General features: G+C 52.0%; 95 protein-coding genes and 9 long non-coding RNA genes across 279 annotated transcripts; 36 read left to right on the top strand and 68 right to left on the bottom strand.

Annotated features, from left to right (window-relative positions):
- Positions 1-16,138: 16,138 nt before the first annotated feature.
- LOC148405203 (mesoderm-specific transcript homolog protein-like) lies at positions 16,139-18,286 on the bottom strand (the record flags this gene model as incomplete). The annotated part of the gene is made up of 5 exons (XM_088407050.1): positions 18,133-18,286; positions 17,303-17,382; positions 17,153-17,230; positions 16,943-17,079; positions 16,139-16,194 (listed from the first exon to the last, which is right to left on the bottom strand). Coding segments are annotated over exons 1-5 (505 nt in total), but the record flags the coding sequence as incomplete, so codon positions are not given.
- A 12,400-nt stretch (positions 18,287-30,686) lies between these two features.
- On the bottom strand, positions 30,687-43,708 carry ppp6r2a (protein phosphatase 6, regulatory subunit 2a). Of its 2 annotated transcripts, none has more exons than XM_088406905.1 (24): positions 42,959-43,708; positions 39,572-39,744; positions 39,179-39,433; positions 38,431-38,617; positions 38,220-38,357; positions 38,036-38,101; positions 37,819-37,931; positions 37,627-37,740; positions 37,328-37,454; positions 36,789-36,941; positions 36,495-36,719; positions 36,136-36,200; positions 35,927-36,042; positions 35,764-35,849; positions 35,501-35,581; positions 35,317-35,396; positions 35,168-35,225; positions 34,928-35,055; positions 34,732-34,856; positions 34,054-34,201; positions 33,708-33,790; positions 33,478-33,634; positions 33,087-33,209; positions 30,687-32,322 (listed from the first exon to the last, which is right to left on the bottom strand). In XM_088406905.1, the coding sequence occupies exons 3-24, from the start codon at positions 39,403-39,405 to the stop codon at positions 32,274-32,276; spliced, it is 2,649 nt and encodes an 882-aa protein (XP_088263031.1). In that variant the 5' UTR covers positions 39,406-39,433; positions 39,572-39,744; positions 42,959-43,708; the 3' UTR covers positions 30,687-32,273. The 2 variants fall into 2 exon arrangements, with proteins under 2 accessions (XP_088263031.1, XP_088263030.1); XM_088406904.1 differs by having other exon boundaries at positions 35,317-35,414; positions 42,959-43,704.
- Positions 43,709-44,030: 322 nt separating this feature from the next.
- On the top strand, positions 44,031-47,289 carry cbll1 (Cbl proto-oncogene-like 1, E3 ubiquitin protein ligase). Of its 2 annotated transcripts, XM_088406907.1 has the most exons (6): positions 44,036-44,334; positions 44,936-45,106; positions 45,170-45,273; positions 45,342-45,425; positions 45,495-45,568; positions 45,639-47,289. In XM_088406907.1, the coding sequence occupies exons 1-6, from the start codon at positions 44,181-44,183 to the stop codon at positions 46,591-46,593; spliced, it is 1,542 nt and encodes a 513-aa protein (XP_088263033.1). In that variant the 5' UTR covers positions 44,036-44,180; the 3' UTR covers positions 46,594-47,289. The 2 variants fall into 2 exon arrangements, with proteins under 2 accessions (XP_088263032.1, XP_088263033.1); XM_088406906.1 differs by having other exon boundaries at positions 44,031-44,334; positions 44,936-45,273.
- Positions 47,108-72,172, bottom strand: sbf1 (SET binding factor 1). Of its 2 annotated transcripts, XM_088406903.1 has the most exons (41): positions 71,978-72,172; positions 67,640-67,731; positions 67,263-67,400; positions 67,062-67,184; positions 66,200-66,310; positions 62,703-62,808; positions 62,351-62,483; positions 62,162-62,270; positions 61,879-61,992; positions 60,507-60,584; positions 60,186-60,299; positions 59,985-60,113; positions 59,009-59,107; positions 58,735-58,942; positions 57,868-57,980; positions 57,606-57,755; positions 56,795-56,863; positions 56,518-56,679; positions 56,176-56,438; positions 55,600-55,772; positions 55,447-55,520; positions 54,801-54,993; positions 54,591-54,718; positions 54,313-54,488; positions 53,728-53,864; positions 53,451-53,658; positions 53,177-53,373; positions 52,971-53,108; positions 52,819-52,914; positions 52,391-52,465; positions 51,857-52,029; positions 51,589-51,765; positions 51,027-51,128; positions 50,768-50,953; positions 50,565-50,691; positions 50,343-50,473; positions 49,822-50,154; positions 49,549-49,751; positions 49,397-49,484; positions 49,199-49,330; positions 47,108-48,762 (listed from the first exon to the last, which is right to left on the bottom strand). In XM_088406903.1, the coding sequence occupies exons 1-41, from the start codon at positions 72,030-72,032 to the stop codon at positions 48,664-48,666; spliced, it is 5,712 nt and encodes a 1,903-aa protein (XP_088263029.1). In that variant the 5' UTR covers positions 72,033-72,172; the 3' UTR covers positions 47,108-48,663. The 2 variants fall into 2 exon arrangements, with proteins under 2 accessions (XP_088263029.1, XP_088263028.1); XM_088406902.1 differs by lacking the exon at positions 52,391-52,465.
- A 5,820-nt stretch (positions 72,173-77,992) lies between these two features.
- adm2a (adrenomedullin 2a) lies at positions 77,993-83,482 on the top strand. Of its 2 annotated transcripts, none has more exons than XM_088407024.1 (3): positions 77,993-78,288; positions 78,364-78,594; positions 81,425-83,482. In XM_088407024.1, exons 2-3 carry the CDS (start codon positions 78,515-78,517, stop codon positions 81,723-81,725), a joined length of 381 nt encoding a protein of 126 aa, XP_088263150.1. In that variant the 5' UTR covers positions 77,993-78,288; positions 78,364-78,514; the 3' UTR covers positions 81,726-83,482. The 2 variants fall into 2 exon arrangements, with proteins under 2 accessions (XP_088263150.1, XP_088263151.1); XM_088407025.1 differs by having other exon boundaries at positions 78,461-78,594.
- Positions 83,483-85,020: 1,538 nt separating this feature from the next.
- Positions 85,021-91,538, top strand: LOC148405208 (ATP-binding cassette sub-family G member 4-like). Of its 2 annotated transcripts, none has more exons than XM_088406317.1 (15): positions 85,021-85,233; positions 86,709-86,938; positions 87,269-87,386; positions 87,450-87,582; positions 87,652-87,702; positions 87,799-87,944; positions 88,593-88,716; positions 89,198-89,312; positions 89,397-89,533; positions 89,618-89,713; positions 89,794-89,962; positions 90,032-90,132; positions 90,614-90,772; positions 90,840-90,958; positions 91,203-91,538. In XM_088406317.1, exons 2-15 carry the CDS (start codon positions 86,710-86,712, stop codon positions 91,426-91,428), a joined length of 1,923 nt encoding a protein of 640 aa, XP_088262443.1. In that variant the 5' UTR covers positions 85,021-85,233; position 86,709; the 3' UTR covers positions 91,429-91,538. The 2 variants fall into 2 exon arrangements, with proteins under 2 accessions (XP_088262443.1, XP_088262442.1); XM_088406316.1 differs by lacking the exon at positions 85,021-85,233 and adding an exon at positions 85,740-86,018.
- A 1,641-nt stretch (positions 91,539-93,179) lies between these two features.
- Positions 93,180-99,199, bottom strand: glt8d2 (glycosyltransferase 8 domain containing 2). 2 transcript variants are annotated; one of them, XM_088406318.1, is made up of 11 exons: positions 99,136-99,199; positions 98,013-98,066; positions 97,615-97,707; positions 97,350-97,530; positions 97,167-97,284; positions 97,010-97,094; positions 96,691-96,803; positions 96,451-96,617; positions 94,287-94,399; positions 94,095-94,215; positions 93,180-93,980 (listed from the first exon to the last, which is right to left on the bottom strand). In XM_088406318.1, the coding sequence occupies exons 2-11, from the start codon at positions 98,044-98,046 to the stop codon at positions 93,869-93,871; spliced, it is 1,137 nt and encodes a 378-aa protein (XP_088262444.1). In that variant the 5' UTR covers positions 98,047-98,066; positions 99,136-99,199; the 3' UTR covers positions 93,180-93,868. The 2 variants fall into 2 exon arrangements, with proteins under 2 accessions (XP_088262444.1, XP_088262445.1); XM_088406319.1 differs by having other exon boundaries at positions 93,180-94,215.
- Positions 99,200-99,528: 329 nt separating this feature from the next.
- ankrd16 (ankyrin repeat domain 16) lies at positions 99,529-102,423 on the top strand. Its single transcript, XM_088406876.1, has 7 exons — positions 99,529-100,179; positions 100,584-100,804; positions 100,884-100,926; positions 101,063-101,189; positions 101,719-101,880; positions 101,968-102,046; positions 102,228-102,423. Exons 1-7 carry the CDS (start codon positions 99,848-99,850, stop codon positions 102,398-102,400), a joined length of 1,137 nt encoding a protein of 378 aa, XP_088263002.1. The 5' UTR covers positions 99,529-99,847; the 3' UTR covers positions 102,401-102,423.
- On the bottom strand, positions 101,462-113,672 carry LOC148405211 (chloride anion exchanger-like). Of its 2 annotated transcripts, none has more exons than XM_088406869.1 (20): positions 109,144-113,672; positions 108,932-109,071; positions 108,601-108,711; positions 108,364-108,524; positions 108,028-108,192; positions 107,790-107,942; positions 107,643-107,725; positions 107,028-107,175; positions 106,825-106,938; positions 106,676-106,753; positions 106,522-106,617; positions 106,340-106,446; positions 105,633-105,702; positions 105,469-105,561; positions 105,285-105,380; positions 104,606-104,939; positions 104,169-104,314; positions 103,886-103,945; positions 102,807-103,773; positions 101,462-102,394 (listed from the first exon to the last, which is right to left on the bottom strand). In XM_088406869.1, exons 1-19 carry the CDS (start codon positions 109,317-109,319, stop codon positions 103,747-103,749), a joined length of 2,358 nt encoding a protein of 785 aa, XP_088262995.1. In that variant the 5' UTR covers positions 109,320-113,672; the 3' UTR covers positions 101,462-102,394; positions 102,807-103,746. The 2 variants fall into 2 exon arrangements, with proteins under 2 accessions (XP_088262995.1, XP_088262994.1); XM_088406868.1 differs by having other exon boundaries at positions 103,880-103,945.
- Positions 113,673-113,833: 161 nt separating this feature from the next.
- LOC148405212 (xylosyl- and glucuronyltransferase LARGE1) lies at positions 113,834-167,704 on the bottom strand. 4 transcript variants are annotated; one of them, XM_088406871.1, is made up of 18 exons: positions 167,201-167,704; positions 166,943-167,060; positions 165,892-165,979; positions 156,331-156,419; positions 128,280-128,449; positions 124,915-125,192; positions 124,687-124,769; positions 122,934-123,057; positions 122,668-122,839; positions 120,267-120,371; positions 119,651-119,763; positions 117,995-118,120; positions 117,278-117,433; positions 116,753-116,916; positions 116,299-116,577; positions 116,084-116,230; positions 115,503-115,698; positions 113,834-114,823 (listed from the first exon to the last, which is right to left on the bottom strand). In XM_088406871.1, exons 5-18 carry the CDS (start codon positions 128,383-128,385, stop codon positions 114,626-114,628), a joined length of 2,247 nt encoding a protein of 748 aa, XP_088262997.1. In that variant the 5' UTR covers positions 128,386-128,449; positions 156,331-156,419; positions 165,892-165,979; positions 166,943-167,060; positions 167,201-167,704; the 3' UTR covers positions 113,834-114,625. The 4 variants fall into 4 exon arrangements, with proteins under 4 accessions (XP_088262997.1, XP_088262998.1, XP_088262996.1 ...); XM_088406872.1 differs by lacking the exons at positions 165,892-165,979; positions 166,943-167,060; positions 167,201-167,704 and adding an exon at positions 163,365-163,653; XM_088406870.1 differs by lacking the exons at positions 156,331-156,419; positions 165,892-165,979; positions 166,943-167,060; positions 167,201-167,704 and adding an exon at positions 135,872-136,339.
- A 1,683-nt stretch (positions 167,705-169,387) lies between these two features.
- On the bottom strand, positions 169,388-180,087 carry braf (B-Raf proto-oncogene, serine/threonine kinase). 3 transcript variants are annotated; one of them, XM_088406260.1, is made up of 21 exons: positions 179,800-180,087; positions 179,336-179,474; positions 177,782-177,883; positions 177,481-177,720; positions 177,298-177,401; positions 177,038-177,140; positions 176,762-176,910; positions 176,550-176,669; positions 176,313-176,475; positions 176,214-176,253; positions 175,117-175,224; positions 174,145-174,281; positions 173,943-174,060; positions 173,305-173,389; positions 173,066-173,242; positions 172,929-172,975; positions 172,607-172,725; positions 172,406-172,537; positions 172,182-172,316; positions 171,966-172,119; positions 169,388-171,880 (listed from the first exon to the last, which is right to left on the bottom strand). In XM_088406260.1, the coding sequence occupies exons 3-21, from the start codon at positions 177,863-177,865 to the stop codon at positions 171,858-171,860; spliced, it is 2,238 nt and encodes a 745-aa protein (XP_088262386.1). In that variant the 5' UTR covers positions 177,866-177,883; positions 179,336-179,474; positions 179,800-180,087; the 3' UTR covers positions 169,388-171,857. The 3 variants fall into 3 exon arrangements, with proteins under 3 accessions (XP_088262386.1, XP_088262384.1, XP_088262385.1); XM_088406258.1 differs by lacking the exon at positions 179,800-180,087 and having other exon boundaries at positions 179,336-179,515; XM_088406259.1 differs by lacking the exons at positions 175,117-175,224; positions 179,800-180,087 and having other exon boundaries at positions 179,336-179,693.
- Positions 180,088-180,435: 348 nt separating this feature from the next.
- Positions 180,436-197,587, bottom strand: mrps33 (mitochondrial ribosomal protein S33). 8 transcript variants are annotated; one of them, XM_088406010.1, is made up of 6 exons: positions 197,367-197,587; positions 196,739-196,909; positions 181,349-181,416; positions 181,131-181,199; positions 180,835-181,054; positions 180,436-180,669 (listed from the first exon to the last, which is right to left on the bottom strand). In XM_088406010.1, exons 5-6 carry the CDS (start codon positions 181,047-181,049, stop codon positions 180,564-180,566), a joined length of 321 nt encoding a protein of 106 aa, XP_088262136.1. In that variant the 5' UTR covers positions 181,050-181,054; positions 181,131-181,199; positions 181,349-181,416; positions 196,739-196,909; positions 197,367-197,587; the 3' UTR covers positions 180,436-180,563. The 8 variants fall into 8 exon arrangements, with proteins under 8 accessions (XP_088262136.1, XP_088262134.1, XP_088262133.1 ...); XM_088406008.1 differs by having other exon boundaries at positions 180,835-181,051; positions 197,367-197,586; XM_088406007.1 differs by lacking the exon at positions 181,131-181,199 and having other exon boundaries at positions 180,835-181,051; positions 197,367-197,586.
- tmem178bb (transmembrane protein 178Bb) lies at positions 182,532-199,474 on the top strand. Its single transcript, XM_088406001.1, has 4 exons — positions 182,532-183,364; positions 189,660-189,773; positions 196,782-196,919; positions 198,014-199,474. The coding sequence occupies exons 1-4, from the start codon at positions 183,004-183,006 to the stop codon at positions 198,262-198,264; spliced, it is 864 nt and encodes a 287-aa protein (XP_088262127.1). The 5' UTR covers positions 182,532-183,003; the 3' UTR covers positions 198,265-199,474.
- Positions 199,475-201,361: 1,887 nt separating this feature from the next.
- On the bottom strand, positions 201,362-206,434 carry LOC148405216 (toll-like receptor 2 type-2). Its single transcript, XM_088406108.1, has one exon. It carries the CDS (start codon positions 203,943-203,945, stop codon positions 201,447-201,449), a length of 2,499 nt encoding a protein of 832 aa, XP_088262234.1. The 5' UTR covers positions 203,946-206,434; the 3' UTR covers positions 201,362-201,446.
- Positions 205,141-211,408, top strand: mkrn1 (makorin, ring finger protein, 1). 2 transcript variants are annotated; one of them, XM_088406109.1, is made up of 8 exons: positions 205,141-205,307; positions 205,786-205,920; positions 207,845-208,065; positions 208,443-208,666; positions 209,286-209,500; positions 209,663-209,773; positions 209,957-210,101; positions 210,341-211,408. In XM_088406109.1, the coding sequence occupies exons 1-8, from the start codon at positions 205,234-205,236 to the stop codon at positions 210,551-210,553; spliced, it is 1,338 nt and encodes a 445-aa protein (XP_088262235.1). In that variant the 5' UTR covers positions 205,141-205,233; the 3' UTR covers positions 210,554-211,408. The 2 variants fall into 2 exon arrangements, with proteins under 2 accessions (XP_088262235.1, XP_088262236.1); XM_088406110.1 differs by lacking the exon at positions 205,141-205,307 and adding an exon at positions 205,413-205,785 and having other exon boundaries at positions 205,852-205,920.
- Positions 211,409-213,358: 1,950 nt separating this feature from the next.
- On the top strand, positions 213,359-216,422 carry tmem121b (transmembrane protein 121B). The gene has a single exon (XM_088406667.1). The coding sequence runs from the start codon at positions 213,786-213,788 to the stop codon at positions 214,722-214,724; it is 939 nt and encodes a 312-aa protein (XP_088262793.1). The 5' UTR covers positions 213,359-213,785; the 3' UTR covers positions 214,725-216,422.
- il17ra1a (interleukin 17 receptor A1a) lies at positions 213,537-222,528 on the bottom strand. Of its 3 annotated transcripts, XM_088406666.1 has the most exons (12): positions 221,599-222,528; positions 221,200-221,464; positions 220,676-220,700; positions 220,449-220,598; positions 220,167-220,288; positions 219,689-219,815; positions 219,577-219,624; positions 219,353-219,501; positions 219,048-219,122; positions 218,914-218,983; positions 218,338-218,445; positions 213,537-218,269 (listed from the first exon to the last, which is right to left on the bottom strand). In XM_088406666.1, the coding sequence occupies exons 2-12, from the start codon at positions 221,305-221,307 to the stop codon at positions 216,987-216,989; spliced, it is 2,265 nt and encodes a 754-aa protein (XP_088262792.1). In that variant the 5' UTR covers positions 221,308-221,464; positions 221,599-222,528; the 3' UTR covers positions 213,537-216,986. The 3 variants fall into 3 exon arrangements, with proteins under 3 accessions (XP_088262792.1, XP_088262791.1, XP_088262789.1); XM_088406665.1 differs by having other exon boundaries at positions 220,449-220,595; positions 221,200-222,528; XM_088406663.1 differs by having other exon boundaries at positions 221,200-222,528.
- Positions 222,529-224,057: 1,529 nt separating this feature from the next.
- On the bottom strand, positions 224,058-309,799 carry arhgef39 (Rho guanine nucleotide exchange factor 39). 15 transcript variants are annotated; one of them, XR_015864162.1, is made up of 11 exons: positions 309,465-309,789; positions 309,165-309,293; positions 267,104-267,239; positions 260,966-261,124; positions 249,955-250,111; positions 240,754-240,931; positions 232,159-232,233; positions 226,922-227,090; positions 225,668-225,767; positions 224,757-224,876; positions 224,058-224,393 (listed from the first exon to the last, which is right to left on the bottom strand). XR_015864162.1 is itself a non-coding variant. In XM_088406215.1 (11 exons), the coding sequence occupies exons 4-8, from the start codon at positions 261,121-261,123 to the stop codon at positions 232,228-232,230; spliced, it is 570 nt and encodes a 189-aa protein (XP_088262341.1). In that variant the 5' UTR covers position 261,124; positions 267,104-267,239; positions 309,165-309,293; positions 309,465-309,787; the 3' UTR covers positions 224,058-224,393; positions 224,757-225,767; positions 226,922-227,090; positions 232,159-232,227. The 15 variants fall into 15 exon arrangements, 9 of the variants coding, with proteins under 9 accessions (XP_088262341.1, XP_088262337.1, XP_088262336.1 ...); XM_088406215.1 differs by adding an exon at positions 241,037-241,107 and having other exon boundaries at positions 224,757-225,767; positions 309,465-309,787; XR_015864161.1 differs by lacking the exon at positions 224,757-224,876 and having other exon boundaries at positions 309,465-309,786.
- Positions 274,948-304,328, top strand: lmo3 (LIM domain only 3). Of its 2 annotated transcripts, none has more exons than XM_088406202.1 (4): positions 274,948-275,345; positions 279,804-280,017; positions 296,631-296,756; positions 302,513-304,328. In XM_088406202.1, exons 2-4 carry the CDS (start codon positions 279,812-279,814, stop codon positions 302,616-302,618), a joined length of 438 nt encoding a protein of 145 aa, XP_088262328.1. In that variant the 5' UTR covers positions 274,948-275,345; positions 279,804-279,811; the 3' UTR covers positions 302,619-304,328. The 2 variants fall into 2 exon arrangements, with proteins under 2 accessions (XP_088262328.1, XP_088262327.1); XM_088406201.1 differs by lacking the exon at positions 274,948-275,345 and adding an exon at positions 276,210-276,378.
- Positions 309,800-315,393: 5,594 nt separating the features above from the next.
- LOC148405222 (microsomal glutathione S-transferase 1-like) lies at positions 315,394-329,903 on the bottom strand. Of its 2 annotated transcripts, none has more exons than XM_088406222.1 (4): positions 328,664-329,903; positions 316,151-316,288; positions 315,998-316,089; positions 315,394-315,694 (listed from the first exon to the last, which is right to left on the bottom strand). In XM_088406222.1, the coding sequence occupies exons 1-4, from the start codon at positions 328,679-328,681 to the stop codon at positions 315,448-315,450; spliced, it is 495 nt and encodes a 164-aa protein (XP_088262348.1). In that variant the 5' UTR covers positions 328,682-329,903; the 3' UTR covers positions 315,394-315,447. The 2 variants fall into 2 exon arrangements, with proteins under 2 accessions (XP_088262348.1, XP_088262347.1); XM_088406221.1 differs by lacking the exon at positions 328,664-329,903 and adding an exon at positions 316,383-316,551 and having other exon boundaries at positions 315,396-315,694.
- A 140-nt stretch (positions 329,904-330,043) lies between these two features.
- Positions 330,044-334,080, bottom strand: dera (deoxyribose-phosphate aldolase (putative)). Its single transcript, XM_088406220.1, has 9 exons — positions 333,940-334,080; positions 333,452-333,549; positions 333,242-333,389; positions 333,005-333,100; positions 332,668-332,802; positions 332,478-332,606; positions 330,840-330,952; positions 330,475-330,624; positions 330,044-330,406 (listed from the first exon to the last, which is right to left on the bottom strand). The coding sequence occupies exons 1-9, from the start codon at positions 333,968-333,970 to the stop codon at positions 330,350-330,352; spliced, it is 957 nt and encodes a 318-aa protein (XP_088262346.1). The 5' UTR covers positions 333,971-334,080; the 3' UTR covers positions 330,044-330,349.
- Positions 334,081-335,891: 1,811 nt separating this feature from the next.
- Positions 335,892-343,853, bottom strand: itih5 (inter-alpha-trypsin inhibitor heavy chain 5). The gene is given in 15 exon segments (XM_088406825.1): positions 335,892-336,239; positions 336,241-336,295; positions 336,365-336,742; positions 337,076-337,192; positions 337,453-337,509; positions 338,046-338,572; positions 340,358-340,661; positions 340,747-340,918; positions 341,634-341,750; positions 341,823-341,992; positions 342,281-342,537; positions 342,983-343,087; positions 343,313-343,476; positions 343,630-343,674; positions 343,734-343,853. Coding segments are annotated over 15 exon segments (2,727 nt in total). The 5' UTR covers positions 343,797-343,853; the 3' UTR covers positions 335,892-336,043.
- A 619-nt stretch (positions 343,854-344,472) lies between these two features.
- On the top strand, positions 344,473-350,244 carry itih2 (inter-alpha-trypsin inhibitor heavy chain 2). The gene is made up of 21 exons (XM_088406824.1): positions 344,473-344,651; positions 344,724-344,756; positions 344,969-345,007; positions 345,241-345,413; positions 345,482-345,586; positions 345,708-345,870; positions 345,926-346,033; positions 346,104-346,232; positions 346,299-346,415; positions 346,477-346,645; positions 346,723-346,848; positions 346,923-347,104; positions 347,219-347,404; positions 347,484-347,623; positions 347,711-347,883; positions 347,944-348,093; positions 348,410-348,523; positions 348,594-348,792; positions 348,950-349,122; positions 349,354-349,465; positions 349,543-350,244. The coding sequence occupies exons 1-21, from the start codon at positions 344,544-344,546 to the stop codon at positions 349,688-349,690; spliced, it is 2,847 nt and encodes a 948-aa protein (XP_088262950.1). The 5' UTR covers positions 344,473-344,543; the 3' UTR covers positions 349,691-350,244.
- On the bottom strand, positions 349,264-355,086 carry kin (Kin17 DNA and RNA binding protein). 2 transcript variants are annotated; one of them, XR_015864255.1, is made up of 13 exons: positions 353,275-355,086; positions 353,098-353,192; positions 352,872-352,915; positions 352,145-352,267; positions 351,873-352,057; positions 351,746-351,794; positions 351,604-351,655; positions 351,196-351,313; positions 350,997-351,125; positions 350,827-350,926; positions 350,659-350,759; positions 350,147-350,375; positions 349,264-350,064 (listed from the first exon to the last, which is right to left on the bottom strand). XR_015864255.1 is itself a non-coding variant. In XM_088406830.1 (12 exons), exons 1-12 carry the CDS (start codon positions 353,386-353,388, stop codon positions 350,005-350,007), a joined length of 1,170 nt encoding a protein of 389 aa, XP_088262956.1. In that variant the 5' UTR covers positions 353,389-355,081; the 3' UTR covers positions 349,264-350,004. The 2 variants fall into 2 exon arrangements, 1 of the variants encoding a protein (XP_088262956.1); XM_088406830.1 differs by lacking the exon at positions 350,147-350,375 and having other exon boundaries at positions 353,275-355,081.
- A 113-nt stretch (positions 355,087-355,199) lies between these two features.
- Positions 355,200-360,082, bottom strand: LOC148405227 (uncharacterized). The gene is made up of 2 exons (XR_015864256.1): positions 359,071-360,082; positions 355,200-358,975 (listed from the first exon to the last, which is right to left on the bottom strand). It is a non-coding gene; the product is annotated as an uncharacterized LOC148405227 (long non-coding RNA).
- grip1 (glutamate receptor interacting protein 1) lies at positions 355,971-369,303 on the top strand. 5 transcript variants are annotated; one of them, XM_088406821.1, is made up of 26 exons: positions 359,584-359,819; positions 360,180-360,260; positions 360,329-360,464; positions 361,321-361,466; positions 361,544-361,627; positions 361,806-361,881; positions 361,994-362,139; positions 362,210-362,357; positions 362,435-362,604; positions 363,016-363,153; positions 363,227-363,373; positions 363,858-364,044; positions 364,108-364,253; positions 364,343-364,423; positions 364,497-364,566; positions 364,632-364,777; positions 364,853-364,997; positions 365,069-365,208; positions 365,280-365,444; positions 365,508-365,661; positions 365,743-365,854; positions 365,970-366,002; positions 366,702-366,812; positions 366,889-367,005; positions 367,336-367,482; positions 367,561-369,303. In XM_088406821.1, exons 1-26 carry the CDS (start codon positions 359,765-359,767, stop codon positions 367,822-367,824), a joined length of 3,345 nt encoding a protein of 1,114 aa, XP_088262947.1. In that variant the 5' UTR covers positions 359,584-359,764; the 3' UTR covers positions 367,825-369,303. The 5 variants fall into 5 exon arrangements, with proteins under 5 accessions (XP_088262948.1, XP_088262946.1, XP_088262945.1 ...); XM_088406822.1 differs by lacking the exons at positions 359,584-359,819; positions 365,970-366,002 and adding an exon at positions 355,971-357,361; XM_088406819.1 differs by lacking the exon at positions 365,970-366,002 and having other exon boundaries at positions 357,508-359,819; positions 366,928-367,005.
- A 1,078-nt stretch (positions 369,304-370,381) lies between these two features.
- On the top strand, positions 370,382-371,464 carry lsm8 (LSM8 homolog, U6 small nuclear RNA associated). Its single transcript, XM_088406836.1, has 4 exons — positions 370,382-370,699; positions 370,882-370,922; positions 371,048-371,175; positions 371,254-371,464. Exons 1-4 carry the CDS (start codon positions 370,669-370,671, stop codon positions 371,342-371,344), a joined length of 291 nt encoding a protein of 96 aa, XP_088262962.1. The 5' UTR covers positions 370,382-370,668; the 3' UTR covers positions 371,345-371,464.
- A 117-nt stretch (positions 371,465-371,581) lies between these two features.
- Positions 371,582-375,012, bottom strand: tymp (thymidine phosphorylase). 2 transcript variants are annotated; one of them, XM_088406827.1, is made up of 10 exons: positions 374,845-375,012; positions 374,357-374,488; positions 373,621-373,823; positions 373,456-373,554; positions 372,985-373,114; positions 372,782-372,900; positions 372,538-372,700; positions 372,233-372,460; positions 372,017-372,157; positions 371,582-371,904 (listed from the first exon to the last, which is right to left on the bottom strand). In XM_088406827.1, exons 2-10 carry the CDS (start codon positions 374,472-374,474, stop codon positions 371,762-371,764), a joined length of 1,344 nt encoding a protein of 447 aa, XP_088262953.1. In that variant the 5' UTR covers positions 374,475-374,488; positions 374,845-375,012; the 3' UTR covers positions 371,582-371,761. The 2 variants fall into 2 exon arrangements, with proteins under 2 accessions (XP_088262953.1, XP_088262954.1); XM_088406828.1 differs by lacking the exon at positions 374,357-374,488.
- Positions 375,013-375,147: 135 nt separating this feature from the next.
- shank3b (SH3 and multiple ankyrin repeat domains 3b) lies at positions 375,148-390,320 on the bottom strand. 6 transcript variants are annotated; one of them, XM_088406815.1, is made up of 28 exons: positions 390,074-390,320; positions 387,494-387,701; positions 385,625-385,865; positions 385,298-385,501; positions 384,998-385,069; positions 384,808-384,916; positions 384,476-384,627; positions 384,281-384,410; positions 383,485-383,522; positions 383,256-383,372; positions 382,861-382,938; positions 382,695-382,761; positions 382,378-382,597; positions 382,105-382,283; positions 381,899-382,012; positions 381,730-381,805; positions 381,576-381,658; positions 381,379-381,503; positions 381,176-381,308; positions 381,015-381,095; positions 380,918-380,935; positions 380,356-380,486; positions 380,186-380,279; positions 379,390-379,932; positions 378,970-379,254; positions 377,784-378,900; positions 377,644-377,670; positions 375,148-377,235 (listed from the first exon to the last, which is right to left on the bottom strand). In XM_088406815.1, the coding sequence occupies exons 3-28, from the start codon at positions 385,790-385,792 to the stop codon at positions 376,650-376,652; spliced, it is 4,947 nt and encodes a 1,648-aa protein (XP_088262941.1). In that variant the 5' UTR covers positions 385,793-385,865; positions 387,494-387,701; positions 390,074-390,320; the 3' UTR covers positions 375,148-376,649. The 6 variants fall into 6 exon arrangements, with proteins under 6 accessions (XP_088262941.1, XP_088262943.1, XP_088262937.1 ...); XM_088406817.1 differs by lacking the exon at positions 380,918-380,935; XM_088406811.1 differs by having other exon boundaries at positions 385,298-385,865.
- A 109-nt stretch (positions 390,321-390,429) lies between these two features.
- LOC148405232 (uncharacterized) lies at positions 390,430-393,356 on the bottom strand. 4 transcript variants are annotated; one of them, XM_088406832.1, is made up of 7 exons: positions 392,890-393,356; positions 392,329-392,490; positions 392,157-392,258; positions 391,960-392,085; positions 391,801-391,842; positions 391,506-391,641; positions 390,430-390,479 (listed from the first exon to the last, which is right to left on the bottom strand). In XM_088406832.1, the coding sequence occupies exons 2-6, from the start codon at positions 392,482-392,484 to the stop codon at positions 391,543-391,545; spliced, it is 525 nt and encodes a 174-aa protein (XP_088262958.1). In that variant the 5' UTR covers positions 392,485-392,490; positions 392,890-393,356; the 3' UTR covers positions 390,430-390,479; positions 391,506-391,542. The 4 variants fall into 4 exon arrangements, with proteins under 4 accessions (XP_088262958.1, XP_088262959.1, XP_088262957.1 ...); XM_088406833.1 differs by lacking the exon at positions 390,430-390,479 and having other exon boundaries at positions 391,300-391,641; positions 392,952-393,356; XM_088406831.1 differs by lacking the exon at positions 390,430-390,479 and having other exon boundaries at positions 391,300-391,641.
- Positions 393,357-393,474: 118 nt separating this feature from the next.
- Positions 393,475-396,417, bottom strand: nots (nothepsin). The gene is made up of 9 exons (XM_088406829.1): positions 396,230-396,417; positions 395,862-396,042; positions 395,491-395,608; positions 395,209-395,327; positions 394,922-395,121; positions 394,706-394,834; positions 393,930-394,074; positions 393,763-393,861; positions 393,475-393,691 (listed from the first exon to the last, which is right to left on the bottom strand). The coding sequence occupies exons 1-9, from the start codon at positions 396,289-396,291 to the stop codon at positions 393,515-393,517; spliced, it is 1,230 nt and encodes a 409-aa protein (XP_088262955.1). The 5' UTR covers positions 396,292-396,417; the 3' UTR covers positions 393,475-393,514.
- A 104-nt stretch (positions 396,418-396,521) lies between these two features.
- On the bottom strand, positions 396,522-401,837 carry cct2 (chaperonin containing TCP1, subunit 2 (beta)). Its single transcript, XM_088406826.1, has 16 exons — positions 401,748-401,837; positions 400,988-401,062; positions 400,845-400,910; positions 400,637-400,748; positions 400,479-400,555; positions 400,219-400,331; positions 399,916-400,118; positions 399,689-399,789; positions 399,491-399,618; positions 398,913-399,016; positions 398,718-398,837; positions 398,393-398,521; positions 397,504-397,607; positions 397,340-397,439; positions 396,830-396,971; positions 396,522-396,756 (listed from the first exon to the last, which is right to left on the bottom strand). Exons 1-16 carry the CDS (start codon positions 401,748-401,750, stop codon positions 396,726-396,728), a joined length of 1,608 nt encoding a protein of 535 aa, XP_088262952.1. The 5' UTR covers positions 401,751-401,837; the 3' UTR covers positions 396,522-396,725.
- Positions 401,838-402,512: 675 nt separating this feature from the next.
- On the top strand, positions 402,513-405,524 carry tspan12 (tetraspanin 12). 2 transcript variants are annotated; one of them, XM_088406697.1, is made up of 7 exons: positions 402,513-402,822; positions 403,601-403,683; positions 403,760-403,895; positions 403,974-404,039; positions 404,123-404,230; positions 404,310-404,453; positions 405,081-405,524. In XM_088406697.1, the coding sequence occupies exons 1-7, from the start codon at positions 402,757-402,759 to the stop codon at positions 405,309-405,311; spliced, it is 834 nt and encodes a 277-aa protein (XP_088262823.1). In that variant the 5' UTR covers positions 402,513-402,756; the 3' UTR covers positions 405,312-405,524. The 2 variants fall into 2 exon arrangements, with proteins under 2 accessions (XP_088262823.1, XP_088262824.1); XM_088406698.1 differs by having other exon boundaries at positions 405,119-405,524.
- Positions 405,525-405,730: 206 nt separating this feature from the next.
- Positions 405,731-413,604, bottom strand: LOC148405236 (A-type voltage-gated potassium channel KCND2-like). Of its 3 annotated transcripts, XM_088406462.1 has the most exons (7): positions 413,470-413,567; positions 412,493-413,373; positions 409,688-409,850; positions 409,285-409,368; positions 408,683-408,781; positions 406,812-407,020; positions 405,731-406,607 (listed from the first exon to the last, which is right to left on the bottom strand). In XM_088406462.1, exons 1-7 carry the CDS (start codon positions 413,545-413,547, stop codon positions 406,448-406,450), a joined length of 1,674 nt encoding a protein of 557 aa, XP_088262588.1. In that variant the 5' UTR covers positions 413,548-413,567; the 3' UTR covers positions 405,731-406,447. The 3 variants fall into 3 exon arrangements, with proteins under 3 accessions (XP_088262588.1, XP_088262586.1, XP_088262587.1); XM_088406460.1 differs by having other exon boundaries at positions 412,493-413,604; XM_088406461.1 differs by lacking the exon at positions 409,285-409,368 and having other exon boundaries at positions 412,493-413,604.
- LOC148405237 (uncharacterized) lies at positions 408,000-409,866 on the top strand. The gene is made up of 3 exons (XR_015864208.1): positions 408,000-408,149; positions 408,669-408,825; positions 409,711-409,866. It is a non-coding gene; the product is annotated as an uncharacterized LOC148405237 (long non-coding RNA).
- Positions 413,605-415,742: 2,138 nt separating the features above from the next.
- Positions 415,743-434,442, bottom strand: LOC148405238 (filamin-C-like). Of its 3 annotated transcripts, XM_088406405.1 has the most exons (48): positions 433,718-434,442; positions 432,064-432,312; positions 431,885-431,982; positions 431,630-431,780; positions 431,264-431,382; positions 431,117-431,194; positions 430,892-431,054; positions 430,612-430,812; positions 430,135-430,272; positions 429,925-430,051; positions 429,715-429,851; positions 429,440-429,633; positions 429,251-429,364; positions 428,504-428,647; positions 428,214-428,337; positions 427,969-428,129; positions 427,502-427,592; positions 427,245-427,414; positions 427,065-427,182; positions 426,585-426,847; positions 425,898-426,495; positions 425,620-425,793; positions 425,342-425,504; positions 425,064-425,224; positions 424,825-424,992; positions 424,564-424,687; positions 424,336-424,492; positions 424,094-424,210; positions 423,340-423,529; positions 423,245-423,268; positions 422,655-422,902; positions 422,303-422,402; positions 422,008-422,148; positions 421,456-421,584; positions 420,701-420,874; positions 420,460-420,621; positions 420,024-420,061; positions 419,858-419,960; positions 419,642-419,794; positions 419,285-419,407; positions 418,941-419,180; positions 418,335-418,742; positions 418,137-418,252; positions 417,875-418,007; positions 417,625-417,801; positions 417,298-417,516; positions 416,445-416,658; positions 415,743-416,147 (listed from the first exon to the last, which is right to left on the bottom strand). In XM_088406405.1, exons 1-48 carry the CDS (start codon positions 434,079-434,081, stop codon positions 415,964-415,966), a joined length of 8,142 nt encoding a protein of 2,713 aa, XP_088262531.1. In that variant the 5' UTR covers positions 434,082-434,442; the 3' UTR covers positions 415,743-415,963. The 3 variants fall into 3 exon arrangements, with proteins under 3 accessions (XP_088262531.1, XP_088262530.1, XP_088262532.1); XM_088406404.1 differs by having other exon boundaries at positions 419,858-420,061; XM_088406406.1 differs by lacking the exon at positions 424,094-424,210 and having other exon boundaries at positions 419,858-420,061.
- A 171-nt stretch (positions 434,443-434,613) lies between these two features.
- On the bottom strand, positions 434,614-439,630 carry LOC148405239 (uncharacterized). 4 transcript variants are annotated; one of them, XM_088406414.1, is made up of 10 exons: positions 438,354-439,630; positions 437,930-438,056; positions 437,567-437,740; positions 437,420-437,494; positions 437,001-437,282; positions 436,256-436,376; positions 436,031-436,136; positions 435,803-435,931; positions 435,446-435,563; positions 434,614-435,329 (listed from the first exon to the last, which is right to left on the bottom strand). In XM_088406414.1, the coding sequence occupies exons 2-9, from the start codon at positions 437,979-437,981 to the stop codon at positions 435,459-435,461; spliced, it is 1,044 nt and encodes a 347-aa protein (XP_088262540.1). In that variant the 5' UTR covers positions 437,982-438,056; positions 438,354-439,630; the 3' UTR covers positions 434,614-435,329; positions 435,446-435,458. The 4 variants fall into 4 exon arrangements, with proteins under 4 accessions (XP_088262540.1, XP_088262538.1, XP_088262541.1 ...); XM_088406412.1 differs by having other exon boundaries at positions 436,019-436,136; positions 438,354-439,622; XM_088406415.1 differs by lacking the exon at positions 438,354-439,630 and having other exon boundaries at positions 436,019-436,136; positions 437,926-438,277.
- On the top strand, positions 436,195-442,899 carry tmem243b (transmembrane protein 243, mitochondrial b). Of its 5 annotated transcripts, XM_088406419.1 has the most exons (9): positions 436,199-437,304; positions 437,427-437,780; positions 437,924-438,073; positions 439,584-439,631; positions 440,753-440,897; positions 441,197-441,247; positions 441,789-441,893; positions 441,979-442,094; positions 442,634-442,899. In XM_088406419.1, exons 5-9 carry the CDS (start codon positions 440,820-440,822, stop codon positions 442,644-442,646), a joined length of 363 nt encoding a protein of 120 aa, XP_088262545.1. In that variant the 5' UTR covers positions 436,199-437,304; positions 437,427-437,780; positions 437,924-438,073; positions 439,584-439,631; positions 440,753-440,819; the 3' UTR covers positions 442,647-442,899. The 5 variants fall into 5 exon arrangements, with proteins under 5 accessions (XP_088262547.1, XP_088262545.1, XP_088262544.1 ...); XM_088406421.1 differs by lacking the exon at positions 439,584-439,631 and having other exon boundaries at positions 436,195-437,304; XM_088406418.1 differs by lacking the exons at positions 436,199-437,304; positions 437,427-437,780; positions 437,924-438,073 and adding an exon at positions 439,013-439,510.
- On the bottom strand, positions 442,830-447,538 carry dmtf1 (cyclin D binding myb-like transcription factor 1). The gene is made up of 16 exons (XM_088406407.1): positions 447,362-447,538; positions 446,243-446,432; positions 446,074-446,159; positions 445,895-446,003; positions 445,718-445,794; positions 445,490-445,647; positions 445,357-445,389; positions 445,188-445,297; positions 444,818-445,046; positions 444,593-444,744; positions 444,402-444,527; positions 444,239-444,318; positions 443,963-444,121; positions 443,724-443,876; positions 443,129-443,231; positions 442,830-443,042 (listed from the first exon to the last, which is right to left on the bottom strand). The coding sequence occupies exons 1-16, from the start codon at positions 447,452-447,454 to the stop codon at positions 443,008-443,010; spliced, it is 1,893 nt and encodes a 630-aa protein (XP_088262533.1). The 5' UTR covers positions 447,455-447,538; the 3' UTR covers positions 442,830-443,007.
- A 266-nt stretch (positions 447,539-447,804) lies between these two features.
- cwf19l1 (CWF19 like cell cycle control factor 1) lies at positions 447,805-450,636 on the top strand. Of its 3 annotated transcripts, none has more exons than XM_088406410.1 (14): positions 447,823-447,919; positions 448,057-448,141; positions 448,220-448,304; positions 448,366-448,467; positions 448,547-448,761; positions 448,867-448,982; positions 449,047-449,131; positions 449,248-449,400; positions 449,469-449,577; positions 449,645-449,724; positions 449,794-450,006; positions 450,084-450,203; positions 450,266-450,363; positions 450,435-450,636. In XM_088406410.1, the coding sequence occupies exons 1-14, from the start codon at positions 447,897-447,899 to the stop codon at positions 450,577-450,579; spliced, it is 1,629 nt and encodes a 542-aa protein (XP_088262536.1). In that variant the 5' UTR covers positions 447,823-447,896; the 3' UTR covers positions 450,580-450,636. The 3 variants fall into 3 exon arrangements, with proteins under 3 accessions (XP_088262535.1, XP_088262536.1, XP_088262537.1); XM_088406411.1 differs by having other exon boundaries at positions 449,797-450,006; XM_088406409.1 differs by having other exon boundaries at positions 447,805-447,919; positions 449,645-450,006.
- A 30-nt stretch (positions 450,637-450,666) lies between these two features.
- Positions 450,667-453,463, bottom strand: LOC148405243 (CD9 antigen-like). Of its 2 annotated transcripts, none has more exons than XM_088406416.1 (7): positions 453,113-453,463; positions 451,994-452,096; positions 451,680-451,777; positions 451,435-451,611; positions 451,260-451,349; positions 451,107-451,190; positions 450,667-451,029 (listed from the first exon to the last, which is right to left on the bottom strand). In XM_088406416.1, exons 1-7 carry the CDS (start codon positions 453,179-453,181, stop codon positions 450,964-450,966), a joined length of 687 nt encoding a protein of 228 aa, XP_088262542.1. In that variant the 5' UTR covers positions 453,182-453,463; the 3' UTR covers positions 450,667-450,963. The 2 variants fall into 2 exon arrangements, with proteins under 2 accessions (XP_088262542.1, XP_088262543.1); XM_088406417.1 differs by lacking the exon at positions 453,113-453,463 and adding an exon at positions 452,446-452,606.
- Positions 453,464-454,899: 1,436 nt separating this feature from the next.
- On the bottom strand, positions 454,900-529,619 carry LOC148405244 (peroxisomal succinyl-coenzyme A thioesterase-like). 7 transcript variants are annotated; one of them, XM_088406878.1, is made up of 13 exons: positions 529,452-529,619; positions 529,153-529,274; positions 528,810-528,864; positions 527,714-527,773; positions 457,033-457,241; positions 456,854-456,953; positions 456,594-456,784; positions 456,317-456,480; positions 455,880-456,142; positions 455,701-455,794; positions 455,499-455,579; positions 455,292-455,433; positions 454,900-455,208 (listed from the first exon to the last, which is right to left on the bottom strand). In XM_088406878.1, exons 5-13 carry the CDS (start codon positions 457,226-457,228, stop codon positions 455,084-455,086), a joined length of 1,356 nt encoding a protein of 451 aa, XP_088263004.1. In that variant the 5' UTR covers positions 457,229-457,241; positions 527,714-527,773; positions 528,810-528,864; positions 529,153-529,274; positions 529,452-529,619; the 3' UTR covers positions 454,900-455,083. The 7 variants fall into 7 exon arrangements, with proteins under 7 accessions (XP_088263004.1, XP_088263009.1, XP_088263006.1 ...); XM_088406883.1 differs by lacking the exon at positions 529,452-529,619 and having other exon boundaries at positions 455,880-455,962; positions 456,023-456,142; positions 529,153-529,168; XM_088406880.1 differs by lacking the exons at positions 527,714-527,773; positions 528,810-528,864; positions 529,153-529,274; positions 529,452-529,619 and adding an exon at positions 457,686-457,782 and having other exon boundaries at positions 455,880-455,962; positions 456,023-456,142.
- A 4,788-nt stretch (positions 529,620-534,407) lies between these two features.
- On the bottom strand, positions 534,408-546,793 carry gata3 (GATA binding protein 3). Of its 7 annotated transcripts, none has more exons than XM_088406248.1 (6): positions 546,709-546,793; positions 543,373-543,856; positions 542,270-542,893; positions 541,539-541,684; positions 539,175-539,300; positions 534,408-536,163 (listed from the first exon to the last, which is right to left on the bottom strand). In XM_088406248.1, exons 2-6 carry the CDS (start codon positions 543,659-543,661, stop codon positions 535,879-535,881), a joined length of 1,470 nt encoding a protein of 489 aa, XP_088262374.1. In that variant the 5' UTR covers positions 543,662-543,856; positions 546,709-546,793; the 3' UTR covers positions 534,408-535,878. The 7 variants fall into 7 exon arrangements, with proteins under 7 accessions (XP_088262374.1, XP_088262378.1, XP_088262375.1 ...); XM_088406252.1 differs by lacking the exon at positions 546,709-546,793 and adding an exon at positions 541,297-541,343 and having other exon boundaries at positions 541,628-541,684; positions 542,327-542,893; positions 543,373-544,246; XM_088406249.1 differs by lacking the exon at positions 546,709-546,793 and adding an exon at positions 541,297-541,343 and having other exon boundaries at positions 541,628-541,684; positions 543,373-544,246.
- A 23,047-nt stretch (positions 546,794-569,840) lies between these two features.
- On the bottom strand, positions 569,841-572,474 carry atp5f1c (ATP synthase F1 subunit gamma). Of its 2 annotated transcripts, XM_088406485.1 has the most exons (9): positions 572,372-572,474; positions 571,890-571,924; positions 571,668-571,799; positions 571,381-571,588; positions 571,029-571,172; positions 570,818-570,882; positions 570,577-570,732; positions 570,173-570,269; positions 569,841-569,936 (listed from the first exon to the last, which is right to left on the bottom strand). In XM_088406485.1, exons 1-9 carry the CDS (start codon positions 572,410-572,412, stop codon positions 569,933-569,935), a joined length of 882 nt encoding a protein of 293 aa, XP_088262611.1. In that variant the 5' UTR covers positions 572,413-572,474; the 3' UTR covers positions 569,841-569,932. The 2 variants fall into 2 exon arrangements, with proteins under 2 accessions (XP_088262611.1, XP_088262610.1); XM_088406484.1 differs by lacking the exon at positions 569,841-569,936 and having other exon boundaries at positions 570,169-570,269; positions 572,372-572,449.
- A 1,068-nt stretch (positions 572,475-573,542) lies between these two features.
- On the bottom strand, positions 573,543-579,372 carry xpot (exportin, tRNA (nuclear export receptor for tRNAs)). Of its 3 annotated transcripts, none has more exons than XM_088406227.1 (26): positions 579,233-579,372; positions 578,780-578,866; positions 578,544-578,688; positions 578,373-578,455; positions 578,230-578,286; positions 578,093-578,162; positions 577,800-578,018; positions 577,527-577,711; positions 577,286-577,454; positions 576,899-577,132; positions 576,793-576,831; positions 576,661-576,723; positions 576,471-576,595; positions 576,266-576,410; positions 576,069-576,188; positions 575,826-575,920; positions 575,686-575,755; positions 575,373-575,611; positions 575,016-575,301; positions 574,651-574,840; positions 574,472-574,588; positions 574,295-574,414; positions 574,192-574,239; positions 574,061-574,132; positions 573,919-573,975; positions 573,543-573,851 (listed from the first exon to the last, which is right to left on the bottom strand). In XM_088406227.1, exons 3-26 carry the CDS (start codon positions 578,601-578,603, stop codon positions 573,697-573,699), a joined length of 3,018 nt encoding a protein of 1,005 aa, XP_088262353.1. In that variant the 5' UTR covers positions 578,604-578,688; positions 578,780-578,866; positions 579,233-579,372; the 3' UTR covers positions 573,543-573,696. The 3 variants fall into 3 exon arrangements, with proteins under 3 accessions (XP_088262353.1, XP_088262354.1, XP_088262352.1); XM_088406228.1 differs by having other exon boundaries at positions 574,299-574,414; positions 576,899-577,135; XM_088406226.1 differs by having other exon boundaries at positions 576,899-577,135.
- A 470-nt stretch (positions 579,373-579,842) lies between these two features.
- Positions 579,843-581,924, bottom strand: rpl18a (ribosomal protein L18a). The gene is made up of 5 exons (XM_088406236.1): positions 581,766-581,924; positions 580,445-580,624; positions 580,241-580,370; positions 580,061-580,170; positions 579,843-579,979 (listed from the first exon to the last, which is right to left on the bottom strand). Exons 1-5 carry the CDS (start codon positions 581,781-581,783, stop codon positions 579,887-579,889), a joined length of 531 nt encoding a protein of 176 aa, XP_088262362.1. The 5' UTR covers positions 581,784-581,924; the 3' UTR covers positions 579,843-579,886.
- A 711-nt stretch (positions 581,925-582,635) lies between these two features.
- Positions 582,636-584,585, bottom strand: LOC148405249 (potassium voltage-gated channel subfamily A member 1-like). Its single transcript, XM_088406235.1, has one exon. The coding sequence runs from the start codon at positions 584,449-584,451 to the stop codon at positions 583,072-583,074; it is 1,380 nt and encodes a 459-aa protein (XP_088262361.1). The 5' UTR covers positions 584,452-584,585; the 3' UTR covers positions 582,636-583,071.
- Positions 584,586-584,695: 110 nt separating this feature from the next.
- On the bottom strand, positions 584,696-599,055 carry LOC148405250 (uncharacterized). Its single transcript, XR_015864167.1, has 6 exons — positions 596,149-599,055; positions 594,053-594,177; positions 593,893-593,967; positions 586,819-586,889; positions 585,320-585,463; positions 584,696-584,844 (listed from the first exon to the last, which is right to left on the bottom strand). It is a non-coding gene; the product is annotated as an uncharacterized LOC148405250 (long non-coding RNA).
- On the top strand, positions 587,640-595,031 carry LOC148405251 (potassium voltage-gated channel subfamily A member 5). The gene is made up of 3 exons (XM_088406234.1): positions 587,640-589,134; positions 589,819-590,940; positions 593,868-595,031. The coding sequence occupies exons 1-2, from the start codon at positions 588,451-588,453 to the stop codon at positions 590,800-590,802; spliced, it is 1,668 nt and encodes a 555-aa protein (XP_088262360.1). The 5' UTR covers positions 587,640-588,450; the 3' UTR covers positions 590,803-590,940; positions 593,868-595,031.
- LOC148405252 (CCR4-NOT transcription complex subunit 2-like) lies at positions 595,329-599,545 on the top strand. 4 transcript variants are annotated; one of them, XM_088406233.1, is made up of 15 exons: positions 595,378-595,512; positions 596,535-596,688; positions 596,755-596,827; positions 596,907-597,027; positions 597,097-597,282; positions 597,347-597,402; positions 597,471-597,596; positions 597,654-597,784; positions 597,851-597,974; positions 598,047-598,203; positions 598,271-598,332; positions 598,575-598,624; positions 598,684-598,784; positions 598,855-598,999; positions 599,067-599,308. In XM_088406233.1, the coding sequence occupies exons 2-15, from the start codon at positions 596,545-596,547 to the stop codon at positions 599,151-599,153; spliced, it is 1,563 nt and encodes a 520-aa protein (XP_088262359.1). In that variant the 5' UTR covers positions 595,378-595,512; positions 596,535-596,544; the 3' UTR covers positions 599,154-599,308. The 4 variants fall into 4 exon arrangements, with proteins under 4 accessions (XP_088262355.1, XP_088262357.1, XP_088262356.1 ...); XM_088406229.1 differs by having other exon boundaries at positions 595,329-595,512; positions 596,535-596,827; positions 598,684-598,711; positions 599,067-599,545; XM_088406231.1 differs by having other exon boundaries at positions 595,344-595,512; positions 597,654-597,974.
- A 275-nt stretch (positions 599,546-599,820) lies between these two features.
- On the bottom strand, positions 599,821-612,006 carry ptprb (protein tyrosine phosphatase receptor type b). Of its 2 annotated transcripts, XM_088406225.1 has the most exons (40): positions 611,742-611,997; positions 610,633-610,960; positions 609,552-609,692; positions 609,335-609,478; positions 608,600-608,860; positions 608,264-608,530; positions 607,889-608,005; positions 607,671-607,817; positions 607,483-607,600; positions 607,061-607,212; positions 606,722-606,991; positions 606,586-606,644; positions 606,319-606,523; positions 606,149-606,246; positions 605,916-606,081; positions 605,658-605,782; positions 605,430-605,577; positions 605,063-605,332; positions 604,801-604,958; positions 604,449-604,602; positions 604,282-604,382; positions 604,035-604,203; positions 603,646-603,927; positions 603,306-603,578; positions 603,101-603,244; positions 602,886-603,025; positions 602,475-602,608; positions 602,285-602,391; positions 602,112-602,220; positions 601,940-602,023; positions 601,815-601,832; positions 601,664-601,745; positions 601,503-601,593; positions 601,351-601,427; positions 601,147-601,281; positions 600,884-601,006; positions 600,648-600,811; positions 600,424-600,559; positions 600,256-600,361; positions 599,821-600,145 (listed from the first exon to the last, which is right to left on the bottom strand). In XM_088406225.1, exons 1-40 carry the CDS (start codon positions 611,796-611,798, stop codon positions 600,132-600,134), a joined length of 5,874 nt encoding a protein of 1,957 aa, XP_088262351.1. In that variant the 5' UTR covers positions 611,799-611,997; the 3' UTR covers positions 599,821-600,131. The 2 variants fall into 2 exon arrangements, with proteins under 2 accessions (XP_088262351.1, XP_088262350.1); XM_088406224.1 differs by having other exon boundaries at positions 600,648-601,006; positions 611,742-612,006.
- Positions 612,007-612,341: 335 nt separating this feature from the next.
- On the bottom strand, positions 612,342-618,057 carry ptprr (protein tyrosine phosphatase receptor type R). Of its 2 annotated transcripts, none has more exons than XM_088405903.1 (16): positions 616,176-618,057; positions 615,383-615,498; positions 615,205-615,318; positions 614,977-615,126; positions 614,697-614,801; positions 614,560-614,628; positions 614,406-614,494; positions 614,217-614,330; positions 613,973-614,153; positions 613,784-613,868; positions 613,642-613,721; positions 613,439-613,528; positions 613,265-613,375; positions 613,049-613,203; positions 612,874-612,987; positions 612,342-612,795 (listed from the first exon to the last, which is right to left on the bottom strand). In XM_088405903.1, the coding sequence occupies exons 1-16, from the start codon at positions 616,369-616,371 to the stop codon at positions 612,693-612,695; spliced, it is 1,872 nt and encodes a 623-aa protein (XP_088262029.1). In that variant the 5' UTR covers positions 616,372-618,057; the 3' UTR covers positions 612,342-612,692. The 2 variants fall into 2 exon arrangements, with proteins under 2 accessions (XP_088262029.1, XP_088262028.1); XM_088405902.1 differs by having other exon boundaries at positions 613,439-613,567.
- LOC148405255 (tetraspanin-8-like) lies at positions 617,115-618,966 on the top strand. Its single transcript, XM_088405933.1, has 9 exons — positions 617,115-617,293; positions 617,537-617,605; positions 617,676-617,792; positions 617,863-617,937; positions 617,994-618,089; positions 618,173-618,286; positions 618,355-618,393; positions 618,472-618,555; positions 618,626-618,966. The coding sequence occupies exons 1-9, from the start codon at positions 617,234-617,236 to the stop codon at positions 618,761-618,763; spliced, it is 792 nt and encodes a 263-aa protein (XP_088262059.1). The 5' UTR covers positions 617,115-617,233; the 3' UTR covers positions 618,764-618,966.
- Positions 618,967-619,192: 226 nt separating this feature from the next.
- On the bottom strand, positions 619,193-621,930 carry rab21 (RAB21, member RAS oncogene family). Its single transcript, XM_088405938.1, has 7 exons — positions 621,539-621,930; positions 620,584-620,643; positions 620,402-620,509; positions 620,281-620,344; positions 620,138-620,192; positions 619,941-620,029; positions 619,193-619,859 (listed from the first exon to the last, which is right to left on the bottom strand). Exons 1-7 carry the CDS (start codon positions 621,671-621,673, stop codon positions 619,717-619,719), a joined length of 654 nt encoding a protein of 217 aa, XP_088262064.1. The 5' UTR covers positions 621,674-621,930; the 3' UTR covers positions 619,193-619,716.
- Positions 621,931-622,301: 371 nt separating this feature from the next.
- On the bottom strand, positions 622,302-634,967 carry cradd (CARD and death domain containing adaptor protein). 2 transcript variants are annotated; one of them, XR_015864115.1, is made up of 5 exons: positions 633,203-634,967; positions 631,117-633,129; positions 630,048-630,383; positions 628,324-628,407; positions 622,302-623,254 (listed from the first exon to the last, which is right to left on the bottom strand). XR_015864115.1 is itself a non-coding variant. In XM_088405942.1 (3 exons), exons 2-3 carry the CDS (start codon positions 631,445-631,447, stop codon positions 630,082-630,084), a joined length of 633 nt encoding a protein of 210 aa, XP_088262068.1. In that variant the 5' UTR covers positions 631,448-633,129; positions 633,203-634,967; the 3' UTR covers positions 629,694-630,081. The 2 variants fall into 2 exon arrangements, 1 of the variants encoding a protein (XP_088262068.1); XM_088405942.1 differs by lacking the exons at positions 622,302-623,254; positions 628,324-628,407 and having other exon boundaries at positions 629,694-630,383.
- On the top strand, positions 623,277-630,746 carry myrfl (myelin regulatory factor like). 3 transcript variants are annotated; one of them, XM_088405881.1, is made up of 25 exons: positions 623,277-623,422; positions 623,754-623,828; positions 624,037-624,124; positions 624,616-624,671; positions 624,756-624,996; positions 625,436-625,621; positions 625,684-625,879; positions 625,941-626,017; positions 626,087-626,197; positions 626,270-626,375; positions 626,471-626,671; positions 626,740-626,848; positions 626,924-627,033; positions 627,098-627,243; positions 627,312-627,458; positions 627,702-627,773; positions 628,612-628,655; positions 628,748-628,879; positions 628,952-628,999; positions 629,068-629,152; positions 629,232-629,306; positions 629,379-629,490; positions 629,557-629,628; positions 629,879-630,006; positions 630,106-630,744. In XM_088405881.1, exons 2-24 carry the CDS (start codon positions 623,774-623,776, stop codon positions 629,966-629,968), a joined length of 2,559 nt encoding a protein of 852 aa, XP_088262007.1. In that variant the 5' UTR covers positions 623,277-623,422; positions 623,754-623,773; the 3' UTR covers positions 629,969-630,006; positions 630,106-630,744. The 3 variants fall into 3 exon arrangements, with proteins under 3 accessions (XP_088262007.1, XP_088262008.1, XP_088262006.1); XM_088405882.1 differs by lacking the exon at positions 629,557-629,628 and having other exon boundaries at positions 630,106-630,746; XM_088405880.1 differs by lacking the exon at positions 630,106-630,744 and having other exon boundaries at positions 629,879-630,033.
- On the top strand, positions 631,623-636,029 carry ncaph2 (non-SMC condensin II complex, subunit H2). 7 transcript variants are annotated; one of them, XM_088405895.1, is made up of 14 exons: positions 631,958-632,712; positions 632,794-632,895; positions 633,270-633,328; positions 633,387-633,474; positions 633,534-633,611; positions 633,690-633,769; positions 633,840-633,961; positions 634,018-634,124; positions 634,180-634,287; positions 634,356-634,683; positions 634,754-634,909; positions 635,248-635,351; positions 635,424-635,732; positions 635,795-636,029. In XM_088405895.1, exons 1-14 carry the CDS (start codon positions 632,536-632,538, stop codon positions 635,948-635,950), a joined length of 1,974 nt encoding a protein of 657 aa, XP_088262021.1. In that variant the 5' UTR covers positions 631,958-632,535; the 3' UTR covers positions 635,951-636,029. The 7 variants fall into 7 exon arrangements, with proteins under 7 accessions (XP_088262019.1, XP_088262014.1, XP_088262016.1 ...); XM_088405893.1 differs by adding an exon at positions 631,623-631,865 and having other exon boundaries at positions 632,603-632,712; positions 634,018-634,683; XM_088405890.1 differs by having other exon boundaries at positions 631,953-632,154; positions 632,603-632,712; positions 634,018-634,683.
- sco2 (synthesis of cytochrome C oxidase 2) lies at positions 635,121-637,698 on the bottom strand. Of its 2 annotated transcripts, none has more exons than XM_088405927.1 (3): positions 637,335-637,698; positions 636,415-636,925; positions 635,121-636,321 (listed from the first exon to the last, which is right to left on the bottom strand). In XM_088405927.1, the coding sequence occupies exons 1-3, from the start codon at positions 637,442-637,444 to the stop codon at positions 636,094-636,096; spliced, it is 849 nt and encodes a 282-aa protein (XP_088262053.1). In that variant the 5' UTR covers positions 637,445-637,698; the 3' UTR covers positions 635,121-636,093. The 2 variants fall into 2 exon arrangements, with proteins under 2 accessions (XP_088262053.1, XP_088262052.1); XM_088405926.1 differs by having other exon boundaries at positions 636,415-636,940.
- Positions 637,699-637,977: 279 nt separating this feature from the next.
- dclre1c (DNA cross-link repair 1C, PSO2 homolog (S. cerevisiae)) lies at positions 637,978-643,710 on the top strand. Of its 2 annotated transcripts, XM_088405904.1 has the most exons (15): positions 637,981-638,188; positions 638,275-638,326; positions 638,640-638,724; positions 638,805-638,864; positions 638,934-638,989; positions 639,050-639,151; positions 639,222-639,294; positions 639,453-639,593; positions 639,969-640,070; positions 640,145-640,275; positions 640,342-640,396; positions 640,740-640,828; positions 640,914-641,011; positions 641,157-641,243; positions 641,306-643,710. In XM_088405904.1, exons 1-15 carry the CDS (start codon positions 638,080-638,082, stop codon positions 641,803-641,805), a joined length of 1,740 nt encoding a protein of 579 aa, XP_088262030.1. In that variant the 5' UTR covers positions 637,981-638,079; the 3' UTR covers positions 641,806-643,710. The 2 variants fall into 2 exon arrangements, with proteins under 2 accessions (XP_088262031.1, XP_088262030.1); XM_088405905.1 differs by lacking the exon at positions 641,157-641,243 and having other exon boundaries at positions 637,978-638,188.
- cpm (carboxypeptidase M) lies at positions 639,319-652,548 on the bottom strand. Of its 6 annotated transcripts, none has more exons than XM_088405899.1 (11): positions 652,274-652,548; positions 645,947-646,323; positions 645,475-645,630; positions 645,042-645,139; positions 643,712-643,884; positions 643,328-643,418; positions 643,006-643,111; positions 642,776-642,946; positions 642,544-642,696; positions 641,914-642,472; positions 639,319-639,687 (listed from the first exon to the last, which is right to left on the bottom strand). In XM_088405899.1, the coding sequence occupies exons 2-11, from the start codon at positions 646,236-646,238 to the stop codon at positions 639,660-639,662; spliced, it is 1,827 nt and encodes a 608-aa protein (XP_088262025.1). In that variant the 5' UTR covers positions 646,239-646,323; positions 652,274-652,548; the 3' UTR covers positions 639,319-639,659. The 6 variants fall into 6 exon arrangements, with proteins under 6 accessions (XP_088262025.1, XP_088262024.1, XP_088262023.1 ...); XM_088405898.1 differs by having other exon boundaries at positions 639,319-639,712; XM_088405897.1 differs by lacking the exon at positions 639,319-639,687 and having other exon boundaries at positions 640,854-642,472; positions 645,947-646,132; positions 646,196-646,323.
- On the top strand, positions 647,089-651,777 carry LOC148405263 (NLR family CARD domain-containing protein 3-like). Its single transcript, XM_088405959.1, has 6 exons — positions 647,089-647,569; positions 648,007-649,870; positions 649,943-650,113; positions 650,228-650,401; positions 650,480-650,526; positions 650,589-651,777. The coding sequence occupies exons 1-6, from the start codon at positions 647,323-647,325 to the stop codon at positions 651,194-651,196; spliced, it is 3,111 nt and encodes a 1,036-aa protein (XP_088262085.1). The 5' UTR covers positions 647,089-647,322; the 3' UTR covers positions 651,197-651,777.
- Positions 652,549-652,641: 93 nt separating the features above from the next.
- Positions 652,642-669,980, bottom strand: trhde.1 (thyrotropin releasing hormone degrading enzyme, tandem duplicate 1). 2 transcript variants are annotated; one of them, XM_088405866.1, is made up of 21 exons: positions 669,817-669,980; positions 667,233-668,118; positions 665,960-666,177; positions 665,130-665,403; positions 663,529-663,655; positions 660,086-660,240; positions 659,164-659,277; positions 657,642-657,779; positions 657,457-657,522; positions 657,235-657,300; positions 656,836-657,005; positions 655,960-656,048; positions 655,752-655,885; positions 655,634-655,689; positions 655,402-655,549; positions 655,203-655,294; positions 655,029-655,136; positions 654,493-654,660; positions 654,187-654,327; positions 654,051-654,132; positions 652,642-653,978 (listed from the first exon to the last, which is right to left on the bottom strand). In XM_088405866.1, exons 2-21 carry the CDS (start codon positions 667,653-667,655, stop codon positions 653,826-653,828), a joined length of 2,922 nt encoding a protein of 973 aa, XP_088261992.1. In that variant the 5' UTR covers positions 667,656-668,118; positions 669,817-669,980; the 3' UTR covers positions 652,642-653,825. The 2 variants fall into 2 exon arrangements, with proteins under 2 accessions (XP_088261992.1, XP_088261993.1); XM_088405867.1 differs by lacking the exon at positions 667,233-668,118.
- Positions 669,981-672,004: 2,024 nt separating this feature from the next.
- Positions 672,005-675,745, bottom strand: LOC148405265 (tetraspanin-8-like). Of its 2 annotated transcripts, XM_088405932.1 has the most exons (9): positions 675,137-675,745; positions 674,089-674,145; positions 673,146-673,265; positions 673,003-673,077; positions 672,838-672,933; positions 672,629-672,763; positions 672,523-672,555; positions 672,302-672,385; positions 672,005-672,240 (listed from the first exon to the last, which is right to left on the bottom strand). In XM_088405932.1, exons 1-9 carry the CDS (start codon positions 675,194-675,196, stop codon positions 672,148-672,150), a joined length of 753 nt encoding a protein of 250 aa, XP_088262058.1. In that variant the 5' UTR covers positions 675,197-675,745; the 3' UTR covers positions 672,005-672,147. The 2 variants fall into 2 exon arrangements, with proteins under 2 accessions (XP_088262058.1, XP_088262054.1); XM_088405928.1 differs by having other exon boundaries at positions 672,838-673,077.
- Positions 675,746-675,883: 138 nt separating this feature from the next.
- Positions 675,884-678,812, bottom strand: LOC148405266 (tetraspanin-8-like). Its single transcript, XM_088405937.1, has 8 exons — positions 678,643-678,812; positions 677,111-677,173; positions 676,907-677,026; positions 676,749-676,823; positions 676,591-676,686; positions 676,429-676,539; positions 676,264-676,347; positions 675,884-676,191 (listed from the first exon to the last, which is right to left on the bottom strand). The coding sequence occupies exons 1-8, from the start codon at positions 678,697-678,699 to the stop codon at positions 676,120-676,122; spliced, it is 678 nt and encodes a 225-aa protein (XP_088262063.1). The 5' UTR covers positions 678,700-678,812; the 3' UTR covers positions 675,884-676,119.
- A 452-nt stretch (positions 678,813-679,264) lies between these two features.
- Positions 679,265-690,744, top strand: ptpro (protein tyrosine phosphatase receptor type O). 3 transcript variants are annotated; one of them, XM_088405863.1, is made up of 25 exons: positions 679,265-679,556; positions 681,320-681,581; positions 681,659-681,814; positions 682,047-682,199; positions 682,274-682,687; positions 682,801-682,962; positions 683,272-683,468; positions 683,539-683,659; positions 684,057-684,250; positions 684,315-684,426; positions 684,525-684,688; positions 684,756-684,879; positions 684,950-685,083; positions 685,149-685,287; positions 685,381-685,501; positions 685,570-685,638; positions 686,267-686,350; positions 687,292-687,327; positions 687,398-687,479; positions 687,574-687,664; positions 688,056-688,132; positions 688,245-688,379; positions 688,457-688,579; positions 688,681-688,835; positions 688,900-690,744. In XM_088405863.1, exons 1-25 carry the CDS (start codon positions 679,506-679,508, stop codon positions 689,141-689,143), a joined length of 3,600 nt encoding a protein of 1,199 aa, XP_088261989.1. In that variant the 5' UTR covers positions 679,265-679,505; the 3' UTR covers positions 689,144-690,744. The 3 variants fall into 3 exon arrangements, with proteins under 3 accessions (XP_088261989.1, XP_088261990.1, XP_088261991.1); XM_088405864.1 differs by having other exon boundaries at positions 684,759-684,879; XM_088405865.1 differs by lacking the exon at positions 686,267-686,350.
- On the bottom strand, positions 690,672-694,077 carry LOC148405268 (F-box only protein 15-like). Its single transcript, XM_088405925.1, has 8 exons — positions 693,923-694,077; positions 693,509-693,613; positions 693,223-693,399; positions 692,798-693,086; positions 692,495-692,577; positions 692,213-692,352; positions 692,030-692,148; positions 690,672-691,180 (listed from the first exon to the last, which is right to left on the bottom strand). The coding sequence occupies exons 1-8, from the start codon at positions 693,964-693,966 to the stop codon at positions 690,947-690,949; spliced, it is 1,191 nt and encodes a 396-aa protein (XP_088262051.1). The 5' UTR covers positions 693,967-694,077; the 3' UTR covers positions 690,672-690,946.
- A 2,540-nt stretch (positions 694,078-696,617) lies between these two features.
- On the bottom strand, positions 696,618-820,908 carry celf2 (cugbp, Elav-like family member 2). 17 transcript variants are annotated; one of them, XM_088405919.1, is made up of 15 exons: positions 820,886-820,908; positions 742,022-742,057; positions 720,762-720,958; positions 715,913-715,995; positions 713,519-713,567; positions 711,271-711,405; positions 709,390-709,469; positions 706,255-706,416; positions 705,514-705,577; positions 704,966-705,100; positions 703,954-704,082; positions 701,740-701,937; positions 701,231-701,333; positions 700,908-701,089; positions 696,618-699,778 (listed from the first exon to the last, which is right to left on the bottom strand). In XM_088405919.1, exons 3-14 carry the CDS (start codon positions 720,937-720,939, stop codon positions 700,918-700,920), a joined length of 1,488 nt encoding a protein of 495 aa, XP_088262045.1. In that variant the 5' UTR covers positions 720,940-720,958; positions 742,022-742,057; positions 820,886-820,908; the 3' UTR covers positions 696,618-699,778; positions 700,908-700,917. The 17 variants fall into 17 exon arrangements, with proteins under 17 accessions (XP_088262045.1, XP_088262034.1, XP_088262040.1 ...); XM_088405908.1 differs by lacking the exon at positions 820,886-820,908 and adding an exon at positions 773,530-773,608 and having other exon boundaries at positions 703,954-704,079; XM_088405914.1 differs by lacking the exon at positions 820,886-820,908 and adding an exon at positions 773,530-773,607 and having other exon boundaries at positions 703,966-704,079.
- A 4,172-nt stretch (positions 820,909-825,080) lies between these two features.
- LOC148405270 (interferon gamma-like) lies at positions 825,081-826,330 on the bottom strand. The gene is made up of 4 exons (XM_088405949.1): positions 826,190-826,330; positions 826,034-826,105; positions 825,390-825,623; positions 825,081-825,315 (listed from the first exon to the last, which is right to left on the bottom strand). The coding sequence occupies exons 1-4, from the start codon at positions 826,307-826,309 to the stop codon at positions 825,175-825,177; spliced, it is 567 nt and encodes a 188-aa protein (XP_088262075.1). The 5' UTR covers positions 826,310-826,330; the 3' UTR covers positions 825,081-825,174.
- An 841-nt stretch (positions 826,331-827,171) lies between these two features.
- Positions 827,172-830,811, bottom strand: LOC148405271 (uncharacterized). Of its 3 annotated transcripts, none has more exons than XM_088405951.1 (5): positions 830,563-830,811; positions 828,862-829,142; positions 828,618-828,689; positions 828,315-828,539; positions 827,172-827,455 (listed from the first exon to the last, which is right to left on the bottom strand). In XM_088405951.1, exons 2-5 carry the CDS (start codon positions 828,979-828,981, stop codon positions 827,342-827,344), a joined length of 531 nt encoding a protein of 176 aa, XP_088262077.1. In that variant the 5' UTR covers positions 828,982-829,142; positions 830,563-830,811; the 3' UTR covers positions 827,172-827,341. The 3 variants fall into 3 exon arrangements, with proteins under 3 accessions (XP_088262077.1, XP_088262079.1, XP_088262076.1); XM_088405953.1 differs by lacking the exon at positions 830,563-830,811 and adding an exon at positions 830,095-830,249; XM_088405950.1 differs by lacking the exon at positions 830,563-830,811 and adding an exon at positions 829,991-830,249.
- A 95-nt stretch (positions 830,812-830,906) lies between these two features.
- On the bottom strand, positions 830,907-832,560 carry il22 (interleukin 22). Of its 2 annotated transcripts, none has more exons than XM_088405955.1 (6): positions 832,417-832,560; positions 831,876-832,128; positions 831,681-831,743; positions 831,460-831,609; positions 831,307-831,366; positions 830,907-831,123 (listed from the first exon to the last, which is right to left on the bottom strand). In XM_088405955.1, exons 2-6 carry the CDS (start codon positions 832,023-832,025, stop codon positions 831,031-831,033), a joined length of 516 nt encoding a protein of 171 aa, XP_088262081.1. In that variant the 5' UTR covers positions 832,026-832,128; positions 832,417-832,560; the 3' UTR covers positions 830,907-831,030. The 2 variants fall into 2 exon arrangements, with proteins under 2 accessions (XP_088262081.1, XP_088262080.1); XM_088405954.1 differs by having other exon boundaries at positions 832,364-832,516.
- Positions 832,561-832,670: 110 nt separating this feature from the next.
- Positions 832,671-837,919, bottom strand: saxo6 (stabilizer of axonemal microtubules 6). The gene is made up of 12 exons (XM_088405924.1): positions 837,202-837,919; positions 836,536-836,596; positions 836,370-836,444; positions 836,121-836,293; positions 835,505-835,687; positions 835,327-835,430; positions 835,175-835,241; positions 833,973-834,199; positions 833,788-833,894; positions 833,672-833,718; positions 833,333-833,614; positions 832,671-833,090 (listed from the first exon to the last, which is right to left on the bottom strand). The coding sequence occupies exons 1-12, from the start codon at positions 837,211-837,213 to the stop codon at positions 832,878-832,880; spliced, it is 1,551 nt and encodes a 516-aa protein (XP_088262050.1). The 5' UTR covers positions 837,214-837,919; the 3' UTR covers positions 832,671-832,877.
- An 891-nt stretch (positions 837,920-838,810) lies between these two features.
- On the top strand, positions 838,811-845,408 carry tbc1d30 (TBC1 domain family, member 30). Of its 4 annotated transcripts, none has more exons than XM_088405876.1 (14): positions 838,811-839,409; positions 839,937-840,101; positions 841,554-841,615; positions 841,854-841,919; positions 841,994-842,119; positions 842,209-842,394; positions 842,464-842,533; positions 842,598-842,696; positions 842,770-842,938; positions 843,013-843,118; positions 843,222-843,292; positions 843,370-843,494; positions 843,576-843,776; positions 844,427-845,408. In XM_088405876.1, the coding sequence occupies exons 1-14, from the start codon at positions 839,073-839,075 to the stop codon at positions 845,197-845,199; spliced, it is 2,556 nt and encodes an 851-aa protein (XP_088262002.1). In that variant the 5' UTR covers positions 838,811-839,072; the 3' UTR covers positions 845,200-845,408. The 4 variants fall into 4 exon arrangements, with proteins under 4 accessions (XP_088262002.1, XP_088262001.1, XP_088262004.1 ...); XM_088405875.1 differs by having other exon boundaries at positions 838,817-839,409; positions 843,186-843,292; XM_088405878.1 differs by lacking the exons at positions 838,811-839,409; positions 839,937-840,101 and adding an exon at positions 840,680-840,928 and having other exon boundaries at positions 843,186-843,292.
- Positions 845,409-846,141: 733 nt separating this feature from the next.
- On the bottom strand, positions 846,142-853,490 carry prkcq (protein kinase C, theta). 4 transcript variants are annotated; one of them, XM_088405886.1, is made up of 20 exons: positions 853,409-853,490; positions 853,223-853,286; positions 853,033-853,138; positions 851,573-851,748; positions 849,686-849,885; positions 849,452-849,512; positions 849,146-849,314; positions 849,047-849,078; positions 848,884-848,969; positions 848,532-848,661; positions 848,335-848,444; positions 848,159-848,270; positions 847,937-848,091; positions 847,692-847,865; positions 847,547-847,638; positions 847,413-847,475; positions 847,088-847,226; positions 846,826-847,014; positions 846,636-846,764; positions 846,142-846,500 (listed from the first exon to the last, which is right to left on the bottom strand). In XM_088405886.1, exons 4-20 carry the CDS (start codon positions 851,688-851,690, stop codon positions 846,348-846,350), a joined length of 2,112 nt encoding a protein of 703 aa, XP_088262012.1. In that variant the 5' UTR covers positions 851,691-851,748; positions 853,033-853,138; positions 853,223-853,286; positions 853,409-853,490; the 3' UTR covers positions 846,142-846,347. The 4 variants fall into 4 exon arrangements, with proteins under 4 accessions (XP_088262012.1, XP_088262011.1, XP_088262010.1 ...); XM_088405885.1 differs by having other exon boundaries at positions 853,033-853,141; positions 853,409-853,479; XM_088405884.1 differs by having other exon boundaries at positions 853,223-853,478.
- A 163-nt stretch (positions 853,491-853,653) lies between these two features.
- Positions 853,654-865,637, bottom strand: sfmbt2 (Scm like with four mbt domains 2). Of its 7 annotated transcripts, none has more exons than XM_088405869.1 (23): positions 864,910-865,637; positions 863,989-864,175; positions 862,771-862,869; positions 860,307-860,403; positions 859,892-859,989; positions 859,440-859,680; positions 859,348-859,362; positions 858,650-858,738; positions 857,883-858,132; positions 857,722-857,819; positions 857,481-857,582; positions 856,846-857,076; positions 856,657-856,783; positions 856,491-856,592; positions 856,361-856,403; positions 856,219-856,292; positions 855,895-856,028; positions 855,700-855,809; positions 855,457-855,632; positions 854,845-855,008; positions 854,557-854,781; positions 854,366-854,482; positions 853,654-854,283 (listed from the first exon to the last, which is right to left on the bottom strand). In XM_088405869.1, exons 4-23 carry the CDS (start codon positions 860,380-860,382, stop codon positions 854,143-854,145), a joined length of 2,613 nt encoding a protein of 870 aa, XP_088261995.1. In that variant the 5' UTR covers positions 860,383-860,403; positions 862,771-862,869; positions 863,989-864,175; positions 864,910-865,637; the 3' UTR covers positions 853,654-854,142. The 7 variants fall into 7 exon arrangements, with proteins under 7 accessions (XP_088261995.1, XP_088261994.1, XP_088261998.1 ...); XM_088405868.1 differs by lacking the exon at positions 864,910-865,637 and adding an exon at positions 864,266-864,479; XM_088405872.1 differs by lacking the exon at positions 863,989-864,175 and having other exon boundaries at positions 864,910-865,009.
- Positions 865,272-874,573, top strand: LOC148405277 (uncharacterized). The gene is made up of 2 exons (XR_015864118.1): positions 865,272-866,294; positions 873,969-874,573. It is a non-coding gene; the product is annotated as an uncharacterized LOC148405277 (long non-coding RNA).
- On the bottom strand, positions 874,284-875,751 carry LOC148405278 (beta-2-microglobulin-like). Its single transcript, XM_088405957.1, has 4 exons — positions 875,568-875,751; positions 874,855-875,124; positions 874,664-874,700; positions 874,284-874,572 (listed from the first exon to the last, which is right to left on the bottom strand). The coding sequence occupies exons 1-3, from the start codon at positions 875,638-875,640 to the stop codon at positions 874,687-874,689; spliced, it is 357 nt and encodes a 118-aa protein (XP_088262083.1). The 5' UTR covers positions 875,641-875,751; the 3' UTR covers positions 874,284-874,572; positions 874,664-874,686.
- Positions 875,752-876,367: 616 nt separating this feature from the next.
- On the bottom strand, positions 876,368-878,183 carry LOC148405279 (beta-2-microglobulin-like). Its single transcript, XM_088405956.1, has 3 exons — positions 878,015-878,183; positions 877,304-877,579; positions 876,368-876,768 (listed from the first exon to the last, which is right to left on the bottom strand). Exons 1-3 carry the CDS (start codon positions 878,091-878,093, stop codon positions 876,755-876,757), a joined length of 369 nt encoding a protein of 122 aa, XP_088262082.1. The 5' UTR covers positions 878,094-878,183; the 3' UTR covers positions 876,368-876,754.
- A 777-nt stretch (positions 878,184-878,960) lies between these two features.
- Positions 878,961-884,563, bottom strand: lemd3 (LEM domain containing 3). The gene is made up of 12 exons (XM_088405883.1): positions 883,307-884,563; positions 882,477-882,517; positions 882,300-882,369; positions 882,052-882,125; positions 881,876-881,955; positions 881,660-881,805; positions 881,490-881,591; positions 881,312-881,414; positions 881,033-881,211; positions 880,876-880,957; positions 880,483-880,667; positions 878,961-880,398 (listed from the first exon to the last, which is right to left on the bottom strand). Exons 1-12 carry the CDS (start codon positions 884,505-884,507, stop codon positions 880,244-880,246), a joined length of 2,418 nt encoding a protein of 805 aa, XP_088262009.1. The 5' UTR covers positions 884,508-884,563; the 3' UTR covers positions 878,961-880,243.
- A 145-nt stretch (positions 884,564-884,708) lies between these two features.
- On the bottom strand, positions 884,709-907,300 carry tmbim4 (transmembrane BAX inhibitor motif containing 4). 3 transcript variants are annotated; one of them, XM_088405935.1, is made up of 11 exons: positions 907,164-907,300; positions 905,239-905,316; positions 899,293-899,405; positions 894,367-894,490; positions 891,310-891,355; positions 886,820-886,928; positions 886,592-886,697; positions 886,404-886,437; positions 886,167-886,284; positions 886,058-886,103; positions 884,709-885,912 (listed from the first exon to the last, which is right to left on the bottom strand). In XM_088405935.1, exons 6-11 carry the CDS (start codon positions 886,855-886,857, stop codon positions 885,706-885,708), a joined length of 549 nt encoding a protein of 182 aa, XP_088262061.1. In that variant the 5' UTR covers positions 886,858-886,928; positions 891,310-891,355; positions 894,367-894,490; positions 899,293-899,405; positions 905,239-905,316; positions 907,164-907,300; the 3' UTR covers positions 884,709-885,705. The 3 variants fall into 3 exon arrangements, with proteins under 3 accessions (XP_088262061.1, XP_088262062.1, XP_088262060.1); XM_088405936.1 differs by lacking the exon at positions 899,293-899,405; XM_088405934.1 differs by lacking the exons at positions 891,310-891,355; positions 894,367-894,490; positions 899,293-899,405; positions 905,239-905,316; positions 907,164-907,300 and adding an exon at positions 887,586-887,779.
- On the top strand, positions 887,981-893,934 carry msrb3 (methionine sulfoxide reductase B3). Of its 7 annotated transcripts, none has more exons than XM_088405943.1 (7): positions 888,005-888,173; positions 889,011-889,119; positions 890,927-891,035; positions 891,503-891,580; positions 892,600-892,628; positions 892,997-893,094; positions 893,319-893,934. In XM_088405943.1, the coding sequence occupies exons 2-7, from the start codon at positions 889,023-889,025 to the stop codon at positions 893,490-893,492; spliced, it is 585 nt and encodes a 194-aa protein (XP_088262069.1). In that variant the 5' UTR covers positions 888,005-888,173; positions 889,011-889,022; the 3' UTR covers positions 893,493-893,934. The 7 variants fall into 7 exon arrangements, 6 of the variants coding, with proteins under 6 accessions (XP_088262070.1, XP_088262069.1, XP_088262071.1 ...); XM_088405945.1 differs by lacking the exon at positions 889,011-889,119 and adding an exon at positions 889,803-889,965 and having other exon boundaries at positions 888,011-888,173; XM_088405947.1 differs by lacking the exon at positions 889,011-889,119 and adding an exon at positions 889,803-889,926 and having other exon boundaries at positions 888,011-888,173.
- Positions 894,436-897,350, top strand: LOC148405283 (protein BTG3-like). Of its 2 annotated transcripts, XM_088405940.1 has the most exons (4): positions 894,436-894,745; positions 894,810-894,947; positions 896,118-896,292; positions 897,191-897,350. In XM_088405940.1, exons 1-4 carry the CDS (start codon positions 894,576-894,578, stop codon positions 897,341-897,343), a joined length of 636 nt encoding a protein of 211 aa, XP_088262066.1. In that variant the 5' UTR covers positions 894,436-894,575; the 3' UTR covers positions 897,344-897,350. The 2 variants fall into 2 exon arrangements, with proteins under 2 accessions (XP_088262066.1, XP_088262067.1); XM_088405941.1 differs by lacking the exon at positions 896,118-896,292.
- hmga2 (high mobility group AT-hook 2) lies at positions 902,276-919,518 on the top strand. Its single transcript, XM_088405958.1, has 5 exons — positions 902,276-902,667; positions 903,732-903,818; positions 904,979-905,029; positions 915,495-915,527; positions 916,718-919,518. Exons 1-5 carry the CDS (start codon positions 902,566-902,568, stop codon positions 916,781-916,783), a joined length of 339 nt encoding a protein of 112 aa, XP_088262084.1. The 5' UTR covers positions 902,276-902,565; the 3' UTR covers positions 916,784-919,518.
- Positions 915,927-920,343, bottom strand: LOC148405285 (uncharacterized). Its single transcript, XR_015864117.1, has 3 exons — positions 920,310-920,343; positions 918,959-919,108; positions 915,927-915,993 (listed from the first exon to the last, which is right to left on the bottom strand). It is a non-coding gene; the product is annotated as an uncharacterized LOC148405285 (long non-coding RNA).
- A 1,357-nt stretch (positions 920,344-921,700) lies between these two features.
- On the bottom strand, positions 921,701-926,088 carry LOC148405286 (ras-related protein Rap-1b). Its single transcript, XM_088406892.1, has 8 exons — positions 925,928-926,088; positions 924,320-924,389; positions 924,168-924,236; positions 923,604-923,660; positions 923,388-923,528; positions 923,175-923,318; positions 923,005-923,100; positions 921,701-922,925 (listed from the first exon to the last, which is right to left on the bottom strand). Exons 2-7 carry the CDS (start codon positions 924,374-924,376, stop codon positions 923,014-923,016), a joined length of 555 nt encoding a protein of 184 aa, XP_088263018.1. The 5' UTR covers positions 924,377-924,389; positions 925,928-926,088; the 3' UTR covers positions 921,701-922,925; positions 923,005-923,013.
- Positions 926,089-926,673: 585 nt separating this feature from the next.
- cand1 (cullin-associated and neddylation-dissociated 1) lies at positions 926,674-936,160 on the bottom strand. Its single transcript, XM_088406891.1, has 26 exons — positions 935,875-936,160; positions 934,353-934,428; positions 934,203-934,270; positions 933,674-933,828; positions 933,478-933,601; positions 933,306-933,393; positions 933,073-933,241; positions 932,894-932,999; positions 932,331-932,476; positions 931,975-932,126; positions 931,770-931,910; positions 931,447-931,588; positions 931,159-931,367; positions 930,934-931,093; positions 930,764-930,853; positions 930,481-930,634; positions 929,985-930,222; positions 929,401-929,589; positions 929,196-929,339; positions 928,892-929,027; positions 928,645-928,821; positions 928,474-928,569; positions 928,236-928,405; positions 927,876-928,040; positions 927,693-927,800; positions 926,674-927,633 (listed from the first exon to the last, which is right to left on the bottom strand). Exons 1-26 carry the CDS (start codon positions 935,940-935,942, stop codon positions 927,409-927,411), a joined length of 3,696 nt encoding a protein of 1,231 aa, XP_088263017.1. The 5' UTR covers positions 935,943-936,160; the 3' UTR covers positions 926,674-927,408.
- Positions 936,161-936,732: 572 nt separating this feature from the next.
- On the bottom strand, positions 936,733-951,962 carry usp6nl (USP6 N-terminal like). Of its 4 annotated transcripts, XM_088406925.1 has the most exons (16): positions 950,875-951,962; positions 949,189-949,525; positions 948,598-948,695; positions 942,331-942,404; positions 942,048-942,127; positions 941,914-941,953; positions 941,740-941,820; positions 941,526-941,633; positions 941,314-941,423; positions 941,002-941,050; positions 940,816-940,936; positions 940,649-940,743; positions 940,292-940,357; positions 940,115-940,214; positions 939,858-940,010; positions 936,733-938,924 (listed from the first exon to the last, which is right to left on the bottom strand). In XM_088406925.1, exons 3-16 carry the CDS (start codon positions 948,599-948,601, stop codon positions 937,651-937,653), a joined length of 2,355 nt encoding a protein of 784 aa, XP_088263051.1. In that variant the 5' UTR covers positions 948,602-948,695; positions 949,189-949,525; positions 950,875-951,962; the 3' UTR covers positions 936,733-937,650. The 4 variants fall into 4 exon arrangements, with proteins under 4 accessions (XP_088263051.1, XP_088263050.1, XP_088263047.1 ...); XM_088406924.1 differs by lacking the exon at positions 949,189-949,525; XM_088406921.1 differs by lacking the exons at positions 948,598-948,695; positions 949,189-949,525; positions 950,875-951,962 and adding an exon at positions 945,590-946,063.
- Positions 951,963-952,045: 83 nt separating this feature from the next.
- On the top strand, positions 952,046-959,064 carry dyrk2 (dual-specificity tyrosine-(Y)-phosphorylation regulated kinase 2). Its single transcript, XM_088406927.1, has 7 exons — positions 952,046-952,144; positions 954,102-954,205; positions 954,360-954,666; positions 954,737-954,900; positions 955,240-955,629; positions 955,836-955,926; positions 955,998-959,064. The coding sequence occupies exons 1-7, from the start codon at positions 952,105-952,107 to the stop codon at positions 956,618-956,620; spliced, it is 1,719 nt and encodes a 572-aa protein (XP_088263053.1). The 5' UTR covers positions 952,046-952,104; the 3' UTR covers positions 956,621-959,064.
- A 1,643-nt stretch (positions 959,065-960,707) lies between these two features.
- Positions 960,708-973,981, top strand: LOC148405290 (SLIT-ROBO Rho GTPase-activating protein 1-like). Of its 4 annotated transcripts, none has more exons than XM_088406918.1 (23): positions 960,708-961,141; positions 964,062-964,257; positions 964,343-964,397; positions 964,574-964,681; positions 965,310-965,372; positions 965,670-965,825; positions 965,901-966,029; positions 966,385-966,606; positions 966,682-966,783; positions 966,870-967,067; positions 967,136-967,220; positions 967,644-967,671; positions 967,745-967,778; positions 967,851-967,911; positions 968,096-968,173; positions 968,256-968,390; positions 968,677-968,782; positions 968,850-969,074; positions 969,375-969,454; positions 969,548-969,752; positions 970,349-970,480; positions 970,721-971,051; positions 971,590-973,981. In XM_088406918.1, the coding sequence occupies exons 1-23, from the start codon at positions 961,075-961,077 to the stop codon at positions 972,016-972,018; spliced, it is 3,225 nt and encodes a 1,074-aa protein (XP_088263044.1). In that variant the 5' UTR covers positions 960,708-961,074; the 3' UTR covers positions 972,019-973,981. The 4 variants fall into 4 exon arrangements, with proteins under 4 accessions (XP_088263044.1, XP_088263045.1, XP_088263042.1 ...); XM_088406919.1 differs by having other exon boundaries at positions 969,572-969,752; XM_088406916.1 differs by having other exon boundaries at positions 966,385-966,783.
- On the bottom strand, positions 961,568-968,502 carry LOC148405291 (uncharacterized). Its single transcript, XR_015864278.1, has 3 exons — positions 967,870-968,502; positions 965,430-965,516; positions 961,568-961,583 (listed from the first exon to the last, which is right to left on the bottom strand). It is a non-coding gene; the product is annotated as an uncharacterized LOC148405291 (long non-coding RNA).
- A 247-nt stretch (positions 973,982-974,228) lies between the features above and the next one.
- Positions 974,229-977,758, bottom strand: kics2 (KICSTOR subunit 2). Of its 2 annotated transcripts, XM_088406933.1 has the most exons (5): positions 977,508-977,758; positions 976,886-977,129; positions 976,530-976,603; positions 976,297-976,415; positions 974,229-975,754 (listed from the first exon to the last, which is right to left on the bottom strand). In XM_088406933.1, the coding sequence occupies exons 2-5, from the start codon at positions 977,115-977,117 to the stop codon at positions 974,929-974,931; spliced, it is 1,251 nt and encodes a 416-aa protein (XP_088263059.1). In that variant the 5' UTR covers positions 977,118-977,129; positions 977,508-977,758; the 3' UTR covers positions 974,229-974,928. The 2 variants fall into 2 exon arrangements, with proteins under 2 accessions (XP_088263059.1, XP_088263057.1); XM_088406931.1 differs by having other exon boundaries at positions 976,297-976,603.
- A 3,044-nt stretch (positions 977,759-980,802) lies between these two features.
- On the top strand, positions 980,803-984,051 carry tmem19 (transmembrane protein 19). Its single transcript, XM_088406939.1, has 8 exons — positions 980,803-981,003; positions 981,490-981,637; positions 982,045-982,158; positions 982,344-982,481; positions 982,547-982,623; positions 983,040-983,217; positions 983,292-983,501; positions 983,572-984,051. The coding sequence occupies exons 2-8, from the start codon at positions 981,505-981,507 to the stop codon at positions 983,730-983,732; spliced, it is 1,011 nt and encodes a 336-aa protein (XP_088263065.1). The 5' UTR covers positions 980,803-981,003; positions 981,490-981,504; the 3' UTR covers positions 983,733-984,051.
- Positions 984,052-984,296: 245 nt separating this feature from the next.
- rab3ip (RAB3A interacting protein (rabin3)) lies at positions 984,297-990,915 on the bottom strand. Of its 6 annotated transcripts, XM_088406935.1 has the most exons (14): positions 990,394-990,646; positions 990,170-990,308; positions 988,783-988,905; positions 987,970-988,139; positions 987,714-987,885; positions 987,315-987,410; positions 986,658-986,735; positions 986,372-986,578; positions 986,186-986,314; positions 985,977-986,089; positions 985,629-985,728; positions 985,481-985,550; positions 985,302-985,407; positions 984,297-984,651 (listed from the first exon to the last, which is right to left on the bottom strand). In XM_088406935.1, the coding sequence occupies exons 3-13, from the start codon at positions 988,873-988,875 to the stop codon at positions 985,325-985,327; spliced, it is 1,311 nt and encodes a 436-aa protein (XP_088263061.1). In that variant the 5' UTR covers positions 988,876-988,905; positions 990,170-990,308; positions 990,394-990,646; the 3' UTR covers positions 984,297-984,651; positions 985,302-985,324. The 6 variants fall into 6 exon arrangements, 5 of the variants coding, with proteins under 5 accessions (XP_088263061.1, XP_088263063.1, XP_088263060.1 ...); XM_088406937.1 differs by having other exon boundaries at positions 984,297-985,404; XM_088406934.1 differs by having other exon boundaries at positions 984,297-985,407; positions 990,175-990,308; positions 990,394-990,645.
- Positions 990,746-995,593, top strand: proser2 (proline and serine rich 2). Its single transcript, XM_088406926.1, has 4 exons — positions 990,746-990,856; positions 991,980-992,168; positions 992,898-993,207; positions 993,284-995,593. Exons 2-4 carry the CDS (start codon positions 992,064-992,066, stop codon positions 994,681-994,683), a joined length of 1,815 nt encoding a protein of 604 aa, XP_088263052.1. The 5' UTR covers positions 990,746-990,856; positions 991,980-992,063; the 3' UTR covers positions 994,684-995,593.
- Positions 995,594-996,034: 441 nt separating this feature from the next.
- On the bottom strand, positions 996,035-1,006,498 carry upf2 (UPF2 regulator of nonsense mediated mRNA decay). Of its 6 annotated transcripts, none has more exons than XM_088406914.1 (21): positions 1,006,358-1,006,456; positions 1,005,277-1,005,731; positions 1,004,147-1,004,926; positions 1,003,877-1,004,037; positions 1,003,607-1,003,798; positions 1,003,012-1,003,161; positions 1,002,824-1,002,927; positions 1,002,671-1,002,756; positions 1,002,394-1,002,502; positions 1,002,212-1,002,325; positions 1,001,864-1,001,980; positions 1,001,358-1,001,747; positions 1,000,998-1,001,273; positions 1,000,742-1,000,925; positions 999,308-999,456; positions 999,125-999,229; positions 998,953-999,051; positions 998,701-998,874; positions 997,459-997,600; positions 997,268-997,388; positions 996,035-996,874 (listed from the first exon to the last, which is right to left on the bottom strand). In XM_088406914.1, the coding sequence occupies exons 2-21, from the start codon at positions 1,005,648-1,005,650 to the stop codon at positions 996,865-996,867; spliced, it is 3,837 nt and encodes a 1,278-aa protein (XP_088263040.1). In that variant the 5' UTR covers positions 1,005,651-1,005,731; positions 1,006,358-1,006,456; the 3' UTR covers positions 996,035-996,864. The 6 variants fall into 6 exon arrangements, with proteins under 6 accessions (XP_088263040.1, XP_088263041.1, XP_088263039.1 ...); XM_088406915.1 differs by having other exon boundaries at positions 998,701-998,871; positions 1,003,012-1,003,164; XM_088406913.1 differs by having other exon boundaries at positions 1,003,012-1,003,164.
- A 344-nt stretch (positions 1,006,499-1,006,842) lies between these two features.
- slc35e3 (solute carrier family 35 member E3) lies at positions 1,006,843-1,011,273 on the bottom strand. The gene is made up of 7 exons (XM_088406940.1): positions 1,011,033-1,011,273; positions 1,009,891-1,010,330; positions 1,009,542-1,009,652; positions 1,008,724-1,008,882; positions 1,008,560-1,008,642; positions 1,008,215-1,008,299; positions 1,006,843-1,007,807 (listed from the first exon to the last, which is right to left on the bottom strand). Exons 2-7 carry the CDS (start codon positions 1,010,293-1,010,295, stop codon positions 1,007,706-1,007,708), a joined length of 945 nt encoding a protein of 314 aa, XP_088263066.1. The 5' UTR covers positions 1,010,296-1,010,330; positions 1,011,033-1,011,273; the 3' UTR covers positions 1,006,843-1,007,705.
- Positions 1,011,274-1,011,636: 363 nt separating this feature from the next.
- On the top strand, positions 1,011,637-1,018,331 carry nup107 (nucleoporin 107). Its single transcript, XM_088406920.1, is given in 27 exon segments — positions 1,011,637-1,011,761; positions 1,012,414-1,012,493; positions 1,012,615-1,012,710; positions 1,012,908-1,013,002; positions 1,013,072-1,013,195; positions 1,013,271-1,013,374; positions 1,013,441-1,013,556; positions 1,013,641-1,013,689; positions 1,013,837-1,013,908; positions 1,013,979-1,014,067; positions 1,014,733-1,014,808; positions 1,014,889-1,015,002; positions 1,015,149-1,015,239; positions 1,015,332-1,015,411; positions 1,015,518-1,015,577; positions 1,015,648-1,015,793; positions 1,015,866-1,015,914; positions 1,016,000-1,016,069; positions 1,016,137-1,016,252; positions 1,016,372-1,016,573; positions 1,016,576-1,016,739; positions 1,016,817-1,016,919; positions 1,017,015-1,017,175; positions 1,017,463-1,017,588; positions 1,017,666-1,017,779; positions 1,017,850-1,018,029; positions 1,018,092-1,018,331. Coding segments are annotated over 27 exon segments (2,793 nt in total). The 5' UTR covers positions 1,011,637-1,011,753; the 3' UTR covers positions 1,018,200-1,018,331.
- LOC148405299 (uncharacterized) lies at positions 1,012,754-1,015,869 on the bottom strand. Its single transcript, XR_015864277.1, has 4 exons — positions 1,015,693-1,015,869; positions 1,015,270-1,015,403; positions 1,014,753-1,015,213; positions 1,012,754-1,012,999 (listed from the first exon to the last, which is right to left on the bottom strand). It is a non-coding gene; the product is annotated as an uncharacterized LOC148405299 (long non-coding RNA).
- A 131-nt stretch (positions 1,018,332-1,018,462) lies between the features above and the next one.
- mdm2 (MDM2 proto-oncogene) lies at positions 1,018,463-1,023,674 on the top strand. Of its 3 annotated transcripts, none has more exons than XM_088406929.1 (12): positions 1,018,463-1,018,558; positions 1,020,927-1,020,986; positions 1,021,068-1,021,142; positions 1,021,223-1,021,356; positions 1,021,441-1,021,490; positions 1,021,578-1,021,636; positions 1,021,798-1,021,882; positions 1,021,963-1,022,144; positions 1,022,214-1,022,336; positions 1,022,415-1,022,489; positions 1,022,675-1,022,807; positions 1,022,942-1,023,674. In XM_088406929.1, the coding sequence occupies exons 2-12, from the start codon at positions 1,020,936-1,020,938 to the stop codon at positions 1,023,352-1,023,354; spliced, it is 1,380 nt and encodes a 459-aa protein (XP_088263055.1). In that variant the 5' UTR covers positions 1,018,463-1,018,558; positions 1,020,927-1,020,935; the 3' UTR covers positions 1,023,355-1,023,674. The 3 variants fall into 3 exon arrangements, with proteins under 3 accessions (XP_088263055.1, XP_088263054.1, XP_088263056.1); XM_088406928.1 differs by lacking the exon at positions 1,018,463-1,018,558 and adding an exon at positions 1,018,565-1,020,048; XM_088406930.1 differs by lacking the exon at positions 1,018,463-1,018,558 and adding an exon at positions 1,018,565-1,019,744.
- A 1,171-nt stretch (positions 1,023,675-1,024,845) lies between these two features.
- LOC148405301 (plexin-B2-like) lies at positions 1,024,846-1,044,251 on the bottom strand. Of its 2 annotated transcripts, none has more exons than XM_088406403.1 (42): positions 1,043,972-1,044,251; positions 1,039,747-1,039,799; positions 1,035,297-1,035,805; positions 1,034,896-1,035,222; positions 1,034,576-1,034,714; positions 1,034,351-1,034,496; positions 1,034,073-1,034,252; positions 1,033,836-1,033,970; positions 1,033,440-1,033,540; positions 1,033,248-1,033,374; positions 1,033,027-1,033,189; positions 1,032,784-1,032,895; positions 1,032,576-1,032,687; positions 1,032,384-1,032,485; positions 1,032,172-1,032,267; positions 1,031,562-1,031,649; positions 1,031,330-1,031,493; positions 1,031,108-1,031,256; positions 1,030,594-1,030,729; positions 1,030,385-1,030,521; positions 1,030,137-1,030,319; positions 1,029,956-1,030,067; positions 1,029,682-1,029,888; positions 1,029,516-1,029,599; positions 1,029,221-1,029,316; positions 1,029,020-1,029,156; positions 1,028,854-1,028,954; positions 1,028,542-1,028,774; positions 1,028,204-1,028,385; positions 1,028,072-1,028,138; positions 1,027,845-1,027,991; positions 1,027,567-1,027,644; positions 1,027,416-1,027,494; positions 1,027,250-1,027,350; positions 1,027,089-1,027,170; positions 1,026,874-1,027,025; positions 1,026,643-1,026,803; positions 1,026,415-1,026,562; positions 1,026,277-1,026,341; positions 1,026,130-1,026,205; positions 1,025,982-1,026,056; positions 1,024,846-1,025,908 (listed from the first exon to the last, which is right to left on the bottom strand). In XM_088406403.1, the coding sequence occupies exons 3-42, from the start codon at positions 1,035,798-1,035,800 to the stop codon at positions 1,025,804-1,025,806; spliced, it is 5,589 nt and encodes a 1,862-aa protein (XP_088262529.1). In that variant the 5' UTR covers positions 1,035,801-1,035,805; positions 1,039,747-1,039,799; positions 1,043,972-1,044,251; the 3' UTR covers positions 1,024,846-1,025,803. The 2 variants fall into 2 exon arrangements, with proteins under 2 accessions (XP_088262529.1, XP_088262528.1); XM_088406402.1 differs by having other exon boundaries at positions 1,035,297-1,035,808.
- Positions 1,044,252-1,045,974: 1,723 nt separating this feature from the next.
- Positions 1,045,975-1,049,075, bottom strand: gpr19 (G protein-coupled receptor 19). Its single transcript, XM_088406862.1, has 2 exons — positions 1,048,642-1,049,075; positions 1,045,975-1,047,817 (listed from the first exon to the last, which is right to left on the bottom strand). The coding sequence occupies exons 1-2, from the start codon at positions 1,048,861-1,048,863 to the stop codon at positions 1,046,576-1,046,578; spliced, it is 1,464 nt and encodes a 487-aa protein (XP_088262988.1). The 5' UTR covers positions 1,048,864-1,049,075; the 3' UTR covers positions 1,045,975-1,046,575.
- A 137-nt stretch (positions 1,049,076-1,049,212) lies between these two features.
- tbk1 (TANK-binding kinase 1) lies at positions 1,049,213-1,054,685 on the bottom strand. Of its 4 annotated transcripts, XM_088406861.1 has the most exons (21): positions 1,054,609-1,054,685; positions 1,053,984-1,054,083; positions 1,053,772-1,053,912; positions 1,053,529-1,053,658; positions 1,053,281-1,053,462; positions 1,052,516-1,052,676; positions 1,052,340-1,052,450; positions 1,052,088-1,052,267; positions 1,051,830-1,052,026; positions 1,051,707-1,051,765; positions 1,051,539-1,051,630; positions 1,051,373-1,051,474; positions 1,051,213-1,051,291; positions 1,051,020-1,051,141; positions 1,050,710-1,050,786; positions 1,050,584-1,050,623; positions 1,050,351-1,050,452; positions 1,050,176-1,050,272; positions 1,049,985-1,050,085; positions 1,049,824-1,049,895; positions 1,049,213-1,049,348 (listed from the first exon to the last, which is right to left on the bottom strand). In XM_088406861.1, exons 2-21 carry the CDS (start codon positions 1,054,068-1,054,070, stop codon positions 1,049,309-1,049,311), a joined length of 2,172 nt encoding a protein of 723 aa, XP_088262987.1. In that variant the 5' UTR covers positions 1,054,071-1,054,083; positions 1,054,609-1,054,685; the 3' UTR covers positions 1,049,213-1,049,308. The 4 variants fall into 4 exon arrangements, with proteins under 4 accessions (XP_088262987.1, XP_088262986.1, XP_088262985.1 ...); XM_088406860.1 differs by lacking the exons at positions 1,049,213-1,049,348; positions 1,054,609-1,054,685 and adding an exon at positions 1,054,173-1,054,426 and having other exon boundaries at positions 1,049,357-1,049,895; XM_088406859.1 differs by lacking the exons at positions 1,049,213-1,049,348; positions 1,054,609-1,054,685 and adding an exon at positions 1,054,169-1,054,426 and having other exon boundaries at positions 1,049,357-1,049,895.
- On the top strand, positions 1,054,539-1,057,118 carry LOC148405304 (uncharacterized). The gene is made up of 2 exons (XR_015864265.1): positions 1,054,539-1,054,740; positions 1,056,949-1,057,118. It is a non-coding gene; the product is annotated as an uncharacterized LOC148405304 (long non-coding RNA).
- lrp6 (low density lipoprotein receptor-related protein 6) lies at positions 1,055,495-1,071,628 on the bottom strand. 2 transcript variants are annotated; one of them, XM_088406857.1, is made up of 23 exons: positions 1,071,205-1,071,627; positions 1,069,118-1,069,520; positions 1,068,301-1,068,498; positions 1,067,747-1,067,943; positions 1,067,251-1,067,382; positions 1,066,405-1,066,801; positions 1,065,462-1,065,633; positions 1,063,639-1,063,855; positions 1,062,941-1,063,230; positions 1,062,618-1,062,844; positions 1,062,357-1,062,541; positions 1,061,533-1,061,859; positions 1,061,243-1,061,445; positions 1,060,797-1,060,984; positions 1,059,458-1,059,648; positions 1,058,766-1,058,975; positions 1,058,313-1,058,438; positions 1,057,996-1,058,232; positions 1,057,814-1,057,924; positions 1,057,517-1,057,744; positions 1,057,310-1,057,449; positions 1,056,971-1,057,068; positions 1,055,495-1,056,668 (listed from the first exon to the last, which is right to left on the bottom strand). In XM_088406857.1, exons 1-23 carry the CDS (start codon positions 1,071,260-1,071,262, stop codon positions 1,056,353-1,056,355), a joined length of 4,851 nt encoding a protein of 1,616 aa, XP_088262983.1. In that variant the 5' UTR covers positions 1,071,263-1,071,627; the 3' UTR covers positions 1,055,495-1,056,352. The 2 variants fall into 2 exon arrangements, with proteins under 2 accessions (XP_088262983.1, XP_088262982.1); XM_088406856.1 differs by having other exon boundaries at positions 1,057,517-1,057,924; positions 1,071,205-1,071,628.
- Positions 1,057,770-1,069,714, top strand: LOC148405306 (uncharacterized). Of its 5 annotated transcripts, XR_015864261.1 has the most exons (8): positions 1,057,770-1,058,222; positions 1,058,321-1,058,524; positions 1,058,614-1,058,811; positions 1,058,900-1,059,042; positions 1,059,358-1,059,629; positions 1,065,889-1,067,341; positions 1,067,773-1,067,898; positions 1,068,318-1,069,714. It is a non-coding gene; the product is annotated as an uncharacterized LOC148405306 (long non-coding RNA). The 5 variants fall into 5 exon arrangements; XR_015864260.1 differs by having other exon boundaries at positions 1,067,773-1,069,714; XR_015864264.1 differs by having other exon boundaries at positions 1,059,361-1,059,629; positions 1,067,773-1,069,714.
- Positions 1,071,629-1,071,871: the final 243 nt, after the last annotated feature.

Consider the following 1,071,871-nt stretch of genomic DNA (forward strand, 5'->3'; position numbering starts at 1 on the left):
CCCAGCCTGAAGAAGGACGAAAAGGTCCGAAACGTCGCGACGGGCCCCATTGAAAATAAGGCATGCAAAAATATTACTAGATAACAAAGGCGAAACGAACCAAAGCATGAACCCAAAAAAGGAAGTTAAAAAGAAAGCCAAAACGGAAAGAGAAAACCCAGAAGAGAGCTGAAGGACCAAGGGGGAGGAAACAGTGGCAGGACCGTGCACTTACCTCACTCCGACGGAAGGTATCTTCCGTTGGAGGCGGGGTCTTTTCCCCTAACCCTAACCGGCCTGTGCCGCCACTGTTTTCCGACCCCTTGGGACCTGAGGAATGTGAGACCTGAATGAGCCCTAACACATAACCAATTGACATACCTTAACCCAAATTGATAACCCTACCCAAAATACTATCCTAAACACAACCCTGTAACATAACCCCTAATTGGCCTAGCCCTAAACAACCCCAGATTGACTAACCCTAAAAACAACCCCTAAACATAACCCTAATTTGACGGCATGGGAAAACTCAAAGAGAGGGGGTGGGACACATATAATCAAAAATCTTACTGGAAGCAGTATAAAACTAGCCCAAATTGGATGGGGGGATACAGCCGAAAAAAGGCAAAAGTATATAAATAATGCTCCCAGAAGCCCAAATAACTGGTGGAGCCTAAATTCAGGGATGGGAGTGCTAGTCTGCATAAAGGTAAGAAATTGACTATAAGTGGGAGAAAGTTGGAAAGAAAAGGAAGGCTAAAATCAAGCGACAGAAAGGGGAAAGAGTTGGGGGTGCCAATAGAAAAGGGAGGGAGAACTACACAAAAAGGAAAAAGATAAAGAAGACAGACACATGCAAGAGAAAGATGAATCAAAAGCGGAAAAAGAAAGACATGCAAAGACAGACATGCAAGAAAGAAAAAAACAAAACCTAAATAAAGGGCATGCAAGAAGAACAAAGACAACAGAGGAACAAAATTTCTCAAAAATAAAATAACAAAAAGAAAGAAAAGCTTAAAAAAGAGCTAATGGGGACCCAGCCTGAAGAAGGACGAAAAGGTCCGAAACGTCGCGACGGGCCCCATTGAAAATAAGGCATGCAAAAATATTACTAGATAACAAAGGCGAAACGAACCAAAGCATGAACCCAAAAAAGGAAGTTAAAAAGAAAGCCAAAACGGAAAGAGAAAACCCAGAAGAGAGCTGAAGGACCAAGGGGGAGGAAACAGTGGCAGGACCGTGCACTTACCTCACTCCGACGGAAGGTATCTTCCGTTGGAGGCGGGGTCTTTTCCCCTAACCCTAACCGGCCTGTGCCGCCACTGTTTTCCGACCCCTTGGGACCTGAGGAATGTGAGACCTGAATGAGCCCTAACACATAACCAATTGACATACCTTAACCCAAATTGATAACCCTACCCAAAATACTATCCTAAACACAACCCTGTAACATAACCCCTAATTGGCCTAGCCCTAAACAACCCCAGATTGACTAACCCTAAAAACAACCCCTAAACATAACCCTAATTTGACGGCATGGGAAAACTCAAAGAGAGGGGGTGGGACACATATAATCAAAAATCTTACTGGAAGCAGTATAAAACTAGCCCAAATTGGATGGGGGGATACAGCCGAAAAAAGGCAAAAGTATATAAATAATGCTCCCAGAAGCCCAAATAACTGGTGGAGCCTAAATTCAGGGATGGGAGTGCTAGTCTGCATAAAGGTAAGAAATTGACTATAAGTGGGAGAAAGTTGGAAAGAAAAGGAAGGCTAAAATCAAGCGACAGAAAGGGGAAAGAGTTGGGGGTGCCAATAGAAAAGGGAGGGAGAACTACACAAAAAGGAAAAAGATAAAGAAGACAGACACATGCAAGAGAAAGATGAATCAAAAGCGGAAAAAGAAAGACATGCAAAGACAGACATGCAAGAAAGAAAAAAACAAAACCTAAATAAAGGGCATGCAAGAAGAACAAAGACAACAGAGGAACAAAATTTCTCAAAAATAAAATAACAAAAAGAAAGAAAAGCTTAAAAAAGAGCTAATGGGGACCCAGCCTGAAGAAGGACGAAAAGGTCCGAAACGTCGCGACGGGCCCCATTGAAAATAAGGCATGCAAAAATATTACTAGATAACAAAGGCGAAACGAACCAAAGCATGAACCCAAAAAAGGAAGTTAAAAAGAAAGCCAAAACGGAAAGAGAAAACCCAGAAGAGAGCTGAAGGACCAAGGGGGAGGAAACAGTGGCAGGACCGTGCACTTACCTCACTCCGACGGAAGGTATCTTCCGTTGGAGGCGGGGTCTTTTCCCCTAACCCTAACCGGCCTGTGCCGCCACTGTTTTCCGACCCCTTGGGACCTGAGGAATGTGAGACCTGAATGAGCCCTAACACATAACCAATTGACATACCTTAACCCAAATTGATAACCCTACCCAAAATACTATCCTAAACACAACCCTGTAACATAACCCCTAATTGGCCTAGCCCTAAACAACCCCAGATTGACTAACCCTAAAAACAACCCCTAAACATAACCCTAATTTGACGGCATGGGAAAACTCAAAGAGAGGGGGTGGGACACATATAATCAAAAATCTTACTGGAAGCAGTATAAAACTAGCCCAAATTGGATGGGGGGATACAGCCGAAAAAAGGCAAAAGTATATAAATAATGCTCCCAGAAGCCCAAATAACTGGTGGAGCCTAAATTCAGGGATGGGAGTGCTAGTCTGCATAAAGGTAAGAAATTGACTATAAGTGGGAGAAAGTTGGAAAGAAAAGGAAGGCTAAAATCAAGCGACAGAAAGGGGAAAGAGTTGGGGGTGCCAATAGAAAAGGGAGGGAGAACTACACAAAAAGGAAAAAGATAAAGAAGACAGACACATGCAAGAGAAAGATGAATCAAAAGCGGAAAAAGAAAGACATGCAAAGACAGACATGCAAGAAAGAAAAAAACAAAACCTAAATAAAGGGCATGCAAGAAGAACAAAGACAACAGAGGAACAAAATTTCTCAAAAATAAAATAACAAAAAGAAAGAAAAGCTTAAAAAAGAGCTAATGGGGACCCAGCCTGAAGAAGGACGAAAAGGTCCGAAACGTCGCGACGGGCCCCATTGAAAATAAGGCATGCAAAAATATTACTAGATAACAAAGGCGAAACGAACCAAAGCATGAACCCAAAAAAGGAAGTTAAAAAGAAAGCCAAAACGGAAAGAGAAAACCCAGAAGAGAGCTGAAGGACCAAGGGGGAGGAAACAGTGGCAGGACCGTGCACTTACCTCACTCCGACGGAAGGTATCTTCCGTTGGAGGCGGGGTCTTTTCCCCTAACCCTAACCGGCCTGTGCCGCCACTGTTTTCCGACCCCTTGGGACCTGAGGAATGTGAGACCTGAATGAGCCCTAACACATAACCAATTGACATACCTTAACCCAAATTGATAACCCTACCCAAAATACTATCCTAAACACAACCCTGTAACATAACCCCTAATTGGCCTAGCCCTAAACAACCCCAGATTGACTAACCCTAAAAACAACCCCTAAACATAACCCTAATTTGACGGCATGGGAAAACTCAAAGAGAGGGGGTGGGACACATATAATCAAAAATCTTACTGGAAGCAGTATAAAACTAGCCCAAATTGGATGGGGGGATACAGCCGAAAAAAGGCAAAAGTATATAAATAATGCTCCCAGAAGCCCAAATAACTGGTGGAGCCTAAATTCAGGGATGGGAGTGCTAGTCTGCATAAAGGTAAGAAATTGACTATAAGTGGGAGAAAGTTGGAAAGAAAAGGAAGGCTAAAATCAAGCGACAGAAAGGGGAAAGAGTTGGGGGTGCCAATAGAAAAGGGAGGGAGAACTACACAAAAAGGAAAAAGATAAAGAAGACAGACACATGCAAGAGAAAGATGAATCAAAAGCGGAAAAAGAAAGACATGCAAAGACAGACATGCAAGAAAGAAAAAAACAAAACCTAAATAAAGGGCATGCAAGAAGAACAAAGACAACAGAGGAACAAAATTTCTCAAAAATAAAATAACAAAAAGAAAGAAAAGCTTAAAAAAGAGCTAATGGGGACCCAGCCTGAAGAAGGACGAAAAGGTCCGAAACGTCGCGACGGGCCCCATTGAAAATAAGGCATGCAAAAATATTACTAGATAACAAAGGCGAAACGAACCAAAGCATGAACCCAAAAAAGGAAGTTAAAAAGAAAGCCAAAACGGAAAGAGAAAACCCAGAAGAGAGCTGAAGGACCAAGGGGGAGGAAACAGTGGCAGGACCGTGCACTTACCTCACTCCGACGGAAGGTATCTTCCGTTGGAGGCGGGGTCTTTTCCCCTAACCCTAACCGGCCTGTGCCGCCACTGTTTTCCGACCCCTTGGGACCTGAGGAATGTGAGACCTGAATGAGCCCTAACACATAACCAATTGACATACCTTAACCCAAATTGATAACCCTACCCAAAATACTATCCTAAACACAACCCTGTAACATAACCCCTAATTGGCCTAGCCCTAAACAACCCCAGATTGACTAACCCTAAAAACAACCCCTAAACATAACCCTAATTTGACGGCATGGGAAAACTCAAAGAGAGGGGGTGGGACACATATAATCAAAAATCTTACTGGAAGCAGTATAAAACTAGCCCAAATTGGATGGGGGGATACAGCCGAAAAAAGGCAAAAGTATATAAATAATGCTCCCAGAAGCCCAAATAACTGGTGGAGCCTAAATTCAGGGATGGGAGTGCTAGTCTGCATAAAGGTAAGAAATTGACTATAAGTGGGAGAAAGTTGGAAAGAAAAGGAAGGCTAAAATCAAGCGACAGAAAGGGGAAAGAGTTGGGGGTGCCAATAGAAAAGGGAGGGAGAACTACACAAAAAGGAAAAAGATAAAGAAGACAGACACATGCAAGAGAAAGATGAATCAAAAGCGGAAAAAGAAAGACATGCAAAGACAGACATGCAAGAAAGAAAAAAACAAAACCTAAATAAAGGGCATGCAAGAAGAACAAAGACAACAGAGGAACAAAATTTCTCAAAAATAAAATAACAAAAAGAAAGAAAAGCTTAAAAAAGAGCTAATGGGGACCCAGCCTGAAGAAGGACGAAAAGGTCCGAAACGTCGCGACGGGCCCCATTGAAAATAAGGCATGCAAAAATATTACTAGATAACAAAGGCGAAACGAACCAAAGCATGAACCCAAAAAAGGAAGTTAAAAAGAAAGCCAAAACGGAAAGAGAAAACCCAGAAGAGAGCTGAAGGACCAAGGGGGAGGAAACAGTGGCAGGACCGTGCACTTACCTCACTCCGACGGAAGGTATCTTCCGTTGGAGGCGGGGTCTTTTCCCCTAACCCTAACCGGCCTGTGCCGCCACTGTTTTCCGACCCCTTGGGACCTGAGGAATGTGAGACCTGAATGAGCCCTAACACATAACCAATTGACATACCTTAACCCAAATTGATAACCCTACCCAAAATACTATCCTAAACACAACCCTGTAACATAACCCCTAATTGGCCTAGCCCTAAACAACCCCAGATTGACTAACCCTAAAAACAACCCCTAAACATAACCCTAATTTGACGGCATGGGAAAACTCAAAGAGAGGGGGTGGGACACATATAATCAAAAATCTTACTGGAAGCAGTATAAAACTAGCCCAAATTGGATGGGGGGATACAGCCGAAAAAAGGCAAAAGTATATAAATAATGCTCCCAGAAGCCCAAATAACTGGTGGAGCCTAAATTCAGGGATGGGAGTGCTAGTCTGCATAAAGGTAAGAAATTGACTATAAGTGGGAGAAAGTTGGAAAGAAAAGGAAGGCTAAAATCAAGCGACAGAAAGGGGAAAGAGTTGGGGGTGCCAATAGAAAAGGGAGGGAGAACTACACAAAAAGGAAAAAGATAAAGAAGACAGACACATGCAAGAGAAAGATGAATCAAAAGCGGAAAAAGAAAGACATGCAAAGACAGACATGCAAGAAAGAAAAAAACAAAACCTAAATAAAGGGCATGCAAGAAGAACAAAGACAACAGAGGAACAAAATTTCTCAAAAATAAAATAACAAAAAGAAAGAAAAGCTTAAAAAAGAGCTAATGGGGACCCAGCCTGAAGAAGGACGAAAAGGTCCGAAACGTCGCGACGGGCCCCATTGAAAATAAGGCATGCAAAAATATTACTAGATAACAAAGGCGAAACGAACCAAAGCATGAACCCAAAAAAGGAAGTTAAAAAGAAAGCCAAAACGGAAAGAGAAAACCCAGAAGAGAGCTGAAGGACCAAGGGGGAGGAAACAGTGGCAGGACCGTGCACTTACCTCACTCCGACGGAAGGTATCTTCCGTTGGAGGCGGGGTCTTTTCCCCTAACCCTAACCGGCCTGTGCCGCCACTGTTTTCCGACCCCTTGGGACCTGAGGAATGTGAGACCTGAATGAGCCCTAACACATAACCAATTGACATACCTTAACCCAAATTGATAACCCTACCCAAAATACTATCCTAAACACAACCCTGTAACATAACCCCTAATTGGCCTAGCCCTAAACAACCCCAGATTGACTAACCCTAAAAACAACCCCTAAACATAACCCTAATTTGACGGCATGGGAAAACTCAAAGAGAGGGGGTGGGACACATATAATCAAAAATCTTACTGGAAGCAGTATAAAACTAGCCCAAATTGGATGGGGGGATACAGCCGAAAAAAGGCAAAAGTATATAAATAATGCTCCCAGAAGCCCAAATAACTGGTGGAGCCTAAATTCAGGGATGGGAGTGCTAGTCTGCATAAAGGTAAGAAATTGACTATAAGTGGGAGAAAGTTGGAAAGAAAAGGAAGGCTAAAATCAAGCGACAGAAAGGGGAAAGAGTTGGGGGTGCCAATAGAAAAGGGAGGGAGAACTACACAAAAAGGAAAAAGATAAAGAAGACAGACACATGCAAGAGAAAGATGAATCAAAAGCGGAAAAAGAAAGACATGCAAAGACAGACATGCAAGAAAGAAAAAAACAAAACCTAAATAAAGGGCATGCAAGAAGAACAAAGACAACAGAGGAACAAAATTTCTCAAAAATAAAATAACAAAAAGAAAGAAAAGCTTAAAAAAGAGCTAATGGGGACCCAGCCTGAAGAAGGACGAAAAGGTCCGAAACGTCGCGACGGGCCCCATTGAAAATAAGGCATGCAAAAATATTACTAGATAACAAAGGCGAAACGAACCAAAGCATGAACCCAAAAAAGGAAGTTAAAAAGAAAGCCAAAACGGAAAGAGAAAACCCAGAAGAGAGCTGAAGGACCAAGGGGGAGGAAACAGTGGCAGGACCGTGCACTTACCTCACTCCGACGGAAGGTATCTTCCGTTGGAGGCGGGGTCTTTTCCCCTAACCCTAACCGGCCTGTGCCGCCACTGTTTTCCGACCCCTTGGGACCTGAGGAATGTGAGACCTGAATGAGCCCTAACACATAACCAATTGACATACCTTAACCCAAATTGATAACCCTACCCAAAATACTATCCTAAACACAACCCTGTAACATAACCCCTAATTGGCCTAGCCCTAAACAACCCCAGATTGACTAACCCTAAAAACAACCCCTAAACATAACCCTAATTTGACGGCATGGGAAAACTCAAAGAGAGGGGGTGGGACACATATAATCAAAAATCTTACTGGAAGCAGTATAAAACTAGCCCAAATTGGATGGGGGGATACAGCCGAAAAAAGGCAAAAGTATATAAATAATGCTCCCAGAAGCCCAAATAACTGGTGGAGCCTAAATTCAGGGATGGGAGTGCTAGTCTGCATAAAGGTAAGAAATTGACTATAAGTGGGAGAAAGTTGGAAAGAAAAGGAAGGCTAAAATCAAGCGACAGAAAGGGGAAAGAGTTGGGGGTGCCAATAGAAAAGGGAGGGAGAACTACACAAAAAGGAAAAAGATAAAGAAGACAGACACATGCAAGAGAAAGATGAATCAAAAGCGGAAAAAGAAAGACATGCAAAGACAGACATGCAAGAAAGAAAAAAACAAAACCTAAATAAAGGGCATGCAAGAAGAACAAAGACAACAGAGGAACAAAATTTCTCAAAAATAAAATAACAAAAAGAAAGAAAAGCTTAAAAAAGAGCTAATGGGGACCCAGCCTGAAGAAGGACGAAAAGGTCCGAAACGTCGCGACGGGCCCCATTGAAAATAAGGCATGCAAAAATATTACTAGATAACAAAGGCGAAACGAACCAAAGCATGAACCCAAAAAAGGAAGTTAAAAAGAAAGCCAAAACGGAAAGAGAAAACCCAGAAGAGAGCTGAAGGACCAAGGGGGAGGAAACAGTGGCAGGACCGTGCACTTACCTCACTCCGACGGAAGGTATCTTCCGTTGGAGGCGGGGTCTTTTCCCCTAACCCTAACCGGCCTGTGCCGCCACTGTTTTCCGACCCCTTGGGACCTGAGGAATGTGAGACCTGAATGAGCCCTAACACATAACCAATTGACATACCTTAACCCAAATTGATAACCCTACCCAAAATACTATCCTAAACACAACCCTGTAACATAACCCCTAATTGGCCTAGCCCTAAACAACCCCAGATTGACTAACCCTAAAAACAACCCCTAAACATAACCCTAATTTGACGGCATGGGAAAACTCAAAGAGAGGGGGTGGGACACATATAATCAAAAATCTTACTGGAAGCAGTATAAAACTAGCCCAAATTGGATGGGGGGATACAGCCGAAAAAAGGCAAAAGTATATAAATAATGCTCCCAGAAGCCCAAATAACTGGTGGAGCCTAAATTCAGGGATGGGAGTGCTAGTCTGCATAAAGGTAAGAAATTGACTATAAGTGGGAGAAAGTTGGAAAGAAAAGGAAGGCTAAAATCAAGCGACAGAAAGGGGAAAGAGTTGGGGGTGCCAATAGAAAAGGGAGGGAGAACTACACAAAAAGGAAAAAGATAAAGAAGACAGACACATGCAAGAGAAAGATGAATCAAAAGCGGAAAAAGAAAGACATGCAAAGACAGACATGCAAGAAAGAAAAAAACAAAACCTAAATAAAGGGCATGCAAGAAGAACAAAGACAACAGAGGAACAAAATTTCTCAAAAATAAAATAACAAAAAGAAAGAAAAGCTTAAAAAAGAGCTAATGGGGACCCAGCCTGAAGAAGGACGAAAAGGTCCGAAACGTCGCGACGGGCCCCATTGAAAATAAGGCATGCAAAAATATTACTAGATAACAAAGGCGAAACGAACCAAAGCATGAACCCAAAAAAGGAAGTTAAAAAGAAAGCCAAAACGGAAAGAGAAAACCCAGAAGAGAGCTGAAGGACCAAGGGGGAGGAAACAGTGGCAGGACCGTGCACTTACCTCACTCCGACGGAAGGTATCTTCCGTTGGAGGCGGGGTCTTTTCCCCTAACCCTAACCGGCCTGTGCCGCCACTGTTTTCCGACCCCTTGGGACCTGAGGAATGTGAGACCTGAATGAGCCCTAACACATAACCAATTGACATACCTTAACCCAAATTGATAACCCTACCCAAAATACTATCCTAAACACAACCCTGTAACATAACCCCTAATTGGCCTAGCCCTAAACAACCCCAGATTGACTAACCCTAAAAACAACCCCTAAACATAACCCTAATTTGACGGCATGGGAAAACTCAAAGAGAGGGGGTGGGACACATATAATCAAAAATCTTACTGGAAGCAGTATAAAACTAGCCCAAATTGGATGGGGGGATACAGCCGAAAAAAGGCAAAAGTATATAAATAATGCTCCCAGAAGCCCAAATAACTGGTGGAGCCTAAATTCAGGGATGGGAGTGCTAGTCTGCATAAAGGTAAGAAATTGACTATAAGTGGGAGAAAGTTGGAAAGAAAAGGAAGGCTAAAATCAAGCGACAGAAAGGGGAAAGAGTTGGGGGTGCCAATAGAAAAGGGAGGGAGAACTACACAAAAAGGAAAAAGATAAAGAAGACAGACACATGCAAGAGAAAGATGAATCAAAAGCGGAAAAAGAAAGACATGCAAAGACAGACATGCAAGAAAGAAAAAAACAAAACCTAAATAAAGGGCATGCAAGAAGAACAAAGACAACAGAGGAACAAAATTTCTCAAAAATAAAATAACAAAAAGAAAGAAAAGCTTAAAAAAGAGCTAATGGGGACCCAGCCTGAAGAAGGACGAAAAGGTCCGAAACGTCGCGACGGGCCCCATTGAAAATAAGGCATGCAAAAATATTACTAGATAACAAAGGCGAAACGAACCAAAGCATGAACCCAAAAAAGGAAGTTAAAAAGAAAGCCAAAACGGAAAGAGAAAACCCAGAAGAGAGCTGAAGGACCAAGGGGGAGGAAACAGTGGCAGGACCGTGCACTTACCTCACTCCGACGGAAGGTATCTTCCGTTGGAGGCGGGGTCTTTTCCCCTAACCCTAACCCTAACCCTAACCCTAACCCTAACCCTAACCCTAACCCTAACCCTACCCTAACCCTAACCCTAACCCTAACCCTAACCCTAAACCCTAACCCTAACCCTAACCTAACCCTAACCCTAACCCTAACCCTAACCCTAACCCTAACCCTAACCCTAACCCTAACCCAATGGAATGGCAGGAATCGGTTAAAGTTAAAAATGGTGGAAACCACAGCAGGAATAGCAAAGATACAAGGGAAAAACTGAAAAAGGTTGAATTGTAATTTTTGAATCATGGGAAGAGGTAAATGAATAGACCAATGGAATGGCAGGAATCGGTTAAAGTTAAAATAGTGGAAACCACAGCAGGAATGGCAAAGATTCAAGGGAAAAACTGAAAAAGATGAATTGTAATTTTTTGAATCATGGGAAGAGGAAAATGGATAGACCAATGGAATGGCAAGAATCGATTAGTTAAAATGGTGGAAACCACAGCAGGAATGGCAAAGATACATGGGAAAAACTGAAAGTGGCATTGTAATTTTTTAATCATGGGAGGAGGAAAATGAAAAGACCAATGGAATGGCAAGAATCAGTTAAAGTTAAAATGGTGGAAATCACAGCAGGATTGGCAAAGATAAGGGAAAAACTGAAAAAGTGGAATTGTAATTTTTGAATCATGGGAGGAGGAAAATGAAAAGACCAATGGAATGGCAAGAATCGGTTAAAGTTAAAATGGTGGAAACCACAGCAGGAATGGCAAGGATACTAGGGAAAAACTGAAAAAGTCGAATTGTGGGTAATATTTGAATCATGGGAAGAGGAAATGGATAGACCAATGGAATGGCAAGAATCGATTAGTTTAAATGGTGGAAACCACAGCAGGAATGGCAAAGATACATGGGAAAAACTGAAAGTGGCATTGTAATTTTTGAATCATGGGAGGAGGAAAATGAAAAGACCAATGGAATGGCAAGAATCGGTTAAAGTTAAAATGGTGGAAATCACAGCAGGATTGGCAAAGATAAGGGAAAAACTGAAAAAGTGGAATTGTAATTTTTGAATCATGGGAGGAGGAAAATGAAAAGACCAATGGAATGGCAAGAATCGGTTAAAGTTAAAATGGTGGAAACCACAGCAGGAATGGCAAGGATACAAGGGAAAAACTGAAAAAGTCGAATTGTGGGTAATATTTGAATAATGGGAAGAGGAAATGGATAGACCAATGGAATGGCAAGAATCGGTTATAGTTAAAATGGTGGAAATCACAGCAGGAATGGTAAAGATAAGGGAAAAACTGAAAAAGTGGAATTGTAATTTTTGAATCATGGGAGGAGGAAAATGAAAAGACCAATGGAATGGCAAGAATCGGTTAAAGTTAAAATGGTGGAAACCACAGCAGGAATGGCAAAAATACCAGGAAAAAGCTGAATAAGTGGAATTTTGAAAATTGTTGAATCCTGGGAAGAAGAAAAGTGATATCACCATGCAATGGCAGAACTTAGGGGAATCGTTTAAAGTTGGAACGGTAGGAATCGGATGAAGCATGGCAAAGATAAGGGAAAAACTTAAAAAGTGGAATTGTAATTTTTGAATCATGGGAAGAGGAAAATGAAAAGACCAATGGAATGGCAAGAATCGGTTAAAGTTAAAATGGTGGAAACCACAGCAGGAATGGCAAAGGTACAAGGGAAAAACTGAAAAAAAATGGAATTGTAAGTTTTGAATCATGGGAAGAGGAAAATGAAAAGACCAATGGAATGGCAAGAATCGGTTAAAGTTAAAATGGTGGAAACCATAGCAGGAATGGCAAAGATACAAGGGAAAAACTGAAAGTGGAATTGTAATTTTTGAATCATGGGAGGAGGAAAATGAATAGACCAATGGAATGGCAAGAATCGGTTAGTTAAAATTGTGGAAATCACAGCAGGAATGGCAAAGATACAAGGGAAAAACTGAAAAAGATGAATTGTAATTTTTTGAATCATGGGAAGAGGAAAATGGATAGACCAATGGAATAGCAAGAATCAATTAGTTAAAATGGTGGAAACCACAGCAGGAATGGCAAAGATACATGGGAAAAACAAAGTGGCATTGTAATTTTTGAATCATGGGAGGAGGAAAATGAAAAGACTAATGGAATGGCAAGAATCGGTTAAAGTTAAAATGGTGGAAATCACAGCAGGAATTGTAAAGATAAGGGAAAAACTGAAAAAGTGGAATTGTAATTTTTGAATCATAAAAGACCAATGGAATGGCAAGAATCGGTTAAAGTTAAAATGGTGGAAACCACAGCAGGAATGGCAAAGATACAAGGGAAATACTGAAAAAGTGGAATTGTGGGTCATTTTTTGAATCCTGGAAGAAGAAAATGGATATCACCATGAAATGGCAGAACTTTAGGGAATCGTTTTAAGTATGAATGGTAGAAATCTGATGAAGAATGGCAAAGAAGGGAAAAACTGAAAGAATGGAATTGTGGGTAATATTTTAATCATGGGAAGCGGAAAATGCATAGACCAATGGAATGGCAGGAATCGGTTAAAGTTAAAACTGTGGAAATCGCATCAGGAATGGCAAATATAAAAGCGAAAAACTAATAGTGGAATTGTGAAAATTTTTGAATTCTGGGAAGAAAATGGATCATCATGAAATGGCAGAACTTAGGGGAATCGTTTAAAGTTTGAACGGTAAAATCGGATGAAGAATGGCAAAGGGAAAAACTGAAAAAGTGGTATTGTAATTTTTGAATCATGGGAAGAGGAAAATTAATAGACCAATGGAATGGCAAGAATCGGGTAAAGTTAAAATGGTAGAAACCACAGCAGGAATGGCAAAGATACAAGGGAAAAACTAAAGTGGAATTTTGGGTAATTTTAGAATTCTGGGAAGAAAATTGATATCACCATTAAATGGCAGAACTTAGGGGAATCGATTAAAGTTGGGACCGTCAGAATCGGAAAAAGTCTGGCAAAGGGAAAAACTGAATAAGTGGAATTGTGGGTAAAATTCGAACGGTCGGAAACTGATGAAGAATGGCTAAGATAGAAAAAAACTGAAAAAAGGGAATTGTGGGCAATTTTTGAATTGTGGGTAAAAATGGATGGGCGGGCATTGGGGGAATCGATTTAAGTTGGAGCGGTCGGAATCGGGTGAAGAATGGCAAACATAAGGGTTAGGGTTGAAGAATGGCAAAGATATAAGTGAAGAACTAAAAAGTGAACTTGTGGGTAATTTCTGAATTGTGGGAAGAAGACAATGGATACTATCGTGGAATGGCGTGACTTGGGTGAATTGATTAAAGTTGGAACAGTCGGAATCGGATGAAGGATGGCAAAGATAAGGGAAAAACTGAAAAAGTGGAATTGTGGGTAATTTTTGATTTGTGTGTAAAACTGGAATAGCGGGCATCGGGGGAATCAATTAAAATTGGAACGGTCTGAATCAGATGAAGGCTGGCAAAGATAGAAGGGAAAACTGAATGAGATGTCTGATCAGATATCCAAGATGGCCGCCCCTGAGGGTTTATGGGAAATGGAGTCTCAGTGTATGTAGGCAAATGTCCAAGATGGCCACCTGACGACCCCATGGGAAATGGACTACTTGTCTACCTAAACAGTAGTCCATGAAGGCCAAACGCCCACACAATGAATGACATTGAAAATGAATTGGTTTAAGGGTACAGTGTGTGGAATTGTGGGTAAATTTTGATTCCTGATAAGTAAATGAATACACCAATGAATTGGCAGGTATGGATGGAATCGATTAAAGTTGGAATGGTGGGAATCGGATGAAGAATGTCGAAGACAGAAGGTTACAACGTTTTGGCAAGAACAAGTAACTGAGGAATTATGGGTAAAAAATAAAAATGGGAAAAAACGTGAAATTTTTGGTGCGAGGGTGTTCTTGGCAATCTAATCCATAATGGGAAATACCTAAAGTTGGAACGATAAGTATAGGTTGGCACGAATGGAGATATCACAAGAGGAAACAATTCCGATTTTTCGCGAGTTTTAGGGGGCTAATACTTATGCAAAAAGGATGCATTATGGGTAAATGACTCTGAGGTCATAGGCAGGGTCAAGATGAACGGTTTAACACTGAATTGGACTGAATCAGACAAACATCTGTAGTCATCAATGTGAAACAACAGCAATTCTTTGAATTTTGTAAAGTATCACAAAATTTCAAAAAGAAAAAAGTACACTTAAAGATCAAATTCTGAATTTTGGGGATTATATTTAATAAGTTGGATGTTCAACATTTGGAGAGTGTTGATTTTATTGTTCTGAGTTAACCAAGATGGCCGCCATCCTGGGTTGAAGTTGAGCTGAACCCTCATGAGCTGTCTAATCAGATATCCAAGATGGCCGCCCCTGAGGGTTGATGGGAAATGGAGTCTCAGTGTATGTAGCCAAGTGTACAAGATGGCCGCTTGATGACCTAATGGGAAATGGACTACTTTGTCTACCTAAACAGTAGACCACGAAGGCTAAACGCCCACACAATGACCTCATTGAAAATGAATTGGTTCATTAAAAGGTACAGTATGTGGAATTGTGGGAAAATGTATATTTCTGGGAAGAGGAAAATGGATACACGAATGGAATGGCGGGCATCAGGGGAATCGATTAAACTTGGAATGGTGGAAATCTGAGCAGGAATGGCAAAGATAAGGGAAAAAGTGGAATTGTGGGTAATTTATTTCTGGGAAAAGGAAAATGGATACCACCTTGGAATGGCGGGAATTGGGGGAATCTATTAAAGTTGGAACGGTGGGAATCGGAGCAGGAATGGCCAAGATAGGTTACAAAGTTGGTGAGAAAAATGGGAATGAGGAATTATGGGTAAAATTATTAAAATTGTTATGAATTAATGGAATGTGTGAATTATGTGTAATGATGACAATGTGAAATGTATTAGTTGAATAATTTGAATGCAAAATGGGGAAGCTTCAAAGAGGAATAGTAAAATCTGCCATTGGGAATGAAAAATTGTTTTAGGTGAAAAATATAGAATTACGAATAATTAATAATTGTGAATGACTGGATTGATGGGAAGGAGCCATAACGTGATATGTATGAGTTAGATGTTATGAATATGAAATGGGAAACATCAAAATGTGAAATGTTAATTGTCCCATTGAAAATGAATGGGAAGCCCTCCCATTGGAAATGAATTATTGAAGGTGGGAAAAATGTGGAATTATGGGAAATTATTGGAAACTATGAATTACTGGAATGATGGGAATGATCCCTAAGGCAAGTTGAATGAGTTAAATTTTGAAAATATGAAATGTGAAAGATAATAATGAAATGAAAATCACCTAATGTAAGTCGATGGCATTTTTGGCACGGAAAACAGGGAATTGTGGGAAATTATGAATAATAGGAATTATAAAAATGGACGCGCCCCGAATGGGAATAGGATAAACTGGGAATGAGAAGAAACTTACCGAAAAACGGCATAATAATAATAATAATAATAATAAAAGTCAAGGAATAACATGAAACCTTCACACAATAATAAAGACAAGGAATAACGTCTGAAGGTTTCACCTTCACACAATAAAAATAAAGTCAAGGAATAACGTGTGAAGGTTTCATCTTCACACAATAATCAAGTCAAGGAATAACGTGTGTGAAGGTTTCACCTTCACACAATAATAAAATCAAGGAATAACGTGTGTGAAGGTTTCACCTTCACACAAATACACCGACCTCCATTTGAGACACACAAGCTGTTAATGTTAAGGTGACCTGTGCGGTTCTGGTCACTAACACACACACAAAAATATAAATGATTAATTATGGGCTGGTCCATAATTAAAACAGCATTGATGCATTTTCCGTCAATCACTCAATATAAATATGTATATATATAAAATACTTTTAATTCTTGGGATGCATTGAAACGAATTGATAGCATTTCCATTCATTCTAATGGAAAACTTTGATTTGAGATGCAACACTTAAATACAAAAATAAACTCATGGTACTACTATAAATTCAATTATTTTAATGTGATCATTTAATTACCACAATATTGAAGCTAGTTCGTTTTTTTTCCCTCACTAGATTAGCATTAAGCTGGGCTTTGGTTTTTGGGCATGTGCTCGAACGTTTTTGGCATTTCCATTATTTCAATGAAGGAATATAAAGTGAAAATGCACATGCTAAAATATAAACAAGGTATCGCTATATAATCAGTTATTTTATGGGAAGATAACATCAAGGCTAGTTTTTTTTTCCTCTCAGCGTGTGCAAGCATCAAGCTAGCAAATTTTTCTTGTCTAATATGTAGGTTAGGCTGACTTAAATATGTTTTATGTGTCAATTTAAAGTTATGCTGCAGCCTCGTCTAGCACACATCTGAAAGAACAAAAAAAAAAAAATGCTTAAAATAAAAAAAAAGCCCGAAGCCTGCACACTTGGCCTCTTACTTGGGCTGCTTTGCTTACTACCCAACTAAGCCTTCCTAATTAAACCCACCGGCACTACAAACACTTTAATCTTGCAGTCTACCTGTAGAGAAGCTCCAACGCCACCGTGTCGCCGTAGTCATGAGACAGCAGATTGATTCGCTGGTTGGCCAGACCCAAGTGCGCCACCAGCGCCTCCACCACACTGGCCTGCTCGAAAATGGAGTACCTGTGCGGTCGCTGTCCCCTCGACAACAGGAAAAACAAATTCAGTTTGGATTGATTTTACAGACTCACAAGAGAAGATATTTACTGGCTTGTCGGTGAAGCCGAAACCCAAGAAGTCCAGCGCTATGACTCGGTTGAAGCGTTGGGTGAGAGGCTCCCAGATCTGTGGTGGGGTGGAAAGAAGTGTTAAAACAAAATTAAATAGTCAAATGGTTTGTTGCTGTGTTGCTCAGACCTTGTTCCAGTCGTGGCTGGAGGTGGGAAAGCCATGAAGGAGAAGTATGACGTCAGAGCTGCCCGAGGCGCCACCTGAGTCTGATTATGTATATTACACACACAGTACAAGAAAATGGCTTTTTTTTTTTTTTTTTTTTTAAAACAAACACTGTAGAGGTGTCAATTCATTTAGGCTCTGGGGCCATTTGGTAATCTATTGAGGGTGATTTAACTTGTGCTGAGCATGATTCTTTTTTAGTATTGTAACATTCATTGTTTAGGCTCGAGGACGACTGCAGTGGCCCGAGTTAGTTGTTAGAGCGCTAGCCTGAGTTGCAGCTGACGGCAGCTTGAGACTACGCGATCGTTTATGGTTTCTTCTATTTTGTAAGTCGCAATTGCTATTTTTTTTAAATGTATTGTAACGTTTGTTGTTAAGCATGAGGAAGCCTGTAAATGAGAGCTGAGTCAAAGTATTATAGACAGCAGACTAATGTTTTTTTTAATGCTCCACAGAATCATCTCGCAGGCCGGAAGAAACCACCTCGTGGGCCAGATCTAGCCCATGGGCTGTATGTTTGGCACCACTGATGCGGTTTTGATTGTTTTAGCGAAAGAAAAATGCACGTACAATAAGGAGTTTTTGTTTGCAAAAGACAAACCACGTAATACGGTAAGGACTTTTTTTTTTCTCCGAAAAAGTGACAACGTATTGTGGAAAGTTTTTGTAAAAGAGACTATGTATAAACTAGAAACACCCATGGATTGGATATACATTGAAAATGTTTTCTTTCCAAAAGCATTTCGTCAATTACCTAATGCCGTATAAGGGTGAAAAGATACGATCACCTCTGTAGAAGATCTCGCTTCCTCTGAAGGTGAAACCTTCGCCCACATTGTGCCACTTGAGCAAGGCAGCAGACAGCTGAGGCAGTGGAATGTGCACGTAGACTGCCAGCAACGGGATGCACACCAAGCCGACGTGGAGCCGCCACTCTTTCATGATGTGCGGCTTAGCTCATGTCTGCTTAACCATATTGCACGCCGTGCAAATTTCCAACAGTTTGTTTCACTTCCATTTGTGAGCAAACGAAATGCAACTTTATCACTAGCTTGCACGAGCGAGCTATCTTAAGCCCCGTGCACTTGCTAAAGCTAGCAACGCATTAAAAATAAACACTTGTAAACATATGAATTTTTACCTAACTTGTTTTAATAGCGCAGTTGAAAAAGGTGAAAAGGTTTTCAATACTCACTGAATACATTCGCGTGAAGACCGGACTGTGAACAGCGTACGTAGCTATGGCAGCAAAGATTCTCAATGACAGAAGTCTCACTCATTTGGACAACGTAATGTCACCATTCAATAGTTATTCGCCCCCCAAAAAACTTGAATCTTTACAAAGTCTATACTGTCAAAAAATGAACACTGACTTCTATTTATTTTACACCAAAAACTATTGAGGTGTTTGTACGAGTATGCGTAGGAGAGCGCGTCTAGCTCAATACATGATCTGCCCTGTCCAACGCTTTAAAAAGACACGACGAGAAATGCTATTCTGCCCTTTAGCGGCCGTACTGCGAACTGTTAAATGTACGGTACAGTAATCCCTCATTTATCGCGGGTATTACGTTCCAAAAATAACATGCTCAAAGTGAAATCCGTGATATAGCCACCTTTATTTTTTTACCAATGCAATACTAACTATAGAATAAAAACAAAAATCAAAACCTGTTTTAAAGCCCCTTTTATGTTAAACATTTTAACATAGTAATACAAACTTGGAAACATTGCCACTCACGTATCTCACAGTCCCAGCAATTTCAAGTGTATTGTTATGATATAAGAGGCTTCACTTTAATTCGACGTCGAGCATATCCATTTATAAAATCTTCTTGCTCAGAAAAAGAAAGCTTTCGAACTACTCATAACAATGTGCGGGTTCAGGACAAAGGCATAGGTGGGACCGTGAAATAGATGAGTGACAATGTTTCCAACTTTGTATTACTATATTAAAATGATTATTTTAAACAAATTTGGGGCTATAAAACAGTTTTAAATTTTTGGTTTTATTCTATAGTTTAGTGTTGAATTGTAAAACTAGATTATGTGCAGTTTCTGAAGAAATTACATGTGAAGGTGAAACACCTGAAAGGAGAGGTTTTGAATGATGTGGAACGGAAGGAAGGGCGGGAATCGATTAAAGTAGGAACGGTCGAAATCGGAAGAAGAATGGCAAATAAGGGAAAAAATGAAAATGTGGAATTGTGGGTAATTTTTGAATCATGGGAAGAGAAAAATGGATAGACCAATGGAATGGCGGGAATTATGGGAATAGATTAAAAATTAAAACAGTGGAAATCCAGCAGGAATGTCAAAGATACAAGGTTAAAACTGAAAAAGTGGTATTGTGGGTAATTTCTTGAATTCTGGGAAGAAGCAAGCGGATACCACCATGGAATGGCGGGACTTGGGGGAAATCGATGAGTTGGAACAGTCGGAATCGGATGAAGAATGGCAAAGGGAAAAACTGAAAAAGTGGAATTGTGGGTAATTTTTGTATCATGGGAAGAGGAAAATGGATAGACCAATGGAATGGCAGGTATTGCAGGAATCGATTAAAGTTAAAAACGGTGGAAATCGCAGCAGGAATGGGAAAGAAACAAGGGAAAAACTGAAAAAGTGGAATTGTAATTTTTGAATCATGGGAAGAGGAAAATTGATAGACCAATGGAATGGCAGGAATCGGTTAAAGTTAAAATGGTGGAAACCACAGCAGGAATGGCAAAGATACAAGGGAAAAAATGAAAAAGTGGAATTGTGGGTAATATTTGAATCATGGGAAGAGGAAATGGATAGACCAATGGAATGGCAAGAATCGATTAGTTTAAATGGTGGAATCCACAGCAGGAATGGCAAAGATACAAGGGAAAAACTGAAAAAGTAGAATTGTGAAAATTGTTGAATTATGGGAAGAAAATGGATATCACCATGAAATGGCAGAACTTAAGGGAATCATTTAAAGTTGGAACGGTAGGAATCGGATGAAGCATGGCAAAGATAATTACTGAAAAAGTGGAATTGCGGGTAATTTTTGAATTATGGGAAGAAGAAAATGGACATCACCATAAAATGGCAGAACTTAGGGGATTCGTTTAAAGTTGAAACGGTAGAAATCGGATGAAGAATGGCAAAGATAAGGGAAATACTGAAAAAGTGGAAATGTGGGTAATTTTTGAATCATGGGAAGAGGAAAATTGATAGACCAATGGAATGGCAGGAATCGATTAAAGTTAAAATGGTGGAAACCACCGCAGGAATGGCAAAGATACAAGGGAAAAACTGAAAAAGTGGAATTGAAATTTTTGAATCATGGGAGGAGGAAAATGAAAAGACCAATGGAATGGCAAGAAATCGGTTAAAGTTAAAATGGTGGAAACCACAGCAGGAATGGCAAGGATACAAAGGAAAAACTGAAAAAGTCGAATTATGGGTAATATTTGAATCATGGGAAGAGGAAAATGGATAGACCAATGGAATGGCAAGAATCGGTTAAAGTTAAAATGGTGGAAACCACAGCAGGAATGGCAAAGATACAAGGGAAAAACTGAAAAAGTAGTATTGTAATTTTTGAATCATGGGAAGAGGTAAATGAATAGACCAATGAAATGGCAGGAATCTGTTAAAGTTAAAATAGTGGAAACCACAGCAGGAATGGCAAAGATACAAGGGAAAAACTGAAAAAGTGGATTTGTAATTTTTGAATCATGGGAGGAGGAAAATGAAAAGACCAATGGAATGGCAAGAATCGGTTAAAGTTAAAATGGTGGAAACCACAGCAGGAATGGCAAGGATACAAGGGAAAAACTGAAAAATTGGGATTGTTATTTTTGAATCATGGGAGGAGGAAAATGAAAAGACCAATGGAATGGCAAGAATCTGTTAAATTTAAAATGGTGGAAACCACAGCAGGAATGGCAAAGATACAAGGGAAAAACTGAAACAGTGGAATTGTAATTTTTGAATCATGGGAAGAGGAAAATGGATAGACCAATGGAATGGCAAGAATCTGTTCAAGTTAAAAATGGTGGAAACTAGCAGGAACGGCAAAGATACAAGGGAAAAACTGAAAGTATTGTAATTTTTGAATCATGGGAAGAGGAAAAATAATAGACCAATGGAATGGCAAGAATCGGTTAAAGTTAAAAGTGGAAACCACAGCAGGAATGGCAAAGATACAAAGGGAAAAACTGAAAAAGTTGAATTGTAATTTTTGAATCATGGGAAGAGGAAAATGGATTGACCAATGGAATGGCAAGAATCGGTTAAAGTTAAAATGGTGGAAACCACAGCAGGAATGGCAAAGATATAAGGGGAAAACAAAAAATGGATTTATAGTTTTTGAATCATGGGAGGAGGAAAATGAAAAGACCAATGGAATGGCAAGAATCGGTTAAAGTTAAAATGGTGGAAATCACAGCAGGAATGGCAAAGGTACAAGGGTAAAACTGAAAAAGTGGAATTGTAATTTTTGAATCATGGGAAGAGGAAAATGAAAAGACCAATGGAATGGCAAGAATCGGTTAAAGTTAAAATGGTGGAAACCACAGCAGGAATGGCAAAGATATAAGGGGAAAACTGAAAAAATGGATTTATAGTTTTTGAATCATGGGAGGAGGAAAATGAAAAGACCAATGGAATGGCAAGAATCGGTTAAAGTTAAAATGGTGGAAATCACAGCAGGAATGGCAAAGGTACAAGGGTAAAACTGAAAAAGTGGAATTGTAATTTTTGAATCATGGGAAGAGGAAAATGAAAAGACCAATGGAATGGCAAGAATCGGTTAAAGTTAAAATGGTGGAAACCACAGCAGGAATGGTAAAGATACAAGGGAAAAAATGAAAAGTTGAATCATAGTTTTTGAATCATGGGAAGAGGTAAATGAATAGACCAATGAAATGGCAGGAATCTGTTAAAGTTAATAGTGGAAACCACAGCAGGAATGGCAAAGATACAAGGGAAAAACTGAAAAAGTGGATTTGTAATTTTTGAATCATGGGAGGAGGAAAATGAAAAGACCAATGGAATGGCAAGAATCGGTTAAATTTAAAATGGTGGAAACCACAGCAGGAATGGCAAAGATACAAGGGAAAAACTGAAACAGTGGAATTGTAATTTTTGAATCATGGGAAGAGGAAAATGGATAGACCAATGGAATGGCAAGAATCTGTTCAAGTTAAAAATGGTGGAAACTAGCAGGAACGGCAAAGATACAAGGGAAAAACTGAAAGTGGTATTGTAATTTTTGAATCATGGGAAGAGGAAAATGAATAGACCAATGGAATGGCAAGAATCGGTTAAAGTTAAAAGTGGAAACCACAGCAGGAATGGCAAAGATACAAAGGGAAAAACTGAAAAAGTTGAATTGTAATTTTTGAATCATGGGAAGAGGAAAATGGATTGACCAATGGAATGGCAAGAATCGGTTAAAGTTAAAATGGTGGAAACCACAGCAGGAATGGCAAAGATACAAGGGAAAAACTGAAAAAATGAATTTATAGTTTTTGAATCTAGGAGGAGGAAAATGAAAAGACCAATGGAATGGCAAGAATCGGTTAAAGTTAAAATGGTGGAAATCACAGCAGGAATGGCAAAGGTACAAGGGTAAAACTGAAAAAGTGGAATTGTAATTTTTGAATCATGGGAAGAGGAAAATGAAAAGACCAATGGAATGGCAAGAATCGGTTAAAGTTAAAATGGTGGAAACCACAGCAGGAATGGCAAAGATATAAGGGGAAAACTGAAAAAATGGATTTATAGTTTTTGAATCATGGGAGGAGGAAAATGAAAAGACCAATGGAATGGCAAGAATCGGTTAAAGTTAAAATGGTGGAAATCACAGCAGGAATGGCAAAGGTACAAGGGTAAAACTGAAAAAGTGGAATTGTAATTTTTGAATCATGGGAAGAGGAAAATGAAAAGACCAATGGAATGGCAAGAATCGGTTAAAGTTAAAATGGTGGAAACCACAGCAGGAATGGTAAAGATACAAGGGAAAAAATGAAAAGTTGAATCATAGTTTTTGAATCATGGGAAGAGGTAAATGAATAGACCAATGAAATGGCAGGAATCTGTTAAAGTTAATAGTGGAAACCACAGCAGGAATGGCAAAGATACAAGGGAAAAACTGAAAAAGTGGATTTGTAATTTTTGAATCATGGGAGGAGGAAAATGAAAAGACCAATGGAATGGCAAGAATCGGTTAAATTTAAAATGGTGGAAACCACAGCAGGAATGGCAAAGATACAAGGGAAAAACTGAAACAGTGGAATTGTAATTTTTGAATCATGGGAAGAGGAAAATGGATAGACCAATGGAATGGCAAGAATCTGTTCAAGTTAAAAATGGTGGAAACTAGCAGGAACGGCAAAGATACAAGGGAAAAACTGAAAGTGGTATTGTAATTTTTGAATCATGGGAAGAGGAAAATGAATAGACCAATGGAATGGCAAGAATCGGTTAAAGTTAAAAGTGGAAACCACAGCAGGAATGGCAAAGATACAAAGGGAAAAACTGAAAAAGTTGAATTGTAATTTTTGAATCATGGGAAGAGGAAAATGGATTGACCAATGGAATGGCAAGAATCGGTTAAAGTTAAAATGGTGGAAACCACAGCAGGAATGGCAAAGATACAAGGGAAAAACTGAAAAAATGAATTTATAGTTTTTGAATCTAGGAGGAGGAAAATGAAAAGACCAATGGAATGGCAAGAATCGGTTAAAGTTAAAATGGTGGAAATCACAGCAGGAATGGCAAAGGTACAAGGGTAAAACTGAAAAAGTGGAATTGTAATTTTTGAATCATGGGAAGAGGAAAATGAAAAGACCAATGGAATGGCAAGAATCGGTTAAAGTTAAAATGGTGGAAACCACAGCAGGAATGGCAAAGATATAAGGGGAAAACTGAAAAAATGGATTTATAGTTTTTGAATCATGGGAGGAGGAAAATGAAAAGACCAATGGAATGGCAAGAATCGGTTAAAGTTAAAATGGTGGAAATCACAGCAGGAATGGCAAAGGTACAAGGGTAAAACTGAAAAAGTGGAATTGTAATTTTTGAATCATGGGAAGAGGAAAATGAAAAGACCAATGGAATGGCAAGAATCGGTTAAAGTTAAAATGGTGGAAACCACAGCAGGAATGGTAAAGATACAAGGGAAAAAATGAAAAGTTGAATCATAGTTTTTGAATCATGGGAAGAGGTAAATGAATAGACCAATGAAATGGCAGGAATCTGTTAAAGTTAATAGTGGAAACCACAGCAGGAATGGCAAAGATACAAGGGAAAAACTGAAAAAGTGGATTTGTAATTTTTGAATCATGGGAGGAGGAAAATGAAAAGACCAATGGAATGACAAGAATCGGTTAAATTTAAAATGGTGGAAACCACAGCAGGAATGGCAAAGATACAAGGGAAAAACTGAAACAGTGGAATTGTAATTTTTGAATCATGGGAAGAGGAAAATGGATAGACCAATGGAATGGCAAGAATCTGTTCAAGTTAAAAATGGTGGAAACTAGCAGGAACGGCAAAGATACAAGGGAAAAACTGAAAGTGGTATTGTAATTTTTGAATCATGGGAAGAGGAAAATGAATAGACCAATGGAATGGCAAGAATCGGTTAAAGTTAAAAGTGGAAACCACAGCAGGAATGGCAAAGATACAAAGGGAAAAACTGAAAAAGTTGAATTGTAATTTTTGAATCATGGGAAGAGGAAAATGGATTGACCAATGGAATGGCAAGAATCGGTTAAAGTTAAAATGGTGGAAACCACAGCAGGAATGGCAAAGATACAAGGGAAAAACTGAAAAAATGAATTTATAGTTTTTGAATCTAGGAGGAGGAAAATGAAAAGACCAATGGAATGGCAAGAATCGGTTAAAGTTAAAATGGTGGAAATCACAGCAGGAATGGCAAAGGTACAAGGGTAAAACTGAAAAAGTGGAATTGTAATTTTTGAATCAGGGGAAGAGGAAAATGAATAGACCAATGGAATGGCAAGAATCGGTTAAAGTTAAAAGTGGAAACCACAGCAGGAATGGCAAAGATACAAAGGGAAAAACTGAAAAAGTTGAATTGTAATTTTTGAATCATGGGAAGAGGAAAATGGATTGACCAATGGAATGGCAAGAATCGGTTAAAGTTAAAATGGTGGAAACCACAGCAGGAATGGCAAAGATACAAGGGAAAAACTGAAAAAATGAATTTATAGTTTTTGAATCATGGGAGGAGGAAAATGAAAAGACCAATGGAATGGCAAGAATCGGTTAAAGTTAAAATGGTGGAAACCACAGCAGGAATGGCAAAGATACAAGGGAAAAAATGAAAAGTTGAATCATAGTTTTTGAATCATGGGAAGAGGTAAATGAATAGACCAATGAAATGGCAGGAATCTGTTAAAGTTAATAGTGGAAACCACAGCAGGAATGGCAAAGATACAAGGGAAAAACTGAAACAGTGGAATTGTAATTTTTGAATCATGGGAAGAGGAAAATGGATAGACCAATGGAATGGCAAGAATCTGTTCAAGTTAAAAATGGTGGAAACTAGCAGGATTAGCAAAGATACAAGGGAAAAACTGAAAGTGGTATTGTAATTTTTGAATCATGGGAAGAGGAAAATGAATAGACCAATGGAATGGCAAGAATCGGTTAAAGTTAAAAGTGGAAACCACAGCAGGAATTGCAAAGATACAAAGGGAAAAACTGAAAAAGTTTAATTGTAATTTTTGAATCATGGGAAGAGGAAAATGGATTGACCAATGGAATGGCAAGAATCAGTTAAAGTTAAAATGGTGGAAACCACAGCAGGAATGGCAAAGATACAAGGGAAAAACTGAAAAAGTGGAATTGTGAAAATTGAATTCTGGGAAGAAGAAAATGGATATCACCATGAAATGGCAGAACTTAGGGGAAATCGCTTAAAGTTGGAACGGTAGGAATCATATGAAGCATGGCAAAGGGAAAAAACGAAAGTGAAATTGTGGGTTATTTTTGAATCATGGGAAGAGGAAAATGAATAGACCAATGGAATGGCAGGAATCGGTTAAAGTTAAAATAGTGGAAACCACAGCAGGAATGGCAAAGATACAAGGGAAAAACTGAAAAAGTGGAATTGTAATTTTAAAATCATGGGAAGAGGAAAATGAAGACCAATGGAATGGCAGGAATCGGTTAAAGTTAAAATGGTGGAAACCACAGCAGGAATGTTAAAGATACAAGGGAAAAACTGAAATTGGAATTGTGGGTAATTTTTGAATCATGGGAAGAGGAAAATGGATAGACCAATGGAATGGCAAGAATCGGTTCAAGTTAAAATGGTGGAAACCACAGCAGGAATGGCAAAGATACAAGGGAAAAACTGAAAAAGTGGAATTGTAATTTTTGAATCATGGGAAGAGGAAAATGGATAGACCAATGGAATAGCAGGAACCGAATAAAGGTAAAATGGTGGAAACCACAGCAGGAATGGCAAAGATACAAGGGAAAAAACTGAAAAAGTGGAATTGTGAAATTTTAATTCTGGGAAGAAAATGGATATCACCAAGAAATGGCAGAACTTAAAGGAATCATTTAAAGTTGGAACGGTAGGAATCGGATGAAGCATGGCAAAGATAAGGGAAAAACTGAAAAAGTGGAGTTGTGTGTAATTTTTGAATCATGGGAAGAAGAAAATGGATAGACCAATGGAATGGCAGGAATCGATTAAAGTTAAAATGGTGGAAACCACAGCAGGAATGGCAAAGATACAAGGGAAAAAATGAAAGTGGAATTGTAATTTTTGAATCATGGGAAGAGGCAAATAGATAGACCAATGGAATGGCAGGAATCGGTTAAAGTTAAAATGGTGGAAACCACAGCAGGAATGGCAAAGATACAAGGGAAAAAATGAAAAAGTGGAATTGTAATTTTTGAATCATGGGAAGAGGAAAATAGATAGACCAATGGAATGGCAGGAATCGATTAAAGTTAAAATGGTGGAAACCACAGCAGGAATGGCAAAGATACATGGGAAAAACTGAAAAAGTGAAATTTTATAATCATGGGAGAAGGAAAATGAAAAGACCAATGGAATGGCAAGAATCGGTTAAAGTTAAAATGGTGGAAACCACAGCAGGAATGGCAAGGATACAAGGGAAAAACTGAAAGTCGAATTGTGGGTAATATTTGAATCATGGGAAGAGGAAAATGGATAGACCAATGGAATGGCAAGAATCGGTTAAAGTTAAAATGGTGGAAACCACAGCAGGAATGGCAAAGATTCAAGGGAAAAAATGAAAAGTGGAATCGTAATTTTTGAATCATGGGAAGAGGTAAATGAATAGACCAATGAAATGGCTGGAATCGGTTAAAGTTAAAATAGTGGAAACCATAGCAGGAATGGCAAAGATACAAGGGAAAAACTGAAAAAATGGATTTGTCATTTTTGAATCATGGGAGGAGGAAAATGAAAAGACCAATGGAATGGCAAGAATCGGTTAAAGTTAAAATGGTGGAAACCACAGGAGGAATGGCAAAGATACAAGGGAAAAACTGAAAAAGTGGAATTGTGGGTAATTTTTGAATCATGGGAAGAGGAAAATGGATAGACCAATGGAATGCAAAGATACAAGGGAAAAACTGAAAAAGTGGGATTGTGAAAATTGTTGAATTCTGGGAAGAAGAAAATGGATATCACCATGAAATGGCAGAACTTAGGGGAACCGCTTATAGTTGGAACGGTAGGAATCGGATGAAGCATGGCAAAGGGAAAAACTGAAAGTGAAATTGTGGGTAATTTTTTAATTCTGGGAAGAAGAAAATGGACATCACCATGAAATGGCAGAACTTAGGGGAATTGTTTAAAGTTGGAACGGTAGAAATCGGATGAAGAATGGCAAAGATAAGGGAAAACTGAAAGGAGGGCGGCAATTCAAGAGCGAGGGGGAATCACGCCCATTGCTCTTATGCACAAAGTGTAGGATGACCGGGAGGGAAAAATATTTTTGCAAGGAGTTTGTACTTTGACCTAACCCCTAACCCGAAGCAAAACCTTTGTGGCAAATAAAAAAAAGGTGTCAATTGCGTCAGAATACTTAGTCAAACACACGCGTAGTAGAAACAATGAGATCTGTTTGTCACAGCTTACCTCGCAATAACATTGGAGACTGATTAATGTTGGATTTACTTAACTAACTCCGCTTTGTCGGGGAAGCTCTTGAGTCTAAAACGAGTTGCAACTCAATACGAGTTGTGCACATCAATATGAAAGCATATAGCCCTCCCAAGTGCACCTCTCATCAAAAACGGTCAATTTAATTTCAAACTGTCACGTCGTGGCGCAGGAGGGAAAGGGACTCCAAAAACGCAGGACGGAGACGGTGTGCTCAAACAAAAATGCACTTTTAATCATAAAACAAGGCAGGAAAAGCAGAAGACAAAAACTAGACAAAGTAGCAAAATAAATGAGGAACGGAATAACTCACGAGACAAACTCGGACGACGGGGAAGCACAGCGGGACAGGGAACACGAATCGACGATAGTTACAATAATTCGACAAAAGCTACAGGGACGGTGCTTTAAATACACGAAGACTAATTACTGAAAACACACTACAGCTGGACGGGGACAGGAGGCAGGGGAAACGGATAGGCTAACGCCAGAGGAGCAGGGGCACACGGACAACAGGTGGACGAGATCAAACTAATGAGACTGAGAAAAAGGCAGACGCTGTTACGGGTGGTATTATAGTACCATCCAGTGGATGTTTGATATAACTGCATGTTATGTCAGTCGAGCAACCTCCCGACATGCATTGCGTGGGCGCCGTTGTTGATTCACTGTACGCTGAGCCGAACAGTAAACTCATGCTCGAACAAGCTATAAGTGTGGTGCTTTATTAATACAACACACACTCACAAACAGACGCAGGGAAAAACAACACGAACCAATAATTGACGAAATGAACCAGGAAGTACTTAAACTAAATCCAAAAAGCCCAGACAGAACGTGACACAAACGGAAGCAGAGGCTAGTCAAAAGTGGCAAAATAACATCATGCCATGACACGTTTTTGGACGAATTGCCATTAAAAAGATCTTATTTCAAAACCTTCATATCACATAGGAGGGGTGGGGGCAATGTACCGTACCGAATAAAGCAAAAACGAATTGTGACGTGCTGTGCGTTCAGCTGAAACGCCGTCGTGTCCACCCATGATCAAACTCTGTAAAGGAAAAGTTGTTGACAAATAGGGAGCGAAAGCCGACAAACATTTACTCGCCAATTACTTAGCGCGAGGCAGAACGTCTGGAAGACGCACCTGTGGACTGCTTCGGCTTACCTCGGAAAATATATCTTTGTTCGCTTGAAAATACAAGTTACAATAACCAAACTATCCTAACAAACAAAACAACCAAAAGACAATAGGCTTACCTCGCTAGCTCCACAAACAGGAGGAAAGAAAAATGCACACCAAAAACAGCGGTTCACCCCTACTGCTCGGTTTTCCACAAACCTTCAGAACAAGAGCGCGGCTGGCTGGGCGCGAAGGACGACGAGAGAGTTGTGTGCCATCTCGGCTCAATATATAGCAGGTGTGCGACCTGCCAATCGGCAGCAGCCAATCACGGGCCTTCCTGGAGCCGACCAATCCTTGCACTGCTGGGGCACGCCTAAAAAAAAGATGCCAGGAAACAACAGGGGGAAAAGAAACAAAGCATGCCGGTACCGGAGAGCAAGACCCCTGAGCGAACCCACCCGTAACAACGTCATGTTAAATTGTCGGATATATTAAGTCATGTCCTCTAATAAAAGAAAAGAGAAGTTCATATCAAATCGGTATTACAAGTGCAAGTCTTTCAATCGGCCTTTATAAAAGGTTGCCAATGATTCAAATACAAAACGCTCGGGATACGTGTGTGTGTGTGTGCGCGCGCGCGCGCGTGCATTTAGCCAGTTGAAAAGTTGAATTTAGAAAATATATAAATAAATAAACTAAGCACTCCCCACCACCTTCTATCTCCTACTGCTTTGGATTAAAACATGCTACACAGGCAAAGGTTTAAATCAACTCATCTGGATTTTTTTTACACGTTGACGTGTTTTACTTCTGGATTAGGAATTAGAGGAACTGAACGATAACTGAAACGACGTAAGAAACCGCAAAAGAAAATACAAACGGTCTACTCAGTCATCATACTGCACCGCTTGTGGAAATGCAATCACATTTAACACGATTCTCTCCACAAAATATACACATGAACTTTTCATAGCCAAGGACAACAACTTGTGCGCATATTTGGTTTAAGCATCCAGACCAAACCCAAACAGCCCCAATAACCAAACGGACAGAGCCATCGCTTTGGTATTAACGTGGTCAACCAGACGCTTTTAATTTGTTTGAACAATGAATCATAGGACCTGATCGCCGTCAAGTGATTTTTAAGTTCATACATCAAGAGGCCCCGAGCTCTGCTTGAACCCGGCACCTGCCCTCTTTTTTCCTCCTTTCCATCAATCCCGCAGCTCGGAGATCAAATACAATTAACATGAGGGGGGTGGGGGCAAAAAGGAAAACAAAAGTACAGCGTCATTCCTTCCAGAAGCCACTCACATCCTGTGTGCTTAGTTGAGAGAGAGGGGGACGGGGACTAATCTTATATTTCATATTGCTCGTAAAATGACCTGTAAATGTACATTAGATAACGTTTGGTTGATTGATAACAAAAAAAAAAGGTTTGGAACAATACAATCAGAAGGTCTGCGCTCACTAAAGAGGTCGCTTACACATGCACTAAAAAAGAACAAAATAAAAGCAAAACTACACCAAATGTCTGCCAGCTTGATTTTATCTCGTAAAAATCATTTGAATTAAAAAAAAGAAAGATTGCTGTTATTGCACTTGAGCTAAAGACTAATACTAATACAGCTGTATTCATATGACCCTCCTCCTCACCTTCCCACATTCTTGTTCTTAAAGGGACAGTGTGTAAGATTCTGACCGTTTTTCATTAAAAAGGAATAAATTAAATGATTGTAAATTTTAAAAACTTGCAAACCAATGCGTTCTTAATGACCCCCAGTATGTTTTAAATGTAAGTATAGGTCTAGTTATCAATAAATTATATTACATCGGGGGTGGCACTTCACCAGAGGCGGTCATCTTTGCTATAAGTTCAAACAGGGGTAAATGCACCGCCTCCTGTTGGCCGTAATGAAAAACTGTCAATCTTGCACACGAACCCTTTACCAGGAAGAGCTTGAAACGGGATGCAACTGAGTGGAAACATACAGCCAGCAAGAGGTGACAAGTGAAACGCGGACATTGCGCTAAAGGAGACAGGAAATGGCCAAACAAGTGCTTTGACACCCCCCCCTGAAAAGGAGAAAAAAAAAAAAAAAAAGCTTCTGTTATTGAGACGCAGTTCTTGTCAACGAAAAAACAATAAAAGCCCGTTGCCTGGCGCAATGCAAACATGTAAAAGCCTATCTGTTAGGTTCAACCAGGAAGAGAGAAATCGTTTGGGTCATAAAAAAATAACAATGACGGATGATGATGTTGTTACCCCCTCAAACGAGTGCTGCTACATTAAAACTGCACGTATTGATGTGCAACGTTGGGGGGTAAGGCTGCAAAGATCTACACTCTGTTCTGTTTTTGTCCTTTTATTGTTCTATACATACATATACATTTATATATGTATATAAAACAGAAAAAGGACAAAAAATATACATATAGTATATATAGATTTTTTTTTTTGTACAGGATCCGCCGCCTCGGTACTGGTGTCGGTTGGCAGTGTCCAGGTCCAATAACTTGGCAGAGTGATTCAGTAAAAACACTGGAGTCGCACTGAGGTTTATTTTGAAAGGAGTCACTCCGGGAGGAGGCTTACAAGCGGGCCGTCCGTCCGTCCGTCCGTCCGTCCGGATCCTCGCCGCTCCCTCTCACACCGGTCCGTTGACGGCCACTTCTTGGGGCACCGGTGTCTCCTCTCTGGCGCGCGGGCACACGCGGGCGGGCGGGGATTCGGCTTTAGAACGAGGCACAAATTCCAGCCTCCGACGGCTCACTCCTAACGTGCGACGAGCGCTTTCGCTAACAATTAGTACGAAGCGTCAGCTGACTAAAAAGACACTAGAAAGTAAAATACAGACAAAGGGTTATTCTTTGAGTGCTTTCTAACCTAAAAGCGACACTGTGTAAGATTGGCTCCAGACGGCAGGAGGAGGAGGAGGGCGTATTGCTGCATTTATCGTCACGTGTATTTTGGGGGACAGGAAACACTCCTCCTCCTGCCGTCTGCAGCTATAGCAGACATGGCGACCTCCGGAGAGTGCCACCGCCCGTGTAATATTTCTTGATAATTACACCAACTTATATTTCAAACATACTGTTGGTCGTTGAGAGATTTATCATCATTTTGAATGGAAAGCGGGCTAACTCTCACACGGTGTCACTTCAAGCACCAAAGGTAACGCTTTGACAGGTCAACTTTTGGAATGCCAGTCAACACCCGCTCTTTGTTGTTGGTAGGAACCGATCAGATGCCCGCCCCCAAAAGCCAGCTGTACTTGGCCGAAGCTACCACAAGATGGCACTGTTACAGACTGCACGATTGTTATGTAAATGAACATAACCCTAACCGGATGTAAATGAACACTATTAATGGAATTATACACCAGGCTCATCAATGGGACAAGCTCACGGACCAGAAGTTGAAAAATTATTGGGGGGATTATTGGGGCGGAACAACTTACTTCCTGTCAGACTGTGCGGGTGCGGGCGACTCCTCGGGAGGCGGCGGCGGCGGCGGCGGCTGTTCTGGGGATTCGGGAGGATCCGACAGAGAAAGTTTCTCCAGGGACAGGGGACTCTCCTCGCTGCGCACGCGCACGCACACGCACACGCACACACCGGTTCAGGCTTCAGAACAAATCCCCACACGGCCTGGCGACTGACCTACTCTGTCTTGTAGCTAGTAGCGTAAACATCGGCGCAAGCGAAAAAGTCAGCTCGTCAACTCGTACTTAACTCAAGTTGCAGCAAAGCGCCCGCTAATTTGCAGCTCAGCCTATATTTAGCCCAGTGCGGTGCTTTGGGCTTCAAGTTTACTCGCGTAGATCTTCATGCAGAAAAGGGATTCAGAACCTTGAGAGGTCGGCGGCCGGTTTTGAGACGGTCGTCGCCGTCGAGGGGGCGTCCTCGCCGTCGGGCCCTCCGGGAGAGCAGTCTTCCGAGGCGGCGGGGGGAGCCTTCATCACGTCCCCCGAAGGCCCCACGCAGGGAGAGGGAGAGGGCGCGGGATCTGCTCGGACGCGGGCAAAGGAAGTCGAGTTGAGCGTGACGAAACGGCGAGCGGGATGCGCGCCCAATCTCACCGTCCTTCCGGTGGTTTTGTTTATCCGCGTCGCTGCCGCCGGCATCCACGGGGGAGCTGCACCTGGGATCCGCGTCGGTGCTCCTGGGGAGGAAACGACACCTCGGCATACGCGCACAATACTAATGCTGGCTCAAGCGATTGGTGACAATCATTTGCGTTTTAGCCTCATGTTTCCCTTCAGACCGTGCGCCCGCGTGCGTGCGTAATGTGGCAACTTTCATATTCAGCGCGCTACACGAACAAAGCCAAAAGGGCCATTTTTTAATTACTTTGACACCAAACAACCGTTCTACCGGAAAACACCGCTGTCTTCCAGCCCCTAATTTCAAAGGTGAAGCTCTTACCCGGAGAACGGCTGAAACGCCGTGAAATTGGCCCAGCCCGTTTCCTGGGCCTCGGTTCCGGCAGCCACGGGAAGCGCATCCCACCCCGACGGAGTGTGGGAAGCCGCCATTCCGTCAGAGTCCCTGAAATTTGCTGTCCAGCCCGGACCTGGAGACAAGACGGGTTGCAAAAGGATATCCCATTGAAATGATTTTTGGGAAGATCACGCTGAAAGAGGATTTTCAATTGGCAGCAAACTCGGTTGCAGTGTTCGGTTTCTTCCTAGAGACCTTTCATGACAACGCCCGGGTGGAAAGTAGGGCTGCACGATTAATCCCGTTTTAATCGCCATCACGACTACGTTGGAAATCGGCGATATTAACATTTCAAAAGTGGCCTACAAGCACGACCAGGGGGAAAACGCAAGGTTAAGACATCATTAAATATAAGAACATGGTATCTGCACATATCTTAGCAGCAAATTTAAAGACTTCTAAGACCTTTTCAAGTCCTCTGAGAGGAAAACTTAAGACCAAACGCAGACGGAAAAAAAAGCCAAAGCATATATGCAGAGAGCGCCACAGCGGTGCGGTGAGGCTGAACAGCTCATCGGGGAGCTTAAGACTCGTCAGACGGACACAAATCAGGAGCTGATTAAAGGGTGAAAAACGGACGCGACTTCCATTTTGCCGCCTCACCTGCGTCTGATGCGTTGTGCTCAAAGTCTTCCTCCTCGTCAGATTCAGAGCCGCATTCTTGCTCCTGTCCGCCGTTTTCCAAGCTGCTCCGTGAACTTCCTTCTGATGTTTGGGACACGCCAAACCTGGTAGAGGCACCGTGCTGCCATTCATAGGGAACTTGTGACAGTGATACTGCTTTTATCTATTGATTTACCTTGTTCTGGATTTAGCTTGTGTTGCATAGTTGATCTCCTTTTCCTCCCAAATGTCCTCTTCTTCGTCAGCATCATCAAACTGATGTATCCTCTCTTTACAACAGGCCTCAAAAGCAGCTGCGTTGGCCTGCGTTAACGACACGAAAAATAAACTGCAGAGCCATTTGCATGCCTGCCTGCCATAAACTAAAAAAAAACAGCTAATCGAGTTGGGGAAAAGACACTTGTAGTATACTTACACTGTTATCGTCAGAGTCTAAATGGAAGTTTATTTCAGCGATTCTGTCAAATGTGGCGCTGAGGGGAGGAAAACAAACGAACGAAACAAACAAACAAAAAAGTGTGAAAACAATTCACGCCGATGACAGACGCGACCGCTCCCGCTTACTTGATATTTTCATCGTGTTCGCTGAACTCCTCGTCGTTGAACCCAAACTGATCCACGAAGTTCGCGGTCATCTGCTGGATCTGATAGTCAGAGAAAGCCTGGGAAGTCAGAGGGACACCTTTTCATCTATTTCTATTTCTCATCTATTTGCTACCGGCTACATATTTTGGAGTGCGTGGTCTACCTGCTGGAGGGACAGGTCGTTGGGGAAGGGGCTCTCCATGTCGTCGTCCTCGCTGGATGAGTGCATGTTGTGCGTACTCACCTATCCAACACACAATTCACGCAGAGCTTAATGCGCCAAAACATCGCTTGAAAATCAAACCCGATAATTGATATTCAGCCTTCAAATGAGTAGCTGTAGTTGCAAAGGAGCCAACAAAAGTTGGACGTGAAAATTGCCAAGGGTAAGGGCAAATCAGCAGAAAATCACACCCTAATTCTCACCAGCTCTACTGTGTTCCTTCTGTTGGTTTCTCTCAGAGTCTCGTCCACAAAGCTCTCCCAGCGTCCTCTACAGTCATCTGGCAGCTCTGAATTGGGACAAATGGTGGTTATAAATGATTGGGCAGGTTCAAATTTGTGTGGCTCGGCAACAATCCCTGTTTACCTTTGATGAGATCAGCGATCTGAGCTTGTACAGGTCCCTTCTCCAGGTTCTGGACCACCATGTTGGAAATTCTGGTCAGGTGACCCATGTTTCCTCTCCTGGTGCCACCTTCAGCTCTGTGGCAGTCAAAACCCCATTATTTCAAGTGGGGATTTCATTAAAGAAAAACTTTTTTTTTTTTTTAATAAACAAACACACAAAACACTCACTGTATTTTATCATTCTCCTCCCAGGCATCAAGAATCTTTTGTACCAATCGACACTTCTGGAACAGCTGCAAATTTGCAAAAATGAAAAAAAATAATAATAATGAGATATATATATATATATATATATATATATATATATATATATATAAATTTATACACACACACACATATACACTTCTCTCTATACACATACTGTATATGTGTGTATAGAGAAGAGAGAAAAAGATTTATCTAAAAATAATTACTAACCTCAGTTCAGTTAATTTAGATAACGATAGAGAGAGAGAGAGAGAGAGAGAGAGAGAGAGAGATAAAACAGTTTGAGCAACAACACAGTGACTCCATCTAGTGGCACTTACATGTGCCACAAGGGTATTGTGAAGGGAGGTCTGCGGATCGCTGGTCCCACCAGACTCCAGCGCCTCCATTTGAGTTTCGGCAGCCGGCTCGGCCGGTTGCCCATTGTGGTTCTGGAGGCCCGGGTCGGGCCGCTCCTCCGAGGAAGGGTGGTTCAGAATGGCTGCCACGCAAAGCTCCACTTGGAAGTGCAAAAAGTTATTCCACGAGTATTTGAAGAACAGATCCTGCGCAGCGGGACAAAGACGAGACTTAGTAAAGCGCCAGGGTCGCGTTCGAATTGAAGCTGTGCATACCAGTAGTAGGTCCATGGTGCCGAGGTCGCACAGCTCCTGGCAGATACTCGGGGAAGTGGTCTGCAGGAGGGCAGCCACTAGTCGGGCAACGTGAAGGCGGGCGTTCCCCAGCGGCTGATCGAGGACGCCGACGGTGGTCAGTATTGCACCTTTCTGCAGAGAAAAGCAGAAAATATAGACACATTAATAGTCAAAGTCCAGTCCTGGAGGGGCGGTGTCCTGAGCGTTTTGGACACTTCCCTCCCAAGCACTCCCGGTTCAAATGATTTGGATAATTCTCAAACTCCCGGAGAGCTGGCTGATGGGCTAATCTTTTGAATCAGGTGTCCTGGGGAGAGGAACCTGGAAAAGGACACCAAGGACTCTGGCCCTCCAGGGCCAGAGGTTCACATGTGGTGTAATGGAAGTTGACACTGAGTAAACCACTGCTGTATCGTGGCTCAATGTTGGCAGGGAAATGGTATTCCCCCAGGTATTTTTAGGAGTATGCTCAGAATAAGATGAGCATCCTCTTGACGTTTAAACAAAAAATTCATTACCTTTGGAGGATCCAGAAGAAGCTGCTGGAAATCTTTTAAATGGGGCTCAATGGCATTTAAAATACTGCTGTTGACAGTGTAAGACCTTTCATAACCCTGAGAATACAGATCCATCAGCCCTTCCAACCTGGGGAGAAAATGAATGAATTGTTTGAAATTGGAAAATGTCTAATACTTCGCCACCAGAAACCATTGAAAGTCAAAACGAATGAGTGAGCTCCTTCCCCATAAAGCCCCGCCCCAAACTTGACTTTTTACACCAATTAAGAGAAACTAGACGTGTTTTCCCACGCGCTCACCCAGACCTCCTGGTCTCCAGTAAGGTAAGTAGCACTTGAGTTCCGTTAACAATGGAAGCCTCGTTCCTCTCGCCCTCAAACATGTTTTTGAGGAGTCCTGCTACGGTTTCTTGTCTGGAAAGAAGCCATTTTGTCAATGAACAAACAATAGATGGAAGATTATCAAATTAATCTAGCGTACGAACAACTTACGACTCTAGCACAGCCAATAGTGGGTCGGCCTCCATGTTCTCCTGCATCTGATTGGCCTGGTCTCGGCTAAGGCGAATTATGTCACAAAGTGTTTGGGACGCATTTGATTGTCTCTGACAAATTGGGAAGGGAAAGCAGGCCTTCAGAAAATGTATGCAAGACACCAATAAAGAAAAGGGGGAAGATTTTTTTTTTTTAAAGACTTTAAAGGTCTTACCTCCTCATCTTTACCAGTATGGATAAGCTCTATGAGTCTTTGAACGAGCTCCTCTTCATTCAGCCACTAGAGGGACATAGCGTTGGTTATAAATTGCAGAATGATTTCAGATTCACAATTCAAGTAAGCATTTATGGGTTTGACCATACGCAGGCAATTCTGAATTTACAATTGGATATCTTACATGGAGAACCTCGTGCCTCAATGGGGCAGGCTCCACACAACTGATGAGACGAAGCAGCAAGTCCATCATAGCGGACGCGTCTATGTGTTTCAGCACCAGACCAATGAAGCCTTCCTTCTTCTTGAGAAAGGCGATCACCTGAGGGCGGAAGATTTATCGACACGTCCTGCAAGGTGAACGTTCCCGTCGTACGAGGTAAATGTGATTGTACCTCTTCGGTTTTCCTGGCGATGAGATTGCCGATGGTTTTGCTGAAGAAGCTGGCGAGCAGCGGGTTGAGGGGCGGGTCCTGCTCCAGAAAGTGGTACAGCATCTCAAGGAGGGATTCTTCTCCACCCAGCTTATCATTTATGATGGACACGTCTGAGGTCAGAAGCTCGCATGCGATGTTGGGAAGCCTTTAAGGAAGATGAGGGCAATGCTTAGCTGTGCTTTTGAACTAGCTTAAGGTTTTTCAGCCGCTTTCCTCTGCCTGCACAAACAGCTTGGCTGCGTACAAAGAGAAGCTCCTTTGCAAAAGCGGTCGGTGTTATCATTTAAGCACTAAAGGAAAATAAACGCTGTGACAAGAAAAGAGGCCAGTTCAAAAAACATTGAGTCAATAGGCATCGAGCATCGCCTAAGTCATGGTGCAAATGCAGTCAATTTTCAATATGTGGGAAATTGTCGACCCAAGGAATGCGCTTCCAAGCAACAAACAGTTTGCCAAGGTTCACCTTGCCTCACCTGAACAAGTCTCTAGGAGCAAGATGTAAATTGAGAATAAAGCAAAGGCTGGGGGCTAGGGGCACTATTTCATCCCTGGTGCTTAATCACATTCAAAGAGGATATCCATAAAAAAAAAAAAAAAAAAAAAAACTGCCTGACTCAGGGCGGGAAAAGCCTGGTGGGCTGCTTACAGTACGCAGGAACACACAATGTAAACTGTGCGGTGGTGGCTAGAAGGGGGGGGGGCTTACTTAAAGCGGCTTCTCTCCTCAAGGTCTGCCGGCGGCTCTGTGGTGATGAGGCCAACCAGCTCCTGCATGCAGTGGTCCTGGGAAAGGAAGAGCAGCAAGCGCCGGTTCTGGGCCTTGCACTCCTGCAGCACGTCGTCTTCCTCCATCAACTCGCGCAACGTCACGTCCTCCCGATCCAGCAACTGGTCGATGTGGGAGGTGGTGTGCAGGTCGAACTTCCAAAACATGATGGCCGCCGGGGTGGGGAACGCAGCCCTAGACGCAAACGGAGGTGTACAGTAACTCAGAGTCAAAACCAATGAGGCTCCGCCCTCTGACTTCAGCTCTCATTCGCCAATGGCGTTTTGTATCTGCCGCGCAAGGCCACTGGCAAGGGGATACGGAGGTACATACCAGTGAATGAAATGTGGATCTCTTTAATCAGACCTCCCCCGTAGGCAGGCAGGCATTTGTGTTCGTGCAGACGACAGAAAGCGTGGCGAGGCCTGGCATTTATCAGCATGGGTTCTCAAGAGTTAAAACGCAGGCCTCTTTAGGAGACAGGGCGCTGGGAGGCTCAACATAACCTGCAGAGGGGAATCAAACGACAACGACCCAACACACAAAAAAATGTCAACGGTCAAAATGACAACTTCTTTGCTTTTGAACCGCCGCGTCCAACGACCCGTATGGATCCGCTTTTAGCGGTCTTGAATGGAAGCTGATGTCGAGCGGGCAATCCGCCGCCGTCCGAGGCACTATCCGAGCCGTGACGGCGTTTGTGCGCCGGGAAAAGCCAGAAAGGCAAGACGGAAGCACGGCGCTCACTTTTCGAGCTTGCCTGAAAACAATAGCATGAAACTGATTTGTTCCGTGCAAAGTCATCACGGACGGAAATTTGTATTATTACCTATTTACATTCTGAGTAAAACGCAAAGGTAGGTTCCGTCACGACCGGCGGCCGCTTTTAAACGGCTGGAATCGAACCCTAAATTGCATGACTAAAGTCTCTATAATTACACCACTTTTCAGAGTTGCGCTGCTGCAAAGCGTCCGCGTTTGTTTTCCTCAAGGGGTTACTATGGAGGCAAACAGATTTAACCCAACTCAAACGCGGGGCCAAAATACAAGAGCTCTGAGAAGAGTGTGCCACCAACTGTAGATTGGAGGAGGTAAAGGATAAAACACTTCCTTCCCTCCTTTTTTCTTATCCTCATTTTGCCCTGCCCTGCACATGAAACAGCAGCGGCAGCAACCTACATCTGGCATACATTTACAGTGTACAAAAGTGCAATCCTAACCTCGCGGGTGCTCTCCGGGGAAGGCGAACGCTTGGCTTTTTCATCCAAAATAGAACCCGCAGGAGGCAACCGCAGCAACAACTGTCAGACGGTTGAGGAAAAGCGTAATAGTCGTCAAAACGCTTGTCGTTGCGGACAAACAGAAAAGGGGAGTCGGACGACAAGAAATGCGACTGCGCTGACCGGTAGAATGTCACTACTACCGAACTAAGCTCAAAAGTTGTGCCGGTAAAGTTCAAAGGGTATATAGTATGACTGATGCTTCTTCAAAACAGGAGTTGATTGCTGGCACATCTTCCGAATTGCACTTGTCACGAGAACATGGTTTGAAAGCGAGGCACAGTACAAATGAGATCCACAGCTTAGCCACAAAGCAAACAAAGCGCAACAGATAAGCATTTAGGTGAATTGTCCGCTATTTATCCCCAAAGTTTCTTTCGGTCTCTTGTCATCCCTCTAACGTAGGGCTGTGCGATTTATGGCAAAATAATAATTACTATTATGATTATTTTGGTCAATATTGAAACCACGATTATTAATCACGTTTGGTCAATGTCATCATGTTTGGTCAAACACGTCTATTTATTGCCCTTTTTTTAAACAAGCGGTGTATAAACAAGGCTTGATACTTACAAATAATAACCTAAAACAAATAAAGTAAATAATCACTAATGGCAAAAACTGGACACAAAGGGGAAAGTGCAAAGCAATGAAAAAAGAAGCCTACTTAGAACCAAGCACATTATTAACTTTTAAGCAATTTTTAGCCAATTAGCAGTCAAAGCGTCATTTCCGGTCTTTTCAAAACTAATTTATTCCAATTTTTGTTTTTTTTCAAAATGGATCTCAATTGACAGCTCGCACTGCAAATATTAGGAATCGGGGGGAAAATTCAACGCCATTTCACACTGGTAAATAATATGTTAGGGTGAGAAAATAAGAGGCTTTTGTCACGCAAACGTGGGTAACATTGCCCTCTGGTGGTAAAGCTTGATTTGACTTGAAATAAACAAAAAAGCGCTTGACCTTTTAATAAGCCTGATGTCAAAACTCAGGTGAAACCCTGAGCCGCAAATGTGTTAAAAAGGGAAACGCTGTCACCTTGAATATTTGCATTATCAGCAGTACTCGGCGTCACGCAGCTACACGGACCGTTGTAAAATGACGACGGCCCGAATCGCTCCTTTGTAAAACACACTTTACAATCATTTACATTTCAATTATTGACGTACATGGTGTATCTCTAATGTGGCGTCAAAACTTCTTTCATTATAAATAAGTGAAAATGTTTACTTGAATATTGAAGTGTTATAAGAAACATTCACTACAATTATTTCACGAGGCACAAATTTGGATCGATGATCCTCTGTAGTAACCGAGTCTCCATACATTGCCATGGGAACATTTGTTTAGAATGTGCTTTGAACTTTAAAGTGTCTTTACATTTGACATATCGCTAGGCTGACGGTCCAACTGCCCAAGACATTTGAATCTCAGTATCAAGTAATTTACAATGGGCTTGATTTTGATTTTTTTTTTTGTTGTCGTTTGTTTTTACAACTGCACAGATCATGGTAATCGCCTTAAAGGTACAATGTGTTAACGCCCAACAACAAGTTTGAAATATAATGGTCGGTTTAGTTAACATGAAATATTACAAGGAGGGTGGCACTCGTGCCATGTCTGTTCAAGCTACGGACACTGGTAAATGCAGCACCTCCTGCTGTTTTAAAAAACGGTCTCAATCTTACACATTGTCCCTTTAAGGGATAGAAGCAATATATAGCCTCAGATTTTTGTCTGTGATATTGTGTAACGCTCTCTTCAAAAGGAAGAGTGAAATTTTGGCCTCAAAGTCTAGGGGGGGGGGGGGGGGGGTCTGTTTACTTGAACCCTAAAGGTAGCAAAAGGAAGACCGCGTGAGAGACCCAACACTTTACTACTTGCTGGTTATTACTTCCACCCATGTTTGCCATGAGATGGGGCCGAGTTAGTCGAGCACACAAGCTTTTATCGTTAACCCCACATGGTTCGACAGTCGTTGGCCTCCGCGCACTCTAAACGGCCTCTCTTCCAACATAACGCTCGGCAAAGTGCTTGACAATGACACAAATCAGAGACGAAATCGAGCAACGACAAAAAAAAAAATGTACACGGATGTGAATAAGCCGTTTACTGAACTGGCACTCAGTTGCAAAAAGCTTGGCGGTTTCGTTCGCTGTCCTTAAGGGGTCACCCAACTGAACACAATTCGGCTAAGTTGGCTGTGTGCTAACGTTAGCTTCGGAGTAGCAACTTATTCGCGCAAGTTAGCCAGCTTTAGCTTAGTTCCTCCTTTAGGGTTGAGGTTAGCAGGGAAGCTAATTAGCCGCTAGGGTATACATTAAGCGGAGTTAGCAACCCCCTAAACACACAACTTTTGGTTAAACTTTGTGGCCGAGCTGCGTACAGTAATCACTTATTTCCGCCGCCCCCCTTTAAGAAGAAGAAAAAAACTCACCTTCGAAGATCCCCCGCTGTTTCTTCTCTATCCTTATATGCGTTAGAACGTTAGTAGTTTTTCTCTTCCCCAAGCCCGATCCCTTAGTCACCAGCTTCCCCCCCTCCCGCTAACTATTAGCCGCGTTAGCTTGGATGCATGAACCGTCAAGCGATTTGTTTTGAACAAGAGTCCGGGTCCGCCTGCGACACTTGGAACAGGCAGGCAGGAGGCTGCCTGTTAGCTTCAAGTTAGCCCCCGACGTTAAGTCCGAAACGTGGCTTTAAATTCCACCCCGAGGGGCAGTTCCCGGGCCACGGGCAGCTGGTCGGGGGTAAATGAGCCCGATATCCGGTCGTTCGAACGGTTCGCGTTTGATTCGGACGCAATTCAAACGCGAAGCTAAGTTTAGCATGCACACCAGGAAAAACTCAGTCATATTTTTTCGAATCAAAATGGCGACGCGGGGCGGCGGGGACGCGCACTGGTGCCGCGCGGGAACGTGCGTTTTGAAGAGCGCACGCAAATCTCAACAAATCTACTTTGCAAACGATTGCGACAACGACAAACATAAATAGTAGGAAACAAGAATCATAATACAGACGCGTAAACACGTTTGACCGGCAAACTGGTACAAATACATGACAGTCGAATATAATTTCAAAAAGCGCTTCAACAACCTGCGACTTCTACGTTCAAACGTAGTGCTAAGTGCTAAATCTTCTCGCATGGTTGCACACGCCTAAGTATACGGATGCATGTCGAATGGCATTTGGGCCAAGTAAGTAATATTGAGTCTTGGTAGCGTTTGTGGTTTTGTTTTTATGTTCCATATCATGTTAAATACCACAAGGTCAATACAATACAATACAATGGGCATTTTTAAACGCCGTTACACCTTGGCAAACTTGTTTGAACAGATATGTAAGTACATTCGAACGAGTTGGCGTGGTCCTCAATGACAGCGCTCCGCTTGCCCATATTGTAGTTCTTAAACGTTCACAAAAACGCGTTAGAGCGATATGAGCGCATCAACTTAGCTTTGTTGTTCAGTTGTCTGCAGAAAACGTTACGTTATAAATAAAAGTCGTTTTGTTTTGTTTTTTTTTTTCCAAGCGCTGTTCTGAAATATGACCCAGTTACGATCAAACAGGTGACACCCACGAAGACGCAATATTGCACTTTCTTTCGAGGTTTGGTCACGGGTACGCCGAATGTGTGCAGGTTTACAAGAGTGCGCCGCATGGACTCTGCTAACTTGGTTTTCCCTACAAAGACTTATGGTCGGTCAGGCAAACGTTCCGAGTCGCGACTTGGCCTTCTTCCTTCCTCCCGCCCTCTTTCGCCTTATTCCCATAATGCATTGCGCCGACTCGCTCGTATCATGGACCAAAGCGGTAAGTGTGATTTATTCACTCTCCCTCCTCAATACGAATCTATTTTGTGGCCGTTTTGGTCCAAAAATACACACGTGGACATATGTCGACGAAGTGTGGAACGGCATTAATTCCAGAAGATAACGGAAAGTGCCCAGTGGCCTTTTTAGCGCGGAGAGGCTAACGTTCCCTTTAGCACGGGTCGGGCTAGCGTCAACTAGCGACGGAACCTACTCCGTAATCAATCAAAGTAGACCAAAATACGAGCAAGGAAACGTTTAAGGCGGACTGCAATTGTAACGACGGGGGTTAGGGTTATTTAAACAAATAGTTACTCCATAGTCAGTCTGGGGAGCTGCTACTTTAACTTTTAGCGGCGACGTGAAGCCAGTCGGAATGCTAATCCAGTTAGCATCGATGCTTCTGGCGCTAACGTGACCGAATTGGGGGCATATTTTGAAGCATTTCGGCCATCGCGTAGTTTAGCGAGAGACTTGCTTCTCGCGCGTTGCCCTGTTAATGCCGACAGTCCTCAAAATTGCCCACCGTGCAAAAGAAAATTGCACCTTGTCCCTTTCAAACGTGAAATTGTTCCGCTTCCTTTCGTACGTACCCCCGGCAGACAACGATCTCCAAGGAAGCGACGGCTCCGGGAGCCTGGGCGGCCCAGACGTCCGCAGGCGCATTCCCATCAAGCTCATCTCCAAGCAGCCCCTGAGGACCAAACCCCCTCTGCGCGTCCAGAGGCCCGGCAACAGGCCGCCTGCGAAGAACGACACTGCGGAGAAAGACGGTAGGCCATATTGCGGCCGCCGCCGCCTAGCGGCTCACTCTTCCTTGGATTTGTGCCCCTCAGATAACTTTGGCTTCAAGCAAGAGAAGTTTGACTGCGGGGGCAAAGCCGGAGATGTGTTTGCCGCCCAGAGGAGGTACCCGCAACCGCTGTTTTGGGACTATAAGGTATTCGGCAAGTAAAGACGCTACGCCGCGCGAGCGCGCCGTCTCACCTCTCGTTCCCGCGGCGACAGCTGAATCTCATCGGCGAGAGGGACGAGGTCCCGATTCACTTCTGCGACAAATGCGGGCTTCCTATCCAGCTGTACGGACGCATGGTATGCGCTTCGGGAGCGCAAAAGGCACAAGGGTCAGCCGCGAACTTTGACCTCCCCCGCTCTTCCCAGATTCCCTGCAAACACGTCTTCTGCTACGAATGCGCCGTGCTGCACGAGAAGAAAGGAGAGAAGCTTTGCCCCGGGTGAGTTTGCCAGAGCCCGCGTCTTCCCCTCGCCCGCGAGTACTAAGCTTTGCGGTTTTGTCGGGCTCAGTCTGACGGCGTACAGCTGCACGGATCCGGTGCAGCGCATCGAGCAGTGCCACCGCGGCTCGCTGTACATGTGCAGCGTGGTGTCGGGCTGCAAGCGCACGTACCTGTCTCAGCGGGACCTCCAGGCCCACGTCAACCACCGCCACCTGAGGTCGGCCAAGTCGTCGTCCGGCCGCCAGGAGCCGGCGCACCTCCCCCCGCCGTCCGACGTGCCCGAGCGCTTCCGCGTGCCGCCGCCCCACTTGGGCAAGAGCCACGCGCACCTGGCCAACCCGCACCCGCACGGCGGCCACGACCCGTACGGGCAGCCGCCGCCGCCTCACGACGGCCCCCCCGAGACCTATCGCATCGCCACGGTGACCACGCGCAAACACAGCAACCTGATCACCGTGCCCATCCAGGACGATTCGTCGTCCGGGCCGGGCCAGCCGCCGCCCCACCACCGCCCCGGGGACTATCCCGGCCAGCCGCCGGTGGTGCCGCACGCCCACCGCATGATGGCCCCCCCTCCGCCGCAGCAGCACTTCGGGCCGCCGCCGCCGCCCCTGGGTCACCCCATGCAGCACCCTCCCCAAGGCGGCGGAACGCCCCACTTGGTGTACAACCAGGCCCCGCCGCCTCCCATGTCCGCGGCCCCGCCGCCCATCACCCCGCCGCCGGGGCACATCCTGGGCCAAATGCCGCCCTACATGAACCACCCGCCGCCGGGACCCCCGCCCCAACACGGCGGGCCCCCGGTGAACGCGCCCCCTCCCCATCACTACAATCCCAATTCCATGCAGCAGTTCCCCGAAGACCAGGGCACTCTCAGCCCTCCGTTCAACCAACCGGGAGGTCTCAGTCCCGGAATGTGGCCCGCTCCCAGGGGGCCGCCCCCGCCCCGGATGCAGGGACCGCCGCCAGGACCCGGGCCCCACCACCCGGACCAGGGCCGCTACCGACCTTATTATCAGTAAACCGCCATCTCCGTAACCGGGCTTTCCTCGGAAATTCCCTTTTGGACCTCGGCGGACATCCGCGCAAACTATGAAGGCGTCCCCTCGCCCGCACGCGCCTTGCCCGGTTTCTGTATCTTGTACGTCATGTTACTTTATCGGACCGGGAAGTCTTGAAAGTCCTTTTTCATTCGGGTTTGTTCGCCCAGGTTGAGGAAAGTGATTTTACGTGTGCATTGGCATCTTTGCTTTCAACTGAGCATCAGAAATAAAAGGCGATTAGCACAAAAACGCGAATCGTTATTCGAGGTTGTTTGCCAGAACCAATCCTTTAGAATTCCTTTTGAAATAACCGGAGTTTAAAGCAATAGTGAGAAAAGTACGCCAATATGTTTGATAAAACAACAGTTCACTTCATTGTCTCTTAACGTCCGAGACGGCAACAAATTACATCCACGCGGCTGTGTGTTTTCCCGCTTCCGGTGGCGATCCCGTCGCTTTCATGTTTTGTCAACAAATAAAAGCTGCCGAGGGCTTCGGGTGTCAAGACATTTATTTCATCTGCATTCTAGCGACAGTTTGATCCAATCAGCCGTTAAAAAAAGAAGCCCACTGACTTTCACAACACACGTGTCCACTCTCGCTTGGGTGGCGGGAGCCGAATAAGCAAAACTGTTATTAAAAAAAAAAAAAAAAATCAAAAACAATGGGTTTTTACTTACACGGTACAAAAAGAACAGCATTAGTCACGTTAATACAGAAATAAACAAATGGCACATTGAATTCCTAGATTTTTAAAAGTGGTGCTTGAGGATCTTTCATTAAGGGAAAAGTTAAATAAATTACTACTATAAACGTTACATACAAATCTGGAGTAGTATATACAAAAAGGACCTCCAAAGGAAAAATCTACAAAAAAAAAAAAAAAAGTCACGTTCAACAAAGACAGCAGTATATTTTACATAGTAGAGATTTGAACAAGCGTGTGTGCAAAGTTGGATAACCGGTGAATGAGTGAAGCACATGAGGGATTGTGGTCACGTGACCAACATTTACCGGGTTTCTATTTATCTTTGCGAGCGGAATTCAGGACTATTGTGAGAACAAGTCTTTCCATCATTTGATGGGATATCCGGCCAGCCGAACGCATTGCATTTTAACGCCGGGGTTGCCTTCGGGGTGCTGCTATTTCACGGGAAAGCCAACGATCATGTTCGAAGTTGGCCACGCTCCTGACGCGCGCTGGAGGAATTTGGGAAAAGCTACTCGAGCGCTGCGAGCCCCCGCCCGCTTCAGACGGGACGTCCGGAACGCCACCCGGAAATGTGCCCGCGCCCTGAGAAAAAACTCAAAACGAAGTTGGGTTACAAACGAGCGCTTTCCAATTTTTGCTTCCGTTGCCTTCACGGGGTCTCATTTTTCATGGGGAATCTGTGGTGAAGAAGGCTGGATCTTTTGTCTTCCGCAAAGTTCCTTCCATCCTGGGTCGATCTCCCAATCACGTCTGTGGGCAATTCCCGCCGGCGGACGCCTATATTGTTCGGAACGCGCGAGGAAGACGAGGCGCTCCGACGGAAAGGCCGGCTTCGGCCCGAGTCGACTGCGCGTTGCGATTCGTTGCGGGGACCCCGGAGTTTCAGGCGCACGTATGACAAGGGCCGATCTCCACAAGTGTCTTTTCCGTCCCAAGAGAGCACATTTGGCTTTTTTCCTTCGACATCTTTTTGCTTCTAGCGGTCAGCGCGGGGAAAACGGAAGGGAGCGGCAGTCCGCTTTGTAAACACTCGCCGAGGAGAACCTCGATGGGCTTTCACAGTGTCTCTTTCTTGAGATTGTGGTGGCAGACGAGAGCGCGAAAAAAAAAGAAAGAAACCGAGGCTAAAAATCCTTCACGAACCGACACGGGTGGTTCCTCCCCCTGAGTTTCTTTGCGTTTTTAAGTTAAATCGGAAAGAGCGGGGCTAAGGTTAGTACGAAGGAGAGTCTGGAAGAAGAAGGCCCCGCGCCGGACGTGGAATGGTCCCCCCGCCCGTTTCTCTTGTAGCAAAAAAACAAAACCAAAAAAAAGTCCGGGCCGGCTCCCGCCTCCGCCTAGGCGTCCGAGAGGCAGCTCTGAACGCTGTCCATCCACAGCTGAGCGTTGATGCTGTCCTGGGCGCAGAAGTTGTACACTCGTTTGGTGGTCTTGACCTGATGGCGGCGTGGCACACAGATCAGGATTAGAGCGCTGCATATATGACTTTTCAGGGTTCGTTTGGGCTGCTGTTCTTTAGCCTTACTGCTCGCTGAGCATTGAATGGCTGAATGGCACTGCCCTCTAGCGGCCGAGTCGAGTATGAGCGTCATCAATTCAAGGCAAACCACGTAGCGATTCCTTGTTACTACTGCTGTTTTTCTAAAGCGCAAAACTGGTGTGATCCCCCCCGCCCCCCCATCGAAGCGATGCAAAAACGTAATGTAACGTTCGTATATGGAAGAAATCAAATAAACGGCGGTTTGTTTTTGGGCGACCGCTGTCGAGGACGAGCGGAAGGGGGAAAAAAAGATGGGCAACGTTGGCTTTGGGACCAACATTTTGGGCAAACGTTTTCGCCGAAAAGCGCCGGCGAACGTTTCGGAGACTCACGTCGAAGAAGGCTTTCTCCTCGATGTTTTTGGGCGCCCCCATGGCGGGCGTCCCCAGAAAAACCGACTCCACGTCGGCCAGCTCGATGACGCCTTTGCACTCTTTGTCTTGCCGGCTCTCGTAATATCGCAGCTGCGCGGCGCAGAGAGAAGGGGCGCGCTGTGTAAAAGACAGGACTCGGTCGGACGACGGCCCTACCTGATGCTTTGTCTTGTCCAGCACAAACCAGCGTGGTTTCCAAGGTTTCAGCAGGGCGCCTCTCTTGAACAGAACGCCTTCGAAACTTCTACGGCGCCGCAAAAACAAAGAGGCGTGAAGCAACGGCCTCTTCCGCGGACGGAAGGGCGTACCTGTTCTCGCTCTCGCTGCTCTGGAACTGGCTGTAGAGCGTGCTGGTGCTGGGGCGACCCGGCGCGGGCGCGGAGGAGGCGCCGGCCTCGCGGTCCAGGGCCAAGTTGAGGGAGGAGCCCACGCCGCTCTCCTGCAGGTACGCGCCTTGGGAACGGCGCCGGTGGCTCAGGTTGGACGACGTGAGCAGCGAGCCGGAGAAGGACTGCCGCCAGAAGAACCGATTTCACGTGGCCGTTTCCTCCCGGACGTAAAAGGGAAGGCGGAGGTCCGACCTGGCTCTCCGGTTTGGCGTCGTTCCTCTGAGCGGCCTTGATCTTATCCCAGGCGTCCTTCCACTTCTCCGACGCCTGTCCGAGCTCGGCCTCCAGCCGCCGCAGGTCCTGCAGCAGCTTGGTGATGGCGTCGGGCAGCGTCTTGCTCGGGCTGTCGTAGCAGGGCCACGCCACGCGCCGCCGCCACTGGGGAGCGCCGCCCTCGGGCTGGTCGGGCGCCTCCTCCGAGGCCGCCCGCGACTCCCAGTCGTACGACGGCCCCTCCGAGAGAGTCTCCTCCGTGTAGTAGTCCCACACTTTCAGGTTGGAGATGAAGGTGTATGGTCGGAGTACCTTATACGTATACCGTATTGTGTAAGGAGCGCGCTTCGCAAACATACGCACGTGCATGCGTGTATGTATATATAAACATACATATACATATGTATACGAAGCAGCGAGGGATCGCTGTGTATGTGTGTACGCCGTATATGGAAACAAACACATTTATCTATCGGCGAAGAAACCAAGAAAAGGAAAACCTCGTCGTCCTCCGGCGCAAACATGTAGTTGAAAAAGACAGGCGTCTTCTTGTTGAGGCGGTCGATGTAGTCCCACACGGATTTGCACGCGTGAGGACCCCTCCTCTCGCCTTTTTCCTCATAGAGGACTCCTGCAAACGGCGGCCGACTTAGGTCGAAAGACAAACGGGCCGAGAACAGAGGCGCCGCCGCCGCCGCCGCCGCCGCGGGCGAAGACGATACCCAGTTCGATGCGCTCGTAGTCCGAGTCGAGCAGGAAGGTGCGGAAGCGGTTGGACACGTAGTGATAGGCCAAGAACTTCAGGTAGTACTGGCTGAACTCAAACTCCATGGGGAACTGCAGGTGGATCTGAGGGATGGCAGGAGAGATGAAAAGGGGGCGCGGCGCCCTTGGGAAACGGGACGCCTTCGGAAACGGGACGCACCTGATGCACGCAGTCCAGGAACTGCAGGAAGACGGGGGTGAAGCCGCCGCTCTGGCCGCCCTGCGTCTGCGCGCCCCGGTGGCTGAACCTGTGGCCGAACGACAGCCACTCCTTCTCCACCAGCAGCCGGAAGCCGTCGAACGTGCGGTAGTAGGGGTCGGACAGCAGCTGCGCCAGGGACGCCACCTGCCGACGCCGCGCGCGCCGCTGCGTGAGCCGAGACCCGGGGCGGCGGGTCGCGCCAGCTCAATCGTCAAACCTGGGTGGTGACGTCCCAGCCGTCCTCCAGGCTGACCATGACGGACGAGCCCGTGTCCAGCAGCTCCACCGCCAGAACCGACACTTGCAGCACCCTGTGCAGCTGCGCGCACGCGAGTAGCGTTTCTTTCAGCTCTAGATTTGCGCATCCTTCGCCGCGCTGGGCAGTACATCCTTTCAAAAGCTTGCCGTTTTACCATAACCGGCATTTTTCACGCGCCGTGGAAAAGGCGTTTTGCCACTCTCTGCCCGTCGCGTGCAAAGGGCGCGTCTGACAACCCACGCTTTGCAAGCTAAACAAACGTCATTTTCAATCGGCGGCAAAATCCGCCTTCGCGGGCGTCATTCAAGTAACGCTTGACGACGTGACACTTTCACGGCTGGCAACGGTTCAATGAGTATCCCTTTAAATCAATCGTTATCCCTGTAAACCAAGTCAACCTCCAAAGTTCAAAACAATTCATTGGGTTCCATTTCCCGCCACATTACGACGGTACCAAAAAAAACAAAGTAAAAATCAATACAAATAGCGAGTCGCAGCCTCCCACATCTCAATCACTAACCAGCGCCATCCACTCCGACTCTTCCAGGCAGCGCAGGAAGTTGGTGCCGGAGTCCGAGGAGGCGGAGCTCGGCACGCAGGCCTTCATCAGCTTCTTGAAGCTGTTCTTCACCTGCCGCACGTCGCACACCTCGATGGGCACCACCTCCCACTGCTGGAAGGAGTCCTGCTTCCCGCCCTGAAACGGGTAAGGTAGCGTGCTCCCGACCAAAGGCTCGCCGCTCGTGGCCGCGAAGCAGGGCGAACGGACTTTCTTTCTTGTCCCGTACCTTGAGCTGGGCCTTGTCCCCGATGATGTAGAGGTAGGCCCTGTGCTGGCGGAGGAACAGGGCCTCGCTCGGGCCGCCGTTGGGCTGCGGCGACTCTTTCCCGGCGAGACGCGTCCCGACGTCCGGGTTGTAGGCGCCGAGACGCCCGCTGCCTCGGATGCTCCCCCATTTCCCTGCCGCGCAAACGGACCGATCAGGGGACGCGAAGGGAATGTCCTCACGGCATCGGGAACCCTCGGATTTCCCTCGGTCGTCCTTAAGAGCCACGCCGCTGCGGAGGACTAGCCCAAACCGCTTTGCCGCGCGTGGCTTGATGCGACGCCGGCCGTTGCGCATAACCAAGAGTCAGAAGTCAAACGGGGACGCCGGACAGTAGGGCCGCCGCGCGAGCGCAGATCGCGCCGGCGCAGTAACAAGAAGAGAATTAGTCGTTACGCGAAACTACCAGAGATGACGCCCGACGCACGGGCCATTCTGTTCAAGACTTTTGATTAGTGGGCGGGGCGGGGCGGGGCGGGGCGGGGCCTACTTTACCTCTGGTCGAGTTCCTGGACTTGCCAGACACTTTGGCTGGAGAGGGGGACACGACTCTGGCCTTTTGACCAAGAGCTGAGGTCAAACGACAGGCAAAGAAAAAGACCATTGCACTCTCAGGCTGGATATACAGTGCACGGCGCTTTTCCGATCGCCGCGTCACGCTCATACAGGGGTGCCTCCAGCGGCCCTTTGTTTTGATAAGCTTGCGAGGAAAGAACTTTTGAGCGCAAAGTGTAGAGACTGACGGATAAAAGTCAGGGCACCGCCGTATGCGTTGGCACGTACAAAAACACAACCCGTTTTTAGGAGCTCATCGTTGGAGGGAGAGAAAAAAAAGGCGGGATGGGTCGCGTCGAGCCTTCGTTTCACGATGAGCCCCATCGTTCGGAAACGGATCGGAAGTCGCCCTTCGCAAACGCACGCACCTCCTCTGCTGAACGTCCCGGGCACGTCCTCCTTGGCGCCCATCACTTGCTTCATCAGAGCGCCGATTTTCGGCTGCCGCAACTTATCCGACGAGTCTGCGGACAGAAGGCGCGGTCAAGTCCGGGAGCGGGCGCCTCCTAGGCAAACTCACCTGAAGCGCTCACGTGGGTGGAGGCGAAACCGCTGAGCGTGTTCCTGCCGCCGCTCTCGCTGTAAGACGGCATGGAGCTGATGACGGCCTGCAGGTATTTCTCCTGTTCCAGACTTGTGGAGTCGGCCTGCGAGGGAACTGCGGACCAAAGCCTGCGCGTGAACAAAGCCATCTCCGCCTCCGCTTGGCCCGGGCGCCAAAATAACCTGAAGCCGGGGCGTTGGGAGACTTAAAAAAGCCCACCACCCCTTTTGCGTGGAGGCCCGCCGAGCGCAAGAGGACGGCCTTGGTTCGGGAATTCCGCCAGCAGACCACGGGGAAGCGGTTCTGCCGGTAGCAGCGGCAGATCCTCTGGAAGGTGGAATCCGGGATGGTCTGCGGGACGATGAGCAGGCCGGGATAGCTAGGACGGACGCAAGCGCACGCTGGCTCAAACACCTTTTGCGCCGACCCCAGATCGCCGCGCGTGGATTGGCGTACCTCCGGCACACCGTGTACATGCGGTTGACGGTGGATATTCGGAAGGGCTCGTTCTTGGAGCGGGTCAGGCTGTTGCTTAGCGTGCCCAGGCCCATGCGCTGGTAGTCGCGGCAGCACGCTCGCTCCACCGCGTTGCTCATGGTCTGCCGGTCCGAAGAGCGGATGGTGGAGGACAGCGTCAGGGAGCTCTGCTCCACCTCTTCCGACACTGGCGCGCAAAAACAAGCGGCCGTCCTTTCAAACTTTCCGGGGGCCGATCGAAGAGGACCGGGCGTACCGGAAATCTCGTCCTCGTCCAGCTCCGACTGGAAGCTGCTCCTGTTTTCCCAGGTGGGCGGCGAGTATTTCTTCTTGGTCACGTACTGCCGGTTGATGGTTCGCCTAGCGCTCTTCACCAGGTTCTTGGAAAGCGTCCTGAGGCGAGCAAAAGACAGCCCCGAGTCGCTTTTGACGCGCGGCGTCACTCAAATTGGAGCGGGGGAAGGCACCAAACTAAGTAGCGGCCAATTGAATTCACCGCCGGACCAAAACGGAACGAGTTTCTTTTCAGACGTGTCGGAACATGGCTCGTCGCTTGCCGCCGCGACTCTTTTGCAAAACGCTGTACGCCTTTATTCGCGACCCCGTGATAACATTTGAAGCCATGCTTCTTTTCCAACAGAAACAATGATCAAATCAAACACAAAGGATGGAGAAATGTTTGACTTTTTTACCGACGGTTACTTGGAATGCTCCGGGAAAACGCCGGTTCCATACAAACGCCAAATGTGACTAGCGATACAAGATGGGCGGCATAAATGTAACGTCGACGCTTTGAAACCCCAAGTCCCGGCGGGCGACGAGCGCAAAGAAAAGTACGTACTTGAGTGACTGGTTTTTATCCTTGGCCTTGTGCTCCACCACCATCTTGCCGCTCTGACCCGCGGTGAAGGCGAACGTTCCCTGCACGTGCGGGGGGTAGCGTAGCTTGTGCATGTGTTTTCGGAAAACCTCCGCCAGGTCGGCCGCCACTTCCTCGTCGAACACGATCTTCATCAGCTGAAAAGAGGCGGGGCGCGCGCCCGAGTCAAGCCAACGCCCCTTTTCAAAAAGAGCCGGCGACGAGCCGAGCGCCGAAGCTCGGGAAAAAGGCAAAGTGACCTGGAAGGTGCAGGACCGTAGTTGTAGCCCCTCCTGAACAAACTGCTCCATGGGCAAAGTGACAGAGATCCTCTTCTCCTTGGTCAACGACGCGACTGGGAAGGACCGAGTCACGACCTGCTCGCCCACTTTCCTCGCCGAGCCGGAAACACAGCACGACGTCACGTTTTCATTTCGGACACGGCGCCGAGCCAGAAAACGGCGCCTCACCCAGCGGGTCGGCGGGCGTGCCCTTGAAGATGAGCCGGTACGTGGTGAGGAAGATGGCTCCCTCGGCGGGGAGCAAGGGCGGGCCTCCCATGCTCCCCGTGGCTTCCTCGCGCCCGTCCGGGATGAGGTAGACGCGCATGCCGTCCATCACCAGCTCCTCGCCTGCCAGAAGGGTCGGCCTCAGCAGCTTGGGCTGCGGGGAAGACCACGGAGAGGCTGCAGCGGGAAGAAGGGCGCTGAACCCGTACAAACAAACCGGGCGCCACGCATTTGACCGACCGGTGGCCATTTCTCTCGATCGCCTTGGATTTGGCTTCGTCCGGCCCATGACAGAAGAAGCATTGTTTTTTCCGTTTCTAAGTTTTGGCTTCCGCCGGCCGAGCTCAGCCCACCTCCCTCTCCATCGCAACAACTGACGGCACCCTTCCGACGGGGGGGCCCGCACGTTAGCTTCGAGGCACGGCAAACGTCGCACCGGGGAGAGCGGTCGTCACCCAGCGCGCTTTGCTCGGCTGCCCTCGCGAGACACAGACATACCTGGCGCGTCTGAGCGGTAGGGATTGGCGGAGAGGGAAGTAGGCGGGGCTGGCCGGGCTCGCTCCGCGTGGCCTTTCTCTAGCGGGACGTGAAAATAGGAATCGGTTACCTTCTGGATCGGCGGCAGTCGTTTGCTCTCGCGGTGGACCGCGTCTAACGTCTCGATGTGCATCTGAACGATATCTGCGAGCAAAACGCAAGCGTGAGGGCGGAAAGCCTTTTTTCCCCCTTTTCGCCATTCGTTCCACGAGACGAACGATACCCGGGATCATGGTGTGGAGCGCCTTCAGGTGCTCGTTGGTCACGCCGCTCTCATTGCACACTTTGTCCACGAAGCGGTTGATGAATCTCACCACCGAGTTGGCCACGTCGGAGCTCTCGGCGTCCTCGAAGCCGCTCTCCGTGTCGTAACTCTCGGCCATGCTCCCTGCAATACTGCCAGACGAAAGACAGCGAGTCTCATGTGTGCGCACCTGTATATATTTTGGATTCCAGTCTATGAGACATATATGCACGTATGCGCACTTGTATGTATTTGGGATTTTTGCAAATAATAGCCCCCCCGCCCCGCCCGTCCCCGTTGAAAAAAGGACTTGGCAGCGAATTCATTCAACGTTGTTTAGCGGGGGCACCAAAAGTTGGAATCGCTGGGCTCGCTCAACCCAGGATAGAGATATAGGAAAAAGATTGGGAAAAGGACCCCCAAAGCATCAATGAACCTTTCTGGGGGCTCGTAAAACGTCACATATCGTTTGCGTTCTCTGAGTAAACGAAGCGATGTAAAATGACACGGCTTCCAAATGAAGTGTTGAGGAGAGTTTGAATTTCGGTCGGGCACCTGTTGGTGACGTAGCTGTTGCTGACGCTCTCCACGTCCCCGAGGCCCGAGCTCCTGAGCAGGCGGTTCTTGCTGGTGTCCAGCGGCAGGAGCAGGTAGCTCATCCTGTTGGCGTAGTGGATGGCCTGGCTGAAGACGGTGCTCTCCTCCTTCTGCACGCGCTCCGCCTGCGTGTCCTTGCCCAGCGTCGGCCAAAGGCGGCTCTGCTCCGACGCCAGCTCCAGGGCGCCCGGTTCCCGCACGCCGCCGCCCGCTCCCTCCCGCTGCTCCCGAGGAGGAATCGCATGGCGCCGGTTGACGACAGCCGCTAAGGCGAGGCCTTTGACCATCTGTCGTACTCACGTTGTGGTTCTGGCGCTCCTCGTCCTCCGTCTCCAGGTAAAGTTCCCTAATGTGCTTCTGGACGTCGCTGTAGAACATGGCCTCCCAGAACTGCATGTTGGTCCACACGGTATGCTCCTGTACGCAGCTGTACGCAAACTGAGTGATGCCCGCCCCTAATTTCTGTCAGAGCAAAGACACGACAGCGACGGTCCGCACGCGACGCTGATGTGAGGCCTAGTTATTATTATTATTATTATTATTATTATTATTATTCGGCTAATCCGAAATGACTCACCCTGCAAAAAGCTGTGACCAATGGGAGAAGGGCCGCCGCAATACCATGTTCGTCCATATGCGAGCAGTCCTAAACGGGAAGACGGCATAGGGCGGAACGCCGCTTTACCAGACACCTTCGCAATAGCTCGTAAAAATGGGAAGACGGCATAGGGCGGGACGCCGCTTTACCAGACACCTTCGCAATAGCTCGTAACGGCGTCGTCGTGGCAATTCAAGCCACGCTCAACTCATTCGGACAAGTTTAGCAGTAAAAAAATATCAAGGACCTTCTTGCCGGCCATTACTAGATGCATATAAATGGGTACCTGGCTTTGGATGTCTGGACGCTTTAAAACATAACGTGACATCTTTGGGATCGAACACTAGCTTTAACCCTTTAAAAAAGACCTTCTTCTCCTGCCGTCGACCGAAAATGACATCCGATGCGCTCGACGCTCAGGGCTCGATCGCCACTCGGCTAATTAACGTCACGCGATCAACGGATGAGCCGTGATGGGTTGTTACTCAAGCCTTGAGCACAGGTTATTACATGTTTGACAATGTGTTTTTAAAGGTATTCGTTGTACGTGGAAAATCAGAGTCATCAAGATAATGAAAGCCTTTTCACATTTTACGGCCCTTTAAATCCCTTTAAACAAGTCGCGCGTAGCCACTGAGTGTTAAGTTTACGTTAAAACAGTTTTTTGTGGAATAAGATCTCAGTCGTCGAGAACGTTTGAAGAAAATCGAGAGTTCTTTTTTCGGCCGCGTGGACCGGCCCCGTATGCGGCGAGCGTTTGATATGAGCTATACACGCAGCGATTGGAGACCTGTAAGGTGCAGTTCATCATTCGGACGATGTAGTCAAACTGTTGGTCGTCCAGCACCGCCCGGTTCTGTAAGACGTGCTGATTGAGCTCCTGGGTCAAACACACCCGAGCCGCCCTACCCTTCAACGCCCGAAGTACCGCTGGCAACAACTGCAAGAGGAAGGCACCAAAAATCAATAGATACATAAATAAGCAATTAAATAACCAAAGTCCCAAACGTCCTCATTTTCTCCCAGGACTGCCGCCGAAGACTATTGAGTACCTTCTTGGCCTCCAGCATTTTGTTCTCAAAGATGTGCGTGATGCAGTTGCGGACCACCTCCAGCCGACGGGCGCTGTTGGCCATCACGTTGCTGTTCCGGTCCAATGCGTCTCCTGCGGGAGGGCGGGCAAGCGCGAGGCTCGTTTCATCGCCGCGGCACGTCAAAACTCGAGCCCGTTAAACAGAGGGCGACAAGTCGGAGGCAGGAAGTGCTGATGATGAACTTAGGCTTCCCTTAACGAGTGGGCATCCGGGCCACATGGCGGAAAAAGGGTGATGCGGTTAACCGATGAGACGATTCGCAAAATTTTTAAGTTGCGTATGCTTGTTCAAAAACAAAAACAAAGAAAAATAAACAATCCGGCCAAGAACCCGCGAAATTGAACGAGTGCCGCGCCACTGCATTTGTAGCGGTACCTCTCGGCGTATTTTGTTCAACAACTCCACAAAACAGATTCTGGTTAGTCTGCCGGAAAAATATGCCACCGTGAAACTGCGCATCGGTGAGGCGCATGCCTTTATGTCACGGCTTACAGATTGCGCGTTCCGATCGATTGGCCCTTAACCTGAAAAGAAAACTAAACTCATCTTAAATCAGGTGACCTGCAGAAACTCTGCAAAAATGTCACCTTTGAGAAGCGCTGCTTAGTACGCACGCCTCACGGGAGCCTGCTGCTTTAACCTTTTGTTTGTATACTCAAGAGTAGCTGCCAATGCCAGCCAACGGGCTAACTTCAGCAACGCATCTAATTAAGGGTGCAAAGTGTCCTACAACTCCTAATCTTTGGGATAAACAGCAGTAGGAATCATTGCACAAAATCTTCTGTCAGCGAGTCCAATTGAACATTTGTTGGGTGCCCGGCTCACCTAAGGGGGGTCCGGACGGCACCATGCTCTTGACTTCCGCCTTGACCGCCGGCGGCGCCGTCTTGAGCTTGGCAGTGGCGTGGTCGACGAAGAGCTGCACCGTGACCTCGTCCAACCCGGGGAAGGGGCCACCACTCTGAGGAACTTTCTGTCCGTTTTCCGTGGGGCGCTGGACTTTATGCATGGTCACTGTAGGGTAGGGGTTCTCCTGGAAAAAGAAGGCCACGCAAGACTTAGATTACGGAAAAAAGGGGCATTTGGTCTCGGGGCGCACATTTTTAAATAACTGCTCGGCCAACTCCTTGATATGGCTCATGACTTTGTGCGGCGAGGCCTCTTCTTGCCGGATCCTCTCCGCCTCGTTGGCTACCAGCTGTGAGAACAAAAGAGAAGAAACAATGATTCCAGACTTTTTCAAACTTTGTCAAAGTTATCTGAAACGCGCCAAACGATTTCAATTCCAAATCGACAGGAGGGCTTTGCGGATTACCGGCGCCGATATTTGGCATTTTGACTAATATCGGCATCTGCCTTTTTCAAAAGTCTGATAATGGACCACTTTAAAACTGTCAACTTCTGGGAACTATTCATTTAAAAATAGAGTCATTTTTGCACGAGAATCGGGTCACCTTGGAACACCGCACCTTATTTGTTTCAGTCCAAAATTAAATCTATTTGTTTTTTAGCATTTCTTTTATTTTGACATTTTGATGAACTTGATTCACTGTATTAAAGAACCTTTACAATTTTTTATTTAATCTTTAGTCAGGCTGATGACCCTGGGAAATTCCCGCACCTTTTTTTTGATGGTCAGAATTTTACAACAAACTCAGAACGTCTAATATGTAAGGAAAGAAAATTGAACATAATGCAAATCTGCAAAATGTCTGAAAGACACATCAACATAGTTAAGAGTTGTTGTTTATTTTTCATTTGACTTTTTTTTTTTTTAAACGGACACCAAACAATTGCTTTCCTTTTACTGATTAGGAATACTGCCCTGACAACTAACTTCCCCCTCAAAATGTTTGCCACCGCATCCACCTGCCATAAAAATAACAGCAAGGCGCCGGACGTAACTCCTCAACGCAATTCAACTCGGTTCCGCGACACAAGACGGCGTTGAATACAATATGCGTACTCGTGTCGTAAACGACACGCGTTTGCAGCTAAATGACAACGGTAAAAAGTGGGTCCAGGGAAGAAATTGCCATAAGAATCAAAACAATGGGTTTGATTCCCAAACTCACATCATCAAACAAATCCGTGGCCCTGTAGGGGGGCCCCCTCTCGGACACAAACCCCGCAAAGGCCATGCCGTCCAAGACCTTGGTGAGGAAGTCGTCTTCCGTCAGCGCCCGTTGGCCGAGGAAGGCCGCCTGCGAGGGGAGCGCGGTCCCGTTTGTGTAACCGCGCCGCCATTTCGGAGGGAGGCTTCTCGGTGGCCGTACCTTATGGAAGCGGATGACCGGCTCGGGGTGAATGCGGATGATATGTAAACACCAGCGATAACCCTGGAAAAGCTGGGCAAACAGCCGCAGGAAGATAGCCCGGATCTCCTTATCCTGAGACACACAAATCGCAGTCCGGCTTAGGTCCAAACAGGCGCGCACAAGAATATGGGGGGATATTTGGAGCTTAGGCTCAAAAATGTTGACATGACGACAAAAAAAACAATTCTACAAAAATAGGAACCACTATAGATGTCAGTTCTCACCATTAACTACGTAATACCATACGATCATAGACATTTTAAGCACCGAGGTGTTCACCTGGATCTTGGGCGCCGAAGGTAACGAGGACTGCGGCGGGAAGGCGTGGTCAGCAATTTCCAACTCGGGATCCAAAACCTACAAAAGTAAACGTATTTCGTGTTTTCATACATTATTCCACTTTTTGTAAATAGATAATATCTATAATCCCGCTTCAAGGTGTATCATCGATGTTTAGGTCTGAAATCCAAACGTTTTCTTTACATGCAACAATGGTCAAAGGAGATCCAGGCCATCCTCCTTTCCTGGATGCAAGTAAGCCCGGCTTTCGGGTTGCCTACCAACAATCTGGACCATCGCGACACCCGAATGCGTCTCGCTTACCAGATTTGATTTGTTCCAAGAAAACATTTAAGGCCAACCTAATAAATTTAAGATGCCTATCTGAGACATGAGCGCGGCCTTTTCCCGTTTGGTGTTTTTGTTTCGGGGACGGGGGATCGCTGACATTAGCTTTCGCCCATATCGCGTTGCGTTTTAAAATACAAAGCATAATTGAGTGAGTGGGTGAGATTGAAGGATGATATGAGCTCATGGATTTGTGGGTCAGGGTTCATCCTTCTTGTTTCCCAAAAACAAAACAAAAAGAAAACAACGGCTGGCCGCAAATTTGGGCTCTCACTTGAAATGTTTCTGCTAAAAAGAATTCACAAAGTTCAAACGTAACGATCTGAGTGTCTCTACTGTCGCACTGTGTTTTTAGTTCAAGAGAACTGTTGTGTCATTTTGGGATTTGGAAAAATGAGGTGAAAAGCAAACAGATTCACTGATGGCCAGTTCTCAAATGACGCCGTTTGTTGTACAATTTGGTGAATCCCATGAAGTTTCACCCTGAATTAGTGGCTTTTCGCGTTGCCTAATGTTGCGTAATGACATGGTGGAGATATCCTAAATAGCCTCATGCGCTAGAGACTATTTTGTTTGCGGTTCCGTTTGGTCCACGACACGACCAGCACAGCGAAACATTACGACCGTTCTTCAAATTGCTGAAGAAAAGGAAAGGCGTCGTGCCGACTACCTAGGTAAAGAAGGACAAGCCTTCCGTATTCCCTCCAAACCCTCGATGCACGTTTGTTACGATGGCAATGACAAAACCCTTCCGATCATGCCTACCGCAAAGGGATGAAAAACTTCCAACTGTGCCTCCTGATCAAATAAATTCGATAATGACGCGGCAGCTCACGAAATCATTTACTGCTTGTTTTCCTCTTTCATGAGGCCATTCCTTTTGGACGCGTCTTTCTCCGCAGCTTGCCAAAATGCACTGCGCTCATTTTTGACACTTAAAAAACAGGTGGTATAGTGAGCCTTTTGAGGAAAAGGCTATCGTGGCATTTTCGGTGCATTTCCATCTTTTTCCAAGCGGCGTTACCGTGGAGAGCGCGGTCTGAGTCTGGTGGAGGAGGGGCTCGGGCAGCAGCGAGATGTGAACGCACTCGGGAATGCTGACCGTTCCGCCGTCCAGGTCAGCGATGATGACATCTAACTAAAAGCCACAAAAAAGTACCAATAGGAAGAACTGAAAAAAGTGAAATCTGATCACGCAACCGGAAGGTGAATGCTGTACTGTGCCGACTGTACCTTATCACGCAAACGAGTACACCGATTACTTTGGCGATATCGTTTCGCGTAGTGCTACAATGACGACAACCCACCAGTTCTTGCGTCTCAGACCGGAAGAACGAGTTGACGCCGATGATAAATGGAGTGGGAGTGCTCAGGACCTCCAGGAGTTTGCCAGGCAGGATAGGAACGTACGTGAAGCTGCGGAGACGCCGGTATTGGAGCAGGACAGACAACGCGGGAGACGGGGAAGTGCGGCGTCACAGGAATTGACAACCTACCTGTATTTGAGGGGGAACATGATAGCGAGCAATCCCCGACAGGCGTCCGTTAGTCGCTGGTAACTGCTGGACAGGAACAGGATCTTGTGCTCAGTCAGGGCGGCGCAAAACAAGTACAGCACGTTGACGATCCCTGGAGAAGAAGACGGCGAAATCACGTTTGTTTGTAAAGCGGAATAATGTACCAAACGGGAAGCCTGACCCTTGAAAAACTCCGTTCGGCCGCATGTACACATGCAATGAATACAATAAGGGAGGGAGAGACGTTGCCTGATAACGATCACGAACCGCTAAACCGAAGACCCCAGATAAAAATCAGGAAAGGTTGCTTTGGCGTTCCGTTTGTCCTTACCTAGCTGCCTGAACAGCTGTGCCACACTGCTGCCGCTGACAGGTAGGGAGTCATTGATAGGAGTCTGGATAACTTGCCGGTCTCCGGCGCCTAATGTGATAGTCCGCTACAGATGAAAGGTGAGACCGGAAGAAAAAGGACATGTTAAGGCGGTCGTCTGTGTGTGTGTGGGGGGGCGAATCAGCGCAGTACGGAGCGAAAATTTAGGAAGCTTAGCAGGTATGTGAGAAACAAGCCATTCCAGCTGATTGGGCTTTGAGGTGGACAAGGCTCCACATCAACCTTATACTTAATCCGCACCAGTGCCGCCGCATCATTAAGGCGGACCCGTACGGAAAACGTCACGCTCAGAGGTTTTCCGTCGTCGTCCGACAGTAGCGTGAAAAACCGTTAGCTGTGACCGATTGAAAGGTTGTCATTAGAAGACAGCCAAATTCTCTTGACGCTTGATAACGGTAGTATTACTCAAACGGCAACACACAAAAATGCAATCGCTAAGAGCAGAATGTATTTAGAATTGCTTGTTCATTGTGGGGCAATGATTTGGACTTGAACAGCGACGCTCTCGACAGGCGGCCAAGGCCAAACAAATGGATTCGCCTGTGGGCTGGCTGCATAACAACGCTTTGTGTGCGGAAAAAAATCAAAGAGGCGCAAAACGATCGGTTTCAAGCCTTCTTCGGGATTGCTTTTATTGGGACTTCCTTTTAACTCAACTGGAACGCGTGCTGAAAAAGACATCTTTAACCAGGTGTATTGGAGCTGCCTATAGGCAGCTTGCCTATGCCGGGCAACTGTGTCACTAATCATAATGTGTGTCAGTATAAAACGACAAAATAAAGGGATACAATGTTTAGCAAAGGAGATAGCAATCAGTTGCTTCATCTTCCAATCAATTTGCTCTCAGTTTGACAATAAAAGGCACCGCTACAGTCACAGCATTAAAAAAAAAACTTTCTATCAGATTTACTATTACCTGCAGAAACTCTCAAGTACCTGCAGAGATACTGGGGGTGAGGGGTACGGCGTTCTGTGGGGTGGCCATGCAGTTAATATAAGTAACGTGCGGGTATCAAGGGGTCTAAGGACAACGCACGCGTGTGAAAATAGCATAACAATCACAGATCGCTAAGTTACGATGTGACATGGCGTCGTGCGGAGGTGAGGCTAGCTGGACCCAGGTGCAAGGAAGCCAGGAGGGAATGTACTCCAAAATTGGAGGTTTGATAATCGAATAAGGCGGGAACAAGGAATAGACAAAAAGCTGGACCAAGTCGCCGACGAACGAAAACAACATTTAACTCGCGGGAGCAGCGACCTGAAGACCGGGGAGAAAGAAAGACGAGGGGGACTAGGAGGTGGATACGCAGCGGAACAGAAACACGAAGCAGCGTTTTTACGCGCTCACACGCCAGATGAGAAAACATGCGGCAGCTGTCTTTAAGCTGTAGGCGGGGAACACCCTGAGCTGCTTGCCAGCCAATCGCAGGGGATTAAAGAACATCCAGAATGAATTCAAAGTGGCTTCATTAAAAAAATGAATAAAATAAACAAGTCGCCGAAGCTGTAATTCATCGCTTGCGTCCTTCCGAGCTGGGTTCGACAACAAAAATATCCAAAATGCCTATACCGACTTTCTTGGTAAAGAGAGCGCTCACTTTTCATCTCGCTGCCAAACCAGAAGTCTCATGACAAAATCATGACAATCTTGGCACTAATAGCAACTAGCTTTAAAGGCGATGACAAACGATCAGCTGTTGATCACATATGGTTACGTGATGGCCCGGGCGTAGAAAGCGGAGGCTTCCAGGAGAATTGAGTTAGGCAGGCCCACGAGCTACACCTGGCCCGGCTACACAAAAACCCAGCAGCAAGAGAGAAAGAGAAGCAGAGAAAAATAACCCACCGAGCAGCACACACACTAGGATCCGGCAGGTCGACAGAGAAATTGGTGAGAAGGACATGGATGTTCATAAACTGAAACTAAAAGTTGGGAGGGGAACAAAAAAATAAATAAATGATGACGGTACTTCACAGTTCATTTGGATCACAATCCAGACAAAATCTGGATTTCACGGGCCGGAGCCTTGTTTTGCCTAACGTTTGTGTTTATACGTGTGCAATCAGTGTGCGTTAAGACTGATTACGTGTGATTCTTCAATTCGGAGTGCCCCGTAGGAAGCCATCTGCCATCCCATATGGTCACCTAGCAACTAAAGTCACAACCGCGCGCGGTCGCGCGTGGTGCGTTTGCCAAACACGTCCATCAAAGCTTTCGCACTCGAGGCCATTTGTCAAAATCGTGAGAAAGGCAAGACAAAAGACAACCGCCCACAAAGAAAGCTATTACCGGCACACAATTCCCGATTCGAACGCAATCGACACGGTGCCGGCTCCTCGATTGGGAGGGAGGGAGGGAGCTCGGTCGATGGGCAGTGTTACCTGGGGACAGGCCGGCAGCCAGTCACAGGTCAGGACCCGAGGAACCGTGTCTAAACTACAAAACGGGGACTCGATTATCCGTAACACATAGGAACCGGTGTACGGCGGGGGTTAGAGGGACACATGCGCTTCAGATCACCCAGAGACTGATTCGGACAGTCCCTCGGTCTTCCTCCAACACGCTCCCATTAGGCTTGATTAGCCGGAAGGAAATCGGTTCCTTCACGCCTTATTCACAAATGGACTATACTCGGTGAAGTGAAAATGGGTCCCCCGCATCAAAGGCAGCGAAGGAGTTCAACCGATGGGTGTCGCGGAAGTCCGTGTTTTTGTTCCCGCATTTGTTTACCTGCATTTCCACATAAAAGTCCAGAAGCATTTGTCTTGAACGGTAGTTTCACGCGACAAAGTAAAACATACCGGTAATAAATAAGGCGTAAGGATCGAAGAACTAGGCGTGCAGCGAACCTGTGGGAGATACCTTCCAGACCCACCAGCTAGAGGTGAAAATTGGTGAGAATTGCTTCGAAAGATCACGCCAAAACCATTTCAATAGCTTGAGGACTCTGAAATTGCACCCGTCTTTAAAGACACATTGTTTAAACGCCTCGTAACCATATTTGTACACCGTTAAAATGGCAATGTAAGGAAAATCCTATAAATCTCTCCTTTCCCACATGCGGCGGGTATTAAAATAAGTATGTAAAGTAAGATAAAGTAAGATAAATTGATGATATTGGTAGAACACGACTGAAGAGAAAGACTGATGCCTGGTTGGGAAAACGGAAGCTAAATTAGGTTTTGTCTGTCTAAAACACAGAAGGAAACTGCAAATGAAAGAGATAGCAATCAAAAAATGAAGAATGCGCCAAATTTCAGAGTCCGTTGGCCAAGTGACGAAGAATGCTGACCGCGTCACACTGCTTGAACTTGCAGAAAACCCAGGGGAAAAAAAAGCCAGCGAGCAGACATCACACCTTTGATACTTTGGTTTTAGGCATATTTAACTCGTTTTTCAGGCAGTCGGGCGTAGGAGAGAGCGAGTGAGCAGTTACCTGGGAGCCTCCAGCGATGGGGATGACACACGTGAGCAGATTTCCAATGACCGTCTCCAAGGGGACGGTCAGGCCATCTACGTGGACCGTGTAGACCAAGGCTAGGCAGTTCTGATTGGAGAAGGAAAAAGAGACAAAGAAATCAAGAAGTTGCCCAGGAAACTACTGTCGTTGTGTCTCTGATTCGCCCTACAAGCGAAAGCCCACGAAGAAAACAAACACCCCAGATGAACACCGGCACCTCAGAAACACTACCAAGACTTTTGTTGTCTTAAAAGAGTTGAGGCCAAAAAACAGAGCCACTGCCCTTTGGGTCAACTTCACAGGTTATTGATTGAGTATGTTTTCCGTCATTTTTTTGACAGCGCATTTTGGATGACATGAATAACCCACAAAACAGCTTTTAAAGCTTGAATTTTGTCAAAAACTAGAGACCCAAATGTCACATGACCGAAAGGTAAATGCCGATTGGTCGTTAGCCTAACCTTGAGCGCAAGTGATGTGGTTTTCATTCGACAGCAAGTAAGAAAAAAGATGTTTTTCACGGTATTAACTCATTCAATGTCTATTCCTGACCCTCTTTTAAGCACATTATTTGAGAAAAAAAAAAGCGCTGCAAAAACAGAAACATGTTGTTGGGATGAAATCAATTCAGTGTACAAGAAATTAATTCAGTGATGACATTTGACAAAAATTAGAGCTAAATGAGTGGACTGTCCTTGAAGCAAGTTCTGCTGTTTTTTTGCACAAAATATGAATGTTTACGTTCAAACCCATTTCAAATCAGCGTTCATTATTTTTGTCAGAATACTTTCCACAGGATTCTTGAAATAATTTTCCTTTTCAAGCTAAGGCATCCTACCCTGAACACATCACTGTAGTCCAACCGAGACACCAGCACCAAACTCTTGGGGGCGAAAACCCGAGCCGGCTGGATGACAGTAGGCTCCTCGTCCACCTCGTCCGCATCGCCGGATCGCGTCTTCTGCGACCGAGCGCAAAGAGGATAGATGAAAAATATTTTGGAATGAGCACGAGTCGCACATCTTCATCAAACTCTTACCTGTGGGTTGTCATGGCTCTCCCAGAAAGTGAAGCAGGCACAGTAATGGCGCTCCGAGTTGATGTCGGTCAAAACTGCTATGAAGAAGGAAGCGGGCTGACGCTCGGGGACCAGTTGCCAACCGCTGGGCTGGCAGAACTGTAGCGAAGAGGAAAAAACAAAACAAAACAAACAGGTGGTTCACTGACCTAGAGTTGGACTCGTAAAAAAATAAATAAATAAATAAACATCACTGAGGTCCTATAAGGGGAATTGATAACTTAGGAGCTTCTACAGCACGCGAAAAACGATCTGAAATGTAATGAGTCAGACCTTGACAGAGTGGAGGGTTCTGGCCGCGATATTTGAGGAACATGCGTCTTGGGGTGTTCGCTTACCAGCTCTACGCCTTGTGGGAAAGCGCTGTCTTCCCAGTCTTTCTCAGGAAACCGCTGGAGAATGCGACCTTGACCCTCACCTTCGCCTTCCACTACAGTGGAAAGAAGAGGACGTAAAGAGGAAGAAATTCAGACGTAATTATGTAGTAACAAGGCATTTGCAAGTATCTTCCAAAGTATTTTCAAATACACTGGAGCGTACTTGCACATCTGTTCCACCGTAATTGCAAGTACTGTACTAGGGATGAGCGAGTACAGGGTTAGGGTTAGGCGTTGTACCAAGCTATCGGTAATAGCGACGCCGGTATCGGCCGCTCTTGGAGCAGCAACCCAGTGGGCCACCGATTTGATGCGGAGGCTGTCTTGAGTGCGCCTTCTTTAATCTTTCGCAGGTTAGGCAAATAAATCCAATGACTAACGCTGTGAACTCCAGTCACGCAACTAAACAGAGTAAGAATGGATCAGGGATCCCATCGTTGTAGGGGAAAAACTGAACTTGAGAAAAGTGTCTTTGACTGAACAAATCCAAAGTCTGGACTGACGGATGGCGGGTCTGTCACTAAGCAGAATTGCTTCAAATTGCTCACATTTTTCACCCGCAAATTTGATTTTACTGCATGCCTCTAGCCTGCAACCGAATAGGAGGAGCTGTCTTTTTTAACCGAGGCCAGCAGCCCCCCCCCCCCCCCCCCCTCGCATCAAAAACTCGTCCCTTGGGGATTAGATAGATTGCTCCCTTGAGCGCCTGAAGACCTAACCGGAGCGCTGCCGACTCAGCCTTTGTGTGAAGAGGAGTTGGAGAAAATTCTTTACATTCCAGGGAAGCCATCAAGGAGGGGGGGGGGGGGGGGTCCCCAAACACAACCCTTGGCCACATATAATTACAGCCTATGTTAAGAGTACTGTATTTTTAGTCGCCTCACAATTTTGCAGTACAAAACATCTTCAGTGCAAAGCAGCCATTTAACAAGGAAATCAATTGCCACCTGTCAAAAGAAACTGATTGAAGATGTTTCAAGTAATGCCTCTTGATTCGAGTTCAAATAAAATATAAAAGCAAACCGTTTCAAGGTGTTCGTAATCTTTTATAACGCCCGCACAATGGCAAGCGCCAGAGACGGCTGACCTAACGAGCATCATTAATGAGGTATTCACAACACTATACTCATGATAAGTTGTGCCGTCTTCTTCAGTACTACATGGGGCACAACAAGTGTCATATTCCAATGGTCAAATTGTGTTCCAATTACTTTGCTCTTAATTTGAATAGGAAAATAGAGCGCTCCTGTCAAGGCATTAAACTAGATTTGCCGTAACCCTGTTACAATCTCACATACCACGAATCAGTAATTACTGTATGTTTTTCTTTAAAATAAATAAATAAATAAATAAACTTAACATCCCGGCCTTCCCGGTCAGTGTGCACCGAGCGCTCGTCGCAAACCCGCAGCCCAAAGCGGGGATAACGTTACCAGAGTAACCGACCAAACACAATGCCGTTCGAGTATCCGCCGGGTGAGCGGCCAACACACACAAGCGTCGAGCGTACCGCGCTCCCTCTTGTCCCCCACCATGAAAGGCAGATTGTGGAGGTTATTTCAGGAGGGTTTGAAAGGCTGCGGCCCTGCTCTGGAGGCACTGGAGGAAGTGGCTGCCCGCAGGCGGGCACTGTTGGCAGCAGCAGAAGCCTCTTTATATGCACGCATCCCACACGACTGCGGCGTCTGCGATGAAATACTGGATTTTTTTCACGAGGTAAAGTTCTTGTCATTGTCGCAATTAAAAAAAAAAATTGCAAGACGACACCTGAATACATCAGCAAAGCAAAGCCAAAAACAGCATAAAAAATACAGATGATTGATACTGGTAAAGTCAGGTTCAAAGGACTTGTCCAATTATGCGATAATATTCAAATTCCATGTTGCGATAGCATCATTAACAAACCAAAATATGAGAACATCACTGGTTCTCATCGTCTCATGTTTGCATCATCCAACAAAAACGGCAAGAGGCGCTTCTTGTGACATTTTGTCCCATGTTTTCCCATTTCACGCTTGTGAGCATGACCTAAATTAGTCATTGTAGTGGTAGAGTTCACGGTAACCCAAGGGGTATTATTAGTTTTGAACAGGGTTTGTGCAGATATCAGCAAATGTGACTACATGCTTTTTGATGTCCTGACAAGAACAGAACATTTTTCTTTTCAAATTAAAAGTAAAAAAAAAAAAAAAAAATGGACACATGACGCAACATTTTGCTTGCGTTGGGTTTTTTTTCTCATTCAATAATGATTTTGTCATCGATAATACAACAAACACCCAAATATGTATCCAAATGGCATGGTGACTATAATCCCAAACATCCAACAACTCCAAAACAGAAAAAGGTTAAAAGTACATTCCATTGCTCTAAATCTTACTTTAACATAAGGGCATATTTCATTGTGACTTGTGAAATCTTTTAAAAAAAAAAAAAAAAAAAAAAGTGGAAACTAAAGTCTGGGTTTCCCACACAAAAAAGACAATGTGGATTATCCCATTTGAACCAAACGACTCCAAGGTTCCCGCTCAGTTTCCCGCTTGAGTCTGGGACTCGCGCGATTGGATGCCGGCTCCGCGGCCTCCGCTGTCAAAACACAACGCTACGGTGTTCCTCCAAGGACCCCTTTGCTATAAGGACCGCACCCCGACAACGACACCAGCCTCCAAGCAGGCACCATCTTGGCTCAAAAAGGCATACGCGGTGAAGATTTTGGCACAGGGGCGAGACGGTCACGCGAACGCCCCCGTTTGCCAGACTAGCTGTCACCGTCACGGCCCGCAAAACCGAGTGCCACACGCAAACGCGCACGCAGAAGCAGGATGCTTGAAGTATTTAGACTGCAGAGGAAACGCAGCATTCCGGGTATTCTCACGATCCAGGATTGCTTCGTCCTAGGTTTGATGGTACTTAGAAAGACGCGAGGGAGGTGAGAAGTTCACAAATCGTCAAAAAATAAATACATAAATAAAAAGGTATTTGCGGTGTGCCGTTGAGCTATTAAGTCAAAGTCACGCCGAAAATGATGATTTTATTCAGCGCAGTGAACCATCATATTCATTGAACTGATTGGAGATCAGCGGTAATCTCCAATTGCCACCAGTAAGTTTACATGCGTCATCCTGATGTGTTTTCTCCTGTGTCAACCTCACAAGGAGCTTCCACAGGCTGTCTCGTCTACAGAAAGCAATCACTCTGTGATCCTGGCACTGCAAGCGTTTGGCTTGCCAAGGCGCAGGCTGTTCTGATCCATTAAAAGCTGAGCATGTCTGCCTTCCAGATGATTTTGAACGGCCTGCTCCGCCGTTCGCAATTCGGTCTGGCTCGAACAGGAAGGGGCGTTTCTGCAACGTTTGCATTGTCCACGTAATGACATCCTGCACTGAACTAAACTTTGCGGCTAAAACGCAAGATTCTGTAAAGGCGCATCCGGGCATGGAGACCGTGAAGAGTGCGCGGAGACGGAGAGGCAGCTTTTGGCACAGAGGCAAATTGCAGATTTGCATACTGTGAATAAATCACGGGGCGACTTGAGTGTACCAAGTTCCTAGCTGCAAGCTTGCACTGGATAGGCGGCTTGAATATTTCATGATTAAACGAGCCATTATACTGCACGGATCTAGGCCGGAGCTCAGGGTGAAGGGGGTTGGGGGGGGGGGGTCCAAACAAGGTCCTCAACAACACAGGGGAGCAGGGAGGATGGTGCTGGCGAGGGTGATGAGGTGTAAATCCATCTGGGTTAATCCACGCAAAAACACACAACAATCAGCCATGGAGCCGAGAGGAAAAGCATCCATTTGCACAAGTCTGAGGAGCTTTTATATATAGTTGTAGTTATATAGTTATATATAGTTGGATGCTTCGAGCACCTCCACCAAATGGCTGAAAACGTCTTGAAACCGCCAATGCAAAGTGCATTAAAACAGGGGGATAAACGAGTTCGGGGTTGCAGGCGAACCAAGAGCCAGTCTCCGGCTAACGTTAGCTTCCCCTAGCTTGAAGCTCGCTGTCAACATTGGCGGATATCTTCGTATTAATGGCGGCGCTCCGGGCGTTAGCGGGCCGCTTTTAAACGCGCGACTTGCAAAAAAACGCCCGAGAGAAAATGTCATTCCGACCAGGAACTAAACGCGCTAATCCCGAGCAGCTTGCGAGTCCTCGGTGTAAAGTTGACGCCGAGGCCGGGCGACGGCGACCGGGGCCGGCGAGCCGCCATCGGCGGCGCGGCCCATCCCCGCCTACTATTCCGCCGAGGCTAATCATAGGCCGCGATGCTAGGCGGCTAACAGCAGCACCCACCTCGTTTGTCGAGGTCGTAACCGACCACCACAAAGTAGTCGGCGAGCCTGGCCATTGCGGCCGTTCACGGCGACGGCTCTGTGGCGCTTGTTCCTCTCGTCTCGGCGCCGCTAAGGGTCCATCTACGTCCTGCCGGCGACGGACACATCGCTGGCAACGGTAGCATCCTTCCAGCTGTACCCCGCCGCCATACTGTCAAGCCCTGACGGCTGAGAGCGGAGCGTGCGCAGTACCTACTTTCAGGGAGGGGCCGCTTTCCTCCACAGAGTTTGCGATGTACTTCCAGAATATTTTAGCCATCGTTTCAAAACAGCCGCGAGTTGTCTGGAGGGCTTCGACTTTTGCCGAGCAGTACCTTGAAAACCCCTTTAGATGGGAAAAGACCCTGCCGCCCCAATAAACCGAAATCCAAGCTGAAACTGCAGTTTTCTTTCGCCCCGATGCCACGCGTTAGCTTTACGAATTTTCAGGGAGACTTTTTCAATTGTTCACAATGGCGAAAAACGGAATGTCTACCTCGGATAGTCAAAACTGGTCATTTGCCTACCGATGACGCAGCATCAGGAGCAACTGGGGGTTCGGTGTCTTGCTCAAGGGCACTTTGATGGGATCGAACCCAGGGCCTTTCGGCTCCACCGCCAGGCCATGCCGCGGCAAGAGTCCAAGTGGAAATTCCAAAAAAAAAAAAAAAAAACACGTTTTAACACGTTTTTGTCACAATGATCAACAATTAGACTACGTTTTACACCTCGTATTTTTGTCAACGTTAGCCTCGACGTCGCTTGGCCAATCCCGAGTATAGATTTTGTCACCTTGACTTGATTTGATTTCTAGATCCCGCACAAACGTCCCAGGAAGGAGCAAAATAGGTTCGGACGCCCTTTGTTTTTGCCGCAATTTACTTCCAGCGTTAGCAATCGAGCCGAGCCGCGGATAGAGCAAATTCCGCCGAACTGAAAAGGTTTACGACAGCCTACGGACGTGGTGTCAAAGCACTTCATTTGTTTAAACATAGTTCTTGGGCACCAAGACGCCACACGGCGGCACCAAATTATTTGATTGAATGCAGCTCTTCTTACCGTATGGCTTTGTTTGTTGTGTTTTTCTTCGACGAAGAAAACCAGCTCTGAAGACCTCAATTATGAAACCTTGACCCGACGACGGCAAGTCATTGCAGATAGGAACCCGTGTCAATAGAACGGGAGGAAGGTCTGACGGCCCGCATCCGCGCGGCGCCCTAGGGAATTCCAACGCTTTCTGCGTTATCGCCGGTGACCCGCAATCCTTATCGGCCTCTAGTCAAACGGCGCACAAGCATGACATATTGCATTGTTTTCTTTTCTTTTCGCTCTCCACAGAATTTCTCACACGCACAAGAGCTGACGGAACAGGACGCTATCGGGCGATAACGGCGGTGCCTGTTATTTTCGACGAGGTCGGGCTCGGATTGAGATATTTGCAATTTATCTCAACCTTGAGCCGCACTTGAGTAGTTGCCAGAGACAGAAAGGCTGAGAAAGATGAGAGCGGGTCATAGAGTTTGAGTACACGCTGAGCACTTCTATGTAAAACAGTTTGGAAATGCAGTCGAGTCTCATCTATTTATACATATGAAGAAAAGTCATCCCCGACCCGATCTGGTCTTTGGGCCGGACCGCGCGTGGGACACGTGACTTCCTGCACATCGGCAAATAGACGGGATGTGGTTTGGAGGTTTCATGCGCCCCAAAGCAGGTAGGGCACAGCGCGTCAACCGAACCAGCGCGTAGCGACTGTCAATCTGTCTTTCCAGTTTCTTGGCATGATACCTTTCCGTTGTGTCCACGCTAAACCGGAGAGACTCTTGTAATGTGGCAATGTCTGTTTGGACCCAAAACAACCATGTCGCTCAAATTTCACTCTGTTTCCATCTCAACCGGATCCACAAATGTGTCGTTGGAAAAGATGTGATTCTTCTTCATTGAGTTCTTAATTTACCACCAATAAAGTCACTTTCTTTTTTTTATTTCGCCAGCAAGATGGTGAATGAGAAGAATTCAAAGCTCTCCCTCTATATGGCAGTAGCTACATTAATCTAAAACATCCCAACATCTCAAAGTGTGGGCGCCTTCTAGTGGTATGCAACAGAAGCACAGTTCAGTTGTATTTGACTTTAAAGTACATGCACCTCTAATATTTATGGATAACATGTTCTTTTTTTCATATTTCACTTCACTGATTAAATAGTGTTTTTTGCATCACGTAAATGCAGCTTGCAGTATGAGGGTAGGGATGTCAGGCCGAGGTGCCGTTATGCCATCAGTAGCTAATGGTGATTTTAAAAAAATAGTGATAGCCTCATAACAGAGTTTGATATTTGAGGGGGACTCAATGATCTTTTTTTTTTTTGGTTGAAGTCAACTCGAGGGAATCTTGGTTCAGACTGTTGATGTAGAAATGGGTTCACTAGAGGGCAGCAGTTTTCAGTTTAACATTGGCTCGCTCCTCTGAAGCGTCTGTCGGACTTTTTTGTGCTCAGGGGCCTCTCAAAGACCAAACAACGACATACGGGGCAGGTCATTTGTCGAAGTGGTTTGAAAAAAATCTGATTTGAATAACACCTCCTCGTTTTTCACGAATAATCGATCATAGTACAACGGCATCCTGATACACTAATAATTTTACTTTTTGAACATTCCAATTTTAAAGAACTATATTTTTGGTTTTCTTGACAATGTAACAATGAGGCCAATGTTCCCTTTCCGCCATTCACGAAGCATCACCTACAAAAACACTTGACTTTAAAACGCGGCTCGCTAATTTTTTGTTTAGAGGTTAAGCTCCCGCAACAGGAAACGCTGATTCGACATCAACACTGCGCTTAAAAGGAAAGTAAGCGCATCCCAACAATGATTCAATGAAAATGTGTTGAATATAAAAGGTAAAAAAGAATTCGACCTTTATGAATTTCTAAACACGTTTCAGAGGTTAAATGTCAAAGTATTGAATGTAAAATTGGAGTCTAATATTTTAGTGAACCACTAGAGGGCTCTAGTGGCGCTCCGAGCACACATTGACCACTGAATGCATCAATATCATATGATGGATAACGATATAAATAATGAGATAAATAATCAGCGATGTTTGATCTTCTTGTATGCGGCCAATAGCAGCACACTTACAGAGTCTTCAAGAGTGCAGAGTTCTTTTGGTATCTAAAATTTTATTTAACCCAGAGATGCCAACAAAACCTTTGGCAACCAGTCAAACGTTTACAGTATAGCGCCGACTACTGCCAAGGAGGACTTGATGCAAGATTTTCTTTTCCTGCAGTATCACCGTCTGGTATCAGCAGCCTCCGCGACTACCTCAAAAACGAGGCTGATATCGGTCCGTTTGGCGAAAACGTTGGAATACGTGAAGGATCCTTCCGACGCATACGTCTCAGTTTGGCACACCTGCTAAAAGTCACAGCAGAATGCAAAAGGAATTGGAGATTCATGAGACCGACTGGCTGAAATGACAGCGCTAGCCGTCCTGTATGTAAACAGTCGTAAGCGCTTCAGTGTCTGCAGGTGCGCCGGGAAGGAAAACAGGCTCGCGGGACGGGCCTCTGTTTACGGTCCTCGCACGCGCACTTTCCGGACGAAAAATCACCGTGAAAAGTCCCACTTGAAGCCGCGGGCGTCGAATACACGGCCCCCTCCGCGCAACCGCCTCAGGTCGTTGCTTCGTTTGGGTCCCGGACCCCCCTCCAAGCGGAGACGGCGGCCATTTATCTCACTGGAAAACCTCCGCTACATTAGGACGCCGATTCCAGCCGAACGCACAAGAAACATTTTATTGTGCAAATATTACATTATGCCCGACGCTGACAACTTGTCACAGACTGGCTTGGCTCCTGTCATTTTGTCGTGGGGCGATTTCAAGTCTGAAGGCGAAACATTCCGGGGGATTTATATCTTGGCATCGAAAAGAGGCGCGGAGATATTTCATCAAAGATGAAAAGGGAGGGAAAGACGTACGCAGGCGCGCCGGCAGCCGAGCCGAAGCGTTACTTTCTGATGATTTATTTGAACTCCGTTTGGGAAAGGAGGCCCGGCCCGGGAACGCCAGGGGAAACCCGCCGGAGGAGCCGGGCGGGTGTGGCCGTGTGTCTCTCGTGTGGCCATTTCAACCTGCGGATGACACTCTGAGCTGAGTGAACCAGGCAAGATGTCAAAACGTGAGCGGCGCCACAACGGGGACGAACAGCAATTCTCATCGAAGCGGGAAACGCGCGGATCATTCGGAGATCCAACGGCTGTTGCGATTTCTTTTCCCGGTTTTTAGTTTCCCCTTTGATTCGCGCGTCAGTCTCATTAGCGCCGTTGATTCAGTCTCCGCTCATTTCCAGTCCAATGAAGTCAGAAGCATGGGAAATTGGCAACGCCGGCATCGCTCTGTTCAATATGACAATGGCATGGAAACAGGAGAGCAGAACGTTCAACTAAAGCGTCTCCCCTCCATCCTTTTACAAACGAACCCAACCAATTCACCGAATAAACAAAGTGTCTTTGTGAGACAACGCCACGTCGTTGTCCTTTTTACGCAACGTTCAAAAGCATGCCGCGGCATGACTCAGTCGAAAGGAGAGAAAGCGCCGAAGCCAATCAGAAACGCGCCTCTCTGATCTCCCTCCGTTTCGGGTACATTTCAAAGACGGCGCGGCCGGAGGCGCTTCCGGCACGACCTTTTGTGCGTCGGCTCCACAGAAGTGTCCCTTCTTCTATTGCGGGCTAATTGCCGCCGGACGCCAAAAAAAAAAAAAAGTCGAACCGGCGCACGACTGAGAGATCAAACCGGGGCGGGAAGCCCTCCGGGATGGGGGCCGATTCTCCGATGAAGGGGGCGCTCTTACGTAAGTGGGTCAGGGGTGAAAACCAGTGACCCAATTTCATATTGAGGCAGACCAATCAATAGGCAATTATCAGGTATTTTTCATGTCGAGCCCTTTCGTCGACAAAAAGGAAGCAGAGCCGCATTGAGTTTTGCATGTTACGGCGGAACAGTGAGGCCTGTCTCCTCTGGGGGGGCCCCAGAGGACTTCGGGGGGGGGTTAGCATCTTGAGAAAAATGAGAAGAAAATGCGGAAGATCTTGAAAAAATAGCTTGGAAAATGTTGAACTTGCTCAACTAATCTCACCTCACGTGAACTTATTCACCACCGGCGCTGGAAAAACGGATCTTTGACGTCCTTTGCCGCCAATGGCAGTGAATGGGTGAATAATAACATCAATAGATTCATCCCCCCTTTGGGGAGATTCAGAAAGACAAAGCAGAATGAATACATAAAAAAATAATTAAGATATGATGCAAACTTCAGTTTGAAGTCAAACGGCAAGCGGGACGTAAACTGGGGCCGGGAACAAGACTGAAGCCGAGATGACACCAAAACTCGGATACTGAATCAACCCAAATCAAAACCTTTTTATTCAAGCCAAACCTGGGATTAACATGTCAAGAACCGGACCTGGGAAAATATGAAAGGCCATCAAAGGAATGCATGGGCAGCGAGAAAGCTGTAATGCCATAACAGCGAGCGTGAAATAATCTGAGACAATCCTATGACTCGGCGCGGCATGCTTGGGCAAGTTTTGGGCTGCAAGGGTGACAATCATTTTCATATAATGGATTTTTGTTGGGTTTTTTTTTTTTTTTTTTTGGGGGGGGGGGGGGGGGGGGGGGGGACACTTAAGAACTAGGGTTAGGGCATTCATAGCGCACCCGTACCTCCATTTGAGAAATGCTGGTGACACATCGATTAGCAGGCTGTTTGAATTCAATGCACCAAAAGAGTAAATATTTCTTCAAAGAAAAAAAACCAAATCCCATCAATTGGTCATTTTAATAATCTACTGTTGCATTCATTTAGCGAACAATTCAATGCAATTTCAAATGACTCTACTTTTAAACATCTGTAGAATAATACAGCAGGTGTGGATTTTTTTTCCAAAGGCGATTCCGAAAAAAGCGTTTAAAAGCATTCGAAGCAAAACTAGACACGGATGATCCAGAGACGAGTTCCGTTATCGGATCAAGCTTGCAGTTGTTCCCGAGCGAAAGTGCGCCGGCGCCCATCTCCGAATCCCTATTCCGAATGAGCGACTCTCGCCAGCCAGCAAGTTCCAGTCGGCGAGGGGGCAGGTGCTCCGGCCGCCCCGCTCCGCGCGTCCCCGCTCCTCAACTCCGCCCACTCCCCTTTTAAACCCGCGATGTCGCGAAAGGCGCTCAGAGAACTTGAGCTTAACCCCGACTTGAATTCGACGGCATCTGAGTCACCCTCAAACAAGGTAAGACGGGGAAGAAAACTCATTCCGGGAGTCCTATGCACTTTCCCCCCCTTGACTAATCACACTCCCTCAAAGATCTGCACTTTTGCCCACCGAGCCTGGAAAGTCGGACCCGTCATCATTTTTTCCTCCACCGAAGCCACTGAGGCAGCCAAGCCACTTTTCTCCCCAGAGCGGCTGAAGCGGCAGGTCCCGGTCCCGGTCCAGGCCCGGGCCCAAGCCGGAGATGCGCGCCCCTCGCCCGCTTTCGCTCTATTGCATCAGCCTGCTCTGCTTCCGACTGCTGACGGCGGAGGAGCTCTTCAGGTAAGAAGACGTGGACGAACGCCATTTAAAAGCTTCCAGTATATACGTCCTATGACCGCATCGCATTTTGCTTATTTTGACGGACAAACACAGCTCAGGCTTATTTTCAACACCAAATATTCAATTGGGATACTGCGTGTTCTCTTTTGGTTTTGTTCCCGAACACCTCGACTGGCATAAACTAAGCAGAGTTAAAAAAACAAACAAACCTAAAAGTGTTGTATCTCGTTCTTTTGTGCAGAAGATACTGTATATGCAGATAGTCGAGTTGCGAGGTCAAATAAAAAGACATTGTTCGACATCTGGAAAAAAAAAAAAAAAGAAAAAATCCGTGCCAATATGTCACCGATTCCATCGAAAAGCTTCATTACGGTCACTTTAATCAGTAAGGAAAATCCCATAGTTCTAAGAATTTATAGAGCAGCAAGGTGAACTAGTGAATGCCGCGGCTTCTCAAGAGCTTCTTGCTCCAAATTTGGCTCCGGACTTCTTGCGTGGAGTTATCCTAAAAATAACGGACGCACGTCCGCCCACTCGCATTGCCGCTTTAGCGGGAAGACACCTGACTTTCTTGTAGCGTAAACTAGTTTGGAAAAAAACCGCACCTAATTACAGCTGCAACATTTTTGATGATGCAGGAAGGAATGCGAAGGATTCAATGTGTGATTGCCCTCTAGTGGAAAGTTTGGGATTCGCTCCAGGCTGTACCAGTGGATGTTATCTGCTCTTTGTTTGGGCCTTTAAAAGCCATAAAAACACCCTGACGTGAAAAGACATTTTGTTCAGTTCAAACTGATAATGACAAGTGATGTTTTTTTGTTTTGTTTTTTTAACACTCCACGCTTGGGGGGTTAAAGACTTAGCAATGTCATTTTACAAAGCGTGGGGGGGGGGGGGGGGGAGGCAGGTTAAGGCGCTCACGTAAATGTTGCTTTGGTGAAGAGCATCCAGTTGAAATTCCCCAAGATATGGAAACGTTCACAATCTCGCCCAAACATCCTTTGCAGTTATATTGTCCACCTAGCATTTACAGCGGTGTAAGGTTTGCACGAGCCGGCGGATACTCGACTAAATATTTACTCGAGGAAGCGAATAAACGAATGACACCGAGCGACCGCTTGCGAAAGGGTCGCTATCGACCCGGCCGGCGCGTGCTTCTCGTCCCTTTCGGCTGTGATTTTTTTGCCCATTTTGTCAAGGAAAAGCTAGAACATTCATGTAAGAGGAGGTTGAATTTGTTGCACGTTCTTCGCCCAATGACGTACGATGGGCTCAGCGGGGGCCGTCAAAATTCAGGTGGCCCAAACAAAGCGCCACAAAACAGGTGGGAGAATTCCTACGCGGATTAACGGCTGAGGCCTAAATCCCCCTCATTGGACAAAGTTCCAAAAGCAGCGGACTTCCGCTCGACGCAGAAAGCTACGCCGCACCAATCGGCCTAATGCTAAACCAAACAAAAGGAAAACAGTTGCCCCTTAGATGGGGATGGACGAAAACATGGATTCGTCCGCCTCGAATGAAAATAACAACGGCGCCCTCTAAATGTATCTGACCATTTCGTTCTTGATTCGGGGTGCACTTGAAAAACCAAAATCAAACCCGTAACCAACACGCTTCTAGAGGGAGCAACAAGCTTGCCCTTATTTCTGGCGCTCCGTGCCCACGACAATCTCCCTCGGCTCTCCGAGGATTAGCAGTTCGTGGCGTTACGTAAACTTGAGTTCATATTCACGCAAATGCCATCAAGCCCTTCCTCGTAGACCGCGCTGGCTTACGTCTGACGTCCAAATGAGAAAAAGGTCGATCTGAGCCCAAATATTGTACTTTATGAAAGAGAACCGTTTGAGCCGCAATACAACACTAGTTTTCCAAATGAGCACAGGCTTGTCCATTTGACCTGGAGTAGAAGAGACCACGGAAACGTTACCAGCGGGTCAGTTGGGCCCACAAGATAAAAAGATGACAAAGTGGGACACGGTGTCTAGCGGGGCAGCGCTGCGCCGCTTTCGGCTTGGACAACAGGAAGGCGAGCTGGAATAGATCATCGCTACTGTAGAGATTCTGCGGAAATGGGCGCGTCCAATGTATTGTCTTTTACCGGCGCGGTGGCAGGAGCGCTTCCTTGCTCCCTTTTCAAACGAAGAGCAAATCAGTTGGAACAAGAAGCAACGTATCGCTAAAGTGTGACTCCTTGGCAAAACTCAGGCGGGACTGGCACGCATTCTATTCTGCGCACGACTTATCGTTTGGAGTTGCTGAATACAAGGGGGTTAGAAAAAGGCTTTTGCATCGGTCAGGTGGCACTTGGCTGAAAAAAACGGGGAAGCAATCCGGGACGTATTCATTTTCACCGACGATAGTTTAAAGAGACGTGCCAACGAAGAATCCCGAACGGGCCGCGACCATGGATGCCTTTTCCGCCTGAAAAGAACAAAAAGGGAGCGATCCGCGACGCGGTTAGTCCGGCGCCCGCGACCTGGATTTTTCTCCTTCCGGCTGATCGTCGCCCGCCGTCGGCTGCCAGGCAACGGCGCATTCACGGATGGAGTCAAACTGGCAGTCCAAAGAGAGCGTGTTTGTCAAGCGCCGAACAGATGGCGTTTGCTCGTGCGCCGCAACGTAGAACACGGGAAGGGCTCGATTAGCCGAAAGCCGGAAGAGAAGAGCGCGTTAGGTTCATTTCTGAGGAAGGGCAATAGCTGAGCCGTCGATTCTTCCAAAGTAGCGTTTAGTTTCGGCGGCCGACCGACCGCGACGCCGGTAGAAGCGGTTAGCGCGTTCAGATTTGACGGGACCCTTTTCCCAAACGGAATTTGTCTTCTGCCCTCAGCTCGGACCGTCTCGCCAAGCGAACGGAGCCGAAAGAGGTCCGGCGGCGGATCCCCGGGGGCCGGAGCGCCGCCCCGCCCGTCGGATGGCCCCCGGGACCCGCCGAGCGTCCGGTGGCTCTCGGGAGGCCGGCGAGGGCCCGCCGCCACGCCCGCCGCTACCCCCAGCTGATGCGAGTGGGTTGCGTGCTCGGAACCTGCCAAGTGCAGAACCTCAGCCACAGGCTCTATCAGCTTATCGGCCGGAGCGGCAGGGAAGACTCGTCGCCTATTAATCCCAGGAGCCCCCATAGCTACGGATGAGTTCCCGCCCCCCGCCCCGGCCCGCCGAAGAACGACCCACACCTTGTCTTATTTATCTCCCGTGTAGTCCACGCCCCTGGATCACTGCTGCGCGCGCCTCTTTGATTTCAGCGCCAGGAGCTCTGAGAGAGCCACCGCCACGACCCTTTTTCCGGAGACGGACAAGCCACGCCGCCTCGGTCGCGCTTGTTGGCCAAAGGACCGGCGGCCGCGCTCGGGATCGGGCGACGCGTTTGAAGATGGCCCGACGAGCACTCGGTTGAAAAGGTCTTTTCGGAAACGCTCGACCTGCGCGCCTTTATTTGATTCGGGATCCGGGCAAAGGCCTTGCGTTTTCTAGCCGACTCCGCTCCTAACCGCTCGCCGAAGAGTCAAAACCCGGGCTCAACAATGTCTAGATTTCATTCGCGGTGTGGAAATATTAGGCTCTTTCACATGATTCATTCCCCCAACCCCGCCCCCAGCCTCTGGTCTTTCTGCTCGACGGGCCGACCTAATCCGCGCAGTCATATGCGGCAACAGATTGGCGCGGGCTTCCGCAGACTCAACTTTCAAAACAAATGGCAGCAGACGGCGTACTTTCACATAAGGCTCCGATTGAAAATATTACGTTTCACAAATACTTGACAAATGGAGGGATTGGCTCTGCGTGTCGTTTTTTGACTGATTCTTTTACTACACAGGAGCATTTAGGAGCCACGCCGACAAGAAAAAGCTAGATGTTTTATTAAAACCATGTTTGCAAGACAAGCGTTTACTTGTTTTAAACCAAATGACATAACGTTGATTTGATTCTTTGCACACATCATTTTTACTTACGACATACTGACTAAACACAGACACACCCGCGCATGTGTGTATGTATAGTATATACCTCTCACAAAATTCATCCCATTCCTTAAAATCAAAACCTTGACGCCGGTACGATCATTTCACCCGCAGATACAGTATGCTTGTAATGTCCACATTTTGAAAGAGTCCAAATACCGCGCGCGGTAAACCGCGGCCTTTGTCGGTGTGGGAATACGGCCGGTTCCGGCTCCATACCGACAAAAAGGCCTGGAACCCCCTGAGGTTACAAGCGCGCGGCTAGCCTTTTCAGCCTGGCCCAGATAAGGCTTTGCATTTTCCGTCCACGTTTCCCAAGGCTGCTCCCGTCGAATCCGTTCAAAGGCTTTCCGAGTTGAAACGCGCCGCCGCCCGTCGCCGGACATCCATTAGCTCGGTTACGGCGGTAATTCAAATGCAATTCAAACGGATTTCCCGACGCCCGCAACTCTTACGAATATCTGGAAGCCGTTGCGCAGTCTGCGCGTGCGTTTGTGTTACTTGTTATCATTTGTTTAAATAGCGACAGATCATTGTGGCAGGATTTGTTTTTTTGGGAGGAGGGTTGCGTCACGTTTGACGTACGCCCGCCAGGGCTCCCCCTTTCAGCGGACTCTCTTTGGCAAACACGCATCTGGACGGCGAACGCCTTATGACAAATGCGGTTGGTTTTTTTTCTAAACGTCACATTTGACAATTTTAAACACTCCAAGTGGGGCTGGGGTTGCCTGTGAATGGCGCTGTGTAAATAGATGCCTTCAGACAAGCTATTTAAATATTTAAGGTATATTTATGCGTTGGTACGCGTTTGTCGCCAAAGACTTGAATATTCTTGTTTCCTCCTTAATCGCCGACACCGGTAGAAATGTACAAACGTTGTCCGCCGTACGAAATAAAGAGCCATGCTGCACTGCGTGGAATGGATCCAATGCTATCGTCGCGCACCAGTACTTTTCTGCATGTACCAATACCGTTGTTATTTCCGTTCCGCGGTTTGGCCTCACGCAAAGTCCCACTTCCTGTCCTTTTGAGAACTTCTTTTTTTAGCTATGGTGGATTTTTCCCTTGTGCCAAGATGCCAATAGCATTTTCTGTCATTGACAGTCAAGGAAAACCTATTGCCTTTTGCGCAAGCTCCCAAATCAAACCTCGCCACATCAAGAGGACTGGGCCGGTAGCCTTACCCTCCGTGCGGGTCGACCGCGGGCCGCCGAGTGACGGAAGCCACCCGTTTGGAACGTCACGTCTTCCGACCGCAGCCGCGCTAAGTCAAGCTTGCGTGACTCGCAAGAGTTAATAAATGACATTGGTGCGCAACAGCAGCGGCGCAACTATCGACCGCCAAGGGTTCTCAATCTTGACATCTGTCCGAACTGGCTATGGCGCGTGCGCGAATGCTTGTTTGATGCTTGTTTTGTCAGTGCGTGCCCAGTGATTGGCCGTTCAAGGTATACGGCCAAGGTCAACCGAGATATACCCCTAAGAATAAATAGACGGGCTCTTCGTACAGCCGCTCACTCGCGACGCAAGGGCCAACAAATATCGTTGTTTACGACCGCGTTGGACAACATCCATGCTCAGATGTGAACCCAAGTTTTTGCCCCCCCCCAAAGTCATTTCGGTTACAAGCGCAAGATATGGAGACAACAAACTTTAGAATTAGCTACAGTTGCGCAGAAAGAAAATACTGCACAGTAATTCTTCAAAATGGAAGCAGTTAGTTCACAAAGTTTTGCTAGCTTAGCGCTAACACACTTGCAAAAAGCCACAGACGGCTAAACGAAACCAGTATGGACACTATTAAATAACTTGGGTTTGAACACAAGCAATAGCATATGACAGGCACATATTCGTTACCCTTTGAAAAATGACCAAAATTGTTGGAGCTCATTTTGTTTTACCAAATCATTTCCCAGCCATTAACATTCTGAATAACAACAAAACAAGGACATGCAGAAAAAAACGATTGCCCTCTGTGAAACTATGCTGTTGATCGTATAATATTTCTTCTAGTTTTTGTTCATAATTATTGAACGCACACCAATTGGAGCAGCGCGCCTAACCTTGTTGTACATCAGCCATACAATGACAAAAAAGGTATTCGATTCGATATAGGCCAAAACGTTTCATGATTTTTATTCGTTATCAGTAGACTGCTTCCCGATTTTTTTAATGACGTTGGTACCGTGCCGTTAAAAAAATGACGTTGGTACCGTGCCGTTAAAAAGAAAAAAAACGTCGTTAAGGTGGTGCGTTTTGTAATGCGGCATTCAAATTCAAATAAAAACGGACGTTTTGAGAACAAATATGAACTCACGAGTTGACTTATTCTTCATCAAAAGGATTAATGGTCGACGGTACGAACGCTGTAACTAAGCCGCAAAGGACGCATTAAAGATGCAAGCATCAAATAGCAGCTTTACACTAAGGTGACGTACGCCGCCCCCCATCAAAGGCACTCACTATTGAATTTTCACAGACATCCGTCTCGAATCGCCACGAGGGTGGGGCGAATTTTAGGAAAACGTACGGAGAAAAAAGGAAGAGACTTGTTTATTTTGGGTAGCCCTATTGTTGCTGCGGCGGTGCGTTTACGCTCCCCGGTCGACCGGAGAACTGAGAGTTCGGCTTCCATCCAGAGTAAAGAGGGAGAACGTCACACCTGCACACCGCAAAGCAAGTATGTATGTATGTATGTATGTATAAAGTGCGTTTTGTTGTTGTTTTTTTTCTTCTCCCGAAAGCTTCTATATCGACGTCATCACTATTTTGGACGGGAGATGTGACCATCACCACTAATCGAACTTGTCAGGGTATTTTGGTCCAGCCGTCTTTACCAGAAAAGCGTGTTTCTGTCAAGCTAGACTTAAGAGGAGATCGCTGGCGAAACGGGTTAGCGTGACAAGACACAGCAAGAAATGTTCCCCGAGGGTTGCTTTGGGTTTGGGTGTTGCCGACAATTGATGCGCAGCCATCAAGTGGTTCTGCTTGCGAATTGCAAGCTCAAAGGGAGACGGGCGAGCGGATGGAGGGAATTCATTACAACGGGAGAACTGGAACGAGGAATATCAAATCCCAAGGATTTGAGACTTCTTCAAAGTGCTATGATCTTTCACTGAGCCTTATTGCATCATTTTGGTTCCTCCTCATGTTTTAGAAGGCGCCCAAGCATGACCTATCGTTTCATGACAACTCGACCTACCGTTATATTTCAAACATAATGCCCGTTAAGAACATATTTATTTGCAAGCTTTTGACATTCAGAATCATTGACTGTATTCCTTTTTAATGAAAAACGGTCTCAATCTTACACACTGTCCCCTTAAGGCCTGCAGAAATGAAATGACGGGTTACTAAAACGGCGTCAAGAATGTAATGCGCAAAAGGCTGCCATTAACAAATCTTTATGTAAAGTGTACGGTGGTCCTCAACGTGCCAATCGCCACTGACCAGTCAACCGTGAAGGTAGGAGTCGCCACATCAGCACGAAAAGCGCAGCGTCAGACTAACTGCATATGCATATACAATGATCGAAGCACTTCGGATATTATGAGGATGAAGAATTGTTTTTTTCCGTTATTTACCGTCTGCCCGCGCTGAGCATTTACGGCACGATGATGCACTGCCATTCTCGCGTTGGACGTTTGTTTCCCCCCTAAAGCATTAAAAGTCAAGTAGTGTAGTAGTGCCTGTCGATCAATTCATCCGAGAGAGATCACCTTCTTGTTATAGTCGCCAGGTGACGTTTCGGAGCCGCAGTCCGTCGAAGGGCTAAGCTAATATCGCTGCCGTGCGTTCCACTGGCTGCGCTCTGAGCTGTATGGGCAGCCTATGGTTTTAGCTCACCGCTAGCACTTTGCGCTCCTAAACCAGACGCGAGGCCTAGAAAATGGGAGGGCGGGGACATAAAAGATTCAATGTTGAGATGCGAGGATTGCAAAAGTAATGAAGCGGTTTTAAGCGATTCTAAATCGCAACCGTTCCGATTTCTAAGGCCAAGCGAGGGAAACCATTGAAATGGGATCTGATATCGGTCGATGTGGGAAGTTTGGAATTTTGTGACGTCGTCGTCACGCGCGGCCGTCCGTAAGTTGGAATGGGTCCCAGCGTGACACCGGTCGATAACGCGCACGTCGGTGTTTTCTGTCTGTCTAGCATGTCCCAGAAGGTGCAGAATCAGGGGGCCTGCAGTGTCCAAATAGAAGAAAAAATCTCATCGGGCCAGACGCGACCCGTCGTCAACCTGTTCTCGCTCTCCCAAATGAAGAAAGTGGACAACACAGACACCCAGCGTCTCACCCAACTGTCGCGCCTAGCAGCTGTCAACTTGGAGTTCAGCGACCTGTCTTACAGCATTCAGGAGGGACCCTGTTGGAAGAGGACAGGTACTCTCGGCTCCGAGTAGCCCTCATCAATAAACAAATGGCACGCGTGAAATAGTCACCCGACCTATCTATCCACGTCAATAACCAGAGGATTCCTTGATCATCCAAATAAGCAAAGGGCGCCCTAGACAATCGAAACAAACGTGCAGGAACCACTCCAAAGCCGTCCTTCGTAAGAACCGGAAGACGTTCACCGTCCGATTCAGAGCGCCGAGCCGAAAAACTGTCGGTCGCCATCGATTAATTAACCGCAGGATTTTGAACGCGCCGAACAGGGGGTGCGAGAACTTCCGTCGCAACGACCAGAAAACGCTTATTCCTCTCCCCCAGGATTCAAAACACTCCTGAATTCTCTCTGCGGACAATTTAACAGCAGAGAGCTCACCGGCATCATGGGACCCTCCGGAGCTGGCAAGTCCACCATGATGAACGTCCTGGCGGGATACAGGTAATTCCGGAGCAACCCACTTTCCGGGAAAACGGAGTTTTGCTACAATTCTGTGGATTACAGGGAGACGGGCATGAAGGGCAAAATTCTGGTGAACGGTCGCCCAAGGGACTTGGCCAAATTCCAGAAGATGTCATGCTACATCATGCAAAGCGACGTACTGATGCCGCATCTTTCAACGAAGGAGGCCATGATGGTAAACTTAAGGGAAGAAGAGAACAGCATCTAAAGCATCCGCAATGATTTCTAATCTTTTGAATGTTAGGTGGCTGCCAATCTGAAACTCAATGACACCATGCAGGCGAAAAAGAGGATAGTAAGCCCCCGAGCTCATGCGCATTCCTCGCTGCCGCTCCTTTTTTTACCCCCTCAGTTGGTAGGAAAGGCTAACGATGTCATTTCTGCGTCACAGGTGACAGAGGTACTGACCGCCTTGGGGCTCATGGGCTGCACTAAAACGCGCACCAACAATCTCTCAGGCGGCCAATCCAAAAGACTGGCCATCGCTCTCGAGCTGGTCAACAATCCTCCTGTCATGTTCTTCGACGAGCCCATCAGGTGCGACGTCGCGCAGAGTTCGAGGCGTTCCCGAGAACTGCCCGTGACAAGAGGCGCCGTTAAAAAGCTAGACGGACTGCAGGCAGCACTAGACAGCGGGAAACCGAAACGTTCCGCCGTTCTCTGTCCGCAATTTGATCGCGACCATAAACCGCTCTCCAAATCAGAACATCTACAAAGAGATGCGGCCGCCGTCAAGTAATTCAACGGCGCCTTAAAAGCATCCGCCGAGCCCAAATCGTGAAACCTTCTTGTAAATTGTTCCAGGAAAAAGGAGCAGCAAAGCAAGTTCAGTTTTGACCCTAGGGATAGGCAGTAAAACAGTATCATGAGAACAGAGATGCTGGATTCCAGAGGCCCTCTGACTAATGAAGGTCAGGAGGTAGGAAGGCAGAACGCCAAGAACCGCTTCATAAACAAGAATATGCCTGAGTTCAAGTTTGTTAGGAGCCTGTGTAATCGATAGTCAATAAATCTCCAGTATCATTTTCATTCTACTCCAGGATGAAGGCCAGTTTTGGTTTTGAGCGCAAAGAGTCTGGTTGCTGCTAGTTTTAGGTCAAACCTGAATTATGCTCAACTGGAAAAATCAACAGTATGTAACGACCGGCATCATCCTCATTTTCTATTCTCTCCTTTGCGTTTCAGCGGTTTGGACAGTGCCACATCCATCCAGGTGATCACCCTTCTGAAGTGCTTAGCAAACGGAGGCCGGACCATCATCTGCACTATTCATCAGCCCAGCGGCAATCTCTTTCAGATGTTTGACAAGGTAAAGCCCGGTGCCGATGGTCGTCGATTGGGTTTGTGACTCGGAACGCTTGTGATTCGTCTTGGTCAGAGACTAAGGGGCTACGGAGACCAATCGAGACCACGGCGTAAGGTGCTCCGGGGGGGCCACCGGCCAATTATTGGTCTTGGTCGGACGATTGGACTCCGGGGACCAGATTAGTCTTGGTCGGACCCTGTAAGGGACCGGGGAGACCGGTCGTAGATCGGACTAGGAGTATTTGAGATGAGTCTCGCGCAGGCGCATTAGACAACGGAGACCAAAGAACACCAAGTACTACTGATACTTTAGATGGGTCCCGGTCATACGTAAGGGACTGCGGAGGCCATTCGAGACCATTGGACAGCAGGGGATTTGTGACTATAATGACTGGGAGCACTATGAAGCGGGTATTCAAAGGTAGCGGGCAAGTTCGACCCATTTCGGAGGGAGCTTGCTTTACCCGTGATTTTTTTTTTTTTAGCTATACATCCTCAGTCAAGGCCAGTGCATATACAGGGGCACAGTGTCCCACCTCATCCCTCACCTGACCACACTCAACCTCCTTTGCCCCAAGTATCACAATCCGGCGGATTTCAGTGAGTGCCGAACCGTGACGACCTCACGTTAAACGCGCAAGTAAGGGTTTATCATTTTGACCTCCCCCGATCGGTTCCCCTCAGTCATCGAGTTGGCCACGGGAACGCACGGCGACATGCAGGCGGTGTTGTTCGAGGCGGCGCAAAGTAGCCAGTGCTGCGAGGAGAGCAAGAAGCTGGCGGGAGAGGATAGGGATTCTTCCACCAGCGAGTATCTATCGGTGAGCGATCCGCTAGACGCTTTTATCTGAAAGGTGTCTCCCGCGACGAACGGGCTCAAATTGCACTGCGTCGCCTTTGTGCAGGAGCTACTGCCCGAGATGGAATACTTTGCCACCAGCGCATTCAGTCAGTTCTACATTCTATTTCGGAGAAATCTCACAGCCATACGGCGAGATGCGGTAAATAGAAAAACGCATGTAAGGAAGAGCTTAAACATTCCAACGGGAACCTCGGGACGTTTCTCCCTTTCGTCGCGAAGATGCTGACTCACCTGAGAGTGACCTCCCATATCGTGATCGGAGTCCTAATCGGACTGCTTTACCTCAACATCGGAAACGACGCGCTCAGCGCCTTCAACAACACCGGCTTCCTCTTCTTCTCCATGCTGTTCATCATGTTTGCCGCTCTGATGCCCACTGTTCTCACGTGTAAGAAAAAGACGGGAGAGCGCTTCTTATGGTGGAACCGGTTCCTGTCGCTCACGTTTGTTCCCACAGTCCCTCTGGAAATGGCTGTGTTTGTAAGGGAACACTTAAACTCCTGGTACAGCCTGCATGCCTACTACGCGGCTAAAACGTGTGCAGACATACCCTTCCAGGTAAGCTTACGTGACGCCGGTTCTGTCGTCGACACCGTGCCGACCGAGGCCCGGGCCTTTATAGAGAGTCGGGACCGAGACTTTTGGGGAGTCGGGACCGAGACTTTTGGGGGACGGGGACAGGACGGGACGAAAGACCTTTGGAGACAGGCCGATGACCAAGTCTTACGGAGTCGAGAGAAGACCCAAGACTCTGGAGGTCCGGACTGGGACAAATGTCAAATTATTTACAAGTTGACGCAAGAGCGTTTTTTTGGGGGGTCGAGACTGACGCGAGAAAGCTTTTTGGAGACATGCCAGACCGAGCGATACTTTTGGGGACGGGGAGACCGAGGGAAACGCGTCGCCACAACTACATTACGTGATACTTTTTTTTAAGCGTGTGAAGAATCTTTTCTTTGAACTATTTGGGATTAATAGGTGCGACTGGAAGAACCGCTGTGGAATTCAACTCCCATTCCTCACAATTCCTCTTTTCCAGGTGATTTGCCCGGTCCTGTACTGTAGTATAGTGTACTGGATGACCGGCCAGCCTCCGGAAGCGGCTCGCTTTTTTCTCTTCCTCTACTTGTCCACATTCACTGCCCTGGTGGCGCAGTCCCTGGGACTGCTCATAGGTGCGGCATCCCCGTCGCCGCAGGTAGGCTTAACTCGCTTAACCCCCCCCCCCCCAAATCGTACTAACGCATCGGAATTACGAACCCCAGGTTGCCACGTTCGTCGGCCCCATCACAGCCATACCCGTTATCCTATTCTCTGGCTTCTTCGTGAATTTCCGCACCATCCCCGATTATCTGCAGTGGACGTCTTATGTCTCCTATGTCAGGTAGCTTCAATTTATTTCTGTCGCACGTTGTGTATTTCACACCGCATTAACGTTAAAAACGCCTTCTTTTTTTGTGGTCTTATTTAAAATGAACTTGAGTAACGTTAACAATTTATGCCAAATTGCCGAGAGAGAGTCAAGTCGCGGGATCTTCCGTCACGGGCCGGCTTCAGTAAATGTTCTCAGGCTCCGATTTTGCCCGTGGCCACAGACCATCCAAAACAGCGTCGCTTGTGGCTTTCAGGTACGGCTTCGAGGGAGTGATCCTCGCTATCTACGGTATGAACCGCACAAATCTGGAGTGTAAGACCAAGCCGTGCACCTTTGAGGATCCCTCGCAAGTGCTGCACTTGCTGGACGTGGAGGACGCCAAGCTCTATGTGGATTTCCTGGTCTTGGGAATTTTCTTCATCATCATCAGGGTGGCCACCTATCTGGTCCTGCTCTACAAAGTCAGGGTCGACCGTTGAGCCGGTGCCAATGCCGAGCCTTCCGCGGATCCCTGAGAGTTCGCTGGTCGAACTTGAACATTTCGCCCGTTTCTTATTAAAAGGGGAATAATCCGCCACGGTAGAATCTGCTTGATGTTTGTGTTTTTCTCACTTTTCTCGGGTCCGTATTCACAAAAGTCGCCATAATCAAGTTGGCGTCGGAGGCCGAGCTAAGAGCAACCGGCAACTTGGCGGCAGCGCGTGTCGATAGAAATAAAGCTAGCCAATTTCTTGTCCGAAGCCACTATTAATCACACCTATTTTTTAATGGCGTGCGGCTTTATAACGCTGCCCGCGTCCGTCGGCGATGGCGCAAGACCAGCTACGTGCTCATGCTTTAATATCTTCTCACGTATAATACCTGCAGCCTTTTATCTAAAGCTCGGAATATCACACACAAGTGACGTAAACCCAAAGCCGCCTTGAAGGGGATTTCGGCGGCAGAGTTTGCAGGTCATTCAGGCTCTCTGTACAAATGTGACATTCATTCCAATCAATGTTTGTTTTGGCCTCTGGCGGACATTTCACAATATGATGAAATAATTTCAATTTGTGTTTTTGTTTACGGATTGTAAAATCTCAAAATTAGACTCTTTTGAAATAAGTTGCCATGAACCGAATGAGCTCATCCTTCTCCAGTAAGTCCATTGTGATTTGGAAGTGAGACAAACGTGAGCGCTCGCCGCCGCACGCGCGTTTCGCCGGGCTGCGTACGTGCAGATTTGTAACCCATTTCTCACACCCCATTGGAAAACCGCCATCGCTTATTGCCCTTGGGGATCGGAAAGCCGAATGCGTCGCGCCCGCCAAATGAGGGAGGCAATAAGCGGCTTTCACTTCAACGTTCCGTAGATTTTTACACGCAATGGCCAAATTCTAACACACAGATCATTTCCAGATGAAAAGATGATGTATGGGAACCACTGAAGTGGGCCAACTGAAATGAAATCAATAAATCCCCCAGATTTTATCGCAACTATTAAACTCTGAATCACCCTCGTGCAAAATGGCAAAAACACTTAGCAGTTGTCAGAAGTCGCCGGGTCAGAAAATCCCTCAAATGTGTCCTATGAAAATGCATTTGTCGTTGACTTTGCTAGACCGGTCCAAAAATGTGTGCCGGGTCAACTAAGGACACTTGAAATCAAAAAGGTGCGCTCAGAATCAAATCGGCTGTCGGCCAATGAATGGAACTAGCTTCGAAAATAGCTAGCTAATGCGGGGAATTTCTATGCATCAATAATGCCCGGATGTCACCGCGGAGAAGGATAATATTCGTCCAGAAATTGACTAAACCAAACTCTTTCATCGGGGTCGTACCATGTTTGGTACCAGTCGAAACCAATCGAAAGAAATGTCATCTGGTCGTGAATAGATTACAATTTAAGTTTACGTTGACTTCGAATGAAGGCAAGAATGTAGAAATGCCATTTTAAGGATGATTACGGAATGGGTACATTTATGGGTTTAATCCTGAAACTAACTCAAAACCAAATCAAGCTGCGTTGCTGAAAAAAAAAAAACAAAAACAATCAAGCGCATTCGTTCACACTGGAGCATGAGCTGCATATACGAATTACGTCCTCTAGTGGTTGGATAGTTCCTGACAATTTTTCTTTCCCCTAGCCAAGTGTTTTCCAGACAGAATTTTAGGGTGGACTAAAAAAAACCCAAAAAACAACCTTGAAACCGAGCGCTGTGCCATTTCTGCCTAATAAACTGTGACTTCATTTGCAGTGTCATCTCTGGGCACGTTTTATTCCGATAACCGACTCTTCGCTAATGACAAAAAGCAGTCATACAAAACTTCAATTTAAGTCATGTCACCCAAGAGCAATAGGTTGAGTCATATTCCAATGTGCTTTCAATTTCTGTTGTTCCCATCAGGGCAACATAATATGTATCAAAAGAGTTGCTGACATAATAAATTGCTTATAATGTTAATGATTTCTCATTGATATTTGGTTCTTATTTTTTTTTATCTGCGGCCAAGTCAAGGCATACAGAGAAGTCACTAAAACATGTTTAACCAATAAGTTTCTTCCCATTACAATTATTTTGCTCTTAATTTGAAAAGAAAAAGTACATCTCACAGCTTTAAAAAACAATTGCTTGCTTGTACCCGCATAAAAAACATGAATGCACATTTGAGACCCATTGCTTTACACTATATATGAGACAATAGTTGATATTTGATCAATATGTTACATTGTTTCCAAATTGCGCACAAAAACATGTTGACTAATAGATCTCAAGATGAGCTCATGAAAAGGATGTCATCTGCAGACAGTAGGCCCTTTGACAGGGAATGCCAATGGAACTCCTTCTGGCTAATTGGATGCAGTTCAAATATGCCAAACTAAGAGGTGTCAACACTCATGCTTTTTATCAATCCAAGCATTAGCAATACAGAAATGCGTCAATCATACCTCGCATCAGGAAGCCCGTCAATTGATATGTGTCCTCCGGAGCTGGACAAGGCGCCTCGGTCAAATACTCCTTTTGGTCCAAAACGCTGCCAAGCAATGGGGCTGAACACGCACACGCACAGCTCCTCTGACTGCGGCTCAGCTACCGCGCGTTGCGCGCTTCTCCTTCATTACGGCCTCATCAAGGAGAACTTCCCGGACGGATCAGGAACGAACCATTTCTCCCAGCGTTCGGTGTGAACTGCGGGAAACCCCCACGGTTTGAACGGACCGTTCCAGTGCAGCAGTTGCGCCTTGTGCAGGAAGCTCTCGGGATAGCCGGAATCCGGACTCCAACCTAAAACGCGCGGGCAAAAAAAGGCCTTTTCGTACCCCTCGTCCATTCAACCACCGTGCGTATGAGCTTACCGAGATGTCTGACGTGCCAGATCGGGTCCAGTGCCGTGTATTTGTTATGAAAAACAATCAACATGGGTGGAGTGGCCACGCCGCCTGCCATTGCGCTGCTGTACGTGTTTAGCCTGGTTCAAAACAAACAGAAGATTTTTCAATCGTGAGCAAAAAAAAAAAAAAAAAGGGCAAATCAAATTACTTGTGACACACGCAGTAAGTGGAATTGCTTTTTCCCCCTCTGCCATCAGACTACTCGACAGCCACGTGTACAGTCGCACAACACAGCTCATAATGCGGCGATCCCTCGTTTTTCGCGGTTGATGGGGACCGGAATCCCTTCGCGAAAAGTGAAACCGGCCAAGTAGCGCTGTGCTATATATATATATATATATATATATATATATATATATATATATATATTTTTTTTTTGCTAGTGGAGATCTTTACTCTTCGCATGCCATCACAAAACTGATACAACAAAGTCCAAAACAGCAAAGACAAAGCCAACAGGTTCAAAGCATCAAAGGATCATAGCAACATGCCTACTGGGTGAGAGACATGGTCCTAGTGTCCGCCACAATACACCCACATATATATATATTATATACACAACACACACACACACACACACACCTTCTAGTCAATAGATCAGTCCGTTAACAAATTAGCACGAACGTTATGCAGTTTGCCGTAAGACAACCCCATTGCCTCAAATGCCCGCAGTACCAGGAAGTAATTTGACAGCTGGTCTAATAAGCGCTCAAATTTGCGCTAAACCAAACTAATGAATCGCTCGAAGTGCGTGACATAAACCCAACACATAATTGCAAAGTATACGCTAAAATACTTTCATCAAACACTTTCATTCAGGCACAACAAGAAAGACGAACGCCTTACCTATTGACGCACGCTGGCTTTACTTGAGTCCGCGCCATGTTTAAATCACGGTCACGTGCCTAGCTGCTGACGTCATATTAAAGGGACCGCTTCGCTAAGCGGTGCCGTTACAATTATTTGTTTGTCATATAATTGCTATATATATATACACACACACACACACACACACACACACACTTTCTAGTCAATAGATCAGTCCGTTCACAAATTAGCACGAACGTTATGCAGTTTGCCGTAAGACAACCCCATTGCCTCAAATGCCCGCAGTACCAGGAAGTAATTTGACAGCTGGTCTAATAAGCGCTCAAATTTGCGCTAAACCAAACTAAGGAATCGATCGAAGTGCGTGACATAAACCAAATACACAATTGCAAAGTATACGCTAAAATACTTTCACCAAACACGTTCATTCAGGCACAACAAGAAAGACGAACGCCTTACCTATTGACGCACGCTGGCTTTACTTGAGTCCGCGCCATGTTTAAATCACGGTCACGTGCCTAGCTGCTGACGTCATATTAAAGGGACCGCTTCGCTAAGCATTTTGCCGTAAGACAACCCCATTGCCTCAAATGCCCGCAGTACCAGGAAGTAATTTGACAGCTGATCTAACAAGCGCTCAAATTTGCGCTAAACCAAACTAATGAATCGATCGAAGTGCGTGACATAAACCAAATTCACAATAGCAAAGTATACGCTAAAATACTTTCATCAAACACGTTCATTCAGGCACAACAAGAAAGACGAACGCCTTACCTATTGACGCACGCTGGCTTTACTTGAGTCCGCGCCATGTTTAAATCACGGTCACGTGTCTAGCTGCTGACGTCATATTAAAGGGACCGCTTCGCTAAGCATTTTGCCGTAAGACAACCCCATTGCCTCAAATGCCCGCAGTACCAGGAAGTAATTTGACAGCTGATCTAACAAGCGCTCAAATTTGCGCTAAACCAAACTAATGAATCGATCGAAGTGCGTGACATAAACCAAATTCACAATTGCAAAGTATACGCTAAAATACTTTCATCAAACACGTTCATTCAGGCACAACAAGAAAGACGAACGCCTTACCTATTGACGCACGCTGGCTTTACTTGAGTCCGCGCCATGTTTAAATCACGGTCACGTGCTGCTGACGTCATACTAAAGGGACCGCTTCGCTAAGCGGTGCCGTTACAATTATTTGTTAAATAAATGTGTGTGCGTGTGTGTGAGTGTGAGACGAGAGGCTTCTGATTCCTCTTCCTATTTTTTTTTAAACGAAGAAAGAAGAAGATCATACTTGACATTGTCCTCCATGCATGTCTGGAGCTGCCTGGTGATTTTCTGCCTTCTCCATTCCCGCATATCGGCAACAAACACACCAGGGTTGAAGGAGCAATCATTGGGATCGATGCCGAGGTCTTTCACTTCTTGCTTTCTGTAGTCCAGGAAGCCCATGTATGTCGTCTGCAGGGGAGGCCGCCACGCTTTTCATGGGAGCCATCCGATGGCAATTGATTCGCGTACCGCCGAAGCCCACCTGCATGCCAACGCTGCGCACCATCTCGTGGGTGGAGGGCAGGTCACAGTCACTGGCGAAAGCGGCGGCGTGCTGCGCCTTTAATTGGATTTCAAACAAATCCCGAACGTCCCCTGCGAGGAAGTCACCAAATAAAAAAAGGACTTTAACCCCCCTGGGTGTCAAAGGTCATCCCGGTCCCCGATGTAAACTTTGCCATCAAATGCAGGCCCCTTTTTGGCTTCCTTTGCACGCTTCTGGTTAGGCGCGTCTCGATCGACGGCCCGAACGGGCACCGGGGGGGCCGGCAAAATGAAGCCGGTCCCTTGCGAACACATACCCTGCACAATAATGTCGTCGTCCAAGTATATAACCCTGTCGTGCTTCAGCTCAAGCAGCGGTAGGTAAAAGCGCACAAAGTTGAGCTGCAAAACAAAGGGGCCGCATCTTTCACTCCGCTGCACAGTTTACTTTCTTTCTTTTGAAAACAAACTTACTGGATGCAAGAGATCCGGTCTGGTGGAGTCAGGTTTCACTTTCCCCTTCAGAACCATTGGGTTGAACTCCAAGATTTTATATTTGATGCCTTTGAGTTGGCTTTCCTCGATGTAACGTCTGAGAGCGATGAATAGTTTTCACTCTGATTTGGTCATACGAATAATGGTGCCGCAGGCTCATACCGGGTCAGCGTCACGGCGTCCCGCAGCGTAACGATATAGAAGAGCACGTTAGCATCGGTGTTGCTACGGACGCTATTGATGGTGGCCATGGTTGCGCCCACGCGCTCCTCCGACGCGCAAATGACGACGGGGATGGTCTCGTTTTCTTTCCCTGCGCCGCCACTCGCTTTCTTCCAGTCACCTTGAGAAGAACGACAGGTGTGCTTCTCTCTTTACATCTGTGTGTGTGTGTGTGTGTGTGTGGGTGGGGGGGGGTCACATTTACCTGAAATTTTCTGTCGACTGGAGGCTCCGAGTAGCGAGCTGCGAAGGAGCGGGTACAGCATCAGCACCAGCAGTACCGCAAGGACCTGGTTGACTGGCACAGGCATGAACATTCTTTGACGCTCTTACGTCCAAAGAAAATCAAAAGCCTCGGCACCATTCTTCAAATTTTATGTAGTTGCTCAACTCAGATGAAGAAATGTATTCCAGGGGATAAGTGAAAACAAACCAAAAAAAGGAAATAATATTGTTGTATAGTAAGTGTGCACAGCCTTTATTATTACGAAGGTGGTTGTCAACGTGAACGCTATTTCAAGTGTTTAGTTATCAGCAAGCAAAGGTCTGTTGAGTTAGTAGTCTTTTATTGACACAAAATATTACAAGGCATTTCAGTCTTACTTTTTCTCAGAAGAGCCATAGTTCCTAGTTTCATTCAAGCTATCGTGCAAAAATCTGTAAAAGAGAAAAACACAGAATGATGTCTATCTATCTATATATATATTTGACTGTCTATCTGTCTATCTGTCTATCTATCTATCTGACTGACTGTCCGACCGTCCGTCCGTCCGTCCGTCCATCCATCCGTCCATCCTCTCCAGCTCGCTGCGTATGTAGCAAAGACGCGCGGTTGGTATGAGTGGCTTTAAAGGGAGAAGTGCTGACATTAGGCATGTTTTGGGGAGGGGTGAGCTGGTTGGTGGAGAAAACCAAAGCCAGATGTTTTTTTTCCCCTTCGCCCCTTTCTCGCAACTCCAAACAAACGAAAGAGCAAAAGCTGTAATAATCCTACGAATCGGGTCAGGTCCAAGTAGTCAGCATTCCTTGCATATCTCTTTTTGAAAAGACTGCTATCAGCGTTGCGCTTTTGAGTTGTGCAGAGTCAAATGAAGCGGTCAGCAGGAGACATCCTCTTGTGGTTTCTTTGTCATCGCTTTCAGCTGCCAAAAACATTTGGAACCGCCAAGGCTCCGAAACACTCCCTTCACAAAGCTTTCAGAAACAAACGGCAACGGAACAATGACTCTCGGATAATATCCGTGCATTATCGTCGCCCCGAGTTACATGAAAAGATCGCCTATTCTCCACGCTTGAAATTGTACGAAACAATTCAACTTCAAATACCAACCAGACTGTGCTTGTAAGCCTTTTCCGGAAGGCAAAATTACACAAGACTTTTCGACCTGCAGCTTACCCGACAAGTTGTTGGTTTTTTTTTTTTTACACAAAAACATCGGAACCGAATTGAGAATGTGTTCTCTGAATGACTTTGTCAAAATGAATATTTCATAGAAAAAAGCAAGTTAATTTTAGCTAATGCACAAGATCGTCATTTTGCATAATAACCTACATTATGCATCATAAATAATATCTATGTACGCATGAACCTATCGATTCAAGCTAAATATTGACATCATCGACTTTGTTTTTCCATTTAACCGAAGTAGCACATGATGTTCCCTTGCCGAGAAGTGCCATATAAACTAAGATATTGGCTGTATGAAAAATGTGTGTAGTTACTTGCCAGAAGGACGGTGCTCAAGGTCCATGTTGACGAATGAAACTGCACAGTCCCCCGAACATGCAGCATTAGACCCCCCCTCCCCCTCCGCCCTCCCCCCCTTATCATTATTCTACATTTATGTTTCTGCCAGATGCAGGATTAGCAGTCGCTGTTCTTTTCTTCTAGGCTGGATGCTTATGCGTGTGTGATCAAACTTTAAAACATAGCCACAGTTACAGCCAAATAAACTTTTTTTTAAATGAACACTTATAAGACTTTATATAATGCTCGGTGGATATACTTGGAGAAAAATGTTGTGCATTTGGTGACTCAAAATCAAAATATTTAATGGAAAAACATGTACGTATATAAAAAAGCGACAATAGTACGAAAAACTTCATTACCCACAATTCATCGGTTCGAATGCCACTTCCTGATGAAAGACCGGTTTAGGGTGTCGATAAAACGCCTGAATAAGTGACGTACCCCTCCCCTCCCTTTGATAACATCAGAGCGCTCGTTATGGTGACTGTATTATTATTGGTATTATTTGATATATGAGCTATAAATAACCGCGATCTCATCCCTCGAATTGATGTTTTATGAATCTGTCGCTTCACGGTTAACCAACCTCATCTTCGCCCCGTGTCAAGGTCGTCAAACCTAACCAAAGAAGCGGACTCCGTTTTCTCCAATCGATATTTTGGGAGTTTTCCTTTTCTCCCCGATCAGCATGGAGGAGGACGGTCTGAAATTGCTGGTCAAACTAACCCGGGACGGACAGTTAAGCGCTCTGAAGAAACACATGGAGACATGGCAACTCACGGAGGCTGGCCGAGACAAACGCCTGGGTCGCTCCGGAGATACTCTCGCGCATTACGCCGCCCGACACGGACATTTGGACGTCTTGGATTTTCTGATCAAACAAGTCGGCACCCATGTGGAAGTTTCTAACGCCGATTACAAGCGTCCGCTGCACGAAGCTTCTTCGAAGGGCCACCTCGCATGTGTCAGCTATCTGCTGAAGGAAGGAGCCAAAGTGGACAGTCTCAAGAAGGGGGATTGGTGAGAGTTCGCACTACGAAACGGCGCAAAAGCGTCAAATCGACGCGTGTATCCCGGCTATAACCGCCGCTCGGGGCGGACGCGGCGCCAGCCATGCTCATGCTCAGTTGGACTGTCCTCAGCGGAGGACTGTATCGGTGACGGCAGGAATCCTTAGGTCGCTGGTTCGAATCCGGCTCGGAGGAGGACGCTTGTCATTTTTACGTACGCCACTAAAACACATTTGACGCCGTCGGGGCGAGCCACCGCGACAAAAGGCGATTCGAGAAATAGCATGTAAAACCCCGGAGGCTAAAGAGCTTTTGCAACCATTTGTGTTTTTATAGTGTATGCTTTCTCACTACCTTCTAGCAGCCATAGCCGGAACTTTTCTGAAACACCTTCCATCCCATTGACCCTCGCAGGACTCCTCTGATGATGGCTTGCGCTCACGGGAACCTGAGCGTGATCCGGGAGCTGGCGGAGCACTCTGCGGACCCTTTCCTGAAAAACAAAGACGGCTGGAACGCCTTCCACATCGCCTGCAGGGAGGGCCGGCCCCCGGTGGTCCGCTACCTCCTGGACGCCGCTCCCCAAGTTTGGAGGAGCCGAAGTAAGACGCGTAGGACACCCCTGCACACGGCGGGTGAGCTCCTCGGTCGCGTCTCCCATGGAGAAAGCGGACGTCGCCGCCTTACCGTCTGGTTTGTCGGCCCGTCGTCTAGCCATGCACGGCCGCCGGGAGGTTGTTGGCGTCTTGCTGGAAAGGTGAGCTGAGCGCCCTCGCGGCGGGGCTTCCCGGCGAAGTCGCGAGAAGAAGCGGACGGCGCCGTCTTCCGGGGTTGCCGGATAAAAGCGGCTGATTCCGCGTGACCTAACGCGAGCCAAATAATGCGCTGTCCAGATGTGACTACGCCCCGGACGAACGAGACAGCTGTGGGGTCACCCCTTTCATGGACGCGCTGAGGAACGGACACATCTCGCTGGCCAAGCTTCTTTTGGCAAAGCACCAGGAAAGTCTTCCGTCGGGCGTATTTTAGCGCTTCTCGAAGAGCGGGACGTTCCCTTTTCCGAACGAAGAGCAAATCAACCGGAACAGGCCCCGCTCCGATCCCTTCCGCGGCAAAACCTTCTACGCCTCGAGTCAATACTTCACGCGGAGGTTTTAAAGCGCCGACGTTTTTAGCTGGCTCGCAAGTGAGGACGTAGGGTATTTTTCGGATTACGGACGGCACCGGACGATAAAACGCACCGGCAGCTGTTTGACGGGAGATCTATTTTCATCAGTTATGGGCCACACCAGTGCTTTTTTGTTTGTATTTATTCATTTCACATTCATCAGGGACTGAACATGCCTGCCGAAGAAGAGCAGCAGCAAGGAATTTTCATTCAGCGTAAGGAATTTTCATTCAGCGTAAGGAATTTTCATTCAGCGTAACGCCGACGAGCTCGGACGGTTAGAATAGCGCACCCACGCGACAGTAACACGCCCGGTTGCCATTACTAGGAAAAAGCGGCGTGGCTGCGCCCGAAATTGACGCTATTCTAACTCGGCTGCAGGCATCTCCGACTGCGACGGACGCTCTGGGGATTCAGCCAGTGCACCAGGTGGCCGTCACCGGCCAGGAGGAGGCGCTGCGGTTCCTAGTGAGGGAGCTTCACGTTGACGTTAACTGCAGGGCCACCGCGCTGCGGCTCACCCCCTTGCATTATGCCGCCAAGGTAAGATTAGAACTACCGTGCCATTTCCCCCCCAAATAGCTTGCGGGTGGAATCACAAAAAACAAAACGTTTTTTGTGCGTCTTTAGGAGGGCCACGTTTCCGCTATAAAGACGCTGGTAGAACTGGGAGCAGATCTTCGCGTTCGGGACACAAAGGGGAGGACGGGTAAAACCGCTTATGCGCTCGCGCCTTTCAACAAGCGGGATCCGATTCAAGCAGTACTACGATCACGGAAAGAGAGCATTGTTTCGCGGAAGTAGAAATGGCCGCTCGTTGGACTTTCTTTTCCTCGCGTAGCAAAGGCCGAGACTTGTGCGGCTAGTTTTCCTTCTGTACCCCCCCCAAGCTCTCCACACGGCCTCCATCGGACAGCGCGCGGACGCCGCCGGGACGTTGATGAGGCTCGGGCTCCAAGACTCCCAGGACGCGTCCGGCGCAACGGCCCGGCAGCTCGCGCAGAAGGTGGACGTCGTGCGGGTCTTTGCTTCCGCGTCCTCGGATCCGCATTTGCGCCTTTAATCAAATAAAGGAAGGGAAGACAATTGTTTCGGATTGCCGATCTGCGTCGATAAACGCGTGACCCCTCGCGAGCAAGCGGCTTTCCGGTCGTTCGGAACACACATGGACTCACGTAGCCAAAAGTGATCAGAAAACCACGGGCTCGGCAATAATTCACTCGTACAATAACAGCGATCCATTGTCCATACGGACGTATGAAGAATGCGCGTGATCGAATGACACCTGCGAGCATTCCGATCGTTCAAACGTAGAGCCACTCAAAGGAGAAAAAACGAGCAAGGTTGTCTTCGTATCAGACGGCGACCGGGAAAAAGCTCGATTGGCAACAAAATGTACTAAATCGAGCTCAAGAAAGGGTCGCGCTTGTACTCCCGAACGTCAGCGAGAAACGGGAAGGAAAACTTACCCTCACTCAGCGGTCGGACGCCATCTCGCCGCACCCGTTCGCATTCGCGGGGGGGGGGTCGACCTTCTTCTTCTGCTGGATCGCCGGATGTGGCTTCGCACATCAGCGCCCCCCAGCGGCCCGTCGTGACGACGCCCTCGGCCTCCCGCGGAAACGCCTGCTTCACTTCGACGGCGCAAAACCAACGAGGAAGAATCGCTTGGCCGAAAGGGTCTTGCGCATCTTAGCCGCACACGGAGACGTATGACGACAAAATCCGGAAACAAAACCTTATTACGTCAAATCACCAACGTCATTTGTAAATATACGTCTGGGGTTGGAGTGGGACAAAAAGGGAATGCCGAAGACTCCCAATTACGCGATTAAAGTGATATATATTCAAACGTTTCAATGATTACGAAGAGCACATTTACATGCAAGTTGAGGGCCGCACAAATTGCAGCCCTTTGCACTAATTGCGCAACGCAATATTTAGATCTGGTCATTCCATCGGATTCTGTGAATACAAACCAGTAGCTTATGTTAAATATCATTTTGGATATAAGTTAGCATAATTGTATGACTGTTCTATATTTATTCGACACCCGTCTCGTGTTCAGATCCTTGTTGCAGCTGACTTTTGCACCCTAGAGCAATTTCAAAACAAGGTGTTAGAAAAACGGAATTTATTGTCATCCTGAAAATATAGACCCAATAATAAGCTATATAAAAGTCCACGAATCGCTATGTACAATATGAAAACATGGAATTACATCTTTGCATGCTTTAAAAGGCGCACGTACATACAGATTGTCAAAAGCTTTACATGCAGAATTAGTGTTCTGTGCTCTGATGAGCCCCCCCCCCCCCCCCCACGTCCGGAAAAAACAAAACAAAAAACCAAAGAACAACTTGTCCTTTTGGAAGGCCAAAAAAACAACAACAAAAAATCACTCAGAAGTTAGAACCTGGTTTCATGATCCAGGACCTGTGGGTAAAAACGTTAGCGTCATTTTCGAAGTCCACACGGAACGCAAGGCTGTCCTCACAAGAATTGCTATACAAACGCGCGTGCGTGAGAGCGAGAGTGTCACCCGTACGTCCTTATCTCTGCTCCGGAGATTTCCTGCATGATAGTGGACGGTGGCCGTGGTTCCAATCTGCAAAGGAAATCAATTGGCCATTAGAACGCATCGACAATGGAAATTTGGATCTCGGCGCCCGGGCTTAACCGGGAAAAAAATGAGTCCGAAACGTATCCGGAAACGCAGCTTTACGACACACGGCTCAAAGATTAAATGCAAAAATAGACGATTCGACAGAACTGTACTCGATGCGATGACTATCTTTGAGAGAGGGGGAGAGACGACAAAAATCCCAAACCTTGTCGCGGCCGGACGCGTTCTGGGAGCGCTGCGGGTGTTTGTCCGAGATGCGCAACACGGCGTCGTGCAGGGTCAGGAAAAACATGGACGGCCGCACCTCGTGGTCAAAAAAGCCGCCCTGGTGCAGTTTGTCCAGGATGGAAGCTACGATCGCACACACAAAACGACATCTGAGAAACGCTCAAAGAAAAGCGCCGCTGCTTCCTGCGGGAATTTTCTAAGGCTTTGTTCGCCAGCGTTAGCCGCGGGCGCTACTGCTTGGCATTGGTAGGCTAAGCTCGGGAGCCGCCTCCTCGGCGACCCGGCTCCTTCTCATCGAGGGCCGCGCTTCCGCTGACCCTACCGAAGCCGGGAGTCCCCCCTCGCTTCGCCAAAACGTGAGAAAACGTCGACCGGAACGTTCGCGTATTTCTTCGTTCGTCAGGGGGCGCTCACCGTCGCAGGCGACGATGTAGACATCCACTTCCACGCGGACGAATTCCTTGAGGGCCTGCGACAGAGGCCGCGGTGAGGACACGCCGCCCGGCGGGACGCGCGCGCAACTGACCGCTCGGAGACCCTTGAGAGCCGACACGTCCAGGAAGGAGACGGCGGCGAAGTCCAGCACCAGACTGTGCAGGTCCACCGGGGGGACGGCGATGCCGGCGGGAAGCGGGGCCCTCCAGTCCACGCGGGCCGGCAGGTCCCCGTAGTCCACGGGCAGGTCCAGGTCCTCCGGCCGGCTTTCCGGCTCCTCCGCGGGGCCGCCCGCCGCGTTCAGGAAGCCGTCCTGCGGTCCCAGAACAGACGGCGGCCTCGCGCCTTCGGTCTTTTGCCCCCACGACGGCGGGCGGCTTTTGTCGTTTTGTTTTTTTTCCGCCGAGACACCCGTCGCAACCCGGCGCACGGGCCGACTATGATGCCGTCTCGGCCGCCGCGGCGACGTTTACCATCTGGTTATAAAATCAGCGGGTCAAAACATATCCGTAGCGCAACCTTTGCCGGTTTCCCTTTTCCCGCAAAGGGAGCGCTTGGCACCGCGCAGTCGCCAGACAACGCGCGCGCCTATTGGCCGAGGACCGAACGGAACGACCGCACGGCGGGCGGCGGGAAGCGCAAGCGGCCGATGGCTTACCGGCGTCCACCGGAGATAACCTCCCTTTAGAAGTTTGCGCATCGATCGCAGCGCCTTGTTCCTCTTCCTGAGCACCCTCAGCGGATTGAAGCCGACCTGAGGGCCGTTCCCAGAGGCGCCCGGTCATTCTGGCCGCGCCGTCGAGCGCGGCGTTCGGAAGGAGGGGAAAGACGGCGGCGCTTACGGCTTCCGTCAGCTTGCTTCTGAAAAAGTCGATGTTGGCAAAGAAGAGGGGCGCGGGGATCCGGAAAATTTTCACCCCTTCCGGCTCGTACATCTGGAGGACAAAGGCGCCTTTGGTCGGAAAGGGAAGGTTCTCCGTTACGGGTTGCGCGCTCGCCGGCTCACGTTCGCGTAGTCCTTTCTGTCCTTGTAGATGTCGGTGCCTCGAATGTTGGCCAGCACGCTGCAGCGGGGGCTGAAAGGCGCCGCCGGAGGTACAGGCGCGTGCGTTTGCGTCAAAACAAGAACGCGGCGGTCAGAAACCACAACCGCAGCATTTTAAGGCGCTCTCCCGCGACGCGGTCGGAAACGACGGCGGCCGGAAACGACGGCGGCCGGAGCCGACGCCTTCGCTTCCCCGAGGCCCGGAGCGCTCGGCGGGGGACGCGCAGGCGTCTTCGGGGGGACGCCGTTCCCCGTATGCCGTGCGTGCGCCCGCCGCATTCAAACATTTCCAACCCGCGGAAGAAAAGGTCCATCTCCAGTTTTCATTTTTCTTCGTAGAATGTAGGGAAACAAAGACCCGAAAGGCAGGGGTGGAAAAAAACCTCTTTTTTTCCACCCATCCATGAACTCCAGACCCGTTTATGAAAAAAGGCAAAAGCGAAATGTTTGAATTTGCTTGAAAATGGGGCGAAAAAGCAAGCGACGTCGCCCGGTGGTTTCTTATCCTTTTCTCGCCCCCCTGTAAAATTTGCACTTTTCAATTTCCACCTCCCGCCGGCCCGTACCGCAAGTTTTCGTTCGAGATCGTATCCCGCAAAAGGACGGAAACGAAAAGGCGTTTGCGCCCCCTCGATCCGTCAACCCGCGCGACCAAACGGACGGCTTACAACTGAGTCCTGAGGACCACGCTGAGCAGTTCCACGGCCAGACCGGCGGCCAGACCCAGATCCAACCCGAGCAAGACGGCCGCGGCACACGTGCCCAGCCACACCGCCTGGGCGGGAAAAGAAAACGAGGTACGAATACGACCCGGATGGATATCCTCCCGCCGACGCGCGGAGGCGCTTACGCAGTCCGGCTTGTCCCGCCTCCACAAATGGGGCACCTCCCGGAACTGCGTCAGCATTCCTTTCAGGTTGACGATGACCACGGCGCCCAGCACGGACTGCGGGGAACGGGGGTCAAGCCCGGTCCGGGGGAAGGGGTCGTGAGGCCGAGCCCACCTTTGGGAGGGGGTCCAGGAGAAACCCCAGCTCCAAGGTGACCACCATCACGATGAGCGCCGACAGCACGCCGGCGACCTGAAGCCGACGAAATCAGCTTCGGGTCCCCTGACGCTTCGGCGCGGTCCGCGACGGCGGCGGGGCGGCACCTGAGTTTTTCCACCGGTGCTTTCCTGCACCGCGCTCCGGGACAGGGCGGTGCTGGCTGCGAAACACTTGAAGGACGCGCCGAAAATGTTGCTGACTCCAAAAGCGATCAGCTCCTAGAAAAGGAAAAGGGGCGGCGTCACGGACTCGGCGTCACGGACTCGGCGTCACGGACTGTTACGTCACGGGTTGTTGCGCCACGCACCTGGTTTCCGTCTATGGCGTAGTCGTGCTTGACGGAATAGACTTTAGCCACCGAGAAGGCCACGGCAAAACCCACGATGGCTATGGGGAAGGCCTCCGCCGCCGTCTCTCGGAAAACGTCCGGGCTGGGCGCCGTCGGGGACTCGTACCTGAGAAGGAAAGCGACAGGACACCGTGCTGGCCCGGTCTCGTCTTGGAGGCCGGGGACCCCGAAACGCTCAGAAGGTCGGCCGCCCGTCTGGAAACATTTTCAGCGCGGACAGCCGCTTTCGCCCGTTGCCCGACGGGCCGCCCACCGAATCGTCGGCAAAAACGGCTCCTTTTCAATCGGAAAAACACTCTTTTTGGAGACGGGCGACGGAGGAAATGGGATCGCGGGCAAAACCGGCAACGGTTTCCAGGACGGTTACCCTAAACGTCCGATCCGTTTCAACGTCGGGCGGATGAGGCTCGCGCGCAATTACGCTTGGACCTTCCGAGAGCCGGCCGCTCGGTTGGCGCGGAGACGGCAAAAATAACCGCGGTCCAAGCAAAGGGACGCGGGAGACATCGTCAGAAACAACGGCAGAGTCGGAAAACGTCAAAGTCTGCGTGAGCGCGCCTGCAAAAGTCTTACCCCTTTGGGATGTGACCGACCACGTCGATGCCGTATTTGGTCCTGAAGTCAAACGCGTAAGAAACGCCGCACGCGACGACAGTCTGATGAACACATTCGTTTGCGTAAACCTCGACGAACGGCGTCCGGCCGCGAGAGGTTCCTCACCATGATAACCTCTATGGGGACGGGAACGGGCAGCTTGGCTTTGAATCGCTCATTGAGCTCCTTCACCGCGAACACCGCCGCCATGATCACCGAGGAGATGACCACGTCGCACGCGTTGGTGGCCTGGATCTGGTTGAAAATCACCTCCAAAGTCTGCGAAAAAAGGAAAAAGTTTTGTTTTATCAGGCTTCGGGTTAGCGCGAGGCGCCGCCGATCGCGAGCCGATTTCTAGGCTCACGTAGATAATGGAGAGCGGTCCGCTGATTCCGGGGACTTGCAGGCCCAGCACAAACTTCAGCTGGGACACCAGGATGTGGATGGCGGCGGCGGTGGTGAAGCCGGACACCAGGGTGTCTGACAGGTACATGACCACGAAGCCCACCCGCAGGATGCCCATGGCCAGCTGCCACACACGCACCGTGAGCGTTCGCTCGCACGCCAGCGGACGCCCTTCCCCTCCCGAGAGCTAGCCCGCGTGCGAGCAAACGCCGCGCTCCTCTATCCGTCTCGGTAAGAGAGCGGCTAGCACGTCTCCTCGCACAAAAAGGAACGAAGCGGGAGCGAACTGGCTCACCTGCATGATCCCCACGAGGAAGGTCACCGACGAGGCCACCAGCACCCTCTGCTCGTCCTTGGTGAGGCCTTCGAAAGCCGTGACGTTGGCGGGGGGGCCCCGGTCCGGCACCAGCCTGGTGACCGCCGAGCCGATCATGAGACACAGCACCGGGAAGGGACCTGGGCAAAAAGCCGGAGGGGCCTCGCCACGCGGGCTCGCCGGCAAGCGCGGCGGCGAAAGGGAGAAGCGCCTTACCCACGGAGATGTGTCTGGAGGTTCCCAGGAAAAAGTAGATGACCACGGGGAAGAAAGCGGAGAAGAGGCCGTACCACGGCGGAAGGGAAGCCAGGAGACAGTAGGCCAAACCTAAGGCCGCGCGCCCCGCGAGACAGACAAAGATGAAAACTCTTCCTCGCTCGCTCATCCAAATAAGAGGGCGGGCGCGCGGCGGGAATTTGTCGCTTCCTAAAGCAAACAATGGAAACCCCCCGCCGGTGCGCCCCGTCGGTCCCGGCCTCGGCGACGCTAGCCGGGAAGCCCCGCCTCCCCCGGCCTTTCGAAAGGAGCCAAATCGAAGCGCGCCGACCTTGCAGGACGGCGACCAGTCCGGTACTGACTCCCGACACCACGTCGCTGAGCAACCACTCCTTGATCCGGTAGATCTTGAACCAGCCCACGATCGGCAGGAGGGACAGGAGGGCGTTTTTGGCGCGCCGGGCGTCGCACCTGCACGGACCGCGAGCGGCGGAGGGTGACCGGGGGGCGGGGAAACGGGGGAACCTCTCAAAGTCGCCTCACGTGAAGTACTGCTTGACGTGGTCCAGCGCGCCCTTGCCGCGCCTGCGGAGCTTCGGGTGCTCCTCGGCGAAGGCCTCCTCCGAGTACGAGGGGCGCTCCACCGCGTACTTGCTGGCCCCCTCTCGCATGGCGCCCGCTCGCGTTACCTTTCCGGACCCGCTGACGCCCAGGTGCATTTAAGGACGGCGGGAAGCCCGAGATCGCCTTTGAGGCTGCGAGGACAAAAGCGCGTGACCGCCTGTCGCGTTGCATCTCCATTACAAGTAGAGAGGCGCGCCAGAGAGGCCTGCTTTCCGTCAACGGCTTTCTGGAGAGCGAGCGCCTTTGTGCGCCTCGCTTTGAACGGGACGAGGACAAGGTCCGCCCCGACGTCGGGCGTTTGGAACGTTCGTCCTGCGCCCGCGCTCAGAGGAGCCAAAACAAAACAAAAACTAGTTACCAGAAAATGACATCCCGTCTTTTGGACCCGAGGTCAAAATGTTGATATTCGCGGCGGGAAGCGGACGAGAATAATGGCTCCTCAAGAAGTAAATACAGTAAGAGCGCGCTTTTCCCCGAAGCCGTGAAAAGAAAGCCCCCGTTGTAGTGCTGTCACCTACCCGGCGAGCGCTAGAAGTCCAAACGTTCCCCCTCCGACGCCGGGAAGGCAAGTGCGCCGGCCGGCCGTTCGGCCGTCAGTAAATGGGGACGACGCCCGGACTGTAATTATTAACAGTAATGAGCAAGGGATCCCGCCGGTTGGGATGCCCGCCTTATCCTTGACCATTGTTCTCACTGATATCTATCTGCCTTTGAAACGTTTCAGCGCTTTCCCGCCCCTGGAGGAGGGACGGGACGGGACGGGACGGGCCATTGTTGGGAGGTGGAAATCAAGGAGCTGTTTTAGCGGGCGGGGGGGGGGGAATGCTGCCAAAGGTCAACGGCAGCACCGTCTTCGGACGCTCGCTAGCCGGAACCGCTGCCGAGCGGGCCCCCAAAACACGGGACAAAACACGTCTCCGTCGCGGACCCGCAGGCTTTCTGAGCAACTAGAAAATAGCGGCTGGGTCGGGACTTTACGTTGACGTGGTTAGAATGGAGGGGAACGGGCCGACGCTCGCCGTTTCACGCGAGGTCGCCGAGCGGCGGCGCGGCGCTTTGCCCGTCGACAAACCTCAACCGCCGCTTCCACAAATTCAGCGTCTTTTTATGGATGACTTACGGGAACGTTTCCTGCCATCTCATCTATCGGCTCTCGGTTTGTTTTACGCTCGCCGATCGGTCCCATCGAACGTACGTACGCTCTCATCCGTACGACGATCCAACTTGGACCGCGTTCCCGTTTTGGTAAATTCTCAACAGTGGGCTTCTGCAGATGAAAATGAGCGACTTCCCGCCTGAGTTCGGGGATGGCTCCACGAGACGTTTGCGCTCCATCGCGGTGGACACGGCGGTTCGATTTCGTGACGATCAATCAAACAGGTGCCGCGTTTAGTGGGGTGGGGGGACTGAGGATAGAGCCTTGCGGGACTCCATGACCGCATTTTATACAAGCCGTTAAAACGTTGCCAACGGGATTTGACATATTACTTGGAAATCTTCCAAATGTCGAATCGTTCCGCGCGCATGTTATCAGCGGGCGGGAGGGCGGGCGGGCGCCGCTGACGACTTTCGCCGGAACGCAAACACGCACGCGCGGTTAATTGCGCCAACGACCTTCCCGAGACGCCTGCTCGGAATGGAGCGGTTCACTCCAGCGATTTCAACTCACGGCAAACGCGGGCGTTCGCTCCACCTCCCCCCAGTTTATTAAGATCAAATAAACTCATGAGGTGAGTACGCATGACTCATGTCTGATAAACGCTGACGCCGTCCTGGACAGCGCCAAGGCCAACATTTTTCCCCGCCGCCCGCACGTTTGCTTCCATGATTGTCCGGCCTAGAAAAATCACGTGAACTAGAAAGAACGAAGCCAGTCACCTCCGAATGCCGTGTTAGGAAAGGACGAGGTGAGGCCTCGAAGGACAACGCCCGCTATTAGGATAGGCTACCACCACATCGCTGGATGGTAGGATTTCCCTCTTTATTTTGTGCAGCGCGACGTGAGGACGTAGTGTAATGTTTACACCATGTGCAGTGCACTAAAAGAATTGTTATCGCGCGGTGATAAGCAAGAAAGATTTGGCGGTATTCATCTCCGAGGACACGCACTAACCGTTTGTTATTAATGTTAGTCATGTATTCCTAATCGAGCTTTTTGTGGTGGAGGACGTTCTTCAAAATTTCGGTCTATTTTTTAACTCTGTTGCTAGCAGAGATTTGGAGACATTGTTTATCCCTAACACTTTTGAAAATAATTGAATATACAAATACTTGAATTGAAAGGATACTGTTTTGGGTATACTTATGGCCACTAGTTGAAAATGATATCACGGTTGCAGATTCCGACCAATCACGGCTCATGCGCGTAAGTACATACGTATGTATTTGTTTCTATATATGTATAAAATCTCCTCCCGAGGCCCACGTCCAAGAATCATGCTACGAGAACGCTGTTTGAGGCCCCCTAGCGACGCATTGCGGAGCAGCTTTCGCCCCGTCGGCAATTTCGGCGCTCGTCGGCGAAATAGCGCGCGCGCGCTCATTTGGGGTTTCCGTCGCACTTTGGCTCGGCGGCAGGCCGCTATCGAGTCCCGCTATCCATGTGAGGGACCAGAGCGTGACGGCGAGCGTGACGCCGAGTGGCCTTCGGCGACGACGGAATTGCGCAACGGTGCAACGTTCGTTACCTTGGCGGAAGGCGCGATGGAGGCACGTTGTTTTGGCCGCTAAATAAAGGGGCCATAAAGAACACGGCGGCCGCGTCTCTTTCCAAAGATAACGTTTACTGTCTTGATAAAGGAGATCTTTGGTAGATGCAATAAGGCTTGAGATTACATGTTGCGAAGGAGGTTAATAAGTTGAGGTTTTTCGCGGTAGTGCGACTTACCCATTTGGAAAGGTCAGCCGGCTCATGCTCAATCACCGGAGGAGCCGACAGCGGGTGGGCGCTTTTTCCTCGGGTGCGGGCAGGAGAGATGGCCGGCGGCGGGCCGGGCCGGGCCGGCCGGTCGGTCGGTCGGTGTGCGCGGCCTCCTCCCGCCCCGGGCTCCTCGGCCACCTTCGCCGCGCTGCGCGTGCGCCACGAGTGGAGAGGGACGCCGGCAGTTTGAGTCTTTGGAGAGATGCGCCGGCTCAATATAAATGGCATCCACGCGTGCTGTGCTGTTGTCATGTTGGGCGCATACTTCAAGATTACAGACTTGATCAGATTGTGAGCGTGGTTAAGCAATTTGCCCGCTTTGCGCAAATCTGCCGCCGCGTACGCGTCGGTGTGCACAAAGGGGGCGTTTCATTTCGGGACCCGTCAGCGAAATGACGCAAGCCCGGATCTAAACCTCCGTCGGTCCTCACTCTTCTTCTTCTAATCGACAAAATAGAAAACCGCGGACAAAAAGCCGCCCGCGGTCGTCAGTGGCAGCGAAGGAGTTCCGGAATTGCGCATTTTTGCAAAACGTAGCGCGGCCAATAAAGGAGAGGAGCCAACCAAGCGCATCGGCGGCGACTTGAAAGCCGGGGCGGAGACGACGGCCGACCCGCCTTTAGCCGGGAGACTCGACCGATGAAAATCGGGAGGCGCAAACGACGACTTACTTGCGGTCCGCGCTCGACTTCCTCGTCTCGCCTGACCCTTTTCCCGCCCGTACGGCCAAAGGACTGAGATGCTTCTTAGACTTTGGACCATTCTACATGGAAAGTCTTGCGTTCCAAGGCTGTAAAAGGCAACTCTCGCCGAGGAACCTTTTTTGGTGGCTTTCCGAGCTTCTGCGTAAAAGATGACAACTACGTTAGCGCGGGAAAAATCGGGACGAGTCCAAGCACAAAGAGCCACATCGTGGTAAAGTGCGCGGAAAGACAAAGGCAAAGGCAAATTCTGGCTCGAGCTAAACGGCGAGTGACGTTCGAGCGCGCCAACAGTAAGCCGGGGTTTGCGTCGGGGGGCCGCCGCGACCGCCGCCGCCCATCAAATACGCGTCTGCCGCACTCCCAACTAGTTTCGAGGACGGCAAAAAGGGTTCAAAAGGGAGATCGGGGGAAAAACGATCCAAATGCCAAAGACGACTCGCAAACGCGGTGTTTTAAGCGGCGCCGACACGGACCCGCCAGCGGGCAGTGTGGACGTGGGGATTATATCGCGGGAGTGATCAGAATGTGGACACCTTGGCTGATTAGCAGCAAAGTTCAAACGGCTATTGTTGTTCTCCCTCCGTCACCTTTTGCTTGAGCTTCTTGCGTAATCCCGCTTAGTCAAATCCCTGAACGTTTTCAGCAGTTTCCAGAGCGCTCCCGACACGGAACCCGCGCGCGGCCCCGACGGGGAAAAAGCCCCGACGGCTTTCGACGAAAATAAAAAGCTGCGGGAATGGGATGGAAAGAGGAGTAAGGCGCCGGGCCGCAGACCGACCGGGCCGCAGACCGAATCTTATGTTCCGCTTTAGGGGTTGCACTTTGACGCCCGCGAACGGCAGATCAAGAGCGACGTCCCGGCTACCGAAGAGTCGCGCCGGGCGACGCAACACGAGCCGGGGCCGTCGCGCACCGCGGGACCGCCGGGCCCCGGCTCGTGTTGTTGAAAGATCATTTCGCCGTGACGACGGCGAGAACTAGTTCAAACTTTGACATTTTTCATTTTATTCAGGTAGCAGCAACAGTCCGCCCTCCCGTTCACCTCGCACACAAATGTCGCGCCCGCACGCGCACACACCCGCTCTTCTGCATCTTTCTTTTCCGGTGAATGGGAGGGGCCCCCAGTTTCAAAAAAAGGTTCGTTTAAAGCAACTTCAAATAAAGCGTACGCCGGAATACCAAATCGAAATGCTCCAAGTACAAGAATAAACGTGATTCATTTCAAACCCGAAGTAAGCTTTATCTATCTCTAAGCAGGTCTTCATCCGTTTTTCCCGCCCCTTTCGTGCCTCGTCTTTCATCGGACGCGGACTCGGGCCACTTCCAACCAGCAGATTGAGCAAAAAGGGGGGAGAAAAAAATCATCTAAAACGCACACAAATATGCTGTCAAACCAGAGGCGGGATGAAATTGGAAAGCGGCTGGAAAGTACGAGCGTTTTCCTCGCAGGCGAGAGGGACGGATTAGCGTTGGCGCGCGCTCCCCGCGGCTGGTCTTGCCCATTTCCGTTTGGAGGAGCGGGAACGGGAAAAACAAAAAACAAACGCAAAAATGCTTTTGAGGGCGCGGCGGCGCCGGGCCCGCGCGCCATCCCCGTTTCCTGGAGCCGCACGCGTACGGCGGCTACTTCCCGGAAGCCGAGCTGCCTGCCTGCCCGCCTCCCTCCCTCCCTTCCCTCCTTCCCCGCCCGCCGCGCTTGAGGTCAAAGTTTTCGGGGAAGGTCCGAGTCAGGTCCGGCGAGCCGGCCGAGGGCCGTCGTCTCCCTGGCGCCGGCCGGCTAGCTGTTGTTGTCGGCGGTCATGTACTTAAGGGCGGCGAAGCCGTAACGCCGCGACATGTTTTGCTGGAACTCCTCCTTGAGGGTCTTGAGGCAGACCCGGTATTGTTTGTTGGAGCGGAACTTGGTAATGTCGAAGCTGGGCGCGTGCGGCATGTGGATCATGTACGCGTTGGGGAGCACCACAAATTCGTATTCCTGCAGCCAGAGGGGGAGAGGAAAAACAAGCTCCCGTCAGTGGCCCTTTCGTTGCCGTCTGGCGGAGCGCGCGGCCGAGGCGGGTCCATCCCGGAACGGGAGGAAGGCCGAGGAAGCGCATGCTCGGGGACTTTTGTCTCGTTTCGGGGGAATTTGACAAGTCTGCAAATTACGTACGCGGGAAGCGAGTCGAAGAAGTAAGCGGCCGCCGAAAGTAACCGTTTGCCTTACTGCGTAAAGTCACGGATCGTTAGTTTCGGCACCTGCGCAAAAACTCCATGGGATTATTTCCTTCTTAAAGGTGCGGCCCGGCATGAAGCGCGCCATGGCAGAGCCGCTTTTGAGCCGTCCGGCTGAAAAACTTTACAAGGACCTAACCGGCGGATGACCCCGGCCGGCCGAAAGCGGGCGGCGGCCAACGATCGTACTGTACGCGCCCCCCCCCGCGGGAAGGCCGCCCTTTTCCACCCATTCCCTAAGCGACAGGAAGGAGAGCTTTCGGGAGGCCCGACCGTAAATCCTGCTATTTGTGTTTGCGGGCCGCTTCCCCGGCCGTGGGAAGGATGGGCGGGGGCGTCTTGCCGTTAGGCCTCTGCCGCTTGTTATTCGCCGGCGCGAGACGGACATTTACGGCGCCGCCGCGCAAAGGCGTCTCGTTGAAAGCGGCCGGCCGTTTTACCTGCGCGTCCAGCTCCATGATGTGCGCCACCTTGTTCCAGCCGAAGCCCACGAAGCGGCGGTCGTACTCGGGGCTGTCCCGCCTCACCATCACGTACGGCTCAAAGTCGGCCTCCCACTCCACCCTGTAAGGCGTGGTGGCCGTCCGCCATTTGGCGAAGTTTGTGGGGGCGTGGCCTTTGGTCCACACGTGGTACCTGGAGGGGGGGGGGGGTTTAAAAAAAAAACAAACACCGAGCCGTCTTCCTCATTTTACGAGCTCGAAGGTTCGGCTCTACTTTCGGAGCCTCCTGCTCCAGTCTCGCGTCCGAGCGCGGCGCCCCATTCGCTTCGTGCCGCGCGCTCGGGTTGTTAGCTTGGGTGGGTAAAGACCCGCTTTTGTTTTGTTTTTTCTGTCCGCCCGCTTCCGGGTTCCGACCCCCCTCCTCCCAGGTCGCGCGAGAGCTTGGAGACGGTAACCCGCACCCCCGCGTGAAGTAAGTCCGAAGCCGGTCCCGTTTTTTTGGTTTCGGGCCGGCGTTTCGGGGCCCGGTTCGCCGGCGTCGCGCGGGGTCCGGCGGGGCAGGTACGCGCCCGGCTCACCTGAAGGTGAAAAGCGTTCCCATGTCGAGCTGAGAGAGAAGCTCGGCTTTGGACTTGGGGTAAGAGAGGCGGTAGCGCAGCGTCTCAAACGCCGGCACCACCAGCGCTTTCTTGCTGTCGCCCATGTCCAGCTGCGCCACCGACTTCCTGCCGACAAAGCCGTAAGCCGAGCGCCGCGGCGAGGGAGAAAGCCCGACCGACGGGCGCTTACTTACCTGAGGTACTCGTAGAGGCCATACATGGGCAAGAAATCGATATCGGACAGGAACATGTACGGCGTGTTGACGTGGCGCGAGGCAACGTTGCGCAACAGGTTGACCGGGTAGAACTGGCCTTCTTTGTAGACCACGTGGTAGGCCACGTTGCCTCGGCCGGCCAGCACCTCGGAGCCCTGGGCGTAGCGCAGGAACTGCTGGGCCTCGGCGTCCGACAGGTACAGCGCCAAGCTGACGGGGCCTTCCCAGTGCTTGCAGATGGCCTCCAACATCTGAAGCCTGAGGCCGCCAAAACATCGCCGTCAGGGACCTTCGCCACCGACGCGCTTCCGCCAATGAAAACGCGCTCTCCTCATCGCTCTTTAGAGGGCACCGACCGGGCCTTATCCTTTTCGGATTACTGGCGAGAGCGGGCGGGACGAGGGTGGAAGGACGCCGCTACGCGAGGGGGCACCTGTCCATGGAGAGCTGCGCCACTAACGTGACGTCCGCGTCGTCGGGGGTGACTTGATACTCGTAGTGGAGGAAGTAGAGGTGCGTCCTGTGGACGGTGAATCGCTCGCGGCGGAACTCGTAGCACGGGTCGTCTTCGTCCAGCTCGGAGAGCGTCTTCTGGAGCTACGGGGGGGAGGAGAAAAAAAAAAAAAAAAAAATCGCACTCTTCCAGACACTTTTTCATGAGCGGCCAGACGCTACGTTTTAGAAGCTGAGTTCTTTGCCCGCGGCAACGCTTCGGGACGACCTCGGAAGAGACTTCACCTCAAACGCTTTCAACCTTTTTCCGACGGTGCGAAATATCCTTCAGCCGACCACGCCCGACCGGCGCGGAGCGTTTCGGCCTCGACTCGAGTTAGACGAGGATCTCCCGGCGTGCGGCGAAACACCTTTTTTTATTTTTGCCTCGTCTGCTGGAAAACGGCGACGCGGACGACAACCTTCCCTTGCCGCGAATTGGTGGCAAGGCTCGGCGCGCACTCACGTTCTCGCTGTTGCGATCGGCCTCGCTGGGACAGCCAAACAGCTCCCGGCGCAGCAGGTTGCCGTCGTACTCCAAGAAGGTCAGGTAGAGGTTACGGAAGAACTCCACGTGTTTGTTCTTGACCCGCAGTTTCTTCGGGGAGTTCCAGTGGATGACCTGCTCGGAAAACAAGTGGATGGGGGGGGCAGGTTTGCGACCCAAGGTCCGGCTCCGGCAAAGGACGGGGTTTCGGGGGGCGGGTCCGACTTTGGGCCGGTTCAGGGGGGGGTACAGGCGTCGACCCCAAAATCGGCTCAAAGGAATAACCGTGAAAAAAACATGTTGGGGAACATTGGGGTCGCTCCAAGGAACGAGAACCGAGGAACGTGGGATCGCTTTTTTTTTTGGACGACATACCGCACGTACCGCTTTTACGCCGGATGATAAATTATGTGCATTTGTATTGGAAACAGACTACCAAGTTTCCTTTGTTTTAAATGGCCAATATTCGCTTTGCCCGGCAGCCGACGGAACGCCCTTTCATATAAAGCTACTGCCTCATTTGCAGTTTCAGCCGCGCCTCGGGGCTTCGTTAACATTCGGCGGCGTTCCGAGCTTTCGGGGCGCGTCGGATCTTAAACTAAGTCGGATCCCCGTAACCCAGGAAACTATCCGAGGAATGATCGAGTGCGCGCGGAAGCCCCGCGCGAACGGGCGGCGGTACAGTTCCGCTCTCACCTTGAGGTCCGACACGTCTTTGTAGCACTTCTCCGATCGGGTGTGGTCGGACAGCTGGACGTTCCAGAAGCAGGGCAGCTGGTGAACCAGGAAGGGGTTCTGCTTGATCACGGCATTGAAGATATCCTGCAGACACCCGCGCGCTTCAGATGACATTGATTGCTCCCCGGTCTTCACACAAAGGCTGGCCTGACCCGATTAACGATAATGGCTTTTAATTGGTTTTGCCGGGACGTTTTGAAGTGCGCAAATAGGATAGACACACGCACGGATGGAAGAGTCCCCCCCCAAAAGAAAAACCCAAACCAAACCAAACAAACAAAGAAATACAACAAATACCGTTAAGTCAAACGACAAGAAAGGGCACGTGCAGAATGAGAATCCCAGCAGGGGGAGCCCCAGTCAAATTTTGAGAGGCAGCCCATTCTGAACAAATTTCAAAAAGGACTTTGCTCGGTTTTTAATTACACCGTGGCGATATCCATAAGGCGCCAAATCAATATCCACGCTATTATTTGCTATCCGCCCAGATAGCAAATAAGGGCAAAATGCATCCGAGCCTGAGCGCAAAGGACAAAAAAAGAACAAATATTAACATACACACGTACTGTACATACGCCATTTAATCCACTACTCGGTCAGTAGCATAACATTCTAAACTTCTAAACAGGCGGCATCCGGCGCTGGCCAAACACCAATAAATGCTACGCTCCATTAGCATAATTAGCATGCTAGCCTAGTACAACAACTTCAATGTACAGGACGTCACACGCAAGCAACCACCTGCTCTATAACACACAACTAACACCCAAATTGAACATTACAAGGAAATAAACTCACCTTTCATTACAGACAATCGCAAATGCGCTAGAACGTGTATTATGAGCAACTTTTTCAATTTATGTCACGGACGAGGAAAAAGAGAAAACGACCTTGTTGACGTTGGACTGGTGTCGCGTTCATCGAACGCTCGCGGCCTGGGAAATTACAGCATCGTACACAAACAGCGCGCATCAAACCCTAACCCAAAGCCTAATCGCCAAGACTGAAGCGGCGGCGGTTCCGAACACGCGCCGAGCGGTACCGGCCTTACTTGCGGGCGTCCTTACTCGGCGGCTGCGACCTCGGGGCCGCCAACTTGTGCCCGTGTTACAATCGGGGTTAATAAAGGATTTATAGCCGGCGACATTCGGGCCTCTCTTTAAAAATGGCGGCGAGGTTCCCCCGCTCCGTTGTTAGCAGCACGAGCACATTTCTTGGCCTCTCGCCGCCGGCGGCGCGTCACGCGCCCTTTTGCGCCCAATGGCCAAGCGCGCCATCGATCCAGAGAGGGAAGCCCGGCCGGCGGGGGGGATGTCGCTGCCGTCGGCCGGATGTCGGCGCGGTCGCCGCGGAAAAGGTCCGGACCGAGCGCTTGTTAAATCAAATGTAAACGCGTCTGGCAGAGTGCGGCTTTTCGCGGCCGAGCGTCACGAGGCCAAAGCGTTTGAGTGCTCGTTTCCCCCACATGCACGGGAAACGGAACGGAAGGGAAGGCGTCTGCGAGGGAGCTGCGTAAAAAGCAAGCGCATGAGCGCCACGTGGACCCATTGAAATTCGGACGGACGGGAGCGCGGTCAGAAGCCTCAAGTCGGGAGGTCGGCCTTGAAATTTTACCTGGTCCGCCAACGAAGTGGACAGCATGCTCATTAACTCCCGCTCGGCGGTCAGCCTCCACATCTGCTCCCATCGCAGCTTCCGAAGTCGATCGAGGAGCAGCAGGATCACCCCTGCAAAGCGCGCGGGCGACGCCTTGGTTAGAAAGGCGCGGACGGACGCGGCGGCTGCAATTCGTTCTTATTTGAATGATTTCTGAGGTCGTCCGGGGAAAAAAAGTTTGACAAGCCTTGCGCGAGGAGGATCCGCAGGGGAAAAGAAGGAAAGGTTTTGGACACGGAGCCTTCGCGAGACTCTTCTCGGACTTGTCTTTTGCCGGCGCCGGCCGTGCAACCTTTTGCTACAAATAGCCCTGACGCAATTCTGCTCTTTTTCATTTTTTTTTTTTCGCATCAATTGCATTTTGTCAGACAGAAAAAAATGGAACCGGATGAAAGCGGGGAACGGAAACGCGCCTTTTCCCGGATGAAAACGGGGAACGGAAACGCGCCAAAGCAAGTGTCGCGTATGGGTAAGTGATGGCGGCGCAGGGATCGGTAGAACCATCGCCGTGACCGCGTGTTTTTAGTTGTTGTTGCGTGTGGCACGTGGCGTGACAAGGCACCTCGGTACATACCGGTGTTAAAGCCTCGCCCCAGGGCAGGCCAGGGCCGGTGGTTCTTCCAAAGGTTCCCGAGGTACCAGTCACTCTGGTTCTCCACCAGGCCCAGAACTTGTTGGCCTGAAAGCAGAACAAATATCCACGTGAGCCATTTGACTCATTCCCGACCAACTAACCAAGTTAAGGGACGTCTATTCCTACCTACGGTAAAGGGTTAGGGTCAGGGTTGAGGATGAGCCCATCCGGTGAAGTCTCTCACTCCCTCTAGTGACGGGCACGTTTCAACGCAACAGACTAAGTACGCTGCCCTGTTTAGCTGGGGGGGGGACACGCTCATCTCCTCATCGTTCTTTGCGGCTCGGATTGTATTGACGCTGACCTTTCAAGCATCCAGTGACTGCTTTTTGCATTAATACAACTTTCGAACCATCATATTGATCAAATCCAAACCCAAAAGCACTCTGGCGTCCCCGGCCCCCAATCTAATTCTCGGCGGTCTTTCACAAACTTTTTCAGATTTCGGCGCTTGGTTATGGCTGCGCTGACAAAAGTCTTGACCGCAAGCCACTAAAGGTCATTGAGATCCCCCCCAACCTTTTGCTCCCTAACTGGTTACTTTGCCACAAGATGGCAGCAAAACATGTTTGGATGATGTTGCTCTCCATTTGAAAATAATCATGTACAAAACAAAACCCCCTCAAACATTCCTTTAGATTTGCAGACACCTGCAGAAACCCTGAGATGCGCCGCTTTAGACCAGAACCCAAAACGTGAAACGGCTTCATTGGCTTCAAGCCGGCGCTGTGCCGTACGCGTCTGATTTTGAGAGGCTCCGTATGTCGGACGGATTTTATTCGGCAACTTGAGAAGACGGATTGTGCAACCGCTTTATGTCTGAAAAATACATACCCCCATTTGAGAGCCGCCGGTCCGCCATGAAGCTCCTCAACTGACATCCTCTTAGTTTGCTGATGGCAGTAAAGCATTACATCCAAGAAACAGAGCACTTTTGGGGGTCACATGTCCTACTGTAGGCAAAACTGTCCGAAGAGATCGGCGGCCAAGACTTCAGGGGCTCCTTAATCCCCTTATTAAGGTGGCTTGGGGGGGGGGGGGGGCCTTTACAGCCACCTCCGTGACAAAAACCACTTGGGCAATGATGCCATGAAAAGACGGAACGTCGCCACGAGATCTCCACAGGATACGTTTTATGAATAGTATGCTCACATTTTACTGCCAACTTCCAAGGAGGCAAAAAAAAAAAAAAAAAGCTAGAAAGCCCGAAATGATGATGTCAACGCCACAAAGTGTTTGGACATTCCTCATTCATAAAAGACACATTTATAACATCCTTTGCAAACTGTGTTTAACTATAGTGAATATAAACAAACAGAACGTAAAGGCAAAAAAGCAACCGCGGGCGCCTTTTAATGTGGACGCTTAAACTTAACTAGCTTGTCGTCAATCATGTTTAGTGCTGGAACAGGTAGGCATGGCGCACATTTATTTAGCCATTAATTCCTTCTTAGTACCAAACTGTTAATTACTGAGCCTTTTAAATTGCGCGGCGTCCCGCTGTTCTTCCGAGGCGACCGTCGGAGAGCTGCAAAGTCGAGAGGAAAACGGGACTGAAAAGGGAAACAAAAAAAAACAAATTGGCGCTGCCGCCTCCTTCAATTACGACAATGAAATACTTTTCGTTGGGGGAAACAGTGGGGCTTGCTGTCAAATTTCAAGAAAAGAAAAAAAAAACAAAGACTGCAGAAAAGGAAGCGAGGACAGCATCAAAAAAAAAATCAATCAATCAATCAATCAACGGAAAGAAAGGGCTCACGCCGGCGTCTGGATTTAAACAAAGCCGTCAGGTGAAAGGCACTCAACGCTTTCATTCATCAAATGCGCACCGTACGCTTTAGATGATGATTTGGGAAAGAACCCAGCAGGTTCTAACGCTAGAAAGGAAAATAGTTGCAGCCGTAGCGATATGGGGGAAGAAGTTGTCATTTTCCAAGAAGGACCGCGCAACGTTAGGGAAGCGGTATCGAAAGGTCGCCGACTCCGGTTTGAGCTCGCGCCTTAGTCGGGCCCTTACTAACGGCATTGCTAATGGGAGGCCGGCTCGGCAAATTTTCCAGGCCAGAACAACTCCGCGCACCCCTTGGCATACGCTCTACCAAGGGGCGGCACTCCTTCGAAGGAGAACATCCGAACACCAACGGCGGAGCGCCACGCAGGTCATTTAAGCATAGAGGGGGCGTCCGGTCCCAGCGCCGACCCGACGACTTTACATTTGCGCTATTCCAAAGCCGTTTCGACGCGTCCCGCGCCCGATCCGGGACCGAAACGGGCGATAGCGGATAATTCCTTTCGGGTCGAGGTGGAAGCGCGGCCCCGAAACGACGGCGATTTTACCCACCTCTGAACTTGTGGAAAACGGCCCAGAGCTCGGCGATGTCCGTGGCGAAGGTGATGTCCGTGTCCAGGACGATGACTTTTTGGAGGTCCGGCGGGAGCGTCTTGGTGAGCACCAGCTTCATCAGGCCGTAAATTCCCGAGTAATGCTTGTTGGGGATCCACGACACCTCCGACTGTATGACGGGCGCGGCCGGGAAACAAAGCAAACGATCCGTCGGCGCGACGAGGCGGCGGGAAGCCGAGCGGCCGTTTCTCGCAGTTTCTCACCTTCAGCTCGTCGGCGTCATAGAAGTCCACCCGGACGGCGGGAACCATCCAGGTGTGGAACAGAGACGACAGGATTTGCCGAGCTATGGAGTCGGTGACGAAATGGAAATGAAGCGGGTTCCGCCTGCGGACACGCGGCCGCCGTTCAATACATTTTATGCGCTTTCGGACAAACTTCAAAGCCTTCCCTAACTTCAAACGCGCGGCCATGATCAAATGAGGTGCATTGTCAGGCGCGCGCGCGTCCTACTTTGAAGAATACATGGCAGCAAATGATCAGGGAAAAATTGCTTTCTATTGGGAAATGTTTATTCGGCCGTTTTCATGCGCAAATGACCGCGCATCTCAGGCGTTTGAAGAGAAAAAAATAGGTGAAAAATAGCCATCCGCTCGGGCAAACGGGTCTGCGGGCGGACCGAGTTTCGCCTTAACGGCAAATTGAGATGGCGGATCACCGGATGCTCGTGGACCGGACCGGGACGGGGCTCGACGAGAAAGTCAAATGTCCAATTCCGGCTCGACGGCAGGAAGGCGACGCGGGAAACGACGCTTTACCGCACTTCGGTCTGGTCTCGTCGCGGCGTGTGGCGCTCGCTATGCGGCCGGAGGCCTACGCGGGCCCTCCGGCGGGGCGCCGTCCGCTCTAATGCTTGTCACTCAGTGGCACAACAACAGCGAGTCAACATTTCCAGCCCTCCTTTGATTCGACGTCGCCTGCCCGGGGCTCTTCCGATATTAGCCGCGCCGACGCAGCCCGCTCCGCGCCTTTAAAAAAAAAAGGTCATTCCTGTCCAAATCCAAACTCGTCATCTGCTTTGAGAGCACAACGGTTCTGTTTGTCCTGCCAAAGTCACCTCCCATTAGCTTCAAGTCAGCTTACCCTTTAGAAGGTCTAAATCATATCGCGCCCATCAATAACAATCTTGCCTGGTTAACTCGACGCACGCAGAGCGCCTTTGCCAGGGCGCCCCCCCTCCCCCCCAGGGTCAAACGTGCTTACGGGTCGGAAGAAAGTTCCGGAGAAGCTCTTTCAAAGAAATCCCACTCGTGCTGATCCCCCTCCCGTTAAGCCCGGTCCTAGCCGCTCTATGGGAGGGAATTCATCAAAAGCCTAATGGAAGGAAACGCTGAGGACATTTGCTCCCGTGATGAAAAGCGCTCGACCCAATTACTCCAAAAGTGCCCCCCCCCCTCCCCAAGGCCGCTTCGTCAAGCCCTCGCTGTTTTAGCCACACCTGAGCGGCCGCTCTGGCACAAGCCCCGGGCGCCGGCCCGTAACGCACTCCGTCCGGATCCGTTAATTGCCAGGAGAAATTCAATGAAGCAAAGACCAAGGAGATGCGCCGCCATCCGTTATTTCAGCAAAGGGGCCGGAAGGCACTTAGGCGTCGGACGGCAGAGAGCGGGAAGCGGCCCGGTGCCAAAAGCGCGCGTCCTCCCGACAGACGGCCCCATTGAATCCCCGCCGGAGGTGGCGTTAGCTTCCTTCGCCGAGGCGACGGTGGACACAAAGCATATATGCAAATAGGGTAGTCGCCTCAGGGGCCCTTCTCGCAGGTATCAGAGCCTTGGAAGGCTTTGGGGCGCCACGCAAGGAACGGTCCTATTTCTTTTCGGCATGATGAACGGACGGCGCGTTCTGTGACAAAGCTGAACCAACGGCGCCCCCCCGCGCACGCTCTCGCTTGCTCAGGCTCGCTCCATAACGTCTTACTTTCTGTTCAAAAAAGGAAACCCGGATAGAGAAGCTTACCTGTGGAAAAGGACGGATTTAACCAGGGTGACCACGTCTCGGCTGGCGTTGTAGCCCGCGCACACCATGGCGACGTGGATGGTCTGTGCAAACCAGGAAAACCCGAGGAATTTGTTGAAAAAGGCAGCGCCGAGTCAAAGCGGCGATACGTGGGTTAATAACGCGCGGCCGTCTCGGGATGCGGGGGGGGGGGGGCAAGACTTTTTGTCCTCGCTTTCCGTTTCTCACCTCACACTTATCCACCACGGGCCGGCGGACGCAGTCCGAGCCGTTGCCGGCGGCTTTCTGGCCCTCGTTATCGCCGGTGCCCTCCTCCGAATGGGCTCTGCTTTGGTTGCCGCGGCGACCGGCGAAGGGAAGGCGCGACGAGGGGCTCCTGGGCGGTCGGCTGAGCTCGCGGCGCAGCGCCCGGTTCTCCTCCTCCGCCGCCCGCACCCGCGACTCCAACGCCTGCCGATCGGGCGCGGACGACTGGGTCTCCGAGGGCGACGGGGGGAGGGGCTTCACTGCCGATTGAAGAGCAAAGTGTTTTTTGAAATCGGTGTAACGTCCCGACTCGTTCGCCGCCGCGGACGGCCGCAGGCGTCAAAGGCCCCTTTAAACCGGACAGGCAGCGACTGAGTTCATTCATCTCTCACAGAAAAAAAAACTGTCATGAAAACAGTTTCTGAAATTGAGAGCAGAAAAGAACCCCCCCTTTTTTTTTTAATCATTCGATGACTGGGTCGGCAGAAAATAGACTCATAGATTGACAATTGTTTTCCAAAAGAAAAGCGGCTGTTTTGAGTTGACGGCCATAAGCGACGGACTTCCACAGAAGACCAAATAAAAGAATACGCGTACGGTCGAGGGGCTGAAATTCCGAGGGGCGTTTTAGGACCGCGGACGGCCGATGGCAAAAAACGATCGATGGATTCGTTGCGGAATAATCACTGCGCCCGCCGCGCCCGCGCCGACCACCGCGGCGGCACAGATTTAGCGCCGCGTCAAACGACTACCATGATAACGATGCGGACTGAGCTTCGATTGCCATCCGTCATTTCGGGGCGGCGACCGTCCGCTTTCGCGGGGAGGGCCCGGGCCCCCGCCGGATAAATAACGCCGGTCCCAACACGCCGCGTGGGAGTATGCTAATAAAGGCCATTTGACATTTTCCTCCACGTAGCCACTTCCAACGAATCGGCGCAAAGAAAATTCCTGGCCGCTCGCTCGTTTGTTGTTGATAATGGAAATTTGTTGTTTCCTCCCCAGTGATTTATTGTCTCCCGGGGCTGCGAGATATAAAGGCGGCCTGGAACGGAAGGCGGCTAAGCCTTCTTCCGGAGAAGCCAAACCTAATTTGGCGGCCGCCTCGTGGAGAAAACGCATTTGCTAGGCCTAATCTTACGTTAGATGACAATTTGTCGAACGAAGACAAAAAAAAAAAAAAAAATCAAAGAAAACAACGACGACGTCGCCGCACGTAGGACGTTTCTCCGGAGGCCCGAAAAAACGACCGTGGTACTCGCGAGACGTTTCCAAAAAGGATCCCCCCGAGAGCTAATGTCGTTAGGTCACGGTCATTTGATTGGGGCTCGCGATCCAGTCGGCGTATAGCCAGCGTCGGATCGATCCAATATGCGCACCTCGCACGCGCTGGCCTGCGGAAAAGGAAACGGGATTGAAAGGAAAAGGTCCGTCGCCGTCACGCCGATGGGGGGAGGCTAGCGACGGAGCTATTTGCTCCGCTTGCCGGCGCGCGGAAACATCAAACGCAAAGAAAAATGACCCGGATATTCTTTGGCCTTTGAAAAAGGAAGCGACGCGTTCCACGCTTGAATTAGCGGCGACCGCCGCGAACGGCGCATCCCGACCGACGAAGCCAGATAGGTCGGCGCCGGTTTCCCTTGGCGCCGAGAGCCATTTTAGACAAAGGACTTTGCGGCGGCGACGTTTCCGGGTTCCACATCCATTTCGGCGATCGCAAAAGCCTGGCGGCACATCGTTTGTCTCGCCATTAATCGGGGGGAATAAGCGGATCGATAAGGTAACGGCGGCGGGCCTTTCATTAGCTCCGACCGGCCTCCGGCTTTGCGCTCTCAAATGGCAAACGTCTCTGAGGGCGGATTCTATTAACTAGCGCTAATTAAACTTCATTCCAAATCGGCGTCGTCATATGTGGATTGCGCTCCCAAATTTAGACCAAGCAGATGCGGACGAGTCCAAAAGCTAAAAGGTAACGTACGTGCGCGGAAACGAGCGCCTTTGGGATCTTCCTCCCAGCCAAGGAAGCCGTCCTAAGTTTGGACGGGCGTCGGCATCGTTTGTGCCGTCTATTTCTCCGGTTCATCAATACGCAACTCTGCTTTGTTTGGAAACGGACTTCTCGTTGCAATTCAGCTCAGGCTAAGACGCTTTGATGGCCCATTAGGGAAAGAAAATGGCCAAGGTCGGCTCTTTCGTCCATTTGTGGCTTTACGTGCGCTTCCCGTGTATTCCTTGGCAGCGGCAAGAAGACAGAATATGTTGAGAACAAGAAGACCTTTGCCGCAAAGACCCCCGGAATGGAAAAGGAGCGTTGGGACTTAAAGGAAGGCAAAAGGAAAGAGCCTTTCCTTTTCCCGACTATTTCACAGACTCTTGGAGGCGCGGGGGACGCAGCCGGCTCGGCCGGCCTCCGCTTATACGCGAGCCTAACGAGGACGAGCCGAAGAGGAAAGGCGGAACGTCCGGGGGTTTCCTCTTTCAAAGTCCCCCCGTACTTCGCGCCCGGCCCGAGAAGAAACGTGAAAGGGGTCTCGGGGGGGGCGCGTTCTTCTCTCCTCCGTCCGTGCAACTTTCTTCTTTTTAGCCCGCGCGAGCCGATGCGGACGGGAAGCCCCCGGGAGACGCCGTCCCTTGAACTCCGCCGGACAAATGGACAGCGGAGACCAAGGCAGAAAATAACGGCGGGCACCAGAAGAGCGCGCGGGACCGCTGCCGGCGGCAGCCGGACGCTTTGGATAAATCCAATAGACTTTGCGGGCCTGGCCGTTATCCCGGCATATTCTCCACCGAGTGAAAGCCGTCACTTTCATCGGAATTAATAATGGCGCCGTTGCAATATTTCAACCCCGCGAGGCGCAGTCATTAAACGGCCGGGAGAACTTGCCTCGGCCCGACGCCGGCTAATCAACTTTGGACAGGCTTGGCCGCTTCATTAACGCGCCTCCCGCGGACTGGGGGTGGGGCAAGGGGGACTCGGGCTACAGGAAATTTGGGGGAATTTTGCAGTGGCACTTTTCAGCCATCCGGATGTCGGCCAAAAAGGGTCCGGGCGTCGGGCTGGCCCGCAATGAGCGCTTCCGTATCGGACGGCCATTTCGCTCCTTTTCAAATCTTCCGTCTTGAAAAAGGCAAAGGCGGCACATTTACTGCCCGGACCCACGTGACAATACCGAGAAAAGAACTTTTGCTGACGGCGTCTAGCTAGGTCAAGCATCCGCGTCCGCGAGGGTCAAAGTCAGGGCGAGGCTTCGGTCCCCGTCGGTGACGCTCGGCAAAATAATTGAAGCGTCGCCCGGAAGGTTTCCCCTGGGTTCCCCTTTCTTTGCCGCTGTCGGGGGACGGATTACCTTGAAAGGTGGCCACCGCCAGGTACAGCCAAGTGAGCGCCGGGACGAAGAGCAGGGCCAGGGCGGCCGCCAGGAACTTCCTGCGTCCGCGGCACATTCCCGACATCCTGGAGAGGGAGGCGGCCGACCTCTATGTGGGGAGCGCCCGTCGCCCGCGATGATTCATGGCACTGAAAGAGGCGGGGGCGAGACAAAGCGGCTTAGGGTAGCGGGCGCGGCGTGCTCGCGTTTCAACGCATTGGACGGCCCCGGCCAAACGGCGGGCACCTGACTTCCCTCCGGGGTTTTGGAGCGTGGCCCTATCCCGGCTCGCTTCATTCGCCGCGCCTGCTAAACTGGAATGAAACACTTTGGCGGTATCTCCGAAATCCCTCTGCCCCGAGATAACCCCGGAAAGGGTTCGGCGCGCGAGGGCTCATTCCCGTCGGTTGCCGTCAAAAGTATGGGAACAGCCTCTAATTTCATAGCTCGGAAAAAAACTAATCTGGTCTTTTTGCATTTTTTTCTTCCGTCCCTTTGTACCGTCGCGGTTAAAGTGAAACTTTTAGCGGCGGATCTCAGAGCTCGAGGTGACACCCTGTTTTACGCCCCAAAAAACCAGCGGCGGTAGATTCCTTCGGATGCGGATCGACCGCAATTTAATCCGGCGCCGGCTTTTGAAAGCAATGGCACGAGCGCAAACGTTCGGGAGTCCGTTTACAGAGGGGGGAAGATTTAGAGCCTTTTTCTCGAGACGGCAATGATTTCAACGATTATACATTTGAAGAACTGCCAAATAAACGTGTTCTTCACGAGCAACGCTACGTTGGACACCGTAACCGAGGGCGGGCGCGGGTCAAAACGATCCCGGCTCTGCGTGCGGACTGAATGACAGACAGCGGAGGAAAATCTATCGATTGCGCAGGGGGGGCTGTCCCGGTTTCATTAGGCCGGTATACTCATCAGTATTCTGTCACGGTAGGCTGGGACGTACAAAGGCGGCTCTAACATTACGGATGTCGCCGGGGAAGTGCAGAAAGGCGTTTGGAGGTGAAAACAAAATCCCAAATCAGGAGCGGCCTCCCGCGCCAAGGAGGCGGACCGCCGCTAATAGCCCTTCGATCCGGTGTCCTTCCACCCCGCCGTCAACTACCCGCTTTGACGAATTTCAAACCCTTTTCAAAGGGTCGGCCGACGGGCGAGAAGCCCGCCTCCGCGTCACGCCGACCGCTGTTTAAAGGCGCCGACGCCGTGTTCCGAGTCCAAAAATTCGGGTCGCGTCGAAAAAGTGGCCGTCGGACCGCTGTTGTAAAAGGAGTCATCAAACGGGGCTCCTTGCCTCGTTGATTCTTTGCCAAGGACTGAGCGGCGAAAAGCCGCCGCGTGCGTCTAAAACTAATCGGCCTCTCCGGACGTCGAGCGTTTTCATCCTCCCGCCAATGTATTCGAAGCTTTCCTTTCTTCCAACGATGACGTAGTTGATAAAATGACAACTTATCATCGAACAAACGAATGGAGTCTTTTTTGACAGGAAATGAATTGTTTCGACGCAACGGATGCCGGCCTTCCCACAGAAAAGATTCTGAGATTTCTTTCATGCCGGAAGAAAGCGGACTGATGAATATTTACTTTTACTTCCGGACAATGAACATTTTTGTTCCGAGACGTTACTCAAACGACCGAGCCGGTCACACCAGATGTTTTTCGCAATAAGAGTTGGAGGCGGCCCGCGTGCCTCGGTTGCGCTCGTCCGTTCCTGATCGGGCCAGGGTCTTCGTTCAAACTAAAGAGGCGGTCGGCCGACAACAAAATTCGACGCTAATCCCGGCCCGGTCCTTATTTCCCCAGACATAATCGCCATACATAACCCTAACCCCTGGTTTGACGGAGGTTTTCCGTGAAGGTAAACCAACATTTACGGAGCGTCCTAAAACAAATTTGTCCAAAACGCCAAAGGGTAGACTATCAAATCAGAGCTTGATCAAGGACACCATTGATACCATTTAGCGGGGGCGAAGCTGCCCCCAACCTGCATTTGGAACCGCCGCCATCAATTTTGGCCGTTGGAACAAAACATCAAGCAACAGCTTGACCTTTCTCCCGACGCGCGCCGCAAAACTCAAGAAGAAGCAAATATGTCTCGGTCCTTTCCTGGCCCGTACAATAAACGGTCGACCGAAAGGAAGTCTGCTTGCGTCGTTTTCTTCGCCGTCAACGTCGCAAACTAATCGCAGGAGAAGACTCGGTCGCCGGCGCGGCCCGACGCGAGGTCAAGGCCGCGCCGCGCCGCGTTTGGACAGCACTCGGGGCCTCAAACGCAATCACGGAAGTTGAGCGCACGGAAGGGAACGGAAGAGACTTGCGGCGCAGAAGGCTCCGGCGCTATTTGATGCAAAGCGACAGTCTTCGGAGGTAAGATTCAGTTGAAATCACGGTCACTTTAGCTCACTTTTTTTTTGCCCTCCCCCTTTCGGCACGTCTCCGAAAGGATTTCTGCCGCAGCCAGCTTACCATCCGGTTTCACCCAACTTAGCCGACCTCTCCCGGTCGTCGTCATGCGTCGTCTTCCGGAACGATCGAGCGCGGCGATCGCGGGCCGCTTCGCCAGCCGTGAATCCGAAGAACCGAAAATATGGAAATGGAGCCCCGCCGCAAAGGTGCCGGCTCTCTCCCTGCCAAATTCCTTCAGGGCGTGACACCGTTAGCGCGCAGCCCCCTCGCTCTACCCTCCTTTATTGCGGATCACATGATCGTTCAGGTTTCTAATTGTATACGATTACAAAAAAAAAAAACCACAAGGCGTAGATTGAATCCGCCTCCCTTGAGAAATAAGGCGCGCTTCTTTTCTTTTCTTTGCCTGCGCATCTCGGGCTGTCGGGAAAATCACTTTGTTAATGCTTGCATCCGGCCGTCTGACGGAGGATGCGCCCCGCTCCTCGGATAAGGGCGGCGCCGTTCACGTAACGCTTCATAGAACGATTGGTGTTCGTTTGTTGCGGCTTGTCTGGATGACGGCCATATCGCCCGGACAGAAAAGGATCAACCTTTTTCTTTTGAAACGTCGGACCTGGGTCGGAAGAGTCGGCCTTCGTGTGGAAGACCGCCGCTACGTTTCTGTTTTTAGTCTGGTGCCCTACTTTACGCCACGTACTAAGTGTTGTGGCCTGGATTGGGTGCTGAGCACGCGACGGCTCTTAGTAATCCTTTCAAGCATTTCTTTGACTTTTAGGACCCGAGCGCTTCCGTAAACACCGGATGAGATATATATATATATATACACGTAAATATGTAAATATATATATGTATATATACACGTAAATATGTAAATATATACATGTAGGTATATCACATACGGTATATCCAAATAAATATGGGGGCGGCATGGCTCGCCACCGTGGGTGGGATCCCCCGGCCAGGGACCACGCGGAAGTGTCCTTGAGCAAGACGCCGAAGCCTGAGTTGCCGCCACATCAGGAGGTAAACGACTAGTTAGTGTGAAGCGCTTTGAGTAGAAAAGCGAAAGTCCATTTAGCAAATGTACTAAGGAGAAATATGCATAACGGTTTCAGCGGTTGGTTCACAGTGGGATGTGAGCTTCCCCGAGCGAAACAAAAATGTGTATCGTATGCCAAGTAATTAGAGACTCAAACCTGCCTGTACGTGCGAATACGTGGGCGGATGTTTGTCTCGCAGCGCGTTAACCTTGTGACTGGCAATCTTTTCAGAGTGCCTTCGCCGACTGGAATCCAGTCACTTTGTTGCTTTCCGAGGCCACTCGTGAAGAAAGGGCCGTGCTTTTCTACTCTTATTTCAGTTTCTCTAAGATAGGCGGCAAAGTAAACTTTGGCGATAGACGCCGTTTTCTTTTCGTCTTTTCCCCAGTAGCCGTTATCAGTAGCCAAAGCGGGCGATGAACCCTTTTTGGAGGAAAAAATTAAACGGATAAGTACATTTCACAAAACGTGTGCAATCTCTTCTAAAGGTAAGCGGCAAACGGTCGATTGGAGTCACGAGTTTTAAAGTGTAGTCGCCGCGCTGAATCGGATCCGCGTCGATCCGTCCGCCGCTCGCCGTTTGGCTTCCGTTTGCAACCGATTGCCGAGTTCGCGCTTCGGCAGAGAAACCGCTCGAGAGGCGACTGAACTCGCTTTCGCTTCTAATTCAAAGGACTTCCTTGCGCCCGGGACGTTCGTTAGCGATCCCTTTGCTCCCGGTTCGTAACGTCACGGCCCCGATTCGATTTGCTGCGGAGGGCGGAGGCTTCGCCCGGATTTCCGCGCCAGCGACGGGAGTTCGTAGTTCGCCTTGACAAAGTGCGGCGGCCCAGCAGAGCTTGTCGCTCCAACGGCCGCGAAGCGTTTTCGAAACCGGCCGCAAGACTCTGGGACGGCCCGGGCCTTCATTAGCCTTCTGTCCAAATTCAAAATGGGCTCATTCGCCTCTGATCTAAGAGCGGCTCGCCATCTGAGCCACTTCGTTTCATTCCGCCTTCAAACGCCGGGGTACGGCCCTTCGGCGGCAGACGGCCCGGGAAAGCCTTTCCGCCGCCGGCGAGCGCAGTTCGTCTGCTGAAAAGTTTCGATGAGATCCTTCCTACTCGGCGGTCTCGCCGCGCTGACGTATCGGATCGCCGGCGCCGCGGACAGACGGGCGCACCAAACTCCGTTTGCCGCCGAGGTGAACGCGCCGATCGAACGACGCGTTTGTTCGATTTAAGCGAGAGACGGCGGCGCGTCCCGCCTCGGCCCGGCCGTCGTAACAGACAACGTCGCGCGGGATCCCTCAACTTTGACGGCTCTCTCGTGGCAATGGCGCGGTGGCAGAAATCTGGCAGGTGCGATGATTCCGGCGAGGGACACGCGGTTAACTCTGGCGAATGACTTCGGGTCTCCACGCTCAGTGGGACGGAAGGACGAGGCGCCGCCCGCTTTGCGCGAGCGATCCAAGAAGCGCAAAACGAGCCAGGATAATTAGCGCTAAGCGAGCGGTACGAGGGCGAGCCGCGCCGCACCAGCGTTTGACGGCGCCGGGCATCCGCAGCCGAGTTGCGACACACTCTTTCACGAAGACAAACGGAAAGAATACGGCGCCGGGGCGCACGGCGTCGGGACGGCCGCTCGCATCCCGCCGCCTCCAGGCGAGCGAAGGAGCTAAACGAAACTTGGATTTGTAGCCGCGGAGATGACGTAGCCCGCGGGTGATTTTCTTTCAATGGCTCCGCCCCAAACGCAAAAGCACTCAAAGATTAGGTTCCCTCTTTTCAGCCGCCGCAGCTAGTATATGCTTTCGTTCAAAAGTATTTGGCCGCCCGACGGCTAACGCTACAGCAGGCTAAAAACTTTGCACTATTTTATTTTTGAGCTATTGCCCGACTTTGTTTGCCTCTGCAATTGGAAAGTAATATTACACAAGAAAGAATTGATTATTAAGTGGTTGAAATACTATTCCTAAAAACGGGACAATTTTCATCAATGGAAATAAAAAAAAAAGTGAAATATATTTTCCTTAAATATATGTAGATATTGTTTTCTCCTTAAGTGGATGTAACATGCTTCATTAGGATGAATAAGATGACTTAATCATTTCAATATAAAGTTGGATCTCAAAACCCGATGACCAGAACTGTTTCCTGAAAAATGTATGATTCAACTGAAGCGGTAAAGGAACTCGTTGCTGGAGAACCGGGTCAATAGTTGACAGGCAAACTGCCACTCCGCACAAAACCCATTATCTGTGATGTGCCTAGAATTTAGCTACTTTAATAACGTTTCTCACAGAGGATGCTGAAAGCATGGCTACTACGAGTACAAAGAGAAAAGCTCGCTCTATTTTGTCAGTCCAAAATCAAGCGGAAAATAAATGCTACAAAAAAAAGTGGAACGAAAAAAAAAACGCATGCTAATAAGACGCCGATAGGCTAAAGGCCAAATCGGCCGAGTTGTATTTATCCGCAAAGCAACTTTCATCATTAACGTTGAGAGGGCGTTTAAAGACTTTTTAATGTTTTGGCATAAAATAGGACCTTAAAAGTCACACGGTTCTTGCGTCGTCGAAAAAGGGGGCGCAAAAACATTTCAAACACCATCATGAGATTCTCTTCAGGTGCGGACAAACGGGAAGGGCGAAATATTCTTCTCAAAAACCTCCCTTATCCCAATTATTATCCAAGTCAAAAATAAAAAGTGCGCCCTGTAATCCGAAAGCAAATCGATAGAGAAGGCGCTGACCCGTAGACACGACAATTGGTATATACGCGATCCGTTTTCCGTGACGACCAACTGAAAAGTCGCGAGCGAAACGTTGCGACGAAGCTTTCTTGCTTCAGCCCAATCGCCCAATCGTTTGACTTGATAAATGGGAACGACGAAAGGTGTTTTCCTCTTATTTCGTTTCGATTGAAGAAACCACCAAAACAAACCAAAAAGAAGCACATAAGTGTCTAGAGAAAGTCTGCTAGCTTCACGCTGACGCCTGATGCAAAATGCTAGCCAAAGTAGAAATGACATTGCAGCGATAGAGCCCTTCAAACGATGCATATTTGCAGCCAGCGTCTGCGTGCATGCGGGCAAACGCGATATTCACAGGAATTTCACGTTGTTTACGGAGTCATTTGACTGTTAAACTTCACCATTAGTTGCGTAACGTCGGTGAGAACCGTCCCGTCGACCGATACCGAGGTCCGTGGAAACTCGTCCTCTGTCGCGTCTACTATTCTGCCTCGGCGGCTCGCCGACACGGGCGCATCGAGGGCTTTGGATAAGCAAGACTGAATTATACCCGGACGAAAATGGCAAACATTTCTTTCTGATGCAGATACCCCGACTACTTTTGCCAAGGACTTTAAAATATGTCAGGTCGGGACGATTAACGGCCGCCTTTACGAGAGCCCGATAATGTAAAGAGAACCCCGCCCCCTGGCGGCTAAATCGCACGGCCGGAACGGAATAACAGCACTTGCGGTCATTCCAATGGGGAGACGGGATTTGAGATGGTTTGTGTGTGGCGATAAAAATAAACGGAGCCCTTTTGTTTCCTGTGTTTTTCATGACTCTTTGTGGATTTGAGAGGACTGCGAAACGAAGTTCGCGGGAGACTTTGGGGCAGAATTCCGCCGCAACGTTACATCGCGCACAACTACGACATGACGTATGCTAGGAATGTCTCCGTTTAAGAGGACCGGCAATAAAGTATAGAAAATATCGCCGTGCCACTTGTTAGCTACGTCTTACGTCAGCCGGTGATCCCCGCAAAAGAACAACTAAAAATAAACAACGGGACACGCAATGCGCACGTTTTGGGGAAACGCTTCGAAATGACGTGCAGGGCAGACGAATGAACGAACGAACGAACGCATTCGGAGCGGGACAGCCGGCTAAGCCCGTGCGCGCTTTCGTCCCTTCGCCCTGGTCTACTGACTGCTCCGCGGAGGTTGGCTTCGCAAAAACGGATAGGCAGGCACCTTTCTTTTTCTTTCGAGTCCCCGCCTCGAGAAGGCGACCGTGGAAGTGGAAAATAGAAGCGCGGCCCCAAAATAACGCAGCGTTTCAAAGGGCTGCTGGTGAGCTAAGGTCACCGAGCTAGCGGCTCGAGAAAAACTGCGGATTTCAACTCACCTGATGCGGAGCCGTCGAAGACGCTCGAGTCCGACTAAAGACAGGCTTCCGGGATGGATTAAAAAAAAAAAAATAAGACCAAAAAAAAAAAAAGCCCACGCCGCCGCTTCCGCCGCTCGCGAATATTTACGGTACCTCCATCCCAGTTGCTGCCACGGAAGAGGTTTTTTTTTTTTTTTTGCGATCACTGCAAAGCGCCGCAGCTATGTGTCCTCCGCGGAAAGATTTGAGTCTCCAGACGGCACACCGAGTCTCATTAAGAGTGGAGGGACTTGATCGCGGCGACGCGCGCGCAATCACGGCCGAAAGCCGATCTGGCACGAGCGCGCCAAGCAAAAACAGATCCCTGTGGCGTCTCCTGTTGAGCGGCCGAACGCGCAATCTCGCACCGAGGTATTTTGTCGTCGTCCCCCGCTCCAGATCGTGCCCGAGTTTTCGGCCTCGACACAGCAGCTCTTTCTTCCTGCCAGGCAGCCGGCAGCCAATCGCAGGGTGGCGTTGGGAGCGGCAGCCCGCAATTTCAGGAGCGGATCTACGGGATCGGGGTGAGGAAGAGAGCCCCCCCCACCCCACCCCCCCACCCCCGTATTCGGCAATAGCGAGCAGGGGCGGGGCCGAGGGGACAGTAACTCGCCCCAAACCAGGGCCCTTCGAAGGCCTGACATTTAAACAGGCGACGTCGCTACAGGAGTTTCGCACCTTTCAGGCAGACGCTCGGAAACCAACGGACGCCGAGTTGCCGAAACATACCTTTGTCGAGTTCCTCGAAAGAAGGGACTCGACAAATTCATTAAAAAGTAAAAGCCCACGAAGAAAGAAAAGGAAAAGGTCAAATCGAGGTCGTCCCCATCGCAGCAAAGGCGACGCCAAAGCGGACTGGGCTCATTAGACTTGGACACCAGACCCGGAAGGAAACCGGGAAGACCGCCGGACTCGCCGAAGACGTCCGTCCCGCGGCGCCGTTTGGCCGCGGCGACCGCACGGCAACGAGGTGATTCATAGGAAACAAAGCGGTCCCGACAGCGACCCGACAAAGGCCATAAAGGCAAAGCGCACGCGAGCGCAGCTATCGCAACATTAATGCGGAAGCGCTTATCTCTTCTAATGGCCGCGCCTCAGCAAGTAATGGAACCGCCGGCATGCTAATAGAGTCCGACGGCGGCGCTCGCCGGCTCGCAAGATCCGATAACGTTCCGGCGCCTATCGATCCCGTTTGGGGCGGGCGGAGACGCATTTGCAATGCGGGCCCGCCGTTGCCGGGAAGGCCCCGGGCGTCTTATCCGACGCGCCGTCAGCATCTCGCCACTGCAAAGTTTGATCCCCCCGCAATCATTATGTAATGGAACACGCTTGAGTACGAGCCATTCCTCACGCTGCGCCATCAGCCAATAAATAAGGCCCGTATTTGTTTCCATGGCAGCGCACGCTATTATTACTCTTAACGCATCGACGAGGAGGCGGCGGCGGCGGCATTGTAAAAGCTTGAGAGGATACCTTGCCGCCATCCGCTCGCCATTCCGACGGCCGGATGAGACATCGGGGACGGACGGGACGCTGCGTACTCTGCGCCGCGCACGCGCGTGTGGAAGGTAAGGTGGAAATCAGCCAATTTGGACCCGAGCCCGAAGCAAAGCGCGGAACGGTACGGGCCAACTTTCCTCAAACGTCCAGCCTGTTTTTCATGTGTGCGGGTTTCAAACGGCGACGTTCTCCCTCAGATTTGGATCTTCTTTTTGTAGCTTTCATACCCCACCCACACGCACACAAATGAGTCCACTTCAGTTTGATGTTGGGCAACTATTTCTTTGCAAGCATTTATTCAGCTCTAAAGTACTGAACTTGTGTGTACGGTACTTGAAGCTTTTGGCGACGGCGGAAAAACACGGATAAAGGGCAGACAATTTTCAACGGAAACACGAGTCTTGAGAGAATTTCCCAAAAGTGCGATCGGACTTTACCACCGCGACTGGAGAAGTCGTCTTGATTCGCATCCATCCCCAATGATTTTCTTCCCTCCTTTGATCAATTGGCTGGCCCGATCCCAAACGGAACCTCACTTAGGCGAGGTTAATACGAGCGCCGTCTCGGCGTGGGAAAGCCTTCAATCGGGGACGATTCCGGAGAACGCGAGGAATATGATCGAGTGACAGGGCAACGTGGCTTCATGAAGCGCCCCGTGGGGCGTCTCCTTGCTCAGCCGCTACACGTCAAGCACTTTTTCATGACATGATCTTCCATCGCTTCAACTTTTGGACTCCCCGTGCACTTTGGCGCATGGAACGCACCGGAGCCTTTTGTGACAAAGCAACGCGCGGTGGGCAAAGACGCAGCTGTGACACCGAGCGGAGGGATGGCGCAAAATCAGCTGGCTTGATAGGAGCTAATTCTATTAGCGGTCATTACCGAGGAACACAAGGAGCGGGGACGCGCAGGTGATGTATTACAGTCAACTAATGAGGCAGCGCTGCCATGATTAGCCGTGATGTTGAGATCAAGTGACTACCAGGCTACCAAGCTACCAGGTGTTTGGGTCAAGTTCTTCCAGGGCATTACGGCGCCCATGGAGGAATCCGGCTCCGCGCAAGCCTTTGGAAGGTCGGGCGGGGGGCGTACCCCTGCGCCGCCCCCACCGATCTACGGCGGATTTGGCTCGAGACCCTCTTTTAAGGGTGATCCCAGGCCTGCTCGGCCCGGTCTGGGACGGGCGCGCTGAGGATTTGCCATCAAGACCGATGGCTACGATCGGTAGTCGGCGAGAAACCGCGGCCTTTGTAGACGTCCGACCACAAATCCGCTTTAAGATTTGTTTCCGCGCGCTACTTGAAAAAGAGCGTAGCGGAATGTGCTCCTGCTGCGAACAACGGAGAAAAAAAAAGACCACGCTCTCTAAAGCCGCCGGTCTGGGTAATGCGCTGTCTGAGTCTTGACTGCCACACCATTAAAAGAGCATATGAAAGTGCTGGGGTTCGGTGCCTCCAACAAGGTTAAGAACCAGCGGTCCAGACTGTCTTTGCGTCATCTCCGTAACAGACGATTCTTTTTGAGAGCAACTGGCCTCCCCGCGTTTGGCTCCGACCGTGCCGCGTCGTCACACCTCGCTCGGTACGCCCCGATCGTGCCGGTCGCTTGCGGTTTGCTCGGGAAAAGCGTAGGACTACCGTATGACCGCTACTGACTAAGCCGGGCATCCGGCGCGCGGGGGCTGAGTCGGAGCCGCGGCGCGGAGCGGAGCGGCATGAGTCATGTCCAACAGATGCGTAGCGAGGCTCCTCCGGCGTTTCGGCGCCGGTTGACCCGAGATGGTCGATATCGGACTTGAATAACAACGTCGCGGTGTGACCAATGGCAGAGACGACGGATCGGCCGCCACGCCGGGCCATTTTTGTCTTGCCCTACCTGCATGCGCGACGCACACACGTACGTAGAAGAAAAGCCACCCGCGCGACGTACTATTCAAAAGTTGCTGTGAATTCATTTGAGGATTTTCCACGGAACTTTTCAAACAGCGACGTCGGCCTCAAATGAAAGCAAGTGAATGAATGAGTTTCGTGCGGATGATGAAAACAGATGGCGGTCCCCCTCCCCGCCGAGCGCGCTCCGTCCGGCGGGACGAGCGCTCCCACCCGCCGCCGCCGCCTGGGCTCCCGCTCCCGTACGGCCTAAAGGAAATCCCGTCTTGCGTGGGGTTCCAAAAAAACCTGCGCGTTACAAGGATGCGAAAGGAGTCCGGCGGAAGAATGGCGCACTCTCATCTATGTTTTTCGCCGTACGGAGGAAACCATCTTGGCGATGGCAAACAGCTCGGTAATATGAAGGCAAAGGAAGTCCCTCGGGCGCATTGCAAAGACACGAGGTTGCGCGCACGTGTTTTATATGTGAGGCCAACAAGTGACTGTTCTTTTCGCACAACATTGATGGCATTTTCCCAGTCATATCGTCATGCGGCAAACATGAGCAAGTTCATGCAAAGCGCGCAGCGCCGCTCAACTTTGAGTCCCGCATGAGGATGAAAGTGGCTCTGAATCTTCCCCCATGGGGCTCACTTGCAAGCGCATCTTTACAAAGGGGCAAATAAAAAGATTTACGCGGTTGTTTAATTTCACACTGTAGTGGGCAGGCGCTCGAGGTAAACTGCTATTTGTACACCGGCGCTTAAAAAGTCCACTTTCCATAATATGTCCCCTTTAAGGCGATTTTATACTAGCTTGTCTTTGGAAGATAACAGTAGACTTCACTACTAGGGGGGCTTTTAAGACTCACAAAACGGGAGAAATTTAGAATTGGCGTCGGGAGGCCCAAAACGCAATCGGTCGTCGTCAGTAACCAACCGTGAGCCCCTTGGTATTATTGCGGAAATGGAGCGCGACGTCCTCCGGCGGCCAGGGGAGAGCGCGCTCGTGTTTGTTGGCGCCGGACTTGGCGGCGATGCAAACGACGCTGGCCCTGGAGCGGCGGCCGGGCTGGGGTCACGCCCTCGCTAGCGGCGTGTTAGCCCCACGCGGCGCTGCGACGGTCTTCATTTCGCGACTTTTCTAAATAGCCCGATTTCATCGGCATTAAGTGCGAGCCTCTTAAGTCCGGACTGAAAATCAACGGAGGAGCGATGGCAAGGCACGCGGGTACCGCCGGCCCGGCCGAACTCGGATTTATTCGCAAAGGCTTTTTCAAAGGAGATTCCTATCGATGCCGTCTCCCTCGGCTCGGCTTTCGCACCGCGTCGTCTGGGATTTCGTAACCCTGAAAAACCCCGCGAGAATCCGACGCCGGCGGCTCTTTTTCCGGACCGGAACCATACGGCGCACCTCATGTCGAACTCGCGGTCGCCAATAGACGGGAACACAGCGCGTAAGACAAGGGACGACGCTAAATGCGACACCTCCTGCTGCCCGCAATGAACAAGGCCCACGCTTTGAGTTGCCGCGTCAGCAGGAAATGGCACCGTAACATTTTTACACACGCAAGCAATCTTTGACTTGCGCCTTGCGGTACGGCGAACACGGTGAAAAAAGTCAAAGTAAAGTTTCGCCGCTGAAAACGATGGAATCGCCTTCGCGGTTTAACGAGGCTACGGAAGCTTGATCTTCACCCCCCGAAAAATAAAGGCAAGCCAAGGCGGTTGAGAAGTCTCAGTATCCCCCGGTCGCAGCGGCGGCGGCAGCATTCGCATTTTCACCGAATCGATGATCTCGCGTCGTCCGGCCCTCCGACTGTCGCGGCACCTTAGGGAGCGAGGGCGCCGTACGCCCGCCGCATGCGCGGGCTCTGTCATTCGCGCCGAAACCCCCGGGCGGCAAACGGATCAACCGGAGCGGCCCCTGTTCCGTTTGTTGATATTTCCCCGCCGGTGCCTTTATGAGGCCAAACAAACAAACAAAGGCGCAAAGCCCGCTTGCGTGCGCAGCCTACAAATGAGGAGCTAGCGAGCTGGCTACTTTGCCCGCCCTAGCTTGACATAGCCCAGTGAGCCGCAACCACCGCGCCAGAACCCTTCAACCAGTTGACAAAGTATTACCGTCGCGAGACGATTTCAAAAGCCTTTCAAAACGCACACGCTGAATACCGTCTCGCTTTCTGACGGGAAGAAAATGTTGAACTTTGAGCTTCGCGCTAATGTTTTTTGCTTTTGTGACAGCTGAGCATCATTTACCGCGCAAAAAAACGCCTTTGTGACGGCAAACCCTCCAGATAGCAAAAAAAAAAAAAAACGTACGTTTCGGGGATGAAGTCAAAACCGGCGCTTGTTTGAAGGGTTATGGTTTCTGCGCGCTAGTTTTGCGTAAGCATTAAGCTTTGCCGGATGCGACGGTATAGTTTGCTCTTTGAATATTTGACGGATAGCGTTACGGCGGGCCTCGCACGGGATGGACGGAGCATTGAATTCTGCTTTTTTCGACAGCGGGCCTCTTGCGGGGGACACGGAGAATGCGGAAAGAAAACTTTCAAAATGGTGTTTTCATACATTTGCCGCTTGTTTTTTTACATCGAGCCTTTTCAGCTCATGCGGGTTGTTCTCCATCTAGAAAGCGTTAAACGGGAGTTGAGCGGGCGCAGCCTTGATCCCTTTGCATCAAGAGGGGCAGCCAGAAAAGATGGTGTTTTTAAGCACCGGCGCTCCTCGGCGCTCTCCCGTTGTTTTTGCTTTGAAAAAGAAAAAAAAATCCGCATAAAGGCCTACTCTGCCCTCCGCGCTTGAGCTAGATAAAGGCTTTCTAAAAGGCCGTGAGCTCGCTCGTATAGCGCCCGGCGCGGCCACGGGCGGACGCTCTCAAGCCGTCCGCTGTCGGAACGAAATATTTGTTTTACTAAAAGAAGAAAAAACAACGCAAAAAGCAGAACCCGCACACATTTTGCTTTGACCTTACGCGGAAGAGTGCTTTAGTTTGGCTCCAGCGAATATATTTAGCAACGTGGGCGCAGTCGCTTCCCTATATTGTTCAATGTGGGCGTGTTCTAAAAGGGATTCGTTTAAGCGGCGACTGCTACAGCAGGTATGTAGCGTAAGCGTAATAAGGCATCGGAGGACAGTAGGAATATCAATACAGCAAAGACTTCCGGAAGCGACAGTTGGTCCGCCGTGTCGACCGCCGTCGGAAAAAAAAACAAAACAACTACATTCCGGAAGGTGCGCGTTGCCCGTTCCGCGCGGACTCCGCATCGGACTCAAAGATCCACTGGGAGTCCTTTATGAATAGCCGTGGCGATATCCAGGTTGTTTTCTTTCCTAATTGATTGATTTCCGTACATCTGGCTTTGCTTTTATGACGCGGAAAACGCCGGGCGAGACGGCAACGCTTTTAAGGTCGGGAAGGTCGGAGGGAAGACGCGAGCTCCCGCTCGAGATGGGGAGGCCGGCCTCCGAAACCGCCGACCCGGAAAATCCGCGGGTACCGAGCCCTAAGCCGGCAAAAGCCATTGTTTAGCCCAAATGATGTCCCGGCGGCGGAACTTGATTCATTTCTCGTGTCGGAAGAGCCAGAGGATGCAAAAGAGGGCCCGGGGAGGGAAGGGGCGATAAATCATGCAGGAGAAGCGTTGCCTGAGGGCCCGCCTCCGCCGCCCGTATCTAGCGAGGGGGAGGGAGGGAGAAGGTGAACGGGGGGGGGGGGGCGGCGGCTTTGAGTACACAAGCCAGATAAAGAGAAGCGCGCCGGGCATAAATAGAGAGGCGAGAGGAAGGCGGGAGCCGAGGTGCAGCTGACCGACGAAAGGGGACGGCGGCTACAAGGGACATCTGTCCGCGGCGGCTGCGGCGCAACAAAAAACGAAGGCGAAGTGCAAAAAAATGAGGCAAAGTGCAGTCAAATGCCGCAGGGTGATTGGTTTTCATGGCGGCGCGCTCACTTTATTAGCTTGAGCCATAGACTACAGTCGTAATCTAGCGTTTTTTCTGGTCGCTGACTAAAACGCTCCTCGCTACGAAGAACAGTTGGAAAATAAACATTTTTGTCACACGTTAGCGTCACGAAAGTTTCATTTTTATTATTCAAAGCTTTATTGCGGTTCGGCTGAGAATTGGGTCAGAGTGGCAAAGGTCACGTGACGGAGGGAGGCGGGAAAAGCTATTCAAGTATGTCTTGTGTATTAAACCGAACGTTCCGCCCAATGACTTTCCATTTGGCGCGGAGGCAGGCGCTTTTGATGAGACGCCGTGCGCAGGAAGTCGCTCAACGGATGGAATATATTGTGAAGTCCGGTCCGCGGGGATTCGGCGCTCGTGAAAATGGCCGTGTGGCCAGAGTAGCTGTGCTGAATTGGAGATTAAAAAAAAAAAAAAAAGTGAAATGTTTCTGGATTTCTGGGACAGTAAGTGCCACCAGGACCGCCAAGTCCATGGGGGCACGGCGCCGCCGAGGAAAGGAAATTGCTGTTCCGCCGCGGGTACCATTTAAGAATATCACCTCAGCGCGAAGCGGAGACTGCCGCCAAGGTTTCCCCCCCGTTGAGCGGCCAATTTTAGAGCTACTTCCCGCGTACTGTCAGACGATCGGGAAGCACGTCCTGTCCGTCGCGGCCGCCGATGATAGCGTCAGGCTAAATCCGCGGCGACAAAGGCCCCATCCCGCGACGATATCGGACGCCGGAAATCGCAGGCTCCGAAACCAGTTGAAGCGTTAGCGCAGACGGTCAAAGATGGCCGAGTGCTTTGGGAACGGGCACTTTGGGTTTTTCATTCATACCGTTATCCTCGTTAGGGAGCTTTTCTCCCCTCGAAAGGCGCCTCGTTGCGCTCGAGTGGCAAAGACTGAACCTTCGGAGCACCTTTTCTCCGGACGCCTTACGTGAGGACGAGACGCACGCGCTCTCGAGTCCCTCGCCTGTGACGGACGGCTTTCAAAAGGCGGACGGAAACCTCCGCCTCTCGCTGACCATTATCTTGTCAAAAGGTCACCGCGCTATGACTCATCCACCCACCGCGCGCGCGTGACGACGCAGGAGAGGCGCGGAAAAACAACCCCCAACACGCGTCCTGATTGCTCTCTTCCTATGGTCGGTTTTCAACAAAATGCGAGGCGCGTCCCCTTACCCCAAAAAAAACAGAAAAAATACAGAAGCCGACTGGCTCGCGCGCATGGCAGGATTGGGGGTGCCCCCCAGCGCGCGGGGATTTTTCTTCGGCTGAAGACGGGGCCGCGGGGCCAGGGGCCAGGGGCGCGAGTCGACGGGAACGGAGCAGAACGGGCGCGCGATTTCCGGCGCGTCTTCGACCGCGTCTATCCGCCTGTTCCAGTGTTCGCCTTCATGCACACTCAACGGCTAAGTGCAGCTCGGCTTGACTCGGGATATTAAATATGGATTTTCCTAATAAAGCGCACTTGGCTACTAAAGAGGGCCGTCACGATAACGTCGTCTGAGTGGACACTCTATTAAGCCGCTACCGCGTTCGGATTTGATCTAATCTCCGACCTCGACTCGCGGCCCGAATTCCTACATTTGCTTTGTTTATATTACTGCTCCTATGATTAGCAATCATTGCATTTATTATTAGAGCTATTTCTGAATGATTTGGTGGGGGGTGGTTGAAATTGATTGCATTTAAAAAAAATCCTCAGCATATCTGCAGCTTTTGTTGGTCGTCCAAAGAGAATTGCCAACTGCTCTGAGTAGCGTCAGGGTTGCTAGAAGAATTTCAAGCTTCCGCTTGGAGAATTCTGCAAAGCGATTCAATGTTCAGTGCAAAAGTACATCGGTCGTGGCTGCCCCCCCCCCCCCCCCCCCCCCCGAGACATGATTGCGTCCGTAATTGTTTGACTTCAGAGAGGCCGCCCTTTAATTAATCATCTCAACGGGAAAGCAACATTGATTGAAAAATTGGGAGTTGAAACAAACGTAATTGTCGGACTGACTATCAGAGCAACACAGGGAACTCGCGTTTCGTTCCTTCTGGGATTCGCTTGCTCTGTCCAATTTCTCCAAATATCTCCAAAACGGACAAAGCCTTCCGCGGGACGAAGAGCGGGCGTTCGTGCCGGCTTTCGGCCTGTTGACTTTCATCATTTTTAATATCCTCAAACTGATGAGGGGGACGAGCTGGCTAACGCCCGGTCAGATTAGTCCGAAATCAGCCGCCGATCGCAGCGCCGCGCAGCCGACTAGCAGTCGGAGAGCGCGAGCGGCCGGGCTCCGCCCCCTTTCGCCTTCTTTTCGTTTGCTGCGATCGTTCGACAATTGTATATTTCTTACTATAAGCCTTTTTGGACTTTTGAATTTTTGCAGCTCGTCACACGAGCGGACGGGGAAAACGGATGGGCGGACTAACCCGACGCGACTACACCCAAAGCGGATATTAAAAACACCTCGGTGGAGCGGCGCTTCTCAAACGGCCCGTGACAGGAACCGCCTTTTGTATTTTGAAATTGGGAGCAAATTCGTCGGAACGCGAATGGACTTTGTCCGAATTTGCGGCGGGTACTCGGCTGAAAAAAAAAAAATCGACGTCGGGAGCCGCAAACGACTGAGAAATCTGCTGCCGGCGGGGACAAAAAGGGAACCGGGCGCACGAGGACACTAAAGAGCCGTTGAAAAAGAAGTTGCCGCAGCGGCGGGGAACGCCACACTAGCTTGAGAGCCTCCCTCCTTTTGAACAGGCAGGAGACGCTCATCCGCCGCCAGCAAACATCTCATGACGTGCGTGATATGCCATGACGCCTTGACGCCAGATCGCCGTCAGCGCCCTTTCGTTGGCGCTCCCCTGATAGCGACGCAATGATTGGGGGATGGGGATGGGGCGCGTCCCGCTCCGTCTCGAGAAAATCGACGCATACGAAGTTTCTGCGAACCGGTGATATTTTGGAAAAAGCGAAAGCATTTTACACGAGCCCACTCGCCGCACTGACTAAAAATAAGAACGCTGTCCGTCAAAGTTGTGCAAGTGGAGCTAAAGTGCATCCTTATTAAGAAAAGAAAAAAGCAATAGACGATTGGCAAAGTCTGCTTCGTGGCCCAGAAATCCCACAGGCGACAGAGTAAAGCAAACAGTTGACGGGGCTTGAAGAGGCAAGAGCGAGAGGCCCGGCGCAAGCCGTCCGGTCTTTTCCGCGCCGCCGACATCCGCGCGCTAGAGGAGCCGTCGGGACGTTGCTGCGAGCGCATCAATTTGTAATGGCCGGGATCTGCGGCCGCCTCGCCCGCCGGCCCGTCTCGGGCGGCTCAGCCGCCGTTTGAAAACAGCGTACGCGTGACCCGCTTTCACAACATCTGCCGCCGAGGCTGCGGCGCAAACGCAAAGACGGCTGGAGGTTGCCGCGGCCAGGATGCCGTCCGCCCAGCGCACTGAAACTTTGTAGGCTAGCTGGAAAATGACAAAGGCGCGCTACATTTGAAAAAGGGTCTTGGTAAAAAACTGATGCTGAAAACCGGACCAAAGGGACATTCAGTCCCATTTACTTGAAACATGAAAAGCGAGTGACGCGGGCGTTCCGCGGCTTGGCTGGGAATACGGCGGCCATTTGCCATTTCAATCCGTTTCCTGGACGGCTCATCCTCACTATGCATTTAAAGACCAGCGCGAGAAGCGAACCGACGTGCGTTGGCCTGCTTTTGTGTTTTTTTTTTTTTTACTACGGAAAGACCAGACTTGGAGGGGATGAATCCCACAGTGCCTCGCTCATAAAATAGCTTTCGCTGTTAAAAGAAAATAGCCCGAAGGCAAACATACGCCCTAAAGTGCGGAAAAGCCCGCTGTAGTTTGCCGCGGACCGGAAAAGCCTGCCAACGCTCAAATGATGTACCGGCCTTTAAACCGATCGTACAGAAAGGGCAGTAGCCATGAAAACCATAAACCGCCACCGGCTAATAAATCGCAACATTCTTCATTATTTTTTGCACGATATAATTTCTTAGGAAATGGAAAAGAAATTCGTCCCTCCCGGGTTTGCGCTTTTATTTCTTTATTTTTTCAACATTCCATCGGACTAAAATGCAGGACTAAGGCAGGCCGGATTATAGGGCGCACCTCCACCTATTTTTCCGGCTCTTTCCTGGCGAACTCGAGTTTTGGTTTTTTGGCCCGTATCGATCTGCGGCGCGGGGACATCGTTACAGGTGGCCAACGAGCACATGGGCGGGCTTGCCACAAAACCAGACAAAAGGAGCCTAACCCCAATGGGACGTCGGGGCGGCAAATACGGCGGGCCCAAATTCTGGGCTGAATCGATGGCGGAAGGTTATTGAAAAAAAACAAACAGGGAATCTTTTCTGGCGCCGTGGCAAAACGCGAGATGCGCTCGCAGAATGCCGATGCAGATTTATGAGCGTTCCCTTGGAAGTCAAACTGACAGAAGCGGCAAACTTCTTCATTGAGTGATGCGGCGGAGCTCCCCCCTAATGTAGCCCACACTAATAACGCGGCAAGCACAGCGCGGACGTCCGCCTGATACCAAGACGTAGAAATCATTCATCTTCGCTCGGGCTTTTCGGCCTTTCCTTCCTTTGCGGGGATTTATCCGCGCGCGAAAAAAGACGAGGCGGGAATGCGGAAGGGCCCCTGGCTTCGCTCTTACTCAACGGGTTTTTGACGTCGGCGCGAGGATTGGGATGCCGACGTCTTGGGGTTCGGCTCTCAAAGGAGATACATAACTATGGCGACCGCAGCAGAAAGCTCAATTTGTCGGAAAAACAAATCGTGCAAAAAAAAAAATAGGAAGCGGGGATCACGCTGTGCGCAGGAATAGCAAATGGAGACGGGACCTCGGCTTCGCATCTGACGCTAATGCTTCGCGCTAGCGCCGAGCTGCGTGCTGATAGCCCGTCGACAGATCGGCGTGCATCCATCTAGGGAAGAATAGACGGACACGCAACTACAAATGGAGCCCATAAGCGTTTGCTGTTAGGAGTTGATTTGTATTGGCGCGGCGTTGCCGCAGCCGTTTGAAGGCCGCCAAAGTAAAAGCTCGCCGCCAAAGTAAACGCTTGCCGGCAAAGTCAAAGCTCGCCGCCAAAGTAAAAGCTCGCCGCCAAAGTAAAAGCTCGCCGCCAAAGTAAAAGTTCGCCGCCAAAGTAAAAGCTTGCCGCCTGCGTTTTCACAGCGGCTATTTTGTGGGAGCGCAGGTGAGCGCCCCCGGTCCAAAAACAGCCCAATGCCCTTCGGCTGCAGTTCACCGTCGGCTTGCCTTTTTTTTCCCCCTCTCTTTACAGAGCCGCCCGCGTGGGCCAACCGCACGGTCGCCGAGGAAAAAGCGGGCCGAGCGCCTCGGCGGGGGCGCGTCCGGACGCCTCCCCAAAAAAGTACCGCGCGGCGATAACGGAGACGAGGGAAGGCCGGCGCTAAATGTTCAACACCGGGGGCTAACCATACGCCGCGGCCGCTGCGCAACAAGCTGGAACTTAAGGTGGTCAAAGCCCCATGGGATGTGATCGGCTGCCCCCCGGGCCACAATTTGGACAGCCCTCCCCTAACAGGGAGAAGATTAAAAGCTCGGGCTTATTCGCGCACTGATCGTATGTAGCCCCTCCACTCGCGGTCGGAATAAATGACTATGTATTCTACTGTAATTGCTTTTTGACGGCGTCATAAGAGGCTCTTTTAAATACGGAGGGCATCTTTTTTATGAAGTCACCTGACATTATGGCAGCCATGTGATCCGCCAGCCCTTATCTCCCGTTCACTTTGAACGTAATTCACTTTGAGGCATAATGTGACAAGAGCGGCTGTCATGCATTTTCATCTCTTATTTAACGCGCACTTACTGCTTATATATGGCCTTCATCAATTATTTAGGGGGCACTCTTCAAATGCCGGCGTGGTAATTAATCTCCCAAGCAGCCGACTGCCCTATTTGCAACGGTTACTGCCGGGCTATTTTTCTTTCCAATAAACAGGAAGCCTTCTTTTTTTTCTTCCTCTCTCTTTGCAAGTTCTCGAATGTCTCGCGCGCACGTCGAGTATTTCCTCGACGTTGCTTTCATTATTATCCACTTGCTCCTCCATCATCTCTCCTCCTGTCCTCAGTTTGACGCGTGGCAGGTGCAATTTTGCGGCAGAACGCGCTTTGAACGGCGCGCGGCGGCCAGCGCGCGGCGCGGGCGGCCACCAAAGACAAGATTGTTTGGGAGGGATTGGTATTAATGAGTTCATAAACGGGATTTTCAAAATGCCAAGCTCAAAGGGCAACGAGGCAAAAGGGAACCGGGAGCGGAGAAGACCGTGTCCAATGAGCAATTCGGGGTATCTGCGGCATCGTTTCCCGCATTAGGAGGTGGCGGGAAGGAATTGGGTTTTTCTTCAAAGTGCTTAACGAGACTGAGAAACGCATTATCTGTGAAAGGTATCCCGCCCAGTAGTGACTTTTTAGTCCTGTGCTCAAACAAAGAGAGAAAAAAAAAGAGGGGTTTTCAAGACAACAGATGGTGAGTTCATTTAACACTTGAATATTGGCTGCATCTGCGCGTAATTAACTAAAAACACCGGTGAGATAGCATTACGTGGCCTGGTGGCGTCGGCGGCGTCTAAACCCCATTTAATTGGATTGCATAGATGTGTTGTGTCCACGCAAAAAGTGTGAAACGCGGTCTAAACGCGGGGCAAGAAAAGTGAGCGCGCCGCCAAAGGAAAGCAGCAATTGCCGGTCCCATTGGAAGGACGGCGAGAGAAATCCGGGGCCATTTAAGCCATTTCAAGTTTGGGTTTTCCCCTACACATTGTATGTATATTGTATGTATCGCGGCCGTTCGCAGTTGCGAAGCTTTGTTCGCTGGGTGAAAAGGGAACGGGCCGACGGTATATATCAAAGCCCCGATTTAGATCGCTTAAACGGCGCATTGGCTGAAGCGTAAGGGGAACGCCGATGGGCCCCGCTTCGATCGCTTGCGGCTTACCGTCGGTGACGCGGCTGACAAAACCCGGCGGGCTGGCGCGAGGGGACAAAAAGGCAGCGTAATAGATTGAGCGCGCCGGCCCGCCGGACGGCTGTGATAAATAGCGGCCGGCCCCGATGCGGCGCGCTGCGGGATACAGCTCATTCGCCCGGCCAAAGATGTACGTGTACCGGGAGATGAGCGGCCGTAGCGGCGCGCCCCGTAAAACTCTCTTCCGACACGCTGGCGTTACGAACGGCGTGAGAAACGAAAGCGCGTTCTCCCATTCCGACGACCCAGCGAAAGGGGTTTCGTTCGACAATAAAGAGCCTTTCTTTGACTATTTACAGTATACGCGGGGCGGTTTTGCGCGGTATATGAGCTGCCGCGACGCTCGCCATAGGGCGCAGACGTGGAAACTAGCCAAGTCAATACTTGGAGTCATTTCATAAACTCGTCGATAAAACGGTGTCGGCGCGCTGCATCCTGGTTCTCCGAGGAGACCGGCGTTTTCTTCCTGATGCTTAAGGTGCAAATGGCTTTTCCAAGGGGACTCCATTCTTTTCTGCTAAAGGGTCGCATATAACAAAGTCGGCGTGTCTGTCGTTCGCTTCGGCTCATTTTAACATTCCAGGTTTCGTTCGTGAAAAATGGACCTCATAAACTGCCGCGCGAAATCGGGTTTGGTCGCGATTCTCAGATGCTCTTTTCGCTACATCTCGCCGGACTCAAAATTGAAGACTGGAGCAGGTTGATTTTTGTTGTTATTCTATTTGCCTTTCCTTTTAACGGGGATTAAATCAGGACGTGCGCTGACGGGGGGGGGGGACGGGACGTACCCCTCCAAAAGAGTGGACAAAGAGTGGCCTACTGAGGCCTATTGAGTTACTAGCACCGCCGCTAACCCAAACGGCATATTTGCGGCCACTCGTGTGGCCCCGGGAATCCGGTTCTGGACTCTTTCTGTTTTCATTCAAATGTATTTTTTGGGGATAGGTTTGCATTTGCTGAACTTTGGTTCAGCGGGTGACAAACCCGCGACATGTGGTTTAGTCAGCCCTCCGTTAACGAGCCAATCGTTGATCGGATGAGGAAAAAGCCCTCGTTCCACGCGGCGGCCATTATTTACTTGATGACGAAGAGGATTAGCGTCATGGGCAGCTTGTTTCACGATGAACTACAACCCAACTTTGTCATCTTTCCACGTAAACGCACCTTGGTCTCAGCTACGAGACGGTCGTCAGCGCTATCAGCCAAATTGCAATTGTTTTTTTGTTTTTTTCAATAACAGTCCAATTGCTCAATGATTCCCTTTTGCCATCTGCGCTGCCAGATGAGACATGGACAAGAAATGACTTGGAACAAAGTGAGCATTATCCATCACCTCCAACACATTTTGAGCAATACCTTTTGACGGTCCTCCCCCTCCCCCCGGCAAACAGAGAGCATGTGCGCAAGCGACGCGGCGCGGAGCGGTCCGGAGTGTCTGCGTGACCCGCTACGTATCCCGTGGTAACGCGCAAGAATGAAAAGCTTTCTTCCCGGCCTGCTCGGATCCTGACAACCAGGAAGCGTCCAATCCATGAACGTGGAGCCCCTCCCCGTCAGCCTCGGCGCAGGATGGCGGAAAAACCCGGCGCGGCGGAACAGGAGCCGACCGCGGCGTATCGTCTCGGACGCGTCGCCCCGTTTCTCAAATGACTCGGCAGAATTGACCGCAAGCTCCTTCCCGGGACGATCTCCATAGAGCCAAAGTGCAAAAGTGCCTCCCGAAAGAGAACCTTTGCTTGTTTTCTTTAGCCGGGGATGGCACTCCCCCGGTGCCTCAGATACGACACGTTTTCATCTGGGTGAATTTTCAGCTCCCTTTCAACGGTTTGATGCGAAAGGCCTTTTTGGATGGGCTCAACTTTACACATTAAAACAATCCGCTGCGTGCAAAGTAGCGCTAAATTTGCGTTTAAATCGATGAATCAAATTATTTTTGAAATGAAAAAGTCATGGCCCCTTCTCCAAGTCTGTTGGTGCCCAATTTGCGATCCGATTCTAGCATGATGAATTTGTCCTTTGGGACGGATTCCAAGAACTACGTGAGCTTCATGCGAAACTTTGATTGACCTCTGACTGTTTTGGAAGAGCAAGCAAAAAATACATTTGCTACGCGATGGCAACTAGTTGGACTCTGAGGGGAATCGCGGAAGTATAAATACCCATCAAATATTCATTATATGGGGTGCCTCAACGGTAACTATATTTTGAAGGCATCCGTGCATGGCTTTCACGCCTCCCCCTTAAAAACACGGCCGATTCGAACGATGAGCTCATCGGCATCGGGCGCGCGGAAAAATATGCGGGACGCCGGCTCCAACGCCGGCTGGAACGCCGGCTGGAACGCCGGCTCCGACGCCTGGTATCGGAGGAGCCCCCGCAACCACCAGGACAAACCGAGCCGCCTCCGGAAAGGCGCGTGGAACTTCATTCGAAAGCGTAACTCGCGCCGCGCCCATCGCGCTTTCAGAGAGGACGGAGGAAGAAGCGGGCGCGGGCTTCAGACGGGGGTCGGCGGCCGTAGCTAACGGTCCCGAGCGGCGGAGCTGGCTGGTGTCGCCGTTACCTGCTGTTCCCCGCTCCTCTTTGCTTGAGCGCCTTATTATCTTCCAGATGCCAGCATTTTCCCCCCAGAGTGTTTTTTTCTTTCTTTTTTCATAAACCTCAGCAGTCGTATGAATCGCAAGGGTCGGCTCGCTTTTCGGGCGCCCCGTACCGGATGGAGCCGGGATGCGCTCGGCACGCTCCGCCGACTCGCTTCGCTTCCCCCTTCCCCGCCTGCTCCAATTACCGTGAGAGCAGAACATCTGCCGCGGCGTTAGCGGGTACCATTCATTCAAAAGCGCGGGCAAAAGTCGGCGGCGGACGGGAGGGGGTCTCCGGGTCCCGGCAAGCGTTGACGGAGCGTTAATGCCCCAAGAAAAAAAATAGATACTCTGCCGGTGAACCGATGCAACTCTGGCCAAAAGGTGGACTGCATCCGTTACCGGTCCGGAAGATTTTTTCCCGTCCGTCGGGGCCGCCAGCAACAAAAGTCTGCGATTCGCTTTTTCGGTGAATCAAATTTCAAAGTGTTGAGAAGCTGAAATTTGGACACATTTTCATCGGAGAGGCCTCTAAACAATTACCGACTGCCAAAAATCCTTTTTGTCCCCTTGACGCCGCCGTCCTATTTTTGAACCACGACAAAGCAAAGAAGGTCCTCAGGACTCGTATTAGGGACGGGGTCATGAAAACCGTTCCGACGAGCGTTTGTTCCTCCCCTGAGACCCCAGCACTATTCTCGCCCCCGCCGCTTATCCGGCCGGCGGCCCGTTGCGTTTGTTTCCGTGAACCTTTGCCCGTCTTGGCATTCGAACCGCCATTTTTTTTTCCCCCCTCAAGAGCTTACCTCCATCTGTTTCTATCTCGCGCGTCATTAGTTCGACGAGAAAGGGTTTCCGCTCGGAAACTTTTATCGCGGGGTAGCGGCGCATCATTTTTGCGCCTTCTTTTATGTTAGCGGCCTGCAGCTTTATCAGGAGCGTGTCCCGAATAGTCCAATCACCGAATAGTTGGCCATTCGTACTTTATCTATGAAGTCCCGTATGATATTTGATGACAAAATGAAACGGTGACGGAAATGTTGCACGTAATCAAACGTCTTGTCATTTTCCATGCCGCAGACAAAAACAAATAAAGCAACAAGCCCGCGAATTGTCGTGAAAGTTTCATGATGGCGTATGACGTTCAAATTTCACGAAAACAACATGAATCCAAATTGATTCAAGCAAAACTAATTCAAATGGAAATAAATTAGCTCCCTCAGCCTTGCGTTCATTTAAACATGATTAGAAGAGAATTGTTTATTTATCAACAGACACAAATCAAAGTTGCATTCTGCCGCATATGTAAATGAGGACTTTTAAATTACAATCAAATAATTAGGATGCGAATTTCCGAGGAACGTATCCATTCCCTTACTCGGAAGAACGGTCACGACCGTGCGCCCTCTCCGATTCATTCGAAGGGAAAAGATGATCGGAAAACACGGGAGGTTTGCATTTAACTTCTTTTCATTTCGGTTGGTTTTATTTAGTGGAGTCGGCCGAAGGCCCGCTCGCCAGCCAGTCCCGGGGCACCAAACGGGCGCCAAAGCCACTCGTCGCCGTACGCGCCCAGGAAATAACGTATGAGGGGATCATAAATATGCCCCACTTGATTTCAAAAACATGAAAGGGGGGAAGCGGGCCGGGCGTCGGGGGATGGCACGGTCGGGGCGCGCAAAGTTCAAATACGGAATGCGCTTTTAGCCATGCTTGCTGAGGGCGCTCTCTAGTGGTCATTTCCAGTAGCATTTGCTCGCATTTATCCGTAGGGCAGTCGCTGTCAAACTGTTAAAAGGCGACGGTCATTCCTAAAAGTAATCGAGTCAAGGCCCAGCCCCTGTTTTTTATTTATTTTTTTGATAATCTACTCAGAGTGAAAAAACTAAACGGTGGCGCAGATTGTCGCGCGTGAGCTTCAAAGTGGATATTTGAAGTTTCCTATCGTCAGAGGCAACTTGCCCGACTTGGTCAACTTTGCCTCAAGCAGCCTTACTTGCATTATTTCATAAAAGGGGTTTATTATTTCAGTGTGCGTTTTGGGACTAACTTCTTGACTCGTTCGCCGACAGCCCAGTTAAACTGGATCTTAATGCATCAGACGGAGATCGGAGGATAAAGAATATGTGCCTGTGAATTCTACTGCCGGAAAGCGTAATAAACATGAAATCTCGACCCGGTGTTTTATCCGGTCGGCGTTCGTGACCGTTGTTGTTTGAACGAAAGGATGGCGGCGCATGTATAAACTGTACGGGTTTGCCACGCTGACGGAAAGGCTGCCGGCGGAGGGCCGAAGCGCCATCCGTCAGGCGGCCCGGGTCATCAATCTGCAGCTAACGCTGCTCCGCTCAGCCCGCCCGTGCTCGCTACCTTGCTTTTTCAGATAAGGCGCCCACACTCGCTATATAGATGCAAGGCGCGCTTTTATCAAATGCTGATTCCCCTCGACTCGTTTCTTGGACCGCCGATGAGTCGGACGAGCAGTAAACCATCAAAACGTTCGGGTCAACGTTGATCGTTTTCCGGAATAGCTGGCGGTATGCGGAGGAAATAGCCGAGAAATGGCTATACTTCATTTTTACGTAGCTTTTAAACATTTACCCAGGCACAATTTTGGACTTGGCGTGACTGTAGTGCGCATAACTGTGAGGCAAGCGCGCAAAGTCTTTCTCTGTTGCATGTCCGTGCGCCGAGCAACGCTGGGATTGCATTCTTTTGCTGCAAACTACTGATTAAAGGGTAGGCGCAATCCGCAGAGAAGAGGGCGCGCGTCGGTGGGCTGACAGATGGTACCCGGGGACGCGGCTCATTTGCCACTTGTCAATTATCAATCGCGCGCGCCAAAGACGAGAACGATTGAACGGGAAGCGCCGTTCAAGCGGCTGGTGTCTTGACGGGTCCGAGGCCCGCAGGGACAGTCAGGGAAAACGCGCAGCGGAGATGGCTGACGGGAGCAAGACTCAGCAGAAAGAATAAAAAAAAACAAACAAAAAGCTCGGGGGAAGGGGATTCAAAGGCACGGCGCCGTCAAGAGGGAAGTGACTGTTAAATAGGGCCCTACGACGGTGACGTTGGTTTTATCTCCGTCGGCATAATACGACACGCCAGCGGAATGGGCTTTCAGTTGAAGTATGAGGTCATTTTGTCTTCATATTACTTTTGGATCTCATCCAGCCTGCAGGTGTTACTTATTCGGGAAAAGGAATTACTATGCGCACGGTCATAATTGATATTGGACAACACGCGAAGGCTTTAAGAAAACGCGAGCGAGCACGCCGCGGTGAGCCAAACGGGTTGGGGCCGACTCATAACGCGGGCCAGTGGATGAATAGCAAGGAGTTCGGTCAGACGATACTCGCTCAAAGGCGACAGGAATCCGGGGATTTGAGCAGGTTCGAAAACATAACTCAAGCATATTCCCGAACCTCTTCCGTCATTTCTTTTCAACCGTCGAACGTGACATGAAATAACAATCTGAACAATCTAAACAATCGGAAATAACCATCTTCAATGATTTCTGAAAAGGACGCCTACCTTCATTGGCTTTCATCTTACTTGAAGAACGGGAACGCTTTCCTCTGGCCTTTGCATTTTGTGAGCTTTTGCCATACGGGAGGAAGGACCTGAGAAGAGAAGGAATCATCGTAAGCGTCTATTGCCGATGTTCGCAATGGCTTTTATTTTCTCTCACGCGGAACACCGTGAAAAGTACTTACAACAATATTTACAATTAACATTTACAGCATTGGAGCTACACAGTGAATTCCCAAAGATAACGAACGCCGTGCCCCCCCCCCCCCACCCAAAAAATTCTCCCACAGCCTCGCCCGCAACCGACGTCGTCCAGAACGTGATCAAACACGCCGAGCGCAAAACCGAACCCAAATACATAGCCATAATAATAAATTCGCGTGAAGGCCACGCGTTTGTGTCGCCATGGCAACAGACGATAACAGCACCGGCGCCGGCTGCACCGGGTCATCCGCATCATTATTAGAATTGCTAATAACACCGCCACTAATAACACAGCATTTGTTCGGTCGCGTTTACGTGAGTAAGACAAATGAATTGCACTTGGCAAATTTGGAAGGGATGAAATTGGCACCAAACTTTAACAAATAATGTTGAAAGTCGTTCGCGTCATCGTTACACAATTGTCAAATGATTAGAAATGCTCAAAAGCCAAGCGAGGACACGGCCATTTCAACGAAGCTTTGATGATGGCCGCCGCCGCGAGCCGCGTCGCCTTTAAAAGTGACCGCGTGTCGGCCGGCCAATCACAAAGTGGATCCGTGAGGCCGGAAGTCCCGTTTCGTTTCACGCTGCGGGAGGAAGGCGGCGGGAGCCGAGGCGGCTTAAAGACATTTGGAAAAACGCTCGAGGGAGTCCTCCGCGCGTTGCCCGCGGGCACCTGGGATAGGCGCCGGCGAGCCAGCCATCTACGACTGAGGACAACGGATGCGCGGGATGTGAACCAATTTAGCCCTCTGGATTGCGGTTTAAGATGCTATCCAATCGTAGGCTACGAAAGATTTCAACAAGACTTAGATGCGCTCTTGACAACACTCATTCCGGACACCCTCATTTACGCACGCGCCATAGCACACTACCCTGTCACATGGCGCACCGATACAATCAATCCGTCTTGCGCACTACACTACGGTATATTCGTTCGGACAAATGGATGGGACGCAGCCTGCTGGCCCGTCTTATTGCATTTACGTTCAAACGCTGTCAGGCCGTGCGCGCGTGCGAGACTGCGGGAATCTCAACTGTCAATGCGAAGGCCAGGATGAGGACCGCCGGCAAACGAGAGGCGAGCGGACGACCCGACGGCTTTCCCGCTCGGGGGCGCCTCGGCGGCAACGCCGACCCTTCGATCCGCATCTGACATTTTGCACGGATTGAACGCCGCGCCAATGAAAAGGCCAAACGCCTTCAGACAATCGGGGAGGTTTTGTTCACTTGGCAAGATGAAAACGAACGGACGCTACCTTCCGTTATACGTGGCGACGGATCGACTCGCTAGACCGCCGCTCGTACTTGCGGCGCTTCAAGGCTTTCCGCACAGGGAAATGGGACATTTTCCTTTTCGCGTTAAGAGCAAAAAAATTGCAACGTGGATCCGATTATCACCGAATGGCATAGTATGCCTTCAGTTGCTTGAGTATTCCACGGACGCGCATTGCTTGAGGCGGTTTTATGGCGACGGGACAGAAACGAAGCACATGCTGTTTTGACCTCGCTGAATAAATGACAGTAGATATCACTTTATTTCTAGTAGTTCCAAAGTCTCAGAAATGGGACAATATCATTGCGCTTTTTGTTTCAAAAATGCCCCGCGTTAGGCGTGCGGCAACTGGCCGCGCGTTCAACGTCACTGATAAAATATGGATTTGAAAATGTTGATACTTCTCAAAGGTACATACTTACGGATGGCAAAATAAGCCAAACGGATGCTTTTCACTTTCCCCTTAGAGCGGCGCGGCGCGGATACGAGAGGGGAAAAGAACGGAACTAATTGTGCCGACAACTAACGAGCGTACGGGACACGGGTGGACGGGCGGCCGATTGGCCGGAACGGGGTACGGCTGACCGCGCGCAGGTGGGCCGGCGGGCGGGGAATGGACTGACTAATCGGACGTCTCTCCTTAGCCCGCTTGCGCGCGTCTGGCAAGGCGCCCCCTTTCAGCTTGTTTAACACCGGGGCTTTTCCGCTTGACCTATTCCGCCAGACCGCATCAAAATGAGCTAGCTGCGGCCGGCTCCGCCAGGAGCAAAACATTGCTGGGAGAAGATGACATTTCTCACAATTCCCAAATCGCAAACGCCGCGCGTATTGGGGAAGTTGGACCATACCGGAAAAAAAAAAGGCTTGGGGATCGGTAGATAAAAACACTCCGCCTCCGCAATTGTTGCAAGCGGGGGCGTGTAGCTAGCCTATTGAGTTTAGGTCATGAGGTCGGCTGACGCCACCGACCGTAACGTCAGACACAAGCGTACCATTTTTTTGCCAAAGCGTCCTGGCATACGCAACTTACTCCGGCTATCGGAGGCCGCGCCGACCGGGTCGACAATCGCCGACTCGGCTGAGCGAAGGCCGTTTTGGATGACGGCTTCATCGTTTCGGGATCTCCTTTGTCCAAATGCTCAAAATGCTAGCCTCTCGCCAGTGTCAATTTGAAATCAAGTTTGAGTGAAGAAAACCGCTACACTGTACTACACTGTACAAGAAGTGAAAGAGAAAAACCTAACAACAGGCGGTGGGATAGGGACTACGTACTTGAGAAGGGCTCAATTACGGACCTGTCGGACGGTGACCGACTTCCAAGCGCGCCCCGAAAGCGCTACTGATAATCCGCGGCCAGACCGACAGCCATTCTCGCTTGCCGGGTCTTCTGCGAATCGACGCCGAGTGTGCTGGCGCACTCCTCACATCCGCTCGCCAAAAACGCAAAGCGCCGCTAAGCCTCCGCGCTCTTATTACCGGCGCCAACTAGCGGCCGCCTTGTTACGGGTGTCGAAAGCGGCAAAACCGCACCGGTGCCACCGCCGGCCGGCCACGGATTGGACAGAAAAAGCAGCGACCTTTGCGTTGCTTGTTTTTGCTTTTCTCGCACCATTGGCGACCGCGCAAGCCCGCTGCCGTCACTTGTTAGAGGTTCGCCAAAGGCTAGAATTTTGCAATTCTTTCATGACCGCAACATGTCAGAAGAGGCTAGAATTCTTTTCCCCACAAACATATATATATATATATATATATATATATATATATATATATAAACCTTCCCTAGCAAATGCTGAAATATAGAACAGCTATAATTGGATGCTATACATATGCACATACATATAGAGCCCTCCACGAGATGCGTAGCAAACAACCAAAGCGTAATCACAATTCCCACGGAAGGAAATACACAGATGAGCATCATGAGCATTAAATCCGAATATCTATTCCCGGGACGTTTGCTGGGGAAGGTGAGAGGGGAAACAAGCAATTGAGACGGATGAAAGCCGCTCCGGTGTGCGCGGCGGCGACAGCGCGGCGGCGGGCGGGCGGGCGGGCGGGCGGGGGCTTGTTGGTAGAAGGTCGGGCCACCTCATTACGCTGATGGAGTTCACATTATTTCAGTGTCACATCCAGGCCGGAGGAATCAGAAAGCGCATTATTTGCCTCGGTCCCCGCTGATCAGCTCCATTCATCAACGGCGGCGAGCTGGGCGCGCATCATTGATTTCAATTATGAGCGCGCCCGCTTGTGTCATGCCACTTCATGTCTTTTTGTGCTCCATTTGCTAGGAAAAGCAAAATAGCGTGTTTAGCCCTCACCAAAAAAAACTCAATCAACAACATACCTTGTGTTGAATCAAAGCTAAAAGGCCCCCGCAGCCATTTACCAAGTCGAAAACGCCTTTGAATCGCGAGAGTCGCTGTCAAAAGTACGGCTCTGACGCCCGGGTGTCCTGCGGCGCACGGTTTGAGCCAATCCGCGACCCCCGGCGCGCTAGCTTCCGGCAAAGAAAAAGAGACGGTGACGCCGGGTCCCAATCGCCGGTAACGGACGGAGAGATTTTCGGCCCGGTCCGGAAAGGTCGGCTGCGAGGCCGGATCGGAAAGAAGCTTTTGGCGAGGGGCTCCGCGAAGCTTTTGGCGAGGGGCTTTGCCAAGCTTTCGGCGAGGGGCTTTGCCAAGCTTTTGGCGAGGGGCTTTGCCAAGCTCTGGGTTCTTGTGGCAAGCCCGAGCGGCCCTTGAAAAAGCGGCGACGCCACGGCGACGCAAATCCATATCGTAGAAGCTTTTGACCTTGGCGCGGGCGTTGACAGATGTCAATTAAGAGCGGGAAACATTTGCCAGCGCGGCGAGTAAGACGTGCCTCGGGGCGCCGGCTTCCCGTTAGTGCTGAGCGATCCCATTACGTATTGATTGCGCTTTACGAGGGGGAGATAATGAGCCGGCGCGCACAAATACACAATTGATTGATGCGATTATCTTTTGTTTGTTTTCCGACTGTTGTCGCGCCCTCGTGCAAAAATACGAGGCCGCTACTGAAGAAACGGCAATTTGAAGAAGAGGTTCGGCTGTGGCGGCGACGGATTTCCTTTCGTCTGCGCGTCTATCTGAAAGGGTGTGACATGTGGGCCTTATCGTAGACCGCGCGGCTCCTCCGCCTTGGACTTTTGCACGCAGTTTGGCCTCATTGTTTACCTGTCGGGCTACCAAGTTAAGTGAAACTCTTGTGGGTTTTTTTTTCTTTTCTAATCAACCTGTCGTATGCACAAGCAGCAAAGAGAGCGAGGGGCTAACCTACATTCAGCGGGGATGCAGATGGAAATTGCCACTGAATAATAATCATGAGATTCCTCCAGAGGAACGGCAAAACAAAAACGCCTGCCTCGCTCGCTATACCCGCTGACATTGACATGCTTTATTTATTTCCCGTGGTTTTTTTTGCATTCAATAATTATAGCAATTATACTCGATTAATCTCCCGGTGTTTTTCAGCACACAAGCGTAACGTTACGATATTTTCTTATAGGATTCGTTCTGGCGCATATACTTACAAAATTGCTTCCTAGGTATAAAAGTGTATCATAAAATGCACATTGCTTATTTTTCTTCTCGTGCCGTGAAATACAATCAAGTAGAGAGACGTGGGCGCCGTGATTCCATGCTGAAATGCAAATTGACCGCGTTCGTTCTGGTGCGCGCGCCTTGGCCACCAGGGGTCAGCGTAACTAAAAATGTTTTACGACTAAGCGACCTAACGGGACAGTGTGCGAGATTTAGACCGTTTTTCGTTACGGACAGCAGGAGGCGCTGCATTTAACACCCCCCCCCAATGCATTAACATTTCACGATAACGTGGCCTACGATTATATTTAAAACAGAAAAACACATTCATTTGCAAGTTTTTGAAATTTGGCAAGCGTTTATTCCTTTTAATGAAAAAAATCTTACACGCTGTCCCTTAAAGGCATGGCTTTTGAAATGGAGTCAATATAAACAAGTTAGCATGATGATCCAACAAATTTGCTCTTATTTTGATAAGAAGACTGTGGTTTCTGTCACTGCGTTAAAAAGCGTTGGATTAGGATTGCCGATAGTGGCCGATATTCGCCGGCGGCTCGGAGGCTTTAATCAGGTTAGCTGGCGAGGTGGGCGGAACTGTCAGCGGCGGCCGTGACGGGACGTCACCTTGCCGGGAAGATTCCCTTTGACGAGGCCCCGTTTCCATTCCGTCGCCGAACTCGGCTTTAGGGTTTGAGCGCGCCGCGTTACAATCATATCAAATACATCTTTAGGAAGAAAATGTCTGCCTTTTTTTTATTGGCGGGAGTGCATCGATGCGATCCCGGCGTCGGAATCAGTCGTGTGCGGAGGAAGCCAGACTGGGACTGAAGAAAAAAAGGGCAGCGATACTGGGACACCGATACCGCTTTCAAATCAAAGGCGCCGTTCATTAGAAACGGACGACGCTGGCATTGTCAAATCGCAGCATCCCATCTGTAGCACCGTCTTTTTTTCTGGGGGGTACCAAAGGTTTGGTACGCTATTGAATATAATGAACGCTATGCTTTATGGCGTTTGCCAGTTTAAAGTGGCAAATCGCCGCATTCAGAAAGCGGATGCCGCTCGGGCCTTCACATACACCAACAGGGCGTTAAAAAGGCCGTTCGAGTCCATATGTCCAGTATGGAAGGGAGAGCCCCGTCCTTAAGCGCCGGCCATCGATTGGAGCGCGAGCGCGGCAATTATGGGCCAATTAAGGGGGGGATTAGGCGGCGGAATCCGCCTTGACATTTACACAAACTTGCATCGGCATACTAATTCCCGCTAATAGAATGGATGATATTCTGGGCGGCCTCAACAAATGTCCATCTGGGAGCATAAATATGCAGTGAGGAACGGGCGCCGTTTATTTGGCGGTGTGGGCGCATTCTTACAGTTGTAAACATGACATTTGGCCAGCCGCTCGTTTATTCCGGAGTATGCCAAATGCGCGCCGTATCTAATTAGGAATTGGTACTGGCTGCAGAAAAATCTCAGAGCTGGCGTTTCCTCTGTATTCTCAACCTATACAACGCACATACTGTGTACATCTTTACTGTACGTGCAGTATGTGTACACAGACCGATGCGTTTAAATGTCCATATTCCTGGAATATTATACCCACGTACACGCAGACATATCTACATACATACATTATATATATATATATATATATATATATATATATATATATATATACACACATATATTATATACACACATACATACATATATACGTACATATATATATATATATACATATTTACATACATACATACTTATATATCTACGTCTACATATATACATACACACCTTTTTAACAGTAATCGTGTAGGTTTTCTTTATAACACAAAGCAGAAAAAGAACATTCTAATTAACGGAGTGTCCTTAAACGCATCACACGTTATAGCGCACATATGCTAACCCGTAAACTCGCGCCAGAACCACGGCAACACGACCGAACAAATAACGCGAAACATATCATGAAAAGTCAAATAAAACAAAGAGGAGAACATTACCTGTAACACAGTGTGGCAACCGGTACTGGTGAGACAGTTTCAACCAACTGTACAGAAGCGACAGGTCAACCACTCCAACGTCGACGACTAAACACTGCTTTTATAACCGACGTGAAATAAACCGGTGGGTTCATAACAAGTGAGAAAACTATCCGAACACACTACACATTAGCATATGAACCCCAAATTGAAATAATAGGACAATTGCGCATTCATCCGGACCACCGACGATGCGACTAACTAGCACGCTCTCCTCGCAGCACTAACCACATGCTGCCGGCCGGCCCGCTACAGGTACTACACCGTGCCGTTACGTCACTTCCGCGATCATTTCATAATGCAAGGAACGCTTCTTTACACGCATACATACATAAACCTACACAGACAGATAGATGTGTGTGTACGGGTGCATTTAGAACATACGTATATTGTGCACATATATTTTATTTTGAGTCATTCAAAAATTAAACAAAATCTCATTCAAACCTATATGGCATACAGATTTCATTTTTTGTCAACCTCATTTAAATTGACCCGTCCCCATCGAATTTATTGTACATAAACAATTTTAATTAAAATGAGCGACTTTCCATACACATTTAATAATTTTTGACATCACCTTAAATAATCTGTCCCATCTGATTCATTGTAAATACTTATTTCAAATTCAAATGAGCTACTTCATGACTCCCCCCCCCCCCCCCCCCCCCCCCCCTCATTTTTAGAGCCAACTGAGACCCGTCCCGTCAGAGAGAAGTAACTTTATGTGACCCGATCGGAGCACGTCTCTTTTTTTCCGCATCATTATGGATTTGAGTCACGCGCTCCTCCCTCGCTTGAATCTAGCGTCGGTGACCCCCATTTGCATAACGCGCTCTATAAGTGCCACTTCCTCTGAGCGCAAAGCGGACGTGAAGCAAAGAAAAAGTTCCTTGAGTTGTTTTCTGAACCCTAACCCCCCCCCCAGAGCAAATAAAACATTATTCACACAAGTCAATTTGTCATCCCAGAAAAACAAGAGCAGGACGGCGCCGCTTCCCAAAGCGCATCTCTTAATTGATCGCGTTACACACGCAATTTCACTTCGCATCGGAGGCAATTTAACGGCTGGTGAATACGGCGCGATCGGGGCGTCGCTTCGGTGAATATTTCCTGCTGGGGCGGGAACAAAAGAGAAACATCGGGGAGACGCTAAAGCGTAAAAGGTGACCTTCGTAGAACGAGCCGGAACGACTTGAAGCCGCGGGTCGGGGTAATGACGGCGGGCGTCATTTCCTCACTCGGCCTCGCTCTTCCATTCCATTCCATTCCGGCCCGACGCGCCCACGTGCCGGGCCTCGGGGCTCTCGGCTGTATATGGTTTATCGGAAAACGACTGACATCGGAGAATCCCGCTTTTCAAAGTTGCGAAGCGGGATCCCTCGCCGAGACCAGTACGTCCCGCTGAAACTCGCCTGCCAAGCCGGGAGCAAGTTAGCTTTTGGCAAAACGACCTCGCCGGTTTGAGGCGGGAGCGCGCCGGGCTCGGTTCGTCACCTCCGGCCCGTGTCCACGCGACGAGGGGCGGCGGGAAGACGCTCGGCGTTTGCGCGGACGGCCCGCGGCGATTACGGGGAGAGCGAGTGGCCCCTCGCGCCCGTTATCGGCGCCGGAGCTCGGAAAAACAATTACGGACGGGCTCCCGGGACGAGCGAGGCGATCGATGACACGCCCGGCGACTGCGGCGCTCCGATTGTCGACTACGCCATCGGCGCGCGTGACGGCAGCCAAGAAATACGGACGTTGCCGAGGGAGTATAATTACAGGTCAAAGTCATTTCACGCTCGGCCTGAATGTTTAGATGGTCAATAACATACACTGGTTTTGCCAAGTTAGTCTCTTATAAGCTCTTGCGGGGGTTTCATTGGGTACATAAAAAAGGAATTAAAATGGCCATTTACTTATCCGAGGAACTTAAGGGTAAACATTTCCAGTTAAGCGTGAGAAGAAAAGAAGAGAGAAGAAAACAGATGATGTTACGCCATCCGGAGCTCGTTATTCTATTCGCCAGTACGGGCGAGCGGCCGGCCTCGAGTGTTGGAGCGCGTCCCCGTCCCCTGCTACTTTCCCGCATTTAATTAGATGAAGATTCACAACGCTTGCTCTCCGCACCTCTCTCAAGCAGCTGCCTCCCAAGGTCCGCGGATAAATGGCCAACGGCTGGAAAAAAAGGAGGAAAAAAAGGAGGATGGAGCGCTCTGTCTGCTTGATGTATGGGACTATCTACCTCAGACACAGTGAAGGAAACGTCCGCCCAACGCCGCACATTTTTAAACGGCGGTACGGCTTCGGACAGCGAAGGAAGGGAGAAAGTTCATCAAGTGCGCAGAGGGGAAACTGTCACGCCGTTTGTTTGGCTATCGTTAGCAGATGAACTTAACGTCCCCGGATGACTTTCACCTTATACACACACACACACACACCATACGGTGGCGGAATGATATTCATTTGACACACACACGCGTACCGTATATCAAAGTCAACTCACCAGTAACAGATGAAAGTGCAACAACATTTTGCTCCAGAAGGAAGAGTGGAAGGAAACACACAGTTGGGTCCACAAACGGACTGAGATTCTGTGGAACCGGAAAAAAATACATTTTTTCATGCAAAAATTAAAAAAAAAAAAAAAGAACAAGGTCACTTTTTTGGAGAGAGCTGCTACGAAAGGAATACAGTGCGCTATATACTGGGTGCCGTAGCGCGGCGGTGCCCGAATGTGTCGCGGCCCGGTGGATCGACAGCGACCGGGCCAGACCCCAAATAAAGAATGATTTCCTTTGTATTATCCCGGACTGAAAGCTCCTGTCCCCGTTCTCTTGGATTCGTTTCGCTTGAAGAAAAATGAGCACGAAACAGCATCTATGGGAGGGGGGAAAGGCCCTGTCAAGAGACAGGAGACAAGCCAACCCACGTCGAAGAAAAAGGAAGCTTAGTACTACTTGAAATAATGATTTCTTGCGCTGAGGACTTTGAGCTCTACTGCCCAGCCAAAAAGGACGCTCGAAAAAAGGGTGCCGGACCTATTGGTTAACAAAGCAGGCGAATTTAGCACCAGCGTTTGAGAAGATGAGCTCGCAGCGCCAAAAGTTCCACGGAGACTCCCGACTTCGTGAGGAGAGAAACGAGCCGAGGGCAACCGCGATAACATTTGAGGGTCGATGGGTCTGCGGCAATTTTTAAGTCCGGTTCGAGATACGACGGCCTTTTTGCTACTACGACGGCTCGTTTGGAGGGCGCCGCGGCAGAAAGGGGATTGGGCCAAAAACGTTGAAAAACGCACATGGGGCGGAAGCAACGCAGTCAGGAGAAATGCCGCCGAAGGAAGAGCGCGGAACGTTGGGACTAAAAGCGCTACTTTCACGTGACAAAAAGCCAAACGTAGCTTTCAAAGGCCACCTTACTACCGCACGCGCGAATGAGCAAAAGTAGCCCCCGCCAGCGGGAGCAGGTGCAAAGGGTCGAAAGCGTTGAGAAGGTCAAGCGCCGGTCCCTCTCCCCTTGCTTCTTAATCGAACGCCTCCTCCTGGGGAACTCACCCGAACCATATAGCCATGCCGGTGCGGACGTCCCCGCCGCAGCGCCGGCGGCATCCGGAGAAGTCAAAGAAGTCGCATAGGGCCCCCTTCAGCTGCTTCTCCAGAATCTTTTACAACACTGGAAAATAAATGGACTCAAATCACACACGCTGCCACAAAAGGAAAAGAAAAAACAAGTCCGGTAAATACTGAAACATAAGAGCACAACTGCATTTGGGACAAAAAAACGACACTTTGTCCAAGAGATCGCTTGCTTACGCCGTTAGCTTGCTTTCAATGAAATGTGAGAGCGAAAGAGTAACTGCGCGGGACGAAGCGCCGCTGTAGAAAACCGCTCGGTAGACTTGGCGTCTCTGGCGCACTAAAGAAGCCCGGCTGATGCGTTTCAGGTGTGCGGCCACGCCCCCCTCATCAAGTTCACTCCAGGTCTCGAAACAAAAACGCACGCGGCCGGAAGCCGGAAGACGTGACGAAATGCTCAAGGGCGTTCATGCTCAGGTTCAAAAATCACCGGTCCGTGGACTGGTACCGGTCCGTGGATCGACTGGTGCCGGGCCAGCCTACGCCCACTTCGCACGTCTGTATTTTAGCGCCGCTTCTGGCCGCTCTTGATATAACATACATAGCGCGTGCCAAAAAAAAAAGACAAAAAAAAGCCTTTGCCCAAACAAGCAAACACCCCGGCTCCCTGGAATCCATTTGAGGAACTATGCAAAAGATCAAACGTGCAAAAGCGTGAAGGGCTCCTCGCAAAAGGACTTTCTCGCATTTCCGGCTCCGTTCTCGCCTTTCCGGCTCCGTTCTCGCCTTTCCGGCTCCGTTCTCGCCTTTCCGGCTCCGTTCTCGCCTTTCCGGCTCCGTTCTCGCCCTCTCCGATTAAGGCGCCAATCTCGTCTGACTTTTATTTTCACAGCGTCACTCCAACAGAAAAGATAATGGAGCAAAATGGAGGCTGATTTAGCCTGCGGCCCGGCCATTAAGCAAAGTGCTGGGCGCGCTTGCCTTTCTTCGCGTGTCGCGTTTCCCCCAAATGGCCTATGGCCTTATAAAAAAAAAAAAAAAAAAAAAGACTGCTTCATGCTTCATGAAAATATGTTTTGATGATTTTTTTTTCTGACGGCTTTGCACATGTGTTCAGAGTCACCCTTAGCTGGAATGACTTTCAGTACACAGCTGCGCCTTTTCAAGGCGTTTGGACAGGTATTGTTAACTGACGGAAGGTGAAATTGGCTTCATTTGTTATCATTTATTGCAGTCGAGGGGGAAAAAAAAACAAAAACCATGATCAAGTTCAATTGCTCAGTGTTTGGGTGCGGTGTTGACATTCGACCCGAGTTGAATTTTTGCATGCCAGTTCTCAAGTGGGTGTATGGGTACCCCCCCGGTACCCCCCCCCCCCCCCCCCGGGGTCCCCCCCCCCCCCCGGGGTCCCCCCCCCCCCCCCCCCAATGTGGATCTGTCAAGGAAAATCAAAGAGCTATGGCTTTATCTAACTCGTTGCTTTTGAACTCTCGAGCAGTGTGTTGACAAATTTGGTGGTCATTTTCTTCCACAAGCAAACTTCATCCTTTTTTTCCGCCACGAGAGTCGGCCCTGGCTTGAGGCGGTAACCGTACGTGGACCCTTCAGCCACTGTTGCAAGCGAGTCGGACCCTTCAGCCACTGTTGCAAGCGACTCGGCTGGGGATTTTTTTTTTCGGGGGAAGGGGGGGGGGGGGGGGGGCATGAAAAATAGAGTGCGCATAGCGCCGCAACACCGGCACCGGCACAGGCGCAGCAAATCAAACGCGGTTGCAAATAGTGGAAATGCGTCACTGATGAACAGTCGTCTCAAAACATATGTACTGTAGCCGCCGGTAGTTGCCACTAGATGGTAGCAAGGCAGTCTTTTTTTCGCTCGGAACGAAATCAAACGCCTCCTCAAATTTGAACGCGGGGCCTCCAAGTTGCCAAAAGACGCTGATGTGACGGAGAATTGGCGGCTGGCCAGATGGTGGAAAAGGGAAACGGAGAAGCTTGTTTTCGGCTTCGGCTGCCAGGCGAGCGCCAAACACCTCCTTCTTATGACTGTGGGGCCATTTCCGTATAGCTAGTATTGAAGTATGATCCTCCGGAAAGCCAGCTTTGGTATTTGCTCTGTATCTTGAAAGTCCCACAATCCTCAGTGGAGGACACGGCGGCATTTCGACACAACGGTGGACGTAGATCATTAGGACGAGCCTCGGGGATATCAGTTGGAAGTGGCAAAGGAGGTTCCGCTTTTCCTGCCTCTCGCTTTTCTCCCAGAGCACCCCACACACACACACACACACACACACACACACACACACACACACACACACACACACACACACACACACACACACACACCACCAGCGCTCGCAACCATTTGCGAGTGTTGTGCTGCCACCACGGGGACCAGAAGAAACACTACAATTCCATCTCTTTGTTTTCATGCACTTCTTTAATATATCAGTTTCATATTCACAACAAATACACGAACTTCTTTGTCCCTATGATACAGTCTTAAATATTGTTTTTCTTGTACACGCAACCATTTCGAAAACGCCTTCGGACATTTTCGACTTTGTTACATGTGTTGTACTTCTCCCATGCTTTCCTAGCAAATTGACAGTTTCTCTTCTTTGTACACTATTTACAAACGCAGAGTCAGGAAATGGAAAACAAAAAGCGGTTTTAAACACATGATAGTTCTGCCGATCAGAATGAGTTTCGAGGTGCGGGCGGCAAAGACAACACGGGGGACAATAAGGCAATTTATAGGCAGGCTCATTCCGAAAAATTAACGTTAAGGAAAAACAAAGGTCAAATGAAACTTTAATGTTGTGATATGTTGACAGTGATAACTCTTTAGTCCGTGCTTAAAATAGTATTCAAACATTAAATCGTAGCTTTTGGACTTGAATCGCAAGGAAAAGGAACATTTCAAGCCTTTGCAAATGGCGCAAGCGACAAAAAGTCACGTCCACAAAATAAGCATGTGCCTTATGTTTTTTTTGGAATCAAAACAACAACTTCTGATGTTTTTTCCCCCCGGATGGGCTATTAAAAGAAAAAAACAAACATGGTTTTTGTTTGCTGCAGCTTCCATTTAAGCACCCAATAACACGTCCCGAATTTGATTCCCCTTGTTGTGGACGTTAGTTCCAGTTTACAAGAAGAAAACTAAACAAAAACAAACTCACATCATTGACCTGCAACTATAGTCCATTTACCATCTTCCCTGTACAATCAAAGACATTTTGTGGAAAATTTCCCCCCAAACAGACGTAACTTCGCATGAAGACATAAAACTTACCATAAATAGAAAGTTTGATTTTCAGCGGGGCTGTGCATTTTGGGGACGCCGAACTCGACTACAAATCAAAGCGAACACCAAACACAGAGGCTATATAAGACATGATCACGCAAGAATTGGAAAGGGAGCCAAATCCTCAATGACAAGCTTATGGTAGCAACCGGACGACTTATTTCCCAAACGAAAGGGCGAGCTCAGCTCACTTGGCGAAAAAACAAAACAAAACAACAACAATGCAGGCTGACACAAATTGCGCGACTTCGGACAATGTTTGGGACGAGGAAAAACAAACAAAAAAAAAGAGGCGAGTCGCTCACTCGCTTCGATTCATTTTTAACAAAGTGCAATGTCTAGAAGTCACAGACTTGGCGAGAAAGCTTCCAAAAATGGCTTGTAAAACACACATTTGAAATAAATACTGCCGCTCCGTACAGACGAACGAAACGCGCGTCCTGGAATTAATTCACCTTAGCCAGAGCCAAAAGCCAACGACAGCGCAGCGGATCCAATGTTAAAGCCGTCCGACGCAACAAATCAAACGACAGGCAAAAAATGTGCTCCGGATCAAAATTCCCCCCAAAGCTTAAGATACTTTGAAAGAAAGAAAAACTTGTCTCGCCACTTTCACAAATGGAATGCTATCGCCGCCCAAAAATGACAAATGAGACGCGGCGATGACCGACAGAGGTCGCGTCACTTTGACGCCAAAAAGGGGAGGAGAAAGCCTCGCCAGCGAAAAAAACAAACAAACAAACCCAAAAATGTCCTTATTCAAAACTAATGGTGCGCGAAGATGCTGCTTGGACTCTTCTCGGGCAAAAAATGTTAGCGCTGCCGAAAAATCAACTTTGCAGCCCCAAAAAATGTGGTTCGCATCGTCAAAATTGTTGCGTCGGCCAATTAAACGATCGCCAATAAATAGTCAAGCTTCCCTTTTCCGACGCTTCGCTTTTATCGTCCGAAAAACGTCGTCGCTCGCGTCGCCCCCCAAACACGTCGGTTGCGTTTACTGCAGGCGATATTGCTTCCGTTTGCGAAACGTTTGGATGTCGACCAAAGTGAAAAAGAAAGTAACTTCAATCCAAGGAAAAAAGCGCAAATAAGCTAGCGTGACCCCTCCCCCCAAAACTGGAGCTTCTATCCCCCGATTCGTCGCTCGAAGTCTAATATTCCTTTGACGAGGGGGTCGGGGTCAAAAAGCAACAAGGCGCAAAGTCGACGGCAAAAACCCAAACTCCGAGCAAGCGCCAGCCGCAGAAAAAGTAGCTTTCAAGTCACGGTTGGGGAGGCGCCCCCCTCCCCCCTTCCGGGCGAGCTCCCGGGCGTCCCGGGGCGCCGCCGCCGCTTTGCCGGGCGGGCCGGGAGGTCGGCCCCGCCTCCAAAGGATCCGGGTACGCGTCGGGGCGCCGGGCCCGCCGTCTCTTACGGGGTTCGTTTGCGCCCCCGACCCGACGGACGGCCGGGGATCCCGTCCTCGGTCCCGGGACAAAAGGGCGCGTGGGCTGAAGACCGCGTTTGCGTTTTTGCTTTCGTTTTCCCGGCGACGAAGGAGAGGAGGAGTCGGGAGCGGCGAGGAGGGACGGGCGCGGGCGGCCCTTACTTGAACGCCGAAAACTCCCCTTGAACGACAGGAAAACACGCGGGCCTTTTACGGCGGGGGCGGGCGAGTGCGCGGCGGCGGGGGCGGGCCGCCGGACGACCTACCGTAGCCCCCCGCTTGGATGGGAGTTTTGGGCGAGGCGCAGGCGTACAAGCTGAAGTCCTCCGTCTGAAAGCCGGCCCTGTTTAGCGAAGGCTCCGAGGCGCTGCGGTGGATTTTGGGCAAGGAGCGAGCCAGCAGCTCGATGGACGCCAAGATCTGAAAAGGCGGGCCGTGGTAGCGGACGCGGGGCGGCGACGGCGGGAACGGGCTGGGCCCACCTGAGGGAAAAGCGGCCGCTCCTCCCGTTTCTTTTTCAGGCAGTCGGCCATCAGCCTCCGCATGGCCTTGGGGCAGTTGCTCCGCACCTTGCTGAGGTCGGGCGACAGGTAGCCCCGACCCACCATGAATATGATCTGGGCGGCCAAATGACGCCGTTAGCGCCCGAAGCCGGCGAAGCTTTCCCGGCCGGCGGCGGTGGCGGCGGCGGCGGCGGCGGCCTCGCCTGGTCTCTGTTGTTGATGTTGGAGTAGGGCAGCGCCCCCGACATGAGTTCGTACAGCACGATGCCAAAGGCGTAGACGTCCGACTGGAAGCTGTAGGGGTTCTTGTCCTGCAGTCGGATCACCTCCGGAGCCTAGGGGAGCGCGAATAGGGGAGCCGTCACTCCCGACGGCCGCGAGGGGCGCCGTTACCGCCGACCCACCATCCACAGAATGGAACCCGACAGCTGCTCGAATTGGTGGGAGCCGCTCCAGCGGGACTTGACCGTGGCCAGGCCGAAGTCCCCGATCTTCACCGTCAGATCCTCGTGGAGGAAAATATCTGGGCGGGACGCCTTCAAGGAAATGTCCGTCTCCGGCGGGGGGAAGGCGCCGGGAAATTTCAACGGCGTTTCCGCTAATTGGAACGTAAACGGCTGCGCCGCTACGCGCATTACACTGACCCCTCCGCACAACTTTGGCTTCGTTGCGTTTGATATGGATGCACTGTCCCCCCCCCCCATCCCAAAAAGCTTTAAAAGATACTGTTGCTCTTCAGATCTCGGTGGATGATGGACTTGGCGTGCAGGTAGCTGTGGGACGAAAAAGAAAGAAGAATTCAGAGGTAAGAAAATGCGTTGAAGTCGGGGGCGGGCGGGGCCGGGACGGGGGGCGGCGCTCACTCCATGCCCTGAGCGGTCTGCCTGGCGATGTCGATGAGCTTGATCATTTCGAATTTGGTCTCGATGATGTGCAGGTGGTGGTAGAGGCTGGAGCCTTCGCACCACTGCGTCACGATGGCCAGCTGAGGCTTGGTGGTGTAGCCCATGAACAGCAGGATGTTGACGTGACGCGTTTTCCTACGGCCAAACAAAAAGCGGGCCGTTCGTTTTGCCCGCGGGGACCCAAGCCGGACGCTCACCTGAGGACGCCCACTTCGTTCTTGAAGGCCTGAAGCTGCTGAGGCGTCGGAGCCGTGACGTTCAACATCTTCACTGCCACGTCACCTTGGAGGACGGACCGTTTATTCGACCGGGCCGGGCCGGACCGGCGCCCTTTACTTTTGCCTTTTCCTTTGGCCACGGAGGCGAAATCCAAGTTTCGAGGCGCCCGCGTCACCCCGGCGGCCTACGTCACAGACTTTTTCCTTCCCTTCGTTCAAGATTGTCCTTTGTTGCTCGGTAACGCGTGGGAAAACCGCCTAAAACCTTGACCGTCAGAGTCAAATATGTCATATTGGACACGCTGATCGCGTCGGGGCAAACGTTTGAAACATAAGGGTTTATTGACGATCGGGCGCACCTCCGAAGCGGGCAGAGGAAATACCCGCGCCGATTTTGAATGGAAAAAGTACACGAGTTATCTCATCATCCCCGCCCGGGGTCGCTCGGAGCATGGCGCGGAACGCCCGGAGGCGCGGAAGGCGCCGACCCCGCCAAACAGAGGAGGGCCCCTTAGGGTTTTGTGGACGTCGCAAGCGGTAAAAAGGCAAAAGTCGCAGTCCCACGTGAGCCCGGGCAGCTCTCGCTTCCGACCCGGCGTCCCGAGGGCGGCGCCTACCGTGCCACTTCCCTTTGAAGACGGTCCCGAAGGAGCCGGAGCCGATCCTCTGCCCCAGCGTGATCTGACCCTCCGGGATTTCCCAGTCGTCGCTGGAGTCCCTCCTCCCCAGCGTTTTCTGCGGCGGGCGACGCGGTCAGGGTCAGACAACCGGCGCGGCGGGCGACGCGCTCAGACAAACGGGCTGCGCCGCCGGGCCCACCATCTTGTTGCGCTCCTCCGACGACGACGACGACTTGCGCTCCCTCTGCGGGCAGGGCGACTTCTGGGGGACCTTGACGTTGGTCAGGGAGCCCGGGAGCGAGGCGGGGGGGGTGGCCGACAGTCCGGAGGTGGACCCTGAAAGGGGGGGGTTGGAAAGCTAACTGACTCATGGTCAACGGCGGCAGATCGGAATCTCGAAGCGCGCGCGGCTTGGGGCTCCGAACGCAATTCGGGAGCGCCCCATCGTCATAGCCGTTGACGCCAAGCGGCGAGGAAGAAAACTCGCGGCGGCGGCGCTCTACCGACTTTTGCCGGAAGCCCAATAATCTGACTTCAGACGTTTGAAAAAGCCGCCCGTTTTTCTCGGAGCGGCGGGCGCGGAAAACGAAATCGTGTTGCGCGGGTCACCAGCGGCCCCAAACCAAAGGGCGGCCGGAGGGCTAAAAGCCGGGCCGCCGTTTTCTTTTTATTTGAATTTGCCTTTCGAGATGACTTTCTCTCGGATTTGATTACATTTGCCATACTTTTTTTCCCCCCTTCTTTACTAGGCCTTTTTTTGGGGCCGGTGCCAACAGCTTTTCATGTTTTGTTGGTACGATGACAGTTTCTGATGTCGTTTTTTTTTTTAAATTTTTTTATCCGTCCTCAAAATCAGGATTGTATTTTTGGTTCAGCCCCAATCTTGTTCGCTGACATGCAGAGGAGCGGTGAGGGGGCGCTCGAATGGATGCCTTCAGGTGAAGCCCCCCCCCCCCCGGGCCGTTTGGCTTGACCATTAAGTATGTCGAGGTGATTTGAGGAGTTTCATCTGGCCGGTTGAGCGCGCGTCAAGCTCAACGCGGCGGCGCGTTTCGTTCGTGACAATAGAGTTTGCGGAAAAGCGGCGGTGAAATGGGATGGGGGGGTGGGGAGACACGGGGTCGGCACAGGGGCGACGACGTTGACGAAAACACACAGAGGGCCTGACTACCTCGGAGCACGGGCTCAAAATCAAAGACTATGTCATTGGGGTAGGAGTATAGGAGGGGGCTCGAGGTCCGCGTTGGGTGCTTCCTCAAGCAGCGGTGGTTCGGGGGGGCTGCGGGGCAAAGAGAGACACACACACACCGTCACTGCTACTCGCTCGCCCCGCCCCTCGCCGCCAACGCCCCGTCCCAAGCGTATCGCGTCAAGCCTCCTTCGGGGACTTTTCTTTGAAAGACATCAACGTGTTCATTTGGGGGGGGGTGAGGATCATGATCTTGATAGCCTCCACGCATTCAATCCCAAAGACGCGTCTTTACAGATATCCAATTCCGCACGTTTATTTGCGGTATTTCGAACTAGGAATCCGCTTTTAATACCAGAAGAACATTTGGGACTGTTATCGTTATAAACAAGGGTTTAAGGACATTCTATTTGAGCCCGATCCAAATCATAACACGTCACGTCTGATTTGAAATCAATATTTGATGTGGACTTTTGTTTATGATCCATATAAACAACAGTTCATTTTCATGCTCAGTTGTTTCATCAATAACTGTGTAAAAGAAGACTTGACTAAAAAGTTCAAGCGGATGAAATGTATTAAGGTTAGGGTTAGATTACATTTTGTGTAATCTTATGGGTGCGATTTCACCTGACCAAAATCTTGCGTACTTATTCGCGACATTAAACAAACCGCTGGCGGGACGATATAGGAGACCTTTGGAAAATTGTCAGCGCGTTTGAGCGTTGCGAGCGTTTCGCCAAATTTGAAGCATACCGCATCAACGCTCGTTTGTTTTTTGTGCGCTTCGAACGGCCGGCCGCAAGAGCCCCCCCCCCCCCCCGGCAAGAAGCTAACCCCGGAGACGTCGTTGGACTTAGCGGGCCAGCTCCGAACCGCGGCGGACGCAAACCGAGCGGCCGGGACACGGGGGGATATAGCGCGCCGCGTGAAATCCTTCTAAGACGGCTCCCATTTACTGAACGAAAGCGTCAAACAGCGCGCACAAGACAGCACACGTAAACAAAAGACCAGAGTGCACGCAGACACGCGGGATGGTGGAGGGGAAGGAAAAAAAACCGAGCGACCCGCAGCCTTACCTCCGTCCGACCTGACGAGTCCCTGATCCCGGATCAGGTCCTGAAGGAAAGAAAAAGAGTGGCGCTCGGCAGGGCGTCGGGGCGGCGTCGCCGACTCACGTCGATGTTGACGGGCTCGATGGTGTTGATGTGGACGTTGGGGGCCGAGGACGAGCGGTCCCGCTGGCCAAACTGGTTGCGGTGATCCTCCTCGCCGGCGGGCCGGAAACCGGGCGGGATGGGGATGGACTTGGACGGCGACGGGGCGGCGTGGCAAATGGACCTGGGCGGCCGCCGCGCGCCGGTTAGCTAAAGGCAAAAGGCGGGGCGCGGGCGCGGGGGCGGGGGGCAGCTCACCCGGCGGAGTCCGACGGGGGGAGCGACGGGCAGGCCTCCGACACGGGCGTGGTCCCCTCGGAGGAGACCTCCTCTTGGGCGAAAGGGTGATGCTCGAAGAACTTGGACACCAGCAACAAGCTGCCGAACGCCATTGCTTCACCGTGGGCTTTCTTTCTTTTCCCTCGCGAAACGGGGCGACCGACGCGATCCCGACGGCGCGGGCCACTTACTCCAGCTGGTCGTAGTTGACGCACATGAGGGGCACCTCGGTGCTGCAGCGCTGGTGGAACTTGTAGCCGCACGTCTGGCAGCGGAAGCCCTGGAAAAGCAGCTTCCTGCAGAAGTCGCAGAAGGCCAGCGTGAAGAAGGTCTTCCGCACCTGGACGCGGGACAAACCTCCGTCACCGTCACATCGATGTCCGCCCAACATGACGGACGCCGGCCGAAGATCGCCATGGCCGCAATCGATGATAATAACCGGTCGTCACCGGACGAGGGGTACTCACAAAGTTGTGCGTGGTGAGCGGCACGTTCTCCAAGACTTCCACGTGCAACTCCTCGCCCGTCAGCCAGGAGATATCCGTGTCCCAACCGATAGGCTTCTTCTCTCTGACGCGGCGTACGGCACATCGGGTCAAACGAGGTTCCGACAATTCGCTCCCGTTTCCAAAATTCACCCCCCAAAAAAAAAGAGGGCCTCCCCCGCTAGCGGGAATCCCAAGATTCCGAGAGCGAGTCGGGCGGCGGCGTTTTGCGGCGCGCTCACCCGTCCTGTATCCTGTAGACGCCGCAGCACTCCGGGATGAGCCCTCGCATCATGAGGGCCTTCTTAAGAGAGTCTCGCACAGTCATCCCGCAGCGGGCGGGGACCTGAACGCCACCGGGATTTTCTTTGCTTTTTTTCCTTCTCAGCCGCCGGCGCGGGCAAAACGGAGACGCGGACGCCTACCACGGTCCTCTGTTTGTTGGGCAGGAAGACGCGGACGATGGGCTTCTGCGGCGAGCGCGGGTTGCCGCGCCCGCCGTCCGCCGCTTTGGGGAGGACGGCCAGGGTGTTGGGCGCCGAGGGCGAAGGCCGAGCGCCGGCCGCCGGCGGGCAGGCGGAGTCGGCGCCGTTGCCCGTGGCCTCCAGCAGCTGCTGCTCCCTCTGCTGCAGGGCGTCCAGCTTGCTGGTGTACTCCTCGTAGGCCTGCGGGGGAGAAGCTCAGCTCCGAAGGCCCGGCCTGAAACGGCGCCGCGGCCGATCTCACCTCCAGATATATGGAGGGAGGGTTGTGTTCCCCTCCGAATTTGTCCAGGAGCGCCTCCAGGTGTTCTTGCGTCAGCTTGATCATCTGTTTGATGTTCCAGATCTGATGGGGGAGGGGGGAAGCTAGTGAAAAGATCCGGCAAAAAGCCGCTTGGCGTTCCGATCCATTTGCTCTCGATGCCATCGGAACAACAGGGGCGCGCCGAACGGGACGGTCGCGGGGAAAGCCCGGGAAACGGTCGCGTCGCTCGGAACGCCTCCGAGTAACCCCGCCGCCGGAGGTTCCGCCGCGGCGGGCTCGCGGGACGGAAAAGGAACGGCATCGGCCGTTCTCCCGAGAGAAGCGTCTGGCGTCGTGCGAGCTCAGCGGTTCTGGCGCTTGGGCCCGAATCGACATCGCCATTCGGGCCAAAGAAAAAGCCAGTTATCAACGTAATCAACGAGGAATTCGTCGACGGCAAACGAACGACTCCAAATCTGCACGTCGGTGAAGGGAATACGACTATTTGACCGAAGGTAAGCAGAGCTGCACCGAGCTTTGTCGGATGCCGGATTTTCCGCGAGGCTCATTTGTCCTGTCGTTTCACAAAACGGGCGTGCGGCGATGGCACGACGTCGGTATGGCACCCACATCTGACCTGACCCGACCTCGTCTTTGCGTCCTGAAGTAGAAAACGACGAATTATAGGACTACATAAAACGGCCACTGTCTTCCCCAACGGAGATGGGGGTTCCATCCCTGACCGCGGTGGCAAAGCGTCCTTGAGCAAGTCACGGAGCCTCTGGGAGCTAAATGAGGAGTCGGAGCGTTGAGGCCAAAGTCCGTTTAGCATCGAATCGCAAGGGGATGCTAGAACCGCGCGTGTCGTTCTTTTTGGAGTCAAAGCGCTCGTGCTATCGGGCGGAGACAACCCGAAGGTTCGCTACACATACAGGTGGTGCGGGAGGGGGGAAAGTGCAATTGAACGTGCGCAGGGCGATGTCAAAACTGCAAGGCAAACTGCAAGGATCCGCCGAGGGCGCCGTTCTGCCCTTACGTGCGAAACGGGTCCTTTTCATCGTTGAATCATTAAAAGTATGGTCGGTTTGTGTGCAGAGGCCTGCGTGGTCAAGTGTGTGCTTATTTTTGGAGGGGGGGGGGGGGGGGGGGGGGTCCGTCGCATGGGCAAAAGTAAGCTGTGCAGCCGCAGACCCCTTCGAGGCGAATCGAGCTAGCATGACGCCATCCGCCGATCGCCAGCGGCGGCGAAAACGCCGTTAATTGCCCGTCTTTGTTGCGTCGACAGCGGCGTGCGTGCGTGCGTGCAGCGGCGCCGCCGCCGCCGCAGCGAGCGAGCGAGCAAGGCCCCGAGGAAGCGGCGACCCCTCCGAACGCAAGCTCCCCCGTCCGGCTGCGGGACGTCGCCTCACCGGGCCGCCGCCGCCGCGTCGCCTTCGCCCCTCATCCTCCGCCGTCCGCACGCAAGCGGGAGCCCCGCTTCCGCGCCCGCCCCTCCATCTCATCTCATCTCATCTCTCGCCTGGTCTCGCCTCACCGCCGCCGTAAAGCGCTTACCTCCTCGTCTTGCGGACCTCCGGGGATCCCCGCCGCGCACGAGGGATCCAGAGCCGCGCTGAGCTCCTCCAGGCCCCGATCCCCGCCCGGCTGCCGATCGGAGGCGTCTCCGTTAAACACGGGCGGTGGAGACTCGGCGCTGCTCAACGCCGCCATTTTAAAGTGGGAGAAAGTGAGTGGAAAAGAAGAGGCGAGCGCAGTGGCGCCGCTGCGGACCTAGGGGGCGACAGAGAGCGCCCGCGCGCTCGCGCGCGCGCGATGGCAACAAAACGCGCATTCGCACCTTAGCGCGACGCGCACCGAACGCGCCTGTGCAGCGTTCCGGTCAAAAGTTTGAAGACGCTTTCAAATTCAACTCCATCGACACAGCTGTGAGCTTGAAAGTCGCTAGGGCTCACGAAGCGCCGTCCGCATTGTGAAGCGGACTTAAAAAAAAAGGGAAAAAAGGAAAAACATCAACGTACCAAAATCCCAAGCAACTTGAGTCAAGTTGCTTTTGGTGGAAAAGCTTTCTATTTGATAGAATCCCGGATGAAGGCGATGTCAGTCCCGGTCATGTATCCGCATCGTCAAGATGGCTAAATCAGAAACATGTGCGAAGCCGTTAGCTCGGCAAAATGGGCCCATTCGGAAAAATATACACGGGACGGCTCTGAACTCGGATGCTCGCGCAACATCCGCATCCTCGGCTGAGCAAATACCAAGATGAAAATACCAAGATGTGCGAGGATGTCATCTGGGTAAAACAGGGCCTACTTTGAGCATCTCATTCGCACAGCTACGAACTGAAAGACGTGAGGGAGCAGCCGCGTCGTTCGGCTTACTAAAAAAATCCATCAACGTGTACAAAGGGGCAAAAGGTTTTGTAGGTTTGAAAAAGGCCCAAAAATATTTGGGTTTGACAAAGATTTCGAACGTCACTCAATTGACTTGTGTCCGCATAGCCTCGATGATTTCAGTATTCATTTCGCGTAAGGGTGAAACTTTTGCCCGAAACCGCACGGGACAATTATTACGAGGGGCCTGCGGCTGGCTTCAGAGTGTCTTAGCCCCCCACCCCCCCAAACCAAAAGAGGACAAGTACTAAAGACTGAAACGGATGCGTGACAGTGCTTTTATTTTTCTCCACTCGATGCGCGCAAGACCGGGAGGCGTTTCCATGAAATCTTCCACGCGCGAAACTTACTAGCTACAAACTGGCGGGTTCAAAGGGGTCAAAGGGCAGGGCTCACTTCTTCTTGCCGGCCCGCTTCCCTTCTCCTTTCTTGGGAACGCCTTTTCCTCTCAGCTTCCTCAGGCGCCGCATCTCCTCCTTGAAATCTTCGTGCTCGTCCCTGCGAGGCCACGCCGGCGCGCGTTTTCGTCAGCGGGCGGCGGCTTCGGGGCGCGCCGGCTCCGCCGCAAACCAACGGCTCGGCGCGCGCCGAGACTCTCCCCACTTCCGCTTACGACCCAGACTAACGAAGCTGTCTTTCGGTCGCGCTCGGCGACGCAATTACCTGAAAAGTCCCAGGAAGCGGAGTTTCTGCGTCATGGCGTAGTAGATTTTGTGTCGCGGGTACCAGTCGTACACCTCTTTCCTCTTGGCCGTGGGAGGCTCCCGGAATAGGCGGACCACCTTCATCGACTTGGAGTCCGTCGTGCGGACGACGTCCCCAAATATTTGAGCGCTCAGTCTGGCCACGCGCACCGCGTAGTTGGATATGCTGCCCATGACTGCTTGATAAGGAAACGGGGGAAGAGGGTTAGAAGCGGCGTCGCTTCCTACGATCGCCGTCAATCGCGCAACACATACTGGCAGGAATTCGACGCGCGTGAATTGCCGCGCCATGTGCGGTGGTCGTTACGTGGCCTCGATCGCACGCTGATGGCAGAAAACATTGGCGCGATAAGTGCACACTTACCTTAATCGCTAAAAATATCCGAGGATGACTAAATTTCGCCACGGATCAAGCATCGCAAACAACGCGTACATTTCATTTTAAGCAATATCCGAAACATGCCGCGTCTAACCTTCACCGGCCGAGCGAAGTCTTCCGTGTTCCGGCTGCTTCTGAGCAGTGATTGGATAGTTGCCTTGACTTCCGGGTATATGAAAAAAAAAAAACAACAACATGCGTTTTACGCCTCTTGTAACATACTTCTTTAAAAATAACACATTTAAGTTATTTCGGTCAACATTTAAGGACATGCAATCTCGTGAAAAAAACAAACGTGTATTTTATCGTGAGGAAATACAAGCCCATCACTTAACGCGTTCGATAATCTAATCCGTCCAAACAAAAGTTCCGAATCTCATCATGCGGGCGGAGCACTAAACAACCCATATAAATTTGAGTTTTTAAAAAAGCGTCGAAAACATACTTTTTCTGCCGTTTGAACTTTGAAGCGTGTTTTCCCTCAAGATGTTTACCCGTTTGAACACCCGAGGGCGCCAGACGCCCAACAGCGACTACGTCCATGTAGCTTTTAGGTATAAACAAACCCGGAGAAAGGGAAAAATCCTCTACTAACATAAAAAAAAAATCCTCAACCCTATAGTACCTCAGTGTCTATTTTATGTTGTATTAGGCGTTTCCGGTACCAGTTTGTTTTATAATCCGACAGCGATTGTTATTTTTGTCCACCAGGATGCAGCAAAACATCAAGTGACAAAGCACGCCCAGTGCAGCGCGTTCGTCTTTAAATTTGCGTTGAGCGATGAAAAAGGGGAATAACCAAATGAAAGATGCAGTTTGTCAAAAAACACGAATGCACTTTGTGTCTTCGGTTGCCTCTATAACTTTAGTACAGGAGCAATGACTGTTTTTGGCCTTTCAGAAATCCCCCCCCCCTGCCTTATTTGCCCCAAGTATACAATTCGAATCGCTGTTGCTGTCTGGCAGTCAGGCCAGTCGGGACATTGCAACCGAGCCGGCGCATTTGCGAGGAATATCCAAATTTGAGCTCGCACGGGGATAGCGGTTTGGTTTGGTTTGGTTTGGTTGGGTTTGGTTGGGTTTTCCTGCTTGAACGCACGGCAGGAGTCGGGTTTCGCACACAAACGGGTGTGAACATTCCTTCACATACGATGCGAACGAACGGGAACGCATCCCGGAGAGAGCAGGCAGGACCCGCGTTATTCTTGCAATGGTTCAGGCCGAGGCGCGCGCAGTCAGGCCAACGCGCTCGCGCAGACAGACGAGCGCTGATTGGTCGGCCGAGCGGCCCGCTCCGGAGCATCTGCCGTCATCAGACGCGCTTCGGGGGTGGGGGGGGGGACGCTTTGCTGACTCAACGGGCTGAGCCCACTCCGCGCTCCCCCCGCCGCTCGGCCACATCAGGCAGGTCTGCGCATTTGGTTCTCCCGCAGCCTTTTGTCCTTAATGGGCGTTAATGACGTTTCCTGACCGCCGCGTCGCCGAGACGAGATGAGCTGAGCTGAGCTGAGCTGAGCTGGGCTGAGCTAAGGGTCCCCTCGGTCGGCGCCGCAAGGAGGAGAGCGACGGAGGAGGGGTTGCGGGATTACTCCTCTTTTGTTTGATGCCTTTCGGGGGCGGGGGGCCAGAGAGAATCGCGGAGGCCATGTGAGCCGGAGCCCAGCTGGGCGAGGCGAGGCGAGGCGAGGCGAGGGTGCAATCCGCAGAGGTCGCGGCGCCGATGCGGCTGTGAGGCGAGGCGAGGCGAGCATGGCCGCCGGGAAGTTGCTGCTCTACGCCGGGCTGGCTCTGTCGCTGGGCGCCCTGGCCATGCTGGCCGTGGCCATGTGCTCCGACCACTGGTACGAGACCGACGCCAGGCGCTACAAGGAGCGCTGCCAGAGCTTCTCCGGCCGCCGCAAGGACCCGGGCTTCATTTACATCCCCAACAACAGCCTGCCGCTGCGGGCCGCCGCCGACCGGCCGCTCCTGGCCCGCGACCGGCGGCAGCTGTTCGCCACGAGCGCCGCCGACGAGTGCAGCAGGCGCTACAACTCCACCAACATGGGGCTGTGGAGGAAATGCCACCGGCTGGGCTTCGACCAGGGAATCCAAGAGCTGGTCCGGAAAGGTAGGCCGGCTCACCGTATTGGGTTCGGGTCGGGGTTCGGCACCTTTACCGAGACCGTCCGAGACCATGCCGAGACCGCCGCGCGTCTCCCAAAACCAAACGAAACATTTGATGCCGCTCGGCTCCCTCAACGGTTTCAGTTCCAAGAGGAAAGCGTTGCACGTCCCGAAATAGGAAACCGACGTCCATCCGGTAGCCAAACGCGGCCATCGTGTCTGCCGTCGCGTCTGCCATCGTGCACGTTTGCAGATCGGATTCGCTTTTCTGGTTTTGACCGGGTGCCGTTGGCAGGCTCGGCCGTGCGCCGTCCCCGCACGTGTTTTTTTCGAAAGCCTTCCCACTGCTGAAAAAAGGCTAAACGACTTCAAGTACTCCGTTTTAGCGCCGTTTACTGGTGTGGACCGATGGGCTTTTAACTCCATCTTATTTACGTTAGCATCCACTTCATACCTCATATGCAGGCTTACATTTTAATTGATTGCATCGCTCAATAAGCATTTGGTGAATTATTGCTCAGAAATATTGGACATTTCAGACTGGCCATGCTTCAGACTTGAAGTTAAACCAAAAAAAAGCCCACAGACATCGACCTGCTGCGCCCTTCAAATGAATTGACGAAAAAGAACTCAAATACAATTCAAAAACACACATCATTTGAAACCGCCGCCTGGAGATAGTAGCCCTTCACGACTTCACAATTCAAGAAGCATCGGTTTTTGCTACTTCTACTTCAAACAAAAAAAAAAAGAATTGTTTCAAACACGGCTGCACAACCCGCTTCAAATTCAAGCCGATTTCGCTTAAGGCTAGCAAACAAGAACAAAAGTCCCTATGCATGCTAACACATAGCATTGGTGTTCTCACCCTTCAAGCAATGGATATTTGAAGCGGAACGGCGCGGCGACACACGTGAGCAAAAAAATGGAGTGCAACATTCACGTCCGTGTGTCTGTGCAAGTCGCTCATGGCGTGCGTGACCAAAACCCGTGGCAAAAACGCTTGAATTTTGCACAGGAAAGGGATGGATGCAAAACGGCGCCGCGTTCCGGCTGCCCGAGAGCCAGCCCATTCACTCGCGTTCAATTTGTCTCGGCAAGACGTCAAACTTGAGCGCCGGGTCTCGGAAGGATTTGATAAAAAAACAAAACAAAACGATAATATGTCACTAAACGCCGCTGGCGCGGATAGTTGAAGACCTTGTTTGCAAATCCCGAGCGAAGGGCACGTTTATTGACTGGCTATTATGCGGCACGTTTGCGGGCATGCTAGTCCCGCCCCCCCCCTTCCCGCTCGGCTGGAGTCGCGCTCGCCCGACCTTTCAACTGCAAATAATGACATAATGGCGTCAGGGTGCCACTCGGCATCGCTATACAAACGGCAGCACTTTTCCTAATGGGCTTCAATCGGCATTTTGCGGCTGGGACGAGGCGAGGCGGCCATTAGGACGTACGCGCCTGACTCCGACGCCGCCCGCCTCCCCCGGGGAGACCTTCCGCATTTTTCACCGTTCAAAAACTCTGACGGGCCGCCGGGACGGCGGGGGCTCTACCAGGCTCGGCTTTCTATTACTCTTCATGAAAAAACAACTACGCGGATTTTCAACACGTGTTGCTCCACCATTTGTGCTCCAAGCATCCGCTGCTATAAAGCCATTTGTTTCTTAGTTAGCGTCAAGCTGCGGGACTTTCTTCAGGCAAAGAGCTTTCGCCTTCATGTATCATGTTGAGCATTGCTGGATTTTCAAAGCCAACCTCTTGCTCGCACCGGAAGTCGACAGCGCCGGTCGCATCCGCTGTTCCTTTCCGGCTCCCGTGTTTTTTGTCCGTAGCCGAGGCGAGACAAACGCGCAAACCTCCCCGCCGCGGCTAACGCCACACAGGCGGCCCGTGTGTCTCGTTCAGAGGACAGGAAGCGGCGCTGCGCTTTTTCCTGCTGGATGCGGCTGGAAGAAATCCAAGCGTGAAAAGAGCGAGCGAGCGAGGGAGAGTCTGAATGGCGCCGCAGCTGCGCCTTTATGCCGGGCCGCCATCTGCGGTAGCGGCCAGTCGGGGAGCGCATGAATGCCTCCATACAGCGGGACGCCCCAATTGAGGCCATCCCTCCCGTGTGACAATCATTTTAAGAGGCGGGGCCAACGGGCCCGAACGGCATTCGTCCGGGCGGGCAACGCGGTCATCGCGTCGCCCGAAGAGACGTCCGTCGCTAGGCTACGTCGTCTCATTCGCCGCTCGTCCACAGCCGCCAATGGCGGCGGACGGCCCGAGTCGACGACGGCACGTCGCCCGCGAGTCTCGTTGTCCCGGCGCGTGTAAGACGTCTTCGGATGGCGGCGTAATACCGGCGGAGCGAAAGCCGCGCGCGAGTCGACCGCCCGCGGATAGAAAATAGACTGGCGTACTTCAAACCTGTCCGGCGTCCCGATTCCGGAACGGCACGCCAACAAACGCCTGCGTCAGCACCTTTGAACGGGCGTGACCCGTAAACGTTACACTTGAGAGTCAAAGAAGAATTCGAGTCATCTTGACCATTTGGATGCGTTATTTTCGCGGGAAGAGGCTTTGTTATCTCTCGCCTTCCTGGGTGCGCTTGAATGATTCGGGCGACGCCCCCGCGCTCCTCAGCGACACGCCGGGCCGGGCGAGGGTTAGGGAGCGCGACCTCCGTTTGGAGATACGTCCGGTGAGGGAGGGCCATATGCCAGCGACTCCTTTTGGTGCCGGAGAAGGACGTTGGTGTGAGTAGCCCGGCTTGGCGAGGTCCGGGGGAAAAGCTTTGGATGGGATTTCTTCTTCCAAGGCTTTTCCTTCAGCGGGGGGACTATTTCATGACGCCTGTTCATCGCCACGGCAACCGCGGATCGCGTAGCGTCATCCGCTAATTATTCTCCTGACTCGGTCACCCCGCTTTGCCTTTTCTTAGTGAGACCATTGATGGGAACGGGAAAAATATTCTGCCCGAATGGGTTATTTTCTCTGGCGTACGCAAGAGTTGACAAACACTTGCCAACAACGGCCTTTTCGGGGCCAGAAGGGCGCCGTTGGAATCGTTTTTCGCACCCATCGGGAGTCCGGAGGAGGCCGGGTTTTGGGGGGACGTGCCGATGATCGGCGGGACGGAGATGAGCTCGCGGGCGCTTTATTTTCCATTGGCGGAACCGGGCGGAAGAAAAAAAAAAAAAAAAGGCATTTATCCGTGGTTAATAATGAATGATGTTGACAAAACAAAGTGCTTTGCAGATTGGTGCCGACGTCTCTTTGTGGTTTCTCCTTCCAGGCTTGATGAAAAGTCGAGCGGAGAGACGATTTTTGACGGCATATTTCAAACTTTAGGTAGCGTCGGCGTCTCGCGCACCCGAAAATTTTGGGCAAAGCGCAGTTCCTATGGATTTTTCTGAATCCAATTTTTTAATTGGCGATCGCGCACGACGGACCGTATGAGATGGCCCCGCTTGACGGACCGGCGGCCCGCGCCCCGCCCCTTAGGGTTAGGGGCCGCTCGTCCTGGCGGCCGTGACGGACAAAGCCCCGGCCGGGGGCTGCCAAAACCGAAATAAAGATCATCTCATCTATAATACACGCCGCCAACTCAGGTTACAGAGACAACCGGCGAAACGATGGTAACGGCCCGTCCTTTTCAAGTGCGCCGTCTCCGATTTGTCCAAGGCAAAAACCTACGTGAATGGTTGCGCCACAAATTCTACAATGGCCTTTTTTTTAAAGTCCAACCAATGTCAGTCCTACCAATCACAACTGGGAGGCCTTGGGCCGCTGGAAAAAGTTTCCCCACGCACGCAAGAGAAGGTTTCCTCTCAAGTGACCGGCTTGAACGTGACCCTGACGTTCGCTCTCAGAACGCCGACTCAAAAATTGGAATCGCCAGAACGACTTTATCGTCAGACTTACACATGCCGACGCGAGAGTTCTAACCCGGGTATTCTCATTTTAAAGTGAAAATGCTCAGAATCGAGTCAAAACTCCGACTCAAATGCGGGCGGAATTCCAAGACAAAAGTGAGATTCCGGCCATCCTATTTTTCCTCCCCGGCCCGGAACCCCTTCCCAATCACGCGCGCGCTTGCATTCACCGAAGGAGGCCGCATCACGCTATTGGCGAAGGTCCTTCGGTCAGAGAGCCGGCAAATTTTTCCAAGCGCGCTTTCCCGACGCGGCGCCTCGACCCTAGCCGCACCTTCCCACCCCTCTATTTGAAAAGCATCTTTTGATTTTCACTAACAACCAAGGCGAGTAATGAAAACGGCACGGCGTGGGAAAGGTGCAAAAGATGATGCCCCCATCTCTCTTTGGCTCTCGCTCCATCCTTGCACACCCCAGAGGAAAGGTACAGATGGAGGCGCGGTAACCGGGTTATCGGCCATGTTAATTAAATGCGCGGAGTACGCGCGCTTTGAAAAAACAAACCCCAAACATCGCAGTTGAAGATCTCGTCACATCTCCGGCGGGGCCAATCGGTTCTCGTTATTGCCGAATTAGGCCGGGCATGACGACGGATCGCACGGCATCGAATTCTAAGCGCTTTGGGTGAGGGATGCTGGCGCGCGACCTTGAAATGACGCCAAAGTGCCGCCGCCGACTGCATTTTCATATATTGGCTGTGCGGTCGCCATGGCGACAGCTGCCGCCCCTAGCAAAGCAAAACGGCGACATTGCCGCGCGCGACCGCCGGCGCAGACCTTAGCGTACGTGGTCAGGATGGACGGCGAGTCGTCCGAGGGCACCGATGGAAACCGGACGCAGCGCGCTTCGTTTCGACCGTCCTTCTGGTTCATCCATTTCATTTCCAAGATTGAGACATTTACAACATGAAGCTGCAGAATTTGGGACAAATGAAGACGCTCGACGGGAGGACCGGCTGGCTCCAAAGTCATGCGCGTTACGGTACTGCGGCCGAGATTAGCCGGATGCTCGATGTGGAAAAAATACTCAACGAAACTGGGATTCAACAACAACTTCTGTTGCATTCAATAAATTCAGAGACATCCGGGAAGGGATTCAGTATTTGTCCCCCCCCCCCCCCTTCACTCTAGGCTCCCTCTCTCAAAGGCACGGATGCTATTACGACAGCGGACAAGTGTTTGAACCGCTGCGAAGAAGAAAATCCTTTGAAGGTTCTTCCGAACGTACGCGGGTTCCCGAGTTAAACGCGAATGAATGAAAGGAGACGCGCGAGGATGAAAAGGAAAAAAAAGGCAGCCCGCAGCCGCACGCAGGGGGAAGGAACGCTCGCCGTCATTACTCTAATATCGTCCGTCCGATTCCACGGCGCGCTCAAAAGGCAGGATGGGACGGGGGCGAGGACGAGTCGGCCCCGTTCTCGCCGACGGCCGCGCTTTTCCTCCTTTCCCTTTGCTTTCCTCAGTTTAGCCGCGCCACTACCGCGCCGTCCCTTGCCTAAAATACGGCCGGAACGGCGCGGGAGACGAAGACGGAAAATGGTCCAAAGACCGCTCAAGCAGTAAACTAAAAACCAAAATCCCATGAAAGAAACAAACCGATTCAAACAACAAGCTGGAATTCCGATGAAAAAGGAAAAGTAACGACCCCGTGAGGAGGTTCGTCTTGTCCGGCGCGGACGGCGAAACGCGTCTCCGAGCGGGGACGTTTATTTTCCATCGCGTGAGCCTTGTTTGCACAATGTTTGTGCGCGACTCGCTCCCGTCTACGGTCAAATGAATCCCAAATGGGCTTATCCAAATCCCAAAGGCCGCCATTTTGCTTTGCCCGGATGGTTAATGGCGTATTAAGGATCGTTTCTCAAACCGCCGTTGCGAATATCGCAAAATGTCGAGTCTCTCCATGTCGCTCTTCCAAGCAAAACAAGTTGAACCTCCAACCCGGGGAAGACACGCGCGCGCAGCATTTTGCTCGGCCTCGCTTTGAAAACGGGCTTTTTTTCAACGCGTGTTATTATTATTATCGTCAGGAAAATCTCTCAAAGTGCAGACTGTGGCGGTGACAGCCACGAAAGGCTAATTATCGCTATCAGACGTCGCTATCTTCTGGATGCGTGCGCGGCTGCGGGAAAAAAGACAAGAGCGGGGAGCGCTCGTACGCTGGCCATCTTTCTTTGTGCGCTCGAAATCTCCCCGGGCGGGATAATATAGTATCCGCTTATTGGAGAATTGGAGAGGACGCGCTGGGACGGTCACGGCGTTGAAAAAAAGCAGGTGAAATTGTGCGAGGCGTCGCGAGACGCGGCCTGGCCTTTCAATTCATTTGCTCTTCATTTGGAAGAAACGGCGGATTGGAACCCTGTCCTTTCTTCCTTTGCCTCCGCAGGTTCTATCGCGAGATGCTCCTACATCAAGTACCACTACTCCTCGGGCACCATCCCCAAAAACCTCTCCTACAACATCACCAAGACCATCAGGCAGGATGAGTGGCACGCCCTGCGTAAGTCCATTCCCTAACTTTTCCACTTGACCATATGGCGCTATAGTTTGATTCATGAACCGGGTCCGCCGCGTGACCGAAAACACGCGCCGGCTGGCTGGCTCTAATGACTGAGGAAAAAAAGGCAATCTTTTAACAGTATCTAGTGTCTGTACTCCTCCACGAAAGGAGAATCATCTTACCGTTGAACCAACATAAACCATTTGCCGATAAACGTTTCCCTTTTACGGAACCCGATTTGAATTCCGTTTGGTTTTTTGGCCCGGAAATAATAAACCCGGAAATGATGACCCTGTTTTTTTTAAATCAATTTTACGGAAATGGCAATTTCCAATTCAACGGATCGTAAGGATAATCCTTAGCGGCAGATACCGAACGCTCGTCACCTCCTCTACGCTGTGCGTGGATGCGGCAAATCTACATTTTGCGTGACGCTGTCATTTTCACCGGTTAAAAACTCGAAATAGAAAAAGTGCCTGATGCGCGCTTGGAAAAAAAAAGAAAAAAACCAAAGCGAAACTCCGGGGGAAAGAAGACAGACGGCCGAGCCCGCCGAGGACGGCGGCTATTGTCGAGCGGCGGCGCCCGACGGGAAACGGTGACAGTGTGAGGTCGGCGCGTGTTTCCACTTGGCTGCAAAAGAGAGCCCGTCAGGTGTCCTCCAAAAACCCACCCCTCGTACGGTATATCCCTCTGACCCCGTTTCCCGGCCCCGCTGCTATAATCCCAAAGCGCTGCGGGAGGGAGGGAAAGGATGACATCCCCGCCTCCCCGGCCTGATGAAATCAAAGTCTGACGTAATGCCGCTGCGGCTGAAAAGCCGCGTCCCGAGTGTTGGCGGGTGAAATTGGGACGGCAAACACAGCAAGTATCCATTTGGAAAGATGAGGACCAAGCGGTACGGCAAGACTTCGGGGGCGCCGGGACATGTTTAATGTCCTTGTTACGCCGTCTACCCGCGCGGGACATATATCAGCGGCAGATAACGTCCCCGCGGCGCCAAAGCAGCGTACGCGAACGGCCAGAACAACGGAAGGCGCGTCCGACGACCAAGAATCCCAAATGTTCATTCCGGTCGCCAGGTCAACGGAGTCTTGGGAATTTCTGCTTGGTCGTTGTCGCATCGCCGACGCCTCATCTTAAGGAGCGCGTCCTCGGCAAATTTCACACCCCAAAGTGCGTCTTCCGACTCGCGACGTGAGCGCACCGGGACCCTGGGGGGTAGCTTCACCCAGACAAAAACAAACGTCCGAAACCAATAGGCTTGCTCTCAGGAGGCTGCAACTTCCCAAAATACGTCCTTCCGGCCGGCGAGAACCCCGACCGTAAATTCCGGGCTATGATTTTCGAGTCAAACGTGACAGAAAAAAATATCTTCAACCGCAAAAGCGGGCCAATTCATATAACATCACGCGCAAAGGTTTGGCTCCTGGCGACTCGTGTTCCCGCGCGCCTTTTTAGCGTCTTATCTGCATGATGGATCGCGGGGAGGAAAAATCGTTTCAAAAATTCAGATTCAGCACCACCTACAGGCGATCGTTTTAACAACCTTGCAAAGGAAGGCTATCCGAGGTGAGATGGGAGAAAAAAAAAACGGAAATAGATGTCGTATTTGAGATGGCGCGCGTGGAATCGAACAGTCCCGCTAATCCCGGCTATATTTATCTATGTAGATAATCCGGGTTTTTTTCCTCGCGTGCGAGCCGACTGAAAAGAGGGCTGGCGATCCCCCTCCCCCCGTTTCCATTCAAAGCGGGCGAGCCCGAGGAGAAAACGCGCCGCGTCTCAGTCCGGAGCCTGAGTCACCGTAGCCCCCGGATCAAGACGGGGCTTTGGCGGGATTTGTCGGCAAAAGCCGCCCCGGGTGCGAAAGCCGCCCCGGGTGCGAAAGCCACCCCGGGTGCGAAAGCCGCCCCGGGTGCGAAAGCCGCCCCGGGTGCGAAAGCCGCCCCGGGTGCGAAAGCCGCCCCGGGTGCGAAAGCCGCCCCGGGTGCGAAAGCCGCTCCGGGTACGCGGCCGCGCTGGCTGCCGCGCTTCAAAAGGTGGGAGGACGCGGGATGCCGCCGTTCCGCAATGACGCAAAAATACGTGCCGATATACACTACGTTATATTACCTACATAACGTCACGTGAAATTCCATGACTACGATGCGTCGGGAAGGGACCGAGTCCGTCTCCGCTTCGAAAATGCGAACGCGCCGCCCGCCTCCGAGCCGTCTTTTGAAACAAGCGAAAAGCCCGCGGGGCCGACCGGGCCCGGCTCCGAAGCTCCCGGAACAAACGGCGGCCGACGGGGCAAATAAAGCGCGCCCGGGGGCCCCTCCCCCGCGTCGGGGCGATCAGTCATAGCTCCGAGGGCAAGCTCGGTAACAAAAGACGACGGGGCGTCGTCTGCGCTTACGAGACGTTCCGACGACGGCCGCCAAAATGAAAAAAAAAAACCTCTCAGGAATTCTGTTGCATCATCAATTCGAAATGTTTTTTTCCCGTGGCTCTTCCTCCCTGCGCTTTCCCAAAAGAGGCGAGTTCCTCTCTTCGGAGATTTCAGAAGCGGCCGCGTCTTGACTTTGAGCTTAAATCCTGCCGACGGATAAAGCGCCGGCGCGAGGTTGGAAGCGTAAACGGGAGGGCGGCCGACATCGGCCAGACTTGCAAAATATGGCAGAGCGCGTGGGCTAATGCGCGTTTGGCGCGCATGCTGCGACGTGCCGTTGAAAGGGGCTTTACGGAAATTCCTTTTGGAGGTAGGAGACGAAGATTTTAGTTACCTTTGAGTGATTTGGGCACGTTCGCCACCTTAAGCGGAGAGAACCGCAAGTGAATACATGGCACGGGAGGGGTCGCCTACGGCCACGGTTCACATCCGCCCGCCGCTTGACTCGGGAACGGCCTCCATCTTTTTGCACCCCCCGCGTCTCTTTTGAAGCACTCGGGCTTCTCTCCCCGGTCGCCTTTCTCCTCCGGCTCCTCGTAGCGTCGCGATAAGATGGCGGAAATATTCCCGCGCCCTTCCGGCAGAGGCGCCCGAGCGCCCGCCGGCCGCCTCCCGAGGCCGTCGGTTTGAGCTTTAAGGCGAGAGGTATGAAAAGCGGTTCGGCGGCATCGAATGGCCGGCTAGAGATTCAGCTGGAAAATTTCGACAGGTCGTCTCGGGACCCGAGCGTCCAAAGCCCAAAGAAAGCTGACCCCGCGGGCCCAGCGCGTCCCTCGAGCGTCGACGCGACGGCCTATCGGTTGGCGTCGCCCGTAGCGGACTTGCCCGCTACGCCGAGTTCCCGATCGCCGGGCTTTCCGACGGCCTCGCCTATAGCGGGCGGACGCATACGGAGGACGTGGACGGGACCGTTCCAAGCCCTCCTCCAAGGCCTTCTATCCGCAGAAGGGAGTGGCCAACGTCCCGCCCGAGCTAAAGACGACAAGTGAGAGTTTCCACATGTGGAGGCGGGGATTAGAAGGGAATTATGTAAAGCCGCGTTCGGCTTTGGCGAAGCGAGGGGGGTCGCGACTAAAAGATGAGCTCCTCCGCCGAGCGCTTTTGAAAGGACGCGAGCGGCGACGTCCCGGATCCGCCGACGTCGGAGGAAGCGCAGACGGCGTTTTTCCCAATAGTCAAGGCGGTAAAGTGTCGAGTAAGCTAAAACGCCAGCGGCGGTCCGCCGGCGCGGACAAAGTTGAAGGCCCGCGCTTGAAAAGCCGCACTTCTTAATGGCCGAGAGCTTTGAGTATCTCTCGGCTCCAGCGCGGCCTTTGGCCGCTGTCGCCGCCTTCCCCCGGCTCACGCTTCCCGTTCCGCCTTTGAATCCGACGGACGGCTTTTTGCGCGGGGGGGTGGGGGGATCGGGAAGTCGGCACGCACCGCCGTCGCTCGCTCAGCAACTCGGCGGCGGAAAGATTAAGAAAATCCTCTCTTCCCCAAAAGCCGCCATTAAGACAGAGCCGATGCTACGCAAGCTTGTAATAACGCTGCGCGGCGACTGCTTGTCAAGCCTCCGCGGCGCGCGCGTCCTCACTAAGCCGTACGGCAATTTCCGAAGAGCGCTAAACTGCGCGCCGGCCCTGAAATATGTCGTTGGGCTTGGCGGGGAAGGAAAAGTTCCCCGGGCGCCGCGTCGGGCAATTTTCCCTTTGGAGACGCGCGAAGCCATCTTGCGGAGGCGGCCGATCTGGACCCTCTTGGATCGCGGCCTTATCGGTGGCGTTCCTTCCCTCGCCGGCGCCGTCATCCGGGCCCGCTCGCTACAGGTGCAAATTTGCAGTACGTATAGAAACATGAAGCCAAAGACTTCTTTGACATACCTTAAATAAAAAACGGAAGCCGGAGCCGCTATAAGCCGGAGCTTGGGGGGGGGGGGGGGGGGGGTGTCTTTTTGATTCGGATTTTGCGCACGTCCTGAAAAAGGCAAGGCCTAATGTCGCGCGAATAAAGGAGTGGGGCGCTGCGCTCATTTGTCACACTGACGGCGGCGGCAAAGTCACAGGCCGTGAGCCGCAGCATGCGGCGCGTTAGCGTGTTTGCTCAGGAGTTCACGCTAAAAATACACCCCAACACTTTCAGACCACGAAGCTCTTTTCCCGCCCGCTTGTCTGATGCCCATTTTTTAGAACACGGCTTAGGCGATAAATCATGAAATGAAATGCAAAAGCCGTCAAGCGGTATCGAGGGAGAAAAAAAAAAGAAAAACGCCGCGATTATTCTCAGAATTTGTTTATCCAACGTATAATTGCGTCCAAAACTAAAAACGCACACATATCCGCAAGGATCCATAGTTTTGTCGATCTTCTCAAGTTACGGACCAAAGCGGCAATAAGATCAAAGAAGAAAAAGTTCCGATGGATTATTCACTCCGTGGGATGAATCGAAAAGTTGCGCGCCCGCCGATGGGCGACGTGGGTTTCGCAATCAAAACTCTGTCAAATCCCTCGCGCGCTTCGGGGACAAACTCAATTTCCGACGCGGGTTATGAGGCGCCTGAGGCTTCCCGGGGGAACGCGCCCCGATCCCCGAGACTTTGGCTTGACCGCCACTTAAAGGGACACCGTGCGAGAGCGCTCGTCATTCAGAAGAACGTCCGACTTCTTGGGGCTCCTTTTGAATGCGCCACCAAGGGGGGACCGAGCCAAAGTGGAAAACTAGGCTACGTTGGACTTTTTCTTCCCGGCGGAGATATGAAAAAGGCTCCCAAAGGTCTTCGCCGGCGAAACGGGGCGCCCCCGCTTCCGACGCGAGCGGGCGGCATCCGTCGCGGGCCGGGACAACGTCGCGGAGGCCCGAAAAGTCAGCAATTTAACGAGGATATATGGCAAAACTGCCGAAGAGGGAAAACTAAGCGGCGATGCCGCCGCTTCGTCTCCAGGTTTGGGGATTTCAAAGGCTTTTAAAAGGAAAGGGCTGCTTTCGATGTTTGGGGGTTTTATTTTGCCAACGTTTGATATTTACTTCCTTCTGTGCAAAACGGTACAGCTAACCGGTTTCACGTTTTCCCGCCGCTTTGCCGATTGTTTGAATAGCTGAAAAGGAAGCGCCTTTTGGACGCGCGGAAGTAAAAGCGGAGCCCTAAGGAGGTTGCACAATCCCCAAACTAACAAACCAACTAACGGCTGGGACATAACGCGTATCACATCAGACAAAGCATAAACCAATGGGTGATAAAACTTCTTCCGCCAATGGAAACCCACACGGTCCAATGATCGAAAGGACTATGCCGTAGCAAGACGACGTGAGAAAGAAAAGCGCCTCGCCGCCGAGAAACGCCGCGGTCCGAACAAATGGTCCCGTTTTACAATCCGGAGGCGCCATTACGGCGCACCGGCGGGCAAAACTCGGCAGGCTTATTTCAACGACTCCGAGAAGTTAATAACGTATGCAAATACGGCCCAAGCGTAGGACGGATTAGTCAAAAGGATGTGACGGTGAGCAGATAGGGGCGCTTTTCCTGCGCCGACTTGCCCGTCTTAAACCACCGCCCGCTTTTGATCCGACCCTCCCGGCCGGGCCAGCAAGTCAAAGCAAATAAATCGAGGATGTCAAACGCAAACACGGGAGCGAAAAGCCATCCGCCCATTTAGACACGGTCGAAACGGATCGGAAGCCGATAAAAGGACACCCCGATTACGTGCCGACGATCCAACTTTGCATATGACCTTGAAGCATAGCTTTTTCCTGGCGCTATGTCGAGTGCCGCCCCCAAATATTTGGCTCCTTCCTAAGGAGCGTTTTAGCGCGTGTCCGTTTTGTCCGAGCAAGGCTGGAAAGTTGACCGACGAGGCAGGATCGGAAGGCCGGGGCGTCCTCTAGTGAGGACAATAGGACTTTTGACCGTTCAATGAAAACGGGTGATACGTACATGGAAGATAAAAGCAAATCCATCGAACCGGCAGGCTCGACACGACCTCTCCTGCAGCGGGGGCGCCCTTTTTGAAATACCCGCGTGAGCCGAGAAGGGGGGTCTTCGCGCTCGGGCGGCACGCTCCCCTTGGCGCCCGGGGGCAAACGTTTTGACCTTTCTCTCGGCCTTTCCTCAGTCATCTCGCCCGTGACATTCTAATCTGGCGCCGCCCTCGCCCGCGTTTGCCCCGGGCGCGCCTGAACGGACGGGCTACGTTTAGAAAGGTGCCGTCGGAATGACTATTGAAGAAGAAAGGCCACATCCCCTCAGCCCTTGCCCAACACTTGCGAAGCCTCTTGCTTAGGAAAATACACAAGCACTATTTCAGATTTGGGGGAATTTTTGTAGTTTTTTTTTAATGAAGCTAAATGAAAGGTCCAGAAGTTGATTTGGTTTTACAGCGGGGTCAAATTGGCAGGGAGAACCTGGCTTCCAGCGCAGTTGAAGCCGATTTACCGCGAGATTTTCTAAACGGAGCTCCTAATCCCTGAGATTCGGTCTACTCCCACCCGGAATCTTCCTCGCCTTAATTCGTCGGACTTCGGCCCGCGTGTTTGAAAAGTTAGATGGAGGACTCACCCGGTTCGTCACGCCTCGGCATAACAAGTTGCCGTCTCCTCAGATTTGCGGCGAATGACGGCGGGCTTCATGGGCATGGCGGCGGCCATCATCCTGTTCGGCTGGATCGTCGGCGCGCTGGGTTGCTGCTGGGACCGAGGACTCATGCAGTATGTGGCCGGACTGCTCTTTCTGATGGGAGGTGAGGCGTGCAAAAAACACCGCAGAGTCACGTCATTCCGAGTTCTTTGTTCAAAACAAATGAGCGCGTTTGCAAGAAAAAGCAGCCTGTTTCGGAGATGTTTGTTCAGTTCAAGAGAAACCGTTCCTTTGGGTTGTTGTATCACTCTTGATCGCTAGAGGGCAGGCACGGCGCTCGAACCGGATGACGCACTACAGTGCACAGCTCAGTATAATCGTCGATTGCATGTCAAAAACTTTGAACGGAGGGAAAATATCCCGTTGCAAATCTCGACAATCGTGATAGAGGAAAATTGCATTTTAGGAAACGCCGGAACAGCACTGACGACGGCTTGGGAGTTATAAAAACGTGTTTTTCTTTTTACAAAAGGCGTGCAAGAGGGCAAAAGTACAACTCGGGAACAAAGCACAATATCAGCGAGACGCGACAAAAGCGCACGTAACTCACCGTGATCAGGGGCGAAAGCAGCGGGGGGGCGTGACGTCAAGTCGTCATAAAACTCAAAGCACAAACACATTTCACGAACGCGGGCCGCGCAACAGCGACAGGCAAAGTCGCAACTGAACTACATATGCCGTAAAACGGAAGAAGCGGGAAGCGAGGGACTGGAAACGCACAGGCGCCGGAAGCGCAAAAGGCATGACTCGGGCGACGTCTTCCTCGGTGACGAGAGCGGGCTGCAGGTGCCGACAGCGCCCCCTAAGGGACGCGGGACGGGAAGGGACGATTTACGTCAGCATTTACGTCAGCCTGTATTCGCACAAGACATAAAAAAAAGAAAAACAGAATTGCTGCGTGCTTTGTTGCCACAGAAAAGGCAAAGCACAATCAAGGCAAAAAAGGATGATTAGTCCCTGATGGTGATGACAAAAACAAGTTCTTTCGCTTTCATTCAAAGGGAATTAAACCTTTAGGGGGGAAAAAAATGTTCTGCTCAGTGATACAACCGCAGTACACAGTTTTAGTCCATTATTTTTGATATAGCAATTCATATTTGATGACTGTGAGCTAACGTTGAAAAAAAGCGAGGGCAGCAGTTCCACGCGCTTCCGCTACAGCGTGACCGAGTCGCTGTGGCCGTGTGTTTTTGGCAGGCACCTTCTGCATCATCTCCCTTTGCACGTGCGTGGCGGGCATCAACTTTGAGCTCTCGCGCTACCCGCGCCACCTGTACGGTTTGCCCGACGACATCGGCCACGGCTACGGCTGGTCCATGTTCTGCGCCTGGGGCGGTTTGGGCCTGACGCTCATCGCCGGCTTCTTCTGCACGCTGGCGCCCTCTGTGCAGCCCGTCCCGAGGTCCGCCTGCCCCAAGTCTCGACAGGAGAACGGCACCGTGTGCTAAGGGGCCGGGAGATGAGCACGTGCCCGCCCGCCCGTCCAATCCTGGTTAACCCCCATTTCTTTGCTTTTTCCCCGTCTTAAAAAATGGGTGTTTGAAGAAAAAAATCATCTCAAAATACCAACTCGTGCGTGTTTAATTGTTGTGGAGATGCTGGCGCCTTTGGCGGGGACCTCGGCGTTGGCGTGGGCTAAACGGTTTCGTTGGCTGCCGAGGGACGCCCTTGAAACCTCTCGGGGGATGGACTCCAGGTGCCCGGGTCCCGCTGGGATTCGTGGACCCACTCCCTTGTATTATACTGTACGGAATATTCCAGAGACGAGCGGGACGTGCCCCCCCCCCCTCCCCCGCGGACGACCATAGCGTAGCTCCCGCTTTGTACGTTGATTTCCTTGCCAACAAACGTGTTTCCCTTCTCCTCACTTTTAAGAAAAAAAAAAAAAGATCACGAGGACAAAACGGAGCCCCGTTTTTTGCGAAGACCACGGAGAGGTGCAGTATCCCGTTTTAATCTCGGCGCCCGGCTCGGAAGAAAATCCTCCTTAAAGCACAAAAGTAGTATACGGTGACCTCCTATCGTCGGACGCACGGTTCAAACGTAGCCAAGTGTGAGATTTTCCAAAGCGAAGGAGGCTGACGGAGGCCGGCCCGCCAACGCGTTTTGGCTTTCAAGGCTAAGTGGGATGGCTCGAATGTAAAAGCCGGCAAAAGCGATCAAATCGCCGACAGCGCTTTGGCATTTTACGGACGACGCAAAGACGAGACGTCGGCGATCGTTTCCGTCCGCTGTCCCTCCAAAGACTTTTTTGGACGGCGGCGGCGGTGAACCCGGGTTCGGATGGAGCCCTCGACTTTGAGGGCTTCGGCACAAAGCGAAGGCCTTCTTGGTGCGAAGGCCTTCTTGGTGCGATACGTCGACAGCTGCGGCGCGGGCAAAGCCAAGAGTATTCACGCGTCAGACACCATCCGAAGGCTAGCAAAGATCCAAAAACGCAGGCCGTGACTGACGAGCACATGGCACCGGAAAAAGTCTCGACATTGGTTTACCGGCGGCGATACTGCAACTCCCATTCTGGACCGAATCCAACGTGATCTATCGACCTTTAACATCAGTGACGTGTCTGTTGAGTCAAGGTAAAAAAGAAGAAAAAAGCAAATGTTCAACTGTGGAATGTCAAAATCTCAAGAGAATAAATCTCATCGGTGTGTTTACTACCGGCGTCGTTTGTCATCTATGTGGCTGAAGGGAGACCGGGCAAAAATCAGGTGGGGTATTTGTCGGGAGGGCTATTTCATGCTGACATGCTGTTTGGGCAAAAAGCGTGGCCGTACCTCAACGGCGGGTGTCCGGTCGCCGTCCCGGTCTGGCATCTTTTCAGACCAGGCCAGGAAGGAATCAAGTACGTCTCTCGCCAAAGCGTTTGGGGGGGCGTCCTTTCAAAGGCGCTCGCTCACGGGAAGGAAGCGCGCGGGAGGCAAACGTCTCCCGCGACTCGCTCGGCCGCCGCCCTCCGAGTGTCCGTTTCAGCACGGATTTTCAAAGTTTGCGCTTCTTTACGCTCGATCCCCGGGAGCGGGAAGGCGGCGAGTCGAGCGACGCCCGCAGGCATCTCCGAGGAACCGTCCGACGCGACGAGAAAATCTGCCCGCCGACCGCCTACGGCGCGAAGAAAACTCAACGCGCAGCACGAATCGAGGCGAACGCTTCCCCGTCGCGTCGTCCTCGGGCGTCTTTCGGCCAGCGGGCGAAAAAGGCCACCGGCCTCGAAGGCTCGCGCGTCCTTATAGGGACTATATCGGGACGAGTGATTTTTGAGTTGACTTTGTAGCTCCGTTACGGGACGGGGGCGTTTGGAACTACGTGCAAGTCAGAGGCGGAGCTTCTCCCATAGGGAACCGAGAGCCCGCCCGCTCAAAACCGCGATTCCACGTCCGCGGCACGTGAGGGTAGCGAAGGCCTGCGCTTAATTAGCCGTCGTTCAAGCACCCCGAGCCTCGCGACATTTCAAAGGAGTCCCCCGCCCTCCCCCCGCTTTTCGGAGCCCTCTAATAGGGAGCCGACGGCGGAGATTAGCGAGTCAACCAGCAATCATGCCGTCAATTGCTGTTTATTATTCATAGAGCCATGGTAACGAGAAAAGCGGCGCTCCTGTCCCTGGAAGCTCGTCGGGGCCGCCGCGCTTAGTCATATTCCTTCCCGGAGGAGGAGCGGGAAGGCCCAAACGCCGCTTCAAACGGACCTTCCGCGTCTATCCGCCACTACGTCGGGTCGAAAGGAAGCGTGGCCGGATCGGCGGCGGCCCGCGTTTTTTTGCCGCCAAAATCGATCCCGAGGCCGCCCGACGATGGTTGGCTTGGCCCGGAGCGGTCGTCCTCGCGGTCGTCCTCGCGGTCGTCCTCGCGGCGAAATTCGATTGGCAGCAAGTCCCGCGGAAAATACACGACGAGAAATGCTATGGATGAAATACCAGCTGTGTCTGGGTTTTTCGCCCGGAAGTGCTTGAATCGCGCCCTGTTTTTCAATACTATGGAAAAAAAACATCAAATTCACCCGTTTTGAATCCATGACGATTAAAAGGAAATGACTTGGGAAGGAAGCCGCTGGAGAGAAATTGCAGTGAGTCTTTACTGCTACCCGGTGGTCATTTATAGGTATGAACCAATACGGATGTTGGGGTTCACCCTAGACGGCCCAAATCATTGTAGAGAATAGTTAGGGGGAGCCGTATGTTGAAGGGGGGTTCTTAAAGTGCTCGTGGCGTTTGTTTAACGGTTCAAAAGGTCTTTGGAAGTGCCTCCTCCGCGACGTATACGGATAGGTTTCGCCGCAGGGCCGCACTGCATCTACCGAGTCCGTCCGCCGCCGGAATCAGAGAAGTCGCTGCAAATCCCCAGAGAGAAAAGTCGAAAATCGCCGGACAGAAAAGTCCAACGTCTCGGCGCTACCGTGGGACGATAGGACAAGACGAACGACGTTGCGAACCGTCGTATTCGGAACCGTATGTCTCGTATTTTCCCAGGCGACACGGCGGCGCCGCCGTTCGTGCCGGAACGCGCGCGCAAAACGGTCGTTCATAGATCGGGCTCACGCAAAACGCGGTCAGTCGGCAAAGACATTTATTAAGGACTTGAAACAAAGCTGACGCGGGGAGAGCGGGCAGGGGGCGGGGCGGGGCGAGGGCGCGTCAGGACGGGTCGGAAACCAAAGCCGCCGCGTCGGCCAGGTCGGCGGCGGCGGCCCTCAGCCGCACGGATCTGTCGGCCGCGCGCAGCATGGATTTGAGACTGGCCCAAAACACTTGCTGCTTGCGCTCGTCCCCGGGCCACTCCAGGTACGTCTGCCGGCCCAGCAAACTCCGCAGGCGCAGGTACTTTTTGGGGAGGGAGTCGGCGGGGATGGGCTCCAGGAGGACGAACACCAAGGAATCCAGCCGGACGTCGATGGCCCTGTGCTGGGCGAAGAAGAGCTCGTAGTTGCACCACTCGCTGCGGATGAAATGCCTGGAGAGGACGAAGACGGTTTTGTAGCTGGACTCCACGCAGTTGACGATGTTGTCCACGATCCAGTCGCCGGGCACGAAGTCCCGCTCGTGGACGCACAGGGACAGGCCGGCGCCCTCCAAGGCGGGCACCAGCCGGCCGCTCACAAAGTCGGCGTCGCCGTGACTGTAGGAGATGAAGGCGTGGTAGGAAAAGGTCGCCTTCCCCAGCAGGCGCGAGCGCTTGCGGCCCCTCCTCTTCACCCTGATCCACACCCACAACATCTTGGCGTACCACGCGCCGTCCGCCTTGTGGAACAGGAGGGCCGAGGCGCCTCCCAGCGACAGCAAGACGGAGAAGGCCACGGCGGCCTGGAGCCCCGGCCGGCAGGAGACGGCGCCGGTTTTGTACTCGGACAGAGGGAGGCCCGCCAGCTCGGCCGGGGTGCCGCACAGGTAATCCAAAGGCCAGTCCGAGAGCAGGGACCTGTCGAAATCCGCGAGGAACCAGCGCAGGTCGCAGGAGCACACGAAAGGGTTGTTCCCGGCCTTGAGGGAGCGCAGCGCGGGGAGGCCGGCCAGCGCTCGGCGGGAGAGGGTCGTTATGGCGTTGCGGTCCACGTGGAGGGCCATCAGGTTGGGGGCGTCCAGCTGCTCCGGGAGCACTTGGATGCCGTTGGAACTGAGCTGGAGGTGCGTGAGCTCGGGGAAGCGGGAGAGGTCCTCCCGGGCGATGGCCGTTATTCCCGTTTTGGCCAGGTAGATGCGCCGAAAATGGGGCGACAGCATCGCAAACACGCCGTTGCCCAGATTGTTATTGCCCAGGTTGATCTCGGTCAGGCCGGCGGGCCAGTCGCATTTCTCGTCCAGGTAGATGGAGTTGAAGCTCAGATCCAAGGACTCCAGCCGCGCCATTCGCCGCGTCTGCCTGGAGATGAAGGCCAGGCTGGCGAAGCGGTTCTTGCTCAGCAGCAGGCGCTTGAGGCTGGGGAAGACCGACGTGTAGGAACAGGAGGGCCACCAGAAGCCCAGATCCGACAGGAGGTTGTCCGACAGGTCGAGGGTCTCCAGCGTGGGCAGCGTGGTCAGGATTTTGCAGGGTAAAATGTTCATCCCGCTCCCGGAGAACTTGACGTACCTCAGATTTAGGGCGTCCTCGAAGCTCATGTTGAAGACGGGATACCTGTACTGGTAATGCGTGACCGTGTCAAAAGTGACGGCGCGGAGGCCGATGCTGCGATTGGCCGGGTGAACGTGGAACTGGAAGCCGTCGGGCGTGTCCTCGTTGTACGTGATGTTGACAAAGGAGAAGTCTTGAAAAGACGACAGCAGGAGGGTCATCAGAAAGCTCTCCAGGAAGGAGCTGTTGATCCAAGTGCTTTCCACCGTGACGTTGCGCACGTACGGCATGGCCCGCAGGCTCTTGAAGGGGTCGCCGCCGAGGGGGCAGTCGTCGGAAAACATGCCGACGAACCTCAGGGCGCCGGTCCGGCTGGCGTTGACGTCGGCGACCACGCGGTCGAACACGTCGAAGCGGCCGCAGAAGTTGACGCGAAGGGACAGTTTCTGCAGGGACAGCGTCGCCAGCGCCCCCGGCTCGTACGTCTGCCAGGGCGCTCCGGCGCCCAGGAGCAAATGGCGCAAGGGGATGCCCTCCAGGGCTCCGAAGTCGTCCCGCCGCACCCGCCGCGCCGCTCCGCTCCCCAGCGCCAGCGCCCGCAGACGCCTCAGCTTCCGGAAGCCCCCGGGCAGCCCGTAGCTCCGGTACGGGTTGTCCGTCAGATCCAGGGACCGCAGCCGGGGCGGCCAAACGTCGGGGATGACGCTCAGCCCGTTGGAGGACAGATCCAGGATCCGCAGCGCCGGCATGCGCCCGAAGGCGCCGGCCGAGACGTCCCTGAGGCCGCAGGCGCTCGCCCTGAGGAAACACAGCAGGGGGAGCGGGGGCACCGAGCGCGCGCTCATGCTGGGGATGGCGTTGCCGGAGATGTCCAGGTATTCCGTCAGGTTGGAGAGGCGCGGCGGGAAGGACGTCAGATTGCTGCGGGAGAGGTCCGCCACCCTCCTCCTGGAGGTCACGCACGTTTTCAACGCGTCCGCGTCCGGCCCCGCCGCCGGGCGCTCGGCCGCCAGCGGGAAGACCAGCGAGCACAGCGCCAGCGCCGCCGCCGCCGCCGCGCCGCGCGCCCCCTTTGTTTGCGCCATTTCTTCAAGAGAGGCAGAAGAAGAACCCGCCGGAGCCCCTAACCCCTGGGACAACGTACTGCTGCTCCGGGAGCGCTCCGGAGCCAATGGAAAGTTTTCGTCCCCGCTTGGGCACTTCCTTCTTCTTTGACGGCGACTCTTAATTTCTGCTTTTTGCTTTCGTTCTGAACGCTTCCCATCGGGGGTGTTTGGAAAAGAAAAAAAACAGAAAAACCAAAAAACCGTTGGAACCCGGCCTACCGCCGATGACGCTTTCCAGTGTGTTAACGGAGAGAAATGTTGGCGCGGGTGAAAAAAATCGAATCCAGACTTACAGCGAGAAATAAAACAAGAGCGATCGTGTCAAACGTTAAAACGTAACGAACGGCGAATCAAACGTCATTGACTATTTCTCGGATTTTAACACGGCCGTAGACCGGGGGTCGATGGGCTCGGATGCTCGGCGCTCGTTCAGAAACAGCGAATTTCTAGTATTGTATATAAAAGTGATTGTTTTGAACACATTTGGGGCTTTAAAACAGGTTTTGATTTTTGGTTTTGTTCTATAGTATCGCATTGTAACATCATCCAAAAAATAAAGCCGGCTACTTCACGGATTTCACTTTGTTATTTTTGGAAGGTAACCCCCGCGATAAACGAGGGATGAAAATGAATTGACTTATGGCTGGTTTGACCTTTGCTCTTTTTTCACCTGCTCATTTTGCACATTTTCTGTCATGTACATAAAGGGAAGCGGTGTGAAAGGAGAAGTCACATTGCGCCACAAGTGTCAAATGTGGAAAACAAAAAGCGACCTGTTCTATAGAGAAGTGAAATCAAACGTGTTTATTAGACGACGGGCTCATTTACGGGATTTGCAGTTGACTCAATCGAGCAAGACCGTCCGCGCGCGCGTTCGCACGTTTAGCATCCAATGATTGCGCTGAAGCCGGTATAGCAGCGGCGCTATGCAAAAAATGAGCATTATTTGTTTTGGCCGGCTGTGCAAAAAAAAAATGAGCATTATTTGTTTTGGCGTTCATTCAAGGGGGTTACGGTGCTGTATGACGGCGAGCCCATCTATGCCCTATGAGAAAAGCGTCTTCTAGTTTTCCGCGGCCGTTCAACGAAAACGGCAGTTCCGGTTTTGTTTCGGTACGACTTAGTGCCGGCCGGCCCGGCGCGAGTCAAATGTCCGCCAGAGGGCGCTGCGTCTTCGTCTTTGGGCGAACGAAGCGGAGATTGCCGAAGAATTCCGAACGGCGAGCGGCACCGTCCGGAACATCCGGCAGCTTAAACATAAACAGCAATGGCGGAAGCAGCTGCATCGTCCGCATCGGCCCCGGCGATAACAGGAGGTTGGACCAAGCACGTAAGCTGCAGGTAGGCTCGGCGTTCGAGCGTCGAAGAGGGGGGCCGCCGCGCCGCTTTCGGCCTCGCGGCTTGCGTTGTCAGCGGCGCTCGAACGGCGCCATCGCCTCGGCTCGGTTTTAGCGCCAGCTGACGGACGGACGGACGGACGAACGGCCGCCGGCCGTCGGGCTTTCCTTTCGTTTGTCTCGTCCCCCTGGCGAGCGCGTCGTTTTAAAGACGCGGCCGTGGCGACACAAAGCCCCGAGCCGCGGCGGCGTCACGGTTAACGGCCGTCGGAGAGAGAGAGGCGTTGACCTTGTTTCGATTTGACCCAATAGGAAACCGGACGGGCGAAAGTCCCGCTTTCGGCATCGCAAAACAAAAAGCCATCGGGGGCCAGCCTGTCGCCTTGACAGTTGCAATGTTTCTGGTGGCAATGACACTTGACGACCGAGCTTTCTATCGCGACGACGACAGATGAACTATTAATGGCACTTTGTACTTGCAGGTATTTTTTGCACGGTCTATGCAAAGAAGGTGACGGCTGTCGATATTCTCACGATCTGACCAACAGCAAGCCGGCCGGCGCCATGCTTTGCAAGTTCTACCAGAAAGGAAACTGTGCGTTCGGAGAGCGCTGCAGGTGAGTGCCCCCCGCCCACCGCCCACGTATATAATCCATGTCCTGTCCTCACAATAACCGGCAGGGGCGAGTCGGGGTCGGCGAGGAGTTGCGGCCCCGCCGCCGCCGCCAAAGATATGCCGCTTGACGCCGGCGACACGTGGGAATCCTCACTCACTGGCTGGCTGGCTCGCACCTGTCTTCCCGCTTGGAAGAACGCGCTTTGAAATAGGACTCGGGGAGTTGCCGGCGCCTCTTACGGTTTCCTTCGGAAAGGGTGCGCGAAGGCTGCCGCTTTTGGCGGACTCTTTGGAAGGCGAGTGAGTGCGAGGCCTGCGGTGAAAGCCGGGGCGCGAAACGCGTCCTCTTTCTCCGGGCTGAAATCCCGCTTGAAAGCGCGCCTCTTTGGAGGCCGCGACGGTGGAAAAGGCTCCGGATCTCTCTTGAGCCAGGGCGGAGAATTTTCCTAGCTATCTTTGCTGCTCGGCGACCTGCGTCGACTTCAAACGGGGGCGTTGGGGGGGGGGGGCGTGGGGGGGCTTTTGATAGGCAGATTAGGCCGGCGCTCCGTGGTCGGCCTTGAGTCAGACGGCGTCTGCTCGCTGTCTGGCTTCGCCATAGTTAAGAGCCCCCCCCCCCCCCTCAAAAAGCAAAAGAAGAAAGCGCTGATCCGGATGATGATGCATTTGAGTCCCCCGTGCTGTGTTGACAAGTCCCATTCCTCCGTCCTTGTGACTGGAGGATTCCCTGAAGAAAAGGCGTGGGGGGGGGGGTCTCCGGTCTCCCGGCTCCATTCCCTATTGTGACAGACTCCATGACCCCCCTCCGCATCCTGCATAGCAATTGCATAACGCTGCGCGTTTGCGCTGTTGCCGGGTTCCCCGGCTTGACTCGTGTGCGGCGAGCGCCCTCCTCCTCCCCCCTCCTCCCCCTCCTCCCCCTCCTCCCCCTCATTTATGCCGCCCCCTCCCTCCCTGCCCCCAGCGCGTCCTCATCTAACACCGGAGCCGCTTTCTGGGAACGGGCTGAGCGCGGCGGCCGTCGCGTAAATAACAAAAAAAAGAGCCATCGAAAAAGACCATTTGGATAGATTTTTTTTTTTTTTGTCATCGTTTCCAAGGAAACGGATCGGGACTCAACGTCAGATGACTCGGGCGCCAAAAAACGTGACGTCACTAGTATAAATGGTTGTGTTTATCTCTCTAATGCGATGGGTGTGCTCGTCCACGGCCATGTGCTTTTACTCAAAAAAAGAAAAGAAATAAAAAAGCTGGCGTTACGTCAGATTGGGAAGTGAAAATATTTGACCTGCCCCGGCGTGTCCCTCGGTAGTAAGCCGTTGGCCTCAACAGACGCGCAAAGACATTTCAACGTTGATGGTACACTAGCCAGTGTCCTATTCTTCTTAAATGCGCTCGGCCGCGGCGTTGACGTTTTCCCTGTTAAACTGCACGTTTTTGTGGATCTTTAGCGAGAAGGTGCTTATTTCGTTTCGAAAAGCCGGGTTAGCCGCCGGGAGTTAGGTTGCCATCCGTGAGCGCGGGCGGCCCCTGATCCCTCCTACCCATCCCCCAGTTTTCAAAATCCTTTTGTTCAGCGCTCCACGCAAAACCCGTTTGCCGCTCAGGATGACTCGGATTTTTGACGCGACGTTTCACGTCCGTGTCGAAAAGTTTGCGTTCTCTCGGCCTTTCTTATCCGCAAGGACGGCGTGCCGCGAGAGGGTCCCGGACCGCAAACTACTTTCATCCCCGTCAATATTTCAGTGGTGTTTTGACACAAATACGGGCGGGCGAGTCCAAAGACGGATTGGTGCAATGACAAGCTTTCTTTCTAAAGTCCGTCTGTTAAGCAGGCTTAGCGCAGCAATGTTAAAAGCCCCCCCGCACCCCCCCCAGCGAGGACCGCCAGTCACTCTGCGATGCCGCTTTTTGTCGTCGACTAGGTTCGAACATCACCACCCTTCGCAGGACGAGCAGCCGCCGGCCGAGCCGTCGCCTTCCACCTCCCGAGGCGGGCGGGCCGACCCGGAGCTCGGCGGGCGGGCCGACCCGGAGCTCGGCGGGCGGGCCGACCCGGAGCCCGGCGGGCCGACGGCCGGCCCGGGGGCGCAGGACTGGGTCAACGCCGCCGAGTTTGTGCCGGGCCAGCCGTACTGCGGACGCGGTGAGTGCCTCGGTCCCCGGCCGTTATCCGGCTACGAACCTTTCCGAGAGCGATGTGAAAAGCAAAGACGGCGCCCCAAGCGTTGGGCGACGACCTCCCTTTGGACGGGGGCGGCTACGGGATATTGTACGGTTGCGTTTCGGGTGGCCGGGCGCGCTCGTGCGAATGATCCCGGCGCAAGCCGCGGGAGAGCTTTTCGGCGGCCATGGAGAGGTCCCTGCCGCCTGAAGCGAACTTAAGCGTCGGCCCCGGCGCTCACAAAGATCCCTTTCTCCCCGAGGCTCAATATCGCCTTTGCGCGCGCGGTAGCGGCCCGTCCCCGCTTTGCCCGCAACGCGAAAGGAATCTGAAACGTGTTCCCTTTGGGGCGCGGCCAGCCGAGTCGGCCGACGCGCCGGGCTCCGTCGCCCTCATCGAGGAGTTTGACGGCGAGGCGGCGCGCGACGACAAAGAGCCGAGGAAGCAGCTGTGCCCGTACGCCGCCGTGGGCGAGTGCCGCTACGGTCTCAACTGCGTCTACCTCCACGGGGACGTGTGCGACATGTGCGGGCTGCAGGTGCTCCACCCCGCCGACGACGCCCAGCGCTCGGACCACACCAAGGTAGCGTTGCCGTCCGGGGCCCGACGAGCCCCATCCCCTCCCCTTTTTTTGGCGGGCCGATCTTGGACGGCCCGTAGTAACGTTACGCGCGCCGGCCCACGTTTGATTCCGACCGGGATCCGCTACAATCGCAAAGAAAAGAAAAGAGCGGCGACCGTGACTCGCGACCGGTCATATTTGGACCCGTTTAGGTGTGCCCGCGAGCCCCATTGCTGTATGGGCTGCCGTTAGCCCTTGGTATAGACTTTGATGACCGTTTTTAGAACCCGTTTTCCAATATTCAGCTATTTGTCCAGAAAGTGATGGGCGCCGGCAGGTATTTGATTCACGGCGTAGTCTCAAAATGACCAAAACACATGGGGCATATAATCAGCGTTAAAGAGGCGGAGCGTCGACTCGACTCTCTGCAAGCGAGCAATCGACGGGCGGTCCGCGGGCCTTCCCGAATCCGCGCTCGCCGCCGCGGAAAGCTCGGGCCGCCGTCGGCTCTTTAAGGGATGGGAAAAGAAGGAACGGGACGACGGAAGCCGCGGCGCCCGAGCGTCTGGAAAAAGACGCTCGGACGGCGTCGCTTCTAACGGCTATGCGGCCGCTCTCTTTTCGCCGCCGGGACCCCAAGGCGTGCATCGAGGCTCACGAGAAAGACATGGAGATCTCCTTCGCCGTCCAGCGCAGCAAGGACATGATGTGCGGCGTATGCATGGAGGTGGTGTTCGAGAAAAGCAACCCGAGCGAGCGGCGCTTCGGCATCCTCTCCAACTGCAGCCATTGCTACTGTCTCAAGTGCATCCGTAGGTGGCGAAGCGCCCGCCAGTTTGAGAGCAGAATCATCAAGTGAGTCATGCCGCCGCGCAAAAAGGACCGGCTGTCCCGCCCTGGCTTTTTGTTCCGGCCTCCGACACGCGCGCCCATATTTGAGCGTACCGGGGATCTACCATCTCCTTGACCGCGCGGCGCTTTTGCACAAACGTCGCCCGTAACGCCCCCCCCCCGCAGATCCTGCCCGGAATGCCGGATCACATCCAACTTTGTCATCCCGAGCGAGTTTTGGGTGGAGGATAAGGACGAAAAGCAGAAACTCATCCAGACGTACAAGCAAGGCATGGGGTAGGTGGAGCGCGACGGGCCCCGGCCGGAACGGGGGCGACGGGTAGGCGCGGCCGCGTATCCGACCCGCGTTGGCCAAACGGACCGGGGGGCTCGGCGGATTCTTCGGTTTTAAAAGCGCTCCCTTCGGCGGTCCAAAACGTAGACTATTTGAAAAGCGTAATTCTTCATTCTGTCCCGCAGGGGTAAACCGTGTCGATACTTCGACGAGGGCCGCGGAACTTGTCCTTTCGGCTCCAACTGCTTCTACAAGCACGCTTTTCCTGACGGGCGTCTGGAGGAGGCTCAGCCTCCGCGGCGGCAGGCCGGGTCCAACGGCAGGAACCGGGTACGACCTCGCGTCGTACCGAGCCAAAAAGGAGGGAGAATATTGGGGACGGTCCCGGTCCGGCGCGGGCGACGGCTTCTCGGCACCGACCGCGATCCGGGACCCTTGCGTGGGGCTCGCTCGCCCCCGTCCGAAATTTGCCTCGGTTTTTTCCATTCCCGCGGGGGCGGAAGGATACGTCGCAAAGCTTCGGGAGCTTGGCCCCGCGTCGGGGCTAACGTTTTGTTTTGTCCGGGCAGAACTCACGAAACGCGCGCCTCTGGGACATCCTGGACGAGCGAGAAAGCAGCGACTCGTTCGACAACGACGACGAGGAGATGGTCACGTTCGAGCTGAGCGAGATGCTGCTCATGCTGCTCGCCGCCGGCGCGGACGACGAAGCGACCGACTCCGAGGACGAGTGGGACTTGTTTCACGAGGAATTGGATGATTTTTACGAAATTTACCTATAGCTACCCCTCCCGCCGCCCCGCCCTCCCCCACATACCGGCATATCGCCCGATCCCTAACACGCGCGCATTCAAACCTAGGGCGGACTGTCGTGCTAGTGATGGACGCTAGCTCCGCCCCCTCCCCTAAACCCGTATTGTGGCAGTGCCTTGAAGCGGGCCATTCATAATTGAACTTAAAACAGGAAAAAGTGCATTCGTGCTAAGAAAAACATCAACGTTCTCTAGTTCCCTGCGACCTGGCCCCCATTGTCCAGGCACAAACCAACAAACGAAAACCTTCTTTTCCGACGGCGACGGACATGTGAGATTTGAGCCTTTTCCGAGGCCTTCCCATCTCGACTCAAGCTGTTTAGAAGTTGATCTGTTGCGCTAATTATTCCTTCCACGCGTATTTACTGTCCCGCCACGACCTTTGAACTTGTTCCGACAGCGATCAAAAGATGCGTCGATCGCTACGCTTAAATGGCGGTTTGTTAAACCGCCTCCTGATCCACTCGCACCTTAAGTCACTGAGCAGCTCACAAGCGATAGCGAATTCCCCCCCCCCGCCCTTTCATTTCATGAAGTGCAATATTCTACTATCTACTGACTTTAAATGTTGTTTAAATGAAAAAAAAACGATGGGGGAGGCAGACATTTGTTGATCCGAGCGAAAAAAAAAAAAAGTGCAACGGGGGTGGGAACGGGGGTGGCATTTGGGCTTCACCGAGCGTTTTTTTGTCCCACGCGTGTGAAATGTTTCCCCCCGGTAGCTGCTTTCAACCCGTTGGAATGCATATGTTTATACTGAAATGTGTGTTTTCTATGTTCCACATTCATCCGTCTTAACTTGAAATTAAAAGTTTATTATCAATACGTGCTGCCGAGTCTCACTTGTTTTTTTTACTGGGAATACAATACGATACAATACGGTTTAGGAACACCCTCTTTTACGAACATTTCGACTTACGATCGCGGTCGGCGGAGTTTTTTGGCCCCCGCTTACGCACAGACCATTCGCTTTGCGAGCAATGTGACATGCCGGCCATTGGATTTGTTCAGATATTTTCGCCTTGCCACGTCATCAAAATCAGTAGTTAAAGCTTGTCGCGGCAACGAGGAACGATATCGCTCTTACAACGTCGCAGTCACTGTCTCAGTCGCGGTCTCACTCACGGAGATGCTATTGGCCGGCGTCACGTCAATCACAGAAATGCCGACGCGCTATTGGCCGAACGCCTTTATCTAGCTTGATGGCACAGCTGGTCGGGACGGAAGGAAGGAGAGGGAATGAGTGAAAAACGGAAGGAATGTTGTGAAGACTTTGCAAACTTTATCTGTTAGACACGGCTTCTAAAATTGTAAGTGGCGGTAAAGGAAGAAGTAAGAGGATGATGACAATAGAAACCAAGCAGGAGATAATAATTTAAAAAAAATACGAAGGAGGCGCACGCATGGCTCGCGAGTATGGCCGTAACCGCTCGGCAATCTTAGGGCAAGGCTTTCCTTGCCGGGGGACGGACCTCGATCGACAACAAAATGGAGAGGCTTCTTCTATTACGGATTAAAGGGAAGGAAATCGCCGGTGATATGTTCCAGTTTTGAGAAAAGTTCCGTTTAAGAAAATACATCAATAAATTCTGCGGGTTCCCCTCCGCCTCCACCCAGCTCAAGTCACGTCGCCCCAAAGGTAAATGTCATTTTTCCTTTGTATATTTGTTATTTAACTGTACGGTAGGTTATGTTACTCATTTTTAATATGTGTATAAAGTCGCGATGTTTTTACCTAAGGTTTTTGCACGCGTTGCACGCATTCACGAATTAAGGTGGGTTTGGATTGCCCGTCATACGAGCAGTTCGAGTTACGAGCGTAGCCGCTGAACGGATTAGGTTCGTAACACGGGGGATGGCCTCCAACGGGAAAGTCGGATGAGAAACATGACTATGCCTCGGCTACGGTGGCCCGGAAGTGCAAATGAAAAAAACATACCGAAGCAAATCATTTTAACAAACACGTTAGCGAAAGAAGAAAAACGTGTTTCAAAAGACGAAAGGGGAAACAAATCAAATGTCGGAACGTACGCAACATTTTCACAAATGCGCGCCACATTTCAAAAAGCAGTATTTTTCGAACAAAGCGGAAATGTGGGGGCGGGAGGGCATGGTGGACCTACGACTGATTGGAGGAGGAGGGGGGGGGGGGGGGGGGCAACTTGATTGGACTTAACTGACGTTTGTCTTTGAGCGGATAGTGTGACGTGGTCAGTTTCTTTTGAAAAACGAGCATCAACGGCGATTCAAAAGTACGACGCTGTTTTTGGGTCACCAAAGGAAAAAAAAGTCGAAGTTTGATTGGGTCACCAAGATGAGCCATTGCGCCCGTCGATGCGCCTTGTGTTGCTATGTCGTTGTCGGTGTCGTAAGACACGCGCCTTTTGAAATTCCATGCCCGGTGCTTCCAAGAATGATCCAAAGCACTAAATTAGGATTTCACGTTGGCAACTCATGACCTGAAATGCGCAAACGGTGACATCTAGTGACCCAAATAAGTCACTGTTTCAAACCAAATCCGCCGCCATCTGAAGTACAGTACTGTACGTCATCCACTTTGACTTTTTTATGATTAGAACTTGGCGTACGCTTCGTGACAACCGCGGATTTAAAAGACGGTCGTTTCCACGAATACTGTCGGTTTTCAGAAATCAAATGACTATGTGACGCGGATCAACCTGCTCAAAGGCAAACGTCATTTAAGTCCAAACAAGTTGCTCCCCCCTCGTCCAATCTGTCATTTCCTGCCGCCCCCGCCGTTTCCGGTTTGCCCTGAAAATAATACTGCTTAATACTACATACAGTCAAGTCGAAGGGCTGAAAAACGTACAGCCGGAATTGAATTTCGGTATTTTTACCAGCGTCCGGCATTGGATGAAACGTAGGCTATATGATACGCAACGAAAGAGTCGTTGTTGAAGGTACCTAAAAGGTATATAACACGCAAGGAGAAAACCGTCGACGAATTTATTGACCGCGTTTTGATTATTTTTTGCATGTTCTATGTGGCCCCCCACTCGCTCCGGCGATGAAAAACGCACAGGATGGACAAGTCCGTTCCGGGTCCCGAAATCCACGCCGTCGTTTCCGAGCGGCGCTTTTTTTTTGGTTTTGTTTTTTTTTTGTTTGAAATCCTCGGGAAAGCGCGGAGATCCGACGAGGGGCGGGCGGCTCCCCCGATCGCTCCGGACGGGCTCGCATCATGACGCCGGCGGAGCCGGGCCCCCCGCCGGCGCCCCGCTTCCCGTCGTGGGGGCTCCTGTACAAGGGCCTGTGCTTCGCGCTCCTCGCCGCGCAGGGCGGCGCGCTGGACGCCTACCTGCTCCTCCCCGGCGACCTGTACTGGCTGTCGTGGGTGGCCACCGACCTGGTGGTGGCCTCGGGCTGGGGGCTGTTCTTCGCGCGGAACGCGCGCGACAAGCGGGAGCGGGCCTGCGGCTTCCGCCGCCGCCCGGGCGAGTTCGCCTACGCCTACTTGGCCTGGCTGGTCCACGTCATGGCGTGCGCGTCCAAGGCGGCCGTGGTCCTGGGGAGCGGCGCGGTGGAGCGGGCGCCGCTGGGCGCGGCCGGCTTCCGGGCGGCGGCCCTGCTCTCGGCGCCGCTGCTCTTCTGCCTGATCCACGCCGTGGCCGAGGATCCCGACGGGGCCGGCCGCCAGCGCTCGCTGGGCTGCCTGGCCTCCACCTGCCTGGACCTGGTGGACAGCTTCTCCCTGATGGAGGCGCTGCTCGGCCGGGAGCTGCCCGCGCCGCACCTGCGCTACGCCGTGGCCTCGGCGCACTTGGCGGCCCAGGCCGCCCCCGTGTGGTGGCTCTACGAGCTGGCCGCGCCCGAGCCGCGCCGCGGCCGGCTGCGGGCGGCGGCTCGCTTCTTGGCGGCCCTGCCGGTCGACGCGCCGCTGCTGGCGGTCCGCTGCTGCCAGGTCTTCGTGTACGGGGCGCCGGTCTCGGCCTTCGCCTTCAAGAACGCCTTCTTCCTGGCCGCGCAGGTGCTGGAGCTGGCCGAGCGCTGCGCGGCCGAGCGAGGCGGCGGCGGCGGCGTCGGCGTCCGCTGGGGGCGGGCCCGCTTCTCGCGCGGCGTGTCGGAGAACGACATGTGCCCGCACGGCTATGTCAACACGCTGGCGGTCGCCCAGTCCTAGTGGGCCGGATTCGCCTCCGCGCCCGATGCTCGCTTTTGTGCTTCGGGGTCCGGAGAGGCCGCTTCGATCCCGTTTTCCAATCGTCGGAAATGTCCGGTCCTGATGATTTGGCAATGAATCCGAACGCCGCGTTTCGGGGCCGCATAGAACATGCTTTCTTTTTTTTTCAGCTTGACTTCTTTCAAGTGTACGATCGTCAACGTTGAAAAGAAGATGCCAATGTAATTGGTAAACAAATGAACCGACACCATAAAACCAAATGCCAGCAAATAATTCGGAATTTGTAGATACTGTGATATTTTTGCGACATTCAAGACGGTGAAACCCACGCATGTGCTTTATTAGCAAACATGGCCTTTACAGCGGTGCTTTATTAAGTTTTAGAGCTCCGATATTGTGAATTTCCTCAAGTATTTCCGGAGACTTTTCATCTATTTGGGGTGTCACTGGTACCATTTTCCATTTTTCTTTCACGTGACTAGAGCGTCCCCCGTTTGGGTGCGATGCGTTCAAACGCATCGGGGAAAAACGCTACTGCGCTGGATGTATTGTGAATTCTGCTACCGCGCTTGAACGCAGCATGCCTTTATGAGTTCTAAAGTGCAATTTATTTGAAGACGCCCCCCTCCCTTTCCCTCCCCTTCCTCCCCCCCAATCGTGCACATTTGATGTCTTCTATTGTTGTCCGCAAGTCTGTGCTCGTACTGACGCGCGATATTGTCGAGTGCCGTCGCATATGAAGATTCGGCTACCGAAAATGTACATATTCAAACCTGCTCCTAGTATTCAATATTCATGATCAAAAACTGACTATAAAAAACAAAAGTCATGTTACATATCAGGATACATGCGCCGCACATTTCCAAAACAATATAGTTGAATTGTCCCGTAACGATTGATGACACAAATTGCTTAAATCTAGTTGTTACTTTCCCGTTTTAAGGTAAGCGAGGGTTTTTTTTTCTTCTGTGCATTATGTCCCTATTGTATGAGACGGCTCGTTATTTCTTGGCCAAAATTCATTGCGCTGTAGATTGTGTGCATACTAAGTATTGAGCCATACTTTGACCTGTGACTAATTTGCTCAGTATCGAAAAATCAAGCGAGCCAACTGAAATGAACTGGATAAAAACGGCAATAAAATGTAATGGAATGAAAAAAGCATATTTCGACTCAAACGAGAGAAAATCTGCTGTTGGCCGGCTGTACGTTGGCGCATTCGCAAGCTCTCAGTAAACGTGCATAGCAATGTACCCAAGCGATGAGGTTCGGTCAAAAGCGCGGCACGAAATAACGCGGCGCGGGCTCCTTCTTTTGCCTTGGATTCACGTGGAACGGAACGGTACTGGAGCGGCTTCCCGCTTTTTGCAAATCGTATCGCAGCAGCGATGTATTTTGGCATGGCAAAAAAAAAAAAAAAAGTTGTACATCGGTACTCAACGCGCGAAGCGGGCGCAATTCCATCCAAAGCGCCAAAGGACGGCAAACCCGGAACGCGGACTGAACGACGTCGGAAGCGAGGCTATCTTTCCTTCGACAAGTCTGCGGGGAACTTGATGTTTACAGATACTAGTACTACCTACGTGCTGTATATACTGCATTTGTACCGCGATATTCCAATCTACTGGATGTACCGTAGATGTTGAGACAAGAGTATGGTGTGGTCAAGCGCAAATAAAAGTTTTATTGGAGAAGGGCCACTGGCGTCTTTGAACATTACAGCCGAACGTGTCGAAAGTAGCAAACACCAAATACTGAAAATCGCTTGATAAAACTTCTCCGCTGCAGTTCATTCTAAACACCGCCAGCGATTGAGACAAGTACGCGGCCTAGATGTATATAGCAAGAACATCGGAATTGCCCGTGTACAAAGCAGATAAAAAAGAAAGAAAGATAGGGAGGTCAAGAGCCCTGGAATTGCTCCAAAATAAGACGACTTCCTGCGCGTTCCGCGAGTGCCCAACGGACCGAGCTCGTATACGTCCGGGGTTTGCACAGAGCACCTGGCTCGGAGCTATCCGCGGTTTGCCGGAATGAGCCATCGGGGGAGGGAAACGGAACCGGCGGGGGGGGCGAGGAAAGCGTGTCGGCAGCGAGTTAGAAAGCGGTCGGAGCAAAACTGGGGAATCCCAGGCAGGAGAAGGCTCAGAGTTTGTCTACAGGTCAAACTCAGGACCGCTTTGCAAACTCGCCAGAAGGTTAAAAGGGCGAGACGCCGGGCCGGGGCAGTTTGCAGCAGCGCTTCTTCTCGCGGCCCGTTTTTTACAGATCAAACTCGGAGCTATCCAGAGTTTGCAGGTAGAGCTCCTCCTGCAGTTTTGCCAGAGCCAGCAGTGGATCCTCTTTGTCGGGGATTCCGAGCGGGGAAGGCATTTTGGAGATGTAGCCTTGATCCGAGGCGCCGTCGGCGCCCTCGGCGCCGTCGGAGCCCTCGGCGCCGTCGGAGCCCTCGGCGCCGTCGGAGCCCTCGGCGCCGGGCTCGCCCTCGCGGATCTCCGCCGGCCGGCCCGTTCGGTCTCGAGGGAGCCTTCGCCCGCTGGGATGGGGTCGCCCGGGTGAGTCGGGGGCGGCGGGGCCGCTCGGCCGCCCCCCCCCCCCCGAAACGGGACTCGCGCCCCGCCCTCCAGAAGGCGGACGGCGCGCGGCGGGTAAAACGGGCTCGGCTACCAAAGCGGAGGGCGGACGGCGCCGGTCGACGAGCGGAACGCCGCCTCCGTCCCTCGCGTCCGCCTCGCAGCTGTAGACGGGAAGCACTCCGGGGACGCACCCCAGAAGCGGCGGGCCCCGCCGCCGGTCCGGGAGACGCGCGGGCCCGACCCGGAGGTCCTCCTCGCCGGGCGCGCACTCCCTCTCGAACCAGCGGGGATTTTCCACCTGGTAGGCCCGGAAGGTTTCGATGGCGTCCTTCAGGGCTCGGCCCGAGGGGCAGTCGAAGTAGCGGTCCCCGCCGACGCCCTCGACGCGGTTGACCCGACCCGGTTGGTACTTCTCGATACCCAGGAGTCCCAAGTAGAGGTCCTCAAAGTGCCTCATGAGCGCGTACTTGACGGCCGCGTCGAAAAGGGACGGCACGTCCCGCTGGCCGCTGACGTCGCTGAAGTACGCCACCACGTACTTGCCGCGCCGACGCGCTCGGTGCATGTCGGGCAGGAAGAGGTTGAGGAAAGGGGTGAGCATGTCGTCGGTGGGCGACAGGAGGTCCTCCTTCAGGACCACGCGGCGGTGGCCGCACATGGCCCGCCACTTGGCCTGAACCCCCGGCGAGCACAGCACCAAGACCTTGTCGGCGGGGCCGCGCAGCCGTCGCCGCTGGCGCTCCAGCCAGCGGACGCGGCCCACCACGCCCACCGAGGTGGCGTCCAGCAGGTCTATCAGCACCTCGGCGCCGCATTTGGCCCGCAGGAAAGCGCAGAGCTTCAACACGATGTCCCTGTAGAGGCGGTGGTCTTGGGAGTAAATCACCAGAACCTTGGGGATCTGCCCGATTGGCCGGCGGACCGCCGCCTTCTCGCCTCCGACGCCGGGCGCGCCGTCGGCGGCTTTGCCTGAAGGCGCGAGAAGCGCGCGTGACTTGGGCCGGGCGCCGAGGGGGAAAGCCGATTCGGGGACTGACCTGGCTTCCCGCACAGGACGGACATAAAGACGGCGACGATCCCGAGGCAAAGGAGCGCCGCGCACGCCGCGACCGCCGCGTGAGGACGGGCGTCCGGAGGGGGGGCGGCTGTTAAGAATCAGACCACGCTTTTATTCTACCTGCGGCGTCGGCGGGATAAGGCCCGGGGCGTTTACGCTTCCGACAAAGGCGGCTTTGAGCCTGGGAGAAAGCGCGCTCCGGACACTTCCACCTATTCCAACTCCGAGCCGGATCCCTTTGGAAAGCGTTACGGCGACGGCGAAATCCAGAGTTTGACGGCGGAAGTTAGCAACGTGAGCCGATAACCCCCAAACGCAAGGCGTGATTCCGCGCATGGAAAAGTTTGGAAAGAAACGACATGTCGCGGCCCGCTTGAGACCTTCCCAGAAATGGGCGTGAGGTTTCCTTTTTGAGGACAGGGAATTTGAATTCACGACCGAAAATCCAAAAGGCCCGCGGAAAGGTCATAAGGTTTGCTGTCCGTACAAGTTTCGGTTTGGTCTTGGGCGTTCGACCGGAGACGCGCAAAATACGGGAAAAGAAAGTCTGGCCAACCTGAGCAGACGTGCAGTGTTTTCTGATGACGGATGCAGTCCTCGCCGCATTTTTCAAACATGGGTTTCACCTGGGGCAAGAAACAGGAAGTTGTTGACTCATTTCCATCGGGACGACTTTGACGTCATACTTACCGAGACGTCGAAGCGGCAGCAGGTTCTGGGCCAGTTCCCCAGGCCGAAGGTCACGTTCAAACGTGTGTGGTTCCCCTGGAGAAAAGGTTGCGGCGTCTCACTCGACAGGCGGATGGATAGAGCCAAACGAGACGGGTGGGCCGAAAAGCCCGCCCGCCCGCCCGCCCGCGCCTTGCCCGCCCGCGCCTTGCCCGCGCCTTGCCCGCCATCGCTAGCGGCGGACATCCGTTCGAGAAAATAGGCCGCGCGAGCTTCCTGTTTGAAATCGCTAGGCGGAAACTTTTCTGGCTCGGCCTCGAGCTTACCTTGCGCGCGCGCTTCACTTGTTGGACCGAGGCGCAGTTCACAACGACCACGTAGTCTTGGCAAAGCGGGTCGGGACTGAAGCCGACCATCAGCGCCTCTCTCGGTTCCGCCGTTTGGGCTAAGCCGATGTCAGAGCGCCAAAGGCTTCCTGCAAAGCAGGAAATGGAACGCGGCGCGTTAGCCGCGGCTGCGCCCGCCGTTTGCCGGGAAGGCGGCGACTCACCTCTCTCGGCGCAAAACTGGGTCGCCGCCATCTCCGGGTCTTGACAACCTGAGCCGAAAGCAATTTAGCCTCGTTCGAAAAGGCGGCGGACACGAGAAGGGTCGGGACTCACTCGGAACAGCGATCCGCTGGCCGACGTCGTAGTCGCTGTGGCCCGCTTCGGGTTTGGGGATGTTGAAGACGGAAACCCGATACGAGCGCCCCGGCTCCAACACCAGCACGTTTGCCGAGAACGACCACTGACAAAGACGTCAAAGTGTTAGCGAAAGACGTACGCGCGGCGCCAGCGCTTTTTCTCGAATGGGAAACGCTGTCTCAGCGGAGTGGCCTCAAATCAGGGCAAAGCCTTTTTGCTTCATTTTCCTATTCATTTTCTCTTATTTTGAAAAGCAAAACGCACCGCCCCTGTCACCCATGATAGCCACTTTGCCGACACGGGCGGAAAGCCGGTTAAAATCTCGCGCGCGCGAGCCGAAATGAGTGAAATGACGCGGTCGAGACGCGTCGCGGGATACGTAGTCCTTACAGACCATGTATCTGACCAGGTAAGGCAAGCAATTTATTTTTAAAAAAAAAACAAACCAACCCACCATTTCGTCATGCGGATTCCTCATGGGCAGCTTGTCTCCAAAGGAATATCGGACACACAGGTGCTGATTGGTGGCCAACACCAGGACATGAAGCTCAGTGGCTTTCAAGAAACTGATGCTGCCTGCAGTTGACATTTTCGGAACATTACATTCAGCTCGCGTTGTTAGAGCAGTACCATTTTTTTTCGAGAGGCAAAAGCGCCCCCTTAAGACTTTTATTATTATTCTTTTGCGGATCGCTCGTGTGCGTCGGAGCAAACGAAGGCATCCGTCTCGACTCACCGTCATCCTTTATGGTCCAGTTAGCAAGCAGGACGGGCTGAAGACGTCCCGCTTCGTCCCGGACTGTTGTCACGTTCACACGTAGGGCCTGCGGACCACTTGGAGTGTATTCCCTCACTTTCAGCCAGCCGCTGTCCAGGCAGTTACCTGCTATGCGCAAACGCAATTTTTTTTCATGATGGGATTGCATTCCTTTTTTTTTTTTCCCTTAAAAGGAGGACACTTACTCAAAGTGACTGTGCACCGCAGCCCCTAAGTAAAACAAAAACCAACAACAAAAAATAGTTAGATACAGAAATTCTTGGATTTAAGTGTACTGCATTCGTCTGAAAAACGCTTTAAATTGCTTAAGCAATCGCGATGCTAACAAAATCAAGAAATAAAATGAGAAAATATATAGTTCAAGCTCTACTACGCGGTTTTAGGTCACCGCGGTTACTTTTGGGAACGTAACCCGCGCGATAAACGGGAAAAGTGCACCTTTCAAATAATCGAAACATACTTCATTTTTTGTTGTTCGGTGAGAAATACATGCTGTCTCAATGCGGTACACCAACGTGTTCACAAAAAAGCGCTATCCGAAACGCGAGCTTTTGTTTGTTTTTCATACTTTGACGCCACTGCCAAACATCTTCCGAACGCCAACGTTGTACATACAAAACGAGTGGCGGTATGGAAGAAGGAGGAAATACAAAGTAGCCATCTCCACACAACGTGCGTCGATCGATGCGAAAGAAGCAAAAAGTCTTACCGGCTGCGAGCACGTCAACGGAGCGGACGTCAGACATCTCAACGCGGACGCTTGCGAAACGCACATAAACGTCAAAACGCCCGCACAAAGCTTCATCTTTTTCAACATGATATCCAGTGTCACTTCAGGAAAGATCCAAAAGGCGAACAAAGAGGAAACGTTGCATCGGCGTCCGGAGGGCGAAAGCACCTGTTGATTAATGAAAATACTTCCGGCTTGGTCAAATCGACCCGGCTTGTTGTTGATTATGCTGCCTTCGCGTAACCTAGGAATGCACATACACCGTTAATCGTTAACAGGAGACATTTCTGGATAAGCGTCGACCGTTGACGAAAACGCAACCGGTGGTTGTTTAAATGTATTACAAGGGTGAAATAGGAATTGATCGTTCGATCCTACCCGTTTGTCTCGATCCATCTCAAAATGTCAAAACAAGCCAAATTCGATCCGAGCGGTAGGCGATCGCTTCCTGATGGGGACCCAAGGTGCGTTGGGCTAAATTATACAGCAGAGGACGCCCCAACATAACGCTCAATCATATCTGCGGTTTTCTGGAGCGGTCTTTCCCATCTCAAGTATTAACAATCAAACCTGCTCCCATCCGCCAAAGCTGAGCCCGAAAACCCTCGAACCAATAGAAATGTTCAATCGACAAGGCAAGTGTGTTCTTTTGCTCAAAAGGAAAACAAAGCAGGAACATGCGTCTTTCGGTGGGCGCGCCATCGCTATTTAAGGGATCCCCAAGGTGAAAAGGGCCGCGGGAGGCATAGGAGAAGTCTTTTCCGATTCTTTGAGTCGGCTGAACAAACGAGCTATGGCCTGCCCCCGGTTTGCTTCCGTTGAGCCAATAGCCTGAGATGGCAGTGCGGCGCAAGCGACATTTTGCTTACATGAAAGGGAGGGAGGGATTGGCTTGAGGAGACTATGGCATTCAAGTCATGCGTACGCATAGGACGGTGGCTGTCCAACCTTTTACACCAAGTACCACCACCCTGACAAGTATTAAGATGCAAAACCGAGATAACAACATTGGGCCCGAAATAAATCAATACGCCTTTTATTCTCAACGAGCGCCATTCTTCATATTGTAAGACGCTAACATGGAGTTAGAACATTCATTCTGAGGTTCGACGTGCGTTCTTGAACGATGGAATGAAAATGTATAGCACGCCGACAACGACCAAAGACATGTGCAAATGTATTGCGCTTCAAAGTTAAATACGACTGGACCGTACTTGATAAAAAACAAACAAACAAAAAAACTAGTTCATGTGACAAGGGGAGGAAACCGCACGTTGCTATGCTAGAGGACATCTTTCCTCTTTGCGTAACTCGTACGGCATTGTCCAAACCGGCAAAGACAAAGCCAACAGGTTCAAAGCATCGAAGGTTGGTTCCAGCGTGCCTACTGGCTGAGAGGCGCGGCCCGAGTGCCCGCCCCTAGTCCTTTCTTTTTAGCTAATTCAAAAAAAACTCAAAGTCATGCAAAGGAATGGAAATGGCGTTTGGCAAGTATCAAGACGGGACTGGACGGGCACAACGCAAGGCAATCGGAACAAAGTGCAAAAAAAGTCCAACGAGTTAACTCCGTTTCGTCGGCCGCTTCCTCCGGGCACGAACCAATCGAATTGCAGGAAAACGGCACGTGGATCTTTCTGCCGCTTGTTTCAAAATACAACGGAAAAAATCGTCCGATTATTTAAGAGGGAGGGAGGGAGCCGTGGATCCTGCGCAACGACTTTCTGACTTTCTGACTGCGTGGCAGCCCGGAGACGCTTGGGCAGGCAGGGGAGGCATGAGAGCAAATGGAGATGAGAAAGGAGCCACGCGATGGCCCGCAGCTGCAAAACGGCGGCGTTTCTTTGGATACCCATCCGCACTTTTTCCCAAAGTAGGCCCAGCTTCTTTTCCAATCCGTACCACAAAAGAGCAACTCGTGCGAACGCGCTAGCTCCCGATTCCTTTGCATTGTATGCGTGCAAGCTTTAGAATGACATAGCAAGCCGCACTCAGTCGCCCCCCCGTCAGGTTCATTTGTCGGACATTTGTAAGAAAGCGTACACAAAAAAAGGAGAGACGAGGCAATCTTCCCAACTCATGCACGAGGGGAGCGGAGAGGAACCGGCCAAGGACAATTCTACTGCGCTCTGCCAATCTCTCCGACTCCCCTTACTTTTATTTGATACACAGATCCCTAATTACATGAAGGTCCCGGCCCTCAGGGGGCAGGAAAAAAAAACGCCGGGACCTTGTGTACGTGTGAGCATGTGGGTGAGAAACTAATGCACGTATGAAAAAATACGTAGCGAAACATTCCGATGATGCATAGCGAAAACATGGATGAGAGTCGCAGCTGCAGGAACGCTCCGACCGGCAGGCTTGAGTGGTCTTCCTTCCGCTTGAGACGAAACAATGACAAGGCGGTTCTTTTCCCACAAACGGCGCACTCTCCCAGCATACTATCAACAGTGGTATATTTCATAGATTCATCATTGATGTTATACTGATAATTGTAATAGCTACTATCCAAAGCACAAATCATTCACACAGCAAAGCGTTTCTTCATTGCGAGCATTAATATTTTGTAGCAAATGTATAATCACTATATCTACAACTATTCTAGCAATAATTATTCCAACACCCCCCCCATTCGCATTCAGTCGGTGCACCTTTTTCTTGCACTTTTTTTTTTGTACAATGTTCTGCATATTTACGTTGTTGGTCAGCATATTTTCAAACGTTCAATGCTACTGAGTCATCTGTCGCTAGGCAGAAATCATCGGACGCTGTCGATACGTATTGTCTCCCTCTAGCGGACAATCTACTCGTTGCACGCAAACAAAAAGGTACAGCACACCTCGTTCGTTCAATTTTATTGGGAAATGATTTACATTTTTACATTCGATTTGAGATGATAACATATAGTATTAGAATGGCGATCTGAAATAGGTCATCTTAAGAACCGAACGATATCAATGTCATTTTCACACAAAAGTGCACATTTGCTCATATAGGGATAAAAGAGCGCATACGTATATAAAAACATATATACGTCCGTCCGTCGATCGAAGCCGTTGGCGTTTTGATTTTCGCACCCGACGGCCCTGGACAGACTTCGGTACCAGTCGTTGAAATCGTCCCGGTCGCTTGAGGTCGCTTGACGTGCGCCCAAGTTCGGCTCCGGGGAGGCTCAGCTGGAAGGACAAAAACCAAAAGTGTTGATTTCACTGGCGCGCGCAGCGTAAGCGGCGAGAAGCGAGAAGCGAGAAGCGAGAAGCGAGAAGCGAGGGACCGATGCTTTTGGAAAGTTGGCTCAGTCCGACCTCGGCTACGAGCCTGCACTAACCCGAGCCGACCGGCAGGGGGCAGCCCATAACAGTATATGGCCCCGCTTTTGTCTGCTGAGCGACTCGCGTTTGGCGATTTCAAAATTGAGCCCGCGCAGAAAAGAAAAGCAAAGAAAAGGAGCGCGAGAGTACTGTCGAACACGCGCTAAAGATTTAAGGGCAAACGGATGAGGAAGGCTGAAAAGCAGGGCGGGCGCTATATTCACTGACCTTTTCCGTTTGGCCCAGACTTTTCGGCCGCGCCGACGAGTTTGTTTGCCGCGCTAAGCGATCGGCCCCCATCGAAGGCGACGGGAAACGCCGGTGGGAAAGGCTCCTTCGTCCAGCGTTCTAACGCAATGAAAGCGGCTGAGCCGAGTCCCGTCTTTTTGCGCCGCGGCGTTCCCGTGCTGGCGGCTCGCCCGTCTTTTTGCGCCGCGGCGTTCCCGTGCTGGCGGCTCGCCCGTCTTTTTGCGCCGCGGCGTTCCCGTGCTGGCGGCTCGCCCGTCTTTTTGCGCCGCGGCGTTCCCGTGTTGGCGGCCCGCCCGTCTTTTTGCGCCGCGCTCGGAAGGATTTGTCAGGAAAACTGACCCTCTTAGGTAGAAATGACTTTGCGTAATAAGGCCGACAGCGCCCGCCCGCCCGCCGCGCACATCATTTGGCTTGATTATTTATACATCAAAGGGAATCTGTGGGGAATGCGGGGAAATTTTCCAGCGGCGAGGGGAGAAAAAGGAAGTGGAAGGGGGAAAAACAAACAACCCTGACGGAGAGGGAGGAGGGGTACGCTAAATTTGAATAAAAGTGATTTTTTTTTTTTAGTGACTGGCAAACTTTGCATATAGATTGCCATGGCATTTACCGCTGTCAAATTGAATTTGCCTTTAATTCTTCATGGCGCCGGATGAGGAGGGCCCCGGAGTGCTGACAGACCCTTTTTTTTTTCTTTTTTCTTTCCTCGAGCTCAGGTAGCGGCCGGGATCAATAATGTGTCCTTATGAGAAATTACGGGTAATGCTACGGAGTATGCGCGGGGGCCTCGGCGGGATAAGCGGCTAATGAAATGCCGTTTGCGCCATTAGATAAGGCGCGGGCGGCGGCTCGGCCGGCCGGCCGCGGGGGTTCCGGCGAGATGAGTTTACCGGCGGGCCGGAAGAGACGGATCCGGCCCCTGATCCCATCCAACGCTTGGCTCCGAAAGGTCTTTTGGTCGGCTTTCTCACCAGAGGGCCACGACGGCTTCTAAAAAATGAGCAAAGGCCGGACGGGGGGGGGGGGGGGGGGGGGGGGTGAATGCGCTTTGATAATCCACCTCATTCTAGGAAAAAAAAAAATATATATAAACACCTGATTCGGCTGAAAAAGACGACCGCGCGGTGACCTAAATGGCGGAAGCAACTCCTGGCACCGCGGAGAGATGAAGAGTGTTTAAAAAAAAAAAAAAGCCGGGAAACGCCGAACGCGCTCCCGAGAATTCAGGTTTCGATTGCGGCCGAAAACGCCGGCAGACGGCAATGTTTCCCGCACGCCTGCATGAGCGAAACCTTTGCTTTTGAATGATTTGCCAGTGGGAAACGGCCTTGACTTTCTGACCTCACGTGGAGCCATTTGGAAAAATGGGATCGGCGAAGGGATTGGGCTTCATTCGTTTCACGGGTTGGCACTCAAGTAAGCTCGCCGTACGTCCCGGGCGAATCTTTCAATTATCGTTTACTTCATTTATTTGAGTTTATTACTATTATTTGGAAGTATGGAGCCTTGAAGCCTTGTTAAAAAAAGAAGCGCTCAATAGACGCGTTTGCCGAATGATGGGGATTTCCACTTTGAGCCAAATATTAGCGACGGCGAGTTTGGACACGCGTCCCTCCCAAATATCTCGCCGCGTCCGACATCGGCGTCGGCGCGAATGCGCACGAAAAGGAAGGGAAGGCGGCATCCAGAACATCAAGCGCTCCCCGAGACGGCCCGGCGAATATCGATGGCGCGCGGCACCGGCGGTAAACACTCGGCGCATAAACGCTTGGCTCGCCGGCTCAACGACTCGTCCCGCCGAATGTTTCGCGACGGCGGCCGCATCATTTGGACCTCGATCTCGGCCCCGAGTGTTTTAAGCGAGCCTCGGAATCGGTAAAAAGGGAAAGACCCCAAGCTCGCGAAGAATGGCGCTTGGGTCGCGAGGGCGGGCGGGGCCACTCGTCAAATCAATTCAAGTCCGTCCTTTTTGGCTGCAGCTACGAAAAGGTTTGCGTCGAGACTCCTTTTAAATGGGGATACGTGACCGTCGTCTTTGTCGGCTTTACTTGAGCCGCTTGACGGGAACGGCTCTCGACTGCGGCGGCGGGCGCAGCCGTCCGTCAGCCCCGGACAAAAGGTGAAAACAAGAAGCGGCGACTCACGCCGAGCGGGCCTCCTTCTCCACTTTCTCCGCGGCGCACTCTGGCAGGGGATAGGCGCGCCGGGCCGCAAACCTGCCGGCGGGCGCGTCGGAAAACAGGCAAAACATCTTGGGTTTGGCCCGGGTTCCTTTGGGGGGGGGCGGCGTTCCGGCGGCCTTCGCGGATCTCCCTGCGTGAGACACGTCCTCTTTAAGACACGCGGATGGAAAGCGACCTTTAACCGCGGTCGATAATACAAAAGGAAAACATAGCGACCGGAACCTGGGATTGATTATCAAAAAAAAACAAGTTTGGGGGATTGAACGGAAAGAAAAAAAAAGAATTTGCGATGCCCCGAAAAGTCCAAATGCGACTTGTATTTTCAATGAAAGCGGCGAAGCGTCGTCTTTTTCAGCTCGTCCGCAGCAAAGAAACGGTCAAAGTGACGAGAAAAAACCCCAAGATGACACAGAGCGGAAAGGGAGCTAAAGCGGATGGCGCGGATGGCGCGGATGGCGCGGATGGCGCGGACGCCTCGATGGGCCACGGCCGAGAAGCGACGGGCTGACATTTGGATAGATAAAGATGAACGTCCCGACGTGCGCCGGGGCGTTTTTTTTTTTTTCCGTAATTACCCCGGTTAGCCGCCCGCGACTCGGCGGCCGGAGCCGCGCCTCCGGGGCTCGCGCCGGACCAGCCGGTCCAGATTGAAGCGCGAGGGTCAAATTGCTTTCCAAATGCCACGGGTGGCACGTGGCAGTCTGCAGATAGGAGATTCTCAGCGACTTGGTCATTTTGGAAACCCTTACAATACAGGAGGGAAAACGGACAAGGAGCAGCCGCCGTTCATCCGTCCCGGCTACTGGAATCAAGCGCAAGTGCACATCCGCCCCGGCGGGTGCCAGTGCTCCTTTCTGTCGGAATGCACACCTCGGTGGGGGGGGGCACATTTAAAACGCAGCAAACACGCCCTCCAGGCTTTTATCTTCAGCGGGCTCGTCGTGGAACGCGGCCCCCCCCGCCCCCCGTCGCCACGGTTGGACCCGAACCGTCAGACGCAACCCGGAACCTCGAAAAGACATTTCCGGAGAAACCTTTAGAATTCGATTCTTCTTAGTTTTTAGCGGTTTGCGCCGGTCGGAGCGCCATATTCGGAAAAGGCCAATATGCCGACATGCATCCCTCCCAAATACGCGGCTGCGTCCGTCAGCCGCAACTCCGAGGGGGGGGGAGGTTTCGGATAGAAAATTCAGCTCCGCTTGCTTTCGTTAACGGGCTTTTATTTTCAACCCGGGAAAATAAAAAAGATTTTTGCATATACAACCATCAAGGGGGGCAACGAGGCGGCGTCGTCACGTGAACGGCGGCGTATCGCGAGACTGTCCGCAGAGGAAACATAATTAAGAAGCTAAACCGGGTGACTTTCGACGGCTCATTTTCAATCTTTACTTTTGAACGACGCGGGGGTCCGTCCTCGGTTTGTAATTCCACGCGAGCGGCCGGGAAAAGTCGGCGGCTGCCAAAAAGGCGCCGCAGCGGAAGGCGCCGTCGGCGGCTCCGACGCGTCGCGTGTTTGCCCGAGCGCGGGGAAGCCGCCCGGCGCACCGAAACCGAGGCGCTTCGAAAGACGTCGGGTCCGCTGGCGCGCGCGGGGAAGGACGCGGGAAGAAAACTTTTGTTTTGGCCTTCTTTCAAGCCGCCGGCCGCACCTCGGCGGCAAACGTTGACGAGAAGCGGGAAGGCGCGCCGGCGGACTTCCGGCCCGGCGTGGCTTTGAGGCGCTTCAAAGAGCGGGGGGGCGCCGAGCGCTCGTCTCCGCGCGGAGCTTTCGGCTGCTCCCCGTCAAAGGGCGGCCGCCCGGGCTCCGCTACAAAGTCTTTTGGGCAAGGCCGCGCCGGGGGAGGGAGGGAAGGTGGGGCGGGAGGGAAAGAAAAGCGCGGGCTACAAAGGGTCCTGTTCCTCTGAACTGGAGAGATGTGACGGAATGAGGACAGGTCACATTCTACCTTAACCGGGCGCGCGCACACACACACATATCTATATATATATATATATATATATATATATATATATATATATATATATCTATATCTATATATCTATATCTATATATCTATATATCTCTATATATATCTATATATATATATGGGGGGTATACAGTGTTTTTCATTCCTTGTGAGCTTCCGAGATGTAGCAGCAAGAAGTGAAATCTGTGAAGCAGAGGTCGATTTTTTTATTCGTAATTTTTTTTTAGGTTTTGCCTGTTTTCTGTTTCTTATACATTTTCTTTGTTGGGTTTTATCATACTGCCTTTTGATTTTTTTTCATTTATTGTCATTTTACCTTTATTTTTTCGATTTTATACTGCGTCACGTCCGTTTTGCATGATTCGGTCATGAAATATTTCTTTAGTGCATTTCTACAAATTTGATATCCTCTTCATATTTTGAGTCAAAATCCGGCTGAAAGCAAAGTGCGACTTCTGGCGCCGGAACGACCGCAGTCCTATTCGCTCCCGACGAGCCCTTTATCGAAACGGCCGCAATGTTATTATTCCGCACGTAGGGTACGGTTTTCCCGACGGACGCCGGAGATAAAATGACAAAGTGCGAAATATCTTTGTTTGAAATTGAAGGGACCAGGAGGCAGACATAAATGCGAGGGAAACGGGCAGTCTGTCTGCCGTATCGACGTCCCATTGATTCGGGCTTTGTGTCTCGCGGCGCCCCCCCCCACCCATCCCCGACCGAGCTACTTAATATGTTTGAGGGGCCCGATGCGTCTCATCTGTAAAAGGCAGAGGTTCGCTTTCTCGCCCCCCCCACACACACGCGCACAAGACGGCCGCTCTGAAGCGGGCCCGGTGGGACGGCGGCTTTTATCGGCCGCCGGAGTTGCGAGGGGCCCGAGAACTTGAACGAAAGCGGCTTTTGAAAGTTCCCGCACGGGCGTGAGGGCAGCCGCCCGCTTGCAAAAAAGAACCGGCAATATCCGAGAAAACACGCGCACGTGCCTTGGCCATATCTGGAAAAGGCACGCGCGCGCGCACACGCTGACTCCGGCCGGCTTTTTATCAGCGAGTCCGCAAGATGAGACCGGGCCCTAATTGGTCCCGAGGGAGATCGGCGGGGCGGGCGGAGCGACGAGGAGGCCGGAGTCCCCGGGGAGCGGCGGCGGCGGGAAGAAAAGGGCCACCGTTCCGCAAGCGGACGAGGAAAACAAAGGCGGGGCAAAAAGCCGCGTCATCGGCCGGAAAAAGACTCCTTTGGCCGCCCCTGGGGCAAAGTGAATAAACGGTCACGGGCGGCCGGTCACACGCCAACGTAGGCGCGGCGAGCTCGCCCGACAACTAAATGACTCGGCTTCGACGCGACGGCGCCGTCCGGGCCGACCTCCGGCTCCCCGCCGCCTTCCTCTCCCCTCCGCGCGGAATAAAATAGCGCACCCAGGACGTTTTGTCGGGAGCTCCCGTTGGCTCGCCTCGGATCGAGGGGTTAGGGTGAAACAGCCGCGCTAAGGAGAATTTCATGAGCTCGTGTGCGGATTTTCCCTTTGAATAAAGGTCTTTTCGCAGGTGACAAATCAAGAAATTGAAGCGAGCGCGCCTGGCCTGGCCTCTGGAGACCGGAGATGCTTGCGTGCGTACCTTGACGCTAAGCAATCAGTAAATTGATGAAAACAATCATGACATATATTTTGTTAAGACGGCTGGAGCGAATCCGCCATCGGGCAGATACGAGGCCGCCACCCAAAAGATCGCACGGCAGGGCCGGGTTTTTCCCCTTCGACCCGTGAGCGCGTTCCGCACGACGGACGCGCGGGACGGAAGGACGCCCGACCCGATCCCCATCCCGAGCGCAACATTTCAACTTTTGTCGGGAGGAATAAAGAGCGCGGATGAAGGCGGGCCGAAATAACGGCGGCCTGATCGGCTCGCTTTACGCGGCGACGATTACAAGGTGGGGCGAAGGAAGCGTCCGCGTAGACTTTTCCCCTTTGCTATCGCTTCATATATATTTCTTCACCCGTTGTTATTTTTGTCGGCCGCCTCGGAAAAACAACAACTACTGGTGACTACTGGTGGTACTGGCGCATTCTTGACGCGGGCATCAATAATACAGACGCGCGCGCCCCAGGAAGCTTACGGATCTTTTCGGACGGAACAACCCGGAACGAGCGACGGAAGGAGTTGCCCGGCGAAGCCACCGCGCCCGAGTCCTCCTCCGCTTTGCCGGCAAAGGAGACCTCCTTTCGCAAACGTAAACAAATGAAAGCAAGCGGCGGAGTTTAAAAAGGGACGGCTAATGAGAAGAGGAAGATGCGGCGGCGGAGCGCTTTCAGATACGCACCTTCATCTTAGAGCGGCGCGCCGTTTTAATTTGTAAGCAAAGGCAGCACGGCGGCAACGAGATTTTAATTGATACGCATAAATAATTCCCTGTGTATCTTGCCACTTCGGTCGACTTTGCTGTTTATTTGACGAGCGAAATGAGTCGTTATCGGGATTGCCTTTATTTATGAATATCTCGCCCGCTTAATAGCCTCTGATCCTCTCCCAATTAATGATGTCAAAATCCACATCAAACCGCGCCTGGCGCCCACGCACGCCCGCCCGCCTTCCCTTCCTCCGCCGCAATAACGGGGAAAGGGAGGGAACGCCGACGCCGTCTTTCTTCGCCGAATGAAGATAATCATTTCGGAACGACCGTCTCGTCTCGCGCTGGAAACTGTTCTCGAATCGCCGCCAGACTGACGGGCTTTTTTGGACGCTTTCTTGAAACGGATCTCCGAAGCCCAATTACAGCCGTAGCTTTTTCCCGACTCGCCGAAACGCAACGCTGATTCCCATTAGCTTGTCAACAAGATTCGCCTTTCGCCGACCGAACGGACCGCTTCGCGAACGTAGCGTCAGCCGTATTAGCGTACGGAGGAAAAAGGAAAGCCGTCGGAGCAAAAGAAACGAAGCGGAGCGTTTTTCAAACGCGTCGTTCGGCGTAGCTCGCATTCTATTCCTCCTTCGCCGACCGGTTCCGCCCACCCCCGTCGGCGACCCGCCGTTTGGAGTCCCGTACGAGCCCGCCCCGAAATGACACGCGGACCTTGGCATCGCCCGCTTGAGGGCGGGATGGAGAGCGAGTGCGGTATTCATCGCTTGACAATAAAATATATTGACCTTGACGCGCGGGGGGGGGGGGGGGGGGGGGCGGAAAAATACCATTACCTACAGCGACGGGAGTACAATGGCGACGGGCACTTACGCCAAAGCTGCCGGAACTCTGTTGGCGTTATCCGGACTCGTATTGGAAGTCGTTTCTTGCGGTAAACCTTTATACCTGAGAAAAGAGAAAATCGGCTTCCTTTATCACGGCCAACAAGGAACGATGGTCAAAAACGCACCCGTTCGCTTGCGTCCGTCCACAGAAATAAACCGGCCATTCACAGACGTAATTCCTTCCCGGCGAAAACGGATGCCCGACGTACGTAGCCGTCAATGGCAGTCAATGAGTTCATCAACATGAAGTTATTACGGATCGGATATGATATGCGAAATAAGCGTCTTTGCCTTTTTCCCCGCCGATGAAAAGACAACCTTGGGATGCTCCCATTGATTTTTTTTTCCTTTCAGCGCCTGACTCTCCGGTCCCGTCTTTGTGTAGGCCGCCTCATTTGCGGAGACGTTGAGGTGCCGGTGAGGCCGGACAAAAAAAAAAAAAAAAAAAAAACACCTGCTTCACGCATTGCGTCCTCTAATTCAGCGTGCGTGTGTTCTAATGACCGTTAATCAAAACGTCCCAAATTGGAGAACGCGAGTCATCGACACGATGAAGAAATATCGATGGAGTTATTTGCTAAGCGGCGGCCGGCCCACGTAAATGAATTTTTGAAAACCGCGTGGTTAAAGCAACGTTATGCCGTCCACACAGACTGAACGGTGACACGCTAGCATTGTTAGATTCCTGCGCCGACATAACAGTAATGTGCCTGATTGCGTTTACTATGTGAGAATGCCCCCTGGTGTCTCGTAAAATAGCAGTTCACACTCCAACATTTCAATGGCGGCTTCTTCCATTTGTTTACCGGGAGGTTGATATATGTGGCTCTCCATATATATATATATATATATATATATATATATATATATATATATATATATATGTAGTGTATATTAGAACTAAAGGCCTAGCTCTCGCGCGTTACAAACTTTGTGGAAAAGATGATTGGAATGTTTTCTTCGGTTGTGTTACGTGCTTAAGTGCGCGGCAAAAGTCAAGGTTAAATAAAGTTCTGAAGTGGCAGCACTTGTTCATTTTCGCGTGACGCAAATGCATCAGGAACACTCGACATTCTATTGGAAATGAAAACTTTCCTCCTCTCCGGAATTGGGAAGGTCGGAAGAGTCGAAGAACGCTTGAAGAATTGGATTTTTCAAGTCACTGAACTAATCAGCGGGCACTTCTTCTGAAAAGTACTTTACATCTGTGCCGCATTCTTTTCTGTCTGTATGGGAATGAGAAAAAAAAAAAAAAAAAATCACTTTTATTTCCAAGGTGAATTGAATGAGAGCTGAAAGTTTCGATCTTAACGAATAATCTGTTTTGCTAAGAGTGAACAAGAAGGTTTAGTCCACAAAATGTTGAACTTTTAGTCAATCTCATTTTGAATGTCAGTTTGGAGAACTTTTGTATGCAATAGAATCCGATTTGATTTTTTTCCACTAAAAAGGTCAGATTATTTCCAATTTTTCCCCTCTCCTACTTTATTTTTTTTTAGAGGAGCATTTAGCGCAAAACGTCTGGGGACGGGAGGAAGCTACGGGAGCTCGCGAGGGTGAAAGGAAAAAATAGGGTTTGATCATTTCCAAAAGTGCCGGAAGCAAAAAATGTATCTTTAATAAAAAACAAAAAAATAGCAAGGGTGGTCACATTGAATCCGTTTTTTTTTGGACGTACCGCTGGGTATAAGCAGGACTTTCCGTGGGTCACTGAATGCTGTATCATTTTTGAGCAGAGAAAATGCTTGGCAAGTCGCTCCCAAGGTAAAGCGAAGATTTTCAAAGGGAAACCACGGGAGTGTGTTTTCCTGAATTTCCAACCAATGAACGGGTAATTCCCGGATTTAAAAAATGACTTTTGGAAAAGCAAACAACAAAAAAAACCAAAGGACAACTGAAGTCGCAAGGACGCCAACGGAAGCAACCACGCGGGTGTCGGCGGGCGCGCCAAAAAGCGCGAGGGCGGAAGCGCAATCCCTTTGGACGACATCCCGTCAACGCGGCTTTTTCCGAGGAGGGCGCGTGTACTCGCTTACCCGTTGGAAATGAAACGAATGCCTAACAAGCTGTAATTAAGCCTACGTCAATTAGGGGCCACTTAAGAAGAAGAAATAATTCCGCTTCCTTCTCTCCTTGTATCATCTTGTAGCAACAAATGCATTACAGACATGATTAGCAATGCGCGCCCTGGTTTTTTGTTTTTTTCCAAGGAGTCGAGATGAAATTCTAATTACGGCGTAACAAAGGGAGCGCCCTAATGAGCGTTATTAGGGGCCGTTTCAAATGACGTAAATGACCCGCTCATTTGATCAAAACGTGTAGCCTTTTGTGCGCAGAAATAAATAGCGACGTACCTGCAGACCGCTTCTTTCAGAAAGGTTTGAAAAGAAACTAATCAAAAGTTCGTCCTTGTCTGGAGGAGCCTGCGCGCGGGGCTGCAGGGGATGGCAGAATAAATGCCCCGCTGCACAAAAGCGGCTAATTTGAAAGCCCGCCTTGTCAAACGAAAGATGAATTCAAGCACGGCGGCCGAGTACAACACCCGACTGGGCGCTTCGCGATGCTTAGTGAGAACGACAATGACCCAAAGACCTTTGCTTTTGTACGCCTTTCGCAAAGAACGTACTCGTCGTCCTCTGAAGCCGACCCGGCGCCGGGTCGATGCCTCCTTACGCTAAATTGCGCTCGCTTTACAGCGCGCCCATCTCAAGGCCTGCCGCCATCTCTACGGGAGCAAAAACTCGAGCCGAGACCCCGTCGGAACGCCCGATAGAACGGGCGATCATTTGCCATCTACGTGCGTCCCCGTCTTTGCCGGTGCCGCGCGCATACAGTATAGATCTATCTATCTTGGATTTTCTGCATTGAAAGAGTCTGACGCATCAAACGTTAAAACCAAAACAATAAAGTCAACGCGGAAATAAAATACCTCAAATTACTACCCAGTCGCCGCTAACATTTAAAATGAGCAAAAGAGTGCGCAGCAAACATACACAGCCAAAGAAAGCCTCAGATGTTACGGCGCGGCGAGCGGCCGGCCAAACATACGGAGGGCTCGCCGGAACAAGACGACCAGCGCGGAATACCTCGTTACCGAGCGGCGTCGGAAAGCGCGTTTCGGATGATTTCTTCTCTTGTTGCGCTAATTAACAAGCCGGATCGGGACCGCGTGAAATTACGGCTGGCGCAAACCGGTACTTAACCAACAAGGTTTTGACAGTTTCCGGATGGACGGGAGTACATACGCGGGCGCATCAAATAAGAATAATCGTTGCTATCTGTCAACGCCGCCGCGGGTTGCGCAACGGATGCGGCGCTAAAAAGAAAGCGGGGGCAAAAAAATCTGCGCCTCGCCAAGGAAGCGGCGGAATGCCATCATAACATTTGTACTGCTTACCGGTTTGAAAAAAAAAGATTTGGTGATGAAGGCTGAGAGCGTTATGTTAGGGATTTGCTCTTTGTTCACAGCGTATTGGGAAAACAATACCTTTGAGAAAGCGCTGATGCCCTTTACGTCATGTCAAAGAAATATTGTCACTGCGGGTGTAAGCATGTGCAAGTGGAGGGGGAATAGTGGGGGCGAACAGCGGGGGCCCTCCTGATTTCGTATAATAGTTCCAGCTAATGCTCGCGATGCAAGAATCATTTGGATTGATGCCGGCGTAGGGGTCGAGCCTCTTGGCTTTTGGCGATCGCCTGCAAGCGGGCGGATGGCGTAGCGAGCCGAATATAGTTTGCGCGTCAAACGCCTCTGACGCATCCCTTTTCAAGCGCCTCCTCCGGCGGTCGGAGCGCGTCGGAGGCGGCGCCCGAGAAAACGGCGCCGTCGCCGTCTCCGACGAGTCGCGCGCCAAATACGGCCGGGCGGCAAAAGGCGCGGGGCGTCGGGGCGGGCGGATGGCGTTTGATCGCCCGGGTGCATTTAGCGGGACCCGGGCGGCAAAAGGCGCGGGGCGTCGGGGCGGGCGGATGGCGTTTGATCGCCCGGGTGCATTTAGCGGGACCCGGGCGGCAAAAGGCGCGGGGCGTCGGGGCGGGCGGATGGCGTTTGATCGCCCGGGTGCATTTAGCGGGACCCGGACGGGAGGGCCGCCTTCGGGGCGGCGAAGGCGGGGAGCGGAACCGGGCCGTCGGCCCCCGTCGGCCCCCGTCGGTCGGGGGCGTCGCCGCCGCCGAAGGAGCTTGTTATCCAAACTTAGAGGAAGTACTCGCACACGTTCCCGCTCTCTAATGATGTTCCCAGAGACCGGCGTTGGAAGGAGCGCATTTCAGTTGAAGTTGATTTAAATAGATTTTAATGAAGTTGCGCGCCAAGGTAGCCTCCGCCGCTAATCAGGAGACGCAGGAGAAGCCCGCCGAGTTCTAACGAGGGCAAAGGGCGGGAAATGTAGCGTTTCCCATTTTTTTTCCTTTACCCTCCCTTCTCACTGCCACGGGCTATTATGATAAATACCAAACTAAAGATTACCTTTTTTTTTTTTTTTAAAAGCAATTAAATTGTCTGGCCGTCAGCAGCGAGGCGGGATTAGTATTCGGCGCGCGCGGCGTTAATCTGCATTAATTCCGAGCAGTTGCCACATCTGGCTCGGGTGTGACCCCGACTGGCAATTCGCCTTCGTTTGCGGGCGGCGTGAATATCAATTGTTAGGGCGCCATTAACGCCGCTAATAAATAAACATCAAGTCGATCGGTAAACAATAGCGGGGAATTTTCTTGATCGTAGATCAGCTACCTCTCGCGCGCTACCTGTTATGATCGTGGCGACCCCTCCCCCCAAGCCAGCCTCCCTCCCTCCCCCCCTTTTTTTTTAAATCCACTGTGGCTATTCTTCATACCTGATCCGCTGACAGGCCTTTCAAGTCTTGTTCCCGTTTTGGCACGTTGGAAGCTGAGGATAATTGGACGGCTGCCTTCGCCGCCTCTTCTCAATAAACAGTCTGCGGCCAGAATGAATGGCGCGCCGTATCAATATATTCACACGCCTCCTTTTCTAATGTAGCTTTTAAAAAAGGCCTGGAATTTATTAACCGGACCCACTGCGGGCGAGTAAACAAAGGCGGGGACATCGGATGAATATACATACGCTTCGCACTTGGGTCCGATTCAAAGATGCCCTGCGATGATACTCGGCGGCGGCGGCGGCGGCGGCGGCGAGGCCGAACAAAATCACGTTTATCCCAAAGCCTTTGGCCGCGCCCGCACTTGGGCTACGTCCGACTCGGGTCGACCGCGGATTGATTCCGGTCCGGAACCGGATAAGAAAAACAAACAAAAAAGACTTTGCGTCGGAGTGGTTCGACTCGGGAACTAGCGACTCCAGGAGACAAATCGCGCACCGGCACCTGTTTCCGGCTCCTCTGCCCAAAATTGCGTCACGAATGCCAACGTGTAAATCGTGACCAAATAAGGAGCCGATATACCGCAATTTAGATTGTGGTGCGATCCGATTCATTCGTTCTTAGTCGGAAAAGAAAAATGCACTCTTTCTGTCGGCGCTTTAAAAATAATCAGATAGATGGGATTAAGACATGTTTACAAGAGTTATTAAGGAGGTCAATTGTGTTCCGTTTACACCATCGGTATAAGTTATCACTGGCCGAATGTTTTCCGCGGGGCGCCTTTCGAAATAAATGCAACCTTTGAGCGAATGTCGCTTTTTGCGTCGATGAAAACCGACGACAGCGGTAATCGAGCGGAATGAGCGACGCCGACGAAGACTCGCGCGAGCCGATCCCAGAGGCAACCTCGACTCTTTTTCGTTCGTCGTAGGTGACGGCCGTTTCTACAAAAAAGGTCACGGCAAGCTCAAGCCGTCTACCGGATTCGATTTGGATTCCCTCTGTCCGAGAGGCCCGATAGAACGTCAGACATCTTTTGCAGTCCGGCTTCTTGCCACTTTGCAGAGTACGCCGCGTACCGCAGAAAAAGACAAAAGACCAGAGCTCTCAAATATGAATCCAACCAACTTTACTGGACACTAATGACCAAAAAGAGAGAAGAAGGGAAAATCTAATCCATCAATTTAGCGCTGATAAACGCACTGTCTCTCAACGGAATGTTTTTAAATGGAGTACTTACTACATGCCGTTGCTTTTAAAGCGCTAATTCAATAAGCGGGGCCCATAATGAAGATGTATGGCAAGCGCAGAACCATTTATCCCATACGTCACAGTGTGTAATTCATACTTCAGTCTTCATTGTAGCGCCGGCCGGCCTATTTTTTATTTTTTTTCCCCCTTCTTCGACCCGGAGATGGCCGCCAAACAGATAAGCGCTCGGATTCATTTGTGGGAAATGATTGCGTGGAATAGATTGTTGATGAATGGCTTCTTCAAGCTGCGTGCATTATTTGGCTGCGGACGGCAGGGGGCGCTGTCCAGGCAGTCAACTAGTTGCATTCATCAGTTATTAAAACGCACAACTTGAAGTAAAAAAAAAAAAAAAAAAAAGTCAATCCAATGCAAAACGCCCAAATTGTCCCGATGGTCTACAACTATCGGAATCCATTTTAGGGGTGCGTCCACCACTCATCGGTTACCAAATGAAACGAGAATTATCGTCGGTATTTGATCGTCCGCGATATCGGCCTCTTGACCGGACACGTTATCTGATTTTAGCAGTCGTCTATGAAAGCAGACATTTATTATGTGCATTTTTCACTTAGGGAAGCGATCAACGTTTTGCCGATTTTCGAACACGACGGCGCAAACCAGCCGGCGAATTGCAAGGTATTCAGTCCCAATTTGAAAAAAGCCCGATTTTTTTTTTTTTTTTAACAAAGAGCGGAAACCAAATGTTTCATCTGGAATCCCAAATACTGTACAGCGGGGGTGACCAAGGCGGCGCCCGCTCGGGGGCGCCTCACGCCAAAATAGCTTACAGGAGGCGACTTTCTCTGAATTCTACAAACAATTATACAGGTATTCCATTTCCATTCCATATTACAGGAGATTTACTACAGCTGTAGTAAAAATCCCAAACGGGATGGGTGTCTTCACATACTGTCAACCGCTAGTAGCTGCGGGTTTCAAAAAGGTCGGTGACCCCCGCCGTACGCCAGCGTACCCGAGGGGGGGGGGGAAGAACACCCCTAACCTTACAGAGTATCACTGACTCCTACCGACGGCGAAGATAAGGCGGACGCTTCAATAAAGCCGGAGTTTATCACGAGTGCATTCCTACACGGGGGACCCGGTTCTTTCCGCGGCGCTTTACTCAGTCTTCAAGCCTTGATATTTGTAAATTATGCAAGGGGAGGCTTACTGGTTCACTGAGTGAATGTCTTGAATTGAACTGAAGATGCTTTCTCGAATGTCCCGCCTCAGGGTTCCTTTGGCCTTCAAAATCTCCACAAAGTAGCGGAAGAAACAAGGGAGACCGAAACTCTTCATCGGTCGTTTTCATTTAAATCCGCGTGAATCCGGAAAGACGAGGATCGGCTCATTCATCATTCAACCCCGTCCGTCCACGGCTAACATCTCCCGCTACGGATGGAGGTCGCGGCAAGGAACGAGCATAGCGAGGCGCGGGCCCGGGAAAGCGGCAGCTGTGTTGGTCTCAAGTCATTTGCGAAGGGAACGGGATTAGCGAATTGAACGAGCGCACGGCTTCAAATGACTCCTAATTGGAGCGTGCGGGCGGGCGGAGGGAGAGTAATTGAGTAGGAATTAGGAAAGGCTGGCGGGGGGTCCAATCTTGCCGCTGTCGCCGCGGGAAGTCAAGGCGACGACGCTCGCTACCTTTGCGCTAAGCTTTTGGTACGGCACAACCCGGGCGGCGACCTCAGCAAAAACATTAGCCTCGTTTCGCCGAGGACGGCCAATAAACGCCCATGAGCGTTCGTAGTATAGTCCGGAGTTGAGCGCCCCGCGGCTGTAAGGCTGCATGCGGCTCCTTATTGTCGCTTATTTTCTCATTTGGACACTAGGCTGATACACCGCGCGCGCGTGTCGCCGTCATTAGAAGGCGCTGGCTTTTTAGGAGGCTCCAGACAGATTTGGGGTTGGCTATTTTTTTGGCTCGCCAACCAACGGTGCAGTCGATTAGTTATTGTTCAGATTTAGTAAGGATTTGAATGTTATTGGTTTTTATTTCGAATGCTCGCGCGAGTATTCATTCAAGTGCTCTTCTGTACCGATCTCAAGTGCTGATACAGTACCACTGGTACTTATGATTCGTGACAAAAACGGATATTTGTGAACGATGACGCGCGACGATTCGCGTGTCGAATAGGGAAGAATCTATTTTCGACGTCGGTGCTACTCCTTACGGCTCAGGTAACGACCAATCATAGAGCACCCGTTTTTTGGAGTTGTGTCATTTGCGAGCCTGATTGGTGGTTACCGGAGCCCGTTCCGGTTGAGCCCGGGTGGCGAAATGGCCGCCGCCTAAGCTGGATAAAAGTGGTGGATTTTATAGCAGCATTATTGAGAACGCAGAGTTGAGACTACGGGGAGCACAGGGAACATTTTATCAAAAGCGTTGGCTTTGACTCGGCTCTTAGGCTTTGGTAAGTGACGCGGCTTGCGGAAGCGATCCGTATGTTGTTTTAGATTACTATAGTTTGAATGTTGTAACTTACAGCGGTGACAAGCTCCAGTTGTTGGCGGTAACGCTGTCCCGACCGGACCGATTCTCTGGCCGCTAGGCTGCGTTTCCTCTCCCGGCGGTCCCGTTGCTCCTGGATGTTGTTGCCGCCGAGGGCATCGGGGGGGGGGGGACGTGGACAGAAACTCATGGTGGAGGTGTCAATAATCATCCTGGGCCGACACACACACACAGTAAAAAAAAAAACCCCTCACCAGCTACAGATCCATTTTTAAGAATCAAATAATTTAAGAATTTGAAGAACAAACACTTATTACGGTTCTGAAGTGATGTATTGACATGACATTCTTATCTGCGCAGAACACATTAACGTACAATCGCAGAATCTCTGTTAGGAAAAAAAAATCATCACTACAGCACATCGACATGGTTTCTTCATCGCTCCTTTCCATACAACTCTTATCGGTCTCATCTCTTGACAGTTGGCCGATAGCCGATAGTCATTTGGAAACATGTGACACGGCTACTTTGAGTAGATTGCTTGAACGTTCATTTACGAGTAAAATGTGATCATGTGTCCCTATGTCTCCACTGCACATTACGCACGCGCTTATGAGAGTCAAATCACACAAAACAGAAAGGATTAAGCATTTAACCGTTACTCCAAAACATTAAAAGAGAGCAACATTAACATTATTCGACGGTATTTGGAACGTTACCTGGTTTCATTTCTCTACTTTGAATCCAGGCGCTCTTGTCGAGTTGAATTTGGCTTTTCCGGGTTTCGGAGATTTAGCGCAATCCGATTGGTCAGGTCAACGCCAGCGAGCGCCTTGCAAAATTGTTCGGGCTTGGGCCTGCTTCTTCTTCGTGTTTTCTTCTTCTTCTGTAGCCAGTCGCGTCATAGCTGCTTTTCGTTTTACGACATTTTGACGCTACAAATGGTGTCGCTACTTGCGCCTCAAGGTTTATTTATTTTTGATTAATATAACAGAATACAACCCGATGCAAAATAACAACAACCAAAAACTCAAAAACAGTGCAACATAATGTTAAACAAATATCTTGAACAGCGTACGTACATTGCAGGTTTTAATAGTTTTTAAATTATGAGATAAGTTATGAGACGTTTTAAGGTATTGTTTGACTTCAATGACTAAGACAGAGCGTTTCGGTTTTTGAGTGGTATATTTGCATTTGTGGATACGCCATTCCGTTCAGCGTATAATAAAATTTATGATGTAATTTTTTTCATTGGTTTTGGTTGAGTAGTTGATGAAGCCAAACCATACATGTTCAAACCAGATGGAAAAGTCAGGCTTAACACATGTAGAAATAAAAGTACAGACATCCTTCCACAATCTGGTAGAGAAGGGGCAAGACCAAAACAAGTGGAATAAATCTTCAGGATATTCTTCACAGAAAGAGCAGTTTACATCTACGTCCCTTTTAAAGCTTTGTTAAAAAAAAAAAAAAAAAAAAAAAAAAACTTTAGTGGGGTAAACTATCATTTTGAAAGATACTTCCTTTCGTCGCGCCTCAATAGGTCTGTGTTTTTAAATCACATTTCCTCGCGGCAGGCGAAGCGTCCCTCAGAGATAAGTGAGGCCACGCCGTACGCAAAGACCCGGCGTTTTGTTTTAAACGGGCCAATTCCAAATACATATAAATGACACCTTTAACAAGCGGAATATCAAATGGCGCCATAGCATCGGCGCCTTTTTTTTCTTCCCTTACCGTTTTGGATTTCGGCGCGCTTCCGGTAGATGTGCCATTAAAATAACCGGCCCCAAAACCGAGCGGCCTCTTTTCCCCCCTAAGGCCATTGAAACACCAACGGTGCAGGAGTGCGCAGACAAAGGCTCCTTTTTCTAACGCGGGTGCACTAAGTGTCAATAATCTACACAAGCGGTGGAACCCCACCCCCGAGGTTCCGCCGCCCTTCCGTCTTTTATTCATGCCGGAGGGATCATAATTGACCTTTATAAAAAGAAAAAAACTTCACCAGATGAAAGGATGAAACGTTTTGTAATTCAACTTTTTGAAGCCAATCCAATACTATTGGATTGCGGGTCACGAATGATTCAAGACATGGGGGGGGCAAGGCTACCTAGCGTTATATAAGACGTTATAGCGAAGGAGCCAAAGCATTCAAATGAGTTGAGCTCGGAAAGGAGAAAGAAAACAAAGCCCGTATAAAAGTCACATCAAAACGCAAAGCTGGAACGTCCCCCTGAATGGCGCCACTCCACGCCGATAAAAAGTCTCAAGTGTTTATTGACACGGAATGCCATTATGGAGCTCGCGTACGTTGGAGTGCCTCGCTTAATGTTGTAATTAAAAATGTTTTTGTCAAATGAGAATGGCCGCCTCGAGTGTTGACACTCCAAGCCGGCTCCCGGGTAGCGGAGAAGGACATAATTGTAGCGGTTGGCTTCGAGTGGGAACAATCGCTCACGTCGGGGGAGGGGGGGGGGCAAAAAATAAATAAATCCGCCGGCGAAACTTCGGACGTTTCACCATTTAGCCGAAAAGCATCCTTTAATATAATCCGTTTCCATTCATTGTTTTTCGTTTTCAGAATTGACCGCATTTGCGCATAGGCAACCCCCGCATACGCGTTCCGAGGGATTATGTCGGAAAGGGCGCGCGTCGCCGTTTGCAAGGAGGAAGGAGGAAGACAAAATGCCACGGAGACTTGGATGCGTCCAACGCCGTTTCGGACGGGATCGAACTTGTGTAAAAGATTAGAAGACCGCGAGCCCGCTCTTTCCGGAAATGAAGCGCGCCTCGGCGGGAAGCCTGGGCCGGCCCTCGGAACGGGGCCTCGGGGGCGCCCGGGAGGGGCCCAACCAGCGTTTGGCCTCGGGAGGGAGGCGAGAAAGAGCGACATTGAGCCACACTCCGCCGGTGAAGGACCATCAAAGCGCCCGCCGCTTTTCATGGATAACCGCCGACCGCCGTTACTCAAAGCGCGGCCGCCGTTACTCAAAGCGCGGCCGCATTTTCGTTTTCTTTCTTTCTTTCTTTCTTTCTTTTTTTTTACGTGCGTCAACGAGGTCCGCGCCCAACCGACGACACCCAGTCAGTCGCGGCTGGGTCGGAGGGCCGGACCGCCGCCCGACGAGTTCGCGGAGCAAAACGAGCGAGGGCGAAAACGGGCTCTGTCCTCGGCATTGTTTTGACAGCGCCAAACTGACGTGCGCCGTCTTCCCGTTCTTGTCGAGTGCGGAAATTGAATTGCGAAGCGCGAAGCTGAAAGTAGCCTAACGTCACGGGCGTTGCCGCCGCACGTCTCGGCGGCGGGCGCAATGGCGCGCTTTTGGTTGCTTTTGAAAGGAGCCAAATTGCATATCGGCTAACCTGAGCGCCCTCCATTCACGCAGCTTTTGAGCGTACTAAATTGCCTCCTGAATCAGGGCTCTTAAACGGAGATCAGACGCCGGTCTGACCGTGTTTTAATTGTAACTCGCGGAACGTATCGGCGCCCCCCCCCCCCATTCAATATGCACGCGCGTGCAGACACCCTGGGTTTGGAAAGGTTAACGAAGCTCTGCCGGCGGACCTTTCCTCCGCACTTAACTGGCCCCGTGCCCTGATAGCGCCATTAACCCCGGCCCTAGCCTCTTAACCCCCTCTATCGTTACCCGCGTCAAAGCCGTTAAAACTTCCCATTGATTTTCTTTTCAGCGTATATCCTCCATATTTTCACGTATAACCGGAGCGGCCTTTATTTGCTCACTCGGCCGGATTCAATCGGTCCGCGGGCGGTCGGCGCTCGGCGTAGCGTCTTTGCCAAGTTGGCGACGATGTCGTCCGATGGAATTATGGAAACGAAGGCTCGACTTTTCAAACTTGGGGGGCGGGAGGGGGGGCAGCGTTTTTTACTCCCGGGGTTTTTGATTTCAGAACTAGCCGAGCGAGTGAACCGCGCAGCTCGAATCGACGATCTTGTCACGTAAAGCGGCGGTCCGCGGGATCAACTGGTTTATAGCTTATACGTTATGTAGCGTGATTTGACCGGAGCGAATTTTCCTGCACGCGCCCCGCCAGCCGGACGGCCCCGCTTCCGTTCGCCCTCCGTCCGCGATCGGCGACCTCCCGTGAGCGTCGGGCGCGAACGCGCGGCAACAGCCCGAGCGGCGTATCGGCGCCGTCGTTTTTTTTCCGCGTCGCCACGGCAACAGTTTCCACCAATCCCGCGGCGGGCGCCGGGCAAAGTGAGCAAAGAAAGCCGGCGCTCGGCGCGTTGTGTATACAAGCCTTCGATGGCTTTTCTTTTTTTTTTTTTTCCTTTTCTTCGTTGTGATCATTTGGCGGACCGACAAAATATCCTCAAGGCGTATGAGCGCCGGCGCGGCGGAAAGCGGGAGTTGTTTTGCGGCGGCGGACGGCGACGACCGCTCTTTAAAGCCAATTAAAATCCCGGCGAGAAAGATAGCAGAAGAAAAGATGTCCCTGAGATGCTCGTGGGCCGGCGAGTGACTTGAGGAGAAGGGGGCTAATTATTTTGAAGGGTATTAAGTCATCAGATTGACTTTGATCCGGATTGCATTGCGGAAGTGCCGCATAATGAACGGAGGGAAGACGATTAGGCGAATTACACAGGTGTCGGCTGCATTTTTCATGATGGATTTTGCCAGGGCCATCCCGGATTTCCCATCTGTTCCGCTCCTATCAGAATGTCACTCCGGGGGAAACCAACGGCACAAACGAAAACCTGTCGCGGTACCGCCGACCCCATCTCACCGCTTACCGGGATACCGACGGAGTATTTTGTTTTGCCCGGTGTGAAAAATAGGCTAACGTTGTTATGGTGTCTGAAAATAGACGGAAGCGACGAGGAAATATTTGGACGGCGGCGCGTTTGGGTAAAAAAATGAGCAAAAAAATTTGTCTTGCCGCGTCGTTTGAAAAAAAAAAAGATTGCGCGCACACGAGGCGGCACCAAAAGCGTTTTTTTTTTGTTTGCTCGGTTTTTGATAAGAGCCGGCGTCTTTCCGTCGCGGCGCGGGTCGGGTCGGGGTCAACGGCCTCCGGCGCGGCCGGGAGAAACTCGCGGCATCCCGCTCCAATTGCAAGTTTGCTGCAGTTTGAGCGCGCAGATTACATTTCATTAGGATCATCGGGCATCCGCAAGGAGAAGACGACAAGCTCCGGGGACTTTTTTTTCCCCCGGCCCGTCAGCTATCTCCTTACAAGCCGCCCGGCTTTTTTTTGTTCTTTTTTCCAGTCACATCAGATAATGTAGCAGGGTGGGTGATAATGAGCAGGGTGACAAATAGAGAGAAGTTGGAAGGACGGCTGAGCGGACAGACGCGTGAGCCGCGGAGCGGAGGAGAAGCGGGATGGGGCTCCCGGAAGGGTGGCGACGAGCTCGCTAAACTAGCTCCTCGCTCGCGCCCGCACACGCGCGCCCCTCCGTGCCGTTCCCATTTCATTTCCACAAAGCATGAAATTAAAGCTATTTATAACCGGCTCGATAATGACATTATACTTATTCCGTCACCGTTAGGTCTCTGCTTTTTATGATACAATGTCACGCTTTTAATTAAAGCGCCCGCTCGCTCGGCCCTCCCGCGACTCGGCCCGTCGCCGAGCGCCCGACGACCCGCTTTCACCGGCGCCGGCCGATTGACGGCCGGCGGGCCGGCCGATTGACGGCCGGCGGGCCGGCCGCCGTCGCGCCGCTAATCTGCGTAATTTGACGCGGCGCCGTTTGATGGCGGGGCGAGGGGAGCCCTTAAGGCAGACGCGCGCACCGCACCTTCGGGACGCCCGGCTTTAACGGCTAATTGCATCAGCCGAGCCGCACCGCCGGGAAGTCACCTCGGACCGAGGGATAACGGGGTCCCCGAGGGAATGACGCCTCCGCATTTTAACACTTGGCGGCACGCAAAATAAAAGCGAATAGAACGCAGGAGAGATATTGGCCAATTGCGGGACTGCCGCGAGAGGCGCCGCGCCCCCGCCCGATTTCAGGCTCAAACTTCCCGGGGCGACAAGGACCGGCCCCGATTCTCATCGGCGTTTTCTTCTGGCGCGCCTGCGTGTGCCGCTTCAGTCTATCCGGGCTACGCAAAACAGCGCACGCCAGTAATTAATACCTTGTGGATGGCAGCCCCGCCCGTCCCCTTATTTTTTTTCCACCGTTGATTGACTAAATCATGCAAAACACTCCTAATTATAAGACTCCCCACGGGACCGTTTGCGTGTGGGAGCCGACTCCAAATGTCACGCGTGAGCGTTCGCTGCGCCCGCATCGACTGCGCCGGAGACAGATTGATTGGGATTGGGCTTGAACTTTGTATGCGGCGCCTCATCCCAAGCAGGCGCCCGCCGGGCCACCTAAAATCTCGCCGGGAGACGTTTCTCACCGCGCCGAGATTGGGCTTTCAATAAACCTCACGTAACGGCCGGTTAGCGCGATAAAGGCGCGTTTCCTTGAAAGTTTTGACGAAGAATGACAATTTATCACGTGAAGATGAAAAGCAAAGTTATTGTAAGAACATTGAAAATACAGGAAGAGCGTTGCGATCAAGATATATTGCCTTTGAGGCAAAAGGCAAGGGAGCGGAGTAATGGGCCGCACCCTCGGACCAGTTAGCTCCATATAAGAAGATGCGGCGGGCGCTATCTTTGGGAAACGACCGTCGTCATTCAAAGAGCGGAGATGGCGCTTTGATCTAATTCTGAGTTCGCTCGTACCAAATTAAACCCCGATCATTAACATGCGCTATTTGTTGTCTTTGTTTGCTAGCGTTTGTGTTTCGGCGCGTGCACGTTATATGCAAATCGGCGGCATGAATTACAGTCGTAAATACCAAACAAGGAGTAAGTGCAGATGGGAAAAAAGAGCGCGGATGTTTGCGAGTGTAAACGCGCAGGATACAAATGAATGAAACGAACCGCTGGAAATAAACACTGAGCGAGTCGCGCTCCCTGACACCACTTTTACCGATTGGCACGGAATTGTGGGTGTAACTGTGAGAAAAAAGTCCAGGGGGTCAGCCGTTTTGAATTCTCATTCTGAGGCTTGTATATTGAAAACCCTAACCCGAATGGAATTTGGCTCTCCTGGACGCGCTGCTGTAAACGGAGAAGATTTCAAACAAAGGAAAGCATCCTTTATGTCCGGGCCTCCCATGATATTCGAATATTACAAAGCAAAACCTTACCACAAATCGAGCGACATCTCAGAGTTCAAAATGGCGCGGTTATCTAGCGATCACGCTAGCAGGAATTTGCCAGCCCCCGAAATACGGCCGGACGATGAGGAAGAAAATGGGTGAAAAAAAAAAAGGGTAAAAAAGGGTTAGAGTTAGGGTTAACCCGAACCCCTAACCCTTTTGGCCGCCTCCGCAAAGTAACCCCCCCCCACCGTATATTTGTTCCAATTATGTTTGCGCCCCGTCGTCTTGTGTGCTTGTGCAATAAGGGCGCCCTCCGCTCTCCAGTATTGGCAATACGCCGCTCACATCTCCCATGGAGCAAAGGCAAGAGGAAACGGACAGCGTAAATAGTACACGTGGCCTTTCAAATCAATGTTAAGGTGAAGGTGCCGGCGCTCCTTAAGGCCAGGACACTAAAGGTTGCGCGCCTCTCCGTTGGCAGGGCGCTGTTAGTTCTGACAGTCCCTCCACGCCGCGCGGCGCGAAGGCGAACGGCGCCCCCCCGGCGGCCAAGGCGAACGGCGCCAAAGCTTTCGGCCGAGCGCTCCGTCTGACCTTTGCGCCACGCGTGGGAATTGACGACGTCGACGGCCGGCCCGCGGGTCCCGAGTACGACTCCGAGAGACGGCCGGCCTTCCTCGCCCGCGTCGGGTTGTGTTGACGCCGGCCGGGGCTTAATTAGCGACAACGCTCGCCTGACCTTCTCCTCGCGCGTCTCAAAAACATAACGCCGGCCCTTTGCAAACACCGCCTCCGCGGGAGCGCCCCTCGGCGAATCGCGCCTCCTTACCCGCGGCCGACTTTTTAGAACTGACTTCTACAATTGACTTCTAGAACTTCTCGTTCCAAGGCGGGCGAGGGCGAGGCCGGCGAACGGCGGTTCCGCGGCGAGAGCGGGCCGTTTTACGTGGCGAGAGCGGGCCGTTTTACGCGAAGGCCGGCGAACGACGGGAAGCGGCGGGGTTCACGGGGTAACAAGCGGACAAACGGGGGAGCCGTTAAATCAGCCGTAAACCGGCGGGGTCGCATCCAAGCGACGGAGCCGGGCGGCGAAGGAAACGAACCCGTAAAGGACATGCCAGGAAACGCGGCGAAAAAGCGAGGGCTCCGCAGAAATGTCTTTGAACAAAAACGACAAACCACGGAAAAGGCGGCATCTTTCAGATAAGGCGCCCGAGTTCCGGGTCCTAACGGCCAAAAATCCGCCGGCTTGCAAAGAGCGGCCCAACTCTGAGGTAGCCGCAGACAAGCGGCGTCTCATATAAAGGCGTCCCCGGCCGGCCGGCACCGAAGGGAGCCGGTCGATGTTCCGACAGACGTTCTCGGTTTTCCCCGAGCTTCGGAAATCCTAATCCGGCTATGGATTTAGCGTCGACTGAAATGAGACTCTTCCAAGATATTGGAATATATGAGCAGACCCTCTGTCATTTTAAGCATTCCCATAAGGGCAGGGGGTCAATAGGTAATAATTGTCTTCAGGTTGTGTTGGAAGAACTGCGGGGACATGAATAGCAAGAGAAATCAAAGCGCATTTATTGCACGATCCTAAAATCAATCATTCCAAAGGATCCATTTTAGGCTCTTGCCGTGGAGCTTCGACCATACCGGATTTCTATAGTTGAAATAGCGACGGCGTTGTGGAACGAGCGGCCAATAAATACCCATCTTATTAGTCTGGACGGAAGTGACAAAAATGGCAAGCCTTCACCGGCTTGGGAGCTTAACGCGCGCGTCGTTTCGCGCGGATTTTTCCACGCAAGTCTCACGTTTTCTCACAGAGGCGCGACATTTACGGCCGCTTTCCATTCGCGGAAGAAAGCGGGCGCGCGACGGCGGGCGCGAGGCGGACCCGGCGGCCGCCGTTGGAACGACGAGATTTGGAGCGGCTTCCGTGAAAGCGCGGGTTATCCTTCCGGGACCGATGAGCGCCGCGCTTTTGCTATTTGCGTGCGGGTATGCGTGATGTACGGCGGTGTAGGGGGGGGCAGGCTAGAGAAGGTCACAACGCCTCGAAAGTACAGCCAGAGAGCAGCAAGTATTGACAGAGCGGGGAATATGATCACCTTTAGTCTCTTCCTTTGGGCGGGGGGGTCCAAAAGCTTGTGTAAGGGATCCCGCCATCCCCCGCGCCGTCTGCAGCCACAGCTGCAGCCGTCCCGTCCCGTCCCGTCCCGCTTCTTCCTCGGCGCCGGAGTCAGGCCGTCTGCCCGCCCGCTTTTGCTGCCGAAAAGACAAGTCAAGGGATGGGAACTTTCTTCAGGACAAAATATGTGTGGTGCGGCATGCATGCGGTGCATTTGACTTTTTTTCCACGCTGTGAAGCGGCCCAAATATTGCTTGAGGGTGGAAAGACATGAGCTCGACCCAACCCCGAGCAGGAGAGGCAATCTTTGAGCGATGGCCCGATGACCGAAAACAATTACTGCTACGTCTAGAATTTGGGGGGATTTCGGAAGGATGGCGATCCCGCCGTGCTATCCGGGGACCGGGCAAAAGGGCGGCGTTTGTGAAATCGGGGAAGGCGGCGCCTCGGAAAGCGGACCGTCGCCGGCGCGCGCTCGGCCACGCTTCGAAGACCAGCGCACTACGGCCCAACTAACCAGTCCCAATTTGACTCAATTAGGCGGCGTTCGCGTGGACGGGTATCGAGCGGGCGCCGGCCGTCTCGCGCCCGTCTCGCCCGGCCGGCCGTCCCCCGGGGACTCCCGGAGGCCGCGGCGCGGATAATTAGAGTTCACGCGGGAGGCTAGACCCACCTGAGCTGACGCGGGGGAGCGAGGCTCCATGTCTTGCGGGCTATCTACCTGAACGTCAGCCAATGGGGACGGGGCGAGGACTTGACGCGGTGTCTGCGGGCTATCATTACGGACGTTTTTGTCCGCCCCCCCCCGCCCGATCGATGGGCTCCGGTTTGCGGCGGCGCTCGCGGGGCCGACTGTCACCGCCAGTTAGGGATTGACCGCCGGCTACCGCTAACGAGCAGAGAGCCCGCTGGGGGGTGGGGGGGCGGGGGGCTTTGTTGCCAAGAAGGCGCGCCCGCCTTTCTCCTTCAGCCTCCCGGACTTAGTTGACCTTTCGCATAGGGAGCAGCTGGAGCCCAGAGGTATTTCACCAATGGAGTCTTCAGATGTATTTGGGAGAGCGGGAGATGCCGCCGGCCGCGAACGGCCCGACCTTCCAGGCCTAATTGAGGGGCCTCGTTTGAGATGCCCTTACGCCTCCCTCCTGCGGAGAGTACAAAGTCGGCCGCCATCCGTAGCGGCCCGGGGGTCGGGCCCCCTCGACGGCACTCGTCTCATCTCTGAAGTATTTTGTCAAAAACATCATTTCTTGGGACGGAACAATAGCGGCCAAAATTAGGCAGCGACCGGCAGTGTGCTCCTCCCTCTGTTTGTAACAAGTATATCCGGATGAAAAAAAAAAACTACAGAAAAAATTGGCCATCTTGCAGCATCTCCAGCCGTTCCTCTGTTTGTTTTCCCTCGCCCGATTGTCATAAAACATCTTGACGGGCAACACGAGGGCGCGCAAGGGACCCTAACCCTAACCCGGGAGGGGGGGGGGGTGAAGCTACTCAGGTCCTATTGTCTGCGAAAAGTCATTTAATTAGAGCTCCCTCCCTGCCTCCGTCCCTCCACACACACGCGAGGCGGCGGGGACGCAGCTTAGCGGGCTTGGACGCGCAGCAGATTTCCAAAGGATCATGTACAGAGATCAAGCCATAAGAAGCTAATTTTGTGTACTTACGGGAGGCAAGCGTCTCCAAGCCGGCCTCCCCCGGAATTCCTCCGGCCGGGAGGATGAAAGCGGCGAGCGGAACCCACATCTGAGGCCGTTTGGCCCATTAATGCCGATCTCCGAAATGAAAGATTTATACCGCTTGATAGCGCTCCCTCGCAACGGCACGCGCGCAAGCGCTAACGTACGGGGCTGGGGGCGGGGCGGGGGGCTTTCCTTCTTTAAAGCGATTGAACGGCAAAGGCTTCGGCGGGAAAAATACAATCATGGAGAAGCACTTTTGGGCTAATTGGAATCTCTTGGATGCATTACCGGTGAGCGATGTTGAATTTGGGGGAAAGGGGCCATCTGTTCAAAGGGGACGGGCGCGATTCAGACAGCTTTCCCAAAAGCGCCGTCGTCGTCGTCGTCTACTTCGGTGCTTCTCAAGCGCCATTTGAAACCTAGCTCCGTTTGAGCGGTCCGCGTTAATAGCCGGCGGTAGATTGACTGACGCGTCGTCTTATGTTTGCTTTCCCGGGCCTTGAACCCCGCCATCTGTAACCCGCGGTCCTTTTGCCGGCCGCAACCTCGCAGTGAACAAAAGGAGACGGAAGACGAGGGAAGTATGGGTTTCGCGTTTGAAGCGCTGGATTTTCCGTCGGATTTTTGCTGCGGCTGCCCGTCTTACGGTCGGGGATTTCCAGCAAAGGCAGATTTTGACACGGATGGCGCTCCGCGGCCGTCAATGGGTTCGCTCAACTTTTCGTTCCTAAATCGTCTTGAATTTGCGCCTAGGAACTTGACGGGTGCAAACGCGGAGCCAGTGAGATTGGGAGGCGAAGTGGTCACCTATGGCAGGTCTGCCAAACGCGCCATCCGAAGCCGGGCGAGCGGCTGCCAAAAACATCTGCAACTTTTTTCCTATTTTCTCATGAGTGGACAGGATAGGGCGCGGGGCTTCGAGGACCCGAGGTATTTGGCTTCATACTTTGCGGGGGAGGGGGGTTACATTTACCCCACTCGGTTTTGTTTATAGAGCGCCGATCGAACGTCGCCCGTGTGAAAAGTCCAGACGAGGAACGGAGAAGGCGGTCTTCCGTCCGAGCTTCACTGCTAACGTCGGCGGTGGAATTTGCTCTCGCGTGGCCTAATTAGAGACGGCGCCGGGACCCCCGGATGAATGCTTTATTCATTATCCGGAGGTACGTTTAATGGGCCAGACTCATTGCAGCGCTTCTGATCAAACTTGGCCCCGGCTCTTATTACCCCGCCGTTTTCATCCTTTCGAAGGACGTAAGCGCGCGAGAAGAGCGTGGCGAAATGTGACAAAGCGCCGCAAATGGCCTTTGATCAAACGTCGAAGAACGCCGCCGTCCCTCTTCCCGTTCTCCGGGCTCCCTCGAGTCCGCCACCCAAAAAACCCCCCAAAAAAACCCCAAAAAAAGCGCAAGGTCCCCCCCCCCCCCCCCCCCCCGCCACCATGCGTACGCTAAGCCTGCTCCGGTTCCCCTTCAGCCACCTTTTGTCTCCCGCACACTTTTAATGACTTGGCAAAGAAACTTTGGGCTCGCAAACAACATCTCTTGAAAATAATAAATCACAGGATTTGGGCTCACCATAATTGACATTTGACAACATCATTTGCATAACGATTCAAAACAGCCTCCGGGGAGACGTTGAAGAGGGGGGAAACATTACGGGCGTGCTAATTAGTCAGCGCCAGCCATTGTTGGCGCCGTTAGTCCCGGTGAACTAACTTGATCAGACAAGCGTAGCTTCGCGACGGCGGCCGTCGCCGTTCCGTCGCGATTATGGCCGCGTTTCCCGGCCGGCTCCAATTACCCTGTTGGAACGCGTTGCCACCCGGGCGGACGTCGGGACTCCGGCCGGGAGGAACCGACCTCCCCGGACGGGCGCTTTCTCGGAGCCGCTCAGGTCAAACTCTTGCGCTTTCCGCCTCGCCTCGACTACTTCCTCCGCACCCGCCGCTCTGGGCTATTTGCGCGGCGACGGATTGAAATATTTCGCCTACAAAGTAGATCAAGAGTCAATCAACAGTTGAGGGGGGTGTCCTATCAGTAGGCGGCTTTGAGGGGGCGGTCCTGTCAGTAGGCGGCTTTGAGGGGGCGGTCCTGTCAGTAGGCGGCTTTGAGGGGGCGGTCCTATCAGTAGGCGGCTTTGAGGGGGCGGTCCTATCAGTAGGCGGCTTTGAGGGGGCGGTCCTGTCAGTAGGCGGCTTTGAGGGGGCGGTCCTGTCAGTAGGCGGCTTTGAGGGGGCGGTCCTGTCAGTAGGCGGCTTTGAGGGGGCGGTCCTGTCAGTAGGCGGCTTTGAGGGGGCGGTCCTATCAGTAGGCGGCTTTGAGGGGGCGGTCCTGTCAGTAGGCGGCTTTGAGGGGGCGGTCCTATCAGTAGGCGGTCCTATCTGGCAACAACTCGGGACGCACAATCCAGATTGCCCTTCGGCAACATTTCCCCGACCGGCTCCCTATTGTTCCCCGCCCGTTCCGGTCAGCGATAACGCGGATTCCGTTCGGCTTTCCTATCCGCGGCGCCCGGCAGTTTGCGCCCGTCCCTTATCCGATCGCCCCCGCCGAATACGGGAGCGGCGAGGTACAATTCGCTCGTATCGGGCGCCTCCCGTCGCCGCAAAGGAGGGGAGGACTTATTTGAGGAAGCCATTGAGAGAGACCTCCAAACATGAACGCGGCGGGCTATTTCTACTTGAGCAAAACGCGAAGGCCAAGTTATTTGTCGGGGTTAAGGAAACATTACCATTGAAAAGAGCAACCGCCAGAGAAGCCGTGAAATCATTTCCTGTCAAGGGCATAAAACGCTTCTCAATTGAGGTAAACATTTCCAGTTTCAAAAGCAATTTATTTTCTAACAACTGCTGAAAGCAGACAAGGTATCTCATGTTCCCTCGCCTTGAATTTTCATTTTGCCCCCCCCCCCCCCCCGCCTTTCTCACCTTCCCCCGTGTCGCACAAGTTAGCGGGCTCTGGAGAACGGCGCTGGCAAATTGCTTGGTTTCTGAGTGGATTTGGATTAGGGTCAATGCGGTGACTTCCGCCGATTCTCCTCCCCCCTTTTTCACATCAATAATGACTACGGCGTGAAATGTCGTCCGCGAGCGCGCGCCGTCGCCGGACCCGATCGCGTATCCACTCATTCCGTCATATTGACGCCCGAGCAAACTAGCGTTTATTTTGCGGCTAACTGGCTTCTTATCGCGGTATCCCATAAATTGCTAGAACTCCCGGCGGGTTCTTACGTGCAAGAAAACGGACCTTGTTTCAGATAAACAAGGCGCCATTAGAAGAAATCTATGTCAAAGATCTCTCGGCGAATAACAGGCTCGTCGGTAGCGTTTCCTTGATCGCCGACACTCTGCGAGCCTCCCGACCTGTCCCGGACGCTCAATACGGAACCCTGCCGAGCCACGCGGACTCGGATCTCGTCCGGCACGTCCCTGCCGAACCCTTCCGGCAAAAGCCCCGCGGCGGGTAAGCTTCGCGTTTTACCGAAGTACGATAGTTCCGATCCGTCGTATTTAAGGCGGAAAGGGCGGGACGCCACCTTTTCGACCGCGACGTTTGCGGCGCATTTGTTACTTCGGAGTCGGATGAGTGCGACCCGGCCGTTCAGACCGCCGTCTCGGAATTAGCGGCGCGCACGCCGGCGGCCCGGCTCGCACCTTCTTAGGTCAGGATTTGAAAAAGTTGAAACTTTTTGAAAACGCGCCGCAGCGTTTTTGTACTTTTTTGGCAGGCGGGCATTTGCGGATCTCGGCGATGCCGTGCGGCTCGGCCGGGTTAAAGCTTCCACCGTTTGGCCGGCGCGTCGCCGCTTTAAAATCCTACTTTAACACATTAGACTTCCCATTTCACCCGGATAATTGCACAATTATTCTGCTTCGCTCCCCAAAAAAATCCATTCGCTGGTAATTGGCGTGTTGGGCGGGGAAGCGGAGGGGGGCGAGCTACCCACAATCCTCTGCGATCGGGGTCTGGGGGAACGAATGCAGATAAGTGGAGCTGAAAAAAAGTGGCGGGGGGGCGGGGGATTGGAATCCGGCCGCTTCGCCAGCCTTAAATAGCCTTGATCAGACTGCCGGCTCGCCCCTTTATCGATACCCCAAAACCACCGTTTGGAAATGTCAGCGCGGAACGGCGAGACGCTCGCTAGCGGGCGCTCGGCCCGCCGGCCCCCGTTAGCGGTTTGCCGCGGAGCCGTCGCACACTGCGTCGCCGCCGCTCGGGACGCCGCCTTGTGCTGCCGCCTTGTGCTGCCGCCTTGTGCTGCCGCCTTGTGCTGCCGCCTTGTGCTGCCGCCTTGTGCTGCCGCCTTGTGCTGCTTCAAAGCGCTTATTAGCAGCTGGCGTGCAGAAGCGCAACAACGGCCCTTGAAAAAAAAGAGCCGGGCCGATCTCATGAAGCGACCTTGAAAAAAAGGACCGAATTTTCGCTGCGTTGCGCAGTGGCTCCAAAAGAAACATAGTTTCCGGAAGGTTTTGAAAAGAGCGACGGAATCGAGTGTGAAAAAGGGCATCTTTTTAGCCGGGCGCTAGGCGCCTCCTGATTAGCATCCGCTCCGGCACGCTCCTTTTAAATGTGCTGAGATGGGCTTTAAACAAGCTTCAACGTTTGAAAGCCCAGCAGACTTAATTAAGGGTGGGACCTCCTCTCACGCGCCCAGATGAGCAGAGGAGGAAGGGAGAGAAGGAAGGAGTGGAAATTGCATAGGGGAGGGGGCGCAAATGCGGAGGGGGGCTCCTAAACAAGCACGGTACGAGGGGACGAGATGCTCTCACGCCACCTCGTCAGACGCGCTCGATAAAGCGGAGGGTTGGGGTTAGGCGTCCCGGATCTCTTCTGCCGGATGTGGCCGACTTTAGCTCGCGTGCGATTGCGCAGCCGCAGAGTGGAGAAGCGACTTTCGCCGACCGCCTCAACTATCAAACCGTGCGCTGCCAAGGTGGTGCTGCGGGGGGGGGGGGGGCTGTCTCATTTCCATTCGGCTTTCACGTGTTTCCAAAAGATATGCGTAATTACAGGGTTTGTACGTAATTGCTCCAACACATCGCCGACGGTTTTTTATTGGCACCGGCGGCCGGAGAAACAGACGCTTCTCCGGCGCGAACAATTAAAACAATGGCGCCTTCTTGGAAAGGAGCGGCGCGCTCATTCCGCCCGTTTGTTCTCGGCCCGCCCGGGAACCTTGGCATTCAAACCTTGGCGTCTGGCCTTCCCTGCGCTCTCGCCCGAACCCCAGGGCTTTAGGGAACGCAAATAAGATTCCGTCTTTTTCTTTTTCTTCCGCCGTCTCAAGGAATCAAAGAAAGCGGCGGCGAAGGGAGTCGGGCGAGTCGCCTTCCCGATAACCTTTCCAACTTAAAACGGCAGAAATGCACGCGGCGCGTTTGTTTTGTTTTTCGACCGCGTTCGGCGGCGACGCCAGCTTTTCCCGATTCCGCTCTTGACTCCTTCGGGCTTTGGCGAGCGCGTTTGGGCCAAACGTCATGTTGTTTTTTTGGGGCGCCGGAGCCGACTAATAATCCCGGGGTATCCGCGAGCGCGTCGGATGGCCATCGCGTCGGCGGATCCGAAAAAAGCCGACGTTATCGGCGAGATCGCCCAAACGGCGGGCGCGTCCCACGCGCCTGAGTTGTCACGGACCGTATTGAAGCGCGGCTCTTCCGTCACTTTCTGGCTAGCGCGTCGCCGTTTGCGCCACGGAAAGGCAAAAGAAGACCACCTAACCCTAACGAGACCAAGGAAAACCCACGCTGCGCGGACAAAGAAAGAAAGCGGCACGATGCCTGGTCGCTCGCCATTCGCAGCGGTCCCGGCCCGGAAAAAGCCAGCGCGTTTGATGATCCTTTATTCGCAATTATTCTACGGGCCGCGGTTATTTCTCTTTGAGGACCGGGATGATTTTTTTTCTCAAATGTCACGGTCAGAGTGCGCGCGGCCCAAATTGCTCTCTACTGACAATCGGCGGGCGGCGATTGCGCTCGGCCGCGATGATGTATCGACGCCGCGGAAGAGACTACTTCATCCCGGAACAATATACGGCACTCGCGGGACGGGAAAAAAAATCCGCCCCTTTACGAGACAAAATGACTTTTTCCTGCAGGAAGTCACAAAAACGATGGACGGGGGGTTGGGGGGGGGGGGGGCGGCGGCCACGTGTTGGACACGACGCGCTCCCGCGGCGGCCGGCGCAGAAAAGCCAGGCGCCCGTCCCCACGTTTCAAAAACACCGGCGTGCCCATCCGACGCGCTTGCAAGCGACGCCGCTCGTAACAGATAAGGACCTGATGGAATCCGTCTTTGCTCTATCGGAGGCAAAACGCTCCCCGTGCGAGTCGCCGCGCTTTGCGGGCGATTCGCCCCGTAATCTACATGCCTCGCTCACCGGCCGGCCCCGGCTAGATTGCATTTTCTATACAAAAGGCGCCCCCTTTCCCCGCAAGGCCCGTTTCACCGCCGCGTCCGCAACCGCGTCAACAAAGGCGACTCAAAGCGTCCGTCGCATTTTAAGACGTGCAATCCGACATTTTTTGGGCGCGAGGACCGGCAAGGTCATTTGAACATCGCGGGTCAAACGGACCCGTTTGAAAGCCAAAGTAAATGAATACCTCACTTTCAGTACCTCTGCTTGGACATATCAGTCAACAATTGCATTTGGATTAGAATGCCTTTCAACATGTTTCCTCGGTTAGCAGATTACACGCCAAAAAGTTTTTTCGCTAATTACGAATGACCCCGGGTCAAATTGACCCAGGATGTCATTACTAATACAGCCAAACAAACGGAACGGCGGGGTAAAAATGAAGCGCCGTCTGTTTCCGCACCTGTTTACGGCTTAAAAGTAAACTTAGAACATTCAGATCGGTATTGTACTGTCTCAAAATTCAATGTTTTTTTTTCCAGTTTGTTTTCCCACGCACAGAAAACTTTTTCATCCGTCACAGAGAGATTTAGCGCCCGGCTCCAGCTTCATTTGAATGGATCACTTATTAGCGTGAGCAATTACACCGCGGGCCACGTTTTCCCATGCAACATTAATAGATGCTAACTTTTTTTTTTTTTTTTCCCTTGAAGGCGGCAGGTAAGAAATCCGATATGCCGGGCGCGGCCGTACGTCAATATGCCCCCGACGGTTCGAAATCACTTTCACCCGCCGCACGCTACATTAAACATATACAATAAATGTCCCGGCGATGCGGCCTTCACGCCTCATTTGTTTTCGCGGGATGGCCGCGGGGATGAGCGCGACCTGCGCCCTCCGCCGCCCGTTTACATCGCGCGCAATTTGCCCAGGACGGATCGGGCCAAAGGGAGCGAAAGTAAAAAGCCAAATCCCGCCGCCTCGGACCTCGCCCGCCGGCCACTCGTTGCGGTCCGTCTCAATTCGAACGAGTCGGGAGGATCGCGAGCAAGATCCGATTAAGATCCCGCCAGTTGTTTGGGAAGCGGGCCAAGGAGCCAAGTCGCTTCCGGACGGATAAACGCGGGCAGGTGGACACTAGGGGAGCACCGAGAGGAACGCGGCACGAGAACCCCGCCGAAAAACGAGCGACCCCCCCCCCCGCGACGTGATAAGATTTGGACGGGGAACTATTTGCCGGCGGGTTAGGAGATACTCGGCGGGAGTGGCTCGCGGCGGCGGGCAAACTTCCCTCGCCCTCGCGCCCGCACATATTGGCCCGCCTTAGTTCCTCTTCTTTTATATTGAAATATTTAACTTGGAGCCGTCAATTACAGAGTGAGAGGGCAACTAAGAGAAAAGGAGACGGCGAGAGGCGCGCGACTAATTAGGCAACTGTGTAATTTTAATTAGCTGTTTTGATAATTAAACTAATTAGTTCCCCTGTGTTTCGGCAACGTGCAGCCGACTGCAGATTTTTTGGATTTATTTATTTATATGAAGGCTTCAGAGGCTCCGCTCTGTTGGTTAATTAGTCGCTTTTGCATCAGAAAGCTTTATTGATAGCCTTAATTTGCAGTCGGAATGAGAAATCTGCTGTCAATAATTCGGATAATTGCCCGCCGTTTGATTGCCGGGAACAAAAGTAAAGCGGCCCCCGGCCGGAGGCGCCCCCGGGGGGGGGGGGGGGGGGGGGGGCGTTTCCCGGGACGGGCTCGGGCTCGCTCCTCCGCCTCGACCTCGCCGACGCCGGGAGAACCCGCTGAAATACGGCCGGGATCCACCCTCCCGACGACGGGCCGGCGCCCCCTTCGAGCGTCCCGCCCGACCGTCGGAAACCGAGGAACGGCTGGGGGGGGGGGCGAGTTGCCGCTCGCTTTGTAGCTAATTAGTGTCCTCGGAATGAAAGGAGCGGCCGCCTGCGCACCTCCAGCTCCTCGTGTTTGTGGATTGAATAATTGATTCTCCTCCACTAATCAGAGAGCAACATAATGAGCCAGTTTAATTAAATGGGGATCTAACCTGGCCAACGCTGGGAAAATATTTGCTCGTTTACGCTCAATCAGGAAGAACACGGCGTTTGGGAGAGGCTGGGGGAACGTCGCTTTGTGCGCGGGGGAGGAAAAGCGGCGACGCCCGGCGCCTTCCAAACCCTAACCCGGGCGGATGCGACCCGAGCCGAGCCGAGGGGACGGGGACCCCCGGGCGGATTTGATGAGCGCGTGGGGATACGTTAGCGCAAAGGTGCCAGGTCCTTCTTTGCTTCCCGCAACTTTGCAATCGTCGGATATTTGCTTTTTGGCTTTTCTCTCAGTGCAATGGGACAAACTACACGTCTAGCGGTACCTGATTTATTTAGCGGCCGCGGAAGCCAGATGGCGTGACGCGGTCCGTTTTGTCCGGCCAGCCTGAACGGCACGCGCGGCAATTGATCTGCTCAGGTTTCGACAGAGATATGTAGCGTTTGGTTGCTACGAATGAGCCGCGGGTGCGAGTCCTCGTCGCGTGCCGGATTCCATTTCCATTCGCGCAGCACATCTTTACGAAACGGGCCGGAATGATCTTTACCGCCATAGGTGACTTTTTCCCCCCCGGCTTGTGCCGCGCCCTCGCTCGATCCATTCATCCATCCATCCGTCCGCCTATCTCACAAGGGGATTTTTCCCTGGAATTCCCGGCTGTGCGGCACGCCGTGTTTTCTTAAGATGAGACAAAGGCCACCCTTGTGCCACTTCCGCAAAAGTTTTTATGTTCATCCCCATCGGCAAACGGGCAGCAGAATCTTTTGGGGGGCTTACACGCAATCTTGGAAAAGAAAAAAAAAAAAAAAAAAACATCCTTTACCGGTGAGGAGAGAAAACAAAGGCGGAGCATTGAAATTCTGCACCAGAGGAACGACGTAGAAAGCTTTGAAGCAGTTACCTGTCAGTCTTTTTTTTTCTTTTCCTGCGTGAGAGATGAGGGCTTCCTCCGTCTTGTCTTTCCCCCGAGTCTGGCAAACTCCACGCGTGTTTGGGGAAAGTTTGCGTCTCTCCACTTTGAAAGGGGCTAGAGAGGAAAGGCTTGCACAACAGCTCCATGCTGGAAATGGAAGGGAGATTTTCAGTCCCGACAGGGGGAAAATGCAGCAAAGCAAACAACCTACAGTATGACATTCTTCCCACGGTTGGTATCTTTGTACATCAGCTCATGGGCCTTTTTTTATCACGCAGTACCGGTCTAAAGTTTCAACTTCATTACTACTTGAAGTCATTATGGGGAGAAATGATTTGGTCATGGAAAAAATGCGCTCAAAACAGAATATTTGATTGTATCGATTCTTCAAATCAGACACATTGTGTCCAGACAACAGCTTGGCAACTCCGTTTGCAGCCGAACCCGAAGGTGCCTTTCGTTCAAGCGACCATAGATGGCGGCGGGCAGCCGGATGCAGTAAGACTTCAAACGGATTGGCGGAACTCGCCACCGCCTTCGTTCACGCTCCGACCAATTTGCTCTTGATTTCAAAAGGGAAGCGCTCCGTTCCCGTTACGGCATTGAAAAGGATGCGGTTGAAATGGCGCAAACCAGTCGCCCCCCTTTTACGTTTGCGCCGTTTCAACTTGTTTGCCTGCCCGCCGCGCGCTTGGAATCCAGGACCTCGGCAAAGGGCGAATCCGGGACCTCGGCGAATGGGTTCCGGCTTCACCAAACTACTTATGGCTTTTGAAGGGCGGATAAGGCCCCCTCGGGCCCGACGGTCCCGCTCCGGCATCGCTCTCGCCCCGGTCGCCCCGCTTCCCGTTTTCCGCCCAGCTGCCCGAGCGGCACACTGGCCGGGACTGAATTTTTAGGGCCCTGACGAGCCGGCCTTATTGTCGCGGGCGCCGAGCGGCGGCCCCGACTCCCTCCCTCCGTTTGTCTCCGAACGCCGAAACGCACGCGGGGGCCCGGTCTGATTGCGGACGAGCGAGCCAGGGAGGGAGAAAGCGGAGGCGCCAGAATAACAGGCAACGGCACATAACCGGCCTCATCCGCCGCCTTCATTAGAGAGGAGGAGTCCCTAACCCCGAGGGGAGAGGGGCTATTCCCGCCGCGCCCGTTGCACTTTTTAACAAGCCCCCGCTCCAGACGCCGCAGCACCCGATTGAGCCTCCCGGCGCGCCGGAGTTTCAAGGAGAACCCGCCCTAGGTTCCGGCGGCCCGGCGGGAGCCTCCTCCGACGCCGCCCACTCCCGTTTGCAAACGAGGCATCGGGAGCCGAAGGGCGCGAGCCGCCCGGGGTCGGGAGCTCCTTTCATCCGCGGCCCATGTCCGAGGTCCGCGCTTTTCAGACTCGACGCGCCTCCGCGCGCTTGGCGAGGACGCACTTCGAGAAACCCGACGGGTCTTTTCAACGTTTCAAATCCAGCGTCTTCGTCCGACTCCCTTGACTGATAGTCAACGCGTACGTTTCATCGGATGCGCTGTATCGAATTTACTTTGGATAGTTTTAATACAGTATTTCCAAAGCTCCCTTTTTCATTGACTTCTTTTCGATTCTATTTCCTAATTCTTCCGCAAATTGATACGTTTGCTCCATCGGCGGATCGTCTCGGTGGCGACCGACAAAGAAAAAAACCCCGGCGCGGCTTATATATAATTTATGATATATTATAAGCCGCGCCGGTCCAGAAGCCGCGGGGCTGAAACCGCCGGGAAAAAGGCGCGCCTTGCAGTCGGAGGAATACGGTCATCCCAGGCGGCGCGACAAATGATACGGATAACAAATGCGGCGCCTTAGCGGATGGCTTCATCAGACGCCCATTAATGCCACTTTATTTGTTTGATCCCGGCACGCGCGCGCCGAGCGAAACGTCGTCGTCATCGCGATCAATCCATTTAGCGGAGGGCCGCGCGTAATAGCTCTGCGGGTACGTTCGTATTCACAAGGAGCCCGGCGGAAGGAGGAGCCGCGCGCGGTAATCGCCGCGTTTTCGCGGGGAAAACGGCGGTATTACTGAAACTCGGGCCCGGAAAGGAGAGGGTAATTCCGTCCAGCTTTTTAGCATTCGCCCGCCGCCTCTCCTTTGAGGAGCAGCCATTACTAATGGCTAAGAAATGTCCTCCCTTTCCTACCTGCGGGGCCTGTCAGGTCATAAATGAGAAGGAATTAAGTAGAAATCCATACGTTTGCCAGACTGCGCCCCCCCCCCCCCCGTCCCCCGCGCCGTCTATCATTAGAGGAGCAAATTAAACATTAGCGCTCGGGCTGCCGCTAGTTTGGGCTAATTGCTAATCAGCAGTAAAAGTTGCCTGGCACGGAATATCGCTAACCATAAGCCAAAGGTAATTTGCTTCTCGGGGAGAGCTCGGCCCGCTCGGCCGTTGTCGTCCGGGGCCCGCGCCCGATCGCCGCCGGGGGGTGATGACGCTCGCGCCATGATGAATGCGCCGGCATCCGCTCCGAGCGCTTCCGTGCGCCTTTCTTTCGTTCCTATTTGTTTTTTGGGGGTTTTTTGCCTGGCGCAAAATGGTTTTTATGTATTGCGTAACGCTCCGGTTTGTCATTCCAAACACATATGAAACTAACGAGCATCTTTAGCTGCGGCGACATCAACGACGCGGGTTTGTCACCACACTGTAGTTAGTCGAGCCAAAAGCTTTATTCTTACCCGCTTTGACTCTATTTCTCTTAGAACTTCCCTTGGCACGATGACACACATCAGGTTTAGCTGTTCAAATGGGCGCAAAAGAGTTTGCACTTTTACCGTACCGAGCGGCTTTTCTGCAAGCGGAAAAATTGCTCTGCCGGCAATTCGGGCCTCAATTAGAAGGTTTGTCGGCGTAATCTGCCGGGTTACGGGGCATTTAGCTAAAGGAGCGATTTCCACGTTTGGCTGCGGGCGCAAAGGACAATCTCTTAGCGCCACGCGGGCAAATACCCGACGGCAAAGCCTAGCGGGAACTCAATGACGGAATCGGTTACGCTGGAAATTTCCAGCAAATCCGGACGCCGTTCCGCCCGCGATCTTCCCGACGCGCGCCCGGGAATACCGACTCCGAGTTACCCGAGTCCGAGTTATGATGGATCGGGCCATTAAACCGGGAGCGTTCGCGGGGAAGACAAGGAGCGTCGGCAGATGAAGAACAAGTGACGAGGAGAAAGGGGGGAAAAATACGCCTGGGCTAGCTTATGAATCGCGGGAGAGAACGCGGCAGACTCGAGGAAGGGTCGGCGTCGGCCGTGAGGATGATAAAAAAGAAGGAAGGGAAAGGGCCGGCGCCGGGTCGGCACCCTCGTTCGGCCCCGACCGTGAAGCGCGGTGGTCGGGCACCGGACGGCCGGGGAGGAAAGGATTCGCGTCGGCGCCGTGAAAGGCGGTCTGCTTAGATAGCGCCAGCCTCCAATCAATACACGGTTATAGATCATAATCGTGCGAAGGCTCTAATCGCCTAAAACCTATCAATTATAGAGGCGGAGATAGCCAGGGCCTCCAAATCCTGGCCCGCAGCCCTCTTCCTCCTTGGATTAGGATCTGAGATTGGGTCGGGATCATAGGGGCTGCGCCCGGGCTGACCAGATAGCGGATTAATGACCACTCCAGGGGCACGCATCTCAGCCGGTCGTTAGTGGGAGCAGCCAGTAACTGAAAAATAAATAATACATCATTTGGTCCGGGAGCTGACATAATTACCGCCGGCGAGTGCTGTGGCGCAATATCTTGGACGGAATGATGTCGGTCTGTTTGGACGGCGCTGGGCGGGGGCGGGGGCGGGGGCGGGGGGGGGGGGGCGAGCGCTCTTTGCATGTTGCAAGCGCACAACTGGCACAAAGGCCGACGGACTTTTGACCGGGAGCCAGAATCGAAATGACTGCCGGAGAAGAAATTCTAAACCGGCATAAGGACAAAGGGCGGATGAATGAATATCGCCTATCGCGGGGTCGCGCCCGTTCCGCCCGTCCGATCGGCCGGCCTAGCAAACCACCAAATAGTCCGCTCAAAGCAACCAATCAGGTAAGGCCCGACGGATCGACCGGCCGATCCGGCGGACTCCCGCCAACCGAAGCGAGCGACCGCGTACGGCGGTTCCAACGGGCGAGTCGATGGCCGAGCGAGCGAGCGACCGCTCCAGCTTTTGCTCCCGTTTAAACGAAAAACAAAAATGTTTGCGCCGGCGGCCTGGTGTTTTGCACCGTGCCATCTTTGGAACGATGACCCCGCCCCGCCCGCCCGCCCGCTCAATCTCCCGTCCGCAAGCCGGGCCGCAGCGCGCCAGCGATCATAGAGATTGCGCGTTTTGGCTGAGCCGCCGGCGTCCCCCTGCTCAAACGCCTTGTTGCCAACAGCAAGGCAATTAAAGTCACAGGAAGTCATTTGGCATGCGTGCGTCTGCAGCCCAAATCTCCAATCAGGAAGCTGCCTGCGAGGTGAGGCTCTCTTTGCTTCCTTCCAGCTCCCCCCCGCCTCTCCTTCCCTCCACCCTTTGCTTTCGCCCAAAAAAAAAAAAGCCAGCCAGCCTGACGGTTGTGAAAAATCCGACTACAAAAACAAATATGTATATTTTCAATTTATCTCACCTCCCATACCTGCGCGTTCCCCACGAGGTTGGGCATCTCTCCCGGCTGCCCCTTCAACTCGCTATTTAAATTCGGAATTCCTAAGCCGATTTCCTCAATTTAGCTATACTTTTAATCTTTGGCGAAATGACTGATGACTTCTTTCAATAAAAAAAAAAGAGGAGAGGAAAAAAACCCGACAGGCTTACAGCGCGCACCGGCGGATTAGTTTCCCGCCGAGATGAGGTTTTCCTTTGTGCTGCCGTGTGTCTGTTTGATGGGGTTTAACAAGAAGCGTTGCTGCCGAAATTGGATGCGGCGGGGACGCTTGCTAGATGGCCCGGCTTCGATACCGGCCCCCCGCGCCGCGCCGCGCCTCTGCCCGCGCCTTTTTCCCCCTTCCCCTCGGGTCTCGGGACCGAGCCTTTAAAATGACGGGGGCCGGACAAACGCAAATAGCGCAAAAACGGCCTCTTGCCAAAAGCCCGCATTCAATCCCACCCGCTGCGACGGCCACCGCGCCGCTTTGCGCAATTTCTTAGGCGGGAGTTCGTTTACGGAACAACTAGGAAACCTGAAAAGGTGTGAATCCATGGCTTTGGAAAATAGGAAAAAGGACACCGGACAAAAGTTTGATACATAGAAGGACGTCGGAACCGACAGCATTGGGCCTAATTCATACCTGCGTCCGAGGGCAAATCGGAACGCGCGCGTTCTCGCCCAGGACTTTTGAAGCCCGCCGGTCAAACGCATTTCCGCCGGCGAGCGGAACGCCGAGAACCGATGGAACTTTTTGCCGATTATTTGACGGTGGCGCGGCGCTTCTACATTAGCGACACCCGTGCCGCGCGGCCCGACCTCGGCGAATGCGGTTTTTCCCCCGCCTGTTCCAAAGGCGCTTTTGCCGCCCCCTCCCATCGCGCTCCGGACGCCCGGAACGCCGACCGCACTTAAAGCGGCGATAAGCAAGCCGCGCGCCGCCGAAAGGTCAGCGCGGTGACAGATGGGCCCAGCTTGACTGGGCTCAGACGGTCTTAGGCACGCGGCGGCCAAAAGCGCCCGCCGGCGCTCAAAGACCGGGTATCTATAGCCCGCCGTTATTCCCTAGAACTCCTTAATCCAGTATAGCGGACTTAAGCTTCTTTGTTTGCTCATTTGACTGCGCGGGTGCCGTATCCCAAAGCCGGCCGTAGGATTAGTCAGCCATTGTGTCGGTGGCTCCCGATGATGCTGGGGAGTTTGGGGGGGTCGCTTGATTAAAAAAACAAACAAACAAAATTTGCGGAGGCCATGCAACGAGGCAGAAGGCCCCCACGGGGACGCGGAAGCTTTTGCAATACGTGGGACACTTTGCCCCAAATAATCCGTCGACGCGACCGCGCTGGCCGGCCGGGAGCATTTGAAAGAAGCCGCTCTCCTCATTTCCTTCCTTACGTCGAAAAACGCCGGGGCCGAGAAGCGGAACAAATCACCGGATGGACTTTTCCTGCACGCGGCTTTTTTTCGGGATGGACGGCGGGTTTTTTAGCAAAGCTCCATACCTTTACGGAATCGTGACAACGTTGACTCCATCCTACGGCTTTTGTAATATTCCGGTCGTCGTCGTAACCGAAGCCCCGGCGCGGCTCGTCGGCGTAATGCGGGACGGCCCCCTCGCAACGGAATCTTCGGGCGACCCTGGAAAACAAGCTCTCGTGCGGCGATTCTGCTCCGCTCAATTTGCATATTTCTCTTTTTTTAGGACGAAAGCCCATCAAAGACATGTCACGTCAAGACACCTGGAAACTTTTGGGGGAATATCAGAGAGCCAAAAAAATCAGGTGTCTCTTTGAATTGAAGTGGAGCAGGTGAGACAGGGTCCAGCAAGAAATAGAACAGCGAGGCGGATTATTACAGGCAATTAGCGACTCTGGTTTCCCGAGTCTACCTGACATCAGAGAGAATAATTCAGGTCCCCGCTTTTATATTCTTGATTTGATTATTATTACCATTCCGGCCTCTTCAGAGTTCCAGCCGTAATGCCTTTCAGCAATTAGCCTTCTTATGTCAAGCCTCCTCACAAGCCACTCCCAATTATCTTCTGGATGCTTAGCTACAGTCCGTACGCACGCGCGCGCGCGTGTATGGATGCATCTAAAGACGGACATCAATGTATACAGATTGGGATAAATGACACATCCGGTACACATATCGAGAAAGCAACGCGAGTATCAAAGCCCTGAAAGAAATACCGTGTCCGTAGACAGGAATCCCTGGTAGACTTCCAAATTCGGCGGCCGGGCCGGCGGGTGCGGCCTTCACTCCAACCAAATTGCGCATTCGGGCTGTTTGACGGCTTCGGACTCCGCCTTGGCAGACCCGCGCGCGTATATACAGTACGTATAGGCGGACAATACGGAGGCGGCCGGCGACAAGGGCGGCGCTGACGCGGGGCTAACGAAGCGCCTCCTTTCCGGCCCCCGTTTCCTTTCCGGCCCCCGTTTCCCGCGGGCTCTCTCCCGGCCGTTTGCTATTCCGAGCAACTATTAGTGTTTTAACGCCACGGGAAAGCGGCTTCATTGAAATGCGATGAAAAGTGCGGCGAGAAGGCAAAGTTAACTAATGGGCTGAAATTTTCAAACGAACGCAAGATTAAAGTCAATTGAATCTCCCATCGGGTTTTGACTGAAAGCCTTTGAAAAGAAGCCCCACAGTGGCTTTCACAAATGAAAAATAGGGCTTCCTCTCAAATATTAATAACATTTTATACCCTCATTATAGCTAGCGATAACATTTGTTCAGAAACTTGCTTACGTCTTTACCTTGAGGTGCCCCTTTTTTTTTGGCGGGGGTGGGACGCGACGGCAAATGTATTCCTATTCGATCGGGGGGCCGGGAAACGGAGCCGCCTCCTGCGACGCTTATTTCATTGCGAGCGTTTTTGGGGAGCCGCGTTCCGGCTCCTCGGCTGCCGAGCCAAAGGAGAAAAAGCGGCGTGTCGGGGAGCGCCGGCGGAGAATAACCGATGGAGGGAAGGGGGTCGAGGCCGGAAAGAGGGAGAGGGAGGCGTCGTCTGACGAAGGGCGTTTCCCCCCCCGCTTTTATTTAAGCGGGGCGCTGCGTCGACGGCCTACTTTTTCAACTTGGAATACCATGAATTAAACAGACCGTACAACGCCGGCATAAACGGAGGCGGCGCGCGAAGAACGCGGGAGACGTCGGGGGAGACGTCGGGGGGGCGTCGGGGGGGACGTCGGGGGACACGTCGGGGGACACGTCGGGGGACACGTCGGGGGGCACGTCGGGGGACACGTCGGGGGACACGTCGGGGGGCACGTCGGGGGGCACGTCGGGGGGCCCGCCCCGCTTCCCCTTCTTCGCCTCGGCCTCTTACCTGGCTTGGGAGGCTTTGGGAACGCGTGCGAAATGGCAAAGAGGAGCGGCGGGATCCCCCAAGTCTGCCTTCGCACGTAACGGGCCGCAAGTCATTAAAAAGATGACTGGCGGCCTAATTAAGACGGGACATCTGGTCTCGCCTCGCAGGATGGATGGCGGCGGAGTACAAATACGTCCTCCGTGACAACTTGAGAGGTGTCATACATCTCGCCCGTCGTCAATCGACGGGGGACTTGTGGAAGCGCTCGGCGTTAATGAGCGAGCGCTTTGTTTTTCCCCGCGTTCGGCCCCCCCGAAAAAAAATAGATACATATTCATATATTGGTAAATATATATATATATTGCTCCCGGCGTTCCAAAATGAGCTGGAGCCGTCTTTGGAGATGACGCTGTTAGCTCAGTCAATGCGGGGAAAAGCGCAAGTTTTTACTCAAGAAAGAGGGAAATAATCACTGATTTCTCTTTTATCTTTGTGCTTCTAATGGTCACCGCTATACAATGTCGATTGGTATTGGTCTTCAAAAAGCTATTTTGGAATGAATGTTAATATTTCGAATCAGCTGAAAGATAAGCAAACTCAAACCGTGATAAAAAAAGAAAGAGAAAGGAAAGAAAATTCCAAAATCTGTCCCTTTCCATACGGATCTCCGTTGCGGGTCCATGTGCTATGTTTTGCACAAACAGGGTTGATGCAAAAACGCTTTGTTTTTTTTTAAACCGTAGACGCCGAAGGAGCCAATGCATGAAAATAATTGGAGCCCAAGGGGTAATATTTGTTCTCCTGAAATAATAATTATTCCTATGGTCTTTGCGCGCCAACGCCGCGCCACAGAGGGAGAGCAAAATCCACCATTATGTTTTCATCAATAAGCATTTGAGGACGTCTGCGGAGGCGGCCGTAGTTCACGCGCGTCAACAGTGCGGCTGTTTACTTTGTGACTTGCCGACGGACTTCAATACGACGCTCAATACTGCCTTCTTTTTTCCACCGCCGGAGGGATGGTTCCCGAGCTCCGGCTAGGTTTGAAAGCCGCTCCCAATAGCGTTCCTCGGAACAAAAGAGCTCCGAGCTACGGAGGCCGAAACGCCGTTTGAAGCTCACGGGACAAACGGGGGCCGCGGTTCGACGGCGGCTTTGGCCGCCGCGCGTTATTGGACAGCGGCGCCGTAATTTGCGCAGTCCCGGGATCGGGATCCATCCCGCCCCGCTTTCCCATAAGGCCGAGAAGGCCGCGAGGGCGGCGCAAACGCTTTCCGATCGATGGCGCATCCTTCGGCCGAGCCTTCCGGTACTTGGGAGAAGTCGGCGGCGGCTCCAAAAGAAGGCAATTTCTATGTAAACGGATAATAAAGCAGAACTGTAAGCGAGGCGTACACTTGCCCATTATTGACACGCGATAGCGGGAAATGCTTTAGTCGTCTTATCTTGGCGAGGATTGGCTTATCCCCCCTTCTAAGAAATGTTTCCGGCAATATGAAGCCATCCTCTCAGGAGGTGAATATCCGCCGGATTATTTAGCCAGGTGGGCTCATTTGGCCATAGGCCAGGCAGAGATATTAACTGCGAGCAAAACGTCCATTTGAAATCGAGCTTAGGATGCATTATTGATCGACCCGCGATATTGTTCCCCCGAGAGCGAGCGCCAACGGGTCGTTGTTGAATATGAACGATGACGCCCGCGCGGAAATGAGGTCCCGCGGAACCGGCTCCGATTGCCTCGATCCGTACGGCCGGGCCGCGCTCAGCGAGAAGAACATTTGCAAAATTGGAGTCTGCCCTTCCTTTTGACTCGGGTTGTCTTTTTTGGGGCGTTTTCGTGACCTACCGATTACCCGCGACCAAATTACAACGGCGATGGTACTTCTTGACTAGTCCCGAAGCTAGCTTGACACGGGCCGGCGCCGGTCGGCCGCTCCCCATTTATTCGACCTCCCCGCCTAGTATTACAAAAAGCGAGCGACAGCTCCAACAAATTGGAATAGTTTTGCAAAAAAATCCATCCGGACAGAAGGAGGCGGCAGCCCTCGCCAGGATTTGCGCAGCACATAAACTTGTGCGATCGGGGCCGTTTGGTTTGGATCCAGTTGTCTGTCACCGGCGCTGGCTGCTGATAAGTACATCCAGTTGTAGGGCATTGATTAATTCATGGCGTCGCCTTTAAATATGCACAATGCGGTAATCCGCCGAGACGAGCGGCCGTCTCCGGAGGGATAGGCGGGGCGACGCGCTGCCAAAGGAAACGGACCTAGAGTGCTTAATTATTCAATAAGTCGAAAAATAATCGGCGGCGTGCGGATGCGCCCCGATTGTGACTTGGATGAGCGCGGAGGAGATTTTCCTGGAATGATGGACGTGCCGTAGCAGTGACCGTGTCAACGCCGTTTGGGCCATCGCTCTCAGAACATTTCCGGCCGATTGTTGAACGACGCGCATATCCGCGCCCCAAACGGAGACGGCGGCCGGCCGAGTTCCCCGGCAGCGGGGGGAAAACGTCCCCGGGGTCCCATAGTTCAAAGGTTCCGGTTCGGCCTACCTCGGGCGGGGTCATTTTTAGAAGGTGACCCGAGGAGAGCGCCGGACGGCGTATTCCTCGTCGGGGCGCGCGCGCTCCAATTTAGGCTACGGCCTAGCAGCCGGGGCGCCTATTTCCACGAGGCCTCATTCCAAGCGACGCCCGCACGTAAGGACGCTAAATAGCGCCTTTTCCTTTTTGGACTATTTGGGATTCGCCAACCTTGGCGGATTTCCGTCGCTCATCCTCCCCCGCCGCCGATCAGAAGAAGGAATTTGAAAAGGGCCCTCAGCCGAGCTTAAAGGGGTCTAAGTCGAGAGGGAGGCCAAGGGGATGGGGGCGGGATCTCAAAACGGCTCCGGAAGATGACAGGCCCGACGCGCCGCCGCGCCCGGATCTCCGCGCTTGATCCGCGCTTTTTTTTTTTTTTCTTTTCCCCGGGAGCGAATCAATCCCTCGGATGGATAAGAGTGAGACGGCGCTTCCCGTCTCCATTAGCTCCCCGGCGGATCCGAATGACGCGAAGCCACGCCGGCTCTAATCTCTCGCCGAGTTTGCGTGCGGTACAAGTTGGCGCGCTTGAACTCAACTTCCCGCGCTCTTTTGCCAGGCGCTCTCCTTTCATAAGTTCCTTCCGGGGCCCGCCAACCACTTTCGCCAACGGTCGGAGAACAAAATAAATGAGGGCCGGGGTCTCCCGCGCATCACATTGGAGGGCGGGGGGACGAGAAAAAGCGGCAATTTTGCGCCCCGTCGCGCATAAAGTCCACTCGGAACGTATTTCTCATAACAAGCGAAATAAGTCCACTTGACACGGAGAGCGGCGTCCAATGGCCGTGGCGCTCCATTCTCACTCGATGACAAGCTTCCCGGCCGGCCGCGTATTCCGAGGGGCCATTTTTTCACTCCTTCTGTCAGAAGTCCGGGTAAATCTGAGGTTTGGGGTTGAAAAAGTTCTCTTTTTTCCTACAGCAAAAAAAATAACAAAAGTATTTTCCGCCGAGCGAGCGTGACAATTGCGGGTTTGTCGTCGTCCCTAGCGATAAGAAGCGCCTTTTCCTTTGGGGATGATTTGAGCGATCCCAAACTTGGGGCGCTTGCGCAAAGAAGAGCCAAAGCAAGCGATTAGCCATCTTAATTAGCTGTCGGCCAAAGCCGCGGCCTTCTCTGCATGATGGAAAGTTGCGCTTGGAGGATCAATATGGAGTAAAACAACAGGCGCCCACAAGGCTCCTCTTAATCAAGAAAATCCTAGACGGGGGGGGCGGGGGGGCTCCATTGACATCCCATACACTTTACGCCGACGTGATTGAGACCATCCATTTTTTGACAGTAAATCCCCGCTTTGTCTAATAAAATGATGATTTTTTGATTTTTTATATTTTAACTGCCAATTGATTGGTGCCGGGGATCCATAGCGGCCGTTCTTCGCAGAGGGTAAATAACATTTGCCTGCGTGTTGTTATATGATCCGCATGCCAGAAGACTGCAAATCTGCCGGTTTTCCTTTTCGGGGGCCGAAAAATAATCAAATCACCGCCACGCAAACTCTCCGATTCATACCTCCGCACTTCGGTTCCGAATGTATTTTTGAGCATTGAAATTTTCATAACATCCCGTTTGAAATTTCGGCGTACTTTCTTCCATTTCCGATCGGCTCGAAGTAAAGCGCGCCGATTGTCGAGTTGCCTTTAGCGCAGCTCCATCTAGCGGCTGCGTATCGCAAGCCCGGCCGCTGCTGCGGCTTCTATTTCACGCGCTGCGCCTTTTTCAAACGGGCCATTCGTTGCGGTGCGCCTTTCGGAGCGGTGGTGGCCAGTGCGGCTAAGCGGTTTGCATGCATTTCACAATAAGAGCGTCTTTTTGACGCATGCGCTTTGTTCCCATAGCCAGAACCGGCCCGCCCTTGAGTTTGCTTTCTTTGCTTACAGCCAATAAAAAGTCTATTTTTTTCTTCTTCAATTGTAGGTCGCAGGCGATCATGTCAAATTTTACGGCAGCCCCTATCAACAGCGCATGAATCTGCATTCGCGCTCAATTTTGCTCAGTAAAAACACCACATTGTCTACGTTGGATTTTTTTTTTAACCTCCGACGGCCGTAAACGACGTCCCGTCGGATTCTGGAAACGAGACGTCCCCCGAATGAATTTTTACCGCCGCCTCAATCGTCAGCGTTTTATTTGCTGTCCCGAGTCAAAGGGGGAGGGAGAGGGCGGGCGCCCGCCGATCTTCTCTTCTCCCGTTTGATATTCCGGCTAAAGGAACGGACCTTTGAATGAAGTAATCTCGGGTGACTCTCTGAGGAGTAATAAGAAGGGTCAGTGGTCTTTGGCCCGCCCCTCTTTGGATTTGCGCAGTTCCCTCCTGACCTATTACTGAAGGAAGGTGATTCCGGGGACGTTTTTGCGCGCCTAGAGATGCCTCCGCCCGGCGCCAAAATTGGCCGGCCGGCCGGCCGGGCGGCGCGGAAATGGTCATTAAAATTACCGATCCCTTGACCCCCGCTCCAAGGTCGAAGCAATTATTTAGCGCGTCTTTAAGGGGAGCCTTGGCCGGTCGTTAGCGGGAGGCCGTCCCCCGGGTTATCTCTCCGGGGACTTCAAAAGTCTTGAACTTTACCGCTTAATCGACTTCCATAAATGCGATATCGTCCAAATAGTGTGTTTTGATTGGTGGGGCTCCTTTGAACATGTTATTGCGAAGATGGTTTTTTGTTCCAATATCGTGCAGCATTGTGAGCATTTGGGGGTCGTTTTCTTGCACGGTATTTTCGCCAAAGAATTTTGGCATTTCTGCTAGCTAAGTGGTCTTGCCATGTTGAAATTTGACAGGTTGCGGGGTGCAATTTCAGCTCCCTGGTGGACAAAATACCGCACAAAAAGATGGATGGATGGATGGCTAGGTAGGCAGGTGATATTTTTTTGTGGGGCCACATAAGTTGTCATTTTTCCCTCCAAAACGTCATCGCACTAAATCCCTGGGATGGAAGGCGCCCTGTTTTTTGTTTTTTTTTTCCAAAGTGCAAACGCGTGACACTAGCATCCCCCTTGTGATTTGTTTTTATTTTAGCGCAGAACCTAATTAGATGGGCGATACGAAGGGCTGCGATTGGCATTACAGAAAAGCCGCACGATCACTCTGTTTGGTTTTTTTTTTTTTTACTCTTCGGCGCGACACCTCGCTCCCCCTCTCAAAGTCGCCATCAGAGGAATTATTTAAGATAAAAGACATTACGGAAGTCTCCCTGGACAGATATGATCACGACAACGCTTGGGGAATTTTCGGGGGGGGACTTCCTGTGTCACTCACATCGACTCCCAACGGGCAGGGAGAAACGGCGTCGGTCTGGCTCCGCACTACAAAAGGTTAGCACACGTGAGCGTCAGCGGTAAGGTCTCGCGGGCGGGCGGGGGGGCGCGAGGCGGGGAGGGGGCCGCGCTCGGAGAGAAAGAGATACTTTGATATTTGGGAACGCGAGGAGGGCCGACGCGGAGAAGTGGAGGTTGGGGATCTAATTACCGGGCCATAATTGGGGGCTGGGGAATAGGCTTGCCGTCCTCTCAACTCGCTGCAGATCAATTATGTTAAGAGAACATCTGTAAGTAGAGCTTAATGAGGTCCATTAGAGCAACACGCGCCGCCTTCCCTAACGCCGCTTGTCAGCTTCTCGGATGAGCCCGAGCGCGCTGCTGACTGGGGACCCGGCGGAGGGGCTTAAATAGGGGCGCGCCGGCCGGCCGCCTCGGCTTCTGAGTCGAGAGGCGAGGAGAGGCGGGGAGAGCCGAGGAGAGGCGAGGAGAGGAGAGCCGCGCTCCCGGGACCCGCGGCGGAGAGGACTTGGTGCGGTGGCGAAGTTGCGCGCTTGGATTTCGGACGCCGCCGTCTCGGTTCAAGGTACGCTCGCTCGCCGAAACTCTGCGAGCGTTTCCCCTCTAAAACGCCTCGCCCGTCCTCCCGTCGCAAAGCGCGGGGGCGCCGGGGTGGGCGGGGGTCGGGGGGCTCGGCGCGCGGCGGCAAATTGCACGATCGCCAAGATAGGCCGCCTTGAAATAATTCAATCCGTGACAAAAGCTAATTACGGCCAGGTAATACCCCTGTCAGCTTTAATGCATCTCATCACTCATAATGGCGCGCGGCGCCAGAGCGTTTTATGACCCATCTCATTATCGCCGCCTTTTCAGCCTCAAATCCTTCACCGGCGCAGTCCTGTCTCCGCGCACGCCGGATCTTTGCGAGACAAAGACGGGAAAAACGCGTGAAAGGGAATTTGACGCCAACCGGGAAGGCGGAAAATCCACAAGTTGCCAGGATGCCTCATCGTGCACGAGGCAAAAAAAAAAAAAAAAAAAAAGAATCCAAAATGTGACAGGACGCTTAATCGAATGTCGAGCCGTGGCAAAATTGCGTTGACTTTGTCCCAAGTTTGAAAGCAAAAGAGCGCGGGCGAGCGAGCACCTGTAGCCACTGAACTTTTTTTTTTTTTTTTTTTTTTTTTTTTGCCAAAGGCAAGCGAGCGTCTCGTGGCTCGTTGCGCACCACGCAGGATTAGTGGCTGCTTGCCGCGGAGGAGACGCATCTCTTTGTGGCGCTGTCACTCGCCCCCCCCCCCCCCCCCCCCCCTCTCTCGCTCTCTCTCTCTCTCTCCTCCCTCTCTCCGTCTTCCACGCACACTCGCAGCTCCGCACTCCCGTGGCAAAAACCTGCGCGCGAACACTCCGCTCGACGACCTTCGCGCCGATCCCGCCCGCGGTCGGCCGATCGGAGCCTTTTTCTTTTTGTGCTTTTTTTTTGGGGTCCGTTCTCATCGGCTGGATTTGGCCTCGTTTGCGCGCGCGCGTGCGTCTAAAACAAAGCCAGCTGCTCGACCGGACCGGGTCGCATGCTGCTGAAGCGGCTCAACAAATGCAGAAAAGGGAGAAAAGTTTCGGTAAGGAGCCAATTTTTTGTGTGCGGCTTTGTTGTCCGATTGGTCCGCGAGGCGTTCGCGCGATCCGGGATTCGTTCTCGCCGCGCCGCCATGGCAACGGTAATGAAAGCGATCGGGTGAAATGTCAGCAAATAGCGGGGGGTTTCGGGGGGCTTCTCCGACGTCCTCCAGCCTCCGATGACGCGTACGCGCATCCCCGCGACGGGCAAGGTGGGATTCGGCTGCGGTAGACGGCAAAGCGACGCTTTTGTTCAGGCGCCCCCCCCCCCCCTCCCGATCGGCCGAATTCCTGCCGTGCTTCTCCCGAATTGTCTATCGGCGGCGGGGGGAGCCCAGCCGCCCCCCCCCCCCCCCCCCCCCGTTCCTCCTTCTGCCGCCGCGTGCGGGACGGCCGAGGGGAACCGGCCGAGGGGAGCCGGCCGATTAACAGACCGACGGCCGCAAGTGGCCGCAACAAACGGGCCGAGCTCACCGAAGTTGACGCGCGGCTCCAGCAGAAAGCGAAGCCGGCCGCGAGTTTGGGCGTGATGGAAAGCGACCGCGATCTTCGCAGTGCTTCAAACAAAGTGGAGACGGGAGCTAATCGCAACCTTCCTTCCAACGGAAAAGCAAGTAGAAATAGGTAGCGTCCATGGATTGAAATATTTGTTTCCCCAACGCCTCTAACCACCAATCTTCGATTTAAAACAAAAGGATTTAAGGCAAAAAAACCGAGCCATTCACGTCTAATTCATGCAAATTTGGAAGCGCGCTGTGGGTTGTCGGGTGTCAAACGTGCCGCCCGCGGGCCGTTTCTGGCCCACAAAATGGTGTCATCCGGCCCGTGAGACATATCCTAACGTATAGAAACAAACGGTATTTTACATGAAAAACTTGAAATGTATCATGATGAATAATCATGTGCATTTTTTATGATTGATAGCGATGATGTGCTTGTAATACGTTGGGCGGTATTAAAAAGGAATACTTTTGAAGTTGTTGTTTTAAAGTTAAACAAATATGTTATTGGTCCGGCCCGGTCGGGAATAGCAGCAGAAAAAAATTCACGTATGAACTGAACATGCTCTTAGTAGAGCATGGACAGATGTTTGGAAAGAACTTCTGTTAGGGACTTTTGTCGGGGGTCAAATATTTCCTCAATGCGAAAAAGGAATGCGTTCAACAAAGTGTAACGTGCACAGAAAAATGAATGGGCCTTTTCCTACTTCTGTTTCTGCCCCACCTCATATCATAGAGCCGGGGCAAAAGGAGCCCATTGAAAATTGCGTGCTGCGAGGGGGATTACAAACGCTCAGGTTTGAATAGGATTACATCGGAGTGGCCTGGGCATATTCCAGAAACACCTTCCCTCCCGCAAAAATGCGTGGCTTCGAGTCGAACCACGCGCTGACCTCTTCAGTTCAGACTAAAGACCCTTTGGGCGCATGCTAGGACGGCCGCCCCGTTCGGTCCGGATTTCCAGCCGCAAAATTCAACTTTTTTTAACTTGCGACAGACGTGTGCTATTTGTATTTCATTATCTCCGGGAGGATTCAAGTTTCGGCTCATTTTGACGACCGAGACGCTTCGTTTTGGTTTTTTCGATTCCGCCTTCGCGACGTTGGTCGTCTCTTTCCGTTTCTTCGGGCTTGATTGATTGTTGCGGAGGCGGGACGCGAAACTCGAGTCCGTCTAGCGGCAAAGCGGTTCGAGGGGAAAAAAAGTATCCCGTTCGGAATCCAAATGGCTTGGGAAATATGGCAGAATTGTAAATACGTTGACGTTCCTTTCTGTTGGGAGAGGAGAATTTCCACCATTTCAAACTCGACCGGGGACAAGCGCGTGCGCCGAATGTTGGACAAAGGGGCACGGGGGGGTACGCCTCTCTTGGGGGGATAGCGGGAGAATACTAATTCCGGGCCGGCGCCCCCGCCCGCCCGTCCCGTCCCCCGGCGGAGCGACAAAGGCTCTCCCTCCCCAGTCGGCTCAGGCCAAACAATGCGGATGGGCTTCAAAGCTCGGCCGCGCCCCTTCCAATACGGAGGAGGTCAGCGCATTTAAAAACACTAGAAAAAAAGTGGCCAAAAGTGCGTCTTTGTGCCTGTGTGGGCTGTTTATGCCCATTCCATGAATTCAACTTCACCAAGAAGTCCAAGTCAAATGTTAGGCGCCGTCGTATTAAACCAGTAAAAAGTTGGGCCGAAATCGCTCTATTCCGCCACGCCGTCCTTTTCATTACGCCATGATAGGATTTATGAAGCCCATCTCCCAGATAAACATCTCTTTAACATTTCTTCGGAGCCGCCTCAGCAATATTTCTCAATCTCCCCGGCGCACCAGCGACAGAAAGGACGCCGTCTCACTTTGCTTTTCTGTTTGCTGACATTTAGAAAGACGGCGCGCACTTCCGTTTCCATATTGGCCTAATTGTATGTTTATTGTGAGCGGGGACGCGAGAACTCGAAAATGTATTGACGTTATTCGATCGGCTGTCAGCATTTTCGCTTTGACGTTTATCGGGCGGAAAAACGCGCGATGTACGTCTTCGGTTTAAAAGAAAACACTTATTTTGAATGTTTGTCACTCTTTGAGTCTTGACAAGAAGAACCGACAGTGCCTGCGGAAAAACAACCAATTTGAAAGCGTGACGCATCTGATTGATTGGCTTTCTTGGGCACCTTGGGCTTTTTATGTCATTTTTTTGCTTTAATTGATCTTGTACTGTCATTCAAAACAGGTTTAAAGGGGAAGTCACACCCTCCCAATTTTTTTTTTTTTTTTTTTTTTACAAAATGTATTCTATGTCGTCACGCTAACCTAAACCCATTGTTCCGATTCCTACTTCATTTCTGGAACGCGAGCTAAACGGCGTAAACGACTCCTGGCGAGCAGCACGTCGGGGGCTGGCTTCAAAAAAGAACTGACACGCTTTGGGTGGACCGGCATGCTCGAGGAGGGTTGTCGGTATGCCGCGGGGTCAATGTGGCGCCACCTATAGTACGGGAGAATATGGCGCGGGACCGCCGCTCCGAGCGCCGCCAAACTATGGAGCGAGCTCGACTGTTCCCGCAGGCTTGTTTTGGCCGTAGTGAATTCCAGCAAAACGCAAATGCAGAAATCAAACATTCGGTATTATGCAACAGGAGGATTTTTCCCGGGATGAGGAAGAAGTAAAGAGGCAAAGGCTTCAATGCGGGGATTTTTTTGATCGCTTTACCGTAACTGTTCAAAGCAATATTACAAAGGGACTTCTTTCACGCTGTCCCTCTCCCGCGGCTTTTGGGTCGGACCTTGCGGCAGTACACAAACGGTTTCGAGTTTAGTTTCCGAGTCCAGTTTTCCAAATCGCCTTTACGCGGCACTCGGTAAATTCCGGCGCCCGCTCGGTTCGATTGGCCTTTTATTTTGAAGCTTAACGTGGCTTTTGCTGTGTGACCTCGCGGCAGGTATACAAATGCTTTCCGTCCAGCCGGACACGAAGCCGAAAGGCTGTGCCGGCTGCAACCGGAAGATCAAGGACCGCTACCTGCTGAAGGCCCTGGATAAGTACTGGCACGAAGACTGCCTCAAGTGCGCCTGCTGCGACTGCAGGCTGGGCGAGGTGGGCTCCACGCTCTACACCAAAGCCAATCTCATCCTCTGCCGGAGGGACTACCTACGGTAAGACGCGCCTTTCCCCCCCGGGCGCTCCGCCGCTCTCGTCCGTCTTACGTCCGCGAGGGCAAATGACGACCGCGGGCGAGCGTCCTTTCTCGGCTGTTCGACCGACGTCGTTTTCCGGACCTCAAAGGTTTCCTTTCGCCTCAGCTCGGCTATAGAACGCGGGCGGGCCGCGCAAAACCCAGCCGTTTCTCCGAGGGAACTCGCAAACCGCGCCGGTCTCGGATCTAAAATGGGGCTCGCGCGCGACATAGGCGATGACCCGACAACTAGCCCGACGCAATCTCAGACTTAAACGGACTGGACGAGGGAACGCAAAACGGCCGGAGGGGAGCAAAAGGCGGAGGAAGCTGATGGGACGACGCGCGGGGGGCGAACAAATCCCGCTAACCCAGGAAAACCAAACGGGACCGAGGCGAGGACCGGAAAGAAACCCGCCATTCGACGAGACAAAATCCCCCAAAAGCGGAAAAACCCCGACGTGCGAAAGAGGAACCGAAAGGCATTTTAAAGCAAAGAAATCAAAAGTAGCATGCTAGCTCCAACTCAAATACTGGGTGAAGGAGGCGGAAGAAAATCGCCCAAGTAGTGCACAAGGGTTCGAATGTTTCCAAGGGTCCGTTCCATCACGTTCTTTTTTCCCATCTTCAAGGAGACTGAATCGAATGGCGCCGCAAAATCTCCCCCGACGCGCGGCGTCAAAGCCGGCGAAAAGGCACGAAAAGGCGGGCTCCATCACCGGGCGGTCAACGACGGCGATGTGACAAGAACGCCGCGTTTCGAGGCTTTCCGTCGCTCGCCGAGGACAGCGCGGCCCAACCTGGCCTTCAAACCCAATGATTTACCTTATCGAGACCCCCGCGCACGTGCGCTCATACGAAAAAAAACAAGACTTTCCGTATATTATTTGGACTTGGGTTTATCTGGCTTGTGTCAGCCCAGGGTTGGACGCGACGGGGATGGGAGGGGGCGGGGAATCACAATTTGACTACGGTGACACGGGCGCTCCCGTTGCGTTTAGCGGCTCGCTATCTTATTAAGCCTGACACAACAAGGGTTAATAGAATTCTACAGGGGTCTAAAACCGACAGAGAAGTAATAATCCCCCTAAAACGAAAAGAAAGAAAGAGTGGGAATAATACTTAAGGCTTCAGCGGTCCCCCGGCCGGCGCCGGTGAATACGCCGCGCGCTCGGCCGGCAACGCAAAGAAAATGACAGCTATTATCTCCTGCGGCTTGATTTGTACTTTGCTCCCTACGAATACCAACAATAACCGTATCCGTAAACCATCCCTTGGTCGCTGATTGCGGGTAATGGCGCCGCTCCGTTTATGCTGATGCGCCCTTTTTGGGCCTGGCCGGGGCGCTAACAGCTAGCGCGTTGCCGAGCGCGCGCCTGCGCCGCTGAGGCCGGGAGGAGAAAGAAAAAAAAAAAAAAAAAAAAGGCTTTTGGGCATCAGTTAATGGAAAACTGTAAATTCCAAGCGTCCATTTTAAAGAGAAGGCTTTATTTATTTATCTATGTATTCATTCCTTTTCCCCCCACTTTCCAATTTTCCTCTACAGTGGTTTTACTAAGATTGTGAACGCGAGCAAACCAGTCAACACGGCTGGATTTATTCCGCTTTTTTTAGAGAGCTGAGCGATAACCAAATGTCCAGCGTGCTTTACTCGCATTTTTACGCCTCTTCTTCACAATCGAAAAAGTACAAAATGGCTTTTTGTTATATCTCGCATCAAGCTTATTACGCATTTGTATGTCGGCGTCGGGCGCGACGCGGCGTCAGCCTTTATCGCCGCCGAGCGACGGAGAGAGGAAGAAAAAAAAGCTTGGCCTGTCTCAAAGCCATCCGTTCTCCTGGGGAATCTCATTGAGATGCGTCCCCGCTCGCGAAACGCGTGTCGCGGCTTTAATAAGAAAAGGGGCATTCCGCTGCCCGCGTGGCGCCGTTATTCGCAAGGTACTTTTTTTTGGGAGTTAGCGTCCGAGGCCGCGTTCGCCCATCCGAGCGCGGATCTCTTCGCCGGCGGCGGGAAGGAAAAGCCCAGGCGCCCGCGGGCCGAAGCGGGTGTTTGTGACGAGCCGCAAATCGGGCGGGCGGGCGGGCGGGGCCCCGCTCCGGTCGGCTTTTCGACTTGAGCGCCTTTTCTTCGACTGCTAGAACGGGCGGGGAAAAGCCCGCCCCAACAACCGCGCTCGAGCCGAGACATTTGAAACGAGGGCCGGCGGATGGGTGCATGACCCTCGACCTTTGGGTTAGGAGGGCGCGGGCCGCCCTTGTCATCGGTTTTCTCAAGCTTCCGCTGAAACGTTGCCAAACGGCCGCAAACATTTTTTTTTCCCGACGCTTTTCCGCTCGCATCTGATCTTTGGCCTTAAGTGATCAGGCTGTTATTTAGTGAAGCGATATGTGAAATATTTGCAGTTTCCCCCAAGGAAAGGTCAACGTGAACGGACAAATGCCCCTGGAAGTAAGTGACAGAGACTCTGGGCGCTTTGCTCCATATGGCGGAGTAATATTGAGGGTATTGACAGTTATCATTGACCGCGCTCCTATGTGATTCCTATCATTCCGGCTATTGTCCAAGAGCGTATGGGAAGCGACCTTGCTTTCGCTGTGATCATGAAAGGTAAACCATGTTGTTTTTGAACGCCGGCTCCGCTTTAAGTGTCACGCGTGAAATCACTTTTTTGTCTATCCGTATCGTATTGTTTTTGCCCTTTTTTTGGACGAGGGTCTTGACGGACGCGCCTCTGCGAAAGGTCGCGCCGCCCGCCGGTGCCACCGGTATCGCTTAGCCCGTCCTTGTGCCGCGCGCGGCCGTATTTAGATCAAACCGGCTGCGGTTTGAACTCCAAGTAATCAATTAGGATGTCAAGCGGCGCAGATTCCCGCCGAGGAAAAAAAAAACAAAAAACAAACGCGCGCCGACGCGCCAACGCCTTCCTGCCAAATTTCAAATATTTCCTCTGCGCCGGAAAGGAAAAAGGGAGGCCTTTGAAGACTTGAGCGGCGTCGAGGCTCCGGATTGAATCCTATCTGGGCTGCTTGTTATTACAACGGAGCACTCGGCGTGCACAAAAGGTTTTGCCCGCTCCCGCTCTTAATGGGGACGCTCTTAATGCGGCGGCGGCCAGTCCGCCGCGTTTAGCCTTCGTCTTTTGCGCTCGTCGGCCTCCTTTCGTGCCGCCGATCGCGCTCCGGATCGCTTTGCGCGACACCTGATCGGAACGACTCGTTCGATGTCTTTTGCGCGCGCCGCGGCTCGGCTTGCTCTACCTTTCCGGCCCCCGGGAGACGCCCGCGTACGAGGCCGGACATGCGCGCGGCGCTACAAGGCGAACCTTTCCCCGCCGCGTCTTATTATTAATAACTGCCGGAGAAGGGGGGGGTCACCTAAGACGACTCCTTGAAAAAGAACCCCGGGCCAGGCAAGTAGGCCGCAGCTGGGTGCGTTGTAAAACAATAGCCCCCCCCCCCCCGCCTCGTCCCCTGAGGAGAGGCGCAAGAATAATGCACGGGGTAGACGCGCAGGCTCACTTTTGGGCTGTGAAAAATGAAGATGTCACCACCTGGTGCTTTGAAGCCAACCTTTTCCCAAACTTTGGGGAGCCCTTTTCCTTTGTACTTTTTTACCAAGCAAGGGGGGAGAAAAGTGCAAGCCAACAAATTTCATTGTATCCCTCAGAAAAAAAAAGAAAAGGTGACATCGCCGCGTCTATTAGTTTCGTGTCAAAAATAACGTGTTGAAGATTGGACGTCGCAGTGAGCGGAAATCAATGACAAAAGGTGCACATACCATCGTTGCGCGTGAACATCCCACAACCGGCGGCTTATCGTCCGGCGTGTCTCGCCTGATTATTTCTTGGCGAATTTTGGCTGCTGCGGCAAATGGGGGCGACGGCGAGACTTGCAAATGAGCTTTTTCGGGGAGCCAATCCTCGGTCGGGAAGCGGGGAACATAAAAATGAGAGCAATGCTAATCGCAGACACATTACGGGATATCTCTTGTTAGCGCAATTCATGAGGGTTTATAACCATTTTAGCGGCGCCGCATAATTAGCTCGTCTCTTTGAGATTACACTGGAAATAATTAAGGTTGTGAAAGCGTGGCCGAACCGTAAATAGCATAACGGGAAGCGCCGCCGACGGCCCCCGTTCCTTTCCGCTCGGATTCAATAGGAATTCTCAGGTCGCGGCAAGACGCGCAAGATATTATCAGAAACGGACATCCGCGGTCGGCGCGCCCATCGGCAATTTTTGCGGGGGTTCCCGACGGCCGCGCGTTAGGATTAAGGACAGCGTGCAATAAAGGCGGCAATTACGGCTATTAGCTTTACGTCTTAACGGCCGAGCGTAAAAGGTGGAAAAGCGCTCCGGTGTTTGCGTCGGGGATGGGAAGGCGCCCGAGATGCCGCCGCGCGCTTCCTCCCGCGCATCTCCGGAGGAGGATCTGCCGGTGTGTGCGGGCCGTTAAAGCGAGAGGAGCCGCGTGCAAGACGGCGGCGGAGGGAAAAAGTCCTTTTTGGCCTCGTCCAAATAACACGGCCCAACGAAAGGTTGCGCAAGACGTTGTCGGCGTTAGCCCTGAATCCTGCCCCGCTCAAGCTGCGGACGCCCCGAACCAGTCGGGCTAGCAGGCCGCGCGGACGTGAACGGGAACAGAAAACCGACGGGTGGATTGTTGCTCGTTTTGCTTAGGCGGTGGAACGCTGCTACTGTTTGCGTTGTAATGGAAGCGAGAGCGGCGCCGCCTGACGTCACTTTGAAGGAACGCGAAGAAGAAGCCCGCAGCCGGAATTTACAATTGCTTCAAAGACAAGCGAGCGGTTTTTGCGTATTCGATAGCCGACGAGTCCGCCGGCTTAATGCTAAAAGAAAGAAGCGCGGATGCTGCTGCAGAAGACAGGCAAAAATGATGCGGGTTTGTTTTTTTCAAAGACGGCGACCTTGGCTTTTACCGTCGGGGCGCCGGTCGCGAGCGGCTGTACGTCGCCCCGGCTGCCAGAAATGTTAATTGCGGGAGGGCGGGCGGCCCCCCGACCTGCTTATTTGTCAGAACATTGAGCTCCGCGACCCGCCCTCCGTTTTCAACGCTCGCGCCTTGTAAAGCAGCTCGCGGCACGCGACGGCGCTCGGACAAAACAAGTCGTCGTTTTCTTCGATGGCACAAAAATCGGCAAACGGGCGAGACTTGGTGAATTTTGCCACGCCCGCCGCCCATCCGATTTAACGTGCAATTTTACGTCAAAGGGAAAGCGTCGAAAGAAGGCACGGGGGAGCAGAAATTTCACCCGGACGGCGAGGTTCAGCTTAGTTCTCCGGCTGGCGGGAGTGCGCCACCCCTTAGCTAAAATACCGAGAGACTGACGTGGAAGAACCCCGGTCAAAATCCCGCGCAAGGGTCAAGCGCTCAGTTCGGTCGGTCGGACGATGAACCCGCGTTGGAAGGCTGAACTTTCTTCCAAAGTAAAGTTGGCCGGCGACTGTTTTTTCATGCGATTCTCCTGTGGCGTATTAGCCGGTGAGATGATTACTCACCGGCGAATAGACGGCTCACTCCAGCCGAACGCGGCGTTTACTGTAATGGTCGGCTTGTGCCGCCCGCGCCTTTATGTGTTGTTATTGTTGCTCTATTGATTTCCCACCGTCACGTATTCTTGCTAGACTTATGTAATTCTCCCAGGTTTTTTTTTCGCCGCCCGCGTCTTCGGGATGCCGCGTTCCCACCTGCCCTCGCGCCCCTTCTATTGTACGATGAGGACGCAACCTCGAGGCGTCACTCAAAACGGATTCTCCATACTTTGGTGAAGAATAGCATGCCTCGGTCGGGCCCAAATTGCTGTCATTGCGGTAGGATTGCAGAGAGGGCCTTTGTTTAAATTTGCAGAGAAGTGGGCCAAAGCAAGAATTCCAAAAGCGCCGCCCTCGGGGCCTTTGGCTACACGGCCGCGGCGGCGGGCTTATCTAATTCTCTGTCCCAAACGCATCAAGCAGGGTCATGAAAAATTCATTCATCGAGTCAGTTACTTTGCGCAATTGAACACATCCATCATCTCGCGTTACTTTGCAATATAGTAGCGCGTCCCGATCGCCAACCCCTTGGACCGAGCGGACCTCCCCGTAATGAATATTGACTCCCGTTGTGTTAAATTCATTCGAGCAAATCGAGTTTTGAAACGGCGGGAGCCGCCGCGTGCCACTTTGCGGGCTTTTCATTAGGCGCGGGAGAAGTCGATTACCCGATAAGTGAATCGGAACTTTGGGCGAGTGGCGCCCGTCCCGACCGCGCGATACGCTCTCTCCTTCCGCATTAACCTTGGCGGCCCTAATAAACGCTCTATATTGCCGTCAAAGGGATGAGAAGACGGCGCGGGGCCTCATGGGAAAGGAGGACGCGGGCCCACCCGAAGAGCTTCTCATTGAACGGTAATCTTTGCCGTCCGCTCCAAAATGATGCCCCCCCCCCCCGTCTTTTTAATTCAACTCGAGTGCAGTTTGCCGCCTATTTGACCTCCGCCGGCCCCTCTTATACTGCCAGTGCCGCAGGTCATTTCCATGCATATATTAATATCTCCTTTCCTCTTGGCCAAGGCTTTTACAGATTAAGCGCACTTTTAATTCCCATCTATTTCCCATTTTCCGCGGCAAGTTCTTTGATGGAGGAAGAAGAGATTTTTGTTCCGTAAACGCATTTATTCCTTGAATTTTCCTCCAAAATCAGCAGTAGGCCTAAATACCAAGACGTCATGGTTTTGGATCCCAATTGATTCCCGTTTACGTTCACCTCGCGGTCCGGAAAGCGGGCCGCTTTACATCTGTCCGCGGACGATTACGGGTTGGCAAAAATATGGCTGAAAGGCAAATCGCGATTGGAGAAAGGTGCCCTGTTTGCTGTACCGCTTCGTTTCTTTTCATGTGCTGCCCAGAGCAGTTTGTAGACAGGTCCGCCGTATAAGCTGCCGCACCATTTTAGCGCCTTACGTGCGCAAATTTCCCAGGAAAGTCTTTGTGATCCGGCGCGCCTCACGGTATGATAAAAAGGCAAATGGTACGATAGTTTAAAAAAACAAGGGAGATGACGGGGGATGTAGAATATTGAAGAGTTTCGGATCAAGTCCGGTACAAGCGGAATGGGTGTGCTGCGATATACCGTATTTCAGGGACGCGTGACTTCCCACGCTCCAAAAATGTTGTGCGGAGCTTTTTCTTCTTGTTATTGGGACAGAGTTAAATGCAGAGCAAAACAAAGTTTTGGTGCAAATTGCGCCGGCGTCTGCGGTGGCAGGCCTCCAGCCCAGGCCGCAACATAGTTGGCGTCTTCGTCTGTTATGCCAGCGTGTCTGAGGACGATAACGGGCCCGCTGTTTACCTCTCGCGGCGGTGCAGCGCTCCCTCCCTCCCTCCCTCCCTCCCTCCCTCCCTCCCTCCCGCCTCCCTCCCTCCGTCCACGCAGGTTTTGGCATACGCTGCTCTTATTTTGCGTTTTGCGAGAATGCGCATAATGCCGCGGCGCTGCCCAAAGAAGCCGCTTTTTCCCGAGCCGGTCGATGCTTAATCGTCGCGAAGGTGGAAAGACGTGCGGCTGACGTCGTAGATGAACACGGACCTGGAATTGTGCCCACAACAGACGGAATATTAGGGGTGGAGGCGCTCACACGCGGAGATACCGGATCACAAACCATTCGGCGGAGACCCGAGCGGCGGCCCGGGATCCGCCGCAGCTTAAAAGAAGTCACGTAGCAGCAGATTCTGCCGCATTCGCACACTGGCCATCTTCCCCACTGAGTCCAAACTACGGCGTGTCATTGTGTCCGACTTAAATGGGCTAGCCCGCGGTACTGAAGAGAGTCAAGAGGTTGAGTCGAGCCCCATTATGGAAGCGCGGGAGCGGCGGAACCCCATCGGCCGCTCGCTCGCTCGGGTTTGGCCGGCAATTAGCGCGGTAACGCGCGCGCCGTCCCCGCTTAATGAGGCCTTTATGGAGATGGAGTAGGGGTGCGAGCGGAGACGAGCCGGCGACGGCGCCAAAGGCGTGGAAACCGCCGATTGGTGGGTGTCGGCCCCACTTACGGGCGTTATTGGAATGGTTGGGGCGGGGCTGCCAGACCTGCGCTCAACCCCTGAGCGACTTCTCAATTAGTGGGCAACCTAGCGGAACTGCCAGACACCGTTGCGCATCCCCCGGCGCCCAACCCCTTCCGCGCCGCTAGCCGCCGGACCTTGCGATCGGGCGCCGGCTGAGTTATTCCAGGTCGGGAAGGGGCCTTATCCTAGCCTTTTTCTTTTCGTCGCGGCGGCTTTGAGGACGCGCCGCGATGTTTTTGATGCCGGGCTTTGTAAAACCTGAACGTGGCAGATAACGCGCGCCGCAACGGAGAAGTCCGCTTTTGCTCAACCGAGTCGAGCCGGTCCCCGTGGCGGTGAAATGAGATGTAAATGTGGCAATTGTAGGAGCCTGATTTATTCATGAGGACGCCAAAAGAAAGAGCGGAATGCAAATGCCACACGCCGCTTTGCCCTCGGCCCGGCCGGGCCGCATCCACAAGCAAGTCACTCGACAAAGGAATTAACAACTTCATCGGGTCGCCCGACAACATTGGTGCGTCCTAGCTTAGAGATTTGAATGCTTTCGGGAATTCCGGCCAAACCCGCTTGCCTTGTATGATCCCATTCGTTTCATCGCCGCGTGTTCCTTCGCAATATTGCCCTTGTTTCACAGCTTGACCTATCCGGACCTTTTAACGCGGAATAAAAAGTCATGACGCCGAGCGTCACGCTAGGGTGAACAATACGACTGCGTGAGTCACTCAAACGTCTGTCATGGCGCCCGCTGGGATTGCATCAACACTCCGCTTTGTACACCAGCATCGCTCGCAATAATTCCTCCAAAAGAAGAACCGTCTTGGATTCGCGTAAAACGGAGACGATAACAAAAAAGTCGACCTTTTCCGCGGGCCGTTCTCGGGGATTTCCCCCGGAGGGTAGCCGACGGGGCGATTACAAAACCGGACCAAGGTGAAAAAGATGGCAATGGCCCATGCGGTCGAAGGGAGCGCCGGGAATATTTGGCCGTTCCGGTGCACGTTAACGTTTCAACAAGGCGTCGACGGGCCGAGATAAAGCATCTTGGGGATACGCCGTGCCGTACGTGCGCGCCGCCCGTCGCCAGAGCGACGTTTGCCATGCCTTGGAAGACGTCGTTGTATATTCCATCTTGGTAGATGGCGGTAATGGCGATATTAAGCCGAGGCGAGTTTAAATTATAACTAACAATAAACCCTAACCCACCAATGGTATTCCAGCCGTAAAAGAGCAAAAGGGAAGGACAAAGAGTTCCCCGAGAGCTTCTCCTGAATTGCGGCTGCACCCGAAAGGATTTTGCCGTCGAGGGCCCGTCATTTTATTCCATCAGATGGCATTCCTTCCAAACTTTTGGGAAGCAAAACAAAAGAGGCGCTCTTGACCTCCGCTACACAAAACCAACCCCCCCCCCTCGCGGGGACACTTAAACGGGGCGGAAAACAGAGCCTGCGATGCGCGTGGCCCTCCTTCAGACGCAATCACCGGCGCCCGCTCTGACCCCGCAGCACTTTCACATTACGCCTGAAAAGCCCGGAGTAATTACAGGAAATTGGCGTTGGCACATTGGTGCATTATTGGCGAGGTAATTGCTCGGCGTGCGGCGATGGGGGGGAAGGGTTAATGGCGGCCAAGCCTCTACGTTTAAAGGATACTTTAACGTGGCCAAAGCGGCTCATTAAAAGTGCGAGTCAGAAAAAAAAACATTTCATTCCACTCCCAAGACAAGCCCCAACATAAAACAAAGGCTTTGCAATATTGTTCCGGAAGAGTATTTGAAAGTACTTGGGGGCGGGAGAAAAAAAAGCCCCACGGACGCATTCCAGTCGATTAGGAACAAATATATTTGCGTTCTTCCTTCTCAATACGTATTGGGATGACGTAGGCCTGCGCAAAACGTGGGCTAACTCTAATGTGACTTTCCATTTGGTATCGTCGATCATATCGCCGGCGGGCCGGTTCCGAGCCGCAAACGGCTTTGACGCGATGATTTTGTCGAGTGTGAAAATGAGCGGAATTCTTTTTTAATAAATGAAAAATGTTTGACGGTAACGTTAATGTTTGAACGTTGATGCTTGTACTATTTTGGAGAAAATTTCTAAGTTGACGTTTCAAAGTCACATAAACGCCTCCTGGCATGATTTTATTGGCGCGGCCCACTTGGGAATAAGCGTTCCTCCGTGTACATCAAAACGTCCACTTTCCATCTGGGTCGGCGGCGCCAATTTTTCTTGGTGGACGCAATGCTGCCTTTTCTCTTGAAAATTCCAAATGGAAAACGGCCTTTATAATCTTGCTACTTTTCTTCACCTTTTTGTCTTTGCGTGGGCGCCGCCGCCGATTCGGAATTCTTTTTATTTTTTTTGCTATCGGACTAAAATGCTTACTTCCCCCGGATGCATTATTCTTTTGGATCATCCCCTCCAGTGGAGATTAGTTAAATTAGCTGTGAAGAGCGATGACTCATGGGACTGTGCGTGTTTGGTGCAGATAATTGCAGGGCTCGCGCGTGCCACTATCTGGCGCCCGGCGTCGCTATAGCAGGTGGGCCGGCGCTGGGAGAGCGCCTATCCGGCGACACATCTGCTGGGATTCTTTGGTTTTAGTCGTCCTCAAAAAGGAGCGGGCGGGCGGCCGGGAGGTCCTGCCAAAAAACCGTCTTACTCTCCAAAAATCGGGTCAAGTCTTTGGCTCGTCGTGTCATAAATTGGATAATACCTATACGATTGTCCCGCCCCGTTTTTCGAACGTCGCTACACAACTTGTATGAGGCGGGCGGCTCGTTAGAGAAGCGCTTGGAAAAGGAAAGCATTGAAAGACGCCGGTCGGGAGCTAAAACGCCACCCGGATGGTGACAGCGTTTCAAATTTCGACGTACTTGTCGCACTGCCACTCCCTGGCTAAAACACTTAAGGGTGTGGAAGAACGTGACCCGGAAAGGGTCATACCGGTGCACGGGGGTAACTCAGAACGCTCAGACTGTTATTTGTTTTACCCGGCAGCGGGTATAGTCGCAAGCAACGAGGGTCTCTGTGAATACTTGCTCCAAGTAAGAAAGAACGCGACCTTGCACGTACGGCTTATCTCGTGAAAGTTGCTTCACGTAGAAAAGCAGATGTTGTTAAATCTCTCGGCAGAGGTTATACGGGAGCTAATTAGGTGGCGTCTCGTTGAGCTGACAGTTAGTGGGGGAAGGAAGGCCGCCTTGTATACCCCCCCCCCCCGCCCGCCCGCCCGCCCGCAGAGCGGGCCATAATTCATCATTAGGATATCAGAGTCCAGGTGCAGATGAGAACCGATGGAGGCTGGCAGCCAGGCGAGTCGGGGCGCCCGAGGAAGAAAATCTTATCCCGCGGACAATTCCCAGGTCGCGGCCGCGGTAATTGAAATAATTTTGCCCCGGAACGTTGTTTAATCACTGACAATCACACAGGCCGGGGGTATTAAATTGAAGAACGGCAGAGTCTGATTACTTCTGCCACTTTCAACTGTCTCCCCCTTCCCGCCCCGCCCAGTTGTAACTTCCCTCACTGCGCGGGTGGGTATCTTAGAACGCCGGCCGTGACATCGGTGAATTCGTTGGACGGACTCCCCGGGAGTAAATTCCCAGTTACCGACAGGCCGCCCGGCGAACCGACGGCGCCCGATCCCGTTAAAAAAAGAAAGAAAGAAAAAAAAGCCGGCCTTGAGACGCAACAAATCATTTGTCTGTTATTAACCCCGAGCCTGTAATTATGCAGATTAGCATAGATTTTCCCGGGGTGCCTGCGAGCGAGATCCCGGGGTTGTTCTCGGCGTGGCAGGCGGACGAGGGAATGGCCACGCATTACTGAACTTGCCACATTCATCATGTTGACTGATGGCACGGCGAGTCGCTCCCCGGGTCCCGGTGGTTAATGTAGTGGGTAATTAACTGTCATTTGCCTAGTAATAGGCCGATGATCAATGGTTTGCGAGGAAACAAATTCTAATCCGGCAGCTGATGAATGCACGGCGAGTGGCGGGAGGGACGGCGAAGACGGAGATCGGGGGGAGGGGGACGCCGCGGCTGGAATCGGAAAGGACGAGCGGGACTCGACCGCTCCTCGCAATGCCGAACGCCGTCCGAGGAGTTTTCGCACCCCTCCTCGGGCGCTTTGAATTTACCTCCTTTTCGACCCCCGTATTATTACCGCATAACTCAAAACGCACCCGTTTTATCCGCGTGTCTGTGTTTGAAAAACATTCTGGGGAAAGAAGTACTATGGTGCCGTTTCCCTGGATCGAAATGATCACATGTACCTGAAATAGGACATAGTACGCGTCCGTTTTAGACACAGGATATCGGAAAAATGGAACAGCTCTGTTGGCGACAATGAGGCTGCCTGGATCTTATATCCCAAGTAAGATGATGGGCAAATTTTCAAACAAATTTGCCGTTGCAACGTTAGTTTCGGCATTTGCGTCTATGCGCACTCGTCACCCTTGTAAAGGCAAACCTTTTGTTTCAATTTTGAAGGGTAAATACATTGCATTTGAAGCCTTGACTGGTATTTTCTCCAATCTTTTGGAAAAGCGTGGAAAGCTGAAAATTCACCCAGAAGACAAGGTCAAATTTCAAGGTGGCAAGACCACCCAAAAATGGTCACAATACCGCACGAGCTTATTTGGCCAAAGCTGAAACAATCCATCTGGCGTGACACCGCGCGTGCATTCGCCAAAGGAGACCAGCGCCCGGCGGACCCCGATCGGGTAAAGCCGCGCGGAAGAATTTAATTGGTACGTGGGTTCTTTTGCTCCACTCATCAAATAGGTACCACTGAGCCGTACCGGGCCGTGACGCGCCGCCAACGCCTTCCGACCGACGACAGGAGGTACTGAGCACAGACCGCATCGATAGCCTTTCATATTCGGATTGGCGCAAAGCGAGAATTTGAATTTGGGGGCCTTTAAATATACATGCTGTCCCGTCAGCCGTGGATATGAAGTGTATGTCAAACCCGCTCTTGCACATTGTCATCCCCCTAACAGGCGGCTGTTAGAATAAGAGACGAGGCCTATTTATTTCTTCGCAATTCGAACGCGGAGTTAAAGGTATCGAACGGCGGGCTGGGGCTCCTCGGCCTCTAAGCCGTCATCCTCCGATTGCGCGCCAGCCTACGCCTTTGAATTCGTTACGAGCAAAAGCGCCCTTAATTCGCCTTCTCCCCCGAGAGCCATTAGCGTCCGGGACGTCAACTGGCACGGCCGCCGAAGGACGGAAGGGCGGCGGCGGGTACGCGTCTCCCCTCCCGCCGCCTTGAAGCCCCTTGGCCGCACCCGATCCGCCGCCGGAAAAAAAAAAAAAAAATACGGGCCCGTTCCAGAAGCAAAGGCGTGCGCTGTCCCCGGAAGCCAGCAGCGGCCCCAAGGCGACCGTGAATCATTTAAGGCGGCGCTTAATGTAGCGCATAGGTAGCAAATGAATTATGCAGCAAACAAGTGGATGAGAAGCAGCCGGGAGGTCTGTTTGGGAACCTGGGGGGTCTTAGGGCCCCCGCCCCCAATAAGCACATCCATCACCGACGCAAGAAAAATGCTGCTCACGGGCTGGAAAACATTATCGAAGATTGAATGTTTCTGCTGCTGTCGAAGCTTAAAATGATGGCTTTAAAAAAAAGAATCAAATTAGAACTTTAATCCTAACCTCTTTTTTTTTTTTGAGGGCAGTTTTTCCCAAAGGAAATAAGGCAATAGAAGTAATCATTTCCGGGGTCAAACTGCCGCCGTCCTAAAACTTTTAGGGCCGTTTATCCGATGTAATATTTTTATAAATTCTTCAAGTGTCAAAATAAACACGTTAACTGCTGACGAGTCCAAGGACCTCATCTCATCTACCGGGAGGAAGGGGGAACGTGCGGGAATTAGGAGTACGCCTTCATTTCCGACAGAAGCGTTTGACGTCCCGATCGTGTCATCGGCAATCGCGTTCTTTTCAGCTGATTGATCCTTTCTTTTTTTCTATTCGGCGTTATAAAGCTCTAAAAACGGGATCCGGAGGTCGACGGTCATTTGCCAAATGTGTTTGTGGACACGGATGTGTTTGCGCGTAGCGCGGTAATTCTCAAAGTTTGCGATTATCGGAATAATCGCAGCATTGTCGCAACTACAAATCAGATTAAGGCTATTCAAGATGCAAGTGCACTCCAATCCCATGCATTCCAGTGAAGCTTGAAGCATCTGTAGTTCAATCGTACCGTATTTGACGGCGTTGAACATTTCTGTGCATAGAAAGAACAAATAGAATGGCATTTTTTTTCTTGCTCCTGTTTCAATGAGATGCAGTAATATGCCCGACCCGAAATATCCCAAAATAGAGGCGTTCAATGAGACTTCTGATCCTTGCGTCCCAAAAGCACGGTAAATCGCGTAAAGCTCCGAAGACCCGCGCTTGTAGTGAACGCGCCTTTCGGGGCTGTTTTTTTTTTTTTTTTGAAAACACGGGCCATTTCAACCGGGTAAAAAGTGGGAGAAGCGCACGCCCCGGAGGCGGCGACGACGGAGGAATGGCCTCCAACGGAGCAGAGGCGTCGCTCTTGGCCTTTTCCAACATAGATAAAGCGGAAGCCATCGTATCGAGCCGTTTGTTTTCCTCCGAATCTGACCTCCGAGCACCGTTTCCTTCGTTATCGATTGCGACCGACTTTTTAAAGGGGCCAATTCCAGGACCGGACGGCGCAAAGTAAAGGGCGAAAGGGAGCGGCGTTCGGACGCGGAGCCCCCGACGCCGATACCTTCCATCGTTTACAACGGCGGGGCCTCGAGAGCGCGCTACTCGCAAATGATCGGGGTTAGCGCGAGACGAGGACATTGGCCCCCGCGGAGTAAGCGGCGTCTCGCCGCGACTGTCGTACGGCGCGATACAAAGCGGCGCCGTTAGGCTCCGGCGCACGTGCTCATTATCTGGCGCCGAATCTATCATATCTGGCTCTTTCTTGTTTTCCTTTTTTAGATCAATTACCCTTCTTTGTGAGGAGAGAAGTCATCGTTTGCCACGAGCGCCTCTCGGCGGGAAAAGGAAAGACGAGATAACGTATCTAAATTTAGAGGGCTCAAAGGAGGAGGCGTAATTCTTTGAATTAAGCGGGTCCTAATCCGGGGAAGAGGCCTTCTCCGTTTTGGGCGCGTTGCATCGTCTGAAGGCGCGTGGACAGCGGCCCTCCATTCCGCGGGTAGTCGCGAGGCCGCCATCTATCCGCTTCCCGCGCCTCCGGGAAACATACTTTGCCAAGGTTAATAAACAAGCCTGCATATCCCGAGATCATTTATCAGTCTCTTACGGACTCCGAGAGCGGCGCGCCGTTTTATCATTTTAACAACGAGTGCCCCAAGAAGTCTGCTTAATAGCTTATTTTCTTCCATGATTTCCTTATCGGAGCCTTTTCTCCCTTGTAGCCCGCTCTAGGTCGCTGTGTCGTAACAGCCCTGAATCGCTAACGAACACTCCCGTTAAAGTCCCTGGAGCGGGCAGAGAAATAATAGGGTCCTCCCCGGGCGGCGGCGGACGCCGCGTCCCGTCTATTTCGGCCCCGCGTTTGCTTTGTTTTGCGCTTCGGCCGACCCCGATCCGGCTTTTTTGGCCCCGTCCCTCTACCGGTCCTTATGGGCGGGGTTTTGGCACTCTGGCTTTTGCCGCCTGTCAAACGAACACAAGAAAAGCCGCGTCGCGTTGAAAACGTCGAGTCCCTTCATTTTGCAGACCTTCAAACAATTATTAACCCGGTGCGCTCTGTATGCGGCAATTCCTATTCCGCTTTAGCCCAAACACCACAGTATTTCTTTAAACAATTTCATGATGTCATGACTGGGTGTTTTTATCCGGAAAAAAATATGACAAAAATGGTTACTCGGGGTTGGGGGGGGGTCATTCATGGCATCTCTATTCATTTGACCTAATTCAATCTCAAAAATGTATTTTTATGACTCTTAAGAGCTACGATATTCAATCCCAGGTACTGATTTATGAATTAAAAAAAAAAAAAGTCAGGTCAGATAAGTAAAAGAGGTTCCGAAAACGGCTTGCACCGAATGATTTCATGGGGTGTTGTCACAGAACGCTCCGTCTTAACTTTGTATTAGTGGAAGCGTTGTCAAAAACACATTCCAGTTAGAGCTCCGTCACGACCCCGCATTTAAAGCGCGGCGCTCGAAAATTCCGTCCCCACTCTGATGACGACCCTGAACAAAATTAGTCAGATAGAAAATAGATCATCGTAAAACTCTAATATATGCAGCGTCAGTCTACAAATGTGAAGACGTGCGCTTATAGCTTTTTTTTTTTGGGGGGGGGTTCTTTCAACATTTTGAAGTTTAGTCATGGAAAAAGACTTCCTCACTGGACTTTCGCTTTCGCAGTTAGTCGCCGCCATTGAACCTCCGCCGTACGTCTTCCGGAATAAGGGCCGCGAAAGAGCCAAACATAGACGTAGCCAAAGCCGTTTGCGGCCCGTCTGGGAAGCGCGCAAACTCGCACGCTTGTAGACGCTGACGTTAGTGTTGGATGTGGCGCAGGTTGTTTGGCGTGACGGGGAACTGCGCCGCCTGCAGTAAGCTAATTCCGGCCTTCGAGATGGTCATGAGAGCCAAAGAGAACGTCTACCACCTGGACTGCTTCGCGTGCCAGCTCTGCAATCAAAGGTGAGTGATGGAACAGGCGGCCAAACGGCTGCTCGGGGAAGAGGCGCGGAGGCTGACTTAGCCCGCCGCCGATAGTCGAACGCGGGGAGATTTAGCACTCTGGCAAGTGACCCCATATACGATCTGGAACCGCGTTAGGTACGAAGCCGTTGTCGAGAACGCAGCCATCAAAAATGTTAGAGCTCAGTTGCAAAATTAGGTAGAGCAGAGGCATTGGCGAGGAATGGCACACGCCCGCTCGCGTGATGACTAAGCCGTCGTGTCACGTTCAACTTTGACATGTTGTCACCATCCGGGTGAAATTTCAGCCCCCTAGTGACTTTTTCAAACGCTTTCCCTTCGTGCCTTTGATGTAAAGATCAAAGCACTGTGCAAAATACCGCACGAGGCTAAATAATTGATTGTCAAAGAACGGGAGAAAAAGAAAGGTCATTGGTTTCTTCAAAAAGCGATTGCCGTATTTGCGAGGGAAGACCTCCATTCTGTTCCGGCCTAATGACGCGGTATATATCGCATAGGGCGCGTCCGCATAGGGCGCAGCCGAGTTTGCGTCGGCAAAGGCGCTAAGAAGGCGCGATCCCAACGGAAGAAGATGACTCCCCGCGCGGCGCATACTAAAAGGCGGGGGACCCGGTTCCGCGCAATTAGCACCGGGTTATTGTCTTGCCACTTCAGCCGGCTGCACCAGACAGCCTCTGCTAATAGAAGAAGTCAGCTAATCTTCATCAGCTAGACCCGGGCAGGCCCACTCCGCTCGCCCGCATTAAAAGCCACTTAGGCGCAGGCAAATCTTTCTTTTTACATTAAGGCGGCTGACCAACTGTTGAATCAAATTGACGTTTGCGTGTTTCGCAGGCGCCGTTTAGATGCCCATCACAAGTTTTGCCGGAGTCTGGCCGCGGTTTATGGTGTGGCGCCGGATTTAATTGAAGCCGTTCGTCAGCTTTGACTTTTTCTTTTCCAGTTTGTTGCTAGCGATTTGCAGCCGGCAAATGCTATTTTTGACCAAAAATATTTAGACACGCTTTTTACCTACGCGTTGAGAAATTCTGTTAGATTTACTGGAATTCAGCTTGCCCCCCCCCACATTTGAATAATGGCTTTTACGGACAGGTTTTTGGGGGGTTTATTTTTTTCAGCATTTCACACAAACTAATTGAGACGTCGACAGGATCATTCAAAACAACTTTCTGGGAGTGGTGCGATTTATTCATTTACCTCTGAAACTGCATTCATAGTTGTACCTCTAGGCATCTCCGATTCTCCATCATTGAAAACGGTAATCTCGCAAGGCTCCGACTCATGGTCGTTGTTTGTGTTGTCTTTGTAGAGGGAAAGGCATTGAGGTTAGACGCTCAACGATTACTAGATTGACCTTCAGCAAATTGCGCTGGGCTCTCCGGGGATCTCCCTTTCCCCCAATACTTTATGTTTGGGATGGTGAGAAAATGTCTGGCATACCGATCCCGCCGCTCGCCTTGCTCATTGGCATCGGCTCCGTGCCCTCTCATTTCCCGGCCTCAAACAAACAGCAAAGTACGCCCCCGCCACGCCCCCCTCCCCTCCCCTTCCCTCCCATTGACCCGTTCCCTCGACAGGCCCTTCAATAAAGCAATCTAATCCATCTCGCAAATGGCCCGGAGATTTCTCTGTGGAACGTCGTCAGAAAATGTGAAATCTGATAAACAGAGCAGGCGATCGGCGGGTCGGCAGGGGTCAGGCGGTGTAATTATCCGTGGCTCCTCCAGGTCAGCCGCAGCGCAAATTGCCGTTTGAAGGTTGAATTGCTACAATCACGTATGAACATCCAGCCCGCTCCCCCCGCCCCCGCAGACTGCATTTATCAAGCCGCGTCTTCCGTTGGAAGTGGAACGCAAGAAGCCAGTGATTATTCTGATTCCATCACTTTAGGACTCTAATAGTCATCGCCGCGCTCAGCTATTAGAGGCCTCGCTTAAGCCATGGGCCAATTAGCGCAAGGGAGCGAGTGACCGTGACCTTTGTTCTTTGTCGCCATCACTGTCAAATTGACAGCCATCTATGTATTGCGGTGAAGGCAAAGCAATGAAGAGCGCGATAAATGGAAAAGCCTCACCGGTTATCTTACGCGTGCATCTGCCTGACCGCCCCCCCCCCCCCACTCCGAGCACGACTTTGAAATGTTATCGAGCAAAGGGGAGCCGCAGCCCCCCTGTCGGCGGTCCGTCAGTGAAAATATAGGATTCTACATCAGCCCCGATTCCTCGCGTCTGCACCCGGTGCGGCCTCACTCCTTTAAAGCAAACATAAATCTAGCGTCGCGACCTTCCCGATCGCGGGGCCCGTTATTCTCCCGACCCGAGCGGCGGGGAGGAAGCCGGAGCCGAAAGGAACGCGCCGCCGCTTCCGAAAAGAGGTGTTGGGAATAAGGAAGGAGATATGAGCCTCCATCCGGCAAGCGGTTAGCCGCAGATCAGCCGCGGGGGACAGCTAATCGATGAGGCTGTCGTCCGGCCTCATCATCTAGCCGGCGCTGGCCCAATTTCTCCCTGATGAGCTGGAGGCCACGGTCTGGGGAGGCCGGAGGAAGGTTGGAGCAGGATGGGTGACAGCGCAGGCGAAGGTCAGTGCTGATAAGGGGCTCGCTTGTGGGGGAGTGGGGGCCTCGGAATGAGAGGCTGACGCCAATTGGGTTCGGCGCGGCAAAGCTCAGCCGCGGGTGCCTTGTATGTCATGAGTCAGGCTTGTTAGACGGGGGCCTAATAGGCAATAAGGGACACAGTTGTCACTTTGTGTATGAGAACTGCGAGCCTCGTGCGGGGAGGACTACTCGGAGAGCCGGGTCGGCTTCGCGCGTCCTGATCCGGTAGATGCGCACTCGTTAATAGTTACGACGATTCTGCCCCGGAACGACGAGAGGCGCGACTAACCGTTTGGCGACCTCGGAAAGACCCGGCGGGACTGCGTCGGACATGTCGTAACCGAGGCTGATTTAGGAGAGGCGGGGCATCCGTAGAAAATACACAGGCGGAAAATAGTTCGTCAAAACCGGAATACGGCAGCCGTCCCTCGACTTTTCAGTTCCCTCCCCCCGGTGTGTCAGGAATGAACCCCGACGCTCCAACGGAGATAGGACCCCAAACGGACGGGAGGCTCGCAGAATCTTTGAACAAAGTTTAATTCATTACTTAATTAATTATTTAATTATAATTTAATAAGCGCGTGCGCAGTGTGGAAAATACACAAAAAGCAATGTACAACAGAAAATCAGACCCAAAATGCGGAGTAGAGCGACACAAAACCGTCGACGCGGAAAATACACGCCAAACGGGCGGGAGGGAGCGGACCATCGACGAAAACAGGAAGGTACAACCAACATACTACGGTAGCATACAAGTTGTAGGAAAACCGGCAGGAACAAAAGGGCCGGAAACACACGGGCGGCGAAGAATAACCCGCCGTCGTTCTCTTGCTCCGCCCCTTCGTGACGGCTAGTCAATGCAGAAGCGCGTGATCGGTAACGCCAAATTGTTGACGACGCTCGGAGGACTTTCTTGCCCCGGTGGCTTTCGGAGAAGGGCCTGTGCCCACGTCGCAGGATGATCGGCCAAGAAAATTTAGAGTCCATCAACTTGCCCTCGGGAAAATGTCGGTAGTCAACCTGATTATTGGCATGCGTCCATCCCGCATTCAGTTTAATGCAAGAAAAGCGCGCTTCGCCGTCCTGATGACGCCTGACCCGCCGGGAAGCGGGAAAAGCAAAGATTTTCAAGGCAAATTCTCTGATGGTCCAGAGGCGCGGTCCCATTCATGAGGCTGAGTATTTGGAACGCTAAGGACGTGTGGCGCCGCTCCCTTTTTCTCCCGTTTCCTCATTTGAGTGGAAAGCGACTACTCTAGTTAACGCGCGCCTCCGGGGCATATAGCTGGCATCGCAATGCATCTTTTAAGTGTGCGCCTGCGGAAGCCCCCCCCCACCCCCCCACCTACGACAAGAGGTCTCTAAAGACTCATTAGTCACACTCACCTCTCGGTAAAGAAAGCGAAAGGGAGGGATGAAGACAGCGTCAGAGGACGATGACTGCATGCGCGGTAAGCGCCTGTATGACTCCGATCCATAATACGAATACAAGCAGGCGCAGGATTGTATTAATGATGCCGAGGGACTCTTTTAATGGGCCTCATTAGTAAAAGCGGATAATACGGCCAGCAAACGGCTGGCTATTTGATCCCTTTTTATTGGATTTTCAACTTTCAATGAAATAATCGCGCCCGTCATAAATTCTCTACAGCTTTTCCATAGTGTAAAGGCTAACGCGTAGTTGCCACGGTTGCCGTTAGCAACCGTAATTTCCTGCTATTTATATTTCAAGTTGCACTAACAACAGATTGCTTTCCAAACCTGACCGTGTATAGAAAGTACACTCGGCTATTGTTTGTTCTAGAAACTGGAAATAGTCGGGGGCGGTAAAACGGCCTTTATTAGACACGCCTGTGATGGGCCCCAGTGTAATATCCTCATCAAAATTGGCGCACAGATGTCACATATGCTGTTGACATTTCACCGAGCAGAAACAATTTGTCTGTGTGAAATAGGGGCTAGGAAACGAGCAGGGGGAGGTGAAAGGGGGGGGGACAATTCGACTGGAGTAGCGAAGGAGTGTAAAAAAAAAAACAGGCTGACATGAGGTCATTATAGGAGTGGACACAGTGTAAGCAGAAAAATAATAGACTTTCTCGTGTTTATTTTCAAGTGGCAATATGTAGAAATTTGACCTCAACCGGGAAGTAAACTGCCGCGCGTCGGTATGGTGTGCCGGTATGGTGTGCGGTAAAAACAAATTGCCCAAGACGGCGCACCCCTCATACGTAACGCATTAGACTCTGGAGTAAGCCGGCCTCCCGCGGACGTCTCCAACGTCCAAAATACAGCCGCTCGCCTCTGAACCGGAGCGCGGAAGAGGGAGCGCACGACTCGTAGCCTGGCCCGCCGTCGCCTGCCTGTGCACTTGCGAGATCATTTAAGATTCCGCAATTTCGATCTTTAAGGCGCTCCAGTCGTTCACTGGCGCCCGGCACCTTAGAGCAGCTAACCAGTACTTCTGGGGTAAACCGTACGTGTGAAAAGCGCTTGCCTATATGGCGTTTCCCGACAATTTCCGAGCTTCACAGAATGTTTTCCCGAGCAATTATAATGCCTTCCTTGGAGCGTGCCTTTTGCCTTCTTTCCCAAAACGCACCGGTCTCACCTTTTACCGCCTATCTGTTAATTGGTCCCAAACGGATGTAACAAATCATGCTCTCAATCTGCCCTCGGGCGCCGAATAAACACAACGAGCATGTCGGGTACGCATGCCATCACGCAGCTCGCGGCTATGAATCGTGTTTTCCGAGCATCCGTCGAAAGTCAAACGAGAGGAGAAACCGCCACCCCCGTACCCTCCGGTAAACAGGGGCACCGTCGACGGCCGACCTCGTCCGACCCGAAGGGTGACGAGCGAGACAAGCGAGACTCTCGTTGGGCATCATCTCCGCTTGGCGCGGCACAGAAAGGTCAAAAAACACCGCGGGCCCCCGCTCGCGAGGATGCGATGTGAAGGGGGTTCGATGGGAACCGAACAAAGACGCACCCCGAAACCCACCGCGCTTTCTCGAAGTTGTTCAATTTGCGGCCGAAGGGGTTTTATCCCCCAAAGGCGAGCCGGCGCCGCAGCCTTGCCGGCCTACAGGTTGGGTGTCAATGACGCGCTTCTGCCTTCTCCTCTCGTGTCGCGCAGGTTTTGCGTGGGAGACAAGTTCTTCCTGAAGAACAACATGATCCTGTGCCAGACGGACTACGAAGAGGGACTGATGAAGGAGGGCTATGCCCCCCAAGTGCGCTGACCCTCATGAGAGGGGGTCGGGGGGGCAGGGGGGCAAAAGCAAGAGGAAGGAGTGGGAGAAGACCGACGGAAAGCTCGCAATCACGCAGGAAAAGCACTACGGCTTCCCGTCCGGCTCCTGTCCCCCACGTGTACATAAGGAAACCCCATCCGGAAGGCCGGGTACTCAACTGTACAGCATAGCCATAGAGACTGCCACGCAGCAGGCGGCGCCCCCCCCAAAGCGGACTTTTTCTTTGTTTGTCCTCCTGGCAAACGAAAAGGGCCCAAAGCAAGTTGTTGGACAGTATTTCCATGCCTCGGGGTCACCTTTTAGGACAAGGACTGCACGCTCCAACTACTTGAATCTAAAGTACGCAGAGGTATTGTCAATCAGTGTATCTTTGGGATAAACACCTTTTTACCGGATGTTGTCGAGTGTAAACAGAGGAGCTTCAAAAAAATAATTTAATTCTTGTGCGGGTGCGCGAGCGGGTCTATCGCTCTTCGTTCGCTTTTCTCATGCGGTCTTGGTTCGGTCTTTGGAGTCTGGCCACGGTCAACCTCGACATCAAGCTATGTGACATTTTTCAAAGTAATCATTTTTACTGACAATATGATTGATGTGCAAAATTCCTGGATGGCGGGCGGTGTGTTCATTGTACTTTTTATAACCTTAGCTAAATAGCAGAACTTGACAAACTTTCTACTTGTGGAATACCGGGGTTCGGTCCTCCTCGTTTTAATCGTCGGCCAGTGGTCGTCGAACGGGGAGGGGCGAGCGCAGTAATGCCCAAGGGCCGAAATCCCGATGCCATGTCAGGGTCGAACTGGACGAGGGTGAATCTTTGAAACGTCGGCGGTCGCCAACCGAACGCTCCGCCCTCCAACAACGTGAAAAACCGAAACCTCCTTGAGGTGCGCAGCCGGCGAAAACGAATCGAAGTTGGAATTTAACCGCCAATGACAATATTGATAAAAGTGACAAGGCCTTATGAACCTGACCGCCGCTGGTTTTCGAAGCGGGAGAGAGCCGGTCGGCGCTGCGAACTGGACTAAATTGAGATTTTTTGGGGGAGGCTTAGTTTTCTCCAGCCATCGCGCCTCACACAAGGAAAAATCACCGGACGAGACCTTTGAGCAACGTCTTGATTCCCTTCCCAAAATGTTTACCTATCGACGAAAGCGAACGATTTCATTCATTCATCGCCAGACCGATAAAAATGGATCCTTGGCGCCGAAAGCAGTCATTGGGAGTGGACGCGTTGTATTCCCGACTACTTCTCTCGGTATTCAAGCGCCAGGTTTGGGATGGTCTTTTTGAGGGGAATAGAGTTAGGGGTCGGGCGGGGGTGTATTTATTCAAGCGTACGGAGAAGCCGACGGCGGCTGCCGCCGCGGTGCGGCCCTTCCCTCTGACTGGCGTATTTATTTAAGCAGTTCTGAATTTGGTGCGTTCAGCACGCCCATACTTGAATACCATCCACGGCGGATGCGCGACTCATCATCTCGACCCGTCTAGCTTGCGCTCGCCGTTCAATCTCGACTTCGGAACGCCCTCTGTAAAATGTATTTCAAAAAAGAAAAAAAGTATTTCCTTTTGCCTGCCTATTGTACAATTCTTTCTTTTTATGTGTCATCCAGCATGAGATGTTTATTTTTAGGACAACGCTTGTAAATACTGTAATTGTAATAATTTCAAGCACAAATGTAATACAGTTTTATTGTGTTACGCAGAGTTTAGTGTCTTTTCTTCTGCCGTTTGGTAGGGGGCAAAATAAACAACTGACGGGAGAAATTCCTATCTGAAGATGGGTTTCCACTGGGAGCCATTTACAAGGCGCGGCGTTTGCCGGAGCTGCTAAGGTTAAGCATCTAGCTCAAGGGCGCAGCATTAGATGCAAACCAGCCATCAGACAAAAAAAGCCACTTTTCTCTGTCTATTACCCTAACCGACGGAGCATGTTGCGGCTTATGATATATGACTGATTTCAAGTGCAATAATTTCCTCGGTTTGTTGTCTCTGCTGCTTCGGGGTTGGGGGGGGGGGGGGCTGCAGATATCTCGAAGTAAAGAACCGCTACAAAACGCCGTGTTTTATCCACGCAAGAAGTTTGAAAGTGCAACAATTGAGATAATTGTATCAGGGCCCTTGGTAGGTGAATAATGTGTAACACTACTCATTCGAATGCATTTGAATTTTTTGGAAAACCTGAGTGGGTCGGTATCCGCAAATCTAATCCTATGCATTTCAATGCCATATATGATGCCGGAGCGGTACAGTTTGGTTTTGTTTTCGTGGAGAGCAAATTAATTGAAGTCATTTATTGCTAATTTGTGTTTAATAAATAAAAGATGGGTGGCACAACAGTCTGCTGTAAGTATTTCCCCCCTTGTATTTCGGAAAGGGCGAGATCTTTGCGACACTCCCGCCGAACGCTCACGCTTCATTCCTGCGCTGCTCAATAAGCTTGGAGTTAAGAGGAGCGCTGGCCACCAGCGTCATCGCACGCTGCATAAGAGAAAAAAGAAGAACGGCCACGCGAGTACTTCGCACGGCAGCCATTCTTGTCGCCGGCAAGGAAACGCTGGCGAGTTCAACATTGTTGTTTGTTTCTTTAGATTGCAAAAAAAAGAAAAAAAAGGATGCTCAGACTTTGTTCTAACGCTTCTGCTTATCCGTTTCTTTCTTTCAGATGTAAAAAGGAAGCGAAAAATAAAAAGGTATCCGCTATTTCCGCGCCATTACGCGTCGAGCGCGGAAGCCGAGGAAAGGCTTCATTTCTACTTTGCCGTCAGCGGCCTTCAAGATGGAGTCGAGCCGCCTCCTCGCGCGGGTGGGTTATTTCGACTAATTACCTGGATTTCAATTTGGAATCGTCTGGAATGCGGAGGTAAAACATTTGGATTCAAGTTATTGCCCTAATTAGCAAGGTGCTTCCAAAGTGCCCCGTGTCGTTTTGGCGAAAGCCACGCTTCCCTCACATTACAGAGGATAATATCCAGCCCAATTAAGCTAATTGAATTTCCTTATCCGGAGACACGGGGAAAAAAAGGGAGAGCGTCTTTGATTAGGCTCAAGCTGTTGAAAGTCCTTTAGTAGATGAAAACACTCCAGTCGATGGGAGATTACAGCCAAGCCAAATTAAAAGAAAGTGCGCCAACCGCGGGGAGGATTCGCACTAATGGCGGACACGCGTCATGCGTTATTTTGCCCGGCCCGTTCCCGAGTCAGACGTCGCCCCCGGCCCCCCTCCCCTTCTCCGAATCCTAACGCTGATAGCCCGCCATCATTAGGGCCGCCTTGTCTCTCGCCACGGCCGTTTACCAGACGCGCCGTTGAATAAAGGAGGGCTTTGTGGCAGAACCGCGCACGCTCACTTTGTCATGTATGTTTGCCCCCCCCCCCGCAGATAAATGGAACGGCGCCGCCGTGTTGTTTGGTCGCACCAAGTGATTTATGGCCCTACCTTTTTTCGCGCTCCAAAACACGGCAAAGACAATCCAAAACGTAGTCCCGCGTGTATTCTACAGCTTTCCCCATGCAACGTTCTTCCCGCTCGTCTGTTCCAGTGACATCTTTGAAGGGTTTGATCGCGCGAGGGAGAGTTCCGCCGCCGCCCCCTTTCCCAAGGTGGCATGACCGGGCCGTCCTCCCAAAACTCCTCCCGTCCGCTCGGGGTGCAAGCAAAGCGCGGAGAAGCTCTGGAGAGCTGCGCCGGGTCGCCCGGGGCCGGAGAAAAAGCCCACGCCCCCCACGCCCCCCACGTCCCCCACGTCCCCGTCCGCGGCCGTTAGGAGCGTTTAGAAAAAGCATCGGCTGCCAGGCTGTGTATCGTTAGCGTCTCGGTGCCTGCGTTAATGCTGACCCCGGAGTTAGCGCCGCTCTCCTTTGCCAAACGGCTCCAGGGGCAAAAATAATGATCTTTACAGACATGCCAATGCTATCTGGACCAGATAACGCCGCTTTAATGACTCCTTATCCTTTGGCCCTTTCAAGGAGACGGGCGCCCCGGCAAATAAATTCCAGTTGTTGGGTCATTAGCTCTTTATTACGGTGATAATGGATTTGGTATTTTCGGGTCGGATTTGAGTGCAAGACCCCGGCGTACTTGATCCTTTCAACGATTAGACAGCTCCCAAGAAGGCCGCGCGCTACCGGGGTCAATGGAATAACGATTTCTTCGGAGATGAAATAAAAATAGGACGGACTTGGTTCGCCTGTTTCGATTTTAATCGTACGCTGTAGCTCACGAGCCGCGCCGACTATCAAACTCGCGGGAACAACGGAATGACGTCCGTCGGACCGGACTGAAAGCTAGCGCGCGGACCCCGCTCGGAAAGGCCCCGAGCCCGAAGCGGACCGGGGACCTGGATCCGAAAATCTTGTCAGTCGGGTCACGTATCTCAGGGGGAGAGCTTTCCTGCTAATTCCGTCGGTGGCTTGCGCTTCCGTCGTTAACCCGCGCGCTTTCATTTGAGGGTAATCCTCTGTGATATTTGCATTTGTTCTATTGTTTAAACCTTTCATAATCATGCAAATACCCGGGCGATAACATCGGGGATTAGTGAAGGTTAGGGCAATTAAAACCGTTAATATGGAGTGGCGACCCCACCCGGCAGAATGTCGACAATCGGGACGGGACGGACGTCGGCGAGGTGCCGGTTGCGCGCCTCGCCTTTAATTGGCGAATCCGACCCCGTCGACCCATCCGCTATCGGGATTCGTTGCGGCGTACTTTTGAAGCGCCGGCGTAACTCCCGCCGGATGCCCGTTGACGACCCCGGCCGGAGGTCGGGCGCGCGAGGAAAATCACAGCGATCGGCCCTCCTACGCAAACGCTCACCTGCCCGGCAAAAGCCATTTCAAGTATCACAAATAGGGTTAAACGGGTCCTGGGGTTTTCCACGCACGCCATAGTTTGCAGGTAGACGCACAAGAGAATTTCCCGGCCCAGACATAGCCGGTGTTTTGGAGATCCTGCCCGAGACGCCGGCTGACCCGGACCGCTAATGAACGGCGCTAATCTAGCCCTATGCCCCCGGCCCACATAAAGCGCCAGCCCATAAAGATTCAATTGCATGGGTGGGCAGGCACTCCGGAGACACAACTCTTCAAACGCAAACGATTAAAAAGTCCATTTTGTATAATGTCTCCTTTAAGGGCCAGTGTCTTCATCGCAAACATGGCTTCAAGCTGTTTACTGCCGCTCCCGATCCCAGTTTACGCTCGGAAGAAACTCGCCCGTGAGCTCGATGCTGACATTTCATTGGATAGCCTTGAAATCCTTCAACAACTTTTTAGTTCCGGGACACCCTCAAAAGGCTGAGGACGAGAAATGTCGCGCTGCGTGCTCTGGCCGCCGCCAAGTCAACGTTTCAAACGCTCGCTTCGTTAATTACGCGGAAGAACGGGTTCAGTGATCCGAATCAAACTTGGAGCCGGTCTTGCCGTTTTGGAAACGGAGGAGGCTTGGGGGTCTTGTGTTTTTTAGTAACGGAGACCCGCGTCGTTTTGTTTGTTTTCCTCCCGCTCGGCCGTCGCTACGGCGATGCCGCCCTCCCGCCCTTCGCGGCCGTCGACCCCGCGTGTTTATGAAGCGCTCTTTCCGTATGACCTGATCTCAAACAAATTGGAAAGATGATTGTTATCGGCGGGGGGTATAGGAGCCGCCTTATTCCCGACAATAACCTTCAGAAAACCTTTCAGGATGAAAAAGGCGGGCCGGATTATCGAAAAGGCAATTTTCCCACCCGGCTCGTTTGGTTAGATGCAATGAAACGGCGGGGAAATGCTGGAAGAGACTCAAAAGGCCACTGTGCCTCTTTGCACCCCTCTCCGGAGGACGAGTGTAATCAAACGGGGCAGATGGAGGATCTGAACAACTCTCGGTATCGGCATCAAGGAACGCAGAAAACGCGGGGAGCCCAAGGGCTTCCGCCGGGGCGCGAACCTTTCGGCTAGCGCGCTCATTTTAATTCGGAGAATGTCATTATGCAAAGGAGGAACTTTCGTCGGTTCCGCTTCCTTGTCCTATCCATTTAAAACAGGGGTCGCCGACCTTTGGGAAAGCGAGAGCTACTTCCTTGCGATTTCATTGCGATTGCCGTTTGGAATTTGAGTTTTATCGTGGTCTTGGTTCCCGGGCGAAAGCGGCCTTGTGGGATCAAGCTGAAGGCAACAGAGCACCACCGTGAGGGCATTGCATACATCAAGGGAGTTTGATTAAATTGACCGTTTCGGACTGTGAAATTAAAGTGGCAATTATGGGGAAAAACACCCGGGGAAAGAAAGTCATGACACTCAGTTATAAGGTGAAAAATAGAACATTGCCGTATGCAGCGATCCATCGCTATATCGTGGTTCAAGTTTCACTGATTTTTCCCCCCAAATCGAAAAAAACATATCCTGTTATACCCTTTCCTCGGTTAACAGCAATAAACGAGGCTTTACTGTAGTGTGGCATTTTGTAGTGTGCTAATTGTCAATTAGAATAATTGGCTTGAACTTTTCCAACAGATAAATATCGACATGGCGGGTTGAAATATAGTGAAATGGTAAACTTACTGAACTTGAAATGTGTCTGCGCTGTCCTCGCGACTCGTGTCCCTTGTGTTGCTAGAAGGTCAGCGAACAGTCCGCACTCCTTCTCTTGCTTTGTGGAGTTCTTGCAGCAGTTACGCGTTCGCGCGGTAACTGTGGCAGAAAGGAAAATAATACATTTACTACTTACGAATGTCAAAAACCTACGCTAACGTTAGCAGTAGGCTAATGTCGAGCACAGCTAGGAAACAGTCAATGAGCTAACAACCTTTAAACGCTTCAAAAATAACTTCGCTGCACGTAATGCTAAACAAAAATACTTACAAAGACAATGCCTTCCTAAAGTTCGGACGTTTTCCAGTCCACAAAAGCATACCGGGCAATTTCACGTCCATTCATTCGGTTGTTTTTTTTTCCCCCGCCGAAACAGACGTCAAAGATCGTCTGTGAAAGAGCACCCACTCTGCTCCTCTACTCCCTCTGCCGTTCACAAACGCTCTTTGCCAAAGATGTCTCACTTACTCATTTTAACCGCGACTCTTTCTAGTTTATGAACAACGATTATCAACTTATTAGTATTTTAACTGTTGATGAAGTCTACTTTGACGGATGACTTGAACCAAAGGCATCAGGCATCGGACGGAATCAGTTGCGTGGAGTCGCTACCGGCGGCTTTTGTTATGCGGGGTCGTACCACGTTGCTTTGGTGAAAAGAAGCGAGCGGACGGAACCGAGGTCCGAGTCCGTCTGCGTTCACAAACGGCTAGAAAAAGTTGCGCCCGGGATAGACAAACGATTCTCGGTTTCTTCGCTTTCCGTTTGAAACTGTCATCTGGCCGGAAGTCGGGGGAGAGCGCTCGGACGCGAGCGCCGGAGGAGCGAAACCCTCGGCGAACATAAAGCTCCCCTCCTCCCGCGTGAAGCGAGAACAATTAGAAAGCCCGGCGAACACAAGGTCACGCTCTCCCTCCCGACGGGCTCCCGCGCAACATCACACAACAGCCGTAGCTCCGGTCATTAGCTGGCCGCGCACGTCTCACCCCGCCGAGCGAGCCCCCGCTGCCGACTCGCTGCCGACCCGCTGCCGACTCGGGGTTATTAAGGAGGCTGTAGTCTAAGGTGACGCTAACAACAAGGGTGCGCTCCGCCAAGGCGCGGAGCACGGCGTAATTGCGCGGCGGAAGAGCACAGGGGTTGGCTTGATAAGGACGCCGGGCCTCCGTCCTAATGGCTCCTCCGGAGACTCTCTGGCGGGCGGGAGCGCCCGCCGCCAACCCGCCGCCAATCCGCCGCCAATCCGCCGCCGACCAACCGACAACGCGGGGGGATCTTGACGGGGCCGCGGCCCCGCCGTAATTACTGTTCGCCGTCCCGTTCCGGAAGCCCGCGCCGCTGATTCTCCGCCGAGCTGGAGCTCCGGCCTCCAAGCCTTCGAGGCGAGTTCCTTCGGAAAGGCGCCAATAGAACAAAAGCCGTCCGCTTGTTTGCCTGAAAGCCTCGGTCGCTGGTTTCGAATAGCGCATCTTATGCTTGCGTTGAAATACGCATAATGAAAAAATCAACCACGCTGTGTTAAGAGCACGCGCCGCACGATATTTTGCGCGTACATTTAAAATTGCATTTTTGTGACTCTTTGGGTTTGGCCTGCTCTATTAAAACTCGATGGCGACGTTGCATCTGGTCAGCGACCTTGACGTCCCCGCGCCTTCGTCGGCGAGATAATCCTGCATTGGTAAAGTCCCAAAAGACCCCTCCACCGCGCCGGCGCCATTTGAAAGAAGGCGCCCGCGTCGAAAAAGGCGCGGCGGCGCAACGGACTCCGGTTGGGATACGTGGGCAGAGCGGGAGGGGAAGAACAATCTCCGGAGCCGCTCCGCGCCGTCTTTGCGTTTGTGTTTGAAGACGGAACGGAGCGGTTGAGCGGGAGGGTCTCCGGGGAGCCGCCGGGCCAAAGCCGTCGCCGGAGGCGCTACCCGAGGCCGCGCCGAGCGCTACTGAGGCGTCGGGACTTACCTGGGACCCGCCTGCGGGGACAAGAAAGAAACCCAAACAGCCGGCATGAATAATACATTTTGCGCGGGGAGCTACTGCTTAACAATAACCCTGTGCGGGGGGGGAATGGAGGGAGGGAGGGGGGGGTGCTCTACTCTCATTAGTTTCTTACACCCGACCACCGGCACAAGTCCACGTTAGCCACCGCGAGACGTTAGAGGCGATCATCGGGCCCAAATTTTCCCGGGCAGGATCGGTCCGAGCGCGCAACCGGGTCCGCCACTTTCCTGAAAGTTGCAAACTTTGACATGTCGTCGCAATCCGAGTGACACGCTTCTTTCAAGGCTTTCCTTGGATGCTTCCGACGATCGTCCATCCTGAACAAAAGGCGAATTGGCCCCAAGGGTTAATTCGGAGTCGGCGCCGCAGTCTTTGGAGGGCCGAGCCGAGGCCGGGAAAAACGGACCGCGTTTACCCGAAATAACGAGGAAACGGAAGCGTCTTTTTTGAAGGGGAAATTCCCCGGGGCAATTTGGGACCCGTCAGCTGATAAGCTGGCTTTTATTTGGGCGAATAAAAAACGTGTCAGATTTATCTATTATTAACACGGCTTCTTATAATGGGCCGGCCAAAACGGGTCCGGATGATTAGCAGTTAATTAGCCACCCTGCAGGTTATTGATTATCCTCCCGCAGAACTCATTAACTCCCAAGTGTGTCTGAAAGGAACGGTTGGAGTTGACTTCAAGATGCCGCCCGCAGATGCTTTTTTTGTTGGTTTTTTTTGAACGGGATTGTGAGCTGCTGGTAAATTGCGCGCGGGGCTTCGATGACTTGCCTCGGACGCAATTCAAGGCAAAGGCCAAGGCTTCCTCGTAGTTCTTGGCAAACGTAATCGGCACGTTTGAAAATCGAGGGACTTTTGTATTCTCGATTTCGTTTGGCGGGACCTGAAAAGCTGGAGCTATTTCGTTTGGAAAAAAAAGCCAAGACAACGACATCGTCCTATTTAGCCCGTCGGCACGAAGCCGTCGGCCGCCGGTCCGGTTGTAATGGAAGGTGCGCCGTCATTGGCCGCCGCGGTGAGCAGGGGCGGTGAAGCGGGAAGCGAGGGGAACTCCAAAAAGGATGTTGGGGAAAAAAGGAGCGGCAAGCCAAAAGGACACGGGCACGCGACGGGTCGGGGCGAAAACGACGACCGAGCCCGCGCCAACTCCGACTTCCGGGAAAGGCAAAAGGGCCGGAGGGGAACAAAAGGCCCGAGGAGCTGATGGCAGCTACGCGCGGTCCGGTAAAGAGCCGGCAAAACGCGGCGGAGCCACTTCCCCAGCCCACGCCAAGGGAGCGGAGAGGCAAATATGACAAGCGGCCCGCTTCCTGGCTCCCACTCTCCCGCTCTCCCACGCCCACGCCTTTCCTTTCAGCCCTCCGACAAGCCTTAATTGACGGGAATAAAAAGCGCTTTACTCCAAAGGTCGGGCTACTTTGCGACGTCAAGATGATCTAGCGGTCCTACCTGGAGAGAATTCCGAAGCTTAAGTTAGAGCGCTAAAATATTAAAAGAAGAAATTGCCGTCCCCGGTGAGGAATGGCGGGCGGGCGGGCGCCTGATGAAAAATGGAGAACGCGCAAGTGTCTCTCCCAGGTGGACTTTTCTACATTTATTAATTGATCTGACGGCAGGATCTGGTCCTCCATTATGGCTCGCTTTAATGAAGGAGATACGGCGCGCCTTTTTTAATGAACAAACGCCTATATCGTTTTTTGGTCGATTCCGCTCGGTAATTTACAATTAGGCTGTCCTTGTTATCTGAAATAAAAAAAAAAAAAGGTCATTAAGTCAGAAATTGGGCTTTTGTGTTAGCGATGGTGATTAGTAATGACAGTCCATTCAGGGGAAGAATTATCAGAAAATTATTCTTATGAAAGGGGGAAAAAAAAAAAAAACAGGGGCCTTCCGCGCGACCTCTGCTCCCCCGCCGCGGCGGGCGGGCGGACTGTAAATGATCCCCAAGACGAGCCAAAGACGGGACAAACGGGCGGCGGGAAAAATACTCGGAACGCCGGTTGCGAGGAGCGCAAAGCTTTTCAATTACGGCGCCGGAGAGCTTCAATCCGTCAAATCGAAATCGCTGACGGTAACCGCCCCGACGACCGCCGTCCCGAGGGCGCTCGGCCGGCATCGCAAGCGCGGGGGCAGTTACGCCGTTAAGCGGGCGCCGGGCCGTTTTGACGCGCGGTTACGATAAAATCCCAAATCGGAGCTCCCTCCTCTGCGCTCCAGTTAGGAGGCGAGACCAACCGGAAGGAGAACTCCAAATACGGACGGTGTCGGGCGCCCGGATTGGCCTCCCCTTAACCCGGATTGGCCTTTAAATGGCGGTGAAACGCTTGGCTTGCCTCTACTTCGGCAGAAACGGGACACAACGCAGACGAGCGGCCGCCCAAAGCGGCCTTCACGGTAATTTGATCCCACTGTTTGCGGGTTTCGCCGTTCCGGATTGACGGCGGTCACCTTGGCGCGCGGCGAGACGCGTCGGCCGCGGCGCCGTATCAAAACCAGCCGGGCCTCCCTTTTTTCATTTTTGCCCGAGCGAGGAGGAGAATGCGGCTAAAAGCCGGCGGCGCTCGCGCGTGCTAATGAAGCGGCGAGCGCTTAACGCGTGACGTTGAGCGGGGTGTTTTTGCAGCGCTTTGAAAGGAAAGAAGAGCGGCGTGGTGGGGATATGCAGAGGAATGTTCGCAGCAAAGCTAATGAAGTTAATTGCTTGAGCTGAGGCGCTTTTATGAGCTGCACCTGGTCCATAAATGATTCCTAATGAGCAAGCCACCCGGTTGACTTTTAAAATGCCTCCCTCTAGCGGCGGCTCCCCGGCAGATGGCAAAACTGCTTTTTTTCCCTTGGATACATAAGTCCAAGTTGCGCTCGCCCGTTGGTATTTTCTCATTACGCCCTGACCGATTTCGTTGCAAAACTGTTTTTTTTTTTTCCTTGGATACGTAGACAAGTGCAAGTTCCGCTTGCCCGTTGGTATTTTCTCATTACGCCCTGACCGATTTGGCAACTTGGTGGAAAAGTCACCTTTCTCACTTTTACTTACTGACGAGCCAATGCGCGTTTCGACATCGGCGGGCTTGATCGAGGGGGACAAAAAGCCCCCTCGGAAGGTATGGGACGCGCTGCTTCGCCCCCGACTGACGTTTGCTTTAGAAGTAGCATTAAAGTACGATCGATAGCTCCCGGGCTCCCTCTGCGGTCGTAAAGTGTAATTTACTTTGAAGACGTAGCGGTAAATACCCATCCAGGGTGGCAAATGTGCATTTGGCAACTCGCTCAGCTTTTTTCTTTTTGATGGAACAAAAGGTAATGACCGCGCTCGTACGTCTGCCCGTTCATCCGGATCACAAATGGATTGAATTTCCTCCAAAGACGCTAAAGGCCGCCGCTTTTTAAGCCGGCTGACCGAGGCCGCGGGAATCCCAACGTCTGAAAACGCGCCGCGGCCGCGACAAAACTTTCGCCGCGGTTCTCTCAAAACTACGGATCGGCAACGTTCCCATTGGCGTAACCCTCGAGTCGATCGTTGTTTTCGGCACCCGAGCGTGCGAAGGAAAGCGCCGACCAAAGATCAGACGGGCCGCGGAATGCAGCGGGGCCGGCCCGGGCTTGCCCCTTTGCGACCCGCCGCCCATGACGTGCCATTTGAAAGAAATCATTCTGCCGTCCTTTGCAGCGTATTTGCATTCGCAGTAAGCAAAGTCCTACAATGACTTTGTACAGAAAAATAAGACTTTGCACTTTTGCAAGAGTCAGTAAATGACGAATCCCTTCTCATTCCTCGTTCTTCCCAAAAAAACAACAACCCAGAGCCGGAGGTGCGGACACGGAACAAAAGCGGGGGCGGGAGAGCGGGACCGGAGAAACCGGTTCTACCCGTTTTCGGATAGATTTGACTCCGCGCCCTCTCCCCGTCAGTTTGGCCGTTCCGTCGCTTCTTCGGGTTCGGCGGGCACAATATGGCGCGGCCGCCTTTTGAAGATGGCGCGGGGCTCGTCGGACCGCGACCTTCGGCTCGCCGTTCCGGGACACGGTGGACACCTTTGTAAAGCTAGCTGAAAAAAGAAAGCTTTTCCTGCTTCTTGAAAACTTGTCTGGGCATGCCTTCGGGCACCGCTGGAATCTTTGCGGGAATTTCATCCGAGCGAATAATACAAAGGAAAAGGGTTTCGTGGAAAAGGTTTATTTACCCGAGCGTTCAAATGAATCCCCCCCCCCCCCCCAAAAAGTGGTTAAGGGTGCCCGGGTAGATTTGTCTTCACAGGACCATGGTTTTACTAAGGACGGCGCAGGCCATGGAGACGGTGGCCGCCAAGCCGGCGAGAAAGGACAGAGCCCTGCAGGGCTGGGGCAAAGCCCCCACGTAGGAGACGGTATGGAAGATCCGCGAGGCGGCAAAGATACGGAAGTGAAGCAGCGCGGCCGGGAGTCCCGGTCCGCTCAGGGCGTAGAAAAAGCCAACCGCCAAGAAGGGAACAACGTTCTCCAAGTCGTTGAGGTGACAGCTGACAAAAATAAAGCGCTGAAATGAACGGCAGCAACGGCAAGAATGTATTCCGGGGCCGTCAAACGAGGAGCCCGCGGGCCCCGGCCAAATCATCCGGCTACGCGAATGTTTGTTTTCCAACAGATGAAAAACCGGCTTTTCCCATTAACGGCGATGTTGACATTGGCTCGCACCGTATCCGACGCCATCCGAAAAGAGCGAGGGTCGCGACGCGGCCCCCGGAGCCGCGGAAAGACGCCCCGCGATTTTCGGTCCGACCCGTCTTAAAAGGGACTGACTCCGGGCGCAAAAGGGGACTCACCGGCGGACTCGCTCCACGTCCGGATGCGTTCTCAGCAACTTCTTTCGCTCCTCGGCGGGTTTAAAGGCCACGTCCTCCTCGCTGGCAAAGGACTAGACGGCCGGGCGCGGGCATGAAAGTGGACTTTGAACAGTCGGCCGCTCGTCCACCTACCCCTTTCCTGACGCGGAAAATGGTCGTCAGCGGCGCCATAACCATCATCTTCAGGATGACGATCACCGCGTAGGTGGCGAAAGCCCCGAGCGCCTCGTCTCGCATCAGCTCTCGCATCAGATCCGACATGGCGACCCCCTGGCAAAAGACGACAGATCGTTTGTTGAAATGGCGACTGGCCAAAAGTAAAGACGCGCGCCGACCCGGCCCGCTCGCTCGCTCGCTCGCTCGCCTGGCGTGGCGCGGCCTCGCTCGCCGCAGGACGAGAGCGGAATGTGTTAGGTAACGCCAGCCAACCCTTGACCCAGTCCCTCGAGGGCGGAGCCGACAAACATTCAACAGTGAATGCGAGGCGGGTGAGCGAGCGGAGAGAGAGCGTCCAAAAGCTCATTCCGAGCTTCTGGCTAAAATACCAACATTTTCCCGCCTGTGATTTGGTTCCTTTCTCCAAAGCCTGAAAAAATTTGTCGGCGCGCCGGGAGAGGGGCGTCCCCCTTCGGCGCGGCAGATTCCCCGGGAAGAGCCGCGATTTCCCACAAGGGGCGGGAACGGCTAAAAGCCGCATTGATCCCTCGCCGGCCCCGCCGGTAATTGGGATGCGAGGCGCGCCGCGCCGCCATCGATTTCTGCCGGTCGCCGGGTTATGCCGGCGGTGTAGGACAACAATGACTAAATAACAGGCCGGCCGATGATCTTAATGCCACGAGCCAAGCAAAGTTATTGATTTCATTACAGAATGCCTCCTAGCTTCTAGGCACATACATTTTTTTATCGATCGCGAGCGATGTCCGCATTACTTGCGGGACTGTCGCACGCGGCCGCCAATCAATGAAAGGCCAATTCTGCAAGCGCGCGCCGCGCCGCGTCGCGTCGCGGGGGCGGGCCATAAATTTGGGATTGGGAAGGTGACCCCGACCGATGGGATTGATAAGCGTTTCCCCCGCAACCCGTGGGTTAAACGCTAAATACGGTGTGATTAACTCGTCCGATTGGCTTTCATTTGACCCCGTTGGCACGCCGCTGGCCCAAGGGCGCCAAGGAAATAAGAAATCAGATTAGCGGCCGGGCGGGAGAAAGGCTCCGATAAGACCGCGCCGATGATAGGGCTTTGCATTCTGCCGTTTTAGCGCGAGCTCCAACGTAGAGAACTCGTATCAGGCGGATGGATGGAGCGACGGACGGCTCCATAAAGGCCGGAATACGCCCATTGCTCCCTTTTCCTTTTCCGGCGGCGTTTGGAACCAAGGCTCCGAAGATCAAACGCCATCAACGGAAAACCACCACGCGGGGGAAATTTCAGCTCCCTGGTCTACGCTTTCCCGTCGAGGAGTCATTTCTTTGACGTAAATAGCAAAGGATTGGAAAAATACCGCACGGGGGTCAAATGGCATATACATTGTCATCTTTTTTCCTAACCGGATAACGCACTTTGTGCACGCTGTGATTTATGAGCCAAAGATTAATGAGTGACTCTTGAGTATGAATCATTGACTAGTTTTGATTTTCATCTGACAGTAAACACACAAACTAGGTCAGTCGCATCGGACGAATGAAATTTCGCAGAGCTCCTTTCGCGATGACGTTCACCGTTAGCTGCAGCCGTTGGTTACGCGGCTTTGCTTTTTCGACTTTTTTTTTTTCCGCCCGAGCGACCTTTCGGACCCGAGCGCTTCTTTCCTTTTCCGAGCCCTGCTCGAGTATGCTTCCCCGCCGCTCGGCGAGGCCGCGCTTAACGTGATCAATACGTCTTCATCGACAGGCTACGCGCCACGGTTCTTCAAATTGCCTGTAATCAAACCTCTTGAAAGAAAAGATCCCCTTGATCCAAACGCCTTAATTATAGAGCGACCTTCCGCCATGTCGGCGGTGCGACCGAGTGTCTCGTCAATGGGTCCGGATGGCCGCGGTCGACAAAGCCGCGCGCTTCCGTTTCAGGAGAATTGATTCCGTCTCGCCAGTCGCGCGGTTCTATCATCAAATGCGTCTCGCCAGTCGCGCGGTTCTATCATCAAATGCGAGGGTATTCGCCAGAGGTGGAAATAGGTTCATTTGCGTCCGTTTACGAGCTGGCGCTCCAATCCTTTGTGATTGACGGCGTCTTCATCCGGGATGATGAGCGCCGCGGCCCGGACGTACGTTTGTAATGGTTTTCCCTGTTGGTGGTACGCTGCCCCGGCGCTCGGGGTACGCAACTTTCCCCTCGGAACGCATCTTAATGAAGAAGCTCGTTAAGGACGAGCGCTTGCGCGGGGCTCCTAACGAGAGCGGCGCAGCTGCTCGTTAGGTGCACGCCTTCAGGCTTTGTCTTTTTACTCGCCGGCCCCGAACCCTCATTACGTCCACCTTTTGAGCGAGCCGTCGTCGGGGCGGCCGATCAAACTCGTCGGCGCATCCGGCGGCGTGTAAAAACCTCGTGGCCGGCTGTTAAAGGCCGACGGAACATGCGGGACGGCGCTAAAAGCCGCGAGGTCTGCACGGAAACGAAGGATGCTAAAGTCAAGGCGACGCGCCCATTTATCTGCTGGGTGAAATGACACGAACTATATTGACCGCGGACGGCTTCCGCGGACGGCTTCCGCGGACGGCTTCCGCGGACGGCTTCCGCGGACGGCTTCCGCGGACGGCTTCCGCGGACGGCTTCCGCGGACGGCTTCCGCGGCCGGCTTCCGCGGCCTTCCGCCTTCAAAGGGGGGCCATCTGTGCCGAGAACGCTTCCAAAGCCCTCTTTCGTACGGGAACAAAATCAAGCGAGGTTACGACGACTTGCGTGAAATACAGGCGACTGAATAAAACTATATCTCTATATCTATATACGTGTGCTGCATGAGGACTTTTGCCCTCATGAAAACGGCGCCCAGAACGCAGTTGGCAATGACCTGATTGCGGGAGGGCTCCGGCCGCGCTCGGTAGTTACCCGGACCGAGTTCGGCAGACTAAAAGCAACGCGCTCTGGGTGATCCAGCCGGCCGAGGATCTCAACGCAGCGGGAGGGGCGGCGGCGCCTCATTAACAAAGCGCGCTCTCCCCTCTCTGCAGAGTTGCATGTAAGCGCCGCTCAATATCCCATGCCTTTCCTTTCAGCCCTCACAAAGAGATATAAATCTTTCCGGGCAGGATAATTACCAAGATAATTTTATCCATAATGATACTTGTCAGTCAGGGGTGGTGATGAAATTGGAAATAAAAAAAAAATCTCCTCTGTGAAGTTTCCAGCCCAGATTTATCCCTAGATTTATGTAGGAAAAGAAGAAAAGAGTAAGCCGAGTCTGAGAAACTTTTAGCCGCATAATGGGCTGACTCTATAAATCCCCGCGGTGTGAGTAGTGTACTTTTTCCACCTGGCCTCAGGTGGAGCTCGTCCCAATTTGAAATAAAGCTGGCCATGAACGATTGATCAGCGCTGACGTCCAAACGACCGACCGTCATCTGCTCGGGGTCCCCGTGCGGTTTTGACTCTGGGTTCTTTGCACCTATTTGCATGGTCTAAAAAAATGTCCATTTTCAATTCACTCCAAAAGCATTTTCAGTGCGCCTTAGGGTGAACCCTATGGTATGCGTTATATTTGATACGTATATGAGGTATGATATGAGTTACGTTATATTAAATTGGTCAGTTTTCAAAATGCTTTTCTTTGCACTCCTTACGTGCATCTGTCCACCGCATATATGATATGCATACATGTACGCGTATGCGAGCGTGCGCATATATGCTAAGCACGTGGATATACGGGATATATGGTATGCACATACAGTATACGCAGCGACAGTAGATATACATATGTGCGGAAGTTTCCCATGGAGTTGATGGAGGCGGCCCTTGACAATCCCGTGCGCCTCATGGTCCCAAAAGTGCACTTCCTATACGAAAAAGCGCTCGAGTGCGACATTGTTGGACACTATCTGAACGGAAGTAATATGGAGGACCACCTTTTGCTGTGGCATAAGGCTGCCCTTCCTCGAGTACATTTCGGGGCTATCGTCGCACGTCGGCCAGCTACCCCGAGCCCGAAATGGGAATCCTCGCGTTGACGTCGAGCGAACGGAAGGCGCTCGCTTTGCGCTTTCCGTCATCGGACTCGACACTTAATTTGCCGTTGACGCACGCCTGTGACGTGCGCTTCTCAGCGATCCGGGACAGGCCTTTTAACAAAACGGAGCACTTGATCAGCGCGCGGCGCACGATAGAAGGCTGACACCCTCGCGGCGGAGACGCTGCACACTTTGATCTCGTTTTGAAATTCTTCCCACTTGCCGTAGTATTTTTTGACTTTTTTTCATTTAAAAAAAAAAAGAAGGATACTTAAATTATTTCCGAGCCGCTGTTATGAGGCTCAGTGGCAAAGGTAAAGGCCTCCCGTGGATAAGAGGAGATGAAAGCTTGAAAAAAAATCCCCCCAAAAAAATCACAAAAGACATCACTGGCTGAACGTTAGAATATTTAGCATAAGCAGCGGCAAACATTTCTTCAAGGAATACACATCTTGTGCTTTCTTTTAAAAAATTAACGCGGCGGAACTGGGACCGCGTTACCGTTCAACAAAGGCAACGGAACAATGGCGTGCGTCAAAGTTTGACAATGACAGAATTAGAGCAGGAATTTTCACAGCTCCCCGTCCCCCCGCGGGGAACTTTGGCGCCGGCAGCTCGGAAAAGTTTACTTTTCCTTGTCGTTTGAAATTAGGCTCGTTTGCATTATCGGGGAGGAACCGCGCCAAACAACTAGCGCGCCACCGAGGGGGACGCGGAAAGACGTTGAAACGGAACCTCGGAGCGCTTCGGCGCCACCGGCTGCCTTGGCGATCGCCCCGCGGGGCTTCCGCGGATATGGAACTCGCCGCTTTTACCGACTTCTCCGTGAAGATGGCGTTCCGCCCCCCTCGCCGCGGCGGAGAGCGGAGGCGGACCCCCGCGCGGGGAAGCCGGAAGCGAGGTGGACTCAAGAACAGATGTTTAACGTGAAGCCGGGCCCGAAGTCGGGGCGGGAGACAAGAACGCAAAGTAAACACCAAAAGTACAAGACGAACAACAAGGATGGCGGGCCGAAAGCGTCGCGTCGCAATGGGAGCCCGTCGGCGTTATTTGGCCGACCTCCCTCCCGCACTCGGGCCGGCTTTGACGACCGCTGCTTTCAACATTGGCATCACGTTTGCTTGTTGTTTTTTCATTTACAAAGGCCTCTAATATTCATATTCCCTAAGTTCGTTCCCCGGATCGAAACAGAAGCTTTCGAAATGGCATCAGCCTTTTGAGCCGCGTGTCGGGTCAAAGTAGCGGTTCTGACTCCAGATACCTTATAACAAAAATGCAGTTTTCCGCTTTTGAAAATGAGGAACGCAATCATGTTAAAAAAAATAAAGAAAAAGCTTCAGACTCGATGCTTTCCGTTTTGCAGGAAAGCGTCAAGAAAAAATGCTGGGCTTTGCTTGCTTTTTTCAGTATAAATCATTTGTGTTTTAATTAAATTGATTAGAAAAGTGGGAGCGAAGCAACATTTTTGCACTTGTGCAAAATGAACTTGATGAATCGTCAGGCGAAAACAAAATTGTGCATCCGGCACAAATGTAGCCAAGGCAAGAACGTTGTATTTTATTTGACGACATATCCGCGACTGGGCCGTTTTGGCTCCTATTTACTTGAAAAGTTCAATCAAAGTTCAAGAAGACAGCGCCCAAAAAGTCACACGTGTTACTGATGCGTCGGTGCAGTATTGGCACAATCCCAGCGTGTCCGTCCCTGTTCATTCGGATTTCTACGTCAAAAAACCAAAGGTCCATCCTTCCGCCAAAATGTTATTGAAGATTTCGCCTTGACAGAAATTGCTTTTCTTTGAAGTCGCTGTTCTTCGGCCTTATAATGGCCTGTAACATTTTCCGGAACGGGCTTTCACCCGCTTCCCATTTGGATAGTTTCCGTGACCATCGACCGAGTACAAAAATGCATCGCTAACGTTCAGACCGGGCGCTCGTCAAAGCGGGGTCCGCGGACCCCCGGCCTGAGCGCAGGAGCTCAGCGAAATCATTCGGGTTGTTGGTGAGATATTTATTTTTGATCGATCGGTCTGATATTAAGTTACGGCGACAAAGCGAAGGCGCTCGCCGCAATCACGTCAGCGGGCTCGTTTCAACGCTAGACAGCGGCAGGCCGGCGTTTGGACCGCAGGGAAGAGCAAAGCTTCTTCGGCCGTTATTCTCCCGCAACGTTCCGGCGCGGAACAAAGGCAAAGATCCCGGGGCGGCATCCCCGACTTCCCTTGGCGCGTCAGTGAGAGAAGGCAGATTTGAAAAGGCGAAGAAGGGAGAGGAAAGAAAATCAATGAGGGCGGATTTTCGTTTGAGCGGGCCAGTGTGAAAAATCCAGCCAAGCGTTTCACATGCCGCTGACCTCCATACGGCGCGCGGATCAATGGACAGGACGGAGGCCACCGGGGTATTGATTGATTAATCAAAGCTAATGTTCTTTTGATCAGCGCGCCCGCCCGCCCGCCCGCCCTATTAACCGGCGTAGGCCAAGTAAAACAGCGTGTTTTATTTACTTGTTCGCAGTATGCCACGTAGCCTTCACGCTGACCGCGCTATCATGAAAGAGATCACGCTTGAGAGTTTACTTTGCGAGTTTGGCCTCTCGCATAAGTTCATGTCGGTTAGCGGGAAGAAAAAGTTCAGGCGCTCGAATGAATTCATGGGACCCCGATGCAGGACAAAACCCCTACGACTAACCGATTGGCGGCGGTCAGAATTTGCACGGTTATTCGACCGATGGCGTCAAGAGTTCCCGTAGCGGCGGCGTTAGCTCATCTCGTCAAAAACGCCATTGAACCGGACGGCCCCCGCGTACGACACTTTCTGCTCAATCCCTCATACGGCGTCTTCCGCTTCGTTTCTTTCGTTTCGTTCCCCCCGAAGATCGAGAGAAAGGATATCTGCTGGCGGAAGCCATCGGCTCTCCCGCCTCGCGAGCTCAACCGCTCGGATTTCGAAGCGCGTTCTGGAGCGCAGAGATTTTCACGCCCCGCCTGGGTTTCCGCCCCTCTCCAAACGGCTACTGGTAATTTTCCAAGGTGAGCGTTTCTCTCTCCGTTGGAAAGGCCCCCGGCTCCCCGGCCGCCCTCGGGTTTCTTCAATGTCAGCGCTCACTTCAAACGCTTCCGAATGAGCTCCGAGGACCCCGCGGAGATTCGCCATTGCAAACAATTATTCCGTCCGCGCCGCGCCGCTCCGACGGAGATTCCTCCCGATTTGTATGACTGGGCCGCGAGTCAAATTTCCGCACGCGTCTCTGCGGTGCGGCGTGTTTGGCCGAGGTTCCGCTGTTGACCCCGCGCTCGAGGTGAATGCAGATGATCCGCCGCGGAGGGCTTTGCGAGCCGGTTCCAAGTGAGACTTGAAGAAAAATTCCCCGGCAAAGCTCGAAGCCGAGTAACTTTTTCAGACCGGGGGTTTGTTCTAGTGCGGCGCGGCTTATCCGTGACAAAAACGGGTTTGTTTCGTTTGCTGCTGTGGTTTATACGCGGGTGCGGCTCCAAGTCGGAAAAATACGGTACATTTCCTTGAAACGGGGTTGGCGTACTGTACTTTTCACATTAAAATCCTTCGACGCGCTCGCATCAGTTTGTCGGGCGGCCTCCGTTTCCGATTGTCGAATTGAACTGGGGCGGTTTGTTTCCTTCAGCGTTTCGGAAAAATAGAGCTGCTCATTGAGACGGTTTTGCAGAGGATAAGGAGAATTATTGCCTCTCTTCAAATATCGCTTTCCCATAAAAGGGCGGCGACACTCGTTTGTTTTCGAGAATCGGGTCTCGAAACAATTCATCTAATCTAATGAATTTGATGATGGAGCAGTGCAGTCCTATAGCGCTCTTTCTGCCAAATGATTGCAAAATCCAAAGGCGGCGGCCCGTCTTTTTCGAGTATTCGCAGACTTTTTTTTTTTTTTTTTTTTTTGCCCGCCCAACACGAGAGCAAGTTTGTAATCAGCAGCTAACTTTTCAACTTGGTATTTCTGGTCCAGCCCTCTCACTGGTCTTCCTCTGGAGGTCCTCCAACCCCTCTGGCCTAGGCACCTTGCTTCTTTCATGGCGTGTGGCTATATCATCCAAAATAGATAAGAAAGCCCGCGCGTTGCCACGGGAAAGCATTGTGAAGCCCCCCACCCCCCGCCCCCCGCACCCCCCGCCCCCCGCACCACCCGCCCTCCGCCCCCGAGCAACGGATCTCAGCAAAGGCCTCCCCCGAACAAGCTCCAGTCCACAAGTGGAACTTTAAAAGAAAGCCGGCGCTGCAATCGCCCTCACCTCCCCGCGGTAACCACCCACGCCGAGAAGACACTCGCGCCTCAGCTATGTCCTGGAGGGAAAACCGATCTGAGTAAACAGGGCCGAATAAATAAATGCGGCCGGCAACTTTTTCTGCTTCGCGATTGCGCGTTTGCGCGTTTGCGCTGGAGGACTCTGCTGAAGTTTTCCAGCCGAGTCCTCCAGACTTTTTTTTCCCGCGTGAAGGCAAAATTGTATTATCGGGAGTTCGCGTTCAGCAAATTGCATATGCTCCCATTTCTATGCGATTCGTCCATTTTCTCTAATACCATGAAAAACCTTAAACGAGACTACAACTAACAATGATCTTTCCAATAATCCTTTTCAAAGAGGCGGCTACTAGAGTCAACCCTGCAAGCGGCCAATCACATTCTGCTCCGTTTTGTCACTTTAGGCAAAAAAGAAAAGCCCGCCGTTCATTCCCGCCGTTATGCGTGGGTGTCATTGGATGAGAGTCCAATTTTGCGGACGTTACCCGTTATTTGACGAGGCCATTCGCTCCTATCCGAGAGTACGGACGTCAAACATCTCTTTGAACTTTTCCGGCAGCGCATGCGTTAAGCGGTACGTGCGCAATCGTCCTTATCACGCGGGGATGGAGAGGTGAATACTCTATCACATTTCACTGTACAAATTCCCGTTTGAAGGTCATTTATGGCGCGTTGCCCGTTTGCGCCGAAAGAAGCCGCTTCAAGGTTGGGGCAGGTGAAATTCAAAGCAAGAATAATTGGCCCCGGACCGCAATGATATTAATGATACAATTAGAGCAGGTCTTTGGTTTCCTCTGTGCCAGAAACAAGTTTTGATAGGTGATACCGGGGGACTTGACTAGTGTCAGTCGGATCCTTCTGATGCGGCGCTGATCCCGCAAAAGCGGGAGGCTGGCACGCGCTCATTTCCCATGGCGCGCCGCCGCCTTTGAGCGCCGACCTTGGTCGGATGCTCCCTCGCGGCGCGAGAAGAGATGGAATACATGTTTGAGAGATCAAACCCGTCCGGCCTCACCTGTCTGAGGCCGGCGCGCAATTAGCGAAGTTGATCGGCATCGATTCGGACCGAGCCCCGCCGCTCCCGCCGCGCGCCGGCCGTTCTCGTTATCTTTCCCGATCGGCGCGCTTATTAATCTTTGAAAGAGGCGACGGATTGATGGCTTTGTCGGGGTCGGCCAACTTGTGCGCCAAATACAAACTGGCGATGGCGCTCCCCTTGCGCAGTGCGATAAGGGAGTGGAATTTGACTTGCTGACGCCACCTGGGTGAAATTTCGGCGCTTTCCTTTGCTTTCCCTTTGACGTGAAATTGCTCTGGCCTAAAAGTCCACCGCTTTTGACAATCTCAACCTTATTTTTCAGTCAGACGCTTATGGATCAATGGCCCAAATGGGGTCGATAATGACACGGGGGTTAAAAACAAAAGAGCGTCATTTTTGCTCATGGTTATCACTCCGTCGGAATCTAATACGGCCCCGCGTCTACCTTGGGTTAGCGACACAACATCAGATGCCTCGAAATGTCAGACGATCCTCGGGGGCGACGTAACCGAATTTCCATATGGTTTGGATAACGCCGCCGACAAGGGTAAACATAACGGAAACTCCTTTTTGAATGGCTTCCCATCATTAACGAACGACCGTTTTCCAATTCGCGCCGAGGCGTTAACAATCCGCTGACATGTTTTATTAACCGCGCGGCCGGCTCAGTGGAAAGTTATTAATAATGCAACGTATACAGCGCATCATGTCGACGTTACTCGTTTGCTCCATGTCGGACTCCCGACATCAACACTAAGACATCTGCTGGCGAGCGTGAGGCACAGATTGACCGACTGTCTTTTTCTGCACCCTGCCGCGTAAAAGCGGATCCGATGTTGACAGCTGGAAGACGCGCTCGCTCACCGCCGCGCTGCGCCCTTTGCTGATCATCAGTCTGCATCTGGGATGTCTCCATATAAAACCTTTTTATTTTAAAGTGATGAAAAAAAACCCACTGTTGTTAAATATTAGATGGGCGTGGACTTGATTTTGGAGCAATGCGTACTGTGGTGCTTACAGATATTTTTTTGGGAGTGGCCAGGAGTTGGCGCCTCAAAACTAAGCGGTCATCATTAACGACGATGGCAGCAATCGAAACGCTATTGTAAAATAAAATACGACAAATTTGTCTGTTATACTGCGCTATATGGTAAGGTGCTAGTTCTTGGGGATTTCGGGAACAAGAACTCGCAAGATTTTTCATTCGCGTACAGCGTGAGCTCTTTAGTTCAACGAATCGTCCGTGGAGCTAAAAATAACAGCTCCAACGAGTTTGAATTAGCATGCGTTCACTTGAAATTGAAAGAAGAGTCATGATGAAATGCCTGATTTGAGAAAGACCGACCTCAGACCATTCTAAGTGAGAGGATGAATTTTGTGTCCGTATGTTGTGGTCATTGGGTTTCTTTGGTAAAATGCTGAAATGTGTGATGTAAAATAGATAAATAAATACATAATAACCTTGATAACCCCCCCCCCCCCGACTTGACATTTGCTTTATTTTTCTTGCTAGTCTCCTTTCATTTCCAATTCATTCACACGCCGAGGCCGCGACGTCCAATGGCGAGACGGCGCCCAGGGATTTTTTTCCCTTTTAAAACGTGTACATTCATTCTTCATCCGCCGCAAACAGCATGACAAATCCAAAGCGCCGTTCCTAATGGATAGTCGGGCCATTACTGACGGCGCGGGCCGCTCGGCCATTTTTTCTTCATCATAAACTACGCGTGGGATGGCGGGGCCTGGGAAAGTGTCGTTTTTCACCGCCGCCGCGGGCTAAAGAAACACTGATGAATTAAACAAGGGGGAAACAATCAATCTGAGCAAGACGATTTGTCAGGCGCGGGGGACTTGATCACCGCCGGCCTGCCGGGTGTTCATCCAAAGCCGCCTCTCGGTGGGTGGTTGCGGGCGGGGGGGCACGGCGCGGCGCAAACAAACACGCGGGATGCATAACCACGCCCGGCTCAAACAAGCGCGCCGCGGCGGCCGCTCGGCGCGGCGTTACGCGGGTCCACCTTTTTCCGGCCGCGCGCATTCAAAGTCGCGCGGAACCCCGTTTGGAAAATGGATATTTTGAGATATTTTTAGACGCGGCTTTCAAAAGCGCTTGCCCACAAAACCGAGCAAATTCTCCGATGCCGACCCCGGAACGTCGCCCGAATCCAGTCCGCCGGCGTCCCGAACCCCCGAACGGAAGCTAATGAAGCGAAACGCCGCGACCGTTTTGCGCGCGCGCCTGATAGGGATCTGAGTAGATGGCCCAGGGAATCAATCAAGCGGGTTCCAGCCCCCGAGTCCCCGTCTTATCAAGTGGCAGCGCGCTGACCGATGCTTCAGATTTCCGATGATCTACATGCCTTTACGTAAGTGCGACTAATCCATCAAGAAGCCGGCCGGGCCGACCCACTCCATCATTGCCGTCTCGTCCGCACCTCGCGCGCAGCTTTTGGGAGTTTTTTTTGTCCATAGTGGGTGGGGTGGGGGGAACCAAAAGGGAAAACAATTTAAAAGTTGTCAGCGTGCATCATTTATTTCCATCACTCAGTCTCAATAAATCACGCGGCCGGCCGGCCGGTCGGGCCCCAGCCCGATACAAAATGGATGCGCGGACAACATTTGAAAAACAATCGTGGAAAACAAGATGAAAATGATTCCACTCTTTGAATGAAATGTTTTTCCCAAACCTTTAAACAAAGGAGCTCCAACAGAAATGATTTGCAGTTAGAACTTCACTCAAATTCTCCTAGCATAATTCGTATTCAGGTTTTGATATTCAGTTCATTTTGTAGAAAATGCACAAATGAAGCGACGTCGCTTGTAAAATTTACACCAAGTGGTCACCGTACCCAAATGTAAAAGAATAAGATTTCTAAAACATACATTTGAAATCGTTATATTGAATATCAAACACAGCGGGCCCCCGTGTTAGGAGATTAATCCGTTCCGCGGTTGGGGTCGGAAGGCGAATTGACCGTATGACCGTATGACGGACGGGCAAACCAAACCTGCGTTCAATAGCGAGTGCGTTTAGAACCCCGGCTAAAAACATCAAAATTGTAATACATATTAAAACATTGGGATCCAAATAGGATAGTAGGCGCTACGTATATCATGCATACAATTAAATAACATTATACATTAAAAAAATGATATATGAAGGGTTTATTTACCTGTGAGCGACCGGCCATATTCCTTCGTCAGGGTGGCTAGGCTAACTTAGCCTTCTTCGTATTTCTTGACTGTCTCCAGCTTGGTTTCCATGCAAATCATCTTCTTACTTCTTTCTTCAACATCACTAGCAATCTTGGAACACGCCATTCAAGTTTGACTTAACCAGTACAATGCACAATAAATGCGTTACTTTAAGCGCTCGGACGCGATACGGCGTGCGGCCATTTGAACCCGGAAGCCGAAAAAAAGGAGGCACGCATTGCCGTGACGTAGGCTGTGACGCACTAATTAGACGTACGAGCGCGGGATCACATCCAACATGGCGGTCACGCACGCACACAACCGCCATGTTGGATGGCGTACAAAAAAAATGTCGCTGTCCACGTAGTACGTTGAAAAAACCGTGTATCTTGGACGCCGAAAACCGGGGGTCCTCTGCACTTAACAAAAGGAAATTGAAGACGTTAACATAAAAAAAAACATTAACGTGACTTTATATTTTGCAATCAATTCTTGTTTTCAGAAAACAAACCCAACACGATCAAATAAAACTTAGGAACTGTACTGATTTTTTTTTTGAGTGACAAAAAATGATCAAAACGCAATTCAAAACTACTGTGAACGAGTTAACAGCGAGCCCCCTTTTTTCTGATGAAACTGAGTGATTCTTTCACGTCCCCTATATTGCGAAGCGCTCGTCGACCGTCATTTGAAAAAAAAAATCATCAGCTGTAAAGGGCAATTTGGATTCCTTGATGAGCAATGGTAGCGTGGCCTAATTCCCGGCACCCGGAGCCAAAGCGCTCCCTGGAGCTCGGCCTTCATCAAATCCTGCCTTTTCTCTCATCCTTCCTTCAAGGTCGAGTCTTCTGCGATCTTCATTCAAACAAATCAAGTTTTTCTTTCTCCTTAGTCTTCGAACGATTGCTCACTTTTGTGAGCCGTTCAATCAAATCTTTTAAAGTCACTTAACCCCCGATTAATCCGCCGCACCCTTCGCTCGGCTCAACGTCCCGTTAATGAAATTAAGAAGGGGAAGCCGACGTAAGCGATTGGGCGCGGCGGGCCGAGACGCTCAAGGAATAATCAAACGGTGGCGCGCAAGCGCTTGGGTCGGACGAGGCCGACTTTTGGCGGAAAAAAAACATCGGAGGGTCAAATCGATTCTAAAAAGGCTAACAAAATAGTATTTGCATCCTCCCTACGGATGTAAAGGACAGGCGCGTTTTCACCGTCCATCGTGCGCCGCCATCGTCCCACCGATCGGCCGGCGGGAGGGAGCCTGCTTTTCCGTCTGGGGGACCACTAACGCTAATGTTGATTTCTGATGTGAACTCATTAGCCGCACGCCTTTAAATCGGAGCGACAAAGCCAAGAAATTGATTTCAATCTTTGATTTATTAAAACACGAAATCCTGCTGGAAATATTTCCAGCAGGAGGAAGCACGTTGATTTTGAAACGGGTATCATTTATGCATCGCTTGCTTAAATGTGACGACGCCAAAGACGTATTTTTGGGGCCTTATTTTTTGCAAGGAATTTGTTTTGATGGGCATCAGGCATCCATTTGAACTGAGCCAAGGTTCAAAGAAGACTGAGGTGGAAACGAGAGAGAGAGAGAGAGAGGAGGAGGCGCGCGCGGTGAACTTGAGGTCGGCGTCGGTCTTGGGAGCGTCTCCGGAGCTTCAGGCCATTGGAAGCTGGTGGTAAGCCGCGTATTGCCCAGTGACGTGATGATAAATCTGCACCAGCAACGACATATTTCAAATAGCGGAAGGGACTGGACGCATGCGCTCGCTCGCTCGCCCACCTGTCTCTCGATGTCAGCCAACAAGCTGCTGGCTCCCAAGCGGAAGAGGTGAGGGGTGAGCCAATCGGTGCCCAGCTCCTCTTTGATCAGCAGGAGCCACAGCAAAGACTCCTCGGCGCTGCGGATGCCCCCCGCCGGCTTGAAACCCACCTGGGCCACAGACAGACCGGCCGTGGCGCTCCCTTTCATCGGCGAGCGGGCCGCCGCCAACGAAAGGCCGGAACGGCCGCCCCAAAGCGGCATTTTGCAAAATCGACGGTACGGATAGCGTTTTGGGCGCCGAGGCCCGTTTTTCAGCAACTGGCCATCGATCGGAGCCATCGACAAACGCGAGCGGCGCCAGCCACCGTCGTGTGACACTTTACCTTGCGGCCCGTGCGCAGGAAATAGTCCCGTACGGCCCTCGCCATTACGACGGCGACGGGGTAGGTGGCGTTGACGGCTTCTTTTCCGGTGGACGTTTTGATGAAATCGGAACCTGGCGGGATTAAGCGCACTTGAAGAAACGGGACTCGGAGACGCGGCGCTTAGCCTGGCCGCCGGTCGCTTGAAGCCGGCGCCGTTCGTCGGCGCTCCCGACCCGGGCCTTTTCCGGGCCCGCAGGGTGGGATTACCTTGCAAAAATTGTTTGAGCAAGGTGTCAAAAGCCCGTTTTGTTTTTTGAAGCCTGATAATCCGCTGGTTGATTTAGAGTGCAGAAAGCAGCAAAAAAAAAAAAAGGTTGATAAAGGCTCGATGTTTTTGTCCTGGTGCGCACTATGGGTTAGGAATTTCCGACGAAGACGCGAGAGGGGACTCTTGAAACCGGGCCGGGCCGGGGCAAGAAGAGACGGCCGCTGACGGCTAACGGAGAGCAGCTGCGCTCTCATGCGTAAAATCCTTCATTTTTCCTTCCTTGGCAGGCAAGGGTCAGCTCTCCCGGTAAAAATAGAAGACGAAACGACACTCTTTGAATAGATGAGCCGCAAACTGGCGAGTGATAATCGGCCTTTCCGTCTCCCCGCCCTGTAATGACTGTTCATTACGGAACAGAACAAGATGAACATTTTCCACTTCATTAGTGACCTGTGCTATGTGGTTTTTTTTTTCCCCTCCCCAGACAGGTCTTTTCCTTTTCTTTTTCTCCCCCTCGTCTCGCTCCAAGCGGCCTCATCCTTAAGATTCGTCACGGGGTGTCTTAATTACGAGATAATGGATAACGCTTTTTATATACGGGCGGCGGTAACGAAGCTCCATTCGTTTGTGAGCCGAGGGCCGCCGGAAAATAGCCCGCGTCCGAGATTAATGGGTGAAATCGGCATTCAATTTTCGGAATCTGATACGCGATTCACAGGAACAAGCGGAGATTAAGAATGGAGAGCGCCGCCAAAAGCCGGGCCTCTCAGTCATACGGTGACTTTTGGACAGCCTACGACGGCGCAAGAAGAAGCCCGATGTATAGACGCCATCAAAATTAAAATCGTACAGATCCGAAAAACAACGCACTGGCTCTTCAAGTCAAATAGTCGGGCAAAATAAAAATCATTTATGGAGCAAAAACCCCCCCTAAAAATGGTTCTATTTGGATTATTCATGTGTTGAGTGTTACTGCAAACAAGCCATTTGTTTTTGTTTTTTTTTTTACCCAAACGTTGTGTTGAATGTGTTACCCAAATAGTTGGGTCCAACATTTTGGGGCTTTCACATGATGTTGGGTCAGATAAACAACGGAAAAAGTTTTTGTTTTGTTTTTTATGCATCGCTGATTTTACTCAGGACTTTGAGGATCACCCAATCAAGCCCAAACGTGGTTGAAATAAAAGACATTTCAGGTTATTTATTCAAGCCCCAAAAGACGGGTTGAAGAAATAACCCGACGATGTTTTGGACCTGCCGTAACATCGCAGAGTTGGTTTTTTTTTTTTTGGGGGGGGGGGGGGGGGGGGTGTTAGGGTCAGGTCCCAAGTCGGGGTGAAAGTGAGGTGAAAACGCAAAAGGCGGCCGTTTGTTTGCGCGAGACTGACCGGCCATCATGGCCACCAAACTGGCCTTGTAGACGTTGGCCAAGGTGCCCAGCTCGCCCACGGCCAGGATGCTCTTCATGTGGGCGTCGCCGCAGGCCTCCCGGAAGCGCCGCATCTCGTCGTACGCGGCTGACGGAACGAATCCGGGCTGTTTTCTCGTCCTTTTGGGACCAAGGGATTTTTAGCGTACCTTCCCACTGCCCCGTGAGGGCCAGCGTCCTGTTGATGACCACGTCCACCTCGGCGGCGCCGTCCGCCACCGCCGAGCTTATTTCCGCCAGCCGGGCCTCCAGGGGGGTCTGACCCGCCGGGAAACCCGTGGCCACTGGAAGACAACGACCCGATCCGTGGATTCCGCGTCCTTCAAAATGACTTTACCGCCTATTTTCTCACACGTCGGGTCGAGTCGAATGCCGTTGGAGCTCTTTTTCATATACTGCACAATCATGAAACGTTTCAGCGCGTGCGCCGTCACTTTACGCAGTGGCCAAGTGAAACGACCCGAATCTAGAAACGAGGCGACTCACCCGACGCAACCGGAAGAGTGGAGTTGGCGGATTTGAGCGATTTCACCGCGTCGGCCACGCGCGACGGATACACGCACACGGCACCGGTCGTCACCCCTTTGGAAGCAAAGCACAGACGGCGCAACGTGATTTCCGCCGGTCTGTGTCTCCGCTTGCAGGTCGTCGTCAGAAGTGTCGGGAGCTTGCGCGGAGAACCCTTTTGAGCTTAAGGCGCGCCGGCAGCCAGCCGAAGCGAACCTTTGTCGTGCATGTCGATTTGCTTGAGGAGCTCGCACTGGACGGGCTGGGTGGCCTTCGCGCACAGTCGGTGGACGTTGGACGGCGTATCGTCCCCCGCCAGGGTCGTCAAGTCAATACACGTGACGGCCTTCAGCAGCCAGGCGGCCTGCGAGAGAGCCCTTTTCGGTTCCTTCCCTTTTCTTAGCCCGGCCGACATCGTCGTTGTACCTGCCACTGTTTCTTGGGGAGCTTCAGTCCTTGGATGTACTGAGCTTTCCTCAACACGGCTTGGGTGTTCACTCTCACATTGGAGACCCACTCCAGATCTGCGGCGCAACGAGGCAACAAAAACACACGTTTTGCGTGCGTCCGTCTTATATTCGGACGATCGCGGACTAAAAGAAACTAGTGGCCCCGCCTGATAAAAGAAAGCGGCCTTTGGGGGGGGGGGAAGCGGGAGTCAAGACGGAAGAAGTGATTGATCGGTCACGAGTTGCCAATTGCACGCTCAGGGACAGCTTTCACTCGTCTTTTTTTTTTTTTTATAATTAGTTTTACAACCAAGCAAAAATATGCCCGTCTTACTGCACAGCTGCATCCCGCAGGTCGTTAACCTCTGAAGCGTTACTCGTTACGAACAGAGAGCGATCCTGGCTGACGCTTTTTCGATGACAGATCATTTTATCACGAGGGTTTTAGCATCGGTTTGCACTTACCGAGTTGCGTCCCCGGATTTCTCGCAGACATGATCAAAACAATATAATCTTGTCGCTTTCTCGCTGTCCACCGAAGCTGTCAGTTACCACTTCCTGGAGCCGGAGTACACCGGAAATACCCGAACTCCTCCACAGTAAAATAGCTGTCCGTCATTTGAACGACCTTTGAACCGGGTTCACTGTAATGGTCTGCTATCGTCTATCTACTTCATTTTTACTGCTGAGTAGGGCGCGAGGGGTTAAAATGTGACCAAGACATCATTATGCCAGTCAGAAGCGTTTTCCTCGGGTTTCTGGGTTCCGGTTTGTCTGTCATTTGGCAACGTTCGAAGTTTCAATGTAAAAGTAAAATGTCAATGAAAATCCTGGCACGTCTTAACGGCCTTTCAATTGGTTTCAATGCAATGGTCTGCCCTCTTGCGGAAATAAAAGAGCACTGCAGGGTCATTATTACATGTAAACAAATGAGCGCGGTTAAATTCGTGACGACGACCTCAATTACTTTTTCGACCGTTAAAGATCCGGTCAGAAACGTTCACGTACCATGCTTGAAAAATAGAAGCGTTTTGCAGGTTTTACGACACGTGCAAGCAGGCCACCGGCGCCTCATTTCTCCACTTGTCTTCCTGTCCACCGTTACCGAGGAGGACGCTTGCTCACTGTCAATTTTAAATGTCTCAGGCTCTCTTGGTATGTGCGCATTTTTATGTGCTTTCCTCGCTACCTGATGAACTCCCTGCTGGACGCCACCGTGGGCATGCCGCTCGTCTGGCTGGCCGTCAAACTGGCGTCAAAAGTCATTGCAACGGACGGGGAAGACCAGGTTGCGCTTCTCGTCTTGGCCGTCGGGGGTCGCTGTCGTCAAAGAAGACAAAGGCGATTGAAACGTCAATCGAAACGTCCGCGGATGCCTACGAGATCTTCAAGTCGGTTTGTGTGGCAGGCGGCCAGCGCGGAACCTACCTTCTCAGCACGGTTTAGGAAAAAGGCGTCATCGGCCCGGCGGAAGAACACCAAGAGCCCAGACGAGGCGTGCGAGGCGACGCCCGAGAGGAGCGGGGCCTCGCCGCGGGCCCTCGATGACGAGCGGCAGGCGGGAATCGTGATGGGATCATTTCTTTCCATTTTTTTAACCTTCTAGTCCAAGGAAGCCCGCGCGTGGGCGCGGGCGACGGCGCTCTGTCTCGCTGTCTCCGTCTCCCGTGCAGTACTCGGGCCCGCCCGCATGCCTCCGATTCATGATCGATAAGTCAGCCTTTATGGGAACAGGACGATCGGCCGCTTCAAAATGCGGCGAAATTCACGTAGACTTCTTGGGAATGACAAGTGTCGGCAAATGGGCCTCGCCTACTACCAAACAGCAAACCCGTTTGGAGGATTAAAACTTGTTTTTCATGTCCGTGGCGGTAAAACTGCCAACACCCCTTTTCTCTGGCAGAAACAGGAATGACCCAGCCACCCTCCCTCCAATTTTGCCATCTTTGCCAAATTTACAGTCATTTACAATTTACTGCACGTAAATGTTAGCTGGCACATTTTAAGCTAAGGTTTATTCTCGATAGCCGTTTCATGATTGTGACGTGTATTTGTTCGTAAGCAATTGTGATTTTTTATACTCCGGGGGGCTTTACACCTTGAAGACCGGAACTTTATACAAATCTTTGTGAAATTAGACTGATCTCTGGGTGCTCCTACTAGAACGTAACGTGCTCTTCCAAATAAAAGATGATTGGCTGACCTCCACCCGATGACAGGACGGAGCGTTGAATGTGCGTCATTGCCCCACGGGGCTTAGTTTGCGGGGGCTTAGTTTGCGGGGGCTTAGTTTGTGGGGGCTTAGTTTGTGGGGACTGTCGCCGCGGCGACCGGCCGTCCTCAACCAGTGGGTTGGCTACTTCAAATTTTTGGACATGGATTTACTAACCATAGAAAGAAGCACCCGGAGCAAGCACTACTCTAAACGTTTTATTTCGATGAAACGAGGGTAAAACGTTCCAGTGTACAAACGTCCAATAAAAAAAAAAGAGGGGGGGTACTTGCATACTTTGGGCACCGAGCCATCCCCCGAGCGCACGGAGTCAAGAGTACCCGGAGCGGGCCGAGCTCAGGCCGCGTTGCGTTCGCCCGCGTCGAACATGTGGGGCGCCACGTAGTCCTCGTAGCGTCCGTCAAGCAGTTTGGCGCCGTTGTTCTTGGCGAACCAGCAGTCCACGGACAGCGCGCCGCCGTACAGGCGGCGGCTCTTGCGGAACGCCGGCACCGAGCGGCCCCTCACCTCGAGGACGGCCGAGGCCCCGGGGGGGGCCCCCCCCGCCGTCCCCGCCCGCCACGCTCACCTCTTCGTGCAGGAACTGGCCTGGGGAAAGAAAGCAAGCGTCGGGCGGAAGCGGGGGCGGGGCTTCGGCGAGCCCGCCGCGCCACTCACCCAGCAGGCCGTGGCAGCTCGGCGACAGCCCCCGGCCGTCCTGGATGTAGAAGCCCAGGTGGTCCGCCTGGTGGGGGGCGGGCTTCTCGTAGCGGTGCAGCAGCACCACGAAGGTGATGCGGCCGCCCACGCTCACCGTCACGTTGCGCCCGCCGGCGACAGCCACCGACAGCGCGCCGCTCTCCACCGTGGCGCTGGAGCGGCACGGTAACACCAGGCGGTCCGAGCCGTCCACGATCACCTTGCTGGGCGTCACCTCCACGTAGGCGCGGCCGGGGCGGTCCAGCGCCACCGCGATAGCGCCGAAGTAGGTGCGCCCGAGCTTGCGGCCGCCCGGCGGGGGCGGCGCCCCGATCAGCTTGCCGTTTACCGTCACGCCTGAACAAAGATACGAAGCCGTTTCCTTGCGTTCGTTGGTTCCCCGCTTTTGAGAGCCGGCGTGGGAAAACGTGCAAAACCGTGAGATGCATTCAAGGTATTGATTGTACGATGTCAAGTTTCAGGAACACGATGGCTAAATAAAGGAACCCGTTAAGTCCAAGCGGGTATTCGTGAATTTTTTTCCTTCAATAAATCAAAGCTCCCAATAAATGTTTGTCGACTTTCTCCCATCAAAACGCTAGCGGTCGACGACGTCCGGCCTCACGGCGCCACGGTTTCGTGTTCGCTCTCATCGATCGCCGACTGGCCTCGTTCGGTCTTTTGGCCTACCGGAATATTTGTGGTCGGAAACCAGACGCAGGACGTGACCGGGCTCGCCGTTGACGTTGAAGCAGACGGCCAACTTGCTGAGAGGGAAGTCCACCACAAAGTGCGGGTCGCCGTCCGCTGGAGACACGCGGGCAAAGGGCGGCTTTTAGTAGTAGTAGGCGGCGCCAAATAGTAACAGAGCAGCCAAGTGGGCCGAAAACGACATTATCCATCGCGCCACCGGTGAGAAGGCAGCCGCTGATGAGAGGGCGAGGATAAGGAGGGGGGCCGTTAGGCCGCCGCCGCCTCCTCTCTTCAAAGCCGGCGTTCGCCGTGTGAAGCGCATGCAAATTACAGGCCGCGCAGCCCGCGAATCGCCCGCGGCGACAAGGCCTCACCTGACGTTTTGGAGACGGTGGCCGACGAGGTCTCGGCCGGCTTCTTCTCAACTTGACCTGCGTGCGAGAGGAAAGCTTGCGTCGTTGCCACATGAGCGCGACCTCCCGCCTGAAGGGATGCCAGTCCGCTAATCTGCCCGTTCGCGGAAGGAAAACGCTCATCCTTGCGGCGGAATTCATCGGATAACTTCATGCGTTTTCGTCACGCCTTTCCAAAGGCCGTCGACCGAAAATGACCTCGGCCGCGCCCGAGGCGTCGCGGAGATAAACGCGCACGCACGCCATGTCATTTTCAGTCGACGACAAACGGGAAAAAAAAAAATCTATCCCAAAGACGTAGGTTTACATTTTTAAGAGTACAGACGATTGATTAGAAACTATTTGCATCTATTTTCAAGCGTTAGGCCAAAAGATCGTCTCGCGATGACCTAGGATAGGATTTCCGGCCCGTCCCTTTTCGGAGCTGAGCACTTTTGGCCCAAGGGCAAAAATGGCAAAGTTCACGGGTCAAATTCAGTGGAGAATATTGGGTTGGGAAACTTGAGCGTAACGTTTCAAGACTTGAGCGGAAGAGACTGGCGAGCGGATCTTACTTCCGGGGCCGCCGCCGCCCAGAGTTAAAGTCCGACGGCCGACTTGCGCGAGTGAGCTTTCCTCCTCTCGGTCACCCGGCGGCGAGAGCCGGCGCTCGTTCACCAGCAGGTCGGTGACGGGCGTGAGGAAGCGGTACGCCAGAGAGAGCCGGGCGGCCCGCCGGATGTGCCGGTCCCTCTGGCGGCGGCTTCGGCCGCGCAGGCGTGAGCCCAGCTCCTCCTTCACCGTCAGGAAGGCCCACACGCGTTCCACCAAGTCCGCCGCCGCCCGTTCCAGGGCGTCTCCCCATCCGGGAGCGGCCGCCGCCTGCGCGTCCGTCTCCAGGGCCAGCGTCTTGTCCCCGTTGCGGGCCGTCACCCGAACGGCGAGGGACCGGGAAGCCTTGGCGCTCAGCTTGCCGGCCGCCACGATCTCCGAGCCGTTGAAATAGTTGGCGAAGCGGCGCCGCGTCACGCGCTCCGCGCCGTCCCGCCCGTAGTCCATCCTGACGTCCTTCAGTAGCGGCGTGCCAATCTCCTGGTAGAATCTAGGCCCGAGACCCCCCCGCGGAAAACAAACAAATAAATGTTGTCGTGATAACCAAAATAGCGCTTCGCCGACATGCGGGAAAAAAAACAACCGATTGTTTTAAAGGGTTTCGTTCCGTTCCCAAAATATTACGTTTAATATGCGGGAATGTAAAATCAGTCATAACCGCTCTTGAAGAGAAAACAACCATTTAATGCACAGGTGTCAAACTCAAGGCCCGGGGGCCAAATCCGGCCCTCCATGTCATTTTTTGTGGCCCGCGAAATGCTGATTTGACTTCAAGTTTCTGGCTAAAATAGCAAATTTGCAAGTTGTCTTTAACTTTTAAAAATCTGTGGAGAAAATACAAGCATTTTTTAATTCACAATCAGTTTTTGCCGGCCTCTGATTTCAAAACTTGATGCGTGTTTTACAAAAGCATTTAAAAAAGATTTGACCACAGTCATACCGGCCCTCTGACAGAAACTAGAACTACAATGTGGCCCATTCTAAAAATGAGTTTGACACCCCTGATTTAATGGTTTGTCCTATAGAAAATATTGAGGCAACAAAATGAATACTGACTTACTTATTGCTATATATTTTTTCAAGCGTTAGACGCAATGTAGTTGGTCGTGGCCATTGGAAAAATTGCACCGCTCGCAAAATCTCGACTTCACAATTTAGCTCATCTTGAAATCTTGGCTTTTAGAAGATGACAAATCCACAGAATGGATTTGAGCCACCGCGCAGCCCGAGCTGCCGCAGGGTGGGTGGGGGGAAAAAAAAAACAGCTCTCTATAAAAGGTGTGCGCCTCCTGTTCCGGTCCGGGAAGCGAGCACACGGGCGTTTTGCCGCGCTCGAGACGAGCTGTAGCCCCGCCGGGGAGTTGGCCCGTCCTCAACGGTGTCCTTGTCAAGCCCAAAGCCGTGTTTGCTCAGGACGCGCGAGGCCTATTGTCTGCCAGCGGGCCGAGACGCCGCTTCCGCCGCATTCCTCGCGCCGCTGTGCAAACAGCTCGCCAAGAAAAGAGCGGGAAGCGCCACGCGGCGCCGCCGCTCTTTGTCCAGACGCGGCGCGATGAAAAACGGGGGATTAAAAAGGGCTCGTCGGGGTGGCGGCCAAACGCTGGCCCATTGTCACTGGCAAACGCAAGCCCGTTCATCCCAAAACTGCCTATCCCTCTGGGAACTACTTCTTCTCCTACTTCGAAATGTTTGGTTTACCATGAAGGCGATACATCATCACTTTATTGACTGCAGAAAGTTTCAGGGAGCTAGTCATTCGTGTAAAGGGGGCAGTCGAGCCAAAAACTGTCGTTCCGATAACGTGTTCGACGCTGGCCCGCGAGTCGGAAGGGGGCATGCCGATGAACGTTGCGTTTGTGAAATATGAATGACGCAGCCATCTTTCACCATCTGAAAGATGAGCAACCGATGAGCTGCGATTCGTTGCCGCCCGAACGACTGCCACGTTATTTTTAAGCCACAAAATGGCTGCCCCGAGTTGATTTTGCCGCCGCGTATTCTACAATAACAAAACATTAGCAATGCCAAGTTTAAACTAAAACAGTTGATCTTGAAGGTTTTTGTTTTGTTTTCTAATGAAATGTTGTTGAGCCTGAGAGCGTGTTGTATGTTTGTTAGCCATCGATTAGAAAAATCTTAGGCTTGAAGAAAATATATTGAAGTCGCAAACACTTGAAAAGAAAGCGGTGTTTGTGCTCGTCACCCCGAAGAAGGCCACAAATTCAGCTTGCATATCAAGGCCAACACAATTTAAGGGGAAGTCTGAAGTTCTCACCCTTTGAGCATGACGCCGACGTCAGCCTCCTCGCGGAAGCGCCTCACGGCGCCGCAGTTCTCCAGGGCCAGGCGCCCCAAGAACCCGTAGTCCACGTCCTCGCCCAAGCCGACGGCGAAGAAGCAGAAGCCATCCGCTCCGGCGGCGCTGCCGTTTCCCAGGACGGCCGACTCGCCCGTCGCCGGCCGTCCGTCCGTCAGGAAGAGCAAGAGCGAGACGCCGCCGCCGCCGCCGCCGGCGGGACCCGAGAGGTAGTCGCGGAGCAGGGCCGAGCCGCTCTGGACGGCGCCGCTGACGTCGCCGCCTGCGACGCGGCCGGGAAAATGAGCTGGGACGGGACGGTCCGGTCCGGTCAAGTTAGCTGCGCGCGCGTGACGTCGGGCAGCGACCTCCGGTAGGCATCAGCGCGAAGATGAACTTCTTGGCGTCTCGGACGTTGAGCGGCGTGACGGGCGCCAGGCTGCCCGCTCGCCACACTCTGATCTTGTTGGAGAAGCTGACCAAGTTGAAGCGGTCGACGGCTCGCAGGTCCCTCAGGATGCTCAATAAGGCCTCTTTTGTCTGCTCGTGAGAAGAAAAAAAAAAAAGAGTCGCTAACTTTTGTTTGAAGAGGGAGAAGAAACGTCAGTCATTTTATAAGACGAGCGCATTAAGAAGAATGATTTACGGCTTGACCATTGCAGGCACGCCACGCGTACAGTACGTGGGCGGGTTGTATCATCCGGCGATGGAATCCACTCCAGGCCGGGAGCAGATGCTCGAAACGCCATGAAGGCCGCCGTTGTGCGAGGGCGTCAAACCCCGCTCGTTGTTCGGCCAAGGCCGGGGGCGGGGATCGCCGGGGTCGAGGATCGCCGGGGTCGAGGCCGGCCTCGTCTCAAACCTTCCGCGACTTAATGGATGCCGACCTTCTCGCCTCACGGCCGGCTCGACGGGAGTCTTTTTCACTGAACCGTGGCGATTGTTCCGTGCGGCTCGCGGGTCAAGTCTAACCAAAGCCGGCGCTCTCGAACACAAACGATGCCTTGTGTTGTTCAAGAATCGTTCGGGAGCATCGGCGGCCACTCGTTTCTCAGTTCAGAGTTTCCGCGCGTTTACATGAGGCGCAAAGTCCAAAATTTGGGCAGAGCCAAACTGCCCGTATCCAGCCCGGCCTTAACAACATCATTTAACGTGACGAACGTGAAATAAAACTGAAAGATGATCGGTCGAGCCCCGAGTCCCCGTAACACCCGTTGCGCAAATGAAAACACAAATTGCTTTGGAAGAGTCCCACCTGTCTCATCTTCGTGCCCAGCATGGAGGCGCTGGCATCGATTACAAACACGATGTTCTTGGGCACCGCCGGGAGGTCCGCGGGCGCAAAGTGGTGGACAAAGTGGCCGTTTTGGACCTGCCGGTGAGACGGCCAAAAGTCAGAAGTCGGCTCAGAACCCGAGCCAAGGAGCAGAAGGAAAAGCCGGACCTGCACATCTCCGATGCCCATATCCCTCCGGACGTCGTAACGGACCAGAAAATCTCCCAGGATGCCGTCGGTGGTGATCCTGGCCTGCTGGACGATGTTGGGGCTAAAGGTGACCTTGCATACGCGCGTTTCCTTTCGGACGGTGGTGGTGATGGGGGGCTCCATCTTGGCTGCGGCGCAAAGACAAGGGGAATGGTTTTATACGCGATAGGTTTCGCGAGACAACGTTGGTGGTTTGTTTTAAACGTTTTGATGTTTATGTATACAACGCTTGATGCTAAAACTAAGCGATTGAGAACAGTGCAGAGGAATGATTCCAGAAGCCTAAATGTGTTTAAAGCCAGTCTATTTTTAGACGCGCTCTCCATCTCGAATCATTCATAGCTTAAAAACGTAACGAAGCAAAGAAATTCAACGTGGCGGGACGCAAACGACCAAGAGAAATATCGACGGCAAACCTGGTGTCCTGGCCGCGGCGGCTGCACCGGCGCTCCGGCGGAGAGGAGGCACCTCCAGAGCGGCGATGGCTGAGCGGTCCGCGATGGTGACGTCCACCCGCAGGCGGCTCACCAGCTGCAGCGGCCGCAGACACGTCACGTACTCGTAACGGCCCAGTCGCCGCCGCAGCAGCTCCTCGTACGTCAGCAGGAAGACGGCCCGCTCGCCGCCCGGAATGCCGGCCGCCATCCGAAACGTCTGCGCCTCCGAGTCCCAACTGGCGGGGAGGGGAACAAAACATGATGACCTAAACAATGACTTCAGGACTACGAACCTCCTTTAGCCTTGAAAAAAAGGCTAGCGAGCATAACGCTTGAAAAAAATTGTACAAAATACAAATACTTGGGAACGAATGTCTTTTGGACTAGATGAGTACGTCGCGAAGGAGGCGAGGCAGCAAAGCCGTGACTTGAGTAGAACAGGAGGTGATGTCATGATCAAGTCTTTGCTTCCCTTACTTCCTCTTGGCAATCTCTGTCACTTCTTTTACGTTACGCTCAGTACCTTTTTTGTGGCTAAAACACCCCTGCGCGCAAACTGGAACGAGTGAAGTAGTTCAAGCTTTGCAAGCTTGGAGCGCTAAGAGGAAGTGTCTCGAAAGGTGCAATTAGAGGCCGCCGAAGATCAGAGCAGAAAGGCGCGCGCTCACACCAACACCTCACCTCGCACGACGTGAGCCTTCGTCCCGAGCGTTGCCGCGCGGCCGCTTGACCCCGCGCCTCTCCTTGGGCGCGACCCGGCTCCGGTAGACACGCCCTGCGACGATCCTAGGTTCGGGAGGTCAAAGCGCGAGGATTAGCGCCCCCGCCGCAAACTGCGTTTTCTCACACAAAAGAGCCCCTAATTCCCCTCCACGCGTGTTTACGGCAGGTCGAGGGCCGGGGGACGCCCCTCGGGCCTTCGTCAAAAGACTTTGATGTCTCCGCGGTGATGGGAAAGCGGCCCGTTCCTTTTCTTTTTTACAGAGTCGATCTCACGCGCGTGACGCTTACATCGTGAAGTTGGAGACGAAGGCGCCGGCGGGCACGGGGAATTGGAAGACGCCCTCGCTGGCAGCGGCGTGGCGGTTGAGCATGACGCAGCGCACTGTGGTCACGGCGTAACGGGAGATGACGGTGGCGTTGACGGCCAGCTCCTGAATGTAAGGCCGCGTCTCCTGCGCCACAGGACGGGTGCAAAACCTCAGGCAACATTCCTCCACACAGCTTATTTCACAAGAAACCTCTTTTAAAACAAGTACATTTTACAAAGCCCGTCCGTTACGCTTGAGATTCCAAACTCTTATCATAGAAAAATAAGCGCATTATACCTTGATAAGGGTGTTCTTCACCTGCCGCGGCACTCTGCCAGCAACCTGCAGAGAAAAACCTTCATTACATTAAAGGAACAACAAGAGCATGAGCAAACGCTTACACTGTCCCGATCAAAGTCCTCCAAGTCAGCATCACCGTGGTCTCCTTGCTGAATGGCATCCATTTGGCCAAGTGCGCAACAAAGAGTGCACAACAGCGGAAAAGCCACCGCCAGTGTTATTTTCATCTTCCTCGCTTTGCTCGTGTCACAAAGTCAGTGAGAAGAGTTGAGCCTGCGCCCACCCACGGCAACAGGGAGAAGAGGAGGGGCAGGAGGGGGGACTTCCATCGATGACAGACACTTCTTACTGATGCGTTTACTGACCGTCCGAATTGAGGAGGCTTGCCGGGGATATCTGGCGCAACCTTGTGGACGTTGTCAACATGGCGGCAACTCAATTCAACCGCATACTGTAAAACTAAGGTAAGGATGTACGGAACGAGTCCCCGAGTAATCGGAGTACCTCTGTTAAAAAAAAAGAAAAAAAGCTCCTGGCAGTTTTTTCTCCGACTGGGATACGAGCCGAGGGCAACATTATCGTTCGCGCTCTACGTGACGGTAAGAAGCGTGGAGGCTATCTCCAAAATAAAGCATACCGTATCAAATATTCCTCGGTACGGTATACCCCAGGATGAATTTTGGAGTCCATTTGATAACGAGCGCGACACCGGCGTTCCACATCTTGAAGAGCAAACCGCGACCGGGCTGGTGCAACAGCACTGTTTACTCGGGCCCAACGCGCAGGTCAAGCTTCAAAGTTTGCTTCCCGCACGCTCACAAATATTGATCTGGCCGTCAGTCGCCGACGCGGATTGGAACCGTTTGCAGAGGATTCTCACTGCTTGAGCGCAGTACAACCGCAGCGCAAACATGAGGCGAAGGCTTGTTTTTCTTCTTCTGGTCCTCGTCGGACTCTCCGGCCTTCAAGAAAGCCGCTGCTTTGAGTTTGTGATCGATGGCGAATGGGAGGACGAGGAGGTGAGGCCCGAATTCACCTACGCCGACGTCCGTCTTTTGACAAACCAGCAATAGTCGCCTTTGTCTCATCAGTCAGGTCTTCGGGACGACGGCGACAGGCACAAGGTGGGACGAGAAATGAAGGAGCATGGGGCTTAGTCTTCTGCAGATGTTTGTTGCGTTACTATCTAGCGAACTGGTGTTTGCCCCGAAGAGGAGTCTCAATCTACTAAGAGCCACTCAAACTCACAATTTCTACTTTCCTTATAAAGCCTAAATCGGGAGTACCCGCATGAGCAAAAACCCATTGCGCCCGGTGACTCGTTTGTGTGTTTCAGAGAGCCGTACTGACCAGCGAGGAGCAGGAGGATTTTGAGGTAGGACCCGCCGCTTGTTGTTTTGCGCGTTCGCCACCGCCACAAGAGTCGGACCTTATCTTGCCAAATCAATAAGTTGCTGTTTGGGGACGCTCCCGTGACTGAGGGGTTGTTGACCGGGTCCGTAGCCGCCCCGCGGCCATTTGAGCACGAGCTCCGCGATGTCGCTCCATTATCCTCGACTCCGGGGCTGGCGCAAATTCCGCCTCAAGCAGACTTTGCCTCCTCCCCAGGCCATCCGCGGAGACGACATCACCGTCAAAAGCTATAAGGTGGAGAGCCGGATCACGTCGCGCTTCGCCCACACCGCCGTGCGGAGCTCGGTGCTCAACTCGGGCTCCAAGGCCCAGACCATTGGCTTCAACGTGCAGATCCCCAAGCGAGCCTTCATCACCAACTTCACCATGTGAGGCCACGGACCGACAACACGTGAGCGCCGCGCGGGGTTGATGGCGCCTGCGTTCCGTGCCTCAGGAACGTCAACGGCATCACGTTCACGGGCTCGGTGAAGGAGAAGACGGTGGCTCGGAATCTGTACGCTCAGGCGAGAGCCAAAGGGAAAGCCGCCGGCATTGTCAGGTAGGCTCTCGGCTTGAACCCAAAGGTACAACTTGGGTGAAGGAGTAAGGAGTGGGACGATTGGTGAAAAAGCCTACAAATGAAAAGAGTTAAGGCAGAGGAGCTTGTTTGCGCACGACAGAGCCAACTCCCAGGAAATGGAGACCTTCAAGACGGAGGTTCACGTCCCTCCCGGAAGCAACATCGACTTTGAGCTGCACTACCAGGAGATGATGCAGAGGAGGCTGGGCTTCTATGAGCACTCGCTGCACCTGCAGCCCGGGAGACCGGTGCCTCAGTTCCAGGTAAGGATGCGGTCGGAAGACCGGGAGAGAACCAGACCCCGCCGTCTGTCTTCAGGTGGACGTTTACATATTTGAGCCGAAAGGAATTGCCACGCTGGAAACGTCAAACAACCTCGGGGACGACTTTGCCAACCTGGTCACGGTGACGCAGTCCCCGGAGAAGGCGAGCCCGACTCTGTATGTGACCCGGTTTAGCTTGCGGCGGCGGTTGACATTGCCCGCGCTTCCGTCAGGCGCACGTGGTTTTCAAGCCCGCCCTGCAGCAACAGAGGAAGTGCGCCAACTGCACAGAGAGCGCCATCGACGGCGCCTTGACGATCAAATACGACGTGAAGCGCGACGGCAACGCCGGCGAGCTGCAGGTACCGACCGCTCTGCGACCGGATGGTTGCAAACTGCCGCTGATCCGGACCGCCGGGTCCCCGTAGGTCTCGGACGGCCACTTTGTCCACTTCTTCGCCCCTTCCAACATGTCTCCGCTGCCCAAAAACATCGTGTTTGTCATCGACGTCAGCGGGTCCATGTGGGGCGTCAAGATGAAGCAGGTACGGGGTTGTTAGGAGGGGGGGCGATCGGCTCCCGCTGACTTCCGGTACCTTCCGGCAGACGGTAGAGGCCATGCAGGCCATCTTGGACGACCTCTCTGCGGACGACCAGTTCAGCGTCATAGACTTTAACCACAACGTGCGATGCTGGAGCGAAGACTTGGTCCCGGGATCCCCCATACAAATTGCGGACGCCAAGAAATACATCCAGAACATTAAACCCGTTGGAGGTAGCGCAAGCGAGGCAACGCCCGCTTCGGAAGCTTAGGGTAATTCGGGTTGCTCGTAAATAACTCTCGACCCTCAGGTACCAACATCAACGAAGCGCTGATGAAAGCCGTGCAGATCCTGGTGAGGGCATCCAACCAGGGGCTCATCGACCCTCGATCGGTATCCATGATCATCCTGGTTTCAGATGGTGACCCAACAGTGGGTGAGTCTCGCGGCAGTCGATCGAATCCCGTCGTTTGGCCGATCGGTCCGGACGCGTCACCGGCGATTCTGTAGGCGAGATCAAGCTGAGCACCATCCAGAAGAACGTGAAAAAGGTCATGAGGGAGGACTTCTCGCTCTTCTCCTTGGGGATCGGCTTTGACGTGGATTACGATTTCTTGGAACGCATCGCCACGGAAAACCGCGGCGTCGCCCAGCGCATCTTCGCTAACCACGACGCAGCCGAGCAGCTCCGGGTACGTACGGCAACTCCCGCCGGCTTCTGGCCGCGGGACCGCTTTGGGAACCTCCAGCAAAAAAGGCAACTGCTTGGATCCCTTCGGCCTACACCTTGCTGATGTTACCCGCAGGCGTTCTACAGCCAGGTATCCAATCCTCTCCTGAGAAGGATCGCAGTGCAGTTCCCAGAGGACACCGTGTCCGACATTACGCAGAACCACTTTGACAAATATTTCGGGGGCTCCGAGCTAGTGGTGGCCGGCAAAGTGCTACCGTCCGAGAGCGACACCTTGACCGGCTTTACCACCGCGTCGGGCGTGAGCAACACACTGACAAAAAGGCAACGACGGGCGTGGGGATTCCCGGCTCCTCCGTCAATCCCGTTTCACCCCGCAGGCCCTGCTGGACATCACCCTGGAGACAGAGGTGGACACTTCCAAGCTGGACATGGAGCTGGCCAAGCAGCAGCATTCCTTCACGGGCTTCGCCAGGCAGCTGTGGGCCTACATCACCATCAAGCAGATGATGAGTGAGAGGTACGCCCCAATGCCCACGGGCACAATCCCATCGCCGTCTACTGGATGGGTCCCGCATGGTCCTCGGCCGTCCCTCGCATTTGTCAGGTCTTTGGCACCGACAGCCGCCAAGAAGAGAAAGATCACCCAGCGCATCCTGGCGTTGGCCATGGAGCATCAGTTTGTCACGCCGCTCACTGCTCTGTTGGTGGAGAGCGAGGACAGCAAGGAGAGGCTGCTGGCCGACTCTCCGAAGGACCCGAAGCAAGGCTGCTGCTCAGGTGAGGGGAAGAAGCTCCGCCCGCGCCGTCATCCAGAAATAACCTGCGCACGCAACGCAGGAAGCGCGATGGGAGGAGGGGCGAGGACTTTGCCTCCGGTCAAGGTGGTCTACCAGCCGCCGCCCTGGGTTCGGATGACCACGCCGGCCCCGCCCAGCCATGTGGAAAAGGGCCCCGAGGAGTGGACCTTGCCCAAGCAGGTCAACTTAGGTACCGCACCAACACGTGACGCTCCGCTCCGTGCCTGACTTGTGGGACTAACCCGTCCTGGAGAATATTTGCTGTTTTTGGGGCTCTTTCGGAAGGAGCGAAGACGTCAAGTTTAAAAAGAAAAACGGCGTCGTTGGTTTTTTAACGTAATCTTCAGTATGGGCCGCGATAAAGCACGCTATGACAAAAGAAAAAGATTCAAACCTTAGAAACAAAACAGCCCTGAAAATAAGATGAGCGAGGGTCGGTTTTAGAAAAACCATTTCAAAGATAGATCAAGAGACGGCCTTGCCGGCTTTCCGCTTCTCTCACCTAGTGGACAACGATCCTCACTTCATCGTGCACCTGCCCCGAAGCGACACGGACGTCTGCTTTAACATCGACTCCCGGCCCGGGGACATCCTCAATCTGGTGACCGACCGAGGCTCGGGTACGAAGCCAGCTCCGCCCGGCCGGCTCTCTCTCGCCGACGCCTGACTTTGCGCGCGGCGGCTCTGCAGGCGTGGCGGTCAACGGACGGTTAATCGCCAGCAAAAAAGCCCAGAACGGAAAGCGCAGCACTTACTTTGGGCTCGTCTCCATCTACTACCGGCCCGACGGCATCGGCGTCGCCGTCGGCACCGACGGCATCGCCTTCACCGACGGAAAAAACAACCACAGCTTCACCTGGGGCGCTACGGCAGACATCGCTCAAAACGGGTAAGCGGATCACAAAACGGGCAAGCGGATCACAAAACGGGTAAGCGGATCACAAAACGGGCAAGCGGATCACAAAACGGGCAAGCGGATCACAAAACGGGTAAGCGGATCCCGCCCGCCGTCTGACGACGTCATCATCACTTCTTTTCCCGTTCAGGGTGAGGATCTCCATCGTGAAGGAGTCGCAGGCGTCCGTCACCATAAACCAACGCATTCAGGTGATGGTCCTTCTCCACCGCGTGTGGAAGAAACACCCGGTCAACGTGGACTTCCTGGGTGTCTACCTGCCCACCGACAACCAGTACTCGCCACTGGTCCACGGCCTCATAGGTACTCGTTCCTAGGAATGAAAAGGAATTTAGGGAGGCATCGAAGATGCGGCAGCGCCCTGACGAACGAACGGCATAAAGTCAAGAGACGACATAGAATGATTTCTTTGGCCGGCGTTCAAATGATGTTACAAAATGGACATGATTTGCAAAACATTTATCGTAGAGGCGCTTTAATAACAAATGTACACAAATACGATCCGTCCGAAACGTGTGCCGTGCGGCCCCTTAGGTCAGTTCTTCCAAGAGCCCCGAGTGAACATTTACGACATCCGCGACGGCGTCGACCCCCTAAAGAAGGAGGCCACCATGGAGGTGAATGGTAACAAGCTGCAAGTCACCAGGTAGCCGAGCCCTCGCCGTGGGAGCCATTAGCAAAATTTGCTTTGTAACGGCGCCATCTGCTGGCTGTGTTGACCAGGGGTTGGCAGAAGGACTACAGGCGGGACAAGCGACGCGGCTCCAACGTCTATTGCTGGTTCGTGCACAACAGCGGCAAAGGATTCATCCAAGGCCACTACAGCGCCTACATTGTTCCTGACCTTCACAGCTTTCTCTCCATGGAATAGGAATTGCTGCGAAAAATAAAAAATTTAAAAATGAACAAAAAAAAAAAAAAAAGCTGCCACAAAATATTTAAAAAATGGGGGAAGGGAAGGGCGCTCAAAAAGAAAAAAAAAAAAAAACTCCCCTTCCACTGTTGTCCCATTCGGCAGTTCTTTAATTTTTTTTTAGCTAAAATAAGGATGGAAATATATAAATGTCATCTGTTCAATTGGTCAGACTAATTTGTAATCAATATAATCATGGAAAATAATTGTCATCAAAAAAATTTGCTCAGGGATGGAAAAACCTTTAAAAGACAGGAAATGTTTTTTTTTGTTCAAGCCAGTTTGGAGAAGTCCTCATAGGCAACGTCCACTCGCTTTCCTTTCTGTAAACCCTAAAAAAAACGACATGACATGGTTTTAGATTTCCATAGCAACCAAAAGATCATCATCAACAATTTTGGAGGGTGACATCACCTTTTGGTAACACTGTGCTTGCGGTGATGTGGAGCTAAACACGCGTCGCTGGGTGTTGATTGGTGCACGGCAAACGTAATAAAGGGTTGTGATAACGAGCTCTCCACTGACGTGGCAATTCATCGCAGCGCAGCGCCTCGGCAGACAACCCCACGACTACTCGGCGAAAACATTCGAAAGCCACTGAAAGGCGGCCCGCTTAGCAGCACCAGTCGGACTTGGTCTCATTCTAGTTGGACCGAATGAATGAAGAAGGGACATTAAGTACTATCAATATTTTAGTCCAATTTTCTTACATGTTATGTAAGTGCTGCAAATATCGCCACGGTGAACGCCACGACTAGTTTCTTATGATCCGTTAGAGCTACTACGCTACCGTATTTTATTGTTGGTCGCGGAGGGTTTGTGTTGTACGACAAAAGTACATTTGAGAACTGACTTAGGGCATCGCGCTAATAGGATAATCCTAGGTTGACCTTCGGCGGCTGACAAACGGACGCGAGGACACTTACCGAATCTAGCGTAAGCGAAGCGCAGAAGTTCTTTTCATCGATGCCCTCCAGCACGGCCTCCGTGTCGCGAAAGATCCCGTTGACGATCATCACGCGTTTTCCTGCGGAAACCCCTTGTCAGATTTGCCGCAGGTCACGCATTGACCGAAGCAAAATGTGGACACATACCCGGCGCGGGTATCACCGTTTCCAGATGGTTCTGGTCCAGCTTCAGCTTGTCCCCGGAATCGATCATCTTGACCACCGCCGTGAATTTTTCGCGCACCTCCTGCGGGGCAGACAGTGGCTAAAAAGTGCGGGCAAAGGCGCTCGCTCACGTGTGCGGAGCGCGCCGTTACCATGACAACGCCCTTCTTCTTGTGGTACTTGTCGCCCAGCCTCTTGGTGACCACCTTGACCACGATGTCGGGCTGCAGCCAATGCTCCGTCTTGACCGGCTGATGCTGCTGCTTCTTCCTCTCCTCCATCTGAACAATCGGCCGCCGACGTCAGCGAGGGAGCGCGCGCGCGCGCAAGAGGAGCAGCGCGAGACGCTACCTCGATGATCTGCTCCAGGGCCGACTTGCGCTTCTTGTCCCGCGAGTCTGAAGCGGATGACGGCTCTTTCCTCTTTGCTGACGCCGCTTTGGCCAGTGCGCTGGGGGCCAGGAGGGAACTGCGAGGAGGACCCTCTTTTTGTCATTAAAATGACTAAATAAATAAAAACTCGTCGACAAATAGGAGACACGTTCCGTCAGTGAAATCGCCTCTCGATTGCTCCATTCGGCAATGTATTTGTACCACGGACTCATTAAAATCGGAATGGTCCACAATGCTGTTATTAGGTGTTATTTTTGGGCTGTACTGCTAACGATGGGAATCCCTTGTACTGCATTTTATTTTATTTCGGGGAGTAAACATCCCCCAAATTAATGAGTAGCAGCTTATATGTTTGCGCCACAGTACCTTGATGTGGAAGGACCAGCCAGAGATCCACCGGTGCCCAAGTTGAAAGCGACTACAAGAGGCGGGGGGGGAAAAAAAAAAAAAAAAAAAAAATCCAGTGAAGCACAATGGAGACACGTCAGCGTACATGAATAAATTCTACCTTTTTCTTCTTCATTCTCTCGCTTCAGCTCAGTGTAAACTGGGTCGTCCTAGAGAACGAAAACAAACAAAAAAAATATTCAATGAGCGATAAGGTTCCACGCCGGTAGTCGCTGTTTGCAACTCACGTCTTCCTCCTTGCCGCCGCGGCCTCGGCGGACCTGCTCCTCGATGAACTTGGCGCTGCGCTCCTCGTCATCCAACTCGTGCTTCTTCCTTCTCGCAAGTTCCTCCTGCCGGCGGATGGTCTCGGGGTCGCGGTCGATGTACTGGATGTACCAGCCCTTGGGCGTCTCGTCCACCTTGCAAAGACCTAAGCAGACGAGGACCATTGTGGATGACGTTCCCCATTTAAGTGTGAGCATGCCCACGTTCCCCATTTAAGTGTGAACGTGCCCACCTTGTCGCCCGAGCCACTTGGTAAAGTCGGTGAGCGTTTCCCAGCGCGTGGCATTCATGTGGATGTGTTCGCGGTCACTGATGTACTCGTTGTACACAATGTTGTTGTGAACGCGCTTTGTCCCTGCGTGCGCGCACGCACGTAAACACACACACCAAAGTCATCGCCTGCATTTTATGGACATTTTGGTGGAACAAGGGCCACAAATAATCAAAATAAAATGAAAGTCCAAGTCATGTGACCTCAAACACTGATCCGACACCTGGGTAAAGCATTGAGGACAAATGCACTGAGATTATCTTTATCTTAGATAAAACTCTCCGTTCATTTCACGTGTTTATGTGGGCAAGACCAGCAGTGGTTCAAAAGAAGCCAACACTTTGAGAGCCGAGCAGGGATGCAGCACAAATTAACAATGAAAACAAATTATTCACTTATCCTGTCTGCAATTGAAAAATTATACAAAAACGGCCCTGTGGTGCAGTCACAAAAAGCTCTTGGACGGTCCATAAATCAATTTCACTTTCACAGAGCGCCACGTTGTACACATAGGGCGCGTTCCTAAATTTTTCAGAATATTTTGCTGCTTTGTGACCCTTTGACAAGATTTTTTTAAACGTGCAGTCCTTTTCGCCCGATACAGAGCAGAAAGATATCGAGGAGGATCAGACTGAGATAAATTTCTGATTATAGTCAAAAATGAAGATGATGTGTTGGTCAAACTCACCAAAACGTCGCCGCAGCAGCTCCAAAAAGCCATTTTTGAACTCGCTGCATTGAAAAACAACGGCACATTCATTTGTTACGACATTCAATTGTTCAGAAGCTCTTCAGAACTATCAGAACTGATATCGGTCAAAGTCACAGTTAAAAGCCTCTAAAATCTTATCTTGCTCCTTCAGAAAAGACATTAGCCTAAACCGCTCAGTCTAATCGCAAGTGAAGAAACGTACTGGGAGAAGAAGTCCATAAACTTGCGTGGGCACTCCGAAGCGAGCAGCAGCTGCCTCTGGTGAGACTCGGACATACAGTGACACTTGAAACCATTCTGGGGACACACGCAAGGAAAACATACATGAAACCAGGCTAGCTCGCTAACATCTCGCGGAGGCGGGAAGCGGACAACTCACCTCATCTCGGCATTGTTTTTGACACATTTGACAATACCACCTCAGTTTCTGGAGACCTTTAGATTTTATCCGATTGCTTATCGCCTTGGGTGAGAGAAAATCGGCTTTCCCCATTTTGGCCTGCTGAAAAACCTTCAAAAGAAAAACCTCAACGGGCCCGGGGAGGCGAGTGGTAAACACTGCCGACAGGATCACTTCCGGATGTGCTGCGTCATAACTTCGCGACAATTTGGCGAAGAGGTTCTTCTTCTTTGGTTATTATGAAAGAATGACTACGTCGCGCCCTCTGCGGCTTTTTGCAAGTAGTGACAGCAACTATCAAAACGCTTAACCTATGAAGAAAGTTTTAACTTCAAAATGTGCAAAAGCATACATTTATCGTTTGATATATCTGACCCAAATAGCAAAACTGAATTGATAAAGCAATCATTTCACCGTAAGGTGTCAATCGGGTGACCCGCAAATGCGTCTAAAATCTTTCATTTTTCGCCCTCCCGGGCTACTAACCGTCATCACCCCCCACCCCCCAGCCAACCAACACACTGAACGCTAGGCTCCATTTAGTAGGGGTTGGGAGGGGAGGGGGGGGGGGGGGGTCGAGCGACATGCAGAAAGAGCGAGAGAGCGAGAGAGAGAGAGAGAGAGAGAGGGAGAGAGCGCGAGAGAGGGTGGGGGTCTCGCGTGCCGAAGAAGGGGCGAGGGAGAAGAGGAAGTGCTCGCGGAGGTGGATCTGCTCCACGAAGCTAAAGCTAATTAGCTAACATGCTGTTGCCGCTGCTGGTGTTGCGTATGTGCTAGCGAGCCGCCCTGGACTCCCTATCCGCCCTGAGGTGCATCATGCCCGGATGGAAGAAGAACATCCCGGCCTGTCTGCAAGCGGACCAGGAAGGAGGTAGGCAGCCGGCAGCCGGAGGCGGCGCCGCGGAAGCGCCGACGTCTAGTTGCTCTCTCTCTCTATCTCTCTCTCTCTCCCTCTCTCTCACTCTGCGTGCGCGCGTATTGTGGCGCGTGTTTGCCGGCTTTCGGTGGCGCGCGCGCGAAAGTTGATGCGCTCGTGTGGCGCGCAAGGCGATCTTGACGTGACGTCAGGGAAGTGGACGGTGCATCGCTTCGTGTTGCGTCACGTCACGTCACGTCACGTCGAGTCGAGTCGGCAGGTGAAGCTAGCAGGTTAGCTTAGCTAGCCAGGCAGGCGCCCGCGGTCTGTTGCCCTCTTGCGTGGCCCGGTGCAGGAGCCTCAAAAGCGGCCTGAAGGCGCAGGTTAGCCGACGCTAACGACCCTCCAATCATCACAAACGCAACCGTTCATAAGTCCAAATGACGTGCAATAACTTATCCCAGACACTAATCGTGATATCGTGAATAAATATCGATTGTCCCGTAGACGCATCAGGCCTGATAGTTTGTACATCCCTCCTCTCACCTTGCAGCAAGTCTGCTCTTTTTATATCATGCACATCACTGATGCTCGAATCATTTTGATCACCTTCGATGATTAAATATAGCACGTGTAAGAACGGATAAAAATAGACAATGGAGGGGATTACTAGAAATGAAAAGAATCACCTAAAACCGACGCAGCAGTCAAAGCTGCGCAACACACCGAAGTACTTGACCAAGTGACAAAGGCGATGTGTGAACGTGTCGTTCTCGCCATTTCTGGTGACGGCGTCCGGTGTCCTTTTCAAGAGATGCTGATGTCACAACTGCTCATCCTTTTCCTCCGCTCCGGATCAGTCAGGCCAAGCCGCACGTGCGTACGTGCTTGCGCGCTGGAATCTTTTATCATGTGCGACACATTTTACAAGCGTGTGTGCATCCTTGCTCACGCGGCATCATCACGGCCGATGATAAAATGCTGACGCGCGCGTGCGTGTCTGTGAGAAAGTCAGACTATGTATGTAACGGCAATGCAAGGAGAACGATTGTCAAATAAGATTATTTATTGTCTTGTAGAGCAACTTTTTGTCCTTGATTTGGATTTGCTGGCACGGGCCCACTCCGCCTTGGGCGGCATCCAGGTGGAGTGGCGAGCTGCTGGCATCAAACAAACATCATGTCATTTTCTGCTTGAATTCACCCAGCGCGCACGCACGACGCATCATTAGGCGTGCGTGTTTTTGTGCGAGTATGAGGACGCACCTGTTTGACGTTTGCGCTTCGATGGAGAAATCGCCGCGCCAGCGTGACGAATCGCGATCGGTTACTCGGACGAGACGGGATTTGACTTGGCTGCGACGGAATTGCGCTCGACGACAGCCTTGGCTATCAGGCCCTCGTGGAGGCTGCCGCTACCGGCCGCAGACACTTGCGGCAAAAGTAATGAATTTAAAAAAAAAACTAAACGACCTTGAGTAAGTCCTCCGGGACAGTAGGGGGCACTATAATGGAGCAGTTTGACAAGTTGGCGAACCGTAAACGACTATGTCAAAAAGAGGTTTTTGTTGTTTTCTGTGAAATGAAGTTTTCCTAAGCGTTGATTCAGCGCCACCTGCTCGCATTTTGGTACTAAGGAACTTTGTTGACATGATTTGAGGCGCTACTTTGGTGCCGCCCCGTGGCTCGGGGGAACTACGCTGGGCCGAATTGAAGCGCTCCACGCAGTGCTTGGCTCGCTACCGTCTTGCGGCGGGAGGAGCAATTTTTTGCTAAGGGAGGCGTGTTTTGGTTCTCACGCCGAAAGACTTTCCACCTTCGCGCATTCTTCTGCCGTGTTCTACAGTTCCACGGTATTACGGCCCAGCGGACTGCATTCCGCGCTCATTCTTTCTGCTGCGTTGCATTCGGTCCCGCATTTTCCGAGGGTACGTTGTAGCACGCTGTCTTTTCTGTGTGCGCGCGTCCATTAGGAACGAAGGTCAGCCACTCAGACGTCCATTAAGCAAAGCACCTCAGGCGCGCTCACGCCGGCCCGTTAGCGCTCACCGGCCGCCGAGCGGTTGCCCACCGATGGCGCCGCGGAGGCTATCCGAGAGCATCCGGGCAGGGGGAGCGGCGGCCTTGAGCCGGCGCGCATAGGCGACGGCGCCACTCAAGGCAGCGTGCATCCGTCTAAAACTTGACAAAATAAAGTCAGGCAACAAAGAAGGGAAACACAATAAGTTCCAACTCATTTGCTCTTCATTTGAAAAGAAGTTCGCAGGATGAAATGCATCAAAGATGAAATTTGCCGACGAAATCTCGCACGGCATCAGATGTGCCTTCACGCACCCACTTTTTGTGTTCTGTCGGGGCTGCTTGTCTTCAAAATTCATTGAGGTTCCTTCAAAAGAATGTTTCCAATTGCCTATAGATGCGCGAAAGACCATTTTTGTAATTTTGCGCAGCGGTCCACTCGATTAGACTAACCGGGACTTTGCTACTCGGCCATACGTCTTTATGCCTTCGTCCGAGACCGAGTTTGACCGTGACAGATAAGTGGCGGTTTCCACGGCCGCGGATTCCAAACGGCGGTTGGCCGGAGGAGGTGCCAATCCTTGCTCTTTTTCATCCCCTGTCTGCACTCGGTCCCGTTCTCGGCAGAAATCTCTGTCGTTCCTCCGCCGAACGGAGCGAGCCCGCCCGCCCGCCCGCCCTCCCCCGAGCCCGCTTGCCATAAAAAGCGCCATGAATGGTGCAAAGGATGGAGGGATAAATGAGCGGAGGAGGCGAGGAAGGAAAGTCGGGTCTGCTGACTCTTCAAGTGCATAGTTGCGCACACTCCTTGGGAGTGTGTGAGAGAGCGTGTGCGCTGCAAGCGCTGTGATTGGCCCAAGCGGTACGGGAGGAGGCTGCAGAGGAGGCGAGGCTACAAGGAGTGTGCGCGCCATCCCGAGGTGTGTGTGTGTGTGTGTGCGCGCGCGCGCATGTGTCTGTGCGTGCGCGCGAAGAAACCCGAGCCGACTTTCTTTGTGCGGAATGAGGCTTAGCGTTAGCGGCGCTCGCGACTAGCCGCGTGCCGACCCCCCGCCGAGGATGGAGCGCTTCCTGGCTCTCCTGCGCCTGCTCCAGGGGAGGCGCAGGAGGAGGTACCGCGCCGACGACGATTACCAGGAAGGATACGACGACGTCTACTTCTACACCAGCAAGTACCACGCGCGCCTGCTCCGTGAGTGGCACACCTGCGACGGATGCGTGCGCGCGCACGCTTACGCACGTTCGGCTCTCGCGCGCACGTGTTTGTCTTCCTGTCTTTGCGGGGCCATCCCTTTGCCGCTTCCCAGCACCCGACCTTAAACCTCCCAAGTGACTGCCAATTTCAACCTAAACTCAAAAAGAATTTGGACTTCCGCGGCCCGCCAAAATGGCCCCCGCCAAACCTGCAGTCTGAGGCTCACCAAGGAGCAAAAACTAAACGGTTCAAAAAGACAAACGCGCGTGTGACTGATCGTTCACAGGACAAAACAGACGAGACGCGTGCACATTCACAGACGCGTATTTCACACACACGTGCACAAATTCCGGCATAAACGCGTACACGTGAAACACAAATTCGACACGCGCGGCTGTTTGCGCGTGCGTGCTTTGATGTATAATTGAAGAGCACGCAGGTGAGGATGTGGCGCCAGGTGCTCTGTGGGTAATAACAAGTGTCGGTACACCTGAGGAATTTCAACAACACGACCGAGCACTACTTTGACCTCCCGGAAACAGCCGCTTTTCGCCACTTTGTCCACGATCTCCGGCTACACCCGGAGGGGTGGGACACGCGAGACTACCGGCTGTCGAATTTGAATCGAGAGCGGAGGTTTCTCCATGCGCTCGAAGAGAACACCAGGGTAGTCTGCGCGAGGCGGGGGGAACCGGAGCTTTTTTCCGATCGCTTCGCTCGCACCGGCGCCCATCGCGGAAGAGCGGCGATCTGACCTGCTCGGCCACCGTCGCCACGCGGCGCTTTACTTCCGCAAGCGCGTACCGACTCGGAGGGCATCTCGCCGCCCGGCTATTTTTACATGAGCCCGAAGGGGCGCCGACGTCGCCAGCACCTTGACAACTGTCCCAACTGTCTTTAAAAGAGGGAGTGCACGCAAAAATGAAAGGCGGGAGAAGTTTGTGCGCTACGCTTGGCCTGCGGTGTGGTGCGGCTGCGTCCGTTTGCATAGCAATGAGGCAGAATGATGTCAAGTTGGCCACGCGCGAATTAGAAACTTGCGGGCGCAGGGAAGCCCTTGTTTTTGCGCCAGGCTTTTGCTTTGACATGGCATGCCAGCCCTTTGCGCGTCCACCCGAGTAGCGTGACGCCACGGCCGTCGGCCGGCCGTCGGCCGGCAGGCAAACAGCACGTCCGCTTCCCGTTTGCTCCCTTGCCATTAAGGCCGAGCGCGCCGGTCCGACACGTCATCGCTGCGAGCGCGCCGGTCCGACACGTTATCGCTGGTCCGCTGTCGGCGGAATGTCCGGAGCGTACTCCGACGCCACGTTCTTTGTGGACTTTTATCCGAAGCTTCACTTGAAAGCATTTAGCGGATGCGCGTGCGTCTTACGTGCCTAAAAATTGCTCTTTGTGCTCCGGGGTTGCTGGTCCCTTCAATTATTCATGATCTTGTTGCCATGGCAACAGCCGCCGCAGCGAGCGAGCGCGCGCGCGTCTCGATCATCTCATTATACGCACGTCGTGCGACCTGCCCCCCGTGCGTGCGACGAATCGATCCGACTGCCTTTGCCATCCGTCGTACGTAGCCCCGGCGCGATCCGATGCCGTGGTTCTCAGCCGCCCTTTAATCTGCAAAACAAACGCAAGATGTCAATATGAACACTTAACAGAAATGATGCGAAGAGGCAAATTAATCTGGCATTATGCGCATCTGGAACACTGACCTACATGTGGGTCCTTTCCACAGTCGCAGCCAATGAGACGGCGCCAATGGCGTCATCCCCCCGACACGTGGAAAGCTTCACGGGGGCCACGGCGCTTCCGCGTCCATTCCAGGACCGACTCGACTTTGTGTTTTTTAAAGGCCGTGGCGGCGACACCGGCCCACAGCGCGCGAAACCCGACTTGAGCGCCTCGCTTATTTGACAGTAGACCTGGCAGGCGGAAGATGGGCGCTCGGCGAGTAAAGGTTGTTTAAAGGGCCGGCGCGCTTTTCCTTTCGCGGCTTCTCGCCAGTACATCCCGGGCGCCGCTTTTCCACTCGATTTCAAAGACTTCGCTTTGGCCGAGAGGGGTGCGAAGGTTGCCTGAAAGGAAGGGGGGGCGGCGCGCGTTTTTCTCCCGTCTCTGATGCACATCCCGCATCGTCATCGGATGGGCCTCCCCCTCCCCCATCTCCTCATTTCATGGCGGCGGGCGCTCCACATCTGCAGCGCCCTCCCCCCGCCGGTCCTCCTCCCCCTCCCTCCCGGTCCTCTCGCTCATCTGCGCGATGGCGTCCGCGTGAGGAGGCGCTGGGCTGGCGGCGGCCGAACGACGGACGAGCGCGAGGATCGGGAGAAACGGGAGGCTTGCGGGCGGCGCTTAAGTGCATGGCGCTGGCTAAGCGGCCGGCGACGCCGAGTCGGGGGCTTCATCATGATCGCCGTCTCCTTCAAATGTCGATGTCAGATCCTGCGCAGGGTGAATAAAGGTAGAGCCGCGCAGATGCACGACGGAGGAGACAGATGACGGAGGAGACGGATGACGGGAAAGCCATCGCCGATTGACAATCGCGTGTGTGCGTGTGTGTGTGTGTGTGGGGGGGGGTGTAAAATTCATGATGTCGGATACCGAGGATGCGAGCGCCGGCGTCATCACGTGTACGCGGAGCGTGGTTACGATTTGGAGACTGTGCGCGTTTGTGTGTTCGGTGCGGGATTGGTGGCAAGAGAAGATACCTTTGGTGCCTTTCTTGACTTTTGCTCCGTCCGTTATCACACTTTCCCCCAGTCTCTCCTTTTTTCCCGTCATCTTTAGCAAAAAGTAAGGCGTTTGTGTGTCGCGGTTGCAGATGAAGGTCCGTACACCAAGCACTCGGCGGGCTCGCGCGCCTCCGACGGCGCGCTGGCCATCAGGAGGCAGAGCATCCCAGGTAATGCCGGCGCCAACCGGCCTCAGAGGACGAAGCGAGGCGCTCACGTAGCGCCGTACCGTCCACAGATGAGTTCCGGGGGTGCACCTTGGTGGAGCTGATGAAGAAGGAGGGCACCACGCTGGGCCTGACCGTGTCGGGCGGCATCGACAAGGACGGAAAGCCGCGGGTGTCCAATCTGAGGCAGGGAGGAATCGCCGCCAGGTAGGAAGCCCAAAGTTCTTTCTTGCCGTAGGAGAACGCTCTCGTCACCGGAGCAGGTTTCGGTCTCCAGAGGAGTTACTGGGGCCGATAGAGGTTTATCGAGCAACAGGACGGTCTCGCTTCAAAAGATGCTTGTATCCCAGCCGGAAGATTCCAGCCTTTAAGCTTTTAGTCGTCTTCGGGAAAGGTTCTAGTGCAGTTGGTTTCTCGAGAGAACGCTCTGGTCTCCGGAGGTATCGGTCTGAAGAGAAGGCACGAGGCCCAAGGGAAGGTTCTCACCTCCAGGGGAGGTACTGAAAGATGGTCTTGTCTGAAAAGAGTCCAGCGAGAAGGCAGTAGTCCCTTAGAGCAGGTTTGCGCTTTTGGTCATCATGAGAAAAGCTTGTTGTCTCTCTTGACTGGACTGAATGTCCTAGTCCTCAATAGGATTTCGCCTGAAGGGAAGACACTAGAACTGTGGTTCTGGTCCCTAGTGAAATTCTGACGAGTATATTTCCGAGAGAACAATCTAGTCCCTATTGAATGTTGAGCTCCGGACCCAGACGGGGTGTACGTGGGAAGATGGAGGCTAGTTTTAGTCCTGAAAAAAGGCACTAGTCTCCAGGCAAAGGTCTAGAACCAAGTCTCGGGATCAAGTCCCCATCGTGGCTGCGGTCCCAAGAGAAGGTTCCGGTCCAGGGTTATGGCTCGAGTCCCGAGAGAGGGAAGCTGGAGAAATTCATCGCGTGCACCAACAGCGAGCCAAAGGACCTCCATCCCCTAGTTCCTCGCGTCAAAGACAAAGCAAACAAAGCAAATCTGCAGAGCGGGTGGGTCCCAAATAGTTGAACTTTGCTGACCTTGCGGCGGCCGTGAGGAGTGACCAGCTGAACGTGGGCGACTACATCCGCTCCGTCAACGGCATCAACCTGGCCAAGTTCCGCCACGACGAGATCATCGGCCTGCTGAAGAACGTGGGCGAGCGCGTGCTGCTGGAAGTGGAGTACGAGCTGCCCCCCGTCTGTACGTCCCGCGATGGCCGTCGCCGCGCCAGCTCGCCGCGCCGCTGACGCGCCGCTCGCGCCTTTGACGCGTTGCAGCCGTGCAGGGTTCGGGGGTCATGTTCAAGACGGTGGAGGTGACCTTGCACAAGGAAGGAAACGGCTTCGGATTCGTGGTCAGAGGTGCGTGTATCTTTGTTCCGGCCGCGTCGGGGGTGAAATTCTTTCGCCTCGACCTTTTCGACCTCGGCTTTCGGAGGCCCGTCCGTTGCGATGGCTAAGTCGGGGTCGGCGGGATGGCCCCACTAAGACGGGAAGACAAAGTTCCAAACAAAAAAAGTGACGCGGCCGCATGATGTAGGCGGAGCCTGCGAAGACAGGAACAAGTGTCGACCCATCGTCGTAGCGAGCGTCCGCCCGGGAGGCCCGGCCGACAGGTGAGCGACGCGCAAACGCCGCGGCCATCCCGAAGCCCGACGGCGGCTCGGCTCGCGAACGTCGGCGAGACGTCTCGCCGCTTGAGGGCAAACGTGCGGCGGAAACGCGCAGGGAAGGGAGCGTCAAGCCCGGCGACCGCCTGCTGAGCGTGGACGGCATCCGTCTCCATGGCAACACGCTGGCCGAGGCCACCGGCGTCCTCAAGCAGAGCGGGCAGGAAGCCACCATGCTGCTGGAGTACGACGTCTCCGTCATGGGTGGGTGCGCCGCCGCCGCGCGCGCAGACGGGCCCGCGCGCCGCTCGGCTGACGGGCGGGCCCCATTTAGACTCGGTGTCTTCGGCTTCGGGTCCCCTGCTGGTGGAGGTGGCCAAGGCGGCGGGCTCCAGCCTGGGCGTGGCCCTGTCCTCCTCCATGTTCTGCAGCAAGCAGGTCATCGTCATCGACAAAGTGAAACCGGCCAGCATAGCTGACAGGTGAGCTCTGCGCCGCCCGCCCGCCCGCCCGCTCGCTCGCCGCGCACCGCTCGGCCGACGGGCTTGCGCCCGCGCAGGTGCGGCGCCCTGCACGCGGGCGATCACATCCTGTCGGTGGACGGCAAGTCCATGGAGTTCTGCTCGCTGGCCGAAGCCACGCAGCTGCTGTCGGCGTCCTGCCACAACGTCCGGCTGGAGATCCTGCCGCAGCACCGGGCCAGACCCGCCCTCGGCGCGCCGCAGCAAGGTACCCGGCCGCCCCCTCGCCCGCGATGGCCAACGGGGGCCTCCAGGGTGACCCTTTAGGCGACGGGCTCATTTGAAATGGCGTCGTTCCAACAGAGTCGCCGCTCGTGCCGTTTTCCGATACGAACGCGTGACGTGGCGCGTCCGACGCACGCCGCGCCAACGCACGCCAAGTCGGACTCGCGCGCAACGCCGAGAGCGGCTGGGGCGGCTTTCATTACGGGTCGCCCCGGCGGGCAAGAAAAAAGCGGGCAAACGGGGCGGTATCGGTACGGTCTCACAATGGGCATCGGGGGCCAAAAATGACCGCGGATCGGAACGACGCTCATTTCAATGGCCGTTCCCCTTCCTCTCGTCTTGACCTCTGCACCGCCCCGCATGTGTGTGTGTGCGTGTGCGTGTGCGCGCGCAGTCAAGGTGCAGCGTTCTCCCCGCCCTCTCCCCTGGGAGACGGGAAGCTCCGCACCCATCCTCCCCCCTTTCCACTACAACACCTACCACCCCGACCAATCGGGCGGCAGGTCGCACAACCGCCACACAAACAGCCCGTGTACGTCCGCCGGCGCCGCCCCGCGCCCAAAGGCGGCGATGTTGACGCCCGGCCGTCTTTGTCCGCCACGCAGCGTTGGGCCACAGCTTGTCGCCGGGCTCCATGTCGGCGTACAGCCTGTCCTCGCTCAACGTGAGCGCTCCCCGCAACGCGTATCCCACCAGCCCGCGGGGCACGCTGGTCAGGAAGAAGCAGAAGAAGAAGGACTTCAAGAGTTCCTGTGAGCCACGGGAAGGCGGGAGCGCTCAAAAGCTTGGCAACGCCTTGGCAAACAAAGTCCCGTCCGTTTCGCTTTGGCGCCGAACCCCGGGGGAGCCTAAAATTGGCGTCGACGCCATCCCAATCGTTTGAATCGGAGGTTTTGAAAAAAAACCCGGCCCTCATCAAGTGCTTCTTTATGGCTTTCGTGTTATTGGCCGACGCGGGAATGAAACCCTATAAAAATGTGGAAAAATGTCCAGTTTTGGAACAATTTGGAAGTTGAAAACGCACATCCGTGACCCGCAAGTCCCAAAAGCATCCTCCGCGGCGTGAAGCCGACGGAGAAAAGATTGGGGCAGACCTAGCAAACAGTGCCTGGGAATATGTCCCCCCGAATTCGAGGGTGTTTCCAAACTTTTGAGCGACCGAGAGCTAACGGAGCGCCGGCGAGCTCGCGACCGCCTCGGCTGCCGGCACGCCGTCATTTCGCGCTTTCGCGTCAGTGTCCTTGGCGTCCAGCACGGTGGGCCTGGCCGGTCAGGTGGTCCACACGGAGACGGCCGAAGTGACCTTGCTCGGCGACGGCATCGTGGGCTTCGGCCTCCAGCTGCAAGGCGGCGTCTTCGCCACCGAGACGCTCTCCTCGCCGCCGCTCATCGCTTACATCGACCCCGACAGCCCCGCCGAAAGGTGGGGACGCCGCCCGAGGCGCGCCGCCCGAGGCCGAGCGTTAGCGTGCGTGCGCGCCCGCAGGTGCGGCATCCTCCAGATAGGCGACAGGATCTTGTCCATCAACGGAGTTCCTACGGAAGAGTCCACCTTGGAAGAAACCAATCAGCTGCTCAGAGACTCCTCCATCACGGCGCAGCTCGCCCTGGAGATCGAGTTCGACGTGGCCGGTATGATCGTCGCGCGGACAGCAGGGCGAGCCGGCCGGAAGGCGGGCGGGCGGGCGGGCCGGCCTCCTCAACGCGAGCTCCCCCCTCAGAGTCGGTGGTCCCGTCCTCCGGAACGTTCCACGTCAAGCTGCCCAAGAAACCGGGAGTGGAACTGGGAATCACCATCAGCTGTGAGTGGGGTCCGCCGCCCGCCTTTTCGCAGCCCGCCGGCGCACGCTCACGGCGCTCCGGCCGGCCCCGCAGCCCCGTCCAACAGGAAGGCGGGAGACCCGCTCGTCATCTCCGACATCAAAAAGGGCAGCGTCGCTCACAGGTCGGGCCGCCCCTCGCCCGCCGCCCCCAGAGAGCGGCGAGCCAGCAAGCCTCCCCCTTTCCCAGGACCGGGACGCTGGAGCTGGGGGACAAGCTGCTCGCCATCGACAACATCCGCGTGGAGACCTGCTCCATGGAGGAGGCGGCGCAGATCCTGCAGCGCTGCGAAGAGCTGGTCAAGCTCAAGATTCGCAAGGACGAGGACAACTCGGGTAAGGGGCAACTCCGGGGGGAACGCCGGGCCGGCCGCGCTCGCCGTTCGTTGGACGTCCGCCGGGGCCTTGCAGACGAGCAGGAGGTGTCGGGGAGCATCATCTACACGGTGGAGCTGCAGCGCTACGGGGGCCCTCTGGGCATCACCATCTCGGGCACCGAGGAGCCCTTCGACCCCATCGTCATCTCCTCGCTCACCAAGGGAGGCCTGGCCGAGAGGTGGGAACCTCGCCTTTGCTCCCGACGCTTTTTGGGGCCGCGCCCGGAACGCCCGCCTGACGCGCCCGCAGGACGGGCGCCATCCACGTGGGCGACCGCATCCTGGCCATCAACAGCAGCAGCCTGAAGGGCAAGCCCCTGAGCGAGGCCATCAGCCTCCTCCAGCAGGCCGGCGAGACCGTCACGCTCAAGATCAAGAAACACGGCCGGCGTACGTGCCCGCCGCCGCCCGCGAAGCGCTCCGGGCCTCGCCCCCTTGCACGCTCACCCGCGTCCGCGCAGCGTCCGCTCCGGAGAACCACCGCGGCGAGGGAGAAGAGGAGGAGCCGCCGCCGCCGCCTCCGCCGCCCCTTTCGGCCCCGAGGACCTTCGGCACGCTGCCGTCCGCGGACAGCGCCGTGGAGTCGTGGGACGGCTCCAACGCGGACGCCGGCTTCGCCGGCCCGGGTACGCCAGCCGGCCGCGTCGGCGTGCCGCCGCCCGGCGCTGACGCGTCCCGCCTCTCTCCAGCCCCTCCCTTTCAGCCCTCGCCGTTCACCTTCCACGAGTGGCGCGCCGCCAAGACCTGCGACGGCCGCTCCCCCGCCGCCCCTCGCCGGCGGGCCAACCCGCTGCCGGACCTGCCGGGCCTCAACGACGACTGGGAACGGGCCGCGCTCGGCGGGTGAGCCGCCGCCGCCGCCGCCGCCGCCGTGTCGGCTTTCCTCGCCCGCTTTGACGCGACTGACCCGCGGGGGCGGCGCAGGTTCGCGGCGGGTCACGACGGGACCGAACCGGACCAGGAGGAGAACTTCTGGTCTCAGGCCCTGGAGGATCTGGAGACGTGCGGACAGAGCGGGATCCTCAGAGAACTGGAGGTACGCGCAAGCCGATGCGGAACACGCCAGATGGGGCGGGACTTTTCAAAGTCTTTTAACCGCTTGAAATCCGTTTAGAAATTTAAACAAAACAAAAGACCTGGTTGTTTTCCAGAAGCCGAAAAAGGAGCCCGACCTTCCCGCTGGGGTATTTCGCTTTCCCACCTTCGCCCTCACTAATCCTTTTCTTTCTTTTGTGCGCTAACGTCTGACAACGTGGCTTCCGACACGCTTTCAAATCGCAATCCCAGCCACTTCCTGACTTCAAAATAAATAAAAAAAAGGCAACTCGGCGCCAGTGAAGAACTACCCGAAATAAATACGCGGCTGGACCCTGCAAATACGCCTTTGGGGGTTGGTTAAGGGCAAAAGTGGGCCCAAAAAAATGCTTTCCAATCCCAAAACACGCCATTCGGATGAATATTGCATTTGTGGAATATGAAGCCGGGGCGGCCATTTTGTCAACAACTAACTGTCCATCTCACACTGGACTCTTGGCCTTTTTTGACTTGATTTTGCCCTTTTATGCAAACTCCACAAATGCAAGATAAATGACGTTTAATGATTAAAATCACTTTTAAATGTGCATTTGATTTTTTTTAAATGTAGGTATAATTACATGAATTGATGGGAATTTATATTCGATTACATTTCGTGATTGTGAGCAAAATCTCGGCGCTTGTACGGGCATCAAACTCATGTTGAGCGATTTAGAGTTTTTTCTTGTTTTGGCATGAAACATTGAAGTGGCATGGAGGTTAAGCGATGGGGCACGCGGGTGTGAGCGAGGCACGCCGGGAGGCTCGCAAGCGCACGCCACCGACCGCAAAAGAGCGCTTTTTTGCAGGCCACCATCATGTCGGGCTCCAGCCTGAGCCTGAACCACGAGCCGCCCCCCCCTCGCACCTCGCTGGGACGCCAGGCCAGCTTCCAGGAGCGCGGCGGCAGCCGCCCGCAGGTGAGCGCCGCCCGCGGCCCGCCGCCAACCTCCGGGAAGTGACGCGCGGCCCCCTCTGCCCTCGCCCCCGCCCCAGGTGACCCCGCGCTCCAACACCTTGCCCTCCGACCCGCAGCGCAGAGCCTTCGCCATGAAGAAGATGAGACAGGAAGTCAACGACATCCTCAACCGGACGCCGGTGGAACTTCACAAGGTCAAAGACGCAGCTTGAGATTTTTACTGCAAACGTAATGTCAACGGCGGCGCCCAAAAAACAAAGATAGGCGAACGTACGACCTGTTCGAGTGTCGAAACGCCGTCGTGCTCGAAAATCAGGTGCCTTTGAGGGACGGGTCCAAAGCACGCGGGATGCCGACCCCCGAGGACCGGAGCCCGACGCCCCCGGCCTCGTTAGCTCAGCCGTCTTTAGGCCCTTTCAGCTAAACACTTGAAAGAAAAAGGCAATCAGAGAGAGTGAACGCTTGGCCTCCGCGGAAAAGGTAAAAATAGGTCTTTCGTACTTTTTTCCACTGACTTTTGACAGCTGACTTTGGAAAAGCCTTCCGACTCGGAGGACTTTGGCTTCAGCGTGTCGGACGGCGCGGTGGATCGCGGCGTTTACGTCAGCGACATCCGCGGCGGCGGGCCGGCCCAGCGCGGGGGACTGCGCGTCTACGACCGCCTTCTGCAGGTGAACCGTCCGTCCGGCCGGCCGCTTTGGTCAAACCTGCCCCCCCCCCCCCTCACCAATTGTGCCACCGGCGCTCAGATCAACCACGTGCGCACTCGGGACTTCGACTGCTGCCTGGCGGTCCCGCTCATCGCCGAGTCGCCAAACCGCTTGGATCTGGTCGTCAGCCGAAGCCCCGCCCCCACCGCCAATCACGCGGAGGGCGACGACGGCCCCGCCCCTCGGCCGGCGCCCTACCAGAAGGCGGCGCGGGAGGACGCGGACGGGGACGGAGCGCCTATCAAGTGGAAGAAACCCGGCGACGGGCTCCGCGCCGGGCTGGTCACCAACACTTCTGTATAGGGACTGAGCGGGCCGCCCCCCCCCCCCTCCGGTGCTAACACACAACCTCTCTCAAGTTTGACCTGCCCAAGCGGCCCGAAAGCACACGCGCGCCTCCTGGCCCCGACCCGGATTTTGCAACCACCCGGTCCCGGCGGCGCGCCCCATCCCGAATCCCCTTCCCGACTCCTCCGCGTTTCTCTCCACTCTTCCCAAATCCTATCTCGTTCCAAGTCCGCCCCTCGCGACCGATCCCCGATTGGACATCGATCGCCGCCGGGAAGCGGGAATCCCGCACACGAGCACAGCAGCAGCACAAAGACTAAGGAGGGGCGGGGACAACCCGCCGGCGCGCAGTTCCGCGGATCCCCAGCGACCGGAGCGTCCGTACGGGGACTGGACTCGTAGGTGTGACGGGCCAGCAAAAACAACTACGACAAAACACCTTAAAAATGACACTGACAAACACTGAGCGGTTGAAATATTTTTTCAAACGTTTACACACGTTGACTGGCCACGCTGTGTGCGCGTCGTTGTCTTTGGCCCGCCGGGCTTCCCCGCCAACCCCGCCCCTCGCCGTCCGCGCAGCAGATTGGCTGGAACCAATCCGTCAAAAACTACGCCTGACTGCGATTGGTTCGAGCGTGACTCCGCCCCCTTCCCCCGGCGACCGTGATCGATTATGCTAATCAATTGTGCGTTTTGATTGATTGTTGTCACTTTTCTATGTTTGTTTGTTTTACCATGACGATTGGACCTCACGACGTCAACAAAAAAAAACAAAGGCGGAGTCCTCGTCCTCAGCGTGATTCCCATGGCAACATTTTGACATTAGAAGACATGTCGTGACACGTGCGTGGCGTCAACATTTAGCTGCTAGATCTCTTGCCTCATTAGGAAGTTCGGCGAACGCCGAAGGCGGGGGGGAACGCCGCCCTTCGACTTGTGACTTGTGACTGGCCGTCATACGCTCAGGCGCTACCGACGGTTCGGCTCGATCCGACCCGACTCGGCCGCGAAGCACAGCGCCCACCGTTGGCTAGCGAACAAAGCGCACGCAGCTAGCTTGTGGCCAAGGAGACATTCGGCACAAGACCGCGACGGGGCTAGCTCGTTGGCGCGGCCGAGCCCAACTCGGGAAAAAGACTCGGCATCGGTTGGCCACTTTCGCCAGTGGGACGGAGGCGGGGGGCCTTGGGGGCGTGGCCTCAGAATGCGCGCCATAAAGCCATACACCCACACATACGCACTGTGTTTCATTGCAGGATTTTGCCCATGCGCGCATTGCACTGCCGTGAAAAGGAAAGTTGACTTCCATGTAGCTTCACCAAACAAGTGAACCGACGTCTTTTGTTTCAGGAACACTGACGATGTTGTAAAGTATTTTTGTACAAATTTCCTACTTTGGTAGCATGACGTTCCCGCCGTGTGTCCTGCGGCGTCCACCTTTTCTTTGCGTGGACGACGAGTGAAGCAACAATAAACACCAAGTACTCATGACGCCTTGACTTTTGCAATTTATCGGATCCGCATTTTACTCCTGTGTTCCCGTCGCAATCAAATTCCAATCTTTATTACGCATTTACCTCCACCTTTCACACTTTTTGACTTGGTCGCATGGGCCCAAAATTGAGCTGTCAAATTATAACCTTTGCACAATTTGCACACATTTGCCTGCAAAATTTCTTGACTGATTGACACTTAAAATTGTTCAGCTTGGACAGAACATTGTTATAAAACCATCTTGCAAAGACAAAGCCAACAGGTTCAAAGCATCAAAGGATCATAGCAAGGTGCCTACTGGGTGAGAGACATGGTCCTAGTGTCCGCCACAATCTACTTAAATTCCCTGCCTTTTCGATATATAGTTCCCAAATGATTTTACGGCGGTAAATCGTCATTCCAGTTCAGATTTTCATCATTTAACGGCCACAAACAGCTCTGGGTAGTTTGTTTTCTCGTCGCCATTAGGGATTGTAGTCCTAACAGCGGAGGAACTGAATGGACGTCATCACTCCGCGACACCTCCCTTTCCCCACCAACACAAGCAACGCTTTAGCTTCTTGATTCAAAAGACAACATCGTATTTCTGTCAAAGGGGTCATCTCACGACCTGGTCAAGACAATTCTTGGGAAACTTTCATCAATTAAAAAAAGAAGATGTTTCAAATCCCAACCTAGTTTCATTTTTTTTCATAACGAATTATGTCAATACTTTGAAACCTTAAACATTATGAAGAAAAAAACGCAGTGAAAAGTGTAACTTGGCGGAGGACATTAACCTCGATGATAACCCCCTTATATACTTATTTATTCTGCTTTCTAATTAATTATTTTAATGCGGCTGATAGATAGCTTCCCTTCATTTTGTATTTGTACACTTTGGCCTTGTCTGCTAAATGTCAGATATAACACTGTGCTATGCCAACATGTTCTGTATATTTGTATGTTTGTTTCAACGTTGAAAATTTAAAGTTTTGAAAAAAACTTTTGCTTCTTAATAAAGCAAAAACATGTTTCTTAGATTTTTAGCGTCCCACTTGCTTGTGACGCAAACGGATGTGACGTGGCCGCGCTAGTCTTTTAGCTATTTTTTAGTGACTGTTATTTCACGTTCGCAGAACGATTTTATTTGTTCTGAATTATATTGTTTTCGTTTTGTTTTTTACTTTTGTTTTTAAGCGGGACAAGCGGACGACGGAAGCGGACGTGACGTACTTACCGGCGCTTGCTGTTTGTGTAGCGTTGCTTCGTTGCGGCAAATTCCCACCCGAGCTCCACTTCGTCTCATTCCGCGTTGTCGTCTTTTACGGGGAAATCCAAGGCGTTTTTTTTCCCCAGGCGAGGCAGGTAGGAAGCGGCGGCATGTCCACGGCGCTGGAGAGCTACATTAACCGTAAGTTACCGCGAGCTAACTCGCTAACGTGCTCGTCTGCAATCAATCGAAGCATGACTTGTTGCATGACTTGTTCAAAACGCTTGAAAGAGAACATCGATCGCATCGTGCAGCTTTCTCCTGCAGCGGGTCTCTTCCTCGTGCGCGGTCACCTAAATGATCACGTGCTTTCTGCACCTCAGGTACGGTGGCCATCGTGACGTCAGACGGCAGGATGATCGTGGTGAGTGCGTCGTCGGTGTCGGGCGCCCCTCCCCGAAAATTCGAACCGATTTCAAGCAAGCTCGCAAGGTCGCCGCGGCAACTAACTGGCCTCCGATTTGCTGTGACGTCACGGGACGCGTTCAGGGCACGCTGAAGGGCTTCGACCAGACCATCAACTTGATCCTGGATGAGAGTCACGAGCGCGTGTTCAGCTCGGGCCAGGGCGTGGAGCAAGTGGTTCTGGGACTTTACATCGTCCGGGGAGACAATGTGTACGTCGCGCGAGCGCGCGCGCGCGCGCGCGCCTTCCATGGAAGGCCGGCCGCCTTCCATTGCGCTTTGTCACGCAGGGCTGTGATCGGCGAGATCGACGAGGAGACGGACTCCACGCTGGATCTGGGGAACATCCGCGCCGAGCCGCTCAACTCCGTCGTCCACTGACCTTTCAACCGTCAGCGACGTGTCCTCCCCTTTCTTTTGTCGTTATTAATGTCAGCGATTGACCGACGATCTGCTCGGTGACATTTTTTTAATACTTGAATAAAGTTTGCGAGTTCTGGACGAGATTCGAATTGTTTGGCCAGCCGGGGTTGTCATCGATATTGCTCGGAATGCAGCTGTCAATTCATTTATCGTGAGCTCGAATTTGTCATTTAGCTCCATGAAATCCCAAACGCGTGGTTGTATCGAGTGGGATTTATTCTAAACAAAGCGTCGTCTTGCATCCACGTCGATCTTACGAAATAATTGCAAAATACCAATTGTTAGTGGAAAACCAACTCCGGGCTACTCAATAAACAAACGGGGTATTGAACGTCGAGTTGCCACGGTAACGCCGCGAGGGCGCCGTCGGCTTTGTCAAACGGGAAGTATGACTTCTTGCACCACGCTCCGCTTTCGCCACTCGCCGACGGCCCCCAGCACGAGAGCGCCGCGCAGTTGCTGGATCTGGCTCGGGGTGGGCGCCGGCTCGTCGTAGTGGACCCGCAGCCAGGGCGTACCTGCAAGCGCAAGCCCAAGCCCAAGCCCAAGCCCAAGCCCAAGCCCAAGCGAGCCGGGCCCGCTGAGACCGGAGCCGAGCGAAGCGCTCGAAAGCAACGGAAGGAAGCCCACCTTTGGTGATTTTCTGTCCGGGGGAGAGCATTACTTCCGCGCCCACACTGTGATTGACAGGCTCTCCGGCCTTGGTGCGCCCCGCCCCCAACTGATGAAGCACCCGCGCTAAAATCAGACCGTCCACGTCCATCACCACGCCTGCAACGCCATCGCCGGATACCCCTCAGCGGCGTGGGGCGAGTTGAGCGAGCGCGACCGAAGCGCGGTTCCGACCGTCGCCGCCGGCGGCCAAGTCCAGCCGGTGCCGGCTTTTCCTAAGGATCCCGGAGTAATCGGCGCGGGCGGAGCAAAGCGCCCGCGCCGTCTCCTCGCCGACGCCCTGAGCCTCCATCATGGCCCGGAACTTGAGCAGAGCGCCTCCGCCGGTCACGGCCTGGGAAATCCGCCGCCTGCCCTCCGACTGGTCGGCCGCCAGCCCCGCCGTGGCCAGCAGCAGCCCGCCTGCGAGCCCGACGGACCTCGTCGGAGAGCGTCGGGCGGGCGCCCCCCCGGCCCGCCTTCCCCGCGCAAAAGCTTACCCAGCGTGTCGACGAGCTCGGCGAGGTCCGGCGGGCCGCGCCCCTTCAGCAGCTCCAGAGCCTCGGCCACTTCCAGGCCGTTACCCACGCTGCGCCCGATCACGCCGTCCATGCGGCTCAGCGCGGCGCACGTGCGCACGCCCAACCGGCTCCCCACCTGCACCTGCATGGGGCGGGGCGGGGCGGGGCGGCGCTCGGCTCAGGACGCGGGCCCGAGCCGAGACCGCCCGAGCGCCCCGCCTACCAGGCTCCGGGCCAGCCCCTTGGCGGCCGCCAGGTCTTTGTAGAGAGCGGCCCGTCCGAACTTGACGTCCAGGACCAGCGCCGCCAGCGACTCCGCGCCTTTTTTGGAGATGATGGAGGCTGGCCGCAAGAAAAAAATGTCCAAAATTGGGACCGAGGTCTCGCAGAGGCGGCGGCGTGCGCGCGGGTGGGCGGGCGGGCTACCCGTGATGAGCGGCAGGCTGTCCACGGTGCAGGTGACGTCGCGCGCGGCATAAAGGATGCGGTCGGCGGGAACCAGCGTCTCCGTCTGGCCCACGATGCAGCAGCCCACGCCGTCCAGGATGCTTCGCACCTGGCAAAAGGATAAGGCAAAAATCTCGCCATTCATTGCGAAGTTAGGAAAACTCATTGTCTGGAAATGAAGCGTTGTTTGATTAGCCCAGTCCTTCTCCGATTGGAGGGCCCCCGCGGGGAACAAAGCTTTGAGTTGGCTCTCAAGTGTAATTGCAAATCGGCGTCACTAGGTGGTGCGGCGGCGGTCTGCATGGTGGTAGGAAATTGGCGCCGTCCGAACTTGAATCATGGCTTCATTTTCCAAATAAAAGCACATATACAAATGTCACGGAAAAACAAGTTGCCAAAGTCAGTGCAAAATCGATAATGGAGAATTTGGGACAACCGAATTCAAGGTACCCGCTCAGGTGATTGGTGGATGTTAAAACCAGGAATGGACTCCAGTTTGTCCAGGGTTCCTCCGGTGTGGGCCAGGCCCCGCCCACTAATCATGGGCACCTGACGTGACATCCCAGAGCAAAGCGGGGGTCAGTTGGGTCAAAACGCCGGCGCCGTTTCGCTCACCTTGCAGCCGCAGGCGGCCAGCGCCGGCGCCAGGACCAGGCTGACTTTGTCCCCCACGCCGCCCGTGGAGTGCTTGTCCACCACAAACCCCGCCCACTCTTGGGGCCACGACATCACTTCCCCCGACAGCATCATCTCTCTGGTCAGTGCGAGCGTCTCGTTCGCGTCCATGCCCTGCTGCCAGATGGCCATCAGCATGGCGCCTGAAAACAGAAGGGTGCCGAAAACATTTGCCCCGCATTATTAATTTTTGACGTGTGATAAAAGAGCGGGAGCCGCACAGAACATTGAAACGTGACAACTTTCCGCATACGACGCTGCCGTCCCTTTTAAATGCTTGCATACGCAGATGTAAAACTCAGCCCGAGTCGGGCTCACTTACCGCCGTTCTGAGGAATACTCCCAATGTTGGACATTTTGAAAACCTTCCGATTTTCGCGCGAATCCTTAACGGCAACTGGTGAACGGGGAGCGACAGGAATTTTGTGTTGACGGCCCTAAGCCACCGGGCGGCACCGGCGACCAACTTATGCGAGCCTTTCAATGACTTCATGATCGGCTTAGCCTGGATTCCGTCATGCAAAAGCTCTGGTAATACTCTACTCATGACATCATAAATGTTCCTGTTTCCATTGCGTGAACGCGCACAAGTACGGACAGGGCCAGCGAACATTGCGAGGGGTTGAAATTGTATATGCATGAGGGGTCGATCTTAGCGCCCCGCCCTCCTCCTCACCTGTCTGGCAGTCCTGGATGCTTCCGTCGGTCAGCGCCTCCACCAAGGCTTTAATGTCGGCGTCAGTCAGCCGGCCGCCGTCCCGCTTCTTCTTGATCAGCTCCGGAATGGACGACATGGCCGCCGGTCCGCCTTTGGAATGAATTGCGGTGGTCCGAGTCTCAAGCCAAACTACTTTTTCAGTACTTCCGAGAGGCTATCCGCGTCTTTGCCCGCTGAGAACACTTCAGGGGTTGGAAAGAAGTGACTCCTTTTTCTCTTACGACAAGAGGCGCTGATGGCTTAGTTTCAAAATTGGCTCCTAGGTTTTTTTTTTTGACGGCGGGTAGAGTTTGGGTGCGCTCCGGTGCCGGAGCGCTCCGCTCGCACCGACGCGAAACCCCGCCTGCCCATCCCTCCCGCCGTTTTGGATGCGTAGAATGAGCACGACGACCGCGACAAACATGTTTCGGTCCCAGCAGGTATCAAAGGAAAAAAAGTTTTCTCACCTGAGGAGACGACGACGACTGTCGCTTTGACACAAAGGCAAAAATGTTGCTTTGCAGGGCGAACCGTCAACCCTATGTCGTCTGCGGGCCAATGGCGGCAGGGGGTGTGGTCAAACGTTACAGGCTGACTCGTCAAGGTTCAACGACGCGACTGTCCCGCTTTGGATTCCAGCGGGTCTGCGTCAGTCATTAACAAGCGGCGACTCCGGCCCGCAAACAAAAACTCACACGCCATACGCGCCGCAATCGATTCGTCATTTGGCGTTGCGCGCGTGCACACTGTCCCTTTAATGAGGCGCGAGCTTCTAGTAGTAAATGAGCCTTTATTAGAAACATGACAACTGGTTTGGTGTGTAAAATGGGGGGAAAAAATAGCACAAAGAAACATCAAAGGCATCCGATAATCTATCGATCGACGCGCTTACATGAGATGATCGGCTGATCACCGCGGCGGTCTATTGCTTCTCGACGACTCGGGAATAACGATAGCTACATCTTGAGCCTACATCCTAATGTCGACGTAACAGCCCGCGCGTCAATTCCGCTAAGCTAGGCCGTCGCACGTTAAGGCGTAGCTCTTGCGCTCATTAGCATGGCTGCAAAAAGACGAGGGAACGGTGATCCGGTGCGCCCCGAAGGAGGGAAATAAATGAAACCGCCTTGACCTCGACCCCCCCACCCCCCGAAAAAACAAAAACATCACCCAAAGTGACGTTAACCTTCACATTTCCTGCACGGGATTGCCTTCGGGGCGCACCGGAGGCATCCTTCTCCTGGCCGGCGTGAGCGTACGCCGGCGGGGGAAAAAACAAACAAAAAAAAAAACGTTCCGGAAATCTCCACGTATGGCGAGGTCCAAACGGCCTCATGGCAGGCGGAAACTCCCGGAAGGTCCCGGACGCTCGATTGTATCTTTTCCTTTGTTTTTGTTGCCGTTTGTTGCCGATTCAATAATGAAGTCACTTCCTGTACAGATGGCTTCCTACATGTAGCACCATGTCCAATCAACACGAATCACGCACACATTGGTTGACAAGTCATCGAGAACTCCCAACACGCGGTCATTCAACTCATTGTCAAATCAAAAGTGAAAGTAGAATAAATTCAACACTAGCACATTGTTGCTCATCAAATCTAAACGAGGACGGCGTCATGAACCTTATGCACGGCAAAGCGCTTTCGGCGGGAAGCTCGGGCGGCATCCCATGGAAAAATAACACGTTCGGGGACACGAAGACGCCAGCTGGCGGCCGACGTCCAAGCGCTGCGTGCATAGAGTTCATTATATTCGGAAATATTCGAAACCAAGACTCATATTCTTCAGGACTATCATACTCGCGGGGGGTGGGGAGAGGGGGGGTATCGGCTCTTTGATCGCCGCCGCGGGCCGTGCCGAGCATCGGGGATAACTGAGAACCGGGAGATCGGCGACTTACTTTTTGAACGTGGGTTAAGGAGGTCGACCGACGCCACGGACAGACGCGGGGGACGGCGTCGGGACACGGGGGATGGACACGATGGGCTCGAAGGTCTCGGCGGACGGACACGAAGGATGTCCTTAGGACACGGCGGACGGACGGGACGGCTTTAAAGGAACGACGTTAGGACAAGACGGCGTTGACGGACGGAGGCGAAGGATGAGGTCGCGAGCGCGGCTCGGGTGAAGGCCGGCGCTACGGCCGCGACGGAGCGCGGCCGAGGACGGACCTGACGGACGGACCTGACGGACGGACAACGGTTAAGGCGGATAGGATCTTCCGGCCGGGCGGGGGCGATCAGAGAGCCGAGCGGCGGACCCGCGGCGGTCAAGTGGCGGCGTCCAACAGTTGCCTAAGAGCCCGTTCGATGTTGATGCGGTGGCCCAGCCGGGTGACGCCCAGCTCCACGTAATCGTCCTTGGTGAGGGCGGGAAGGTGCGAGCCTTCGATCTCGTGCTCCTGGAAGCGCTGGCGATGCTCGGCCAGCCCCACGCTCTCCAGCCAGTCGCCCACGTCGTACTTGTTCCACAGGCTGAGCGGGCGCTGCCTCCAGGGTCGCAGCGCCAGCAGGGGCCCGCTGAGTACGGGCGAGGGGCACGGGGAGGCGTGCGGGGACGGCGAGGGCGAGCGCGAGCGGGTCCGGGCGCTGGCGCTGCGCATGACGAAGCGGACCTCTTTGGGTTCCGACGGCAGGCTGAGGCTGGACGACTTGAGGATGGTCAGGCCGCGGGCCGAGCTCGGGTCCGGGCGCTCCGAGCAGGGCGACCCCGCCGGCCTGTCGGAAGGGGAGGGCGACGGCGACGGGGAGGGGCTGCGGCGGGCGACGGGGTAACGGCTTCCCGGCCGGACCGCGTAGGTGGCGCCGTATCCTCGCTGGGAGATGGTGTGCAGCTCGCCCAGACTGGAGAACAACCTGCGACGTCGGCAAAGCGTGAGCGTTCCCGCGCGCCGGCTTCGAAGCGGGCGTCGGCGTCGGAGCGCGTTAGCGGCTCGCGCTTCGAGCGCGTCGGCTTCGAAAGGCGAGTCGGAGCGCAACGCTATCGGGAGAACGCTTGGCGGACTTGCCGCCTCGCTCCGAAAGTATCGGGCGCCAGAAGGGCTTGCGGGATGGGCCGATTTTTTCGAGCGTGAAAACAACTTGAAGCCAAGGCACGCCCGGGATGCCGCCGTCAGTAAGCTTTGTTAAGTCACGTTAATGTTAGCCAGTGCAGGTATAATAGACATTCACTGTACTGTGTGCGCCGATAGAGATGTGCGGTGCGTTAGCATCGGTTAGCATCTTAGAGCAATAACAAGAAATGTTTACCAGAGAAAAACCTACGATTTGCTCACTCCACTGTCCACACGTCTGCAAAAACACAAACCCACTTATTACTGTGCACACACACAAACGGACCTGTACCCCGGCCAGCGCAAACACACACACACACACACACACACACACACGCGCAGGTGACTGACCTGGCCCCGCCTACTGGAGATCTACGACCAGGGTCGAGGGGGCTGGGCTCCTCCCCCAAGGAGTGGCTATCTTTGTTGAGGAGGTGGAGCCTGTTGGCGAGGTCCAGGCCCGACTCGGCCCTGCCGCTCAGCTCCAGCGCCGAGGAGGACCCCTGGCCGCCCGGAGCGACGGGCCGGCCCTCCTCCTCGCCGCCGCCGCCGCCGCCCCACAACTTGGAGCGGCGTTGGAAGAGGTAGCGCGGCTGGCGGGCGGAGGCCGGGGAGGCCGGCGAGGACGGGAGCAGCTCGCTGTCGGACGACTGCTTGAGCAGGGGGTCCCTGAGGGCCGAGCGGCCGCGGCCGACGGGCGAGCGGAGGCGGGGCTTGAGGGCCGAGCCCGGGTGACCGGCGGGCGGCGAGGAAGGGGACGGCGGGGCCGGGGGCGAGGCCAGGGTGATGGAAGGAGGCAGCGAGCCTTCCCGGGGCTCCTCCTCATCCTCGCCCGCGTCGCCCTCGCCGCCCCGCCGCGGCGTGACGGCCAGGGGGGAGAGAGGGGCGGCGAAAGCGGGGGGCGGCGTCACCAGACCGATCCGCCGTAACTCCTCCCTCGTCTCCTCGTCGCTGGATGACAACAAGGCGGGCGGGAGGGTGACCGTGTAGGCGCCGCCCTCTTCCTCCGAGCTGCCGACGGTCAGGCTCCGACGCCTGTCGATCGCCGCCGAGTGGCTTTCGTTGGCCAGGTTTGCCGGCGGCGCGGGTCGCCAGCGTTCGGGGGGCGGCCCCGCGGGCGAGGCGACCCCGCCCTCTGCTTCGGGGCGCTCCGCCTGCCCGTCGGGGAAAAGGGGCGGAGTGGCGCGCTTGTGGCGCAGCTCGGGGCTGCTCTGCGGGGTGGCGCGCTTGCTTCGCTGCTCGGGGCTGGTCTGCGGCGTGGCGCGCTTGGAGCGGGGCTCCGGGCTGCTCTGCGGGGTCGGGATCGGGGTGCGCTTGTGCCGGCCCTCCGGGCTGGCGGCCGGGGTGGGGACGGGCGTGGCGGAGGCTGAGCCCGAGGCGTGTTTGGGTCGCGGCTCGGGGCTGGGCGTGCGGGCGGTGAGCGCTCGTTCTCGCGCCGCCAGAGCCAGGGCGAGCGGCGACGAGGGATCTGCGGAGGGGGCAAACGTTTTAGAGGGCGCCGCGTCGTTCCCCTCGGCGTCCTCCCCCGCTTTCTTACCGAGGGGCTTGCCGGTGAGCGGGTGCAGGAAGGTGTGCGGCGTAGGCGAGGGCGAAAGGACGGGCGCCGGAGGCGGGAGCTCGCCCAGGTCGTCCATCGAGTGACTCTGAGTCAGGAGAGGAGGCGCCTGGTTGTCGGAGGCGGCGCCCTCCACGGACAGGAAGAGGGAGGAGCGGCGGCCGTGGACGCGGGCGCGCTCCGACAGAACCTGCTGCTGGTAGAGCTCCGCTCTGCTGGGGCTTCCCGGGCCGCTCGCCTCCGACTTGGCGTCCTGGTCTTTGAGGCCTGCGCACAAGATGGAGGACGGACTCGGTCGGGACACACCGCCTTTATCTCGGGACCTCTTCCGGGAATAAACCTCAGAGAGACTAAAGCCTTCGCTCGCGACGAGAGCGCTCTCTCATGCGAAAGCGCACCTACCTTGCTCCTCCACGGGAAGTTGTTTGAGCAGAGGGGACTTCCTCCTCTGAGGTTTGGCCGGGGGGGCCTGCTGCCCCACGTTGGCGTAAGGGTTTTCGATGGGTCGTCCTCGACGGCGCGACAGCGGCGAGTGCCCTAGGGCGCCGGTGTGGAGCGACAGCGCGGAGGTGTGCGAGGAGGACACGTGTACGGCGGCGGCGTGCATCTCGGCCTGCAGCTGCGGAGGCGTGTCCTGCAGGATGATCATGGAGCGCGCCTTCCTCTGGCGATCGGCGTGACTCCTGGACGGCGGGTCCGAGAGCTCCTGCAGCCTGGGCTCGGTTCCCGGCTTGAAGCTGGACCGGGTCAGGCCCTCCCCTCTGGAGGGGGGAGGAGGGGGGAGGAAGGAAGGGGGAGGCCCCGAGTCCAAAAGGAAGAGCGGGGACGGGGGCGGCGGAGGCGCCGTCTGAGGAGGCGGGGGGATGAAGCTGTCGGTCAGAGAGGAGCTGCGAGGGAAGCGGCTCTCGTGGATCAGGGCGGAGATGCGCTCGTCTTCGGGGGTGCCTGGAAGGGAACCGCGACCACGTGTCAGCATCGCGGGCGCTCGAGGGACCAACCGAACCGAACTCTTGGGCTAAAGCGACTTTGGCCTCGACGCCGTTTGCCCCCGCCCTGCGTTTCAGACTGCGACCATTGCTTTGGATCCCGAACCGCGACCCTTCAAACTAAAAGAACCCCCCTCTTGGAACTAGACCCGTCCCTCGCATTCCTTTGGGCACAAGAAACAAATAAGCGGCGCCTTCTCGCAAGGACTCACCAAAACTCTTGGTTCTGGACATTCCTCGGGGCAGCACCATCGCGCTCTTCTCCGGGCCGGAGGGCGGGACCAGACCCTGACGTTCGAACAACGACTGCGGGCCGAAGAAGAGCGACTGGAGGAAAACGCGCTGGAGGGCGCGACCGAGGGCGAGGACGAACGAGCGTTACGTTAATCTCGGCCTGGGTGATTCTCCGGCTGGTGGGCCTCTGCTTCACCGTGGCTGCCCTGAAGTCATCGGACGGCCGGGCCCGCAGAACCACCTCATGCGTGCTCCCCGACAGCATGTCGTCCAGTTTCTCTGCCGGTCGGAAGGGTTCGTGTTTTCCATAGATAGCTTATTTCCCACTGATGTGATGTGCTTGCATGTGCAACATGGAGCGAAAAGCCAATTCACAAAAGCAATGTTTAACTCCTGCTGAAAACAAAACATTCAAACCAAAAAACACGTCGCCCATTTCTAAGTCAAAAAAGGACAAACCGATTTGAGCAAACTTTCAAATACGGCTTTGCTCAAAACAAGGCAGACGGTCGGCCCCCGCCGCCCCAAATATGGGGTCGCTCCTTTTTTGACCGCCGACTGGGTGGTTTTCTACACGCGGAGGGACAAATCCCCGCATTTTCGAGCGCTTTTTCCTTCCATGCCGGCGTCGAAAAAAAGCACTTTGAGCAACGCTCAGCCCGAACACGACGAATAGCCCGCAATGTGACCTCGGTGATCACGTGACTCACCAAAGCGCCTCCTCCTGGCTGCGTGCGCGGACAAAAAAAGTCAACAATTCCTCGTATAGAGTCAGTGCGCGGGCTTGCGTCTGTGTGTTTGTTTCACCTATCTCCTCCAGGTCGGCGGTCATGGACTTGGACCGGAGAGTCAACGAGGTACTGGGGGCTCGCTTGGGAGGGGGGGGGGCTGCGGGAAGCAAAGCGATCAGGGGCCGCACACCTGGCGGACTCCTTCACCCGCGTCCTCGCGAAGCAGTAAACACAAACCTTTCTTCCTGATGAGGTTGGTGTCCGACTTGCGGGAAACCGATACCACCTTCATGAGCAGGCGGCTGCCGCCCTGTCGGATGAGCGCGACCACCTGGCGATGTCCGACCTTCACCACGTCGGCGCCGTTTACCTGCGCGGCGATAGAGCTCGAAGCCGAGGCGCGCTCGGCGGGCTGCGCCGAATCAAGGGAAGAGGCGAACCTCGATGAGGAAGTCTCCGGTGCGCAGCCCGGCTCTCCAGGCCACGCCGCCCTGGTCCACAGACTCCAGGTACTGCAGGGCGGGGAAGGCCGGCGTGGGAGCGAACTCCTCGATGGGCGTCTCGGCTTGCGGCGACACAAAACGGGTTTCCTCACGTGAGGTGCGCCGACATTACCGAGCTCCCGAGGCGATCCAACCTTTGGCTCCTCGCAGGACGAAGCCGAAGCCTTCGCTCTCTCTCTTCTGCAGCACGGCCATCTTCTCCTCGATCACGTAGTCGCTGACGAAAAAGCCGGCCGCCCGTCAGAAAGCGGCGGACGGCAAAAGCATCCGGCGAGGTGCGCTCCTCACCTGTAGGAGGTGTAGTTGTCGTACGAGCCCACCGTGTAATGTCGGAAGAGTCTTTTGGTGCGGTCCTCCCGAGTTTCTGAAACGAGCAATGGAGGAAAAAAAAAACGCCCGAGCTTGAGAAGGGCCCCCGAGCCAGGCGGAACGGTGGAATTTTTCGCCAAACCTTTACCCAGTCTGGGATCGTACTGTCTCATCTGAACCTCCTCCACGCAGTCGGCGGGAAACCAGCCCGTTCTTCCTTTCACGTTTCCTTCCCAGAATCCACCTTCGCCGATGGACAGAACTGGAGACGCGCGACGCGTGCGGACAAAGGGGATCAGCGAGACGTAAAATGGGGATCGGGAGGTGGGGCGCCGGGCTCGGCAGCCTAGTGACCTTTCACCCTCTCGCCACGATGCAGCTGGATCTCTCCGGCGCCCTGGGGGACGTGGGAGCGCGTGGCGATGAAGGTGCGTCCCGGCACGGCGCTGTACAGCCTCTTCTTCTTCAATTGTGGGGTGAGGGGGGGAGACGACGGGGGGCTGCTCTCCGCCTGACCGCCTCCGCCGCTCGGACTAGCGACCGCACGTACGGGAAAGGCGCGGTTGCTTATTTTCTGCCAACGTTTCTCCCACGGTACAAAATGCATTGAAAAACTTCCTGGCTGACCTGAGGCGGCGCCCGTGGCGCCGGAGCGAGTGCGTGTGCGTGTCCAAGTGCGTTTCCAAGCTTTGCAGCGACGGTCCGGGGGAGGAGGAGGGGCTTTCCAGGGCATTGTCGCTAACCGAGCGAATGAGGGAGCGCGGCGACGACAGCCCGTTTCCCGCCGGGGAGCGGACGGTTCCCAGGCGCCGTCGCTTGGTGTACGAAGGGGATTCGCGGAAGGGAACTGTTTGCGCACAACAAAGCGCCTCAGCGCTCGGTTGTTGAATAACCCGCCCGCCAACATCTCTCCAAGTTGTAACCGTGACGGGTGACTGACTCACCGACATCGGAACTTTTGTGGATCTTGATGATTTCGGCCAAATCAAAGTTCCCGGCGATGATGGCGACCTACGCAGACAGACATCCGTCTTTGTTACACACGTACCGTATACACGGTGGAGTCAAAAGAGGCAGATAGTGTCCTGAAATACCACTTGTAGTCCCGACCTGAAAGGCAGTCTGGTTGTTGTAGTTCTTGATGTCTTTGTCGGCTCCTCTGAAGAGCAACACTCTTGCGCAACTATCCTGAAAGGAGTGGCGGCAAAAGACACGCGTCACCGGTGCTTCTTAAATCAGGGGTGTCCGGTCCCGCGTCTTTTCCAGGTTTTCTTTCCCCGACACGCTCGATTCGAAGGGTCGGCTCGTCCGAAACGACCCCGACCTTCTGAATTAGGCGCGTCGGGGAAAGGAACCTGGGAAACCCGAGGCCGGAGACCCCCGTCTTCACTGTTCGACGCCAGCGCCTCCAAAAATACGAGAACCGCACCATGATCGCGGCCGACATTAAACTCCGGTACCGAGTTTACCGCCGCCACCGGGGAGCGCCCCGGTTGTCGTCCTACCTGGTTGTAGAGAGCGCAGAGGTGCAGAGCGGTGTTTCCCGACGCATTCTGGGAGCTCATGTCGGCCCCGTAGAACAGCAGGTGCTCTAAGTGCTGCACGTTTCCATGGCGACACGCCTAAACACACACAAGCGTGATTGCGCTTCCTAAACGTGTACATGTAATTATAACTGTGATTAAGCAGGCGTGCGTGTGGGTGGGTGCGCTCCAGTGAGCGAGTGCTTGTCACCTGGTGGATTTCCTGCCATCCGTTTTCATCCGTCATGCCTGTAACCACGGCAACCACAAGCCATTTATCAGTCCGGCGTCTTTTCACAAGCCGGGAAAAAATAAGCGCACGTGTGGCATGAGATTCTTTGCAGACATCCGCATTTGAATGCCAAGGAACTATGTTGAGGTTATTCGGGTAGACAAAAGCAATTGAATTCAGGCTGCAAACACCACCTGAAACCCTAAACGACCATATTTCAAATCGGGGCTGGCCGATACGGCCGGAAAATAAAAAATCCGTCTCCTTCTGATCCTTCGGGCCATTTTAACGCAAGAAACAAACCCTACAAACACTTTTCACGCGGAACTATTCAGACAGAAAAAATGAAAACGGAACAGCTTGATTGCAAACCGAACATTCGTTCATCGTGCCAGCTACGCGTTTCAATTTTTTTCCAAATCTTTTCAAGCGTCAGGCTGACGGAGTGTCTACGGAGTGTCTACGAATGCTAACGGCGCTAAAAACTAAATATGAACTTTTGACTCACTTTAAATGGCACAACCAAGCGGCTAAAGCAAAGACGTCTCGTAAAGCAACCTGTTCGCTACCCTGCCGCTCTTGCCAAATCAAGTTTTCGCAATCTAGCTCATTTTCAAATCTTCGATCGCACGGATTTGATTCCGTTTGAAAGGCTAACTTAAAATACAAACCGGGATAGAGAGCGTACTCTGAGTGCCTACTTCAAAAGTCTAAGGCTGGCCCGGCAACATTTGCAAGAGCTTGGCCAGCTTCGGAAGGAGAACGTCGTGGGTACCGAGTGTGGCGTGGTCCTGCAGTAGCAGCTCGCAGCAGTAGGGGGCGCCGCCCACCATGGCGGAATGATAGAGGGGCGTCAGCCCCCTGCTGTCCTTGTAGTCCGGAGAGGCTCCCAGGTCCAGCAAAGTCTGCGAAGCGGCGTGAGCGAGTCACGGGCCGGGCCCGGCGGCGGCGCGGCCCGCCGTCCTCTTACCGTGAGAGCGGCGCTGTTGCGGCACATGACGGCCCGATGCAGAGCGGTGATTCCGTCCCTGGTGCGGAAGTCCAGGTGAGCGCCGCCACTGCGGAGAACTTTGATGAGCTCGCAGCTCTCCTCCAATTGGACGGCCAGCGTCAGGGGGCACTCTGAGGGCGGAAGGCAACTTGAGCTTTTCTCAACTTCCAAAAGAGGCTTTGACTTGGGCAAATCACCATCGCTCTGAACAATAACCAACTTTGCTTGAGCGCAACAAAGTGAAAATGCATTTCTGAATGGGCGAGCCCCGACGGGACGCTTCGCTGGGCATTCCGAGCGCGTCGACATACCGCCGCTGTCCGAGTCGTGGAAGTTGGGATCCAGGCCTTTTTCCAGCCATTTGGAAACCTTCTCCACGTTCTTCTGGTGGACATGTTCCATGAATCGCTTCAGGTTGGCCTGAGACGGACGGACAAGCGGGTCAGGGCTCGGGGCGGCTTGGGGCGCCGGCGCCGACTTTCTGCGAAAGCGCCGGCCTACTTTGGTGTGCAGCTTGGCCAGCTGCTTGTCGTCCACGTAACTCTGCGTGTAAATTCTGCGTTTGTAACGAAACTGGAAGACGAGGACAGGAAAGCCACGTTAGCCACGTCCCCGCCGCGTCCTTCCGTACCATCGCGAGTGAGGCGGAAGCGGGTTGAGCGAAGCCGGCTATGGGCACGTCTACCGACGGCGGAGCGAGCGGACTAGACCCCGGCGGCCTACTAAAGGGTTCCGGGAGGCGGGCGGGGCTCCGTCCCCATATCCCCGCTAACAGCGGGGCCCGGCCGCCAACGGGCGTACCTCGAGGTATGGGATGGGCGTGATGGGTGGGAGAGGGTACTCTTTCAAAAGTCGCTCCTCGTCCAGAAACTTGCCAGCTCGGCCGTTGAACGCCGGCTGGAAGAGACCATAGTTCAAAACATCCGACAGAGACTGAGTCAAGGTGACCAGGACCCTCTGCTTACTGGTCCAAACGGGTAACTCTGGGTCCAGCCGCAAACACTTCTGAGAGAGCCACAGACGCACACACGGACATGTTTGAGGGCACGCTCGCCCGCTTGGGTCTGGCCGCCACTTTCTCCATGTCCTCCGCCCGACCGACCGCGCGCGGGCTAGCGTGTTCGTTACCGTCTGCTGCAGGTCCGGGATGCCGACGCGGACCACCACGCTGCTTCCGGAGGGCGCGTCCTCCGCCTCGTCGTCCCGGAGGACGGGAGAGCCCGCCGGGTTGCCGTTAATAAGCGCCTGTTGGCGCGGGCGATCATGTTTGGTGTCGGCGGCCGGACTCAGAGGCATGTGGCTGCAAGACGGCGAGAGGCACCCCGTCACAACGTAGACCAGGAAGTCTCCTTCGTCTTCCGGGCCGGGCCTTTTGGAGCCGCGCGCACGCAAAGTCGGACGTTATCGCGAGCGAAAGCGCTTCGCCCGCGCAAGCGACGCAAAGTCGACGCAAAGTCGACGCAAAGTCGACGCAAAGTCGACTTTGGTTGAAAATAGAGAAGGGCCTCCTTTGTCATTTGCCTATGGGACCCAAAATCAAACGCGCTTCAACCTCAACAGGCGAACCTAACGCCACCTTCCCAAAGTCCCACCGCGGAACGTCATCCGACCGGCGCCTCCCGCGTTGCTAAGAATGGCTGTGGAATGTTACATCCCTTCCTGTTTTTCCACTGAGAAAATCCCACGCGCACGCAAACGGATCCCAAGAAGAATTCCAGGGCCGAACATTTTCTCCCTCTTGAGACGAGCTGCTCGGGCGACGCCTTGACATGTATGTCGAGCTGGCCGCTTCTCAACTTCCTGTTGGTGCGATTCAACTTCCTGTTAGTGCGTACATACGGTCACTTGACGAAGGCCCAAAATTAAACGGCGCGAGTGACGTGTTGTCATGGCAACTGGACTAGCAGGGAATCCTGCGCTAACCTCGCCGTGTCACTCTCCGTGTGTTCGGTGTGCTCACTGTTGCCACGGCAACGCGGCTGAACAAATTTTCACAGTTTGCCGTGTGAAAACTACATCCTACCTGCTGACTCTCGCTCTTTTCCCATCCGCCTCGGACACATCTGGGACATCGTCGGATGAGGGGGCGGGCTCAGCGCGGCGAGACCTTCGCGAAGGGACTTTGGGGAGCGAAGCCTCAAGCCTCAAGGAAATCTTTTTTTTTTTTTTTTCTTCTAAATTGGTATGCAAGGGGTGGGGGGGGTTGTCTCTTTTTTAAGGAAAAGGTGCTTTCTTGGCCACGGGGCATATTTTTTAAGTGTTTAGCGTGCTTTTTACAAATTGCTTTTTAAGAACTAACGAGCAAAGCGAGACGAGGCGAGCCCCTCTCCAGGTGCGAGTGGTTTATTTTGGGCTGGCGACAACACTTAACTCGGGCTGTTGAATAAGTGACGAAGACGTTCCCGCGTTGTCTTTTACAAGGTCGACGCTCCTCAAGTACACATCACCAGCGGGCGCAAACTCCCGCATTTCGACAACGTCATCGTCACTCGGCCGGAACCGCGAGCGCACTAATGCGGTTACGTGCCATCCCCGTGTACTCGGACGCCATGAATTCAACTCGGGGCCCTGGCGCAGCCAGTCAGAGTCGAAGTCCTCATTAACCCCGACGTTGATCCGAGGTGGGACTGGGTCAGAAATAAAGCTCCTCAACTGACTTCAACACAGTTGCTTGGCAGCAAGATTGCCTCAAATCACGTCGACCGAGCAGCTCACGGACCGCAACAAAGCGACGCCTCGGCCTCGATGAAGCTGATTAACTGACTTCAAAACAGTTCCTTGCTACAGGATGGCAAAACGAGACCCCTAAACTCTGGTCCACGTCATCCCCCGACGGCAAGATTGCAACGGGGATTTGACACGGCGCCAAAGTAATAGTTTTGAGCAAATAAAGCTCGATTCCAAGCCAAAGTCGAGTCTTTCGAGAATTGTCGACTTCGGTCGGCCCCAAGGCAGCAGCGCGATCGATTTTGCGTGGTGTCGGATGAGGCCTCCTACCTATTGGCAGCACTCTCATCAAACTTTTCCAAAGCGCGATCCGATGCCGGGCCCGACGGCGTCACTGCTTCGGGCTTGCGATCCGCTGCCGAACCGGTCCGCTGCGCGGAAGGGGTCGCTCGGTGGTCCGGGGGTGCGGTCCGGACGCCTCGGGTGCGTGGCGGCGGGGAGACCTTCAGACACTATTGCTGGAGCTGGTCGGCCCATCCTGGGGAGGGAGGGTGAGGAAGAGGAAGATGGGGATGGGCGCCAGGATACGGACGGGGGGAGGGAGGGTAAGAGGACAAAACAAAAGCAGCGGATTGGTGGAGGCCACGTGATCGCCGTAGCTTTTTGGAGCCAGTTATGGCATGCGTACGGTCATTTTGTTTCTGATAAGAAATAAGAAATCCAAGAAAAGGATGCGGCCAAACTTTCATATTTCAACAATTGCCAAGAAGCAGTCTGATCGTCTGGCGAAGCAAGCCAATGAGGGGACAAAAGCAAAACGGATCTCCACGCAACTACTTCCTGTGACTCACACTTCCTGCTTCCTGACTGTGTGGGCGAAGGAACGGATGTGAGGAAGGAAAAGGTGACAAGCTGGTCCACTCAGATAACGCGCACCCGCAACCATGCGCATCAGTCAAATCACAAATACCTTTTCACGTTTACAAGTTCAGTTTGGATTCGCTCCACTTACCAAACATTTCACTGACTTGAAAGAAGTTGAATTTTTAGTGACATCCGAAAAGTTGACCCCTAAAGTGAAACTTTAAGACCGGGGCCCACGGATCCCACAGATCCTGATACCGGGCTCATTATACACGTGTCCGTTCCAAAGCACGCGCGGACCTTCTCCATAAATTTAGCAAAGTCAAGTAAAACTTTAAAGCCGCCAAACCCTGCAATCCGGATCCCGATCTGATCGGCTTGTGGTCACATATCTGCGTGTGCGCTGGAAATGTAGCACCCCTTGCCCGTTTCCATGGCAACCAATGGCAGGAGCTGATAAGACTCACTGTTTTCTCTGGCTCACACACACACACACACACACACACGTTAGTTATCTCGTCAAGTTTCTCACATCGCTAGCAGCTGAAGCACCAAGGCTCGTTCTTGCAAAAAAAAAAAAAAAAAAGGAGAAAAAAACAGTGGACACGGGACGTTAAATTGTCTCTGAAGACTCACACGTTACCATGACAACCACATGATGTGCCAAGGAGAGACACTTCCTGTTTGACGTGCTCTCTTTTTCCCTCCGAGCGTGAGCAGCAGATCAGCTCATAGATAGACCGCGGCCTACACACTCACTGCCGCGCTTACGTAACACACACACGCGCATGATGAGGGGCTGCTGACGAAAAGAAAAAGTACAAATAAGAGTGAAGACAACAGTAAGTGGAAGAATAACGCAATCGAGCATGCAAGGAAGCATGAGGCCGAGGTAAATGAGGAGGTTGAGCGAGGGGGGGGGGGGGGGGGTCATAGCAAATGAGGATGCGAGGAGGGTAGGAGTCAGAAAAATTGAGGGTAGGAAAAAAAGATGTTGAGGGTAGGCTAGGGCAGAAGAGGAGGGCAAAGTCAATGAGGAGATGAGGGAAAAAAGAAGGTCCAAGAAAACATGAGTTAAGTAAAACAAGGTGGTACGCAAGAAGAGACGTTGAGGTGATTAAAAAGGAGAGCCACAGAACCGAGGAGGTGACACGGGAGAGGAGTCAATAAATGAAGAGTGGAGGAAATGAGAAGATGGAGGAAACAAAAAGTGACAAAAAAACAAGGAGGCGCAGGAGAGGAGGAGTCATGGAAAGAAAGGGAGGAAATGATGTGAAATAAGGAGTCAAGTGAGCAAATAGGCATGAAAGTCAAGGAAATATGGAAATGACGGTCGCAGACAACGGAAGCAAGGCGGTGAAGAAAGCACGGGAAGCAAGGAGGCGACGGGGGACGAGAGTTGAGGGAACGACGTGAGGAAATCAAAGGAGCTATGGGAGTGAGGACAACCAAATGGCCAAGGGAAAGTACGGGGAGAAGATGGGTCGAGGGATCTGGGAGGTGAGGAGGGGCTGCAGGGAATGAGAGACGAGGAGGCCAGGAAAGTGTGGAAAACATGGTGGCGATGAACGAAAAGGACAAAGTGAGTAAAAGAAAAGCGTAGGGATCGAGGTGACTATGGAGTCAAGGAGAACAGGTGAGGAAGGAGGCGAGGAAGGAGCGGGGCGGAAGCAGAAAGAAAACCGAGGAGCAAGAAGAGGAGCGGTCGGGTACGTTTGGAGGGACGGAGGTACAAGAAGCCCTTGGAGGAAATTTGGAGGCCTCCGCAGCAGCAGGGGGCAGCGCACTTACGCAAAAGATGCGGCCTCTCAAAAGTTGAACCTCCAAACTGTTCCTTGGAGGAATTCCTCCGATGACATTACACTAGGCCTGCCTCAGATGATCCTAAAAGCTGCAAAGTGTCCACGATAAAGACGACAGGCCGCGCCCACCGGAGCGGATGATGGAGACAAGGAAAGAACGCCCCAAAAAAAGTTGCATACATGAACTATCGGCTGCCGTGATGCTGACGCGATGACACATGCACACACATGTGCAGAGACTCACCCGGCAGAGCGGCGACTTGTTCTCCATCCTGATGACTGATGGGGGGGAAAAAAAAGAAGAGGATGATGATGATGGAGGAAGAGGAGGTGGATCTGGAGACGAGAAGATGAAGAGGAGAGAGGAAGTAGCAGGACGAGTGGAAGGCTGCTCGCTTCAACCCACGCACGCACACGCGCGCGCACGCACGCACACACACACACACACACACGTGAGAGCGCGCACGTTATCTCCCACTCCAACGCGTGGGATGGAAAACACACCTCTCTCTCTCTTTTTTCTCCCTCGCTTGCTCACCGCCTTCCATAGTGAGAGAAACGGGGTGATCGGCGTGGGTGTGGAGGAGCGGCCCCGTTGCCATGACGACGATGCACCGGAACCTCGAAGGAGGGGGGAAGCGCTCGCCGGCCTATCACGGCGCACGTGGTGCATGATGGGAAATGACTGAACCCGACCTGTTCAAAAACGCCTCCCGACCTACTATTTCGGTTATCGAAAAACAGTACAGTGATGCCTCGAGATGTGACTTGAATTCATTTCATTAGTCATCTACGACGGCTCCGGGCTTAAAAAACATTTGAAGTTGGCTGACTTGTATCTCAAGGCCCAAATGTATAAAATACGTTTGGTCAACTCTGATGGCAACTTGCCTGGAGCAATATGGCTGACGTGCTCGGAATCCTTGCGAGGAAATATAGATGGTCACACGAGTTATAAAGAGAAAAAAAGTTGTGTTTTATATACGTCTATATCTTGGCTTGTGTCTTTGGTGTGTGTCATTCATTTTATATATATATATATATATATATATATATATATATATATATATATATATATATATATATATATATATATACACACACACACATATCTATATATATATATATATATATATATATATATATATATATATATATATATATATATATATATATATATATATACACATACATATATATATACACATATATATATATATATACATAGATATGAGTACAGCGCAAGATACTCACTTTCCAGCTGCAGGGTTACAGCGCCCTCTGCTGGAGGTCTTTGTCAGCCCTCTTCCGCATTCAGTGCTCAGCTAAACTGCATGATTTTTTTCCGCCACTAGTGTGATGAGTAAGCAGCAGTTGCCATGACAACCACATCATGCAAAGTCAACACTTAAATTTTGAGCTACTGACGTTTTTTTTTTGCGAGAAAATGAAAAACGGTCAAAGACAAAAGAAAATGTGTCATGTTTATTTGGTCTATTTTTTCTCGAGTTAAATAACGGCAATCAATTAAAAAAATTATGGAACAAACATTACAAGACGCCAGATTATTTGACCACCAAGTATGCAGAATGACTTTTGGTAAGTTGCGCATCTTAATGAACAACAAGCTAGCTTTCAACGGATTTTGTAAAAAAAAAAAAAAAAAAAAGGCTCACAAAAAAAGTTTTGAGTAGAGCCGCTTCTGTGTTTGATTTACATGTCAGTGCGTCCATCCAAAAGCAGGTCCACGTAGGCACCCGTCACCAGACTCTCCTTGGTCACGCCCAACTGCTCCATCAGACCCTCGGCCACCTGCCACCACAAAAAAGACAAGACGCTCAACAAAAGGCCCAGCTATCGCTGAAAAACGACAACAAAAGTGGCCAAGTAAGCGAGAACATGAGCAGAATACAGATTACGGTGCTCGCCGTTCCCTTGCCCAGCTTCAAATGATAAGAAAAACGAGCTCACCCGCTGGCCGTCCTCCAGCGTCTGGTCCGGACGCATCACCACCTGGAGGCGCAAGTTGAAAGGCTTCACTAGAGATGAAGACATTGCGAGGAGGGATGGAATCGTCATTCAAATTGAAGGATGGATGACGGAACGGCCCGCGGGTGAGCAAACCGAGACCTCGAGCTCCATGTAGTGTCCGAGGCCCTCCACCGCGTCCAGGTGCACTCGCGTTTGACCGATCAGGAAGAGCCGCCGCTCCTTACGCACCTCGCCTTTTACACCCAACGCATCGGACAGCACGGCCTAGGTACACACACGCGCATATCCCGTGAAGAAACGCGCTGCACAAATGCAAAAAAACGCGCATCACACACTTTGAGGCCAGTCGGGTCCGAGGTGGGGCTGATGGAGTACCGGGACAGTTTGGGTCCATCCGTGTCAGGACGCTCGTAGAAGATCAGTTGACCCGAGCCGTCCTAAAACACAGGCGCGGGGTGACAGTTGTCCTTTAGGCTGACCGGATGGAACGGAGGTGGACGGGCAGACCATGAAGTCTCGTAGTTTGAGTCGTCCTTGGCGGCCGCGGAAGAAAGTGTCGTGCTGCCTGATGACGCTGCCTTCCGATTGGCTGAGCCGGGATGCCACTTTGGCAAACTCAAGCGGCTGGCTCACTTTGGCCTTGATCTCCACGTTGGACGGCATCGTGTGCTGCGCGCGACCAACATTAAAATTGTCATCATCATACATATTATGGATAATCATACATTATCGCCAAAATTGGCTCAATAAAAAAGCAAGTAGATTTGGAAGGACAAGTACATGTGGGGTAAATGTAAATAGTCTGAACCTATTGTTCATGTTGACAAGATTAATAATTATTGACCCCCTGCAACGCATAAAGCTTAAAGCTCATCATTCACAAGTCATATTAAGACATTACGTCTGACAGGTGAATTGTGGTGAACTGCTAAGAAACGAGCAGGTGTTGCTAGTGCTAAAGTTGCTCATTAGCTTAACAACCTCAACGTGCCGGCCAGCATTTTCTCATCTCATCTCAGTATAGCTGCCCTACGAAGACAACAAAGATTCACGCTACTGAAAACTTACGAGCACGGTAGCACAACTTTGCTTTTTTCGCAGAATGTGACGCTTCCGGTATAGTTGCCGTCGACTGAACGCGAACGTCAAATTTGAGTTTGCCGCCTTAACTGCTGGTGTCTGTCGACAGACGCCGCACAGCCTCCCGGAAGTAGAGCAACGCGTGGAATTGTCTTCTTCTGATCAAGGAAGGCTGGCGACCCACGTAAAAAGGAGGATTACCGCCACCTACTGGAGTCTTGCTCAGACAACGCGCGCGCGAGGGTAAATGACCGCAGATCAACATTTGACGTCAAAAAACGATCAGCAAGCCGTACCGGACGCCGAAGAAGCCACTTTGCTTAAACCCGCTTTGAAACACAAATGAAAGCGAAGCTATTCATAAAAGTAAAATGCACTCAAAAAAGCAAAAGGCTTACTCATATTCGTACCCCAAACATACAACGTAAAAGCCCTCACACAAATGAAAAGCTTTCGAGACTAGCCAAACACTGTTACATGACAATGTGGAACACGCTCTCACACATTTGTTGAAACACTAGCAAGTAAAACATTTAACAGAAACAACTGAAATTCTCTCATACGCGCTGGAAATACTGAGCAAACGTTCTTTTTGTCTTTATTGAACCGTTGGTTAGCGCGGGGAGGGATGGCGAGCGCGAGCCAAGCCCACGCGGTCATTTCCCCTGTCGAAAATGCTGTAGAACTCGGTGAGGAAGACGTCTCCCAGGATCCACAGCGGGCCCTGAGGTGAGACGATGTCCGCCGCCTGGAAGCCGCTCAGGCACAGCTCCCTGTTGCCCAACATCTCCTGACAGCAGGAAAACGGCGCACGGGTGACGGGGCCGCGGCGGCCGGCGCTCGACCGGCCCTTTTCCTCACCTTGCGGACGTACTGCTCGGCTGTCAGCGTGAACTCGTTGCCGCCCAGAACAAAGGTCACGCGAGGCAAGCTGGACAACCTGCCGCAGTCGATGACGAACTGAAAGACGCGCACTCCGGTGAGCTGCGATGACGCCGCGGATGACGCAAGGTGACGGCCGCGCCCACCTCGCCCATGCCGGTGGGCGTGGCCCCGATGAGCTGCTGCAAGTTAAGGATGTGATTGGTGGGCCCCGCGATGAGGGAGGTGCCCGTGTCCACGATGGCCTGGCAGCCGCGAGGACACAGCGAAGTGACGCCTTGGACGGACACGCTGAAACGCACACGGCGCACGCGCAAAAAGTTCTCAACAGAAATGAAGTGAAAAAACACCTCGCGGCCAACACTTTTTCTTTGTGCCGCAAACGACACGAGAGCGGTGCTCTTTGAGAAGCACCGCTCTCGTGTGGCGCGTACGGCCCCGGGGAACGGGTTTTGTTTTTTGTTTGAAATGTAATTGCACATCCACGGCGCAAGGTAGTGCAGTGACGCATTTATTGGCAAGAGTGGGAGTTATACTTTTCATATCGCTGTCATTTTTTCCCCAAACCACAATGATTATTATAAAAAAATAAAATAAAAACGACAACGTGTTCTTCAGGTTGAGCTGTTTAAGCTATCGGTGCTCCTGTGTCAATGGTCCATACCGATTTACGTGATTTGATTTTTTCAAACGACTCAGTTGGCCAAGAATCAATTTTTTGATTGCAATACCTTGGTTCCCACTGAGAAAGGCGATCCCCGCGGTGTTAGTCATGTCGAAGGAGGCGGACCCCACCAGGATATCAAACACATACGCGAGAAAACCAAACTGATGCGCACACAAACATCGGATACATTTATAGAGCACGCACGCGCGCAATCGCACAGGGGAAGACATTGAGGAAGTGTATTGCGTGTCGTACCTGTCCATGAGAACCTGCCAGTATCCTTTGGCAGTGACGGGAAGCCACGTGATGGGCCCGTCGTACAAAGCCTCGTCGGCGCCGCCCAGAAGGAGCTCGCCGTCCGCATCTCCGCCGCCGCCCAACTTCCTGCGGGACGCCCACAGACGCCCTTCTCATTTTGTTTGCAGACAAAACACCTGCCCCACGCCAGGCGTTTTCAGGGTCAGGTACCACCTGCCGAGGTAGAAGGAGAAGACGGGCCGGTCCAGGGAGTTCTGCGCCATCATGCTGTCGAAGACGGGGTTCCCCAGGATTTCCGCCAAAGGGGGGTACGCCATCCCCAGCACGCCGTCAAAGTGCGCCGCCACGAACGTAGAGCCCGGTTCGTACACGGACTCCCCAAACTCCTGGTCGGCCACGCTCACCTCGCCCATCTGCGCGTACACAAACGCGAGCAAGCGCGCACGCCTCGACGGGCTCGACCGCACTCGCGAGCGAAAAGCCGGCGGGCCCGCGTCCACCTTGAGCGTGTCTCTGGCCATCACCCCCAGCAGGTGACCCGAGCCATAGTGAATGCCGAACGGTCGGCCGTCGTGGCGGTACGACGAAGACTCGAAGGCTCGGAAACGTTTGTGCACGGCTGCAAACACGCGGGGGTTATTGACCTCTTATCATCGGCGGATATGGTCAAAGCGCTCTGACATCACCAGAGAGGTCGAGCGCTGCGCCCGCGTGGAATCGACAGCGCGTGTACCTTTATGCGCATGTGCTGTATGATGTGCGTTTTTGCATGGGGTACCTACCGCAGGCCCGGCTGACGCAGTAGGACGACGGAACCCACAGGTCTGCTGATCCAGTGTCGAAAACCACAGAGAAGTTCTGCTCCGGGGACCCGATACTGATTTGACCGAAGAACTGAGCCTAATTAAAAAAAAACAAAACATCAGCTCGACTATCATTTTCAGACTGCGCGCATTTGAGCATTGATCCCAGAATCACTGAACTGTCATTGGGTCAAAATTAAACAATGGTTCAAAAATGGACTGGCCTACTTAGGGCAATTTAACCAAAGCTGTTGGGTTGGCTTAAATGAGTAGCTCACATTAACAGCCCCCACCCCAGATACACAATGTTTTTTTTAAGCTCAAGGCGTATGTATATGAAGGATTCTTACGTCCATGAAGTTGTAGAGCTTCTGGCTGGAGCGTCCCAGGCGCAGCGAGGGCGTCCCAGCAGGGAAACAGTGAGCGTAGCGCCGGCTGAAGGCGTCGGGCCGGTGCTCCCGCAGGAAGTCGTGCAGCACGCCGTCTGTGCGCAGCTGCGAGCGAACGGAGCGCCCCCGCCGCAGAGGAACCCTGCGCGGAGCGAAGTATGTCTCCGCGAGCATCCGGAAAAAGTTCAGCGATCAAAATAGGACATCGAAACTCAAAAACAAAACGCATGCAAGTAAATGGGATATCCAATGAATGACACACACCAAAGACGCAAGCTAAGACCGTTGAGCGCGCTCGTAACTCTTTTCGATTCATGTGATTTGTTTACCTGAGCAGAGCCAGGCTGCTGGAGGTACTCAGCAGAAAAAGGAGCAGAACCCTTCCGTCCATGGCGTCCACTGCAACTGTTCAACAATACTGAGCAGCAGGCGCGTGCCAGCCTATCTCTAACCGGTCGCCGCCTTTCAATACACAAACACGACCGCTCGTGTAGACTCGCTGACATTCGGGATCGTTGTCGCTGTTACGCAAGAAAACAAACAGCAAAAACGGGGGGGGGGGGGGGGGGGGGGGGCTGTTCGCCAGGCAGGCATGGAATAGGCACGAAACTGAAACACCGATCGATGTAACCTTAGTTTTTATTTGCGTCACGAAAAAAACATCTGGAAAGAAAGGTTGCTGTTGAGCGGCTAACGCTAGCAGAGGCAGCTATGTTAGCCACTGAAGTGCTACCACACAGAGCAGAGGAAGCGAAGCGTTTCATTATCAAAGTCCACAGACTGATGAAGGACAAGGATGGGCTCCATGTTGATGGTGGACTTCCTCTAACAAGGATGCTGGTCAGGGACTCTCTTCCTGCAAATAAGCGAGATGAAAGTAACGTTATTGGGCTTCACTTGGGAAGACCCGGCTCGGGCCGGCAACTGACCTTGGCGCAGCTTTAATGATGTTGTCCACCCTCAGGATCATCTCGGCCGCCTCAGAGGCGCTCAGCAGCACCTGACGCTTCACCTGGAAGGACTCGGTCACGCCCAGCGCCGACATGTCGCCCACCGTGCCCTCCCACATGTCTGAAAGCAATGCAAATCCGCTCAATCCACGACGGTCATCCAGTTTCAGCCTCAAATACTTGGGACACTTTGTCCCCAGTGACGCACTTCTGCACAATAGTTGAATTGACCGTTAACAAGGCCCCTGCATCCATCCGAGCATACATCCATACACACAACTCGGCGCCACTAGTCCAAGCTATATGTTACATTGCGTTGCGTTACGAGGCGTGAATAGCAATGGGAGGCAAGTAAGAGGCTACTGGTGAATGAAGCGGTCAGGCTTTGTAGGGAAACTGATGCAGCAGTGTAGTGGTTTGCTAGCAAGGTTTATTTGTATTCTCATAAGCGGCACTAGAAGAGGAGGCACGGCGGTTATTGTCACTCACTCAATCCGAAGGCGCTCTTGTTTTCCTGGTGCGCCGCACGCAGTTGGGCCACAAGGTCGGCGCTGTCGTAGCCGGCGTTGTCTGCGATAATGGTGGGCAGCTGAGGAGGACGAGGATCAGGTCAAATGCCCGTCGGCGGAAAAAAAACATTGATTTTATATTACCATCCTCAAAGCCTTGGCGAAAGACTCCATGGCCACCGCCTCCTTCCCTGGCGTTTTGTTGGCCAAATCGCTCACCACCTTGGCCATCAGCATCTCAGAGCAGCCTGAACACACAGTGCGACAATATTCTCATTTTAGATGAGCTGTATTTCGTCTAGAGCAGGGGTTGAAGGAAGAAAAAAAATCTTTTGAATGGGATTTTTTTCGTGTTTGAAATAGATGCAGCTATTAACCCAAATGTTGCCTTATTTTCCGCCACCAACCAAAAAAGGGGTAACCGAGACATTTAAAAGGAACAATGTGTAAAATTTAGACCGTTTTTCATTAGGGCAGCGGGAGCCGCTGCATTCGCCGTTGTCCGCAGCTATAACAGACACGGCAGCCTCTGGAGGTAACGCAATATCATTTCGTGATGACGAGACCTACCGTTAGATTTGAAAACATACTATTGGGTCACGGAGAACACGTTTATTTGCAAGTTTTTGAAATGTTTAATCTGTTCCTTTTGAATGAAAATGGTCAAAAATCTTACACATCGTCCTTGTAAGTTAACAGCGAGCGACAACAATAAATGGGTCCTCCATTATATGATGTCAAATCCTGTTCATTCCAGTCAAAGGAAAACCAGCCTGGGGTGGAAAACGTTGAGAAAGCCAAGCTCTCAAATGGGAAAATAAATGAAATTGCTCCAATTTATGTTTGTATCCAGCAAACCCCAATCTTTCTGCGGGCTAGGGGGAGCAAATTGCAAAAATCGATTGCGTAATGAATAATTAAATCCTACTGAAAGAGGGCTGGGTGAATTGATCAATCGATTGGTCGGTCGAAGGCTTGGCCGCTCGCCTCACATAGACAGATAGTTAAGAGAGTCGGCGGCGGTGCGACCGACCTCCTCCGTAGACAGTGCGCGGCTCCTTGACGGTTTGGGCCAGCACACATAGGGCGTCGTGCAGCGAGCGCTCCGCCTCGTCCAGAATCTGCTGCGTGGCTCCCCGCAGCACAATGGTGCACGCTTCACCTGCAGACGCAATCGGTTTGAGCTGCTTTTCGACTGCTCCGCACGCAACGACCCCGCGTTGCGTGCGGAGCAGTCGAAAAGCCTAATGTCTCGTTGCAAAATAGCTTTCGGATCACGGTAGTGCACACAATTGTGACAAGAAAGGGAAAAGCAGGTAAAAATGCTCAAACGGCTTGCTGCGTGTGTGCGTCGGTACCCATAGCAACGCCCGAAAAGTGGATCAGCGTGTCCTCGCCGATCATCACCTCCTCGATCAGTTTGCAGTGGCCCAGCTTGACTAGCTCAGGATGCTCAAATGTGGATGTGATCTCGCCGCCTATGCCACACACACGTACTCATCAAAAACACACTCGCGTCGCGGGCATTTTGACACAACGGTAATGACACACACCGGTGACAAGGGCCAGGCGCTCCACGCCGGCAAAATCGGCATGCTCGATGGCCATGACGCCGGCCTGAGCGAAAAGCTGCTCGGGGTAGTTGTAGATCAGCTGCCTGCAAAGTCAGTACGCAAATACACGAACATAGCATAGCATCAATTTCTTCTTCTTTTTTTTAAATCTAGAAATTGACCCCATTTTTAATCATTACCAGTCCCCACACGAGACTGAATCTTGACAAATTCTTAACAAAAATGTGTAAAAATAGCTTCAAAATTTTGCTGAAGAATTTTTCCAAAATCGCTAAAAATGTCTTGCCGGGCCTGTGAAGATTTCACCCAGAAGTGACGACTCCAATTTTAGTTTTCACGAATAAAATGATTTGTATGTGTTTTTCGGTTATTTGGGGATGGGAATAAATTAAAATGTTTTTGTACCATAGTTTTTTGGGTTTGTTTTTCATAAAAAAAAAAAAAAAAAATCATCCTAAATTCCACATTGTAATTTGAGTTGAACTGTATTAAGCAAAAATTCAAATATTTGCTCGTTTAAGGTTTTAGATGACTTATAAATAATTGACAGAAATGACCTGTTGATGAAGCAGTTGATACCGTGCTTGAGGATGCGCTCCACCTTCTCCTTCATCTTCTCCTTCTCCGCTAGCTCGATCTCGGCCACTTTGGCCGTGGAGTCCACGCGGACCCTCGAGCCGAAGATCTGCGGGAAGACATCGAAGCGGGTTCGTCTTGGCCCCCTGAAACCCCGCCGTCCCTCCCCCGCCGCCGACCTTGATCTTGTCCGTGTCCATGCCCGTGTTGGCGATGAGGATGTTGGCGTTTTCGAGCCTCTTGGGTTGGTTCACGCCGATCTTCTTGTCCAGCAGGAAGCCTGGACAAAGAAAACAGCAGCGCCTTGACATTCAAGTTTCATTTGTTGTTTCCTTTGTAAAAAGCAGCGCAAACGCTTTTGCCAGCTCTGAGCTGACGTTAGGTCGCTTCAGGCGCACTCGCTCACCTTCATCCAAGTAGGAATCGGTGAGGCTGCCGCCGAGCTTTTTGATGACGTGTATGGCCTCCAGGTTGCCCGAGCCCTTCAGCCTCAGGACGGCATCCACGGCCAGCTGGGCAAAGTGATCTTTGTGGTGGGTCAGCAGCTTGGAGGACAGCGTGGTGCGCGCAATGTTCAGGAGGTCCTCTTGGAAGCGGGCCGTGTCGTTGCTGAGGAAACGTGCCACCCGCAGATGGGAAAAGCGCAATGTTTTAACATTGGAGAAGCCGGACAACGATGCTTTGCAGTACACATTGTAGAGCAGAGCACCTGTGGTCCACGGCCGCTTCCCTCAGCGCATCTCGAGCCACCTGCGTGGACTTCCTCCAGCCTGAAATAATGGTCTGCGGGTGGATCTTCTTGGCGATCAGAAGCTCTGCTTCCTGTCAGTCAAAAAGAGTGTCGACAGGAACATTTACAGCGTCGAGGTTTTCAATTTTATCTCACCTGCAGACGGTCAAAGAAGTTAAGAATTCATGTTTCTGTGCACAGAACGCGACCCCTGATACTAAAACTCTGCTTATTCTTACCCGCAGAAGCTCGGCTGCCAGAACGGTGACGGACGTGGTTCCGTCGCCAACTTCGTCATCCTGAACTTTTGACATGTCTGCACATACAAACAAAAGGTGGGTCATCTACCCATCACCCCTGGAGCGCACACTTACCCTCGACAGCTGTTTTCACTCACCGACCAAAACTTTGGCAGCGGGGTTGTCGACGCCGATGGCTTTGAGAATGGTGGCGCCGTCATTAGTTACTGTCACTGAGCCGCTTTTGCCGCCGCCAAGCAGGATCTTGTCCTGAAAACCACAACATGCACATAAGCATGCGGTTCACAATTCACCAATTGTGTTTCACGATATTATAACATCAGGCTGGGAGACAAAAGAATTTACCATGCCCTTAGGCCCCAAGGTGCTTTTCACCAGGTCTCCAATGGCGATGGCGCCCACAAAAGACGACTGTGGGGGAAAACGTGGAACCCTCGTGAGCCTTACGGCATTTTTTTAATCAACTTATAAAGTACTACCGTACGAACCAGACGAGCAGTTTCAGCTTTTTCTTCATCGGCTCCATGCTTGAAGATGTTAACTGGGGCCATGGACAGGGATGCCTGAAAAAACAAGTCGTCGGCATTTTGTTGCGACCTTACCCAAATCCTCAAAATCACACTTGACACAAATCACAACAAACATCGGCAAAACGATACATACAAATAAAGCCATCCTAAATCTTAAAACATTTCGAAGTCGATTCATCCGAATACCACTGAACGCGGCGTCATTCATTCTGGAACCCAAAAGAAGCTTCGAGAAATTCGAACAAAGACTAAGTGTTGCTGTCAATAAATCACGCAAAAAGAAAATCCTACACATGACCGAAGCCGGCTGTTAAGTGTGCTCTTGACAATCCCTATTCTACATCATATTCCTTGATGAAGCACTGACGGCCAAAGGACAACGTTCAGTTGGGGATACAGACAATATGTACACTAAAACTCATTATTTTACCTATTCGTTCACACAGACTGATGGCCATCCAAAACGAAATGTAATCACGTTGAACGTTTAACGGTGATTCGGATTAATTTAGCTAGTGGGTGTACCGATACCGCCCATGTGCTCGCCAGTTAGCGTAGCCAACGAACGGGATGCTAAAGAAAGCAAAGATGCTAAGGCGAAGTCGCTTTCCCAAATTCCGCGTCCGCATGCTTGATTTTGACGTTTCGCAGAGACTACGATTTGGCCTCAGCGGGGGTTTAAGGTTGAAAAGAAGAGTACGCCGAGTCGAAAACTCACCATGATGACTGCGTAATCGGGTGGACACAGAAGAAAGGGATGACTTCTTCGTTGTCTTTTTCGATAGATGAGATAATGCGGTGCACTTTGCTGCCCTCTACCGAACAACAAGTGCATTGTTTCGTATTCATCGAAAATAAACTGTTCAACACAAACACGATAACAATGCTTATTATGTCACGTTCCTTGTACACTATTCTATTCACACTAAGTAAATGAAAAAAAAAAACATTGAAAAAGATTTTGAAAACCCCACACTACACCGAAACTCAAAAATTCTCTTCAGACAAAAAGTTTTATAAAAAAGCATAAACCTGGATTTTCATGCGATACGCTTGAATAAAATATGGGTTGATTTATTTAGTGAAAAAAAGAAATCCGCACATTCTTACTTTTCCCATATCTGAGGTTGAGACAAAATCTAATCACTGTTCAATGCACCATTGCATCACGTCAACCACGAAATAACTTGACAGAAGAACAGGACGGGACACCGCATATTGTGTTTTCTGTTCGATTCATTATAATGAGGAAACACTTTGATTGTTTGATTGAATGTTTGATTGAATGTCTTTCCAAAACAAAGATGTGAAGGGACAATGACGAAACAAATGTCAAACTGTTTCAGGCTCAGTGTTGCAGAGTTGCAGAAATGACATTTATCTCAAGCCACCGCTCTTGCATATTCAACCCCTTTTTGTGACGTCGGACTAGCGACGAGAAGGAACCCGGGGTCACATTCCTCCCCCGCGACCTCCTCCGGGAGCAGACATCCTTCCCGGTGCACGCGCACGTCATCTGGTGGCTATTTGGGGAGCGTGTGCGCGCGCAGTGGAGGGACAGCGCGACTCACGAGTTTGCAGCCGGCGGGCAACACCTGTTGTTCCTCTCTTTTTTTTTTCTCCGCCCAATAGAGTGACTGACCGCACATCAGTCGATACCGGCCCGTCTCGGTCCAGCTCAGCATGCCGCCGGACTGGTCCGAACCTTTTGAAGTCCGAAGAGTCCGATGGCGAGACAGGACGCCGTGAGATGCGTGCGCTTTTTCCTCTACGCGCTCAATGTGCTCTTCTGGGTAAGACGTGCAATGTCATTGGACCACAGCCTGCCGTTTCCGAACCACTCGTGTTCTTCAGACACACTTTCACGTGATTTGGTTGCGGTCCAGAACCAGTCAAACGTAACTCATGAAGAATATCCTGAAGTAGGCTACTTGGTTGTGCTTTGTTTCACAAAAATAAGCCTTGTTCCGCTAACTTTTCCAAAGTCCCCTTTCAAAAGTATGGATAGTATTAAATAACGTGTGTTTGTGTCTTGTGCGCGTAATTGTTTTTGTGGTATGTCTGCCGCCACGTGTGTGTAAGATTTTGTGCGTTTGTCTTTGGAATGCGTTGCATGTTGTTTGCATTGTGCGTCTCTACGACGTGTGTGTGGTTGCCAGTGACGTGTGCGTTTGTTAGTAGTGTGTTTAAGTATCGTTTATCTGTCCCTGTGCCTGAGCATGTGAGTTTGTGTTTAAGTGGTCTGCGTGTGTGTGTGGCATGTTTTACATTCTCAAATGTTATTTCTGTAACAGAAACGGATCCCGAGCTGTGTGTGTGTGTGTACACGGTGGGGACCAACCTTCAGGTGTCACCGCTAAGCGGAGACCTCTTGTGGGACCATTTTGGTGGCCCCCACAGGGTCGCGTTGCTTTTTGGGGGTCAAGAATAACTTGTAGTGTAGTTTTGAATTGGATTTTGGTTGAGGTTGGCTAAGGGTTAAGGTTAGGAGCTGGGAAATGCATGATGTTATGGGATGTCCCCACTACGAAAGAAAAAACCCCCCGCTTGTCTGTGGGTGTGCCTTTGCAGCTGATGTCGGCGTGCATTCTGGGAGTGGCGGCATGGATTCGAGATTCCCTGAACGCTGTTCTGACTCTGACCGCTCACACCAGGTTAGCGCGCGCGCCCGCCCGCCGGCACGCACCCACAACAACACAACAACAACACAAGTGGATGTGTGCGCGACAGACTGGAGGAGGCAGCGATGCTGACGTTGGCCCCCGCGGTCCATCCCGTCCTGGTGGTGGTGTGCTGCTTCCTGCTGATGGTGGCCATGTTGGGTGTGTGCGGCACGCTGCGCTGTGACCTCATGATGCTGTCCTGGGTAAAGCGGCTTTCGATTGGCTCGGATTACCGACACGCCGACAATTGCGCAGACACGCACTCTGGGTTTGTGTTGCAGTACTTTGGAAGTCTGCTGGTCATCTTGTGCGTGGAGTTGGCCAGCGCGCTGTGGACCTATGAGCAGGTGTCTCAACGCGCACACTTGTGGATGGGTGCGGGGTTGGGGAGCGTCTGTGCTTTTATTAGCGTGCATGTGTGTGCCTTCAGCCCTCCGTGCAGCGCTCCGACATGATCAGTCTCAAGTTTCGGATGTCAAACTTTGGCCTTCGCCAGCATCAGTGGCTCACACACACCTGGAACACCTTTCAGACAGAAGTGCGTTAGCTCACACTCACTCACAATACACACACAGCACACACGGACATGTGCACAAACATATCAGACGTGTGTGCAGTTTGAGTGCTGCGGGGTGATCTACTTTACTGACTGGCTGGAGATGACGGAGAGGGAGTGGCCTCCTGACTCATGCTGCTCCAATCAGTATCCGGGATGTGCTCGCCACGCGCACCAGCACGACCTCAGCGATCTCCGTCAAGAGGTAAGACAGCACGCGACAACGAAGAGCACGCGTCACCATTTCATTACGTCGAAATATGAGAACCTCATGTGACAAGAATGACGCCGCGATAATGAAACGTCAAGCCCACGAGGATGATAATGTAATGACTGGAGAGCGACACGATACTGAGATGATGATCGTGACACGAGAGCGATGACGTCGCGACACGACCGCGACGTGGTGAGAATATCTGACGAGAAGGAGATGTTACGATCGATGTAACGCGGCCCGAAAATCAGATCAGTTCATGAGAACGAGAGCGTGCCACCGCTTGACAATTATTTTATGACATGTCAATGAGATGAAGTCTTAGCCTAACATTAGCCTGAGTGGATGCGATGTCATAAGAACGACAAGGTGATATGATAAAATGACACGGTCCGGGAATGATTGCCTCGGGCCCGACAATAAATAACATCGTGACGAGCGTGTTTGAATTGAGATCGAGACGTCGGGACACGGGAATGACACGACGATGCGACAGAAAATGAGAAAATGTCGCCGAGAGAATGAGATGATCATCGCCATATCAGAAGAACGCGACGACCCGTCGTGAGAATGATCCGCACCTCGAGGACGGGACGATGTCACGTTTGTCACTTCCAGGGCTGCGGTCCAAAGCTGCTGTCCTTCCTTCGCTCCAGCACGCCGCTGCGGCTGCTGCGCTTCCTGGGCGTGGCCTTAGGCGTGGCCCAGATCCTGGCCATGGCCCTGACACTCACGCTGCTCTGGATGCTGCACTACCAACGCAGGCGGCCCAAGGGACAAGCCGGAGGCGGTCCGGTCACGCTTGCTCACGGCCCGCCTGCTCAGCGCCACTTCCAAAGCGGGTCTTAGCACGTCACGTGAGAAATGAGAATTGACTTGATCGGAACTTGAAACTGACCGCGCGTGCAGTGCGTGTGAGGTGTATGAAGCATACACTTACGTACTCGGGTTTTGTGTCATTATATGTACGATATGTATATTTGTGTTGGTACTGTATGCATGATTATTGTGCAATTGCGTCAATGAATTTATCAAAGATGAAATAAAAATTGTTATAGTGTATGCTTATGTGTGTTGATTTGTATCATATCTTTATAGGTTCATCCGTGTGCGCTCGCTCACCGTGCCGGATAAAAGATCTCTGTAGAGCGCTCTGTGGTTGTCATGGCGATCTTCTCTTTGCGATTATTTCCTTTTGTTAAGGAATGTTTCCAGGGGTGAGAGTTCGCAAAGGAAGCGAGCTGAAAGGAAACCGCTGGACAAGTTCAACGCCTTACAATGAGGGCATTTATTTTTCTATTAGATGGGATTTAGCACAACACCGCACACACTGTCAATCACTTTACACCTGTTCTGCATGCCACCAATCGACAACAATAATAACCTCATAAGGAGATTTGATCAAACAACGTGATGAATCAGAAAAATGATGCACGGCGCATTGTAAACAGAAATATCATAATCGCTTGAAACTGATTCATATCGCATCTTTCCAGGAACATAAGGCCGCTTAACTAAAATCGTTTGCACTCTCGTCATCTGAAACTACGATAGGTGAAAACGAAAACAAAAAAACAGCGCGAGCATTTTCATGCATTGGAAGGTATGTGGAAAGCTGTAAGAAACAGGAACTTTGCTCCACGGGGGCTTTTCACATGTATTTGAGGGATGGTGAATAAAAACTCAAACCGCTTCCCACAGAGGTGTCACACTCCATGCTCTTGAATCAAGAAAATCCATCAACACCTTAACTTTAGTTGACTTGTATTCGAACCTGAGAAGATTCTGTCATCAACAAGGCTAACAGCGATCGAAGTATGTAAAAAAAACAAAACAAAGAAAAAAACACCCGAACTATGAGCTGATTATCAGTTTGCTATTAGTCTGCATGCTTTGTGCGAAGATACTCAGCATGCACGCAAAAAAGATGAACTTGACTTCTCTCCTTGGTTGTTGTCGCATGGATTACTTCGCGACGTCAAAGTTCAAAGCTCCGAAATATGGACATTCTTGGAGGTCTGGGAGAGGTTTCTTTGGGGGCCGGCGATGGGTGCCGGAGCACTACTGATGGTTGCCGATGCGACCCGAGGGCCCTCATAGTTTAGGGGGACAGCTTCCTCCAATTTGGCGTTCAGACAGGAGCGACTTATGAAAGAAGTTGGGCGAGTCAGTCAAGAAGCAGTCAACTTCGAGAGATATTAAATATTTGTCGCTATTTTAAGCGGTAAAAAGTCACTATTTTGTCTTGGTGGGCTTGCGCACATCACATGACCAGACCCAGAAAACAGTACATTGATCTGGAAATTAAGGATATGGAATAGATGCTCAGAAGTTTACGGATAGTTTTACCTCAGTGACCGTTGCGGAGTTTGAGCGGTGCCCGAGTTGGACTTGCGCGGGTCCAAATTCCTCTGTTTTGTGCGGACGCAGCAGGAAGTTAAAGCGGGCGGCGAAGTCGATGAGAAAGAGGAAGAGGATGAGCCAGACTGGGCCTGCTTCAACGAGATCTCCTCAGAGTGGCTCCACTTCAGTGATGTGTGGTCCACAAAGTGCAAGTTCTGATCCATTCATTCGTGTGATGTGATAACAAGAAAACAGTCAAATGTCAAGGCGGGCTAGTTGAAAATTATAATCATTTCTTACTACAACGGCTAACTATATGTAGACAGTCATATAACGTTTAGAAAAAGATGGTCAAGTTTCCTATTTTTTCAGATGTCTGACAATGAAAAGAAACTTGTAATCTTACAAGAAAAGTATTATTCTGTTGAAGCTCAACTTTAAACATAACTTGAAAGAGTAGATAAAAACGAATCAGTAAGACGATGAAACAATATACTAAGGTAAAAGCAATTGAAAACCAAAAACAAATACCGATTTACATTACGTGTTTGCCACTTAGGGGCAGTGTAGTATCGCGCAGGGATGGAGTAATCTGAACGAGAACAGAAGGAATTTGCAGCGGAATTATCGCAAAAAAAAAAAAAAAAAAAAAACTCTGCGTTACCATTGTGAATGATTTGTGACTGAGTAGTCTTATTTTACCTGCGCGTATGTAGTTCCATAATATTTGCAAGTGATCGTGATAGTATTTGGTATTTGAAAGAATATCAAACCCAAAGTCGATAATGAATACCATTCGTGTTTGAACGGGATATTATATTGACTTTAGCATTAGCAAACGCAGCAGGTTATCTAGTCATACGTTATTTAGAAATATGATGAAATCGTTAAGACGGAGATCAAGCATATTAAATCAGGATACTTGACAAATTCATACACCTACAGAGAACATTACCTAAACTCCACCCACCATCACTGAATTTCTTTCTTATCCAATCAGATTTCATCTTCAACAGGTTGGGTTGGCATGCAGAAAAAAAAACAAAAAAAAATACGCCCTCTCAACGTTCACACTGTATTGTCTTTATTTTAACCAATCATATTTCAGATATCGGAGACTTCAGCGTTTCAAAGATATGCCGCATTACCGTTCTTTGATTGGTTGGTTGATAGGTCAGAGCCATTAGAGCGGGAGATACTATTATATCCTGTACAGTACGGTATAAACGAAAAATAAACGACAAAAAACGTCGGGGGACATGATTTATTTAAAATTATATTTTCAAGGTGGCCCTCCGAGGTAAAGTGGAGGTTGTGCATACAGTTGTTTCCGCCTCGCAAAAGGTATTTGTTCGCTTCAATATGGCGAGCTTTGAATTTTGACTGTATTGTATTCGGCTCAGCTAGCCAAAGAGTATTTGGCATTTCTCGGCAAGTATCATGTATTCCATTTCAAGTTTTTAGTTTTCCGAAATGTTGTCAGATGAATAATGCTGCTATAGTAAGTATATATAGTATCGATGTATTGTTTTGTAGTTTCATTTTGTATTTTGCATCATTTTGTAATGCGTAGCCTATGTGTGTTCTGTATTGTATTGCATTGCGCTTTGCTGTACTGTATTTCATGAAGTTGTATTGTATCATGCTGAAAGGGCCCCCCACAAACATGAGATGATTCGTCTTATAGGGTGTTAAAAACAAAAGTTTGAATCAATGACCGTAACATTTATTACAAGTAGTAATAGTTGATGTACCAAAGATGACGTCACATTTTTTAAAATTATGTCATCGATTCTAAGATTACAAAATTGAACTGGGAAAATAAGTTGTTGCCCTATAACTGAATCTCGTATATCACCGTAGGAAAGTGAGCTCACCGTGGTTTTCTCAAGGCAGTGCAGCAAGTGATGATGATGCGCCGCCATGGCGTTGGCATTGGCTTTGTACAGCAGCGCCTGACCCGCTTCTTTGGACGCCTTCGGGACACGCACATGTAAAGTCACAGTCACATGACCATATTGTGAGTCTACTTTTGCACAGAAGCGCATGCGAGAAAGAAAACAACATAAGTACGAGTGAGGCAAAACTAGGCGCCTTTTGAGTACTTCATGCTCCGAGTACTACAAACACTATATTCATTCTTATTCATTTCTACCCTTTCACAAGCTGTACCAGCAGTGTGTAGTTGTCAGCTAATATACAGTTTACCTCGCTAGTGGTAAGATGTTGTGCTCTTTGCATGTCAGGTATTGCTACGAGAGTGTAGAAACGTCATTCAGCAGTTGGAGGAAGGAGTGAAAAAAAATGTTACCGGTAAGATTTCTACTAGTGTGCCCTCAATGTTAGAGAAGTGAAAGAAAAACTTTCAAGAATTTTCTGTAATGGGCCAGAGCCATTTGGCAGAAAGAAAAAAAAAACTGTTGAAGAGCCCATCAGCATCCAACATCCATCACGCCAGAGAAACATCGCATACGAGTACCTCGGCGTCGGCCAGCAGTTTGTAGCGCAAGTAAGCGCTAGCTCCTTCGTTCTTTCCCGCTTGAATTCTAGCCAGCCGACATTTCTGTTTGTGAACACATGCGCGCGTTCAGCGTTGAAGTATATAAAACATTTGTGATTTGAAGAGTTTTAATGAACAAGTCAGGCGCCAGGTCATACAACCTATAAAAATAGTTCATTTGAATAATACGATCATTATTGGTTTCATCAAAAAGATTATTTAAGAAAACACGATATTGGTAACTGTGTAAAATGGTTTATTTTACTCATATTTTGGCCATTTATTATAGTATTTATAATAAATGACTAACCGAGTTGTTTCATGAAAAAGACTGATATGCATGATAGCAACTAGGTCTGTCGTGCCGTAGACGGTCCCTCACCTTCTGCGCCCGTCTCTTCTCAGCACGCTGGCTCTGGTGGTAAATCCGGCTGAAGTTGGACACGATAACGGGTACAGGCAGGGCAATGACCAGCACACCGCTCAGTGAACAGATGGAACCCACTATCTTGCCCATGATGGTTTTTGGAACCATGTCGCCGTACCTGAAGAAAAGGTCCATAATTCATCAGGTCAGTCCATCAATTTATGAAATGTTTGTAGTTGCTTCTCCGCCCACACGGAGGAACCAAAGCTCCGTTTTGGACAGCCAAACGCACCGCACTCATTGTCGTGCATGAACTCATTAGAAGAGAAGCAATCTATTCCAGTTTGTGCTCCGTGTGATAGACATTACACATGCAGAGTTTCGTATTAATAACTGGGTCTTATTCCAGGGCGAGAAAAGCTTTGCTCTTGCGGCCGGGTTCACATGGAGCCAAGTACGGCACGTATTCTCATTAGAATTAGTCTCAATACCTCAATCAGAACGACAAGGCCGAATCCCAATGGAATTTCATCTGGAAACAGAAGGGTAGTATATTTCTTTTGCCAACCCCACGAGTGTCATGTTAACAGTTCAGTGGGATTGCCGTGACGCTGTCACATACTCACATTAAAATCGAGGCGTCTCACTGCAGCGATTCTGCGAGGGGAGAACGTCTTTAAAAGACAGCGCTCATTTTACAACTGGAAACTGTTGAGTTGCGCGAGACTAAAACATTATGGGTCCCAAAACACGTGCAGTAAAAACGACTAAGTAAATCCAAGGTTCTGCATTTACAAGACGCGATACAGATTACAAGACGGATAATAGCAAAATGTCACAGAACATTTTTTAAAAATTGAATGAACTTGCATCATCCGTCACGGTCATCATCATATTGCAACCGATTTCTAACTTAGTCCATTTTGGAAGAAAAGTCTGCTTTTTACTTGAAGTGGTTTCTTGTTTAGCTTCAACATGTCTGTTGAGAGAGAAAAAAACACTTTTAACATAACAACTCATGTAAGTATAACAATTTGTATACAAATAAAATGGGGCAGCGAGTAGACTTACATGTATGACTTTACATTATACTGGATGCACAGTCAATTACAAGTTCTCAATGTCACAATCTCATTTGACTTATGACTTGAATAACCCGAGTAAAAACATACATACATCAGTACGCGACATTGCGACCTCTGGAAAAAGTTGCCTAAGGCGGAATCGTGTTCACGTTTACGCTGCTCCTATAAAACTGTTCTAGCGGAAACATGCACGACCCTCCTTTCTTCCTTACAATGGGCTGCCGACGGCCATCTTTGACCGTCACCCGCTATGACAGTCATGTGACTCCATGTGCAACATGATGTAACAAATTGTGTGCACTCACGTTGTGCCCAGGTAATGGAGCGAGCTCACATGCTATACGTATGAGGGATCGCACCTGGACACACGTGACACCCCTCCCTCCGGTCAAGCCGTTGCAATGCATGTTTTACCTTGAGTAATGATGATGTTGCCATGGAAACATAGCTGATGATACAACACGGCTTCACAAGTCATTGTGAATTCTCCATTAGGCAAACAATTAAACAAGAGCCTAGCTAAGGAGCTCATTTGATTAGCACTGTGAACAGCGCATCAGGCTACTTCTTTTTTTTTTTTCTCCCTGTGTGTGTGTGGGTGTGTGTGCGCGCGCGTGGGGTGATCCTTTCACAGCACGGGTCACAGGACTAAATAATACATGCGTGTGGACACCCGTCTGCAGGTGTATAACTGAAACATGATCCACGCACGTGTACACACAAGTGGCAGTGCAGCTGACAAAAAGTGTTGAGATAAGGTCGCTTCTTCCTGCTGTAACCATGACAGCGTTCACCAGTTGACACCATGAGCCGATTGGATCTTACTGTCAATATGGACCATTTACCAACAGAATCAGCAGCACCCGAGGGTACGATCACAAGTTGTCATCTACCTGAGAATCCAAGCGGAAAGTACGCATCGCCGAGCGTCCTAGCACCAAGTTGGCTTCACCTACACGAGTGTCCTACAAACAAAGTTTTTATGACCCAAGTATCTGAAGCATACCACAAAGATGGTCATGCCTCCCAAGTGTCTCAGCATCACCTTCTCAAGCGAACTACCACAAAGTCAGCATCACCTACAGGAGCGTGCGCCAAGTTAGATTAACTTTAGCAGAGTGCGTCACTTTCTCGAACGAACAGCCAATCGCAAAGTTGGCTTCGTTTAGGTAGGTTTCCTACGACAAAGCCCGTCCCTATGTGAGTGGCTCTGTCTATTCACCGCATGAAGACAAAACGGTACATCACCATCGGTGCTTTACTAGGGCAGCATCTAAACCCCAAGTCAGTCACTGCAAAGTCAGCCTTGCATAACTCATTGACTCACTATCGGTGTTGTACTGCAAACTGCGCATCCCCCATTTGAGGGTCTGGCCACAAATTGGCATTGCATACCTAACAGTCACACTCTCACCTGCCTGTGGGTACTACCACAAAGTCACCATCCCCTACCCAAGAGTTTTGGCCTCACCTATCCGGGGTTTCTCCCACAAAGTAGCCATTCAGTACACAGAGACTCAGTATCCCCTATCGACCAGGAAATCCTATGAAAAAGTCAGTCAGCCAGCCAGCCAAGTATCACCTACCCAGGGGGTCATTTCTCTGGGTAATGGACCGCAGTGTGCATCTACCTACTAAGGGGTGAGTGTCTCAGTAAACTATCAGAGTGTCCTACCACTAGGTGAGCCATGCTTCAGCTACCCTAGAGTCGTAACAGAAAGTGTGTATCACCTACCCGAGCGTGGTCATGGTGACGATGGTGTACCAAAAGGCGGCAGGGATAGAGGTGAAGGCAGAGCCCTTCGAGCTCTTCTCCGCATAGAACATGACAGTAGCGAAGATGATGATGGCCATGGTGAGTGAGAAGAGCAGGAAGCCCAGCTCGGAGGCACAACTCTTCAACGTATAGCCCAGGATGCGTAGACCAGCAGAGTGACGGGAGAACTTGAAGATCCGGAAGACTCGGAAGACCCTGAGCGTGACAAAGGCGCCGCTCACATCTTCGTTCTCGGGCATAACCAGGCCGATGTAGTACGGCATGATTGCCACCACGTCGATAAGCGACATGACGCTCTTAACAAACTTGAAGCGACTGGGTGCGGCTACCAGGCGGAGAACGTACTCGACTGTAAAGATCAGCACACAGGCCGTGTCCATGCAGAAGAAGGCCAAGGCATATCGCTCCCCGCACGATGCGGACTTTGCGTATTCAAACCTTGCCCCACACGGGACCGTCTCCAGAACGTTGGCGAGGACGGATACGGCAATGAAGAACCCCGTGACATAATAGAACACCAGCGCCATGGTGGACGTGTGCGGGTTCTCAAACGCTCTCCACAGGGACTCCCGGAAGTTCAAATCAGTCACGATTGGCTCATTGCTCGGATCAGTGTCCTCATCGTCCTGGAGGCGCTCCTGGTTTTCCCTCCGCCGGTCCTTGTAGTCCTCGTAGCAGCAGTCCCCGATTACTTCTGGGATGATGCCAAAGAAGGTGAGCTCCTCGTCAAAGGCTGCGATGCACTCGTGACGTGGGAAGTGCAGCTTCCCCGTCTGGTAGAAGTTCAGGATGTGACGGAACAAGCTGGGGTCACGGTCAAAGAAGAATTCGTTTCTCTCCTGCTGGAAGAAGAAGTCCTTTTCAGAGCTTCCCAGAAGAGTGTCCGGGTAACGCTCTAGAGTATCGCGCCACGTCTGAAATCTGCTTCCGCTCACGTTAAGGATGAGGACATTGTCTTTCCCGCGCTGTCCTTCTGCCGGGACCGCTGGCATGGGCTCGCTGGCCAGGGGCATCCAACCAACTGCCGCCGCACGAGCTAGCGGCAGCCATGCCGCCACCCCCGCGGCCATGGTGACAGAAGTACGTTGATTGAAGTTGGGCAGGGCGGGTTTCACACGGTCGAGGCACGCGCGCTCATCCGGAGTAAGCTTTGACGTGTTCCTACGGGAAAACTCACAACACGCAGCGCCTCCCTGTGTCTTCTTCGTCAGACACGGCTCTCGTGGCGAGCTTGAGCGGCTGGCTTGGCTTTACATGTGATGGATGCCCTGCTCCCCCTCTCAGGACCTCCCCCAAGGCATGTAATTCCTCCCCCGGACCGCCCTTCTCCTCTTTGTGCGTGCGCAACATGTTTGTCAACTTTTGTGTGCGCGCGCTCATCTGTTTGAAAACAGGTGTCACTGTTTGTAGAAGTGACACACACGCACACACAATTGTAGACGGACACGCCACCCAAATGTTTGAGCTAACGTGGAATAGTGTGTACTGTATTTTCAAGTTTTGGTCCACGTTGGTCAAATTGACTTTTTTTTTTTTTTAACACATCAGCACAGTGCTGATGTTTTTCTCTGTTGCGAAGAACATCCCCCCTCCTCATGAGCATCCTCCCTTCATCCACCTCGGCCCCTCCCCCCCAGAGGAGACGTTCATTGAATTCTGCTTTATTCTATTTCTATTTTTAGTCACATAATGGCCTTGCAACGTAACATAAAAGAAGATGAAGTGCAAACAAACATTGAAACCATCACTGTAGCATGAGAGTTTGAAGAGAACTCAGACCAGAGTACTAAAAAGGATTGAACTGGGGGACTAGGACTAGAGGAGTATTAGAACTCAAAGAGAACAATGAATGAAAAGTAGTGGGAAACTAATGGGACCAGGAGTGCGAGGACTAGAAGGGGATAGAGACTGAATTAGGACACACATAAATACAGTATAAACTGCACAGACGAAGCTAGAGAGAAATAAACAGTACACACAGATGCACACGCAAGTAAAAGAGTGTAATACATACTTCACACACAAAGGAAACACTCACAGCGGCGTCTACAATATACCCTGACTAAACAAACACATGTAGGCGCGCGCGCGCACACACACACACACACACACACATTTTCTGCCTCAGGAGCAAAACAGTGAGGGAGTAAAGTAACGTCGTCGTGGCAACAGCATCCTCCTAATGACCACAGCCTCCTGTGAACTTAATGACTCATAACGACAGACGCAAGACTAAGTTTCTTTACGAGGGAGAATCGGGAAAAATAACGACAACTTTAAATCAGTTTGGGGAACTTGTGTGCGTGTGCTTTTGTGTGTATAATGAGTGAGGACTAGTGATATTTTCCGGCGCGTGTTATTACAAAATCTACTCTACATAGAGTCAGCATTTATGAAAGTATGTGATGAACTTGATGTCAAGCTGAGCTTTGGCCAAACGCTCATATTCACCCGCACGTTTTTTAAACTACTTACTAAATCTTGACAGAATATGAATGGATATTGTCAGGTTGTTTTATTGGATTTAGTTGGAAAATATTTGTGGATGGGAAGCAAGACTAAGCAATCTCGTCGCATTACAAAGTCTTTCTTGCTGGGAGTTTGAAGAACGAAGATGACAAAGACGAGGAGGAAATGTCTCCCGTTTGAGAAATGTGTCGGTTAAATGAGGAAGATCTATTCTTAGAAACGGACATTCATTACTTTACATTGAAATGCTACTCTGCCCTACTTTACTGCATCCTACTGGAAGGGTGAAGAACGATTAACGTTTGAATAAAGTCTACTGCCAGCTGCTGCAAAACCGCCCCTGATTCCACAGGCACAAAAGGACAAACAATTGACTGATTGTCAATATCAGTGCATAAGTACAATGGACTGGTCGAAAGTCGGTGTCATGGCACAGGGAGACAGCATGGATTCGTTGCCAGTTAATGTCAGTCCATCAAAAGGTAAATAATGGACTGGTTGCCCGTCACAGACAGGGAGCCTACGGACAAAACTTGCATTTTGTCGGAATTGAAAAACTCCACACAGGAATTCTTAAGTCAAGATTCAAATGATGAACCTGAAACTGTGAAGCAGGTCTGTTGATCACTACTTCACCATGACGCTCGGTCAAAAAAGTTTTCTTATTCATCGACAGAAAATGGATGGACAGCGCAACACACTCGGCATTCTGCTTCCTTCCAATCACGGCGACAGAAGCTGATGGCACTGAAACCTTTATTATTATTAATACTGTTTTTAGGAAATTTATCAAACAACATGTAATGGTGTTCACCAAACTACAATAAGACTTTTTCACTTCCTCTCAATACTTCTACAGAGAAAACACAAGTTGATTTAAGAAAAAAATGAAAATCACAGTTTTATCACAACTCTACCAACCTGATGATCTATCTAGAGAACTTTGAAGAGGAGAAACCTTCACGGTACAGTAACATGAAAGGGGCTCCCTGGTATGTGGGCGTCGCCCCACTTGACCATGAGTATGTAGTTTCCTGCTTCTTGCACCGTGTACGTCACATTATACATCCTGTGACCCGCATGCTTCACATAGACCTCCTCGCATGGGGCTTTAGGACCGTGCACGCCCACCATCAGCATGTTGCTACCTGCGAACACAACATAAACCATCGAGAGCAATTTTGTTTTTCTTACAGTCTCATGGAAAAAAAGGGTGTCATCTGAGTCCAAAAATCAACCCCCAACACCAGTGACATATGCCCTCAGAGTTCAGGAGGGCTAATTTTGCTGTCAAGTCTCATGGATTTTTTTTCCTCTCTTCTTTTATGTCAGTCTCATGTAACAATACAAATATCTTATATGCATATGAACCACACGAACATCGGGCACCTTAACCCTGAAAGGAGCCATAAGCACAATGAATAGGATCAGGATCATACACCTACCAGCATTGCTGCAGTCCACAGTAAAAGAGTTTTTCTGGCCCACAAAAGCCTTGGACAGGCCGGCCCCCCTGGAGACCACCTTGCTCGCATCGGAGGAGAATTTGGGCAGGGAAGCAAAGCCTCTGGCCGTACCAGATGATGACTTGGTGACAGTTTCCACCAGAACTGAGGATGTTTCATGAAGACTGGTTCCTCCAGACAAGCTAGGACCTAAGGACAGAAACATAAATAAGCGGAGGATGTCTATCTTGGTGTAGTTCTGACTTCAAAGCAAACATGGTGAAGCGGCCTTAAGCGGTTACGCTTCGTGCAAGTGGAATAAGCTTCCGACGAAAGGGAAGTCGGCTCTGAGTCTAAGCGCTTTTGAATCAAGCTTAAAATCTTTGCATTTTGCCCGTTTTTGATCAAAGTTTTATTGAATAATTTATCAATAATTGACACAATCTTAAGTCAGTTCAAAGAGCTATATTGTCACACGCATAGCAAGAAACCACGCAGCGAAATTCTTACTCTGTCCGCCTTGCGATTTTCGAAACCTAATTTTAGTTCTTGTCATTGATATATGGAAGAAATTGGGAAATTGGGCTTCGTCTCTCCAGGCTTACGTATTTCTGAATCTCAAGACAAATCATCTTGACGGACCCAAATCTACAGAAACTCGAACCAGAGCGAGGCCCGGGAAATCTTGAAACCTAGCTAAGCTCTTTTGGCACGCAGTCCGAGGTAATTCACTGTAGCTGGTATACAAACAGTACAAGCTGCAAAAAAAAAAAAATGAAAGCACCTGTCTGTCTTGCCTGTTTATTGAGCTGAGGGACAGCAATACTTAGCGTTGATGTCCAAGCCCACCTGAAACTTTGGCCTTGAAGGGGCTTCCAAGGATGTGCTGAGCTCCCGCATACTTGATGGAGATCAGGTAACTCCCGGGAGCCATGGGGGTGTAGGACACCAGGTAGCCGTCAGAACATTCCTGACAACTCATCTGGACTTTAGAAGGACCGTCAATGGTCACAGACAGAGCTCCACCACCAGCGTTACATGTGTTCACCGTGAACTCTGATGCAACCCCTACCGAGGACAAACCGTCAAGTAGACTTGAGTTAGATTTAGCTCACAGATTTAAAGGCTTAGGACTTGCATAAGCCGAGTAATTACTTTACTCAAAAAGTTACTCACCCGTGGTCCCGCTCTCCAGGCCCGGCCCAGAAGCAAATACCTTGCTGGGGTCTCCTGCCTGACCGGGCTGACCCACACGAATCTTGAAGGGGCTTCCGGGTACATGGCTGCCACCGAAGCGAACGTCAATCGAGTGGACGCCGTTCTCTTTGGGAACGAACCTAATGACGTACCGATCTGCAGGTGGACAGAAGCATCTTTTTCATGGACATAATTTGAAGGTATGACAGGCCAAAGTAAAAAATCTCACCGCCCTCCAGCTGGCTGATCAAACATTCTTGCGTGGCACCGGAAGGTGAGTGAATCTTCGCGTCGATGACACCTCGAGCGCCATTCAATTGCACCGCAAAAGACGCTTCCTGATTCACCTTCAGTTCAGAGTCCTGGAGGAAACCAGCACCATGTAAACGGATGAGGCTATAGATCATTTCAGAATGTTTGGAAACAACATGCAAAAGGATACAGTACTTGAAAATACCTGATAAATGTTGCTTTAAAGCTTGGGGTCTCACCTGAAGGCTGGTGATGCTGAGGCGTCGGGCGTCTTCGGACAAACTGGCCACGGGGACCACGAAAGGGGAGTCTGGGATGTGCTCGTCGTTGAACTTGATAGAGACCTCGTAGTGTCCTGGGAGAAAGAAAGCCGCAGGAAGATGAACATGTGAAGACAAAATAGGCAGGAATTGTGCTTGACAGGAAGTGCGTTTTACCTGGCTCCTGGACCACATAGGAAACACCGCAAGAACCGTCCTTGCGATCTTCAAAGGCAATCTCTGCCTTGCTGGGTCCCTCAATTGCTATGGAGAGCCCACCCGCACCTGCCTCTCTGGTCCAGATGCTAAACTCCCCCGCGAGGCCGGCCACGCCTCGCTCCAACCCTGTGCCTCCCGCCCGCACCTTGTGGGCGCCGCCCTCTCCCAGGGGCCCTACAGTGAACTGGAAGGGGCTCCCGGGAACATGTTGTCCCCGATATTTGACGTTGACTACGTGTGTGCCCATTTCCTGCGGCACGAAGCGGACGCTGTATGTGCTATCCTCGCCGTGGATGATCTCGGCATCCTCGCACTTGCCACCCGGACTTGTCACCTGAGCCGCCATCTCCTGGTGGGCTGGCTCACCTAACAGAGAAAAATGTCTCCTGCTTAAAGGACCAGGTGGAGATCGTATTTTTTTTTTGTTTTTTTTGGGTGGCCTAAATTCTTCCAGAAGAACTAATGGACAATTGCAACCTATGATATACTGTATATGATTAGTCATATACAGAATAAGAGCAAGCCAGTGCTTTTTTTTTTCTTGGTTTCAGTTGTCGCACGTACCATTTTGCGATGGCGACTTCCCGCCGAAGCCGCTCAGAGTCTCCCGTCCGATGAAGTCTCCAAAGACATCCCTAAAGGGGTCTCCAACTTCCGTGCTCTCTTCTACGCGAACTTCTCGCTTGGTCTCACCACCACGTGTCTTGCTGATCTCAGTGCGCTCAGTGCGCGTGTATGTGTGGCTGCTTCGCGTGAAGGTGCGAGTTACCCGCTCCTGTGCTGAAACCATCTGGAACCAGTTGCCTGCAGAACACAAGCCATGTCAGCGATATTGCACAAAACTTGATTTCTATACTTAAGTCGAAATTTCATGAGTCAATACCTTTACTTTGAAGGTCACATATTACCTGGTATCTTGAGATTGAGGTCGCATGTGCTCCCCACTGTGGCGATGGCAGGTGCCTGTCGTTTCCTGGTGATGCTCTCCTTCATCCTGCCCTCACCAAACACTTTAACGGTGAAAGGACTTCCTGGAAATTTGTTCAGCATTAGCGTCTTTTGTCTTGTCTTTCTTTTTATTTATATTCCATCGTTTGTTCCGCTCAAAGACCTAAAAGTGTGTTTCGTTTAGTTTTTCCACTTGGTGTGACGCGTCAGTCAACTCAACTCAAATTTTTTACTTGCGATGCAAAGCAAAAAAACGCGTAGGCTATTGCCTGACTAAAACCCACCGGCTAGTGCGCTTTTGGTCATGGAGAACGTACCTGGGACGTGTTGATCTGCAAACGTGATGTTAATGATGTAGTTTCCAGGCTCAGTAGGACAGTAAGTGACACGACACGTGCCGTCTTCCACGTCCTCGCAGTTGATGTCCACCTTGCTGGGACCCTCAATGGACAGACCCAGACCGCCGTAACCTGCCCCAACACGCACATCCACATCGGAAATGTTTGGCAGGGAATGGGCACATTTCCACATACCGGCGGTCCTGGTGTCAACGATGAAATGGGCCACCTCCGAGGTGCGTCCCTCCAGCAGTCCCGGCCCAAACACTTTCACCTTACTGGCATCGCCGATCTCAGACTGCGCCACCATGATCTTAAATGGGCTGTTGGTGACATGTGTTCCGCCCTTCTTCACACTCACCACATGCTCTCCCACTTCCTTGGGCGTGAACGAGATCCCTGAAGTAAAAAAGGGGGGCAGTGAATGTCTTTTTTCTACAGCAGATCGTAAACCACAACACCCGAGATTTTAAGATTTCAAGCTGTTTGAAATAAATCTTTACTTGGGTTAAGCAAGTCATAAGTCACATTCTCTTTTATTTGAAGGTAGGCCTGTCACAGTAGCTAAATTTACATGGCTTGATGAGTAAAATAGAAACAATCGTTTGTTCAGAGTCAATAATAAGAAAATTGAAGTTTAGCCAAAAACGTAATTAAACGCAGGTCAAAATTATGTATGTAAATCCTTTTTGCTCCAGCATTATCACTAACCACTTGAAACTTACTTTGTTCCAGTCTTTCATAGGTTTTAGTGAAAGAAAGTGCCAAGTCCGGGAATTGGTGATTAGTCAACTTACCGATGTGTCTGTTGGGAAGTCTCTTAAGCAGGCATGCCTCTTCGCTTCCCGATGGCGCTCGAATGGTCGCCGTCAGACTTCCCAGGTCCGTCTCCGTGATCCTCAAGGAGACGTCGGTTTCTGTGCCCACATTGAGCTGAGATACGGCGATGGGATCATCGCCTGGAGACACCAACGCACACGCTTCATAACCGGGAAAGAGGAGAAAAGCCGGCAGTCAAATACGAGCCACCCTGCCTACTGGTGATTTTGGCAGTGAATGGGCTGCCGGCAATGTGTTTGTCATCAAACTTGACGACGATGATGTAGTCGCCCGGTGCCGTGGGCAGGTAGGACACTGTGCAGGTGCCGTCCTTGTTGTCCTTGCAGCTGATCTCCGCTTTGGATGGTCCTTCCACCGCCAGAGACAGCCCACCTGCGCAGCAGTAAGTAAGTCAGCAAATACAACTCATTTGTGTAGCACATCTCAGAGAGGATGATCAAAGACAGAATTATGTACTCAAGTTAAGGTATCACTGTTATGCAGCGGTACATTGATTCCGCAACTAATCGACAAGCAAATTAACTCTTTTAATAATTGAGTAATTTTTGTCACGATTAATTCTCTGCTGTCTGTTGTCCCTACATGAAAGCAGCTTCTTTTGTGATTATTCAAAATAGGACATTTGGAAACATTTGCTTTTGGTTTGGTCACCACTCACTGAGACGGCACCGAATCCGTTTCCCAAATACAGTATTAGTGAGCACAACTCCTAGCCTTCTCGTGTGCTTTCTCAAATGTGTTTTTCACTAAATAATACCAAATAAACAATGATAATGAGTTAATAATCGGTAACCAGGAAAAATGTTTTTGTAAGACGCTCTAATTAAAATCAGGTTTTATTAGCGTATTCAATAGAAAGATCGATAGAGTAATTGATTTTTTTGGATAACAATAAGATGACTGTATTGAAAGGAAATTGGCTGAAGTTTAATGAGGTTTTGCTGCCGTTTTACCTTCTCCGGCATCTTTGGTCGCGATGGTAAAGGTAGCTGGTGACTTGCTGACTCCGTGGCTCAACCCAGGGCCGTACGCCGTCACGTGACCACTATTAATGGCATCCACAAAGAACTGAAGTGGACTTCCTGCAGTGGACAAGTCACAAAGTGTTTTTACATTCCTAAAAACCTCACAGACAGAGATAACTTTCTTATGGCCCAAACTTTGCTTCCTCTTCTCTTATCTCTACTTGTTTGTAATAGTCTGATGAACTGCAGTATTTTACAAACTACTTCTCTTTTTCCCCTCCGTGAGCAGTCAACTAACCGTGGTGGAGGAGTTTGTGTGTCCTATTGATCTAAGGAGCTAAGTTATCTGGGGTATCGTGTCCCTGGTAGGGTCACCGATGGCAACCAGGTCCTACTCGAGACAAAGCATGGTTTATATAGTCCCTTGTGATGATTTTTCCCTTCTACGTTCCTCGAGGCATTTCGTGATCTAAATTCATACTGAAAATGTTGACTTGCCTTATTCTGATGACAGTCTTCAAAGTTGGGAAATGGACATACCTGGGATGTGCTCGCCATCATACTTGATGTCCATCTCGTGCAAGCCTCGCTCGCTTGGCGAGTATTTGACGGTGACGGTGCCGTCCTTGTTATCGGCGACGTATGGATAGGCCGTGCGACCGGATGGCATTCGCACTTCCCCTGTGTGGCATACAGTGATAAGGATCTGTCCTATGTGGCCAAAACATCATATCTAGATCATTTTTAATGACGATACCATAAAGATAGTTCATGCCGCCGTCGGTGACCATCACCGGCCCACTCAGAAGAAACTTCCAACGAAAATCTGTCTCACCTGTGATTTCTCCCGTTTGCACAGTGAAGGGAATGACCAGACTGAAAGGCCGAAGCACAGCCTCCATCTCATTGACGGCGATCGTGGGATCAGTTGTCGCCTGGAGGGACAGAATCAAACAAATGAACGCATGACAGAATCAAACAACTGAACAAATGTCTTATGGACCTTTAAAGCACATTTCATTTCAGACGTTGCTATAGTAGCTGGTCGTGCAGAGGAGACGTTTCAACATGAGAGGGCAAATAAAAAGCGATTGTGAACATCGGTAAGTGACGTGATCCCTGGACCAGGGTAGATACAGGAAACCCCGAGGGATTAAAAAAGTATAAATGAATTGAATTGAACTCACCATTACGTGGAAGGGACTGTTAGGAATGTGCTCCCCTCCAAAACGGATAGTGATAACGTACTTCCCGGGTTCTGGTGCAGTGTAGTAAATATCAAATGTCCCGTCTGCATTTTCCACCACATCTACATCCAATTCCGCCCCATCAGGTGTGGACACCTTACAAGTGACTTTGCCTTTCCCTGCCGCCTTTGCATCCACGGTGATTACTGTCTCTTCTCCAATCTGAATGGTGGGACCAACGCCAGATCCTGGCAGGACGGATGCCACAACAGGTCAGATCCTTCCAACGACATAATTTGTTTTGTGCGTTTGCGGGTACGTGTAAAGGAATGAATTCTGGACTGATGCACTAACAATCGGTTGGAAACCACAATGCAATGGAAAATATTGGGAATATAAGGAAAAGAGAATAGCAACAATATTAATTTCAGTGAGAAATATTGAATAGCTATTCAAGTGAAGCGATTTCCAAGATTGCTAGCGAAACTAACTAGAAGTCAAGGTACCTCTATTGAGAACACTAAGAACCCACCAGGGCCCAGAATTAAGGCGCAAACAATAAAGGGAACTAGTAAGTTGCACACACTTACCTGGTCCATGTCCTCCAATAGACACTGTAAGAAAACAAGATGCCATTTAGGCCTAAAAATGAATGAAGGACATGTGATGGTTTGAGAGACCTGACCTGTGACGAGACACTTGCTGGCATCCCCGGTGGGCGCAGCATGAATGCGGTATGGTGAGTACGGAATCTCGTCCCCGCCATACTTGATAGTGATGGTGTAGCGGCCCGCCATGTCCGGGACATAGGAAACTGTGTAGGTCCCGTCGTGGTTGTCCCGAATATTGGCCTTCTTGGGTTTGGCCTCGGGATCCTGTACACACACACCAAACCAGTCAGAAAATGAAACCCTGACACTTCAAGTGCTTCCCACCACAGGTCTACAAACTGCCCAAACATTCAAGCTTTTGTCTGTTCATCAACCTTTTAGGTTGTCCAACGTATGTCCTAAAAACAACATCAACAAAAAACAAACAAACAACTAAAGAATAAGAACAAGAAGGGAGAGGGCAGGTGACGGAAGAAATGTAGGCCGGTTTGTTTTCCTCGCCCAGTGAAACATCCCTATAGAATGGGTAGATCATCTCAACATTCCCGTTTGAGACCAGTGGTGGCAGCAACGTGACATATCAAGCCACGTCTAATTTGTGATGAAGAAGAGGATTATTATGATAAAGTTGCACAAGACAGTGACGACAAATGGAAGTTAGAAAATGATTCCAAGTAAATAGTTGCTAAAGAACTACAGAAGTTAAACCAATGTAATACTGATGACACTTGGCTTCATAAAAGAGGTAGACAGGATGAGATGATGTCAAGTTGCCATTGTTGGCAGGGAAAGGGCAAGGGCAGGGTAGGTGTGTGTCGTTGGCCTTACACAGGCTCTCTTAAGAATAGAGAACGGGATGGTTCTCTTGACTATATGTGATTCCCAGACACGCGTGTGCCAGTCCTGCACATACACGGCAGCCTGGTGCCCACACCCGTCAGGACCCTGCAGCCGGTGGCACAGGAGGTCACATAGACAGGGTCATGGTTAATCTACTGTATGTGTGCTAAATGCCAGGTGGCTAGCTGGAAGCCAAAACATGGTGTTTCCTCGTGCTTTTCGGGACTCACCAGGATTTGAACAGTGAGCAGTCCTTCACCAGCATCTCTTGCATCGATGGTGAACTCTACTGGAAGACTGGCGGAAATTCCACCCGAGTTCAGACCGGGACCGCTGGCACGAACTTTGCTGGCATCGTGAGCTGGCAGAGTCTTGATCTTGAATGGACTGACATCTTTCCACAGTCAGAATCATGCTGATCAGACGATCCACGTAATCGTGACATGAGCTTTCCTCACCTTCGAGGGACCTCCTGTTGGGCATACTTGATGCAGATGGCGTATGCACCATCATTGGCTGGGGTGTAATTGACCGTGTGAGTCCCATCACCGTTGTCTAAAATGCTGACGGGCTCAGCGACACCTATATAAGCAAAATATTCATCTTCAAGACAGGATTATGACAGATTTGAATGCAACTGACCAAACCCTCCTCTCGGTGGTTCTCTGTCACGTAGACAACTTAGGTTGGAGGGACTTCCTCCCCCACACATTTATCACCTGTGGGCCCAAAGATCTGGACCTCTAAAGGGGCCACACCAGCCTTGCTGCAGTCCACTGTAAAGGTCTGAAAGACGTGAGCACGAACGCCGTTTCCCAGCCCGGGTCCAGAGCACCGCACTTTGGTGGGGTCCACTACCTCTCGCACTGGGACTCGAAATGAACTTCCTGCATTGATGAACCATAAGCTCACTGCAGAAAAGTGGACACCGAGAGTTGCCGCACAGGCTTAACTGCACCTGGAATCGAAAGTCCCCCGAAGGTGATGTTGATGTCATACTCTCCAGGAGTGAAAGGAATGTACTCCACGCTACAGCTGCCATCTTTGTTGTCTTTGCAGGACATCTTTGCCTCTGATGGGCCCTCAATGGCTAAGCCAAGACCCCCGGTACCAGCGCCCCTAAGGAGGGCATCGCAGGAAGCAAAAGGGGACTTTGTTAATATCAGGGTGAAAGAATGACATCTTGACATGTCCAAAACCTTCATCATAGCTCGGACGACCTTGAAGTGGAGTTACCTGGTCTCGACAGTAAATGAATTGTGCTTGTTTACCAGTCCCTCCTCCAGGCCTGGCCCATAAGCTCGAACTCGACTTGGATCACAGCCTTCACTTATGGTCACGCTGAATGGACTCTTTGGGAGGGGGTCGTCATCCAATAACACCTCAATGACATGCAGACCTGCCAAGACATACAAAACACATACTGGAACCAATTATCCATTGTAACTAGAAAAATGTTGTAACTTGCGGTACCAGTAAGTACCACTGCAACAGCACTTAGTCAAGTCACGGACCGTCCTCAAAAGGCGTGTACTCCACTCGGTATGTGCCGTCGGCCTTGTCTGTAATGTAGGCATCGGTGCTGGAACCTGACGGATTGGAAATGTATGCTTTAACGTGGCCTCCGGCAGTCTTGTATACACTTCGGGCATCCACGATGAAGTGTGTGGTGACTTCTCTCAGAACTCCTTGCGATGAGAACAGAAACAAAGAAAAAGAGCTCAGCGTAATATGTGAACCCTCAGGTGAAGTCATCTGCAGAGGTACAGTAGCCAAATATTTCTTCTCTCACCTCTGGGTTCTATGCCGGGTCCGTAGACCTTGACGCCGCTGATATCAAGGGCTGATTCCACCTGCAGACGTGAGGGAAACTTTGGCACAGGGTGGCCTCCGTACTTGATAGTGATGGTATATACACCGTGAGTCTGCGGGATGTAGGTTATGGAATAGGTTCCGTCGCCATTGTTCTCCACGTGAACTTCAGCTTTGGAGCCCGATTCTGAGATTATCTCGATGGTCAGCTCTGCCTCTCCAGCTTTGGAGCAGTCCACCACAAAGGAGCCAGCCTCGCGGGCTTTCCCCCGCTCCAAACCGGGCCCGCTGGCCATAACTCTGCTGGGGTCAAACATGGACTGAACGACAGCCTTGAAGGGGGAGCCGGGGATGTGCTGTTCTGCAAACATTATGTTGATGTTGTACTCCCCGGGCTCAGTGGGTAAATAGGACACGGAGCAGGAGCCGTCGCCATTGTCTTGGCATTCGATCTTGGCTTCGCAGGGACCCTCCACAGTTAGACCTAAACCGCCGGTGCCTGCACCTTTTGTGTCGATGGCAAAGGGAGCCGGTTTACCAACTACGCCTCCCTGAAGACCTGGGCCATAGGCCCGAACCTGTGAAGCCACCAAGGAATCTGTTGATGTGACTGAAATGACCGCCATCTTCCAAAAGAAGCCTCGTCTCACTCGAATAGGAAACTCACCTTTGAAGGATCAGGGGGTAAGATACCCTCAACTGCCAACGGACTTCCCGGGATGGGGTTCCCGTCAAAGCTGATTTCCACTCTGTAAGGCCCCTCTTCCGGCGGAATGTACCTCACTGAATGAATGTCATCGGCTGTGCCGGCCTCCAGCTTGCATGGAATTGGTCGGCGGGACGGTGAAATGATCTTCACGTCCAGTTGGCCTTGACCACCGGCGCCCGCGGTACTGACGCTGAACTCTTGATCCTTTCCGACGTCCACCTCTGATCGACACATCGTTAATGTCAAAACAGATCTACAGTCGTGCCTACAACAGCTAACTCCAAATGTTAATAGCAAAGATCAATTGCTCCAGATCAAAGCTCCCCAAAGATAACTAATAGCCTATAATCTTATCACTAGGATGTCGAAAGATCTCACGGATCTCCCAAAGTCATTAATTTATATGTAAGAGCACTGTGAAGAGGCAACATTACTGACTGTTGTTCAGGCCGTAAACCTGGACCTTGCTGAGGTCCAGCGGTGGAGCCACGAGGATGTGGAAGGGACTTTTGGGAATGGCGTCGCCCCCGTGGAGGACGGTGATGGACAAATTTCCCTGAATGACAAAAAACAACATGAAGGCAACAGATGCATGCTCACAGTTAAAGATTAACTCACCTGTTGTGTGGCAGTGTAGCGGACCGTATAAGAGTAATCGTGGTTATCGATGATCTCAAAGTCTTGCACGATGTCACCTGTAGCATCACCTCCAAAATGGACTTCAGGCTGAGCTTTGCCGGCTCCTTTGGTGTAGATGGTGAAGTGCGTTGGCTTTCCTGCTTCAACGCCTTCACCAGAACAAAACATCCAGGGGGTCAACGCTAGCAATCACCAAAAATACGGACTTTCTAGAACCGTTCTTCATATTGGCTGACCCGATTTGTTGAGACCAGGTCCTTCTGCTCTCACTTTGGCCGCATCATGAGAAGGATCCACTTTTATCATGAAGGGGCTGATTGGAATTTCCTGTTCCAACAATAACAGAAGGCACGAGGTTTCATTTCACATCACCGCAAGTTATGATTAAGTGTCTTTGGGTACTTTGAAAGATGCTATTTTTCTGTCAATGAGGTAGACATAAACCAAGGCAACACTGTCATAACTTTGATTTTTTTTTTAACATAACATCCGTCTGTTGATATAGTTTTTTTTCTTTTTTAAGCTAAAATTTAAGCTAAGGAAATTTTAGTTTCAGCTGCTAGTTGAGCCAAGGCCCTTTCAGTCTTTTATTGAAGGGGCAAACAGTTAAATACTGCATACAAATAGGAACTAAAAACACTTGCAAGAAGCACAAACCCTAAAGCCATACCCCCACAACGTGTCACGTTTTTTTCCATCTCACCTGGTCGGCAAATAGAACCATGATGGTATACTGGCCCGGCGCTGGTGGGGTGTACTTGACCGTGAACGTGTCATTGTCATTCTTGATAATGTCGAAATCGATGCCGGCCTCAGCGGGTCCAACCACACCGGGTCCGCACTTGATGCCGATGCTGACATCACCTGGGGAAGGAGCCACAAGCGGCCAGGTTTCAATCTGTGGTTGCCTCAAAGACAATGAGGAAGAATGAAAAAGTGGTGGCCTACCTTGTCCTCCCTCTCCACAGTCCACTGTGAAATAGGTGGGCTCATTGGCCTTAAGTCCACTTCTCTCAACACCGGGACCAAAAACCTTCACGTTCTGTGGGTGGCTGCCTTCTCCTATGCTCACCTGCTCACAAAGAAATCTGCTCAAGAATTGTCTTTCATCTTACTTCCTCTGACTTTTATACAGATATAAGGTCATAATCTCTGAGTATAAAATATTTGACCCCCCCCCCCCTTTTTTTTGTATAAGTGTGCTTATGACTAGAGGTTACCGAAGGAGATCAGAGTACCCTGAATGGGCTGTTGGGAACGTTGACCTCTGCCCAAGTAATGATGATGGTGTGCTTGATGGGCTTTGTGGGGATATAAACGCATAAGAAAGTCTTGTCGCCATTGTCTCTGATCTCCACGTCAATAGGGCAACCTTCAGCATCCTGCAAGGGACATTGAAAGAAGAGACAGATTTTGTGGAAAACTCTTTTGACCGTGCCAGCTTACAACAGAAGATATCTCAAGGTACAGTGTACCACACCGCTTTCATTATGGAAAACCATCTTGTATGCCACATGAGCAATGGTGAGAAAAAAAAATGTGTTGCAGTTTCCCTGGGGATTTTGCTTCAGCTGAAATTGGCTAGGGAATCGTAGGATAGAGTTTCGGATTTTCAGGAAGCCTTTTTTCCTTCATTTTTTTTAACACTTTATTGTTTTTACTTTCATCTTTTCTGGCACGCCAACTCTTAAGAAAATCGTTGCAGAAATTGCGTGCCATAAGTGGGTTTCCATTTGAGAGTTTTAATCCAAAAAAATGCATGTACAGCATTTTTGGTCATTTGATGCTTTTAAACTGAATCCAGACTCTAGGCTGATTGTCATTCGAAGTTGTTTGGGTCGAGGTGGAAAGACAGAGTAGGAAAGAGGGTATATAGAGAAAGAAGACAGGTTAGATAAGTTGAGTAACAAGATAACAATGGACAGACCAACAGCCATATCGACAACTGTCCCACGTTACTAGTACCCAGATGTGCAAGTGCTCACCTGAGCGTAGAGCCTGAGCTCGCCAGCACCAGCTCCTCGGCCGTCGATGGTGAAATCAGCCGGTTTATTGATGATGCAGCCAACAGGTTCAAGGCCTGGTCCATAACACCTTACCTGGGGAATAGTCAACAGAGTGTTGAACTGTCGAAAACCTTGGCGGACAGATGGTTCTGGCCTTGCCAGTGTCACCTCTTCTGGGTGAGGGTCCACCGCGGCAGGCAGGATGTGGGCAACGAAAGGGCTGTCCTTCACGTCCTCATCATCACATATTACGTGGACTGCGTAGTCGCCGGCTTCGGTGGGCCAGTACCTGACATCACATGAGCCATCCCCTTTGTCATCACACTCTATCTTGGCCTGAGACGGACCCTCGATGGAGAAGCCTTACCACCAAAAAAAAAAAAAACAGCCATTCATTCACACCATGCCACATCTTTGCCACGTTTTGAGATTTAAAGACATACCCAGTGTTCCCACCTCTGTCCCGATGGCTTCCACCACAAAGTCAGCACTCTTTCCAACCATACCTGTCTCCAGACCTGGACCCCAGGCCCGTACCTTCTGTGGCCCGGCCTCCTCACTCACATGGACTTCATAGGGACTGAAGACATCCACATATGAAAAAATGGATAAACGCCCCGCCTGCTGACTTCGGCAACTTGTTTGAGGTCCACCTGCGCGGGATGCTGTGACCCCCCCAAGTGATGGTGAGGATGTAACTTCCTGTCATGATGGGATAGTAGTTACACTCGTAGCGGCCGCTGTCCACAGCCACCACCTTCACGGGCTCCTCCAGGCCATCTGCCGTGAGCCAGTGCAAGTAGAAGTTTAACGGGAGCTGCGTATGGCCTTCAAAGATGCGGTTGTGTGGCACAGATGCTCACTTGGTCCCTTCAACGCCACTCGAAGGTCGCCGGTTCCGCCGCCTCGGGTGTCCACTTTGAACTCAGCTGATTCCTTCACCCTGAGACCTCTGGGCTGCAGACCTCGGCCGGACGCCCTGCAGGCGTTTGGGTTGCAGGCTGAGTGGATCAATCGAAAAAGGGCGCAGGTTAGATAGCATTTACATCAACACGGATGACACAGGAAGCATCGCCATTAGTCAATGAAAGGAGAAGAACCAAAAGGTAAAACATCAAAACAAAATAATTATGTAAAGAGGAGTAAACGGATGACATTGATGATGTTAAAAATTTGACAGAAATGAAACATAGCACAAGTGAAGCCACCAAACGTGGACGAAGTGGACACAGCCATAGATGAGTCCAGGGGGTGAAAATGGGAGCCAGTCACAAGCCCAAGCGCCACCTCTACTAACTTGGGCGCCTGGGTTATCGTGGCTTGGGGGGGGGGGGGAATACCTTGAGCAATGATGACCGGAAAAGGGCTTCTGGGAATCTGCTGTCCAGCAAAAGTGACATAGACCGTGTGCGGCCCCTCCAGGACAGGTACATAGGTGCATCGGAAGATGCTATCGCCTTTGTTCTCCAGAACCACCTCCACAGTGTCCCTGCGACCGTTTGAGTCCACAATGGTCACGCCCACGTCACCAGCACCAGCACCTAGTGATCCAAATGGGGTGGACACCATTAGGGGAGAAAGTGCAAGAACATTAAGAGGTATTACGAAACAGATGTCAACCTGCTGTGTAGATGTCAAAATAGGTTGGCTTGGTGGCCACGTTTCCCACATGCTGCAATCCTGGGCCACGGGCCTGCACCCGGGTCGGGTCCCCCATGGCTTTGGAGACATGGACCATGAAGGGGCTCCCGTCAATGTCCTGGCCTGCAAACAGAACCTTTACCTGGGACAGAAGAGAGCAGATTAGCAGCTACGTTGGTACCACAATTTGCTTGATGAACTTACTTTATGGAGACCCTCCACTTTGGGCAGGTAAACTACAGAGTAGGTTCGGTCTTTGTCATTGTTAGGGATCACTTGGGCCTGAGAGAAAGAAAGGCATTATCAACATTGACTTGCTTCGAACCAAACCAACAGATGTCCCGTGCAGACCTCTTCTGTGTGCCCCTCCAAGTCTTCAACGTAAACCAGAACCTCGCCCAGTCCAGCCTCCACCGTTTCCACCAGGAACTCTGCTGGTTTGAGAACCACGTTCCCGCGAGGTTCAATGCCTGTGACCCGAAGGGGAAGAACTTTTTTATTATTGTTTTTTCTAAACTTATCATCATGATTGTTACCAACTGACGGCAGGTTATTTTCATGTGACCCGAACCGACAATAACCAAAACCTTCTTGTATATGTAAATGCGTGACAGATATACTAGTGAGGCCATGGGAGAAAGCTCCACCTTTATGAAATGTAATACAAGACACGGTTCTGCCAATCCGTATGGTTAGGAATTACGCTGAATTACCGACCTGGCCCAAAGGCTTTCGCCTTTTTGGGATGAAGAGTCTTTGCCCTCAAGGGGGCGCCTGGCTTCAGTTTGGCTTTGGGAAACTGCGATAGGTAGGTCATAACCGAGTGCTCGTCCACATTGGGATCCACAATCTCCTCTGGAGCGATTACCTGCAGACATGGCATATTCCTGAGAAGAGAGGAAGGGACTCCTCCAAACATCGGACCGCAAACCTCAGAGGAACAAGAGACACATGGGTAACATGCAAAGTTACTTGAGGTACGCCCAACCAGTCGTCTGCCTGCTGCATTGCTTCTCTGGCGTTCTCCACTGGTTGGCTCGGGTCCCAAGTTTCCCAGTCTGGACAAAGACCTGAGAAAGGACAATACTTTTAAGGACCACCAAATATCTCCTTCCCCGTCCCTCTGCAAACACGGTGACCTGTGGTCGTACCTGGGGCACAGTTGTCCACCAGAGCCCCCAGGGCCTTCCCGTCTCTCCAATCGCGGTGAAAGTTGGTGATGGGCATTTGTGGAACCTTGTGCTGGATCCAGCCCAGAAGACGCTGCTTGGGCGTCAGCTTCCTGGCATCTTCATCATCCTCATCCTCCCACATGGGCATGGAGATGGAGTAGTGCAGGATTAGCGTCCAGATCAGACCGAGAATCAGCTTCAGGTTCCCGTCCACGATAGCTTTGGAGTCTGGAGATCGGTGATCAGAAGTACAGAATAGACAATTTCATCATGGTTGTAAACAAAAAGCGCCGGAGAATTTGCGGTGGCAGAAAAGTGAGGTGTTCCAAACTGCTGACGCATGACGTCATGGTGAGTTATTCCCGACTGGGCTTGAGCTCCCTAAGGAATTCCGAGAAAAGCTTCATGATTGACATAAAGACTTCTTTGACACTGCTTTTCATTTTCACAAGCGCCCAGGTGAAGTTCCCAGCCCATCAATTAGACTCTGCCCCTTCCCGAATTTCTTCCTGTTGATCTCTTCTTTCTGCTCAAGTTTGCAAAATCCTTATTCTCGACTGGCTCAAAAGACTTCTTTGTTCTACACAAACATTCGTTCCCCACAGCAACAGGACAAACACAAGGATCATGTGTGATGTTGGAGGGAAAGAGTTCCACGAGCAGGAAGTGGGACGGATGAGCACACAGGGAAACTATTTGTTAGGCTTGTTGGCAACCCAGTGCCCCCCGCAGGATGGAATCATCACCACAACCCCACAGCAAGACGAGGATCCATTTTGACAGAAGAGCTGTTAGCCTCTTGCCCAAAGTCAATGGAACGCACTGCCCAAATGACTATTACTGGTCAAAAGGCCGCCAGTGTGACGCCGATGTCGTCATCCAGTCGTTGAGCTACAGTATTCTTTCATTCAAACACTACAAACACTAGTCCCCTATTCACCAACAGTTGACACTTAAGTCCAGCAAAATGGCTGTGCAAGTGTGTTGTGTTCACAGTTGTTCAAAATGAACAGCTGAAGACGCCGTCGGTCATTGCAAGACATTTGACTAATTTGGAGTACTTTTACATTTAAATGAGTGCACTTTTTTTCCTAGAAGTCCATGTAGTTGTTTTGATACTATGCTAAAGTTGCTCGTACGGAATGGCCTTATGAGCGAAAGCAATCGGTGTACTTGTCAGAGTAGTTTTAATGCAGTATTCTTCCCGTTACACCGAGATACCAAGTGACGACTAAAAGGGTACTCCTTCCGTACATTGACCCTACGCTGAATATCAAGGATACGGGATAAATTGGCCGTCTGGAATCGAAGTGTCTAAAAGGTTTGACTGGTAGCGTAGGAAACTGATACTGGGATCTAACGTGCTGTGTTATGGCACATGCTATCGTAAAGCCTAAAAGAGCGCGCGGAGCGCTTCTATTTTAAGGAAAGGCCTGGGAGGGACGGCCGAACTCAGCTGTCGCTCTGTCAATCAGGACACCCCCAAAAACAGAGCCCACCTCCGCAAGGCCCTGTTAGGAGATCGGCCTGTTTGGAAATGAACTTTTATTGTGCTGTCAATCAGTAGTACGTGGGGGCATGTCGAGCTGCGGGGTCAGAGTTGAGCGCCCCCCCCCCCCGACTACGCACTCACCGATGGACACCAGCCGGATGTGTTGTCGCTCCAGGAACTCCAGCGCCACCGACACGTTCTCCAGCTTCATCTGGCGGAAGTTGGGCCTGGCGTGGTACTTGCGGTACATGTTCTTCTGGCTTAGGACTTCCAGCAGAGCGATGAGCCTCAGGCCGTCCGCCAGGTCTTTTTGCAGGTCCAACATGCGCTTTTGGACACCCTTCAGGTGCTCGTTGCACCACCTGGTGAACGTGTTCTGCTGGATCTTCTTCCAGGGAGCGTCTTCTGCTAGGTCCTTCTCTGTGGCCGGCATCTCCTCTGTTTCCTGCTCATCTTCCCGATCCTCGTCCAAGGCAAAGTTCTGGAGGCGCTGCTGCGGCATCATGGCGCCCACGCCCGGCAGCCTTTAACAGCGCGCCGAACCAGCGCAACAGCGGCACGAGACGAGCTTCCGCTGCCGAGGAAGCGAGTGCGCCTCGGTGTGCGGGACTCCCTGGAATGTTCCTGCCAGACCATAATAACACGCAGCCTGATAGCCAGCAGCCAACTCATTGGATGGAGGAGGCGGGGCGGCCACGTTCTATTTTTAGAGTTCACGCTCAGAGGACGCTCTGGCCACTGTGATGTCATCAGCAGATATTTTCTTGCACTTTCATAAAGTTAAATGCTGGAAGAACGGTCGGCGTGGAAGTATTACCGTTTGAATGTCCGGGCTTACAATCTAGACTGGACCTCCTGTGTGAGCTTGGCGTTGACTAAGCATTTGTCTTTGCACTGACTGGCAACAAGCAATTGGATGGAGACCACGCCAGATACCCTACCTCTCACCTAAATTCATCAAGGATACACACCAAGTTAACGCGAATGAGGACAAGCACCCTAAATCGTCATCGTTGTTGCTAACTATGTAAACCAGGTCACGTTGGGTCGACGTTTATTGTCTTGCTACACAGAACATTCACCACGACACAACTTTAGCGCGCTCGCTGTTAGCCTCACGTTGCGTCGGGCGGTGTACTAAATTCGGCTAACAGTTAGCGTTGGTGATTATTATGAGAACCGTGCAACGTTTACATAAAGGAGATGTGGATGACTATCCCTTTTACATTGAGACTCACATTGATGTTTGACGTTCATATCGAGCAATGTGAATGAATCGCAACAGTGACTGGCGACCGATCCGTCATTTGGAAACTCCCTGACATGTGCTGGCCCCTTGAAATTAATCCTTGACCAGTCCAGTTTTTTTTTTTTTTTTTTTCTGGCCATAAAATTGGCCTTAGATAAATCTGTCTTTGTGCTCTGTCAATGACTGGCAGTCAGTCTGACATTGATTGGTGACCACACCGTCCTTTGCCTCTGTGCCCCGAGAGTCCAGAATGCACCCGGTCTTTCAAGTGAAGTCAGACCCGATCGGCGCGTACAGAAAACGGATGTACCGATGGAATTGGTTCAAAGGTCCTCGCGGATTGACGAGGAACAGCTCTGAGCCTGATCGCTTCGGTTTGAAGGGGCTCCAGGATGGGCGCGGCGTCACCTTCCGTCAAGCTCGGTTCAGCCCGGGGACCGCCAGAACCAAGATAGCCGCTGCCGCCGCAGCCGGCGGGACGAGGTTCCAACCTCCCGCGTCATCCTGAAGGATGAAGAAGAAAACAAAGGTTATTTGGGGAAAGCGGCGATGGCCTTACGCTGCCAGCGTGATGACACGAGAGGCCATAGCAGGCCACGCGAGCAAATCTCAGCCCGTACCTGCTCCTGTTTTCTAGGACGCCAGCTCCTCCCACCAGCACCACATCAAGGCCACTATGACAATGACGCCGAGCAAGGGGGCCGACACAAGGGGGGGCTCGGCCGGGCCGGGGCGGCGCTGAGGACGACACGCAAGGAAGGAGGGAGGGAAGGAAGGAAGGAAATGGCCACGTGTGACAGGGCGAGGGCGATACCAGTAACCGTTTTGTAAACTAGTACTTGTAGTAAACGAAAGTGTTATTCCACGAGTTTAAAAATAACGTGACAAACATGACAGGATAATGTGTCCCTGCCTGCCCGAACCGCCAGTCTGAGCAACCAATCAATCACTCGTGTCTCCTTTCCCCTCACCCGCACCTTGTCGGCCCGCAGCCGCCGCAGCTCGGCTTTGCGGTAACGCAGCTCTTCCCCTAGGGCGGCGCACTCGTGCTGGCTGTTGTCGTGGAGACGCTGCAGCGAGCTGAGCGAACGCTTCACGCGCTCACACTGGCGCAAACGCAAAGACGCCGGTCAATTATGACACTTGCGGCCTACGCCTTGTGTCCCGCACGGGCGCGCGTGACCTGACGCTACCTCGCTCTGCACCTGGAGCGCGGCGTCCTCGGCTCGCCGCAGCTGCGCCTGAAGTTCTCTGACGTCCGGAAGACCGGCGGGCGGGCGGCAAAGACTCATGTAGGCGTCGCACCCCATCCTGGCAAACAAACGTAAAAAAAAAAAAAAAAAAAAGACAAAAAACACAGAGCTTTGCATGTGATTGGCAGGCGCTTATGACCGTGTGCTTGGATTGCCAAGTGGACTGTTCACACGCACGATGGCTGCCCCTGCTCTTCTTGAGTCACTTTGCAGGTCAGATCCTGGTTGGCGTCCCGCAGGAGAAGATGCTGGCGGCTGAGAGAGGCAAGCTCCTCCTCCAGAAATGCCGCGGCACCACCTTCGTGTGACAATCGCAGCAGATGGCGGGCTCATCTCGTATTCTTGCGGACTTGTGCCCAAGTATCCTTTTGTCCAAGCGGGTTTTTGTCCTTGAGAAGTCGCCTCCTTATTTTAGTCCAGCGCGTAGCAATCATTTTGCGCAAAGCCCCCCTAGGAACGAGTAAACATTGTGTGCCCCCCTCCCACGCCCACCATAAATGAGACCATTATCTACACTTCTCCGGAGGCGGCCATGTTTGTTATAGCTACGGTCGACGGTTAATGCAAAACGGTTGAAATCTTACACACTATCCCTGAAGAACGGCGCTGATTATCGAGGCAATTTAGAAAACAAAAATGTTGTTGACAGTAATTTGAAAAGTATAAATTTGACAAGAGTACCAAAGTCTGTCTCCCAGGTTCATACACGCCCCCCCTCTACATTGCAACGCAGCCTCTGCCCCACTATTTGAGAGGAACCCTTTCAGTTAAGTGAAAGTCGATGCAGGATAACTGCTTAAAATGAAAGAAATGTATTTTTAACGGTCGTTATGTATGTTCTGGACAAAAATGACCCCCAAGCCCACAGCGCCGCCGACAGTCCTTGCAACTACTTCACTGTCGGGTCAGCAACGTGTGTTACCGTGACAACCCTCCCCGCCGCACTCCATCCTCAGGGCGGCGACCTCAGTCTCCTGCCGGCCGGCCGTCTCTCGCAGGCGCCGGAGCCGGACACGGAGGCGGCACAGCTCCTCCTGCATGCAGGCGATGTCGTTCTCCCGCTCAGCTGCCGCCTCCTCGCCCGCCTCCTGAAGGGCCAGCGCCGCCTCCTCTGCCCGACGCAGGTCCGTCTGGGCCTCCTCCAGCTCGCTCAGCTTCTCCCGCTCCGCCGCCGCCAGCTCCCGCCGGACGCCCGCCAGCTCGGCTGCAAGCGGTGAGGATCCAGGGTATGTTAGAAATCAAAACCTCAGAATAACTCGAATTGAAAAGAGAATAAAACAAACAAACAAACAAAACTCATGACCGCATGTTGCGAGTAGCCTACCTTTCAGACTCTCCTACCTTTCAGAGTCTCCATTTGTCCGACGAAGGTTTCCGCCTGCTGGGCCCGAGCCGCTCGCTCGTCCTCCAACATGGCTGACGACATCAACAGGAATGTCAAGAACATCGAGAGGAACCTCCGACAAAAAACATCATGAATTGTCTCACCCCGCATTTCCACAAAATTTTGCTGGTGTTTGCGGGAGTCTTGGCGCGCCTCCTCCAGCTCCAGCAGTAGCTCCACCATGCGAACCCGCAGCTCCTCCGCGCTCGTCTCTTCGTCGTCGTCTCCGCCAAACTCTTCCCCTTGCGTCTTCTCACACGTGTCATCCTTCAGCTGGCCTAAAACACAAAGTGGCACGTTGCTGACTTTGAAGACCCGGTAAGATGAGTCAAACGTTTGCACCAGGTGGTTCGGGGTCAATTCAAAATGACCGATTTTTACTTCCGAAGCACCCAAACGCGCGTCCTCCTAAATACGACCCAAACAATGACACGCCAAATTATTTTGTGTGATTTGTTCAGACCGACCACAGGAGTCCAGGACCTCCTCGATGAGCGGGGGCAGCCGCAATTGGTCCATTTCTGAGGGGGGTCGGCTGGTACTCAAGCTGCGGGCGGGCTGCTACGATGAAGACTCTTCTTCCTCACTGTCGTCCTAAGTCGTCAACATAAGTACTCGATTATTATTATCTCGGTAATTAGTATAGTTTGCCTGAAATGGCGCTGACATTGGCTGGCGACCAATTCAGGGGGTAGCCTACTCTCCCCAAGCAGGAATTAGGACAAACGTGCAGAACACTGGATGGATTTAAATGCAAATACAAATAGCAGAGGCGTAGTGATGCTTTCGGACGTTCGGTTGGATTAGTGGTTGCCATGGAGACGGAACGCCTTGAACATGCCATCAACAGCATAAGATATGATGCGACGGGACGACGAGCGATGACTTTACCTGCTGAATTGGTGCGGCGTTTGCTCTTCCTCGTCATCATCATCCTCGGAGTGACGCACGCGTACGTCACTACATCGACCTTGACGTCACGAACGTCTCCTTCCGACTCGGCCAAAGTAAATACTCTAGCTAAGTTAAAGATATTTTAAACACAATACATAATTTGCCAGACCACTATGCCATCTAAAATGAATTAGGTAAGGTAAATCGTTTTATACATTACGGCGAACTACTCAGGCGCGGTGATAAATACGTCATCGCTGTCGCATACATAAACCGTAATACGTACGCGGAGAAATTAATACCAAGGAACAAATTATATAGGTAATCCTAAATAGTATTGTTCTAAACTAAGCGTGGGGTGAATTGATACAAATAAGTCACTTAATTTCAATTTATATCTACGTTATTTTTTGTCCGTCCCGACAAAATATTTTGCTCTTTTAAAACTGGCGCTACCTTGTGGCGTAAGTGTTCAACTTCCCCCCAAAAAGTACACTTTTTTTGTGCTGCGACCATTTAGAAATAGCGTTCAAACTTAGTTTTCGACTGATATATTTTGGGGACACGCTAGCCATCACATTTTTTTGGAGCTGTTCATAAACGTTCGATTTTTTCCAGTTCCGACGATTAGTATTTTTCTTTATATCACCGTATATTATATTATATAGGTTTAGATTCCAGGTACTGCATACTAAAAATAAAGCTATTCAGACATTTTCAAAACATACGACACGTAAAGATAGTGGTGATATTGGTTCAGACGTTATTTGGCTTTGTTTGTTCGTTCTTTTTCCCCTGTCGGGCCCGTAAACATTACAATTTTTCTGGATGGATTTATTCAGCTGGTCCGTTTTTTTCCTAATGTAAACTGCAAGTACTATGGAGGGTGGGTAGTGTGTGTATTGTCGGCCCACAAGCGCGGCCACTCCCCTTTTAACGGCTTGGGGCTCCGGCCCGTCCCCTTTAATTCCCCATCGATCCCGTCTGTCGTGTTGCAAAGTTTGCTTATCGTCCGCGGCGTCGCCCCGGCAAGTCTTCTCGTTTCTCGGCTTTTCTGACGCACGCAAAGTGGAAGACTAATCGCTCGCTGATTATCAGCGTTGTTAGCTTAGCCCCACTAGCGAGTGAACGTGCGCCGGAATTAGCCTTGCAAGGTTCGTGTTAGCGCGGGAAGCTAACAGCTGTCGGTCGCTCGGTCTTGGAAGCTAATGTGTTATTTCGCTTCAGGTGCCCGTTTCGGGTTTGCCGATGCTCGTCGCCCACATCAAGTGAAAGGTGAGATGACTGCAAATCACATCGCGCTGTCGTCCTCAGACGGCTGCGAGCAGGCGTCTGATTGGCCGATAGGTGCCGCGGCTTGGGGCAAGACGGGTACAACCTGGAGCGGTCGCCACCCAAATGCCAGGCCACATGGAGACAAATCATTGAAAGAAATGCTTTGGACCGGGCGCCAATCATAAGAGTGTGCCCGTCAAGACAAAACGATGGAGTGGTCATCAGCCAATCACGAGATCCGGGTGCAAGTACACAAGCGTGACGTGCTGGTCCTCTCAACAACAACGGCATAAGGCCATCATCGATTTGCTCTAGTAAATTGCAATCGGTGCAGGACCTATCCAGATATTTATGCTGCCGATTCCCGATAGCGAGATTGGCCGTTTCCCATCGCATGGTTCAATTGGAGAGCCGCTCACCGCCAATTACTTTCATAATCAATGAGTCTGTCGATGATTTAAGAGTGCTTCCTAGTTGTTTAGTAGTCTGGTTTTGTAATCGGCGATAGCCATGACGTAGTCTCCCGCGGAAACGGGCCAATTGATTGGAGATATTCATCGGAGTCGATGATTTGGAACGCTTGCTCCACTGGCCGTATGAGCGTCACAAGGCTGAGGAGGGAGGAATGCGCTTTGGAGCTCACAAGCCCTTAAGCGGTCGGCGCCTTTATAGCGGGCCCCTTGTTTTGTCGGCCTTTCGAGGCCGTTCCTGCAAACTTGTGACCCGCAATCACAAGCGCTCCACCTTGAATAGTCGCCATGACCCAGAGTCCAGATTTGTCTCACTTTCAACTTCCTCTTCGGCACGTGGCAAGAAAAAGGGAAGTTCAGCCTTCCAATCACTTTTCTAGTCAAATTTCAGAAGTTACTCGATTCCATTTTTAACAGCTGTTAAAAGTGTGCGCATTTGAAGGCCGAAAGGCTCGAATGCAGTTTGGATGAAGCCCTAATGTGAGAAAATGTGGAAAAAGTGCGCTTACGCTTCATGTAGTCATTTTCTGATTTTGAGGTCATTTGGGGGGGAATTTTGCATGCGGGAAAACTGTAAGCGACGGGACGAGTTTAGGAAAGACGTTATCACGACCCGCTTTCTAACCAAAAACTTTTGCGTATGATCGACAGGCACATGTCCCGCCGGCCCCTGGGAGTCGGGGACGCTAGCACGCCACGGCGGCCCCGCCGCTGAGCCATGGACGAGTTCAGCAGCAGAACGTACGGCACCAGCGGCCTGGACAACCGACCTCTGTTCGGGGAGACGTCGGCGCGGGTACGGCGGCGCCCGTCGCATTGTGCGGACGAGTGGCGGGACGCGTCGCAAAGCCGATGCCGCCGTATTATCGCGAGCGAGCTGGCATCAAGGAAAACGCCGTCCGCGTCCGCGTCCGCGTCCGCGGCGGGCTAAACCTTAGCCTCGCTAGCGTTGAACCAAAGCCGAGTATCGCTCGATTCGTTCCATAGACGGTCCGGACGGACATATTGTTTGGATTTCTTGGTGCGGTCAGAAAATTCAATCGGATTCTTATGAATCGCATGAGCAAGTTTTCTTTTTGTATTTGTTGGTCCCAGGATCGCATCGTCAACTTGGCAGTGGGAGGATTCACATCCCTGGTTGTGCTGGTGCGTACACGCTATTTGACTGGCCGTCAATGCAGCTATTTTTATTTCCTCCTTTTGATTCCCAAGACCTTGCTTTGCATTGTCACGCGTCGGCTCAAACTATTTCACACCACGCCGTTCAATTTTGCCGAATGTCAGAATTTGTTTCTACAAATAACTTATCGTACGCTTCGAAATGATAAACTTGGTTCCTTCAGCCTAATATTTTGGGGAGAGAGAAAAAACAAACTGCACAACCCTAGTCCCAAAGTACCAAAAGATAAGTACCACCATTTGTTTTGAACAAAATGCGTGAGGTGAGCCCGGAAAGTACAACTCGGTTGTTTTCAACACGTTTGCTCCTGCTTTTTAGCCTTGGCGGACGGTTTGTTTCAGACTTTCATTTTGGCGCAGTTGATGTCCGCCCGTACAAGTACAGTGTTAATGTTCCAACTGCGCAAAATGTCAGCGTGGCACATTTTATGATGCGCCGTGACAAAAAAAAACCCTAATGTCCTGCTTTCTGGCACGCGGCAAAGTTGAAAGTGTTCTTACCTCGCAGGTGACCGTCATCAGCTCCTTCGTTTTCCCTTCGTTGCCTCCTCGGCCGCTTAATGTTTTCTTTGCCGTTTGCGTCCTGCTGACCTGCGGATCCACCATTTTGCTGGTACGCGCGTGCAAAACCCTCCTGATCGCCATGTCCAAAAAGATCAAAAGATCAAAAACCATGCCATTTGCCGTTTTGCTCTCAGATCTTTTGGTACCGCCAAGGCGACCTGGAGCCCAAATTCCGCAAGCTGATCTATTACAAGCTGGCGTCCGTCGTCTTACTGTGCCTGTGCGCCAACCTTTACTTCCACGACGTCAGGTGAGCCGCCGGGGCTGGAGGAGCCCCCCCCCCGCCGGTCCGCCTGGCACGGCGCCCGGACGCTGCACAACACACGGGAAGAACTACATGCGAAACGTTAGCATCCTTACATCACTTCCCCCTTTTGCTTTTTTTTTTCCTGGGGGCGTCCGACTAGAAGGAAGTGAGATCACATTCAGCGCACTGACTGTACGACCTTAGTTTTGTAGATGCCCGGACTTTACCTGTCGCACCAAAATGCCGTGCGATTTGCATTCCACTTCATCTTGCACTCCGATTAGCGTAGCGACAGCAGTAGAGTCCAGATTTCTAATAGCGAAATTTGGCCTCACTTGTAAGTATGCAAAAATGCCAAAAACTACCGAGGGGAAAAAACTTCAAAAGTACGACTGATTTGTTTTAAGGTTGATGGCCAAGAGTATACTTGTCCTCATAATGGCCGTCGCTCACTGCTCAAAGGGCTTTTGGCAATACGGCGTCTGTGACAATTATGCAATCTTTTTTTTCTTCTTTTTGGGTGTCGGCCAAACATTTTGCAGACATTCCAAATAACTTAGCAGGGTGACACCTTTGCACTGCGGCGACGTCGGCCTCCGCCTCGGCTACTGGAAACTCAGACACGCTTCTTGAAGGGCTCCGACCAAAAGAGCGAGAAGGATTTTTCTTTGTTTCCTTTTCTCCGTATTCACACGGGCGCCCCGTCCCCCAGAAGTAAAACTCACCACGACTTTAGGATTGTCAGAGCCGTGTTCCGTTTTTTGTTTTAATTTCATGTTTGACAGAATAAATAAATGTAACTGAACCACGTCTGCATTTCAGCGTCCCGAAGGCCGAAAATGTTGGCATGATGAAAAAGTGGCACTTAACTTTGTATAAAAAGTCTCCATGTTAAAAAGGTGCAGGACCGCTGGTCCTAATCGCAACCGTCTTCGTTCTCCAAAATGGGATCTGAGCACAAGAGACAAAAAGACAAAATGCGACGTCGCCACGGCGGGCCCGCGGATCACGCCCGCGGATCACGTCGCCGGCCTCACCCGTCAGCGCGCCGCCGATGTCGGGAGGCGACACGATCAGGACGGCGGCGCCGGCCAGCCCGGAAAGCGCGGCGGGAGCCTCGGCCGGGGTTGCGCTCGGCCGCTGGCGAACACAGGCGCGAATGAGATCCCCCGCCTGCACTTTGTGCGTTCCGCTGTACGTTTCGGTAGGGACAAAGCGGGCTCGAGCGAGTTGCCGGATCTCCTCTCGCGCCGTTTCGACTCGACTTTCAAGGGAGCGCGTTGAAGCCGTACCTTTTCCGAGGAGGAGCAAGGTTTCGCTCGGGTTTGTACGGGAAGCGTTGGGGAGTTACTTGTGCGTCGGAAATCCGGCCGTTTCTTGTTTTAATTTAATTTTGTTTTAATTAGTTTTTTGGGGTTTTTGTTTTAATCAAACATGAGTTTTTGGGGGTAAGATTCCACCGTTCAAAACAGCGGAAAGTTTGAAAATACCATGACACGGGACTGGCACAAGGTGGCGACAGAGCTCAATTGGACAACCTGCCTGGTGCCAGATCGAACGCCTTATACGTCGCTAGCGTAGACAGAAATCCGTTGATAGGACGAAAGGAAGAGAAATGTCAAAGTTTGGAACCTCAGCACAGCTGTCCGCCACCGACTCCTCCCTCCCCGACGACGGCGAAACGTCGAGAAGCCCGTCGTGCCGCCGCCCCCCCGTCTCCGCAACTGGCGCGTCCGCCGCCACCGTCTGGATGATGACGCCGTCGCCAGCGCACAGGCCGTCCGTCTGCAAGAAGCCGCGTTTCCGTTCAAAAAAAAAAAAAAGGGGGCGGGGACCCCGACGAGAGGTCGGGCGCCGCGGCCCGGACGCACCGCCAGACCGTGCAGGATGATGTGCTCGTGGGATGCGGAGGAGGAGCTTGCGCTCAACGTGACGGAGCCGCTCCCTGTCAGCGTGAGGGGCAGGCCCGCGTTGCTGGCGGTCTGCAGGAAGTACGTGCCCGGCGTCCCGGTGGGCTGCAGCTGAAAGGACTGGCGCCGAGCAAAGTCATTCGTTTGAAAAAAAAAAGCACGGAAGTAAGGTATCCGCGTCGAAAGCCGCAACTTGAATTTTCCGCGTCGGCGGCGCGAAGGCCCGTTGGGGCTTACCGGAAGAATCTCAAAGGCCTGCAGCGTCCCGCCGTTGAGCGTGATGGTGGTCTCCCCCTGGCCGCCGCCCGCCGAAGAGTCTTGACGAGTGACGGGGGAGCGGTTGAGCGCTCGGGAGAAGGACCCCGAAGGCGGCGGCGGCGGCGGCGGCGGCGGGCCTCACCCAGGTGCGCCACCTGCAGCGGGATCTGCAGCGCCGCCAGCGAGCCGCTCTCCTCGGCGCGGATCTGAAGCGAGGCGGCCGACTGCGAGGACGACGACATCACCTCGTGGAGGGCCTTCAGCAAGACTGCAACGCCAGGCGGCCCCGTTTGTTCTCGCTCCGCTCCGCTTGCCCGCGTGGCCGCGCCTCACCCGGGAAGGGGATCTCCTTGTGATTGGCCACCTGTCGCTTGACGCTCCACCACTTGGAGCGCAGCCACTGAGGCGAGCGCACGCTGCTCCAGCCGCCCGCCAGCTCTTCCCATTTGATTTCGTTCTCGTCCTCCACTTCCAGCTCCAAAATCCTGCGGCGCGCAAAGGGGTCGCCGTTACTCGCCGTCGGGCGAAACGAGGGGGGAAATCGGGATGGCCGCGCACCTGCGGGTGAGGTCCAGGTCGTCGTCTTTGGTCCATTCCGTGCCGCCGCTGTGCTTCCAGTTCAGGTAGTTGAGCCACTTGGAGCGACACTGCTTCTCTGAGCGCGTGCCCACCCGATTGGCCACCGAGGCCCAGGACACGCCCCCCGTCACCGCCGAGCCCGGCGCCGCCGCCGCCATCTCGTACACCACTTCGGCCAGGCGCCTCTCTTCCTCCTCGCTCCACTTGCCTGCCAATTCCTCCGCGTCAGGTCCCACTGGGACGCCGGTCCTCACTTGACGGGCGCGCTCGTGCGCCGGACCGTTTTTGCGTCCGGTTCCCCCAGCCCCGTGAAAACTCCTGACGTTAAAACGCCGGAAAAAATAGGTACCCGTGTTGCACGTCTCCTTCATCAGCCTGCAGCGATCCTTGACGGACGAGGCGCTGCGGCCCAGCGCGGCGCCGATGGCGGCCCAGTCGTTGCCGTGGCGATCCCGCAGCCTGAAGCGTTCGCGGCCCGTCAAGCTCTCGCCGAGGCCGCCGCCGCCGCGACCACTCACCCTTTTAACTTCTCGATCTCTCCCGGCGTGTACCTGGCGCCGCGCGCGCACGCGGAGGAAGAGGTGAGACCGGCGAGCGGGTCGGCGAGCGGGTCGGCGAGCGGGTCGGCGCCGGTCCGGGCGGCCCACTCACTTGCCCACGTGGTTGCGATTGTCGTACATGCGCAGAACTCGTCTGTAGACGGCAAAGAGCGGCCTGTTGAGGCCCGAGGCCACCGAGCGGTAAAAGTCCTTGCGCTCCTCTTTGGACATCTCGAAGATGATCTCCGCCGGGTCCTCAATACCTCGACCCTGGCGGGTGGGCGCGCGCGCACCGGGTCAGCGGCGCGCCCGGGGCGGACGCCGCCGCCGAAACCAATACCTTGAGGTATTGGTCGATGTTGCCCATGAGGATGCCGATCTCCTCTTTGGACCACATCCCTTGTCTCCACTTGTGACCTGACAGGAGATTTTCTCAAGCCGGGACCCCGGAGCGTCAAGGGCACGCGGACTCAAGTGGGCCGGACCGGAAAATCGCAAAGTTTTGCCGACACCTTACCTTTGTTGGCGAGCGTGTCTTTGTCTTCTTTGGTGGTGAACCAGGCCTGACTGACGGCCGAGACCTCGCCCTTGGCGTCGGCGCCGTCGTCGTCGTCGGGGCACAGGACCTGCGCGCACGAGCGCCGCCGTGAGCGCGCCAAGGGCTCCGATCGGCGAGTCTCGGAACGTTCGACCCACCCGTATCTGAGCCGCGCCCGCTTGAGGGAGCCGGCCGTCGGCGGACGTCGTCACGGCGACCTCCGAGCTTTTGCTGCCGTCGGCCGCTGGAGAGAGAAAAACACGCCGTCCGCCATTTATTGAATAGGTGCGGAAAGCGTCCAAGTTGTTGCATGGCGGCATGACTCACCCGCCGCGCCCACCAGAGAAAAGGCCGCGTCCGAGCCCTCGACGCGTCTTTTCTTGGGACCCGGCTCGCCGGGCATCGCCGACGAGGGCGAGGGAGGGGACGCGGCGCAGTGAAGGATGATGTCGCAGACGTCCCGCGTGGGCGAGTCCGCCGGTCCGCCGCCATCTTGCTCCTGTGCCGCCCCGCTCATCTGCGCCACCGCCCAACATTCATGGCTTTTTTATTTATTGTAAATCAAAAAGGGATACTTGTAATATTTGACTTACTATACAACGCAATGACCTATACTTAAATACTTGCATTTTGTCTGTCCTTGCCCACTATAGTTGAAATAAAGTTACTGGCCTTCTTACTTTGAGTATTTGAAATTGTTAAAATCGTACATAAGAGAAATTCGCATTAAACCTTTATACACAAATCCATAAAATATTTAATTTGATACGGGACGTAAACGGTATGATGTAATTTAACAATCATTGAAAACACGAAATAAGCCATTTCATGACTGAAAAATACGAAATTTCATTGATTTGCTAGCCATAATGATTTTCAATGGCGCTCAGTAACGCCATCTGCTGTTCACGTTTGAAACACTCCATTTTGAGAAAAACGACCACAAATGCAATTCGTTCTTGTGGCGACACTGCACGCCACAAGGCAAACGACGCTTTTTTAAAATATGTATTTATTTTGATTGTGCATCTGTTTTTTATACGTTTGACCTGATGTTGTGTTTTAGTTTCTGTATTTTGGAGTGTGACTTGCTGCAAATGCGCAAAGACTGTCGCCGTGCTCCCGACGCTGGAGCACAGACACACTTTAGCGCAGCTTCTTCATTTCCAAATGATGTTGGAAAAAAATGACAAACGAAACATCGGCGATGCTAAGCGTTAGCATCCGACGAGCTAAGCCGCCGGAGTCGACGAAAGGACGAAAAAGGCTCGGGCGCCATGTTAGAACGGAGTAAGGAGCTGCAGCTAGCCCGGCGTCTCGCCTCAACCAAGCGATCTTATTTTTCTTGACTGTGGGGTCGTTCGGTGGTGTGCGACCCGTCCGAGCTGCACGTGCTCGCGCACGGCGACGACAAAGACATTTTGAGTTTTTGAATGAGTTACTTACTTCCTGTTTTTGGTCCGGGAACTTGCTAGTAACCAGGATGAAGGCAAGTGCCAGGATGCAAGACGTCGCCCCATAAAGCCACCGGGTTGCCATATAGCTGCTGGAACTCTGAACGCGCTCGCTACCAGCGCAAACTTAAATAATTGCAAAATTGATTGAATGAAATACGTGTACATTTACAATAGAATATATGATCGAAAAATACGTCTGCGACGGCTCACGGGATGATTGTAAAATGTACGTGATAAATAAACTTGGCAACCTTTTAGTGCGGTTGGAAATACATTCCCCCCGGGACAAGAACTTTTCTCGAAACAAAGCGAACACTAAAAGACATTAATTGTATTTTATTGGGTATGGTTATAATATATAAGTTTTATTTTTATTTTTTTTTAGTAAAGCAGAGGGTATAATAATGTCACTTTTGTGATTTTTGTTAATAGTTCCGTCACTTTTTGCAGCGGAAGCTAAAGCCGAACGGACCGTTCATGTTGCCGAAATCTGATGGTGAATTTATCTTCCTGCCGGCCAAGAAATGGGAGAGAAACCAGTGAAAGTGTAAGTCACGGCACCAGACACAGCACGCGAAATCCGCGATGCTTTTTTTTTTTTTTTTTTTTAAATCACGGGATTTTCGCTTGTCGTAATGTTCACCCGTTGTCGGTTGGACTTGCGCGCTTTTGTCGTTGTCGCAGCTTGGTGTGCGGGGACGTGCAAGGCAAACTCGGAGCGCTCTTCACCAGAGTGCAAAGCATCCAGAAGAAGACGGGCCCCTTTGACGTGAGTCGCGAACGCGACACGCGCGTGCCAAACCTTGCGAGCGCGCTCCCGCTCTCTCTCTCTCTCGCTTCGCTGCAGCTTCTTCTGTGCGTCGGAGAGTTCTTCGCATCCACGCCGGAAGCCGAGCAAGAGTGGCATGAGTACAAAAGCGGAGCCAAGAAAGGTAGATTTTTCCGAGTTTTCGTCTTGTTCCGTTTTAACGCCGAACGATCGTGCCGGCTCAGCTCCCGTCCACACGTACATCCTGGGCGCGGCAAGTCAAGAAACGGCCAACAAGTTCCCGAGCGCGGACGGATGCGAGCTGGCGCACAACATCACTTACCTGGGTGAGGGGGGGGGGCTCCGCTTCGGCGCTTTTGGCGCTTGGGCTCCGTGCAAACGCAGCCGCCCCTGCGCTCCATCCAGGTCGCCGCGGCGTCTTGACGGGGGCGTCGGGCCTGCACATCGCCTACGTCAGCGGGCGCGAGGCCCAGCAGGAGCCGGCGCCCGCGCACTGCTTCAGCCGCCAGGACGCGAGGGCCCTGCTGGCCCCGCTGAGCGCCACCGGCAACTTCCGAGGCGTCGACATCCTGCTCACCTCGCAGTGGCCCAGGGGGGTGTGGCACTTTGCCAACAACCCGGTACAAAAACCGCAAGGCTATCCCTTGGATTTTCTATGTCCCGTGCCCAATCGCAAACCGAAAGCGAGCTCCGTCCGGCCCGTTTTATTTTGCGGCTTGTAACAGGAAGTGAACACCAAGTCGTGCGGAAGCGGCGCCGTGGCCGAGCTGGCCGACAAACTCAAGCCCAGGTACCACTTTGCCGGGCTAGAAGGCGCTCACTACGAAAGGCTTCCTTACAGGTGAGCCCCGACACGGCAGGTCCTCGCGTTGATGCCTTACACCCCCCCCAACTTTCACATCTAGGAATCACGCCATTCTGCAAGAGAACGCGCAACATGTCACTCGCTTCATAGCCTTGGCGACCGTCAACAACCCCGCCAAGAAGAAGGTAACTTCTGTTTAAGCCGTCATTTACATTTTCACTTTTATAGTACCTTTTGTATTTTGGCCTAAAATATTGCTAATGCTGAATGTATCCGTGTCAAAATGTGTTTTTGCTTGCAGTACTTGTACGCCTTCAACATGATCCCCATGAAGACCATGGATCCGTCGGAGTTGGTTAAGCAGCCGCCCGACGTGACGGAAAACCCGTACAGGAGGGCGGCCAAAGACAAGAAGGAGCCGCCCGAGACGGGCTGGACCGCCGCCGAGGAGGAGGTGCGAGCGCCGCGCGGGGGCCGCGCGGAGCGCGTCAATGGTGAACTCTCCGCTCGTCCTTCGTCCAGGACACAGGCGCTCAGTTCTTCTTTGACCTGAGCGGCGGTCGCGGCGGTCGCGACAGGAAGAGGCCGCCCCAGGGCGACTGGCCGGCACGCAAGCAAGCTCGCAAGCACCGTGAGTCATAGCAGATTAGCCGTGAAATAGAGACAAAAGCTACAGGATGGCAAATGTTGGCGCGCAGCCCTGCCCCCCGGCGAGTGCTGGTTCTGCCTGGCGAGCCCCCAGGTGGAGAAGCATCTGGTGCTCAGCATCGGGACGCACGTGAGTAGCGCACGCCCGACGGCGATCGGCCGCGCGTCCCGGTTCTTGACGCCGCGCGGCGCGGCGCAGCAGTGCTACCTGGCGCTGGCCAAAGGCGGGCTCAACGCGGGACACGTGCTGATCCTGCCCATCGGGCACTACGGCTCCACGGTGGAGCTGGCCTCCGAGGTGCTCCAAGAGATGGACAAGTACAAGGCGGCGCTACGCGGCTTCTACAAGAGCCGCGGCCAGCGCTGCGTGCTCTTTGAGAGGAACTACAGGAGCCAGCACCTGCAGCTTCAGGTACTGGGGGAAGCCCGCCCCGCCCCGCCCCACCCCACCCGGGGAAAAGGCCCACCCACCAGTCCCGTCCCGCTCAGGTGGTCCCGGTGCCGCCGGAGCGCTGCGCCGCCGGCGACATCAAGGAGGCCTTCGTGACGCAGGCTCAGGAGCGGCAGATGGAGCTGACGGAGATCCCGCTACACAGCGATCTCAAGCAGGTACGCCGCACCGCCCGGCCAAGCCGTCGCCCCGGCTAACGAGCGCCCCGCCCGGCACGCAGATCGCCCCGCCCGGCACGCCTTACTTCTACGTGGAGCTGGACTCCGGGGAGAAGCTCTTCTACCGCATCCGCGGGGACTTCCCGCTGCAGTTCGGGAGGTGAGCGGGGCCCCCCGGTGGCGGCGTTCGGCGCGGCCGGCCAGGCTTTGACCGGCGCCTCGCGTCGGCAGGGAGGTTCTGGCCAGCGAGGCGCTGCTCAACATTCCGGAGCGGGCGGACTGGAAGGAGTGCAAACAAAGCCGGGCGGAGGAGGAGGCGGCGTGCGCCGAGCTCAGGGACGACTTCCAGCCCTTTGACTTTGCCTGGGACGACTAAAAGCGTCGTCCTTTGACTTTTGCTGAATCTGTGTCAATAAATTCACTTCCCTTTGCATGACCGCTCGTCTTCACAAGATCCACGCCATTTGACAGCTTTTTCCTCAGTTCCTTTATTTTGCGTAAAAAGTTCAACGCAAGAAGTAAACCGACGTCAAATGTTAGTCGCGATAAAACGTAAACAAGCTAAACGTTAGCACGCTTTGGCGCATCGCGGCCCGTCGGGACGGACGAGCAAACCGAAAAGCCGAAAAGCGAAACAAATCGCCGGCGAGCGGGGCGGCGGCCGCCACGCGCTCACGCGGCCGTCTCGGCCGTCCCGCGTGCGGCCGGGGAAAACGACGCCAAAAAAAATAAAGCGCTCGCCGCTAAAGCGAAGGGGACGTTAAACAAAGTCTCTGGATCTCTTGATGGCACAGCACAGCATCATGCTGAAGATCATGCCGAAGATCTGAAAAAAGGAAGCGCCCAGCTGTGTGCCGGGAGCGTGCGTAGCAACAAGGCGCGCGGCAAGTTGCCGTCCCTCACCATAACGACGCCGATGCCGATGCCCACGCCTCCGACGATGTGCAACCTGGTGTTGAAAACCTCCTCGATGGCGGCCGGGCAGCTCTGGGGAGGGGAGGAAAAGTAAATAAATTGCCAACGGCAATGGCGGGTGGCGTGCGGGTTGGCCGTTACCGTGGTGACAAGCGCCTCCAGACCCTCCTTCTTGGGGCAGATGTCCTTGGCGGCGTCGATGACGGTGCCGGCGGGGCCGCAGCAGTCGAGCTGAGGGCGGCGACGGGGACGCGTCGGTTTGGGGCGCCCCCCGCGCGAAAAGGAGGCGGGCGGGCGGGCGGGCGCTTCGTCTCACCCCGAAGTGGATGAGGCGGAGGCTTTCCTTCAGCGCCTCCTGCCTGGTGTCCTTGTAGTTGCTGTAGGTCTGCTTGTAGAACTCCGTCACCTCGGTCACCACCACCTCCTTGTTGGACAGACCCCAGATGCCCGCCGCCACCTCCGCCGCGAAGATCAGCAGCAGGAACAGGAAGAACTAAAGGGGGGGAAAAAAAGCACCGATGCCGGCCACGTCCAAGCGAAGTGCGTCTGAAGGCGACCGACCAATCCCAGCATGCACGGAGACTCCCTGATGGCCCCGCAGCATCCCAGGAAGCCCACCACCATCATCAGCGCCCCGGCGCCGATCAGGATGTACACGCCTGCGGATGCAAGGAGCACCTTTTACACGTTTCTCTCTCCAACTCGCCTGCACCAAACGCTTGGGCTCATCAAGCCGGAGTGAGAAAGGTCCGAAACGTGGCGGCAAGCGCCGGCGTTTGACACCCGTAATTGGGCTGCGCCTCATCTGCTTTTGACGGTTGCGCATTTGACAAAAAGGGGGGAGGACGCAAACTTGGAGGACATTTGTCTCTTACCGGTGAAGAAGACGGAGGGCGAGTCTTGGCCCTCAAAGAGTCCGGCAGTCCTGCTGTCGAAGCGCAGCCATAGCGCCACCGCCAGGACGCCCGTCCCGGCCAGCTGCGCCGAGAGGACAGCGTTTTACGCACTGTTAACCCCATTGCTTTATGTTCCGTATGTTAGGGTTGCGCTTTCGAGGCCGCTGTTTTGCTTGGCCCCATTAAAGTCAAAGTAATTCGGTGACGTCATTGCAACCGGAAAATCTCGAATTCACCTAAACTACTACGGCCAATTTCGGGGCCCTTGTGGAAACGCCGTTCGAGATTGCGAAGATTTGCGAGGGATTCTTGATTTGCGCTCACGTGTCGGCGCCGCACCCAAAGCTTCCGAGCGACGCCAAGCGAAAACGCTCACACAGGTGACGAAACGGAGCGAAGTGGCGAGATTCCAAGTCGCAAAAGTCACATACCCAGAAGAGGAAGTTGAAGATGAAGAGCGGGTACTTGATGCACTGCAGAGCCCCCATGAGTGCCGACAATTATGCCCGACGTGCGAAAACAAGCGACGAAGACCAAGTGGGGCCGGCCCGGTTTGACATCCCGAGGGGCGGGGCTCGCCAGGTGGCGCACCTTGTTCTGATTGAGCGCGGTGACGTCACGACGGGACTTTGCCCCCCCCCCCACTGGGAACGATCAAGCCGAGTCAACTCACAAGATGCAAAACGCGCATCGCATTTAACGTCAACGTGCAAACACGGAGAACCTTCTAAAACAAAAATCAACACCTATATCAGCAGTAGTCGTTATATATCAAACGACGGTTCATTGAGTCACCGCGGGCCATTTAACGTCAGAAAACCGCGAGGACCATTAAATAACAAAGAAACGTAAAGAGAAATGGCGCCGTTTAGCGGACGCGAGCCGCAATCGCATCTACAAGTCAGGCGACAATTTGGACTTTTGGCATTTAACGTCGACGCCCCCCCCCACCCTTTCCTCTTAAAAAAGTTAAAAAAGCTGCCGGAAAACACGGATCAATGTTCGGATCAATAGTGTGTAAATTGTGAACGGGGGGGGGTTTCCTCGTCACGCTCTTTTAAAGTGATCCGAAATTGGTCAGGTGCGTTTGGGACTCACCCAGAAGACAAAGTTGAAGGCGAAGAGGGCGTACTTGACGCAAAGCTCCCAGCTGCTCAGAGCCGTCATCTTCTTCTTGTTGGAGCGGCCGAAAAGTGACGCGCGGACGCCCAGGGCGCCGAGAGCATCCCGGGGCCGTCGGAGGGCGTGCCTCGGGCTCGGAGCCCCTCGGCTTTCTTCGGCTCTCTCCGGAGGCGACCGCCTCAGCCTGAAAAACACACAAACATTTGTCCGATCCCGCGGCCTCGCAACTCGCCTTTCTTTTTGAAATTTGGCCGTAATGCCGATTTCATATCAAGGCCGATGCACGAAGAGTGCCGCGAGGGAAATACGGTGAGTGTGGGCGGCCAAAAAAGTGAAGGCGCTTTCCAGAAGCCCCGCGTAGTCTCGTGCTCGAGGAAGGAACTCGCTCACCTCATATGATCTCATCTCGTCGAGCACTCGTACTGGGTGTGCGGTGTGAAAAAAAATGAAAGACGAACGCCGCCGTGCGGAAGCAGCGGCGGTCCCAAATCAGGGGTGTCCAACAAGATGATTTGGTGGAGCTAAACCACCCGAGCCATAAGAAACAGAGGAAAAATCTTCTTTTGTCGGGATGAGTTGTGATCGCGTGGGCCGTGACCCGACGCTACAAGTTAGCGTCTCGCTTGGTCGCGCCACTGCTCGGCGCAGATCAAACCTTTCCACCGGCCTCCCGGATGTGACTTGTTCTTTGTGAAATTTCAACTTTTGTCAACCGGTGTCGAAAAAGAGACGTGGCAGACTCAGTTTCGTTTTCTTTGCGCTTCACCGTACACCTTGAAAAGAAACCGCACATTTTGATTGGGGCCTTTTCCTTCCCCTGGCCATTTGCGTTCCGATGTAGTTACACATTTTCATTTTGCCTAACTTTATTTATTCCTCATATTATGCAGTCCATGCAAAATACGCATTTCAAGGAAAAAAACCTGCATTGGGGGGATTTTTCTCCATGTGGCCCCCGAGCTCATATGAGCTCATATGACAGTAAGAAGTAGAACTCGATTAAAAACGGAGAAGGTCTGACGAGGAGGAATCGGCCGCACTGCACTTTGATTCAAAAGCACAAGATTTGGAGTCATTGTGGCTCGGCACCACCTCAACCTCATTCGGTCGCACAAAAGAGCGAGTGTCCACTTTGACAAACAACCTTCATGCTGGCCGGGCGGGCGAACGTTTCGCTTTTTTTCCCCCTGCCCAAAACAAGTCAGCCTTCATGTCCTCACAAAGCTTCCCTTCACAGCTCTTCTCGCTCTCGGCGCGTGCGTGTGCGCGCGCGGGAGCGAGAGGGAGGGCGGTCCAGAGGACATTTTCTGCATGTTTCCGCGTTGAAGTGTGCAAGCCCAACGCAACAATGTCCCCGTGTCACCGCTCGACCGAAACATTTCTCGGACCGTCGAGCAAGTGACTTCATTTCGAGATCTGCCACTGGTGATTTGTCTCCCTCTAGCGGCCACTTGTCAAACTTCAACCGTGGTCACCAGGACTTTTTGTAGTTTGTAAAACCGCTTGCTTGCGGGCTTTTTCGCTCTCTCTCTCTCAAGGTGTTCCAAAGATAATAATTTGGTGTTTTCGCTTAATTTCACACGCATGCTAATCCAGTTTAAGTCAACAAACGAGCACTTCGTTAACGTTGTTAGGTCTGCCATAGAGCTGCGAAAAAGTCGAGGCTCTGACAACGGCTGCACGTCATTCTGCTCTGGAACAGGCCTGCAACGATGCAATAACGATCACACTTTCATGCACTCGCCAAAACAATGAGAAAAAAATGTGGAAGTTGCTTTATTTTCATTTCCAATCACCCACTTGTCGGGCATTCCCGATGCACGACATTGTAAAAATCGATCTTTTTTGTCAGGCGAAAAAATGTTTGCGGCGCACAAGTTGCGATTTGATGCATCGAGGAAGGACGTCAGCAGCCCCAAAGGCAAAGGGGACGCAATCTTTTTGCGCTCATATCCGGGCCGGGGGAAGCGCGGGCGCGTAGAGATGCCGCCGCAGGAAGGCCAACATCTTGTTCCACGAGTCCTCCTGGGCGTCCGAGTGGGCTTTGGGCTGGCCGCCCCACAGCAGGGTGACTGCAAGACGCAAAGGTCACGTGCGCGCGCTTCAAACGTATCGCCCGGCGCAAGACGGAGGAGAGGAGGATGGCCCCGCCCACCTTTGGCCTTCTTGAAGTCCCACATGAAGTTGGTGGCCCGAAAGTGAGGCGAGTAGGGCGGCTCGATCAGGTGCCCCGTGTCGGGGTACTCCAGGCGGGTCAGCAGGTGCTCCTTACCGGCCGAACGCATCATCCGCGCCATCTGACGCAACGGTCAAACCATTAGCTGTGTTTTCCCCTCAAAAACGCCCCCCCCCCCCCACTCACATCTTCTGCATACTCGGCGGCGGGATGATTCTGGTCATCCTGGCCAATGACCAACAAGAGCGGACAGTCGATCCTCCTCACCTGTTCAGTGGCACAACAACTAACGGCGAGCGACTTCTCGAAAGCCGAATCCCGAAGCGGACGCGGGATCGGTCGCGTAAACACACCCGGGCACGTCCTCGGGTTCCGACGGCAAACTTACATCTGTTTTCCGGGACAGGTCGCCGGAGATGGGCAGGCCGAGGTCTCGCCAGATCAGATTCTGCTCCTCGTCCAGGCGCACCTTGCGAGCGTCCCTGTTGCCGCGGCGGCCACAGCGGGTTCTACGCATACGACGGAGATGGAAGGCGCGCGCGGGCGCGCGCGGTGCCGACAACCTACACGGAGAGCGGCTGGTGGATTTTGCTCACGGACGTGCCGCGTGGGAAAAAATGGCTTCCGCTGATGCAAACGCAACAGGCGGGCTGCAAAACGTCCAACGGTGAGGAAAAACGGAGGGAAAAACGGCGCCGGGGCCGGCGTACCTTGACAAGGAGGCTCTCGGCCGCCATGTGGATGGCCACCAGGCTGCCCAAGGAAAGGCCGAAAAGCGCCACTTTGTCCGGGATGACGGCGGGATGCCGCCTGACCAGCTCGAAGGCCAGCTAGCGAGAAGCCGGACAAAAGCCTCGAGAAAGCCGATCGACACAAACTTTTCACCCTCCGTTAAGAAACCTATTTGCCGAGAACGTTGTCATTTCCTATCGTTATCGCGATTTAAAGTCTCGTCCGCGGCACCGGAAGAGTTCGCCGTCTTTCCCCGAGACTTTTGACTTTACCTCAAAGTATTTGAACTCCAGCTCGGCGTCCGCCAGCTCGCCGGGCGCAAAATACTCCAGCGCCAAGGAAAGGTAACCGCGCGAGGCCAGCAAGGCCGAGCGGTACTCCAGCAGCCCCCCGCCGCCGCCCCACATGTCCAGCAGCCCCGGGAAGGGTCCCGGACCTGGAGGACGCACGGGGCTGGAGGACGCACGGGGCTGGAGGACGCACGGGGCTGGAGGACGCACGGGGCTGGAGCCGCCCGCCCCCGCGCCCCGCAGAGCAAAGTCCGCCCACCTGACGGGACGAAGAAGGTCCCGCGTACGCCTCGCTCCCGCACGTCCGTCCTGCGGACCCCCGGGGCCAGGTACCAGCGCTCGCAGGGCACCTGGGCCAGGGGCCGCAGACCCTCGAAGCCCGGGCCGACGTGGCCGCGGTAGACGGAGATGCTGAAGAGCATGGGGGCGCCGACGTCGCGCTTGCGTAGCCTGCCGTCGGGAAAGGCGTCGGGCTGAACGAGCTGTTGGAACGCGCGCTTTTTCCCCCCCCCGCCTTACCTGAGTCCCGCGCGGCTCCCGGGAACGGGCCGCATGCTCCACAGCAAACCCGTAGCCTCTTTACCCCGATAGGTTCCCCCTAAGCTGACGTCGTCTGCGACTGGGGGAAGGAAAGGGGACAAAAGTCAGCCGGCGTCACTGGCGGACGGGACCTTCGCACGGCGGGACGGTTCAGCGACCCGACACGGCTCCCGCGGCGTCGCTGACGTAGTGGGCGTAAGCCTCCCAGTAGTCTTTGTCCTCCGACCGGTGCAGACAGCGCAGGGTCACCGGGGCTCCCGGAGGGAGATTGTCCACCCGCACCCTCAACACCTCGTCCACCAGGGCCCGCGTGGGCGCCACGGACAGGATGGGCGGCGGGGCGGGCTGGGACATGGCGGAAAAGCGTCTGGGAAGAGAAGCGTCCATCGCTAAGGACAGTGGCCAAATCCTCCGCAGCTGAGAAGGATTCCGAAAAACAGGAAGAGCTCCCGTGGTGCAAGGGGCAGGTTAACCAATGGCGATCCTGTGCGCACTTTCCAAGACGCAGGCCTCATTGAGTCAAAGACGCTTAAGCATCATTACGTTCAAACGCCACGTTCAATATCAGTGCGCGGTGTTGTCGGTGTTGCATATTCAAAAGTCGGTTTGTTTGCGTTCCTACACTGAAAACGCAGCACAACGGGCACACCTTGCCGGACGGAGACATTCGCTTGAAGATAAGCACTTTCTCTCGCGATCGGATGAAAACGTCGCGTTAAGCGGTGAAAAGGTTCGTCCAAAACAATCGCCCGATTGTTGACAATACTTGTAAACAAAGTTGAAGAACAGACCGGCATTTCTAAACACTCACATTTGTTACGACGGGACCATCGAAAGGTGGGAGACGCATTGGTGTCGCGGAATGATCGCGTCACTCGGTTACGACGAGTTCACGCGCTCACGTTGACAGCCCTCCCCTCGCGCGCATTCCAACCAAGTAAATAACAAGCTGAACGACCCATTCCAACTAATCACAAATTGAAGACTTGAGCGTAAATCGGACTGAGCGTCAATCCGCAACATAAATGTGGCTATATGGCTTTCTATTTGATTTGATCTTAAACCACTGAAAGCTTCAGTAAACAGCGCTGATACGTCTGATTTAAAATAACATTCAGCTCCGTATTTGCTTAAATAAACGACAGGTTAGATTAAAGCAAAGGTGAAAAGGAAATGCCCCAGGTTGTTGGTAAAAGCAGATTTGAGTAATCGCACTTACTGTTGCGACTCCTTGAGCCTTTTGCCACTCTCGCCTTCACACTTTGCTCACGCCGAGTGCAACGATCCGAGAGCAAAGGTCAAGTCCCGAGGGCCCAAAGGCAAGAGATGGAACAAAAACAAGGAAAAGGTCCCGGTGCTGCGCGGCCAAGTGTGCGGGCCTTAACGGGCGAGGGAATGATTCACCTTACTGGGAGGAAGGGCAAAATACTCGCCAAGCCAGTCGGGATTCCTTATTGAAAAACTACGCTGTGTTCACCAACGGTTTCCTGTCGAGTAAATCATTTTCAACGTCTTTAAAAAAACATTCTGTCTGACACGACTTATTAAACTGTACAATGTTACAGCGGCTCAAGACAGCTTTTAAGCTAGGATTAAGCTTTCAAAATAAGGTTTCGAATAACGCTTTGGCTTTCAAACCAGTTTAAGTTGTTCAAAATGGGCTTTTAAACTAGGACGGACGTCAAGGTCGTTGAGCATTTACTGTATTCCAACGGCACGGTCAACATTACAAATGTACTTTGAAATTTCAATCATTCCGCTCACTCCATTCCCATTGGAAATGAGTTCCAACATGGCAACTTTTCTGCGCCCCACAAAACATGACACGCTGTGCCCAGGGGGCACTTTTGGCGAAGCTTTCCTTATATTCAGTAACCTTCGACATCATTCCAGGTCTTACAACGTCGTTCCGGATTTCCCGATGTTATTCCACATCCATTCCAAATCCTTCTATATTTATTTTGCGTTATTTCCGCCTTCACTCGGAATTCCACGAGAAATTGCCAACGCCTCGTTTTCTTTATCGTGACACGCTGCCCTCCTGTGGACACATTTTTACATTATATATATATAAATATTTAAATTTCATATTATTGTTATATTTGGTACAAGTTCCTACGGTACACATATTCTTTTCACAAGTCACAATAACCATTTCTTGTCAATGCAACATAGAACAACAACACAACAAGCAAAAAACAATAACGCAAATAGGTACAAACAATCAGACATTCCGGATAATCCAAACGATGAAAGAATATAATTGACAGATTTAAACAAATCAGAATGAATGCGGAGAATGATTTTGCATTTCCTATCATTGACAAACTTAAGAGCCTCAGAATAAACATCAATATCAGTTCTGCTGCGCACTTGCGCGCTTTGCTTGACGTCACAGGAAAGGCTGAAGGTCCAGGCGCAGGACAACCTTCTGTCCACGCGAGGTCAGTGTTGCCCCGTTGAAATAGTCGTCAGAAAAGAACTGACGAGACGAGACGAGACGAGAGCAGGTCACGTCCGGCCTCGGTCTGTGCCGCTCGAGTGAAACCATTGTGCGGTATCGTTCATGTAAGGAACAGGATGCGCATCAGTGTTGTCCATCTTGCGGCCGTCCCGTCCCATTGCCGGTCCGCTCTGTCGCGCCAGGATGTGGAGATAAGGACCGCGCCTCCTGCGATGCTTCTGATAAGCCGCTAATCACATTCACCGCATTAACGCCGCCGCGACTCGGAGCCGCCGATCCGTTTTCGGTACCGGTCCCTCCCCCGGGCGTCGCCAAAACCTCGGACACAACTTCGCCTTCTTCCATTGGGCGCGAGCCGTGGGGATGGGGGATGGGGCCGACGCCGCCTCTACTTGACCTCGTCCGGGCAATTTCTTCCTGAGGGGAACCCATCGGCCGCGAGTGGACTGCGCCCTTTGCTTTCGAAAAGGGTCCGCCAGAAACGGTTGCGCTCAAAACTAGGCCCGAGACGGCAACGTGGGTTGGCGTCGGGAGCCCAAACGGCAAGAAACAGGATGCGAGCGCTCGCGAGAGTCGCCGTCTCTTCGAGCGCGTTACTCTGCGCTCTTATCGGGCGCCGGTGACGGCCACTGAATCGGAGCGCATCTTTGGGGCGGCGGCTATCGGACGCTCGCTCCATCTTCCCGATGGTTGGGGGCCGCCGCTCGCCGGCCGCGATCTGAAATACAGGCGAGCTGCCGCCCTTCCGGCCCGGCCCGATTTATTGGACGGGGCGAACAGGGTGCCTTGAGTCAAAGGCACAAATTCAAAATGAAAAGACTCCGGAGGCCACACCTCCACAAAGCCGCGCTAACACTGTTCGGTGTTTCTCGGTCAGAAATGTCTCAAAAACCTTTTTTTACGAGGCCGGAACGGCTTCACGGGACTAATTCATTGCAGTCTCAGGCGTACTCAAGCAAAAATGGCTTCGCGGCGGAGGCCGTCGAGGAAAAATCGCGCTCCGGGTCGGATCCCATCCGTTGTTCGGCTCATCCTCTCTCTTCGCGGACGATGAAGAACACGCGGCCGGGCAAGGTGGCCGGAATGGGCGGTTGCGTCCGGCGCAAGTCAAACAAAAAGTCAAACTTTGGGAGTTTCATTTGAGACTCATTTTGATGCGACTCACTTTGGGGGCGATGGATTGAAACGGGATCATTTCTGACCAGGGTGCTTGGGAAAAACAGTTTTGGCCAGAGCCGGCTCGTGAATTATTGAGCGAGTCGCGGATGGAGTTTCGCGCCGAGCCGAACCTTGTCCGCCGCCTGAAAGCCGGGCGGGGAATTTGAATGGCGGCCGTGATTAGATCTGGCTCGGTCCATTAGGCGACATCCTAGCCGGACTTGGGCCGGCGTCCATCCGCGACGCGACGTTATAGCCGTCTCCGGGTGGCGCCGCGGAGCTTTTCCGAGCCGAAGGGAGGCGGCGCTTTCAGCTTCGGGGTCCAGCTCACCCGGCGGCGGCGCCGTTTTCGGCCCAGCTGAAGCGCGTGTACAGTAGTGATGGGGAAAATGAAGGCTGGTGCAGATCTTGAGTTTTTTGGGCCGTGATGGCAGTTTACGAGAAGAAGGGCGAATGAGCGTTCCGTCCGCTCCTCCCGGTCTTTGGTGCGGCCTCGCCTCCGTTTTCTAAGAGAAGGAAGAGCAACCGGCGCTGCCGATTGCGGTGTCTCGGTAAAGTATGTTTTTCGACAGCCGGGGAAGAAGACGGCCGCCGCCTTTTCCCGCTCCCCGTCGATAGCGCCCCCCCCCCCGTCCCCCGTCCCCCAGTGGCAATCCATCCGCTTTCCCATTTTTCCTCCCGGCTTATCTTTCCATTTGATCTCAGCCATTTTTCGGCCTCTTCTTGGCCCGTCGCTCATGGCGTCCGTCGCCAGTCGGGCGCCTCCGCCGCAGAGGTGGCGCTCGGCGGGGGGGGTCGCCCATGACGTGCGGACAACGTTCGTATACATTTCCAGTCACTTTTTTAGGGACGTGTGCAAAATCCAGCAGAAGTGGAGGACGCGCTTGAAATTTTGGACACGGTCGTCTCACTGATGAGCACTTTGATTCTCATCTTTACGACATGAGCACTGCAGTGTTTTTTTTGGGAGGGGGGGGGTGCAGCGTCCGCCGGCATCAGGCAGACGTCGTTAGCGGCGATAACGTCGGCGCTAACGATGCCGGGACACAGCTAACATGGGCTAATAGCGACACTGATGATGACGGACGCTGCGAATGAGGCTTATCGCCGCTTCCTCTTCCTAGGCAAAGTGCGAGTTAGCCGGCAGGCTAAAAACATGACGCGGGCTCCCGTAGCCAGGCCCGCGGGGTCGCCCCCTCCAGACCGAGTCCCGCTTTTAGACTATAGGTTGGATTTGGGCTTGGGCTTGGGCTTGGCCGATCCGCGCGACCTCAAAGGGACGTCCTCACTCCGTGTGCGCGAGTGAGAGCGCGCGTGTGGACGTTTGCGTGGATTCGCGATAAAAAAACAGAGGGGAGTCTCCCGAGGGGGGCGGGGCGCACTAGATAGATGGCGCCGGTGACAAGCACGGACGCTATCGGCCGCCGTTTGTTTGCAAACGCTCCCCCGGCCGCACGCGAGGAGCCATCTGAGGCGGGCCGCCGCGCTATCTCATCGCCCGACACGTCGACAGACGCTACGGCCCGATAAACGCCTTCGCGTCCGCCGGCTCCACGTTGACTGTTAATGCGCGCCAACGGACGGGCTAATACTTGATGGGCGGGACGGATGTGTGGTTTTTGCTCCACGCTGGGGACCAAATCCCGCGCTCGTCGGAGCCCACAAAAATTGGTTTTGGGGTATAGCTTTGAATTGGTTTTCGCTTGAAGTTGTGTGTTTGCGTGCGTTTCGTCTTGTGTGTCTGCGCGAGGTCGCGCGAACACCGCAGCGTCGGTGGGTCCGTCCCAAACAATATGGCGCCCGCGCGCGGCGTCTCGGCACGATAAGACGAGCAAGGTAATCGATGGCGTAATGAAGGTTGGGTGCGCACTGAAGGGGCGCCCTATCACACGCACTCATCAATGGAATTTATAAAAGTGAGTCAGTGTGCGCGTGTGTGTGTGGCAGCGTGACAAACGCACCATCTTGTGCGCGCCAGAGATAAGCAGTAAATAATTGCACCGTGACAGCCTTGAATAATGTCCAAATGAGACAGAAGGCGCACGTTCTTCCGCGCAAGGCGGGCCGCGATGATGACGACAGCGGCGATGATGAAGATGATGTTGACGGAGATAGTCCCTTTCGCCTTCCTTTCAAACGCGGCGCACTAATCCCGTTTCCTACTGTGTTGCCGCGGATTAGCGAGGCCGCGTTCTACCTGCGAGGGACCTCCTGTTGAGTGGGGGGAGGTCCGCGTGCGCGCACGGAACACGCGCTCACTCTCTCTCTCTCACACATCCCTTTGAGGGGGAGGGGGTGCGCAGAGGCCCGCGAAGGAGACGACAAAAGGCCGCCCGAGGTCGGTAAAAGACGACTTTTCACGTAAGGCGTTTGGTTTCGTCGGAGCCCGGCTCAAACGCGGTTGGGGGGGATCAAGCGAGCCGTGGTCTTCAACCGCTGGGAGGGGCGTGCGCCACATGCGCGCACATATGAAACTTTTCTCGTCATTTCCCAAGCCATAGAATGACAAAGTGCGGCCTCCTTTTGTGTTTGTTATATTTTGAAAAATTCCCAACGCGAATTTCTTGATAATATTTCCTTCCCAAAAGCCCCGTCCCCATTCAAAGGCCACGCCAATTCCCCGAGGCGAAGACGCGGAGGAAGACGAGTTAGTGGGAAAAAGCAGACAAAAGGACAGGAAGCGTCGGGGGCGCTTGTCGCCGACGCCGTTAGGCGGCACGCTCGCTAGGGGACCGCACGCTCCGAGTAAAGCCCGTTTGGGAAGCGGCGCCGAGGCCGCAATCTCCCGAGTCCAGTCCGTCGGCCGCCGCCGGTAAAGCGGGACGAATCCCGCCCCCGCGGCTCAGGAACAAACGTGCCGCCGTGGCATCCCCGCGTCGGAGTTCGCCTTCCATTGTCCGCTTCCCACGTCGGCCGATCGGACAACAACAGGCGAAGTCCCGCCGGTCCGACTTTGGAGCCGAGCCGGCCCACGCGCCTTCCGCTTTCTCCGCATTGTTCTTTCTTTCTCCACTTGACTTTTCTTCTTGATCGGGCCTCCTCCACCTTCAGCATCCGGACCTCATTTGAAGCGTCTTATCGCTGACGCGAGGCCTCCCGATCCTAGCGGAGCCGCTTCGCAACCCTTTGAAAGCAACGGAAAGCAGAAGGCGCAGGTAAGCGTCCCGGTCAAAAAGGGAGGAAGCCTGCCCCAAAATTCAACCGCGGACCCGCTACATCCGGGGCTCCCGAGCCCGGTCCGTCCGCGAGAGCCCCTAACCGGCCCCTTTTCCGCGCGTGTTCCACCGGTGCACCCGATTCAGGGCCAGCGCATATTCAAACGGCGAAAGCCAGCGTCTCGGGCAGTGGCGGATATTCGAGGCCCCCCCCCCCTTCTTCTGGCTGTGTTCGATACTTGTTTCAATCGCTTTTGTTCCGAAGGTTTTATCTCCCAGCCGCCGCGCTCAGAGAATGTCCGGGCGACCGCTGCAAACATGGCGTGGGAGCGCAAAGCGCTCCCGCAAACACACCGTGGCCGCCGCCGTCTGACCGGACGAGGCCGGACGCCGTCTCTTTACGCGACCGCCCGCGGCCCCCCCCGCGCCGGCCGCGCCCACACTACCCGGCTCCCCGCCGGCGGAACGGTTCCGGGGACGCGCCCGGGATGGGATCCTGGACGCGGTGCCGGTTATCTGCTGGGCCAGGGGAGTCCGGACGCGCGTGGGACGCGGGGACCGGCAAAGATCCATTGTCCGCCCGTCTCGCCGTGTCACTTCCCGTTAGCCGACAAGCCTTCTCGGCGCGCGCGAGACGGCGGCGCGTGGGCGGGCCGTCGCCGCGGGCGCCCGGCGTTCCTATGGCGATGAGTAAATCACGCATGGGCCGCCGATGGCGGGGACCGCCGAGGAAGCGCGAGATTCGGGCGGCGCCGCCAAGTGGCGGGACGCACAAAGGGCAGGAGATGCTAAAGAACATTACGTTACAAACGGCTCCGCACAGTTATGGGGCTTTGAATTTTTGTACGTTTCGACTCGGTTTCTGGACTTCAATTCATCCGTTTGGACTTCTCTGGGCTGGCTTTCTACTTTGACGATCCATTTCCGTTTCGGACTTCCGAGGATTGCTGCCGGACCTCCATAGGCTATCACGGTCCCCGTTGTGTCGATCCCGGATTACCGCGGGTTGGTTTTGGACCCGAGTCAGTTGTGGAGATCCCTAGGTAGATTTTCCTGTTCCATTGTTTGGACTTTCTCGACTTAGCTCGGACTGCTGCGGGCTGGTTTCAGGATAGGGCTCCAACCCCTTCTGTTGGCGATTGGAAGTTCCAAGGGTCAGTTTGGTACTTCAGCAGGTTAGGTTTCTATACGTAGATGGGTCGGTTTAAGACCTCAATGCGTCGGTTTGGGATTTTCCCGGCTCGAACCTTTGAATCTTTGAACTTGAGCCGGTTCCCGAGAAAGCCGGGTTGAGTGTTAAGACTCCGACGAACGGCTTTCGGATGAGCCCGCGCCTGCGTTCCGGACCTCCAGGAGTAGGTCGTTTGCGAGTTCTCCACTGGTACGGGTCAGTTCCGCGTCTCCAATAGTTGTTTTGGGACTCTTTGAATCAGCGTGGCTTTTTTGTTTTCTCCCTCGGCTAGATTCGAACTTGCAGACATCAGCGGCGCTCGCTCAACCTCAACCGAGAGGTGGTGGCGTTATCCCCTTTTACACCCGCAACCAACCCCCGTTTTCCCGAGCGCGAAAAGCTGTCCGCCGGAGGGAGATAAGCGATTAGCATAAGAAACACTTGCCGTCGTCCCCGGGGGAGTGTCGGTCTAAGTGGGAGCGTATGTTGACATTTGGAAGCATCTGCGGGCGGGGGTCGGGTGTGCGCGGGGTACGCAGAAGCGGGACCGGTCCGGGGGGCTTTATATTTGTCGGCTGCTTAACTCCAATTAGGGGAGGGGGCGGGACCCCGCCGTGAAAGTGAAGGGCCCCGCTTGCTAAAGATGCCGTCCGTCCCGGAACTCATTCTCCTAAATAACAACGGCATACTGAGAACGACGTATTGCATGTGACGTGACAATACTAATACGTAAAAATAGATATATGATATGCATCGTGCCGTTTATGCATAAAGCGGTGTCATAACTGTGTGACTGAAACACACACACACGAGTCAAATGTCTTTCAACTTCTCGACATATTTTTATATACATTTATTCACCAACAATGTTTTATGTATGCCTTTTAGCTACTTCTTAACAAACACCTACAATATTCAAACAAATATTACATTACTACATGTTACATTTAAACTAGTTTTTTTCCAAATAATACAAAAATTACATGCACTTTTTATTACACAAATAATTAGTGTAATGAATGTATCCCTTTTATACATTGAAATTGAAGTAAATGTCCATTTTATTTCATTTATAAATAGTAATTCCTTATTTTTATTGATGGGCTCTATTAATAACAAAGACAGGCCGATTAGTTTCAAACCCTGCTTATTTATTGCTTTCATATTATTTTAAAGAATATGTTATTCAATAATAATTAAGCAATTATGTTAATGTATGCATTTATTCTATTTTATTGCATGATTCATTACGTTCTAGATTTTTTAGCGTCTCAAATTCAATGAAGTAACTCAAAGGATGAATAAAGTTCAGCTATAGATGGACTATACTGTGATGACACAAACAAACTGCGCGCTTAAATATATTTGGAAGATGGTCAAATATAACAAATGTATTTTTGTGACAAATTCCGTCTGTCTCCTATGTGGTGCGTATGAGATTCGGTCAGCGCTAAAGACCGTTGACCGCCGTTCGGCATTAAAAAAAAGACAAAAAAACAAAACGCACCACCCCATAAACAAAATGAGGAGGAGGAAAATAAAGTGAGCTGTCAATCACACACGACAGCAGCTTATTCTTGGCCGCGTATATGTTTGTCCTGCCCTCACATATCCGTCTTCTTCATGAAGGAACAAAGGACAGTTGAATTAGGGAGGAAAAACACACACACACACACACACACACACACACACACACACACACACACATTATATATATATATATATATATATATATATATATATATATATATATATATATATATAGCTGGCATCAGATAAGGAGAAAGGCAAGGGGTGGGGCTGTTGCTGGGAGCCGGGGGGGGGGGGGGGGGGGGGGGGGGGGGGGGTGATGTGTGTATTCAACTCTGGGCTGACTCCTCTTATGCTAATACAGCCAATTTCCTCTTTTATTTCATTTCTGGAGCCCCAAATCTGCGATCTGCGATAAGGTTGCCGTGGCGACCGCCTGCTCCCCGGGCGGATGCGGGCAGCCGTGTGATGGAGATGTGGAAGGCGGCAAAGGCGGAGGAGGAGGAGGAGGATGAATAATTTAAAACTCCAGAAAGCCGCACAGATAAGAAACGTACACACAGACACGCGCATAGACAGTGAAACGCACACACACATCCATCTTCCTCTCCGTGGTCTTGTGAGGCTTTTTCCCTCCAAAGCCAGCTGACCTTCACGGTCAAGGTCGTGATAGCTAATTGAACCGGCGGCTCGGGGTGGCCGGGAAGATACGGTGCGAGCAAAACCTGCGGTGCGGGTGAAAGGATACTTTTTTATTTTTTTAAATCCCCCCACCCCCCAATATCCATCGAGAATTCTGCACGTGTGATGCTAATTTTGCTAACGTCGAGCTAAAGCAACTCACGCTTCGATAAATGTTTGACGATACGACCGACAGTTCCGTGCTAAGATAAGTGCTAACGTTGGCGAGTTTTTTTAAACTCCTATAAGTCAAACACGCTCGTAGCCTGAGCCCACAACAGCAAACGCAAAACTGAATGAAGCCGAACATTCTCGGAGATGCTAAAATGACCATTTACGGTTGAATAAAAATGAAAACGGTTCACAAAGGAAGGAGAAATGAGCGACTTCGAGATAAGCGCACACGGTAGATCGAAAAGCATGCTAAAAAAGGAAATCGCGTCAGCTGAAGGCTAACTGTAAGGAGACTGATATTTTGCTCGGGCAAAACAAAACGAGCTCAACACACTCGGAGTAGACTGGAAAGCCAAGGGGCCGCGCTACGTACAGCTTAGGTTACGCTAAGGTTAGCACCCCGGGTTGAAAAAAAGAAAACGGACTCAACCTTAACTGCCGTGATGAAAAGTTTCACCCTGGAGCTCATGCTAAACGCTCAGCTAAAAACCAATACAAGCTTTTCGTGTTCATACGCACTAAAAACTAAAGGTAAAATGCGCCTTTCCAGTTCAACAATTTTTCACGCGGCCGGACGCTTACTATCGGGAGCGTCCCGGCGTCGGGGTCCGTTTGTTATGCCCCCCTCCCCCGCCGGGGTCAAGTCCAGGTGAGGCCTTGAGGCGCATTCCCCCAACAAGACGTCATCGCAACCCTGAAACGCCGCAGACACACGCAGACAGGGCAACGTGCGCATAACGCTCGCACACGTGCCACCTTACGGAACCGCTGCCGTTTTCACGGGTTGCCGATGCACCTCCCCGCCCGGCCACACGGTGTCACTGCGCTCCCTGAAAAGAGACGCCCGCCACCCGGGTGGCCCGACGCCAGTCAACAGCCGCAGATGTGCAGATAGGAGTCGGAGATAATAGCAAAATATTGGCCTTGAGAAATAATACAACACACAGATAACACTACACTATCTCCTTTTGATCCTGATACAGCGCCACCGCCGCAACAGGAAGAAGGACAAGAAGCAGCTAAGCCAAAACGCCGGGGAGCTCCGGAAGCTTCTCCCCGCAAGCGATCTCGATCAAACGAAATACCCACCAAGCGTGTCTTAAAGCGGGGGTCCCCGACCGCCGGTCCGCGGCCCGGTCCCGGCCCGTGGATCGATTGCTGCGCGGGGAATAATGATTTGCGCCCGGCGTGTGGTCACGGACCGGAAGCTATCAAAGGATACCCGATATTTTGAAAACTCGCGGGGAAAACCCGCACGGGTACGGGGACAACGCGCAACCTCCGCGCAGGAAGGCCACGCCGCGCCTTTCCGAAGAAAAAAGCACATTACCGCCGACGGAACGGTCAACGAGAATAACCACCGGATGGATGAAAAATGGATAAGGTTTGTGCAACCGTCGGCTGACTGAAAATAAAAAGAAGAAGAACACGAGAATATTCCCACGCTATCCATATCCACGCAAAGAAATAACGACAGCCATCCAAATAATACCAATGAACGGAATCTATCGGTGGCCTCAATCGGGGCCGGCGAGACGGCGCCGAATTACCGAGGGGCCGGAAGAAAAACGCATCTTAAATTGGGGGAGCCTCAATTAAATCTGATGTTAATTAAATCCGATCTTGTTTTGTGCATTAATCAGGCGGCAATTTTCATTTAGTCAACAGGACTTTTTATTTTCATTTTAATCTAGTCGCCACGCACGACTTTAATTTCATGCCTGTGATGAGGCTCGCGCATTTTATTCAGCTGACTCGCATTACTTCCTAATCTGAGGCGCAGCTAAAAGCCCCCCCCGCCCCCAAGCCCCGCCTCTTTTGCCTTTTTCTGCAATCTGAGCATCAGGCGCTGAAGCGGCCGCTGCCGCCGACTTCTTACTATGCTTATTTTATGATGGTATCGGCGAGTCAGCGTTTTCAAAGGCAGACGTGACACGGGCGCATTCTATTTATTGGATTCCGAACCGGCGCAAAATACGGAAAGAAATATTGAAGTATTTCTTTGCTTCTTCCATTTTCATTTCATAGGCGTTTTTGTTCATGCCCGTTAAAAGCCAGTGGAGACTTGCTAACTAAAAAATGGCTTTTTCTTGAAAATCTGCTTCTACCCAAAGAAAAAAGAAAATCATATGATTTTGGCGTTATTATCAACTACAACTTTGTGGCCTAAAAGACGATTTTCACCCCCCCCAGAAATTCTCACTTTTTCTCCTTTCTGACGTGGACCAAAATAGGACTTTTTAAAGCATTCCAACATGCCTCCCGCTAAAAACGTCAACATGCCGTCACGGCGCTAGGGAGGAACGAGGCTAACGAGTTAGCGCTTTACGTCGAACGCCGCCGTTAACAAATCGATCTCCCTTCCCTCCCTTCAAACGAACGAACGATGGGCTTTTCTTCAACGCAAACGAATGACGGCGGCCTTCCCCAGCGCGCGGCCGGCGACTTTTTGCGTTTTGCGGTCGAGTCGAGCGGCCAAAGCCGTTTGAAAGGAGGCCATCGGAAGGAAGCGCGGGGCAGGTGGATGCAAATTGTTTGTTTTGCAGCGGCGGAATTTAAATTACAGTTCAATCAGCGAGCGGGCGGGGGGGGGGAGCCCGGCGCGGTCGACGTTTGGCTGCGTGCGGATTGAGCGCCACGGGTGCATTTCACAGCCGTGAATGAGGGCAGGCAATCTGGCTCAGCCGACTAGAACAATAATTAGAATGGAGATTAAATAAAAATAATTAGAAAAAGTTCATCTAGTTTTGATGTATTAATTATTCCGCCCCTGCTTTATTCCGACTCTAATTATCTGCTTCAGTGGAAATGCTGCCCCCCCTCCCCCTTCTTCTACTGCGAGTCATAAAAAATGACATTCATGTAATTATGTCAGCAATTTGGGAGGAAGTCAGCTAAGCGCGGCCGGCGCGCGCGCCCGCGCGCACTTTCAAGTGACTTCAAACTACTTAGAAGTTTGCTTTCAAGGCGCTCGCGGAAATAATAGAATGCGGCTAAAGATGATTTACTCGCTGACGCTCGCCGTCACTCGCGCGCCTGAAAAAAAAAAACAACAAAACACTTACATCAAAAGAAGTCCTTTTTTACTTTGGGAAAATCACGCTTCGGAAGATAGGGCTTCACCATTCAAAAAAACAACAACAAAAAGGCCACTCCCGTAATACGGGAAGCGCTCAAGCTCGCCCGGTGCAATCGGAGCAATTGCCTTCATTCGTTTTGGACAATCAGGATTGAAAACACTATTGGCTGAGAAACATCGCGTTTGAAATCGGTTTGAATCCAAAGCTGCTCGGCGCTAGTACAAGGGAAAAGGACCAGCGCCCGAGCGCAACCGCCCAAAAACTTTGGGAGCCGCCCCCGAATAGTTTCGCTATCCACATAGAGAAAAAAGCTGGACAGCGCTTATTTATAATAACGGAAATAACGGGAAGATTTGGCGCCCGGCTTGCTTTCTTTCTGCCGCCGCGCAAAACAAGCTCCGCGCTTTTTTTCTTCATCCGTCCTTCTCGGTCACTAGATCAACATTTGCATATAAATGGAAATATTTATTGTTACACGCGAGGGAAGTAATGCGCCGGTTTTTCTCCCACGCGCACCAGTGTCGCGTGTGCGTTGAGAGCGGAAGAGAGATGACCCCCAAAAAAGCAGGCTGCTAAGAAGTTGAGAAGGCAAGCGGCAGACGCCACGAGGAGCGAGGCGCGAGGCGCGAGGCGCGAGGAGCGGGGAGCGAGGAGCGAGGAGCGGGACGGCCAACTAAGCCGGAATGATTTAGCGCCGCCGCTGCTAGCTACCTGCCGCCTTGAAAAGTTACACAAAGAAACCTTTGCTGGCGACAATACTTTCTCCCCTGAAAAAGAACAAACTTGAATTCACAATTGATTTTGGAGCAAGCCCAGCCTTTTTTGGGGGGGGAAATGCAATTTCCACCCCCCGGAATTTGAACTCTCGATTCCGAAAAAGACAACTGCGTAATGTTCGTTTTTTCCTGACGGACGCAGAACTTATTTCAGTATGTTTTGTAGGAATAAGGGTTTTTTTTAAGAATGTTTTCCTAGTGAAACTCTCCCCCAAACAGCAGAAGTTCATCCAGCACGCACGCAGGCACGCACGCAGGCACGCACGCACGCCGGGGTTAAGCCGCGAGGTCAGGGAGCATCTCCCAGGGTGGACGTTCATTCCTGAAAGGCATTTGAAGGAGGCGGGGGCCACTTAATGGCCGCCTGAGCCGGCGCACCTTTTTAAGCAAGCGATAATGATGGCGGCGCGGGTGGGGTTTGTTGTTGCTATGTCTGCGCCGGACAGCGGCTAATTGATGACGACGATTATTTGCGACGCCTTCGTTTCTTCAGGTGACGTCAAATGAAAAATAAGGATTTAGGCTGTAAAACTGCTCAGTCTTGGTATTGCGTAGAGCATTACTTTTCCAAGCATTTATTTATTGTGTTTTTTTCCATACGATCGCGAAGACGTTTGAGTTGAGCTCAACGTTGACAGATTCAAACCCTCAAACAGTATAGAATACAAACGTCAATTGAATAAAGTACGTGGGATTTCGTTTGAATTTTTTACAAAAGGATTTGATAGCGCTTTCCCTATTTATTTGGAAAAGTCACTCAATGAATGCATTTGAGGGGTCAAAGGTTATATAAGCAACGTTCATTGACAGCCGGCAGGAAAATGGATGCTTATTTTCTTTTCTCTTTTTAATCTGGGGCGTCCGCAATGTTGTTATATTTTTCTGACGGGGGGAAAATCGTCGGGACTTTCCGCGCAATCTTCTTGGTCTTGGTGACAAATCCTCCAAATTGCTCGCCCAGTGTTTTTTCCTCATAGCCGTAATCCGACGTCTTAGCGCGAAACTTGTGATTGAATGAGGAAAAAAAAAGTAGTTTTTTTTTTTTTTTCCTGTCGAGCTGGGTTGTCCAGCACCTTCCCGCCAATCATTAGCGCATTCCTCAAGGGTTCCGGAGGCGTGCCGGACTCTGCGTCTCGCAAAATCTAACGTTCCGGACAAATATGGTTTTTACGAGTTCGGAAGAAAACGGGGAAATGAGAAGCGTGAGAATGAAGGCGATTTTTACCATTTTATGGCTTCCATACGTTTTTTTGTGAACAAAAAAAAAATCCTCAGTTGCTTCTTGGATCATTGCTTTGTGTAGGAATGTTCAATGGCATCGGTATAGCGCCAACTACTGTCAGGGAAGACTCACCCCGTGAGCTTTTATGTTTTTGTTTGTTTTTTGGGGCCTTTTATTCTTGTGCCCAGGCATCAAATAGGCGAAAATTAGGCCCGGCTCCGTCAGGCGGCCATCAGACAGCCGACTCATCGGAACGGCCGGGGCCGGCTCCCGCGGCGCTCGGCGAAAGCCGCATTCATTCCGGACCAACGAGCGCTCCGGCGTCGGAAGCTTCCCCTTCCGCAGCCGTGGCGCTCCCTCGCGCTCCCTCGCGCTCCCTCGCCACTCCCGACCTAAGCCCCGATTGAAATCGAAGGGAAAGGTTCTTCCGTAGCCTCCCAGAAGAAAGGTTTCGGAAAAGGCCCAAACACGCTCGCCGCCAGAGTCCTTTTGCTTGGCGGCGAAGGAAAACAACGGCGGCGCGTGTTTTCCCAGTTAATGGACAGTGTGCGCAGGCTGAGCTGGCTGTATTTGAGTAACCTCGCGCTGAACCCCCCTCTGCGGCCGAGGGGGCGGGGGGGTTCTCAATGAATGAAGCCTCTGGCCTCCGCCGTGTTTGCCTTGGCGCGCCGCAATCCGGCTGACCGATGCACTAAGCGCACCTTTTGATGTCGCCCGCCGCGTTTGTTAGCCCGGGCGTCCGATCGCAGCCGTAATTAAAGACAACATTGGCGCTCGCGACCGCTCCGCTTACGTTATGTCTCGCAAAAAGCGCGCTTGTTGGAGGATTCGGAATTTCGGCCGGTGGCCGCGGCCGATTCTCCCGCGACAGACTTATCTAAGTACGTTTTCGTTTTGATTTCTGCCGGTTTCGGCCCGCGAGCCCCACACATTTTTGTAATGCGTTTATCGGCGAGGGAAACGGGGCTTGATAACAAACTCCTCAATCATGGTAATCAAATAGAAGGTTAAGCCCCAATTTTTTCTGCATCAGTTGAATGGACGTCGCCGCTCCTGGCCACCAGAGGGCAGAATAGCGACATAAGGTCATTCCATCGTACTAGCTTCTCCTCACAGAGGATAAAGATTGCACGCCGTCTCCAAAAACTCACAAGTCTTATCCGGAAGCCTACACGGGTTGAACCCAATGGTCATTTTTGTAAGAAAAGCGCAGTTTGGACAGCGTCGTCTCAAGTGCGCGGACGGACTGAGGAGTCTTCTCGGGTGAAATCTGAAGTAAGTCTTGTCTCTGTTCCTTCCTCGAAACACACACACACAGGGGCTTTGTGGCAGACAAAAAGTTAACAAAACGCGGCGCTTGTGTTACTGGGGAAAGACTGTGGGAACGACCCCGCCGCTTGCGGATTCTAATACGAGCCCTCACTTGTTATTTCTGTCCTGACACGCTCATAAAGTCCATCAAGTTGATGAGATTCCCCCAGCGGAGCGGACTTTGTCTTCCCCGGGAAAGCGGGAACACCCGCCCGCCCCGCCCGGGCCTCGGACGGGACCCGAAGGTCCGGGGGTCGGGACCCGGAGTTTTGTCCCGGCCGCTCCGATCGCCATCTCCGTAAGGGAATACGCGGACGATGCGGGGTCCCGGCCCGAGCGGGTGCTCGTCCGGCCGCGGGCTGAAAGGCGCACCTGCGGCATTGAAGCGCTGATCCCGTCGCGACCTCCGGAAATGTAACACCGTGAAAAAAAACAAAACAAAACATGGGTTGTCTCCATCCTGGAGAAACGGAGACCAAGCTAAGCGGGAGCCGCACGCTCGTCTCCTTTCCGATTTTCTATCTCAGGCGGTTTTGGATTTCTTCTTTCGATAAGCGCTTGACTTTTGACGGGAACTGAGCTAACTCAGACAGCGTGTTGTTTTTGACTGGCTTTTTACCGATCCATAATGTGCCCCTCCATTTGATTTTGACTGGCTGCGACAGAATGTTTCGGTGGATTCCTCGAGCTTGACCGGTTCTTCAAAGAAACTGCCGCGGCGGCTCGCTTCTTTCGACCGTCGGCGCGGGGAATCGGCGGTTCGCGCGGGGTCTTTAAGGCGGTCGCCGCTCGACGGAAGGGAGCAAACTTCCTAGGGCTGCGAACAATAGCGGCGAGGGTGTCGACAGGGGCGGCCCGGCAACTGCACAATAGCAGAGCCAGCTGTGAAGGACATCAGCCGGGAGGAGCCGCTGTTATTGGCGCTACGGTTCCCGCCTTTATTGTTACGTGACGAGGCCCATCCCTGAGCGAGCTTTGTCTCAGTCCTTGAAGAACTATCCACACGGTTCATTCTTTTTGGACTTCGCTCATGACTTGGCGCCGACATGGTTCCTGACAAGTCAAAAAGGGTGTCAGGAAGCGGTCAATAAAAAAGGTCAAAAAGGTTGTCCACTTTCAACTTGGTTGAATTGGATCCAGGTATTTCTTCTTCTTATATATACACTCTTGCCGAGGTCAGACGCCGTTTGCGGCGTTTGGCGGGAACGCCACGTTTCCGAGGTCACCCTAAGTTCGCCGCCGGCGGCTGCACCTTCTCGCCACCGTGAAGCCGACGGACCGGGCCGGGCGGAGAGGACCCATCTGAAGACATATCTTCATCCGGCTAGTAGCCGCGCGAGCCGGCGGCCCCCGGTCCAGCTGCGCGCGTGACACCCACACCGGCGCGGGTCGGAGGTCGGAGGCGGCGGGTCGCAGGGGCGAGGCGGCGGGGGATTTTGAGGCCGGGGCGGGCCGGGCGCGTTGCTGTAACTCAAGCTGTACGGCGGGGCAGAGGTGGCCTCCCCAAAGCGCGCCGCCCGTCTCTCGCAATACGGCACCATGGCCGGGAGATAGCGAAGGGCGCGGATGGGATGGGGGGGGGGGGGGATTAGAGGAAAGATAGGCAGGGAAGCTAGGTCACGCTGCGGAACCAATACATTGTTCTAATGGAGGATACCTGCAGTGGAACTAACATGCTCTCCCCTTCGTGATGGACATGCCGGAGTCAGGCTTCAATACCAACCGACGGGAAGCCCAAAAGTTAGATAGGGTGGGGCTTGAGCGGGGGGGACGAGAAGGGGAGCTGGCCCCGCCCCTTCCATTCCGCCTCCCTTGTTGAACTTGGCCTCGCCGACGTAACGCAACACGCGAGGCGGACCTCGCGGGGGGGGCGTGGGGCGCCGGAGCCGAGGAGGGGGGCGGCCGGGGTGACGGTCTCCGCTGGGACGCGGAGTGCATTTCAAACCCATCACTGTCACTTAGTTGACTAAGTGGTGACATAATCACCACCGCCACGGACGCTCCTCTGGGAGGAGAGGGGAGGGGAGGGGCGGGGCGGGGCGATTTTACCTTTTTCTTTTCAATGACCCATTTGGACGGGAACATTTCCATTATCGCTGTTACTACTTTTATTTTGTGCTCACGGACTCACGGCATCGCAGGCTGCCTCTACCGCCTTTCCACCAATTGAGAAAGTTCCTCGCATTAAGTATCATTAGCATGACTTTTGACATTCCCGAAAAGGTAGCCTTTCAAAACTTCCCAAGAAATGTGGAGCTATCGAACACATTGAAAGCCCTCCGCATTCACGCAGCGTTTGGAACCGTTCCCACCTTCAGATGTTGAGCTTTTTATGCCACCAAGTTAGATACTTTTCAGCAAATTCCCCCAATTTAGCCTCAGCAATTGATCACCTTTTCAACCCATCCCAAAGGAAAGGTTTCGGACATACCCGGTTCCCGAATATTCACGGCACACTTCTTCATTGAGTTTTTTCCGCGTTCGTCAACCAATTCAGCGTCTCCTACTTGACCTCCAAGAGCGCAAAGTGGCCCCCGGTGGTCACGCCACCTCCCGGCTTTCAAGAGCAAGAAGACAAGAGCCGGAATAAGCGCGGGAGGCCGGGAGCCGCGCCGTCAGAAAGATTGCCACCGATTTTCAACACGTTGTTGAGAAGTTTCTCTCCAGCACTAGATGGCACTAATGAATGACGATTCCACTCCACCCCTCTGTAGGTTTCTCTCTCTCTCCGATATATTTATGAAACAAATCATCTCCGCCATAAATGATAATAAAAGCGCTCCATCCAAAGGCCTTTTATGTCTTCTCGCACGCACCTTAAATCAGGGGCTATCTTAAGCGCTTTCTCTTGCCAATGATTTGTATTTTAACGACTATGTTCATGCCGCATGTTAATCAACAAGCCGCCGCTGAACACACAGTTTCATCACTCATTTCACACTTTACGCCGCTCATTTATCCGGCGGACGCCTTGGTTTCGCTTTAGCTGCGCAACGGCGTCAAACTTGCAGCCGCGGCAACGAAAGCTCCAAAACGCTCGTGAAGCCAACGAGGTCCGGGGAAAATCTCCCGCCATCGGCGCGCCGACACTTCCGATCCGAGCCGATACGGTTCCACACGCGCGGAGTGGCGGCGATGCTCGGGCGCTCGCCGATAACGCCGGGCCAAATAGCCCCCCGACGCCGCTTCGCTCCGATCGACCGTCTGGGCCGCCGTCTTCCAGTTGGACCTTATCGTGGATCCCCGGCTTCATCTGGGATATGATATGTGACGCGGCCGCGCGGAGAAGTAAGCTTGAAATATTTTACAGCCACGGTATACATCGTTTTATCGCGGGTCATGAAATTTCACCGCCATACTTCAAACAAGCTTAAGGTTTGGCCGACTAACTTCTAATATCGAAGCCATCCGAGTAAATATCTAAGAGGAGGAACCCTACGATGGGAAAGGCCGCAAACGGCCTCGAAGCGGCTACTTCAACACAAAACGGCACACTTCTTCAAACGTCCACTTTTCAAACCAAAATCCCGCACATCCTGAGCATCTTCGGGAACACAATTTTTGGGGGTCTGCTCTTGATCGGCACGCTTGCCAAATTTCATGTGGACAGGGCAAACTGGCTGCGCCAGTGTGTCCCGCTGCGCAATCTTTGGCTTTCGGTCCACTTGAAGCACGCTTATTTTTGTGCAGACTGAGAATCCGTTTCAGGCCTTGTCATCTTCTAGGAATCTTCGCATTTTCCTTTGGCGGTTCCGCCGTCAAGGACAAGCCGGTGCGCGCTGCCGCGGCAAACAGGAAGCGGCCTTTTAAATCACAGGAAGTGCCCCTTGTCATATTTACAGCGAGCGGGCGAAGGGCGGGCGAGCGGGCGGGAGGGAGGACGAGGATAACTTGCTTTTATTGCAGCCTGTCAGAGTGATGGAGAGCTCAAGGCCTTATCACACAACTTTGGATGGGAATATATAATTTTATCTATATGCCTCCCCCCCGCCACCGCATTATCAAACTGTGCACCCCACTTTTCAACAGCAGTATATATATTTTTATCAGCGGCCCTCCATTGCGGAGGACAGGCCATCTGTGTGCGTGCGTGCGCGCGTGTGTGTGCCATAATCTCATGCAGCAGATTAAGTGGATTAATTAGGCTCCCATTCATGGGGGTGAATCGCTACCTAAAGAGCTTCCCGCTGCAATGACAAGGATTTTTCACCCGTAATTATCCCGGGAAGAGGCCGCCGCACGCACAAGGGAGAGCGGGCGGGAATTTTCCGGCCGCGCCCGACGAGCCACAAAGATTCTATTCCTTTGCAATAAATAGACCATTTGACATAACTGTCTACACGAGCGATATGAGATGACCTGTTGAATAAAACCCCCTCGACAACAACAACAAAATCAATCCACGCTTGACATTTTGCTCTTTCCTCAAGAGCCTCCATGTCAATATTTGTCAATGAGGTACACATATCTTTAGAGGTGTGTTGATATGTATTCGGATCAGCAAATCATCTACAGTCATTTTTTTTAACTTAATCATCACCACTCAACTGAAAACGTCATTTTCAAAACTTTCACGTAAATCGTCTTCATAAACTACGGAGCACTAAAGGATAGTTACAAGTGTAATAGTCTTTAGTCAATTGTACGGTGAAATCTACATAACCTGAAAATGTCATCATACATAGCGGTAACATTTCGGTGCGCAGTGTTTGTTTTCCTCATGTATTTTATTAGTCACCAATAATTAAGCATCATGAAGCATAAAATCGAAAAAGTTGACAAAAAACTACAAAATCTAGCCGAACAATCAAACAAGACTTGAAGAGCATCGATTCTCTCTTCCTACATCCAAGTGTGTCACCGCTTCCTTTTGACCTTCATTAATGCGTTTTAAAAAAAACAACTACATCTGATCGTTCACCTCTGACGCCGACGGAAAAAAAAAGAGAAAGAGGCACAAAAACAACGCTGGATTTATTCCTGTACATTCAAACCTAAAAGGGAGACTTCCTATTTGACCTATTTGACCTCAGAAGGAAGGAGGAAGGGAAAAGTCAAAAAGACCCTTTCATAGTCAAACGACTCCTCCAAATTGCAAAACTTGAAGAAGCCAAAGGTGCCCGCATCAGACCCGCTTCTCATTTTTAAGAGACACTCTTTCCACCGTGGCGGCGCACCAGAACACAAATGGGGAAAAAAAGAGACAATTTACCGACATAAAAGCCAAACGCCATCAAAGGAGCGCTCGCTTTGTTCCTCCGCACGCCTCGGCGACCTTTCGCTCCACCGTTCAGAACGAGAGGTCGCCAAAGTGAAAATCTGCGCGCCGCGCCGTGATTCACTTCCTGTTTCGAGTGCGCGGGAGGTGCGCGCGCTTCTCGCAGGATTTGACTGGCGCCGTCATGCTTCGCACCTCTCGCGGCGTTGAAGCCAGAAAGCCACCAACTTTTGAGTTTGAAGAAGAAAAAAAGACCCATCGCAATTGGAAAAAAAAATAAAGATAACCCGATATAATCAACGGCAGTTGTCCGAATTTCAAGCGCATGGCGCGAGGTCGGGCCTCGGGAATACAACTTGAGGAAAGCGGCGGGATTCGGAGAAGATTTTCATGGCTGCGCTCGCTCGGCTTTCGGGTTGGGCTTTTTTGCGGTCGTTCTTTGCAGCGGGACGTTTTGGACGGGTATTTTAGCGCGGAGTCCACGAACGGGAAAAGGACACGGAAAAGGCCGGACCCTCGCCTTCCTTCCGGCTTGGAGCGGCGAGCCCGACGGGGGAAGAGGCGCCCTGGCATAATTACGGCGCAATTACCCACCCTCAGATAACATCTGCGATATAGCGGGCGGGGGAAAAAAAGACGACGGAACGTGAGGATGTGGAGGAGTTTCGCGTCTCCGAGGGGACGCAGAAACAAAAGGCCGAAAAAGAAAGAGAAAAAGTTTAATTAAGCGCTAAGAAAAGACTCATTGGGATGAAAAATTAAAAATCGGAGAGATCCTTAACTGGGTTTCTTCTTTCGGTGGGCAAAAAAACTTTTGAAAAGTTTCAAAGGACAAGCTCGGACTAAAAGCCAGCGGATTGAGGAAGGCCGGGCGTGAGACTTTCTGGCGCCGTTTTTTCTTATTCTCTCCCTTAGCTATTGACTTGTCACCTTCTTCCCATCTGAATAAGATTTTTTTTTTTTTTTTGGGGGGGGGGGGGGGCGGGGCTCGAAATAATAAAAAGAAGGAAAGATGGATGTCCTGTTGGCACGAGCTACGAGGCAAGAGCGGGGCCATTACTTACTTGTGAAAGGCCGGCCGATTGCGGCACCCCATGAATTGTGCCGCGCTCCTGATTGGGATCGCGCTCATATTCTCGCGTCACCAAGATGAATGCGGCGGCGCCGGTGGCGTTTTAATAAATTCCGCATCATAATTCCGAGCGGCCGCCACGACAAGTACATTTATTTAAGGACACTTGAGGAAGGTGCCGCATTTCGGCCCTGAAAAGCACTAAGGAGACATCGGCGTTCGGTTTCTTGCTGACGAAAAAACGAAACAAAACATCATTTGGATGATGTCACGATTTCCTTTCGGTTCCATCTTTGGGTTGGATTTCTTTGATTCTGCGTTTGGCTTATTACTCTGCTTGGCCCTTTAATTTGAATTGGAAAGTTGCCGACAACAACATGCGTTAAGGTGATTATAATTCAAAGCAAGCGCAAGATTTGAAAGCCGAATCCGATTCGATCGTGCGCATATACGATATCTTGCACTCAAATTTTGCACTACATGATATTCTGCACCGCATTACGGGCACCGTCGTCTCTGTTTGCGCTTTATTGCTATTTATTTATCCATATGCCAATAACACTTGAATCCCGAACGAAAAAAGAACCCCGACAAGCGCCGACGGTCGGAAACCTTTGAGGCCGATCGGAAGCTGCTTTTCGTCAAGGCGGCGGAGGAAATGCGGCGCGGGCCACGCAAATCGGCCCATCGCTAACCGCGGCAATCGGAAGGCACGTCGGCGTGAGGAAGCTCCGCCCCCGCCGGAAAGATGGCTCGCGACGTCCGCTAATCGGCTCATCCGATCGAGCGGCGAAGTGACGCCCTTCCCGTCCGTCCGCACGGCCCCAAAGCCCGCCCGCCCGCCCGCCCGCCGTGCATTAGCGCGCAAAGCATCGGAAAGCCCGCCGCCACGTCAGATAAGGGGCCTTCCTCGGCCCGGCCGCTTCTTCTAGCGCCGGCTCGACGGCGACCGGCTCTTATCGCGGCTTGCCATAAAGTCCTATCAGCGCCGCTTATCGCACGTAAGAGGAAAAAGCTAGCGCGCCGTCTTATCTGGGACGCTAAAAGAGGAAATGGAGGCGTCGCGGGGCCTTCTGATGGATGAGCGGCTTTGAGCGGCGCTTGTCGCTTTGTGCGAAAGAAAAAAAAATCAACTTGATTACAATTTTCAGCTCACGGCGGATCGGTCGCTAAAGTGGAAACGGCGAGTCTGGGCTTTTTGTCACACCGTGATGACGTGGGAGCTGGCGGAAGAAGAGCGACGGTACAGCGCGCGGACCGCATCGCCAAGGCTTGACCACTTCAAACTATTAACCGATTAGCTCGTACGGCTTGATGTGCCGAGAATACGTGTCGATGGGCTGCGCTGGCCGTCTCCACCTGACCCAAACTACGCAACTCTAGCATTATCTTGTTAGGGGAGCGTACGGGGGGCGGAATAGCATTTTGCAAAAACGGCAGCCGCTTGGTACTTTGAAATCATTGCGATTAGGAAGGTACTTTTTGCGGATTTGATCCCGACGCCGCGCAGCAAAGGGCCCTAGCGTTTTTGGCGTCAACGCGCGTTCCATCCGGTATCCTTTGTCCGCTCTTCTCTGGTGACTGCCTGCGCCCCGTTTTGTTTATCCGCGGCGCTCTCCGCTGAGCGTTTTATCTGGCCGCCCACCTTTGCACGCGGCGGAGAGTATCACGCGTAATTATCTCGGCGTATTCCCTCTCCGCGCCCTATCGTCGCCGTCCATCTCGGCGTCGGAATTACACGCCGAGCGAGGGACAAGGCGGCGACGTGTCCACGCAACGGCCGCGTCTCAGGTGTAATTACTTTTGCGCTTTTATCTGGCATCGACTTTGCATCCGCGCGCACCCCCTTTAATGCCCCCCGCCGCATAATGAAGCCGTGGCACCCGCCCCCCCGCCAAAGTCGGCGTGACCTTCCCGCTCGCATTGTGGCAATAAGAAAACCAATTAATGACTTATCCGTCCATCTCAATGTCAAGTCTTTTTCTGAGGTGTACTATTATGTCGCCCCGGCCGACGCGCGCCACGTTAATTAACTCGGCGCAGACCACGACGTCGGCAAAGAAAGGTGCCCGGTGAGGACGGTAAAGCGGGCGGCAGAAATGAGCGCACCCGCGCGCTCATCCGATCGGTCGCGGAACAACGCAAAACTTTGTCACCAAGTCACCCGGGATAGGATGCGCTTCCTCAAAACCTGATCGGACGCCCGCCGTGGGCCATGACGGCGCGCTAACTTTTCTTCTCCCAAAAGTAAGTCGTAAAACGTCGCAAAGTGGATGACGTCGACGTAAACTACCCAAAGACGGAAAAGGGGCCTTTAATTTTGATCGGGCATCGAGTGCATTTCTCGGCGAGTGCCTTTTTAGGCGCTTTCTCCAACTTTGGCGCCGGTCTCATTTGCGCGCTCGGCCTGGAAAGCCGCGGAGGAGCCCGTGTCCCGGAGGACAATATTCGCATATGACAAATTAGTCGCCCTGTTTTTGCACGCGATTTTTTTTTATTTTGTGGAAATGAATGACGCGGCGGCCCCGCAGTGCGCGCGGATATCTTTTAATTTCCTGAATGCAATTCTGCTCCAAACGCTAATTAATTTGTATTTGATCATTTGCCCACTTTCACGCCGCGGCTGCAATTTTCCCCCTCCTTCAACTTTCGGGCCGCGCCGGCAAGTTTAATTAAAGCGCGAGTCGCCGCATTTATCATCCTTGCCGCCCCCTTCTCCCAGATTGCTTTGCGGCAGAAAGAAGTCCAACTGCGAGCCTGGCGCGCGCGCGCGCGCGCGCGGCCAACTTAAAATCCACCATGTTTATTTCCGCGGGGCGGCCGCGTTGAAGAGAGCGGTTGCCGACCTGCCAAATGTGTAAAAGGGGCTAACTTCTGGACGGCAAACAAAACGGCGCAGACTTTCTTTGCGCTCACTCTGATGGGTCAAGCTGCTAATCCGAGAGTGGATAGTTTCCGCTCAGAAGGCCGGAACGTATTGAAGGAGTCCCTCCGGACGGTCCGTGTCGCTCTTCTTTCTAACCGCGCTTTCTGGTCGGAATTTGCGCGCGTCCGTGCCGGACGCGGCGCCGGCGCCGACTACGTCCTCCGCGCGCCGACCTCGGCTCCCGAGGGAGCCAGAGCGTGGGGGGGAAGGCGCCACCGCACCTTTTCACGCTGCCAATCCGGCATCGTCGCCGCTTGCGGAGATTTGAAGGCGCGGAGGCCAAATCTCCTTTGAATTGTCATCTCCTCACCGGACTTCACATCCGGATACAAAAAGTCGTCGTCTTCCTCGCCGGCCGCAACGCGGGGTCTTTGTTGGGCCCTTCCTTTTCCCGGAGCGAAAAGCCGGCCTCGGTCTTTTGTCTCAACCTGAGCGGCTTTGGCGGCACAGGTGGATTTTTAATAGGATTCGCCCGGCGCTGCCGAGATTCCCGCGCGCATGCATATGCATGCGTCAAGCTCAGCTTAATAAGCTAACGTTAGCTTTTAAGTCCGCGGGGTCTTAAACAAAAAAAAAGCAGAATGGATTCCGCCTGCGGCCCGGGCGAAGAGTTGTGTTTGGACACTTTCTTCTTTGGGCAGAACAAACATGACACGCCGGCGAATTGAGCGCGCTCTCGTGCACTTGGAACGACTTTTCAACACACGCGCGTTTTCAAGTACGTTTGGAATTGTTTGAGAACGGGCAGCACGGTTAAATTGCCTCGCAAGTGGAACCCCCGCCCCCCCCAAAAAAAACATAGCCTGCCTTCGAGTCTTCTAATCGTCCCAATAACGAAAATTTAACAGTGGAGATGCTCTAAATAGTTGACAAATGGATGACCACAATCAATAAGTACATACTTTTCAAAAACAACTACTACTTTTCGATTACGCTAAAAGTCCAAATGCTTCCCATTTCTCAACAGTAAATATTGGCTTTGCGTCATCCTCCATGAAAGCGAACCCATTCTTTCGGCCGAATCCCAACGAATCACTTCTTGTACCAACTAAAACTGAACTCATTTACGTGCAATTTCTAAACAGACAGTTTGAAAAGCTGCTGTTCTTGAACAAAGAGATGAAAATAAAGAATCAAAGAATAAGCCCATTATTCAAACGGTTATGAGTCGCGGCCCGATTCAGTGCCGCAATTGCTCAGGTTTGGATTCAAAGCTCAGTCAGGGTGCTGAACTTTTACGGGGACAAACTAATCATCATTAAAACGGCTGCCGTTTGACGCTATTATAAGGCCATGATTCTTTTCGGACGCCTGCGATCCCATCGCTTATTGTGGGGAAAAAAACTCACGTGACTTGCAGACTCGAACGGACGGCAATTAACCGCTGATGTATTAGCGCACGCTGCTATTGGTCGGTGGCGCTTGGCAGGCGGCTACTGCTTTGCCGCATTCATTACAAGCTGATTAGCTCCACGCCGGTGCAGGAGAGACTATCATTTAATTGGGGGGGAATAATGATCACAATTGCCGCAACTTCTAATTAGAAAAACAGCTCAAATCTTATCGCTCGCTCGCACGCACGCACGCGCAAGCATATTCCTGCACGCGTGCAGACACATGACGAAGAGAAAGAATCCAGGAGAAGACAATTGCTTCCAAATGTGCGACACGAGCAAAACAACGGCACAAACAAAGATTGACATCAGAAACCTTATCGGTAGCCACAACCCACACAAGCACGCACGCACTTGGCTCCCACTTTCTTTTGTGTTGGTTTTGCGCAGGCCTTTTGCACCGCGCGCGCAACACTTCAGGAGAGATTTCCACGCGCAACAAGACACGACAAGACAACCGTGTTCACCCCTTTAACTGGAACGTCGTCGTTTTTATGGTGAAGAACTGACATTTACTGAAGAATTCCTGCAAATATTCCCAGCGGATGGACAAAAGATTGGAGGCGGCGCCCTGGCTCTACCTTTAGCCTGCGCGCCTTCCGTCAATTTCCCGCCGCCGGCGTCCGCCGCGCCACTTCATATTGCAATTCAACGTTATAGCCAAGCGAGCGGCCGGACCTAGCGATACGCTCGGCCTTGCATCGCGGCCCGCGATTGACCGGTGAACGACGACCTCGCCTCGATGAACGCGCTCGCACTCACATTTGCCGAGCGTGCGCAAAAGTGACGACGCGCCGAGTAGCCACCCGGGCTAGCCTCCCCGCTTGGATGGCGCAACGGAGCAAGAAATCCCGATCCCCCCCCGCAGCCTATCGGCCAAATAGCGCGGACTGCGTATGGGCATCCGGCCCCCCCTCGGCCACACCATCGCCGCCCCGACTCCCACGGCTCTGTCCCTCCACCTAATCGAGACGGGCAAGTCTGCCGCTGTCACCCCGGTTCCCGACTCCTGCATTTCGGAGCTCAAGCGTTATGGAACCCGCGAGCGTCAGCAACTCGTACTTTCTTTGTAAGATGTTGTCATTTCCGACAATATGCCCAAAACCGCTTTGTTCGTCGACCCAATGAGACAGGTGACGAGCCTACGACTTAGAAAGAAAGCTACCAGGAGTCCTACTTGGTTGGAATAAGGACTTTTCCGCGGCCTACTCCGTAGGCAGAAAGGACCCGCAAAGTGACGAGTGATTAATTTGTGTTGCCAAACCGACAATTCCGATATGTTAAGGGATCGATTTGGGACATTTTTTCGTTGTTTTTACATTTTTTTTCTCGGGCAGAAAGGCAGCGTCTCAGGGAACCCTCGCCGGCCTTCATTATGCCGCACGTGTGATCCGGGCCGTGGCTTTGATAATTAGCCGAGCCAAATGAACTTGGAATTCTTTGCCTTTCAAAGACCAGACGCGGCCCCTTCATTACCGCCCGTGTAATTAAAAGTCCCTATCAAAAGGGGGGGAAATAACAGGCCAGTTAATCCCCCTCTCGTCAACGGCGAGCCGTTGACCTCAAGCGCAAAAAAAGTGAGGCGGGCGGGCGGGCCGGCGCTGACACGGGAGCAGGGAAAAGCGGAAAAGACAAAGCTCACCTCCTCCTGCCACCCGCACAAAGATGAGCATTTTTGTTCTGGAGAGGCTCATTGCCCCCCCCCGAAACGCCGGCGGCATGTTGCCTGGCATGCAATTAAGAGGAGAATGGATTTACTTTTAAAAAGTTGAACGCCGACAATGAAGAGCTTTGGACGCGCTAACCCGCCGCCGCCGCGTCACACGAGTTGATGCTAAGACCCGTCCGGGCGCCACGACAATCAGGAGGTGCGAGGATTTAGCTCGACACCAACAAGTCAGCGGCGACGACGACTCCGGTGACGGCGGCCATTCTTCTGCGCTCGAGCCCAAGCTCGCGCAATCCCAAAAGTTGGCGCCAAAAGATTTGCGTCGCTGTGCTTGCAACTTTATTTTTGAGCTTCTCGAAAAGGGTGCAACAAAGGCCACTTTTCATGCTTATATGATGTTGTCTTCGGTTTTTTTAAATGCGGATTTATTTGTTAATTTAATACTGAAAAAAAAAAAAAAAACTATTTTGCACTATTTTTGAACATTTTTTTCATAGCATATATGACAGAACCTGACACACTTTATAGTATGCATGAAGGGGCATGGACTATTTACAGTTTTTGTACAATATCCTACGAAATTGTTGTTATGGTTTTTGAAATGATTTGACATTTTACTATACATTTGAAGTTTGCAAACTCAAACGTTATGTTTTTGTGAAAATACTATGTAAAACATTTCCCATGAAAGCACGGTAGATTTTGTGTACAAAGCTTCTACGCAATATGAAAGTAAATCTAATGAAAAATGTGCCCGAGTTGACCTTGAAATTAGCCGCTCCTTTTTTAGTACCGACATTAAGGAAGATGATTCCATATTTGAGTCTATATGCGTCATTAAGAAGCTCATGCAGCTGGCATTTTTTAGATTTTTGTTTCCAAAAGTCAACTGTTATAAAACAAACTATAAATGTATCTAAAAAAAACCCAAAACGTTTGACTGCCTACAGTATATTGTTTGAGGTTAACGGTAGTTGCGATCGATTGCAGTATTCAACGAAACCACGGCGAAAGCTGTCAATATTTGCCAAATTTACAAAGTCCGATTGCATCACCTCGAGTGGGATTAAGAGGCAAATTTGCAATAGGCAAGGTCCTTTCCGATCTTTGGAGTCGTCATTCTTTTAGGAATGGATCTCGCGGTTGAGAGGAACTTGCTTGACAAAGTCGTCAAAGCGATTAAAGCGGCGGCGGCGTCCGGGCGCAACAAAAGTGAGCTTACGAGGAGCACGGATTCAATTAAAGAAGGTGAAGACGAGCGTAGGGGCTTCAGGTGGGACGCGCTCCGATTAGCGCTCTCCGTTAATCCAAAGGCCCGCGCTCCGCTCTTGAACCGCAAAGCCGGCCTGATCCCGGCCGCTTTGTCGCGATTCCCGCGCGCCCGCGATGGCAACGGGGAACAAAAGGACGGCGTGACCCTCGGCGGCGTTCCCTTTTTTTTGGATCGCGGCGGCGTATTCTATCAGCGCGGGTGAGGCACAATGGCGACACGGCGCGCACAATGACGCCGCCTTAATTCATGCGCCCGCTGATCACCCGGCTGATTTTGCTCCTTTCATCTCAGACGTTTCGTGTCCTTTAAAGGAAAAAGCACGTCGCTCACGTCTGCACTTTGTCTCGCTTGCTGCTTAGGACACATCCGGAAGTTCAAGTTCGGCTCGGCTTTTTTCTACATTTTTTTGGAAGCACTAAATCGGGGAATCATTTGACCGAAACGTTCCCTTGTACGTCAGCATTGTATGGGACTGAAGCTAGTCAGCGCGCCAGCAAATGAAAACAAAACGGTGGCGACCGGTAGCGAGTTTCGCTTCCGACATCCCAACGCCGGGTGAAAGCGGAACGCCGCCGTCCCAGTTCCCCCTCCCCCCGCCCGCTCATTAATCGGAGACGCGCAGACGGGTAAACGCGGGCCTGTTTACACGGCTTACATTTTTAGCCTCGGCGCGACCCGGCTTCAGATAAAATTTCCTCAAAGCCTCCCGCCCGTTTGTTTTCCTCAAGCGCTCCCGACGCTTCGTCCTCCACCGCGCGACCCGCGGGTCGAGCGCGGGGCAACTCCTGGAATTTTCCACTCCGGGAGCGCGGCGCTTCAAACCGGGCACGCGACGCACGTCGCGGGCAGAGAGGGAACCCGACCGGTTAACTAGTTTGGCCGGCCGGCGTCACTGGCGGCGTCACGCCATGACTTCTGCGCGCATACCTCGACACGCTCGTGAGCTTGCTGTCGGTTCCCGTCGTGCTTCGCATTCCTACCGCCGCTACTTGGCACGTAGGCCGCCCTGCCCCCTTGCCCGCGCGGGAAAGCGGGACAAAGGTGAGGACGACGCACGCGATCCGCTCGAAAGTAGCTAGCTCGGAAAATGACGCCCGTCCGGTCCGGCTTTGCTTCCCACTTCGGGGTGACGTGGGCTCCGGGGCGCATCTCTGCGGTGCGCCTGAGGTAGGAGCGATGCTGGCTGAGCCCTGGCGGAGGTTCGGGCACTTTAGGGGCGAGCCCAGGAACTTCAAGAAAAAATAACGAGGAAACTTTCCACGGGAATTCACAGGGGGAATTGATGGGACCAAACCAAGATTTTGCAACATTAAAGTTAGTTTGTGGTTGGGCAAACTGTTTTAGTCCGAAAAAGCACTCGCTACTCTTTGTATGTTTTCAGCTTCGAAGAGGCCTCGCATTCAACATTTTTATTTGGTTCCGGAAAGGTTGTAACTAAGGTTCGTTGGGCATAATCCAGTGCAGTGAATCTTTATGCATGGGAAATCCGGACTAAAACCAGCGCATGGGACTATTTGGATGGGAAGGCTCATTTTGCTTCAGCTCTTCAGTCTTATCAGTACGAGCGGAGCAAAGGGTTAACGTGGCATCTTCGGGCGTCGTCCACAAAGCGAGAGGAGGGCGGCGGATAAGTCGCATTGATCCGAGCGGGCTACCTCGGCTCGGCTAATCTGGTCTTTGCGGGTCACGCTGAACAGACGGCGCGAGCGGCCGAGGGCAAATCTCCCCGTTTGGTGGATGGGAACTCATATTGACTTGCAGACGGCCGCTTCGCATCCGCGCCGGATGGAGATGTCTCCAATCACAGAAGTGATTTTGCACTCCAAAATGGCCCGTCTCCGGTCAGCGCAAAGTATTTAAAAGTGCCTTTTAATGAAGAAAATGTGCACAACGTTGTGAGCGGGGAACAAATTGCACGGGTGTCTGCAAGGTAACCCCTGCGAGCTCGAACGGCAAGGCAATGAAAATTGTGCGGCTTTTGTTTGTTTGCCAGCGATGCAAATGCGAACCACGAGCAGGATTAGCGACTTCTCCATCTCGCCGCTGATAGCGAGGCAAGAGAAAAAGAAAAAAAAAAAGGATTTTTATGCAAAAAGGATCTCTCCCACCGTCGCTATGACAATTGCAATGCATCACTTCATAGACACTTTTTAATCTGTTTCCGAGCGCCAGCACACTTTGAACCACTGCGAGCGCAAGATATACAGGCGCGCGCGCGTTTCCCCGTGATTAATCTTTGCGGCTGGTTTAAGCGCAGCGCTGACACAGCGCTGATCTCTAACTTTGCCTGGGTGCCCTTGGATCGGCGCTTTCAATAAGACAAAGTTTGCATTGTAATTTGCGCCGGGAGGACAACTCCACTTCCTTCAAAAGGGACGGTGAAAAACATTTGGGCAACCCGAGCACGCCGCGACCCTCCGCGGTTCTCATTCGCTTTCCTGAACTTGAAACCTTTTCCGACAGACGTTTTCATATGAGAGGTTACTTAGGCAAAAAGGTATTTGTGCAATCGTCTCTGCTTGCCATCTTTTCTGGAGAATTGCTGAGTGGTACGGCGCGTTTGCGCTTGTAAAGCAAAACAAAGTCTCATACTTGGACGAACCTCGGGTCACTTGTACCTCGGGGCGGCGCTGCGTAAGCACGGCCGTGAAAACCCCAACGACTTACGTTACAAGAGCAAACCAGGTACAAAGAGTTGCGTATGGAGCGCGTTAGAGGACTGATGATGTCGGGAGGAATAATGCAATCTTTGCCACTGTGATGTAAATATGCGTCGCCCGGTTCCCAAGGCTTACACAAGTGCTCCATCGCGCCCACAATAACGCGTCCGTGACGGCTATCGCGCACGCGGCGACCAACCCAAATGCAACCCTAAAATCCGGCCTTGTTTATCTTTTTCCCCCCCTCCCGCCCGTGCCGACACAAAAGAGCAGATAAAAGCTATTGACTAGACTTTTTCTTCCGCTTGCAAATTTAATAAGGCTGACGTGTGACATAGTCGCTGGAGGAAAAGGTAAAGGCATCATCCCTCTTTGTAAGCTCCTGCCGCGTCCCCAAACACAAACAAACCTCCTAAGACACGCTTTCTTAACGTGTCAGCGCCACGACAAGACAATAAAGTCTCCCGCTTGACACCTCGCAGGTTCCATAAGCGGTCGGGGTGGGGTGGGGTGGTGGGGGGGGCTACCTGCTCCCCTTACCTCCACCGGCACCTGGCATTCCAAAAGGAGCTCTCCGCCGAGCGGCACAATAGCGACACAAAGACGCCGTAAGGGGATCCGCGTAGCGTACAAGTGACAGCTGACGGCGAGCAGCTCGGGAAGAACAGGGATCCGCCGTTGCCGGAGTGGCGTGCGCCCCGAAAGCCGCCGCCGCCAAAAAGGGCCTCCGCGCCGCGTGACAACACCTGCGCGGATTAACGTGTCAGCGCGCACAATGCCTGACGGATCCCCGCGATTTGTTTTCTTTGTTTTTTTTTTCTTACTACCCTCACCTCGGCGGCTGCCGTTTTATCTGTCGCCGTGACAAGGCCTCAATGCCGGTGGATTATTGAAAGGCATTTGAAAAAGGGTGAAGAAATAAACATTTTTCAGTGACTTTCCTCCTAACTGAATAGCGTGACACCGGGCGGCACGCTAGACTGGCGGGTGGGAGAAGCCCCCCTCCCAGGTTCGGCGGGCCGCTCGGATGTTAACGCACGGCGCGGCGCTATACGACGCAAACGAGCATCATGGACCGGTCCGTACCGAGAAGAAGGTCCTGTTCGAAAAGCGGGGCGGGCCCGCCTCGCCTCGCCGGTGACGGATGTCCTCCCAGGCCGAAGCGCCTCCCCCTCCTCTTCCTTGCCGCGCGATGGGATAATGCCACAATGGATATTTGAGAATAGGCCCGTGTGTGCGCGAGAGGCCCCGAGCGGAGGCTCTTAGCGTGGAATGTGAGGGTCCTTGTATAAACACATTAGCGACAGCGGCGTCGCACAGACATACGCGGCGCCAGCCCGGCCCGGGCGCCTTCGCGTCAGCCCGCCTTTTGCACAAAAATGGGCAAGAAGCTCGCCGCCCGACGCGAGGACCGGCCAAACAGGAAGCGGATGCGCTCACGTCGCCGACCGGACGCGCGTGCGCTACGGCGCGTTGGCGATTTGTTTCGGCTGGTGGGAGTGGCAGAGTTAAAGCCATTTTTTCAAACTCATTTCTGTTGTCCCGCTTTTTTCCTTACGCGTTACTGACCGATTTCAAAAACGGAAAACAGCTGGGCAAGAATTCTTCAATCGTCCGAGTGCCTGGAGACGAGCTTGTTTTACTCGACGACGTGGTTAGATACGATTGGCTTCCTGTTCTATCCTTTCTATGAAATGCCATCCAGAGATAAGGCTTGTTATATTTCTCCTCAAACGTCACGTGACGTAAGCGAGCAAGTTGATTGGCCATCAACAGCAGCTGCGCCGCATGGCGTCGCGACACCGGTGAAGACTTGAGTCGCGTTGCGCTTAAGAGCATTAACGTGCGCAGAACGGTAAACAAACGCAAAAGGGGGGGGGGGGGGGAAACATGGTAACGCGCGGTACATTCGCGGGGGCTTTGAAAAAGCAATTAATTCCTGATAGCGAGCGCATGAAAGGCGGCGGGATGCCGCCAACATGAAACGCGGCGAAGCCACGTCGCCGCCGTCTTTAAGGCTTCGCCGGCCCGCTTCCGACGTGGCCCAATCACGTCCAGGTTGCTTTTTGTGAACTTCAAAGTGTCCTCGGCGAGGAGCTTAAGTCCGACGCGCAAACGAGGACTCAATAAATGTCAACGTTTGCTTTATTAGCCTCGACTTTGATGACAACTTGACGTCTGCCGAACTCTACGGCGCCAGCGAAAAAACGCAATCGGGCCAGAAAACGCTCATCGTTCATTTGGCAGTATAATTCCACGCTGCAAAAATAAAGAAACGGGTAGTATTCGTATTAGATCTCTTTTTGAACAATTCGAAAAGCAGAACTTATTTTAATTTGCGCCGAAATTGTAGCGCGTCATAGCGGCCAGTTCTGATAATTCATACTAACCAAAATAATGAAGGCTAAATATCATAGAATTCACACAATCATTTATCAATTTATTTAGCGACTCCACCTGCCACTGGCAATGCTTTTGCTTTTTTTTTTTTTTTTGAGCCAGAATGTAAAACAGCCAGAGCAATAATGAGAAAAGAATCCAAAGTCAAAGATAAAAATTCAATTAGAGGGAAAGGACGCAACGGTCTGGCTTTGGCGGCGGAGCCCGCGCGCCTCATTTGTAGTCTCCAACTTCCTCCGCCATCATTTTTCTCCACACTATTCATCAAATGACACCCACTTAACTGCTACTTTTGTCTTATTTAAAATGTAGGCAGCAGGTAAACAATTTTTGCCGCGGCGAATAAATTCAGTGACAGCAATTGTTGCACCCAAGCCAGACATATCTTGCCTGGCCGCTAGATCTCTCCATTTTTTCCCCTCAAATGAGGTTTTACTGTTGAAATGACAAAGTTACATGAGTTGTAGTTTTTTTGGTTTTAAATGGCATTTGTTGCGCAGAGTTGACCATCCCACGCCTCAATCCGACCTTGCAAATGTTCAGCATTTACGCGGTTCCTCCGGGAACTACTTATTGGCGAAATCCTCAAAGTGAGCCGGCCAAATCCGTTCCGGTCGGCCCGCCAAGTTATCCGCCAGAAATCCCGCCTCGCTATCGAAGGGCCGCGTCGGAGAAGTGGCAAAAACCGAGTCCCGTAAAAGTCCCGTGAATTCTCTGGCTTTTTTGTTTCAACTATCTAAGCTGGGCGGAAAAGCCTTTGGACCGACGGAGCCAGGGTGTAAAAGTAGGGAGGCGTTCCGGGAGGAATTCAAAGGTATCTCTAATGATGCAGGGCCTTTATTGGAAAAGAACCTTAGCGCTAATTTTGCTGCTATTACAAGACACACACACACACGCAAGCGCAGATAAGGTACACGTTAGCTGATGTCGGCGTTGTAATGAGTTGCCAATAATCCAGATTATTCCACAAAGTTGTCCGCGCTCCACAACAACAACAAAAGTGATCATAAAAAATATGGAAACGACGTTGGACAAAAGGTGCCGAGCGCAGTCGAAGGAAGGACGGATTTGGATTTCGGTGCCGTTTTACGTTTACCCGCCCCCCCCCGCGCACACTTTTTCAGAGGATCCGGGTGTTTAACTTGGGACTTTTTGCCAGTGCCGTTTAGTGTTTGAGCAACTTATCTTGCTCTACGTTATCCGCTGTCTTTCTCTACAAGGACACATACCGTACGCTCTGCGCCTTGGCAGCATTAGCATGACAAAAGCGGCTGATGTTCCTCACTTATTTGAATTCTTCAATTGCAAGTTGTACTTTGAGCAAAGCAACACTCCTTTCTCACTAACCGCGACACTATGCGATGCACGATATAGAAACGGCTAGCTAAATTGGTTGCAAAATTCATCAGGAATCAATCCCTTTTTTTTTTTTTACAGCTAGCATTCTTTCCACCAAAACGGACCGCATCCAAAAGTAAAAGGACCGATGCTTTAAATGAAAACGCTGTCGCTGTAAACGTGAAATGTTCAGTTTAGTTTCGCTCTCACAAGGAGTGCAATTTACCGCACGCGCGTTTAATGAATAAATGGGCTGCGGTTGAAAGCACAACATCAACCAGAGAGGACTACGATGCCCCGATCACATTTGAAATAAAACGCACACATTTGGAATAGCCGACGTATTACATTCCAGAAATGGAATTTGCAAATGTTCCGGCTTGTCGGGTTTTGATGTGCCAAGATGTTGGAAAATGTAATGAAGAGCAGGTGCTCAGCGGGCGCCGGCCTTAGTGATGGAAATGCGACAAGCCGGCAGCGCGCGCGCCGATATCTTTGCGGCCGAGCGTCGCGGCAACGTTCCGCCGTCCGATTGTGGGGCGCGGGCTTTCATCCCGCCGCGGACAAAGAGCCAGCGCGCTCGGCGTGAAAAGGAAATTGGACAGACTTTTTAAAATGGAGATGAGCGCGCGGCGGTCGCGGTCATCCCGCCGGACGCCAGGAGGGCGGGGGCCGCTCATATTGGACGCGGCGGGAGATAAAATGAATTCCCAATCAAAGCGACTCCTGCAATCTCCTGGGCGGAGGTGATGACAGTTTTGCCTCATGTGTGACATCGGACCCGAGCGTCCGTCAAAGGTGGAGAAGGGAAGGCGGCCTTTTTCAGCGATTGCTCACTGTTTGCCAACAAAATACTAGCTGCGTGATGAATCACAAAATCATAATAAGCCAGCGCAGGTGGGGCCCCCATAACTCAGGGGAGCCTCCTGTGAGAAAAGCGGCTGTTGAAATATTGAATTTGTTGAAATTGTAGTTTGTATGATAGCTTTTCGTTCCCTAAATTGAGCCGGCGTCTCTGGCGTTGGGCAATTACAGCGCTTTCTCCTTTACGGGATTTATTCTGGCACGTGGCTCCTCGGCTGAACGGCTTCCGCCCCCTTTGAATCATTTCTAGTATTTACAGGCTTATGTTTGACAACGCCTGCGGGGAAACGACTGTGGACAGAGGAATTAGGGCGTTAAGTCAGTCAACAGTGCCACCGCCACCGGGCCTCGAAGTAACTTCTTGAGCTATTTGGAGTATCAACTCAAAGTGACCGACGCCTGTTTAGCCAATAACCGGGATCTCGAATACGGGATGGAAAAAACGCGGAAGCGCGGAAGACGCGCCGTCGTTTATGTTCTTGTGCAGGTCGGGCCCGCGGGTTTTTTTTCAAGCATAACATCAGCTCCCGTTGCCCCCCCCCACCCCCAGTAGTCAAAATAGCCACATTGACCTGAAGCCGGACACAGAATTACGTGCGCGCGTGGGCATTCGTGGGCATTCGTGGCCATGCAACTGGAATAGAAGTCAGAAGACGCCAAAGGTCAACAGAGGCGAGGAGCATGCGGCGGCCGAGCAAGGCAAGTCCTTTTTTGTTTCCTTTCCACTCGTGTCATTCGTGCGCGCACGCACACAGGCGCACGTGCGCGCGCACGCACGCACACAGGACAAGTGCGCAGATAACTTGCTGCCAATCCGCTGTAATCCCTCAAACATTCGGGAATTTTGATTTCAAACAAACGCGGCGGAGCCAGAAGACACAAGGAAGCGACGTACGCGCACACAAACGTAAACACCGGCACACACTCACAAAAATGAACACACACACGCAAATACGTGGAGCCACACTCAATCCCTCGCATTCAAAAACGTGAGCGCACACACTCGCTCACACACACACACACACACACAGTAATGAACTTGTTTTGAGAAGGGACTGAACGGCATAGCGTATTTGTGTTTTTTTAGCTTCCAGGCCACCTGGACGCCAACGTGTCGCCCGCCCCGTCAGCGCTCCGTCTCATTTGAGTGACAGGCAAGCGCCGTGACGACAGAGGCGGGAAAGATAAGCTAATTGAAATTTGAGATGGTTTGAAGATGAAGAGGATGGCGTTTATGGGGGGGTTCCGAACGTGCCGGGTCATTTGATTTTTTTTTTTCCCCCTTCTTTAAACGAGAGACTATAAGCAGAGGGAAAGGAAATATCCGGGTACTGCGCTAAGCTTCTTAGGTCGAAAAAATGCCGCGTGTGCATCTTTCCACACTTTAATTACATACACACAGGCGAATGGTGATGCATGACACATAGTATACGCGCATTCTGAGAGATGAAGCGGGATTTTGCCGACTCATCACTTTTGGGCATGACGACTTGAGGGCCGAATTCTTTCAGGGGCGGTTTTCCCGCCGAAAGGACGGTCCCGGACGGCCACGGGCGTACTTCCCGTACCGGCCGTCGCCCGCCCTTTTTGGGGAGGGGGCCTTGTTTCGGTGGCGCGGGGGGCCGGGCGGCCGGTGCCTCCCGTTAGCCCGACCGCACCGTTAGAGGGCAGGGTTACCCCCGCTTCAACAAAGAGGCGCGCTGGTTCACGCGTCCCCGCCTTACCATCATTTGGGCCGATCGGCGATGAACGATAAGGTGGCCAGGCGGATTAGGAGCCGTCCAGGGTACGAATCGCACTTTTGCGCGACGACTCTGTGGGAGCGCAAATGTTGGAATAGATTTCTTAGAAAATCTCAAATTGAACTGCTTTCTGCTGAAAAACACAGTTTGGATGTTTGCAGGTTTGTGCAAGGAAGAGGGGGTGCGCCATCCGCAGCGAGACACTGAAAGAGTAATGGCGGTCTAATATCACATTAGAATCGGAATATAAGTGGGTTGTCTTTAGGTTTGTTGGGGGCGCGCCAACAGTAACAAAGTGAGATTAGACTCGCCAAGTGAAAACAGTTATAGTGGCGTCTGTCACATCAATAGCGCCCAAACCGGTCAATCCACTTGAAAATTTGCCTTTGGAATTTCGCAGTTGACGTGCTGATTAATTGCGTGTGGTGGCGGTGGGGGTCGTTGGAAAAAAAAAGGCAGCAGAAAGCGGCGGCGACGATGCGCACTTGTCACACGCTCAGCACAGCAGCTTAGCCGAGACTCGCGGCTGTCAACACGGCCAGATAGCATCTACACAGAGGATGAACTTTCCCTGTTTGGGGCTTAACTGATAAACCGCACGCACGCACGCACGCACGCACGCACGCACGCACACACGCATACGTAAACACACAGACAACTCCCTGACGGGTGTCAAGTGCAGGTGAACAGCCACCTGCCTCGCGCACTTGCACTTCTAATCACACGTCATCAACTTCCACAGAAAGACAACTTTGCGTATTGTCAAGAAAATGACAAAGGAATGAAAAGAAAGCAATTGTTGAGAGGACAACTCTTGAAGAGGGGTTAACCGCTTAGAGACCTTGCGCAGCATAAACGCCTGCCTCTCGACGGTAAATATGCCTTCCGAAATATTTGCCGATTTTCCAAACCGATCGGTGACGTCAATTTGAAAGAGAATTCTTTTTGGCATGAAGTCTTTGAAATGATTTTCCAAAATTGGATTCGCCAGCCGGATGGGCAAGCCGGATGCGGAAAATGATCGTGAGCCGCAGCGTTCCGTTTATACACGCGGGCCCGACACGCGGGGGATAAATAAATGCGCCGAGGGGCGACGGCTCGCTCGGGCGCTCGCCGGGCTTTGCGCGACTGCCACCAATCCCGTCTTGCGCCGAGACGGGGCCGTGTTTACACAGCATTAGCATACATTAGCGCCGCGTTTCCATGCGACAGGCGGCCACGGAAGCGAGGAAGGACGCCCGGCGGGACTGGCGCGGCCCCGTACCCACCGCCGTTGATATTCATGCCGGGCGGGCCCGCGAGCACTTCGGCGCTTTAGCTTCTTATCAGCGTTGAGAACAAGGATTCTCTCCTCGGCTAACAAGGGCCGGTCCGCGTAGCCCGGAACTACACGCGCCCCCCCCCGGGTGATGACGTCATTCATACATCACGACGGCGCTCGGCGGCAGCGACTTGGCGCCCCCGAATCTCCGTTGGGGATCTCGCCGCCCCGGGTCGTCCGAGTTAAAAATGGCGCTGCTTAAGGTTTGCGCGGGCGGGCGGGCGGGCCGTCGCCTTGACGCAACACACGAGCAAATGTGAGAGGACAGCGCGTGCGCGCGCGCGAGCGAGGCAGCAGCCCGAGGCGGCGAGGTGGGATTTGTAAGCCCTTTGTAAGTCCCGGGCAGGCAGCACTCTTAGGTATGTTTTTGTGTGACTAATCCATGATGGATGTTTTAATTGAAAGCACCAGGCTTTTAGCGCTGTTTTCACAGGGCCGCCGCCAACATCCGACACCGACGCTCGGGCACCGGTGCCGGCCGCGCCCCCTCGGCCCCTGCGTGCCGCGCCGTCTGGCAGGAAAGTGCGCTCGCGACAAGTTGTTACATACGCTTCGGCTTGTTGTTTCAGCGCTTTTAAAAGGCCGCAAAACACCGAGATTTGTTCTTATCGGAAATGTTTCACCATTCGAGCGCTCCCAAGCGTCGTACCGACATATGCGGCGAAATCCCTGGAGAAACCCATAACTGATCGGATCACTTCGGTCCGTTCGTCAACTTGGAGATTGACGCTTTCCATTCAATAAGCACAGGAGGATATGACTACAACCGTTAAGGTACTGTAATCCTTGAGGAGGATGAGCAGTGGTCAACTTGTGGACCAATGGTCGCTCAATTGACTTGAAGCTTTGTTGCGTTTGCCGATTGGCTCATGTACTAGTCGCAAATTAACGCAGAATCAGCGAGCTGCTCGGATACATGGGCGCCTGGCTATTTGTCAACTTCAACCATCAATGCAGAGGCGTAGTCCATTTGTTGACGGGAGTGGACCCAGCGATCCCGGGCGCCTCCAATGGAAATAATGAATAAAAAAGCAAAACGTTCACCTCGCGGACGCTTAAACGCCGTGAAGAAGATCTGAAGGCGTCGGAAAGCTATTGCTCAGCGCCCCGTCTGTCGTCTCGCAAAGTTAATTAAAATGCGGAATAAATAAGAACAACAAAAAACAACTTATTGAATTGCGAAGCCTTTGATAGCCTTACCCCCCTGCCCCCCCCATCCAAACGGGCGAATAATGCAAAGTAAGATTTAATAAGACCTTTTCATAGGCAGACTACAAAGCGCTTATTTGCATGAAAGTGCAAATCAGCGTCACGGCGAAGGCGGCGTCGCCTCTAAGCTGCTTGATGTGCGCTTGCGAGTATTTTGCGAGTATTGTTTCACGCCGCCGCCTGACGGGTGTCAAGGTGATTACGCCCAAAGATCCGCCACCATCGCCGCCGCCACGTCGCCGCCTTGTCGAAGGGCTAAAAAACGCTCCTGACAGCCTCGACAAAAGCCATCAAATGTTTGTTTTACTGGGAGGGGAAGAAGGATGAGAAGGCTTCAAACATTCTGACGCGCGCCCGACTTCTGCTCACGGACACAAAGTTTGGAAAGAAACAAGCACCTGAAACCCCCCGGGAAACTTTGACAGTCACCTTTCATTGTCAACAAAAACAATTTGAAGTAACGTTATTGGAAGCAACAAAGAAGAAAGCCTCGGTCGCTAAGTCGCGTCGCAGATGATTTTCCCAAAAATGAAAATGGCTTCAAATGTGAAAATTGGACATTGATTTGCTGAGAACGGGAGTAAAATTGTGGTTTTCAACGGCCATCGACGGCTTCGAGTCGAAAGCGCTCGCTGCACCCCGAGGAGCAAGGTGACAAAAACCTGAAGGCTTTCCTCATTTCTGAGGTACCGCTTACAGTCAAGAAAATGTCCGGTGACAGCCAACGCAAGCAAGTTGGCCTCCAAGTGAAGCTCATTTTTCTGACTGACTCTTTGGCTTCAAAATGGGAAACCATTATTTAGGCGTCTTTTTTGCCAGGGACTACTGGCGAACGGTGCCAATAATTAAGTGGGTTCTCAAAATCCGCTCAGAACGTGTGAGGATACTGCCCGAATTTCAACAAAAACGTACACACGCCAACACATGAATGCGCGCGCACACAAACACACGCACGCACGCACGCACGCACGCACGCACGCACCTTATTAGTGCGTGAAAATGTTTGGAATGTGGCCGCAATTATTCAACTCCTGACAAGCGTTTTTTACGTGCGATTGAAAGCTGGTGGGTATGGAGGGATGAAGGAAAAGAAACAATCAATCAAACGCACTCTTGAAGTTTGTGTGTGCAGCTCGAATGACAAGGATGACGATGCCAATTTTTTTTTACCCGTCTGACCGTAAGGAACAGACGACTCGTACCCATACATACGCACGCACGCAAACGGACAAAAAACACACCCGCGCGCCGAGCCTGCTAGCAAACAAACATTTTAAGACCTCGTAATGCTGCAAGGGATGCTGCACGCACAAAACACACACGTACGCGGCGACCCGTGCGACCGGCCCCCGACTCCACCTTATCATCGCGCCGCGGCCTGGGGACCGTGGCCTCCAGGATGGCGTGCGCGTGCAGTGAGCGGGTTGCGTTGAGGGCGAGGGGTGTTAGTGTTGTGGGAGGTAGCCGGTTAATTGTTGCCCTCCCCTTGTCTAATTAGCGCTTATCTGACTGCTCCTTTGCGCATGCAGGCACACGCGCGCGATGCGTGTGACTTGCGCAACCCTATAGAGCATTACCTGTGTGCGTGCGCGTTGGGTGAATATGGCGCCTTTGCGTATGCGCTTGGGGGGTTTTGATCGGCGCTGGCGTCCGTGAGCGCGTGAGCATTTGCGTGCGTGCGCGCACTCTTCTTCTTGTACGAGGATGGTGCATTTGCGGGCATGTCTACGGGCCCGTACGACGCCTACGGAGCCTCGTCTGTGTGTAGGTGCGCGCGTTTGTGTGTGAAAGATAAAGACGACGACCTCATAAATCTAAAGGGGCTGTCATTCAACCGCGCGGGGGCCGGTCGCCACGGCAACCCCGCCGCCTCCGGGACCACTACGTATCAATCTCGCGTTGGTGAAGCGCCCGACCGCACAAACGCATGGGCGTGCGGGTAACGCTCGCTGGAAGTGAGGATGAGGAGGATGAAGCGGAGGTTAGGTTTGGGGTCCCGCGTGCAAAAGAGATAAGAGCTCACACTTCCACTTTGACCGACAGGCCAAAACACACACACACGCGAGAACATGAACGGAATACATAACTTTGAAAAATCCGAAGGGCCGAATGGGAGGAACGGTACCTTTGAGAGGGCCGGTTACCGTTTGACGACTAAAAGATGCGGAATTTTAGGATGGAAATGCAACCGCGGGAGATGTCGACTTGACGATTTTTTTAAATGGACCAAATGACGGCTCCAAACTGCCGGTTCGGGTCACTTGTCTTTCGGGTCACTTATTCACCATTTTCCACGACACGAGGAAGTCGATCATTCACGCGCGGGGATTAAAGAAGTGGCGGAGGAGGAGCTTTGCTGGACCCGATTGGACTTTCTTCAAATGTCACCAACATCTGTTTCATATTTATGGCGCAGGCGACGCCCCTCCTGCAAGAAGATTCTATCGCCGCCTTGGATTACCGCCATGCATAATTTATAAGGCTAATCTTTCCACGAAAGGCATAGCGCTTGAAAGGGGGGGGGTGACGACGGCGAAAATGTTTTGCTCAAAACATTTTGGGGAGCCGATTGGGACGCTGCCGCCCGTGGGTTCCGTTAGAAACAATTGGATTGGGAATTTTGCGCTTGGATTCAAAGCCGGTGCAAACGGGCCCTTTAGCACTGACGTGTCATTTTGTGTCGGAACTGACTTTGTAGGTCAGAGGACGTTTAACGTGTAACCTCTGTTCCGTTTTGGCCATAGTTTTTGGCAGAAAGCAATAAAATGTTTCTCCCCCCAATTTTTGAGGGGGCTCATAACAGGATTACCTGCTGTAGATTCTCCCTTGTCATTCTTCAGGTGCAGTTTAGAGATTTGGGGGGTTTCGTTTCAAGATTTTTGGAGGGAGGGGTCTAACTCTGGCGATATTTGGCACGGTTAATTACATGCTGTACAGCGGTGTTTTATGATTTGGATTCCGTTTGATGTGGTCGTTAAAAGGATTATTACTGTGGATTAGATTAGATTCGATTAGACTCAAATGGTGACGTGTACTGCATGTGAGCGCTGGTGCTCAATACACATTTTGTAAAGCAATGCTGATGCGATGGCCAAGCGTTGTAGCTGAGATTCCCCCCCAAAAAATCATCGAGCGAGGCGAAAAATGAGCTGGGGTGATCATCGCGTTAGATTCGGTCATATACGGTTCAACGGACCGAATTGACAAAAAGTTTTTAGGAGAAAAATCTTGGATTTCTGATTCTGGTTGTTTATTTGCGTGGTCATTAGCAGGATTCCCGGCCGTTGATTAGATCAGGACTAATCGGGGGCCTTGTAGGGAAAGCTGAATTTGAGATTTTTACGATCGCTTTGAGTCAAAAACGACGACAGTAAAAAATAATCTCGCTGCTGCCTTGGGTCAAACGTGATGCTTTTTGCCGCGCCGAGGAACAAGATCACACGGCGGAGATTAGACGACAATGAACAATTTGCCCTTTTCCCAAAATCGCGATAAGATCATTATCGTCTTAGCTCTGGTGGTCTTTAGTTTGTCTCGTGTGACAATTCCGCATCAAAATAATTTCTGAAGAATACTTTTGGTGTGGTCATTAACGGGATTACGCGCTGCGGTTCAGATAAGAAATAATTGGGGATCTTGCCCCTTTCTTATAAAAAGGTCCCAGATAAACTCATTAGCGTTGGTGCTGTTTAGCTCAACTGACATTTTTTTTTTTTTTTTTTTTCCCGGCGCAATGCGCACATTTTGGACGGCGTGGCCTTTTTTATTAGTCTTCTTTTCTCATCGTCTACAAATCGTCTTCCTTAATCCTGGCAGGGGGGAAAGCGGCACGTTTTAAGCGGCATGTTTTAATTCGCCGATGGCGCGATAACCGCGAGCCGAGCGGCGCCGGCCTTCGACGAGGAGCGGTGGCGGTGGGGGGGGGGGCGATTTACACGTAGATGAATCGTGCTTACAAGATGGAACCCGGGGCGTCTAAATTTCCTCTCTGTCATTTTCCCCCCCTCCTTCATTGGTTCATGTTTTCCCAACCTCCTCCCTCCCTCCCCCCCTCCCTCCCCCTCCCCCTCCCTCCTCCCATTACCCTTGCTGATTGCAATCTTTAAGCGCCATTGGGCCCACTGCTTCTGCACTTTTTAATCTGCCTTTAATCCCATAGATTTTAAATATTCCCCGGCTCCCCGAGACTGCAGGCAATTAACTGCCCTTCTGATGCTCTCCTTATCACTCGCCTCCTTGTATCTCTCTGAAGCAGCCCGGAGACACTGCCAGGCCTGACAAATAATACCCACATTTACGGCAGGGGCCGGAGGGGAGCGCGCGCCGCCGCCGTCGCGCGCCAGCCGTCGCCGTCGCCGCATTCTAAACAGGTATTTGGTAAACATATCATACCGAGGAGGGGGGGAATACGCCCAAAGAGGCCCCGCCCCCAGCCGAGACAAAAGACGCATACGGATACGAGCGGGCAAAACGCTGCCGCGCCGCAAGCCGCCGCGAAAAACCGCGCCGGTCCGTTCCAAAAAACCGCGCCGGTCCGTTCCAAAAAACCGCGCCGGTCCGTTCCGACGCACAAAAGTGAAGCCGCCCGATTCAGCCGCCGATGATACACTTCATGACTGCTGGATTTAATGACCGTTCCTTAATTCGGACATCATTTCAAAAAAAGACCCATCGAAAATGATTCGGGAACTGGATGGCCGCGTCACGGGCGAAAAATGTTGATCCGTCGTAAAATCATGGCTAGCGACGAGACTGAAAACCGGAGCTGAAGTTCAAAGGTTAACGTTAAGACGGTCGCTCACCCGGAATTTTCGCAAGGTATTTTGCAACCCTCGTCGCCAGACATGAATTCAGCACAATTTGACGGACAATGCCCGTATCGTAAAGATGACGACGACGATGATGACGCCTTAGTTACCAACCTTCTGCGCGCAGCTGCAGCGTTGGATTACACACATGCCATTAAACTCACATTCAATTACCCGGCCAGAGATTGCGGAGGCGGCACGTCGGCTAATGGACCGGGTCGTCAAAATGCACACAGCGGCATCATTAGGAGAATGAATGGACGCTCCAGATTTAGCTGCCTGCCACCTCACAGATGAGATATATATATATATATATATATATATATATATATATATATCCTTTGACATGTTGGTAGCCAACGACCGAGCGTCAAAGGGTAATAAAACAAGACGAAGACAGCCTGAATTGAAGTGTATGTTTTCCCATTGTGCATGCATGTGGTGCCAAAATATCTATTGCCAAAGATATGTTTTTAAGGTTTTAAGGTTTGAATCTACTCTTTGTAAATTACATTCGACATTGTTCCTTAGCAGTAAGTTGGCAATGTTTGGAATAATGCGATTGATTTGTACAGCAAAGTTTCTTTTGCAGTGAAATGTACGTATTTTTTTTAGAGTTTAGTTGCAAAACAACAGTAGACAGCAAGTTTTAAAGTACAGCCGATGCATGTTGAGAATTGGCAAAATAAGTGAAAACAATGAACTGACAGATATCTGCGGCGTAGAGCAAGAAAGCCTTTTCAGAATGTGTAGTTCAGATGAAACGCAAAACACACAGACGGTTGGCTTGTTGACGGAAGCCTATAAGGGGCGTGGCCCCGTGAGTGACATGAGGAGCTTAGCTTCAGCCGGGTTGGCCGTTTCCCGTGCCGTTAGTTCGGTTTTGCATCCCATCCACGCACCCTGCAAGTCTTTTTATTGCATTTGTTTCTTTTTTTGAAATCAGACAGTGGCTTTGTGTGTTTTGGGAGAGTTTTGGCTTTTTGGGGGAGTTTGGGGGGGGGGCAAAGGGCTCAGCTTCCGAATGGAGACCGAGGCTCCTTTCTCATGAGCCCCGATCACCTCCGCCTCCTAACATCACCGGGCGGCACGGCGGCGGCGCATAGGCAAGCGGAACGAGGAAGCGGCCGCGAGTCGGCCATTCCGCGTCCCCTCGATGGCTGATGGCGGCCGGCGGAGATCCAGATGGAGGCAAGGGGCTAAGCCGACATGGCCCCCCCGCCCCAACTCCGTCGCAACCTACACCCCCCCTCCGCCCCCAACGCGCGCATGATGCGAATCCTCCTCCCCTGGTTTCCGTGGCGACTGCTAAGCCCGAAGTTACGGTAAAGCTGGTGCGCCACTGAGCCCAGGGCAGGATTTGTGACAGAGAAATCACATCAGCCTATGCTGATTAACAATTCCATTCCACTCTGAGATTTAGAGGGGAAAAAAACTATCTTACATTTGGCTTTTTAATAGGAACGATCGCTATCTCAAATTGAGTCCCTGCAAACTTTAATAAAGGCTACAGGGTTGAGTGGCATTTTGCATGCTGATTTAGGCCCGATTGGCGGCTTTTGATGGGGGGGGGGGGGGGGCGCCACTATGTAAAGCGGTGCTCCCAGCGCTTTTCCACATCGCCGCTTCAAATGCGCGAGGATAAGAACATGAAAAAAAAAATTGCACTTCCATCTGCAATCTCGGGATTTCTCTCTCTGCCTGCCCGCCCGCCCGCCTGCCCGCCTGCCTGCCTGCCTGCCTGCTGCCTCACCAGCCACACAAATGATTGACTGCTGAATATGAATAAATGCAATAGAATGAAGAAGCGAGTGAAGCGAGCGAAGCGAGAGCGCGGATAAAAGAAGTCCTCTGCCGGACTTTTTCCTCTGGAGGTGAGACGTAGAAAAAAAAAAAAAAAAAAAATGAAGAAAGAAATCAAGTCAGAATGGTATTAGTGTCCAATATTCAACATGCTCAGAAAGGACCACAGGCACTCCGCACAGCCTTGCGTCTTTTTCGACTGGGGATTGAGGGGCCCGATAATGAAAAAATAATAATAATAGTCAAAAAGAAACACTTATCCCCTCCACGGCCCCCACAAATCTACATCAGCATTAAAACTATTTATAGCCGGAGTTCAGCTTAATGGGATAATCAGCCGTATTTGTAAAGATATTGGATAATCCCAAATAGTTGATACGGGTACTCGGATTCAAAACATTTTCGTGAGTGGAGGGGGTCCGCGCGGCGGGCCGGGGGGCGGGATTTTTACACGTCGCTCAGCTCGCCGCGAAAGCCTCTGGAGACAATAGAAGAAGAGGCGAGCAAACGTCGGACCTCCAGCGAATATTCTGAAAATTCCTTTCTGAAAGATTTGGAAGATCCGCTTTTTGAAAAGGATGACGTGTTGTCGCAGGTTTTTACACGACTTGAAGTTTTGAAGGGTTATTGATTGCATGTAAAGGCAGTGATTATGTCACTCACCCAAGTGAATAGAGATACGTCCGTTTCAAATCCATGAGAACCGCATTAAGATGAACAGCTTTGACTGTTCTTAACCATTGGCCTCATCACCCCTGAAGGGAAAAAGGGATTCCGCCTCTATGGCAAATGAAAAGGAATACAAATTGGAACATAAACAGCTTTTAGCGCGTTTTGAGAATCGACGCTGAAAAACGTCAGCGGCCCAAAAGGTTTGTACACCTCCTGTTCTACAGCCAGGGTCCGGCGGAGATGAAACACGTTGTTGGGGAGAAGGAGTAAGTTTGTCATTGCCTTACATGAGGCTGCTGGATGAGGGAGGGAGCGGGGCGCCGAGGGACGACAGCCAATGGAAGGCGTCCAAAGGGATCGGTGAGTCGGGCCCGCTGCCAACGCCTGGCACCCAAACACGGAATCCCTCAGATTCCCGGCAGGGTGGACCCAGTCCATCAGGTACCGGGCCCTGCCAGGGAAGCATGAGGAGAAGGACATGAAGAAACGGGAGGAAAAGGAAGGAGAGCGAGAGAAGACGCAAAGAGAAGAACGACAAAAGACGAATACGAAGGAAAAGGACGGGGTGAGGGCAACGTGTAAAAGCCGAAAAGAAAAAGGGCAAAGAAGGAGAAATTTGACGAGGGAAGATGAAGAAAAGGAAGATAAGAAAGAAAAGAAAAATGAGAAGGAAAAGGAAGAGACGAAAGATCAAGGAAAAGAAGAGACCGAGGAGAAGACCAGACCAAGGCGTCCGGCGGTGAAAGACGCATAGAGCGGAGCGCGCGTCAAGCCGGTCCCCGAGTAGCTCCGCGTGGACACGAGGGTTGCGGATGGGGACCCTGTCCCGCCCGGCTGATAAGATGCTATCATGTGCCCTCTAAGCGCTTGAAAGCCACTTTAGGAGATGACTGCGGCCATTAGCGTGAAAAGTCAAAGATAGCAGATGAATGGCCGGCAGCCGTATCGATTTCGCCGCTCGCTTTTTCTTCTCCTGTCAATACTGGCGCAGCCGAGACCCCGGCGAGCCATTTTGGTGTTTTGTGGCCCCCTGCTGCCGGTCGCCACGGTCGCGCGCGCTATCTTGGCTACCGCAGGCAGGCCCGTCCTTTAAGAGGCCGGCCCTTATCTACTGATGTTATTCAATAGTTGCGGGGACGATCCGAGCCATTAGTCCACCGTGTTAAATAATGCATTCGTCTTATCGGCCCCCATGCGCGCGCGCGCGTGCGTTTTTAACGTTATTAGTAACCAAGCGGCATAAAAGGCAGCGACAAACATACACCGAGCCTTCTAATGAAGCGTGTCTTATCTACTTTTTATGAGAAAGGACAACAAGAAGCGGAAACGCCAGATAAAACGCCATCGGCAGGTCCGATCGATACAACGGGCGAGGATGGCCGACGTCGGCCGTAGGTGCGCGTGTCGGCCGTCGCCCTGTTGCTATGAGACGCCGGGAGAAGAAAAAAAAAGGCTAGGAGGGAACCGCGAGAGGGAGGATGTGAGGGTGGCAAGATAACCGCCATGTCTTCAGTCACAGATTTACACAAGCCGTCGCACTGCCGCTTATCAGTTACGTTATTGAGCGCCGCTGCGCAGCATTAAAAATTCTGCTTAGATTTCACAAAAATCAAATTGTGCAAGGTAATGAACACTGCATCCAAACGGACCCATGCTCATGCTCACCGGGCCTTAAAGAAAAAGAAAAAAACAGGTCGCTATCTTTATTGTACGCCGGCGCAGCAAAGCTTAATAATCGCTCACACACATTTGGCGCTTTTGCCTTTACGACTCGTCCTCACTCTATTTTCTTTTTACGGCTTCATTATGGCATGGCTACCAAAGTCGTTTTGAGCCTTCTCCTCGGACGGCTTTCTTCTCCTGCGATCCCACACGTTCCCACTTATGGAGCCCGGAAATAATCTTTCTATGGCGATATCCAGAGGTTGACTGAGTTTGGAAATATGCGCGTTTGGCCAAATCCCAGTCGAAGAATTGTGTTTGGACTGCGGTTCAGGTATTAAGAGTCTGAAAACGAGTTTGGTAGAATTCACGGGGCGTGGACGGGAAACGCGACTACAACTAGAGCTTAAAGTCTGACCGCCAACAGGTAGTTTTTAGTATAAAGCCGACTTCCCGAAGGCGTCCGCTATCATTTTTTCGTTAGGTAACATTTTGACCTTGACCAGAAGTCTTTCTGAACATTTCAGCCGTAGGAAGATATTCAGGATCCCGAGACGACGCCTTCACATGCCCGCCGACATTTCGCACGTTGCAAATAAAGACCGAGCGGAGCTCTCAGAAGGATCTACGGCATCTCCGAAACGCGCTCCTCGGAGCGGCTTCCTGGCAGGCTCCGTATCTGGCTGGCCTTTCCCCGTCGTCCCGTCACGCGGCCCGCTAGCTCGCTCTCGCCGCCCGGTCCCCGCAGGGCCCCGGGCTTCTCCGGAATCGGAGGGCCCGAGCGGGAGCCGGCACTAATCCGAGCGGCGACTGGAGCTCAGTGTAATCACACGGCTAATTCACAGGCGGACGGCGGCGAGGCAATCCGTGACGGACGTTTTTTGTGCGGCTAAGAATGAGCTCCCCGAGGTGGCGGGAGCGGGGGGGGGTTGGCTGAAAAGATGGCCCGGCCGGAACCAGGCGAGATGCGACGGGAATAGATAAATAGCCGAGCGGGCGCTCCCAGATAGGAGCGGGCGGTCTGTGCAAGAAATGTTGGAAGCGCTCCGCAAAGAAGAAAGGGGCGCCGCGACTCAAAAAGGCTACACGTTCATTTGAAAAAGAAAACTCTTCCCGCGTGCACCTTTTCTTTCAAGGCTGCCATCCGCGACACCTTTCGAGGCGTCTCCCCATCTCAGCTCAGCAGAGCAGGTGGCTAGGGAGTACTAGGGAGCCATTGGATAACTGGGAATTCCATTTTGAATCCAGTCAAGACATTTTGGACAACTGTACGCTCAAGAAGCTTTACAGAGAAAACTTCCTTGCTTGCAAAAAAGACAGAGGAAGGCGCGATTGTATGCGCTTGGCGTGGAGGTACCGAGCACGTGCGCACACAGACGCGAAAAAAGCTCCCGAGATGAAAACAATGCCACCAAATTGGACCGACACCAAAACTGTTGGTGGCACCTGGCCGCATGGAGACGTGTTCCCTCTTGTTCTGCCATAGCAACCCTCTCCGGCGTCTAACTGAACACACAAACACGTGTGCACACACGCATACACGCAGCCTGTGGTTTTAGTTACAGTACACCGAGGTGCGAGTGTGTGTAGGGGGGGTAGTTACCTGTTTTAGTGTGGTGGCCAAGGTTGGGGAAGGAGGGTGGGAGGTTGGTGGTTAAGGGGGGGCCGTGCAAAATGAAGCCGGCTGGCCTGACGTTTTGCCAGCATTACTACACGCACACACACACACACATGCGCACAAACACACTTACAAAAATGTCTTTTGTTTGAGCCTGCCTCTCATTTCCTTTTAATCCAGTAGCCCCAATGAAAGTGCGTGTGCTTCTCGCAGACAATAACAGTGTGTCTAAGTGTGCGTGCATGCGTGTTTGTGTCAGTAGCATTGATACGCAAGGGACTGAGAAGCACACACTTGTGAGATTAGTGCCTTCACAAAATTGGCTAATGTCAACATCTATTCTGCAAGGCAGATCGTGCGCTATGCGTCATTTAGGACGGGCTGCAAGGCACGCGGTCTTCGAAGTTCGTTTCGGCGAGGTGTCCCTGACAAAACGACGTCGCTGTATTCAAGCGTTATTTGTAGTTAGGAAAAAAACAAACGCCGAAAATAAATGACAAAAAGCTCATTAAAGAGGTGGCCTAGCAATTATTTTGTACTTTTTCAACACGTTTACCTAACGAGTTCAAAACTTCAGGGAAGCTCCATCAGTACAACATATCTGATGACAACTAATGGACAAAAAACTAAACAAGAAGGAAACATTTCCGACATTTGCAAATGTCAAGCGCACACTTGCAAGCCGATTGTGATTGAACAATGCAGGTGAAGCCAGTCAAGTGGCCTTTCAAATGTTCCGTTCCAGACCAAGTAAGCACGGGCGCAGTCAAATTTGTTCCATTTGACAGCAATCAAAAGGCACTAAATGGTCATGCGATTTGAAGACTTTTCCTTCACCAAAATATCCTTCTTAAATACAGCAACGTACGGCACATGGGCGACGGGTTCCGGATGGGAACCCCGCTTGGTGCTCGAACTTTCGAGTGCCGCTAACGGTTTGTTGCGGAGGCCCGTGCGCTCGCTACCCCCTCCCCTTCACCCCTTGAGCTGGGTGAGAAGGAGAGGTGAAGTAGAAAAAAGGTGGGAGGCTGCAGGGAGTGGGGTGGTAGGACTTCTTCTTGGTTCTCGTCCCTGACCCGTGTCTAAGTGGCGCTGCAATGTTTACCGTGAGGAAGGAAGCTGTCAACTGTGTTTGCTCTTGTCTCAGCGTGGCGGACCTCAAACCCCACACGCACCTCCCCCCCTACCGGCCCTCTTCCATGTGGCGGCGAGGAATCCGTGAGCAGAACACGTCCCCTCACAACTTAAGCGGCAAAGATGAATTTCTCGAGGCCGATTGGTCTGCGCGTGAGCGGCAAAGGCCCGGAGGTGAGTGACGCGCCTTTTTCTGACTTGCGGTTTCGAGTTTCCTGCCGGCGCGAAGTCCGGGGAGCCACCGCAGCATTCCTGACCAGGTCACGAACCGACCACCTCTTTCACCACAGGACCACCGCTCGTCCCGTCTACCCCCGACACTTCCCGCAGCGTCGCTGGGGTGGGCGGAGGCAACGAAGCGCGGCGCCCGCTACAGGCTTCCTGACACTTCAAATATGATCGCAAGTTCTTTCTTCGGACCTTTTGGCAGCATTTCAGAGCTTTGAGAAACTTCACTCATTCGCGCTGCGCACAAACGGGCACACACATCCGCGTATATACAGAGCGCCCGCCCCCCACGCGGCCCCACCCTCCCGGCCGGCTCACCTCAGGGCCCCCGAGCTCATCGGGCCGCGCCCGCCAAACGCAATCTCGATGGGGACGGGAGCGGAAAGGCGGAGAAGTCACGAGGCGATTTGGCTGGAATGCGAAGCGACGGCCAACGTTGGCAGCTGCGCCTCTCTGTTTTTTAATTGGCCGGCAGATTAGCTCGCTGACACGGCATCCTGACGGTCGTGAGCGGGCGGGCGGGAGCTCGGTGCAAGGCGCTGATAAGGACGCCGTCAGGGGTGTCGGGGTAACCGTCCCCTCGCACCCTTAACCCCCTCCTTACTAATGGAGTCGGTGGTGGCGTGGGGGGCTTTCTATCTGTACGCTTTCATGTTGCCGTTTGATTTTGTGACTTGACGCGACATCAACAAGAACCGTGTTTGGGCGATAACACCTAATTGCGCACGCCTGCTCCCCGTTGGCGCACCCGTGAGTCACGTCACCTCACGGTGGGAAAATGACTGATTGGGCCCGATTAGGACGTTTTCATTGCAAAAAAGAATCATAATAGAAACGTCGATATTTTCCAAGGGTCTAAATATTAAAAACAAAATCTCACTAAAAAACATTCCAAGGCTAGTGCAAAATAGAGAAAATTGAGACAATTTTACATATTATGTAAGACTTGCAAGAAAAGGTGTATTTTACAATAAATCCTAACACGCTGGAAAGTACGTTTGGCGGTTATTTTTTTCCATTTGACTGCAGCGCGCGCGTGTGGGTGTAAAAAAAGAGGCCCCGGCCCGCCTCCCCACGTCGCCATTAGGTCCGATCTCCTCCTCCTCCGCAGGCCAGAGAACAATCACCCTGGCGTCCGATACTTCCTGGCCGGCAATAATTAGCCCGCCTAATTAAAACTTAATTGCCGGCCTCTCCGAACGTCATCTTAAATGAGCGCCGGGAGCCGGGGCAGGGGGCGGGATGTACGGGGGGGGAGGCCGAGGCGGGGGCGTGCGCCTGCCGGGATGTTTGTGTGCGCCGCAAATTGGTTTATCCCTATCAGATTCCTCAGTGGCTGGCCCGGATCACCGCTCAGGCCGAGCAGAACCAGAACCGGGAGGGGGGGGGGGGGGCTTAATGTGATGTGGGAGCCAGACAAGCCTAATGACATCTACTTTTAAAGAAGTGCAGCAGGCGGGAGAAAGTGGCGGAAAGTTGGAATGGACGGAAAGGCCGAGCGGTGGGGGGCGGGGGGCAGAGATAAGGAAGTTAGGCCCCCTCTGCAAAAATCATCAAGGCTGAATGAAAAGAGGAAATGCGGCGTTAATCGTTATGGCTTCTCATAATTGTTACGATTCAATTTCATAATTGACTAATGGCCAGCTGCGGCCCACATTACACGCGCGCGCATCCATCATCATCGTTAGATGGACGCCAAAGATTAAAAAAAAAAACATCAGCGCTACTTCATGTCTACGCGGCCAAAACTTCCTGTCGGACGCCAGCAACCCCCCCCGGAATGTGCGAGCTAGGACGCAGAATTACAAGTGAGAATCTCACTTGAAAACCACAAGAGAATATCCCGAGATCACGTCTAACGCAACGGGGAGGAAGAAAGTCACCAGCCGAAACGACGACGCTATTGAATGAAGGCAAATGACAACCGCCGAGTCTGTTTCCGGCCAAAATTCCCTCGATTCGAATCCGAAAATAAAACATAGGATCAAATTAGGAGGAGGCGCAGAAAAGCGCCGATGAAAAGTTCGACACCGAGAAAAGTCCTCGGCGGAGGTAGCGAAAGATACGCCGTCACCAGATAAGTTTAGATCAAAGGCGTCAAACTTGAATAATCTCAATAATCCAATTATTCCTTCTCAAGACCATCATCCACACATGCACTGAGTAGATAAGAATGTCAGTGAGACTTTTCGCCGCAGATGATGGCGGATTATTCGTGACTCAGGCCTTGCCGCCATTTTGTTTCACGCAGGTGTCGCGGGAGAAAACCTTGGAGATGGAGATAGCGGGGGTTAAAGTTTGATTAGGACGCGATGACAGGTGACATCCATAAAGGGATTACGGCGGCCTAATCTGGCCCTCGTCGCGGCACCGATAAACAGCGCCGGGCTGAAAAGTGAACACGGGCGACACAAATAACTTGCTAATGCCGCCTTTGTGCGCCTGCTCGCCGCACCTTTCCACACAACCGCCGAGTTCTCCTCCTTGAGCGGCGAAAAAGGAAGAGGAAGCGCACAGCTGTCGCCCGGTGCCGTCATGAGACGCACGCGCACCTGTGCGCACCGCGTAAAAAAGACAGACCGCCAACTGACAGTCTGGCTGGCTCGCGCGCGCATGTGAGGCAGGCGCGTGCGAGTACCCCAACACGGGAGGCTACAAGTTTGGGTTGGGGTTCTTCCAATCCCCCGCGGTTGGACAGTCGCAGTTGTTGGAAGGCCACGGCGAGGACGATCTGTTAACCCGTCTGCGGTGTTCGGGGCCGGTAGCGTTAAGCTAGCGGACTTTTCTTCTTATACTTTTGGATTTCTGCTGGGGACGCAAGAGAAGTGCGTTTCGCCGATTCGAAATAGGCGTGAAGGTGAAAGTGGCGCTCGGCGCTTAGCGAGCGCTGATGACGGCGTAGGCGTGTCCCCCCGTGGCTTTTTCCCGCCCACATCTCGCGACGGTTCATTTCACTCCGGCTCTTTCATCAACCTCCATCGGACGCCTCGCTAGGCTTTCCTCTCGCACCTTCATGAAAATTGGCTAGATCTGAAGACGGGAGGAATAAAACGCAGGGGGGCCGTTGGGCTAATGACTTCATTTTCTCATTCACGTAGAGCTCGGCGGCGACACGACTTGAGAAGAAAATCCCGGCGGGGTGGGCGTGATCTTTATCCCTCCCGCTACCTGCCGTTTTCCATACCGGGATCAACCATTAATCATTCATCTTCTTTAGCCGTGCCTTTCGCAGACTCGAGAATACCGTGAAGCAAGGACGAAACTTTTGAAACTCGGTGCAACGAAGCTTCTTGAAAATTGGGAAAAACGGTTTCACGCAGCCATCGCAGTCATGCCGTTAGTCTCGGCGGTGCACCCCAGCAAAATGTACTCTAACAACTCTGCTATCATAAAAAAAACCTCGATCCGTCCGATTTTATTTACAAATGTACTTTTTGCGGAGGATTGACTAAAAATATCCAAATACGATGGGTTCCGTGCGGACCGACAAATTAACGAGCGATCAGTCGACTGGTAACTTTGGACGTCGACGCGATGGACCGTTTGATCGATCGCTCCAACCCGGACTAAGCGGACTAAGCGGGCTTCAAACGTTGACGCGGAGTCATAAAGTCGTCTTGTCGACCGGCGACGTGAATTTCTCCTCCGGAAGTGTCGGCGCTGATGTGAAATGGACGGTTTTGAAGAAGGGAAAGCGTTTGCCACCGCAACGCAACCGGCGCGGTTACACGCCACCTCTAATAAGGCGCTAATCCGGTTTATCGTGAGCCGGCGACGCACGAGACGACGCTCGCTCGCCGGCTGGCCATGTGCGGCGTCCAGATACGCGGCGCCAATCTCCACTCGGCCGTTTCCTTGAATCAGTTACACATCCCAATCCAACATCAATGACTGTTTGCGTGCAAAGAGTCGGGCCGGCCGGCCGGCTAAGCCGCCCGCGCACACGCACGCTCGCGGATTTCCAAAGAAATTTGGTGCCGCCCGCCTGAACTTTTTCCTCGCGCGCACAATCCAGAAGAGGGAAGCGCATTGCTCTTGAATGTGTGCAAATGGGCGAAAAGAAGGAATCATCGCAGATGATCCGGGCTTTGCCGCTAAATGTGCATTGTCGTACTTCTTCATGCTCACGCCGACTCTCTGAGTAACGTGGAGACGCAGCCTTTAATCGCCACTACTTATTTACAGAGGGGTTTTTACCTTCTCGGGGGCTCCTAAAAAGTATTTGTGAGAAGCGGAAGACCGCTTTGATGAGAGGTTTTTTTTTTTTTTTTTTAAGCGAAGCACAACAATCGCAACTCAAACCGCCATTTGAATCCTGAAATGTATCCATCTGGCATGTTTAATTGATTAGAAAGTTGGCGAAGGTGCAGAATAGTATCAATCTAATATTGGTGCGGTAGGCGCTATTCACTGGCGCGCAGCAAGTTTGCTGCCTAAACAGGCAGCCGTCCGCACAAAGACCGAAACCAAGGCAAGATTTGGCATGTTCGACGTTAGCTGAATTATGCAAAGCTGGAAAAAAAAAAAAAAACAACATCTATTTGGGTGGAGCGGTTGATGCATTTCAACATACTTGTTGGGGTTGGATAGAGTTCAAGCAACTTGCCGCCTAAAAAGTTTAGCGTGTGACTCTCCCCGGCTGACATACAATCAGCGGTCACACGGCCTAATTGGGCGGAGGGATGGATTTCAAAGGCCCAAACAGGCTGTGATGGAGGCCTGACTAAACGAAAAGCCTTCAAAGCAACACAAAAAGACTGAAATTTTAAGTGACTTTTGGTCTTACAATCTGAAATCCGTCAAGTTCCGATGGCGCGCACGCTCCCTTTGCGAAGGGTGACGGCTGCATCCGGAAAGTCCACTTTTGAGGACGTGTCGCGGGTTTGATTTCTCTCATTTCCCTCTCAGACACTCCCGCTGCTCTGAGCGCAGGAATGCGGGCGGCAAATCAGCTCGCCGGACACTTCCTGGCTCCAAGGAACAGACGTCGGATGTGGGGGGCGTTTTAGCGCGCGCTCACCACGTCGCCATCGTGCTCGAGAGCGACTTGCACAAGTTTGACGAGTTACATCAAAGCTTAAATAAAAGAGAGGAGTACAATCATTTGCAATTATAAATGAAAATACATTTAGTGTAATTCCCGCCCGACCGGTGTACTGCCTAAATGTGCCAAGCAAACATCTGGGTATACCATGCATGAAGTGGGCCGCGTAGACTAACGACTTCCAATCCTAAACCAAAACAAGTGAGATTTCTCGACTAGTCTGCCGCCTAAATGGGCTGCCGGCGATGCATTTTCGCACGTATGCTCACTGAGGCACAATTACACTTGAGAGCTACTTTCACAAGTTTAATAAGTGAAAAGAAGAAGGCTGTTAAATACAGCACACACACCCATCTAAGCTGACATAACCCTATTATGCACACACACACATACACACTCGCACACACACAGTCATTTCCCGCGATGGCCTCCGTCTTGGCGGCTTAGCCCAGTGGACTGGTGCGGCCGCAACCTGCCAGGGCAGGAGGGCCCGAAGAAGCGACGGGGGGGGGCACAGGGCCCAGAGGAGCCCCTGCGCACATGGATTGTATTTGGGAGCCTGAGGCATGAAATGGAATAGCTTTAATCTGTTATCACCTGCAGGGGGGGGGCCATGGCGGCGAGATGGAGAGGGGAGCTACTGACGGACGCCGAGGCTGAGGTGGTAGTGGAGAAGTCATGATCTGGTGTTGTGTGTGTGTGTGTGTGGTGGGAGGGGGCAGCTCAGTCCCTGCTAGTAAACAAAACATCAACCAGAAGGGAATGACGGCGATACTATTTTTTCTCTTCATTTTTTTTTCCTCATTCCTCTGCATCACTGAAGCCATCACACTTATACAAACAACTGCCAAGTCAGGTATGAACATAAGCTAGCTGAACAATCAAAGTAAAAATGAAGAATTTGAATTCTCTTTGTTCTCTTTTGGAGACGGCAGTTCAAGCTACCTTGGCAATCATACGTGGAATCGAATGACCGACTTGTTTTTTTCTGGATTTTCTGTTGGCTGATGTCACCGACTTCCTGTTCAGGAAATGGAGTTCTTCTTTGAAAAAGCTGAAGTGCTTGAAATGGGTCCTACGTGCAGCTGCCGTACCAATGTGACCTTCGGCGTAGGAGGGGGTTGGTGTGCCAAACATGGGAGGAAGACGTGGCATGAAAACCTTTTTTATTTTTGTTTTATTCTTTTTCCCCACAAATTGCTCAGGTCTGCGTGCTGGCCTGGAGTTTTATTTTGGACTGAAAACTGAAAAAATGCTCGACAAAATCTATGAGTGATTCAGAGAAGGTGACATGTTTGCAGAACGCAGGGGGAAGCCGGAACCACCCAGGAAAAATTTTGAGAACTGTGTTTTTTTTTTAACGCACTTCCTGTATGTGTTTAAAAAAAAAAAAAAAAAGTATACACACAAATGTGTAGACGAACAATGAAGGGGAAAGTGATTGGTCGCGGCACAAAAGTTGGCACGGAGCGCCTTGTTTTTTTCCACCAGTCACATTGTTGCTTTAAGCCGACAGGGCTCTAAAAATAGGTGTGGTGGTTGGGAGCCTGACGCGCGTTTGCAAAACTACTCACCTACACACATGCATACACACACACACACACACACACACACACACACACACTCACAGCATGCCCACGCAGCGCCAACAGATGTGCCACACTCACAAATATTCCATTGCACAGAGCTCAGAAATACGCCTTTACAGGTTGCCGAGACCCAAATATAGCTCAGGTACCGGAGCACTTCATGCCAACTTGTTTTTGGCAAAGCCTACAAGATTTGTTATTTCAGCGACAGGTACACACAGTATGCAGTTAGAAATATAGTTAAGTATTTTTGTAAACAAAAAGTCACTCCTCTGGAAAACCGCAAAAACTCCCTGTAAATGCACATGGACCATGGAAGGAAGTATAGCGGGTAGTTTGCCCATGGTGAAATGAGACCCGGTTCGGAGAGTAGCCTATGCGCTCGGAGCCACGGGCGGCCTCACCAAAGTGGGCCTAATTGCAGGATTATGCTAACAAGCTAGCGCAACTCATGATGTCCGCGACGAGGAAGCAGGTGGGCCTTCCCCGGAATGGGTTTGCGCCAAGGGGAACGGGTGACCGCCGTTCCCCGGCAGACGCTGACACATGATTGACAGGATGGCAGAGAGAGAGGTGGGGCATGGGGTGAAACTTACTGTCCGTAAAAGTGTGATGTCACTTTTGTCAGCGCAAGCGTGTTGACAGAAAACACGTCAGGCAAAAAGACAACATTCAGGAATGTTCTGCGTACATAACATGAACTCGGTCAAGCGAGGGTTTGACAGAGAAACAGCACTTCATGGGCTTGATGTATAACCGTAGGCCAAAATTCTGCGATTTGCGGCCTTTAGGTGGATTTTTCTGTACTTTAACGTCCTAAAAAGCCACCAAACCCCTGGCCAAATAGCACGGTGGCAAATTGTTGTCAAAGAAGTATGTTGAAACGACACATTTCGACAAGCTTTGAATGAGGGGGCGAGCACGCGGTTGAGATGCAATCACGAGCATGGACAGCGCAACAAATAAATACGTACATACACCAATAAGTAAAGTCAAAAAAATAACCCTAACAAAGACACTTCACCCTATTTGCAGACTACTCTGGAAAGTTCCATGATTCCATGCAGGCGTAGGCAAACACATAGGCGGAACGCGGTTCCCACGAAGGGCCGGCGCGCACCAAGGGAAAGGTGGTAAACCGGTTCAGACATCGCCAGCGTGGCAGTTGAGCCGTGCGGGCCGCTGGCTCAGCGAGGCCAGTTTGGACCGTCAACATCACGCAAAGTGTGAGAAAGGAAAAAGCGTGCGACGTCTTGCGTTGTTTTGGTTCTCAGGCTGACAAAACCACTGCCGGATTTGTTTAGGTTTTTCAAAGAAACACAAGCTTGCCGGTTATTCCATTTCTGCTTTGCAAAACAAAGCCAAGGATTATAAGAGATTGCTTGCAACGCGAAACCCTCAAAACCCAAAAGACCAAGAGGACTGAATTGTTGCAAAGTGCCCAACTCACAAATCCAGACCATTTTCCCCCCAAATAAAACCTGCTGGAACTGACGGGATAAAACTAAAACGAACAGAAACCGAACGAAAATGAAACATTTAAAAAAAAAAAAAAAACGAGTACAAATTCTGACAACAAACAAAACATTTCTAAAACAAAGCTTAATCGAAACCAAGACAAATAAGAATCCCAAAATTGCAACGAAATCTTCTGAGCGACTGGAGCCTTTGCTCCGTTACAATTGCCGCTGAAAGAGGGGGAGTCGCAGAAAATTGCAATAAGCGGAGGCACAGCCACAAAGGAAAACGGCATTAACAGCGGATGACCGTGACACCGGCGCCGAGTGGTGTCATGAAGTGGTGGCAATGTGCCACGCCCCTTTCCTGTCCACCCACTCAGCAGACACGGAAGCAGGAAGCGGCCGGTGTGTCCGTCTGATGCAGACAGGAAGCGCCTGGGAGATGAGTCCCCTCGCCTTAACGTCGCAATTATCGGAACTATTGTTTACATTGCTAATCGCGCTCATTAGCCGCCGTGCAGGAAAAGGGAAGTTGCGTTCGCTGCGGAAGTCCGACATGGGGAAAAACGGAGCTCGAACGTGTGGGAAACTTTCTTCTTGCCTCTCAAAGTGCCTCACAATTTGAAATTTGGCTTCAGGGCTCAACAAAAACAAAACGCTACTCCGCTAAAGGCTAAAAAGTACGTGTAACTATTGTACGGTATTTTCACCACATTTTTTTTCTCCGTGATTCCGGCGGGATTTTAGCCAAGGGTTACGGCTACAATGTCCGAGAGGTCGGCGTACACTTGCTTGGACATTTTCACTCACTTTTGTTGCCATTTCAAAGGTCTGAATCTTTTCACTTGGAGACGCTTGAGTGATGCAGAAGAATGTCTTTGATTAACACGCTGGCACCCCAGGCCACAACGCACAAACAATGATTACAGGGGTACGTTAGCCCCCCGGGGCCCAAACACACACAGACACACGCACGCACGCACACACGGGTGGTATTTAAAGACATTTGCATAGCTAAGCGTCGGGAGGGGGACATTAGTTTATTCCTGCTGGGTCTCGGGGACTCCAAGCCGGCTCGGGCTGACCGCACGCGCAAGGCCTTTGCACACGTTGCGACAAGTTCGCCAATCAATTGCCTTTGTAGATGGAGTCTCACTATTTGGGACCATTTTTGATTTTTCGTTACATGAGGGATTTCTTGACTTTTGTAGAAATTGCAAAAAGAAAGTTTATTGAACAGATAAATACCAGTAAAAGGCACAACGGCGAATCCGAACGTATCGGGAGTTGAAAAATACGTGGGAGCGATAAGTTGCGTTATTGTCAGGCGCTGATTGTTTTCCATAGGATATTTTTCAAATCTACAAAGATGTAGGTGCACATTTTCTTTTGAGGTCTGATCGTCGAGACAGCCTTTCAACGATTCTAGTTAACGTCAAACTATTTGAAATGATCATTTCAAGAAAAGATAAATGAAGACAACTAAATATAGGTCAAAAGATTATACGGGCAAAAGTGAATCTAGCTATTGCGGAAAATGATATCTGCTGCGCAGATCGTGCTACTGACTGGCACTGTTTTATTTCAAATGTGTTGGCGCGTTTATCAATGACTGCAACGGAGGAAAAAAAAAAAAAGACCCTACAACAAATGAATCTGGACGTGTGTTCCCTTCAGCTGATTTATTTTAAAGATGCGTGGATGTTTTAGAGCGGACTGGAGCCGAGATAAGATCGAGTCTGCTGCAGCAGGTCAATAAGTCAATTGAGCGCACAATGGAGCCGCGAGGGAACAACGGGGCGCTAAATGAGCGCTCGCCGGCCTACTTACAAACGGCTGAGGATGAGGGCCCTCCGTCTTCCCGTGCCCGCAGACAAAAAGCCCGCTTTGGTGTCATTGTGCTCTCGACGGGTCCACTCGACCCGCACAAAGCCCGGAGCGGGAGGAGACTAACGACGCTCGGCGGCTGCCAGGAAAGCCGCGGACGGCGGCCAGCGTGGCGCGGCCGCCATGGCGACGCACGCGTCACCGGCCCGCTTGTTTCAGCGATGCACACAAACGGGGGACTAAACTGCACTATGGCAGGCATGGGCAATCTCAGTTGTTGGAGACCTTCTCTGCCTTTTCTTTTTCATGATTTGCGTCTTCCAGTTGGGCTCTGCGCAGCAAGCAACGGCTCACTTTATGATAAACCGCGGAGTATTTCAAATGTGATTTTTACTACTACACTTGTTTCTTTGTGAGATTTTGTGACGCACCTCAAAAGCATCGCTCCCTTATTGCTGATATGATCAATTATTGAACTTTTGATGCTCGATTTACAGGCAGAGTTACAAAAGGGACGTTCTACTTTCTCAAGAGAAAGCGCTTCTTTTCACGTTGCACTCAACTTTTGCTTCAATAAACAATTTGTTTGGAATCAAATAATTAAGGCAAGTGTGAACTCCACCGATGACTTGGGAGCACACAGCTCTTCGTCAACGAGCCAATCAATCGGGCTTGTTGTTTTTTCTGTCCGGCAAAATGCCCACGCGGCCTGCCGCTACACACGCAGCGCTCCGGAGAGGCCATAACTGCAAGCTCCGCACACACTTGAATGCTCGCTTGAAGTCGTAAATGGCGTCCGGCGCGTCTGCCCCGACAGACGGACGGACGGACGGCCGGCCAGCCCACGGGCACCTGGGGCTTTACAGTAGAATAAGACCCCGTCCAACTAAAAGTCTCGATTGGGCCCGTAAAAAAGGCGCATTGTGGGACGATTCGGGACAGATGGAGACAGGATAGAGCCGCGGCTCCCTAATTAGGGCGGGCGGGGGGAGCAACAGATGGGGAAGAGGCAAGCCCGCTAAATGTGCGGCGCAGGAACGCCACTACCAGTGTGTGTGTGTGCGTGCGTGCGTGCGCGCGATAAGCACATTGGTCCCTCGGGTGAGCGCCTGAGTGATCTAACAGGGGCAATTAATTTGTTTTATATTCCTGTTAAGACCTGCGAGCGTCGACAAAAGGAGGTCTGCGCCGCTCCTCGGGGACTTCTGAATGCGCTCTGATACAAGCCCGAGCCACAGGGGATGCCGGCAATCAGCGCGTCCACGCCGCTGCCGACTCAAAATTTCTAAACCGCCGTCACGATGATGACGGGTAGAGGTGACCCACTTCTTCAAAGCGGGGCTGCGCAAACTTTCTGTTCCATGGAAGCCCCTTTGCCATTTTTTTTTTGTTTTTTTTTTTTAGACTTACAGGTTGTTTTTTAGCCATCACATTCATGATTTTTTCAGAACTGCCTATAGCTGTAAATATTCGTAGGGAAGATGTCAGCGTTGCCCACACTTTTTGCTGTCCGTCGGCGGTACCCCGAGAGCAGCGGCCCGCAGATCATTCCCACGCTTGCCGCGCGTCTGCCCTTTTGTTCCAGCCCGCCGCATCCCCTGCGCCGCGCCGCCCTTATCAGCCGGCGCAGCCCGGTTCTGTTCCAATTAGAGCGGCGGGCCCGACAAGTCCGACAATGGCCACGCCCACCCGCGGCCTTCCAACTGCGAGGGTGTGAAAGGAGCCCTTTTTTCTCCCCCCCCGGTCAGCGTCCGGGCCGATGCTCTCCAGAGGACAATTTGGGGGTCTCGCTTGTCAATGGGGGCTCTCAGGAGAGCAATAGGAGCGATGGGCAGATAGGGGAAGCCTTAATGAGACCGGAGGGTAGGGGAATGGCAATTTCAAACCTGCAATTGGGATGTCGCCAATACGCCTCGGAACGCTTTCCTTTTATTTAGCATAATTCCCCAAATATAAGACACGCCTGTGTACGGGATGCACTTTTCATTTGGGGGTCAAATCCTGGCATTTTTTTTATTTTTTATTATTATTATTTTTAAACTATAGCAAAACGGGATAAATCGGCCGGCGGATCGATCTTCCTTGATTGGCGTCGAATCAAAAAAATGGATTGGTAATTTTGAAGCGCCCGTTTATAGGACGCATCCATACTTTTGGCCTTTGTTTTGGGGAGAAAAAAAAGTGCACCTTGAATTACAGTAAGTAGATGAATTGTATTTCAATTGAAGTCAGGTCAAGTACTTCTTTGGTCAAGTACTTCTTTGGAGTGGAGGCGCACCTCCACAGGAGTCGGTGTTTTGGTGAGCCCTGAACTGACGGAGGTGATGGCGATTATGCTAACGTCGGCTACTACAGTATCATGGCGCAAAGCTCTTGAGCAGACACACACAAACAAACACCTAAGATTAAAATCCGTCCCGACTGCGGCAAGGAGCCGAGAGTCTGGCCGCTGGATTAAAGAAGATTTTCACACGCGCCCGTTTACAGGGTGAGTGCGTGTCCCTAGAGAGGGGACCGGGGGGGGAGGGGACCCCGGGCCGGCCTCCTAATTAATTTCCATAGAGTAACCCGAAGAAAGGCCTGAGCTATCATGGTCAACTAGGCACCTTAGAGATTAGGCGGCCTAAACAAACAAGGGAGAGTCACGGGAGTACGGCTTCTCGAATCCCATTCTGTCCAATCGCGCGCGGAAGGCGACACCGGCAGGTAGGTCGGCGCCCATGAAAGGGATCGGGTGGCTTCCCGCGGCCTTGATTAGCGTCGGATGGCGCAGATTAGCGAAGGCTAATGATACAATTATGGCGGCGTGCTCACAAGCTGCGCTCCTCCGCAATAAAGGCTGATCTTTATCGCACACAAATGCAACCTTAATTGTTTGACTTTTAGGAACGGGTGACTGTCATTCTTTTGTTTTGAATATTTTACTCTTATTTATATAGTTGGACTTGATTATTTTTTTATCTGTTTGGGTTTTGTTTATACAACTACCTCCCTATTCATATTGTTACTATATTGTTCTTTTGCTTTTTTCCAGTTAACAGCAACCAGCGGCAACATTTCATTGGTTCATTTTTGAAAAACAAAACAGAACAAAACACAATCAATCAAATTAGTTTTGTGTTTTGCGCCATTCCATTGGCTATAGAATGGCTTTTTTCGGGCATTCCAGATTAGCTGAATCCAACATGACACTCTAGGCGTCAAGGTTCATTTTGGTTAGGTGTGTTAATACCGTATCTTTCAAAGTGTTTCTCGTCTAGTGCGCTTCTTCCGAGCACAAAGAGCTTCATCTCTTCGTCGTCTCACACGTTGCTGATTACTGATGCGATCGCGCCGTAGTATGAACCCCCCCCCCTCCCCAAACACGCAGACACACAACATCCTAACCCCCCTGACCAACTTCCCTTCAGGCCTGTCGTCATGATGAGACATGGGCACACTTTATCACGCTCATCAGTCAGCGCGTCCAAACTATGAAGAGAAAGCCCCGTCACACGGGTTCAATTACGGGACGTTAGGCACGGCGATAAGATGGCGGTGGGCCGATCCTTGCCCGCGATAACAGCGGCTCGCCGCGCACGCACACAGGAGGAAGTCTTGAAAACACCTCACGCTTTTTAGGGTGCAACATGTGACAAAACTATGTAGCCTGTGCTGTGAAGAGATAAAGAGATCAATTGACATATGAGTTTGATTTGTTCACGAGTCTATGTACTTTCTGTTCCTTTTGGCTCCCGAGAACTATTGAAAGAGATGCTCATTTTGTTAGCCTGTCTATGCATTAAGCAAACAGACTTAAGTGGCCGTTTAAACATACAATGTTTAATTTGTTTTTTTTGTGTTACAGTAAACTGAAAAACTGGATTCGGGAATTGGCATTTTCCGCGTATTCACCGGTAAGTGTTAGGCGCTTACGAGACCCAAACCAGTTTGGACCTGTTCTGCCTGCCAAAGTGCACCAAATGCCGCAAAAAGAAGATGCACACGCCGCGGTACTTTTTGGCGCTGACATTTTTCCAAATGTCACCTCGAGCTACGGTCGGTTACTCGGAAACTGCATTCCATCATTTTTCGTCTTGCCGCTTCCTGTTCAAGGCCACTGCGAGGTGGAAGGCTCGTTTGTGCGCCTCGCATGCGCACTGGCACGCGCACACACCCACTTACGTGCATAATGATGCGCACAGAAAAACACGCACGGAAGCGTCACTATGCAATATCATTCCATGATGTCATCCTAATTTGATGGATGACTCAAAAAAAAAAAAAAAAGATAATGGGCCAGATCATTCGTAGATGGAGACATTTTATACTGTAGTTGTTTTAACATTTACTTTTATGTGACAAATCAGTGAACAAATGATCTAGTTAGATGATTAAAAACATACATGAATATATAGTATACATGCCAAATGCGTCAGTCGATTCTAAAAATGTGATTTACCGGATGAGCTAAATGGCTCGGACAAAATGAATAGAATTCAATTCAGTGATTTCTCTGATTTGGGGAAAGCTGCCTAATGAACGCAACAAAAACTGGAAGCCGAAAATCTGCGCTGGAGGCAAAAAGTCGTTTGGAAGGGCACCGCAGCGAGACGAGATCAAGTCACATCTTGCCTGCTGCGTTGCGTGCGCCACTTGAGGAATGTGCGCGTTGTGAGAACTTTGGCTCATTACAGCTTGAAAAAAGTCACGCGCGCGACAATCGGGACGCGCGATAGCGCTCCTGCATGCCGGGTAATTAGACACCTGCTCTGTAAACCGCAGTCGTAAATAAAAATGGAACATACGGTCCATCGTGCGCTGGGCTGCCAGACGCATGCCAAAAAGCTGTCCCCCTGCACTCTGGTTCACCTCTGGCTGAGTTACGGGCATGACTCACCTTGCACATATTCTGCACACGTGTGCGCAGGTATAGGTGTGTGCGTGTGGTTTACAAATGGAAATTTAAAGCGCAATGAAGACAGGGACTGTATCTCTTGTATAAGTGCTTCAAAATTGCTCGCGATCAGAAATCTCGAAAGTATTTCTCGAAATCGTGAAAGTATTTGAAGGGCTCTTGAAATGGCAACCGAACTGCAAGGCCCCTTTTGTGGCTCCGTCCGTGATAGACGGGCCTACCAAATGTCATGTCGCCGAAGCGCAAGGACAGAGACCCCCGGAACGGTGCTTTCAAACCAAAACGCACGTCTTACCGTGTCATTTGGGGCGTGGCTTCTCGAGAGTTGTCGGGGTGTCTACTTATGATAGACATGGCTAACAAATTTCAAGTTTTTGTGTGTTTACTCATGATCCTACCAAATGGTGATCCATGGTGCTAAGACAAACTGCATTTTAAAAATACTGTACTTCCGGGAAGCAACATCCAACCGTCCATTCAATTTCTCGGGGAGCAACGATCCTTCGAAATCAACACTTAACGGCCTGCTTCGAACCAAACCGGCCAACTTTGGGACGCGGATCCTCGAAAGGTTTTTGCGGGTCTTCTCGGAATCGAGGCGACTACCGAGTTCCATGTTGCCAAGTCAAACGAGCTGATTTTCGCCCACAATTTTGCTGGCACCGTGAAGTGAATTTTGCCTGGCACGCCACGTTTGAAGTGCGGCGAAGCCCCACCGACGGTGATTTATTCGGACCATGAATAATAACAAGCAAACGATTTCAAGAAAGCCTTTGTGGCGCTTGCTCGGGGCCCGAACGAGGAGCGTTAATGTTGCGAGGAGCCCTGCGGCGGAAAGAACAAAGGAATTCAGCTTGTATTGGAACACACACATTCCCGCCCACCTACAAAACGGCCGCCGCCGCCTCTTCCCCCTGCACTGTTCAAATGACTGCCTCGGCCCTCAGATTTAATCTCGTCGTAAGATGTAAGCTAGCCAAGCCGTGCATCCGCACACTCGCGCACCTGCGCCAAAAACCACACCCCTTTACACCTGTCGCCGCCAAGCGCAAAGGAAACGGCGGGCCGCAATGCTCAGGTTCTAACTCGCGTGACCCTCAAATAGTCCCAAGCCAAAGCCCGGCACGGACACCGCCCACACGCAACACGGCGCGGCCCTATCGCCGTCGATGGAGCTTTAAATGAAAGCTATTATCCGGTCACGCTACCTCCCAAAACGGAGGTCCCGGGAGGGGTTTTATTCGGGGGGCAAGGGCGGGGTGTCCATTACGGGTCTTCGGCCCGGAGTTGAAGCGGGAGGGGGCATCCATTACGGCTCGGGGGGATGTAATGTCCAGATGGCCAGGTGCTCCGAAGGAAGCCGTCCCCCCCGCCCGGCTTCGCAACAATCGCCGCCCTTCACGGCCTGCCTCGCCTGGACCCCGACCCCCGAGGGGCCCTCGACCACCGGTCGCGGCGGAGCGCTCAAGCGAAGACGAGGCGGGGGGCTGATCGCTTGCCGCGAACTTCCCTGAATGCCGAGGACGCGTCCATCGCGGTGTCTTTGCGGGACAGTCAAAACATTTTGGCAAAGAACTCTTGGAAGAGACCGATGATACTGCCCAAGCCCAAGCCCAAGCCCAAAGGTCACACAGTGACTGCTGGCAAACAAGAATGGCTATAACGCAGTTAAATAAATAAAGATAATCGATATAAATACAATAAATAATATGGAATACACGGTGGTAGCTCAAAAAGTTGAAATCCCTACTTTTGACGAAAACACGTCATTTTTTTGGCACATTCGTCTTCCAACGGTGCACGTCGTCTTTTAATGGCTTATTTTCATACACTTTGATAATAGTTTGACCCTTTTGGCTGCTGGGAAATCAAAGTGGAGACCTTAAGGAGGTTGTTTTCCCTGCTGAAAACCTTGTAATTTCATCAATAACTCAAAACTAATGTGTGACATAAGCCTGTTTTGTTTTTGTTTTTTAAAAAGCACCACATTTAAAGGTAATTATTTGTAAACAGGTATATATACTTTGGTACATTTATGAATGAATAGTGGGCTGTGTTGCATGTAGCGAAACAATAGTACAGACCTGTATTAATACCAGCCAACAGATGACCAGGATAGATATGTATTATAAGTACAGAAGTAACTGTGGATATATGTAACTTCCAAACTAAACATGTATGAGAACTAGAGGAAGGTATAAATGGGCGCACAAGAAGCAACCAAAGTACTTTTTACATTTTTAACATATCACTTAATGTTTTACATAGTAATTGAAATGATTTACTTACGTGGTCACACAAGCGGCATATTCACACGATGCACCATCTCCAAAACAACCCCGAGCGCCGCTGTAGAAAAAAAAACACACGCACACATTTGATTTGATTTTTTTGATGTTCCCAGAGCTTGGCACTCCAGCACACGCAGTCGCTCGCGAGCCGTACACACAGGCCCATTGTGAGGGGGCAAAAACACCCAAGGGAAGTCCCCATTCAGCGCTCACTCACATTTCAATGTGCCAAATATGTTTTATGACAAATGAAGGAAAAAAGACACACGGGGAGAAGCACGACGGCCCCGGGCAGGAGTTGGGGGGGGGGGGGGGGGGCTGACAAGTGCACATCTAGGATTACTGCTCTTTCCATTGTGAAGGTGCAAATCCAACGAGGGGCCTTGAAAGTGGACGCGGGGCCGGCTTCATTCAAACTCCCCGAGTTGTGAGTGCTGTGTCAACACGTGTGATTTATGGCCGCACTTGTCATTAAGTGTCCATTTAGCGGGATGGCCAGCCGTCCGCACTCACACACGCACTGCTAGTAAACACGCAGAAGGGGGGGTCCTCGGGAAGAGGGCGAGGAAGGGAGGGGATGGGGGTCATTCGGCCACAGCTGAGTCACAGGCTCACCTGAGTTCAACATTTGACAAATTCAGACACGCACAAGAGCGACAAGGCAATAATACCGTTTTGACGCGCTTAAAAAACAAAAATTGCCAAGATGACGTCAATTGGTTTCTTGTAAGCAATATTTATTTTGGAAAAAAACGGTTGGAATGCTGCAAGGTCATATCTGCAACTGTAAAGAATTGAATTAACGTGTGTGTGTGTGTGTGTGTGTGTGTGTGTGTGTGTGTGTGTGTGTGTGTGTGTGTGTGTGTTATTCTTTGACCTTGTGGGAGGCATTCAGAGGATGTCGTGGATTTGAGAAGCTCTCTGACTCTTTCACTTGTCAGGAGTCTTTTGACATTAAGGGCTGTATGAGTGCATTTTACTTGACGAAACCAAAAATTGTTGGTGTGCACCATTTTACACATACTTGAAGAAAAAAAATGCAGATGTAAAGTATGTAAAGAACATACCACAAACTGAAAGTTAGGTAGACTTACCTCAGATTTTTTCTTTTTTGTGTGTCAAACCGCAAGACAGCAGGGCAGACCAGAGCTGAGAAAGCGTCAGAGCAAAACACAGTAAGGGCAATTGACTGGTTATTAGTATTTACTAATCGGTGGTAAAATAAATAATAAAACGACTTGAGCGTAATATATCATTTTGAAGGTTGAACGTAATTAGTGGTAAACTCATAAATACGATTTGAACGTAATATACTCCTTTGAACGTTGGACGCTCACGCTAATTGTCAACTTTTAATGAGCACCCAACGAAATGCAGCCATTACTACACTGTTTAAAAACGAAAAGAAAGAAAGAAATACAAGGCCATTACACGCACCTGCAGGGCACCGATCCTTTCCTCGTGGAATGTTGACAGGCACTGTGATTGGTCCAAATTCTTCTTCGCTTGTTTATGGTCAAATGTTCGTTGCTGCTCCAGATATCAGGCTCCTATCGGTACTGCATGCCGCATGCAAATTAGAACAGTTCTTCCAAGCTTTTGTCTATTTAAAACTCAGCGTGGAGGGATATTAACGAAGCTCAGCCAGTATTTTTAATTAGTACTGGATAAACTCAAGTTGATTTTTGATTCAAAATGACTTGCATAGTTTGTGTTTCTGTTTTTCTCTTACTTACCACATTTTAAAACTAGTGTCTCTATTTTATGCTCATCATAATGTGAAAATCTGCTCTTTCAACACGTAGTCAGTTCTTGCCACTAGAAAATGGATGGCTAAATTGCCTTTTGGGCAGATCCAAACTTTGGGTCTCGAAGAAGAAGATTGACGGCGGCCTCGCCTCTCCGTCCTGGCCCCGGGGCCGCCGGCGCGCTCGCCGCGGCGTGTCCGGACCGGCTCCGGGCGTTTCCAGGTAAAACTGGTCACCCGAGTCCCCGCCTTCATCTTCGAGCGCCCTTTGGCTCACCTGCCCCCAGGCAGCGCCGCCCCCACCCCCCCCCCCGCGTGACGTTGGGCTGCGCCTCTCCCTGCCTCCGGCGGGCCCGGGGAGAACAACAGTTAAGCTGACTTTACACAAAGACCACTTCCTGCTGCCAAACAACTTTTTGGATTTGTCCCGGTTGCCAGCAAATAAAACAAAATGTCAACTTTTGCGCGTAAGCTGCTAAATGGGTCGACTTTGCGCGAAGCGAAAAGGAGCGGGACTGAAAGAGGTAGCCGCTTTGCGCCGATATGGCCGAGCAGCCGAGAGTGACTGAGCCAGTCGGTGACTATGCCGACACAATGGAGGCGCCGATCCCTCCCCCCGTTACTTTTTATCCCCGCGGGGGCAACAAGGCAAGGCCAAGCAGTGGCTTCAGGGTCATTCCTGCAATGAGGACAATTTAATCAATAACAGTTTTGTGAAAGTAAACCTTTTCAGATCTCCGACGATCCCCATCCCCCAAAATGTCAACAACGTAAACGTAGAGACCGCCAAAGACGTTTGGTCTAAAAACACGGCGCTGTACGCGTGTTTTGACGTCAACAACCGCTTTTAATCAAGAGGAATACTTTTATCGACATTCCTATTTGTTTCTTTACTCGTTAAACATCCGGATTTCAAATCATTGCATTTGCGCAGATTAACCAGGCTTGCCGCTGATTAGGCTTTGACTTACCGTGACAAATGTTGTCAAAAATACTGCTGACCGCGTTTTTGGCAATTAGGTTCAATTTTATTACAATACTAATTGAACGCGAATATGACTGTGAGAGCTGTTGGGATGCAAATCAGTTTTTCAGAGAGTTCTTGGAGCTGTGTTAGCCGCTATGATCATTTGTAAAGAACAAACTTGGCAAATGCATATAATTAAAAGATATTGGCAGATAGTAACAGGGCTGAGTTGTTTTGAGTGACATGCTTCATTATATTTGAAAAAAGAAATAGGCCAATTAACTTTAACTTGACAATGTTTCTGCCTAGTCATGCTGCTCACTTTTTTCCTCTTCCTCCAGATGGCTAAAAAGGCTTTCGTAAGAGAGTAACCCACGTCCATGTATGTTCGGGGCAGAATTGCGATTGCAACAAAGAGGTCATTCTGAAAAAGCTGATTTGATTTGTTTTAGTCTCAACTCGGATTTGGTCGTGAAAAGGATGAAGAAAAAAAGCAAGGACGGCGACGATTGACATTTTCTGGATGAATCGAAATGAAGTGGGAGTGGGGGGGGGGCCATTTAGCAGGCCGTTGGGGCTTCTGCGATTGCAACTTCTTTTTCAGGGAACTGCTTGGCCTACGCCGCCCCCCCAACCAGTTTGTCCACATACAGGGCCCGCCGTTGGAGCGAGGCACCTGCTGCCTCCCTCGCACTTCCTGCTTGCCGGCTGCCGATCGACGGGCCTTCGCGTAAACACGCCGTCTCGTTTGCCTGCCGTGTTGACAGCCGCCGCATTCCCGCTTTTCAACTGAGCTTTACCTGCTTACGCAAGGACGCGCAATACAAACGGCGGGCCCGTCAGGCCAGCCGCTCTCACACATTCCCTCCTCGCTCCGGCTTTCTTTTACGGCTCAGTCTTCAGGAACGTGGAATTCTCTGAAATGTGTGAGAAAATTAAGTGACTGGCATGAGAGCATGTACTGTATATATACATATATATACACATATATATATGTGTAGGCATTGTGTACATAAATGTGGTTAGCGCCAGGGTAGCTCATTAGCACCACGAGCGCAAGATTGACAGCTGGTGATGATGTTCATAAAAATAATAAAAAGCGAAGGAGCCGACGTGGCTCGGGGCAACAACGCGCAGCGAAGGCCAATTATTTCTCACATTCCTCTTTTCTTTGCACACATTTGTAAAGCATAGACGTTTGGGCCACGACTTCAGGTAGGCTGAGTCAGAGCGCTTAGATCAAGGTTGCTTTTTCTTTTATTGCGAATAAATCTGGACTTTTCTTCCCGTTTGTGAATGCCGTCTCACTTTCGGTCCCTCGAGGCCAAACGGTAAGCCGGAAGACAGATGCGATTTCGATCCGAGCCAAACCACGGCGGTTCTTAACTCAGCCGTCGGTCACCTCCGGCGAAAACGCTTCGGTCCCGGCAAGGTGACGTGGGCTGAGATGAGGGTAGCTAGCAAAGCGCTGCAACCCCCCTCGTGTTCCCGTTGGGCTAACTTTGCTTTCGCCGAATCATCTGCCCTCGTTGGAGGCAACATTCCGAGCAAAGCGCTCCTGTCCAAGACGGCGGCAAGTCGCAACGCATTTCACGGCGGGCAAGTTGAGTCGAGAACAACCGGCGTCGGTGGCAAAAAGTTCATTTCTAGTCCAGTCACGAGCATCGATGACTCGTCGATCGGATCGGGCCAGAAAAGAGGATTTTTTTTCAATTTGCGAAATTGCGGAAAGCAGCAGCATCAAATGAAAAGAGGGAAGCAAGGAAGCAGGAAGGAAGGGAGGGAGGATGAAGGAAGCGAGGAAGGGCGGCGGAAGAAAAAAATAGCACAAAGAACGGTAGGATTGAGTTTGGATCCCTACACCGTCGTGAAACCCTGTGCTCTCATGTAGAAAATGTTTGGGGGGTTTTGTTTTTTTTGCGCCCGCCGAGCGGACCCATTGTGCTTCGAGAACTTCCCGGAGCGCGCGTGCGCCGACAGGCCATCGGACCGCGCTGGCCGACATCCGATTGGTGGACGGCCGAGACAATGGCGCGCGTCAACAACCCGGGGCCAGCGAGTCTTTTGCGGCAAGGCAAACGCGCCATCGCTCACCGGCTTGATGGCTCTCACGTTCGCTTCCTGATGAAACGTGGCCACCAAACGCAATCACGCGCGGCCGTGTTGACTTAGAGCGCCAACAAGCCGAGCCCGACCTCCCGGCCCGCTGGCCTCGGAGCCAGGGCTCGGTCATGTTAGGGTTAGCTAACTAGATCTCACTTCGACTGAACTTTGTGAGCTCTTTTGACAATCGCGTCACCCGATAACAAATTATTATTATTATTAATATGGGTTATTTTTCAACCCATGAAGGTAGTTCGGTGTTTATTGAATGAAATGCAAAAGAGCTGGATCATATTGAAATCAACTGTGCTTACATGAACAACTGCTGACACAAAGCACATGCTGGTAAACTTGTTTGGTGGTCTTGCTCAAAGGCATATCAAAGATTGCGTAGTTTTTTTTTTCTTAAAAGAATATTTGATCTACATTTAAATCGGCTAACTAGTGTTTTATCGCAAGCCCCCTTTGATGTAAACCCCCGTGAGCTGCATCCTTAGCACCTAAAGTCTGGTTTGCGCATCAAATGGTTGGTTTTCATGAATACGCCACGCGCGCCGCGTGTGCGTGCGAGTTTATGAGGAGGGTTTAGGCTCGTCATCGGCGAGGCCGTCCAAGAAACCCCGGGGGCACGTCGCTAAAAGAGATAATTATCTTTTATCTTCCTTGTTGTGACGGGAGATTACGGTTGAAATTTACGATTGTTACAAAGACAATGGGACGTCACACATCGCAGCGATTTTTCTTTCTTTTTTGGTTTGAGCGTCCCTGGCAAGTGGGGGAACTCCCGCAATGCCGCGGTGCTTCAGCCTCGAGGTCTTTTCCCAAACGGATGGAAAAAAAATGTAATCCATGAATTATCTTTAATCTCCACCATCGTCTGTCACTGGAAATCATCCTCATGCGCTCTATTTAAATCGTAGTACGCAAATGTCGTCGGCGAATCCCGGCGCATTTGACTGGAGTTCCCGTAGACTGTTGTCCAAAGTTAATTGGACATGATACCAAAGCGGTATCATCGTTTGAGCTGACAATTGTCCTCTGTTAAGATATTTTGACAAACAGAAAGGGGCCGCAATATTTTTTTAGGCTAAATCCTTCTCTCAGACTCAGATCTCATATAGGGTCCTCACACAGTCAGGACTAAAACATCTCGGGACGAGTATTTCCTGGAAGGAGCAAGAACCTTTCGTTAGCCGCAAACTTGCCCTTGAGACTGGCGCCTTCCGTCATGACTTAAACCTTTAAGGAATGGAACATTTTTGCCGGGTGAACCCGACGACGCCTTTGTAGGCACGGGTGAACCCGGCAAAAACGGAAGGACAACAAAACCAGCGGGATCGCGCCGAGTCGAAGCACCGAGCGGTCGGGGTCAGACGGAGGCCGCGGGGTCCCGGCGCGGGGCAAATCCGCCCCTCGATCCCTCTATACACACAATTCCCGTTCCCATCCTCCCCTTGAACTCGCCACTAAAAACAGCGGCAGATCTCCTCATTGGTCACGCGGCTCCCCAACAAATGACGGCAAAGAGCTAGCCCACGGGCACGCTACTCATTCCTCTCTACGTGCTCGGTACGCGCCGGGCGACCGGCCGAGGAGATACCGACCCCGCCTCCGGGTCCTTTCCTCCCACGATCCTAAAAACGCAGGTCGGCTTTACGGAAGACCCGAGCGTCTGCAGGTGTGCTAACCAGTCGGACGACCGTTGGGGGGGGCGGGGGGGGTTCTCCCCTCAGACGGCGAGGGGGAACAAACATCCCCCCCCCGACCCCACCCGAGCGGCCGAGCGGGCGCCGTTTGATTCGGGAATGTTTACACGCGCGCTTCCCGTGGAGGGTTTTCCCGTCACGCAAAGAAGGACGGCTCGGGATCACAACCTTAACATGTCAACAGAGATTAAACTAGTTTTATTATTTCGAAACAAGGGAAGGAGGGAGAGGGAGGGACTCGGTAAGGTCGGCTTTACCAAACAAAAACAACCGAAAATGCAGCCGGCGGTATTTTACACTAGTGATTATTATTATTATTATTATTAAATTTTTACAACCATTCAGTCTGCATAACATAAAGAAATAATTCTACATCTTTGTTTCTTTCGTATTTTTGGTACTCTGATTTTTTTCTTTACATACAAATAACAAATACAGGAACTTTTTTTCACAATGCATATCATCATCTGTCAGGAGTGTGCGTGCATGTCAACGTGTGTTTGTGAGCGTGTGTGTGCGTGCGTGCGTGCGTGCGTGGGTGTGTCAACACAAATCAACAGGCCGAGACTTAAAGCACATCCAAAAATAAAAGGAAAAGCGTGAACGTTATCTTTACATGGACTTGCGGCCTGCGTCCTCGCCTCCCGTACCCTTCTTCGAGTGTCTGTTTTTTTCTTTCGTTTTTTCCGGTTCGGTGTATTTCATACAATTTGTACAAAGGTCCTGTTAAACAGGGGTGATACCAGCGAGGAGGTTTGGGACGGGACACAAATGGAGATCCTTACGTGAGGAGGAATCAAATGTCCGAGCGGTGCGCGTCCGTTGCCCGCTTTGATTTTATAAAAATAAGATCAACCGAAGATGTCCGTGGAGCTTCCCGGTCACCCGGGTCGCGATAGTCCCCGCGAAGGGTTCGGGAAGCGACTGAACTCCTCGGTCGATGAAGCCGTTTCGACCTTAGTCCCAAAGGCTTCCTCACTTGGAAATTTGGAGGTGACGCGCGGCGAGAGATGCGACCGCTAAGTTAACAAGGATGTCCCGACAGCCCCCGCCCCCCGCCGACTGCACCCTATCCAAAGGGCACGCCCATTCGTACCTTCAAGACCTGAAATCTACTATTGGGGCTAAAACCTACACCGGGATAAGAGAGCCTCACCGAGACCGGACGTCCTCTCGGAACTAATTCCTTCCGTCGGGAGTCAGACTGTCTCTCGGGACCCGTACCTTTTCTCGGGAAGAGAACAGAGCCGTCCCTCGGCCGCTCCGGACCGTAACCTCGGCTCGGGAGCCGGCCCGACTCACGGGAACGGGCCCTTCTCTTTGTACCGGGGCCTCATCCCAGGACTCGAAGCGGGTATCGGGAGTGAATCGGTCCCCGTCTCCGGACCGAGTCCCGGGACTTGAACCTTCCGTTAGGAGCAGAACTCGCATTCTTTCGGGACTCATACCTTCTGTCAGAACTAAAACCCCTCTCGGGAATGGAACCCTTCCTTCGGGACGAGATGTCCAGAATCTGTTGCTAAAATTTCAAAGTGAAGAAGCCTTTGGGAACCAAGGCGACGTGTCTTCGACAAGTAGGAAGCGTCCGGTTACTGCCCCTCCGCCCCGGCAGTCGAAGAGCGGCGGGGATAAGGTGGCGTCTAGCCCATGGCCGTTACCATGCTGGACGGGTGGTGGGGCGCGAAGGAGGGGTGCATGGGCGTGGGGGTGCTCAGCATGTGGCCCGAGTGCGAGAAGGGCGGGAAGGAGGACATGTGGCGGGAGAGGGCGGCCGGGCTGAAGGAGCTGCTCTTGTCCATTAGGCTCTTGGAGAAGTCGTCCATGCCGCCGTCCTGCAGGGACTTTTTGCTCTTCTTGGACTTGCTGGACATCTTGCGGTTGCGCGTCTGGATGCCTTCCTTCTTCATGGTCAGAGGTCGGTTGATCTGCTCTCCACAGGGACGACACAAAGAGAGGGCAGGTTAGTATGATGGCGGCCGCGTTTGGCGGTAGCGGCCGCGTTTGGCGGTAGCGGCCGCGTTTGGCGGTAGCGGCCGCTGGCCAAAGGTCGCCTCGCCCGCCGTACGTTCGGGGCGCCGTCGGTCAACTCGTTCGTTCGAGAATTCTTTTTGAAAGGCTTTTCGCACGTTTGGTTTAAAATCTCGAGCAGCTCCCGAAGTTCCTTCGAGGACCCCCGCTGGACTATTTTTTTTCACTATCATCTGTATGAAAAATAGCCCACCTATGAGATTAGCTAACCCTAGTCCTATGTTAGCATGAAGCTAATGGACTTGCCTCACGTGCTTGAATGACATTTTGGCACTGCAAAAACGGGTTTACCGGTAAGGTTGGACGCTACCGTAGTGGCGCTGATTGAAAAACTCGGTACTACTAGCTAAACGGTCTTGGTAGCGGGGACGCCGCGCGTTACATGGATGGATACGAAGGCTGGGACAGAAACGGCTTTCGGCGGCGCGAGTATATCGCTGTTTGGAACGTGGTTGGCGCCAGGAGAAAGGAGGCGAGGGATGGAGAGAGCGAGGTGGGGGCAGCGAGGGCTGGGATGCGGATGCGGGGAGGCCGCCCGGCAGCCGGCGCCACGGGCCAAGTCCTCCTCGACCGCGTGGCCGTCTCGTCCCGCCTGCCATTCTGCGGTTTAGCCGGCAAGAAGCGAGATGATGGAATTTGGGCTGCGGGCAGGATTACGGGGGGGAGGGGGCCGGCGGATGAGGCCGACTGGCTCCCTGATCTTTTCCGAGCGTTTCTTCTTCCAGGGGAAATGGGAGCGGGGATTTCTTTCTGGCTCCGGCTCTGGCGCGGTCCGTCTCAAACATTTTTTCGCTGACTCCAAAAGCGGAGCGGTCGCCGTGATTACTACCGCCTGCCCCCCTCGCCCGCTCCCCTCGACACCGATGTGGTTTCACTGTCTACTTTCACTGGTTTTCTCTGCTTCCCGGGTGGACCGGACGGCCGCTCTTTGATGGCGTCCAATTGGCTGCCCCCCCCCCCCCAAAAAAAAAGCCTCATAAAGGTGATTTGTGGCACCAGATTTGTGGGAATTTGTCCTCAATGCTCATTCATATCAAGAATCATCCAAACCTTTTTTTTTAAATCCCCTGATTAATATCATGAGTGGGCTGGTCCTATCCCAGCTGACTTTGAAGATGAAGACAAATAGGAAAACTGCTCGCCACATCAGCCAGTCAAATGAGCTTCCGCCTTCATTTCCATCAACCCGTCAATGGGTTTTCTCAATATGTGTTAGCGCTGCGCTAGAGGACTTTCATCAGGGGAAATGATTGACTGAACTGCCACCTCCTGCCGGCCAAAAGCGCGACGGGAAAACGATTTACCAGGAGCGGAGCGGCGTGATGCCATATTGCCCATCGCTCCTGCACCTTCATCTTCTTCTTATCGTTTTTTAGGGTTATTCCCATTTTTTCTCACCTGATGGAAATTGACAGCTTTTTGTTGCCTGTGACTCCCTGGGGAGCTTTCAGGCTTTGGGGATGTGCAGAGATGACCGGGGAAGAATATGGTGGTCAGAGGCAAAATTCACCAAAAAAAAAAAAAAAAATTAAAGGGATTTTAATTAAGCGCCTTCTTTAATATGCACAAGCGTTCGGATTCACAGCGGCTGCCAATAAAATCATTAATTCGCTTTATCAGCCGTGGCTCTGCAGGGACAATTAGCACTCTGGGACGTGAGGAGAAAACAAAGCTGAGTGGGGGGGAGGGGGTGAATCAAGGAAGGTGACTCTCCTGTGCATTATTCATTTTTGTACTACAAAGTGGGACATTTTGCTGGCCACTGACATTGTGCAAGTTCAATAACAAAAGACCATGTCAGACCATATATATATATTATATATATAAAATACTAAATAAATAAAATGGCCTTTTTGTGATTTGCATTGTTGCACAAATGCAATTTGTCTTTGATGTTTATTTAACGTGTTTTTTGGTGTATATTTACATTCTGCACATTGTCCAAGGGAATCCTGGACCTGCTGTGTGAAAAATGCCAATTTAATAGGAGAAAAAAAAATCCCATAATACAATACATATAATGTGTGTCAACATTACTGTCAATATTAGGCAGATATATTTAGGTTATTGATTTAGATGATTATTTACCATTGGAAACCATTGTGCTTCGTCCCTAAAACACGTTTTTCTTTTTTTACATAAATTGAATGTACTCTATGAATGTTTTTTTATGTTGTCGTGAAATTGGAATAATAAAATCTCCAAAGGGAAGGAATGCAAATTGTGGCGCCAAGGCAAAGACAATGATACTGAACAAATGATACTGTGCATGTTTTGCTATGTGTTCACAAAATGTCACATTGTAATTTGATGGGGGGGGGGGGGGGGGGCTCAGATTTTAGAAATGTGTCTCATTGTTTTGTTTGTTGTATTCGTGGGAAATACTCTGAACAGGAAACCCATTCAAATACAGAAACGAATTCTGCTAACGTTTCCTCTGCATTTCCAAATCAATAGTGCAATCCCCCCCAAGTCAGAATTTGCGAAGATTTTGCTTTTGTTGCTAGTAGTCCAATCCGCATTTTATGGTGACAGTTTCACAGTTTTTATGACTTCTTATACTAACATACATCCATGTTCCCTGTTTTTTTAATTAGGTGAATTGAGTGCATTTTGGTGTAATGTGTATCACATTGTTTCATATGAACAATATTGCTCATCGGCCCAGATTAAAAATATATTTGTATAACTCCACAGAAAATACCGCAAAATTGGAGCATGCTGAATCCCAATGTGCACTTTCGTGTTTCACTTCCTGAGTCGCGTTTATTTAACGTAAACAATATTTCGTTGTTGTTGTTTTTTTTATCAAATATTTGTGTAATTTACCATGGAGGTGAGTTTGCAATGTGCTCGTGTTTTTTTGTTTTGTTTTGTATTTGCGCGTGGTTGTTTAGTGTGAGCTTACATTGTGCAGCTTGAAGTAGAGTCCGCAGGCGTTGCACACCGGGTCGCCGTTGGCGTTCCGCCTCCACAGCGTGGTGGTGGTCGTCTGGCAGTTGGCACAAGACGTGCCCGCGCGCCTGGCCGCCGACTGCACGCACACGCGCACGCACAAAAGCACAAGAAGCCAGCGTAAGTGCACGTGCGCATTAAGACGTTCGCACGCACGATCATGCCTGAAAAAGGTGAGTGCACTTTCGACACGGGGGAGGGGGGGGCAAAAGGAGCTGATGGAAGCGCGCTGCGTGGCTGGGGAGGGGGGCTAAAAATAGCACAAGTGCAGAGGAAACATTTGCTCTTTGCTGAGATAAAAGCGCAGCCTTGACACGCTGCAGCCATTAAATCTGATTAAATGTCCTCCTCGAAAAAAAAGCGGGCTTCACATTTGGATGCGAGAGAGTATTTTGGTGAGGCGCACTAATTAAAGGCATGCATGGAGAGGAGGGGGCTCGCTCCGGGGGGCTGCAGCGGAGCTTCCACTGATGGATTTACTTGCTTGACATTGATGTACTAATCTCCCCACTCCGAAAAAAAAAAAAAAAAAAAAAAATCAATAGTCAGGTGAGCGCGAAGGACACGCTGCAATTTTTGCAATCGGACGCAAGGGCTGGCCCAATCAAGCCACATGTCCGTCTTCCAATCCAAATATGACGAGCCCACTTTTTTGTCGTTGTTGCAGATATTCTCCCAAAACAAGCGCGGCAGATCTGGCTTGACTCTTATCTCATCCTGCACACCTTTCCTGCTTTTAGGCGCTACAAATATAGACATACGTACACACATGTATATATATGTATATTTATGGCTTTAAAATGGTCATGTGTCAAGTAAGATCAGGGCTGTCCAAACTACACCTCTGGTCTATGTGCAGCCCATCCTATATTTTAGAGGCCCAGTGTATCGAGTACAAATGACCTTTGACCAGCTATTTATTGAAAAAAAAAAAAACATAGGCCTGTGTTTAATGTGAAACAATTACGACAAAGCGGTCTTGTGTTAAGTCTTACGAGACACGCTAAGCAACTACAAGCGAAATATCTCAGATGGTTTGTTGGAATATTTCACAAAATATTTTCTTTATGATGAACGCCGTTCAAGGGCGGATTTATTGCGGTGAGATAAAGGGCAACAGGCCACAAGCACACACAAAATACTGCTTAGTCTGATTTCAGAAAAAAAGGCCGATGCTTGCTCATTGGATTTTGTTTTTCTTTTGCTGCACATGACATGAACCAAGCTTTTTTTTCAGATTCTTTTGCTGGTGTTGCTTTCGTTCGAGCATGCGCGAACCTGCGTCTTTCCTACTCACGTAGCAATAATGACATTTAAGGTTGAATGGAAAAACATAATTTAGCTGCGCAGGACAATGTTGGAATTGGACACGCTTGCTTTGATTGACTTCTATTTATTTTACGGCAAACGTCAGATTTTTGTAATACAAGTGACAAAAATGACAACGGTTGTTGGGCCTTGCCTGCAGCGCAATTTATTTTGGAATTTAACGAAGCTTTTAAAATGTATTTTATTTTGATTCTTTTTATACTGGCCTTGCTTTTATTGACGTGAAAATTAGGGTTAAATAATATTGCGGGAGGCGGGACGAGAAGCCTGTCGAAGGTTACAATATCGATATTATTGTGATGTTGTGATCCCCCCCTCAAAAAAATATTCAAATGACAAAAATACATTTGATAGGCAGCCTCAATGTATTTTGAGCTAATCAAATAATGTTTAAAATTCATTTTCAAATATACCAATTGAAACAAAAAATAAACTATTAATAGCGCTATGCATCGAAGGTTTCTCTGGTCAAAGCTAAACAAAAAAAAGCACGTGCCATTATCGCAATTACGATATTTCGGCAAAATTTAGCGTGAGCTTTTGTTTACTTTTTTCGCCCTTCATACTCCGCGTCCTCCCCGCAGTTTGGACACCCCTAATGTCAAAATTCCGATTGGAACGCACTACCAATAGACCACCGCCATTTTTGTTACTTTTGTTCCTCAAACCATAACGATAATAATAATACACAGCGCAGCTGTTTTTTTTTTTTGTTTGTTTTTTTTTTAGGATCTGAAAGCAGAGACCTGCACTTGTCGAGTCAATTTCCTGCAGCTAATAGGCCTACTTCTTCCTGGAGAGGGAAACACAGAAGAGACAGAAGAGAGAGACAGAAGAAAGACAGAGAGCGAGAGAAGGCGAGAGGGAGAGAGAGAGCGAGAGAGAGCGAGAGAGAGAAAGAGGGGGGGAGAGAGAGAGAGAGAGCGAAAGCCAGAGAAAGAGAGACGCACATGTCATCAAGGGAGGCCAGCGTGGCGCGTGCACGTACCAGCCGCCGCTTGGGCTTGATGAGGGGCCGGTTCTGGCCGTTCATCTTGTGGTACAGGCCGCAGGCGTTACACAGATAATGGCCCGTACCGTCCCGTCGCCACAGCGGGGTGGACGTGGCGCCGCAGTTGACGCACTCCCGGCCCTCTGCGCGCGTGCACGCAAAGACACAAAGACACGCGCCATAGGTCACAACGTGCACGCGCCCACAGCTCCTTGCAAAAGGCAAACGGGGCATGCAGCGGCGCTTCTGCGACGTCGGTGAGGCAGGCGATTTTTTTGCGCGTGGAGGAATTCGCCGGCCGCCGACGTCGAGACAAACGGCGGTATAACTCTTTTTCGGTGGCGCGGATCGGTCGCGGTCCCGGCGCAGGCACGTCGAAAGCGAAAACGCTTCTTTTTCGCTCTGGTTTTGCGTGCATGCGCGCCCCCGTCGCCGAAACCAGGCTTCCACTTTGTCGACGAGACAAATGTTTTTTTGGCGTCCGAGCGAGCAAAACGTCGGAGGAAAAGGCGTGATTAGGAGGCGGCTGACATCTTTAAGTGCGCATGATCCCCCCCATTAATAATAATCCCGATGATATGCATCGACTAATCCTCCAGATGTTAATCTCATTAGCACAATCAAATGAGCGGCGCGCGCCGTTCGGGGTCTCTTTCGTTTGGCGGGTGTGCAATTTGGGCGGCGTGTGGGATGCAGCAAGAGTGAGAAGGGGGGAAGCTGAGGCCTACCTGAACACGACCTTGTTTTTGGTCTTGTTTTGGAACCGTAAGTAGAAGAGGACCCACCTATCAGGCTACTTGGTGGGAAGAGGCCTGGCCCGTATTCGGGGACATAGGGTGGGTAAGCGGCGATGGGGTGGTGGGCCGCCGCCGCCGCCGCCGAGGCGCCGGGGGGGCCCGGCCCCAGCGCCGCCGCCACCGCCGCCGCCGTGGCGCGGCCGTGCGCCGCCTCCAGTTTCATGCTGTCGGCCAGCGTCACCTGGTACTTGACGCACTCCTTGTCCTCGGGGCGCGGCCCCCCCCCGCCGGAGCCCGGCGTGGACAGGCCCGGGTCCGGGGACGCGTCCTTGGGCGGGGTGGGCGGGAAGGTGAAGAGGTGCGGGCTGGAGTGGCCCCCGGACAGCGACAGCGACGTGGACGACGACGACGACGAGGACGACGACGAGGAAGACGACGAGGCGGGGGGGTAGACGGCCAGGCCGGCCGCCGAGCCGTGGTGGTGCAGGGGGTTCTTGGGGAAGGGGCTGAGGTTCCAGGGGGACGCGCCGTGGTGCGCGCCGATGCCCTTGCCGCCCGCCGCCTCCAGCCACGGCAGGGAACCGTGCAGCAGCGACGGCCTGCACACCTGGCTGCCTGCGGCCGCACAACCACAAGAACGGCGCATGGGTTCGGGCGCTTGCAAAAAGTCTTTTTTTTTTTCTTTTTCTCGTTATTTTCAAACGCAGGATCCACGCGTTACAAATAATAATTTTAAAAAAATCACTCGAATGGAGCGAAACTTTTATCGAGGCATTTTAACATTTATTTCGTCGGAATAACATTTATTATCGGAATAGACCCATTTTGCCGACCGGCGAGAGAAAAGAAGACACGGAAACGATCTTTCGAGATGATTCCGTCTCAACAAACCCCGTCAAGGCTTATTCCAGGAAATGTCAGAACCACTCCACCTTTAAACGCGTTGAATCACCGTCAAAAAATAAGACGGGCCTGTCATGACGTCCTTATAAATTTAGCCGATTTTTATCGCGGTAGCTACTCCAAAGGAGTGGATAAAGATGAGCGAACTCGTCCCGCGGAGCGGCGGCCGGCGGGCGCGCGCGAGCACTTACTATGCGGAGGCGGCGGGTACCGCTGCACCGCCCGCACCGAGTTGCCGTAGTAGGGCGAGACGTGATTGCCTTGGGCGTCGATGTTAAACAGTACATCCACATCGTCGGTGGCGGCGGCCAGCGGGTACTGGCTCGGGTCCATGTAGGAGTGGGCCAGGCCCGGGTGGTGCGAGGCGGGATGCTGCTCGTTCAGTACGGCCGCCGGGTGCGGGTGCGGGTGCGGGTGGTGAGCGTGCGGGTGCGGGTGCGCGTGGCTCATCCAGCGGGGCTGCTCCGCGCTCACTTCCATGGCGGCGGTTCCGAGCCCGGCCCGCTCCTTCTCCGAGTGGCTTCGCGGGCAGGAACGGGCAGGGGCAGGGGCTGGGGCAGGGGCAGGGGCTCGGCTCGAAAAGGCGAAAAGAGATGCAGGCTGTAGCTCCCGCGGCCACCCGCTCGCTCGCTCGCTCGCTCGCGTCGGCTAAAAATCCAAAGGCGGGCGTCCCACCTGCGCGCAGAGACAGAGGCGCTCAACGCTCGGCCCGTGCGGCCCGCCCGACTCGCACCGAAGGAGGCCTGCGCGCGTCCGTCATGGAGGGAGGGAGGGAGGGAGGGAGGGAGGCGCGCGGCTCCGAAAACCTCCGTCCGCTTTGGGATTGCCGAGAGAGCGGGTGAGAGGAGAGGTGACGAGGTGACGTGCACTCAACAGGTTCGCGAGCGGAAGAGTGACCGGAACGCACCCGAGCGGCGCGGTGCACCCACTCGGGCCTCCTCCCTCCCTCCCCCACCTCCTCTTTCTCTCTCTGCCTCTCTCTCTCTCTCTCTCTCTCTCTCTCTCTCTCTCTCTCTACCCGCCTTCCTGCCCTACACTGAAGGCATTCTTTCCGGATGGCGCCAGGCGGCTCAGTGCAGCAGACAGCTGCGGCGCGACGCAACTTAAGGAGGGTCCGTGCATGCATGCGAGGGGGGGGGGGGGTGTGGGCCGGCCTTGTCCTAATTGAATTGGAGACTTTTGCTTGTCAGAAAGCTCGAAAAAAAAACCAAAAAAACAATGAGAAAATCTAAAGGCGCTAAAACTGTGGGCGCATGCGCGTTTCGCTGCTCCAGCTGGTACTTTCGCTGCTGGTCACGTGACTTCTCGAAGCGACAAGGCCCCGCGCGCACGCGCGACGAGATCAAGTTCAAGCAGAGCTGCACTCCCGCAGAACGGCTCTTCCGTTTCGAATTTTTGGCGTTCGTTCAGCGCATTTGGAAGCGCGTGACGTGTGGCCCAGCACGCTGGCTAACGATAAAACACATTCACATAAGAATTGTGATCTCCAAATGTTTTGTGTTCGACTAGTAGAAATACAACTCGCTAAAGGATAAATGTCGTCAAATTCTGCACCAATTTTAAGGCAATCGCTGCGCAACGCCTTATTTTGCGGTAAAAACCATACATTAAATTCTTCCTCAGATCTCGTGCAAGATATAAACAAAAGAACCTTTCCCCTCCAAAATAAAACGACGCGAGCATTCGTAAAAACCAAAAAAATCGAATATAAAATCCTCACATATTGAAAAAATGATTCGACTAATAAGGAATCACAACGCTCGAGTTTTATTGTCAATGTTCAATTATGAGAGTCGAATTTAAAGATACATTTTTTTATATTGTAAATACGGAACAAAAAAAGAATCGGTTCATATCTGTATTTTACGAAAATAGTCCAAACAAGAATTATACATGAACTTGGCATATGCCTGTCTCTGACGTCACCACATTGCCAATTTCCATGTAAATGAATATAAATTAATTCCACAAAGGTCATCTTTTATCTAAAAAGTGACAAATAAAAGCGATCATTTCTGAAAATGCAAATAGGGAATTATGTAGCCCGTAAAAATCCAATTGCAATTTGTATGTGCGTGTGTGTCATGAGACGTAACGTCACAACGGTACCGGAAGTGAGGATGAGGCGATCCCAACAATATTCCAATGAAATGACCCATCGGTCTCGTGCTTAATTCTTTGCTCGCCGGTGCCGTTCGGACGTGACGTCACACCTAAATCATATCATCCGAATAATAGAGACTGAAATCTCCATTCCTACAACATGTTGGGATGCACAAGGCGACGCAAAAGAAAAGCAAAATGCATCCGCAGTAGGATTTTTATGTGAACTTTTGAGTCATTTTTAAAATCATCCGCAATTCCTCTCGATCGCAAACAAAAATGATTTAAGAGGCGCTTGACTTTATAATCTCGCGTCTGTTTTATTGTCTAGCATTTGCGCGCGCGTTTGTGTGCGTGCGCGTGTCTGACAATTTAAGACTCGAGTGGATTATTCCGCTGGCAGCCTGCAATGAAACGATAATGTGAAAAATACACGCACACGCGATTCATGTGTGATCTTTTTGGTCTATAAAACTAAGCAGGCGGAGACCCCCCCCCAACCACCACCAAAGGAAAATAAATTAATCAATTAATAAAAAAAAAAACTCCAAAATGACGACACATGCTGAGGAAATTAATTTCACAATTTCTCTGCAAATTGGGACGTTTTTACAATTGTGACGTTTTCATTTTCGGAAAGTCAAATAGCGTTAATCCACTTGCTGCAAATTTTAAACGAGTGTCTTGGCCTCCAATGTAAAGCATGTATTGATCTGAATTCAACATTCAAAACCAAAGTGACAAAAGGAAGACGGAACATATAGGCGCGTTCTACTAAATGCAATCAAAAGAATTGGACTAACACGTTGAGCTTCCACGAAAAAAAAGCAGGAGGAGGCGTGAAACGAGACTTTTTTTTTCCTCGAATGATTCAAAAATCGTTTCATTTTCAACTGTTTTTTTTTTTTTTTTAACCGCCCCGAAAATGACAATTGGCCTCCACTTCAACGCGAATGTTTGACGGAAGGCGGCTGCGCATGCACAGACGATTTGGAGTGTTTTTTGAGGGTGCAGGTTTTTGTCTTTTTTTCCGAGCAGAGGGCCTGCAGCTGGCTCGTCGCTCGAGTATGACAAAGAGTGGACACAGGCTAAGCACAAAATGGACGCGGCGGCAAGACCTCCTCGTGCACCGCAGGTAAAATCACGCCAGCCGCAAAAAAAAAAAAAAAAAACGCCCCTAATCCGAAGCAAATCAAGCAGACATTTTTTTTTGCCTCGCGCGCGCTATTTCCGTCGTCACGTTCCGACAACTGGACCGACGCTGAATAAGGGCAACAGTCGTCGTATCATATCGCGCAACATTTTCATCACTTTTCGGAGGTGGTGAAAAAAGGCATGCAAAATAAGTTGACCAGCCACGGGCGAATGACGTCACCGGATTGATGAAGACGTGAAATGTGTGAATAGATGGAATATTCACTGACCTGCTGGGCTCGGATGAGGCGCGCGAGTGAGCCGCCGGTGCGCGCGCAGGTCGCCAACACACACACGAAAAAAGAGCAAGAGAGAGAGAGCGAGAGAGAGAGAGAGAGAGACTCGGGCGCGCGCGCGCGCGCTTCCGGTCTGGAGCGCCCGCATGTCAACACTTTTTGCGTCGTCTTTTGACACTTTTCATTGGAGACATTATTTAATTTAGTTGTAGTTCTTTCATCATTAGCAGATTTGTTCTTTCCCCATCATCATTTGTTCTCTTGCTCTATTTTCCGATTTTTACATGTTTTTGTTGCAAAATTTTACAGCTGTTTTTCTCCCTCTTGTCATTATTTTCAATTGTTGCTTTCATTTACCCCAAAAATGATCAACATTATTTACACAGAGAAAAATATTTTCTGAATTCAATCTTAATTTGTTCAACCTCTCATTTTTCATTTCCAGCCTTTAGTTTTGACTTTTTTCTCCTTCTAAAACGTGAAAATATTCGATTATTCCTTTCATGAAAGTGAAGTTGAAGATGGCGGGGGTGAGGGGGGGTGTGATTGCCGATTGGGCCGAACAAGCAAACAAAATGTGACGTCACGCACGCGCTTTCTAAACGACTGTTGAGTCATTTTGAGAGTTGCTGAATGCATTCAGAAATCAAGAAAATGTCACATTTCAATCATCTTCACCTTTTGAGGATTCTGACATCGCAAGATGACATTTAAGAACAAATAAACATCACTACCGTGCCAAGATAAATGATCCAAACACATTTCAGCTGCAAATATGATTTTGAGCAACGTTTCCAAATCAATACGCAAAATATTTTGAATTACAGTGGAATTTTTTCTTGCTTCAAATATAGCGTGAGACTATTACACACACACACACACACACACACACACACACACACATATATATATATACACACATATATACATATATATATATATATATACATATATATATATATATATATATACATATATATATATATATATATATATATATATATATATATATATATATATATATATATATATATATATATATTACGCACACAATATGTATATCTACATGTACACACACACACAAAAGCGTAGGTCAGCTAAATGCCTATTTTGTTACGTGCGCCCATTGAAAAAAGGAGCCAGGTTTTCGCTTGCGCATACACGTCAAAGCAGGACCGACGGTGATTTTCGTTCGGGGCCAGGAGCGATCGAATCAATTTGTATCAACGCGAACGCAGGCTCCATCCTCCTCCTCCTTTCTTCTTGTTCTTTTTCCTTCTTGCCTCCTTCCTAGCACGCGCGCGGCCTCTAATCTGAGTTTGTCATTTCCATTTAGCCAAATTAAGCATCGCAGATTGCAAAATGGGACGCACGCGCAAGCGAGCGAGCTTTATTAATCAAGTGCTTATTTTGGGAACGGGGAGAGGAAGGAAAAACATTGAATTAAAGCACATTATGTGACTAATAAAAACGATTAATTTCGGGAGAGAGGGTGCGTTAAATATTTGAGGTTATTTGCACACGTATGTAGCTTATAATGTTAATTAACACACGAAATGAAATTAATAGTTATTCTAATGAATTAAATGGAATGATGTACACGTAATATGATAAAAATACACGCAATTAATTCAAATGGAATACAATCTATTTGAATAAAATACAATTTAATTTCTCGTGTGTAAATAAACAAAGAAACAACGATGACGAACGACCTCCAACCCTAGTGTTGATTTTTTTTTTCTTTCTTTCTGCTGGCGATGGCGGTGGAGACAATGGCGCGTGCGCGCGCCCTTATCTGCGGGCGCACGCCGGCGCGCACGCGCCTCCTCCACGCAGGATCGCGGGCGCTGATGAAGAGCCAAGTGGCAAAAAGGCCTGCAGGATTGCTAATGATTGCGAATAATGAATCCTTATCTGGGCCGCGCACATTATCAGCCGTGTTTTGTTCCACGCGCGGGTGGAGAATTTATTGCATCTAATACATCACAATGAGAGCGAGCGAGCGAGCGAGCGAGAGCGCGCGCGTGCACGGCCAATCCAGTCCCGCGCGAGGCCACGCAGGAATGCTTTTTTAGCCTGCCTTTAATTGCCAAAATAGGAGGGGGTGGGCGGTGAGGGGGGATCTGATAAAGGAAAAAAAACGGGGGGGGGGCTCCTAATCTCTCCCGCCAGTCTTGCAGCGCGTAATTAGTGTGTCAATTTCAACCTGAAATTAACTGCATCGACCTGCCATCTCGCACCAGCCGTTTGGATGATCATTTATTTCCCATCATTCACCCCCCCTACCCCCACCCCCTCAAAAATATAGAATCCCCCACCACTTTCTTCTCAAATCAGTCATCACGCATGCCTCTTAACATTAATCTCTTATTTCTGTTATGACTCAGTTTGTTGTATCCTGGCAACCATCAGATGGATATCACGTCCAAACGGGATTTGGGGGGGGGGGGGTCGAACAAACAACCCCCTCCCTCCCAACTCTGATAATCCACGAGTGGGTGGCCCTGAGTAGGAGGTGAGAAAAGCCTCATCTGTGATGTTGATATTATATATCAGGGCTGGGAAATGACAACAATAGCAAAAATAATAATAGTGGAGATTTAAATTTAGGAACATTTACAACATTGTGAAAATCCAAAGACAACGTCGAATAATTGTGCTATGATGTTCTCATTTATGACCTCAAGGGAAGACCAAAGTTTTGCACACTTCATTGTACTTCACTGTCAAATATTCACTGGCGTAAACAAAAGTTCAAAACAGAACACCACCAGGATTTTTTTTATGTAAATTCCGAAAGTGTCGGATTTGCTCACAAATGCGTATTTTTGGGGCGTCTACTTTTCAAAATCAGACAAGAAAAAAAAACAGTAAAGTGTGAGATTTTTTTTTCCTATTTGACATTTACAAAGCCGATATCAGTTAGCTATTGGCCTGCATTGTCATGTCTTTAACATCATCAACCGTATTGAACTTGATGCTAGCCGCTCACGTGCTCAAATAAATAAATATGTCAACTTAATTGTAACTTTTGGTTAGCTAGCTAGCCGCTAACTAGAACCGGAAATAGCTAGCTAGCGATCGAGCTAATTAGTTGCGGTTTCCAGTTCTAATGCGACGCCGCCGCCAACAAGAGGAAGAATGAATTTTGGCTTCATCATGCTAGTTTGCCATCCCAATTTGCGGCTGGGCTGGGCGAATGAACGACAAGAGAGGAATCGGCGTTTGTTTGGAAGGAGCAAGCTAATAAAAAAGCTACCTGCCACGCTTGTTGTTTTTGCGGGAAGGCGGCTTTTGATTGACAGGCCGTCGGCAGGATCATGTTTAATCCGCGCCTCTCCGCAGCCTGTTCCCAACTCATTTCTCCGGAGCGAGATGGGGGACTCAGATGGTTGCCGCGGCAACACAGATAGCGCTAAGCCATTTCCATTTTCTGCCGAGGGGAGGGGCGGCGGCGGGCGGCGCCTCGCCCCTCCGCCAAAGGTCGCGGCAAAGTCGTTTCCCGGCTCGCCGGGCCAACGCTTCGGTCCAGACGCCGTCTGCGGATGCCGCACTTGGAGACGGCGTCCGTTCCGTTCTATTATCAGCATTTCTCTCGTTCTATTATCGGCATTATCAGCGCGGCTAGCGGTCCGGGTTGGATCGCATGAGAGCGGAAGCAACGCCGATGTATTTGTTGTTCTGTTTCCGTTTGGGTTCTTTCCATCCCGAGGCCCGCACAACTCCAGGTGAGCTTCATTTCCACAAAGCGGCCCGCCCGCGCGCGCACTCCGGCGGCCTGCGCGCAAGTGATAATGACAGCCCAAGGACGCCCTCGCCGGGCTAACCGGGCTAACGAGGCTAACGGCCTATCTTGGCGACGCACATTGTGCGGAAGCAACCTCGCGGGAAATATTCAAATATCGGAAGCGCGTCGCGGGGGTCCGAGCGCCCTCAGATGATGGTGACAAGCTCAGATAAGGACAACGTTGCATCTCCAAACAGCAAATCCAGTCGTATGTCCTTGCAAACCTTTGGAATCTCGCGAAACATCCCGAGGGAGGTAAAAAAACGTACAAAGGAAAACTTATTCTCAACCAACTCAAGTAGCTTAACTAAGGATTGGTACTCCGATTCCGCCACGATGGTCGGAGAGCCCGCGTTCCGATGGATCGGCGTCAACGAAGCGGCCCGGCTGGCTTCCTCGCGAGCTAAACAGCAGCTGCGAGATGAAACGCCTCGCACTTAACGACATGCTAAGCGCTCGGCGGCCTCACGCGGGGAACCTTCCTTCCTCCCTTGCTCATGACGATCCCTTCTCGCACACCTCGGTTGCAAACTGCTAGCGTCAGTCCGCATTTCGCTCGTATCCTATTGAAGGTTTTTTCCCTAATTTTGGAAATGCCTTCCAGCTGCAATGGCATAGAATGTCGGAATCCTCGCATTTGGAGATTTTACACGTTTTAATCATCCGCTGAAGATTTCAGCTCCCTAGTGTTTTTTCCCATTGATGAATTTCCATCATTTGTAGCAAAACGCCACAAGGGTTAAGCGTTTGCTTTCTATGGGCTGGGATTGCGGGGATGACCTGAGGGACAGGACAAGCCTCAGTGTCACCGAGCTAACACATTTTGTGATACGAGCACAATTGTAGGGGATCCCGATTTCTGACAGTTGACCTTTGACCTTTAGGGGGGACGTTCATTACCGGTGAAAGAAAAACTCAAGTGACCAACGCCCTCCCAAAAAGGGCCACCAAGAGCATTGCTAGTTTTGGCCGAAACTCCTCAAGGTACTCCTTATTGTGTTGCCAAACACAAATATGCCAGTGGAGGCCCGGAGCATGTTTACAAAGGTGTTTTGTTTTTTTTTCAATTTTTAATCAACTTGGTGGCGGCACAGAGGTGGGCAACACACGCTGCCACACGCAGGTGACACTGGGCGAGAAACGCCGGTCCTGCCGAGGGCGTCGAGTGGGGTGGGGGTGGGGGTGGGGCTGGGGGGCCCTCGTCAGTCAGCGCTTTGACCGAAGGAATCAAACGCTTCCTGCCTTTCAAGTGGAAACGGCGGCCGCTTCCTCCCTCCCTCCCTCCCTCCCTCATTCATGCAGGTAAACGCGGGCATCCGGGACGCCCGCCGGGGGGAACAAAGAAAGGCGGACGCTCCAAACACGGAGCTCCCGACAACTATCTTAAATCAAGGCGAAAAATGAAGCAACATGGAAAAACAGACTTTTTGGCTGCGTTGAAATTTGGATTTGTCAATTCGATGGGTTCGCGCCTTCAAATTCTCTTTCGATTGGTGGCTGCGAGAAGTCTCCCGGGCCGGTAAGGCACACCGCGCCTGCGGCGGGGGGCCAGGAGCCGGTTCCGCCGGCGGTCACCGGGTTAAGTGGCACACACACGCGCAAACACTGCCGCCATTCACGCGGACGGGCAGGGGACGCCGCTGGAGAGAAGGGCCGGCCGGGTCGCTTTTGCGCCCACGTAGCGTCCCGCGTCAATTGGAGCGCAAAGGATACGCAGGGGGCGTTGGCAAAAATGTTCATACATCTTCAGTAGGTGGCATTGGCTTCGAGGTGAAATTTCAAGCACGTACCTCTCCTTAGTTTTCACGACTCGGGTTTCACGTCTCCGTCTGGGGCCAAACGCTTGAATTCCGGCGGACTTTCAACAGGAATTTACGCCACCGGATTGGGAGAAGAGTTGCTCATCAAAACCCAAAGGTCACAAAATAATACAGTAAGTCTTATATCTATTATGCGTCTGTATAATTCAATTACATCGTTCTTCTCCCCTTTAACATCGCTAGCAATCTTGGGGCTAACCAACTTAAGTTTGAATTAAGCAGTAAAACGCACAATCGATGGGATCTTGGAAGCACTCGCACCAGATCAAGTCTTGGGCTATCCGCACCTCGGTGACGGCGAAAAGACCGGCATCTCGGCGACGCCGACCATTTGCAGACCAGCGTCTTCGCGACAGCGACCAACAGCAGACCGGCATCTTAGGGACGTACGCGGCGACGCGCGTGGTGACGTATGAGAGTCGTGCGACCCGCAGTCATACGCGCGCACACGAGCGCCGAGTTCCAATTCTGTAGGCGTTGTCGACGCCGCCAAGCGGGAAAAATGCCAGAAACGGGGGCCGAAAAAACGTACGTAAAAAGAACTTACCGAAAAAGAACGTAAGCCGGGACGCCGTAACCCGGGGGCCCTCCGCGTTTTCAATGGTCCCAGCAATTTTCGATGGCAGATTTCAGCGAGCGCTTGTCAAAGTTTATCCGGGTTGACGCGATTTCCCACGAGAACTTTGGGACTCCACAAGATCGGGTTTCGGCCGGACTCTCCGGAAGCTGGCTAACTTCCGAACTTTTGCGGGCGCCTCCGCCTTTGCCGGGGAGCCCGTCCGAAGCGCTGACCCAGAAAGCCGGCGGCCGAGCGCGGACCCGCCCGCCCAACGATCCCCGCGGCGGCGTCCGCGGCTCGGCCGCCGCCTTTGCGTCTTTGTGTCGGGGTAAAGCCCCGCCGCCGACCGGCTTTTGTCTCTCCCCTGATCGCCTCTAATGCCGCGGCACTAATTGTTTAACACAGAAACACATCTTTTCTCCCTTTAATGTTTTTGTTGCCATTGTCAGACGAGCATTGACGACAAAACCTTGGTGGATTTTCCCCCGCGTCCCGCCCCCTCCTCCCCCAGCCGAAGAAAGAAAAAAAAACAAAACGTGAACATCAGCAGAAAAAACAGGGATGGCTGGCAAGTTGCATCATTTCGCCAAACAAACAGTGTGAAAGGGTGTTAGCCGGCCTATTAGCATACGCACACAAAAGGGCCGCGTGTGCGCGCCCGTCTCGGAAATAAAAGGAAAACACGCAAAAAAGCAGAGAGGGGGCCGCTCGTTACTCTCCGCTAGCCGTGACGGAGGTTTCTCAAAGAGATAAGGCGGCGGGTAAACATGTGATCGCGGCAGATCCAATCAGCTCAAACAAAGGCCGCGCGCAACCGAGACGACCAGAAAGGGATGCGCGCCTGCGCCGGCCGCGCGCGGCAAAAGTGGAAAAGGAGGCGCTCGCCGCTTATCATTTGCATCATAATGCCCGAGTGCTATACGTGCACGCTAAGCGCTTCACAAAGTCCCTTACCTTCAAGAAACGCGTCGCTATTGTGTTCCCCTCGCCTTTCCCGTAGGAGGCGACGCCTTGCGCAGGTGCGCCAATCAAAACCCGATTTCACTTTCTTTGCCGCGAGTTTGCCGCGGCGCAGACAGGGCGTCTTCCTTTCCGTTACAAAACGCGGCGGCGATCGACACCCCGACTTGAACGCCTCAAGGATTTCAGGGGGTCTCTCCGTATTTGTATTCTCAATGCGTGCGGTGATACGCGCGCGCCATCCGCAGGGAGCGGTCGAGCGCAGCCCCATTCAAAGTTAGCCCCCGGGCGCATTCCGAGCGTTGGCGAAGGCGCCCGGGTCGAGGCGCGGCTCGCGAGCTGACGATCCAGCGCCAGGGCTACCGGAGTTGCTAAACGATTTCCGGCGAGCTCGATGTCAAGCCGGGTTTTGGAATCGGGGCGGATTTTGAGGAGGAGCGGACGTGCGTCTCGACGCGTCATCGACAGAAGGTTGCTAGCATATGCCTTTCCTTAGATAGATATATATAGATATAGATAGATATATTTTCCGTCGACGAAGATGCCGACCTGTTAAATAAAAGCCGTGTTCCAAATATTCCCTTTGATTCGGATGCTTCTTCGGGCTCGGTCCGCATTTTGTTTCGAGCGTAGCCGATGCAGGCAATTTTGTTCCTGTCTTGTTTTAATTAGCCACGTGCAGTAATTCAACTTTTATGAGACATGTATGCATCAAAATCTACTTGTTGTATTGTATTTTTTGTTTTTGTTTTGCGGCCGCCGTGTACCTGTCTCGTTGCCAAGGTTATCAGCTAGACCGATTCATTCCGAACAATCGTATTTCTTCCTTTTTAAAGTGCGGTCTATTCGGCAGTAATAAAGTTTATTATAATTGTTAATATTGTCATTCTGGAGGCATGAAACATTAGAGGACACGTCCAATGACACCCCCCCTCACGTCCCTCCCCAGGAGGCTGACGAGGCCTCTGCGCATCCCAGATAAGACCTCCTCACTGGGGGGCGGGGGGAGGAGGAGCTGCATGGGAGGGGGGGGGGGGGGGCTCCAGGGTCACCACAATGGCCCGCTCCTGATAGCGCTATCAGCTTATGCTAATCAGCTGCTAAGTGTTTTGGAGGCGTTCTCAGACAAGGCGCCGCCTACTTAACCTGCGCCGGATCACCGACAGCTTCTCGCTCTCCTTGAAAGGAAAGAGGAAGCTGACGCTCGGGTCGGGGGGGTCCAAATTGATCAGCGGCGTCACAAATTGAAGTTGAGAGCCATCCGAGATACCGGGCGACTTTTTTGGAGGGGCGTTTCGAGCTATTGTTCCAGCCAGAATGGGGAGCCGGGCGCCGCTTTGGATGTGTTGAATGACACGCTTTTGTTCACCTTGCGCGGGGTACGTCGCGTTCCCCGATAAAGAACAAGACGTGTCTGGCACCTTCACCTTCTTCCCCGATAAACTTATGCCACCAACAAGAGATTTAGAAGAAAAAACAAGAAAGAGAGACTTTGATGTCAAACAATTATCCGATCAAACCCGATGAAGAGCTGCTGCTCGCCTCATTTCGAACGTTCACCCCATCGAGATCACGATATCGGCCGCCGCAACTAATTAAGCCGATCCCCGGTGATACGAACGTATGATGTGACCCAGGTCCTACGTGTCAAAGCCAGCACTTTGCCATCCTACCGCCAATAAAATGCATGAAGAAATGGTCTGGCTTTTTGGCGCGAGAAGGTGGTCGGCGAAGGCGTTCGGAATGGACAAACACGCTGCGATTGGACGCCATATCTCCCCGGGCCGCCGGCGCTCTCCTCGGCTGTTTGAGGGGGGCCGGGGGGGCGCCTAGCGAGGCGAGGTCCGCAGATAGCGCGGCCGCATTGTGGTCCGGCGGGAAATGTATTGTGGGCGGATTTGTCCACTTGTATGTAAAGGCAGGCGTCCTTTCACCTGAACTCATACAAGCTGCGCCGTAAGCCCCTTACGCGCCGCGCCTCCAGCCGGCCGCTGCCCCGCCGGCTCCTAATCTCTGCCGATTCAGCGCCGCCGTCCCCGCGTACCTCCGGGCCCGGATGCTGATAACGCCCCCCCCCCCCCCCACCCGCCGCCGCCGAGCAGCCTAGCAAAAAATTAAAGTGATCAAGAGATTTAGTGGCGGAGAGGGAAAATCACTTTGTGGATTTCATCTTTGGGAGTGGACGCCTCCTGTTCAGCTGCATGTGACGGCACACAGATTGGAAAAAAGAAAGAAAGAAAAAGAGAGAGAAATGAGTCCAAAGTACTTTCAAGCGCACGGGAATAAAGTGAAGGAATCCCGTTCGTACGAGTCGTCGCTCCTTGTGGGCGAAGTAGCGCTTGTCAAATTGGTGACGACGGGCAGGCGCGCCACTTAACTACTCGGGTTGATTTGCGTACCGGTCGAAAGAAAAGACATTATTCGTACGGGGGCGGGCTATTGCATTACTCTCAACGACCCCTCGGAGCCTTTCTTCCCCTATCCCCATCAATTTCACCAGTCCCACTTCTGGTTTCAGGCAGTTTTTTTTAATGTTGCGTCCTCAACTTTTAGTTTGATGGAAAAAGCCCCAAAAGCCCAAAAGAGCCCAATGTGGAGAAGCGAATGAGGACGAGCGCTGTGCTCAAGACGCGTTCAATGATCGCGCGCATCTCCGCAGTCAATAGAAATATTCACTTTATGCACCGAGCGGCAACGACTACTTTGCGAGCCAATCGCAGGCGGTACGTGGAAACGTTTTCTGACAAACTCAAATCGGACCGGCGTCGCAGGGGCGATGATTTTCCTGTTATTTTAGTCCACCTGCAAAGCTCGGCGAGGACATGACAGTTTCTTTTTTTCTTCAGGACGTCCCGCAGATAAAAGCCAGACTTAGCACGAGCGAGCTACAACAAGGACGAGGCGAAGGACTTCACAAGTCGACAAATTCCCCGCCGTCGGCTAAGCCGGCCGCGAGATTAGCGGGCGATAGAGACAATGTGGGATGTTTTTTTTTTTTTTTTTTTCACGACGAGGACGACGAAGAGGAGATGTGATGTGTACTTTTTGGCAGGAACATCCCGTGTGGGCTGGCGAGCACTTAATCTGCCTTGACGGCATCTTCATTTGAATAAAGATGCTGTCAGGCGGGCCGGCGGCAGGCACCGCGAGGGAGGACCGCTTCCCACCTGAGAACCGGGAAAAAGAAAAAAAAACCTCCGCTTCACGTTTTGCTCACATCTAAAACATATTAGAGGGGATTAAAGGACAGATTAAAAAAAACAAAAAAAACCATGTCCTTCTATGACATTTTGCCGGGGTCCTGCGGGAATGGACTGCTCACGGACAAAGCGAGTTTCATGAAGCGCTTGTGATATTTTTCACTCCTCTAGATGGCACTCTTTGTTCCGAGAGTCAGGGGAAATTGAATACATTTCCGCCGCGGTCGTCTCCATCTTCAACCACCGGCATAACGAGGAAATGAAAGTGACTTTGCCGAGCGGCACGCCACTCTCCATTTAGCTGCTTTTGTCGTCTTTTGCATGTTATTGATGCGCTGCCTTTTGGGTGTACGCGGCAGGATGCGTGCGTACCTGGCAGGATGCGTGCGTACCTATCGGGCGATCGCTACCGACGGATGAAAAAAAAAGACGAAAATAAAGCAACGGCTGGCGCAAGGTGTGCCGGCCTAATCTGCGGCACTTATCACACTTGCTTTTCCCCGAAGGTTCCGGGAACACGCCGACGGACTCGGCGCAACGTGCCGGCCGAGATACCGAGCGAGCGCGTACCTGGACGAATCAAGGTGACATAAGAGGGGGAAAGAAAAAGACGCCAGACCGGCGCGGCCCCCACTTTGAGGCGGACGGGCAAACGGACGGCGGGAGCGCCGCCTTGTAAATAGTCTAATCTATATGGTAATGGCGTTGTAGGCTACACGGGAGAACAGCCGGCAGATAACATTGTGACTGGAGGCCTTCCGCGGTAATTGTTATCAAAGGTTATTTGGGATGACACGGGCGCTTCCTCCTGATTGGCCGCCCGCGCTTATTTACGATATGAATTATGATAAAGGGGCGCGTCGCGGCCGGCCGGCCGGCCGGCCGGCAGATACAATAAATTGCTATCGTTAATCACGTCGCTTTGTTCCGCCCCGATTATTAGCCGCGCGGCCGGGTTTTTTATTCAGGGAAGAATGCAGATTTGTCACCCGTCCGCCGGCCGGAGCGCGCCGGCAACATTTTGCGCGGTGACATTTTCATCAAAGGACGGGCAGACTCCTCCATCTGACATCGGGCCGGCGGGCGGGAGCGACCCGTTGTAGCGCCGCCCTAGTGGCACAAGTTGTCAAAAGGCAAAAGCATCTTACGCGCCTGCCCCAACACGAGTTACGTTCAACGGGTAAGAAGACGGTCCCGTCAGAGGCACGTAAATAGCAAGAGGAAAGCACCGGGTGGCGCCGGCGGCCAACTCATGACATTTGCACGCCTTTCAATGATTGGCTTAGCCTGGACTCCCGTAACGCAAAAGTCTTCTAAAGTCGGAATACACTAATCAAGACATAAACATTCCTATTTCAACTTCATAAATAACGCATGCTAATATAGACATTCGCGGCACGTGTCCGACCGCAGCCGGGCTCCGGCGCTTGGCGTTAGCGTGGAGCCAGTGCGCGTTTGGGTTCCGGAACGTAACGCGTTTCCTTTTCTGCTCCCCGTGTGTCGCAATAGCAGTCAGAGAGTTTGTCTTGAGTTTATCCCGGCGGAACTCGTTTTCGTAGCTCGTCTATGGCATTTTGCTCTCTGCGTTAGCATTGAGCTAGTGGCCTTTTGTCACGATACAAACTTTATACGGTGGCAAAAGCGCAACTTCGGGCCGACTTATGCAGGAGCTTTGAATAATTGTGCCACAATATGCGCGGCTGCGATTAATTGCCTGAGATAAGGATTGCCTCGCACTCGCCGCCTTCGCTGCCTCAGCTTGCGCAATTCGGGCGAGAAAAAGACGGCGAGAAACTATTTAAGTGACCCTGTCATCTCGGAGCGGCGTGATGGCGCTCCTAATTACTCCACAATAACAACGCGCAGCTCATTTAGCTGTGACGAGCGGCTGCAATCAGCACTTCTATGAATAACTTAACAGGAAGAAGGGGGGGGTGCGGGTTGAAGGGGGGGGGGGGGGGGGCGTATTTACATTGGCATTAATTCAAGACAATATGCCTCACCTCCAGATTAGCCCGCATTCAGGTGACAATCACAAAGCGGAAACAAAACTAGAACCGCGCGCGCGCACACGCCGGCTGGTCACTTGATTTGTGTTTGAATAATGTGTTTGAAAAATTCCCACATTTGAGCTTTTGGTTTCAAGATGTTATGATATTTATTTTGCATAATTCTGGGGAAGATAACGAACAACCCACAGCCATTGTCAAGTATACCTGGCTATACGCGTGGTTTTTGCAGCGCGGTGGGGGCCGACTCAACGGTTTTACCGTTCTTCTGCGCGGGGCCCTCTTGCACTTGCGGGGACCAATTTGGCGGAAATGCATCCCTCGCTCTCCCCGTAGGAAAAGAAAGGAGGAAAGTAGGCTGAAGCCGGCGATGACGAGGCGGGGCGACTCGCGCATACTTGACACCGAGCTAATGGCCAATCCCGAAGTGATAGCGCAATTTACGAGGGCGCCCGAAGGCCCCGCCGCCTTTGAAGCGCTCCCAAATGTCGACTCAATTATTACTTAAATGAAAACGAGACGGAATTCAATTTGAGCGTTTCATATGCGAGATAATCGCCGACATTTCATGATAGGCGGGTCTGAGAAGAAGAAAAAAAAAAGTCATTTGAGGAAGGCCCGGCTCCTTTTTTTTTCTTTCTTTCTTTTTCTCGGCGGGGAAAAACGTTGTTGATGGTGACATCTTTTCAGCGGTCGCCATTATGACGGCGGCGGAATCAGATTCAATTTGGCAGAATAATAGTCTTCATCATCGGGGAAGCCGGCGCTAATGATGTACGACTACACCTGGGCGCCTGCGCGCCTGATGTCGGCGTGTGAATGGAGCGCTCGCCGTGTTGCGCGCTCCTCGCTCCGATGGCGTTCAAATCAAACGCACCCTCCCCTGCGTGCGCTCCTCCTTCTTCTCCTACGTCTTCTTTGTCCCGCGACAGCCAAAGCGAACGAGGCATGAAAACTTTCAAGAGTGCGCGCCACAATAGCGTCGTGTCAGCCGTGTACGTTTTGGGTTTTTTTTTAACGCTCAATGACACCGCTGGGCTTTAAAAGTGACGGGTGTCCAACTCTAGGCCCGCGGGCCAGGTTAGGCCCTTGGCTGCATTTCGTGCTTTTTGCCACAACGGGTGAAAAGCTGCGGCACTGGCAAGCACTCAACAAACTTGTTTTTGTTTTTTTTTTGAAGGCCCGCCAGCTCGTTTCCCGTCGCATAAGAAAAGAAAGCGAAGAAAGCGGGATCTGGGCACGGGGAGGGAGTTCTCCCCGGCACGCCATCAAGCCCGGGCGACATTCCTTCACGGGTTCACTGGCACTGCTCAAGTGCCGGCCTCTTAGCAGCCCCCCCTAATCACCCGCGCGCGTTTGAAGCCACAGACAATTTGCTGGCAGTTCGCTGTGTAACGCGAGCGCCTCGTCGTCGCCGCCGGCAGACAGATGGCGAGATAGCCCGCAGAGGGTGGCGGGCTAAGTCGGGGCGACCCGGAGGTTGCGCGGGGCCCTTTTTAACGCTGAAGGTGCGAAAGGCAACAAGCGGGGTGAAGGATGAGAGGGCGGCCCGCTCCGGCCAGCGCCGCTTCCGCGGCATCGCGCGCCGACCGGCACGTACGCAACGGGCCCGTTTATCGTCGACGCTACCGCGGGTGGCGCCGGCCTGGGAAAACAACACTTTGGTGTGTCTGCGCGCTTTAGAAATGGCTATCGGACATCCTCATCGCCACCCGGGGGAAAGGGGGCGAGCGGGCAAATACAAGCGCGGGGGGCAAAGAAGGGACTTTGTGGACAAAAGTATGGGGACGGAACATCGCATCCTCGGCTCCTCGGAAGCCACGGCCTCGGCTCCTTGGTGTCATATGTCCTAACGGCTCGGGCTTTTGTCCGCTATCCTAGAGGGGGGCCAAAAAAAACAGGGCGGGACCGCGCCCCCTCCTCGTTTCTGGGTCACGACCTCGACCGGAGTGTCTCTGAGGTCACGGGGTCGGGTCGGCGCCGGGCTAACGTTATCGCGGTTTATTTGTTTAATTTTCCATCGGACGCCAGCGCCTGCCTCTGATCGAGACGACCGCATTACTGCGAGAGGGCAAAAAAAAAAAAAAAAAGAGAGACCGCTGCTTCAAATTAGACTGTGAAAATAATCCTGCCGGCCCAACTAAACACCATTGCTGCACAGCGAAAAAATAAATGCGTGTTTCTATCATGAAAATCTAATTTCATGATTGTTTTCCCCTTGGCACAAAGACAAATTGTTATTTATTATTTGTATCATCATTTCCAGTTCATTTTCACTTTTCTCATCAGAGTGCATACTCATAAGATGCCATCTTTGCATTTTGTCTCAAAAATCAGCAACTTTAAATCCTGACAAGATATTTTGAAGATCATTTTCTCTCATGACGTTACATCTTTTCTGCCCCCCAAATTACGTTTTTTTTCCTCCAAAGCATTTTTTCTTTATTTGAAAGGTTACTCGCGTACTCGTGTTTAATTTGCTTTGCACAAATGTTGCCGCGAGTGTGCGTTGCGGTTTGCCCTCATGTGTGGGACGGTGCAAAACCTCCGGATGACTTTTTGCCCGCTCGACGCAACAATGCACCTAATTTGCTGTGTGTGTGTGAGCCCAAAGATCGCGGCGCCAGGAGTCTGCGCTTCTCTTGAGAACGTAACGGCTGAGTGGCATCGGAAAGACAAGCCGCCCGGGAGGGGGCTGGGCTTGGAGGGTGGGGGGGGCAGGTAAAGGCTTACAGGTGAGCCAAGCGCGGGTGCGTGTGAATGAGCGGGTCTCGTGCGCGTGTGTGTGTTTGGTCTACTGCAGATGTCGTCCCCTACATGAAAACAAAACGTGAGCGGGTACGTGCAAAGTTCAACCCCCCCTCCCCGACTCCCAAAAAGAACAACTTCCTGTAATCTTGGTCCTGTTGAAAAAAAGAACAGGCGGGTACGTTTGATGTTTCCTGCGCAAAAGCCAAGCGCTAGTACATTCAATTGCCTCCTCGCCGTTCCCATCGCCTGGCCGTCCCGCTGTGCCAAATTTCGACAGGTAATCCGCATAGAATGAAAAAAGTGCTGCGCAAGTTTCATATACATATATGCTTCATAGACAGCGTTGTCATCACAAACTGAGTTATGCTGAGTATTTTGCAGGTAAAAATGAGCTTTTTCTTTCCCACGCAAGCTTGTTAGGGGGCTCAAAATAGAAACATTAGCAGCAACAAGACCTAATTGCCTTATTTACATCCGATTTCCGTCCCCGCGCCGGAAGGCATTATGCGCCCGCCCGCCCGCCCGCCGGCCAATGGGCTGCCTGGGGAAACGCTCCCGTGAGCCACACGGGAACTGCCGAGACGCAATGGAAACACAAGCCCCCAGGGGGCGCCAACGTTCTCCCACAGGAAGTACAAAAGAAGACTTCACATGACGGGCCGCTTTCTTAACAACAAAGACACACTTGCACTCTCCATGCACACACACGCGCGGGATGAGGCTTTTAGACACTAATTATCTATAACTGGGAGTAGCGACCGATAGATGGTGTGTGTGCATGTGTGCGTGTGTGCGTGCGTGCGTGCGTGCGTGCGCATGTGTAGAAAGAGAAGATAAGCCCAGCAGTATGATGAAATGTGCGGCAAGAACAGGAGCCAGCTTCGAGATCTCCGATAAAAACAAACACGCTCTATATACGGTAACTTCACACACATACACAGGTTGTTGCCATAAAAAACACGCAAAAAAAGCAAACGCATCAACAAGCAATCCTTGTTTCTTTCCTTGCGTTCTCCTTTCTTTCCTTCCTCTCTCGCTTCCTAGAACCTTCCTCCCTTCCAGGCTGAATCCTTCTCTACAGGTTCCTTTTTTTTTTCATACGTCCTTGATCATCCTCTCTGTCCTTTCTTTGCGTCCGTCCGTCCGTCCGTCCTTCCTTCGGAACTTTCTTCTTCCTTCCACTGGATGCGCTCAGCCCAGCTAATCAGATAGTAGACTAATCACACTGCCCCCCCTCAACACACACGCACGCACACATGCTAGATAAAACGTGTGTGTGTGCGCGCGGCCAAGAAGGGAAGTCCAAATATATTTTTCCGGATGGGCAGCGCGGGAGTTGAGGGCGCGCGATTGCCACGGCGGCCTCCGCCTCGGCTGACAGATTATTCATATCGACGGCCAAGCAATTATGTGGCGTCACACTCCGTCAACTTTGGGAATGGCACGCCCGCCGCCCGCCGCCGCCGCCGCCGCCGCAAAGGTGGCACAAAGAGGAAGGCGCTAAATGAAGCTACGCCGTTCGGATTTAAGGCTGATTTTGAAGGGTTAACGTCACTTGACAAATCATTCCGTTTGCAAAACAACATTTCCAATGACGTTCGTCCATGCAATCTAATTTAGCCTGCATTTACTGTAGTACCGCCTTTTGCCGCAACGTGCCGGGGCGGAATTGAGCTCGACTGCAACATATTTAACAGAGAAAATCGCGTCTCCATTTGTACGGCGTCAATGCTCATTTCCGTTAGCTCGCCTACCTAATCATGTCAGCTAACAGACCTTTGACAGATACCGTCAAAATAAATAAATGAATGACCTAAAAGCACCGTAACAAAAACGTATACGTTTAACCGTCAAAGAGGTCAGTTTGACCCGCAAAATAACAGGGGGCTTCAAATAGATCTTTCTTTTCACATGGATTTTTGTTTAGCACATGGTTTTCGCGCGGGTGTGCATGCGATCGTTTTCAGTGGATTGGGGACCGAACAAGCGTTCTGATTTTGTTTGCTCTTTCAGACTGCTGACCATGAATAGAGCCATTCAAAGTCCAATCGTTGCCATCACACACACCTGCTCGGCCTTTTCAACACACTTTTGCCCGCCCGATGGCGGCGATACGCCAAACGCTCGCGGACGTCCGGCCGCTGCAAGAACAACGGCTCGACAATAGATTGAAACTCTGTGACGTCATGGGAGAAAGCCGCCCGCACGCACGCGCGCGCACGCACGCACGCACACACACACACACACACACACACACAGAGCTGGATGGTCACGGCTTCAGCTGCGAGCCGGTTAGCTTTAAGCCCACGTTCGAGCCGGGCCTTTAGTCCGGCTCGGCTGCACACACCCGCGCGCACACGCACGAGCGCACAAGCACACACTCGCACGGCGGCACGGCTAATTGAATGTCAGAGGCCGAAGGTCAGCATTTGGATGGTGCTCAGCGGAGGCCGTGAATATCTTAGACGGAGCGCAGCAAGCGCCGGCAGGGAAAAGTCGGGAGAAAAAAAAGGAGCTTGAATATTTAGCAGGCTGCTAAGTGCCTCGTCGGAAAGGCGGAATCATTCCATTGAAGTTTGTTCACACGGCCGCAACATTTTCTACCCCGTTTCCCCTTTCCCACCGTCGAAGCTGCTTTGATGCAAATGTAGCCTTCATTTTGGGTTTAAAAAAAACAAAATAAAAACAGGACAACGTCACGCCGAACGTGCGCCGCAACGGAACGGGGCCCGAGGATTAGCCGTACAAAACTGGGCCGCCGTCTTCTTTTTTGCCCCCATCGTGCGCAAAACCTACGTCAGACCGATGCGAAAAGACACATTTCTTTTCATTTCATCGCCATCCAGTCGTTTTCTTCTCGCCCCTGATCCGTGACAATGCGCGAGCCGAGGTGAAAAATGTCGGATTTAATGGCTTTTTTTTTCTCTCTCTCTCTCTTCGGGAGGGCCTCGGGAGCTCCGCGCCTCTCCTGCGGAGAAGTCGATATTTGCGTGCGTATGTGTGTTTATTTCTCCACGTATGTATTTTTTTGTAAATATCCTCCTGGCGGTGGCGGTGGACACACTCGTCTTATCTGCGGGTCGGCGAAGGAAATGAAAAGCTAGCAAAGGATGCTAAAGGAAAGGAGCGGAGGCCAGTGAAGGAAATGAAGTCGGAATCTAGGAAAAGGAGGCAAAGAAAAGGCTAGCAAAGGATTAAGAAGTACACGGAAGGTAGGAAGGGAAATGAAATGAGAAATGGAATGGACCCTCGAGGAAACAAAATGAGGAGAAAGGAAGACGGGGAAGGATGAATGGGCCACGCTAGCAAATTCAAAGGAAAGCTAATAGGAAGTAGGGTAGGGCTAGCATATTTCCTTTGGATTAGCATGGGTACTAGCATACGTTTGTTGCCGCTATATGCACTAGAAGGGACGCGAAGCTTGTTTGTCCACTTCCTCTCTCGTGGCTCCATCGTACACGCCGTTTTGCTGCAAGTAAACAAACCCTGGGCACCATTAGCCCGCTCTGTGTGTGTGTGCGTGTGTGTCATGCATTTATTCGACATCCCAGCAAGCTAATGTAGTGAAAAAAGGACCAAAAAAAATCAGTGTGTAGTGTCTAGTGTAAAGCGCCAGGGAAATAAGGTCGCAAATAAACGATCCATTTTACTAGCACGGCAATATTCGAACTGTGCGCTGCGGTGCAGAAATGTCACCCAGGTGGAAAAACCTAACTGCTGTTGTTGTTGCTTGTTGTTAATGCGCCCTGCTCTCACTGTCATTTATTTCAATGATGTAGGCTACCCCCTAGCCAGTTAAAAGCATTTTTAAGAGGAAAAAAAGCTAGCAAAAGGTTGTTCCTGATTCAATTCATTTGCTCTTCATTTGAAAAGAAAAGCATTGTGTTCCTAATTAGACTTGCTGGCTTGTGAAGTGCCTTCAAGTGTTTGAGAACGTCTCTACCCCGCATGATCGTTTCAGCGCACGAGTGTGCAGCATGGAGAAGAAAGAATTCCCCAAAGGATGGCGCAACAGCGCCACCCTGCCCCCGCCGACGCAACTGCACCCCCCCCTTCCTGCCAGACATGTCTGTGGGGGGGGGGCTTTCTTTTCCTCCTTTTTTTGGTTGGTATTAATTCAGTGATCAAAACGAGCGACGGCATGCAGCCAATCAAAGACGCGCGTCGTCGCTCCAAACACTTGGTGGACTCCACACACGAAAATCCAACTCATTCCAATTTGTCCTTTCCCTTTTGTCCTTTTCACAAGAATTCCTTTTCATCGGCGCCACCCTCATTTAAATCAGCGCCCAAATATGCGACTAGTGTCATCACAATGAGAAGTGGCGGCCCGCGGCGAGTATTAAAAAAAAAAAAAGGCCTGATGCGTAATTGTGAGCGGATACGCTATCGCACGCCGTTTCTAATCTCCCACACGCCCCACAAACATTGCCGGCACAAACCACCACAAGAACAAGATTTTTTTTTTTTTTATATCGCTTCTTTTCTTTTCCTCAGCAGTGTGCGACACCTATCATAACATCAAGCCACGAAAAGGATTGCAGAGGAATTGCACTTTTTCCACAGCTATTAGCGAATGATCACAGCTTCCAAGGAGCGCTTAGGAGGATGCCAACGTGCCTGAAGAGGAGGTGAGCAAGGCACAAAAAAAGCTCCCAAGTGCCCCCAAATGGAGGAACGAAACCCCGGCAAACAAATGCACAACTTCACCAGGCAACAAGAACAGACTGCAGAACTCATTCAAACCAAAACACACATTTAGACACACACACCCATATATATGTATAGAGAGAGATGGAGATGGAGATGGACGGACTTGACTACTGTTGGGTGTTCCGTCTACGCCCAATAAAACGCCGATTAGCGCTCACACAGCACACGGGCAGATCCAGACACATTGGGTTTTGGTTAAACGCGCGGCGCGGACAGGAAGAGGCCGGGGGCCACCCGCCCAGCGGGACCCCGACACAAACATACTTGAAAGCCGGGCCGAGCGCGGGGCGGGGGCTCCGGCCCATCCATCATAGAAACGCCACTTCTGCAAGTCGACACTTGACTGACAGCGCAACACACACACAAGGCAATATTGGGTCAAGGAGTCAATTCATGAGGCGATCGGCGAGGCCTTCCCTTTGCGGGCCCTCCAACCACAAATACCTGCCACCGTCTTGAAAAGCCAAAAATCCAATCCGAGAAGAAGGGCCGCCCTCGGGATGATATCGATTTATTATTAGAAGGAAGTCACTTCCGCGCTTTGCGAGTGTTGCACGCCGCGCCGCGCCTGAAAACTAGCCGGCTCCATTCGGCAGAAGGCCTCCGCACAACCGCCACAGACGAAGCACCACTTTTGTCCAAATGAAACTCCCCGACTCACTTCAACATTGCTCCTTAAATGGCACCCAGTTGCCACAAGGTGGGGGCAGAAATAGTTCATTTTTTGGCTAGTGCCATTGACTCCCACCCCACTCTTGTCTGTGGCCAAAAAGGGGCGGGGCGCGGGCTACCGTACTGTTGTGTACTTCATTAAGCCCGTCGAATTTGCGTCAATTTGAATTCCCATCGGTGCTGTCAGCGGTTAGCCCGTCTATGGCGTTTAGCAACGCCTGTTGGCACTCGGCAGAGTGGAATTGCCTTTTCCGCAGATGTGCAGAAGACACAAAGTGTCAACCTCTGTGACTCTTCTTCTTGCTTGTGATCGTACATTACAGCGCTCTTATCTCAAGTTCTCGCCCGCAAGTCAGAGCAAAACAATCCGTAAAACGGCCAACTTTTTGAATAAATCAAGCGGTGAAAGAAATGGAGGCACTCACCCACAAAGCGTTCTTGAACTTCTTATCGGGACGACACAAAGGATCCCCCATTCACTGGCTGACGCCCGTCACAAATTGAAGAATGTATCGGTCATAAAAGGAACTTGTCACGCTGCGAAATCAAGTGAGAAGCTGGAGGAAACGCGGCAAGTTGATTAGCACAGGCAGCAGGCGCAGGTGTGTTGGCGACTGCAGTACTGCTTTAGGTCTTCTGGAGGGAGCTGTTTTTCCTTCCGGGCTTTGTTTTTGTTTTGTTGTTGTTTTTTTCTCGCATCTTTTTGTGTGTGTGTGTGTGTGTGTTTTTTTTAACCATAAGTGCGATTGACTGCATTTAATTAGACCTTTTATGCGCACCCTCGTGTGCGTAAAATACAGAGACACGGTCATTAGCGCCCACAAATTCTTTGTACATTAATGTTAATATGATTATTTTAATAAATGGTCACATCAAGGCGTGACGTGTTAAGAAAGGCTGGCGAAAATAAATATGTTTACTCACCGTCTCCGGGCCTATTGGGGGAGGGCAACTCCGGGCCTCAGGGCAGGTCTCCTGCACGTTTTCCAGTTTTCTCTCCATAACACACCTGATTTGAACCATTAGCTCATCGACGAGCTCCGCCGGAGCTTGAAAATAATCCTAAACATTTGAATCAGGTGTGTTTGAGAGAGAAAACGGGAAAACGCGCAGGACACCTGTACCGAGGCCTGGAGCTGCCCAGCCCTGGCGTAGCCAGTGTGGAGGCCATCTCCTGTCCGACAGCGCCTCTCAGTGGCAAAAGTACAACTGAGCAACTGGGCGGACATTAGATGAGGAACACTACAGCGCCATCGCACGGGGGATCGAAAAAACTCCGACTGCAAAATTTAGCAATGCAGTGTGTCCGTTCTAAAGGTAATTTTGAGACTGTGTTATGCGAACTGAACAAACGAGAAGTTGCATACTCACTTTATCTTGTTGGGGAAGCATGCAAATGTGGTCTTTAAGTGGGGGTGGAGGAGCTTGCACGGAAACATCTTTCGAAAACTTCAATCAAGATAAGTAAGGCTGACGTGGCAACACAATTTTATCTTGCTGAGAGAGCAACACGCAAGTTTTTCCTCTGATGGTGAGATTTATTGATAAAAATGGACCCCAAAAAAAAATCATAACCATATATACGGTATTTGCGTCATCAGAGCGCAGTCAGTTTTTGTGAGTAAATACATTTCAAGTCATTCACAATCCAGTCGACCAGGGTTCAGAATTTGCAGCAAACATATCAGTTGTTGCTCGTTCACTGCGGGTGCACATGTCATCAAACCGTGGATGAAATCTTCGAAGCGGGTTCGGGACATTATTCAAATGATCTGCGGGTTTGCTGACCGACAGCCATTTGGTGAAGGTCCCCTAGAGTCCACCCTAGAAACAAAACGGAGGCTGCAGGAAAACCCAACACTCTTTACACGGTGCTAAATGGACAAAAAGAACAAAAAATGAAAAACACCACAAAAGCTCCACTTTCTCTTTTTTGCATTTTTTACCTTGTTGGAAAAGAAATATGAAAAAGGGAATAATATGAAACCGAATCTTACCCGAAGACGGTGGAAGGTTTATGTCATCTTCATTTCCAATGCCTGTTGAGCATTGAGTCGAGTCTTCTCTGCGCTTTTGTTCTTGAGGGGTTTGCACACCCCGGAATCGTTGCCAATAGTGACGCAATCTGCACCCGACGGGCCATTTCGATCCATTGGTCCATTCGCATGTGTTTCCACCCGGTTGCAAATGCGAGCAAGTCGCCCGCTTGTTTTTATGTCTCCCACTGTGCCACGGTTAGTCTCAAGCAAGGGCAATCTGCATTCGTCCAAATTTACCGATAACGGGAATCATCGCAGCATGGTACAAAGGCAGCCTTCCCCGGATGCAAACATGACCCAAAAGTCACCAAGACGTGATTTTGATCGAATCTGCATCCACGCTATTTATGGAGCCGCATTGCGATTGAAGCACGTTTGCCCGGGTGCGTGGAAAGGAAAAAGCCGCATTGGCTTCTGACAGCCCCAAGCACATTTTTTGTGTTTCTCTACTCACGCTGGATTCGACTTCTCGCGTGTTGTAGTGCTCAACGACAAACGCAGCTCACAGAAGTGCATTCAAGGGAAATGTTTTCCCGGCTATTGACACATTTATGACCTCGTTTATATCCAGTTTTTTTTCCACATCACCATATAAGAACAAAAAGCAAATAGGCAAGATGGGATAAGAGCTTTATTCTCTGCATATATTTTACAAACGCAAGCGTGAGCGCGGCTGGACTGCTGACTCCGCTCTCACTTCCCGGCTTACCTGCAACGATAAAAAGGCGCCGCATTTCAAAAGGCAATCAAAAGAAGAAATCAAAAGGGGGGCGGGTGAAGCCTAAGGTGACGACGCTAAGCCACTGGAGACGCTCCTTCTAGCAGGTTACCTCCTGCGAGGTTCAATTCCTGAATTCAGCGTGGGCGCATCGGTGCGAGGCGCGCAAGACAACCGGAAGGTTTGGAAGACCGAGACGGCGACGGAAGGCGAAGGAGGAGACTTACAGAGCGGCGGCTCCGGAGATGATCTCGATCAGCTCCTTGGTGATGACGGCCTGTCGGGTGCGGTTGAAGGTCAGGGTGAGCTTGTCGATCATCTCGGCTGGGCAAAAAAAACGGGAAGAATCCGTCACCGGCCGAGACGGCGCGCCCGTGACTCCGGTCGCCGTGGTTACACGCGCATCGGGTTTCGGGCAACTCGGCTATCCCTCCCGCGCCTTTTCCGTATGAGCCCGCCGCTTCGATCGGGCGCGTCGAAAGGCGGAAAGGTCCAAACGCGCAGGACGGCGGGGCCGGGGGAGCGGAGGCGCCCACCCCCGAAACGGAAACTCGATTTCGGGTAACCCTATCTTCCGGCCGATCGGCCCCTCATTTACACCAAAACCCAACATCCGACACCCGGGGCTTACAAGCGTTCTTGCTGGCGCTGTCCATGGCGGTCATCCTGGCGCTCTGCTCGCTGGTGGAGGACTCGCGCAGCGCCAAGTAGATGACGTTGACCATGGCGAACTCCTGGTAGCTCCTCAGCACGTCGGCGTCGATGTCGTCGTACACGCCCATGGACTCTGCCGAGGCGAGGCGAGGCGAGGCGAGGGGAGACGAGGAGGCTTTAAGCGCGCCCGCGTTCCGCCGGGGGCCCGGGCGGCTTACCCGCATTGGCGACCACGTCGGTGGAGAACAGGGGCTTCCGGTCCGTCTTGTAGGAGATCACGGACCTGCGCCGCGTGCCAGAAATACATTCATTCAGCCCAATAGAAGGATACCGCGTGATACCAATTTCATGTTATGTACGTACGTAAAATTGTAAAACGGATAACAAATATAAAGAGCATCAACGTTTTCCAAGGGCCAAAAGACGGACCTGAAGTGGTTGTAGATGACGGCTCCTTGGTCAAACTCGTAGCCCGAGTTGAGCAGCTCGCCGGCGATGACGGAGGCGTCCCCAAAAGTGGGGGGCTTGCGCCCCACCTCCTTGCAGTTCAGCATGATGTGCTTGCCGTGAGTTCTGCCCGAGAGACACGGGTGCCGTTTTAGGGCCCGTACCCATACCGATTTTTTTTTGGAAATCGTGCTTTATTACGCGAGGCACGTTTGTAGGACAGCTTCTAAAATCCGCAACCGGATAAAAAATGTTTTTTTCTTGTATTACGCTCCACAAAGCGGTCTGGCAGAGCAGATTCAACCTCCTTTCGGGCCCCGCGTTTGGCGCCTACCTGTGCAGCAGCCCTCGGAGCTTGTCGCCCACGTTGACCACCATCACCTCCTTGCCGCCGCCCGTGAGGGCGGCGATCTCGTTCTTGATGGTCTTGGCCACGCCAGAGTGGATGGCGCCGCACAGGCCGCGGTCCGACGTCACGCCGACGATCAGGTGCTTGGCCGCCTTGTCCTCGGGCGCCTTGATCTCCGCCTTCTCGTACAGAGCTGGGGTACACAGATGGCGGGGTTGGAGCTTTAGGCGGACGGGGTGGGGAACCCGCGTGTTTGGGCCGCGTCTACATACAGAGCGCTCCGGTGCCATAGACGCGGGCGGGCTTCAGCTGCCTCTCGGCCCGCGCGTACTTGGCTGCGGCCACCATTTTCATGGACTTTGTGATCTTCTGGATGTTCTTGATGGACTTCAGGCGGATGGTGACTGCACGCAAGAAAACCGTGGCTGAGTCATTGCAGTTTCAGATTACACATTTATATGTGACAGTGAGGGTAAAAGAAGAGGTGAACTTACTGTCCTTCAAGGTGGCCATGTTTCTGATCTGCCCACTGGAAAAGCAAACACACGGATTCAATTTTGGCCGTTTCGTACACGATGCGTACAAGCGCCCCCCCCCCTCCCAATTTCATGAAATGCCAAACATATCGGCGAGTTTTCTTGAGGAATTTCTGACACGTAGCAAAGGCTGCATGCAGACAAGCTGTCGCGTAGCGGAAGCTCGTTTCAAAACGACTTCTTGTGCTGGTGAACAAGCGTGCATTTCTCCGCCAAAACCAAAACAATATCATGAGATAAGTAGCTAGCATTAGCCGCCTAGCCGCTGTCATTCATTCGCCTTGGCCTGCGCGTTAGCACGTCCTTTAGCTTCCAATAAACTTTGATAACACCCGAACGTTTCACGTCTAATCGGATCCAAATGTACAAAACAAGACTTGGAGACGAAAAGCAACCGGATGACGTGGAAAAAAAGCGTACAAAAGTGCAATTTTCGTTACCATTGTGGAGAGAACACCAAAGCGCTGGTCCTGGCGAACATGGCTGCAGATGAAGGTCAGGAGGAAAGTACTACGCATGCGCACAATCATAAGCAGAGAGAGAGCGAGCGAGTGAGAGAGAGAGAGAGAGAGAGAGAGAGAGAGAGCGAGAGAGAAAGAGAGATAGAGAGAAAGCGAGGGGGGTTCTTAGCCTTAAAATCATGAATTAATCATTACATTTTTAAATTATTTCATTCATTTTTTCTTCATATTTATTGTCTATGCACCAATAAGAGCGAAATTTGTAACCATTAACACAAAGGTACAAACAAAAAAAAACTTATGCTGTAGTGAGTAGTTTAGTAGGAAAAAGATAAGTGATCGGACCGGATGTTTTGGAAAGTTGAACATGAATTTACATTGTGGTCTCCGGTCGTATGTGTATTTTGCCACGATGCACAGCTTAATACAAACTGTGAATATTAACACAAGCTAGATTGAATTTGTCACCTTTTTGTTAAGAAGAAACAGACTTCTTTGTTCTTACGTGTGTAAATGTTTCCGCACGGACAATATAAGAAAAAGCACCGGAAGTTGCGGACGAAAACTAATTTTAACATGAACGTTCTTTGTCTTCTTCAGTCGTCATGTCTTTTGCAACGATGCACATCTTAATATTAAAAGTGAATTTAACACGGCACGCTAGATTGCATTTGTCACCATTTGTTAAGAAGAAACAGACTTCTTTGTACTTACGTGTATAGTTTCCGCACGGACAGGATAAGAAATGCATCGGAAGTTATGAACGAAGAGTAAATAGATCAATTTTAACATTAACGTTCTTTCTCTTCTTCAGCCGTATTGTATTTTGCAAAGATGCACGGCTTAATACAAAATGTGAACATTAACACGACAAGATAGATTAAATTATTACCATTTGTAAAAAAGAGACAGACTACAGCCTGGCGGGTATCAACAAAACTACCACACAAAATACAACTTTGAATGCGATACAATGATCTAGTCCGGAGTTTGACCTACGGGTGTACGTAGGCTTGCCTCACGGAACTTAAAAAAAAAAACCCGTCGGATTCAAGTCCAATCCGTCTCAGTGTGGTATCACTTTTACGGGCAAAGACTTTGGTGTGATAGGGATAGTTTTTGAAGAAAAAAAAACAAGTGAAACAATGAATGTTTTTGCTGCCATTCTGTTTTACTATTTGTGCTAACAGAAATGAGCTGAGTGCTCGGGGGGGAGTGGGGGGGGGTTAAAAAAAAAAGACCAGGTTAGTTCATCATATTTACAACTTGTCCGTCTCGCGGCGATTATTAGCATCATCCGCACGTTAAATAAAAATAACAAGAAGCATTGGAGCCCTTCGGAGAAACATGATCAACGGCCAAAAACATGATAAATGGCCGGCAGGGCTGAGAGTTGAGCGGGACTGCTGACTTCCGGTGCCCTTTGACCCCGCTACAGCCTGGCTCGCTGGAAAAAAACCTGAAGAGGGAAACGGCCACGTCTCAGGCCGACAAGACCTTTTCACTCGCTCATCTGCGCAGCTGACCTTCAAGTAGGTCTTGAGGACTTTGGCGTCGGGCTGCTGCAGGACCTGGCAAAGCTCCTGACAAAGACAAGACGAGACGAGACGGGCCGGGTGTTAGAAGCGGACGGGATCCCGTCTGCGCTCTTGAGGCGTCCCATCTGACCTGCGCCACGTCCGGATGCACGCCGAGCGACGGAAGGTAGTCCCGCCGCAGGAACTCCAACAGCTCCGGACCCTGGCGGTCACAAAATCAAATGGCCGTCCGGCCGGCGCCGAACCGAACGGCGGCGTTACCTGCTTGACGTAGACGGTCTTCAGCGTGGCGGCCACCTCCGACAAAGTCTGAAAGGTCACACGGACAATCAGGACGCGCGCTTCCAGGCGCGGGCGGGCGCACGCACCAGCACGGTCTGAGCATCCGACAGGTCAAAGGTCGGCTTGAGAGGCGCCAGGAAGCAGGCGGGAACGATGTGTTTGTACGTGAAGTCGCCAAAGCCCGACATGCCGGCCTCGCCCCCTGAAAGCGCACCGCGGGCGTCATTGGGGCCGGCGCCGTCGGCGGCGGCGGGCTCACCCCAAAGCTCCACCAGCCGGGCGAGCACGGCGAAGCAGGTCCTCTGCGCCACGGGGTCAGGGAAGTCCACGGCGCCCTGAATGACTGTGAAGACCACGCGCTCCATGTTCTCCGCCCCTGAGGAGGCCAGTCGGTCAGCCTTAATCGAGGTGGGCGCGACCGGGGCGGGGGGCGCTCACCCTGGTTGGCCAGGACCTCGTTCATGCCACTGGCGGCGACCGTGTGCACGAAGGAGAAGTAGCTCCTGCGCAGCATCTGCTTCTCCAGCGCGGCCGCCTGGTCGTTGGCGTCGGCGGGCCGCGCCAGCGCCTCGAAGATGGACAGCACCAGCGGCATGAACACCTGCTGGAGGAACGGGGACACCTGCCGCTACCGCGGCAACGGGCGCGTCACGTGCAGCAAATCACAGCCTTTGACGGTCGCGGCGGCGGCGGATAGCTTGTGGGGTGAAACGTTTGATGAAAATGACAGGAAATGTTCCTCTCATCCCCACCACGGAAAAAAAACAAAAAAGAAAACGGGAAACACCGGGTGAGCTCCCTACTTTGAACTTGGTGGTGATCTGGCTGATGAGCGGGATAAACTCCTGCAGGTCCTTGGCCTCGCAGTCCTTCAGCATGTGCTCGGAGGCGGCGGGGATGAAGGGAAGCACCTCCTCCTCCAGGCAGATGATCATGCGATGCAGGAAGGAGCGCACGCAGCCGCGCAGCGCACCCCGCTGGACGGGGCAGCCCAGCGCCGGCAGGAAGGCGCGGAGGCAGTCGCGGTAGACTTCGCCGCAGCCGCACTGCTTCACCGTCTGCTTGTTGCTGAAGGCCTTGCTGGTGCGGCTACAGGCGGGAAAGAGCGCCCCGTTAGAGCGCCCCGTTAAAAAGTGCAGCGCCCCCCCCTTCGCCCGCACCTGACGAAGCCCACGGCGTGGCCGAGGCAGTCGGCCAAAGCCGCCTGCGTCTCCTCGTCCGTCTCCAGGGGAAGCTTGTCCAGCAGCAAACGGAAGGCGTCCGCGAGCGGCGTCAGCAAGCGGCGCATCAGCTCCCGCTTCCTCTCGGGCGGACTCTCGGCGCTCACAATCAGCACGCCGGCCGCCTCGAACATGAAGAGCTGGTCGTCGCCGGTCAGCGGCGCCGGGAACGTCTTGTCCTGCGCGGCGAGCGCCGGCCGAGAAACGGCTCAGATGGGCGGAGGCGGGCCCGCGGGCGCCTGCGCTTACATACAGGAGGAGCCAGCTCCAGCAGGTCCTGGATCCGCGTCAGGATGTCCTCGACGAACGGCGTCATGTGTTTGCTGGCGGAAGCAAAGGGAAGTTGGACGAGCGCCCCGGCGCCGGCCGGCCGGCCAAAGCCGACGCACTCACTGTAGTGTTTTGACGAAGCGGGAGAAGAGGTAGGCCACCCGGCTGCGCACTTTGGGGCTGCCGTGTCTCAGTCCTCGCCGGTCGAGAAAAGCCATCTGACAAAGCACGTTTGGAGTCCCGTTGCCGCCGACTGACGCGCTTTCACCGCGGGCGGCGTTTGCGCCCATTTTCGGACAAACGTGACCGAGGCGACGGTCAAAAAGAAGAACCAAAAGCCGACTGGCGAAAGATAGCTAAACGTACCAAAACGTCAGGAATGTGCCGCGGTTCCACAACAAAGAATTTGTCGTATCGGACCACCGTCTCGAAGAACTGCAGAGACACCGACGTGTGCTGGTAGTCGCTCACGCCGCACGTCACCAACTGAAGCGCAAACACGGCGGCGGGTCACACGACTAAGGAGCGGAGCGCGCGCCTCGCTCGCTCACGCGGGCGCTCACTGTGCTCATCATGTCCTGCAGGGCTCCGGTCTTGACGGCGTCTCCCGAGAAGTGCGCCCCGTGCGACGCGGGCAGGGCTTCTCCCAGCATGTAGAGCAGGCGGATGGCCACCTCCACCTCCATGAAGGTCGCGCCCCGCCACTTCCTGCCCCGCGCGAACTCCGTCAGCGTCGGCCGGCGGCGCCTCGGCGCGCTGGCGGCTCACCGCATGGTGTCGCTGAAGACTCGGCGGACGGACTCCAGGACCAGCTCGGGGGACACCTGGGCCAGGCGGTCCAGGAGCATCTTCAGCTGCTTCCTGTACTCCACAAACATGGCCTCGTCCTCGCCCTGCCGCGCGCCGCCGTCGTCAGCCGGGCGAGCGCGCTTCGGTGTGCCCCGCCCCCCCGCCGTACCTCATTGTCAAAGTTGTACTCGTCGTCGTACGTCAGCTTCTTGATGACGGCCAGCATGATGGCCTGCTCGAGCGGAGAGAGCACAATTGGATCTGGGAGCGCATCTCGCTAGCGGCGCGCGCGCGGGCTGACCTCCACGTTGTTCTTCTGACTCTCGCTGAGCTCAGGCAGCTGTCAGTCAAAAAAGAGCGAGATGAAGAGGGAGCCCGGGGGCCGGAGGGGGTTCATTCGGGCCAACCTGCTTGAGGACGTGAAGGTACTCGTAGCAGAAGGGCACCACGTTGGCAGAGATGTCGTCATCGGCATGCGCCAGGAGGCGCAGCACCAGCGCCACTTTGGCCTCCAGGGCCTGCAGCGCCGCGCCGGCCTCTTTGGCGCCGCCCCCCTTGGCCAGCTTGGTCCAGCTCAGGACCAGACTCTGGCCCATCCCGTTGACCAGACGGGAGAACTTGGCCAGAAAGTCCACGTCCTCCTCCTCCAAACAAAACCTCGTCTCATGTCATTATCTCACCCCGGCATCGTGTTGTTGAATAATTGGGACAAATTCACATCCTCGGGGGTGCGGGTCCGTTCGCGAATGTCAACAAAACTACCGGACAATCCGTTGGAGGCAGACGCCACCCACCTGCTCGATGCAGAAGAACCCGGCCGACTGCAGGACCTGCGACAGCGACTCGACCAGCTTGGTCTTGTCCGCGGGGTCCATGCCCTTGTTGATGATCTCCAGAAGGCAGTCGCAGGCCTCCTCGCGCAGCTCCTCCACCGACATGTGACTCAGCAGCAGGTCCACAAACCTGGCGGCGCCGCGCAAGGCGCGTCACGAAGGCGGCAGGACCCTCGGGCGCGTGGGCCGGTAGGCCACCCACCGCTGGTTGGCTATGAGGCCCAGGTCGATCCAGGACACGTAGGCGCCCACCACCTCCAGACACTGGCAGGTGAGCTCGGGGTTGGTCCGCTGGTACGTGCGCAGGATGTGGAACCAGGACTCCACCAGGCTGGGGATGCACTGCTCCCGCATGGCGTCCTTGATCAGGGCGTTCCGCCGCGTCTCCTGCGCACGCGCGGCAAAGCGCTCGTCGGTGGAAGGCGCGCGACTACCGGCGCCGTTCCCGGACGCCGGTTTGTCCATCCCGTTTTACCTCGGGGGCGTGCAGGACGTCCCTGTCGACGACCTCGCCGTCGACGGCCATGAGCGTGCGCAGGTAGATGTCGAGGCCGCGCGGGTCCGAGCCCACCAGCGCCAGAATGTCGAAGAAGAAGTCGGGCCAAAGCGCCGGGTACTCTGCCACGAAGGTCAGCGCCAACACCTGCGCCGCTTTGTTGCGCACGAAGATCTTCTCGGGCTGGGCGCTCAGCAGCTGCGCCGGGGCGGGGGGAGGTGAGCCGTCGCCGCCGAGGACGAGCCGGCCGCCGCCGCCTCGCCGGAACTGACCTGACACTGCAGCCACTTCATCAGAGCCTCTCGGATCAGCTGACGCTGGCCGCCGCTCAGCCCGCCGTGCCTGCAACCGCCGCGTCGGTCGGTCGTCGGGTCTGCCCCGTGCCCGCCTTGCCCCGCCCCCTCCTCACCTGAACTTCACCTGATGCTCCAAAACTTGGAAGCAGAAGAACTTGACGTGCTCTTCGCTGGGGGAGTGACAACGACCCTTGATTGACCCTCAACACACGCACGTTCAACAGTACTGACGCACGCACAAACACACAGGTGTTACCTGTACAGCCCTTTGGCGAGGGCCTGCGCACACACCTCCCAGGCGTCGTGCGACTCCTTGAGCTGCTCAAAGTACGCCATGGCCTGACAGACAGACACACACATCCCGGTCGACTTCAATTTTGCTCCCACGCGGCCACTTGGATGGCAAGCGTGCGTGCGGGTGGCTGACCCTCTGGCGGTAGGGCGCATCCGCGTTGGGGTTGAGCCCCAACAGGGCCTGCTCGTCCATGACGGCGGCAGACGGGCAGGCCGTTTTAGCTGGCGTGCACGCAGGCGCTGGTCCGCTGTGGCCACCTGGCGCCACTTCCTCTCATCTGAAAGTCAAGGCAAACGCTGTTGCAAAGTTGCCACACCAAGGGCTATACATACCCTCACATATATACAAGCTAAGGGGTTCAAACTTACACCGGTAGTTTGTCGTTAGCCACAAATGAACATCAGCTCTGCGCATCAGTCATCTGCATGTTTAGCCATGAAGGCTCGGCGTCGGTCCTGAAGAACACAAACGTCATCATGGCTCTTCGATCTCATTTTAACAAGTGGTCAACTAACTGAAGTCGCTGACTTGATGTGTTTGTTTACTTTGACACAAAAGAAATACATTGCCGGCCCGAGTCCCTCCCTTGTCCCCGGCGGGCTGAATGCACATGGAGGGGGTTAACTGTTGCTAACACGAGTTAGCATTGGCTGGCTAGCGGGACCAGCGCCCCCCCCGGCAGTGACACCTCGCAGCCTCCCGAAAACCCGAACCCTCCTCCTGTTAAAGATATTCTCGCCACGATGCCCGCTTGCCGGTCTACCTCGCTCCATCAGGTCCCCGCCGGTTCCGGTTCCGGATGGCGAGGCGTCCCAGCTCACCTTATTTCATGAAGCGTTGGTCCTAACGTCCTCAAATGTTGCTTAATGCAAATTGCTGAGCTTCGGTACGCCGACAGTCTGCTGTTGTGCGGCGTGTCTGCCTGCGCCTTCACTTCCGGTTCACCGACCCGGAAAACATTTTCTTCTTCGCTCGGCCTTCACCGAGGGCATTGTAATGCTCTTTGGGCGCGTTGTCGCCCCCCACCGCTAGATAGACCTGTGGCGCTTTTAATAAACGATCGTTGTATCATCCAATTAGTTTAAAAAATGTGGTGAAAAGGATCAACACTGTGATGACGGACGACTAATCCCTACTAAAAACCCTTGTGATATCAAGGCATATACATTTTTTTCAGTCCATGTGTATTTTTTGCAGCATTTGCTCAATCTAGGTTCACTAAAATCATATAAACAACGGATTTATTGTAAACTTGAGGTAGAAAGGGTTGGACCAGTCAGTGACATGTCAACAACTATTCACGTAAAGAAAGAGGAGAAGCAACGACGACCGTTCAAGTCCAGCGGGTTCAGATTGCGGCGGCGGCGGCGTCTGAAATCAAAGCGAGCCCGAACCAGCTCGGCGCCAGAACAAACGAGAAAAGGAGGCAAGTTCCAAAGCAGAACAACACTTTATTTGAATTTCGCCCGAGGCCTTTAGAAGAAGGTATTGGGTCTCTTGGTGGTGAAGCGCGGCTTGTGCTGGCGGCGCAGGACCCGATGGGGCAGCGGGAACTTGATCTTGGAGTCCTGCAAAAGTCGCGCGGCGGGTCAGCGGACGCAAAGCGAACAACGCGAACAACGAGCGGCGGACGACGGGCCGAGACTGACGTGGAACTGCTTGATGGCGGGCCTGCGACACTTGTTGGCCGGGATCACCTGGACCTTCATAATCTGGATGGAGTGGGCGCGGGCGCGGTGCCGGGCTCCCATGTCGCGGTCTGTCGGGAAGCCAAGCTCAAAAAGGGTTCGGGGCGGGACGGGGCTTTGCGCGCAGGGGTGAAAACTCACAGCACTGGGTCACGGCTCCCGAGGTGGTGAGGTCTCGGTACTCGCGGTACATGTTGTGCGTGCCGCTGCGCGAGTCGTAACGCAGCCAGATGCCAAAGTTCTTCACCTTCAGAGGTGTCTTCTCGTGGACCTGCGCGCACCGGCAACCAAGCACTAAGCTAAGCAACCCGGCCGGCCGGCCGGCTCCGCGACGGCCGTACGTACCAGTCCGCAGTAGACCGTCTCGCCCGAAGCCTTCTTCATCTTCCTGAGTTGGGACACGAAATACCAGAAGCGAGACTTGGCCACCACGTGGTTGGGGGCAAAGATGCGCATGCGGTACAGCGGGGGGGTGGGGTTCTTGGGCGATGGCAGCAGACGCCCAATCACCTTGTACTCTCGCAGCTGCTCTCCACATCACAACCACAAAAAGACGACCAATCACGGAAGAGAAGACGGCCTCTCGGGCGAGGCGAGGCTCTACTGCGGACTGAGTCACCGTACGAGCCGTCGCCGCGAGCCCGGCCCGGGCCGGCCGGGTTCGCTCTAGCTCCTAGTGCAGAGGCTTCGCCACCGCTGTTGCGCAGGCCACCTGGTCCACCACCGAGAAGACACCCTCTGAAGGTGCAAGAACTTTGGCTCTGGCTGCGTTACCGCCGACTCGCGCAGGAACTCAAAAGAACAGACCACGCCAACCGCACTCCGGGCTAAAGTAACCCAATTGCAACTTTTTACCCCTTATGCGATCTGTATCGGACTTTTAAAGCCGGTGGGGATGATTTTTTTTTTGGGGGGGGGGGTTCGAGCCACCTGATCACGTTACATATTTTACAATGTTACATATTTTGACGACAAAAACAAAAATGTTGTGTGCATTGACAATTGTGATGGAAGAATGGTTGTATTTGGAGAATAGTTGCATTAAGTCTTGCTTTTTTTTTAACTTTCGAACATTAACGAGTGGTCCTGCCAGTGTAGGGGGGAAGATTGGTTGTATTTGGAGAATAGTTGCATTAAGTCTTGCTTTGTTTTTTTTTTACTTTCGAACGTTAACGAGTAGTCCTGCTAGTGTAGAGGGGCAGAACGAGTACAATGTGCGAAACACCTCGCTTTTCTAGTTGCTCAAAAGATTTTCGAAGCTCTGCGTAAAATTTCCGACAACCGCTATACACGTGAAGCTAACTCCCTTTAGCCGCAGGCATTAGCTTCTGTCGGCCGCGTTGGGTCGGCTCGACGCTGCAGTCGGGCTTCCTCTACGGCGAACGTACACGAACGAGTTCGGAGGCATTAGAAAAGAAAAAGCGCTCGCTTCCATGTGGGCCGGCGAGCGGCGCAACGTCACCGTTCCACATGGCCGCGGCAGGCCGACCGTCGCCATGTTGCGAGTCGAGGCCAGACAGTGAAAGGTGGCAACAAATCGGCGCGATTCCGACTTTCAAGTGGCGCGGGGCGGATAGGAAGCCGCGCGTACTCTTATGCGTCGACGCGGAGGCGCGGGGAGCGGACACGTGCGGCCGAGAAGGCTCTAGTGAACGCTTTTACGTACGGTGCCGGACGCCTTCATGATGTCTCGCTCACAGCCGCTGGAAAAGAGGAAGTGACGACAGCGCACTGCGCTCGTCTACACGGTGCACAGAGGCGGGACTTCCGCTGCGAACACGTCAGTCAAAAAACGACACGCTTCTGGGAGTTCTTGCTCGCTAGTTTCCTCGTTTTGCATTCGGATTGGACGCAAAAATAATAAACCAGCTCTATCATTGAGAGCGAGCGCCTTCTTTCCTTCTTTCTCCCTCTCCGAATAAAATAACAAGCAAGCGATTAGTGTGGAGTTACGCTCCAAACACGCGCGACTCAAACTTGTGACGTCATGTTCGACACGTGCAGAGCGCTCGCGGCGAAAGCATCGCGATGCCGTTGTGACGATGTGTGCCGGCCTGGTCAGCCCTCGCGAATATTCGTCGATGAAAACATCTCCAACACCTGCATTTTGAAGAATGATGACTAAAGATGTCATATTGACTTGAAATGGTCACAGTAGCAATCATCCACTTTACGTTACACTGTCGCCCTCTCGTGGATTAAGTCAAAACAACACGTACGCCAAAGGAGCCGACGTGCTTCCAGTACACACACGACAGGGCCCTGCGCTTAAAAACAGAAAGGAGGCAGACAACAAGCGAGTTCGCTTTATAAGGTTGGGCTAGCTGCCATTTAGCTCGCAGATGAAACGCATTCAAAGCGAAGCAAAAACGGATCGGCTCGTTCACGCCGCAAGCGTCATGGTGTCAATGACATTTTTCAATATTTCAATAAACAATGAAACGGAACTGTTCACATGCTTGACTTTATGGACTATAATTGACCATGGAAAAATAGCTTTTCATTACAAAAATAAAAAGTACATATTTCACATGCATTCTCTTTTTGGGATTTTTATTCATCTCAAAAAAGTGGTGAACAGCATTTTTGTAAATTCCCAAAATATTATTCAATTTTATATATGCACATTTCACAGTTTCGTAAATATATTTTTTGAAATGATTAGCTCGCCATCGCGCAAAATCCATTGGAAATATCCCAAGACTGATTTTACAATGAATTTTTTTTGAAATAACTGATTCGTGGAGTTATTGAAAGCGAACTACACAAGATGAGAGAAACACACATTACGTTTCACATGTACAACAAACGGTTTAGGATTGAACAAAATGAGCAAACGATCACATCGAAACGAGGATACAGTGGAGAGGAACCTTTTGGAACGCGTTTTGCACGTCGCAAAAAAAAAAATCAAATGGGACTGGACTCGGAACGGGAAGAAAAGTTTGCCCGCCCCCGAGCACAGAAGCGCCTCACGCCGGGCTCAGGACGTTGGGGGCCAGGCAGTTGGCGGCACGCAGGCTGGCCTCGCGCAAGTCGTCCATGCTGTTGGCGGCGGGCGGCGAGGAGGAGGCGGCGGCGGCGGCTTGGTCCTCGTCGGCCCGCAGCAGCTGGGCCCGCTCCTCGCCGTCCGTCTCGCGGTGGTAGAAGTAGTTGAAGTTGGACACGATGACGGGCACGGGCAGCGCGATGGTCAGCACGCCGGCGATGGCGCAGAGGGAGCCCACGATCTTGCCGCCCACGGTGACGGGGTACACGTCGCCGTAGCCCACGGTGGTCATAGAGACCACGGCCCACCAGAAGGCGTCGGGGATGCTGGAGAAGTAGGAGTCCTTGTCCTCGGCCTCGGCGAAGTAGACGGCGCTGGAGAAGAGGATGACGCCGATGAAGAGGAAGAAGATGAGCAGGCCCAGCTCGCGCATGCTGGCCTGCAGCGTCCGGCCCAGGATCTGCAGGCCCTTGGAGTGGCGCGACAGCTTGAAGATGCGGAAGACGCGCACCAGCCGGATGACGCGCAGGATGGCCAGCGAGGTGGCCTGCTCGCCGCCGCCGCCCTGCCGCTCCGGGTCGGCGGCCAGTTCCGTGCCCAGCGTGATGAAGTACGGGATGATGGCCACCACGTCGATGGAGTTCATCATGTTGCGGAAGAAGGCCGTCTTGCTGGGGCAGGCGAAGAAGCGCACCAGCAGCTCGAAGGAGAACCAGATGACGCACAGGGTCTCCACGGCGAAGAAAGGGTCGGCCAGCATATCGGCGCGGCGGCGGGCGGCCGTGGCGTTGCCCGAGAGCCGCCGGCGCCGCTCGCCCGCGTCCTCCTTGAGTTCCGGCAGCGTCTCCAGGCAGAAGACCACGATGGAGACGAGGATGACGGCCACCGAGACCACGGCGATGCCGCGCGCCGGCCCCGAGCTCTCCGGGTGCTCGAAGAGCAGCCACACCTGCCGACGGAACTCCTCGTCCGGCAGGGGGCGCTCCTCCTCGCCCGCGAAGCCCTCGTCCTCGCGGAACTTCTCCACGGCCTCGGCGCCGAGCTGGTAAAACTTGATCTCCTCCGAGAACATGTCAGGCGGCACGTTGACGGGCCGCCGCAGTCGCCCGCCCGACTGGTAGTAGTAGAGGATGGCGTCGAAGCTGGGCCGGTTGCGGTCCAGGAAATACTCGTTGCGCAGCGGGTCGAAGTAGCGCATCCTCTTCTTGGGGTTCCCCAGGAGCGTGTCCGGGAAGTGCGCCAGGGTCTCCGGCTGCGTCTCGAAGCGCAGCCCCGACACGTTGATGACCACGCGCTCCCGGCGCCCGGCGCGAGCCGGCGAGCCGACGCTCTCGTCCGCCTCGTCGGCCGAGGCCGCCGTCATCCCGCCGGGGAGGGGCAAGGGGTCCGGGACCGGGGCGGGGGGTCGGGGGGGGTGAGCTCCGATCGGCAGACTCCTAGCGTGCCTCCATGCTGTCCGCGCGGGTCATCGCGGTGGCGTCACGGGCGGGAGACGCGCCGGACGCGCTCGTCTTTCACCGGGATGAAATATTCATGGCGCCGAGGCATCGCTTTCCCGCTCCCGCCGGCCGACGACGGGGCCGCGGGCGCCCGCACTGCGGCGCGGGCGCCCCCTCCACGTCCTCGGGCCGGCCGCCGCGCCGAGAAGGGCGGCAGGAGCCTTGGGCGTAACGCGCCTCCGGGCGCCGCTGACGAGGACCACCCAGAGCCAGGAAGAGCCGGGGGAGGCGGGGGCGCTCGACGCAGTGCAGCCGCGCTTTTGGCGCCATGGAGAGAGAGGGGGGGGGAGAGCGCGGGAGTGAGCGAGACACACGGATAAAAATAGAGAGAACACCAGAGACAGGCAGAAGGAACGAGAGTGAGACAAAGGCGGCGGAGACAGATTGAGAACGCGCCAAGAGCGAGAGACGGGGCGGAAAGAAAGACGGGAACAAAGAGGTTGAGAGAAAGACAAACAAACACCACGGACAAACAGAAAAAGAAAGGGCGGGAGCAGACCGGGAAGCGTTCGAGAAAAATGCAAAGGGAGCCGTAGCGAGGGGCAGGGACAGAAAAAGAGGGCCGGAGAGACGGACGGAGACGGAGGAGCTTTCGAGGACACCCGGCGACGGCCACAAATAAAACCAATGAAAAGTCCCGAAAGGTCAAATAGAGCGACAGGTATGGACGCAAAACGGAAAGCGAGGCGGGAGAAGGAAAGATGGACACAAAGGCGGTAGTGACGGCCTCACCAAGGTCAACTTGTCAGCGAGTTCCGCGCCAGGTCACCTGAGGTCACACGCGTGCGGGCGCGTGGCTGCGGCGGCCCTTGACCTGGCAGGAACGTCCGCGCTCGGCTCCTTCCGACGTGACCCGAGTCGTCGTCTCATTTCCTCCTGTCGTTTGCGCTCATTGAGAAAACGAGAAATTGCTATCGTATGGCGGAGCGCGAAATTAGAACGAATTTGCCGAATCGAGCGACTCGCGCTCGTTCGGAGAGGAAGACGAGCCAACTGTCAAAGGCCGAAGCGACGATATAAAATTTTCAACCGCGGAAAGCGCAGCAGCTGTGCAAAGGAGCTGAGCCCCCCCCCCCCTCCCCCCCCCCCATTCATAAAGGCGCAGCCTGCTTATATAAGGGATCCCCTTATTAGTCACAACTATTTTTAGCACTTATGTAAAAGCGCGCGGCCAATTTGTCCTTCAAACGCGCAAGCAAGTTATTCTGGTCAGCACGTAATTTTGGGGGGACAACACAGCACTGAAAGAGGCCAATCAGAATGCTCCCAAAGAGGCGGCGTGCAAAGCGCAGCGACGCCCGGGGCAACGTGGCTCCAAAGTGCGGAAGAGACGTTTTTTTCAAGTGAAGTGAGGCCACGGAAAACGGCGGCCACGGAAAAACGGCGGCGTGCAAAGGTGAGCGTGCAGAAAAGCCGAGCCGTCCGCCTTGAGGAGCTTGATGTGGACACGCCCTCTTTTGGCTTCCGACATGCTCGGCGGCAAGCGGAAAGCCGGGCATCTCCTTCTCGCATGAAATATTCACGTGTCCCTCCGGCTCGTTTGCCGCCGGCGGGAAGCTCGCTCGCGCGCGCGACGGCGCCGCCTGTCGGCTCACGCTCGGCTACGTACTGTTGCCGTGGCGACACGCCCGCCCAAAAACCCGACGAGACGGTGGGACTAGAGCGCCGCCGCTCGGCGATGTGACGACGCGACGGAGCGAGCTTCCTCCGTCGCAATGTGACAGCCGTTCGCGGACTGTCGCCGGAATACTCGACGTGCCCCCCCCCCCCCCCCCCCCCCCGACTTCTCGTGCGTGCGTGAGCTATTCCTGAGGGCCTGTACGCTCGGCTGCCGATTGGCTCCCACTTCCTGCGCGGCCATTTTCCACTTGGGCGCACATCCGGCACACACGCGGCACGTGCTAAGCTAACGGCGGCGCGCTCTCGGGCACGGCTCACTTCTTGTTTTTTTTTTTAAAAAAAATGCAAAAGTGTGCACTGGCGTTCAACGGGGGGCCCGGCTGCGGCGGTATATGTCCATTTTTATTGCGTGAGTCGGCACGATGCGGCGGGACATTTGGAGTGAAAATTTCCTCCGCGGGTTCAGAGAGGGAACCCAAAAACCCTCTTGCACAGTGTCGTCTTTTAGCGCGCGACAGGAAGTGAACAATGAAAGCGGGGCGGCACAAAAATGCCCCCGAGGTGACGCGGGGGCCGGCGCCTCCGACGCCGCTCCGGCTGTTAACGCTTACCTGTTGCCATGGAGACCGTCTCCCTCCCAACCGGCATTTTCGCCGCAGCTCCCGCGTGCACAAGCGCAAACCTGCCAAACAACAAACGCAAGCGCTGCTTTGTGATTCATCAGAAGCCGGCATGGCGCACAGCCCCCCGCTCCCCCTTTTTCCCCTGCAGAGACACCAACCATCACAAGTACAAAAACAATGTCCTCTTCACGAGTCCAAAGCGTCTGATTTTTGCATTACTGCCAATATTTATCCTCGAACCCCCATCAAAGTCCGCATGACATTTTTTGATTGATATTTCAGCCCCCCCCCCCCCAAAAAAAAGGTGGCTCTGGTTCCAATTGACGACCATTGGTGTCTACAGACATTCATTGGAACCGCGTTAACGGAGGAGGATCGTATTATCGGCAGCGGGCATCGGCGGCCTCGGCGGGAGTCGGAAAGCTAGCGGCTATGAGGTGTCCCGTGTCCGATTACGCTGCGGTCCGATGAAAAGCGACTTTTTCAAATAATGTCACGTCCTAATGTCGTGTGATTTCTGACTGGACCTGAACTCACCGCCTGTCAGCCTGAATTAAAGCAGCCTTGTGTCATACTGCCCCGGAGGACCAAAATACACAGCAACACATACAGTACACACGCGCACACGCGTCTTGTGCGCGCTGGAAAACGCTGTGCCGGCCATCTTATTTGTAGAAACGTCTTAATGGTCGCCTCCTTTGTGGGGACGCCGTTGCCTGCGGGCCACCTACTTCCTCACATTGCCGTTATTGTGAATGCGTGTGTGTGCGTTGGGGGGGGGGGCTGTTAATCCAAATAGGGGGTGGGGGTGCTGATCATGATCAGGCTGCCGCATTAGATAAGAAAAAGGGATAAATATAGCATTCACGCTTTGTTTTCTTAATCCGGCCACGGGGCAAAGAAAGTAACCTTTTAAATAGGTCACCGCGTATGTGTATGTGTGTGCGTGCATCCAGTGTAAGTTTGGATGACTGAGTACATTTAAGGTTGGTTGGTTGGTCGCTCTTAAAGGGCCAGCGTGGGCCAATGGCCAAGTTCCGTTCAAAGACAAGACACCATTCCTCAGGTCAATCGTTTCCTTGCGGCTAAAACGCCCTTGCTGAAATTCGCGCGTGCGCACGAGCGCGAACATACGTGCGCCGATCTGCCGAGCGGCACAAAAAAGCCACGCGCACATTCGCCGGAGCGCGTCATCTTATATAAGATGACGAGGACATCAACAGGCTTGATCCCGAATGGGTGAATGTCTTTTTTTTTCCCCGCACCAAATTCAATAAACCACGACGTCTGTTGATTCCCGCCACCCAAAAAAAGCAGGAAAGGAAAAAGAGAACAAAGAGAGAAAAGCGAGGGAAAGCGTCAGCCGCTCGCATTCGGGGGCGGGCGGCGGGTCGGTCGGGGGCGGGGGGAGGGGGGGCGCCGGCGAGCTCGGGGGCGGAGAGACGCCGTTCCTTCGGCGCCCTGGCGTTCGGCTCCACTCCTGCCGAGATTTCATGCGGGGCGCGTCCCGTTCTCCGGCTCCTCTCGGATCTGGCCGGATGCCGGCGGGCGCCGTCAACAAGTGCGCGTGAAGAGCGAGCCGCGGGCGGGCGGGCGGACGGGCGGGCGGGCGAGGCGGCCATGGAGGTGGCTCTGGTGAGCCTGCAGGAGAACGGCGGCGCCAACAACGGCGAGCAGCAGGAGCAGCAGCTCCACTCGGCGCTCGTGGACGACTTGGGCAAGGAGGTTAACGCGCCCCTTCAGCAGCAGCAGCAGCAGCAGCAGCAGCAGCAGCAGCAGCAGCAGCCGCGGCAGCAGCAGCAGCAGCATCCCCTCCCACCCGCGTGGAGGATCAACGACATGAACAGCACGCTGAGCTGCAGCGAGAACGCCATGGACGCGCTGCTGCGCGCCGATCACAGCCCGCACGTGTTCGACGACGAGCTCCTGGACCTGGACTTGGACTCGGACAGCAACGAGCGCGTCCTCATCAACATCGCCGGCCTCCGCTACGAGACGCAGCTGGGCACGCTCAACCAATTCCCCGACACGCTGCTGGGCGACCCCGCCAAGAGGATCAAGTACTTCGACCCGCTGCGCAACGAGTACTTCTTTGACCGCAACCGGCCCAGCTTTGACGGCATCCTTTACTTCTACCAGTCGGGCGGCAAGATCCGCAGGCCCGTCAACGTGTCCATCGACGTCTTCGCCGACGAGATCCGCTTCTACCAGTTGGGCGAGGAGGCCATGGAGCGATTTCGCGAGGACGAGGGATTCATCAAGGAGGAGGAGAAGCCGCTGCCGCGAAACGAGTTCCAGAAGCAGGTCCGTGTCCAAGGAGCCTTTCTTTCCGCGTCCCTCGTATTCGCTTCGGGGCCCGCGCGAGACGCTACGGGTACCCCCGCGCGCACCGTCGTTTACGCTCTCCCTCGCTACGGGTACCCCCGCGCGCACCGTCGTTTACGCTCTCCCTCCCTGACCAAAGACGGCAAACGCCGGAGCTTCTCGCGCCCTCGTCCCGCCGCGTTCCCTCCCCGCAAACGGGGAGTTTGGGCTCCAGGGCCGCGTGCCGCCACTCCGCCGTCGGGGCGGCGAGGCACGCTCATCGGGGGACGGGCGTTCGCCCTCCCCCGGCCTGACCGAAGGCGTCAACTATCGCACCCTCCCCCCCGGCCACTCGGCCCGTGGCCGCGGCCGGCGGTAGAGCGCTCGGCTCTCGTCCGAGCGGCCGCGGGTTCCGCCCCCGAGCGCCGTTGCGACCGCGTCAGAACCCCCGGTTACAGTCGCCGGTAGGTAAACTGGCTGCCGGCCGAGCGGCACGCGGCGGTTCCTCCAGCGCGTGCGCTCGGGAACGCCCGGGCTTTTCTGCCGCCGGGACGCGGGTATAGGAGGCCTTCCAACCGGGGGGTGGGGGGTGGGGGGGTAATGAAAAAGTGCGCGGCTACGCGCAGAACGGGCCGGCGGGCACGCGCGCCATCCGCGGACTAAAGGCCGGGGCTTTGTCGGCAGGTGTGGCTGATCTTCGAGTACCCGGAGAGCTCGAGCCCGGCGCGCGGCATCGCCATCGTCTCGGTGCTGGTCATCACCATCTCCATCATCACCTTCTGCCTGGAGACGCTGCCCGAGTTCAGGGACGAGCGCGAGCTGCCGGCGAGCGGGCGCCCGGACAACGGCACGGCGGCCCGACCCTCGCTGACCTTCAGCGACCCCTTCTTTATCATCGAGACCACCTGCGTCATCTGGTTCACCTTCGAGCTCTTCGTGCGCTTCTTCGCCTGCCCCAGCAAGTCCGAGTTCTCCAAGACGGTGATGAACATCATCGACATCATGTCCATCATGCCCTACTTCATCACGCTGGGCACGGAGCTGGCCGAGCAGGGCCAGGAGCACCCCAACGGCCAGCAGGCCATGTCGCTGGCCATCCTGCGCGTCATCCGGCTGGTGCGCGTCTTCCGCATCTTCAAGCTGTCGCGCCACTCCAAGGGCCTGCAGATCCTGGGCCAGACGCTCAAGGCCAGCATGCGCGAGCTGGGCCTGCTCATCTTCTTCCTCTTCATCGGCGTCATCCTCTTCTCCAGCGCCGTCTACTTCGCCGAGGCCGACGAGCCCGAGTCGCACTTCTCCAGCATCCCCGACGCCTTCTGGTGGGCGGTGGTCACCATGACCACCGTGGGCTACGGCGACATGCGCCCCGTCACCGTGGGCGGCAAGATCGTGGGCTCCCTCTGCGCCATCGCCGGCGTGCTGACCATCGCGCTGCCCGTGCCCGTCATCGTGTCCAACTTCAACTACTTCTACCACCGCGAGACCGACCAGGACCAGTCCTCGCTCAAGGACGAGCCGGCGCCGGCCGAGGCCAAGGCCGGGCCGGGCTGCGAGGGGGGCAAAGAGGCGGCCGGCGGGGGCAAAGCCGACGTCAAGGCCAACAGCGGCCTGGACCTGAAAAGCTCGCTCTACGCCTTCTGCCTGGACACGCGGGAAACCGACCTGTAGGCCGGCGGGACGCTCGGGAGACAAAAACCGGGACTTTGCGGACACCCCCTCACTGCCTCGCGCGCTTTGCGCGTGCGTACACCCCTTCCTCTCAGGTTTGCTCTGGATACGCCATCAGGTCGACGGGACTCATACCAGGTCAGTGCTCGCCCGGGCCGGGCCTTTCTGGAGGCGCGCTCCGACCTCCCCTTCCGACTCGCAGCCCGCTCCCGGCGGTTTACCTTTCCGTTCCCCCGCCTTGCCGTCCCCCCCCCCGACATCGCAGCAGAGTCGTGTTTCGCACCGGCAGCGCGTTTTCGTGGGAAAGACGCGCGGACGCCGAGGGGGGCGGCGCAGCATCTGGCCGCGGCCGAGCGGAAAGGGACGCGCGCCTCGCCCCTCCGCATCTTCGATTACTTTCATGTCAATTCGTGCTGTAATTGCAGCGTTGCCGCGGCAACCGCGCTCACGCAAGAGCCGCTCGTTTCACACTCCTTAACGCGCACAAACGTGACAGATGGCCGCATGCTAATAATGTGCCGTCGCGCGCTCGGCTACACGCAACCGACGTTGCGCCGTCCTCGTCCCCGCGCGTAGATTGACGGAAACGCGAAGAGTGAGCGGGAAACGCAAAGGACGACTCAGAGTGTCCTTGAACGCCTCGCGCGGTGTCGTGCGGCGCCAGGAGATTAGAAAACTTAAAAATATCTCGTCAAAGCTGTCGAGCGATCGACGTCTCGTTTGGCCGCTGACACTAAAACTGCCTTGGCGCTAATCCCTCACTTTATTTCCATAATCTCCGACACGCGCACGCCATTCATGCGAGCGCGCACGCCTCATACGCCACACAAGCGCAACACTTAAAAAAAAATCTATACTCGCGCACGCACATTTACTTCATGGCCGCGGGGCCATCCAATTGACGTCGTGCGCTTCCTAGCCCCTAGCCGTCGCGACGGATCGGCTAAGCCCGACCGAGTGGAAAACCAAGTCTCGAGGTCCGGGCGAGGGCAAGACGGGCGAAACCCGGAATACGAGCCCCACCCCTTACGGTGGGTCGGATTTCCCCACCTTTGCGACCGCGTCAAAGCGTCTTTGAGTAAAGACGCCGAAGCCCCTCGGTTCCGGTCGTCACAAGCGAAATGACTCGTCGGCTTTGGTAGAAAAGGCGTATATACATTTACGGCGTCGAGCGCACAGCGACGCACGCCGGCGAGCGACCAAGCGTTCACGCGCAAAACATTGCCGATCCGACAAGACGCGCGCACCGGCTAGGATATACGCGCACCCTTCAAACGCATGACCCAGAGGTGCCCACTTCCTTTGCGCGAGTTGGAAGATGGGCTCGTCCGGGCAGGGGAAGAACTCGCCATGAGGAGGAAGTTACATAACGCACACGCGCACCCGCACGCAGTCAGTCGTACGCACACGGCGGCGGTCCTCAGCCGCAACCCCGCTATCGCTGGGGGGGAAGATTCCGCCGAAGAAAATTGAGGACGAACGGCGCTCGATGATGTCATCGTGCCGGATGACATCAGCCGAGCTCGGGGACGCATCGGAAACAGCGACGTGGCCGGCGATGGCACGCTTATGTCAGGTTCATTCTGGCGGCGGCGAGCTCCGATCGGTCGTCCGTCCCACGCAAACGATACACAAACGGGCACGCGCCAAACCAACCGACCGCACTCAAACACGCGCGCGCACTAACCACGCGCAAAAACGACTTCTACCCACACATGAAAATCTCATGCGCGCGCGCGCGCGCACGGCGCCCCACCCCCCCGCCGAAAAAAGATCCACATTTCCGCATTTCTGAGCCAACGATCGCCGAGGCCAAGATCAAGCAAAAGCCAATTTGGAAAGTGAGCCGAAACGCCACGTCACACGTACACGCGCGGGGATGAGGCGAGCGGGCGGTCACGTTCCGTCATTATTTCTAATTAGCGGGTGTCACGTGGCCCGGTGGCGCCCCCTGGCACACGACGACGATGGCGAGCGTTCAAGCGGAAACTCTGACAACAGCCGCGCCGCTTTGTGTCCTCCTTTTACGCTCGCCCGATTCTTTTCTTGCCGCTGCCTTTTAACCCGCCGGCACCCAACGCGAGCGATGCGGACGCGCGGAGGCAAAGGGCGAGCAAACGACGCGCGAGGCCCTCGACGCCCAAAAGAGCCGGGATCACCCGGATCCCGGTTTGAGGCCGAGCCGTGCGGAAAAGGCGCGCGGCTCGGCCACCGGGGGGTGGGGAATGAGCGGAGGATTCCCTAATAACCCGCCCAGATTGCCAGCGGACTTTTGAGGCGGGTCTGTAGGTCTTTGCACGAAGGCGACGGGCGTGCCGGCGGCCGGGCGGCGCCGGATTTGTCCCAGCGGGCCTTGCATATGCTGCGCTGGATTAAAGTGATCCCAACTTAATGCCCCGAAGCGTGCAATCATTCATAACTAGCGCGGCGGCGGAGGCGGCCTGCTCGCGGGCACGCGGGCCGGCCCCACGCACGCCGCCATCTGCCGCAACGCCGCGGATTAACTTCCAGGAAGATGGAAGGGGGAGGGGCCAAAACAACGCCGAGCCCGCCGATACTGTACGTAGCATCCAATGCCATCCAAAACAGAAAGGGAAAAGGTGTCGGCCTCCTTTCGCGCCTCCTTTACGGTCTTTGGCCGGAACGTCGGGTGCTTGCCTTCACGTCGTTATGGAAAGATTTGCTAATATTGACAATATTACTTGTTTTTGGGTCACTCTGTACGGATAAGAAACAATGCAAAACTTGCGATACGAGGGGGGCGGCATTTTGCCTCGCCGATATCGCGACGCTCCAGCGGCCTTCCGCCCGAGTGAATCTTTTCGGTCGAACCGTTTTCTAAAGTCGACTCGGTCGACTTCTTCTTCGCGGCCATCGTAAGGACGGCGCGTCCGCCGGAGTCGCGCAAAGAGGGAAATGAAAGCGGTAGGAAAGCTATGGCGCCGACCGTGTCGCTAACCGTTAGCACTATAGAATGACCATAGAGCGGTAAGGTCCAATCAAGCGGAAGGAAAAATGTGAATCAAGCTGAGGCGATCAATGTCTCACATGCTTCCTTCCCACAGAGCGGATGACCGCCGAAACCCTTACCTGCCGCACGCCTCGCTCCCTCTGGACCTGCGTGCCTTCGAGCCAATCAACGGTCGGCGAGGAGCCGCCTCATCGCTGCTGCCGGGAAATGAAATCACAGACTCCTTTCCTTTTCCTAAAGCCATATACAAGTACGTCGACGTGAAGCCTTTCCACGCACCCGATGCGTTTAAGGGTCCCGGTGATTTTTGGACTCTTTCTATGCCGCATGATGGCGTCCTCCTTTACGCCTCCTCTTCCCGCACGTCAATGTTTCCAAAGGACTTTTCACAAGATGAAGTGCTCCTAAAAGAAGAGGAGGGATGGGGGGGGAAAAAAGGGTAAACGTGGGAGTATATTTTAAAATGATAAAAAAGGAAGCAGCCCACCCACAGAGGTTATTTTTTTCACAAGAAAAAATAGTCAGGAGAAAGGAAGAACCAGCATTCAAACGAGCATATATTTTTTCAAACTAAAAACGAGGAATGAAATCAGGATTCCGTTTGGTAAGCGCAAGTCACAAAAGATGGGCTACGCGTTCACAATAAAAGCGACGCCAGCAGCAGTGAGCAAACTTCAACCATGGGCTTACTTTTCACAAGTGCTACAGGGGGACGAAAGCCCCCGTGGGCAAACGGAATACATTTTCAAAATCAAAGGAAGCAGAGGCAATCAAACATGCACATTTTCACAATAAAAACGCACAATAAAAACAGGATGGAGTCAAAATTGACTGATAAGAACGAGCACACGAAGAAAGAAAGAAAGAAAGAAAGAAAGAAAGAAAGAAAGAAAGAAAGAAAGAAAGAAAGAAAGAAAGAAAGAAAGAAAGAAAGAGAGAGAGAGAGAGAGAGAGAAGACAGACAAAGTGAGCGTTCTTCCTGATCCAGTTCATGTTCGTCTTTGGATCTTTCGGACTAGTGTGCATGTTGTCGTCGTCCCCCGGTCTGTGCGAGTCTCAACACGCATGTTTGGGCGCCCCGTCCCGTCCCGTCCCGTCCCGTCCCGCCCCGTCAGGTTGGGTTCGGTCCCTTTAATTAATGACTCCTGCCACTTAACGACGCTGCCAAACGGGTGTGACAAAGCCAAACGTGTTTGTGTGCGTGTCGTGTCTGTTCAAATGTTGATTATCGACTGAATAAAATCACTGCCAACTCTGATCGTAGGGTATTTTCTCTAGCGTCCACCAGAGGGGGCCATTTACAAATTCATTGACGTCCTAATTCACGCTACAATTTCATTCGTTCGGGCTAGTTTCCAGCGATCGACCCACGCTCCGTCGTTGAACGGAATATACAATACTATAGTATATTTGAAACTAATCAAGTTTGTCAAAACCCGAATGTGCTCGAGTACGACATATCACTGCACAATAGAGTAGTAACAACAGGCCGTTGTTGGCGATAAGTGAAGAAACTTAAGTAATACCGAGTAAAGATGGATTTTTTTTGCCGTACCCCGTATTCGAGTGTATCCCCAAAACAAACCAAAAAACGTGGTTCCGATGAAAACGGGAAAGAGCAATAGTAGGCGCGCAAGCAATAGAACGGCGCCCATATCGACTACGACTCCCAGCGTGCTTTGCAGTTGCAAAGCTATGTCTGCCATCTTGGAAACTAGCGGCGAAGAAAGATTGATGCGGTAAGATTTTTGTTTTTCTTTTAAATTCCTCCACTGCAATTCGTTATCAGTCGGGCGCATCGAGTGAACATTGAACCGGAGAGGGCTTGTCACTCCCTCGGTCGGTCCGGTGGTCTTTCGCAAATCCTGATGAGCCTTTTGTTGTTGTCTGGCAGCTAGTCGAGCTTTAGGGGCCCAAATTGCAAGAAAAACGCAAGAGTGGGGAACTTTTGAGCCAACTCCAGCGGGAACTGGGTCCACCGCCTCAGTCGATTGACGCGATGGCCCCAGAAGGCGTTTGAAAAGATTCTTTGCCAGCCGTTAGTTGCCGGAGCGTCAATTAGCCACGATGCTAAGGTCCACTCGCGTCGGTCACTAAACTGCGAGCAGATGTGACGTCGGCTCCGAGTCTACCACCGACTTTGACCAGTTCCACCGAAACGCCGAATGGAAGGCCGGTTGATCTCGGGGATGGCCCACCGGCGCGGGAAAGCAATGATGTTAGCTTCGGTGGCTAGCGCGAGCCGTTTGCGACAGTGCCGTACGCCGAGGCGGCATCGCGTCATCCACGCAGTCGCCCGGCGCCAACTTTTTCGATTTGACCCACGCGACAATAGAATGGAGAGCGCTGTCATTGGAAACGGCGACGCGGCTCACCTCAGCTCGTTCGTGGGCGCGTGATGCGAGCAAGTCAACTGGCGCCCTCACTCGGGAAACAAAGACACGCCCACCTAGTCACCTGACCGATTCGTGTGTCAGGTGAGTCCCCCGCCATGTTTGTTAACAGCGCCAGGGTACTTCCGTTTGCATTTCCCACAAAATCCGCACACGAATGGCTTGAGGTCAGGTAACAATGAAGTCCTTTGCCCTTTATTTATGTCCACGAAACCAAGATAAACCCAGTCGAAGAATAACGAGAGTTGACGGGTAAAATAGGCAAACGGTCAGTTATCTACGAACACACGATTTATTTCCCCGTCACCTTCCTTTTAAACGAGAGCTGCTCGGATCCTCACGATTGGATTTTTACGCCCGTGCGCCAGGTGACACGATATGGCGGGCATGTTTGGGGCTAACCGGAAGAAGTTCATGGAGGCGGGGCTGGAGGCCGACTACGCGGCGGCGGTGGCCGACGAGTCGGGAGGCCTATACTACGGCCATCCCTCGGCGTTCCCGCCGCACCGCGCCGACAAGGACGTAAGCGGGGCCGCCGGCGACTCGGCCCACGTGGGCGGACGTCAGCGGGACACCTTTGTCTTTCAGATGATGGCGTCGTCTTCGGCCTCGTCCCCGGGACAGCTGTCGCAGCTGGGAGCCAGTCTCTACGGGCCTCAGAGTGAGTCGCCCAAAAGCCGGCGCGTTTCGGGGACCCCCGTTTGAACCGCTCGTCTCGCCGCGGTTTGCGGTACATTCAGGTGCGCTGGGCTTCCCCTCGCGCGCCGCCGGTCGGGGCGGCGGACTCCCTCAGTCGGCCGGCGGACATCAGAACGCTCACGCCGGCGCGCCCGCCATGCACACGCCGCCCTCGCCCAGCAGGTACCGCCCCGCGTCATCTGTCGGACGACCGCCGTTGAAAAGCGCTGACCTTTGCGCCCTGCGCGGCAGGGGGATTCTGCCCATCAACAGCCGCGGCGTCCTCAACCCTAATCAACAGGCGAGCGGGCCCCCCGGCCAGCCTATCGGCATGGGAGGAGAACGAGGGGGCGGGGCCGGCGGGAGGAGTCCCGGCGGGTCGTCGCCCAGCATCATCGGAATGCCCAAGCAGTCGCGGCAAGCTTTCACCGTCAACAGGTACCCGCCGACCTTGCGCTTGCGAGTCGGGAGGTCGCGTGACCGGTCTGCGCGCGCGTGTCAGCATGTCAGGTTTCGGCGTGAGCAGGAATCCCGGATTCAACGTCTTCAACGGCACAGGTCGTGGCGCGCTCGCTTCGCCGACTCGGGCGGCGAACGTCCCGCTCACCTCCGAGACCTTTCCGCAGACGGCAGCGAGAACGTGACGGCTCTGGACCTGTCCGACTTCCCGGCGCTGGCGGACCGCGGTCGGAGGGACGGAGGCGCCAACCTGGCGCCGCTGCTCAACCCGCTGGCCGGGCGGGCGCCCTACGGTGAGAGCCGCTAGAGGGTCCGGTTTGCGATGCCCTAACCCTAACCCTCCCCGCCAGTTGGCATGGTAACCAAGCCGTCCGGCGAGCAGTCGCAAGATTTCTCCATCCACAATGAGGATTTCCCAGCACTCCCGGGTCCAAACTATCAGACCAAAGACCCCGGCGGCACCGGCGACGACGGAAAAACGGTGACGCGCGCTCCCTGTAACTCGACACGCGGCTATTGTCGGCTGACTTTAATGTCTGCCCATCAGAACCTCGGCTCTTCAGGTAAGCCTGCCTCCGGTTCGGACGGTCCAAAGTTTCCGGGTGACAAAAGTTCTGTGCCGACGAGTGGCAACAACCAGCACAAAAAAGGCGTACAGGTGCTTCCTGATGGTGAGATGCACTGAGGCGCGCGCGCGCGCTCACGTCCGCCCGCGCGCGCTTGACGTCTCGTTGGCGCGGCAGGCCGCGTGACCAACATCCCCGTCGGCATGGTAACGGACCAGTTCGGCATGATCGGCCTACTGACCTTCATCCGGGCGGCCGAGACGGATCCCGGCATGGTGCACCTTGCGCTCGGTTCCGACCTCACCACGCTGGGCCTCAACCTCAACTCGCCCGAGTACGCCGCCGCCGCCGCCGGCCGGCCCCGTTCTTGTCGCCGCTCATCTCGTCTTGTCCTTGTCCAGGAACCTCTACCCCAAGTTCGCATCTCCGTGGGCGTCTGCGCCGTGTCGGCCGCAAGACATCGGTCAGTTGGGAGATGCGCACGCACGCGCGCGCGCGGGCCCGTCTTACTATCTTTGTGGGGCCACCCCATCCACGTCTTGCATTTCACAAGTCATTGCTAACTCCAACCAAATTTGGAAGCTCAACTCTTGCGTGGTGCCCCCACAAAGACAGTGAGAACCTGGAATATGAGCCCCAGCATGTAGCAAACGAAAAGAAGATTGTGCTGGAGGTGAAGCTTGTTTGTCCTTTTGTCCTTGGCAGACTTCCACGTACCATCAGAATACTTGACCAACATCCACATTCGGGACAAGGTAGGGCTGCGCGCGCCCGCACGCACTTGTGCGCACGTTGACATTTTGCTACCGTCCAGCTGGCTGCCATCAAGTTGTCTCGCTACGGTGAGGACCTCCTCTTTTACCTTTACTACATGAACGGCGGCGACCTGCTGCAGCTGCTGGCCGCCGTGGAGCTGTGAGAGACGCGCGCCTTCACGCCGGCGGGCGTGTCGGGGCCACGGGGTGACGCGGCGCACGTGTGTTAGCTTCAACAGGGATTGGCGCTACCACAAGGAGGAACGCGTGTGGATCACGCGGGCGCCCGGCATGGAGCCGTCGCTCAAGACCAACGCCTACGAGCGCGGGACCTACTACTTTTTCGACTGCCTCAACTGGAGGAAGGTCGCCAAGGTGAGTCGCGCTCGCGTACTAACAGGCGTCGACCCGCCGACTAACGCCCCCCCCCCCCCCCCATCAGGAGTTCCACCTGGAATACGACAAACTGGAAGAGCGACCTCACGTTCCCTCCACCTTCAACTACAACCCAGCCCAGCAGGCCTTCTGATTGGCCGCCCACCCGCCAAGAGACCTTTCCCTTCAAACTTGCCTGCTTCTTCACCAACTGGCGGGATCCGGCTCGCGGGAAGCGCTCGGCAGTGGGCGGACTTTGCAGAACACTTTCACTGTCGCAAAGACAAAAGCGTACAGCGACATCAAAAGGAAGGAAAGGCGGAAGGGACTTGCGCCAACACACCTCTTTGCCTGCCTGCCTGCCTGCCTGCCGGCCGGCCGCATTCCTTCGATTGGCCACGGGAGGGCGCCGGCATCCGGTTGCCAAGGAGACAGCTTCCTGCTGGCTTCCGTGACCTGGACTCAACATGGCAGCTAGTGTTTTCATAGCCACAAATATTTTCTTCTTTTTTTTCATAGCAACAAATAAATATTCTGCTAATGAAAGGTGTGATGTCATCACTCAACGACGGAGAAAGACGTTTTGCGGAAAATGAGCGGCTTGAATCTTCAGCGGCAAAAGCAGGTTCCGTCTTTCGCCCGCTTCACCGGTTTTGGAGAGGAAATGACATCAAAACGACGGCGGTCTTCTCCAGCGCAAGCGCCAGGACGCGCGCGAGCAACTTCTCCACGCCCGCACGCCCGCTGCACAACAGCCAACGTTGAGTGCAGCGCGTCAGACGTGGCGCGCACACGAAATGATTGTTCTCGAGTCACACAACTTCAAGCTTAGCTGTATTGACATAGTGAAACAACCACACATTTTGGACAGTACATTTTCTTCAATTTGTGGCTCAGCTAAAATGAAAGTAAATGATCAGGTCAACAAAAGCGCTTGCCTCTAAATGTTTACCGTTCAAATACATATACTTGCCGGCATGGGATACGTGTAATATATGCACATCCATTAATAACTTTTAAAAACGTCGTGAAGTAAAATACAGTATAAAAATAAAGGCATTCTCTTTCCTTTCGCCATGCCGCAAAGGTGACGCCGCCGTCCCCGCGACCATGACGCGACGCTTCCTGTCCGTCAGCGGATCAGTTCTGAAAGGCAAAGGCGACAAGAGCGACGTCATCTCGGCGACGTTGCGGCGCACCTGAAGCGGCGCTGTTACTGAGCGGTATTGCCTCGGGGGCGCCCCGCCCCTTCTCACCGCGGCGCAAGTCCGGGTCAAAGTTTTCGTAGATGGCGTAGTCGCCCTGGTGTTTACGCGCTCTGAGGACGTCGCGCACGCACTGATGCAGGAAGGCGTACTGACTCTGCGACGGGAAGCCGTGTCACCATCGCGCATCGGCGCGCATGCGGGCAGGCCGGCGCTTACCTCGGTCTGGACCATGTGCTGGCGGTGGAGGCGCAGGTCAAACACGCATCCGTACACGTCCACGACGCCTTTGGCGTCCAGCTGCTGCAGCAGGCGGTCCAGCGCCACAAAGGTGCCGGTGCGGCCCACGCCCGCACTGGACGCACAGACGCACACGAGTCCTGAGCGACGCAACGCCGCGCGTGACCCCCTTTCCCGCCAGTCAACCGCGGGCGGCGGGCAACCTGCAGTGGACCACGACGGGCCCGGCGGCCGAGCCGTTCGCAAAGTCCCGGACGGTCCTGACGAACTGCACCAGGGAGTGCGTGCCGTCCGGGACGCCGTGGTCGGGCCACACGGTGAAGTGGAAGTGGCGGATGGTGCGGGGGGGGCCGCCGCCGCCCCTCTCCTGCGGGAGGGCCCATACGATGCCGCCGTTAACGCGCCGGCCCGCGCTTTGCCCCGGGGCGTGTATGCTGACCGTGGAAACGCAGAAGTCGCGGACTGTCCACTCGGGAAGAACGGACTCGGACATCGTCCGGACCAGCACCTCTCCGTAGAATGTGGCCTCCTTGCGGTGAGGCCAGTATTGCTCGCACTTGACCTGCGAGCGAGCGTCAAAACAAGCATGACGGTGTCATCACAGCATCATGGTATCCCAAAACACGATTCCACGACATCACCGTCATCCCATCACCGACACCGTGGTCATCTCCACGATGAGAAGGCGGCGGACATACTTACCCGCCCCCTCTCCACGCACTGCGTCAACATGACGACCGCGCGCGCGCCTTGCTCCCACAGCATCCTCCAGAAGTCGTCCTTGGTGGCGGCCAGCGGGCCCTGCGTGGCCACGTACTCGCCGCGAAACTTGGCACCCTGCCAGGCAACACGCGGGCTGCACGTGTCACAACCGCCGCGCCCCGAGAAACGTCATCGGAGGCGTACCGGAACGTGGCTGGCATTGATGTAGTCGGAATAGGGCTCGTCGTCCAGACACGACAGCTTGACCCGCGTGGCGTCGTCTAGAGGAGGGAGAAAATGCTGAAAGGGGGGGGGGGGGGGGGGGGGCGGGGCAGAGCGCCGGGACGTCAACGCACACGGCAGGATGTTGTTGTAGCGGTTCTTGCCGCGGTTCTCAGGCAGGCGCGACACTTCCGTAGGCTGACCGCGACCCACGTCCTTCAGGCCCTGACGTTCACGCCTCGGGTTAGCGACAGGGGTTCCCCGGCCCGGGGCCGGCTCTCGGGGCGGGGCTTACCTCGAACTCCTCCGACATCAGAACGCCGGCGTCCGCTTGCAGTTTCCACAGGTGAGACTCAAAAAGGCTGGCCTTTACTGGACTGCACGCACAGGCGTCACAGTATGTTGCAGAGATGCGCCGCACGCAACTTGCCGCGGCGCTCGCTCACCTGCTGACGCCGCCGACGCTGTCAACGGTAATACACGCATTAGTCGGGACTTTTCTAGAAAGGTGCCAAAAGACTGCCGAATGAAGCCAAACTAAAGGGAGACACGGGGAGGCGCGGGCGCAGACCTTCTGACCCCCGGGTAAATCCCCGTACGAGGCAGCTCCTTCCACAGATTCATCTTCATCACGGGGTTCTCCTGCGCCGCCCCGCTGAAAAACACACACAAAGGTAACGGCGTCGCACTCAGGCCGCGGAAAATTCCAAATAGCGCCCGTGACCTTTGGCGATCGTACGTACACTTTGCGCACCCGCTGTCTGTAGAGCAGCAGGGACAGGGCCGCCAGCGTCACGCCCAGCACAAACATGCTGGCGCTCAGACCCTGCACCGCCGCGCCACCTAGCGGCTCTGATGCCGACAGCACACGTCATGCGCCGGCTGCCTGTCTTCCTGTCTCCCGTGCGTGACTTACCTGCGTGCGTCCTGAGCGGCACGGACAGGTAGGTGTCGCTAAAGAGCGGCCGAGGAAACTCTTTGCCGGTTTCGTCAAAGAGTCGCGTGAAAGCTCGCACGCTAAGCCTGCACGCACGCAATGGCAAACGCCGCGCTCAGAAGCTTGCCCCGCCCACCAAAGGTTCTGCCCCACCCCTTCCGGTAGCGACCTGTAGGAAGTTCTCTGCTTGAGCGGGCCGTCACAGAAGTCGCCGTAGCTGTCACTCAAGTAGGAGCGGTCGCGGTAACGATCGCAGGCGCCGCCCAGTCGGTCGCCTCCTGCCCCCAGGTTGACCTCCACCAACTGAGCAAAGGGAACGGCCGCTCAGCTTTCACCTTGTGCGAGTGCGTGTCTGTGTGCCTACGGTCTTGGAGACGGGGCGGCGACCACGTTCCAGGTTTGAGCGTCTTTTGGTGGACCCCCCGCCCCGAGGTCAAGACTGGCTTTTAGAGCGTTGGTTTCAGTTGGATTTAGGTCAAGGTTAGCCAATCTTTTGGTTAAGGTTAGGAGCCAGGAAACACTATGATGGGAAAACCCCCGCGTGTATGCGCGCGCGCATGGGTGCGAGCGAGCGTCTGACCGGGGCGGCCGTCACGTCGGCGTCTCGCGGGCATCTGTTGATGAAGTAGGCGCTCTGGTAGGCCCGGACTGAGGCGTTGCTGATGTAGTGGCGATAGGAGGGCAGCGGGTGGCGCTGCTCCGGCAGCAGAACGTCCCGGGCTGTTTGGGAAGAGAACCGCACGCTCAGAACGCCAAGGGCGGTAAGGCCCATCTCCCCGAAATCCAAGGCGGTACCGTCCGACTGGGCGACGATGACGGCGAAGTATCCGACGGCGCCGTTGACGTCGCTGAACCACGAGCAGTTGAAGTGAAACAAGATGGCCGACGACGTCACTTTCGCCGCCGCGACGCTCACGCTCGGGGGCGGGGCCGGGGGACCTGGGAGACAGACCCGTTATGGCTTACGCGCCGGTGTTTAGTGCCGCGGGCGTCTACTCACGGTCGATCATGGTGAGCGCCACGCGCGTGGCGGGCGCGCTGGTGCGTCCGTGCGACGCCGTCCTTATGGTGACGGCGTACTGTCTGAAAGCGTCCAATCGGTCCAGGGTGACGGTGGTGACCCCGCCTTCCAGACGTTGAGCCGACATCAGCTCCCCGTCACGACGGCATTCCACCTCGTACGAGTCCAAGTCGGATTCGGGAGGAGACCAGCGACAGGTCACGCTCGACGACGAAGTGGGGACGCAGCGGAGGAAACGCGGGGGGGCCGGACCTGCGAGGAGCGCACGTTAGCACGGACGCGCGCTTTCGAGGCGCAGAAAAAGGTGAGTGCCACCTACTGGCGGTGTAGGCCCCCAGGATGGGTCGGCCGGTGACGGTGGGCCCGCCCGGCGCCCCGCCCCCACTGACGGCGGCCACGCTGAAGTTGTAGCGCCGGCCTGGAAAGGCGCCGGCCAGCAGGCGAGCGGCCGAGCGGACGCCGGCTACCGCCAGGGGGTCGGGGGGCGTCCACGACACAGCAAAGTCGTCGTAGTCGCCCGAAACAGGGCCGGCCCATCGCAGCTCCAGCGTGTCGTTGTTCGGGCCTTCCTCAATCCACAGTTGGCTGGGCGGAGCTGGTGCTGGAAGCAAAAAAAAACAAAAAAACTAAAGTTTTCAGCAAACACTCCGGTTCCCGAGAGCTTCCGGGCCCCCGTTTTGAAAAGTTGACTTGGTGGACTCGGCTCACCGGTGCGTCCCAGCGCGGATGCGTTGGCGCTCATCTCTCCGCTGCGCGCGACGACTTCGGCGCGGTACAGCCTGCCGGGGGTGAGGCCGGCGAAGACCTGAGTGCTGTGCGTGGCTCCCAGCAGCTGGGCTCCTGCCGCGGCGCCCGACGAGACGTCCCACAAGGTCACCTGACGTGGATGGCACGTGAGCGCCCTTGCACAAAGCGAGCAGGCCGAAGGTTTCCAGAACGAGACGGTTCGCTCCACCTGATAGGCGCTCCGCCGACCGTGGCCGTGCTGCCAGCCGATTGTCAGTTTGTCGGTTTGTCCGGAACTGTCCAGCCGCAGGCGTCCGACGGCGGAGGGCGCTGGGGACGAGGACGGCGAGAAAGCGTGAGCAACAGGCGGGAACGCAACCGGGACGTCCAACTGACCGGTCCTGGCGAGCACGGACGCATCGCCGCTGCTCAAGCGGTGACTGCGGCTGACAACCAGCAGCCGGTGCAGACTCCCCGCTTGCAGGCCCGTAAACAGGCAGGCGTCTGCGCCCGGGGACACTTGACGCACGCCCACCGGCTCGCCCCGAACCTGCGCCGCAAAATCAAATCAGGGAAAAAATGAATGGCACAAGATAACATTATCGGCTAATTATTTTTTGGTATGATGCGATTGGGCGGCCAATTCATCTGTTGGACCAAAGTCAATCAGATCTAAATGGAAAACAAGTCAAAACAAAAAAACATGTCCAGCCTCCACACACACACGCGCGCGCGCGCACGCACGCACCTGCCGACGGGGCTTCCCGCCGTCACCGTGGCCATCGTCATCCAGAGCGAAGAGCGACGCCTCGTACGTGTCGACGTGGCCGTCCGCGTGGCGCCACGAGAAGCCCAGAGCTGACGAGTTGGCCAACGTGACCGTCAGTTTGGACACGGCGGAGGGACCTGAGCAGTGAGTGGAGCTTACAGGCCAGTCATGCGAAAAGACCTACCTAACCCTAACCCTAAGCCTAACCCTAACCCAGCCCCGCCCTCCGACGGCGACTCACGCGTTTGCCCTTCGGCCGTGACCTCGGCGGAGGTCGCTTCCCCGCTGAGCGTCAGCACACTGACCCGATACCACTTCCCGGCCGTCAGTCCGTCCAGGCGGTGCGAGCGGCTGCCGGCCGGCAGCGTGCGCTCGGCCAGCGCGGCGCCCCGACCGTCGGCCAGCAGCAACCGGAAGGCATCGTAGAATCCCGCCGGGCGCTCCCACGTCACCGTCAGCCCGTGTTGCGAGTGCTCCTTGTCCGCCTGCAGGCCGCTCACGCGGGACGGCGCTGTTGCCGCCGCCGCCGCCGCCGCCAAAATAAGTACGCTGCCCTCGCAATATCAAGCGCCGCTTTCCGATGACATTTTTCAGACTTTGAGACTCACTTGCGCGGCCATACGCCATGACGCTATTGGTCAATTCCCCGCTGCGTGACTGGACAGTGAGGTTGTAAGCGCGGCCCGGGATCAAGTCCAGGAAGTCCAGGGACGAGACGTCCGCCGGGACGAGCCGGGTTTCCGCTGCGCCGCCGTCCTAGAGACGGGAAGTCGCGTCATCTTTCCGCCTTGTCGTCTTTTCTCTTTTTCCCAAGGGGCGGATGACGCCGGACTCACTTCGGCGCACAGCGAGACGACATACGCGTCCACGTCTCCGACCGCAGGTGTCCAAGCAGCCGCCATTCCGCCGTCCACGGGCGGGCGCCGCGGCATCAGGTGGAGGTCGGTCACTGCGGCGGGAACTAGACAAGAAGTCACAGATCGGTAGCCGTAGAGCTAACGTGAGCCGGTAAAGCCAAGACGGCGCCGGGTTGCGACACGGGGCCGATTTGACAAAGGACACGGCCACAGAGGGTGTGCGCCCCCGAGCTGTACCTGTGCGACCCTGGATGAAGAGCGCCTTCTGGTTGGGCCCGCTGAAGGTAGACACCACCACCTTGTAGAGGCGGCCTGCCGTTAGAAACGCGAATGTGTGTCGTCGCGCCTCGCTGCCCAGCGTGACTGGCGTAAACACGCGGGTGTCGTTGAACAGCAGTGTGACCTGTCAACGCAGCGCGCATTTTGTCCCTTTTTTTGTTTTTTTTCATGAACAAGTGTCACCGTCATACCTCATAGTGGTCCACGTCTCCGGGGGCGGGGTCCCAGGCGACGCTCAGCTCAGCAGAGCCCGCGTTGCTCAGTGTCAGATTGGACACGGAGGCTGGGACTGACGACCGCATAAAAAACAAAACACCTTTAAGTCAGACGCGAGACGCACCGGCGGCGGCGGATAACTGACAAGTGCGTCCGTCCGTGGCGGCGCTGCTGACAAGGTCCCCGCTCCACGTTTCCACGGTGACGGCGTAAAGCCGGCCGGGCGCGAGCGAGGCGAAGACGCACTCGCTGCGTGCGGGCGCCACGCTTTGCTTGTGCACCAGGCTTCCGTTGTGCCACAGCGTCACCGCGTAGGCGTCCACGTGGCCCCACGCCGGACGCCAGTACACCTGGGCAGAGACACGCCAACGCTTTCACGCTTGTCGTCCTTCGCTAGAATCGGCCCACACACCTTGAGGAAGTCGTCTCTGGCCGAGTGCACGGCGGTGGGATTCTGCACCGGGGCCGGTTCTGTCACATCAGAGCGCGCGGCTCCGGTTTCCTCCTTTTGTCTTATTGGCAAGGATCGGAGTTTCGGCGGCCCTTACGCGTGCGCGCGTAAACCCGGGTGGCGTTCTCCAGGCCGCCGCTCCTGCTAACGATGACCAGGGCGTACATGCGTCCGGCCGTCAAGGAGCCGAAGGAGCACTCGAGCGGCGAGCCGGGTGAAACCGCCTGCGTGTGAAGCGCCGCCCCGTCCCCGTCCTCCAAGCGGACCAGGTAACCGTCCACCTCGCCGGGCGCCGGACGCCAAGACACACGCAGCGTGTCCGGACGCCCGCCGTTCACCGCGGTCACCTGGCTGACGCACGCTGGGGCTGGAGGGCGCCGGAAAAACACTCGGCGTGAGAGCCTGCTCTTGTCACCAAACGGGCAGGCCGACTCACTGGTTCTTCCCTCCAGACTTGTGATTTTGGACCTTGCGGCACCACTAACAGTGATGGCTTCCAGCCTGTAGAGGGTGCCAGCCGTCAAATTGCAAAGCGGCAAGACGGCGGGGCCGGGTGCGACCGGAACACTGTGGTTCTGAACCATCACTCTGAAAAACAGTACAGGTCATCGCGGACCGTTTTGCACACACGGGGGGGGGGGGTTTCCTCTCATAGAGGGGACAATACATGGGACATAATACATTTGCGAGCGCCTAACCATGAACGTCTCAACAGATTGCGTAACCTCAACCCTAACTCTAACACTTTCGCCTAACTGAAAATCCAGTTCAAACTTGTAGTCTTAAACAAACACACGGCTATACTTGTGAGGACATACATACATTGGCATATTGCATTCCACACATCTGTCAATTTACCTGTCCTCAAGTAGCCTGAATGCGTACGAGTCCACGTCCCCGCGCGGTCTTTCCCAGGCCGCCTGGAGGCAGTCCACGCCGACGCTGTGGAGCGTCATGGCGCTCAACGCCGCAGGGACTGCAACGCACGCGCGCACTTGAGATCAGCCGCAAAGGGCGGCCGAGACGACGCCGATGACGGGAGCCACCTGCGCGTCCCTCCACGAAGACAGATGCGCTGAGGTTCCCGCTCCTGGTGGTCACGGTGATGTTATAAGTCCTCCCGGGCGTGAGAACGTTGAAGGTGCACTCCCTGGCGTGCGGCCCCACCTCCCTGGTATCCACGGTGACGTCACCTCGGAGACAAAGCGCGCGGTCAGCGGGGGCCGTCCCGTCGGACGCGGCTGGCTTTCTGAGGAGCGGTTACCACGGCTAAGGGTCAGCGAGTAAGCGTCGCGCCACCCGGAAGGGGCGTGGCTCCACATGGCGCTCAGGGACGTCTCGTCGGCGTGACGAATGTGCAGGTCGCATGCGGGCGCTGGAACTGGGCACAATGCAGTATGCTTCAATGAAATAAAAATTCCTTTTAAAATCAAAACGTAGAAAGAAGGGGGGGGGGGAACAAAACGTAAAAAGAAGGGGGGGATGGGGGCCCACATTTGTGGATGGATGCTTTTTTTCTTAAAGCGAAACTTAGCATTTTTGATAAGCTGCTCACAATGAACAAAGTTGCTCTGAACCCAAAGAGACTTCCGGGTGCCTACAACGGAACTTTCAAAAGAGCACGCCGGGCGGCTCTCACATGTGTTTGCTTCACGGTGGCTTTCGGCGGCCAGCGTCCCACTTTTGACGAGCAGCGTGGCTCGGTAGCGTTGCCCGGGAAGCAGTTCCGTCCCGGGGACGGTGAAGTTAACGGCCTCCTTGGGCAGGTCGGCGGCGACCGCTTCCCGGGAGCCGTCGGCGACCGCCAGCCGGTAGCCGTCCCACTGACCTTCGGGGGGCGCCCATGACAGAAAGAGACCTCCGAGGGTGGACGGCGTCAAGGTCAGGAGAGACGCCCGCGCTGGAGCTAAACGGCAAAAGGTAGCGATCGGCGAATCGGCCGATTGCGCGGGAAAAAGGGGCCGCCCGGTCCCACCTGCGCGTGCCTCGATCTCTGACGAGTTGAGCAGCTCGCCGCTCCTTGAGCTCACTGACACGTGGTAGGCCAGGCCGGGCGTCAGCCCGTCCAGCGTGACCTCGGCTGCGTCCGGGGGGAGCGCTCTCGTCCTGCGCGGGCCCGAGTTTTCTGCGCGCAGCGACACCAGCAGGGCGTCCGCCTGGCCCTCGGGCGGTCGCCACGACAGGCGCAAGGCGGCGCCGACGGCGACCGCTGTCAGGTTGCTGACGCCGGCTGGCGCTGGAGACAAAAACGCGGTCCGTCAATGCCCTTTGCGGCCAGGGATTAAAAAAAGGAAGGGTTTTGATAAGGCTCATAAACCAGGTTGCTACTGTCTTTGTGAGGACGGCGTGCCCTTGTAGGGCCATTTGGCTGGTCCAGAGCTCTCCTTTGGATTTAGAGTCTGGGTTTGAATTGGATTTCGCGAGAGCCAGGGGTAAGGGGCTCGGAAATGCATGATTAGATGTCCCCGCTGTGATGGTATACCGGCGTGCGAACTCCAGTCCTCGAGGGCCGGTATCCTGCATGCTTTCTGCTTTTCTCTCCCCGACGGACCCGATTCGAATAATTATCTTATTAGTAAGCTCTGCAGGAACTTGAAAATGATCCTAATCATTTGAAACAAGTGTGTTTGAGTGAGAGGATTCCAAAACATGCAGGATTCTGGAGTTTGACACCTGTAGGTATATGTGTGTACGGGAGTGACGTCGGTACCCGTATGCGCGAGGACGGCGGACTGGTTGCGGAGACCGCCGGCCTCCGTCTCCACGGTAATGTTGTAGCACGCGCCCGGCCTGAGCTGGTTGACGACGTGGGCGGTGACGGAGCTCTCCAACGTCTCGTTGAGCAGCAGACGCACTAGTGGGAGGGGCGAACGCTTACGTGAGCGGCCGGCCGCCTGTCCGTTGGTGAAAAGCGGAGAGATGCGTACCGGAGCCGTTGTCCGCAACTGCCGAACGGCCCCGCACCAGAAGCCTGAAACTCTGAGTCCCACCCGGGCCCGCCTGCCAGGAAAGTCCCAGGCTGTCGCTTCGCCTGGTGGTCACGCGCAGGCTCCGCGCCGCTGAAGGACCTGAAACACACACGTTAGGTTTACAATCTTAGTGGGGCCATCCCATTGAGACCTTTCATTTTCTCCCACCAAAGGTCAACAGTCACAACGGTTCGCCACACCCTAACCAATATCCACTTCAAATCCAGGGCCGGGTGATATAATATCCCTGCGCACTGCCTCTGGCTCGAGGCGTGTGACAATTCTGCCGTGATCTTTTCCACTGCTTGATCTTTAGGCGTCAGTTCCCTCCAAAAGGGTCTAGACGAGTAGGGCCCACCAAAATGGGCCCCGCAAGCTAAAGAGGTCCCCATAAAGGCCGAAAAAGCGGGACTCCGAGCAAATACAAATAAGGGAACAACCTCAAAGGCAACCCCCCCTCCCACAAAAACAAAACACCAAAGTAAAAACAAAGATTCAAAGTTGAACATTTATATAACCGTGTTTTACTTTGGGGCGTTACTGCAACGTGACAAAACACACACGCGCATACGTACGGGGAAGACAAGAACAATTGGGAAGGGGAAATGAACAGAGCTCAGCCCAGCGCGGAAACATAACTTCTGTTTTGGATGCCTTCCAACAGGCTCGCGTGCGCACACACACACACACGCACGCACACACACACACAGACACAAACTTTGTCTCGCACGCACAGGCCCTATCGGCTCCCGGCAGCCGATTGTGCCTTCCTGTTTGCGGCGGCGGCGGCTCTGTTACACACTGAAGCCTGAGCAGCACGCAAAAACTAACCGCATAGTTTGTGGAACTTGTTTTTTTTCCCACGAATTTGGAAAAATCTTTTCCTCTAGGTGCCACAAGGTGGCAGCAAAGCTCACGTGAGGCTTGCTAGCCATTTTTCTGTGGGGTATGTCAGGTTTGCTTGCATCTCACCGCATACAACACACATAGAGATCAAAGAAAAATCAGAAAAAAAAAAAAGAAAAAAAAACTGACTTACTGGTGTGCACGCTGATGTTTGCCGCTTCCCCTGTACTGGCGGAGCGGACGTGCAGCTCATAGGCGCCGCCCGGTTGCAAGCCGTGCAGCTCGCACGTGAAAACGGCGGGCTCATCGCTCGCCTCGGTGTCAAACTCTTCTTCCCGCCCGGGGACCCGACTGCCGCTGGAGACGCACGGGACGTCCCGGCCGAAGCGCGGCGACGACACGGTCAAGGCGCAGTCACGTCCCGCCGCGGTCACGCTCAGCTGCACCCCGTCCCAGGCGGACGTCACGTTGTCGACGGACGGGCGGCAAGCGTCGGGCGCCTGCTCCCGTCCGGCCGCGACCTGCCACATGCATGGGCATTGTCGTCAGAAGATGTCGTCTTGCGTCCGCCATTTTGCCACTTGCCGAGGTCACGGTTGCTCAGGCCGCAACTCCAAACACAAAACGACTCCAGCTCGGAGATGCTACGGCAGACGATGTTTGAAATTCGCAAAGCGCGCGCTCTCTTAGTTCATCGGCAACTTTTTCCGATTCAAATTAAGTCGCGACCATTTTGGCTTTTTTCCGAGTCAACCGGGCTTGTCACGAATTTCAGCCACATTTTAATGGGCATAAAAGCATATTCAAAACATATTTCTGCGTTGTTTTTTTTAACCAATAATTAGTGTTTTATATAGTATTGCTTAGTGGTTTAACAATGTTCAAGGAGGCTCAGATTTTTGTAAACTGATTCGGTCACCGCTTTCAAAGTAAAAGCAGAAAATGTTCATTTTTTGATGAAACTTGAAAGGTAATGGTCTGTTTTCAACAATCAATGAATAACGACTGGCGAGAGGCTGAAATCAGAGGATCCGAACACAAGTCCAACACTGGCTGGAAAGCGTTCATCGATGATCAAAGCGGTTGTCCAATCATAACGGAATAACCGTTCGCTTTTGACATCTCGGTCAAACAAACGATTGCGCGGTCGGTGAGAAGAATTGCTCTATTATAAGATGACAAGTTTTCTTTGGTCATGTCTGCAGCTGGAGAAGTCCAAAAGACATAGAAAAACAAGCCGTGCTCAAGGGCACCTGGCCGGCAACAAGAAGAGGAGGAGGAGCCAAAGGCGGCGTGGCTTACCTGCAGCATCATCCAGGTGACGAGGAGGCCGAGCCCAAGGGGTTGTCGTGACTCCATTTGGGACGTGGCGCGCTCTCTGGCTGCTCGGCGGTGTCAGGCCCGCTTGGTCCGCCCGCCGGCCGCTTCTGCCGGGGCAGGCCGGACGGGAGTGCGGCAGCGGACGGGGGCTCCGCCTTTTCCTGCCAGCCTTCTTTGTCCTCCGCTTCCTGTCCGGCCGCGCCGCAAATAACCTCCCGCGGAGGGCAAAAGGCCAGCCCCCCCTTTCCTCCTCGCATAGAAAAACGTGCTTTATAGCTAACACTATAACCACCTTTCTGTTACGCCAGAGGCATCGCTCGCCAGTAGTGTGTGTGTGTGTGGGGGGGGGGGGGGGGGGGGTAGAGGTAGAGGTAGAGGCTTATTTGAAATGGCAGCTCAGTCGGGGGCCTAATTTGTTGGTGTATCCCGTTGAAAAGCCCCACCCTCCATCTTCAAAGAAATCCAGGACAGTCCGGTTGATTGAGGGTGGGAGTCTGGAATGGCAGGAAGCCAATCTAAAGTGGCGTTGCAGCCCCCCCCCCCCCGAGGCCAGCAGCTAAAGTGAAGTCCAGACACTTATTTGGCTTCCATCCACTTTAATGGCAGACAGAGAACATGGCGCGCTAGCCTTCAAGTGCCACAAGATGGCGACCGTGACCAAAACTGACTGAGGAACAATCAAAGATCAGTTCTCTTTGTTCCAAACATGTGGATAACGCTTGAAGGTTTGTGATATTCGAGATGATTTCATGGACTGTTTTGTTGTTACCAAATCTTGGAAGAAAGCATAGAAAAATAAAAAATCTTATAGGCTAAAATAAATACAAACACTGTCCAATCAAAAATGTCTGCACCGTTGCGGGGTGGACAAAAAGCGTCGGGCGGCCAAAGAGGCTACCTGGCCGCTGGTCCTCCAGGAGCTCCAGGCGGGCATCAAAGCGTTGGCGCCGGGTCCCCCTCGCTGCGCCGGGCTTCATACCGGCTCAAGACATGATGGACAAACTCGTACTGCTCCGCTGTCTGGATCATTCCGCCCCTGCGGGACAGACGCAGATTGGTTGCGCTGGAAAGTGCTTGTTTTTTGTTTTTGTTTTTTTTAATGTTCCTGCCTGACCTGTCCAGGCGGAGGCGGCACGTGATGGCCAGCACGTCTACGACGCCCTCGGCCGCCAGCTGCTGCGCGCCCACGCAGGCGGCCACGAAGCAGCCGGTGCGTCCGATCCCGGCGCTGCGGCACAATCCCAATCAGCGGCCCAAAAGGGCGCGGTCCGCCGCCACGGTTCGGTTACCTGCAGTGGACGATGATGGGCCCCCCCGGGGGCGTGGCCGCCGCCGCCTGCACGTCATCCATCAGCTGAAGAAGCGGCAGGGTGGCGTCGGGCGTCTTGTGGTCGGGCCACGACGTGAACCAAAAGTGGTGCAAGGTGTGGCTGATGCGCCCGCACTGCACACAAGGATCATCTACTCTTGGATTTTGTGCCGGAGGCCGACATGATGATGCTGACCTTGAGCGTGACGCGTCTGACGGTGTAGTGGCGACAGTCTCGCACGCCGGCAACCTCCACCTGGACCCGAGCGTAGACGCCGCGCTTCTCGGGCCAGTAGAGGACGCACTTCTGTGGAGCGGGACCGACAATGAGCATCCCCCCTTTGGGGCCTGGGGCTCGGGCTCGCCTCACCTCCTTCAGCTTGGTGATCATGACCACGGCGGGCGCCGCCTCCTGCCAGACCATCAGCCAGAAGTCGTCCACCGTGTTCACCATGGGTCCCTGGGTGGCGATGAATGCTTTCTCTGCGCCGCCGTAGCCCTGAGGCAACGGGCGCGCCTTCACAAAACGGCACCTGTCACGCGCGCGGACAAGCTCGGGACAGGCGGACCCACCCGGATGTAGTTGGCGTTGATGTAGGAGCCAGGCGGGTCGGCGCCGCTTGCCGGGCGCAGCGACACTCTGGAGGCAGGATCTGCGAGGGGACACGTTTGGAGGAGCGCGCTTGTTGCCAGACCATCCGAGAGCGCCACTCACTGGGAAGGACGCTCTTGTAGCGGTTCTTGCTCCAGTGGTCGGGAACGTCCACTTGCTTGGGCTCCGTCAAGTTCATTGGGATCTCCTGAGGCACGCGCGCGGGCTTGTCTTACTATCTCTGCCGTTTCTCCCCCACGAACGATTTAACTCTTACAGCGCCATGGATGAGAATTCTCGTCTTTGACTCACCGCAAACTCGGCGTGTAGCAGGTGCGCTTCTTTGACGACGTCGCGCAGTTGCTGCAGCGTGAGAGCACGTCCGGCGCTCATCAGATACTCGCGGGCCGCCTCCTCCCGCGGCGGCGAAGGCGGCGCCGCCGCATCCACGGGCGCCAACGTGTCCAGAACCAGTGAGACGTTGGAGCCCCGCCTGTGGACCAAATGCGGAACGGTCGGAGGAGAAAAGTACGCTCCCTTTTTCCCGCCCAGCTACCTCTCTTGCAATCTTGACGGCGGTTTGATCCTGAAAGGGGAGGAGCATGGCTTGAGCCCGTTTAGCGCCATGGCAGCTGGAGGAGGGCGCTCCACCTGGAACGCAGGGGCAGGGCTAGAGGGAGACGATGACGAGTCGGTCAGGAGGAACCCCGTGTGCAACCGTAATGTCCGGCGGCGGGGGAAGTACCAAAGGGGCGGAACGGGGGGCGGAGCGAGAGGCCGAGCTGCCTGGTAAAACGCCGCCTGTTGCTGAGAATCCAGCGTAGCCGCGACGGCCTGCCGACGCCGGTCAAAGGATCATCGATCGACACGACGGCGGCTTAAATCTTTTCGTAGGATACCTTGTTAGGCGGGCGAAGGGGCGGAGCTTTCCGCCGTCCGGTCGAAGAGGTGTCGAGTCGATACAACAGCTGCAGCGTCGGAGAGCGGGAGCGCGTGAGCGTCTGAGGGTCGAAGTGATCTCGGTGTGTCCGCGTACCGTGGAGCCGCTCGAGACGGCGAGGAAGACGGCGAGGAAGACGACGCCGCTGTAGAAGCGCTGATGCTTCCACGGGTGATCTGGCGCCGCCGCTTGCAGGATGTCCTAGAAAACAAACAAACAACTTCAAAGTTGAGAGACAAATCCCACGATAAGCAAATGAAGCCCGCCTTGCGTGGAAAGTGCGCTCCATTCGCAGACCTGCACGTCCGGGTCGTTTTTGAAAACGCTAATCATAAGCCGCAAAAGGGCCCTCGAAAGCCTTCCTTTGTCCGCGTACCTCGGCGGAGACCCGTGTGATGCCGAAGTGCGCCAGCTGGCGATGAAGCACGCTGACGTTCAGCGATCGGACCACATCCCGGGCCGGGCGGGGTTCCGAAGCTCCCGGCCGCTCCGGGGACACGAAGATCTCAACGCAGTTTTTCTCCTTCTGTCACAGGCAAGAAGACATCAATGCATCCGTCCTTCTGCCCGAACGCAGGTGAAATTGCGAGGCGCGCGTCCTCACATCCAGAGCGTTGATGTGGACCAGGCCGACGGGAACTCCCAGCGCCTCCGCCATGCCGCCGCGAAACCGACGCAGGAGAGCCGCGTTCAAACTGCGGACGTCCAACGCCAAAAACTGCAAGGACAACACGAGGCGTCACACAGAAGGGCGGAGACGGCGCGCGGACGGAGCGTCTCACCACGGTAACCAGATGGCGCGCCGCCACGGCGACGTGCTCGACAGAAACCTCCTCGTCCTGCCGTCGCTGACGACGACGGCGATGCGGCTCCTTCCGGTCAGAGGAGCCCGACGACTCTGAGGAGAGCGGCGGGTGACGTGAGAGGTCGGACGAGACCTCGCCCGGAAGCAAACCGCAGAGGCGACGACACCCGCTGGATGGCAGGGCAAAAACAAGCGGCCGATCCGACGGCGCTAAGGCTGGGAGTAAGCCAATGTGTTCGTTGGACGTAACGAGTCGCCTGAAGTGACAGCAAGAAATCATGACCGTGCTCTCGCGGGGTTTCAAAGTGACTATTTGAACATAAGATGGGTTTACTCCATCAAGGGGCATGAGCCCATTCTCACGCTTGCGAGCAAAGAATGAAACAGGAAAACAAACATACTAAAGAGCTCATGTTTTGCCGCGAGTCACGCGGCCATCTTTCTTGGAGCCCTTGACCCTTACGAAAAGAGTACGGCCCCAAGTGCAATAGCCATACCTGCCCAGTGGGGGCATACCATGCAATCGGAGCAGCCCAAGAGAGGTGAAAACAAAAAGGAACGCAAGCCCCCAAGGCGCGAATGTCATTCGGTCTAGGTCATCTGGAGCATCCGATTGTTAGCCATTTGCATTGACGAGACATCCTCATGAAACGACTGTGAACGCCTCGTTATTGTTGGCCCCGCAAAGCTAGCTAATTAAAGACATGGTTAGCACGTGACGCAAACGGAGGAGCGTGTAATCCAATGGAAGCGAGAGAACGGAGCCTCACCCGCGCAGCAAACAAGCGTCAGCGTCAGCAAAAATCCTCCCGTGATCCTCATCGCCATCATCTTCGTCCGCACACGGGAAGCGAGGAGTGTCAAGGGCTCGTGAGGATTCGGCACGCGCGAAAATGAGCCGCAATGATCGATGACGACCGCTGGCTCGTTTGTTTTCGGACGCCGGGCCCGTGGGGGAGAAAGCATAGAACGCCACCTTGTGGCCAAAGAACTAAGTGCACTTAGATGTCGCCAGCGTGCACGTTCGAACAAGTCACTTGAGTTTCAGTTTGTCGCATTTTATTACAATAGAATGGAATAGCTTTTTTGTCATCGGCAGAATGACAAGTAGGGACATTCTTACGTTACAAGTATCCTTATTTTTGTGCTAGCGGTACATTTCATGTTGTTTTCTTCTTTGAATATTTTTCCTCTCAGCAAGAATTTAGTTGTGGTTGCCATCATCAAAAAATAATTTTGAAACTGCATAATCTCTACTCGCTGCAATTCTCATTGGTGTACGTATCTGCTGTTAGTTGAAGGGTTGGTTTATTGTTTGACAGAATGCTGCCGCCATCTAGCGGCCATCTCGAAGCGCGATGAGGCAGCTGTTGGGTAATTCTTGTTCGTGCCTCTTAGAAGCGTTGGGAAAGAACAATCGTTGTTTTTGTTTAAGAAGCATGCATATTCTTCCCTGGAGGGGCGGCTCCTTTTTCCGGGACCACTTGACACCACAGAAAATGCTGCTGTCGAAGGAACGCCGGACAAAGTGTCTACTGGACCCCGAGCCTAACCCTAACCGGGCGTTTCTCTTAACTTTTCCGATAAATCGGTTGGGTCTGGCTTACGAAAGTCAAGATTTTCAGCGCACTTCTCGGAAGTGCAGCCCTAGAGCGGAAATGCCCATATTTGGCGGGGCAGGTAGTCATTTAGGGGAAAGGCCGACCCTCGCATATTTGACTCCGGAGTGCGCCTCACTCACTCACTCACTCACTCGTCGGGTAAACCTTTAAGGGGCACGCGCATCCAGACTTTTCTCCGCGACTCAGTCAAACGCAAAAAAGCAAAGATGACTCAAGTGAACGGCTGCGTCAAGTTAAGCTTGATCCTGTCCAACATTTTCTTCGCGGTGAGTTCAACTTTCTTCCACTTCGGGTGACCGAATGAGAAGTGCGCACTTGTGCGTCGTCATGCTAACTTGCGAGCCGCTTCCTTAGCCTCTCGCTCACCACTTTCCTCTCCAACTCCACGGGTTCTTTATTTTTTGTTTCCCACTCAAGTTGAAGGTGTATTCGTTTGCCGATCAAAACGTGAGGGGGCTGGCTCTTCAGTCGTCGTTGCGTTCGAAGTAACTTTGATTACTTCCTGGCAGATTGTAGGGGGCGCCATCGTAGCCCTGGCTTTGGTGCTGCAGCTGGTCACCCGCTTCAGCGACGCCTCGGTAAGCGCGTTCGCGCGCGAGTCTTCATTTGGCACAAGCGAGCCCTTCGGCTCACCTCGTTTGTTGGCAGCTGGAGGGCCGTTCCTTGGCCCTGATCCTGCTGTACGTGGTGGGTGCCATCACCATGGCCGTTGCTGCCATGGGTGCGTTCGGCGCACACCGCCAGAGTCTCGCCGCCCTCATCGTGGTGAGTTCGCCGCACCGCGTCACCGACGCAGACGGGATTTGTGAACGTTTCCTCTCCTCCTGGCGCGCAGTTCCTGGTGTGCATGGTGATCGGCACGCTGATGATGTTGCGCGTGGGCGTCCTCCTGGCGGCAGGGCGACCTAGGGTAAGGCCGCCGAGCGCATGAAGGCGCCCGGCGCACTAACGGGCGCCGTCCCTCAGTTGGAGGGCCTGATGGCCGACGAGGCCCGCCGCCTGGTGCCGTTGGACGGAGCCGACGACAAGACCAAAGAAATAGCCGACGGGGTTCAGCAACTGGTGAGGTGGCGTCCGCGCGCGGGGCGCGCTTTCCAAGACGCATGCCGCGCTTTCCAAGACGCATGCCGACTGCGTGTGCGCAGTTCCAGTGTTGCGGCGTGTTCGGCTACGACGACTGGAGGCAGAACATTCCCGACTCGTGCCTGTGCAACGACGAGGCGCTCGCCGAGGGCAAATGCGACAACGTCAAATACGATGTGAGACCGCAAGGGAAAAAGCTGATGCTGATTGACGCCGGCTTGACTGCGATGTGTGTTCGTTACAGTTCATGATGCTGGAGATGAAGAAGACCGTCTTCCGCCAGGTGAGTTGCGTTCCATCTTATCGTTGGGGGTGACGTTGGAGCCCGATTTTAAGATGGCCACTGGTGGCTTGCGCGCAGCCTTGTTTCCCTATCGTCGCCCACTACATCCTCCTGATATTCGACATCGTGATGGGTATCGTCTTCGCCTTGGCCATTTTGGCGGTAAGAAGTGGCGGCGAGTCAGTTATGTCTGGTCCAGCACTAACACCCTCCCTCCTTCCCCCCCCAAAAGATGCTGGGACTTGTGCTGTCATCCATCCTCATCCACCAGTTGCATACAGGCAGACGCCCCGCCGTCATGCTGGTGCCTGCCATCTTTAAGCCGGCGCCCCCCAAGTACCAGGAGCTGAAAAACCCGCCTGTGTACTAACTGGTGGGCGGGCGCCCACCATGACAGCTACTGCCTTAAACCACTGAAGAATGGCTACTTCAAGCCTGGCACCTTGTTTTGAAATGCTGCGCTCTGTATTGCTTACGATTACTCCAGCTGGAAAATGTTTGTTTGTTCATTTAGTTTTGTCCTCAATAAAGCCCTTGACGTTTGTGGGAACATCCCACAGTTAATCCAGTCAACCTTGCCTACTTTTGTCCTTGTGCCTCCTCCAATCCTAATACTGGCATACTCAGCCGATTATACTTGACGAGTACCACCCTCGTGCACCATGCTTTGTCACTTAGAATCACTTTATGGTTGTATGAGTGTGAGATATATATATATATATATATAAGTATGTATTAAACATACATGAGTGCACAGCAAGTTGAGTGCCTCCTGTTGGCCAAAGCACACAGCGTACAGTTGCCTTTCAATAAGCATTTAATGTTTTTGTTTTTTGTCATCAAAACGAAGCCTGTTACAGTCATGCATGCAAAATGAGCGCTTGCTCACGCAAGAACACACGCGTATGCATGTTAAATGATGAGGAATGTTGCCTCCCGGAGCCCATTCAACCATTTTGTGCTCCAATATGCACCCCAAGAAAACATTCAGCATAGTCTTAATGCTGCATTCAACGAAGGTAGGATTTCCAAACTTTTGCTCCTCCTCAGTAAAAGTGCACAAAGATATTTTTAAAAACGCTTTCCTGGAAGTCAACCTGCTGCAACAAAGCAGAATATTTTCTCACAGTGGGCCAAATCAAACATCCCACCTTTTTAAATGCAGCACAGGATGGGCTGTCATGTCAACAATTGGACAGGAAATGGTTGCTTTCATCTTTCCTGCTACTTTGGAGTTTTATTTGACAACAACTTCCCATTATCCTAAGCGACACTGACAAGACCGGAGACACGTGCGTGCGTGTGTGTGTGTGTGTGTGTACGTTAGCCAGATGAGCAGCATCCCCCGGTGGGCGCGGCCTGAGGCTCATCATCGACGATCTGTACACCTCTGCGACCGGACACCGTCTGTCCGCCGCCGCCGTTTCCCTTGGAGCGCTCCTCGGCTTGAGCGGTCTCCATCATTCCTACGTGAACGCACACATGAGCCACTCGCCGCTCCATGCGGCGTCATTTGAACTTGTGCGAATGACGGCGAAGCTTCTTACGTTTACATAAGTCCAAGAAGAGCTCCTCGATGCCACTGTTGAGTTTGGCCGACGTCTGGTAATGCTTGGCCCCCACCGATGCCGCATAACTGCGAGCGCAAGCGCGCGGTTGTTAGATTGCGTCGCTAGCGCACGACGACGTAAACTGGGCTGTGGCGTCACTTTTCTCCGTATCTTGCCTTTGCATGCTTACTCACCTTTCCGCCTCCTCTGTGGACACGTTCCTGTCTTTGTCCAAATCAATTTTGTTACCTGCACAACATTCGGGCACAGCGCCAAGTTCAGCAGTGGGGGGGACACAACAACAACAAAAAAAACTTCTCTGCTGTCCGCCACTTACCTACTATACACAAACAAATGTCGTTGCCCAACATCTTCCTCAGTTCTTTGACCCAATTCTTGACCTGCAAGGCGATCGACAAGCTCAGAGCAAATGCCGAAGGCCAACGGGCACCGCTTACCTTTTGAAAGGAGTCTTCGTCTGTGATGTCGTAAACCAGGATGGCTCCGTTGGAGTCTCTGTAGTAGATGGGACCGAGCGCGTGAAAACGCTCCTGACCCGCTGTGTCCTGCAAGTACACAGACAAAGTCATGTGACCTGGCCGGTGCACAACCCGGTCAGGTGACTGAGCTGCCGTCTTACCCAGATGGCCAAGTTGACGCGCTTTCCTGTGATGTTGAGCTTCTTGTTAAGGAAGGAAGCCTGAGCAGACACATATCAAACGAGGATGCAAGATCGAAGCAGATAATCTTTACGTTAACCCATTTGTTCCCCTTTGCTTTGAAATCAACATCATTCAAAGCAAGTTTCGGGTAATTCCTTTGTCACAATTCCAAAGAAGCTTCAAAGTGATTTCTATTTTTCCAATAGCTTGCGAACATTAATTTAGTCCGGTACTGTGGAAAAATGTGAACCCAATTTTTATTACCACCATCAAAAAGTGAATAACTTAAGTTGGATCCAAAATTATGGTAATGTCGCACTTGCTCAGTTTTCTCTTGTTGAGTTAGAGAAGTGAGATTGGGTGTAATCAACACACACACACACACACAATCTGAAGAAGTGGATTAAAAAAAGGTTGAAGAACCGCCCGGCCCTAATCTACTGAAAGATAACTTTACAAACAAGCCATAGGAGTAGTTAGACAACACGGATCCAGTTGAATAAATGTACTACATTATTTGTTACGCTTCAACAAGTAGGATCACCTGTCTGGGTGTGAACCCACATGCCAATGTGTTGAATTAACTTGTTTTACAGGGCCAATCGTATAAATCCACGCAAGACGTAAAATAAAAAAAAAGATCCACGTATGACCTGAGTCAGGATTCAAGCAAACACTGCGCGTACGCGTAATAAACCCTCGTTGAACGCTTGCCGACAAGAAAGCATTTAACGTTTTCTTTTGAGCACTTTTTTGGAGACATTGCTTTTCAAATCGAAGGTGAAAGTCCCCAGCGGGACAGCGGGGAGGAAAATCTCGCGCCCTCCACCGCCACCAAGCGCCTGCTTTCAACGCGCCGCGCAGCCGTCGGGGATGCTCGTTTTACCAGCCGCGATATCCCAAAGTCCAAGCCGCCGCCCCCGGGAAGCTCACCTGAAGAGTGGTGATGTGTTTGTCATTGAATTTGTTCTCGCAGTAGCGAAGCACCATGGACGTCTTCCCCACGCAGCCTTCTCCCAGCAGAACCACCTTGAACGAGAAGCTTTTGCCGCCGCCCGCTGCCGCCATGGCGGCCGCTCGATATGTCACAACAAGCTAGCCTTTTCCTTGACTTTCCGCCGCTGATGCTAACACGTCCCAAGTCGGCTCCTGCGTAGCTCACATTGGCTTCCGAGCGACGGAGAAGGGGAGCCGACAAATCGAAAGACACGTCGGCAGCTGCGCTGACTTTGAAAACGAGGCACCAAGGCCTACCTGTGGACATAAAAGCACTATAGAATCGTCGCCAGTGACGCCAGTGCAACTAATGGCGTCCCTTAGCTACAGTTAGCCGGCTAGCTAGCGACACCGATCGTCTATTTGGGGCGATGCAACCACTCGGTCGCCAAAACGGTGACGTCACAATCCCGGTCGTGCCAAAGCGGAATAAAATGCCGAGTGAGCGCAGTCCGAATGTAATACGCGTCACTCGCGCCACTTAGACAGATTTCTGCTCCACCTTCAAGCATCGCAAGTGGCAAAGAACCAGACACTCGTCCGCGTCAACGCGCAGAGTAGCGCGATGCTTGTCAGCAAACGATCTTCGGTGTCACATGATGGGGGTCTGCTCTTCCTCATGATCCAAGCAAACATCTGACAGCGGAAAAAAAACACAAACATCTGAGACATGTCAGCGTGACTCCAGATTCCGACGCGGCCCAATTAATCGACAACAGGGGCTGCAATCGTTATACGAGTTCGGTCCTCTTGCGGCTGTTCCAGGTTCGCGGTTCGAATATTGGCTCACCCAAAGAAGCGCTTCAAGTGGTCCCGAGTGGGAGCAGTTATGCTCGTTTATCCCAATGTGGGTTGGCAAACAGTCCGTCCGTTTTTCGTTTTGGCCTTTCCCCATCCGACAGTCGCCCGCCCCCGGACATAATTAATCGCCGAGGACAATTGAGAGCCGTAATCCGCATTTCAAAACGTATCGGTCGAGGGCCGCTCGTGGCCGGCGTGACCGCGTCACAGTTCTGAGCATCTTCTGTGCGGGGAGCGAACTGCAGAATATATTTAAAACATACTGTTGGTCATTAAGAAAACATTCATTTGCAAGTTTTTGAAATTCACAATCATTTAATTCATTCCTTTACAATGATCTTACACACTGTCCCTTTAAGTACTCCCTTCTGCTTGCACATCTAAGGATATTGTCGCACAAACTCCATTCAGGGAAAACATGAGGAAAACCCATCACAAAAACAGGAGAATTGCTGGTCATTGCTCTTCTTCTGTGGTGTTGAGTGACAACGCAGCGTCTTTAAGTGACGTTGAGGCGGGGCGAAGGGTATTTGGACAGAGCCCAGGTTGCCTACTGGCGCCGTCTATCGGTGGGACTGATCTTTCTAGTTTTGCCTGCATTTCAACAAGAGATTGGGTGATGCTGCTTCACCGAAAACCAGAAATGGTCTTTTCGGCACAATCGTTTAATCGATACCGGTCCTGAAGCATTTCGTAACAGAAGTGATCCCAGCGCACACCCGCCCACGCACACACGCAGGTGTGGCACTCCTTCCTGTTCAAAGCTCAAAGTCCATTTGACACAAACCAGACTGCCGCCACACAGCAGGAACATCAAAAAAATCTTCGACGCCTCCTTAACGCTGACATCCCCTAAAGAAAACAAACAAAAAAACCAACGTCTGCCAGGGTTCAAACATGGACATTCAAAGTCGCAAAAGGATAGGAGCCCACACCGAGGGGGACCATCAATCGGAGTGAAGGGGGGACGGGTCCGCAGCTGTCGGGTTGAAGTGGCGGCCATTTTAGTTTGAAAGGCAGGTAAGCCAGAACAACGGCGTCAACTCTGACTCACACTCACCTTTGTGCGTACGGATTAATTCACACGCGGACACCCACAAATCACACTTTTTGATGATGGAAAATAGACTCGACTTTAGAGCACAAATCAATTTTGAGCATCCTCGTCATGTTTTTGATGCCGCCGCTCACACAGCAACAAAGATTGGTGGAGCGGGACTTCCAAGTGTCCACTTGATTTGGCCAACTTGAGTTCATCCGACTTGAGCGTGTCAATCTGGAAGCCTGTGCTCCTGTTGCCTAGCAACCCGCATGCTTTCCCCTCCCTCTGAATTGAGCCCATTTCCTTCAGAGCGCCACCTGCTGACCAGCATGGAGGCTGCGGCTGTGCAAGGCGAGAGAGAAGCGCTGCGGCAGTTCTTTCGCGGTGAGACCCAGCAACGCGCGCCCCATCCGACCTCCTCCCAAAGTTCGAGCGAAAGTTCAAGACCCACTTCAAACGCAACATTTTAATGCCAATGTTACACACATCTTGCTTTTGGCCATCAAATAGAAAGGCGCAAGAACATTTCACATTTAAGACACCCGGTCAAGTGAAGCCGACCCGTCAAACTCATGCCGTCGCGTACGCGCAGGTCAAGACGTCAGGCAGGTTCTGGACAGTTCGGTTGCCGTGGATACCAGCATCCTGGAGCAGTATCTCAGCAGCGACTTCAACGCTTTGTGAGACCGCGCCGCGTGTGTGTGTGATTTAGCTGTGTTTGCATGTGACAATGTGTGCGCGTAAAACTGTACACACGCTTGATTACGCGTGAAACTGACTAAATGACTGCATGTGTGAGTGTGTGGCTGTGATTAATTGCGTGTGTCTGACTTTCTGTATGTGTTCTTTCTCTTTTTGCTACACGATGGGGTTCCTATTGCTGGTCCTTACTGACTTTAGACCTCTTATCCTTGTGGGGGGCATTTTGCTGGGTCTCAATAGTCCAGACCCCTTCATGAGGATCAAAACCTGGTTTTACAACTGAGGTTTGAATTGGCTTTTGGTTGATGTTGGGCTTAGGCAATCAGTTGGGATGGTTAGGGGCTAGGAAACGCGACAGCCACACAGATATTAAGCAAAGCCTGCGTGTGCTGTCCGTGCATGTGAACGTGTGTGTCGGGGGTGCGCGTGGACCGTACTGACGCGTTTTTGTCTTGTGGGTGCTTGCTAGCGCGCTTCCAGAGTCCCCTCCGGATTCAGATGTCTGTTCACCTGAGCGGATCCCAGGTCAATCGTCGGCCCAGCCCGCTTCTTCCTGCAAACATCCGCACCCGCGCTAAGGCTAACTTAAGTGTGGCGCCTTATTGGCAGATTTCCAAGGGGAGCATTCCTATTGGTGCGAGCGGTCAATCCATCCTGGCTACATCCCCGCGGACATGTCGCAGATGCGCCTCGGTGAGGCGGCTGAGCAGCATTTGCGTTTTGGCCAATCAAACGGCAGCTCTGTAGCTTCGCCGCCATCTGAGGGCTACAGCATCACGAGCTGGATGCCTTTGGACCGGGCGCAGCCGCCTGCCTGCCCGATGGCCTCGGCATCCCCCTCGCAAAATTGGTGAGTGATTCCTACGAGTATCGCTTATGGCGAGCAGGCTTTATCTAGCGGGAAGCCAAAAATCACACATTTTTTACATCGCAGTACATTTTCGAGGTTCAGTTGACTACTTCTAAATACATTTGTTTATGTGACTTGTTCTGTAAAAAATATATATTGCAAGTAATTTGCTTCCGTGACTTGTGTACAAAAATATATCGGAAGTACCATATTGAATGGAGCACTTCTGGCAGCCAAATTTGGGTTGGCAAGAATATGGTGACCGTGCCGGGACCGATTCAGAGAGGGTATTCTGACAAATACTGCCTTTGTGGGGTAAGATTGAAAGAAATGAGTTCCCCAATTTTCATTCATCCCAGAGGAGAGCCTTGTCGCCACAAATGAAGGTCTGAAAAGCTCAAGCAGGTGAAGCAGCTGGCGTTTTGCCGTTTGTCTCCAGCTCCCCCGACAGAAGCAAAAGGAAAAGATGCGAGTCACACAACTCATCGTCGGGACTTGATCCGCTTGCGCCGGGTTGCGACGGGACCCGAGGAGGACGCCACGAGATCTCGGGCGGCAGTTTGAGATGGGAGCCATTCCTTTCGGCCCAGTGGACTGCCGCCCTGGATGCTAACTTACGCGCCATGTGAGTCATCCGCCGGAGCTTAGCTGCCCGGAGCCAGCGTCAGTCCCGTCTCATGCGCGCAGACATCCTCCGGCGTTGGAGGTGACCGCGGACAAAGGCTTCAACTTCTCGCCGGTGGATGACGCGTTCGTGTGCCAGAAGAAGAACCACTTCCAGGTGACGGTTCACGTGGCCATGACCACAGAGCCCGCATATATGAGAACGTCGTGCGGCGTGCATCAGCTGGACCACTTGAACGTCAACGTGTTTGGGGTCAAGGTCAGCGTCAGTCAGCTTAATCGCAAACGCGGCGCAGCTAATGAGCGAGCGTTCTCACCAGATGGAATGTCCCGAGCATCACGTGACCATGGAGCAGTCTCAGACCGACCGCACCAAGAAGCCGTTGAGACCCGTCAGGTGGGCCGACTTACATGGCGGGCAGGCGAGGCAGCGCGCCTCGACGTGATTGTTGTTCGATTCTCGCAGAGTCGGCGTGACGAGCGGCACCACGAGCAAAGTGACCTTAGGCCGGCTTCACTTCAGCGAGACCACCGCCAACAACATGAGAAAGAAGGGACGCCCTAACCCAGACCAGAGGTCGGTTGACTTTTTCCGGCCCGAGGTGTGTGCGAATGTTTTGGTGCGCTTGCTAACTGCGCACGTGCACAGATACTTCCAGATGGTGGTGGGGCTGTACGGTGCCGTCAAGGATGAAGGCAAAGCCCAGGAGTCTTTCCTCCTGGCCGCCCTAGTGTCCGAGAGAGTGATCGTCAGGGTAAGTGCTCGCAGGCTCCCCAAAGGCCGCCCTCTTTGTTTCGTTTTGCACCGGTTCTCAACCAGGGCCGCGGGGGCGGGGGGACGGACGTGCAGGCTTCCAACCCGGGCCAGTTCGAGATGGACGGCGACGCCCTGTGGCAGCGCGGGACGGCACACGACGCGGTGGCCTGCCACGGCCGGGTGGGCATCAATACGGACTCTCCCGACGAGGCGCTGGTGGTCTGCGGCAACGCCACAGTCATGGGCCGTGTCATGCAGCCCTCCGACCGGCGCGCCAAGCGCATCATCCGGGAGGTGCGCACGGCAAGTGAGCCGGCGAAGTGGGCGTCTTATACAGCGCTGGTCTCGTCTCGTCTCGTCAGGTGAATGCCGAGGAGCAGCTCAGGAGGATCGCGCGCATGAGGCTGGTGGAGTTTGACTACAAGCCCGAGTTCGCCACGCAGATGGGCATCGAGCGCACGCGGCAGACAGGTTAACAACGAGCCGGGGGTGGGGGGGCTGCTCTATGCCACCGAGGGAACACAGGTAAAGCCCGTGACTTTTCAGGCGTGCTGGCTCAAGAGGTGAAGGAGCTTCTCCCAACGGCCGTCAAGAATGCAGGCGACGTCACGTGCCGCGACGGCCACAAGATCGACAACTTCCTGCTGGTGGACAAGGTGCGGAATGTATCTGCTCGTCCTCACTGCCTTTCCTCTGTCTTTGCTACCTTCCTCCCTCCAGGATCAGATCTTTATGGAGAACGTGGGCGCCGTGCAGCAGCTCTCCAAGATGGCCGACAGTCTGGAGACGCGCGTGAGCGAGCTGGAGGTTTGGAAGCGACGCCTGGCCAAGCTCAAGAGCCTGACAGGAAGTCTGCGCTCCGGCGGGTACTTGGTCCTGCCCCCCTCCCCCAATCGCGCATTCAAAATACAAGCCCTCTGTCTGGTCCCCACAGGTCGTCAAGGAAATTGAGCGCTACGTCGACAGCGGCTCCAAGTTTTGACTCGCCTCCCAAGGGCTCCGAGACGGACGCCGACGGCTGCCCGTCGCAGAAACTCTTCCGAGCCGGCCTGATCACGTTGTGCTTGGCCGTGGCTGTCGGGTAAGCTTTGATGTCGCTCCCGCCAGCCGTTTTTGCGGTGGACAAAATGGCTTACGTATCGAGCAGAGATAGGGAAAGCCAGTTCCCGAAAGGTCAAACCCTGCCATGTTTTAGCTTTAGCCACAGGTTGACATGCCAGTTGTACCTGGACCTGGGTTTCCCCATCTATGGTGGATGATGACATCATCATTATTTCAGTGTTTTTCTGAAAATCTCCTGTGTGTGTGCGTGTGCATGCCTCAGCATCATCACCATCGGCGTGGTGTGCCTACTCAACTTAACGCGACGCAACGTTGACCCTTCCGTTGGAGTCAGGTAAATTTCACTTTTGCATGATACTGTTCGTGTGTTGCCTCTGTTCATTCTTTCTGCAATGTATCTTGGAAAAAAAAGCTTCATGGCACATGAGTTAGACCCGACTCAAATGGATATTTTGACGCTGATGGTGACTTTTGGAAGAAAAAAAATACATATTAAATCAAAAAGAGCCTTTCTTCCCTCCGAACCAAATTCAATAGGCATCAATACAAAAAAAAACATTCAACCATTCAACTAGTCATAACACAAACATGTTATTATAAGTTCTTTTTTTTTTTAACGATATATAAAAGCTGTCTGTAGTAATTTTTTTGTATCAAGTAGTGACAACTGGGTCAATTCCTTGCGCAACTTGCTTGCATTGCTCACCTACAAATAGCAGCCATGTGGACAAGTATTTTTGGCTGAATTTTGTAGGGGCATAACGAGCCGGCCTATTTATTTGAAATGGATCTGAATACAAAAGAAAAAAAAAAACGTCTGGTGAGTGCTTCTATGTGGCATCCCAAAACAACCTTGTGTTCAAGAGGAAGACTTTTAGACTTACTTGCACTTGACTTGTTGCCGATCCTGCTACAATGGAGTCGGTATCATCCTGACGCCCACTTTTTGATGTGCTCCCTGATTGTTTCTGTCAAAGCGGACACAAATTCATGTTTGGGATGCAGTGGACAAAAAAACGTCCCAAAAACGGACCAAATGACAAAAGAGCGAAAAGAACAAAATGCTTAAAACAACAAAGCACACATTAAGCGGCTAAACACCTGAGACGTCCTTGGAAGACCATGTGGCGTGACCCAAAGACCTGCATGCTGTTTGTTTTTGTGCGCATTAGTAACAGCAGCGTTCTTCCCACACCTGGCGGCAGCAGCAGCTCAGGTAAGGCGGGGCACGCACGGCACAACATAAGTCGCGGAAGCCAACCGCGGCCAAGAAAAGTGATTGAACGCGTGTGCGGCTTGGGACGGTAGCGCCGTCCGTCGCCCCCCCGGGGCCGTGGCCCCCCGACGTTCACTTCTGCGAGCTGTTGTACTGCGACACAGTGTACTGCTGCCCCTCGCCGCCAGTGGGCGGGCGCCACATCCACGCCGGCGACGGGGCAGGTAAGCAGCTGCCGGCGCCGCCGCATGTGCCCGCGCGCCAGCGAGTGACGACGTCGGCTTGTTTGTTTGCAGAGAAAAGCAGCGAACACTTCCTCCACGATCTTCAAAGCTCAGCGGACTGTACGTAGGGCCGCCGCCGGCCGTTTGCGCGGAGCTGCCCGTGCCATCTGTGTTTGTGTGCGAGACAGGGACCAACACCACCATCGAGTCCTTCACAATCAAAGAGAACCAGCAGGTGATCGACAGCCGCTACTGCGTGCGAGATGAGTGCGGGTAAGTGCGCTGAGACACTATAAAGATGACACAAATGGCCAGCAGAGGGCGCTAACCGTCACTCATTTGTCGCTTCCAGACCAGACAGATTCGTCTTCCAAGTCCCCGTCAGTCCGTTTGTTCCCACCAACATGCGAGTGACCCTCCTCATGAAGTGAGGCTAATTAGCGCGGGCGCCAACGCACACGTCGGTCAGTGGTTGAACCGCGTGCGCGCGTGTGCTCAGTTCCACAGAGCTCCTGGTCGTGCACCTGTGCGCCTCTCACGAGTCGTCCAGCTGTCTCGCCCCCAACGACAGACTCGTGGTTAGCGGCAGTCAGTACCCCTCAAACACTCAGGTGACAGAAGTGCGCACGCCCCCGGTGGCCGGGAGGACCAGCGCTCACCCGGCCGTTGCTTTGCAGGGGGAACACGAGTGGCCGCTTCACGTGGCTCGGCTTCACCGCAGCTCCTACCACTTTCGATCCGCGGTGGCCGTAAGAACGCACATACATACGAGCGCATTTAACATGTGGAGAAAAAAATTATATGACAGACTCAATTCATGATTCCGATATTCTTTAGCTGCAGAGATACCAAAAGCTATCCGAATTTCCCCGTTCGCTCATCCCCGCATTGGAACTTTCGGCATATGTCCGAGTGAGCTATTGTAAAAAGGAACGGCAAAAGTTCAACCCGACAGGCGGCGTGCGTCCGTGTAAACCAAGGCTCTCCACTTGTACGCAGGGCCAAGCCGACTGCAATACCGACCATCACTTCGGAGGGGCGCTGTTCACAGACTACCATTTCTACTTCTACCGCCGCTGTGGCAACTGACGCCATTTCCTCGTCCCAGTCCAGTCTTCCTTCAAAATGTGATTGAATAAAATGAATAAAGAGTACATTCAAAACGTACATAAAACGACTCCGAGTTCAAACATTTTCCTGCGTCAATGCATCATGATGTCCCGCAGAACGGACGGGTGGATGCCGGCGGCCAGCAGACTTTGCTGCAGTCGTCGCGCTGTGGCGTTCCTCCCTTGCGATCGCCGCCATACCAACAGCGCGGCCAGCGCTGCGTCGCGACTACAAAGCGGGTGGTCGGCGCGGCAATGGAACAAGGCGGCGGACGACAGGCCCAGGTCCATGGCCACCGACTCCCAGTCGCCGCCCAGGACCGAGGCCAGACGCGAAAGCTGACGCTCGGACGGGACCCGGCGGGCCGCGTCGTCCGGAAGGCCGCACGCCGCCTCTGACACACAGCACACACAGGCAGCCTGCCGTCACCACCTTTGCTGCTTGCTTCTCTCCCTTGGTAACAATGGGGGTCAAATGGAATACCTTTCCATGTTCTCTAACCGGTGCACTCTTGAATCGGAGATATTCTAACTTTTACATGATCCTCTCAGTTTTGGTAATATTCCTGCGTGTGAACAAGGATGGACACGGACGTTGGTTCGGTAAGCTCGCTTATCTTATTGAAAAAATGCCGCGACGACCTCAGCTAACACGAGCTACAGTTAGCTGCAACAAGGACTTGCTACGAACAGCCAATTGGTGTCCCCCTCTAACTCGTCTCACTACGGTCCTTCGGCGCGTCTTATATTTGGGGGGGATTAAGGTATTTTGTTGTTCGAATATATTTATTCAGTGTAGCAAATTATGGAGTAGATAATGATGCAATTATTCTTGACACGTTTTATCCATCAGGTGGTTGGGTCATCACAATTATATAATTCAAGGATAAATGACCATGCATTTAAGGTTGAAGTACATTATTTGCCACCAGTAAAACATTGAATTTCTATGCATTTTTTAAAACTCTCAGTCCATTACAGAAACTTGACAACGAAATAATTAGCGAAAACAGTAGAACGCCAAAGCAAATCTTTCAATGCCTTGATTACACGCTAACAGTCACCTTTCTACATTTTGCTCGTTGAACACTATAAATAGAATATTGAAAGTTAGTCAGGCGGTCATACCGGTAGTCGACGACGTTGCGAGGCGGCCGCTTCGAACCTCGTCGAGCTCTTCTAGAAGTCGTTCTCGGAGCCAGGGGAAGTCGCCGAGAGCTCGGAGGAAGCAGTCGAAGGCTTTGGGTCCCCGCTTCGGCAGCAGGTCGAGCAGCCGGAGGCACCGCTTCCGCTCGGTGTTCTCCGCCAAAATGTCCTCCACCTGCGCGGGCGTCACCACGTCCTCCTGATACAAGAAGGGCAGCACGCCATCCGACACCAGCAGCTGCTCGGATAAGTCCACGCGCAACTTCTGCAGAACGTCTTTATGTACAGGATCCATGCTGATGCCGGCCGGCATACTTCGGCTTCCGCTGCTTCCTCTTCTTTGCGCTGCCAACTTCCGCTTTCCGCCCCTCTCTTTCGTGATTCGATCAGAAACAAGAAGGAGGAACTTTTGTCATTGCCAATCTGCTCACTTTATTCGTTCACGACTCACACAAGTACACATTATCTATTCGCTTTTTTTTTTTTTTTTTTTTACTAAAGTAATAAAAAAATATTGATTTAATCATTTCATTTAAAACTAGAAAAAATGACTATTACAGAAATTAAAACAGAATCGCAACTAAATGTGGTAAAACGCTGCTTTCTGCTCCATTTTATTGAAAACATTCAACTCCTAGCATAACTGCCATCGAAAGGACCGGGACACGGAAGGCTTTTTAATTTTTATTTTCCTTTTAATTTGCCATACCAACAGTGACCGCTGGGCGACAGTACGTATTGTTTTTAGCAACTCCTTCGGAGATCCAGCGGAAGTAGTCTGTTGACACCGACTCGCCCGGGAATTTTGATCAGTTGGGGGCATTTTTTTGGGGAGGGGGGGCTAGGTCGAGTAAGTTGTTGTTTATATTTATGATTTTTCGTTGAAAGCGTCGGTTGTATTTCGGTAAAATCTTTTTCGAGGCCGGCTTATTTCCCCCCATCTTTTCTCAACGTTTAAACCGTCAATTCGCGATTCCAACAAGCCCAATAGCAGCGCCGACCAGTACTGGATTCCATTGGGCAAGTGGTTTGCGCGTACGCCTTGTACTTTCGAGTTCCGGGGTTCGAAACCCGCTTCAGCGAAATCAGATTCTGTTCTCACCGTGCGCGGCAGTTCGCGTCAATCTTGCTATGCTTTGAAATTAACGTTAGATATTTAAAAGCCGTGCAATTCGGAACTTAAAAAAATACAGTGTGTGAGAGAGACTACTTATCACCATGCAGTTACAATGAGTGGCTTTGAATAGAAAACAAAAAAAGGAATTAACTTTAATGTTTGAAGTGAAATATCTTAGTACTATATACACATTTAAGAAATTTTCATGACTATTCCTTTAGTTGTTAATTCCAATTTTGTTTTCGATTCAAAGCTACTCAAGATTCTCGGGTAATTAATATTTAATGAATAATATCGCTTGGAAGCTGTTCCCTCATTTAATCGAGTCGATGTTCCCTGCCTTCCACGCAGGCATGGAGTCCACCAAGAGCCGATTCGCTCATCTGCTGGAGCCCATCAGGGACCTGGCTGAGAACTGGAACCTGGATCTGGCTGCCGAGCTCAATGACTACCTGGAGGAGGTTGGTGACTTTTGTGCCCAAACCCGGCCGATGAACAAGAGGCGGTGCGCTTTTGAACCTACGTACGTACATGCGTTGCAGCTGGACGAGATGAGCATCACACTAGATGAAGAGAAAATCCAAGTGAACTTTGTGGAGGCGGCGCTGCTCATCCAGAGTTCTACCTGCATCTACAGCAAGAAGGTAGACAGGAACCCGGCTGCTGAACACGTTTTGATTTCAAATTGTCGCCTGCACGCAGCCAGCTTCCAAATCTTTTACAACTTGGCTATTCTTGAAAGGGGAAGAAAAAAACAAAAACGTTCATTCAAAAATCAAGAGCATTAGAATATTATTCTCTGTGACATTATCAGTGTTCAACCTCCTCTTTCTTATTTCCAATACAGCCGCTGTAACGTTAAACCCCAAGACCCGTTTCTGAAAAAAAGGGGGAGAAAATTAGTTTTTTTTTTTTTTGTGGGGGAAACTTTTTGTTGGTTCAACTCAGCACCTTTGCTCTCTAACGGCCAACTGTAGTGCGACAACCCACGATGACCTTGACGATGATGCGCTTGCAGGTGGAGATGCTGCACAATCTGGTCTATCAAACTTTGGAGGACATCCGGCAGTCAAACAAGTAAGAAACACGTCAACTCTGCCTTTGAACATCCTTTCATTTTTTTAAATTTTTTTAGGAATGACAGGCAAAGAAACGAAACGACGGCGCGCGAAGATGGTGGCGAGGCTCGCCCGGCGGCTGATGAAGACAGCATCTACGACGACGTGAGAAACAGCGAGTGCGCCAACACGGGTATGTACTCTCTGACTTGCGGCCGTTGCAGTTTTGCGAAGTGGACATCGAGCCGTCCGACTGCATCGACGCGGAGGAAACCGGAGCGGACATGGCGGAAGCCGGCGCGGTCAGACGCGGCAACGCACGTGCGCGCGCATTCATGACAAAGGCCCGACAGCTGACGGCGGCCGTTGTCTGGTTTTAGTGGGCCAAGTTGGCGTTCCTCCCTCCGTTGGCTCTGATCCACCCCGAAATGAGAGAAAGGCGCAAATTTCCCCTCATCAGGTGGGCCGCGCCGCCTTTAGCCCCCATCACCCGAGCTCCGCAACTTCATTTGCGTGTGTGTGTGTGTCAGTGCCAAAGGCGAGGTGCTGGGTAGCCAAAAAAGATTCTGGATGAACACTTTCCTGCCGGGACCTGACGGCATGATCCGCATAACAGCGCGCTCCGCTGCCAGCGCGCCTCGACAGGACACAGGTAACGCACGCACACATGCTCCAGCCATGATCGGACACGTATGTTCATCCTGCCAGGTGTGGTCGACCGACCCCAAGTCCCGGCAGATGGACTTGACGATAGCTTCCTCCCGGCCGACGCCCACGAAGAAGCGGAAGCAGACGAGCGCTTTGAAAGGCAGCAGGTGGGCCAGGCCGCGTGGCTAGGAGCGCCCGCATATTCATCGACGTTGCCTTCAGGCGCGGAGCGGAGAAGAGCGACGGGCGGTCGTCGAAGGTGCGGCGGTCGCCGAAGTTGCGGCGGGCCCCGAACCGGCGGCGGGCCCCGAACCGGCGGCGGCCCCCTCTGTACGGTGATCCCAACCCGCGCTCCTGTCCCTCCGGCTCAGCTTGACGCCACCCGCTCGCCGTTTCAGCTCAACCCGTGGATGCTGGCCGACGCCTACGCCGCCCTACCGCAGGACAACGCCTTCAAGTCGGGTCGGCCGAAGGCGGACTTGACGGCTCCGCCCGTCGCTTCAGGAAAGCCGTACAAGGTTCCGGACGGTCTGGACGAGGAAGGCAAGAGGAAACGCCAGGCTCCGGCGCCAACCCCTCCGGACTTCTTTACTTGGTTCAAACAAAGATGTGAGACCCGGAGCCTCCGCAGGAACCTTTTTTCTTCACGCCACATCAAGGTTGCTTCTTCTTCTTCTGCAGTTGAGCCTCCTGCATGCAAGCTCAGAACAGGACCCACCTGCACAGGTACGCAGATGCGCCCGCTTAGCTTGAGGCCGCACGCAAATCCTAATGAGGAGGCTGGCTTTGGGCGCAGACCTCCACTACATTCATCAGAGACTCCTCCAAAAGAGCGGCAGGAAACCATTGGCACTTCACGGTTTGGATGAGGACCCCGTGGAGCCAGACGACGCGGAAACACGAGAAGACCAGGGGGGCCCCGGGGACGGCTCGGAGGAGCGCGACCTTCAGGGTAACGCCGTGAGCGTTTTGCATTTCAAATGCGGAGCTACGCGCTCAGAAGATGGAGGCGGACGGCCGGAGCGCATTGCAAAATCCTTTTCAAATATGAATGTGAAAATGAGAGCAAGCAGATGCTTGGTAAATCACTTGTTTTGGATTCCTCGAGATCAAGTCCATTTTCCTCCCCATCAATTTCTCTTTGCTAAAAGACCACTAGTAAGTTGAAGGCACATATTGTATTTAAAACGGCGCCATGGAACATGTTCCTACACGGAACCAGTGACCCGGGGAAAGAGGAAAAAAGTTTTGAAGCCTTACAACGCAGCACTTGTATGTGTGCGGACGCAGATCCCGATCAGCAGGAGCAGGGCGACGTGTTCCCGGGTGAGTCCGAGCGAGACGCTGCAGACGCTATGCATTTGGATTATGAGGCGCAGGCCCAGGGGCACGTGGTAGGTGATGACATCGCGCCTTGCGTGAACGGCCGGAGTGGCACGGACGCCCGCCCGTATGCTCGCCTTTAGGAGCAGATGGCCAGGAACTGCCAGGACTACAAGCAGGGGGTTGACTTGTCCCGCCGGGTCCAAGAATGGAAGGACAAGCTGCGCCAGCGGGTAAAAGGCCGCCTCCGCCGCCGGGCGCGCCTTCTCCGGACTGACGCAGTCCGTTCCCGTGGGCAGCAAGGGACGCGGCCGCCCTTCGACATCCGCGAGTACGCCGACAGGGTGGTGGCGGCGTTGGGCGCCGCGGGCCAGCGCCGCTCCTTCGCGTCCGTGGCGAGCGGCGCGGACAATTCCCAAGTCTGCATGTTGCTGATGGCGTCCCTGCAGCTGGTGAGTGGGCTACGGCCTCGGACGCGGCGTCGGCGGCGCGCTGACGCCGGTGCCCCTCGCAGGCCAACGAAGGCGCGGTGGCCATCGACAGCGCCGCGGGTCTGGACGAGAGCGTAGACTCCATGGGCTTGACGCTGCTCAGCTGCGACGGAGCCTCAGACGGGTTCGCCGGGCCGTCCGCGCTTCCTCCTCAAAATGAGCTCCCGCCTGCGCCGTGACGTTCCGCGCCACATACGTGTGCTGTTCCTGTTCAATGCACTCAATGTTCAAATAAAACTATTTTCGCATCTCCTCAAATGTCAGCGCTTTCATTGTATCTGACAGCCAGGGTTGTTCCCAGAAGGGTGCGGCCATGCGGGCGTCAGGAGCTTCGCTGGGCCATGTGTCGGCGGACGCTTTGCGCGATGTGCTCCTTGTCCTTGAGGCGGTTGTAGTAGTCCACCAAGAGTCCGTCGGGGCCCAGCAGGTAGATGAGGACAGAGTGGTCCACCAGGTAGTCGCCATCTTGGTCGGGCGGCCCCCGGCTGGCGTACACGCGGTAGTCGCGCCCCGCCTCTTGCACCTCTTCGGGCGTGCCGGTCAGGCCCACCTGAGGGGGAAAAAAATGGATGTAAAGTATGATGTTCAAAGCACCTTCGTCGCGTCCCGCTTTTCCGACGTAGACTTTTCAAAACGGTCCTACCAGTCGGGGGTGAAAGTCTTTGACGTAGCGGGCCAGCGCCTCGACGCCGTCGCGCTCGGGGTCCACCGTGATGAAGAGCGGCTGCACGGGCGGCAGCGAGGCGTCGGCATCCAGCTCGGCCACAACGGCGGTCATCTTGTCCAGCTCGTCGGGACAGATGTCGGGACAGCGCGTGAAGCCGAAGTAGAGCAGCACCCAGTGGCCCAGGAAGTCCAGCTTACCGCGGCGCTCCCCGCGGTGGTCCAGCAGGCTGAAGTTGCCCCGGCCCAGGGCCACGCGCCGCAGCTGCTCGGCACGCGCCCGCCGCTCCTCCCGCCGCTTTTCCTGGTCCAGGTGCCACCACGCCGCCAGCAGGCCACCGCCCAGCACCAGCGTCACCGCCGCACGCGTCCTCAGCCTCAGTTTTGCAGGAGGCTCGCCTCGAGAGGAGAAGAGGCGAGCGGGGGGAGACGTGTTGTGGCGTGGCAAAACTCCTCGGAGAAGCGTCAAAATGCATCTGAGTGCTGACATCCTGGAGTGCACGTTGCTAGCATTAAAAAAACAAACAAAAAATCTTTCACAGATAAAGCACCGCAGACATGAACATTCTTCGGCTCCTTGTTTTCTTCAAATACTGCTGCAACCATCAGTCAATGACTGCGTTCGACAACTAGTCTTCTCGGTGACATTGTTCTTGCCCTTCTGACAACTGGCAATTGAATGTTTGTGCATTTGCTACACACTCAATTTGAAACGACACGACGGTGATAGAAATGGAAAACGCCAAAGCCAAAGGAGACTGGCTGAAAAAAAAAGGAGACTGACAGTAATTGTCTACAGGCAGCAATTTTGGAGCGGAGCTTCACCTTTGGATGTTGCCCTTGCCCTCCTCGTGCATGCAATCTTTCAACGTTTCCGGCGATAAAGAAATTGAAACTTACGTGCTGTTATTTCCACGAGCGTCCAACTGCACAAAAAAAAAAGCGAAAACAGAAATAAAAGCGAAAAGAACTACGTCTTTGCGGCATTTGAGGCCAATTCTTGTTTGCATAAATGTTCCGGAAGTTTTCTTCCTCTTTGAAGGAAATGGGGGTTAGCAACTAGTGTAAATGGACACCACCGCCATCTATTGGGTTGGAGAACTTTGCTCAACGCTCTTATTTTTCAAGTCTTTCGAAATAACAAATAAATACGTGCAAAGATGTGCAAATGACATAACGATCGCCAGGGGATGCAAACAATTAGAGTCAGTAGTATAAAGGGGCCGGCCCAATCCGCGAGACACACTTCCACACTATGCCATCAACTGCCATTGTCCTAGTTTCTTTCTTCCTTTTATTTGAGCATTTTACTAGCAAAATGATCAAAACAAAAGCCGGTGCCGCCACGTTATGACGCATTCCAACACAGTCGCGCAAGTCGATGACGCCACTCGCAATGTAAACGCTGCATTTTTCGTATGCACTTTTTTTATTTGATTGTGATGCAATACACCAAATGATTGGCGTGAAAGCCGTTATTCTTGATTTTACTTCGAACCTCCCACGAAGCCAACGTTCAGCTCCATGTTACGCCGCAAGAGGGCAGTAGCAACAACAACAACATCAAATGGGCGGTACAAACAAAATATGTCAAAGCAAACTCACAGTTCGTTCTGGTTGAAGGACAAATGTTGTCGATGCGAACATGAGCTCATTCGCGGGTCGAATGAAGGAATATCCAAACATTTCTCTGGATCGCTTCGACCATGAGAACTTGCAGGCGCGCGCCTACTTCCTGTCGCACTGTCACAAAGGTGAGCTAGGCTAAGCGACGCTACACCACCGAAAGACCAAAAAAAAAGATCGTTTTTTGTTGTTGTTGTTTTCATTCCGCCGTCAGATCACATGAGAGGCATAAGAGCGCCAAAGATGAAGAGAAGACTGCGCTCCAGGTGCGATTTCAGTCCGAATGCCGCTCCTTCCCGGGGACGAGATATGAGTGATGGCTGATGACGTACGGGATCGATGCCCAAGACATTAAAAAAAAAATATATATATATATATAGGATGAATTCGAATGCAATCCAACTAATACAACAATATCACAACTGATAAAGACGACAATTTTGTGATCGATTTCAGCCAGCAAATAGGGCGTCAAACTCAACGTGAACTCCAAATGGTGACAAATGTCACGCAGCGCGATTATTTTATTCACTCACTGAAGGTTTTGGATCGTTGACTTGCCGCTGCCATGTTTTGCAGCCGCCGAGTCAAGCTGTACTGCTCACTGGTGACCAAAGAGCTTCTGCTCAGCAGCCGCAAGCACCTCTTCTGGGAGGAGTTCATCGTGAGGCCATCTTAAGACTGTCTTTCAAAAAGAAAACGACTTTTATGTTATTTCCCTTATCGCGGTCGGTTTTCCTTCAGGTTCCCTTGGAGTTGGAGAGCCCCACTCAAATTTCCCTGGTGGACGAGGCGTCGGGAGAGGTGAGGTGCGCCTCGGCGCTCTTCCAAAGTCTTCCGAGGGGCCCAAATGTGAACCGTTGTCCCGGGTAGAGCGAGGAGCTGGTGGTGACACTACTCCCCGCCGGACACTGTCCCGGCTCCGTCATGTAAGGCAGGCGCCGCCGCAGAAACCTCAGTCGGTCGATGACGGAGAGCGCGCCTTGCAGGTTTTTGTTTGAAGGTTCCCGCGGAAACGTGCTGTACACAGGAGACTTCAGGATGGCCCTGGGGGACGCCGCCCGGATGGAGCATCTGCATTCGGGTGGCCGGTGGGTCTTCGCCGTCTTCTTCTCGGGTCCTCTGCTTCCTCGTGTAACCTAACTTGCCCCGGCCGCGCAGGGTGAAGGACATTCAAAGCGTCTACGTGGACTCCACCTTCTTTGACCCGCGCTTTTACCACATCCCTTCCCGGGTAAACCCAAAACACGGTCGTCAAAACGTCTCACCTTTTTATTTGGCTTCATACTAAGTACAAAAATCAGTAAGGAAAAATACAAAGGGGGGAGGGGGGGTCAACATTTTTCACGAGAACGTGCCAGCAAGCGCGAATGCGTGTGTGCGTGCGCACAGGAGGCGTGCGTGAGCGCCATCTTGCGTCTGGCGGGCGACTGGATCGCTCGCAGCGCCGACCACGTGGTTTGGCTCAACTGCAAAGCGGCGTACGGCTACGAGTACTTGTTCACCAGGCTGGGCCGGGAATTCAACACAAGGGTAAGCGCGTGCCTCAACGACACATGTCTTGGAGGTGCCTTCCTAGGGGTGCTCCAAAAAGTTGCTTCACAGGTGCCAGGTATCAAACATCCATCTGAAAGGTACATTCACAGATAGACCTGAGAAAAAAAAAAAAAAAAACACTTCCATAGCCCAAGCTCAAAAAACGCCTTTTTAAATGTTAATCCAGCCGAGGATCGGCTTCATTAATCGTGGCAGCCAATATCGTGATTGCCATTAAAATTCCGTCAATTGCACGCCCCTACTCTTCCATTATGCGCCTCAAAGACACGTGCTAGAGAAATTCACGCATCACAGACGCGCGTCTGGGTGAGGCGCGTGTCAAAGACGCCGGCCGCTTTGATGGCGCCTTAGGTGCACGTGGACAACCCGCCAATGTTCCGGAGGATGCCCGAGATCCTCGACTACGTGACCGCCGAGCGCCGGACGCAAATCCACGCCTGTCGACACGCCAAGGTGAATCGCCGCCTCGAGGACGCGCGTCTTTGAGGCGCGCGTCCTCGAGGCCCTCAAAGTTCGTTTCGGCCTAGAGCGAGCAGTACCTCAGCGGCCATCGGCTTCCGTGCGGCCGCGCGTCCTGCGACGGCCGGCGCGTGCTCACCATCAAGCCGTCCACCATGTGGTTCGGGGAAAGGACGCATAAGACCGAGGTGCTCATCAGGTAAGCGTCGCCTGCGACTCAACGCTGCCCGTCGGCCCGCGCTCATCTTCTCGCTCGTTTCGTCAGATCGGGGAGCCGGGCCTTCCGGGCGTGTTTCAGTTTCCACTCTTCCTACTGCGAGGTGAGCTCCGCTTCCGTCGCAGAGGAAAGAAATTCTCACTTTTGGGGGGAATTTGGGGGGGAGACCCGTCTGAGTCGGCTGAAGAAAAATTGACAAATTGGAGTGTTTGGATCGGAATTGCTCAAGTTCATTTGTATGGCCCTGAATCACGGCAGTCTCAAAGGGCTTCACAGGGGAAAAAAAGAAGGCATACAGAAGGACAAACTCAAAACCCCAACTAGGGAAAAAAAGAAACCTTCAAAAGGGGCCGCAGGTGGAAGGAGCCCCCCCTTGCACGCTCAGCAGGTTGCACTAGAATCCGATTTTTTTTTTGTCCAAGTTTCAAAAGGGAATTTTCTTTCAGATCAAAGACTTCCTGTCCTACCTGCAGCCGGCGCAGGTGTTCCCTAACGTGGTCCCGATGGGGCGCACCCTGGCCGAGGTCACGCAATTGTGAGTCGGGCGGCGGCAACAACGGCGCATCAGCGCGACCGAGCCCGTCGGCTAAATGGCGCAAACCTGCCCCGTGTTCCGCCAGGCTCCAGAGCACGTGCTGGAGGCGAGCGGCGCCGGATGCCTTGGACTACAGGCCGCTGGGGGTGCTCAAACGCCGCGCCGGAGCCACGCCCCCTGCAGGTGAGACCGCAAAAATGGAACACGCGCCACACCGAGACGAGGGCGTTCATGAAAGATAAATCGCGGATTTGACAAGCGCGCCTCGTTCGTCAAAGACAGGAGCCGCAAAGTGTGACTTTGCTCACAGCCGTCTTTGTTGCGTCAGATTCCGAGAGCGACGACGACCTCTTTGACGGCGCGGCGGCGGCTCCTCCCAAGAAAAAGCCGCCGGCGAACCGGCGCGTCGCCTCCGGTGCGTCCGCATTCAGCCTCCCGTTGGCGCGCCAAAGCTAATCCCCGCTGGTCGTTTGACAGAGTTGAAAGCGCGTGCCGCGCCGCCCGCCGGCGCCGAGGAGGACTCGCTGCGGCCGGTCTCCCGCGAGCGCGTCGGCGCCGAGCGCGAGCGAGACAACTTCGCGGACTGCACCGAGTCTAACGATGACGACGAGGACAGCGAGGAGGACCAAGAAAGCGACGGAGACGAGGTCGGGACGAGACGGCCGAGCTCTTCCGGAGAGATGCCGAAACGGGAGGACTTTTTCGCCGAGGGGCCGCCCCCTGACAGTTGGGACGGCATCGACGGCCAATCGCGGCCCCTCGAAACGTCGAGCGAGCGAGAAGGCGACGCCGATGAACGCTCCTCCCTCTCGCTGTCCGCCTCGGCGTCCGACGGCTCTCGGCGGAGTCGCGAGGCGGCGGGCTCGCCCGACTTTAACGTTCCGTGCACGCCCGACTCCAAAAGGCCCACGCGAGAGCAGCTGACGCGTCTCTACAAAAAGCTGGCCAACGGAGACGACATTTCCTGTCCTGACTGAACCAACGTCGTCTGTTTTTTTTCAAGAATAAAAGCGCCCGCTTTGGGGGCACAAAGATCTACAATCTCCAAAGACACGCCACGGCTCGCACACATCAAGGGCACCCACCTCAAAGACGCCATGTCAAAACGCCGCCGTGAACCAAGCCCGACCTGCTTCGTCCTGTGTCGCGCCGACGTACTCCCGTGAAAAATGGTGAAAGAAAAAACAAAACAAAACAAAAATTGACAGGGTCTTGCAAGTAGTTTTGGTATCACGGTCTCCACATCAGGCTCCGGCATGCGAGCGCAACCCCGAGCGGCGCCGACGGCGCCGTCGACCATGCGGATGAGAGCGCGTGCTCGCCCGTCGCCGCGGCGGCGCCACGCAGCAAGAAGTCCCTGGTCAGGGCCGAATTGCGCTCCGGACCGTCGGGGACGAAAAAAGTCTCGGTCAGCACCCGGTGGCCGGGATGCGTCACCTGGGGGAGGATGCGCGCGTTGAGCTACGTACAGGCGGCGCAAGCGCGTGTACTTAACGGTGAAGGTGTAGTTGCCGGGCAGCAGCAGCCTGTAGTATTCGCCGCGTTTGTCCGTCCTGAAGGGCCGCATATTGCGGCGGCCGTGCACCTTCACCACAGCGTCGGGCAGCGGCGCTCCCGACATGTCCAGCACGCGCCCTTTGACCCCTGAACGCGCCATAAGGGCGGATGGAGCCTGAGCGCCCGAGCCGGAGCTAAGCGGGCGAGGGCGCGTTTACCCAAGTGGACTTGTCGGATGAAGGCCAGGAGGCTTTCCCTGTTGTCCGTCCACAGGGTGGCCAGTTGGCGGGCGGGGGGGAACTTGCAGCACGACACCTCCAGCGTCACCTCCAGACAGCGCGCCCACACGTAGTTGTAGTCCTGCATGCCGCCTGCGAGCCCATCGCTCGCCCCGTCACGGGACGTCCGGCCGGAGGAGGGCGAGCGCGCGGCCGGCCGGTCGGCGCCCACCTGCGAGCGGGTACCATTGGTAGCCGTTGGTGATCCCCTCCCGAAAGGGGCCTTGGTCTCCGCAGCGCCCCCCCAGGCGCATGCTGGCGTGGTTGCGCGAGTACACCTTGGCCAGGTGGACGAAGACGTCGTCGTCGGGGGTCAAACTGGCCCGGCCCACCAGCTCGTCGCCTGAGCCGGCGCGCGCGTCAGCGCCGTTTGGGGACGGTCGCCGACGCGCGCTCGCTTACCGCCGTTGCTGTTGTCGTATGCGTAGCTGGCCACCACGGCGCCGCCGTGGAGGCTGCCCGAGAGAACGAAGGTCTCCGTCTTCAGCCAGCCCATCACGGCCCGGACCTGTAAAAAAAGTAAAAAAAAGTTCAACCCATCGCTCGACACAGGTTTGTCATCCTATCTTTGCGGGGCAGAATTTGATTGGCCGCTCGAGCAAAATCCAATTGGCACACTAAGTCTTGACCCTCAAAGAGAGGTCTGGATTAGAGAGGCCCACCAAATTGGCCCCACAAAGACAGTCAAAATCTGGAACACCAGTCCCACTAAAACCAAGCGGACCTCGGCCTCCCTGTCGGCGTCGGGCTGCCCCTGTGGGCCAACGAAGGCATCTGGGAAGTTTCTGTTCAGGTCCACGCCGTTGCGGTTGAACCTGACACCAACACGCACACACACACAGACACACAATTATTGGGGACATACCAATGACATTGTGCGTGTTCTGGCCCTTAACTACCCATACCCTGCCCAATGTCCTATTGGAGTCTTGACTCCCCCGCCCCCCGGGCCTGACAAACACTCAATTAGACACACAGGCTTTTGATTTGCAGCATGTTTCCTGTTTTTGTGTCCGGCTGCTGCGTCACAACCCGCGCGTGCGCAACGCCGGGGGCGCTTTGGCTCATCTCTGATGTTTTTGACAAATAAACAAGAGGGCGCGCGTACCTCCCTTGGCTGAGGTGGCAGTCGGTGTCGGCGGCGTCGAAACCGTCCGGGTTCATGCTGGGCAGGAAGTGGACGCGCGTGCTGCCGAGGATCCGCGCCGCCCAGCTCTCGTTGGCGCGGTAACCGCGCAGCAGGTCGTCGGCCAGCTGCAGAAGGAGCTCACGGCCCACAACCTTCGCGTGCGCGCGCACCACAATATTCCTTTTGTGACTGGGACTTTGATGTCACTGCGCCACCTGCTTTCATGGCCTTGTGACACGCCCGCACACGCAGGACGCCGTGTGGTCAGCAGGGGTCACAATCCAGGAAAGAAATACCAGAAAAGCGGGAAAGGCGCAAACCGCCGGATGCCCTTTTCCACCGTAACACTAACTGTGTGTGTGCGTGCGTCCCCGATGAGCAAAACAGGAAGTTGCGCTTTGCGATGCGAGCAAAGACCCCGCAGACAAAACACGCACGGCGCCCTCTTGATTGTCTTTCCAAAACAAGAAGTTGGCAACCGCTCGCCGCCGGGAGGCATCCGCTCAAACTAATTGCTCATTCGGGCGCCTCGGAAGTCGGCCGGCTCCAGCGTCCGCCGAGGTGCTGAAGCTGTAATTTCGTGATATTTTTACTCAAGGTTATCGCGGCGTCAGAATCTAACGTCGGCCCATTCCTACTCGGAAGTTACTAAAAATTGAAAATACGAGACTGCGCTAACAGCGCCAAGCCAAAAACGCGCGCTTGATTTCTTGGTCTTGGTCACTTAATGAGGGTTTGCCATACATGGGCTGGCCCCTGGTTACCACAGCAACCAGCCCACGTCACATGACCACGCTGAACTTTTCCACAAGGGCCACATTCCTGCAGTTAATGTGTACACGGTTGCGTGTACGCACCGTGGGCCAAAAGGTCTTTTTTTTTCCCGGACTTTCCACACTACACAGACCCCCCGTTTATCAACTGTGTGTATGAGTGAGCGTGTGTGGCGGGCCGCGACTTATGCATTTCCGCTAAGTTTAACATCATCGCTATAGTTACCGGAACGCTCCTTGTCATCATTTCAACTTTGCCGTAATTGAACAATACCACTGCTAATACGGAAACACTTTGCGCCTATTTAAGAAATGTCCCTGGAGAAAGCAGTGCCAACAAACTTTCGTCGATCCGTTTATAAGTTGGATTTACCAGAGTTGGTCGACTTTTCCCCATTCCGGCCTAGCAGGATACACATATCCTACACATATTCTAGAGTCACTCACACATGTGCGCATGAGTGAGTTTGTTGATCTCTTTTCCAGCCACTTCCTGTCAGCGTGGAGGGGCCCGCTGAATGTGTGTGTTGCCTCACCTCGTTCCCATGCATGTTGGCCACGTACTTGAACTCGGGGACACCAACAGCGTGACGGCGGGGGCTCAGACCCAAAGCTAACACCCACAACTCCTGACCTGCCGCGCGCGCGTCATGAAACTTTTGCAACACTTCAAGTGCTTGATGTATACATGCACAGGTACACACAATAACAGTAACAAAGAGAAACAACCCCCCCCCCCCCACACACACACACACACACAATCTCTCATCCAAATCTGAGTTAATCCACAACACCAATTAGCTTGTGTCCAGTATTTGTGTGGAAAAGAGGACGTGCGTGCGAGCGTGCGCGATTGGCCAGATTAGAGTGCGGCGGATTAGATTAACTTGAGTTTGCAGTCAGGTTATACGATCGCCCCAAGCAGACGTCGTCAGGGCGACGGGCGCCCGACACCCGACGCTTGCGTACCTGCCACCGAGCGTCCGATGCTGTACAGGTGCGCAATGTCCGGGTTGGAGGCGTTGACCCGGAGGAGGTAACTCTCCATCTCGCTGTTGCTATGGTAACGAAAGTCCAGCGTCACGGCCGCGGGGACCAGGACGAAGAGGAGGAGTTGGGACATGCCTGCGCAGCAAGAAAAAGTACATAAGTACAAATGATGTAAACATACGTGGTGGCGTTCGGCGGGATAAAACATGGTGGAAGAAGGAAACAATGTGGCGACAAAGTCTCTTTCCGATTGAAAAACTGTCCAACAATGTTTCATTTCGTAACCTTTTCAATCAATCTAATCAATCAATCGTTGACGCGCAAAATGAGACTATGGAACTTTGGCAGCTTGCTCCCAACACTGCGCTCACTCAACACGGTAGTCCCTCACAGTTGACGGATTCCAATGATAGAGTAGCAAGAAATAACAGAGCGGTGACGCCCGAGTTACCTGCGTGGGTCGGGCGCATCCTCGGCCGGTCCGCCCGCACGCTGGCCTGTTTGTGAGGGAGCCGAAGGCTCGGAGCCACGGGAGAAGCGGGGAGGAGCTGGGAGCTTCGAAGACCGCGCCGCCTTCCGAGCCCGCGTTCAAACCGGGAGGTTGCAAGCCCGGCGCTCGGCGGCATTTTGGCGCCGCCTGCAGGCCGCCGGCAGTCTTCCTCCGCGCATGTCTGGCATACGACAAAGGCACGCGGCTCACCTTCAAGCGGAGCGAGTGTACGGCCTTTGGGGGGCGCTATCATCTGCCGGGGCGCACGCAGAAGGTGAAGGTGCGACTTGGCATAACAACGGGGACGAGGACTTCGGCACCCACCGGACGGCCGTGCGCTGAGACAGGACAAAAACGAGACGAAAGACAATGTGAGGTTCTTCTCTGTTACGCGACAGACGCGCTTCGCCACGGAACATGAAAATCGGCCAATTGGCTGATTTGTTGATCCTTTTAGCGGGTTGGATGGCCAATCAATTAGTTGCCGGCTTGCTCGCCTTCTTGGCGGGCTCAGTCACTCATGGGTTCGTTCATTTGCCTCTACGCGGTCCGACTCGCCTCCGCGATTTTGGTCGCTTGGACACTCATTTGCTTCTTTGGTTTGAAATGAGTCTAGAGTCAAGTCGGTCGGTTGGGAGGTCAGGTCGTCGGCCACGTTTTTTTTTCTGTTGTTGCTCATTCTATTCGGGTTGCTTTGTTGGTTTGGCAGTCAGTCCGCCTTGAGCAGTTTTAAAGTTTTCGCTTCGTCTCTTGATCCGTTAGCTGCTCAGGAACGTAACAACGGGGAAAATGCTCGCTCAAAGAAAGCCGAACTTAACACAGTGGTGTTATGGAAACGATGACGAGCAGAAAGGTCAGTTTATAGCAATGCACCAGGAAGTAGTAGTAGTAACACGTAAAAAAAAAAGAGCAGACTTTGGCCCCCACTGACGTCTTATCAGAAAGTGGGAAGGAGCTATTTTCCTTCTTGTTTTTTTTAAAAGCTATTTGACTGTGTCGGATGACGGGAAACAGACATCGCACCCTGACCCGATCGATCTCTTCGCAAGGAAAATCGAGGTCATCACTGGTTTGGAAATTCTTTCAGGTAAAAAGCCTCACGGAGTAACCGCACGGAGTAACCGACGAGCATCGAGGAAGAAAGGAAGGTAGGAAGAAAACCGATCAGAGGCCACGCTTTCTGAGAAACCACTTGACGAACACAAGTTCCGGCGCATCCATAAAAGCGGTCATAAAGAGATCCTCTATCAACAGCGGCCGCGCCCAGTCCTTTACGAGCGGGGAGCACCGGGCCACGAGCGGGCTCGTCGGCGGCGGACCGGCTCCGCGCGGGGAGGATGGCTCTGGACGCTTGGAGCAAGGAACTGCTGTGGGAAACCTTCATCGACATGGGCACGGTTGACTTCAAGGCCTTTAAATTCCACCTGCACTTGCCTCAGAGCTTCGTTCAAAACGCAGACGAGGTGGACATCACCAACGAGCTGGAGAAGAGGCACGGCGGGGACGCCGTGGACGAGACCGTCCGGATTCTGGAGAAGATGAAGCTTCACAACCTGGCCCAGAAGCTGCTCGCGGGAAAAAAAGGTAGGGGGTCCCGGGGGTATCCCGGAAAGCGGGCGACGTAGACACTCTGAGGAAGACAGCCTGGAGATGAGGGCAGCAGCTCTCCGTTGCGGAAACTCAGAGGCCACCCCGAAAATCCGGCATGCCTTCATATTCTTGCGCAGATCGTGCCCGTCATCGCGGAGGGAAGAACGTCGGCGCCAGGAGGATAGCCCACGGGCCGCGTGGAACAAGTAAGTTGAGCTCAGTCCGCCCGAACCTGGAAAGTCCCCCAACTTCTTGAAGAGAACGGTCTCAAATTCATGAGCAGCCATCACGGCGGCGCTTTTCTCAGTTGCGTTACTTTCTCCTCGAGCGACGGAACCGAAACGTTCCGTTCCGTTCGAGTCGACCCCAGCGGGAAAGCTGGGAAAAGGCGCACCCTCGCGCAGCCGACCCGTGCGTTTCGGGCGTCAGAGCCGTCAACTGTCCGCGACGTGTCGCCCTTCCAGGCGGCATCTTCTCCATCGATCACGATCGGATCGACAAACTCAGGGGCGAGCTGCAGGAGAACCTGCGGGGCAGCTACATCAAGGCTCCCGACGGCGACGCGGAGCTGTGCGAGCAGCCCCGTTTGGCGGACGTCTACACGGATCTCAACATCACCTACGGCTTCGACGCCGTCCCAAACGGGCAGCACGAGGTCCTTCAGATGGAGACGTGCGGCGCGGTCAAGAAGTCCATCGAACCGCGCGACATCTTCAAAAGCGCCAGCGGCAAGCCGGAGCCGGTGCGCACGCTGCTCACGGTGGGCTTCGCGGGGATGGGAAAAACCTTCCTGGTGCGCAAGTTCGTGCTGGACTGGGCCAGGAGAAAAAGCAACAAGGACGTGCACTTCATATTTCCCTTCACCTTCCGCGAGTTGAACTTGGAGAAAGGCAAAAGCTTTTCGCTGTCCAAGCTCATCCGACACTGCATCTGGGAGAGCAGGGCGGTGAGCGCCGAGACGCTGGACCTGATCTTCGTCAGGCTGCAGGCGTCCGGGAAGCGCGACTACGAAAACAGCGGCGTCAAGATCGTGTTTGTGCTGGACGGACTGGACGAGTGCCGCCTCAAACTGGACCTGAGCCCGAGCAACAAGGGGAAGGTGGACCTCGACGTGACCGGGGCCTACCCGGTGGAGGCGCTCCTGGCGCACCTCATCAAGAGGGACCTGCTTCCCTGCGCCCGGGTCTGGATCACCACGCGGCCCGCGACGGCGGCCGACGTCCCGCTCGTCGACAGCAAAACGGAGGTGAAAGGATTCAGCGAGTCCCAGCGGCTGGACTACTTCAGGAAGAGGTTCCCGGAAGAGGAGCGCATCATTCGGCACATCCGGAAATCCCGCACCCTCTTCATCATGTGCCACATGCCCATCTTCTGCTGGCTCACCGCCGTGGTGCTTCAGGACCATTTGGACCGCGGGAGGGAAGGCGAGCTGCCCAAAACCCTGACCGAGATGTACACAAAGTTCCTGCTTTATCAACTGGACAGGTCCGAGGAGAGGCAGACGAAAAAGAGCACCAAGCACGTCAAAGCCCTGGCGAAGCTGGCCTTTCGCCAACTGATGAAAAAACACCAGCTCTTCTATGAGAACGACCTGCGGGAAAGCGGCTTCGACTATATGCGGGCTGCAAAACACTCGGGAATGTTCACCCAAGTGTTTAAGGAGGTGCGTCCGCTCGAGAAAAAACAGCGGCGCAAGATGTTTCAATTCATCCACCTGTCCGTCCAGGAGTACCTGGCCGCCCTGTACGTGATGATGAGCCTCTTCCGCGACAAAAAGAACGTGCTGGCCGATTCGGAGATGTCGCTGGAAGGCCTCCTCGCGCTTTGTAAGCAGAAGCCAATAACTCAAGTCCACGAGATGGCCATCCACAAAGCCTCCAAGAGTGACGGAAACCTGGACCTGTTCCTCCGCTTCCTGATGGGCCTTTCCTTGCCGTCTAACCAGGACCTACTCGGTGAACTGCTGAAGCCCCCGAAGGACGCGAAGCACGACAAGTCCGACACGGTCTTGCTGATCAACAAAGTGATCGCGCGGAGCTCACCGGAGAAGAACATCAACTTGTTCTACTGCCTGAACGAGCTGAAAGACGACACCCTGCTGGAGCAGATCCAACGATATCTCCGTTCGGGACGCTTGTCCTCGCACGGCCTACCTCTGGCCATGTGGTCGGCCCTGGCCTTCTTCTTACGGACGTCCGACGAGGCCATGGAGTGCTTCGACCTCAAGAAATACTCCGCCTCGGAGGTGGGGCTCCTGATGCTGCTGCCCGTGGTCAAGGCTTCTCAAAAATCACTGTGCGTGCCCGAAGGTCTGCGGGCGGCGTGGGCAGCTCGCCGCGACCTCAACTTTCCGCCTGTCTTGTCCAGGCTCAATGACTGCAACCTGAACAAGAAAAGCTATCAGATGTTGGCCTCCGTGCTCAGCTCACCGTCCAACCTGAGGGATCTGGATCTCAGCGACAACGACCTGCGCGACGACGGGGTGGAGATCCTCTCGGCCGGACTGGCGAAACCGGATTGTATCTTGCGGGTGCTCAGGTAAGGTCGCTCCCGTTGGATGGTCGGCGGCTGCTCTCCGCCTTATCGCCCGAGAGGATGACGACGGATAGCTTGGGCTCAAACCGCGTCCCTGTCCCATCTCCTTTGCCGCAGGCTGTCCGGCTGCATGATCGGGACGCCGGGGTGCGTGTCGTTGGCCGGGGCTCTCGAGTTGAACCCCTTCCACCTTCGGCTGCTGGACCTGAGCTACAATAACCCGGGAGAGGAAGGAAAGCGGGTCTTGACGGCGATCCAAACGGATCCTGGTTCCAGCCTGGAGACCGTCAAGTAGGATCCGACCGGCGTTTCTTCATCTCGTACGCATGCAGCTGTGTCACGCTTACAACGCTTTGCACGTTCCCTCAGCTTGGACTACGGCGGCCGAGAACGTTTGGTTCCCGGTCTCGAGAAATGTGAGTTGTTTCAATCGTCTGCGCCTAAAGACTTTGCTCTGCAGCCCTCTTGTCTCGCACAGACTTGTGTCGGCCCACGTTGGACCCCGACACGGCCCACGAGGGCCTCCGACTGTCTGAGCGCTGCAAGACCGCCAGAGTGGCGCTGGAGGAGCAGATGTATCCCCGAAACCCGCAAAGGTTCACGCACTGGCGTCAGGTGCTGTGCGACGAGGGCCTGAGCGGACGCTGCTACTGGGAGGTAGACGTGGAAGGGAAGGTCTACGTTGCCGCCACGTACAAGGAGATCCGGCGGATCGGAGAAGGTGACGACGTGTGCCTGGGCGCCACCGAAGCTTCCTGGGCGCTGCTCCGCCACGAGGACGGCGCCTACTCGGCCCGACACCAAGACAGGACGCAGGCGCTAGAAAGCCCTTCCGCGGCGATCGACCCGGAAGCCGGTCCCGCTCCGGAATCCGAACGGGTAGGAGTGTTTCTTGACCATCCCCGAGGCGCGTTGTCCTTCTACAAGGTGACTTCGGAGAGAAGGCTACATCTGCACACCTACCGGGCCACATTCACGCAACCGCTTTATCCGGCCTTCGGTTTTGGCTACGATAATGGTTTTGATGGCTTTGGGGACTCCGTTTCGATCGGTGGTGAAGGCGCGTCCCTATCCACTCGCTTGTAAAGCCGCTCGGTCAGCTTTCGCTACATCAAGTCGGCGCGAGATGGATTCGGCTCCAGCAGAGGGTGCTCTCGCCCCACTTTGCAAGCTGGTCAACGCCACTTCACAAAGTTGCTCAACTGCATCATCGGATAAGCCTAAAAAACACGCCATTGTAGCTAGTCAGCTTTTTAAAGCCGTCATTATTTGGATGCTATTGCAGCAAACTGTGACAGCGATGCTCTAAAAGACTTCTTTGGGTTCGGTTTCTGGGGTGCCAGTCGATGATAAATATGTCAAGTTCTTATCCGCCTTTTGTCAAGTTTCTGCATTTTGGGGTGTTGTTTGTTTTGTATATTTATCCCGAGGAACTACAACAATGTGGGAGTTTGCTTGATGTGTGCGTATAGATGAAAAAATACTCTTTTTTTGGGACCAAATTACGTGCCTTCATTCAAAACCTGTTTACATGAAGTTAAAACTCCCAGGATATGTAACGAGGGCAATCATTACAATGATTGAAGACGCCTATTTGATTTGCTTCAGAAATCCCTAGAAAAAAAAGTTTGTTCAAAATCTCAGGTTGCATTTGCGCTGAATAAATCCTTTCCACGGGTCAAAGCTAAAATACTGGATGTGACCGATGACTTCTATTTACTAAGGCTCATTCAATTTTTGTTTGATGTAGCTTATTAATGGTTTTAAGGATTTATTTCATATGAAGAACGCCACATCAATCTTGATTCTTGCACGCGTACGCATTAGCGCTGACATTTTGCGCATCATTAGCCGTTTGTCAGCGCATTAAGGATCGGTCAGCAACGCCGATTGACAAGACTGAGGAGCCGACGCCAAGCGGGCCTCACCGCTCCATCCGTCAGCCAATCAGCTCCCTGCGCCGACTCCTCCCATCGCCGCCATTTCGAAAATGACAAATTCTTGCCCTGTTTTTTTGTAAGCCGCTGTCTTAGGAAAGGTAGGAGGCAGGATCGAACGCTAACGCGGGCAGCTCTCCGATGGCCCCCTCCTCCCGTTTTCGCCGGCGTCGACAAATTTGTCGTTTTCACGCGTTTGCGCCTTGCTACCGCGTCCTCCGCTTACCTGCTGTCCAGCGTTCGGGTGAACCGGGGACTCGCCAAGCAAACGCCAAGCTGCCGGCCTCCAGAATGGACTCTTACTGTAGCTTGCGGCCTGGGAAAAACAACAACAAATTGAAAGCATTGGTTTGGTGTTCCATTTACTGTAAGCAGCTAACAAGCAGGCTGCTAGCATGTTGGTCGCTGTTGTGTCCGGCTAGCTTAAATAACAAATGAGCAGAGGCGTGCGCTTGGTCAGTAGGCTACTGCCGAATTAAGATGCGCAATTTTCGTCCGTCAAGTCAGATGTCCGTCCGTCCGTCCGTCCGCCCGCCCGCCACCCCCCTTTCTGCCGACTGAAATATAAATCAACTGACATGAAACACGCAAAGCAACATGGCGACGTTTTCATTTAATATCCGACCAGAAGACAGGAAAGCGCAGGAAGCCGGCCGAGGACATCATCTACCGCCGCGCGTTTCGCCGACTTGGCGTTCTCCTCACCGGAAAATCAATCTTTCACAGACATGTACGGGTAGACATTTTTTAGTCGCGAGCTGTCCCGCTCCGGTCCCGCAGGCTGGCAATCCTGCACGTTTTCCGTGTTTCCCCATCTCCGAGAGCTCGGATTCTAACCAGCTGGCGAGCTCATCGACGACTCCGTGCTGTCGGAGAGCCGAACACGCAAAACGCGCGAGAAAGCCGCCTGCCTTAAGCGCCTCAGGGCCTGAACACAGCCGACAGGGTTCCGAAGAAACGCATTCCCACAATTCCACCGATGCGCTCGCGCGCACAAGGCGAGTTTTTTGAAGCAGGCAAATGAGTGAGGCTTGGATGTGGGGATCAAAGGTTTGCACACAAAAGGGCTTTTCTTCACATGCTTTCAAAGCAGTTCAGATCCGGCTGTTCAAATTCAATCTCAATTCATCGCTTCCGATCCGAACGAGCGCCGTTTCAAAAACTCCGTTCCGCTCCAGTTCCACGTCCTTTCGGATCCGGTTTCGGCTCGTTTCCGACCCGTTGTGATTCCCTTTCCGTCCGGTTTTGATCCAAAGCTGTTTGTGATCCTTCCTGCTCCCGTTCCAAACTATTTCTTCCGTTCGCGGACAGGCGTGCCGAGCCGATCGCTCTCCTTTCGCGGTGAGAAAACAAAACTGGTCCGGTTGTGCTGCTGCCATGGTGACACGTTCAGTCAACTTTCCTTAGTTTGTCCTTTGAAGGTATGCCGCGTCACGCTAAGCCTCCATATGGTTGGCAGGGAGAGATTGGGTGGGCGGTGCTTCTGGGATCTTTTTTTTTTGGAGCAAATACACCAGGTGAGAAAATAAAATACTTTATCATTGAGGGAAAAAAATGCATGCTTTTACTCTGAAGGGTCGCCCGACCGATTCAAACACTTCCGTCTGGCGTTGGCGCCGCGTGACCGTTATTCACTTACGTGGCCGCTGCCGACTTGCGTTTTTTTTTTTCTCCGGGAAGGGAGAATCTTGAAAGCGGCGAGGCCGGCGGCCAATCCCGCGAGCCTTTCGAGTCGTTAACCTGTGAAACGGATGTCGCCGGGGCGGGGGGGGGGGGCGTCAGCCGCGGGCGGGGCCGGGAGCTTTGCGCAGCCATTGGTAGAGATTCCGGCGGTGGAGGCGGTGCCAGCGCACGTTGCCCTCCACCATCTCCAGCGCGCGCGGCAAGGCGGGCCCCGCCCCCACGCCGCTCCGCCGGACAAAGTCCTTCAGCTGCGGACCGAGAGGCGCGAGGCGGTGAGTGACGGGCCGCGACGAGCCGCCGACGGAAAGGCGCGCCCCTACCTCGTCCAGCTCCTCCTCCGTGTCCAGGAACTCGGTGACGCCGCCGATCAGCTTGGAGTTCATGAAGAGCGCCTCGCCGTACCTGCGGCGCCCGCGTTAGACGCGGGACGCCAAGTGCGCGCGCGCCCTGACTCACCGCGCGTTAAGGACGTCCCACTTGTCACGGAAGAAGCGCCAAGCCAAGTTGCGGCCTCGGGGGTTGCGCCCCACGTGGATGATCACGTCGATGGCGTCCTGCTCGGCCACCAGCTCCGACGTCAGCGACAAGTTGAGCAACCTGGAAGACCGAGCCGCCCCCCCCCACTCCCTCAGGGCTACTTGCTGCATGTCCTGCGCTGCGCGCGCCGCTTCCTGTCAGCGTCTCTGGGCCATTCCGGCCATTAGGCCGCTTGCGACGGCGGGCCGCTCGGCTAGCTCAAACCGCACACACGCCGCCACGCACCTGTTGAGCAGGAAGGCGTCGTCCGAGCACGTGAGCGCCTCCAAAAGGATCTTCTTCTCCGAGACGGCGTTGGACGAGTGGAACTTCATCCAGATGAACTCCCAAACGTCTTCGTCCATCAGACTCACGCCCGTGCAGTAGACCACGTCGCGGATGTTGGGAGGGATCCTACGCGACGCACAAACGCGGTTGCGCCTCAGCGCGTCTTGCAGCTGAGTTCAGTCACGTCACGCTTAAGTGACAATTTAGGTCGACGGCACGCTGGCAAACAAACACGTGTGCGCTTCTTGCATTATTAATGATTCAGCCCAGTGATCAGTTGGGACAGTGAGCATTTTTTTTTAAATGGCACACCACAGTTCAGCCATCTACACACACATGCACGAAAGCCAGCCGCATAGACACACACGCACACAAGTAGCTACAAGTACGATTGTTACGTATTTACCCGGGCAAATGCTTGTTGCGTAGCAAAAATGAATAGAAAAAAAAAAGCAGCCTTGAATGAGTGCGATCCTACACACGCACGCACGCACCTGTTCTTGTTGCTGGAGATCCAGTCTGAGATGTAGGCGACAGCCTGGCGGTGGCACTGCTTGTTTCCAAAGCTACACGCTAGCATGATTAGCTCCCGCTGAAGCTCCCTGCGCACACGGGCGCGGCGCGGTGAGCGCGCGACAACGCCGGCGCGCGCGGCTCGGACGCGTTACCCGGTGTGGTCGGACGGCCGCGGGACGCCGCCCTCGCCGCCGGGCCATCCCATTTGACGGTAGCGCGTCGCCACTTGCTTGAGCACGTAGTCCTGAAAGCGGCCGCGGAAAACGAGGCGCGGAAAACGAGGCGCGGAAAATGAGGCGCGGAAAATGAGGGGCGGAAAGTGAGGCGCGGAAAATGAGGGGCCCCGCTCACGCTGAAGAGCTTGTAGTCGGCGGTGCGGTCCAGCAGCTTGTCCAGCTGGTACAGGGCCCGGCTGGCGGCGTGCCACGGCAGGAAGGACTCCTCCTCGGGCAGGTAGGCCATCAGCTGCAGCGGCACGCCTTGCGGGAGGTAACCCGCCCTGCGTGGCGCGCGCGCAGACACACGCCGCCGTCCCTTTACCGCCGCAAGGCCGCGGACGCGCAGAGTCGGCCGCGGCCCTCACCTGGCCAGGTTGAAGGCGTCGTCGATGAGTCCCGCGCGGTTGGCCGGCGAGATGACCTGCGGCGGGCGGTCGCGCGCTCAGACGGCGGCGGGCCACGCGGCCGGCGGCGCGCCTTTACCTGAGGCCGGGCGTGCAGCTGCTCCATCAGCAGGTTCCAGTTGCGAAGGTCGTAATTGAGGCGGAAGTAGCCCGTCTGGTTGATGTTGCCCAGCAACCAGGTCCGCTCGTCCATGCGGCTCACCCGGTGGCTTTCTGCCGGACGGCCCGGACGGGCGATTAGGAGCGGCCGCGAGCCGGGGCCGAGGCCGGAGCAAATAAGCCGGTACCCGTCGCGTTGCGGATCCAGATGAGCGTCTCGGAACACACCCGGGAGCCGTTTCCCACGGCGACGGTCAACGGCACCTGCCACTGCAAGCTGATCACACGCGAGCGCGCCTTCTCATTTTTACAGCGCGCGTGGAGATTAAATCATCGGTCCTCGCCAATCGCCATTTTCCAGCGCGTGCGTGTCAAGTCGCTAGCGCGTGGATAAAAATACGAGCAGTACGCAACAGGGCTGGGCGCACGCTGCTATCCGCCATTAGCATTCGAATATACACCACTTCCTGTCAGCTGCGCGTCTGACTTATTCAGCGGGCCGGGTCCAGCATCTCTTTCAGCACGTTAAGGCCAGACGCTTCTTAAGAACCTCGCGCTTATCTGCCGCCTCTCGCGTCCTATTGAAACTCTTTTTTTTAAAACGCATTCAATGCCAGGAACGTTTTTTTTGAGATTCCGGACATTCAATCACAGATACTTAAGCATCAATTTAATACTTGAGTATCGGGAAATCAAAGTCCTTAATGTACTTTAGTATTGGAATTTAATGTCCAGACAAATATAAAACGTAACATACAAACATAAAAAAAAAAAAAAATGTCCCCGGCATTGAATGAGTTAATATTTTGTCTGCCCACTTGCAGAAGACAACGGGGCAATAGGTCACGAGAGAATGACAACATTCTGTAGCGGAGACGCGAGCTGTCAAAAAGCAAGCGGTCCCGGCATGCCCCTCGAAAGAAGGGGAGCGGCCCGTCACAATAGCGGCAAAGAAAGACGCGTGAGATGAAGTATTGAGGAGGAAGAAAAAGGCCAAAAGAAATGAAGGCGACTCGCCAAAAGAAATCACCCCCGACCCCGACCTCTCCGTTCGGTCAACTCACCTGCTGTTGCCCCTCCCGTAGAGAAAGTGCTCCTGACTGACCGTGATGTCATGCGTGGCGAGCTGCTCCGATGGGTTCTTGCTGACGGTGACCACGGGGTATCCCATTTGCAGGGTCCACCCGTCCATCACGGCACCGATGTCGATGTCACGCCCCTCGGACCGCATGGCCTGCGCGAAAATCAATCGGGGATTCAGACTCGCAAGCTTGTTGTGTGATGTTTATTATAAAAAAAAAAAAAAAAGTCGGCCAAGTCGGGCGTCGACTTGAATCCTATTTCCTATACGGACTTCTTGCAGATGTGTTAAAAAACAAAACGTCTGCTCTAGAAATAGCCAACGGGCATCACGTTGCTTTTGTCGGCGGGGTTTAGCAAAGAAGCGGCGTTTGCGCTGGTACCTGGGACAGTTTCCTCCAGAGGTCTTGGCGCGCCGCATTGCCGTACATGTGACTCATCAGATAATCCTGCGCCGAGACAAACAAAGGGGTCAGGCCGGAACGTCTTTTTGCCAAGAGCGCCGTCATCCGTTAGCGCCATTTGAGCTTAGCGCAAATCGGCGACCTTTGGCGCCGCTCACAGCCAAAGGTCACATCTTTTCCCCGTTCAGTCGCGCCGCTTACGTTCAGTCCTTTCCGGAAGAGTCTCTGTCCCATCACGTTGGCCAGCATCCGGATCAGCGCCGCCCCCTAGGGGTTAGAAAACAGGACACGTTTAAGACGGCCACACACTGCTTCGTTCCGACATCCGAACTCCGTTTTTCGACCATACGCTCGCCCTTGAATGTCATGTTTTGTTTTCTTTGTACTTTTTTGTACGCGATCCAGTCAAAAACGCGGTCGATGTCGGCTGCGTCCTGCACGTCCTGCGAGATGGGGTGAGAGGACCTCAGGCCGTCCAGCAACATCACCTCGTGGAGAACGTCCGTCAGGAAGCGTTGCTTCTCCTGCAAAGGCAAAAAAAAAAGAAAAAAAAAGAAAAATACTTAATGAAAAAAACAAGAAACGCTACTTGGACCCGACGGGTTATTTTTCCCTCCAAAAACAAACCCATCGATCTTTACCGAGCAGTCTGGGGCTAAACCCTGGAGCGCGTGGCCCCGGCTAATTAGCGCTAACGGTAGAGATTTGCTTCTAATGAATGTCACGTTTAATCAGCCGCGGTGCATTTCTTCCCCCCCTATTTAACTTTTGCTGGGTTTTCGCCGCTAATTAACTTCATGAAAAGCAACTTTTTACATTAAGGGAATCAACTGGGATCGCTCTAATTCCAGCATTACGGAGATTTACGGGAATTATTTTTAATGAGTTTTCCCATTTTTTCTAAAGCGCAATTATGCAATTAAAGCAGAATTTCCAAAATAAAGCGAGTTTTGACGCACAGATGTGCGCGTCTTCTATTCGGGGGCATTACGGCACTTGTATTTGTCCCTGTTGCTCCGAGCGACACCTGGACGCGGCCCGCGAGCACATTTTTAGCTGTTGTTAGCCCGACATGGTGCAGGCACGATAGCCAAGAACGCTAACTAGCCCGGACGCTGATTGAGCGGCGAGGACCGCGCGGCAGATGGGTCCTCGAGCGCGTGCGCGTGTGCGGTCGCAGGGCCGCGCCTTGGCAGATGGACGCAGCAGACTATTTCCTGGAGCGGCTGCAAAATAGCTGTGGGTCATTCCCGTTGACCTTCTTGAGCACGGCGCATTTTTTATTTGATTTTTTATGCGGCGCTCGCTTGGAACACAAGCCTTGGCGTAGACCGTATAGCCAGTTTCGCTTCGAACATTTGCGATACAAATGCCGGAAAACATCGATTACTTGTACTTTTCTTGACGTGAACGTTGGCGGCGGTTTGATTTCAAAAGGAAAACAAATCCTGTGGAAAATATTCGGATAAAAAGAACGTATACGGATTTGGGATCAGTTTGAACCCAAACATTCAAAGCTTGTGCGTAACTTGCTCCAATGGAACAGTGCATTTGCTTATCTGAATTTGGTTCAAAATTAGCTAACAATTTTTCGACAAAGAAAATTGGACTTAAAAACACGCCAAATCGCTCCGACCATTTAAGGCCCGGACGTTTGAAAAAGAGGAAAAAAGACTCGACTTGTACTCAGAGAAAAGGGGAATGACATTTCCGCCATTGCGTCACGCCAATCAAATCAAAGCGTCAAAATTTCCAGACTTATACGGCAACGGGAGCGGAGCGGGCGTCGGCTTCATCGCGGCGGGCGAACGCTTTGCCTTGGACCCGGCAAACGACGCGCTCGGCCGCTTTAAAAAGCTGGAATGTCAACTTTTCAAAACGCTGTACGTTGGCGGCGCGCTGACTCACCATGTTCCACTTGGGGAAGAGGAAGTCGGCGCCCACGTACTCGAAGTAGTGAGCGAAGCCTTCCTTCAGCCACACGTCCTCCCACCACACCGGCGTCACCAGGTCGCCGAACCACTGACGCGCGCAAACACAACGGCGGGATGTTTGGGCGTACGTTTTTTTTTTTCAACGATGGTCGAGGAGACACGTTTGCCAGCCGAAAAAGCACATTGGAGCCGGCGCGACTTGTTAAAAAGTGATCAGTAGGAATGGAAAACCGTTTTCACGCCCTCCTTCCGCCCAGTGACGGCCGATCAAATGTCAACTTGAAGTATACGCGGAGCGGCTCGCCGCCGATCGGAACTCTCGGGAATAAAGATGGACAAAATTGGACGAGTTGAACCTATTTGGGAATAGTCCGACATTTACGGAAGGCGTAATGCGGCCCGGACACGCACCGCATAAATTGGGTTGGAGAAGCCCAGTGTGTGTGTGTGTGTGTGTGTGTGCGGATTTGGGAAACGCGGGAGTATGCCGCGTGCAGTGAAGCCAACCGATCCCCCGAGCCACGAATCACCGTATTGGACAAGTTGTCTCCATGCGCTCGTTTCCACGACAACAGGTCCAAAACAGATGCGAGACTTCCTCGGAGACCAGCGGAGCAACGCCGAGGAGCATGTGTACATAGGTGTGTGTGTATAATTGGGTTAGGGTTATATAAATGAATCAATAAATAAATATATAAATAAAAAGCGTGGCTCGCCACGGACGGTTGCATTCGTCTTCTGGCGCCCGCCTCCCTGCCAAGCTTTGGACTTTGATGCGCTCGGCGCGCGCGCACGACGTTCGGGCGCCGACGCGCCAGCTGTTTGCGGCGCCGCTCTCATCCTTTCACGCTCCTCCTGGCAATTTGTCCGCTCTCCCGCCCTCAAAGACGGCTCACCTGGTGGCAGATCTCATGGACGACCACCATGGTCAGCTCCATCTGGTAGGACGAGGACGAGACTCGGGGGTCCAGCAGGATCTTCTGCTCCACGAAGACGCTGAGTCCCCAGTTTTCCATGGCGGCGTAGGGGTGCTTGGGCACCGCCAGCAAGTCTGCCACACAAAAGCCGGCTCGCCAAGCGCGCGGGACAAAGAAGCATCTCGCCGTCGCGTCGGGCTAAGGAACGTCGTCGTCGACCGCCCTCGCGACCCAAAACAAATACGGGTAAGTGGCGGTTGCCGTGGAAACAGAGATCGGAGGTTCCCGCGTGGAGAACGTGCCGCCATTGAAACACTGCCCGCGGGGGCGGAGCTGCGGGGAGGCCGCCCCTTTCCGCTGCGGCCACAGCGTTATATTTTTTGCCATTTTTCCACGTACGCGATGCTCTCGGATCCCTTGACGCTTCTTCGATATTTTAGGCAAACATTTTCCAATCGTTTGCTTTGAACATTTCTGGCCGCGCCTCAGCCGAGACCGTCGCTCGAGCCTCATCGTTTGGCTTTTGCGTGCGACGTGCCGATTCCCCCGTGGCGGTTATGCAAATGAGCCTTAAGGTAGAATATGCAAACGAGACGTTAAAGGGGGTACACACTGAAAGCGACGATTAGATTTCCGCGCCCGGTAATGAGCATCGACTGAGAGCGCGCCCGCTCGCTCTCACGCGGATCACCGGAAGCGCGCGCGCGCGCACACACGCGCCACAAACCACGGCAGACGCGCACTCACATCCCGAAGCCGCAAATAGCGTCCATGTTTATTTTAGCGCGAGTTCTGTCTCTTATGCAGGTTTTCTTTTCTTCCCCGCAATTTCCTGTCGTTCGCCCCGTCGTCGCTCGGAGGCTGTTGCCGCGGCGACCGTCCGGAGCGAGGCCCGACGGACGGCGACGACGCGTCTTCGCCTTCGAGTACGCGGCCTAGCAGAGGACTCAAGTTGACGTGCGGCGCGCAATTAGCGGAGCGGCCCTCAGCGTGCGCTCGCACGCCGGTTCTCATCACGCTAACGCGAGCGTGACTCAGGAAAGTCCGTTAAGAGGACGGCAATTAGTCCTCATCAACTTCAGGCTGACGGGAAGCTCCCAGCATGCATCGCGTTGGCGCCATTAGCATGTAGCGAGCGGACTCCAGACTTTTGTTTCAGAGCCGTCCGTATCAAGAAAAAAATGAAAAGTATTTGCAGTATAAAGATGCAGCGTGTGACAGGAAGAAGGAGGAGGCTGCTTGACTTTTTCTTTGTCTTTATCGCCTACTGCGACCACGCGACACGCACGCGCGCCAACTCCTTGTTTGTTTTTCCAACTCAAAGACATATGACGTACGAGAGCGGAGCATCCACATGCAATGTCGCACTCTCACGTCTTCCTATTTTCGTGGCGCCATCGCATCGACGTCGCAACCTGGCAAAGCTGACCCGAAACCAGCACCGAGTCCCACTGGAAGCGGCTCCCTCGGAGCGGACGGGTCCTCGTCACGTCCGAGGAGAAAAGTTGCACGAAGTTGCGTAACTCCACCGGGTTGTCGCAGATGGCGAGAGAGATGTCGCCGCGGTAACAGATGCCGGGTCAGCGACTCGCCGACGGCTTGAGCGACCGCGAATCGTCCGCTAGACGAAGCGCGGCTCGCTCCGGTCGACGACGAGCTCGGCTTCGCGTGTCACTCGAGGGACGGCTCGGTCCGATCACGCGCATCTGCTAAAGTCGCCATGGTAACCGTAAAAGTGTCACGACTTCACCAAATCGCAGACCTCGCGATGGTCGCCAGGCTAATCGCTACAGCCGCAGCGAGTGTCCACGCGGTTGTCACGGCAGCGGCCGGCAGGCGTCGCGCAGGTCGGGTCGTGACAACGAGCCCGTTCGGGCGACGGTTTCCGGGGAAACGGCTACATTCACAGTGTTACGACGTCAACGTACAAACGTCCATATGGTTGCCGTGGAAACAAGGATTCTACTTCTAAATGTCAGGGCGGTTGACATGGTTACCGCTTCACCCGCCAACGGGTGTGCCCATGATTGCTCCGGTCGCCACGGCAACTCTCTCAAGGGCAAAAATTCCAGTAAAGCTTTTGATTTCGGCGGGTATGATGCGAGAGGTCGCCCGGCGCCGCTCTGAGTGGCGCCATTAGGAAGAGCGCGGCGTCAGAGAGCTGGCGCAACTTCTCCCCGAGTCGAGCGGGCTCGCGAGCGGGACGCGGACAGCTGACTGGCCCGGGGCTCTCCCCATGTGTGCGCGTGCGCGCGCCCACCGCTTAGGTCCATCTGTTGTTGCGTGCGGGCCCCGGGCGCCGCACGAGGCCCGCAGACAAAGGCGAGCGCACATGGCGTAGGTGCGCGTGCGCCCCGAAGCGTGTGCCGATCCCAGATGGAGGCGCAGCTCCACGGAACGCATCACCTGAGCCTCCGCGTTTCCGCTCGGGCGCAATTACTCCCGCTTCTTCTTCTGCTCATCTTCCCATCGGTGGAGGAAGCTGACTTTTATTCTCAGGCGGGGGGCGTTAAGATGAACGAAATGGAAACGAAGCCGGAGATAAACGAGAAATACCAAGAAGGGTAGGCTAAATAAAATATCATTTTTCCTTCGTATATTTTTTATTTATGATGTTGTTTAATTTGATATAAGTAGCACCTGCTATACTATTTTGTTACTTATTTTTAATATGTATATACATTTTTGATGTTTTTACACGCATTAGCTAATTAGCAGTTTTCTATTGTCCGCCATAAGACGATTTGACTTGACGATCGCGGCTCCTTAACGGATTGATTTGGTACGGCGCGGGTCCGCCGTACTTCCCCGCGCGACAACAACGTCGACAATGACTTGCCGCGATGACACGAGCGACAGCTCTGGGTCATCACGGACGCCGCTGACGGCTGCGGCGATGGAGGCCCTCAAACATGCTCGCCGTTAGCCGGGCAGCACGTTGGGAGGGGTGAACCACATTTACAACTGTTGACGCTTGCGTTATTTTTGCAGCGGGCCGCTTGGGAACTTTTTCCTTCCAACCTCCCCAAAAAAAAAAGCTGAATCTCTTTAACCTTAGCAAGCTCCTCCGGGGCGACCCCGACGACAACAGATGGCGCCCGGCGGCTCGGGGACCTCCGCCTCGCTTGCGCGCCTCGGCCGAAAAACGGCCAAAGGAGGAGACGCGTCAGCGACGGGAGAACCGGCCGCTCACACGGACGAAACACGGCCAGCGCGCATATCGCTCCGAGCTTTTCGGAATGCGACCGCGGGATCGAAAATCCGGGGTCGCACATTCGGAGCGATATTTTCATCGGGGCAGTAGATGGGCCGAAACGAACGAAGAACGGCAAAAAGGACACGGGCGGGGATGCCGCCATCGAACGCTTTTCTCATGGGTCGCTTCGTCAATTCCGATTATCGGCGAATTTCCAAGGGCTTACCCAACTTGGGGAGCGAGTACTCCACTTTGAAGAAGTCCTGGTAGAAGGCCAGAAGACGCTTGGCGATGTCAAGCGCGTAGTCTCCCGCGCCGCTGGCGATGGCGTCCGGTCGGGCAAACAAGCGGATCTGAAAAACACCGGGCCAAAAGTTCACGCGGGCTGCGGACAAATGACGGCTCGCCGAAGGAAAAGATAAGGGCGGCAAAGATGAATGAGAATCAAGCTCATTTTAGCTTCCCCGCCTCATGTCCAACCAATACACCTTACATGCTACCTCCACGTGTGTGTGCATTAGTAAACACATGCTACATGCCAACCAAGGAGGTCACGTGGCTCTGAGGGCCTTGCGTGCCACACACGCACACATCCAGTGTTGTGTGCCACAACAAATGAGGACAATGACAATTTGCAAATATAATTCATTGCTAATCACTTTCATTCACCTACTTCATTTGCATGATACTGCTGCTGTATCACTTGCGCGCGCACGCACGCACACACACACACACACACACACACACACACACACACACACACACACACACACACACACACAGCCTTGGTGCCTCCAGATACTAATAAGAATGTTAATATGAGATGAAGACCATTTCCTACACACGCAATCACACACATATTCTCCTGCACAAAGTTCACTCACACACCCAGCCGTTTCAACCAGGGTGACAATGCGGAAGGAAGATTTGCGGCCCTTTCTTCGGCTCCGCTGTGTGTGCGTCCTTGAGGGCGCGTGTCAGTGCAGACGGATGATGTGCAATTACGATGATCACACAAGGAACAAGGTCGCGCTCGTCTTTGTCCTTGTCGTCCAATATAATCATATCTGTGCGTGCGTGCGTGCGTGCGTGCGCCTCGCAAAAAAGAAGCGTCCCACTGGAGCGCCCCCAATGGGCCGCAGCTGCGCTACGCGGCGCAGCTGCAGGCAGGAATGGCGGCAAGTGACCCGTGTCCACTTCCTGGAGGAGGAATTTCATGACATCATTTCTCCAGAATGTCAACGCGAAGCAAATGACACCTTTCACGCAAAAAAAAAAAGAGCAAAGACGTACGGCAGCGTGATGGTATGACGTGAAGATGGTTGATCCTCTCAGTGCGTAAAAGTGAGTTCAAATATTTTACATTGGACATACATTAAACACACACATATATATCTGTATATAAAGTAATTGATTACTGTAGCACTGAATTACCCCAAATAATTGATTACTTTGACTGTAGCACTGAATTACCCAAAGTAATCATTTATTTGGGGCAATTCAGTGCTACAGTAATCAATTACTTAAGGTACTGGAATTAGCCAACGTTATCCATTACTTTGGCGCTTCATTTTAACCCATGCACAATTGCACTAAGTAAATAAATTACCAAAATGGATTAGCTCCTAAAGTAATAAATTGCTTTAGAATTGACTGAGGACTTTAGCTCATTTAGTAGCAGCCATTTTTGGAGATTCCTTTTGGAAAATAAATGTAAAGAAGCACGTGGCGTTAAACGTCTGGATTTTTATGAAAAAAATCAACCAACAAACACGTCTTTGGGACGGACTCGAGGAGAGGAGGACAAAAAGAGACGGGAGGACTCACCGCCACGCCGTTGTCGGCCCGCGTCTCCCGGGACGTGAAGTTGCACACGGCCCAGGCCAGGTAGTAGGTGGACATGCGCGGCGTGCGGGCAAAGCGGCTGGTGGTCCAGCCGTCCCCCCGGTCGTCCCGCTCCAGCGCCGGCATGTTGGCCAGCGAGGTGTAGTCGGGCCCGTGACGCAGGCTGAGCGAGAAGGTGGCCTTGAAGGCCGGCTCGTCGAAGCACGGGAAGGCCTTGCGGGCGTGCGTCGGGCTGAACTGGGTCACCGCCAGATACCTGACCGAGACCAAATACAGCGACGGTTCGGGCAAAGGGCTCGCGCCTGTACGCTGAAAGAAACGTCCGAGCATCGGCGAAGGCGTTAAGAACGCTACGGATATTTTTGCCATTTATTTTTGTCCGCTTTCACGCGGCCGTCGGGTCGCGTGACGTTTCCGTCCGACTGCACCTGCGCTTGCGCTCATTCATTTTAGCGCCTCCGGCGATGACACCTTCCAAAGGTCCCGCGCGTGCTAATTCGAAGGATTAGCAGGATGCGGCTAAAAACACACGCTGAGGCAGAAAGGTAAGAAGCTCGGAAGAGGGGAAGGACGCAAGCGCGGAAGGAAAAAGGAAAGGACGGGAAGGGAATCAAGGAAGGAGGGAAATCACGACGGAACGGACGGAAGGACGCAAGCTCGGAAGGAAAAAGGAAAGGACGGGAAAGGAATCAAGGAAGGAGGGAAATCACGACGGAATGGACGGAAGGAGGTAAGGCGCAAGGAAGGAGCCCGCTTCGGGAAAATTCCCAGGCCGAGGCCGGAGCGGCGAAACCAAGAGAGCGCCCGCTCACCGCCTGTCCCCGTCCAAGGTGTAGGAGCTCCTGAAGAAGCCCAGCAGCTCGTCCTCGATGGCGGCGTCGAAGGTGACGTCCAGGCGGTACGTCCTGGAAGCTTTGAGTTCTCGGTGCAGCGCCACCACCAGCATCTGATGGGCCGGGAAGAGGAAGTGGCGGTGGACGCGGACGGCTCCGCCCCCCGGCCTGGTGGCCGTCACGGACACGGCCGACACCTACGAAAGCCGGCGCCGAAGACACTCCGCTATAGTCACTCTGTTCGGAAACGGGACCGGCCGCGACCTATCGGTGGGCCCGAAAGCTCTCGGTGCAAAACGCCGCCCTTGTCCTTGAATCTTTAGCTTCAGACTTGCCGCTTCTCTCATTTCGCCTTGAAAGGAACCGGACCGGAGGACGAGAAAACCTTCCGTTCGGGCAAGAGCTTTTTTTTCCCTGGCCATCATCTAGCGCCTTCACCAAAGACTCGAACCTCATCTTGGAACTGGGAGTAAACTCCCATTTTAAGACTAGAACCTCTCGCGGAGATCTCGTGGTCCGATCTGAGGACCGGCGACACTTGACAGCTCGGTGTCCGCGGGGCGCGTTGCCACAACCGGAAACCGCCGCCACGTTAGCCTGGCCGCAGGCGCGCCGGCCTCACAGAGGGCCCTCAACATCAAGCTAATGAAGCCCAACTAACAACTCATTAGGAAAGGACCGAAATAAACAGCACCAGCAGGACAACACACACGCATGCCGGTTTGGCTTCCTATCTGAGTGGGACCATCCTGTTGGCGTCGTGCAGCGTCTAGGCAAAATAGTCGGAACAATCGTCAACACGGTGGAAGAAAACGAATTTGGCGTCGGAAGGCGAAATCGTCCTTTGGCGGACGAGAGAAACCTAATGCGTGAAAAACATCGACGCATATTAAAAGTGGCTTCTTCATCTTCTATCTTTCATACGGCGGCAGCCATATTTACATAGACGGGCAATATTCTGCCGGCCTCGAAAGGTGAGTGAAAATGCGGAATATGCCGGCCCTCGAGAGCTTTCCTTTTCCAATAACGCTCGGCCCCGAAAGAGATATTATCGAGCAGGATCGACGCGGCGTTTCCCCCCCGGCGCGGGGCCTCAAATATACGTTCGTTTGGCGGGGGGTCAAAAGATGAGCGCAAACGGGCCTCCGCCGTCACACGAGCGGGAATTAGAGTTGGATGGATGGCGCGGAACGCGCGAGGCCACGGCGCCCGGCAAAACAGTGGAGGTGAAACCGGGGCGCGGAGCGGCTACCTCCAGTCTGTCGGCGTGCAGCACGATGAACCTGCTGGCGTTGAGGCACTCCACGTCGATGCCCACGTGGCCCGAGAAGGTGAAGTTCTCCATGTGGACGGCCAGCTTCAGGTCGTAGTGGCGCGGGCGGACGGCGCCCGGGAGCCGGCTCCTCCTCCACGGCTCCTCCTCCTCCGCCAAGCGCGCCCTCTCCCCCCTGCCGGCGCCCGGCCGCCCCGCCGCCGCCGCCTCCGCCGCCTCCGCCGCCGCCCCTTCCTCGGCTCCCCCGCACTCCTCGAAGCGGACGCCGAGCGCCACGGCCACGGCGGTGACGGCGACCAGCGTCAGGATGGACAGCGCCAAGGCGGCCAGAAGTCGTCTGCGGACGCCCGCCGGACCTTGGCCCGTCCCGCTGGCCGAGGCCGACGCCCAGCGCTCGGACATCCCGCGACCCGTGACGCGATGGGACCCCGGCGGGAAAAAGACGAGCGAGAGGCGCGAAAAGGTCAAAGTCTGCGGCGCGCTTGTCACGCGCTCCCCATTACGGCACCGATCAAACGAGCGCTTTCATTCAAAGTCCCGCGGAAGGTCCCGCGACGGCTCCGGTCCGCTCCGGCCCGGCCGTCGCTCGCGCTCCGCCGACTGACCGCGGGCCGATGGCTTCAAGCGGCCGAGTTCGCCGAGTCCCGGCTGACGGGCTGCCGCCTCTCGGTCCTTTGACTATTTCTTTCCCGCCCTTCCGTTCCGGACCCGCTGGAGTCAGAGGGGAGCCGAGGAATCCGTCGCGCGGGAAGCCGGCGAGCGTCGCCAGGAGAAGCTTGCGCCCGGCGGCCGCCCGACGACGGAGGAGCATCCCGCGTGGCGTCACAGCCTTTTGTGATCAGCTTGGCAACCGGCCGCGCCGCCGCTGCGCGCGAGGATGCGGGAGGAGGAAGATGGGAGGGGGAAGAGGAGGAGGAGGAAAGGGAGGAGGAGGAGGAAAGGCAGGGGGGGAGGGGAGGAGGCGTGTCGCCGTTCATCAAACGCCACGTCATGACCGTCGCCCAATTAACTAACTCAAGTCAAAAACAACCAGCTCATATTTTTACTTTCAAGATGGCAGGCATTCAATCCCAGGCACTTTTTTTATACATGTTTTTTCTTTTCTTAATTTCAAGTGTTTGACTAAAGTCTAGAAAAGGAATGAAGTACAGTGGTCGGGAACGCGAATCTTTCATAAGTAAGGCCACTTTTTACATGTCAATAGCATAATCCGTTCCGAGCCCCCCCAAATGCTCCTAAACCCTTTACATGGATGATATTAAATGATAAAAACGCATAAAAAAACGATAGCATACATAGTAGAGTTACATTAGTCCAGAATGATCAAAAGTTTGCATAGAAATGTCATAATCGTTGCAATTTAAAATTTTACATTTTAAACATCTGCTGGAAATTTCAGCTCCTTAAGTGTTTTTTCCCCCATTAATTCTTTTATATCATGAAGGAAAAAATCCAAATCAAGGGAATCTTCGTCATTTGGAATATAACGCCACAAGGGTTGAATGTGTACAATTACTTGGCCCTTAATCTCAACGTTATTATTTACTCTTCTTGAAGAGTTTGGTACTTATTTTGTTTAGTGCCTTGAGCCAAAGATACTGGGGAAACATTGAAAGAACTAAATATGTGCTTGGAACTGAATGCCAGGAGTGTTTCAAAGTAAACTGATGAGGGGAACAACTCAAGTGATTTCATCTTCCCCTCCTCCGATTGCCTCCATGGAAGCCCTGCATCCTCTTCTCCCCCGCCTGCGACCTTCATGTCCATTTTGACCACATCCAGAAACTTCCTGGACAACGATTCGAAAGTCGGCATCCTTCAAGACTAAAAGGAGGGAGGGGCGCAGTGTGTAGGCGCCATCCTCGAGAAAGGTCAAGGGCCAAGCTGGGGCCCCGCAAGTGAGCGGGCCTCTAACCGCAATGCATGTGCAGCGGCCGCTTCCGTTACTATGGCGACCGCAACCTCTCGAAGCCTTCTCGAGCGGACTCGCAAATCCGAGTAGTGATGGAGCAGCAGCTGCGTTTGGCCAAGTCAGCCAAATGCTAATGCGTCCGGAGCTAAACGAATGCTGCGGTTGTTACTTCGCTTGCCGTGCGCGACGCCATTAGTCGCCGGTCTGCCGCATTAACGCAAAGACACAAAACCGACACTCCACTCCTGACTGAGCGCGTGCACTGCCCCATCGAAGAGACACAATTGAGGCCCTTCTTAAACATCACTGTGTGCGTGTGCACGTGCTTCTTCGTGCTTTTCAATGAAGTGTGTGCGCGCGTTGCCTTCTCGTGACTTGTCAAGCACCACGAATGGAACATTTGATCCCTTGAAGGACGCGCGTCTATACTTTGGGGAACGCATTCACGCTCACACAAAAGTACACGCGCGTACACATGCATACACAAACACAAACTGTCTAGACAGTCACATTTGCACACGCTGACACGAAACGTAAGTGTGTGTTGAAACGTTCTTCGTCAATGTTACAGCAATATGAAACGCTAACACGAATTGCAACAAGTTAATGCTGCGCACAAAATAAAGAAATAAACAAAGCCGGTTATCTCACCTGTGCAGCCTCTGAATCAACATTGCGCCACTTCCGGCCCCACGTGTGACGTTCGAGTGAAGCGCACCTGACCAAAACGTTGCAATCGATCAACTGATTATGCTGCCTAAAATGACTGAAAAATCGCTATCCTCAGAAACCGAAAAATCTTCACGCACACCTGGATACGTTAGTCTTCCTCTTCGAGTGAAACGCGATTACTAACCGGAGTATTTGTACATTACTGCCATCTACCGGACGGGAATGCCTATCAGTCTTTGCTTTAAAAAAAACTACCGTTGGTTTGTGAGCACCGTTCTGGTTCATAGCGCTGTCTTTGCACTCAAAAAACGAAAAAGCGATTCCCTTACACACCTGACCCATTTTCCTCCTCATTCGCTCCATTTATTCCCTCCTTGAATGAAACACCGGTTTGCCTTTCGAAAACAACAACAAATTGCTAACAAAAGTGACTATTCTTCATTCGAACAATGAGTAAAATATCCAAAGTGACTTACTTCAAATGTTTCCACAATGTCGACCTCCCCACCCGAGTATCACGACTGCCTTCTTGTGGTGTAACAGTTGATCATTTGGATTTAGCACACTTTCGGTTTGAAAAAGTGGTGGAGGCCGCCAATTGCCCCTGCAGCTCTGCTTTGGGCCGCATCCCAATACGTGAGCAACTTCGTCTACATGTGGAGCCAGATCTGTATGCTTATGACAATTGACAAACGGTTGTCTTTCTGAATATGGAGTGAACTGGTGTGTGTGGGAAAGGCGCGCGCCGGTGTTTGGTCAGCCATGAGCGATAGCCGCCTCATTTCAGATGTTTCGTTGTCGCGAAACAAACAATTTGATGGACAACAACAACAAGCTGGGCCTCTTCTTGTGCCTTGTGTCCTGCGCTTATCAAACGAAGTCAGGCCCCATTAAACGCGCACGACTCCGCCTTGATCATTTTTGCACCCCCTAATGGTTTTCTTCGTCTTTGGACGGGAACGTCATTACGCGCGGAAGTGGAGCGTTTAGTTTTTGTGTGTGTGTGTGCGTGCGTGCGTGGGTGAGTGCGTGCGTGCGTGCGTGCGTGCGTGCTCACGCACACAGAGGTCGTCAACGTGTGTTCAAGACCAGTTCCTTCTCCGTCCGCCAGGTGGCAGTGATGCTCCCCACATCGAACGTCATCCTATTAAGAAATAAAGATTAACTAACAAGCTATACAATGATCCTAGGATGTTACGACCTTTTGTAACAACTTTGGATCACCCCTCAGGTTTAGCATCATCAACAGCCGATAGCTTGCAAATTGAACGATCCAACTTATGCGTTATTTTATGAGCTTGAACTGACAGGCTTATGATCGTCGCTTGCAAGCTGTGACTTCAAATCCATATGTTGTTTGAAAATCATTCATACAAATGATAAATTGGTTCGTCAAGACCCGTTCATGGTTAACGAGGGGAACACTGTCATCTGGCGGACAGAGGAAGAACGTTTTCTCTCAAAAATGAATTCAGCGCGCGGCCCCACACTCGATTACTCGAACGTTAACATTTATTTTATTTGGTAAATTGTGACACATACAACATGAACACATATGCAATATATTTGCGAGTCTGTAAAATAATCAATTCGCGAACGACAGCCAAAAGTACAAGATAAAGGACCCCCCTCCCGCCACACACACTCACACTGTCGGAGTTATCAATAATGAGAAAAGCCAAAACTCTGAGCCGAAACATAATCTTTTGCAAAAAGGGAGAGAGCACCAGGGTCTTCCGGTGTTCTGGGGCTCTCCTCCTCGTTTTATTCCAAAGAAGGCGGTTACAAGTTTCAAAATGATACCATATAAGGAATTGTTTATGCCTGTAGTGTGAGTGTGTGTGTATAGGTATATTTGTGTGTTCGTGCGTGTGTGAGTGAGTGGGTTAAGAGGTGTGCAAGCAATGTGTTTTTATATGATAACATATATACATATATACAATTATTCCATCACGCACATTTTGCAAACAGACACAACTCAAAAAAAGGCGAAAGCGGCTCTGCGTCGATCGCCAATCGTTTGGTATGGCGGCACTGTCTGGGAAATCGCGAGCGCTTGCGCTGTGCCGCCCCTGCTGGCCTTCGACTCAAACTGCGATGCGAGGGCCCGAGTTCCTCCGAATCTCATTCCCCGTTGAAATGAATGCAGCAAAAAGACATTGCACTATTAATTTTGTAAATATGACACACTTTAATGTTGTTTATCGGACAGCAGTGCACGGGATAACAGTTGTATTTCATAAAAAAATCATACTTGTATTGTATCTATAGAAAATATATGAAAGCATGCAGCGGAGGAAGAGCGTCGGGTCAGTAAGCCTTCATGGCCACGGACGAGGCGGCGGCCCGCTCGTGCCGCCTGACCTGGTGGATCATCAGCAGGGCCACCAGCAGTCCCAGCAACTGAACGGTGACAAAGGGGTTAGAGGAAGGCCCCGGGGCCCGGGGCCGCGACGGGACTCACCGCCGTGACGGCAAAGCCGAAAAGGATGCCGATGGCGATGTTGAAGAAAAAGTCGGCGTAGATGACGAGCACCTCGCCGCAGGGCTGCACAGGAAGAAGACGGCGGGCCGTTTGGGTCGGTTGCGGTGGCGCAAAACGCCTGACCTCCACCCATGGCTCTCGGGGACTTTTTTTGGGCGCTTGTAGCTAAGCTAGAGGCGCTGGGCCACTTTGCCGCTTACTTGCTGGTAGATGTGATCGGGGCCGCTGGTTTCCTGCGCGCAAGACGGCGTCCGTCAGCGAGGCGCGAGCTCGCCGACCCGGCGCTAAAAAGGGCCGCGCGCCCACCTGAGGTCTGGCTTTGCATCCGGAATGGCCGAAGAGCCCGTAGCCCCCGAAGCCGTCCAGTCCGGGCCGGCACTCGCAGGAGGCGGGAATGTCCCGGCCCCAGTCGGCGGCGCTCACCAGGCCGCAGCAGCGGCCCTGCGACGAGCGGCGCAAACTCACCGTCTGTTCCCGTCGCCGACTTCGGCGTCACGCGCTCGGCGCCGGCTCACTTGCTCCTGCAGCTGCTTGAGCATGGCGCGAAACTCTTCCAGCGCCATGTAGGGCTGGGCCGCCTCGGCGGAGGTCCCGCGGAATCTCTCGCGCACCTTGACGGTCCACCGGGCGCAACGTTTGCGTTTTGCGCCATTTCCGGTCGAGGGGGGCGGGGGACCCACCTTGTTCCTCGTGACCACCACCACGATGCCGAAGATCAGCATGATGATCATCCCCGCCGCCATGAAGCCGGCGAACTGCCCGCAAGGGCGAGAGGTTAGCGCGACGCGCGCGTACCCCCCCCGCCGCGCACGGGGCCACCCACGATCTTGAGGGCCAGCTCCTTCTCGGTGATTCCCGCGAAGATTCCCAAACAGGAAATGGCCAGCACGCCGACGGCAAAGACCCAGGCCCAGCCCAGGCCCGGCGCGCCCACCGCTGACATCTGAAATGCCATATTTGGCCATTTTCGCCATATTCCGCACAGGCTTCGCTATCATTTTACGTCACTACTGAGCGCGTCTCTCGGGCGCGCCCACAAGACGCGCGATCGGCTTGAGCGCGCGTTTGAGGCGCTGTCGCTGCGAAAGCCGCCATGACACTCGGCCCGGCCTGTAGGAGCTGTCTCGGCAACGTAATACTGAAGTCTGTGGGTGGGGTTAAGCGCGGGCACTGTCACCCCACGGTGTTGCGGCCCCTCATTCTGTCGAAACAATGGCTGTCGCGGTTGGTTCCGGGACTAAGAGAGGATGTCGTTTTTCTCGATTGCAAAAACAACACAAAGAAACAGGGAGGTCGCCGCCTCCCGGCCACGCTCGTCCGCGTTTTCCTCCGAATGCGACTTGTTGAATTTGCCGCCATCTGACTTTGATCCGTTTGGCAAAGAATACGCTGTGGCGCTGTGGGGGGAATCGTTCAACGCTGGCACAGGAACGGAATTCTTTTTTCCTCCCCCTTTCCCAATTAGGCCGTTTCCCGACACGGCCTTCGCCGGCATTCCAGGAAATCGGACACCTTCCCGCGGCCGTCCTGGCTCCGGCTGGCGAGCGTGCCTCGTAAAATCCCCGGGACAACAATGCTCGCGCTTTCCTCCAGCTAATGCAAAACAGCTTTGGACATTCTTGTGCTTACAGCTTTTTCCGTCATTTCGACAATTTTTTTGCTTCCCTCCAAAGTTGACACCCTTTTACGTACATACATATACATTATATATATATATATATATATATATATATATATGTATAAATAAAAATCAAGTTGTGGCTTACCTGCGCACTGTAGACGCTGGCCTTGACCGCCCCGAAGATGAGCAGGCAGCCGATGATCTAAAGAAAAGACGCGCGCACAAGCTGAGTGTTGACTTGATGTGGTGGGGTGGAACATCCAGAAGATTTGACGCTAATATGTGGTAACATGTGACATCATAACCTAAGACAGTGCTTCTCCAATAGTGGGGTGGCCAGATTGGATTTTTTTTTATGTTTTGGGCACTTTGATGCACTTGTTTTTGTTTTTTTTTTCAGTTTCAGCCTAAGCTGTAGGCCCTATAAACGCTGTAAAAAATGTTGTTAAAAGTTGATTACGTTTTTCTTTTGTTCATGTTAAATAGGATCCATGTATAACACCCCCCTTACCCCCCAAAAGATAGTAAAGAGGAAATAATAGCAGGCGTGTTGCAGCTGGAAATGGAGAATGTCAATGTGTATCCCCCCCCCCCCCCCCCCCCCCCAATAAAAAAAAAAAAAAACCCTCAAAAAGGAGGATGGGTTTGAAGCAGGGCTGGGCGGCGTCAGGCTTTCGACTTTAACCCTTGGGGGAACTTGAAACATAACATGAGCTCAGCCCCCCCCCCTCCAAGTGGAAATTTACTCAATTTGGACGCCCGGATTTGTTACACAATCACTGACATTCTTCAGTCATCTTGATTCCCTCCAACGCGTTCTCCTGGGTTCTCCATAAAACAAACCCCCCCCCTCCACACTCCATTTACAGTGTTATGTCACGACATGTTTTTGAGTTACCCTGAGACCTCCCTTGCATTTTTTTTTTTTTGCTTCTCAACTTTAAAAATCCAATTAACATTGCTTGAGCTCAGTTCCTTATTTTTGTTTATTTGCTTAAAAACAAATAAAAATGAAACAACGGTTAAACAAACTGTGTTAAATGATGAACGTGCACTCACTAGTGAGCAAGCAAATGTCATTTTAGCGCATTATTGAATTGTAGTTGATGGAAAATCCCATCTCCAGAAAGCAGTTAGTATTTTTGCCACGCTGCACCTAAATGCATGAAGTATATATAAGGAACGGCACTCACGGCAAAGAGCACGTTAAAGAAGACGAAAAGGCATTTGAGGCAGCCGTTGATTTTTCCCATCTTGACGCTGCTGCGGCGGCGGCTCGCGCGTGTGCGGGGTTGCTTTGACGAGCCGCACTTTGTCAGGACGCTGAAAAGCTGCGGCGTCCGGAGCCCGCCCCCCTCGCGCGCACACCCATGCCGTTTGCCATGACGTCATTTTTATCGGGGCGAACACGAGGGAAAGTTGTTCTCCGAGCAAAAGTGCGCGTTCGGTGTCGGTTCTACTTCTTCTCCGACGGCGCTTGTGTTACCATGACAACTTGGGGATTTCCTGTGTCCGTCAAAAGCAGAGCAGGATGCGCCTGGCTGAGCTGACTGACACATGTCAATGACGGCTTTTTGTTGGACGAAGACAGAAACAAAGCATTGTGATAAGAAGCTAAAGCGGAAAGCGCCCTCCTCTCTGGGGGGGTGCACCGCGATACAGACTCTACACCGGGGTGTCAAAGGCGCGGCCGCACATTTAAAACTAAGATAGGGTGCGATTGAAAAAGAGGAGGATGCCGGCACAAAGCTGATTGCGCCTCACAGTCTCCCCCCTGTGGATGAGAGCCGAAAGACGGGCTCTACGGCTGAGGTGGCCGAGGCGGAAACCGCGCCCATCCCGACTTTGAAGAAGAAGTAAGCGACAGATGTTGTTGAGATGACATTTTGTGGAATGGAGGCGTTGGCGGCGAGCCGGAATAGACGACGCGTGCCACAAAATCACTCAAATCGAACTTTAAATAAAAGGAATCAAAAGGTGGTTACAGCAAAGCGGCGATCACATCAGGACACGTTTGGATGCGCACGCTCTTCTGGACTGAAGATCAAGGCCTTAAAGCATGATCTAAAGTGCTTTGGACTTCTCTCGGAAGTCGCGTGTCCTTCCTTAAAAAAAAAAAAAAAAAAAAAGTTCCTTCTGTATAAAAAGTGCGCTTGGTCGCGGGTGTCGATGCGGCTTAAGCGCTGACGGCGCTGTCTCCTTTTCGGATCTGACAGTAGAGGATCATGGACAGAGCCATGCCGGCGATCTGCGGGGCACACAAACGCACGTCGTCACACGCGCGAGCCGGCGTCTGGCATTCGCGCGCGTGAGGTCTGACCAGCAGAACGGCGATGGCGAAGGCGATGCCGATGACCACTTCCATGTTTTTCTCCATCAGGCGGACGATCCGAGAGGAGCACGACTGCGGAGCCACAGAGCGCCGTCACGCGGCGCGCCTCGGCCGCGCGCGCGCGCGCGCGCTCACCCGCGGCGGGTACCCCACCGTGCTGTAGATGCCGTCGGTACCGCAGTCCGGCTCGGAGGCCCGGCATCGGCACGAGTCGGGCGGGGCGTTCCAGTCGGACGCCCCGTTCACCAGGCCGCAGCACTTGAGCTGCGGAGGGAGCCGTTAACGGGCGTGCGGCGCCGCGCCGGCGCGCCTCACCTCTTTCTGCAGCTTCTCCAGGTCCCGCTGGACGTGGTCCGGCTGAGTCGACAGCGGCAAGAACTTCTGCAGCCGCTCCTTCACCCACTCTTTCACCTGCCCCGCACGCGGCGCCCGTCACACGCGCCTCGTCTTTTGCGGCCGGGCCGGCGCCGTACCTTATTCTCGTCCACGGCGCCCAGGATCCCCGCCGCCAGCAGGAGGACGAAGATGAGCAGGAGGCTGGCGAAGAACTGCGCCAAGAAAAATGGCATTTTCTACTTTTTGAGTGTGCGCGTGTGAGTGGGTGCGTGCGTGCGTGCGTGCGCGCAGTCACCAGCAAGAGCAAGCATTTATTCTCCTTGATGGCGCCGCAGCATCCCAGGAATCCGATGAGCATGATGATCACGCCCACGGCGATGAGGAGGTCGATGCCCGGCAGGGACTCGTTGGTGATCTGATGGCAAGGCCGAACGGACGCTCAGCGGGCGGGCCGGGCCCGGGAAGGGGGAAGGCGGCGGCGGCGGCGGCGGCGGCTTACGCTGTTGCCGTCCTTGCTGACTTTCAGGTAGATGGACACGCCCAGGATGATGCAGCCGCTCAGCTGCGCGCACAAAACCGAAGCGCTCAAATGACAAAAGTGACCAGGCCTTTGACGGCTCGCTCCCTCGCCGGCATCAATATTTCAGCGGAGACCGACCGCTCGTTGCGAGCCGTGACAAACGCAAAAACGGCACCGGCTTTCCCGCCCTTAACCTTTTGAGTGCCGAGCGCTTTCCAGCCCGTTTCCAGCATTTTGACGCGTCTTTCGAGGCAGACACAATATTGGTTTGGATGACTGCGTAGGCAATTGTGGCGCCAATTGAAAGATTGCATTCTCCGGAAAAAGAAAGTAAGATCCTATCTTTTGCAATTCTTTGGTAATCGCAGCTTGAAAATAGCTCATTTGAGTGACACCGGGCTATTTGGGACCTTTTTTTGGTGAGAGGATGTGTTTCCAGCACAACAGACTCACGCGTGTATTTTTTAGTAGCACCTTTACCATCTCAGTCCTTCCCGATCGATTGACATATTAAAGGGAGCGCTGGCCACCGGTGTCATCTATCCATTCATTTAAAAGAAAAAGAAAAAAAAAAATCACAATTCTTGTCGCTGGCACACAACCTAAATATTTGACGAAAATTCTCGTCCACGGCACTGAAAGAGCGAAGGTCACTCTCGCCGACAGGTCAACACTTTGTAGGATTTCATGCTTCAAATGACAACATTAAAACAGTTCATATTCTGTTGGCGGCGCCACCGCGCACCAAAATGATTCCAAACATTCCATCCGCTGACCTGCTGGCGGAAATCTAAACGCTCAAGGGAAAGCGTGCGCCTTCTCCTTCGTTCCTCAACACGTCCCATTTACGTTGACGCATTTGCGTAACGTATCCAAATACGAGAAGAGGCGCGCGGACCACCGGAACGGGACCGGTGGCGCATAGTAGACCCACGCCCTGAAACCAGGTGCGGAAGCGTGGGAGAGAGGGAGAGGGAGAGGCAGTCAAACCCGTTTTGAAGACAAAAGCCTCGCGCTTTGAAATCGACGGGGCGCTACAAAAGCATCAAAAAGCGCTAAAGGAGACCAGTGAAGCGCTTCAACAAAATGGAAGCCTCGCCATCACGCTGAAAACAAAACTAAATGGTGTCAATAAAAAGTATCAAAACTCATTTATGGTAAACGGTCTTGTTGAAACAAGCATGACAACTAAAAGGGAAAAAATAAATATAGAAGCTTAAACAGTATCAAAAATACATAACCTACAACTATAGTCAAGTCAAAAAAGCAATGGGTCGACAACTGGAAGGATGTCAACAGTAAATGCAGGATATAATAAAAAAATCGCCCTTTTATGGTTTCAAATTAGAGGCCGCTGTAGCCAATCACATTGCGCCAATGTCAAACGACAACAAGCAAGCACTCAATGAGATATACTTGAGGATATACAAGCTGCATAAAAACAACTATAAAAACAAGCTGCAAATGGCGTAAAGTCAAAGGTGAAGCCACACTTGGTGGAGCGGACTCACCCAAAAGAGAAGATTGAAGATGAAGAGGAGATACTTGACGCATTTGTTGACCGCCATGGCGTCGCGCTCCTCGTTGCTCGCCCAGGTGCAACCTTTTGCCTTCTTGGCCCATCCTGCGCTACCTGTTCTCCCAGGCCCCGCCCACTCTCTCACGTCACTGCGAAGAAAGAAAAAAAAGGACGGGGGGGGGGCTGTCACATGATTGACAGCGTCGACATCTCACGCCTTGAGAGCAAACGTCGTCCACAAGAGGGCGCCAAAGGCAGTCGACTTTCGTCGCACAATTCTTTCATTGTCAATAAACAAAGAAAACGTCGTTTGAATTTCGGGAGGCTAAAATGAGGGAACTGTAACGCTAATTGATGGGCATTCGACCATTTTAAGTTGACGTTTTTCAAATACCCGAGTCAGAGTAAAATAATCCAATTTATATTCGCAGAGCAATTGAACAAAGTTCTATGTATTTTTTTTCAATCGGGCAGTGAAGGACGGTGGGGAAAAATGCCACGAATGAACTTTTTTGGCGTCAGCTTTCACATGATCATGAAGATGGAGACTGCTGCTGATGTTGGCTATTGGGGGGGGGGGGGGGGGGGGGGCGCAGGCAGGCGTCGCTGGAGCTCCTGGGCGGGGCTTGGCGTTCGTCCGTCGCAGCATCTTCTCACGCTTCGGGCTCGGCTTCTAGCACAAAACAAAGCGGCGGTCCGCTTCCGGTTCGGTCTCGACTGCGCGCGAGTGAAGGTGACGATGACGGTGATGAAGAAAACGACGAGCAAGCGACAAGACTAAGGGCAGACAAAGACACGCAGGCGGGCACGCGCGGAGGAGCTATTGTCTCGTCGCGCGCGCGCGCACGCACGACCATGCACGCGTCGTGGCTCGTGCTCGCGGCCCAGCTGCTCGGTTCGGTCCAGGTAAGGCAAGCTTCGAACCTCAGACGCCTTTGTGTGTGTGCGCGCGCACGGGAGAGAAGTGGGTCAGTCGGCTGCAGCTTGGCGGGCGTGCACGCGCAGACGCCGCCACCATCAGCGGCTGGGCCGTGCGCGTTCACGTCGTACATTGAATGGAGTCGCTATGCGTGTGCGCTCGTTGGTTCGAGCGGGCCAACTCAATGGGAGTGATTGTGACGTCACGTGCCACAACGACCAAGCGGGACTTGGCACTTTGAGTCCCTCACACGCTTTCCATTACGGCCAGCGAGTTGTCTGGACATGCCCTGACTGACTGCCGACCGCTTAGGCCGACCTTCCGCCTTGACATCGACGGGCCGCCCGCTCGGTGCCTTGTGATTGGCTGCCAAGCGTGTGCCGGTGACCGGTCCTTTATTTTCCAAAGTTCTGAGCTCGCCTGGCGACCGACCCGTTTGGCGATACGCGCAAAAAACCCTAAAGACGGATGTCGCTTTTCGCCACCGGGTTAAGGGTTCGGGTTTGCGTCGCTCGCCGGGTAAACGCAGATCGCCGCGGGTGCCGGGGGCCGTTTCTTGGGGGAGCCGCGCAACGGCGTTTTTGCAAAGACGAGACACAAAAGCGCCAAGCCGGCCAAAGCCAAAGTTGCCGAGGGTCCGACCGAATAAAAAGCCAAACGAATAAAAATAAGGGCCCGCTTAACTCGGGCTGAGATTAGCATTAGCGACATTAGCATTCAGGCCGCCCCGGAGGCCGGCCTCGGTGTCCATGGCGATGCTGGAATCTGACACACTTAATGAGCATCTCCTTTCATCTCCGTTGCCGTGGAGACAGCTCAGCGCAGCAGAGGGGAGCACCCCCCTCGCCCGCACAACGCTGGCAGACGCTTTCTCATTCTGCTCTCGCCTGTCCCGTGCAAAAAAAAAAAAAGAAGCGGTGCATGTCAGTAAAGAAAACTGAACAAAAAAGGGGCGGGGGGCACCGCGACGGCCGAGCCGGAGACACAAAACAAAGAAGAAGTTGACAGCCGGAGCGTGAATGAGCACGCCTATGCGTCGGTGGCGCTCCTGACAACATCCGCGCTCCATCGGCGTCTCGCGGTCCGAGCCGTCGCTTCCCGTCTCTTGCGCGTTTCGCGAAAGGCCGCGCGAGAGCATATCGTCGAGACTCTCGGAAAGCTCGGACGTCGCCCGGGAATGTTGGCAGGCCCGAGTGAAAGAAAGCAAAAGCGTAAGTTTGCTGCGCACAGCTTGCCCCTCAAAAGGTCCAGAGCTTTCCAGAAAACGCGCTTTTCGTCGGGCTACTCGAAAAGGGCGTCAAGGGTTAAGGGGATAAGCGGAGCCACGCGAGGGCGGGCTCTAACATCCGCTTGGTCCGTTGCCCCTCAAAAGGTGCAGAGCTTTCCAGAAAACGCGCTTTTCGTCGGGCTACTCGAAAAGGGCGTCAAGGGTTAAGGGGATAAGCGGAGCCACGCGAGGGCGGGCTCTAACATCCGCTTGGTCCGTTGCCCCTCAAAAGGTGCAGAGCTTTCCAGAAAACGCGCTTTTCGTCGGGCTACTCGAAAAGGGCGTCAAGGGTTAAGGGGATAAGCGGAGCCACGCGAGGGCGGGCTCTAACATCCGCTTGGTCCGTTGCCCCTCAAAAGGTGCAGAGCTTTCCAGAAAACGCGCTTTTCGTCGGGCTACTCGAAAAGGGCGTCAAGGGTTAAGGGGATAAGCGGAGCCACGCGAGGGCGGGCTCTAACATCCGCTTGGTCCGTTGCCCCTCAGGTGATTCCCGCTTTCCGGGCGAGCCTGAGCGACTCGGGTCAGATCGAGGCCGTCCTGGAAAACTCCGACCTTCAGGAGAACGTCTCGGCGTACGCGGCTCAGATCTCGGGCGAGCCCCGCCCCGCCGTGCTGCCGTTCCGAGACGCGGGCGAGCCTCTGCTCTTCAACGCGTCCTTCCACGGCCTGCGTTACAGCGTGGGACTGCTGCTGCGACGGGGAACGCTGTGGTCCGGACCCGTCAAGACCGTGTCCCTCCTGACCAGTGAGCCGAGCGCAAACGTCGACGGGCCGGCGCCCCGACGGTCTGTGGTTCTCAACCGCTTCCGTGGTCGTCTTCAGGGCCGCTTCCCGTGAGCGGCGTGCGGATTTCGGACTACAAGGAATCTCCGGAGACGGGCGTGGTGTTTGACATCGACACTCCCGCCGGAAACGTTTTCAGCAGAGTCAACATCAGCTACAGCGAAGGGAGCGAGCGGCACTCCATGCTCTACAAAGGTGATCGCCATGGGAGCGAAGCCAATCTACGGGATTAAGATTCATTGATTTCATTACTGTGGTCCGGGTGGGGTTTTTTTCCGCGGGAGGGGGGTGAGGCGGAGGTAAAATGGCACTTGTATGGCAAATTTCCCCCTGGGGACGATGCATATGAACAAAAACTAGTCTCGGGGAGGGAGCGACCGATGAAAGCTAGCCGCCCGTGTTCAGCCGCGGACGTGTCGCATTGCAGACTTTTACAAGGGAAGGACGGTCTTCAAGCACTGGCTACCGGGGGTGTGCTACCGCAACATCACCTTCCAGCTCATCTCGGAGGCCAGCGTCTACCCGACGGCTATGAGGTCGCGGAGTGACGTCACCCACACGCCCGCGCAACACAGGACAGGTACGACCGACCGCAGCCGTATCCAGCTGTTGCCGCGGCGCTGAGGCCTCGGAGCCGTTCCCCCTCCCGCGCAGTGCCGTACCCGCCCCTCGACATCTTGTGGAAGATCGTGGACCTGAGCCAAAGCCCGACGCGGGAAAGCCGGCGGGCCCGCCGGCAATCTCCTGACGTCCCGCCGGAAGAGGCAGAGTTGAAGTCCTCCGAGCGGCCGTCGATGGGGCACAACGTGAGCTCGATGGAGCAGACGGACACCCGGGACGGTTGGTCGGACCCGGCCGCGGAGCCCCCCGCCGACAGGGAGGACGACTTCGTTAACGGCGAGGCGCGCGAGTACGAGGATTCCGGCGACGCGGGGTCGGCGATGGCTCTCCCCGCAGAGCCTTTTGTCCTGCGCACCAAGACGCCCCGCGTCCTGCTGGAAGTGCGTTGGTCACCCCCCAGGGCGCCCACCAGCTACGACGGCTTCAATGTCTACATTTGCAGAGACGGTAGCGGGACGGCAAAATTCCTCGAAAAGCGCACGCGACCCCGATCTTGGCATCGGACTCGGGTCAACGACTCCAGGACTGCATGAATGTGACTTCCTGCGACTCCTGTCCAGGAAACGCCACGCGAACGGCCAGGGTGGACCAAAGCACTCACGAGTTCTTCACCGAGCTGACCGAAGCGGGAACGTACAGCCTAAGAGTCGCCACGCTCAGCGCGACGGGAGGCTGCCAGGCCAGAGAGAGCGCCGCGGACGCCGGCTTCACGTTCTACCTCGGTGCGTCACCGTGCACGTTTCGTTCCGAGTTCCAGCCGCGGGCAACGCCCGCCATGCGGCTTTGCGTCACCTTATAATTAAGTACACTAAAGTAAAATCGGCACAAAAAGCGCAATAAACCGCAATAAACGGGAAAACGATGACCGGGAAAAGTGAAGCACAACGTACAGCACCGTAAGCAAAGAACACTTTCCCTCTTGATGAAAAAGAATCGATTTGAACCGTAAACGGTCTCATTCGAAATATTTGTTCATCTCGAGACCAGACACGCCCGCCGCCAGCTTAGCCCGCCTTGGTTTTGTCCCCCAGGTCCCGACGGCGAGCTTCTGCAGGAGCTGCGGCAGCGTCCGCGGGCGGTCAGCGTGCGCCTGCTGGACTCCAGCACGGCGGCCGTGTCCTGGGCGCAATCCTCCGAGGCCCACAGCGGCAGCCTGGTGTCGGTGGTGTCCACCACCTGCCTGAAGCCCAGTCCCAACCAAAGGATGGAGAGCAGCTACTGCGGCGAGGTGAGACCCCCGAAACACACACGCTTCCTGTTAGAAAGCTCAAGATTCGTTTCATCGCAATTTGGAATAGGAAAACTCAACCGGGGACATCATCGGCAACCTGACGCCGGGGGCTCAGTACCGGGTGATGGTCTACCACACCAACGGACCCCTGATCAGTCCTCCCTCGGAACCCGTCATCATGGATATCGGTGATTAGCTCTCACATTAACATCAATTAAGCAGTCAATTAGCAATCGGGAAGCGGTGAACGCGGGCCATCGGACCGACATTTCTTGGTTGTTGAAGACAATCTTTACTGTCAGGCTTCCTCATTTACGTCCGGTGGCTTTTCCAGTCGCGTGTGGCGCCGTAGGCAATAAAAACCGACTCCGGCGCGAGCCAAAAAAAGACAACGGCGGCTAGCGCGCAAACGGCCGAAACAAGCGAGACACTTAACCACAGAAGCGACGCGCAGCGCGTACAAGGGGACGGACGCCACACGGAAACTGGAGAAGCCCTTGGGATGAAAAATGAAATTGCTTCAACAACGGCAGCGTGACTATTGGAAGGGAATCTAATTCTAACCCACGGGCGTGACCGCGCCAGAGCCCACGGGCGTTCAAGAGCTGGCCGTGTACCCGCTGGGCCCCACGGCGGTCATCCTGAGCTGGCAGCGTCCGTCTCACGTGGCCTTCCGCAAGTATGTCCTCCAGACCTTCTTCTTCAACCCCGTCACCCTGAGCTCCGAATGGACCACCTACTACGAGATCGCCGCCACCGCCTCGGTCGTCGCCTCGGTGGTAAAGGAAATCCGTACGTGGGCTGAAAACGAAGCGGACGTGAGCTTTTCCGCTTCCTTCGCAGAGGGTGACCGATCTGCTGCCGGCTTGGTACTACAACTTCCGCGTTACCATGGTGACGTGGGGCGAGCCGCCGCTCAGTTGCTGCGACGGCTCCACCATCGGCTTCGTCACAGGTAGGCAAAGCCAAAGAACGTTGACGCCAGGCGCCATCTGGGCGCGCGCGCGCGCGCGCCGATCCGTGTCCTCACGGGCGGCGGCTTTTGCGGCGCAGCTCCGGAGGCACCTCACATCTCCTCGGTGGATTACTCCCACGGGATCCTGTACGTTCGCTGGACGTACGGCGAAGTCTTCGTGGATCTCTCGCACTCCGGGATCACGCACTGGCAAGTGACGGCGGTCGGCAAGAAAGGTTCCGAGAGGAGCTACTCGGTGGACGTGAGTCTCGGCTCGCGTCGTCGAGTCGGTGCGAGCGTCCCCTGCAAACGACGGGACGCCTGTCCAGCAGGTGACCCGAAGCGTGATGCGGGCCGGCCTGCCTCTGCCGCCCGGCGACATCTACAACCTGACGGTGACGGCCTGCACGGAGCGCAGCCGCAACGCGTCCGTTCCCAGCATCGTCAAACTCGGTCCGTGCGTCGGCGCGCGCCGCCGCCCGCCGCATCCTGACGAGCCGCGTCCGGCGGGTTTTCGCCTCAGAACCGGCCCCTCCCAGGTCCCTGTACGCCGTCAACGCCACGCACTCGTCCGTGACCCTGCTGTGGAGCGAGGACGGCGTGGCGGACCACTTCCTGGTGCTCTGCAAACCCAACCCGGACGGCAGAGGGGCGAAGGTGAGCCCTCGGGAGACGCCTCCGTCCGCCGGGTCTTTTTCCTCAGCTTCTGCCCGGTGGACCAGGCCGCCGAGCCTCAGGTGTCGGGCTCGCACGCGCTGACCGTTTCCGGCCTGATGCCGTCGTCCAGCTACAACTGCAGCGTGGTCAGCGTCAGCTACAGCACGCCCAGCAAGCCCGCCCACATCACCGTCACCACCGCCGGTAGGTGGCGCCGTTGAGCCCGACAGCTAGGACGGGACTCTTGCGAGGGCTTTGCACTAGCGCGCGCGCGTGTGTGTGTGTGTACACGCACAGCCAAAGAGATGAACCCCAGCGTAGCGGCCATCTCAGCCTTGGCGGTCCTGAGCGTGCTGCTGCTTAGCCTGCTGGTTCTCTTCTTGCTGCTACTTCGCAAGAAGCAGCAGCAGATGAGCAGGTACCTGCAAAACCGCCGTCTGGCGGCCTGCGCTTGCAACGGACGTGACGTCGCGTCTTGCCTTCCAGGGAGTGCGGCGCTGAGACGTTTGTCAACTTTGCTTCCTTCGAAAGAGACGGGAAGCTGCCTTACAACTGGTACCGCCGCGCTCCTCTTCTTCTTGTTTGATGAATTCCGAGGAAAAGATTGCCTTCAGGCGTTCCACCTTTTTCTTTTCTTTTCGTGTTCTTCGGACACGAAATGGAAGAACACCAGACGCTCCGGAATTTTTCTTTGAGCGTATATACGTAGCCGCAAACCAGCTTTTTGCGCTAATGTTATGGCTCCAAGTTCATATTTTTGCCCACAAAAGAGCATTTTTTTGTTGTTTGTAGGCCCGATTCATGTCACATGCTCGGGTCTCCCTAAAGGTAAAGTTAGTAAAAAAAAAAAAACAACCCCCCCAAAAAGCAAAGAGTAAGCGTACTTTGCGATTAATATAAGAGCTGAAAGACGGTCAGTCAGTCAGTCAAGAAACGCTTCCAGCCTGTCACGCTTGTTTGTCGGTGGCTTTTTGTGCTCGCGGATGGACGAGCCCTCAAAGCAGAGGGCGCGGGCCGCCGCTCGGCCGCCCATGTCGGAGACCAAACGGACTCGTGCCGTCCGTCGCGCACCAGTCATTAAGCGGACTAAATGTTCCTCCGGGACGGGTACTAATGCAGCGGCGTGTTGGTGTCTCTCTGCCGGTGTTTTTATTCTTTTTGTGTTCTATTTGAACCTCCCCAGGCGAAGAAGCCTCTTTGCCTTCCTTACCCTTCTGCCGTCCTGCCTTTGGACTGACTATCTTTTGGCTTTTTATATTAATCCATGGTAAGTACCTAAGTAAGCGAGCGAGTCCAGCTGGAAAAGTCTGGTGAGCGGCCAGGCAGCTCATTTTTCTTTTGTTTCCCGCGATCCATTTCATGACAATGAACCCCTTTACTGTATTACGCTTTTAGTTTAGCCAATGACTTCTTCAAGTAGTTTCCCGATCAAATGTACATTGTATAACATTCAACAAAAGCTTTTGAATATTCTTTACGGATGATTGAATATTCTGTGGTTGATCGCACTATAATTCATAAATTAAGTTTCGGAAGTGCGGCAAAACTTGCATATTTTGCCCCCTAAAAAAGTTTTGACGGTTTTGTCAAATTGTAAGCTGTCAAAGCGATAACTTATGTTAGAAGTGATGTTTTTCCCACCGTAGCACTGAATGAACAAAGAGAGACGGGTCATAATGAAAGCAATTGTGTTAACTTCTGGCAGGCAATGTCGGACGAAGGCTGACGTTTGAAGAGCCTTTAGTCAAGGAGAGCACCCGAGGCGCATCAGCAGACTTTTCCCGAAACCTTTAGTGAGCCGTGCATGTGGCATGCTGCTCGGCGAGCGCAATTTTTTGCGAGACGTTTGCATGGCGACGCGTCAAGCACACGCAACCCGGGAAATGGGGGAAAAGGGCGCTTGCATGCCGTCCATCTCTTTCTGCCTTGGCGCCGTTCGGTCGATTGTTCGTCTATATTGCGGCATGATAATCCATGGCGACCGCCCCCTTGTGTCCTAAATGTGTGTCCTAAAATAGGCTAGTGGCCAGTCCCGCGTCCATTTTGACTTTTAATGGTGACCGGTCCATCACGTCCCTATGTTGGCTGCCAAACAGTCCGGCATTTGTCTCATAATTGGCCCCCCCCAAAAAAACGCGGCTGGCCGTTAGTTTGCTGGATTTGCACGAGAGGCGGAGCTCGGTTGACTCGGTTGTGTTTGTACGCTAGGGGCAAGACGGCCTTAAAGAAACGCAAGCTAACGAGGTAAAGCGGACCCGCGCGCAGCGGGCGTCGGAGCCACTCGCTAACGGCTCCCCCGCTCTGCCTTCTCAAGTCCCGTGCAGCTGGACGACTTTGACGCCTACTTCAAGGAGATGAGCAAAGACTCGGCCTACAAGTTCTCCCTGCAGTTTGAGGTGGGCCGGCTAACGGCGTCCGCCGGCCGCGCGCCGCCCGTTTCCTCGTCAAACGCTCCACCCACGCCTTCGCGTGCGCGTCGCGCGCTTGCAGGAGCTCAAGAGCGTGGGCCTGGACCTTTCGCACGACGCCGCCGACCTGCCCGTCAACCGGCCCAAGAATCGATACACCAACATCCTGCCCTGTCAGTAGGCCCGCAGTTTCAATTCATCCAGGAATCCCGTTCCAAAATCGGCATTTACATCCCTTAGACTATTTCAGTCGACACAAAAAAGTCATCCGTCTGTCTTCGGCTACTTTAGCTACTAGAGTACTCGATTACTTTGCCATTTAATTACATATAGGGATTGATTACTCGATCGCCTACTCAACGTGACATTTAACTCACTCTTTTACGACAAGAAAAGAAACTTACCAAGTAAGTAGCTTTGTGATGGGCAGGGGTTTTAAAGTGGATCCTTGTGGCACTCCGCAAATACACCCGTCATCGGGTAGCTGAAAGGTTTCAAGGCAAATGAGCGCCTCAAAAATGAACATGTCAAAGAGTCGCAATTACCATGTTTGCTCCTCGGCAGATGACTTCAGTCGCGTCCGGCTGATCTGCCTGCATGACGACGAAGGCGCCGACTACATCAACGCCAACTACATTCCTGTGAGGAAGCACAAAAACGGTTTTGCCCAGGGGGCACATTTGACTCGGAATACGGATCTGTGCGGAAGATCAATTAAAAGATGCACTTACGCGCGTCGCCGTCTTTGCGCAGGGCTACAAACACGGCAAAGAGTACATCGCCACGCAGGGTCCGCTGCCGGAGACACGCGACGACTTTTGGAAGATGGTCCTCCAGCAGAAGTCGCCCATAGTGGTCATGCTGACGCAATGCAACGAGCGGCGACGGGTGAGTGGCCTTTTCTCGCCGAGCGGCCGCTCGCGCCACCCTCTGAACCCTACGGACGTTTGCCGCCGGCGCTTCAGGTCAAGTGCGATCACTACTGGCCGTTCGGCGACGAGCCCGTCACGTACGGCGAGATCAGCGTGGAAATGCTCTCGGAAAACGAGTCTCCCGAGTGGACCGTCAGAAAGTTCAGGCTCGGATACGTGAGTTTTCGGCCTCGCTTTCCCGTTCCGTCGCGACGCGATTCGGGCATTGCGAGCGCACGCCGTCAAGGCGGGGTTCCGGCTTTTCCGGACCGGCGCAGGCGGACGAGAGCCGAGACGTCCTGCACCTCAACTACACCTCGTGGCCGGACCACGGCGTTCCCACGGTCAACGCCATGGAGAGCATCCTGCAGTTCGTTCGCATCGTGCGGCAGCAGGCCAGCAGGACCAAGGACCCCGTGGTGGTCCACTGCAGGTACGGCGCCCGGCGCAAAACGCCTCCGCGTCGGCGCGGTGACGGCGCCCATTTGCGCACGCAGTGCCGGCGTGGGCAGAACGGGGACCTTCATAGCCCTGGACCGCCTGATGCAGCACATCCGGGAGCACGAGTTCGTCGACATCCTGGCCACGGTGTCGGAGATGCGCTCCCACCGCCTGTCCATGGTCCAGACGGAGGAGCAGTACGTCTTCATCCACCAATGCGTCCTGCTTATGTGGCAGAAAAAGAAGCAGCAGCAGTCGCTGGCCTCTGACGTCATCTTCGAGAACGCCGGCAAGACATAACGGCCCGGCCCCGCCCGCCGCGCTTTGAGAATCCCGCCCCGCCATCCCCCTTCTTCGTCTCCATTCTTCGCACTTCCACCCATGATGTTGACTGCCGCAAGGATGACATCCAGCCGGACCTTCTCCCGACCGTTTCCCCCTCGTTACCTTTCACGTCGCCTCGCTCATCTCCGATCGTAGTTTAGCGTACACCTTTTCAAATTTCATCCTTCGTTCGCGGCGGCGTAAATGGACAAAAGGAGCAACTGGACCAGCTCGTTGTCAGGTAGTTGCGCTAAATTGGAGAGACGTCTCCCGATGGCATCCCGCAGAGCTGCCACCCTGCATCTTTTTCATCTTTTTGTCCCTCGCGCCTGATTCAAATGATCGTTATGGGGCTTCCGAGTTTGCTGCTGAGCTGATTGTTGGAATCACTCGTGTGGGGAGAAGGGACGCATCGGAAACATGCAGGACGGCGGCCCTCGCGGCTGGCTTGGAGACCCCCGGTCCGGCGCGAGACGGCGAGCAGACGGCTCGACGGGGTCCGCGCTGACAGTTTGAGGCGGCCCCTCTCGGGAGCCGCTCCTTGGCGCTCTTGCGCGACAGGGCCAAGTCGCCCCAACTCCCCGGTGCGGGTTCACCTTAGTTCCTTCTACCACATAGCCCCTCCTGGCCCTAAACCAATCGAAGAGGGGTTAGCGGCAAAACGAGAGGCTGGCGGTCAAAGACTTCCGGAGAAGAAGTGACAGGAGCCCCGCAAGCTGGTCTCGCAGACCGTGAAGGTGCCTCCCGCGCTTGGTCGTCATCTTCTCGCAAGGAGGAGCCGTCACACGCGAGCCCATGGAAGAATCGCGCCGGCTGTTTTCGGCGATTTTTGTTGCACTCGGGAGAAGTTCGCCAGGAAAAAGGCGAAGCCCATTCGGAGTAGCAAGCCAAACGAACAAGCTGCTCCACAGTCAAAGGGAAGTCAACGTAGCCATTGCCAGGTTTCCCCTTCACTTTAACTGCAATTTTCAGCTCTTTTTCCACTCCCCCAAAACACCGGCATGTTTGACATCCGATTTGTTTTCTTTTTTGGAGGTGGAGATTTTCCATGTTATTCTGCAGTTTACTCGCAGAAAACGACCTTTTCTTTGTTTTGGAGACAATGGCCTCACAATTCAGCATTCACAAGCACATTAGAGTAGAAAAAAAACGCCAACAAACATTGGTCAAGGTGCATCACTGCCATCCCCTTTGCACAACTTTGAACGTGTAAAGACGTACGGGATCCTTTGAGAGAACTTTTGACGTGATGGCGCATCGCCGCGGCTGCTGTAAATATCGTCTAACTGCTCTTTTAACTTGACTTTTTTTTTTTTTAAACGTGCTAATTGTGAAACGGGGTGGGCAAAGTGACAGCCGCATAGGGCGCGGCTTCTTCAACTCGGCCCATTTTTCCAGCGTTCACGTGGACGTCTTATTTGTTCTATCTCGCGAAATGCAACCGAGCCGGCCGTCGCTTTTGCCCACCCCGCCGTCGAGTCCGCTCGCGATGTCTCCGGCGCCATTCTCGTCTTTGTGTCACTTTCTAGGGGCGTTCAAAAGCGCCCGCAAAATAAAAAGCGTTTCATGCGATCGCCTCCGCGCGGCGCTCCTCACTGGTCCGAACGCCAGCGGGCGGCCCCTCGCCGCTCCGGGAGCCGTTCGGCCCGGCCCTGGCCGAGTTGACACCAACGCGAGCCCGAGCGGCGGACCGGACGTTTATTCGGGCCGAGAGCAAGGCAGCGAAGCAAAAAAGGATCGCGAAAAGAAGAACGACAATGGCGAAAGAAGAGACCTTAGTCAGTCGCGGGCGGCGAAGACGACCACCTGCAGGTCGAAAGCGAAGAGCTGCCGCTGCTCCTTGTGGCACGCCAGGGTGAGCTCCAGCAGGCCGCCGGCGTCCCGGTGCCGCAGCAGGAAACGCCGCTCGCCGTCGGAGCGGCCTTCCCCGGGTCGGGCGCGGACGGGCGCGCTCGCGCACCACAGCGGCTTGCAGACCTCCTCCAGCACCGTCATCGTCACCACGCAGCAGTTCTGATTCGACGGGATTCGGTAACAGAGGAGGCCAGTCGCCGGCGTCGCCCAACGAAAGGCTCTCGCTCCGCACGGCCCAAAGGAAGGGCGGCGCAGTGCCGTCCGTATAAGTCGAGCTCCAAACCCCGGTCCGCGGGGGCTTGTGTCCTGGGTGTTTTCAATCGCTTTCTTTGCAGCGTACAGTAGAACCCCTTCACCATGAAATCACGTTTGCAGCCAGCGATTTCTCACAACGGGCAAATCTAGGTCTCCCAACGGAACATAAGAAAGGTGTCGCGCAATCTACAATCTGACTTAAGTCGAAAACTAAACTTATGAAAGTTTGCGGTACAAACCCCTGAGAAGGAATATGGCGCTATAAAATCCGTAAACAAGTCCTGGGGAGCGATGAAGCGAGCGCCCCTTTCAAGAAGTTGGGAAGAATGTCGATTGTTCGAATGGACGAGGATTCTCTACCTGTTATACAGTAGTGTTGTCGAGCCCGTTTCCTGCCACCTACAGTATAGTCTGGAAGAATATCGTCTGACTGCGGGGGAAAGCCGCTCCGAGTATTAAGCGCTGCAAAAGTCTAACCAAGCTAGCAACGCAAATGCAGAAAAAACCCCGCAGGACACAGACCCTCATGGACTGGATGGAGTTTGACGCTTTCAGGACTAAGAGGCAACTATTGATGCCAACTACTAGCATGTCAACGGCATTTTCCTTTTTTCTTTTACCTCCTCAGCGTGGCAAGTTCATTTGAAAGCAACTTGGTGGTTTTCTACTCGCGATAGGTAATTGCCTCTCTTTGATGTTTAACTTGAGATGGGGATTTCGGAAGCGGAAAAAACATGAATTAAGGGGCCTTACCTGCAAGGCGCCTTCAAAGCCGTGGCTCTTCCACTTGAGCCGGATGTCGCCGGACAGCTGGCGGCGCTGCGAAAAGTACTCTCTACGGATGGGCCGCAGTTCCAGCGGGTCGCTCCAAGCTGCGGGGCGGGACCACGGGGCATCAGGGGCCGGAGCGATGCAAACGCAAAAGGGGGCGGGCACCTGAGGTGCGGCGTAGAGGGTGGAAGTACGCCGACATGATGTCGGAGGACGCGTCGTGCAGGCTCAGGTGCACCGCGTAGGTGCGCGTCCGCCAGTCGGCGGGCGAGCCCTCCCGGTCGCTCGGAGCTTCCCAGTACGGACTGTCGGGGACGTGGCATCGTTACTTGACACCAAATGGAATCGAACTTGAACAGTCGTTTTGCGCTTGCCCTCGCGTCGATCCTTGCGCTGTGCACTTTGGCCACCAGGGAGCAGCACAACACATAAGGACGCCCCACGTACCTGACGGGAGAACCCAGCAGACTCCTCTCCAGCAGCTTGTTCAAGTGCAGGCTGACCATGACAAAGGCCACACTTTTATTACCCTGCGTACAAGGATTGGCGGGAAGTCACTTGACCGCTATAGTTTTTCTTTTCGGGAAATTAACAGGAATACTTGATTTCTTTCAACATAATCTACTTCGAATTAATTCACCCATTCGGAACCGCGGGTAAATTTACCATTGTTTGAAACCATCCGTTCTTGTTTTTTCATTCTAATATAATATCTTCCGTTCAGATTTTCGACGAGACCTCTTCGCTCACCCTCCAAAAGCCGACGATGAAGGCGGGCGGGAAAAAGACCACGCGGACCAGCCGGTCGTGGCCCAGGAAGCGGGCGGGCAAGCGCTCGCCGGTCCGGCACACGAGCGAGCGCCAGGCGGCGTCTTTGCGTACGGCGCGCAGCTCCGCGGCGCGCAGCTGGCACGCGGGATATGCGGCGCCCCAGGACAGCACCACGGATGTCTTGAAGACCGACAAGCGCGTGAACTCGGGACGGACTTCTCCCCACGTCACGCAACGCAGCATCAGCTCCCAGCGCACGTTCATTTGCCTGCAAAGGGACGGTTCAAGCCGCGCCCGCTCGCCGACCGGACGAGTTCCAGTCACTTCCGCGAGGCGCTGGCAAAGACCCGCTTTGATTACGGGAGCGGGATTTGGACGCGCGCCACCTGAGGATGTGGCCCCACCTGAGGATGTGCCCCATGCGCTGCGGCAGGCCGGTTAAGGGGTCAAAGTCTTGGGTTTCCCTCCTCCACTTGCTGAGCTCCTGCCCGCCCATCTTCCACAGGTACTTGTTCTTCCATTGGCCGTCCTCCGCGTCCGAGGGGAAGAAGCGGGCCTGGTAAACCTCGCGCCAAGTGACGCTGCGGGGACAGGAGCGCCGAAGGTCACGTGGGGACGCCACCCGCAGGGGCGCCACCCGCAGGGACGCCACCCGCAGGGACGCCACCCGCAGGGACGCGGGCGGCCTACTCGTCGTTGGCGAGGCGGCGCAAGCGCTTGTTGACGTGACTGAGGCTGATCAGCGAGGCGGCGTCCAGGTGGGACAGGATCTTCAGCAGGATCTCGGAGGGCAGCCTTAAGAGAAAGACATGAGCAAAACGTCATTGCCACCCTCCCGTATACTGCGATGCAAGAGGGGGCAAGGCAAGATGGCTGCCCTCTGAGAGCCCAGCACGCCATCTTTGGAGACGTCGCACGCCAAATTGACCTGGATTCAGCATCAAAATCATTGGCGGCTGTAGCCCTTGTCAACGCCGTGGCTCAAGAACTATTACGACACGGGATGAAAGCGAATGAAAGTCCCGAGCTGTGTCGCAAATATGACAAAAAATGGCGTTTTTCAACTTTAACACGAACACGTCGATGAGCATCGGGCTAACTTACGTATGCGGAAAAATCTCCACAGGCGGTTTTAAACATCCCGCCATGCTGGGACAGTCCCTGCTTTGGTTCTTGTTTCTCGGTGCCTTCACCCAAAACTAACTCGAACAAACGTAGAAAGCTCGGGTAAGGTTTCGCCAAAGTGAGAAGAAACTCACGTGACGTCAGCTCGACCACACGTGTTTTGCACTAGGACGAGACCCCGACCGCCAGGTCCAAACGCCTGCAGCACATTCATCGCAGTTAAACCTGAACTTAAAAACGTCTATAGAGTTAAAACAAAGATAACTTTACTACTGTTGCTTTTCACACGCGGCAAATGTGCACAATATTTTTCAGTATCCAATGAAGTTTCACGAGCAAATTCCCCGGCCCAGCCGGACAAAGATGCCCTTTTAACGGCGATATCGGTCTTGACCAATGATGCGCGCTGCACTATCGGCGACCGCGTCGCACAATAAACTCATCGAAAACATATGTATATAAACAACAAATCGTGCAAGATAGCGCAGCTTAACAACTGAAATGGCCCCACTTTGTTTCAGAATGTAAAATGTGTTCCTTAAAACACTATGTAAAAGGCCTACCTTAAATGGCCACAAGAGGTCAGTAAAGCACCGTTTAAAGTACATCTTTTTTTGCACTCAACTCCACAAAGCTCCTTTCGTCACTCAAAAAAAAAAACGAAAACAGAACAAAACAAGCGATTTTAAGATAACTCGATTTTACTTAGCCGCTGAATATCAGTGACACTTACGGATTAAGGTCTCCGGAAAGTGACAACCAACAGGATGAGCCACCGCCTCAACATGGATGACATCAAGCTGTCGGATGTTGGCGATGACATCGGAATGTCATTCAAACTAGAAAGGTGTAGGCAAATGATAACCCGCAAAGGAAGATGATCATAACCGAAGGGATTGAACTACCTGAAGGCGGCCTAGCAGATGTGCAGGACACTTACAATTGCCTTGGAATTCCACAGGCAAATAGCAATCACGAGGAGGCAGCTCAGAGGGCCGCCACGGCCAAATACGGATCCAACAGACCTCAGAGAATACATCGAGCTGATGCCTCCAGCTCACGGGCCTCTGGTAGAGGACCCAATCGTGAAGGAGCTCAAGCCCGGAAAGGGTGACGACACTTTTTAAAAAAATAAATAAAAAGAAAAAACCCACCTGCCGTTGGAACCTGTGCATGTTTTCCATCGCAAATCATCAAGACACCTTTCCGTCCATCCGTTTTCTTTTGCTATTTCCACACAGTGACCTGGATTTCTTCATCCTCGTCATCCGGCGTGACTGATGATGCTTTCATGTCCTCCGTTGATCTGCTTTTCTAAAAATAAAAATTGGCTGCCAAGTGCGAGGTCTTCTTTAGATCTTCAGCCTTCATCATCTGCGCCATCATCAAAAAGAGAGGCCTTGTGGACACGCTCTTGGGTTTTTTTTCTGTGTGTGTTGTGCATTTCAAGCAAAGCGCTAGTCACATGCAGAGTAGACATGGAAGAAAACGGGCTTCCTGTACATAGAGCTTACCTTATATGTCGGAACATCTGCAGCTTTATTAAGCCTCCAGGCAGAGAAGGAACACACTTGTGAAAAGGCCATTTCAGGTTTCCTATGTCAGATTTGAGGGGTGCGTTCAAGTCTAAATTCTCCACCGATTTCCACCCATTGCTACCAAAGTGGAAGCTCGTGTTTGTGGCAGACAACTCTTGTGGAAGTGTTTTCTAAAAATACTTCTATTGAAAGTGTTTTATTGGAGCACGTGGTTTAAAAACGGAGAAAAAAAAAAACGGTGTTGAAAGGGAGTCGATAAGCATCAGTCAAAAGATCCAAAATGGCGCTGGGAAATAGAGCGGACGAGGGCGGGCGCGTTGCTAATAACGTGGATGTAATCTGGAGCGAGGTGTGCAAATGGCAGCGGGCCTCCGCTCTTCAATCAATATTTAATAAAAGACGTGGCGGACGCAAAGCCCACCGAGCGGCGCTGCGGATTTGCCGGCTTATTGGAGAGGAAGGGCGCCTGCCAGATTTATGGCGGCAATATCCAACGCCGGTTAGCGCCGGGGGAAGGCGCGGCGCCAGGGAGCGGCGGGTCCTCCATTTCAATTTTCGACTCTTTGCCAAGATAGTGCCAGACTTCGTCAGGCCGCTCCAAACTTGCGCACTATTTCTACCCTTTTTCACTTTTGCCTAAAAAGCATGGTGGCAAGCAACGCTCGCTTGACTTTTTAGTATCTACCGCAGGACCTTAAAAAGTCAACGTGGACCGCAATTGGCCCCTTGGCCATAGATTGCACACTGAGGAAAAAAAAACATTCAATAATCACACTTGTTGGCTATTTGATGCAGGTTTTCATTATTTATTAGGCCAGGGCAAACAACTGGATCCATTTGTCAATTTAAATGGAGGGGATTTGACAATAAATGCCCGTTTTGAAAAAGTTACTACGACAGACCTTTTCGAGCGCCCGTTACCCTAATATTTTTCGCAGGATGTATTTTGTGAACAGTCAAACCTTTAAACAGGTCTGTTGAGCTTAGTCATTAAACTCGTCACTGCGCTAATGACTATCGATTTTTTTTTTTTTTTTACATATATATATACATATGAAATGGTTGGACTCTTTGGATGTAGTTTTACACATTTTTGTTTGGCTTCGTGGCGAAATAAAGTTGGAAGAAGGCGGGAGCACCAGTAGGAAAATTTGTTTTAATATGAGACAGAAGCAAAAAACCAAACCAAACCAAACCAAAACGCATCACACGAGAACAAACGTTTACAAAAAAAAAAAAAAACGTTGACACGCACACTTTTTTTTTGTTTAAGTTTGTCTGACAGAAAAACGGCGCAAATCCAAACAGGCAAAAAAGCAAAACCCGGCAACTATACCAACTCAGATTTGTATTCTTGACAAAAACTAATACACGCAAGAACAAGCCAGTCAAGGGACTGAAAAAAAATCGGAGAGCCATCCCACCGCTCGGTGAAAGGTCGCCAGGAGAAAAAAAAAAAAAAAAAAGTCAACGTGATCAAAGGGATCGGGCCACACAGACAGCGCTTTTTTTTCCTTTTTCCTTTTGTATCGTTAAATGTCCAGTATAAAAGTAGTGGCACTGGTACAAAATGATGCATAAGTACAATCAGTGGTAGAAATGGAAAGCCTGCATCATGTTGCTGTCGTCCGTCGGCGGCGGCAAATACACAAAATCCCCCCCCCCCAAAATGTGCTTTCGCTCCACAAAAACAACCAAGAAAAACACTTTTCCCCCCTTTTACTCTTTTAGCTTTGGGGATAACAACAAAGAAAAAAAGAACACGAGAACAAGTGTAATTCGGCAAAAATCACACACAAAACATTTTCTAGATGCTCCAAAACACCCAAGTCAAAATGCAAAGAAAGCACAAGCTCGGCTTTTTTTTTCTCTCCATTTTCTTTTGATAATTAGCACTGAATTGATGACGCGATAAATTAAGAAGGCCAACAGAGATGCGACAAGCTCCAAACGGCGTGACAGCCCGCCCCCAAAGGTGAAAAAAGAAAACAAAGCAAAAAGAAGCCAGAGGAACCACGCTTGTGCTTGTAAAGTGAACGCCTCGTTTTGCTTCCTGATTGTCAGCCAATCAAACACCTGCTCAGGATCAGGAACTGCGCGATGGGGTTTGGCCAATCGTTTACTTTGCCAACAAATGCAGTCGTTCGAAGGGCGTTGACTTGTCTGGCAATTTGTTGTTGGGGGGGGGGGGGGGGGGGGGGGGGCATATAGCGCGTGCAGGCTTGCTGACGCGCGGATTTAACAAAGCGCGAGTTGATGCGTGGTTCCCATGGAAGCGTTGACAGGGGGGGAGGGGGGGGGGGGCTCTCACGCGCCAGAAACAACAACATCAACAACAACAAAGTGAGGTCTTGCACAAGTGTGTGCACATGTCTATAGATATATATAGATTTATATTTAAATATATATGACACGTGGGCACTTTTCATTTTTTTTTTTTTTTACATTTTTACAAAGAGAACACAAATCCAAATAAAAAGAAAACATGACATTTTTCTCAGGCAACAAGACCACAAGTGAACAAACTTGTTTTTTCTTTTGAAATTGAGAAAATCTTAAATATGAAAACACTGAGAAGAAAATACGCGCGTTAGCAAATCATCATTATGTCACAAAGAGGAGGAGACAACAACGGCGGCGGAAGCGCGCATGCGCGCTCTGGCGCTAGGCAGGAAGTCGCCTCTTCCCATTTTGGCACTAAACTCCACGTTTTTTTAAAAGTATTTATTCTTTTTTTTTTTTAACCTGGATTATAAGACAAAACACAAAACACACGTCTAAATATTTGGTTGCCATCACGTAGACAAATCAAATCATGACATTGATGCTTCACAAGCTGACATTAGATATATAGATTTATAGATTTCGATTCATATAAATTTGACTCATCTTCATAGAGCTAATTCAACGACAACAAGTTAAGCAAGGAGGGGAAAAAACACACGTCTAACAAAGGTTTTGTCTATTCAAGTAAACTCGTTTTTAGTCTCTTAAAAAACAAACAATAAAAAAGGAAACATGAGACCATTAACTCATTTAATCCCCAAAACATATTTTTATGTTTTCATTATTAAAAAAAAAAAAAAAGTCCAGTACCTCTACGCATACTTTTCCCCAAGTGTTTGGCTAAAGGATTGTCTTAAGATGCTTGGTAAATGAAGTAATTCATAAATGAATTACTAAAGTCATTACTTTTGAATATTTCATTCCCTACTACAGTACCTAAAGCAATTCATTACTTTAATGCATAAAGTAAGTGACCCTGTTAATAGTGAATTCTTTAAGTAGCAGCCATCCTTAGACCCTCTTTTAACCAATTACTTGAAAAAACAAAGCAAAACCAAAACAAAACAAAGGTAGCTGGGGTTGAATGAAGAAAACAAACAAACAAACAAACAAAAATACGTCTTTGGAATTGAACGAGTTAAGAGCGTCTTGGACTTGAGATGATAGGCTAAGGGTCAGGAGAAGCACCGACGTTTGTCTTTTTTTCTTGTACCTCTATACATTGAAAGAGTGAATAGAAAATATAGGTCATCTCATCATGTGCATTGAAACCACGGATTGTCTGTCTGGGAATCAGTTCAGCAAAAATCACACAAGTAGGTAGCATTTCTTCCCCCCGCGCCCAAATGTCTCTCGTTTTTCTTTTTGTTGTTGTCGTTCCCCTTGAGACTACTCTAGAAAAAAAGTGGTTTGTTCTCTATATAGAATTGAATGAGAAACTCCTTATCAAAAACTTTACACGGCCTGAAAAATGTAAAAACAGCTTCGGAGTCCAAACTGTGCGGAAGTAGTCTTAAGCCTGGCCGCGAGGGGGCGCCCACCCTTTCCGCCCGGGATGTTTTGTTTTCAGTTGTCAAAAGTCACGCAAAAGAAGCAGTGGCGGATGTGGGGACGCGCGCACGCGCACAAGAAGGCGTCAAAAACAAATCGAAACAAAAAAAAAAAAAAAAGGCAAATGAAATGATTTTCATACATACGAGTGAGTGCAGCTTTTGTGTTGGTTTCACATTAATTTGTGGTCGTTACCAAAACAGCCACACGAGGTCACATAAAAAAGAAATAAAAAAGGTGGACGTCCAAAGAAAAAGTTCAGTCGGTGTCAGCATCAGCTCAGGAGAGGGGAAAAAGAAAAGACAAAAAAAAACAACTCACCAATCTTAACACTTTTGTTTTTGTTTTCTGGCCAGCGGCAGCTTTTTCGTACGCGTGTGTTTTGGTTTGTTTGTTTTTTTTTTCTTTCTTTCGTTTGAGGGGCGCTAGCTACGCGCTAGCTAGGCATGAAGACGACGTTCTGAAAAAGGCAAAAGAGACACAAGAAGAAGAGTTACGCAAACCGCCACAAAAACAACACTTGACTCCCGGACCACTCAATTACTAAAGTCATCGATTACCTTACGATTGAACTCCCTTACGTAATCAATTACCTTAGCACAGAATTACCAAAAGTAATCAACCACATTAAGTACCATAGTCATTGCTTATTTTAGGTACTAAAGTATTCAACTAATCTAGGACTTGATGACATAACTTCGGCACTGTATTACCTAAAGTAATTGATTACTTTGGCACTTCATTAGAATGGACAGAAAATCTATCAGGTCAATGATTTGATCCTTTTTTGTAAAAAAAAGCACATGACATTGAAAAAAATGTCTTTGGGATTGAATGAGTTAAATGCTGAAAGTTCTTAGATATTACTTATGTACTCTTACGGTCACTTTTTTGTCTCGCGTTGCGTACGGATCAAATGGAACCTGGACAACTTTTGGCCTTTATATGTGCACTCATGCTGAGCACGTCACAACGTTGTGTGTGGGGAAAAAAAAAAAAAGGACACCACCTACTCCACAATGTCAAATCTGCCAAGTCTGACCCTCAAAATAAAAGCATGCTGTAAAAGGAGGATTTCAACAAACGAGCTTTTATTTTGAAGCCAGCCTTCGGACAGGATGTCACGCTGACGTTGCCCCAACATGTCCAAAAGCTGCCGCGCTAACACAACACATTCACCACAGAATGGAGCAAAAAAAAAAAAGATGACAGAGGGGAGATGGCCAACCATTTTTGGATGACTTTTGCCCAAAAACCAGCAAATGAATACGTCTTTTTTTTCTTCTTCAATTTTTGAGGCAGTAAAAATGCTGTATAAAAATAGAGCTGCTTTTTGTAAGTTATATATGTATTTTTACCAAAATGCGCGTTTTTTTGGCGCATCAAGTACGTTCAGAAGGAAAGGTCGGAAACAGCCGCCCGACGGGCCCTCGCAAAAGAAAAGCGAACGATATCGGCGGCGGTTTTGGAGGCGGAGGGTCGGATCGCGGCGCCTTTTCGGAAAGGAGGGGATTGCGCAAGCCCACGTCGGCGCAGAAGAAGAGAAAAAGAAGGAAAGCAAAGAAAGGAGGCGCGCCTCCGTCCCTTACCCGAGCGGCGCTAAGGGGGAGGGTGGGGGCGGGGCTTCGCCGGGCCGGCTACCATCAGTACGGTTTGCTGTCGTTCTTGGAGCGCTTGAGCTGCACCTTGAGCCGCTTCATGCCGATCTGGAAGCCGTTCATGGCCTGGATGGCCGCCTGCGCCGACACCGGATTGTCGTAGCTCACGAAGCCTGCAAGGCAGCGCAGAGGCTGTCGGAGGCCCGCCCGCCCGCCGGCCGGCCCGCCCGCCGGCCGGCCCGCCCGCCGGCCGGCCCGCCCGCCGGCCCGCCCGCCCGCCGGCCCGCCCGAGCGCCGGCGTTCTCGGCCTTTACCGAAGCACTTGCTGAGGTTGGTCTGTTTGTCGATGAAGACTTTGGCGGAGACCACGTTCCCGAAAGGCATGAACATCTGCAGGATGTCCTGGTCGCCAAACTCCTGCGGCAGGTGGTAGATGAACAGGTTGGCGCCCTCGGGACCTGCCCAAACCATACGGAGCACGCAATTGCGCTCTTCATTTCCTCACGATTGCTTATTGCCGCCAAACCGCCGCCGGCCCTTTCCGAGCCGACCCCTTGGAGAAAACGACCGACTTGCACGTTTGCTCGTTTTTTCAATTCCCGAATTCAAATTCCCGAATTTCAATTCGACCTCGCAAAGACTTTGTTCTACTTGGAGTGTACGGGACAGATGAAATTTAGACAAATTGGAATGAAAAGTCTTGAAACGACGAGCGGTTCTAAATGAGAACGGACATCCAGCATTTCGGTATCGCGGTGGCCTTCACTTTTTGGTGTCACGCTCACATTCCTGTTTTGAGTTCGCCCTTAGACAGTAGAGTTACCTTCTTTCTGGCTGCCGGCGGCGCCCTGCTGCTGGAGCAGCGACTGGCTGTAGAGCGTGGGCAGCGCGGCGGCGGCGTACTGCTGGATCCCTGAGTAGGCCTGCGTCAGTGCGTCCATGGTGCCCGCCGCCGCCGCCGCCGCCGCCGCCCCGTTGGCCAGCCCGGCGCCGCCCAGGCCGCCGTTGAGAGCCGCCATACCTGAGAGCATTTGAGCAACTTTACATCAAACCCAACAGTAAAGAGAGAAAAGTGCGCTTACTCGTTAGCTCGCGGCAACTTTTTCAGAACATTGACACGCATGCGCGCCGCGCCGCGCCGCGCCGCACCACGCCACTTCTCTCATTCCGTCGGTGAAATGCAGATGAGTGAAAGGGCTCCGGGATTTGCGGACTAGCTAACCGTGGCGACAAAGACGCTAACGGAGCCAGCCCCGGACAGCTCTTCGGCAAACTAAACCGGAGAACATTCCGCGTTAGAGTGACTTGTTCGAGTAATTATTTGGACAAAAAACCCCCGAAGCGTTCCCCTCCGCGTTGGAAAGGAAAGGATGCCGCCAGGCTTGGGACTCAAATGGTTAAAACTGCATCAGTTAAAGCAGTGGATCTCAAATGGGGGCACGGCTATCCCTGGGGGTACTTGAAGGAACTACAGGGGGTACCGGAGATTTTAACACAAACATGAAATAAAATCATTTAAAAAACATTTTGGGATACGATAAGTTCACTAAACAAAGCTCAGTCAATGATTGCGTTTCAAAAGCCAGATTCTCCCCCGTACTCGAATGGCTCGACCCAACTTGCCACCTCTCGGGCATCCAGTTAAGAGCTTAAGCCCCTAAATTTGAAATCTCTTGACAGCACTAATACATACATATAAAATATCTCTGCTAGAGGTTTAAAGTGAATTGAGTTTTTGTTTCGTTTTGAAAGGCTTCCGTGGACCGCAAGCAGTTCTTTTTGCCAGCCTGTGGCGTGCCGCAAGAGGAAAGGAGGGAGGTGGGGGGATTTTGAGGTCACTCGGCACGCGGCGCCCGGCATGGAGGCGGATGGGGGGGGGGGTTAGGGACGGAAGTGGAGTCCCTGAGCCCGCACCTCACGGCGGTGGCGCTCATTAGCGACATGTCACGGCTTCATTTCACCATCCGGCGCAACTTGTCTCGGGGTATGGGGGCGGGTGGTGGTTGGGAGGGGGGGGATGTCAGTGGGGGCTGCGCCCTGTCGTCTCGCCGTCAGACACGAGCAAATAAATGATCACTGCAGCACTCGGGATTATAGGTCACTCATTTATTCCGGGATAATTGCACCGCTGACCTTTGCAATTCAATTAAGGCTTAGATGTGTTTAAATGAGGGCGGGGGGAAGGGGGGGGGGTTAATAGAGCCTCCTCCCCCTCCTGAAGTATGTGCGTGGGGGGGCATTACCGCAGCGGATGCGCTAAAGGTCAGCAAAGAATAATGTGGCGGAAGCCTGCCTGTTGCAAGAGTAGACCAAGACCCCGGAAATGCTTGCTGGGTGGGGGGGGACACACGCCGGTGCGGATTTACATCAGCCGAAAAACTAACGACTGGGCTTCTTTTCGGAGATTGCGATTCATTTCCATTCACGATGGCGCGCTACGGGATGCAACGTGCGATGAGCCGCTGCAGCGGCAAATGCATTTCATCTTGGGCTGAGGCTGTTTGAGTGCCAACACGACAGGAAGGTGACAAAACAGAGACGGGACACAAACAGGAAGCAGCAATGGCGAAATGGCAGCGGGTATGGACTGGCTCACGTGGGGTGGGGGGGACAGCGCATGGAGAGCCTTTCTTCCATGGCCTACTAGCGCGCCACACGGTCCATAAAGTAGTAAGACAAGTCGGTGCACGAGGGCGGGGCAAAACTGCGCTCCCCTTGGGGAAAAGTCTGTTGGCACCTCGACCTTTTCTGGTACTAAACAAGGTACAGCAAGCGCAGTTCCGCCTCACTCGGGACACCGAAGTTGTTCAAACGTCTTGCAGCGAGACACTCAGTCCACTGGGCCGCTCTGTCGCCAACCGTAGTCAGGGTTGGACGCAAACTTTTGCGCCGGCACTACCGTCTTTAACCGTAGCGCGCAGGATTCGGTCGCACGCTTTCTTCGGAATTTCATGCGAAGTCGGGATTGACGGCGAGTAGGCCGTGGAGTAAACGCCCTTTCCATGCTGGCGCGGCAAATGGCGCCACCAATACTCACTGTTGACGCTACCTGCTAGCGCGTTAATGTTGTTGAGGCCGACGGTGGCGCCCGCCAGGCCCTGCAGGGTGCCCAGCGACGTCAGAGAGCTCATGGCGCCCGCGCCGGAGCCGCCCGGGGCGCCCCCTGCTGGGGACACACAAAAAAAGGACCGGCGCGGCCGCGGTCAGGCGTCGCCAAACAAGAACCGCGCAAGAACGAGCGCACCAAACAACAACGAGGCCGCATGGCGCGTGAGGTGACGATGAGCACGTGGTTCCATGCAGGCTGGCGTGCCCGCTCATTGCCAGCGGGCGGCGCTAGTCAGGCGCAATTTCTACCCAGAACACAAAGAAGACAAAGCGGACATGCTGGCGCTCTCCCACGGACGCTAGCCGGCCGCCGCTCACCCTGATCACTTTCACGACGGCTTTTTCTCATCGCTTTGCTCCGTCCCATCCGGAACAAGAAGAGTTCAAGTTCCACAAAAACATGTCCCGATCGCACGATCGAGTTTTACAGTTTGGATGGAGAGGCGCTGACGCGTTTGACTAACGCTTGCCTAGCACGAGCCAATTGAGCACTGCAGTGCTAGCTGTGACCATCGGATGGCGGTGTTTCAACACTTACCGCACAGCTGTTACCGCCATGCAAGTGTAACTGAAGAATGGAAGTCCATTTTTCAATTTTCCACGGCGGCGCCCACATTCAGCCATAAACGTAGCACACAATATTCTGTTGGCCTTGAAAGGAGAGCGAAAATTCGCCGGCCCTCTAAAGGTTTCTTTTCCCAAGAACTGGCACTGAGAAGATTTGGACCCGGTTATGTAAAGGGACAGCTTTTGGTCGTTTTTGTCCAGCGAGTAACCGCAGAGGCCGACGCGGCGGCGGGCGCCCGGAGTTGATTTCGAAGCCGGCGCCAGCACCAAACAGCCGCACAAGACACAAGCCCGCCGAGTGACACGAATGGCTGACGGGATGTGGGTGAACGATGGCGAGGAGCCCCCCGGCGGCCGCGTTGACACGGCGTTACCTGGGCTGGCCAGCGCTCCCAGGGAGGCGGCGCCGGAGGACAGGGCGTTGGCGGTGGACGGGCTGGCGGAGTTTTGGGCCGCCGCCGCCGCCGCCGCCAAAGTGGCCAAGTTCTGCAACTGTAGCGCGCTCATACCTGCGGAGAGGCCACACAGTCTTCAGTCAAGTCCTCCCGGCTCCTGGCGCCGGATGAGACGGCGCGTGCCCTTTCCGAGGCGACGCAAACAAGATCCGAACGGAAGCCGGACCCGCCCGCCGGTGGGAAAGGAGACCGTCCTTTCTCTTCTCGTATTCTCGGTCAAAGAACGGCAGGACGAAGCCGAGCGACCCCGGCAAGATGCGGGAAGCTTCGGCAAAGAATCCCCGGAGGCCGGCTTCAAGAAAGTTCTCGGTCGTCGGCGTTCCTTCCTTCCCCGTTCGCCGAGGCGCGCGACCGACGCCCCGCTTCCCGTCCGGCCCGCTCGGCCGACGGAGACCGACGATTCGAGGGTTCCGCCGTCTTCGGGCGCCGAGAGAAAAAAGACAAAAGCCGAGAGGCGGCGCACTCACCGGCCATCTGCTGGATCCCGCCGAAGGCGCCCAGGTTGCCGGAGGACGTGGCCTGTTGGAGCAACTGCACACACAAGAGCGCTTGCTTGAAGATGACAACAGGAAAAAGACTTTTTCCCTTCGGTTTGCCGACGATATCTCAGTGGGCTCGTCCGGGCCGTCTGGCCTCGCTACTCTTACTGTTTCTAATAATGTTTTTTTTTATCAGCACAGCAAACGCAACAAACACTTCACGCGTCAAAGTCAGCCGGAAAAATGATCGGCGCAGCCTCGTTGACAGAAAAGAGCCGAAATACCGTCGTGTTTTCTTGCCATCCCTTGATCATTTTTCCAAATTTTCCCGAGGTTAGTTGGCATTCCAGTGAATTTTGCGTCGCCTTTTCCACCGCGCACTTTCTTCAAGGCGCAGTGCGCGAGAACGTCTTTTTCTTGGACGTAATTTGTCGGTGCGATCTGCCGGAGCGAAAGGGACTTTTTTTTGAAGGCGGCGGAAATATTCCGACTTTAACGACGACCCGCCAGGAGCTCCTAAAAATGACTGGCATTCATCTGGCGCCGCCCCCCCCAACCCCCCCGCCGCCTTTATGTCTAATTTGGGATCGCTTCGCGGCGGGGTTGTCATGGTAACAAAGCCGAGCGGACCTTTCCAGCGCTCATCCTTTAGATCGAAAGCAAAGCCCAATTTAGCTCCTCTCCTCCAAGAATAGCGAGACGGCGTTTTGACGAGGCGGGCTCGCTTACCGCCAAGTACTGCGGGGTGAGTCCGCCCAGGCCCGTCAGGCTCCCCCAGGTGGTGGCGCTGTTGAGCTGCTGCATTTGCTGGGCCAGCTGCTGCTGCAGACGCCGCTGCTCTTTGTCCTTCTGCGTGTCGGCGAACTTCACCACGATGGGCGACGAGCAGCCCTGCCGTTGCGCCGCGTTGATGGGAGAAAGGAAAAAGCGAGGTGGGTGACGACAAAGACAACGAGGCTCTTGGAAGGGAATTCGAGTGCTCCAAAACGCCGGCTGGAAAATAATTCCCGGTCACGGTATCCTTTCTGCGGATTGTCTTCCGGGCCCAAAGAACAACGGAAACCCCCAAAAGAAAAGACTACTTCTCATCTAAAATGAAGAAAAGCTTTCGTCTGGCCTTTTCCCCGGCCTTAAATATCAGCAGTGCAATGTGCCGGTCTTCCCTCAGCAAAAAGGGCGGAAATCGAGCCTGTTGCGAAAAGAAGAAAGCGGGCTTGGCCGAGTCCACCTTCAAAATAGCGAGGCCGTCTTACTCCATCAAACTCTTATAACGTAGCGGAAGATTTATTTTGGCTCGGTTATGTTTGTGGAAAATGAGACGCCCGGCTCGACATGACGTGAAATTGTCTCATTTTGTCAGATGTCATTAAAGGCAGCAAGAAAAAAAGCGCTAATAAGGATCCGAAAGGACACATAGCACACATTGCAAAGGCGCGCACAGGAAGCCCCGCGAGGGCTCAGTTATCTCCGAGTCGAGAATGAGATTTCACGACTTGTCCAACTATTTCGTCAGCCGCGCGTGCGCGGGGGAGAGCGATCGGACGGCCGGGATGACCGGAAAGAGCGAGAAGCAGAGGAAGCGGCTCCACTAGAAGATCCAGAGATTTGCGCCCTTACTCTAATTAGTGTGTGGAAGAGCGCGCGAGAGAAAAAGGGGGAGAGAGAGACGCTTTTTTTTCGGTCTTTAGGGCGAGCGACGGGCTGTCAACGGGCGCCCACGTCTCCCAAATGTTGATCATGGGCGAAATTAGACTGTGTGGTTTTTTCCAGCTTGCTTTTTGGAAGTCTGATAGCATGGCGACAAAATGTCCCGTTCCCCATTCAAAGATGAATCGTGAGACAAACGGCATTCAAATAAAACACGGTTACGTCAAACGCGACGGCAGCCGATCGGTGTCCACTTGAGGGCGGGGTGGACTTTTGCTGTCCGGCCCCCCGGCGCAAGAAGCCCGATGCAGAAAAAAGGGATCAAGCGGAAATTTCAAGATTCAGACCGGTCCGGCGGAACGACGGAGGCGGCGGGAAGAACGGCGATGGCTGGGGGGGGCGGGGGCGCCGGGGCGAGCCGCCCCCGCCTGTGAACCGACCGGCTGTCTCAGACATCCACTTTATTAGGACCTGACATTCAGGCGGTGGGCTGCACGTGGCACCGCGCGCTTGAATGTCACACCGTAATGAGACGCCGCGTATGACAGTGACAGCCCTGTCAACATGCGCGCGCGCACACACACGTACACGCACGCACGCACGCACACACACACACACACGCACACAATCGCATGCACACAAAGATACACTTTAATGCATACATACCCTTTTTTAACTTTAAAAAACAAAGTTTTGGGGGTAAACAAATCTCTCCAAAAATACAACTACTAAAATGTGATGTTGCGCCCTCAAAAATCCACGCACGCGTGCTGAAATGGAGCCCAGACAATAACTCGACTCTATTTACCAAACGTGATTGAGAGCAAAAGTAATTGCTTTGAAATTGCAGAAGTGAACATAACCAAAGCGCCCAAGGCCTCGTGCCTTTTTTTTTTTTTTGAAACCGAGGTGGATGCACATGCATGTGTGCGTTAACCATGCACGTGTTGAACAACGTTGGAACCACTCTAGCTTAATAGCGACACTTTTTCCATCATGATGAAAACCTTTTACACTTGACGTACGCTGCTTCTGCCGTCGGCAGAATGTTATTGGACATGGACATGAACTACATTAAAACACACACACACACACACATATATATATATATGGACATACATACATACGATAACCACACACACACGCCCGCGCACAATATACATGCATACGTTTATCGCCATGGGTGAAAGGTCGCCATTGCAGAGCGCTTAAGTGGCAAGCGCACCATAGAAACGCACGTGCCCGAGGGGGCGGATCTTGCGGCCAGGGTGATTATTATGATGGCGACTAATGAAGGGGTTACGGGGGGGTTAGGAACGGCGCACATAGCCTGTTATTAGCGCCGACTCACTGGTCCAATTCTCTCCAAATGGCAGGCCTGTCACCCTTCCGGAAGCCGAACGTGGCGCACAAAAGAAAATAACTGGCATTCAGGACCTCCATTAAGACGCAGCTGATGAGGTCTGCGGTAACCTCCTCCACATTTTTTTTTTTTTTTTTTTGGTTTCGTTTCCACAAGGCGAGAGGAGCATCGCCGAGGCGGGCTAGCGCTTATACAGCGAGGCGCCATTTCGCTGCACTTGGACACCCGCTAATATACAATGCGAGTCAGCCACAGAATTATTGAATCATTTCGGTCCCCAAAGTCAGTTTGGAGCAGTGGCATGGAATCCGGTCTTCACGCAAATGTTTCGGAAACGCTCGACTCACGGAATCGCCTTCCATAATTCGAGTAACACCACGAAAAACGAGGGTGAGAAAAGCAGAGGCTCCGCTCATGCAAACATGTGGGAAACATTGCCCCCTGGTGGTAGAAAGACGAAGCGCTCGATTTGGCACGTACGGCCGGCTTTTGAATATCGCCGAGGATCCGCTTAATTGATCGTGACCGCCATTAAAATTCGATCGTTTTGGTTTAAAGCGGCGACATAAGGGAACCTCTCCACCAAACGTCATCCGAAAAAGTTCACCTCCAAACTGCGCGCCGTCGACCTCGCGCGCGGGCGGAGCATGACGGCGAACACTGACGACGGGCCGTAAAAGCTCGAGCGGTTCGGCAAGGTCGGATAACTTTGAGAGGCGGCCGCGACGAGCCCGCCCGCGCGGAAATAGGTCGCGCGCGGCCCGACTGCGCGCGGGAACGGTGGCGTCGGAGGGCTGAAGGACAAATTCCTTTGAACATTTGACAAGAGAGTAGAAGATGAGAGGGCACAGTACCTCCATGGTCTGAGACTGGTGCATGGCTTTGATTGCATTCTGTGCCATAGCTCGGGTGGAAAACGTGACAAAGGCACATCCTGTGGGGAGGGCGGAGGGGGACGGGGGTGGGATGGCGGGACAGCGGGTGGGAGGAAGGAGGGCAGGAAGAGGAGGAAAGACGAGAAAGAACAAAAACAAGACAAAAGGGTTGGACACGTCGTCGTTATAAAAAAACCCACAGGAGACCCAAAAAACAGAGAACGGGACAACAAAGTGTTGTCGGTCGCTATAGCAACAACAGCGGGAAACGAGCACGGTGTCGTGACGAGTGCGGCCCCGCCCTCTTTCCGCGTGACTCCACCTCCCCCGCCGGCCTAAGCCCTCTCCTCCCCCGGGACGCGTCGTCAGGCCGCAGAAGTCGGGCGCCGCTAAATAAAGCGGGAACCCGGCTCTCCTCCTCCCGGGGAGGCAAAGGGGCCTTTAGCGAAAGTGGGCTAGCTCCCTCGGCTCGCCGGCGCTACGATCCATTTTTTATTTATAGCGCGGCCGCTCCTCTCCGCCAATTGATGGCGCGGCTTTTAATGACGGCGCGGAGGCGGAGCCGGCGGATCCCGGGACGCTTTCCGAGCTCTTCGTTGGCCAAGCTTCCTGGGGGTCTTTATTCACTCGCCGGAGCGGCTTCCTCTTTTCGCTCGGCGCTAAGTGCTCCGCGTTAGCGCCGAGATGTGCGAAATATCGATCGGGACGAAAGAGCGGCACCGGGGGGGATAGGGAAAGAGGTGGGCCGACGAATTAGTGCGAGAACGGCGTTTGGGGAGGGCCGGGCTGAATCCCGTCCAATCGGGAGAGGGTGGAGCACGCCGAAAGAGTCCAAGCAACGCTCAAACATCCAGAACGAGCGCACGATAACCACACTACACGACAACAACAACAACAACAACAACAACACACGAGTGACGGGATGACACTGAAGCTGGCGTGACGGAGGGAGGGAGAGGAAGGTGGGAGAAGAGGAAGATATACGGTACGGGAAGCGCGGGCGGCTCAAGGATGGATTTCTAGCTTTGCGATTGGACTCTGCGATTCCAATTTCGTGAGGCGCGTCTACGAGCGGAGCCCGCGAGAAGGCCCGAAGAAGCCTTTGGGCTTCGCGGCAGACATGTCCGGGGTACCTTCTAGAGATTCCCTGGAGCAATGTTTGGAAATGTATCCCCTGAAGCCAATGTGACCGAAATGAGGTACACCCCCCCCCGAAGGAGCCGTGTCTAAAGATATTCAGTCACGTTTTAGGGACGTCTTCCGGCGCTACGCCAAAGGGCACCCTCTCTAAGGGACGGTCACCAAATTTGGCAGCGTTTCGACTTTCTAGTCACTTCACGCTGGTGTATCGTGACCTCAATCTGAGGAAAAACTCTCTGGTGTCGTATTCTAATGAAAAGGGGGGGGGGTTACTTTGAAGTTATCCTGTCGGTGAGAGGTGTGACGATGACGAGACGTGAGTCGAGGCTGGAAGGTGAAGCACATGTAAAGGAGGGGGGGGGGGGGTCGTGGTTTTGGGAGGAGGGGGGTGAGTGGGGTGGGGCAGGAAAAAGGGGTCGGGGGAGAGAGGGAAAGATGCTATATAGAGCCAAAATTTTCCCAGCTGCCACAACAGCCCCAAGTTGTCACTGGAAAGGTCCACAATGAACCGGACCGGAAGCAGAGGTGGGAGGACGTCACCCGTCCAAAAGTCAAAGTCAGGCGCCGTCTTTCGGGAGGTCTCCCCCACCTCTGAGTAGAACCTTTCTAGGGGTTCCTTTGCGGGAGGCCACTGGAGGCTGTTGTGGACATTTGCCCGCCGGACGCTTGGATGGGAGTGAGCGGCATCCGGCGACGGAACGCAACGGAACGCCGACGCACCTCTGCTCAGCCCGTCCGGGCCCCGCAGGATCCGGCACTCCTCGATCTGGCCGAAGGCGGAGAACATGACCCGGATGTCGTTCTCGTTGCACTTCTTGGACACCATGCCGATGAACAGCTTCCTGTCTTCCACCGCTGCGGGGGAGGGGGGGGGGGGCAATTTCATCAACTCGCAAACGATGCCTTTGACCGACTACCGAAAGGCAAGAGAGCCCCCGAATGACTGAAACAAATCCAGCGTACGGCGGCTGTGGAAAAAAAAGACAAAACAAAAAAACCCCCTGGAGATTGGAAGGCAGTTCCTCTCCCCCGCGCGCCGCCGCCAGCGGGAAAAGCGCTTGTCTCGTTAGCGCCTTGCCGAGCGCCACTTTGGCCGGAGGAAGACGGAGCGGGGCGAGCGCAGGTGGCGGCGAGGAACTCTGGTGGCCCTTCGTCGGTGCGCGCGCGTTCAATGCTAATCCAATTCATTTTTAATGAGGCAAGTGTCAGAGGCGAGGCAGATAAGCGCTCCGTTGCACTCTGGGAAATCAATAGCGCACTTGTTTATTTTGCTCGGCGGATTGTTTGCGCCTTTAAAAAAAGGGAAAGAAGATAAGTGGCGCTCGTTTCCTACCCGCGGAGCGCCGGCCGTCCAAGGCGCTAATTAATTTTGGGCGAGCGGGTCATGTGACGTACCCGACGGGGCCTTCAAAGCGGAAGGCCGGAACGTCGTTTCGGCGGTTGAACGGCCAAACCGCCAGCGTCTCCTTTGCAAACGTTCACGTAGCCATTTTTTGCAATTTATTCCTCACGATTTGAGCCCCGTGGCTTCTAGTCGCGTGCGGACTTTGTCGCTAGCCTCCGGGAGGCGCTCCGCCAGTCAAACAAATCTGTCAATTTGAAATCGAGCTGTGAATCGATGGCGGTATTCCAAAAAAGTTTCATGAATACGATTTGAACTCTTTCAATGGCGGGCAAGAAGACGAAGGAACGGAAAGGTGAGGCCAATCGAGGCGTCGGCTCGGGAAGCTCGCTCTCTTGGGTTTACGTCGGCTCGGGAAGCTCGCTCTCTTGGGTTTACGGCGTCTCTCTCTTAGCCGAGGGTGTCGAAGCCGCTACGTCGGGCGGCGGCGTGGCCTAATAGAACTCGCGGCAGCCATTCATCACGCTAACGCAGCCTTTATTTCCAGGTCGTTATCGTTAAGTGGATGGATACGCGCGCCGCTCCATATTTCACCGTGCCGGCTTTTGAGCCGGGGTCGGCGCTTTTATGAAGTCGCCGCCGCCCCGCCCCACCGCCTCCGGTCAAATTTGGCGGCGGTTCAGCGGCGCATCACGCAAAACGCCCGCTGGCAAACTGCGGCTCGATTGCTCTAAGAGGACGCTTAACAGATGAGTTCATCCGGCGCGGAAAAGTCAAAGAGACGTCAATCCCGGGCTATTCCCCCCCACAATCAAATTGCTAAATTTAGCCAATTGGGGAATTGACGAGCGCTCTGTCTCATCACTTCCTGTTGATGGCAGCCCATTGTGGGGACTAGACTCTTTCTCCTCTTCCCGGGTGGATGAGGGTAGTGAGGCCCCAAGCTAATGTCGAAAGGATTGAAGCGAAAAAAAAATGGAGAGAAACACATCAATAAGGACAGTCATAGTACACTATTTGTTTGACACAATATATACCGTAATTCCCCCAATAAAAGACACACCTGTGTATAGGACGCACCATTCATTTTGGATTCAGGTGTTTTTTGTGATGCCGTGCTCAAAACGGTGAACACGGACCGACTCGGACGCTGGTTCAGTCCGCTTGCTTCTTTTCTTGAAAATAACAACCTCGGCTAACGCGAGACGCTGTTATCTGCAGCAGGCACTTGCTGCCAACAGACATTCCATACTTTTGGGGAAAAAAAAAGTGTGTCTTATATTTGGGGAATGAGGGTAAGGCGGCGGGTGGGATTTCGCGCAAGAACGACGGCTAAGCTTGTGCGCGCGCGCCATGAAAAGGAATGCCGGCTTCCCGTCATGAATGCGCAATGCTTTTCCAAGGGTATCTTTAGAAAGCAGGTGCGCGCGCCCCGGGGAAGAGGAAGCCAAAATTCTTCAACTCCGATTGACCTCCCGCAGACGCCTCAATAATTCAGCGCACTCCTCTTCATCACTTTGGGCTCGTCTCGCCCTTTCTCTTTTTTTGTCGGTTATTAGTGAACTGGCTATTATTCTGCTTGTTTCTCCGAAAGTCGAACAAAAAAAAAATGTTGTGAAGGCTCACCGTTTGACTTCTCGCTGTCCGCGGGCTTCATCTGGATGGGGTGGTGCATCTGCAACGAGACGACACACGGCTTGAATGTTGCGGCTGAGCCTCGTCGAGAGATGAAGGCCCCTTTTTCTTCTTGGCCAATCGCCAATTACTGGCCAATCACTCCTTTACTTGACTTTTCAAATGAAGAGCAAATGAATTGGAACGAGAAACTGCTAAACTATGCTATGGCGCCTCCTTTGCGCGTTGTCATTAGAGATGCCATTCGCGAGCAGGCTCCTTTCTGTTCTCGGCCAATCGGGGTCCTCCTCGAGCCCTTTGCACGCATCTCGTCGTGGGAAACTTGTCTGCCAACTGACAAAGTTGGAATTGAGTTTGCCACACAAACGTCCTCATTTTGAAAAACGACGAAAACGACGCAAACTCCGCCTTCGCGACCCGATGAAGACCCGAGCCTGCCGCCGTATGTTTTGAATATTAAATATCTGCCGAGCGATGGGATTCGGGGGCCACGTTGAAAGGGGTTCCATTTTTTTTTTATTTGGGCTGTGTCTGCTTCCTTTATGGGGGATTATGTCGCCGTTTGATCTGCAGAGAGACGGATGACAGCGATTCTCCGAATCTGCTGCCGAATCAATCACACTCAAACGCCGTCCGCGCGTGCGCGCGCGCGTGTGTGTGTGTGTGTGTGCCCCTCGGCTCAGGCACGCTGCCATACAAGACTTTGATCATCCAATTTGATCTCACGCGCACACACACGCAGAACTTCATCCCGTGTCCCCCCATTCATCATGCTCTCTGTCTGTCTGTCAGTTCACAAGTCTGCCTGAAGGGGGCAGACTAATGAAATGGAGTCATTGCGCTTCTCAGAGAACATTGGGATCCCACTCAGAAGACAGTGGTCCCTCGCTTGTTGGCGTCTCCTTCAGCTAATGAATGGCGCAAACATGGACAGCGCCTGAGTTTGAACTTTTTGTTGCAAGAGGCGGTTCCGTCCGTCCGTCCGTCCGCTCCGTCTTCTGCGCTGGGGTGGCCTCCAAACATCCTTGAGAGGAAGGAAGCAAGCCAGCCGGCCAATCAAAGGCCTTTGATTCAAAGGCGGCAAAGCGAAACGCTCCGTGAGCAAGGACGTGTCCTACATTCCCCGCCGTCCTTCCCTTCATCCCCCTGGGGGGCGGGGGGGGGGGGCATGGGGACGGCGGGGGGGGGGCATGGGGACGGCGGGGCGGCGCCGGCGAGGGGGCCCCTTGACATCTGTCACACGCTAATCAAAGCGTTCAATTTGCCGGAAAATCTCCCGACGAGCCGCTCGGACAGAAGCCTTGAGCGCGCGGCGCGAGGATCGATGGCGTCGGGAAACGGCCTTATATATGCGCATGGCATATCCAGGGGACCGCGGGGTTACGGCGTCCCCGGCTTACGCCATTTCACGTCGCCAAGTGGAATACTAATTTTTTCGTCTCAAGAAATACAGGACGAAGAAGGCTAGGCTAGGCTAGGCTAGGCTAACCTCGCTGGGGAATAAGGCCATGAAATTTCATTTTTCCTTGATGTATTTATGATGTTATTTAATGGTATACATGATATTATATGTAAGTAGCACTTACTATACTATTTTGCTCCTAATTTTCCAAATGTAGATCAAATCTGAATGTTTTTAGCTGGGGTTTTACGAGGATTTCGCCAACTCTGGAAGGCATGAACGTCATCCGCTGTTTGCATTTATGTTTATAGCAATTTGAAGTTTCTCTGTTCGGGGGGGACTTCTTATCACGTAACGTTATAACGTTTGTCTCTGGAAAGTATGAAGCTAAAATGTAAAAGGACTTTTCTCAAAAGGATATTCTCTGACTTGACTTGTGTATAGGGAGCTAGCGTGTCCTATTTGCAAAGAAGCGAAGCTGATGTTGTTATGGGGTAAAATTGCAAATATAATACCGAGCATTTTTGCTCCCATTCCTGTGGGGGGGGGGGGGGGGGGGGGGGGGGGGGGGGGTAAGCGTGTGAAGGGCTTTAGCTGGCAGTCCGCAAGCACCTTCCTCCCGCTGTCCGGATTATTGGCCGCTACCTGAAGTGGAAAGGCCAAAGGCGGAGCGGGCGCAGGGATGGGAAAAGCCGTTTCATGTGGCCCTAATCCCCAAAGTGCTGGGGTGTGCCGCGGGGCTCGCCGGAGACGTAACCGACTTATTCCGACAGCGATTGGCGAGTCCCGCCTAACCGGGTCACCCCCATGTTGTGCGGCCAAACTGGCAATACGGGTAGGTAGAAAAAAACAAACAAACAAAAGCCCATACGTGCCATTTGAAAATCAAACTCATTGATGAATTGTCGGATCCCTTTGAGCTGGGATGAGTTCATTTCCAAAGAAAAAGCGCTTCCTCTGGAAAAAGGAGGGCAAAGACTCACCCCTGTTAAGGTCTTGATGTTGTGCAGCGCATTCTGAGCCTCCAGGGCAGCTTTCCGCGTGTAAAACGTCACAAAACAGCAGCCTACAAAACACAGGCACACGGGTTACGCGCGCACATTTTTTCCGCCGGCACCCGGACGGGCGTCCCCGAGTATTATCCAAAGTGCCGTTTTCACGCGGAATCTGACTTAGCCAGGCTGGGAGAACCCAAACAGGGCGAGACGCGTGATCTTTCCCAGATAGAGAAAAGCTGGCTTCCGGTCTCGCCGTCTTCATTTCAGCGTCCGGAGCGGGTTTGGCGTCTCCGTCCCCGAAGCCGCTTTGATGAGGTCGGAGGCGCAACGGATGCGCATTTCGGAGCGTTTCGGATGGAATCGCCAGCGCCAGGCCCGGCTTGATCTCCTTCTCGCCGCGGTCAAGTTGGCCACAATTTAGGCTCGCCGTGAAAAGGCGGCTCGGATGCGGCCCCGATGCTGACGGCCGGCGCCGAAGCGCTACATTGGGGATTTCTAGAGAAAAGCTGCGTGATGTGATTCCTGCGGCGCAGTCGGCCCCGGGGGGAGGGGGGGGGCACGCGGCGGGTGCTCCCAATGGGGCGGCTTGCCCAGGCCGGGATCAAAGAGAAGAGGAACGGACCCCATGCACGCACAAGCAGCAGGTCTCTTTAACCCTTGTGACATTATGTTACAAACGATGGAAAATCCTTTCATTTTTTTTAGGATATCATAAACAAATCAATGGGAAAAAAAAAACTGAAATTTGCAGCAGATGATCAGAACATGTCAAACTTCGAAGTGCAACGTTTCTGTGTGAGAATTTGCGCACAAAAATAATCACGATCTTAGTTAGTTGGTTAGTTGATTTTCCTGTGATTTTTGCAAAATTCCGTTGAGCGGTGGTCAAACTGCCAGCAAACAGAAATTTCTTTGACAGTAGATGGCCATACCGTTTTTCCATTTTTTTGCAGGCGCCGATAAACGGAACCTACATATGTACGGCTATGTAAGGCTCAGCCTCAATTCAACCGGACCCGAGTCCGGATCCCAGAACGGGGTCCCGCTCGCCCCTCTGCTGTAATCGGTAAAAAGGAGCTAGCGACGAGCCGGAGCAACGTAATTGGCCCCTCCGCTTGGGAAACAATGAGATGGGGCGTCTCGGCGCCTCGGCCTCAACTCGAGCCGCCCGAGCAGATAATTGCCTCGTCTCGCCGCCGCCGCAGGTGAGCCGGCCCGCATTTCCCGCCGTCGCGCCGGGAGATTTGCCCAAAATATGAAAAAGAAGATCCAAAGCGGTACGCGCGGACAGCTGAAGAGTCACAAGGTAAATCGAGCGGATAAAGTAGCATCCGGACGTACGCGGCCGCGCGCTTGAATTTCTGCTAAATTCCCCGCGGGTGTGACGACACTCTCGTTGCCTGTCGGCTTAATGACACATCTCTACCATGATCCCAAAATTTGACTACAACCATGGAGGTCGGTGGGAAATGCAGTATGCAGGTATTTCTTGCTGGAAATGGAAGTGGGAATTTTTCCATTTTCCAAGTATCCTCATAAACAACTTTGAATCAGGCGGCCTCCGCTCGTCAGTCTTGCGTTGCGCCCGACGTCAAGGACGCAAGGGCGACCACGGCCGGAAATTGCGATCGTTCCGGCCGGAGCAGAGCAGCTCGGGCGGACCCCGTCGCTTTTGCGCCTCGACGGGCCGCCGCGGAGAAGAACGAGGCCTTGGAGGCAAAAGCTAAGCAACAGAAAGCCATGCGTATTTGTCGGCGTTCAAAGTAAGGCGCAAAGGTTTGGCGATGGAACCCGATGCGGCGTCGGCTGACTTTTGTGGATTATCGGCGCTCATTTCCACAAGTCCGGGCCCTTAACGGGCCGCCTGCGCGCGCGTGCTAATGAAGACATTAAACTTGTTGTGCGCCGCATGTGGGCAGGCGCCATCATTAAGATAAATGACACAATGTGTCCCCCGCCAACAACACACACACACACACACACGCATCAAGAAAGACTGCTGCATCGGAGCGAGCCGGCCGCTTTGTGTTTACCCCTCTGGCTCTCTTTGTCTCGCTCGCTCTCCATCTTTTCCACCATCCAAATCTTTCTCCTCGCGCATGCAAAAAAAAAAAAAAAAAAAAAAAGCACAAAAAAAGGAAAAATACTTCAAAAAAATAAAAAAGGCCAAATGACTCCATTTTTCACTCGCCCGACGCCTCATCTGCTTATTAACTCCAAACAGATTAAACTAACAGTGGGACCACGCTATTCCCCGGACCACCACAGTCAGCACAAACGCACGCACACACACACACACACACACACACACTGCACATTTGTCCATCATCGGCGAGGAGACGACGAGCGCGATCCGAACCCTATCGGCTGGGACTTCAGCGCGACTAGTGCAGCACAAAGGTTTACGTGTCAACGTAAACCACGTGAAATATCTTTAAAGCCAATTCTTAACAAGTGCAAAGAATTTGGGGCTTTAAAAAAAAAAAAACAGTGTCTGATATTTAGTACAGTAAACTTCCGAACCTTTCGAAATTTCTTTGTATTGGTTCTCAAAAATTAAAAGCTTCATTATTGATAATCATTTGTCCGCAAAAATAATGGACATAAAGCGCTCGACCTGTTCTCAAAAAGAAATAAATATAAAAAAAATATTCAACATAAAGTGTTGTGTTTCTGTTCACATTTCACATATTCGTCCACAGAAAAATATTCACCTCAAAGTGTCCTATTTTGGGATCATAGTCGAGATGTGTTCACAAAATAAATGAAGTTGACAGGTAACGAGCGGCGGCACGTGACAAGTTGGGTCCAACCATTCTAGTGTGGGGGGAATCTGGCTTTTTACAATAATGAAATTGAATAACCTGCATAAGATAACATTTGTTTTTTCTATTAACTTCTATTTTAGCGTCATGAAGGGCGTGAACAATTTCTGCAGCCATTGGCTTGACATTTTTTCTGACGCGCACACTCATAAGCGGGTATCCGGGGCGAGAAAAAAAATACCGCAAGCATTTTTTTTGAAGCGAGGTACTCAAATGACCGGAGGTCTCATTTCAGCGCTAATTGCAAGTCATTAAAAGTGCTTCTACGAGCGTGCTGAGTGGAGAGGGCAAAGAGGGTCGGCGTCCATGCGCACGCGTGCACGCGCCAAACACACGCACGCACACGCGCACCTGCGCTCCAGGGCCCAAAGGGCAACAAGCGATTAAAGAAGAGCGCGCAGCGAGGCCGACGCTGCCCTTCATTTGGGGAAATGAAGATGGCGGCGGAGGGCAGGCGGCAAGCCTGCGATTTTTTTTGAAAAAAAAATTGCAGCGAGACGGGATGGGAGCGCGAGGCGAGACTTTGACAAAAAGCAAATTAGCGTCATTTGGATAAGAGGAGGCTTTTGCCGCGCAAACACGTGGGAAACATTGCCCCCTGGTGGGAGGAAGTGCTTGATTTGACGTTGATATCGCAGAGGATGGGCTGAATTGACGGCGGCAGGCAATACGGGGATGGCAATTAAAATTCGATGAATCGCGCGGCCCAATACCAAGACGATCTAAATATCACCCGCGGCTGAAATTGTGAGGAGAGCTCGGTGAAGCCGAAATCAAAAGGTTTGTTGTAAAAATGGTGGTTTCTGTTGATCTGCCTAAAGGAGAAGTCAGCAGGTCGAATTGAAGGTTTGCCGCAGTCTAACTCGCCTCCGCCGAACGTTTAGCGACACAAAGCGCAAAGGAAGGGCGGCGTCGCCTTGACCCCCGCCCGAGCCCCCTTTCAGGCGGAAGGTAAACAGAGCGAGACGGAGACCTCGCCGACATCGGTGAGATTACCGCGGAGCGGCGCGGGTGAGGCCAAGGGATCGAAGGGTTCCGCGCGGCCGCTCGGCTAACGAGGCCGATTAGGGGCCCCGTCCGACCCCGCCTCGCCTCCGAGGGGGAAGGCGTTTAAGAAGCAAACAAAAAACAGGGGCGGCGGAACGAGCGGCGGCGGGAGCCGCTCTCGCAAAATCAACTCATTTCAAGGGTTCTGACAACGCCGCGCGGGCGTCGAAATGGGACGGCACGGAACGCCACATTTTCAAAGACCTCCGTGACTCAGCTGGAAAGAAATCGAGTGGAAAATGTAGCATTTAAGCGTTAATGGGCGAGATGCGGGTGATTAATTCTATCAGTATTGCTCATCGGGGGTCTTATTGGACATTTGCCAACATGGTTATCTTGTTTAGTGTCAATTTAGAAAGCGACGGCTGCGACTGCGATTGGATCGGATTGGCCGGGGCTGTCGTCCCAAGAAAGGCGGCGAAAAGCTTTTGAAATTTCAAACTCCCGCTCGGCTTCTTTGTGAAAATTGCCGAGCGGGCACGTTTGAGCCTTGTTTTGTTTTTCCGGAGGAATGCATCCGCCTCATTTGCTTCCCATCTAGCCGCCTCACCTCTTTGCTTCCCCGGCGTCGCTTGAGAAGTTTCCTCCAAGCGTGCTTTTCCGCCACAATGAAGCCGCCGCGCCTCCCCCCGCCCGCCCGCCCGCCCGCCCCGTCTCATCAGGAGCGTCATCAAAGCGTCGGCCTCCCCTCTACTCGGCCGGATGCGCGTTAATACGGGTCGGTGCGACGGCTTCATCGAAGGGGAAAGACAAAGGCCGCCGCCGTCGGGAGCAACGCTCGCTCGCCTCAAATGACGCGCGCAAATTCGCGTTCGTCTCGCTCGTTGCCGCTTTGTCTTCAAACGCCTTCAACTTTAATCGGCGACAAAGTATTTTTCGCCGCTTTGTTAGAGTTCATGTTGAAATCGCGCCTAACGGACTACAAGGCGGTGCCGGAGGAGCGCCCGGGCGCCGAGCGCTACCTTTGCTCTGCGGCGGGTTCTGGCTGCGGTCCCGCAAGATGTTGATCTGGTAGACGGCGCCGTAGGGTTCAAACAGCTCCTTCAGTTCCTTCTCCGACCAGGAGCGCGGAATCTGGCCCACGAACATCTTGATGGCGTCCGGGTCGGGCTGGTCCGAGTGCTCCAGCGCGCCGTTCATCTTCCCGGCCGTGCCGTTACTGCCCGGAGACAGAGAGACAACGCAACAAAGCGTTAGTCGGCGCGATCCCTCAGGGATGCCGGAAAACGTTGCGATCGGGGCCAGAAGAATGAGAAGAGTTCCTCTCTTATGAGAATAAAACATGAATCTCAGCACCCCAAAAATGTCTGGTAGGACACTAGTTGAGGAAGACTTTTTGGGGCTGAATTATGTTCTCCCGCACAAAGCTCATCCAACACACGCGTACTGCAGATGGCTAACAGATGTCCCGGCCAGTTCCAAAATAAAAATATTGCACGGTACATACGGACTCTGCCAGGCTCTTCAGATGGAGCCAAAGCAATAACATAGCATTATTAGGACTTTGTTCCCCAAAAAATGAAGCCAAATTATTCATTTCACACTCCTCCAAAAAACAGACAGGGGAGAGAGAAAAAAAAACAAAAAAAAACGCTCCAACTGGTTTTATCCATGCCTGCATTGTGTGTCATTCATCCGGGTCACAGCAGCTTTCTATTCATTTGAAATACGATGGCAATAGCTCCTGCAGACACAAAACGCTAGCTTTTTTTTCCTGACGCAGACTGAGCAAAAGGAGTTCCATGTTATGTTTCTCAACTCCGAACTCTTTCCTCATTTCCTCGTATATTGCGAAAGGTCAAACAGCGGCTAGTAGAAATGTTTTGATGATGATTGTAAAACAGAGGCGACTTACAAACGGATATCGTGGAGTTACGTGCGAGGCTGAGCCATCAATAATAGCTTGCCTATTAGCGTTGACAAGTCCGCATTTAGGGAAATGGGCTTGTGTCATCCACCCCGTGCAGAACGAGCCCAGCCGCGCAGCAGAAAGGCCAAATTCCTTAGGTGACCCGTAGGACACGTCGGGCGGGGCCCCGATCGCAGCTCCACGCGACACAATGACACAATGGAGCCGACTGTTAGGTTCAAGCGACCGAGAATCAATGGTCAATAAATAATGAACAGAAGGAAGACGAGGGTCTTTTACTCGCGAGGAAATCGGACAGGACCCTTCACCTTCTGAAAGCTCTTCCAGTCTGGTTACAGATCCTTTCTTTTCCTCATTTGTTCATTCGGGTTGGCCCGAGGTACAAAAGTCATTGCTGCGCTGAAGGGTTGGGGGAGACATTCGGCAACAATGTAAACAATGGCTTTGTGATCTTGTGATCTGGAATGCAGTTAACGAGTCCGCGCCGCTTCCTCAGGATCATCAGGACCATGCCCTTCTGTCAGGTCACGAAGCCCTTACCCTGTCTAAAACAGGGTAAAGTCGCCGTAGAACAGCAGCAGCGCTGCGTAAAAACAGAATTTTTTTTAGCAACTGTACCTTCAATTCATTGAATTACTTTTGGACAATTTTTACGCAAACGCTCCCTCCAATTTACGTGGCCCCTTTCATACGTTCATTAGCGTCAACCGTACGCCGCTAGCGTGGATGAATAATGGCTGATTATATTTGTATGCCAGCGTCTGTGTTTGTGCACACATCGGTCGCCGTGGTAACCCGGCGGTCCGCGCACGCCACGCCGAGAAAGAAAAGCATCAGATAAATGTCACAGCGGCTAATGAAGCCGCACCGGCGCCCCGGCGCTCGGCTAGCGGTGCGCTAACGAGCTGCCGTGCGCTAATGAGGATGCGCGCGCACGCAGACGACGCGCCAACGCGGCACAAGTTCCAAGGTTGTGTTTTCCGGCAGCAAAACACGACGCTTTCCTAAATGAGCGCGTTTTAGCATAAACGACGCTAATGACGGTTAGCGGGGCTCCGTTCGAACGACACATCCACGCGTTGTCTTCGCTTGTCTTGTTGCCATGGCGACGGCGGGAAGGGTCCCCGCCGCAACCCGTCACCCGCGCCGGCAAAGGAAGAGACGGTTAGGGAAGTTAGGGAACGGCTCCGTCGGGCCCGAAAAGTAACTTAACCCTTGTGGCATGATGTTACAGATCATAAAATGATCGATCATAAAAGAATCGATTTTCAATGAGAAAAAAAAAACAATAGGGAGCTGAAATTTCCAGCAGATGATTAAAACGTACAAGTTCAAAATGCGACGACATTTCTGTGCGATTGCAGATGGGGTGCAAGATTTTGCGCACAAAAATAATCCATTTTTGGACCACATAAAACCATTATAATTACAGTTTCTGAAATGCATTTTAATAGGATTTATTAACGGCTATTTCTTAGAGTGTCACCGTCACTTCACGGGCTACAGAGCCAGACCGCGGCATTGATGGCACTGAACATCTTGAGTGGTTGAAGGGAAAAAAAAATATTCATAAATAACTCATTCTGATGCCTTTCAAAGCATTTACAAAACAAGGGGAAAAAAATGCAATGTGCGTCGTTGGCATAGGGTGCGCGCAAGGTCAATAACGGCGCGGCCCGAGGAAAGGAGCAAAGCGCTTCCCGAAAGGAGCGGGATCTGGCTTCGTAACTAGCGAGAAGCGAGGAAAGCGCGCCGGCGGGCTAAGTGGAGAAAACATGAAGGGATATCGGGGCGGGCGCACCCTTGCGTTAAGCTTTATGGCCGGGAAAAACATTGTCGTGCGTAGCAATTAGCCAGGCGACAGATGGCTCAATACGCTGGAAAAGCGGGCGCGCGCCTTCAAAGCCATCTTTCCGCAGCACGCCTTCATTCGCTCCGACGGCGCTCCATTTCCCGGCCGGCGCCCGGATCGCCCCGCCGAGGAAAATCAACAGCGTTGTGTTCAACGTATGCTGAAGATGAGCCACATGCGCCGGCTTGGGACTTTTTCCCATTTTTTCCTTTGCACGTGAGCGCGGGAACCTTCGGACAACCCAACCCAAAGTCACGCCTGGCTTTTGGCTTCTAGCGAGAACGGCTAGCTCCAAAACATTTTTCCCAATTAGAGTTTAATTGCCCATTATTGTTGTTCGTTTCTTACGGTCGAGCGATTACACAAACGGCAAGCCGGATCACGTCAGCGATCTTTGCCCAAAATGCGACGATTCCGACGTTTCCGAGCGATCGCGGCAGGACGTGCAAATCATCATTGTCCAAATTCGGGATCGTTTAAAAGCATTAAAATGACATTAAATTGACGCTCAAACTCGGGGGTTGAGCGAAGAAGAACAGAAGCTACATTCAACGGCGGTCGCTGCTATCTTTGCCGCTCCGGGTTGGGGGGGGACGGGGGCCCTACCCCGCATCCTCATCGCTCACATCATGTTTGACTCCACCTTGGCAAATTGCGCTCCCCCCAGCCCCCGCCAGCTCGCTCCCCGGCGAGTCGGCTGGCAAAGCCGGACCCGCTTTGGCATCCCCGCCGGCTCCCATCGCGCCTTTTTATGCGATTTGGTCCCGTTAAACAGACGCTCGCTTTGATCGGATCTCATCTGCGCCGCCGCGGATGTCTTTGCGCCGGAACGCAGATCGTTTTTCTCCTTTTTTTTCCAACGCGGTCGGTATTTGGTCGGACTGACGTGGACTTCGGCCATTAGTGATCGCAGGCGGGTCGCCGCGGTCGGCGGTATTGGTCGCAAGTAACAACGGTCAGCTGGAAGTAAATAACGTCCAAAGATAAGCGCGGACTGAACTTAGTCGCGAGTGAGAACATTGAAAAAATTCCATCGCGCCGCAAGAAGTTGCCAGCGTTGTCATTCGTGACGGATTCATGACTGCGCTCAATGTTAGTCATTCATGAGTCACGCGAGCGATTGCCCCGCTGACGTGGGCTCTTCGGTCCTCCGCGTTCTCTTTTCACACAAGGTGCAAGCTTTCGCAAAGTGCATGTGAGAAAGCGTTTGCCTTGTTTGGATACGGCTGGTTAGAAATGTTTGAGCAAGCATGACGAACGATGCTGATTTCAATACTGAGCAAATGAATGGTGATTCTTATTTTGGACATGATCGGGCAGCCCCGATTGTAGTCACAAATGACTACAAATGTGTTTGCATTGTTGACAGCCATCTTGACGGGCAGGTTAGAGGACAGTAGCGCTATCGGGGCGCGACAGGTGTGAACGGCGGGTTGAGGGGGGGCGGTCCCGACGGCGGCCCCGCAAAGCTTGCGGGCTGACTTTCCGGGGTCGGCGGAACGGAGGGACCGGCGGACTTACTTCCCGCGAGCGAGCGAGCCCGTCTCACGGCGGCGCTTTAAGCCGAAGCGCCGGGCGATCGATGGCGCGCATCCATTCTGCTTTGTTAGCAGTAATGGGCATGGATTTTCTTGTAGGGACGGCGCGAGCCCGACGGGCTCCATTATGTCACCCGTGCGACGACCCCTATCGAGCCGGCGCCGAATGACGTTCCGCGTCTCTTTGCCGGCGCGCGGGGACGAACGCTCGCTCTGGCCGCAACGCGCTCGAAAAGGCTTGGCGAAAACCAAGCCGGGGCCCAGGTGAGAAACGACGCGAGCGCCCCCGGGGCGGGCGGAGGGGTCGATGGCGTGCGACGAAGCGGCGGAAGAAGGACGAGACAAGAGAGACGTCATTACTCATTTCGTCGTGGCCCCGGGGCGCCTCGGCGAGCGAGCGTCTGGCACCCGCCTCCTCGCTTTGCCACCTCCGTCTTCGCGTCCCACCCTCCTTCTGCTCGCTCGCGCGCGTCGCCGGGGAGTCCTTTGGCCAATCGGCGTTCGCCGTTGAAAAAGCCACACGGCGGTCCTCCCGCGGGGGGCCCGAGTCCGCGCTCGGTGTCTTTTCAACGAGACGCATCAAAGAACGGTGGCGGTGGAGCGAGAAAAGGCGGGCCGGGGGAGGAATTTTTACCTCTTCGGGGACAATTAGTTTTCAAGTTGCCGCATCTTCAGCGTGATTGGCGAGCGCCGCCAATAATTGAAACAAAGCTCCCCGTCCAAACCGCTTGCGGCGGAAACATTCAATTAGCCTCAATTGGCGATACTTCACAAAACAATTCTGGGCGTATTCTTTTGCCGTCGCCACATCGACGGCATCCGTACTTTGATTTGAACGGTTTTAGAAATCCCTTTTGCTGTGGCTCCGGTTTGAGGCAATTGAAGCAAAGCGCCTTCAACTTCTTTGCGGCCTAAATGGCCCGCAGAAGAAAAGCGCACTTTTAGCTTCCGTCTTCACTACTTAGGGAACAACTGCAATCCATTTTGTTGGTGCTAAGAGTATTGGATTGGCGAGGGGTGCATTTCAACTGCTCCTTTTGTGGACAAGCGGTGTAAGCAGAATAAATTCCACCTGCTTCCCGCCTAAATGGGCTGCAGTGGAAAATTCAGCACATTTGGCTTCAATCTATGCTTTTGTAGAAGTCAAATTAAGATGCGCCTGAGAAAAAAACAACCCCACGCCGCGCCGCCGGCCGTGCTGTGCGGCGGGCAAGCGCCGGCCGCTATGTCGCCCTTTCCCGTCAGGAGGCCTGAAGGCTTTCAGTCGGCGCGAATGCGATGCCGCGCGGCTCGCGGCGTCTGCGCGCCCGAGGCCACGTCGCTTGGATGCGCTCGCAAACGCGCATCCGTACTGGCGCACCCGCACGCCGTGTCCAAAGAAACGGCCAAGCGCGAAAAACTGGGCTTCAAGGCTTTTTGGTGCGGGATATACTGTATAAACGCAGTGCATCCTTGAGAAAAATTGTAAAGAAAATCGCATTGCCAGGGAGAAAGTCACTCTTGAATTCTGTGGAAAGAACTCATTAATTGCTTGTTCTTTCCACCGCTCTAAAAAAAAAAAAAAAAAAAGGGTTGGCACAAAGGCTGCCCCGTGAACCCCGGCCGTCACTCACAAGTCGCTTCTTCAAACCCGCCATCCGTGGCCTCCCGTTGTGGCGCCGCGCCATTAGCGAGGCGGCGGCGCTAATAGGTAGCGCACTAATGTGCCCTCCGAAGCCGCTTTGATCCAAACGGCAAGCGACAAAGTTAACGAGCAAACAAAACACGCGGCGCTAAATGGCGGTGGCCGCTCCACCGGGAGGCGGCTTTTGATGTGAGAGGGGGAGAAAAAAAATTCAAGACGGGATGCGGCAGCGCCGTCATTAGGGCGGCGGAGGTGAGGCGGCCGCCCTAATTAGCTTGCCGCTTGATTGAAAGCGCCTCAGCGGCGGGGCGAGCAAAATGAAGGAAATCGCAGCTTCCGCGGGGACTACTTTGGAGGCTGCGACGGGAAACTTTTACAGATTGACTTCATTGTGTCCTGAAAAAGCCCGCGGCGCCATTCAAGAGACTTCAGAGCGCGAGATGAGGAGCGTTCGCCGCCGCTGTGTCGGGTTCGACTAGATGTCTCCTTTGAACGCGGCCGGAACAAAGTCTGGCGACGGACCGGATCAGCAAAAGTTGAAGAAAAGCGGCAAGGGATCGGGGCCATTCCTTCAGCCCGCCACCGAGCCGCACCGCCTAAACGGGCTGCCGGGGAAATAGTCCGTGCCGTGAAAATGTTTCTCCTTGGTTGTTTGTCGTCATTACAAAACCGCTTCTGAGAGTCGAGTAAAAAGACCTGCCAATTCACCGGGGTCAGCTTGATTCCACGCTGGCGGGATCCAAAACGCGGAGCGTCCGTATCGGTCTCATCGTTCGGGATGAGGATTAGGACTGATGGTTTGTTTCCGCATAATAAAGCAAACAATCGTTTGATCTCGGCGAGGGCCCTATTATTTTCGGCGCCGAAGAAATCCACACCTCCGTATTTGCCGCAACGCTAACATTTCAACGAGGCGTTTCGGCTTGTTTGCTGCCTAAACAGGCGACGGCGGCGGCGGCGGCGGCAGAAATTCACGCACGGGAAACATTTTGGAGACTACTCATTCGTTGCGCCAAACAAACGATTCATCCTGCCCCATCGGGCGGCAGTCTCCGTCACACAAGGTGAAACGGGAAGAGCCGGCGGGAATCCTCGCCAGGTGAGCGAGCCGTTATTAAGTCCGCCCGCCAACCCGTCTCCGCTCGCTCGCTCGGATCTGTTCCCACTTGACATTAGTGGCGGAAGATGACACGCTGTTAGCGCGCGCATAAGAGGGTTAGCGCTATCATTTGGCGAGGCTTCCCGACAACATCCCGCTTCAGCGCCGCCGCGACGGGCCTGCGTGCTAACACCAAGATCAACGCCGAGGGCCGCTAAAAGATTGAAGCAAACAGTCTAATATGTACATTTAATCCCTGGCTGTCCGTTTTTTTCTGGGGGGAGGGACCCATGCCCCCTTTATGTACAGAAATGGTAAAAACACACAGTATATTTATGAAACTGAAATGTTTTTTGACAATCTATGCAATACGTTTGCCTCCTAGTGTTTTTTTTGGTATGCTTTTCCTTTGATATCACGCATGAAAAAGACCGAGTTGGGTCCAAATTTCCCCAAGGGGTCAAAGGCAAAGTTAGCTCAGGCCCAATCAGTTTTCTTCCTGAACAGGCAGCAGTAAAGCATCTTCGGGACGTTGTAACGCACGCACGCGTACGTGAGAAGTACAGACGAGGATTGAAAAATGATCTAATGGCGCCGGCCGACTCGGCGTGCGCACACACACCTTGCTTACATCCTATAATTGGCCACGTGAAGATAAGCGAGCGCATTAGAGCAACACAAAGCGATTAGCGCACAAACGCGCGACAACGCGCTCTCACCAACACACACGAAAACCGGGGTGCCTTCAAACGAGCGTGAGCACTTGATGCCCACGACTAGGCCACGCCCCTTAAAGCATGGAATCCAATCACAATCCGTTTCTTTCTTTTAGGTTAGGGTTGACTTATAGATGCTAGCCTTTTTGCTCAAAAAAAAAAAAAAAAAAAGAGTTTGGCTAACATTAGCAATAAGACGAAGCAAACTTTAGCCATGACCTTTCCTCTGTTATTCCCCCACAACTAAGAACAATTACAACCTGGTGAACAGATTGGATTAGGAAAGCTTTCCGCTTCCTCCCGGCAGCCCCGGCGGGCAAAAAAAAAAAAAAAAAAAAAAAACAGGGAGCCAGGAGCAGCCTGGAGGAAGAACAAGGACCTAACGCCACGAGCGCGCCGGTGCTGCCAACCGGCCCGATTGGACCCGGCCCAACCCGACGGGGTCTGCCCCAACCCGACGGGGCCCGGCCCAGCCCGACGGGGCCTGCCCCAGCCCGACGGGGCCTGCCCCGGCCTACTTTCTAACCACCGGGGGGAAAACTTCAACAAGATTGTCTTCATTAAAGGAGCGACTGAATGGACTCCCACTCTCATTTTTATTCTTTTCTTTCATTATTTACTAAACCTTTTCCAACGCTACGTTTTTATGATATGCATTTACTAGCATTTATTCACATTCAAAATCATTGCTATTATGAATAATGATTCGCAGTATACGTAGACTTTTATTGTTGCCGTATATAATAAGCTTTAAAATGTCCCTTTTTCTAACTGAATGGACTTTACACATCTCACTTGTCTGAATATAAGGCCGCAGTTTCTTTGCCAAATCGGGAATGGAAACCGAAATGTGTTCGGAGCGGGACACGAGAAGATGCCAGGAAAGCGTTTCTCTTTGTGTGTGTGTGTGTGTGTGTGCGCACAGATTAGATCACAGTTATGAGTGTCCCAAAAGGGAGCCGGCAGCAAAAGATCAAGTGCGTTTCTGGCCGTCCGGGGAACTTCCTCGGGGGACCGCCGCTACATCTTGGCTCCCAATAAAGCCGTTAAGGTGCCCCCCCCCCCCCCCCCACACACACACACACGCAATAACAGCACAACGCCACCACCATCGATCATGCTTGCAAGACGCAACACACGCAAACGCACACACACACACGCTAGGGACGATATTTCAAGAAAAACGTCCCAACACACACGTGCCGATGTGTGTACAGTTGCTTGCAGTTTACCATGGGAATAGTTGAAAAGAATGAACTTTTATTTTGTGCCACAGGGTCAAATCGGACTTTTTTTTCATTTTGAACATTATGTCTTGGTTGCCAATATTCACATACAATTGAAGAAAACCGCCAAAGTATAATTCAGTTATCGAAAGGGAATACCATGATCATTTTAAGATTCCCGCAACGCCTGCGGCGGAAGGACCCAAAGAAGGACGGCGGCGGCGGCGGCGGCGACAGACGTCCCGCGGGGCGCCCCGCCGTCGGATTAGCATTCCGGCGGCGGCGGTCAAGGTTACACCTGACGGGCCGGCGGCTTATGCGCGCTCACGTTGCGCCGCCGCCACCTCCATACTAAAGCATCCGCCGGCGCCGAGACGCGGCCGAAGCTCGGCCGGACGGGGATTTGCCGTCAACTCGGAAGCGGGTTTACCGGCGCGTACCCGCCCTTCGTTTGAACACGTGTCGGTTGGAAACGAGGGTCGGCCCGGCAACGTGGCCATCTTTATTTTCACGCCTTTTGAGACGCTGCCAAAACGTGGAGAGTTGAGCCAAAATTTGCAGGAGCGGACAGGACAGGTTGGTGATTTCACAGGCGCCCTGGCACCGTGAGTCACCCTACGCTAGAACAAAAGCGTGTGTTTGACCAAAGCACATAACCTTGCTCATCCAAGTCCATAAACCTGCAAACAAAATGCAAATCAGCGTACACGGGCTAACCGAATTAGCCTTGACGCGGGGGGGAATCGGAGGCCTTTGCACAACTGCTAACCGAACACGGCAGCGCCACGATTGTGGCAAAACAAAATCGTACTAGGCGGTACGTCTTCTTCATCCTCTGCCGAGAGCTACTACTGCATCACCGCAGCTTGCTGAAGTCACAGACGGCGGTCGTTGCCCTCTGTATTTTTCCCAGGAGGATAAAGAAGATTCGAAAGAAGCAGATTGCTAATGACTTGCCGGCGGTTGGCCGCAGCGATTTATCATATGTAATGAAGGAAAGATATTTGATGATATTGGTAGTCTATGTGTCCTTGCCTTTGTTCATTTTCCTGCTCCTTACTATGCTATTTCGCCTTGTGTGCTAGCAAGAAGCTAGCACAAGGCAAACACGCGGCCGGGTTCAAACATACACTGTTATACTGCGCTTGTCTCAAAACTAAGAAAAAAAAAGGTCTCATAAGGTCACTTGTATCTCAAGGCGTCACAATACTTTTACCCTGGAGGTGAAGCGTCACATTCAAACCCTGTCCACCTCCCAGACCTTCTTTTAAACAAAAAAAAAAAAAAGCGAATGCAAAATTATGGAGATGCGTGTGTCCCTCTCAGCTTTTTCCGCGTCTCTCTCCGGGCCCTAATCCCAAATTCCTCTCCTCCGGTGCCGTAATGAGCTGCTCTCAGACTGGATGGAGGCTTGACGGCGGGAATCATTTAGCACGCTTCGACGGCCACGGATGGAGGAAGCGAGGGAGGGGGGGGGGGGCAAAAGAAGAGCGGAAGACGGGAAGAAAAAAAAAAAAACACAAGCGGTAAGCTCTCCCCGCGGCCGACTACTGATGATCCTGGGGAGGAAGAGGACGATATGCGAGGAAGAGAGGCTTCATTGTGCATTTTCCGGAGGCCCAGGGACACCAAGAACGCAAGGATGAGCGTGCGTGCGTGCGTGTTGCTAAAAAGCACGCCGCTTCTCTCAAGGCCGCCAGATAAATACTCCTCTCAGGAAAAAAAAAAAAAAAAAAAAGCATTGGGAACGTCTCATTCACACACTTCGATTGACAAAGAGCACGCATGTGAGAGAACATGACGTCGCACTTTAACGCGTCATGAAGTCAAGATCTTCATGTCCAGACGTTCAATTACCACCGAAAAACGTCGACGTCACAAGATGGCGGCACTCGCGCTTGCTCGACACGAAAAAATGATCAAAGCTAACATGCTAAGAGAAGTGTTGTCATTGTATATTTGAACAGATGCAATTGCAGATGGATGCAATGGCAAATGCCTCAAATTTGTTATGATTTCACCAGAAGATTCCAGTTGACGTTCAAAGACCAACGGGACAATGGTCAATGAGGAGAAGGGCAAAATCGTTGAGAAAAAGACGTTCCAAAAGATCTTATATGTTGCTACAAGCACGGCTAAATGTTCGTTCCAAGATGCAAAATCACAACGGGCCACGCAAGGCCTCCAATTGGCATTATTGCAAACAGGCGCACTAGAAGACAGCTTGCGAAGACGACACTCCCACCAATCTACAATCGAAGTTACGAGAGAGTTATCCCAATGAAGACGCGAGTCGGCGCTGCAAAACCTTGAGCTCCAAAGCCCGCGCCGCCCGCCACGACAAATATTAAGGGGTGACGGGGAAATTGGACGTGTTATCAACCTGAAATTAGGCGAAGCCGAGCTCACAAAGTCACAAAAAGCGCCATGAGACAATTACTGGTGGTTAAATGATGAAATGGTTAGATTTGGCGGCAGCCTTGCAAATGATTTCAAACACGCATAAAAGGACGCACAAGCGCGCGCGTGTAGTTGAACAAGTTAGTATGTCGATACTCGCACTTGAACGCACCGCGCGACCAGACAGCATCGCAGTTGACGCAAGTGGGACGCGGGCGAGGAGGGAGGGGGATGTCAAAAACAAACATCGGCGCCCACCCCCCTTTCACCCCCTCAAAAAGAAACAAATGAATAAATCACCCCAAATAACCCTCGGCGTGCACAAATGGGCGGGACCGATTCCCGCGTGACGCATCGACGGACGCGTTAATCCTTTCCCGCCCCGACGAACGCACACAGCGAAAAAAGGGCAACTCACAGCGGGTCGACGGGCACGAGCAGCCGGCTCCCGAGCATCACGTCAGGCAGGAAGTCCAAATCGTACGCCGGAGTCATACTCGCTCCCGGAGGGGGGGGGTTTCGCGGGGAGGGAGGGATCGGGCGGGGGGCGGGGGCGGGCCGACCGGCAGACAGGCGTCCTCCCCTATCGGGAACGACGGCGCATCACATCCTCCTCTCTCCGGCTTTTTTTTTGCAAAGCCGGCGACGTGCCGGCGCTCGCTGGCTCGCGACGTGCGGCCGCTCGCTTGGAGAGCAGGTGCGGAGTGCCGTGGGGGCGGGGCTTGGCCGCCGCTCTTCAAGCCTCCCCTCCCTCGCTCTGCGAACGAAGCGAGCGAGCGAGCGAACGCCGGCGGAGCGCGCCGCCCCGACATCAAAAAGTCAAAGCCGGCGTTCGGAGGCTCGGGCTTTCGATCTCCACCCGCGCATATCGCAGCTTCCTTCCGTTTTTCCAAAATGCGCGCGTTGGCGGGAAACCAACTCTTCCTGCATCGCGTCCTTATGTTACGCGGCAACCGACGGAGCGGTCGCCGATCGGTCCGGACGCGACGGCGGGCGATCGGTCCGGACCGATCGGCGACCGCTCCGTCGGTTGCCGCGTAACACAAGGACGCGATGCAGGAAGAGTTGGCGCCCCCCGGCCCCCAAAAAAGACAATGGGTGCGCCCATTATTATTAGCACGCTGCCGCTTCAAAGCGCCGCCAAATATCAGGCGCCGACCGCCGTGGCGTTTTGGCAAAAGGAAAACACCGGGAAGAGGAAGCCAGACTTTATTGTAGGGATTGCTCATTTTCTTGACGAATTCCGGTGAAATTGACGGAAAACAAATGGGTAACAAACCCGATGCCTCCAATCCCATCTGACAAGCTAACGCGGGCCTCAACGGGGGTCGCCCGCCAAGAACGTGAACAAAGAGGCAAACGTTGAAAATGACCATCCGGAAGCGCCTTTTCATTTCCGGCGGATCCGGTTGCGGGGGTAACCACTTGGGCTTTTGCCACCCGTTTAGGATTGGAAGCAAGGATTGCGGCGCGTGAATATTTCAGAAGGCGCTCATCCATAATTGAGTGTGGCAAGCAGCTGCGTTTGAGCTAAAGCGGAAGCGCTAGCGGACGCTAGCATTCAGACCTCGTCCCCGCGGCCCGCTCGTTAATGGAGCGTGCCGGTGGAAACGCCGCCTTCCGCTAAGCGGGCCCGTCCCCGCGCCACCGGGAATGCTCGCTGACCCGTTTGACGGCCGGCGTAGCACGGAACGCGGGCGCCTGCTCGTGGGATTCGGCGCCAGCGTTTCTCGTGCGTTTTGCCTCATTTGGATTCGAGCCTGAATGAAGCTCAAAACGGACGGTACGTACGTGCTACCACGAGCTAGTGCTTCCGACCGGGGTTTCAACTCAGAATTCGAAAACTGCATCCTAACCGCTCTAAAAAAAAAAAGCCTCTCGTGGGATCGGAAACAGGCAAAGAAAACAAACGGCGATGGCGCGAGGCAGTTTTTTTCATCCGCGCCGCACCCGGGTTAGAGAAGGGAACCGCGCAAACGGGAAAGCGGCTCGTGGCCTCGGACGCCTTCCGTCAAGGCAAATGGAGCACGTAATGGACGGTTCCATCCCGACGCGGATGGCGACGAGGCCCCCCCCCCCGAGAGCCTGGCGAACGGCGAGCGATCGCTCCTCTCCATGCAAATGTCGGAGGGGGGGCCGCGACTCCTCCACCCGGGGCGCATCAGAGCACTTCCCCGACTGTAATTGGCCGGCGCCGCCCGTTCCGAAGAGCCCTTCCATTCATCACGCCGCCCGCCGCTCCTCGGACGCGGCCGACTCCGACCGATCTCCGCCGCGCTTTCCAATTTCTCCCTCCGAACCGGCAAAGCCCCCCCCCCGCCGATCCTTTTCCTCATTAAAGCGGGACCCAGGCAGAGGCGGCCGCTGCCTCTCATTTATTTTCATTTGAAAGCGGCGCGGCGCGGCTGATCCTATGGGGACGCCTTCCCGCAACAACGCATGCACACACAAGGAACAACAAGCGCCTGCAAATTCCCGGACACGTTATAGCCATTCCATATGCGTAGAATAATCAATATGATGCATATCGAGATACGTGCTGGACTATCGCGGCGCTTTTCATTTGCGTGGCGTGTATGGGCGTTATGACAAACGGAATGTGCATTTAGGCTGTCCGATCATTCTTTGATATAAAATACACAGAAAGAGCTAATTGTAGAGCTACTGAACGATTCTCATGTTGATGACTGACGCTCTTCATCTGCAGTTTTTCAGCCTGGGATAACATTCAAACGTCTATCCGCCGACGGAAAGGAAGCGTCCCAAGCACAGCGCGTCAATTAAGCAGCTAGCTGATGCGTTTTAACACCGCTTCCATTTATTCCCCCGTGCAGATTCACAAATTTCACAGTGCTACTTAAAGGCCCCCCACCCCTACCCCCGGCGATCGCCACCGGCATGATTGCGCGTATCGATCCCCCCCCCCCCCCGAGCGGCTACGCGTCGTATGCCGGTCGCGTCTCGCTGACGGCGGCTGATTGAAAAGGCGCTCGGGCAGATTAAATCCTTGTCGCGCTCACCCCCTCCCTCCGCGGGTGGCTGCGGTGAGGCGCGGGGGCGACAGGGGGGCGACAGGGGTTGTCGGCGTTTGCCGCAAAAAGGCTTGAGGGAGGCCGCATTTGAAGGGCGGCGGCGGCTCTAAATCAACAAGCGTGTCAGCAGAGCAGTAAAAAAAAAAAGCCCGATCGTCGTCGGGCCATTAGATGGACACGGGAGGCGGGCCGGCGCTCGGGAAACCATCCCTATCGTCCGCCGACTGCTCCCCGATTGCCATATTTTGGCCGTAAAATAGGCTCATAAAGCTGACCGGATGGGCCACGCGCCAAATCCCGTAAAACTAATCGACCGGCACCCGCCGTCGAGGCAAAGACGAGAAGGATTGAATAATATTGCAAACAACGCTTTGAACTTCAACCGCGCACTGAAATTCAGATATGAATGAACTATTTGGGATATTCAGGAAGCGGACTCAAAAATTCCAATAAAGCATGGACCAGTCGGAAAAAAGTGGCATTGTGAGGCAGGGAGTGACGAGAACAAGAACAAGATAGAAAGACACAAAACACACACTTGACCCAGGACCAGGAAATTAAAAAAACGAAGAAACGGGACAAGAATAAAATAGGAGGCATACGAAGTCCCACAGACAGACAAGACCAGTCCAAGTCCAAAGTCAGAGGCGAGCTCAAGAAAAAGTTGAATCCACTTGGTAAAGACGCGATAAGACAAAAATAAGACCAAAGCTAGGAGATCTGCGACTGTTGCTAAGCTGGAAAAGGAGGGAGGGATGTTTCCACTCTTTGTTTCATGTCTTCATTCTGCCGCGCTCTCAAACGAGAGCAGACAAAAGGCAAAGAGGCAAAATGAAATAAATAAGCGGGACGCCAAGGCGGCCCCGGTCGGCCGGCTGGGAAAATGTCAAATCCCGCTCCGCGTGCTTGGATGCCTCTGTCCTTAAATCCCTGTCTCGCCGCCTTTTAAATTCCCCAAACTACAACGGAGGGTTTTGTTTTTGTTTTTGAGGGAACCCGAAGCGACCTAAAGTGAAAGCAAAGAGCCTAAACGTGAAAAGGTACGACAAGGCGCGGCCACGCATGATCAAAGCTTCGCAAAGGAAGCGACAAATATTGGCCCTATGAACAAACTTCAGCGCCAGGCGGCACAAACAAATGCTAGTTTTCTTTTTCGCCAACGAAGGGTCGAAAAGCGGCTGACACCCAGGAAGACGATACGAATGCTCCATATTCATTGGCGTGTGGGCGGAATAATACAAAATGTGCAAATTAGCCGAAGGGAAAAAGCAAGGCTTAGCGGCCGCCGGCGCTTTTTAGTTTCCTAATGTCGAAATTAGAGAAACTTCTCAATTGCATACGTTTTGCGGGACGGTCTTGGTGGACGCTGAAGAAGAGCGGATCAAGATCAAAGTTGGAGAAAAGACCCGTGCGATGTGGGCTCTTCCCAAAGGAGGAGAGCAATTCTGGCGCTCCGCCACAACACGGCCGGACGGCGACAAAAACTCGCTCTTGCAGCTCTGCGGTGGAGCGCTACGCATCAGCGGGGGCGCCCGCATGGGTTCCCTCCCGCCGCTCCGCCGGGCTCAAGTAATGCCATGTGGCAGCCTGACTCTCGCCGTTCCGTCCGCAGGAGTCGGGGCCCCCGCCCGTGCCCCCGCCCCCTTTGCCCTGAACACAACGCGGTCATCCGCCTCATCGGTCAAAAGGTGACGCGTACCTTTCAGGAGCAAGAGTCAAAGCAAGAGCTGGAGCCGGATTGACCCATGAGGGTGAGCGTTCTTCTATTGGCATTTGTGCGCAACTAATACAAGTGGCGGATTCAATCGCTATGAATTGCAATTTCAAGTGCTCCGCTGCCCCCTTGAGGTCTGGAGTGCAGAATATCTTAATGTACGCTTTGGAATAATATCATTCCCGAGCGGAGCGGGCAGGTGGCCGCTCTCTTCCGAGCCCCTCGTCCAATAGGAAGGCCGGTAATTAAAAATGCATGCTGCGGCTGATGATGATTTATGCGTGTTTTGCTGAGCCGGGAGGAAAACACAGCTTCATTAGTGCATTATGGGATCTGGCGTCATTAGAAGCATTGGCAAGACAGGACAGGACTCAACGCCGACTCTCTGTCTTCACGCTCGCATGGGAAAAGACATATTGCTACGGGGGGGGGGGGGGGGGGGGGGGGGGGGGGGGGCACTTTGGAGTCAGCACAATAAATACTTCCGGAATGCACCTTATGTACGTGAGATTTCCGATCCCGTTGAGCTTTTCCCCGTTCCGCGCCTTGAAATTCAAGCGCCGAGCCGGGGATATGTCGTTGAGCTCGCTCCGCTTCCCTTTTCGCACTCGCTAACACGCTCCGACAGGGAAAGGTCAGGGCCCGCCGGCTCCCCGCGCCAAGGGTCGGAGCTAGGCGGGGCGGCGGCGAACGGAAGGGCATCGTCATGGTAACGGCCAGTCCGCCGCGGACGCGTTTGGCGCCGGCCTGGAACGGGATCAAAGGATATTCCGGCCGGGGGTAAATGCCGACGCGGGAAGCCCACGGGTCGGATTCGGCTCCGCGTCCGTGAAAGAGCCCCCGCCGGAGCGACGGGCTTGAAACTCGAAGCCTTTCCTGGATCAAACACCTCCTGCGCTCCCGTGTTTTATGGCGATTCAACCCGCGACCGCGACGATGTTAAGTAGAACCCGGCTAACATCAGCTTGTGTTTTGCTTGAGGGTATTACGGAAATAGTTTCAAGAAAAGAAGCGAGCGGACCGAACCCCCGTCCGAGTCCATGTAAAAGGATCGTGTAAAATTTGATGATGTCTCCAGCTGAACACGGAAAGGTATTTCATTTGCAGTCTTTTGGCAAATCTTGAACTCGGTGACCCCAAATGACCCCGAAATAGCGCAACAATGTAAATGAGACATCTACTGTACAGTATAGGGGTTGAAAGACAGAGTGAGACATCCATCCGGCATCACTGGCGAAAATGTCGGCGGCAAAACGGGCCAATGAGCCAAGCGTGCCGGTGCCTGTACGCCTTGCCTGTATGCGTGTCCCGCCATTCTCTACCCGCCCGCTCCCCATTCTGCTCACGTTCAGCCCATTCACAAAAGAAAAAGAAAAAAAGAATCCCCTCATGTGGTTCTCCTCTCTCAATGTCCCATTTTTCTGTCTGCGAGTACAGAGTCGGATGGGAAAAAGCACCGAAACAGGGCTGAATTATTTAGACTTTCCCGCGCCGCGCACCAGAAAACGCTTGACTCGGCACTTTGCGAGAAAGGGCCCCGGGAAGGGCGGGGCGGGGCGGGATAAAAATTGCATTGGATACAAGATTCCGCAATCAGGCGGCGATATGAAGAATTCATCTTATCTCCCGCGCACAAAGCAGGCGGGAACCGGGTGACGGCCGAACAAATTCCCCTTCCCGTTTGCCCATCCGTTGCGACCGTGTCATTACGGCGCGGTAAACAAGCCGGCGCGGGCCGGGAGGTCGGCCTGACTCTCTGCAAGCGGAGGGCGGCCGCCCCCTCCCCCCGCGGGAGAAATAAGCCGCCGCTTTTCTTCCGCCGCTCCTCGGCCAAGGACGCGCCGCCCGCGCTTAAAACAAAAGAGTCCGATGGGGTCGTCGGCGCAATCTTGGCAGGGGGTCGCGCGCAGCCGGAGGCTTAGCGCCCGGAACGTCGGCGGGATCGCGACCCATTCGAACGGGCAATTGACTGAGGAAATTCAAACTGGGGTGGGAAAGACCTTTACAAGAAGCGGGGAAGAAAGAATCTGAAAAGCATCCCAGCCTAAAACGCTCCGCCAAGCGAGCCCGCCCCTCCTTCTTGATCCACACGTTGGATCCGCACCAAGTTTTCTGACCTGCACCCGAAATGCCCTTTAGGCGCCTTCGCCATCAAAGAGTCCCGCCAAAAGGCAACCTCGCCGGCCGGGTAACGCGGCGCTCTAAATAACAAGCACGGCGAGGCGACACGGGCCTTTGCCTTTCAACGTGACGGGCCCGGCGGGGGAGCGCGTCGGCGCCCATCCATTTGCCGACATTAGCGCAGGCACTTTAATTCGTCGCCTTCCATTAGTCGGGAAAAGCGGCCTTCGGCGGGCGCTCAATTATCCGTCAGAAAAAGCGAGAGGCGGCGGCGCAAACAATAGGCGGCGTCGGAGAGCGCGCCGCCACCTCATTATCGTCGCACTCGCGCCCAATTTTACATTTGACGCTGCGAGGAGGCAGAAGGGAAGGAGAAGGGGAGGCGGGGAGGCGGGGAGGGAGGGGAGGGAGGGGGAGGGACGCCCCCGCCTCTTTTGTGAACATTCCGACTTCATTAGAATCATAATGAAGGTCGTCCAGGCGCGACGGAATATTTTTAGGGGCCGCTTGCGCGTAAATAACGCGCAAACAAATCAATTGCGACGCACCCGCTACGGCGCCGCTTCCGCGTTCGCCTCGCAGCGACCACGGCGACAACGGCGCGGCTTCCTCAAACGATTTGGAGGCGGCTCGCAGCTACTAACTCTTCCATTTTGGAGCTGCCGCTTGAGTAAAGTCCCCGGAAACCCGAAATTTGGTAGAATCGAAAACGACGAGAAAGGCGAAGCTCCGGCGAGGCCCAACGACCCCGTTCGGATTGGCCGTCGCCGGCTGGAAATCGGCAGTCGCCTGCGAGCCCTCTGAGAAAGGCGCGGTGCGTGTGCGCGTGCGCGCGTGTGTCGCGCTCCGTCGGTGCGACGATGTTGCCGCATGTAGTGAGACTTGCTAATTGGCTCACCTGTCTCCCAGCCATCTGGAGCCTCTCACCCAAAAATAAATAAATAAACAATACACCCATACGGTCACGCTAAAGTGTGCTCGTGGAAGACAAAACAAAACAAAAAAAACTTGTGAATGGAAGGATTTTTTTGTCTTCTTTTCTTGGCATCAAGCTTTCGTCGCGCTCGCAGCTGTCGGTTAAAAAGCGAGCGCAAAACCCTGTGGGGGTTTTGTCGCAAGCAAGCCGTCACCTTTTGCGGGGCGCGCAGATAACGGGATACATATATATGAGATACGTCAGTTCTTTTTAGAATCAAAAATTCCATTTTTGGCGATTCAAAATACAAGGAAGCGGGCGTAATCTCAATGAAAAGGTGTGTGTGAAAACGCTCCTTTTTTTGTTGATTTTCTCGGGCGGCAAACGCGAGGGGGCTCGCTTGGGCGCGCCATCCGGACCGCTGACCCGGAACTCATCGGGCGCTCGGAGAATAAAAACCATTCCGCGGCCTCGCCGCACGCGCGGCAGGTCTGCGAGGCTTGTTATTATTTAAAAGCTTCAACAATTCTAACGGGCTTCTTTCCCGACACGCTTGGCATGACAACAGGTGAAGGTTGTCGCCATGGTAACGGGCATACGTGACCTCGATGGGGGATGCGCAAACACGCGGCGCAAGGCGCGCACGCGATCATCCGTCCCGTCCCCAAAGACACAATGGGCACGCCGAGCCCCGGGGCGCGCGCTCGCTCGCTCGCTCTCGCGGCTGATGCTGTGCCCGCCTGGCCGAAGCCCCGCCCCTTGCTCACATTTAACCACCCTGCATAATTCATACGCCGATAAAAAATACATGAACGCCATCACCCAATTAAAAAGTCAACACAAGTATTCCCGTTTTTTTTTTTTCTTTTTGAAGGGGTGCTCGGAGATCAGAAAAGGACATTGGCCCGCGCGGACGTCCTCACGTCCCGGGAGATTTAGAATGGCGTCCCAAATTGAAGGCGGACCCCAACGAAATCAGTTTTCGCCTCGTGATCCAACGCCGGCACCTTTTTAGGAAGGCGAAACGACTCCCGGACCGAAAACACTCGAGAACAGCCCCCACGCCGACCCAAATAATTTGCCGAGGAGGACGACGGGACGGCGGATCTGAAAGGCGGCCAAAACGGCGCCCCGCCCACCGTTTCCTTTTCCGAGGGAAATGAGGCGAAGCCCGCGGGCCGGAAGGAAGCGGCATTATCGGTTCTCGGTTCAAAGACGGCCGGACGCTTCGCGTTCAGGTATCCGAGCGCAACGCCTGCTAATTTTGGAGGCCGGTCTCAGATTGGCGGCCGGATCCCGAAACGGCGCCGCTACTTTCTCTCGGCCGCCGGCTGTGGTTAAAGACGGGGCCCCATCCCCCGCTCGCTCCGGTGCTCGTGAATATTCATAAACGAGGCGGGGGGGGGGGGGGGGGGGGGCGTTGGGAACGCGGCTTGTCACACACCAGGCAATAAGGGACGCAGCGTACCGGGACGCCACATTGTGCACATCCCTGTAATTATGCTCTGGGCTGTCGGTAAACAGGAAGTGTGTGTAGGCGCACGCGCACGTACACACACCTGCTCTCAAAGAGGAACTTGAGGCCTTCAGAGCTCGCTTGTATCGGTTCCACTTGTGCGCCCGCGCTATTCATACGCTAATCAACACAACTGGGAGTGTGCGCACGCGTGCGTGTGTGTGTGTGTGTGTGAGAGACACGGCAAATTCAGCTTTGGCGCTACCGCCAATTATCAGCTGTGTGGCTTCAAAGTGATAGCTGCACAATGACACACAGTTACAAATGCACGCTCACCCCCCCAACACATTCAAGCGAGCGCGAGAGCATGATGTTGAATCAAGACTGATCCCGAACGTCAAATGAAGACCCAAAAAAATTTGCACGGGCCCATTTTAGAATCTGACGGTGACCTTTTGCTACGAGAGCGAGTGCTAGTTACGGGTTGCAGACAGTGACCCCCCCCCCCCTCCCCCAACAGCGACGCTGGCAGGAGCACACTCCAACATTAGTTGCTGTTCTACTTGTCGTGCCGGTCGATAGCGACTTGTCTGCGGCGAGCGGCCAATGAGCACTTGGGGATTTAAGGGGGAAAAAAAAGAAGACAGGAAGTGCCTACCTTTGTATTGGGCCGCTGAGATCGCTGGTATCCTGCCTGAAACACAAACACAACAAAAAGGATGAGAATAATTCGACTATTAAGCAAATATCTCACTGGCAAGACATTTTACCGTTAGCATGTCAATGGCATTTTGCATTGTTTGTTCGGATTGCACTAAGCTAAACAATCACTTGGGTGAAGCTTCCCACCATTTTTTTTTTGCCTGGCTAGGAGGCGATACCTTGATTATTTCCAGAGCTGCAGCGGTAAAACATGAAAAAACAAACAAACAAACAAACAAACAAACAAACAAACAAACAAACAAACTACTGCTGTAAATCATTTAAATCTTTTGAACTCATTGCACAATTTTCCACAGTAAATGTCATTCTTCAACAACTGCAGCGATCCCTCGCTACTTGGAGCCTCCCCTATCGCGGATTTTTGTCTTCATAAAAATCAAAAGCTATATTGCGGAGAGATGCCCTGTGAAAAGCCACGGGCACTCCTCAGACGTGTGCACAGTGCACATGTTTACCTAAATCTGAAATTATTCAAGCTTATACAGTTACAGTTATGCCTTCCCATCCCTTTGGCCGCAGTTTCACGGAGAGCCGCGGTTATGGCGCCCGAAGGTCTAATTAGAGTGAAGCCTGTAGCTGAGCAAACATGATAACAATCAGAGTTTACTCTTGAAATTCCAATTTCTTGCAAGCTTAACCACTACGATAGCTTTTTTTCAATCCTTTAATATGATTTTTTTGGTGTATGATTGGCCTGGGAAAGCTCACTGAAGAAAGCGTTTCAGCTCAATTTTTGAGGCGTAAAATAAACACGCGCGGGGTTGCGGGCTGGCGCTGAGAGGCCTCCGCCTTTTCAAACACGCAAATCGCGACGAGACGACAACAACGACATTTGCTAAGCCGCGCTAAGTTGGAGGAGGCGGTTATGGAAAACCGATGCCACCGCGGCGACGCTCACACGCCGGCGAACGCTAAATTGCTCGTGTTTGTCCTTGGCAAGTGTGGAGAAACTCCTTCCATCCGACGCGTTGGCTCGCCATAATTCCGCGCGCTTTTATCCTCACTTCTTCGACTTGTGGAGCATATAAATAAATTGGTCCCTTGGCGTACGTGCGCGAGCTGCGGCAAATGAGCGCAGGTTTGATGTCACCCGGGTAAATGAAATAAAAAAAACCAACAATGCGCTCGTTAATGTGTGCGTGCCGCTCCTCGACACGGCGACCAATCACGGAGCCCTTTGCATTTCAAAGACGCGCCGGTCCGTTTCATCTGCGGCCACCCAAACCTTCGTCTCATTACGCGCGAGCGTTTTATTCCCAGATTCCATGAATTGGGACTTTTTGATGACAAGCACACAAACGCGTGAAGTCCACGGCGCAGGTTGACGCACCGGGAGAAAGGCACGCCAGCTCAAACCCGCTGAGAATCGCTCGCGGACGCTTAAAGATTGGCGTTAAATGGCGGGAAGCGGCAGCGAGTCAGCAGACAATTCCCAAGGCGGCCGCGCTAACCCCATGGCGGAGGCAGCCCATCGATGGCACACAGACAGATCAACCGATATGGCTTTTTTTTTTCCAGGGCTGATACGGTAGCCAGAAACCGATCTCTGCGGCTAGCCGGGTTTTAGCCCGCGTGCCGCTTAGTTCCCCGACGGAATGGCCCCGACTCGGCCCGCCCCTAGTCACGGCGGACCGCCGGCGAAAAGGAAAGAGGTTTGCCGAGGAGGGCTCCCGCAAAATAAAACATGTAAATGACCTTTTTTCCCAGTTCTTTTGGAAATGAGTAACAGACACTTTTTTTTTCCTGGCGGAAAGAAATTCCTGTTGAAATCGAGTGCGAGTACGATGGTGCTGAGCCGCGCGCCATCTGCGCGCCACGCTGCTTTTAACAGCCTTTCAACAGCCCCCCATTTGACACATTTTCACTCGCGCGCGCCCCAAAAGGCAGCAATCCCCCGGCCAATCCACGCAGGCGTTTCAACACTTTCACACTGTCAAATTTCACACCCTTCAAGGACTCGCCGCCTCGTCTTGGGCTCATCTCCATTTCGAGGCGCGTCGCCGCCTTTCTATTCCGGCGCCTTTCGACGCCCGGCGTCTCGTCCAATCGCCGCATTCCGCGGAAATTCCTCCGACGGGTCACGGCGGTCCCAGTCCAGTCAATTAGAGCAATCATTAAGCGTCCTTCACCCGCAAGTCAGCCGACTTCCTCTGACCAAACTCCAACTTTTGGCGCAAGACTTCGCAAACTGAGCCCTTTTCGCAAACCGGCAACGAGAAGAAAACGACAAATCAATATGACGAGCGACGGCCAATCGGACGGCCGGGCCCAAACATCAAAACGTCAGCGGCTAATCCCTGGAAAAGTGCCATATTAACTTTTAATCCGGGCGCGAGCGGGAAGCGGAGCGGTCGCCGTATCAAGTCCGGGATTTACGGCGGCGCTTTGATGGACTGCGAGCGGCGAGGCAATAAAGCCATGCGGATCGCCGCCAAATGGATACGATCGCGACGCGCCATCCGTCAGCGGGACAAAAGGCCGCCGTGCGACGCTTCACTCAGCCGCGCGCCGTCACTGGCCGGCCGCCTCTTTACCGAGGGGGGGGGAGCGAAGCGCCCGCCGGCCTCCGTTTGCATCCGCCGCTTTGTCAAACAGAGCGAGCCGAGGAAAGAAAACATTAGCGCTAAACGCGCTCGGAAATTAGCCGGCGGCGCATGGCTTCATCAATAGCAATTAAGGCGGCCGAGCGGCCCCCGCGGACTGACTTGCGCCGATTAAGGGAACGTGCGCAAGGATGGGCCAGAATTAAGAAGGAAAAAAAAAAACTCAAACACCGAATCGATGAATCGACGTGCCGCATTTGTTGAGCCGCTAGCGAGTCATCCGAGTCCATTTCAAACCTGGACTGAAAATACCATGAATTGCACGCGTGTCTTTTCATTCCCGTTTTGTCGAGTTGGAGACGTTGTTCAAAAAAAAAAGTGAAGGAGTGTGTCAGCAAATCGCATCCCTAAAGCGCCACGACCCTATAGCGCAGTGGTGCTCAAATGGAGATTTGAAATAAAACCAAAATCCTATCAAATTCATGATTCAAATGAATTAAATGTTTTTGCTTTGCACTGGTTAAGGGGCTGAAAAGATCATTCGAGGGGGTACATCACTGAAAACAGGTTGGGAACCGTCGCGGTATTGAGCCTTTAAGGGGTGTGGCCGGTTAAACGAGCAGCGATTGGACAAATGGACGGGGGAAGATGACAGCCCGTTCTTTCACCAACTATTTCATAAACAAGCTTTGCTTATTTGACAGCATAGACTCAGCAGATCCATTGTGAAATCAACAAACGAGTACAAGAAGAATAATGAAGCGATTCCAGGAGAGGAAAAAGAACGCCGTGACTCACTCCGGCGACCGCACGCGCGAGGGACAAAATATTACGAACCGCGCGTGTCCAATCCAATCAGCTGGGAAGAGTTTGGGAGTTCCGTCATGTGGCCAATAAGAAAATGCGGCCCAGCCGGCCATTCCCATCCTCCAAAGGGAATCTTTCTAAACGGGGCGGATCTGGAGCGGGCCGCTTAAAAGCGGGCCGCTTAAAAGCGGGCGCGCGGAGAAGGAATACGGCGAGCCCTCTGATCCTGCTTCCGCTCTCATTTTCAGTCCACGTCAACAAGACGCCGAGCGAGCGCGCGCGCTCGAGAGCAGACTGCCACGAGCGCGCAAACGCGGCGAAACTTGCGCTGGCTTTGGTTGCGCTCTGACACATGAATATTTCATGCCGTTGACGTTTAAAGCACAACATTTGCGATGTGGCGTGTGCATGCAAAAGTGTGTGTGAGCGAGTGCGCGTAATCCATAATGCATGTCTTGAAAAGTCGAGCGCTGATATGTTGCGTTTCACGCCGCGTTCTGCGCACGGTTACATCACGTGTGTTACGCGCGCGCTCAGATTGCATTTTGTGTTCACTTGTCTTCATTTGCATCATTTCAGCATGCTAAGCGCGCCCTAATGAAATGCTATCATCTATATTCCCATGCGGCGCTTTGCAAACGGGGGCACTTGAGATTTGAAGACGATCCGCGGGTATCGGAAATTCCGATGGAATACTTTCATGCCGTGGCAGGCAGGAATATTACCTTTCCCTTTTCAAATCAAGAGCAAAGTAATTGGAACATGCAAGTTAATTTTTGGGTTGTTTGTTTGTCAATTGCGTTGCGCCGGTTAGATCAAGCTTATTTTACATTTCATTAACGAGAACTGCGTGTACGTATGAATGGCGTAGAATAGCAAAAGTACATGACGGAATTGTGTCGTCCTGCACAGCACATGACAACAGTGTGTTATTCTGTACTATAGTAGAGAACAAGCTGTGCAATGTACAATAGTATAATGGAGTAGTGGAAGGAAAAAAAATCTGACTACGGCGCGTGTTTGCCTGTGCATTTGTGTGCGTTCCCGTTATGTGTGCGTGTTGTGCGCATGCGAGATAAGCGCAATCCGCCGGTCTTACGGCCGTCGATAACGCGAGGGGGCTGCGAAGGAGATAGCGAGGAGAGAAGAGGAAAACGGGGAGACGGACCGTGGACAATTTCTGTCTCACAATAAAAATCGAAATCACGTGAAAATAAATAAAAAAAACAATAGCGCCGGACGGAGATCATTTCTGGTTTCCACTTCAGCAACAATACACAAGGGGCCCCAAAAAGGAGCGTCGGGGGAGACAAACGCGCACACACGCGCGCGCGCACACACACACACACACTCTGTATGAAAGTCTTTTTGTCCGCGCGCACACCTAAATCCCCAACGCAAAGGCCGCAAGCGTAATTGAAGGACGTAGCGACCGGGCGCTAGATACAAGTCGACAAGTCGGTGCGCGCGCGGCGTAATGACCCCCCAAGGGAGACGGGCCGGGGGCCACTAAGAGGAGGGATGAAGCGCGAGGAAGAGGAAGCGGCGAGGTGGCCGCGGCGGCAGCTGTCGTCTGGCGGCCAAAGTAATTGGACGCTCGTTAGCGCCGTCCCACCTGGTCGGGGGCTTCCCGGGGTGCGTCAGTCGCAAGGCCGGGAGCGCCGCCGCCCGATGCGCCTCCACGGCTTGACTGACAGCCGCCGACGCGTGGAAATATGAAAAATAATAAGCCGCCGAGTTGCGGCCGGCTGACTGACAGGCGGGGAAAGCCCCCCCCGCGCGAGAACGAGAGCGGTCGGGCGAGCCGTCCCGGTCTTGTGGGCGACCGCTTGCGTCACACGCTCGACCGAAAATCGCCCCCAAAAAAACCAAAGACAACATTTTCCCTCAATAAATCAAAGCGGGAATGCTAAACGATTCCAATTCGAGTAAAAAGGTCCTGGGGTGGCGTCAAGTCACTACCTGACAAACCAGAAAGAAAAAGCGTCCCGAGCGGGCCACGTGACTCACGAGAGCCATCGTGTGACCCGCCGACGGGCAAAATGAGCTTGACTGCCTTGTTTGTCGCAGCCAACGCACCCCGTTCGCGCTTCCACCTAAACAGAGGGGTCGCCGGAAAAAAAAAAAAGGAGACGACTGGTGAAGGACAGTCAGCTGGGAAGAAGCGCGCGGGCGGGCGGGCGGATGGTGGGGGGATTCAATATATTTTTAATCTCGCAGGTGTAATCAGATTACACGTCTGCCAGGAGCAACGTATTTCATAAGGAAGAAGTAGTTTGGTGCTGGTGGTGGGGGTGGGGGGCACGAGCGCGGACGAGGCATTTTGGCACGGTGATGTACATCCACCTTGACACATTGTAATAAATGCAGCGGCAGAAACACAATGCCGTGTAATCATTTTACGGTGACATACCGGAATTCCAATGGCGTCCCATGTGAGCGCCGCCACGGGAAAATTGAATTAAGCGCAAAGACGTGGAGGGGAGGCGGAAGAACGGAATAGAATAGAATAGAATAGAATAGAATAGAATAGAACAGAACAGAATAGCCGTTTGCGTCGCTTTGGTTTTGTCTCCCGGGAAGGGACGGCTGTCGGCTAACGTTCGTCAACGGCGAGACGGCCAAACGCGCGGCGCCCGATGGGCAAAAGGCTCCGAGTTCGACGACAAAGACCGGGAGCTGCGAACGACAAGTTACGAAGGAAAAGCTAAAAATGTGCTATGAGCTAAATTCTAGCGCCCGGGCGAAGCGGATTGGCTAAAATAGATTAGCACACCGAAGTAAAATGTAGTCTTCCTTTCACGTGGGTCGGTAAATCAGGCTCAGATGCTCCAATGGCTCCTCTCTACGAGGGTGGACGGACAGCGCGCAATCCATGCACTAGCATAAACCAAACAAACTGTTCAAAGACAAACTAAACCCCCAAATCATCTCAGCGACCCCCGGCGCATTCAAGGACCCTGGCCGTCGGCCGAGTCACTCGAAACGCTTGCGCCGATCGTCCGCTAGAGGGACGCCACTAAATAATGAAAAGCGGCAGCTACATCGCATTGACCCCAAGAATACCGCCACGCGCTTATCAAGCGCTATCTGACGGCGGGCGCGAGAACGCGCTGAGCGGAAGTCGGCACAGCGTGGCTACTTGTACCCCCCCATCGGCCGTCCTTAATCCCAAACTCCTTCCCGCCGTTTGGGCCGGACGTCCACTCCATCCAGCCGCGGCGGGATGAATCGGCTTAATCTCTTTATCTCGGTCGAGGCAGTCGGCCGTCGGGGCGCGGAGATCGCGCGCCGACGCCGCGCTCGCAGCGCGGCCTGCGCCTGAAGATTAGCGCCCGGCGGCTTTACGGGCCGGGTGCCAGATGGCGGCGGGAAGATGCCCGAGAAAGCGCAAGTTGGTCCTCGCCGCCGCCGCCGCCGCCGCGTGGACCGAAACAACCGCGTAATCTCAAAGCGGAAGATTTTTAGATACGGTCACTTGAGAGTTTTTTGTTTCTATATCTCCACTCAGACTTAAGGACTCGGCGGTCCAAGCGCAGCACTCCAACACTTGAGTGCCAGCACAGCGGCTAAAAACATTGATTTACGAGGCGGCGCCTGGGACGGACGTAAACTTCGGAGAGGGCGCACCTGCGAGGATCCTTCACAACATACTAAAAAGGAGATACTGAAGAAGGAGATGGACGCCAGAGACAACTCTGGAATGCCGCTCAAATATACCAAACCTGGACAGGTGCCATTTATGCCTGGGTAACTTTAGCCTAGCATCCAATTAGACGGCCGGCCGAGTTACTGCGGTAGCGCAGCGACCTTTGGCACATTTAGTTTTACGGTGCGGCTGGACATTTTGCCGTTTCAATAAACAAGGTATCATGTCATTTTATGCTAATACCTGTGAGTCTGCAAATGTCATTTTTGTTTATATGCCAACGCTAAGCTAGTACATTGACGACTTGATATATCTCTCGCTCGCTCTCACTCACTCACACACCCGCACACACAGAGACGAAGTCAAAATAGCAGCCGTTTCAAGGTTTATAAATATGGGAGACATCAACGCTAATTTCGGTTAGCCCGTTTAAGGCCTTTCCTATTATGCATTAGCAGTAAGCTAACATCCGATTTTTGTGGATGCGGGCTACGTTTGCAATCATTTGCATATTTTTCCCAGTCCGGCATGATTGTTCCCCAGTCCCGTTGCGTAAAAATTTTCGGCGCGGTCAAGGAACCGAGCGGGCGGCTCCCACCGCGGAGTTCCGACTGGCCGCGGGAATCAAAGACGGCGGGAGACTGTCGTCTGCGCTAATGACATTCATGTGTGATGGAGTGTCTGCAATGCAAATGAGATGAGTGAGTACCGCTCGTCTGGGGGGGGGCACCAGGGACCCAAGAAACCAAAGCAAGCGCTAAAAGCAAACAAAACAAAAACGTCCGCAATGCTGAATGAGCAGGAAGACTACCGACTTCTGAAACTGGCAAGAATCCTCCAGATTCTGAGTGCAATGGAAATATGCAAATAAGATGCACACGATACATTTGGAAGCTAGGAGAAATCTTAATGAGGCACGTATGACCACTGGCTTCCCGGTGCACAAATTGTGAGTGGTTTTTACAGGATGTGCGCCTCATTATGACTTCTTCTCGTTTCGACCCGGCAAGACCAGATCCTGTTCAGCCCATGTTCCATTTCCGCGACCCCTACTGCTCGTCAAGGTGCATGGCAGCCTGAAAATGTCTGGCGCCACGTTTTCTCGTCAAGTGCGCGTTGCGCTTTTTTTTTTTTGAAGCTCTACTTATTGTTTTTTTTTCACATAGCGTGGGAAGAATTCCACATAAGAAAAGAAGATGTGGGATACTTAACAAAAGGAGCTGGCTTTTTTTTTTGTAAACGCCACTTAACAGGTGTCACATTTCACACAGCTACGGCGTCTACCGGAATCTTTGGCGAGGCGTCGCTCAGGAGACGGCGCGGCGTGCCGAGCGGCCTCCCGCGGGACTCCTGTCCAATTACAGCTGAAAATGAGGGCCGGGAAAAGCGGCGTGACGATGGCGTAAACGAGTGAGGTGGGAGGGGAGGCCGGGGCGGGCGGGGGCTCGCAGGATATGAGGAGCACTTGGAATTAATGGAGCGGGACTCCCGGGGGCACGGGAGAGGTTCCCGACCATTGCGGCGACGAGGCGTTAACGGCGAGCGCGTTAACGGCGAGCGCGTCACGTGACGTCGTCCCCACGCGGCCTGACGTCCGGCTCCGCGCTAGTCCAAGAGTTGGGCCGGAATGTACGACGAGCGCGCTTCAAATAACGCGCCGCTAGATGGCGTCCGTCCCGACTGACCCGCCATTTGTTTCTCTGAGCCCCCCCCATCGGTCATGGCGTCGCTCTATTCATGAGAGGAAGTCCGAAAGAAGAAGTCGCACGGCGTCCCGTGACGGCGATCGGACAGCGGCTCATGTGTCGCGGACGAAAATGAGCGCGAGGCCTCGCGGCTGGACAACAAGCCGTTGCTTCACACGCGACGACAATAGCGCATGTGTGCGCGCCGCGGTGCACAAAGTCCTAACTGTTGGTCTGCTCCCGCGTGACCCGACGGGAAGCGAAAGCTAGCGAGAAAACTCAAGGCTAGCGAGATTGCCGCCCCCGCAACCAGGAAATAAATAAATAAGACGAGCGTCTTCGAGTGTTTGTCAAGGCTGAGCTGAAACACAAGCGAGGCTAATTAGCTAGTTCCCATTGCTAGCGGATCCTCCACCTTTTTTCAGTCATTTTCAGCAAAGTACCCAACCAGCGCAAAGCGTTTTGGGGTCAAAAATAAGAAATCATGAAAACATGCCCTCTGTTGGATCATAGAAAATCTTTTCTTAATTATTAAGAAATATTTTTCCACAAAAAACTCAGAAAAAGTGTCAGACGTGTTCCCAAAAACAAATAATTGTCCAGGGAAAAATATTCAACAAAAAGCGTCCTCTTTAAATATGTGTCCCCCCCAAAACTAATCGACAAAGCGTCAGAGCAGTTCTCCAAAAGAAAGCCTTCTAAATGAATAGCTGCACGTTTGACTTCAAATGTCCGGCGCCCTTTCAAGTTCCTTCAAGCAGCCCCATCGGAGAGCCACTTTTTCAAACGCTTGCGGGAATCGGCGACCTGATCGGAAGGCTTGTTATGCCTTCGGCCGCGGCTGCCGTTTGACTTTCGAAACGCAAACGCTCGCCGAGCGAGATTGACCGGGGCGGCGGCGCCGGCCAAAACTTCTCGCGCCGGCGCCCCCTTGCGTCACGGCGCCGCCCGGAGTGCGCCGACCCCCCGCCCGATACGCTGCCTCCCTCCCTCTCTCCGGCGGGGGAAAAAAAAGAAAGGCCTTTAAGACTTCCATATGCACTGCGCCTTTGAGAATTAGACTGTAACAAAGTGCGGCGCTCGTACAGCCAAGGGGCATGATTAGTGTGAGCGTGCGTGCGCGCGAGCGGGCCTGAGCGCAAAGCCAGCGAGATGGAGACTGAGCGCCATCCTCCAGGTGCTGCATTATTGAACACATTTGTCACTTTGTGCCAAACGTGCTAGTGTGTGTGTGAAAAATACATTTTTTAACAGTCCAGACATTAAATCGCAGGTATTTATATTTTTACAGATTTTTGGGGGGGCTAAAAATGCTTTATGTAAATAAGTGCAAAAGTCATTGATTACACAAGGTAATTAAGCACCAAAGTCGTTGATGACTTTAGACGATTAAGCGCTAAAGTAATTCAATACTTGAAATAATCAAATACTAACGTCAGTGAAGGTAATACATTGCTGAAGTGGTTCTATTTGGACTGAAGTTCTTGATCAGGTACTTGAGGACTGAAGATGTTTTTTTTTTTAAGACAGTGTTTCTCAAATAGTAGGGTGGTGCCACCTGGGGGGGCGTGAATGTTTTTGTCATGTGATGTGTAGTTGCAAGAAAAAATTATTTTTTTTTTTAGCTTCGGGCACTTTGATGCACCTAGTTATTTTTTTCTGTTTTAGACTAAGCTGTAACTTGTAAAAATTATTAACAGTTGTTGAAAGTTGATTTATTTTGCTTTTATTAATGGTAAAAGGGGTACAGGTTCAGGGTACCTAAGGTGTTCTCTTTCCTAGGGGGGCTTGGCAAAAATATATATTTGAGAAGCTCTGCTTTTAAAGGTCAGGCTTTCGGTAGGTATTATGGTAGAGGTTGTATGGTCAATTATTTTTGTGCATGAGTACATAAAGTAATTGATGACTTGAAACGCCTGAAGTAACTTCTTAATTTACTACTTAATAACCTCAAGTAAGTACCGAAAGTAATCCTTTATTTTAGTGCTTAATTTATTTCTAATTGATTCTATTTATTCTCTTGGAGACGTCAACATGTTTTTGGGATGTTGGAATGAGTTAATGACGGAAAGGGCGCACGAAGGCGTCGAAAACAAAAGTGAGGAGGAGGGATAGAAAAGAAAAGAAAAGACAAGACAAGAAAAGCGCTCAGCTGGGGCGAGTGACGGCTGCATTCCGCACAGCCAACACGTGCGCGCGCACGTGCACGCACACGTGGGAAGCCCTCGCTTTCTTTTGTGACGATCATGAAAAGACGCCAGCGTGACATTCGCGCGCGCGCGCACACGCTGCAGCGTATCCGATGACGTCAACATAAACACGCACACTTTCGCTGTCCAATAAGGCCAATCAAGTGGAAAGTATCGCAACTGTCAATGCGAATGAGCCCCGGCATCCCATAAGGACTTGAAAGCTGCGACCGTGGCATCACTGTCCGCACGAGTAACATTAGCCCGTCACACATTCGCTTCCAGACCGAGCGTGAAAAGTTGAAGCTCGTGCACAGACGTGCATGCGCGCTCTCTCTCTCTTGTCCGCTCAACAACAAAGCTTACATCTTGCGCGCGCGACGCAGTCCAGCGGGCGGGCGTTACAGTGCGCCGTCGGCGTTACACCGCGTGACCTTCCGTGCATGTGTTGCGTTCGAAAAAGTCGAAAGAGTCGAAAAAATGCTGACTTGGGAGAAAAGGCCTTTTGTGCACAAATCAGACAAGATGCTAAGCTAAGAGCGTTGGTGAGAAGGGGGCGTGGAGGGGACTTCTGTTCTCGCCTCGCGCAACTTTCAGCCGCTTGGTCCCCCCCCCCCCCCCCCCAAGAGGGGTGAGGCTTACCTTAAGACGTTCCAGCTCTTCAGGGGGTCCAAGTCGGAAATTATAGAAACCATGATGACAGGCAGGAACCAGGGGGGGAGGGGGGAGGGGAGGAGGGTGGCGCGGCGGGAGTGCGCGGCGCTCGTGAGGAAGAAAAAAAAAAAAAAAAAAACTAGCTGGAAGCGAAGGACCGATGACAGAAAAGAAAAAAGCGTGACGGGAAGAAGAGCTTTGAAAGTCCGTCGGCGGAGAGATGCGAGAGGCGAGCTGAGCCGAGCCGAACCGAGCCGAGCCGAGCCGAGCCGTCCTGCTGCTGCTGCTGCTTGATGAGAAGTGGCGCGGCGCCTGCCTTCTCGCACGCCCGCCCGCTTTCTCTCTCACTTGCTCGCTCTACCCCCCCCCCTCCGCTGCTGACACCCCAACACAAATGAAGGCACAGGGTGGGGGGAAAAAATGCATTCTGCATTTCTGAGGTAATGTGCATCTCGAAAGCTGCTTGCTTTGGCTTGGATTTGGACCGGTGCCGAAATTGCTTTCCGGCTACTTTCAAACCAATTCTTACGCCTGATCATTGTGCTTTGCTAATTTTTGTGACTGTCAAAAGCGTCAAGCGGCAGTCCAACATAGAGCGCGATCGCTCGCTTGTTTTTAATGGCTTGACATGAAAAGTGTCCCATTGGGGGCGGGGCCTTCGAGCTCTCATTGATTAAAAAGGGCATGCTCTTTTTGTTCGCGGCGCAAAGAGATTTGAAAGCGGAAGGAAGTGCGCTCGGAAACAAATGATGCGGGCCCCACAAGAAAGAAGCAGAAGTGGAGCCCCAAAAGCAGAAGGCCGCTCACGCACTTCCTGCGTGACGCGCCGCCGCATCCTGTTGACGTTAAGTTTCAACTCAACGCGACGGAGTTCCGTTTCCACTCGCGTCCAAAGTGCTGACGCTCGACGCTAGCGCGCACGATGCCGGCGTCGCCCGCCGCCATGTTGCCGGCTTGAAATAGACGCCAACGGACATCCGCCGGGCCGAGGGGGAGGAGGATGGAGAGACTTGACAGCCTCTCGCTTGCTATTTCGGTCCCTCGCCTGCGAACGCGGCCGACGATGCTAATTTGTGCGAAATAATCACGTTGCCGCCGGCCGGCATACGTGTCGCCGCGCGCACGTGTTTGCATGGTCGCGGACGCATTCCTACGCCGGGAGCGGGGATCTCCATCCCGTTCCGACGACCGGGTTCCATTCCGAATCCGATTTTGACGGAAAACTATTCCGCGCGACGAGCTTTGACGACAACAGGTGGCCATCGAGCGGCCGCGGGAAGAAATCGGGTCATCGACTTAGCGGAGCAGAAGAGAGCGATTACGGTGGCGGCCGTCAGCTCATCGATTAGCTCGCTTGCACAAAAACGCGCGCGCGCGTACGCACGCAGACACGCGCGCAATGATTTGCTGCCAGCGTGCCTGCGCTCACATTAATTGCGCGGCGGCCGTGTCTGGAATGATGCGGCGTGGGATGCAAAAATGCCTTTCAATTGGATTTTGGGGGGCTTGGATGAAAAGCAATGAGAACTCAAGTCAAGTTGAGATCGTTTATGTCCCAGGCGTGCTTCTGGGAAGAGTTTCAAAATAAAAGCATACATCCTTGCCCCCTCCCAACGTTTGGCTGTTTTACTAGAATGCAGTGGCTGGACAGGCAGCGCTTTCTCACTTCTGGTTCGAAAAAAAAAGGTCCCATAGTTACTGCCTGGTAAAAGGGTCGATCCTTTTCCCTTCCTGAAAGAAGACATGAGTACTGCGAGCCTATTATATGTACATGTGAATATATGTATATTTGAAATGCTTTGAGTGGGCGTGGCTCTAGTTTTGTCCTGCCAGCCTTAGGTCATTATTGGGATTTACACGGCCGATGAGCGCACGCGCCCGCGCACGCACGAAAACCAAGTAAGACATGTTTCATCAAGCCGCGGTCCGGCCCCGTGGCACCTCCACAAATGGAAGTACGCTAGCCGGCGCTAACCTTTGCACCCTTGGCGAGACGACACCTGTGCGCGTGTGCGCGAGATAGAGTGAAAGTAATAACACGCTAACGCACATACATAAACAATTTTCCAGTTTGTGTGTCGCGTGGCCGAAAATGTCAACTATTGAAGGCTACACACATTCCCGTTGTGAAAGAAATGTTATTACGGAAAAAGGGGGGGGGGGGGGTACTGCGGCGGGCATCTGCGCATCGAGCGTGCGGGTATAATTGGGTGGCGCTCAATAGGACCTTTGACCCGTGGGCCGCAACGGACTCAGCGCCCGAGACAAAAAGACGGGGATTGCTCGGAAATGGAAACGATTCTTTCGGGAAGCGCGCTTCGCTTGCTCTCACGTCTCCGAGTCAAAATGACATTCCGGACATTTTCCCGATATTTTCAATACTTTGTACTCAAGGTTCAAGCAAAACTCAAATTGCTCAGGTGCTGTTCGTGCCTTTTGAAGATGTTTTTTTTTTTTTTTTTAATGTGTTCGATCTCGTCACGTTAGGTCGCGGCGTTGACCCTTGGTCTCCCGGAAGACCCGGTCTCGTCTTGGCGCGGATGGGGGACGGTTGTTCCACGAGGGTTTTGAGATGGGGGACGGTTGTTCCACGAGGGTTTTGAGATGAGCGCGGCGCTAAACGTCCCAATGGCCGGAGCGGCCATTAAAGCCATTGTTTCTGTGGACGACCCCCCCCCCCCCCCCCCTCCCGCCCCCTCGGCCCTTGAACCCGGCCCCTTCCCCGAGGTGATGATTAGCTATCGATCATCGGTCGGCGCAATCGTTTGCCGGAGGCTCTAATTGCGTTTTCTTGCCGTGCCGCGGGCCCGCCTCGCCCATCGATCGGCGGCTAATGAGAGATGTTGGGGCGCCGCGGAGTTTTACTACAGGGTGAGTTGGGGGGGGCGGCGCAGGGAGGATGCGATCGCCATCATGGTCTTCTGGATGCATTTTTTAAGGCCGGGCATAAATAGACGCGTTGGGATCGGAGGGGAAGTTGGCGGCGATGACGACGGACGCCCACGGCTCGGTCGAGGCGGCCGCCCTCGAGCCGCCTTCCGCTTCCTCTCTCACTGTGAGCGAGCGAGCGAGTGGGCCGCGCGCATCGATTTCCGGGCCTTTCACACACACGCTGACGGGAGAAGAAGTTGATTGGGAGCCGCTCTAAATTTATCCTCCATCTCTTCCTCTTGCCTTCGCTAAGTCGCCCACTCGCCCGCCCACGTCGCTCCGGTCCATTTAAGCCGTCTCTCTCTCTTTTTTTTTCCCTCGCACTTTGGCTTCGCTCGGCGACGTCGTTGGCAGACGGCGGCGAGGGCTTCCGCTAAACACGCGTCGAAATCCAGTTGCGGTGCCGTTCGAGCAGCCCGCGTTGACATGCGCGAGCCACCGAATGGCCGCCTTTCCCCCGTGACGCCATCATTTGGACGCAACGGGTTTGACGACGCGTCCAAATAGGCGGCGTCCATATATGCGGAGCGGCCATTTTGTGCCATACCACTTCCTGTTTGCGCGAGCGATAATCAATGGAGGGATTGAAATGCATTTAATGGTAATCTTGAATGCCTTTGAGGGGGTGGCAGAAGGCGGCGGCACTTTGAGACGCGCAACGCGTAGGCATTTGGCTCGGGGGCGTTCAACGGGATCAAATGTCGTCTATGGAATAATCCCGCCGCGTGTATTTGACTCACGCTCGGCGCACGCGTGAGCGCACGTGCGCCATCCGCGGCGTTTGCTTGGGCGTGTGTGCGTGACGTGAATGTGTGCGCGCGTGCGTGCGGTAGCTTCCGGGGGTCACACCAACGGAGAACGGCGTGTGCGGAAACGCTTTGGCCCTCACGGTGTCATCGGTCGGTGACTTTAGCGCATGCTTTTTTCAGTTCAATACGTTTGGTGCGTTTCTGTGCTCCGTGTCTTGTTTTGCGTAAGAGCCAAAGAGCTGCCTTTCCGGTCCTGTCGCCTAACGCAAGGCAACAAATAGCAAACTCTGGGCTCTGCAAAAGAAGAAGACAATCATCTGTTTCTCATCCGCTAGGAATCTTTTGGAGCCTGGCCTCCGCTCTCCCGCCTCCTTTCTTTTCTACTCCTTCGCTCCAGGCCGACTTAAACGTAAACACGCGGGGCCGGCGAGAAAAGCTGACGTCACCCATCTACACTTTGCTATCCAAATGTTTACGCGAGTTCGGCGGTCCCTTGGCTCACTCGCCCCGGAGGAACCAGATGTGCTTGAAAAGCAGCCCGGAGGCATCCGCGGAAAGAGGAGCGGGAAGACCGGCTCGGGGGGGGGGCGGGGAGACAAAAGGTCCAAAAGGCCGACAGAACCTTTCGATCCCACGTGCCGAGTCGGCGCCGGCTTGGCACGGCCGCATCCCCGAGCTGTCAACGAGGACAAATGTGATGACCCGGCGATTTTCGCCCCTTTGGAATCAACATGTGTGAATTTGGAGCGCGAGCAAATTCCCGTGGAGGCGGGCTGACGCGCTGCCATCGGAATGGTGAGGCGTTCTTCTCGGCCGGGTTTTTGACAAATGGAGGACAGGCCAACGCTTCAACTACTGGCAAACATTTGTCCTTTGGATCTGCGTTTGCCCCTTTAACGCCAGCCGGCGTTTCTGGTCCGCGTCCTTAGTCCGTATCTCGTTTCCGTGTCTTAGACGTTTTTTTGAGGGGTGCTCGTCTTAGATCTGCGTTTGTGATCTTTGGCCTTGGTGTGTGTTCTACGGTCCCGCATCTATTTACCAGCCTATTTAGTCTTTTTTTGGTCTTTATCTTTGGATTGCGGCTCTTTACTGAGCGTCTTGTGTCATGGGACTTGGGCTTTGGTCTGTTCTAAAGGGTCACGTGATCAAAGCGTTCTCAGGAGGGGTTTTTTTCTTCCCCCCACCCAACCCCCACAGTCCTGCGTCGCCGCCGCAGTGATCCCACGCGTTCTCTTCCTGCATCATATTAGCCGGGGAAAAAAAAAATGCGCGCGTTATTGCCACGGAACAAAAGCGTGACCCGATAAGCGGAGTGGCTTCATCAAATATGGATGGCACACGCGGCGTTCCTGGGAGCGCAGCCCGACCCCAAAACAATTACAAGCAATAAAGCCACGCTCCACTTTAATCACTGGAGCAACGTTTACATGAGTAATGCAATAAAGTGCACGCTCATATCGGCGTTATGAGCTCACGCCAACCTGGTCGTTATGCACATGATTATGTTTATGTCCCATATTAGCGCTTTTCATTTGCCCGCTTTGTGGACGCCGCTCGGCGGAGGCGGAAAAGACGCTCGCGAACGCAAGTGTCTAGACGATGATTTATTGCTTTCAAATGCTTTTTTTTCGCCTTCTAGCACAGTTAGCGTCAAGTAATCGAAACGGGCAAACAGGAAAGGGCGCTTGGATCGGCTTTGGACAAAAACCTTCCCAACTTTGCGGTTGTTTTTCACATCAACAAATTTTGCGCAGCTTGCAAAACGGCTAAGCTCGGAGGTGACGATTTGCCCCAGAGGCTCATTTTAGTCAATCTTGCACGGTGATGGACCGCCATCTTGAAGTCCCGCAAATCCTTTCTACAGGTTTGGTTTTTGGATCTTGGTTTTGATGTTCCAGAAGAAAATTCTGCACGTCACAACTACGTCTTTCTTTGTTTAGTCTTGCCTGCCACGGTTACGGCATGGGGAATCATTCAATAGCGTGGTCGCACTAGGTATTTTTTTACGGTGGATGTTTGCGCGAGCATCTAAATGACGTTTTCTCGGACTCGGTTCGGTTAAAAGCTTCCGAGAGATCTTTATGAGAATCTGTTGCACGCTGGGAAACTTTGACATTTACCGGTGAGAAGAGAGACATCTGCCGCGCGTTCCTTTCCGGAACGCTGTCAAATGTAAATCAAGACACGACGGCGGGAGCGAGGGCGCGGGTAAGGACGGGAGGTCGGGGGGGATCTGACGGAAGAATGACGAAGGAGGTTGATTAGGCCCCCGTCGCCGCTGATTAGGCGGGATCGGGAAGCCGGGAGCGGAATCAGCGTGATTGCGGGCGGCGGCGGCAAAAGCTACGAAGGCTACTTGGCCGGCGGCAGCCGCGTTAACGCGGGGACGACCGCGGAAATTCCCAAGAGCTCCGAATCCGAATGCCGCCGGCCCTTGTTGGATTCCGCCCGCCTCTTGATTGCTTTTATTGGAAATATATAGCAATAGCCTTTTTTTCCAACAAGTGATTCGAAACCACGAGCTCATTTCCTATATGTTGTCTCTAAAAATAAGGATTAAAGGCAGAAAAAAAGAATCTTCCGCATACAGCAGGACTATCTCCGACCCGGCCCAATTTGAGAAGCGCTGAATTCATGCAAGACGAGGACGAGACTACAGCGCGTCCCCTTTGCTATGGAAAGCGGGGAGCTGGACGTTACGCAGCGCCGGCGCTAATAACAGCAGCAAACAAAAGACGCAAAGACGAGCCGGGGGTGCGTAAACACACTCGGGCGGACAAAAGCGCCTATGAAGAGTGTTTCCTTATTTGAGGATTTTGTTTGAAGTGCTAATTTGCTCGCGGAGCCTTCGTACGGCAACGAGAGCGCCGCCGCCGAGCTTCCTCTTCACACCGGAGGGACCCGCGCGCTCAGTTGAGGACTTTTCACCCCGCCCCGCCCCCGCCACACAACGGCACTCGGCGACGCACAATCGACAATCAGCGCAATCAAGTCTTTTTACCCTCACTTGCGTGTTTTTGTTTCCCGTTTTCCAGGCGGACTGCCACAAACAAGCCTCGTTGCAAATGTCTGTCCAATTACGGACAAACAGATCTTTTTACAAAGTATTTCCAGCAAAAGATGATTAGCCCCAGATATTGCAGAGCGTTCGGGGTCTTCAATTGGATCGAAACGTCTTCTGGGCACCCATGCCTGTTTGAGACAGCTGTTGGGCCAAACCCTCTCTCTATTGATGTCTTTTTTTTCCCTCTCACCAACAGCTGAAAAAACGGAAGGCGTCAAAGTCAAAATCGGCATTCGAAAAACGAGAACCTCCACTTGAAATTTAGGGGCTGCCGAAAGGGGGAAGGCGCCGGGAGCTGGAATCTGTGGTACAGGGTACCTTCGGATACTAAAAAAAACAAAACAGACGCATTACGATATACAAGAAAATCGCACCGCAGGCTTGTCCTTGTAAGTCAAGATAGCATTGTCCAGGCAAAAAACCTCAGGATGGCCTTCGCGCTTGCTTGCTTCCCACCGCCGGTGGATTTGGATAAGAGGCCGCCAGAGAAAATGAGCCGAGGCGGCGGCATCGCGTCGGCTCACGACTGTCGGACTGGGAAAAGATCTCCTCGGCCGGAAGCCGACAGGCGACCCGGAAAAAGGGAAGCAAGTTCCGAAAGGGGGGAAAGATGTATTTTTAGATATGGGGATAGTGATCGCGGCCGGCCGAGAGGAGCTCAAAGCTGCCGGCTTGCAGATAAGGCTTGCGCGCCGCCAAAGTCTTTCCCGCTTTTGGACCTCCTCACGCTTGCGCCAGTTCGGCACGTTGAGCCGATAAGCCGGTTTGAGCCGAGCCGTCGGTGGTACGGCTGCGTCGCAGGTGGACAAGAATGGTTCTTCATGACAATGACAACACGCGGTTGGCAAACCCGTGAGGCCCTTGCCATGAGGACCGAGCCTGTCTGTTTTTTTCTCCATTTGAGTCACCTGCACGGCGACGGAATACGAGATGGTGACGGTTGACGTCCTCCTTGAAGAGGACCGCGCCCGTTTGGTTTTTGACTGAAGGGTCGCGGCTTGGCTCTGAACGAATGCGGCGTTTGGGGGCGGTATGCGGGAAGCGCCGAACAAGGGGTCCGGCCGCGCTCGCAACGTGAGCTTGCGTTCCTCACCGCGGCCGATCAGACCCATATGGGCGGAGGAAGCCGCGCAAACATGTGGCGCTCATAAATCCTTCCCAGCCAGCTGCGGAGCGACCGGTGGCCCAAAACGCCACAAAATAAACGGATGAACGCTTCTCAAACGTCTGTGTCCTCCACACGTCCTCTGTCTTCGACCGCCTCAGCCGACAAATGTCAGGAAACTTCCCGAGGTTAGCGATTTATTATTTAGTATTTAGGCCCCCCCCCCCCCCCCCCCCCACAATGTGGACAGTGGCTCGATCGTGGCCTCTGCCGGCCAATTTTTTGGCGCCTTCCCGGATGGAATCGTTCCAACTTAAGTCAAACGTTTCTCATTCCTCGTTTGTTTTCCTGATCAGCAGAAACAAACGAAAGCAAACAAAAACTAAATGGCTGCCCTCTCTTTTACAACACACGATTCCATGAAATTTTCATGGAAATTGACACTGATGCGAGTGGATCATTTTTGATGTATTGTTTATTTATGTCGCCAAGATGTTTTCTTCTCAAATTGGCTTTAATGACGGAGCGCCATTGTCGTGGACACAACGCGCTGGTTGAAATATGCGCAGCTGCGCTGGAAAAGCCATCTCCAAAGCACTTGACCTGGCTTTGAAAAGGTCTACCCATGCGCGCGCACAAAGAGAGAGCGGGCGGGCGGGCGGGCGGGCGGGCGCGCGGGGTGGCGGGCGAGCGGGCTGCCTTGGGCCGGCGTGGGAGGCCAGACAGGCGGGCGGACGCCGCGTACTCTTCACCCGTGCTGGAGGGTACTCGGGAAGCGAGGCCAGACTGAAGGGGGGCAGGCGGGGGTTCAAGTGGGAGGACGAGCGAACACCTCCGGGCCCTAAAAGCTTCCATTTGCATGATGAGTGTCCGCACCGGGGCCGCCGGGGGTTTTGTTCCGCAACACCCCCTCGGTAAGAGAAAAAGGCGGCGTACAAACGCAGAGGCTGTACGGAGACCGAGCGTCGGCGTGGCGCCCATGCCCGTGGCATTTTGGTGTCTGAACATAGCAATTATTTTATGCGGCGTCAATTTCACATACATTCATCTAATCGTCGTTATTTTGTTGGAACGCATTTTTTTTTGCGGCGCGGCATTAATCGGATTGATATGATAATTGCCGTGCGGCGAGATATTATCCTGCGATGTTTGCGCTCATGTTTAACTGCTAATCAGGCTTAGCTTCCATCAACAAGATGGAAGAAAGACGCGCGCTTCATCGTCGCCGTTATTTTGGATTCTTTGCGGGCCGCCGAGCGTTTCCGGCAGGCGTCGGAGACGCCCGTCTTCATTCTCCATCTGTTTTGTCCGCGATATGACGAGTGTGATGTTTTTGGTAGTCGCACGCGCACGCAGCGGGGCAGAACCCGAGTGGGCTTCCGTTTCTAGGGAGGGAGGCCTTCCCGCTCAAATGCTGGACACTTCAAATTCAAGAGCGCAACTAAACAAGGCTGACAGCGGTTGCGGATAAAGCCTTGCCGGAATGGAAATGCCTACTTCCTGGCTGCACCCCTCAGGCGCGTTCTCACGGTGCGCGTGAGTGTGTGCGTTTTCTACATTTGAATTGGGCACGCTGAACGCCGACAGCCGCGTGGGCCGCCGCTGACGGGGAAGCAAACAAACAAGCGCTCGGACTTTGAAAACTTTTCCGGGGTCGCTTGATATTCCGAACGAGTCAAATAAAGTTTTCCCTGCGAGTCTCAACTCGCCGGCGGGATGCTAATGCTAAGGTCAGCGCACAACTACAGCATGTGTGCACGCGCACTCACTTTGGCCTTTGTCAAGGGTGGGGGAGGGAAAAAAAAAAGACAAGTTTTGGATTACTCCGAGCAGGGAGATACGTTTGTCTGTAACGTATTCAAAAGGTATCCTTTCAAATAGTATTACTGTGTATTGTGCATAACATACAATTAAGCCGTATAAGGTGATATGGCTCTGCCAAATCAATCCAGAAATCAAACGCTATGACGTACAATAGCATCCCAGGCGGGGGCAAAACAGGGACAAAAACAAGCCGGCGGTCTCGCCATCCGGCCCGGCCGGCGGGCTTCCGTGGCCCGATGGGAATGGGCTGGGGTCAAATCACACCATTTCCCATTCGTTTGAGGCCATTCATTTGAGCCACCGCCGCGTCCGCGCCGCGTTATTCATCAGCGCCGGAGGGGAAGACGACAGAAAACCGCGCGGCGCGATCCGCGCGTGTCGTCGACAGCGGCGTGATGATAAATGGACTGATAGGCCATCTCGCCGAGCTCGCGCCCTCTAATGACTTTTTAATTGACAGCCATTAACGAGGCCCGGTAAGCGCCGCTCCGGGGCCGGCCCTTTAAGAAGGCTCGCCCGGCTCTTTCCCATCGATTCCGGAGCCGCCAAAGGATCCCGAGCGCGGCGAATAAAATGACACGAGGGCACGGAGAAAGGAAAAACGCAACAATTGAACAGCCGCTAAAGAACGAGAAGCGCTTTTCTCTCCGGTGGTTTCCGGAGTTCGATGCCGGAGCGTGTCTTTTTTGAAAAGCGTCGATGGCCGCCCAAAATTTGGGACGGACGATCAGTCAAATTTCTACGACTTGATCAACATGGCGGAACGCAAACACGCGCGCGCGCAAACCGATTGAAAAAATAATGATTACATTTCTGAACGGGGAGTCCCATTTTCAATCACCTTGTATATACAGTGTATTGCATGGCTATTTTTAGGTCCGTCCCCCCCAGTTATAACATTGCATTTCCCCTTATTTAAGAATCCTTGCCTTAATTAAACAGATAATGGCTCAACGCAGCCGCACGGTGGGCGGGCGAGTGGCGGACCGCGCTCACGCTATTGATTAATTGCCTCGTCAATTGCGAGCGGCAAGGAACAAGTCGGCTTGTCGCAAAATAATTTGCGCGGGTCGCAATTCCATTTGTCGCTACGCCGAGCGCTCTCGATACATCGCGTCGGCTAACCCGGCTCGGCGTCGATTGCAACGAGGCGTCGGGGTCCGAACCGCCGCCGAGAATCTCCTCCAGACGCCCTTTGTTGCGGGGCGCCCGACGACCCCGGGGAACAGGCTTTCGCAGCGTCAAGTGTAATTGCCATGTTATAATGTAAGGATTCTCACACACACATATACGCAGTGGACCCCGCCATACGACACCAATCCTTCCGGGGTTGGGATTGTAAGGCGAAACGGCGGGCAAAATCAACATCAAATTTGATATACGTCTTAAGAATTAGTCACAAAACAGTATAGTCAGTATAACTTATACATACTACAAATGTACACGATTAAATAACATCATAAACGTCAAAAATGTTTGCGGACGACAACAAGACTTTGCATCTTTTTTGATCATTCGCGGAGCGGCGGAAGCGCCGTCCATCAGGCGGCCGGCGCTAATCCGCCGGATTACTGGCTTCCTGACAGAATAGGATAGGAGGCGGCAAAATGCGCCACCGGGCACAGGGCGGACGCCATCCATCAATAAGAAGAAAACAAGACGAGAACAGCCGCCAGACAATTTAGCCGTGAGTAAGGACGCAAGCGCAACACGCCGTCCTCTCAAATGCGAGCGCCCCACACCATCTTCACGCGTTCATCCCGTTATTCATAGTTCCGTATATTCGAATTCGACACTTATGCCCGCTCACTTGCACGCTCTCACACACATGCGGGTTTCACACACTTGCTCACTCCTACTCATTCGCGCACGCACACACACAGCAGATTTGAAGGTTCAATTTTTCCTCTTTAGCTTCCACAGTCCCGCTCACATTCTCACACGCACTTTTGTTCCGTGTAACTTGGCCCTTGATCACTGTAATCAAACACGGGCACCGTCGGCTTGAAGCGCCCGTAATTACGGCCCGCTCGGCACACGTGCGCGCACAGGCGCACACGCTGTTAGCCGGTGTAAAGGACACTAATGAGTCCGATGAGACGGGGGGGGGGGGGGGGCTGAAATCTTCGCGGCAACAGAAGCGGCGGCGAAGGCGGGATGGGCGTCAGAGGAAGCGGGGCGGCCAAGTGACGCCAGCGACGGTGGGCGGCGGGTTGCCAGGGCCCCGCCGGAGATGTTGGCAGCTGTAGCCATGGCAACAGGCTCCCGCGGCGCGATACGGCACGCCAGCCGGCAGGCGAGTCGGCGTTCCGAGCCAGCCGCATTCCTTCACTGGGGAAGTGCGGGAATTCAGCCCCGTTGCCGCAAGCTAAACGGGACGTTTTCGGCGCCCGGAAGTGGCGAGCTCAAACGGGAATCGAATTTCGCCAAAGAAGAGCGCGACAAACGCTCGCGCGAAGGTTTGCTCAATTCAAACGGAAATGCTGTGCGAGGTGTTTGGGGGCGGAGCCAAAAGGTGCGCAGGGGCGCAATATTTACCATCTTACGCCGCTGACAAGAAAGCGCATTCATTTTACACTCAGCAGTTGTGACGTTTGCGCTCCGGACGCCAGGAGGCTCACGGGCCGGGTCGGATTGTTCCCAAACGCTCGGCGGAGGCAAACATCCGACCCTCTTTCGATGCGGGCGCAGGCAGGAGGAATAAAAAAAAAAAAAAGAAAGAAAGGAATCAAATGAAAGAAAATGACAGGCGCCCTCACTCACTGGAAGACGACAACGCGAGAGAAACGAGGGAACGTGGCGGGGATGCGGAGATTGCGTCCGGAGAGCGCGGCGCCAGCCAGCCAGAATCAACGAGGGGAGGGGCGGAGGCACGGGAGGCGGCGGGGGCGCGGGGGACAAAGCAGGTGGTCCCGGTAATTGCCTGGGGAATATAATGAATGAGCCAAAGTGCGTCTGACGGAATAGGAAATGGTCTCTATCTCCTCATTCCGCCGGCTTCCCCCCCCTCTCTCCCCTCTTCTCCGTCCTCTCATTATCTCCCGCTCGCTCTCACCCCCACCCTCCCCGCAAACCCCCCGCCGCTCTTATCTGTCTCGCGCGCACCCTTTTAAACATATCTCATAACCCCATCTTTTTTTCCTCTTTTCGCTCTTTTTCCCACGACGTTTTCTCCAGCGCCGTTTTCACAACATCGCCCCGGCCTCGTTGACTTTTTACCCGACCGGGAAATATTCCGTTCATCGGTTCGCAATTTAGCAGGGTGCACCAAGAAAAACAAAAAGGAAGGTTGACATGCGTGCGAAAGCCATCAAGAAAGAAAGACACGGGGCAAGTGGCATGAATGTCAACAGCTTGATGTAAATGCGATCACTCGCCTTTCAGTAGCCATATGACAAAAGCGTCAAAAAACTAAAAATCTCCCAGCACTATAGCAGTAATTAATCACCTTAGTCTACTTCCTTGACAAATGTGTCGAAAAAACTAAAAACATGCAAGGAAAGAAGACAAGGCAGCCTTTTTTTCTTGCAAGGATAATGGACAATGTGGATCAGAGACACACTTTGCCGTGCCCTCGGTTTTATTTCCTATTTTCTTTCTCTCCGCAGTTACGGAGTGGTCGCTGCCCTGAAGGGGCGGACGGGGAAGGCATTCTGGACAGCGGCAATGGAACAATCAACTTGTGATAGTGGGGCGCGTGGGAGTAAGTCGTTGCATTATCAGCTGATGTCATCGCTGCAGTAGGCGGGGTACACCCTCAACTGGGTGCGGATAACCCAATCGCACCTAAGGAATATCGAGAATCTCCATTACACCTGCCATGCGTGTTTTTGCAGTGTGGAGGAAGCCGGAGCACATGTATTTATTTATTTATTTATATGTACTGTATATTTAACAGTGGCAGCAGATCACCTGCAGTTCACTACATTTCCTATTTTTTGTCATTTTAGAGGCGTGACGTTTTCCCAATGTTAAAACGCGCCTCGTTTCAAAAGGAAACTCACTTCCTGGCCTTTGTAGATTTAAGGCAATGTGAAGTCAAGGTGCATTTTGTGTCTTTCATCATGTCTGATGAGCAATTTCGGAGATGCGGTCGAGTTGAAAAGTTGTCATACGGTTTGGATTTTATTCGACTAATCTCGCAGCTCATTATTTTGTCCTCTTTGCGGGACGAGCCAGGCGTTAAGAAGCCCGCAGCTAGACAACAAACGGGCAACGCAGACGCGGAACGACAAACAGAAAAGCACGCAACTGACTGCAAGAAGTTTGTCAGCACGTTGCGGCTGCTTGTCGCTAATCAAAGACAGCCGGGGTGGAAGCGGGCGGCGCCGCGTTGCCCTGGAAACGAGATGTTCCGACCGCGCGTAGTTTGTAGAGCGCGGGCCGGCGCCGGCGCCTCAAGCTTGGCTCGCCTCCCCGAATGAAGGTGCGGCGGAGGGGCCGGACGTACGGACCCTCGCCCCGGGGGGCGGGGCCGGGCCGCTGAAGGTCGGCGTTGGGATCCCATCACATTTCCGCCGCCGATTGATCGGCCGGCTCATTAGCGTGCCCCGTCACGGCCGGAAAGGCGGCGGGGCCTCTCGGCCAACGTTTCCTCACGGACGCTTTTTCCCCTTCCCGTCTTCAGCCCGGGATTTAATTAAAGCGCTGGGAATGTCCGCGGGGTGATTCTCATCGTGTCGCCTCATCTCTTTCTGCCGTCCCCCGGAGGTTAATATCCAACTAATCCAAAGCGCGGCGACGCCCCCGCCCCCGAGCCTCTCGGGGCCCTTTCTTAATAATGCGAGGCTCGCTCGTGGACACGAAAGACGCGAAGGGCCCGCGGGGCCCGGCCCCGGCTACCTTCGTGAACGGCGGCGAGGGGTGAAAATTCGGTTTGCGACTCTGGTAAATACTGCCGGAGCCTTCCCGGAGAAAAAATGGCCTCGGCGGGTGTAAACGGGGGAGCGAAACAGGTGCTGTTGAAATTTGGGTTCGGGCCTCGCCAAGATAAATTCCTGCGTGTTCATTTAATCTCCATTAAAACTAAAACATTTTATAATGACACAATGTCATGAAGAAAAGGCTCACTTTTCATTGTCAAGCTTGCCTAATAGCAGTTTGATTTGTGGGGATTTGTGCGTTCACCACCAAAGCGGGCAAAACAGGTTTCGGACTTTTGCAAACCACCACCTGTTTGGCCGAGTTCTTTGCAATTCCCATCTCAGAAGAAGGCGCTAACATTCTACCCATTCAACATTTCTGAACATATGTCAAAGGAAAAGCCTACAACAAGACCAACTGGACGACGATGAAAGTAGAATCAACGTGACGCTTCAAAGTCATCACGCATCAGATGGTCGAATGGAATATGATCGGTAAAAGCCCGAGCCGTATCAAATCCAGCAGGCGCCTGCCGAATGGTGAGGACCGTCGGACAGCGGTGAGCGGTGGCGCCCACTAGGGAGCAGCGGTGACCACCGGTGTCTAGCGGCGAACCCTGACGTCCGCCGATGACCACCGGCATCTTCTTGTGAATATTCGCGTCCGGCGGAGAAGGCCAACCGCCGTTCGTGAACCCGCCGCCGAACACGTCGGTGACATCAGTCGAGCGCCGGCGGCAAGGGGAGAAGCCCGCGTCCCGGCAGCGAACGTTGGCGTCCGCTGGTGGACATGGATGTCCACCAGGGTTTGTTAACGTCCAAAAGGGGAAAATTTGCCGGTCTCCACCGGCAGCTAGCCATGCGCACAAGACTGGAGCAGCAAATAGCCTTTGGCACCACGCGTGCGCACGCACTAACGAAGACGGGGACGGAGACAAGTAGCAATTAAAGCCGTCACCGAGCAGCGGCGATCCTAAGCCTCACTTTGCCGACACGAGCAATTACAGGATTGGTGGGCGTGGCGGCACTCGAAGCGCCTCGCGTGCTTTTCTCTCCATTGTGTGTGCGCGCGCCAATTAAAGGTGAACTTCAGCGAGAACACAATGACACAGCACGCCAACATTTAGCCCGGGTTCAAAATCCCGCCGCCGCCGTCAAGCGTCTCCTCCAACGACCGCACATTTACGCTTTTCACATTTTTCTCGGAAACGTCTCCTCGATTTTAGGACCGCAACGGACAAGCAGAATGAGAATGAATCGGAATGTCGCGTGCAAGCGTCCTGCTGCTCATCTACGTCTTCTCCGTTAAAATCTCTATAGGAGCGAATCCCAACTTCGAGCTTGACGTTGGCAAAAGTGATGCCCGCTCCTGCCAGTGGGGACAGAGTGAAAAAAACGGGGGAAACATTCAGGCGAGGATGAATGATGAGGATTTGGGTCAGGTGAAGGAAGGAAAAGTGAGAGGAGGAGGATGAAAGGAAGAGAAGAAGAAGAAGGAAGAAATCAAGAAAACGGGATGCGGGGTTCAAGATGAAAGCTCCGTCTTTTGGGAGCCAAATAATGGTGACCAATGCATTTCCTCTCCCTTGCTTCAGCCTTCCTTCTACGCTTTGAAGTTGTCTTTCTTTCTTTTTTTTTTAAGTCAAACTTTCAACCATACCTGGACAAGCCCCATGCCTGTAATTATCACAAGCATGAAGTTCTGCTCCGGTCCTGCAGGTGTGTTTGTTTTTGTTATAATCTGCTAATATAGGCAACGGCACTTGCAGCACTTTAATCTCACTGCCCCTAGTGGGCGGAAGGGGAAGTGAGGATGGGCGCCTCCCAGGGACGATAACTGCTGTTCCGGGAGGGCCTTCAACCAGCGTGGATCAACTGGTACCGGGCCATTAGTTCTCCTTTTCATCGCGTTATGTAGTGCTGCCCCGTACGCGTTTAGCTCGTTCGCATTTTCATTTGTAAAAGCTTTTGTTATTCAGTTTTATGATTGACCCGATGTTTTTGCATACATTTTTGCACTTTCGGTCGGCGGTAAAAATCTCCAAAAGGTCGGAGACCGCTGTGGGACGGTATCCATCCGTACGCCGGAGACGTCTGCAGCCGGCTCCCGTTTACGGTCAACGCACTAGTGAAAAAAAATTGTCCACCGGCCGGCGACGCTGATTAAGGAGGTGAAGAATTCGGTCCGACGTGAGATCAGTCCGGTAAGAGGAGAGCATAATTTCCTCTCCGTGAGATCGGATCCCGTCCTTCGGGAAAAATCAGATTGGCGGGGAGGAGGGCGGGGGCCCCTCAGGATAAACGGCCCCAATCAAAAGGGGATGCGGCGGTAATGAAGACTAAGGCGTTGAGAGGCCAGGAGCTTTTAGGAGCGCTGAGCACTTCAGAAGCTTCTCACTCTGTCTTGCGGCTCTGGCCAGATTAGCCCGCCTGGTCTCTATGGAAACACACGCCAGCCGAAAACGCTTTTTTTTTTTTTTTTTTTAACTCCCTCCACTTAAAAAAATGAATCATTTAAGTGCGGCTTGTCATCGCCTCGGCTCTGCGCATCCGCGGTGCGGACTATTGGAAAATTGGTAAACATTGGATTCCGCCGCTAATGAGCGGCAAACCGGTCTCCACCGGCGGGAAGAAAAAACCTTGCCGCTGTTCTGCACTATTGCCATCCGGCGAAAAGCCAGCGACGTCGGTTTTGGCTAGCTTTTGCCGTCGCTCGCCGGCCACCTCGGGCCGACGTTAGCGTCGGGACGGCTTTGACGCGTGAGCTCTGTCGGGCCGGCACCAAGTCGTGCGGTTACAAATGCCGGCGGCTCGCCGGCGCGGCTCTAGCGGAGGATTCGGCAGGGGGATCGGAGGCAGCCAATCAGAACGTCTCCACACATGACGGAGCGCGGCGCCGTCTGGCCGCTCGCACAAGTGTCGGGCCCGCTCCGGCTAATGCCGGACCCTCCGCCCCGATCCCACTAAAGCGCTCCCGTCTAGCCCTCGCCGGTCTCTCTCGTATTGCATGAGCGCCTATCTCTTCTCATTTTTCCACCTCTGCGCTTTTGGCACTTATTGGCTACGCCTTGGCCAGGCGTGAGATAGACCTCGGCGGCGGGGCAGAAATGGACTCGCTGCCGCCGCTGACCTGCGTTGAATGCTAATGCGCGCGCGGGTGTAGACGCGGGCCGTTCGACGAAGCCGATCAGACGAGCGGGAAGGTTAACCCCCGTGCGCTATTTTGATCAATTTCCGGCTCGTTTTCCTCAGCGCTGCTCTCACGGTATTTTGATCAAGGGAAGGGACACTATACCTGGTTGCGCGATGTGCTATTCTGAACTTTTGCCTTGTCAATTTCAGCTTCCTGGCGTCTTCATGCCAAAAAAAAAAAGAACTTCCTCTATTGAAATCAATGTAAAAAGCAAATCTCTACATCCATACTGTAATAGAAAAGGAGCTTAAAATGAGTCGCTCCTCTGGCCATGTTGAATGCAGCTGTCCAACAATTTAAGAGTATTTGTGTGTCCGCGCATACTCTCACAGCAATTTTCGCCGGGGAGTCGACACCGGCCGAACAAGTCGGAAAAGTCTCGCCTCGGTTTCGAAGCGGAAGCCTTGACGCGGCAAATTGTGAGGGACGCCATCAAGTTGCGTTACAAACGTCCCATTTAGCCGTCAGTTCTTCACCTTGAGACACGCTTAAATCCGCGCCGCTTATTTATGCGCACGTTGCCACCCCGATGCGGTAAATAGCATGTTAATAATCCTTTTGTTGGCTTGACCATGAGCTCTGCGGTGCCGCCTGTTCGCTTGATTCAATTACGGCGCTTGGGGGAGGGCGGCGGATGTTAATGGCATTCAAATTGATCATCGCCACATGTTGGTGCGCCGACGCGGCCCACCGGAGAGCGTCGCTAATGAAAAGATGAGCCCGGTCCAAACGCCGCCCCGCCGCAGCAACGAGGCCGCAGAAAAAGCTGCGGGAACGACGGCGGCGCCGTAACGTCATTACCGCCACAATTTCCTGTACGACAAGTGCGGTGCAAAAACATGAGCTCAATAAGACGGAACCACAACATTGCGACCGACGGCGGAACAAAGAAGGAAGGAAGGATGCCTCGCGGGTCAAAACGCCAGCTAGCAACTCAGCTAGCGGCCAAATGTTTCCGTAGCCGTTAGCGAAACATCCATGTAAGCAACTCTGGTGGCTTTCATTAGCGCTAATGGCCCTCCGCTTACCCCGCAGGACGTCGTCGCCGTAAAACCAAACTGTTGCCAAACTCCATTCCCGCCTACGGCGCTAAGTCTTAATTAGCACGGCGCCCGTTAAGCTGACTGCCCTGGCAACGTGAGCGCACGTTAAAATGAGCTCAAATCCCGCCGGCCCGTTCGGGACACGGATTGGGCACAGCAAAGAGCACGAGCGCTGCAGCGGGTCGTGCAGCAGATGTGAGCCACGCCGGAGCGGGTCAATGGCGCCCTGAGAGCCCAAGTTCCAGCCGGCCCGCCGGCCGAGCGGACGGTAATTGCCTTCGGGCAAGTAACGGACGCCGTTAAGAGCGGCGTTTGGACCGGTGCGTTACTGGCACGGCCAGAGTCGGGCTGTTACAGGCCGCCTGTTGTTACAGTCGATGAAACGGACAGCGGGGCTAATCAGGTGCGGTCATGTGACATGAGCGATGGCGCGCCTGTCTCATAAAGCGCCTTAACGTGACGCGCCACTCGATGATAGCAATATTGCGGCGTTTATGAGAAAATAATGATTTCTTCACGCAATTTATGAGCGGAAGGCAAGAGGGAGGGTGGGGGGGGGGGCTTAATGCGAGACGCATCAGCATGAGAGGAGGAGTAGGAGAAAATGAGGATGAAGAAGAGGAAAAGCTGACTTTAATTTGTTTTCTCCTCTGGGGAGCAACAGACGTCTGCCATATTAGGCCACATAGTCCATCTTGCGAGCAGAGAATGGACCAATTAGTGCAGCCGGAGCAAAACCAAACAAAAGAATCAAAGACGATCGATGGGGAGCATTCAACGGCGCGGAGGCGCCGATCGATGGCGGAAGGGATCGCCGAGGACGCGACGGGAGCCCGGGGGTCGCGGTGAGCCGCGGGCGCCCGGCTATGACTCCCGCCCAAGCCGCGCTAACGAAGCTAGCCGGAATTTCTCCGGGACCCTTCCCGCCCTGACGACGTCGAGTCCCCGCCCTCGGGCCGCCGACTTCCGCGTTCGACTGCAGCGACTTCCTGCGTCAGACTTGTGCAACGTTACGATAAACGTCACAACAATCGTGATGTAAATGAATCAATTAGCCGCCGTCGTCGTCAGCGTCATCAATCGCGCTCGGCGTCGACAAGACGGCATTCATCAAGGCCGGAGCGGGGGAAGCGAGTGATCCGCACCTGTCCGACACGGTCCGGTGGCCGAGGCGCCTCTCCGGGGGTTCCCGCTCCGCGCATAAATCCATAAGTGGCGTGCTCCCCTGCGGCCGACAGGAAAAACACAATAAAGCCCGCTCATCTTTTATGCATGACTCTCCCTGCCGCTGCCTCTTTGCACGCCGTATCAATCATTGCGCCGGCGCGGCGGGCGGGAAATAGACACGCTTGTGCGACAAAGCAAAATGAAGACCCCCCCCCCCCCTTTTTAGTTTTTTACTTAGCTTTCAATTGTCTGCCCTCTTCAGCGCCCCCTCCTGGCGGGAAAACACTAACAAACACCGGTCCGGGTATCCGACTAGCATCTGCCGCTTAGCTCCGTTCTCACGCGCTACCGTAAGGTAAGCCGTGGGATCTTGAGGAGTCTTGCTTAACAAAATGGCCGGGCTCCTAGGGAGGTTGTTCTCATCTTCCTCAAGTCAGCCAAATATCACGGACCACATAAAAAAATGACTCGAAAGGAGCAAGCGCCGCTGGATTTAGCCGTAAAATGGCTGCGACAAACCGACATTAAACGGCAGACTGCTTGGTTTTTTTGGGGGGGTTCTGTTTAGTTTTTGTGCCTGCTCATACTCCGGCCTCCCAAATACATCGTGGGGCTTCATCAAACTGGCGACTTGGACTAGATTTTTCAAAACTATTCCAAGGGGGCGAGATCCTCAAAAGCGTGCCTAAATGATAAAATGGTGAAAAAAAAAAAAAAAATGCTGCACTTAGCTCTGCCTTGGCTTCTTATTTACGGTAAAGGAAATCTTGTTTTCACTCATCTTGCAAGGCAGAACGACGGAATATTGTCGGAATATTGAATAATGTGCACATGGATGCTGCCGTGTGAAAGATCGACTTCCATTCTTCAGTTAGAATCGATGTAGGCATTGCTCAATTGGCTCAGGTAAGCATTAGTCAAGGGTGTCAGCCACCCTACATTAAAAAAAAGTCTGAATTTCATGATCTATTATTGTTATTACTTTTTGAAAAGATGAGAATTCTCATCCTCGGCATTGAAAGGGTTAAGCGGGTCCACGCAACAAAGGACCCGCGAGAAAAGAATCAACAGGTAAGCGAGCAATCTCGTCATCTTGACTGTGTGAAACGTTCCCAGCGGCGTGAAGCAAAAAGGCATTCATTACTCCTACGTTTGCCTCTCGCTTCGGCCGACTTTGGGCAATCGCTCAATCAAAAAGCGTGGCGCCATTTCAGCGGAGAAAAACAAGCGTGGCAGAAGAGAGGTGGCGCGGGGGTCCGCTTTGTCCCCGAGGTAATAACGGCGAATGAGAGTGACATTTTCAGACGCGCACTTGAACAAACAGGAAGATGGAGAGGAAGCGAAGGCCAACGTCGGCCAATGAGAAAGAAGCGGCGCGTCACGTGACCGCTCGCTCACCCGCTCGCTCACCCGCTCCTACTCGCGGCACGCACCAATCAATCGTCACATTTCAAGCTTTTTGGATTAAAATGTTATTGGTAACTTTTGATTATGATTCACTAGCCATGCAACTCATAAAAATGATATGAAAGACTTTCTTTTCTATTTATCTTCCTTATGAAATTGGTACTACCCGTGATAACTTTTTTGAACGGCGTCTACCAATCAAATATGTTGTCTGCGTTATTGAGAGAATATTAATGTTTGCTTTTCTTTGTCTTCTATTCCTGCTGCTACTTTTTGGCATGAATGTTCATTTCGGCCTAATCCCCCCTCCCTTCCCGGAACATCTCGTCGTTTCGGTTGGGGGGGGGGGGGGGCAGGAGAGGCAAATGTCACGGTTCCGGTGGAGGTGGCGGGATGCTAATAAAGCTATGCAAATAGCAATTAGCTCAACCAATAAGCTGCGAGTCATTAGGAGACCTCCGGCAGGAATACGCCAGCCGCGGACACCCCCGAGTGCAAAGTTCACGCCGACGTTGGAGATCCCCACCTATTGAGGCACGCCCCCGAATTCCCGACTAGTTCTTCCCGTCACCGGGCTACAAATTGTTTTCGGCGCGATTACCGCCGTCCAATGAACGAGCGTATCCTATACCGGACGACGTGGCGCCTTGCAATGGCGCCCATCAAGCGCTTTGGTGCCGTTTGGCATTACGGTTTCTTGTGGCTTTTGCTCCATTTTTGCTTGCTCAACGACGCTGCCAATTCCACAGGCTTTGTTGATGGAGGTGATTCTTGGGGGGTTCTTCTCTGGGCAAGGCTTGGAGGCTCCAGGACGATGCGGGGAAAGGCCAACCGTGTCTTTTTTCGGTGCTTTTTTCCCCCTGCTCCGCACCTGAGCCATCATTCTTGATTGTTCCAAAGTGACACACGGCGCCCAGATTGTGCCATCACTCGTCCGCTCTCACAATAACACCCCTCCTCCTCTCTCGCCTTCTCCTCGCTCGTATTCCCCGCTTCTCTCTCTGGCCCATTCAGCCGCCTGTCTCCGCCTCGTCCGCATTTGTCTCGACTTGACACCTCCTCCTCCTCATCCGTCTTCTCCGATTCTTCACTGGGCCAAAGCCCTCTCTCCATTTCGGGGGGGGAGACCCCAACTGGCTAGATCCTCACACTGCTCAGTAAAATCAAAGCGAAACGCGCCGCGGAAATAAAGGTCAATAAACACTACTGATGATTTGCCTCACACCCCGGTGAAATGCTCTCACACATGACAAACACATAGACCTCCCTTGCACACAACTTGGACACGCGGCCATTATTTAAAAATGTTTTCCCACACAAACCCGACTGGAACGCCGATCAAATCCAGCGGCACCCCCCCGACCAGTAAGCTATATTTATTTTCAGAATCCCCCTGCCGGAAAACCATTCCTCCTTTGGCAAACGCGACGGCGTAACGATACTCGGCGCGTCGCGCGCGAGAATTTCCGGACCCCCGGATCTCATCCCGAATAACGCGCGCGTAGCAGCGCCCCTGCCGGAAAGAAGACGCCGATCGGTAGCGACAGGGAGTCTGGAGCCAAGCTACGATCCCGTCAAGTCGAGCGGACGCGGAACGCGTCGACGGGTGTCCGATCGGATCAAGCCAATCAAACGTGAAGCGGAATCGACGGGCGTAGCCGGCGGGAAGCGGCGGGCTTATCGGCGATTGGGTTTTTTCGCCGCCCGCGGGGTGAGGCGCGCGCTCGCTGCCTGTCGAGGCTCCTTAGCCCCCAGAGGAAGGCGCAAAGCAGATAAATAAACATTAGGGAAACGTACCTATCAATGAACGGTTTCCCCTTCTTTTTGAACGACGGGGCCGTCTCTCCGCAAGTTAGTCAGTGTTGGTCCCCTGTTGACAAATATGCTTCCCGCATACATGCGGGGAGACAACTAGCGGGGCCACAAATCAACACATTGACCACTGATCACGCTGGCAACGGCGTCCCCAGCGCAACGCTAACGTGTCCGCACAAATCCGAGTCGATTCCAAATATCTGCAGCATATATCAATACTGGGACCGTAGATCGCAGCGAGCGCATCGCCGATCCATAAAATGCGATCTTTCCTTTCCCTTCTCGTTGATCCGCTGCTAAATGTCACCCCGAGGGCCACAAGGAAGAAGAATGCGCGACGGCCATTACGGCGCGCCGCCATCGACTGCGTGGGCGTGTCGAGGACCCTCGGAGGGCTCTTAAGTGCCTGAAAATAATTGATGGCATTGCGCTGCCCTTTTACCTTTTTTTTTTTTTACGTGCCCAATCCATACAACTAAGTGGCCGTGCAGCGCCACATTTTAACCTCCCGCACCGCCCGCCCCGCCCACCAGCGGGAAAGCCGCTGCGGCTCATCGCAGCGCTTATCCTTACCGGGGCAACGGCACGCCGCGGGCAAGCTTCAGCTTACAGTAGATACACTTGAGGTTCCGAGCCTAAAACAGTGGTGGCTCAAGTCCCCAAAAAGGTGGGGTTCCAATCTACTCCTGTGTAAGAATGGGTCTTTTTCATGATGGTTTCATATTTAATGTTTTATAGACAAATATTACCCACGATGGGTGGTTTGACAAACTCAAGAAAGACAAGCTGCAAATGTAGCTGTTTTTCATACATATCGGTTGTTATTTTGACCGAGAGAGGGAGAAGACCGTTTGCCCAAACGGCAGGTAACGCGCGGCAAAGCGACTCCCGCTCGGTCTTCCGACGGAGGATAAAAAACAACGCCGAGATGAATATTCCGTTCATTAGGTGGATGTCGCCGTCGTTCCTCGCCGGGGGAGAAATATGGATCTGATAAAGGAAAGGCATTTCCCTGCGGAGCCATCCCAGCTCACCCCCCCCCCCCCCTTCCTCCCCCCGTTGCAAGGATTACAAAGCGGGCCGAGGTTGGAGAGTTTCCTCTCCGCTTCCTCGTCGTCCTGTCCGTCAGCCGGCTGGCGGCTTGCGATGACACCTGCCTGCCGCCTCCTGTATAATTCATTCTTCTTCCCCCCGAGCCCCGTGACTCACCGCGCCGGGAATAGCAGCGCTCAAGACGCTTTGTCACCCACCGGATAAGAAGAAGCATATCTCCGCTGTCGCCCGTGCCACAAAATTGAAATGAAAAATTGCATCACACGGAAGAGCGTCGCTTTCACTCCCGCGTTGCCCCCACTTTATTAGCCCGGTTAAATCATGTGACGGCAATATGAGCGCACGCATCTTCACTGATATCATCCGTGTTGGACTTTGGGGAAAACCAAAAAAAAAGGGACGCGGTTATCGAGGACGAGAATATCAGCGTCCGCGTTCATATTCGCTCCACCGTTTGCCATTCCCGCAATTTCGATTTGATGGCCTACCGAGGCGAAGGGAAAAAAACGTTTGGGATCCCCGAGTTTTCCCGCAAAACCTTCCCGAAGGAAAGCTCTGAAACGTCCTCGGGGAAAGGCTTTTCCGCGACGGGGGAAAGCTACCGGCGCTCATCCCGCGCCGGAGCCCAAAACTTCGAGCGAGCGCCAACGGCTTGGGCGTACCTAATGCGGCGTCCGACGAGAGGACGGCGGCAACGATGAGCATCTGAAGGTTTTCCGAGGCACTTGAACGGCAAAGCGTTTGTGCCTTGAAGCGCTTTCACTCGGCCGAGCGGATAATTTGATTTTAGAGCTGGCGAGCGGAAGCAGGAATACGCCGCTAATGCACTCACTGGCTGCTTCGGCTCGGCTAATAAACCTCCAACCTCAACACTACATTAGATGACGGGGGGTGGGGGGCAACCTCGGAAAAAATGAGCTATTTTTCCATGTTCTATACAGTGACAACAGCGAAAGGGACCGTTTTGGGGGGTCTCGGACCCCCGTTTTATATGTGTTTTGGCACTGATGAATGAACCCTCCCTTCACTTCCACAACAAGACTTTGCCCGTAAAGTAGCAGTTGTTTGAATTATTCACATTTCTTTGGCATCGGTCCTAATTTTAACCACTCTGCGTTCGACCTTTTGTATTGTATGGTAGCTTTAGGAGGGGGTGTTATTATATAGTTTGGTTCAACGTGAATCCTCGTCTCTCGTATAAAGAGTGACAAATGAAAAGCTTGAAACAAGTACACGAGTGTCTTCCTTTTCTAAAAGTGATTTTATATTTTTGTGAATATTCTCATGGTTATACAATGTTTAATTTTTAATGAGTGAGAACAAAGAGCAGTTCAAAATATAAATTGTCTGTAGGAGAGGTGGAAGCGCACAAAAATAGCTTGTTGTTAAAATAGCCTCCGTATCGCTGCAGATTTTCATCCGATCGTGGGTGGGTGCGGAATGTAGCCCGCGCGCGCACAGTAACCAGGTTGACTATCAGATTCCGTGCGTTGTTTCCTTTCACAATTGCGACACATGAGAGGGCAAAAATCGGAAATTGTGTCACTTGAAGCATAAATCCAGCCTTATGATGAATGTTTGATACGGTTGGCAGCATATGCAGCTATTCCCCGTACAGTCCCAGTGCAAACATTTACCTCGGGCTCCAAAAAGGACTTGATTACACACACGCACGCACGCACGCACGCGCGCGCCCGAACACAAACACACACACGAGTGTGCCCGAGTCGCCTCCATCTTGCTTAGCGCGGCAGCTAACGTGAAAGGCCTAAGCAGGTTAGCGGGGGAGATGATCCAATTAAGGAGCTGCGATATAAACAACCCGAGACCCCCCCGGAGGGCCCTCCGCCGCCTCGCCCCGGTAGCCGTCTGCGAAACCAGACCCATCCCATCAGCGTCGATAAAGCTCGCGTGCACCACCGCTAGCCGCTAAAGCTAATATTCCCACATTAACGGCGGCGGCGAAGATGAGACGGGAGGAAGCGGTAACGAGACGCTCCGGATGAATTTCCCCATCGGTGAGAGTCAGGGACCGCGTAATCCGGTTTGAGCTCGGGGGCTTCATCCATCGCGCTGCGCCGCTGCCATTAGCGCATTAGCATGAATGGGCCACGATGTGTTGGGCGTGGGCTAAGTGGGCCATTACGGCAGTTACGCTGATGGCTTCTGCCATCTTGTTACCAAGTGCAAAAAATTGTTTCCAAACTTTATGGAACCATCTGAAACCCGCTGGGATGAGAATTGAGGTGAGGTTTCCGCCAAAAAATGGACACAATCCTGAAAAGGGGTCATGGATTCAATTTGCTCGAGAAAAATGCGTGAAATATGTCAGCCGTTTGCCTACTTGCTTGGACAACTTGGAAAACAAAGCCACTCTTACCAATCTGCGTATTCTCATCTGCTATCTGTAATGGTTAGCAAAAAAGGGATTTGCGCAAAACTTTCCAAAGGGAAAACTTCACAGAGGGCGGCATTTCCTTCCAACTTCCGTTCCGCTAATCTATGCTAATCAATGTGTTCATCAGGCTAATCAGGTGCCGGACATTTCAAGTAGACTCCCTTGATTTGCTAGAACGAAAAAAAAAATCTCAAAATCTGGGAATACGGACACAAGAACGCCAACTAGATGTACTCTGAATTGCGACCTCCACCAAGAAGATTTTGTTAGCTCAGCTTGAATCAGAGCGCGTAGTAAAGGAAATGACCAGCATACCGCATATTGATATTCTCCCTACTGGCAATCGGCAATCAAAGTGGGGTACGGCCTGGACTGGTTACCAGACGACGGCGGGCCACATATAGAAAAGCAATCGACTGCTCACCCCTCCACGTGAGGGCAAAGGGACAACCGATAGACCCATGTCAGCACGTATACGGTACTGACGATTACGGCCCCTTCAGCTCAACGTTTTTATCATCTGGGCTCATTCATAAAATGAAGTTGGAGTTGCATGTAGTACTTTGAACTAAAGGCCATAATGATAATTAACCACATCCGGCGGGGCTAAAAAAAAACGGCACGGAGCAGCATTCACATATTGCGAAGCAGTGCATTTTTCCTCACAATTAGCCAAACTTTTTGTTGTTGACTCGGGAAGCACAAAAACAATAACAAGACTTTGCTGAGCGGGCGTGAATGCAGGAACTTCCTGAACGCTTTGCGTTTCACAAATTTTGCTTCTTCTCTTGTGTGACTTCTACTCGCTTGTTTCCAAAGCGGCTCTACATTTATCCAAACTGTTTAATCAAAAACTGAACGGTAGGAATTCAGCAAAATACGTTGGGTCCCGCACTCGATTTTTGTTTTCGGAAAGACGCGGTAAGGCCGGCAGGTGGGACGAAGGGTGACGCGCCACGGCTTACGGCTGACGTCTTACACGGACGGTCTTCCCGCTAACCCGGACATCCTTTGACCGGCGAGCTTTTGTCGCGCATTTAAGCGCGCTTTTTATCGGCGTTGTCGCTGAAATGGGAAAGCTTCATTCACTTGCCTAAATCCCCCCCTCGCCGTTCCCAGAGTCGATGGCGCTTCTTCCCTAAACGGGTAAATCAATTGGCGGGTGAACGCTTTTCTTTCCCGGGACGGTCATCTCCATAAGAGCGGAGAAAGCCGCTCGCCGTCAAAAGGCCGGACAAGAGGTCCGCGGAGCACGGATTAGCGGGGAAAGTGGATTAGCGAGGCGGAGGGAGGTGTCGGAAAAAACACCAAGGAGGTCTTTAGAAAAGCTGGGAACATCCGCAGCTTGGTTTAGCATTCCCGGGGGCCTTGGCGGAGGTTGGACAGTCGGCGGTGGAACGCGGCTACGACGCTCAAGGCGCTGCCACAATAAATTGATCGACGGCTGGTCTTTTAAATCAACAACTACTTTCATCATCAATTAATTGTTGAGAGAGCTCGTCAAACTCATCCCGTGAATCCTTCCGCCGGCTGGATGCCAATGCCATTGACAGCGAACATCGTTTGCAGAGATAATATTTCCCTCCGCCATTTTGGGCGGCTGATGGTTTGGCGCGCCCAGAACATCGTATCGCTCTACTCTCATTTTTGTGTCATTTCTATCAGCAAAGTGGTTGGCAGTTGGACGTAGCTGATGTGACAGGTGGCGACGGGACCGCGGCGGCGGGTCGCTAAGCCCGGGAGACAGATGGACGGCTGAGCTCTCGCCGGGGAGGCAAACAGTCGACTTGACGGCAGCGCCCAATCAAATACAAACAGAACTGCAAACTTCGAGTTCTGTCGGGGAAGATTCTTTGCAAAAAAAACAAGTTTCTTTGATGGCGCGGCTACCAATGTTGCTCTACTGAGCGGGCCCCCAAAATGATCATTCGAATAAAAACTGCAAACGCAAAGGGTTACCGAAATCAATTTCGCCTGAAGAAAAGTGCGGGTGCGCAGCGCCCCTCCGTACTTGACGGCCGCGTAGCTGAGCCTTACGCCTTTTGACGAGGTGAATATTTAGAAAAGCGGAAAGCGCAATAATGTTGTGGCCGCAACCCCCCCGGAGTAACTTTTTGCCGCTTCAGACCCAAGGAGTCGATGCGAGAGTCGCAAGGCGTCGGGCCGCCGAGGCGCAGAGTGGGTTTAGTGAGGCAATAAAAGTATTGATCGCCGATCGATGCGACAAGCGCTCCCGTGATTGGTGTCATTGTTTGGACAAACGGCAAACACCCGCGGCAAAAAGCACAGCAACACACCGGGGGGTGCTCGCTTTGTTCACCTGCCCGCCCCTCCCCACCCGCCATAAAATGTCCCCAGTTTACAATATGAGGAATGAAAAATGATACTCAGCTTTTTAAATAAGGAGGACGGCCAACCTAGCCCGCGAACCGCCGTATTGTTTAAGGCCAAAGGAAGGCTTAAAATATTGTTTTTTTTATCTGAAAACCTTTCATTCTTCATGAACTACCGCCATATTTTCACAAGGTATAATCATAATATCTATTTTATAAGTTGAAAGAAAGTGTTCGATACAAAAGAGAAAAGATCAATGTCATTAAATATCGCAAGAATGCCGCAATTCGGAGCTTGGGAGGAAGAGGAAATTCCCGTCAACAAACAAGCATCAAAACGCAGTCGGGCCGTCTCCCTGGCGACACGGCCAAAATGTTAAAGGGTGGGCAAAAGCTGACGGACGGATGGAAACAATAAAAGGCCATGAGAGACAAAAGGCGTGGGAATGGTAATTAAAGGGGAAATGTCATTAATTAGCAAACGGGCCCAGCTGCGGCGCTCTTCCAAGCCCGCCGCATCAAATATGAATGATGCGCGCACGCTCGGCGGGGATGGCCGGGCGGACGGATACGGACCCCGTACCGGTCCGCGTGGGTGAAGGAGGAGCTGCCTCAAGGCCTCGGGGCCGAGCGACCTACGGTCCTCCGGTCACCTACTGACCCAGTGAGCGAAAGAAGCGCGTCGCGTAAAGGCGGGCGTAAAGACCTTCCTCCGCAGGCTTACAAAATAGCACAACAATAGTTGAGGGCACTTTCCACCGGGGTCCCCGCAGCGAGGCCCGAGTCCTCAGAATTTGGGCCGGCACAAACATCCGTCAGACAAAAGGGAGCCGAGCGAGCGGCGTTTACGGATATTTGGGGCATTCCGTTCCGGCCCACGGCGCGGAGCGTGCCGCGGGGGCCCCGCCGCATACCGGGAAGGGCCTTTGTCTACTTCCGAGCTTCGGCCGCTCACTCTATCGATTACACCCCCGTCCGCCGTGCTTCGCTTTCTTTCCTCCTCGCAGCGTGCGTGGGAGTGGCGCTTTGCGCTTGCTGCTAGCCAAGCACACTTTGCAACAAATAGGGAAAAAAAAAGGGGCGCGCATGGAAAAGCAGAGCAATCCATTAGGGCTCGCTTGTTTTGTCCGGCTCGATACCGCCGGTGCATCGCAGGTGAACACCGGGGCAGCAAAAATGGACAACGTTTGAATATTATCGTGAAATATTGAATTATGAAGCAAGCGGAGCGTTTGCCATTCTTCAAAGAGACCTACCCAACATTTGCATCGTGTGAATCACGGAATACTTGGTGCATTCATTGGCCAGAAACACGCTTCATTCAAATGTATGCTTCATTCAAACATATTTTTCAAATGATTTGCTGTATTTAAATATTTCTAAAAAAAAAACTGTCCGCCAAATTTTCCATGCATTGCAGGTGTATTGGCCATACTAAATTGTCCTTAGGCGTGATTGGGTGCCCGTATGCTTGCTGGGCTCCGTGTGCCCCGCGATTGGCTGGCGTCCCGCGCCTACTGCCCCAAGACGGCCGGGATAGGCACCAGCAAGCCTGCGGCCCTTAAGGATGAGCGGCTGTAGAAGACGGACGGACGGATGAATGTTTTGCTTTCAATTTGCTCAAATGACTCAAGCCTAGCCAATTCCTTGTTTTGTTGCTGTTGCACTTCTTTTGATTGGCCCCCCAAGCACAAACCCTCAACCACTCCAAGGTTTAATTTTCCCACCAAATCTTATATCCACCGTGGTCTTCTGCGTGATTCGAATTAATAACGCAAGACGTACTTATTACACTTCCGTAATTAGAAATGCTACATGAGGTCACAAACAAACAAATGAACGCTCGCACACAGAGGCGGCTAATTAGCTAGCGGCGTAATTACCACACAGCTGCTGCCTTTTGGCAATGCTTGTACTCCTCAAAAAATACAAACCTACAGGTGATTAAAAATCAGAGGGGGAACAACAAGTGACAGTCGAGCTAAGAAAAAAAAAAAAGAACCCCAACGAAGAAAGTACTTGACTCGCATGACCCCGCCTGTTATCGCCAAAATGTTTTCCAGCTCCATTTGAAACGCTTCCTTTGCGACGGCTCACAACGAGACCATCCCCTTCAAGGGCCGAGCAGAGGACATGGAACGGACGAGAAATACGAGTTTTTGCCCCGAGGGATCGACGACGGAGCGAGGAATGCTGACGCGGCCGACCGGCATCGGAAAGGCCTAAAGTGGTGCCGGACAACGCGGGCTTGGCGCCGGACGGCGTCCGGCACTTGGCTGCGAGGTAGGCTCAAGAACACGGGCGCAGGAACCGCGCGGACACATTCACGGCCATAAATAAACCGCGTTCCCCAAGGCGGCGTCCCTCGTCCATCAGAGCCTCCAGCCGAAGGCTGCTCATCAGTAAATGTCCGTCGTGGCGGTTTTCCGATCCCCATTAACGGCAACAAATGAAGGAAGACGGTAAATACGCTTTCGGGCCGTACGGCCCGGCTCGACTTAGAGGCTCACAAAAGCAAAACAATGCCGGCGTGGACTTTGATCTCCTGCTGAGTTTTTGGGACCGAAGATCGGAAACCAAAGCGGCAACCAAATTTGGATTTGTGATCAAAAAGCCGCAAAGCGACCGCAAGTCCGCGGCGGTCGCTTCGTCACGTCCGTTCCGACTTTAAGGAAGGAGTAGGAAGCGGAGATATTTGTTGACGCGTGGGAGGGAAAGGGCTCAAAGGCGAGCGAGAAATAAATGTGGAGATGGCAGACAAAGTCCGGATACTTTGTTACTTCCCACCGCTGATAAAAAGTCATCACGGGAGCGGCTAAAGCCGGCGAGCAGACAATTTGGCCGCGTCCGATCGGCACACAAAAAGCACCCGCGGCGGCGGCGCGCCGAGCCCGTGGCTAATCCGGCTCATTTGATAAAAATCTCATTCCGGCCGGCTGAGGCCCGGCCGGGGACGCATCGGACAGATCTGACTCCGCTCCGCCGAGACCTGTCAATGCTATCGGCATCGTCGTGGAAACCGCTCAGGAAATAAATCCCCCGTGGATGGAGAGGGAGGGGAGGGGAGGGGAGGGAGGGGAGGGGAGGGGGGCTACCCCGGACACTACCTCGGCCCCTCGGGGGAGAGGAAAAGAAAGGGAAAAAAAACTGGGACGGACAGGCGGGAGCACCTCCGAGGCAGCCCGAGCCGATCGATTCTTATCGGAAGGAGGAGGTAATTACATTTCATTAGCTCCCCGTGCTAATCCGCGCGGGCTGATGGGGAATAGCGAGCCCGAGACAAAAGACGACCGGAGGGGGGGCGGGGCGCCGAGACCAAATAACAGGCTAAAGCCTTCGCTTTTGAGCGAGGCGAGAGCTTACCGAGTTTTCTCGAGTATTGAACAACATTTTTCTTGATGTTTTACGAGGAAACAAGCAAAAATGCCCATTGCGAAGGCATTTTGGGGGAGCGCCAAAATGTCCGTCCGTCGCACTCCGCGGCTGTAGGAGGGAATAAAGCCCGTCACGAGACACAAAGGTTCAATTCCCAAATGTGAGATTTCAAGTCGGCAAAAGTCGGAATCTGTTGCTCTTCCGCTCCAGTCCTGCGGAGGGCGGCGCCGCACATTACGATGGCCTCAATACGGCTGAGCTTTGAAACTGAACTCAACGCATTGGGGAAGCCTCTGATTTGAAACGATCCTGTATCTGCCATATTTATGGAGCGTCGATGTGAACTCTTTCAGTGCCGAGCGTTAGTTATTAACTAGTTATTTTGCTGCCAGGTAAGAACGTTAACTAGCCATTTTGCTGCCAGGTAAGAACGTTTTCCGCTTTTCTTTCATACGTTTGACTAATCTATTTATTTTTTAAAGACGCACATGCCACATTCTTTGTCTATTGCGTGTTTTCCATCTGTTCTGTTTGAATGTATCGGCGGCACGGTGTCTCGGACCCCTTTTGACGATTCGCCGTGTTTACATTATGTTTTCCCGCAAAAAAAGGCCGCGTGCAATTATTATTCATAGGTGTTGCAGGCCGAGGGCGGCCCGATTTTAAGCTGCCAGGCAGGTGATATCCGCCGCTAACGAGAAGCCAACGTCAGGAAAAAAAACTTGGTCCACGGGGAGCGTTTCTCCCGGTAATGGCATCTAACGTCTGCCTCCACCTGACAGGTGGAATGGACACCAAAAAAAAAAAGTCAAACGTGACGCCGTTGAGCGGACGCGCCGAGCGAAAAGGAAACATTCCGACCGTTTGACACATCCTAACAAGCGGCCGGGCTTTTCCCCGATTTGTCTCCGCCGACTTTGTTGGAGATTTCCTGCCAATTTGAAGCTTGCAGAGTGAAAGCGTCGGTTGCGCTTTTCTCACCGATTGATTTATGAGGCCCTACTCAGCGTAGCTTCCAATAAACAATTAAAAAAGGCACGGGTCTTCAAAATAACTCCCTTGATTCTTTTATGAGCCCGCCAAAATCAAAATATCGCATATATATGGGTCGCAAAAAAAGAATCAACAAAAAGTGTCCTCTTTTGGATCATGGAAGAAATCTGTTTTTAAAAAGAAATAACTTATGAATAAATACTGTTTCCAACAAAATCTATAGAAAGCGTCAAAAGGAAATACAGTAACTATAAAGAAATATTTCTCCAGAGAAAAAACATCCTGTTTTAGGGTTCCAGTCACAAGACTAAATCATTACCGTTCGTATTAATAACTATTCGTCCACACAAAACATAATCAACAAAGTGTCAGACCTGCTCTCTCCTTCCTGAACATAAAATGTGTTTCACGAACTTCTTGAATTTTCCTGACCCAATTCATGAATCGCATAATTATTTTGAAAGCATTTTTGCATGTGTGCTTGTTTGATTTGAAATCTCCAGTACCCCCATTTGAGAAGCAGTGCTCTGAATAATGCCGGATGGCATCACAATCTTCGTCCTCCGCGTTTCCTCCCTCGCGCTGTCACCCGTCCTAATTTCAAGTGCAACACTTTCCCTCCGGCGGGAAAATATTGCGTCATTTGTCACGCGGCGCTAATTCGTCTCAGCTATCCCGCGTCCCACCTCCAGCCGCTAGCGTCCGACCGCAGATTGTTTGCTAGGAATGATTGCGGTCCAATTAGGCGCTGCCGCGCTAAGCTAACGTTAGCCAAGAAAAAAAAAGCAAGAAGTAGCGCTTTGCATCATAATATTACATGTAGTTTTAATTGGAGAGATTTTTTTTTTTTTTTTTTTCCAGTGTGAGAAGTTTTCTAACATGTGGAGACATGTAGGGAGCAGGGTTTTTTCCACTTTGTATTTTTTCCTCCCGCCAGCTCAATGACGGCTGCTGGATTTTTTTTCTTTTTTTTTTTTTTCTTTGCAAGCGGTGACATGCTGCACGGCGCCCCCCTCAGCGACGCGTGTGTCAGCGCAGGAAACGAAGCCTCACAGCCCCTCCAACCCCCACCGCGCAAGGGCTTCCTCAAGTGTCACACACACACTTATACACCCCCCAACACACACACACACACATACACTAGAGTTTTTTTTTTTTTTGTTGTTGTCAGAAGTGCTGAATAATAGTGCTGCGCTCAGCCGGCTCAGCCAATTAGGCCCGCTGGGACTTTGCTGCGGCAGCACCGCCATGTGTGTGCATGTGTGCGTTCACGTGTGCGTGTGTATGTGTGTGACAGCTGGAGCGAAAGCGCTAATGTTGTCAGGAGGATTGTGAATGTTTGGGAAGCGTAAACACGGTACAGAACACGAACAAAGAAGGCAGTAGGCGCTTCCACGTGCGTTTTGATTGAAGCGTTGGTGCGTCACATGATCTGACAAAGATCCTCTATTGGGCAGAGCGACAAAAACCGTGATTTGTCACCGTGACGAGAGAAGTGACGTCTGGAGATCCTTTCACACTTTGTTAAAGAGCTTCAAGGAAACCGACGCTATCAGCTCATTCGATATGGGCAACCGTCGCCCGTAAACGAAGCAACCGCATTCCCGCATTCCTAACGGGCGGCGGAAAGCCAGCCGACCCCCGCGTCGCCCGCCGGGCCCGAGGTCACCCCTGAAAGCGACGTTACCGTATTCTCCCATTGCATGCCAACCACAAAGCATATGATATTCATTTACGTCGGTTCCTCTCAATTAGATTTTGCCAAGCCCCCCCCAGGAAAGAGAAAACTTTTTGCACCCTCCCCCACTCGATGCGCTGACTATGAATAAGATTGTTATCGATATAAATTGTATACCTAAACCTGTATCCTTATTAACATTAAAAGAAAAAGCAATATAAATCAACTGTCAACAAGGGTTTGTTATTTTTTACAGCGTTTATACAGATTACAGCTTAGTCTAAAACTGAAAAAAATAACCAGGTGCATCAAAGTGCCTGAAACTAAAAGGTAAATGATGAAAATTTTGATTTTATTGCAATTAAACTTCATAGCACAAAAAAAAGCCCTTTACCTATTTGAGAAGCACTGATTTTTGTGAAGGCACTGATCAAGCTCATGACTTATCACAGTATAAATATGCGCATTCCATCCATAAATCTCTCGCAGTATTACGTTCGATCGATGGTTCCTTTGTTTTTTACGGGCTTCTTTCTCCTCCGTCTCATGAGTGCGACGACAGACGCGTTGCGTCGCGCGAGTCAAATGACCAAACCTCAAAAAAACGGGTGGTTTCCCGAGCCACTGTGATGTCATTTTCAGTGGACGGCATGTGTCAAAACAGCCTCCCTGAGATGATAAAAATGGCTGCGTAATTCATATTCCACAAACACTATTAATTGGTGCCATGCGCACGGGGGCCTAGAATGTAATGCATTCAGTGGTTGACTTCCCCTTCAATTTGGGTGGAAGGGCTAAAATTATGGAGAATTCATTTGATTTTTTTTTGTTTTTAAATAATGTTCTCTCAGTCACATTTGGGTCTGGAACAATTTCCGCATGATATCCGCTGCAAAGACTCCAACAAAACATTTAACTAAATCATAAAATCGGAAAAAAAAAAAAAGCCTACTCCGCCAAGACTCCAGAAGCATCTATCCGCCTACACACACACACACAAATGCACGCAGACACACAAACACACATGCACACACATACTCAAACTAAAGGCAGCGGTCCCGGGGGTATGGGGTGGGGGTGGGGGGGGGGGGGGGGGGGGGGGGGGGCACTGCATGTACTTTCACACGATTTGTGTGAATGTGAAGAGCAGCTGCTTCACTGTGACAAGCTGCTTCGTTGCATGCATACGTGCATCCTATATACATACATTACAATATTACAATATATACAAGGGCGCGTACACACACACACCCGACAATTGAGGACTCAGAATAGTGTAAAATGCAACAAAAGATTTTTATATATTAACCAAAACTATATATATACATATATATACATATATTTATATAAGCCAAAGAAGTTGGTGCGCTTCAGCAGAGAAAAGAATGTGGTCTAAAAAATATTTTGAAAATGTTGTGATAAAAAGTAATTCCGCAACATATTTCTTTGTTTTGCTCTCATCTGCTGAAGCATTGCCATGTTGCTTGGCACTAATTAGCCATTAGCACTGATAACGAGACCAGTAATGAGAAATCGAACGAGTCAACACTGTCGCCCGTCGGGTTTGGTGCCCCCCTATTTTTTCATTCCTGTTTGTCGCCTCAAAATAAGCGAGATGAAAGAATAAAAATTCTCGATGAGACCGCCGCTCGTCAAGAAAAACGTAGCCGGCACACCTGCGCGCCCCTCACGCCCACAGGACACCTCATCAAGCCAAGCGTACGTCTGCAAGCGATCATCGCTTTAATAAATACTTAATTACCCGTCTTTTGAGAAATGATTAGTCAACGTTTTCATGCTTGCCACTCCATCATGTTTTTTCCCCCACAGGCTGTATCTTTCCAAGGTAAAATAAGACATTCATACACACACATTATACATTATACATTATATAAATATATATATATATATATATATATATATATATACACAAATTGTATATATACACACACATAGTATATAGACACACAGTGAACTCGCACAGAAGAGAATATTGCTCCTGTCATGCGTGAGCTGTAAGCTCATTGCGATGACTAGAGGATGAGCAATCCAATATTTGTCAACATCCTCCCTCCATTGGGCAAGTAAATATTTACCTAATAACCCTCTTGGCCTGGCTTCAAGATGATTGATTGCAGCTTTAACGGAATGCCAACTGTCAATTACGGACTCTTACATGATATGGATAATAGCCGCGCTCACAAACGTGAATTTATTTGAGCACTTAACAAGAGTCAATAGACTCTTAATGCGCGCCTCCTGATTTGCCACATGAGCAAACACGCCGTCGGAGGAGATAAGATGAGCGCAGAGCAAGCCGAGCGCTCCGAATCGCGCCCGCCCGCCTCGGCGCAGGCGCGGTCCATTTTTTGTCTCCTTCGACATGATTTCGAATGGCGGGAGCGTCGCACGAACCCATCAAAGGCGCGTTTCTTCCAAAGCGGCCGAGTGGGCGGAGGGCCGGTTAAAACGGCCGAATCAAATATTCAAAGATGCCCTGCGGTCAAGCTCGCAGACATAAACGAGCTTTTAAACGCGCCTAAATATGGCTCGGATCGCACTCCGTTTCCCGGGAGCGACGAGCGCATGCGACCCGTTGCACTGAAGTATAGCTTCGGGACAGCTCCGCTAGCAAAAGGAGCCAACTTTTGGGCAGACTTTGCTGGAACCGAGTTCTTTCTCCAACGCCGTCCCCCCCTTCTCCATGTTTCTCAAGCAGCCTGCTGTCACCAACATATGCAGCAAACCTGCTTCAGCAAACGCAATTCCAACGGGCGTCATTTGCTCGCCGTACGAGCTCGGTGACAAAGCGCGAGCGTCGGCGGCGTGCTCCGGGCTTGGAGCGGGGATGTAAATGCTAATCAAAAGCGCCGCTTGGCTAAGTTGCCAGCTAAGTTGCCGGCTAACTCGCGTCCACCTGCGGCGGGGCGAAATCAAAGCGGCGACCAGAAGAAAGAAAGAAAGGGGCGGGAGCGCGTCGGAGAAAGGCTGCCGGAGCAGCGGGGCGGCGGCCAAAGCGGCCAAAGTAACGAAGCTGGCGTAGCGGGGGATGCGGCTAATGCGGCTATCGTGGCCACATCAAAGCCGACGCTCTTGTTTGGAACACGCTGGCCGCCTTCCCGACGCTTTGATGTGACGCCCCGCCGGCTTGGTGACACACACCAACAACAGAAGCCACATTTGCGAGCTTCGACACACGAAACACGCTAAAAACGCTGCTAATCATTGTCAGGTCTCGCTAAAAAGCTCCTGTGAGCACGGACGCGACGAGTCGGGCGCGCCTGTTGGGACTTGACTCGTCGTAGGACGATACGGACCGGGCGCCTTGAACTTGAACTCATCCGGGGCTCAAACTCGCAATTCGATTGAAAATCCACGTTCAATGAACCGGAGTGCCTGCAATCTATTCCTGCACCCCAAAAAAACTTTTGACTCAAAACAACAACTGTTATGAAAACCGAGACCTTATTTAAGTTCCGCCGGTACTCCCTCCCCATCCAATACGACAGTGATTCCCAAACACAAGCCTGAGAGAAACTGTGTTTATCCTCCTTGCATCTGACAGCCTTGCAGCTGCGCTAATTAGCATTTGTGACGCGCCGCCGGGGTTAAATTAAATTGCTGACATGCGCAGGAAGGTTGAGGTCAACAGCTTGCCAAAGACAGGAGCTGTACACATGCACACAAACATATACATATATACATATATATATATACATATATACATATATATATACATATATACATATATACATACATATATACATATATACATATATACATACATATATACATATATATATATATATATATATATATATATATATATATATATATATATACACGTACATATGCAACACCTGGGACGCTGTCGGATATGGTAGGCGCCGGCCTCTATTGATTACATGCAGGGACTTGTCTTTTCAAGACAGTCCATCTGGCTCCTTCCCCTTACTGGGCTGCTGTTTTCTGGGGCATTCACTGAACAACTTGTCTATGGGGGCCATCATCTTGATGTATTCTAGGAGGCCTCTTGATCCCTTCCATACATATACACTAGTTATGACTGTAATCACTATAATTTATTGGTCCTACGATGGTTTGACACCTTGACGTTGGTTCCTATGGAAAAGGTAAGAAATGAGCACACGGGGAGCAGAGAAAAAAGCCCTTTCATGTCTGCTCTCGTGGTCTGTCTTTGTACCGACGTTTCTCTCGGTTGAAAAGGAAGCAAGCAAGCTTTGCAGCCGGTCTCAGCTTTGTGAAGAGAATGACCACTTGCTGCTTTTGTGCATATAACTGTGCACAGACTGTCACCATGTGTCCTTGGCAAATAATTATCACCACCCGTCTTCAGAAAGAACACATCTAAGTGTCACACAGAAAACATTTGCTAGTAAAATTTCTTGTTCCCAAGTCAAGGTCTGAAAATGTCTGGTCAGTTCAGTGTTAAAATGGCTTAGTGTCTGATTGCTTGAAAACGTCTCGGGAACACGTACAGGGGAAAGACAGACAAGCCAACTCCTTAGGAAACCGCTTTGCTGTACACTAAGGTTCTGTTCGGTAAAAAACTGCATTTGGTTCGATGGAAATATCTTTGTACGATTGTCGATCTGAACTTCGGTAGTGGCGAAATGTCTGGTTGATAGAAAGGCTCTGGGAACAACAAAGGACAGAGCAAACTAGGGCGCTTCAAAAGAACTGCAAAATGGCTGCATGATTGAAAATTGTATGGTATTCGCCAAGATACAAATGTTGGAAAAAGTTTCAGTGTCACTGAATACATTTGGAGGGTGAGGAGGAATCTGGTACTTTGGAGTGGTCTGGTCTTTACAGTGTCAGTCTAGGTCAGGAGATGAGGTTTTTGGGTTTTTTTTTGGTGTGTGTGTGTGTGTGTGTGTGGGGGGGGGATGATATATGCATTACTTAAGTATCGTCTTACTCTGATCGGAGAGGACGATGTAAAAGATGCAACCGTTGTGACAACCGACTCAAAAGTATCCCAATTTTTCCGGGACGCTACGTTTGTAATGTGCAGATGAGGCACCCTAGTCGGCATTGGAACAAAAAAAAAAGCGCAAGGAGGGAGGATGGGGGTCTGGATATGTCACCACGGTAACGCCTGGAAAAGTCAGCCAAATGCCAGGTCACGGCACTCGAGCATCAAACCTCAGCGGTGACAAACACAAAGACGACAAAAAGAAGCAGCGCATGCCTGACCTGCTTTGTTATTGCCGGCATGATGCGCGTTAAAAATGGATTCCAACTTCATTAATGTTTCACACAAACGGGTACAAAGCAGCCTTGACAGACATGGCTGCGCACCCCCCCACCAAAAAGTCCCCAGATTTTCCTAGCATCGCCCTGCGAAGAGCAAACTAACGCATCCTGGAAAATTCCCTTTGGTTAACATCTGGATGGCACAAAACGCTGGTAGTTAACCTCGGTCACACAAGTGTAGATGGACCGGCTGGAAATGCTAAAAAACAATAAATCAATAAATAAAAATGTTAACTAGTCCCAACCGTACATTACTAGCAGTCCCAGCAGCAATTGCAATTCGGGTATCACGAATCCGGAGTGGACGCTTCTTATCGACGGGCCTTCTGGCCGCTGCGTGGGCTGAGCGACATGGTTGTTGCTATGGCTGCCAGGCGAGGATGCCGGGGGGGGGGGGGGGGGGGGGGGGTTCAGCAATCAACCTGTGACCGCCCGCCCGAGTGAGCGTCAGGTGTCACGCGCGACGTCTGCTTTCAACATCGGCAGTCTGGGAAAAGCTTTGTTTTTATTTGGCTCCTCCGTCAAAGGAGTTTGTCAGGATAGTTGCGAGCGAGGGCGGATTGATGGAAGAGGAAGACGAGAGACGCCCGCAGCCTCGGCGGCAGAGTCATTAGAGGAGATTTGTCACGTTAACAAAAGGAGGAAGAATGGGATAAAAGGGAATAGACACGGGCGGGGCGGAACAGGACGTGAAAGACTTTTTCTTGCGTTTGGCACGACAGCGTCAAGATGACAGACATCAACTTGACAAACGTCGACTTGACAGACGCAAACTTTGGACGCCTTTCAGCCGTGATGCGACGAGACGGGTTGGGGCGGCGCCATCAAGTTCAAACTCCCTTTTTTGTGTCGGGGAACAAACAGCTCTTGTAATTTGATGGTGGTGGGTTACTATCTTTTAAAAAGAAAAACAAAAAAAAACCTGAATGGACACGAAAAACGAAAAGCTCAGAGAGAGCCCAATGCCAGACGTTTGGTCACAACATCCCAACGGAGAACCCGATGTCCCTGAAAAAGGCTCAAACGTTTTGGATGGAAGTATCAAATGCCAAATGGAGGACCCAGTTTTTCTAACAGAAAACACAACTCATGTTGGGAGAGACCCGTTTTTTCTGAAAGAAAACAAACGTCACGATGACATGGTGGGAAGCTCGAGATTACGTCACAGCATCCCAAATGGAGAAGCCAAAGCCTTGAACGGCAAGCGCACTTTCAATACGGTACCCCGTGAGTGAAATCGTATTACAGTGTGCCGAGTGGATGTTTTTAGTCCAAAAACCCGAAACGGAGTGCGTCCCAGTAAACCTGATGTTTTTTGTTTTTTTTTTTTTTTGGGTGGACTCTATGAATGACTTCAGGTCACACGACACAGAGCCGATCTTCGCTGATGCCAGATATACCAATGACTTGTTAAGATCAGCTGACGACCAAACGGGAATCTCCCGCCGGCCAGCAGCTCCGAATGGCGCCGAATAACGCGGTATCCCCGCGATTTGATTTCCTGGACCGCGCCGCCTCCCGGCTTGCCGCCTCGGACGCCACAAACGGGCCTCGGAATGCTTTTCTCCGCCTCTTAAGATGTTAAACAGTCTCCGCCCGGCCGCTCTGATCCGTCGACGATCCGGTCACGCCGGGGAGGGGGAAAAAAAAAAAGAGCGAGAGAGAGACGAGCGAGAACGGGAATGCAAAGCGAGGCGCACTCGAGAGAAGAGGATAAGGACGGGGTGTCAAATAATACTCCTCGGCAGACGGATTGGATGCGAGCCCCTGGCTGAGCTCAGGTGCATTGTGAAATGAATCTGGCTGCTGACGGGCCAAACGCACGGAGGATTCCCGAGGCTTATCGTGCACTCTGCCTGATTATGCGCGGGAAACTTGTTTCTCTGGGCGACATCACGCGAACGGCAGAATTGATGGAGCTTTCTGGGGCCCCGGGGCAGCTTCAGATAAACACCTGGCAATAACTCCTCGCGGCCTTGTACGCACCTCAGGATTTACCCCCTGAAACATCTTCTTCTAGAGGTCGCTATCAAAATTGTACATCTTCTCCGGAGGTGGAGCCACAACAAAGACCAGCTGATTTCTAACAGAGGTGACGCAAGCGCTCTCAAACGGTCAGCGCAGATGCCGTCGACCGCTCGCACCGATGTCAGAAAGGGAGGAAAAACAACGTCCTTGAAGGGGGCAATAAAGATCTAAACACCCCGAGTGGAAAACAGAACACCCCAATACGGATCTCTCTAAACGGACCAGACAATACCCCAAAAGGTCACAGAGTCCCCGTTAAGCCGACGTTATCCCGAGCAGAGAATCGAAGAGATACTGCGAGTCCCGATATCCCCTACGGAGAACGCAACGTCCCAAAGGAATCCACCGAATCAAAGTGCCAATTGACCCGAATTGGAGGTCACCGTCCCTGACAAAAGACCCCATCCATAGCAAACGTGATAGCCCCAGAAAACTTCGAAGCTGTCCCAAACAAAGACAGAACTTCATGTCCTTATTGGAGAAGACTATGCATGTTTATGGAATGGAAACCATTCCCCTAAGTCCCTGGAGGAGGTAACGATTCCACCGAAGGATGGAGAGACGTCGCGGCGTCCCCATTAAAGAACGGGTCCCCGCAAATAAAGACTGGTAACAGAGTCACGATGTCTCTTGTGGACTACTCGGGATCTCGAAAAGAGCTTCCATGATCCCTTATCAAGAGAACGGCGAGCCGCGTCCCGAATAGACGACACGATGTCCTTAGCGGAGGCGCACGCCGCTCCGCACGACACGGGATGGGACATCTTGACAAAAAGACAATTGCCCCCTCATACACCACCTTGAGCTGCGCACATGTGCCGACACGCTGGGATGGCGCCACAGAACGCGCATAGCACCGCATTACTTGTAATAAACCGCAACAGCATGAAGGGATTTCAAGGAAAAATAGGGGGCGATAAATATGATCAATATAAACAAACACAAACGATGCCAAGTCGCGTCGACTTCAAGTGTTCGGGCCAAGATCCAAAGGCGGCATTCAACCAGGAAGCCCATTTGTACCTTGACAACAGAGCTTATGTTCATTTCCAGTAACAATGAAAGCACTTAACGTAAGGTATTGTCAGCATTTGTTTGCCGAGTGAAGCGATGCCCTTTGCTTACGTTCCTCGAGCGCTTGAACGCACGTTCTTGACGAGCGCAATAAAAGCGGCCCGAATCTGATTGAGGGATCCCTTTTGTGCGCCGGCCCATCGCACATTAGCATTTCTTAATGAATATAGATTCAAAAGCACGGCAAACGCGGCCGTTAGATTCCGAGGGGCTCGTTCACCGTCCCGGGCGGCGCGTTAATAACCTTTTTAACGGACGCCAAATGATTCTCCGGGCCCCGGCGCCGCTTCCTGAATCGCGCCGCATTTGAGGGAATCGGGAAAGTCTAATGACACATCACAAGACGCCTATGCTCTTTGTTCCCGTGACCCACTTTACCGAGACGGAGGCTCGATTATTGCGGAAGGTGCGAGTGCGCGCGTGCGCGCAATTTAATTAAAGCGTGCCGAGGATGTGACAAACGGAAGCGGGCGCTTCCCAACTTCGCTTGCATTATTAAAGCATCTCCAGCCAAGCGCAAACACTCAACAATATTTCACTTCCCTTTCATATTTTGCGTTGGTAGACACGAACACGCGCCATCAGTCCTCACGCCGTCATTCATTTCGGCCTTACCCCACGGTCGGCCCGAAACTCGGCAATTTGCCAACGTCGACATTTAAATGTCGAAAAGTCGTGTTAAACTTTTGTCCGATTCTTTGATCTTTACATCAAAGGGAGAGCGCTGAAAGGAGGCACCAGGTAGCTGAAATTTCACCCAGATGGAGAAGAAAATGAATTTCAAGTGTAAGCTCTAATCGTTATCATGTTTGGTCAGCTACAGGCTTCGCATTAATTGGCTTCCGGGCGCCGTTAATATAACCGTGGCTCTCCGTGAGACTACAAAGGATGGGAAGGGATAACACTACAGTTACTGTATGAACTTGAATCATTTAAGATTTAGGTAAATATGTGCACTGCAGGAGGACTTGTCTGCCATGCAAGTAGCCTTCACAATAGCTTTTTTCCCCTCCAAAAAATCCCACTGAGGCTCGCGCTAAGTAGCGAGGCATCACTGTTTACCGATCGAATATACTGATCTAATTTTATGACCGTTTATGCTAGCCTATCTATGGTAGTTTGCAAGGCACGTTAGCATAAAGCTAGCGATTTGGTTGAACATTTTGTCGATGAATTGAATAAGGTCTAACTCTATGCTAACGAATGTCAGCAGCCTGTTGACTGCATTTCACTAGCTGCAGGCTAGCTCCCTTGCTGTTTGTGGTCGCGTTGCTTCGCTTTAAAAAAAGAAATCTTTTATTTTATATGCCAAGGTTGAACTTTTTTTTTTTTAGTCAGGCTCTCAGTATGGCAGGTGGGTCAGCGTAAAGCCTCGCAAGACATAAAGCCGAAAGGATGGAAAGAAGGAAAACGTTCCAACGGGGTCCCGGCACCTCGGCGGCGGCAGTAATTAAAGCGCCAACACCCGTGCGGAAGGCGCGTCAGCCGCCGAGCGCGAGGGGAGAAAACATGATCAAATGCGTCTGAGGGGGCGTTTCTCTTTTTTTGCGGGATGAAAGTCCAAGTCCCCCCTAGGGGACGGAGCCACGGCTGCCGGGAGGGTCGACATGATGAAAAGGTACGACGGAATAAGGATGCAGATGAAGAAGACGACGACCAAGGAAGCAGCGAGATAATCAGAGCGGAAAAAGAGCTCAAAGACGGCGGGGGCGTGAAGGGTAATTTTTTTGCTTCCAGGAACCCGCTGGTGGCGCGATGCACCTTTATCCCGTTGTTTTTATTTGCCGCCTCTCACAGGGATTTTTTTTTTCTTTATTATATCCCGGGCAAAGCTTATGGAGGCTGCCAGTCAAACGCCGCCAATAATGCCACCGCCGCCGCCGCCGGCCCGTGAATTCATTCCCCTCCTCGTGTTGCTATTCATATTAAAAAAAAAAAAAAAAAACACGCTCATAATATTAAAGTCGCACGTCGCGCAGCCATCTTGTTTTTATTAAACAGGGACAGAGCAGAGTCGGGCGTCGGCCCCGTCGGCGGCGAGGACGCGCTCCCCGAACCGTCTCCTAACCATTCCGGAGCCCGGGCGCATTTTTGACACGTCACAGTTGGCTTGGTCATCGTCGAACCATTTTGGAATGGACGATGCGCACCTGTGTATAAGATGAACCCTTCACTTTGCCACATTGTGAGCGCCTGACCATAAATACTCAAAGTTGCGCAGAATCCGTCTTTCACCAAGATTATGGTGGGCGTACAGGCCAAAAGATGGCCATTAATAAACGAGTCAACTGGAAGAAAATTGAAAAAATGTCCGTGTTCTTATGCAGATGAAAATAATCTTACTAGGGTATATGTGAAGAGTGCTGGGAAGGACTTTGAATCCGGCACCACGTGCAGCTTCACCGCGATGACTTGTTAGACAGTACGGTGGTATGATGTTTAAATACGGGGGGTAATTGTTGGAAATAACATTTTATGGAGTGAAGGCCAAAGGGTTGGGGCCATCCTGGGCAATGACAAGTCCGATCAAAGGCGTTAACGGGGAAAAAAAAATATAAAAAAATCAATAAACAACAGGAAGAACAATCCCCTTCACACCCGGTAAAGTGTCTTTTGAAAGCGCCTGGTCTGTTTACCGCCAAATGACCCCTTTTAATAAGCTTTTGGTTGAGCGGCCCCTATATTTGCTTCATTAGTTTTTTTTGGGGGGGGGGGGCTTTCCGTTGCCGTTTGATGAGAAACATAAAGCTTAAGGAGGAGATTTCTGGCATCCGGCCAATTGAAGGAGCACGCATAATGAGCGTCACCCCGGAACAGCTTTGGACGGAGCGGAGGCCCGCTGCGTCGCATTCAAATAGAATTACAATTCATAATCTTATAATCTTATGATTACACAAGCGGAGAAGGGGAGAATCAAACGCGCAATATGGCCTGTTTATGGGAAGACATTAAATATGAAATTAATATACAATTTTAATACCCTGTAATATACACAGAGGATGACCTGCTTAAGAGGCTCAATAGAATCTTACCGGTGTGCAAAACACGACGCCTGGCTATAAAAGTGCAAGATAAAGTCAAGAAAAAGAAATATATACGGGATAAAGGGCATATGTATGGGAAAAAAATGTGTAATATGTTTGGAAGAAAATCAAAAATACAGGAAGTATCGCAAAAACATTTACAAATATAATTTTAGATGAATATAAATATATAATACTCATAATTGACGGTCGGATGTCCAAATGACATATCTAGAATGATATATTTGCTGTCAACGTACGCCGCAGAAGGCGAAGTATTTGTTTGTCGGTATTTTTCCAAAGTCCAAAGTCGGGGTCAGCTGAGGATTTCCTCCGGGCGCGGGAAATGAAATGACATCTTACACGAGAACGACGAGAATGAATATAGGAGAACGCGGGCGGAGCGGCTTGTAAAGCCGCCGGCTCGGCCGGACGGACGGAGGGAGGACGCTCCCTTCTCAACCTTCGCCTTCGCCGCCGTGCGCCCGTCAACCCGCATGTTATTAAAACCAAACATTGGCACGCGCGCAAACACACACGAAATCTAACGTGGGAATTCCGGGCCATGAATTGGAACGCTGCACTTTTCGCGAGAAAACAAGGCGCGCTTTTATCCTTCCGCGGGAACCTCGGAATCCAAAGGACGGCTTGCAAGATTACGCGGTCAGAAATAATCCAGCCAATGACTGTCGACATAATAAAGCTTAAAGAACAGAAAGTTAAAAATGTTATTTTTTGTCGTCATGTATTTGGTGACAAATGGGTTAGGAGGGGGGTCCGGCCCCCCGTGGGCGCTGCGTAAAGGAGGTGAGCATAAAAATCTCTCTGCTGGAAAGTGAAGCAAAGGCGATTGGCGCCCGTTCTTTATGCATTAGACGTGGGAGCACTCAGGACAGCTCCAGCTAATTCTCTCCCTGAAGAAAGCAATTAGAGAAACGCACTCATCTAATGCTTGGTGGAGGCGGCAGCCACCGAGGGAGGGGGAGGGGGGGGGGGGGGGGGGGGGCAAGGTCTCCTGCGGGTGGGCGTTCCGTGCGCCGGCGATGCTTTTTTTTCCTGCCGTTTCCCAAGAACCATTCAGTCCGTGTCCAATTATGGCGGCTAATTTCATCAAATGTGCCACTGGAAAAAAACAAAACGAAAAAAAAACAAAAAAAAAAAAAAAAACGCGCTGGCTGCTGAATAGAGTCACGAGCACCAGCATTTGACCCGGCACTCAGGGGAGTCCACGGAAGAGTTTGGTGGAACAAACAAGTTTTGTCCTCTTTTGGTCCGCCCGAGGTAACCTTTCCCGGAAGATCCGTCTTGACATTTCGGAGCCCGTAAAACAGATCGCTTGTCCCCTCTTGATGCAAAAAAAAAAAAAAAACCCACTTTAGACATAAAGCGGCGCTCCAGTGGGAGGGGGGCATGATGTTTGTTTGCGGGGTGGATCACCCTGGAACCTGTCATCTCCTGCCGCTCTGTTGACTGACCAATTGGACCCGACAGAAAAAGATGGCCGGGGGGGCTCGCGGCGACGGAGAAAAAAAAGCATCAGAGAGACTCATCCTCTCAAAACGTATGCAAACGCTGCGGAACATCTCGGCCTTTTCCGAGGTTTTCCACGGGAGGGGCTGGCGCTAAGCAAATGCCAACAATGCTAAATGACTGATGCTAACGGGCTAGCAGAGCGAGCAATAGGGTGCAAAAACCTCCAGCGTGCATGGACAAGAAAGCCACAAGTTTTGAGAGAAGTCGCGACGTTTCTTCCACATTTGCGCGGCGCTCTGGTTAAATGAGCTTTTTGCAATTGAACCTATGGCGAGCGACACAAAAATGCGTCCCGAGTGAAGGCTGACGGCGGAACGTTTACCGCCCGCTATTAATCACAAGATCACCGCGGCAACGGAGGCCCACCTGTTTGCGTCTGGCAGATGGGTGCGTACCCCCCCCCACCCCGCCGACAACCACTAGGAGCGCCTAATTGCTTGTGATTGTTACCTAACGGCCGACATGTTTTGTATTTAATGAAGACGCGTTTGGTAACGAGCCGCTGCCGCTGCTACTGCTAATTCAATCAAGTTCGACATTCGGGTGGGCAAAAAAAAAAAAAAAAAGCCAATCTCCGTGTCGGCAGCACAAAAACCAGCACGACTGACAAATTTACAGCTTGGCTTCTAAATACGCCGGAGGCGGTCGGTCACACATGAGATGCTTTTATCGTTCATGCTAAAAAAACTCACGTAAAGCTGTGCCATCCCGCCAATAGAGAGAAGGAGCTTTGCGCCATTTTTGTCCAATCCTTTGATCATTTAACATCAAAAGGAAAGCATTGAAAGAAGCTGAAATTTCAGCCGCACGGTAGCAACGTATTTTTTTTTTACATGAGGTCCCAATTATTTTGTTTGGTTTTTTTTTATCTGACACCGCATAAAATAATGTCCCCATTGTTTATTCAGTTTTGGATTGTTTTTTTGTCCCATTCATTTTTATTGGGGAAGTCCATTTGGATGGATGTTGTATTTCCAGAGTCAAAGCTGTATTTATTTATTTTTGCCCCGCAAAGAAAAGTGTCGCGGGCGAGCGCGGCTATGACCTAAGTGCTAGGCTCGCGGAGGGGGTCGGCGAGGTCGCTTTTAGCGCGGGACTCCGGCTCAGCCAGAGCGGCGGCGATCGGCGGGCGTCCCGCCCGACTCTTTGTTGGCCTTCTTTTATCCGTTTGACGGCCAAGGGAGAAAAATCAATGGCGCTGCCGGACGCTGCTTCGCCGCTTGACCTCTTCCTGCTTTTGATTTGCGCCTTTGCTGACGTCCTTGCACGAACGCACACACGTGCGTTTTTTTAAGGAACGGTATGGTGCAAAATTGATGTTTTACCAGCTTCTAAAGGAAGAGTGGTCAGATGCTTATTCCTTGAGGCATTTTAGGACATTTTGACTCTGTGATTTGTTGGTACTCCTTTTTTTTGTTTGCACAGCAGACTCCGTCTAAAAATGGGCAATGACTACAGCGAGGGTGGGGGGACTGAAAGAAGGAACGACGGTGGGAAAAGGAGAGAAAGAAAAGCATGAAAAGGAGAGAAGGGAGGGAGGAAGGAACAAAGGAAGGAAGGAAGGAAGGAAGGCTTTCGCGTAGACGACGGCAGCTGCGAGCGCGCCGCTCATTTCCACCCGATGCCCAAAGCGTGACAAAAGGGAGGTGGCGCAATTCTCTGGAGTTTCAATTAGCGCTATGCTCTATGTGAAATATGAAAAGGGAAAAGAAAAAAAAATTGGAGCGGCCGATCATCGCCGGCTTACGGCATTCAAGATTTCCGTCCGGCGATCGGGCACGAGAGATGGCCTCAGTTTGGCTGAGGGGGCGGGACGCAAAATCCACCGGACGATATCATGGCAAGTAGTTGAGAAACAATGAAGCGGTCGCCATAAAGTCATCAGACTTATACCGCCAGGGAACATACGGTATTTAGACGAAAACGATCGGTCGCCGGCCCAGGCACGTAAACGAAGAACCGACGGTTTGTCAATGTCAGCTCACAGATTAAAAAAAGAAATTGTTAGCAGCGTCAAAGAAAGGACTGGTCGTCTGTTCTTTGCTTGACTGCGGCCAGTTTTTTTTTAATTAGAAATATTATGATTTTCCGCTCATTTTTTTCATAATGTCTGAAAAGAAAAAGGGCAAAAATACTGTGTGAAGTTGCGACTTTTTTGCGAGTCGAGCTAGCGTGCGGTGAGCTGGCCGGCACAGACGCTCCAGATGGATAAAAGCGGCGGTCGCCGTGGCAACGCAGCGTCCGCGCATCATGTGTGGGCTACACTTTTTTTTCACCCCCAGACGGCCTATCTGCGGGCGTCTAAAAGCCGGCCGGCTCCCGGCCTGTCAATTTGCGGCTTGAGTTGCTTCAAGGTGAGCCCGGTCGGTGGCACGGCGACCCCCCCCCCCCCTCCCCCTCCAAATCTACTCCTCCCTTCGCCGCCGCCGCACGCAGACAGAGATTTGTTTCTGCGCGGACCAGCATAATTGCTGGTAATTGTCAAGAGCCGGCCGCGTTTAAAAACAGAGGCCCTAAGTGATGAAGCCACGCGGGAAATTGAAAGCAAAACAAATCAGCCAACACAGAATATGCCCATTCATACCCACAATCAACAACAAATTCCAAAAAAAAAAAAAAAAAAAAGAGTGGCAAAAGTTCAGACTTGTCACACTATCCATAAAGTATATTCAGAATGGGTTGTATTATTTGCAAAAATAAATGTTTTCAGGAATCAGTCCATGCAATTCGGAATAAAGCAGTCACGAAAATGCGTAAAACGCACAGATTTTCTGAGCGGCGGGTAAGAAGCGTTCCTATTTGAGAGAAGTGGACAAAGTGAATGTTTACCACTAATTGGAGAAAAAGAAACGCAGATGCACAAAGCAGATGGACCAGACCAAGACGGGAAGGACGGGCGAGATGACAGACGAGCGGCGGCGGAAAGACGCGAGGAGACGCTGGAGGAGTCGCGGCCAACTCGGAGGCGGCGAACCGACGGCGAGCGAGAAAAAAAAATTGGGATTCACGCTGCTGCGCCATCTTCACTGTCGGCGAAAAAAGAAGATGCTAATTAGAGAGGCCGGCTGACATGAAGGCAGGTTTAAAGGCTAATTAGCATAAAAATCCCCCATGCTGTATTTTTACCCCATCTAATCAACACCCTCACACATACGCACTTCTCACATGTGAAAGGGGGGGGGCGCTTTGACGCAATTAGAGTAGAAATTAGCATCCTGGAGAAGGAAGCCATTGTTTTCTCCCGTCACATTTTGTTGCCGGGGAAAAAAGAAGACTGCGCGCGGCGGCGGCGACTTTGTTCAAGGCGAGGCAAGCCGCGCTTTGACGGACCCCCGAATCCGACCTTCGGGCTTGACTTTGGACAGCCTTCCTTCAAGCCGCGTTCCGAAAGTCCAGCCGGTCGGGACCCCGAGGATACGGGAAAAGCGGGTCATCCCCGGAGCTCCGACAGACGGCGGCGATCCGCTATCCGCTGCGGCAACGATGACGCCGCCTTCGGGGAAACATATGCTAGGAGGAGGCTGGCCGATGAGAGCCGACGCTACCGCGGGCTGACAGAACCACAAAGCGAGATGCCGGGGCGGCAAAAGCAGGAGCGTTTTCGCCGGCGTCTTTTGGGCAGGGTTTGTCACGCCGTTTCGCCCAGAGAACAATTAGCGCCCGGCACCGTTGCCGTGACGACCCCAAGGGGCGAAGGGCCATCTGAGCGCACGCCAACTTGGCCTTCTGGAGCTTTTACAAATGGACGAGCGCCTGCCGACTGACTTGAAAAGAGAAACGAAGCGTCTTTGCGACGGCCGCGTTCTTGCACGAGAAAGAGTGCAGGTGTCGAGCGACCCGCCTCCCTGCCGTTCCCGTGTCTCAAAAGCGTGAGCTGAACGAAAAAAACTCCGCCGTAAATTTTCCCGGAGAGGTTAAATACCCGTGGAAATTCGGGCCCGCCTTCCCCACTGGGAAACAGTTTTGTTCCCTGCGTAAACGCGGGAAGAAAAAAGTTCACTCCAACAAACATAAGCGAGCGTGGCCAATAAGAAGCGTTGACGTTATTTCCAGCCTTCAATCAGGGGCGCCTGTCACAATATTCATTGCGAAGCAAATAAGCGGTGAACGGGAGCACGCGGAACGCGACGGCTTCTTTATTAGCGGGCGCCGTTCCGTCACGTTGCTCGGAGGACCGAGGCCCACGTGACCATGTACACAACACGCGGGCAGGCAAGGCAAGAAGGAATAAAAAAAGAAATCTTCTGATTACGTAGAATCATCATGAAAACAATCGGACCTTAACATCCGCGACTCCGCCCGCGCAGCGATCCCTCCGCACGTGCAACCCGACAGGTTTGACTTGCCCAAGATAAAGGGTGACGTACGTTTATGTGTCGGAGGCGCGTTGGACATAACCGGGCCCGACGAGCGGCCGTGCATCAGCCGGCTCTAAAGCGCGCCGGCTTGGCGGCGAGTAATTTGCGCCGACGCCCTCCGGCCGCAAAGTCCAACGCCGCCGAAAGCAGACAAAGGTCAGCGGACATTTCCTTCCATCGAGCGCGTGCGCTCGATCGATGCGGATAATGTTCCCTCGCCTCGTTTCGCCCCGTCGTCCCAAGCGGACTGCACCGCTGCGAGTAACACAGTACAAATACCGTCACAAATTCTGGATGTATATGATGTGGGATAAATCAACAATTTTCTGGGTCGCAGCGTTGGCCAAGTTACTTCAAAAGTGCTTGCTCATTTTATAGTCATTTGTGACGTCGTTGCGACGTGGCTGAGGGATGAAGCTGAAATTTCATCAGGAAAAAAACTCATCTAAGACAAGCCAAGTGCAGAAATAGAAAACAACAACAAATCCCCCGAGAAAAGCACAAGAGTGAAATGACAGTTTTACTGTAGAAATAATGGCAATATTGTCCACATACGCCCTGCTCCTTGTGAGTCTTCATTTTGTTTGGTCTAACAATGACAACTTCCTGCCACAAGAGTAGCAGGCTGCGGTTGCTTTGCTCGGCAGATGAAAGCGAGCGAGCGAGCGGCAAATGTTTATTCATATCGCGTCACAGAAATTGGCAGCTGGGCCACTTTGTGATGTTTTCAAAGCGGCCAGCTATAAAATATTGAGCAACGATCGGACTGAAGTTGCGGGGGGGCGGGGCTTGTCTTTTGTTGTGATGGCTATTTACTTTTTGGTGTCAAGCGAACGCCGCGTCGAACCATTTCCTTACTTCTTCGGTCACTTCGGCAAAGGTCGCGGAACGACCCTTCGGGTCAAAAGTGCTCAAATTTGACCCTAACCGTACAAAGACTAAGGCACTCCGGAACGCCTTTGAACTGCGTGCGTGGGGGGGGGGGGGGGGGGGGGGGGGGGGGGGGGGGGGGGGCGATCGACATACGCTCTCCTTGACGGGAAATGGCAAAGAATCAAAGAGGCCCTACTTCATTAGAGCGTGACACGTTTATTTTGGGTGGCGATATTGGCAAAGGGCCACGTACTGTAATAACACATCCAGCGGGTCCTCCCGGCTGTTGACAAGCGCACAATAGCACGCGGCGCTCGCAATAACACAAAAAGATATTTTTCTAACGTCGCTTCTAATTATTTCTCCCAGCGTAATTTAATCCGTCGGGGCGCATATTTTTCCATTCCCCCTCGGAGCGCCGCCGGGCGCTTGCCGCCATTGTCTCTGAAATTGGATTATGATAACCTGTCAGCGCTTGAATTCCGTAAGATATTAGCGTTGCGGCGGCGGCGGCGCGCGAGGGGGAAATGGCAAAAGGGCGACGAGCCGTGTTTAATGCCTTTCGTCGGCCGTTCCCGGCGCCGACCCCGCCGCGCGCTTTACCTTAAGCTCGGACGCGACGTCGGTATCGCCGACGACTCCGACCTGGAGGTTCAAAAGCAAATAACAAACAACTTGCGAGTGAATTGAAAAGTTTCAACACTTCAACGTTTCATCTAAGATACGGGTTCAATATTCTTCTTAATTCCTTTTTCCTTCAACGCTACGTTGGGCGGAGCGGCGGCTCTCAAACATACGACGTATCGCTGCAAAGAGCGTTTCCCCACCGTGCGCTGGCGCGACTTTTTTATGCCCAGACACAGGTCAAATGGCGGCTTTGGAGAAAGGAAGCGTCGCTGGATTGAAGCTGAAGCGGCTTGTTCTTTTCTCTAAGCGGCGGCGCGGGCACGTCGGCTTTTATCACACCGGCGTCAGATTCTAAAGCACGGTTTGGTTCTTGGCGCTCACAAAGGTAAAAGTGGCTTGACGGCGGCAAAGAAAGCGTCAAGGCGGCGGCGGCGGCGCTCATCGCCTCTCCAAAGGCATCTTTGGCACCTTTGATATACTGCACCGCCTTTATTAAGGCGCGCAACAAGTGAGTGACCCAGGCCAAAGCCAAGTGCCGATGCCACAGACGCACTTTGACACCCAGAGGCCCAAAAATCCTGGACTTTTCCTTGGGCTGCATCATTATGGACAAAAATCCTCACAATGATTTTGGTCAATAATAAAATCATGAAATTAATATTGAAATTATTCAACATAGCGCTAGATAAACAAGGCTTCCGATAAACTAAAATGAATCAATCAGGTAAATAATCATGAAAACGGCACATTCAATTGCCGGGTGCAAACCAGTGAATAAAAATAAAGCGCACTATTGAGGCCGTTCCCGATGGAAAGGGGGCCCCGTTCCCGTCCCTCTTTTAGTCAGCACTTCAACAGCCGCATGAAGACAAGAATCCGGTCCAGGCATGCCGGGAGGACAAATCCCGCTCCTTTATTTTGTGAGCTTGTCGGTCGCCAGTGAATCGATCGGACAGAGTTGGGAGCAAAAGGCGCGCGTATGCGAGTCAACAAACGGGAGCGAGCGTGTCCACTCTGCCCGTGCGGGGGGAGGCGGCCTCATCTCCAGAAATCCCTCTGCAGACTAAGTTCACTCAGAGTGCAGGGACACCCCCCCCCACAACACTCCTTTGCAAGTCCAAAAGCGCCTGCGTTGCATTTCGAAGCCGCCACGACCCACTTACGGGATGTCGGACTCTCCTGGCTGCTTGTTTCCAAGCGCGCCTTGCAAGCCGCAGCTCATGTGCAATTCATTCTGTATGATGGCACACTCACCTTGAAAAACAAAAAAAAGTCCTCCCATCTCTCGTTTGGGTTATTTCTAGCCCTGCCTCAACCCCCCCCCGCGCGGATGCCGAGATCGGTAACCTTTCGGAAGATGGCTCCCCCCTGCCAGCCGGCCGTCGTGAGTACACGCGCGTTCGTGCCTGCGCGTCCGTGCGCGGGGTGGGGGGGGGCTAGACGGGCGCGCGGGCCAAGATCGGCCGCGTGCCGACAGTTATTGCCCGGTGCGCAATAAGAGGCGCCATCACTCACTTTTAAAGGTCAGCGTGGCGGAACAAGGCGGTGCCAGAGGGGCCACAAATCACCGTACAAAAAAGCCACCGGGGAAAAAAGAAGGCGCCGGACATACCTGCCACACGTCCGCCTCACCAAGTTTGAACTCGAAATCGGCACCTGCCCCCTGTAACCATGCTGACTCCCAAAGTAATTATAAAATATCTATTGCATTCATTTTCCATGGTCGTATTTTTCAGAATCCACCAAAGTCAAATTGAGATTCCGGTTTCATGTGCAGTTAATGTTTCGAATTTCACTCACGGGCAAGCAAAGTCAATGCGGGACTGGGGCGGAGTTATGCAAATGAGGCCAAACGTGACACCTTCTCAGATTTATGGCTGGGATTGCGGATCCGTTTTAATTTCACTCACGATGGGTGGGCCGTTATTTGTGCGCAAGCTATCAAAATGTCAACGGTACAACACGCGTCCCCTTTCAACTCCTAAATTGAGCATTAATCACTCCGTCGCACCTGAAATATGGAGTCGGCAAACGAACCAGCCGGCGTCACGGTTTTGACTAATGCGCCGCTTTGGGCCTTGATGGACGACGTCGCGAAGCGTTAGCCGTCTACTCCGATGAAATAAACGCCGACGCCGCGGCGGTCTAGGCATGTAACACACGCACGCAAAATCAATACGTCCTGCAGCAGGTTGCCGCTGCCCCGATGTGAATAAACAGCGGTATATTTCAGCGGCAAATCGATGGCGACGGATGGATGAATGACACGGCGTGACACCTCCACACTGCCAGCCGCGCGCGCGCCTCCGTGCGTGCGTCTCCCAGGATCAATAGGTGTGATGGATGGGTGACGGGCGCGACGCGGCCGGGACGCGCACTATCAAACAACGACACTTCCCGTTCGGAGGCGCCTCCGTCACGCTCACAACTTGTTTCTCGCCATGCCATCACATTCTACATGGGCTTGGAGGCTTTTTCTTTTTTTTCCTTTGTCTTAACCTTCAGTCCGGAATAAACGATTAAGGAAACCGGATTGTGCCCAGTGCGTTGAAAGGTTAAAGGTGCGGCGAGACGCTTGAGGAGATTATTTAATAACCTTTTGAATACGAACCGCTCTGATTTTTCAAAACGGGTCCCAATTGACAGCCAGCAATCTATATATAAGGAATCGGGTGAGAAACAGCGCCGTTTCACACTGCTAAATCATGCATAAGAGTGAGAAAAGCGGAAGCTTTTGTCATGCACACATGTGCGCCCCCTGGTGGTCGGACGACAAAGTGCTTGATTTGACACGTAGTGCTGTTTGCTACATTACACTTTTGTCATTTAAGAAGCGGCGCCATTCCCTTTTTGCGTCACGCAACGAAATACCTGCTGGCGACGACCGCTTTACGAAAGGCTAGCAAACGGCCGAAAGCATGACGGCGCCGGCGCCGAGGTCGGGCCCGGGCCGCGTTTGCAGCACGGCGAGCATTTCAGGCACCGGGTTGTGTGATCGAGCAGCAGCAGGTGCGAAGCCGGCAACAGATGCTTCCCGCCTTAATTACCTCCGACAAAGCTAACTGGTGTATGATGGAGGAGTGCGGCGCGGCAGCTGGGTCCGCCCTTGCTTAGCCCCCCCACTCCCAAAAAAAGAGCCACGCTTTGATGTATTCAAATGAATGCATGGCAAAGTCTGTCAAATGTCAAGTGAGCTAATCTGGAAGATGGAAGGCGGCGAGCTGGGCCGCGGTTGTCATGGCAGCCAATCAGGTGAGGCGTAGCGCGGGCGGGACAAGCGAAACCAAAAAAAAAAAACCAGCACATCGATGCCTTGTATTGAACTGTTTAGTAAATGACCACATTGACAGCTATGACAAGCAAAAGCAACTCATCATGAAGGAAATTTGGGAATATTCAATTTGGTGCGTCTAGAATGAAGCAGTTTGTCAGTTTGACTTAACCACGTGGAATCTGGTAGACTTGTCAATCATGACAAGACCCGAGAAAAAATTCAAGGCACTACGGTATGCCCGAAAAGACACCAGATATCTGCTATTTTTATTTGAAGCTGCCATTTTAGGGATTAAGTTCATCTCTTTTTTTGAAATTTTAGGCACTTTGATGAACTTTTTTTTTTCCAGTTTTACGCAGTATTCTTATTTATAGTCAGCGCGTCGAGTGTATGTGTGGGCGGGGTAGGTTTTGTTTTTGCTGGGGGGTCGGCAAAGTATAATTGTATAAACACTGGTCTCGGAGGATTTTTCCAGGGGGCTTTCCAGGGAGTCTTGTCCCCGGAAAATGTTTTTGAAAATTGCCAGCTTAACCCTCATGTCTGTTTCACTCAGGTACACGAAGGTGTGTGTGTGTGTGTGTGTGTGTGGGGGGGTGCTTGACTGAAAAGACACTTCAGATTGCAAGGCCAACTTGCAGACTGAAGGCATTTTGAGGGATCATTTGCTTTTGGATTTTTTTTTTTTTTTACTATTCAGCCCCCGTTGCCGCTTTGACTTCGATCATACGAGAAAAGGCAGAGGAAGCCTGCCATATTTATCCAACTCGTACGCAGTTGCATGGGCATGTTCTTGGCAGGCTGCGAGCTGGTTCTTTTGCATTTGTTGCTGCCGTCGGAGCGCGCTTGGCTATTTGTTTTTGGCCGGCTTTCCCGTGGCCTCCTCACATCCTTCTCGCGTTCCCCCGCTCGCTCTCTCTACTTTCATCTGAAGCCCCCCCCCCCCCGATACACAGCCTTCGGGCGCAATCAATGAGATGCTTGAACGCAGCAGCAGCGCAACCAGAGGCAGTCGCATGACCCCCCCCCCCCCAACACGCCCACTTCCTGGTTACAGAGGTGAAGCATCACCACGGGTGTCAAGCCAAAAGAGGGGGAGGAGGGGGCGAGTTAGCGAGGCTAGTGAAAAGATGTGCAGGGGGGGCTGCGAAAAAGAAAAAAAATCAATGTTTTAGGGCATGGTGTGTGCCCACACGCACACACACACGCGCACACACGGTGTGGCATGGGCATCCATTCGGCGCACGTCACGAGTTAACCGTTTCCGGCGTTTGGAAAGCGGGTAGAAATTAATCTCGCGGCCTGCCGCTGACACGCCGGCGAGTCTTAACTTCAACTCTGCCATCATTAAGGCGACCATTTATCGCTTCGAGAGGGAGATTTCCAAAGATCCTTTTTTTTTCCCCGCGGTAGTCGCGGTCTGGTGTTTCTTTGAAAATGTCAGGCGCTGATATTTAAAGGCATTAAGAGGCTTGTGAGAAGACCGGGCCCGCCAGCGCGCACGGCCGTCCCGCCTCGTCTTTGTCGGCTGCGTTGGCTCCTGGTCTCGCAATCAGGATGAAAAACACTCAAGTCGGAAATCCCCGAAAACGCTCGCAACTTGAATCCGCCAATATTATTGACGACGTGCGTATCTTCGCATATAAACATCGACACCGTCGGTGGTAAAATAACATCATTTTGACATCGTCTTCGCAAAATCAATGGTGCGCCCCGGCCGTCTGGCGGGAAATTTCGACAGCGATTTCCCTCTGAAATAAAACCGGGAAAATAATATATATATAGGGTTTCCTCATTTTCCACAGATAACGAGGAGCGATCAGTGAATTCCGGCCTGAGCGCTACCACCCCCCACCACCCATTCCCCATGAGCGAGTTTTCTTCTGGGGCCAGGCTCAGCTTGTGTTCAGCCATTTCCCCACGCATCTATACAGGTTTATTTTGGAAAAAGACCCGAGATTCTTCACAACGAAAACAAAAAACCGTCGTGCTGTTGCAGAGAAATTTACAGTTTATCCTTTTCAATAAATGTATTTCCAGTGTCATTTTTTGTGGCTGGAGCTACTTTGGGCTGAAAGTCCTCTCACCCGCACCCACGCCGTGACGAGCGGCCTCCACGCACTTGAGCCGTCAAGAGCGAGTACGCGTGTGCGCGCGTGTGTCCATTAGGGATCGCGGAGGAGGCGGGGGCTCGCAATCCACGGCTCCCACGCAACTCATCCAGTACTTTTTTTTTTGCTCTTGTACGTAATGGCTTCTAATGGAATCTCGTCGGCGCCGGCGACGTGCACTTCGCCCTTAATTCTGTCAACGCAATTACGTGGCCGCGCGGCGTGGCGCTTTGTATGACATGTATATGTGTGTGTTTTTAGTGCGGATGAATTAAAAGGCTCTGGCGTCCTTCTGAACGACGGCGTGAAAGCCAGACGTGGGAGGTTTTATCCGAATGGTGGGCGCTCGTCTCGCGCCGCCCGCCTGGCGAGTCGTTCGGAACCCACGACGCCATTGTGCACAGCGCTCTTGGAAAATACACACACACACACACACACACACACACACAATGGGTGGAAAAAGAAAAAAACCTCTCTCGCATTTATTCTGGCAATTAGGCATGAGCCGATAACCGCGGAGTTAAAAACTTCAGCTTTCAATGAGCGCTAATAGCGTCTTGAACTCGTAATGGCAAATCCAGCCAATCCGGCAAAGAGGGCGTTTAAAGGGGGCGGAAGATGATTGGCTGCTGGTAGAGTTGACTCAACGAGACACTTGTTTGAAAATAACGAGTTTTTGATTGTTTCTTTGAACTTTTTCGGCACGCACGTACGCAACTATTGATAGCGTAAATACAAATAAAAGAATTAGGCCGAGCGCATAAAATGAGAGCTTGGTTTCTTGCGCAGGCTAGTCACCTAAAGCGCAAACATTTTCATTTCTGTGATGCCAAATGAGAAAGGCAAACAGCAGTAGCCACGTTATGTAAAACTGGTGATTTTACAGCGGGATATTGAACACGCCGGCTATGAAAAATTTGCCGGCGGGAGCGAGGAGCGACTTCTCCCCCGCAGAGCCGGCGCGTCGCATCGGGCGTACGGCCGCGGTCGTCGATCGGCCGGATCGCGTCCGGCGACGTTTCGTTAGCGGCGCGGCGGCCGGCGGGGAGCGTTATTTGGCAGGGGGGCAAGGGGGGGCAAGGGGGGGCAAGGGGGGGCGAGGAGCGCCGAGGACAAATTGACGGTCGGCGTGGAGTTACCTGGCAGCCTTGACAATAATGGGAGCTGCTTTCCTTCCACGCCTTTATTCAATTATGAATAGCTTTTGAGTTATTCATCTGCCATGGCTCGGCGTGTCGTTTGAGCGAGCCGGCAGATGGTCGCGGGCTTCATTAAACACACTTCAAAAGCCATAAGCGCAGAGCGATCCAAACGCACAGAGCTGCAAAAAAGTGCTCATCCTAAGACCAGTTGAAGTGCCGAAGCAGAGCTTTTCTTTTCTTGATATACCGTTTTGATGTTTCGCCCGCACGGGAGCTGCATTCCCGGCCCGTGACCACTTTGCAATTAGCCGCCGCTTTTTGGTGGCGTCTTGGAGCGTTGCCCAAAGAGTACATATTGGGCCACAAATTCCCCAAATTCATAGCAAAATAAGCCAAGGCGCCACGTCCTCCGGGGAAAAAGCGCAATAACAGGGCCCGGTCCGCGCCGGGTCTTTAGCACAAGCAGATTGTTTCGATAGCCCGGGAATATTAGCGCCGTGCTAACAAAGGCGATTATGCGGCGGGCCCAAAGAGGTTAATGCGGTTCAGCGACCTCATCTGCGGGACGCTAACGAGGAAGACAAATTGTCAAGTTGAAAGCTGCTCGCGCCAGACGTCTTGATGCTTTTCCCCAGCGTCGCTGCGGCGCATAGCGGCAGCGGGTTAAACCCATGTCAAAAAACGCACAAAAGATTTGGGAAAACACAGCACAGGTGCAAGGCCGCTGATGCGCGGGAGCATGTAAAAATAACCACGGTCCGATTAACCCGGTCAGTATTTCTCATTTTGGACGGAAAGGCATTTTCAGTACGGGCGCGCTTTGAGACGCAAGCGATCCGACTTGCGAGCGGTTATTATTCTATTATTATTATTATTCTGCCGATTTTTTCCCGCCTTGAGTCTGCTGTCTCTTGAGCGGGTCTTTTCCTCTTCCCAAAGAAAAAAAAGACGCCTGTTCCTTACTCGTGTGACTTTTTTGCGGGTTCAATTTGGCACTCAAGTGACCTAAACGAATCCGCCAATATCCGGACACATTTTAAAATAAAATAGCTTTCAGACTCAGATAATACGCACAGATTTTCATTGTTTGAGGCACGAAGCCTTAAACCTGCAAACTTTTTGTATCCCTCGTTCTTTTTAGATGGAATATGTCAGGTCTGACTCTGGCACGGGGAAAAAAAAAAATCATTCTAGTCCTAACAGTGTGAGTTTTAATTACCCTCCAGAGTTATTGTTAAGCTTCCTTCTGTCTCTTGAAATGCGCCATAGAAAATCTGACATTACCATCATCATTAAAAGCGAGGGTCCCCCATCATTTTATGTCCGGCACAAATGGGAACGCTTGGGCGAACCTCCTTGCCTCTTTTCATGCGGCTGCCAAAAAAAAAAAAAAAATCAAGGCTGAGCCAAACGAAGCAAATCCCGAAAGCTGGCAAAGGCCTCGGACGGAAGACGAGCTACTGGAGCGAGCCGACGGGGAAACGGTCCAGCTCGCTCAAATTTTTCAAAGCGGGGCAAACGAAAGCGCTTGGCGGTTAAAGCCCGCGGAGACGACGCCCACGTCTCACGAAAGGACGGTTCCCCCGAAGACAGAACGCTCGGAGGTCCGAGTCCGTCTTGGTCGCCGGGGAAAGGTGGCAATGAAGCTCGCCGGGCGGATGTTGCCAAGGCGCCAAACGAGGTTAGGGTAGACCACAAACAAAAGCGGCAGCGGGCTCTGGCGATACCCCGCAGTTCGCCGTCGCACTGTTTCAGCGATCGAGAAAAAAATGCTTTCATCACAATTTCACAGACAAAGGGTTAAAGGGACTCCTTCCCCCTCCTCGTTGAAAACCCTACTTCACAAATAGGCGTGTGTTCATTTACATCTGCAGGGTTTGGCTCGTATTAGCAGCGGAAATGTCATTTCCGCTCATTTCAAACCGAAATTATGGGATTCTTCAAAACGGTTCTCAATTGACTGCTCGCACTGTAAATACTTGGAAACTCGACGCCATTTCACACTGATAAATAATATAATAGGCTGTTTAAAAAGCGGAGGCTTTTGTCACCCAAACGTGCAAAAACGTTGCCACCCAAAGGCTTTTAAGGCGGAATCGAAAGCTGAAATCTCGGCCAACTTCAGCCTGGCGAATCTGAAGTGTAGCGTGTATTCTTTCCACGCCGAGCACCCCAGAGATAAGGGCGCTTGCTTTGCCCGCGCGGGGACATTTTAGCCCCTTTTGAATGTCAGCCGTGTTAAAGAAAGCAATTAGCCAACAGTTTGGCGCAACCCGCTCCGGGATAACTAATGGCTGGCACGGTGCTGATAAATTCCCCGAAGCCAGGCCGATCCCACCCCGACTCCCCCTGCCAGTCGTGTTGGCGGAAGGGCTAACCGGGGAAGGCGAGGTGACACCCCGCAGGAGGCGCCCAAGATAAAAATGCAGATTGACAGCCGAGCGGGACGGCCAAATGCTAATGCGCGGCTGGCATTTAAGATGGCGGCCCGGGTTGGCGCGGACAGGAGACGCCCCAAAAACACCAGGTCAGATCCTCACAAGGCGTCGGTCGCGCCTCGGCGACGCGTCTGCCGACTTCTTCTTCACTTCATCCGGCTCGCCGACTCGCTAATTAGATTCCGTCAAAGATGGCGCCCCGCGGTTAAAAATACCTTCCGATCAGACGAGGTTTCACGGCGCCGCCGCGAGCGACCAAGCGGAAAGATGCCAAGACGAAGGGCGGAGCGAGGCATCCACTTCGAGAAGGAAAGAAAAAGTTGGGAGGAGCAAGATAATGGAATAAAGGAAGCAAGGCTGATTTTAGTAGAACCCAAGTGCCGCAAAAAGTATTGAATAATTTCCTTTCATCTCACCGGCACGCTCAACAACGAGGCACTCGAGCGTCTGCAGACGAGGAAGGGAGGAAGAATTTCTAACCCTGCTCAAATGAGCGCTCGCCGTTTCAAACAACGTCTCATGACTTTCGACTCGGCAAAACAGAAACGTCCGTTTAGCGCGACGTCGCCGATATTGTGGGACGCGTGCCAATGCTCCGCGTCCGACCCCGGTTAGCGGGGTGCCGCGTTGTTTCGGGAATTAGCAGGGGGAGCGCTAAAGAGAGATTAGCTCTCTTTTGTGATGTAATCAGATTTTGGACCCCCCCCCCCCCCCCCCCCCCCCTCCCCCCAGCATCCTTGCCAATGCCACTGATCTCATCTGCTGAATGTCGCCTCCAGAAAAAGGAAGAAAAGAAGCCCGGCCTCGGCAAGCGAGGCTTTCATTCCCCAAACGTCTCCCCGCGTCCGTCCTGTCTTTGGACCGGTTGTTGTTGCTCGTTAGCGCCTCGGCGGATGCCTGACAATGAGTCCGACATTAAAGCGCGCGTGTTCTCGCCCAGGCTTCCTGCCAACTTTTCAACACGCGCGCAGAAAAAGAGTCTTCATTACTTTCTGAGGTGAGCACAAACACACGGGCGGAATGGTGCAAAGTGGCCGTTGCCATCATTAAAAATGCCGCTCTGTTTGACAGCAGGCATGGCGAGGTGGGGAGGGGGGGGGGCCGTTAATGGGAGGCGGACGGAGGACACGGAGGGAAAAGGAAAGGGAGTCTGCTGCGGACCTTTCTTTAATGAGGATCCTAATCAAGCCCTGAGAAGCTGCCCTGAGACCCCCCAGGTTCATTAGAGCGGGGAAACCCTGACGACCGGCAGGAGGAGGGCGGGGCTTCGGCTCCGCCGCGCAAACTTTTTAGTCGACTGGCGAAGCAAAACAAGAAGAGTACGCAAAGGTCAAATCGAGGAGCGGTGGGGACAAAAAGCGAGTGACGCCTGGCAAAGAAAAAATCAAAATGGAGGCTCCCCACTGAACGGCACACGTCCTGTGGCTTTTTCCGGGTCTACTCATCATTCGCCAACAAATTTCATGCTGCTTGGGTAAATTTGCGGCGAGGGAAACTACAACAATTTTTCTTCTGAAACGTCCTTTCAAAAGAAAACGGAGACCTTTTTACCCGAGACGCACACGCCGACCAAACCGGGTGGCTCATTCAAGAGCTTGCTTTTACCACCAGAATTGACGATGACAAAGGCCGCTTCGGATCAAGACACACACACACACACACACACACACACACACCCCGTACGACTCGCGTCTACCAAATAGCATGCCGCTAAGTCGAGCCTGTTTGGAGAATGACGGTCGTTTTAGAAAACAGGGATTAAGCTCTAAAATGGCTGCTTGAAAGCCAAATAGCAGACTTCCCGCCATTCTTTGACTTGCTGGGCGAGCTACTCAGCGCGGACGGCGAGTAAATTTCCTCTTTGTGAATCAAACTCGCTTTCAGAAAAAAATCGGGCTCCCTCAAAGCCGCCGTTTTTAAGAAGCTTGGTTCGGTCACGCCGGAACGCGGAGCTGACATGTGCGGATGGCGTTCTGAAAAGTCCATCAGCGCCACCCCCCCCAAAAAAAACGACAAAAAGTGGAGGCGAGATGGAGGACGGCCGGCGAGATAACAGAGCGGGTCATTGGTTAAGTCACGCCTGCCATCGATCCCGTGATTGGCCGTCTGGACGCTTCAACACGGCTGCCGCGGCATTTGATACACACAGCTGTGTGGGTGCGCACGTGTGTGTAATAAATAACACATGGTGACGTGTGCGTTAGCGAGTGTCAGCCCTCTGCACTTTCCTGCAGCTTATTCCATACCCCCTGTCGCTGTTAAAGGCCACCACAGTGTGTGTGTGCGTGTGTGCGCGTGTGTCACAATTTATTTGTCAATTGTCGCACATCGGGGTTGAGAGGGTTACTTTAACAACGTATTCAAGCGTTTAATGTGGATCGGAAAACGCCGGCGATGAGAGAATTCTGCAAAGATGCAGACATCGGAAAGGCTTTCGGCGGACCACGTTTGCCGCATTTTCAAATGAAGTGCGATTTGTCCTCCTGCCCGCCACATTAAGAGCGTGGAGAAGAGGCCGCACTTGGCCTTCTGCCCACAGCAAACACTTGCTTAAACAATTAAAATTCTGCTCGTCTGAGTAAACGTCGGCGCTCGGAGACGGCCCGGGCGAGCGTCTCGCCGCGTTACGATAATCACCTGCTTTGTCCGACTCAACGATGAACGGCGAGCATCTATTTTTAATCCCGGATGTGTCACGTGGCGCTTAATGGCCCTCGTCGACTTAAAAAATAAATAAATAAATAATCGATAGTTTGCCGCCTAATAAGATTTGTGCATTTAATAAGCGCATTATTCTAATCGCGGCGCTCTCGCCAAAGCAATTAGTGATACATTATAAGTTTGTGATACATTATCTGGTGTTGACAGCCTGGGGGAGAGCCGCAATCAAACATTCATTACTCACGGGGTAATTAAGTTCAGAGGTGTTTGGCGCTTAGAAACTTTCCGCCGCCATGACGCTAAGACATCCCCCGTCGCACGCAAACACCAAGCGGGATTCTTTGACTTTACGCTGGAAGCAGCTAAGCGGTATTTCGGCCGGTCCCGCATTAGCGCTCCGGGCCGCGGGCGCTGACGGCGAGTCGCCGACGCCGTCGGTAGTTTCAATTACGGGGGCCGCTTTCGAGATTTTGGAGCCACGCGCTACCGTCGCGACCGCTTTGAGTCAGGTGAAATCAAAAAAGAGTTGTTGCGACTGCAGTTGCGAGCACTTTTGGTGAGAACGGCAGAGCTAGCTTGCATTTCAACAGACACGCTAACGCGGGAGCTTGCGCCCGGAACGTAAAAAGCAGAAGCGCTCCAAGATGGAGTACGCTGCTGACATGCTTTAAGGGTCATGCATCAGAAACCGCTTCGCGGTGAAAAGTGGCCACGAGCTAACCGCCACGTATAGACTGTCGGAAATGAGCGAATTTCCAGTATCTTATCACATCACGCACACCGCTGCAAAGGCACCTGGGCTTGATACAATAGTTCATTTCCTTCATTGGAAATTGGAGCTGTCAATCAACAACAACAACAAAAAAAATCCCAATATAATGGTGTGACCTGTACAATGTTCTCATAATTATTGAAAGTAAACCACCCAATCCAGTTAAAATTGATCTTTGATTGACTTTTGACTTAAAATTCATCGTCAGCACGGAAAAATTGATCTTTGATGTCTCTCGCCGTCAACCGTGGCGAATGAGTTAATTGCATTTTTTTATCGTCGAAACTCTGCGTTTTTAATACTAACATAGGTGACCAAACACAAAGTTTCAAACAAATATACTTGGAATTGCTCCATTAAAAATGCAAGACCTACAGTACACAGATGGCCACGTACTGCACGTGAATTACACGTGCTCGAAAATAGAATTTCAGATGTTGAGCATTTGAATACAAGACAAGAAACTGCGCTCTAGGTTTACAAGCAAAATGCTTGCTTTTAAGATTGAATCATGACGAGCTTAATGCGAACACGCTCAAAATTCAATTGCCGGGCTAAGAAAAATTTGCATCAAATTCGCAGCAGTCATGTGCCTTCAAGCCGCAATTATTCACACGCAAAGTTGTGAAAAGCGAAGGAATAAATCATAACAGCAACAATAAGTACAAATCCTGGCTGTCAATTAAAGCGACGGGCTCACAGCAGCCAACAATAGCGGCACAACAACAACAACGAGGGAAAAAAATACATGAAACTTAGAGGCAACTTTTCACTCCCTTTGAGGAGGCAGCGTGAGGAAAGACCAAAAAAGAAGGAATAATGAGCCCTAAATGTTCGTTTTTTGTTTCCAGTCGCTGTCATTGGATGTTGCTGACACAGCACGATGCTGCCACCTAAAGGCCGAACAGCAAAATGAAGCTTGTTCGGAAGGGCGCTACCATGGCAACAGGCCTCAAGAATTTTCACAGCTCAAAGGCGAAAAAATTCGAATCATAATCTAATGATATGTAAAACTATTTTCACATACGTCAACAAAAACAATACGTGTGAAATATGCATTTTTAAGTTTGCCTAAATAAATAAACACTTACCTTGAACCAAGATCCAAGATCAAATTTTCCTCCAGCGGTGCATGATGTGAGCAATGATGTGGTTGTTCTTTCCTCTTTTGGATATCAAGTATATTTCATCTCTCCTTGACTCCATGACATCAACCTTGCATCAAGGTTATGAGATTGGCCTTTATATTCAAAATTGCATGTATTCTGTAAAAATGCATAGAAAGATGTGTTATGGAAAAGACCAAGATTATTGATCACATGACTTCCACAAAAGAACCATACGATATATTGAAGAAACACGTTCAACCTAACATTAAGATTGTGTCACCTGTGCTCATTGCGAGCAGGCTAAAAGCGGGCGCTCGCATTTTGACTCGTCACCTTTGACGTTCTCTGACTGCAGTTTCAACTTTCGGGACGAAACCCTCTCACCTTCAGACAACATCTTGAAAAGAAAGTATTCTCCCATCCAAATAAAAAAAAACCCTTCACTCCTAATTGAATACTTATTCTTGACAATAAAGTAAGAGTTAAAGTCATGATCCTAACAAAGGCAAACAGCTTTAGATGCACTACGACGAGCTAAGAGCATAATATTAAGGAGACCGCCGTAAACGAAAAAATATATCATAATCGAGCGAGGGCACGGAGATAAAGAAGCTGAACGCAGATGATTGGAAAGATGGGAAACGAACGCGTTGCGCTCGTTACGGCTGACGTCCAATCACATCCTCAGCCGGCGAGGGTCCCCTCGCCTCATTAATGAGGCATCCCGCAGGGGTCAGGTGCAGGGGTCGGTCAACGCCTCACCGGCCGCATCTGAGCCCGCCGGCCTCCGCCCAGCAATTGCAACAGAATGTACCTTGAAGGCCACGCGCCACACCAAAGTGGGGACCATTTGCTCGATGATCAAAAAAAGGAAGAGGAATATTACGTGCTTTAGGTTTGCACCCTAAAACACACAAACAATACAAGGAGAAAAAACCTAGCTTGTTGTCAGTTGACTTATTTGAACAATCATCTGTGCAGAAATAAAATCTTGGTGTAATATATTTCACTTCTCCTCAAATAGAAATGTTCAAAAAAAAGTAAAGTAGTTGGTGGTCCCGCCAAAAATGGAAGAGATTAGCTTCCTTGGAAGTTGTTGTTTTTCCAGTCGGTGGCTCTTTCCCTTTTGGGAAAAGTGTTTTTGCATCCACTTTTTTTTGTGAATGCAGCACGTACTATTTGCAGCGTCTTTCTTTTAATAGATGTGTACTTTTATTTGCAGGTGTGTTTTTTTTTTCGTATTTGCGGTTGTTTTTTTTCCTTCGTCCGTTTGTTGTTGTTCGTGTTCTGCCATTTGCCCCATTCGGCCACGATACGCAATAGCATAACATCTAATGAGCTTTTTCTTCACAACACAACTTAAACAAACGAATATACAGAAAAATAACTGCGTCTTACCTTTTTGCCTAATTTGAGTGGTGTGAAAATCGCCATGCATTTGAATCCAACCAAATGAAGCAGATTCAACGACGAAAGCTCCAATTGGACTTAGGCCTTCCAAAAAACATTAGCATCGAAACACAAACAAACAAACTAGCTTCCTACATGAGAAACGAGAAGAAATTATTCTCCGACAAAGGTTATCAGAGGGGTAAACAGGGTACACGAACGAAACGCAAACACTTCAGATGACTAACAGGTAAGAAGGGCGCAGGTGTGCGCCACGAAACATCAAGTCCTCACCGGGGTCGACAAACTTATCCATTAAACTGAAATGTCATCACCCAAACAAACGAATTTAAAGAAAAATAACTGCGTCTTACCTTTTTGCTTAATTTGAGTGGTGTGAAAATGGCCATGCAAATTGGTTCCAACCAAATGAAGCAGATTCAACGACGAAAGCTCCAATTGGACTTAGGTCTTCCAAAAAACATTAGCATCGAAACACAAACAAACAAACTAGCTTCCTACATGAGAAACGAGAAGAAATTATTCTCCGACAAAGGTTATCAGAGGGGTAAACAGGGTAGACGAACGAAACGCAAACACTTCAGACGACTAACAGGTAAGAAGGGTGCAGGTGTGCGCCACGAACCAGCAAGTCCTCAGCGGGGTCGACAAAAGTATCCATTAAACTGAAATGGCATCACCCAAACAATGATTTTTAGCGTGATGAATCACCAACCAAATATGTTTTTGCCAGCAAATAAAAAAAATGCTCAGTATGAAAACAGCGACTCGCGTAAATCGCTCCCACAATCACGTGTGCTCAACAACCTTCCTTCTGTTCCTAAGGCTCATGGGAAATGTAGTCAATCCGTACTCAAACGGAGCTGTCCAGTCTTCTGACGTGGGCCCCCGATTAACTTATTTTGGGGTTATTTGTTGTTGTTGCTGTTTTTCAGTGTTAGCAATAGGGTTTGTTTGTTTTTTAATGAGTGCATTTGTGTGAATGATTTTGAAACAGAACCCCACCCTAAAATTCAGCTCATTTCTATATTTTTATCGCAAGGATATCACCGATCACAATACTGAATTTGCATATTTGTACTCGCTCCACTGTGTACGATTATGTCCAGCAGATGCCAGCAAAACACAACGTGACCTTAAAGCACGGCAATCCCTACAGACAAAAATGAAACGGCTCACTATAGCAAACTACCCATGAACGTAAGAGCGCACAGGTTACACAAAATACAATCATGCAACACAACAAAAACGGGCACTGGACAAAATCACAAAATACAGCGCATAAACCGAAGCCAAGCAACACATTGCAACAAATAAAACATAGCACACGATCGCACTACGAAGCACTCCAATTAAACACCGCAGGCATCACAAACGCAACAAGAAAAAGTATGCACAAATACACAAAACAAAACACCGAAAACAAACACATTAAAACGTACAAAACACCATGACACGCACACTTGTGACACAAACGCAACTGGAAACTACAAGAACAAATGCAACGAACACACAAAAGGCCGCGCGCGACATTGAAAACGTCCATCAAAATCGAAAGCCTTGTGTCACAACAAACACACATACGCAACATAGCATAGCGTATAGCGTTGGCGGTGCCCGATTGATTGTCCCACGTCGGGACGCGCTAGAGGAGTTCCCCTGGGCGCCGTAGCCAGCCTCTTTGACTTTGACTTTAATCTCACTCACTTGGCTAGGAAACTACGAATGTGCAAGGCGATGTCTTGCTGAGCTTTCTCGTCATGGAAATAGTGATGACGCTTCAATTTCCACCTCTTGAAAGCGACTCTTCCGCTTTTTGGGTCGGGGAGGCACAACATCAACTTTCCGTATGCTGTCATGTATGAGAAGTCAAATAAACATTCCACGCGCTCTCAAAGTCTGACACATTTTTAGAAAGGCAGAAGTTGTTTCCTTTTCCTGCGACGGGACGGGACGGCTGCTGCTGACTCACAGCGAGAGAGGCGGCGGCAAAGGGCGCCTTTTCACAAGTTGGCCCAGGCCATTTTTGGAGCTTTTTTGCTCACTTTAGCAAGCATCCTTTCGCCACCTCAATGGACTTTTCCAGCAAACGAGAGTGATGTTTCTTCTGATGCTCTGATGTCACTTCCTGCCAGCCTTTTTTACTTCCTCTGCTTTGTCCTGCCTTTCTGGGAAGGACCTCCCACCTCTCGCGAAAAAAAAAAGAAAAAGTCCCTCCAAGCCGCTGGATGTTTTCTCAATGTTCTTCTGAGAATCCAAGCGCGGGTTTCCCCAAGGGCTCCGCGATTATTCCGATTTTGGTGTCGATCCAGCCCGAGTCAAAACTACGACGAGTACTTTTCCACTCATGACTTATTTTGCCATTTTAAATAGTCCGTCCTACCAACAGCATGTTTTTCAAGCAAACCTTCCCGGTTGAGTTCTTAAGCCTTTTGTCATTTTTGACAATCCGCATGAATTGAAAAAAAATCAATCAATCAAGGAATCTAGGGAGGGAGGTAGATCAAAGGTAGACTAGAAATAAATCTAAATATACGAATAAAGCATGGGGGAATGAATGGATCAAGTGTGCTCCAAAACAGCACGCATGCACTCAAAAGAGCTCGCGCGAGGGAGCAATGACAAACAAGTCAATCGAGAAATTCAAACTATTTGCTCGGGATCCCGAGGATGCGCCGCACAGCTTACAGACAATGAAAAGGCGGCAAGCGAGCCAATGAGAACCGTAGCATCTTTATTTCGTGCCGATCAATAAATAGCTCATAAATAATGACAAAAAGTTTTAAATAGCGTCATAAATATCCAGTTGCGCGCTGATAAATAAAGTCAAATGTGACCGGATGAGAAGCAATGCCGGCATTTTACGGCGTGCGGGCGCGGCGGCGACGCCGGCGGCGACGACGCGGCAATGGCGCCTGGGCGCCGTCGGCCAACGAGCTGGCCTCCTCGTACAGCCAGGGCAGCTCCCACAACGCTTTGCTCTGGACCACCAGGTCGTCCATCTGGGGGGGGTTCCGAGAAGGCCGAAGGTCACGCGCCGAAGACGGACGTGCGGCGAAGCGGCGAAGCGGCCTACCTGAAGGTGTCGGAACTTCCGCAGGCCGTCCAGAACTTTGTCCTGCGCCCGATAGCGGAACTTGCGCAGCTCCCGCACGCAGCGCAGCAGGTACTCCAGTTCGGCGCGGGTGCCCGCGCAGCCGGCGGCTCCGGCGGCGGTCGGCGCCGGCGTGGGGCCGGGCAGCCGCTTCAACATGTGGCCAAGCAGCTCCTCGTAGGAACGCAGCATGGCCGACATCAGCACGCCCTTGACCTGAAACACCGGATGCTTCAGAGCTATGTTTGGGCCGCGGCACAACCGGCGCCTACATTTTATCCCGCGGCACCGCAAGATAGATGGCGCCACATTTGTTGTATTTTTGGCAACAATGCTGGCATTCAATGCCAGGGACGTAATTTCACGTTTTTGAAGAGACCGGGCCTTCAATCTCAGATACTTAAGTCTATCTAGTACTTAAGCATCTGGGATTTAATGTCCGGGTTTGAAAAAAAACGTGAAAATACGTTCGAAGAAGAAGAATACGGCAAAGCACGCAGGAGAAAAGCCGCGCAAAAGCAACAGGCACTGTTTGCTTTTCTGCCACCGTCCCGCGCTGACTTTAGCCACAAGCGGTTTTGTCCGTCCGCAAAGTCGAAAGGTGGCGGCCGGCCGTACGTTTTTACCTCCATCTTGGTGCCCAGGAGTTCTCGAGAGAAGACCGGGTGGCGGTTGAAACGCTCTTTGGCCGGGATCTTCTGCAAAGGCGCACGCGCGCGCGGTGAGCGGCGGGAGCCGGACCAGCCCGGTCCGGCGAGTCGGACCAGCGCGCGAGCACTCACGTAAACCTGCAGGAGGTTCTGGATGGTCCTGTTCATCCTGGGAGGCACGTGAGAGGTCCCGACCGGACACACGCACAAGCACGCGCACACGCTCAGCACGGCTCTGGCCGCCGCGACCATGCTCAACTCCACCGGGGCCTTTCAGCTGGGATCCCCGAGCCGGGCCCTGACTTGGCGAGGCCGAAGAGTGTCGACTTCGGGTCGGGTCTCGCATTTAAAAGCCGACGCGCTCGCTCGCACGCGCGCGCCGTGATGATTTAAGTGTGAAAATGTGGTTGACGATTTCCTTTAAATCACCTAAGTTCACAGAAGGACAAGGTGAGGGGTCTCCCACACAACCGCACGCAACAGACACCAGAACATGCGCGCGTGTGCGCCTTTGACTTGAAACGAAATGGAAGCCTTGAGGTTTCGAAGAACTTCTCTTGAATTTCCTTGTCGAGGGCCGGGGGGGGTCATTTGGACCAAAGCGTACGAGCCAACGCTAACACGCTCAGAGCACAAACTCAAATGTTAGCTCAACAAGCTAACGCGCGCAGCACAAAATTTGAAATGTTCTCCTAAAAGATGCGCTTGTTAGTTTGTGTCCAAAAACACAAACTGGATTTACGGTCAGGCATTTTCCATGGCCCCGATGTGAGGTTATCATCTCTGGCTATTAGATTAGCAATAACATCCGCATGCTAATGCTAGCGCACTCAAGCCTTAGCGTAGCATCCGCTGCGGGTGTTTTGTCTTCTCTATTTTTGAAATGATGTAAGGCTTGAAGAAAAAACTTTATTCTGACCGAAAATTTTCATTGAAATAAAAGCGTCAAGAGCGTCTTTGAGTTGTGGCAAGACCCCGGCGGCGCTGGGAAATTCCTCGCGGGTCCAAGCGCGCATGACATCACGGCTGAGTCGCAGGCCAGCAAAGGGAAAGTGGCGGGAAGGACGCAAACGAGAAAAGTGGCGCCGCGTTGCGGGAAACTTCAAGGACCACGTTTCAACCATGGACATGTGCGTTTATTCAAAGACATCCAAAAAAATAAATAAAATCAAAGATTTGGAGGGAGGGGAAAAAAAGAGGAGCTTTTGCTGGCGAAAATAAATTAAAGCGTGGGAATGATTAAATAATGGAATAAATTAAGGAATTTTAAAAGTGGAAAAACTTTCACGGCGAAAGATTGGTGGACGGGGCCAAAGCGCCTACGCTAATCACGGTTGCCATGTCGTAGACCTCCAGGAACTGAGAGAGGGCCCTCTTCTGGAATGAGACGTCGTCCACCTGCACACACACCCACACACACTCAGGTTCAAACTCGCCCGCCCGCCCATCAAAAAGCTTTGAGGAGCAAGAGAAGTAAAAAAGAGAAAGTTGGTGGAACCTGCGTTGGTGGTTGTCACCTTGTTGCAAATGCGGTTTCAATTGTTCACAGAAAATATGAGGAAGTTCTATTTTTTGGTCTCTTTCGATTTGAACGTTCCCGTATAGTTGGGCGGTTGGTCAAGGAATCATCGATTGCCGGGGACAATTAAGTACGACAGCAATTGATGACTTGCGGTACCCGCCCAAGTACGGTAGCAAGAATCACTTTAGGTACTGAAGGACTAAAGTCATAACTTATTCGATATTGAAGTCATTGATGACTTCATTCGTTCTAGCCATTTCGCACCCTCCTTAAGCCCCCCAAAAGAAATGTGTGTCACTAAGTATCTGGGATTGAATGTCTGGGCTCCTGAGTTTTTGGAAGTGAACGAGTTGATCAATAACGCTGATTTTGAAACGGATTCTCCTCTTCGCTTACGCGGTTGCTTGTAAGTCATAATGCGTTTGAAGATAAGGTCATGTTTCTACCGAGTTTTTAGCGCCCCCTGGTGTCCGGCGCACTTCAGCATCCGCCTAACGGCCTAAACGGATTTGAAGATCACACGTTGCTTTCTTTTTGTTCAGTCGTTTTAGTTGAAATGCATTTTCTTTCATGCTAATAAAAATGTGTTTTTAAATCTTTTTTAAATGTTTTTAATAGTTTTGCTATTTTGAATGCGCTCGGGAAGCATCGATTTGGCATCATTCTTTTCATTTGAAGATGCCTCGTTTTGTTTTTTGTTTTTTTTGAGGGGTGGGGGCGGGAAGGGGGGGTCACCTTGAGCCGCGCGAGCCGATGGAAGACGTCGGCGATGTCGGGGCAGCCTCGGTCGGCCAGGTCCGCGCCCAGGTCCCGGACGGGCTCCACGAGCCGGCCGACGTTGCGCAGCAGCCTGGCGCGGTCGGACGCGGCCTTCAGCAGCGTGCCGTTGTGCACGATGCTGTCCATCACTCGCGAGTATACGCGCAACACCTTCTGGACCAGCTTGACTTCCTCTCGGTTCTGCGGGGAGCCGGGCGAGGGAGTCAGCGGCGCGGGCCGGCCCCGTCCTCGCCGGGCGCCGAAAGGGCTCCTTCTTACCTGACAGGCTCTGAGTGTCCTGATGACGTCGGCGAACGGCGGGTCGGTGCTGACGTTGACACTCTTCAGGTCCTGAAAGACATTTGGGATGTCAACGCGCAGGAAAAAAAAAAAAGCAGCAGAAGCGTTAAAGCGCATCAAACGTGTGGACCCGCAAATTCAGAAATCCGGAAGTGCCCAAAGAATGAAAAGGGCGAGTTAAAGTGGTTCTAAGCTTGATCCCTGAGGTACGCCGTCAGCTCACCGCATCTTGGGAGATGTCCTCCAGGATTCTGGCCAGGTCGCGGCGCGAGCCAGCGGGGCGGGCCCGGGACGCCGCGGCGCTCAGCAGGACCAGCAGGCACAGGTAGTTCGGCGACAGCATGCTAGCGGGAGGACCGTTCCGAGACGAATGCAGAGAGATGGCGACGGTTTTTCAGGTCATGTCGCCGAACGCCGCTCGCCTCTTTTTATATGCGTCTTTTGCTTCGTTGTGGTCTGTGGCCACTCGGCAGCAAACACCAGAATCTTCCTCTGTATCGGTTGCTGCTCAGAAAAGTGCATGCGCACGCACGCACGCGCACGCACACACACACACACACACACACACACACACACACACACACACACACACACTTGGGGCCTTCCTTGGTGGCATTTGCAATCAAGTCCATTTCGGTGATCAAACTTCCGGGCGGCTCGACGTGGTTTTTGGCGGATTTCGCAGAAGCCTCAGAGTCCTGGATGACGTGTGTGTGTGGAGGTTGCTTCCTAGATGAGTGTGTGTGGTTCCAAAGGTTTTGAAAAGCCCCCGCTCAGGATCCACTGGGGGGGAAAAAAGAATGACGTGCGCGTGAAGCAAGTCCGAGCAAAGGTTAAGTCGGCCTGCTCCTTGGCTGCCTGTTTAGCGGTGCGCGCTTTCGTTGTGGCTCCGCCGTTTTTGTGGGCCCGCTAGTCCGAAGCTCTTTTTGAGGGTCGGGACTTGGACTTGGAGTTTCGGTTTGAATGAGATTTGAAGGTGCGAGTGAATGCATCTCGACAATGGGATGGCCCCACTAAGATACAAAGACAAACCTGTGTGTGTCCGAGTTTTCTAGGTGTGAGTGCATATTTATGTGTATGTGGATGAAATAAAGATAAGATAAATGCTAAGATAATATCGTTAGTTAGCTGGCCATCTTCGTAAGGCGCGTGCGCGTGTGCCACTGCTAAATGTTAAAGAGGGCACAGGGCGGACAGCTGAGCTACTTTCAGAGGCCACAACGCCAACACAAAACACAAAGTCCGAAAGACTTCACCGAGCGATTGTTTTTCCGCCGTTTTTCTTCACTCCTCACGTTGCTATTTTTTTCCACTTTATCTCTTTCGAGTGAAGTTGCATGATTCATACACACCGCGGTCCAGCAAGCTTTTTCAAGCTGAGCTTCGACAGCGCTTGCCTGGAATCATTTGAGTGCAACAAGGAGGAAACCAAAGGGGGGAAAACACAAACGAAAACCTTCGCGTAGATTTCGAGTCCTCTGTTATTTCTTCAATATCGACGACGCGTCAGTCACACGGTTCAGTTGTATGATTGCAGGTGATGGCCCGTGGAGGGCGATGTTGCAGGGGCCTGAAGTTTGTCGAAAACGTGTCGCATCAAAAACACCAAAAAGATTCTGACCTGAATCAACGTCCGTATAATGAAGACCTTCATGACGACAATGGAGATGACGTCACGAAGAAAAGGGTAACGGCCGTCTTGGGTACGTTTTGCCACCTCCTCCGCATACCAGCATTTCATTAGCATTGTTGATTTCATGAGCATTTCGGGGGGCGTGTGTCTGAATTCTTTATCATTAGCTTGGTCGCACAAAACACGCATTCGCACGAGTGGTTTAACGTGCGTTATGAGCACTTTTTTGGCACACGCTTTTTTGTCACGTGATGTCACCTGCATTTCCTGTTGATTGACGACTGAGCCTACCTGGCTTGCGTGAACGTCGTCACCTCTCTCGTGATCTGAAACAACTTGCGAGACTAACGGTGGGAGTGCGCTCTCTTGTGGTGACAGGTGATACTGCGCTCATCCCAGTCAATTCTGCGAAGGACTTTTTTTTTTTTTTTTAAACCCAGTAGGCGACACACTCAGAACCGAGCTGGTCTCCTCCATTTTCAGAACCCCCGGACACACAGAATGGACGACAAAATGGCCATTTTGACAGCTTCTGTCAACCGCGACCGACGGAGTGCGACGCTCATTAACGTCTACGTGACGTCATACGCCGCTGCATCATTGATGACGCCTTAAAAATAGTTGAACAAGAACTGTTTTGTTGCTGAAAAAAGGTTTATTGAACGTCTGTAACACGTGTCTCCGTGGTAACAGCAATATAAATAGTGAAGGAAAATTAAATAGGCCAATAAATAAGCTTGTTGTCGTCGATGGCGCGCGTCAACGGCTGACGCTGACGCAGCTGTCGTGAAGGTAGGAGAAGAGAATGTTGACCTCGCTCAGCGCCTTGATGAGGCCGCGCCCACCGTCCATCTACAGAAATGCAAATTCACAATCCGTCATCTGGCCAAAACAAGCAGTCGGAAACAGACGCTCCAAAACCGCGGCGTGAACGGACGCGTGAATCAGAAGTGCGGGCGGGAAGCCCGCGCTAATTGCCACCGGCTGACTAGAGGCGGCCCTTTCCCAACGCGCAATTCCTCTTTGGGTTTTTACCTTGGCCAGCTTGTCGCGGAACTGCACGACGTGCCACCGGTCTCGGTAGTGCGTCACGTCCTGGGGGGACAACGCGCACGCGGCGTTCACCGGCGAAGCCGAAGGGAGCGGCGCTTCGGCGGGGGGCGAGAAAGCGAGCGCTCGGCCACTCACGCATCCGCGCTCCCGCAGGTCGTCGCTGGCCCTGCTGAGGTCGGAGTGCAGCTGGTGCATTCTGGGATACTGGACGTCGGGGTGATTGAGGACGTTGTTCAGGTAGAAGTCCAGGATGGTGGCGTGCAGGCAGCAGACGCTCGTGTGCTCCTTCAAGGGAAAGCTTTAAGGGGGAGAAGCTCAGCCCGGCCCCGCTGAGCTAACGGCTGAGTCGGCGTTACCTTCTCGTCGTCCACCGGAACGTTGAGTCTGACGTTGGACCGGTCCGCGTCGGCGCGCTGAGCCTGCAAAACAGCGCGCGAGTTGACGAGGCGTTCCGATCGGTCGAGGCGCGGCTAACGTCGTTTCCATGGCGCGCGCATGGGAGAGCGGGCGTCGGACGTCACGCCGACGTCTCGGGAGTTTTCCCGCCTTACGTGGAGCGAGATCTCCTCGGCCGCCCGGTAGGTGTTGGGATCCCTCAGAACTTTGCTGAGCGGCTGGTAGACGGGCCCCGCCTTCCCTTGCTGCACGCAGCCAATCAGGAGCGGCGCCAACAGGGCAAGGCGATAGAGGGCAATCTTCATGACGATCGCGATGGAAAAGATGAAGAGTCGACGACTGCCAGGGCACCGACGATGTGACCTGAGCGTACGCGCCGCGTTTTATGCGCGCCGAGCCTCCGCCCCCCTACGAGAAAATGGGACAAGCAAAAACCCCCAACGCACACACACACACACACACAGTTGCACGCGCGCGCAGAGGTCAGTACGTTTACTGTCACCGTGAGGAAATGAAGCGTCAGTCAAAAAATGAAACAAGAATTAATATTTGTTATTAATCTGGAGCAGTGACATCACTTCCTCCATTCCGGCGTTTGTGTCGTGTGCGAGTCGCGGCCCAAGTAAGTAATAAGAACGTTTGCCTTTGTAGACGCGCGGCAATTCGTGACGTGGGCGAGGGACGGATGCCCGTCACCTTCTGGAAGGAGACAGCGCAAACAATCCACCCGCCGTCCGTCGGGATGTTTCTTCTTCCATCTCCTCGCATGACGGGAAGTGACGTCGCTAGCTGACAAGAATAAGGCAATATTACTTTTATGAGGTGGAAAAGGAAGCGATGTCATCAGGTGGACTTTCTACTCACCTGTTTGCATTCCCGCAATAACAACGCGAGAGGAAAGGCTCAAAGTGCGGAAATCGGAACGAAAGCAAAAGACGGGAAGCAGAAGATGAACGACTCTTCGTGATTTATTCGCTCATATTGCCGACGTCGGCCAATTTGGAGAAGTTGAAAGGTAGCAAAAAGTGGCTCAATATTTTAGGCTTCGAGTGTTTTTTGTATGCTTTTCCTTTGATATCACACGTCAAAAACAAAAATGCCAGAGTTGGGTCCAAATTTACCCCGGGGGTTCAAGAAGGGATGGCAATCGTTGGAAATCAAACACAAAGGTGGGAAAGCAAGAGGGAAAGAAGAAGGAGTGTGGGAACGGGAGCAGAAAGGGATTCAAAACGGATCGGAGCTGGCTTTCCGCGAGGGTGGGCGGGCTTCATCCCAGGATCCCCGACGCCTCCTCCGGGCACGCTCCAGCAAGGCCGCCGCCGCCGAGCGCGCCGCCAGCAAGCGGCCGGACGTGGCCCGCAGCCGTTCGCCTACGAGAAAAAAGGCAAACCTCCGTCGCCTGCTTGTGTGCCTAATGAATGCTCGTATGCGTGAGTTTGTGTCAGATTTCACCGACACGTTCAAAGCTACGTGTCGAGGCGGATGTAATGGGGCGGGTCTACTAATTCCGATTCAAATTGCCTGACATGTTGAGGTGAGCTGACAGAAATGGAGAAATCATAATAAGCGGGCGAAGGCCCACGCGGGAAATGGGAAGAACGAGAGGCGTCACCTTCATCGGGACGGAAGAGGCTTCCCGGACTCGGCCGCCAGCGGAAGCGCAGACCCGGCTCGCCTGAGCACACGCGCGCGCGCGGAGGCCATCATCAGCGCACGCGCCAGCGGACCCGCGGGACTCACCGTCGTGCTGAAAGTCGGCGTGCCGCAGCCGCCCTTGGATGACGCGCGCCGCGGGCGGGGCCGACATCCGCTCGGACGCCGCGGGTCGAAGCTCGGTGGCCCGGCGGAGGGGGGCGGGGCTACGAGCCGCCGCCCTTCTCGGCGCGTCGCGCCTCTGCGGACCAGAATGTCACTTTATCAACCTGTCAACCGACCGGTCCAAATGAATCACCTGAGAAGCTTGTCGTGAACTGGAGCGAGCCACCCGAACGGCGCCCCCTGCTCAAAACACGCACGTCACAAGGCATGAACAACTGTGCCCGTTTCGCTTTTGGGAAACGAGAGTACCCTTGGCAGGCGTGGCGACGTCGCCGCCGCGCCGGTCGTCGTCCTCATATGCCCCCTGGGGCGGCGCTATTGGCTCGCTCGCCGGCCCGCAGGAGGAAGCGGAGCAGCTGTGCGGAGGAAGCCACGGCGGAGGTCCAGGCAGGACGACGGGCTCAGCGCGGTGCCCGAGGCCGCGTCGCGCTCACCTGCCGAGGTCCAGAGCCTCCACGTAGGGAGGACTGCGGTGGTCCGCGCCGGGACTGTGCAGGTCCCGGCCGGGGCGGGTGCCGCTGCCGTCGTCGCCGCTGCCGTCGCTGCCGGGCTCCCACAGGAAGTTGTGCCAGGACTTGAGCTGGCTCAGGTGCTCCCTGGAGAAGTTGGTCCCCCATGCTCGCCGTCGGTACCACTGCGCTTTCTGCCTCAGCAGCGCCACCTGCGTGCAATACGCCTCTGGAGGATTGGCGGGTCTTCTCACAAGCACATTTAAATAAACATATATACAAACTATATATATATATATATATATATATATATATATATATATATATATATATATATATATATATATATATATATAGTTTGTATATATGTTTATATATATATATATATATATATATATATATATATATATATATATATATATATACACACACACACACCTACACCTATCACAGGTACCCACATGCAATCTTTGTGTGTGTGTGTGCGTGCGTGACACTGGCAGCATGTGGCGGATATGACCCAAATGAAAAAGATTCTGAGAAGTGAGTCAGCGCTTTGAAGCCTTGCAGAGGGCTTCTGGAAAAAAAACGAGCATGACCTCGGTGACCTTGCCGCACGGCTCCAAGCTGCACGGCAACAGGAAGTCAACATACATCACTTCCTGTCGCGATAGCTTCGGAGACTTGAGGACTTTTGATGAGGAAAAGCCATCCATCCATCGAGACATTTCGCTGTGTGCGTGTGTGTGTATATTTTCGGGAAATTGTGTTGTATAAGCTTCATTATATATATATGTATAAGACATTGCTTTACCGCAATTTTATATATATATATATATATATATATATATAATGTCGAAATTCATTAACGACTGACGATAAACTCACGAAACGGCAGACGTTCTTCTCATTGTCTCTCACGTTTTTGTTCCCGTCTGACGTTTATTCATGTTCGCATTGTGTTCTTTTTAAAGTGCAGATCTGTGGAAGCTACGGCTGAATTTTTTAATGCGGTATGTGCGTGTGCAGTTTCCCCGAAATGAAGTGTTGCGGTGCGCCGGTTTCCGCGCACGCCAGTTGTCAGGTTCTGGCGCTGACTCATCAGGTCGCGCGGAGCCAGCTTAGCAAAGGAGGCTAAGCTGGCGAGCCGAGACGCTGCGTTTTGGATTGGCGCAAGGCCAACTCACCTGAGGGGTCTCGCCCGCGTCTCCGACTCGGGGCGTAGGAAAGCGGGCTTGGTATTCTGTCAGCTTCCTGTCGCGCACACGAGCGCCCGCATGGGATTAGCTCACGTCATGTGCAGAAAAACAGGTACGCGCCGTCGCACACGCGCGCACACCTGTGGCGTCGCCGAACCTGGGGAGGGGAGGTGGCTTCCCTCTGGTAGGCGGAGTCAGGACATTGAAAGTGGGGGGTAATCTCACATTGCTCCTCCATTGCCTTCTGATGAAAGCAATGACATGATCATCAACGTGAGCACGCGTGCGCGAGCGAGTGAGCGTGCACAAGTACGGAACTCTCAGGGGGCGTCCCGGTTGCCCGCGCAGGCGGGGGCCGCACGGCAGAGACAGGCCCTGGAAGCTGCGGCAATACTCGCTTTCCATGGCGACCGGTTCCGTCCGTCTTCCCGCGGCGGCGGGCTGCGCTTTTGTTTCCGAGGCAACGCGCCCCAAATGACGGCGATGGCAGGCGCTGAGCATCTACCGTTAAGGATTTTGAAACACCAAATGTTCATTTTCTTTTCGGAATAATAAATCAGTCAAATACACTATTTCTTTTTATTTTTCTCAAATAACTAACAACAATAAAGGCTATGTTGACAATATAATATTTATTATTACTCCTTTCAAATGATTTTTAAAAACACTTCATAGTAACATTGGATATTAACAATTCAAACCATTCAGATGAGCCAATTATCGGTCTTAAATGTACATGTGAAATAGTTTAAATACAAAAATGATTTTCATTAGTTGCGTGAAGTTCCCTCAGAATTATTTCCTAAATAATATCTGATTCCCATAGATTCAATTGTCTTTTGATTATTTCTGGCAATAAATTGAAAGAAAAATCATGGGAAGGACTGAATGAATGTAGCGCCTATCTGTGGTCACGGGCTGTACTGCAGCTCACCTGTTGCGCTGTCAGTAGGGGAGAAGCGGCCTTCCTTGCCAAGCCTTGCAGCTCCTCTGCTTTCTCGACGCGAGAACCATCACGCCCCGGACCCGGTCTCGGCCCCACCGGCGGATCGCGCCCTGCGAGGCCTGTCGTACGTTTGCGCGTCAGCCTCTTGCCCGCCTCGTGAGCTGCGGGCAGATGTTGAACATCGTTGGGGTCGTTAGGCTCGGAGGATCCGCACGAAGACATTGTGGGGGTTCTGACCTGCAGGAGGCGCCGCGCTGACGGCTTGTATCCGCGCATTACTCTCATTACCGGGGTCGTCCTCTCTGCTCCCGGCTGAGTGAACAAATAGACAAATGACGCACAGATAAAAGTGGACAAAAGACGCACAGATAAAAACATCAACGGCTTCCATCAGCTTGCGTACCTCTGCGATGGCAGCGGCGTTCGCCCAATGAGACGCCTCCATAGCTCCGCTCATATTCACTCTGACAAAGCACACGATCATAGGACAGGACAGGTAAACGATGGATTGGTCGCCATTGTTCAAAAGAGATTGGGAGAAGTAAAAAAATAAATAAAATTGCTGAAGATAACTTGCAAGTTTGGTATTTTAGCCAGATACGTGGAAGTAAAATCAACATTTCGCGGGCCACACAAAATGGTGCGGCAGACCGGATCTGGCTCCTGCGCCTTGAGTTTGACACCTGCATTATAAAGTGTTCAAAACTGATATTGATCTTTATTTTCAGTCTTAAGTTTGAAAATAACAGGAAAGGAAATTTACCCTGGACATTTTTTTCTAATTTGTATAAGTCTGTCAGATATCTTTTTACTTGTATGGATGTTATGATTATCTGGAATGTTTAATTGTTTGTGCTCTATGTTCTGTTGTGTTGACGAGGAATTGTTATTGTGTAGCGTAAAATGAAAAAATGAAAAAAAAAAGTAACGCAAACCTATGCCCAAATAATTGGAATGTTAAAAAACAACGAGTGAGGACATTGAATAACGTTTTAACTTGTGCTTAGCGTCACGGGGAGCGAATTAGCTGACTATGCTAAATCGATGCTAATAGCTAAGCTAAGCTTACCGTGACGGTCATGACGTTTTCTGACAAGCCTCGGCCGTCACCTAGGCAACCACGAGTAGTTTTTTGACAAGACAACTACGACAAGAAACAAGAAGAGCAACGAGGATGAAAGTGACAACAACAAATGGCCGCCGCCTCGTGGAGAGGGTTAGCCTTTTGGGCAATAAGACGCTGTTGTTGCCATGGCAGCAGACACCTACGCGCATGCGCAGACTCCCAGGAGAGAAGGTTTCCTCTTCTTCGAAGAAAAACTACAATCCCGTCAACCCATGTCTTGCGTGACGACATACTCCACCGTCCAATTGAAAACGTTGTAGTGAACCCTTTTTTTTTTACAACTTTTCTTACGCTTTCATTGATTTTAGGACTGCTTCCATGATAGCATGTACGAATACAAATGTAGATTGAAACATTTTAATGCTGAACACATTTCTTTGTGACTTGATTTGGCCATATGGATCCGCCAGATCGCGCTATCTCTGTGTCCGCCTCTCTCTCCGCGCTTACAATAATTCACCACACGATGACGCCCGTTTAATTTATTTTCATCGGTTACTGGTATGCGCGTTTCGCGTCACTTTGCAATGGATGCAACAACGAGTACTCGGTTCGTGCTGAAGTTGACTATTTTTTTCAAAATTAAACACATCTGGGTGGTAGTTCGAGACCCCCCCTAAACAACACATACAGGGCTAACTACCTCCTAAGATCACAATGTGTCACATTGGCAAAAGGCCTACTTTGAGTCGCTCGAAAATTCCAAGAAAAGGGCAGCGGATTTCGTGACTTGGCCTTTATTAAGAAAAACAAAGATGAAATTGCACTATACATATATATATATATATATATATATATATATATATATATATATATATATATAAAGAGAGAGATTTTTTTTTTCAAAAAAGGTATGACTCGTGGGGACGGGGTAATCTGGGGAACTCCCAAGACATTCCATTAGGCACACATGAACAATTCATTCCAATCTAAGGTTGATCAAAAATAACTTAAAAACTGACAAGAATGGCATTTGCGCATAATTAACAAGGTCTAAAAACCTCCTTCGGACTCACTTTTCACTACTGCGAGGAATCCGCATCGCCTAGTCCACTTCCGTGTATACTAGTGGTCACATGACGTTTGCCTACGGAAACTCACGAAGAGCAAACAACGTATTCGCGAGTCGCTCCTTGTGCCATTTATAATGTAAAATCTCGTAGTTTCGGAAATGTTGAGTCCGTGTTTTTTCTTCTTATGGACATTGACAGGGAGTGCACATAAACTTCACGACGGGAACTTGATAAGAAACGCAGTTTCCCATCCTCGATACACAGTGATTGCGACTGAGGCGCCACCTTGTGAAACGGACGCGTTGTTTATCCCAGCCCGACAGTGAGACAGTTTGACACACTACCACTATGACTGACACCAAAGAGTTCACGCCGTAGAAAAATGCATTAGCAAAGTCACGTGAGGACTAATTTCACGTTGTCCACGCGCCACGCAAAGACATAAACGACAACGTGGAGGCAGGAAGCAAACCGGAATGGGCGCGTTGGGTTGGGGTTGTTTTCTCTCTTTTTTGGATCCGGCTTCTGATTGGTCGCTTTTCCGTCTTAGGGAGTCGGCCTCCGATCGGTGGCTGAAAGCCGTCGCACCTGTCGGCCCAGCCGAACTTTGGCGGAGTTCACAGCCGGGCCGAGCGAGAGCGAGGAAGGAAGCGTGAAACGCGTCACTCGGTCCGGTCCGGTCCGGTCCGGTCCGGGTCGTTTCCTCCCGTTTTTAGCCATGCGCCAGCCCGCAACTTGAGCAAAACTTTTCAGTCGCGCGCGCACAAACGAGTTGGACAAACTTTTGTCGTGCGCGCAGCCATGGCGTCCGAGGTGCAGGCGGAGAGCGAGCAACTTTCGCGAGTTGACGTATGCGACCAATTCTCTGGCTACCAGCGTTGGATCGCTCCGGCGCCGGCTTCCGACAGCGAAGCCGACGCGGCCGCCCCGAGGACGTCCATCGTGGACTGCCTGCTGGTGGAACTGTACGACACGTACGGCGGCGGCGGCAGGAGGAACGTGGACAGCTGGGACAGCTCCACCGAGGCGTCCGGCCCGGATGCCTTCCAGGGCCGCTGCAACGCGGGCTCCGGCTTTCTGCAGGAACTCCAGGAGAAACAGACCGCGAGACACCAGATCAACTATCTGGCCCGCAAAGGTGCATGGGCCGAGACGCAACGGTGCAGGCCAACTGCACCATTTGAGTAGATGTGCACCCAAGTGGAGGACTTCTGTCAAACCAAAAAGCATTGCGGGGAGATCTCCCACTCTTTCTCATACTCATCTTCGCCAGTCTGCATTTCAAAGTTTCTCTGCTCTTTGACTATGCAATTGTCTCGGTTGTGATTCGCTCATTGTTAATTTGGGAAAGTCACGTACAAGGGAGAACATACTGCCGTGCGTTACAAACAAATATAAGGGGGGGGGGGGGGGGGGCGTGGTGCAGGCATTTTTTAGTCTGCATTCAGCCTTATGATTGCCTGTGATACTCTGAAATGTCTCGTGAGGGTTCATTTCGCAGCACAAAGGTCACGTGCATGAGAAACTCCACAACATGTCTGGTAAACACGTCGAGCTGAAAGGGGCAACGAAAATTCACCATTGTGATTTTTGTCAAAGAATGGACGAGAAAAAGCGTCGAAACTATGGCGTTGGGTGACTTTTATTTTTGTTCTCTTCCCCCAGAGCCCCAAGAGCTACGCGCCATCATCCAGGAAGTCAAGTACCGCTCGAGCGTCCAGTCGGCCAAACTGATCCGCCAGCTGAGGCGGCGAGACCGAATGGTGAACAAATTGCAGAAGAATTACGACATCATCACCGCCTGCCTTCAAGCCGTCTCCAAGAAGCGACGTAAGAAAATCGAATGAGCACTCACTCAAAAGTCAGCGTCCGTTCGCTGCGTCCATAACGGAGCGGCCGATTGAGTACATTTGAATTATCTCATGAACAAATCAAGTCCTTGGCGGTTAATAGATTTCGACTGTTTTTTCATTACGGACAGCAGGAGGTGCTGCGGGTTCTCCATTTACCATCGTCCGAGGCTTTAACAAACAAAGTGCCACCCCCATTTACTATAATTTAATGATAACCAGACCTATCATTATATTGTAAGCACACTGTTAAGAACCCGTTCATTTGCAGGTTTTTGAAATTTACAATTATGTATCCCTTTTTAATGAAAAACGGTCTAAATCTTTCACACTGTCGCTTTAAGAAATGGGAATGAGCTCACCCAGGCGGTGCACCGCTGCTTCCTGCATCCTTGCGCCTCCTCCCGATGACGTGCAAAGAAAAAAAGTGTTGAGCAGCATCCGCAGTGGTATCGCTCTTCATCCTTCACGGCTCCAATTTGGGACATTAGCGGATGTAAAAATGCCGGTCAACTTAAGTGGACGCTAAATCGGGCGCCATGAGCTGAGCGGTCGTCGGACTTGCTGGGGTGGGGGGTGGGGGTCGGGGGGGACGCAGCATGCGGCAGGAGCGCCTCGGCGGCGCCGCTGCGGTCCCGCTGGCCGGCAGGAGGCCTCGGGCGGCCGCTCGCCCGCGGCAGCAGCAGCAGCAGCGGCGACAGCAGCAGCAGGCGTCGGGCGGGGTCGGCAACATCATCAGCAGCGTGCTGAGGAAGCGCAACGGCATCTCTAGGAGCGCGCCCAGGCTGCTGTGCACGCTCGAGCCAGGTGACGGGACGCCTCGCGCGCCTAACTAACAAACAAACAAAAAAGAACCGGTAGCCGTGTCGTTCGATATGGAGGAGGACTTTGCGCGCTGGTCTACCTAATGATGTGGCCGCAGAGCGCCTTTAATCCGCGCGTCGTGGGCGTGCGTTTGGCGTTCCTTGCCTAATCCCCTCCAAAAGCTCCCGATTGAGCGGAGGCAATGGCGGAGCCGATCGACGGCCAAGCGGACGAGCCCGTTCAAGCAGGTTCTGCCGCTTTTGAATTGAATTGAACCGGGACGGGGCCGATCGATCACGTGACATCTATTTCCGCCTTCGGTCCCAGTGAATTGCGTGACTTTGCTTTCATTAAAATGAACAATTGGGCGACAGCATCGCGACGCGAATGGCCATTGACACTTTGGTCTTTTCTGCACATGCGCAAACTCGACAACGGCAGCGCCTGTTCGCTTTATTCTAACCCGCAGCGCGCCCGTTCGCTTTTTTTTTTAACCGTGCGCTTTCCATCCGCCCGGTTTTCTCGTTGCTTTTACAATGAAAACGTTCTTCCGTGTAAGCACACACTTGCATGCTTCACGTCACGCAATGCACCCCCAACGTCTAACTTGACCTGTTTGTGCCGACAGGAGTGGACACGAGGCTCAAATTCACCATCGAACCGTCTGTTGGCAAGAACGGATTCCAGCAGGTCAATACTCTTTTCCAAACAACCCGAAAACATCCATAGTCAACCGTCTTAAGCCGTCATTTTTGAAAATTGTCCCAAGCACGCGATTCGGGTTGTTGACATGTGAGCGCTAATAAAGCGAACTACGAAATGACGTCATGTATTCGGTGACTTTCCATGCGATTACAAATGATTAAGTCCATACAGAGCTGTCAATGGGGAAAAAAACGGTTGTTTGAACGTCGTTCTGGTGCCGCAGTGGTACGACGCCCTGAAAGCCGTGGCCCGACTTCCGAGCGGTATCCCCAAAGAATGGCGCAAAAGGGTGAGTGGCGCGACGCGGCACGCGAGCATCCCTCCCGCCGTCGGCGCCGCTCACCGTTGCACTTGCGCGTCTAGGTGTGGCTGACGCTGGCCGACCAATACCTGCACAGCATCTCCATCGACTGGGACAAGACGCTTCGGTTCACCTTCAACGAGCGCAGCAACCCGGACGACGACTCGCTGGGCATCCAGATCGTCAAGGTGACGACGCTGGCCAATTCCTGCCCGCAAAGGAAAAAATAAAAAAAAAATCAAATCAGCCCTGGGGCATTTGCGCCGTCGCTTTCCAGGACCTGCACAGGACAGGCTGCAGTTCCTACTGCGGCCAGGAGGGGGAGCAGGACCGAGTGGTCCTGAAGCGGGTCCTGCTGGCCTACGCCCGCTGGAACAAGGCGGTGGGCTACTGCCAAGGCTTCAACGTGCTGGCCGCGCTCATCCTGGCCGTCACGCAAGGAGACGAAAGCGACGCGCTGAAGGTCGCATTAACGCGCAACCGGGATGTCGCGAGGCCCACGTGATAACCACCGCGATGATGTCATCCGCAGGTCATGATCTACCTGATTGACAAAGTGCTGCCTGAGAGCTACTTTGCCAACAACCTCCGCGCACTCTCAGGTACACAAGCACAACTTTTGGATGTTTTTTTTGCGTTAGCCTTAAGCCGCGCCGTCTCCGTCAGTTGACATGGCGGTGTTCAGAGATCTGCTGCGCGTCAAGCTTCCCCGACTGTCCCAACACCTGCAGCGCCTCCAGAAAGCGGCCAATAAGGAGGCGGGAGGTATGACCCCGCCCCCCGCCGCCTTTGGTTTTGGGGGATTTGCCAAGCACCCTCTCACTGTGGTCTCGAGCAGGCAGCTACGAGCCGCCGCTGACCAACGTCTTCACCATGCAGTGGTTCCTCACCATGTTCGCCACGTGCTTGCCCGCGCCCGCCGTGTTAAAGATTTGGGACTCGGTCTTCTTCGAGGGCTCCGAGGTGCTGTTTCGCGTGGCCCTGGCTATCTGGGAACGACTGAGCGAGTGAGTACCGCCGCCCCCAGTGGCCCGCCTTTGACCCTTTCGCCCCCTCACCGGAATGGGCCGATCCCGCGCAGGAGGATTTTGTACTGCCAGACGGCCGACGAGTTCTACAGCACCATGGGTGGTCTGACTCAGGAGATGCTGGAGCGCAACCTCATCGATCCTCCTGAACTCATCCAGGTAAAAGAGAAAAAGCAAACGCCAAAACTCGGGTCCTTTTGAACAACGTGGGGGCAAAATCTTGCAGGAGGTTTACGCCATGGCGGCCTTTCCCTTCCCTCAGCTGGCCGAGCTGAGGGAGAAGTACACGTACAACATCACGCCCTTCCCCGCTTCGGTCAAAGCCAACGGCAGGTGGGCGAGGCGCCGGCGCTCCGCCGCCTCCCGGGTCAAGCCTCGCTCTTATGCTGTTTGCGCGTTGTCCTCGCCAGCGGTCGGGAGAGCGACGAGGAGACGGTGGACGACGACGACGCGCTCGCGTCGGCGTTGGGCTGTTTGGGGACGCTGGGCGGGCTGCTGGCGCCGGAATTACAGCGCTACCACAATCACATCGCAGGTCGGGCCAGTTCAAGAGCGAGCGGGGGAGGAAAAAAAAAAAAAAAAAAAAATTCAAAAGCGGGGACTGGCCTCTTTCCAGACCGGCGAGCAGAGCAGGGCGACATGGCCGAGCTGAGTCCGGGCGCGGTGGGGGGCGGAGCCCGGGCGGAGCAGCGGGCCGGCGGCAACAACGGCATGATGATGGAGCGCATGAGCACCGACATCCACGCGCTCAACAAGCAATACGCTCGCATTAAGAGGCGGCAGCAGCAACAGGCCGCTCACATCTGCATACGCGCAGGTGGGTCCTGGGGGCGGGGCCTGAAAGGCGCACTTTGACCTCACCTTCTGACACCGAGGAATCCGCGTGAGCGCAGGTCCCGGATTTCTGCAGGACGGACGTAGCCGCATAAGTACTGGCGCGTTGATAGCCACGTACGCTGCAAAACGTCTACAACGATATTTATTCAGACAAAATTGCTCAAGCACAATAATTGGCGGCTCATTTGAGTGTTACAGTTTTCGCAGTGTACTCATTTAATGCCAAAGACACATTTATATATCTTTATAGACACAACTAATTGACATACTATTTTTTGTTTGTTTAGGGTCAAGGAAATTGTATTACAAAATAAACTAGCTGTGATGGAATGCGTAAGCCTCTTGAAAGATACGTAAAAACATGTCTTTGGTTTTGAATGATTTGTCCTTCTGCCGATCGCCTAATCGCTTGAATGCAGTTTCGCACCATTGTCCGTTAACACCGGCGAACAAAAGTCTCAATCTGCTTACTTCGCGCCGCTGGACATTCGATGGATACAAAGCATAACTGATTGGCACCATACAACCTTTGGGTGAAATTTCAGGATCAGGCTTGAATGTCAACATTTTTGGGAGCGTACTGCGTATGTTCTTACTTGGATCTTTGCGTGGCTCCTCTCATTCCCATAGACAAGTGTCCGGCCACACGCGTCCTGGCGTCCCAGCTCAGCCCCTCCGGCACCGTCATCAATCATCTGCTCGTGGGTCACAAAGCTCGCGGCGCCGCGCGAGGCTCCCGTCCCTCCGACGGCAGCGCGTCTTCGGCCAGCTCGGGAGGGGGCGCGGGCTCTCCCTGGCGAGCTCACGTGCGAGCGCATCGCAGGAACGTGGCCCAGGTTCAACTGGGCTTCGGAGACTCCTGGGAGGTCACTGAGGAGAAGGGGAAAACGGCAGACGGCACCAGCGAGGGGAGCATCTCTTCCGAGGGCGCCGCCCCGCCGGTGGAAGAGGTGGCGGCGCGACTCGGTTCCGTGGACCTGGAGGACAAAGCTCAAAACCCGACTTTGGAAACCGGGCCCGCTCTTCTTCTGCCTTCTCCGGCGCAGGACGAAATGGGCGCAGAGAGACGTTTGCCCGCCCCCGTGTCACCTCCCGCCGACGCCCGGCTCCCGTTTCCCCCTCCGAGCCCGCCGCCTTCTCCGTTATCCACGTTAGCGTCCGCCGAGGCGTCAGCGTCCGCCGAGGCGTCATCCTCCCCCTCGCCGCCAAGCTCCGCTCAAGTTCAAGGTTTCTCGGCGACATCCAAGCGGCAAGTCTTTTCACCTTTTCCGTGCGTCAAGCTGCCCAGGAAGTCCGCGGCGGCCCGTAACCTGGGCCTGTACGGCCCCACCTCCAGGACGCCCGCCGTCCGCTTCCCCCAGCTGAGCCGCAACGGTAGCGCCGGCGCCACCAGGAGGCGCTGAGACTCGGCCTTGCCTAAGAAAGGTTTGCTTTCCTTTGCCGGTCGTGCCGAGCGGGCCACGGACAAGACAAACATGACTGCACGCGCACACTTCTTTCTACACCGAGAAGATTAAAGGAGCAGATAAAAAAAAATTCTTTGAGATGCAAAATGTGACTGCTTGCAACACTGCAAGGAATGTTGACGTAAATAAACAAAGCACGTAAGGTTCTCTTTCTCTTCACTTTTGGACTAGTTGGAATACAACTGTTTTAAAAGGGATAGTGTGTAAGATCTAGGAACCTCTAATAGCGAACAAAAAATTGCCAGTTGTCTTGCAGTCTGAAATGATATTACTGCACATACATGCAGTTGGAACCTACCTAACAGGAGGCTGACATGTTTAGCCGTCATCTTTCTGCTATGGCTACCTGATGTTGGCGGTCTCAATGAGACGGCGTTTTTTCATTCTCTTATTTCACCACAAGATGGCACTAAATTCTCACTGAAAGCTGCTTTTGAGCTCGTAAGGAGAACTATGCCGATGTCTTTATCTTTTAACGCTTTAATTGATATATGATCCAATTTATTTTGATCATTCACTTGGCCTTTTTCTATAAAAAAGGTAAACAGTAACTAACTTCATACACGTGAGTCCAACAAGACTTTTTTTATTTGGGTATTCTAGTTAAATATGAATGATGGGTACAAGGCATACATTAACTTGTGTGAAAAGTCTTTCAAAGAACTATTTCATAAGTCTCCAAAGCAGTCAACTTCGAGAAAATAATTTAGTTAAAAAGGAGAACTATGAAATGACACACAAATGGTGTTGTGGTTTTTGTTTTCTTGTCACAAGTGAGCATAAACAAATGTCTCACTCACCCTTCCCTAAAGTTAACGTCGTTGGGAACAGACTAAACGGGTTCTCGCAAAACATCAAGTACGAACGTTGACAAAGACGTCCTGGACACAAAGCCTTTTATTGGCCACAACGAGACGCTTGGGAGCTCATCAAAACGTAAACCCGACAACAACGAGCATGGGAACAAATGTTGCTTGGCTTACTTGCGTTGGACTATTATTACACGTGCCACGTTCAAACTAACCTGTCACTTTTGTCTTAGTGGAAACGGAGCGCTTTAAAGTCCGAATGGTCGGCGAGGGCGATCAGCGCAGCGCCGGCGCGGCCGGATTGACGAAGGAGAAGTTCCGGAACACGCTCTGGTCCACGCTGCTTATGAGCGTCCGGTCGGCGCACGACAGGCGCGGCTTCTCGTCGATGAATTCTTTGTCAAAGTTGCTGCAGTCACTGGGGGACGCCTGGCGGCACACACGCGACACGTCACCTTAACTCGCCGTTTCCCGACGAAATAAAAGGACGATTTGGTATCGTAAACATAAGTGACTACATTTTTTCAACATTTTTGTCATCATTAGCAAAGCCTTGAAACTTACCAAGGTGGGCTTGAAGGGCGGAGGCACCTTGCGCTGCTCCAGGGCCTTCCAGTCGGTGGCGCCAAAGAAGGCGTGCAGCCTGATGTTTCCCTTGACCCCCAGCCGCTCCTCGGGTTCCCGGACAAAGAGCTGCGGGCGGGAAACGCGGCGGCGCTCAGATGGCGCGACGGCGGGACGGCGGCGTTCCCACCTTGATCAGGATGTCCCTGGCGTCTCGGCTCAGCCAGCGCGGGTAGGCGGGGCTGTCCGTGCGGATGGACTGAAAGAGCTCCTCCTCGTCTCGGCCGTGGAAGGGAGACTGACCGATGAGCATTTCGTAGAGCAGGACGCCGAAGGACCACCAGTCCACCGAGCTGTTGTACTTCTGGCCCAGCAGGATCTGCGGGGGCGGCGCGGTCACGGCCGAGCCCGAGCTCAAAACGGCGGCGGGCCAAAACGGCGGTCCGCGTCACCTCGGGCGCGATGTAGTCGGGCGTCCCGCAAAAAGTGGACGTGCGGGTCTCCTCCCACATCTTCTCCTTGCACATGCCAAAGTCTGCGATTTTGATGTGGCCCTCAGAGTCCAGCAGCACGTTGTCCAGCTTCAGATCCCTGCGTGCACCCAAGCAAGCAAAGTGCACAGAAATCAATTCCTTTTTCGAAAGCATCAACTGAAATTCAGTGGCTTGCTTTGCTTTGTAACGTCAGAAAAAAGGGGCAACAATCAAGGAAATATTCAATAGCTAACAATTAAGGCTCAAAAGTATTTCAGACGTGTGAATCGAATTTCCCTCACACCTGTAGACGATTCCTTTGGAGTGCAGGAACTGAAGGCCGCAGATGATCTCGGCGGCATAGAAGCTGCGGGACGAGAGAAGGCGGCGTGAGGGACGCCGGGGACGGGAAACAAAGACGGGGGCGCGAGCGCCTACGTGGATCTGTGCAGATCGAACTTGTGGCAGTGCTGGATGTGGAACATGAGGTCGCCTCCGTTCAGGTACTCCATCACGAAGAACAGGTTCTCCTGGAGAGGTGGATGTTGCCAGACGGGAAGACGGGGTGGGTGGGGGAGGGTACCTTTGTCTGGAAGGTGCAGTGCAGGTGCGTGAGGAAGGGGTGTTCCCTGGCCAACGAGAGGACCCTCCTTTCCACCATGGTGCACTCCACGTCGTCATCCATTAGAACCACGTCCTTCTTCAGAGCCTTGACGGCAAAAAACTCAGCGCTCTCCTTCAGCTCGGCTAAAAACACCTGGGCCAAGCACGAGGGCAAAGCTGAGGTAGGTGTTTGCGTTTCGGCAACGGGCGGGCGAGCGTCTTCACCTTGCCAAAGCTGCCCTTGCCCAGCACCTTGTGGAGGACAAAATCCTCGATGGTGAATTTGGGTCCGTGGCGCGAAGGGTAACTGTACACATCCTCCTGCTCCTCGTCCGCCGTCGCCTGGAGGTTCGGCCCCTCCCAGGAAACACCCTGCGCCTCTACGGGAGGGACAGCGCCCGTTTGAGAGCGCCCCCTACGGGACGAACGAAAGCGTAGCAAGAGTACCTTTACTGAGGGGCGCGGGCGAAGCCGCTATCAGCGTTTCCAGCGTGCCGGGCCGCTGAACACCTATGGGCCCCTCCCGGGCGACGGCGTCCGTTTCTCTGGCGCTCCTGGCCTAGAGGGCGCGACATCAGCGGGCGGCGCCGGAGAGACGGCGAGGCGCGGACCCGCCCCCTGACCTGCTGTCTACTCTCAATGGTGGCCAGCGCTTCGGCCATCAGCTTCTGGTTGACCCCGCACAGGTTGGCCACCTTCTTCTGGCATTTGTGGTGGACGTTCATGCCGCATTCTGGTTGGAGGCGGGCGGGGCAAAAAGAGTTGGGAGCAGGGAAGCTAAGTCGCCGGCGGCGGCACGTGTCCGGGCGTCCCCTCTCACCCTCACATTTGAGCCCCTGCTTGGCCAGCCCCCACAGGAGGGTCCCGCAGTGCTCGCAGAAGGTGGGGCTCTTGTAGTTGTATGCTTTGAACCTGTGCGGCATGTCGATCTTGAAGCGCTCCTTGTGGATCTCAAACACACATACGCACGCACAATGGGACCGTTGCGGCTCGTTAGCGTGCGGGTGCCAAGTGACACACATCGAGGGACACCGGAGAACACACGTGGAAATTTGTCTCCAACGAAACCCGGATTTGCACGTCCACAAATACATGCGCATTTTTTTGTGTGCGCGTTGGCTTGGAAAGACGCAATCGAAACAAGGTGGAGCGGTGACGGATGCGGCGGTTACCATGGTTTCCTTGCTGTTTACGGCCGAGCCGGTGCATTTGGCGATGACCTTGTCGATGCATTTCTTGTGGATGGCGGCGTTGCACTCTGTTGGACGTACAAGAGGGGGGGAGCGGTGAGGCCGCCGGAGAACCCGGCCGGCAGCAAAGCGGCGTCGCACTCACGTTGGCACTGGTAACCTTGCTTGTTGAGGCCCCTGCCAAGAAAGACAATATTTCAAGCGCTATAGGGGGCCGACGGCCACGTCCGCGGCGGCGGCGCACCAGACAAACTCCTTGCAGACGGAGCAGAAGGTGGGCTGCGGGAAGAAGGTGGCGCTGAACTCGTGACACTTGACCACATGAATCTTGGCCTGTTTGATGGCGTTGCGCCGATGGTGGAGGGGAAAAAGACCCTCGCGCTCGCAATCGCCCTCAGCTTTGCCCGCCGCGTCTGTAACCAGGCCGCGGCAGTTACTTTCCAAAGACAGAAAGATAAGAGAGAAAAAAAACGAGGATGCGGGGGGTCTCCCTGACACGTTCAGGACATGCCGAGCTAAAGTCCAAGCAGCGGTGCGAATGTCAACTCACCGCTTAACTCCAGGTAATACCTGGCCTCCATCAGGAGGCGGCCCTGCGGCTTCAACTCCAACTGAAAAACAACGGTCAGAATTTGGGATGCAAATGCCACAAGAATTACCATTTGCAAAAACTCCATTCAAATGAGCAGGCACGGAGTAGTGGGGGCCGGTATTTAGAAAAGCCTCTTTGAAAATTGAGGGATGGGGTTGCGACGCTTGTAAAATACCACCGAAAAGCACCCACCCACATCTCCAGTTTGCCGTTCTCCTTCTTGCAGCGCGCGGCCAGCGAGTCCAGCGCCAAAGAGGCCTCAGACCTGAGCTGGGCCGTGCGGTCCTTCACCATCACGTGCATGATGCGTCCGCTATGCACGTGCGCATCGAAGGTGCTGCTCCACGGCGGGTACATGGTGGGCTTCTTCTGCTTGTACACCTGGCCTTTTTCTGCAGCTCAGATCATATTCACACTTTTAGGACAGCTACTGAACTTTAGATTTGTACTTATTCAAATTCTCTGTCCGGTCTAAAAAGGACCGGAGAAGCTGGGGAGCTAAACACTTGGAAAAAAAAATCAAAAAGCTAGAAATAAGGTATTGAATGGATGGACTTCAAAAAAATAAATAAATAAAACATACGTCTTTGGGATTAAATGAGTTCAGAATTGAATATGTTGTTTTGTGTACATTGAAGTGGTTTTACGCGTTACATTATATTGTTGTTTGTTGTGCCGTGAAATATTTGGAGACAGTGCCGCTCCACTTTCTTTTCAAGTCTCAATAATGAAAATGGTTGGGGTGTTTAATCCTTGCGCTTGTCAATATTGTGAGGCAAAAATGACAGCTGAAGCCGTCTAAAGCGATGACCTTCCGATTCCCGCGTCCATTATCGGCTCCGGTTGACATCTGCTGCTTTTTTTTTTTTTTAAACCCGGCGCGTTATGCTAACGTGGCAGAGATCCACTTGCATAACTTGCACAAGGCAACGCGCTGTTCATTATGAGCTCAACACGCGCCTGCCATCTGCGCCAGAGTGCAAATGGCAGCGCAATCCGCCACTTTTCAGAGCAGGTGACGCCGCACACGCCTCTTGCTGTCTCACTTCCTGTGTTTTTCTCAGAAAAAGGAAGATGATTTTTTTTTCTTCCACTGGTTGCAGGCTACTTTACTGCATAGCTGCATGGGGCATGCGCCGTGACAGAGATTGCAAAGATGAAACCCCGAGAGCAGTGGTCTCCGACATTTTTATCACCACATACCGGTCAACGCTTGAGATTTTTACTGCGGACCGGCGCGGGGGTGGGGCAGGGGCTCGAATAGTACAAAAATGTATGCAAATTACATTAAGTCATTAATACATTAATTTGAAGGGAAATACCTGGCACAAACGAAAATGCGAAGGAGCTCAACTCATTCCGGGTAGCACTATATAACATGATGAAACAGTCACAAGTTGGCAGATCAACAAACAAATTCATTTTGGCCATATTATCACATCATCAACATGATGACAAAGAAAGTACAACTTCCAGACGGTCGTGGGTCAGATTTCACAGAGAAAAAACAACGCGCGTCACCGAGCTACTGCTCTCAAAACCACACCATGCTTCTCACTACAAAATGTAATATCAACAACGGCCAGAGGCAGCGCCAAAGAACAAAGATCAAGCCAAACAAAGCACAACTGAATGAAGTGTTGAACTAAATCAGTTCCAAAACCTTATTTCGGTGAGGCCCACGCGCCCCGAAACCGGTTGATCCACGGATTAAGAGTTTAAAGCAGTGGTATTCAAAACTTCGGGTGATGATGACATTTTTTGCAAAACGTTTTCACCTCTGTGTGCGACTAATGAACAGCCATAAGGCTTAACATCATGCTTCATGCATTAATAATAATCAGATTAAAGAAAATAACACCTATTTGGTTCATGTTTTAGAATTTTGTAATTCCTGGTTTGATGGATTTTTTTGCATGTTCGACATGAATTCTTTGCACCTGTTTTAAGCTACAGTATACACTCGTCCAAATTCAAAAGCGCTCTCGCCGTACGTCGTTCGAAAAGAAAGGGCGCCTTAGCAGAAGGCAAAAACCTCCTATGCGAGTGGGGAGAGAATTCGGTGTGCGTTAGTCCCACCTGTTTGGACGGCCTCCTTCATGTAGACGGCGCAGTAGGGGCTGAGCACCTCCTGGTGGTACTCCAGGCCCGGCTCCATCTCAAAGTTGGAGAAGCCGATGCGCAGGAAGGGCGCCATGCTCGCCGGCCGGCTCTTGCGCTGATCGACTGCCTCCGCCACCGAGCTGCCCTCCTTCCTGTGAGACAGACGGGCGGGCGGGCGGGCGGGGGCGGGGGAACAGAAAGGAGGTGTGACATCACGGCGGAACACCCATCCAGCCGAGAACGAAAAATCTCTTGCCTCTAACTTTTTGAGTACTTTTTCAATTTAACCCTTTGCTATTGCCATTTTACAAAGACATTGATTTTAAAACCCTGAACCCTGAATATTTTCATAGGCTAGCTATGTTTACTCAAATGCAATTCTCCAGCTCTACTGGGCCACGATTTCGCCTCAGGTTGTCCAAAGCCCCACGGCAGGCGAACAAATGAAAAGCGAGGAAGGCACCAGGGCCACACATTTGCACTAGCGCTATTTGAGGCCCGCATGTGCGCGCACGCCACTATAAATAGAGCTGAAATCCTATACGTACATCGGGAACCTTCAGACGCATGGCCATAAGTATTGAGACGCCGCCAGGATGGAAAAGATGGAAGGAAACAGGGATCTGGGCATGCTCTTACATCTCATACCGTTCAAAGCTCTTCCAGCACATTTCAAGTTCACATTTAGATGCTTTCGTTCCGACCTCAGATCGATTCTTCAGATCGGATAGATATGCATATAATTCCATGACCTTACGGGAAGGCCGGAGCCAGCTGGAACTGAACTCGGGTCCCATAACTGTGAGGCGGAAGTGCTAACCACTCACCCACCGATCCGCCCCCCACTTTGAATTTTAAATGATATTTTGGGAAGATCGTGCTTAGTATTCGGTTTGAAGGGAGCAGAAAGATGTGGCCCGTGGGGTGTAGATCCCTCACAGGTTTGGAGGGAGGGCGAAAAAGGAAGCGAGAGGTTGAGGCGAGAGCATCTGCGCCTCGACACTGCAAAGCGCAGGGCGACGGCTCACCCCGGATGGGGGCCGCCTTCCTGTCACCTCACAAGTCACTCGGCTTCCGCTCGCTCTTTGCGTGGGGGCCTCCGTTGGCAGAAAGTGCCGCTGCATCCGCTTTGATGAGCTTTAGCGGGCGGGGCGCGGTCTCGGGGGAAGGCCAAGTACCAGCGTGCTTGACCGTGACCTTTCCTTTCATGAGCATGAAAGCGGCGTGGCTTTTTGAAGTTGGGCGGAAAAGTGGCTGCAGAGCTTGGGGGGAGCGGAGAGGGTGGAGAAGACTTTTGACTCCCACTACGCACACTTTTTAGTGTCCCTCAAAAAAGTCACTTTCATGAAAATTTAAACAAGAACATAAAACACTCGTCAACATACAATAAAAATATGTACCCAACTTTGCATACAGAAAATTTCAATTTAACTGACTTTTAACAAAGCGTCTTCTTAATTTTGTCCACAGGGGGGCGCCATTTTTGCTTAACGACCTTTGTCCACGGAAGCAGAGAGATCATCGTTGAAGCATAAACATTTCCTGCTTGAAAGGAAGAACAGCATTTTGTATATCCGGTAACCTCATATGTACATTTACATTTTAACGTGAGGGAAATACACTTACGTTTAACGCTTCAAATTAACCTAGCATGCTAAATGTCGCGGGGTATGCGCATGCGCTTTCACCCCTTGGACAGAATGGGAAATTATTTGTAGCTATTACGTACGCAAACCAAAAGTAAAATTTTTGAGCTTATAGAAGACACTTTTGTGTAAAGCGTTGTGCCTCTAGCGGCGGACTAAGCGTTACCTTAGAATAACGTCAGAGAAAGCACTTTCGACAAGACTTATCAGCACGAAGTTTGCTTCGTTAGGAAAAAGATGGCTGCCAAACGTATCCGCTTCCGGTCATGCGCGGTCACGTATACATGTTCGAGGCTCTAACGTATCAAAAGTTGAACTAATTTCACTAAACGAAGAATTGTAAAACAATGACTAATTAAATAAGTTATTTGATTGGTGTTGTCGATTGCAACAATCAAGTCAAGACGGAAGTGCTACAAATGAATAAAAATTTATTCCCTTGCTTATCAAAACGTCAGCAAAAAATACATTTGCATAGGTGAACATTAAAAAAAAAAGTCAGTTGGAGCAGAGCACACTTTGCGTTCATGGAATAAATTAAGAGCTTGGAATGCACATGGATTGTGGAATAAGTTAAGATTTTCCTTGAAAAAAATGTAAATACATCAAGTGATCATACTGATAAATAGTCGAAATATATTAACGGTCCATTTACTGATTTTGGACAAAATGCTCTTCAAATCAAGCTGATTTAATAAAGTTGCTTGTCCGGCATGTTTAGTTCTGTTTTTGAACGGCGCTGGGGCAAAAAATGTTCAAGGGTTTATGGACTTCTGGGTGAGTTTCACGGCTGTAGTACATTAAGGCTCATCATTTGAAAATGCGGGGGCTGTTGTTTTCCCCTCCACATCACCTCAGCTGCTTCGCATTTTCTTGACCCTTAGGAAAGTCCAATGGGGTTCAGTCGGCATACTGTCTGTAAAACGCCACCTTGACACGCTCAATGTGGTGGCAGAGTTTGATGGCGGGCCCGAGTTTGAGGTCCATGCACTCCTGCACGGTGGGCAGCGTCAGCAGCAGCATGGCCTGCCCGTCGATGTCCTGCAGCGCCACGGGGAGGGAAGGAAGTCCGGTCAGATGCGGGCAAGGGAACAAAAAGCTTGGGCAAACGACGACGGCCCACCTGCTCCCGGAAGACGTTGGCCAACGAAGCGCAGTCGGTGGAGCCGATGAACTGGACCACTTCTTGCACGCTCCACTCCAGGGGGTTACTATCCAGAACCAGGGGCTCCAGCTCCTCCTGGTGTTTTGGGACAGGTGGGCTTTTCAAAACTCACAGGGGAGCGCCTCTGGCCCAGGAAACAAACGCCTCACCTGCACCTCGTCTTCTTTGGCCCCCGGGTACTTGCCCGCCGGCTGCTGGCGCGCAGACCTCCGCCGGCCCTCCGCGTTACTCCGAGCGGATTCGGGCTTGCGCGAGGGCGTGGCACGCCGCGAGTTGGCCCCCGGCGTCTCCGCCGCATCTGTCGGGTCCTCGCGGGGCTCCGAGCCGGTGCCCTCACTCCCCGAGCGCGACGCCCCGTCCTCGTCCTCGCTTTCCTGGCGCCAAACGGGAAGTCAGCGCTACTGCCCCCTAGAAACAGGCGGCAGCGGGCATCCAACCTGAGCAGAGCCGGCATGGGTGGAGTCCACGGCGGAAGAACGTCGCTTCTTCTGCACAAAAATGCTTTTCCGCTTCTTGCGCTTTGGCTTGAGCTGCTCTCCCGCCGCCGCGTCCTCGCCTCCTTGCGGCTTGGCCAGCTTCCTTTTCTTTCCATAGTAATAAGCTGCACACAAAGCCACCATTGACAAACACTGCAAATGTATCGTTAGCCCCCGCCCCCCCAAAAAAAGTCCTTATTACTAAAAAACCTATTTGTATGACTGCCTGTGCAACTCTGCCCCCAAGTGGCCAAGACAAGTACAGAGTAACACTAACCACTGCATTGAAGAAAAACTGTGGCCCAAGTTTTTACACAGTGCAGTAGTATATTTTTCGAGTAAAATCAAATTAACAATTTCTGGGTTTGACTGGACGAGTTGATGGCATTTCCTTCCATTTAAAGAGTTACTTTTACCTTGGCCGGCGCATTGCTTATAAATTGCACAGTACAAAACAATTCCCGTTTGGCTCAGAAAAGGTCTACCACTTAGTAAGTAGTACTTTCAGCAAGCAGGTGGTTTGCACAACGCGGCGGAACAACGAAGCAAAGTACGGTTAGCGAATGGACTCACTGTATTTGGTTTTGGTCTGCACAAAGCAGCTCTCCGGACACTTTTGGGGTACCAGAGTGGGTCCGACCAGGTTGGGGCAGCACTGCAGCTTGATGCAAACTCTTCGGCAGAAGTCCGGGATGAGCTCGGCCAGACGGACGATTTTGATGCTGGAGCGGTACGTTTTCCCTTTGTATCTGTCGGGCGGAGCGGGAGGTTGAGAGGGCGGAAGCTCCGGGCGGCGCCGGCGCCAGCCCGCCTCACTTGGCTTTCAAGGTTTCTTCTTGGCAGTCCCAGCCGGGATCCTCCAGCTCCTGCAGCTCCTTGAGGACGCGTCCGGGCTTGTAGGCGGCGTTGATGAGCATGCTGAGGAGCTGCAGGCGGGTGAAGCGAAGCCACATCTCAACACGGGTGGGGGGGGGGGGGGTCCTCCTGGCTTTGCCGGGCTAAGGCCCTCACCTCTTTGAGAACCAGCGTGCACTTGCCAGGTCCGACGGTCTGCGGCAGCTCGGCGATGCGCCCCTTGTTGAGGTAGGGTCCAGAGAAGCAGCGGTGGTTGACAAACACCTTGGAGCAGCAGTAGCGCCCGTTGGCTGCAACAAAACAAACTGCCGGGTTTAGCGCCACCTCTAGTGTTTTTTTTTTTCATTTATTTTTTGCTTTTAATTGCACATAAAAAAATATTCAGTCATCTGTTTGGCACACATCAAGCCTTCTGCCACCCGTGCAAAATTTCCGAAATGACGAACGAATGGCATGAATAGGATTCGGGCCGGCGGTCACCTGCGTCGTTGAGGGCGGGCTGGCACAGAGCGGCGGCGGGCGGAGGCGTCTCCACGGGGTGGCAGGGCGCCAATCTGTCAGAGGAACGAGTGGCGCTTGCAGCGCTTTCTTTCCAGACATCGGCGGCCGGTCCAAATCTTACTGTTTCTCGGGTTGAACCGCGGCAATCTTGCGTTGCTTGCAACCTGCGGCGGAGGGAGGGAGGGTGTGGGGGGCACGCATCAGTAAGTCTTTGCCTAAGACCTCTGGAAAAGGCTCACAACGTTGCATACGTGGGGGCTTGAGAGGGTAAGCGTTGGCCTCGCACCAGCCCACGGGAAAGATGTCCATGGACTCCACGTCTACAATGGTCTCGCTTAACTGCTTGGCCACACCTGGAGACACGGGCCGGGTCACTCGCTCGCCGCCGGCGTGCATTCGTCTCATTTCGTTCCCAACCTTCCAGGCGCAGCCACAGCAGGCGTCCTTGCACTTTAGTGATCCGCGCCAAGCAGATCTCCGCCGGCAGTTGGGGGCGCGCCGCTTCCAGCCACGTGTCCTCGGCGAAGGCCCGAGAGCGCCACGTCTACAGAGCCATCGCGTTTGTGCGCGGCCGGCGGCGCGCGTGAACGGCGGGCCACCACTTACGTCGGGGAAGCAGGCGTCGGGGGCCGCCTGGGCGTCGCTCCACTCCAGGTGGTCGCCCCGGTCCAAGTCCTGGTTTCGGCAGCCGCGCGACTGCTCCGGGGGGATGCCGTTCTTCAGGCACCACCCCACGGGCATGATGCCCGGAGAGCTGGCGTGACACAACGCCCGACGCGGTTCGCCGACGGTCGCCGCCTCGTCCGCCGTAACTTGGAAGTAGTTTTCGTTAAAGACCTGCAATCGGACCTTCCCGTTTAATTGGTGCGCTCACAACCCGTCTGCCCGATCAGTAGCGCTCGCTTAAAGGGCACGCATCGGGGAAATTCAACTTTTTGGACATTTCGAACATTGTGATGGGGTGGCGTGGCTTCAGTAAAGAAAAAACAATTTTATTAGAAATGAAATCACCAATGTGCCAAAGGTAAGATTCCATCGTTTATATGCATGTGTTTGTTTAAACTGTAAAAAATGTAAAAAAGGATTCTTTCCCCGTCCCTGTGTTGGTTTGACAGCGCAATCCAACTTCAACTGCAGCGATGTATACATACTATGGGCTCTATAATTGGAAAGCGTGTCGGCGCTAGTAGGTGCGGACTAAGTTGAAAAGTGCAGGCCCAAAAAAGGCTTGAGCGACTCACCTCGGTGACAGAGGCGGGGCAGATCTGCAGGCGCTCCCACCGAGAAAGCATCTCCAGCTTCATGCCCACCTCGAAGGCGTGCGCAGGTAGGTCGGCGTGCTCCTGACACACGGAACAGTCAAAACGTGGAGGCGTGAGCAACGCAAGTTGCTCGAACAGTCACAAATGCACAGCTTTTACAATCTTAGTTTCCTCAAGCATCAGCAGTCATCACCCACAAAGCGTGAATCGGCGCGCTCACCTTGAAGACCTCGAGCGGCACGGCCCGCGTTTCCCCATCTCGCACGGCGTCCTCTAAAGCTTGCTCCCAGTCGCCGGCGCTCTTCATGCTCTGCAGTTCTGCAAGGGGGAGCGGCGTGAGCCCCAAGACGGCCGGCCGGCCGGCCGGCCGGGGCGGCACACCTGCAGGCGGCTCCAGGGCCAGTCCGTTGTCCCGCGCCCAGCCCATTGGCCGCAGCCTGACGTCCAGATAGAAGAGCCAGGCGTCTCGAGCGCCTCGCTCGTCCGCGAGCCCGGCCGGGCGCAGGCGCAGCCGGCCGCCCACGTTGCGCACCACGCGCGCCGGCCAGTACAGGAAGGGGTCCGAGGCATGGCGCACTTCCAGCAGCGACCCCTGCGCGATCAGGTCCACCGTGTTCTTCCCCCGCAAGGGCTGCGCAGACAACACAATTTTCTTTCTCATCACTTCTACGCCATCCCTCCGCGAAAAAGAGGCCTGTTTTTCTGCGACCAAAGTCTTCGAATGCAACCTTTTATTCTTTAGGCCTCGAACACAAAAGGCTCTAAAAGGGGTCACAAACTCACACCGCCATCCACTGACCCCAGCTCACAGAAGGGCAAGGTAACAAAAAATCATGTTTGTGGATGAGGTGCTCCAGCGCAGCCTACGTATTCTGTCTGTCTCGCTCTCTCTCTCTCCGCAACAGCGCTTGTTGGCAAAATAAAAATAAACTGCTCCTGGGAGTGCTGAAGTGGAACTTCCACTTTCATTTTGACACCCACAAAGAGTCATGTTTTATTTCATGTTTTCTCAAAGAAGCACACAAATGAGAATAAATAAACTGAAACTGAGGGATTTCCATCCGTTTTCACGTTAGACAATGTTGTTGATTTCATCATTCATTGGCTGTCAATTGATTGATTCACACAGACAGACAAGAGTGGCTCACCCCCTCGAGCAGGTTAGCGGGCGCCGTCCTGGAGCCGGTCAAGTCGCCCACCAGAAATTCAGTCCAGTCTTTGTGCTTCTCCCTGATGGCTGCACGACACACAAATAAAAAGCGCAATTCGCATGGGCCAAACGACTACTTTTGCGCTCTCTCAGTGAGCGCTGCTTCACGCAAGAGTGGATCGTGCGTGTTGTCCAAAATGGTGCGCTTGATTTGGGGATTTGCCCACGCGTGAAAAGATTCCAGTTTGTCCCGCTTGCTTGGCATACACACAAGCGCTCGCTCCTGTGTGCACAAATAGATCAACTATTTTTGCACGCCCCCCCTCCCCCCTCCCACGTGCAAAATCATCTACTTCTCCGTGCTTCTATCCCAAAGGCGGCTCGCGTACACATGCTGCACTTTCACATAGCGCCACGTGCATAATTAACCTTGAGCGAGGGGGGGGGGGTTCTTCGTGGAAGAGGGTCTCGCTCGGCTTGTCGGTCAGATTCGGCTTTGTCAACGGCTAACGGAACGGAGCGCGACGTTGGTGGGCAGGGCCCTTTGTTTATCTGCCGCTCGCACTTGCCGCTGCTTATCAGCCGGCGGTGCGCTCCTTTTGCGCGCGTCACTTGTCGCTCGGCGCGCAAGCTGCAACGGGGCTCAGAGGTCACATCTTAAAGAAGGGGGGGGGGGTGTCTCATGCAGCTGCTTACCTTTTCTCAGCTTATCTGAGAGACAAAAAGAACGAATAAAAAAAATGAAGCACGTACAGGGACAGGAAGCGCGCACGCTCGGGGGGACGCACCTTGTGGGGGCGCCAGGGTCTTGCGGTTGCGGGCACACCAGCCCACGGGGTGCAGCTCGGCCGTGGTGACGTCGCACCAGAAGTCGGCCCGCCGGTCCTCGCCGTAGCCACTGAAGCGCAGCAGCAGCAGCTGGCCGCACGTGGCCACGATGGCCGCGACCCAATAGGTGTCGGCCGCGTCCTTGCTGGCCACTTCCAGCTTCATGCCCGGCTGGAAGCTGCTCTGCAGGCTCACCTCCACCTGCGGAAAAATGCCCTACGCTTCATTTTTCAAATCACGCAAAGACCGAGAGATCACCGAACGTTCGAGATTATGGGGGAGTGTGCGGATTTTGTAGTCGTATTTCATTCAAAGCAATATCGCCACTTGATGGGTCCCGAAAGGCAAGAACTACATGATTGCACTCAATTCAACATGGATTGAACTTAAAAAAAAACAAAAAAAAACTCACATGTTTGAAGGCGGCATGCGGGGCAGCAATGGCACCCACTTCCTCAATGTACTCCTGCCAGTTAAACTCCGCCTCCTCCTCTTGCTCCTCCATGGGCTCTGATTTCAATTTGACAAGGAAATCAACAGAAGAATTCCTCAACTTTTTTTCCCCCAATGAGCATGAGGCATGTTTTTTTTAATCCGTGCTCCAAATTAAGCAGCCATTGGCCCTATTTTTAACCGAGCCACAAAGGCCAAACGGCAAACTTCCTGTGTCTTTCAGCATGACTTCTTGAACCTTTTTTGGTGGCTCTGCTCATGCATCCTCCTTTCATGCTGCTATAAAAAATGACTTTGAAGGCTGAATTTTGAAAAGAGGGCAAAAGAATCCCTGAAAATTGCTGCTTGCAATCAAAATGCCTGATGGAAATCACCTGAGTTAAGCTCCGCCTCCTTCCCGTCGGTCAGCTCGGATGCCATCGACCGCATACTGGCAACCTCGGCCCTCATCGCCGCATCTCCCCGAAACGCCTCCAAAGAAAAAAAAAAAAACACAGCAAATCAACAAAACACACAAACCACGCCAAAGGAAGTTGCCAACGAATCCAACAAGGGAAAAAAAAACCCGAGCCGGTAGGGTACGACCTCCTTGGCAGAGGTAACCATTTCTGGAACCACGCAGGCAAAAAAAGCAGTTATTGGAGCCAATGTAGCGGGCAGCACACGTGGAGCCGGCGCTGCAATCAGATAAGCTAAGCGGCAAAGCGGCAGAACTGGAAAGACCAAAGGCGCGCTCAAAATAGACACTGCCAAGTCATGGCACCTTCTCTTTTCAAAGGACGCCAGCAAAAAAGCCAAAATCATAATATGGCTCCCACAAATGGCCCATTTCAGAAAGAATTGTCCAATTGACACCAACAAACTTGTATTCCGGTCGGAATGAAAAAGTCACTCACTCATTGTAGCAGTTTGCAGAAAAGGCTTTGTTTTACAACAATCACGTCATATTTATGAGGGAAGAAAGCAGAAATATTTTCAAGAATATATTCTGGTGGGATGGGGAAAAAAAAAGGAGGAAAATATCTTACAAATGATACGTAATTTCCATCTATCCAAGCACCAAACTGATAGTTCCAAAACTATATTTTTCTCCAGACCAACACAAACAACGTTTGCAATTTGTTCTCTAATTAAATTTACTGTGTATATTTACCTCGCGAGTACCATTACTAGAGTAACCCAACGATGAGGCTACGCGACAGCGTGTGAAACGAGAAAGTCAGTGATGACGCTCTCCTCGCAGGGGGAAAAAAAGCCAAAGAGGAAATGCGTCAGTGGCCCAACACTTTGCTCATTTCCCTTCCAAAGTCAAGCCGCCATTTATTATCTGCATAAACATATTTGACACGCTTGAAATTTTTCTGCGGGGGCCTCGCAACCATCACCTCCTCCATATTTGTTGGACAAGACCAAACGGCTCAATTCGTGTGCACGGACGGGGACTCCTCGTTTTCCCCGGTCCATCTATTTTTATCGTATTTGCGCCGGCCGGCTTGGGAATCAAGGAAGGAAAGCTAAGACATGTGATACTAATGACTCATGTTCACAAAGCGCAGGCGAGAAAAAAAAATTCCCCCTAAATGAGTTTTTGAAGGTTCCAATTTGAATATGCGGAACTCTAACATTGGCAGGCACATTTCAGCTTTTGTAATGACCGATTGCGCTCGTCGCTCAGGCATGTTAACCTCATTCAATGCCAGGCACGAAATTTCACGTTTTCTAAGAGTCCACACATTAAATCCCGGATACTTTATTAAATTGGTACATAAGTACATTATAGACATTAATTTCCAGCTACTTAAATACTAAATCCATACCTAAATATCTGGGATTGAACGTCCGGAGTCCTAAAAAACATAAAAATACGTCCCTGGCATTGAATGAGTTAACTCTTTCGGAGTCCTCGCCGCTTAAAACAGTACTAAAAAAATTAGAAAACTCGTCTTGTCAAATACGTTTTTTTTAGAGGGTAGCTAACACGCTTGACTAGTGCTTATCTAATAGTAAGCCAATTGAGCACTGTATTGCTAACTGCGACCATTGGATGTCACCATACATACTGCGCATACATTTCACACCTCTAATTCTAAGAAAGGAATGCAAATCTTTCATATGATGCCGCCAATGTTTACAAAGACATAGCACACAATATTCTGTGGGCCTTGGAAACTTTTCGAACTGCAACGATTGCTCCTAACGGTCCATACAAACACCACCTTTTCAAATCATGTACATTTCCCAAACCACGGGGTGGCTAAAAACGACTCATTTATGCCGACATCGACATCCAGTACCAGCCGGTGTTTTTACCGCTGGCTCGAGCTACACTGAAGCTGCTGCGTCCAGCTCGGATTAACCCGGAGATAGCGGCGCTCAAGTGTTCCCTATAGGCTGGCATGATAAGACGGAAATAACTGCACATGAGCAAAATGGTTGCCTTTCCTCCTGATCACTTTTTAACAAACCATGCTGACCTAACTGTTCCTTTTCAGTTCGCAAATTTCTCTCAAACTTTATGGAGAGAGATTTGGAGAAGGGAGGAATGTCGTGCGCCGCTACAGTTCAGTCAAACCAAAAAAGATCATCAAAGAGTTATAAAAGTCAAAGGTCTTTTTGCCTTTGCTCTAGAATTTTCCAACAAGCAAAAAACACGGGTGTCTCAATTATGAAATTTCAATCTTTAGCTGTACTATGGATGGAGCCAGCGCACGTGCCTTTCTCGAAAGCGGCGCCAAAAGCTTTCACGGAGGATTTAGCAGATTAAGCCGCGCCGCCTTCACCGCCGCACCTCTGATTGCATTAGCGCCTATTTAGGTTCTTGTCCACTTTTAGACTCACCGGTGGTGGTGGACCAGCTTCTTCACTGCCAAAGGCCTCGAGCCGCTTATTCCTCCTCTCTCCTCGCCTTCAAAGTCCTCGACGATGCTTTGGGGAGAACTGGGAGAAGAAAACCGGAAGAAATGGGAAAAGCAAGTCAGCGTCACGTGAATTCAGCTCATTTGTCAAGTTGCAAAACAAACTTTTCAAAGACAACAATGGAATCATACATTTCCCTGAATGCATTGCACATACATCAAGTTTTAGTGTCATAATCTTATGAAACTAGACAACTTTTCAAGCTTCGTGTCAAATTGAAGATTTAATCGAGTTAGATGTTCTTAAGGCTTTTTACAAAATAGCTCAAATTCAGAGGAAAATGTGTTGTTTGCCTGCGGCTACCTGATAAAAAAAGTTGTGCGGGTTGAAGCTCAGACCTGATCCGTTTTATGCTTTGCTTTCTGACAAGTCTCCCAAACGTTGCGTTGCAATTAAAAGAGCAGCGAGATGAAAGGACAACGAGCGCAAATGAGCCTGAAAAGGAGCCCCGGTGCGCACATTTCTGTCGACGCCATAGACCAAAGCCATCAAAGAGAAGGAGGAAGCGTCGCGTTGTGCTACGTGCTCTGGTCATGAGGAAGAGGAGGAGGAGGAGGAGGAGGAGGAGGAGGCGGCGGCGGCTCCGGAGCAGCCGACTCTGCTGTACTTTGCACACTGCAAACTGCGGTGGAAAAAAACGCGCAGCCGCTCGCCCCGTGCACGCTTTGAATTTAATTCATTAAATGTTGCGTGTACGCATCAAAAGAGACCAAAGTGGGCAGTTGGCGAGGCGCGGCTGCATTTTTTCCTCGCTCAAAAAAATCTTTTTAAGCGCAGCGCCATGTTGCTCCGGCCGAGTGACGCTGCCTTTCTTTTTTGGTGGTGTTATTGACTCGAAAAAGTGACTCGTTGGCATGGAGGCCATCGGCTCTTTTCCAAACGTTGCTAAATACGCGGAACGTCTTGAAAAGCGACATTTCCGGGTCCAAGTAACGATCGCATCACAAAGACGCTTATTCGCACGAGACACTTGCAAGTTGGCCGAGCCAAAACAGTTTCGCTCACAAAGTGCCAAGGGGGAGCCTTGAGAAGCTTTGAAAACTAAAGAAAATAAGTACCTCCGCTTTCATTCGCTCGACAAAAAAAGAAAAACCGGAGAAAGTAGCCACTTCCGCCCTGCGGAGCGGCCACCTGTCTTACCTGGCCGAGTTGTTGGGTTTTTTTCTCCTCCAATCACCCTTCCAGGACACTTCCGGTCTATAGGCCGGCTTCGCTCCCGCCTGGGCGAAATCGGCTCGTCTCTACGCTGCCCCCGTTCCAATATGGCATCTTGCCTCTGCGCATGCGCGTAGCATCGACCCCCCCACCGTCCGGAGCCTTCCGTGAACTTTAAGTGCAAGCGAATACAAATATTATTTCAAGAGATTTCAAGTCGACATTGTCATCAGCTTACTGTTCAGTCCAGTCAGAAACGCACCTTGGTGACGTCATAAACGTTAGCTGAGAAATGCATTAAAAAAATGCATTAAAAGCTCGTTTTTGGACTATTTGGCGCACACGCGAAGGCACCGCGGAATTTCCTGATTTACCCGTCCTATTCTCTTCCTCCGACAAGAAAAAAAGATAAAACCCTCGAGCAACTACTGAGCAAATTGCTTGCTTCCTTGTCGAAGTCAACAGTAGCCTCTAGTGGAGCAAAGCTTCATGACGGACACACACAACGCAATCACAAAGTCCCATTCGAACCACTCTCTTTGGTGCTTTCATGTCACGTGCAAGGAAAAAAAAACCCACAGAATTGTTGCTTCTTTTTGAAATCGACGCGAACGTTATCCTTTTTATTATCGTTTGGTGGTTGGAGCTGGAAAGCCCCCTGACAAACTCGTGACAGTCACACAAAACCGCATCACCGCCATCCTCCTCAAAAATACTTCTCGAAAATACATCGCGCGTTGATACAGACGGTAAACCCAATTTTCAATGCCTTAAATACGTGCTTTTATGCGTCTACGTTTCATTGTTTCGTTTAAGCCTCAATAAAACAGTCAAGTGCGTGAATTGCCAGTACGAATGACGGCCCAGTCACGTTTCTTTTGACATCTTATATGCAATGTAACAAACCTATTCCGGGTCGACTGGAAGTTTCGGAAGGTTTGTTGATTTGGTGCGTGCAAGCCTGCGGGTCGAACAGATGGTTGGCGCATGCGTGTATTGTCATTAATCTGCCCCTTTAGAGGCTTTCCGGTGCGCCGAACGGCGGATTAAAGTGCTTATTTTACACCCAAATGAGACTCTTTGTTTTGTTTTCAACGTTAAATTCCTTCTTCTTGCGGGTGATTATTTTGGAAAGCCAAGATGGCCTAAACGGCGAGTTTCTGACGAACAGTGAAAATGAGTCAATTAATACGATGCCATTGGCGCACCACTGTTTACATATTTCAGTTGTAAAAATAAAAATAAAAGTCACAAGCAGCGACGCCAAAACCGGATGTTGGTTAAAAAAATGCAGGAAAAATAGGATGGGCTGTCAGGACATTGCTCGTGCAACAAAAGTGGATTCCTCGCTCTTAAGGATCGGCTTTGCGCCATCCGGACTTGACGGATGTTTTTCCCATACATAAATATGTATGCCGCGTGAGAAAATGGATTTGTAAGTTGTAACTTTGGAGCGCTTTCAGCGTTTGGGTGACTTGGGAAGCCGTCGGCATCCATGGACGCGCGGCTTTGTTTTGGGATGGGAGCAACATGAGCGACGTCATGTTGGATGCGACAACGGCGCCCTGGCCCACCGCTTCGGGGTTCTGATCCCGGGGCTGCTTGCCACCGTCGCCTTCAGCGCGCCCCAACCAGAAGGACGCCCGGTTAACATACCAGAAGGACGCCCGGTTAACATCCGGGGTCCAATTGGTCTTCTGTCTCGAGTCAAACCCTACGATGGATAGGAGTGTCGCTTGTGTCAGGTGTGGCATCCTTTTTTCTTCCCCATTTTTTCTTCCCCATCTTTTCCGGGAGGCTGCAGATGTAAAGTCCCTGCCGTCAGTGAATGCGTCTCCCTCGAGGCGACGTTGTCCCTTTGTTTTGACGACGTGCCAAATGAACGATGCCGAGGCAGCTGACTCCAGGAATGCGGGCCGCCGAAAAAGTGCAATTGGCAAGCGGCAGCATCGATTCAACAAACACACGCATTTCTTTGCTGTTTCGGGTATGCTCCAAAGTGCCAGTGGCGTACAAAAGTGCAGAAAAACAAACTTCTGGCCAAGCATTCGACAGAACGAAAAAGACTGGCAAATTTTCTTGACGACTCGACTGTGGTGAAGCGATGCCTTGCTCACTGAGTGGAACCCCTCCACAGTAAAACGGCTAAGCGTCTTTCAATTGGTTTTATGTAATGGCTGTCTTCCCGTGAAAATAATGGGCCATGAAAATTCGGTTACCGTTTCACGACCTATAAACAGGGTTCAATGTAATGGTCTGCCCCCTTGCGGACATAGGGGAGCACTGCAGGGGCATTGTTAAGAAGTTTCTGATTATACTTAACGATTCGTGTTTGTATTGTTCTGTTATTACTATTCACGCCTGGACATGTTTCTCCTGTGGTCATGTGATCTTCGTAGCAACCGCCTAGCAACCAATCACAAGTTGTTTTTCATTCCTCCACTACCAATCAGGACTCCGTTTACATTATCACAGGTTGTTTTGCTCTTTCAACGGTCAGTCGGCAGGTATCGTTGTAACGGACAGTCATTTTTCTGCTTTCAATTATTCGGTAGATTATCACATTCCTTTCATCATTATTCTGTGCGTCCATGAGAATGTAAGTACAGTGTGAATATGTTGTCTGTTCGTGGGTTTGGATACATGTTTACGTTTGCAGTGCTTCACTTTGTCCATTAACGTCTAAGTTGTTATTGCATTTAAGTTTGGTATAATTGCTAAAGGCAAATATACCGTACTTTTCATACTTCACTTTTAGTATTCATGTCAAAGTTACATCCCCAAATGTGCGTATTTGTCGAACGTTTGCCGTGTGTGCCGACGTGATTCTTACTAGTAAGGGAGTGACGTCACCGCCCACCTATTCATCTCCATTAACCCTTTCCTACCTAATGCACATTTGGAACGATTGGGTTTAATTAATTCTTCCCATCATTGTACGGTATGTTTGCCTGTATTGTTTATGTTATTCTATGCTAATATAGAGTAATGTGAGAATATGATGTAACATATTGTACAATTTTAGTTATGTTAGTTATTGTTTAGTGAATGTTCTCTGCTCTCCTTTGCAGAGACCACACACATACAATCACAAACAATCAATCAATCACATTACACCAATCACACATAGAAAACACCTACACACCCTCACACACACCAACCCAGATAAATAAATAGAACATTATATACAAATAAAGAGTGGCATGAGAGTGTGCATCATCTTTATGTTCTGGCCGGACAACCTGATAAGATTGAGGATCCTCTGAATCAATCAAATACAGTCCTTTCAAGGAGGTCACAAGTTTGGGCGCTATTCCGACACCTCCATTACATGGTCCTTCGAGCCGGATCCTTAGTTTTATCAGTTCAACAATGGCTGCTGCTCGTCCTCGCCGTGAAGTACAACGGCCTCGCCACTTTGATGACTTCCTGGTGACTCTCCCGCCGCGTCATCTTCCTTCTCACACTCCTCATGACCACTCCACCGTGGGAGCAGCTCATCAACCACCTGCTCCAATCAGCGATCCACCTTCAGTTACACCTGCTCCTCAGAACTTCAGCTCCGAAGCCGTGATGTCAGCTCTACAGGAGATGAGGGAAGAGAACAACCAGCTCCGACGTGACATGCAGAATCTCTTCCACTCTCTCTCGCTGAGGTCCACGACTCCGTCACAACGACCTACCTCAATGCATTCAGCTCAGGTTGAGGACCGTGCTGCCTCATTTGCATTCCCTTGTCCTCCGGCGAGAACATCCACTCCCAACCATAAACCTCACGCACCAGTGGATGAACTCCCACCATGGCCTGAGGTATGGCCAATGCCTCCGCCAATGGAACTACCTCCTCCTCCTCCACCGGAGGAACTCCTGCCGCCGCCTCCGGTGCCAAACCAGCATTCTTATGGGACGGGGCTGCAATCCACTCCATATTATGTGGAGCCATACACTGCTTCTCAACAGCTGTCCTCTGTAGAGTCCACCTATAGAGGACCCAAACCGCAAATACCTTGCTTCACAGATGATGATCCGCGCCAGTTTGCCCGTCTAAAGATTGCACTGGACAATATCCTTCCCAGCGATGCTACAGAGCGATTCAAGTACCAAATACTGGTTGATCACCTCAAACATGAAGACGCTCTTCTCATTGCTGATTCTTACTGCAATTGTTCAACTCCTTTTTCGAAAACGATGGCCGCACTTACTGAAATGTACGGGCAGCCACATAAGCTAGCGCTGCAGCGGATCAATGACGTCCTGGCAGAGCCTCTAATTCGTAGCGGAGACAGCCGAGGATTTCGTCTTTTTGGTCTCAAAGTCAGATCACTGGTCGGCATGCTCCAGCAACTAGGCAGGGAGGGCAGGACTGAGTTGGAATGCGGTTCTCACACTTCACGTCTTCTTACTAAGCTGCCTCATGAGCTCAGAGCGCAGTTCAGGCGGTTCATTGATCCCATCCGCACCCCGATTCCAACGCTGGTGCACTTCTCGGATTGGCTTGAATACGAAGTCCGTGTTCAGGATGAAGACTTCACTTCTCCACATGCTAGGCCCTCAAGAGACGAGCGTCGGAAGGTTCCTAAAGCCAAGCCGCAGAACCTCAGTGGGCGTACTACCATGGTTCTCCTCGGCTCAGATCCAGCTCCTAAGCCACTTGAGTCCTTTTCACAAGTACGTTCAACGAGGAACAACAAACAAGAGAAACCAAAGAAATATTGCCCTTTCTGTGATAATGATCAGCATTACTTCAATCAGTGCACAGAATTCAAAGAGTTCACAACAGATCAGAAAGCATCCTGGATCAGAACTGGTAAGCGCTGCTGGAGGTGTGGCAGAAACCATTTAGCTGCTCAATGCTACCTCAAAGCTAAATGTCAACAGTGCAATCAGATACACCTTGACGTACTCCATGACGTCAACGTTGCCACCACCACCAAGTCCAAGCCACCAGAACCAGATTCTGTCCAACCAGCTACCTACTATCTCGACCCAGACCTAAGAAGTAGCTGTGTTCTACTGAAAATGGTCAAAGTTCTTCTCCACAAGGGTCAGCACAAACTCGAGACATATGCCATTTTAGATGATGGCTCTGAGCGCACAATCCTTCTTCACAGTGCTGCTCAGGCGCTAAACCTTCAGGGACCAACTGAGGACTTGGCTCTTAGAACAATCCGCAGAGACTTAAAGACTGTACCAGGGAGGTCAGTGTCATTCTCCATATCGTCAACCGCTTATCCTCAGAAACGGTTTCACATTCACAATGCATTCTCTGCGACAGAGCTAGGCCTCTCCAAACATTCTCATCCTGTTGAGGCATTGCAGAAGACCTATCGCCATCTTAGAGGCCTCCCCCTCCATTCAGTCAGTCAAGCTCAGCCACTTCTCCTTATTGGCTCTGACTATCCTCATCTCATCACCCCAGTGGAGCCTGTACATTTGGGCCCACCAGGGGGCCCCGTGGCATTAAAGACACGCCTAGGATGGACGCTACAGGGTCCTGCCAAAGTCTTGATGCATCAGCCATCAACACCTCAGTGTCTTCTCATCAACACTTCGACCTCTTCTGCTGACATTCTCAGTCATGTGTCCCGATTGTGGCAGGTGGACATTCTTCCATATAGGAGCGAGAAGCTTGTCACCAGGTCCAAGCAGGACAATGCAGCAATCAAACTTCTGGAGGAGAAGACAGTCAGAGTTGAAATCGAGAACGTCCAAAGATATGCCACCCCTCTGCTGTGGAAGGACGGTCTTCCTCCACTCAATTGCCCCAAGGAAGCTGTCATGAGCCTCCTGCGCGGAACTGAGAGCCGCCTTTCCAGAGATGCAGCGAAGGCCACTTCTTACTGCCAAGAGATCAAGAAGCTTGAGGACTCAGGCTATATCCGAAAGCTCGGATCTTCTGAAGAGAAAAGTACCAATTCTTGGTACATCCCACATCACATGGTCCATCACAACGGCAAAGACCGTATTGTTTTCAACTGCTCTTTCACGTTTCAGAATAATAGTCTGAATGAGCATTTGCTTCCTGGACCAACTCTGAGTTCCAGTCTCCTTGGTGTCCTGCTCCGTTTTCGGCAATATCCCATTGCAGTGAGCAGCGACATTAAGGGCATGTTTCATCAGGTCCGCCTCCTTCTTGAAGACCAGCCTTATCTCCGCTTTCTTTGGAGGGACCTGAACCGCAATGCAAAGCCTGACATTTATCAGTGGCAAGTTCTTCCTTTTGGGACTACATGCAGTCCTTGCTGCGCAACTTTTGCCCTGCAAAGGCATGTTACTGATCACAGTAGTCCAGAAGAAGACACTCGGCAGTCAGTTGAGAACTGCTTTTATGTCGACAATCTCCTTCAAAGCTTCCAATCCATATCAGAAGCAAAACAGCTGGTCACCAAGCTCCAGAGCTTGCTCCAGTTGGGAGGCTTCGAATTGCGTCAGTGGGCCACCAACGTGTCTGAAGTCATCAGTCACATGCCACCCGAGATCACGTCAGAAAGCCAAGAACTATGGCTTTCGATAGATGGCGCTGATCCCCCAGAACGCACTCTAGGGCTGCACTGGCACTGCAAATCTGACACCCTCACCTATCGTGTCCGCCACACTGAGCAACCAGAGCCTACAATGCGCAACATCTACCGAGTCCTAGCTCGACAGTATGACCCCCTGGGGTTACTCATTCCATACACCACACGAGCTAAGATCTTGGTGCAAAGGCTCTGGGTGAAGAAAAGGGACTGGGACGATCCTCATCTGCCGGAGGATCTCCTCCAGCTGTGGCATGATTGGGTGAGTGAACTTCCATCACTTCCTCATATTACTTTCAAGCGCTGTTATGTTCACTCCGGTACCGATCTCTTAGCGGCATCTCAGAGCATTCACGTTTTCTCGGATGCTTCAGAGCAGGCCTATGGGTCGGTAGCCTACCTGCGCACTGTCAGCAACAATAGTGAAATTCAGGTGGCCTTCTTAGCGGCCCGTTCTCGTGTTGCTCCAGCTCGCCAACTTTCCATCCCACGACTAGAACTATGCGCCGCCCACATTGGAGCTCAGCTTGGCAGAGTCTTGAAACGCGAGCTCACTATTTCCATTGACAAGATCACCTACTGGACCGACTCTACCACTGTGTTGTCTTGGCTACAATCTCCTTCATGCCGCTACAAGGTGTTTGTCGGTACCAGAGTCGCAGACATTCAGGAGTTAACTGAGAGCAATTCATGGCGCTATGTCCCCTCTAGCGAGAATCCTGCTGACGATATCACTCGTGGAATGACCCTGTCACAGATTCGAACCAACAAACGCTGGAGCTCCGGACCCGCCTTTCTCCTCAATGCTGAATCTACTTGGCCTTCCAGCCCAGATACTGTTGATCTTGAAGATAAAGTTGAGCTGCGCAAAGCCAAATTCTGTGGCCTCATCAACACTACCCTTACTCCACTTGTGCCTGATGTCAGTCGGTTCACTTGTTTCAGAGATCTTTTGGAAGCTACAGTTAGAGCAAGTTACGGGGCGGCCACAGACCCACAACCATCAGCTGAATCTTTCCGACAAGCTGAACTCTCCCTCCTCCGACAAGTTCAAATGGACTGTTTTCCAGAGGAATTTGCTCTCCTTTCCTCTCAAAAGATCATCCAGTCCAGCAGCAGATTACTTACTCTGTCGCCGGAATATGACTCAGAAACTCAGCTGATCCGGGTTGGGGGCCGACTCCGACGGTGTGAGTCCATCAACCCAGAAACGTTGCATCCTGTCGTCCTAGACTCACATCATCCTATCACAAAGTTGATCATTGCAGACTACGACAATAAACTTGCCCATCCAGGTCCGGAGAGAGTTTTTGCCGAACTGCGTCGAAGGTTCTGGATCCTACGGGGCAGAGAGGCAGTCCGCAAGCATCAACACCATTGCTCAGAGTGCCGCAAGTGGCGCAGTCAACCGATTATTCCCAAAATGGCCGACCTCCCACCTTCCAGTTTGAGGCTCCATCGACCAGCTTTCCACTCAACCGGAATGGACTGTTTTGGACCTTTTACTATAAAGATAGGGAGGCGCAATGAGAAACGATGGGCTATAATATTCAAGTGCCTCACTACACATGCAGTGTACTTGGATCTGCTGGCCAGCATGGACACCGATTCCTTCCTCATGAGTCTGCGACGCTTCATCTCCAGACGGGGAAAGCCCCACGAGTTGCTTTCTGATCAAGGCACAAATTTCAAAGGTGGCAACTCAGAACTCCAAGAGGCTTTCAATGCCCTCGCTCCTGACCTTCAGTCACAACTCGCCAGCCAACAGATTCACTTCCACTTCAACCCGCCAAGTGCCCCTCATTTCGGAGGCTCCTGGGAGCGGGAAATTCGCTCCATCAAATCTGCATTACGTGCCATTCTAGGATCTCGAACTGTCACTGAGGAGGTCCTAAGAACCACCCTTATCGAAGTGGAAAGCATCATAAATTCCAAACCCCTGGGATACACCTCCTCCGATGTAGCAGACCCAGATCCAATCACTCCCAACATGCTGCTGATGGGGCGGCTGGATCCGTGCACTCCACAAGTAGTGTACTCTGAGACCGAGCTTCTCAGTCGTCGCAGATGGCGACACTGTCAGGTCCTTGCGGACCAGTTTTGGACCCATTTCATCAGGAACTACTTACCATCTCTCCAGAGCCGCTCCAAGTGGCAACAGGACCGTGAGGACATCTCTGTTGATGCCATTGTGCTAGTGATTGACCAGCAGCTTCCACGTGCCCTGTGGCCAGTTGGTAAGGTCACAGCTGTTTTTCCTGGTGCAGACGGTAAGATCCGCACTGCTGAAATACAGGTCAAGGACAGATCCTACACCAGACCTGTTTCGAAACTCATTCTCCTCCCTGCACTTCCCCAAGACATTCCAGACTGATGTTCTTTAACTTTGCTGTGCAAAGTTGGGGCGGCTGTTAAGAAGTTTCTGATTATACTTAACGATTCGTGTTTGTATTGTTCTGTTATTACTATTCACGCCTGGACATGTTTCTCCTGTGGTCATGTGATCTTCGTAGCAACCGCCTAGCAACCAATCACAAGTTGTTTTTCATTCCTCCACTACCAATCAGGACTCCGTTTACATTATCACAGGTTGTTTTGCTCTTTCAACGGTCAGTCGGCAGGTATCGTTGTAACGGACAGTCATTTTTCTGCTTTCAATTATTCGGTAGATTATCACATTCCTTTCATCATTATTCTGTGCGTCCATGAGAATGTAAGTACAGTGTGAATATGTTGTCTGTTCGTGGGTTTGGATACATGTTTACGTTTGCAGTGCTTCACTTTGTCCATTAACGTCTAAGTTGTTATTGCATTTAAGTTTGGTATAATTGCTAAAGGCAAATATACCGTACTTTTCATACTTCACTTTTAGTATTCATGTCAAAGTTACATCCCCAAATGTGCGTATTTGTCGAACGTTTGCCGTGTGTGCCGACGTGATTCTTACTAGTAAGGGAGTGACGTCACCGCCCACCTATTCATCTCCATTAACCCTTTCCTACCTAATGCACATTTGGAACGATTGGGTTTAATTAATTCTTCCCATCATTGTACGGTATGTTTGCCTGTATTGTTTATGTTATTCTATGCTAATATAGAGTAATGTGAGAATATGATGTAACATATTGTACAATTTTAGTTATGTTAGTTATTGTTTAGTGAATGTTCTCTGCTCTCCTTTGCAGAGACCACACACATACAATCACAAACAATCAATCAATCACATTACAACAATCACACATAGAAAACACCTACACACCCTCACACACACCAACCCAGATAAATAAATAGAACATTATATACAAATAAAGAGTGGCATGAGAGTGTGCATCATCTTTATGTTCTGGCCGGACAACCTGATAAGATTGAGGATCCTCTGAATCAATCAAATACAGTCCTTTCAAGGAGGTCACAAGTTTGGGCGCTATTCCGACACCTCCATTACAGGCATTATTACGTGTAAATATATAGGCGCGGTTAAATTTGGGACGACGATCTCAATTACTTTTTAGTGTGGTTATTTTTGGAATAAATTGATGAAAATCCATTTAAATATTGTAAAACATACTTGCTACTAGTATTTGTACGTAAGTAACGTTATTTGTAGGCTAAATACTGAAAGTGTTAAAAATGTATACATCCTGTATAAATAATCATTTATCTTTGAAAACAACATACACGGAGTACTTTTGAACCCAACATCAAATACACCGTTGTGTGTTCTTTCATAAAACAAACACTTCAAGCACAAAAATGAAACGGTTAAAATTATATGCTTTTAATGTGTAGGCAGAAGCATATAAACTGCAGTAGTTTATATATTTATACTAGCCAGCTAAAGGAAAAGGTGTTGGTCGTGCTTCAACGTGATCACTTACAGTTCACATTCCAACATCTATTGTTTCATTTCATGAGCGGTTGAGGCGCGGTCCTACGTCACTTGCATTGTGCTGCTCCATTTCTTCATTCGAAGCTTCAACACTGGCAAAATCATTCATTTTCTTTGCGTATATTTTGTAAAAGTGATCCTTCGTCGCGGGATAGAGCAGATCTGTGGCAAAAAGGGGGGATAAAAAGTTGTTTGAATAATAATAACAATAATAATAATAATAATAACAAGTATTTGCTTTAATATTACTTACCAAAACAAAGAAGTGGAAAGATGTTAAGTATCCGGTTCTGCAGAAAACAATAAGACGATTGTAAACATTGTCCCCTACTTAAATAGAAGTCGTTCCTTGAAGTATCCCGTCTACCCAACTTTGATTCAACAATGCACTCATCCTTAAATGACGCTAAAATGACGCGACTGGTTAGTTACACGTCGACGTACCCCAAGCAAACGTCCTGGAAGTCCCCACGTGGGTCACCACGCAAGTGTAGTTCTCTCCACTTTTGGGAAGGAAAGGCGTATATTTGGTCACGTGGTAGTCCCAGTCCGTCTCGAAAACCATCTCCGTCTGATTCGCCTTCATCGTGATGCCGTTTCTCAGCAGGTCCACTTTGATCAGTGGCGGGTGGAACTTGCTTACGTGACAGAGGAGGACGTTTTCTTTGTCTAGCACTCCTCTGGTCCGGCTGTACACCTGAACCACTGGCGGAGCTGTTCAACAACAACACATATCCACATCAAGTGGACTGACGCTGAAGACGCTCGTGTCGAATTTAAAGTTTGCGAAACACACTGCAAGTTTGAATGACAGCAAATCAAGTGATCATCGAATACAAACAAACAAAAAAACACTTGAAAAGTGGATATTTGCATTATGGTGAGGGGTAAATAAACTAAAGGTCAACGTGCAAGTTTTTTTTTTTTGTGGCGCGTAATAAAAAAAAAAGACATCAGCTAAACCATCATTTTGATGAGAGACCACGATTAGAGTGCTCGCGATTGCCGGTAAAATAATATAAACAACCATTTTCAATCACAACGAATATTTTTACCAAAAAAATGCAAAGTGCTAACTTTACGCCAGACGGTAAGCGAACAGCGACTTTGAGCGCCTCGTTCGCATATCGAAAAATATGAAGGCAAAATACACTTACACAGTTTGGTCAAGGTCGAGCCCAAAAGACACAAAACACCAAGCAGGCTCAAGTAGACGTGTGTACTTATCATTTTAAATCCACTGTTTTCGCTTGATGAAAAAGAAGCAAAACGAAAGTACCATCGGCAAGTTGTGACGAGCGGGCGATGCGAGGCCCGTGCTGACTCCGCCCATAACCAGCCGCACACCCCGTCGGTCAGAAGTACATTCCACCATACCGGTTCAAAACCGGAGCTGTAAAGACGCGGAAGTGAACCTGACGCCAATTTATGGCGTTCGATTCCACCTGCTTGCGTGACAAAGGTTTTGACCTTTGATGATTGAGCCGCACCTGCCCCGTGGCACGATAATCAACTCATGGAGTGATGCGAAAGTGGTGGGAGTAGTAACGAGATACAAATATCTTTTTTTTTGTTTGTTTTTGTTAGCCATTAACCCTCCTTTTGTTTTGCTGACAAGCTGAGCGTAAAAGTGAAAATGATTTTTCTCACGCCCGCTTAACTTTACTCCATTGAACAAAGGAGCAAAGTGTGCTTCCTACCCTGAAATATACGTATGTATTTTTCATCGCTTCTGCGGTTCATGAATGCAGACTATTAGGCAAAAGCGGATCTCAGCAATTAATGAAATGAGGAATGTTTTTCTGCTTGTGGAAAAAGATCGGCTCGGGCCTTGGGAATCACACACCCTTCTCGTTCCGTTTCCCGGTTTGCGACTTCCTTTACCCGAAACGTTTATGAGCCGACGCTGGGACAAACAAATGCAATGAAATATCAACTGCCATTTTTGACGACATAATTGTGGGGGTTTGAAAAGATTTATTGAACAAATTCTTAAAGGAAAACCTTTATTAGTCCAAATCCTTGATCGAGGCTTACAAAGCACACAGACCATAAAACAAGTTTAATCGTTGATTAGGACACAATGACCGAAACGCTCACGTTAATCATATTCGTAGTTCTCTTCATCGTGATACTGCCCTTCAAAAAATGATTGTGAATTGATGGTATAATGACAGAGTAAATATGTCTTTGTGTGATGGGTTGATTGAAAATGAAGCCATTTGAAGCAGAATCCCAAAGTGCGACACAGAATGCAGAAGAAGCGAGAAACACTGTGAAGTTCCGACACAGAAATCCATGATTTCTGCCAGGATTTGGATGGAATTACGTCCTTGGACCCTGCTCACATGTTGGGCTCTGGAAGAAGACCAAAAAAAATAAATCTCTCACTCAAAAGAAAACATCAACATTCACTTCAATTATAATAGTGGGGCACATTTCACGCGTGAAAAAAAGGTCAATCTTTCAAAATAGCCACTACAATAAAAAATACATGCAATACTGCAATTGAAGTTATTTTCATTTTGATTTCATTTGGAGTTACTGTACAGCACTTGTTGACGGCGCCAACGAGAAATACCGACGGACAAAGCCGACTCGCCCACGATCTCATTTCCGCGTTCAAGCCACCTCATGGTAAAATCGACGATTTTGAACTTGCGGTAATGTCATTTAGACAAAAAAAACTCTTCATTTTACTCTTATATATGTTAACATGCCAGTAAAACTTTTTTATTGCTGCATTTACCACAATGGCCCAAAAGCCGCCACAGGCACACGCCAAAAAGGACACTTACTCCTCTTAAGGTCATCGAGAACAATTCCGGCGATCGCCTGTTAGTTCTACTTGACGGAACGGACGACCACCAGCGAAGTTCGGAATTTTACTCACCCCAGGTAATATCTCTGGAAGGATCGGAAGCATGAGTGACCCGGCAGATGTATTTGTCATCCCTCGTGGGTGTGAACTCTACGTGCTTGGTCAGGTGGAAGTGCCAGTTCTTTTCGAAGCTCAGGTCGGTCTCGATGGCATTAACCATGTTCTCGCCGTTCTTCAACAGCTGGATGCTGATGTCAGGGGGGTGGAACTGACTCACGTGGCAGATCAGCGTGTTTGGTTCTCCAAATTTTCCCGGCTTGTGGCTGTATACTTGGACTGTTGGGGATTCTAGAGCAGAGAAGACCCACGTCGTCAAAAATAGAATCAGAATGAACCACTTGCACATTCCCAGTTAAAAGTGTCAGATTAACCTCCAAGTTCACGGTTGAAAAGCAGATATTACAGAGGCGCCTGTTATAAATGCGGAGAGTAAATGAAGTGCGAATGCTTATGTAAAAGAAAGAAGAAAAACAAAGAAAAACGAAGACTTGAGGGTAATTTCCACTGCTGCCGGTGGAGGGCAGAGTCACTGCAGCGCACGACTTCCAAGAAACCGAAACTTAACTGGATCGATGGGAGTTACCTATTTTTTTTTTTTGCTTGATATTTTTAAATTATATGTATAAAAGTACAATCAACTTTTTTCAAAACTTGACGCATAAAACACACACGCGGGCGGGCGCGCGTGCACACTTTGCGAATGATGTAGAGTTGCATACTTACGGAACTTGGAGTCCCCTTGCCAAAAAACAGCGGCCAGAACAGACAATGTCGCGATCACCTTCATGTTTGATACCAACATACACGGAAAAGCCTCGTGGGTGCGTTCGTTCGCTTGCGGTCGAAAAGTTGCACTGAAATCGAAAGTAAATCGCGCTTTAATATAATCGCAATTTGAGCCCGCCCCCCGCATGACTCGCAGCCAATCATCTAATTTCGTTGGTCGACGTCCCTTATCAAGTTAGGTTTCAACATGCAGGGATGTCCGTCAAATGCGGCTGACGTCGTCATAAATTTTTATTTTATAACACGAGCGGCAATCTCAGACATTTGTTCTTTCACACTTTCTATCCCCATTTGGTATTTTAGGGCACTTAATACGAAATAGTATAATACAAACGGGTAAGGTCGAAAGACTTCTTAATACGCAGTTGTAAATATGCCGTCCCTTTTAAATGACGTCACGCCAGCGCTGAAAATGACGCCTGTTTCGGGTAACGTCATCTGTCGACAATATTTGGCCACGGTATTTTGGTGACGTTTTGTAACGCGTTCGACATAGTTAAAAGTATGATATTCCTAAAGTTGACACTGTCAAATTAGTTCGAAAGCATGTTTATGCAGAGCAATTTGATGCCGCCCAAACTTATACCTTGGGACACACATCATATATTAGTAGCAAAAAAATAAACCATATATATATATATATATATATATATATATATATATATATATATATATATATATATATATATATATATATATATATATAGAGCGCCAACAATTTACCTTATTAATGGAAGTCTTCTTTATTTCGTTTTACACAATTGTCTGGCAGCGGATGTAAATTCGATCCTTAATGGAAAGAAAAGAGCTATGACACAATATGTAACAGTTCTAGTGACATTAAATAGTACATCACCATGGCTGATTAAAAAAAATATATAAATAGAGGAGCATTTGGTTTAATAAATCAGAAAAAAATGCTACAAAATAACCAAATCTCAGATGTCAAATCCTAGCAAAACTACATCTATGGCAGGCTTTCCTCACCCCTTTACACCAATATCAACATTTCAAACCTTGTACATTCCCCAACAGCTATGCAGTGCCCATCCTTGCAAAAGACAAAAAAAAAAAACAAAAAACCAAACAAAAGCGTGCACACACACACACACACAGACACACACAATTAAGGCACAGTTGGGATGTCTGCTGCAAAGTGTTTGCACCAGGTTTGTGAACATCTGTCAGTGTGCATCATTCGTACAATAATACACTGCAAATACTGAATGCGACTTTCAATTGACTGCATTTGAAAACATGAATTAGGTGCATCTTAGTGTTGATAAAGTGGTGCTTTAAAAAAGCTGTTATGTCTATTAATAGTTTGGAATATATCAAATTACAAAACATTAACATGTTTCGAGCGCTCCAAATGTCGCGGGGACATTTTTACAAAAGGGGATAGAGGATAGAAAATATATATATGTATATATGTGTGTAAAAAAAAAAAAAAAAAAGTGAAATGTAACCGGTAAAATGAGGAAAAAGCGCCAGACTTAACCGAGGTAAATAATACAGATGTATCATAACATAATATATTTGACCAAAACTAAAGAAAGCTTAGGCAAATGTACAGGGCAAGACTCCCGATTTTGTTGCCGGGAGCCCCGCTTTAAGATGGAACTCATCGGGGAAGAAAAGGAACAAACGGCGGCTATTGACAACAAAAAAAATATCAAAAAATAAAGTAGGGGTGGGGTGCAGAGCCTTGGGCTTTCCTTGAATGCGGATAAAGCTTGTGCCGTTATTCCCATGTATTTACAGCGCGTCCTCTTCACGTCCGCTCGCGCCTCCCTAGCATCGACGACGACGTTCGCGAGAAAGAGCGAGAGGGAACGGACAGTGCTGTATTGGGCGCCGACGTGGAGGCAGACACCGATGCATGCGGCGGCCTTATCGTTCAGAAAAAGCCGCGGACCGGACTGTGGAAGAAACGCATGATTTGAGTCCTTGCTCGCGCTTTGAAACCCAGAGGAAATTGTTACATCTGTGAGATTTTCCCCCCATATGAACATTGTAGAAAACCAACACTGGGAAAATAAGTCATATAGAAATGTAGGAAAAAAACAAAAACTTACGGCATCCCTGTTAGTTAGGACCACCGGAGGAAGGCAAAAAAAGACCCCAAAATAAACAAAAAAAAAAAAGGGAGGGGGGGGGGGGATCTCACGAGAAGCCTGAGGATTTGGCCGAGCCGGCCGTACTGTTCGTGGCCTTTGCGCCGAGGCTGGAGGCCTTGAGGGGTGTGCTGCAGGCCTGAGACTGCGGGAAGCGCTGGTGGTAGCGGTCCAAACGCAGGTATTTCACCGTCACCAGCTTGCCTGCCGCCACAAACGCGCCACGGTCTGAGCCTCCAAAGAAAACCAGATACCGATGCAAATTCCCATTTGGAAGAATCGGCCTACCGTCAAACCAAGAACCGTGAAGCGCCTTGAAGGCTTTCCCTGAGTGCTCCGCCGAGAGGCACTTGACGTAGACGCAGCCCTCTCGAGAGTTCTTGTCCACCGTGATGTGGACGATGCCATTGTTGTCGCTGCACTTCTCCAAGATGGCTTCGTGGATGGCCAGATCCCAGTTCTCCCCGACCTCCCTGAAGGCAGAAAAACCATTCGGTACGGAGGTAGACCCCGATAGTTGCCTTTTTTATTTAACGTTCGACCGTCGCGGCGAGCGCCCGATGGGTCAGCCCTGCCCTTCCGACTGGCGGGCCCCGCCCAAAGCAGAATTGGATGGGTCAATGGTGACTTTAGGCACAAACACGCGCCCGGCCCACAGACGCCACGGAGATCGCGACTCACATGACCGGGTCGAACATGTTCCTGATCTTCAGACACGGCGTCAGGCTATTTGGTGGGGAATTCCGTCGGTCAAGGGGGAAAGCTGGACATGAAAAAGCAAGGGGTTGGCGTCAAAACGAATGGCAGGGGCGCGGCGGCGCTTTTTGCCGCGCCCTACCTTTTCCCTGCCAAACTTTGGAGGGAACGGAGGAGGCCTTGTCACAACCGAGCGACGGCTGGATCCACCTCCAGACCAGGAAGTCCGACCCCCCGATTTTCTGGCTCTCCGTTCGAATTCGGGATTCGTTGGCGGACAGAAATTTCACAGCGCGCTCCCAGATTCTCTGCATTTTTTTCCTGCGAGGCAACACAAATGTTTTTCAATATAGACGACAACGCTACTTCCCCCCCGACCCCCAGGGTCAATACTGGTTATTGGAGGCGGCTTTGTACTGACCGGTCCTGAGGCTGAACCAGGGAGTCTCTGACGTGAGGTATGGGCAGATAGGGCTTGAGATCTTGGTTTTCTTGACAAGCGTCATTATGGCTCCTTAGTACATCTGTGGAGGGGGGAGGCCACCTTGAGGAAACGTGGGGCATCCGAACACGCCTCCCACTTTCTTTCGGCTTCTTACCGATGATCCTCTCCACCATGTGATACATTTGTCCGGTCTCCTCCTCCTCTCTCTTCCAGCGATACTTGACGTAGCGCATCAGACCCCACGCGCCGCCTACCGCTTTGTACAGACATGCACACGCATGATTGGCTCGCGCCCCGGGCAAATTCCTCTCAATTCAAGCCAACCTGCCGCCAAGACGGAGACTCTGCCGACGACGGTGAGGAAAGCTCGGCGGAAGCGGCACGTGAAGGCCATCCTTGGGTGCGTGGATTCTAACCAAGCCACCTCCGAAACGTTCGTCATGGGCTTGTCGGCTACTCGGCCGGCCAACCTAAAACGCGCGCGTGCGCGGTCAGCGCCAATAAAACCGCAATCGGCGTGCTAAGGTCGACTACCGCCACCTTATCCCGACATCTTGGCCCGTCCGGCGGATCCACTCTAGTGCCGTGTAAATTAAATCTTTGAACTTCTCGTTCTGAGCCTAGGGATGGAAAGACAACATTTTTTTTTTCTTTGCGACATTAGCACACACGGTAGCGGCGGCAGAGTTACGCCGGCCGTTTATTCTTAACTATACCGTCAAATAAGCAGAGGCGTCGTCTATGGACAGACTTCTGTTTGGATATCGCTGGTCTCCGCAGTCATGTTGTCCTGCAAAAAAAAAAAGACAAACAATCAAACAAGAAAGAGGGTTCGCATGCTGTAATTTCAGAATGTTAGAGGAATACAGAACTAGAAAAAACATGTGTTGTTTGTATTATATTTTTAAAAAAAACCCAGTGGCGGCGAATTTGCAGCTTTGCAGGGCAAAACACTAATACCTACCAGCAATGTGCGCCAGATGGTCATGGAGCTTGAGCAGCAGCTTCAAGATGAGGTCCCTCACGGTCTTGTTCTGCAGGCGTGGAAAATTCACACATTATTCTCAAACTATCTCTTCTCGTGTCCTACAGCTACTACGCATTTCTGAAAGCAAAAATGACATCGAAAAATCACGCTTACATTCATCGTGTCAAACTCGCTGCCAAACGGGTGACTCTTTACTGCAAAAAAATAAAGAGACAAAATGATGCAGTCAGAATAGGAACAAACATAAGAAGGCAAGTTCAAGCGAACGTCAGGAAATTTTTTGCAATAAGACAGACGGCCATAAGAACAGTGAGTCATTGTCCACATGCTAGCCTAAATTGTCATCCACGGAATGAAGTTTCATACACCTGCACATCAGTGGCCACTCTATGAGGGCTAAGCAGGATGACATCGCGCTGCTTTGCACAAGAAGTTGGGAGCCCGATTCAAATATTGGCTGCCTTTGCTAAAGATTGGAGTAGAGATTTAGCTTTTTGGGGATTTGAATAATTGTTTCATTCCTACTTACATAAAAGCAGATCGTCCAACAGCGAGCTGTGCATATTTATTAATGTCATCTTGTCATGTGTGAGAGTTCTAAGATTTTTTATTTACTTAAAAAAAAAATTAAATCAAAAAATTTGGGTTGGTGCAGCACCAACAGTATCATGGCCGTACAAACTGAGGTTTCAGAAGCCATTGTCTAATTATTGCAATTTATAAACTGGGTCATTTTCCAGGAATTTAGTTAAAAAAAAATCATGAGAATTCACACAAAGGACAATTGATCAGACGCAGAAATGTAGGTTTTTGTTTCGACTGATATGGCGAAAAATACAATCGAAGCCTTTGTCGCTTGAGTTCTTGGCATGATGAATTCTTGTTTATTTCGTCATGATTTCGCGCGATCTTTTCTGCTGTACGGGAATCGGAAGTCGCGAAAGACTCTTTTGGAATTGGAAGACTCTTTTCGTGCTACTTACTGACTCCATCCACCTCCGCTGACCCGGTGCCCCTCATCCTGAGATACATGAGACCCAGCGCCAGGAAGAAGAGGCACGCAGCCGTGAGCAGAAACATGGACAGGTAGTGGGCGCTGAACGTGCCGGAGGCGGCCACCTCTTCTCTTTTGAACTGCTGGAAAAGCTCATCCTCCGGTGCGGCCGAGCGCTTCTCCTTCGGGGGCTGGTCGTACGAGTGGTTGGGGGCGGTGTGGTTGGAGTGGTTGCTCCTGTAGCTGCGGGCCAGGCTGCTGTAGCCGGAAAAGCGCGGTCTCGGGCCGGGGCCGAGGCCCAGGCCGAGGCCGAAGCCGCCGGCGTCCTCGCGGGTGTTCCTCTCGCCTTCTCCTCTGTGGTTCTCCGACGGCGACGCGTAGGTGCTTTTCCTCGGACCGCTTCTCTTGGCGTCGTCGCAATCTCCCCCCGCCTTCCGTCTGCCCACCATGTTGAGACTCCCGGGTGGATTCGGCGCCTTGGCGTGGACCCGTCTGGGGTCGAGACGAGCTCGCTGTCGGTCCCAACCGGGGCCCCAAAGCTCCTCTTCGTCCGAGTCGGAGTAATTCCCGGCTGGCTTTCTCGTGTGCGAGTGCGACACCCTACTGCCGTTTAAAGACCGCGAGGACTTGTCTTGGCTCCCCTCGCATTCGCCCTCGGATTCGTCGTAATCCCGTCCTTCCGTTTCGAGACTCGATTTAACGCCCGATCTCCATCCAGAGGAGACGCGTCGGTTCCCCGTCGGAGCCAGCGTCGAACTGTTGCTGTTCAGTGGACCCCCCGCGCCATGTCGACTTTTTTCCTGATCGAGCTTGCTCTTCGGAGCGGGGCTCCTCCGCGGCGCTCCGTCGTTGTGATTGAGAGCTTTCCTTCTCAGGGGAGTTTCGGCGTCCGAATCGTCCGAGCTGAAGCCGAGGACGGTGGACTTCCGGCCCGGTCTCCCGCTGGCGCTCAGGTGCGTGACGTTATGGCTGGCTGGCCTGGCTCCCGCCGCGTCACCGCCACCGTTGCTGTTGACGTCTGTGCCGCTGCGGCTTTTGGCTGCTCGAACTCCTCGCTGGCGCTCTTCGCGAAGCTTCTTGAGTTTCTTCAAATACACCGGCCGAGTGTGCTCCGTAACCGGACCCGGAGTGAAACCAAAACGCTTCAATTCGGAGTAGAGCTCCTCGTCCGTTAACTGCATTGACGCCATCTTGGTCCAACTCTGGCAAAGGACTTTTGGGCCGGAAGTGGTGCCGCGCAAAGGGACAGGCTGCAGTCTTCTAATTGGATTAGAGCACACATTTTAACAGACGTGAAAACGCGCAAAAAACGCATTAAAGACCGTCTTCGTTTTTTCCCCCGTCGAGTTTATTTGCACCTTTCTGGAAAAAGACCACACGCGGAGGCGTAATCATCTAAACATTTCGCTCTTTATTTTAGTAAGATATTTTCCAGTTATGAATTACTGACAAGACAGGTCCCAAATTCCGATTACAAATACTGTCAATTATAAAAAGTATTTTCAGGAAATGAAACATGATTCAAATACTTAAGGTTACTCTTAACGCATACGGAAAATGGTGCTGTTCGCATTTTCTCCGCGAGATGGCAGTCATGTAGTTCATGACGTTGTGCCGACCGTCAATGACACCCAAACAAGAAAAGGGCGACGCTGATTGGCTGGCTGTGGCAGACACCTAACGAGCCACAGATTGGTTACTCCTGCACACGTGACTATACAACAGCCTGAACGTTCCTTGCACTGATTTCAAGACGTTATAATACCTTGTAAATAGTGGAGAAAAATAATTTCATCTGGAACATTAGGACCTTGCTATTCACACACGGTTGATGTATTTTTTTCTTTATCATTTTAAATGGTTTATAATTGTGAAAACGCAAGAATAATTTGGGTGTGTAAGATGTATTCGGAAATCGCACATGAAGCGATGTAAAAACAAAAGGCGAGATGCGTATTTCTACGTGCTGACGTTTCATATTTAATCCGCAGGAGGAGGATTAAAGTTACAATAAAGACCAAAAACAACTGGGATTAAAAGGGACACAATGTACCCCATATTCACTCTTAGCAAACATTAGGCATGCAAGTGAACCATGGAAACTGATCAAATCTGCACCAGTATCCCATGTTGAATATTGCACATAGATTAAGTTAAGCAACTAAATTAAAGACATTTTCAAAACAGACACAAAAATAAGACTGCCGATTACAACACTCACCAAGAAAACAGCATTTTGATCCCTTCAGAATATACTTAATTTCTGTTGATGAAATCATTTTACCCACCAGCTTCTCTGTGCAAAATTTGGGAGTGACAGGTAAAGAAAGAAACTGTCGATAAAGCCGCCCACAGCGTTAGACCAAAGATAGCAAAACACTGGCCTTCTTAGTGCTTTTTCATGGAGTCCAGGATACGCAAGATATGAAGAAAAAGGTTGACGATGTCCAAATAGAGGTTGATGGAGGCTAAGATGTGCTCCTCGGGGGAGAGCTGCTTCATCAGCAGGTGGGTGTCGTAGATGATGAAACCGCAGAAGATGAGCGCCCCGGTCCCGGCGAACAGCAGCTCTGTGCTGTCGCTTTGGAAAAAGATCTGAGGACAAAGAGCCAAGAGAGTCAAGGGAGCAACCATCAAGACCGCAGACTCAAAATGAAAAATCCCAGTTAAGGCTCTGATGTGGTAGTTTTACAAAGCAAATTGAACACATTAAACCAACGTCATTCCAAGATCCACTCACCCTCATAAAGCTTGCAATCAGGAGGATCCACAAGCCGGAAAAAAGGCTGCAACACAGAGCAGATTCCCCTGTAAATCTAGACGCGTTATTTCTTCTTGAGCCGACTTACATTGCTCCCAGTTTGGTGAAATCTCTCTTGGACTGGAAGGTGTAGGCGGTTAGTCCGGCAAACACGGCGCAGGTCAGGATCAAGGCTTGGAGCACAGTGGAGTATTCGTAGAAGGTCACTGTATAAAGACCAAGAAAAACTGTACCGTGGTACCGTGGCAATTTGGCGCACTTGGTGTCTGAAGCTCATGTATTGACAAAACCAAATTACTTCTCAACGGTTTTCAGTTCTACTTACACGCAGTGGCCACTGAGATTGACTCCAGCAATGTCTGCAAATAGCACACAAAATGTCAAGACATACAGCAAAATACAAAGTGTACCTCATTTGTCATGCAATTTTGTTTTTAAACTCAATCAAAAGCATTTGGTTCAACAATAGCGTAATAGTATTTTCTGTGCGGCCAAAAGAAACATTCAACTTACAAATACAAGCAGCAAATAGAGGTTGACCGGATGCTTGTGTCTATACACGGCCAAGGCCAGCAGCAGGACCAGAGAGCCCAAAGCGGAACCCAAAACAACAGCAGGGCTGCAATTGGCAGAAGGTCAAATTGAAATCTTGCATTTATAAAATCAGGTATTTATAAGACTGGCTATAAACCAGGTCGCGTGTTGATTTATTGACTATTAAATGGACAAACACATACTCACCTAGCATGGACAAAGTCCTTGATGGTTTGCGAGAACATACAAAGGGCAGAAGTGCCTGTCGTCAGGATGATCTGCAAGCTCAGGAGGGTGTACACCTTCCGCAAGAAGTCTGAAAAACAAAGTTGATGGTTTTAGTGAGATAACGGCTTACCTCTGGCATGAAATTAACCCTTGTGCAGTATTTTGTCCAATCCTTAAATCTTTACAACAAAGGCATTTCACATCAAGATGGATGCATCGAAAAAGGACACGAGGGAGCTGAAATTTCACCCAGATGGTGAAAACCTGTCAAAGTTGAACACGGCACAACAACTTAGTTATCATACTACCTAAAATTGGCAAAAATATTGAAGAACCCAAAAATGTTCAAAATACTGCACAAGGGTTAAGGTCCCATTATTAAAACCAGATCGGCAAGAATGCTTCGCCAGTGAAAATCAAGGTTTGGAAGTGGCATTACATTATACGTGGCCTAGCCATACAAACAAGCTGACAATATGAATGGTCTGGGACAATGCATTACGCGTTATTTATGTTTCCATTAAGCTTTGTATCTGTTTTTCTATTAGGCTTGTATGATACATTTCTGGTAGTATAATGTATCACGCCAAGGCGTTTTGTTCGTTTGATGTTAATCGTAGAATTTGATCAACTTGGAGGGGAAAAAAATCTCCACTGTCAACAAAACGGAGCAAATCTTTCTTTTATGCTAGCCAAGTAGCGAGGTATTCGATATACGTCGGATCCGTTGTACTACTTTGATTACCCATTCGTATTTGCACGCTGGCTGAAGCGACATTTGTGCCGTAGTTGAAGTCATCTTCAATCGAAGACCTCGGGTATGTTTCACTGCTCATCGTCAAAATGCTCTGGATGTCGTTCTTTAATCCGAAAACAGCAAAACTGAGCCGAAGACTAACGCAGAACTAGGACGCGGGGATATGACGTCATCAAACAACGCAAATAAACACTTTTTTTTTCCCACCTAAGCTTTACCGGAACAAAAACCGATGTGTTTATTGTACTTTTCTTTTAAAGCTTATCGTGCATTTTACGCTTTAGGATAAAATCAGAAACCGTATATTTATAATTTTGGCATGTACTGTAAACATTTTGATTTTAAATAAAGTTTCTCCACATTAGGGAAAAAAAAAAGACATCGGACCCATATATGGACAAGTCCTGCAGTTGAAGCTGCGCTGTTGCATAGCTGGAAGTGTCGCGGGACGTGTTACCAAGCTTGTCCGGTAGTGTCGGTCCCATCTACAGCTCATGTTTCAGCCAGTCGCCGGCAGACTGTCACTTTGTAGTCGCCTTTTACTTTACTTCGCGATCCTACGCCTTCTCTCCCTTGGTATGTAGTTTAGTTACATATGAATAACAAATGCTTGCGTTTAAATACTGCTATTGGAAATGATGACTTGCATTTCAGGCTGCAAGACGAGCTACTGGTTCGTCAATAACAATGTCGTAAACGGAGTCCATTGCTTTTGTTTCCGTGGTGGAGCTTGGGGCACGCAGAAGGGGGGGAAAATACCCTGCGTTTCAATATGGCACCTTCTCGATGGCTCCAGCTGTTTATGTAATTTTACCACCAGGCTCCTAGAAGAACAAACTATTACGGTACTATCGATCTCTACAGAGGATACATTTTTTTGGGCACAATTAAAACTATGCACATCTTGTCAGACAATAATAATTGATACGTATTTCTTCATGCTTCAAAGGAACGTCTAAAGTTTGTTTTCGATTGCTCAGTTTTGGATTAAAAAAATAAAACAACTTCGACATACGGGACATTAAATTTTCCTCTAGCATATGGACATAAGATATTTGCTATGATTTTGATAGGCTCTTGCCGTTTCAAGATCGCAAAGAAACATGTATAATGTGCTTCAACAAAAGAATAAGCAGCCCGTTTGATATAATATTCACAAAGTTTAGTTTGCGTGGAAAAAACAACAATGCCTCGGATAGTTTACTTGTAACGCTACACCGCGCTGCCTTTATTCAGTACGCGCTGCGGCTGAGCTATTTATATTGAAGTCACCCCAACCTCTAGTTGGACTACTCTTATTTATGTTACTTGCAGCCCACAAAATAAATAAATAAATAGACGAGAAACATTCCTAGACAGCACAACTGGTCAGATTAATGCAAATAATCCCGCCTACTCTCTTTCTCTTTATAGTGTGACAATCTCATGGCCGCCCTGCTTAGACGTGGGCTGTCCCTGGCCTTGCACCGTCTCACTGGGCAAGGCAGCAGCTCAGTCTGCCACCCGGCAGTATGTCTGCTAGGTAGAGTCATTTTTCTTGAGCTTTAGCCATACATGGAAACGCCACCATATGCCATTCCACAACGCTAGTCCGGTTTCAATGTTCAACTCATCCATCCATTTACAATCTCATTTGCACAAAGACGGTTTCGAACCCCGCCCGCCAACACAGAAATCCGAGCAATGAACCACGACTGGAATTTCCGCGGAATTGGAACGGATTCGGCGACGATTCCAATGACAATCCTTCGCTTACCAAACCGGAGCGTTCAACACATCGTCTGAACTTCCTGGCAAGAAAACAAAACAGCACTTCTCCAAACAAACGGCTAACAGTGTTAATCGTTGAATGAAAAGAATGGTCACAGAGCTTATTGATGTTTGGGCAGCGTCCTGTGTAAATGAAACCTTTGCCTACCTCCATTTTGTCTCAAAGTAACAAAAGCCTGTTCATTGGTCAGAGTGGGAGTTTGTGAGCTCAACTTATCGGACGCGTCCTCTCGCGATCCATTTGCCTTCGCCGTAATCTCTGAAGACGGCTGGGATATTCAGCTAACATTTTGTTTCCTTCCCAGGTGCGCTGCGCTTTCCAAGTCGAAGCCATGGCTTTCCACGTCTTGCATGATCTGGAAATCCCCAAATAACCCTGTCCGTTCTCCTGACCTTTTGTGTTATCTTTCCATGTGTCTGCTCCTCTTCATCCAGCCCGGGCCAAGCCAGGCCAGGCCTTGTTGTAAAGCCCCGCTGAGGAGGGTGTTTTTGATTCTAGTGGAGTGTCTCTCTTCAGCAGCCATGTCGGGCTTCAATCTTCTCCATCTAATAAGCAAGGGTCAGCCTGTGACTCTGAGGTCCTGCAGTCTTCCCTCAGGTCCACTGACTGGGTGCCGTGCGCCTGCTGTGCTCTGCCTCTCCTCGTTCTTAAAAAGCGTTAACATTTGGCTGGTGTGTCAGCATGTCTTAACACTCCCCCAGCGTGCGTGCGTGTTTGTGTTCACACCATACGCTGCTTTCACTGGTTTTCTTTATTTTCATCAAACCTCCCTGGGAAAAGCAACCGCACATCCAGTTTCCAGGCCGATCCGATCAACACTATTGGCCTTCAATCCGGACGCCTATTTATTTGTCCCGGCGAGGTTCCCAAATCTTCCGCGTACGGTTAGATGTTACTGACCTTTGTCGATGGTATGGTTTTCATTGTTGTTTTGAGGCAAAATGAAGAGCAGTGTAACGCCACTGCCAGCAGAGGCGCCGTTGAGTCATTCAACGAGTTTGTGGTTCAAAGAAGAAAAACAATGTTGGCTTGAAGGAGAACTTTATCTACTGTACTCACAATTGTCACGCGCCATTGTTTTTGTTCAGTACAAAAGTGACGTGGAAGCGAAAGTTAAAATATCACAAAAGATGACGCAAACATTAGCTCACTGCCCATACTGTTAGCGCAGTGCTAATGCTAACATAGCAGGGATCGTCATAACAATAATCGCAATAACAGTTACTCGGAGGAGGAGTTGCCAATTTGCTTTAACAATGATCGCAGCGTATTAAAAATCAACACGGGTGTATGCTAATGCTTTAGTTTCATGGCTGTTTGTTGTCACATGTAGAACAAGACAAAGCAAACGGTTCACTGCTTGGCTTTCTTGCAGCTTGCACGCACTGAGTGGGGTTGATTTGGTTGGACTAATTGACACCTAAGGGATTTGTTTATGGATGATGATGAAAACGAAGGCATCTGCCAAAGCAAAGAACAAGTTTCAGGAGGACAAGAATAATTTGCTGCTTTAATTGCGGAGGCAACTCAGTTAATATCATTAGTTTTATTCCCGTAGGAGCTGCTCGAACCAAGAAAACATGGCCGGTGACCTTCTCTCAGGAGGAGATAAAGAAACGTCTCACGCCCTTGCAGTATCATGTGACCCAGGAACGCGGAACAGAGAGGTAATGCCGGCCTTCAACCACTCGAACGTTTTCTTAAGTAAATTGCTCGCGTTTTTTGGCCTTTGTTTTGTGTTAAAGTGACATTTGCTTATTGAACATGTGAAAGTCAAACACAGATACTTATTCTTTAGCTATCTTATCAAGTTTGAGTGATTTTTGTATTTTTTACTGCCAGTGGTGGAGAATGACAACGTACAATTACTGTGTTATTGCACAGTTACATTTCCACATTTATATGGACATGGGCATATTGAAATGAAGCTTCATGGCTCACCTTCCCTTTAAGGATCTCCACACGGCTGACATGTCTTCCACAGCACCTGCCCAAATATAATGTGTCAGTCTGATATCGGTATTGGGACTTGTTTCAATTTTATTTTTCCCCCAGATGCATGGTATATTGCTGTTTATATCTCTAAGTCAAGTCAAGTGCGGTGTGCGAGTACTTCTTTCGCCCTTCTGCACAGCGCCTTCACGGGAGAGTTCACATACCACAAGGAAGAGGGAACTTACTTGTGTGTAGTCTGCGGAGCACCCTTGTTCAGGTAAGACTTTTTCTATGCAGCGTGTCGTCACAACTACTATACAACAATTATTTTTGCTGAATGATTCATTGTTTAGAGACGTCAAATTGTCAAAATGCTCCGAATTCCACAGTCCCAACCAGAAATATTTCGATTTTTTTCACTCTGAGAGGTGACATTGTGTGTTGAATCTAAATAAAAGAGTTGCAAACATCTACTACTTCAGAAAATATTGACCAACACATCAGATTATTGTTAGGATGTTTCAGTTCAATTCAGCAACCAAATCATGAAAAAAACGTTTTTGCAATGTCAGTTTGAAAACAAAAGCCATGCAGATTGATCGATTATTTAAGTCATTAGTTACTGCTCTAATATTTACTGTATTTCAGATTTGACTATGGTGGCGGATACCGAGTATTTTGACATTTGAATATCCTGCAGAAAATTCTATTTAGTAATGTAACTATTTGGATAAAATGTAAAATATATGTTTTTTGCTTGGTAAATACAACAATTATACACACAGAGCACCAACTTACACATGGCCCTTACATTATGAATAGCGCAACTTTCATCGTTTCATTTGTAATACTTCAATTTGAACTGTGCTTAGGAGCACAGTAGTTTCCTCTCTGGGAACATTAGGGACATGGGATCCGCAGGAGTGATTTTGCCGGCACCTAAATCGGGAGGTCGGCAACCAAAATGTATTTACCCGCTTGGGAAAATAAATGCTGTCACCAGCTTCTGCGGGGCAACGAGCGCCGCTCGCTAGGGGCTAATTTATGCCGATGGTTTACCGTCATGCAGAGCATCATCTGCAATTGCTTTGACATGTTGACTTTTCCTGACGCGGACGCTGATAAGCGACTACCGGAGGCAAGAAAATAAGATGTAGGGAGGTGCCTAAATTAGTCAAGGATTCATTTCAACCCTCAATCTTACAACTACATAACAGTAAGTTAGCTGTAGCTATTACGCAATATAGTTGGGAAGTAAGTCAAAAGTAAGTGTTTTTCTCGTTTTTGTTTTTTCAGTTCAAAATCCAAATTTGACTCAGGATCAGGTAAGCGCAATCTGAATGGCTGGGGAGAGATTGTGCTCTTCTTCTCATTTCATTTTTGTACTGCACATACAAACACAACATTAACATTGGAACCCGCAGAACCTCAAACTGATTATACTATCCTCTCGAGAGCCAGCCCATTCATTTTTTTCCGCCGTTGTCCATTTCGTCTCGGAAAAAGAGCCGAGTCGATTGCATCCTGGCCCGGGATAACGTCGGCTGTCCCGTGCTGAGCGCACGATGCAGTAGGCCAAAGAAAAAACGTCCACCACAGTGGACACTAATGAATCGGCTGGGGCTCAGGAGGACATGTGAGAGTAGTTACGTGCCTCCAATTTAGTCAGTCTATCTGTATTTATGTCACACAGGTTGGCCTTCCTTCTTTGACCTCGTGAAACAGGAGTCCATCGACGTGTCAGATGATTTCTCCTATGGGATGCACAGAGTGGAGACCACCTGTGGCCAGGTACACTAAGGCCACTCGAACTAGATAACGGACAAAATTGCTGAGTTACTTTTAACCATGAGTTTCCTTGAAAAAAACAAAACAAAACAAAAAAAGCAAGATTTGTTGTTTTACATTTAATGGGTGTGCAGGCACTCTCTAGATCCATCAATAGAAAAATCAGTATTCTAAAATAAGCCCACTTTAAATCCAAACCAAATGCTTCATTTGCTATCCGAACACAGTGCGGAGCCCATCTTGGACACCTGTTTGACGACGGTCCAAAGCCCACCGGGAAACGCTACTGCATCAATTCGGCCTCGCTGTCTTTCCGGCCCAAAGACGCGGATGGGGCCTCGGGCTCCGCCTCCGCGAGTGCCGCCACAGATTCGATTAGCCGGGGAAGGACGGAACTCTAGAGGAACCCCGGCGAGGCTCCGCTATCTTGTGCATTTGAGTCGACGGGTGTAATCATTCTATGCATTTCTGCGTTAGTTAAATCGGTTCACAACTTTGAGCTATCGTGGCAACGCGCACTAACTATTTTCACATTCAAATAATACTGACCAAAACTATGATACTAATGTTCACCAACAGAACACACTCATAGTTGGATGATGTCCTTTATCACCAGACATATGCACCTGTTTATTTTTTCAAGACACCAGACTGTTTTGAGTGTACCTTTGATGATATTTGACACTTTTAAGGTCTGATTGAACTTCTCAGCCAGTGACAGAGCTTTAGGATTGCCATTGACGTGGACACTATTTTCTATTTCTTCATAATGGATTTGTTTTCTTTTTTTGCACTGCTTGATGTGATGCGTTCAATTGACAAATAAAAAAAAGTGCAAAATAATGCGTTTCATTTGCTGTCGCCGTGGCAGTTTTGATTCTTTATGGCTAGTGGAATATTTAACGTACAAATTACAATCATAATAAGTAGATCTAAAGTTCAATTTGGACTCAACATTGAAATGCTTGCTTGCTTCCCAACCAATATGAACAAAAGCTGCTTTTAAGTCTTTCAAACCTTGTAAGAAGTTCACAGAAAAAGTACAGCTCTTTAGATTTGAACAGTTTCACTGAAAAAATACAGCTAAAAGTCCTGAATTATAATGACTTCATCTTAAATTACGAGCATAAAGATTCATATTCTTTCTTTACTTAAATTAAAAGAAAAATGGAATTCTACAACCCCGTGGTAAGCAACGTGTACAAAAGGACATACGGGATAAATCTCCCAACATGGTGTGTATTTATAAAATGATGACTAAACCTGCAGTCCTACCTTTAATGTTGTCCACGTGGTCTTTATGATGCATCCCTGGCATCATAAAGTCCCACTTTTAGCTTCTGACTTGAACTTCAGTTCCAGACTTTTACCATCCCATTTTCGGGAATTGGCGCTGCCTCTGCAAGGGGAAAACAAAAACAAAAAAAAGGAGACAAAATGGACGAACTTTTTGAACACCCATCGCATCGGAGAGTTTTCGGAATATGGAGCAAGAAATAACCGATGCTGTGTTTCCATTAATGAAGACGCTGGTTTCGAAAGACGTGACATTCCAAAAAACCGAACTCTTTATCCAGAGGCTAAGCTTTGCATTGCAGAAGAAATTTGAGGGTCACTGGTACCCCGACAATCCCAGCAAGGGGGAGGCGTACAGGTACTGCGCCGCGATGCGACGAGAGACGAATACAAATCCGAATTCAAGTTCACGTCTCCTATAGGTGCATCCGAGTAAACCAGTACAACAGGAATGACCCCGAACTCCTTCGAGCCTGCCATGAAAGCGGGCTGCGATTCTGCGACCTGCGACTGCCACTTGATTTCACGCTGTGGATAAACCCCGGTGAGGCTTTTTGCAGGTGAGTCCAGCCCTTGCACCTGTGCGTTCAGGTCAAGGTACAAAGACTGCAGCGAGTCGCCCTCATCGCTTCCACCTGGTGGTCAGCTGATGTAAATGCAAAAGGAGAGAACTCTTCAAAGCTAACCGAATATTTGATTGGATTCATTGAATATATATCAGTATAACGTTTAATTGTCGATTGACCACCCGGCTTTGTTTTTAACAAAGACTCTTTCACTTGACACGCAGTACATGGGAACTCGCTGCCTACTAAAGGAACCTTCCTTTACTACCTCGAATCGCAACCTTGACCGATAGAATCCAACGCTGACTTTTTATAAAAAAAAAAAAAAGAGTCCGACACTGACATATTCCGCGTCATGGGTTTTGCCTCCCTTCTTTGTTTTAATGACTTCTACTCTAGGGCTGCTTTTTATCTTGTAGGCGTTCACTCCTGTGTGAGTGAATAAAAGAAGGTTCAGTTGCACTCCTTTGCAGACCACTTAGCTGTTCTGGAAACTTGTGTATTTGAAGCGTCATATCAAAGAAAATGTGTTTTTCTAGACTATTTTACTAATCCCGCCAAAAATACTAAAAATTCCACAGCATTACCCAGAGACCGAAAGATTTCTTGACCACCATTTCGACAGAAGGTAATGACTGGTTCTTTGCCAATTCGTTTTCAAAATGAAATGTGTTTTCTCCCAATGCGTTTCAATAGCTGTCAAGTCGATGCAGATTTGTACGGATCAGCCTGCTACTTTTTACCCAAGACTAGCATGGGTAAAAATACAAAACAAAACACTTTTGTCTTCCCAGAACGCATTCCGCGGTGCAATTATTCAAGTTCTAGGGGCATTCATCTTTGTCATATGTTTGTGTTACTGGTAGTTGAATGGGTGTCATTTCACATGTGTAATTTATGTTGAAGTTTGCATTTTCGGATTATTCTTCAAATAAATGATGGCATCCAGGTCAATTGTTTGCACGACTTTCTTTGCGCAGCTTTCTAGCACCATGATGTGCGCTTAAGTACAAGGTTCTAGTCTAAGGATGTGAGAGAAATCATGACAAGTAAAACCTCTATACAACTGCTGTAATATAACTGCCTTACATTTTTTTAAACAAAGGGATGGAAATGTCTTCTCGTCAAGGTGATTTATTTATTTATTTATTTATTTTTTTGAAGGATTGGTGAGGAAAATCCTCCTTTCTCAGTGGCGACTGTGGCTGCCATGTATGAAGAATACATAGCCAAAAAGCTGGCTAACGATCCGGATAGCGAAATGTCAGACTCCAACTCGTGTTCGTCCTCAGACGGCGAAGACGCAAACGGTTGTTTTTCCATGAGCAACTGCAAACAGGTATTCTGTTTGTCCGATAACAGGAAAAGCCCAAATATGGGACCCTCCTGAGTAAAACACACCCTTAATTCTTGGGCCGAATCCTGGTTTTCTTTGTTACATGTTTAAGACGCACCGACAGTTTGGCGACAATGTAGAAAGTATAGCAAAATAGATTGAATCTCATTTTCCTAAATCATATCCGTAAATGATATATTTGTTGCCATTTAAGTGTTTTTAGATTTCCCACATTGTTAGTGAACGCCTCGGCGGTGCAGTGCCGAATGCGCTCAAAGCAATTCTTTATCCTTTTTGCTAGCGATGCAGCCCGAGTTAATTTTACCGGTAATTATTGTAAGTAAGAGGACGGCCGATGAGAAAATACGCATCTGTGCATCAAAACTCGGCTTATGTGGCTGACAGATCAATCTTCTCCGATGGTGTCGCGTTAAAAGAAAAAAAAAGTTCCCGTTTATAGGCCGCAACCATACTTTCGGTCTTCGTTTTTGTTTGGGGGGGGGGGGGGGGGGGGGTGTCTTGTATTTGGGGAATTAGTAATTGCTTGTAGATGGCACAAGATGGCGGCAAAGCACTATTTTATACTAGGGCCAAGAGAGTGGGGGTGTTTGGCAGTAAACCCCTCAAATCTCTGCAGCATTTTGTATCTTCATAAGTTAAAACTAAACAAAACCAAAAACGTGTTTTGAGGGAACAACACTTTTATACCGCCACAAAGGCTGAACAACACTCCGTTTGATTGTGTCAGTCATTCCTTTAGTGTTCTCCCATGAAAAGATATAAATATCTGCAGAAATGTGAGGGGTGTACTCACTTTTGTGAGATACCGTAAATGTTTTATGCGTCCACATATGGGATCAAAAGATTCGATTTTTATTTTTCTGTATTTATTCTTTCTTAGTTGAATCCGCTCGCTCCCGCCTGGTATCCATCCGGCTTTCCCGAGCCTACCCGTTCCCACTTGGCCCGTCGAGGTACCAAGCAAAAATCACAGCCTTTTAACATTTTAAGGCATTGTCAGACTGCTTCAGCAAGGAAAATAAAAATGAAATGAAAAAACATGACCAGTCTATTTTGTATCGCCGTAACAAATTGATCCTTGCTTTTGGGAACAACAAATCGCCAGGTTCTAGCGAACAAGGCTCGGAAGAGCTCTACGGCCGACGTTGATTTACGACACGGCGAGCCCCCGTTTGACGCAAAGCATGGCAGGAATGTCTCAGCCTTGTTGGAAATGTTTCTCCTTTTGGGAAAAACACTTGGCCGTCGAGGAAAAGCTCACAGGCTCTTTTTGCGGTTTACTGCTACTGTGGATTCCGAGTGGTTCGAGGACATAGGCTGCACTGCAAGGAACTGATGGGAGAAATTGGGCGCCACAAGTCGCCTCCTCTTGCCAACTTCAGTGGGGTTTTTTTTTTTTTTTTTTTTGTGTAGAAATCAGAACATGTAAATCATCGCAATGGCCTGCGCACTTTAAATGAGGATCAGGGAAAATTTAAACATCCGCCCGTTCGAGACGGGCCTGGAAGACGTGAACAAAACAGGCACCGAAACCGACAACTTTGAAGCGACTGGGATTCCGCTTTGCTATTTTCTTTTTGATAAATAGCACCACAACCAGCGAACGAATTTTCAGACTTTTTTTTTCCTGGGAGGGTAGCAAAACAAGAAAAAAAAACCAAAGCAAAAAAAACAAACAGGAATTTAGAATTTGTATCCAGCACCAGCAGAGGGCGTTGTTTCCCTTAACAAAGCGAGACTATGCTTTAAATAAATTCAAGTTATTACGTTGCGTTGCTTGAGTGTTTAAAAAAAAAGACTATGTTTGGTGAAGGGAATTTTGGTGAATGGAATAAATGGAATGGCCCAATTACAGGACTGTTTTAAGAGGCACACCCCCATTTTTAAGTCCTTTAAAAGACTCAGGCTTGTTGGAGCACATCACAACTCGTCTGACAGGCCAGGCTACGAAATCCACAAAGCTTCCTCCTCAGGTTTTTTTATTGCCCCCCCCCCCACATTCCAGTGTCCCTAATCTTCATGGATCCTGTGTTTTGTGGAATGTAACACACTCAGTGCCCCACCATGTACAAGGAGAAAATAGTTTGACGGTGGAAGGCCTGGAATGCGCAGACTTGACTGCATGGTTTGTTCACAATCTGTCTGTTCCCTTCATTAGTTTTATCTTGAGTCCTAAACTTTGGATTATGGGGTGCTGAAAAAACTCTAAACGGATAGACTGTACAATTTGCACATATCGATACAATTATTGTACAAAACTAGTGGGCAGGGGCATAGCTAGGAATTTTTTCACTGGGGCGCTCAAGGTGAGGACATCCTAAGCAAGGTGCGGACATGTGCTTGTAATCCCCTCTGTTATCGTATCTTGTATCATATCGGTCACCACACGGACACCGTATATGCATAAATGCCAATATATCTCCTAACCGTAGTAGGGAGGCCCAACAGCAATGTGTGTCTCTTTGGCCACAAACTTTATTATCCAACACACGCTGCATCAGAGCATGACGTGAGACAGCCGACTACCCCGGCGGCCACGAGCACTACGCCCCCCCCCCCGCCGCCACAACGCAATTTTTCATCGAGGGCAAGGGTCAGCATGTGTTGTCATTCCCTGATGCATCCGCTCACACACTCCCACCCTCCCCAACACGTGCGTCTCTGCACAACTCAATCACTCACAGCCGTGATGGCACTACCGAAGCCGCAAAAAGCGTAAAGTTTTTGCTCTTGGGTTGTTTCTCAGTTTACTTGTATCTCATGCGCTGACAGTCAATCAACGTGATCAATTGTCACCACACCGGTTGAGTGACCGGCCAAAAAGTAGCTCCGCCCTTGCCGCCTGACCCCATAATGTATAGCTTCATATGTTTTTTTGACATTCTGTAGATGCAATTGTACGCCACACTCCATATGCTGTTCTGGGTTAATCCCCCATGCAACATACTCCCCATCCGACCGCCTGACATCTGGATGGCTTACTTTATATCTCAGCGTCTGTATTTAATGTGTTCATTCCTTCCCTGACAGTAGGGAAGAACACAGACGTCGTCCTCCACATGGAGATGTCGTCCTTGAAAACTCCAAAGCTGGAGCTGGGGAAAAAAAAAAAAAAAAGTCATGTCCTCCGGAAATCTTTAAAAAAAAAAAAAAAAAATTAAAAAGGCCCGTAATCCGAGAACAGATAGAAATAGGAATTTCTAAACAATCCGAAGTGTTTGGCAGATGGCCTCTCAGCACCGTGCGCCGTAAATGCATGACATATGTGCCGCTGCTTTGAGAGAGCCCGGGAAGGGCACGTCTGGAGGGGAGACTGTTAAAATGGACTTTGGGTGGCGCGGCGGTCAAACTCTCATCTGTTCCTGCGCTGTGAATAGTTCCTTTTCTTGCCTTGCCAAAAGCAAAGAATGTGGATGTTGAAGTCACAGTTGCTTATTAGCAATGGGCGCAAAAACGCTACGCGCCGAAAACCGCGCTGTCCGTCGGGCCTAAGTTGCACTGTGGAAGGCGCCATGTCAAAATTAAAGGGTAACGTCGGCCACTATTTCCTCGTAGCCAAAATGCAGCAAAAAGAACACGCGCACACATCCGCACACAGCATGTGTTGATGACAGCCGTGACACGCTGCCAGGAAATGGAGCAAAATGACCTGGAGATCTCAATGCTTATTGCTAACAGACAACCTAAAACGCCATAGACGAGCAAACGCAACCAGTTTTACTGTTGCTTTTGTATTAGACGACATTACGATACCAGCGAGTCGAATCCTTATCTCTCCAAAACCACTTTTCAGGAGACCCTCCGCAAAAAATGGCTAATTTGTTCCAACTTTTAGCATTCGTCGTGAAAGTTAGCTAGAGACTTTCAAGTAGAATCTTTGCATCGCCAAACCCGCTTTTCAGGAGACCTCAAAAATGGCAAATTTGTTCAACTATTGCATCGTGAGCATTAGCAAGAGATTTCCCATACTTAATATCGCTAAGAAACTTGAGAAAATATGAATTTCACCAAAATATAACTTAAGAGGTTTTGGCCCGGCGCGAGTTAACAACCTAAAAACAATCAACTTTAAAAAATGCATTGCATTTGCTTTATTTTTATTTTTTCACCAAGATCCCTGATTGTTGAGTAGTCCACAATCCACAAAAAAATCTATCTTTTAAAATCTTATCTCAAATTTGTCATAAGTGACAAGTGGTTTTAGAAAAAAAAAAGCATCTTGCTGGAAGCCAAAATTAACAGTGCATATACACCCCCCAAAGTCAACATCTGTACAAGTATAAGTTAAAATTCACTTCTAAGCTAACGTCTAAAATGAAAAACTACTGTATTCTTAAGTTAGTGAGCCAAAGATATATGGTAGTTATTAAGGGGTTAAAAAAAAAAAAAAAAGACTAACAGCCGACGCCAGACTGGGTTGGCTGGCCGAGCGTCACATCACTCAGACTGTTTCGGATGTATTTATTTAGCTCGGGCAGCATTCCAGACCGGGAAGGTGGAAAGTCTGAGATGCCCCGGGGCTCGCAAAGCGCAATAACATATTTACGTTCTCGTTTAATTGCGCTTCAACGAGGGCTGAGGCAGCGCATGTGCGCCAGCAAACCACCCTGAAGGTAGCTGAAAATGCTCCGCGGCCCATTGATTGTATTGGTCGGATGCAGACGCCACTCAGTCTGCGGGGGCGGGTTTTGCACAGAAACCCCCCTTTTTGTGTCCATGTGTGTGTGTGAGGGGGGTGTTTTTATGAATGAATACTCACTACAAACTAACCATGCGCTCTCAGTGGAGTCATTGTCTGCATAGGATGGAGAAGTTAGACCAACAAACCTTTTGATAGCGTCGTGGCTACGTTAAGCTCATTCGGGCTGATCATTTCACTACTTTTTTACTCGTACGCCGGCCAGGCTGTAAAAGCATTTAGAGGAGAGGGCGGGATCGTGGGAAAGGTCGCGCACATAAGACACTTTATTCTTTCTTTCTGTTGTTCTTGGGTAATTGATCTGCCTGCGCATCTACGGAGGAAAGCTTCAAAGTGGGCTGTGGACGGATGCATTTCCGTGTTGAAATTGGTTTGGGCTGAACAAAATCCGCAAAATGGTACCAAATTCATTATATGATGAGGCAATGTCTTAAATTACAATATCTTCATCCGAAGGGGGGGGGGTGTCACATCCAGAATTGCTTTGATCACTTTTCTTAGTCCGAACACGTTTGATTAATTTGTTGCTAGGCAGAATTCGTGCAGAAAAATCCTTTTTGCCAGATGGAAGAAATGGCTAGCCATTGCATGGTTAATTAGTAGAGTGCACTAACAATTTTGAGACAAGGTTATTCACACACACACACACACACACACACACACACACACACACACACACACACACAAGATGGCAACTGCTCAAAATGTGGGAAATCTGAAACACACTTAACCTGCAGCAAACTTACAATTAACGGATACGAACACAAGAAAATATGAATAATTTAGGAAGATGAGATTGATTGCGTTTTGCTCCAGTTTTTAAATTGTTGCCAAACTGCGGGTGCGACTTATACACAAATACCAGAACTTGACCCTAAAATCAAGCGTGCATCCCATGCACAGGTGCGTCCTATATTACAGTACTTTGTGGTTTCCCACCCTGGAGAGCAAAAGCTTCCTCAATGATCATCCTCCTCCACGTTGAACTGATAGCATCAGGCCACCATTGAAAAATGAACCCGGAGAGGCGGTCCGGTGGTCGAATTCCATTGAAAGGTGTAAAAATGTGAATTTAATTCACAAATGCGGTCTGTCACATGTGGCCCACCGCCAGGAACCTGTCTGGCATGTTTTCTCTGGCCCCAGTCCAGCCCCCTCACCCCCAACTCCTCCCCCCTTCTGCCCTCGCGTCCACCCACGGGAGAGGTGATTTTGTCTTCTTTTTCCCCTCCTTTTTTTATACTCCGTCCTCATTGAGGACTTTTTTCGAGCGGACCGCGGATGCTGTTAGTATGCTCCTCAGACGGTCCGTGCGGAGCTGTCACGCCTTGCCGCTGCTGCACGGTCTACTTTGGTGCCGCGGTGCCTCGTAAGCAGCCCGGCCGCTTCTCCTCCGGCGTAGGACTCGGATGTCACGCTGTGCGCCCCTCGGTGCTCACAGTGAACCTAAACTTCCCTCGCGAGAATTGTTTCAACTCATTTTGCGCTCAACTGGAAAACAAAATCTACCCCATTTTTTTTTTTTTTTTTTTTAAACGGAGAGGCCACCGGAAACCATGAGTGGACGCGGGGACGAAGCCGGCGAGAGTTCCCAGGAGACTGCGGGGGCCACGGAGCCCCAAAAGAGGAGACCGGGTAGACCGAGGAAACTCCAAAAAGTCAGTGTAACATCTTTTCTGTGTTAATGCAAAACTGCCGACTGATAAACTACATTTTTCTTTTAAGTGAATGCTCAATTCGTGTCCCAAAACAAGCACTTTTGTCAACGATCGCAGTGTGTAATATGACTCTTTTCACCTAAGTGACATGTTTGTTGAGGAAGAAGAAGAAAAAAAAAAAAAGAGGAATGTGCCTGTTTCCAGTCTGGGAGGTTTAATTTGACACATCCATGAATGAAAGCCCAGACACCATGACAAGTGAGAGATTTTTGAACATGCGTAACATTCACGGTTGAGTCACGTTTTTGGCATTCAAACCAAAAACAATCAGGTTGTTAATTTGAGTCATATTTGTAAAAAGTGTGTTGAAACAGAAAAAGAATGTGTCACTTATTTTTGCCATTGTAGTTTAGCTCAGAGGGCTGAGATAATTGAAAAGTGAAAAGTGTGTCATACTGCAGACAGTGAAATGTATTATACCGGTGGTTCTTGAATGAGGGTACGTGAGGGAACTGCAATAGATTTTCATTTGTATATATAATTTCAAACTTTTTTAATGCAGTTACAGGAAGAGCAATTTTCAAATTAAGAGCAAATTCATTGGAACGACTTACTGCTAAGACGATTACACGGGGGGGTCAAAGGTACACCATTGAGAACCACTGTACCTTTCGGTAGATATACGCAAATTGACAATTAGATGTCTTTTCCACACATTGTAAACAAATATTTACGTCGACTATACGTGGTTCACACTGAAAAATGCTTTGTTAAAAATCCGTAACGGCACAGGATAAGAGGGAATAAAACACCTCCCGAAGTCAGGCCACACATGCACGTGATTGTTTCGCACACTTGCAATTTTTTGTCTGCGTCGCTCTTGACCCATAAAGCGGGAACCAAATGAGGGACCACCACCAGCAAATGAGCACATGCTTGAAAAGGGAGCCACACAAGAGGGCCGTGCGGTGTGGGTTTAGGATGGGGATGGTGTCGGGATGGGGGGTTCCCCGCTTTTGTTTCCTGTTCTCCGCAGCCATGTCATACCCCCACTTCTTCTACAGGAGCCAAGCGGCGAGCCCGTCCCCAAGCGACCAAGGGGCCGGCCCAAAGGAAGTAAGAACAAGGGGCCTTCCAAAGCAGCACAGAAAGTAAGTTGCCATACCTGAATGATGGTCTAAGTACAGTACCAGTCAAAAGTTTAGAAACACCATCTTACACAATGTTAATTGTACATTCAAACTTTTTTTTTTTGCAATTTTTTTCATAAAAAATATTTACTCCACATTGGAAGCTCCATGCTACTGGTCAATATTTGCAGGATATGAATGGAAAAATATGTCGCGTCTGTGCTCACCCGTATAAAACACACTGATGATTAATTAAACAGGGTATATTGTCTTTCCCTTAGATCATCAAATGTCCACATTAAAAATGTAGCCAGTAGGACAGGGACAGCAATATGTCAAGTATTGTAATGTGACGTTGTGATACAAAATTGCTTTATTATAAAGCCTATAATAGTATAGATGAATATTTTAAAGGCTTACGTCTTTTTCATGTTGCGAGGTGAAATACTCGTTTTTTTCGACCCTTCTTTATGGCATTTTCCCGGTTTTGCGACAAAAACAACTGTCATGACCCTTGGAGCTTGGCTGCATTTTGACTCCATCTGCAGGCGTTTTTGGGGAATTGCACTTCCGTTGCCGTCAATGCGTCCATGCAACACGTCACGACAATGCTGGTCTGCTATTGGTCGAGGTATCCTCACGGAGATGCTGGTCTGCTATTGGTCGGCCTCACTCGTTTCAAAATGGCGGAACGGTAAAGCTTTGTACTATCGCGAGTGGTTACAAAACTGTGTTCATAGTGCATTTTACTGCTACAAACTTGAAAGGGTTAGTTGCTAGTGATGTTAAAGAGAGAAGTAAGAAGATGATTTATAGGGAAACGAAGCTGGAGATAATCGAGAAATACAAAGCTAGCCTGGCCTAGGCTACCCTTACTAGGGAATTCGGGCATAACGAGCGCTACTCAAAGGTAAATAAATCCATTCTAAATGTTTTATTTATGATGTTCTGATTGAATACATGTAAATTATATATACGTAGCACTTACTATCCTATTTTGGTACCAATTTTTAATATATATGTTCAATTTTGCAGTTTTTACCTGGGGTTCTAAACGCATTAGCTATTTAACATAGGTTTGGATTGCCCGCCAAATGGTGATTTTGCCTTACGAGCCCAACCGCGGAACGGATGTATTGTAATGTTGTATAATGGGTCTTTACCGATACCTGTGTCTGCAGAAGGCCGAGGCAACTGGGGAGAAAAGACGCAGGGGGCGACCCAGGAAATGGGTAAGTCATAGTTTCTTTTTCTTTTCAACCACCGCTGCATACTGTCACTAAAAATGAACTTATTCAGCATGCTTTCTTGCTCTACACTCAATTGCATTTCTCATCTGTGTTTCATCGTAAAGATTTTTTTCACAATGGCTGTTTAATCACATTTCGAATCGTACGCCAGTGCTGCAGTTTAAAGCAGATTTGTGTTAACGTGTTCTTACCTGAACTTTCAGCTGTCAACTTGAAGTCACTCAGGTGTACGTAATTTCAAGGTTTTAACAACCAGTTGACGGAAAAGTCTGGAGGGGAAAGAGATACTTAAGTGAATGATTTTATGACCATAAGATCACTTCCTGTCAGAGAAAACCCTTTCGTTACCCGATGGGATCCCACTGTAGGTTTGGCGCCGGCTTTTATCAAGGTTTGAGAAATGAATTGTGCCATCATTAAACGGGATTACGTCACCTCAACGCTTCGCTTAAATGTGTTCAAGGAGACCCCCCGACAATGTTGCTGTTATCAGTCAAAGAAAATATTTACCCTCCAGTCTGACCACAGGAAAAGTGAAATAATGCCTCTGACGGCTTGAAGGCCTCAGTGTTTATCAGCACCCGAGTGACAGGTGTGATTGATAGTGCAAGGAAATGGAGTCAGAGGTACCACCAGGAAGGGTTTGCGCGTTCACTAGATTCCACATATATTTTGTCCACGGCTCTCGTGTGGTGGTTTCCTGGGGCGCAACGCGGCAGCTTTACAATCCTGTATTCAGCAAGTCCCCATTTATCGCGAGGAAAGGTTACAAAAACAAACACAAAAAAGTATTTATTTTAGATGAAATTAATTCAATTAAATGAAAAGTAAAAAAGTTGTGTAAGCATGGCAATACCCCATAGCATTATGTGATGAAATGCTAGGTTTTTAGTATTACCCTAAGAGTACATACTTACGAGTGCATTCACTTGTACTTGGAAATATGCCTGTAAACAGCATTTTCCCCCCATACTGCCATGGAATTATGACTTGTGCATGCGTGTACCATGTGTACCATGGAGCATTACGGGAAAATATGGCAAACAAACAAAAGTACTAAAACCATACAAAATTAGTAGTAAACAACAGGAACGTGCTGGGATGATACGCTACGTCTTTAGTATTTAGCTTACAAGTATGTATTAGAGCGTACGTTCAAACACACCGGCAAACCCATTTGAACATGTTCAAAATTATGTATGTGTTTGCAATATTGGCAACTCCGCATTGGCAGCACCATACTGAACGCTTTGTGAAAATGTTTAGAGGAGCTTAAGTGACCAAGTTTATTGCCAAGCAACGGCAGCAAATCAGTTTCTCAACACAGCTGCAAGGCCGCCGCTAAACCAATGAACAGAACTGATAACAGCCCGTTGAAGTTTGCCGCGGTGCTTTCTTTGTACTAGTTTGTGCTGGTGCCGGCATGTCCCAGGTACACGCACCTCCGCTTCAACGCCTACACTCCGGCCTTGACATCGACTGCAGACAGTCTGCTCTTTAGATAACCACAAGATACTACTGCCTTTGAGTGGCTTCCTGTATTCTGCCTACTTAGTTTTTCCATACATAAGCTTTCCGAACGGATTCCCAAGAACGGTTACTAGGCATGGGACGAGATACAAATTCCGCGAGACGAGATATCTCATGAGATTCGAGTCCACGGGAACGAGATACGATGAGATTTGTGCAACATTTTCAAAATAAATAAGTACTTGCTAATATAAACTTTCCAATTCCAAAATGATATATGTATTGAGCAGGCAGATATACACTAAAGTCCATAGTTGAACATGAAAAAAGTAACATTATATTTAAAGTCCCCAATATTAAACAACAATAAAACCATTATTGCAACTACTGTAATAAATACAATAGCGATTTTAATTCAGGGCACCACAACAAGCCATACGGGCTGATTTGTGTGCGGGCGTAGTTTCTCCAAAACAGACGAATAAGGCACAGTTACCAATTAAACAGGGACATTGAAAACACCCAAACGTACATCGTGTACCACCGAGCTAGCTTAGCGAAGCGCGAGCTAATGCTAACGTTCGTTCATAAGCACGTTTACGCTTGAGGACAAATTAAAGTAATTCTCGCCTGGGTGACGACTCACCTTTCATTGACGCGCACGCACACAGCTTCGACTTCAGACAAACTTGTCTGCGGGTCGACCGAAGACCGCTCACAAGTTCGACCGTAATACCCCTGCCCACAGAGAACACGAGACAAGCCGGCCGAACGTCAACATGAGTCTTGCTCGTTTTCAATTGATGGAGGATTGCAAGCAAGGGTCACGTACACACCGCCACCTACTGTTCGAGAGTGTAGCACTCAAGCCTTTCTATCAGCCTCGTTGCCCTCCATTACAAGGAAAGGAAAAGAATCTTGTTTCACGCCTGAGCTAGAAATCTCGTGGCGTTTGATCTCGCGAGATCTCGTCCCATCCCTAATGGGTACCCTTCTGATGAAAAGAAGACATTCATGGCATTCAAATTCCAAAGTCTTGCCTCAATGCAGCATAACAGCGATATGGGGTCATATAAAATCATCAGGGGGATACAAGCGCTTGCCCGGTCTTGTCTGCAATTCTTGGAAATTTGATGCGTCCCAAGTGGATTACATATAGGCATGGGCCGAAATCAGATTCTGACGATAATGATAACTTTGAGCGAAAATATCATTTTTTGAACACAAGGCATTTTATTTGAACAAAAAACCTTTTATTTTTGACCAAAATATTGAACAATAGCAAGTCACAGTGAACGGTCGCTGGAAAGCTAGTTTTAAGACAAAGACCGCCTTGTTATCCATAATCAAACAGGCTCAATTGGACCTCTCAACTCTTTAGAGAAGATGGGTGGTCAAAATCGGGATTGTTTTTTGACATCCAGACCATATTTCAACCTACTGAACCGCCAGTTCCGATTCCGCTTCCTTTTTCTATTGCCTCAGAGTGCGTGCGTGCGCTCAATCGGACAAGGAAGCTTCGACTTCCTGTTAGTGAAAGCCGGGGAGCTGCGCGCCCCTCAAAAGATGACGTTTTGTCAAACGGCGCTGTCGCCGAAGGACGGCAGTTTGGAGACTTTCACACACGGTGATAATTTCGCTCCAGTCATTTGCCCCAGAACCAAGAGGTTCTCCGTTGGACGTTTTCGCTCCATATTCAATTGAGGAATTTTATTCGGCCCCTTTCACGAAACCAACAATAACAATAGCAATGAAAGTTAAAGGATGACTGTCCTTGACTCAGGCTTAGACACGGGAAGTGAGTCAGACCGTTTCTTCCGGAGGACCGTGACCTCCGGCCTAACGCTTTGGTGTGAGGACGGCCCACGCCAAAAAGGAAATGCGGCGCGTGCATTTGTAAGCTTTCTCTTCATCACTCCGACTTGGCGCAGCGCAGCTTTCCCTTCCACCGGCGGGCCAGTTCCTGTCCGTATCCCGCTTCCTCCGCACACAGCTGCTTCTTACGCGTTCCATTCTCCGCGCTCCCATCTGAAGTTACTCACACCCGGGACACACTCGTACCCATCTCCTCCTTTCCGTGACCGCGCAAACTCTCAATGGAGGCTACTGTGAGACTAATACGCCCCACATGCATCCCTGCGGAAATGACCGGCTGAATGGGAGAGGAAGCGCGAGTGCTTTGGCGCGAGCGTGTGCGTGTGTGTGTGTGTGTGTGTGTGGGGGGGGGGTGATGGAGTGTGAAGAAGAGAGGGTGAAAAACTGCTGGGTTTTACCGCTTTTGGCTTTGGGTCAGACACCGGCGGCAAGTGCCAAGCGCTTGGAGAAGCGAGTGAGGTGATGAGCAGCGCTTCCTGGCATTTGGCCAGCGGCCCTTACAGACAATCGCTGTGTGAAAAGCTGCGCTTGTGTTGGGAAGGATCAAATGTTCGATTGTGATCGCTGGTATCAAACAAACAGCTGTTGGAGGAAATTCTGAAATAGGCGTCTCTTGACAAGATATTTGAGTCAGGGATCAAGTCCTGTGGCGCATTGAAGTCTGAATATTTCGACCAGAACTCAGAACTCATACATTTGGACGCTGTGTGAGTCACGCTGAGTTTTGGAATCAAATCCCATGTTAAAAAACTGCGGAGTGACTCATATCTCCGATATGACGTTTTGCATAGCTGACCGATTAGTCAGCTGGGAAAAGCTCCAGTTTACATGAGCCATAATACGCCGAAGCTCCGGGGGCGACTGCGATCGGCGCTGGGTGTTGTCCAACTTTAACTGGGACGAAACCCAAAATGAGGATAAGCGGTGGCATGAGCACTCCCGCCCTCGATTGGCTGGGAATGGCTTCAAGCGTCTTATTCTCCAGGTTACCCGCGACCGCGACACAACGAGTGGTCGAGAAATCAATTGATCTCAGTTTGGCGCGGTACGTGATTGGTCCAGGATACGTGGATGGAAAATTGAAGGATACCTTTGTTGGATGTGTAGTAACTTAAGGAGCTAACTTTCATGCATTCGGTGTGGGCTCCATTCCCAATTGATGGTCTTCCTGGTCCAGGACCAACAGCAAATCACCTTGCGATCGATGGCGCGTCCGCCTTAAGACTTACGTCCTGGAATGGAATGGCTGGAAAAGTCTTGTAATTGCGGTTCACTGGTACCAAATGCTAGACAGGTGATGTCATGTACATTTAAAGCTACTGTAACTTGTGCAACCATCCCCCATACGTTTTTTTTTTCCAAAGCAGGCTTGCAAAGGACTCGCTTGAGCATACAGACTCAAAATGTTTCTCTCCACGTCAATGTGTGTGTCAGAGTGCCAGTCCTGGCTGCACAGTGTGTCAGTTCTTGGGGGGATTTTACTTTTAAATGAGACGGAAACTGTGAAGTGAAGGACCAAAGTGAGGTGGGGTCTTCGCAAACGAATGACTCTATTTATAGAACAATTTTTGTAGGTTTCTCGTTCATCCGGTCACGGCGTGCGGTATGGATTTTTACGTTAAATGACAATTTCGGCAGAGCGACACAAGCCACGTTGACTTGGTTCAATAAGACCCCTCCCGGGAGATGGTTTCTGTGCTTCCGTGCTGCTGTTTTGGTTGGCAACACAGCTGTAATGGAATATGCTCATTTAGCTCACTAATTGAACAGGCAGCAAAAAAAATCACAACTTTTAGATTCTGTTTTGTTCTTGGCAATCTGTGAAATCCATAATTCTCGGACGGTTGCGCTGAAGTTATTTTTGCATGGGTGCTACGAGACCACACTAGTTCCCTCAGGGTATCTATAAGAGGGTGAGAAAGAGACACCCCAGAGATCACGCACACTGAAAGGACTTTTTGAGTGAGGGGGTGTGGAGGAGGGGGTGTCGGTAGTCAGAGACCATGCCTCATTCCCTGCATTCTCCAACCCCCCACCCTCCTCTGGTTTGGGCTGCAGAGGAGCTGAATTCCAGCCACGAGAGACCTTTGTCCCGGCATTAGAAGGTCTCTGAGGACATTAGTGGATTTCGACAGGTCACCCCCCCCAATCCCGCGCCCCCGCCTCTTTTTCCGACTACCGACTGTAGATGACTTTCATCGTTTCACGTTAAACCGGCTATTTTATATGCTGATAGTGTAATCCTCCATTTTTTTTTTCTCTCGGAGCAATTTCGCCAACTGCAAACCTAGCATATTGAACTCTGGAATTCCCCTTGGGGGAATTTCGGGCCATCTCCCACAAAGTATCGTCTCGTAAACCGATTTGTAACGACTCCTCACTATTTAGATTAGCTAAAAACGTTCCCTGTTGTAATGATCCTTGTTTAACACAATCTACAAATAAACATGAAGTAGTGCATTTGCAGAGGGAGGGCACTTAGCTCACCGACTGTTTGTTTTACACAGGAAGCGCCACAGCTGTCCCGGGGTGTCCTGCGTGGCTTTATCCCCCCTTTTCTCGGTGCGGCTCTTTTGTTCAAATTCCTTAATATCGACACAAACTTATGATAGCGCGTTTGCGCCGCCGCTATTATGAAGCGGGAAGTGAGCAATTGCAAGCAAGACAGGTTCCTTCATAACACGTGCAACTGGTAGAATGTGCGGGATTGGAGTTCTATTTTGGACAAAAATGATTGTCTCACTGTTCAGTTGTATTTAATTTTTCAATCCCTAGGAACCCTTTGATTTAAAAAAAAATAATTCAAATATTGTGCAAATGATTTTAAATGAAACACTGTTTTGGTATCATTTCTAAAAGCGTCCAAGATTTAAGCACAATAAAGAGCCAAGACTAATTTGTTGGATAAACTTTTACCTCAGTTTTTTCCCCTCCTTTTCCCATGTGCTCTGAAAAGAGATTGCACTTCAAACAGCAGACGCTCCTAATTTGTCTGTGCCTTTCTTTCCGTCCACAGCAACCCCCTATTTGGCCCCCCCTCCAAAAAAAAAAAAAAAAAAAAACCCAAAACTTCCAAACAAAAGGTTGCTTGTGTGTGAGGAATTTTCCACATTCCTTACAACGACAGAGAGTTTTCTCCTCTACAAAGGGCCCTTGGGCAAATTCCCTCTAATCGCCGGAGCATGATAGGTGCAATTCGTAACTCTACTGTAATGGGGGCAACGGCTTTCGGGACAGTGGGCGGCGTCAACGGGTCAGCACGTTCAAATGTGGTGGAGAGGGGCAACTTTGAAAATCTAGAGCCTTTCCAAATACGCTGCTCTAACGTTAACAAACATATGCTGCTCCCCGATGACTTGGTCCGATTGGCGAAAGGTTACCTTGGCGCGTTCGCGCGAGCGTGGTAAATCGGGCAAATGCCTGTTTGAACTGCACCCGCGTCGCTACGACTACCTGAAATTGCCAATGTTTACAATAATACTATTTGGTCAACGAGGAAGCTGCTGATAACATATCTCTTTTGCTTACATCTGGAGGACGGTTTAGATACGGGCCAACAAAGTCCTTTTCGGGACTCGGGTCGATTCGTTCGGATCCTAAAACAATTGTCTTTGCTGGAAATATTGAAGCTAAATATTAGCTCATTCAATCCCGATCCGCTAAAACTGATGTCTGACTTTTATAGCCGTCCATGGCGGTGAAGGCGTCAACTGATTAACTTCGGTTCAAACGACTCCCTGACGTCTACGGCCGTCAATGGGAGTAAACGAATGAGCTCACAACGTGCCAAATGCACTCCGGCATTTGTTGACACGCCCGTCACTCACCGACCGCACAGTAAGTTACAGATGTACTCGGGAACACGGCGGCCCCGATTGGACGCCGATATTAATCGGAGGCCACGTGGGCATTTTGTCCTTGAACGCAAGATCAAATTTTACCCGATAGATTTAAAACAAGTATTCGATAGCTCCGGGGACGACTTTGGAACTGTCAAGCAAAGCTACCGCTGAGTAAATTAAGCTCCTCCCCTCTGTTCAACATAGATGTAAAGCGGCATTTTTATACGGTGCACAAAACAGCGCATAGGCGAGTTTGTTGTTCCTGGTATAACTGTTGCAAATTCATCTGCTGCGTCTCTAGGCAGACGGTGTTTATCCCCACGCGTTCCACAAAGCCGCCACGTGAGTAAAATGTTCACCTAGGCAAAGTGCTCTATTAGGCACAGCCGTTAAACGTTAACTATTTAAATGTCAAGCATTCCAGATTTGAACAGCCTCCTACACGAGGTGGCGGTCCGTCTGATGCGTATCCCATTACGGCCGTTTCACCCACGCGGCCGTGTTGTGTTTGAGGAGGCTAAACCTCGCTGCCCCAATTATCCAGCAGGCTTCAAAGGAGGTGCAAAGGTTAGCGGGCTCAGTAACGGTTAACTAGAGCAAACAGCAGCTCCTATCTTAAGGGAGGACGAAAACCTCTGCGAGGACAGCGCCGCCGGAACCAGGCTGAAAAAAAAAGGCGGCCCTTAGCTCCAAAATGCCATTCGGGCCGTAATACCTCATCCACGGCATCAAGCCGACTGAGAAAATGGCGAGAAGGCAAAATGCGCCTCTGTTTTGAAGACTTCCGCGATAAAAAACTATCACGTACTGTATAAAGCGAATCCGATTGCGAGCCGGTCAAGGGGAGGCTGAAAGACAAAAGGAGCAATTGAGAGGCCTCGGCTACGCTATGAATGGCGGCCGGCCGGCGCGGTGCGGTGCGGTGTACTTTCTGGGGAGCGAAGGCTTTTCTCCTTTGATGGGCTAGGCCTTCTGGGTGGGTGAGAAGCCCGCGAGGAGAGCTGGCATTCTTCCGGCGGCAGACGGGGATTGCGTTTCAGGCCGAGAAAGGGGTCCCGGCCGCGCTCCCCTTTTGAGTCATTCTTACCCGACCGACATTCCTTTGAAGGGGCTGCCCTCGCGCTACGCCCGGAGCCGTCTCCAGAATCGCTCGTACCAGTGAGCAGCTGGGCCACATCAAAAAGCCGCCGCAGCAAGTGAAAGACAATGCGGTGATTTCTCTTTTTGCGGGGACAAAAGGAGCCAAGGGTCTTAGCTGGGGCACTGGGGGAAAGAGGAGTCGCTGCCAAAAGGGGGGGGGGGGGGGGGCTTTTTCCTTTGAATGAAGGTCCCATGCCGTCATTGGGAATCGTTTGACCAATTAGCGTACTGAGAACGCCTCCCAAAACGACTCGGATAAACTCAGCGGAACCCAACGTGTATTTTGGCCTGTTGTCGCTTTGTTTGTGTTCAAAAACGAGGAGTTGCCCATGTAAAACGCCTCCGCCGTTGCGTACGTTCTAGATGCGTGCTCGATGAAGCTATTGTGGGTTCGTTCCATTCAGTGAATTTGACTTTGAGGCATATTCTCTGAGAGTAAAAAAAAATGCTGTACTATACTTATACGGATGCGTTGAATAAGCTGACAGCTGCGCTCGTTGCTGGGTTATTTTGAGGCGCCGCGGAAACACGAGACCAAGAAACAGTAGGTGATAAGACTTCCAACCGGAAACCTCCGTGTTTTTGCACCTTACTTGTGTTCCCCGTCCGGCGTCGGCACGGACCACGTCGCTGTGTTTGAGCCCCTGGGCATTCCGGCGGGTCCGAAAGCCGCCAGCTGCTAAAAGCCATCTCGGCGTCGGGTGCGGGGCTCAGTGGCCTGCAGCTGGCCCGGATTACAAGCGCAGGATGCTCTCCGTGTTCTCTTTACGTTCTCAGAGTGTCGGGGCTGCTCAGCTGTTCGCTACTTCCTGTGAAGATTTAGGACGGCTTAGGACATCCTTCGCATTACGTCAGCGCGCAGTATATGCAATCCCGACAAGCTGATGGAAAGGCCGAATGAAAACTACACACAATATCACAATATCACACCTAAGAACAGGACGAAATAGACTGGGGCACACGGATGAAAACTACCTCGTCCCTCTTGCTCATCCAAGATTGAAGATTTCAGCTCGGTTTGGTCTGTCCTGGAGATTGCCTTGCGTTCGAGAGCTTACATTTCTCTTCCTGGACTGAATTTCTTTCTGGAGCGTTGGGTTTTCCGATTGAGGGAGGACACTTGTTTTCTGGACGTTGCCTGCAAATGAAGGACTGAAGTTCCTGTTCGTCGTTTCCTGAGTCACATCCCGGAACTTGAATTGAACTTCAAGTTCATACAGAGAAGGACTTGCCTGATCACATTCGGGCAATCGGCGGTTACCGCGACCGGCGATTCTCGATATACCTTTCCTTGCTACCTTGCTAACAAACCGACGACTGCGGCCAAAAGCAATGGAAAGCTCACCCTTTTGCGCTTGGTGGAAGTAATACTTCATCGTCTTTCGTTCATTTTTCCGAGCTTCTTTATGAGCCTTGATTGGGCGACGCGGGCTGAATGACTTTCCGGGAATGTTGCCTTCGTACGCATTCTATGTAGGGCTTACTTCTGTCGATCCCGATGAGATATTCATCCAGCCTGAATTTGCTTGGGTCTCAAAGTCTATGAGGTGTGAAGGGAGTTCCCTTGGAGCTCATAATGCCCCCGCGGTGGCGGGTAGCCGCTTCCTTTGGCGTTTGGCCTTCAGTCGTAAAACTGGGACTGGGATACACCCTGTCAAATTCTTGGCTTTTTTATTATCGCCGGGTTTGGATTACTTTTGGTTCGCTTTGGGTTTGGATTACTTTTGGTTTGCTTTGGCCGTGTACAAGATACAGTGGCTATGTATCAGCTGTCGGCCTCGTCGTAACAACTTTCCGTGATGGGATAAGAAGAGACGATTCAGAACCTGTCAGTTGAAACAATGATTTTTTTAAATGACCTTTTGTTTTTTCGTGAAAGAGGTTGTCTAAAAACCGACCCCCATCCGGAACAAATGCGCCTTTAGGGGTTAAAAATTAGCAGGCCATCAAACCTTGTGTTTGACTTAGTGAATTTGCAAAAAGCAGTGGATTTGGGATGTTTTTCTTTGTAAGGTTTCACTGTTCAACGCTGTATCTAAAGTCGCGGAAATGATTGGATGCCTTTTGATGATGAATTAACAGACGCTAGTAACTATTTTTGCCTTTCTGTTTTCTTGCAGCCGCAGCAAGTAGTCCAGAAAAAGCCTGCTCAGGTAAGGGATTCTTACGCTTGGAAAAACAAGTTATCCGCGATGAGAGGACAAAAGTATTGGGGCACTCGTTCTTCCTGTTATCTCAATGCATTATGTATTTAAACGAAACCCTAAAAATCAACGGCACGGATATAAGCTAAGGTTGCGAGCTCGTTTGAAATTCAAGTTCATCAAACAAGGAAAAAAATAGAGCGCGGTAGGTCGGGCCTCCTTATCTTTCGCGCGACGTACGATCGCGGGGAACGCTCCCCATTGGAGCACATTGAGCCCAATGGAAGTAGAATGGTACAGAGCGATTGAAACATGACACAGGACCCCCACCCCCAGCATGTCCTCACGGTCCAGGAATCCACCGAGCTACTTGTTGTTTGCTGGTACAGGCCACTTTTGCATAACTCACCTCTGATTTGCGGCTCTCTGGGAACGGGGCCTGAAGTAGTCGGGAGGTGCCGTGAGGCCCGGGGAGCTGCAAACCATAAAAATGTCCTTTAGCTCACCCACTTTGATAGGCTGCTTTATCTCAGACCAAACAACACCCGGCTGGAGGGAAACCTCCAGACGGGCGGGGTTGACGCGTCCGTAAAAAGTCCAAATTCCTTTCCGTTAGCGTCCACAATTTGGTTTTTAGCTTGCCCTCGGATGAAAAAATTAGGGCTAAAAAGCGAAGCGTTTGGAGGCCCTGTTGCACAAGCGCTCACAGTATACCTAAAATGGCCAGAGCGATTTTTTTTACCCAAACAATGCGACTTTTTGCCATTTCCGCCCTTACCTGCGTGCAATATTCTTCGCCGTGTCTGTGCATAGCAGGCCCGTACGATTAAAGGGTCTTTTGTGGTAGCCGACACCCCCCGATCCAATCCCCAATCCCCCCCCTTGTTCTGGTTTGCCCTCGTCACACATGGTAGCATTTAGCAGGCTCTTGAAGGCCGCCATCTGCGAGCGCTAACGAATGGATGCGGAGCCGCACCTTTCGGAACGCGCTGGGGCCGCTCCGTGGCTTTCACGCCCGCGGCCTGGGAAAGGAAGCCGACGCCAGCTAACCTCTCCGTATGCGGGAAATGAAATTCATCTCATCCGAGTAGGGGCTGCTTTATTTCCACGCGAAAAAGATTGCGACGAGGAATACATACACGGACCGGTAGTCGGAGACCGCTGCCGTAACCGACATATTTGATCTTGGTCCTTGCCAGGAAGAAGAAGAGGAAGAGGAGGAGGAGGAGGAAGAGGAGGCTGGGGAGTCCCCGGAGGAAGATTAAGCTTCCGTGACATGAAACCTCTACCTCATTCAGCTGTCAGGTCTTTCAAAGGGAAAAGACTACCTTGACCACTTCTTTTTTTTTTACCTTTTCCACATGCCATTATTTTATTTTTTCATGTTCAGGTCCAGTATTTTGCTTGACGCTGGATGAAGAGACCTGTCACTAGGCGGGCATTTTTTTTCCCCAACGTGCAAACAGTTGGCGCAGAACGCAAGTCTTCTTTTGCAAACTATACAGGTCGTAGAGCCACCAACGCCTAACCTCAAACGATGTATTACCACCAAGGACGAGGAAACATAAAAAGCAAAAAAAACAAGACGAAACAAAACTATCTTTATACAGAAGCGGGTCAAAGTTTGGAAACGTCAAACTGATACGGTGTCAGAAATTGCAACTATCAACTACTGTATGAAGAATGCACAGCTGGGAACTGCAATTCGTTCCAGGTCATAAAGCATCAAACACAAAATGACCATATATGGGCATATGTTTCCGCGCAACAGCATTAACGGTCATTGATGGGTTTCAGAAATGAGCCTCCAACATGTAAAAACTCCACACATGCATTTTGCTCTATGTGCCTTGTTCTCGGTGGGGTCATTTACGCCACGACCAAACTTGCCTGCGTCCGACTGCTGCACCATCTTTTTTTTTGTTTTTACATCGGTGAATGGCTTGAGTTGTTTGCGGTGGCGCAGCGCAGCTTTAATTCAAACTCGATTGTTCCACGCGGCACTGCCAGGACGTATCCTGGGACGGACGGCCCGCCTTGCCAAAACAACCTCACGTAAGAACAAAACGCATTACCTCAGAAACCTGCTTTTGAAGATTTCGGCGGCGTGCCACCGGACACCTCAATTCACAGCGCATCCGTAATCGGCTGGCGCGTGGGTGCTTTGTGGTCACCGACGACGGCGCGGCGCCTTTGGCCGTTTTTTCAAACTACCTCCGACTTCACCCGACCTAGCACGCGTGCGTTTACGTGTCGGAATTTACTCCGCGATACTGTATACGGAAAACCGGGTCACGCTTGTCGACGTCTTCTCGTCAAGGAAGCGCATTTTGTTTTTCTCCATCGGGTGAATCCGGAGCCATCGGTGAAGAAGCTCAAGTCAGGTTGGCGCCGCTTACAAATTCCATTGACGTGTCGGGATCAATCCGTGTCCAGACTGCCGTTTTGAATCCATTGAGAAATAGGTCAAAACTTTAGAAACGACGATGCCCGCTTGGGAGAATCGAAACAGCAACAAAAAAAATACTCTATAGCGACTAGGAGATGCATTCATACTTTTGAGCGGTACTGTACATACACTGTTAACTCCAATTCTGTTTGCATTAAATATGCGAAGAGATTTTATACATTAGTAAGGGCCACATAATTGGTTCGTCTGAAAAGCACTGCTTTGAAAGCCCTTCACTCATTCCATCACATTAGCTCGATGAGATTGGACCAGATGGCGCCAAAGCGCTATACGGTATATATAACTCGCTTTTGTTTTGTTTACTGGACATGGCTTTGAAAAAATCGGATCCGTCTGCATTTGAAATCTCCTCTGCCGCCTGACCTTTGCTTCCTTGGCGACCCCGGGGGGGAAAAAAAGAAAAAAGTCAAGTGAGCGGTGTGTTTTTCTCTACTTCCAAAAGCAGCTATGGGTCATTGAGCTTCACGCTTCTCCGTACGGACACGTAACAACGCAACAAGTTTTGCTCCGTTGACAAAGCGGGATTTCTGCCGGACGATGAACTTGAATGTCTTATTTTTTTCGTCAACGGTCTGTTTGTTTGTTTTCTTTTCCTGATTGTACTACCTACAGTATATGAATGAACTCGATGTACCTCGATGGTTTCTGCCAAGCATGGACTAATCACTTCACTACCTCCAGTTTTGGTCACGCCGGCTGACTTTCAGTAAGAGCCAATGCTAATGTTAATAATCGACAGAATATATCAGGAATGCAGAAGCTCCTCATTTGAAAGCGCTTTGTCAAATCTCAGTGCATTTTCGCCGCCTCGAGTGGATTTGAATATCGCGTATTGTATTCATGACTACGTTTTCTTGTTTTTAATTAGTCGGCATACTTGATTAGATGTCTCATGTACGCAACTGTGATTTTGTTTTCCTTCTCTTGTTATATGGTTAAAGAAGATATATATACGGGATTGTTTTTTTACTTGGGGAAGTCTTTTCTTCGCAGTTTTATCAGCCAAGGCCGGAGGTAGAGACTCAGAGGAGCCGTATCGATCCTTTCGATTGGTCTTGGTGCTGGCGTTGACTCGGATGATTGTTGAAGCCGCTGTGGATGGCGCTTCAGCTCTGGGAGTCTTAAAAAAAAAAAAAAAAAAGTGACACTAATATTCTAGTACAATCAGACACACGTTGCTACCTCTCAAAAGGCCTGCTTTTACCTCAGTCTCAAACTAAATACTGTTTTGACATCCAGGGAACATTGGGGGAACATCTAGAAGTTATTTCTAGACATGTGCTCTATTCACCTCAAATGAACTTTTAACGTGTAGTACAAGCCGGGAGGTATGTGTTTGGATTTTTTTCACACCTCTCTGTTTTGGTTTTTCTTTGACAGCATCTAATTTCTTAAGTATCTAACTTTTTTTCTTTCGCCTCTCCACTTCCTGTCTTGGATTACACTACAATTTTTACTTGCTTGCTATGTCTTTTTAGGTATTCACTGCGTTTTAGTCGGCACAATAAAAAAAAAGTATGGCATCCAGAAGGTGTGTGATTCTTTTGTATTACTATAAACATTTTTTAAACCAGACGTTACATTCAAAATAATCATTTACAGTGTGTTCAAAACTAGTGTAAACTAGATTCAAATTCAAAATGAAGTTGAGCTGCTGGAATAAAATCCCCTAAACTCCTTAAAACGAACCTTTTCAAATGGTATTTTGATTCCCTTTTATTATTTGATAAACACACACACACATGTATTCATAACTAGTGTAAACTAGATTCAAATTCAAAATGAAGTTGAGCTGCTGGAATAAAATCCCCTAAACTCCCTAAAACGAACCTTTTCAAATTGTATTTTGATTCCCTTTTATTATTTGATAAACACACACACACATGTATTCATACGTCTAATGGTAGAAGAGCGAGAAGCTTTCGAAGCTCTGCAAAACTTGTCAATGCGGCTATAGTGACACCTGGCGTTGGTAGTCTGTCATAACAAGACAAAATGAAATGAACGGAATCATTCAAACCGAACCTGCATTGTGCGCCGTCATGGGCGGGCCGGATTTAAGAAAAAGTTTATCCGCCCCCGCTCTAACTCATACAACCATTACATAAAGTGATTAAAAACGATCTCGTCTTTACGCAAGATTGTCAACACTTTCTTCTCTTGAAAGCTAAGAGTGCAGATTTGCAACCCTTCGACTGTGCTTCAATTGAATCACATCATAACAATTGCACCATTGATCTGCAAAAAGAATGGATTCAGACCCTGCAAAATAGCATCGAGAGAAACGGCAACAAACGCCAAACATTTGCTTATGTACTCACTTAGTTCGGTCGCACCTGCATCCGCGGGCCTTTTTCTTCTTCTTTCCGTAACTAGTGGCGGCCCGGAAGCAAACTTGTGGTGCAGGCTCGCCACCTGCTGCACAAGAGCGTACAGCACGCGTCCCCCCAAGTTCAGTAAAAAAAAAAAAAAACTATATATATATATATATATATATATATATATATATATATATATATATATATATATATATATTTTTTTACAGTATATATGAGACACTTTTTTATAACAACAAATAATTCCTCCTACTACATTGGTTTTAATTTACAACCATGTCTATTGCAAGTTTCCTTACGAGTTCTATTTATTTCGAACCTGACGAAATTAGAGCTTTCTTTCATTGAAAAAATACGCCTATAGTAAGGCTTCTTTGCAAAAAAAAAAAAAGGATATATAGTAAGGCTAAAACAGACCATGTACATATCTATTTTTTAATGACCGTGTATTTTAAAGCCTTTTTTTTCCCCAAAACATCTAGTTTTCTCTTTTTCTTGCCAACGTTGACAGCACGAAATGGTCACGTGCATTTGCCTTTTATCGCCACACGGGGGCAGATAATTGTATCAATCCAATTGAAAAGGGCCTTAAGGGATACCAGAATTTCCATGTAATCATTTGCCTTGAGAAGTGTCTATTATAGCCAAACGATAGGCAAACTCCACGTTGAAAACCCAGAAAAAAAACATATTTATGTCTCACTTTTCTGCTATTTTCTTTTAACTGTAGTCGTTCTTTGAGAGGGTCTCGTCACTCGCAGAGGATCATCATGGATCTTAACTGTTTGAATAAAAGTTTTTAAAAAACATAAGTCGGAGCTACACGCCTACCAAATGTATTATATCCGCGAAGAAAATGTACGGGATATGGCATGTTGTGTTGAATCACAACGTCAGCCTGCTATGAGAAATTGGCTCCACTTTTATTCATTTTTGAACCCCCCCCCCCCGGAACATGCGTTCAGGAAACAAAACCAATAAAAGTGCATCAATATTTGGTTCCGCTCAGCGGCGTCCCCTCGTGTGGCCCCGGAGCGGCTGTTGTGGCCTGCGTGCTGATTTGGCACCACTTGAACGGACAAATTGAAACATGCAACACGAACGCGAAAACGCAAGCAACCGCCACTCGCAGACACACAACCTACCCCATGCAACTCCCACACAAATGTACTGACATGCAACCGCCAAACACACGCACCGTACGCACCAGACTACAGTCACGAACAGACACAAGACCAAAATGAAGCCATCCACACACAACATCCACAGACATTTTCCAAAAGTATGCACACAAACACAAAACACACACTTACTTTACACGCTAACATACAACGTCCACACGCCCCCCGCACACACAAATGCACGCAAACGTACACTTTAAGACTTAAAAGGCTTTTAGTGGTTTCCATCAACACTGAGGTTATGCGTCAAACACAAACGACACAAAAGGCTGAGAGTAAAAGCAGCAAAACAATCGCGCATTATCGCCCTCATCAACACAAACCCCCTCTCCCTCACAGGTGTGTCTCACATCTACTTAATGTCCTTAAACATGTCACGACATGTTTACAATACAATCCGGAGGCACACGAGTAGTGGACCAGTGTGAGTCTGCTGTCCAAAGGCAACGTGTCTGCCGCCGGAAGTGGCGGCGGCGGCAGCAGCAGATCTGGGCTTCAAGTCATTTTTAGCAATTAACGGCAAACGGTGCAATGCCGCAAACTGCGAAAGCTAGCACGCTAACCGCTAGCATCAAAAAGGCATCTTTTTTTTTTAAACTGCTGTCAATAGGCACTGGAAGTTATTAAAAAAAAAATTAAGGGAACAAAACACGCAGTTAGCAGGCAACATGCAGAAATGCTACAAAAAAGTTGACCTGTTAACAGCTATCCCCCCAAAAAAGCAGGCAAAATACCGTTTGTAGTCACGTTTCGGATATTGGCAGTCATTAGAAAACGGTACGCCAAGAACACGCTGACACGTCGGCTAAAGACATGTGCAGTGGTGTTACATGTGAGCTAACCTGCTAGCTAACATCGGTGTGCCTCATCATGCTGGGCGCTGTCAGCTGCCATTAAAACGTGGAGCTAAAAATATGTCGCTAATTGCTAACCGAGCTTCTCAGGTGGGGTTTTAGCCAGATGCTAGCATGGAGCGCGAATGCCAAGATCTGCTGCTCCTGCACAGCCACGTCCCCGTGCACGAAAAAAAAGTCACATAATGAGCAAAATAATGAAAATTTCACAAACGCTGTTGGGTCAGAGCCACACATATGCACGCGTACACGCACACACACTCAGCCATGTCGGCAGTGACTTCCTCACTTTGCGCCCTTGGTCTGAACGAATAAAAAGAAAAACAAGAAGCAGAGAGCATGATGGTCCTGGCAGCCCATCTTCATCATCATCATCATCATCATCATGACAGTCTCTTGACATTTGGTTTCCAAGGCAACAGGAGGAGGAGGGCGAGGAAGCGCGGGAGTCGCGGTTGTCGTGGCGACAGACTTCCGGCTTGATGATGATCATGTAGCTGGGGGCGGGACGGTAGGAAGATGTCCTCTGATTTGTTGCCCGGTCGGTGCCGCTCAGGTGAGTGCCGCTGCAAACGGGACACACGTGGAGTGAGCGAGCGAGCGAGCGGACGGGCGAGCGAGCGAGCCCGCGCACCGGAGCCGTACCTGCGGTCATTAGAGCAGCTGACAAGTGGACTTTTTGCGAGTTCTCCCTGGAACTGGGCTCTTCCTGTTGATCTGTCTCACCAGATCGTAGAAAATCTACGAGCGCGCAGAAGAAGATGAGACGGTAAGCCGGCGAAGAGGGCGCCGGTTTTGCGCGCGCGTCCACTGGCCTCGTTGACGTTGATCTTGCTCTTGGCGGACGTTTCCAGGAAGGCGCACGAGTTCCACTGGCGAGCCAGGCCCACGCCCGATTCTTTGGCCACCACGCGCTCCACCTCCAGGTCGCACTTGTTGCCCACCAGGATCATGGGGACCTCAACGCAAACACACGTCACAAGCTTGAGCTCGCGGAGCCTCGAGAGCCGAGCTAAGTTTGGGCGTACATCATCCGTGTCCTTCACGCGGAGGATTTGCTCGCGGAGGTCCTGAAGGTCATTGAAGGTGGACTGAGCGGTGATGGAGTACACCAAAGCGAAGCCTTGGCCGTTCTTCATGTAGAGGTCGCGCATGGCCGTGAACTGCTCCTGAAGCACGCGCAAAAGGGCTCACCTCCAGTTTACAAGGCGACCGGCCTGACCGCACTGGAAAACGTTGCTTACTGTGCCTGCCGTGTCCAAGATCTCCAACATGCATTGCTGGCAATCCACCTCCACTTGCTGCACGCACACAAGCAGGAGATCAATACATCTTTACATCATGAGAAATGAGCGTATGCAAATTGAGACATCAACGAGTGAAAACGCCGTTGGCACACAGGGCATCACCGCTGTGCAAACAAACAAGAAAAAAATGAAGCCTTCTTAGAACCGAGCACATGTCCGTTTCAGTCATTTCAAACCGAATTTATTCCAATTCGGATTTTTCAAAATGGGCCTAAATTAACAGCTTACTGTATACATCAGGAATCGGGCGAGAAACTCAATGCCATTTCACACTTTTGCCATGCAAACATGTGGGAAACATTGCCCCCTGGTGGCAGGACGACAAAGCGCTTGATTGGACATGCAGTGTAGCCAGCTTTTTAAATACTAATATCGCCACTTAATTAATCGTGGCAGCCAATATCGTGATCGCAATTAAAATTCAATTAACTGTGCAGCCCTATGTGACACCAAAGTCGAAAGCCGAAGAAGATAAACAAAAGGGAAGAAGCGCGTTGTCACCTTCCTGTAGGAATCTTCTATCGTTGGGTCGTACTTCTCCACGAAGATTCCCTGAACAAACTGCACCGTCTACACACAAAAGAAGGGCCATCGTGCGCACATTTAAAAATTTTTCACGTATAATTGTGAGCGGACAACAAGAAGTTTCTTACCAGAGCAGATTTGCCAACGCCACCAGATCCTAAAACCACCAGCTTGTATTCACGCATCTTGACCTATTCTCTGCACGTGCAAGAAACAGGCAATTATGTTAAGAAGCAGGTCACTGAAATTTCAACAAGGTACCTTCAAGTCAAGTCAAATTCAACGCTTTTTAATGCGGTGACAGGGACGGTTTGTTTTTCTTTTCAAATTAAGAGCAAATTAATTGGAACCTGAAGCAACTTGCCCTTGATTTGTGTTACTTTGCAATACCGATGCACATGCTCATTAGCTAGACCATTTTACGAGAGGCGAGCCGGAAATAAAACCCGCCGAGTTTCGTGGTTTATTTTCCGATGTTGCTGGATAAAATATTTACAGGGATAGCACGTCAAAGGTATTGTCAACGATCAATCAAGCGGAAACAAATGGCAGAGCACTCTGTCAGTCTTTTTTAAATTCCAAAAATGCTTAGCGCTCGTTAGAAAATGAAGATTATTTTGAAGGGGTACTTCAATGAAAAAAAAACTCGAGAACCACTCATAGCGTGTACTGCGCGCGCGCATCCGAACGCGTAAAATGTGCATCTGTAAGTGTGTGTGCATACCAGTCATGCCTGGTGTTGCGTTTGCTGTAACAAGATGCAACATGAAAATACACACACAATGCTTGAACGAGGGTTGCTGAGGCGATGACTGTGTGTACTTGCACACAGACAGCATGGACGACGATACTTAGTGTTGAGAAAAACGAAAGAAAAACAGCAATAGCGACAGGTTGCTGGACCCCGAATGCTTCACAGGCACGAAGACAAAAAATACACAGTCCCCCAAAGGCATCATCATAGTAACTTTGTTGAACCTTTCACCTGTGCGCGCGCCCAAACTTAAGTCCCCTTTGAGAAAATCAGTATTATCTTTACTGGCCAAATGCCCTATGTAATAACATATGTTTTAGACACGAACGCAAGCACTGTACGGGGAGTTTTTGAAGCAATTTGAAGGATTTGGTTGGCCCGACAGTCCCTGAATCCCTCCTCGGTTAATGTTACGCAGTCAAGTTGTTGAACCCTGAACGCCTCACGTCACAAGCTAGCGCCCCCCACCCCCTCCCCCCTCCCTAGGTGGGGTCCCTCAATTCTAATAGAAGGCGCGTGTGCGTGTGACAGTCAACACTGGTCGAAGCTAATGTGACGGAAGTTGCAGTCTTTTCGCGGCCGGCCAACTCTCCGTCGGGCAGGGCTGAGCGGCTGAGTGTGCGGAACCGAGCGGGGCGTCAGACGGCGAGGCCGCCATCTCGCCAATAAAAGCGCGACCGCGCCGCGACGGCAACCTGTCAGTCGATCTTCTAGTGTGCGTGTCCGTCGCCCGGTCTGTCTGACAAACGTCGCGTCGATCCTTTGCGACTGACTCGCTTCCGCAAACCGGCGGCCCCAGCCAGCCCGCCCGCCCGCCTCGGCCTGTCCCTGGTCTTCGACCCAACCCGGCAGCCCCCCTCGAGCCTCGTCCAGCTGTCTGTCACAAGTGGCCGAGGTGCGTCGCGTCTCGGGGGACTCCCAGGCGGGGGCAAATCAAGTCCAACGAGTAAGGAGCGGCGATTAGAGTGAAAGAAAACCTCACCGTCATCCAGCCTTCGGCTCTCTCCCGTTCTGCTTGAACGTCGCTCGTCCGAGAGCCGCTCCCTCCTCTGCACAAGTCAAGTCAACCGCAAGAAGATGGACGCGAACGTCCGCTTTCGCGTTTCAAAATAAGATGCGGGATCCCCGCTCAAAACGATCAATTCGCAAGCAGAAAAGACTTCTGTTCTTTTCACTAACTTTAATGTAATAAACAGAGTCGAGTTATCATAAAACCGTAAATAAAACACTCTACTGTATTTCGAAGTTTCACGCCACACGTTAGAATGACCGCCAGGAAGACGCTCGCATTCACACATACGCTTTTTCTCACGCCCACCGTAATGTTGTGAAGCCACACCCAAACAGGAAGAAGTCACCAAGAATAGCGACTTCCCTTTCGCACACGCGCACACTTCCTGTTTGTGAATCGCTGCTGATAATGAGTAAGTGGAAATCTAAAAAAAAAAAAAACGTTGACACCATTAAACTCCTTTCGCCAGACGAGAAAATCAACTTGCTTGTATTTCATCAGCTTTGAAAGAGAAATGTGTTGCAAATGAGCAGTATGGTCGGACAAATTTTGCTCCCACTGCATCACAGTTGGAGCTCCTTGGTATGAATCTCAGCTTGAGTGGACATCATGTCAACCAAACATGTTTTTGGAATATACTCACGCAGTAAAGCCAAAATGCAAACCCTCAGGACTACGATGCAAACACACACACACATACGACACGCGTGAGGGTGTGAAGGCAGGCGAAAATGGACCTTTATTTCTTTCTTTTTCTAAGTTTTGGGCGATACACAAGAGCCAACCAGCTCGACCCAGACTGAACCAGTTGCAAATGTTACCATAGTGACCACGAGCATCTGTTGGGTCGGCCAGCATTTTCTTCCTCTCTACCTTCCTTCTTGGCGAGGTAGGGCAAGTTTATGTGCGAACCGGAGGAAGCGGAGAAGCCCATCCATCCGATTGGTCCGAAAAGGGGAACAAAGCGTCTCATGAGCATCAAGCTGGTCATCGCCGCCATTTCATAAAAACAAAAACCAACAAAAACACAACACTAGTAAACTCCCACGGCTCAGCAGGCCTCAAGCAAGTGCGACTTGTCCAGAACGTAACGCAGCGGCGGTCAATCAGTTCATGGTGCCAACGGGGCGGGGAGGAGGAGGGAAAAAAACAAAACAAACAAAAAAAAAGGCTACGATGAAAACCGGGAGGGACTTTCAAACTCGTCAATGAACGTGTTTCCTTTTTTGTCTGAGTGCTGCACGGCTTTGGCAAGCGCTGATTTCAGTGCAATGCATCATGGGAACGACCAATCGCTAGGAGGGTGTCTCACTAAGTGTGTGTGTGGTGTGTGTGTGTGTGTGTGTGTGTGTGCGTGTGCGTGCGCCGTCATGGAAACATGCCGCGGGGTTGTGGCTCCGGCAGCGGGGTGCCCTGTCGCATGGTGCGTCCGTGCGTGAGCGCGGGCCGGCCTAGCTGGTGTCCATGGACTCCATGTTGGCTGAGCTGGAGTCTCGCTGGATGGAGTCAAAGATGGCGGCCAGCTCCTGATTGGAAGAGATCTGCGACTGGAACTCGGACATGAGCGGCGACTTCTCGGCCTCGGGGATGGTCAGCAGCGCCACCACGGCTCGCATGGCCGAACGCTTCAGCTCGTCTTGCTTCTCGAACTCCTGCTTCACGGAATTGGCCTTCACCTGAAAGGCGCGGGCGTGTTACTGGAGGAGACGCCGGCGCGCGCCCTAGCGAGCGTCACCTTGGTGGTGCAGGTGGCCCTGAGAGGCTCGACCAGTCGGTCCAACCTCTGCAGCACGGCGCTGGGACAGAGCGAGGACAACCGGGCCAGCATGAGAAAGGTCAGCATCTGCGAGGGGGACGCGGGAAGGAGAGCGCGTCAGACGGCGGCGGGCCGACGACGACGGCGGCCGGAGGACGCCACCTTGATGTCGTAGTGGTCCTTGAGGCCGTCCTCCACGTGGTTGAGGAAAGTGAAGATGTCGATGCGGTCCAGGCAGCTGTCCAGCAGCGTGTACATGCACTCGAAGGCCGCCTTGCGCAGGTCCAGCCCGTCGTCCACCGTGTGCTTAAACGGGCCCATCTCCACCTATGAACATTCCGCTTTCAAAGTCAACAATGGTTTCAAACACCAGCTGTAAAAATGGGCACTATCAAATGCCTTGTGTGTATATACTGTATGATTTGACATATCTGCGATATGCAGGTGGAACTTTGGGAGCCGGCGGAAAAGAACACATATTCGTAGACGTGTCGCATGAATTGAGAGCCAAGTGTTCCCGACCTCTCGAATGAGTTCCTTGCGCACTTTGGTCTCATTGTAGAGCTGCGGCAGGACCGAGTCCAGAAGCTCTCGGATGAGGCTGGGCTTGTTGTGGGCCGCCGAGTTGAACGTGACCAAGGCCACGCGCCGCACGTTCAGGTCGGGGTCCTCCAGCGTCTTCAGGAAGTCACCTGACATGCGCGCGCACCATGAGGCGGCGGCGCGGGAGGGGCGCTTGGCGGCGGCGGCGGCGGCGCACCTATGCAGTTCTTCAGCAGCGGGTCGATGGGCTGCGGCTGGTCCGAGATGGTGAACTTGACGGCCGTCACCACCGAGCTTCGGGCGTACGAGGAGCCTGAAGTGGGCGAAAAGGGCCGCGTGACTGTCACCTTCAGGTACGCGGGCCGGCTCGCGCCAAAGTCGCACGGACCGGAGAGCAGGTATCCCTGGAGTCGCGGCAGCAGCGTTTCGGGGTTGATGAGCGTGAGTTTCCCCAAGCACTCGGCCACCACGTTGCGGGTTCCCTCCTCCTGGCACTCGCAGTGCTTGAGCAGCAGCGTCCACACCGACTCTACGTACGGCTTCAATCCCGACACCGACGCCGAACCTGAAGGCGCCGCGCCGTTAATACCGGTGCGTAGACGCGCGCGCGCCGGCGGGCGGGCGGGCACGCTCACTGATGATCTCCTTAAGAGAGTGCAGTAGCAAGTACTGGCGCTTGGACGAGGAGATCTCCTGCAGGACGAAGGGAAGATACTCCGGGAGATTCCCCACCGCGATGCTGCCCAACGCGTACGACGCTGCCGACTTGACCTGCGACACAAGCGCCACTTATATAAAAATACACACATATATATATATATACACACACACATATACATATACATACATATATACATATATATATATGCGGTCACGCATCTGGACTTTTCTCCTGTCATACGTGTCAAGTTTGGAAAGCGGCAAAGGAGAGGCCGTCACCTCCTCGCTGGAGGACGAAAAGGCATCCAGGATGACGGTCTTGAGCTCCGGTTGGCCACTCAGGTCCACGTGGTGGCCCACCTCGCCCAAGGAGAGCAGGGCCAGCAGTCGGATGGAGTCGGTGGAGCGGCTGTTCTTCACGTCCTGGCGGCCGGCGGCGGGGCGCGTGAGCGGCGCTCCGGGCGGACGCGCGACGGCCACCCACCTGAATGAACTGGCCCACCACGGCGGGACCCTCGGCCGGACACGCCCTGGTGAGCGCCGCCACGCATTTGGCGATGGAGCAGTAGGCCTGTTTGTGAGGCAGCGCCGCGCTCTGCGAGTAAACCGGACCCGTCAGCATCCGCAGCAGGTCCATGTAGCCCAGGCCCGCCGTGTCCGTCGACACCAGAGCCTGAACGCAAACGCGTGTGCGGACACGCCGGCGGGGAGAGGTACTTTTAGCCGTCAAGTGCTTTCCTACCTTGCACCCACTCAAAGTACTCTGTCGGCATTGGCGTCAAGTCGAGACTCTGGCGTGCTTCGCTTAAAGGCACGGGTGCATTTTCTATTTCAACGAAATCGACTTTTATCAAGCCTCCCGTACAAATGTTCAATTTGTCGGGCGGGGCTGACCGGATCCCATCGATACCGGTCTGGTTCATATTTTCTCACGCTGACTTCCGTTCTTCGTTTGACCAACTGATCAAATCTCTCCTAATAATCCATACCAAATAATGATCAAAGCTTGTACCGTTCCTGGCTGTGCTATCGGAAGAGAAAAAGTTGCATCGGGCTATCGCGACGCACCTGGTAGAAGTCCAACATGGCGGCGAGGGCGCCGCCCTGCAGCAGCGGGGACCTGACGAGCGCGATGAGCTGCGTGAGGATGTTACCGCCGCTCAGCTGGCCGAGCAGCGACGGGTGCGTCACGGCCAACGTGGACAGGAAGCTCAGCGCCATCTGTGACACGTGCATGTCGCTCTCCGAGATCAGTGGCGGGAGTTCGGCCAGCACCGCGTCCACCATCGCCGGCGTCACCGCCGAGCTGATGGCAAGAACCGCGACAACCAGGTTGAATACGAAAACTGCACCGATGAGATGGACGTGACTGCCGCCCGGCGCAAAAGGAAAATGAGTGCGGCAAGTCTTTATTTCCTTGTTGTCCAGTGAAAAAACCGGCCCGCCTAACATAAAGGCCATAGCGATTGGTAAGTCTTTATTTCCTTGTTGTCCAGTGAAAAAACCGGCCCGCCTAACATAAAGGCCATAGCGTTTGGTTGTGGTGGCGGCGGGGGGGGGTTACCTGTAGTTTCTGAGCAGGATGTCGAGTGCGGCGAGCGTGCAGAGCTTAAGCGCTCGTTGGTTCTTGCGCAGAAAGGAGGCTAGGATGGGGATGGCGTCAGGCAGGACGGGCCGCAGGTCGATTTTCAGAGGGGAACCGGCGATTAGCGTCAAAGCTTTATTTAAAAACAAAAATCGCACACACAAAGGAAACGTTAGAGCTCCCCCTCCTCTCAATAACTGGACAGGCCAGGCCTGTGTGTGTGCTCATTTGCATATGGCTCAATGTTGACGGAGGTGTCAACCTTTAACCGTGGTGAGGCGTGTGATCTCGTTTTTCAGCCGTTCCAAAAAGATCAAGAGCGTGCCGTGAAGTTCGGAAGGGAGGCGGTCACCTGGGCCACAGAAAAACAAATAGCACGTGGAATCGCGAGCGCGCGCTCATCGAGACGGGGCCCGGACAGGTGCGGGATACCGAGGTTGGCCACGATTTGTCCCATGCAGGAAATGGCGCGCTCTTTCACTTCCTGGTCTATGTCGGCGGCCTTGAGGCGCTTGACTGTACAGCTGAACAGGTCGTCGATGTAGGGGGAGGGGTCAAAGCTTTCTGACTGACCGTCCAGGGGTCTGATGACCTGTTGGGCAGAAGCCGTCCAGCGCGTGAGGCGCCTACGGCGGGGGCGGGGCGGCGCCGCCTCACCTTGACAAGCTGCTGCGTGACCAGGAGAGCCTCCGAGGTGATCTTATAGAAAGGGTCCCCCACGCACGCCACCACTGGGGGGACCAGGGCGGGGACATGCGTGTGGAAGGCGTGGGCGGGGTGTGTCAGCATGACGACGTGGAGGCACGCCAGCGCGTCGATCTTCAGGTTGGAGCTGCTCGACTTGTCGTTGAGGGAGAAGATGATCCCTGAAAAGACAGCGGCTCCGGTCATTTTCGGCCAGTTGACGAGTATGAGCACGCCAGGAGTATGAGTATGAGCCGCCACCTGGTATGAGCACGGGGATGTGCTGCGTCAGCGCTCCCGGCAGCACATTGACCAACTCCGTCAGCATGTTGAAGCAACACTGGCGCGTCTTGACACTCTTCTCCTTCAGCTGCTTGTGCAGAGCCTTGACGATCATGGCCACCTGGTGGCGCACCAAAGATCACATCGAGATTCAATTTGACGTGACTGTAAACGGCCCACCCTTCCCGATGTCATTTATTTCAGGCGACGACCGATCACCGCGTCCCACAATTAAAAAACGCCGCCCTTGACAAAAGCCCACGTTTCATTTGGATCCGGGCAACGGAAAACATTTTGGTCACCTGACTCTGCAGCATGGTGAGGGGCGTGTCGCCCTGCTCCATGGCGTCCGGGTCGGTCAGCCAGCTCTGAGCGGGCCGCGTTTGCTTGAGCAGCGACAGGTAGGCGTGGAACACGTCCGCTTTCACGTTCTCCTCCCTCTCCTGGAAGCCAGGCGGGGAGATGGGCCAGGGTGGCCCGCGACGTCCCCGTCCCACGAGGCCTTACCTTGAAGCGGCAGACGAGCGCGGGCGACACCGATCGGTAGAACTCGGGCAGCATCTCGTGCCGCGTGGAGACCACGGCGTCCAGGCACTTGGCCGCCGCCCGCCGAACCTTCCAGCTCATGTCGTCGTCGTCGCTGTACTCGTCGTCGCTACCTGGACGCAAAGTCTCCTTTAGCGGCGGGGCGCGCAAAACGCTTCACCGAAGGACCGGTGTCGCCGGGGCGGGGCCGAAATCTCACGTTTGGCGGGAAAAAATCCATACTTTTCGCCAGTTCCAACGTTTCGACCCATCAAAAATGTTGGAAGATGGCCTGCACTTTTCCGAGACGCAAAAAAAAATTTGGGCGGGAGGCGTACCTTGATAGTCTTCGTCGTTCTGCTCGGCGTCCATAGCGTTGTCGTCATCGTCCTCGTCATCAAAGTTGTAGTTGGGGTCGTAGGTCAGGTAGCGCAAACAGATGGAGATGACGGTGGGGACGTGGGCGTACACCTCTTTCGGGCACCTAAAATAAGTAGGCGCCCGCAAAAAAAAAAAAAAAAAAAAAAAAATCAGTATTGCGTAAAGAAAGGTTATATCTGAGTTCAAAATTTCCAACGCCTTTCAACAGATCAATTCCATGTTGTCATTTTGGCCAAGCCTGACGGCGCGTGAAAATTACAGCACATAGTAAATAGGGTCGTATTCGTCTTTTTTTTCTGCTCTATCACCAATTGTATGTAATAAGAATTTGATATCGTACATATCTTGCTGACGTACGCGTTCATACCGTTCTTTTCTGACCCCTGCGTATCAACGTAAGAAACCTGTTCTGCATATTGGGGTAGGTACGTCGGGCTAGTAGTTTTAACTTTTTAGGGACTCGTATTCTTCTTTGAAGAAAAAGCATCGGCGTGACAATGTGATTGGTTGCTGGCATGACCTCCTGACGAAGGATTCAAAGGCCTGGATGCAGTACTCTCTCAGCTCGTCGTCATCCACGTTGCAGAACTTGACCACCAGCGGAATGATCTTCTCCAGGTACTCTCCTGAGCGGACGCACCGACGCTCCAGTGAGCGTCACGTTGCGCAAAGGCGGCGCGCGCGGGTGCGGGCGCTGACCGATTCTGTGGCCGGCCTGCCTGCTGATGGCGGCGGTGCATTGGATGTAGGTCCTGGTGGTGGACATGTTGTCGTTGCGCCCGAGCTCGCCGAGCAAGTGCTCGATGAGGTCGATGAAGACCAGGTTGCCGCACGACATGACCAGGTGTCCCAGCGCCATGATCGTCCGCTGGAAGAGGAGCGTGCCGCTGTTAGAGCGGAGGCGGCCCCGCCCCGCCCGGCCGGCGTCTTACCTTTCTGACGGCCAGCCTGGGCGAGGTGAGCTGAGGCAACAGGCAGCTGAGGATTGAGGGATGGAAGTTGACCAGCAGACCTCCCTGTCTGGAAGACGCCGGCGCAACGACATGATTTAATTCTTGCTCAGACTGTTCAGCTTTTTTTTTTTTTCCTTACGTTCTCTATTACCTGCACAGCATGTCGGCCATGATGTCCAGGGCCTCCAGCTGCACCGACACATCTTCCTGTTTGGCGATGGCGCTGGTCAGCCGGCCCGTGATCTTTTTGCACACGCTGGCGGCCAGGGCCGAGCCTGCGCAAGCAGACGGGTGTCAGATGCGACGCAACGACGGTACGGCCGCGACGCCGGCAACGTCCGGCTCACCGCTGGACGCGGGCGGCAACTCTCCGATGACTGTCTTGAGGCCGATGGAGGAGATGTCTCGAAGCTGCTCCTTGTCGGACAGCATGTTGGTGCACAGCGTGTCCACTATGGTCTCCACCTGGTACTCCTTCACTTTGCTCACCAGCGGGCCCAGGCTGCCCCCCCACCACACACACAAGCGACATTTATTCCTTTGAAGACAATCTGACACTGGTGCTGAACTTGCATTCACTAGCAGACACAAGTGGAATGAGGACGTTGGCGTCCCACTGTGGCAAGGAGGCAATTAAAGGAATGATTCGGAGATGTCATCGGGTGAAAATGTAGAATTTGGAAATGTGCTAAGCCGATGAAGTGGGACCATTTTGAATTGGCCGAGGAAGTTGGAGGTTCTAATCAATTTTTGGGAGAAAAATACAAAGCTCAATTTCCTAAACGTGGAATGAAAACATTTACGAGCTTGGAGGAGTGAAAGTACTGAAGTGTGCCACCGACAAAAATCCATCACACAACTCTCTCTTCATTTTACCATTTGACGGCCAAGTTCTGAACTTCTCCATTCTTGTCCTCCAGCAGTTTGAGAATCATTCGCACCACCTGTCAAGAACGCCGCCAAGTCAACGCGGATGAGAAAAAGCACATTAGTGTCAAACTGCGCAGGACGGAATTTGGAGCTCACCTTCCTCTCGCTGTCGTCGTCCAGTTTGATGGAATCTTTCTGCAGCTCTGTCATCAAGTCGTTCGTGGCCATGAACCTGCACGCCCACATCCAACGCTTTACTACCAAGTTATTTAAATGCAGGCAAAACACCTTCCGCTTTTTTCACGTTCAACATTTCCATAAATGTGGCGCGATTTCATCGAAATACACCAATTGTTGTTTCGTGCTGCGGTGGAATTGGCTTGTTTTAGGACTGGATTTGTCCATCTGCCCCCGCAACAATTTCAATGTACTATCACGTAAGAAGACATCAGTCGTTCCTGAATGCATTCTGACATCACTAGCCCCCCGGAATGCAGTTGTCAATTCGTGGGTAGGCAACTCCGGTCCTAGAGAGCCGCTTTCCCGCATGGATTCGATGTCTTCCGACCACAACACATCTGGCAACACGTCACTGTACTATGCTACCAGGTGTAGCAAATTGTCTGCGCCGCTAAACTATGCTAACAATTCTGCCATCATACTAGCACCAATTTGCTCATCTGAGTGTCAACCAGCTACGAGTTCCCTTGACTTTGAGGCGGCCTTTGTGACATGCTCGCCAAAAAACAGGCCAGTTTGCTCACCAGCAGGGTTACAATCATTTTATTCACTTGTATTTCTTTCATTTCCAGATTATTTCGGTTCCAATTGGTTTTGACGTTTTTTAAAATTGTTAAATCATTAATTTTGGATTGTCTTTATAATGTAAGTTCCAGATTTTCCCTTTAAACACGCGACATTTGACAAATGTGAGGAAAAGGGTCACTATAAGTGTTGCATCATTAAAATAACTTTTTTAAGTTATGAACTTGCTAAAAGACGAATAACAATCCACAAATATCATGCATCGTAACAGATTATGTCTCAAAAACTGCAGAGTGAAGTGGGCTAACTAGTCGCAGCTAATTGTTAACTAGCATGTTGTTTGCATTGCGAGTCACGTTTGGTCCTTACTATTCATTTAGACAAATTGTATTCATAATGCTAACGTGCATTATGAAGATGATTGACAGACGTCAATTACTGCGTCCCCACAGCTTTGTGTTTATCTATGTGACGTCATCAGTTGTGTATGTGCGTGCACGCGCCCGTACGCTCACGCTGAAGTGCAACTAGGTACATGTTAGCGTGCTAGCATGACACAAGTTGCATTGAGTGGGGAGGGGGGATGATGCTAACTACTCACTAGCTGCAGCTAACGGCTAACCAGCACGGTTGCGTTTGTGCAATGAGTCGTTGGCGTCTGTGTGCATAGTCACAACACCGCGGTGCCATTATGGGCTCCAAAGTCACAAATGTGACATTGGGGTCGCAAAGTGTCATTTTCCAATGCTGCTTCTTCACCGACTATCTGACGACGATCAGACAGGTGGCATGCTAACTGCTAGCATGCCGAAAGGCCCGCTACACGGGGCTCGCCTTCCCCCTTTCGTCTTCATATTTAGCACGCTCCTTAGATCAAATGTGGCAACGCGCCGCGAGCGAACGGATATTTTACCTGAAATCCTTGTCGCTGGACGTCATTTTCTCCAGCAGGTTGGAGATGTGATACGAGGCGCTCGCCATGTCGTTAGCCTAGCTGCTAGCACGGTTCTCGCGCTTCAGTATTTTTGTGTTCCGGTTCCGACTTTTTTTTTTTTTTTTTACTCCGTTTCTTGTTGCGGCTGCTGTTGCCTCCGCTCTTGTCTGCCCCGTCTATGCTCGTTTCTTTCTTTTTTTAGAGCTACGGTAGCGGCGGCGGTGGACGGGTGGGCATGGGTGCGTTTTGAATGTTTCAATGGAGCTCCCGTCCTTGCTGCAGATGGGCGGGGTTAACGCTACTGGACGCTGACGGGGTCAAAGGGGACGCACGCATGAACAAACAGGCACTTGTTGGGCAGTGAACGATAATAGTAGCCGCAAGATGTAAGACTTCCTTCTCAACAATAATATCCATAGATATTTCTCATAGTGGCGCAAAACACAAAACATTTTAGTGGACCGGCACCTGCGGATTCTCATTGTCACGGTCTCGCCCCTTCTATATTCTTCCTCGTGTTTTGATGTTTAAAATGTTTTTGTTTCGCCCCGTATCCAAGAAGGTAGAATTGAAGTTGATTCTTTCAAGTACCACTACAGAGGGTCAACTTACAACCAGCGTTCTTGAATTGGCAATTATTATTTTTTAATCTGGTTCGGGGTTGTTTAGTCAGTTTCAAAACGCGAATTCATACATATAGCAAACGAAAGACCAAGACTAGCAACTACTGGATGATCACAATAAGTAAAGTTGTTTACACTAGTCAATTCTTCATTGACCACAAGAGGGCAGCCTTCAGCAAGTGATTTTTTTTTGACGGTGACAAACGTTCCAAAGTCCACTTCACTTGGTTTATTAAACACAAATATCCATATGCATGGGTGTAATTAGTCTCGGAACAACAGAAACTTTATAAATGTCAAAACAGTAAGACAGCAGAAAGACAACGCTGACATGCATTGCCAACACATTATGTGTTTCTAAACAGTAGTCGACTCATCAGTGTTGACAAAAAAACAGTACGGAATGAGTTAACGCAAATTTAAGACTGCAAATTGTCCCAGTCTCGGTAAGAGCATCTTGAATACTAACATGACCAGAAACGATCATTTAAAAAAAAAGCAAAACATGGAATCTAGGTTCCATTACAAATGTAGTGAAGCCATCAGGAAGCAAATATTATTCGCTCTCCCTATGTGTATTGTACAGTATTTGTATTTCTGAAGACGCTGCACTCGTAGTACAGTACTCACAGTATATTAAAAAAAAAAACAATAAAGCAAAACGATTGCACTTCAGTTAATCAGGGAAGGTACCCCTGAAACCAAGCCATTGTAATTCTAAACAAACAAGTCAATGCAATCCAGTGAGTCATTACTTATTTTGTCTTATTCTGCTTGCAAAAAAAAAAAAAAAAACCTTTCACAACCAAGCTCTAGTGTCAACTTTGACTAAATACAAATACTGTATCAAAAGGTGAGCCCACTTCTCAACTTGTGCTACTCAAGACTAAGAACAACTCTGGCCATATCGAAAAAAAAAAAAAAAAGTTTACACTCTTTCCTCTTTTTATGATAAACATCCGAAAATCAAATCTTACTTTTTCTCTGAGCTTGAAATTTTCTCAGTTGGGCCAGTGACGAGTAAAAGGGTACAGGCCGCTAGACCTCAGCGGGGGGTTTGTGTGTGTGTGTGCTCTGAATAGCACAACAAAGGCGAACGCAGGAGCAGCTTGCCGTTTGGCAGGAGGCGCGGTCAGAGTAACATGGACTCCTGCATGGCGAAGGCCTCCTGCGCGTGCCTGTAGTGGGCACCACCAAACAGCCGAGGAAGCTGTTGGTGCGCAACGACGGGCCTCCTCATCCCGCCGCTATCATCCGGGAAATCAAACACCTCCACGGGAGACATCTGGGCTCTCTGGAAGCTGGGCGAACGAGGCATCCCGCTCGGGGACTGTGGTAAAAATTCCTCCGGGGCCCGTCGAGACCCGGGGGCCGGCCCCTCCGACCTGTAGTTGAAAGGGGCGTTGACTTGTGTTGCAGACGTGAGCTTTTGCAGGTAGATGGGGGTGGCGCTGCCTTGGGGCTCCAGCTGCAAGGGCGGTGGTCTGGGACTACGACGGTTGGGCAACGGCGGCTCTCTGCGGTGGATGGCCAAGTAGTTCATGAGCTCACGCTCCTGAAAGATGCTGTTAGGCGCTGGCCCGGCAGCGGTGTAGGCGTGATCCCCGGCGGCTGCGTCGTAGTGTCTCAACTCTGGCTGAAAGATGGGGACCTCAGTAGGGACCCGCTGGTGGTTATGGTGCGCGGGGAAGCGGGTCTGGAGACCCATCGGAGGCGGGTGTGACCCGGACTGCGGCAAGAAAACATTCTCACCGTAGCCGGGAGCGCCGTACGTGGGTACCTCACTATGAGAAGTCCGCATCCTGGTCAGGGGTCTTTCCAGCTCCAGAATCTCAAACCCCGGCTCGGGCAGTCCCGGCACGTTGTCGTACTGGGAAGCATTGGAGCCGCGGTCGGCGCCGGAAACCGAGATCTTGGACTGCGGCCGGTCCTCGGCTCGCTGGCCACCGTCCCGGTCGGAAGGGGACGGGGCGGGGGCGGGGGCGGGCGCGGGCGCGGGGGAAGCTGCCGCCACTTGTTTCTGCCGGTTCTCCCGGGCCGCCATAGCTTTGGCTGCTTCCAGTTTGGTCTCGGAGGGTTTGAACCAACGAGGCCCCGCGTCTCGGTGAGCGCCGGACGTAAAGTTGGAGCCGTGGTTGACGGCGTGCCTCAGCGGCCTCGAGGGCGGCGCGGCCCCTCGTCGTGGCAAGCGCTGCCCATTGGAGTCCGCCTTGACGTGACCGTCCCGGGCGTCGGCGGCCTTGCGCCAGCGTCCGGACTTGTCCAGCGAGTCCCGGCGTAAATGACTCGGCGTGGGCGACTTTGGGGGCTCTGCCGGCTCGGCGTGGCTCTGGCCGTTGCCCACGTGGTTGGCCGCAAGCTCTGGAAGCTGCCCAAGAGGCTTCTTGGGGAACTCTTCATCTTGACCTGCCAAACAACAAAGAGAGCAACTGAAGTCAAAGTCCAAGATGGCGTTCAAAGAAGGCAAAGTCATTTGTGTGTGTGTGTGTGGGGGGGAGGGTGCAGAGTCACATCACAACGGGAACATGGAGTCATGCAATTCCACTGCCAACGAAGGACAGTTACATTCAGGATGGCACTGCGCGTCAATGACACAAAACTCAAAGACACTTGAAAAGGAATTCTTGGGAATGCTGCCCGGGGGGCTTTGGCATGGCACGAAAGGGGATCGCCAGCCTGATCACGAGGCGGCGGCCGCAGGAAGGCGTATTGCCAAAGACGAGCACACGTTGTTCCAGTCAAATTGTCGTCAAGGCCTGAATTTTCAAAAACAATCCCAGAGGGCAAAGATCCCTGGGAATGGGACTAAAACGCCTGCTTTGAACCGAGAAGGTGGACTCGCAAAGTCTTTTGGGGCATGGATCCTTGAGGCTTTTACGCACTACTTCAAAGACCAGCGTGAAAACGGAGGAAGCGGCGTCGGCCAATGGAAGGTCTCCACACAAAAGCAAGGCGTCAACGTAAAGGACGGTAAGACCCGAGCGCTGGACAGACAAGCGACAGGCAGGACGCACGAATGGACATGGAGAGAGAGAGAGACCAGTCAGGAAATCCCACCGGTTGGTGTTGTAGGAGCGAATGTGGCCCCCGCGCATCGCCACCTTTTTGTAGTGCTTGACTAACAATTGTTCGGAAGAAGAGGCAAAAGAGAGGAAGGTTAAGCAGAAGACAAAATACAAGTGCGCCAGTGAACCCCCGCCAGATCGCACTTCATCTGTCGCGGAAGCACACGCTTTCAAGGCCCCCCCCGACCCCCGTCTTTTTTGTTTTGTTTTTTTTGCGATCAATGGGGGTTCACCATGCTCAGAACGTCCAGACCGCGGCGGCAAAAAGCAGTACCTGGCGCGGGCATCTCCAGCTTGGCCCTTCGTAGCTCCGCCATGGAGGCTTGTAGCTGCTCGACCACAAAGTCGTCCTCGAAAAAGAAATTTTTGGACAACGTCACCTGCAGGAAGTCCACCAGCTCCTCCATGGACAACTTCATCAGGTGCCCTGAGACACATTTGCCCACAGAAATTTAAAAAAAAAAAAAAAAAAAAAAAAAAATCAACACATCTTTCATGACGTGTATGCCAGCGACAACAGAGTGGACTTACTCTTGTGCAGTTTGAGGACAGTGTAAGACATGGCGGGAAGAATTCGCTCGCCCTCCAGGATGTAGATATCCCAGATTCTGAGAGTGAGCGTGAAGGGAGTCTGTGACCACAAAACAAATGACGGACTGACACTTGGTCAGAGAGGCAGGTCATTGTGCTGTTTTATGCAGCACTCACTCTGTCCAGGAAGCACTGGAAGAACCACTTCATGGTGTACAGGCTGGTCAGAACCTCTTGGCTGTCCTAAAGGAGGCAAAGCAAAGTGTACCTTACTCAAATTGACTTCTAGGGGAGAATTATAAAAAGAATTTCAAGGAGTGGTGATCCCTGAAAACGTGCCAAAAAGCAAAATGGCTCTCCAAAGACAAAATGGCGGACTTTCCGTGCCTTTCTGAACAAGCCTCCAAAAGCAAAGTCCAAGAGGCTCGGAAGGCTGAATTTTCAAAGGCCATCTGGATCCCAGGAACTGAGCTTACATTGTGTGTGTGTGTGTGTGTGTGTGTGTGTGTGTGTGTGTGTGTGTGTCCCTCTCACCAGGTGATGCTTGAGCTTGGGCATCATCTTCTTCAGGATGCGGTCATGGTGTTCCTGGAAGCGCAGCAGCTTGGGGAAGCCCGGGACGAAAAAGCCTAGGGAAAAGACGCGGCGGCAAGATTAGAAGCCTCTGGGGGCGGGCACCAGAGATGTTCGCGGCTCCCCACCGTGCATGGCGTGCTTGTGCCCCGACAGCAGCCTGACCAAAGCCCAGAAGGCGTCTTCTTCATTCATGTAGATGAGCAGCAGCGCTGTGATCTGACTCATACCCTGGCAGTAGCCAACCTCCTGCCGACAGGCGCGCGGCAGGTGAGGAATGGCGCTGCCTAAGGAGGTTTTGCGCCAAGACTCACCATGTTGTAGATGGAGTAGGCTGTCAGAACGTGGAAGAGGGCCTGCTGCCTGCAAAGTAAAAACCCATCCACATCATGGACTAACATTCCACCGGTTGGGGGCGCGTGTGACTCTTGATGCGAGTGCTTTTGCTAGGGCTCTTGAAACTACATTATTCAAATTTGGTCCCAATTTACAAAAATATATAATAGAAGGACATCTGGAAATGGCCACCTTCAAATGGACACATCACACAAATGGCAACTGGCTTTGCTGGGCAGAAATGGGCACGATAGAGCAGGTCATCAAAATGCATTTGGTGAAGAACGCACTTGACGTCGTAGCGATGCATGAACATGATGTGATCCCTGTAGGTCCGGTTGATATCCAGGTCGATTTGGCGGATGTCTGGAGACAAGCCCTTGGCCCTGGCCTTCAGCGTCTGGACACGACGGTGAGCAAAAGCAACACTTACGTCACAATGCGCACACAAAAACGACAAGAAAAAGCAACAAAGACACACAGTTGATAGCGGGCTTGGCACCTCATAGAAGTCCTTCTTTTCTTCCTTGATTTTGGGAATGTCCAGCAGCAGGGACCAGACTTCTCCCCGCAGTTGCAGCGGGATTCCTTTGTAGATCCTCCGCACAAGCTGGGGGGCATTTTAAAAAAAAACAAAACAAAAAAAAACATTTGCCTGGCTTTTGGAGGGCTGCTGTATCTTTAGCGTTATCCTCCAAACAATCAGAAGAAACCACCTTTTCACTGTGCCTGTATTTGTCCCAACTCTTCAGCATCTTAAGCCACTTGGCGGTCCTCTCTAACTCGGTGTGCTTGTGCTGCACACAACATTCACAACCCCACATTCATCCACTCAGATACGGAAGGGTAACTTTTGGAAAACGTGCTTTAAATCACACCAGGGTGACTACCTTTTCTTCCACAGAGTCAAACGATGGAAGCTCGTTCTCACTAAACAACAAGAAGGAAGAAAGACCGTGAACCATTTGGAAACATCTCTCTAGTGATTCACACAGTACGCATGGATAAATGTGTGTGTCCTTACTGCACAAAGCCAAAGCGGTCGATGAACTTGTAGAGGTGGAAGTTGGTGTCCTCCCAGGGCTCCACGGTGGCCTCTTTTCCCTGGGACATAAAAAAAACAGGGAGGAGCACATTTTCATGGTGGCACCTTGACCAGGAGAGTCACTGAAGTGGGAAATGAAATAGAGTGTCCGCATGACAGTCTGGCAACCTGCAATCACATTCTGATTGATCACACCGTTGCCAGATGAGGCGTCAATGTCCTGGATGTGTGTGCGCGCGTATCTCCATGAAAGGTTGCCCACCTTTTCATATTTGGCCACAATCTCCGCTCGTTCCTGCTGCAGTTTCACGGTGGCATCCTGATCACTGTCAGACGCTAAAACACAAACACACACAACAGGAGAATTATGCACAAAAGATGCCAAAGTTGAGGCAAGAAAAAGTGTGGCGTACTTTGGGTAAAGGTTCAAGTCTGCGGAAGCCTGTTTGGAAGTTTCCAAGGTAAAAGTGCAACCTTGGCAAACATTTCCTTACCTAATCCTCTTGTCATTGACGAGACATATAGCCCGTTAGAATGGAATTTTGACATCTTTAGTTGCCAATGGCAGCGAATGAGTTAATGCAATGCTTTTTTTTTTTGGCGCTAAAAAACACAAGTCAGCTTGGCAAACTCGGCCACGTTTCCATGGTGACTATCATAAGGATTCTCCTTGACCTTTACGGACACTTGATTTCTGTGAGCACTCGGCCCACTTCGGTCCTGATCTGAAAATTGGATGACAAAAAAATAAATAAATTTAAAACCAGTAAGCTGTAAGAAAAAAAACAAACCTTGATGGAATAAATCTCTTCTTAATTACCCTGTGTGAACAAGAATGGACTCGGACGTTGGCTTAGTCCGCTTGCTTCTTTTATTGACAATAATGCTGTAACAACCTTGGTTAACAAGAGCTGCTGTAAGCATCTCTTCCATCTCCTATCACCCAACTGACTCCGTCCGAATGAATCCGACATCCTCATTTCAGATGTCAAAAAGGGTTTACGGCTCCCAGTGTTCTTTTCCGTGGAAACCGGCTCAAACAAAAAGGGGGGGGAAATACATATAACACACCCTTTACAATAGTAAACTTAGGAAAAAAAGTCTTTGAAAATACTGCCTGAAATCGAGTCGTCCTCATTGCCATGACAACCAACTGAGGAGCATCATAATAACAAGCTTTTGTGCGTCGCCGAGCGCTCGCGTGTCCTCCAGCTGCACTTGATAACAACAATCAGTTACCGAAAAAGAAAAGAAGAAAAAAAACAAGCGCGATGAGTGCGGGCGAGAGCTGAGGTGTCATTTCCTGCCTTTTGTTCTCTACCGCCTCAGCTGTTGCGTTTGGGCGAGAAGAGGGCAAAAGCCAAAACACGCTTTCAACAACAGAACTCTCTTGTTATCAAAAAGCGAAAAAATAAACCCAAAAATGTGTCCTTTTTTCATCCCAATCTCCACATTTGACAGATTTAAACTGTTCCAACTTTCAACAGTTCGGCTCATACTTCCAAAAGTGTTTCAAGAGCCCAAAAGTGACCATTTTGATATATTCACCTCTAACATGCCAATGATGATGATGACAGTACACCCGTTGTTTATCGTAAACAATCATTTGTCTGTTGCTACACACATTGACACAAGGACATTGCAATTAGCATGCAAACGCAGCACGTCATTCTTGCTCGAAAAGCTAAAAGTGTGTCATTATCCGCATGCTAAAGTGAGATGTCACACTGAAGACAGGTCTGACAGGTTCCACTGTCACAAACGACAATTTCTTTGTAGTCAAAAATAGTGCGGTTAGCCGAGCTAACCGCTAGCAACAACAACAAGGACAAGTTATGCATTACTACAGTATAGCTCATGCATTTATTTCATGTTTTAACTCAAATTTTACCTCCCCATATTATAATTAGGTTTTAACATAATTGATTGTCTTGTAAATATAATAAAAACTGTTTAGTCTTTACGTTCTTTAATTAAATTTGTCTCACTGTTGAAAATCTTTTTCACATACACTCAGTTTAAACAATATCTTAGAAAGTATGCAAATCATTTATTGATGCCACTGTAAAAAAAGAATTATTTCATTGGGAAAGACTATTACAGTACAAACATTTTAGACATTCCCCACCCACTCATAAATTACCCTATCAAATGTATGAGAAAACATCAGAAGAACCATGTTTTAAATAACAACAACTACTATGAGAATGAACACAATAAAACTAATATTTCACACGCATGCTTAAACGTGTTCAAATGCGAATATTTTTTTTGTACCTGCTCTACAAACGATCTTTCCTCTCTGCCTGTTGGCCCTTGAGCTCCGAAACATGTCCACGCCTGACCTTTGACTCGCTCGTCCAAACTCCAAACATGTCCTCTTTTGAGCTTTCCGGCAGCCTTCCCGTCCCGAGCGACCAACGGCAGCGCGGCGAGGAAGGGGAATCCGAGCGGGAACGCCGACCAGCGCCGCCGTTCACAATGCCGGCGCTTGTTTGGTGTCCGTCGTCATTCCCACTCGCGACATTCCCCCGCCCGAACCTCGCTGACATCAACAACTCAGTGGGAGCCGGCCAAGCAAGGCCACAAACGATGACGGCCCTTCACAAACACACGGCATGATGGAGGGCGCCCGTTACGACAAGGCGTGCATAGCGTGGGGTTTGCGGAACTCCGGGGACAAGGCCAAACGCCGTGGTCCTAACTCGCCAGGCTGCAAGAACCTTAATGCTAACAAAACAGACAGAAGGAACACCGAAGCTAACAAAGCATGCTGAATGGAGGCTTGAGAATGGCTTGCAACATTTTTCAATCGAAGAATGACGCAACACCTGCAACTTTCACCAACGGACCACACACCACCGTGAAGTCACGAGTCACACACCTCTGTGACGTCACTGCCCGGGAAATACAATGATAGGCCAGCGCGAAAGGACAGAATCAGATGCAAAATGTCATGTATTCGGAGGATGAAGCATCTGACTTTCAAGAGGGTCCATTATCACAAAACAGATACATTCGATTTAGTGAACTGCTCTCATTACTTTGTAACGACAGTTTCGCATTGGAAATGTTTTCCAGAGGTCTCAAGAGAAACTAGGCCGTGGCGACATACAGTTCTGTATCCGTTTATTAAGATTCATTTGATTTTTTTTCTTAGAATGATTTTAAAACCAATAAAATTGTTATTTTCCTTCCTTGCAAGGCAGATATTTTGTGCTTTGATTCTAAGAGGGGGTATGCCAGCTGAAATCAAAGTAAAACGTGTCTTGATTTTATCTTTCGGTGATATCGCGCAGCTCTGAAAGTCAATCTTCTCTCGGCGGTTTTCTCATTGTGTCAGAAACCCGGTGAAGTCTCCTTGGAAATGCCGAGGATTTGATCATTTTCAAGTTGGACAGCAAATCTCGAAACGCTTGTCTATTGACTTTTGGCGGACGGTTGAAAAGCGTACGTCCCGCGATGAGCACGTGTGACTTCATAAAACTTTAGAAGTTATGTGCGCGCGCGCGCACACGCACCTCCAAAGGCGGCCGTCTTGCGCCTGGATGGCGACACCAGCTCCTTGACCCTTTGCAGCACCTGCATGCTGGCTCAGAGCGGCGCGGCGTAGAGGGGACCCCAGGGGTGCCGGCCTCCCGTCCCCGCCTCGTCCTTTATCATGCTCGCTCCCGCAGGCACGTCTGCTTGTCTTCTTGCTGCCGGTCACATGTTCCTTGCACGTCCTCGTCACGAAGAAAAGAGAAGCGGGACGGCGGCGGAGAGCTGAAAGGTGGCAGCCTCGTCCCTCTTCCGGCTGTCCCTACACCGCACGTCCTTGAAATTGCAATTGTGTGCCTTCCTTGCATTGCCCTCCTCGCTCTTTCTCTCTCTCTCCCTCTCTCACTTCCCCACATCGTTCCTCCTCCTCCCGCCGATCAGCGGAAGAAGAGAAGAGCCGGTGGCAGGCGGGAAGCAGGCCCTGGCACTTTTCAAACAAGTTCATTAGGACGCTCGAGGGACGCTTGATTGGGGATGACGGCAACAACAAAAGCGTTTTTGGCCTTTCTAGGAATTTCAGCAACTTCAAACATTCGGTTATTTTCTTCAAAATGAAAATGAGGGACAGGATTAATTTAGAGCGTTATTTTCATTTTCAAATGGTATAGGTATTGCTTTTTGTAACGTTTTTTTTCATTCAGTTTTTCTTTTTTACATCGTTTTATATTTGAAGTATTTTAAGCCTATTTTTTTTTTAAAGAGTTGGGACACTTAAAAAAAATTATATATATATATATATATATATATATATATATATATATAGGAGCTAGTTTAACAAATATTAAAATATTACAAAATATTGTGGGTGTTCTTTTTAGTTTCCTGAAGTGTCAGGGTGTTATTTCTTCAAAACACGATTTCAAAGAATTCATTTTTGGGTTTGCCCTTCAAACAGGCTTGCAGTACAAACTCAATTTCCCAGCATCCTCAGTGGCACGCATCTTCAAGAACAGACAAGTAAGTGTGTCAATTCAATCAGATGAACGTTGTGGCGCAGCGTGGGTGTCGGCATGTGCTGGCGCCATGAGACGGAAGGTTGCCATGCCTCCCGCTCGCTGCAGCGGACATTTTATGCAAATAAGTCATCGGCTCAGCTATCTGGGCTGTGGTGGAATTCACTACAAAGTGACTCGGGCCTTGAGTTGCGCAGACATTGCAACAGTGGAAATAAAAGCAAAGAGATCCCATGATGCATTATACCAAAACAGACCAATTTTTAGGTACAATACTGTTTGGGCATAACGGTAAGAGCAATCAACAATTTTGTGCCTATTTATATGATTTTTATTCTGGTTTCAACAAAATCGTTTGTGATTTGGCGCCTAACTCCATGCTAAACAGGAGATGTGCTTTTGGCGGGTGGAATATGTACTTAATTATACATGCGAGAGTGCTCAGGTATATCAACAACATTGCTCTGTGTGCGTGCGTATAACACGGTCATTGAAGCCCTCATGCCCGCAGGCTTCATTTCCTCTCACTAGCGTGTTTATCTCCAAATGCAATCATATTCCAGCAAAGCTTCCTTCCCATCCCAGCCACACAATCACACGCGCACACAAAAGTGTTCACATCAGCATTTTTCATCAAGACAAGACAGAAAACGGTGAAACGGAAGCAGGGTGGCAGAACGACATTCCCACATGTTCGTGCTTAAAAAACTAACACGCGTGCACACACATGCAGACGCACCGCGAGGGGGCAAAAAGCAGACGGAAAGTGGGGAAAAAAAAAAAATCAGAGTACAAAGTTTCTCGTCACACAGTCGGATGGGAGCGCGGTGCTGCACGGGCGGGCCTCATTTCCTCTCAGCCGGAAATTGGGACGTGCATAACAAGGGAGATCGTTCCTCTATTCGGCCACTGCAAGCAAGGTGACGCTGGAGACGACAAAGCCTTCTTTCCATCCCTTTGCTGTGACCGCTGACAAATATTCGTAGAAAGGATTACTTTCCTGATTGCTCCATGAAATCATTGGATTACGCAACAAAATGCATGCTCCACATGTTTATGTCTCCAACAGCGAGTGTTGTGACTTTAAAAGGGAGGGGCCGCCCAGGTTGGTGACACGGTGGGACACGGTGGGCTGCTTGTTAATTGCCAGTCTGGCATGATGAGACCAAAAAGGTCAAATACCCATTGAATTCAATCAAAAAAGTGTGTGTATGTACTTTCTTTAACTGTAGCCATGTTGCGTTAGTTCTGTTAGCAAATTAGCAACTTCCTTCCGGTGTGGAATATTAAAGTATTTCCTGACATTTTCATCTGTTTGGTGTGTGACTATAATGACATCTTGATCTGTGACATCAGGGGACCTTTAAGGTTAACGCTCCCCCGCCCCACAGTCGCTTTGATGTGCAGCGGCGGGGGGGACTAATTATCCCAACCAACTCCGGCTATCAACATTGGCAAGCTCAAACTGAGACATCTTCAAAAGGGAGAGTTACATATTTCAGAGGCAGTAAAGATCAAATAAAACACAAAAGGCTATCTCAAGTTTATGCGAAGACACAAATAACTCTTTTTTTCAATCTCATTTTTAACCAAAGCAGAGCACGCTAAATGACCTCACAAATGAGAAAAGCTTCAATGCGTCTGTCGCTTATCTTGCACAAGTTGAGGCTCAAACTCCAAAACATTCACGTCATCTCGCAAATCATGGCTACCGCCGATCCGCCTAAATAAAATTCCCAATTTGAAAAGACATTTGACATGCTGACTTGCTTCTTCCACATTTCTTGACGGACTCAAAGCACTGTTTTGAATTGTAAATCTTGGAACTCACGCTCACCTTCCAAAATTTGCCAAGTGAAGAGAGAAATGACATTTTGTAAAGTGACTATTTACCATAAGCCGTCAGTCATTGAGGCAACTTTCTGGCAGACGCGCCCTCCGAGATAGGCTACGCTCCATGGAGGCAAGCCACTCATTTCTTTTCAGATTTTTTGTTTCTTTTTCTTTCGAATGAAATCAAGGAATATTGAACTCACTCATGGTGGGAGCCCGGGGCCGGGCCAAGCCAGACCGGACGAAGCTCGGGACGGGTGCGCTTGTTCTCCACGTTCTCCTTCCTCGAGGCACTCATGACCTGCACACATAAACCAAATGACTGCTGATCCATTTTGAAGACAACAAGACTGGTCTCGTCTTTGAAGTCCCTGCGAAAATAAACGTCTTTAAAAGCTCACATGCAGCAAAGCCACATTTGAATTAACGCTACAAACAACAAGTTGGACCTTCATTTGAAAGGTATTTCACACTCTTTGCTTTTCCGTCTTGCTCTGTGTGACATGCGAGCACTTAAGGCTTCCAACAATGCACTCTAAACCAGTGGACATTCAGTATAGAATAGATGATGCATTTCAGGGTGCCACTGGGATGAATTAAGCCATAAAGCATCTTTCTCAGAAACGACTACAAGATGAAATGGCCACCTTGTCCAAAAACTGATGAAACGGTAACCAGATTCAAAATAAATAAATGTTTCAATGAGCCTTTAATGAAACTCCATTTAGGAATGCACTTATTTTAAAGTTGCCTGTGCATCATGTTGAGGAAATGATGTAAAAATCCATTCTTACTTTTCACATCTTTTTTTTTTTTGAATGAGAACGAAATCATTGAAATTGCTCATTTTTCCCGGGACTTTTGTTCAGTCGTTGGGCAAAGAGGATCCCCGAAAACGACGGACACAACACTTCCAGTAAAAGCTGACGGGGCAAATAGTCCCAGCCTGACGCATCCTGCTGCTGTCATCACACACTGGGAGGCGTGCGGAGAGCTGAAGATGACAAGGACCTGGTGGCCAGATGACGTTTGTCACAGCTTGTGCTGGTTTACTAGGTCACACTGCTCCAAACGCAAGCACACAATGTTTTCCAAGTCCAAAGCCTCCAACTGCAACTAAGCCGCATTATCCTGAAGCGGGACAGGAGGGATGGAAACGCAACACAAGAAAATTAACATCACTTCCTGTCACCGTTATCAAAATAAACCTAAGGACGACTGCAAAGATGACTGTTATTAGGGAGAAAAAAACATTAGTATGCAGCATTTGTGTAGCGCACAAGAAGTATACAACAAGTATACTCAATGAGCAATGTTGTCAATTATTAGCAGTATAGCGTTCACTTTGGCGCAAATGACTGCGATTTCCAACGTAATGAAAAAAAATACTGTTTTTCCCCCCTCGGAGTATGGAAAAGTATTCGCCTGAGCTTCAACCACAAGCTTGGCTATCATGACAGCAACATCTTTTTTCATCTACACGCAGAACATGCAATGGGAAAAACACTACTCTGCTGATAATTGAAGCGGGTTTTCCTTTCATTTGTTCGATTTTTATTGTTATTACCATTATTATTAGATTAGGTACGTGAATAGATGTTCGTCCCTGTGGGCCCTGCAATTGGCAGGCAACCAGTTCAGGGTGTCCATCGCCTACCGCCCGAAGACGGCTGGGATAGGCACCAGCAAGCAAGAAAATGGATGGATGGATGGATGGAATGAAGTGCATGATGAAGGTAAGGATTGGGTTCTGTTGACGCTAGTAAAGCATCATTGAGCAGCCACGTCAGAGATTGACTTCTCGTCTCGACCAATCGGCAGCCACGGCGAATTTGCGGGCGCCCAGAAGAAGCCGTGAACGGGTTCGAGGCGTAACCGATTCCGGCAGAGGGATGTTGATGAGGCGTTATGGCGACGTCAGAGACAAATCACAACTGGAATTGAACTGGTTTGTGTTTCAAGTTCAAACACATACCTATCAAACACATACCTATCATTTTGACAGGTTTTACATCATACCTACAATGCTAAGCACATGTTATGACATTTCACAAAAAGCGCAAGAAAAGCCATGCAATGGATTACGTTTACGCGCTTTTATTTTGAAGGAAGGCACCGGAAAACGACTCGCACTCGTTAGCTAGGTCCACATTGGTGTGTTTGGCTAATGGGTTTGGCTAGGTAGGCCTCTGTAAATGGAAATAAATACAAAGTTTACAAAGACAAAACTGACCGGGAGCTCTTTATTAAAACTGTAAATACACCAAAGAACAAAAAAGACCGTCACTAAGGTCTAAGAAAGGTATGTTTGAGTTGACTTCGCCGAGCTAGAACTGAGCTCTGCCGTCAGGTCAATTCAGCCTGCGGCGCCGCTGCCTTGTGCCCCCCCCGCCACTCCCCCCACCAGCACCACCCCCGACAGATGTCTAAACCCGGACAACTTGGAAATCCTCATCCCCCGTCATAGCACCCAGCCTCACCTTAGGTTCAATTTGACTCGAGGCCGTCGCTGCTGTCGTCGAAAACGCCGGCGAGGATCCCTCCCTGACCGGCCATGAACTAGGAAGTGTGTGCTACTTCTCAAACTCTGCCGCGGAGGACGACGTCAGGCAGCCAGGTAGCGATGCGCCATCCGCGTGCACGACTACCCCTCCGCGAGGAACTTCCGGGTACACCTCGACGCTCTGGACAAGTGGACACCGTCACAATCATAATAACAACTATAGTCACCATTCGAAGGGGCGTAATTGTTTCAGTGTGTGCAAATGGGTAAAAACGTTTGCAAAACCATACATAAATTTTACCCCAAAATGAGACGCATCCTCCCCAATTATTCAAAAAACGCTTATAAACATGAATTATTGTTTCCCACGGAAAGCGTGTGAGAAATTAGAGAAACAAAGCTCCCGGTTAAATCACAGACTTATTCAAAGTTGCAGTTCGGCGGAATGGTACTTGCATGTGTGCAAATTTTACACGTGGATTTTTTTCTCACTTTCACAACCAAACCGACGGTTGTCATAGAAATAAAAAGCGGTAGCCACCCAACTGCGGTCGAGCGCCGTCGAGGCTTCAGGCGCCTGTATCAAACTTTGTGGCCGCTAGATGGAAGCAGAGCACCAAGCAGATATTTTGTTTTCATTCAAATGTTAAGACACATTTTCTTCCGGAATCATCTACTTTTTGAGTATGAATCTTAAAATGCAATTTTAATATTAAACAGTTAATGATTGTTAAACGGGATTGGGTTCCCCCAGTTCATTCCTGTCAATTAGACTATTTCAGATAAAGCATCAATAACTTGTGCGCTCTCTCTCACGCACAGTCACACAATGTTCCATGGACACGCACATACACAATAAAATATGCACGCTGGCGCACACACACCACGCAAACATAATACTAATGGCTCGTTAGGGTCATTTTGTTACTGCGAATCAGTAAATGGTGGAGTGATCATCGCTTTCTCGTCGTTCCTTCAAAGAGCGAGTGTGTGTGTGTGTGTGTGTGAGAGAGAGAGATAGAGATAGAGAGAGAAACCGAGAGAGATGGGAGTAAAGAGATACAGCAAAGAAAGCAAAATCTACAGCTAAACGAGTACTTCTTGGGATTATCCAGAAAGGGGGGGGGGGGGGGGGGGGGGGGCGTCAGTGTGTGTGTGTGCGCGCGTGCGTGGGTGCGCGCGCGACCAGAGGAGAGCTGCGGCCGCCATGTTAACCAAGAAGCCCGGAGCCTCGGTCCTTCCGACGGGTGAGTACAGCCCACTGTTGCCGAGCGGATCGCAGCCGATGCGGGCGCCTCGGAGCGGGTGAGGGGGGCTTCGTTCCGGCGCATGGAAAAAAAGAGTGTGTGCGTGTTATAGTGAAAGATAACCGCCTGTGAGGTGCACGCTATCTAGTTAGCATGCTAAGAGTTAAAAATAGCCTCTTGTGATCCTGAAGTGGGCTGATAGCATTTGCGGCTTTCTAAACATTCGCCTTTAGAGCAGCGATACTCGATGAAGGGATTTTTTTGTTTTTGTTTTTTTTTTTGCTTTTTTACGTGCTGTTCGACACAAACACGACTTTAGTGACATCATGACTACTCTGTATGGAGCTTTTTGGGGGGGAAGGGGAAATAAAGCGACAGTTGACTCCAGTTAGCTGCTTGCTAATGCCATTTCCCATCCATACGCTGTGTAATAACTGTGTAATAACAAATAACTGCACCATTAATAAGATTCAGCTTTTGAGGCTGTTCGGGATAAGGATCCAACGAGGCTAAGCATGGCAACCATCCAGTAAGCATACCAAGGGATATAAAAATAGTCCCTAAGCATTAGCAGCTATCTGAATGAGTACTGGCAGATGATGAGCGTGTCCATGACTTTTGTGGAACCTTCCGATTTGCTGTCTTCCACAGGAAATGGAGCAGTCGCTCACTCCCGTTTGCTACTATTAATCGGCTGTCGTGTTTTCACTGTGTAATTGTTGTCAAGGGTAACAGTTCACTTCATAACATTGCTTTCCTCTTTAATTGCAACTCGAGACCCACATCTGACAGGAGTACTTTCTGTTGAGCTTTTTGTAGGTAATAAATAGAGCGGCTAGCTGCTTAAATACATTTCGATTGCTGATTAACAACTGAGAAGAAGTTCAAAGTTGTAATTTGGTGCGTCGTCCATGCTTAGTTCCTCAAAAACTCAGACCAAAGCTAATTTCTCCGGAAACACCAACGACAATCCAAAAAATCCGAACCTCAGTATTACTGTGACATTCCCGGGAGTTGTCGATTTACTGATTCGTCGATTCACAAATACAATTTTAAATATTGGACAATTTGTGCGAGGATTTTTCGCCAGAGTCACTACGCCGGTGAAAGGGAGTGGTCCCATGTTGTTGATTGTGCAAAATAGAGTTGTGAGGCTCGTTCCATGGCAGGTTAAGAATGCCGCTTGGTTAGCCGTCCCCAGCTTGGGGCTTGATTGGATCTCATCATGTGACAGTTCCCGAAGCCAACGCTTGTTTTTGACTTGAGTCATGCACCTCTTGAGGCAGATGAGGAAAGCCAACACTTTGTGCCCGTCTTGCTATCTCAGCTGCGTGTGCGTACGTTTTGCCACCGGTCCTGTCCGGCGGCATGCCGATCGTGCTCGCCGCCTCACTGGCATTTCCAACGCCGCGACGATGGTGTCAGGTTCACCAATGCGTCGCGCTCACTCTTGCGCTTGCATATTGCGTGGAACGATCGCGAATCGATCCTTTGGACACCGTCAAACTTAAAATTGTGAAAGTCCTTTGCATTTCACTCAACGGGGTACTGTTTCAAACAATGACCACCGGATGCTAGTTTTTAGAGCTTTTTCTGCACGGTCAATTTTAAACCAAATCAAGGAAATTAATTATTCAGTCGATGGATAAATCGATCATTCGGGCAGCACAAATAGCATTTCGATTGAGCCAGTCGCTGGACTTGGGCGGCCGGTTGCCTCTATTAGCGGGATTACGCTCTGATTAAAACCCAGCGCACCATCTGTCCGACACCTTTCAAGTCTCATGCACTTGTCGCTGGGCTTTGTTTGCCGGTGTGCCGTGAGACGTTTTCGATAAGGCCTTGGGAAACGTGTCGCGATTTTACGCATTTGAACTTTGAAACTTGATTAAGGTATCCCCATGTCAAGCGCAGCATAGTTTTGGGAATTCACACTTTTTTTTTGTTTCCCCGGCAGGCAAAGCGGGCGAGAGGGTCTTCTCTCCCGGTCACGGCGGCTCCCTGGCAACGTCGCCTGTCACGCTGCCGCCGCTGCGCAACAGCAACCTCAACCCGCTGACGGTACGTTGGCAAGCAAGCCATTTTTAGCTTCGGCTACACGCACATGCCACGGGGAGGTGTTTGAAGTGTACGCGTGAGCTAAGATGAGCCAGGTGTGCGGTCACCATGGCGACAAGGCGGCGATTCACAGACACACGACGCCCTCTTCCCTTAGGGTGGCGCTAAAGCGACCATGTCGGAGGGCGTACACATCACGCAGCTGTACGAGGACGGCGGCGGCTGCAAGCGTGCGCACGCGTGCGGCCCGCAGCCCAACGGCCTGGCGTCGCTCGGCCCCTCCCGGGCAGAGCGCCATGCCGCCGCCGCAGACCCGTCCCACCAGGGGCGCCCGGGCGCCACCTCGCACAAGTCTGCCGACGGCAAAGCCAAGCCGACCGCCTCCACGCCGGAGCAGGCCATGAAGCAGTTCATGTCCAAGATGTCGTCCTACGAACACCACGAGGTTTTCAGCTACCCCGAGGGTTAGCGGCAGCCGCGGCGCAACCCCTGGCCGAGTCAAAGCTGCCGTCTCAAGCTCGATGTCTCTTCCAGTGTATTTTGTGGGTCCCAACGCAAAGAAGAGGACAGGCGTCCAAGGCGGCGCCAACAACTGTGGCTACGATGACGAGCAGGGTTCCTACATCCAAGTACCGCACGACCAAATCGCGTATCGTTATGAAGTCCTCAAGGTGATCGGCAAGGGCAGCTTCGGACAGGTACCGGCGCGGCGCAACTCCAGATGACGCAACTTCATTCAATAGCAAATCCAACCGTTTTCACAGTCCTAGCCTGACGTAGTAATGCAACATTATATATTTATGCAGACAATGCCACGCTTGACACGTCGCACGACAATGTAGGACCGTATCACGCCATTTTACCCGTGCGCAGACACACCAGGATGTCAACGTCTTGCACAATTACGTCAGACGACGAAGCTACGCTTCGGTGCCGTGCCACGATGTCGCGACCGCGTTACATGACGAAGCCCAGCTAGCCCTAGCGCCTTGCCGGAACATTACGCTATGTGCCACTAACCCCGGGTGCGTCCACAGGTGGTGAAGGCTTTTGACCACAAGTCGCAGATGCACGTGGCGCTGAAGATGGTGCGCAACGAGAAGCGCTTCCACCGGCAAGCGGCCGAAGAGATCCGCATTCTGGAGCACCTGAGGAAGCAGGACAAGGACTCCAGCATGAACGTCATTCACATGCTGGAGAACTTCACCTTCCGCAACCACATCTGCATGACCTTCGAGCTGCTCAGCATGAACCTGTACGAGCTGATCAAGAAAAACAAGTTCCAAGGCTTCAGTCTGCCCCTGGTGCGCAAGTTCGCCCACTCCATCCTGCAGTGTCTGGACTCGCTGCACAAGAACCGCATCATCCACTGCGACCTCAAGCCCGAGAACATCCTGCTCAAGCAGCAGGGACGCAGCGGAATCAAGGTGAGGGGCGTGAGCGTGATGAGTGCCCATCCCGCTAAACTCCAACAATACTTTTTGTAGTCGTGGTCACCTTGGACGCGTGCGTCTCGCTCGCGTTTGCTGAAGTACGCATGTTGACACAATGATGGCGTGCGTCCACCAGAACGGGTGCAAACCGAGCCTCGTCGTCAGCCGTCCAAAATCACGGGCATTTGCGTCTCTTTCAGGTGATTGATTTTGGCTCCAGCTGTTACGAACATCAGAGAGTTTACACGTACATCCAGTCCAGGTTCTACCGGGCGCCGGAAGTCATCCTAGGTAAGCCGTCCAAATTGCCGGTCGGCGAGCCGACGGAGGGGGTGGCATTGTGTGCCGTCCGTCCGTTGCAGGTTCCAGGTACGGGATGCCCATCGACATGTGGTCCCTGGGCTGCATCCTGGCCGAGCTCCTGACTGGGTGCCCGCTGCTTCCGGGCGAGGACGAAGGCGACCAGCTGGCCTGCATCATCGAGCTCCTGGGAATGCCCGGCCAGAAGCTGCTGGACGCCTCCAAGCGGGCGAAGAACTTTGTGTCGTCCAAGGGCTACCCGCGCTACTGCACCGTCACCGCGCTGCCCGACGGCACCACGGCGCTCAACGGCGGGCGCTCGCGGCGCGGGAAGCTGCGAGGCCTGCCGGGCACCAAGGACTGGAGCGCTGCGCTGAAGGGCTGCGACGACGCCCTCTTCCTGGACTTCCTCAAACAGTGCCTGGAGTGGGACCCCGCCGTCAGGATGACCCCCAGCCAGGCGCTGCGCCACCCCTGGCTGAGAAGGCGACTCCCCAAACCGCCCGCCGGCACCACCGCTGACAAGGCGGCCTCGTCCAAACGCGCGCCCCCCGCCGACGGCGCCGTCACCTCCGTCTCCAAGCTCTCCGCCGCCGCGGCCAAAGCCAGGACTAACCTGGCGCCCATCACGGACGCCAACGGGAACATCCAACAACGGACAGTTCTTCCCAAACTGGTAAGCTGAAAGTAAGCGCGCCCCAGCCCCGACGAGGGAGCGTTCACGAGCTTTGCGCAGACGCGATGCTGCCGACCGCAAGACGGCTGGGGTGCGTTTGCGTCTATCGGGAAAATCCCCAGGAGTGCGTTCACGCCCGGACAATCATCAACGGTCCTGACGGAGGGAACAAGCTGTCGTCGTCTTTTATTAACTTTTAGACGCCACCAAAAACCGTTGGTTTACCATCGGATATTTTTTTACCCGGAGGAAGAGGCTCACAAAATTAGCGGTGCGGCTATGTAGCTACTGGCACATAGCTGAGCTATTAGCAGGCTAATCTAGCAGACTGAGTCTTACACCGCATTCAAAAACTGGACTTATGTGCTTTGTTCTCAGTTGGCGCCTTTGTTAGCACCGTGCTAAAAGAGGCTAGCATCGTGAGATGCCATGCTGATTCCCATCACATGCTAATTCAGGACAAATGCTACGCGCATGAAAAGCGTACAGTGGGCTCATTTTGCTAACACTGCCAATTCAACTCCAGCTGTTTACAGTCCCGACCGGGAAAGAAAAAAAAAAAAAAAACGAAAATGATAGACTCCGTGTCAACACGATGTGTTACACTGTGAGGGCGTCAGCCATTTTAAGCCATTTTTTATCCTTGTGTGTGTGAGTGTGTGCGTGTCCACAGGAAAAATCTCACAGCAAGCGAAGGCCTGACGAATACGCGCAGGCTGGATGTTATTTAATTATTTATTGTGACTCTTTTTTTTTTTTTTTGCCAGGATGTGCAGAAAATACTTGAATGTGTGTGGGTGTTTGCGCGCATGCATGCGCGTGGCAGCGATGCGACAAAGACGATGGCGTTAGCGACGTAGCACAGAGCGAGCCAAGACAAAAACACTAACTACCTGCTTTGTGACCCCGTCCCGAGCTAGACGACAAAACTTTTCGTGCCTTCAAAGATCTCGACGCCAAGCCGCCATGGGAACTTTTCACAAACGGGAAGTTGCACCTGAGATGCGGGGCGGGGCTTGGCGCGGACACACAATTAACCAGATGATGTCACTTTTCGCCAACAAACAGGGCAGGGATAGGCTAACACTAGCCAATCCGGCGCAAGCCAATATGCTGCAATGATGCTTGCTTTGTCGCGGTGGTGTCGCATCCGCCGCTAAAAGCGCAAGTAGCAGATTTCTATCAGCGATTGCATTAGCGAGATTGTAATCGGCGTGATTCTAGGCCAGGCATGGGCAAACGACGGACCTACGGCCATATGCGGCCGGCCCGCCCAACGTGAAGAAATTGATCATGTTAAAATCCCGAAGGATAGCGGAACTGTCCGTGCATAAAAATAGTAACTCTCTTAAAAATAAGCTATTTTCTTCATTTCATATTCAGTTGAAACAACAAAGTAGTTTTTATACACGGGACTTGAATAACTGTTGTACTGCCTTTGTTTATTTTCTGTTCAAATTAAAGCACATGTGTTTTGGTTTTTGAAATATCCTGCAGTTTTTTTCTCTTAGGTGGATTTATCAAAACAACTGGCACTTTTGTCAAATTTTAGAAGGACACTTGGGCATGGTGACAACGGTCAAGAATTGAACCCGCAACCTCTCGTTTGCTCACCCCCAGTTGGCCGGCAACCTGCTGCTTTAGAGAGCGCAGCCGGGGCCGCATTTCAAATCAAAATATCGCTGACCACAAGGTCAAAGCAATCACGGTAGTCAAAATGGTGCTCACCATAAAAACTATTAATTACGGCGCGCAAGCACTGGTTTTGACAAGCACTCGAGCTAGCCGTTTGGTAGGCCCGGATCAACGCAAGCAGGCATCCAAAATTGTAACCGCCGCACTAGCGTTTGATTTTCATCAGTGACCTTAAGGCCGCTCGCGCCCGCTGCTAGCTGCTAGCAAATTGCCAGCAGACGCTTTTGAAAGCATTCAAGTGAGCCGTTAGTAATAGCACTATCGTTGAAGTGGGGATGTATTAACACTAGCCAATGGACCGCTAGCATCTAAACGCTGGCCCCTTCACTGCCACTGACGCCGCAACCCCCAGACTGCCTACTGACACCCTGAGCACAAGCAGCGGAGCTAGCAGTTGCAATGAGCATTATTGTGTGTGACAACATCCGGAGAATTTGCTTGATTCTACCAAAAGTGCAATCCTGGTTTGGGGCAAGCTATCTCAGAGTCAAGCGCGACGAACCTCGAGCTAGCTAGCGCAGAAAATGCTACGCGTTGACTGCAGCTGAGCTGCTAGCTTGTTTTGGACGCCACTGTTAGCAAGCGTTTCGAGGTTTTTGACGTGGTCTGCGTGATGTGGTGCGAATAAATGACTGCCGCGGCCAGTTTTACTACGTACTGTAACCACTGTACTCACACACACACACACACACACCTTTTCTAGTGAGCCTTTGTTACTTTTTATTGTGGTGGATTATGAATAAAACTCTTATTGGCCACATTGGATCATGTGTGCAATGAATAAATGAATGTTAGTCCAAAAGTTCATTGGTGTTCTAGGAGCCTTTTGTTGTCTTGACGACGACTCACAGTCAATAAGTACTAAATGCGTTGCAGGGGGGGAAACCGGGTCTGTTGTCCTGGTGACCAGTTAACAGACCTGTCATTCGCCTAACAGACCTGTCATTGGCTGCCATGTTTTTTCCTCACTCAAAATTGTTCAGTAGAGTATTTTGCTCGTATGGCTTCTCAAAAGACAAATTGTATTGACTCTTCATTAAATTACAACTTAGCATTAAATGTTCAAAACTACTTGCAAGTGCCTTTGACACATGCTTGTAGGCCTTCCTCCTAAAAATACCAACTATTAAGCGCAGACTTGTGGAAGCTGACGCTTTGCCCACTTGCGAGGGTCTCCGAGTTCGTCCTAGTGGAAAAGTGCCTGCGCGAACGCAGTGTCAAGATTTGCGAGAGGCCAGATTTCAGTTTATTTCCGGCAAGCGTCTGATCACATCCATGTGCGCCTCGGTGTGAGCGATGGTCTTCATTCAACGTTTCGACTGTGCATTCACTTAATTTCACTTGCTGTCACTCAATTTCAATTTGGCACATCGGCACGTTTGATGGGAAAAAATTGATGAAACGCAAAATAATTTTCAGTACCATGTTTGACTTACCTTTAGATAACTTCAGTTGAGTCTTTCTTTCCAGGGCCCATTTGCTGCGTTCACTTGTGTGTCTCTACTTGGAAATGGAGCAAAGGCTTTTGTACATTAGCAGTTCTTCTTTGGCCTTCCTCTTGGTCGTCTTCCTTCAAACTGCAGCCTCTAAAGCAAAAGCAAGATAGCTTCTGAGTATAAGGCAAATGTTAGCTTGTAAGAAAGAGTTGTTAAGAATATAACAGGTTATCTTTTCGGAATATAGAAAGCATTACTGTTTCTAAAAATATAGCAAGTTAGCCTCTGGGAATATAGCAAGCGTTAGCTTGGAGAAAAAGAGCTGCTGGCTAAAATTGGAGCAAGTTAGATTCTACGAATATAGCAAGTGGTAGCTTCTAAAAATATAGCTTGCTATGCAAGGAATAAAGAGACTTAGTTAAAGAAAAGTGTTACCTCAGAAAAAATAGTACGAGTCGACCATGATTTTTGGAAGTCCTGTTTGTTGTAAGAAATATACAAAACACCTATAGTGGATAATAGCTTGATTTGAACACATCACCTGCAAACATTTCAAGAACAGATGTGAAGGAATTCCGCCGGGGTGGTCGATTGTTTGGGGAAAATATCCTTATTTATTCGATGGTACACGTTACAATCATATTTTCAGAAGAGCTGCATTTCGCGAAAATATGTTGTTTTTTAAATCCAACATCTGCTCGAGCACGTCTCCCCATTAGCCACCAGGGGGAGACAAAGGCTCAAATTTCCAATATAGACATAGGATTCATTTTTTATGACTGAAGGTTAGCAGTTTGAACATTACGAAGCTGTTATATTCAACAACATCATGTAGTCATACACGAAAAACGCAATTATGCATAATAAGTAGCTAAAGTTGCCGATCACGTCAGTCCTGCCTGCACCTGTCAATCACTTTTCCTGCGCTCCGCGTCGACCTCGCAAGTTCCGAGCGTGTGGCCGGAGCCAGACGGGAGCGCGCACGTGCCTTCTTTCACATGTGCGCATTGTGACGTGCGCGCTCACGAGAGAAGCTAATTGCCGTCGGACTCGCTCTTCCTCCTCCTCCTCCCCCTCGTCATCATCAGCGTGCAGGCTGCAGCAGTGCGTGGACCTGGCGAGCATGCTGGCGGGAAAACAAGGCGGCGGGAAATAATATTTTTATATATATATATATATATATATATATATATATATATATATATGTATATATATATCTATATATATATGTATGGATATATATATAGATATATATATATGTATATATATATTTACATTCTTTTTCATTTTCTAATTTGATGTTACTGTGGTGACGTGCTGGGTGGAGGCGACATGTCAAACTCCAACAAGAGCAAAAAGGACAAAGAGATCCTTGCGGACTACGAGAGCCAAGTGAAAGGTAAGGCGGAAATCTTGCAGCACACACGCGCACACGTGCGCATCGCGGCTAACGTCACGAGTTCATTCCGAGTGCTGCATGAAGCCGTGGGGGGGTCTGAGGTTCAGGGTCACAAGGGTCGGGCGGGAGTGCGTGCGTGCGTGCGTGTGTGTGTGTGTGTGTGCTTTTGGACCCCCCATCCCTCTTGTGCCTCCATCGAGAGCACCATGGTTACCAGCCTCCCTGCATCATGTGCCCTTTAAAACAGACACCTGCTAGGACGTGCAAATGCCACCATTATGACACTTGAAAGACACAAAAAAAAAATTCTAATAGCTACCCACCCTTGCCCACCTCCCCGCGTCCATTCGCAACCATGCACATTCCTTGAGAAGATTGCGGGAAAGGTTTCATTTTTCCATGGCACACGACAGCTTTCACGCGGCCGAACGAATCAGTTGAGCTGAAAGAAAAAAAAAATCATCGTGGCACATGACCCTCTTCATGGCATTGTACACCAAACGAAATCACGGAAAGAAAGACATTTCCATTTGTCATGTTTGCAGACACATTACTATTCATCATAGCGATGAAGCGGCAACAACATAGAAATCTTTTTTTTTGTGGGGTGTTTCTCAGCATTTTGGTATGTGTGCGGGCGGGGATGCCCCGCATTGAAAATGACGGCTCTCATGAAATGTGTCCCCCACCCCAACATCAAGCTCTTGTAACTAGGTGCCTCCCAAGTCTGCCTCCCTGTGCCGCCTTGTGATTGGTGGAAAGCTGGAGGCGGCGCGTACGTAACGTAGGCGCGTGCCAGCCAGGTGCATGGAACGCAGAGGACCAAAAGAAAAGCCCGGAGCATTCAGTGGATTGTCAGGGCACAAGTCCTCGTACCCTTCAGAGGCCAGGCGCATTTTGAACGGGGTTTCTGCAGGGTTGGACAAATCCGCTCTGGGGCTTTTTTAACGCTGTAGCAGGGAGTGTTCGTTTTTCTTTTCGACTTGACAGCAAACGAATTGGAACATGAAGCCACTTACTTCTGAACAGTGCCTTTTGCAAAACGTTCTACGCCCTCATTTTTTGGGTGTGTGATTGTAATTTGTCATTGTCAGCGTTTTACGGCAGACGATAAAGAAATAAAGATGATGTTAGCACCATTATCTTCTAGAGTTGCTGATAAAAGTACGCCGAGCGATTCCACTGCAAATGTCCTTCCGCAGTTAATCGCGCACAGATGGCACGGCGCGCATTTATAATTTCTTTGCGTTGGTTATCGTTGGGGAAAAAAAGGGTGTGAAGCACTCCTTGTGCTCATTAGTCAAACAATTGGGCCAGAGGACCAAGCAGCGAAGTGATGATCTGGCAGGTCTGCGCCCTAGTGTCCTTGGACCCGGTTGCCACGGCAACACAGCCATTTCCCTCTCCCGCCTCCTCCCGTCCGCCTCCAACTTCACACGTGGAAAGCGGACTCGCCAACCGCGTCGCCGGCTACCGACCTCACCTTCCCCGTTTCCTCATTTGTCTTTCTTTTGAGAGCGCATTAAAAGCAACCGTAGCTGCAAAGTGTTGGACGCCTTCAAACGATACATTTGAAACACCGTCGCGTGAGAAGGAGCGTTAGGACCCGCAAGCAGACGGGACGCGCAAGGTGAAAAGTAGAAGGTCTCGACACACAAAAAAGCCAACATCGTCACGATTCAGAAAAATGGACTCGGAAACTAAATCGATAGCAGACATAATTATCGAAGTCACGTGAAATGAAATATTATTTCTGATCGCTACCTGACACCTTATTTAAGTAGACGTGGCAGATCAATGATACTAGTTGTAAAACCTAGTTATAAAAAACAGAGCACTTGATGCTCCAGGTCACGTGAGCAAGTTGTTGTTAATGCGGCGCCCCCACTGCTAATTAAGCGTTCAAACTTTGCTGACGGTAGCTCGAAACGTTTTTTTTTTTTTTTCATGGATACATCCAACAGTCACATTCCCGCCTGTCGCCATGGCTACCCGGAGCCCGACGACAGAAGGTTAACACCTATTTAGCGGCGCGATTCGAGGGACGGGTGCGGCCGAGCCGTCGGGGGCCGCGGACCAATCGGAGGCGCGCTCTCGACTCCTCCGGCCCAGCGCACGTCAGACCCCCTTTCAAATCAAAATGGAGCAGACGGACATTGGCCGGTCGGTCACGTGACATCCATACAGCATTTGGGGTCTTTGATTCCGACAAGGAACCTCAGAACGGCGAGGCGGACGCGTGAATCCCGCTGAAGCGGGCGGACGCGGCAGCTCACGTTCCCCGGCCGTCACCTTGGCCGTCACGTGCTTCGCACGGTGAGCGGTTGCCTTGACAACAGCTATCAGAGTAGAGAGGCTCCCTGAGGATTCAGTCTGCCGATTGTGTATTCTGTCCTCGCCCGCCGCCGGAGGCGGATGCGGCCCGATCGGCCGAGCGTGCCTTTTTTTTATGGCGTATACCCCCTGTGAAATATCTCAACCAGTGCCAAGCATTTTGGGGTTTCAAAAAAAAAAAGCATGAAATTGAATAACATAACATTTCTTCTATGGACTTCTAGTTTCACCAAACAAGTCATGAATTCAATCATTATTTTTCAAGGATTCTAGCATGTTTGTTTTATTTACCCCCTGAAGTTCCTTCGAGTACCTCCAGGGGTACTAGCGCCCCCATTTGAGAACCACCGGTTGAGACTTTTGATTCAATCACAGAAGGTTCTCGTCACTACTTCGCAACGTGCCCTGAATTTGTCCTTTAAAAAAGGTGCCATTCGGGGAGCGCTCAAAAATGGTTGCCAGGATATGAACGAGAACCAAAAGGCTGAAGGTTTCCGTTCCTCCCGATGAATTTCAACAATCAAAACGTCCGGCCCGAATGAATTTGGGATATTCGGTGAAGGCGGTCCGCGCTTTGTGCGCGCAGATGTGCGAGCCCAGCTGGTGGAGCAGCAGCGCTGCCTGGAGCAGCAGACGGAGATGCGCATCCAGCTCCTGCAGGACCTGCAGGACTTCTTCCGCAAGAAGGCCGAGATCGAGACCGAGTACTCGCGCAACCTGGAGAAGCTGGCCGAGAGGTTCATGGCCAAGACGCGCAGCACCAAAGACCACCAGCAATACAAGTAGCACAACCGACAGCCCCGCCCGGGAAAAGTCTCCTGATAGGTCCCCGCGCAAAATCCTTCTGGTCTGTCCCGTTTGTTCCAGGAAGGACCAGAACCTGCTGTCACCGGTCAACTGCTGGTATCTGCTGCTCAATCAGGTGAGTGGCAGAAGATACAGTATGCCCAAAGCGAAAATAGACAAGTCTGGCAAGTAGGCATGGGCCGTTATCCGGAGCGGCATTAAAGTACATCGGCATTTGGAAAGTGGCGGTTATTTAAGACCGTCCAAATCAAAGAACAGCGCTAACAGTGGCGTCCCCGTCGTCCGGTCAAGGTGCGGCGGGAGAGCAAGGACCACGCCACGCTCAGCGACCTCTACTTGAACAACGTCATCAGCCGACTCACGCACATCGGCGACGACTCGGCCCGCCTCCTCAAGAGGGTCAGCTCGCCCTTCGCCGTCACGCGCCCATCCTCACCCTCATGTACTCTTGTAAACGCAAGCCATTGGAACGTGATGACGTTTCAAGGCGTAATTGAGTGATTCTTTTGTCTACCACTAGGGGGAGCGCACATATTCCGAGTTTTGTAAATCAATGCTCTCGCGGCTGTACGGAGACTGCTTCAGAACCCTCGACAAATGATAATGAGCGCAAAGCGGCAAATGTCGCAACTGAGATCGAAGACTACATTAAAGGCTTGCATATGCAAAATAATACGCTTGCTTCCCCAGATTTTTGCTCCAGTAATTTGGGTGACGACTTCAGACTTGTGCTCTGCGCTCTAAAAGCAAAATGATGTACTTAGCCGCATTTAAAAAAACATAACAAAAAAAACATCATGTTCTATTCAAGTAGTGTGCTAAAGTGGGAAACGCCGGCATTCCGCTGGGCTTAGCGCTTCCCCAACCCCCGTTTTAGCTCATCGTCTTCATTATTAATCCATCTCCCGGGTACTCAAAAACAAAAAACAAAACAAAAAAAAAACATCCTGGACGCCGCGACGAGGACCTAACACAATGCAGTATTCATGCTTTGGCTGAGCGCTAATGTGGGTGTGTCCTCCTCTAGAGCAAGGAGATCATCTTCCAACTTCAGGAGGATCTCATGAAGCTTCTCAACGAGCTCTACACCGTAAGTGCGGGCAAACACACACACACACACGCAGGACACACACATACAAGCGCTGACCTGGAGAGTTCCAGCTGGCGCCGTCGGGTCAAGTGGAGCCTGGTCAGTCCCTTTGGCGAGCTTGCTCCCGCGCCCATTCGGTGCAAACTGGAAGGCAATCGGACCACAAGGTTGCAAAGTTACATGTAGTAATCTTCTCTTAGTTTCTCTTGACAAAACGGCGATCCTTTCTCATCTGAATTTTTCTCTCGTAACGTTTGAAGTTTGAAAAAAAATGCTAATGCGAGAGTGGTTGCCTAGGTGATGAAGAGCTACCACATGTACCACGCGGAGACCATCAACGCCGAGAGCAAGCTGCGCGAGGCCGAGCGTCAGGAGCCCGTGTTCGGCCTGCGCATGGAGGAACGCCACCAGAGGCGCAACGCCGCCCGCAAGATGGAGAAAATGCGTGAAAAAGTAAGGATGGACAGAACGACGGACGGACGTCACGGCCGTCCCATCTTCACGCCGGCTTTTGGCTTCCTCCTTCAGAGAAAGGCAAAATATTCCGAGAACAAAGTCAAGACGCTGAAAGCGCGCAACGAGTACCTGCTGACCCTGGAGGCCACCAACGCGTCGGTCTTCAAGTACTACATCCACGACCTGCCCGACATCATCGACGTGAGTCCGCTCGGGCGACACATAGGCAAACGGCGACGAGGGTGAGGGCCGTTCCGACGCCGTCTGGATGTTTACATTTTGAAGCGGTCCACTGCATTCTCCGCCCCTGTTCTTCCGACTCAGAATTTGTTCTTACCTCCAGTCTCTCTCATTGCTAACTCTCCAGAGTAAGGAAGGGGGGAATGATGACAAAAGGAAGGATGGATGGCCGAAGGCAAGCAAGGAAAGAGCATGCTTGACCTTAATAGGACACTGTCCAAAGAAAGACGGAAGGAAGAGGGGAAGGAAGCTCCCAAGGCTTTTGTTTTTGGCAGCACGGTTTGTAAAGGCGAGTGTCTTGTGTGTTCCGGGCCAGTGCTGTGACCTAGGGTACCACTCCAGTCTGAGCCGGGCCCTGAGGACGTACCTGTCGGCCGAACTGAGCCTGGAGGCGTCCAGGCGCGCCGGTCTGGAGGTCCTGGAAGGCGCCGTGGAGGGTCTGGACCCGGCCCGCGACCGCCAACGTCTGCTGGGCCTCTATCCCACCGCCTTCTGTCCGCCGCCCCGCTTCAACTTCCAGGCCCACATGGGTGACACGGTGGGTACCGGCCGCCCGCCTTCCCGGGGCGTTACCCGATGGGCTCATGCCGCCGCTCGCCTTTCCGCCCGGCAGGTGAGCCAGATCGCCTCCCAGCCGCAGGTGCAGGCGGAACTCACCCTGCGTCTCACGCAGCTGCAGACCCGCCTGGCCTCATTGAAGATAGAGAACGAAGAGGTCGGACCGGTCCCCCCGCAGAAAGGCCCTAGTTTGCCTCCGGCCTGGGCTGACGGGTGTGCGGCGCTGCCGTATTTGCTCGGCAGGTGAAGAAGACGTGGGGGGCCACGCTGAGCGCCTTGCAGGACATGACGGTGCTGGACGACTACGACGTCTCTCAAAGCTTCACCCACAGCCCCTCGTCCGAGTCGGTAAAGTCCAGCGTGTCCGACAGCTACCTGAACAAACCCAGTCTGGCCAAGAGGCGAGCCAATCAGCAGGAGACGGAACTCTTCTACTTCACGGTGAGAGCCAAAGCTTCCACGGGCAAAGGCCGCCGGAGTGCAAACGTTCCCGTCTCTTGGTCTTGCAGAAGTTCCGCGAGTACCTCGAGGGGAGCAACCTGGTTTCCAAGCTCCAAGCCAAACACGACATCCTCAAAAAAGCCATAGCAGAGGGTAAGCCGGCGAAAGCCCTTGAAGCCTATCCTCAGCTCCGTCGAGCCGTATACGTTTGGCCCTCGCCATTAGACGAATTCCCACTCTGGCACGATGACCGTCTCATAAGTGCCATTGTACATTTCAATGTAGTCTTCGCAGCATTAAGAAGCATTTGATTGGACTTGCTGATACCTGCAGAAATTTTGTGCAAAAATCACACGCGCCCCCATTTGAAAACCACTGCGTTGGATCCTAACCAAGGTTGGATCCTAACCAAGGTAGAATGGCGTAAATATATATATATATAGTATACATACTGTGTATGTTGAATAAAGGAGTGGCACCGAGCCAGTTCATTGGTGTTAAGATGAGGTGGTCTCAAAAGTTGGAGAACCCCCGAACACGCGCACTCAGATTTTTTTCCCTGTCTCTGTCCGGCAGGCTACAAAGCGGAGCTACTCACCACCAGGTACCATTTCTACTCTTCTTTCACAGCCCTTAACAAAGTTGACGTATTTTCAAGGTGAATTTCCTTCTTTCAGTCGCGGGCGCAAGAACTCGCACAGCAAGCACCAGGTAAAGTGATGATAATATTTATTGCTGCTGTATTGATCCCATGAGGGAACCTTGACACGAGCGTGTCGACAGGACTCAAGCAAAGCCATACCTCTGCTGGTGGAGAGCTGCATCCGCTACATCAACCTCCACGGTAAGATCCTCGAGCAAGTGTGCGGTGAAGTTTCAAGCAAGTGCAGCATTCGAGTCATCAGGAGTCCCGAAGTCCAGATTGTAACATTCCCACGGAGATGATCACCGCTGAGTTCTGCAGCCTGAATAAAGATGATACGAGAATGACACGGGATGAATCTCCAAGGGCTTTCCGTGCTCCACAGGTCTCCAACATCAAGGCATATTCCGGGTGTCCGGTTCTCAGGTGGAGGTCAACGACATCAAAAACTCCTTCGAGCGAGGTGAGCGTCGGTCGGTTGGTCGGTGGGTTGACTGCGGATGGAAACAAGCCGGCGACTGATGTACCGTCCCTCCCCCGCTCAGGTGACGACCCGCTTATCGACGAAGAAAGCAACCATGACATCAACTCTGTGGCAGGCGTCTTGAAGCTGTACTTCCGCGGCCTGGAGAACCCGCTCTTCCCCAGCGACAGGTTCAATGATCTCATCGCCTGCGTCCGTGAGTGCCGCTCCACGTTTCTATGTTCAGGTGCAAAATGGGGAGGCCCGTACCTCCAATGAGGCACGGTGATGGCATCCAAACCTTTGATGGTTTAACCTTTAACCTTTTGAGGTTTAAACTAAACGTCTCGAAAAGAACACTAGGACATTGGGCGTACATCTGAGGTCGACCAGAGTCACCTAAAACGGTGGCAGATTGCGACCGGTTAATCGTGAAATTGGCCGCATCGGAGCTCCGACTTGATGTGAAGATTTGTGCAACCGCCCGGTCTCTCGGTGCGCAGGTATGGAGAACCTCTACGAGCGAGCTCAGTGCATCCAAAAGATTCTCCTGGGGGTCCCGAGGCCCGCGCTGGTGGTGATGCGCTACCTCTTTGCCTTCCTCAACCAGTACGTTGCACTTCCTGTTTCTCCCCCCAGCTACTTCTTGTCCAAGCGTCTCCTTTCTGTCCTCCAGCCTGTCCAAGTACAGTGACGAGAACATGATGGACGCCGGGAACCTGGCCATCGTGTTCGGCCCCACTCTGCTGCCCACCCCGGACTCTTTGGACCAGGTGGCCTGCCAGGCGCACGTCAACGAGGTGGTCAAGACGGTCATCCTGCACCACGACAGCATCTTCCCCGACGCCAAGGAGCTGCCGGGCCCGCTCTACGAGACTTGCATGACCGGCGAGCAGTACTGGTCAGTCCTCTCAAACTTCATTTGGGAACACAACGCATTTCTTTTCAAATGATCAGGCTCAAACTGCTGGTGCTTGATAAAAAAAAAAGGTTCAGAACCACTGTGCTTGTTTGCTGGATTGCTTTCCCGGTAGACAAAGAGCATACTCGCGTACGCACCTTCATCCACTGGGTTCAGTTCGATAGTTTCTGTTTCAACGGCTTTCCCAGCAACTCAATTCTGACTCATTTTGTCAGAATTTTTAAACAGACAGAAGAACCGAAAAAAAAAAAATCTCTGTCACTTGTATAATTCACACAGCGAAAGTCCATTCAGTGAGCCAGGAGCTTTGGAGGAGACCGAAGCGGACGCCGGAACCGAGACCCAGACCAGCGACGAGGGTAAACGGAGATGTGTTGCCGTGGCAACTGCAGCCATGGCGACATCCCTCGCTCCCTCCCGCTTTTTTTCTCTCTCCGCATGTGAATGAAAAGACTCGAAGGCGGTCTCCTTTGCAGAGGGCGAGGCGGTGGAGGCGCTGGCCAGGTTCGACTACGCGGGGCGCTCGGGTCGGGAGCTGTCCTTCAAGAAGGGGGCCACGCTGCTGCTGTACCAGCGCGCCTCGCACGACTGGTGGGAGGGGCGCCACAACGGCAACCGCGGCCTGGTGCCGCATCAGTACGTCGTGGTGAAGGACAGGCGAGTGCCGGACCGGCTCCCTTTAGCTAAACCGCGGCTCGCTCCAGTCAAGCCGGACGTCACAAAGCCTCTCTGTTCGATCGACGCGGCGATGTTGTTGCCACGGCAACACGTACTTCGTTCGTCCCGCAAAAGAAACGCTCGACTGCGCTGAAACCACGCCTCCGCTTTGCTGTCGACTGTCAATCAATCCCCTGTGACGACGCGATGCATCCATCACGCGCTTGCGCGTGCACACACTTACGGCGGACAACGAGGCGCTCCACAGCAGCCTCGCCGGCAAGCCGTCTGACAGGATTGAGGATGTGCAGGCATCGGTCGTTATGTGAAGCGCAATAGCCGCAGATTTCTGTCGACCAGATCGAGGGCCAAGTTTTACAGTCGTTGAGGTTAAGTGTGTACCCGTTGTAGCCACGTCCACATAATGAGAAATCAGGTATTAATCTACCCACTTCCTCGAACGTCGTCAGAGTCAGTCGAGACTCGCCGAACGCGCGTGAACGCCATTGGCCGAGCAGATTACCTCACCGATTACCATGGATGGCGTATTTGACCGATGCTCCCGGCTGACCGTCCCGCCGCGCGGCTTTGTTTAGGGCTGACGCCACGTCAGACTCCTTGAGCCAAAAAGCCGACAGCGACGGCGGAAGCAGCAGCACCGAGGACAAGAGGTCCACCCGGGACCTGCGCTCGCCCACCGACGTCCGACCGCCCGAGTCCTACCACAGGTGATTTCCACAGAGGAAAATGTGCGACCGAAGCCTTGAATACCCGGGTATCCCTATCGAGTGTCAGTAGAGGCAAGGGAGCAAGCCCCGAAGCCGAAATCCGCAATCCGTTATCATGTTTCAAACGGTTGCAAATAGACATTTATCATTTATATATGAAGCTAAATATATCGCTAAATATATTATATATAGGGAAATACAACACATATAGTTGCTGACCATGCCGTTGTGTTGCGGCAGTCACAGGAGGAAGCGGACGGAGGGTTTATTCCGCCGCCCGCTGGGTCGCTCTGGCGATTGCCATGGCAACGGAGCGGCGATGGAGCGCGGCTCACCGCCGGTGACGGGTCACTTCAGTCCCCGGGATCTACTGCTGGGGCGCAGCCAGGGTCCGACGCCGCCTCCGGACAGCCACGAGCGGCGGCGACGCTCGGCCGCCGTCGCCATGACCGTCGGCCGTCGCGACTCGCTGCGGAGGCCCGAGGACACGCCCATCTGCCGCCCTGGCGGCGGCCAGCACGGGTTCGACTCGCATCGCGACAGGGCCGCTGACCCCGGCGCGCTAGCCCAGGTAAACAACCCGGGTTGTCTGGAAACCGAAGCCCCTTTCATACTGCCTTTTGAACAAATCAGCAATTCGGGGACGTCGAGGTAGACCAGGGCTCAGCAAACCTTTGCGAACGGACACGCGTACCATGTCGCTCGGTTTTAGGTTCGGGCAACCTAGAGCATTAATAAACAACGAACAGGAAGGAAGACAACTAGGTTCTTTTTCTCACGAGGGGAGCGGACAGGAACCTGACGTTCTCAGATCTCCTCATTTATTCATTCGGGTAGGGACAAAAGTCTTCGCTGCCCCAAAGGGTCGGGGGAGAGATCTGGCAACAATGTAAACAATCGGTTTACGATAGCGGGGAATGCAGTTTACGAGTCCGCGCTGCTATCTTCTTTCCCAGGAACATCAAGAACGACCCCGTTCTGCTTTTGCCCTTTTGTTGGGTTACGGCGCCTGTTTCTTGTGTACAGCTGCAATTCCTCTTCTTCACAAACTACAGTAACAGGAATCGTTCACCCATACTAACCCGAGGCCTGAATTGTGTCGGTTGCAGGATTTCGAGGAGACGGTGAGCGCGGCTTTGGGAGACTTCCGACTGCTGGAGCGCCAGGGCCGCCGGCCGGCTCCGGACGTGGTCCTGGACACCCTGGAGCAGGTGAAGAACGGAGCCCCCGCCCCCTGCTCCTCCGAGTCCCCGAGCCCCCACAGCACTCCCAGCACGCCGGGAACCCCCGGCACGCCGGGTACCCCCGGCACCCCGAGTCCCCTCGGGCCCCTCAGTCCCGTCAGCCCTCTGCCGGGACCCCCGCCCAGGCCGGCCAATCCATCCCCGGACGGCCCGGCTTCCTTCAAGCCCGTGGCGGCCGCTCGGACGGGAATCCCGCCGAGGCCCCCCGCCCTGAGGCCCAAACCCGCCGTGCCGCCCAAGAGCGGCACGCCGCCGCTCCCCCCGCCGCCGCCGGACAAATCCTGCACCATGTGAGCCAAAGCGGGCCGAGGCGGGGCGGAGCGCTCCGGGACAACAGGGTACCGCCGAACATTTTGAGGGTAGAACCCGGATGGGTGAGAACAATAGTAATACAAATCCTAATCTTATCTAGCGAATGCAATTTCCGTAGAAATTGCATGTGAATGCCGAAGAGCCGAACCGCGGTAGGAAGTCAAGCGTAGAGAGTCGACAGTAGAAACGTTCGAAACACCGGTTGCTATTTCCGGCGCCTCGGTCGGCGAGCGCCCGCTCGTACCCCGAGCCGACCGTCCCCCATTGAAACAAAGTTCATCGGTTCCGCTCCAAGGAGCGAGCGCATTTGAGGAGGACTTCACATGTGGTATTTCTGTACTCTTTTGATCGTGAATATTTTGTAAGATTAGGAGGGGGGAAAACAAGTAGCCCGAGAACGGGGGGCAAACGTTTCCACCGCCGCTGAAAAGGGACACCGTTTTCCGAGGATTTCGGCGAACAGCCACCACGTTGCGATTTGTCGGCAACGAGCAGACCATTGACAAGGTTTCGATGAGAAAAGTTTCTTTTCTCCGGGTTTTCGTTCAGGCTGCTAAATAAGGCGCCGTTGCCCATCCCGATATCGGCTTGCTGTATTCCCCCCTTGTTGTACAGAAGCGCTTAGCTTGCATACCAGACCTAACTAAGGAGTAGTCGTAGTCAAGTGAATGTTGGACCGTCGCCGGGACGCCACAGTATCTCTTTTTTCGTCTCGATCCCTATTTATTTGGGACTCCTTTCCCGACTCGGTTCTGCTGCTAAAACCCGCGGGGACGGATGCGAACGTCCCGCTGATTACTTAGCGAATGAATGTTTTTATCGACTGTTCATCTACTGAATGTTAACGATTTTCGGAGCCTTCTTCTTTAGGGTCGGAGGGGTACGTTCATACAGGGTGCCGCGCTTGGAGAGAACTCTTCTGGTGCGTGCGTGCGTGTTTGTGCTTCTTGCCTTGGCCTCGTACGCGCAGATCTACTACGTACTGTAGAATAATGATTAGACGCTCGATTATTCATGCCTTGTCACGCGAGTTGAAAAACAAGCATGCCACTTTTTTATGTGTGTGTGTGCGTGCGTGAGGGAATGCGTTTCAAAAGGTTTACCTGCTCGCTACACTCAAGCTTCTCAAATTGGGGCCCCGGGACTCCTGGCGGGGGCGTGACACGGCAGATTTACGATTGTGCGCTTGAATATTTTAAAACGCGCACCATTGCAACATTTAAAACGCGCAACATTGACTCGTGCAGCCCCAATGGAGCAAATGTTTTGTTTTGTTTTTTTCTGCTAATGCAAATAAAAAAGAGGTTTCATAAATACCGAGGGATACGTCCCTCCAAAACAGCATCAACCACCACGTTCTAAAGCGAATCGCCCATCGGACGAAGGCGCTCCCGCAGAGGGGTCCCCGGACCCACAAAGTTTGAGAAGCCCTGCACTGAACTCACAAGTTAACCTTAAACTCACTGGACATGAACAGGGTGGGGCTCCGTGTTAAAAACGCCCCCGAAAAACACTTGAACAGCACAGCGAATGTGAGAACGAGAGAATGTGAAAGTGCCTTTTTTTCCTGTTTCTTTTTGTTGTTGGGGGGGGGGGGCTTGTGGGGTTGGACCACACCCGCACGTCCAGAAGGAAGCGCTGCAGCACTCTGAATGAAAGAAATCCTTCAAACCTTTGCTCCAGTTCCCACATGAACCCATCGTGACCTTTTTGCACATCGACCTTGTTTTGGGATACCGTACTTCCGTACTCGGCATGGAGCGTCATCTCGCGTTGGTGCGCGGAGGGCGTCGTGCGATAGAGGGAAAAGAGGAAAAATGTTTTCGTCTGTTGGTGTTGACGTGTTTGAAACTTGAGCTTCCGTCACGTGAGCTCATATAGCCAAAACGGATTGTATCGATGTGTCGTATTTATATTACCAATAAATGAGAGCCCAAGTCCACAATCTGCTGACTCGGCCCGTTTGTCTTCAGAAACGCTTTTGCTTTCAAGACTCGACCCGTTTGCTCGGGACGCAACTGGGCCGGACCAGACCAAGGGGCGCGCACACTTGTGTGCTCAAGTGCCACATTGGACTTTTCCTTAAGTGCAAACGTGAATTACGGAACCGGATTCCATTATTACCGTTGCCATTTTAGGACTAAGCAATTGCAGAACGAATCAGAGTTGTCAATAAGGGAACACAAGCTGAGTCCAAATTTGCCCTCCCTTGGCCTTTTATTTCTTTCTCAAGCAGATGTGTCTGCACGCAAGTAGCGCAGATTTTGGGTTGTAACAGAATATCTATTTTTCTCATGCATACATGCGGGTTTAACAGCAGATAGTTATGCGTAAAGATGGTACATGGAAGTTATTCTAAAAACGTTTTTCAAACTGCCCGATTACAGCAAATCATGCCTTCATCGCCAATTATATTATATATTTTCAACAAAACATGGACAAACTCCAATCGTTAGAATGCTGCACCAACACGACCGCAATAGGGACGGTTGCGTCTACTAGTGGAGAACGCCCCCCGGTGCCGATTAAAATAGCAGTTTAAACTTTGATAGCATCTCCTTCTCTCTCTTTGTTGACGCCATTAACTCTTTCGGCGCCAAGCGTTAATGGAAAAGCAAACCTCAAGAGGGCCAGTGTATTTAGCGATTTAGCATTTTCACTCGTCTTCTTAAGGCCAACAGAACAGTGTGCGATGAACGGGGGAGAAACTATTGGGGTCCAGAGGGTCGGGGCTCTTCCCCGCTCTAGCGCACAGAAGCGGCGCAGCCGGCTGTGTCCCTCAAGCCAACGCGCGCAGTGGTCCCTCTCGTCGGCGCGCCCCGAGCCGAAATCGCCGAAGGCCGGCGTCAAAGCGAGGGGAGGGAAAGGCGAGGCCCCGGCTGACACCCCGGGTCATCCCTTGGAGCCCGGCTTGAGGGTCCCGAAGGGCTTGGAGTTGCGCAGCGAGCCGCACATCTCCTGCAGGAAAGCCACCACGGCCTGGTCCCGCTCGGCCTTGCGCCCGTCCAGGATGACCACCAGGGTGAAGTGGGGCTCGGGGCGGGCCAGGTAGTAGGTGCTCTGGACCTTGTCGTCGTAGAAGTGCACCACCTTGTCGGGCGCGCCCAGCTCGGCGGCGCGGTCACCCATCATCATGACCACGTTGGGCCAGTGGGCCAGCGGGCGCTCGCCCGAGGGCAGCGACACCACGGCGGGGAACTGCTCCACGCCCTTGGGCGCCTCGCGGTAGGAGCCCGGGTGGTGGTAGCCGTGGCCCTGGAAGCTCTCCGAGCCGCGGTTGTCGAAGACCAGCGAGAGACTGGCGCCGTCGTGCTTGCGCACGAAGGCGCCCGCCTTGCCGTGGTAGTCGGGCGCGGCGCGGGCCGTCCACGCCCGCATGTCGGCCGGCGCGCTCTGTCGGCTCAGCGCCTCGTGGAAGTAGAAGCTGAACTTGGCCAGGAGGGCGGCCTGGAAGCGCTGCAGCCAGGCGTAGAGGTGCGGCGGCGGCGGCTGCCCGCTCTTCTGCGACTGGCCGCCAAAGAGGTGCTTGCGCGTCTCCTTCTGCCGCTGGAAGAGCTGCCCCCACGCCGCCAGCTTGCCGGCGGCGCCGTGCAGGCTGAGCAGCGCCGGCAGGAAGCGCCACTCCGACACCTGCGCCTGACAGCGCAGCAGCTGCGTGGCCACGTCCACCTCCATCTGGAAGCTCTCCTCCAACCGGCCCAGGATAGGGTGGTGGAACCTGGGTGACATCCTCCCTTTAGCGTTAACCTGGCGCTCCCTTTCCGTTTGCCGACCGCGCAGAACGCCCCCCTCCCCCCGTCGCTTCGGTCCTCATTTTGCAAGTTGCTTCCATAAAAACCTTGGGGCGCCTCCAGGAAAGGTGCTGGCCAAGGTTCCTTCGCCCAGTTGGAAGAATAGTTTCTAGGATATGGCTAATTGAGTTTTGACCCATGTGCTGCTGTGGGATTTCTCCTGCTAACCAAAACGCTTCTTTTTAAAGACTTTCCAAAAAGTTCAAACTCATTGAAATAATGGCATACGCAAGCGGGATGACAGTTAGGCATTTGCAGTCCAAAGTGAATAAATGGCGGCGTCATCGGCCAGGTTATTTTGAGTTATTTTAGCTATTTAGCACTTTCAATACGTTTTTTGTTGGGGTTTTTTTGCATTTCAAATGGGTACGCTGAAAGGGACGATGTGTAGGATGTGCTTTTTTCCCCTCTGCGTCACTTCTACTGAAAAAGGGTCTATTTAATGTGAAGACGCCCTCCCCGCACTCACCTGGAGCTGTACTTGTGCGTGACGGCGTCCAAGGCGGCCACCAGCGCCTCGCTGTTGACGTTCTTCTGTCCGGCCAGCGCGTACATCTTCTCGTAGAGCTCGGCCATGTCCACGCGCGCCTGCGCAAAGTGGCACAGCTGCTCAGCCAGGTGGCACAGCAGCTCCTCCAGGTGCGCTGCCGCCGCGCCCTGCTGCTGCTGCTGCTGCTGCCCGTGGCGCCCTGACGCCACCACCTTGCGCAGCTCGTTGTGCAGAGACGTGTAGATGGTGCGCGTCGAGTCCTTGCGGCTGAAGAACGACTGACCTCCTGCGGGGTGCAGGACAAAAAGTCACAGCAAGTGACGTGTTACAGCGCCCTCTGGTGCATCCAAACGACCCATCGGCATTTTTAGATTAATTTATGAGGCAAAGCTCGGGTAGCAAACCATCATGGCTCACCGGTTGCTCATGTGACATTGACAAGCTGAGCTGTGATTGGAAAAACACTTTTTTTTCCAAAAATAATTGAGTCATCAAACTGCTAATAGACAAATGATGAACACTCGGAAAGGACAAATTGGAGGAGCAGAATAGGAGAAGTGACTTGTACCCATTTTCTGCCCCAGGAAGGTCATGTTGTGGTAAGCCTTCTCTGCGGCGGCCAGGTGAGCCAAGGCGGCGAGCAGCGCGGCCCAGACGGCGCCGGAGCTGCGGCTGCTGTTGTCCTTCTCCTTCTCCACGTAGTCCTTGGCGCGGTCGAAGGAGAACATGCCCAGCTGCGTGAAGAAGCTCTCCAGGATGGCTTGCTCGCGGGGCACCGGCTGCAGCAGCTCCTCCGCCATGCCGGCTCTAACCTAGGGCCAAATATATTCGCATTTCGAAAACTGAAACCATGCACAATATCACGTATTAGAAGTCCAAGATGTTTATCACAGAGCTGCACAAGTTGGGAACAACGTGCATTAAAAATATACAAAAAAAACTTTTTTTTTTTTTTTCATGAGCGTGGCATGTCATCCTCTTGAGACCTGAGTGATAACCCTCCATATTGGTATCTTCATCCAAGCAATGTTTCAAGTGCATTTTGACCAGAACTTTGGAAGTAAAAGGCACTTCGGAAAATATTTGACAACTCGTCTTGATCAAGGCCAGGTTTCTTGGATCACAGCACGTTTCGTTTTTCTGCCCTCCGACTAGCACCCCGTTTTCTCATGCAAGCTTTGCACACTTACCTTTTTCGTGTGGCTGTCCTCGGGTCCGAGCCGCCGTCAGAAGCCAAGTGATTGCGCTTGCATCAACTGGTAGTTTGTTCAATTATGTCAAGAAACGCAGCCCTCGGTCCAGGGACTTCTATTGCAGCGAGGAAACAAAGACCAATGAACGTACAGCCTTAGTACGGCCTTATTATTGTAGCGTGTGACTGCGTGAGGTGTCCCCAACGCCCATCAGATTTGGTTAAGAAATGGCCGCCATGTTGTCTTGATGTAAATAGTACGGCGAGTCCAAAGGGACAAATACAAATGTATGCACGATATTGAAACGGAAATGTCGTATATTAGATATTAATATTAAAAATACATAATCACTCCAAGTAGACGTTATTTTTGTCTGGTTATTCGTGATCATATTTCATTTTTGTGTTCTCTGTGTTGTGCATAGTTTGGTTTGTTGTATCATTTGTCATTCATTTTTGCCTTGGTTAGTTCTGTTTGCTGTCAGGTCTTTGTTAAGAATGTCATTAAATTAGTCAATATACTTTTCACGACGCCTACATTTCTGCATTGACAATAATTTTGTCTATTTTGTATGTAACCTTCAGATTTTTGGGGGTGATGACTTAATGCAGCCAAAAGCTACAATCACCCAATTTATAAGCAATAAAATGTTGAGATAATTTACAGAAGTGCCGTCAATTTTTGTGGGCCACATTTGATCAGTGAGGCGATTGCGATCGCTTGCTGCTTCCAACGGAAATCGATTTAGAAGACTTTAAGAGGAGAAAATACAGTCCATCCACCTGTAGGCTTACCAGAAGCAACACACGGCAAACAAGTTCTGTTTTGCAAGTAAGCCATTTAGGAAAGCAAGATGAAGACTCGCTCTCACGGTGTATTTGATTTCTATCTGTGTATCTGTGGTTTCAGATTAAAATACTTTTCTGTTTTATTCCATGCATGCAAGTCCAAGCACTTCATAATGTCGAACTAATTGTTTTCACTCAGATTTTGCTAGCATGAGAGTTATTTTTTTTTTTACAAGCTGTAACCCCACAGTCATTCCTACTTGGAAATACCCTGCACTCCAACCATCAAGAGACGTTATTTATTTCATGGCAACAAGTAAATCAACAGGACGCCTGCTTGTTCGCCTGGGGGATCGCACGTAACGTTTGGACAGCGGCGGCGACGAGTGGGTTCACCGCAACTTTACCATCGAACCACAAATGAGCAGCTGACGGTCCATCCCAAGAACATGCCAGGAGTTTTAGGAAGCGCCGTTGCTGAAATGCGCCCCATGCTAACTTGTTCATCTTGACACCGCGCATCAACAAAGAAAGCTCTTTGCTTATTTATATATGCGTCGAATACATTTTCATGTCTCATGTTCATGTGTGTAAAAAGCCTTTTGAAGCTTTAATTTGATGTCGAAAAAAGAAAGTGGAGACAAACGGGCAGAAAGCGTGAATTGTTGCCACAGGCTCAAGGTGCAGTGTTTATACAACTTCATTTGCAGACGTGTCAGCTCAAATAGAGGGGTGCTTATGCAGGCAAATTGCTCCCGTTTTTCATGCCATTGCCACACAACGGAGTAAAAATGGAGCAGATGTCAGCATGCGAAGCCAAACGAGCGCCGAGGTGGATGCTGACGCCCTTTCAAACGAGAACATATTAGGAGCGGATACGGAAAGGAAGCGTCATCGTCATCTGCAAAGTGACAGCTGAAAATATTGAGGTTTCGAAGAAGTTGAATTTTCTGTCAAAAATGGAATGCTTCCAGCTTCGCACCAAGTATTTTCCAGCCAAGTTCAGTCCTGACAAATGAAATGAAAAAATTGGAATCAAAACCCTCCTGAATTTGATCCGCACTGGTGTGGCGGACTCTAATGCACCTTTTTGGGCTTGGGCACGAAGACTACAATTCGTCCCCGAAAATACGCCGAGAGCATGCGGATTCCTAAAAAGACTACGAGCATGACGGCCATGTATAATGCTTTGCGTATATACTGCCGCCGGCCGCCAATGGATAAAGATGAGCTTGTAGACAAAGTCGGCGCTGTAGTTTCAAGGCGAGCCGTTTGGCTTTTTGCCCAACAGCGGGGCGGGCCTGCGGACCGCACCGACTACAACTTGCACTAAAACCTGGAGGAGACAGCCGTGCGCCTCACACCCTACCCTGCATACCAAGATTGTCCATCCACACGCACGGGAAAAACATCCCATAGTCCGCTGAAATTACCATCTGATGGAGGTGAGTACATTTTCATGTGTGCATTTTACACTTAATATTTCAACAAATTGTGTGGCATGCACACACACACACACATACACACACATACACACACATATTCATATATATATATATATATATATATATATACACATGCACATTATTTATAGGTCTAAATGTAAAAACACACATATACATAAACATTTACAGACACACAAACACTCATGTTTGTACAGCTATCTTTGTGAGGACATTCACTGACATAATGCATTTCCTAGCCCCTAACCCTAACCATCAGAAGTAATTGCCTACCCCTAACCTCAACCCGAACATTTTTGTAACATACCCATTTTTTCTCTCATTTTTATTCCAATCATAACCTTGAATTAATTCTAACCATATCCTTATTTATTCTCCATCATAATTTTTCGGCAAAATATATTTGTGAACTAAAACTAGTTTTTTTGAGTGAAGTTTTCAAGACTCAATTAAAAAAAAAGAAATATATATATATATATATATATATATATATATATATATATATATATATATATATATATATATATATATATATATATATATTGTACAAGGGGCTAAAAAAGAGATATAAATATAGACAATTTTTAAAATTAAAGTTTGTTTTAAATATATGTTAAAAAAATTCAACAAAAATAGTGACCAAAACAGTTTTTTTGTCATTAGCTGTGCCCGTGCCTCCTCAACTCCAGCAGGAGGTTTAACTTTGACATGTTACCGAACCCAATTCAAACCTCTATTTTAATAGCAAATCTTGACCCTCGATTAGTGGGTGTCGTTGTGCATTTGAGATGGAAATATTTTCATTTGTGAAGCGCTTAGAGATCCAGTGGGAATTAAGGACTATATAAACAAATGAGAGAGAGCGAGAGAGATGCCACTGCAGCGTCTCTCTTGCAACCTAACACGGGACTGCTTGCGATTCTCTCACAGAAAGTCAGCATACGATTGCTTGCACGATTTTGGAGCATGTGGAAGGAAGCGAACGTTTTAGAACAATTCGATTTTGTCGCTTTAAAACGGCTAGCTTTTACTTTCGTGTCTGCGGAAGTCCCGCCCACGAACTTCCGGCTAGGGCTGGCTTTAACCGTGTTCCACTACTGACGGCGCTCTTTTGTTTTGTTTTGTTTTTAAGATCAAGCTTGTGACTTGTTTTTGTTGGCATATAATTTAGGAGCGCACGTTTTTGATGTCTGTTGTTCGGTGTGTAGGGGAAATAAACGAGGATGAGTCCTGGCAAGCTTGGTGAGTTAACAAGCTAATTCAAGTCATTGCTTATGCAAGATTGCAGTTTTATTCGAATTTTTGCGTCATGAACGCAAAAAATGCTCGTTGTAAACATACCGATGTGCGTATTAGAGGTGCTGCATGAAAGTTTTCAACTGTGACATGCTCGATTGAATGCTGGATGGCCGATTAAAAACACATTCGTGTGTGTGCGTGTTACTAATAGAAAATGAGAGCGCAACACTCACTCCAAAGTGTCAAGGAAAAACAAGCCAAATGGATGAGATTAATTCAGATGAGAACATCGGAAGTACTCGTGCTCCGTCGTATGGGGAGTGGTTCGCAGCCACGTCCCAACAAAGTTCTCCGTTTGTACTTTAACCCAATCTTGTGGGATTTATGTGCTATCGAAGTTCGACTTTGAATAGAAGAGGCAATAAAATGGAAATTTTGCATATGCAAACGACTGAAAAGTGGTGTGTTTTTTTTTGGCTTTTGGCGCAGAGAACTGCGTACGAGATGAGCTTTGAGGTGGGCGGACCTCCCATGAAGGACACCTTGAAGATGATGAGTGACATGATCCTGCTGTGCGCCACTTTGGCACTTTCCCTCTTCTTCTGGACGTGTTCCCTCACCCTCAGCGCATACTCCGGTCAGGCGCGCCCCTCCGTCTCGCAGCATGACAAGAAAAAGTGCTTTCAAGTTCCTTCTCGCGCTTTGACGAGCAATGTTCCGGACGCTCGCTCGACCCCGAAACATATGATGCCAAATCATTCGCTACGATTGTTCACGCCGCGGCGTTGAAGGGCTTCTTTGATTGGCCGAGGACAGAGCACAAAGACCCTTTCAGTCGCCCGCATTCGGCAAAAAAAAAGAAGAAGGCCGGGGTCACGTGATCCTTGGAAATAGGGCAAAAAAACAAATGCAAAGCGCTATTGGCTCCTAACGGCCAATATGGACGATTTGACGGCTTAGCTCATAGTGCAGCTCAAACCCTGCATGCGAAGAGAACATTCAGTCGGATTTTTGCCCTAACCTTGCGTGTGCGTGTTTGCACAGGGTCGCTGCAGCCCGTGTCGCCCTGGCGATGGCTCTTCTCCATCCTGGTTCCGGTGGTGTTGACCATTCGAGCCTTGAAGAGACGCAGTCTCGATTCGTCGGGGGCGCTGGGAGGTGAGGCGGCGGCTCTCGCTTTCATTGACTTTGGCCAGTTAAGCTTGGATTTCTGAAGTCGTCCAGGGAAGTTTTCAAAAATGCAACATTTGAACAAAAACAAGCCACATTTTCAAGGCCTTGCCTCAGCATCTTGTGCACATTTTGTGTGTGGTGGTGACACCTTTGAATTTTGTTCTGCTCAGCACTGCTTGTGGGCTTCGTGCTGACCATGGCCAACTTGAGCTTCTTCTCGTCGCTGCTTGCCTTCTTCGTCACCTCGTCCAAACTGACGCGCTGGGGCGCAGCGTACAAGAAGAAGATCGACACAGACTACAAGGAAGGTGGGAAACGTCCGCTGCACGCGCGCGAGGCAAATCCGTACTTACTTGGCTGGCCTTTGTGTCAGGGGGCCAGCGAAATTGGGTGCAGGTATTCTGTAACGGCGGCGTTCCCACGCAACTGGCGCTGCTCTACATGATCGAGGTGGGTATCCAATAGTCTCACTTCTGCAACGCAAAATGTATGTAGTGTATTACTTTCCTGTTGACCGTTCGTTATTTTCTGGAACGATATATAGTTCCAAGATACAGTCAAGGTAACCCGACAGATTTTTTTTGCATGCGCAAAACCCAAATCAACCACTAGAAGGCGCCAAAGTTTAAAAGTACTTCAACGCTGAAGCTTTTATTTATATGTACTGTACGTATATATTTCTTTCGCAATAAAAAACGGGAGTGTTCGAAGAAAGAAAAATCCAAGTCTTCAATTGTGATTTTGATGGCACAAAAAGTCCCGGTAGAGGTTCACGGCATCTGCATTCGCGAGCACAGTGGGAAAAGGGCGTCGGCGGGTGACCTTGTTCATACGCTGAGCGCACAGTGGTTTTTGGGGGGTGTCAGGCAGGACCCGGCGAGATGCCCGTGGACTTTGGCCAGCAGTACACGGCGTCGTGGATGTGCCTGTCGCTGCTGGGGGCGTTGGCGTGCAGCGCCGGCGACACCTGGGCCTCCGAGGTGGGGCCCGTCCTCAGCCCGTCGCGGCCCAGGCTCATCACCACCTGGAAGGAGGTCCCCGAAGGTCAGAAGCTCTTCCTCAAACAACAAGAAAGTGACCCCGCCTGACCTTTGTGTGCGGACTTCCTGCGACACCAGGAACCAACGGCGGCGTCACTCAGGTGGGCCTGGCGGCCAGCTTCCTGGGCGGAGCGACTGTGGGCGCGGCCTACTTGGCGTCGCAGGTCCTGTTTGTCAGTGAGCTGCAGCAGTGCGCCCCCCAGTGGCCGCTGGTGCTGTACGGCGGCGCGGCCGGCTTGCTGGGCTCCCTCCTGGACTCTCTCCTGGGAGCCAGCATGCAGTACTCGGGTAGGAAAGCGCGCGGCGGCGCCGCCGGGACCGACTGCGTGACGAGCCGCGGCCGCGCGCTTGCCGGCAGGTTTCGACACCAGCGTCGGGAAGGTGGTGAGCTACGAGACGGCCAGCACGCGCTGGATCAGCGGCAAACCCATCCTGGACAACAACTCCGTCAACCTCTTCTCGTCCCTCATGGTGGCGCTCATCCTGCCCGGCATGGCCTGGGGCTTGTGGCCGCACTAGGAAGACAAGGACCCCCCCCCCACCCCAAAAAGAAAAAAACAACATTCTCCGTTCTAGCAGGCGGCCATGGGAGAACCACAACTGTTATATTTTGGACTTCATATGTGTTGAAAATAAATCAAGAGTCAAAGCACTGATTGATGAGCTTTTGCCGTGCATTTTTTTTTTTTTTTTTGCAAGCGGCATCAAAAAGTCATTGTCATGTTTTGAGATACAGGTTTCCTCTACTCTCCTAACGCAAAACTTTCCCCTTTGCTCCAGCATGCCCCCAACAGATTACATTCATGTGTTTGGGGGGAATAAAGCTTTATATACAGAACTTCTGACTTGATTCCTCGACCCCAATCTTATGTTATTCTCACGTCTGACTAAAAAAAAAACAAAACAGCAAATGGATGTTTCGCTCAGCAAATCACACATTTCCACAAAACAGAAGTCGACAAATTAGCAAACGCTGAACTACGACGACATCCAAAAAAAAAGTGGAACATTTAAGGGCAGCTTTTCTGCTCCTATTAAAAAGTACAACATGAATTCAGCAGGAAACTGAGCGGACAGGCCTGATGCACTTTATCATTTGTTTATTTTATGGTGAGAGAAAAGGCACTGAACCAAAGTGGGGGAGACAAGGTGACGTTGAAAGCCCAAGAGAGGAAGTCGCGTTCACTTGAGAAAATGCCAACTTTGAAGTCACACGCACACAACATCAAGGTGAGGGGGTTTGGGAAAGAAAAAAAAAATCCCTCAGGGTTTTGTGGCTTCGCGTTGATTTTCCTTGGTCATAAAGAGCTAACAAGATGAATGAAAAGAAGTCCAAGTCGGCATGTGACGACAAGTTTGCAACGAAGGTTCAGTTTTCATCCTTCAAAATCAACTTGACGTGCATCTTGGCTTCCCACAATTCATTGGGGAATAAAGCCTAAACCACAAGTGTACACATTTTCACATATTCATTTATATTCAATGTAATTTTTTCATAATTATCTTTTAATTCAATTATAGTATGATAACAATATTTGTACAACATTTTCAAAAATAAGATTTGAAGCTGGTAATTGAAAAATTAAAGTCACTGTCGTCTTGGAAAAAATGTTGGGTTTTTTTGCATAATCTGGTCTCAAATGAGCGAGCGGATCCACTTTCGATTTACGAGTGCTTGGGGATTTTTTTATGTAGTCACGAGCAACATTTCACTCGCCGCCGCTGGGGTGAAGGGGAAAAAAAAAATCAAGTGACACTAAAAGTACGGTGATGGCCTTGCAAGTGGGCAAGGAGAGCCTCCTATTTCTGCTTGCTTTTCCATCAACCGTTTCCATTTCCAAAAATTTGCGCACTTGACCCGCCGGGGTGAAAACGAACGGAAATTCACGAGCAAACGTTTGCGCTTTTCGCAACCCTGAATGTGCAAGCGTTGGTAAACGCTCCGCTGTAGGTTTGCCCCCCCCCCAAAAAAAAAAACAAAACGGAAATATAATAACTTGGTCAAAGTAAGCTCAGGCTGATTTTTTTGTCCTTTTCTACGGACTGAAAGGTGAAGAGAAGGAGTGTCCACTTGATCATCTTACGCACAAGCAAGGGAGATGCTGGATGGCTCACAGGTTGTCTTTAAAGTAGCCCAGCTTGGCCAAGGACATCTCCCGCCGCAGCTGCATCACCTCCCAGAACATCTGTTCTGCTAAACACGCACACAGGCATTACTTTGGCGTTCCTTTCAAAACAAACAAAAAAGAGAACAGAGCCGCTTTTACCGTCCTGTTGCTTGACCAGGCCCTGGTGGATGTAACGGATGTAGGTGAAGAAATTACACACCGCCGTGATCTGCGGAAGCAAAAAGGGAGCAATCGGCATGGGGGTCACTCGGCGTCTCGGAGGCGAGCGCGCGACTTGCGCACTCACTCGGTATCGGCAGTAGGGGGACACAAAGTAATAGTTGGACGAGTCCCCAAACTTGATTCTGTGCTTGCAGGTTTTGGTCTGGCCGCTCAGGGCGCACTTCCTGCCGTGCACACAAACAGGCTGGCGAATGAAAGGGAAATGTGAAGGGAGGAGGGGCCGAGAGGCTTTGAATATTTTACCCGCATAGTCAGGACATTTACAAGTTTGGCGCTAATTGAGAATCGGATTTTGTTTGAGGTTAGTTTTAAGCAATCTGTTGCGATGGTTAGGATCAGGATCCGACAAAGGCCGCGTTGTCCGCGCAAGCGTGTGTGTGTGTGTGTGTGTGTGTGTTGCGCGCGGCCTCACTTTGGTCCGCCGCACTCGACGGCCGAGGCTTTGACAACAGGCAGCGGCTGGAAGCCCACCGGCTCCACGCTGAGTGTGTTTTGCTCCACCGATTCCAAAATGGATGAACCCAACTAAGGAGAGAGGCCAAAAAAATAAATTTTCTTTTCACAAAATGACATTTGTTTTGAATACTGTCATTTGCAGCCAACGGCCCTCAGTGCGCTGACCTCGCTCTTGCTGAAGGTGAGGCAGGGGTAGATGTCCTCGCGGTAAATTCGCTCCAGGAAGCAGCAGCGGCGGTCCAGCGTGGGCTCCTCCTTCCACGCCTTGAACTCCGTGAAGAGCTGCGCGTCGGCCTGCAAAAGGCGAGCGCGTCACCCGCCGGGGAGGCCAGGGGCGCCGGCGCCTCGCACCTCTCGACACTCGCGCACGATGGGCTGCGTTGCCGACGGGTCGGCCTGCGTCCCCGAGACGGCGGAGGACATGCTCTTGTTGCGGCTGTGGCCCTTGCGGAAGGCCGTCTTGGGGCCGGCGGCGGCGGGCAGCTCGCCCACGGGGGAGGTGGGCGAGGACAGGACCAGCGTCTTCAGGGCCTGCACCTCCGCCTGCAGGACGTCAATCTGGGCAAGGAGCGCAACGGCGTCAGGCGCCGCCCGACGGCCCCCCGAGCAGGCGGGCGCAAAGAAAAAGTCGGCTCGCCTTGCCCAGAGCTTCCTTCAGTTGCTTCTCGGCGTTGGCCTGCTTGACGTTGGCCTCCCTCACCATCTTGTGGGCCTCCTGAAACGTCGCAACGGAAAGCACCCGTCACGGGCGGCCAAGCGCGAGCGCGAGCGCGAGCGCAAGCGCAAGCGGCGTGTGCCGCGGGCTCGCTTTCTCCGCCCTTATGGGATTGGCTGACTTCAGATACTTCAGCAAACGAAATATTCAATTCTCTCCAAATTCAGCTCCGTTTACCAAGGTCGCAAAGGTTATGCTCGCACAGCGGGGCTTAATACTGAATTGCCATTTCTGGTTGACGTCTGATTTTTTTTCGCCAGGTGAGTCACATTTCCAAACACGTGTCGCCTGCGTGAACGAAAACGGCCTAAGCCGCACCTTTCAAGTGCATGCAAGAGGGACCTCTCTTGCATTCACTTTAAAGGGGCCCTCATTTTGACGCTATTAATCATATTCCAAAGTTGATTCCTCACCCTAAACACTCCCAAAATCATATTTTCCTTCACCGATGCGTTTCCTAGCATTGCTTATTCTGCGCTCTCACATCGGCCCCAGCCGTGCATACGAAAACGGCTCCCAACTCTGCCTGTGCGAGAGAAATTACACGCCGACCTTATCCACGTCTTTTAGTTTACCGACCTGGAAGAGGCTGGCCGTCAGCTCCTCCAGCTCCTGGCCCAGCTGATCTCGCACTTTTGACAACCTCTCACACTCCTCATCCTTCAACAGCAGCTCCTTACGCGCGCGCGCGCACACGCACGCACGCACGTCAACACGTAGCCAATCGGGATCAAATCATACATGACAACAAAGACATGAAGAAAAATGGGGGAAAAAAAAAAAAACATGAGTTGCATCCTCAATATGAAAAATGGCTCGGGCGCTACGGCTCACACACGGGCATCCGAAAATGATCAAATCAAAGAGACAAATCATAAGGTGCAAGCTCAATGACAACAAAATCAGATCAAAAACGCAACATGTGCGGGGTACATGAAGAACAGGCGTTCCGCATGCCACGACGGCGGGCGGCGTTACCCTCTGCGCTTTGGCCAGCTCCTCCTTCAGCCGCTCGTATCCTTTCTCTCGCACCTCCATCACCGACGGGCTGCGCAGTCGGGAAAAGCTGTCGCTCAGGGCGCCGCAGCCGTCGCCGTCGTCGCCTGACGGGAAGCCGCCCTCGACCGGCTCCGGCTCCGGGCCCTGCGCGCTGGATGTCACGGACGGACGATGGGACCTCCCGCTCGGCTTTCATTCCGCAGCCGCCTCGCACGAGATGCAAAAGGGCGCTCACCCGCCATCGCCGGCGCACGGCGGCGCCGCGGAGTAGACGGGCCGCGTGGGGAGCTGGTCGGCTCGCAGCGAAGAGCGAAGGGCGGCGGGCGGCGCGCCCAGCGAGTGCGTGCGGTACAGGGACGTGGGCGGCGTCTGGTGGCAGGCCTGGCGCCGCTGATCCGCTTGGTTCTGCGGGGACATAAGCGGCCCCCGGGCGTCAACTCGGCCTGGCCGACAACTAACGCATCATCTCCGTTTTCTTCAATCATTGCGGACGATGACAATTTTAATCGCTTCTAATAGAAGAAATTCACTCAAAAAAATCAAATCAACAAAACAATGTAAACTGATTTAAAATTTGTTCTAGTATAAAACAGACATTCCTGTGCCTAACTTGCTCCAAGAGGTTTTATTCCTTGCTGATTTTAACTCATTAAAAAAAAAAACATGTACAATGTTTCCGAAAAAAACATTCTACTTGCTGTCAAGTGAAAATGACATCGCCTGCACTCGAGGCTCGGATGAATGACCGATCATGGCTCACCCGTTGGCCATGAGACCTTCATGAGCCGAATCGCGACCAGCCGTTATCCGAGCCTTCGGCACACATGATGTCATTCTCAGTCGACGGGAAGTGGGGGAAAAAAAAAAGTGTTTTTAAAAGTATCCCAATGCAGTAATGAACAGCGCATTCAAACCTAGGAACTTAATTCAAATTATTTGTCCAATTATCTTCAAATCTTAGGTTCTAACAACGGCTAAGACTGTAAGAGATAAACCTGAGAGGAAATATTATTTTACTGCTAAAAAGACGAGCGGCGGCCACGGGTACCTGCAGCAGGTCGGGCGTGGTGGGCGAGGCCAGGTTGACCTCATGGAAGCCTTCCAGTGTTTCGGCGTTAGTGGGAGCGCTGCTGCAGGCCATGGCGACGGCTGCCGCCGTTCATCCTTTACACTGAACGTGATCACAGAAGAGTAAATCACAAGCGGCCGTCCCACTGCTGAGGACGGGACAACGCGCATATTCGCTTCAGCGACACATCTACGCAACGGAATAAAGGCTGCACAGACTCGATGTGTCGATGGATTCTGGTCCATCGCCAAGGAGACCAATCCTCGGGATCACTAGGTAACCTGACACCGCGGAGGATGGCGGCATGGGGTCCGGTTACCGGCTCATGTGACGCGGAGAGGCTTTCTGGCCGCTCTCGACAGGCAAAACAAAGTGCAACCGGCTATGTTGATTGTGTGGGGTGGGCAATGCACACTCATGACATACGAAATAAACATACATATTTTTTGGGGACAAACGCAGTGAAGTATAGCAAGTAATTGGAGTTCAGGACCAAAGATGTGATGAAAGCTGACAACTTGTTGGAAGCAAAGGAAGGACGGTCAATAAAAGAGCAGGTCTGCGGGTGGAAAGGAAGGAGGGAGGACAAGGAAGGGTGAAGCAACAGTAACAGGTTCACATGTATGAATAAGAAGCCAATTTGAAAGTGGGTCGGGACAGAAAATGCGGCAGAACAAAAACGCTTTTTCTTGAGAATGGATGTCTTGCCTGCTACTCCAGTTCCATCGTGTATATTAGCACTTGGCAAACAACACACCCTGCTGTCACTTCACCAACACGCTCGTGACCGTAGATAACATGATCAAACTCCACTTTACAGGAGACATTTTCAGAAATCTGCTCTTCATTCATGTTTATCGACATTTTCATTGAAATCTGCTCAGGTGACAGGTTGGTCGAGACACCTGAACGCATCACATAAACAAGCCTCCAGTTAACGCGTTAACGAAAACGACATACGTGGGTTTGCAAAGTTATTTGGATGGTGCGCAGTTTCCGAGGTCCTCCACAAGCGTCAGCACATAAAATGCATTACTGTATTATTATTGCACCGCGCTTACTAGGAGCTGTGAGTTAGCTCCAAGCTAATATGCTAATCCCCACTATGACTGCTCACGTCAATGGGCTATAATGCTAACAGCAGCACATGACACATTCGCCTTTATTCGACATGCTGTTGGGGAGCTTCCACGCAATCAGAATGAAGCGGAAAAAGCCAAACAATAACCCACACGTTAGCTGTTAAAAGTGGAACAGACGGTAGCGTGTCCGATAATGGAGGCATGCGGTCCATTCAGCTCATTGGCTCCGAAACGCCATCTTTCTCGTTGTTTTCCATTTCTATTTTCTGTGGCAGTTGACTCACCGGACCTGTGCGTGGACAGATGCCGAGTGTCGGGCCGCCTCCTGGCGGGAATTCAAAGCCGACGAACGAGTCTCGCTGGCGGAGGGGAGCTCGTTGACGCAGCCGGGTTTAGGGACCCCCGGAGTGGTGCGTTCAGCGACTGCAGGGAAACCAGCAACACGCCTTAAGGAGGAAAGTTGGAGGGCTCGTAGAAACGTGAAATAAACTGCTTTTTATTGTTGTACCTTTTTTCTGATTGTCGTCAATATTATTATCGCGGGCGTGCGAATAATGTCCCGAATTAAACTAACCCTAAGCCAGCCACCGTAAAACGTCCATGTGGTCCACGGCGTGGCGCTGCATACCAAATGACAAACGGCCTCGAGTTTAAGGGATGCAATATCGCAGAATAAAAGAATTGAACGTACTACACACCTGAGAACAAACAAGGAACACTTCCTGTTTGTTTCCCCGGAACCACAAATTGGCTCGACTTTTCCACGCACGCGCACTTTGGTCGTACGCGCACGCACCAGGCAGCGATGGGCGTGGCTTCTGCTCTCGGCCCGTCTTAAGGTAGCGCGACGTACAGTCAAGGTGGAGTCAGCAGGCGGCGACACAAGTGGGACTTCTCTTAACCCGGCGAAAAACTATTCTATTTCTGTCAGGCAAGATATTTACACGAGGATGGATTTAACACATCTGAAGGTAAATGCTTTTTTTCTCCTCTGGATTACAAGGTTTCAGTCCACCTCGCTTCCTTTTATCCCTGCCATGTTGATGTAAATATAACGAAGCATTCAAATAAATGTCATTTTTCAAGCTGTTCAGTTCCTAAAACATGTTTAGGCACTTTTGAAATGTATGACAAAAACTTTTATTTACTGGATTGAATCATAGAATTTGCGGGTAAAATTGGGAGTCAATACAGAAGTCAATACAGGAGAACTTTAGTTTTTTTTCTTTTGTCTTACACTAAATGACTTTTTTTCTTTTCATTTTTAGGATAGTCATTTCATGTAGTACTGTTGTCTTTTGAACTTTTTGACCTAAACGAGTCGGAAAAGGGAACACGGCCAGTGCGTTAATAATCGGAGATGACGTGCATGTCCAGTACTCTTAAAACGAATAACTTTTGAAAGCGGATTAAAAAACATTTCATGCCACTCAACCAACTGCGTGACACAGCACGGATTTGAGAGATGTTAGTACATTTCCGTTAGCGGTTTGCGTGTATTGATGTAAATGCGACGCAATCCCTCCGTATATTTGCACAAGGTGAAGTGGGTCACAAAAGATAAATAAGACTCAGACGAATGCGACATTCCCAGGCAGAAACGTTCAAATGGGGAAGAAACGGCAGGTCGTGATGATGACCACGATGAGAATAAATAGCTTTGGATGACACCTTCAGAGAGCAAAATAGTCAAAGTGATGTTTTCCAGGGGAACGCGCAGTCGTGTAGTTTCAGGCGGAGGAGCCGGTTGCGCAGCTGCACCGGTTCCGGTTCAACAGGTTAGCCCGGCCGCCCGGCCTCGACGCGTTGTTTCTTCACAAGTCATAGCGGCGCTACCTCGACTCGGGTCACGATGAAATGGAATTCCTACGTCAGTTTCCTCAGACGTCGTCACACAAACACTAAGTTGGATTACTGCACTTGCGAATGCTGTGGTCCATCTCCGGAGCAATAAAATATTATGTACAATAAACCTGGCACATTGCGAATAAAGGCACTTGCCTTTCGGATGGCTGCGAAACTAAGCAAGAGCTTCTTCACGCCGAAGGCAAAAAGGATTCAGACTACTGCTTAACCTTGACGTCTCCTCTGCAGACTAAGACGAAGCGAAGAAGCGCCGACTGCGGGGAGCGAGGAGTAGACACCGTTCCGCTTCCGTCCTAGTGCCGTCCACCCAAGATGTCCAAATCTCAGTCCAAACCGTCAGCCCTCATCCTGGACATGGCCCACAATCAGCGACGCTCCCGACTCAACGGCGCCTTAGACAGGAGCACCAGGCCACGGGTCAGTAAAAGTGAAAAGTGCCCATGGTAGTTGTTGTAAGCCCCCACCCCATCCACCAAACGAGATCTCTTTCATTCAGTCAATATCGAAAAGTCTATTATGGACTGGTTGTACCTGACATTTGCTGAAGATGAAATCTTTGGAGTAGCACGTTCTGACAGGCATCAACCGAGACTACACCAAGTTGACCGCGACAAACAATGGTTCTTCTTGCCGCTTCTGACCTTTCCTTTTTTCCAAAGTCTGAGTACAATATCAAGGAATAGGGACACGACGCTAGTAGATGTGAAATTGTGAACTTCTGATTCACGAACCAAGAATAGACAGGCATTCACTGTGAAAAGCGCATGCATACCTCCATAAGGGTGTCACCCAAGTCTCAAGTGGGGCACTGACTGGCGCCGTTACAGAAGAGCCTTGTTCTGCACTATTGTCCAAACAATAAACACGTCAGATGATCTGCGGGTCGTTTACACAAAACATGTAGTCAGCACACGATTGTGCCAATCACACCTGCTTGACAAGCTTCACACGCCTAAGGGAGCAACATCCATTAGCAACACAAGAGGCCGACCCAACCAGTTCCTCCGCACTCCTTTTTGGGTGCCGAGGCACATCTCGGTTACACGATCGCAGACGCCGGCCGCACGCGGTACTCGTGCGTCGATCTCCCGTCTGTTTTATTCAAAGAGGTCACTGACGGCGAGTTTTTTTTATTGCCAAGCGCAGGAGGAAGACACACTGCGCTTTCTGAGCCCGGAAGAAAAGGAGTGCCTGCAGTTTTTTGAAGAGACCATTGGCTCGCTGGAGAACAGCCTTGAGGAGGACGAGCTCAGAACGGGACTCGCCAAATCTTCGGTAAGCAGAAGCCCTCTTGAGCACGAGATGGACGGACCGCCCGCAACCTCGGATCTCTACACCGCTCACCCTCTAACGACCAGACGTCTGAGCGCTAAAGACCTGGATATTATTGACCTGGTTCGCCCAGATCCGGACATGATGCTTGCCAAATTACCGGTCTTCAAGCCTACCAGCCCAGGTACTGCAGATATTTCCTGTGCTGAGTTGAATCCGTTCGAAATGAGTCTTAGCGTTTTGAATTTTCTTCTGTCCAGATTTCCAGAAAATAGCAATGAACCCAGAGAGCCACTTTGAGATAAAACCGAGACACGATTCCCTGGACCACTCTACCGGCTACGAGCCGACAGACGGACACTCCTACCACCCGGCAGGCTCTGTCCCCACCCCGGTCCTCATTGCCAAGCAGATAGCTGAGAACCAGGCAGGAGCTACACCCAACAATGCGACTTTACTCCAACGCCGGTGCAGCCAAGAGGGCGAAAAGTCACAGGGCTTCAGCGGAGATCCCCCCACGAAGCAGGGTCCTCCGACCTTCGCGAAGCCGACCAGGTACCCAGCCAACATCAGTCTGATACTTGGGAACAAAGAGCTCCAGAATCAGCCAGCGTCGAATCTGAACCTCCATGACAGGCGGGCGCAGATGCTGTCGAATCTAACAGGACCGTCACAGCAAGAGGATTCAAAGCCAAATTTGGTGCACAAGCTGCGAAACGCCCCCACCCGCAGTGTTTCCTTCAAAGACCCCACACCTGAGAAAACCAGGATGGAAGCGCTGTCCAAACTGGGACTGGACAGAAACCGAGCCATGTCGGGAGGAACGCTGGTCCCGGACACCGTTGACAGCGTGACACCGAGTCCTGCCCCCCGAACTGAGACCACGATCGCCAGTACTTTGCAGACTAGGGTTTACCCAACAGAGACCGACGTCCATGCGCCAGACTCCAAGGTCCCAACGTTGCCGCGAAGCCACACGCCTTTCAAAAAAGCAGAGGCTCTGCCTTTGGAGTCCCCCGAGATGGTCGACAGAAAGCCACTGATGATCTCGCCTCATCTGGAGAAAACCTTAGCCCCTGCCCCTCAGTCGGACGTCATTTCGCTGGAATTGAACGGCTTTGGGGGTAAATCCATTGTGGTAAATCCGGGTCTCGCCAAAAACGAACCAGCGGCCCCTCTGACAAATTCCGAAGCCAAAGCCTTTCCTACCGTGCTGGCAAACCCTAGTGAGTTCAACAGCTACGGAGGAAAATCCAAAGTCCTGAACCCCTCGACCACGACCGTGACCAGGAGCGACCTTCCCGACATCCTCAGTTCCCACATCGACGTGAACGAAAACTTGCCCATCAAACCCCAGCCCCTACCCACGGAGCTCAACAGTTACGGGGGCAAGAGCCGAACCATCAATCCCTCCACAGGGGTACGCGGCCTCGCGGACGGTCCGACCAAGGCTTTCAAAGGCCCGCCTCCGACCCCAGCTCCAAGAAACCCTCAGACCCCGCATCGCCACGCCGGCGTAGCGCTGGCAACGGATACCAAGCGAAGAGCCGCCCCCATGTTTCGCCCCCAGGGTATCACCGTGCAGTTTTCTGGCCGCGGGGCAACCGAGGAATCTCGCAAGCAGGCGCTGAAGAAACTCGGGCTGCTCAAAGAGTCGTGAAGTACTTTGGCAACGTTCCTGCTGGCGGAACTCGGAACTTTCATGCAAGGTTTTCATGCCTCTCCAAAGGGTTTGGGTGCGGCTGCAAAGACCTAATTACTTGGAGAAGGCAGACCTGTACGGCCAGTTCTCCTTTCTTGGCAATTGAAAAACCGCTGTCAGAACTGTTATGATGACAAATTTCTGATGTTTGCATAGGGAACCTCTAGTTTGACTGCTCTGTTGACCAACTTTGTTCTTGTGTGTCAGCAGCTAGTGGGAGAGGGCAAAGGTCTGAGTGCTTTTCTTTCGAGAGCAGAGGCAGCAGATGTTTTTGTCAAGCGATTAGGGAGCAAGTATATGTGGTTGTAGGGCAAAAGGGTTGTGGGGGAATACGTGATGCTGAGCTGGAGGTTATTTTTACACAGTGGACCAGCCTACACTAACCACAAACTTTGGAATGGGCTGTTTTACTCTGCAGAAGCAACATTTTCTACTGCAGCTTTGTGCAGGGAGGAACAAGGAGTTGAGCAAAAGCACTTCAATCTCTGAGTCTACAAATATCTTTGTTGCTCTGTACCCTGGCTAATTGGCAGCTTATGACTTTATGCGCCAGTGTCTGCCAATCCATATTTATGTATGCTGTGTGTGTGTGTGCATGTTTTTTTCTGACTCCGGCCCCTGTAGTTAAGCTACAGTAATTTATGAAGTATATTTTGAGCGATAGCACACGGTTTCGCAGTGTTACTGCTGCGGGAAAGAAACTAGACTTCGTGAAAGATGTTTACAGACTCCGGTTCTCTCTGTAGGCCATCTACAGTTACTATGAAGTGTCTCTTCTACTGTACTTTATGAGCAACGTCGACCTACGATGTGTGTACAAAATAACGGTGTTGAACATATGTGGCAATCATTAAAGCAAATCATGCGACCCCTTTGTGACTTTTAGTTCTTTGGAGTGACTGTGGAATGTAAAGAATGAGCCGGCACTGTTCAAGAAGTGGCCGTGTGATCGGACACGAAAGATCCCAAACGGCCAACAGGTTTGACGTGTGCTGTTGACGCCATACCAGAAATTGACAGAATTGTGGAATTAAGGCACCTCGCACAGGAACCGAGTATGAACCGCGGGCTGGCGTGGTTTTTCGTAATGATCTGTCACAACAAATATTGACTTTGCAGCCCCTTGTGACGTGAGGACGCACAACATAGAAGCATCTGTTGGAGCGGCAGCGAGCAGGAAATGAGCACATGCTTGTGTAGGCCGCCTTGTAATTACACTTAAGACAAATAGGCGCACACGCCCTCCACTCATCGGCATGCTTTTTGTTTTTTAACTCGCCACAGCTAAATTAATCAAAGAGTCAGGCGCTTGAATAGGACACAGACAGTGTATTCGGGTTATCAAGGAGAAACTTCCAAACGGCGGCACATTATCTGCTGCTTGATGTTATGCAAGCAGATGCATGGATGGCGTTGCTGGATGTGAATTTAGGGTTACACCCTCAGTAGACAGCTAATCCATTGCTATTCTGTATTCTCTAAATTGCGGCTCACAAATATCCGAACCTAGAATGACCCGCTTTGACTAAAACATGAAAACAGATGGACAGTCAGAAGCTGACACAAAGTGTCAAAGCGAGCTCACCTGGAAAAGTTTGTGCGTTTTCGGCTCATCCCGAGCTTTCACTCCAAAAGCCAAAACTTCACCAAATCTTCTCACGAGTGTAAATTAGTCACACTACTTGCACACATTTGACAGCATCTGATTGTTGCGTTAGCTCGGTGCCCCGCTCATGCTTTCACAGGTTCACTTCAACAAGAGTCCCCCTTCCCACCCCAAAAAAAACCAAAAAAAAAACAATAAAAATCACATCCCCTCATCTGCTTGCACATCTCCCTTTTGTCTCCCGTGTGCTTTTCGTGGTGCTCCTCATCATCATCATTTGTCTTTTGTTTGTCATCTCAGGCGACAGACAGAAACGAAAAAGCTCCGACACCTCCCGGACACCGCTTTGGTCTGTCTTTCCCTCTCGGGCCGCTTCAGATGGGGCTTGGGGTGTTGAGGTCAGGGGTCGACTCTGTCCCCGGAATCAGTGGGCGTCTCTGGAGGTCTCGCCCTCCCCTTCCCCTCTCCCTACCTGCCGGACGGGTTTCCCTCCGATCTTCTCCTTCCTCGTCACTTGCTGGGCCGAGGACTCGTCAGCGTCTCCTGGGGACGGGCACACCAAGAGCGGATGAGACCGTGCGACCGCGACATCGCGGCTAAGGGCTTGAAGGATTAACTCTCTTCCACTGGTGGACGGAATGATATGTATATAGGTGCTCAAGTGTCATTTTGTTTTGGTCTTTGCGCTTGAAATTTCAACTAACTTGACTTCAAATGTGCCTGATATACGTTTATGAAAAAATGGTGACATCTTGTTAAGTCTTTAGTATGTGAATTCATCATTGAGCTTTTTTTGTACTGGTGTGGTATCCTGTAACACCCCACAGCGCTCATTGCAACGTCTTCCCACGTTTTGTTGCGGGATGGTTTCATTTCTTGATTCTTTTTTTCAGCGCGAAGACGGCCATCCAGCAACGGTGCTTTTCGCCATCTCACCTTCCTCCGGTCTTGAAGATGAGGTCGGCATTAGGGGCGCCTTTGGGGTGCTGGTAGCGGGGCCGGCGCTCGCGGTTGGTGTTTGCTTGCGCCGGACGCTGGGCAAGGGACTGCAGCATTTCTGCAACACGCAAAGACACAGGTTGGCACGGCGGGGGCGCGGGGGGCAAGCGGCCGCGGCGGGCTCGCACCCTGGTAGTCCTCCTGCTCCTGACGCTCGTTGATGTCCAGGGTGAGTTTCTTCATCCGCATGCGCTCCTCCTGCTCGGCCTGCTGCTGGTTGAAGTGGTTGGCGGCCAGGTGGGACGACAGCGGCACGTTCAGGATCTTGAACTGCAAAACAGCAAAACACACATCACTCATTTCTACATCAAACACGTTATCAAAATATGCGGTTTGCCTGTGTGCAAAGTTGTCCAAAGTTAATGACAGAGAAATGAATAGCAAATAACTTTGAAAGTTTTGAAACCTCTATGAAGGCGGACTGAACTTTTCAAAAAAATATTTGCAAACATCTGCTTTTTACTTTGGAAAACCATGTCCAACATTTTTGCAATTTTCCTGACACGTTATAGACCAAATCAGTAAGTGAATCAACTGAACTCAACTCCGGCAAAAACAATTTTGAGTAATATCCACTGTTTCCTGAATAAACGGATGACAAAAAGCATACAAATATCAATTCAATGTCACAATGTTGTTTTTTTCTTAAAAAAAAAGTATTCTTTTTTTTTTTTTTTTTAGATTTTAAGAGCTGGATCTATACGTACATGGAGTCTATCATGAAACAAAACTGAATTTATATGGCAGTCATGTGTGCTGAAGGTGTGACCAGAAAACTGACACACACATTACATAAAGAATTGAGTGTCTACAAGGACGTTCTGTATACTTTTCCAGTAAATTTTCTTGGTTTCGTGTCAAGAAACTGGACACACCCTGCAGAGTATGAGAGGCAGCCTCAAACTCCAAACCACACATTCCCCAGTTGGAGCTTGTCAGCACAAACACAAACACACACACACACACACACGCGCACACTCGCACGCACGCAGTTCAAGAGTCAATATTATTGCTGTGCATGTGTTTTTGAGTGGGCGTATGTGCCCTCGGCCCAGGTTTGTCTGACGCTTTGTATGACGCGTCTACGAGGCTATGGGCCATTTGGTACCAGGCCGCACGGAGAACCCAAACCAACACTACTGTATTAGATGATGACAAGTGGCTAGCATCTTTGTGGAATTTCCTAGAAAACATTGAACGAGCACATGGAAATTCTCCCCAACAAGCAAATTTAGAACAAAAAGTAATTGATCTTCTCCCACATAAAGATCCATTGACGCAATTTCAGTTCAGACCTGAATACCTCTTAATATAGATGAGACTTATGCTAGGCTAAGTAATGCAATGTCATAGAGAGCAAAGCACACAACCTGCTGCTTGTTGCCCTTGCGCGTGAGCATGACAAACTGCATGGTGTCCGAGACGTCGGCGTCGCCCTCGCCCACGCACGGCTGGCCGGAGCCGCTCTTTTTCAGCTGACTCTTCAGCTGGAGCGGAATGGCCACGTCCAGCTGGTGCACCTTCACTGTCTCGCCGCTGCGCTGCTGCCGAGTCCCAAACATTTCAAACATTGAAGTAGGAAGATGCGTGCTGGCCAGTAGCGGTCAGAGCAGCCGGCGCACCTGCAGGTTCTCCAGCATCATCTTGTCCAAGGCCTGGATAAAGTCCTCGTCTTCGGCGCACGCCACGTGCTTTAGTCCGCCGCCACGAATCGTCACCTCCTACAAGTTACATTTAGCATACATATTTAGCCCTTTCAAATTCACAGCTCATTACAGTACAAAAAGCGCTCACATTGTTTTCCTCATCAGTCTCATTCTCCTTGTTGGAGTCGGTCAAGTAGTCGGTGTTCTCCTCTTCCTCTTCATCTCGCTCCTCCTCTTCATTCTCAGAGGCCTCCTGAGGAGCACATGAAAAAAAATGATGATGAGCATGCTGGAGAGGAGGGTGAGCAAGTAATCGGAGTTGCAGACTCACATCCTCCTCGGGTTCGTTCATTTCACTCTCGTTGCCCGACTGCTCCTCCGTCTCTGCGCCGCCCTCCTCGTCTTCGTCGTCGTCCTCCTCGTCCAAGACTTCGCCTTCGCTCATGCCGCTAGAGCGCCCGTCTTTCTCCATGGCCACACCTGAAGAGACAGGGCACACCCCCCCAAAAAATAAAGCTCGTCCTCCTGTTTTTTAAATTAATAGTCACATTTGTAAACATCATCATCAGCTTCACAAAACAAAAAAATTGAGATATAGCGACACAAAAAATCATTCATTTCCTTGCAAAGTTTCCAGCGAGAGGTTCGAACTGGCAGACAGGGAATGTGTCTGCTCATACTTACACAATAGGGCCAGTGTTCACCTGCATCACTCACACAGTCCCCCCCCCCCCCCCCCCTTTTTTTTCAGCCACACATTGTAGTATAGCTGCCGCATTAACTATGTGGAACTGGAAAAACTATTTTGACAATACATATGGGTATTTTTACCCCCATTTGCACATCCGGTTGAATGTTGTGTCACGAAAAAATTATGTACTTAAAATTGTGTTTTGTTTCCCAAAAATATTAAAATAAGACTCAGGCAATTATGTTATGTGGCCGAAGAAATGTAGCACTTTTTTAGTAGTGCTTTTGATATATCAACAAAATGGAAAAAACAAACTAAGCAACAACCTTTCATTCTGAGGCTGATGGGTTAATCGTTCTCAAATTCAAATATATTTGAAAAAAAGGAAGGGGGGGGCTGACTCCCTGAGACTTTATTTCGCTTTAAGTATTGGTGACTGGTATCAGCAGCTTACACAAGAAAGACTACCTACAAAATATGCCAAACCTTTAAAATTTAGTGCCACAAAAACAAAGAATAAAACACAAGTTGCTTTTTTTCCCCTGATTGCGTCACGCTTTCACAGAGCGGTTGACACATTTCTCAGCCGACACCTCGAAACCAGCACACAAAACCGGCGCTCTGCCGGGCCGCTGAGAGGCATGCAACTGCACAAACATCTTCAGGCATTTCCTCTTTTTTTGTTTTCCTTGGAGAGGTACGTCAGATGCAGAAGAACATGCTGATTGGCGGACAGCGAACATTCCCTTCCAGAATATTTACATTCATTCTTATCATGAGGAGGCACGCATTCAAAACAGTTAATACACATGACGACTTCATTGTTCTCTCAGTATACAATTGGACTAAATTGCACCCTCAAACAACATTTAATGACTTGAAGTATGCCATAAGCAGCGGATGAGACAAAAATAATTTGCACCCTTTCAGATTTTTTGCTAATTAGGTGTACAAAACGTCAAATCATTTACTGAAAGATTCTAAACCTTCAATAGGGATAAAAAAAAAAAAAAGAAGAAAAAAGAATTCGGGTAAAACCTTATACGCTAACGACACGATCGATTTTGTCCTTACCGAGTTTGACAAGCACTTCTCTCTCCAGGTCCAAAACCTGCCTGCTGGCCTCTTCCAGAGAGGAGCCGATCCTCATTTTGGGCCGCAGCAGCTCCAGGGTGTCACTGATCATATAGTCAATGTCGATGGGGAAGGGGTGCTCTTTGGTCCAGGCGTCCACGCTCTTCTTCCACCAGATGTAGCGCTGCAGGCACACAAATGACACAGACACGTCGGTCAGCCCCTTTCCGACGGCGCACCGGTTCTCACAACTTGCCTGGAAGTAGATGAGGAAACAGTCGAGCTTCTTCTTGCTGGAGCCTCGGTCGAAGTACTGGCCACAGGTGTCGAGCAGCGTGCAGACCAGGCGGATGCGGAAGAGGTGCTCGGGGGGGTCCAGCGCACTCGGGCTACCGTCTTGATTGACGCCGAAGGAGATGAAGGAGAAAAGCGTGCGGAAGATGACTGCCGACTCCACCATGCGGTAGTTGTAAAGCTCGCCCAGGAACTTGGCACTACTGATGCGCCGCTGGTTGAACTTGGGCTGGTTGACCTGAAGGGAAAAAAATTGGTCAAGATAACTCCATGCCGGCGCTCAATAGTCATTTTTCCTTGGCCAGCTTTGTACAGCCTGTACCTCCATGCCCAGGCGGATGTCCTCCAGGACACCGTCCACCACATGGATGCCCACATCCTCTTGGTAGGCCACGAGTCCAGCCAGCAGGTTGGCCACACAGTGGATGCTGTTGTACTTGACGTTCCAGATGTTGACCATGCAGCAGATCAGGTAGCTCTTCACCTCGGGGTCCTGCCACGGCAGCTTGCGCATCTGCCGGAGCACCTTCTCCGTGGTAACCTTGGACAGATCCTTGTAGAGCAGCTTGCGGATGTACTCCTGCAGCGGCGGCCTCTTCTTCTTCACTGTCTTCTCCATGGGTGGCGGGTTGCAGTAGTAGTAGGCATTTTCCACCATGGTCACGTAGCGCGCATCCAGATGCTGAGCCTGCTTTTTGCGCATCATTTGCTCCTGGAGGGCAGGCAAGAGAGATAAACAGAGTAACAAACAATCACAGCTTGAAGTGGAACAAAGAAATTAAGATCATTCAAGCAAGTGGAATGAAAAGAGAGGAACGCAGGACTGACCAGCAGGACGCTGGTGCGCAGGTGAGAGTCAGGCGATCTGAAGAGAAAGCGGCCGCACGTCTCCAGCAGGGTGCACGCCATCTCCACGTGGTGATGTGTGAAGTCAGACAGCAGCATCTGGTGGGGTCAGTCATAAGTCTGCACATTCATTGAATTCAGATAAATGTGTCTTGTTCGAAGGGTTAGCTCGAGTAATACATGAAAACAAAAAAGGTTCTCAAATCACTATTTGACAGCAAATCCCATTTAGATTGGGTATGCGACTCTCTCGAAAGGGCAAATGAGAGGAAACATGGTGCCTTTCCCTTGGTGGCAATTCAAATCCCACACAACAAAGACATCAGTCACCTTGAGACAATGAAGTGTGTCCGTCTTGGAGAACATCTTGAACTTGGCAAGCTCCCCGATAAACCTGACGGTTTTATTTTTAGTCTCGATGTTGATCTGGTCCTTCTTGCGAATCTGGAGCATGAAACCAAACGTTAGTCGGTAGATGATTAGTAGAAAGCAGAGCGTGTCTTTGTCCTTACGTGAAACCTGAAGTCTCCCTTCAACATGGAGCACAGGTCCTCAGCCACGTCAGACATGCAGGGATGAAGGGTGGCCACGAGGCGGGAGTAAAAAGGAAGAAGATCCAACCTGAAACAAGAACAACAGTCACTAGCTTGCCACTATGCCTCCTGGTGGACAGTTCTGTGGAAAACAGACGTTTTAATAAAGCAACCTATCTATCTATAGGGTGCAGCAATGTTATAAATTTACTGGGGACGAAAAATAATTCGTAAGATATCGTTGTCCTTGTGTCACCTCTGTCGAGGCACGGTGAAGAGTGCTCGCACCAGCTTCCGCCTGTTGGATTTGGTGTTCATGTTCATACAGAAGTCCATGGCGGCCTGCAAGGGGTGACGCAGCACACAAATGTTAGACGCCGAGCTTATTTGCATGCTCGTTTGCACTCACCTTGTCGATGAGGTCTCGGTTAACGCAGTTCGGGAGCTGTTGGATGAAAGCGTCTACGATCAGCTTCAGGTGGGAGCCTGTGTTGGCCTCTTCATCTTCTTGCTCTAAAAATCATACCATTCAATCAAACTAAATAAATGTTTACTTTTTTTTAAGAAAGGGCTGTGTTCTTTGTTTACTACATTCACCTTGCTCATCTATGAGCTTTTTGCTGAGCTCCTCACTCTCGGCCTCGTCAGTTTCTTCCAGGTCCAGAGGCTCGTCCGTGATGTCCAGCGCCTCCAGCTCTAGCTCCAGCTCCTCAGTGGTGCCGGCGGCCTCCTTCGCCTCTCGGCCATCTGCTGCCATCATCGCCCAAAGAAGAAAGAACAAAGCCACTGGTTTCGCAGCACGCATTGACTGGGCGGACAGTAAATATTTGTGCTGGAGGTGTGCCGTTAAGGGGGGTGGCCTAATGAGTGATATCTGGAAGTGGAGATGGAGCTGATCCTTGTGTTTTCATTTTGGATTTGTGTGCTTGACTGTTGTCCTGTTCAAGAAATGGCTCAAAATACCACAATGACTGTGGCTTCCCTTGCTTTGGCCCACATCACAACGACATGGATTGAAGTGAAGTCATTTTTAAATCAAGGTTCAACCGTACTTGCATGAAACCATTTGCTTCAGCCAGGATTTTGCTTTCGTCCAACTTCATTTAAGTTAAACTTGGCAAATTTCTGGTTAAATCCCAAACTTGAAAAAAAAAATGCTGTGAATTCACCGACTACAAAACAGGTTACGGACCTTTGGCTTCATCCTTGTCTTTGCTTGGTCCACCCTTTTCGTTGTCTTTGAAGAGGATGGCGGGGACAAAGGCCTTCAGGTCCACCAGGTTCTCGTAGAAATTGCGAGCGTCTTCGTCTTCCCAAAGGCCGCCTTCCAGGTCATACTCTCCGGGCTTACCGGGGGTGAAAATGTCAATGCCGGGGCCATGTTCTGCACGAGTAGGAGTGGATGGTCAACAGAGCGGTCGGATGCAGAGCGCGTCTGAAACCTTAAGAAACGATGGCCCACCTTCCTGCACAGTCTTGTCCTGAGGCAACTCTGGCATGTTCTCATCCAGCAGATCAGCCAACGACTGAGTGTTAGCCAGAAGTTTCTGATAGGATGTGGCAAACTCCTCGTATTGCTTGTGGCGGTCCTCGCTCAGCTCTCCTTTTGAATGCAGGATGCGCCTGGAGAATACGTCAGATATGTGAAATATGTAGGTTTGACTGAATGTCAGATCAATGGCCCCAATTGAAATAACCCAAAGTTCCATTCACTGAGCCGGCGTAAGCTGACCTGTTCTGCCTTTCAATGTTCTGTAGTTCCCTGTGGTCCTTCTTGAGGTGCTTGGCAAGGGAGGTGAAGTACTCACGCAGCAGGTTCTGGAAGGGCTGCTGCTTCTCGGTGCTGATGATCTCGCTGGGGGGGAAGGCCAGGCCGTACTTGTCTGCGGCTATCTTGACCTTGCGGGGTAGCAGGCCGGCGATGTCGTCGCCGCAGTGCTTACAGAAGCTGATGACCACCGAGACATGCGTGTGAGTGTCGCGGTCGGCGCCGATGATGTTCTTGAGCTGCTCGTAGATGAGCGACAGCCCCTCTTTGTCTGTGAAGAAGCCCACGATGGTAAGCTCGGCCAGGAAGCGCAGGTCGGTGCGCAGCTTGCTGACGTTGGGTGCCTTGTCCTCCTTGCGCGCCTCAAAGTGCTTCTTCCAGGCTTGCAGGAGCAGCGGGGCAAAGTCGGCGTAACGCTGGTGAAAGAGCGAGCACAGGTGCACGGCGCAGCCCACGTCCGAGATCTTCAGCTTGGCCTCCACTACCGAGCTCACCGCCTCGCCAATGTACTTGCTGAGGTTGAGCGAAGCAAAATCATTGGAGAGCGAGAGGCGCTGCTGCTCAGTCAGCGTGCGCAGCTTCTTGACGAAGGCCGTGTTTTTCTTCAGGCTGGAGTCCAGTCGGCTGAAGAAGGCCTCTTCCGGACGGGCCTCGTGGGCGTTTTGGTTCTTGCTGCGCAGCTCCTTGCGGCAGTGGTGGCGCTCCCAGGCCTCTTGGTGCAGCTGCTGCCCCTCTTCCTGTTCCCTGAAGCACAGTAACTTGACTTGAAACAGGTTTGCAAGGGAGCACCACAAATGCATAGAGTTTACAACTTTAAACTATTTCTATGGGACGGCAAGGGGAATTCTGAAGTGAAAATAAGAACATCTGACGGGAAAAATTAAATGTTCTTAATTGGAATAACTGAGGGAAGATTCTAAGATTCAAAGTCGAGTGCGTGTGATTGGATGAGCGAGCGTGCTCACAAGGCGCTGACAAAATGAATAAATGTTAATATAGTTAGAAGTAGACCCTATTTGCTTTTTAGGTGATACTAAGATAATCAAACAAGGCCACTGACTTTAATTAAAAGATAACAAACGCCATTGACATACTTGAGGATGGCCGCTTCCTCCTCTCGTTGCCTTTTTGCCACCTCCTCTTGAAGTTTCCTCTCCTTCTCCTCCTGCTGCCTCTTGGCCTCCTCCTCTTTCTGTTTCTGCTCTTCCTCTGCCTTGTTGTTCTCCTCCTCTTTCTTCTTACGCTCCTTCTCCTCTTTCTTCTTCTTTTCCTCTTCCTGGCGCTTCCTCTTCTCATCTTTGCTGCAATCCTTCTTACTGCTCATCTTGGCCTCGTCTTTGGCTTTGTCTCTTGGTGCTGTCGCAGCTGCCTTTCTCTCCGCATCTCTGTCCTTGTCTTTGTCCTTGCTGCTGGCGGAAAAAACGTCTTTCTCGTCCATGTTTACTGATCGCTTATGTTCAGCAGGCATACTGACGAGAACCCATAAGAACTAGTTGTAATTCTTCACTTCTTACTGGGAATTTGGAGAAGGTTAGATTCTTTATTCATCCTGTGAGAGAAATTGCCACAGCACATATCGGTACGGGGATGTACGTCTGAAGATGAAACAACATTCAAAACAAGAGGAGCGAAATTAATCTAAACCAATTTGAGCAACACGAATAAAAACAGAAGATGTGCGATATAAATATGAGACTTGCGAACAAAATAAGCAACGCTTCTTTAAAAAAAACAAAAGTCACACGTAAAAACGTGCAAACCACAATAATATAAAATATGACAATGTTTTGGGAATTACACGTTTCACACTCACGGTTACCCGTTAGCCACTTAGCTTAGCTCTATGGTTGACACTTTTTCCTCTACTAAAGCAGCGTGGCAAACACGTTTCTTTTACAACTATGTGATTAATAAAAGACCATTTTCGCCAATTTCTTTGAAGTTATACCGTTTATCAGGATTTCACCTCCGAAAGTAACCTAGCATTGCTAACACTTTTCGCTAGGCCACTCAAATGGACGCCGAGCAAAATCTGTAAACAAACCACTTTACTAGGTTCAAATGCTCATTAGTGGGTGAGTTGGCTACAAAATCACGCCAAAATGCATTTAAAGTAACAATGCAGCACATGAGCTCTCGAAAAAGAGTACACAACGTCAAAAATGATCAATTTACCTGTTGGTGGGAGGAAAACAAACATCGGTCATCGACGTTTGATTTCCCGTGACATGAAGGACCCCCTTAGTAGCGTAAAACTCACGCCTGACTAAAAACAAAATAGCCATGTATTTAGTAGCAACCGCCTTGTCCGGGGTCGGGTCCCTGGGGCAGTAACTTGAGCAAGGAAGACTCACAGACTTCCCCCTCCCGGCTACTTTGTCAAACCCTTTTTAAGAAGGGGGACCGGAGGGTGTGTTCCAACTATAGAGGGATCATACTCCTCAGCCTCCCAAGTAAGGTGGCAACTCTCTAAAGTTGTCAACGTCACAAAATAAAGGCGCTTCAAACACTGTTCACAGCGAACATTTGCCGCACTTTGGCGTTAATTCTGAGCGAAAGTCCTTGAACTGTGATTGCCGATCTTGAATGTGATCACCTGCTTGAGACATTATAGTGACGTGTAATACAGAAACGTGTTCCAAAGCAAAATGACACAAACGTCATCCTTGATGAGATTTTTATTTTTATTATTATTACATGACGAGAAAGACAAAGGTGACACTCTGAGCAACCCTTTTACATAATTTTTATGTCGTTTCCTTTTTTGAAAACTAGAATTCAAGTTTCACAACTTTGACAGGCGGACTGACCGGCGACTCTCCAAAGATGACGTCACACAATAAAGGCATTTCAGTTTGAGGCGATCATTTACCACACAGGTGTTTTATGAGCAAAAGTCCTAATATAGTGACGTGACGTGTAATACTGAAACTTAGTCCAAAGTAAAATGACACATAAACGTCATACTTGATTTTTTTTTTTTATTACATGACAAGGAAGACAACCCTGAGCAACCCTACAAAGTTTGAATGTGTGCCTTGAGTATCCAGTACCAAAAGTATGTAATTACAGTCTAATAAACTGAACAACTATCTTTGCCTGTGACATGGGAGTGACAGGCAGAACCACTAGACATGAGCCAAGGCACGCGATTAAATTCACTCAGCCCCCCCCCCCGAAATGTATGCAGTGTATTAAAATATTAAATAAAGGCTATATAGATAGCCAAGGACAAATAATTTGTAGTGATTGTTTTCACCACTTTTCTAGTGGACAACTTGTGTGCTCAGTCAATCTTGTAATGCGAGAGCCTTTAGAGTGTGATCATTTCATTCATCTTGAGCAAAGCACCATGGGAGAATTACTGTCTGCCGTCGGTTTCATCTTGTCAGGAGCCTAGTTTTTGGGTGGCAAAATACTCTTATAAAATGCTCTAATAAAATACTGATCTGTAGTTAAAAAAAAAACAAAAGAAAAAACTCCCTTTTGGAATTCCCTGCATGTGACTACCATCTTGGTGGGCTTACGGCTTCTGAGCCAGGTAACTCTTTGCCTGCCCTTGTTCAGCCAGCTTGATGTAAGTATAAGACAAGATTCCCGCCAGAGTGCAAAGGATCCCAAAAGCCTGAGTGCGACATGGAATCACAAGTCAGTTGCAAGCAATTAAAGCTGTACCTTGTCATTTCATTTGTTCTGTATCTAAAACTTTCCACAACAAATATGAAACACCCAAATAAACGGGTGAGTGTTTTTTTCATGGATTATTTTAATCAGACTAACAGCAAGAGAAAATCCAATCGTCAAAAACAAGCCCACCTACACATATTAGTGGCTGGGGGTTAATTTTGGTTAATTTTGCTGCTGCCATTTAGTAGTCGAGCAGCTGAACGTAACTTGCAGGTCAGAAAGTAAGAAATTAGAAACACATAATAAAAGGATAAACCAAGGACCGCCATATCAAAATCTACTGAGTTGGGACATTTCCAAGTTAAGGCAGCTCTGTATTATTCCAAAACATTTCACAAGTCTCACCTGGTTAAGTGACAGCGGGTCCTGGAAGAGTACATATCCTCCTAACAGGGTGATGCAGAATTTGAAATGGCCAAACATGTTGTAGCTGCGACATGTGGAGTCAAGCATAACAACGTCAACATAATTCTGAATGACCTTTATCCGTCGGTATAGGTCCCGTCAATAAATTGTGTGTCTGAATTCACATGCCGCGGGTATGTGACTTGTCTTTGTTCAATGTAGTAAATGCAATGAAATTGTACTAGTTTAGCAGCAAATCATTTCTTAATGTTTATAAATCTAGCTCAAAGTCAAAGCGATGTCTTCTCACATCCAGCAGTTTGGAAAGCCCGGATTTAAGGATACGTGACAGCTGATGTGTTTCCGATGATCCAGTAGATGGAAAGGTTAACCAGGAATGCCACAATACCGGAGAATAACACGGTTATCTGAAAAACAAGTGGACGCGCCAAAACCGTCAGTCCAAAGAAAGCCCTGGCGTAAGGCGTGAAAAGTGTGTTGAGGCCAACCAGCGCGGGACGGGACCACGGTCCAAATATTCCTCCTCCTCCTGTGAGCGGCTCAAAAAAGGGGATGACGGCCAGCAGAAAACCTGACGACAGAGGAGCCTGGTAGTACAGCAGCTGCATGGAGTTGACTTGGAGCTCGTGCTGTTTTGCTCCCACCCACTAAAAGACACACAAGGCAGAAGGCATTTTTTTCGCATGCTTGGGGAACACCGAAAAATAATCATAATAAAAAACAAGTTCAATAAGGTCAAAAAGATTCAAAAAAAAAACTCTGTCCTAACATATTCTGTGGGCGCCCAGAGAATGTGATCGTGTGGCGTTTGCAAGCTGAGCTGTGATTGGTTATCACCTGAGCTTTGAGCAAGTGTGATGTCATTTTCAGACCGCATTGAGTGACAAAATGGCCGCCTCTTGAGAGAGATCAAAACCGAGGGGCTTTGATGCTTTCATTCATATTCTGCAAATGCAATATTAGTGGGGCTATGTGGAATATATAATTGTACATACAATTTTGTGGTTAACTTTGCCTGTGCTTAGCACAGATATTTTTGCCTTTTTTTCTGGAGTAATCAGTTTTTTTTAATTAAAAAAAAAAAAAAGTCATTCGGCTTTACTCTTGCCCCATTTAACCAGAGGGTTTTTTTTTCAGTTTTTTGGAATACTAGCCCCATTTTTTGGGGCTTTTGTCAGAATATTTAGTCTTTTTTGCACAGTAACTAAAAAAGCCTAAATCATAAGTGAAAAAAAAGACAAAGTACAGAGTATTATTGAGCAATTTAATACTACAGTAAAAAATGAAAACAAAAGAGATTCCTCACCACTTGGTAGAGGGATGTCACCAAAACTCCCAAAGTGGCAAAAATTGTCCCCAGCACATTGAAGCGCACGTCGTAGTACGAGTTCAATACCACGCCGAGTGTTATTGGGATCTGGAGAGAAGAAAAACTAAACAAATAAGAGAGCTGATCATCAAACTGTGTTTTTTGACATTTTTCCACATCTTGGGAAGCAAGCGAATCACACAATGACAGATAAATAGGAATTTAATACTGTGATTTAGTTTTGGGGCGCAGTTGCCATGGATCCATGCATGTTGATTTGAGATACCGGTAAGTATGTAACTAAAAGATTTTTTTAAAAAAGACAAAAATTTGAAAATGAGCTGACCAGCGTGAGCTTAATTTTGTTGGAGAAGCTCTTCTTGTAGTAGGTGGTCTGGATGAGGATGACGACGGGCGTGGTCATGGCCTTGGCCAGCTGGTAGGTGCCGATGGTATTGTTCTGCAGCGACAAGTTGGTGAAGGCCACAAAGCCGCAAAAGCTCAGCGCCAGCCACGCGATCTTGCGAAGCGGCAGGCTCTTGGGGGAGAAAATGTTCACGGTCTGGCACACGAAGAGCCCTAGCCAGGTGATGGCGAAATGCACCAGGGTGAGCGTCATGTTGGGGAAGCCGTAGTGCACGTAGATCCACTTGTTGATGAATACGATGCAAATGGAGGCCAGCAGATTAAACAGCAGGCCGGCCGCAATGCGCTGCTTGCTCGCCGGCGCCGAAACATTCCCGGCAGCCATGACGCGCGTCGACTTTTCGCAATCACATGCTCACACTGTACGGAAACAGCAAAGAGGAGAAGAAAATGCCATTTTATGTCTAACTGGTGACTTTGGGTGGATGCTGCCATGGATGTCTTACTTCAGGAGTTTCCGAAGAACAGATATTGCAATGACTACAGAGTAATTAATTGTTCAGTTGCACGACTGCTTTAAATCTCGGCGATATACTTAGCTCATCCTTTTTCCCCCTCCACGTGACCCTAAAATCTCGGCAAATCTCGAAAAAATACAAGTAATGCATTACCAAAGTAATGTAGTTTCTGTAATGTAGTTTCATAACGTAATTATGCATTACCTTTTGCTCTAACATGGCAGCGTAATATATTACACACACAAAAATAGTAATACTTTAGTCGTTACAAATAAAAGTGCATTGCAATTAATTTTTAGCCTGAAAGTGGTGTTTTTCCACCAAATTCGCAAAATTGCAGTTATAATGCAATGTAACTAATTACTTTGAAATGACAGTAATACGTATTAAATGACGCACTACAGTTTTGAAGTAACATGGCCAAGCCTGTTTTAAATCTCGTCTTTTTTCCCCATCTGGGTTACCCTAAAACGTGGTCGTGCCCCTTTATACTACTTTTAAGTGTTGATCGGGACGAAATAGAATTCAAAGTTGATGTGCTGACAGAGCAACGAAGAAGGAATTCTGCCACGCAGCCAGGAGTTTTTTTTTTTTTTTTTTTTACCTGGGGTCTTCATCTTCTGAGTACTCCTGACCCACGGCGTATCCGTTGATCTGATTGACGGTCAGTCCAGAAGTGACGGAGGATACAGGTCCTTTGCAAGATCTGGCACCAGAAGGCTCGGGAATTTGTGAAACCCCTGACGCAGTGTGGCCCAACTCCGGAGCCAGTTGAAGGACCAGATTTCAATCTTTGAAAGAAAGACTGCTCTGTATTCCATATCCGTGTTCCTATATTTCTTCGCATAATAATAGTTGACAGCGAATGAATTTTAGGCACATTGCTGCCACCTACCGGTAGGGAGTGGGAATCCGTTGCAGCGACTGGTAAATCTTTTAACTGGACTACTGTATCAATTTCTCTTTGGTCTATTAGTGCCAAAAGGACGGTAGCAACATTGCCGAAAAAAGGTTTGAAGTACAGTGACTTTAAGAGGCCTCAGGGCACAAAACAATTGATTGATTGAAAACAATCCAAGGTATTTAAATGCAGATTACGCAACTGCAAATGATACAACTGTGCAACAAGCCACCAAGTGTGTACTCAATTTAGGGTTGTGGCACGAAAACACTGGATGGGGAAAAGGCTGCGTTTGATCGGGTGTTATACCCTTTTTAACTGTCGTGGCCGCTGCCTCTCGTTTGCCTTGTAAAGCTACTTTTATTTACGTACGAAGAAGAGGCGTTGTTAAACCTCGTGAAGCGGGAAGCGACACCGTACAAAAATGGACTGGTAATACCATTTCAGCGTCTTAAAGCACAGACGGCGTTTACTTCTTTCAAGATTTCGTTCGTTGTTTGTCATTGTGTCGCCCGTCTGCGTTTCGAACAGCCTGCTAGCTCGCGTCAAGTTGTTTGAGTGCGCTAGCAGTGGCTCACAATGCTAACCTCTAGTTCACAACACCGCTAAATGTAATCGCAGTAGTGGTTACTTTGGTTTTAACAGCTTTATGTTCAAAATAAAACCATGTCCGGTCCAGAGTGAAAAAAAAAAGAAATAAGTGCTCAGCCCCCTAAGGTTTGAACGGATGCTCATTTCTCAGAAATGAGATCTTCAGCATGGGAGATGACACTAACTAGTCATTTACCTACTGATGATGCAGCATCAGGACCTACTGGGGGTTCAGTGTATTGCTCAAGGACACTTGGACATGGTCTTGCTGGCCGGGGGATCGAACCCGCGGCCTTTTGACCGGGAGACGACCACTCTACCACCGAGCCATGCCACTGATTGTAACATCAATATGTTATATTATGAACAGGCAGGAGTTGTGATGAAACCGATTGGCCGTGTGGTCTTCTTTAAGGGACACCCTACTCATGGAGCTTAATATACTGTATGTTTGGATGTGGGTGATGCTGTCCTTCGGTTCTTTGTTTTTTAGGAGTCAAAAGGAGTTGCTGTCTCCGGTGGTCCGGGATGATGTGGTGACAGTCGCTGGCCGTCGAATGAAGAAGGTGGCGTGTATCCTTTATTGCGCGTGTTCGTTTCCCAGCTGTCGATTTATCTGTTAAATGTGACCCTGGTGACTCCATTTGAATTCGTGCAAATGTGTCAGCGTTGTTTTCCTGAGTGCTGATCACAGTCCCCTCTTCGGGCAGTGACAATCCTCTCGCTTCTGTTGCAACGCCGGCGCGCTCCACGTTGAGGAACACGCCTGCTTCGCTCTTCAAACAAGCTGGTAGGGTTGGCTTTGCGTATGGAAATTCTAGAAAGTTGGGGAAAGTTAATGTTAGATTTAAAATTTCACTCTCTAGGCTTCCCTATTTGTGGAAATGTAATGGAAAATGTTCTTTTCCTTTGAAACCGCAAATGTGTGGTCTCTTTTCAGATGACTTGATGTCATATTCTGTTTAATTTCACATGGTCTCCCTCCAGTAACTCCTAGGATTCCAGATGTTTCTGCTATTTTGGCTTGCGCGGGACAAAGCCCTCGCCTCACGCGCACACCGGGAAACACAATCGTCAGTCTGGTGAGAAAGCAAAACACATACATGCTCAAAAATTTGACCAATGACAAATGACCTGGACGCTGGTTGCAGAATTTGGACGATAGCGACTTCTTGGCGTCGCCCGTGGTGGGTTTGGAGAACAGCAGAGTCCTGGCGGAGGACATCAGCCACCTCGGCTCGGCCCTGCTAAAGGACGACGACCCCGGAGAGGCTGGTGCGTCAAACAAATGCGCCCCGCCCGCTGTCACGCTGCCCTTTCCATCACGTCCTTTGCTCGTTGCCCATGCAGCGGCGACCAGTCTTTTCCCGGATTTCCTCGCATCTTTTTTGAAACACTCCTCTTCCGCTGTATTCGACCTGCTGGAGGATTACCAGGCCCTCTGCCAGGCCAAGGTAGGGACTGGAGTTACCAATATTGGAATGTGGGACTTAGCCTCCACCTTCTGCTGCTTGTTTCAGGTAGAAGTGCTCCAGTCGGTGGTGCTGCGCGCGGGTCAGAATAGCAAGACGGCAGGAGTGCGCTGGCTGCTGCAACAAGAGAGCAACTGCTGGAGACTCATCTCCTCCCTCTACAGGTGGATGTGGACCTCCTGCTCAACTGACCAGCTGGTACCCTCTGTCCTTCGCCCTTTAATTTTTTTTTTTTTTTTTTTTTGTAGGGATCGTGTCCAGTTAACCCTTGAAGATGATATGATGGTGGATCTAGCTGTGAGTGTTTAAAAGGCGTCATCTTGACTACACAGTTTAACACAACATCAAGCTGGGAAATCTCCATGGGAATTTACAATGGGAGATTTGTCAAAATATTCCAAACTGAATCTTCTCCATGGGAATTGAGGCTCATTGTGTGCGCAGATTCCCAATGAAAGTGAGAAGGTGGTGGTGGAGCAGCTCTTCCAGCGCGATGCAGTCGTACGTCAAAGTCAGGTAACAAACACCTTTGGCTAACGTTGTGGTCCGAGCGCTGCGCTCACCGCCGCACTCTTCTCACCTGTAGTTGGTCGTCGACTGGCTGGAGAGCATCGCCAAGGATCAGATGGAAAACTTTTCCGACAACATTGAATATTACGCCAAAAGTGTCTGCTGGTGCGTTCTAGTCCTGCCTTTCAAGATTGCAAAACTTATAGTCCAAAGAAAAGGTCAAGCATGTCTATTGCCCTATTTTTAAACAAGCAGTGTATAAACAAGGCTTGATACTTACAAATAATAATTAAAATAATGAACTAGAATAAATAAATAAAGTGACTAATATTTAGGGCAAAAACACAGAGGGCAGCACGGCTGACATACTTGCTGAGGGCAAACCAATGAAAAAATCAAGTCTGCTTAAATTTGAATCAATTCGCAGTCGAAATGGCAACTTCGGTCAATTCAAACAGAATTGATTCCAATTTTTTTTTTTCCGCATTTTTCAAAATGGGTCTCAATTGACAGCGAGCACTGTATATATTAGGAATCAGGTGAGAAACTCAACGCCATTTCACACTGGTAAATAATATATTAGGATGAGAAAATAAGAGGCCTTGGTCATGCAAACATGTGGGAAACATTGTTCCCTGGTGGTAGTGCGTGATGCGACTTGTAATCAAAAAAAGTGCCTGATGTTTTAAACGTTAATTTCGTCGAGGATCAGCTTAATTTATCGCGGTCGCCAATATCGTGATAGCGATTGAAATTCAATTAATCGTGCAGCCCTAATTCTGTGGTAAGTAGCCCACACGGCGGAGCTTTCAAGTGTGCATATGTGTTAGGGAGAACACGCTGCACTCACTGAAGCTGAGGCGCAAGAGCGGCAACGTCTTCACCGTCCCCCTGGTCACTGAACTGGTAAGGGCCGTCAGCATGAACGCACGCTCCGTGACTGAATCCGGACGCGCCAATCAAGGTTGGGCCAACTTTGCTTTCAGGACCCGGACGCCCCCTTCCGCCAACAGCGACCTCTGGCGGACCTGGACCAGGAAGACGAAGTCCGTCTGCTCAAGAACCTGTTCACGCTCATCCGGGCCGGCATGACCGAGGAGGTGGAAATAACATCACATGGATAGATATCAAACTTATATATTTCATTCTTTTACTACTAAGCTCTCAATAGATTTAATTTGGAAGGATGCTTTCTTACTGTTTATAGCCTGGCCCTCACTTAGCTTGCTCTTGATCAAATGTGTAGGCCCAGAGGCTGTGCACGCGATGCGGTCAGGCTTGGAGAGCAGCGACTCTGGAGGGCTGGAAGCTCTACCACGATCCCAACATGAACTCGGGTCCTCTTTCACCTCCTTCAAACAGCTCACCTGCTGCCGCACGTGGTCGTTTCCTCACGCTCCCTTTTGGGACCTTTGTCTCCTGTCCACAGGCAGCGCCGAGTTGCGTCCCGTTGAAGGAAATCCTCAACGGGCCATTTGGAAGGCCTGCAGCTGGAGGTTGGCTGAGGAGGTTAATACACACACACACGCACACACTTGCATGACGATTCAAGATGCAGTCAATTTGAGTTTCTCTAAACGTTTTATGAAATATGTGCACGCGTGTTTTGTCCCAGGAGCAGCTAAACAGATATGAGCGAGCCATCTATGCAAGCCTGAGTGGAAATCTGAAACCAGTAAGATATGTCACAGATGTCTAGTGTTCATCAGTGTGATACCGTGCAAAGCTAAAAATGTGTCTGTTAGGTGCTGTCTGTGTGTGAATCATGGGAGGACTGCGTGTGGGCGTACTTCAGAGTGATGGTAGACACGCTGGTGGAAAAGCATCTCATGTCTTTGGGGATGGCCCATCAGGAAGTGGACACTTTGCCGCGGGAATACCTGGCAGCCAAGTAACACACACTCACACAGTCATGTGATATGATCAACCAAAGGGAGTTCCTAATGAGGTGACTTGTCTTCAGCTGGACGATGGAGAAGGTGTTTGAGGAGCTCCAAGCATCGGAGTCAAAGGTAAAACGCAAAGAGGATGTGGTTTGCTCCCGTGAAAGTCACGTGACTGAAGCCACGTGATTTGTGTGCATGGGTGCGTGTGCAGAGGGTATTGGAGGAGATGCGGGAGCACTACCATGTCATTCAGAAGTTTGTCATCCTGGGAGACCTGGATGGTAAGATCTCCTCCTCCTCAGCTGCGAGCTCTCAAAGGCGCTCCAAAGTGTGCGGCGCTTGCCTCAGGTCTTCTGGAGGAGTTTTGCGATTGGCTGACTGCCTCCCAGGCGCTCCCCTCGCACCTCTTGCGGTTCATGAGTCACCTGCTGCTCTTTTTCCGCTCCATGGGTTTGGCCTTGAAGGTGAACAAGGGGACGGCATAAAAAAAGAGAATATGCATTAAAAAAAAATTGTCGTGGCCACGAGGCCTGCAGTGTGAGATATTGAGCTTAAATGTCATTTGCGTGTCTCCGCGTGAAAGGAGGAGGTGTGCGTGGACGTGCTGAAGGCGTACGTGAGCCTGCTCATTCGGGACCAGCAGACCGAGCTGGTGGCCAGCTATGTCAGCCAACTGCCGGCCGACCTGGCCACAACGCAGTACGCCGCTTTCCTGGAGAGCGTCACCCAGCCGGAGCTCGGCCCCCGCTGCTTGCAGCTCGCCGCCGAAGCCGGTGAGAGCGCAAAAATCCGTTTGGGCGGCAAAACGGCTGGCGAGCAAGCCGGAGTTGTGCTCTTCGCGTAGGTTTGGACGTGGCCGCCGTGACCAAACTGGTCGTGGAGACTGTGCGGGAAAGGGACGATAGCGAGTTCGCCCCTCACAGCCAGACGTCAGAGATCGGAACCACAAAGGTTGGTCTTGCGCCTCAAAAGCACCAAGTGGCGGTTTCAATCCGGAGAGTGTCGGGAGCTGCGCCGTGTTCTTCCAGGAGGACCAAAGGAAGATCGACGTCATCGACTGGCTTCTGTTTGACCCGGCCCATCGAGCCGAAGCCCTCAAGCAGTCCAACGCCATCATGAGGAAATTTCTGGGTACGAACAAAGCAACGCTCCATGTCAACAAAGAAGGGATGAGCGACGGGGGTGGCATTGGCTCACCGCCTGGCTTTTGTCATTCTCTCCCGCAGCTCTGGAGAAACACGACGCGGCCAAGGCGCTCTTCTCCAAAGTCCCCGAGGACTCCATGAGAGAGATCTACTGCCAGTGGTCGGGACTGGGCCAGACGTCGCCTCTACCCGCCGACGACGAGAACACCATCAGGGAACATCTGTGCATCAGGGCCTATCTGGTCTGTGTCTGCCATGAGTCGCAGAGATCGCACTGCGCCCAATTGGTCAAAAACAACATTAAACACAATGATGCATTTCAGGAGAATGAACTGTAAATTAAACAAAAGAATTTTATATTCAGTAGGCTTTTCAATTTCACGAGGCTACAAAAATCAGTCGGCCGCACTCCCATTTCACACTTATCGCCTGTCGGTCACTTGAAAACGATTTAAATTTAAGTGCATGTTTTTTGTTTGAGAACAGATCTTTACTGGTATCCTTGAAGAGAGGTTTACTGTTCTTCCAGGAAGCCCATGAAGCCTTCACCGACTGGTTCAGTCACAGTAGCTTGGCCCCCCAGAAGCCAACACCCGCACCGGAAGTGAAATTCACCGAGCGGGTAGCCAATGAGATGCGCGAGAAGGAGTACCAGGTACGTGCACCCCGATCCCAGGAAGCGGTATCTTCTTTTGCCGAAGGGATCTATTTGAAAACCGCTTTTGACGTTAGGCCGCGCTGTCCGCCTGGTCGAGCCGCCTGGACGTCCTGACCGAAGACGTGAAGGAGAGAATCTACAACGTGTTGCTCTTTGTCGACGGGGGCTGGATGGTTGACAACGTACAGGTTTGGAGAACGCTCGTCGTGAGGCCGAACACCGCTTAGCGGTAGCTTTTTTCTTCCTTCTTTTCGTCAGGACGCGGAACAGGACGCAGAACAGGACGCGGAGCGCAGCCACCAAATGTCAGTGCTACGCTCGCTTTGTCTGCCTCGCTTGAGCTTCCTGCTGCTCAGTGTGCTGCAGAGTTCCTCCAGGCACCAAGAGGCACTGAGGCTCGCCGACATCATCTCGTCTGACCATCATCGCCTCTACCAGGTAACCGCCATTTGCTTTCTCCATTCGCCTTTTCTCTCGTTTGAAACTTTATCTTTCTGCAGGTGTTTTCTAAAGAGGAGCTGGGGCGCTTTCTTTTGAAATTGAGGGAATCCTCCCTCGCACTCTTGGACCAGGGACTTGACCCGCTCGGCTACGACTTGCAGCCATAATTAGCCCCTGGATTATGTGTGTTTGTTTATATTTTTCTAAATAAGACTGTTGGCTCACATCTGTTTAGCTTGAACTCAAATTAAAGATATAAATTTGCAACAAAAGTCCCATTCGAAATATCTTGTTGTTGGTTATGAATGTTCTGCATTACATGAAAAGATTAAAATACGTAAAAACGGGTGAAGATAATTCCATCATTGCTGTCTGTACCGGCACTACAATGTCAGTGTTTGGCCTGTAGTGGCGCTATAACGCGGACGGGATAGGCACACTACACATTCGAGCCGTTCGAAGAAAAAGAAAACAAAACTTGAGTAAAATCAAAAATTGGACCATAAACGTTTTCCGGACGAAACTGGTACGTTAATTTGGAAACTCGCCCCTATTGTTTTACTTTAATATGTAAAAGCTCGCTTATTGCTCGTGTGACTAGTAGCACTTCGACGGCAATTATCCGTGCGTTATTAGGCCACGGAGCCTCGGATTTTCCTGGCCAATTTGGTGAAAGGCGAAAATGCTTGTGTACAGACGGACACTCGTCGTTTTGTGGGCGCTAGTTTTCAAACGTTCACGCCGAATTACCCACACACGCACGACGTGATATAAATCGTCATCCCTTTAAAATGTACCTGAATTACGACACGTGTCCGTTAAGTTCAAATCGCCTTCGTCCAGAAACGAAGCCTACCGAGTGTTTTATTGGTCCACCGGTTTATGCCAGAGCCGATTAACAAACAAAACTTTGCTTTATAATGACTTAAATGTTTATAGAACTGCACCGGTTCGTTGTGTTATATTGCGTTGTGTAAAACGTGATGCGTAGAAAACTAGGCGCGCGCGCGCGCACAAGCACGCGCGCTGGACATGCCCGGGCAAAGCTCGCCCGGTAAGTAATTGTCGCGGTCTGCAGACAGACCCTTTTACGCTAATTGCAAGCGCTTCCCCCCATCAAAATACGCCTAATTCGACTTTTCTTTGGAATTACTCAAGTTAATTTTGCACCTCTCTACTCTTTAAACCAAGATAAATATAACGTACTTTGTTTTAACTACGTTAGCAAGTGCATCTTTCAACCGGGGGACGTTTGGGTGTTTTTTTTAGTAGTAAATTGAAATAACCGACAGATAAGTATGGCATAGCAAATTCCTAAACGTAATGTATGTGTGATAAAGTAACGCTTGTATAAAAATTACAATTACTACAGCCTATCTTTATAGCGTTTTGCATTCTATGTTAGCGTTAAGGCAGCAGACGAGTGGTATTGTCAGAATAACGGGGTTTAAATAGACCTTGTTTAAAGTTCTCATTTGAGCCATTTTTGAAGAATTGCGACGGTTTAGACCGAAAGCTGTTCAAAAGAAAATAAAAGTTTGAAATAAGATTGTTTTTTACTGCGCGGCAGGCAGGGGTAAATGATCCAAAATATGGCAAACTGTCATCTGTTGTGTTAGTAGTGGGCTGACTGCACTACGTTGTTATTTTTGCAAAAAGCGCACGTGTGGTATCATCAGACAAAGTCAACACGCCGCTGTCCAAAAACGCAAGTAAGTTCGGACCTGGTTAGGATGGTTGAGTCATTGGATGGGACTAGTCGCGGCATGTCTGCGTGCGCGTAATGTAATCAGCTGTTTGAGTCAGCGGCGTGCTGCTGAGTCAAGGTTCAGCCCTGATAGGCCCTTTCCACTTGACGGAGTGTACTCACGCTCCAGTCTAGTCCTGACATGTCCTCAAGGCTCTATAAGAGTCTGCCGCCGAGCCGCCTCAGCTCTCCATCGGACATCGCTCCCTCGTCACTCTGCACTTTAACTCTTTGCACTTGCACACATGGACCACTGACAAGGCACTCCGGTAAGAAGGTCCTCTTTCTGCAAGCTTTACATACAGAAAGAAGACAGCGTTTGCGCGTTGTGGTTGATTCTTGGCTACGTTTTGGGAGTTCTTTGCTCCTTTCAAAGAACCCACGATGTGTTGCATATTGTTGACGAGGGCCGGTTGCAATATTTTGACGACAAAGGGTATTTGTTTTCCAGAAAGAGAAGTTGTAATTTTGAACTTTAACAGGTGGAGGTTAGACACTAACCGTGAGACTTAAAAAAAGATGGTTATGATTTTATTCAGGAAAACATGCTTTTGGTCTTGCAAAAGTAAGACCCTATTCTATCCTCGCCAAAAAAAGTAGATGTAAAAGGGCTCAGACCAGGGGTGACCAAGGCAGGTAGCCCCCAAATAGCTTACAAGAGATAGAACATTTTACAAACAATTAAACATGTATTACATTTACATTCCATGCTACACTTGATTTCCATATTTACTACAGCTGTTTTTTTAATTATTGTGAAAAACTATGAACATGATCGGTGTCTTCGCATAAACTGGGAGCCCTCGCAGTACCAAAGTAGTAGCTCTTGCTTTCAAAAAAGGTTGGTGACCCCTGGCTTAGACTGACAGCACTTTTCTACCTTAGGTAATCAAAGTGGTAGAAAAAATGAAACATTTAGCTCTCTCGAGAAATGACTTGAATGGCGCAGGGATGTCAATTTGTGATGAGGCATGGCAATCAGACCTGAGCATTTTACTGGCCCGAGCAGTTCGTGTCCAAGAGCGACGCGTGCGATTGGCAGCTCCTTCCAAGGAGCCTTTTAGTCCACATAGAAACGGACACAACGCCCCCCCCCGACTTTGAATTGTTTTTCCCGCTTTATTAATCAGCGCGTTTGTGTGCGCAGATTGTGAAAATGTCGGCCGACAATAACCCCAACATGTCAACCCCCCATGACAACAAAATGGTGAGGCCATCGTCTATCGCCGTCCGCCTGCCGGCCGCCGACGCGACTTAATCGCCGCCTGCGTCTCCTTTGCGCCTTCAGGTGCGGCCCTCGCCACAGTTGTGGGCTTTGCTCAAGCTGGCGGGCGCCACCAAAGACGTGTTGCCCTTCAAGGAGGTACGGACGGCGCCGGCGCCACGGCCCCCCGAGTCTGACGTGCGCGCTTTGTAACCGGTGAGCCCGTGTGGCGTGAGCAGGTGATGTTCTACCTGTGCCAGTACATCATCCGGAGGCAGCTGTACGACAAGCAGCAGCAGCACATCGTGCACTGTGGCCAAGACGCACTGGGCCGCATCCTGGGCGTCCAAACTTTCTCTGTCAAAGAACCTCGGTCAGGCGCGCGCCACTAACGCAACATCCGCACAATCCGGGGTCACGCTAACCCAAACTCACCTGGGAAACTTTTCCTGGACAGGGTTTTTTTTGCCATGCTCGCCAGAAACCTGGTGATAGTCAAGAACCAAGGTAGGACGTCCCGAAAAAAGCTGACGCCATTTCAAAGACCGCCAAAAAACACATTCCAATCGCTGGCGTCTATCTTGTGCGCTTCAGAGTCAACGGCGAGCTTTGGCGAAGCCTCAAGCAGCTCCCGGGTGCAACAGCCCATGCAGGTGAGATGCCGCTTCCGGTTCAAGCGAAGCAAAACGTGCAATTTTTGAAAATAGTTGATGCTTGTCTGAACTCTGAAGAAGACAAAAAAGACTCCTTAGCCTAATTGGAAATCGGAAAACGTACGCTCAACTGTCGACACGGTTTCAACTCATTTTGTTAGGATCGCGCGGCCGGGAGCGGCGCGTCGTCATCTCCCAACGCGCGGCGCCGAAGACGCAACAGGAGCTCCAGGAGCAACGACGCGGGTGAGCGGGCGGCCCCTGGGAAGGCGCCCCCCGACTCCCCCTCTCGAGGCCTGACCCCCGCCCCGCTCCTCCCTCCCCAGGTCCCTCCCACAGCTTAGCCGGCGAGGACGACGGCTCCAACGAGGACGACGACGGCGCAAAGAGAAACCGCTCCGACAGCTACTCCTTGACCTTTGACGAGAGCCTGTCCTGGTGCGTGATCGGCGGCCTGGGAAGCGGGCAGGACGCGCAGAGCGCCCAAGCGCCGGAGCCTCCGAGCGCCGTGAGTGTCCCTCCCGCGCCGCTCGCCGTCGCGCCCGAGCGGCGCTTTTCTAACTCGCCGTCTTTGTAGCCCGCCGATTCCGAGGAGACGCTCTACTCGGACAGCGACAACTTCAGCGTGGAATTCGAGTTGGAGTCCAGCGACTCGGAGGACTACAACGAGGACGACGACTCTCTGTCCTCAGACGACCAGGTAGGGCGCGGACGAGGCGGCGCATCGCTCTGCCGCCCCAAAACGCGGCGCGCTCATTTTCGGTCCCCTTGCCCGCAGGTGTACGAGTTGACCATCTTGGAGGACAGCGATAACGACGACTCGTTTGAGGAAGACCCCGAGATCAGCGCAGCGGTGAGCCGCGTGTCCTCGAACGGAGGGACTATGGCCAAAATAATCATCGCGAGTATTTAGTCAATATTGAAATCACGATTACTCGTGGCGTTTGCTCTACTTATTGCCCTTTTTTTTTTTTTTTAAACGAGCCGCGCGCCAAACCCTACTCAAGCGGGCGCTTTGTTCCCACGCGTGTCCATCAGGACTACTGGCGCTGCGAGGGCTGCGACGAGCTCAACCCCCCCCTGCCCAGGAACTGCCTGCGCTGCTGGAGTCTGCGCCAAGATTGGCTGAGCGCCACACTGCCCGCGCCGCCGCCGCCTTCCCCTGCCCCAGGTCAGTTTGCCGTGGCAATATTAGCGTAACGGAGGAGGGCGGAAGGAAACGAGGGAGGGAGAAGAGCAATCAAAGATGCCTCACCTTGTACGAGCAGAGCTTCTGACGGCCGCGTCGGCTCTTCCTTTTTCCAGAAGCGTGCGACGACGGCGTGGACGTGCCGGATGGCAAAGCGGCGGCGGCCCCCGACTCGCAGGGGGCGGCGGCGGCGGCCCCCGACTCGCAGGGGCCGGCGGCGGAGCCGCGCCCGTCCTCGTCCTGCGACTCGTCCTCGGAGAAGTGGATGTGCGACTCGCAGGAGGGGGCGGCCGGCTCCCCGTCCCCCCAACTGGAGCGCAGCGTGTCGGCCGAGCTGCGGCTGCCCGACTCGTGTCTGGAGCCGTGCGTCATCTGCCAGTCGCGGCCCAAGAACGGCTGCATCGTGCACGGCAAGACGGGCCACCTCATGTCGTGCTACGTGTGCGCCCGCAAGCTGAAGAAGCGCAACAAGCGCTGCCCCGTCTGCCGCCTGCCCATCCAGGCCGTGGTCCTCACCTACCTGGGTTGAGGCCCCCGCCCCGACCTCGTCGCCGAGCGTTTTTGTCGGCCTACCTCGTTTTGTTCGGCCCCGGAGTTCGGCGGGCCGGATGTTCTCGGTTCTCTCTGCGGTTCCGGTGCGATCTCGCGATCCGGAGTTCATTTGTTCCAACTAAGCCAAAAACAACTCGGTTGTTGTGTTCCCGTGTGCTCGCGATGGACGTTTGGATCTTTGTTATTTATTCTGGCGCACACAGACTTTGTTCTTGTTGATGTTGTTTAAAGAAGTTGAAAATGTTATTTTGTTGCAGAGATTTCTAACGTTATTAAAAAAAGTTCTGTTCTAATTTCGCCGGTGCACATGTGTTCTTTCGTTCCGGACGAGCAGACCGCGAAGCTGTGCCGACTTAAGTCTAATTGGCTGTAGGTAGGTCTCCTCAAAAAGTAGCACGCGCGCGCCCTCCTGCGCTGTGCGAAGGGATCTTTCAACGTGTTGGAAACGGTTCAAGGTGCGCGCAGTCCCTGTCATTCGACGTGCTTTGTCAAATTATTTCACAGCCGTGAACTGTAGACGGATTGGCGCAGTGTTTTGGTAATAGGACAGAGATTTCGCTCACTATTATGGCTGTCAAATTAACCGGGCGAGACGCCAAGAAACCTCACGCGAAGACCAGTGTTAAAGCGGACTTGCTCGATTTAATCCACACACGGGTGATTTTTTAACCACTTTATAGATGACATACGCAAATCTTACTTAAAATTCAAACGAAAGCAGTGATGAGGCCAAAATTCCGTTGCCAGCAACAATGGCTTTTAAAAAAGCCATTTGAAAAAATGACGCAACCGTTAAATTACGGAGAAGTCGGTTATCCTCAAATAGTACTACACGAGCGCCCTCCTGTGGTATGCAAAGGCATCTAAAACGTGTTGAACTTTGATTCAACTATGAAGAGCAGGATACTTTCGTTCAATCCTTGATTTTTTTCAGCTTATTAATGTGCACTTTCCGATTTTGTTTCCACGCACGTTCCCCGCATAAGAATTGAGTTATTCAAGAAAAGTTATTGTCGCGTCGTTTAAATTGGATATCGTCGTATTGAATATGTCTTTTGGGAGCTCAAAAGTAATACCTCGCTTTGCAGTAATATACACGTATACATTTTTGTAATTATTATTATAGAGCCATGGCAGACTCTCACAAATGTCTTCCGCGTCATTTTTATTTTAGTGGACAGCTTGTTGATTTTATTTGCACCAGCAGAGGGCAACACCTGCCGTTACTCACTATTGGGGGTAATTAAACCATGGAGTAAAGCAGCACTTTGAGTCACATTTAACGTGGGCCCCCTTTTACTCCCCTAGCAACGATGTGCCGTGTTCTCACCTCGAATGCTCTCGGCATGGCTGAGAGGAGCCGATGAACTTGCCAATTCTTGCGAATAGAGGAGAGCAGAGATGGAGGGGGCTGAAAATGAGGCGAGGACAGGAGGAAGAGGAGTTCACTCAGATCGCAAGACCGGTATCTGTGAAAACATTTCGATTTTATTGATGATCACCGGGAATCGGCGTCCGCCACTCACAATCTCCAGATTTACTGGCTAATTTGGGGCTCTCAAGAGTGCATCTTGTGCCCTTTAAGTCCATCTAAATGCTTTTAGTACCTAAATAAGTCATCAGGGAAGATACGAGAGGGGGTGTGTGTGTGGGTGGGTGGGGTGGGGGGGGATATTTGCACACAAATACTCATTTGTGTATAATACTACAATGTGGCAACAAAATACTGTTTTGTGGTCACGAAAAAAGGAGGGGGGAAAAAAGTGATGTCATTCCCATGATTAAGACGAGCAACAGGCAACATCCTTGGTCTTCAGCCTTCTGGACAAGGTGGGCTTCATTTGATGAGACAAATGTCCAGGAAAAAACAAAAAAAACATTCATTTGTATCTTGTGCACACCTTCTAATCAATCGGCGGGGCTGTGTTGTCCACGTCCGTACCACTTTCTTTATTGTCCCTTCACATTCAAGTTGTGTCCACATTGGAGACCAGTTAGCGTCTTTTCTTCAAGGCACTCCACGGTGGCAAAAAAAAACGGTGTCTTCACGTAAATGAGGTCGTGGGGGGGTCACACAAACACGTTAGCCGTGTTAGCCTGCTTCGACGAGCCAGAAAACCTAACAAATGTGCACCAAGAGCTCCTAAATGCGTCTGAATATCAGAACCTCGAGCAAAGCTTCACATTTCCATGTTAATAAAAAAAAAGTACAATAAGCTAGTACCAGAGAGCGGATTAAAAAAAAAAAGGAGCAAATAGTGCATGTGTAAAAAGATCTCCAACGGGTCTTTTGTCAGCTCATTCAACCTAAAAATTCTCCGGAAGAGCGGACCTTTTGACTTCATGTGAAAGGCCTCCAACGGTCCAAGAAGTGGTTAAAATAAAAAAAAACGAAAAAGACGAATGACGTGTCCCGGCGGGACGCTTCACAGGTCCGTCACTTTGTTCTCCAGGGCGGCGGCGATCTGCTGCAGCCTGAGCGTCAGCTGTCGGTTCTGGGCCGCCGGGTCTTCGTCCAGGGACCGGATGATCTGGAAGGGTGGGAATGGTGAGAGGAGCGAGCGGCGAGCCGCGGAGGCGGAGCCGAGCCGGGCCGGTCCTCACCGCGTCGTAGTATTTGCTGGCGTAGTGGTACAGCTGATGCAAGGCCAGCTGCGTGTTCAGCTGCTCCGTGTGTTGCTGCGCACAAGCACGCTGGAGTCAAGGCGCGCTTGGCACGCCAGCAGGCGGGCGGGCGGGCGGGCGGACATACCCTGGACACCTCGGCGAGGTACGTGTTCATGTCCTGGTCGCTGACGGGGACCATCTGGCGGATTCCTCGGTAGTAACTGAATGGGAGAAAAAAAAAGCGGGACGTTGGCGTGCGCCTCAAAAGCCTTTGAATGCGCGTGCCACTCACTCGTCCACCATCTTCTTGTAGCTGGAGATCTCCTTGGCGTAGAGCAGCTTGTTGCTGGGCGACTCCTGCGGGGAAACGGCGGCGGACGTTGGCCCGAGCCGGCCCGGCCCGGCCCGGCCCCAATGCGGCGCGGCCTACCCGGCTCAGTTTGTGCTCCGTCTTGGTGCAGGCGTCCATGAAGGTCTGCGCGATGACGTGCAGCGAGGCGTCCACCACCTCGCTCACGTGCACGTCCAAGATGAAGTGCGGGTTGCGCAGGATGTTGACCCAGAAGCGCAGCGGCAAGCTGGGGAGCGGGTCACCCCGAGTCAGGGCCGCCCAGAAAGACGGACGCGGCGGACGCGGCGGACGCGGCGGCGCTCGCACCTGTTGGTCTTCCAGATGTGCAGCGTCTCCTCGTCCACGTTGTCGTGGCGCAGCGCCTGCTCGTCCAGGAAGTCGAAGAAGTACTTGACGGCGGGCGGCACGGCGGCGCTGGAGCACAGGACGCTGCGGAAGAAGTCGTCCACGAACTGCTGAAGCGTGCCCTGAGAAGCGGCCACGGTAACGTCAGCCCCGACGGCGGCGGCCCGGTCCGTTCCGTTCGCGGCGACGTGCCTTGACGGACAGCAGGCGCGTCAAGTAGATCTCGGTGATGGCCTTGGTCATGGACTTGTCCTTCGCGCCGCCCCGCTTGGACTTGACCTCGTCCAGCTCGTCGGCCGCTCGCACCAGGTGGAAGGTGTCGTCGTCCTCCAGCAGGGCGTTGCCTGGCGCCGCGGCGGCGGCGTTAGCTTCGGCGCGCGGGCACGCGCGGCCGTCGGCGCGCTTACGTTCTTCGGCGCCGTCCGGATGCTGGTGGAAGGACTGAGCGTGCAAAACCTTGGACAGGACCAGCGTGGCGTTGTCCCGAACCTGCGGGGGGCCCCCGAGGTCCCGGTCACCGTCGAGAGCGGCGCCGCGACGCCGGCGCACGTACGCTGGGTACGCTTACGTTATAATGAGCCAAAGTGTTGAGTCTCTTCCGGCGTCCCTCCTTCTGCGACGTCAGGTCCAGGTCGGACAAAATCTGACCCGTGGAGCCGGGACGCCACTCTGGACCCGCGGTAAATATCGATCGCTGGCCGACAGGACGGGTGGGAGTGTGCGCGCGCGCTTACCCAAGGCCACGCTCTCCACCTTTGGCCTTTGCGAGTAGGGAAGATTCCTGTACACTTGATCGATGATCTTCTCCTTCACCTATGCGCTCGGCCCGAGAATCCCAGTGAGTCCCTCCATCCTGGGTCGAAGGTCCAATGCGGCGCGGCTCACCTGGGAAATGGTGTCGCAGTTGAGCACCTTAACGGGCGTCACGTCTGGACCTTCCCCGTGCACCATCACCTGCAGCGTCTAGAGTAAAATAAAAAACAGTCATTTTCAAATTGCGGTCTGACTATAAAAACATCAAGGAAAAGACTGCGCGCCGTTCCTGCTGACGCGACCGCTACGCTAACTTTCACCAGCCCGTTACGGGGATTTGCACGAGAACCCTTACGGCTGTCGTTTCAAACACTTTGAATCGGCTTTTGTTTTTTCGGGCGCGGACCGACCAGCACGGAATACTCCACGTCGTCTCCCAGAAGCCCCGTGTCGTTGAGCGTGTATTTGGCCTTCTTCGCCTTGGCGTCCACCGGCCCTTTCTCCACCTGATGCTTGAGCGCCTTGAAGAGCTTGTAGAGCGGCTCGCCGGCGCTGTCCTGCACGACGCCGACGCGTATTTACAGCGACGGTGCACGAGCTAAGGAGCAAAGCGTGCGTGCGAGCGCGAGCGCTTCACCCTGAGGAACTGGTAGAGGCAGACGGACATCCAGTTGCACAGCATCCTCTCCACCACCGTCTCGGACCTGCGGCGGGGCGGGGGGGGTTATTCGGAGGCGAAAGAAGAAACGACGCGGACGGCTCGGCCGACCTCCTGAGCATGAGCTTGGGGTTCTTGTTGTGCACGTGCTCGTCGATGAGCTCCAGGAGCAGCGTCCTGGTGATGTCCGTGTAGTAGACCAGCTTGCCGTGCAGCGCCACCGTCAGGAGGGAGGCGAAATCGCCGCGGGCGCGCGCGTTGAAGTCGGCCCGGCTCTCCAGCGTGTGGATGAACTGAGAAAGGAGTTTGCTTGCGCCGGGCCGACCAAAGACGACGTGGGCCCACGGGCTCGGGAGGGGCTTTCAAAGCAACTCATTCGAACGCTCAAAGCGGACCTTTTGGCGGATGGGGACACGCCCGGCGCCGCGCTTTCAGAAGCTATCACTCACGTTGATGAGGAAGGGCTTGCTGTTGAGAAGGTTGGAGAACTGGTTGAGGGCCTGCGCCACGATGGCCCTGCGGGACTCCGGCACGTGCACGCGGCCGGCCGGCGCCGCCCAGCCGGAGGCGCCGTCTTCCGAGGGGAGGAAAAGGTTACGCTCCGTGTAGGTCTTGTAGTCCAGGAAGGGGATGCGCGCCTCGCTCGGCTCGCTCGTGTGGTCCTCCATCTCCATCACCAGGTCTGAAGCAAAGGCGGCGGGAAAAAGGACGCGAGTCAAGGCGAAGGAAGCCAGCGGCGTGGCCAGAGCAAGTACACTGACCGGTGAACTCCTTCTTGCAACGGTCCCTCACGCTCTCCTCCAAATTCTCCAGCTGATGCCTGACCTTCTCGTACTCGCGCTCGGCCTGCCGACTCTTCCTCCTGCGGCCGCGCGCAAACAGGAAGTGAGCCGGCGGCCGCCACGACGCGGCGATGGCGGCGCTCGCCTGTAGCAGTAGACGGAGATGGCGACGAAGAGCAGCATGGGCACCAGCACCGCTGGGATGATGATGGCCAGAGGGATGTCCTCCTTCCGGGCGTAGTAGACCGAGCCCACCATCCACTCGCCGTGGCCGAACTTCACCTGGACCGCCAGGCGCGTGACGCCGGAGGACGACGTGCGCGCGTGCCCGCGGGCCTTCACCTACCACCAGCTCCAGCGGGTCGTTGGCGGCGTCTCGCCGCTGCCGTTTGGATCGAGCGCGGGGCTGAGACGACGGAGCGTCCAGGATCAACTTGTCGTCCTGCGCGCATCCACAAGGGGGCGTCGCGTCACAAGATGCCGCGTTTCCCCATGCATAGTGCACTTGGAACGCGCCGTACGCGCGGCCATAACAAATGACCATGCATTTTCAGAGTCAAAACAGAAGAAAAAAAAGTGACTTGGATAATCTGGGACGTGCACTGGAAATGAGCCCAATGCTGACGTCTTTTCTCTCTGACCTGAAGTATGCTGACGTTGCAGGCGGCGTCCCCGACGAAGGCCTGCGCCTCCGCGGCCGTCATGGCCTTGGCGAAGCCTCGGCCCTGCGCTCGCAACAAGCACAACGGTTGTGCCTCCGGCTGGCGACCGCCCGGCCGCGCGGGAAATCCGGGCGGCGGCGCTCACGGTCACGATGATGACTCCGGTCTCGGTGATGACCGTCTTGGAGAGGCGGTCGAAGGTCGGGTCCGGGTGGTACGTGAAGGCCTTGAGCTCGTCCCGGGCGTTGTCCAGATGCAGGACGGCGCGCAGCGAGCGCCCCTCGCGCCACACCACCGCCGGCGACAGGAACTCCAGCACGCTGTCGTTCTTGCTCAGCGACTTCTGTGCAAACTGACCGCGGGGCGGAGCCGGCGTCACGGACCGGCGGTCGGAAGGACGGGTCCGGCCCGCCGCTTACCTCGTCGGTGGCGTTTTCCGGCGAGAAGTCGTCGGAGGTGGGCACCGCCTTCAGACTGGCCCTCTGGATCAAATCGAAGCCGCTTCCCGTCACCACGATGCGGCGCCCGCCGCTGAAGGAGCAACGGCAGTGGGCAAAAGCGGTTCGGGCCCCCCGCACCGAGAGCCGGCGCCGCGCTCACCAGGCGAAGCTGGACTTGGGCCAGTAGTCGGCGATCTTTGGGTTGTCGGCGTACTGGAAGGCCGACGCCACCTCCTTGCTGGTGTTGCGCCCGTAGTTCACCTTGACGGCCAGCGGGTCCGACGGAACCTTGGTGCCACGGTAGCGCCCCGTCTTGCACGTGATGTTCTTGCCGAAAGAAAGGCTGAACAAAAACTCCATTTTTCTTTCCTTCCTTTTCTTTCGGGCGACGCGTGACCGGCGACTTACACTTGACACGGAACTCCGCCCACCAAGACGCTGACGTCATCTTTGGTGGCCGTGTCCAGGTCTTCGCCGCCGATGGTGATGACCGTGCCGCCGGCCGCCGGACCTTTCCCGGGATGCACCGTGCTCGGTTTGGGGTCCTGGATATGGATTTCACGCGGCTCTCTTAATCGCAGCCGTGAAAATATTACGAGACGATCTGCGACACTTACCCGATAGGCGAAGACCACCTGAGACCTCCCCGTGCGCCCCCCATCCACTTCCACCTCCACCACGCCGCTGTTGCTGGGCTCCTCCGGGATGTCTAACGGCGGCGTTCGCTTGGCCGGCCCGATCTCGCACACCACGCTGACGGGAACGAGAAAAGCACAGATGAGCGGCGACCTTTCTTGCCTAAAGAAACATTTCGACAGGGACGGAAAGACTACACTAGCTCCCGCATTAGCGTTAGCTTCGTTGTGCTACCGCTCAGCGCAGGTAAAGGCCTTTGTTGGCCCGAACAATGGGCAGGGGTCGCCATTGGCACACGTTCGGCCCCGCCCCGTCTTGAAAACAATCCGTCACTTGTTTACTTTCTTTACAGCTCAGCGGTTAGCGCGCAGCCTTTCCGTATTCGACTCCTCCTTTGAGACTATGGACCATTCTGACGCGGGTCGCAAACGTGGTGGAAAAAGCTCCAAAATGATTCGTGGCGGTCATCTTAAAAGCAAGCACTCGCGGCGGTACCTGGTGGACACGGAGTACTTGGCTTGCAGATGTTGACACTCCACGCCGGCCACGCTGATGCGCTTGATGTCCTCCTTCTTGACGCCCATGTTGGAGCCTTTGATGGTCACCGAGATGCGGCCGTTGAGAGGCCCGAAGCGAGGCACCACCTGACACGCGAACCTCGGCCCTCAGCGTCAAACGGCGGAAAACCCAAAAAAGGCAAAGCGGGCCGCGCCTTACGTCTGTGATTTGGGGCGCGGGGCACAAGGCGGGCGGCGGCTCCGGGCAGAGGCGGCGGTAGACGCAGGCCTGGGAGGCGGCGCACCACACGCACTGGTACTTGGCCCGGGCGTCTTTGCACAGGCTGCAGTCGTCTCGCCCCACCGAGCAGTTGTACACCGCCACTGCCGTGCAACACGCGCGCATTGCAATGGCGCCCTTATTAGGGCACCCCCCCCCCCCGCCCGCTTACCCGTCAGCGTGCTGTCAATCTTGCGCTCGGTGTCCCGTTCGATCACGTGGAAGGAAACGTTCACCTCCTGCTGCTTGTCGTACGAAAACTGCACGCAGACACAAAATGAGAAATGCCACGCGTCCTCGGGATTGGACCCTGCGTTTTCTCCCAAAGGTCGACATATCCGTCACACGCGCGGAAAGGGTTTTGCTATCATGGTGGGGACATACAGCACCAATCACATCATGACTTTTCTTTCCTGTAACCTTAACCATCGCAACAGATTCCTAACGTCAAGCAATATCCAATTCCGAGCTATCTTTTTAAAAGCAAGTCTTGACCCTCAAAAAGACGTCTGAACTTGTGGGTTCCACCACAAGTGTAAGAATAAAACCCCGGCATTTCAGCCACCAGGGGGCATCGTCACACCGCCATTGCGTTTCCTAGCGGAAAAATAAACGTGATCCAAATGATAATAGCGGTCACGCAGAAAGAAAAGTCAATAGATGGATGTAGCTTTTGACAAACGGATGGAAACAGGACGAGGATGACTCGGGAGGAAGATCGCGGGCCAAGCCGAAAGGAAAGCCGAGGAAGTTGCGGAAGAGAACGCGGAAGAGATCCTTACCTGGTATCCTCGGAATTTAAACTTTGAGCCTTGCTCCTGGGTGACCTCCTCCTCGCTTTGCTTCATCAGCTCCGTACCCATCACGAACCTGCGACCCTGAACGCCACACCCCACCTTTGACTCGGCTCACACAGTTGGATATTTCAACACGAAACAAAACACGCTCACGGCCACATCTTCTCCGCCAAGATACTGATACAGCGCGCCCTCACCGCGTAGATGTCGAGATTCCTTCCCCGGAAGCCGATGGGAACCTCGAAGCCCACGGGGACGAGCCGCGGCTCCGGAGCCTCGAACTGAGGACAACGCTCCGGCTTGGCGAAGACAAGGAAGCGCCGCGTCAAACTTTCTCACTCGTGTGCCGCGGCTCTACCGGTGGAAAAAAGATGGCGGGCGGCTTCAACCTGTTGAGGGTCGATGATGTGACTTCCTTCCAGCGCGCCGTCCGTGTCGCCGCATCGGTGCTCGCGAGCGTTCCACTGGCAGCCCCACTCGCTGGTCACACACGAAATACACCTGACGCACACAGTTGCCCGTTTTGAAAAGACCGGGGCTCGCCAGTGCAAAAATTCACAAGTTTTTTCGTTTTGGGAGCGGTCCGTGCTGTCTTACGGCGTGTTGGGATTCTTCCTGACCGTTGCGGCACAGTCGTAGAAGCGATATTCTCCCGACGTCACCACGATCCTGTCGTTCAGCACGACTTTCACCGGGACCGACACGTAGTCTGCGCGCACGCGCAAAATGCATCCTATTAGCTATGGGCCACGGCACAATTCATTTTGAATGTCCGGACTTTCCCCCGAGGTTGGTTTTGACCCCTGAATCTCATTTGCGCGGGGCGGGCGCGCGCTGGACCTTGTCGCTCGGACGCGGCGGGGATCTCGGCGGGATCCGGCAGGGAGCAGGTGACGACGGCCGGGACGCCCTGCGCCACGGCGTCGCTCGGGGACGCGTTGAAAAGGCAGCGCAGCCGGTCCGACTGCCTGAGCCGGGGCAGCGCGGGAATGCTGATGTCCACCTGGGAGAGGGCCGGCCGTGAACGGGGCGCGCTCCGATTGGCCGCGCCGCCGCCGTACCTGCCGTGTCTTGCGGCAGCTGAGGTTGGGCGGGTCAAAGGCCCGGATCTCCACGCACTGCTGATTGGGTGACCAGAGCCAGGTGTTCTCCTCCGTCCACCTGCTGCACTCCCGCTTCCTGGTGCACCTGCAGCCGGCGGAACCCTCAGGCCTCCTGCCGCTCCCGCACCCCATTTCATTTTCCCAACTCACCTCCCCTCTAAAACACACCAGCCGCAGTAGGGATCCTTGAGGGCCATGCAGGACCGGCAGTCCGTCTTCAGGTGGCAAGACTGCACGGGAACCTTGGTGATCTGAATCCGGTGAAAAACCACGGCTTTTACTTAGCAAACGGAAAACAACGCCAGATCATTTCAAGGACTTTCTAAAGCTTTAGAAGCAAAAATACGCGATCATTAGGTGAATATTTCAGTACGTAATTGGAGTAATAGGTAATCATAAACATTCAGAGAAAAACCAATAGAAAAAAATCAAATGATGTGTGCTAATCTCGATGAATGTTTGCCGTTGGCGCGACGACCAAAAACGACAAGCAAATGAGAGGCGCGCTCGTACGTCGGGAAAGGAAAGGAAAGGAAATGGGAGCACCTTTTTCTCGCTGGTGACGTACAAGTGCTGCAGTTGAGAATCCAGCAGCAGGTCCTTGTTGACTTTGTCGCCCGTCACTTCGCCCGACGCGCGGCCGTAAACCTCCGGGTGGGCCGAGAGATGCAACTTCAGCACCTGCGAACCGGCGCGTAACCTTTGAGAAGGATGGAGCGGAACGGGAGCGAGAAGAAAGTTGCCCAATGAGCGTAACGACCGCGTTGCCCAAGGGCGACGCACCTCTCCGTTGGCGGTGCCCAAGAAGGCCACGGTGTGGCCCATCTCCACGGCCACGGCCACAGCGGTCATGACGCCCTTGCGCGCCAAGGAGGGCTCGGCCACCAGCGCCACGCCGGCCTTGCTGGCCAGAGGCGACGGCAGGAACTCGGCGCCGCACTTGTACTTCACCACCATGTTGTGCTGAGCTCAGAGAAAGCGCGGGAAAAAAAGCGCTCGGGTTGCAACGCGAGAGCAATCGGGGCATTTCGGCGAAGGCTTGGGAAATGGCAAAGGTCTACCTGATTGGACCTGCTGCACACGTCGCCCGACTTGGCGGAGTACGGCGAGTAGACGGCCGGACTGTTGTGGATAAGGCCTCCGTCGCTGTAGCAGGCGCCGATGATCTCCAGCAACTTGCTGTTGATGGCGCGTAGGGGGTACATGCCTGACAAAGGTGAGGCGCATTCCGCTCAGGTCCACAATTCCGCCACTTTGGAACTCGGCGTTCGCGACGCAAGACCTACACATGGCCGAGGTGCTCGGGTCATCGTCAGAGGTGAAGGTGACGAAGAGAACCTTGTCGGAAGCCAGGACGGATCCGTACGTGCCGGGTCTGGTCAGATTCTGAGCCAGAACCTCGCCTGGCGTGGTGACGTAGGCAGCCTGCAGGGGCAGGAAGACCAACAACACCGTCCGAGTAGGTCAACGTTTCAAGGAAAACAAACTTAAAAAAAAAAAAAAAACTCCAATCACTATGGAATGGGCTCGAGGAAAGAGCCACAAATGGGGCGCCCCAAGAGGTTGAACGATAACATTTTTGGGGGGTCGCGGTTGTCGATGCTACCTGAACTTTATTGAACTTGTTCGCGGCGCTGCAGTTGAGCTGCAGCTCGGTGTACGAGTAGTAGCTCTGGTCGTCCTCGCACATCCGCGAGATGAAGGTGAAGTTCTTGGTATCCTGCACGCCAAGGGTGCGTGAGAAGAGGAAGTAGACGAATCCGCCGTCCTTGAAGGCGAAGCGGAAGTCATGCAGGTAGCGCAACACGAAGGGGTTGGCCTGCACGGCCGAGGCGTCCACGATGTTCTCGAAGATGTTCCACTCGCCGTAGTCCCGCAGGATGCGGGTGGAGATCAGCTTGGTGCTGTCGTGGCTGCCGTAACCTTTCGCCACCTAGCCGGGATGAGGGTTTACGCGGCGATTTCGGGAATATCAGTCAGCCGCGACTTTCCGGATTTGCTCCTCACCATGAAGACGGTGAAGTTGTCTCTATCCTTGGTGAAGTAGGACATGACGCCAACCACCGAGACGCTCTCCTCGGTGCTCACCACGTAGGACTTCTCGCCCTTGCTGTCACTGAAGTAGATAACGTCCTCCACGTTGCTCAGGTTCCTGAGCGAGCAGATGCCCCTGAAGATGCTGCCGCACACCACCAGCCTGTCCCGGGCGGCGTGCACCAGAAGGAGCTTGTTGTGGTTGTCCGTCTGGAGGGCGTCCTCGCAGGCGTCCGTGATGGGCGGCGTGCACTGCCGGTTGTCCCGCCGGGGCCCCGTCTCCACCTGAGCTTCCACCAGCAGGTCGGGCGACAGCTGGTAAAGGGCGTTGACGGCGCCCAGGTACAGCCGGCCCCCGCGCGGGTCCTGGACCACGTTGTTGATGAGCGTGTCGGACACAAACTCTGGGTTCTTGGCGCAGGACGCGCAGAGGAACGCCGCCGTCACCGCCAAGGGCCACGCCCAGTGGCGCTCCATCGCCGCTGCTGAAAAACAAACAAAACCGTAAAGAGATGGCCTTTTCTTGGCAAAACCGCACACCGACGGAAGCTTTTCAAGAAGTTGCCCAATGAGCGTTTTTCGCATGCCGAACAAGCCGACAGAGGGACGCTTAGCGAAGGGGCCGCCGACGTAGCGGAGCTTAATTATGGCGGCCTCCTGTGGCTGTTAAACACAAACATCCTCATGGTGCTGCAAATATACAAAACACACCAGCCACTTCATTAGGTGCATGGTCTCACGGGAGCTCGCGCGGCATTTTTTCATACTTTGCATCGGCCAAAGCCTCGTGACGCGCTTCCGCGGTCGCTGCGAGAGAAAAGGACGTGCCCCAATCCCGAATGACATGAAGCATGAAATTAATACGTCGCAGGCAGCACAATGGTACCATGGGATAACAACTTGGCCGGGCACAAAGGGGCAAGCCAGCTGCCGGGACAAAGGGGCGACACAGGCGGACCCGCGCTTGCGACCCCCTCTCTCCACCCCCACCACCCAAGATCAGCTTGTCAAACTTTACGCTTACGGCAGAAAATTCTTGCGCCGCCTTTTCCGCCCCTGGGGGAAGAGCGAAAAGGCTGTGCCAAAGTGCCACTTCTCATGTGGACAATGTGCTGATCCATTACCCAATCAGATTAGGAGGAAGGTTTATCTGTAGCGCCTACGAAAAGTCAAGCAGACCAAAAGCTTTTCTCCTCATCTAGCACGCAGCGCGCCTCGGCGTGCGGGCCCGTGGCCTTATCGTGACGGTGCAGATTGGAATTATATTCAAATGTTCTATTTTTTTTCTAGAAGCCTCACCATCAATTTTGCCTTCCAATGTGACCTTGGGCGAGGACACACAAACGGCGTTAGGTGAAGATACTTTCAAATAAATACGCCGCAATAAACGAATCGCTTAATCATAAAGACAGACTTTAAAGTGAGGGGATCTTCGGTGCGTTTGCGCGGGTCTACGACAATGTCATTTGCTGAATGCTCATGAGCCGGTTTGCTATAAATCTCACCGGAGATTTGTAGCTGAGCTAGCGGTAAAAACGAGACGTGCGGCGAGGCGGGGGTCCCCGACATGAAAGGGAGGGAGGTGGAGAAGCCACTCGGAAAACATCAAGCGGCGGGTTAGGGCTCACCCGTGCAAAACGCACGCGCGCTCAAGCAAAGATTCTCCTCAGCCAAATCACACAAGAAATGCGACTTTCGTCAAATGCGGCAAGCCTCGGTTTCGCCCAGATGGCACTTTTTGTCCGCGCAAAAAGCAGCGGCGCGCGGCGCTTGCAAGAGATCGGGACGAAGCAAAAAAATAGCAAGAAAAGGGAGTAAAAGCATGGATGCGTCACACCCAAAGGTCGCAAGGCTTGAGGAATGCGCTCGGGACGGAGAAGAGAGGAAGCCCGCTTCCTGTGTGGATGGCCGTCAACAACTTCCCGAGGGAGCCTTCTTAGAAGGTCGTGACCTCGGCGGGGCGGGGGCGGGGACGATCCGGGGGCTTGTTGCTTCAAACAACATTGGGCGGGACTTTCGCGAGGGACAGTTCGAGCCTTTCCAAAACACATGCGGCCACTTATGGCAAAATGAGAAAAATGAGAACCTCAAACTGGAAGAGCATTCCGCAGGGAATTGACAAAAAAAAAAAAAAATCGGATTCACGTGCATATCTTCCAACCATGAAGCTCATTTTGAACTTTCGTTGTTTTTCTGCCTGTTACGCTTCACTCCCAAATTTCTCTGAAAACCTCTCCTTTGCTGCTGACCTCATTTTGCAGCCGCTCCGGCCCGTGCGTGTGTGTGTGTGTGTTCCATGTGGGTGACATAGGGCTTCCTAATGACCAATTTACATAATTAACACAGTCAGGCATGGCAAGCTGCCTGTGGGTGCACGCACACACACTCTTAGACGCCATTATTCGCAGAGTGCCTTGGAGGCGGCACTCAGGCGTCCTGCTGCTAATTGGTGATAGGTTACAACAACACACACGTGCTCACTCTCACACTAAGTCACACACACACTCGCTATTACGACTTCAAGTTGAAATTCAGCGTTGACTCGATTTGACTGTTTTCCACGCAAACTTGAAACGGACCAACCAGTTCCTTTTTCCAGTGATGTTGTTAAAAAAAACAATACTTTGGGACAGGAAGGACAGACGCATCCTATTGGGTAGCTTGTTGGGCCAGAAGGGCAACGAAATGATTATTTTGCTCATTCTCCAGTACATTTTGACAAAACACGCAAGCTTGGATTCCTTTCAAGACATTTAAGGTGAATGTTCTTTCCAGTCAAAAAAAAAAGGCGGGCAGGCAGGCAGGCAGGCAGGCAGGCAGGCAGGCAGGCAGAGGAATTTAATTTGGAGGGAGCGAAGGCTGGGGATGAACCGAGAGATGAAACCGATCCGGCAGATTAAAGCGGCAGCCTGCGAGGGAGCGGGGAAGAGGCTTTTTTGAAAAGCGCTTTTGATTATCTGACTCCAGCCGCAAGATGCCTTTTGATCCATAAATCAATATTATGATCAATAAACAAACACAGTCAATGCGGCCTCGTTCTTGAAATCCCCGCCGAGCTTCCATTTGGCTTTAATGCATATTTTCCACTGCCTGAAATCCCGTCCAGAAGGTCAAAAGACGCCCGAAAATCAGCCCAAAGCGGCCGCGCTACCGCCAATCCAGCTTGCACCTTTGCCACGTTTTGTTTTTTCAGCTTTATTCCAAACCGGAATTCCCTGCCGGCTCATAATGAATCATTAACGCGACGGCTGGCGGGCCTGGAAAGCCTCGGTCCTTCTCGCCGTTTTCCCGCTCGCTTCCTCCGTTCTTCTTTTCCCGCTTTCCGGGTACGCCTGGCCATTTGCAACGATTCCCCGCGGGGGGGCGATTTGAGCTCGCGTCACCGTCCCAAAATGAATCTTCGCGGGCGTTCGTCTAGTCCCGCCTCAGGCCGCTAGCAGGTGGACTGTTCATTGCTTAAACGCAATTGAAAATCATTCCTAGTTATCATTTTTCATGTTTATTATATGCGCTTTTTTGCCTTCCAGCCGCCGGTCGGCCCATGCGCCAAGTGGGCCCGTTCTTGTGGGAACATTTTGAAAATGACACACGCGCACAAATGCACATTAGGCGGCGCCGACACGCTTTAATGCCGCTTGGCAGCCGGCGGCGGGACACACGCAGATCACAGCGGCGAGTCGCTGGGATGAGACAAGCATTAAAACAAAAAAACATGTTTGCACTTTTGCTGAGACTGCACTTTCAACTTTAGAGGCAAACACATTGGACAAAATTGATTTGGAAAAATGCACATTTTGATCAGTCCCCCCCCTAAAAAAAAAAAAGTCTAGTTGTCATCTTTCGGAATATTTTCTAGCATCTAAGTGAGGAGGAACTAGACCTTGGGAATTTGACTTTGGAGCATGACAACGTGGCAGAGCTCCACATTTGCCTAAATGAAATTCCTGGATTCATTTCAACATAGTTCATTGAGAGCAATGTCAAAAGATGGCGCTGAGCACTACTTGTGTCCAAACAGCCCTTCCCAACTCACTTCAACGTAGTTAGATAGCAAGACCTGCAGTACCTCAAAAATTCCAAGTCCAGCCGAGATGAATTATCGGTAATTAGCTGATATTTGAGGCGTTTAGCCCGGGACTCTTGCAGGAAAAATCCCCCGAGCCGCCAATTAACCCGTTCGCCCTCTCTGCCTCACCACACACACACACGCACACACGCACACTGACAGCGTGTTGAGCTCGCCAAAACAAACAGCCAATGGCGCTCGTGGGAACCTTCGGTGCGGGAAAGTGAAAAGTGATCCGAGCAAGACGTGACAGGCAGAAAAAAAAGAAAGCAAAAGACGGGAAAAAAGGGCCGCGGGAGAAGAAAAGCGTATCATTTGTGGACGCGGGGGCGCTTACTGAGAATAAATGCCACTCACCTGCTCACTTTTTGTGCCGGATGAGCTCCGGTGACATGAAGGAAGTCGCCCTCCTGACACACAAAAAGGAAAAACAAACATCACAATCCAATCTCATCCACAACAGGAACGCATAACTTCAGAAAAACATGTTACAATGGCAAATCCACACTTGAATTTAATGCAATTAAAGGATCTTTTTCAAACTCCAGGAAGAATCCATACTCCTTAAAAATTGGGAAAAATGCCATTTTTCCAAATAAACAAGCACTTCATTCGAGAGGACGCTTTTCCCCTCCACAAGCGCAGCAGGCATCGGCTTGGCAGCACTTCTGACAAAAAACGTCTCGCTAGTATCTCAAAGCGCCATATGCTGGCTCTCCATTGTGCAATGAGCGCACGCGTCCGTATGCCACGCCGTGTTTACGCGCGCACGCAGACGGCTCAACTCAAGTGGCCAAAGTGTTTTATCCCCAGGCAGCTAGGAGACATCAACCGCAGGCCGAGTATCAGGTTAGAGCAGTACTCCAAATGTGTGCTTGCGTTTACATTGAGAATGATCCGGTTCGGATCTGAATCGGGAAAATTCGGACGCTAAACAGGAAGCCAAAGAAGGGGTACAGTCAGAAAGAGACACGCCAAATTGCGCAGTGGTCTTCCGCTTCCTTAAACGCAGGAGTGTCACGTGACCAAACTCAGTTTGTCTTTCTGTCGTATTGGGGTCATCCCATTGACGTAAATGCATTTCATAAACCCCAATGTAATTCACATTTGAACTCGAAAGCACTACCGTCTGCAAAAGCGAAAACGGAGTCAGCTCCAAAAGCGAAAACGGAGTCAGCTCCAAACGTGTTCTCCATTAAGCCACGTCATGTCGGAATTCCAAAGAGACGGCGGCGAGCGGGGCTTTCCCCCCATGCGGGCGGCCATTTTTTGGACATATCTCGAACAAAGACTTCTCATTATGAAGATGATTCCTTCCAGATGCTCACTTTGCCAGACATTGAGCTCAGATTGTTGCGCATGACTCGATGTTTTTATTTTTCCTCTGTGAAGGCCACCACCGACGAACGAGAAGAATTAGCTCGGATTAGCGAGGGGACAGGGGAATGGAGGATTCTGCCGAGGAAAAGGCGCATTTATCAGAGGCCATGCGATGCAAGTGAGCGCCAAAGGAAATTCCAGTTGGGAATCGCTTTGGATTCGAGACCGGCGCCGCTTTTCGACTGAATTAAAGACGAAGGGCAAGGCGGTTCAGACCGCTTTTTAGTCAGAGGTTTGAGGACAGGAAGGAGGCTTATAGGGGAAATGCGGCTCAACTCACTCCTTGCCATTTCTGCTTTTGGGGTATTTTTCGCTGGAGGCGGGGTTTGCGTATTTGCTGACCGGCCTACAGGCGACCTCCACTGTGACGACAAACTCAAGTGGCTAGTAGCGAGAAAGACACGGTGGAGGTGGAGGTGGAGGCGGCACTCCGTGAGGCTTGGCAAATCCAACACTGATGTCAGGTCGACGGCTCGAAAACGACGGCCGGCCCCGAGCCGGCCCCGAGCCGGCCCCGAGCCGGCCCCGAGCCGGCCCCGAGCCTTCCGCTTCCTGTCTGAGATTTGTCGTTTCCCTTATTTTTCACGTTCCCACGCGGATGACGACGCCGGCCTCGGCCTGAAATAATCCCTCAATCCTGCCGCAAGCTGCTCCTTCTTCAACAATGGCGCTTTTCTCAAACATCTCAACACTGACACAAATGTTTGCTTTAATGAGCACGCTTTGCTAAATTGGGCCTGTGTGTGTGTGTGTGTGTGTGTGTGTGTGTGTAACTCCCCGCCTTCATTTTCCGTCCTTTCTGACAGCTTAGTACTTTTGCAGCTGGGGAACGCTGCAAAAATGGCAATCTTTTATCCGCTGACAGGGAACACGTTTGCAATTAGCGTCAGCGAGCTGCGGTGGCATGTGTGGGTGCGCCAACATCAGACAGGAGAGAAGGAGAGACACCACGAGGGGGTTGATGAGATTGTGCAATTACAAGACACTGCAGAGGTCTGTTATTTCACATGCGTACGCTGACACACAGACATACACGCACCTAATGCATACGTGCACGCGCACAAAACAATCAGAGGGTCTCAATCACACATCCTTTCTCACGTACGCCACGACCTGGGAAAAATTCAACCAAGTCGGGGAAGTCAACGTCAAAATCCGGTCGGCCAACTCGCTTCGCCTCCGAGCTCGGCCGGAAACATGTTTGCGCCACCGTTTTCGAAACACACCTGAGCTGTAAAATGAATCCGTTCATATGTCTTTTGTTTTATTCGACGATTTCATGAGACAATCCATTTTGAAAAGATTCGATCGTGACAGCCCGACAAAAAACACAGATGAAAACACACACTCACGGGGTAGAAGGTCACAAGCGCTACTGTTTTCACAGGTAAACACAACCTTCGAACGTTTGCAAGAAAACCAAACAGTGTTGATACTCGCTGATGTGCAAACACGCACACACTAAGGCCAGCGATCTCACACCTCCCTTTTTATGCCACTAGCAACAGCGTTGACATTAGCAAATTCTACTTACAGACCTTAACTAGTCATACTTGCAGCACGGCGACTTTGCTTCGCATGCGGTTTGTCTCTCTAGTACATGCGTTTCAACTCGAAGGCTAAAAAATGCCTTGCAAGTGTGCAGAAATGTTCTACAGTCCCCCCCCCCCCCCCCCGTGACCTTCGTGACCTTGTGACCGACTGGCTTCCTGTGGCTGACGCCAGTGGACAAAACTCTCAAGTGTTCCCTCTCATGCTTCTTCAAGCGCATTTGCAGTCCGGCCGGCCGCTTCGAGAACCGGCAGGACCACCGGCAGCGCCGCAAAATTATTCTTGTGATATAAAGATACATTTGGATGTGAGCGGAAATGAATAAATAAATAAAAATCAGAAAACGTTCTCATCAGAAGTGGGTTGGCTGGCCTCCCGCTGTTTGACAATCGCGAAGAACGCGCGACTGACACTTCGTCAATCACAACATTCCACCGAGACAGGTTTGCCGTTGGCCGCATTCCGCTTGCCAGAACGCCAGAGACTTCTTTCATGAGTCATCGCAAACCAAAGAAAAACGTTTGGGAAATCTTGCATCATTTTTCTCATGTTGTCACAGGAGTTTAAAAACAACTGCGTGATGCCGAATTGTCACCGCATGAGTCACTTCCAGGAATAAAAAAAAAAGAAGAAAAATACAGCGGGAGGGAGCACATTGCTCCGGTTCTTCCTAAAGGCCGGCGCTTTGATTGAAAGCCACGAATATGACATTTTCTGACTCCCGAATGTAACAAGTGCTTCACGAGGCTTCATTTTCCCATGACTAACTTTAAGAACTGGAAATCCCCCCAGCTGACCACAAAGAATTACAGATCATTTAAAAAGCCAAAGCACCCCGTGTTGGCAAGGGAATCGTCAATACAAGAAATACTTTGGATTAACATCACTATCGGTCTTGAGATGTAATGATATCAAATGTGTTTCGCTGCCCTGTGAAGCTCGAAAAAAGACAGTCCTCATTTGGTCTAACTTGCAATCTTTGCATGATTTTTGAGGGAGATTTGGAGTATGTGGCAGCGTGCTGTTCCTGTAAGGTTTTTCAAACGAGAGGTGTTGGCTTTCGCAGACTTGCTCAACAGGATCGGGCCACGGAGCTGAGCTGAGCTGAGCTGAGCTGAGCCGAGCTGAGAGGCTCCAGATGTTCAGCGTACTGATTGGTCCCAGATACATTCCACCCGTCCCCCTCGTGCCAGACTCTCTATGAAAACAGCCTCGCATCTAGGTCGCCTAGTTAAACAGCAGGCGAGGCGCCTGCACATCAGGTTGGCGCAATGCACATGATCAACACACCCAAAGCAAACCTTTAGGGATTGGTGTCAAAGTTCGCTCCCTGCCACATCCCAGGTAAACCATAACAAAAGCACGTTGAAAGCAACCACTCCTTCCAACAAATCTAACAGCGACCGTCCTCGAAAGTTCTTCAAAAAGATCACCGTGACGGCTCACTCAATGCAGTTCAAAGGTCGAATGCGACCCGATAGAGCCTAAACTCGCCCCGGTTGATGGAGCGTCCAAACGTTTGTTCCGTGGGTCAACCGGACACCGAATTGGAGTGACGCTCGGCAAGGCACCTTTTCGAAACCGACAGACTATTTCCTGGCGGTCACAAAAGTCGACGAAAAAAAAAAGTAAACTTTAAATGTTGACCTACCCTCGCACCGGCGTCCCGTGGCTTTGCTACTTCCGAACGATGTCAAAGCGGCGAGAAACTTGGCAATTGTTTACATCCTGCTGTGGGGAAACAACTTAAATAACATTCCCAGGGGAAAAAAAAACGAGTGGTGAGAAGCTCCACTTAAGGTTTTGTTTTCCACACCGCCGTGGCCGGTCGGACTGCGTCGTGGGAGTAGCTCTGCAAGGAGATTTCGTCCGCGGAGTGACCAGCCACGAGCTCTCGCTGTACGGAACCGAAGGAACTAGCGTGTGGAATTGTGGGCGATGGTGGTGAAGGTGACGAAGATGAAGACGCTTCCCCCGCCTCCTCCTGCTCCTCACGCCTGGCTTGGAGCGCCCCCGCGCGTCGGTCAATGAACCCTTAAGCGTAGCGAGTCACGGAAGTGCTTTCAAAATAAACGATGTTTGTTTCCGGTTCACAAATTAAGACTGACTTTTAGTGTCTCATTGCCCGCAATTTTTAATAACAACTCTCGCCAGAATAATATGTTTTTAGATGGTAAGAGGCGTAAGAAAGAGAATTTTTTAAAATTATTTACAGATCGTCAATAAAACACTGAAACAAATCAAATGTTAATCATTGGTGACCTCTCGCGGTGAGGAGAAAACACGTTTTTCGCTTTCCCCTAGCCTGGGAGCTCCTGGGGATCCTTCCGGAAGAGTTGGATGAGGTGGCCGGGGAGAGGGAAGTCTGGTCTTCCTTGCTCAAGCTGCTGCCCCCGCGACCCGACCCCGGAAGACAGCGGTAGAAGATGGATGGATGGATGGATGTTTGTCGCCGTGCTGTGGCTAAATGATGAACTGCATGCCTTAAACTCATCGTTCCAGATAGTTTCACGGAGGGAAAAGGTCATGTTTGAGGTCATTGCAACATGGACACAAAACTTGAATGCGTGTCTGCGTGCGTGCGTGCATGCGCATGCTGCTGGGGATAAACACCACTTCCTGTCCAAGGGCAATTGGTCAGTCAAGCTTTAACTTTCTCACACTACTGAGTTGAAGCAAACGTGAAAATTCACACACACACACATGCACACACATTGCCGTGACGGTTTTGTTAAAGAGAACATATATAAAAAGTCAAATTCATTGTTTTTTTGTTGATTTTTAACTAATTCAAGTATGTGAATCACGGATGTATGCACGGATTGTTTGCATGTGTGCGTGTGGGTGTTTGTGTGCATGTTTGTGTGTACGCTTGAATGTGTGGAAACAGAAGAAGGGTAGTGGGTGAGGGTGAGTGGGAGTATTTGTGACACCCAAGGGAGATGATTACATTGTGTGTGTGTCATGTAAATCCCCTTTCACACACACACACACACACACACACTCACTCACTGGGGGGCAGTTGACAGGATTCTTAATCGCGCGCGGATGTATTCCGGTTGTCTTTATTCCCCTGGAAATGATGTTTCCATGGCGACAACATGAACGTGGCAATCGGCTTATGATGCTCACATTTTACAAGTCAGTACTGCACATATTTCAACAGTATTTAACATAACCATAAATAATAGCGTTGTCATGTTCTGTTGGGGTTTTTTGCTGTGGGTTTCTATTTTTGTGCTTTTTGACAGAATTGCAATCAAGTTTGAGCTCCCCTGAATCTACGTCAGACGCAGGGTAAGTGTCCCACGTGTGCTTTTCACGACGATGGTCCGAAAACTCACTTTGTGAAATGCATTGGCGGCTGGCGCAGTCAAGGTATCGACTTGTTGGCCAGCAAGAAGAGTTAGACCGGCGTTGTGTTCTTACCGCGACTTCATCCTGAAGCATAGTTCGCCTTCCATTAGGGACCAGTGTTGTCTTTCCGTATGAGACAAAGAGATTGACATTTGTCGCTGTTCAACAAAGAGGAATGTTTATGTTGTAAGTGTTGTCAAGGTGTGCTATGTATTTATTGCTGGTTTGCTTTGATGCAGGGCTTCCTCATGTTTGTCAATAAGTTATGCTGACAGATTATTATTTACTCCTGAAAGCTAAGACGCAAAAATTTATTAAAAAAAAAAAGTCGCAGGCACAAAGTTAATAATACAAAAAGACAATTTACAAACCCCAAATATGCATTTTGGAATATTGCAAAATTGTATCCATTGCCTACTATGCATACATAAACAGATGCTTCCTAATGAACTTCCATATTCTTCAATGTGGAGGCAGACGGTCAAAGGAAGCGTTTCATGAGTCAGTGAAGCTTTTTTTTTTTTTTTTTTTTTTTTTGTCGTGACCAATAAAGTGTTGACAAAAGACAGACGCAATCGGCAAGCTGTGATCATGGATGCGGGCACCGGGCAAACTCCGGCCGGTTCCACCGACCAAAAGCGGTCAAATCAGCGTTTTGTTCCGAGTGGGCTCTCTGTTGGAAAGAAAAGCGCATTCGGCACCCCCGCCGTTGCTGCAAACCTTCCAGGTCACCCGGGCATTTTGGTGCACCAAAAGCCTGCTTTCCAGCATTTACCCAACGGATTTTTCAAACGGTCATTTCAGCCCGCCCTTCGGCGGTCCTGACCGAAAAGCAAAAGAGGCAGAAAGGTTCCAAAACGCGTCGCCCGGCGAGCCGCCCGTGGCCGGGATCATCTGGCTACACGAAGGTGTTGTGGGCGCTCCAGGCCACTTTCTTCTGGTCTTTGGCGTGGCACTCGAAGCCGTGGCACGCAGAATCTTTGGCGGGCGCCTCCGCCACGCCTACGTAGTTCTTCTTGGCCAATCGCGAGCTGGCGGTGATGGTGTAGGCGTTGCTACGGTAACACTTGACGGAAGACATGCAGAAGGTTTCACGCATGCCGCGCCGGAAGTTGGCGTTATAGACCGAGTACAAGGTGGGCTTGGATGCGGCCGAGCTGAAGGAGATCCAGGCCACGGTGGCGAAGAGGAGCAGGGAGCGGCGGCCGCCCTCCTCCTCGTCCTTCTCCCGCGGGTGCCACAGCTGCGCCAGGTAGAAGGGCGTCCAGGTGACGAAGAAGAGCCAGTTGAGCACCAGGAACATCTTGATTGTTTTCACCTTGGCGCGAGGGACCGTGTTCATGGTGCGCCGCACCGCGTGGCCGTCGGCGCCAAACCTCCAGATGTGGCGGACCACTCGCCGGTAAAAGAACGTGATGACCCCCGCCGGGAGCGCCAAGCCCAGGAGGAGGTGCGCGGCGGCGTAGCAGACGCCGCCCCGGCTATTGGGCAGGAAGAAGCGGCAATGCCGGCCGTCGCCGCCGCCGTAGAAGTAGATGCACGGCGCCGCCAGGGCGGCGTCCAGCAAACACGAGGCCAGGATCATCTTCTTGGCCTTTTCGCGGGACACCTTGAAGCTGAGCGGGTAGACGATGGTGTAGAAGCGATCCACCGAGATGGACAGCAAGACGTACGCCTGCACGCCGGGGCAAAGGTGCTGCACGTAGCGGGCCGCCGCGCACGCCGCCGCGCTCGGCGGCCAGTGGCCCCAGGCCACCTGCGCCAGGACCAGGGGAGCGCTGCCCGCGCTCAGGAGCAGGTCAGCGCAGGCCATGGCCACCACAAAGTAGTTAGTAGTGGACTGCGTGCGCCGGCTGCGCCGGATCACCAGGCACACCAACGCGTTGCCCACCACCGACACCAGCCACACGGCGCCGAAAGCCAGCGACAGCGCCGCCACCTCGCCCGACGTCAGCCCGTGCCGCGTCGACCGGGACTGGCCCGCGCCGTTCGGCCCGGCGGTGGCGGGCGGGGCGTCGCCCAAGCCGGAGGGCACCGTGCCGTTCCCCGTCTCCGAATAATTGAAGGACGTCGGGTACGAGAATGCCGGCGCGGAGAGCGCGCGCTCCATGGCCGCCGTATTGGCCCGCGTGTACACCATCTACAACGCAGAGCTTAGCGTTAGCGCGCTAACATGCCACAACGAGGTCACCGTGCAATAGAACTGGGGATGAACCGGGTCAAGCGGCTGCCAGGAGTTGCTTTTTCATTTCCCCCGAATAGTGTTTGACCTAATCTTGATTTGTTTGACATTTGAAATGTCCGAAAATGACATTTTGGCTGCTAACTGATTAAAATTTGCTTCAAAGTAAATAATGTGATTGGTTTTTCTTCACTGGTTTGCAATCAGCAAGTAAGTTAGCTGTGTTGCCCTGCGTGCCAAGTTTTTGCCATGTCTTGGGTGATTTTTTTTAAAAATGGTCTTTATTTATTTTAGTTGATTATTCTTAATTTTAAGTATCAAGTCTTGTTTATTTACAGCTTGTTTAAAGAAAGGGCAATAAAAAGACATGTTTGCTCAAACACGATGAATAACGGCGATTTCAATACTGACCAAAATAATCGTGCAGTCCTAGGAGCAGATTAGGAGGGAACAGATTGATAAACTGAAGGTAGAGATTCTGCAAGAATGCCTTCTTGACTGCCCACTGAACCGGAGCAGCCATCGCTCGCGCACGTTTGCTGAAAGGCCATGTTGGGAGTCGGAATTTTTCAAATTTGGATTTGACATCCAATGTCTATACCGCCACCTTGACGGCTATACGCGGGTTATCAGTCCTGCGTGTAATTCCACGTGGTTAAAAAGCTCATTTGTGCTGGTCTGAGCCCCGCCCCCCGCGCGCACCCATTTGACATCAAATATGAAGACTCGGCAATGAAGAGAAGGCACAAACAACATCATCATCATCATCATAGAGCACGTACCTGCCAGCCAGGCGCCGATCCAAACAGCCGGTGACGAACGGGACCCTCAGCGCGGTGGAACGCGGCGATCGCAAAGGTGAGAACCAGTCGATTGGGTTGCCATCGCGTCTGTGCGTGCTTGAGGCGGCGAAGGGGATGATGATGATGGTAATGATGATGAAGAGGAGGAGGAGGAGGAGGAGGAGGAGGAGCAGGGTCGCTTCCTGGGCCGTACCAAGTCATGTGTGACAGGGGCTGCCCGGGCGCCGCGCGACAAGGAGCATCCTCGCAGATCTACATTCACCCGACACGAGCAATCCCGTCCTACACGAGTTTCATCAGCATTTCATCGAGAATACGCGCACGCAAACGTGAATTTGGGGAAGTCACGAGAGAACGTCGTCATCATCCCGCCGATTAAGACTACGCGTCACCGCACGAAGAGGAGGGTGGCCGTCGCGGCACGTCGTCGCCACGGCAACAGCAGCCGAGGGCCGTCACCGTGGCAACCGGCGAGGAAAGGGGGGAGGGGCGCGTTCGCGTCACACGACTCACCCGTCCGTCCATCACGCTAGCTTGTACTCGGTCCACGGGTTCTTGATTTTCATGTATTTTATTCGTCCATTATCATCACAAGTACAAAAGCAGCTATTTACAAAAGCAAAGCTTGGCTGTCGGCGGCTGTCATTCATCCTCGCAAGCCTCCGTCCAGCGTCAGGGTCCCGAATCTGAGGGAGAGCACCACAGTGACTTTAAAGCTTCGCAATTCGGGTTGCTCAGCTAGGCTCGCACTCAGTTCTTAACTGCTTGAAAAAAGGGATGACGACCTTCATGAGCGAAACGAGACAAATGGGCCCGATGACTCACGGCCATATTAGTTTGAACTGAGCAAGAGCTCCATCTAGTGGATCGTTGGCGCAAAGCAACAACACTCAAAAGTGACAGCAGCACGGGTAAAATCCGGCTATTTTGTTTCAAAATAAAATGAGTTTTAATGAACGATGATTTTTTGCAAGCCCAATAATCCTCCAAAATAAAGAAAAAAACCCCCCACTGAATTAGAGGGTGTTTCTAAACTTTTGTATGGTACCTCACAACCGTGGAAGTTAGGCTAGCTCAGAAGCCTAGCTGTAACGCTCCCGTTCAGAGCACCGCTAAACTACACCATAGCGTTGGCTCGGCAAGTCAAGTGAGTCACGTGACCTTTCCAGGAAGTGGTTGTTCTCGGCCAGTTCTTTGACCACGCCCTCCATCTCCTCCTTTAGCTTCTTCATCCTGCGTCGCGCGCGCGGCGACAAAAATAACGACGGCGTCGTCACCATCGCGACGGCAAGCGCCTTCCGTCGAGAACGACGTCGGCTTACCCGAGCGTCATCTCCACCAGCGTGTTCTGGCTCAGGTACGCTTGAGGCTTCAGACCGCTCAGCACCAAGGGCAGAACTTTGGCAGGGACTTGTTCCTGTAGCTGAACGTACCGCAAAGCCAACAAGATCAACGGCGGCGTGCCAAAAGCTCCAGATGACATTCAAGCGTGAGGTGGGGCATCCTGGCGCACCTTGACACCTCTGTCCATCAACACGCTAACTTCCTTCTCAATGCTGATGAGCTGGGTGGTCAAAGCCAGTAGCTGCTTCCTGGCGTGGTGAACCTTCCTGCGCGCGCGCACACACACACACACACACAGCCACGTTGACACGGCGGCTTGGTAAGCGGCAAGGGAAGCGGCCAACCTCATGGACTCCTCGCTTTTGGAGATGAAGAGGCGGTACTTCATGGCGCACTCCTCGGTGAACAAGGAACGAGCTTTGCTGGCGTGCAGGACCAACTTCTGCCTGCCGCGCACACAGCCAACATCGCCGCTTGCAATGGCCGCACAAAGGCAAAAAACACCACACGGGTGGAGGCTCTCCAGGCAAACATCCCCCCCCCCCCCCCCCCCCCCCCCCCCAACACGGGGACCTACTTGTCAAACTTGTGGATCTGCTCTTCATTGTATGGAAGACCTGAACGCGTGCGCGCGCACACACACACACATGTTTGAAAACACTCAAGCATCGTCGTCATCTCGTTGTTGTGTATTTGTACTGACGTCTCTCAGCTTTATCCTTCTTGAACTGTTGGTAGATGGCAGTGATGGCATCCAGCAGAACTTTGATCTTTTCCACACTGCCCGCACACACACAAATCACAGCGGTCACATATACAAATCAGATTTGCACACTTGTGTGTGTGTGTGTGTGTGTTGGGTCTTATTGTTTGGCCCCATTAGCGCAGGGCTCTTTTTGAGGAACAAGACATAGTTTTAGAGAAAGTTTGGATTGGATTTTGCATGAGGCCAGGCTTAAGGTCAGGCAATCACTTGAGATGCTTAGGAGCTAAGGCGAGATGGGGTGACCTACTTCCTGTCTTGGGGGTGCGTGCCCACTTGCTGCGTCCAGGTGTCACTCAGCAGGCCTCCAGGGAGGAACTTGGCCTTCAGGTCCTGCAAGCTGCGCTCAATGGGCTCCAAGGAGCTCACGATCTGCACGCACGCGCCGAGCGGCGGAGTGAGACGGGGCACCTGGCGGGCCGGACGGCGCGGCAAGGGCTCACCCTGACCACCTTCTTGTGCATGTCGGCGATCTCGTCGTACTCGGCCGTCAGCATGTTGGCCTGCATGAGAACCTCCAACCTGCGCGCAGACGCGGCCGATGAAGCAGCCGGCGGACGGCAAGGCCGGCGGACGGCAAGGGGTGCGGGCGGGCGCACTCACAGCTGCTTGGTCTTGTCTAGCGTCTGCGCGGCCAAGTTGCAAAGGTGGAACACCTCCGACTTTTTGTGGACAATCTCACCGTAGTCCTCCTTCATCAGCTCGCTGCGCATCATGGCAAGGCAAGCGTCAAGACCTTCGACGCTCACCATCGCGACGTGGAACTTACATGAGGCCCCGGACTCCTTTGCGCACCAGTTCTTGGTAGACCAGCAGCGACTCGGACGTTTTCCACAAGTGCCCCACATCTCCCGCGAAGGTCTGAAAGAAGTACGAGATGGCGGCAGGATGCCGGGGTCGTTGTATTTTTTTAGTTTCTTTTCAATTCGGAGGGTACCTTGGCATAGCTGGCATCCAGGTCCAGGTCGTAGCGCGGCTGCACTTTGGGGGGACTGGCTGCGGACGAGGCAAGAAGACTTGAGGCCCGGGGGGGCGGATCACCGGGGCTCGGGCCACTTACGGTCCTCGAAGATCAGTCCCACGGTGGCCACGGAGTCCCTGCTGAGCAGCATGATGGGGTTGTCTCGGGCGGTCCTGGGGAAGGTCTTAGCCTGGCGGTTGGGGTCCAGGACCAGGCGCCGCCCCTCGTAGATCAGCTCCTGGTTGTGCAGGGGAATGCTGCTCCGGCGCGACAGAAGCTCCTGGAAGAGCGCCGCCCTGTCGACGTGAAGGGGTAAGGGACGGCGTCTGCGGGGTTAGGGTCGGCGTCCTCCCTCACGTGTTGTACTCGTGGATGTAAACGTGGTGCAGGGTGGCCTGCTGCAGGCTGAATACGTAGACCACCGTCCGGTGCAGGATGTCGTTGGTCTCGGCGAAAAACTGGTCGAAGCCCCAACATTTCTCCTGGTCGGCTTCCAGGATGTTGGCCAGGACGGGAGTGAGCAGACTCTGCAGGCCCCTGACGGATGAGGAGCAACACGTCACGGCCGCCGGACCGAGGGACGGACATCGGCGGAAGGCTCAGACCGACTTGGACAGGCTGCAGGAAACGGGCATCTCGGTGCTCCACTCGATCTTGCCGTTCTCACATTTCTGGTGGCCCGAGATGGTCCCGGACGGTTTCTCCGTGATGATCTTATACCTGGGCACGAGCGCCAGCCTCAGCCTCAGCCTGCTGCGCCCGGGCCCGGCACGAGCGCTACTTACATGACTTCCTGGTTGCGACGCGGGCCCTCGAAGGGTCTGAAGGGCAGGCTGCCGGTGGCGGCGTGGTAGAAGGTGACGCCGATGCTCCACAGGTCCACGGTGGCGCCGTACTTCTTCTGGTGGTCCTTCCTCAGCACGGCGCGCTCGTACATGTCGGGATGCTGCCGGACAAAATGGACACACGTTGCTTGGCAACTCCACGGGCGAACGACGGCGGCGGTCCGGCGCCGTTGTAGCGGGCCAGCGTGGGGCGTGGCAGGGCCGCTCCCTGTCGTGTTCACGCCAAACGCTATGTTTCCCTTCTTATTCATTAGTTTCGTCGATAAGGAGACACGTGCCACTGGTTTGAATCCTGAATGCGAGATGGGTCCACCACAATCAATCTTGAAGGTAGAATCGGGAGATTAGCAAATCGCCCAACGTCAAAACAAAAACACAGGCGCAAACAACTCATCATAGCAATTTCCAGTGAATCGTTTTGGGTTTTTTTTCTCCTGATCTTTTTGCCATTTCTTTCGCCTTGCGACATATCCAACGTGGCGGTTAGTGCGTGTACTTGACCGCCATGTTGGATGTGTTTGTGCGCATACGTCTATACACGCGCCACCGCCTACATCGCTACAATTCATCGCTACTATTCAAATTTACGTGGAGGTCGTTGCGTTTTCAAGCAAGGGCAGGAAGGATTTGGGACTTCAAAATAGGAAGGTTTGTGATAAAGATAACCAAACCTATGAATGGAAAGGGGTTGTGATTATGGCTCACCAGGTACTCCTCGGTCCCGTAGAGCGAAACAAACTGCTCGTCGTCCTCCAGCTCTCGGGCGGCTCCGAAGTCGGTCAGCTTGTAGACGGAGCGCCCGTCCTCGCCGATGACGCGCATAATGTTGCCGGGCTTGATGTCGCGGTGCACGATTCCGTACTCCCTCAGGTGGTTCATTCCCGCCACTGGAAGGGGAGAGCGGCGCCTGTCAGAGTCAGTCCATCAGGCGGGAGCGCGGCTCTCCATCTCACCGACATCGTGGAGGACAATGAGGAACTCGTCCTCGGGAAGCCCGTAGGCATTGGACGACTCCTCCAGGACGGTGTAGAGACTACCGCACGGACAGTACTCCATCACCAGAACCTTGTGGCGCGTGTTGGTCTGCACGCAGCAAACGGGTCTAAATGGACTTCCCGGAGGCCTCGCGACATGTCAGCAATGGCTTCGCGGGTGGCACAATACAAGCATGTGGGTACTGTCAGGCGACCACCCACCTCCTCTTCCACGGCGAAGAGTTTGACGATGTTCTTGTGGTTGAGCTTCTTGAGCACCTCAAATTCTCGCATCTGCACGTCAAGCGGCCTCAGGAAGCTCAGGTTGTTGAACACTTTGACCGCGTACAGGTCGCCCGTTTTCTGGAGAGAGCCGGCGGTTTTCAAAAGGGCAGCCCGCCCCCGACAAGCGGCGCGGGACGGCTTCGGGTTACCTTGTGTCGGCCGCGGTAGACGTTGGCCGTGGCGCCCTGACCCAATAGGTCCGAGATGAGCCATAAGTAGTTGCTGGTGCTCTGCATGCTCACGACCTACCTGCGAGCGTACACACACACAGGCGCCTTGAGATACGGCTGCTTTTTTTTTTTTTTTTTTTTTTTGCCCCTTTTACAACACGCACATACAAATACATGAAGATACATCGCCGGGCAGCTGTCATTTATGTCGAGATGACGTCACCGCGGGAAATCCCCACCGTCAATCTTCCGCTTTTCCGCGTTGACGTCGTTCCCGTCGACCCCGAAAAGGCCCCCGAATGCTCCTTGATCGTCGTCACAAAATCAAACGACGATGCCGACTAACGAAGCAGGCAGGCATTCAGTGACAAGCAGAGCCAAGTTCAAGAAGCATTTCCGCACCGCCAGTTGTCCGACGGCAAACATGGCGGCTCGCTGGCAAACTAGCGTACCCCATAAAGCTAGTGGAGCGCTAACATGCTCACGACCTAGCCGGTTGGTTAAAAAGAAAACACAACAAAACCCGAGGTAACATCGTAGCGGTGGGAAGACACGGATTTTTTCGAAGTCTTGTTTTTTTGTGCTTTGTTCTTTATTTGCTTACCTTTTGTCGTTGAGGCTGAGTCCTACTCTTCCGCTCTGGCCTGCTCACGTGACGTACTAACCAATCGGCGCTGCGCATCTGACGTCATCGTCTATCAACAAAGTGACTTTCGTTTTGAGATAAACTTGTCGGGTGAGCTGAAAAGCCGGAGGGCTATTCTTTGTCTTTGCAAACTTGCACGGAAAACACACATATAGGATTGAAATATAAACATAATCGTGCGTCTATTGTGTCATCAAAATTGACACAAACATTGAAATATACAGTTAAAACATAATTGTAAATCTGTTATACGTGAAAGATCTTAAATTTATGTCTGTGCGTGATGTTCGATAAGATGCCAGTTTTACTTGGAGCTCCCTAACCCGCCCACCATTCTGATCGTTTCTTTGTGGGGTGGTTGATATTACTGTACTGTTTCTTTACTTTTGGAAAATCTACAACTCAAGCCAATCTAGCTAAAGCACAGGTATCAAAATCAAGGCACGGGGGCGTGATCCGGCCCGCCACATCATTTTAAGTGGCCCGCAAAATGCTGTTTTGAACTTGCAAGTAGTCTTCAACTTCTAAAAATTCGAGAAAAAAAATACATCTTTTTTTCTTCCTAATCTTTTTTTTTTTAAACAGTTTTTACCAGTCTGATTTCAAAACTAGGTAAGTGTGTGCCGAACACATTTACTTACTCCGTCAGAAACTGTAACTACAATGTGGCCCACGATAAAAAAAAAAGTTTGACATCCCGATCTAAAGCTTAGTCTTTCCCGCGACTTTTTTTTTCCTGGTATCGTGACAGCCAAGAGCGCAAATGACCCAATCCCATAAGCGGGGCACAAAATAGCACGCAAGGACTTTGGGGACGAACGAATGAGCCAGACATAGCACTAAGTCAAATGTCACTCACTTTATGTTGAACAAAAGGAAGGAGAAGGACAAGAGCAACTGACGATGGCAGGCGGCTGGGCATCAACCACCAGACGCCGGCGAGCTTGAGACAAAAGTGCTTGAAGGGAAAAACAAAACAAAACAAAGAAAAACACAGATGGACGTCGGGACTCGGTTGAACCTTCGGCATGACCGCGCCTTGGCAAAGTGACACAACGCTGGGGAAGGGCACTGTCGCGTGTGCACGAGGACATTGGCGGGCTTCATTCCTACCAAGCGACATCCACTGGCCCGTCCCATCCCCATGGCAAACCTTCCACAGGTTGGGGAGGGCCAGGACGCTCCAGAACTTAGGACAAGCTGAAGTGTCAAAACGGAGGCCGTTTTATAGAAAAATAGGAATGGCAGCTTTACGAGGCTTCTCCTTAGTGTGCTCTAGGCCGTATAGCTTATTGATACTAACCCGAAAAAGGAAGGAAAAAAAAAAAAAAAATGCTTGCCGTCCCACTGCTCAGGCACAAGATGGCCGCTTGCCAGGGGCCGCGCGTTTTGGTTTTGGGTCCCGTGGGAAGCGGCGACTGGAATGGCGGATGCTCCGTATTTGGCGTAGTGTCTGTCTGTTTGTCTGTCCTTTAAGGCAATCTCTATGCGTGTGATTTGAATATAAGCTTTTCTTACAAAAATGTACAAATGTCTGAATACAAACCTCTATATCATCATCATTATCAGTAAACACTGTATAGAAAATATATAAATAAGTTTTTCTCTTTGTCAATGTACAAATGTTGCCCAGCAGCTGGCCTGGCGTTCCCATTTTTAACCTCATTTATGCACAATTGCTATTTACACCAGGGGGCGGGGCTCAGGATGAGTCCGTGCAGGGCGAGGGCGGGGGCGGGTAGAGGTGATGAGAGTAGCTGCGCTCCGTGTAGGGCGAGGGCGGGCAGCTCTCGCAGTTCTCCTCGGCCGACAAGTACTGGCTGCGCGGCGTGGGGGGCGGCGGGAAAGGCTCCGAGTCGTCGTTGAGGTCGCTGGTGTAGCCTTTGCCCGCCGCCGCTCGGCCCCCGCCCGCGGACTTGAGCGGCGCGCGGCGGCCCGGCGTGTAGTCGCTGTCGCACACGTCCGTGCTGCACGGCGTGGTGGGAGGGGCGAAGTTGCGGTACGTGTACGGTCGGTAGCTGCGGGACAGCAAATGCAAAGTACTTGAAGTAGTTGACTTTATGAAGGGCCGCAACTTTTGGGGGGATAGCTACGCATACCTTTCAAAAAAAACTTGTTTCCAACTTTACTTTTTTTATGATAGAGCAATAGTTTTTGGGGTCCCGAGTCACGTTCCATTGCATTTTAACGTCCCAATAACAGTATGCACATTTTCTCAGTGCGGGCCATCCCGGTCCACTGAGCCAATAATAAAAGACTCTTTTAATAAAGGATTTTTTTTTTGTGTGTATCTTACAGTTTTGGAACTCGCTTTGGTTACCTGTAGGAGCGGTGCGTGGACGGGCTGTTGGACGAGTATCTGAACTCCAGCGTGTACTGCGAGTGGACGGTGGCGGGAGAAGGAGGCGGGTTCAGGATCTGGCACCAAATAAAGATCACATCAGTTCGGCAGAACGAGGGCGGCCCAATACTTGGGACACACGAGCCTGACAGTAGCGATTGCAAAAAAGATGAAGCCCCGCGATCCACCCGTGCTCATTTTGGGTTCCTTAGACGGTTGCCACGGCACTAGCCTTAATTTTCAAAACAAGGAGCCCAAAATCTCCCAAGCGGTTCACAAGGCTTCATTTTAGCGGGCAAAACCGGCAAGTTTGCTGACCGAAGGGAAGTAGGCGCCCTTGGTGCTGGACGAGCTGCTGGATGAGGCGCCGGTGATGTGGGCGCGGTCGTAGGGCGGGCCGCTGCTGCCGCCGCCCATAATGCTGAGCGAGCCGATGGCCGACTTGCCCGAGGACATGACTGGCACAAAGCGCGAGCGGTTAGCATCGGGCGCCGGCGCAAAGCGCGACGGGGGTCGGCGCCTCACCGGGCAGCGGGCCCGACAGGGGGGGAGCGTGCGCCATGTATCCCAGTGGCACGGAGGGCGGGATGGGGACCACAATGTCGTTGGCCACCGTCTCGCTGTCATTCTTCATTTGCGGGCACAGGACGCTGCGGCACACAAAGTAGACGGCGCCCACCAGGAACAGCGCCATCACCACTCCCACGATGGAGCCCACCGTGTTGTTGGGCGGGGGCGGCTCCTCCGTGGAGTCTGCGCAGCGAGAGGAAGGTGAGGAATGGCGAGGGGCGGCCGGCGGCGACGGGCGGCCGGCTGTCTTACAGCAGCCCATCTCGTCCGAGTTGTCTGCGCAGTCGATTTTCTCGTCGCACTTCTTGTGCTTGCCCACACACTGGCCGTTGCTGCAAGCAAACTGGTCTGACGAGCAGCGGGCTGAAAGATCAAGCGCGCTTAACGTCCGCGGGCCGCAAAGGCGAAGAGGCGGCGGCAGGGGCCGGCCTCACCTTCGCACTCTTTCTCGTCCGAGCGGTCCTGGCAGTTGAACTCGCCGTTGCAGCGGAGGGCCAGGTCCACGCACTGGCGACTGTCGCACTGGAACTCGCTTTCCGAGCAAACGGGGCAGTCCGCCTCGTCGCTGACGTCCTCGCACTCGGCGTAGCCGTCGCAGCGCCACGCCTGAGGGATGCAGTCCACGTCGCCCGAGCGGCAAGAAAAGTGCTCCGGGGAACAGGTGGGGGGCTCTGGGACGAGAAGGAGCGCGTGACCGCCGGCCGGGGAGGGAGGGAGCGCGCACGGACGGGCGGACGGATCAAGCGCTCACCTCCGCAGGACAACTCGTCCTGCAGAAGCACCAAGTGGACGGGGCAGGAACAGCGGGTGGTGCCATCGCCCTTGACGATGCAGATGTGGGAACAGCGGCCGTTGTTCCACGTGCACGGGTGTTGACCTGCAACACGTCAACAAACGGCGTCAAGGCGTTTGACGGACACCTTTCGTCTGGCGGCGGCGATGGTTCGCCGACAGCTCCTTAGGGTTAGTCGATTAGCTGACGGCTTGGTCGGCTGCTCGATAGATTAAGTCATTCAATTCATGTTCGGTCATTATATTTACTCACAATCTAGTTTTTTTTAGCACGTCGGATCAGGATCGGACCCATCCGACCAACGATTTATCAGTGGCTAGGTCGACGGACCAATCGGTTTCCCGAATGACGTAGGCCGCCGCGGCCAGCGAATAATCGGCGATGCCAGGAAGAATGGGCGTGGCGCCTCACCGTAGTCCCTCATGTCCAGCTCGCGCACAGCGTGGATGTCACTGAGGTAAGCCACGCGGGCCTGGATCTTGGTGCGACCCTCGCGCGTGGTCTTGTCGATGCGCTCGATCATCTGCTGCTGCTTGTCGATCCAGTACAGGTGCTTGCCGAACACCGTCAGGCCCACCGGCTGCAGGATGTTGGAGTCGGCGATCACCACGCGATTGGCGCCTGAGGAGGAAGGGGGGGCGGGGCAAAAACAAAAACAAGGCGCTCGGGAACTCGGACAACAGAACGGGTGAGGAAGTGAGGAACTGAGGAGGGGCAGGAGGGGCGGGAGGAGCGGGACACACGTTAGCCCGCCGCATCACATGCTTAGCACAACAGACAAGCTGTTTAGATGTTTTCTTTTCGCGCTGAACAATGTTTCACGAATAACAACAATTTGTAAATAAAGTCATTGGTAATGCACTTTAGCACCCCCCCCGATTATTGGATAGAATAATGGATCCTAAAAATATTAGCTAGCGACGGCCCCCTCACCAAGCCACTTCTTTTGAGTTAGGACAATGGTTTGAAATCAGGTCTGAAAATTGGATGTGGTTTTGTTCAGAAGGTCCACCAAAGGCTCCGCTTTCAAAGGACCGGAGACCCTAGGGGCCTTGCAGGGCAAAGGGGAGCCCGCTCCATCCCCCGACACGGACGCCGCGTACCTGACAGGTCGCTGCTTTCGATGCGCCGCAGGTCCGAGTCCACCCAGAAGAGCTTGGCCAGCTCGTTGTCCACGGCCAGCGCCACCGGCTTGCCCAGACCGCTGAAGAAGAGCACTTCGCGCTCCGTCCCGTCCAGTGCCGCGCGCTCAATGGTGGGCGAGCGTTCCAGCAGGTTGGTGAAGTACATGTAACTGAGCGCGCACATATTTGCTCGTTAGCATTTGTTATTAAAAAGGGACACTGTGGGATTTAGACCGTTTTAAATGATTATACATTTCAATAACTTGCGAAGAAATGCGTTCTTAGCGACCAACAGTATGTTTTAAACACAATCGTAGGTTATCCTTAAATGATATTACATGATGTGTGGCACTCCTCCGGGGCGGCCATGTCTGTTATCGCTACGGACAAAAGTAAGGGTGCAGGGAGTTAGCGGCCGCTCACCATGCTCGGGTGTGTTGTTGAGAAAAAAAAGGTTGTTCCCAAAAAGAAACACATTTCATGCACCTAATTTATTTGTGTACAATGTAGGGATGGGATGAGAATTTAATCATCGCGGGGGTCTCCATGACCCTTGGAAAAGTGGAGAACACTGTACATATTTATTTTCTCCCCAAGTATTTTCAAGTGTTAGGCGAAAGGAGTATTTAAAAATGTGTAATAAAAGTTAATTCTATAATATAGCGATTGGAACCTTTGACTGCAAAAATAGGCAACGGCACAATTAAGTAGTTTGCTATTGTAAACAAGTCTCTTCTTGCACCCATACAGCATTACATCGAAATTGCCACTTCTCTATTGAGTTCATTTTCAAATCTCGAATGACGAAATTGAATGAATATGATTTATTGCCCAGCTCTAACTGAAGTTGAAGACATCTGAAAACATTTCAATTTTTCTTTACCTTACCAACGACAACAACAACAAAAAAAGGTTATCAAAAGTCACGTGTGTAATACGCTTGGGCTGGCTGCTTGTCGGGATATTTTGCTTGTGGAATGTTGGAAGCAAGCGAGCGCAACATCTGCTAACTTGATGGGCTGACCGCACGCATATTACTGGCCGGACCTGCCCCCAAGCGAAGGCTACAATTACAAATCCAAACAAGTTGGCGGGGTCCATGAACAAGTACAGATCGAGAGAAAACACAAAGAAAAACAAAACAAAAAAAGGCAGGTGAAACGTTATCAGAGAAATCGAGTAATTGTTTGTAGCTTGGTAATCGGTGTTTTTTTTTTTTTTTCATTTCCCCAATGAGATGTTGTTTGATAGTCTTGACGGCGAGCGACAACCAAAGTGTCTTCGTGTGTCAATACAGCTGTGTATTGATGTCACTCACCCTCTCTCCGGGTTGACCACGATGGCGCGCGGCTTGTCGTGCGGGCCCCTCAGCACCACGCCCACACGGCTGCCGTCCGTGCGCGTGACGTTGATGACGTTTGTGAGCTCGCTGGTCCAGTAGATGAAGCGGCTGTAGATGTCGATGCTCAGGTCGTATAGCTGCGAGCCCGACACCACCGTCATGCTCTGACGCAAAAACAGAAACAATCGCGACGTAAGTTTGGGCAAAACTAAAGCGAGCAACCTATTCCAGTCCGTGTCTTCTTTTTTTCCGAATTTTTATGAAACATTTTGCTCCGGTTGACTTTTTTAAAGTTACGTAGCCACGAACCTTTTGAAGGCACCGAACAGAAGAAAAGGATCATAAATAAATAAAAGTTGGTAAATGGAACATATCACATGAAAAGGTCAGCTCTTCTGCATTTTAGGCAAGCAAAAGGGCACCTGGTTGCCGTCCTCCTGAGCGCGGCGCACAACGTTCTGCTTGGAGTCGATCCAGTAGAGCTGCTTGTCCAGCGGGTCGTAGTCGATGGCGCGCACGTTCCTCAGGTTGTGGATGGGCAGGATGATGTCCGGGCTCTGCTGCTCGTCCATCACCATGCGGTTGATGGCCGTCTTCTGACTGAACAGCAGGAAGGATGTGGGCGCTGAAAGACAGAGCGAGCGCAGGCCCGGCTTCAGAGACGGCAGAGCACGCGACGGGCGGCCGCAAACGGCGGGCCGCGGCTTCTCACCGTTGCAGGTCTTGTTGTCGTAGGCGAGAGAAAAGTGGGCGGGGCAGCCGCACACGAAGCCGCCCACGGGCACCGCCAGGCAGAGGTGCGAGCAGTGGCCGTTGGTGGAGGCGCAGGCGTTCCAGCCGCCCTGGCGAGACGAGTGGAAGACCAGGATGTCCATGACGTAGTCCAGGTGGCCCTGGATGACCGTGCGGTTCTGCCCGCTGGTCTTGTTGGCCCGCTCGATGCTGCGCTGGCTCCAGTCCGTCCAGTAGATGTAGTCTTGGTACTGGGTCAGGCCGAAAGGGTGAGGGAGGTCGTCGGCGATCACTTCGCGGTCCTGACCTGGGGAGGGGGGTGGGATCTCTCAGAAGTGGCACGCGCAATTCTGTTGCCATGTGCCGCTATTTTTAATCTGCTGGTCCAGTCTCCGACTCGCATACGTTCCATGCTTCACCGCGACTACTCTTCATTGGTTGTGGTTTTCACTAGTTGCTTGTCATTGATGACTACATGCAACTAGTTTTCGTTAGCTGTCGAAAGCAAGCGACTAGCTCCTATTAGTTCCCGCTCATCCACAATTAGCTCATTCAACGATGAACGTCCATACTTACGGAATTTGCTGATGGAATTTATAAAGCAATGATAACTATACCACCCTAACCCCGCAATAACTTTTAATGACCCGCCAGCCGTCTGTAACTGGCTTATTCAGCCATGACCATCCGTGGCAGCTTTCGTTTGGTTGCCAACATCTGCGCCGAGGCTTCACCAATCACCCGCCGCAAGCGACTAATCAACGAGTCTTCATCGGTTGCCGACCGAGCGGCGCACGCCATTACCTAGCATGTTGGACGACTCGATGAGCGTGGTGTCCAGGTCGGTCCAGTACAGGCGGCGCTCGGCGTAGTCAATGGTGAGTCCGTTGGCTCGGCCCACATCCGCCACCAGGGTGATGCGACCGGTCCCGTCCATCGCCGCGCGGTCGATTTTTGGCTTGCCGCCCCATTCGGTCCAGTACATATAGCTGAGGAGGAGAGGACGCGGGCGACGTTTGATAGTACGAACACCTTTGCGGCGAGGAAGCCCGACCCCCTGCTCACCCTTCGGCCGGGTCCAGTGCCAGTGCCCTGGGACTGTCCAGATCCTTCCAGACCAGGACCTGCCGGTGCTGACCGTCCAATTTGGCCACTTCGATGCGATTGGTGCCTGTGTCGGCCCAGTACAGGTTCTTGCCCAGCCAGTCCACTGCCATGCCCTCGGGGTAGTCCAAACCAAACTCCACCACGTGCTCAAGGGCGCTGCCGTTCATGAAGGCCCGGCTGATGGTCTGCGGGAAAAAGTGCTCGCCGTTAGTCGGGGGGGGGGGGGGGGGGGGGGGGGGGCATGCGTGACATGCGGGCGAACAGGCGTGACTCCGGCGCACCTTGAGGGTGATGTCGGTCCAGTAGATTCTGTTGTCGGTGACGTCGAAGTCCAGAGCGGAGGCCTCCTTGACGCCGGTGAGCGGGATGGCCACGTTGTTGTTGTTGGTTTCCAGCGAGATGCGGCGGATGTCGGTGTGGCGCGAAAAGAGCAGGAAGGCCTCGGGGACGATGCACGTGCGCATATCGGCGATGAGCTCCAGCCCGATGGGGCAGGCGCACTGGGCGCCCTGCGGCTTGAACAGGCACAGGTGGCTGCAGCCGCCGTTGTTCTCCGCGCACGCGTTGGTGCCTGACAAGGCAGAAGTCAAAGTATTGACTCGTATTCGCACCGCATTGAAACGCTTCAACAAACATATGAAAAAGCTACAACTAAAAGAAAACATTTCTTGCTTCCAAGATGAAAAAAAAATATTTTTTAAAATGATCACGTTAACTATTCACCTACTGTGCGTATCAATCAATAGTACAACGCGGATTCCATCATTTTACGCTGCTAGTATTCCCACCACACGCACGCGAGCGGATGAGACGATACAAATTTGAGATTTCAAATGTACTTCCCTGCAACTTTATGTTCAACGTCAAATTGAGATTTTGGGCATGACCGCTCAAATAGAAACGATGTCAAACGAGAAGCGACAAGCGGCGACTACCCTGCCATGTTTTTCATTCTCGGGACGTTTTGCGGAACACTCACCGAAAGCCTCTCGGACGTAGGCGGCCTTGAGACCCATGAGATCGGGCAGCTGCTCGATGATGACCTCGCGCTCGGCCGTGTGCTTGTGAACGCGCTCGATGCTGCGCCGCTGCCAGTCCGTCCAGTAGATGAAGTCGCCCAGCAGCGTGAAGCCGAAAATGTGAGGAAGCTTGTCTTCCACCAGCACCCGTCTTGCCGTCCCGTCCATGTTCATCACCTGACACGCACCACAGTGATAAGACTTGAAAATGGCTGGCTACCTCACAATCTTCATCTTTTCATCTTCTCCCATTGAAATCAAACCAAGTGACTCTATTTCTATGATAAACGTATAAAAATACTGGCCGTCTATTAAAGTGGTTCTTAAATGGGGGTACTAGTACCCTTGGGGGCACTTGAAAGAACAGAAAGAAAACAACAAATTTTATTTTCAGTAGGTTATGCAATTTCATCTTTGTAAAAAGACAGATTCTCAGGTTGGAACCAACTTGTCACGTGCCACCTCTTGTTACCTGTCAAGTTCATGATTTGTTTTTGTGAACACATCTCTACTATGATCCCAAAAAGGACCCTTTAAGTTGAATATTTTTCTGCGAACAAATATTTATTTTTCATTATTTCTTTTTGAGAACAGGTCTGACACTTCGCGTTGAATATTTAAGTATCATATTTAATGTTTAATTATTCAAGTCATTTCTTGTATAATAAATCAGACACTGATGGCATGTTTTAAAAAAATCCCAAAGTTATTTGCATGGATTAAGGGGCTGAAAACATACGGTCAGTGACATTTCCATGTCAAATGTGACGTGCTGCCCTTTATCAAGCAATCATCAGCCAAACAAGGTGAGGGGAAACTGTGAGTAATATTTGACATTATTTCAATGTCCATGACCTTTTTGACCCCAAATGCGTTGGCGGATTGCAACCAGATGTTTTTATTGGGTGGCTACGCGGGACAGAGAGCAAGCGGCGTGTGTCCTGACGCGCTCGGCTGTCCCGTGCCATCACGCCATCCCGCTGGCTTCCACGTGGCTCGCAGGGTTGCTCTTGCGCAACTTTGCAAAGAGTCGATTGAGTTCGAATGTGATTGAGCCGCCGGCCCAGCCGTTGCTGCTCATTGTCTGATATTGCACATGCAGTAGTCGGTTTGCCTGCTACCAGCCCCCGAAAAACAAGGAGAACAACCAAAGTGCTCCTCAAGAAAAGGCACAAAGTGTATTGTAGGTTACCGAAACCAAATAAGTAAAACGTCAAGATTGGTTGGCAAAGACGTCCATCCACGTTCAAAGGCTCTTTTTTTTTTTTTGCTAAGCCATCCTACACAGTCGGCCCTTGGCAAGCGCTTTCGTTGAATTGTGACGGTAATATGTTTGCGTATATAAAGTAAGGGTGTAAATCTAAAAGGAGGTTTCCATGGTGAGCCAAAATGTTTGACCACAGTGTGGCGATGTTTCACATTCTGCTTCTATTCTAAATGGAGCCCACCGCAGCTGCAGCGTAGCCACAATCGGAACCAGATGTGCGAGCTGGCCACCGAGAAGAAAAGAAAAGAAAAGAAAAAAGGGGAGGGGAGGGGAGAGCAGAGGAGAGGAGGGGATTGGAGGCGAGGGAATGGGAGTAAAGAGCTCCGTCCGTCCGCGCGCCAAAGTGAGGAGCTCACGACATTCAGGATTTAAATGGACAAAAAATATAAGCGTGACGCAACTGCCTGTGTCCATTTGAATTGGGTTTCAAATACCGAACGTTTCACCATTGCAAAGTTTTATGGGAAAACACTTCGGCGTCTGCAAACAATTGAGTGTGAAAAAAGCCCCACCCACCTCGATCATGTCGGTCTTGGCGTCTCCCCAGTAGATCTTGCGCTCGTCGTAGTCCAACGCCAAGCCGTTGGGCCAGCCCAGAGACGTGTTGACCAGAACAAGCCGCTCCGTCCCGTCCAGGTCGGCCCGCTCAATCTTGGGAACCTCGCCCCAGTCTGTCCAGTACATGTACCTGCCAGCATAACGGCGTGTGTCACACGTACAGTCCATGCACACAAAGCGAGTGGGCGGAACTATTCCTTAATATCTTCTATAGATATGCATTGTTGACACCCAACCAAATTTGCTCATTCTAACCGGTTAGCAATCACCCTTGGCAGCAGCGCACTCATGTTTACCATTTAAAGTCACAACAAGTTTAGTTCACACACAGATCGATTATGTTACTTTGTTTTTGTCTCTCCTTTTTCTTAATTGGAAACGATAGCAAACTGGTTTTTGGGAGGACCCTTTCTCCCTTGCCACCACTGCAATATTGCGTACGCCCACAAGAAAGGTCCCCGTAGAAGACGCCGGCGCAAACGCGGTCCCGGCGGCGCTTCCAGGCAAGTAGTCGTATTTATTTATTTTGTCAACTAAGCCGACGTTATTCTTTGAGCTCTCTTCTTTCATGATTTTTTCGTCCCAAAATTTGTGATGATTCAGGTCCTCGTTTGGTTGATTTTCCTACTCAATTCATGTAATTGTTGTGACATCATCAGCCTGACGTGCGTTCAGGGAAATGTGATTCCTGCAAATGTAAAAAGGACAATTGGGTGTCTTTTAAGCCGTCGCTGCTTTCGGATATATGGAGCAACTTCCGAGTCCATTTAAATTAGTGGTGGTGGGACACACAAGCTTCTGGACGGCGCCGCCCGACCAACAAGCCGTAGCGCGACAGAACGTGTGAGCAAAATTCAAGTGAGAAGGCCCTCATCTTAAGGCGGCGGGAGAAATTTCTCACCCGGCGACGGGATCCAGGACAATGGCCCGGGGCTCGTCCAGGTCCTCGGAGACCAGGATCTTGCGCATGGTCCCGTTGAGGCGAGTGACCTCGATGCGATCCGTGCCCGTGTCGGTCCAGTACAGGTTGCGGGCGATCCAGTCCACGGCAATGCCGTCTGGGTGGCTGACTTGGGAAGTGACCACAAACTGCACGTCGCTGCCGTCGGGAAGCGAGCGGCGGATGGCCCGCACGTCGTCATCCGTCCAGTAGATGTAGCCGTCCACCGGGTCGTAGTCGATGGCGATGGCGTGCCGGATGTCGTCCACCTGCAGGATGATGGAGGTGAAGTCGGGCGTGTCCAGCGAGATGCGCCGCAGGTCCGTTCGCCGAGCCAGCAGCAACATGCGTGTGGGACCTGCGCACAATAAAATCAATAAAACATGACAAACGGGCACATGCGTCAATCCTCCCATCACAAACAAGCGGGCCGCTCTCATGGTTCTACTTCACCAATGAGCGCGCACCGGGCAATCAACTTGTCGGTCGCTGAACATTAGAAGAGTCGGCCCAGCCAGCAGCTTTGTGCTTTTCTCTAATGCGTTGAAAGGCGGCTTTGTATGGGGGGGGGTGGGGCTCGTGAGAGCCCACCTTCAACAAAAGCCCCCCTAACTCACACGCACTCAAGCTAAACGTCAATGAATTCTTCCCAGCAGCCCGTTGGTGGGGGAGGGCTTCCATTCTGTTGATGAAGTTGGAGCAAGTATCCACTTTTTTTCCTGCTTTTCCATGTTTGCATTTACCTCAAACAACTTCATATTGAACACAACATCCAAAATAAATCAATGTGTGTGCGCGCGCACTGACCATCTCGGCAGGTCTTGTTGTCGTGCAGCAGCTGCACTCCGGTGGGGCAGGCGCAGCGGTAGAAGGGCTTGTCGGGTGACAGCAGGCACAGGTGAGAGCAGCCGCCGTTGTTCAGCGAGCATGGTGTGCTCGCTGAAAGGGGGGGGACAAAGGTTAGCATACTTTCACAACAACACAAAGTCCAAAAAAAATGCGGCATTTTTGACGGTGGGTCTGGATCGGCACCATTTAACGTTAGTGGTGGCCCGAGCAAAATCGCCGACCCCACCGAGAGTGACCGCCGCCACGGCGGAAAGAAGCGGCCTGTGGCGACGAGCTTCCACCCAAACACGCCCGCAGCTCGGGTGAAAGGAAGGATTCAAAATTTGGCGCAAACGTAAAATCTGAACAACTACGGGAGAACGCTTCCGGTTGCGCTCATTTCCTGATTCTCGGCGCCCGTCCCGAGCGGCAACCTGTGCATGTTTGGCCCAGACGAGGAAGAACGCCAACTCACTCTGTATTTGCCTCTTTGCACTGTAGACATGGATGTCCATGGGCGAGAAGATGTCCGAGTGGACCACGCGCTGGCGGGCGCCGTCGTGCTTGGAGCACGAGTGGATGGAGTGCGTGTTCCAGTCAGTCCAGAAGAGCGTGTCCTCAAAGAGGGTGAGGGCAAACGGGTGAGGGAGCTCCCCTTTCACCACCACCTCCCTGAAACAAAGACGCAACTTGCATTCGTTCCGGCCGCAAAACTAACACTTCGGATTTTGCTTCAGGCAGCAGGGTCATTTGAACGTGATAGCAGCTCACGTTATCACCAAAGCAATTCCGCAAAACTGGAGAATGTGCAGCGCTCGTGATGTCGTCATGAGTGCAGCGGCCAGTTAAACTTTTGACATCTGTTTTCCATTAAGCCCGCTTTTGCGGCGTGCCCACCAAAGGAAGCAACACACGAAATATTGATACCTAGCAAACACACCTATTTAATTTTTGGGCTGGGAGGGTGTCTTTCGCCACGCACGCCAACACGCACTTTCAGGAGCATGTTCATTTTGATTTTGTCGCTACCTGTTGGTTCCGTCCAGGTGGCAGCGGTGTATGAAGCTGTGCTTGGCGTCGGCCCAGTAGAGCTTGCGTTGCTCGTAGTCCAGCGTGAGTCCGTTAGGCCAGTAGATGTCGCGGTCCACGATGATGGAGCGATTGGTGCCGTCCATGCCCGCCCGCTCGATCTTGGGGATCTCGCCCCAGTCCGTCCAATACATGAAACTGCCGTGACAAAAAAGCGAGTTCACAGCGTGAGGGGCAGCCGCGAAGAAAACGGCGGACGCGCAGCTAGACCGATGACAGACGGCCACGCCCGCCGAGGGAAACGAGGCCAAGCTCGAGGACGTGCAAAGCAGACGTGCGCAGGAGGAGAGAAGCGGGATGAAAATCTTTTTGTGACCTCACATTCCTCTGGACCACCTCAACCTCATCCTGTTTTTCCCACCCACGCGCGCACGCACGCACGCACAAGAGCGCAAACACATGCGGGGATTTGCGCCAACGTACACACGCAGGACAGAGATCGGCAGCCAACGGACAAGCAAACAGTCGGGAACTCAAAAGGGGATCGGTCGCATGCGGGAGCGAGTAAGGCTGTCTGCGCGGAGCAGATGGAGCAGCGGGAGGCGACTGAGGAGAGCATTAGAAGAACCGTGGGGATTGGACAATAAGGACCGCCAGGAGATGGACGCGACCCCTATCGTTCAAGCGCTTGGGGGCAGGAGGAGGAGCTCGCGCCAGGCAAGACCGGCATCGGGCGGAAAGGCGCGGGAGGTCCGGGACTCCACGGAAGAAGCGGTTAGCTGGCGCGGTGAGGCGAGCCGGCGCACTGGCCACCCACCCTCTGCTGGGGTCCAAGGCGATGGCCCTGGGCTGGTCCAGCTCCTGCCAGAATAGAACCTTCCTCAAGCTCCCGTCCAGCTCTGACACTTCAATGCGATTGGTCTCCGAGTCGGTCCAGTAGAGTTTGGCAGCCAGCCAATCGCAGGCAAGCCCGTCGGGGGAGGCCAGGCCAGGCACCACAGTGTGGATGGCGCCGCCGCCGCCGCCGGCCCGGTCCAAGACAGTTCGCTTGATGGCCTCCTCGCTCACGTCGCTCCAGTAGATGAGCCCCCGCGAGAAGACGTAATCCACGGCCGCCGCGTCCTCCAGGCCGCCCACCACCATGCTGGCGTTGGCGCGCTCGCGGGACGCGTCCACCAGCTGCAGGTCCCGACGGTTGGCGTACAGCAGCAGCGGCTCGCCTGGAGGGGGCGCAACAGGGCTTTGGTCAACGCGGCAACACGAGAATCCGACGCGAGTAAAGTCAACTAACGGGGGCCACACAATCAAGTTGGGTTGGAAGGATGTCGTGCGACTGTCTCTCGGAGCCATCTCGGTAACCAAGACAAATGGTGCCAAGCCTTTTCAACTTGCCGGCGGGGACTTGAAAACTGATTTGCTGCCTATGGTTAGAATTAGCTTGCATCGACTCGTGAAGAACAGATAAACTGTGCGCATGGCATTGACGTGAAGAAAAAGCTGGAAGGAAGGCAGGCTCAAAATGGACCAGTTGTACCGGCTACGGTCTGAGTGGACAGCGACCGGGAAAGCTAATGACTTTGGATGTCCCGCTCTCGATCACGTGATCAAAAATGACCTTGTTTACAGCTTATTACAAAAAACATTTTCAATTTACTGTATTTCAACCCTTTCTTTAAAAAAAATATATAAGAAAATATACAGGAAAGTCCTGATCCGATTTATATGCACCCAAGTCTCATTTTGATGATCTTAGATTCGCAATCTGAAACTTAAGTGATGTATTAGGGAGCTGGAACCCCACCCCCCCACAAAAAAAATATAAGTCTGGTCATATTTAGTGTCAGGGAAACCAAATCGAATCGCAAGTTGACAGACGAGTAGAAACAAGAGCAAGCAAGTCCAATACAAAAGGCAGAAAAATGCCAAAGAGTACAAAATGTTTTCAACCATGCTGCTTTCAAATTTCCTCTACAAAAACCTTATCCTGCAGATATAAAAAAGCCCACATCTTACATTTAAAAACGTAGTGTGGCATACGATCACACCTAGTGTATAGATGGATTAGAGGTGCAACAATTAATGGAGTGTGATCAATCAATACACAAGTGATCAACTATTACGATTGGCAAATTAATCGATGAGACCTTTTTGAACATCTAATGGTTCAAATTGTTGGAATTTCAAACTTCAAGTTATCGTAGCAGTCTACGAAAACAGATAGATGATAACATAACATTTGCAAACATCTGCTTTTGATTAGAAAAAAAAAACGTTTTTGCAGAGTTTCTCACTGAATTTAGTGGGGCCAGACCAAGATCAGAATCACTGCGAACCTAAGTTTGTACTTTTATTTCGCCACCGTCAGTGTTTCAAGTAGAGGGTGTAAAGATGATCCACTTACTCGAGCGGATGAAAGAAATGGTGAGATGAGTCCGTGGCATGTATTTTGGGTGAGAAATATGCAAATGAGCGTGTTGGTCTCGACGCTTGCAGCGCTCGGTGTTGCAGCGTTTGTGTTTTCTTAAAAGTCGCGGAGCAATAAAAAAAGAAGAACGAAAAAGAAAGAAAGAAAAGGAAGGGGTGTTACAAAAGAGAGCTAAACCACGAAAAGTGGGAAGGGAGGGGAAAAAAGTGAAGTAAAACCACAACGGAGCAGTTTTAAGGGGAAGATCGGGCGCCGAGATGTTTTTCCACCAAACTTGGCCAAAGTGCACATTAGCCCGCGAGCCTAGCCTAGCTAAAGTAAGCCAGGCAAGCTAGCTAGCTAGATCAACTAGCTAGCTCGTCGTCTGCTGTGGTCCCCTGACAAAGTACAAGCGCAAGCGAGCGATCGGGCCGCGAGCACGACACGAGCCCCCGCGACCCCGCGCGGCCCACTCGAGTGCGGTTCGGCTGCGCACTCACCCCGCAGCAGGAGACAAAAAGTGGAAAACAACAGCGTCCGCAGCGCCGCGGCGGCCATGCTGCTCGTTCTTCGCCGCCTCTCGTTGCTCGTCAGCGGGCAGCGAGGAAAAACATCGCGCTCGCCCGCCCGAGCCAGCGAGCGACGCGCCGCCTCCTCCTCCTCCTCCTTCTCCTCGTCGTCGTCGGCGGCGGCGGCGGCGGCGGCCTCGAACGCGTACTTTCTGGCCGCCCCCCGAAAACACGCTTCTTCCCGCACTCGTGTCACTCAGACGCCGGAAGGGACACTTGGGCGTCCCATGCCTCGACTGACGGAGTCGTTTTGCGGCCTTTGTGGATTTGGACGTCGGGCTTGCTGTTCGCCGCCGAGGCTCCAACACAACTCTCCCAAGGAAGCCGAAGCACGCAGCCACATTGTCCGACTGCTCAGCCTCCGCCGTATCCGTCCGCCGCCCTCCCCCTCCCTTCTCCTCCTCCGCTATTGTCGGACGACCGAGCGCCTCCAAGGCCACCCAAACCAAATCGTCGCCTTCCGCGCCGAAGTGCACGCGCAGCGTCCTCGTTTCGATGACAAGATGGGAGCAAAACGCATTCGGGGGGCGAGCGAGGGGAAAGGGAGTCGCTCAGAGCGCAAACGCACTCACATTCCACTGGGACTACTTTATCTGCC

The sequence above is a fragment of the Hippichthys cyanospilos genome, chromosome 22, assembly GCF_059441005.1.
Source record: "Hippichthys cyanospilos isolate Australia breed blue-spotted pipefish chromosome 22, RoL_Hcya_1.0, whole genome shotgun sequence".
Lineage (NCBI taxonomy): Eukaryota > Metazoa > Chordata > Actinopteri > Syngnathiformes > Syngnathidae > Hippichthys > Hippichthys cyanospilos.

Coding starts and splice junctions, on each gene's coding strand:
- ankrd16 (XM_088406876.1), top strand. CDS start 99,848: ATGGAGGAGGACGGTCTGAAATTGCTGGTCAAACTAACCCGGGACGGA. Junction 100,805..100,883: donor GACACCCCTGCACACGGCGG/GTGAGCTCCTCG, acceptor CCCGTCGTCTAG/CCATGCACGGCCGCCGGGAG. Junction 101,881..101,967: donor CCTTGCATTATGCCGCCAAG/GTAAGATTAGAA, acceptor GTGCGTCTTTAG/GAGGGCCACGTTTCCGCTAT.
- celf2 (XM_088405906.1), bottom strand. CDS start 773,594: ATGGATTTATGCGCGGAGCGGGAACCCCCGGAGAGGCGCCTCGGCCAC. Junction 720,959..742,021: donor CTCAGCGGCCCAATACAAAG/GTAGGCACTTCC, acceptor GTCTCCGGGCAG/TAACGGCACGGCCGGGAAGA. Junction 701,334..701,739: donor CGCCGGCAGCCAGAAAGAAG/GTAACTCTACTG, acceptor CACCTGCCGCAG/GAGTTTGGCGACCAGGACAT.
- LOC148405244 (XM_088406878.1), bottom strand. CDS start 457,228: ATGTCCCAGCCCGCCCCGCCGCCCATCCTGTCCGTGGCGCCCACGCGG. Junction 456,785..456,853: donor GGGAGCCGCGCGGGACTCAG/GTAAGGCGGGGG, acceptor TCCCGACGGCAG/GCTACGCAAGCGCGACGTCG. Junction 456,481..456,593: donor GACCTTCTTCGTCCCGTCAG/GTGGGCGGACTT, acceptor TGCGTCCTCCAG/GTCCGGGACCCTTCCCGGGG.
- il17ra1a (XM_088406663.1), bottom strand. CDS start 221,478: ATGTGCATTCCTAGGTTACGCGAAGGCAGCATAATCAACAACAAGCCG. Junction 219,625..219,688: donor CCAGCGGATCGCTGTTCCGA/GTGAGTCCCGAC, acceptor CTTTCGGCTCAG/GTTGTCAAGACCCGGAGATG. Junction 218,270..218,337: donor CGTCCTGTGCGGGAAGCCAG/GTCAGTCCCCGA, acceptor TCGCGCCTTCAG/GCAAAGCCGCCGACGGCGCG.
- LOC148405238 (XM_088406404.1), bottom strand. CDS start 434,081: ATGATGCCGCAGCAGCGCCTCCAGAACTTTGCCTTGGACGAGGATCGG. Junction 428,338..428,503: donor TTCCCAACAGCCCATTCAGG/GTACTCTGATCT, acceptor CTTTGTGAGCAG/GTGAGCATAGGAGAAGGCAG. Junction 427,183..427,244: donor GCTACACTGCCACACAACAG/GTGAGTTAATCT, acceptor TTTGTCATTCAG/GGAAATTTGTCCATCACCGT.
- shank3b (XM_088406811.1), bottom strand. CDS start 385,792: ATGCCTCTGAGTCCGGCCGCCGACACCAAACATGATCGCCCGCGCCAA. Junction 383,523..384,280: donor GCAGGACCACGCCACACTCG/GTACCCACGACG, acceptor CCGTGGTTACAG/GCATGACGGATGAAAACGGA. Junction 382,284..382,377: donor CGCCACGGGCGCCGCCTCAG/GTCAGCCAGGAA, acceptor TGCGGTCGCTAG/TCCGAGCGGCGGAGGCGGTC.
- lrp6 (XM_088406856.1), bottom strand. CDS start 1,071,262: ATGGCCGCCGCGGCGCTGCGGACGCTGTTGTTTTCCACTTTTTGTCTC. Junction 1,063,231..1,063,638: donor CTACGTCCGAGAGGCTTTCG/GTGAGTGTTCCG, acceptor CTGCCTTGTCAG/GCACCAACGCGTGCGCGGAG. Junction 1,061,446..1,061,532: donor CGACAACAAGACCTGCAACG/GTGAGAAGCCGC, acceptor TCTGTCTTTCAG/CGCCCACATCCTTCCTGCTG.
- LOC148405290 (XM_088406916.1), top strand. CDS start 961,075: ATGTCAAACTCCAACAAGAGCAAAAAGGACAAAGAGATCCTTGCGGAC. Junction 968,391..968,676: donor TGATCTCATCGCCTGCGTCC/GTGAGTGCCGCT, acceptor CTCGGTGCGCAG/GTATGGAGAACCTCTACGAG. Junction 969,753..970,348: donor TACGTCGTGGTGAAGGACAG/GCGAGTGCCGGA, acceptor GGCTTTGTTTAG/GGCTGACGCCACGTCAGACT.
- LOC148405211 (XM_088406868.1), bottom strand. CDS start 109,319: ATGCACCTGGGCGTCAGCGGGTCCGGAAAGGTAACGCGAGCGGGCGCC. Junction 106,939..107,027: donor ACGCCATAGACGGAAACCAG/GTGCGTGGCGCA, acceptor TTCCTTTTCTAG/GAGCTGATCGCTTTTGGAGT. Junction 106,754..106,824: donor GCACCGGTGGAAAAACTCAG/GTGCCGCCCCGC, acceptor CGTCGGCTTCAG/GTCGCCGGCGTGCTGTCGGC.
- tymp (XM_088406827.1), bottom strand. CDS start 374,474: ATGTCGTCCATTCCGGAGCTGATCAAGAAGAAGCGGGACGGCGGCCGG. Junction 372,701..372,781: donor AGGGGCTGGCCCGGAGCCTG/GTAGGCGGGGCG, acceptor CGCCCCATGCAG/GTGCAGGTGGGGAGCCGGTT. Junction 372,461..372,537: donor CGAGCTCGTCGACACGCTGG/GTAAGCTTTTGC, acceptor TCGGGCTCGCAG/GCGGGCTGCTGCTGGCCACG.
- grip1 (XM_088406818.1), top strand. CDS start 359,477: ATGCACATCCCGCATCGTCATCGGATGGGCCTCCCCCTCCCCCATCTC. Junction 361,628..361,805: donor CTTCGGATTCGTGGTCAGAG/GTGCGTGTATCT, acceptor CGCATGATGTAG/GCGGAGCCTGCGAAGACAGG. Junction 363,374..363,857: donor GAAGGACTTCAAGAGTTCCT/GTGAGCCACGGG, acceptor CTTTCGCGTCAG/TGTCCTTGGCGTCCAGCACG.
- tmem243b (XM_088406421.1), top strand. CDS start 440,820: ATGGACGAGTTCAGCAGCAGAACGTACGGCACCAGCGGCCTGGACAAC. Junction 440,898..441,196: donor TCGGGGAGACGTCGGCGCGG/GTACGGCGGCGC, acceptor TGTTGGTCCCAG/GATCGCATCGTCAACTTGGC. Junction 441,894..441,978: donor GCGGATCCACCATTTTGCTG/GTACGCGCGTGC, acceptor TTTTGCTCTCAG/ATCTTTTGGTACCGCCAAGG.
- LOC148405208 (XM_088406317.1), top strand. CDS start 86,710: ATGTCCCAGAAGGTGCAGAATCAGGGGGCCTGCAGTGTCCAAATAGAA. Junction 88,717..89,197: donor TCTTTCAGATGTTTGACAAG/GTAAAGCCCGGT, acceptor TTTTTTTTTTAG/CTATACATCCTCAGTCAAGG. Junction 90,959..91,202: donor TCTTATGTCTCCTATGTCAG/GTAGCTTCAATT, acceptor TGTGGCTTTCAG/GTACGGCTTCGAGGGAGTGA.
- dyrk2 (XM_088406927.1), top strand. CDS start 952,105: ATGTTAACCAAGAAGCCCGGAGCCTCGGTCCTTCCGACGG. Junction 955,630..955,835: donor AGGGACGCAGCGGAATCAAG/GTGAGGGGCGTG, acceptor CGTCTCTTTCAG/GTGATTGATTTTGGCTCCAG. Junction 955,927..955,997: donor GGCGCCGGAAGTCATCCTAG/GTAAGCCGTCCA, acceptor CGTCCGTTGCAG/GTTCCAGGTACGGGATGCCC.
- nots (XM_088406829.1), bottom strand. CDS start 396,291: ATGGACGGAAGGGTTCTGCTCCTTTTTCTGCTGAGTACCTCCAGCAGC. Junction 396,043..396,229: donor AGCAGCCTGGCTCTGCTCAG/GTAAACAAATCA, acceptor CGCTCCGCGCAG/GGTTCCTCTGCGGCGGGGGC. Junction 395,609..395,861: donor AGCTCTACAACTTCATGGAC/GTAAGAATCCTT, acceptor TTTTTTAATTAG/GCTCAGTTCTTCGGTCAAAT.
- proser2 (XM_088406926.1), top strand. CDS start 992,064: ATGTCCAAATCTCAGTCCAAACCGTCAGCCCTCATCCTGGACATGGCC. Junction 992,169..992,897: donor ACAGGAGCACCAGGCCACGG/GTCAGTAAAAGT, acceptor TGCCAAGCGCAG/GAGGAAGACACACTGCGCTT. Junction 993,208..993,283: donor CTTCAAGCCTACCAGCCCAG/GTACTGCAGATA, acceptor TCTTCTGTCCAG/ATTTCCAGAAAATAGCAATG.
- tmem121b (XM_088406667.1), top strand. CDS start 213,786: ATGACGCCGGCGGAGCCGGGCCCCCCGCCGGCGCCCCGCTTCCCGTCG.
- cct2 (XM_088406826.1), bottom strand. Junction 400,556..400,636: donor CGCTGCCAAAGTTTTGGTCG/GTGAGTGAAAAC, acceptor TTGTATGTGCAG/ACATGTCAAAAGTTCAGGAT. Junction 399,017..399,490: donor ATCAACTGCTTCATCAACAG/GTCATTTCTGTC, acceptor CTGACTTTGCAG/GCAGCTGATCTACAACTACC.
- LOC148405278 (XM_088405957.1), bottom strand. CDS start 875,640: ATGATAAGTACACACGTCTACTTGAGCCTGCTTGGTGTTTTGTGTCTT. Junction 875,125..875,567: donor CTCGACCTTGACCAAACTGT/GTAAGTGTATTT, acceptor GTTGTTGAACAG/CTCCGCCAGTGGTTCAGGTG.
- msrb3 (XM_088405943.1), top strand. CDS start 889,023: ATGGCCGCCCTGCTTAGACGTGGGCTGTCCCTGGCCTTGCACCGTCTC. Junction 891,036..891,502: donor CAGGAACGCGGAACAGAGAG/GTAATGCCGGCC, acceptor CCTTCTGCACAG/CGCCTTCACGGGAGAGTTCA. Junction 891,581..892,599: donor TGCGGAGCACCCTTGTTCAG/GTAAGACTTTTT, acceptor TTGTTTTTTCAG/TTCAAAATCCAAATTTGACT.
- sbf1 (XM_088406903.1), bottom strand. CDS start 72,032: ATGGCCAGGCTCGCCGACTACTTTGTGGTGGTCGGTTACGACCTCGAC. Junction 49,752..49,821: donor ACGCCAAACCGGAGAGCCAG/GTCGGACCTCCG, acceptor TTCTGGCGGCAG/TCCTTCTCCGGCTCGCTGCT. Junction 49,331..49,396: donor TGGACAAGACAAAGCATCAG/GTAGGGCCGTCG, acceptor TGCGCCGCGCAG/CTGCGATATTACGAGAGCCG.
- dera (XM_088406220.1), bottom strand. CDS start 333,970: ATGTCTGCGAGAAATCCGGGGACGCAACTCG. Junction 333,390..333,451: donor TCCCCAAGAAACAGTGGCAG/GTACAACGACGA, acceptor GCTCTCTCGCAG/GCCGCCTGGCTGCTGAAGGC. Junction 330,407..330,474: donor TGGCTGACATCGAGAGACAG/GTGGGCGAGCGA, acceptor TTGCTGGTGCAG/ATTTATCATCACGTCACTGG.
- LOC148405255 (XM_088405933.1), top strand. CDS start 617,234: ATGACTCAAGTGAACGGCTGCGTCAAGTTAAGCTTGATCCTGTCCAAC. Junction 617,606..617,675: donor CCCGCTTCAGCGACGCCTCG/GTAAGCGCGTTC, acceptor GTTTGTTGGCAG/CTGGAGGGCCGTTCCTTGGC. Junction 617,793..617,862: donor GTCTCGCCGCCCTCATCGTG/GTGAGTTCGCCG, acceptor CCTGGCGCGCAG/TTCCTGGTGTGCATGGTGAT.
- LOC148405301 (XM_088406403.1), bottom strand. CDS start 1,035,800: ATGGAGCGCCACTGGGCGTGGCCCTTGGCGGTGACGGCGGCGTTCCTC. Junction 1,029,889..1,029,955: donor CGGAAAACGCCACCGACGAG/GTAAGCGGCGGG, acceptor CCCCGCGGTCAG/TTTGCACAGAAGTCGCTGAG. Junction 1,028,386..1,028,541: donor GCAAGCCCTTCCTCATCAAC/GTGAGTGATAGC, acceptor CTCCTTTCTCAG/TTCATCCACACGCTGGAGAG.
- cpm (XM_088405896.1), bottom strand. CDS start 646,238: ATGATAGCGCCCCCCAAAGGCCGTACACTCGCTCCGCTTGAAGGTGAG. Junction 645,631..645,946: donor GATGCGCCCGACCCACGCAG/GTAACTCGGGCG, acceptor CTTGCTGCGCAG/GCATGTCCCAACTCCTCCTC. Junction 642,697..642,775: donor CCAATGGTACCCGCTCGCAG/GTGGGCGCCGAC, acceptor ATGGGCTCGCAG/GCGGCATGCAGGACTACAAC.
- ncaph2 (XM_088405888.1), top strand. CDS start 632,536: ATGAATAATATCGCTTGGAAGCTGTTCCCTCATTTAATCGAGTCGATG. Junction 633,962..634,017: donor CGCGCCTCGACAGGACACAG/GTAACGCACGCA, acceptor TCATCCTGCCAG/GTGTGGTCGACCGACCCCAA. Junction 634,684..634,753: donor AACAGGACCCACCTGCACAG/GTACGCAGATGC, acceptor CTTTGGGCGCAG/ACCTCCACTACATTCATCAG.
- sfmbt2 (XM_088405869.1), bottom strand. CDS start 860,382: ATGAGGGCCGAGGTTGCCAGTATGCGGTCGATGGCATCCGAGCTGACC. Junction 856,593..856,656: donor GCTGTGGCTGCGCCTGGAAG/GTTGGGAACGAA, acceptor CCGTGTCTCCAG/GTGTGGCCAAGCAGTTAAGC. Junction 855,009..855,456: donor GCAGACCAAAACCAAATACA/GTGAGTCCATTC, acceptor CTTTGTGTGCAG/CTTATTACTATGGAAAGAAA.
- glt8d2 (XM_088406318.1), bottom strand. CDS start 98,046: ATGAAACTAGGAACTATGGCTCTTCTGAGAAAAA. Junction 96,618..96,690: donor TGCGCAGCGTTGGCATGCAG/GTGGGCTTCGGC, acceptor CCTCCCCTGCAG/ACGACATACATGGGCTTCCT. Junction 93,981..94,094: donor ACCGAACGCTGGGAGAAATG/GTTCGTTCCTGA, acceptor GTGCGTGTTCAG/CCCCATTGCTTGGCAGCGTT.
- tmem19 (XM_088406939.1), top strand. CDS start 981,505: ATGAGCTTTGAGGTGGGCGGACCTCCCATGAAGGACACCTTGAAGATG. Junction 982,624..983,039: donor CGCTGCTCTACATGATCGAG/GTGGGTATCCAA, acceptor GGGGGGTGTCAG/GCAGGACCCGGCGAGATGCC. Junction 983,502..983,571: donor AGCCAGCATGCAGTACTCGG/GTAGGAAAGCGC, acceptor GCTTGCCGGCAG/GTTTCGACACCAGCGTCGGG.
- ptprr (XM_088405902.1), bottom strand. CDS start 616,371: ATGCTTTCTCCCCCACGGGCCCGGCGTCCGAAAACAAACGAGCCAGCG. Junction 615,319..615,382: donor CGCGCCATCTGGTTACCGTG/GTGAGACGCTCC, acceptor TTGTCCTTGCAG/TTTTTGGCGTTGGACGTCCG. Junction 614,802..614,976: donor TCACACGGGTCTCCGCCGAG/GTACGCGGACAA, acceptor TTTGTTTTCTAG/GACATCCTGCAAGCGGCGGC.
- kin (XM_088406830.1), bottom strand. CDS start 353,388: ATGGGGAAAGCCGATTTTCTCTCACCCAAGGCGATAAGCAATCGGATA. Junction 353,193..353,274: donor AAAAACAATGCCGAGATGAG/GTGAGTTGTCCG, acceptor GTGTGTCCCCAG/AATGGTTTCAAGTGTCACTG. Junction 351,126..351,195: donor CCCTGGAGCAGATCATCGAG/GTAGCGTCTCGC, acceptor CCGATTGTTCAG/ATGGAGGAGAGGAAGAAGCA.
- arhgef39 (XM_088406210.1), bottom strand. CDS start 261,123: ATGGAGCTGTTGTGCAAGCCTTTCCTCTCTAGCCCCTTTCAAAGTGGA. Junction 240,932..241,036: donor CAATACATCACTTCAGAACC/GTAATAAGTGTT, acceptor GTGTCGGCCCAG/GATGATTATTGACACCTCCA. Junction 224,877..226,921: donor GAGAAGGAGGCCCGCTCGGC/GTGAGTCGCCGC, acceptor TCATTGCGTTAG/AACGCTGGACGAAGGAGCCT.
- ptprb (XM_088406224.1), bottom strand. CDS start 611,798: ATGGAGTCACGACAACCCCTTGGGCTCGGCCTCCTCGTCACCTGGATG. Junction 604,959..605,062: donor CACGGCCGAAGGGCAAACGC/GTGAGTCGCCGT, acceptor CTCACTGCTCAG/GTCCCTCCGCCGTGTCCAAA. Junction 602,221..602,284: donor GCCGCTCAGGACGCACGCAG/GTAAGTCACGCA, acceptor TGTCGGCATCAG/AGCCGCTAGGTGGCGCGGCG.
- LOC148405232 (XM_088406832.1), bottom strand. CDS start 392,484: ATGCCGTCCAACGTGGAGATCAAGGCCAAAGTGAGCCAGCCGCTTGAG. Junction 391,843..391,959: donor GACACTACATGGAGCTCGAG/GTCTCGGTTTGC, acceptor TTGCGCCTCCAG/GTGGTGATGCGTCCGGACCA. Junction 391,642..391,800: donor CGCTGGAGGACGGCCAGCGG/GTGAGCTCGTTT, acceptor TTGTGGTGGCAG/GTGGCCGAGGGTCTGATGGA.
- LOC148405212 (XM_088406871.1), bottom strand. CDS start 128,385: ATGTCGGGAATGTGCCGCGGACGCAGGAAGTTCCTGGCGGCCGCCCTG. Junction 125,193..128,279: donor GGCGGTGGCCACCTTTCAAG/GTAATCCGTCCC, acceptor TTCAATCGGCAG/TGAAGCCCCTCCCCCCGTCG. Junction 116,231..116,298: donor GGCCTCTACGAGTACCTCAG/GTAAGTAAGCGC, acceptor CTTTGTCGGCAG/GAAGTCGGTGGCGCAGCTGG.
- cwf19l1 (XM_088406409.1), top strand. CDS start 447,897: ATGGGAGAGAAACCAGTGAAAGT. Junction 449,132..449,247: donor ACAACCCCGCCAAGAAGAAG/GTAACTTCTGTT, acceptor TTTTGCTTGCAG/TACTTGTACGCCTTCAACAT. Junction 450,007..450,083: donor GCCAGCACCTGCAGCTTCAG/GTACTGGGGGAA, acceptor CGTCCCGCTCAG/GTGGTCCCGGTGCCGCCGGA.
- tmem178bb (XM_088406001.1), top strand. CDS start 183,004: ATGGCCGCCGGGAAGTTGCTGCTCTACGCCGGGCTGGCTCTGTCGCTG. Junction 189,774..196,781: donor GGATGAGTGGCACGCCCTGC/GTAAGTCCATTC, acceptor CCGTCTCCTCAG/ATTTGCGGCGAATGACGGCG. Junction 196,920..198,013: donor ACTGCTCTTTCTGATGGGAG/GTGAGGCGTGCA, acceptor TGTTTTTGGCAG/GCACCTTCTGCATCATCTCC.
- braf (XM_088406258.1), bottom strand. CDS start 179,491: ATGGCGGCGTTGAGCAGCGCCGAGTCTCCACCGCCCGTGTTTAACGGA. Junction 176,476..176,549: donor CCCCCGTCGGACTCCGCCGG/GTGAGCTGCCCC, acceptor GCGGCCGCCCAG/GTCCATTTGCCACGCCGCCC. Junction 175,225..176,213: donor ACTCGTCAGGTCGGACGGAG/GTAAGGCTGCGG, acceptor TTTGCCCCGCAG/CCCCCCCGAACCACCGCTGC.
- saxo6 (XM_088405924.1), bottom strand. Junction 835,688..836,120: donor CCCTACTGACAGCGCAACAG/GTGAGCTGCAGT, acceptor CCTTAACGGTAG/ATGCTCAGCGCCTGCCATCG. Junction 833,719..833,787: donor CGTCGCCACGCCTGCCAAGG/GTACTCTCGTTT, acceptor TGTTTTGAGCAG/GGGGCGCCGTTCGGGTGGCT.
- dclre1c (XM_088405904.1), top strand. CDS start 638,080: ATGAGCTCATTCGCGGGTCGAATGAAGGAATATCCAAACATTTCTCTG. Junction 638,189..638,274: donor CCTGTCGCACTGTCACAAAG/GTGAGCTAGGCT, acceptor TTCCGCCGTCAG/ATCACATGAGAGGCATAAGA. Junction 639,295..639,452: donor TTTACCACATCCCTTCCCGG/GTAAACCCAAAA, acceptor GCGTGCGCACAG/GAGGCGTGCGTGAGCGCCAT.
- lmo3 (XM_088406201.1), top strand. CDS start 276,354: ATGCAGAAAAGGGAGAAAAGTTTCG. Junction 276,379..279,803: donor GAAAAGGGAGAAAAGTTTCG/GTAAGGAGCCAA, acceptor ACCTCGCGGCAG/GTATACAAATGCTTTCCGTC. Junction 296,757..302,512: donor TGCCAGCTCTGCAATCAAAG/GTGAGTGATGGA, acceptor CGTGTCGCGCAG/GTTTTGCGTGGGAGACAAGT.
- myrfl (XM_088405881.1), top strand. CDS start 623,774: ATGGAGGCTGCGGCTGTGCAAGGCGAGAGAGAAGCGCTGCGGCAGTTC. Junction 626,849..626,923: donor CGAGCGCACGCGGCAGACAG/GTTAACAACGAG, acceptor GTGACTTTTCAG/GCGTGCTGGCTCAAGAGGTG. Junction 629,491..629,556: donor AGTACCCCTCAAACACTCAG/GTGACAGAAGTG, acceptor GTTGCTTTGCAG/GGGGAACACGAGTGGCCGCT.
- tmbim4 (XM_088405934.1), bottom strand. CDS start 887,676: ATGAGCAGTGAAACATACCCGAGGTCTTCGATTGAAGATGACTTCAAC. Junction 886,104..886,166: donor TTCACCAAACTGGGAGCAAT/GTAAGTCGGCTC, acceptor TCTGTGTTGCAG/CCTTTTTTCCGGCTTGTGGA. Junction 885,913..886,057: donor TGATTGCAAGCTTTATGAGG/GTGAGTGGATCT, acceptor CTTTGTCCTCAG/ATCTTTTTCCAAAGCGACAG.
- ptpro (XM_088405863.1), top strand. CDS start 679,506: ATGCACGCGTCGTGGCTCGTGCTCGCGGCCCAGCTGCTCGGTTCGGTC. Junction 682,963..683,271: donor CGGCTTCACGTTCTACCTCG/GTGCGTCACCGT, acceptor TTTGTCCCCCAG/GTCCCGACGGCGAGCTTCTG. Junction 684,689..684,755: donor AGAGGAGCTACTCGGTGGAC/GTGAGTCTCGGC, acceptor ACGCCTGTCCAG/CAGGTGACCCGAAGCGTGAT.
- LOC148405252 (XM_088406229.1), top strand. CDS start 596,545: ATGGCGGGCATGTTTGGGGCTAACCGGAAGAAGTTCATGGAGGCGGGG. Junction 597,028..597,096: donor ACGCCGCCCTCGCCCAGCAG/GTACCGCCCCGC, acceptor CCTGCGCGGCAG/GGGGATTCTGCCCATCAACA. Junction 599,000..599,066: donor ACTGGAGGAAGGTCGCCAAG/GTGAGTCGCGCT, acceptor CCCCCCCATCAG/GAGTTCCACCTGGAATACGA.
- hmga2 (XM_088405958.1), top strand. CDS start 902,566: ATGAGTGGACGCGGGGACGAAGCCGGCGAGAGTTCCCAGGAGACTGCG. Junction 903,819..904,978: donor CTTCCAAAGCAGCACAGAAA/GTAAGTTGCCAT, acceptor CTGTGTCTGCAG/AAGGCCGAGGCAACTGGGGA. Junction 915,528..916,717: donor TCCAGAAAAAGCCTGCTCAG/GTAAGGGATTCT, acceptor GGTCCTTGCCAG/GAAGAAGAAGAGGAAGAGGA.
- ppp6r2a (XM_088406904.1), bottom strand. CDS start 39,405: ATGTTTTGGAAGTTCGACCTGCACACCACCTCCCACATCGACCAGTTG. Junction 36,942..37,327: donor TTCTTCTGGATCCTCCAAAG/GTAATGAATTTT, acceptor TTTTCTCTGCAG/AAAGGTGCAATACTGACCAC. Junction 34,857..34,927: donor CAAGCTAAATCCAGAACAAG/GTAAATCAATAG, acceptor TGCCTCTACCAG/GTTTGGCGTGTCCCAAACAT.
- lemd3 (XM_088405883.1), bottom strand. CDS start 884,507: ATGGCGTCAATGCAGTTAACGGACGAGGAGCTCTACTCCGAATTGAAG. Junction 882,370..882,476: donor GCGAGTTTGACACGATGAAT/GTAAGCGTGATT, acceptor CCACGCCTGCAG/AACAAGACCGTGAGGGACCT. Junction 880,399..880,482: donor TCACGGTTCTTGGTTTGACG/GTAGGCCGATTC, acceptor TTGTGGCGGCAG/GCAAGCTGGTGACGGTGAAA.
- LOC148405239 (XM_088406412.1), bottom strand. CDS start 437,981: ATGGACCAATTGCGGCTGCCCCCGCTCATCGAGGAGGTCCTGGACTCC. Junction 436,377..437,000: donor CGGCGGGGAGGGTTGTCACG/GTAACACACGTT, acceptor TGTCACACGAAG/GTGGTGCCGCGGCATTTCTG. Junction 435,932..436,018: donor CGCTCCAGGTGCAGAGCGAG/GTAGCGTCAGGT, acceptor CGTTTGCGCCAG/TGTGAGCGCGTGAAGCGTTC.
- tspan12 (XM_088406697.1), top strand. CDS start 402,757: ATGGCGAGACAGGACGCCGTGAGATGCGTGCGCTTTTTCCTCTACGCG. Junction 402,823..403,600: donor CGCTCAATGTGCTCTTCTGG/GTAAGACGTGCA, acceptor GTGCCTTTGCAG/CTGATGTCGGCGTGCATTCT. Junction 404,454..405,080: donor TCAGCGATCTCCGTCAAGAG/GTAAGACAGCAC, acceptor TGTCACTTCCAG/GGCTGCGGTCCAAAGCTGCT.
- rab3ip (XM_088406935.1), bottom strand. CDS start 988,875: ATGGCCTGCAGCAGCGCTCCCACTAACGCCGAAACACTGGAAGGCTTC. Junction 987,886..987,969: donor CCGTGCGCCGGCGATGGCGG/GTGAGCGCCCTT, acceptor CGTGACATCCAG/CGCGCAGGGCCCGGAGCCGG. Junction 986,090..986,185: donor TCACCTTCAGCAAGAGCGAG/GTCAGCGCACTG, acceptor CTCTCTCCTTAG/TTGGGTTCATCCATTTTGGA.
- il22 (XM_088405955.1), bottom strand. CDS start 832,025: ATGAAGATTGCCCTCTATCGCCTTGCCCTGTTGGCGCCGCTCCTGATT. Junction 831,744..831,875: donor CCGAGGAGATCTCGCTCCAC/GTAAGGCGGGAA, acceptor GCTGTTTTGCAG/GCTCAGCGCGCCGACGCGGA. Junction 831,367..831,459: donor ACCTGCGGGAGCGCGGATGC/GTGAGTGGCCGA, acceptor TTGTCCCCCCAG/GACGTGACGCACTACCGAGA.
- LOC148405286 (XM_088406892.1), bottom strand. CDS start 924,376: ATGCGTGAATACAAGCTGGTGGTTTTAGGATCTGGTGGCGTTGGCAAA. Junction 924,237..924,319: donor GCGTTGGCAAATCTGCTCTG/GTAAGAAACTTC, acceptor TTTTGTGTGTAG/ACGGTGCAGTTTGTTCAGGG. Junction 923,101..923,174: donor GCAAGATCAACGTCAACGAG/GCCAGTGGACGC, acceptor GCGCGCTCGTAG/ATTTTCTACGATCTGGTGAG.
- LOC148405222 (XM_088406221.1), bottom strand. CDS start 316,541: ATGAGCTTTTGGACGCTCTCTCTCCGCTCGCTCACCCGCCTCGCATTC. Junction 316,289..316,382: donor GCGAGGCCGCGCCACGCCAG/GCGAGCGAGCGA, acceptor GTCTTTTGCCAG/GGGGTCGCCATGTCGGATCT. Junction 315,695..315,997: donor GACGTGGAGCGAGTCCGCCG/GTGAGTCCCCTT, acceptor TATTTTTGTCAG/CTGTCACCTCAACGACTTGG.
- xpot (XM_088406226.1), bottom strand. CDS start 578,603: ATGGACGAGCAGGCCCTGTTGGGGCTCAACCCCAACGCGGATGCGCCC. Junction 576,832..576,898: donor ACCTTCACGTCCTCAAGCAG/GTTGGCCCGAAT, acceptor TTTGACTGACAG/CTGCCTGAGCTCAGCGAGAG. Junction 576,189..576,265: donor TGCAGGACATGATGAGCACA/GTGAGCGCCCGC, acceptor TTTGCGCTTCAG/TTGGTGACGTGCGGCGTGAG.
- itih2 (XM_088406824.1), top strand. CDS start 344,544: ATGAGGCGAAGGCTTGTTTTTCTTCTTCTGGTCCTCGTCGGACTCTCC. Junction 345,414..345,481: donor TTCATCACCAACTTCACCAT/GTGAGGCCACGG, acceptor TCCGTGCCTCAG/GAACGTCAACGGCATCACGT. Junction 345,871..345,925: donor GACCGGTGCCTCAGTTCCAG/GTAAGGATGCGG, acceptor GTCTGTCTTCAG/GTGGACGTTTACATATTTGA.
- cbll1 (XM_088406906.1), top strand. CDS start 44,181: ATGGACTCTGCTAACTTGGTTTTCCCTACAAAGACTTATGGTCGGTCA. Junction 45,274..45,341: donor CGCTGTTTTGGGACTATAAG/GTATTCGGCAAG, acceptor CCGCGGCGACAG/CTGAATCTCATCGGCGAGAG. Junction 45,569..45,638: donor GGAGAGAAGCTTTGCCCCGG/GTGAGTTTGCCA, acceptor TGTCGGGCTCAG/TCTGACGGCGTACAGCTGCA.
- atp5f1c (XM_088406485.1), bottom strand. CDS start 572,412: ATGTTCGCCAGGACCAGCGCTTTGGTGTTCTCTCCACAATG. Junction 571,589..571,667: donor CTATGGCACCGGAGCGCTCT/GTATGTAGACGC, acceptor TGTGTACCCCAG/CTCTGTACGAGAAGGCGGAG. Junction 570,883..571,028: donor GTCATCTACAACCACTTCAG/GTCCGTCTTTTG, acceptor CACGCGGCGCAG/GTCCGTGATCTCCTACAAGA.
- rab21 (XM_088405938.1), bottom strand. CDS start 621,673: ATGGCGGCAGCGGGCGGCGGCAAAAGCTTCTCGTTCAAGGTGGTTCTG. Junction 620,510..620,583: donor GCGTCAACTTGGCCATCTGG/GTAAGACGGCAG, acceptor GTGTACTTGCAG/GACACAGCGGGTCAGGAGCG. Junction 620,030..620,137: donor TCCACAGAGGAGGCGGAAAG/GTGAGTAAGCAT, acceptor TTGCGCTCGCAG/TTATGCGGCATCGGTGGGGG.
- LOC148405236 (XM_088406460.1), bottom strand. CDS start 413,604: ATGGCCGCGGGGGTGGCGGCATGGCTGCCGCTAGCTCGTGCGGCGGCA. Junction 409,369..409,687: donor AGAAGAGACGGGCGCAGAAG/GTGAGGGACCGT, acceptor GTTCACAAACAG/AAATGTCGGCTGGCTAGAAT. Junction 408,782..409,284: donor AACTGCTGGCCGACGCCGAG/GTACTCGTATGC, acceptor CGTGTCCCGAAG/GCGTCCAAAGAAGCGGGTCA.
- upf2 (XM_088406911.1), bottom strand. CDS start 1,005,650: ATGCCTGCTGAACATAAGCGATCAGTAAACATGGACGAGAAAGACGTT. Junction 1,004,038..1,004,146: donor AACATTGAAAGGCAGAACAG/GTCAGCTTACGC, acceptor CGTATTCTCCAG/GCGCATCCTGCATTCAAAAG. Junction 1,000,926..1,000,997: donor GTTTCCTCATCTACTTCCAG/GCAAGTTGTGAG, acceptor GTGTGCCTGCAG/CGCTACATCTGGTGGAAGAA.
- LOC148405271 (XM_088405951.1), bottom strand. CDS start 828,981: ATGCTGTCGCCGAACTACCTGTGCCTGCTGGTCCTGCTGAGCGCCGCG. Junction 828,690..828,861: donor AGGACATCTCCCAAGATGCG/GTGAGCTGACGG, acceptor AATGTCTTTCAG/GACCTGAAGAGTGTCAACGT. Junction 827,456..828,314: donor ATCGGCTCGCGCGGCTCAAG/GTGACCCCCCCT, acceptor GTGTGTGTGCAG/GTGGACGACGTCTCATTCCA.
- kics2 (XM_088406931.1), bottom strand. CDS start 977,117: ATGGCGGAGGAGCTGCTGCAGCCGGTGCCCCGCGAGCAAGCCATCCTG. Junction 976,604..976,885: donor CTTCCTGGGGCAGAAAATGG/GTACAAGTCACT, acceptor TGCACCCCGCAG/GAGGTCAGTCGTTCTTCAGC. Junction 975,755..976,296: donor ACGCACAAGTACAGCTCCAG/GTGAGTGCGGGG, acceptor GATGTCACCCAG/GTTCCACCACCCTATCCTGG.
- LOC148405263 (XM_088405959.1), top strand. CDS start 647,323: ATGGCTCTGGACGCTTGGAGCAAGGAACTGCTGTGGGAAACCTTCATC. Junction 649,871..649,942: donor AAGGCTTCTCAAAAATCACT/GTGCGTGCCCGA, acceptor TGTCTTGTCCAG/GCTCAATGACTGCAACCTGA. Junction 650,114..650,227: donor TGTATCTTGCGGGTGCTCAG/GTAAGGTCGCTC, acceptor CCTTTGCCGCAG/GCTGTCCGGCTGCATGATCG.
- LOC148405249 (XM_088406235.1), bottom strand. CDS start 584,451: ATGACGGCGGCCTCGGCCGACGAGGCGGACGAGAGCGTCGGCTCGCCG.
- LOC148405216 (XM_088406108.1), bottom strand. CDS start 203,945: ATGGCGCAAACAAAGGGGGCGCGCGGCGCGGCGGCGGCGGCGGCGCTG.
- slc35e3 (XM_088406940.1), bottom strand. CDS start 1,010,295: ATGGCTGCCGGGAATGTTTCGGCGCCGGCGAGCAAGCAGCGCATTGCG. Junction 1,008,643..1,008,723: donor CGTGGTCCCGTCCCGCGCTG/GTTGGCCTCAAC, acceptor CTTGTTTTTCAG/ATAACCGTGTTATTCTCCGG. Junction 1,008,300..1,008,559: donor GGAAACACATCAGCTGTCAC/GTATCCTTAAAT, acceptor CACATGTCGCAG/CTACAACATGTTTGGCCATT.
- prkcq (XM_088405886.1), bottom strand. CDS start 851,690: ATGGCGCCCTTCCTGCGCATCGGCTTCTCCAACTTTGAGATGGAGCCG. Junction 848,662..848,883: donor TAAACAGCAAGGAAACCATG/GTAACCGCCGCA, acceptor TGTGTGTTTGAG/ATCCACAAGGAGCGCTTCAA. Junction 848,271..848,334: donor CCATTGAGAGTAGACAGCAG/GTCAGGGGGCGG, acceptor CGCGCCCTCTAG/GCCAGGAGCGCCAGAGAAAC.
- adm2a (XM_088407024.1), top strand. CDS start 78,515: ATGCGCGCCCCTCGCCCGCTTTCGCTCTATTGCATCAGCCTGCTCTGC. Junction 78,595..81,424: donor ACGGCGGAGGAGCTCTTCAG/GTAAGAAGACGT, acceptor TTCTGCCCTCAG/CTCGGACCGTCTCGCCAAGC.
- usp6nl (XM_088406921.1), bottom strand. CDS start 945,656: ATGCAGGTGCTGCAAAGGGTCAAGGAGCTGGTGTCGCCATCCAGGCGC. Junction 942,405..945,589: donor CAAGACGGCCGCCTTTGGAG/GTGCGTGTGCGC, acceptor TTTGTGTTTTAG/CGTCTGACAGTGATCAGGAT. Junction 938,925..939,857: donor GCTGGAGATGCCCGCGCCAG/GTACTGCTTTTT, acceptor GTTGTTTGGCAG/GTCAAGATGAAGAGTTCCCC.
- mkrn1 (XM_088406109.1), top strand. CDS start 205,234: ATGGCGGAAGCAGCTGCATCGTCCGCATCGGCCCCGGCGATAACAGGA. Junction 208,667..209,285: donor AGCGCTCGGACCACACCAAG/GTAGCGTTGCCG, acceptor CGGGACCCCAAG/GCGTGCATCGAGGCTCACGA. Junction 210,102..210,340: donor GGTCCAACGGCAGGAACCGG/GTACGACCTCGC, acceptor TTGTCCGGGCAG/AACTCACGAAACGCGCGCCT.
- LOC148405279 (XM_088405956.1), bottom strand. CDS start 878,093: ATGTTGGTATCAAACATGAAGGTGATCGCGACATTGTCTGTTCTGGCC. Junction 877,580..878,014: donor GCAAGGGGACTCCAAGTTCC/GTAAGTATGCAA, acceptor TCTCTGCTCTAG/AATCCCCAACAGTCCAAGTA.
- tbk1 (XM_088406860.1), bottom strand. CDS start 1,054,070: ATGCAGAGCACCAGCAACTACTTATGGCTCATCTCGGACCTATTGGGT. Junction 1,052,677..1,053,280: donor ACGGGACCGAGGAGTACCTG/GTGAGCCATAAT, acceptor TTTGTCCGGCAG/CATCCCGACATGTACGAGCG. Junction 1,052,268..1,052,339: donor GTTTCCTGCAGCCTGTCCAA/GTCGGTCTGAGC, acceptor CTCATCCGTCAG/GGGCCTGCAGAGTCTGCTCA.
- LOC148405243 (XM_088406416.1), bottom strand. CDS start 453,181: ATGACGGCTCTGAGCAGCTGGGAGCTTTGCGTCAAGTACGCCCTCTTC. Junction 451,778..451,993: donor GCCCTCCGTCTTCTTCACCG/GTAAGAGACAAA, acceptor TTGCATCCGCAG/GCGTGTACATCCTGATCGGC. Junction 451,350..451,434: donor TCCGCCTCATCCACTTCGGG/GTGAGACGAAGC, acceptor CGCCGCCCTCAG/CTCGACTGCTGCGGCCCCGC.
- dmtf1 (XM_088406407.1), bottom strand. CDS start 447,454: ATGGCAACCCGGTGGCTTTATGGGGCGACGTCTTGCATCCTGGCACTT. Junction 445,795..445,894: donor AGACACGCTCGCCAACAAAG/GTAAGGTGTCGG, acceptor ATCTCCTGTCAG/GTCACAAGTGGAGACAAGGG. Junction 443,232..443,723: donor TGGCGGACAGCTGTGCTGAG/GTTCCAAACTTT, acceptor TGTGTTCGCCAG/CGGCCGAGCGCAACCCCGGC.
- mrps33 (XM_088406002.1), bottom strand. CDS start 196,760: ATGCCGAGGCGTGACGAACCGG. Junction 181,055..196,738: donor GCCGAGGCGTGACGAACCGG/GTGAGTCCTCCA, acceptor TTCCTTATCAAG/CAGTCATGGGCAGCATATCC. Junction 180,670..180,834: donor CGCTTCCTGGGACTTTTCAG/GTAATTGCGTCG, acceptor GTGGCCTCGCAG/GGACGAGCACGAAGATTTCA.
- cradd (XM_088405942.1), bottom strand. CDS start 631,447: ATGCCGGCCGGCATCAGCATGGATCCTGTACATAAAGACGTTCTGCAG. Junction 630,384..631,116: donor CGCAACGTCGTCGACTACCG/GTATGACCGCCT, acceptor GCTGTGTGTCAG/AGGCGGCGTGCGGCCTTCCG.
- LOC148405265 (XM_088405928.1), bottom strand. CDS start 675,196: ATGGGAAAAATCAACGGCTGCCTCAAATGCCTTTTCGTCTTCTTTAAC. Junction 673,078..673,145: donor AGGAGCTGGCCCTCAAGATC/GTGGGTGGCCCC, acceptor CCTTGCGGGCAG/TTCGCCGGCTTCATGGCGGC. Junction 672,764..672,837: donor TCAAGCAGCTGCAGGAGCAA/GTGAGCCGGCGC, acceptor CGCTCGTCGCAG/GGCCGCTGCTGCGGCCTGGT.
- rpl18a (XM_088406236.1), bottom strand. Junction 580,171..580,240: donor GGGAGCCGTGACCCAGTGCT/GTGAGTTTTCAC, acceptor GCTTCCCGACAG/ACCGCGACATGGGAGCCCGG. Junction 579,980..580,060: donor CCGCCATCAAGCAGTTCCAC/GTCAGTCTCGGC, acceptor CGACTTTTGCAG/GACTCCAAGATCAAGTTCCC.
- sco2 (XM_088405926.1), bottom strand. CDS start 637,444: ATGCAAACAAGAATTGGCCTCAAATGCCGCAAAGACGTAGTTCTTTTC. Junction 636,941..637,334: donor GCTCGTGGAAATAACAGCAC/GTAAGTTTCAAT, acceptor TTTTAATGCTAG/CAACGTGCACTCCAGGATGT. Junction 636,322..636,414: donor AAGACTTTCACCCCCGACTG/GTAGGACCGTTT, acceptor TTTCCCCCTCAG/GTGGGCCTGACCGGCACGCC.
- gata3 (XM_088406248.1), bottom strand. CDS start 543,661: ATGGAAGTGAGCGCGGAGCAGCCCCGCTGGATGAGCCACGCGCACCCG. Junction 539,301..541,538: donor TCAAGCCCAAGCGGCGGCTG/GTACGTGCACGC, acceptor GTGTGCGTGCAG/TCGGCGGCCAGGCGCGCGGG. Junction 536,164..539,174: donor TCTACTTCAAGCTGCACAAT/GTAAGCTCACAC, acceptor TGTGGAGAGCAG/ATCAACCGACCTCTGACCAT.
- cand1 (XM_088406891.1), bottom strand. CDS start 935,942: ATGGCGAGCGCCTCGTATCACATCTCCAACCTGCTGGAGAAAATGACG. Junction 933,000..933,072: donor GCAGGCCGGCCACAGAATCG/GTCAGCGCCCGC, acceptor GCGTCCGCTCAG/GAGAGTACCTGGAGAAGATC. Junction 928,570..928,644: donor CCAGGGATACCTGCTCTCCG/GTCCGTGCGACT, acceptor CGCCCACTTCAG/GCTCCTCGTACGCCCGAAGC.
- LOC148405283 (XM_088405940.1), top strand. CDS start 894,576: ATGGAGCAAGAAATAACCGATGCTGTGTTTCCATTAATGAAGACGCTG. Junction 894,948..896,117: donor CCCGGTGAGGCTTTTTGCAG/GTGAGTCCAGCC, acceptor ATTTTTTTGAAG/GATTGGTGAGGAAAATCCTC. Junction 896,293..897,190: donor CCATGAGCAACTGCAAACAG/GTATTCTGTTTG, acceptor ATTCTTTCTTAG/TTGAATCCGCTCGCTCCCGC.
- LOC148405266 (XM_088405937.1), bottom strand. CDS start 678,699: ATGGCGGTCAACAAATGCGTCAAGTATCTCCTCTTCATCTTCAATCTT. Junction 676,687..676,748: donor GCGCCGTGGACGAGAATAAG/GTACGGCGCCGG, acceptor CGTGCGGGGCAG/GTGAAAGAGTGGGTGAAGGA. Junction 676,348..676,428: donor CCGACGGCATCTACAGCACG/GTGGGGTACCCG, acceptor GTGGCTCCGCAG/TCGTGCTCCTCTCGGATCGT.
- LOC148405270 (XM_088405949.1), bottom strand. CDS start 826,309: ATGGTCGCGGCGGCCAGAGCCGTGCTGAGCGTGTGCGCGTGCTTGTGC. Junction 826,106..826,189: donor AGAACCTCCTGCAGGTTTAC/GTGAGTGCTCGC, acceptor GCGCCTTTGCAG/AAGATCCCGGCCAAAGAGCG. Junction 825,316..825,389: donor GGAAGTTCCGACACCTTCAG/GTAGGCCGCTTC, acceptor AACCCCCCCCAG/ATGGACGACCTGGTGGTCCA.
- trhde.1 (XM_088405866.1), bottom strand. CDS start 667,655: ATGTCCGAGCGCTGGGCGTCGGCCTCGGCCAGCGGGACGGGCCAAGGT. Junction 657,301..657,456: donor TCTTCCGGAAAGGACTGAAC/GTAAGCGGCGCG, acceptor GTCTCGGCGCAG/GATTATCTGATGAGTCACAT. Junction 655,137..655,202: donor CGGCCGTCCGACCACACCGG/GTAACGCGTCCG, acceptor CCGTGTGCGCAG/GGAGCTTCAGCGGGAGCTAA.
- LOC148405251 (XM_088406234.1), top strand. CDS start 588,451: ATGGAGGTGGCTCTGGTGAGCCTGCAGGAGAACGGCGGCGCCAACAAC. Junction 589,135..589,818: donor GAAACGAGTTCCAGAAGCAG/GTCCGTGTCCAA, acceptor CTTTGTCGGCAG/GTGTGGCTGATCTTCGAGTA.
- lsm8 (XM_088406836.1), top strand. CDS start 370,669: ATGTCCACGGCGCTGGAGAGCTACATTAACC. Junction 370,923..371,047: donor CAGACGGCAGGATGATCGTG/GTGAGTGCGTCG, acceptor GGACGCGTTCAG/GGCACGCTGAAGGGCTTCGA. Junction 371,176..371,253: donor ATCGTCCGGGGAGACAATGT/GTACGTCGCGCG, acceptor TTTGTCACGCAG/GGCTGTGATCGGCGAGATCG.
- mdm2 (XM_088406929.1), top strand. CDS start 1,020,936: ATGTCGGCCGACAATAACCCCAACATGTCAACCCCCCATGACAACAAA. Junction 1,021,637..1,021,797: donor GGGTGCAACAGCCCATGCAG/GTGAGATGCCGC, acceptor TCATTTTGTTAG/GATCGCGCGGCCGGGAGCGG. Junction 1,022,808..1,022,941: donor GCCGCCTTCCCCTGCCCCAG/GTCAGTTTGCCG, acceptor TCCTTTTTCCAG/AAGCGTGCGACGACGGCGTG.
- gpr19 (XM_088406862.1), bottom strand. CDS start 1,048,863: ATGACTTGGTACGGCCCAGGAAGCGACCCTGCTCCTCCTCCTCCTCCT. Junction 1,047,818..1,048,641: donor GATCGGCGCCTGGCTGGCAG/GTACGTGCTCTA, acceptor TCTGCGTTGTAG/ATGGTGTACACGCGGGCCAA.
- tbc1d30 (XM_088405875.1), top strand. CDS start 839,073: ATGGCGTCCGAGGTGCAGGCGGAGAGCGAGCAACTTTCGCGAGTTGAC. Junction 842,395..842,463: donor ACGAAAGCGACGCGCTGAAG/GTCGCATTAACG, acceptor TGTCATCCGCAG/GTCATGATCTACCTGATTGA. Junction 842,939..843,012: donor ATCTGGGAACGACTGAGCGA/GTGAGTACCGCC, acceptor GATCCCGCGCAG/GAGGATTTTGTACTGCCAGA.
- LOC148405268 (XM_088405925.1), bottom strand. CDS start 693,966: ATGGCGGGATGTTTAAAACCGCCTGTGGAGATTTTTCCGCATAC. Junction 693,400..693,508: donor CGCCGCCTCGCCAACGACGA/GTAGGCCGCCCG, acceptor CTGTCCCCGCAG/CGTCACTTGGCGCGAGGTTT. Junction 692,149..692,212: donor CCCTCTACGCCGCACCTCAG/GTGCCCGCCCCC, acceptor CCCGCCCCGCAG/CTTGGAGCGACCCGCTGGAA.